Source organism: Lissotriton helveticus, chromosome 4_1, assembly GCF_964261635.1.
Source record: "Lissotriton helveticus chromosome 4_1, aLisHel1.1, whole genome shotgun sequence".
Classification (NCBI taxonomy): Eukaryota; Metazoa; Chordata; class Amphibia; order Caudata; family Salamandridae; genus Lissotriton; species Lissotriton helveticus.
The window spans coordinates 1,507,603,879-1,508,757,311 of record NC_136063.1 but is presented as its reverse complement, the minus strand read 5'-3'; the positions used below and the strand labels follow the sequence as shown (position 1 = coordinate 1,508,757,311).

At 43.8% G+C, this 1,153,433-nt stretch overlaps 1 long non-coding RNA gene and 1 pseudogene across 1 annotated transcript; both read left to right on the top strand.

Moving 5' to 3' along the window:
* Positions 1-369,021: 369,021 nt before the first annotated feature.
* LOC144829840 (U2 spliceosomal RNA) lies at positions 369,022-369,136 on the top strand (annotated as a pseudogene).
* A 187,206-nt stretch (positions 369,137-556,342) lies between these two features.
* On the top strand, positions 556,343-1,097,234 carry LOC144827573 (uncharacterized). The gene is made up of 4 exons (XR_013610251.1): positions 556,343-556,472; positions 653,152-653,310; positions 1,094,895-1,094,960; positions 1,097,115-1,097,234. It is a non-coding gene; the product is annotated as an uncharacterized LOC144827573 (long non-coding RNA).
* Positions 1,097,235-1,153,433: the final 56,199 nt, after the last annotated feature.

Genomic DNA, 1,153,433 nt, shown 5'->3' with positions numbered 1-1,153,433 from the left:
CCTGTCCTGCAACCGTAGCGAAGCTGGCAGCGGCCCCTATAGCCGCTACCCTAGCCAAGCTTTTCAACCAGCTATTTGAAACTGGGGACTTTCCATCTAGTTGAAAGCTGGCTTCGATCATTCCGTTGCTTAAAAAACCTAATTTGGATATCGCCGACCCCAATAACTACCGGCCGATTGCTAGACTACCACTGCCGGCCAAACTCATAGAAAGAGCTATGAACATCCAGCTCAGCGCATTCCTAGGAGCCACACAACGACTTGATATATCGCAACATGGGTTCAGGTTAGGCCACAGTACCTAATCTGCTCTGATTAAATCGACTGAGGAAATCAGGAAAGTGATGGATGCAGGTGGCCGAGCGGCCTTGGTCCTGTTGGACTTGTCCACCGCCTTCGATACAGTCCACCACACCATCCTGGTGGACCGTCTGAAGGACTGTGGGGTTCAGGGGAAGGCCCTCAGTATCCTGATAGCCTTCCTCACCAACAGGGTCCAGGTGGTGGCTTTGGGGGAATTTGAGTCAAAACCATTCCTACCACCTTGCGGGGTCCCTCAGGGATCCTCGTTGAGCCCCACCCTCTTTAATATTTATGTCTCCTCTCTCGCCCCGGTTATTGGCTCCTATGGGTTTGAACTGACATCTTATGCAGACGGCACACAGATTGTGGTGTCACTGCTTCCAGGGAGAGAGGATGACGTGGCCAGTAAATTCCAGGAATGTATGGCAGCAGTTGGTACCTGGATGGCCAAGAACTGCTTAAAACTGAACTCAGCCAAAACCGAAGTGCTACTCTTCGGCTCCACGGTCAATTTCTGGAGTCCGAAGTGGTGGCCTGAAGAGATGGGGTCTCCCACCATCCCGGTTACCAAGGTTAAGAATCTTGGGGTCGTGATCGACAACAAGCTCTCTTTCCGCCCTCAAGTAAATGCCCTAACCTCATTCATTCACTGGTCACTGAAAATTATTCGGAAGATCCTCCCTTTCTTAGCAGAGGAGTGTAGAAAAACCGTGGTGACGGCTCTTGTGCTTTCACGACTTGACTATTGTAACAGCCTACTCCTGGAGGCCCAACAAGGGGTGCTTAATAAGCTTCAGATACTGCAGAATGCAGCAGCCCGTCTCCTTACAGGCCTACCAAAGTTCGCTTCCATCTCCCAAGAACTGGTGAAGCTACATTGGCTGCCAGTGCGGAAGCGGATATCCACTAAAACCCTGTGTATAGTCTTTAAGGCAGTTCACGGAATTGGTCCGCCATTCCTTAGACAGCATTTCCAGTGGTACAGACCAGGTAGGCTCCTTTGGTCAGCGGGTCTCAGCTGATCAAGACCCCACACATAAGGAAAGTGTGTTGGGGAGGCAGAGGCCCCTCCCTGTTGGGGAGGGGCCGCTCTAGCTTGGAATGCCCTCCCGGTGACCCTGCGACAGACTACGGACTTGATGACCTTTCGGAGAAATCTGAAAACGTGGCTCTACAAATTTTATAAATAAATATTATTCAGATATGTATAGTATAAACATGATTCGACTGATGTTACAATTATAAATTACCGCTTGTTTTATCAGTATATATCAATGCTAAAATGCCATATTTGAAGTATTTTGTCCTTAATTTGCAACGTATGTAGTCAGAAATGTATCGACTCCAGTGTAAACTTATACATTGACTCGCAAATATGTTGTGCAGCGACTGACTCAATAAAGTTAACACATTCAAGTTCTCACATTGCATCGATGTTAGAAACATGTTGTGAATAGCGGCAAAATAAAAGAAAATGCAGTTACCACAATTAGTTTGAAAAGTTGCAATATTAAAGTCCATGCCCCAGTGGGCATTTATCCGATGGTATGAATGCATCATCTGTTTTTTCAAATAGAAACCATATTATGGCCAGACCAATACAAAAACCGTTAGATCAACTATTTTTTTATGTCTGATATATTCCCTTCTATCCATAGATGTATATTATGTATTTTATGTGGGGGCTTTAAATGTCTACCAAGTGTCTCTAATGAAATGTATTCATCATTCAAAGTTCCACCGAGACACTACTTGTGAATCTGGAAAGCTATTGTTATTTCTGCTGCAATAGTGAGAAGCTCAGATTCCCACTTCCTGTTCTGCAGAGCTACTCTCATTATTGGAAAAGAAACATAATAAGTAGTGAATCCTGTCCTATTCAAACTTTTCTCTTCCTTCTTTACACGTTGCTTTCTGATTGGAGTAAAACTTCTCTTCTATGATATTCAGTTCAGTCACTGGAAAGTCTTGGGTTTGAGACAATCTGCTGTTTACTCTCTTGCTTCTTTTTCACATTGAAAGCTTTATTGATGTGCCCTCTACCACAGCTCTGGGCTTGATGTTCATCTTAGCTGTACCTGAGGTATCTCAGCCTGAGGAGTTATATATTTCTGAAATATTATTGGGCAATTCCTGCTTCCTTAGGTTGGACAACACACCAGCAAGATACTGGCACATGGCTAATAGGGTTGAATGGCAGAGGCATGCATGGCTAAACCATGCGTGCCTCTACAACGCAGCCTAAACAACATATACAACATTTATCATGAATGCCTTTTCCATGCAATTTTATGTTAAAGCATTTTTGGTAAAGGGTTGTGTGGTAAAGATCACACCCCAGCCCCTACACCCTGAGCCCTAAAACTCTGGCCCCTGCCCAATAAACAATGCAAACCCCTGAGCCCTAAAATCTACCCCCACCCCTAAACCCTAAAACGACCCCACCCACCCCTTGGCCTGAGCCTTAAAACCCAGGCTCCTGCCCTATAAACACCCGAGCACCCCTGAGCCCTAACAACTACCCTCACTTTTTAAACTATCCCACCCACAAAACCTGGCCCCAGCCCCACTTACTAGTCCATGTTTTCTCCCAGACCTCCTCTTCCTATTCCTGCCCATCCAACCATCTAGACCGCACACTGCCTTACCCATGCATATGCGTGGTTAAGGCAAGCATGGCTGTGCTTGAGGGGAAATGGCACATATTACTCTGCCCACATTGTCAAGGCTGTTTCCTGGCTAATTGTGCTGCTTCACTCAGAATAATCCTCAGATAACTTGAAGTCACTGCATCAAAATTCTCCATAGTTTTTATACCCAATTTAAATGAGAGTGGCTACATGTTTATTCTGTATTTGTTGAATAACCTCTGTAATACCGCTGTGAAAAGTGTTATATAGATTAGCAAATATGTTTTCCACATAGTACCCTTCTCCATAAGTGGCACCATTTCCATGGGAAGGCACATAGTAAATATTCTTTGCTTTTTCGGGGGTGTTGTCTGAGAGCACATTGCTGCTATCTGAGTAATTTTACGAGTGATTCAAAAACGTACTTGGTCTTCTTTAAGGGACCCTTTCCCCTTTACAACATTAATAGTTTGAGGACTTAAGGGTTCCATTCTAATTGACTTTTCCACTAACTCCCAATTAAACCAATGCATATGTTCCATGTAAGTTACAGGGATTTTCAAACTCTCAGCGGGCACACATCTAACCAGAATTCTAAAGGGCTAATTTTCTAACATTTTCCACTGGGTTTGCTTCATAAAAGTGAGGCAAAGCTGCACAAAATGTTTTTCTCATTATTTACTTTCCAGCACACAACTTGTTTTGCACTGTAAGTTGACTAAAAGTAATGCAATGTGACGCAAAGTGCTGCTTTGTGTTAACTAGTGAGGGTCCGGCCGATCTCGGGGCTGTTTGACCTGGGGTTAGGGCAGAGCTAGTGCGGCAGCCATCTTGGGCAGGGCTTCCTCCCTTGGGGCGAGAGGAAAGACTATAAAAACAGTAAAGGGACTCTAGTCGCGAGATCCCTGCATTCGGCGCCTGAGGCTTGAGCCGGGCGGTTACTTTATCTTTTACTCTTCTTCAAAAGCTGTTTTAAAATTATTTTACTTTGAGTGCATTACCCCTTGTGTCCTTTCCCTCCCTGCACTAAGCGTGCGGATTTATAGCGACGCTGATTGTCTCCTCCGATTTTGGGTCAAGACATCTTTTAAATTTGGAATAAATAATTCTGTTTATTCTCTACTCACCACACCCAGCGCTACCTCCCTCAGAGGGTCCGGCCGATCTCGGGGCTGTTTGACCTGGGGTTAGGGCAGAGCTAGTGCGGCAGCCATCTTGGGCAGGGCTTCCTCCCTTGGGGCGAGAGGAAAGACTATAAAAACAGTAAAGGGACTCTAGTCGCGAGATCCCTGCATTCAGCGCCTGAGGCTTGAGCCGGGCGGTTACTTTATCTTTTACTCTTCTTCAAAAGCTGTTTTAAAATTATTTTACTTTGAGTGCATTACCCCTTGTGTCCTTTCCCTCCCTGCACTAAGCGTGCGGATTTATCGCGACGCTGATTGTCTCCTCCGATTTTGGGTCAAGACATCTTTTAAATTTGGAATAAATAATTCTGTTTATTCTCTACTCACCACACCCAGCGCTACCTCCCTCAGAGGGTCCGGCCGATCTCGGGGCTGTTTGACCTGGGGTTAGGGCAGAGCTAGTGCGGCAGCCATCTTGGGCAGGGCTTCCTCCCTTGGGGCGGGAGGAAAGACTATAAAAACAAACAGCCATGACTCCAGCCCGTCTGCGCCCGTCCGCGGCTGGCAGGGGCTAGGGGCACCCCACCATATCTCCCATCTCATATATTCACCATCTCAGCTTTGCTCATACTGGACCCTTGGCGATATCAGTGCCTCTGTCACTGACCATTTGACTCTCCTTGGTTTATTCACTCCCCCCTCTAGTACACCACCCGCGATTTTTGCGCAGTTAACCCCATCGCCTGCAACTCCCCCGCTCGTTCTCCCCCTCCCCTTTACTCCCCACACTCCGGTATTTAATACCATGGCCACACTCCTGAACACTAGGTCGGCGATCAATCACCAGTACGAGCTATTCAATTACATCGACACACATGAACCGGATCTCCTGTTCTTAACGGAGACCTGGTTTAAAGCCGACTCCCTGCCCAACGTTCTAGCCACACTGCCCCCCTCATATTCTGCTATCCGAGCGGACCGCCTGGAGGGCAGGAGGGGTGGAGGTGTGGCCCTTATAGCTCGCACTGACCGCCACCTCCAGATCCTTCCCTTCCCCCCATCCCAGAAGTAGATTACCTGGTGACACGCTCTACTGCCTACCAGATACCCCTGACCTCTGTCCTTATCTACCGGCCCCCCCACTCCACTCCTTCCTTTATTTCCCGCCTTCAAGATCTCCTGGCCACACTGGCGGTAAACAACTCGTCAGTGTTAGTCTTAGGAGATTTCAATTTCTGGCCAAACGATCCTGCTGAAAGCTCCCTTTCCAAGGAGTTCACTGATCTGATGATCAGCCTCAACTTCACGTCTCATATCCATAGTCCCACTCACATACAGGGTCACACGTTGGACCAAATTTGGACTCTAAACATCCCCACTACACCCCCCATCATCTCTCCTTGCCCTTGGTCAGACCACTCGCTCATCTCTTTCTCCCTTGCCCTAGCCCCGGAGGCCAAACTCCCGCCCCCTAACAAACATCTGGATCAGGAAATGGGGCAAAGCCGACATGCCATCCCTTTGCTCGTCCTTGGCCAAAACCAGTCCCGACCTTTCAGGCCTTGCTGCCCCAGCCCAGCTGACTACTATTGAGAACTGGTTGACTCACGCGGGCAATGAATTCGCTCCCCTGCGATGTATCACGGTCAAGCGGGCCCATGCAGCTAACCGATGGTTCACCCCAGATCTCAAGGTGAAGAAACTGGCGGCTCGGAGAGCCGAACGTGCATGGAGAAGAGCGTATTGTCCCGCGCTAAAAACCACCTACCTTTCTGTACTCCAGATTTACAAAAAAGGCATCCTCGATGCCAAAACAGAGTTTTATTCTAACAGGATACTGGCAGCGGAGTCCCAGTCCAGAGAAATTTTTGCAACAGTGCATGAGTTGGCTTCATCTGACAGAGCCATGGCTGCGATTCCCCCCTCCCAACTTTTTGCGACTCACTCAACGAATTTTTCGTTGAGAAGGTCGCAATGATCAAAACCAACATTCCTCCCGCATCACCTACATACATCAATCCCTCTCCCCCTCCCACTGTTACTAAACTAACCAGCATTCCCCTCTTGACCAAGGACACACTCCCCTCACTGCTCCAACGGGTGAAATCGGGCTCCCCCCTGGATTTTGGACCTGCTCACATTCTCAGAGAAATTTTCCTAGCTTGTCCCACCCCACCTCTCACACTTCTCAACGACTCACTCAGTAATGGCATTGTTCCCTGTCTCCATAAAACCGCGGTCCTCATCCCACTTTTAAAAAAGGCTGGTGCCGATCCCTCACTTTCTTCCAACTATCGTCCCATTTCTCTTTTACCTTACTTGGGAAAGGTCTTGGAAACTCATGTTACCAAGACCCTGAGCACTCACGTGGAGGCAAATCGTTGCCTCTCCCCTTGTCAGGCGGGCTTTAGGCCCCTCCACTCCACGGAGAAGGTGGTGATTTCAGTGATGGATGGGCTACGTGAGGGCATTGATACCAACCTCTCGCAAGCCCTCATCCTCTTAGATCTATCCGCCGCCTTTGACACGGTGGACCATTCCACACTTCTCACTCGTGTCAGGGCGGCGGGCATAGAGGGCCTAGCCTTCTCATGGCTTGAGTCTTTTTTGAGCGGAAGGACTCAGGCGGTCCACCTTGCTGGTTTCGCCGCCGCCTCCCGTGGGGTGGACTGTGGTGTTCCCCAGGGCTCTTCACTTTCCCCGCTCCTGTTTAATTTATACATCTACCCCCTCATTTTTATGTTGCAGTAGCTCGAGGTCACGGTTTTCAACTACGCCGATGACCTCCAGCTAATTTTTAATCTTTCAAATTCCCCTTCATCCGCCCAGAATGTTCAAACAGTCATACTGTTCATTCAGGACTGGATGAACTGCAACCACCTCAAACTCAATCCGGACAAGACAGAGTTGGTCCTGACCGGAGGTGGTTGCAGCCCCTGGTCTCCCTCCTATTGGCCCCCCTCACTTGGTGCTCCCCCACCCCCTGTCCCCAAAGTTAAAACCCTTGGGATCTTTCTCAACTCACAACTTTCGGTTCATTCCCACGTCAGTTCAGTTGTGTCCTCTTATTTCTTTTCCCTCAGGACAATCAGGAAGATCTCCCGCTTCTTCTCCCTCCCGGCATTAAAAGTCATTGTGATGGCAATGGTGCTCTCGCGCCTCGATTATGGCAACATAATCTACAATGGCGCACCTGCCTACGCCATCCACCGTCTGCAACTAGTACAGAATCAGGCTGCTCGCCTGATCCATGGCCTGCCCAAAGTCCACCGTGCTACTCCTCTGCTGCAGGCATTACACTGGCTACCTGTGAGAGAGCGAGCCTTATTCAAATTCGGCTGCCTCACCTTTCAGGCCAGGATCGGCACCGCCCCTGAGTTTATATGCTCAGCCATTAAACCTTACCTGCCGGCCAGAGAACTCCGTTCCACCCACTTGGCACTCCTGACCACTCCTCGTTTTAAAAAGAAGAAGGCGGGAGGAGCAAAATTTGCGGTTCTTGCCCCAACTTTTTGGAACTCTCTCCCGATGCATCTCCGCACCTCACCCTCTTACACCGAGTTCCGTAAAAACCTCAAAACCTTTCTGCTTTCCCGAGCTTTCGCTGCCTAACCCCCTCTCGCTGTTACTGCTGGTTATCAACTGAAAAGCGCCAAGAAACCGCTTGGTAAAAGCGCGCTTAATAAGTGTTTTTAAATTCAAATTCAAATTCTATTGTCAAGGGGCATTAAATGGGCGTTCCCTTGCAATCACCCACCCTGATTGACTCAAAACCCTGTCGGCCCAAAAAAGTTAGACAGGGTTTTGTGTCAAAAATAACTCCTTTTGAAACTAGTGGGCTTATTTACAAGCCCCTTGCGCCACCCGTATGCCACTTTTCCCATGGTAAAAACGACGCAAAAGTGGCGCAAGCGGCTTGTAAATAAGCCTCAAGGTGTTAAAAGGAGAAATGTTTTCATTTTCATTTCTTTCCGACTTTGCTTGTGTGCTGAACTATACTACACACATACAAAGCAGGAACAGTTTTAGAGGTTGTCTACGCACCGTACTTTGCACTGTAAGGGAACCCTCCAAGTACAAAACCGATGCTAGACTCTTGCAAACGTCCTTGCACTATGGTGCAAAGGTGTGTGCGTGGCACATAACAGCAACATTCTGCTCGGGAGAGGGGAGGAGAGTGCCATATCTCTGTAGATATTGCGCTCTCCTGCTCCCTCCCAGTAACGCATCACAGAACAGCATTTTTGGCTGCTGCGCTGCATTGGGAGACAGTTTAGCCCTAGTCGTATGTCTTGTACTTGGCAAAATGCCCAGCATCAATTTCGACTGATGCTAATTCTAATTATGAGCACATATGGATAAGTCTGAGTAGCTCTAACAAATTTTATTTCGCCCCAGTAGCAGACACTCCTTGGGACCTATAGTTATTAGTCATAAGAAGCCGTACGTTTATCCCAACTTGCCCATTGCCCGGACACCCTTCACTCCTGCCTATCAAAAATCTACACCTGGATGTGTGACTCCTCCCTTAAACTAAATGGGTCTAAGACCGAAATTATGTTATTAGGGCACAAAGGGTCCACTCTTCTTCCAAACATCTGGCCCACCTGTCTGGGGGAGCCCCCCTCCCCAAAAAATGAGATCAAAAGCTTGGGGGTTTGGATGGAACAGGATCTTTCATTCAGGACCCAAGCTAAAAAAATGGCGGGAGCCTGTTTCGGCCTCCTCCGATCGGCTCAGAAAGTTCCGACACTTCTTCCACAACCTTCTAGGAAGCTGCTTATCCAAGGACTTATCCTGTCCAGATTGGATTATAGTAACGCTATCTTCCTCGGTGCACCGGAAACCACGTTTAACAAGCTCCAACAGATCCAGAATGCTGCTGCACGGCTTCCCACGGGCACCTCAGTCAGAATGTCAGCTAAACCTGCACTTAAGCTGCTGCACTGGCTTCCGATACGCGAAAGGGTAAAATTCAAATCCCTATGTATTGCACACAAACTGTTGCAGGGTAAGGGCCCCCCATCCTGAAGAATTTAATTGTACCCTACAAAGCCAACAGACCACTCCGGTCAGATCATGAGCGCCTGGTCACTGTACCTAGAGTAAAAAAGACACGTACAGGAGGACGGCGATTCTCGGTAAATACAGCTAAACTGTGGAATTCCCTCCCCTTCGTGCTGAATCCTGCCATCTGCGCTTCCGGAAACTCCTGAAAACTCACCTCTTTCCTTAATCCTCTCTCTCGTTGTCTCTGTTTCTCGGACCGGTCTCTCTGTTCTGGTTTAGCGCTGGGATGCTCCCGGGTAACTACGCGCTCTTTAAATCCTCATTCGTTCATTCATTCATCCTTCTTTGAACTTCACCATCTGCCATTATACAGTAGATTCAAAATAAAACTCACTAAGCTAATTGGAATAACAGAATAGCTTTAGCAGTTAATCTTGAAAAGTCCTTTAGCAAATCAGTTTGACTCCTGCTTATTATAGGAAAGGCCCTACCAATATCAATCAGATGAATCCATAGTGTTAGTCTTGTGATTGGCCCGTTAGGGTAATTAGTTTAGGACACTGATGTTGGGTACCGCGCTGCATGTCATGTTGGGAACCCCGCTGCATGTCATGTATCACTCCTGACCACACCGTGTAGATTTCCCTTCATCCTAGGGCAATGCATAGATACACCAATGAATCATTCAGAGTAGACAGGTGAGGTCCCATAAATCTCTAGGAAATTTGCCCAGAGAAGGTTTGCATTTGTAACGTAACAGTAATGCAATAATGCATGTCATTGGCAAAGTGAGTCCCCTTGCCTTTTTCCCAATAGAGCATATAGGAAACCTGATTCGTTATTTTAAAAGACTTTAGACGATGCCAATCCAATGCAACGCATATGTAAAATTATAGCAGATATTAATTAAAACATATGGAGTTCTTTTAAAAGCGGATACACAAACCCGGGATAGGAAGGGTCTAAGGGAAGAAAAGTTTAAAGACCTATTACAAGTTCGCTTCCCCATTTACATGCTATGAAAAACAGAACAGAACTTGTAAGGTCTATTGGCCAAATAAGTTTGGCCACGCTGGCATGAAATATGCTATGTCAGTGAGTGCTATTGTCACTATTTAGTAAAGTGAGAGAATGTGAGTAATATGTGTGAAAAGAGAAAACAATCATGAACTGGTCACCAAAATCCAGAACATCTAATTGTGGATAACCATCAAACGAACCAAGTGATCAGTCATATCATTTGGTCGTCCACACTGTGACCTGGCCGGTCTTCAGATCATCTAGACCCCATGCCGCACAGTAAGTTGTTAATATTGAATCAAGTCCACAGTGTGTTGTGAACCATCAGTTGTTGGCCAGTTAGTGATGGTTGAAGGTGGTGAGAATGCAGTGCAACATAACAAAAATGTGGTGAATCTAAAATAGGGTGATGTGTCGAAAACTACTCTTTATTAGGAACAACACACATCCCCTAATTAAAAGAACAGGAACAGTGCAAAAGACAGTATGGAAAAAATGACTGTCAATAATAGGACCGACATGTTTCTGCCTAGTGGGCTAAACGTCCCTTGGCTTTCATCAGGGCCACTGCTCTTAAATGTTGCTACTGTAACACATCTGTGAGAAATGAAGAACTTGTTTACACCATACTAATTAGTGAAAAATCAGAAAGAAAGTGAAAGTAGGAACGATACAACCTGTACCTACATTTGAGTACAAATCCTCCTTGTCGAATGGATACTCAGCATGAACTAAGGGGAAATTGTACACCTATTACGCATGTTGATACAAAGCTGTTGACGCTATTGCACACACATATACTCACAATATCTCATACATAAATCATAAGGTGTTATTAAAATCATTGCTCACCCAAAATGACAGGGAACTGGACCTCACCTCACCTGGACCGTGCTCAGGTATACGAGGTCCCGCTCTGTGGAACAAAAGGTTTGTGAGCAAGGGAAAGCATCGAAGCTCAATATAATCAGTATAGTCTAATGGTGCCTGTCTCTCCTGCTCAATATATCCGATTGTCCACAATTGTATTCAATGGCAAAAACGACCACCAAACGCTGGTCGCTACCACTCAGACTGGCATAGCAGATATGCCTATCTAAATCTTCAAAAGCATACAACAATGGTATCTACATGGTTACACTAAAGGTTGATTACACGATGTTGTTTGTATCAAACTTATCGGACAAATGAAGCCTGATCTAGCCTACTAACAAGTTAAAAACAGAAAGTGGCCCATATCACCAGGATAACTCTAATAAGTCCCTTCTCACCTGTCCGTCGGTGCCACCAACCTTTCCTGAGGCTTGGGGGAGGCATTTGTGTGGCCAAAATGAGCGTATAAATACAAATGTTCGAAGGGGACTACTTTCACAACAATTTGCTTTAAAAAGCTATGTGTCCTCTTGTTTATGGTTTATATTAGTTCTTAATGGGGCTATATTGTATTGTCCCTCGATTAAACCTCCTAAAATACTGGTGGACATTGGAGGCGCCGCCGCTGCTAGTTTGAACAAGATCCGGGCGTTAAGATCAATCCGCGGAACTACAGCATGACGTCACTGCGGCCATGCTTGTAGTTCCGACGGCATCCGTGAGTGTTGCTGTACACGCTCACGAATGGGAAATCTCCCTAAAGTTAATAAATTACTTATTATAGGAAGATCCCAAAGTTGCGGAAAATACTCAAAAAATATCTCATGCTTTACAGTGTACAAAATACACAGAGACCCTGAATATTAACACATGCAAACTTATAATGTAATGTCTCATGTAATTGCCAAAATGCGGCAAGAATACGGGCAAAGATATTAACAGATCTTTCCATACAATGACTACAAGGTATTCCAAGGTATCTGATCATTAAGCCCTGTTATGTCAGACGAAAGTTTGAAAATCCATTTTTGTTCCCTCAAAAAGAGGTATCTGGAGATGTTACTCACATGGGACGGTATTAACAGCTTATCTAAGACCGTCCATTCAAAATCCGATTCCCCATGACGGTTCTCAAGGAAATGCCTGGTAAGGCGCGTCATAGTTTTTCTGCAGCGAATGGAGCTCTTGTGTTCGAGCACACGTGTCCGCACCTTGCGAGTGGTCATTCCTACATATTGATAGGAACATGGACAGGTCAGTAGATATATAAGATTCTCACTATTAAAATTACTAAAGTGAGTTTGTGACCAGGGTCTGTCTGTGCCTATGTTTATCTCAGTAGAGTGTTTGGTTTGAGGGCAGACGGAGCAATTGCCGCATGGATGGTGACCAACTACAGGTGGTAAGTCCCATAAAGTACCAAGCACTCTCTTTGGTATCTCTTAAGGGCGCGTGTGAACTAGACGATCCCGAATACTGTTTGATCTTTTGAAGGCAAAAATGGGTAATGCAATTTTTTCATGGCCATGATTAAGGATGCGCCAATGTTTCCTAATGATTTTTTGTAGTGTGTTGCTCCTGGTGTTGAAAGTGCTAACCAGAGCTAGTCTATGAGTGGGCATTTTAGGTATCGGTGGTTCTAAGAGTGCCTCCCGATTATTGTTAAATGCACATTTGAGGGAACGTTTAATCAAGGGTCGCGGGTATTGTCGATCCACTAGTTGAGAAGAAAGATTCTCTGCATGAGTCTTAAAATCTTCTACCCTAGAACAGTTCCTCCAAACTCGGAGGAACTGACCATATGGTAAGTTATCCCGTAGGGATTTGGGTGATGACTCCCATACAAGAGTAATGAGTTTCTTGCCATTGGCTTCTTGTACAGTTCACTGTGCAAGCCTGTAGACGTAACAAAAATGGAAAGGTTAAGAAAGGACAACCTCTCCTTATGAGCCTCATACGTAAATTTCAGGAATTGGTTCCTGCTATTGAGCCATAGGTGGAACTCACTCACTGATTCAAGGCTACCTTGCCACACTACCAACACGTCGTCGATATAGCGTTTCCACCATTTTATCGACGCTCGAAATGGGTTGGTGGGTGCTAGTACGTGCTGTTGTTCGAATTGGTGAATGTACAAGTTCACTAGGTTCGGTGCGAAAACGCTTCCCATGCTGGTTCCCGACGTCTGTAAGTATATTTGGTCCTCGAAGCGGAAGAAATTCTCTTTCATGGCCAGTGTCGCTAGAGCCATAATGAAGGCAATCGGAGTGATAGTATCCCCAATGTTGTCCCCCAGGATGGATGTTATAACCTCAAGAGTTTCATCCTGGGGGATCAAAGTATATAGTGACTCAAAGTGAAAAGAGACCAATAGGTCTCTCTCAGGGTCTAAATCAATCTCTGGAAGTACCCTCAAGACATATTTGGTATCTTGGAGGTAGGTCGGCATCTTCTGCACAATTGGCCTCAGAAAGAAATCTACAAAGGTAGACAGGGGTTCTAAAACTGAACCCAGCCCAGAGATAATAGGTCTCCCTCGGGGAGGTCGCTGTTGTTTATGTACCTTTGGAAAAAGGTAAAAATATGGCATGACCGGAAACTCAGTTATCAGAAAAGACCCTTCATTGGGGGTGATCCATCCCTCAGCTAAGGCTTCTTCCACCAAGACTTTTATGCGTTTTACCAGATCGTCAGTGGGATCTTCCTATAAGGGCAAATATGCTCGCCTATCTTCCAGTTGTCTTAAACATTCCGAACGGTAGTCGATGGTATTCAGAATAACGATCGAGCCACCTTTATCAGCAGGCTTTATTGTTATAAGCTGGTCATCCGACAAGCTTTTTAAGGCCTTTTGTTCAAGTGCTGATAAATTTTGAAAGGACTTGTCTGGTGTCTTCCATAGTCTTGAGATTTCTTCATTAACAGCTTGCTCTAAAGCTAAAATCTGTGGGGGTACAGTGTGTGCAGGAGGTACAAACTTGGTTTTTGTTTTGAGACCGGTGTTCACATCGTGAACAGTTTCTGAATCATCAGTCTTATTTTTGAAGAAAAAATGCAATTTCAATTTCCAATAGAATTGATTCAGTTCACATTGAAGCGTGAAAGGATCTCCTCTGTTAGTCAATACGAAGCCCAATCCTTTGTTTAGTACTTAATCTTCAATGGGGGTTAAGATCTTGGTTGATAGATTCACTACGAGAGTGGATTTGCCGATGTCCCTGCTTGCTAAAGGTTTTTTGCTGTCTGACTCCGGGTCCCTGTATGGGGGCCGGTTTGATCCGACCACTGGACCCCTGGTTGTTGTTGTTGTGAAGTCCGACGCCTGCCCCTTGTCCTGCGTTTGCCAAACCCTAAAAAAGGTTGTGTATTAAAGGCATAAGGAAACCCATGGAAATGTCCAGCGGGCGGTGGATATGCGAGTGGTTGTTGTGGTGGATAACCCCAAGGTGTGGGTGGCCACCATTGTTGGAAATTGCTCGGTGGCTGGTTCCCATAAGAGAAGCCTCTGTTACCCCGGCCCGGTCCCTCTGTTGGAATTGTGATGGATAAGTATTGTCTGTGTCACTACTGTCTGAGCTGGAGCCCGAGTAGTTAGACCCAAACCATTTGCCATTATTCCTAAATGTGGGGGGAGTGTAATTCTCACTTGTGTAGGGGTATACTCGCTCATGTTTAAACTTGGACAAATCCTTTTTGAATTTGTCAAGTTTAGTCTGTAAGATGATGTCTTTAAATTCAGTCATGTTCTTGTTGGACTCATCTTGTTGTCTTTTGAATAATGTTGGTGTAATGGTTGCTTTGATTGAGGCTTCAAGGACCTGAATCTCTTTTAGGAGGGTATCAGCTATTCTCTTCGCTGTACTAATAATCAGGATCAACCAATCTCTGGTGCACCTCCAGGCTATCAAAGACCGATCTTTGAGAAAGGCTTTGTCCTGTAAAAACAGGCGTGGTGCGTTGGCAACGATCAGACCAGGATGTGCACAGCTGGCCCTTAAGTCTTCAGCCATAGCTATCCCATGCACTATGGTGCGAGAATATGATTTTTTCAATTTATTCTATTTATTTATTTGCAGAGTTTTATATAGCGCGAACTAGACCCAAACCGAATCGGGTATCAGAGCGCTTTACATAGCACCAGTTACGTTACAAGAGAACAGACATTCATTTTTGTTAGGCACGGGGAGATTAAGTGATTTGCCCAGAATCACAGGATGTTTGGCGTTGTTACTGAGACTCGAAACCAGTTCCTCCAGGTCCGAGGTCCAGCACCCTAGGGGTTAGGCCAACTCCTATCCCCACTCCTCTTCAATACTAGGACTTTCGTCCAGTCATCACTCGGGACACTAGTTGTTGTAGGTGTTATGTCAAGCATGCTCGGCATGCTGTCCAAGATGGACTGATATGTGGATTCGTCATACGCTAGGCCACTTATTTCTGCCATGATATTAATGAAACTAGAAAGTTGTATGCTAAAGAATAGGTACGAACTGCGCTGGCAGGGACCGCTTCTAACCAACGAATCTTCTTCTAACTACAGTTCGGAAAAAACATAACTGGAATGACTAAATGAAGTAATCATATCTCTAAAATGAATCGCAGCCGAACAGCTGCTCTAAACTGATACACAAAACCGGGAGAGGGAGGATCAAAGGGAAGAAAAGTTTAAAGACCTTTTACAAGTTCGCTTCCCCAGTTACATGCTATGAAAAACAGAACAGAACTTGTAAGGTCTCTTGGCCAAATAAGTTTGGCCACGCTGGCATGATATATGCTATGTCAGTGAGTGCTATAGTCACTATTTAGTAAAGTGAGAGAATGTGAGTAATATGTGTGAAAAGAGAAAACAATCACGAACTGGTCACCAAAATCCAGAACATCTAATTGTGGATAACCATCAAATGAACCAAGTGATCAGTCATATCATTTGGTCATCCACACTGTGACCTGGCCGGTCTTCAGATCATCTAGACCCCATGCCGCACAGTAAGTTGTTAATATTGAATCAAGTCCACAGTGTGTTGTGAACCATCAAATGTTGGCCAGTTAGTGGTGGTTGAAGGTGGTGAGAATGCAGTGCAACATAACAAAAATGTGGTGAATCTAAAATAGGGTGATGTGTCGAAAACTACTCTTTATTAGGAACAACACACATCCCCTAATTAAAAGAACAGGAACAGTGCAAAAGACAGTATGGAAAAAATGACTGTCAATAATAGGGCCAACATGTTTCTGCCTAGTGGGCTAAACGTCCCTTAGCTTTCATCAGGGCCACTGCTCTTAAATGTTGCTACTGTAACACATCTGTGAGAAATGAAAAACTTGTTTTACACCATACTAATTAGTGAAAAATCAGAAAGAAAGTGAGAGTAGGAACAATACAAGCTGTACCTACATTTGAGTACAAATCCTCCTTGTCGAATGGATACTCAGCATGATCTAAGGGGAAATTGTACACCTATTACTCATGTTGATACAAAGCTGTTGACGCTATTGCACACACATATACTCACAATATCTCATACATAAATCATAAGGTGTTATTAAAATCATTGCTCACCCAAAATGACAGGGGACTGGACCTCACCTCACCTGGACCGTGCTCAGGTATACGAGGCCCCGCTCTGTGGAACAAAAGGTTTGTGAGCAAGGGAAAGCATCGAAGCTCAATATAATCAGTATAGTCTAACGGTGCCTGTCTCTCCTGCTCAATATATCCGATTGTCCACAATTGTATTCAATGGCAAAAACGACCACCAAACGCTGGTCGCTACCACTCAGACTGTCATAGCAGATATGCCTATCTAAATCTTCAAAAGCATACAACAACGGTATCTACATGGTTACACTAAAAGTTGATTACACGATGTTGTTTGTATCAAACTTATCGGACAAATGAAGCCTGATCTAGCCTACTAACAAGTTAAAAACAGAAAGTGGCCCATATCACCAGGATATCTCTAATAAGTCCCTTCTCACCTGTCCGTCGGTGCCACCAACCTTTCCTGAGGCTTGGGGGAGGCATTTGTGTGGCCAAAATGAGCGTATAAATACAAATGTTCGAAGGGGACTACTTTGCGATCGAACCACCTCCAACGAACAATTTGCTTTAAAACGCTATGTGTCCTCTTGTTTATGGTTTATATTAGTTCTTAATAGGGCCATATTGTAGTGTCCCTCGATTAAACTTACTAAAATACTGGTGGACATTGGAGATGCCGCCGCTGGTAGTTTGAACAAGATCCGGGCATTAGGATCAATCCGTGGAACTACAGCATGACGTCACTGCGTCCATGCTTGTAGTTCCGATGGCATCCGTGAATGTTGCTGCACACGCTCTTGAATTAAAGCCTTTTATCCCGGTAAAATTGGGCCCCCTGACAAAGCAATACCCTCAAGTGTGCTTCTAAGCTGGAAGCTGATATTAACACGAAGTTTACAAGATGATGGCACACAGGCGCTGGTGATTCCAAAACATCGAACTTTGATGTTACAATGGAGCCAACCTTACATAGTCAAACATAGACTAGTAAAAGTCACGATTAATTAAGCAGTAGATTAAGGGTAAACCCAAGTCCAAAAGCTGTGGGCAGAAAGCAGCAAACTACACAATCACTATACTGTAGCCATTTTGGTAGTTTCAAACAGTGTATTGTCATTGGTCCAAAAGCAACCAAGTGCATGAAGCAACTGCTCGATGGGAAATCTCCCTAGAGTTAATAGATGACTTATTATAGGAAGATCCAAAGGTTGCGGGAAATACTCAAATAATATCTCATGCTTTACAGTGTACAAAATGCATAGAGACCCTGAATATTAACACATGCAAACTTATAATGTAATGTCTCATGTAATTGCCAAAACGCGGCAAGAATTCGGGCAAAGATATTAACAGATCTTTCCATACAATAACTACAAGGTATTCCAAGGTATCTGATCATTAAGCCCTGTTATGTCAGACGAAAGTTTGAAAATCCATTTTTGTTCCCTCAAAAAGAGGTATCTGGAGATGTTACTCACATGGGACGGTATGAACGGCTTATCTAAGACCGTCCATTCAAAATCCGATTCCCCATGACATTCTCAAGGAAATGCCTGGTAAGACGCGTCATAGTTTTTCTGCAGCGAATGGAGCTCTTGTGTTCGAGCATACGTGTCCGCACCTTGCGAGTGGTCATTCCTACATATTGATAGGAACATGGACAGGTCAGTAGATATATAAGAATGTCACTATTACAATTACTAAAGTGAGTTTGTGACCAGGGTCTGTCTGTGCCTATATTTATCTCAGTAGAGTGTTTGGTTTTAGGGCAGACGGAGCAATTGCCGCATGGATGGTGACCAACTACAGGTGGTAAGTCCCATAAAGTACCAAGCACTCTCTTTGGTATCTCTTTAGGGCGCATGTGAACTAGACGATCCCGAATACTGTTTGATCTTTTGAAGGCAAAAATGGGTAATGCAATTTTTTCATGGCCATGATTAAGGATGTGCCAATGTTTCCTAATGATTTTTTGTAGTGTGTTGCTCCTGGTGTTGAAAGTGCTAACCAGAGCTAGTCTATCAGTGGGAATTATAGGTATTGGTGGTTCTAAGAGTGCCTCCCGATTATTGTTAAATGCACGTTTGAGGGAACGTTTAATCAAGGGTCGCGGGTATTGTCGATCCAGTAGTTGAGAAGAAAGATTCTCTGCATGAGTCTTAAAATCTTCTACCCGAGAACAGTTCCTCCGAACTCGGAGGAACTGACCATATGGTAAGTTATCCCGTAGGGATTTTGGGTGATGACTCCCATACAAGAGTAATGAGTTTCTTGCCATTTGCTTCTTGTACAGTTCACTGTGCAAGCCTGTAGACATAACAACAATGAAGAGGTCTAACTACTCGGGCTCCAGCTCAGACAGTAGTGACACAGACAATACTTATCCATCACAATTCCAACAGAGGGGCCGGGGCCGGGATAACAGAGGCTTCCCATATGGGAATCAGCCACCGAGCAATTTCCAACAATGGTGGCCACCCACACCTTGGGGTTATCCACCACAACAACCACTCGCATATCCACCGACCCCTGGGCATTTCCAAGGGTTTCCTAATGCCTTTAATACACAACCTTTTTTAGGGTTTGGCACATGCAGGACAAGGGGGAGGCGTCGAACTTCACAACAACAACAACCGGGGGTCCAGTGGTTGGAGCAAACCGGCCCCCATACAGGGACCCGGAGTCAGACAGCAAAAAACCTGCAGCAAGCAGGGACATCGGCAAATCCACTCTCGTAGTGAATCTATCAACCAAGATCTTAACCCCCATTGAAGATTCAGTACTAAACAAAGGATTGGGCTTCGTGTTGACTAACAGAGGAGATCCTTTCACGCTTCAATGTGAACTGAATTAATTCTATAGGAAATTGAAATTGCATTTTTTCTTCAAAAATAAGACTGATGATTCAGAACCTGTTCACGATGTGAACACAGGTCTCAAAACAAAATCCAAGTTTGTACCGCCTGCACACACTGTACCCCCACAGATTTTAGCTTTCGAGCAAGCTGTTAATGAAGAAATCTCAAGACTATGGAAGACACCAGACAAGTCCTTTCAAAATGTATCAGCACTTGAACAAAAGGCCTTAAAAAGCTTGTCGGATGACCAGCTTATAACAATAAAGCCTGCTGATAAAGGCGGCTCGATCGTTATTCTGAATACCATCGACTACCGTTCGGAATGTTTAAGGCAACTGGAAGATAGGCGAGCATATTTGCCCTTACAGGAAGATCCCACTGACGATCTGGTAAAACGCATAAAAGTCTTGTGGAAGAAGCCTTAGCTGAGGGATAGATCACCCCCAATGAAGGTTCTTTTCTGATAACAGAGTTTCCGGCCATGCCATATTTTTACCTTCTTCCAAAGGTACATAAACAACAGCGACCTCCCCCAGGGAGACCTATTATCTCTGGGCTGGGTTCAGTTTTAGAACCCATGTCTACCTTTGTAGATTTCTTTCTGAGGCCAATTGTGCAGAAGATGCCGACCTACCTCCAAGATACCAAAGATGTCTTGAGGGTACTTCCAGAGATTGATTTTGACCCTGAGAGAGACCTATTGGTCTCTTTTGACGTTGAGTCACTATATACTTCGATCCCCCAGGATGAAACTCTTACGGTTATAACATCCATCCTGGGGGACAACATTGGGGATACTATCACTCCGATTGCCTTCATTATGGCTCTAGCGACACTGGCTATGAAAGAGAATTTCTTCCGCTTCGAGGACCAAATATACTTACAGACCTCGGGAACCAGCATGGGCAGCGTTTTCGCGCCGAGCCTAGCGAACTTGTACGTTAACCAATTCGAACAACAGCACGTACTAGCACCTACCAACCCATTTCGAGCGTCGATAAAATGGTGGAAACGCTATATCGATGACGTGTTGGTAGTGTGGCAAGGTAGCCTTGAATCAGTGAGTGAGTTCCACCTATGGCTCAATAGCAGGAACCAATTCCTGAAATTTGCGTATGAGGCTCATAAGGAGAGGTTGTCCTTTCTTGACCTCTCCATTTTTGTTACGTCTACAGGCTTGCACAGTGAACTGTACAAGAAGCCAATGGCATGAAACTCATTACTCTTGTATGGGAGTCATCACCCAAAATCCCTACGGGATAACTTACCATATGGTCAGTTCCTCCGAGTTCAGAGGAACTGTTCTTGGGTAGAAGATTTTAAGACTCATGCAGAGAATCTTTCTTCTCAACTACTGGATCGACAATACCCGCGACCCTTGATTAAACGTTCCCTCAAACGTGCATTTAACATTAATCGGGAGGCATTCTTAGAACCACCGATACCTAAAATGCCCACTGATAGACTAGCTCTGGTTAGCACTTTCAACACCAGGAGCAACACACTACAAAAAATCATTAGGAAACATTGGCGCATCCTTAATCATGGCCATGAAAAAATTGCATTACCCATTTTTGCCTTCAAAAGATCAAACAGTATTCGGGATCGTCTAGTTCACATGCGCCCTAAAGAGATACCAAAGAGAGTACTTGATACTTTATGGGACTTACCACCTGTAGTTGGTCACCATCCATGCGGCAATTGCTCCGTCTGCCCTCAAACCAAACACTCTACTGAGATAAACATAGGCACAGACAGACCCTGGTCACAAACTCACTTTAGTAATTGTAATAGTGAGGATCTTATATATATACCGACCTGTCCATGTTCCTATCAATATGTAGGAATGACCACTCGCAAGGTGCGGACACGTATGCTCGAACACAAGAGCTCCATTCGCTGCAGAAAAACTATGACGCGCCTTACCACGCATTTCCTTGAGAAACGTCATGGGGAATCGGATTTTGAATGGACGGTCTTAGATAAGCCGTTAATACCGTCCCATGTGAGTAACATCTCCAGATACCTCTTTTTGAGGGAACAAAAATGGATTTTCAAACTTTTGTCTGACATAACAGGTCTTAATGATCAGATACCTTGGAATACCTTGTCACATTGTATGGAAAGATCTGTTAATATCTTTGCCCGAATTCTTGCCGCGTTTTGGCAATTACATGAGACATTACATTATAAGTTTGCATGTGTTAATATTCAGGGTCTCTATGTATTTTGTACACTGTAAAGCATGAGATATTATTTGAGTATTTCCCGCAACTTTGGGATCTTCCTATAATAAGTCATCTATTAACTTTAGGGAGATTTCCCATCGAGCAGTTGCTTCATGCACTTGGTTGCTTTTGGATCAATGACAATACACTGTTTGAAACTACCAAAATGGCTACAGTATAGTGATTGTGTAGTTTGCTGCTTTCTGCCCACAGCTTTTGGACTTGGGTTTACCCTTAATGTACAGCTTAATTAATCATGACTTTTACTAGTCTATTTTTGACAATGTAAGGTTGGCTCCATTGTAACATCAAAGTTCGATGTTTTGGAATCACCAGCGCCTGTGTGCCATCATCTTGTAAATTTCGTGTTAATATCAGCTTCCAGCTTAGAAGCACACTTGAGGGTATTGCTTTGTCAGGGGGCCCGAGTTTACAGGGATAAAAAGGCTTTAATTCGTGAGCGTGTACAGCAAGGATGTATGACGTTAAAACGCATACTTTTACAACGCATACCGTTACAACGGGACTTTTACAACGCAAATACTATTACAACGCATGTATTTACAACTCATTTTTTTACAACGCAGGTACCTTTACAACGCATACCATTACAACGTAAGTATTGGTAAGTATATATAATTTTTTTAATTGTATATTATTTAAAATTATTTTTATTTAATGTAATTGTATTTAATTTAATTTAATTTAATTTTATTTAATTAATTTAATTTATATTTATTTTTATTTTATTTTTTTCTTGTACCCCTTTATCTAAAATTCCCAAAACTGACCCTGAACCCTAAAAATACCCCTTTACCCAAAAACTCAAAACTGACCCTGAACCCTAAAAATACCCTTTTACCCAAAAACCCAAAACTGACCCTGAACCCAAAAAATACCCCTTTACCCAAAAACTGAAAACTGACCCTAAACCCTAAAAATACCCCTTTACCCAAAAACTGAAAACTGACCCTGAACCCTAAAAATACCCCTTTACCCAAAAACTGAAAACTGACCCTGAACCCTAAAAATACCCCTTTACCCAAAAACTGAAAACTGACCCTAAACCCTAAAAATACCCCTTTACCCAAAAACTGAAAACTGACCCTGAACCCTAAAAATACCCCTTTACCCAAAAACTGAAAACTGACCCTAAACCCTAAAAATACCCCTTTACCCAAAAACTGAAAACTGACCCTGAACCCTAAAAATACCCCTTTACCCAAAAACCCAAAACTGACCCTGAACCCTAAAAATACCCCTTTACCCAAAAACCCAAAACTGACCCTGAACCCTAAAAATACCCTTTTACCCAAAAACCCAAAACTGACCCTGAACCCTAAAAATACCCCTTTACCCAAAAACCCAAAACTGACCCTGAACCCTAAAAATACCCCTTTACCCAAAAACCCAAAACTGACCCTGAACCCTAAAAATACCCCTTTAAAAAAAAACTAACATATAACATTTTAAATATAATTATATACTTACCAATACTTACGTTGTAATGGTATGCGTTGTAAAAGTACCTGCGTTGTAAAAACATGCGTTGTAAATAAATGCGTTGTAATAGTATTTGCGTTGTAAAAGTTCCGTTGTAATGGTAGTGCGTTGTAAAAAATGCGTTGTAATGGGTGTTTACCGTACAGCAACATTCACGGATGCCGTCGGAACTACAAGCATGGCCGCAGTGACGTCATGCTGTAGTTCCGTGGATTGATCCTAACGCCCGGATATTGTTCAAACTAGCAGCGGCGGCGCCTCCAATGTCCACCAGTATTTTAGTAAGTTTAATGGAGGGACAATACAATATGGCCCCATTAAGAACTAATATAAACCGTAAACAAGAGGAAACATAGCGTTTTAAAGCAAATTGTTCGTTGGAGGTGGTTCGATCGCAAAGTAGTCCCCTTCGAATATTTGTATTTATACGCTCATTTTGGCCACACAAATGCCTCCCCCAAGCCTCAGGTAAGGTTGGTGGCACCGACGGACAGGTGAGAAGGGACTTATTAGAGTTATCCTGGTGATATGGGCCACTTTCTGTTTTTAACTTGTTAGTAGGCTAGATCAGGCTTCATTTGTCTGATAAGTTTGATACAAACAACATTGTGTAATCAACTTTTAGTGTAACCATGTAGATACCGTTGTTGTATGCTTTTGAAGATTTAGATAGGCATATCTGCTATGACAGTCTGAGTGGTAGCGACCAGTGTTTGGTGGTCGTTTTTGCCATTGAATACAATTGTGGACAATCGCATATATTGAGCAGCAGACACAGGCACCGTTAGACTATACTGATTATATTGAGCTTCGATGCTTTCTCTTGCTCACAAACCTTTTGTTCCATAGAGCGGGGCCTCGTATACCTGAGCACAGTCCAGGTGAGGTGAGGTCCAGTCCCCTGTCATTTTGGGTGAGCAGTGATTTTAATAACACCTTATGATTTATGTATGAGATATTGTGAGTATATGTGTGTGCAATAGCGTCAACAGCTTTGTATCAACATGAGTAATAGGTGTACAATTTCCCCTTACATCATGCTGAGTATCCATTCGACAAGGAGGATTTGTACTCAAATGTAGGTACAGGTTGTATCGTTCCTACTTTCACTTTCTTTCTGATTTTTCACTAATTAGTATGGTGTAAAACAAGTTTTTCATTTCTCACAGATGTGTTACAGTAGCAACATTTAAGAGCAGTGGCCCTGATGAAAGCCAAGGGACGTTAAGCCCACTAGGCAGAAACATGGCGGCCCTATTATTGACAGTCATTTTTTCCATACTGTCTTTTGCACTGTTCCTGTTCTTTTAATTAGGGGATGTGTGTTGTTCCTAATAAAGAGGTGTTTTCGACACATCACCCTATTTTAGATTCACCACATTTTTGTTATGTTGCACTGCATTCTCACCACCTTCAACCATCACTAACTGGCCAACAATTGATGGTTCACAACACACTGTGGACTTGATTCAATATTAACAACTTACTGTTCGGCATGGGGTCTAGATGATCTGAAGACCGGCCAGGTCACAGTGTGGACGACCAAATGATATGACTGATCACTTGGTTCGTTTGATGGTTATCCACAATTAGATGTTCTGGATTTTGGTGACCAGTTTGTCATTGTTTTCTCTTTTCACACATATTACTCACATTCTCTCACTTTACTAAATAGTGACTATAGCACTCACTGACATAGCATATTTCATGCCAGCGTGGCCAATCTTATTTGGCCAATAGACCTTACAAGTTCTGTTCTGTTTTTCATAGCATGTAACTGGGGAAGCAAACTTGTAATAGGTCTTTAAACTTTTCTTCCCTTTGACCCTCCCTCTCCCGTTTTGTGTATCAGTTTAGAGCAGCTGTTCGGCTGCGGGTCATTTTAGAGATATGATTACTTCATTTAGTCATTCCAGTTATGGTTTTTCTGAACTGTAGTTAGAAGAAGATTCGGTGGTTAGAAGCGGTCCCTGCCAGCGCAGTTCGTACCTATTCATTAGCATACAACTTTCTAGTTTCATTAATATCATGGCAGAAATAAGTGGCCTAGCGTATGACGAATCCACATATCAGTCCATCTTGGACAGCATGCCGAGCATGCTTGACATAACACCTACAATAACTAGTGTCCCGAGTGATGACTGGACGAAAGTCCTAGTATTGAAAAAATCATATTCTTGCACCATAGTTCATGGGATAGCTATGGCTGAATACTTAAGGGCCAGCTGTGCACCTCCTGGCCTGATCGTTGCCAACGCACCACGCCTGTTTTTACAGGAAAAAGCCTTTCTCAAAGATTGGTCTTTGATAGCCTGGAGGTGCACCAGAGATTGGATGATCCTGATTATTAGTATAGCGAAGAGAATAGCTGATAATATCCTAATAGAGATTCAGGTCCTTGAAGCCTCAATCAAAGCAACCATTACACCAACATTATTCAAAAGACAACACGATGAGTCCAACAAGAACATGACAGAATTTAAAGACATCATCTTACAGACTAAACTTGACAAACTCAAAAAGGATTTGTCCAAGTTTAAACATGAGCGAGTATACCCCTACACAAGTGAGAATTACACTCCCCCCACATTTAGGAATAATGGCAAACGGTTTCGGTCTAACTACTCGGGCTCCAGCTCAGACAGTAGTGACACAGACAATACTTATCCATCCCAATTCCAACAGAGGGGTCGGGCCGGGGCAACAGAGGCTTCTCATATGGGAATCAGCCACCGAGCAATTTCCAACAATGGTGGCCACCCACACCTTGGGGTTATCCACCACAACAACCACTCGCATATCCACCACCCCCCTGGACATTTCCAAGGGTTTCCTAATACCTTTAATACACAACCTTTTTTTAGGGTTTGGCGCACGCAGGACAAGGGGCAGGCGTCGGACTTCACAACAACAACAACCAGGGGTCCAGTGGTCGGATCAAACCGGCCCCCATACAGGGACCCGGAGTCAGACAGCAAAAAACCTGCAGCAAGCAGGGATATCCGCCAATCCACTCTCGTAGTGAATCTATCAACCAAGATCTTAACCCCCATTGAAGATTCAGTACTAAACAAAGGATTGGGCTACGTGTTGACTAACAGAGGAGATCCTTTCATGCTTCAATGTGAACTGAATCAATTCTATAGGAAATTGAAATTGCATTTTTTACTCAAAAATAAGACTGATGATTCAGAATCTGTTCACGATGTGAACACAGGTCTCAAAACAAAATCCAAGTTTGTACCTCCTGCACACACTGTACCGCCACAGATTTTAGCTTTCAAGCAAGCTGTTAATGAAGAAATCTCAAGACTATGGAAGACACCAGACAAGTCCTTTCAAAATGTATCAGCACTTGAACAAAAGGCCTTAAAAAGCTTGTCGGATGACCAGCTTATAACAATAAAGCCTGCTGATAAAGGTGGCTCGATCGTTATTCTGAATACCATCGACTACCGTTCGGAATGTTTAAGACAACTGGAAGATAGGCGAGCATATTTGCCCTTACAGGAAGATCCCACTGTCGATCTGGTAACACGCATAAAAGTCTTGGTGGAAGAAGCCTTAGCTGAGGGATGGATCACCCCCAATGAAGGGTCTTTTCTGATAACTGAGTTTCCGGTCATGCCATATTTTTACCTTCTTCCAAAGGTACATAAACAACAGCGACCTCCCCCAGGGAGACCTATTATCTCTGGGCTGGGTTCAGTTTTAGAACGCCTGTCTACCTTTGTAGATTTCTTTCTGAGGCCAATTGTGCAGAAGATGCCGACCTACCTCCAAGATACCAAAGATGTCTTGAGGGTACTTCCAAAGATTGATTTTGACCCTGAGAGAGACCTATTGGTCTCTTTTGACGTTGAGTCACTATATGCTTCGATCCCCAGGATGAAACTCTTGAGGTTATATCATCCATCTTGGGGGACAACATTGGGGATACTATCACTCCGATTGCCTTCATTATGGCTCTAGCGACACTGGCCATGAAAGAGAATTTCTTCCGCTTCGAGGACCAAATATACTTACAGACCTCGGGAACCAGCATGGGCAGCGTTTTCGCGCCGAGCCTAGCGAACTTGTACGTTTACCAATTCGAACAACAGCACGTACTAGCACCTACCAACCCATTTCGAGCGTCGATAAAATGGTGGAAACGCTATATCGGCGACGTGTTGGTTGTGTGGCAAGGTAGCCTTGAATCAGTGAGTGAGTTCCACCTATGGCTCAATAGCAGGAACCAATTCCTGAAATTTACATATGAGGCTCATAAGGAGAGGTTGTCCTTTCTTGACCTCTCCATTTTTGTTACGTCTACAGGCTTGCACAGGGAACTGTACAAGAAGCCAATGGCAAGAAACTCATTACTCTTGTATGGGAGTCATCACCCAAAATCCCTATGGGATAACTTACCATATGGTCAGTTCCTCCGAGTTCGGAGGAACTGTTCTAGGGTAGAAGATTTTAAGACTCATGCAGAGAATCTTTCTTCTCAACTACTGGATCGACAATACCCGCGACCCTTGATTAAACGTTCCCAACGTGCTTTTAACAAAAATCCTGAGGCACTCTTAGAACCACCGATACCTAAAATGCCCACTCATAGACTAGCTCTGGTTAGCACTTTCAACACCAGGAGCAACACACTACAAAAAATCATTAGGAAACATTGGCGCATCCTTAATCATGGCCATGAAAAAATTGCATTACCCATTTTTGCCTTCAAAAGATCAAACAGTATTCGGGATCGTCTAGTTCACATGCGCCCTAAAGAGATACCAAAGAGAGTACTTGGTACTTTATGGGACTTACCACCTGTAGTTGGTCACCATCCATGCGGCAATTGCTCCGTCTGCCCTCAAACCAAACACTCTACTGAGATAAACATAGGCACAGACAGACCCTGGTCACAAACTCACTTTAGTAATTGTAATAGTGAGAATCTTATATATCTACTGACCTGTCCATGTTCCTATCAATATGTAGGAATGACCACTCGCAAGGTGCGGACACGTATGCTCGAACACAAGAGCTCCATTCGCTGCAGAAAAACTATGACGCGCCTTACCAGGCATTTCCTTGAGAAACTTCATGGGGAATCAGATTTTGAATGGACGGTCTTTGATAAGCCGTTAATACCGTCCCATAAGAGTAACATCTCCAGATACCTCTTTTTGAGGGGACAAAAATGGATTTTCAAACTTTCGTCTGACATAACAGGGCTTAATGATCAGATACCTTGGAATACCTTGTAGTCATTGTATGGAAAGATCTGTTAATATCTTTGCCCAAATTCTTGCCGCGTTTTGGCAATTACATGACACATTACATTATAAGTTTGCATGTGTTAATATTCAGGGTCTCTATGTATTTTGTACACTGTAAAGCATGAGATATTATTTGAGTATTTCCCGCAACTTTGGGATCTTCCTATAATAAGTCATCTATAAACTTTAGGGAGATTTCCCATCGAGCAGTTGCTTCATGCACTTGGTTGCTTTTGGACCAATGACAATACACTGTTTGAAACTACCAAAATGGCTACAGTATAGTGATTGTGTAGTTTGCTGCTTTCTGCCCACAGCTTTTGGACTTGGGTTTACCCTTAATCTACAGCTTAATTAATCGTGACTTTTACTAGTCTATTTTTGACAATGTAAGGTTGGCTCCATTGTAACATCAAAGTTCGATGTTTTGGAATCACCAGCGCCTGTATGCCATCATCTTGTAAACTTCGTGTTAATATCAGCTTCCAGCTTAGAAGCACACTTGAGGGTATTGCTTTGTCAGGGGGCCCGAGTTTACAGGGATAAAAAGGCTTTAATTCGTGAGCGTGTACAGCAACATTCACGGATGCCGTCGGAACTACAAGCATGGCCGCAGTGACGTCATGCTGTAGTTCCGTGGATTGATCCTAACGCCCGGATATTGTTCAAACTAGCAGCGGCGGCGCCTCCAATGTCCACCAGTATTTTAGTAAGTTTAATGGAGGGACAATACAATATGGCCCCATTAAGAACTAATATAAACCATAAACAAGAGGAAACATAGCGTTTTAAAGCAAATTGTTCGTTGGAGGTGGTTCGATCGCAAAGTAGTTCCCTTCGAATATTTGTATTTATACGCTCATTTTGGCCACACAAATGCCTCCCCCAAGCCTCAGGTAAGGTTGGTGGCACCGACGGACAGGTGAGAAGGGACTTATTAGAGTTATCCTGGTGATATGGGCCACTTTCTGTTTTTAACTTGTTAGTAGGCTAGATCAGGCTTCATTTGTCCGATAAGTTTGATACAAACAACATCGTGTAATCAACTTTTAGTGTAACCATGTAGATACCGTTGTTGTATGCTTTTGAAGATTTAGATAGGCATATCTGCTATGACAGTCTGAGTGGTAGCGACCAGTGTTTGGTGGTCGTTTTTGCCATTGAATACAATTGTGGACAATCGGATATATTGAGCAGCAGAGACAGGCACCGTTAGACTGTACTGATTATATTGAGCTTCGATGCTTTCCCTTGCTCACAAACCTTTTGTTCCATAGAGCGGGGCCTCGTATACCTGAGCACGGTCCAGGTGAGGTGAGGTCCAGTCCCCTGTCATTTTGGGTGAGCAGTGATTTTAATAACACCTTATGATTTATGTATGAGATATTGTGAGTATATGTGTGTGCAATAGCGTCAACAGCTTTGTATCAACATGAGTAATAGGTGTACAATTTCCCCTTAGATCATGCTGAGTATCCATTCGACAAGGAGGATTTGTACTCAAATGTAGGTACAGGTTGTATCGTTCCTACTTTCACTTTCTTTCTGATTTTTCACTAATTAGTATGGTGTAAAACAAGTTTTTCATTTCTCACAGATGTGTTACAGTAGCAACATTTGAGAGCAGTGGCCCTGATGAAAGCCAAGGGACGTTTAGCCCACTAGGCAGAAACATGGCGGCCCTATTATTGACAGTCATTTTTTCCATACTGTCTTTTGCACTGTTCCTGTTCTTTTAATTAGGGGATGTGTGTTGTTCCTAATAAAGAGGTGTTTTCGACACATCACCCTATTTTAGATTCACCACATTTTTGTTATGTTGCACTGCATTCTCACCACCTTCAACCATCACTAACTGGCCAACAATTGATGGTTCACAACACACTGTGGACTTGATTCAATATTAACAACTTACTGTTCGGCATGGGGTCTAGATGATCTGAAGACCGGCCAGGTCACAGTGTGGACGACCAAATGATATGACTGATCACTTGGTTCGTTTGATGGTTATCCACAATTAGATGTTCTGGATTTTGGTGACCAGTTTGTCATTGTTTTCTCTTTTCACACATATTACTCACATTCTCTCACTTTACTAAATAGTGACTATAGCACTCACTGACATAGCATATTTCATGCCAGCGTGGCCAATCTTATTTGGCCAATAGACCTTACAAGTTCTGTTCTGTTTTTCATAGCATGTAACTGGGGAAGCAAACTTGTAATAGGTCTTTAAACTTTTCTTCCCTTTGACCCTCCCTCTCCCGGTTTTGTGTATCAGTTTAGAGCAGCTGTTCGGCTGCGGGTCATTTTAGAGATATGATTACTTCATTTAGTCATTCCAGTTATGGTTTTTCTGAACTGTAGTTAGAAGAAGCTTCGGTGGTTAGAAGCGGTCCCTGCCAGCGCAGTTCGTACCTATTCATTAGCATACAACTTTCTAGTTTCATTAATATCATGGCAGAAATAAGTGGCCTAGCGTATGACGAATCCACATATCAGTCCATCTTGGACAGCATGCCGAGCATGCTTGACATAACACCTACAATAACTAGTGTCCCGAGTGATGACTGGACGAAAGTCCTAGTATTGAAAAAATCATATTCTTGCACCATAGTTCATGGGATAGCTATGGCTGAATACTTAAGGGCCAGCTGTGCACCTCCTGGCCTGATCGTTGCCAACGCACCACGCCTGTTTTTACAGGACAAAGCCTTTCTCAAAGATTGGTCTTTGATAGCCTGGAGGTGCACCAGAGATTGGATGATCCTGATTATTAGTACAGCGAAGAGAATAGCTGATAATATCCTAATAGAGATTCAGGTCCTTGAAGCCTCAATCAAAGCAACCATTACACCAACATTATTCAAAAGACAACACGATGAGTCCAACAAGAACATGAGAGAATTTAAAGACATCATCTTACAGACTAAACTTGACAAACTCAAAAAGGATTTGTCCAAGTTTAAACATGAGCGAGTATACCCCTACACAAGTGAGAATTACACTCCCCCCACATTTAGGAATAATGGCAAACGGTTTCGGTCTAACTACTCGGGCTACAGCTCAGACAGTAGTGACACAGACAATACTTATCCATCCCAATTCCAACAGAGGGGTCGGGCCGGGGCAACAGAGGCTTCTCATATGGGAATCAGCCACCGAGCAATTTCCAACAATGGTGGCCACCCACGCCTTGGGGTTATCCACCACAACGAACTTGCTCGACGAATCCCCCTGGCAATTAGGTGCCTTAAGGTTAGGCTGCGTATTCTGCGCTTTAAGGACTGCGCGATTCTGCGCTAACGCAGTGATTTTAAAACTGCTTGCATAGCGCTGCATTTTTCTTTTGCATTTGTAATTTTAAATTGACTCTACCTTGTGTGCCTTAGCGCTTCTCCTGGCCCCTCACTTGCACGTTAAAAATTACCTTAGCACCGCTGTTTTGCGGGCCCGGTTCTGGGGTGGTGAGGGAGCGCCATATTGGTGTAACTACTGAAGCCTGACGCCGCCATATTGGTGCGGGTCGTGGCGCCTGGTTCTCTTTACTTCCGCCGGCCTACTTAAAGCTCCACTTTTCTCAACGCGCAGCGGGGATGCGCAAGGTGGCGCCTTCTCTGTGCCTGAGTCGTGCCAGAGTCCTGCCCGTCTGCGCCCGTCAGCGTTCTGGCAGCAGACGGGGCAGGACGGCTGGCTGGCTCTTTCTTTTGGCTGGTATCTTACTTTTATTAGTTTTAATAATGTGTTACTTTTATTCATCAGAGACCCTTTCCAATCTCCGTCCTCCGGTAGGTCGCTGCCACTCTGTTTTTCCGGGCCGTCGTGTCCTTAGAAAAGGTTGTCAGGTTTGTGGTTGGCGGGCTCCTATATATAATAAACCAAAACATATTCATCCTTCGATTACTATCACTTGCCTACTTCTTAATACACGTTCTCTAGGCTGTCATGCGCTAGATATATGGAATTTGCTCGATAATTCCGATATATCCTGCCTTTTTCTCACCGAGACATGGCTGAGTGATACCTCGGCCCCTGACTTAGCCAACGCCATCCCACCTAATTATTCTATCATTAGGAGGGATAGAACATCTGGGCGCGGGGGCGGTGTAGCTATTATAGTTAACAACCAGTTGCACTGCACTACCTTTCCGGTAGACAATATTCAGGACACCGAGGCGCTCGGTTTCACTCTTCATTTGTCTCCTCATCAAGCTTGTACCGGTATTCTGGCATATCGTACCCCCGGTCCTTTAGGCTCTTTTTTGGATGAACTACAGGTAGCACTTTCTGTCCCATGTCTTAAATCTGAACATTGTCTATTTTTGGGCGATTTAAACATACACATGGACGAGGCTACAAATCCTGACACTATGAAACTCATGGAGGTTACAGCAACATTAGGACTTACTCCTTTCATTCATGATTCCACACACAATAAGGGCCATATCTTGGACCAAGTTTTTTCCACCGCTCCGATCAACGCACTTGTCCCTCAACCGGTATTATGGTCGGATCATTTCTTAATCACTTTTAGTCTTTCAGGTGTCCCTCCCTCTAGACTTAATCCCACTTCCTTTGCTAAACGTTTTTCCAGGCCTTTTCATTTGTTATCTCAAGAGACGTTACTTCAGGCCTTGGCACGTTCACCTTGCACTTTATCTGGTAATGTGGAAGTCGACCTACCTCTTTACACGGAATGGCTCACAACCATATTGGCGGATCTCGTGCCTGAGAAAGCCTCTAAACCCGGAAACAAACGTCCTTCCGCTCCTTGGTTTTCATCTCAGCTTAGAGAAGCTCGTCAAAACTGCAAGAGAGCAGAAAGAACCTGGAGGAAAGACTACAATCCTCTTGAGAGAGAAAAGTTTAAAAACTTAACCAGATCCTATCACAAGATGATTTGGAGTGGGAAAAAATCCTATCTTGAACGTCGGATAGACGAATCTGATAATTCCTGTAAGGAGATTTTTAAAATTGTTAAGGACTTCACTTCTCCATATTTAGGCATCTCTGCTCAGTCTCATTCCAAACCTTGGCTGAATGAACTTGCACATTATTTTATAGACAAAATAACCTCTATCCAAGCAGCTCTTGCAACTCATTCCAAACAGCCTCTGGGTACTGATCTTGATGCCTTCTCCTCTGTAAATCCCACTCTTTGGGAATTCCCGCAGTTAAGTCTTGCTGCCTCATTAGACCATTTGACAGGCTTGAAATCGGGCTCCCCTCTAGATCCCTGCCCGGTCTCTTGTCTCAACAAAATAGCCCCTGTGCTAAATAGCCCCATTAATTCCATTCTTAATTCCTCATTGTCTTCTGGCATAGTCCCTCAGGCTTGGAAGAGCGCTCTTATTCTTCCACTAATAAAAAAACCAACTTTGGATCCCATCATACATGCCAACTATAGGCCTATTTCTCTCCTCCCTGCTCTGGCGAAGGTGGCGGAAAGACACGTGCACCGATCTATCTCTGATTTCATCGAGAATAACAACTTGTTGCACAGTACTCAATCTGGGTTTCGTGCGAACTACAGCACAGAGACCGCATTACTTGAAGCCACCACCGCCATCAGAGAGGTTTTAGATTCGGGAGGTAAGGCCATGTTGGTCATGTTAGACTTGTCGGCGGCGTTCGACACCGTTCCCCATGATACCCTCCTAACTCGACTCTGGGATTGTGGTCTTAGGGGGACGGTGTGGAACTGGCTCAAATCATTTCTAGCCAGCCGTCGACAAACGATCTGGGCGCCACCTCACTCCGCAGCCATGACAACCCTGGAAGTGGGGGTCCCTCAGGGGTCTATTCTTAGTCCCCTGCTTTTTAACATCTTTATGGCCCCCCTTGCAGAGGTTGCGGAGTCGTTTGGCGCTCAGATCGTGTCTTACGCTGATGACACCCAGCTCTTGTTCACTCAGAACAAGAACGAGGTGTTTGATGGGACCCGTATCAGAGGCTGCTTAGAAGCAGTCTTTGATTGGTTCAAAAGACACGGCCTGAAATGCAACTCCGATAAATCGGAGCTGCTTTTTTTTGGGTGTGTCTCTGAGCCAAACTGGAAAAGTTGGTGGCCACAGGATTTGTTCCCTCCTGCTAATGCTAGTACCAAGGCTAAAAACCTTGGTATTATTGTTGACAATGAGTTGACTTTTGGACCTCAAATAGCCTGTCTTGCGGGGAAATGTTTTGGAATCCTGCGGATGCTCAGGAAATTTCTCCCCTTGATTTCATCGAAGGGTTATTGTCCAAGCACTTGTTGGGTCGCGCCTGGACTATGCCAACGCCCTCTATTTAGGTCTCCCTAAATATCTTGTAAGGAGACTCCAGGTTGTCCAAAATTCAGCTGCTAGGGCTATCTATGGACTCCCTAGACGAGCCAGTGCCTCTAACTTGCTGAAGGAATTGCACTGGCTCCCCATAGCCAAGAGGGTTCTTTTTAAAAGTCTGACGCTAACCTACAAGGCCCTTCATGACTCGGGTCCTAGGTATATTAGAAAGCGTCTTGCTCTCTATAAACTGAGCAGAGCTTTGCGATCTGCCTCCTTGTCTAAAATGGTCGTTTCATCCATCAAACGAACCAGACAAGGGGGGCGTTCTTTTCAGTACCTGGCCCCGCGCGCTTGGAATGAACTTCCTATTGTTCTCAGACAGGCCCCCAGTCTGATGTCTTTCAGAAAGGCATTAAAAACTTGGCTTTTTACTAGTGAATTGTGATGTTCTTTTTTTGCAGTTATGTTTCCTTTCCATTAAAGGTCCTCTTCGCCAAAGCGCCGGGACACTCCTATGGGAGTAGCCTTTGCGCTATAGAAGAACCCAATTAACATAACATAACATAACATAACCACTCGCATATCCACCGCCCCCCTGGACATTTCCAAGGGTTTCCTAATGCCTTTAATACACAACCTTTTTTTAGGGTTTGGCGCACGCAGGACAAGGGGCAGGCGTCGGACTTCACAACAACAACAACCAGGGGTCCAGTGGTCGGATCAAACCGGCCCCCATATAGGGACCCGAGTCAGACAGCAAAAAACCTGCAGCAAGCAGGGATATCCGCCAATCCACTCTCGTAGTGAATCTATCAACCAAGATCTTAACCCCCATTGAAGATTCAGTACTAAACAAAGGATTGGGCTACGTGTTGACTAACAGAGGAGATCCTTTCACGCTTCAATGTGAACTGAATCAATTCTATAGGAAATTGAAATTGCATTTTTTCTTCAAAAATAAGACTGATGATTCAGAATCTGTTCACGATGTGAACACAGGTCTCAAAACAAAATCCAAGTTTGTACCTCCTGCACACACTGTACCGCCACAGATTTTAGCTTTCAAGCAAGCTGTTAATGAAGAAATCTCAAGACTATGGAAGACACCAGACAAGTCCTTTCAAAATGTATCAGCACTTGAACAAAAGGCCTTAAAAAGCTTGTCGGATGACCAGCTTATAACAATAAAGCCTGCTGATAAAGGTGGCTCGATCGTTATTCTGAATACCATCGACTACCGTTCGGAATGTTTAAGACAACTGGAAGATAGGCGAGCATATTTGCCCTTACAGGAAGATCCCACTGTCGATCTGGTAACACGCATAAAAGTCTTGGTGGAAGAAGCCTTAGCTGAGGGATGGATCACCCCCAATGAAGGGTCTTTTCTGATAACTGAGTTTCCGGTCATGCCATATTTTTACCTTCTTCCAAAGGTACATAAACAACAGCGACCTCCCCCAGGGAGACCTATTATCTCTGGGCTGGGTTCAGTTTTAGAACGCCTGTCTACCTTTGTAGATTTCTTTCTGAGGCCAATTGTGCAGAAGATGCCGACCTACCTCCAAGATACCAAAGATGTCTTGAGGGTACTTCCAAAGATTGATTTTGACCCTGAGAGAGACCTATTGGTCTCTTTTGACGTTGAGTCACTATATGCTTCGATCCCCAGGATGAAACTCTTGAGGTTATATCATCCATACTGGGGGACAACATTGGGGATAGTATCACTCCGATTGCCTTCATTATGGCTCTAGCGACACTGGCCATGAAAGAGAATTTCTTCCGCTTCGAGGACTAAATATACTTACAGACCTCGGGAACCAGCATGGGCAGCGTTTTCGCGCCGAGCCTAGCGAACTTGTACGTTCACCAATTCGAACAACAGCACGTACTAGCACCTACCAACCCATTTCGAGCGTCGATAAAATGGTGGAAACGCTATATCGGCGACGTGTTGGTTGTGTGGCAAGGTAGCCTTGAATCAGTGAGTGAGTTCCACCTATGGCTCAATAGCAGGAACCAATTCCTGAAATTTACATATGAGGCTCATAAGGAGAGGTTGTCCTTTCTTGACCTCTCCATTTTTGTTACGTCTACAGTCTTGCACAGGGAACTGTACAAGAAGCCAATGGCAAGAAACTCATTACTCTTGTATGGGAGTCATCACCCAAAATCCCTACGGGATAACTTACCATATGGTCAGTTCCTCCGAGTTCGGAGGAACTGTTCTAGGGTAGAAGATTTTAAGACTCATGCAGAGAATCTTTCTTCTCAACTACTGGATCGACAATACCCGCGACCCTTGATTAAACGTTCCCAACGTGCTTTTAACAAAAATCCTGAGGCACTCTTAGAACCACCGATACCTAAAATGCCCACTCATAGACTAACTCTGGTTAGCACTTTCAACACCAGGAGCAACACACTACAAAAAATCATTAGGAAACATTGGCGCATCCTTAATCATGGCCATGAAAAAATTGCATTACCCATTTTTGCCTTCAAAAGATCAAACAGTATTCGGGATCGTCTAGTTCACATGCGCCCTAAAGAGATACCAAAGAGAGTACTTGGTACTTTATGGGACTTACCACCTGTAGTTGGTCACCATCCATGCGGCAATTGCTCCGTCTGCCCTCAAACCAAACACTCTACTGAGATAAACATAGGCACAGACAGACCCTGGTCACAAACTCACTTTAGTAATTGTAATAGTGAGAATCTTATATATCTACTGACCTGTCCATGTTCCTATCAATATGTAGGAATGACCACTCGCAAGGTGCGGACACGTATGCTCGAACACAAGAGCTCCATTCGCTGCAGAAAAACTATGAAACGCCTTACCAGGCATTTCCTTGAGAAATTTCATGGGGAATCGGATTTTCAATGGACGGTCTTTGATAAGCCGTTAATACCGTCCCATGTGAGTAACATCTCCAGATACCTCTTTTTGAGGGGACAAAAATGGATTTTCAAACTTTCGTCTGACATAACAGGGCTTAATGATCAGATACCTTGGAATACCTTGTAGTCATTGTATGGAAAGATCTGTTAATATCTTTGCCCGAATTCTTGCCGCGTTTTGGCAATTACATGACATATTACATTATAAGTTTGCATGTGTTAATATTCAGGGTCTCTATGTATTTTGTACACTGTAAAGCATGAGATATTATTTGAGTATTTCCCGCAACTTTGGGATCTTCCTATAATAAGTCATCTATAAACTTTAGGGAGATTTCCCATCGAGCAGTTGCTTCATGCACTTGGTTGCTTTTGGACCAATGACAATACACTGTTTGAAACTACCAAAATGGCTACAGTATAGTGATTGTGTAGTTTGCTGCTTTCTGCCCACAGCTTTTGGACTTGGGTTTACCCTTAATCTACAGCTTAATTAATCGTGACTTTTACTAGTCTATTTTTGACAATGTAAGGTTGGCTCCATTGTAACATCAAAGTTCGATGTTTTGGAATCACCAGCGCCTGTATGCCATCATCTTGTAAACTTCGTGTTAATATCAGCTTCCAGCTTAGAAGCACATTTGAGGGTATTGCTTTGTCAGGGGGCCCGAGTTTACTGGGATAAAAAGGCTTTAATTTGTGAGCGTGTACAGCAACTTTCACGGATGCCGTCGGAACTACAAGCATGGCCGCAGTGACGTCATGCTGTAGTTCCGCGGATTGATCCTAACGCCAGGATCTTGTTCAAACTAGCAGTGGCGGCGCCTCCAATGTCCACCGGATTTTAGTAAGTTTAATCGAGGGACAATACAATATGGCCCGATTAAGAACTAATATAAACCATAAACAAGAGGACACATAGCGTTTTAAAGCAAATTGTTCGTTGGAGGTGGTTCGATCGCAAAGTAGTCCCCTTCAAACATTTGTATTTATACACTCATTTTGGCCACACAAATGCCTCCCCAAGCCTCAGGAAAGGTTGGTGGCACCGACGGACAGGTGAGAAGGGACTTATTAGAGTTATCCTGGTGATATGGGCCACTTTCTGTTTTTAACTTGTTAGTAGGCTAGATCAGGCTTCATTTGTCCGATAAGTTTGATACAAACAACATCGTGTAATCAACTTTTAGTGTAACCATGTAGATACCGTTGTTGTATGCTTTTGAAGATTTAGATAGGCATATCTGCTATGCCAGTTTGAGTGGTAGCGACAAGCGTTTGGTGGTCGTTTTTGCCATTGAATACAATTGTGGACAATCGGATATATTGAGCAGGAGAGACAGGCACCGTTAGACTATACTGATTATATTGAGCTTCGATGCTTTCCCTTGCTCACAAAGCTTTTGTTCCACAGAGCGGGGCCTCGTATACCTGAACACGGTCCAGGTGAGGTGAGGTCCAGTCCCCTGTCATTTTGGGTGAGCAATGATTTTAATAACACCTTATGATTTATATATGAGATATTGTAAGTATATGTGTGTGCAATAGCGTCAACAGTTTTGTATCAACATGAGTAATAGGTGTACAATTTCCCCTTAGATCATGCTGAGTATCCATTCGACAAGGAGGATTTGTACTCAAATGTAGGTACAGGTTGTATTGTTCCTACTTTCACTTTCTTTCTGAATTTTCACTAATTAGTATGGTGTAAAACAAGTTTTTCATTTCTCACAGATGTGTTACAGTAGCAACATTTAAGAGCAGTAGCCCTGATGAAAGCCAAGGGACGTATAGCCCACTAGGCAGAAACATGTTGGCCCTATTATTGACAGTCATTTTTTCCATACTGTCTTTTGCACTGTTCCTGTTCTTTTAATTAGGGGATGTGTGTTGTTCCTAATAAAGAGTAGTTTTCGACACATCACCCTATTTTAGATTCACCACAAATGTTTGTTATGTTGCACTGCATTCTCACCACCTTCAACCATCACTAACTGGCCAACAATTGATGGTTCACAACACACTGTGGACTTGATTCAATATTAAGAACTTACTGTGCGGCATGGGGTCTAGATGATCTGAAGACCGGCCAGGTCACAGTGTGGACGACCAAATTATATGACTGATCACTTGGTTCGTTTGATGGTTATCCACAATTAGATGTTCTGGATTTTGGTGACCAGTTCGTGATTGTTTTCTCTTTTCACACATATTACTCACATTCTCCCACTTTACTAAATAGTGACTGTAGCACTCACTGACATAGCATATTTCATGCCAGCGTGGCCAAACTTATTTGGCCAATAGACCTTACAAGTTCTGTTCTGTTATTTGAAAAGGGCCTAAAGCAAATATTATGGACACAGACAACATACTTCATTTAATAAATGTATACTTCTTAATGAGTCTTGCCGAATAGCGATTAGAATTTAGCACTGAAAGGTTTGCTATCATGAAGGGCTTTTATGTTGATCACACAACTTTTTGCTGAGGACAAATTGCTTTTAAGGATTGATAATATTTCTGAGAAGCCACTATGTTGGCAGTCTGCTACTTGGATAAAAAAGACAGCAAATTCTCATGGAGTCGAAATATTCCTTTCTTCATAGAGAGAGCTGAAAATGATACTTTTAAGTGATTATCAAAACATTTATTAAAAAAATATACTCACACTTTGTGACTGTAAGTGAGAGAAAACGCACGAGAATCTTCTCACCACTTTACATATACAAATTTCAGTAATTGATCACACGGTCCAACATATGAATATATTAATGAGAAAACTAAAAGCACACTATCAAGCTCTCAATGAATATAAAACAAATTTTCAAACAACTAAAACTGTTAATGTGAATAACCACAGTTATCAAATGACCAACAACCTTTAAGGTCCATACACCATAAAAGAATGATGAGCAGGTTCACAATATAATGGGCATTAGTAACTCAATGCACAACACATCACAGTACCTGCCTCAAATCGTGTACACTGGAGCAGAAAAATATACAATATTGCTGCATTCCACGGACCTTCAACACAGAATAGGACTATAATAGCACTCCTGGTATTTATTTCACAAAGTTGTATTCCTATTTAACCAACTGAGCAAATACCATCCAGAATTGAATAGTGGTAGAAATAAGTCCCCTGAAGGGCCATGTCTTTAGGTCTGATCCACTATGATTTTACTATGGCATACTCTTGTAGCGCTTCTGGTGTGCTTGCGATTTCCAGCAGGAAGGTAGAAGTGCTACTTGAGTGAGACCCATCTACCCATAACAAAATTTGTGGGGCATATTTACAAGCCTCTTGCGCCACTTTTGCGTTATTTGTAACATGGGAAAAGTGACGTACAGGTGGCGCAAGGGGCTTGTAAATAAGCCCCTTTGTGTTTAGAATATTGAGGGCATCTCCCACACTGTATTGCCCTTTTTACGTTAGGATAGGCACTCTGGTTTCTTTAATTTTTTTAGTTAAATACTTTTTATTGATATGAAAAGAGAGTAGAAAAGTTACATTTGGCATAAGATGAAGAAAGAGCATAATAAAGTTATCATGTTCACAAATGTACAATAGTAAAAAATAACCTTATCTGAATGCCGAAAGTACCTAAAGAGAAATAACCTTATGCATTAAAAATAAATAAGAAAGAATTAAGGGTACATAACAAAGCAAATAATGATATGAGCGTTTTTTTACAGTGGAGAATGGGAAAGAAAAGAGGGAGAGAAAGAGGGAGTGAAAAGAAGAAGGGAGGCGGGAAGATAGTAAAGAGTGGTTAGTGTAAAGAAGGGAGTGAAGATAAAGAAAAAGTAAAAGGAAGCCAGAGTAAATTGGAATTGATTTTCTGAGATAATGTTAACGCTGAAACAATAGAAATTCCATGCTCATTACAAATAAGATTCCACCATGTTGATGTACAAACTTTAGAATTATCTTTTCAGCAAGGTAAAATAACTTTAAAAACAAGAGCAATAAAAAGATAGAGTAGTTTCAGCTTCAAATAGGAGTCAAGAAAATCATCAGACATGGATCCAAGAAAAAACATTTTGAATTGATAATGGAATACAACATTGAAATATATTTGAAGACGTAGACCAAATGGAAGTCCAGAATTTAAAAATATTAGGGCAGTAATACATTAAATGTAACAGTGTGCCATCGGATGAAAAAGAAGACCAACAAAGGGGAGAGGAAGAGGGATTAATCTTATGATTAAAAACGAGTGTGCGAACCGCTCTATTGTAGAGGAAAAAATAGGATTGAGTGATGTTAGCAGCTCTAGAAGTGGTAAAAAAATGTTGCCATCATTTATCCCATCTTTGAGTCAAGAGGGTAATTAGGAGGTCTTGTTCCCAGGCTAGTTCAACTGATGATTTCTGTCTATCAGTTATAGGGGTAGTTAAAAGTTTGTATATAAATGAAGCTTTGGGACAAGGGACAAAAGTCAGAGGAGATATTGTACAAAGGGGTCAGGGGGTAAATGGAATGAGGTCATCAGGAAAATCTTTGAATATTAGAAATGATTGAAGTTCCAGTGCTATATGTGCAGTTTGTGATATATATGATGAGGGTAAGTTATAGCGTTCTTGTAAGGTTGTAAAAGGTATGATAGAGTTATGGAATACCAGTTGGTGGACATAGAAAATATCCTTTCCTTTCCAGTGTTTGAAATAGAAAGATTTGTGGCGAAACGTAATAAAGGTATTGTACCAAATGGAAGAGGCAAGGAAGGCTTGATGACATTTGGAGCCATCTGTAAATAAGGAGTGTATTAAGTGTAGGGAGTATTTTATAATGGGGTCTTTTGAAAGAAAAGTACAATTGGACATGAAACAAGTGTCATAAAAACAGAATTCATGTATTAAGGAGCATTCAAAATGTATCCAGTGAGGTATTGGTGAATCTTCATACTACATTTTTAGGGCATGCAATTGTCTAATTAAAAAAGCAGTATGATATAATTTAAGATTAGGGAATTGTACATCCCCTTCAGTTTTTGGTTTATTTAATTTAGATGCAGCAATGCTGGCAGCTTTGTTGTTCCATAGAAATTTAGTACAGAGAGAGTTAATTTGGTTAAATTAGTAATTCGGAATTCTAAAGGGTAGCAAAGAAAGCAAGAAAATAATAAGGGGAACAATCATCATTTTGACAGTATCCAATCTGCTCCACCAGGATAAGAAGAGAGGCACCAAGAAGTGAGTAGGTTTTGAATCTTAAATTTTAGTGCGTTAAAATTATGGGAAAGAATTTGGGGAATGGTAGGTGAAAACCAAACACCTAGGTAGTTGAGCTTGGACAGACACCACTTAAAGTTAGTGTCAGAAATCATGTATTGGTAACAAAAAGAGTTTAAAGGTAAGACTTCAGTTTTAGAGAATTTTAATTTGTAGCCGGATATTTGGAGTACAATTCAATCACCTGTAGAAAGGGGGGTAAGGGAGTAGTAGGCTTTGAAAGGTAGATCAAAATATCATCTGCATAGGCAGATAATTTAATTTCATGGAGTTGTGTTGAAAACCTGTTGTAAGGGAATTTTGACAAATGCGTTTGAGAAAAGGTTCAGGATATAAAAGAAATAAGAGGGGGTAGAGGGAGCAACCTTCTCTAGTACCTCTATGTAAACTAAAATACGGGGATAAAAAAACATTCACAGAAACACAGGCATGGGGTTCTGAATATAATCACCTTATAAATTAAATACATTTGGGTCCGAACCCCAACCAGTGAAGAGTTTTGAACATGAATTGCTAATTTATACAGTCAAATGCCTTTTCAGCATGAAGGGATAATGCAGCGAAAGCGTCCTGATATTTTTTCCCCTGTGTAATAATATTAAACAACATTCTAGCATTGTCAGAAGAGAGCCTACCTTTAATAAAACCAGACTGGTCGGGTTTGGTGAGCAAAGGTATAACATCATCTAGTCTAGAGGCAAGAATTTTCACAAACATTTTACAGTAGTTAATTAATGAGATTGGGTGATAATTTTGACAAAGGGTGTGATCTTTATCTGGTTTGGGAATGATTACAATAAGATCATCTAAAAAGGAGGCTTCAGGTTTGGATTTTGATATAAAGGAGGAGAAAAGCGTAAGTAAATGAGGAGCAAAAGAGCACGAAAAAGAGGTGATAAGTTCAATAGAAAAGCTGTCAGTGCCAGGGGCTTTGGATTTTTGGAGATATTTAATGGCATTCAAAATCTCCTGCAGCGAAATATCTTTTTCAAGAGTCATGACGTCCGGTATGGAGGAAGGGGGAGGAAGATAATAAAAAAATTACAGAATATCGTTTTCAGAAGGATGAATATCATCCATGTATAGTGAGTTATAGTAGGACTGGAAAACATTTATAATGTCAGAGTCAGAGTGTAGTAAAGTGTTATTGAGGGTATTACGAATAGGAACAATGGTTTTCCTTTCCGTTTTCACTTTTAAGTAAATAGCCAGCATTCTACCCGCTTTGTTTTGACCCCCATGATATTTGGATTTTATTTTAAGTGAAATATTGCAAGCATCATTAGTAGCTAGCTTATTCAAATTGGACTTCGCCTTGACAAGATTCTAGAGGTGTGTAGGACATTTGGATGTGAAGCAGGCGTGTTCAAGAGTTTTTATATGTTTGAGACAAGAATGATATTGGGAGTTCAATATTTCTTTTTCGTCTTGGCAGTATAGGCAATGGTAAAGGCTCTGAAAGAGGTCTTAAAGGCATCCCAGTTGTTGTGGATAGAAGTATCATTAGGATTGTTAAACAGGAAAAATTCATTTACAAAGGAGGTAGCCTCTGAAACGTAAATGAGGTCAGATAATAGGGAGTTATTGAATCTCCATCGGGCATGCTTGGAAGTAGTGAGGAACAAATCAAAGGAGGCAGAGAGAGAGGCATGGTCAGAAATAAAAATAGACCCAATCTCAGAAGACTGGATGGAGGAGAGTTGAGACTTTGAAACCAAAATATATTCAATGCGTGACATGGTGTGATGAACATTAGAGAAAAATGTAAATTCATATTTATCAGGATTACTTGTCTTCCATACATCATAGAGTAGACGAGAGGCAATAGCCGTATGAAATGCTTTATGAGATTTATCGGGTTGAAATTTACAATTTGACTACCTGTTGTAAAAAGGATCTAGCCAATTGTTAAAATCTCCAGCAACAATGCAATTGGCATTAGTAATAGAGGACAATTTTAATTTAATCATGTGTCAAAAGTCAGGATCAGGTTTGATCGGTCCATAGATGTTAAAAAAGGTGACCTGTTTATTATGTACCATGGCATTAAGATTACACATCGTCCACTTGCATCACATTCAGTAGATAAAACCTAAAGCTTTCAGGATTTGTGACAAAGGATGGCAACACGTCCCTTACGATTAAGAGCAGGTGAGAAAACAACTTGGCCCACCCATTGGTGTTTTAGTTTAAGTGATTCAATATCATTAAAATGAGTTTCTTGTAAAAAAGCCATTTGACAATTAAGTTTCGAAAAATACGAGAGTACCTTTTGACGTTTAATAGGATGACCTAGACCACAGATGTTCCACCACACAACAGTAAACATGTTGCAGCATAAAGACAAGGATACAGGAACAATGAAGACACACTGCAAAGACATAAATGAAAACAAAGAGACTCCGATTATTAAAAATGGAGTAATATAAGAGGATTACAAAAAACATGGAACATTGAATCAAAAATACCCTTATAGAGGTATAAATAAAGGAAAAAGGGGATAGAAAAAGAACAAGGGAATGAAAAGGATAGGATAGGTAAGAGCAAGAGGGAAGGAGAGAGGCATAAGGAAGATAGAAACAACAGCAGAGGAAAAAAATACAGTAATAAACGAAGAACATTTCGGCCACAAAATCGGTACAAGAAAAAACAGAACTAGGGAATAAAACTAGAAACAATAGTCAGAGGTTAATAACCTTACTGTAACAATAAAGTAACATATTATCTATTTGTGCCCATAGATGCCCTAGTGATGGTTTACAGAAAAAACTTTAATTTGGTTGGATCGTCAAATGAGCGAGAAACACCTTCGTAGGTAATTTTGCAGAGATAGGGATGTAATATGCCATAGCGGATATTCAAAGATCTCATATAAGGACGTAGTGCCAAAAATTCCTTATGTCTAGCATTGGTTGCATTAGAAAGATCCTGAGAAATAAAAATGTTATGACCGGACCAAACAAGAGGACATTTCTCTCTGGCACTGCTCTGTATGTACATTAGGTCGGTGAATTCTAAGAAGAGCATTATTATACAACGGAGTTTGGTGGAATGCTGCTGAGGGTGACCAAGGTGATGTGCTCTATGGATGTTTAGAGGAGTAGGAGACTGGAGATTTAAGAGTTCAGGCAAAAATATCTTCGAGAAGGAGAGAAGATTGGGGCCTTTAATATTCTCTGGTAAACCATAATTACGCAAATTGTTCCTTCTGTTACGATTTTCAAGATCCTCGGTGTGAAGTTTAAGTTTTGGGATTTCTTGTCCCAACATAGGAATCTTAGTCGCCACGTTGTTCCATTTCAGTGATTTTGCCTTCCATGCTGATATATTGGTCCTCAATCAACTGCAAATTTTTGTTGGTGGTACTCATGAATGGTTTGAGTGCATGTACTTCATCCCAAATTGTATCCATAGCTGGGTTTGAAAATGACTGAATCGGAGATGGGGGATCATTCTTGACTCTTTTAGGCTTGGTACCAGAAGAGGATGCCCTGGAGAGACTAAGCATTTTAATGATGTGTGCCCGACTATGAGATTTTTGAATAGGAGAGAGTTTGTCCATAGAAGTATAAGGAAGGGTTCATGAAATACCACTTCATAGCAGGTGAAACACACTCAGTACACCTCAGGAACAGGCACAAGAGGAAGCAGATGCAGATTTGATCCAACTACAATTTAAACTCAAAAGGCACTGTAGGGTTATGTGGGAATAAATGGGAGGTAATAACAACCAGCTTCAAATTACATGCTCCAAAAGAAACATAGACTCCACTAGTTGGTGCTTAATCCATCAAACCAATTTTATACATCATGCTGGTAGTGAGAGATACAAAGGACCAAGTAGAATTAGAGGTTTGGAGAAAGACCGTAGAGTTAAAGCACTGTAGCATTGGTTTGAAATAAAACCATAGTAGGAGTCAGAGAAACATGTAGAATAATGAAAAATGGTGAGAAATGAAGCAAGGCTCACCCAGATATCATTGGTCACATGAGGCATCTGAGGAAAAAGTAACGCAAGTGCTGCACTGCTCAAATTGGCTGCAGTTCGCGAGTGACGAGAACATTTTGCCGCGACGAAAAGTGATGAAAAGCGGGTAAGTAAAGTCTCCCGTTGGCTCAAAAACACAAAACTCTGTAGCAGACCGGCTTCAAGAGCACTGGGCATGGTCTGAATGTGGTCGAGAATTACCTTCGTAGCTCCGTGAATATACAGAGCTCAGTAGACAGCGCCATCTTGTTTGAATGCGTAAGCCAAACCCCAGGCGCTCTGGTTTCTTGTCCGTATTTTTCAGCTGCCAATGCAATAACTGCACAGTTTGGAGACTTGTGTGGCCCAGAGCTATCAAAGTGAAGTTCACTTAATGATGGATTGATGGGGTACCTTTTGTAAAGTGAGACAAAACAAACATATTAGGAATAGTTGTTTATTTCCTTTCTTTATGAACAAATTCACTTTGCAACTCTGTCAGTTTATCACATAAAGGAGATCTTTCAGCCAAATATGATTACTTTATTTTATTTTTTGTGTCATTTGGGGAGACAATCTGTAAGCTTTGTCAAATAATTTTTTAAATGATAGATAGTTTAGTTTTATATCAGTCTCAGTTAATTTTTGGATTTGAGTCCTATAATGATTTGCGCAAGAGACAGTTTGGAGCAGCCATTTTTCCGTTTGACGACTTCATTACAGAATCATCATTAGCCTTTACATTTAGACATTTTTTTGTTTAAAACTATAATACTTTTAGCATAGACGAAATATACGTGAAAATAGTTCTTCAGCTGCTTTTATGCTATCTTTTCGTACTCGTGACTGTTATCATGCAAGTGTAATCTTGTGTCATTTCCAATTATTCAACATGTGTTTTGCAACATGTTGTGGTTTAGGCATAATTTTAACTGTGGTAGACTTTTTGAAGCAGAAAATGCCTAGTGGGTACATGTGAAACTAGATGTGTGCTGTGGCCACATTTACTGCACTAGGAAGGTTCTCCATGTGACTATAGAAACTGTTGGAAAATAGATTAAGCAGGTATCTTATATGACTTTTGAATGTGTGGGCATAACTTGCATACAGTTATAATGCAGATGACTATGTGTAATTTTTTTTAAATCTATTCATATTTTATCTGGGACAATTAGAAACATTGGTCAACTGATACCTGCATTCTGCTTTGTTTTCTTACTGAACATGCTCACACCAAGAGCATTTTCTACAGCATAATGTGTTGCTAGCGTATAGAGTTGAAAAGCTGATGTCATGCAGAGCAGCCCATTAGGGCTCTGTCCTGACTCTTTTCAACTTGGGATATACTTGCGTTACAGATCAGTCAACACTTGAATCTCATATGAGAGATTGTTGCGTTAGAGGTAAGAATGTGTGATCTGTTTTGCTAAAAGTAGTTGCATCTCTCATCATGGGCATATTAGCCACCTCAAGACTTTTGCTTTACAAACTAAGACATTGTCTGCAACCCACGTCTGCTGAAATGAATAGAAATAAAACAGTTTTTAAGCACCTTAGATGCATGCTAGCAGGGTACATTACCAACATGACGTGGGTTTTGGATGCTGAGCAATCAAAAAAGACACATAGGGGCCCATTCACAAAGGTGAATCTACACATGTAGATTTACTCCAAGTAAATTTACTCTTACACTCTTTACTCTTACACTTGTGAGTAACTTTGCCACTTTTGGCTATACACTATTAAAGATTGAGAAGTTGTTCAAAAGTGTAGACTTACATATCCCATTCTCTGAAATAGAGAAGTCACTAAAAATGTGATTTATACAACCACAAAGTTTCTACTAGTAGTGTCACTATGACCATATTTGATGCGCCACACACCTAAAGGAGACTCAGCAGTCTGGACAAAGCTCTCCATATGGTAAAGTTTGGGAAAAGTGTATACATTTATGAAATTAAAAAGAAATAGAAAAATAAGTTTATGTTAAAATATTATTGTTAATTATTTGTATATATTTATTTTAAATGTAGAACAAAATAGAACTAAATAAACAATTAGCACAATAATAACTTTGGCCTGATTTATAATTAAACGGATGGGATAGTCTGTCAAAAGCGTGCCGGGTATCCCATCCGCATTATTACAAATGAATTTTATCCTATCGCGCATGTAACATGGTGGACCAGATATAAGTCACATTTCCACCGAAATAGAAACGAGCCTTTTAATTTAAAATTGTATTATTCATTAAAATAAATTAAATGAAACCTAATTATTTTCCTTAAGTGTAGGAAAACAAATCTAACCAAAAATAAAAAAACTTTTTTTTATTTTGTATTAAAATATTATAAGTTATTTCTTGTATCCTTACCTTAGAATTACCCCGAGGCGTCAGACTGGATCCGGAAAGTTTTCGTCAGCATTACCCCTGCGCGTCAGTAGGTGTCGTCGTGCGGCCCTGCGTGCGTCATTGGAGTCATTGTTGCCGAGATGACGTTGCTGGGGCTACCTAGACGCGCCCACGAGCACTGACGTCAGTTCTTTCTTTTTCTGCCCGAGCAAGCGCAGATCCGGGAAGAGCAAGTATCCCCTGTCACTTTTTGACTAAGTTTTTGAGGCCTTTTTGTCTCCATTCTTTCGAGTCGATCCACTCCTGGTGTCGTAGAGATGCCCAGCTTCAAGAACTGCGGGGACTATCACTGCATGATGTCGGTGACTGACCCGCACCGCGTGTGTCTCTACTGCCTGGGGCATGAGCACGACTCCAAGTCATGCCCCAGCTGCCGAGCTATGGGGCACAGACTTTGCGGGAGCGGTCCCGAAAGTTGCTAGAAGTCTGGCAGTCGGCTCCCTGCTGCTCAAGGTCCCGGTCCCGAGGGAGGGCGAGGGACAGGTCACGGAGCGGTCTCCATCGTTTTTAAGGATCTAACTCTTCGCACTTGGGGTCAGGTAAGTCAAACATTCCAAAAAGGAGTTGAAGAAGCATCGTAGCTCCTCGACTTCCCCTCGCCCGTTGCAGAGGAGGGTGCAGGTGGTGCTACCCCCGCAGCTGCGGCGGAGCCTGAGACCTCGCCGCCGGCCTACCCGCCCTTCCTGGGTCCATAGGCGACACCTGCTCAGGTGCAAGTGTTTCTTGCTGCCGGGGCCCAACTCTTTAGGCCGTCTGGCCCGGCCAGTGTGCCTTCAGGCCCCGTGGGCCCAACTGGGGGTCCTGTTCTTCCATCGCCGCCGGCTTCAGCACCGGCGCCGCCACCGGCTTTGTCCTCGACACCGCAGGACTCCTTGGATCTGGGCTCGGACAGCAGGCGACACCGGTTGACCTCATAACACCTCCACCGGTGTTGACCCCTCCTCCAGTACCACCTCCGATGTCACCCAGTGCTACCTCCTACTTCAGACCTGGTTTCAGCCCCAACCCGGACATGGCACTGGAACGGCGTTGCTCGGCACCGATTCCGATGGGGCCTTTTTACCCCTTTGTACATCCTCCTTATTTTCAGCCTGTTTCACAGACTTCGGAGGAAGGGGAGGACTGGGAGGTGTCTGAGGACCCTCTCACACAACAGTGGGGTTATGATCCGGAATGGGCGGAGGATTTGGGGGATGCCAGTGGTTTTGACACCTCACCTGACCTTGGCATGCTGTCTCCTCCTTCCGTGGCTATGAAGGAGGGAGCAATTTACGCAGTGGTGTTGCAAAGGGCGGCCGAGGCCCTTCACCTCGAACTCCCTACAGTAGCCATCAGGACGAACCTCCTGAGAGAAGTGCTTCAACCGGCGACTACCTCTGCGGAGCCACTGCTGCCTTTCAATGAGGCACTTTCTGATGTTCTTTTGGGCACCTGGTCCAGGCCCAAGACAGGGGCCCCTGTGGACAGGAACGTGGCCCAACGCCATCGCCTGGCTCCAGGCAACCCCATATTTCTCTCCCAACACCCCACTCCTGAGAGCTTGGTTGTCTAAGCCTCTGCTTCCCGGAGTGCGTTCTCTTCCACCCCTACGGATAGGGAATCCAAGAAGCTGGAGCAGCTTGGCAAGAAGCTGATTTCATCTGCCAGCTTAGGGCTGTGGTCGGTGAACACTTCATGCCTCTTGGGCCGTTATTTCCACTCTGTGTGGGACATGATTGCGCAGGTGCTGCCTAAATGTCCGGAAGAGGCCCAGACAGTACTCTCCCAAGCTATTGCAGCTGGTAGAGACACAGCTAAGTTCACCATCCGTTGTGGTCTTGATACCGCTGACTCGCTAGGCATGGTGATTTCCACGATGGTGGGGCTTCGCCACCACGCCTGGCTGAGGACAACTGGCTTCTCAGGGGATGTCCAGAAAACTCTGATGGACATGCCCTTTGATGGCATTTGTCTCTTTGGCAATAAGTGCGATGGGGTGCTTTAAGGACTCCTGGGCTACGGCCAAGTCCTTGGGCCTGTCGGCCACTCGGCCTCCTACACCTTCTGCTTTTCGTTCTTTTCGTGGCCACGGAAGGGGTGCCCCTACACATTCATTCCAGAGCCCCAGGCCTGCGCAGCAATAACATCAGCGCGGACGTCAGAAACTGTCGAAGCAGTTCTGGGGGCCAGCAGGCAGGTCAGTCCACCTCCACCCCCAAAGGAAAGTCACACGCTTTCTCTGGAAGATGTTGACGCTAGCTCAGGTCTTGTCTCCCCTCGACCCTGGAGACTGTATGGCAGCGTTGGACTTGCCGGACGCATATTTCCACATTCCCATCCTGCCGACCTACCGGCATTACCTGCGGTTCATGGTAGGCCATGAGCATTTTCAGTTTACCATGCTCCCCTTCGTCCTTACCAGTGCCCTTCGAGTGTTCACAAAAATTATGATGGTGGTCGCAGCTCATCTGCGCAGATCAGGGGTTCCAGTCTTCCCCTATCTCGACTACTGGTTGTTAAAGGCAGGCTAGCCACAGGCAGTCGTCTCCCACCTCCAGACTATGGCCGACCTCCTGCATTTGCTGGGATTTTCCATCAACGTGCCGAAGTCGCACCTGAAGTGGGACCTGAAGTTTCAGTGGGCACAGCATCAGGGCAACCTCTCCAATCACTACCACATCTTGGAGGGCACTGCTCGGCAATTGCAGTGGGGGCAAACGAATCGCGATTGGGTCAGTGGCAGTTCCCTCTCCATTCCCCACCTGTAACACAGTTGTGATGGACGCGTCCCTTCTGGGATTGGGCGGCCACCTGGAAGAGGCGGAGATCAGAGGACTCTGGTCTCCGGTGGAGTCCCCGCTCCATATCAACCTTCTGGGGCTTCAGGCGATCCGGCTTGCACTGAAGGCATTCCTTCGCTCTATCAAGGAGAGAGTAGTGCAGGTGTTCATGGACAATACAACCGCCATGTGGTACTGCAACAAACAGGGCGGCGTGGGGTAGTGGACCCTCTGTCAGGAGGCTCTGCACCTCTGGACATGGCTGGAACATCAGGGCATTTTCCTGGTGGTTCAACACCTGGCAGGTTCTCTGAACGCCAGAGCCGACAAACTCAGCAGCTGGTGCATGATGGATCACGAATGGCGTCAGTGGGTAGAGCCTTGGTTAGATCTATTTGCCACCAACGAGAATGAGCAATGTCATCAGTTCTGTGCGTTGGAATTTCCAAGGCGCACTCGCTATGTGACGCTTTTTGTCTCAAGTGTAGTTGATGTCTACTGTACGCCTTTCCGCCTATACCACTTCTACCCAGAGTGCTGAAGAAGATCAAGCGCGACCAGGCCCAAGTCATTCTTTTGGCTCTGGACTGGGCTCGAAGAGTATGATTTCCCGAGCTACTCAGCATGGCCATCGATCCCGCGATCCAACTGCCTCTTCCAGAGGATCTTCTGTCACAGCAACAGAGGACGGTCCTCCACCAGAACCCGTCCATCCTCCACCTCCTTGCATGGAGATTGAACAGCAGAAGTTGACGTATTTTGACCTGCCTCCTGAAGTTTGTGATGTGATATTGGCAACGGGGGTCCCTCCAGTAAGACGGTATACGCCTGTAGGGGGAATAACTTTGTGGCATGGTGCACATCAAAGGCTGTGGATCCCCTTTCTGCCCCTCTTTCAGAGGTCCTCCTAATCCTCCTTTCTTTGGCACGGCTGGGCTGTGTTCTGGGCACTATCAAGTGCTGTCTCTTGGCCATTTCCGTCTTTTTACGGCTTCCAGATGAGCCTTCTGTTTTCAAGTCCCCTGTTGTAAATAGATTCCTAAAAGGCATTACTCATCTTTTCCCTCCTGTTCTTTTCATAATGCCTCAGTGGGATTAGAACCTGGTTCTGACATATCTGATATGTGCTCCCTTTGAGCCACTTCACAACTGTCCTCTTCGTCTTCTTCCTTTAAAGACAGCTTTCCTGTAAGCTATTACCACTGCCTCAAGAGTGAGTGAGCTCCAGGCTGTTTCTTCTAAACCTCCTTTTCTCTTTGACAATCCGGAGAAAGTTGTTCTAAGGACACATCCAACTTTTCTGCCAAAGGGTGTCACTGCCTTTCACATCGAGCAGACCATCACTTTGCCCACCTTCTCTCTGCCCCCTTCAAAAGAGGAAGAGAGGCTACAGCGTCTGGACCCAAAATGTGCGCTCTCCTTCTACCTCAACCGCAAAACAACCATTCCAGGTGGATGACCAGCTCTTTGTTGGCAATGTGGGCGCCAAGAAAGGTCGGGCTGTGCACAAGCGGACCATCTCTCGGTGGGTCGTTCTCTGCATTAATGCTTGTTATTCTTTGGCCAAAAAGGAGCCTCCAGTGGGGCTACGTGCCCATTCTACCTCGGCGACGGCAGCCACTGCTGCTTTGGGACGGGGAGTTCCCTTGCATGACATATGTCAGGCAGCTACGTGGGCCTTGCTGCACACGTTTACCAAACATTGCTGCCTGGACAGCCAAGTCCGGAGAGAGGGCTTCTTTGGCCGTTGTGTTCTCCAGGACTTTCTGGTGTGATCTTGGTTCGCAGACCCACCACCGGTATTGGTATTGCTGGAGTATCTATTCTAAGGTAAGGAATCTATCACTACGTGTTTCTTTCAGATGCACAAGTTACTTACCTTCGGTAATAATATCTCTGTAAGAAACATTAGTAGTGATAGATTCCTTACCCCCCCACCCATCCTCCCCGTTCTGCGAACTGATTTCCAGGGTTAAGAACATCCCTTTCAGGGCTCTAGTTTCATGTCACCACTGGTCAATATCTTGCATGGCTCTGCGTTCCTAGCTCTTAAAGTTGTGTACAGAACTGACGTCAGTGTGCTTGGGCGCGTCTAAGTAGCTTCAGCAACATCATCTCGGTGACAATGCCAAAAACGCACGCGGAACCGCACACCGACGCCTACCGACGCGCAAGTGTACTGCTGACGAAAACTTTCCGAATCCAGACTGACGTCTGGGGGTAATTCTAAGGTAAGGAATCTATCACTACTAATGTTTCTTACAGATATATCGTTTCCGAAGGTAAGTAACTTGTGCATTAATTTGAAATAATTTAATAAAATAATGTTGAACTTATTAAAATAATTACAGTTAAATAACAGATGTGTTAATGTTAGATTTTGTAACATTGAACTAAATTAATTTATATTTTTAAATAGTTTAAATAATGTAATTCATTTTAATGTTTGTTCATATGAGTATTATTTTAAATCCCTACCTTTAGTATTTTCTCCTGAACACTTTTACAGTACTAGTGGTTTGTCATCTGTTGCACTGGACCCACTCCAGCTCTGAGTACATTTACAACTGTTTTTTTCTGGGTATAGCAACTATATGAGTGCAGTTTGTTAATACAGTAAGTTTACTAATTCTACAACACCTCCCATTTAGCTTTAAATATTCACCATTTACCGGCCACTCCCCTCTGCTGCTCCCACTTTTACTACTAAAATGTATACTTACATATGCAGAGATCTTCCAAGTCAGGGTGAAGATCTCAAAATACAAACGTATGTGCATAGCATTTTCTGTTATGTTAATAGTACTATTGTAGTACTTCTGAATGCACTAAAGAAGCAAAGAAAACGTTTGTTTCATGCTGTGGAATGATATTTTAAATTATCAATCTTGTGTTACTCGCCAAAACAAAAGTGAAGGACATTAGGAAAATGTGGTATCATACGAAGGGCTAAACCAAGGAAAAATTGTCAAAAATGTATCGTACTTAGAGACAAAAGGTGGAGGCCCAAATTGCCTAGGGCAACTCACTACCAATGAGGGCCAGTTGGTAGTCACCATTGTCAGCGAATTTGTAACAGCTGAAGGAAGAAGAAACACTGTGAAATGAGTCAGACGAAGGAGTTTGGTTTGATCTCCTCTTTTATCATTCCTATTTGCATATTACTGTTACTTGTTGATTAAGTTTGGGTGTAATCGCCCACAAGGGGTCCTTGACTTTGTCTGCCTCACTAAGTGGCGATGCACTTTGAACTGTTAGGTTCCATAATATGCAACATAATACTATCATGTCACAGAGCTTATGACTGTATAAAAGTATTCCATCAGGGAGGTCCAGAGATCTAAATGTCCAAATCAGTATTCTAAAATATCTTTCTGTAATATAGTGTGTATTCTAGAGCATTCTGTACATTTTTACTGACTAGGTCTTTCGATGTCATCTCCTTAGGACATAAGACCTGGTCACTTATGTCGTACATCAGACAAGCATAAGGTACTTAATGTTCTTCTTTGCTTGTATTAGTGTTGTTTTCTCTGTGTGTTAAGTATTGTGTTTTCAGTGTGCCTGGTCATTTTTAAATGCACACACAAACATGATAGAATTTATTTGAGGCACATGCAAATTACGTATGAAGTGTAGTGTGGTTGTCTTGGAAGTGTTGTAACATTATTTTTTATGTATACATTTTGGATATGACTCAGCATTACCACGAGTCAGTAGATATGCATATTTGGCAGCACTGTATGTGGATCACATTGTTAAATGTTTGTAACTCTTACACATAGTGGCAGCTTTTGAATCTGTCGTATATTTTGAATGGATAGACAGAATTCGCTTGACTGCCAGGTTTGTGAAACAGAGCTAAGCATCATATGTGGCATTTATGTTGGTAATATGTTTGTGTTTTCTATACCTGTAAATGCATTCTGTATCAGTAGATGGTAGGAAGGTCACATGTGCACAACATTTGGGACTCTTGACATGTAAGAAATCGGTGTGCCCCAGATGCCTGTTTACACTAAAATCAATCAGGAACCTACTTTAGGAATTTCTAAGTGTTGTGCGATGCGATGTTGCCTATTTTATTCAAGAAAATGCCATTTTTGAAACGTCAACTTCCGTAGCACGTGTGCCTGGAGGAGCCAGAGGAAAGCGGGTGCAGAACAGCAAATAAATGTACATGTGCAGCTATGGCATGCAATCCTCTTGTCACAGGCTCAAGGGAGGGTGCAATTCTCCGTCTGATATGATGGCACTGCTTAAGGTTTCCTCTGATAGACCATGCATTTTGACACTAACTTCGTATATTTTCTACCCACACTGTCTTCTTCTGGGCCCATTTAACTACTTGTGAATCATCTTGAGCCGATGCCAAAATTGTACCTCTCACATATTTTGCTTACCTGTGTATTGTTTTGTGGATGTGGGTCTGCCGAATATTTGAAACAATGATTAGGCACTTTTGTCAACAGCAATAATTAGTGTAAATTTAATAGGGTTCCTCTAACATGAAAGGAAATCAATTTGGATGATTTCTCTAATGCTGTTATTGGGATTGTCACGATACACAGTACAACACAAAACATCTTGGAATCCAAACCATTTTCCATTTGAAGTGTATTATTGCTACCTCTCAGGTGGAAATCTTCTCTGTATGGTTTTAATCTGACACTGGCGCCACCTGCAGGTGCGCGTTCACAGTACCAGGTCTTTGTGCAAGCATAATAAAGAGGCTTTTTATGGCACAATGTAAATTTAAGCACCTTGTTTTTTGTATGTGGGTTCAGAAATTCCCTGTGGCTACCTTCTAATGAAATACTTTCTTAAGAAAGCTGGGTACCACAATTTGGAACACTTATTTATAGCACCTCCTGTATCAACAGCTCTCAAAAATTACTCTACCAGGTGCAACTCTCATTTAGAGTACAAATAATCATTAATCTAATAATTACTCACTCATGCACTAATGGCTCAATGGCACCACTGAATTATTTTCTCTCCTACTCCATCTCAGGCAGGGGAAACTCACCCCCTATTGTGTGGCACTATGTCCCAGAAATGTCTTACATCTAATCTCGGTAGTAATTAGCGGATGGTGACAGTTTGTCAAGTGAGCAGTACAGTGGTAGGGATGGGTTTCCCTATTTGCCCGCTAGATATACCTATACATCGGACTGACACCAAAAATATTTACCTACGAAAAACAAGTGTCAAGTTAATGCAGTAGACCATTTTCTATTGGAACCCCTTGTGTCCAGTAACTCACTCATTGTGTTGATAACGTTTTGTGGTGACTTCTTTCTCATTGCCCACTTAGGGCTCACCAACAAACTTTGAAACTTGGTCAGGCAGCTCTTCTGTATCTCCCACACCGTAGAGCTTGGTGAAAACAGGAATACTGATTGGGATAATGCCAGGGAGCCTACCTGTTAGCGGGTTGATGAGGCCCTGTGCCTAGTAGTCCAGCTCCTGGTCCCTTGTAAACGATCAGGCCGTCCTATCAGGTATGAAACTCTAACCTACAAAATTGGTAAGACCCCTTCGACCGATAATGTCCCTCTCATGCACTCGTTGATCAGCTAGATTCTGACTCTAAAAGTCTCAAATCTTCCAATCTAACACATGTATACATGTGTTGTAAGTCAATCAGATCACAGCACCACCCCTGGCACGCAAAAACAGTATCACAACTATTCGAATATGAATATTAATTACCAAAATAGAGATATGTTTGCTTCCACCTGTTGTTCTCAATGGTGGAACGGATGGATCTTAGCCAACAAGGTTCTCACTGCGGTTCTCAAGAACTAACTCAAGTTGTTTTTTAAAACACCTTTCATTGTTTTATGATAATATGTACACATTGAAACCTGAAGATAACACATACTGTGTTACACACATATTTTTATACAGTTTTTCTGTATGTTGTTAGATACACACCTAATATTCAATAATTTCACATATTTTATACGGATCCATACCTCACAACATTTCTAATTAGAAGGAGGATCAACAGGAAAAGGTCAGATTTCCCACAATTAGTCACACCAACGATGTGTTTTCCATGAACCCCACACCTTTTTAAATTTGTAGGGACATTGCGAGTCTCATACACAGGTTTTCTGCGCCCACACGTCATTCTAAACATACTTTCAACTTTTGGAACGTAGGCAACTGGGATTGCTCCCCATAATTGGGCAATGTCTCTTCATGCCACAACAAGACCCACATTAAAAAATATCTTTTGGAATCTACCACACATTACATCATACCATACTCCTAGAACCCATAGTTTATTGTTAGGATACAACTGTGTCCCAGCTCCCCTACAGAGAAACCCAACAACTTTCTCCCAAAATCTTTTGGCCTGATTACGAGTTTGGTGGTCCTCCTGTGGGTCCACCACTCCTGAGCCGACAGGAGGACCTTCAAGCCTGTGGTTCGCCTGCCCAATGGATTAAAACTTGAATCCATGGCAAGTGAGCGGTGCTGCACTGGTATCATGGCGGAAGCGGTTTAAGGATCATTGTAGAGCCTTAGCAGACAGCTGCTGGGACAGCACCTGCAGCACGTTTCTGCACGATGCAGCATGCACCATGTCATGCCTGCCGTACCATGCAGGAGTGGGAGTGCAATTCCATGGGGGGGGCACATCATGTGCCCCCCTGCATACACCCCCATGCCCATAAGAGGCAGGCGTCCCATTCCATGTCTGACCTGTTTCATGGCGGGCTCAGTCACAGCCATGAAAAGGGTTTTGGAAATGAAAGTTAGAATATCCTCAGTGGTGCAGCATTGGCACCATCATCATATTGCTGCCCTGTCTGCACCACCACCTTCACAGGATCTAGAATCCCAGCGGCGGGGTAGTCCTGTGGCAGTGTGAACACTGCACTCTCAATACGGTGGCTGGATCTGCAGGGTTCGCAGTGGTCGGAACGCCACCATGAGGATGGCAGTATTTAGACTCCTGTACTCCTAACAGCCCTTTGTATCCTGGGACACACCCATATGAATGTTTACGGTAGCCCACAGCCCCAGAGGCAGTCCTTAGTGGTGGTTCAATCAATCCTTGCCATCAATACCTTCATGTTCTATACCCTATGAAGAATGTTCAGCTGTGTCAGTCAAAAACATTGCTTTTATTCCAACCTCCCTAGGTCCCTGCAGGGCCTCGTTCTAGTAGTCATTGATCTATTACCCATGATCCTGTGCCCACCTTTCCTGGAGGCTTACTAATATATCTTTCATAATGTTAATTACTTAGGTATACATGAGTGACTTTGCCTTTTGTGTCAGCTGGTCTAACAACGATCTATCCTCTAAGGAGAAGCTTTTCTCCACCTGAGTGTCACTAGGCATGTTCTGTTGTACTGCGTGTTGCAGTCTAAGATAGCGTAAGATCTTGCTCTTCGCCATTCCATATTCCTCCTTAAGATCCTGCAAGGGCTTTGTGGTGTCCTTACCCAAAACATCAACAAACGTATACCAATCAAGTCCTTCCCACTAAAATCAGTAAGCCTATTAGTCTCAATTATTGGGCTGAGTCCCAAAATGGCATCTCCTTTGTTAGGATGATGTCTTTCCACAGACATTTGGTCACTCTCTCTCTCATATCTGCAGGACCATCTTTATATGCATTGCAATCCCATCCTCGCCACCTTCGACAGAGTGCCTAACAGCCCCACAATGTCGATCATGTCTGAAAGTTGGCTCTTCATGAGATGTGAATACCCAGTCATTCAGACTACTTATTGCAAGGCCCTATAATATTTCCTATATCAGCAAGGGCAATTCTGCCAATAAATATCCCTTGTGTTAAACTTAGATGTCCATACATGCCTGTATGGAGGTAGCCCTACAGGAGACATGCCAAACTTTCATTTGACATGAATTTTGTTTCCGTGTCCCCCTAGAATATATATACTGTTGTCTGCATAGGGTGGTTAGGGATTGTGCCATGTATGCGGCACTGAAAACTGCTAGTAGATCTAGACCAAAAGTATTTACTTTGATTTGTTTTGCATCTGTGCTTTTTGGTTTCTGCATCCCACAGAACCTCTCACAGGGTTAAGCCTTAAGTTTTGACAAACTAACAAAAGGAGACCAAATAGCAATTTAGCCTTTGACTTCACTGAGGGAGTCTAAACAGTCATGCTCTTCTTACTGCCGTCTTAGGACTTGATTATGAGTCTTGCAGTCTTTGACCGCCAGACTCGCTGTGGTGCAGCAGTGGTGGTCCTGTGGCAGCCGTATTACGAGGCGGCCATTCGGACCGCCACTGCTGCGTCAGGTGTGCTAGGGAACCGATGTTCCCTGGTGTAGCGGACAGAAGTATACAATATGTAAGGCAGGACCACTGAGGTCTGCCGAGCATATAACAGGTTTCAACACCACTAGCCTTTTCATGGCGGTGAACCTTACATGAAAAGGCTGGTGGTGGGAAAACAAAGGGGGGCCCTATGGGCCTCCATGCCCCTGTCACCATGGTGAAGCCTTGGGGGGGGCACAACATGTTCCCCCTTGTTCACATGCACCCCAAGTTCCAGCACATCATGGACTTCACAGGACAGCTTTCACGTTCCCATTGCGGTGCCCGTTTTCAGGGTACCACTGTGAGAATGGCAAAAGAAAAGCCCGCCAGACTTAAGTTGAACTCGTAATCTTGTAGATGGGTCATGCACAGCTTTGGCGGCACAGTGCCGGCACAAAGCTGGCGCAGCAGCATTAAAGTCTTAATCAGGCTCTTTGTCTTGATTTGCCTTATATGTAGGAGGCTATTGTGATATATACTGTGCACCTTACATTGCCAGTAGACAGACAGGTTGGTACCAAAAAGCCATTATGTGTTTCATTATATATTACTGCCATAGAAGCTGCTGCCATCTGTTTCTAATTATTTAACCTACCTCTTGATTTAGATATACACAAGCATGAAGCTGACACATGCTTGCAGTGTAGTCATTTGTCAACTTGCACAGGCATGAAACTCGTTCCAAGATAAACAAAGCAGGCTGCTCACTGGTTCAATGCCATTTCACCTTGACAGTCATGTCACATCACTTATATTTGCCAGTGCTGCCTTGATTTCAAAGAACGAGATCTTATCAAATCTCATTATGCAGTTTTAACATAAATGTACATTTAGTCCTAAAGGGAAAGACGGATTTATGATCTGTGGGGTTTTAACACTATTCATAACGTCTTTGTTTTACTTGTTCTACGTTAAGGGGAAAACACACATGTACTTGAAATATTTTTCGGTGTTATTCGAAAAGATCGAGTTTGATACCCTTACAACATCTTTCAATTTGTAAGTGAGGGTGATACTAACTCATATTATTTTGCTCACTAAGTCGATGATCAATTACATGTGAACGACTAATTCTAGAATCCAAAATACATAGAAAAGGGCCTTAGTTGGAGTATGGCGAATGGGATACTCTCACAACTGCTTCTTCTGCCGCATTTAAAAAGTGTCATAGGCTATGGTGCTCTTAAGCCACGTTTGCCATGGAGTATCTCGTCTGCAAAACTGTAAATAAGATTTAAAAAACAGGATGACTAATTTACTTTGAGATGGAGATGTTACCTGAAAATATGTACATTTTTCTATTTAGTATATTTTCATGTTCATCTTTAAAAAAAATCCCTTTTCCCTTTTCATTGTGTCCCAGGGTACATTAATATCATATGTTATCAGAATATGTACTTTTATTTGGGTTCATGTTAATACAATTCGTCTATATATTACATCGATATCTAAACGATTTTCAACTGAATTTGGATGCCTTTCACACAAAGCTTCTGGTACCTTTCCCATATAAATGTGCATAAAAAATCATATGCATCAGATGAGTGCTGGAAAAACTCTTAAAACGGCAAAGATGTTTACATATTGCGCTCCCGCGTTTGAAATCTGAAGTGGTACTTCCTGTACAGCTATAATGGCAGAGACATTTTTAAAAAACTGAAGTAAAAGGTAAGATGCTCGACCCTCTTTTCATAAAGCGGCACTAAATGTGTTTTTCCTCCAGTGGAAGGACTTGATGGAGGAACAGGAAACACTCTACCTGAGATGAGATTCCATTAGGCGTCCTTTAGCCATAAAAATAAGGCCTTGACCTTTACAATAGCCTTGCACTTCCATTCAAGGTTAGCCTTTTATGATACTTGTTTTAAGATCAATCAAAGTGCAGTGCTGTTTCAGTACTTTGATCTATCTCTATGAGTATACCATCCATTACCTTTCTTTTTGTCGTACATCTTTTCTCTTGAAAGGTGCAAATACGAAAAATGTTATGTGAACCTTAAACTTAAATGGGGAAAATTATGTAAACAATGTTCAAATTCTTGTCACTAATTAGGCATTTGAAGCAAGAAAAACTACTTTTAGAATAATTTACATCATTAGAACTTTTTTATAATGTGATGAGAACATTAACCCGTTAACCGCGGCTGGAATTCCGCCGCGGTGCGGGTGATTTATGACTGGGCGTGGTCAGGACGGCCGGGGGCCGTCCTCCGCACACGCCCACCGTGACGGAAAGGGTTGAGGGGCAGATTTACAAGCCCCTTGCGCACTTTTGCGTCTTTTTTCCCATGTTAAAAGTGACACAAAAGTGGCAGAAGGGGCTTGTAAATCTGCCCCTATACATTGGACTGAAATCCCAAAAAAGCCCATGCCAAACCACTTCAGATTCTTCAGCGCAGTTACATTCAAATATTTAAAAAGCTGATCGATTTTTACAGACTTGTCATTGGATGGCTATATGGCAAAAGTGTTGTACTGTACTGCAGTTGTTGTGTTGCATTCCGTTTACCTTTCACACGTCAACAAATGCTGCTACATTTCCAACCAAAAGCAGCACATACATTTAATATTATTTGACAAGCAACCATTTACCACGTCTAAGGTCATAAAATAGAGGTGCCCAACACAAGTCAGCTCAAAGCTGTGTCCGTTTACTACTCCCTAAGCTCACATCATTTGATAAATCACATTACCTATTAGGATATATATATATATATTATATATAATATATATATACATATATATATATATATATATATATAGATATGCTCTATAGAAGTATATACAGAACACAGCAGAAATCTGCAGTTTTTTAAGTCAGCTCGAGCACTCACTCCTACACAGCTCAGACGAATTCTGTTTTTCTCTGTCTATAAATGTGTTAGTATTTATAAGCTGGGTCATCAGAATGGAACGGCAAATGCATTATCATAAAAAATCTGTTTGAGAAGGAACATAAAGTGACAAGGAAGCCACCTCTTATCTTATTTTTAGAGGTCTGTGTCATTATTAAGGTACCTCACTTATATTTTAGGTCACAGCCATTGAATTTGGGGCCTGACTATGAAGTAAAATGGGTTAACAACCCCATCTTATGACAGCTGCCATTACTTGCCTCTCTGGATCGCCCACAGGACAAGGTTTTACGTCCACTTAAATATGTCAAACATGCTGGAAAAGGGGGGGGGGGGTTGCATACATTATCAAGGTTCCCAATCTTGGCTTGCACAAACAAAAGGTGATTCACTGGAAAAGCAAATGTCACCAGTGCTATTTATTAATATGCATTGACATAATGTCTGGTTAGGGTATCTTCCACCAACATGAATCCAATGATTGCATACAACTAACAAAAACTAATGTTGACCTTGCCAATAGCCTTGTAGCTTTGTACCTATGCTTTATCCCAGTTAACAGCTGTGAAATTCAGTTCAAATGTAATCTCCCGTTTACAGCTCTTTTGCTCATATTGCGGGTATCTTTGAAGAATCCTACTGGAAGCAACAATATAGAACTGGTATCCCTAATGCCATCCCTCCTCAAAACTAGATTGATTGACTAATGGATAGTCCATTACAAGATGAGGAATTACATGGTAAGGAAGACACAGATCCAGTTATCTCAACAGAGCTAGTATCAGTAACCCTTAGTGACATGATATTACTGGTCAATATTTTCCACTGTTGGATGAGATGCTTTTTGGTAACTTGCATACCAATTCTAGTATTGAATCGAATAATGTGCACATTTCCCATTTGAACGTGGGTTACCCATCAGGTGGCCTACTCATTCGTCTGAAAATTTCAGTAAATTGTAAAATCCAGAAGTTAGATATTTGATCTCCGGGTACCCTAGCTAGCATCCTTACAGGTGGTCTTTCCCTGGACATTTTGTTGATTCTTTTTCATGACCTTAGGACTCTGAGCACTTTACCACTACTAACCCCTGCTAAACATGATGATATTGGTATATACCTGATTGGCATATTTGTTGTACTGCTAAGTCCCTTGTAAAGTGGTATACCGTTTAACTAGGGCCTGTAAATCAAATGCTACTAGTGTGCTCCAGCACTGACTGTCCCAAATACAGAAGTAGCCTTTCAAACCTGTCTCAGGCCTGCAACTGCAGTGCTTATGTGTGCAGTATACTGGTGCTTCTAATTGGCATTTCAACTACTCACCAAGCTTTAACCTCCCCTTTTATTACATATGTCACACCTAAGATACATATCTCCAATCCAATCTTTATCTTTATTTCGACCATTTGGTCATAAAAGATGCACAATACATATATACAAATCTCATTACGGGTAAAATATTGAATATATATAAAAAAGTCTGTACAGGGTTAAACAACTTTACAATGAATTTAAAAAATGTTTAAACACTACCCAACATTTTTTAAAAGACGGTTTCGTATATACCACACATTAGAGAAAAACTTAGAAAGTGCGAAAACTGTTGGGCCAGTAACATCAGTTTTTAAAATCCTGTACATTGGTGCATATTCCCTGCCACCCAAGTTCCTTATCAATGGAAGCAGCCAATACTTTCTGGCTGCCCTATAGGCTGGGCAAAAAAAACCAACATGCAAGTCATTTTCATCCCTATCCTCACACACAGGGCAATGCTTTACAGGGGCAGCCGACGGCCACAGACTGGTGAAAGACCGGAGGGGTAATGTGCCATACCGCCACTGAAGGTACAATTTTCTGGCAAGTATGGGATAATTGGGGTCCAGGGCCTTTTCAAGCCTATAAGTGTCCTTACTCTGTAGGAACACAGCTGATAGGGACCCATCTGACTGGGCAGCTATGGCCCCTGCCAATTTGCGTTCATGATATAGAGTCGACAGGGACTTCTTGGAAATATTAAGTGCTGCCGTGGCCGGGTCTGTCCATAAATCGGGGAGCCCCAAGTCCATACAAGTAGCTTGAATGTTTTTGACCCAAGGGACACTAAGCACCTTCGGGTGTTTCAATAGTTCGACCAGTTCTGCCCTGTAGTCCGTGAGATCAGTGCTGCTCCATAGCCTGCGCCAAAAGACTATGGGTCTCAGACCTATCTCATCCGCTAGTGGTCGTAGTCCTAAATCAAGCCTCAATGGAAGAAGCGGTGTGCTCTGGGGGAGAGCAGCCACCTTTCTTATGAATTTGTTTTCTGTGAGAGAGAGGCTATGACAGGGCGTGTGCCCCCACAGTTCGGCCCCATACATAATTGCTCCCCTCGCCTGGGCCTTATATATCTGAATTAAGGGGCCCAATGGCCGATATGACGAGCCAATCATTATTCGTGCAATACCTCCCGTAGATTGCACGAGTTTAAGATTTGCCCTGCTCTGGTGGGATCCCAAGGTCATAGTTTCATTGAGGGTCACACCCAGATATTCAAAGGTGGCCACTCTCTCCAACCGCGCAGTTCCCAGTTGCGGATTCTGGCGCAATTTATGGCTCGGGTTTAGAACCATTAATTTGGTTTTAGTGGCATTAATTTCTAACCCTCTTTCAAGGCAGAATGCAGTGAAGGAGTCAAGTATCCTTTGGATACCCATAGGGGTTTTTGAAAGCAGCAGGGTGTCATCCGCAAACATAATTGCGGGCACCCTGCGGCCATTTAGTTTGGGGGCGTCGGTATAATCAGTGGCATTGAGATGGGCGATTACCCCGTTGACAAAAAGGCAGAACAGGGTCGGCGCCAGCACACAACCCTGTCTTACCCCTCGGCCAACGGGGAACCTGTCAGTCAACTCCCCCGACCTCCCGCACCTCACTCGGGCAAAGTTACCATGATGGAGCCTCTGCAAGATTAACAGGATGTCTGGGGGGACGCCCATCTCTGCCAGGACGCTCCAGAGTTTCCCCCTGGGGACCAGGTCGAAAGCGGCCCGTAAGTCCACAAAAATTGTGTACAGACTGCCGCCGTCGAACTTTGCTGTCTTCCAATAGATTAAATTCAATCTAAATACTTGGTCCACTGTGGATACCCCCTTCCTAAACCCCGCCTGATAAGGACTGAGGGCTCCCACCTCCTCTATCCAGTTCTGAAGCCTGTTCAACAAGACCCTGCCAAACAGTTTCTGGGGGACATCAATCAAGCTGATTGGCCTGTAGTTGGCTGGGAGAAGAGGGGATCCCTTTTTAAAGATAGGGACCACCTCTGCCCCCAGCCAAGTACCGGGGATTTCCATCCCACCAAGAACACTGTTGAAAAGGGCCACGAAATAAGGTGCCCAAACAATGGGCTCCTGTTTGAACAAGTCCCCCGGTAGGCTATCTAGTCCCGGCGCCTTCGCAGAAGCCAGGCCCGAGATAGCGACAATGACCTCGCCCAGTGTAATTGCCTCCCCTTGGTGGCCCGACCCCTCCACCTCGATAGGTGCAGGGAGTTCTCCTGGCTCAGAACTATAGAGCGACTGGAAATGGGCCTGCCAAACCCCAGGCGCTATGTTTGGCCCCAGTGCCGATTGTAAATTCCCTGACCCCCCATTTACTACCCTCCAAAATAGCCGTTGGTTTTGGAGTGCCAAAGCCTTTGTGAGCTCTTCCCACTGATTTTGTTCCCATTCTAATTTAGCCTGGTTAAGGAGCCTTTTATATGCTTGCCTGCTATGTTTCAGGCCTTCTCCTCCTACCCCCTCCTTGACTACTTTGAGAAGTTCTGATTTAGCCTGTCTACATGCTCGATTGTACCACAGTGCTTTGCCTCTGGGCCTTGCTCTGGTCTTACGTGGACTACTAGTTAAGTGTAGTGCCGCCACTTTTGTGAGGTCCTCATGGGCCTTAAATACTCTAGTCTGGGAGTCTATATCATTTTCCTTAATGTCACAACTTCCCACGACTTCCAAAATCGGGACAATCTCAGCATATAGTAGGGGAAGTTTGTCCTTGGTTGCAACCATATTTTCCCACCTAATTCTTCTCCTGCTGTTATCAAGGAGGAGCGCGGGTTTGTTCCCTTCAACTGTAGGCCCCAAGGCTAAAGGGCCTGGGTGCACCAGGTCAAGCTCCAGGGCATTATGATCGCTCTCATTCCTTTCTACCACCCTAAAGTCCCGGATTGTAGTCCACCTCGTAAGTTGGACCATAACATAGTCCAAATGCGACTCTCTCCCCCGTCTATTATAGGTGGTTTTACTTGGGATATCGGATTTCATCCGCCCATTACAGGCTCTGATTCCGAACCTTAGGGTAAGAGCAGTAATTTGAAGCGTTAGTGGGGACCAAGCTTTCGCGGGGGATGTTTCCACCGCGGGAACTGCCCACCTTGCATCTTCTTCCGCTGAAAGCCCTTCTACAAGGCCAGGTAATGGCTCAAAATGGGAATTAAAGTCCCCACCCACCACATAATATGAATCATTCGGCAGTTCTGATAAAAGGCTCGATAGTTCATCAATGGTTGGTGATTCCTTTGCCCTTCCCATCGGCCTAGAATAGAGATTAATCAGCACAAGTTTAACATTGTTTGGCCAGATTAACGAAACCACGAGTATATCTTCAGAATTAAGCGGTCGTCTAGTGGCCACACATCCCAAATAAGAAGCTACCCATGTCGTAAGCCCACCAGATGGGCGGCCTTTGCCTTCCCACCGTGCTGGAATGGAAAATGATGCATAGCCCTGGTGCCCATAGTCCTCTCGTGCCCAAGTTTCCTGGAACATGCAGATGTCTCCCGTTTTAATGTAATCTTCCCAGTCTGGCTCGCCCAGTTTATTGGCCAGACCCGCAATGTTCCAACAAATTAACTTCAACTGGTCAGACGCCTCATCGGCCAGGCCAGGGGGATTCGGGCCATCAGATCCGGGTACCCCATCCATCAGGGTGCCTAAAGCAGGAGCTGCGATAGAAAAAGATGGCTCAGAATGGCTAAACAAGCCGTCAGCCATTGTCAAAGAGTCCTGTGCGCTTCCCTCAGCTATGTCATCATTAACCACAGGTAGGTAGAAAGGGCCACAGATATCAATTTCGGGAACCCCTTGATCATCCGCCAAGCCAGAACCTAAACCAATTTTTGAAATAGAAGATTCCAGGAGTCTACTGGCCCCATTATCCCAGGTATCTGGCTTATGAGCAGCAAGTCAATCGACCCCATCCAGGGCACTCAAACAATTGAAACGGTTAAAATGAGAATACGGTGTTTCTGGCACTTGGAAGTGCTGACGTTGGCTGTGGTCCTTGCGACTGCGTCTATGATCCACCCTTGTCCATTCATCATGCATTGGGGCCCTATGCATGCGAATAGGGGGGAAGAAGAAGGAAACTGGCAGGGTCTGGATGGTAGAATCCAGGGATCTATTGACGCCTTCACATATATGCAGCACTGTACCCTGATCTTTAAAAGTTACCAGGACACAGTCCCCTATTATTGATTTCCTGGTCTTCCCTAACCACGGGACCCTTCTCACCATAATGATCTCATTATTTAAATAAGGGGGCAGTGGCCGATTCCAATTAAGCCATTTAATAACCTTTTTCTTGAGGGATAAATAATCTTCTTTTTCCCCTGATCGTAAATGGGGGGCGCCTGCTAAGACTACTGTAAGGCTATTGGCTTCAGGCGGAAGATCTGGCCTCCTTGGTCTTGGGGAGGGCCCAACCGGAGAGTGTGGGGTGCCTTTACCGGTTTCCTGGCCTCTTTCCTTATGCTCTACCTGTAATCTCCGGGGAGGGCAATCTGATAGTTGCGCTAGCCCGTTATCTTGATTGTGGTGCTGTGCCTGGAATTTGATAGCCATAAGTGGCTGCAAAGGAGGGGCAGAAGGCGCACGCTGGGGCAAGCCTACATTAGCTGATTTTAAAACTCCTGCTTCCAGATGGTCCCCAGCCGAGAGCTTGGATCCCACTTGCTTAGTTACTACGGTGTGCAAGGTAGTAAGGGATGTTTCTAGTAAAGTGAGCCTGCTTTCCACTTTTTCTAAACTGACGCTTATGGGCTGCAGGAGGGAACGAAATAGAATTTCAATACTCTCTAGGGATATGGGTGGGGGGGTTTTGGTAGAAACCTTGGCCTCTAGGTTCGTGTTAGTAACCTCTAAAATAGGACCTTGGACCTTTGCTGGAGGAATAATGGAGACTTTCTCACCCACCTTCCCTGGTAAAAATGGGTTGGTATGTTTCTTGCCAAATTCAAGATGGGATAATTTAGGTTTTCCCCCGCCCCCTATTGATTTCCTAATACGTTTGCTAGGCGGAGGCCTATGCACCTGAACAGCAACAATAGGTTTTAACTTGCTCTTCTTGCCCATTTGTGCAGGAGAGTGTTGAGCTACAAGGTTGACCGGAGTGTCGGACTGAGTATCAACCACCAGGACCGGTTGTTTACCTGATGCCAACCCTGAGGAACATGGGGTTTCCCTCAATAAAAGGGGAAAGTCCTCAAGGGTCAAGGGGATTGGGCTGTCAAGGAGCATACCGTCCTCTTGGGAGATTGGGTAGGGGACAATATCTGTCAAAGATCTGTTTTTCATAGATTCAATGGAGCGCCTGCGCTCCGCCCTACGCTTCTCTAGTGAGGTCTCTTTAGCCACCTCTCCCTTAGAAGGTTTAAAATAATTGTCCAGCGTCCCGGAACTAGATGCACCCTCCCTTGATGGGGTTTCACACACTGTTGGCGAGGGCATACCCTGAATGGAGTTTTCCTCAAGATTTTAGGGAATGGGCCCGGCCCGGCCTCCTTCGGCCCCGGACGGCCACAGACGGTCCCGCCCTTGTCCCGGGCTTCTCCCGGTCGCTCCCGCGCGCTCCCGCGCAGCGGGTCAGATGCCTCCTTTTGAAGGTTACACCGAGGGGGCGTTGCCGGCAGGGAAAGGAGCCCAGCTGGAAACGGGCGCGCGGAGACTCCTGGACACTGGAGTCCTCCGCTCTACCCTCGCAGCCCTGCCGGTGTCAATATCACAGAAATTGCCCCAGAGGTGAGCAGAAGCCACACACCACGAAGCGGGACCCGCGGAGCGTGTCCGGCGAGGCGTGGTGTCTCAGGAAGGCTGGGTCCGAGGTTTTGCAGAGAAGTGCGCAGAGCGCGGCGTTTAGGCAGGGAATCCACCTGTGAAGCCCTTGTCAGCCCGTTAAATCTTAAAGTGTTGGGGGCGTGGCCGGCAGGGAGAGGAGCCCAGCTGGAAACGGGCGCGCGGAGACTCCTGGACACTGGAGTCCTCCGCTCTACCCTCGCAGCCCTGCCGGTGTCAATATCACAGAAATTGCCCCAGAGGTGAGCAGAAGCCACACACCACGAAGCGGGACCCGCAGAGCGGGTCCGGCGAGGCGTGGTGTCTCAGGAAGGCTGGGTCCGAGGTTTTGCAGAGAAGTGCGCAGAGCGCGGCGTTTAGGCAGGGAATCCCATACATATCTACTGTCAGTGTGTTTCTGCCACACACACTACATAATTTGTCAGCCCCTTCTTTCCCTCATGTGGTGTCCGGTTGGGCCCCATGTGAGTAATCACCTTCTTTTTTTCCCCTCACATGACTGGTGTACACATTAACATTCTCACAGTGTATTACCTGTTTTACTCCAGGTGTCCCTCATTGTAAGGTCCTGATAAAACCGCTTATTGGATGTGGGGTCCAAACGGCATCAACACGCATGCAAAGCACCATTTTCTTAGCCCTCACTAATGTTCTAAAAGGCTATGAATAACAATTATGCATTGAATAATGGTTGTTTTTGTTGATTGTGAAACCTCAATCTATGTTACAATTTGTCACTCTGGTTGTATAGGTTCTAAGTCTACTTGGGACACTAAGCACTTTTTCAGCTGTAATACAATATAAATATACTATTCGCAGTAACAATATCTGGCCCTTTATTGTGATCTGTTTAATTGGTCTTCTCTTTCAGCATCCATATACCATTAGTAACTGCCATTGGGCACAATTAGTATCAAGTATCCTGTACATTGTCCACATGAACTGTTGTCTCTCTGTTGCATATTAATTGCCATGGTTCCTTGTGAGTAGGTTTGCCCTTGTTCCTTGCATGCAACCTTTAGAAAATGGACATTTCTCTCTACTTACTGCTCTCATTGCCTGACAGTCTCTCTCCAATACACAGCTGGGTTGGGTGACAGTTACACTTTGTCTATTCCCACTAGACAGCCACAAACACAGAACGGTGAGGTTGATCTGCATTCCGAGCACTAATCAGCATTCATCTGCATTCTGAATGGTCTTTTTGGGCAGGAAGGAATGGGCTGGGCTGACACTTACACTTCAGTAGGTTGTGTCCTGCCCACACACAAAACACTGATGTACCCCCACAGACAGTCTGTCAGATGGGACTGGATTGAAAGGGATCCTTTTGCTCTTCAGAGTGCTGCTTTGAAGTCACCCCCTCCATCAAAGGTACTTTTGGATATAAGTACTGGGTCTCTGACCCCCTAAAATCAGACACTGCTGGATCTGGAACTGAATCTCTGTCAGAAGGACTGTTGTGCTTCTTACAGGACTCAACTGAACTTTTTGTCCGGAATGAGTGCCTTTCTGCTTGTTGCTCTGTTGCTCCCTGACTCTGCTGATGGAGAGCTGGCCTATGCCTTTCCTCCATGTGATCTCTAAGGGCTTGCTGGCTTGCCTCCTGTTTTCTGAAGTCTCAGGAATACGAAAGACGTCCTGCAATACTGCTGGTGCTGCTGGACTCTGCCTTCTGTGAGTCTTACCCTTGCCAGGTGTTCCATCTCCAAGGTTTGGGCCTCAGAAGTGGGTTCTGCTGCTGTTTTGCTTCAAAATCTACGCATGGTCACCACTGCGCCGATTGGAATCAATGTATCACCCCTCGATGCTGACACAGAGGCTGTTCGATGACTGCAGTTCTACAGCTTGGGCAGCCTGACAACAATGCCGACGATGCTCTGTGTGTCTCGATGAAAACGTATTTCCTTCACTTCAGTGAAGCTTGACCACGATGCAGTGACCCAACTGCTAGGAAAAAATTGACTCTTCGAGCCCTCAGCATCGACGCTTTGCTCCATCCAAGGTACTCCCTTAGGGGGCTCAGCGTGGGTCCAGTAGCCGGCCTGCCCTCCATTGCAGTTGGCTTGAATTTTGGATTTTCACCAGTCCTTCACGACCTTAAGTAACCTTTTGACCGATATTAACATCTAAGCACTATTTTTACATTGGATATTCAAAGATTCACATCCCAACTTCTACTGATTGGATTTTTATTGCTGTGGTTTTTTTTCTCAGATAAATATTCTCTATTCGTAAACCTGTGTGGAGTCTTTTGTGGTGTATTCATTGTGTTACTGTGTGTGTGTATGTGATGCACAAATGCATCTTTGAATGAGCCTGACTGCTCTGTGCCAAGCTACCAGAGGGAGACGGACAGGATATCTTTTAGTGTGCATCTAGCTTGACTAGAGTGGTGCTTCCTGCCTGGCGTGGGTGTATCCCTTAGTCAACCGGGAATCCCATTTCTAACACTAGCCATAAGCATGATATCAGGAAAGGTATTTTTGCAATATTAAATAATGGTTACAATTGCTCTACTTCTAAGAAGATAGAATCACCCATGTTACATAGTTTTGAGAATCATCTTAATCGTTGAAATGACAGATTTCCAATTCTGATTGCTGGGGACTGTAAAGTCACATGCAAACCATGTGAATGTGTGAGTATCATGGGCTAATTTGACAATGAAGTCTGGAGCATTGCTGCTTTATAGGCTAAACCAATTGTGAATTGGTCAGCTACAGCATTGCAACTGGCTTCTGTGACACTATCTTATGGCTCAGTTCTCCCTCTCAGAGACAGAAGCTATTGAATGCCTAAAGAGTTGGACACTGCCATGTCAAGACAAGATCCTGGGTGATCTATTTTTCTGTCTGCCACTGGTGTGGATGCCCTATGCTGACTTAAATTTCAGCTCTATTTTAGCTGGCACCGATATTCCTGCATCTTGCAGATGAGCAGAGATCATACAGATATATAAAAATGTGAAAGCAATGATCAATGCATTATGTACCTATTAGTCTCATAGATAATCTTCACAAAATCTTCTGTGAACATCTGCTTGATAGATTTCAAGAGTGAATGAAAGATTTTGCCCAACCTACAAGCTGTGTTCAGGATTAAGGTTAAGGTCAGTAAATTGACCAGGTGATTCATTTTATCATGGTACGTTTGAAGTATGTGTCTCTTATGGTAGAACACCGGTATGTGGGATTCGTTGATCAGAGGGCTGTCTTTCACCAGGACAGGAGTTGTGGATCGTTTGAGAGACAATGGAAGAACCACCCAACTTGTTGCTCATTTCATCAACACTGTAGGTTGATCATGATGCTCATGTTTAAATGAGGAGTTGACAAATGGCAGTACCATCCAAAGAAGGGTTAATCAGGGCTTTGTACTAGCCTACACGTTATTCATGTTTTATATTAATGATGTAATCGATAATCTCAATGACTGTGTGAATAACATGAATCAAATGAGGAGAGGGTCCAAGGGAAAAGTTTAAAGACCTGCGAGAAGTGATTCCCTGTATACAATAATCAAAGCACAATACTTCTCGGGTCCAACACAGAGTGAGGTGAAAATGTGTCTGTCAGTAAAGCTCCTCTTGGGAGCATTCCCTTTCAAGACGAATACCCTCACCCACAATAGGTGGCATGCTTCATCATATGGGATTCTCCTCCCAGTGGGAAAACCTAGTCCCACTGAGGGCTACAACTCCCTCACTGTGAGGTAGGAGCTCTGGGATGTTTTTTTTAATGTCCTAAGATGTCCAGGATGCTAAGATCCCATATGTGAGTGCTAGGTATTGTGAAGGTGCAGGGCTGGATGTGATTGGAAAGATATAAGTGAATCTAAAACTACCTAGTGGGGACAAAAAACATTTTATTGGCTTGTCCCAACTGGCAGGATTAAAAAGCAGTGCAAAGCAGTGTAATTTAGACTGCTAGGATGGTATGGTCGTCGACATGTTTCAGCTCATCTGGTCTTTCAGAGTGTCCAGGCTTTCATCAGGACCATAAGAAATAAACAATGCTGCTGCATATGTGAGGAAAATATATGAAAAAACTAATAAATAGTGATACCAAAACCAGTAAACCAATGTTAAGCTCAGTACTACTGGAACTTATCTGTGAATGTGAGACACAAAAAACAAAGTGCAACAAGTCAAACAACATTGCAATACGATTCTCTTATTGTCAACTTTTGGTGGACATGGATTGGGTGCATGTCCATAGGGTACTATGGTTCCCATTTCAACTCTACTCACCCAATTCGGTGCATAAGTAAACCCACCTCTACTTGGTAACAACTCAGGGAAGGGGGCCCACTCTGCAAGAAACAAAGTCATGTGGGACTCATTACTCATGTGTGGTGTGAACACATGTCTATAAGGAAGACGGTAAGTGTTGGCGGAGAACCTCTAGTAAAGATATGCAACAGGAGCACTCTACTTTTTCACTCATATTTTGAAGAAAGAACAATGTGTTAGTAGGACTCTGCAAAGTCTGCTTCGCCATGTTCAAAGGTGGCCAGTACTGATAGTACTTTCATGTCGATGTGTTTGGACAACATTTCACTGAGGTCGTCAAACCCGCCTGACTGTGTGTTGTTGAGAAATCTGACCGAGTATCATGCTCTTACGCGGGCTGCAATTAACTATAGGTGTATGGCACACAGTGATATAAAAAAAGGTGCCCTGATATTGCTAGCCACTTGAATTTATTACTTGTAAAGCTTAGGCTCACAAAAGTATGTCACTCCTGGTTGCATGTTGAGTAAAACACAGATTGGTATATATTGCTCAAAATAGAAGCTCGTAGCGCTCAACAATTTGCCTCGAGGTGCCTGGGCTATTCACTGTTATTACTTAATGCCCAGCACCATTGATGTTTGACAACTATGGCCAGAATGTGATAATAATATTGATACTGGATGCCTGTAGGGTTAAAACTAAGGTCAAGTTTGAAAAGCCCCAAACATATCTGATGAAATCACGCTAACAGATTTGAAGATATTTTTTAAGAATAATGATATTAAACGTGAAGCATCTCAATAGACACTCGTAGCGCTCAACCTTTCACCATGAGGTGCAGGAATGTGCCATATGTTGTTGCGCATTTCTGCCCTTTCATGCAGCTCAGCTTTGCAAGGTGACTAGCTGAGTTATGTTGTGCCAAAATATAAAACTGTGTGTCTAAAGGTGTAAAAAGGTGCCAATATACTGGAATATCCAAGTGTTTGTATAGAAGTTGAACTGTATCTATGCTCCATATTTAATGCCATTTAACTTAACTTTTATTTCAGGTGGACATATACGTTTATCAATAAGGGAAATTGAGTGCTTCAAGGATCCTAATGAAGAAAGTAAGTGTCATGACAACATGTTTGTAGCTCTGTAACAAATGTGTGTCTGACTCAAATTAGTATTTATAATGTAATCTGTATTGCAAGGTCTTCATGTCCTTGATTCATATCACTCTAAATAAGATTGCAAGTGCAACAGAACCTGTTTAGGCATGTTGTGTAGCATACAAGGAGCCCTATTAATGTAAATAAAGTATCAATATAGGTGTTAATAAGTAGTTTATTTGTCCCACTTGAAATGGTGACTGTATAAATCAAACGGCATCTGTGAGTCATTCAAAACTACATTTTGCATAGACATTACGCACAGTGTCAACAGGTTAGCCATCATATTTCAATCATTGCAAAACAGATTGATGCAGGAAGTGTGGCAATTGTATGTTCACGACAAAATATCACCATGTGGTGGTGCAGACACATTTCTTTTTTGTTCAGCTATTCCCTCACCATTACCGCTTACCTGTGGTATAGGTATTGATATCCTGTTTCAGGGGTGCCATTTTGGTCCTATGTAGAAAGGAGTGACAGTGGCCCCATTAGTCTAATTTCCTGGAGGGTGCTTGGATGTAGGGCAGCTAATGATTTGAAATAAGATTGATAAGTAACAAAAGCTCTCAGCCAGTCTTACACACATTGTGAGAGTGTATGTCCTCATGGCAGGGAAATTGTACTGTGATCTAGAAGATGTCCCATGGGTGGCAGCCTACATATTTCATAATACACAGTGTATATTATTTCGGAGGGACAACTGCAGCTGCTGTAGGCCTCACAGCATGGATACCAATGCATTGCACTACATTTAGCAAGCAGAATATCCACACGCTAATTTGTTTCTTAACTATGGGACAGATTTCTCATTTTTTCATGCAGCGCAATGCAGCAACCGACCTTGCTGCACTGAGCTGCACTGGTCAGTGTGAAAGGGAAAGGGCAGGATTGTCCCATAATAACTATTATACAGCACTTTTCTGTACTTTTTTAGTGTTGGCACACTTTTGGCTGCCTAGTGCAAGCTCAGTGACCCTTTCGTCATGGTGCAAAGGTGCCTGCAGTGCAGGCAGGATTGTTTTCATGTAGGATGGGTAACATTCCTGCAAAAAAGGTATGCCCAGAGGCATTTTACTCTTCCCATGTGTTCCAGAATGTAGCACAGGTAGAAAGAGCAAAAAAAGAGGATAAATAAAGATATCTCTCCTTGTTACGCTTCACCTGGGGAGGCGTAGCAGTTTTGCCGTATTCCCAGGTCTGACACTAATGGAAAATCTAGTAAGGTGCCAGAACCCATGTATGGATGTATCAGAACACCTACATTCCGCTAATATAAGGCATCTCTGGATCTATATATATATATTTGGGCTGTAAATCGGAATAAAAGAAATCTTACTTCGGCATTTATTCACGGAGTCAGCGCCTTCTTTTAGTGCCCACACCGCCATGTGCTCGTCCGCTTGACACTTACACACTTACACTTCCCAAAGAAACTCAGGAGACATATCTGTGGGAAAGAACTGTTGCAGGTTTATTTCATACAAGACAGGTATGACGTTATGGTGGGTCATCTTACGGGTGATCCAAAGCAGGCAGCCCCTCGCTGACCCGCATGCCTAAGGAGCCATCTTGCAAGGTGAGACGATGCTCTGACGGTGCCTTTATTATCCTTTTGTGATACTCCCGCCCCCCCTGAGAGGGCGGAGCGGTGGGGCACACCCCCGGTCGGTTCAGGCCCCCCGACCGCCCAAAGGACTAACGGGGAGCCGTCGCGGTTTCCCGGAATACTCCATCGGCTCCAGGTCCTTGGCTCAGGCACCCTTACTGTGCCAGGCAGAGGTACCCTTACTGTACCCTTCTGCCGCAGAGGTACCCTTACTGACCGTCTGCTTCCAGATCGCCCTGTACTCCGCCACAGCTCTGGAGGAGGCCCCCGTCGATGACAGAGCCCCCCACCCAACATGCTACTTACAACCTGCCGCTGCTAGCGCCTCCTGTATATCTAGGAGGAAGACATCCATACCCAACCCAGACAAGTGTACCCCATCGCTCTCGTAGTACCCTTCAGTTCCTTCTTGTATGAGTGCGTGTCTGATGAACCCCAAGCCCCTCTTTCCCATGAACTTCTGCATGGACCTGTTGACCCTCCTGCGGGACTGTTCGATTGCACCCAGTGATCGAGCGCCCCTCCACACTTTGCGAGGGACAATTTCTGACCAAATTAGCTCAGTGGCCCCTAGCCTGTTAGTTATTGCTGCCACATCCTTCTGCATCGCCTGAACCAGGGCCCTCCTCCCCACCGTGACCAGGGCATTCCCTCCTAAATGGATAATGGGGATATTGGGAGGACCGCCCCGTACCGCCAGGCATTGCTCAAGTTTGTACTTCAGGTGACCCCATCTCATTCCTGGAAAACCCAACCACTGGATCTGTGTTTTTGCGAAAGTCAGATTCCATCTCTTGAATGCCGCCCATTGTTCCAGCCTGGGAACGTAAGAATGGCCCATCACCCACACGCAACAGTCAGCTGTAATGAAAAAGACATAGGTGACGCCACAAAAGAAGGGAAGTTCCACACATTGTCACATTAACACTTTGTTTATTGGTGACACTGCAAACTCCACTCGAAAGACGTAATGTGACATAATATCTACGTGAGCACAGCAAACTCCACTCGAAATACGTGATGCGACACCAACCTTATACTAGGCGCTGCGAGCTCCACTTCGGAGACGTGGTGCAAGGCACATATGTCACATATTTACAAATCAATTCGCACATCAAAGCGCCAGCAGTATTTAGGGGCGGATGTATCGCTGGTAACAAGAAGACGACCACCTCCCTACCTTCTTAACTCCTTCCTCGCCTAACCCAGCCCTGAATTCGGCTGTCGCTGCCCCAATCCTGAAAGAATGGCTAGAGAATTTTTGGCCTGTCCCTGACAGACCAGTTTTGGCTAAGGCTGCACCCATTACGCGCTCCAGCTGGAATTTAGTGAGGGGTGTGCCATCAGCATGGATTAGGAAATTGCCTCCCAGCAGTGGTCTGATCTTCAAGTATTCCCTAACTGAGGCCACAGGGCAGTATCTGTGGTCCTCCATCGCCTGTAATGATATTGACACCCCTTTTCCTGCCTGGTCTGTCTTGGATTTCCGCAACCAACGTACCAGGTAGTCCCTGGCACACACATCCATCATGCCGAGAGCTCTCCCAGATCTGTCTGACTTTGATTTGGCAACTAACTCGCTAGCTCTAAAGGCGCCAAAAAACGCTAGGCAGAAAGCTGTTGAAAAAAGCTGAGCTTCAAACGCTGAATTGGTCACTGACGGCAAAATGTCCATTATCCGCTGCAATGCGGGAAATTCTATCCCCACCCTCTTGTCAGGAGACCGAACTTCTTCACGGGCCCACCCCTTTAACGCTACTCTAATCCTGAATGAATTTGTGGGATCCTCGGCCCCGCTAAGCTTGGTCTCGTGTTTGAGTGCTGCCAGGTGGCCGCACACCCAGGAATGTGCCTTGTCATTCTCCTTCGCCCATACTACAAAAGTCTCGACCTGTTCTACCGGGCTTGCTGCAGATGCTCCCAGGGACAGTTTTACTGCCCGGAAAGTGGTCAGCTGGGCCGCGTATCTTCTCCGGGTAGCCTGCGCCAAAGACCGCTGTCCCATCATCTTCAACCATTCTCCCACTGAAGGAGTCGCCAGAGTGTTGCTGGGAATGGTGTCATCGCCTCCCTCGCCTGCGGCCATGCCTCTCGAAACCGGAGCCACTGAAAGCGAGAGAGAGCGTCAGCCGCCACGTTCCTCACCCCTTCGATATGCCTTGCCCTAAACTCGATGTTACCCCGTAAACCTGCCCTAACTAATTCCTTGAGTAGGCTCAGGACCATTGGGCAGTTGGCTGACAATCCATTGATGGCCTGGACCACGGCCATGTTATCCGACCAGAAGACCACTTTCTTGTTGCCCAGACCCCCAGGCCATAAATGTAGTGCAACCACTATGGGGAATAGCTCCAACACTGTTATGTTTGCGGTCACCCCTTTCTTGCGCCAAACGTTTGGCCACCGCATGGCGCACCATTCCTCACCAAAGATCACCCCGAAACTTTCTCTACCAGACGCATCTGAAAACAGGCGAAGTTCCTGGCTGCTTTCCCAAGGTGCCCTCCATATCACGGTGCCATGAAAGTTCCTCAAAAATTCATCCCAGATCTGAAGGTCTGCTTTCAACCCAGGACCGAGGCGCACCAGGTGATGTCTCTCTCTAATGTTAGCCGTCGCCTTTGCTAGCCTGCGGGAGAACACCTTGCCTGCTGGTATAACTCGTGCTGCAAAGTTCAATTTGCCCAGAAGGCTCTGGACCACCTCAAGTGTTGCCTTGCTCCTGCCAACCAATGACCTGATGTCCTGCCTCAGGTCGCTAACCTTGTCAGCTGGTAGCCTAGATTCCCCTTTAATGGTATCCAGTTCTATGCCCAGGAAAGTGAGTATTTGAGAAGGCCCCTCAGTTTTTCCCAGGGCCAGGGGGACACCCAAGTGATTCGCCAGCTCTTCAAATGCTCGCAGGCCTTCTGTGCACTCTTGCGAATCCTCCCTGCCAAAGAAAAGGAAGTCGTCCAGGTAGTGTGTGACTTGGGAAACGCCATGCTTGCTAGTGAGGGCCCACTGGAGGAAGGAACTGAATGCTTCGAAGTAGGCACATGTAATTGCGCAACCCATGGGCATGCATCGATCTAAAAAGCATGCGCCCTCCCATTTGAAACCTAACAAGTGTTGACTGTCGGGATGTACAGGCAGGAGGCGGAATGCTGATTCAATGTCAGCCTTGGCCAGGCATGCCCCCTTACCTGTTCTCCTAATCATGTCTATGGCCATATCCAGTGAGCAATAGGACACCGAACACGCCCCTTCCTCGAGCCAATGGTTGACCGAGTTGCCCTCAGGGTAAGATGAGTGGTGAATCAGACGGTATGCCCCAGGCTGCTTTTTGGGCACAACTCCTAGTGGTGAAACTAAAAATTTTTCCAGGGGAGGGGGAGGGAATGGGCCCGCCATTCTCCCCAGGTCAACTTCCTTCTTGATCTTATTCCCAAAAACCTGCGGTAGGTCCCTAGCTGATTTGAGGGTCAAAGCATCCCTGGAACCTAGGGGGCCTTTGTAAGGTATCCCAAAGCCATCCACAAAACCATGCGCCAGTAGTGTTCGTTCTTTCGCTAACGGGTACAATCGAAGTAAGGGTAACAAATGTTGCAAGACTATGGGAGAGGGGCCCTTTCTTCTGTGGGAGGGCCCTTTGCTTCCCAACGCCCTACTGGCGTGCTCCGTCAGTTCCTTGTGCTGTGGATGGGGAGTGGTTCTGCCCACTGGTACAAGTGATTGCTGCGTGCTGGGCACCGCATTTGCTACAATTATGGGTAAACTTACAAGCTCTACCCCAGGTGCAAGTTCCGCCATTAAACAGTCAACAGGTCCCTGAGTTGAAACGTCTAGGTCCGGATCCAAGACCCCTCCCCCGACCCCCCGAAAGGGCTGCTGAAAGGAACGCCTCGGGAACTGTTCCCACCTCTTAGTGTCCAAGTCCCCTTGTGCCTTGTACTGTGTGTCTCTCTCATTATTGCCTGTCCTGCACATGTGTTTTATCCAGAGCTGTATATCCTTATGCTCCCACCCCACTTCAGGGCAGCTAGCCATGGTCTTCCTAAATTCTTGATCGTACCAGAACCAACCCATCCCCCCGGACTCCCTCGCACCTTGCTGGATGGTGTTGGCGTATTCCATCAATGCCTCACTCTGAGCCGGGACCTTCTGCACTATTACTGCTGCTAGAATGTTAAATGCCTCAGTCCAATTTTCTCTGGCCATCTCTGGTACCTAACTTTCTTCTCATCCTCCTTCTTCCCCATCTTCCTAGTGTCTGCGCCTGCGTTGTCATGCATCAACAAAGTCAGAATGTCAATATACTCCCTCCTCCATATCCCTTCTTTGGCTGCCTGAGGTACTTGCCGGGCAAGGGAGCACCGACCTGCTGACAGCGTGGCGTGTGTCGTGCTTGGCTTGTGCGGGCCCACGGCGGCCGGTTGTACCGCCTCACCTTGCGCCGGGGCAGTTCCCCCAAGTCCGGGTTGTGTTAGTTCTGCCAGACTGCTTATTGCTCTATTTACTGAACCCACCACCGCACTTCCTGGTGCAGGCGCTGACACCTGGCCTGCCTTCTGGAGGGTAGCGGGAGTAACACTCGGCCCTGCTAGTGGCAGCACCGCGACTGCGGAAACCTGGGTGGTGGCAACAAGCGGCGCAGCTGGCGGTGGCACCACAGCTGCAGACACCTGAGGGGTGACGACAAGCGGCGCAGCTGGTGGTGGCACCGCAACCGCGGACACCTGAGGGGTGGTGGGGGTACTAAGCGGTACAGCTGGTAGTGGCGCTGGGTCATCCAGCCTCCTCTAACCTACGTGCCTCGATGAAACCCTGAGCCCATGCAGGCCCTTTGGCCTGTGTGACTGCCAGGAATTCCGCCCATAGCCCCTCTTGCGGTAATGCGGCGCCGCGGGGGCTCATCGCGATGGCTTCTGCCCTTTCGGGTTCCTACGGGTGGAAAAAATTTGTGAGGTTGTGCCACTTCATGCTCAGTCAACTGCCAACACAACACGTAGGGGAGCCACACTCCTTGTTGAGTTTGCTGGCAACCGGGTGACCGGTATCGACCAGTGCATGCCCCTTTACTCACACCAAACTATCTAAATTGCGCTCATGTATTACCTGCTGATGTAATTGTTAATCGTATGCGGCTACCAGTCCTTGCAACGTGTTCCCTTGTGCGACCTGAAAAACAACACCGAGTTACTTATCGTTCACACTGCACAACGGGCGTGTCGGCAACCGGGTGACCGTTATTGACCAGTGCGTGCTCCCTTTACTCAAACCACTATCTGGATTGCGCCCATGTATTACCTGCTGCTGTACTTGTTAATCGTATGCGGCTACCAGTCCTTGCGACGTGTTCCCGTGCGCGACCTGAAAAACAAACCAAGTTACTTATCGTTCACACATGCACACTACTGAACTTGAATTTACTGCATGCATTCCACACCGAGGCTCGTGGTGACAGCGTTAAAAACCTTCATAGGTGACATGGCGTTGCCAACCCCTTTTTGATAGAGTCGCGGCACCCGCGCTCGCACCCCACACCCATCCAACACCAGCTACCCAAAATTTGGCCCAATCGCACTTGCTTATAGCCAGTAGGCATCATACCCAGGTGTCTATGTCTCTGTGTGACTGTAGTTTATTAGCACGTGTGCCCAGGGCCCCGAACACCATACTTATATATATAATTTGTATGAGTCTTTTCCCCGCCCTCCTAGGCTTCTGAACAGGTGCTTTGTGCTTGTGAGGAGAGCTGACCCTGTGCTGATGTATGTTGGCTGCGCACCCCAGCGTTGCAACTATTGAGGTTAGCGGGACGTGTTAGAGCACCTTGTGGCTAGCAACAATTAAACTGTACCCCTGAGCCATTTTCCGTGAAATTAATTTCATAAATGACCGGCTGGGCTTTTCATGCCACTTCTTGCAACCATCCTTTGAGCCTTTTACGTTAAACTATCCATTTAGTACGGATAGGAAGTGCACGACTCAGGGTTTTCCATTCACAGCCTAACCCGTTTACTGCTTGCGCCACAGACCGCGTGGGGGCGCCCTTCTGAATTCCGCACCTAGCAAGCAGCAGCTAGTGCTGGTCTATGTCGGAAGTATCTCGCGAGTTCAAGTGTTGGTGACCAGCGGTACCACCGGGCAGCGATCACTCATGTGGCATTGAGGGTGGTACACCGCTGCAGACAAGACAGCCTTTTAAAAGTAAATTGAAATAATCATTACTGCTCGATTCCATTTGTAAATACTGGACGAGCGTTTTCAAACGAAGGAAGCCCTGAAAATGTTTCCCTCATGTTGGACGCGGAATCTGCTGTTTGATTGGCAGCCCGGATGTCTGCAGTAACTCGAGCACTAGTTCACGGGGGACGACCGTGGCTCTGCACAAACTGCAGCACGCTATATCTTCCCATCATGTAGACAACGGGACAGTGTGACCTTGTCTTTTTGGCGAGCTCGTTTAGTGTTAATGTTGCAAACGCATTAAACGCAGACTGAGAAAACCTGCCAGAACTCATGTACTTTCTTCGCACGGGGCAAAGGGAGTGGGTCTGATCCACCATGACCAGCTGGCTGCTGTATTAAAAACTCAAGCTGCGAACATTTCACGAGCTTTTCTACTCAAGTCATCCTTTAAAAGTACAGCAAATGGTGTGAAAATTGCAAAATGTTGGAATTACTTTTTATTTTATTCAGAAAATTAATATATTGTTCCTTCTTAAAAGGGTAAATAGTGCTACGGACATTTACGGACTTTGCGAATGGATGGATAATGATTATAATAACCCGATTGAACCTTTGATCCCTCCAAAATACCCAAAAGCATTCCTGCTAAAATCGTTTTATTGAAAGCATTTTCTTCGTTGTAAAATGCTTTTGAGACTCTATTCAAATTGCAGAGTGTCAGGGTGCACGTGTAAAACTCGTGGGGCACCGAGGGCGCTATCGAAGAACCAGAAGCGAAGGGCCATGTTGCGTGCTTGCATGTTTAGCTAACCCGGCACTCCGGAAACTGCTGCTCTCCTGGCAAAAGGAGAAAAGACCCGTAAATTAAGCCCGTCCATGTAGCGACCCCCCAAACGGGGGCACCGAGGGCGCTGTTGAACTACCAGGAGCGAAGGGCCTAGTCGTATCTCCCGCATTAATTACCCGCCCCGATATCGCTGGCAAATCACCAAACCCGGGAACCAATGACCGTGCCCGGGCCCCGGCAGGCCCAGTAGTTTTCCTCGTGTTTTTAATTAACCAGCTAAAGTGTGAACGGAATGTTTAAAATGATAAGAGACATGTTTTAATGTATGGCAAGGACAGACTCGTAAGGCGGGCTTTCGACAGACGTCCAGTGACTGCTCGAGGAAGGCGCAGGCCGGTAGAGCTGTGAATCTGATCCCATCAGCACATGGGATAATGACTAAACACAGCTCGGCACCCCTGGAAGGAGTGTCCCAGCATGGCAGTTGGTGACAAACCATTTATTCATCATCCACGGCCCGCTATATCGGCGAAGCGTTCATCTGGCGCACAGCGAGGTGTCTGCCGCTGACTGCCTCTAGTCTTTTTAATGCCCCATAAAGAAAGTTCGCGTCTGCCCTATTGAATGAAAAGGCCGCGCAATGAAGTGGCCGCAGCCGTGTCGCGTTCCTTTTAGGAAGGGTCCCAAGCATTTCAGCCCGGCTAGCCACGCGCTGGACTTTAAATTGTAATAAATAAACTCCTGGAAACGGGGAAGGCCTGATGAGTCCTTAATAAATGCCTGGAAACGGGGAAGGCCTGATGAGGCCTCCCCCCGTACTGTCTCACTAGCCCGCGTGCCCGCCGACTGCATGCGACGTCCTCTGCGAGCAGCTCGCACTCATTCGCCCTCCCAACATGCCCGGTCAAAATCAATCCCCAAGGCTCATTCCCCGTCCTAGACGGTACACCCTGCACGCAAACCGCCACTACCAACCCCCCCGTGGTCGACACCACTGGGCCCCATCAACCTGGTCATGCCCTGGGACGGGGCCGGGGGGAGGCCAGTCAGCAGCAACATACCTCATAATTCGATCGACGAAGCGACACGACGCACGACCAGAACAGCGCAGAGCCGGGGGAGATTACAGCCGGGATAAGAGGCCGAGCAATGGCACTGCCGCGCTAAATACCGGCGGGGCGCCCCTCCTCCCAGGTGAGCCCTCCCCATTGGCTTGAATAAGGAGGTAGGCACAGGGCGGGGCGCAAACAGGAAGCTCCTCTCGTCAGACGTGTGGGACTAAGGCGCTGCCCCACCCATGCTTCCCCTGCGGGTCTCGCGGTCAGCGGCAGTATCGGAAGATTGGACTGGGATCGGCGCTGCGAGACGGCTGTTTCTGCCTGCGCCCGAGACCCGCTGCGGAGGTGGTGATTTCAGCATTGTCTGGCAAAAGAGTTTGCTGGTCCTGTGGCAGAACCATTGTGGCGACTGCTCTCTTGACCTGTGAGTGCGCACCAGCGTGTCTTTACTACTTAGCACCATGTCAGCTGACGCCTTGAGAGGGAGAGAGGAAGCAGCCCTCGATCAGTTTGATGACTCCCCGGCTGGGGGGTCACACATGACTGCAACAGCGGAACCACGCAGTGAAGGGGAGTTCTAGCATTCGGGATAAATGAAAAAAACTGGAAAGACTAATGAAAAGGGAATAAGCTAAGTGATGGGAACACCGATCACTTAGCAGGTATTTGGAGGTGGTACGCATTCCTAGGGGTTTAAGGATTATGCTTGCCCCAATTTACGAGCTCCCAGACCCCCACATGATCAAGGAATGGGCAGAATGCAACCTAGAGACGTCACGTCGACTAGTTACCATTCTAGTTAAATATGCTGAAAGTGATCGTGCCGCACTCCAGGTTCAAATTGAGGACATAAATGGTGAAATTGACGCCTTGGACGCTGGGGCAGCTGCAGAATGCACCAAATTAAAAGATGAAATGCTGGTCAGACTTCGTAAAGAAGAGGAGATTATCAAAAAGAGGATGGCGTTCAATTTCCAACGCAACAAAATAGACTATCAGGAAGGGCGAATATTCACATTCGCAAGGAAGTTTGGCGCCATTAAATCTGCTATTACCTCTAAAGCTGCCACTACCTCTCATGCTCCCTCTTCCATCCAGGCCACCCCAAGCTCCACTGCTGCTCCACTCCTGGGGTCTTCGGCCTCTGACCTAAGTTCTCTGCCTGATAGTGGGTCTAACACTAAGGCAACCAGGGGTTACCCTTGTTTGGGGTTTACCCGGTTCTCGCTGGCACACGAGGTGGATTGCCTGCGCCAGGACAGGCGCGAAACATTGCGCCCCAGGGGACCAAAGCAACAAAACGCAAAAGCAACAACATCAATCGGCGCAGGCGAAGACAAGCTTGCGCAAGGCGCAAAACCGAAGGAGAAAAACTTCTCCAGGAGATGGAACAACAAGCAGTAGACACATCTTTGCATGCTACCAGTGAGCCCTCAGTAATAAATCTTACCAATGTCGTCCTCACCAAATCGGACCTCCAAACTCTATCGCTGGGCTTATCACTCAGTCCAGCGAGCAACTTTGATTATGCAAGGACTAGAATTGACTTTTACAAATATACACGCAAACTCAAGTTGCAGAAACATTTCCTTTGTAACAAATTCCAGCCTGTCTCTGCTAAACCACCAGTAACAAGTGTAACTCCTGGTCGGAGATTTCAGTGGGGGAGATACGCACGGCCATTAAAAACATGGCTCGCCGCAAAACACCTGGCGTGGATGGCTTGCCGATTGAGTTCTATGCGGCTTACGTGGATGTGTTGGCCCCGCGTTTGCATGCTGTTTTTAGGGAGGCCTGGGATACTGGGGTTCTGCCTGCGAACACCCGGGAGGCCATCATAATACCCTTATTGAAGCGAGGGGGGGATGCCAGTTCTCGCTCGGCCTATCACCCATTATCTATGCTCACGGTTGATTACAAAATCCTGAGTAGGATCCTCGCGACGTGACTCCTTGCTCATATGCGAGCTCTGGTTCAGCCGGATCCGGCGGGCTTCATTCCCCAATGCACCACTGCCACTCGTGTGCGCCGACTGTTGCCGGTCATGGGGGCGATTTCGGAGGACTCCCGGAGGCCTCCGTGCTCTCGATTGATATCGAAAAGGCCTTCGACAGTGTGGAGTGGCCGTACCTGTTCCGGGTTTTGGAAGCGTTTGGACTGGGGGAACGGTTTGTGAAATGGACTACCTTGCTCTATAATGCAGCCACAGCTAGAGTGAGAACGGGAACCATGATATCAGCCGCAAACCGGGTTGGCCGCGGGACGCGCCAGGGATGTTCGTTGTCCCTTTTGTTCGCGCTGACCATTGAACCATTGGCGGCTCATGCTCGGATGGGACGGGCTTATGAGGGACTAGTGCTGAGGTGCGAGACTCATTATATCTCCTTATACGCGGACGATTTGCTGATGTTTTTGGCGAACACCGACGGCTCGCTTCACGGAGCCAAACTCCTCCTTCATGACTTTGGCAGTCTCTCGGGATTGCGGGTCTATTGGGGAACTCCTGCCTTTTTCCGGTGGCCCCAAAGGAGCATGGGCCCCAGGTGGAGGGGAATCTTCGGTGGGAACACCTTTGCCTCCCCTATTTGGGTACTCAAGTATATCACTCTCAATTGGACTTGTTGGAGGGCAACGTGAATAGGGCGATGAGGAACTTGCAGAGTTCCTTGGGATTTTGGCGTGCCTTACCTTTGTCAGTAGTGGGATGGGTGGCATTGCTGAAGATGGTTGCTCTTCCTCGGTTATTGTATTTGTTCCGCACACTCCCAATATGGATCCTGGCGTCGATCTTTTGCAAACTCCGATCTTTAACCATGGGGTTCATCTGGGGATCGGGCAGGCGTCGTGTCGCTCTGACTACCTTGATGCGCCCCAGGACCGATGGAGGGCTGGCAGTCCCGGATTTTGAATGGTACTATCTTGCGGCGCAGTTACAATGGCTTACTCAAGCAGTGGCACAGGAGTTTCGTGGGCCGGAGGGGCCGCAGGGCAGACTGATTCCTAGACACGTCATCTCTTTTACAATACTAGGCCAGAAGATTGATTTAGATCAACTCACTCTCGAGGAACACACTCTGCGTCTTTGTTGGCTTCGAAGTCACAAGCGCACGGGTACCATTCGTCCGTATGCCCCGGAGATCCCTTTGGGGATGTGTACGGCCCTCCCACACAGCGGAGATTGGTCAGCGCTGGCTACCTGTGAAGATCTCGGGCTGCATATGATTGGGGACCTCTACGGAGACGGGGCGCTGCTGACCTTCCAGACGTTGCAGGGCACCTACGGCCTCCCGAGAGGGGATTATTTGTTGCATTCCGCTCTAATGGCCAGTATACAGAAAGACTGGAGTGGGGGGCTCTCCGACCGCCGACTTCCCTGGGTTGCCAGTATCTGGTTATGGCGGCTGGTACTGTCAAGGCCGTTACCTGCCTGTACCGGAGGCTCGCGACGGAAACCATGTCGCCCCTGGATGGTCTGCGAGTCAAATGGGAACTGGATATCGGGAAACCCATCCCTGAGACGACGTGGCCCCAGTTGGTTTGGCGCGCCTGGAAGGGTACGTGGAACGCCAGATTCCAATTAGTCTAGTTTTTCACGCTTCATCGAGCGTATTTGACGCCTGTTAAGATTTCACAAGACTTTGGGGGCACTACATCATTCTGTCCGAGATGTAGGGCGGATGGGGCTGATTTCCCCCATATGTTTTGGCCTTGGGCGGGGTTGACTGATTACTGGAAGGCAGTGGTGGCTTGTCTGAATGCTGTCACGGACCGGCAGATAGAAGTGGAAATGGGTGTCTGCCTATTACTCTGGTTTCCTCATACCCCCCGAACGAAAGTCACTAGCAAGTTCTATGACCTGGGCTTGATTCTGGCCAAAAGGGAACTCACCATGCACTGGAAATCAAGTCAGGGCCCTAGTTATTCACGATGGAAAGCGACTCTCCTGCGCTGGGCACAGGCTGAGAGCACACTCCGACTACAACAGGCCAGGCTCCTAGATAATAACAAAGCCTTAGAAGTGGCCGGAGCGTGGGAGGCATTGGTGACAACGCTTCAGCGACCAGCAGATAGTTCAAGTGAGGGGGAGGAAGATCCAGCATAGGGGCTGGCACTCCGGTGGGTAGACTACTGCCATGGGGAGAACTGATAGTGGTGCACGGGGAAGGTAAGATTCAGGGAAGATGTCCCCCTGAGCTACTTGGCACGATGATACTGAGTTTCTTTATGTTGGTAGTAGGCGCACTGACGGGGTGGGTGGGACTGGAGGAGGAAGGGACATGGGGAGTTTTTCGCTTATTTTTATAAAAGGCATGAGTACCACTGGATGTGATGAATACTGTCGTTGACATGACCTGAAGTAAAGTACGAAATGATGTTCATTTTTGTTACAATTGCCATTAAAAAACTTGTTTACAAAAAAAAAACCAAAAAACACAAGTGTAACTCCTGGTCTCAGTGTCCATGACTTGCAGCTGATGCAAAATTTGGAGGCATTGCGAGTTGAACAGTCAATTTCACAAAGCGCAGAGGAACCACCGCTTCTGAACACTGCTGGAACCACCAACTTTAAACCTCGGTCTACATTTACACCACTGATGCTGCATGATAACATTGACATTTTCCATGACTTGACTACCAAGGAAATTAAAGCTTTGCACGTCACGACATTGAAAAATAAACGTCAATATCTTATACAAAACAACAAGTATGTTAGCTTGGTGAAAAAAATACAAGGGGTCAGTAACATCATAGTCCGACAGTCAGACAAAGGTGGTAACGTCCTTTTGTGGCCTCGAACATTATATATGGAAGAAGCACTTCTGCAATTGAATGACCCAATGTGCTACAAACTCTGTGATGCTACCATGATGAGGAAGGCACAGTCAGAATTCTATTCCCTTTTGATGGGATGGCGATGTTCGGGGCTTTTAAGCTTGGACAAATTCAAGTTTTAAAGCCTCTCTTGGCGGCATCAGCGAGATGATTACAGGACACTCCGTGAAGCGGAGGCTTCTGCAACGAGCAACGAGCAACGGGCAACGGACCCAGCGCGCACCGACTTGCACGGTCGAATCCTGAGGACGGTATTTTACTTTACAACGCACACTGCATGCCTCCTACGATCCAAGAGACTCAGGCTTTGTTATTAAAATCGCAGAAACGTTTTTGAGCAGAAACCCATTTACCTTTCTACAGATGCCGATTTCTCTAGCCGTTTGTTATGATTATGGACGTCGTTCTCAGGTGATTGCAGACTGGACTACATCTCCCATCCTGCTTTGCTGTTTTGCCTCACTCTTCCCCTCCTGCGACTGAAGTGTGGAAAGAAAAAGAAGTTTGCTGGTGAGCGGGCTTTAAAGTTTTATTGTACTGACTTGTACTGGCTGGTCCCCTCTAGTGGCAGCTTCTCTTGGTTTTTCTTCGATTTCGATTTCGATTTCTACTCACTTTCTACCCACTTTCCTAAATAACTACAGTCTTGGATGGGCAAACTAACTGGCGCGCATGCTAAGGTGAGAGCCCGACGCCTTCAGGCCAAAGAAGAGGAGGCAGCAGCAAAATTAGTTGGTCAGCAGGAAGACAGGGCAGAGATTTCTTCGGAGAGCTCTGAAGGAAAAACTGAGGCAGTTATACAGTCTCCTGTTGCAACTTTGGGGGAGACTTTTTCACCTGAAATAATGCAGGCTGACACTATTCAACCAGATTCTCTGCCTGCGGCGGGCACCGGCACACAGTTGAAGGTGATGGCTTTCAATAAACCTTTAAAACAGTTCCCCCTGTTCGAGGCCAAAGGTAATTTGTCTGCTTTGAGTTGCACTACTTCCACTTCACTTACCCCTGGCTTAGTTCTCACCAAAGACCCCAGTGCAGCTTCAATACCAACCTCGGGCATAGGGGTCGCCCCAGTAACAGCTTTAGTCACCAATTTAAACGATGGAGTTGCTAACCAGGTGCATTCAGCTATATGTCACAAAGCGCTGGGCGGTGTGGAGCAAGTGGATATATTGAGCCCTATACTGTCTTTGGATACTGAGACTATTCAGACTATAGGTACAGACACAAAGCAAATATCACTTAAAGACATGCTAAATTTAATCTTAGATGAGATTCGTGAAGTCAAACAGTTTCAGAGGGCGGAGCTTGTCGGGATCCAAAATCGTCTGGACAAAATTGAGGACATTGTTTCTACTCTCCCTCCTAGACTTCAGGAAGCCGAAGCCAGAATTTCAAGTCTAGAGGATGAGATGCCTAAGCTTCAAACGGACGTCAAGGATGTTTTCAAATCGTCTAAGGCTCAGGAATCTAAGTTGGACGAACTGGAGAATTTCAATCGTAGATCAAATCTCAGAATAGTAGAATAGTAGGGGTCCCGGAGAAAATTGAGGGATCTAATATGCTCTAATGGGTCACTTCTTTTTTGTTGCATGAAGTCGTCCCGGAATTCGAAGGCGATTTGACAATCACCCGAGCTCATCGGGTGCCTGCTCAGCCATTTTCCAAACTCCACTCTCCCCCGTACTATTCTGGTAAATTTTGCAGACATACATATCAAAGAGACCATAAAACAGGGTCAATTCGCAGCGAATGCCACTACAAAATGTCAGATTTTTTCCGACATGTCTGCTGCCGCTGCTAGGCCCAGAAAAGAGTTTGTGAAAATCTTGCACCTGTTCAAAGCTAAGGGGGCACAAGCCTCCATAGCACAACAGTCAAAGCTAAAGGTGCTGATTAAAGGCAAATTCTATCTCTTAACCCCTTCCACGCTCATGACGAGCTGGGCTCGTCATGAGGTAGCCTCCTCGCACGCTCATGACGAGCCCAGCTCGTCACGTAACATGCGATTTAAAAAATCTCAGCGTGCGAGCGGAATTCCGCCCGCACGCATGCGGTTAACAATGTTGATGAAGCTAATGATTTGCTTAGCAAAATGTCGCCTGGTTAGATGCTTTGGTCTCTTCAGTGTTTTTCTTTTACCTTTTTCTTGTTTTCAGGCGACGGTCTCATAACGGACCTGTACGTGGTGGACCTGGTGGAGGGGCGGGGAGCGGGAGGGGGAGGGCTTGGGAGGTTATGGGGTGTTAATCCAAGACACCTCTATGGTAGGGGATAAGACCCAGTGGCAGGCGTGGGTGAGAGTAGTAGGAGGAGGGCCACAGGTGAAGTCTGGGTGGGGTCAAAAAAAGGGGGAAATGTCAAAGTTTTTTGCAGTCAGATGGTGCTCTGTGAAAAAGCTCTTCACAGGTTCTGTGTTATTTTTAATGTCACAATGTCTGATCATACTAGTAAATAAATTGTATTATGTCTGTTAATGGGGGATTGAAATTAATTTCATTGAATGTGAACGGTCTAAATAATAGGAAAAAAATGCGGGCCATAGAATCATGGATTCGGACTGAAAATCCGGATGTTATAATGTTACAGGAAACCCATCTCTCTGTTACTAAAAAGGATGATTTTCTTATGTTTAAATCATGGGCTTCGTTTCTGGGGTTCTCATGTGCGATTAGCTCAAAACGAGGTGTTGCCCTTTTTGAATAAAAAACTAGAAGTCAAAATTGTTCAGACGGATCAGGATGATTTAGGCCGTTGGTGTTGGGCTTCATGCCGTTTCAAAACTCAACAAAGACCTATTACCTTTGTCAGCTTTTATGCCCCTATAGAGGATAACTCCCAGATTTATGACGCAATGTTTTAATCTCTGCTACTATTAAGAGGGGATATGGTCATAGGTGGTGATTTTATTTACTTATGAATCCTAAATTGGATTCTACTTCATCTTCTAAAAAACAGTCTAAACCTAAATCCCTTCGGACTATGCTAAATAATATGACAATATTTGATCAATGTGATCCATGGCGTGTGAAAAATCCACAGAAAAGCGAGTTTACTTGCTGGTCGGCCCGGTTTTAAGTCATCCTCCCGAATCGAATTTTTTTTGGGCATCTAGACAGCTTAATTTCAACTCACAGAAAATTTGTCATAATGGTTTCTCAGATCATGCAATGTTGGTTATTAACTTCTCGCTGGGTCACAACAACATTAAAATACCTAAATGCTGGATTTTTAATAAAGCCTACTTACAAGAGACAAATTGTGTGCCGATACTTAAAACAGAGATTTCAGATTTTATAACTCGAAATTTAGGATCAGCCCCTTTACACATCATCTGGGATTCTCTGAAGGCTTTTATTCGGGGCATAATTATAAGCAAAGACGCAGCTGAGTGGCGCGTTGTAAAAAACATTAGGAACTCTCTCTCACAAAAAAATCACGATTTAACAATACAACGACATCTTAATCCAACTCCTAATGTACAGGAACAACTTAACGCGGCAAAACGGGATCTGGATGCTTATTACTATTTACAGAGTGAAGAGGCTTTTCGTAATCAATCTCAAAAAGTTTACGAAGAAAGTAACTTCACAGGAAATTTTTTAGCCTGGCAGGCTAAAGCTCAAGCTGCTTCAAATATGATACATTCTCTAAAAAATTCAGTCACTCATATTGAGACATCTAATCAAGCAGAAATAAACTCCATAATGCTTTCTCAATATCATAATATATATAGTACTCAGCACTCCATTGATCATCAAAAATTGTACAATTTTCTGGGGAGACATGCACTCCCAAGCCTATCCCTAGATGACAACTAAATATGCGACGCCCATTTTCTCGTGCAGAAGTTGATTTGATTGTTAAGGACCTTCCTTTGGGCAAGGCCTGTGGTCCTGACGGCCTCTCTGCAGAGTTTTTCAAAGTTTTCTTTAATTCATTTGCCGATTTGTTTCTACTACCATTAAATTCTATGCTCGAAGGCGGGCAAGTTCCCGCATCTTTTCACGAAGGGACGGTTGTTAGTTTTTTTTAAAAAGGGAAAGATTCTAAAGACCCCAATTCATACCGTCCAATTACACTATTAAATTCAGATTATAAAATTACCACCAAATTATAGTCACTTCGTTTTAATTTTATTTCGGCAGATTTAATTCATCCTGATCAAAATGGGTTTATTGTGGGCAGACAGCTTTTTACCAATACGCATTTTTTGATTGAGGCATTAGATTTCTTTGAGTCACGGGGATTACAGGCTTTGGTTTTATTACTAGATGCTGAAAAAACTTTTGATTTGTTGGTTTGGGACACACTTTTTATTATTTTGAAACATTTCGGGATTCCACAACAAATTATTACCTTAATTTAAAATCTGTATACCGGTGCAACAGCTAATATAATTATCAATAAACTAATAGCAGGTTCAAATTTAGTTCAGCGGGGAACTAGGCAAGGGTGCCCCTTGTCTCCCGTTCTCTTTGCTTATTTTATTGAACCACTCGCCGTAGCTATCAGGAACTGTGTTCAGATTGTTCCCCCGGTCACCTCTATGGCTAAGATCATATTATATGCAGATGATATTATGCTACTAATTAAGCCGGATCTGATCACAAACACAGGCCATTAAGATCTTTTCAGAATTTGAGGCTGTAGGGGGTTACTGAATTAATAAAAAAAAGACAGAAATTTTGGTCTGTGGGGGTGTTACCCTGTTTTACATCTGGATTTATATGGCTGTATTAACCTAAAACCTAAAAGATATTTGGGAATCTTCTTCTCCCCTACAATCCAGGATTTATGTATACTTAATTTTGTGCCGTTGCTTCAAAAGGTACGTCTAATGTTAGCACAGTGGGATCCACTACCACTATCTCTTCTTGGCAGAATAGCTTTGATTAAAATGTCGATACTTCCCCTTTTTAATTTCTTATTTTCCACCACTCCAATCTTTCTCCCTGGGTCTTTTTTCACCAGAATTGAATCTATGTTCTCCGCATTTGTTTGGAAAAAAAACCCCTCGTACTGATATTCGTACTCTATATGAAAGAACCGAATATGGCGGTCTTTCACTACCTAATTTAAGAGACTACTATTATGCATATTTTGTATACTATTTAGACAGATTCAAGAATTTATCTTCAGGAGCAAATGCCTTTGAAAATTTCTTTCTCGAGTTAATATGTTCGGAAATTCAGATCCCATCCCCTCTCCTTGTACCTAAATCCCCGAAATTTGTTCGATATAAGACCTTGAACTGGTTTTTCAAACGACGTAATGCCATGCTTAAAAGATATTCCATCCCTTTCTTTTATTTATCAACTCCCCTATTTGGTGCTTTTTCTTTTCTAAAAATTAAAATCGAATCTACAATCACCGTGAACTGGGAGCGTGCTGGGTTTCGAACGCTAGCTGATTTTGTGGACAATGGGTTTTGGTTAACGCCCGATGCCATGAAACGTGTGATTCCCAGCAATTTTTTACTAATTAGGTCTTATATCGAGATTCTTACAATTTTGACTCCATTAGATTTGAGCTATCTCAGTATCTCGTCACCAATGTTTGAAGACCTTTTTATAAACACGGTAACAAAAAGCAAGGGGAATGGAAAAAAAATTGCCACATAGTCGGGAGGAGGAATTGTGTTATAAAGCAACACGCAAATGGCATACTCAGGAAAATATAGGGCTTTCTGTCGATACATGGAAAACTATTAATACGTTTAATTTTGGTTCATTACGCGGCGCTAATTGGCGCAGAATGTTATTTTTTATGGCTCTTGTACCGCACTCCTGCTATTATTGCCAAAATGTATGATAATTTTTCTGCAAATTGTTTTAGATGCTCCCAATGTGATCCAGCTAACTGGTCTCATATTATGGCACACTGTTCTAAAATTAAGCCTTTTTGGGACGCAATCTTTCATTTTCTTCAATTTAACTACGCAATTCCAATTGTTTGTAACGTTAAACTATTACTGTTTGGTTTTGATTCTGATTGTCAACTCTCAGAATATTTGGCTAAATTTGTCTATATTGCAATGGCTGTCGCTAGATCACTTTTACTCCAGAATTGGCTATCACCACAAGTACCAGTGGTGCAGGAATGGCTTGACAAAATTAAAAGGGTCAGGAAATGTGAACAATTGTATGCAAAACGAGTTGGGGGGATAAAAAAGTTTGAAAAGATTTGGGGACGGTTTTTCGTGTAATTCTATTTCTTTTTCTTTTTCTACCCTAATAAGAATGTGAATGTATAGTTGTGACAAATCATATTTTCTTTTTTGTAACTGATATTCAGACTGCAAATAACTTTAATAAAAACCTTTAAAAAAAAAAACTACTCTAAGTTTAATAATCAACATTTTCAGCAGATCAGGGGTGTTGCCATGGGGGCCTGTTTTTCTCCCAGTTATGTCTGTCTTCACATGGACTACTGGGAGAGGCAGGTCCTCCATGGCAACCACCACGATATCTGTATTGAACATATTGTGCATTGGTATAGATATATCGATGATATATTTTTAATATGGCGTGGCTCGTACACACAGGCTGTTGCATTTGTAGAACTGATCAATCCCAATGCCTTCCATTTATCATTTACGTCCAGCATCAGTCAAACTAAAGCCTATTTTTTGGATGTTGAGATTGAGATACTCAATGGCAAGCTAGAAACCAAGCTATATAGAAGCCTACGGCGGGCAACACGGTGCTGCACGCTACTAGCAGCACAGATCATCAATGCCGCCAGGCACAAGAGGCAAGTAAAGCTAGGTTTTTGGCCAGAGGCTATAAGGAGACTGATATAGACAACGCTGTCAGGAAAGCCAATGTGTTCTCAAGAAATGAGGCCCTTATCCACAAGAAATGTCATAAGGCATGCCCTGCAGAATGTAAACGGCCCACCAGATTAATCTGGACATATAATAAACAGCACAGGGCACTCCGCAAAATTGTCAACAGGCATTGGAGCCTTGTGCGTAATGATCCAGTAATTGGTGAGTACATGACACCCAGACCAGCAATAACTTTCAGGAAGGCACGCTCTATGAGGATTGCTCTTGTTAAATCCAGTCCTGAAGTTGTCATTCCCAACACTTGGTTGCATGCCAGCAAGGGCTTCAGAAAGTGTGCCAGTTGCAAAGCATGCAAACATGGGGTCAGTAAGACTGAGTTTGCCATACCCTTTTCTGACATCCCTCGAACTATTGCCAAACAACTTACCTGCAAGACTGAGTACATGGTCTATGTGCTGGAGTGTCCGTGTGGCCTGCAATATGTTGGGAGTATACAACAATTCTGACCATTTGTCTAGGGGTATGACATCATCATGTACGGCACTTTTTTGTGTATTTGCACATAAATATTTGCACCATCACCACAATTGCTGCTTTACAGATATTGGTTGCTAAAATGAATTAACTCATGTATATACTGATTCTAGCGTTACAATGTCAGCTAGCTTTAATCGAGCACGCTGCATTTTACCAGTGTCATACTCCAATGTTTGTATATGTATCCCTCATGTACAGTCTTACTTCATTGTCAATTGTGGTTTGTGTCGTGATAGCCAATCATATGCATTATCTGTATTGCACTTGCACTTTAAAGTAGATTCCTCCCCCCATGGCGTCATGTGATCAAGGCCTCTGGGCAGGCCGAAACGTCATGCTGGCAGGGTGCGCTTTTTTTGAATACACACCTAATTGCTCACCTGCACCTTTTGGGTCAACTCCTCATTTTTGGTCTTCGTAACGATCCTATTTCAGGGGGCTCGGCGATTTGGACTGAGTCTTCGGCATATATATATATATACATATACAAGTATATACGTATATATTTTTATATAATAAATATATATATATATATATATATATATATATATATATATATATATATATATATATATATATATATCACCTACTGGCGGTCGCCAGTAGGTATATATAGTTAGGATTTTTTTGAATAGGGATTTCTGAAAATTCTATGTTGAATAACTTTGGCGTTGATGGACGGAATTGGCTGAAATTTTCAGGAAAATGGCACATTTTGTTTCTGAGCGTCCCCTGAAAGTTTGGGGGGGGGGTTCGTCAAGTGGGGGCAGAGAAAAAAGGGGGTCCCAAAACGTGTTTTTAACATTGAGTTTTCCATAGGGCGGTTGGACTCACTTTTAGCTCGAACGGCTGAATGGATTTCCACAAAACTTGGCAAAATTGTAGGGACTGGTAGCCCGATGTGCCTTTGCTATGTCTCAAGATATATGCTCCAGTGGTTTTTACGAAAATTAACTTTGAAAAATATATATTGGGCTACATTGGGCTATATATATGTTAGAGCCCAAATGTAGCCCAATGTAGCCCAATGTAGCCCAATGTAGCCCAAAGATGGCCACCAGAGACAAAAAAAAACAAATGTAGCCCAAATATCAGCCAGATGTAGCCCAACTATAGCCCAATAACAGAATGTCCCAGAGTGTTCTAAAGAACAACTAGAACGCTAACAGTCTTACTTATGACAAAAGTATGGCACACCTGAAGTCATCTTGATTGGAATAAAGTGGTAACACTTAATACATTTAATTTGAAAAGGAACAAAATGAGGGGTTTCATTTTGCCATAGAAATGTTTTATTTATATATATATATATATATATATATATATATATATATATATATATATATATATATATATATATATATATATATATATATATATTACCTACTGGCAGTCGCCAGTAGGTATATATAGTTAGGATTTTTTTGAATAGGGATTTCTGAAAATTCTATGTTGAATAACTTTGGTGTTGATGGACGGAATTGGCTGAAATTTTCAGGAAAATGGCACATTTTGTTTCTGAGCGTCCCCTGAAAGTTTGGGGGGGGTTTCGTCAAGCGGGGCCGAGAAAAAAGGGGGGTCCCAAAACGTGTTTTTAACATTGAGTTTTCCATAGGGCGGTTGGATTCACTTTTAGCTCGAACGGCTGAATGGATTTGCACGAAACTTGGCAAAATTGTAGGGACTGGTAGCCCGATGTGCCTTTGCTAGGTCTCAAGATATGTGCTCCAGTGGATTTTGAGAAATTAACGTTCAAAAAAAGATATATATCTGTAAGCGCGTTCCGGGTAGCGCTCCGGTTCGCGTACTTGACGCGTAACGGAACTTCGCGTAGCGAAGCTGATTGGCTCTCCGGTGTCTGTCAACATTCTAAACAGTCCGGAGTGGCCGCCATCTTGTCTCTCGGTAGGATCGAGAGACAAGAGGAGGCAAAAACAAAGGGGGAAATGACCATAAGGGGGCATAGTAGATCCTCCCTGACCCCCTAGGTTTGATGTGGAGGCTTTAAAAGGGCCCCGTGGGGCAAAAAAAATAATAATTTTTTTTTGTTTTTTTTTGCGTGGGGAGCGCCCGGTACGCGCACCGGGAAGCGCTCTGGGGAGCGTACTATAAGGAAAAAAGAATGATAGACTTTTCAAATATTGTATGTTAATTGATTGTTTGTTTTGTTGATTTGTTTTTATTTCTTTATTTTTTAAGCAATTATTTATTATTGTCATTGTGTTTCAAAATTTAATAAAATGTCTAACATTTCACTGTCTGAAATGTCGTTATTTTCATTGAACATAGCTTGTAATTTTTGAGTGTGTAAATGTCCTCATTTTCAAGGAGGACATCTACTGATTGCACACATTGCAGTAGTTCTTGGTCCCAAGTTTCATCCATAAATTCAATGTCATTTGGATCAATGATTTCTTGGTTGGTCTCTGCAAGGACAATTTCAAATGAAACTTTCTGTTCGCCTTCCATTTTGTCTGAAATTTGCATAAAAAAAATATATATTAGTAGAGATAGGGCACTGTTGGGATTAATTCTAGATAGGCAGTTTTTAACAGTGAATTTATCTTAGGGCAGTGTATAGTATCAGAGTGGAAGTAGGAATATAAAAAAGTGTATGTGATTTAACGTAAGTAAATTCATAATTATACAAGAGAAGCCTAAGTCCATCCATAACTATAACAGAGAAGTCTATCTAAATCTATAACTACTACAGAGGGATAGTATATAACTATCAGAAAAAGTTTACCATATTAACTTAAAGTGCACAATATACTTCAGTTTTTAAAATAACAACTTACCTTTAAAAAGAAGTTGAAGTTATTAGTGAAAATCCTATTGAAATGTACACCAGGAAGTAGTAGTCAAAATGGCTGTGTATCCTTCTCTTCCTTTATATATATTCAGGTACATAACCAATCAAATGTCAGGTAAAAAAAAATAGAAAATGAAAGTAACATTTTAATTGGTTGTCAATTCCAACACTTCAGATGTGTTTTGTGAAGTAATTTACCTCAGGGTATTTAGAGAGGTCTACAGGCTAAATGGTTAAATGGAATTCCAACCAAATTTGTGAAAATGGTAGGGATTGGTATGTAGTATGAGCTAATCTATATTTGGTGAAAGTGTCTCCAGGGTTTCTTCTGTAAATTACTTTCCCACCTTTTTTGATGGAGCGCTTCCCGGTGAGCGCCCCGGTACGCGAACCGGCAGCGTTACGGGAGTCCACCATTTTGTGTTTCGGTCGAATTAAGATACAAGATGGAGGGCAAATAATGTTCAGAATGGGTAGAAGGGGGCACGGTAGACGTATCTTGACCCCCTAGGTTTTCTGAGGGTGGCTGAGGAGGCCCATATGTGCGGGAAAAAAACATTTTTTTTTTAAATTTTGCGCGGTTAGCTTCCGGTTCGCGTACCGGGTAGCGCTCCGGGGAGCGTACTTTGTTGAAAATTTGTGAAAAAAGTTAGAGTAAAATAATAATTGTGAGTGATCAGATGTAGGGTAGCTCTGAGAAGAGCTTTTGGGTTTATGGTACATTTAGGTACTTATAAGTAGGTACCAATGCACAGTCTTAAATTCAAAATGAAAACTCTGTTGCCCTCATCTGAGAAGTGAACTCCATCTCCTCTGTAGATATCTTGCATGTAGTAACGCAAGTTATTGTTGTACATGGAGCCCATTCCATGGTCTCTCATGTAAGCTGAAACAGATTTGTTTACATGCTTCCTCGACTTCTCAATTTGTGGACAAAATTGGTTCGACCACCTCCATTTCTGTCTTTGGCATATATTTGAATATACCAAGGCAGTTTGAGGAAAAAGTGCCATCAATTGCTCAAAGGTGTCCTTTAAAAGCATTTCCAGACCTACACCAGTCAAAGTGCCCAAGTCATTTCCTCCACAGTGCACAATTAACAGGTCATATTTAGGCAAATGCATAAAGGTTTTCACCAATGGTATCAATTGGTGACATTTTAATCCTCTGTGGCCAAACCACTTAATTTCCACATCTTGTAAATTGAGGATAGGTAAATTTCTGTTCTCAGCATACCTTTGAGCCCAGTAGATGTAACTATGTCCAACAATCCAGACAGAAAACATGGTGAGAGGAGGTTCTGCTGCAGTCAGATGAAGTGTGGCAATGAAATGGGAGTTGAAAAAATAAGAGTTTAAAATGAAAAAAACTGTGGAGTTTCTGTGTTAAGGAAGCAGTAGCAGTGATTGGTGGATTTTGATTGCTGAAAACAGAAAGTTAGGGTGCATGGATGTGTTGTTTGAAAGGTGTAATTTGAATGGTCAAGAAAAAATCATTTAATGAAAGATTGCACTGGATACGCAGGTGCACTGAGAGTTCAGAGTTCAATTGAAACATTGTTGTGTGAACTTGCAAACATGAGAGGTCTTTCAGGAGGTGGTTGCTATGCAAAAAAGGCAGAAAGGCCAGAGGGGGGAAGGGTGTTGATTTGAAAAAAGTGAGGGAAGAGTTTTGATTGGGTGACATGAGAGATATGTGTGATGAGTTACAGCATTTCTGTGCTTTTCATAGCTGCAGACTCTGGAGTGCATACCTTTTGGTCTGCTAAAGACAATTTGGTGTGTTTCTGAGACTGTTTTGAAAGTCATAAAGTATTTGCTAAGGTGAGAAAAGATTCATTTAATTTAGATAGAGAATAGTATGGTTTAGGGAGAAAATTATGAAGAAAGTTGTGTATTTAAAATGTTGCTTTGTGTCAAGTGTTTTACAAATAGATTTTGTTTCTTTGTGTTACATAGCCATGTTAAAAGTGATGCAAAAAAAGTGCAAGGGTCTTACAAAAATGCTTTCATGTGTCTTAGGGTATTTTAACTCACTTCCCCATGAATGTATGAATATAATTGTTTTACAAGATGTGTTTAAAAACGTTTTTAAAAATCAATTAGGTTTCTTGATATGTACTGTTAGAGTTTCATAGGTTGCTTGGGGCATATTTTCAAGGCTTTTGACTTCCTTTGATGTAATTTTTCCCATTTTAATTTAAGACCTTTCCCTGTGGTGCAAGGTCCTTGTAAATATGCCCCCATCTGTGCTTGGCAAATTTAGATTTTAATTCTTTGACTAACATAGCCATGTTAAAAGTGACCCAAAAATGTTGCAAGGGCCTTAAAAAAACGCTTTCATGTGTCTTAGGCCATTTTAAGTCATTTCCCCTTGAATGTATTTATCTAATTGATTTAGTTGATGTGTTTAAAAACGATTTTTGAAATCAATTAGGTTTCTTGATATGTACTGCTAGAGCTTCATAGGTTGCTTGGGGCATATTTATAAGGCCTTTGTGTCTCTCTGATGTTATTTTTCCCATTTTAATTTAAGACCTTTCCCTGTGGTGCAAGGTCCTTGTAAATAGGCCCCCATGTGTGCTTGGCAAATTTAGATCTTGATTATTTGACTTACATAGCCATGTTAAAAGTGATCTAAAAATGGAGCAAGGGCTTAAAAAAACGCTTTCATGTGTCTTAGGGTATTTTAAGTAACTTCCCCATGAATGTATGAATATAATTGCTTTACAAGTATTGTTTAAAAACGTTTTTTGAAATCAATTAGGTTTCTTGATATGTAATGCTAGAGGTTCATATTTTGCTTGGGGCATATTTATAAGGCCTTTGAGTCTCTCTGATGTTATTTTTCCCATTTTAATTTAAGACCTTTCCCTGTGGTGCAAGGTCCTTGTAAATACGCCCCCATCTGTGCTTGGCAAATTTAGATCTTGATTATTTGACTTACATAGCCATGTTAAAAGTGATCTAAAAATGGAGCAAGGGCTTAAAAAAAAACGCTTTCATGTGTCTTAGGGCATTTTAAGTCACTTCCTGATGAATGTAGGTATATAATTTATTTAGATGATGTGTTTAAAAACGATTTTTGAAATCAATTAGGTTTCTTGATATGTAATGCTAGAGCTTCATAGGTTGCTTGGGGCATATTTATAAGGCCTTTGAGTCTCTCTGATGTTATTTTTCCCATTTTAATTTAAGACCTTTCCCTGTGGTGCAAGGTCCTTGTAAATACGCCCCCATGTGTGCTTGGCAAATTTAGATTTTGATTTTTTGACTTACATAGCCATGTTCCATACAGTTGTAACCTTCTGCGTAGTCTTTGATATGCTAGACTCCATCTGCACTATGAGATACCTAAGCAAAGGAAACACAGGTGATCTGATTGTGAAATGAGGAAAGGAAACTCCACATTTTTCAATTACATCACATGTGTTTCCTAAGTTTACGAATGACATTGTGCAGATGAGGTTTAGGTCTGTCCACGGACACAGAAAAGGTCTGGCCTTTGTTCAAGAGTGAAGTGGACATGACTTACTTCATTGGTAGGCCTTCACATGTATTATCTCCTCTGTACTCTTCAAAAAGCGTAAATTTCATCTGCAACCCTGAGTAGGCCTCACCTCAAACAAACCTCTGGATAGGGCACACCTTATCGTCATCCTGAATCAATCATTTAAAATATTAGGGACAGATTTATGATAGGTGTATGCCTCTTTTGCGTCACTGTGCGTCACTTTTGTGACGCAGCGTCGGTGCAAAAGATTTGCTATGTGGTGACATATTTACAACTTGATGCATCTAGGCAGATGTGTCATGCTGTAAAGTCCCGTGCCACATGAAACCGATGCAGCAGTGATGCAAAAGATGCACCATGTTGCAAGACAGGCCTCATTTCATCTCCAACAAGATAAGAAGCTGAATCTTCTCTAAATGTCAAAATTGTTGTATTCACTGCTCAACTTATGTGTACTCTTTGATATGCTAGAGTCCATCTGCACTATGAGATACCTAAGCAAAGGAAACACAGGTGATGTGATTGTGAAATGAGGAAAAGAAACTCCACATTTTTCAATTACATCACCTGTGTTTCCTAAGTTTATGAATGACATTGTGCAGATGAGGTTTAGGTCTGTCCACGGACACAGAAGAGGTCTGGCCTTTGTTCAAGAGTGAAGTGGACATGACTTACTTCATTGGTAGGTCTTCACATGTATTATATCCTCTATACTCTTCAACAAGCGTAAATTTAATCTGCAACCCTGAGTAGGCCTTACCTTAAACAAACCTCTGGATAGGCCACACCTTAATGTCATCCTGAATCAATCATTTAACATGTTAGGGACAGATTTATGATAGGTGTATGACTCTTTTGCGTCACTGTGCGTCACTTTTGTGACGCAGCGGCGGTGCAAAAGATTTGCTATGTGGCGACATATTTAAAAATTGATGTATCTAGGCAGATGTGTCATGTTGTAAAGTCCCGTGCCACATGAAACCGATGCAGCAGTGATGGAAAAGATGCACCATGTTGCAAGACAGGCCTCATTTCATCTCCAACAAGATAAGAAGCTGAATCTTATGTAAATGTCAAAATTGTTGTATACACTGCTCAGCTTATATGTACTCTTTGATATGCTAGAGTCCATCTGCAGTATGAGATACTTAAGCAAAGGAAACACAGGTGATGTGATTGTGAAATGAGGAAAAGAAACTCCACATTTTTCAATTACATCACCTGTGTTTCCTAAGTTTACGAATGACATTGTGCAGATGAGGTTTAGGGCTGTCCACGGACACAGAAGAGGTCTGGCCTTTGTTCAAGAGTGAAGTGGACATGACTTACTTCATTGGTAGGCCTTTACATATATTATCTCTTCTGTACTCTTCAACAAGTGTAAATCTCATCTGCAACCCTGAGTAGGCCTCACCTCAAACAAACCTCTGGATAGGCCACACCTTATCGTCATCCTGAATCAATCATTTAAAATGTTAGGGACAGATTTATGATAGGTGTGTGTCTCTTTTGCGCCGCTGTGCGTCACTTTTGTGACGCAGCGGCGGTGCAAAAGATTTGCTATGTGGCGACATATTTACAACTTGATGCATCTAGGCAGATGTGTCATGCTGTAAAGTCCCGTGCCACATGAAACCGATGCAGCAGTGATGTAAAACATGCACCATGTTGCAAGACAGGCCTCATTTCATCTCCAACAAGATAAGAAGCTGAATCTTCTGTAAATGTCAAAATTGTTGTATACACTGCTCAACTTATGTGTACTCTTTCATGTGCTAGAGTCCATCTGCACTATGAGATACCTAAGCAAAGGAAACACAGGTGATGTGATTGTGAAATGAGGAAAAGAAACTCCACATTTTTCAATTACATCACCTGTGTTTCCTAAGTTTACGAATTACATTGTGCAGATGAGGTTTAGGTCTGTCCACGGACACAGAAGAGGTCTGGCCTTTGTTCAAGAGTGAAGTGGACATGACTTACTTCATTGGTAGGTCTTCACATGTATTATCTCCTCTATACTCTTCAACAAGCGTAAATTTAATCTGCAACTCTGAGTAGGCCTTACCTTAAACAAACCTCTGGATAGGCCACACCTTAATGTCATCCTGAATCAATCATTTAACATGTTAGGGACAGATTTATGATAGGTGTATGACTCTTTTGCGTCACTGTGCGTCACTTTTGTGATGCAGCGGCGGTGCAAAAGATTTGCAATGTGGCGACATATTTAAAAATTGATGCATCTAGGCAGATGTGTCATGCTGTAAAGTCCCGTGCCACATGAAACCGATGCAGCAGTGATGGAAGAAATGCACCATGTTGCAAGACAGGCCTCATTTCATCTCCAACAAGATAAGAAGCTGAATCTTATGTAAATGTCAAAATTGTTGTATACACTGCTCAGCTTATGTGTACTCTTTGGTATGCTAGAGTCCATCTGCACTATGAGATACCCAAGCAAAGGAAACACAGGTGATGTGATTGTGAAATGAGGAAAAGAAACTCCACATTTTTCAATTACATCACCTGTGTTTCCTAAGTTTACGAATGACATTGTGCAGATGAGGTTTAGGTCTGTCCACGGACACAGAAGAGGTCTGGCCTTTGTTCAAGAATGAAGTGGACATGACTTACTTTATTGGTAGGCCTTCACATATATTATCTCCTCTGTACTCTTCAACAAGCGTAAATCTCATCTGCAACCCTGAGTAGGCCTCACCTCAAACAAACCTCTGGATAGGCCACACTTTATCGTAATCTTGAATCAATCATTTAAAATGTTAGGGTCAGATTTATGATAGGTGTATGTCTCTTTTGCGTCACTGTGCGTCACTTTTGTGACGCAGCGGCGGTGCAAAAGATTTGCTATGTGGCGACATATTTACAAATTGATGCATCTAGGCAGATGTGTCATGCTGTAAAGTCCCGTGCCACATGAAACCGATGCAGCAGTGATGTAAAACATGCACCATGTTGCAAGACAGGCCTCATTTCATCTCCAACAAGATAAGAAGCTGAATCTTCTGTAAATGTCAAAATTGTTTTATACACTGCTCATCTTATGTGTACTCTTTCATATGCTAGAGTCCATCTGCACTATGAGATACCTAAGCAAAGGAAACACAGGTGATCTGATTGTGAAATGAGGAAAAGAAACTCCACATTTTTCAATTACATCACCTGTGTTTCCTAAGTTTACGAATGACATTGTGCAGATGAGGTTTAGGCCTGTCCACGGACACAGAAGAGGTCCGGCCTTTGTTCAAGAGTGAAGTGGACATGACTTACTTCATTGGTAGGCTTTCACATGTATTATCTCCTCTGTACTCTTCAACAAGCGTAAATTTCATCTGCAACCCTGAGTAGGCCTCACCTTAAACAAACCTCTGGATAGGCCACACCTTATCGTCATCCTGAATCAATCATTTAAAATGTTAGGGACAGATTTATGATAGGTGTATGCCTCTTTTTTTTTTTTTCACAACCAATTTTATTGAGCAAATGAGCATTGAGAATGTGGCATCTCCACAACCGAAGAACACCACGACAGTATCAAAACAGCAATTACAAAGGCAGCAAATGCTAGAGTAGACTCAGAAAATATGCTCAGCATAGAAACACCCCAGCGACCCACCCTAACCCACAACTCCACCCCCCCAACCCCGGACACCCCCCCGACCCCCCCCACCACACGTGCACAGAAAGCAATAAAGAAAAGCAAGTAGGTGCAGCGCCACCAGGGCAATGCTGCTTCGGGCCAACAGTGTCACTGTGATCAAATGTCCTCCTCTCGCTCCGCTGGGGGGTCCAGGGATAGACCACGAAGGTGTATGCCTCTTTTGCGTTACTGTGCGTCACTTTTGTGACGCAGCGGCGGTGCAAAAGATTTGCTATGTGGTGACATATTTACAACTTGATGCATCTAGGCAGATGTGTCATGCTGTAAAGTCCCGTGCCACATGAAACCGATGCAGCAGTGATGCAAAAGATGCACCATGTTGCAAGACAGGCCTCATTTCATCTCCAACAAGATAAGAAGCTGATTCTTCTGTAAATGTCAAATTTGTTGTATACACTGCTCAACTTATGTGTACTCTTTGATATGCTAGAGTCCATCTGCACTGTGAGATACCTAAGCAAAGGAAACACAGGTGATGTGATTGTGAAATGAGGAAAAGAAACTCCACATTTTTCAATTACATCACCTGTGTTTCCTAAGTTTACGAATGACATTGTGCAGATGAAGTTTAGGTCTGTCCATGGACACAGAAAAGGTCTGGCCTTTGTTCCAGAGTGAAGTGGATATGACTTACTTCATTGGTAGGCCTTCACATGTATTATCTCCTCTGTACTCTTCAACAAGCGTAAATTTCATCTGCAACTCTGAATAGGCCTCACCTCAAACAAACCTCTGGATAGGCCACACTTTATCGTAATCTTGAATCAATCATTTAAAATGTTAGGGACAGATTTATGATAGGTGTATGTCTCTTTTGCGTCACTGTGCGTCACTTTTGTGACGCAGCGGCGGTGCAAAAGATTTGCTATGTGGTGACATATTTACAACTTGATGCATCTAGGCAGATGTGTCATGCTGTAAAGTCCTGTGCCACATGAAACCTGCGTCAGTTTTCATATAGGTGTTTTGTTGCAAGGTATGCATTAATTTGCATGAAAGCCCTGTAAAACTAACAGAGTGAAATTTAGAAGATTTCACTGAGTCAGCTTTATAGCATTGCTGAATCAAATCCTTACGCCTGTTTGAAACAGGCATAAGAAGTGATGCACCATGCAATGTGAGGCTTCCTCCTGTGCATTGCAGTAGACATGTCGCGCTTATGACGTGATTCCTGCAATGTGCTGCTTTTGCGGCACAGATGCGTGACGCATCTGTGCTGTTTTTGCTCAATGGTGCTCCTCATTGTAAATGCGGCACACTATGGGTGGCAGAGCAGCGGTGCACATTAACTGGTGCATCCGTGGGGATGCGCCACTTAGCATAAATCTGTCCCTGTACATTTAAGTATGAGCAGGGGACACAGAGTCGGTGAGGCTTATCCAAGGTTAAGAAGAGTTGAGTCCTGTTCACTTAAAAACTTGGACATAGGCCTCACCTCCTCAGCTTCGCTGGACATGGCTAAATAATAGCTGCAAAATGTTACTCTTGTTAAACAAATTTAGTATTATAATCTCTGAGATTTGTCTCTTACTCTGCAACATCTCATTGTTGTTCTCTTTCTTTAAAGATAACGACAACATCAACATGAGTGACAATCAGCAATCAGTTGATCTCGACCTCATCATTGAACTTGTAATTGAAACTTCAGTGGAAGTAGATCCCTTGGATGATTTAAATCCTGAGGATGATGAAGAACATGATGAGGATGCCGATTTGTCAGAATTGTATGACATAGGGTGGGAAGCTGACCTGCTTGAGCCTATGGAACTATAAACATTTATTTTTAAAATTTACAATAAATGAAAAGTAAAAATGTAAACTGTTTAATTTTAAATTAAACACACCTTCAAAAACAGGTTATGTGTAGTGTCTTCAATAAAATATTAAAATATGCTCATAAAATTAGATCAGATTCACATATAAAACAGGACAGGTAAAATGAAGAAGAATGCCATTTCTTTTCTGCTATTTCTGTATTCTAAATTTGCCAAAGCACTAAAAAATATTATATGTAAAAATGTCAAGTAGTGTGTTAAGTTTTTGATGACTGTTATTGATTTACTGTTTGGTAATAGTGGTTAATAACATTTTTTATTATATTTTACCACAGATTCAACTGCAGATCATTTCAAATTTTGAGAATGCCAACTAAGGATAGAATGAGAAAGGCTACAAAACGTCAAAGACAGCAGGTCCATCTTTTACTGCAGCAGTCCTCTACAATAGAAAATCGTCAAGTCACCAAGAAAGCACCGGGTAAGACCACGAAAACATTCATAAGAAACATTTCTAGAAAAAAAAGAAGTACTACAGAAAATGTTTTTGTCCAGAAAAAGAGAAGCAATTTAAACGGAAAGGAAAGGCCAATCAAAAATGTTACTGCTAGAGCAAGAGATAACTCTGTGCATGATAGTAGAAGGAAACAACAGTTTAGGGACATTCGTAAACGAATGTTCCGCAACAGGATAATTGGCAATTTGTTAAAAAATATTAAGAAAGGTCAACAGAAAGTGGTTTTTTATAAGAGAAAAAAAAAAGTTGAGAAAGTTATTGATCAGGCATTTGAAATTAAACGGAAGTTATTTATTTTGATAATCAATAGAATTAGGAAGCTAAACAAGGCAATTTATGATTTCAAAAGAAATAGTAGATGGAAGAGAATAGTTAATCGTAGTAATTTTTGTGAAGTTTTTTCCGGAGAATGGATGCATAGTTCAAGTTGTGAGGCATTTTTCAATGAGGAGAGTTATTTCCAGGATAATGATTTGGTGCATGCAGTGGACACCAGCGGTCGAGCTTATGAGGTGAAAGATGGTTGTCCAGTTGTAAAAGAAAAACTTGTGACAACAGAGGCAGAAGAGATGTTAGGTAATGAGGTTTTAGGAAGACGTCCTAAGGGACCTGTGTACACCTGGAAGTGTGGTAGTATTTGCAGTGTGCGACAGGATTCCATCAATTTGCTTTGTGATTTTGTACGGACATTTAATAAGAAAAGTTTGAAGCAGAAAATGAAGTTGTTGCAAGAATTAGATCCTTGCAGAGTGAGAGAAGTGACAGGTTTGCATGGTCATTCACTGGCTTGTCTTTCCAGGAGAGTATGCCAGAGTGTTTTTCATCATTTCAGGATGCTAGCAGTGCATCATAATAAAGTGAGGAAATTAGTTAGAATGTTGTATTATGCTAAGAGTCCAGCAGTTATGCTTAAACAATTATGCGCTGCTCTTTTGCATGGTTCTGAAATAGATGTGAAGAATATGTGTGAAGAAATTGAGTTTTGTTACTTTGGAAGTAAAGAGGAGAATGTTGAAATTGACCCAGAAGAAGAGGGTAATGTGGAAGATAGTGTACAGGTTTCCAGTACAGATAATTTTCAGAAGGAAATTGCCACGTTTCAGGTGAAATCAAGTGAGAGGCCTAATTTCACTTGTGTGTGTTGTCGACGCACTTATTATAAGAATCAGACTAAGTTAGTGGATTTATATGCAAAAAGTGAAAGGGAAAATAATAGTGAATGGAAGGATTTCGCTACATACTTGATGGTAGAAAATTATTTTGATTTGGGATCGGATCAACGTGTGTGTACTTATTGTTGTAATAAATTAAATCAAAACCAGATGCCTGCTAGAGCGGTTCATAATAATCTGGAATTGGTTGAGATTCCTTCTGAATTGAAGGATTTAAATACTTATAAATCTATTTTGATTCAAAGTATCCATCCCTTTCAGACTATTGTAAGAATGGAGCCAAAGACAGGGAAATTGCCTCCATCAGATTTACAGAGAGGATTAAAGGGAAGAGTTGTTTATTTGCCTCTAGATTTGAAGAAAAACATTAACACAATTGGAGTAGAAAAAGTGGAAGAGGAACCTCTGGTTATCTTAGTTAATGGGGTTCCGACAAAGAATAAAAAAATATGGCAAGATTTAGTGGATGTTAGGAAAGTCAAAAAGGCAACATTGTATTTGAAAAAAAATAATAAGTACTATAAGAATGTATATGTTGCAGAAGAGGAAGTAAGTGAGGAAGAGGATAGCGATTTGTGTGCTGGTCAAATTGAGAAAGTAGAACCCTCTAAAAGTGAAGAAATATATGAACATTATAGTGTTCATGCTTTGCATTCCAAGGAAGTCATGGGGAATGCTATTGAGTTGTTTCAAATGAAACAAGCCAAAGGGAGTCCCATTAGTGTCTGGGAGGAAAGTTTGGAAGCTCGGTGTTTCCCACAGCTATTTCCAACAGGTCAAGGAGGAAGATATGATGAGCGACCTCATCAAATTCCTGCTTCTGAATACCGGACTTACGATTGTATGCAGAAGATGCTAGGTTTCGACAATGCATTCCCTATTTGTTTCATCTCCTGTTTGAAAGCGATCTGTCTGGACTGTCATATGCAGTGAACCACATCTTGAAAAGTGGTGTACAGATGCAAAACATCTCGGCAAGTAACTTTATGGATAAAGTCAATGTCCAAGACAGTATTTTGGATTGTCACCTGATTAATCTCATGGCGTGTCAGCGTGGTACTAATGAGTACTGGTACCGTCGTCATGGTGATTTAAAATGTATGCTGAGGAACTTAGGAACTCCCACATGGTTCCTCACTCTGAGCTGTGCCGAGTATGGCTGGGAAGACTTACTTGAATTTCTACGAGAGGCAAATGGAAACATCGAAAACATCGAATTCAAGACACCCGGAGAACTGTGCTCTTTGGATCCAGTGAATGTATGCAGGTACTTCAATCATAGATTTGAAGCTATGATGTCTTTCATCATGAATAAGAAGAATCCACCTCTTGGAGAGGTGTTGGATTTCTTCTGGAGAAAGGAGTACCAAGCAAGAGGTGCTCCTCATATACATATGCTGCTGTGGATCAAGGATGCACCTAAATTTGGAACAGATCCAGAAGACTTAGTGATGAGTTTCATAGAACAGTATTCTACATGTGCTGTTCCAAACGCAAAGGAGGACAAAAGCCTAAGAGAACAAGTTCTACGCTTCCAAAGCCATCGTTGCGGAAAGTACTGTCGTCGTAAATTCAGAAACAAGGACAAGTTCTACACCAAATGTCGTTTCGCCTTTCCACGACCGTTGATTTCTAAAGGAAGAGTGAACAGTTTGATGTCTTCGCTGCGACATAATGTGATGAAGAAATCACCTAAAAACACATACAATTTGAAGAGGAACGAAGAGTCCAAGTACATCAATGACTACAACCCAGTGATTTTGTCCATGTGGAATGCTAACATGGATATACAGTTTGTGGCTGATAACTGTATGGCTGTGGCTCGGTATGTGACCTCTTACATCACCAAAAAAGAAAAGACAGAATTGAAGGATATGTGGGAGGACATTTCCCATGAAAAGAGCCTCAGTAAGAAGTTGTACAGTTTCAGTCTGAAGATGTTGTCGCATCGAGAAATCGGAGCTTACGAATGTTCTGACCGGTTGTTTTCAGCAAGTCTCTATGCCAAATCTAGGAGTATCGTTTGGGCGAGTCTTGGTCTTGCTGCAACGCGTAATCGAGTTCTGAAACCTGTGCGGGAAATTGAGTATTTGGCGGAAAAGGAGCCAAACAGTACCGACATTTTGAAGACCAACATGTTGGATACATATTATCCAAATCGAAGCAGTCACCTCGAGAATGTTTGTCTGTATGAGGTTCTACAAAATTACATATTCAAGAGGAACATCAAAGAAGATATTGATAAAGGAGTGTATGCTGTAATTGGAAGTGAGGGATGTCTGGTCAAGCAAAGAAAATGCCACTTGGTAAACCATCGAAAATTGAGAGGCGAATCTCCTGAAAAAAAGGAGTTTTTCTATTTAGCACTTTTGCAACTTTTCAAGCCTTGGCGTGCAGAAGAGGAACTGCTTGGAGATTTCCTCTGTTATGAAGACTCTTTCACTGCCGCCAAGGAGACCATAAAATGTCCTGCTTTTCCCAAATATGTAGAAATGTTGAATGCGGAAATCGAGCAGGAAGCAACGATTGCAGCCGAGATTGCCAGAGACAGTTCTCAGGACAGTCAGAGTTCTGTTTCATTGAGTCAGGATCCACTAGGAGGACCTGTTATCGAAAATGAAGCTGCCACTGCCATGAATGAAGTGGAAAGAGCCATGGCACATGCTCAGGAGGATGCGGTTAACTTAGAAGACTTGGAAAGACAACTCAACGTTGAGCAGAGGAAAATATATGACGAAGTTACCAAGCAAATTGATCATGGATTAAGTCATGAGAAGAAAGAGTGCTCATGTACGTCGTTGAAGCCTGTCCAACTGTACGTGAGTGGAGAAGCGGGAACTGGAAAGAGTTTCCTCATTAAAGCAATTTCATGTTATTTGAAGGAAAGGACTGAGTCATCGCTGTCTTGTGTTGTCACCGCTCCAACTGGACTGGCAGCACATAACATTAAAGGTATTACTTTGCATCGTCTACTGATGCTGCCAGTGGAGCATGATAACAAATTACAATACCACAAGTTATCTGGAGATGCTTGTTGTGAAGTTTCAAGAGTCTTGAGGAAAATGAAACTTCTTATCATTGACGAAGTAAGCATGGTTTCCAATGTAATGCTTGCCTTTGTGCATTTGAGAATGCAAGAAGTTCTTAAAACAGAGTATGATGTGTTATTTGGTGGCAAACACATCATTGTTTTCGGAGATCTTCTGCAGCTGACACCAGTGAAAGGACAACCTGTGTTCAAAATGCTCACGCATGAAGATACCAGGAAGTGCCTAGGGAGCATTGGCAACGTCAATATATGGTTAAACTTCAATTATGCTGAACTGCATGAAAATATGCGTCAGGCGAAGGATGAAGTTTACAAGAATATTCTACAAGATGTTAGAATTGGAAAAGTGACCGAGCATGGGAAACAAGCTTTACATGCACGATTACTGTCAAATTTATATCCAGAACAAGACGTTGTGCCTGAGAATATTTTTCAGAAAATTACTGAGAAGAAATCTGGAATATGTTTGATGCCAACTCTTGCAGAATGTGCCATCTTCAACAGCAAAATGTTGCATTTAGAAAACCAAGAGATTGTGAAACTGGAAGCTATTGACAGAGTAGAGCATATGGGATCAACAATTATTTTGTCTGAGAATTTGAAAACAAAATTGGATTCATTAGAGAAGACTATATCTAAAACTGCAGGTTTTGAAAAGACTCTGAATGTGTGCTTAAATTGCCGTATAATTTTAAGAAGGAATTTACATGTTGAAAGAGGTCTGGTAAATGGATCAATGGGTAATGTTGTTGATTTTGTGAAATACAGAAATAGAGATGGAATTGAATTTTTAAAAATTAAATTTCATGGCATTGAGGAAGTACAGCTAATTGGTCGTTGTTCTGCTAGATTTTTGCTTGTAAAAGACTTATATGTTCGCCGTAAGCAGTTTCCTGTTTGCTTGGCATATGCGGTGACAATCCATAAATCACAAGGTTTAAGTGTAGACAGTGCATTGGTGAATATTGGCAGTTCTGTGTTCAAGGAGGGTATGGCATATGTGGCATTGTCACGAGTTAGAACTTTATCAGGATTGTACTTGATTGAGTGTGATGTCACAAACATTTGTGCGGATCTAGATTGTGTTAAGGAATACAATAGGTTAAGAAGAGAGTATGCGCCACATTTGCCTCAATATCCTTTGTTTGAGAAACGTGTGGTAGGCCGGAAACGAAGAAATGTGACCAATACTAGGGAGGTTGTAGCAAAAAGACGAAAAGTCGATGAACCTGATGTTATAAGCAGAAAGAAAAAGGATTCTGTTGAAGATGTTGTTGGTTTTCAATTTGAAAACAGTTCTGGTGTCAACTGCTATGCTAATGTAGTGGTTAATGTTTTGTTTTCTCTAGAAAATGTAAAAGAAGAGATTGTGGTCAATTCGGATCACAGGTTTTGCAGTTTGTTAAATTCTGTGTTAGAGAAATGTAGCACTGATAGAACAAAAATAGAAAGTGTGTCTGAAATTCGAAATCTGTTAGACAGATGTTCAGGTCAAACACAATTCTCTCAAAATATTCAGCAAGATTGTCAGGAGTTTTTAATGTATATGCTTGATGTATTGCATGCTGAAGGTGTAGATGTAGATCACCTGTTTGGGCTTTCTTATCAATGGCAGGATGACTGCGACAACTGTAGGGTATCAAGTACTACCAGTGTAGACTCAGAAAGACTTATATATTTAACTTTGCCAGACAGTAAATCAGTGTCCTTTAATAAGCTAGTAAAAGCAGCTGATCACAACATGGAGTGTAGCCAATGTAAATCTGAAATGATGTCAACATTATGTATACGAACATATGGCCAGTATGTCATTTTAATGTTCCAACGATGTAGGCCTGATGGAACAAAATTGACAACTTTAATTAAAAAATTTGTAGCTTCGCAGTTGTCAATATCAGGAAGGACTTTTGTGACTGCAGCAATTATATATCATGATGGTCCTTCAATAACATCAGGACATTACACAGCTCATTTAAAGTCTAGAAACGGCTGGTCATTCTGCAACGATTCTGTTTTAACTTTCAAAAAAAAATTGCCGTATGACCTTAAAAATTCTTACCTGGTGTTTTTAAAACCAACATTTTAGGGAAAGAATCTCAGGATGTGCTCTGAGGAATTTCAAGAGGTTCTAACGGCTCCTACACGATTTGGCCTTGAGGATAAGTGTAGTACAGAGACAATAGTTCCTGGAAAAAAAGAAGATTTTCTTACAGAAAGTGGTGGGCACAGATTAGTTGAAGGACAACAGAGTATTTCCCAAAGCAAACGGTCTTCTTACCATAACACTTGACGTCATGGAAAAATAACTGCACTTTGAATGAGTTCAGAAAAACTGTTTCTTTTTATAAGCTAATTCAAGCAGCCAATCAAAACATGGAGTAGAGGGAATGTAAGTCTGCAATGCTGTCTAGATTATTGGTCCAAATTTTTTATTATAATGTCATTTTGAAAATCCAACTATATAAACCTGATGAAAGTAAGTCTTCAACTTTAATTACAAATGTTGTGGCTACACAGTCGTTGATTTTAGGAAGAACATTTGTAACTGCAGCTATTATATGGCATGATGGTCATTTGACAGATCCGCTTATTACACAGCTTATTGAAAATGTAAAAAAATTTGCTGTTTCGGAAGTTATTGCCATTTGACTACGATACAATGTTGCCTTTTTATTTAAAAATATTCTTACTTTCTGTTTTCAGAAAAGAGAATTTAGGGTAGGTAACTGGCGTATAATGATTCTAGGGGTTGATATAATTTTATCTACTGTTTTATATTGCTTTGTGATTAAAAGTGATGTAGAGAATTAAATAATTGTAGTACTCATAGAGGTAGTGTAAGTCTGCTTCATAGTAAGCAGTATCAGTGTCATAGGAAATGTAGAACATGAGTGAGCAAGAACGATAAGATATTACTAGTCCAGGATTGTGAAAGTGATCTTGAACGTTTTCTTTCTGAAAGTTGCGGAAATACAAAATGACGGGATTTGCTTAGAAGAATTCCAAGAGTTATAAATGGCTCTTACACGATTTGGCCTTGTGGAAACGTGCGGTAGAGAGCGAGAAGTCATTTATTGTATGAAACATATTTTTCAAAACGATGGAGCTTTTCTTTCAGAAAGTGGCTGGCTGAAAATAAAAACAGCACAACCGAGTGTAAGCTGTTCATAGGACATCCTTCGATGTCATGGAAAGTAAGTTACTTTTGAGGAGTTCTGATTTCTGATTGGTTATGTTATATGGGTTTTTTAAACACAATCATTTTGATTGTGTTTTTTTTTTCCCGCTGTTATATGATGAATACCTTCAAGTCACTGTTTTTAGTGAAATTTGATAAATTCTGAGAACAGCAAAAATAAACCATTTAGCATGTATAATTAATTCTGTACTTTTTGTACTTATGATCTACATTTAGAAATGTGTAGTAGACATGGAGAAGCTGAGGCTTCTGTAAGTGTCAAAGTTGTTGCATACAGTGCTCACATTCTACATAGTCTTTCATATGATAGACTACATTTCCACAATGAGATACCTAAGCTAAGGAAACACAGGTGATGTGATTGTGGAATGAGCAAAAAAAATTGCATGTTTTTCAATTGTATTACCTGTGTTTCCTAACATTACACATCACATTGTGTAGATGAGGTTTAGGCCTGTTCCAGGAGACAGAGGAGGTCTGACATTTGTTCAAGAGTGCAGTGGACATGACTCACTTCGTTATTAGGCATGGACATGTATTACCTCCTCTATACTCTTCAACAAGCCTAAATTTCATCTGCAACCCTGAGTAGGCCTCACCTGAAACCAACGTCTGGATAGGACACACCTTATTGGCATCCTGAAACAATCATTTAAAATGTTAGGAACAGTTTTATGATGATTGTGCACCTCTTTTGCGCTGCCATTGCGTCACTTTTGTGAGACAACAGCAGTGCAAAAGATGCACCATGTTCCAAGATAGGCCTCACTTCATCTGCATCAAGATACTGTTAGTTTAAAATGTATATCTTTAGGACGGTGTATGGGGCCTGGAGAAGCAGAAGCTTCTGTAAGTGTCAAAGTTGTTGAAACATTGTTTGTCCTTGAATCTTTTCCCTTGTCTTTTCTAATTTTTAAATACATATTTTAATATTTTTCAAATGTTTGTTCTCTCTTTCACAGATTGAAAGTATAAAAATAACAAGTGACTAAGTTAACGACAATTATAAGGTAAATGTTTTGTACTCTTTTCGTTACATTTCTATCACATTTAACTACTATTAGTTCCACTGCTTCATTTCTTTAACCATCACTTTCCTGCCTTTGCTACTTCCCTCATTCCTTTCTCTATTACTTACTTACTCTACTACTTCCACTCCTTTTCTCAGTCCCTCTCTTCTCATAGTTCCTCACTCTTGTTCACTCACTCCGTCTCTATTACTCTTAGTGTCTCTGACTGATCACTCTTTCACTACTTGTTCATTATGCTTTCTCTGTGTAGTTGAAGAACAATAAGGGGCATATTATGAACACAGCCAATAAAATTATTGCTGTTTTTATCGGCAGAAAACTGCTGCAAAAGCGGTTTTAGCGGCAGTTTTCTGCTGCAAAAGCGGCTTTAGCGACACATTTCTGCCGCTAAAAGCTTCAAAACTTTTATTGCCTATGTTGATAATATGCCCCTATGTTATTTAGATTTCTTTGCTGTTTCAATTATTCTTTTTCTGTTACTTCTTCTTTTCTGCTTTCTGTTTTTTCTCTCTGTTATTCCACATGTTTTAATCTTATTTTGAATATTCACTCACATTCTCTAAGAAACTCTTCTTTGTTATTCTTCTACTCTCCTTTTTTTCTTTCACTTCCTTATCTATTTTGTTTTTCACAATTATATCCTCTTCCATCTTTTCTTCGGTAAATAAATCTATTAAACAGTATCTCTGGTTTAGTCCCTATAGCTGTCTTTCTTTTAACATTACTCTCTGTTTACTTCCCTTATACTTACTCTTCTTTTTTTTAAAAAAAAATGTTTTTGGTTCGCTCCCGGTTCGCGTACCGGGGAGTGAACCGGGAAGCGAACCAAAAGAAATAGATGTTGGCAGATTGCTAAATATTCTACCAATTTTTTTATAAAGGGGAGGTAGGTCTGATAAGAACTTTTTTTAAAATTGTTTTTGTTGTTTTATATTTTTTTTATTATTTTTCTGAACATTTTTTTACTTTTTTTGTATTTTTTGAACAGTTTTATATTTTTTTTGGTTTTTTTGGGGGAGGGAAACGAAAACGATTCATTGTAAAGGGCTCAACAGGAGCGACAACAAAAAAAGAATTTATTCTCTGTGGCGTTTTGGACAATCATGATTGTCGATAGCTCTGTTGATCAGAGTGATGCTACTTTCTCTGTAGCAAAGTAATTGGTTACAACGCACGCACACTTGTTTCACTTCCCCAAACCTCATCTGTATATTTGGGATCGTCTGCCTCGCCTCTGGTCCCGTCACTTCCTGTACAACTGATCTTCTGGCCATAGAAGGGGGATTATCTTGCTGGTCACGTAACTGTGCAGCACTGTAGTTGATAGGATGCCACCTCTCCATATGGCGATGCATAGTATAATTCCCGTAACTGTATTTCTTATCTGTCCCTCTGGACAAATCCTTCTTACAGATCAGGCAAGTTACGTACCGTGCATTGACTTTTTTTTGGCCCCGAGGATATTTAAAAAATTGCCAAATAAAGTTTTCTTTCAGATGAGACCTCCTGGGCTCCTCAGGCAAAAAATGCCTCTCTTCCTGCTGTTCCTCTTCTTCTTCTTCTTCCTCCTCTTGCTGAATGATAACTTCAGCAGGTGGTCCTCTCTTCCTTGAAGGTGGTGGAGGTGGTGGGGGTGCACCAGCTGAAGCTACTAATGAAGCCATTGCTCAGTGATCACAAAGGGTCTTCCTCTCACAAAGATGAAAGTCAGAGTGAGGAAAGAAGGAGGGGTTTTCATCATTTGGGAAAAACAATACTTCTAAACCAATGAAAAGTGTTACTTTTAGGTCACATGACCTAGTCTTACATCATTAGGAAACCAAAAGTGAAATGAACCAATGAAAAGTGTTATTAACAAGTCACATGACCTATTGTGTTTACGTTACGCGCTTTGCGCCGCGTCCCGGATCGCTTCCGGGAAGCTGCGCTTCGCGCCTCGTTCGCGTACCGGTTCACTTCCGGGTACGCTAACGCGGCGCGTCATATGACGTTTCACGCGACAACGCGATACGTCACGCTGACGCGACGCGTCACGATGTTGTTTTCTAACGCGGCAGTTGCGCAAACGGAACGTTTACCGGTTCGCGGACCGGGGCGCGGCACCATTTTGAGCTAACGGGAAGCGACCCGGTTCGCGGACCGGGAGCGAAACAAAAAAAAATTATTAAAAAAATTATTAATAAACATATAAAATATCTTTTTTGATTTAAAGAAGAATACATTTTACAGCTATAGATATTAGCTTTTAAAAAACCAATGAAATTCACTGAAAAAACCATAGGTTATAGACCATATATAGTTAGGAATTAGCATTTACAAAACCTTGAAAATTCACTGAAAAAAACCATAGGGTATAGACCATATATAGTTAGGAATTAGCATTTACAAAACCTTATTTTACTCACACAAAACCATTGAAATTCCATGTATAGTTAGTTGCACTAACTATATATCGCGCACCCGCAATCCACTGCTGATGATGTCACATATTACATCATTCATGACATGGTCAGTGACATCACTGATGACATCACTGATGACATCTCAAATGACATCACTGATGACATCACTGATGACATCTCAAATGACATCACTGATGACATCACTGATGACATCTCAAATGACATCACTGATGACATCACTGATGACATCTCATTTGACATTACTGATCACATCACTGATGACATCATTCATGTGATGATACGATGAACCTCTTCAGACTCTAATATAACCTTAGATACACTCAGTGTAAACAGACACTCACAGACTGTCACTCATCCATGGAGTTACTCACACACCTAGTCAGTCTTGCAAAGAATCAATCACACCTCCATTTCCTCAACTATATAGTTATACACACCTTACTTATTGAAACATATACTAACACATATTTACTCTCTTATACAATCCCTGATACAAGTTCACAATGATCCATACAGCCACTCACACATTCACTGGCTCTTATGCACAGTTATTTATATATGTCAACTCTCACATGTACTGTGTTTTACATATGTACTTACTTTGACATGTAGCACTGAGATATCCATTCACTCACCAATACACTCATGCACACAGTCAACCGCCCATACAGCTGTTTCCACATGCACTTTTGAACCCATTCATCTAGTGAATCAACTGCTCACACATCTATGCACAGAGTCATACACCTCCCAGCCACCCACACACACACTTAGTCTCCCATACAAATACTTGGGCAACCAATCAATAACCCATATAGTTAATCATATAGCTACTGATCAACACATGCAGCAGTTTACAGAACAACAGACATAATGATGCACAAATTAAAACAGTTTAGTCACTAACCCATGCACTCAGTGAGACACATTTAATCACTCACTCATACAGTCAGTCATGCACCTACTAAATCCTTCATCCAGACACTTATACATCCACTCATTCTTCAATATGTAAGACATATTTTAACTTTACAGAAACATACAGTCACTGGATGTTGTCATCAGTGATGTCATCAGTGATGTCATTTGAGATGTCATCAGTGATGTCATCAGTGATGTCACTGACCATGTCATGAATGATGTAATATGTGACATCATCAGCAGTGGATTGCGGGTGCGCGATATATAGTTAGTGCAACTAACTATATATGGAATTTCAATGGTTTTGTGTGAGTAAAATAAGGTTTTGTAAATGCTAATTCCTAACTATATATGGTCTATAACCTATGGTTTTTTCAGTGAATATTACCTACTGGCGGTCGCCAGTAGGTATATATAGTTAGGATTTTTTCTCTATGGGTTTTTTGAAAATTCTATGTCTAATAACTTTGGCGTTTGTGGACGGAATTGGCTGAAATTTTCTGGAAAATGGCACATTTTGTTTCTGAGCAGCCCCTGAAAATTGGGGGGGGGGGTTCGTCCAGGGGGGGTCGAGAAAAAAGGGGGGTCCCAAAACGTGTTTTTAACATTGAGTTTTCCATAGGGCGGTTGGCCTCACTTTTAGCCCGAACGGCTGAATGGATTTGCACGAAACTTGGCAAAATTGTAGGGACTGGTAGCCCGATGTGCCTTTTGTAGGTCTCAATATATGTGCTACAGTGGATTTTGAGAAATTAACGTTTAAAAAAAGATATATATCTGTAACAGCGGACCGGGCAGCGCTCCAGGACGCGTACTTTTCGCGCAACGGAGCTTTGTGAAGCGAAGCTGATTGGTTCTCCGGCGTCTGTCAACATTCCAAACAGTCCGTAGCGGCCGCCATCTTGTCTCTCGGTAGGATCGAGAGACAAGAGGAGGCCAAAGCGAAGGGGCAAATGACCATAAGGGGGAATAGTAGATCCTCGCTGACCCCCTAGGTTTGATGTGGAGGTTTTAAAAGGGCCCCGCGGGGCAAAAAAAAAAAATAATAATAATAATCGAACGGCTGAATGGATTTGCACGAAACTTGGCAAAATTGTAGGGACTGGTAGCCCAATGTGCCTTTGCTAGGTCTCAATATATGTGCTTCAGTGGATTTTGAGAAATTAACGTTCAAAAAAAGATATATATCTGTAACAGCGCACCGCTTCGCGTACTTTTCGCGTTACGGAGCTTTGCGAAGCGAAGCTGATTGGCTCTCCGGTGTCTGTAAACATTCCAAACAGTCCGTAGCGGCCGCCATCTTGTCTCTCGGTAGGATCGAGAGACAAGAGGAGGCCAAAGCGAAGGGGCAAATGACCATAAGGGGGCATAGTAGATCCTCGCTGACCCCCTAGGTTTGATGTGGAGGTTTTAAAAGGGCCCCGCGGGGCAAAAAAAAAAAATATAATAATAATCGAACGGCTGAATGGATTTGCATGAAACTTGGTAAAATATTAGGGACTGGTAGCCCGATGTGCCTTTGCTAGGTCTCAATATATGTGCTTCAGTGCATTTTGAGAAATTAACGTTCAAAAACAAGATATATATCTGTAACAGCGCTCCGCTTCGCGGAGATAAAATTATATCTGTATTACCTAGCTGTTGCTAACACCAGTTAGCGACGGCTAGTAGGAGATAGCGACCATCTTGGGCCCCACTTTGCATGTGAGTGATATTTATCACTAATGACATGCAAAGTGGGCATGCCAAGATGTTAGCGACTGGAAACAGTCGCTAACATCGCTATCTCCTATTATCAACTTTTGGAAATATTCGAGATAAGCGCGAATATCTCCAAAAAGTAACAGCTGCCCTGAGCAGTTCTTAGCCATGTTATCCAATGGGAGGTGGATAACATGGCTAAGAGCATTAGCTCGGTAATGCATGAATATCGCTGAGTTTTCAGCGATATTAATGCATTGCGGTCGTTTTTTATCGTATTTGCGATAAACCTTGATAATAGCAAGGTTTATCTGCGATAATTTCTGACGGTAAAAAAATCTTTGCAATGCATCGTTAGGGATAAATATCGCTTAACTTTGGTAATATGCCCCAACGTCTGTTAACGTTCGATTCGAAGGAAATCAGGAAGTGTTGAAAAACATTGTCTGCGCCATCTTGGCTTTTTTCAAATGCCACACTTTTGTCGTGCACGGCAGCCATTTTAGATGCCTTGACCAGACCCACTCTGTGCACGCTGTCGATCCTTAGCATGGCTCCCCACCCTCGCAAGCATCTCACCCAGGCAGTGGTCACCCCCCGCTCTCTGTCTTATGCATGGGTAATAAACCTCCCCCCATCTGCGCTGCTCTTCCCTGAGAATCACACCCTGTGCCCGCCCGACACCTCCCTTTCGCCCTATTCACTACCGCACCCTCTGACACTTCTTTTCCTCTGTGTCCGATTGTCCAGGCCGGTCCTAGGCTATCAGCTAGCCCTGCAGATGTAGTTTATGGCCACAGCTGTAAAGAATCACCCCTCTTCAAAGGAGTTATAGTAGATCAAGGCCCACACTCGATGAGATCCGTCACAGCAGAAGCGTTGCTATTATCTGAAAACCATCCTGTATTGTGATTGGGGAGGGGACCGAGCGTGAAGCGGAAGATTCCAGGGATGACTCTATGTACATCAAAGTTTTTACAATTATGTGTCACATTAAAAATATATAGCACTCCGACAAAGTAGTAAGATTATAAAACTTTAATAATTTATAAATATATACAAGAAAACTAAAATAGTAATAACATATAAACATTTTTAGGGAAAAACAACGAAGTAGCGGTCGGCTGTGCGAATAGTCCCAACGCAGCACAACGTCCAGATTTCCGGCGTGGGGCGTCGCGGGGGGTGGGTCATCAGTAGCAAACTGTTGTGCGAATAGTTCCAAGGCAGCAGAACGCGCCAAAATCTAGATGACACGAAAGTGATGTCTAGTAAGTTGCCACCCAGCAAATAACGGCGTGGGGCGTCGCGGGGGTGGGTCATCAGTAGCAAACTGTTGTGCGAATAGTTCCAAGGCAGCAGAACGATGGCACCAAGGTGATGTCCAGTAAGTTGCCGCACTGGTTTTGGTATCCTACAATGCTGCTCCGAATAACGGCGTGGGGCGCCCCGGGGGAGGCGGCGTGAACGGGCCTCTCCAGGTGGAGTGTCATCTGTTGTAGTGGGGCGCCCCTTTACCGTTTCAGTTGCCATTCCGTCCGTTTTTGGTCCACTGTGTCAAAAGCCGCAATTCAGCTGAGTTGCGCCCACTCTTGTGGTGCAGCGATAGGCGGCTGTCACAGGACTCTCAAAATGGCGGCAAGCTCTTTCCTTTTTGGGCCTGGTCCACTGAAATGGCCCTGGGACACCTTGGAAATCGGACGCTTGTCTGCTAGGTCTTGGACCCCATTCTCGAAAGCGTCCCCTCCGCCTTGAGAATTCATCAAACGTTTTGGGGGCCCCGACTCCTGCAGGCTTCTGGTGGGGAGCGGCTGCCATGATTGCTCGCGGAATGACCACGACGGAGCTACGAGATGGTGGTGCTCTCATGCTGACGCCAGTCTGAAACATCCAGAAACAAGGTGGGGCTTTCATCGTTTGGGAAAAAAAAAAAAGTTTTCATCCAATGAAAAGTGTTGTTTTTAGGTCATATGATCAAGCCTTCCATCATTAGGAAACCAAAAGTAAAATGAACCAATGAAAAGTTTTATAAACAAGTCACATGACCTGTTATGCGGCATAGGGTATAAAATGCGTAGAAAATACGTTGGCACGTGAGGCGGCGTCAGTAGCGGACCGATGTGCGAATAGGCCGAAGGCAATACAACGCGCCAAGATCCGGATGGCACCGAGGTGGTGTCCAGCAAGTTGCAGCACTGGTGTGGCCATCCTACAATGCTGAAAGTCGGCGTGGGGCGCCCCGTTGGCCTGTGAGTTTGCGTCAGTAGCGGACCGATGTGCGAATAGGCCGAAGGCAGCACAACGCGCCAAGATCCGGATGGCACCGAGGTGGTGTCTAGTAAGTTGCCGCACTGGTGTGGCCATCCAACAATGCTGAAAGTCGGCGTGGGGCGCCCCGTTGGCCTGTGAGATGGCGTCAGTAGCGGACCGATGTGCGAATAGGCCGAAGGCAGCACAACGCGCCAAGATCCGGATGGCACCGAGGTGGTGTCTAGTAAGTTGTCGCACTTCTGTGGCCATCCTACAATGTTGAAAGTCGGCGTGGGGCGCCCCGTTGGCCTGTGAGATGGCGTTAGTAGCGGACCGATGTGCGAATGGGGCCAAAGGCAGCGCAACAATATTTTCTGACTGACACCACAAGGCGCTGAGATGCCAAGATCCGGATGGCACCGAGGTGATGTCTAAGGTGATGTCTAAGTTGCGGACTGATGTGCGAATGGGGCCAAAGGCAGCGTAACAATATTTTTTGTATGGAAGATACCACTAGGCGTTGAGATGCCAAGATTCGGATGGCACCGAGGTGATGTCTAGCAAGTTGCTGTACTGGTGTGGTCATCCTACAATGCTGAAACTCGGCGTGGGTCGCCCCATTAGCCTGTGAGATGGCGTCAGTAGCGGACCGATGTGCGAATAGGCCGAAGGCAGCACAACGCACCAAGATCCGGATGTCACCGTGGTGGTTTCATAGTTGAGAGGCACTTCATCTGCAGTGGGGCGCCGAGATCCGGATGGCACCGAGGTGATGTCTAGCAAGTTGCTGTACTGGTGTGGTCATTCTACAATGCTGAAAGTCGGCGTGGGGCGCCCCATTAGCCTGTGAGATGGCGTCAGTAGCGGACTGATGTGCGAATGGGGCCAAAGGCAGCGCAACAATATTTTCTGAAGAGAAGACACCAAAAGGTGCTGACATTCCAAGATCCGGATGGTACCGAGGTGGTGTCTAGCAAGCTACGCAGTTGAGTTGTGTGCGCACTTGCGGCGAATAGGTCGAAGGCAGCATAACAATGTTTTTTGAATAGAAGACACCACAAGGCGTTGAGATTCGGTTACCACCGAGGTGATGTCTAGCAAGTTGCCGCACTGGTGTGGCCATCCTACAATACTGCTCCGAATAACGGCGTGGGGTGCCCGAAGGGGGGGGGGAGCCGGCGTGAATGGGCCTTCCTAGGTGGAGGCTCGTCTGCTGTAGTGGGGCGCCCCTTTACCGTTTCAGTTGCCATTCAGCTGAGTTTCGGCTGCTCTTGATGCTACAGCGACAGGCGGCTGCAAGAGGACTCTCAAAATGGCGGCCTGTTCTTTGGATTTGGGCCTGGTCCACTAAAATGGCCCTGGGACACCTTAGAACTCGGACGCTCAATTTTTTTTTCCTTTCCTGTACATGCAAAAAAAGGTAAATGCCCGGTACGTTACACGCTTCATCTGCCACGATGAACTCTCCAGAGGAACCGAAAAAAAATATAGTTGTGGTAACTATACCATGCATCGTCATATGGAGAGGTGGCACCAATTAATTATAGTGCTGCATAAAAGAGAGATTTGGAGGAGAACCCCTGACCTGCTAGTACATTCATCAAAGAAGTGGCACTGAGAGCTTCAGAGGCAAGGGAAACGGTCCCAAATATTTAGAAGAACTTTGGAAAGATTAAAATGACATGTTTAGATTGTGGCAAATTAATTTCATGTGGACAGATGAGTGTTACTCTAATAAATACAGCATATGAACATCATCATAGTCGATGGTTGGTAGAGACATTTTGACTATATCCTGGACCTGCCCGTCCTCGCCCAAAATGGCGCCGGAATAAATGGGACTCGTAACTCCTTGTTGTGTACTGGTTGCAGAACCTTGAAATCACGAGATACGTATGCAGTTTTGAAGTACATGGCGGGCGGGGACGAGAATTGATTGACTATTTCGACATCCCTATTGATATTAAGTTCTGATGTGTTATTGATTACTGTACTGTTGAAAGTTCGAATTAACGTCACCCATGGTACTTGCCCGCAAATGTATATCTAGATAATTTTATTGTAACTGGCCCTGTCGTATTTTAATTATAAAATGTACGTCCACCGATTCCGTAACTGTTAGACACCTTAGTTCTTGCAACCTAATGGCCCGCCCGTTACGTTCCTCTACAGTGTAAATGTCTATTCATCATATACGATTACAGTTTGCTCTGTGGCAGGCCCACGTGGTTATAGGCTCGTATTTGTATAATGACATTTTCACAATAAAGGTTTTTAAAAGAAAACATGGTAGTAGTATATACATTGGTAAAGTTTTTAATAATAGTGACTGTTTTAGAATCATTAAAAGGCAAGTGAAATAAAGCAGACCAATTACATGAAGGGTAAAAGGTATAATACGAAGGAACGCAGTAAAGATAAATGGTCAAGGGCTGTTGTGTTTTCTATTCCTGCAACATAAAGTGATCGATAAGAATCTCATATTCAGGCGTATCGGCGACGCTCTTTTTCTCGAAAAAAGAATATATTTTACTTGCAGGACAGTTGTAAAATTTCCGGGAAAGTACATTAGCCTGGAACATTATAACATATATTTAAGAAAAAATAATGTTCGGAAGTAATGAAAAGCGTAATTTTTAGGTCATATGACCAAGCCTTTCATCATTACAATAAGAAAAGTAAAATGAACCAATGAAAAGTTTTATTAACAAGTCACATGACTTGTTATGCTTACGTTACGCGCTGCGCCCCCCGGATGACTTCCGGATGCGCTAACGCGGCGCGTCATATGACGCATTATGCGACAACGCAGGTACAGAATATAGTCAAAATGTCTCCACCAACCAGCGGTCGGAACACAACCCCTTTCAGCAGGCTAAATAGTTCTGTTAAATGGCAACAGAAGGGACAGGCAACAAGAACCATCAGTCAAAGAGGGGAGGGCTAGTTCTTCTCTACCGGGTTACATTGGGGCGCTACCGGAACTGATCGAATTGGTAGTCTACAGTGTTTCTGGATGTTTCAGACTGAAGCTGGGGTTAGCATGAGAGCAGCACCATTTCGTAGCTCCGTCGTGGTCATTCCGCAACCAATCATGGCAGCCGTTCTTTATCGTTATTTTGGGCGGGGTGGGTGGCGGAGCCGAGCTGTTTTGCAGCCATCATTGTGTGGAGTTCAGTTCATCTCACTAGTTTTGTATTTGTCATGAGGGGTTGTTCCTAATGTTTCTATTTTAGCGAGGTCAAAAAGAGATCCCATTAGTGGCCTACTGATTTTGCTCGATTCCTTTTCTTTTTTTTTACACGATTTTTCGTTATCTGCAAAGACTAAACAGAGTATTGCGACTCTGTGTTTGTTTGTAAATAGAGAATGAACCAAAAAGAACTAATTCTAAAACAGTAAATACTTGGATAACAATCAATCAAATGGAGAGAGAAGCAGGCACGACGGATTACAACGGGGGCAAACGCCTGCGTTAACTACCTTTCACTATCTGCAAAGAGAGAGTACTCCTAATAGAAATGAGGGGGGGGGGGCACCATTCAAAGCAGATCAGTGTGCATAAACACGAAAATGTTTTCACTTACCACGTACTTGACATTCGACAGCTTATGATATTTGCTATTAAAAAACCATTGAAATTCACTGAAAAAACCATAGGTTATAGACCATATATAGTTAGGAATTAGCATTTACAAAACCTTGAAAATTCACTGAAAAAACCATAGGTTATAGACCATATATAGTTAGGAATTAGCATTTAAAAAACCTTATTTTACTCACACAAAACCATTGAAATTCCATATATAGTTAGTTGCACTAACTATATATCGCGCACCCGCAATCCACTGCTGATCATGTCACATATTACATCATTCATGACATGGTCAGTGACATCACTGATGACATCACTGATGACATCTCAAATGACATCACTGATGACATCACTGATGACATCTCATTTGACATCATTCTTGTGCTAATACGATAAACCTCTTCAGACTCTAATATAACCTTAGATACACTCAGTGTATACAGACACTCACACACTGCCACTCATCCATGGAGTTACTCACACACCCAGTCAGTCATGCAAAGAAACAATCTCACCTCCATTTCTTCAACTATACAGTTAAACACACCTTACTTATTGAAACATATACTAACACATATTTACTCTCTTATACAATCCCTGATACAAGTTCACAATGATCGATACAACCACTCACTCATTCAGTGGCTCTCATGCACAGTTATTTATATATGCCAACTCTCACATGTACTGTGTTTTTACATATGTACTTACTATGACATGTAGCATTGAGATATCCATTCACTCATCAATACACTCATGCACACAGTCAACTGCCCATGTAGCTGTTTCCACATGCACTCTTGAACTCATACACCTAGTGAATAAACTGCTCACACATCTATGCATAGAGTCACACACCTTCCAGCCACCCCCACACAAACTCAATCTCCCATAGAAATACTTGGGCAACCAATTAATAACACATATAGCCTCTCGTATAGCTAATGATCAACACATGCAGCAGTTTACAGAACAACAGACATAATGATGCACAAATTAAGACAGTTTAGTCACTAACCCATGCATTCAGTGAGACACATTTAATCACTCACTCATACAGTCAGTCATGCACCTACTAAATCCTTCATCCAGACACTTATACATCCACTCAAGACATATTTTAACTTTACAGAAAAATACAGTCACTGGATGTTGTCATCAGTGATGTCATCAGTGATGTCATTTGAGATGTCATCAGTGATGTCATCAGTGATGTCACTGACCATGTCATGAATGATGTAATATGTGACATGATCAGCAGTGGATTGCGGGTGCGCGATATATAGTTAGTGCAACTAACTATATATGGAATTTCAATGGTTTTGTGTGAGTAAAATAAGGTTTTTTAAATGCTAATTCCTAACTATATATGGTCTATAACCTATGGTTTTTTCAGTGAATATATATATATATATATATATATATATATATATATATATATATATATATATATATATATATATATATATATATATATATATATATATATATATATATATATATATATATTACCTACTGGCAGTCGCCAGTAGGTAGTTATAGTTAGGACCTAATTTCCATGGGAAAATCGCAAGATTCTATTCCCAATAACTTTGGCGCCGAATGACGAATCTTCGCGAAATTTTTAAAACTCTTGGCCCACTCAGGTCCCCTCCTATCTTGAACGTTTCGGGGTGATTAATCAAGCGGGGTGAGAAAAAATGGGGGTGCTAAAATGTATTTTCCCCATGCAATTACTCATAGGAAACTTTAGACACAGCTACAGTCCGAACTGCTGAACGGAATTACACCAAATTTGCCAAAAAGGTAGCCCTTGGTTCAGAAAGATCCCTTTTTGTTAAATGGTGTAAATCCATTCAGTAGCTGCTGAGAAAATCAAAATTAAAAAAGTTTCGATATCTATGGCGGTGCAGGATCCGCGCATCCTCCCGATCACAAGCTTTATGCTAATTGGCCAAACCAGGAAGTGTTGGCAGCCATCTTGTGCCTCGGTAGAACTGAGGCACAAGAAATCAGTAAAACAAATGTGCAAAACACAAAAAGGAGGCAAGGTAGAAACACCCTGACCCCCTAGACCTGCTTAGGGGGTCCCACAAGGATCCCCAGGGCCCCTCAAAACTTTTTTTTTTTAAATCAGCAAAATCTGCGGAGGATTTGCAGTTCCAGCCGAAAATAAAAAACAAAGAAGCGTGGGCTCCCGTGCTTCTTTATTAATTATCCCCCAAGTGGTCCAAATCCCGGGGGCATAAGCAAAAATATTTGCAGGGGCCCAAGGGGGACCCCTGCAACCCCGGGGACCACCACCCCCGGGGCTTTATGAAATAATTCAGTGGCGCACACAACCCCCCGCTGCCCCGGGGCTTGTTTAAAAAAAAAAATACGTGTGTGGGGGGGCTAAAACACCCCACATGCCCAAGGGACCGCCACCTCCATAGGGCACTAAGTATTTAAATTTGGGGGTCTGTTACGGACTGTGAGAAGTTGGCCTGATATGCAGTGCTCACTATTCTAGTGATCACTATGTATCAGTCCAAACAACCCTTATTGATGATTGGTTGTAAGTCAACCTGATAGACCAGCTATCCTAGTAGCATGGACAAGAGCAGTCTTTAGGCTAAACTCTAGAGGGCGTGTTAAGCCAGCTGTTTTACCATCACATTTACCCCTTGAACACCAAGTGAAAGGACACCACACAAGTTGTTATGAAAATAAAAGTATATTTATTTATAACAGTACTACCCTGAACTCTTTATGAGTCAGGGAGCTAAGCACAATACAAAACTCTTAAGAAAACACTTTAAGTTGCACAATTTACACAAATGCCCGAGGGGCACGAAAAATCATATACTACTAAAGTGGAATGCGGATTACTAGCAGGTAAGTAACTATTCGCAGAGGCTTTGGGATCGCTAGGACTAGACTACTGAACCTTTAGATTACGAGCAGGAGGCCTAGGGAGATCGGGTGCAGAGTGTGCACTCTCACGCGGGATGCGGAACAAAGTCTATGGAGGCTAGTAAATGCAAAGTTAGTGTTATCGGACGAATCCGACTAGGTAGAGCTGAAATGAAAAAGGATCTGGACACTTAGATAGTTAATCTATGCTGGAGCACCGAAATGCTTAGGTTACCTAGCCCAGGGGCTGCGGCTGCATAGGTCTGAAAAGACGTCGGGAATCCTCGTTGCAGTCTATGGAGCCTGAAAGAAGAAGTTGCTGGCAGGCGACCAGTGAAGATGTTCGATGTGATCCAAGCCTGGATCGATGAAGATGGAGACCTGTAAGCAGAGGGGACCAAGTCCTGAATCACTAGCCAGTGATTAGGTGGGCACTAGGATGGCACCGGGCGAAGTCACCTCGACCAGGTGAGTGGGCGACGCTGGGCTCTGCAGTCTCTCGGACCAGGAGGTGTTGTCGGCGACCAGGATGGAGGTGCGAGCTGTCCCACGGTGGTATCTGCTGTCGACGTCGCTGGACCCAGGATTGGGGCAACAACTCTTGGCAAATGCAAGCCCACTCGGTGGACTCAAAATGGCGTCTGGAGTGGACCAGGAGGGTCCGGGGTGCTCCTCTGTTGGAAAGGAGCAAGGGCCAGTCTGGAGCAACCAGACCAGCGGTGTTGTCATCGTGGTTCGTCGTCAGAAGGGCCACTAGCCAACGGGCAAGTGTCCTGGACAACGCGGTGAGCAGCAAAGAGCAGAAGGGCCCCCACGCAGATCTCGTGGATGCTGGAGGGCTGGGCTTCGGTGCTGGAGCTGCTCAGGGCTGGGGCTTCTCAAACCCCAAAGCACTCACTCAAAGATCCCTCGGTGGTCGTGCTGGGCAAGCGTCGTGCAGTCTTGAAGATGGCCGGTCCCTCGAGGTCTCGTCACACCCACGAATCTCAGCTGGGCTGATGATGCAGGTAGAGGTCAGAGGTGCCAGGGAAGCCGGTTCTCGTCGAGCTGGGCAGTCTTGATCCGGAGGAGAGACTTACAGCAAACCGCGATGCTTGGGTGGTGCCTGCGGGTGGAGGGTGACTACTCCTTAGTCACAAGGGAGAAATCTTAGGAAGAAGTCTTGAGTTCCTTTCGTAGAAAGTAGTTTCAGGATTCAAAGATGATCTAATTTGGAAGGGGGCCTGCTCCTACCTTTATCCTGCGAAAAGGGGCTGGCACGCGACTAAGTCCTGCCCTATGGGTGGGACTAGGAGGGGGGTGGTTACACCCCTCTCCTTTGTCCGGTCTCTCCCCAGCTCAGGGGCTGGTGTGCCCCAGGAACTGGTTTGAGCCGGCATATGCACAGTGAGCACCGGGGTGCCACTTGCAGTCACCTTCCTCTATAGCCCTGCCTACCTGGGATACACAAAACCCTGTCTGGGATGGTGCTAGCACCGCCCCTGACAGGAAACCCTTTGTCCAAGCAGTCCTCGCTGGAAGGACTCCCAGCAGCAGGAGGTCAGACTTGTGTCTCGGTGGCAGCATCCATTTTGTGGAGCTGAGGCTATGTTCAACTTTAACCGGGGCTACAGGCTACCAACATGTCTTCTCCCTCTAGAGGGGTGGAATGCTACCCCCGTCGCCAGAACTGGCGAGCGGGTAGTATTCCAGTGCGTATGACACCTTACACGACATGTTTAGATAATGTCAGACCAAAGTTACCATAACCGCGAGGATTATAAGGCACTTAAGAGTATATGGTCTGACGCTATCATGGAAACGACTAAGGGATAGATCCCGAAAGCCGCAGACAGGCTCAGCTCATGCCAGAGCACCATCTCACACGATTCCAAGCACTCTGCCTCCAGGATTGTTAAGGCCTGCCATAGGAGTGACTGATAGGAAATCTGTGTGCCCATTTTCAGTTTAGATATAGGTATACTATATCTAGAGCAGGGGTGATTACACCTCCTTGCCCCCAGCTGTCAAGCAGCCAGTTGTGTCTGTTTAGTTAGTCAGCCCAGGGGTGGCATAATACATGCTGCAGCCCCTGGGAGACTTCTGGGTGCACCTCTGCCCTGGGTACAGGGACTTGGAGAGGGCCCAGTGCCAATTCAGTACCTGGGTACAATTTGGAATAGAGAGAACAGCTAGGCTGTGGGTCTGATTAGCAGGCCCACAGCCAGGGAAAGTTGTAAACCAGTGAAGCAAAAAGCAAAAATCTGGGTGATCATAGGATTGCAGACCCTACTCTCCTACACGGACCCCCGAGGCCTGAGGACCACCATCCCCCGGAGCTTTGTAAATGTTGGGATGGGGGCCTCGCGGCCCCCCTCCTGCAGTCCTTGATGGTCCTGGAGACCGTCACCCCCCAGGGCTGGCTCCTGCAGTGTCCCGGGGTGCCCACCCCGGGACATTGCAGTTTGCTATGGCAGGGCGGGAGCTTTGCGGCTCCCACCCTGCCATAGCAAACTCTGCTTTGGTATTTGTAAGAGTGTCTTCCAAATACCAAAGACGATTGCTTTTCCACACGGGGAGCTGCATCTTAGCAGCTTCCCATGTGGAAAAGCAATGCCCACAGTCCCCAACGGAGAGGGCCAGCCGTGGGGGGATGGGGTCCCTGGGGCTGTAAGTGGCCCTGGAGGGGGGCTACGCAGCCCCCCTTCCCAATTATAAAAAAAACCATTTTTTTTAAAAAGGAAAGGGCGGCCCTGGGGGATGCGGTCCCCGGGGCCATAAATGGCTGAAGGAGGGGGGCTACGCAGCCCCCCTCCAAAATTTAATTAACAAAAAAAATGGCCTGGCCCCGGGGGATGGGGTTCCTGGGGCCAATTATGGCCTCTGGAGGGGGGCTACGCGGCCCCCTTCCAAATTATTATTAAAAAGGTGTCAGGCCCTGGGGGATGGGGTCCCCAGTGCCAATATAAATTAGGAAAAGAAGGGGGGCCTCAGAGCCCCCCTTTTTAAATTTCTTTTTTTTTTAAAAGACCGACATCGCGACGGAGGCCCCCCCCTCCCTTCAGCACTGTGCAAAGTGCCCCCTGGCGCGTTTGCAGATGGGGAACTAATTTTCCTTGAATGTTGGGGGTCCCTGGGCGCCAACTAGACCACCAGGAACCTCCAGTATGCGCCAGAGAGCTGCGTTGCAGAGAGGTGTTCTGAGGCCACGCCCCCTTTTACACCTCTCTGCAACGCAGCTTTGTGGCACTTAATGGAGGTACATGGTGGGCTAGTTGCACCGCAGGGACCCTCAGGATTCAAGGGGAGTTAATCCCCCAACTTAAAACGCGCCACGGGGCGCGTTTGCACAGTGGTGAAGGGAGGGGGCGGGCCTGAGGTGACATATATGCAAACACGCCTTTTGGCATATTTTAAGTTGGGGAATTAATTCCTCTTCAATCCTGAGGGTCCCTGGGGGCCAACTAGTCCACCATATACCTCCAGTAAGCACCACAGAGCTGCGTTGCGGCGTCTTGTAAAAAGGGGCATGGCCTCTGAACACCTCTCTGCAAAGCAGCTCTTTGTTAAACATTTTGGTTATATTTGCGTGGTGCGACAGAGACAAGGCCCTAAAAGAAATTTAGGAAATGGAGGAGGAACTATCTAAAGATGAAGAAAAGAATAAATTGGAAGAGCTTAGGGAACAGATGAAGAAACGGTTAATGAAATATGAGGCAAAAATTAAACAAAGGAAACAGGAGAAATATGAAAGGGACTAAAGAGATTACCACCAGGCAAGAATATTGGCATTCGCAAAAAAGTTTGATGGGCCGAGAAAAGAACTACTCTTGAAACCAGGGAAATTGGTCATGGAGAGAGTTGAGACATCAGACTCGGAAGTAACAGAAAGTGAAGTATCTGGGGATAAAACCACTGGTGCCTCAAATGCGAAAGCCAAGGCTACTCCTTTTCATCAAGAATTTCAATTGATACACCAATCATGGCTGAGGGGGGGAAGAGTAAACCCCCCGAAAAAGAACGCGAAAAACAAGAAGGGGGGCTGGCGCCGGAAAAGCAATTCTCCACCCAGGGGAACACGCAGCAAGGGAGGCAAGTAATGACTATGAATGAAGAAAATCTAACAGTAGTCAATCTCCCACCAAGGATTTTAACAACAACAGTCGAAGAGATTTTGAAATTAGGACTAACTTTCTTTCCAAACAATCAACTTGAATATACCCAAACGAGGATAAATCTTTTTAAATTAGTCCGCAAACTGAAACTGCATAAATATTTCAAACTGAAACCTGTGACTAAAAGTTTGAAGAAGAGACCGAACATCATATCTGCGACTGACATTTTGACATTAAAAGACTTGCCAGCCTTGGAAACCTTGGACCATTTGTATATGGAAGAAGTGGAAGATACAATAAACAGGGGACATTGTGCAAAGAACAGACAAGGTGGGCATAGAGCAGCAGACTAAGGAAAGTCCATTCTAACCAGTCTCGCAATTTGTCCCACAAATGCGATTTGATGCTATCAATGTGTTCTCGGAAGCAGTAAACGATAATTGACTAAAATTCTGAACTAAAAAGCACCATCAAAAAAATTTAGTAAATAACTTCACGAACACTCAAAGAGACGCACTGGAAAATCTACCAAAAGATCCAACTTTGGTATGTAAGCCTTCGGATAAAGGCGGCAATGTCGTGCTTCAGACCAAAGAGAAATACTGCAATGAAGCAATACAACAGTAGTCAGATGGCAGGCATTATGAAAGATCTACCAAAGAGAAGTATAATGCAAGCATCAGAGACTACCACTCCCTCATAAAGAAATGGTATGATAAGACCATGTTGGGGACCTTTTTTCCCTCACTCCTTCCCTCCATGGTGTTATGTGCTTCCAGTGCCCCTACTGCCTACTGCACATGGCTTGTCTTGCAACCCCTTCCCCTGCACCACTCCCCACTGCGATCCATTGTCCCTGTATGCGCCCCTGCAGCCTCTCTCCAGCCCTCCCTGGCCGGTTATGCTGCCATGGACTCTACTTCTGGGCCTGTGGGGTCTCTTGTGTTGACACTGCTCCTCCTGCCTAACAAGTGTTGTGGTCACCCCTGCTCCCCTTTGGCTGTGTCCTTGCCCCTAACTCCTGCTGCCCTCCATGGTCCATTGTGTTTCCACAGCCCCTCCTTCCTGCCCTCCATGGTATGCTGTGCAGCCACTTTCCCTTCTGCCAGCCCTGCACAGTCTGTTGTGCTGCCACTTTCCCTCACACCTAGCCAATGTGGTGAGCTTCTAGCCCCTGCCTCCTCGCCTTTCTCCTGTTGTCCAAGTCCATGGCCTTAACCCCTTCCTCTTGGCCTCCATTGTCCTTTGGCATGTCCATTCCTCCTCCCTCTTGCCCTTGCTGGTCCGTAGTGCTGCTACTGTCCCTCCTGCCTGCCCTGCATGGTCAGTTGGCTGCCTTTGCTTCCCTCCCCCGGCCCATGTGCTTGCCCCAATCCCATCCCTCCTGCTCTCTATAGTCTGATGTTCTGCCAGTGTCACTCCCATTTGCCCTGCATGGTAAGTTTATTGTCACTGTTCCTCTCCTATTGCCCTCTACTGTCTGATGCATACCCATTCCCCCACCATGGAACGTTCTACTGCCACTGATGTTTATACAAAATATCAAGTCAAAAATATTGTGTGGACAAAATATCAAGCCAGGGGTCCGGAGTGACCTGTCCCTAGGAATCCAGAGGAAGGCTACCCCCTTTCTTGTCATCCGTGCACACCTAGAGAGAGAGGGGACCAAAGCCGCGAAAGCACCCAGCCTACCGCAGCACTGGCTGGGATCAGGAGAGCAAAGGAGCTCCTATCAGAACTTCCAGGGTGGCCCAGCCATCTCGTAGTGCCATTGGAAGGCATTGCGCATGACCACATGGCCAGGCCTGAAGGACGCAACCTCGTCGTGCTGTGCCCTAATAAACAGGGCTCCCTCTTGCCCTGTGGCCTTGGAGCATGAGTCTTCGAGGGGAGCCCCGACAGGCCTCCCACCCAGGGCCCGAAGGCACCGTTACACGCAGGTGGACCCACTGACCAGAGACGTTGGCCTTGGGCAGGCCGGGGACAGAACCCAGGCTGGGAGAGCCTGTCTCGAGGCTTGGCAGGACCTCAGGCCAGGTTGGAGCTGCTGGGCCCGGACACAAAGGGAATGCCTCCCAGAGCTCATGAGACCCTGTCCCTGGTGCTTTGCCAAATGGTGGGCTGGAGGATAGAGCCCTGGACAGGGAGGCACCCACCCAAGAGCCCATCAGGGCCACGGTCAGGGCTCCTGAACCCAGCCAGGCAGGGGACGCCTCCCAGGGTCCGACAAAGCTACCTCCTGGACCCTTGTCAGGCGGCAGGCTGGAGGACAGAGCCCAGGGCAGGGGCGCCTGCCCTGAGGCCCATCGGGTCCCAGTCGGAGCTCCTGGGCCCAGACACAAAGGGCCTCCCTGGCTCACAGGACCCCATCCTGGGTCCTTTGTGACACAGTGGGCCGGAGGACGGAGCCCAGGATTGGGAGGCACCCACCCCAGGGCCCGTTGGGGCCATGGTTACGGTTCCTGAACCCAGCCAGGCAGGGGAAGCCTCTCCGGGCCTGATAGATCTAACTCCCAGGCCCTTGTCAGTGCGGCAGGCCAGTGGATGGAACCCAGGGAGGAAACTCCTGGCCTGAGCCCTGGCAGGGCCTGGGGCCCAGTCAAAGCTCCTGGGCCAGGACGCAAAGGGAAGGCCTCCCTGGGCTCACAGGTCCCCATGCCTGGCGACTTGCCACAAGGTGGGCTGGAGTACAGAGCCCAGGACAGGGAGGCACCCACCCCAGGGCCCATCGGGCCACGGTCAGGGCTTCCGGGCCCAACGGATCTACCTCGTGGAGTGGTGTGGCTCACTGGTTAGAGGCGGCAGACCCGGAAGCAGAGGACGGCCCGGGAGCAGGGTTCAATTCCCGACGCGGCAGAGTCGTGGACCAGGGTCAGCATACTCGATAATTCTCGCTTCGGTGCCTACTCTAACCAGGGATCACACTCAGCATCTCTGGGCATTAGCTTGCCTCATCTCCACAACGGCCCCCCACATACACCGGAGATGCCTGGTTTCACCTTGGAGATACCCAGCAGGAATCTTCTCACAGGGAAAGCCAGGACGGGTTCCCCAGTGGTCTACAGCGCTGGGACGCCCCATTACTGGGGTAGCTATGCGCTTTACAAGACAACCTAACATAACATAACATAACTCCTGGACCCTTTTCAGGGCTGCAGGCCAGAGAACGAAGACCAGGGTGGTGATTTTTCACCCTGAGGCCCGGCAGGGCCCCTCGACTCAGTCGGTGCTCCTGGGCCCGCAAGCGAAGGGGAGGTGTCCCAGGGCTCCCAGGACCTCATCCCAGGCACTTTGTCACACAGTGGGTGGGAGGACGGAGCCCAGGATGGGGAGGCCTACACCCCTGGGCCAGTCGGCCCCCGTCAGGGCTCCTGAACCTAGTCAGGCATGGAACGCCTCCACGTGCCCAACAAAGCTACTTCCTGGGCCCTTGTCAGGGCGGCAGGCTGGAGGACTGAGCCCAGGGAGGGAGCACCTGCCTCTAGGCACAGCAAGGCCCTGGGGCCCTGTCGGGTCTCCTGGGCCTGGACACGAAGGAAAGGCCTCCCAGAGCTCGCAGGACCCTGTCCCGTTACTTTGCCAAACGGTGGCAGGGAGGACGGAGCCCAGGACAGGGATGTACCCAGCCCAGGGCCTGCCGGGCCATGGTCAGGGCTCCTGAACTTAGCCAGGCAAGGGATGCCTCCACATGCTCAACTAAGCTGCCTCCTGGGCCCTTGACAGGGTGGCAGGCTGAAGGACAGAGGCCAGGGCGGGAGCGCCCACCCTGATGCTCATCAGGGCCCTGGGGCCCAATCAGAGCTCCTGAGCCCGGATGCGAAGGGAAGGCCTCCTTGGGCTCACGGATCCCATCCTGGGCACTTGGCCACACGGTGGGCTAGAGGATGGAGCCCAGGACAGGGAGGCACCCACCCCAGGGCCCATTAGGGGACACACTCAGGGCTCCTGAACCAGCCAGGCAGGGGAAGCTTCCCTGGGTCCTACGGATCTAACTCCCAGGCCCCTGTCAGGGCAGCAGGCTAGAGAATGGAGCCCAGGATTAGAGCGCCCGCCTGAGGCCCGGTAGGGCCCCGGGTCCCGGTCGGAGATCCTCATGCCAGACGCGAAGGGAAGGCTGTCCCGGGTGCTTTGCTACACGGTGGGCCGGAAGACAGAGCCCAGGATGGGGAGGCACCCACCCCATGGCAAGTCAGGGTGATGGTCAGGGCTCCTGAACCCAGTCAGGCAGGGTAACCACCCCGGGCTGACCGAGCTTCCTCCTGGGATCTTGTCAAGGTGGCAGGCCAGAAGATGGAGCCCAGGGTGGGAGTGCCCACCCAGAGGCACAGCGGGGCTCCAGACGGAGATCCTGACCCGGGCGTGAAGAGGATGCGGAGGTCGGAGCCCAGGATGTGGAAGCACGCAGCCCAGAGCCTGTTGGGGACAAGGTCAGGGCTCCTGAACCCAGTCATGCAGGGGAAGCCTCCCTGGGCCTGAAGGACCTATCTCCTGGGCACTTGTCAGGGCAGCAGGCCGGAGGACAGAACCAAGGGCTGGGAGCATCAGCCGCGAGGCCCGTCTGGGCCCCGGGGACCAGCCAGAGCTCCAAGGCATGGTCGCGAAGGGAAGGCCTCCCTGGGCTCGCTGGACCCCATCCCAGGCGCATTGCCAGACGGTGGGCCAGAGGACGGAGCACAGGTCAGGGAGGCACCCACCCCAGGACCCGTCTAGGCTTTAGACAGGGCTCCTGAACCCACCCAGGCAGGGGACCCTCCCCGGGCCCAACAGATCTAACTCCCAGGCCCTTTTCAGGGTGACAGGACAGAGGATGTATCCCAGGTGGGAGCACCTGCCCAGAGGCGTGACGGGGCCCGGTTGGAGATCCTGGGCCCGAACATGAAGGGAAGGCCTCCCAGGGCTCACAGGACCCCGTCCTTGGTGCTTTGCCAAACGGTGGGCCGGAGGACCGAGCATAGGACAGGAAGGCACCCACCCCAGAGCCTGTCGGGGCCATGGCCAGGGCTCCCAAACGCAGCCAGGCAGAGGACGTCACCCTGGGCCCAACAAAGCTACCTCCAGGGCACTTGTCAGGGCAGCAGGTTGGAGGACAGAGCCCAGGGTGGGCCCAGATGCCAATGGAAGGCCTCCCTGGGCTCACGGGACCACACCCCGGGCACTTTGCCGCACGGTGGGCCAGAGGACAGTTTACCCACAGTAGTACCCACAGGAGAACGAACATCACGGAGGCTTATCTACAAGGCAGCACCATTGCTAGCGGCTGCTTCGCAGAAATTATCGCCATTGAGGGAAGATTCATTTAACCCTTCGGAAACACAGTTATTTGTCATAGTGTGCATTTTGTGCCTTGCCTCCGCTGCTACTCCTCGTTTGAGCTTGCTACAGATCCATTGGACTGGCCCTTACTTACTGGTATGCCTGCTTACCTCACCCTCCTAGGGCTCCCGGCTGGGATCCCTGTGAGTCTTTCTGTTCACTTCTTCTACACGGTGTCACAACCTTTTTGGTTACTTAGCAGCGCAATCCCCCTTCAGGTGTCCCCACCCTGACATGTCCTGAGGAGACCCGACATCCACCATGGGTCGAAACGCGGTCGGCAGTTGAAAAGAGACAGACCGTGAACAACAGTTGCTTAAACTTCCAACTGTTGTAGATTTATTGGATATATTGGACTTTGGTTGTCTCTTTCTTATGAAAATTAAATATAGAAACCTTCCGTTCACTAGTTTGTTATTTCTTGTTCACTAGAGTGGTGTAGGTTCTTTCAAACATCCACTTGGGACACACCGTCACTTGATAGTCTTTGTATGTAAATAGTTTATGTATTTTGTAAAAATTACTGGTCCATGATGATATAAACTATGGAAATGATTTGATAAATTTGACCCAATGTGTAGTCAGCATCTTTCTTTGACATCCAACACACCACCCTCATTTGCCATTGTGCATAAATACTTATCATATGTGTTTTCATATTTATCCACTGGAGCCGTTGTTGTTTTCTTGAAATCTGCAGGAAGTCATAAACTTACTTCCACCTGCATTCCCCCAGGTATCCCGATACAAATGGCAGGGGAAGCTCTTCCCCTGCTCCAAAGGCTGGAAAAACAAAACAAAAAACAAAAAAATGAAATCCCACCGCTGTATACAGCAGAGGGGCTTCCTGGAAGTGTGCATTTGGATGTAAAGGTTACATCCTTGGCACACAGCCCCCGTGGCGGAGGACGTGACAATTACATCCTTGGCACAGAAAGGGTTAAGCTTAAAACTGGGGTAGTGGGGGGAGCTCCATGCATAAAAAGATAGGACATGCCTAGTTCTCCGCCCTGACTCTTAAACTTACTATTAAAATTGAGTTTGTTTGCAAATCAGGCCCAAATTGTATTGGTGTGGTGTAAGTATCATCTGTATAAGCCTACACAGCCGCGTACTTTCAGGACGATGATATGAAATAGAGAGTGCCTCTCCTGTTGCAGCCAGCTTCCTGTGGTATACAAATAGAGTCAGATGCACCCTGCTGATGTTGCTGTAGGTTGACAGTCTGGACACACCGGGGCTCTATGATTAATGAAGCTTTCACCTCCATTTAATGAAACATTTGCCAGGTGTCACTGTCTGCTAACACTTTTGGACTGAGGAAAGATTGGGAAGTGACTGAGGTCAAAGGAAAAACTAATAGGCATTCTGTGTTCATGCGTCCCTTTCCTCTCGGATTGGGGTCTGCGGTAAAATGCTGCTTTTGTAAAGCACGGTCCCTGGAGACTGGCTGGCAGGCATCCCTGAATGCGTCAGGATGGTTATCCATGGCAATAGCGTTAGTACTTCATTGCTCCTGTATTGATACACGTTTTTATTGTTTTAGGTCAGCAAGCTGACTATTGTTAATGTAATACAGGATGCCCACACAGTCATAACTTCAAAAGCGACCTTCACTGTTTTCAACTTAATGAAAAATCATCACCCACCAGCCCATGAACCTGGAAGCAGTTTTTGAAGCAATATAGAGCATTTGTTTGAAGTATTTTCCCAGTTTACTTGAGAGCTGATTTATTAGATGCTCAAATTGCTCTTCTTTTTAGAGCCGGCTCATGTTGACACTGACCTTGCGTTCTTGTAAGTTCATTAGTTGTTGCCTGTTTGCCTGCGGTGTTTTATATCTGTGGGATTTGTTTTCCTTTTTAATCTTCTGTAGCACTAAATTGCTAACACATGAATAAGGGGTAGCCTGGAGTGCCATTGCCACCACAAATGGAATGTGGAGCGTTCACGTTTTATGCAGTTTAGTTGCCAATGTACATTTTCCCATCAACGTAGAATATGGCAGTGCTTGAAAAGAGAGACAGGGCAACCACACATATTTAAAACCAACAGTTATTTTTATTAAAATGACTGATACAAAAATACAAATAAAGCGGTCGTCTGCGTTAAAATTTTATTTGTAATCTTTTATTGTTTTTATTAGCGTTTGGTTGGGCAGATACACCGCCACGTAAAACGGAATGTCTCCCATCCCTTTCACAGGCGAGTGACCCCTGGTTTTCAGTCAGAGAAGCATTAGTCGACTTCACTGGTCAAAAACCTTGACTGCTGGGTCAGATTTTGAGCAGTTTTAGCGTCATTAGATTTACCTGCGCTTAGTATTGTAGCCCCATAGAGGGAAATCATATAATTGGAGTAACCCCTCGTGGGTAGGGAGAAAAGTAACTCTCTGACAATGAGCACGAAGTGCCCTGGCTAGCACATTTTCCCCCAACCTGTTACTGGATAAAGCATATCCTTATAGAAGACCCCTCACTCACCAACCTAGTTGGTGACATGCTTCATCATCGGGGTCCCACCCCATAGGCCGAGTGCCTACAGGGTGTGCTGCGACACCTGATTACAGTGGAGCTGGTTTCGTTTTTATGTGTACAAGACTATCAAAATTGTGTATTAAAAAGGGCCAACACTACTCACTTCAAGTATTTATTCTTGAGCGCTTGAACCCTTAATAAAAATAAAGTGTGGCACCTTTGCCTAATTAGGAAGGCTTTGGTGTCAAAAAAGTCGTGTTAAAATATATAAAAATAGCGAAAGTGTGCTATGTGAATGTGAATGTACAAAACTATTGTTTAAAAAGGTCTACATGTTTCAACCCAAACATAGATTCAAGGGTTTTCGTCAGGACCGTAGGTGATTTGAACTGGGTGGTCCGCCCGCGCTAAGGAGCGTCCTGCCCTAGTTCAATTTAGAGATCGTAAATAGGGATCTCGTGCAAAAAGGTGCGTTTTTCACTTTTGAAAAAACCTGTGAAAAGACAGGGAAACAAAAAACAGGAAGGGGTCACACACAGGGGTAGACAAAATGGATTGTACCACATATAACATATATATTCATGATTATTAGGACAATCATAATATCCACGTGTGGAATCATACCAGCATATCACTATCGTGATTTGAAAATATCTATTGCGTGGGTGGCAACAGAAATATAGTGATAAAATGCCGGGAGGTGCCTTTTAATCAAAGAGCAGCCGCCAAATGAGGGGTGTCGGTATGGTTTGGCGTCTGGGATACGTGAAAATCAGGGGTCGATAAATGGGAGAGTGACCTGTTAGCGTGCTGCGCTGTGAACGGCTGCCAAATAACTGTGAGCAGTCGTGAGAGAACCCGTCTCAATAGTTTTGAGGCGGCTGGTTATTTAGTGCTTACGCTTGAAAGCGAAACTCTCGCTTCATAGGCACCAGCGTTACCAAGTGGACAGGATTCCGTCTCCTGTAGGTGAAAAAACAAGTTTCCAGTGTCAGCGCTATGATCAAAGCGCATTCACAGTCGAGTATTGCCCCAAGAAGAAATAGTAAATAATACAGGCGATCGTTCCCGCTTAGCGGTCCTTCAAGTGTACTTACTTGTCGCTTCTGTTCATCAGACCGATTAACCTACTTGGTTCTTGCTCGGCGTGCCCCGTGGAGTGTCTCCGGTGCCTGTTTGCCGGTAATGTGAACACTTCCTCGTTGGGCGTGGCCGGGTCACGTGTGGTGAGCACGTGATCTGGGGGTGGCCAATCACAATCTTTGGTGAACACTGTTGTAGGACTAGCCCGAGTAAAGCAATGTGTACATTGCCATGGTAACGGGTGCAGTGATCTCGGGCAGACAGCGCTCACATTGCTGAGCCATAGTTCTGGGGTATTTTTTATCGTTTTTCTAAGCACATACATGGGAGTGGATGGGCGATATTTACAAGGTGTTTAGTATACAGAGATTACTTTCAGGACATAGGAAAATTGTTTGCCTTTTAGAGGCTTTGACAAAACAGAACAGGCATAAGATAACTCCGTCTGGTGGGGTCTAAATTCTAATGTGCTCTATTATGTCAGTACATTGTTCCACGGAATATTATCGTTTAAGCCGGTTTTGTGCGTGGAAAGTCTGTAGACCCACCTCTGTTCCTTCTCGTATAGGCGTTTGTCTAGGTTTGTGCCAGGTTGTACTTGTTCAATTATTGTCCACTTTATGTCATCAGCAGTGTGACCTACCGATAAAAAGTGTTCAGTAAGCTTTGTATTTGTCTTCCTGCACCTGATGGTGCTTCTGTGCTCTCCTATGCGAAGTTTTATTTTTCTACTGGTCATTCCTACATAATGCAAGTCGCATGGGCATGTCAATCTGTAGATGACATTCTCGCTATTGCAGTTGGTCTGTCCTCTGATTGTCCACACTTTGTTAGGTTCCAACAGTAATGTTTTTGTATTTGTGGTAAAGGGGCAGACACTGCAACTTCCGCATTTGTAGTGACCAGTTACCTTAGGTAGACCCCATAGATTAGTCTGTGTTTCTTTCTTAGGGTGTATCGCTAGGGGTCTGGTATTGACTACCGCATCTTTTATGCTTCGTGCTCTTTTGAAAGAGAATAACGGTTTGTTCCATCTTAGGTTGCCTGTATTCAGAATGTTCCAGTGCTTTTTTATTATTCTTGACACGTCATTGGATATAGTGTTATATGTTGTAACACACGTCAAAGGGATCTCTTCCGGGACCCTTTCTTTTGGTTCCAAGAGCGCTGCGCGAGGCTGATTCCGAGCTTGCTTCTGGCTTTTCTGGAGGATTCTGTTTGAGTAACCTCGGTTTTGAAGTTTCTGCGAAAGATCTTTGGCTTGGCTCTTGTAGTCATCCAGTTCACTACAGTTCCTACGGATTCTAAGGTATTGCCCGTATGGTAAATTTTCGCGTAGGGGTCTGGGGTGAAAACTTTCAAAACGGAGGAGGTTATTTTTGGCAGTAGGTTTGTAATGGGTAATAGTAGTCAATTTCCCATCTTTTTTTGTGATTTTTACGTCTAGGAAGACCAGGGTGTCACTGCTTTTTTCATATGTGAACTTTAGATGATTGTCTCGAGTGTTTATCCAGTTGAAGAAAGAGGTTAGTGATTCCTCTGAGCCTTTCCAAATGGTTAGCACATCGTCGATGTACCTACGCCATATCAGGAGATTGGAGCTATAGGGGTTTGTATCGCTGAGAATGTATTTCTCTTCAAAATCAAATACATACAAACCCGCTATGCTTGGAGCAAAAGAACTGCCCATGGATGTCCCACCCGTCTGTAGGAATATTTGGCCCTCAAACTCAAAATAATTCCTTTTTAGTGCTAGCCTTGCACACTCGAGAATGAAGTTTTTGGGTGTTCTTGATGTCCATGTTTCCTTCTCTAGAGCTCTTTCTAGTACTTCCAGCGTTGCATCCTGGGGGATGCTGGTGTACAAGCTCTCAATGCCGAAACTCACCAGGATGGTGTCATTATCCACAGTGAGTTGGTCAAGAATTTGTAAGAGACTCTTTGTATCCTGTAGGTATGTGCTGGTTCTTTGCACCATGGCTTTGAAGAAAACGTCGCAAAATTGTGATAGTGGTTCGAGGACTGATCCCAAACCAGAGACAATTGGTCTACCTGGCGGTGGTGTCTTGTTTTTATGTATTTTGGGGAGGGTATAGAAGTAGGGGATTTTCCCTTCGCTGTTGCAAAGGAAATTTGCCTCCTGTTTAGATATAAAACCCTCTGTTTCCCCATATTCCACTAGCGATGTTATCTCGCTTTTCAAGTCTTCTGTTGGATCCACTGGTAGTCTCCGATAACTGTTGTCATCTGCTAGAAGTCGGAGACATTCGGTTTGGTAAGCTGTGCGATCTTGCACAACAATTCCTCCACCCTTATCCGCAGGTTTTATCACAATTGTTTCACAGTTCCGCAGGGTTTCGAGGGCGACCCTTTCCTGATTAGTCAGGTTCATGAATTGTTTCTTGGGTTTTGTATTCTCAATTTCATTGAAAACAGCCTGCTCGAATGTGGAGACTTCCACAGGTATCGAGTGTGGCGGAGGGGTGAAAGTGGCTTTGTTTCTCAGACCTGTTTCATTGGGATCTGGATTCTCCTCAGTGATTGGTCTTTTTTCGAAAAAGGCTTTTAGTCTGAGTTTACGAAAGAAGGATGAGAGTTCGCAGTGAAGTCTGAATTTGTCCAAATTCGCTGTGGGTCACTACAAATGCGGAAGTTGCAGTGTCTGCCCCTTTACCACAAATACAAAAACATTACTGTTGGAACCTAACAAAGTGTGGACAATCAGAGGACAGACCAACTGCAATAGCGAGAATGTCATCTACAGATTGACATGCCCATGCGACTTGCATTATGTAGGAATGACCAGTAGAAAAATAAAACTTCGCATAGGAGAGCACAGAAGCACCATCAGGTGCAGGAAGACAAATACAAAGCTTACTGAACACTTTTTATCGGTAGGTCACACTGCTGATGACATAAAGTGGACAATAATTGAACAAGTACAACCTGGCACAAACCTAGACAAACGCCTATACGAGAAGGAACAGAGGTGGGTCTACAGACTTTCCACGCACAAAACCGGCTTAAACGATAATATTCCGTGGAACAATGTACTGACATAATAGAGCACATTAGAATTTAGACCCCACCAGACGGAGTTATCTTATGCCTGTTCTGTTTTGTCAAAGCCTCTAAAAGGCAAACAATTTTCCTATGTCCTGAAAGTAATCTCTGTATACTAAACACCTTGTAAATATCGCCCATCCACTCCCATGTATGTGCTTAGAAAAACGATAAAAAATACCCCAGAACTATGGCTCAGCAATGTGAGCGCTGTCTGCCCGAGATCACTGCACCCGTTACCATGGCAATGTACACATTGCTTTACTCGGGCTAGTCCTACAACAGTGTTCACCAAAGATTGTGATTGGCCACCCCCAGATCACGTGCTCACCACACGTGACCCGGCCACGCCCAACGAGGAAGTGTTCACATTACCGGCAAACAGGCACCGGAGACACTCCACGGGGCACGCCGAGCAAGAACCAAGTAGGTTAATCGGTCTGATGAACAGAAGCGACAAGTAAGTACACTTGAAGGACCGCTAAGCGGGAACGATCGTCTGTATTATTTACTATTTCTTCTTGGGGCAATACTCGACTGTGAATGCGCTTTGATCATAGCGCTGACACTGGAAACTTGTTTTTTCACCTACAGGAGACGGAATCCTGTCCACTTGGTAACGCTGGTGCCTATGAAGCGAGAGTTTCGCTTTCAAGCGTAAGCACTAAATAACCAGCCGCCTCAAAACTATTGAGACGGGTTCTCTCACGACTGCTCACAGTTATTTGGCAGCCGTTCACAGCGCAGCACGCTAACAGGTCACTCTCCCATTTATCGACCCCTGATTTTCACGTATCCCAGACGCCAAACCATACCGACACCCCTCATTTGGCGGCTGCCCTTTGATTAAAAGGCACCTCCCGGCATTTTATCACTATATTTCTGTTGCCACCCACGCAATAGATATTTTCAAATCACGATAGTGATATGCTGGTATGATTCCACACGTGGATATTATGATTGTCCTAATAATCATGAATATATATGTTATATGTGGTACAATCCATTTTGTCTACCCCTGTGTGTGACCCCTTCCTGTTTTTTGTTTCCCTGTCTTTTCACAGGTTTTTTCAAAAGTGAAAAACGCACCTTTTTGCACGAGATCCCTATTTACGATCTCTAAATTGAACTAGGGCAGGACGCTCCTTAGCGCGGGCGGACCACCCAGTTCAAATCACCTACGGTCCTGACGAAAACCCTTGAATCCATGTTTGGGTTGAAACATGTAGACCTTTTTAAACAATAGTTTTGTACATTCACATTCACATAGCACACTTTCGCTATTTTTATATATTTTAACACAACTTTTTTGACACCAAAGCCTTCCTAATTAGGCAAAGGTGCCACACTTTATTTTTATTAAGGGTTCAAGCGCTCAAGAATAAATACTTGAAGTGAGTAGTGTTGGCCCTTTTTAATACACAATTTTGATAGTCTTGTACACATAAAAACGAAACCAGCTCCACTGTAATCAGGTGTCGCAGCACACCCTGTAGGCACTCGGCCTATGGGGTGGGACCCCGATGATGAAGCATGTCACCAACTAGGTTGGTGAGTGAGGGGTCTTCTATAAGGATATGCTTTATCCAGTAACAGGTTGGGGCAAAATGTGCTAGCCAGGGCACTTCGTGCTCATTGTCAGAGAGTTACTTTTCTCCCTACCCACGAGGGGTTACTCCTCTATTGTTTTTTTCAGTTTTTTTCAGATTAATTGGGGGACCAGGAGTTCCCACCTCACATAGTGCCTAGCATTATTATTTTCCCTCTCTCTCTCCATTGTTGTGAAAAATCATATAATTGCCCTTACACAGGGAGATTGAGTTTTTGTTTTTTAAAGTATGCACTCCAGCATTAGGAGTTTATTCTTAAAAACACAAGAAACCTACCCAGCAAATATTCAGAAAACTTTTTGGTCACTTGCAAAGTGCTGTGTCTTCAATGGAGCCACCGCACTGGCGCTTCACTGAAGGCACAGAGATCTCCTGCTTTGACATACTTTGTGGACAGAAATGCGGAGGCTATGGTCTTCACTGACCTGGCAGGAGTTTGGGCTGCGCGCCAAGGTTTAAATGGCACACAAAGACCTAAATGATTCAGTAAGAGTGCTGTACAGTCGCGCTGTATCACGTTTCACTTTTAAACGTAAGAAATGGGATTGAGGATACACGGATCACCCTAATATTAAAGGTAACATTGAACATTTAGGGCCTGATTACGATGTGAGTCGAAAAGCCGCAGGTCCGAGGCTTTCCGACTCACATAGTAGGTTTCGCTTTTGACCGCCGCATTACAATGCTGGCGGGTGAAAGTGAAACTGGCTGGTCATTCTGGTTGTTTTCCTATGGGCTGAAGGAGCCTGTTGGCCAGTCAGAGGCCCCACTGTAATTCCTAAGGACAGCATTTTCGCCATCGGGATTATAATGCCAGTTTCCGACAGCCTTTCTATGTCAGTCTTTCGGACATAAAAACCCTGTCAGAAAGCGACTTTGGGGGCCCCTAGAAAAGCCCCAGTTCTCCACCACCTTTGGTTGATTTGGTGGGCACTTATGGTGATCCCCAGTTAACAGAATCCCCCATTTCTGAATGAGAGTTTGTGCTACAGCCTGTTTACAGCTGCAGCACAAGCTCCCATAGAGAAATGAGAGTATGCCACTGCACCATGAGCAATCGCATTGTAATACTGTGGTCTGAACTGCCGACCGGAGGTCGGTCAATCCAGAATCTGCAATGTCGGTCGGAGATAACTCCGACCGACATCATCTGGTTCTGGTTAAAAAAAATGTTTTTTTCAACCAGTTATCAAGCATTTTTAATAACTGGTTAAAAAAAATACTAAACTATCACCTAGATCCTCTACCATCTATGCCCTCCCCTACCCCCAGGGTAATGGAAATCTAATCATTACAGTGGTAATTTATACTTTCTTTAATATTAATTTTTTTGAGAATTTCTGACGATTCCATTATCTGCACATTAAGACTATACCCAAATTCCTCAAAGAAATGTGCAACGTCATTCAAGTAAATAATCTTGTAGCATACAGGGGTGGAGCACTCCACGTAGGAACTAAACATTGCATGCAGCAATAACTGTTTTCTGAAATTCTTCTTGTTTAAAAAGTTTATGCCGTTGCTTTTCTCTTACCCGTGACATATTTGAATTGGCTCTATAATAAACTGTTTATTAGCATGCACAAATGCTTTCCTTGGCCAATTCAGGATCTTTCTCCACTGGACGAGCATCCTGTTCCCTGTTCAGTGAAAAGACCCTTGGCAGAAGATACTCCTGCCTTCGATTCACCAAAGAGTCTTTGTGAAATATGTTGCTATGTTTTCTCTGAACCTTACTTTTAGATTGTGATTCTCTTCCTGGCTGATTACAACAAGTTGCTGTATTTGACTCTTAAAATTGTGAATTTTCCTTCCAGTTGCACGTAGAGTGTGGCACTTTCAGTGGTGTAGTTGTTTTTCAGCCAAACAGGCATGTTTACAAGCCCCTATCGCCACCACAACATCACTTTCAGTGATATTTTGTGGTGGCGATAGTGGCTTTGCCTTATTTACAAGGCAGCGTAAAGCCACTTAACTTGCTTAACACTGCCTTTTAAATAAGTCACCCTTTCACGCTGTACTTAGTGTGAAAGGAGAGGGCAATAGGTGTTGTGGTGGGCATTCCTTTTTTTTTTTTCTTATTATTTTTTGTTATTGCAAGAAGAGCATCAACATTGTACTTACATAACAAAAGAAAATGTAATTTTCCACAATATACTTGAAACAGAGGAATAAGATACATAGTTTCATAACATTTGAGAATAAATACAAACAAAATTTGAGCTGATCTCATCAAAAAAAAGAAAAACTTTACCCCGTATTCCATAATCAAATGAACGATCCCCAGATTTTTTCCCTCCTTTTCAGTGCCCTGGGACCTTTTAGTTTTGCTAGTGCTAATTCCATTGTGTAGATTGCATTCATCAGAACCCACCAATCCATAGCACGTGGAGGCTCCTTAGAGATCCAAGACCTAGCTATAACTAGCTGAGGATAATGAGCAGAGAGCGGCGGGAATGTAATTTGTTTCTTACTTAAAACGTCGATTATTCCCTTCCAGAACAAAGCGAGCACAGGACAGGAAAAAAGCATATGTTCAATGCCTACTGCTTCAAGATTGCATTTCGGACACTTGGTACGGTAATTAGACTGGTTTCCTAATGACCAACTAGTTATTCTTTGGGGGCTGTAATATAGTTGACTGATGGTTCTATATAGTTGTAGCCTTAAGTTGGAAGATTGGACTACCTGATTAATTCTTGGATGGGTCCGCTCGTTTTATGACCATCCAATGGCTAAGATAAGCTATGCAGGAACAGATTCCGCGTACTTCTCGATAGAAAGGGGAACAAGGCAGGGTTGCCCCTTGTCACCCCTGCTATTTGCCCTCTCCTTGGAGCCGTTTCTAAACTCATTGGTGGTCAAGACAACATCATCCCTGTGCAACATGGTGGGAGGAGTTTAAAAATAACTGCATTTGCGGACAATAGAGCAGTATTTACTACAGATCTAGTAAAGGCTATTCCCGAGATAATTGAGGAAGCGGCAAAATTTGGGGAAGTGCCAGGATACAAATTAAATGTGAGTAAAACTCAAGTTATTGCCAACTATAAACCTGCCGAACCGATTCTGGGCCTGTGCCCAAATGCTATTTATTTAGGAATACAGATAGCGGCTAATGTTGATAAAATAATAACATTGAATTATGACTCGCTGTTAAAGGAAGTGACTCTTCCCTTAAGAAATTGGCATAAGATACCACTTAGTCTGGTGGGGCGTATACATTTAATAAAAATTAAGATTGTGCCTAAATTTTTATATTTGTTTAGATCTATTCCACTGCAACTTAATAATCTCTTTTGTAGAAAACTGGATGGTATCTGTAGCAGTTTTTTATGGGGGTATAAAAAAGCGCGTAGATCAATTAAGCTTTTGAAATTACCAATTGAAAAAGGAGGTTTAACTTTTCTGGATTTTAGACTATAATTTCTTGCAACTTTTTTTCGTCCAATACATAATCTCCTGAAAAATGAAAATTCGCTTTTTTTCCACCAATTTATGTTGGGACCTGATTGTAATCGATTCTTGTTTCGTGTCTATGATCCAAACTACTTTAAACGAATAAAATTCAAGACTGCCAGACATATCAAAAAAATCTGGGACCAAATTATGGTTTTGGATAAGATTTCTTTTTTTAACGCTGAACTCCAATTATGGGGGAATCCAGGATTGCCTGGTATTTTCACTGACGGAACAGGGCTCTTATGGGCATTAACACTTTGGGGGATTTCTACGGCTCAGATGGTTTCTTAAGCTTTACTACATTAAAACTCTTATTTAAACTAAATGACGGCATATATTTTAAATATATCCAGATTCGGGATTTCTTTGTTCGAAAAAAGAAAATCGAGGAAGTTGCTCACTCAGATACTTTAAAATGCGTGTACTCGGATCGAACTAAATCACTTATAAGCGAGAGTTATGGCCTTTTAATTTTAGGTAAGATAGAGGACTGTGGGAAAATGGCAGCTAAATGGTCAAATAGATTAGGAATCAACATCAGTTCTAATCAGATTTCAGCTTCACTTTGTGGTGGGCATTCCACCGCAACACCCTTTGGTTTTGATGCTGCCCCCTATTTACAAGGGTGGCGTAAATAGGAGGCAGTGGCAAAATTAAGACAAGGTAAAACCTGGTCTTAAACGGGCGAAACAAGTAGAAATGCTTTATTTCTCCTAGTTTTTGCTGTTTCCATGTGTGCTGATTGTGCAGTACATATAGAAACAGCAAATTGCCATTGATTGTTTATGTGCAAGAATGTGACCCCTACTGCACATAAACAATCAAGAAAAATATTCAGTTTTACAACTTCAATGTGTGCTGCATTAAGCGGTGCACATAAAAGTTACAAAACAATATTTAAAGATTATTTATGTGCAGGAAGGGAGACAATCTTCCCCCCAACGTACACACCCTTGCTCTATGGTGCAAGGGTGCCTACATTGGCGCTAGGCTGCTAAATGTAGCGCCAGCGCAGGGGAAATGTTGCACCATATTGTTGTAAATATGGTGCAGCCCTGCATTTCTAAAGTGGCAGCGTTAAGCCAGGTAGGCTAATGCCGCTGTCTGTCACTTCATTGTAAATATTCCCTAAAGTTTGGCCTGCTCAGCTCTGTCACAAGCCACTACCAATGCAGCTATGTGTAGTTGAATGCCTGCCATAACTCATTGGTTGATTACACAGTGATGCAATTGAATTATATTTCCACTTTACATCATACATATAATACATGGATTAATAAATCCTCAAGAAACTCTAATTTCCAGTCACATTGTTCTGTGTGGAGGAGGAGGGACCGCAAGGACTGTGGGGAGTGAGGAGTACGTCCTAGGAGGTGCGAGAGGGCTCTGGTGGCCTTTACGGGCCGCCCACCGCTGCTACTATCCAGCTATACCGCTCCCTTGACCTGTATTTGCGTCCGTTCCTTGTTTCGGGCCTATGCCAGGCTTTGCATTTTGTGTGCTCTGTGTGCGGTGGGGGGGTGCAATTTGCTTGGCCTTAGTGGCCATATAATCAACAGAATCCTGCATCGCTGCAGATTTTCTGGTAGCCACCAACCTTTCGGCAGTCTAGCCACCACCTCAACCTCTACCCTCCTCCACCCTCAAGTCTCAAGCCAAAGACAGTGAATTGCTCCGCACCTTACCTGATGCGGGCCCTGTATTGTGGAGCTGCAAGAGCAATGGGAGGAGTGGTAAGGGTGAAAGGAGCCACGCTGTGGGGAGAAGAGTCACTTGCCTAGGCCCTGAACCAGGTCGAGCCCAAGGCATATGGAAGCGGCCTGACCAGGATTGAGTGTGGCTTGCGGCCTGGCCGAGCTCATTCCCTCACCTCCCCTAGTTTATGCTACCACTCCCCTGTCTATTGCACCCTCTTGTGTTTCCAGTTCTCGATTCATTCTTCTCCCTGCAGCGCCCCGGCCTTCCACCCCTCTCAGCCCTGCAAAGGTCCACTAAGCTATCATCCTCCCTCACACTATGTTATAAGACTCAATAAATAGACTGCAACCAGATATTAACCATCTTAGCCTGCCTCCAAATAGTGCTTCATTATCATCATCATTGCACGCTTGTGCCCCCAGCCAGGAGTGGTGAGGTGGTGTAACTTGACAGTGTCAAGCCGCAAACCACACACTTAGTCTGAAAGCAGCTGCAAAACAGCCCATTGTCATCACTGCATGCTTGTGCCCCCCTCTCGATGCCGCAAGGCAACCCTCCTATAGAAGGGGTGAGGCAGCGCAACCTTACTCAACCAGCCGCAAGTCGCACACCATAAGCCGCAGGCCACATACCATCGCATTCCCCCGTCGATGCACGACAGGCAGCTGTGTTTTTTTGGGTGGGATCGTATGCCCACTTATTTCTCAGCATGCTCATATACTCCCAATAAACAGCAGCTGACAAGTAATCATCAGCCAATCAATCAATTTCTAGATGTTAGTGTCTTCAGCAACCTCTAATAGCCTCCCTTATATGCTCATAGCTGCTCATCTACACAGGTTACCAGAAAATTGACATCACAGGTCGCACTAGTGTACATATGCACGTTCAAGGTCAGCAGGGAAGTGACAGGTAGAGCCACAGCAAGAATGAAACGTGAAGCTTCATGTCTGCCCATTTGCAAGCACACCAACGACCTCACAAAACAGGCTGGTCTCATTAAAGGGAGAAACACTCCAGGATCAAAAAGAAGATGGATGCACCCAAGAAGGCACACAAATGATATTAGTGGGTACTATGCACTGAACACCAAGTTATGTACAAACATGTTAACCCAGGCACTGCCTTGTGTAAAGCAAATAAACGAGAGTCTGGAGTGAGAACAAACTATTGAATCCCACTCCAAATTTAAGAATAAAATTGGCTCCTCATAACCCGAGTTACTCATGGGCAATAAAAAGTGTAGCCTGTAAGGGACCACTTCCCAATACAACACCAGCATCCAGGAGTGAGAGTGAAGAGCCCACTAAGGGAACTTACGGCATACCAACCAGCAGAGTGATAATGCTCTGTCTGAAGGTTGTAATCATGTGGAAAGGGAAGGTGTCGATAGCTAATGCATTAATGAGCCCTTCGGGGAGACGTGCCCATGTCACCACCTTGCCATCCCCATTTAAATCCGGCATTCATATCCGCTGCTTAAAGAAAGAGGAAGATATGCCATGGAAAAGCAAAAGATGTAAAAGATGGGTGTGTGGTGAATGGTGGCCTGTGGTGCTGAGAAGATCTAACTACCACCAGGGGGGTCATCACAAGACAGCGAAAGGGCCAACAACTTTGTTTAAGAGGGGGTCAGGTGCCCCTAGGTGTCTTCGGAGGCCCTTCAGGAGATTCCCTCCTTAGAGGCTATCTATGCAGATCAACAAGGTGAAAGGGGCTCATTGTTGAGTTGGCTTGCGAGCTTTTATAGCTCATCCTTCATCTAGCAAGAAGATCTAGATCAGCCCACAGATTTGATAGAAAAGAAACCTGTTACACTACTGCAATCGGAGGTGCTGTCAAATAATAATAGAGCATTGGATACCATGGCCAATGCAGCACTGCTGCTTGCAGATAAAGTGCAAATATTTATCCTGCTGACCAACCCCATCTTAATCAAAAGAATCGACAATAAATTGGATCACCTGGGGAGCGTGGCCAGCCAGCCAACATGGCGGACGTGAGCTCCTAGCGCTCCGACGGACAACACCTAATTCTCCTGTCATTTCTCCTTTGGAGGTGTCTTTTACATCTGCAGCATGCGGGAATGGTGAGGGGATGCAGCGGGGAGCCTGTGAAGCCCTGTCGTCCTGATTGTGAGGCACTGAGGAGAGGGCTGCGGTCCGGCCGAGTGCCGTGGCTTCGGAGGAGAGGGCGCCATAAGTTCTCTGAGAGCCAACGGCTGCCGACGGAGCCTGAGAAGGCAGAGTGACGCTATGAGGGGCGCTGAAAATCTGTCCATGTGTTGCTCCGACGGTGTATGGCGTCCTAACGAGGCTACACAAGAGGTGTGCTGCGGAGGTGTAGCGGATATTCCCCCCTGCCTACAGCCGCTATCGGGCACTGCGAGGTGAGGCGGGCCTGGCATGAGAGGCGGCCGCACGGAGGCGGCGTAACGCAAGTGGAGGTGGCCTGATCTGCGGCCTGGGGGCCGGTGGGCTACAGAATGCCGGAGAGAGGTGCAGTGAGGTTCCGGTTGGGAAAGTGCACTGGATGCCCTCGGAGGAGTCGGCTACTACTAAGACTTGAGGCGGGGTGCTGAGGGCCGGTCCCTGTACTGCCCGGGTGCTAAGGCCCGATAAGTGTTGCGGGCCCACCAGACTCGTCGCAGGTCTGGAACTCTGAGGTGAGGTGCGAAACTTGGGGCAGGAAGAGAGCCCGCGACTGCAAAGAGGCGCCGGGGGAGGCGCTCTAATGCACGGCAGAGAGAGGCGGACATCTGAGGCCCGTGGGGTCGAGTGTGGACTGACTGCGAGCGGGGTGCTGAAGCCTGGATGTGAAATGGGGTCCAGGTTGGGGAAACGTGACCCAGGAGATACCGGCTAGCCCTGAGGCCTGCAGGCACGACACACGTTTGCTAAAGAAGGACCAACTAGAGCTTCTGTGGGAGCTGACACACCCGGCAGACAGGGTGGCGCAGACTGTGGTAAAGCGCCCGGCCAGTGAGCGGGCCACGAGGAGTGGAGCGGGCGATTGGCGGCCCCCCTTACCAGAGCATAAGCGAAGCGCCGCGCTGCACCTGGAGGGATAACTGAGGCGCAGCCTCCCAGAACGAGGGGATCGCAAAACTGTTGTGTATGAAGTATTCAGGGAATGCTCGCTGGCAAGGACTGAGCCGTTGGGAGCTGGAACAGTGTGTTATGGGCGCCATTTTGAGGGTAGCGCCATTTTGAGCAGAACTAAGGCTGAAGTGGTGTGCCCCGGACACGTGAAACACACCAGCATAACGGACACCCCAGGCAGTCAGAGGAGCCATAGGTATGCTGCGCCCGCAACCTCTGCGAACTCGCAGTGACTGTCAGACAGGTGCGCCAAGCGGGCCGGGCTGAGTCAGACAAGAAGGCAGGAACAAAAGTGTGGCGCCCTGGGTCGGCGAAGGAGGCAGAGGTCAAACCTTTGTGCTGCAACGAGGAGGTGTGCTACAAGCTGTAATTTCGCAGGGCTGGTGGCTAATGCAGCGTGACTGGTCCCCCGGCAACAACGGTGCCTACTCCCTGGGTGGGGGTCCCTTCTGCTGACGGTGTTGACGACGGACCGGCACGGCTGACTCCCATTCCGACAACAGGAAGAGACCTAAGTTATGTGGCCTGTAGCAGATCACGCCCGCCTGAACTGCAGCCCGTCTGCGGATGCCAACAGCGCAGCAGCTAGTGATGGGCCGACTGCGGGACAAGTCACAGAATAGACAGTCGAGGGCTGGCAGCCTTGACCCTTTGCTGGGGCATCAGAGTGGACACATGGAACCCCAGGCGGCAGCCCTTGCTGCCAAAATGGACACTGTGCTTGCAGCAGTGGAACGGATCGGCACCACCCTGTAGCAAACCAAGGAGTCCCTAGAGACACGGATCGATAAAGTCACGTCGGATTTCACCCTGCTCCACGCCGATCATCGTAAGCCAGTAGAGTGGGTGGCCTCGCAAGCTCAAACACTTCAGGAGATCCAACCTGTGGTCCAAAACCACACTACAGCACTCCAAGACATTATAGACCGCGTCCACGCACTTGAAGACCGCATAGAAGACGCGGAAGGGCGCTCTTGGCGCAACAACGTCCGTGTGGTGGGCCTTCCGGAAGGTGAGGAGGGCAGAAACCCGGAGAAGTACTTCAAAAACTGGTTGCGCGACCTCCTGCCTCAGGGGACACTATCGCAGCAGTTTGTGGTGGCAAGGGCGCACAGAGTGCCAGCACAAAAGCCAGGCCGGGAGCTCGACCTCGCCTGTTTGTCTTCAAGCTCCTTAATTATCGGGACAGAGACGTGGTGCTCTGCGAAACCGGGAAACTGGGCGACCTGACTGTGGGAAACGGTCGGGTAATGTTCTTCCCAGACTACACAGCAGTGGTGCAGAGGCAGAGAAGCACCTATATGGCAGTGAAGTGCAACGAAGAGAGCTGGAACTGCCTTATTCCCTATTGTTCCCGTCCCGCCTCAGGGTGGTCTCGAAGGAAGGTACCCGTTTCTTTGATTACCCGTCAGACGTCTGGGACTGGTTAGAGGAGACGGGGCAATGGACAGGAACGAGACCCCCAGGCCTGGAGGACGGCGGTCGACGGGAGAGGCGGTCGAGACGGCGCAGACAGCGCGGACCTTATCGAGGCACGAGGCCAGGTCCAGTCCCGCCCAATCCAGAGAAGATCAGGATGGAACGCCAGGAAGCTCTCGAGCCGGTGGCGACCCTTGGGACAGTGAGCAGCAATAACCGCATGGAGTCTCACGCATGCAGCTACCTAGGCACCAGCGGCTCGTCATCTCCATCCACTGTGTTCTCCGAAGACTTGAACCTGCCTGTGGTGACACCTCAGACAGCGGACCAGATCATGTGATAACGTGAGGCTGTGTTGCATCTCCCCATGACTTGCAAACTATGTAAACTGCGCACTGTTTTATCTATCATAGGCCCACGCACATACTGTTGAAATCCATTGCATTTTGAAGGTGTTTTTGACATTTAGCGCAATGTATGTGCGCGGCCTTGAGACAGATTGCTGCCTGGGGGGGTGGGACACGTTGCGCAGATACTTCCATGGCAGCCTCCTAACGCTGCGGACCGTACCGGACCTGTGAGTTCAGCTAGCACATGGCTCATTACACACCTCTTGCGAGCACAGGAGGCTTGAGACAGGGGAACAGTATAGATTAATTGTTGACATCACACACAACCCACTAGTCATTGCACTGGTCTAGCTCACCAATATATGTGTTTTACCCTGAGGTTTGGACGCATGCCCTTTCGGGGATATGCCCCATTAGTTGCATATTTAGTGGTTACTATTTTGTTTAAGTTGCAGCGCACTGATATGCTCCCCTTGGATCACGACCCCGACCCTCTTGACGTGGCCCCCTTGCCTTGTGTGGCGATGACTTACCCAGACACATGATGCATACTAACATTGTGGCTTGGAACATACGTGGTATGCACACACCGTTGAAGCGCTACTCCATTTTTTCCTACCTGCAGCGACACTCTGTAGGGGTTACCCTCCTGCAGGAAACTCACATGACCCTGACAGAACTTGACAAGCTTCGCAGGCGCTGGAGGGGGCAGATCTATGGTACGGTCTTCTCGGCGCATGCGCGGGGAACTCTGATCTGGGTGAGGGCGGGCATCCCCTTTATATGTGAAGAAGCAAAGGTGGATCGAGAGGGCAGGTACACCCTAGTACGGGGAAAGTTGAATGGTCAGGAGGTACCATTAGTATCATTGTATGCCCCGAACGTAGACCAGCCATCCTTCCTAGTGCAGCTGACCCAGGTCCTCCTTGGCTGCTTGGTGGGGATTTTAATATGGTACTCGATGTTCATTTGGACTGGTCTTTCCCCCCCCTCCATGCTGCAGCGGTAGCATCCAATGCGCTGGCATTCAGGGACTGGCTCTCATACTGGGCGTTACAGGACTTGTGGCGAGTACTGCACCCAGACGACAGAATGTATTCTTACTACTCAGCAGTCCATGGCTTACATGTCTGGTTGAATAGGATAGTGGGTTCCCAGTCCCTACTCCCGCTTATTGCCCAATTGGAATACCTGGGGAGGACACACTCCGATCATAATCCCCTGTGGTTCCTGGTCAGCTGGGAGGCGGATCACCCGCCCGTCCCTACGTGGCGGCTGCAGCCTAATGCTCTCGAAGATTCCGAGTTTCGCTCATCTCTGAGCACATCTATCTTTGCATGTTTCAATGTCAATGAAGGGACAGCAAGCAATGCCATGGTAGAATGGGATGCTCACAAAGTGGCCATCTGGGGGCACTGCCACGTGGAACATACGCGCGATGCTCTCAGCCTCCCTGGTGCACCTAGGGGCTTAGCTCCTACGTTATGAACGGGAAGGAGAAGGAGGGGGCAGGCACTCGCACAAGTTGGGGGACCTTCGCGCCCAACATGCGGAGCTTCTGAGGTGTCACAACTACGCAGCGCACATGGCCAGAACGCATGCCAAGGCAGACAGAGCAGGCCATCTTCTCGCCTGGTTGATAAAACAAGAGGTGCGCAGTGCCCCGATAGGAGCTCTCCGCACAACGGGTGGAGGGATGGTATACATGCAGCGTGAAATCCACCGTGCCCTAACAGACCATTACACACAGTTATACAGAGCCCAGGGCATTGGCCCCAGGCATATCTTAGAAGAGTTCTTGGACTCTGTCCAACTGCCCACGGCTTCCGAGGAGCAGAAGGAAACACTCAACGCGTCTATCTCATTGAAGGAAGTTGGGGAGGCGATCCTGTCCATGGCCCATTCTATGCTGGAGGTGTTCTTGGTCTCCCTACCTAAGCCGGACAGGGACCCTACCGATTTGGGCCCATATAAGCCTCTGGCGATGCTAAACGTGGACTATAAGATCTTCGCAAAGATGTTAGCGGAAAGGTTGGCACCAGTGGTCCCCCACTTAATCCACACTGACCAAAATGGGTTTGTCCCTGCGAGATCCTCGTCATTGAACCTTAGGAGGTACTTCAGGGTGGCAGATGTGGCCATGCCGGATTGGCCCAGGGCGGGATGTCTGGTCCTGGACCTGGAGAAGGCGTTTGGTTGCCTTGAATGGGGCTACCTATTGGCAGTGTTGGCACACTACAGGTTAGACATAAGGATTCCTTCACATGGTCAACCTATTATACAGGAACCCCGTAGTCCGGGTGCGCTTAGGCCCTTACATTTCAGAGGCGGTAGCGAAGGGCCGAGGCACCAGACAGGGGTGCCCTTTGTTCCCGCTGCTGTTTGCGCTAGCAATCGAGCCCCTGGCCGTAGCTATACGCGCGACTCTCTGTGATGGTATCCCGATGGGAGACGCAGTCCATCAGGTATCGCTCTATGTTGACGATCTGCTAGTGTTCGTGAGGGATGTGGGGCACATCCCGAGCAGCTGGCCCAGCTGCTGCACACATTTTCTGCCGTCTCAGGGCTCTGAGTGAATGCGAGCAAATCCTGCCTTTATACCTTCAGGGAAGGAATGGAGGACCCGGGATACCACCTCGGAGGTACAGTGGAAAGAGGGTACCTTCAGATACCTGGGGATACAGATCTATCGCCACCCAGCTGATCTGTTCGATAGGGACCTTGGGAGGGTGGTTGCAGCTCTCAGGTCACAGATACGCTTCTGGAACACGCTCCCACTGACGACCACGGGCAGAGTGGCACTAGCTAAAATGGTCATGCTCCCCCGCCTCCTGTACTACTTTGCCAACCTGCCTTTGTTCATTCCGGCTTCCTTCTTTATCATGCTTAATAGGATGCTGCAGGATTTTATATGGGGCACCTCTAGGCATAGGCTGGCGCTCATGAAGTTGCACCTGCCAACGGAACGGGGGGGTCTGGCTGCTCCTTGTTTTGAACACTACTACCTGGCCGCACAGGTACAATGGGTCACTTGTTGGTTGGCAGATAGAGGAAGAGACGACACAGCCACAGTAATGCCACCTTACTCACTGGAGCGTATAACCAAACTTTTCCACCCCATAGCTGAGGTTGCGTGCCCAACGCTGCTCCTCCTGGCGGTGGCATACAAGTGCTATCGAAGGGCCTTATATCTCACCGAAACACGGTCCCCTACTCATCGGCTATACCCCTGTCGGGCTCGCCTAGTGGTGGAGGCGTGCTCACGGTCTCGATGCTCCCGGAATGGCGGGATGCAGACATCCATACACTCGGGGACCTATTCAAGGAGCGGGAGCTCACGACAGATGAGAAGCTGGTATCAGATGAGGGGCTCCCCCCCGGGGGGTTCCTAATGCACCGCTCGTTGATAGCAAAGCTGACCACTAGGTGGGGAGACGTAACTACGGAGCCCAGACAACATTTAACCATGCAGTATCTTCATGTTATGGGGAGAACAGACACCTGGTTCACTGGTTTGCCGCATCCTTAAGGGAGCACGTGGCAGTTAGTTTAGGTCCCCTTAGAAGCAAATGGGAGCTGGACTAGGGGTGGCCACTAGCGGACAAGGAATGGGAAAGGGTGCTTAAAAGCCCAATATGCATCCCCAGAAACATGCAATTTTGCCAGATCCAGCTTTTTATTGTCCACAGGGCATACCTCATGCCCGAATTGATTAACAAAAACTTCTGCAGTAACGATGCGCTCTGCCCCAGGTGCAATGAGTTAGGGGCGGGATTCCTACATATGCTGTGGAGCTGCCCTGAGCTGGGCACTTACTAGCGCACAATCAACGAGCTCTGCGGAGTAGCACAGGTCGAACCATACCCTTTGACTTGCCCGAGTACATCCTGCATCATTTTACGAGATCCCCCAAAGATAAGGTGTCATCCCGTTTTCTGGATCTAGGGCTGGTGCTAGCAAAGCGCCTCCTCACAAGGAGATGGAAGGCACCTGATCCGCCATGTGCACGGACATGGAATTCTTCCTTTCAGGCGTGGGCCAGAGCCGAGTGGACTGCCATCCGCAGGGAGGAAACACTAGGGAACCCATATCGACACACTGCTTGGAGCGCTACAACAGACGGGCAGGGTGGGGGGCACAAGTGGTACGGAAGGGGAGGGAAGTGCGCACACGGGTGGATGCATGCCACTGGCTGTTCTCCTGCCGGGATAGTCTAATACTCTTTACTCCGGCTGTACTAGAGCATAAAGACAACTACGATTGCTTGGCTACGGATAGGGAGGGCGCGCGTTGCTTTAGGGGGCGGAGAGTCGGCGTCAGGGATGGGGAAGGAAAGGGAGTTGGTTAAACATGAGGTTTCTGCTGCCACAGTTAATGTTTCGTGTTTTATAAATACACTGTCTGTTTGCATGTTCAAAATGGAGGGCCAGCCCGAAACTACACGGGCCATTGAGACATTAGCACCCTGGTTCTCATAGACAGCTTCAGAGTCGGCATCAGGACTGGTGTAATCTAGTCCAGTTCACCCTGGGCGAACATCTGTGGGTCTATTCATTACCAAACTTGAATGCATGTAACTTACCATAACCATGCGTTAATGCTTTGACGAATGTCCTGTCTTGAATGTGAGCTTTTATAACTGATGTTTATGCTGTAAAATGTAACTTTAAAATAATAAAAACAGATTTGACAAAAAAAATAATTGGATCACCTGAATAAACTTAGTATTAGAGCTCAGTTCAAATGCACATGCGGGACTTTACTAGAAAAGTTTTGATCGAGGACCTGAAAGGGGAAGCTATGCCTTCAGACACCAGAAAAGCTCCACCCCTAGTGCAAGGCCATCAAGTAAATAGCTGGCGACATCATGATATTTACAATAACCACAGAAGGTGACCAGGTCAGGGGGGGTGTGTCGTCATGATGATGACTGAGGATCACAGGGTGGTGTGTATAGAAGAATAGAAAAGAGTCACTGATGGCTCTAAAACTCCCATCTGACCACCCTCATGGCGGAATTTCATCATGTGGGAATTATAGATCGACTTGAGCACCGTGCAAACCCCTAGGTAGTGGTGCGAAGGTAAATGTCGGTACATTGGCCATAATAGTGCTCAAAAAGATTCTTGCTGATAAAGTGCAGTGCTCAAAAAATATAATAATGTGTGGATAAAAATGGCTACCTAGATCAAAGAAAACATTTCATGAGAGTGTCTAGGTGTCAAGAATAAAAACCCGTCTAGTTGTCAAAGCATGGGACAACATTATAACGATGTGGAATGGTCAACATGTTTCAGCCGAGATGAGAAGTACTCCGGCTTTCGTCAGGACCTTAGTAAACAATACGCTACTGCAACAAAAAATAGTACCAAAGTGCAAAAAAAACATTGCCAGAATATATGAACATCAAGTTACTGTCTGGATACTGTTATATCTACCAGGAACTTGGAGCCCCAATGTCCACTGGAGACAGTCTGAGTTCTTCTCCCTGTCAAAGAAACAAAGATATACAGAAACTACTCATTTACACACATCAATCCTCATGACCACCCAGAGAACAAACAAGACAAAAACACACACAAGCGGCAATAATTTGCATCCCGCATTTCATATAAGCATCATAGCTTCATCATTTAGAGGCATTTCCTGTAAATGATACTCACCCAGCATTGTGTGGGTGACGGCCTCTCCTCGCCCGGCAACCGCTCGGGGAAACAGAGGCCCCGCTCTAAGTGTAGAAAGTAAAGGACACAGTGAATCAACAGTTCTACCATGTCCAGCCAATTAGCACTACACACTTAACCTAGAAGACGTGTGGGACAGAATGCCTCTACCCTACCCCGTGCACCAACCTGTACGAAGAAATAATATGTGATGCTATATAACCTTAGAAAATAGCCAAATCACCAAAAGTGTGCTATTCTGTATAACCCTCGAAAGAGAGGTGAAATGACCAAGTCACCTAACGTGTGCTCTAGCTAATGCCAATGGTACTCAGTAGTACAGACCAATAGCTAGCTTAGGTCTCAATAAAGAGAACCAAGACAGTCACAAAGACTCAAAAGCGTACTAGAGTCTCCTCCAGAGCGTTAGGCTCTGTTGGCAACGTGAACAGTGCTAAGGAGTAAGTATTAGAAAAGGGCTCCCAAAGAAACCGGGCTTACCTGTCCGTCGGTACCTCGCGCTCTCATCGAGCGGAAGTGGAGGTACCGACTGGACCGCCCTCGCTGCTTATATCCCGGAACTCATCGGTTGCGCGGGAAGTGACGCTGACGGCAAAATAAGTCCGCCTCCTGGAAACCGGTAAAACGTAAAGGTTCCCATGACGAATAGTCCTATAATGTCTCAGCGAGCATATCAGGACAAGCGATAATTAACTTCGTTATCGCAAATGAAAATTACCAAATAGGTAACAACAATCTCACTGCGCCTGCGCTCCTATGGTGACTTTCACCGTGTTGGACTCGGTGTCCTTGCGCATGCGCGATGTTGACGGCTTCCGTGATGAATCTAACCACGAGAGCAAATATATAGAGCTCTCTTATATATGACCACATAGCTGCTAGGTGTTGGTAGGCGCACTACACAGTCAACTCCCTCCTGTGCCATTATGTTAAGAGGTGTTTCTGTTTTGGCCCCATTCCCTATACATCTATATATTTGCTCTCGTGGTTAGATTCATCACGGAAGCCGTCAACATCGCGCATGCGCAAGGACACCGAGTCCAACACGGTGAAAGTCACCATAGGAGCGCAGGCGCAGTGAGATTGTTGTTACCTATTTGGTAATTTTCATTTGCGATAACGAAGTTAATTATCGCTTGTCCTGATATGCTCGCTGAGACATTATAGGACTATTCGTCATGGGAACCTTTACGTTTTACCGGTTTCCAGGAGGCGGACTTATTTTGCCGTCAGCGTCACTTCCCGCGCAACCGATGAGTTCCGGGATATAAGCAGCGAGGGCGGTCCAGTCGGTACCTCCACTTCCGCTCGATGAGAGCGCGAGGTACCGACGGACAGGTAAGCCCGGTTTCTTTGGGAGCCCTTTTCTAATACTTACTCCTTAGCACTGTTCACGTTGCCAACAGAGCCTAACGCTCTGGAGGAGACTCTAGTACGCTTTTGAGTCTTTGTGACTGTCTTGGTTCTCTTTATTGAGACCTAAGCTAGCTATTGGTCTGTACTACTGAGTACCATTGGCATTAGCTAGAGCACACGTTAGGTGACTTGGTCATTTCACCTCTCTTTCGAGGGTTATACAGAATAGCACACTTTTGGTGATTTGGCTATTTTCTAAGGTTATATAGCATCACATATTATTTCATCGTACAGGTTGGTGCACGGGGTAGGGTAGAGGCATTCTGTCCCACACGTCTTCTAGGTTAAGTGTGTAGTGCTAATTGGCTGGACATGGTAGAACTGTTGATTCACTGTGTCCTTTACTTTCTACACTTAGAGCGGGGCCTCTGTTTCCCCGAGCGGTTGCCGGGCGAGGAGAGGCCGTCACCCACACAATGCTGGGTGAGTATCATTTACAGGAAATGCCTCTAAATGATGAAGCTATGATGCTTATATGAAATGCGGGATGCAAATTATTGCCGCTTGTGTGTGTTTTTGTCTTGTTTGTTCTCTGGGTGGTCATGAGGATTGATGTGTGTAAATGAGTAGTTTCTGTATATCTTTGTTTCTTTGACAGGGAGAAGAACTCAGACTGTCTCCAGTGGACATTGGGGCTCCAAGTTCCTGGTAGATATAACAGTATCCAGACAGTAACTTGATGTTCATATATTCTGGCAATGTTTTTTTTGCACTTTGGTACTATTTTTTGTTGCAGTAGCGTATTGTTTACTAAGGTCCTGACGAAAGCCGGAGTACTTCTCATCTCGGCTGAAACATGTTGACCATTCCACATCGTTATAATGTTGTCCCATGCTTTGACAACTAGACGGGTTTTTATTCTTGACACCTAGACACTCTCATGACATTTTTTCTTTGATCTAGGTAGCCATTTTTATCCACACATTATTATATTTTTTGAGCACTGCACTTTATCAGCAAGAATCTTTTTGAGCACTATTATGGCCAATGTACCGACATTTACCTTCGCACCACTACCTAGGGGTTTGCACGGTGCTCAAGTCGATCTATAATTCCCACATGATGAAATTCCGCCATGAGGGTGGTCAGATGGGAGTTTTAGAGCCATCAGTGACTCTTTTCTATTCTTCTATACACACCACCCTGTGATCCTCAGTCATCATCATGACGACACACCCCCCCTGACCTGGTCACCTTCTGTGGTTATTGTAAGTTTGATATTAGGGGCATAAGGTGACAGGTCGTTAAACAACACCCCTTGACCCTCCACATACCAGTTTTTGATTCGTTTTATGAGCAACCACCGGGTTGCGGGTCTACATAGTTGGGATGTAAACACATTCCGTTTACCCCTTGAGCTCACCTAGATTAATTATGGTACTCTGCCTCTGCCTATCCTGTGTGCCACCTGCTGACTGACTATGGAGTTAGGATTGCTTCATTTTTTCTTGGCCGTGATTCATATATACCGGCCCTTGTTAATTTGGTGTTTGCCCGAGGGGTGTTCTTGTTTCACTCCTCACTAACAACCTAAAGATAAACCTTCGTGTTAATATGCACTGCATAATCCGCCAACAATACTGGGCGCAGGGACATTCTCTCCCTCTCTGGTCGGCGTGACTATTAGAACGCACGCGCAGAGGGATCGGTGCTGCCCTTTAGGCAGCTCTCTTATATATGACCACATAGCTGCTAGGTGTTGGTAGGCGCACTACACAGTCAACTCCCTCCTGTGCCATTATGTTAAGAGGTGTTTCTGTTTTGGCCCCATTCCCTATACATCTATATATTTGCTCTCGTGGTTAGATTCATCACGGAAGCCGTCAACATCGCGCATGCGCAAGGACACCGAGTCCAACACGGTGAAAGTCACCATAGGAGCGCAGGCGCAGTGAGATTGTTGTTACCTATTTGGTAATTTTCATTTGCGATAACGAAGTTAATTATCGCTTGTCCTGATATGCTCGCTGAGACATTATAGGACTATTCGTCATGGGAACCTTTACGTTTTACCGGTTTCCAGGAGGCGGACTTATTTTGCCGTCAGCGTCACTTCCCGCGCAACCGATGAGTTCCGGGATATAAGCAGCGAGGGCGGTCCAGTCGGTACCTCCACTTCCGCTCGATGAGAGCGCGAGGTACCGACGGACAGGTAAGCCCGGTTTCTTTGGGAGCCCTTTTCTAATACTTACTCCTTAGCACTGTTCACGTTGCCAACAGAGCCTAACGCTCTGGAGGAGACTCTAGTACGCTTTTGAGTCTTTGTGACTGTCTTGGTTCTCTTTATTGAGACCTAAGCTAGCTATTGGTCTGTACTACTGAGTACCATTGGCATTAGCTAGAGCACACGTTAGGTGACTTGGTCATTTCACCTCTCTTTCGAGGGTTATACAGAATAGCACACTTTTGGTGATTTGGCTATTTTCTAAGGTTATATAGCATCACATATTATTTCATCGTACAGGTTGGTGCACGGGGTAGGGTAGAGGCATTCTGTCCCACACGTCTTCTAGGTTAAGTGTGTAGTGCTAATTGGCTGGACATGGTAGAACTGTTGATTCACTGTGTCCTTTACTTTCTACACTTAGAGCGGGGCCTCTGTTTCCCCGAGCGGTTGCCGGGCGAGGAGAGGCCGTCACCCACACAATGCTGGGTGAGTATCATTTACAGGAAATGCCTCTAAATGATGAAGCTATGATGCTTATATGAAATGCGGGATGCAAATTATTGCCGCTTGTGTGTGTTTTTGTCTTGTTTGTTCTCTGGGTGGTCATGAGGATTGATGTGTGTAAATGAGTAGTTTCTGTATATCTTTGTTTCTTTGACAGGGAGAAGAACTCAGACTGTCTCCAGTGGACATTGGGGCTCCAAGTTCCTGGTAGATATAACAGTATCCAGACAGTAACTTGATGTTCATATATTCTGGCAATGTTTTTTTTGCACTTTGGTACTATTTTTTGTTGCAGTAGCGTATTGTTTACTAAGGTCCTGACGAAAGCCGGAGTACTTCTCATCTCGGCTGAAACATGTTGACCATTCCACATCGTTATAATGTTGTCCCATGCTTTGACAACTAGACGGGTTTTTATTCTTGACACCTAGACACTCTCATGAAATTTTTTCTTTGATCTAGGTAGCCATTTTTATCCACACATTATTATATTTTTTGAGCACTGCACTTTATCAGCAAGAATCTTTTTGAGCACTATTATGGCCAATGTACCGACATTTACCTTCGCACCACTACCTAGGGGTTTGCACGGTGCTCAAGTCGATCTATAATTCCCACATGATGAAATTCCGCCATGAGGGTGGTCAGATGGGAGTTTTAGAGCCATCAGTGACTCTTTTCTATTCTTCTATACACACCACCCTGTGATCCTCAGTCATCATCATGACGACACACCCCCCCTGACCTGGTCACCTTCTGTGGTTATTGTAAGTTTGATATTAGGGGCATAAGGTGACAGGTCGTTAAACAACACCCCTTGACCCTCCACATACCAGTTTTTGATTAGTTTTATGAGCAACCACCGGGTTGCGGGTCTACATAGTTGGGATGTAAACACATTCCGTTTACCCCTTGAGCTCACCTAGATTAATTATGGTACTCTGCCTCTGCCTATCCTGTGTGCCACCTGCTGACTGACTATGGAGTTAGGATTGCTTCATTTTTTCTTGGCCGTGATTCATATATACCGGCCCTTGTTAATTTGGTGTTTGCCCGAGGGGTGTTCTTGTTTCACTCCTCACTAACAACCTAAAGATAAACCTTCGTGTTAATATGCACTGCATAATCCGCCAACAATACTGGGCGCAGGGACATTCTCTCCCTCTCTGGTCGGCGTGACTATTAGAACGCACGCGCAGAGGGATCGGTGCTGCCCTTTAGGCAGCTCTCTTATATATGACCACATAGCTGCTAGGTGTTGGTAGGCGCACTACACAGTCAACTCCCTCCTGTGCCATTATGTTAAGAGGTGTTTCTGTTTTGGCCCCATTCCCTATACATCTATATATTTGCTCTCGTGGTTAGATTCATCACGGAAGTCGTCAACATCGCGCATGCGCAAGGACACCGAGTCCAACACGGTGAAAGTCACCATAGGAGCGCAGGCGCAGTGAGATTGTTGTTACCTATTTGGTAATTTTCATTTGCGATAACGAAGTTAATTATCGCTTGTCCTGATATGCTCGCTGAGACATTATAGGACTATTCGTCATGGGAACCTTTACGTTTTACCGGTTTCCAGGAGGCGGACTTATTTTGCCGTCAGCGTCACTTCCCGCGCAACCGATGAGTTCCGGGATATAAGCAGCGAGGGCGGTCCAGTCGGTACCTCCACTTCCGCTCGATGAGAGCGCGAGGTACCGACGGACAGGTAAGCCCGGTTTCTTTGGGAGCCCTTTTCTAATACTTACTCCTTAGCACTGTTCACGTTGCCAACAGAGCCTAACGCTCTGGAGGAGACTCTAGTACGCTTTTGAGTCTTTGTGACTGTCTTGGTTCTCTTTATTGAGACCTAAGCTAGCTATTGGTCTGTACTACTGAGTACCATTGGCATTAGCTAGAGCACACGTTAGGTGACTTGGTCATTTCACCTCTCTTTCGAGGGTTATACAGAATAGCACACTTTTGGTGATTTGGCTATTTTCTAAGGTTATATAGCATCACATATTATTTCATCGTACAGGTTGGTGCACGGGGTAGGGTAGAGGCATTCTGTCCCACACGTCTTCTAGGTTAAGTGTGTAGTGCTAATTGGCTGGACATGGTAGAACTGTTGATTCACTGTGTCCTTTACTTTCTACACTTAGAGCGGGGCCTCTGTTTCCCCGAGCGGTTGCCGGGCGAGGAGAGGCCGTCACCCACACAATGCTGGGTGAGTATCATTTACAGGAAATGCCTCTAAATGATGAAGCTATGATGCTTATATGAAATGCGGGATGCAAATTATTGCCGCTTGTGTGTGTTTTTGTCTTGTTTGTTCTCTGGGTGGTCATGAGGATTGATGTGTGTAAATGAGTAGTTTCTGTATATCTTTGTTTCTTTGACAGGGAGAAGAACTCAGACTGTCTCCAGTGGACATTGGGGCTCCAAGTTCCTGGTAGATATAACAGTATCCAGACAGTAACTTGATGTTCATATATTCTGGCAATGTTTTTTTTGCACTTTGGTACTATTTTTTGTTGCAGTAGCGTATTGTTTACTAAGGTCCTGACGAAAGCCGGAGTACTTCTCATCTCGGCTGAAGCATGTTGACCATTCCACATCGTTATAATGTTGTCCCATGCTTTGACAACTAGACGGGTTTTTATTCTTGACACCTAGACACTCTCATGAAATTTTTTCTTTGATCTAGGTAGCCATTTTTATCCACACATTATTATATTTTTTGAGCACTGCACTTTATCAGCAAGAATCTTTTTGAGCACTATTATGGCCAATGTACCGACATTTACCTTCGCACCACTACCTAGGGGTTTGCACGGTGCTCAAGTCGATCTATAATTCCCACATGATGAAATTCCGCCATGAGGGTGGTCAGATGGGAGTTTTAGAGCCATCAGTGACTCTTTTCTATTCTTCTATACACACCACCCTGTGATCCTCAGTCATCATCATGACGACACACCCCCCCTGACCTGGTCACCTTCTGTGGTTATTGTAAGTTTGATATTAGGGGCATAAGGTGACAGGTCGTTAAACAACACCCCTTGACCCTCCACATACCAGTTTTTGATTAGACATCATGATATTCCCAGACTGCACACGTCTCGTGCAACAGCAACTCCAGTCATTTGTGGCCGCAAATTGCAAATTACGAGATCTTACTATCTAATACATGTTGCTATACCCTGCACGAATGCACATCATATACAAATCCAAAACCATATTCTTCGGCATGCCTGAAGAGATATTTAAGTGGACAGATGAGACCACCAAACTTAGGCTGAACACTCCACTGGAATTAGACTCTTCCCAGAGCACTAAACAGAACCGCCGGAAGAGGCAGACCTCCAAGTGGAGACATCGATCGAGGTCAAACTGTTGCTCTCAGACACTAGGAGAAGATTTGTAACCTTGTGTTAAAAGTTTCTCTTACTCTCTGTCTCCCTTTACTATACTCTTTACCTCTTATGACAGACTCTGATAGTAAATGGGTGACTCAGCTGTTTTGGGCCCAGATTCACATGCGGGGAACTAAAGGTCACGGCAGGCCCCATGTATTCCACCCACACGCCGTAACGAACAATGGTTGGGGGGATGGAACTGTTGGGGCTCCATTGGTGGTGTGACCTCCGGACTCCCTGTTGGGGCCACCAGGAATCCCACACTGTGACAGATACTTCAAGTTCCTCGAGGTATAGGGGCGGGGGAGGGAAACTCACTCCCTTACACGATAGTCATGTACACCACTATATGGATAGAATCAAGACAGACCCAGTGCTGAACCAGGCCAAGAGACTTGGGGTTGATATATTATTAATGCAAGAGACCCACATGCTGGGAAATAAAGCCCCATGTCTGGCACACTCTGGCTTTGACCAAATATATCACTCTGGCTTTACTCTGGGATCACAGGATGCAGCCATCCTTATCCACCGCAGGATTCCGTTTATATGCACCCAAACCTGACAAGACCCAGGCGGGAGATACACCGTTGTGGCAGCCACCTTATATGAAGAGTCCATAGTATTGGGCAGATTCTATACCCCCCCCCCCACTGGGGCGCGCTTTTGTAGAGAAAGTTATGAGCGTGTGGGGAGCCCTGGTGGAGTTCTGCCCATGACGGGGGAGACTAGAATGATGCCATGCAACCAATGGATAGATGGCACCCAGGATGAAGCAACCGAACCACAAGTGAATCGAAACTTCCCCTCCTGACATCTTCATTGGGGTGGTCTGACGTGTGGAGGGCATATAATCCATCAGACACTGAATACACCTTTTTCTCATCAACACATGGGTCCCTATCCAGATTAGATTACATATTCCTCCCGCGGGCATATGTTCACAGAGTGGCGGCTACGTCCATCCTCCTGTGTGGACTCTCTGACCATTCACCGATGACACCTACACAACACATGGAACGTCAGCGATCCCAGTTCCACTAGAGAATGTCAACTTGGTATTTAAAGGACCCGAAGTACTTAGCATCCCTTCACCAGGCTGTTGCAGATTATTTTGCACTTAACACCAAGTCTACTCCTTTGCGCATAGCACTGTGGGAGGCATTTAAACCCACTATATGCAGAATTGATATCAGCTACTGTGCAGGGGTGAAGCGGTGTCACCTTGCACAGAATATTGAGAGTCTAACCAAAGCACCTTGGAGCACAAGGTGCAGGCCGGGGGTGGAAACTAGGCTTATCACTGGCTCCTATTCGCCCAGCAACTGCTCCCAAATTAAGCCCAACGGGTATGGAAACCAATGCAACATAGATTATACCAGTGGGGGGATAAGTCGAGCTAGATACTACACCGTCTCTGTCTCTGTTGGGGAATTGATGTTACCTGGTATACTAACCCCCTAATGGTGGCTCAAGCATTTGCGATGTATTACACAGGATTGATTAGGAATAGGGAACGTATATCCCCAGAGTTAATTAGACAATTCCTACCAAATACCCTGCCGAAACAGATCTCAGATGATGTGCAGAACCAATTAGATGCCCCCATCACACTAGAGGAGCTCACTGCAGCTATCCTTGCCATGAGCCCTGGACGGGCCCCGGGTCCCAACGGGTTCCCGAGCGAATTCCTTAGAGGAAACATATCCACGATGAGTCCCCATCTCTTCGGGGCACCACAGGAGTCCCTTGAGCTGAGGATTCTTCCGCAAGATTGGGGGCAAGCTGATATTGTGGTATTCTTTAAACCTGGAAGCCCCCCAGAAGACCTAGCTTCTTATCGTCCCATTTCATTGTTAAATCTAGAAGCCAAACTGTTGGGCAAAATCCTTGCCAATCGTCTTCTACCACACGTCACAGAATTCGTTAACCCAGATCCATCAGGTTTTTTGCCGCAACGGTCCACATGTCATATTATCAGACAAGCACACAACGCCCTTGCCATGGTACCAAAACTTAAATGTCCCGCAGCAGCTCTACTCGCCGATATAGACAAAGCCTTCGACTCATTGGACTGGGAATATCTCTTTCTTCTAATACAAGCCCTAAATTTTGGCCCGAGATTCATATCCTATATACGCCTCTTATATACTGGCCTCTCCGCCTCGGTTTGAGTTGCTGGTGCTGGTTTAGGCCCCTTTTCTATTGGCTGAGGTACGCAACCAGGGTGCCTCCTGTCCCTGTTCCTCTTCGCACTTGCCATAGAGCCACTGGCAAATTGGGTGTACCGAGGTCCATTAGTTCGGGGGTTTAAATGGTCCTCGGAAGTATCTGACAGGATCGCGTTCCATGCTGATGACATCCTCTTCTTTCTTATGGACCTAGTGTTTACATGCCCACGGATACGACAAATCCTCAAAGTGTTCGGGGAAACATCGGATCTCTGTACAAACCTGACTAAATCCATACTATTCCCAGTCTACGGTGATCAGGGGTGTAGCGCGTGGACATCATAGTTGACACCGGTATCTGACGGCTTCACATACCTTGGCATCTTCGTATCACCTGACCAAACAACATCTTGGACACGCAACATACTTCCACTAATACCCAAGATCAGGGACGAGGTGCAGACTTGGTCCCCCCATCCCCTGTCCCTATATGGTAGATCCCCCATCTTCAAGATGGTCTCATTACCGGTGATCGTATACAAGCTACAGAACTACCCATATGGTATTCCCGAAGCATGGTTTACACAAATCAACGCACTTCTTACTCACTCCTAATGGGGCGGCTGGGCTATAGGAGTCGCACTCTGTACGTGTACACAATCCACATATTGCGGCGGGATAGCAACTGCCGAACTTTTCGCATATAATTTGGCTTCTCACCTCCTTAACATTAACGACTGGAGGTATAATTCCCCGACAGACCCTGCATTTGCGGTCGAGAGAATTATGATGGAGGACCAATCCTTGCTCGGCTTGTTGTACAGCCACAGTGGTTGAATCATCTACCCCCGGCTACTAAAGTAGTGATTCAGTTGTGGCGACACATAGTCCAGCGGATGGGTTAAGAGGGCAATTACCACGGGTGACCACACTCTGGCAGGGATTGCTCTATCGACAAATTGAGACATTGTCCGGGTTCCACACATGGGATCTTATTGGCATATCTACACTTCGGGACATAATGAAGGGTACAACCCTTACATCAAAATCGCAATATATCCTGAGCTAAAAATAACACAAGTGGTTGGTACAATCAATTATAAGTCGAGAAGTCTAACAAACTATGGTTCGCAGTAAAGTTATTAAAAACGAAACTAAAATGTCCATCCAATTCACACCTGTGGAAGGTGATCGTGGCAAAGTTTTTACCATCCCTTACATACGGGTCAGAGTTATACAGGGGAAAAGATGCAAACTTCTTGAATTTACAACAATCAGAGCTGTTTAAATACATCTTTCAGATTCCGAGGTTCGCATCACAAGCTCAAATTCGCCTGGAATTCGGGCTACTAAATCAGCACCAAGTCAGACAAGCGGCCATATTAAAAACATGTTGGAAATTAAGAGCAGCAGAAGAAGACACACTGATGGGTCTCTGTTGGATTGAAATGTACAATCAGACAAAGGCGAAAAACGCCTGGAAAACAGTACTGGAAGATGCACTGTTAAACCTTAATATGGAAAAGGCATGGAACACCAACCAAACTTTCGCGGTTTTAAAAAAATCAGCTAACGGTGCTGCAAAGAAAAAATCCTGGCTAATAGACCAAGTCGCAATAGCGAAAAAAAACACGGTTGGATGGTGCTGGCCACGTATGAGAAAAGGGTGCCGCAACCCTACTTAGTCAATCATATAACACCAGCCATCCAAAAAACACTACTTAGTTTACGGCTGGGAACCTATACTTCAAAAGACCAGAGTCCCGCATGGAAGCAAACTTGGCTGACTTCTGACTGCAGACTATGCGGCCAAGCGGAAGAAACACTGATTCATATACTATCTTTGACAATCCAGAGACGCTACTATCTACTCCACATATTTCGTTTATTTCAAATTAGAACATGCCGCCCGGCGGTCATGTTAGCATTGAACAGTTTTCAGCTGCAGACAGCTTGCAGGCCGCTAGATTTTTTCAAAAGGCGTTGCACTTAATACTGAACACTGAACACTGAGAAAAAGGAGATCAACGGTACAAAATCGAAGGAGTGAAGCGCAATGAACAGAGACAATGAATTCCCGCTTTTAAAAATATTACCCGCACAGACATTACAGAATGTTTTCTTTTTCTTTTACCTACTTGCCAGTCTGAACACTCTCTTTTTTAATTTGTAATAATTTTCATTTATGCAAAAAATTGTAAAGGTTTTAATTAACTACATACAATAAAAAATTGACTTACTTACTTACAAGTCGAGAAGTCTTTGTATCTTCTTTTATTCACAAAAAATGATCTTCCCAAACACAGTCTAGCCGCCAACACGTGTTTCGTCTATCGTGGATCTGGCCACAGACTTCATCAGGGCTAGAATATCATAATATATACAGTCAAACATAGTTGCAAAGTGATCTAAATACACAACCAAATTTTACAATAATCAAAAAATCTAATTTTGCAACAGACCTAATAAACACCAACTGCATATTTCTAATCGTAACCATTAATCTGATGTGAAGACCAAAAAGTCATAACATAAATAGTAGAAGAAAGATAGAAAGAATAATAAAAGAAAAAACACTTATATGAAAAGACAATGAGTCCAAGAAAATGGTTATAGATACGAATAGAAAAGCAAATCACCTTATTCCTGTAGAGCATAATTAGCATCATACCATACTTGGATGTACATAAATTTAAACAGTAACAGTATTTCATAATTGGATATAGACTATATCTGACAGGTGAATCTAAAACAATATATTCATATTCATTATTCAGAAAATCTTACAACGATCACCAAGTGAGCTAGTACCTGACCAAAGATCATAGTCATGGATAATCATTCATATATTAAGTAAGTCATCTAATAGCACCATAGAGGGAACAGTCAGAATATTTAAACAGCACAGAGAAGGTCACATGGGAGATACAATACAATGTTTGTCAATTATTGATAAACCAAGAATTTGCAGATAACAAATCATACAAATATACTACATTTATACTTTGTTGGTATTCAAAGTGAGACTAAAAACTACACAGATCAGAAACCAAATTTTTCATTAGAGATACATCTTATCTTGCCTGCAGTTAGATGTAATTTACAAAAAGTCTTCTTTTTAGCAGCCAAGAAAGTATTGCAGTTCATCATCGAAATTCAAACCTCTTTCAAATGCATGTACCTTCATGATCCACCGCGCCTCTAATTGGCATAATCTCAATTCTCGATTGCCTCCTCTAACATCTAGAGGCATGGTTTCAACACCGTGAAATGATAATGTTAGATGTTCTGTTTGTGCATCACATTCCAGTGCATGTAATGTTAACGGATACCTATTGTCTCTGTTCTTAAGAGCCCTGATGTGTTCAGCCATACGATCTTTCAATCTCCTAATGGTGCTACCTATGTATACTCTATTGCACTTACATGTCACAGTATATACTACAAATGTGGTATTGTAGTCAATATGCGTCTTATTGTGAAATGTCTTGGATCCGTTGTAGCTGAAATGTAGTGTTCCATGTATAGAGAATCTACATACGTTGCAATTACCACATCAAAAAGACCCTTTATTAAGTGAGTCTAACCATGTCGGGGTAAGTTCTTTTAATCTAGGATAGCTAGGACTAATCATGTTTTTAATCGTCATACCCCTACGGTACGGGATTGACGGATGGGAGTCTATATGTTGCCGCAGGGTAGAGTCAGAACTTAACATGAACCAATATTTTTTCAGGATTTGATAAATCCTTGAAGATCACGGGTTGTAATTCATGATTAGTCTCACAGGATTTTTATGCCCTTGCCTTTTGATTTCATTAGGCTGTAGTGTATCTTTTCTGGCAAGTCTCAGAACATAAAAATCCTGTGAGAAAAAATATTGGTTCATGTTAAGTTAAATCTATTGATCTTTTGCTCACAAGGCCACCCCAGTTTGGACCCGCCCATAAGCAAATCAGTCTTGAGCCTGCTCCTCATCAGAACAGTATAGCCTGACCTGCCAGACCAGGTCCTCCCCAGACAAGAAATAAGTATCTTGGAACCGTTTTGGTGATATCACCCCTCATCAGCCAGGATAGCTTGAATCCAGTGGCACAGAAAGCAAGGGTCCCACGTCTGGGCATATCCTTTGTCAGTTAGGAAGAACATAGCAAACACAACAAGATGATGGGTGGATTGCTGAGATTTTTCAATCATTCACCCCCAGTCAAGAAATCAGGATTACATCCATTTTTAATTTGCTTACTATGACACCCCAGTTTTTACCAAGATATATGCAAATCAGTCTCGACTTTGCTCCTCATGGGAACACAGTGGTGTAGCAAAGGGGTTTGGTGGGGTGGACCGCACAGGGAGTCACAAGTTTTGGGGGTGGCGTCCTGCCCCCGCTCTTATCTGCGGCTGTTGTGAGGCAGCAAACGCAGGAATCACCAGCACACCCCCTTACATGCGGCCGTCGCAGGGCGGCAAATGAAAGGATAGCCATGGTCACAGCACAGCCCAAACTGCCAGACCAGGTCCTCCTTGGACCAGAAACAAGCATTCTGGGACCAATTTCAGGATATCACCCCTCATCAGCTAGGCTGGTTTGAACCCAGTGGCACAGCCAGCAAGGGACTCACATCTTGACATATCCTTGGCCACTAAGGGTGAACATAGCAAATACAACAAGTTCATGGATGGGGTGCTGAGACTTTTCAACCACTCACCCACAGTTGAGAGATCTCAGTTGAATCCATTGTTCTTCTGCTCACTGTGCCACCCCAGTTTGGACCCAGCCATAGGCAATCCAGTCTTACCGTGCTCCTCATGAGGACAGTCCAGTTTGAGCTGCTGGATCAGTTCAACCCTGTACTGGAAACAAGCACTCTGGGACCGGTTTTGGGATATCACCCCTCATCAGCCCGGCTATCTTGAATCCACTGGTACAGTGAGCAAGGGACCCACGTCTGGGCATATCCTTGGCAACTTAGGGTGCATATACGAACACAACAAGATGATGGAGGGAGTGCTGACACTTTTTAACCACTCACCCATTCAACAGCTCTGGGTTGAAATTAACCCTGGGCGAAGCACTACGCTACACTCGCGTAGTTTGCGAAGTTTGCGCAACTTCGCACTACGCGAGCTGCACGTAGCACAGTGCGAACATGCGTAGCGCAGAGGTAATTTTTTGCTTGTTTGCGGTCCTCAACGTCATGTTCGCGACCGCGAACAAGCAAAATTACATCCCGGCGAGACTCTCAACGCGGGGAGGTCAGGTTTCTCATTGCGAGTGGTTGTGCTTGCTCCCGACCGCTCGCGATGAGAAACTACCAGTTCGCGTTGAGAAAGCTGCCACTCGAGTAAAAATCTACTCGAGCGGCAGAAAACTACAGCTCGCACTGTGCAAGATGCCATTTTCAATGATTGCACAGTGCCGGATGCGTGTTTGCACTGTGCAATCATTGAAAATGCATCTTGCACAGTGCGAACATGCTACTACGCAGCTCGCGTAGTGCTACGTGAAGTTCGCGTAGTGCGAAGTGCACTTCGCGTAGCTTCGCGTAGCGCTACTTTGCGAACTACGCCCACCCTTAGGTTGAATCCATCATTCTTTTGCTCACTATGCCATCCCAGTTAGGACCCGACCATAAGCAAATCAGTGCTCACTGTGCCACTGGATTCAAGCTAGCCTGGCTGATGAGGGGTTTACCCTTAAACAGGTTCCAGGATGCTAGATTCCAGTCCATAGATGACCCGGCTCTGCAGTTCGGGCTGGACTGTTCCCATGAGGAGTAGGGTCAAGACTGATTTCCATATGGCTGGGTCAAAACAGGGGTGGCGTAGTGATTAAAAGAACTATGGATTTAACCCAGATATTTTGACTGGGGGTGAATATTTTATTTGTTCAGCATTGCGTCCATCATTTGATGCTACTAAACATGTTTAAATGTGAAGCACTGGTCCCACGGCCTGATCACCTGAAAGTAAACATCATTGGAAGGCAAGAAGATTTTGAGCCCATCAACAGAACAAAGTGGAACCTGGAAGATCAAGAGGGCCGAGGAGTGAGGGTGGATCAGTTTTTAGATTTGATCCTGAAGGCAAGAAAGTAAACATCAACTGAAATCGACGGGGCACTTAGCTGCACATTTAAAGGAAAATATAAAAAATACAGGAAGATACGGAAGTTGGAAGGAAACAGGGCAGAATACAACAGTTTAAGCAGCAAGAATCAAACAGCTGCCTCAAAACAACAATTAAATAATGTCTTGGAAAATCTCAGCTGAGACAAAGGGGAGAAAAAATTACTGCGAACTCAGGTTGCCGCAATAAGGCTAAAATACAGGATATTTCTATATGCGCAAAGAAGTAAGGAGGAAACCAAAAGGTGAGTTGATTCATATGAGATAAGGAAATCTAAGGACCAGAGAAAATTTGGGCTAGGGATTGATGAAAACCCAACCTTAAAACGCCAGGCGACTGCAGTCAATATCACCCCTGCCAATTGGGAAACCCACATTAAAAGCTTCAAGTAGACCACTTGGCAGATTGAAGTGGGATCGAAGCAACCCACCAGTGCACTAATATGCCAACTACATCATCAAGCCCGGTCCATGCAGTTATGAAATCAATAAGCCTAGAGAAAGTGGTTACAGCCATCAAATCAATGCTCCCAAGTGATGCTTCAGACCAAAGTAGCAACCTGGCTGCGGCATACAAATGGACACCAACTCTATGGGCCTCAGTAATGGCCCCCCTATTCCAGAAATACCTTTTAGGGCAACCATCCCAAAGCCATGGAGGTGCTCACTACTGGTTCTTGTACATAAGAAAGGCTCCCGATCATGCCTTGGGAACTACCGCCTGATTGCGCTGCTTGACACAGAAGAGAAGTGCTTTGCCAACATTTTAAACAGTGAACTGCAAACCTGGGCAGAAGGTAAAAAGCTGATCCCTATCAGCCAAATAGGCTTTCTAAAGTGCTGCCACTTTCAGAACAACCTCATATGTATCTCCAACATGAGTGAAGTTACTATGGCCACAAAGGGAAAGAGTTCATAAAAATCCAAACTGCGTTCGAAAGTGTCAAGATCACATCTCTGGTCAAACCTGAATATCTGGGGCATCCTGCCCAATCTACTATAAGCTGTTATGTCTTTATACTATAACACATGTGTAAAGATAAAAGTCAGCGCCAGATAACCATGCAATAAGGCTTGTTAGCAGCAGGAAACTAACACCTGCCCTGACCTGGTGCAAAGTTGGACGACAGCCTGCACCACAAAAGGCAGCCCAGCCCAGACCCACACCTGAAGAACAACAGATGCCATGGAGCCACATGAACGTGCAGGCCGGTCACCCAAGAGGGAAACAACACCCACTGCCACCACCCCAAGGACCACACCCCATGCCCTCCCGGCACCACACCAGGCACACCCCACCTCCCCCGGACCAGGACACTGAATAATGGCTCAAAAACATAAACAAAAGCACCCGCCCAATATCGCACAATTGCAACAATCAACATACATGTGAGTACTGAAATCCTGATATTTTTATAGTGCATTTTCCCACATGGCTCGTGGGAATTGCAGGTCTGTCGCTGGTTTTCGCTGATTTTGGTATCACGCTTTGGGGCATCGCAACTTTTTAGGCGTTCGTGTTTCACATTTTTTGTTTGACGTGTTGGATTTTACACGGTCATTTGGGGTGTTATCATGCTACTATCCCATGGTGCTGCCAGGTTGGGAATTGGACGTTAAGACAGTGTTATTTTCTTGCGATGGACTGCGATATGCAAAGTTGCGTGAAGCTAAATTTGCAATGGTTCTCACACGTTCTTGAGAATATGCCCCCTACTGTCTTGTTGAGGCGTCAGTCGATGAATGCACATGGGAGTCAAATGTGGCGCATTATGACTTTGACCAGCACCTTCATTTACTGCACTGCACTTAAAGTGAGGTGCGGTAAAAATACCCGCCGTGGGCCAAGCACTGGAATGCACATTTGTGCCAAAATTTGCACTTGGGGAAGGGCTCCCTCACCCATCTCTTTTAAAAATGTGCTCTTAACTACAATAACCAATGTTTTCTCCATCAGCACTTATTTTGCTTGTAGCATTTCCTCCTCTTTTGATTGTATTTTGAATGTCATTTTTACATATGCCTTCTTTTATCTTCTAGCAGTCAATTATGTACTATGTTGGCCAGGCTCTGAAAGCCGCATTGTAATGATTTTAATTGATCGCACATAAAGTATTCTTCTTCTTCTAATCTCTAGAATGTGTGATGAAAGAGAGCACAGAATTGAAATTGTTTTACAGGAGAATGAATACGACAGTGGGAGGAAAATCCTGTAACGTTCAAAGTCAATTTTACATCACAATCTTTTTTAATTTACTCATTACTGATGGGGTGCCTCCCAACACTCTACTGACACACCGATATTTCTGCTGAAGGAAACAGTGCACTACCACCACTTCTTTACACACTCCCATGTCCCTCTACCTGAGATCACATATTCACAATGGCAAATCAAATGTTCATGAAAAAGGCTTTATCTCATGCTCACTCCAATATGCACTGCATCCTGCATGTGCTCTCTTTAATGTCTAAACAAGTTGCAAAGCAGTGATCACCAAATTTTGGGGAGGGTCTGCGGTAAGATTGGGGGGCAAAGTGCAAGGCTAAGGCACCACCGATAAGTCTCATTACAAAGAAACTCGGAGTTATTTTTCTTTTTCCAGAGTTGAATATGAGCAAGCCCAACTGCCTGCAAAAAAAGCCCAAATGAACTTCAGCTATGCAATGATACCGACATCAGTATCACACCATTGTTTTGGTTTAATTGTTTTGAGTTTTGAGTTTCTATTCATAGGAAGGTATTATTGTGCTGTAGAAACCTTCCTGGTGCTCTTGGACTGAATTCCAGTGCAAGAGTTGCAGAGGTGGTGTGAGGGCATGGACAGCAACTCTGAATGGTAAGGCAGGAGAGTGGGTAGGATGGCTGCTGCCTCCATTGTTATTTAGAATGTGGAGGTTGAGTTCCAGATTGTCATGTAGGGAGCTGCAGTTTGTTTCATGGTCCAACCCGGTCTGATGTATAAGAATATAGCCCTTATCTTCATGATTTCGACTTCGTTTCATTGACAACGAGTGGTGCGATTGACTGGGGATGAGATCTGTCTGACTGACCCTTCAAGAAGCGATTCCATTTATGAGAAAGCCAGCTGGCACTTTGGCTAACTGTTTGTCGATGCTGATAGTATTTGAGGATAAGGACATGGAGGACAGTGTTGTGAATGTGATGATAACTAGTGTGACAGTAGTCATGGAAGGCTAGATTCCGCATAAGGAATGGGAATGTGTGGTAGAGCGTGATGAGGTATTACAAGAAGTGAAAAAGTATATTTTGGAAGGTTGGCCTGCCAAAAGCAGGGTTTCTGTGGATGGGGAGAATTTCCGTCAGGAGAGTATGGATTTATATGTTGTGGGAGTAATATTGTGGAGAGAGGAGTTAATGGTGGTGCCATCAGAACTGAGAGAACAGGTTTTGAAGTTTGTACATGATGGCGACATTGGCAGGAGTGCCACATAGACAGATGCATTAGGGCAAAACATTGGTGGCTAGGGTTAGACCGTAATGTAGAGCATTGCATTAGGGAATGTCTGCCTTGTATGTGGAGGGACAAGTCCCAGAAAACTGTGAATTATCCTGCTGTGGCTTTGGACAAGTCGGATGGGCTAAGGAAGAAAATTGCTATTGCTCTTCTAGGCCTGTTGTTTGCTTTGAGTAAGTGCCCCACAAATGCTGTTTTTGTAGTGGATTATCTTTCTCGATAACCTGAGGTAAGGTTTGCTGAGTAAATCACATATGAGACAGTGATTGATTTTTTGTGTGAGTTGTTTGACAGAGAGGTGCCTGAAGTCATGGTTTTTGATAATGGCATTCAATTTTTTCCATAGAAATTAAGGGATTTCTGCTGCAATATGGTATTGATCATATTAAGTGTTAGAAATGGGGTCTTTAGTAGGCAGAGGTATGCACCCTGTCCAAGTAGATACTACCACTCTAGTCAGGGTAAACTAGATGCACACTAAAAGATAACCTGTGCTCACTCTCTGTTACATTGGCTACGAGCAGTCAGGCTTATCTAAAGAGGCAATATGTAAAGTATTTGTGCAACACACACACAGTGCTGTACAACAATCTTCTAATCAAGCTAGATCGGCTGTCCATATTAATACCAATACTGAACCTCCACCATTATTCCAAGAAGCCCCTAATGCGCAACCTAGCATAAGTGATAGAGTAGATAATCGGTCTAACACAAATGACAGGAGAGAACCTCTTATATCACCCCAAGTAATCAACTTAGCAAGTGACACAAAAAAAGGAAACAACCAGGACACTTGAACCGCAACAGTCAACTATTACCCAATCACTAAAAGACATGTCACCTAACGAGGAGCCCAAACAAGTATTTCAAGAAGCCTGTAAGGCTAAAAGTAGAGACACCAACAAAAAACGACTAACTGGCACCTCACACTCCGACTCTCCTCCTGAGGATTGCTCTCTTCCTAACACTAACACCACCGCTAACCCTAAAAGGGACACACAGAGACTCAGGATAGGGAAATGCGGAACCGGCTCTAAGCTTGCTAACACAATCGCAGAAACTGCAGAGATAGTCAAAGAGAGTCTTCACACAGGAACATCTACACATCAACCCACCTGCACGCGTCACAATTCAGAAGAAGGAAAAACGAAACCAGGACACAATAATGAGGACTCCACAATCCTCAATTCACTAACTAGCAAAACGTACAAAGCTCTGCTATCCGCGATTAAAGATATGAAAAACCTGCAGTGCCTATCAGAAAAATGGCTTGCAAAAATGGAAATCCTACAGGCTACCTCGAGGGAAACACTAGATAAGCATAAGTCCACCCCCATGGCGACATCTAACAGAACTTACCATACTCGATCTCAACTCAATTACCTGACAAATAATTAACTATTATCCATTCTAGCGTCATATGGACTCACTCCCACGGCACTCAATAAGACAGGAGAAAATAACATCCAAACAATAGAAACAATCATAACAACTGGAGAACGAACTTCCCAATCCAAAGACAGAGGGCCCAACACCAACAACCTTAAGAATGTGACATTAATGCCTGAAAAAGCAGTCTTGGCTAGGATAAAGGAGCATGAACACCTACGGTGTATACTACTCAACTGTCGCTCAGCAAATAAACACGCAGCTGACATAGCAGACATCATCCTAAACCAGGAAACAGTCATTATCATATTAACTGAAACATGGCTATCGGACTCATCCTCACCAAGCCTAGACTTGTTAGTCCCACCGAACTATCAGATTATGAGACAGGACAGAATTGGAGGAAGGGGTGGAGGTATTGCCTGCATTCACAGATCAAACATTTCCATCACAAAAATTCATGCTGAACCGTTAGAATCCTGTGAATACATGGGCATGTCACTTAGATAGGTTGACAACCAAAATTATAAAATTCACGCTCTTTACCACCCCCCAGGTACAAAGACCAAATTCATAGAAGAACTAATAGATATCATTACTACGAACTCCAACCTACAATCGAACTATATCTTCTTAGGAGACTTTAACATCCATTGGAAAGATCAGGCAGATAGTCAAACTAACATCCTTAAAACATTCTTGGTAGAACAATCGCTAGTCCAAGGATGTAATCTCCCTACCCACTCTAAAGGATCCACCTTAGACTGGATTCTAGCTAGAGAGAAAGCGATAGAGAACGTTGTAATCACACCAGGCGACTGGTCTGACCACCATTTAATCACATTTGAAATTCCCTTCAAGAAAACCAAAGCGGCCTCGCAAGCTACCAAAACAAAAAAATGGATGAGGGACACACGAAGAACAAATATGGAAATGATAGCCGCATGCTGCTCATTAGATTTACAAGTACCCAAAAACATGGTTGACGTCAATGACCTCACCTAGCACTATATAACAAGACAATGTCAAATATCATCGATGACATAGCACCTCTAAAACTGAAAAGGGTAACTGACAAAATCAAAAACCCATGGTTCAACGATGAACTTAATGAAGAAAGAAGATCTTTGAGACTAAAAGAACGCAAATGGCGACAACATCCTTCCTCACCCCACTTAACCCTACTAAGACAATCGAAGAAGGCTTACAATAAAAGCATTATTAAATCAAAAAAAGACTTTTTCAAGAAGGAATTAGACAGTGCAATTAATAGACCCAAGAAACTCTTTGATCTCCTTAAAGAACAATCCAATAAATCTGCTAAAGTAGCACCAGCCATCAACGTTAATAGCCTAAATAGTGAGGATTTCTCGACCTTCTTTACAGATAAAGCTGACTCGTTGGAAAAGGAGTGAAAAAAGCAGCCGAAGACACTGAAAATACGGCGGATTCGAAAGACGAAGAACTGACTCAACAAGAAGTAAGGAAACCGAAAAACAATGCCAGATGGTCAGATTTTAAAGTGGTCAACAAACTAGACATATCAAAGATCATGTCGTCCACTAAACCCAACAACCACTATAATGATCCATTACCTCCATAATGCTGGCCCTCCTTAAACCATTTTCTAATCCCATTGTGGACTAAGATCATAAATGCCTCACTGTCGCAAGGTCTAATTCCAACATGCCTTAAAACAGGACAAGTCATCCCGCTACTGAAAAAACCCACAGAGAACCCTCTGTGCCAAACAATTACAGACCTGTAACTAACATCCCCATGTTAGCCAAAGTCCTGGAAAAATGTGTCCAACAACAATTGAGTCGACACATGTCTGAGTTCAACCTACTAAATGTCTGCCAATCGGGTTTCCGTCCAAACCACAGCACAGAAACTGCAATCTTACACATCGTAGATGACGCACTGCTGGCTCTTGACCATAATGAAACCTGCCTACTAATATTGCTGGACCTCTCATCTGCGTTCGACACGGTGAACCATGAAAAAATTATAGACCGGATGAAGAACAGAATGGACCTAGATGGTACAGTCCTTAAATGGTTCAGCTCCTTTCTTAAGAACAGATCACAAAAATTAATGGTAAACCAAACCCTTTCTGGCCCAACAAATAATACAATAGAAGTTCCACAGGGATCAACGCTCTCACCGGCGATATTTAATCTTTACATGGAACCACTAACAGAAATACTACAAAAAGCAAACATAGCTTTCCACATGTAGGCAGATGACACCCAGCTGTACATCAAGGTGGCTTCAACAGAAGAAATTAAGACCATGAACCATGCACTATCAAGAACCCTCAAATGGCTAACCAAGAATCATCTGAAACTAAACCCACAAAAAACAGAATTCTTACTAATAACACCAGATAAAAGCAATCAAAACGTAACAGAATGGACCAAACTTATCACTGCTCTAAACTGTACCCCAAAGATTGTAGATTCCACCAAGTCACTAGGAATTACCCTAGATAAAAACCTGAATATGTTAGCACATATTAATGCAATGGCAAAAAATGCCAGGTTCCACCTGAGCTACTTGCGAAAACTTAAACCTTTCCTGAGCAAAACAGATCTCAAAACAGCAGTACAAGCACTGGTCATTTCAAGGATCGAATATGGGTGCACGACCCTGGCTGGTCTCCCGAAGATCGCTACTGCTCCATTGAAAGCTTGTCTTAATGCAGCCACAAGACTGATAGCAGGTTCAAAAAAATTCGACCACATCTCACCTCACCTGAAAATGCTAAACTGGTTGCCATTAGAAGCAAGAATACAATTCAAATTGGCTTGTATCACTCATAATGCAATTCACCACAAGATTCCAGGTTACCTGGCCCAGAAACTTACACCATCAGAAGGTAACAGACCTTCCAGGAGCAAATCAGACTTTCTTTTGAAACCGGCTCGCTTCTGCAAGAAAAAGACATATGACCGAGCATTCTCAGGGGCAGCACCGAGAATCTGGAATGCACTCCCACCAAACATCAGAAGAATTACATCCATTGCAACCTTCAAAAAGGAAGCAAAATCGTTCTATATGAGCAAATTTCTTCCATAAGGACCTTAGGGGAGGCCTGCTATCCCTAACTGCCAAAGTTATTACTGAATGTATATATATCTATATACTATACCGAAGTGTTTTCATTATGACGGATTAAACAATATTGTATAAGCTATGTCACTCCACACTGGATCATGAACAAAGTTGTTCATGTATTTTAACTGTGCCCGACAACTGTATTATTGAATGTATATATGGCTATATGCTAAACTGAAGTATGAAACATTAACAACTGATGAAACTCTACTGTAAAGCGCTCTGACACCCTACGCTGGGTCTTGTTCGCGCTATAGAAAACTCTAAATAAATAAAAAATAAAATAAAAGTAACACAAGGAAAACACCACAAAAATACACTGCATGGCATTAGAAGAATATACAATAATATTATGAGTAAAACAAGGCCAAAATGAAAAGAATCCAACTAGGAGAAACTACGGTATGAATTTCTAAAGATGACATGCAAATATAGTGCTTAGAGACATAAAGCGCCAATCCGGGTCATCTGGTCTCACTAGAACAGTGTAAGATGTAGGAAGTGTCGATGTTGAAGACTTGATGGGAGGAGCAGAGGAGGCACGGTGTTGTCTTAGATCCTGTGGATGCAGGCGATGCGTCGTTTTGGATCTGCGGAGGTGATGAAGGCTTCATCGATGAACCCCTTTACAATGCAGGCAATGCGTCGTCGTCGAGCCATGCAATCCATCGCTGTCAAGCTGCGCAGTCCATCGAGGTGATGTTGTCGAGGGGTAGCCGCGTTGTAGGGCAATGTGTCAGTTCGGATCAACGCAAAGTCATAAGTGCATCTGTTTTAATGGATTAGCACAACAGAAACCACCTTTCAAGGGCCCAGAACTGGATTGAGACCAATTGCAGGTCAGGACTCACAGATGCCAGAGTCCAGATGCTGTTGCAGGGTTAAAGGAAGTCTTTGATGGCCCTGATACTTCAGAATGGGGGCAAGCCAGCAAGCCCTTGGTGTCACTCTGGGTTAGAGTGAGATAGATCGAGTCCTTGTCTTCAGCAGGGAGAGATCAGCAGGCAGCAGGGCAGCACGCAAAGCAGCAAAGCAGCTCTTCCAGAGCAGCAATTAAGCAGAGGGACAATCCTTGTAGCACTGCAGTCTTTACTCCTGGCAGAGTTTTTCACAGATCCAGTAGTCCACTCTCTGGTAAGGTCACAGCAGCAGTACTTATACCAAGTTGTGCCTTTGAAGAAGTGGGGGTGACCTCAAAGAAGGGTATTTGAAGTCAAAACAGACCCTTTCTTTCCTGGCTCCAGACTATCAGTAGGGGGTAATCAGCCCTTTGTGTGGGAAGCAGGACACTGCCTATTCATGTGAAAGTGTCAGCTCCCTCCTCTCTTCTTGGCAAGGAAGAGCTATCAGAATGCAGATGCATGCAGATGAGTTCTCTGTCACACTCACCCTTCCTGTTTTTGTAGCTGTCTAGAGGGAATGCACAAAGTGTAGCTGTCTTCCACGCCAGATGTGTATTGGAGATAGGCAGCAGGCACACAGAACAGTAAGAACAGAGAAATTCCTACTTTCTAAAAGTAGCATTTCTAAAATAGTAAGGTAATTCCAACTTTACCATTACAGAGGATTTATCAGTACCATTCCAATGATATAAAACAATATGCAGCTACGTCTTCCTGATCAAGAATTACAGCTTAAAGGTGTATAAAGGAATTCCCAATGCTAACTTATGGGATGAGTACACCTCACAGTAGTAGAACATGAATGTGAGTGTTTGCCACTACTAGGACATGCAAAACCTCAAAGAAAATGTCCTACCTTTTACTTACTCAGCACCTGCCCTATGGGCTACCTACGAACTACCTTAGGGGTGTCTGATGTGTAAAAAAAGAGTAGTTTAATTCTTGGCCAAGGGTTTTAAATGCCAAGTAGAAGTGGAAGAAAACTGCATACACAGGCCTACAATAGTAGGCCTGAAACAGGGTTGAGAGGCTACTGGTGTGGGTGGCACAATCAGTGCTACAGTCCCACTAGTAGCATTTAGGTTACAGGCCATGGATATATGGTATGCCACTTCACAAGGGACTTACAAGCAAACAAAATATGTCAAAAGGGTATTCACCAATGTTACCATGTTTAGGGGAGAAGCACATGCACTTTTGCACTGACTAGCTATTGTAAAGTGCTCTGATCCCTAAAACCAACAAAAAGAAGGTCAGAAAAAGTGGAGGAGGAAGGGAAAATGTTTGGGGTGATCCTTCTGAGAGGGCCATTTACCGACATTCAGCCATCTGAAATTAAAAGCTCAAGGGATGGGTTGCAACTGACTTTGGCTAATGGGGTGGAATAGAGGGAAGCTGTGAGGAACTTAATATGGCCCTATTGCCCCACCGCGTGACTGGTACGTCACCTTTTGAAGCAATCAGATGTTGAAAATTGCATGCATTACTGTCAAAAGGGATGGAGGCGAAGAAGGTTGTTTTGAAGAATGTGAATGATGAATTCGAAGTTTGGTACAGGGTTTGAGTATTGAAGTGGTGGAAAGTAAATACATATGAATCTAAATGTTCTCCAAATATTCTCGTCTTGTTCAAGTTAGGAGGGTGAATAAGTATATCCTTGTACTCAGTGATGGGAATGTTTGCGACCATAAGAAAGTTGAGAAGTTTCCAGATCAGTCTGAATGTGAGGAGGAGATTTCTGATTGCATTGGAAAGAGTTTGTTACAATGAGATGGTAATGTGATAGAAAATGGTAATACAAGGGTGCTTTGCATCATAGAGCTTAAGCTTCAAGGAAAATGTAAGGATTTTTTCTTGAAAGTATTATGCTAGCATAATTTCTACGTTTTCTTTTATTATGTATTAACTTGTTTACACACGTTTGCTAAAATTATTATTTGGTTCTGTGTTTTGGTATATTTTTATGATAGTATTTTCTTTGTACAGGGTGTTTTTTATCACCATTAATGTTATATCTTTTTCAGGGGACACCGGGGAAGTTACACAGAGACTCCTATAACACTTCCTGTTTTGATGTCGCTATTCAGCTTGTGCTGTCTCTTATTCCCACCTGCTTCCTGCAGCTAACATCTGGTTTTCCCTGCTGACTGGCTGATCGGTCCTTGAAGCCTGTTGTGTCTTGTTAAAACAATTAAACATTTATTGAATTCGATTTAATGGAAATATCAACATTTTTAATGATATTAGGATTTTTGGGTTGGCGCAACACAATTCTACTGTAGACTAGCAGAATTGGGTTATTGCTTTATATTCCAGTTATTGTCTATAACATTGCTTCTCATCATCAACCAATGAAAAACTTAGGCCTGGGTGAAATTAAAACTGTGCTGCCCTTATTTGTGTAATTTAGGGGAATTTCACATTACACTTGTTATGCAAAACTTCCAAAATTACTAAAGTGTGCCACTGGGCATCGTTAAGTGCCATTTACAGTACGTATTTACTATGAATGTACCGTGCGTGGTAAACAATTGCCATGAACCTACAGGAACGACAGAACACAAGCCGCTGTTTGTGGTGCTTTTGCTTTTTGACACTATTGTTTAGTACACAATGTGCCTTTTCATCAAAAATTGACACGAGGATGGACTCAATGCTAATATATAGACAAAACTATGGAGTCACATTTGCCTGATTACACATCTTCCTGTAATTTTGCTGACATTTCGCAAAGTTACTTTTAAGCAAATTAAGGGAAGTTCTCACAAAACTGGAAAAAATGCTTTTGGTGAGTAGTGAAAATCTGAAGAAAAAAATCAACGATGGGATTACCACCCAAATATTCATAATTCTCCGATGTGTTTAGTTGGAAAGAAGTGGATTCATTACCATCTAATAGACCATACGGCAGTCTCAGTGGCGGCACGCCGAGAGAGTGCCGTGGGGCGGTGAGGTGGGGCAGGGAAGGGGCAGGGTGAGGGGGTAGTGGACACCGACATTCGGCGGAACGGAGTAAACTAAGTAAATACATAAATAAAGCAATTTATTTGCGTGCGCTGCATCGCCGAGTTGGTGATACCGCACTTTCAAGGTAAATAGTTTATTTATTTACTTAGTTTTCTCCGTTCCGCTGTATTTCAGGGTCCACTACCCCTGAAAAGAAGCACCAGGGGACACTGATAAAGAAAATGGTCACCGCACTTTTGCTTTGGCATCCTGACCTGAAACAGGCATGTGCTAGAGGGCATCCACATGAAGATCATATTATCAGAGCATGCACTGATTCTGAATGGTGTATAAGGGAATCACTTTGCTTATGTTGTCTCTTCCTCCTGTCTTAACTCCCGCAGCTAGCATCCGTTTTACCCTACAGCCTGGCTACTCCTTCCTTCATGCCTGCTGTGTATTTCCCTCCTCTACTCTTCTTGCAATTCATGTATTTATATCAAGAAAGTACATCATTTCATGCAGTATGTACAGTAATTACTGGTAGGCATCATTAATCATGAATTATTTTCCATCAAGCTCAGAAATACTATAAGAAATTAAATGTATGTTACTGCTGTATAATCTACCATATCTTTATCAATATCAATTCCAAAACATCAGTTTAAAGCTACCAGTCAATATCCATATCATTAGTTCTACATCTTTAGTAAAACAGGGCAACTCTGGATATCTGTTCTGGGTTAACATACCTGTAAGCATACACACTCAAAGTCAAGAACTAAACAGTGACCCTAGGTCCACTGTTGGTATCTGTTCAGTCCTGACAATGAGAACCATCAATTACTTATCATTCCGATTCAGCCCACCTAATGTCAAAATATGTATTCGTAACAGTATGCCTGCACCATATCACCTATATATTTGCAGCACTGCTTATTTGATTACCTGCTCAGCTGATTCATACAATAAAACACAATACAATAGTAACATACTAGAGTATGATGTGAGTACAATGTGGTCTTGACAAGGAATTAAGGGCCATATGTATCAAGGTGAATTGCGATCTCAGAATTTCAGTGTTTGCGGTCGCAATTTGGCCTAGTGCTATGTATGAAAGCACAACAGTCTCGCAAATTAAGGAATCGCTAAATTTGCAATTCCTTATTTTACAAATGCATTTAAGGAATCGCAAATTGCGATTCCTTAAATGGAATGTATGTAGTACCCAAGTTGTGTGAATATGGCATAAGGAATCACAAATTACCGCAAACTACAGGTTGGTGGTAATTTGCGATTTCTTTAAAAAATGCACATTTTTGCATTTTTCAAAGCGGCATGTGGCGCACGCACATGCCCTTTGGGGCATGTATGTGCGCCACATCTGCACCCATGCTCATTTCAGGGGTGCAACAGGGTGTCCTTTTGACACCCCGGCACACTTGAAATTGCATTCTCAATTTGCGATTCTCTAATTGGGAATCGCAAATTGAGAATGTCTTCCCATTCATTCCTATGGGCCTTTAGGCCCATAGGAATGAATGGGGAGGTATTCCTTAATTGCGAATCTCAATTTGCGATTTGCAATTAAGGAATATGCAGGATTCGCAAAATTTTTTGCAAATCCTACATACATAACGTATTGGGATTCTCAAATAGCGATTCTCAAAAATTTGCTGTTTGAGAATCGCAAAACCTAACATTGACACATATGGCCCTAAACGTATTACATTCAAGGTACAAACATCTGGAAGAAAAGTTCAAGGTACTGATTAAAAATATGTAGGATACAGTGCGGAATCAAAGATTCCTATGTGTTATTCCCTAAAATTTGGTAATGGGGAGTATTACCGCCCTGCAGGTATGGATGGCCATGAATGTGATAAGTCCAAAGGGGCATTGCTGTGCCATTTTCCAGCCTATCCACAATAGGCATTTCAGTGTAGAACTACTCCACAAGACTGAGGGCCTCCTTTACAATGATTTGGCATAGGGAAGCGTAGCACGTCTTTTTGCTGTGCTGCCCTATGCCAATTGGAAAGGGCAGGAATGTACTCTATTTACAAGATATGGGGCATTCCTGTCCCTTCTGCCCAAATTGATGCCTTTTGCCAATGCTGGTACACTTGCACCATGGTGCAAGGGTGTCTGTGTTGTTAGTAAGATTGTTTTTGTGCAGGAAGGGATACCTTCCTGCACAAAAACAATCCATGGAAGCTTTTTCCTCTTTCTAGGTGTGCTGCAGAAGGCAGCACACCTAAAAAGAGGAAACATGAGGAGAAATAACAATATTTCTCCTCTTTACCCCTCCCCCGGGGAGGTGCACAGTTTTGACTCATTCCCAGGTTTTCAGATCATTGCATATCTGGAAATTTGTGAAACTCCATGGGTGTTGCATGGGAAAACCCATCGCAATGCCCATGTACACAGTGTAAGGCAGCGCAGTGACTTCCGCTGCGTTATCCTACACCATATCTACAAGGCCATGAAAAGCCTTGCAAAGTGGCTTTACACAGCTTTGTAGTTATAGGTCTGCTCTCTGCGCCACTGGAGCATCATAAAATATGATGCACCAGTGGCGCAAAGGGCTTGTAAATAAGCCCCAAGATTTACTTCATCCTGCACTTAGGTATATGTGAGGTTTTAGCACATGTATCAGATTTGCACCATAGTCTCGCTCTCCAGAGGAAGATATTAAAGGGCTGACACAGTTTCGATGCATTGCCTGATGATTGCCATTGATACTGCAGAATTTTCACCAGAAAGTAGACATCTAGACAGGATCCCCACAGTGGCATAGCTAGGGAGGCCGGGGTGGTGGTGGGGGGGGGGGGGGGCATTCTGGCCGGGCCGGCACTGGTTTTGTGGGCGGTGGAGGTGAGCAAATCATGTCTGACGACTACCACATCCCCGTTACACCGAGAACAAGGCGTCTGTCTGCCGCTGAACAACAAAACAGAAATCATGATATTTTTTGTCCATATAAATAGATCTAAAATGCAACAATCATGATAATTCAATACAAATAAAAAAACGTCAATAGATTAAAACACAATGATATTGTATATAACATTAAGTAACAATGGTAAAACTATCAATATTAAACTTTATACACACTGGAACATTTCATCTCATGGACAGATCTAAGCTTTTGCATATATATGGCCTTATAAAAATCTCCCAAACTTGTACCTTACAAAAGTGCATCCTGCACATGTCCAGTAAAACGTGTCCCCCTTTAGTGTATTTCATGTTGTTTATTATTTTTTGGGTAAGTATGCATGTAAGCCACTTTGAGCAGATTTCCACAATGATAGCTATTCTGGCCATCTCAGTATTCGCCACTCACGTGGTGCTCGTCCTGCTGGGTTCAACATTAAGTTGTATGCAGGCTATACGTTGAACACAGGCAGGGCAGGCTTTAGCACTGGGTTGGTGCCCGATGCAACACTTCCCTGACTACCACTGGGCAAAAGTGCCCCTTATCTTTCTATAGCCCCTCCCTTGCATACATTTTATTTGTTTTAAAGCTCTGGTAAAGGCTGACTTTTCCTCAAATGTCGACACAAATGAACCCTTTTAAGCAGCATCAGGAATAAAAAATGAAAGATTGGGGATAAAACATAATGTCCTATTTTATGCAGTTTGCACACAGCTCCTTGATGACAGTTCGCAACAGTCACTGTTGTATATTAGGGATGTATCTTATGTAATGCGCTACCAAAAGGATCTCTGTGACAAAAGAAGTAATCCACTCAGCTATCCATATAAAAAGCACATCTGTAATCTGCACGGTATATTTTCTTTGCAGCAGGCATATTAACCCTCTACATTACTTTATGCCACTGGACACAAGTCAGATCTCTCTCTAACAAGAACATTAATCAGGAGAGTTTTCTTGAAAATTTTATTGCTGCTTGAAAGCTGGATGTACAAGGAACTCTTGATCCTTGACCCTTGAGCGACCCTTGACCCCACCAGGTAGGTCGCTCCCCCTCCACACAGCAGCGCCTCTGTCTCCCTGCTGCTGAGGATGTTTGAGGCCCTCCACCACCTGCGCCTCATCCCTGGTGGCCAGTGGTAGGCCGTAGGTAGGTTTGTTCATCCTCCGCTTTATTGCTTTTATTGTATTGCCTCTATTTTCATTTTTGTGTCTGTGACTGCTGTTGTCTGTCTTCCCCCGCTGCCTGCACGTGGTCCGCGATGCTTTTTCTTCCCTCTGTTCCCCTTGCAGTCCCCGTTCTCTCTCTGCCCGGTCTTTCCTTCTGTACCCCTCGCTGCCCCCGTGTCTCTGCCCGTTTTTCCCTTCTGTTCACCTCGCTGCCCCCGTGTCTCTGCCCTGTTTTCCCTTCTGTTCCCCTCGCTTCCCCCGTGCCTCTCTGCCCATTCTGCCTTCTGTTCTTAGCTGCCCCTGTATTTCTATCTTCTTTATTTTGCCTCTGTGCCACAAGTTTTTCCGATATTTCTGTGCCCTTTTGCATTCTGTGCCACTAGTTTTTCCCTCGTTTTTGTGCCCCTTTTGCCTTCTGTTCCACATGTTTTTTGTGCCCTTCTGCCCTCTGTTCCACTCGTTTTTTTGTGCCATTCTGCCCTCTGTGCCACTCGTTTTTCCCTTCTTTTTATGCACCGTTTGCCTTCTGTCTTCTGTTCCACTCGTTTTTTGTGCCCTTCTGCCCTCTGTTCCACTCGTTTTTTTGTGCCTTTCTGCCCTCTGTGCCACTCGTTTTTCCCTCATTTCTGTGCCCCTTTTGCCTTCTGTTCCACTCGTTTTTTGTGCCCTTTTGCCTTCTGTTGCCTTCGTTGTCCCTGACCGCCCTCGCTGCTGCATCCCCTGCGGCCCCGGTCCCTGATGGCCCACTGCCCATTTGCTGCCCCCGCCTCCCAGCTGCTCCTCCCTCCCACCTCCCCTTATATGGCGGCGCTGCGCGGCCGCGCCGTTGGCGCGCCGAAGGTGTGCCTAAGGCAAGCCTGTCTGCGCCCATCCACGCCTGGACCGTGGCCAGCGCCAGAACCCCTGGCCCCCGAACCCACCGGAGTGGTAGGAAGTCATACTTAGCGCTGTTAATAGCGTCTTTGCCTTGTTTTTAAATGCGCCATTTGTATAAGAATCTGTGTTGTTAACTGCACTTTGGTAAAAGATTTGCTTATCGCAGCGTGCTGGCTGTTGCTTGCTTTTAAAATCGTTATACCTTCTTTTACATTAATCGCGCTGCATATTATTTAACTGTGCCGTGTACTTGTGTACCTTTTTAACTGGTTCGCGTTGCATACTTAGCTTGCTGTTTTCCATTGGACTATCTGGGGCAATATTATAGCACTAGTTCTTACTCGCACATTAAATGCTGGGTTCACCCTGCATTTGCAGGATTCAGGGCAACTAGGGACCGATATTGGTAGCTTCGCGGCGTTTTAGGCCGCCATCTTGGAGAGGGCATCTGGGGCTGCAGATTCACGGGCGCCATCTTTTGCTGGGGGACTAGTTGCTCCCCTTACACTCCTCCCACGTTTGGAAGAGCTCGTAGGAGTTTATTTAATCTCCAGGAGTGTGCTGCTAACAGGTAGACTTGCTTATCGCAGCGTGCTGGCTGTTGCTTGCTTTTAAAATCGTTATACCTTCTTTTACATTAATCGCGCTGCATATTATTTACCTGCGCCGTGTACTTGTGTACCTTTTTAACCACTTGGATGCTAAGGCTGTTTTGGATCATTAATGCAATTTCCATTGAAATCAATGGAAACTCCATGACGAGTTACCCTTGTCATTAGCATCCAAGTGGTTAACTGGTTCGCGTTGCATACTTAGCTTGCTGTTTTCCATTGGACTATCTGGGGCAATATTATAGCACTAGTTCTTACTCGCACCTTAAATGCTGGGTTCACCCTGCATTTGTAGGATTCAGGGCAACTAGGGACCGATATTGGTAGCTTCGCGGCGTTTTAGGCTGCCATCCTGGAGAGGGCATCTGGGGCTGCCGATTCACGGGCGCCATCTTTTGCTGGGGGACTAGTTGCTCCCTTTACACTCCTCCCACGTTCATGGTTATATAAGATGGACGGGCAGTCAGAGCGCAGCGATGACGCGCAGCGGGTGCGCGCCGGAGGTGCGCCAGAGGTAAGCCCATTTGCGCCCGTTTGCGCACAGGGCGTGCCGGGCGCCGGCAGTATTTCCTCTCAGTGCCGTCTCGCTCTTACCTATTCTCGCGCCGACCTCCTAAGACTTAACGCAGATAAGGCTCCCCGCCACCAGCCTTCTGCCATCAGCAAAGTGTCTGATTCTCTGTCATGCGGGTTACTAAATGTTAGATCTCTTAGTAAACACGCTGAAGAAATTACGCTGCTCATTGACTTTCATAAGTTAGACGTACTCTTTATGACAGAGACCTGGACTAACACTCACTGTCTGGTGGAGTTGGGGCTAGCGTGCCCTCCGGGCTACAAGATCCGACACAACCCTCGGGTAGGGTCCAGAGGAGGAGGAGTGGGGATGATTTTTAGAGAGACAATAGATCTCTCCTTGCTTGATATTAAGACAATTCCAGGCTGTGAACTTATGGGTTTTTCTATTAACGATCAGGGGGGCGCACTATACTCAGGACTACCTTGCTATAGACCTCCGGCTAAATCAATCAATCAATCAATCAAAGCATTTATAAAGCGCGCTACACACCCGGAGGGTCTCAAGGCGCTGGGGGGGGGGGGGGGATCCGCTACTGCTCGAACAGCCAGGTCTTGAGCTGCTTCCTGAAGGCGAGGTGGTCTTGGGTCAGGCGGAGGCGGGTCGGAAGGGAGTTCCAAGTCTTGGCGGCCAGGTAGGAAAAGGACCTTCCTCCTGTGGTGGCTCTTCGGATGCGGGGGACGGCGGCGAGGGCGTGGCTGGTCAATCGAAGCTGGCGTTTGGGAGCGTAGAAGTTGAGGCGGCTGTTGAGGTATCCTGGGCCTTGGTTGTGTAGAGCTTTGTGTGCGTGGGTGAGGAGCCGGAAGGTGATTCTCTTGTTGACCGGGAGCCAGTGCAGGTCTCTCAGGTGTCCGGAGATGTGGCTGCGGCGGGGGATGTCCAGGATGAGTCATGCTGAGGTGTTCTGGATCCGCTGGAGTCTCTTCTGGAGTTTGGCGGTGGTTCCGGCGTAGAGGGAGTTGCCGTAGTCCAGACGGCTGGTGACGAGGGCCTGGGTGACCGTCTTCCTGGTCTCGGAGGGGATCCATCGGAAGATCTTGCGTAGCATGCGCAGGATGTTGAAGCACGACGAGGAGACGGCGTTGACTTGTCTGGTCATGGAGAGGGAGGAGTCCAGGATGAAGCCCAGGTTGCGTGCGTGGTCTGTTGGTTTGGGTGCGCTGCCCAGGGCGGGGGGCCACCAGGAGTCGTCCCAGGCGGAGGGTGAGGATCCTAGGATGAGGACTTCCGTCTTGTCTGAGTTCAGTTTCAGGCGGCTGTTCGTCATCCATTTGGCCACGTCTGTCATCCCTTCATGCAGGTTGGCTCTGGCGGTGGTGGGGTCGTTGGTGAGGGAGAGGATCAGCTGGGTGTCGTCGGCGTAGGAGATGATGTTGAGGTTGTGCTGACGTGCGATGGCTTCGAGGGGGCTCATGTAGACGTTGAAGAGTGTTGGGCTGAGCGAGGAGCCTTGAGGAACGCCGCAGATGACTTCGGTGGCATCCGATCTGAACGGGGGGAGGCGGACTCTCTGTGTCCTTCCGGCGAGGAAGGAGATGATCCACTCCAGTGCCTTCTCCTGGATTCCGACTTTGCTGAGGCGCTGTACTAGGCTAGTGCCCTATCTGCTGTAATGGAACTTATTGATGTTATCTACGAGTTTTCTAACACGCACACAAGGCTAATACTGCTGGGTGATTTCAATCTATGGCCAGATGGCCCGACCGACTCTGCCTTTAACGAATTGGTTCAGGCTAACGGTAACATCCAGCTATAGCAGTTGGTACTCTCGCAGACACAGGTAAAGGGTAATGCTCTTGATCTTATCTTTGCCGGCGCTGACCAAGTGGCCATACGAAGCATCCTTCCTCAGGACGGACCACACACTTGTTCATTTCCATCTTTCATTCCCTACCCCATCTATGAAGAAACGCAATTTAGGAGCCACTAAGGTGGGCAGACAATGGTCGAAGCTCCTGAAACTTTCTCCATGCCCCACCTTGCTTTCAGATGGCATTAGGTTGGGTGATAATGTGGCGGCCAGTTATGAGACTCTTAGTCAACGAATTCTAACGTCTTTGGACTCACTGGCTCCCCTTCGAAAAACTAGAGGCAGATCAAAACAGGCAATGCCATGGTTCTCAGACGAACTCCACCAGCTCAAGCACCATTGTAAACGGGCTGAGCGGAAGTGGAGAAAGTTATACCTTGAGTCTGATAGAGCTCTTTTTAAACAGGCTCTGGCGACCTATAAAGCCCAGATCAAGCAGGCCAAGGCTAGCTTCCAAGAGGAATCACTCTTGGCAGCGGAGACTAAGTCCCAGAACGTATTCAAAATCGTGAAAGATCTGGCATCTCCCGCTAGTACTGTCAAGAACATCCCCGCCACCCAAACTCTATGTGACGCACTGGCCTCAGCCTTTGAGGATAAGATCAGAACGATCTTGAATAATCTTGCCACATCGCCAGGTTCTATCGCCCACACCTTGGACCACTCCACCTCTATGGCTGTTCCTGTGATTGATGCCAGCTTTGCGCAATGGAACACTTTCCCTTCGCCGTCCTTTGAAGATTTCTGTGCACTGGCAGATGGGGTATCCTCGGGCTCGCCTTTAGACCCTCTTCCGCCTAAATTCTGGAAACTTTTTCGGGAAGAGCTCTTCCCGCCGCTCTTCTCCATCTGCTGTCAGTCCCTTGAGTCGGCACAGGTTCCGGACTGCTGGAAGCTGGCAGTGGTATCCCCTCTCCTAAAAAAGGACACTTTGGACCCTACCTGTCCAGCAAACTATAGACCTACTTTGTTGCTCCCATTCCCAATCAAAATCTTGGAGAAACTGGTGACTAAACATCTTTCCAGTTTTATGGAGAGCAACACAAGTCTGGACGTGGCCCAGTTTGGCTTCAGACCTGCCCATGGGACGGACTCTGCATTGGTGACAGTGCTAGATGACCTGCGGATGCGGGCCGACCAAGGTCGAGCTGCTTTTTTAGTATTACTCGACATGTCGGCCGCGTTCGACACGGTCAGCCATACGATCCTGATTAGGAGACTGGAGGAAATAGGGGTATCGGGATTGGCTCTGGATTGGCTGGTGTCCTACCTTGACAACCGTCACCAAATGGTTGCCCTGCCGCCCTTCAAATCTAACACCAGAAAGGTGGGGCAGGGAGTGCCCCAAGGATCGGCCATCAGCCCGATCCTGTTCAATCTTTACCTCCGCCCCCTGATCCAGCTGATAAAATCCTACGGCATAGCAGTCATCAACTATGCGGATGATACCTAACTTGTCTTCGCGTTTGAGGGCAAGGAGGCAGTGTCGCAAGAAACCTTCCATCAGTGCATGTCCATGACGGCGGCATGGTTGAGCCGTAATTCTTTGCAATTTAACGGTTCCAAAACGGAGGTGTTGTACTGTTCCACGGACCGTTCCCCAAGGCCTTTGCCACCGAATTTTTGGCCTCCAACTTTCCGGGACACTAGTATGCCGGCACAATCAGTCAGAAATCTAGGGGTGATGTTTGACTCCAGTTTGCAACTAGATGTGTCCGTAAATAAAACAGTGGCCACATGTATGGCACTTCTGCGAATGCTGCGGAAAATATTACCGATGCTCCCGGTACAATCTAGGCCAGAAGTAGTGAGAAGTATCATCCTAAGTAGGCTTGACTACTGTAACTCACTACTTTTAGGGGCCCCAAAGACCCTGGTGGCAAAATTGCAACGAGTACAAAACCTCGCCGCCAAGCTGGCTCTCTCACGTAGTCGTTTTGACTCTTCAACAAAAGCACTTAGAGAGCTCCATTGGCTTCCAATCACTCAGAGGATTGAGTTTAAAGCCCTCTGCCTGGTACATAAAGCCCTTCATGGACAGGGCCCCTCTTCCTTGCAGAACCTGTTTTCCTGGTATGTACCTTCCAGATCTCTCAGTTCGGCCTCAGCATGTATGGTAACAGTTCCCAAGATTCTGAGGATTCGGTTAGGAGGCCGATCCTTTAGATTTACTGCGGCAAAATTGTGGAACTCTATACCACTTGGCTTACGCCGCACAGACGATTGTACTTCCTTTAAGAAGGCTTTGAAAACATTCCTGTTTCCCATAACCTGTTAAAACCCCCTTCTGTAAGCTAGGCAACTGTCTGTACATTGTGTGTGTGTCATCTAAGTCTAAGCGCCAGGATACCCGATGGGTGACAGTCATTGCGCTATATAAAAGCACCCATACATACATACATACACCACGAAGACCGGCGCCACTATGACACCAGCACTCTGCACGCTCTCAACTCCGGACAGAGCCACACCTGCTTCAAGGTTGCCCCGAAACGCACACACGGCCTCTTCACCTGCTGGAACTGCAGCTACACTAGTCTCAGAGCCGACAAACCAGCCACCAAGAAAGACCCAAACCACGTCCGATGCATACTACTGAACACCCGCTCCACACGCAAGCATGCCGTCGAGCTCTGGGACCTGCTCGACACAACATCCCTGGATGTCGACTTACTGACAGAGAACTGGTTTAACGACTCCTCCGTACCCGACAGCCCCATAGCCATCCCAGACGGCTACAAGATTACCCGCAGAGACCGCACCAACGGAGTCGGAGGAGGAATCGCTATTGTCCACAAGAACAGCATCAGGGTCCCGACTAGCACCGACGACGCGCTCAGCACCGCTGAACACATGCATTTCCTGATACACACAGAGCCTAACACCACCCTCAGAGGTAACCTCGTCTACAGGCCCCCGAACCTCGCCCCCAGTTCAGTGACTCGATCACCGACTTGATCAGCACGCATGCCCTGACCTCCACCGACCTCATCCTCCTCGGAGACCTGATCTTTCACCTTAAGAACAACAACGACAACAACTCCACAACCCTGATAGATAACCTCGCCAACCTTGGACTGAAGCAACTCGTCACAATGCCCATCCACTCTGCCGGCCACACGCTCAACACCGTCTTCTCCTCAAGCCTGCACATCTCCGTCAGCCACACCACCGAACTCCTCAGGACCGACCACCGATGCATCCACTTCACCTTCCAGAAGCCCACCGCACACCACCCCACCCAACAGATCCCTCGCTGCTGCTGGAGCAAAATCACCGAAGACCAACTACACGCAAACCTCGCTCTCAGCCCACCCACCGAACCCTCCAACACCGACAACGCTGCCCACAGCCTCAGACGCTGGATCGAGGACTGCGCCAACACCCTCGCCCGCTGAAGAAACCCCCCCACAGAGACACCAGCAAGAGGGCCATCTGGTTCACCCCAGAACTCCTAGCCTCCAAGCAAGCCTGCCGGAAACTAGAGAAGAAATGACACAGTGAACAAACTCCGGACAGCCACGCAGCACACAAGGACGCCATCCACAACCACCACCACCTCCTCAGGGCGACCAAGAGGACCTCCTTAACAGACCGCCTCGACAACAACGCACACAATAGCAAGTAGCTCTTCAACATCGTGAAGGAACTCTCCAACCCCAGCTCCAACACCAACGACATCCTGCCGTCGCAAGCCTTATGCGACTCCCTTGCCACCTTCTTCCACCACAAGATAGCAGACATCCACGACAGCTTCAACACCCAGACAGCCCCAACAGACAGCAACACAACAGACCCTCTGCACACCTTCGAGCATGACCCTCTGCTAGCCTGGGCCAGCGTGAGCATCGATGACACCATCAAAACCATGCGCACAATCCACTCCGGCTCTCCTTCAGACCCATTCCCGCAGCACGTCTTCAACAGAGCAAGCAGCTCCATCGCACCCCACCTGCGCAACGTCATCAATCTCTCCCTCGATACCATGACCTTCCCAGAGATCTGGAAATACGTCAAGATCAACGCCCTACTCAAAAAACCTAAGGCAGACCCAAGAGACCTCAAGAACTTCTTGCCCATCTCTCTGCTCTCCTTCCCGGCCAAGGTCATTGAGAAAACCGTCAACAGACAGCTAGCCCGATACCTCAAAGAGAGCAGAATCCTGAACCCTTCCCAGTCAGGGTTCCGCAGCAACCACAGCACCATGACATTAGGACCCTGCTGGAGAATGGCGAGACTGCAGCACTCATTCTCCTAGACCTCTCTGCCGCCTTCGACACCATCTGCCACCGCACACTATGCGCACGCCTCCACGCCTCAGGAATCCAAGACAAGGTTCTGGATTGGACCACCTCCTTCCTCTCTGGCAGAACCCAGAGCGTCCCCCTCCCCTCATTCCGTTCCAAAGCCTCCGAGATCATCTGCAGCATTCCCCAGGGATCCTCCCTCAGCCCGACACTGTTCAACATTTACATGGCCCCGCTCGCACACGTAGCCAGACAGCACGACCTCAACATAATCTCCTACGCCGACGACACTCCGCTGATCCTCTCCCTCACCAAGGACCCCATCACCGCCAAAGCCAACCTCCAAAGAGGGAATGAAGGCCATCGCCGACTGGCTGAAGACCAGTCGTCTGAAGTTGAACTTGGACAAGACAGAGGTCTTCATCCTTGGCTCCAACCCTTCAGCCTGGGACAACTCCTGGTGGCCGACGGCCCTGGGGGCAGCCCCGACACCCACCGACCACGCATGCAACCTGGGAATCATCCTCGACTCAATGCGCTCAATTACCAAGCAAGTCAAGGCCGTCTCCTCCTCCTGCTTCAACACCCTCCGCATGCTCCACAAGATTTACAGATGGATCCCGACAGATACAAGAAAGACAGTCACCCAGGCCCTCGTCGGCAGTGGACTTGACTACGGAAACGCCCTCTATGCGGTAGCACCGACTAAGCTCATCAAACGACTACAACGCATCCAAAAATCCTCGGCACAACTGATCCTCGACGTACCACACCACAGCCACATCACCCCCCACCTGAGAAACCTGCACTGGCTCCCCGTCCACAAGAGGATATCCTTCAAGCTCCTCACCCACGCACACAAGGCACTCCACAAGACCGGCCCAACCTACCTCAACAGACGGCTCTCCTTCTACATCCCCAACCGCCTGCTACGCTCCGCCGACCTCTCTTGAAGAACAACCACCGGTGGGAGATCCTTCTACCACCTCACCGCCAAGACATGGAACACCCTCCCACTGAGCCTACGACAGACCCAAGACCTGCTGACTTTCAGGTGGATACTCAAGACCTGGCTGTTCGATCAGTAGCACCCCCCCAGCACCTTGAGACCCTTGCGGGTATGTATTGCGCTTTAAAAATGATTCATTGATTCATTGATTGAACTCTGCTGAAGGTGTTTTTAAATGGCAAGTTATAGCTAAGCACAGTGCCCCTCACCAAAAATAAACTCTGAGGTCAGTACCCCTTCCCCAGGTCAGCAACCAGTGCAGCCCCACCTTTCACACAATCCTAAGGCCAGCCCTGTGCACAGGCAATAACATATTCTATTAATAGCTCGTTCCTGGCAGACATATTCGCTGGATTCCAGAGCAACAATTTGAAGAACTAGGGGCCCAATTGCCAGAGGTGGACCTAGACCTGAAGTTCAAGTTTAGACCAGATGTCTAAGTTTAGACCTGATGTCTAAGGGCCAAATTCACAAAGGCTACCTTCAGAAACGTAGACTTCAGGTCTACGTTTACCTTTGTGAATTGGGCCCACAGTTTATACAGGGGATTTGTTCCTTGCCCTGGACAGTGTGTCATTTCCAAATGGGATGTCTTCCAGGATTATCTCTCCACACCACATTATTTCACACAACTTCAAGGGTGTTGGGTACTAAATCTCTCCAATGTGAAACAGAGATGGATCATTATAAGACAACCTTAGTGATAATTTTTTTCTGTTTGCATAGCATCCGTTTTTTATTCCTTGAATGACAGTTGCGCTCTGGTTTCTGGCTCTATTTTCAGTCCAAGCCTGAGTCCAATATTTAGATTTGTGGGGTTGGGCACTAACAGGTAGATTCATGAAAGAAAAATCGGCTCGCAAAGGGCCAGATTCTCAGAATCTGGCCCTTTGCGAGTGCAATTTTTGTATTTGGGATTCATCATCCCAAATGCAAAAATCTCTAATTGCGAAATCGCATATTTGCGAGGAATTGCATTTAAGGAGTCTCTATTTGAGATTCCTTAAATGCAATTCATTAACCAATTTTAATTTGCGAATTCGCAATTTTTGGCCGCTATTTACCACGAATTGTAACTTCGTGGTAAATAGCGAAAACTTAGAAAAATGCACTTCAGTGCATTTTTCTAAGTTGCATGTTACACACACACACATGTCCTTTGGACATGTGTGTGCGCAACACATGTGTACATTTGCATTTCAGGGGTGCTACAGGGTGTCCTTTGGACACCCCTGGCACCCTTGAAATCGCATCCTTATTTGCGATTAGCAAATTTCTAGTCGCAAATAAGGAATAACTCCCCATTCATTCCTATGGGCATTTAGGCCCATAGGAATGAATGGGGAGTTATTCCTTATTTGCGAATAGCAATTTGCTAATCGCAAATAAGGAAGATGTAGGAATCGCAATATTTTTGCAATTCCTACATGAATCCCGTTTTGCAAGTCCTTAATAGCGATTCCTTATGAATCGCTATTACAGACTCGCAAAACGGGACTTTGATGAATCTAGCTGTAAGACCCCAAAAGAATGAGCAGGGAGGTCGTAGCAGAATGTAAGTTTAGAGAAGGGAAAAATGAGGTGAAGAGGGTGCGTGGAGAAACAGTTGTTGATGGGACAAGAGGAAATAGCCATGCCAGCCTTACTGTGTCTTCGTTTTCCTTCTTGCTATCCCATGCGAGACACCACAAAGTACTTCATAACTCTTCAAATTGTACTTCTATCTTCTGCACTAGAGGGCTGGTCTTTATTTGGGAGGGTTCTTACATCTTTCAAAATGAATGATGCTACTGAACTCCAGTTTAACTCTATCTAAGTCCTGGACATTGTGTGGATCCTGAATAGGGGGATCTCATTTGCTTTTTCTGAGCGAACTTTTAACCCATTTGGCGCTGTGCAGGAGAATTAATGAGCGGGTGGGGTTTGTGCGGCCCCCGGCTGTCCTCTGCACATGCCCACTGTGACGTTGGAGCACCGAAGGGGTTAATGGTTCCCCTAATCTGTCTAATTGTAGCTACATTGGCACACCACTTCGTCTAAAGGGGACTTTTCAAGTGACAACACTCCTTGGCCAAATTTGTGGTGACTTTGAGGCTACTTATTTTCCAGGCAAAGTATTCAGGAAGCAGGTTAAAGCTGTAGCATGTTTACTAGCCCCAGTGGACCATAATTTCTCCTTCTGCTTTGTCTTGGGAAACAAAGGCATCTATTAACATGTTTCAGGTCCATCGATGTTGAAAGGAAGGTCACTAACCATGTTAATATTCTTGAAAAGTTGATGAAAGACTGGGAGTTTGTTTACAAAGCAATTATTCTCCAAGGCTTTTTGTTTGGCAACGGGAGTCAGAAAGAGGTACACAAAAATAACAAATGAGGGTATAGGAGCTCAATGATTAATAATATTGACGTCATACTTTTCCTACGGGTAGAACTGAGCACTGGCATGGCAAGTAGGTGGTCAGAGAAAATTGAAGTGTGTCACTGCAAGATGTTCCTTCAAAAAGGAATCTCCAAATGGTGAATTAATGCGTACAAGTCCTTATAGAAAAAGCTCTCACTAAACAATGCTCCTGAAGTTGAGGAGCAGCACAGGACGAGGGTAGGTGCTCTCAGGACATATTTTGGGACTCCCGAATATCCTATTCGTCTTCTGTGATTCTAGCTGATTAGAAGTGCTGTCATTGAGCCCTGTGGATCCTTGATTTCTTACATTTTTGATTAATTTTCTTTGCAGCAAATATTGCTGTATTATTAACTCCATGCTCTCATGCTAAAATGTCCTACTTATTGTTTTAATTATGCAGTGTAAATGTCATCTAGGTAGTATTATGAATGTTCCAGCACCTATTCCTAATTACATTTAATTATATCGCACCATTTATTCAGTGTGGATCAGGCACAAGTAGGGATCAGGATGCACAGAAATGTCTCTCATAGAGCAACAGGAGGAAACTGGCATATTTAATGGGTGCATTTTACATGAGTTCATTAAAGGACAAGACTGTGCCTATAAATGTGGATTAGAGATTAGAAAAGTGGTTGGGGAGGTACGTATATTATGAAGTCTCCCTAAAAGTAGGTTGTTAACGGTGTTGAAATGTTCAATGTGTCGAAAGTTGGATATGCTGGGGCATTCTTTGGCAAAGATTGTGTCTTTTCAGTGTGAAGACGAAGGATTGATTTTTGCCTGGTGCCATATGTTTGGCAAATTACGTATTATTTCCATAAAACGTACAACGTTTTTTGGGGAGGTGAATTTGTATTCTTTGCAGATATCCCTGATTAGCGTTATGTGCTAAAGAGTCTTGAAAGATCCTGCAGAGATATGAACTAAAAACAGCCTGATAGAAAATATTTTTTAAAGGTGCATGTGGTGCTGGTTTACTCTTACGGATACAGGATTTGTATCTATAGGAAAGGTTTTCCAAGTTACCATTCCTTCCGTTATTGTAGTGAAATGTTCATTCACGCTCCTTCTCCATTATTTGTATGCAGGCATTATTTCTTTTTGAGAAGTGTGGTAGTGATTCGTGATTTGAACAACGTTTTCTAAGTTAATAAGAAAACCTTAATACAAATATGTAACCATACAAGACATAAAAGAAACAGCCACTAGTATAATAGGAAACCCATTCAAGGTTAAACTGGGTCCTGAAACTTAAAATGAAACACAAACATGGGCTAAGCCAATAGTTCTGGCTTTGGACACAAACCTACATAAAGGCCATTCTTGATTTATTTTGCAATCGTTTTTGCAAAACTTTAATGTTAGAGAATATGTTAGACCCTCCTCAATAAAAAAATACAAAAAACATTTGCTAAAGGCAAAAAGTTTTTGAGTTTAAAACAATTCACATTACCATACCATTCCATGGCACTGAATGGAACTACTTTGTGTGTGGGTGTGTTACTTGTGAAAGGGCAGCATTCGGTTATTCATAGAGATGTCAGCCAGTGACTAAGTGGGCTGATACGTTGCACCCTAATGGAGTGGGGAGAAGAATAATTTGAATGATACCAACCACAGACCAATGGGTGAACTATGATTGAACCTCCTATAAGGTGCTATGCTCTACACATAATGTTAAGGATCTTGGCTAACATAGACCTAAAAATGTCAACCTGTGTGGCATTTGTTGCAAGTCTCTTGCCTCTGAGAGAGAGAGAGGGAGAGAGAGAAAGAAACAAGGAAAGAAAGAAAAGAAGAAAGAAAAAAGAAAGAAAGAGAAGGAAAGAAAGAAAGAAGGGAAAAGAAGGAACACGAAGGAAAGAAAGAGAGCAGGGAAGAAAGAGAGAAGGAAAGAATGAAAGAGAGAGAGAAGAACAAGGAAAAGCAAGAAAGAAAGCAATACAGAGACAAAGAAAGAAAGAAAACGAGAAAGAAAGAAAGAGAGAAGGAAAGAGAAAGAATGGGAAAAAAGTAGGAGAGAAGGAAAGAAGGAAAAGGAAATTAAGAGAGTAAGAAAAAGAGGAGGAAAGAAGGAGAAGGGAAGATGGAAAGAAAGAAGGAAATAAGGCAAGAAAGACAGAAGGAAAAAGAAAGAAAGTTCAAAAGAATGAAAGGAAGAAAGAGAAAGAAAGAATAAGAGAAGGAAAGAGAGTTAGAATGTAAAGAAAAAAGGAAAGAAAAAAGAAAGAAAGAAAGAAAGTAAAAGGCAACAATTAACCCTGGGCGAAGCACTACGCTACACTCGCGTAGTTTGCGAAGTTTGCGCAACTCCGCACTACGCGAGCTGCACGTAGCACAGTGCGAACACGCGTAGCGTAGCGTAGTGCAGCCATCATTTTTTGCTTGTTCGCGGTCCTCAACATCATGTTCGCGACCGCGAGCAAGCAAAATGACATCCAGGCAATACTCTCAACGCGGGGAGGTCAGGTTTCTCATTGCGAGTGGTCGTGCATGCTCGCGACCGCTCGCGATGAGAAACTACCAGTTCGCGTTGAGAAAGCTGCCGCTCGAGTAAAAATCTACTCGAGTGGCAGAAAACTACAGCTCGCACAGTGCAAGATGCCGTTTTCAATGGTTGCACAGTGCCGGATGCTTGTTCGCACTGTGCAATCATTGAAAATGCATCTTGCACAGTGCGAACATGCTTCTACGCAGCTCACGTAGTGCTACGTGAAGTTCACGTAGTGCAAAGTGCACTTCACATAGCTTCGCGTATCGCTACTTCCCGAACTACGCCCACCCTTAGCAAAAATGAAAAAAGGCAAGAAATAAAGAAAAAGAGAGCAAGAGAAAGAGGAGAGAGAAAAGAGAAAGAAAAAAGTAATGAAAGAAGGCAAGAAAGAATGGAAAGAAAAAGTAAAGAAGTAAGTTAGAAAAAAGAATGATAGAAAAAAGAAAGAAAACAGATAGCGAAACAAGTAAGGAAAGACATTAGGAAAGAGAGAAGGAGAGAAAGAAAAAAGTTAAAGGAGGATAACAATACAGAAGAGCAGTTTCAAAAGGACCCAGTCAGATCAGGCATGGAATGAAACAACAGCACTCAGAAAAGCAAAACACTCAGGAGGAATTTACAATAGCATCAGCAGGAGATGTGATCTGATAAATGTGGAATGTGCATCAGAAGCATCTTGCTGTATCATCAGGTTCAGAAAAGCAATATTCAAGTAATTATAAGGTAAAAATCATAAACTCTGACTCTGAAGGGAAATAACTTGTGTGTGGATGTTCTCCTTGTGAGAGAGCAAAATGCAGTCACTGAAAGTGAGGTTAACCAGTGGCATACAGTAGGCTGACCTCCAGCCCCATGCTATATGCTGAGGTGGCTGGAAACAAAGGGGCATATGTACAAGGAAGAGGCGTAGTGAGGCCGTAGCCATTATGGTTAACGCCTCATTCCGCCACTTCAGAAACGCAAGGCTGCACCATATTTACAACACTTAGCAGAGTAGCACCAACGCAGGCACCCTTGCACCATAGTGCAAGGATATCTTCGTGCCTGGGAAGATTGATTATTCGCGGGATTGTCCTCCTTCCTGTACATAAACAATCTTTAAAATGCATTTTGTCACTTCTATGTGTACTGCTTAATGGAAGTCACAAAATGTCATTTTTTTAAAAAAGATTGTTTATGTACAGGAATGGGGACATTCCTGCACATAAACAATTGAAGGTTTTTTGCTTTTTCCATGTGTGCTGCACAAGGCAGCACACATGGAAAAAGCAAAAACGAGGAGAAATAAAGCATTTCTCCTAATTTCACCAACTTAAGACCAGTTGTTTTTCAGGTCGTTGGCGCTGCCTCCTATTTATGTTGCCCTCGTAAAAAGGGGGCAGCGCCACCCACTACCCACCCCTTTCAAGCTAAGCATTGCATGAAAGGGGGCTTTATTTACAAGGCACGGTTAAGCCATGTTAAGTGGCTTAACACTGCCTTGTAAAAAAAGGCAAAGCCCCTATCACCATGGAAACATCACAAAAAGTGATGTTCCCATTGTGATAGGGGCTTGAACATATGCCCCAAAATGTGAATGACAGAACAACAAGCAAATGAATGAAGAGAGGTGAGTGAAAGCCCCTAAATGTAAGTATACTATACATATTTTATAAAATCAAAAGATCTTGTCACTGTCAGACCTAAAAAATGTTAAAGAACTACACAATCTGTACAAAACTAATTTATTTTCAATCTAACGAATGCCAATGTAAAACTTTCAGAGCTACTCCACATAATATTCAGTACCATAGAAGCAATAAGCATTCTTACTCATCTGAGAAAGTGGACACACCCCACATTTGTTAAAACATGGATTACAAACTGAGAACAGTTAGAAATGTCCAGCTTTGTTTGTTCACTATATTGCATTCCATGTCATCAACCCAATCCAGAGGTTACCAAGCTTGATCTATAAAGAGATGATAGTGATGGAGCGAGATAGAAAACAAAATTTTGTTTGAACTCGCAAAGTCACATTTCCATAACATGAATAAAATTATTAATGATTTGTGATATGTCGTGCTAATACAACTTAGATTAAACTTTACACGTGGGGGGACTAACATGTGTGCTCATAAACGTGCATAAATGTTGCATCTTTTTGTTCGTACAAAATAATAAAATAATTTATTGTTTTCGTTTTTGTCATTACTAATTGCTGCAAACTTAAAAGAAGCATGTGCTTGTTTTGCTTTTCCTTGTCTGTGTGATGTCATTTCTACTATTCTAGGTGCATATGGGTCTCATGAAGAAACGGAGACTGGTAAATATAAACGCTGCTTTATTTGTTTGCAATGGCTAGGTAACATTTTGATTAATCGGGTGGGTTAATTAATTAGTAAACCATGGGGTGGATACAGAATCTACTTTATTTCTTACATTAATACTTTTCTTGTGTTTGTTTTATACTAGAAGACATAAGTTGCCTGCTTTTGGGCCTAGTCATTTGAACCGCAGAAAAAGAGCTGACATATAATTCTGCAGAAAGTCACGAGACGCCCATTCTGAATTAAAACGTTTATTGAAGCTGCATTCACAAAGCAAAAACTGATGAGCTGACATCATTCTGTCGGACATGGCCAAGGTCGAAAGTGAACATTTTGTCAGTCCTTAACTTGGCATCCGCGGAAGTGTAATGAAAGTCTATGGAAGCTGCGAGGATGACTTAATACATAGTTGCAAACGCAGGAAGCTTCTGGCTTCACGTGGAAGAGACAATGGTCTTTATGAGACATGATTTTATGGAACTTTTTGAGAAACGGGTGACATGTCACTTGTCACTCTCAGCCAATGGGACGTCGAGGATTTCTGAAAACTTTCCTTTGCTAGTTTAGTTAGCGTAGAAAGGTATAAAAAGTCATGCCCTTAGGGTTGGGCTGGCTGCTGCTTTCTGACTTTCCGATGAGGGTGATGTGCTACTGGACTTTGCGTGGAGCACGTAAGAATCCTCAAAGAACTTTACTTTAATTTCTATCTATTTAGCTTAGTTAGGGAATTAGGTTTTAGAAATGCTAAACTTTATATATTTTCTTTAAATTTGATTCACTTGCTTAAATTGTATTTTTCTCATATTTCATTACAATCATGCTTGCTTTAATGCTAATAAAATTCATTTATAAAACTTTCAACTTATATACCATAATTTAGTAAATAAAATCTTACTTTTGACAAACAAGCTGGTCTTGGTTATTCAGAAGTGTAGGTTACTATTAGCTAGATCACGTCGCCTATGGTGGTCATTTAAATGGTTGAGTTTTATTCTAATGACAATATTCTTTCTGCAAATGTATAAAAATGTATATAGTTTGTAGATAATGTGTATATAGATTTATTCTGACCACCTGATTCAGTAGGCCCAAAATATATCAGGTTTATAAATGGGTCCATATTTAGTTTAGAATTTTGTTTATAGGTTATGAAGTTGGGTAGCGTAGTTTATGATATATTTTCTATAGCCCGCTGGATCAATTCTCTGGTAGCAGAAATTGATGGTTGCTAAGAGGTAACCAAGGTAATATGTTGGTTGCTAAGAGTTACATTATGGTATGGAAATAGGATCGATGTTTTAACACATGTTAAGTTCGTTTTTCGTGCCTATCTGTAAGCTATACCGGTATAGATTGTGTGGCGAGAAATTAGTCACGCAAGCCATCTGTTCCGTTTGTAGTGATATCGCCGAGTATCACAAGAGGTATCGCCGTGTACCATAGTGTTGTCGCCGAGCAACACAGTTTTAGGGCTAGGTCTGAATCTTGTATAGTGAGGGTTTTCTAAGAAATCAAAGCAGCATGAGAATAGGGACAAAGCGCCTTCCATAAAACTCACTGTGATGAGAGTATTAGTTATATCCGAGCTTGAGTGAAGGGTAAAATTAACGTCGGTGCATGATTATCTATAAACAGGTTAGAGTCCTGTACGGGTACATGTTTCATATCTATAAACAGGTGAGAGCCCTGTACGGATAACGTCGTTATTTTGCTAACGGTGCATGATTTCTATAAACAGGTGAGAGTCCTGTACGGATTTCATGTGTGTTTGAAATTAGGGAATTTTCCGTATGAAAGTGCGAGTTTGAATTGTATTTTATGTTCAAGTGGAACTCTTAGAACTTTCACTTCGCGGTGGGTTCAGAGCAAAGCGAGTTCATAATTATACTTGTTAGAAGGGTGGGGTAAGGTTACTCTACTGACAATTGAATATTATCCTTAGTGTGAATAGCGCCGTCTATTCCGAAGTGTGGATACTTGAATGTATGTAAACTATCCTAAATAGTGAAACGAACAGATGTTGTCCCTATAGTCATCGTTAAGAATTAATTTACACTGAAAAGTGTCCTTAAAATGGCGCTGTGAAAAGATTTTGTGAAGGAGGGGTAAGCGCCAGGAGTGAGAAGCGAGAAACCGCAGCTGCTGTGTACGTCACAGAGCCGCGCTGGGATTGGGTGACCTACGTCACAAGCTGTATTCTGATTGGCTCTTGAGTCTCTGACGGCCTGTGAGCTGATTGGTCCTTCGGAAAAACTCTAAATTTATTGGTTGAGCAGAAAAGTGACGTAACTCAACTGTCATTGGCTTGTTGGTGTGTTTCGCGCACGGATTGGTTGTTTTGCGGAACATCCCGGAAATATTTTACGAACGATTTTGTGAATTAAATTTAACTTTTAAAAATGAGTTATCATTTTAAACATGTTGAGAAAAAGACAACATTATTTCAGAAATTCAAAAATTTATTTTCACCTGACAAGAAAATCGAAACGCGAGGTGGTAAACTACTTTATAAGTATAAAACACCTGCAGCGTACATGGAAGGTGAATACGGATATCATACTGTCTTATGGTTCGACAGTTGGAAACGCTATACTAAAAACGACGGTGTTTTAGCTTGGCCTGATGATGGTTCATTTAATGTAAGAGTTTTAAGAAATTTACGAGAGAAAATGAATGCTCTTGTTCCAAAACCGAGACCAACTCAATTTGAAGCTTTAGTTGAGTGGGAAGACGAGATGTATCAGTTACAAAGAGAAGCTAGTGGAATTAAAAGACCTTCTAAAAATCCATCTTGGAAAAGAGAAACTCATGAAGATAGATTGCGAATGTGGAGACAGGGAAACATGAGTGAAGGATTGTATTTAATTCATGAAATGGTAATGGGTACTCCTACAGGGAAATCTATGGAAAGTGAATCTGAGGATGCAGTTATGGAAGAAATATATACAACTGCTAGAAAGAATCAGCCTAATCAGCCTTTGAGACCTCCTAGATCATGGTCTACTCCGGTGGTTTCTACTGAAACTTCACCGAGTGCACCTCCAATTAGTGAAGCTCCTAAACTTTATCCAAATAATTGTGAAATCAATGAAACTCCTAGAAGATCAGAATTCGAGAATGCTCGAAATGAAGGTAGACACTTTACAATGACTCCAAGAGCAAGGGAACCTCCAAAAGATTATACAAGAGAGGCAAGAAATGTTGAAGATGTTGATTATAATGAATATTTAAGATCAAAGGAGGAATTAATAAAAAGAATGACAAAAGGCATGGAAGCTGTCACAGTTCCAGTAACAATTGGTCCTGTTCAGCCCGTATTTGAACCAAGAGAAACAAACAAAACTGGATTAACTATTCCTTTAAATACAGAAATTCAAAAGGCTGCTGAAAGATTTTATTCAGATTTATCTGAAATAAACACTTCTAAATCGAGAATGCCTGATTTAACCTTTAATGAGGATTTATCTCCAAAAACACCAATGGGTGCTGTATCAGATATAGGGAGTCCTGAAGTCAGGGTAACCACACCAAAACTTGATGTGGCCAAATTAAAAGCGAATATCGAAGAATTAATAATTGGAACAATTGGCCCAGATAGTTTAAATTACTATCGGGATGATGAACTACTATTCATTTGCAAAAGCATTCAGTGGAAAACGAAAAATAAATATGATCAATTAGAGGATCTAGCTGCAGAACTTGAAATCGATGTGAGTAAACAAAAGAATTTTGCAAAGCATTACAGATTAGACTTTTCAGAAAGTGACATTGAGAGTTTGAACTCAATGGGAAGAATAGTTCACATTAAAGATTTGATTGTCTATATCAAAAAGCTAGGAGAACTGAATAAATGGAGAGTAAAATGGACGAAAAAGAAGGAAGATGAAAGATTGGATAAATTGTCAAAACAATTTCCAATGAGAGAAGTTGCAGGTGGAGGATATGTACATATCCCGTGGTCGAGACAGGACATTCTGTTATTTACAAATGACTTTCCAAAATTGAGGGAAAAACCAGTCGAGTGGTACAGGCAAGTTGATAGATTTATCAAAGTGTCAAAAGTTCTGTGGATTGATTTAGATGGATTTTTTGACATTGTAGTTCCATCTGATCTTTGGACAGAATGCAAAATATCGATCAGTTGGCCAAAAGCAGAACCCGAGCGAATTAAAGAAACAGGTGCTCCAAATCCACTTGTAATGGATTTTTATGAGAAAGTAATTGTTTGGATGAAAAACAAAATTCCACCCAAAGAAGTTGATTGGGTTAAAATAGAAAGAACAGAACAGGAAACAAAAGAATCAGTTCATTCTTTTTATGAAAGACTATTGTTAATCTTTAAACAATACAGTGGTTATGAAAAATTAGATGAAAAAGACATGAGTCATTTTATCTATAGATTTGTTTATGGACTAAAACCTGAAATTGGAGAAATGATCAGAACTAGTATTGTCGGATGGCAATCACTATCTGTAGATGATATTCTAAGAAAAGCAAAATATTGTAGCGGTGAAATAGAAGTAAAACAGAAGAAGCTGAAGGAGAAAGCCATGTGGGCTCAGGTAAAGGTGGCTGAGCAACAGATTGCCAGCATGGGAAATAAGAACACTAATTTTGTTCAAACTGGAAATACAAACCAGATACAAGGAAAGTTTAAAGGTAATAATTTCCCAAAGAAATTTAGCCCAAAGATAGAAGAGCTGAAGCAAAGATTACCTTGTTTTAATTGTGGCGAAATTGGACATTGGAGGGACGAGTGTCCTCATCCTCCTAAAAACTTAAAGAATCCCTTATTGAATCCACAGATGCAGAATGGTGTTAACCTGCAGCAACAGCTACAGATGCAACAGGGGTTAAACGAATTTAACATTCAGCGACAGTTACAACAACAGCAACAACAACAGGTGAATAATCGTCAAGACCAATTGCCACAACCACCTTTTCCGAATTGTGGGGGAGTTCAAAAATATAATCCAAACGTGGGATTTCAGGGAAGTGAACAGGTAATAAAACCACAAAAACAGCAAAAACAACAAAGGGTTCAAATGCAAAATGCTTCACAACAATTTTTATTAGCAGAAAGTCAAGACAGTGATTCTGATGATTATTGCTGACGGTGCCCGAGAGAGGAGGAAGAGTGTGTTGTTGGAGCCACTCTTGAGGTTGACCAGTCTGGTCCTTATGTAAACGGGAAAGTTAATGATGTAGACATCACTTTTCTAGTGGACACTGGTGCTACCCGTTCTACTGTTAGATCAGTGGAAATTGAAAACCTACCTCTCTCTGGGGATACCATCCAAGTTGTGGGAGTAAGTAATCAGCAAATTAAAACAGATTTAACTGATCCAGTACCAGTTGAAATTGGAAATTACAGAGACAAACACAGATTTGTGGTTTGTAATAGTAGTCCAGTAAATCTATTAGGCAGAGACATCCTATGTAAAATGAATTGCAGAATATATTGTTCTCCTGATGGAGTTGAATTACAAACAATGGAGGAAGATGGTTTATACAGGATGACAATGATAATGATGGAAGCAGAAGAAACAAAATTGTTTCCTGCATTTGAAGAAAAGGATTTACCTGAAGAGCTAAAAGAAACAGTGAAATCTGAAATATGGGATTTTACTGGGAATGAGATGGGTCTAATGAAAAATGTAGATCCTGTGAAAATTGCATTGAAACAGGGAATAGAATTTCCAAACACTCCACAATATAAAATGAAAACAGAAACAATTGAAGGTATTACACCTATAATTGAAAAATTAATCAAGCAAGGTATATTAAAGGAAATGAAGAGTAGCTCTTGTAATTCACCAATTATGGGAGTTAAAAAGTCTAACGGAACATTTAGGATCGTACAAGATTTGAGAAAGGTTAATCAAATTGTCGTTCCATGTTGTCCTGTGGTTCCAAATCCAGCAGTAATTCTATTTCAGATTCCACATGATGCTGAATGGTACACAGTCATTGACCTTTGCAATGCATTCTTTACTGTTCCCTTACATCCAGACAGTTATGAAATCTTTGCTTTCAGATTCCAAGGTAAGACCCTTGGATGGACAAGAATCCCTCAGGGCTATACAGAAAGTCCTTCAATCTTTAATGAATTGTTAAAAAGATCATTAGAAGATTTAGACTTACCAGGTAGGTCTACGTTGGTGCAGTATATTGATGATTTGTTAATAGCTGCAAAGACAAGAGAAAATTGTGTAAGAGACACAATAATTCTGTTAAATCGCCTTGCAGAAGAAGGACATAAAGTGTCCCCAGCAAAACTACAGTTTTGCAAACAAGAAGTAAAATATCTTGGTCACAGAATTGCAAAAGGAAAAAGACAAGTAACAATAGAGAGAATAAAAATGATTCAAGCAATGTTACCGCCAATAACACAAAGACAGGTCAGAATGTTCCTGGGAATGGTAAGTTACTGTCGACAATGGATAAGTGGATTTTCAGTAATTGCAAAACCACTACAAAGATTGACAAAGTCAGATGTAAAGGATCCAATTATTCTCAATGATGCTGAGATGGAATCTTTTGAGAACCTGAAAAAGAGCTTATGCCAAGCTCCTGCTTTAGGTATGCCAAATTATGAGAAAGATTTTGAACTGTATTGCAGTGAGAGAGAAGGATGTGCATTATCTGTATTAATTCAGAGACATGGAAATTTAAAGAAACCTATTGCATACTTCTCTGCAGTTCTTGATCCAATTGCAAAAGCATTACCAGGTTGTTTGAAAGCAGTTGCAGCTACAAGTATCAGCCTCGAACAAAGTGAAGGAATCATTATGGGATTTCCTGTGAAAGTTTTTGTGCCTCATTCAGTTGAAATATTACTGACAAGAGGTAAGACTCAACATTTAACAAGTAGCAGATTGACAAAGTATGAGAAAATCATACTGGGAGCAGATAATGTTTCGATTTCAAGATGTTTGAATCTGAATCCTTCTACATTACTGCCCGATTCTGAAATTGTTGATGACATTGAGACAGAACATGAATGTTTAGATGTCATGGAATTCTGCACTAAACCAAGAAAAGACATCAAAGACAGACCTTTGTCTGAATCGGATTTTGTCTACTTTGTAGATGGCTCATGCTTAAGATCCGAAGGAGGTGTCTTGAAAGCTTCATACTCAGTTTGTACAGTTGTAGATGTTGAAGAAGCATCATGTCTTGAAGGAGTTCGTTCAGCACAAGTGGCTGAATTGATTGCTTTAATTCGTGCATGTGAAATATCAAAGGATATAAGAGTTACCATCATTACTGATAGTCAGTATGGGTACGGAGTTGTGCATGATTATGGACAACTCTGGTCACAGAGAGGATACATGACATCAACAGGATCACCAATTAAAAATGCAGTTTTCATTAGAAGATTAATTGAAGCAATACAATTGCCAAAAGAAATTGCCATTGTCAAATGTGCAGCGCACACTAGAGGAACTGATTATATTTCCAAGGGAAATGCCTTCGCAGATGAAACAGCAAAGTACTGCGCAAGGAAAAATTATTCATACAATCGGGAGAGGAGTAAAGAAACTGATTCAAATTCATTAATGCTAACAACTGTTGTAGAAACATGGCATGAGATTAGAGATTTACAAAACGAAGCAGATGATGAAGAAAAAGACCTATGGTTAAGATCAGATTGTAGACCACGTGAAGAAGATGGAGTGTGGGTTTACAAAGATGGCAGAGTAGTGTTACCAAATTGCTTGATTGCTGACATGGCCAGATTATATCATGGTCCTGCACATCTAGGAAGAGATTCTATGGTCAGACTTTTTAGAGAAACATGGTTCAATACCAAATTTAGAACAATTGCTGAATCTTTTTGTCAAAGGTGTTTGTCATGCCAACAAATGAATCCAAACAGAAAATCAGTGGTGGGGACAGGAATAATTGGTCGAGAGGGTGGTCCCTTTACCAGGTTACAGATGGATTTCATTGAAATGCCCTTACACAACTGTTTGAAATATGTACTTGTAATTGTATGTTTATTCTCAAGATGGGTAGAAGCTTTCCCTACACGACATTGTGATTCAATTACGGTAGCAAAACTATTGCTCAGAGAAATCATCCCAAGGTACGGTTTTCCAGTCACTATTGAGAGTGATGGAGGAAGCCATTTTGATAACAAACTGATGAAGTTAATTTGTGAAGCTTTGAGCATTGAGCAGAAAATACACTGTGCATACAGACCAGAGGCATCAGGTGTAGTTGAACAAATAAATGGAACGATCAAAAACAGAATTGGAAAAATGTGTCTTGAAACAGGTATTAAGTGGACTGATGCTCTTCCACTTGTTTTGATGTCATTAAGAAGTACACCAGATAAAAAGACAGGTTTGAGTCCTCATGAAATTTTAATGGGAAGAGTTATGAGGCAAGCTTTTGTACCTGTAGGTAAACTGTTGAGCATAAATGACAGTGCAATTTTGGATTACTGTAAAAGGTTATCTGATATGGTAACTTCTGTGTCTAATCAGGTGGGAACTGAAGCTCAATCAAATGAAAAAGTTTTGACTCATGATCTGAGACCTGGCGATTGGGTCAGAACGAAAGTACATCGGAGAAGGAATTGTCTAGCTCCTAGATGGCAGAAACCTAGGCAGATAATCTTGATCACTACTAATGCTGTAAAGTGCAGAGGATTGAAACGTTGGATTCATCCAAGTCATACTATTCCAGTACCAACTCCTGAGAGTTCTGACGTTGAAAGTGATACCACAGATGATTCTGATTCTGAAGCAGAAGACAGAACAGAAGGTGAAGTAATTCCAGATTCTGAAGATCGACAAGAAAGTCGACATCTGGAAACTGTACCAGTGAATGGAAATCTGACAAGAAAAGACTTAGAAATAATTGAAATAGATTCTGAAGGTGAAGAGAATCTGTTAAAAGGAAAGATAACTGAGGATTCGGTTGTCTCTATTGAAGACAAAGAAGCTGAACCAAAAGAAGTTTCAGACCAGGAGAGTATCGAAAGGCAGAGAACAAACTCTGAAGTAAGGAACAAAAATCCGAAATCTGGGAAGTTAGAGGTAATTGAGGAAGAGGAGGAGAACGAATTACCGAGTACCAGTAATGGAAGACAAAGTGAAGTTCCTGAAGGAGTGAAATTGCCGAATAGAGAAGTTCCTGAGTCAATTGAAATTTCAGACTACGAAACTGAAGAAAGTGACGTGGAAGGTGGAAGTGAAAACAGAAAGAAAAGGACTTGGAAGTCAGAATCAAATAATTCTGAACCAAAGAAGAAGTACGTGAGAAAAGCAGACTACTGGCCAGGTGGAAGATTGAGAGTAAGATTGATCAAAAAGCCAATAGAACAAGTAGAGGAAATAAGTAGTCAAAAGAGTCCAGGAAAAGAAGTTGGAGTTGGAAGAAAAATTGAAGTGATATCGAGAAAAGGGAAGAGAATAATAAGACCAAACCAGAAATACAAGTCTCCTGAGTGGACTTACTTAGTAATTCCACCTGTTATTGACATATATGATAGTAGTGAAGAAGAAAACGAAATACAAGAAATTAGTGACAATGATTGAAGTACAGAATTATTAAATTGGCAAAAGGCTGAAGAAAATTTGTTAGTTGACACAAGGTCGAAGAAAAACTGTTTAGTTGAAGAAAACTTATGTATGACATAAGGTTGAAGAAATCTTGTTTAGGGTTATAAAAGAAAAATATATTTTAAAAGGGGGGTGTATATAAATTTTAAAATTTATTTTTATTTTTGAGGCTAAAACTAACCTAAAAATGCCTTATGTTAAGGAGAGCACTTCAAAGTGTTCTGTTTTTAAAAGATGCTGTAAGATGACTCTGGTATGTCTGCTCATTTTAGTTCTGCTCTGGTTGGTACTAGCTGTGATTATCCCTTTAGAAATGAATAGAGAATTACACAAAGTTAACATAACAAGCAAAGCTCTGGTTAGCCAAACTAAACATAGTACAACTGCAAAAGTTATTGATCATCAGCCTAACATTCATCAAGATAAATCAATAGGTGATTTTTCAAGTAATACATTCACAAAGCTATTGAGTGAATATGTAAAGGTAATGGATGCAAAAGACTGCTATGTCTGTGTTAAGTTACCTGCTTCTGTTTCTGAGGGAGTAACATATAATATGCTTCCTCTCACTTATGCTGTAACATGTAGTGTATTAACTAGTTTATTTTATCAAACTGGTCGTTTAGAATATTACTATTCAAATTATGATGAAATTTTTGCTAATGTTAAGATTGATAATGCTTTAAATAAGCATAAGAAAGCAAAACAATTGAGAGAATATTTCCTTGTTACTAACGAACTCACTTATGAGTATGCTTACAAGAATAATCTAACATGTAAATTAAGTGCTGAAGGAAAGAAATTTTTGAATATGGTTGAGGAGAGAAGAGCAATTTATAAGAGGAACGAATTAGTCAAGCAGACTAAAACTGCTTTCTGGCAGAAAGAAGACGAGAAATTAAATGGCAAAATGCTTGAAAATATTGCAATTCACATAGACAAACCAGTTAGTGGACAGCTTTGCATTAGAAGAGATAATACACTTTTTGATAATTATTTTGTAGGTGCAAGTAACTGTGAAGATACTTATCAGATTATGGGAGGTTGGGGATTTAAAGGTGGAAAAGATCCTATCTTTCCTGGGATTTATTTTGTTTGTGGTGATAAAGCCTACTACAACCTTCCAGACCATTGGTATGGAACTTGTTATGTGGGAATTGTTTTTCCTAAAGTGTTTCATGTTGACAGAGATTCAGAAGGATTGTTTAAAATTCATAATTATGTAAATAGAGCTAAAAGAGAAACTTTTACCGAAGTTCTGGGAGATATTTTTCAAGCTGTAATACCTTTTGTTGGTATAACCCTAAATGCGGGGAGAATCAGAAAATTGTCCACTATAGTTGATAGATTATCAACTGACACTGCTGATGGATTTCAATTAGTGAATGTTGAAGTTATTGCAATTAGATCCATGGTAATTCAAGACCGTCTTGCTTTAGACATACTCCTAGCAAAAGAGGGAGGAGTCTGTGGCATTTTACATGTCCAACATTGCTGTACATATATACCTGATGAAAGTAAGAATATTGAAATGTATATTAAGAATATTACACAAATGCATTCAGAGATAATTCCTTTAGAAGAAGAAGATTTTACAGGGAAACTTTCAAAAAGGTTTCAAGCAATTAAAAACTGGTTTCATAATATCGGAAGTTCAATTCTTGGCAAGATTCTGGCACCTTTGATTATAATAGTATTCATTTTTATTTTGACCAAATTAGGTTGTTTGTTACATAAAAGAAAGAAACAGTTGAAAGAAAAGAAAAGAATCTATAAACTCAGAAAAGAAGAAGAAAGGGAGATTGAATTACAGGAGTTACATAGAGAGCGTCATGTTAATTGCAAAGATTATGCAGAAACAGACTTTTAGGTTTACTGATACAAATGAATTTGAATCGATTTCTTAAAAATTTAATTTACCAAAATTTTGAGTGCTGGTGTGGTGATTTGTTAATCACCAGATGAGGGAGTTGATGGAGCGAGATAGAAAACAAAATTTTGTTTGAACTCGCAAAGTCACATTTCCATAACATGAATAAAATTATTAATGATTTGTGATATGTCGTGCTAATACAACTTAGATTAAACTTTACACGTGGGGGGACTAACATGTGTGCTCATAAACGTGCATAAATGTTGCATCTTTTTGTTCGTACAAAATAATAAAATAATTTATTGTTTTCGTTTTTGTCATTACTAATTGCTGCAAACTTAAAAGAAGCATGTGCTTGTTTTGCTTTTCCTTGTCTGTGTGATGTCATTTCTACTATTCTAGGTGCATATGGGTCTCATGAAGAAACGGAGACTGGTAAATATAAACGCTGCTTTATTTGTTTGCAATGGCTAGGTAACATTTTGATTAATCGGGTGGGTTAATTAATTAGTAAACCATGGGGTGGATACAGAATCTACTTTATTTCTTACATTAATACTTTTCTTGTGTTTGTTTTATACTAGAAGACATAAGTTGCCTGCTTTTGGGCCTAGTCATTTGAACCGCAGAAAAAGAGCTGACATATAATTCTGCAGAAAGTCACGAGACGCCCATTCTGAATTAAAACGTTTATTGAAGCTGCATTCACAAAGCAAAAACTGATGAGCTGACATCATTCTGTCGGACATGGCCAAGGTCGAAAGTGAACATTTTGTCAGTCCTTAACTTGGCATCCGCGGAAGTGTAATGAAAGTCTATGGAAGCTGCGAGGATGACTTAATACATAGTTGCAAACGCAGGAAGCTTCTGGCTTCACGTGGAAGAGACAATGGTCTTTATGAGACATGATTTTATGGAACTTTTTGAGAAACGGGTGACATGTCACTTGTCACTCTCAGCCAATGGGACGTCGAGGATTTCTGAAAACTTTCCTTTGCTAGTTTAGTTAGCGTAGAAAGGTATAAAAAGTCATGCCCTTAGGGTTGGGCTGGCTGCTGCTTTCTGACTTTCCGATGAGGGTGATGTGCTACTGGACTTTGCGTGGAGCACGTAAGAATCCTCAAAGAACTTTACTTTAATTTCTATCTATTTAGCTTAGTTAGGGAATTAGGTTTTAGAAATGCTAAACTTTATATATTTTCTTTAAATTTGATTCACTTGCTTAAATTGTATTTTTCTCATATTTCATTACAATCATGCTTGCTTTAATGCTAATAAAATTCATTTATAAAACTTTCAACTTATATACCATAATTTAGTAAATAAAATCTTACTTTTGACAAACAAGCTGGTCTTGGTTATTCAGAAGTGTAGGTTACTATTAGCTAGATCACGTCGCCTATGGTGGTCATTTAAATGGTTGAGTTTTATTCTAATGACAATATTCTTTCTGCAAATGTATAAAAATGTATATAGTTTGTAGATAATGTGTATATAGATTTATTCTGACCACCTGATTCAGTAGGCCCAAAATATATCAGGTTTATAAATGGGTCCATATTTAGTTTAGAATTTTGTTTATAGGTTATGAAGTTGGGTAGCGTAGTTTATGATATATTTTCTATAGCCCGCTGGATCAATAGGCCTGCACAATCTTCAGAGAGGACTTTCATCTGATGGAGGTCTTCAATTATAGGGTGCTAGGGGAAGCAGCTGCAATACCTGACTTGCCTTTTGTTTCCACTTTCCTTCTCCAGCTGTCATGGGCCATAATGGTTGTAGAAGAATCACAGTGGTTTCCACTATTTGCCCTTCTAGTTGTTCGGAAGTAGATAGGAGGCTGTTGAGTGACTAAGAGAGGGCTAAAGGTCAACCCTGTGATGCCATCAGGGGTTGTCTGTTCTTTATTTTGTTTGATTGAGAGATGTGTCCACGTCATAGCATTGTTCAGTTCTTTGACAGATGTGCTGAATTGAGGTTTGGTGCAGAGTCCATGGATTTTAACCGAAGAACAGACATTTTATTGACTAGCTGCTTTCTGTTCTACTACTTCTACTTGGTGAATACAGTGGTATATGCCAGGAGCCTGCACAGTCCTTAAACGTTTGGAGTAAAGTTATGCTCTTGTGGTATCGGGTTCAGTCAGGTCTACATACTCTGCTTTACTCACGAACACCTTAAAACAGAAGTTGGCACGGAAACTGGAAATGCAAAAGACAAGTTTATTAAGACCCCATGGGGTGGTGGTACACTCCTACAGCACCCTTCGGCAATGCAAGAAGTATCACCCCGAACATCGGTGTGCGACCTCTTTTATACAGTTTAACAGTAATAAAAAGGTAGGCGGTATACTCTTTCACAGTTTTAGGTACATATAAGGGCATTTTTGGAACACAGCCAACATGTGGGAGGAGTTTAGTACCACTGGTCAGTTTGGAGAACATTCCTAAGAGGTGACCAGTCATTACGAGTACGCATGCGCAAGATTGACCACTGCTAAAAATAGTCTGTTGCTGGGCAGTGTAATTGGTCAGTGGTACAGAGGAAGGACAAAAGGGCATGCTGACCACGAGGCAGCATGTTCATACAAAATGGAAGCTAGGGAATACAAAATGGCTCCCGCACATTTTGGTCAAGTTAACGGCAAAGGTTCGTATAGCTGAGCTAAATGCTAACTCAGGTGCTGCCAAATTACGACAGACGGCCCTTTTAGCATTTAGCTAAAGCTATCTCATAATGAAAGTAATCAGGATACTCGTCATCAATATTGATCGCCATGATGTTCATCATTTCAGCATTAATCATCTGCTCACTTTTGGCAATAGCTCGTTTGGATGGAATACAGGCTGTAATACACACAGTACATAGGGTAGGGCCACATTGAATACACAAACAAAGAAAAAAAAGTATTCCAATAATTATACATAGAATAGTTAATAATTTCCAACCCCAGGTACTAAGTAAAGTCCAGAACCAATTAGAGAATGTCCATGTACCATTCTTGGGGTGAATTTCTGCAGCAATTTTATGCAATTTGGAAATAGCTTCGTACACAGAAGGTGAGTTATCTGGCACGTATACACAACAACTGCTACCGATGATGCGGCATGCACCTCCACGGTCAGCTAGCACTACGTCTAGAACCATTCGGTTCTGGAGTGTTACAATTCTAGTGATTTGAAGTTCTTCAGTTATGTTTCCCAGAGCAGAGGCAGTTTCATTAGCAACAGCTTCCACAACACGTGTTAGCCGTCTTATTTTCCTACTGTTTAATGCAGCACCAACAAAGGAGAACAAGCCTAAATTAAAATCTACATACTGCTGTAAAGAGGTGTCAGTTTGGTCTATGTTTTCAATGTCTAATGTTCTCTTGACTCTATTCAGTATAAAATCATGATACAATACAAAGTCATTATGATACATAGGTGGGGCAATAAACACAGGTGGTAGCACAAAAGATATATAACAAGTTCCTAACCACCCAATGGGAAGACGGTGGTATCCCTTATTTCCACAAATAAAGTAAGTGTTACGCGAAGCTACAAAAGTGATACCAGTTGGTGTATCGAAAGTGAGAGTGGTGTTACATTCACTTCTTCCTACAGGGATAGTACCTTTATTACGAATCCATAGATCAGCCTTTGTATCAATAACAGTAATCACATGTAAACTGGACATATTTACAAGTCTTTGATTAGTGAAGATGCGAGGTGTAGATACATTGTCCGGACGATATTCTTCCCACTCAAATTTAGTTCCTTCAGCTTGCGGATAGCCATCTCTGTCGTTGTAGCATATTTTATTTAATCGAAAAAGTAGTCCACCTTTTGTTGGCCATCTTAGAGTAAAAAGTAGAGTGTACCAAGCATTACAAGAACCATTATGAGAAAACGGGAGAGGAATAAGTGGAGTTCCTCCTTTCTTTTGATGTCCAGGCAACATTCCACATACCCAACAGTTCGTAGTATTAGTCATGTTGTGGGTGTGATGCAAAATCTGAATGAAGCTGTTATTCAAATAAGTCTGTCTATGTCTCTCTTCATGATAAGGCAAAGTAAAATGGAAATGTTCAGATGGGCTTGGAGAGGTAGGCAGGAAATATTCTCGTGCAGGAAGCAATCGTTCTATGGTCCAAGCTATTACTGCTATTACCACTATAGTCGTAACAAAAAGCACAGCACCAAGAATTCTCTTATTTCTCGTTGTAGCAGGTGCCATAGTTCACAAAACAAAGTTCTTCAAAAGCAAAACTAAAAAATAAAAAGTTAGTGCTGAGAACTGAGGCTGCCGCTGGTGTCTTCTCCGAGATTCAAGACGGGTGTCGCTACACTGGAAAGAACTGATCCCCCCCCTTGATATTCCCAGCTTCCGTTTTCACAAACCTCAGAACGGTAACAAACCTGTCTTGAACAAAAAATTATTTCCTCGGACGTAGATTATACTTCACTCCATCAGAAACAGTGTGGTCCGGGAAGGCTCCCTCCGATTCCTTAGGCGTGGCAGCTGGGCTCTTTTCTTCATCCAGGATGTCTCGGTAGTCACACAATACTGCAGGATTCACCAGATCTGGAGAAACACGGCGGCAGTGAGTAGAATGGATCCACCGCTTCTTGTTCGTAACTCGCACAGCTGTCAGAGTTGTCAGCAGTATCTGTTCAGGGCCACGCCACCTCGGCTCCAAACTGCTGGCTCTCTCAAACACACGGATCATCACGTAGTCTCCAGGACGGAGATCGTGAGCCTCTCCACTGGAATTATCAGGGAGCGCTTCTCGAACCTGTTCCAAAGATAGGGCACTCTTTGGATAGTTCCGTAGCTCCAGACAGAGACGAACCCGATGTCTTTTTCAACTCCCGTAGCCGTGACGCTTCATCCCGTAGCTGAACCAAGCGCTTGAAAAACTTATCCGCATCTGTAAGAACAAAGAGACCTTTACGAAAATTCTCACGACCAACTGATATATCCTTGGGTTCCAACTCAGAGGAATACCGTCTAAACCGTTCGACAACTTCATCACCAAAATGATCTAGAAAATACAATCGTTCTTTATCAGACCATTTACTCATATATTCATTAATCTCTGAAACAGTTATAGAACTTGTATTGAGTTTGCGAGCAAACGAGCGCAATTCCGCAGTTCGTTCGGCAGTTAACCTAGTACGCTGTTTATTCTGATCGTCCTCATCCGATTCCTCATCTGGAGCCGTAGGCGGAACATACGGAGGTGGGCAACGATCTAGCAATGCAAATTCATCAGATTCATTAGTAAGGACAGGATAAAGAGGACGTTGAATAGGGAACTGACCATTAACCTGTAAATTACGCTCTCGAGTCTCCCTCTATTTCTGTTCCTGCAATTCTTTTTCCTGCAGCTGTAAAGCTAGGTCACGAGCAGCCTTTCGCTGCTCCTTATCCGCCAAGGCTTCCTCACGCTTCATTCGTTCACGCACAGCTTTCTCCCACATACGCACACAATCAAACATATCTTGTCTAGACCTACGCTGAAACAAACACTGCTCCACATACTGAACCTTTCGCAGATCGAACGACCCATGTAGTGGCCATTGAAATTCACGATCGGATTTGGTATATTTGTGCCATATTGTACTATACATTATTGGGGGGAGGCCAAATTTTATATACATTTCACGATTGGGTGTTCCCTCTGGGGGAGCCGGCTGAGATTCATTTAATCGATAATTGGTACCATTTCCAAGATAGCACATTCCTCGGAGTGTGCTTAAAACAGGCATGTCAAAATATCACGGAAACGCAATATTACAAAAATGGCACTTAATATGCTTTACACACGTTGTGCCGTTCAAACAAATACAAAGTCAGAGAAATATCCCTACATGCCTGCCTATGTGAGGTGCACTCCACATATAAATCAAATTCATAGGTCCAAACGTTAGCTAACTCAAACAAATTCAAAAAGCCACAGTAAGAGTCAGTAGACTACCTTACCAATCACAAGCTTACCAAGTATCCTCAAAACGTCCAGGTTCCAAATGCCAAGTTCTTTAATCGAATCGGCCAAACGGGCATTACGCGATAATCCAACCGATCAGGATCTCAGTCGAGGACCGGCGCCACCTGGAAGGTCAGATCAGAAGGAAAGGAAGAAACACCGTGGGTGCAAAGACTCGGGTCACTCAATGGCACCGTACGCGTCCATGGCGAGTTTCCAATCCTTCGTCGCGACCTCTCCTTCGGGCATCCGAGTCGCCGATGAGTCCCTTCGTGGTCGCCAATTGTGGTATCGGGTTCAGTCAGGTCTACATACTCTGCTTTACTCACGAACACCTTAAAACAGAAGTTGGCACGGAAACTGGAAATGCAAAAAACACGTTTATTAAGACCCCATGGGGTGGTGGTACACTCCTACAGCACCCTTCGGCAATATCACCCCGAACATCGGTTTGCGACCTCTTTTATACAGTTTAACAGTAATAAAAAGGTAGGCTATATACTCTTTCACAGTTTTAGGTACATATAAGGGCATTTTTGGAACACAGCCAACATGTGGGAGGAGTTTAGTACCACTGGTCAGTTTGGAGAACATTCCTAAGAGGTGACCAGTCATTACGAGTACGCATGCGCAAGATTGACCAGTGCTAAAAATAGTCTGTTGCTGGGCAGGGTAATTGGTCAGTGGTACAGAGGAAGGACAAAAGGGCATGCTGACCACAAGGCAGCATGTTCATACAAAATGTAAGCTAGAGAATACAAAATGGCTCCCGCACATTTTGGTCAAGTTAACGGCAAAAGTTCGTATAGCTGAGCTAAATGCTAACTCAGGTGCTGCCAAATTACGACACTCTCTTTGACCCGACAGACGCCCATTGCAATTTTGTCCGTGAGAATAAAGTTTGTGACATGTTTTTTACACAATCTTCTGTCCTACAAATATCGTTACTTCCATTGAATAACTTAACATATAACTGTTTTATGCTACTTTGAATAAGAACATGAGGGAGAAAATAACTGTCCATCTTTGGGGTTATAAACAATCTCTCATTCGACACAGATATTCACGAGATTGTGTCTGTGCTTTGGGATATGTGCTTTAACATCCCTACGAGAACAAAGACAATGGAAAAGTTACCGTCCATCTACCTGCCATGGAAATGTACGATAGGGAAATTGTACTTTTCTCATACTGAAGGTGGTTGAGTATAGTTACCATAGTAATGAAGGTACAGAGGATGTATCCATTTTCTTTTCCTCAGTTGGAGGGGCACATTACACCTTTCTCTTTCAATGTGACCTAGAATGTTTATGATGCTGAATAAGACACAAAGCTCACTGACCATTAGAGCATAGATTAAAGCATCATCTTACTTATCACAGAGCATTTGAATGATCTTGAAGCAAAATGTCCATATAATCACAAAGACATAATCGCACCCAAATTAAGCAGTATCCATGCAGGAGAAAAAGAAATCACTGATGAAAAGCAAACATCCCAGAGCTAATAAGGATGGCTGTGCCAAGGGCCGACAGAATGATTTACACTCACGCATTGTTATTGTTTGCAAAAACACACTGGCACTATAATATTTACTGGGACAGAGGTGTGCTTTGCATCCTAACAAAAGCTGTACGTGAATAAATGAGGAGTAACAAGGGAAAATGGAGATTCTGCTCATTTTACATGACACAACTATTCCACAGAATGTTTGTATCTGTTCAGAGGATACCCAACTTTAGAGATTTAGGGAAGTTAAAAGATTACTACCTCATTCCCACAAGCATGTGGCCTAGGGTATTTGTTTGCCACAATGTGGCGAAGTGAGCTAAAGGATGATGATGGATTTAACCGAGATCTGTGACTTGGGGTGAGGTTCTGAAAAGTTTCATCGCTCTGTCCATCATTTCCATGTGTTTGCTTTGTGCGCCCTAAATTGGCAGGGTATGCACACACTTGGGTCCCTTGCTCTCTTTGCCCCTGTATTCAAGCTAGCCTGGCTGATGAGGGGTGTTACTCCAAAACGAGTACCAGGATGCTTGTTTCGGTCCCGGGAAGACATGGCGTGGGTATTTGGTCTGGACCGTTCCCATGAGGCACAGGGACAAGATTGATTTGCATATAGCTGTGACTGAACTGGGGTGGCGAGGTGAGCTAAAGAATGATGATGGATTCAACCCAGATTTATGATTGGGGGTGAGTGCCTGTTAAATTCCAGCGCTCTGTACATCATTTCCTTCTGTTTGCTTTGCCACAAAACTTGCACATATATGCACATAGTCAAAGAACACTGCAGTGGCCGTTACAATGAATTGACTTTGGTTTATACAATTGTAGGTGCACTATCTGGATTACAATAGGATTGAGAAAGAACTCAAATTATAGTGGAAATATAAACCATTTCAATATTCTAAGCAAAAGAATAGCCCTTGGTTGAGTGAATTAATAGAGAGAGTGAGTTTAAAAGAATTGAATCACAGTGAAAAAAAATAGGGGACTCTTTCCAAAGAGCCGCATATTTGTTGAGTTGGGAGATGAATTAATGACATGGATTTGAAAGCATTTGTAGGAAAACAGAGCCTGATTTCACTGTGTAGATAGGTTGGTCCAATTATGTACAAAGTAAGAGAGACCACACAAAGTTCCTTAAAGTCGTTTGTTCCCCATAGGAACCTAGTGTAATTTAGATAATTGAGCCTAAATAAAGCTATATTTTCTGTGTCCTAAATAAAGGAAGGCTGCAGTATTCTTAACAATTTATAAGCTTTTGAATAAGATATTGGGTACCCCACTAAATGTTGAGGTGGGCTCAACCATATCTCAGGGAGCGCTTGAAAGATCTGGCCGGGGGTCTTATAGAATAAAAATCCTCAGGCTGTTTCTGGTATCCGTTTATTCTTGGAACAGCATGGGATACTAAAATAATTAAGCATATACAAGGGTCAATTGGATGTATTATGACCCTAGTGCCAGCATGTTTCAGCCTGTCTATGGGCCAATCAAAAGGTCCTAGGCTTTCTTCAGGGCTATATGAATATAGAGGTTCCCTCCCTGGTATGTGCAGAAGTAAAATATTACACCGGTCCAGTGACAAAAATGGGCAGATAGCTGCTCCATTTGTATGAATAAAGATACACTTATCTTTAATGTTGAGGATCTTGTTCCTTCTTTACCATCTACGAAGACAAAAGCTGAGAAAAAAGACAAAGCATAACACAACAACTTTTCTTTGTAATCATCATTGTATCCCCAAGGTGATGTGCTCACTAAATACACCCATGCTCATCCATTTTTCTGGGTGACTTCAGCTATCATTCCTAAAACATGTCATTTGCACACTCTTTCCTGTTATCTCTTAACAATATCACTACTGTGATGAGTTTGCCCCCGCGAACACCACAACGCCTGTCACCGCTACGATGCCAGCACCCTCCACGCACTCAACACCGGGCGCACACACACCTGCTTCCTGGCAACCCCGAAGCGCACCCATGGACCCTTCTCCTGCCGGAACTGCAGTTTCCCCAGTACGCGACCCGTTAACCCAACCACCAGGAAAGAACTCAACTACCTCAGATGCATCCTTCTCAACACCCGCTCCGTCCGCAAACACGTCATTGAACTCTGAGACTTATTCGACTCAACATCCCCAGACGTTGCCTTCCTGACGGAGACCTGGCTGAACCCCTCCTCGGCACCCGACATCGCATAGCCATCCTGGATGGCTGCAAGATCACCAGCAGGGACCGCACCAACGGAGTAGGAGGAGGAATCGCCATCGTCCACAAGAACAGGCTCAGAATCTCGACCAAAACCGACGACACCCTCAGCACCGCCGAACACCTGCACTTCCAGATCCACACCGAATCCAACACCACCCTCAGAGGAACCCTCATCTACAGACCCCCCCCCGGACCCCGACCACAGTTCAGCGACTCCATCGCCGACCTCGTCAGCACACATGCCCTCGCCTCCATGGACTACATCCTCCTTGGAGATCTGAACTTCCACCTCGAAAACAACAACGACTCCAACTCCACCAACCTGATTGACAAATTGACAACCTCGGACTCAGAATACTTGTCACAACACCTACCCACTCACAAATTGACCCCATCTTCTCTGCAAACTCCCACGTCTCCTTCAACCACACCACCGAAGTCCACTGGACCAACCATCGCTGCATCCACTTCACCTTCCGGAAAGCCACCATGCACCACTGCACCCTATAGATCCTCGCCGTGGCTGCAGCAAAGTCACCGAAGACCAACTAGCCACCACCCTCACCCGGAGCCCACCAGCCGACCCCACCGACCCCAACACAACCACCCGCAACCTCAGAAAGTTGATCGACGACTGCACCAACACCGTCTCCCTGACCAAGAAACCATCCAACAGTCACACCAGCAAGAAAGCCAGCTGGTTCACTGAAGACATCCAGACCTCCAAACAATCCTGCCGAAAGCTAGAGAAGAAATGGCACCGGGAACGGACACAGGACAGCCTCGCAGCCCATAAGACCGCGACCCGCTGACACGATCACCTGATCAGATCCACCAAAAGGACCTCCTTCAAAGACCGCCTAGACAACAACGCACACAACAGCAAAGAACTCTTCAGCATCGTGAAGGAACTCTCCAACCCCAGCTCCAACACCAATGACATCCCACTCTTGCAGGACCTGTGCGACTCCCTTGCCTCCTTCTTCTATCATAAGATCACAGACATCCACAACAGCTTCAACGCCACAACCGCCCCGACAACCTCGGAGACTTCCACCCCCACAACCACAACCAGCACCGACCACCTGCTCTTCTGGACCAACTTAAACGACGACAACGCAATCAAAATCATGAACAACATCCACTCCGGATCTCCATCAGACCCATGCCCACACCACATCTTCAACAAAGCCAGCACCACCATCGCACCCCATCTCCGGAAAGTCATCAACATCTCCTTCGAGACAGCAACCTTCCCAGAGAGCTGGAAGCACGCCGAGATCAACGCCTTACTCAAAAAACCCAAGGTAGACCCCAAGGACCTCAAGAACTTCCGGCCCATCTCCCTTCTCGCATTCCTGGCAAAGGTCATCGAGAAGATCGTCAACAAGCAACTGACCTGCTTCTATGAGGAGAACAACATCCTGGCTCCATCCCAGTCCGGGCTCCGCAGCAACCACAGCACCGAAACTGCCCTCATTGCCGCCACCGAATACATCAGAGCCCTGCTAGACAACGGAGAAACAGCGACCCTCATCCTCCTGTCTGCCGCCTTCAACTGCACCCGATGTGCACGCCTCAATGACGCTGGGATCCAAGAGAAGACCCTAGACTGGACCACCTCCTTCCTCTCCGGCAGATCCCAGAGCATCCGCCTCCCCCCTTTCTGCTCCAAAGCCAATTCCCAAATAACACTGTGGAACTATCCCCCTGTTAGGGGCTGCTCCCCTGTGGGAACTGTGTGGTATGCCTTTTCACCAAATACACAAAATAAATTGATCTAGGCTTAGGTTATCCGTGGGAACAACGAACACACACAAATTGTAACTCACAACATGTGGTGTAGGTCATTACCTGCCAGTGCAAATTGATGTATTTGGGAATAACCAACAGAAAGATCAAGGTCCGCATGAGCGAGCACCGTAGCACCATCAGGTGGGCAATAACATCAACAAAACTCACGTCCCATTATTTGGAAAAGAACCATTCAGATAAAGAGCTTAGCTCATACAGCAATGGACTTCCCCAAAAATGGCTATTATTTGAATTTTTTTGAACTATTAGAAATAAATCTGGCACAATAGAAGGTAACAGATTTGCCAGGATACATTTGACAATTGCACCAAGACAATCGGTCCAATATAATAATTTTGAGCCCATGTGATCCATAAGCATTACCGCTACCCGATGAGCGCTGAACCCATGTGATCGAGGTACAGTCCGGTTCACTAAGGAACAACAAACCCAGAATCTCTTTTAGACACCACCTCCAGGACTATATAGAAAACAAAGTGGTTCACCACAATTCTGATAACAATTAATTATGGTGGCATTATACACCTTTAGCGGTTATCAAATACGTGATATGGCATTGCCTGAGTATGCAGCGATAAAAAACAAATTGTGTTACTGAGTAGTATTAAGTGTCATTAATTTAATTTAATAAAAACACATGTGTAGCGTTTTATTAGATCCGTACCCTGGATGAATAAAATTCAGTTCTTACGACGTGTGGCAGATGTCTCCTTACATATATACTAGTAATAATCTGAAGTATGCAGCACTAACTACATATCCCATCACCCCCATGCTAACCACGTCATTTTCAGCTTCGCCGGTTGCGGTCACGTGCACCGCCATTGAAACATGTAACAAAGCAGCCACTTTAAAACTGGGAGACGAACCTGGATCGCTGGGCAAGCCTGGGGTATAGTACTAAACAGGTGTAGGTGTCGGGCAGGACCTTTGACGACGTGGGTAGTCAGGCATGATGGCAATCACGGCCTGCATAGGAATGTAGGGACAGGGAGAAGTACTGGTAATATCATAAGACTTACCTACGCTCGTTTTTACCTCCTTTTGTTTTAACCTCCTTTTGTTTTATGCCGGTATGCAACCCTTTTTTATAATTGACAAACCGAAAGCAACAAACAGTGTCTGACTAGAGGGCTACCCCTATGACTACAGCCCCGTGAAGTGTTACCTATCCCAGATCCGGGTAAAGGAGAGATGAATTTACATAAATTATGCGTGCACAATGGATGTTTGTGTTTTAACTTTGGCGTGGTTAGACGTGAGAGGCATGCCGATATTTTTCAAGCACTTATTTATACACTGGTACTGAATAAGGATAGAATGCGATGTATATAGCCACTACACGGCATACATCACAAACTCTTCACCATAGTGATATTGATACGAGATAACAGGAAGGAGTGTGCAGTTTACACTTTTTCGAATTGATGGCTTAAATCACCCAGAAAAACGGATGAGCATGGGTGTATTTAGTAAGCACCTCACCTTGGGGATGCAACGATGATTACAAAGAAAAATTGTTGTATTATATTTTGAAGAAGAAACATGATCCTTAATATTAAAGATACGTATATCTTAATGTATGGAAAAGGAGCAGCTATCTGCCCTTTTTTGTCACTGGAGCAGTGTGATAATTTACTTCTGCACATACCAGGGAGGGAACCTCTATATTCATATAGCCCTGCAGAAAGCCTAGGACCTGTGATAGGCCAATAGACAGGCTGAAACATGTTGACACTAGGGTCAATGGACCAATAATACATCTAATTGACCCTTGTAAATGCTTAATTATTTTAATATTCCATGCTGTTCCAAGAATAAAGGGACACCGGGAACAGCCTGAGGATTTTTATTCTATAAGAACCCCTGGCCAGATCTTTCAACTGCTACCTGAGATATGGTTGAGCCCACCCTGACTTTTAGGGGACAGGGTGACGCGATGATGAAGCATGACACCACTAGGGTGTGTGAGGGTAATTAAAACAAGAAGGATTTTTTTCCTTTCCCACAACTCAGTGGGTAACATCTAGGTCACTTCATCAATCATCTGCCTAGAGTTATTTAATGGTATCACGACATTTAGTGGGGTAACCTTTTGTGATTATGAGTTCAGGGAGGACGTACTCCCACCAGAGAGTTCCTCTCTGCCCTTTGGACACATGAGGAGCATTCCTCCTCTTAGTGTCTTAAGTTTTTCATAAGACTTTGGGTAGCCTTAACTAAAGGGAATTTCCATAATCTAGACAGGAGGATGCAGGATTTGGCGTGTTAATCACAGGTATGAACTGGGGATGGAGTGCATTTTGAGTGACTGCATGCAAAAATTGAGAAAAATGAGTTCAAAGGACTGAATTCAATAGAAGGGTGTGCTTCAGGTCAATTACAAGAGATCCCTGTGTGCCATGCCTACAACCCACTCACCTGGCATAGCTAGGCCACCCCTCTAGCTGGGTGCACTATCCCAGTGGTGAGGGTACAGGCAGGGCCGGCGCTAGGTATGGGCAGCATGGGCAGCTGCACAGGGCCCTGCGCCGGCTCGAGCCATGGGGCCTCGCACTCCAGAGTTTGGAGGCCCCTAAGAGTTTATACTTATTCTATTTTAATCAATTTTAGCCGGCTGGTCTCTCTATCTTGGCCTAATCGCTGCATCTGCATGAGGATAGCAACAATTAGACAGGTAATTAAAAAGCCCTTACTTGTGAAGTGCACCCTGCCCATGTTTGAATGAAAAGGAGGATAACCTGAAGGGAGCAAAACAAAAGATAGAATGATGGCGCCTCACAATGAAAACATACACTTTTATAACAACAAGGGAACCCTCTAGGTGGTTAAGGACCTAGGGTAGCAATTTTTTAAGAAAACATAGGTCCTTAAAGTATCAAAATAGAAAAAACAAAATGAATTATAGTCAACAATGCGAACTATAAGCAAAAAAGGTGTCCAGCCGGACACTGTATTTAATCAATTTATGAAGATAAAAAGATATTTCTTAGCACAAATATACAGTGGGATACAATCCTGTATCCAATATACAAAGACAAACAAAGAAATACAGAGAGGAAGGGGGAATTTTTTCAGGCAAAAAAGAAAGAAAAAAGAACGCATATATTTTAAATGAAAATTAGACAAAGCTGTTCTTGTATAGTGAACACACGCATAATATCACAATGGAGAACTTGTGTGTAACCAGTTAGCATGTCAACGGCGTTTCGATCCTTAAAGAACAAATACAAGGATCATCATCAGGACTAAGAATTATGTGCCTGAATATTGTTTGCGAGCCTGTTGGAAAAATGGGGGGAAAAAGGCAAGAAGAGCTTATTTACAAGACATACGACATAATTGTTACATAGTTTGTCAGTGGAGCATGCACTGGTTGAAGAAGCCTTTATGAAGAAAAAATGAATCAATCTTTACATTTATCGTGGAGAAGTTCCGGCGATACTAAAGCATTGTTGCCAAGGGACAAAGAATAACAAAAACCTTCCGTGCTAAGGTTTAACCATAATCTAACGGCAGCGGACGAACATTTGGTTTAACAAAGCGAGATTTGTCCATATTTCACGAGAGAACATGTGGGGCACATTTTTGTGAAAGGTGCTGAGGAATTTTAAAAAGTGCATGTGACAGAGTGAATAATTGACATTGAGCACAAGGAGTGAGCCGATGTGAGTGAAATTATGACCGTAATGCATACACGGAGGCTTTGAGCATGGGAGACGCTAGAGTGGCGCTTATCTCACCTCAAGGGGCTAGCTGTGGGATATTGATAGGTTGCGAGCAGATCCAGTGCCGGGAACGGCGGGGAACGAGAGAATTCATGCAGTTTGTGCGAATGTGTCCAGAGATAGCTGGGGGCACGGGGAGATGTGTTAAAGAAAAATGTCGTGGGAGCCCAGGTGGTGGAGAAAACCCGCTAAACGTTTGGTATCAAACTTCTCAGGACATTAAACCCATGTATGGGATTTAAGGAAAAATGCACCCAGAGGGCATCTTAGAGATGCCCCCTGAAAAGCAACCTACCACTAGTGATCAGGCTCAGTGGCTGCTTTTTAGCTGCCACCTCCAGACATGTTTCTGGACCCCTGGGGGAAGAGCCTGGTGCTCTCAGGGACCTGAAACAATGCACATCCCAGGACGAGGTGCCAAGCATCCTACCCCAGGATGGGCTGGGTCCACAAAGGGGAAGCTTTAAAGGCTTGCCACCTTTGTGAGCGTCCCCAGGCCTTTAGCAACTGGTACCCACTGGTTCTGACCCCCACATTGAGCGGGAGAACCCGCAGAAAAACCAAGTGAGGAAGCGAGATGTCTACCTCTGCCAAGTCCACCACTCTAGCAGGGGAGGCGAGGTGAAGCACAACTCTAAGTCTTTGCCATCTTGCAGATGGGGGGTCCCTGCCAACCAGGTGAGGCATATGCCACCTCCCACTGGAGGGTGGCATAGTAGGGGGTGTACCCACCCCAGGGAAGGCACCCATTGGTCCCAACCTTTTTACCTACCTGTAACACCCCTAAATCTAGTATTTAGGGGCACGCCTGAATCTTGCTTTCTCAGACAAGAAAACACAAGAAGAAAAGAAGAAGAAGGACCGAACAGCTGTGCCGAAGCTAAGAAGAGAAGGATGCCCACTGACTTGGCCCCAGCCCTACTGGCCGGTTCCCACCAACCCCAACCTGAAAAAGCGAAACTTCAGTGTGTTCTGCAGCCAGCAACCTCAAGAACCTGCAGGACCTGCCTTACCTTCAAAAGAAAAGACTTTGGGCCACATGTATCAAGCTTTTTTGAGGTTGCAAATGCTGCAAATCGCAAAATAACTGTGTTTGCGATCGCAAAATAGCCTTTTACAATGTACGATAGTGTTTCACATTGCAAAATAGGTATTCGCTAAAATAGCATATACCTATTTTGCAAGGCCACCATTTTGCGAAAATTCATTTTTGAATATGCAATTACCGTCCCGCTGTTTGTGAATTTCGCAAAAACTAATGTCACAAAAAGTGACTTCGCAAACCAATGCATCAAAAATTCGTGAATTGCGATTGTTTAAAAATCTCAATTTGTACCTGCTTTTTACCACCAACGCAAACCAGGTAGTAACCAGGTGCAACCTATTTAAACAGGCCCAAAATGCCACTGGGACTTCCACAATGGCAGCGCTGTATGTCATAGCCAGGTGGATGCAGATTCAAGCAGCAGCACAGAGAAGGAAGAGACAGGAACGGGTCTTCAGAGTGTGCATCACTCTGTTCCTGAAGACATAGGAAGAGGTACATGAGAAGTATAGGCTGGATTCAGCTACTATACTAGACTTCATTACTGAGCTAAAAAACTATGCTTGAACACCCAACCCACAGAACCCAAACATTTCCTCCACATGTGCTGGTCCTGTGTTCACTGAACTTACTGGCATCAGGGAACTTCCAGGGGGTGATAGTGACAGCAGGAGAGGTCTCCCAGAGTTGCCTATCATGCTTCTTCCATGCATTCTCGGATCCTAAGGTATAGAGGATACACCTTCACATCGTATTCCCCGCCATACAACAGTCCTTACAGCAAACCAAACTGGACTTCTACCAGATTGCCCAGTTTCCCCATGTCATTGGTTGCATACATGGAACACATATAGCCCTGGCCGTTGGGGTTCTGCACTGGTTCCCCCATACTCCTAAAAATAAGATCACGAGTAAATCTTTAGATATGGGGCTCATACTGGCAAAACGATAAATCACACGACATTGGAAAGCAGTGGCGGGACCTACGAGCACTAGGTGGAAGAATGAGTTTCTCAAATGGTCTGACGGGGAAAGCGTGCTGAGATTTCAAACTGTACGGCGACAGCAGAATGACAAGGCACTGGAAATGCACAGGCATGGGACGCACTGGTGCAATCACTGCGCGACTATGGCACACAAACTGAAATAGCGGACTAATGACACGATTGGAGCACATCCCTGAATCATGACAGGTACATCGCACAGTACATCACCTGACACCTCCTGTGCATGCAGACCACCTCGACTAACACTAATTGCACGCACCGATGATGGGGTCCAGGGAGGGGGGAGGGGGGAGGGTTCATAGTGGAGTTTATCAAGAAATTGGGTAGGGCACACTGGGGCCACCCTTTAATGGGATTTTACGTACATGATCCTGTTTGCATCCGGTTCATCACCTGTGATTATCGCGGGGACGGCCACTCTTAGTAGCTTCGGGAGGCACAAGAAATGTAATTGATGATGTATGATGTGTGAGACAAAACCCAATAAAAATTTGTTTAAAAAAAAAGTAATGGAACACATGTAGCCCTCTCACCCCCCTCAGGCAATGAGTATTTATTCAGGTTACAGGTCATTTGCAACACAATACCCTGGTAGTACACACAATTCCTTCATTTTTAGACACAGTGGAATATATACATGTCTCACTGGGGGCAAATTTGGCAAGGGATACCTGCTAGGTAAATGCATGTCAAGCACTCTGATATACACTTAAGAGGTGAAGTGCGATGACAGTGAATAACCATATGTCTTTCAACCTGTAGGTGACAGTGCATATGCAGTGTGCGCATTCATCCTCACACCGTATCTCAATCCATCTAATCCAAGCGAGAGAGGATACAACCATGCACACAAGTCAATGCGCTGTGTAATCGAGCGGACATTTGGTATACTGAAGAACAGGTTCTGCTGCCTGCACAAGAGTGGGGGAGCACTGCAATAGGGGCCAGAGACCTGCTGGAAGATTGTGGCTACTTGTTCTATGCTGCACAACATTGCGACAAGAAAAGGCATATCAGTGGAACTCACAGATACAGATTCAGATGAGGTACCAGTTTCACGTCGTAGACCAGTAGGTGGTGTAGGGGCAGCGGATGGCCGACAGAGACGTGATGAAATAACACACAGCTATTTCTAGGTGAGGAATGATAACACAAAGCAGATAATGATTGAGAATGACTGTTTAAATGTACCTTAGCGTCAGGTAATTTGCATTCACACAGCCTACAAACACGCCTAATGTGTGGCTCTTGCTGTTGCACATGTCATGTACACACTACATGAGCGATGGAATGACAAATGTCCGTATGCCATGGGTTACTTAATCCATTAGCATTCAGCTGTGGCAACTGTGTATATTTTTTCCGTGCACGTCCTGCAGTTGCATGCTCAGTGTGCTGACTGCACTCCCTTGATGAGGCATCTGATGGTGCTCCCTGCCTCACACTATGCCGTCTGAGTTCTGTCATTAGTGGGGTGATGCTGCTTCGGCTGGAGAGCTCCTCACTGTCCCCTGCTCCAGGTAACCTGTGCCACCTGTTTGCTGTCTGCAGCTGGTCAACTTCATTGGTGACCTGCACCAAACCTTTGGCAACATCCTTGCTGCAGTGTGCCATTTCTAGCTGCATCGTCACTGTGCGCCTTGACAGTAGTGATGTCGCATTGGACAAATAGTTGACCGCCTTACTGTATATATCCAGATGGGTGAACAGACGTTGTTTTTCCCTGCGTCTGGATGCATGGTCCCTTTGCATTGAGGCACAGAGTTCTTTGACTGCTCCAGTCGATTTATTTATAAAACTTTATTCAATCTTTACATTTAAGATCATAAAAGTACATAGCACATATACACAGAGATACAGATAGCAGTGTTATTTAGACATTCACAAGAAGAAGAAAAAAGAATAAATCTTTTAGGTCTCGAACGTGTATATATTTACACTCCTATTCTATTTTACAATAAAATTATACTTGACAGGAACCATATCAATAAAAAGACAGAATAAAATGATCCATATCCTATTTATAATTGTAATTGTCTTCTTTTGTTCCAACATGTCCACAGAAATTACGCTAATAAAAAACACACTAGAGGATCAGGCAAGGATTTAAAAAAGTATAGAGCAACTGACATTGATAAAAACGATACTGTTTTTAAATAGGTACAAAAATTGATTTCTTTCCCCCTGGTAAAAGCCACACAAAAAAAAATATGTGAAGATCATTTTGAGGGGATTTTATATCACAGGGGGAGAGGGGCAGATCAGAGAAATTGAAGGTCCTCTCTGGGAATCCTAGCATTAAATGCACTAAACTCATACAAAACCTCAAGAGGATACATTTATATTGGGCGATGGGAATGTCTTCTAAGTAAGAGTATCCTCCCTCTAACAATGATGGCATTAATTGATACATGCGGGCTGCCTGCTTACGGTAATTCCTTTCCCTGCGGACATATTGAGCCCGGCACATGAAAGTATCGGCCAGCTTCTGTTTGGACACCTTCTTACAAGTGGTAGGGAGGGTTTTCAAAAAGCTCCGCCAAGCCCAAAGTGGTCATCTTCTATTTCACATATTTCAGCCACCTGATCCTACCATGGTTCTCCATCTTTAAAATGGAGAGCCACAGATGGAGGGGGGCCGATCTAATAAAATCAGTAATGTACGACAGGCCTGATTCCATGTGGGTTACATAATTAAAAAATGATTCTGGGAGGGAACCCACTCATTTAAAAAATCTGTTTACGATAGTTTGTAATGGCTCACTAGGTGCCATACCCCATACCCCTGCCCCGTAGGTAGCTGCCGCCTTTGCCTTAGCATAAAAGATTTTATCAGAATTAATGGTTTTGCGCCAACTTTTTGGAGAAGGATTTTATTGCCCCTAAACTCCTCTCCATACCCATGGCCCTTCCTTTGACCAACTGTGCCCATACTTGTTTATTGTCGAAAAGTACCCCTAGATAAGGGAATGACTCAACGACAGCGATTTTACCTGAATCCATATAACAATGTGGTGGCTTCACTCTTTTGCCAGCCTCAATTACCATTACGAATGACTTCGACTGGTTAGCTTTTTATCCAGCGAGGACATAAATGCTGCGTAAGCTGTTGTAAGGCGCTGCAGACCTAACCCTGTTCTGGCAATCAGGACAGCGGCATCCTCATTTGCAAGAATCGGCAGCCACTTACAGCCTGAGACAGGGACGACCAAGGTTGCATCCCCAACGGTCCTCTCTAACCCATTAGTAGAAATAGAGAAAAGTAAAGGGGCGAGGATGCAGCCTTGCCTTACCCCTCTCGAGATCTTGAAATGGCTGGAAGATTCACAGTTTTTCCCATAGCGAACACATGCCGAAGTGTTCGACTACAAATGGTGGATGAAATTGATTATGGCCTGATCGATCCCCATACCTTCCATTATACACCAGAGCTTAGAGTGGGAAACACAGTCAAATGCCTAAGATAAATCCATAAAAGCAAGATACATTTTCCCACTCTTCGCCCTGGTGTATTTGTCCATGATTAAAGAAAGGTTCAGGCACAGGACCACTGTCCCCAATACTCGCCGAAAGCCATATTGGGTTTGGTTCAAAATATCTCTGTCCTGTGCCCATGTCTCCAATCTCGCAAGAAGGAGGCGTCCCATGAGTTTCGCTACTGTGTTGATAAGGGAGATTGGTCTGTAATTTTTAGGGTTACCCTTATCCCACTTTTTATAAATCGGAACTATCACGCTGGTTGTCCATGAGGGGGGGCAAGCCCATTATTGCTATGTTATTAAAAGCGTTGGTTAACAGGGGGACCCATAAATCTTCGTCCGCCTGAAAAAGATCTATCGGGACCCGGGGCCTTCCCAATACTGCACGCCTCCAACCCACTCCTTACTTCCTCCAACGTAAATGTTAATTTAACATGAGTAGAGTCAACTAAGGATTTTGGTGTTTGGACAGAGGTCTCACTGGAAGAAAACATTTTCCCAAAATGTGACACCCAGTCATCCTCTCCGACATTAGTATCCAAAGTAGGATACAATTGAGTTTCAAAATAAGGGGCATTATTACCTCCCAAAAATCTTTGCTACTGCCCATGATTGAAGCCTGTTCAAGTTTGGACCATGCCTCCTCCCTCATGGACCTCTCCCTTTTCCTTCTTGCACATTTACATTATCTTCAAAGTGAAGTAATTCCAAAGTGGTTTCTGGGTTTGGCTCTCAATGCTGACAGGAGAGCCTTTTGTGTTTTCGAACAGGGTGATTCAAACCATCCCTTAGCTTTTACTGCTTTATCTTTTTTGTTCTGTGTAAGTACCTCCTTATTTGTCCTAAGAATTCCATAAAGGATGAAACCAATGCTGCGGGGAAATTACCTAGTTCCAGACAACGTACAATGTTGTCATAAGTGATCCTTATTAATTCAGGGATAAGATTAAGCTTAACTATATCTGCCCATCGTAGTTGGTAACCATTACGCCTGGACAGTAATGCAAGGTCTATTTCCTGTTGTAATTACTTTTTTAAAGATAAGGGGGATCTCACATGTTAGAATTGCATGATCGATGTAGATCGTAAATTGTGCATCTAGATATCTACAGCTATCCCTAAAGGGAATAGAGATCAATATAAAATCAATTATTGATTCCTGTGTTTCTCGCCTGAAAGTTTTTTTGGGGAGATCTGACAGAATAGGGACCTCACTGATTATTACCATATTTCTCAAAAAAAGGAACTGGTTCAAACTCATTCCTCCAGTCCACAGACTCGATTGTGAGTAAATTTATAAGAGCCTATGTTGAAGTACCCCATCCAAATAATATTTAGAGGCTTGTTCTTCTTTCTGAACTTTGAGGCCTGGCCAATTGCCTTATTTACCTGATAGACAGCTGGGTGCATGTTACTCCCAAAATTGGTGTTATAGTAATTTATTAACAACCCGGTACCTGGGATGGGAAACTCAAAAATGAGAAGATGGAAATATGGGCTTCCCCCTACAAATGTCTTTATTTTTATTGGAGCTATATTGGCGATCAAGGTTAAAAGACCCCCCTTTACCCTGCCTGACCCTGACAGGGATGCCATAGTCTGAAATGAACGGTAACCCATTTATAAAAATTGGATCTGTGGCCCAGGTCTCCTGTAAGCAGGTAATGACCTGGCCCTGCCAGATATTTTTTTAATGTACATCGGCCAGTTTACCTGTAATACCCGCCACATTCCAGGAGTTTATATACATTTTCCTTCCCCACCTTGCTGTTAATAAGGGGGAAATTGATGTTTGACCACCCAAAGTGACCCACCCCATGATAGGCTGGTGATGTAGTCAGTCACATTGCCACAAATCAGAGAGTGGGGTAAATCTATTCTCGCAGGGTAACCCAACCTCACTTACGGTACCAGGCCTCAATCTGAATCCCCTTGGGTACGCCCTGAATTCTTGCGCAGGTCATTTCCCTAATGGTGTCTGCACATGCCTTATTGCCCTCTTCAACTGTGTGATTGAGCTCTCTGATGCCCTCCTTCATGTCTTTGAAATTATGATTGACAGACACCAGCTGCCTGTTTATTGATCGCATGCTTTTGGCTTGCAGACGCTGGATCATGACCATTGTGCCTTCCAGGCCGGAAAATACAGAAGGTTCATTCATGGTGTCTATGCTGGGTTGTGCCCTTGGCCTGCGTCTCCTGCAACTGTCATCCCTACTGTGCATAGGAGGCTGATCAGGTTCCTGCCGTGCATGGTCTGGATGTGCCTCATCTTGCATGTCTTTGGGTTCTCCCTCCAACACCGGGAATGGAGGCACAGTGTGACGGCATCTTCTTAGTACATGTGTTGGCTGTGTGACCTACCCCTGCCTGGTCTTGTGGCTGTGGCGCCTGCTCAGCTTCTGTGTTTTCACCCTGTGTTGCAGGTTCAACTGTAAATACAAAAGCACTACTTATTGTTGGTCCTGCTTTCCATTGTTCACTGAATACATTTGGTTGTATTTTGGTTACCTAAGAGCTGTGTTACATTTTTGGATTTACTATTTTGTGTCAACTGCAGATATATTGGTGTGTCATTGCTAAACTGTGTTGTGTGTGACTACATCTCCCATGATGCATTGCTGGGTGGCCAGAAAATTTGGAATGGAGTTGCATTGTTTCTTCGAAATTGGGGCATTCCTGAGTGTGTTCTTAAGTGGGTAATGTGTCAGGGCTGTTTTAGCATGCATCATACCTTGTCTGGTGTTGGGCGTGTCGGAGCTGCCAATATCTGCAAACCCGCTGATGCTCTCAGGCTGTAGGGTGGACTCCACCAAATCCTCATGGGGTGTGGATTCAGGCTCTTTGGATTTACCCCCACCAGTTTTCTTCACCTCCGCAAGCCTGGTGGCAACCTTGTCCTTAGACCTTGAGCCATGTCATACCAGCGCTTGCGTAGGTCACCAATGGAATGCTATGTGACACCTATGGCATTCACCTTAGCTTGTTTGTCCAGCCAGATTTGCGCTTTTGAGACTCTGGGATGTGCAGCGATTTCTTTCCAAAAAGCACTTTATTGCTCTTAACTATCTCATCAATGAGTACCTCATGCTCCTAGTCACTGAATTTATGTTTTCTTTTCCTGCCAGCTGCCTCCTTATCCTTCTCCTGTGGATCCATTGTGTTTTGGATGGTGTTGAAGTTCAGAGTGGTGTGCTCTGCTCCCAGCCTCTAACACAGCCTCAGGCAATCAGGAACATGGGCAGTCACACTTCCTGGGTGTGATGTCATCAAGCTGCACCGGAATAGAGGATGCACAAAATTGCGATTTCTAAATAGCGATTTGGCAATTAAGGAATTGCTTTTTTGGAAATCAGTAATGGCGATTGCGATTTTTAGTGAGTCGCAACATTTGTTTGTGATTCTCAAATAGCGAATCGCAAAAAATCGCTATTTGGGAATCGCTAAACGCATTTTTGATAATATACCCCTTTGTCTCCAGTGAACACGGAATTTGTTCATCCACAGACTCCAGCTCAGGCAAAGTCTTAGAGTCTGCACCCGACGCCCTCACCCCAAGTTCGAGTGACCCATCACCATGAGGTAGTCTTCTCAGTGATGCTGACCCAAGATCTGGTTACCCCTGACCTGCCTCAAGAATCCAGCTGATGCCTGCAGCCTCAAACCGGAAGGTCCCCCCAACCGCGAATAGGCAGTGGTAAGAAGATTCAACCCTAAAAGGCACACCTGCACCTGATGCCCCAGGGCCGTGGGTGGCCCAACCGATGGGGCCTAACCAACCCTCAGCAACATAACTTACCTCTCAAAGTGTTGGTTGCACCCAGAAGACCTATGTTCCCTGAGCCTGCAGTGTGTTTGCAAACCAGAGACTCCCAATTAAAAGCTACAGGGTGACGGTCCCCAAAACAGAACTCTGCACCTGGCCGCCCCAGTGCCGCTGAGGGTGCACCTTTTGTGCTGGCTTGAACCCCCATTTGCCCTGAGCCCTAGTCCAGGAGTGTTGCTCCCCACAACCCTGTGGCTTACTCAGAAGCAGCCACCAACCGGAGGCCCCCTATCCCCCATAGGATAACATTGGGTCTCAGCACTGTTGTTCTGTGAAAAGTTTCTAAGTGTGGAGTTGGAGTATTTTAAACTGTAACCAAATAAAAAAAAAGTTTACTTACCTGTTTACAGGAAATGTCCCCGTGCAGTATGCAGGTATACAGCACTGTGTAAGAAAAGTAATCTGTAAAATAATCTACTTGATATTCTACTAAAAAGCCAATACAAAGTATCTGTACTATCTTTCAAAGCATTGCATTACCTGTAGTTCTACTGTATTCAAATCAAAAGTGTTTATACAACTGCAATACTAACTGTTTACAAACTGTATTATTACTGCAAAGTACTTATCACTTACGTGTGCCAGGCTTGCTTGGTTCTAGGAAATAAAATAATTAAAGAATATTTTTATACAAAACCAATTGGTCTGAGGTTCAGTCTTTGAGTGTGTGATATCAGGTGCTGATTGGGTGTATACAACAAATGCTTAACACTGCCCTCTGATAAAGCTTTACTGCTCGCCCACACTACCACACACAGAGAGTAAGGTGCTATCTACTTTTACCTCTGCCTAACTTTAGGGTTCCACTGGACTCTGTACACACTATACCTCACATTGGTATAGTATATACATAGCCAGCTTCCTACACTCATGACATGGTCAGTGACATCACTGATGGCATCATTCACAGTCATTCATGAACCCACTCACACCCTCATACAACCTCTAAAACACCCACTCACACACCCACTTACTCATCCAGTCACTTACACACTCACTCTTTCATACACACAGCCACTCACTTACCCATACACCTGCTCATACAGCCACTCACCCACCCACTCACCAACCAGTACAACTACTAACACACACTCACTCACCCATACAACCTCTCAACAGAGCCATTCACACACCCACACAACCACTTACAGACCCTTTAGGTTTGGTCAGTTGGTAAAATCTTGTACCCACACCTCGAGTCATACCCTTGATTGGATTTTTACCAAGCACAGTGACTTAGCTACTAAGGATGTTCAACCCCTTGCTTGGGTAAATCATGGGGTGATTATTTTTAAAGTCCTCTCACATCGCTCCGCATTAGGTATGGGCTACTGTGCACATAATGGGCACATATCTTGCAAGAATTTAAGCAAGCTCACCTCTGAAGGCCTGGAACAGGCCCTTAAACCTCAATAGCAATAGAGGATATCTCTCTTGCTTATACTGTGGAAGGATTTCAAACTTGGATCAATGTAGCTTTGGACACCATAGATCCCTCAAAGTCAAGACTGCAACTAGATGTAAGCTCCTAGCTCCTTAGTCCTCAGTATAACTTAAAACCCTGAAGCAGGACAGGAGTGCCATAGACAAGAGCAGAAATGGAAGGCCATCCCATGTCTTAGGGAAAAGGAAAAGCACAAAGCCCTTCTTCTGGGTTATAAATAGGCCATTGTGCAGGCTAAATCATCCTTCTGTACAGATAAAATTATGTCTGCTAATTATTCTTCTAAGCAGCTGTTTAAGGTAGTGAAGGATCTGTCTGATCCACCTACTCTCTCAACATCCCCCCTATTGCCAGCCAGAAAACCAAGGATCTATCGCTAGGCTTAAAACAGCATTCTCCTCTGATTCCTGTTTGTCCATAATATTAAAATGAGCTCTGGACCTTATTCTCAATTTTCTGCAGAAGGTGTTTCATCCTACTGCCTGGAAGGGAGCTGTTTTTACTCCACTTCTCAAGGCACCTGTAATGAATCCTGGCAATATTAAAAATATCTGCCCCATCTCCCATTTGCCTGACTCTGCTAAGATCCTGGAAAAATGTATCAACCAGGAAATGGTCAAAGTTATTGATACCCATGGTATCATTGACCCTAATCAAAATGGTTTTCAGACTGGCCACAGCCCTGAGACTGCTTTTATTGTGGCGGCATACAGTATTAATTGCCAGGTTGACCAGGACAGGGTGGCTATCTTGGAAATTTTTGATCTGCCTGCAGCATTTCATAACGTCTCACCCATATAGATGGTTCCAAATCTGCAGCAAACTGGGGTTAGTGGGACAGCCCTGCAGCTTCTCCACTATCTTTAGTCCAATAGGGTGAAAATTGTCAGCTCTTGAGGTTTCTAGGCAAAGGCGTTCCGAGCCTGACACTCTTTAATCTGTATGTGGCCCCTCTGGATGAATTGGTGCATTCATTTGGTTTAAAGTGCTATTGTACGCAGGCAATACTCCAATTATTGTATCCATTTCCAACAACTTGTCCTCAGTGACGGAGAAGTTAACCCAGTGTATGTCGAGGATCAGTCTGATTCATTCCGACAAGACTGAGGTGCTACTGTTACGTTCCCGAGACTCTATCTGGTCCACAATCTGGTGGTTGGAAGCCTGTGGACTTCTTCCAATACAGTAAAAGACAGCTAACAATGTCGGTGTCATCTTTGATAATACCCTGAGTTTTGACATCCAGGTTAGTCGGACAAAAAGCACTGGTTTTCATATTATAAGGACTTTGAAACAGATCTTTCCTGACACCTGTCGGAACTCAACCAATCAGCTACTTTACTGTTAGGCACTGTACCTTAATATTACCAGTTCTTCCCTTAATAAACTTCAGATTGTCCAAAATGCGACAGCCTGTCTTATCCTTAATATTCCCAAGCAGCTCTAGATCAGAGACAGGATCCACTTCCTTTGCTGGCTTCCAGTTAGAAAGCAAATATTATTCAAGGCTCTGTGTATGGCTTTTTTGACTCTGCACTAGAAAGGCCCTACCCAACCGAGTACACGCTTTAACTGGTACACTCCCAGTAGGTCCTGTTGCTGCAAAAAAGCGATGATTCCCCAATTTAAGAAAACTGCATGAGAAGGGTGCTCCTTCTCGGTCACTGCTGGTTAACTGTGGAACACCCTGACGACCCAAATCTCTGAAACCAAACTCACTTATGTCTTTTAAAAAACATCTGAAAACTTGGCTCTTTTCATGATAGAATCCTGATTTCCCAGGTGTTCTGCTCATGTAGAATAGTTTGTCTTTTTCTAGGGATTTGGCACCTGCAGGTTTTAGTGCAGTTTATAAACATGTATCATATCATATCATATCGTGTCAGAATAAGTTGTCTGACAGAATATAAATGTTAAAAATATTGTGAGGACAGAACATTGTTTCACAATCATGTTGAGGACCAAAATATCAAGTAGGTAAGTATAGATTTACCAAACTTAACTCCACATCTAAATACCTTGAAGATATATACATAGTCCAGGTACATTTGTGGAGTTAAATGTAGTAAAACTTTGCTTACCCACAGACACCTACCTTCAAGATAGTTGTGCCCCCGATTTTGTCCAAATGATATGTGTTCTACAATCTTTTGTCCAAACTCCTCATAATATCGACTACATGGCTGTAGAGCTACAAAAATCATATATATATCTTCATTTGAAAAACCAAAGTTGACATGGATATTATAGTTAGAAAAATGGAACAGGACTGTTATAGTTAGTGTCAGAATTCACACGTATATAAAAAGTGAAATTGACCAGTCAAAGTCATCTGAGCTAAGTATAACTTATGCCCTGCAATACTCTGCTTATGACCTCACATATTACATCACTCATGACATGATCAGTGACAAGATACGTGTATATCTGTATTAACACATATGCCCACTGGTAATTTGAGTCACCTTGTTCAGGCTTGCTTACTGTATGCTGTGTCTGTGGATCATTTTTAAAATATGCATTACATTATCCAAATTTGATAACATCCTGATTGTTTTGTCAAATTGGTGATTTTAAGCAGTGTTCCAAATGTTGGTAAATTTTTCATTGATCTTTATATCTGATGGAGATGAGTATCACCTGCCGAGCTAGTTGCTGCATACTGCTAGTGTATATACACATTACCTTTAAGTGTGCAACGTTGATCATTTCAGATTTTACTATTATGTAATAGTGCATGGCATGCCTGTCTTTGCTGGTTTACTGCACAGCTTTACTCTATGACCGCATGAGATTTTTTTTGGGGAAGTTTTGCTTCTGTATTACAGTGAGGCACTCTTTGCCCATGAGCTGGTCATCACTACTATTGCTTGCAGCTATCTTTTGTAGGTATTTTCTTTAACAATGACCTATATTATATACTTTGATTGGCTAATCTGGACATCACACTTCCAAGTCACCAAATGTGTTATTTTCCCTACACTTGGTGACACTGTACGGCTTTACTCTATGACCACATGAGTTTTTTTTAAAATAAGTTTTGCCTCTGTATTAAAGTGAGGCACTCTTTGCCCATGAGCTGGTCATCATTACTATTGCTTGCAACTATCTTCCGTACGTATTTTCTTTAACAATTACCTATATTATATACTTTGATTGGCTAATCTGAAAATCACACTTCCAAGTCACCAAATGTGTTATTTTTCCCTACACTTGGTGACACCTCTCTCCATAAATCCATTTTCTGACTCTCCACATCCATCTTTCGATTACATTTTGATGTGGTATATATCTCCTGTGGAGATGGTCACACATATGCTATTTGACTAAGCCTTATGCCATCTATTATTGTGTATAAGCCAATGTGTATATATCATGTTGCAGTTTTGAGAAAGTCTTTTGACGAAACACGTGTGGCTGCCTCTTTGTACTGGAAATAACACCTTGGCCAAAGAATGTGAATGTCTGTGGAAAGAATAAATCACGTACCAAGTAACCTAAAGTTTGCAAAAGAAGATTATTTCATTGGATTGTACACAACGACTTTGGACATCATTGTGGGATTCAGTTTACTTGTTAAATGTTTGTATGCCGATCAGAGTCTCCTGGGTTTTGGCTAACACACCTAAGGTGGCAGGGTGTTTGTACCAGGAAAGCATCATATCAAAACTCAGTTTGCTACTCGTATTGACTTCCCAGAATTTATTTGTGTGGCTTTAGATTTGCAGAGTTTTTGATGCAGCCATCACTATTTTGTACAATGTCATGAGTGATGTAATATGTGAGGTCATAAGCAGTACATTGCAGAAGCGTTGGTTATAGTGAGCTCTGGTAATTATAACTGCTGAATTACAATAGTTTTGTACGAGTGAAATCTGAGCCTAACTATAATGTCCCATTAAACCATTGGGTTTTTTTCTGTGAATTTCTATGTTTAATCAAGTTCTATTTCCTAACTATGACATCCTGTAACCTTTGTTTCTTTCAGTAAATGTCAATGTTTAAAAAAATATATTTCCTAAATATAAAGTCCCTGTAACACTGGGTTTTTACATGAATTTATAAGGGTTTTGAAATCATATATCCAAACTATAACAGCTCTGTAAACTTTGTTTTTTTGGGTGAATTGTTCTGGTTTTTCAACTACTAGGCATGTTAGCAGCGTGGTGGAGAAGGGGAAGCAAGCTCTCAGCAATCTTGCTGTGTGGGACTTACTGCTGGTAAAGGGAGGACTTATTGGCCCCTAAGGACCCTCAGCAGCTAAAGGCAATTCATCCCCCAACAACTAGTGCACCAGGAAGTGTGTTTGCACAGTGGTGGAGAAAGGGGGCTGGGCCTCCTTAGATCTCTCAGAAATCCCGCTGTGTGGAACTTACTGGAGGTAACCCTAAAGACCATCAGCATCCAAGGGGACTTCGTCCATCCAAGCAGTACTGCACCATGAGTCATGTTTGTAGAATGGTGTAGAAAGGGGGAGGATCCTTGGATGACCTCTCAGCAATTCCGCTGTGTGGGGATGACTGTAGGTTGTTTGCCCCCAAGGACCCACAACAAGTTGTGTGCCAAGATGCCCCCTTGCAGTGTGTTTGAGAGAGGGGGCAGGCCCTCTGACCGCTTCCCCCAGTGCTAGCCTTTTAAAACAAAATGTTTTATTAGGGGAGAGTGAACACACAGCCCCATCCTTAGGCCGATTTTGACCACGGGGACCCCATCCCCTGAGACCCGACCATTATGCAATGGTGGAGGGGGCCATGTGGCCCCCCCTCTTTTGGCTGATTTTAGCTATGGGGACATCATCCTCTGAGCCTGTCATTTAAAATGACGAGGGAGGCTGCGCGGTCCCCTGCTCTAGGCCTATTTAGGCCCCTGTGACCCCCAGGGCCTGGCCATTTGTCTTGGGTGCCCATAGGGTACGCAGTCATTTTTGAGACCATGGGAGGAGCCTGAAGGCCCCAGTAGACCCTGGAAGCTCCCCGCCTTCTGAGGTAGCCAGCATTGCTTTCAGACACAGGGAGCTGTTAAACACAACTAGAACCATGGAGTTCTCTGTTGAGAATGCGTACGACGTCTCAGACTTCGTACTACCTTTTAGGTGTAGATTTGGAGGTAGCAAGAGGCAGTGGCTTGAAAATGGGAATATCTACTACAAAATGGGAATAGTAAAGAGACAATTTACCCCTTCCACACGGGGCTAGTTCCCCCACGGTGCGGGGGGGAGAGGGGCTGCGCGTGGCGCCGATGTGCTTGTGACGAGATCAGCTCATCATGCTGCACAGTAGAGCTGTGCTCATGACGAGCTGAGCTTGTCACGACTCCACCAACTCAATGGAACGCCTGCACAGGAGGAGAATTAGCCCTGCATGGGCATTCCACGGCTGTTATGAGGAGCTGAGCTCGTCATGAGCACAGCTCCACTGTGCCTCATGACGAGCTGAGCTCATCATGAGCGTCAAAGGGGTTAAAGCAGCACTCTGGAAGGGACAATCAAATACAAAAAGCAAGAGACTGTAGTACCCACAGATCTACATTGGTACCTATGTGAATTGCATTCATGCATATGTGAAGTAGTTCTAAAAAATTACAAGCACACATATTTGTAAATGCCTTCATGATATTACCCCACTAGGTTTTCAGGTGTAAGGGGATACTTCTATACACATGCAATGTATTCCTATGTTTGAGTGCAGTTCATCATATTTGGCAGTTTCACTGAACTTTCTAAGCGTTCTCCTGGAAATCGCTAATGGTTGACACTTTTCTGGATTACAGTTTGACTCTGTTTGTGACTTCCACATGCACAATTTTACATAGAGCGCTATTTTTCATTAAAAATGGCTACGCATTAGTGCACATGCACTTTTTTTATAAATTTGATATGTGGAAAATAGTTTTTTTATTGGAAAAAATACTTTCCATCACCAGGTTATCTGTTTCATAGAGTTCCTTGGCCACATAAACCCCCATTGCCAGGTTTGGAATGTACTCATGACCTTTAATTGTATTTCCTAGGTGCAACATAGACATTAGAAATGCCTTGCAAATTTCTGGGTGGGCACTAGATTTCAAGTATCTATGGATTGGCCACCTCCCGCCCATAGAAGTAGATTTTCTCCCACATATTACACCCAACAAAGGTACCAGTGAACAGGTGGTAAATTCACCTTAAGAGAACTGCACAAGTTGCTATTTTATATGCTAGTTGAACTTACACATGCACTATTTTATATGCTAGTTGAACTTACACATGCATATGGCTGCATACACTTCTTAAATGTTTTACGAATAGGCTACTGCAAAACATAATCGGAGTAGCAAGAAAGCACTCAAAGTACAAATTTGAGAGGAAATGAAATAAGGAGCAATTAGAATACCAGGATAGAGTATTTGCAAAATGGAACATGTGCATAGTTGCATAATCAAACAAAATGAAATATCCGCTGCAACTTTATTCTGGAATGCTCTGCTTCAGGCATCGCAGAACATTACACTGTATCAATTCTGTTTTTCATGCCTGTAGCTGTTTGCATTAAACATCTGATGGCGACCTTTTTCATGAAACGAATGAAATGTAAAGATGAATAGCCTGAAAATGTAAAACATATTCTGTGAAGCCGGTAGGAGATTTCTCCATTTTCTTCGAGCCCGTGTGTCGAGGGAGTTGAAGGCGACGTATAAGAGGATTTGGCCCATGGGTGTTGACCCCAGTTATTCATTGCAACCAGCAACGCATAATGAGAAACAGACTGCTATCCACCAAACAGCGTGGACTGTCATTACACAGCTTAAAGCCGAGCTCCTCCTGAGACACGAGGAGATAAGGAAATTTTGAAGTCAATCTTTTTATGCAGAAATCTATATTTTTCGCTCTGAAAAGAGGCTGTGAAACAGCATTGACATTTTAATGAGATTTCACCACTATGCTTCTATTGTAAGGTACTCGACAGCTCTGTTTCTTATAGTTTCCTCTCTTTGTATTACTAGCATCATGCCACTTCCCCTTATCCAATCTCATCTTAGTTTCCTTTCATATTTTCCGGCTAGCTATTAAACTGTGTAGCCTATCTATAAAATGTCACGCTTTACTTTTTACTCACTGAATTGGGTTGGGTGAAACCTCGATGTGATCTGATAGTCTTGTTTAACATCTGAGCATATTCACCTGTCTTGGACTTGTAGACATTGTTTATGCTTCTTAAATTAAGAAGTACAAGAACAGAACTGGGTATTGCATTTTTATAGCTTTTCCAACAGAACATGAGCATTGACAAGAGGTCTGGAGTTGGCTGCCATAGTTCTGGCTTAGTCAATGCATGTTTCGTTTTTTCATGCCGCTTTTTAAACCTTTATTTATAAAAAGGTTAAAGGGGCGTTATAGTCCAGTGTATGTCAGTTATTTAAACCATATCATTTTAAACTAACAGAATCTCTGAAATTCACCAGTTATAGTTATCTTAAGTAACTAGAACTCATTCCCGAAACTAACAATAACTCACACCATGCACAGCGTTGTTATCAAAAATGACAATTCAGATGGCATTAAGGATGTCATAAATGTAGTCTTAGAGCATGTCTTGAGCCATATAACATGTGAGGGTACAAGCAGTGCATGGTGAGGGCGCGGGTTAACGAAAGGACAGATCTGACTGCGGAGTTTCTACAGTTATAAAGTTAAGTCGTTTGTGAACACCGAAAAAGAGTACACTGACACAAAAGTGTAAGTTTACCTTTGTGAATCAGACTCTTGTGTCTGGATGCCCCCATCGTACAGTTCTTCAACAGAAATATCACCCTTTCAGACGACGTGGACTCTAGATTATCTGCTACTGAGAGAACAAGGAATACTTTTGACTACCTGGAAAATTATATATGGGCTTCTTTGATAGGAATTGAGTCTGCTTGTTTGCAGCATGCAACTTGAAACATTTCCTTGCCAAAAAAAGTACTGTAATGAATTAATTGTTGTATGCAGTGTAACAGTTCTCAACTAAAGGGTCTTGAAACCTATTGGATCTAGACAATATCTAAAAGTCCTACTAAATAAAGAAAATCAGCTTTGGTGAGCTGAGTGAGTGTTAAGGATAAAAACAAGCGTGCACTGATGTTGAAGAGTAATTTAATTAACTATATGCATATATTTATTTACTGAACTTGCAAAGTGTGTACATACTTTAGGGCTTCTTGGTGCCACCTGTCCTCAAAAACAATACCTTAACCCCTTCGGGGCTGATGACGAGCTCAGCTCGTCATGAGCGTAACCTGCCGTGCGCTCATGATGAGCTGAGCTCGTCATGTAACGCGGTAATTTCAAAATTTCCGCGCACAGCGGGAAAAGCCACTGCATTGATGCGGTTAAGCAAAGAAGTGAATGGCACATGGCCACCTGCTACAAATTCATTGACAACTAAAACTTTGGAATCTTTTGGAATGCTAGCTTATATAGTTGCATCCAAGGACAGAAGAGCAAGGCGTCCCAGTGCTGATCAGTCTGGATGCTAAACACTTTGGGGCTTATATATGAGAAGCATGAGCTGCCTGAGAGTCCATTTTTTTACGCTCCTGCAGTGCAAGCCTCTCAATCATACCTATGAGGCAACACAAAGCCACTCTGCATGGCTTTGCATGACCTCATAGATATGCAGTAAGACAAAGCAGTGCATGTCGCTGCCTTGCCTTACTCTGTGCCAAGGAGGCATTCTATGCGCGCTGCAGTGGGTTTTCCCAAGTGACACCCATGGATTTTGATACTGCTCCACATTTAATTAAGTCTGGGGCAGTGCCAAAACCTAAAGTCTACCCATAGCAGGCATAGCAAGGAGAAATATTGTTATTTCTCCTTGTTTTTTCCTCTTTCCATGTGTGCTGGATTCTACATCACACATAGGAAGAGAAAAACGCCTCTCGGATTGTTTTTGTACAGGAAGGTGCCCCTTCCTGCACAAAATCAATCCTGCTTGCAATGGGGGCACCCTTGCACCATGATGCAAAGGTGCCCACATTGGTGCTAGGCAGAAAATTGTGTGCCAGGGCATGGCAAAGGATATTTATAGACTATCTCTTGATAAACAGATAGGGATAGTGTGTTTTGAGAATCCAGCACAGTGCAAGTCAGATTGTTCTGGCTAATCACATTTTACTTAACATAAAGCCACACAAATATACCTACATGTTGGGTACTCATGTGGAGCAACAGACAGTGTCAAGATAAATAGATTTTAAATAATTCGCATTTTTTAAATTGTTTATCTTTTTTGTTAATTCATTAAAATCATCACAATAAATAACACCGTATAAATACATCCTGTAAAATACCTCTTAAGCACGCAAAAGTCTAAGGAAAAAGAAAATCTTGGCGAAGCATATAAGTACAAAAACTTGAGTACATAATTGAGCACACAGTACCACTAAGTCTTACATTCTTATTTCAGAGAATTGCAAACCAAAGGACAAATAATATTGGAAAAACTTCTATAGACCATCAAAATGAAACTTCAGAGATCCTTGATCGAATGAAAGAGGCAGCAGTGATAAACCCAGTTAAGGCTAAGGCTTATAAACATGAATGCAATGCGAAACACTGCAAATGAATTCTGAGACGCTTTGCTGAATGCACATAAGAAAGCGGCAGGGAATACCTGGAAGTTGAGAAAACAGCCTTTGTATAAAGCTGAGATGCAAATGTGCTTAGTGTAGGAAAATAATTCTCTCTATCTGATTTCTCTTTTTTATTAATAAATCGAAATTCATAATATTTTGTATAGTGAATATACGCAAAAAAACTGTATTATGCACATTGGCGCTCCCATAAGCATTAATTTATTATCGGTGACTAGATATGGTTTATTTGTTATACAACAGAAAATGTGCTTCATTTTTATTCATCTGTTAACTTTTTGAAACATATTCACATTTGTGGTGGAAGTTTTGTTTGAAGCTCGTAGGAAAAGAAAAGCTGTGGATAGCATCTAAATAGAGACCATTCTCAGTGCAACATTTAGGTTCTAATACAAGGTAGCACCTGCCTTTAAAATATTTAAAACAATCTTCATAAGTATTCACTGTATTCACTAATGAGCGCCATTCCTCAACATATTTGTTGCCTCACTTGACAGGGATTGGGTGCATTCTCAGCTCTGTGCAAGAGGTCTCTCAGCTTCCACTTTAGTACTAATTGTTAGGTCGAGCTTGATAGTGTATTGTTACCAAACCTTTAAAATATACATAGAATGAGCTTTACCCAGAGTAGCTATTTGCTGTATAATTCCTCCTATGGGAAAGTGCTTCAGTTGGAATGAACGAGGAAGTATTTACCTTCAAATAGGACACTAAATCATCACTCAATCACCCCTCAGTTAATTACTTTCAGTTCTTTAGCTCTACTATGCATATTATATGGAAAGCAATTAATCTTTTCTTCTTTTTTCCTCATCATTAGCAAAGCCAATAGGGAAGTGTATAAGTGGTAAACTGTTTTTTTCTTGCATGCGAGGCATGGGAACAGCAATTGTGAATGCCTGCGTTTACTAGCATTAGTAAATTGAAGCTAGGACTCTTGATTTAGCAAGCACATGCTAACCTGGGAAACGAGCTGCTTCTGTTAAAAAGTAAAAGACCCAAACAATAACACATGTTTGTGAGATAGAGGGGGGAAGCGGTTACGATATTAGAGTACAAATTATAAACCTCAATTATGGAAACGTTTGGGAAACACAGATTATCTCAAAGACATGACATAAAATCTCACGAGTAAAACATTTTTCCTTTAGTTCAGATCTATAATGTCTTCGAATACAGGGGAGGGAGAGTATGAGAGGAAAGGGAAGATGGGATAGAGGGGTAGAGAAGTGAGAGTGAGCAAGAAGGAGAGCGAGAGAAAGAAAGAAAAAGAGAAAGAGAAATAGAGAAAAGGAGACAGAAAGGAGACAGAATGAGAGAGAAATTGATGGACGGATTAAGATATACACTGCAAAAGCTAGACATGTATAGAGATATGAACTTTTTTAGCACTGGCAAGACTCTAAAAAATGTAGTTTTTCTTTTAAATCGTATTTTTAAAAATAGTATTTTGCATACTCTATGATATTTTTGCTATACTCTATGATATATGTTCACCCGATTACGAAGAAAGGCAATATAGTAAGACAAAAATAGACGTTTAAAGAAATATTAAGAATTTCATGAAGACATATTCATTACCCCTTCAAATAACACGTTGCTAGAAGTAGTTCGAGTTTGTTCCACTATAGAAAAAGGAAATGCTAACCACACAAGAACCCCAGAAGATGCTGTAGATGCCCTAAAATGCAGAAATGTCAGAACTCTATATTTCTTTTAAGCTGAACAGGTTCTAGATAGTTAAGATTCTACATCAGAATTGAAGCTTCAGCTTTTTATCTCATATAATAATTAGTATATAACTTAAAACAATCTTCAACAATTCAGAAACGAATGGAACATCTACAAGGAAATTGTTAGTTTCACAGACTTTAAACACAAGATTATTTGTGAGAAAGACAATCTAAAATCGAAATCATTCCACCTCACTAAACAGAGAGCACTAAACTATAGTAAACTGCGTCTTTCAATTATAGATACGGGTTAACTAAAATGCTACTAGACATAATTATGAGAGGAAGGGTTTGTTTAAAAACGTAGAGATGATTTGTACAAATTGCAACATCCCATTAAAGTCTAATTTTCTACATGTCCCATTTACAACAGGACTCTCCTGAAAGCTGCTATGGGCAATACATACATAGAGAGGGCAACCTACTTACCAGTGCAAGTATTTCAACCATATCCTCAACTCATGTAATTAAAAATCTAGTTCTATATATAGAAATCCATTTGGTGGATGGGTTTCGTACACTATGGGGCTCATTACGATGTCGGGCAGAAAGCCCCCGCCCAACACTGTCTCAGATTCGGGAACGGCCGACTTGTGGTCGGCGGTTCAGACTGCCTGATTACCATGCGACCGGACACTGTTGGATTCCCATTGTTTCCAAAGGGAATTCGTGTTACGCCTTACAACAAGCCATAACACAGGCTCCTTTGGAGAAATGGGGTGTGTGTGTAAAACTCTGCACCCTGTCACAAGCACCCCATGGTGCTTACCACACAACAGGGTTTTACAGGGAGGTACCTTAATTACCCCCTAGGCAGGAGGTCTAAGGGGCCCTTCCAGGGGCACCCAAAATCACTTTGTGACAGCCTTTCCATGTTGGAAAGGCCAGCATGGAAAGGCTGTTGGAAACCGACATCGTAATCCCAACAGCGGAAACGCTGTCCATAGCGGGTTATGGTGCGCTTCCGACTGAGTCGTAATGACTGGCTCGATCACGTTCTGTCCGCGAACATCGTAATCGGGCGGTTGGAATGTAAACCGAGAGTCGGTCAGAAGGGCTCTGACGAGGTTGGGAAGTTTCCAACTGTGCGGAGAAGGCTTTCCGCCCACATCATAATGAGCCCCTATGTGTTGTAGAAGTATAAGTCTATGTGAGTGCCTAGTATTTGATCACCTGGGTCCCCTTCAGCATTTTCATTAGCATTACACTTTCTGTCAATAGGAACAACCTTTATTTTCCTTTGTTTAAATCCAAAACGGAAGTAGCCAGGAACTCATTGTCTCTATTGTTTACTATTGAAAAGGGCTGAAAAATGAGTGCTAAATCTCTAAATAAATAAAAAATCCTGTCTTTTTAAAATTATCAAATGTAAATATAGGGATTCACTTGAAAAAGAATGTAGTTACTAAGACAGGGACAAAGCAATAGAGTGCACTGAGAAACTCCTAGGTAACAATATGTTTCAATAGCAGTTACATCATACTCAATAGGTGTTGGGGAAGCTGGACCAGTGACCAAACAACTCAAATTATATACAGATACAGTATGTTTATTATATTAAAAAAGACAATACATAAATATAGATGTTTCATTCAGATACAAAACATACTTTATATTTCTTTTAACATATATCATCCATACTATTAATCATGCACATCTTACCCATACAAGCATACCTTCCTATTCATTCTTCCATATGCAACAGTGCATAACCACTAAATGGTATCTTGAGATCCGTCCATGGATACAACACCCCTTTCTTTGTTTTAAATTATAATTTAGAAAATGATAGAGGCTTAAATGGCTGGTAATCAATAGCACCACATTTTTCTATATATAATATTAGCTTGTAAATAAATTGTGTTAAGTCAGAGGTAGCCCAAATGGCATTAGATATGCTCACTTTTTGTCACAAATGGGCTTTTGCGATTTTAGGGCTAGCCAGAAGGTTGGCAAGAATATCCACAATATCAAGTGTTTGGCTTGGTGAAGCTCCAACCTTTATCTCCTTTTGTGCTGCACAAACAAATAGATACATCCACTAACACCAGGTACACACTCATTCACTCACACATGTATATACAAAAGCAAGATCAGATAAATGCATGGACACATAGACATAATTTTCTTCTGTCCCCTCCTGACTTGTGTCTAGGCAGTCTTCCGGTCCTCCTCTTGCGCATTGATGAGAATTGCCAGCAGTGGGAATAGTGCAGCAGCAGGAACAGGTGCAATAATTGAGTCATGTTAGGTTTCAGTTGCCCTGCCTTGGTCCCTCACACCTCTGCCAATTGAAGAGGATGGAGAGATTGAGGTAGAACTATACCTGAAAGAGAAGTGATGCTTACAGTGATACATCTGCAATTGTTTATTTTCATGCACTACATGTTGAAGGAAGGCCGTGGCTCAGTTGCCCTCATACATGCTCTGCACATCTGAAAGTGAAAAGGACATTAGTTAAGCCGATGGCACTTGTTCAGGCATGCAGCTTAGATATAATTCACTAAGTGAGGGTCAAAATGTGAGGGTCTGCATCAGTTGTGGCTCACACAGGTAAGCACAGTGGGTTGGTGAGGCGGGGCACGGGTGGGGGCTGGTTTCCGACATAATAGAGGATGGTGAAAAGTAAATAAATAAATAAAAGCACTTACCTTCCTCTCGGCCATGTGGTAGGCATAAGGTAAGTGGATTTTATTTTTGTATTTACTTTTCACTATCCCGTCGTATGTTGACTTCCACCACTCCCCACCCCGCTGTGCGAGCAATCACTGGTTTACATCCACCACACTAGAAGAGGTTTGCCACTACTGTCACACACACTGATCTAGAGTTTGGAGGATGGATGTAAGTCCATCTCTATAGCCTCTCAGACAAATCTAAACATTGGCAGGAAACACTGTCATGGCAGTTCATGTCAATGTATTCAAAGTTTAACAAGCTATACCGTCAAAATGATGGTACCAGCCATCAAACTTCTAACATGTTTTTGTTTTTCAAAAACATAATCCCAAATGGGATTTTTTTTTAAACTAAAACCAATACCCCCACACACCATGGGAATTCTCTCCTATTTAAAGGATTGTATTGTCCCTTACCTCCACATTTTTCATAGTACTAATGGAGAGTAAAAACTGCCATTCAACTGCCCATTACAAATTGGGCAGGCAGTCAAACTGAGCAAATCTCCCATGGCCCTTACTCCATCAGGATGTTGGAAAGGTATGACAGCGACGGGGCAGAGCAGTCTCCATCGGTGACACACTTATCTGTAAACCATGTGGGCAGACCTTCAGTTTGGTGTAGAAGATAATGGCGTACCCTCTTTGCTAAACTTTTAAATAGCCCCCTCGTTTCTGGCTGATATGCCATAAGTTCAACTCTCCATCTATGTTCTGAAGCAGCCATTTTCACTAGAGCTTCTCTTCCCAAATATGCCCACACTTCATATTACAGTTATAAAAATTTAACACATGGATTTTTTCTATTTGCCTACTCTCATTTGGCCTCGTTATTTCCCAATTACATTTGGATGTTTGGCCAATCAAGGTTTAATTATCTATTATGAACAACTTTGAATTTATTTTTTTTAACATATGAATGTTGCTCCTGGTACTTGCTGTTGTGCCTATGTGCTAATTTGTTTGACATTTTAAACTCCGGGTAATTTAAATAAAAGAGCAAAATGGCACCAATTAACAGCAATTACCTTGTAGTTCTGTGTGTTTTCTGTAAAAAGGCAACACTATTTTCTAAGGTAAAAACATATACTTGGTCCGGGCAATAAACAACTCTCCCCGAAAATGAGATTTGTTTTATTTTGCTGCCCATTTACAATATAATAAAACAACAGTTGATGGCATCTCAAATCTAGAATACATAATGTGGCTTTTTTTTATTATTCCAATAATTGTTACTCCAAGGATTTGCATTGTTCTGCTTCACTTTTGGATTTGAAATGAGGAAAATATAAAACATGTAAAGCTAAAAAAAAAAAAGTGTATTTTTCATAAAAATGTTGTTAGGCTTTATCATTGTCCGCAGTGGATTTTAATATTGGTTAGCCTACAATGTGCTGTTTTAACTGTCGTCTGTTTGTCACATCAATGTAAAATTATTTCTAACCAATGTAAAGCAACACAATTGACAATATTGAGCTTCTGTGGAGTAAGAGGTTTGGGTGAGAGCCACTGCCAATGTCAGAAAAATAAATGTTATGGCGTGAGCAAACCTTATTTCCTACCTTGTGCTTAGGAATTAACTGTTTTTCAGAGTTCATCCAGCTGTGTGCAGGATAGTCCCTGCTGGTACAAACCAACTAGGCTGTACACTGGAGGCAAGTAAAGATATAGGGACACATGCATCAAGCATATTTGCCTTTGCAAATTAGCTGATTCGCAGAATCGCTCTGTTTATGAACGCAAAGAATGCTTTTCAGATGCAGCAAACCCTATTTTGTGATACGGTAACCTGTTACCGAATTGGAAAATGGGTTTGCAGTTTGCTATTAGGAAGGGGCGTGTTCAGGGTGTCACTTCCTAATACCAAATCGCATCGGTATATAGGAATGTTTTATGACCGAAATGCGGTCGCAAAACATTCACATTTTACCACTTACTTTAAGTAGGTGGTAACCCATTCACAAACAGGAAGGGGTCCCCAAGGGACCACTTCCCCTTTGTGAATGTTTGTTACAGCGTTTTTTAGAGCAGACAGTATGAATGAATGAATGAATGAAAAAATATTTATAGAGCGCATAGCTACCCGAGGGCATCCCAGCGCTAATAGCAGCTGTGCACAGACGATTGCAAGTTACTTAGCGGGATTAAGGAAAAAATACGTTTTGAGAAGTTTCTGGAAGGCTCGCCTTTTTTATTTTGGGAACTAAGGCCAGACGGAGGTTGACAGAGCGAAAGGCATCAATTAGGGGGATAGGGCACAATGATGGAGAGATTGATAGGCGGTCCCTTCCCGCCTAAGGACTTGTGGGTAATACAGAGAAACTTAAAATTGATTCTCTCCAGTGCGGGAAGCCAGTGAAGGGCATTGAGTGCTGGCTTGGCGGATTGGTGGTTAGGAATCCGGAGGAGCATACGCGCTGCACTGTTTTGCACAATCTGTAGCTTTGCAATAGTTGCTTGAGGAGCTCCTAGATAAAGGGCATTCCCATGTCCAGGCAAGAAAAAATTAGAGCCTGGACCATAAGTCTCATTGCAAGGTAGAAGAAAAAAAACTTTTCGAAGCGTCCTGAGGATCCCATAGCAAGTGGCTGCTAATTTCAAAGCTTGATGCTTGAAATGCAGATCACAATCAAGCCACGTGCCCAGACTTTTGATCTGGTTTTTAGGGGCAGAAGCGGGGCCGAGACAGACTGGTTACAGCAATCCTGCATTAAAAATAGGGGAGTTGCCTAGGAGCATGAGCTCTGTCTTATCTCTGTTCAATTTCAGCTGTGAAAGCTCCATCCACTTGGCCTCCTTCTCCTGGCATGGGCCTAGGCCGGAGAGGGGGGAGTTATCTGAATAGTTTAAGGCCACAATGAGTTGTGTATCATCAGCATATGTGATTATCTTGACACCAAACGGAAGAACTATCTCAGCTAGTGGGCTCATATATACATTAAACAGAGTGGGACTAAGGGAAGATCCCTGTGGGACACCGCTGCTAAGAGACATACGTTTTGAGATATTATCTCCTTCAAAGACCTGAAAGGACCTATCTTCCTGGAAGGATTGCAGCCATGCAATGGCTCCATCACCCACTCTGAGATTCCTGAGTCTGAGAAGCAGTGTGTTGTAGTTGACAGTGTTGAATGCTGCACTAAGATCTAAAAGGATAATGGCCGCTGTGCCTCCTCGGTCCAGGATTTTCCTGCACTCTTCGACTACTGCTAAAAGAGCAGTTTCTGTCACCTGTTGGGGTCAGAAGCCAGTCTGGGAGGGGTGAAGGAGATTGTGGGACTTGAAGAATGTGGAGAGTACTGAGTTAACATGTTTCTCGGCAATCTTACTGATCCCTGGAAGGAAGGAGATGGGGCAATAATTTACCAGGAGATTAGGATTGAGATTCAGCTTTTTATCAACGCTTTCACCATGGCACTTTTCCACAGAGGGGGGGACTGCTCCAGCAGAGATAAAGGACTTGATCAGCTCTAATATCACTGGAGAGACTGTTCCTGTGACTCAGTTCAGAAGATAGGGGGGTGCCGAGTCTCTGGGAGAACCCAATTTTACCAGAGCCAAGAGGATTCCTAATGACTTGAGGTCGATCGGAGGAATTTCCTCCAGAAGGTGCTCAATGTTCTGAGGAGCAGTATGCAAAGATAATGGATTCCTGTGGCAAGTCGTATGAAGAGAGGTAGTATATATGGCTTTAATCAATCAATCAATCAATGACATTTATAGAGCGCACTACCTACCCGTAGGGTCTCAAGGCGCTGGGGGAGGGGGGGTGCCGCTACTGCTCGAACAGCCAGGTCTTCAGCTTCTTCCTGAAGGAGAGGTGGTCTTGGGTCAGGCGCAGGTCGGTCGGGAGGGAGTTCCAGGTCTTGGCGGCCAGGTAGGAGAAGGACCTTCCACCTGTAGTCGCTCTTCGGATGCGGGGGACGGCGGCGGTGGCGTTTGGGAGCGTAGAAGTTGATTCGGCTGTTGAGGTAGCTCGGGCCTTGGTCGTGTAGGGCTTTGTGTGCGTGGGTGAGGAGGCGGAAGGTGATTCTTTTGTTGACGGGGAGCCAGTGAAGGTCTCTCAGATGTCCGGAGATGTGGCTGGTTCGTGGGATGTCGAGGATGAGTCTGGCAGAGGCGTTCTGGATCCGCTGGAGTCTCTTCTGGAGCTTGGCGGTGGTACCGGCGTAGAGGGCGTTGCCGTAGTCCAGTCGGCTAGTGACGAGGGCCTGGGTGACGGTCTTCCTGGTCTCGGTGGGGATCCACCAGAAGATCTTCCGTAGCATGCGTAGGATGTTGAAGCACGCCGAGGAGACGTTGTTGACTTGCCTGGTCATGGAGAGGGAGGAGTCCAGGATGAAGCCCAGGTTGCGTGCATGGTCTGTTGGTTTGGGTGCGGTGCCCAGGGCGGGAGGCCACCAGGAGTCGTCCCAGGCGGAGGGTGAAAAGCCCAGGATGAGGACCTCCGTCTTGTCGGAGTTCAGTTTCAGGCGGCTGGTCGTCATCCACTCGGCTACCTCTTTCATCCCTTCGTGCAGGTCGGCTCTGGCGGCGGCTGGGTCGTTGGTCAGGGAGAGGATCAGCTGGGTGTCGTCGGCGTAGGAGATTATGCTGAGGTTGTGTTGGCGTGCGATGGCCGCGAGGGGGCTCATGTAGACGTTGAAGAGGGTGGGGCTCAGAGAGGATCCTTGAGGGACGCCGCAGATGACTTTCGGAGGCCTCTGACTTGTACGGTGGAAGGCGGACTCTCTGTGTTCTTCCGTCGAGGAAGGAGATGATCCATTCCAGCGCCTTGTCCTGGATTCCGACGTTGCTGAGGCGCTGTACTAGGGTGCGGTGGCAGACAGTGTCGAATGCCGCGGAGAGGTCTAGGAGGATGAGGGCCGCTGTTTCTCCGTTGTCCATCAGGGCTCGGATGTCATCGGTGGCGGCGATGAGGGCGGTCTCGGTGCTGTGATTGGCTCGGAAGCCGGACTGAGATGGGTCGAGGGATCCAGTTGTCTCGAGGAAGGCTGCCAGTTGCTTGTTGACGGTCTTCTCGATGACTTTGGCTGGAAACGGGAGGAGCGAGATGGGGCGGTAGTTCTTGAGTTCGGTGGGGTCCGCCGTTGGTTTCTTTAGTAGAGCGCTGAGTTCGGCGTGCTTCCAGCTCTCAGAGAAGGTGGCGGTGTCGAAGGATGTGTTGATGATGTCTCGCAGGTGGGGTGCGATGACAGCGTCGGCCTTGTTGAAGACGAAGTGAGGGCAGGGGTCAGTCGGTGATCCGGAGTGGATGGAGTTCATCGTTTGGATGGTGTCTTCGGTGCTGATCGGGGTCCAGGCGTGGCGGGTGGTGGTGGGGGGTGGTTGTTCGGTCCTGGTGTGCGTTGGTTGGTTGTTGAAGCTGTTGTGTATGTCTGCGATCTTGTTGTGGAAGTATGAAGCGAGGGAGTTGCAGAGGTCTTGCGATGGGGTGATGTCGTTGTTTCCTGCGCTGGGGTTGGATAGCTCTTTCACGATGTTGAAGAGTTCCTTGCAGTTGTGTGCGTTGTTGTCCAACCGGTCCTTGAATGCAGTTTTCTTGGCGGCTCGGATCAGCTGGTGGTGCTTCCGGGTGGCCAGCTTGAAGGTGGTCCTGTTGTCCGGTGTAGGTTCCCTTCTCCAGACTTTCTCGAGGGCTCGGCAGTTCTTCTTGGAGCTCTTGAGTTCGTCGGTGAACCACGGGGCTTTCTTGCTGCCGGGTCTGCTGGGCGGGGTCCTTAGCGGGGCGAGCTCGTCCGCGCAGATGCTGATCCACTTCGTGGCTTTAATGTTTTTATGGAAAAACTCTGCCACTTCGTTACAGCAAGCATGGGCACCATCAGTGGTAACTGGAGGAGCAGATGGTTTAAGAAGATTCTTTGCGATGCAAAAAATTTCCTGTGGAGAGTTGGCCACCAGGCTGATTTTTTGCTTCATAGTTTGTGGCATGCACAGACTTGATTTCTGCTTTATAGATTTTGATGGCCTCCCTATATTTTAGTTAAGGAATACTCATTTCTCCATGTTCTTTCAAGGCTTTTACAGACTTGTTTTTGTTCATGGATCTCAGGGGAATACCACCAAGGTATATTAGTCCTGGCTTTATTCAGAGTACACTTTTTGGAGAGAACACGGTCTAACAAGGACTCACTTGGTAAAATTGTCGTTAGCGACGATGGGGTTAGGCTCAATGATCGGCCTGGTATCTTCAAGAGCTGAGATCCATTGTTCTAGGGGGAGTTTGCACCATAAGTGTTCCTGGCTTCTAACTGGGCCGAAGTAAAGAGTGGGGCACGTGGTGACCCAGGCAAATGAAATCAGGAAGTGGTCTGACCAAGGCACGAGGATAGGATCCCAAGCAGATAACTCGTCGATATTGGAAAAATAGGGTCAAGTAAGTGGCCTTTGGAGTGAGTGGGACCAGTAACTTTTTGTTTGAGCTGAAACGCTGCCAAATCACTGACTAACTCAGAGGCGACTACATATGAGGGGTCATCAAAATTAAGATTGAAATCCCCCAATATCCACAAGTGGTCCCACGGACCACTGCCTACTCTTAAAAAATGAAAAGAAACTTTTCTTTTTACTTTTTGTAAAGTATCTCGATTTCCTTTAAGGAAAGTGGGCTGCTTTACAAAAAATAGATTGTTTTAGTTGAAAGCAATCAATGACATGGTGGTCTGCTGACCTCTGCAGGCCACCATCCCCGTGAATTTTGTGATTCCTAGGGTGTCGCAAATTGCAATCTACCTCATTAATGTTAAAGCAGTAGAGCTATTTGCGAACTCCTAGGAATCGCTATCTGAAACTGTTTGTTATAGAGCGCACTACCTACCCGTAGGGTCTCAAGGCGCTGGGGGAGGGGGGGTGCCGCTACTGCTCTTACAGCCAGGTCTTCAGCTTCCTCCTGAAGGAGAGGTGGTCTTGGGTCAGGCGCAGGTTGGTCGGGAGGGAGTTACAGGTCTTGGCGGCCAGGTAGGAGAAGGACCTTCCACCTGTAGTCGCTCTTCGGATGCGGGGGACGGCGGCGGTGGCGTTTGGGAGCGTAGAAGTTGATTCGGCTGTTGAGGTAGCTCGGGCCTTGGTCGTGTAGGGCTTTGTGTGCGTGGGTGAGGAGGCGGAAGGTGATTCTTTTGTTGACGGGGAGCCAGTGAAGGTCTCTCAGATGTCCGGAGATGTGGCTGGTTCGTGGGATGTCGAGGATGAGTCTGGCAGAGGCGTTCTGGATCCGCTGGAGTCTCTTCTGGAGCTTGGCGGTGGTACCGGCGTAGAGGGCGTTGCCGTAGTCCAGTCGGCTAGTGACGAGGGCCTGGGTGACGGTCTTCCTGGTCTCGGTGGGGATCCACCAGAAGATCTTCCGTAGCATGCGTAGGATGTTGAAGCACGCCGAGGAGACGTTGTTGACTTGCCTGGTCATGGAGAGGGAGGAGTCCAGGATGAAGCCCAGGTTGCATGCATGGTCTGTTGGTTTGGGTGCGGTGCCCAGGGCGGGAGGCCACCAGGAGTCGTCCCAGGCGGAGGGTGAAGAGCCCAGGATGAGGACCTCCGTCTTGTCGGAGTTCAGTTTCAGGCGGCTGGTCGTCATCCACTCGGCTACCTCTTTCATCCCTTCGTGCAGGTCGGCTCTGGCGGCGGCTGGGTCGTTGGTCAGGGAGAGGATCAGCTGGGTGTCGTCGGCGTAGGAGATTATGCTGAGGTTGTGTTGGCGTGCGATGGCCGCGAGGGGGCTCATGTAGACGTTGAAGAGGGTGGGGCTCAGAGAGGATCCTTGAGGGACGCCGCAGATGACTTTCGGAGGCCTCTGACTTGTACGGTGGAAGGCGGACTCTCTGTGTTCTTCCGTCGAGGAAGGAGATGATCCATTCCAGCGCCTTGTCCTGGATTCCGACGTTGCTGAGGCGCTGTACTAGGGTGCGGTGGCAGACAGTGTCGAATGCCGCGGAGAGGTCTAGGAGGATGAGGGCCGCTGTTTCTCCGTTGTCCATCAGGGCTCGGATGTCATCGGTGGCGGCGATGAGGGCGGTCTCGGTGCTGTGATTGGCTCGGAAGCCGGACTGAGATGGGTCGAGGGATCCAGTTGTCTCGAGGAAGGCTGCCAGTTGCTTGTTGACGGTCTTCTCGATGACTTTGGCTGGAAACGGGAGGAGCGAGATGGGGCGGTAGTTCTTGAGTTCGGTGGGGTCCGCCGTTGGTTTCTTTAGTAGAGCGCTGAGTTCGGCGTGCTTCCAGCTCTCAGAGAAGGTGGCGGTGTCGAAGGATGTGTTGATGATGTCTCGCAGGTGGGGTGCGATGACAGCGTCGGCCTTGTTGAAGACGAAGTGAGGGCAGGGGTCAGTCGGTGATCCGGAGTGGATGGAGTTCATCGTTTGGATGGTGTCTTCGGTGCTACTCGGGGTCCAGGCGTGGCGGGTGGTGGTGGGGGGTGGTTGTTCGGTCCTGGTGTGCGTTGGTTGGTTGTTGAAGCTGTTGTGTATGTCTGCGATCTTGTTGTGGAAGTATGAAGCGAGGGAGTTGCAGAGGTCTTGCGATGGGGTGATGTCGTTGTTTCCTGCGCTGGGGTTGGATAGCTCTTTCACGATGTTGAAGAGTTCCTTGCAGTTGTGTGCGTTGTTGTCCAACCGGTCCTTGAATGCAGTTTTCTTGGCGGCTCGGATCAGCTGGTGGTGCTTCCGGGTGGCCAGCTTGAAGGTGGTCCTGTTGTCCGGTGTAGGTTCCCTTCTCCAGACTTTCTCGAGGGCTCGGCAGTTCTTCTTGGAGCTCTTGAGTTCGTCGGTGAACCACGGGGCTTTCTTGCTGCCGGGTCTGCTGGGCGGGGTCCTTAGCGGGGCGAGCTCGTCCGCGCAGATGCTGATCCACTTCGTGGCTTTAATGTTTTTATGGAAAAACTCTGCCACTTCGTTACAGCAAGCATGGGCACCATCAGTGGTAACTGGAGGAGCAGATGGTTTAAGAAGATTCTTTGCGATGCAAAAAAATTCCTGTGGAGAGTTGGCCACCAGGCTGATTTTTTGCTTCATAGTTTGTGGCATGCACAGACTTGATTTCTGCTTTATAGATTTTGATGGCCTCCCTATATTTTAGTTAAGGAATACTCATTTCTCCATGTTCTTTCAAGGCTTTTACAGACTTGTTTTTGTTCATGGATCTCAGGGGAATACCACCAAGGTATATTAGTCCTGGCTTTATTCAGAGTACACTTTTTGGAGAGAACACGGTCTAACAAGGACTCACTTGTTAAAATTGTCGTTAGCGACGATGGGGTTAGGCTCAATGATCGGCCTGGTATCTTCAAGAGCTGAGATCCATTGTTCTAGGGGGAGTTTGCACCATAAGTGTTCCTGGCTTCTAACCGGGCCGAAGTAAAGAGTGGGGCACGTGGTGACCCAGGCAAATGAAATCAGGAAGTGGTCTGACCAAGGCACGAGGATAGGATCCCAAGCAGATAACTCGTCGATATTGGAAAAATAGGGTCAAGTAAGTGGCCTTTGGAGTGAGTGGGACCAGTAACTTTTTGTTTGAGCTGAAACGCTGCCAAATCACTGACTAACTCAGAGGCGACTACATATGAGGGGTCATCAAAATTAAGATTGAAATCCCCCAATATCCACAAGTGGTCCCACGGACCACTGCCTACTCTTAAAAAATGAAAAGAAACTTTTCTTTTTACTTTTTGTAAAGTATCTCGATTTCCTTTAAGGAAAGTGGGCTGCTTTACAAAAAATAGATTGTTTTAGTTGAAAGCAATCAATGACATGGTGGTCTGCTGACCTCTGCAGGCCACCATCCCCGTGAATTTTGTGATTCCTAGGGTGTCGCAAATTGCAATCTACCTCATTAATGTTAAAGCAGTAGAGCTATTTGCGAACTCCTAGGAATCGCTATCTGAAACTGTTTGAGTTTCATGCATTGTAAATTGCGATTACCTAATTGTGATTCTAAGGAATTCGCAATTAGGTATTCACAATTTACAATTAAATGCATGTAGCCCATAGATGCTAATAATTAGAATGGCCCCCCGAGCAGTAGGTCGCAAATGTTCAGTGTGCTTAGCAAACTCATGGATTTCACTTCCTAGTCATTTGACAATGAATGATAACAATTTGTCTTGTAGAACAGCTGGATATACTCATCTGGCAATTAGAGGATACAACTCCCTTGGCCAATGGTATATACATAAGGAATTGGCAATTTCAAGGTAGCACAAGGTGCTTTGTTTGTGTACTGTGTGTTTTATAAGCTCCTGTAACAGAACCTAAGATAACATCATATGGCACGATGCATCATAATATAACACAACCCAACACAGCATAACACAACCCATCTTGTGATTTCTTAATGTAGTCTTGTAAATAAATGTGCAGCAGGGATAATTTCTGAAGCCTTTCCCACCATGCAAGAATTCATTGAAGCCCAATTTATAAAATCCTTGAAAGCCATTTCAGAAATGTAATAAAATCCAGATCAGATATGCTTCAGAAACCCGGTTACCAAATGTCAGTGTAATATAATCTGACTGGTAAATGTGTATAGAGTACCTAGGTATTTGGCAGTCTATTGTTTGTTGTGGGTAATCCTTTTCGGCTCATAAGACACTGAGAGGAGGGCTATGGATCACAGACTATGGGTTGAACATCCATCCAGTGTAATATAGCAGAAAGTCAAACAGACCAGTCATTTGTCAGTGTTTTAAATTCCACCACCAGTGGCCCATTTTCATTACTCATTATGTCAGAACACATGTTTAAGGACTTAAATCGCCTACTTATAATGATTTCTGCTTTAGAACAATGATTCCAGCAGCAAAGAATCTCTCTAATATTGTATGCCTGGACACCCTAAAGTGATTGGATTTTTTCACTATAACTAATTAATAATAGATTTCCTTTACTGGTATCTCCAAGCTTTGCAAAGGGTGTGCTGATGTGTTTGTTTTCCACAAGGAATATATACTGAAGTTAGTCAGTCAAAAAGCGTTATTTCGATAACACAAGTAACCATAAAAGCGCATCGAAATCATAACATGAATTAACTCATAACAATTCATGTGCAAAATAAAGAAACGAAATACACAGAGAGAAAGTACAGAGTATGATCTCGATGCCAGACAACAGATAAAGAACCTCTTAAGACCACCACTGTGTCTGGCTGCAGACAGGCCATTCCTTATTGGATCTTTACTTCTTCCAGCTGGTATTAAAACAGGTAAAAGTACAAATAAAAAGTTGCGATGAGTGCCATAAGAACAAATGAACAGATTTAAATATATGTAAAACAAACGCATAAAATCCATAAGATCTACACTGAATCATTTCATATGTAAAAAAATGACCAGCCCGAGGACGACCCTAAATGCTGAAGTGCTGATGCCTGCCCAACAGGAAAATCCTGCTAATCAAACGACATATTATTTATTTATTTATTTATTTTAAAGGTTTTATATAGCGCTGGCTAGACTCGGAGGTATCAGAGCACTTTACATGAATATCAGATCAGTTACAGGTTACATCCTTACAAAGGTTACACAGTTATTAGAGCATGGCAATATATTTACTTGTAAGGTCGAGATAAACAATAAGCACAAATGAATAAGGGAATAAGCAGGCAAGGGGAGAGATTCAGGGGAGGGGGTAGGAGCAGGGGAAGTAGACAGATAATGAAGGCAGGAAAGAGGAGGGGAGGGTGAGAGACACAGCATGGAAAGAGGAGGGGAAGGGTGATGGGGTCCCAAACTGGTAGATGAGTCAAAGCAACGTCCAAAGTCCAGTAAGCTGTGATCCCAGGGGAAGTGGTATCACTTCCCTATCTCTGTTGCGAGAGGATCGCTTTACGCAGTGGACTCTCTCAGAGGGGTCTCTGAGTCTCCAAGGCCTACATACTGGATCCTTCCAAAAAAAGGGGAGAGGGAGTGCTTTGGCAAAGAGTGCCATACCATACCTCAGCTGTGAGTGGCTCCCTTGGTTGAGTGGACTCTCCCAGCAGGTTCGCTGAGACTCTAGAGTATAGATATTGGATATTTCCCCAACAAGGGGAGAAGGAGTGCTTAGTCAAAGGGCACAAAGGACAGGGGGCTAGGCAAAGTAGCAGGCAAGGGGAGAGATTAAGGGGAGAGGGGATAGGAGCTTGGGAAGTAGACAAAGAGAGAAAGAGTACTAAATGGGAATATATTTAATTCATACGTTTTATATAGCGCTGGCTAGACCTGAAGGAATCAGAGCGCTTTACATGGGGAACAATAATGTTGCAATTTACATCAGTTAAAAGTTACATAAGTATCAAGAAAAGCATTTAAAGAACATAGGGGACAAGGTGGATGGAGCAAGGAAGGGTAAGGGGAACATAGGGGACAAGGTGGATGGAGCAAGGAAGGGTAAGGGGCAGATTTGAAGGCATCGAGAGAAGAGCTGGCATTTTGCCTCGAAGTCAAGGGTGCGGGTCCTCAAAGAGTCAATATCTGCCCTCAGATCACTGAGTTTGAAGCCCATCTCAGATTTAAAGGCATCAAAGGAGGCGCTTATATCTGCTTTGATGTCATCCCGCAATTCTTTTTTGAAGTCTCTGAGCGTCACCAGCAGGTCCTCGTGGGTGAGGGCCATCACCCCCACCGTCTGTATGCGCTCTTGGCCTTGTCGGTCCTCTGCATTGGGGGTCCCAAATAGCTTGAGACCTTGTTGGGTTGTGTTTTCTTAGGAGGCATATATGCAGGTCCAGGCCCAGCACCACTCCCGGGGAGCTCGTGATTCGCCCTCAAAATCGGTTAAAGTGCCTCGATGTGCACACCGCAAGGAGTGCCCCTGGCTATATGCTCCCTTCGGTCCTCAAGGTGCGCCTGAGGATCACAAACATTACCGTAGAAGAGTGCCCATCCAGCTGTGCAGCCTCAGGATGCCATCTTAATGTCAGGAATGAGGGTCAGGCAGCTCCCTCTGCAGTCACCAGTTCCCTTGTTGCACCCCAGCAGCCATCCAAGGCCCACAATGCCACCCCCAGATATTGTGCTCTTCGTAGGGGAAATGGGTTTCTCAGCAGGAGCATGGGGGCCAACTCGCCACATAGGAATCCAAGCATATTACTTTGGTGGCCCAAGTCTCTTAGAAAAAAGAACATCATAGCTATGTATAAAATCACCCCTCTCTTCTCATTACCCACTTTACCCACTTTACCAGCAAGGTCAGCAATATTTCAAAAGGGTATATTAATCTCTTGGGCAGAGACAATTGAATTGGTTAAATTCACTGTGCCTGTTACTAAGATACAAGCTTTAGGCTGAGCCCTGTTGTTTGCTAGATCAAGGAGCGTACTGGGCCTGACAACAGGGTAACCTACTGCACAACTACCATGCTGGATACTAGCATGGCAGGCACTATGTCAGTCCTGATATGTTATATGATAAAATTATTTATTAAGCGCACGTTCACCAGCATTTTCTTGGCGCTAGTCGGGAATGTGTGGACAGGTGCAGAGAAAAGTTGGTAATTAAAAGCCTGGAAGAAGAGCCACGTCTTGAGAGATTTCCTAAACAGAGGACAGGAGGGAATTTGGCGCAATTCGGGTGGGAAGGGTGTTCCAGAACTGATGTGCCAAGATCGAGAATCTTAGTCCACCATGTTTTTTTCATTTGAATGAGCAAGGGGTCAAGAGGTTCGAGCTAGCAGAGCTTAGCGCACGAGAGGGAACATAACGCTGAATTCTGTTGGCAATAAAGGCGGATCCGTGGGATGACAGAGCTTTGTGGATCAGGCAGCCCAGTTTGAAGAGACAGCGCTGAGCAAGGAAGACTTCTAAGCAGGGGTTTCGCATGGTATGATTTAGGCTGGCCGTAAACAAGTCTGGCTGCTTGATTCTGAACCAGTTGTAGCAGGTGTGATTGGTATGCAGGGATTCCAGCATAAAGTGAAATAGCATAATCAATACACGACATTACTAAGGCCAGGGTGACTTGGATGAGGGCCTCGAAGGATAGAAATCTGCTGATTTTTCGAATCCTGCGTAAATGAAAAAAATCAGACGGAGACTACTGAGTTAATCTGGGTCTTCAAAGTGAGGACGCTGCTGATTGTGACGCCAAGGTTTTTGACAGAGCTGACTGGAGAGGGTGGATGTCCCAAGAAAGGGGGCCAAAAGTTATAGTTCCAGGGGTTGGCTGAGGGCCTAGTGAGAACAAGCTCCGTCTTATCAGTATTGAGCTTTAACTAGTTTAGGTTCATCCAGTTTCTAATGAAGGTCATGGTTGATTGGAAGTTCTCCATTGCGGAGGGTGACGAGTCAATGGTGAAGACAAGCTGCAGGTCATCAGCGTAGTTAAAAGTGACTACTTCTCTCTTCCGTAAATCTAAGATCAGTGGGAAAATGTACAGATTAAAAAGAAGAGGGGCGAGAGAAGAGCCCTGGGGGACCACACAGGTTAGTCTTTTTTTCTCCGAGAAGAAATTGGAGAGACGGACAGCTTGGTAGCGGTCGTTGAGGAAGGAGGTGATCCATTTTAGTGGAAGGCCCCGGATGCCGACGCTCTCAACCCACTCAACCAATAAATTGTGGTCGACGGTGTCAAAAGCCGCCAACAAATCCAGGAGTACTATTGCCTGCGCGATACTCTGATCCACCCCCTTCCTGAGTTCATGAACCGCAAAAACAATGGACTTGGTAGAATGTTTGGGCCTAAAGCCTCTTGATGTGGATCTAGGTAGTGTGAATGTTCCACAAATGTGCTCAGGCAGTTTGCTACATGGGCCTCCAGAATTTTGCCCAGAAAGGGTACCAGCGATATTGGCCGGAATTTGCTGAATACGAGGGGGTCCGTGCCTACTTTTTTTAGGATAGGTGTAACTTCCGTGATTTTGAAGAGGTTGGGACAGTGCCCATGGTGAAGGTGTTGTTGAGAAGCAATAGGGGAGGTTCAGGAAGGTAGAAAAAGACCTCCCGGGCGATGTGAGGGGGGCAGCTATCTGTCGGGGAGCCTGAACGAACCCTTTTGAGGAGGGAAAAAAAGACCTCCTGAGTGATTGTTGGAAAAAGATCAAGTAGAAGAGGATTACGGTACACGTAGCCAGGATCGGGTGGAGGGGTGGTTTTGGGGATGCTGGATTTGATACTGGTAATTTTGTCAATAAAGCATATGTTGAGGGAATCACAGAGGGATTGTTAGGGGATGGGTTTAACAGTGACGCAGTCAGGTTTGACAAGTCTTTCCATGATGGAGAAGATGTCTTTTGCCTTATTGGTGGATTCTAGGATTTTCAGTGAGAAGTAGTCTGATTTAGCTCTGAGAATGGCACTTTTGTAATCTTTGAGGGCCGAAATGAAAATAGATTTTTTAATAGGGCAGTAATCTTGTCTCCACTTGCGCTCAGTTTGGCGCAGTGCGAGTTTAATTTCCTTGAGATTGTTAGTGAACCAATTCTGAGTGTCATGAGGCCTCTTACATTTAATCTTTCTAAGGGGAGCCAGTCCGTCTCTCACCAATGCCAGCCAGACATTGATGTTTTCTGCCTGAGTGTGAGGTAAAACCGGGTGGCCATTGGGCAGGGAGGTAGGAGGCATAGAAGTGGATAAGAGGGAGCAGAGCACGGTAGTGTCTACCCGGCTCCAGTTCCTGGCCATAGCGGAATCTAGAGGGGGGCTTTGGTGACGGGGGTATTAGGGATAAAAAATAAGATGAAGTGGTGATCAGATCATGTGCAGGGGGTGACCTGTATGTCAGTGATCTCCAGGTAGTTTATCTAGGATCCTCTTGGTATCCGGGTTGATGGCCCGGTCCCCCTGAAGGGAGTTTAATTCAACTGAGTAGTAGCAAAGAGAAAAACGGGCAGGCTGCGTGGCACCTGGTCCCGACCGGCCATGGACGGGCGCAGACAGGCTTGAGTTTGGCGCGTCCGCTGTGTGACGGGTAACAGATTGGGAGTTATAGGCTGCAAGCACGGCGCTAGTCGCGGCACTCCGGCCCCAACTGCCACTGAGGAAATACTGTGTGCCTGTGTCAGCCTGAACCCTCCACAACAATCGGGAAAGCCAAGTGGTGGACCGGGGAGCAGGCAGCAGAACAAGGCTAAAGTACAAGTAAGTACGTTTTATTTAAAATACAAGAACAATGTACAAATAAGCAATCAATTCAAAAGCGTTACTTGAGGAAGCAAGCGGTCTGTGATAATTAAGGCTGAGCAGAAGATCTCACCGAGACTTATATAATTAGTTCAATCGCCGCTGCAGTCTATCAACGCGCGTCATAATCAGAAATTTCTCAATTGAGTAAATCGATTCTGGGTGGGAATGTTGTAAGGGAGTATCTGTGCTGACCTTGGACAAAGGGGGCCCTCCTGCCTTTTAAAATTCTAAAATTATTAACCATATCTGTATAAAAATAACCCTGGGTCAATTTCTTCCAAATTTGTTCTGCCCTTAATAGGAGGCCTCAATAAGGTTGCCTGCAGTTCTGGGGCTTCTGAAGATGACAATAACACAATCCGCCATATTCCCCACCCAACTCACTCTTCTTGCCATAAGGACTTGACTGAATATTTTTCCCTGGCACCTAATGTTCAGATGGATCCAGTAGGTAGTTTTATTATTTACCTCCACTGTAATCTCAGTTGCTTCAGGGTGCAGGATTGGGATATTGGCCATCGCTATAACATAGGGGCAAGCTGCTGGATGCATGCCCTAATGTCAATCCCACCTACTTAGAGAGTATTTGGATGGTCCCCGGCCTATGAATCATGCACCAAGGGGTCCCTCAAAGATCTAGGACTAACCAAACTGACCGCAGGGGCTCTATCTAACACACAAGCTGACAGACGCCTCCTTCCCGCTTCCATATACTGCAGCTCCTGGGTGAGACTTATCAGTCTCTGTCTTGTTGTAGAGCCTCCACTCTCTACTAATCCTTGAACCAGCCTTATGTCCAGCTCACTTAATTTCTAGTCAATATGCCCCAGGCGGTCATGCAGTCCCTATAACGAATCTCTGACAAAATTTCGATTTCACTAAAATCGACCTACACAAATATCGTGTCTTAAATATAGATTACAGTTTCTAAAAAGGGGGATCCCTGTTATTGTAGCAGACTAGAATCACTGAAATGAGATGAGGGGGGGGGGGAATTATATGAAACAGAGTGGATCTAAGTTCTTGCTTAAACAATAATAAGGATTATAACAACATGACCTTTCGACCTAGATCCAGGCACAACATTAAAGTACACAGAAGTAAATAGCACTACTCTCAAATTTATAAAAATAATGTACAAAATGTATTTATGGCCTCCCAAATGGGTTACAATCTAAAACATAATGTTAAAAATACTACCAGAAACTGGTAACACAGTATAAAAAACAGTCAAAGTATAAAAAAGTCGACGCGGCGTTTCGGTGCTACTAAATCTTGACACCTTCATCAGGACATTTGGAACATTTGACTCCGTATCTGTATGTTTACGTTGATATAGCTTATCAATTGCTTTTCAACTCTGTATGGACACTTTTCAGATGGTTGTCCTATGTCTTTGCACGTTTCTTGTTGGTAGAAACCAATGTGATATATCTGTACGGAGGGGCCACCGTAGTTAATAGAAATGGCTACGTTAATTTATTCTTGTGTGGAAGTCATCGCGACCAGTATTGTCTTACTTAGGATTTTTAGTTAAGGCTGTGATAAATGAGCTTCGTCCACCATCCCAATCATTCACATTGACAGGAAGTTCGATATCTTCTGACTTAAGATCGGCCTCCCTGCTCCTCCGTGCTATAGATTACAATTACATCGACATCCTATACTTATTTATAAATTTACTAAAACATCGATCTCACTATATCGATATACAAAAATCTCGAGTACACTAATTTCGATTACACTTATATCGAAATACAAAATATCGACAATCATTAATATACATACCACTATACAAAAACATCGATTACCAAAATATAGACATCAATAATATCGACATTACCTAAATATCGACTTTTCAAAATCATTCTTACAGTTTATATAAACATTATACACATTAAATATATTAAAATTATACTATTAAATAACTATATATCTCTAAAAAAATATTAATAAATTAAAAATATATAACAGATATTATAATTTAACATGTTTGTAAAATATACATTGTATGATATGAACTATAAATATTATCAATGTTGTTAATTCCAAATATATCTACATATATAACATATATTGAAGTTCACATGTATATGTAACAAACATATTACTATATCATTTATTAACAATTGTGATGTATTGTAATTTCTCTTAAAATGTATATACTCTATATAGTATAATGTTCAATGTTTTATGTTTTACTATATAATTTACATATACCACAAATGTAAATTACTGCAAAGATATCGAAATAAAAAAGAAATTGGTGCTAAATTAGATATATTATTGTGTTGAAATTGTATAAAATAATTTTTTATACATGTATTATTTGCTTTAATTACTATATTAACAAATAAAGAAAAAATGTGTTTAAAACTGTGTCATTTTTATCTACTACCCATTATTAAATAATTAATACCAATATATAAATTTGTAAAAATGTTTACAATATATAAATATTTTTATAATTATTTTGCATATATAATAAACTATTACTATCAATTTACTATTCACACATAAATATACAATTTATTAAAATCGATACTGGACACTTAACATTAAACATTTACTTTTCCAAATCCAAAATATTTTTTTTTATTATTAATAATAAACACTTAAACTATCAAATTAACAATTGTAACTCAAATATACATTTAATTAGGGTAGTTGCTGTACACAGAACCTATTTAATTTACTATGCCAACTGCTATCTACATTTAATTAGGATATATGCTGGACACTCAACCTATGTCTAACACCTAAAAATACCCCTGTACCCCAAAACCCAAACCTAGCCCAGAAACCTAAAGAAACCCCTCTACCCCAAAACCCAAACCTAGCCCTGAAACCTAAAAATACCCCTCTACCCCAAAACCCAAACCTACGCCTGAAAACTAAAAATACCCCTCTACCCCAAAACCCAAACCTAGCCCTGAAACCTAAAAATACCCCTCTACCCCAAAACCCAAACCTAGCCCTGAAACCTAAAAATACCCCTCTAACCCAAAATCCAAACTTAGCCCTGAAACCTAAAAATACCCCTGTATCCCAAAACCCAAACCTAGCCCTGAAACCTAAAGATACCCCTCTACCCCAAAACTCTAACGTAGCCCTGAAACCTAAAAATACCCCTCTACCCCAAAACCCAAACCTAGCCCTGAAAACTAAAAATACCCCTCTACCCCAAAACACAAACATAGCCCTGAAACCTAAAGAAACCCCTCTACCCCAAAACCCAAACCTAGCCCTGAAAACTAACAATACCCCTCTACCCCAAAACCCAAACCTAGCCCTGAAAACTAAAAATACCCCTCTACCCCAAAACCCAAACCTACGCCTGAAAACTAAAAATACCCCTCTACCCCAAAACCCAAACCTAGCCCTGAAACTTAAAAATACCCCTCTACCCCAAAACCCAAACATAGCCCTGAAACCTAAAGAAACCCCTCTACCCCAAAACCCAAACCTAGCCCTGAAAACTAACAATACCCCTCTACCCCAAAACCCAAACCTAGCCCTGAAAACTAAAAATACCCCTCTACCCCAAAACCCAAACCTACGCCTGAAAACTAAAAATACCCCTCTACCCCAAAACCCAAACCTAGCCCTGAAACTTAAAAATACCCCTCTACCCCAAAACCCAAACATAGCCCTGAAACCTAAAAATACCCCTCTACCCCAAAACCCAAACCTAGCCCTGAAAACTAACAATACCCCTCTACACCAAAACCCAAACCTAGCCCTGAAACCTAAAAATACCCCTCTACCCCAAAACCCAAACCTACGCCTGAAAACTAAAAATACCCCTCCACCCCAAAACCCAAACCTAGCCCTGAAACCTAAAAATACCCCTCTACCCCAAAACCCAAACATAGCCTTGAAACCTAAAAATACCCCTCTAACCCAAAATCCAAACTTAACCCTGAAACCTAAAAATACCCCTGTATCCCAAAACCCAAACCCAGCCCTGAAACCTAAAGATACCCCTCTACCCCAAAACTCAAACCTAGCCCTGAAACCTAAAAATACCCCTGTACCCTAAAACCCAAACCTAGCCCTGAAACCTAAAGATACCCCTCTACCCCAAAACCCAAACCTAGCCCTGAAAACTAACAATACCCCTCTACCCCAAAACCCAAACCTAGCCCTGAAAACTAACAATACCCCTCTACCCCAAAACCCAAACCTAGCCCTGAAACCTAAAAATACCCCTTTACCCCAAAACCCAAACCTAGCCCTGAAAACTAAAAATACCCCTCTACCCCAAAACCCAAACCTAGCCCTGAAACCTAAAAATACTCCTGTACCCCAAAACCCAAATTAAATAAATGTCTTACTTTTTTTTCAATTTTTTAATTTAACATTTTATATTTAAAATGTAAAATTTCATATTTCAAATTTAAAATTTCGAAATCTATTTTATATAAATGTATTTCCTAAAAAAATATTTTATTTTATATTTTTCATACACTCCCCACCCTTATCCCTAAAAACCCAACATCCCGCTGCTAAAATATTTTAAAATTTTCTAATTTAAAATTTCAGATTTAAAATTTAAAATTTCATATTTCAAAATAAAAATTTCGAAATCTATTTTATATAAATTTATTTCCTAAAAAAATATTTTATTTTATATTTTTCATACACTCCCCACCCTTATCCCCTAAAAACCCAACATCCCGCTGCTAAAATATTTTAAAATTTTCTAATGTAAAATTTCAGATTTAAAATTTAAAATTTCATATTTCAAAATTAAAATTTCGAAATCTATTTTATATAAATTTATTTCCTAAAATAAATATTTTATTTCATATTTTTCATACACTCCCCACCCTTATCCCCTATAAACCCAACATCCCGCTGCAGATTTTTTAAATAATTTTCTAATTTCAAATTTCAGATGTAAAAATTAAATTTTCAGATTTCAAATTTTAAATTTCGAAATCTATTTTATAAAAATTTATTTGATAAATTATTTATTTTTATTTATATTTTTCATACACTCCCCACCCTTATCCCCTATAAACCCAACATCCCGCTGCTAAATTTTTTATATAATTTCTATTTTCATATTTCGAATTTCTAATATTTAATTTCGCATTCTAATTTCTCTAACATATTTTTTAACATTTATATTTTTAATATTTATATTTTTAATACACTCCCCACCCTTATCCCCTATAAACCCAACATCCCGCTCCTAAAATTTATAATACTTTATATAAATAATTTATATTATAATTAAATATTATAGCACATTTATATAATTTTTTTTATTATTAATATATTAGAAACATATATTTAAAAATGTCGATATTTTGACATTTCGACATTATATATGTCGATATTTCTATCATCGACATTACTTATCTCGATATTAATGAATATACATTCAAATCGATTTTTTAGACAACGATATTTAGAACATCGATATTTCTTACCTTCGATTTTTCTGACTCGATATTAGTGCAAATCGACATTGTTGACTCGATATTTTGACTGTGCACCCCTATAACTCAGAATCCATGAGATCCACAACATCCTTGCCAAACTGAGCGAGCAAAACCCCAAAGACCTTTTTGTTAAAACAGAGAGTATAAAACATTGAGTTCCCTGGGGGTCTGGGCTTACTGAAATTAGCTGTTTGTTCAGGGTAAGCCCCTCGTTTCCTCTTGGTGCTAGGCAACATTACTAACGTATTGGCTTGCACATCAGGGGAAGAGACACATTTGTCAGAAGTTGCCCTGCCAGCACAATCCTGCGTGGGCAAATGGCAACACAGGCATCCCCAGCCAAATCAGAGTTGTCAGCCTTCTGATTCATGGATACAGGTTGAGAAATAACTAAACCCCCACTATCATTGGGCAAAATTACATTTGATAACGCCTTTCAGCAATAAGGATTTCTTTATTGATGACACCCACTGCCTTTTCAATATACACATCTAGCCTACTAATCTTATTTTTAGGCTTCTAGGTCCTTGCAGCGAGGTAGGAGGAGGATCTTCCTCTAGTGGTGGTTCTGCAGATCCATGGTATCGTGGCCAGGGCCTGATGGGTGGAGAGGAGATGTCTGGTGGGGGTGTGGAAGGAGAAGTGGCGGTTGAAGTATTCGGGTCCGGCATTGCGGAGGGCTTTGTAGGCATGCATGTGGAGCTTGTAGGTGAGCCTTTTGTTAACCGTGAGCCAGTGGAGGTCTCCCAGGTGGTCGGTGATGTGGCTGCGGTGAATCTGGTGGAAGCGTTTTGGATGTTTTGCAGCTTCTTTTGGAGTTTTTTTGTGGTGCCTGTGTCTAGTGCATTACCATAGTCGAGTCTGCTGCTGATGAGTGTGTTGGTTACTGTTTTCCTTGCCTCGATGGGGATTCACTTGAAGATCTTTTGGAGCGTGTGTACGTAGCAGGACAAAATGACGTTCATCTGGTGGTTTATTGAAAGCAATGAGTCCAGGATAATGCCAAGTAGAAGGGGTTGGGGCCCTGGATGAGAACTTTGGTCTTGTCTGAGTAAAGCTTGAGGCAGCTGTCCTTCATCCAGGTGGCTACTGCCTTCATTCTGCTGTGGAAGTTTTTCTTGGTGGCTGTGGGTTCATTGGAGAGGGAGAGGATTAGCTGTGTGTTGTCAGAGTAGGAGACAATGTTGAATCTGTGGTTTCTGATGATCATTGCAAGCAGAGCCATGTAGATGTTGAAAAGGGTTGGGCTCAGGAAGAAGCCCTGTGGCACTCCAGAGTTGATATCTGTGGGTTCTGAGAGAAAAGGTGTCAGTCTGACTCTCTGAGTTCAGCCGGTGAGGAAGGAGCGGTTCCAGTTGAGAGCATTGTCGCGGGTGCCAGCATCGTGAAGTCTAGCATAGAGTGTGTCGTGGGAGATGGTGTCAAATGTGGCACAGGGGTCCAGGAGGATGAGGGTCGTGGGTTTGCTTCTGTCGAGAAGGATGTGGATGTCGTCTGTGATGGCGAGGAGAGCGGTTGGAGTGCTGCGACTGCTTCGAAATCTAGATTGGGATAGGTCTAGGATGTTGTTTTATTTGATGGGTTACCAGGATATGTCATTCTCCTTGACATTGCAAATTGGTCTTTCTACATCTGGACTCTAGTAAATGGCATTGTCGCTGGAGCCCAATACCTCCATCATAGCAAAGAACAGAGGTTATTCCGGTCTTTAAGAAGGGGGACTGCTCGCTGCCCTCAAATTACAGGCCGATTAGTCTACTTGACGGGGTGTAGAAGGTTTTCTGCTGTGCCCTTCTTACTAAAATTTCCAATTACCACCCTACCAAGCAGGATTCAGGAGGAATATCAGCACCATTGACCAAGTATTTCGCTTCTCCCTACTGGCCTGGAAGACTGTAACAAAAGAGCAGGGCAATCAGTACACTGCTTTCATTGATCTAAAGTCAGCCTTCTATATTATCCCTAGGACCACACTCTGGAAAGTCCTGCAAGATCTGGGGCTCCCGCAGGACAATTTGGTACTTTTAGTACAGTTGAACAAGGGAAGCTATGCAAGAAATTGATGGGGGGACTAAGGGCAACTGTTGGATCCAATAACTGTTGTTAGAGGGGTACGAAAAGGTTGCATTTTAGCCCGCACCCTATTTTCGCTTTTTATAAATGGGGTGGTGAAGCATCTAGCGGAAGCCCATGCAGACGCTCCATTCTGGGGAGTGAAAAAATAACCACCCTTTTGCGGATGATACGCTATTGGTGTCGAAAACCCCTGGTGGACTCCAACTGCTAGTGGATAATTTTATGTCATTCTGTGGAATAAGAGGCTTGGAAGTCAACATCTCGAAGACAAAACTCCTGCTAATTAATCCCCATAAATCATTTAGAGGGAAACTGCTATTGAGTGGGATCCCACTGGAAAGGGTGGACTCGTTTGAGTATCTCAGTGTAACTGTTACAGAGAAATTACCTTGGAAACAGCATATCTCCAAGCGTATTATTGATCAGAAGAAAACAACTGGGTCTCTAATTCTAGAACACAGGGCATCACAGACTAGACCGATTGCAGCCTCGCTCCATATTATTAGAATTGGGTGGTAGAGAGAGTCATCTCACATACTCAAAGAGGCTGCCTAACGTTAGCATTTCTGGAGTTTAAGTTGCTTGGCGTGTATGAGCAATACTTGGAGTTTATCACTATCCCACAAGAGAGAAAGCTATACAACCAATTTTGGTTTGACTGTCTTCCCTTGAAATCGCTCACAGCTCCATGGAACAGGGGCTGTTTGGCTACATCACGCCACTGTCCATGCTGCTCTGAGACTGAAGAGACGACTAAACACATTCTCCTTGTATGTCCACTATACAAAAGTGCAAGACTTAAACGGTTAGCCCCTGCCTGTAGACAATTGGGAACCTGATATCATGAAGAAGCATTGCACATCCTTTGAACAGACACAAAACCAGTAGTAGTATGTGCAGTGGCTAACTTTTTGGAGACAATGTGGTTCTTGAGGAGGCTGGCATTAAAAAATGACTAGACTCTTGGATCTTGCTCCAATCTTACCTACAATAGTTAATAGTCCATTTTGACTTTCTAAATACAAAATAAACACAGGAGTTTTTGAATAAACTATGAGATCCTGCCCATGGTACTAATGTATTGTACTTCTCAAGGTTTCGGCCTAGGTGAACCATGATTAAATAAACTATGGCATACCACAATACAAGTGCTGCCCATATTTGGAGGTTCTTGTAGTGCAATAATAGAGTATTCAAACTTAAAAATCTCCATTCAATACCTATACTGTATATACAAACACATATGTTTTGCTGTATTTTTGCACGTTATGCACTAGCACTTTACACAGCCTTTAAGGTCTTTTCCCCCTAGTGGTTTTCATTTGTAGGTTCCATGGTTTTACTATAAACATTACATACCATGATTTACTGCTTAAGATTGAGAATTTGACAAATGGACTCATTCCAAATATAAAGGACCTGATTTTGTTTCTAAATCAATTTTTATGTTTTTTGTATTCTTATTCTACAGGCAAGGGTGTTTGTATGTACTTCTATCTGGTTTTATCTACTGGGAATCTTTTTTTATCAGCTCATTTCCTGTTAATAACAATGATTGTAGTGAGATGCCATTTTTCACTGTCATCAATAAAGGCTTTATAATGTAACACATCATTGTTTTTGTACTATTGTTTTAAATGTACTGTATGCCGATGCACTATGATGGTCGTTATGATCGAATAAAATTGATGATGGTGATGATTTGATGGATTCAGAAATTTGTGTGTTGATGGCCTTTTGGATGACTTTGGTTGGGAAGGGGAGCAGAGAGTCTGTAGTTTTTGAAGTCTGTCAGGTCGGCAGATGGTTTCTACAGTAGGGGGTTGATCTCAGCATGTTTCTAGTCTTCGGGGAAGGTGGCAGATTCGAGGTTGTGCGACAGAGTTTGAGTGTGATGGATGTGCTGGTTCTAGTGCATATATGGGTGGGGGTGATGCATTGAGGGTGGTTGGTGAGTTGGTTTTCAGTGATCTTCTTCCAGGTTCTGCATGGGTGGCAGTGGGAATGCTGGTGTACAGTGGGTTTGGTGAAGGAGACATGAACACAGAGGTGGTTGGTCCACTGTAGTTTGGAGGTGTGACTAAATGAGATGTTGTCCTTGGGGAGAAGATAGGGTTGTGTGTGTCCTGCTGAGGGGGTTGGAGGGTTGACAAGTTGCTTGAGTCCGATTGTGGTGAGGATCTCCAGTAGGAATGATGCGTTGTGATTATCAAGGTTGTCGAGGTGGAAATTGAGGTCTCTGAGTAGGATGTACTCCATGGAGGCGAAAGCGTGGTGTGCGATGAAGTCGACGAAGGATTCGCTGAACAGGGGCGGGGTTCGGGAGGTATGCAGATGAGGGTGCATCAGAGGGTGGTGTTCGGGTTGGTGTGGATCTGGATCTAGAAGGAGAGGTGCTCTATGGTGGTTGAGTTGTCATGGGAGCTGGGTATGATGTGAAGGGTGTTTTGTGTACGTTGGTGAGGCCTCCTTCTGATCCTGGTCGGTCAGAAAGGGTCCTTGTGGATGATTTTGTATTCTTCTGGGATGGTGACAACGCTGTCCGGGGCTGAGGTGGCATTTATCCAGGTTTCTATGAGGAAGACAATGTCGGGGAGATGGAATCGAGAAGATCCCAGAACTCCAGTACGCGGTTGCTTGTAGAGTGTATGTTGCTTTGGATAAAACTGAGATGATCGGGCCCGGTTTTTGTGGGTTGGTTTGTGTGTGGTGGCATGTGAATGTGCTGCTGCATTTGCGGCAGGAGAAAGGACTCTGGGTGTCATCCCATGACACAAAGTGGCTGGCTGATTAGTGTCTGGTGTTGAGGGCATGGAGGGTGCTGATGTCATAGAGGTGGATGGTCTGTTGACCAGGGTCTGTGGCACTGGGCGCGGTCCAGGCACGGATGGGCGCAGACGATCTTGCCTTTGGCACGCCTTAGTCCACGCAGCGGCCACCATTAAGTAATGTGAGGGGGAGGGCTGGACAGTTAAGAGGCAGGAAAGTGGCGCTGGAGGTGGACAGGGCCGCGGGGGATGAACAGCAGCAGGGACAGAGAGAGGAAAAAATTGAAAAAGTGACAAAAGTGACAATAAGTAAAAAACATGAAAGGAAGGTAAAAAGAGATCAGAGGAGAAAAATACAGGAGACAGAGGGCAAAGCAGCAGCAGAGCAGAGATTCCCCCTACTGAACTAAGAGGGATGAGGCACAGGCAGGTGCCTGCCGGTGGATGGCCTCGAACTCACAGACCTGCAAGGGTCTGGGGCAGCAGCTACCTATCTGTTTGCTAAGTCTACTACTGGAACAGACAATAACTAAGAATATATGATGTATAATAGGTATGTATATACGACTGCAGTCGCATGCACATTATGTATGGCTGCTATGATATTATTGCAACTCTCCCTTTATGTTATGATACAGCCATTTTCAGCCGGGCTTCTGTCCCTCCCCAAATGTACCCACACTTTCATAATAAACTTAAGAATCTCTAACACATGGATTCTTTCTCTCTGCCTACACTTCTCTTGCATCATAATTTCCCTACTACATACAGCTCTCTGAGCAGTAGAGTCAATCTTGATTTTTTTTTCAAATTTCTAATTATCTATAACGGACAACTTCGATTTGTTTTACTATACCAATTTTTCTCCTATTACATGCTGTTGTGGCTATGTGGCACTTTGTTTGAAATTTTAAATTCCGAATCATTTAAATAACCGCAGAAAATTATAACAATTAGCAGCAAGTTACCTTGCTGAAGTTCTGTGTGTTTTTATTGAAAAGGAAACTTTTCACTGTAAATCCAATACTTGGTCTGGGCGATAAACAACTGTAAGAATGCAATTTATTTTATGTCCCGGCTTCCCTACAAGGCAATTCCTGATGGTATCCTCTATTTCAAATTCATAATGAAGTGTTTTTGTACATTCCAATAACAATTAGGCCAAAGCTTTTGTATTGTTCTGCTTCACCTTTCTCTCTGAAAAAGAAGTCAAATATAAAAAAAAAATGGGGATTTAATTTAATAGGGATTTTCTTTCATTCATTTTTTATCAGCATTATCAGTATCAGTAATGAATTTTAGCTGTCTTCCTACCCGTCTTGTTTTTGCTATCCATTTGCTTACACATTAACTGTTTTTAGTAGAGCATCCTGCGGTGCACAGTAAAGCCCCCGCTTTTACCAACCTTCCAGAGCTGTACTCCGGAGACAGGTAAATATATTGATTTCAACAGTTAGAAAGGCACCAGGAGCAACAAGTCGCACATTTTCAGTGTGTTTAGCAAAATTATGGATTCCACTTCCTCACCATTTGAAGGTAATGATAGCCATTTGTCCTGTAGAAAGCTCAATTTCTCACCTACCTCACGTGTCCTATCACAGAATTAAGCTCCCTTTGCAAGCAATTACTGAGAATCAGGTTAAGAATTGTTTATTATAAGGTAGCACTGAGAGATCTGTTGATGTAAGTTCTGCTTTGTAAGCGCCTGTAGCAGAAAATAAGATAACCTATCCCGACGCCTGTGAAAAATTGGGTTACTGGTTGAGGGTTGGTGGGGTGAAACCCTGCTCAAGCAGGAACCACAATCCGTGTCAGGGTGAAGTCACAGGCAAACCCTAAATTATCTTGTGCTCGACCCTCTAGTAGTTAACACAGAGCAGTTCGATTTAACTTAGAGGCAATGTGTAAAGTATTTATGCAGCACTTCTAACAGTGAAAAAATGAAAACACACCACAAAACGTGATCCCACATCAGGTTAGTCAAATGGAGGGGATTTTAATAAATCAAAACAACAAAACTCCAATCAGTAGATCCAGAGATATGCTATTTTAAAGATGTAAGTGTAAATAGCAAAAAAAATCCACTTGTGGCTATCTAGCTGTGCAAGACCTGGAGAGATTCACATGTTTAGGCCAACCGGGAAGGATCATGGGTCAGACACAGGGACCAGGTTAGTCCAGCTGAAAGTTACCTGCTCAGTAAACCACAAAGGGCCCCGTTCAGGGTGGAGGGGGGCCGCGAGGATTAGGGAAGCATTGCATACAGTCTTCTATGTAGTGCGAAAAGCAGGCCTGGCGTCACAGATTATCATTGCTGTAGCAAAAAGATCCTGTTGTCATCAGATGCAGTAGGGCCATAGCTTCGCAATGGCATTATCCATGAGCGCGAAGTGTAATGTTGATGGAACTTTGCATTAGTGGGCAGTGCTAGCACCGAGCTTTTGGCACCAACTTGCCCATTCGTGGGCACGAGGAGCCCAAAAACATCAATTCAGCTCTACTGAGGCCACACCAAAGGTCCAGGACCTGAGAGGCACCACCTGGAGGTCAGGAGCTTGCTCCAGCTGGATCTGGGTGCTGGATCAGATGGTTGGAATCCTGTTATGTCCCTATGCCTCTCAACAGGAGGCCAGGAGACTAGCCACTGGAGTTACTCTGGGAGTCCTAGGTTCAGGTGCAGGTCTAAATCTCTATGAATCAAGAAGGAGGGCAGGTGAGCAGCAGGGCAGCAATCCAACAAAGCAGCAGTCCAGCAAAGCATTAGTCCAGCAGTGCAGCAGCCCAGCAGAGGGGCAGTACTTTCAGCAGCACAACAGTGCATCTGCCTGGCATTGTCTCTTCAGGCCTAGAAGTGTACTGAAGAGTTGGTGTCTGAGGTCCAATATTTATACTGGGTGCCTCCTTTGAAGTGCACAGGTTTCCTGCCCTCGCTCCAGAATTACTACATGGGATATGCATAGCTTATACTTCTACACACCCTAAACCCTAAAAATATCCTTGGCTGATTTTAGAGGAATATTTGTAAGTTTAAAAAATCGACTCTTTGAAATTGTTTCAGCAAAAAGCAGGCAATGATATCCTATGGAAGGAAATTCAAGTTACTGGTAAGTATGGTTAGAATTACTTTTCAGGATCAGTACTGGGCTCAAAGATGCAGCACTGAGGTCTCTCCTGATAACAGGTGAGTAAATCAGAATTCATAGTTCGGCTGATTTTAGAGGAATATTTTAAAGTTCTAAAACTCCACACTTAAAAGAATTTCCGAGTGAAAGAAGCCAATGTTAGCCTATGGAAGGAAACTCAATTCACTGGTAAGTACAGTTAGAATTACTTTTCAGGATCAGTACTGGGCTCAAAGATGCACCACTGAGGTCTCTGCTGATAACAGGTGAGTAAATCGGAATTCGTCGTTCGGCTGATTTTAGAGGAATATTTTAAAGTTCCAAAACTCCACACAGATGAATTTCCCAGTGAAACCAGTCAATGTTAGCCTATGGAAGGAAATTCAAGTTACTGGTAAGTACGGTTAGAATTACTTTTCAGGATCAGTATTGGGCTCAAAGATGTAGCACTAAGGTCTCTCCTGATAACAGGTGAGTAAATCGGAATTCGCAGTTCGGCTGATTTTACTTCGGTCCAATATATATAGAGCCACTTTTCCAACACCATCCCCTCCCTTCACCACTGTGCAAACACGCCCTGTGGCACGTTTTAAGTTGGAGAAATAATTCCCCTTCAATCCTGAGGGTCCCTAGGGTCCAACTAGCACACATGTGTGATTTGCTCAAACGCTCCGTCCATCATCCCCTTTGGTATCACTTTGTTCACCCTAAGTTGGCAGGTTATGCCTAGACGTGGGTCCCTTGCTCACTCTGCCACTGGATTCAAAATAGCCTGGCTGATTAGGGTTATGAACCCGAAACCGGTCCCAGGATGCTTGTTTCCAGTCCAGGGAAGACATGGCTTGGCAGTTTGGGCTGGACTGTTCCCATGAGGCACAGGGTCAGACTGATTTGCATATGGCCATGTCTGAACTGGGGTGGTGGAGTGAGCTAAAGAATGATGATGGATTAAACCCAGATCAGTTGACTGGGGGTGAGTGTTTGATTTGCACAAACGCTCTGCCCATCATTCCCTTTGGTATCACTTTGTTTGCTCTAAGTTGGCAGGGTATGCCCAGACATGGGTCCTTTGCTCACTCTGCCACTGGATTCAAGTTAGCCTGGCTGATGAGGGTTATGAATCCGAAATTTGCAACACATATATTGTTGAAGTAGTCTAAAGAGCGACCCCTGTCAATCCTTATTTTTCTAACTAACCTATTAGTTCATTGATCAGTTTGAAAAATCTGCCTTAATTCTCAGGCAATGGAATTTTGCTTTTTATGAATTTAATGTTAGTTCATCTGGGCTGAGTTGCTGAATATAACTCTGTTATAATCTGATTTGCAAGTGTGTTAAGAGTTCTCAAGAAATCACCAAGCTAATGTTTGTTGTGGGTGTTGTTGGTTTCTGATAGCTCATAAAGCACTGAGAGGAAAGCAATGGATCACAGCGCATGGGAAGCTCATCACCCACAGTGCAATATAGCAGGAAGTCAGACAGACCATTCATTTGTCAAAGTTTCCAATTCCACCTGTATGGGGCAATTTTCTTTATTCATTATGTCAGAATACATTTATTAAGTTCAATCACATTGATTCCAACTCATAGTTTGGCTGTGTCTCAACTACATTAAAGATTAACAGTCAGAGTGCCTAACCTACTGCAATCCTTGCTCTGCAAAGTCTGGACAGACTCTCACTAATCCCTGCCCTACTAATCGCATGTGGAATCACAGAATCGCCTTAAAGCCTAGCAACAAGTACCCATTCTGCTGCATAATAAGCAAAGGTAGACATTTGATATTTGAAGAAGACTATCTCTACATTTTGAAAAGGAAAACACTCTTCTCTGAACTGATACATCTTCGCATTAAAACATCTGTCACACCTCTCAAGTACAACTTTTCTTCCTCCCCATTACCTATCTCACCCTACCACTTCTAACCCTCTCTCATTCTACTTTGCCATACTTTCACTCACCACTCACCAACGACCCTCCTTCATATCCATTCTTCATCTTCTACATCTTCCTCTAACCAACCCTTTGTTTCCTTCCTAACATGCCTCCCTTCAAGATGTCATGCATAAAGGCAACATTTTCCCCTGACATCTTCGCTTACCCTGCTCACTGTCAACTCCCAGTAGGTCTCCAGTGCATCTTAATTTTGTATCACTCTATCCTACTCATCCCTACACATGTATCCACCACACTCTTATAAATGCTGCAGTCTGCCTTTATCATAACCTGAAACTCGATTCACAAATTGTTAAAGCAACTCGCAAATGCATTTACCTCACCTCCACTTATTCATGCTTATTGCTGCAATATCCATCATGAAAGAGACAGACCATGACCACCTCAACTTTTCACAATTCCTTCTCTGTCAATGACTTTTATGCTTAGCTTTCCTTGATGTCTTCTTTTTCACCAACCTCCGACCCAATCCACAGAATATCTATTAAGCATCTGCTCCTACATTGCTCGATGCCCACCCTGCTCCTACCCATCACATCAAGCTTTGTTGGTGCAAATTATTATCCCATTCATTCAAACCCAGTACAGTCATTACTTTGCATCCTAGAGCAATGTCACAAGTCTATCCTTAGACCTTGCTCTTGACACTGCTCATTACCCAACTGAAACTCTTCCCAGGGCAGCATTAAGAGCAACCTCCATTCGACTCTCAAGAAAACTCAAAAAGATATTGGCCAACTAATGGAAATAAAACTGCAAAGCCTTCTCCTTCATTCTTGTATCATCAGTACTCTCTCCGGCCAGACCAGCGATCAACATCATCCAACCTGTGAAATACATAGAGCACTCATATGCGCAAATGGGAGTGTAGGCAGTCACCGCAGTTCATATATCCAGACTCAATCTCAACAACCCCTGTATAATTCTTACTCTACAATTTAAGAGATATCGCCATCTCTACTCGCAAATATCGTTGTGTTCAATTTCCATCAAATTATCAGTGGTCGACCCATTTTGCTGTCACAGCAGTTGGTCCTATTTTTGCTCCAACATGATTAGTCACATCTGCATGATTAATTCCAATCTCAATCTACTCATGGCAACCCAGCCATTTCCTGATTCTATCCCATCTGTATCCAGTAGAACTTTGAATATTTTTTACTTAAACTCCTGCAAAGCAAATCTCAGTGATTCATTAACCTTGAAGCTGACACCGTCTAGAAGTTTGTTTCCTTTCCAGTAAAGAATTGGCTTGGTAGTTTGGTCTGCCCTGTTCCCGTGATGCACTGGGCCAGGGTCAGACTAATTTGCATGTAGCCAGGTTCTGAGCTGGGATGGTGCAGTGAGCTAAAAAACGGTGATGGATCAAGCCCTGATCTTTTGACTGGGTAGGAGTGTTCTGCTTAATTCAGATACTCTGTCCATCACCACCCCCTTTATGAACCGTCTAGAAACTGTCACTGTCCATAAACTGGTTCCATCAGTGGCTAATGGAACCTTTCGGCCTAGTGGCCCACTCAAATTGGACACCTCCATATGGAAGGCATTGGTTTAATCAGGTGTAAAACTTTCAAAAACTGAAATCTGAAGGAAGAAAGAGTTCTAATGTAATGGTAAAAGGGGTTTTCAAATGAAGTGCACAAAAACTGTAAACATCCATCAAGATTACCAAGAGATCTCAGTGCACTCAATGCATCCCAGATGCTGCATGTCCAACCATAGAACTAATTGAAAGAGATTCTAAGTTCCTTTCTTTACTTTAACAAGTGTAAAAGATACTCAGGTACTCAGCAATATATTTGTGAAAGCACTTCATTGGACAACATCTACACCTTGAATCTCACTTTGTCTCCAGAGTAATCAACAGCAGTCTGCCACTGCCAACATCCTTTAAGCATGCAACCTCCACAGTAAAACTCTGCTCCTTCAAGCTCCTTCGTAAAAAAAGAGAACAATGCAGACTTGATTTCTGGATCACCAGAAGGCCCTTGCCTCAAAAACGTTTTCAGAATATTCTCCAAGTATACTAATATACCATACCAGTGAGAGAGATCACCAGTTCTGCCCAATCAACCGAAGACTTCCCTAAAGACATCACAACATGTTATGTAATATCAACCCTAAAGAATCAGGAACTAGACCAGTCTGGGCCAGCAGACCACAGACCGATATCCAAAGGACTGTTCCTAAGTGAACTCATCAAAAAGTTAACTTGCTACCAGGTATCAAGCTTAATTTATGAAAGCAAATGTCAGACATTTTTTAAGCAGCACTAATCTAATCGAGGTTGATCTTGAAAACACTGTTAATGCTAATGGAGTCACCATGTTACTCCAACTTGACAGTGTAGACCACTAACTACCTGCCAAAAGATTATTTGACATGGGAGTTGTGGTAAATAAAATATTACCCTGTCATAATTTCTAGGCATAAACATGCATCATGCATTTAAATGAGAGGCAGAATCCGTGATGTCCGAATTAAAGGGCTTTATTCCAATAACTCGAGTTAAGGGAGAATCTGTTCCATCACCTCTAAGGTTCAGGAAGGGTCTTCTAAACATTTATTTACAGAGTACATATTTATAGTACATTCTTGTACATAGGGAGGAGTGCTTCGAGGCAGAGCAAGAGAGAAAAGAAGATAAGAGCATGTGGGCGGGCATGAGGGTGTACACTTGATGAGTCATAGGTGGGTGGATACATGGAGGGGGGTTGCATGGCAGGCTGGAACTTTGCCCTACTTGTGCGTGCAACTTGATCATGACGTGCAACTGACGTGTAACTGGGGGGAAGCTGACTTTAAGTCTAGTAGAGAAACCTTCAGTGTCAGGGCGACCAGCACGTCTGGTACTATCTGATACTATCTGATATCTTGAGTCGGGATGTATTATCTGAAGCAAAGGTTGCTCATCACTAAACGACAGAAAGGGCATATATTTCTTCGTTCATTGCATGGGGGCTGTGAGCTTTCTACAGATGCAAGTACTGTAATTTCATTTAAACAGAGACAGAAAAGCTAGGCCCTATCTCTGCAGACGGGTTCTGTTTACCTTCTTCACCGAGCAGGAATGTGATTCTGTACAACAAGCAGATAACTATTTTGCAAAACACTGTCTTGGCACCCCTTGCTGGGCATCTTTCTCTCTGAGCCAGAAGTATGCGAGGTCAGAGATACGTAACTGTAGCTTTCAGAGTGTCTGAGCCATGAAAAACCCTTAATTTAGAAACGGGCTCAGGCTGAACCACAAAAAGGGTTCATCATGATTTATTTAAAAGTGCACAATGCAAATACATGGGCCTTAAATGCTAACTTAACATTTCTTACATGGGAGACTTGATGACTGGCATCCTAATGCAGGACGTAAATGCAGAGGCCTTGTGATTCAGGCCACCACGGGAAAAATACATGCATGACATGCACATACATTAAACATAGGGTACACGCAGGGGACATATTGGTCAGGCAAAATATCATTTTCCTCATTCCCTCCTTGTCCCCTACTTTTACCCTTCAGGACACATCTATATTCATGAGACCGTATAGTTGATCATACAGCATCATTTGTTCACTTTGATCCTTTGTACTCGTGGGTGTGGAACACAGGCAGTTGCACACAGGCCGCAAATGGCCGGGCCACACTGCAGACAGAGTTCTTGTTAACTTGCGTATGAGTTTACTGCTTTGGACGGGACCTATGAAGAGAAAGAATCCTTTGTTGAAATCTGTATATTGCTCCCAAGTTGTTTCTGTCTGATCGATCTCTGAGGAGTCAGTCTCTCTCCTTTGTCTAACATGCTCTAGTCGTGAATCTCGATGGTAATGGGATGGGGCCAGAAAGACTGGTGGCAGCAGGAACGCTATATAACATGTCACACCGCAGTCTGGGGGCAGATGTACATAGGCTGTCTGACCGCAAATGAAATAGGTAAGGCGTGATGTTTTGAAAGAAGACTGTCCTTTATTGTTAAACTCTACTACATCTTTACACTCGCTGTGTCCTGTTGTACTCCATATCGCCCTGCCTCGGGCCGTGGAACGTGGAATCTGGAATCACGCATTGCATGCTGTTGGTTCCAGATTCCCTCCATTCCGACTAGGCGGTTGCTGAGGCAGGAAGCCATATACTTCGTTCAAAGTTTGAATAAATCCTACTATTCATCACTTACCTGGTCTCCGGTGTCCGATCCATCCACAATATGGGAAATTTATTTATTTTCTTAATAAACAGAGAAACAATAGCAGACTCACGGCACTAACCGGACAGTGGCAGGAAAGTTCAGAGATGAGCGCTGAGTCGCTGAAGGAGTCCCCAAAGCACTTTTGAGTTCAGCGGCAGCCGCAGGGAAAACGTGGTGGTAGAGGGCAGGCAGCAGGAGACGGGGTTCGCAGGATCGTCGCCAAAATATTGTGGATGGATCGGACACCGGAGACCAGGTAAGTGATGAATAGTAGGATTTATTCAAACTTTGAACGAAGTATATGGCTTCCTGCCTCAGCAACCGCCTAGTCGGATTGGAGGGAATCTGGAACCAACAGCATGCAATGCGTGATTCCAGATTCCACGTTCCACGGCCCGAGGCAGGGCGATATGGAGTACAACATGTCCCATATGTACTGAGCCTTTCTTTCTAACACATAAATCTCCTTTTGCTGGTAGGACTGAAATAAATGGTGGACCTATATTTTGCATGGGCTGAGCGTTCAGCATTATAAAACCATTGACCATCTTGCCTTTCACTCGAGAGGTCGCTCCCCTCGCATCCTCCTCTCCTGACACTCCCGGTATCCCAGCAATTATCTCAGATTTGCAAGTCGTTCCGCTAGCGCGCGCCTCTAGGCACTATATCTGGCTGTGCATTACTGAATATAACTTGTAATAGCGCTTTGAGTGTATTTTACTGTGCATTACTGAAGTAGAACTTTAAAAGCGCTCTGACTGTATTTATTTTAAAAGCGCTCTGACTGTATTTATTTTAAAAGCGCTCTGACTGTATTTATCTGGGCATTTCCAAATATAACTTGTAATAGCGCTCTGACTGTATTTAACTGGCTGTGCCCCAATCTCGCCCTGCCTGCAGCGTTTGTTGTTTTTACTGCCATCTTGTTTGTTGAGCCGAGCCCTCCCTCCACCTCGCTCCCGCCTCCCAGCTGCCCCTCCTACCCACGAGAGCTACAGGCCGTCCTCTCCGTACCGAAGAGCTGTGACCATCTTGCCTTTCACTCGAGAGGTCGCTCCCCTCGCATCCTCCTCTCCTGACACTCCCGGTATCCCAGCAATTTTCTCAGATTTGCAAGTCGTTCCGCTAGCGCGCGCCTCTAGGCACTATATCTGGCTGTGCATTACTGAATATAACTTGTAATAGCGCTTTGAGTGTATTTTACTGTGCATTACTGAAGTAGAACTTTAAAAGCGCTCTGACTGTATTTATTTTAAAAGCGCTCTGACTGTATTTATTTTAAAAGCGCTCTGACTGTATTTATCTGGGCATTTCCGAATATAACTTGTAATAGCGCTCTGACTGTATTTAACTGGCTGTGCCCCAATCTCGCCCTGCCTGCAGCGTTTGTTGTTGTTACTGCCATCTTGATTGTTGAGCCGAGCCCTCCCTCCACCTCGCTCCCGCCTCCCAGCTGCCCCTCCTACACTCCGCCCCCCCTCTCCATATAGATCAGATGGCTGCACGCGCAGCGTCCACGCGCTGCGGCCGCGCCGAAGGTGCGCCAAAGGTAAGCCCGTCTACGCCCGTCCGCGCCTGGACCGCGCCCAGAGCCAGACCCCCTGGTCCCCGCTTCACCCATCCTCCCCGCATTACATACGACGCCTCCTCCCTCCTTGCACTCAACCCCGGTCAAATCCCCAACTGCGCCCAAGCAGCACCAGGACACACCCATGGACCCTTCACCTGCCACTCCTGCAAATTCACCTGCGTCAAGTCCCAAACCAAATCCACAAACACCAAACAGAGAGCCAACACCAACAACCTCAAATGCATCCTTATCAACACCCGCTCGGTTCACAAACACGCCATCGACCTTTGGAATCTACTCAACACCATTTCTCCTGACATCGCCTTCCTAACAGAAACCTGGATGAATGCCTCTTCAGCCCCAGACATCACCAAAGCCATCCCGGACGGCTACAAGATCATCCGTAAGGACCGCCCCATCCAAACAGGAGGAGGCATCGCCATCATCCACAAGAACACCATCCGCGTCTCAACCAGCTCAGATGAAAACCTCGCTATCGCCGAACACCTTCACTTCCAGATCCACACCAACCCCAAGACAACACTTAGGGGCACCCTCCTCTACAGGCCACCAGGACCCCGTACAAAATTCAGCGAAGACATCACTGACTTTATCACCCCACACGCCCTCCCTTCGGAAGAATACATTCTACTGGGAGACCTCAATTTCCATCTAGAAAAGAGCAACGACTGTAACACCACCACCCTTCTGGACAACCTCGCCAATCTCGGACTCAAACAACTTGTTAACACCCCCACACACTATGCAGGACACACACTCGACCCGATCTTCACTTCCAGCAAGCATATCTTCTTCACTCATACCACACCCCACCACTGGACGGACCACAGTTGCATCTACTTCATTTACAATAAGACCTCGATCCACAACCACCCTCAACCAACTCTGCGAAGAAATTGGAACAAAATCACCATCGACCAGATCTCAACATCGCTCCTTCAAAAACCCCCTGCCTATTCAACGAACCCTAACCAAGCCGCCATCAACCTCACACAATGGTTAACCCAAACCGCCGACAAATTAGCACCCTTGAAAAAACATCAAATCAAGCAAGGAAGCAAGAACGCCCCCTGGTTCAACGATGACCTTAAGAAATCCAAGAAGCTCTGTCGTTCCCTTGAGAAAACTTGGAAAACAGACCCAAACACTATCACCCAAGCCGCCTTCAAAAACGCCAGCCGCAAAAAAACACCACCAACTAATCCGGACAGCCAAGAAATCAGCACTCAAAGACCGACTCGACAACAACGCCCACAACAGCAAGGAACTTTTCAACATCATCAAAGAATTCTCCAACCCCACCGCCAGCTCTAACGACATCACCCCCTCTCAAGTCCTCTGCGACTCCCTTGCCTCATTCTTTCATGATAAAATCGCCGACATCCATAACAGCTTTGACAACCAACCTGTAAACCAGTCCACCCCACTCACCTCCAAACCGTTACCTCCTCCGAATATCCTTCTCGAATGGAACCCAATCACCACAGAAGAGACCATTCGCCTGATGAACTCCATCCACTCAGGAGCCCCTACAGACCCATGTCCCCATCACATCTTCAACAAATCAGACTCCATTATCGCACCCCATCTCCGAGATGTCAACAACCACTCCCTTAACTCCACCTCATTCCCAGAAAGCTGGAAACACGCCGAATTCAGCGCCCTTCTGAAGAAACCCACAGCTGACCCCACCGAACTCAAAAACTACCGTACCATCTCGCTCCTCCCATTCCCTGCCAAAGTCATTGAGAAAGCCATTAACAATCAGCTCGCCACCTTCCTCGAAACCAACAAATCACTCGACTCCTCACAGTCTGGCTTCCGAGCCAAACACAGCACCAAGACCGCCCTCATCGCAGCAACAGACAACATTCGAACACTACCGGACAACGGAGACACAGTCGCCCTTATCCTCCTTGACCTCTCCGCAGCCTTCGACACAGTCTGCCATAGCACCCTGATAAACGCCTCAGAAAAATCGGAATTCAAGGAAAAGCATTGGACTGGATCATTTCGTTCCTCGCTGGAAGAACTCAGAGAGTCCGCCTCCCCCCTTTTAAGTCTGAGGCCACCGAAGTCATCTGCGGCGTCCCGCAAGGATCATCTCTCAGCCCCACCATCTTCAACGTCTACATGAGCCCCCTCGCAACCATTGCACGTCAACACAACCTCAACATCATCTCCTACGCTGATGACACTCAGCTGATCCTCTCACTCACCAAAGACCCAACCACCGCCAAAACCAACCTACACGAAGGGATGAAAGAAGTAGCCGAGTGGATGAAGCACAGCCGTCTGAAACTGAACTCGGACAAAACGGAAGTCCTCATCTTAGGCTCATCCCCTTCCGCCTGGGACGACTCTTGGTGGCCAACGGCCCTAGGAAAAGCCCCCATACCGACGGACCATGCACGGAACCTGGGCATCATCCTGGACTCCTCACTCTCGATGACCAGACAAGTCAACGCCGTCTCGTCTTCATGCTTCAACATCCTACGCATGCTCAAAAAAACATTTCACTGGATCCCCACCGAAACAAGAAAAACGGTCACCCACGCACTGGTTACAAGCCATCTCGACTACGGAAACACCCTTTACGCCGGTTCCACCGCGAAACTACAGAAAAAACTCCAACGCATCCAAAATGCTTCAGCCAGACTCATACTAGACATCCCCCGCACAGAACACATCTCCGATCACCTGAAAGACCTTCACTGGCTCCCCGTCAACAAGAGAATAACATTCCGTCTCCTCACCCACGCACACAAAGCCCTATACAAACTTGGACCTGATTGTCTCAACACGCGCCTTTCCTTTTACACCCCCACCCGCCAGCTGCGTTCGTCCAACCAAGCCCTCGCCGCTGTTCCGCGCATCCACAAAGCCACCATGGGAGGAAGATCCTTCTCCTACTTAGCGGCCAAGACCTGGAATTCCCTCCCCATCCACCTCCGCCTTACTCAAAACCACCTAGCCTTCAGAAAACAACTTAAAACATGGATATTCGATAAGTAAACCTCCCCCCCTGCTCAAGCGCCTTGAGACCCTATGGGTATGTAGTGCGCTATATAAATTCTGACTTGACTTGACTTTAAAACTAACAGATGCATTTCCTTGCTCGTACTCTTCATTTTCTAGATCAGTTCCCTTCCTTTGGGGAAATCCATCTTTGTCTGGAAAACATGCCTTATTCATTACTTTATTCAGGTTTCCATATATCCATTCATCTTGGTATACTATGGTCTTTCTATCTAGTGAGGTCATTAAGGCAAACCATGCTCCACACGAACCATTGTGGGAGAACGGTAAAGGGAAGAAGGGCAGAACTCCCTTCGTCTTTTGATAAGGTGGCAGCTGACCACATACCCAGCAATTTGTCGCATTGCTGGTCTGATGAGAACGGTGTAACATTCGAATGAAAGTATTGTTACGCAGGGCAAGTCGATATGACAGTTCATGAGGTGGCAGGTCACTGAATGTATGCTCTACAGTGTTACGGGAAGAGTGCATATGTGACGCAATAGGAAAAAAGAAAACATGTAGTATTAAACTTACACATATGATAACGATACACAGAAAAAACTAAATAATCAAAGAAACTATACATTTACTGCGTAATAACTTGCAGTACTTTTCTCTCATTTTGCTCTTCTTACTATTCTCGTATGCGATCTCATACATGCCAGAAATCTAGTCTAACCGATTCACCACCTAGTGGACTTAGACAATTAAACTTCGTCTGACTTACTAGATCGTAACTTAGACCTATACTCTTGCTGTGGAGTCTTTTCTAGCAAAGGCGGCGCAAGCGGCACAAAGTCTTTAATGTCTTTATTCTTTTCAAAAGTTCCAGATTGTCCAAAGTATCTTTTGCAGTGTTGAGCGTGAAGCCATCCCTTTCTTCCCTCGACCTTAATCGCGGTCCTCGTGGTCAGTAACACCAACTTCGGCGTCTTCCAACGTGGCTCAAGGGGGCTTGATCGATCAAAATTCCGGACAAACATGAAATCACCAGGGACAATGGCATGTTCCTTGACCTGGGTGTTGTCGGGGAAGGCGGCAGCAACCTGCGAACGACAAGAGAGTAGTGCAGACATCAAGGAAGCCAGGTAATCTGTCAGCATGTTACTGTCAACATCAGTTATTTTCTTAGGCATAGGCGTACCCCACATATTTGGCGGTCTACCGAAAACTACTTCATACGGGGATAGGCCTGTTCTGGAATGAGCTACCATACGCATGTAAAAGAGGGCAACCGGCAAGGCTACCATCCAATCCACGCCTTTTTCTGCACAAATCTTTGCTAGTTTCGTCTTGATTGTCTGATTATGTCTTTCTACAAGGCCTGCTGCTTCAGGGTGTCGTACACAATGGAACTTCCAATTATATCCTAACAGAAGAGACACTTGTTTCATTAATTCAGAGGAAAATGGCTGGCCATTGTCTGAGTAGATGACACGGGGCAATCCGTATCTGGGGAAGAACTCACGCACCAATTGCCTGGCAGTTGTCACAGCAGTATAATCTGGAACTGGATACGCTTCTGTCCATCTAGATAGTGCACACACAACTACCAAGACATACTTGTAACCTCTACATCTGTCCATTTGGATGTAATCCATCTGGAGGACCTCAAAAGGGTGGTCAGGAGGATGAAATCCGCCTTGTTCCACCGGAATGCCTTTACCTGGATTGAACTGGCAACAGATCATACATGTTCGTACTTTCTGTTTCGCTGCTGCACGCAGGTGCTTGTTAAACCAGATATTCTGTAAGCTGTCTATCATTGCTTTTTCTCCCAAGTGTGCTGGACTATGTGTTGTGTTTATGATTACTTGTACCATGGAATCTGGAAGAAACCATGTGCCTTTTCCCTTAGTCATCCAACCTTGATCAGTCTGGACCCCTCCTTGTTCAGTCCATTTCTTTATTTCATCTGTAGTGGCATGTGTCTGTATGTCGTGTACATCTTGAGAAGGATCCCTGACTGTCATACTTTTTGTCAGTAATGGTACCTCTGTCCTTGTCGTGTCTGTTGGTGTCTGGGCTGTAAGTTTAGCAGTTCGGTCTGCCAGGTCATTACCCTGGGAAATGGTGTCTGTAACTTTGGTGTGAGCTTTGCATTTCAGGATAGCTATGGCTGTAGGTAAATGTATTGCTTCTAACAGGGCTTGAATAAGCGGGCCGTGCTGAATCTTGGCCCCATGAGAGGTCAAGAAACCTCTCTCCCTCCAAAGTACCCCGAAATCATGAACTACGCCAAAGGCATATTGTGAATCGGTATAAATGTTCACTCTTAAGTGCTTAGCTCTTATGCAGGCTTGTGTCAGAGCGATGAGCTCTGCTGCTTGTGCTGACATTGTGTCTATTCTTTGTGTCTCTATGACTTCAGTAGCAGTGGTCACGGCATATGCTGCTACTAACTCTCCTGCACTCGTTCTCATGCATGATCCATCTACATAGAGTGTTAGGTCAGGGTCTGGAAGTGCAATATCTGTCAGGTCTTGTCTTGGTTTTGTCACTATATTCATTACTTCCACACAGTCATGTGGTGGTGCATTTACTGTACTTGAGGGCAAAAGTGTAGCAGGGTTTAGAATATTACATCGTCTGATCTCTATGTGTGGTTGAAATAATGTCAGTTCATATCCTGTCAGTCTCGCTATAGTCAAATGTTGTGTCTGTATCCTGTTTAAGAAAACTTCCACTGCATGTGGGACCTGTACTGTCAGGGGATGTCCAAGCACTATCGAGTCACTTTGTCTTATAGCTAGGGCTGTTGCTGCAACCGATTTCAGGCACGCAGGCAGAGCCTGGGCCACTGGGTCTAGTGTACTAGAAAAATAAGCACATGGCTTGTGTTTTCCTGCTTGATCTTGTGTGAGGACAGATAACGCTGTTCCATCCCGTTCAGTTACGAAAAGCATAAAAGGTTTGCTGTAACATGGAGTCGCTAAAACTGGTGCTTGACATAATGCTCTTTTTAATTCCTCAAATGCCAAGGTATGTTCTTGTGTCCAAGGGAGGACAGTCGAAGACGCTGCCTCCTGTGTTGTCAATTGTATGAGTGGTTTGGCTAGATAGGCATACTGGGGAATCCATTGCCTACAGTATGAAGTGAGGCCAATGAATGCACGTACCTCCTTCTGTGTTTTGTGCTGTAAAAGGTTAGAAATGAGCTGTATACGTTCTGGTGTTAGCTGTCTACCATCCCTGGACAGCAAGTGTCCAAGGTACACCACTTGCTGTTCACAGAACTGTAACTTAGAAGGGGACACCTTGTGCCCCTTGTCAGCCAGAAAGTGTAAAACTGTCAGTGATGCATTCTCGCATTCTGGTTCTGATCGTGCTGTAATTAGGATGTAATCTACGTACTGGAGTAGGGCAGTGTTGGGAGGCATATAAATACTGTCCAGCTGTCTTTTTAATGCTTGACTGTAAATGCTAGGGCTTTCTGTAAAACCTTGAGGAGCTCTTGTAAATACAAAGCTACGCCCTTTTAAACTAAATCCAAAAAGGTATCGGCTATCTGGATGAATGGGAACACTAAAGAAAGCGTTCTTTAAGTCTATGACAGTGAAGAACGTGGCCTCAGAATCAATGGCAGTCAGTAATGAAGAAATGTCTGGAACCACTGGATATTGTGGTACTACACATTTATTCAATTCTCGTAGGTCAACAACTAGTCGGTACACTGGCAGTACACTAGGGTCAGATCGTTTAAGGACAGGAATGACAGGTGAGTTACATACATTCGAGTCGGTCTCTACCACTACCCCTCGTGAAATGAGCTCGTCAACTATTTTCATTAAGGCTACTTCGGCATCAGGTGGTAACTTGTATTGTCTAATACGTGGTAGTACTACTCAAGCTTTGAGAGTGACATGGTGTGGTGTTATATTCATGTACCCTACGTCAGTTGGTCCTTGTGCCCATAGGTGCTGTGGCACGTTCTGGAGTCTGTGGTCAAAATCAGTCAGCATATAATGTCCCTTAAAATCACGTAAGAACAGTCATACTCCTTCTGGAGAACAACAGATAACTGCTCCTAGTTCTTTTAATGTCTTCATACCAAGAAAGTTTTCTGGACATGATTTAGTAAGTAGCAAGTCTGTAGTCCGTGACAGTGGACCAACCCCGAGGGAAACTGGTTTCGATACTTCATTAACAATAGGCTTTCCTGAAAATCCCAGGGAAACATTCTGTGAGCCTGAGAGAGGTGCCCCTGGAACCTCGTCATGACTGATGGTAGTCCTGCTCGCCCCTGTGTCAATCAGAAATTTTCGGTCTTGTCCTAATACACGACTATGTACATACGGACCCTCTTGATCTACAGGAACCTCAATAAGGGGCAAGCCAACTTCCCTCTCAAGGCTGTTTCATGATAACTGTTGATATTCTGGATAGTCTGACTGTGTGTACTGATACATTTGTGGTGTGGCATGAACAGGCGGTGGTGGAGGTGGAAAAGTCGCTACTGTCTGCTGTGTGTTCTGTTGGGTGCTATTCTGTCTAGGAGTGTATTGTCGTTCTTTTGTCTTGCCTGTAGCTATATTGTGTTTCAGGACAGTACATTCATTTACATAGTGACCTGGTTGTTTGCAATAATTACAGTTCCCCTTAACATGTGTCGTGTTATTTCTGTTCTTATTTGCTGGTACCGTCTGGGCAACCAGCACCTTCATTTTTGTCTCTTTCATGCGTTTCTTTTCCTGATCCTGCTCTTCTCTAATTCTGTTCTGATGATATTGTAGCATCTGTAACATTTGTGAAGGGCTGTTTGCTTGCCAAGTACTCTCAACCTTCAGTACTCTATTCTTGATCTGGGGTAAGGAATTCTCTACTAATTTGCTCACAAAAAGGTGTGGATATGATTCGCTACCTGGCTTAAGGCCACTATTAATAGTAAAGCATTTCTCAAATCTAGAATAGAAATCACTTGTGTTCTCTTCTTGCTTTTGTTTACAGGCTGAAATAGCATCCCAGTCTTCCTTTTTCGTAATCAATAATCTCGGTAAAACTTGTATCAGGAGTTCAGGCAGTTCTCTAGCTTTTTCCCCAAGACCAACCCCTGGGAGCCTACCTTTTTCTTCCGTTTCCAGTGCATCCCAGCTTAACTTTTTCTCGCCTACCTCCCAGTCTTTTTCCTTAAGCTTTTCATAAATACCAGCAGGCAACAGTACTTTCAGTAACTTCAGAATGTCATCGTACGTATAATCTCCTATGCGGAAGATGTCTTTTAATTCTCGGTGAAACCCCCCGGGTCTTTATCATGGCAGGGCAGCATCTTTTTCATTTCTAGTATTTCTAATTTTGTAAAGGGGGTGTAAACATACACCCGTTGCAACACATTGTCCGCATCTTTGACGGGATGTACCTCTCGTAGGGGGTTCTGTCTGTCTACGTGTAAGTTATTTCTGTCGTGGTGTGAGGTTGGAGGCATACATGTGGTCAGAGAATTTATGTACTTATGTCGTTGATCCAGGATGACATTAATTAGTTCAGTACCTAGGCCTGTCCATCTGTCTAGAAGCAAGTCGTCTAATAATTTATACAATTTACCGGGATCGGAATATTGACTCTCATACAACGTTATTAAATGTTGGACCATGTAAATACCAGCCAAACGCTGTTCGTTCGGTGGAAGGCTCAAGAAAGTCTGAGCCACTATATCACTGCTATATATATTAGAATTAGACACCCACTGGGTGGCTGACCGGGCCAATTCAATTTCGTGTGAGGTGGGAGGTCTCTCACTCCCTATCCGTTTTTTCAGGGCTTGTTCAGTAGCTTGGAACAGATTTTCAAGGGAATATCTTTCTTTTATAGCTGGCCCTTGTTTACAGTAGTCAAGACATTTGGGTCTGTCAAATCGTCGGGCATTGCCTACATAATTTATTTTGTCTTTTGGCTCGTCTACTTCTTCCGTTGATAACTCACCCTTCTCATCAGACTCTGTTCTATGTATTGCCAATATTTCTTTTTGTATTTTCTTGTACATGCTCTCTGTCTGTCCCTGTTTATCATGTCGACCGGCATCTATGTGATCACTCCATTATATCAAACCAGGCTTAACATCTCCGTCACCTCCGTCTTGTTCTCTGATCAGGCAATTAATAATAAAACGTAGGATATAGTTCTTAACCCCTACCTTTCTGTGTAGCATGGCTTGTACTATACAATCTGGTTCCTCCCCCGTTCTAATGAAACGGTACATTTTATCTAGGTGCTCTTTCATGTCTGGTAATTTGTCCAAATATGCGACGGCTTGTCTCAGTCTTATTGAAATCACAAGCATTGAACCTTTTCCTGGTTCTGGATCATATATACACTGTGGAATTGCTACATCTACAGTAGGCACCCCTCCTACTGCCCCTAGCCCTACGTCATCTTTCCCGAGTTGCTGGAGCTGATCTGCTGCTGGAGGCGGAGGTAACTCTGCATTTGCATAGTCCGGTAGGGGCTCGTCTAGATACGAGGAAATGAACGCCTCAGATGCTGTTGGCTTTATTCTACGTATTCTATATGGTACAGGTGGTGGCGTTCGCGACCTACTGGGTGTTGTCAGGGAAGGCGGCAGCAACCTGCGAACGACAAGAGAGTAGTGCAGACATCAAGGAAGCCAGGTAATCTGTCAGCATGTTACTGTCAACATCAGTTATTTTCTTAGGCATAGGCGTACCCCACATATTTGGCGGTCTACCGAAAACTACTTCATACGGGGATAGGCCTGTTCTGGAATGAGCTACCATACGCATGTAAAAGAGGGCAACCGGCAAGGCTACCATCCAATCCACGCCTTTTTCTGCACAAATCTTTGCTAGTTTCACCTTGATTGTCTGATTATGTCTTTCTACAAGGCCTGCTGCTTCAGGGTGTCGTACACAATGGAACTTCCAATTATATCCTAACAGAAGAGACACTTGTTTCATTAATTCAGAGGAAAATGGCTGGCCATTGTCTGAGTAGATGACACGGGGCAATCCGTATCTGGGGAAGAACTCACGCACCAATTGCCTGGCAGTTGTCACAGCAGTATAATCTGGAACTGGATACGCTTCTGTCCATCTAGATAGTGCACACACAACTACCAAGACATACTTGTAACCTCTACATCTGTCCATTTGGATGTAATCCATCTGGAGGACCTCAAAAGGGTGGTCAGGAGGATGAAATCCGCCTTGTTCCACCGGAATGCCTTTACCTGGATTGAACTGGCAACAGATCATACATGTTCGTACTTTCTGTTTCGCTGCTGCACGCAGGTGCTTGTTAAACCAGATATTCTGTAAGCTGTCTATCATTGCTTTTTCTCCCAAGTGTGCTGGACTATGTGTTGTGTTTATGATTACTTGTACCATGGAATCTGGAAGAAACCATGTGCCTTTTCCCTTAGTCATCCAACCTTGATCAGTCTGGACCCCTCCTTGTTCAGTCCATTTCTTTATTTCATCTGTAGTGGCATGTGTCTGTATGTCGTGTACATCTTGAGAAGGATCCCTGACTGTCATACTTTTTGTCAGTAATGGTACCTCTGTCCTTGTCGTGTCTGTTGGTGTCTGGGCTGTAAGTTTAGCAGTTCGGTCTGCCAGGTCATTACCCTGGGAAATGGTGTCTGTAACTTTGGTGTGAGCTTTGCATTTCAGGATAGCTATGGCTGTAGGTAAATGTATTGCTTCTAACAGGGCTTGAATAAGCAGGCCGTGCTGAATCTTGGCCCCATGAGAGGTCAAGAAACCTCTCTCCCTCCAAAGTACCCCGAAATCATGAACTACGCCAAAGGCATATTGTGAATCGGTATAAATGTTCACTCTTAAGTGCTTAGCTCTTATGCAGGCTTGTGTCAGAGCGATGAGCTCTGCTGCTTGTGCTGACATTGTGTCTATTCTTTGTGTCTCTATGACTTCAGTAGCAGTGGTCACGGCATATGCTGCTACTAACTCTCCTGCACTCGTTCTCATGCATGATCCATCTACATAGAGTGTTAGGTCAGGGTCTGGAAGTGCAATATCTGTCAGGTCTTGTCTTGGTTTTGTCACTATATTCATTACTTCCACACAGTCATGTGGTGGTGCATTTACTGTACTTGAGGGCAAAAGTGTAGCAGGGTTTAGAATATTACATCGTCTGATCTCTATGTGTGGTTGAAATAATGTCAGTTCATATCCTGTCAGTCTCGCTATAGTCAAATGTTGTGTCTGTATCCTGTTTAAGAAAACTTCCACTGCATGTGGTACCTGTACTGTCAGGGGGTGTCCAAGCACTATCGAGTCACTTTGTCTTATAGCTAGGGCTGTTGCTGCAACCGATTTCAGGCACGCAGGCAGAGCCTGGGCCACTGGGTCTAGTGTACTAGAAAAATAAGCACATGGCTTGTGTTTTCCTGCTTGATCTTGTGTGAGGACAGATAACGCTGTTCCATCCCGTTCAGTTACGAAAAGCATAAAAGGTTTGCTGTAACATGGAGTCGCTAAAACTGGTGCTTGACATAATGCTCTTTTTAATTCCTCAAATGCCAAGGTATGTTCTTGTGTCCAAGGGAGGACAGTCGAAGACGCTGCCTCCTGTGTTGTCAATTGTATGAGTGGTTTGGCTAGATAGGCATACTGGGGAATCCATTGCCTACAGTATGAAGTGAGGCCAATGAATGCACGTACCTCCTTCTGTGTTTTGTGCTGTAAAAGGTTAGAAATGAGCTGTATACGTTCTGGTGTTAGCTGTCTACCATCCCTGGACAGCAAGTGTCCAAGGTACACCACTTGCTGTTCACAGAACTGTAACTTAGAAGGGGACACCTTGTGCCCCTTGTCAGCCAGAAAGTGTAAAACTGTCAGTGATGCATTCTCGCATTCTGGTTCTGATCGTGCTGTAATTAGGATGTCATCTACGTACTGGAGTAGGGCAGTGTTGGGAGGCATATAAATACTGTCCAGCTGTCTTTTTAATGCTTGACTGTAAATGCTAGGGCTTTCTGTAAAACCTTGAGGAGCTCTTGTAAATACAAAGCTACGCCCTTTTAAACTAAATCCAAAAAGGTATCGGCTATCTGGATGAATGGGAACACTAAAGAAAGCGTTCATTAAGTCTATGACAGTGAAGAACGTGGCCTCAGAATCAATGGCAGTCAGTAATGAAGAAATGTCTGGAACCACTGGATATTGTGGTACTACACATTTATTCAATTCTCGTAGGTCAACAACTAGTCGGTACACTGGCAGTACACTAGGGTCAGATCGTTTAAGGACAGGAATGACAGGTGAGTTACATACATTCGAGTCGGTCTCTACCACTACCCCTCGTGAAATGAGCTCGTCAACTATTTTCATTAAGGCTACTTCGGCATCAGGTGGTATCTTGTATTGTCTAATACGTGGTAGTACTACTCCTGCTTTGAGAGTGACATGGTGTGGTGTTATATTCATGTACCCTACATCAGTTGGTCCTTGTGCCCATAGGTGCTGTGGCACGTTCTGGAGTCTGTGGTCAAAATCAGTCAGCATATAATGTCCCTTAAAATCACGTAAGAACAGTCGTACTCCTTCTGGAGAACAACAGATAACTGCTCCTAGTTCTTTTAATGTCTTCATACCAAGTAAGTTTTCTGGACATGATTTAGTAAGTAGCAAGTCTGTAGTCCGTGACAGTGGACCAACCCAGAGGGAAACTGATTTCGATACTTCATTAACAATAGGCTTTCCTGAAAATCCCAGGGAAACATTCTGTGAGCCTGAGAGAGGTGCCCCTGGAACCTCGTCATGACTGATGGTAGTCCTGCTCGCCCCTGTGTCAATCAGAAATTTTCGGTCTTGTCCTAATACACGACTATGTACATACGGACCCTCTTGATCTACAGGAACCTCAATAAGGGGCAAGCCAACTTCCCTCTCAAGGCTGTTTCATGAGAACTGTTGATATTCTGGATAGTCTGACTGTGTGTACTGATACATTTGTGGTGTGGCATGAACAGGCGGTGGTGGAGGTGGAAAAGTCGCTACTGTCTGCTGTGTGTTCTGTTGGGTGCTATTCTGTCTAGGAGTGTATTGTCGTTCTTTTGTCTTGCCTGTAGCTATATTGTGTTTCAGGACAGTACATTCATTTACATAGTGACCTGGTTGTTTGCAATAATTACAGTTCCCCTTAACATGTGTCGTGTTATTTCTGTTCTTATTTGCTGGTACCGTCTGGGCAACCAGCACCTTCATTTTTGTCTCTTTCATGCGTTTCTTTTCCTGATCCTGCTCTTCTCTAATTCTGTTCTGATGATATTGTAGCATCTGTAACATTTGTGAAGGGCTGTTTGCTTGCCAAGTACTCTCAACCTTCAGTACTCTATTCTTGATCTGGGGTAAGGAATTCTCTACTAATTTGCTCACAAAAAGGTGTGGATATGATTCGCTACCTGGCTTAAGGCCACTATTAATAGTAAAGCATTTCTCAAATCTAGAATAGAAATCACTTGTGTCCTCTTCTTGCTTTTGTTTACAGGCTGAAATAGCATCCCAGTCTTCCTTTTTCGTAATCAATAATCTCGGTAAAACTTGTATCAGGAGTTCAGGCAGTTCTCTAGCTTTTTCCCCAAGACCAACCCCTGGGAGCCTACCTTTTTCTTCCGTTTCCAGTGCATCCCAGCTTAACTTTTTCTCGCCTACCTCCCAGTCTTTTTCCTTAAGCTTTTCATAAATACCAGCAGGCAACAGTACTTTCAGTAACTTCAGAATGTCATCGTACGTATAATCTCCTATGCGGAAGATGTCTTTTAATTCTCGGTGAAACCCCCCGGGTCTTTATCATGGCAGGGCAGCATCTTTTTCATTTCTAGTATTTCTAATTTTGTAAAGGGGGTGTAAACATACACCCGTTGCAACACATTGTCCGCATCTTTGACGGGATGTACCTCTCGTAGGGGGTTCTGTCTGTCTACGTGTAAGTTATTTCTGTCGTGGTGTGAGGTTGGAGGCATACATGTGGTCAGAGAATTTATGTACTTATGTCGTTGATCCAGGATGACATTAATTAGTTCAGTACCTAGGCCTGTCCATCTGTCTAGAAGCAAGTCGTCTAATAATTTATACAATTTACCGGGATCGGAATATTGACTCTCATACAACGTTATTAAATGTTGGACCATGTAAATACCAGCCAAACGCTGTTCGTTCGGTGGAAGGCTCAAGAAAGTCTGAGCCACTATATCACTGCTATATATATTAGAATTAGACACCCACTGGGTGGCTGACCGGGCCAATTCAATTTCGTGTGAGGTGGGAGGTCTCTCACTCCCTATCCGTTTTTTCAGGGCTTGTTCAGTAGCTTGGAACAGATTTTCAAGGGAATATCTTTCTTTTATAGCTGGCCCTTGTTTACAGTAGTCAAGACATTTGGGTCTGTCAAATCGTCGGGCATTGCCTACATAATTTATTTTGTCTTTTGGCTCGTCTACTTCTTCCGTTGATAACTCACCCTTCTCATCAGACTCTGTTCTATGTATTGCCAATATTTCTTTTTGTATTTTCTTGTACATGCTCTCTGTCTGTCCCTGTTTATCATGTCGACCGGCATCTATGTGATCACTCCATTATATCAAACCAGGCTTAACATCTCCGTCACCTCCGTCTTGTTCTCTGATCAGGCAATTAATAATAAAACGTAGGATATAGTTCTTAACCCCTACCTTTCTGTGTAGCATGGCTTGTACTATACAATCTGGTTCCTCCCCCGTTCTAATGAAACGGTACATTTTATCTAGGTGCTCTTTCATGTCTGGTAATTTGTCCAAATATGCGACGGCTTGTCTCAGTCTTATTGAAATCACAAGCATTGAACCTTTTCCTGGTTCTGGATCATATATACACTGTGGAATTGCTACATCTACAGTAGGCACCCCTCCTACTGCCCCTAGCCCTACGTCATCTTTCCCGAGTTGCTGGAGCTGATCTGCTGCTGGAGGCGGAGGTAACTCTGCATTTGCATAGTCCGGTAGGGGCTCGTCTAGATACGAGGAAATGAACGCCTCAGATGCTGTTGGCTTTATTCTACGTATTCTATATGGTACAGGTGGTGGCGTTCGCGACCTACTGGGTGTTGTCAGGGAAGGCGGCAGCAACCTGCGAACGACAAGAGAGTAGTGCAGACATCAAGGAAGCCAGGTAATCTGTCAGCATGTTACTGTCAACATCAGTTATTTTCTTAGGCATAGGCGTACCCCACATATTTGGCGGTCTACCGAAAACTACTTCATACGGGGATAGGCCTGTTCTGGAATGAGCTACCATACGCATGTAAAAGAGGGCAACCGGCAAGGCTACCATCCAATCCACGCCTTTTTCTGCACAAATCTTTGCTAGTTTCACCTTGATTGTCTGATTATGTCTTTCTACAAGGCCTGCTGCTTCAGGGTGTCGTACACAATGGAACTTCCAATTATATCCTAACAGAAGAGACACTTGTTTCATTAATTCAGAGGAAAATGGCTGGCCATTGTCTGAGTAGATGACACGGGGCAATCCGTATCTGGGGAAGAACTCACGCACCAATTGCCTGGCAGTTGTCACAGCAGTATAATCTGGAACTGGATACGCTTCTGTCCATCTAGATAGTGCACACACAACTACCAAGACATACTTGTAACCTCTACATCTGTCCATTTGGATGTAATCCATCTGGAGGACCTCAAAAGGGTGGTCAGGAGGATGAAATCCGCCTTGTTCCACCGGAATGCCTTTACCTGGATTGAACTGGCAACAGATCATACATGTTCGTACTTTCTGTTTCGCTGCTGCACGCAGGTGCTTGTTAAACCAGATATTCTGTAAGCTGTCTATCATTGCTTTTTCTCCCAAGTGTGCTGGACTATGTGTTGTGTTTATGATTACTTGTACCATGGAATCTGGAAGAAACCATGTGCCTTTTCCCTTAGTCATCCAACCTTGATCAGTCTGGACCCCTCCTTGTTCAGTCCATTTCTTTATTTCATCTGTAGTGGCATGTGTCTGTATGTCGTGTACATCTTGAGAAGGATCCCTGACTGTCATACTTTTTGTCAGTAATGGTACCTCTGTCCTTGTCGTGTCTGTTGGTGTCTGGGCTGTAAGTTTAGCAGTTCGGTCTGCCAGGTCATTACCCTGGGAAATGGTGTCTGTAACTTTGGTGTGAGCTTTGCATTTCAGGATAGCTATGGCTGTAGGTAAATGTATTGCTTCTAACAGGGCTTGAATAAGCAGGCCGTGCTGAATCTTGGCCCCATGAGAGGTCAAGAAACCTCTCTCCCTCCAAAGTACCCCGAAATCATGAACTACGCCAAAGGCATATTGTGAATCGGTATAAATGTTCACTCTTAAGTGCTTAGCTCTTATGCAGGCTTGTGTCAGAGCGATGAGCTCTGCTGCTTGTGCTGACATTGTGTCTATTCTTTGTGTCTCTATGACTTCAGTAGCAGTGGTCACGGCATATGCTGCTACTAACTCTCCTGCACTCGTTCTCATGCATGATCCATCTACATAGAGTGTTAGGTCAGGGTCTGGAAGTGCAATATCTGTCAGGTCTTGTCTTGGTTTTGTCACTATATTCATTACTTCCACACAGTCATGTGGTGGTGCATTTACTGTACTTGAGGGCAAAAGTGTAGCAGGGTTTAGAATATTACATCGTCTGATCTCTATGTGTGGTTGAAATAATGTCAGTTCATATCCTGTCAGTCTCGCTATAGTCAAATGTTGTGTCTGTATCCTGTTTAAGAAAACTTCCACTGCATGTGGTACCTGTACTGTCAGGGGGTGTCCAAGCACTATCGAGTCACTTTGTCTTATAGCTAGGGCTGTTGCTGCAACCGATTTCAGGCACGCAGGCAGAGCCTGGGCCACTGGGTCTAGTGTACTAGAAAAATAAGCACATGGCTTGTGTTTTCCTGCTTGATCTTGTGTGAGGACAGATAACGCTGTTCCATCCCGTTCAGTTACGAAAAGCATAAAAGGTTTGCTGTAACATGGAGTCGCTAAAACTGGTGCTTGACATAATGCTCTTTTTAATTCCTCAAATGCCAAGGTATGTTCTTGTGTCCAAGGGAGGACAGTCGAAGACGCTGCCTCCTGTGTTGTCAATTGTATGAGTGGTTTGGCTAGATAGGCATACTGGGGAATCCATTGCCTACAGTATGAAGTGAGGCCAATGAATGCACGTACCTCCTTCTGTGTTTTGTGCTGTAAAAGGTTAGAAATGAGCTGTATACGTTCTGGTGTTAGCTGTCTACCATCCCTGGACAGCAAGTGTCCAAGGTACACCACTTGCTGTTCACAGAACTGTAACTTAGAAGGGGACACCTTGTGCCCCTTGTCAGCCAGAAAGTGTAAAACTGTCAGTGATGCATTCTCGCATTCTGGTTCTGATCGTGCTGTAATTAGGATGTCATCTACGTACTGGAGTAGGGCAGTGTTGGGAGGCATATAAATACTGTCCAGCTGTCTTTTTAATGCTTGACTGTAAATGCTAGGGCTTTCTGTAAAACCTTGAGGAGCTCTTGTAAATACAAAGCTACGCCCTTTTAAACTAAATCCAAAAAGGTATCGGCTATCTGGATGAATGGGAACACTAAAGAAAGCGTTCATTAAGTCTATGACAGTGAAGAACGTGGCCTCAGAATCAATGGCAGTCAGTAATGAAGAAATGTCTGGAACCACTGGATATTGTGGTACTACACATTTATTCAATTCTCGTAGGTCAACAACTAGTCGGTACACTGGCAGTACACTAGGGTCAGATCGTTTAAGGACAGGAATGACAGGTGAGTTACATACATTCGAGTCGGTCTCTACCACTACCCCTCGTGAAATGAGCTCGTCAACTATTTTCATTAAGGCTACTTCGGCATCAGGTGGTATCTTGTATTGTCTAATACGTGGTAGTACTACTCCTGCTTTGAGAGTGACATGGTGTGGTGTTATATTCATGTACCCTACATCAGTTGGTCCTTGTGCCCATAGGTGCTGTGGCACGTTCTGGAGTCTGTGGTCAAAATCAGTCAGCATATAATGTCCCTTAAAATCACGTAAGAACAGTCGTACTCCTTCTGGAGAACAACAGATAACTGCTCCTAGTTCTTTTAATGTCTTCATACCAAGTAAGTTTTCTGGACATGATTTAGTAAGTAGCAAGTCTGTAGTCCGTGACAGTGGACCAACCCAGAGGGAAACTGATTTCGATACTTCATTAACAATAGGCTTTCCTGAAAATCCCAGGGAAACATTCTGTGAGCCTGAGAGAGGTGCCCCTGGAACCTCGTCATGACTGATGGTAGTCCTGCTCGCCCCTGTGTCAATCAGAAATTTTCGGTCTTGTCCTAATACACGACTATGTACATACGGACCCTCTTGATCTACAGGAACCTCAATAAGGGGCAAGCCAACTTCCCTCTCAAGGCTGTTTCATGAGAACTGTTGATATTCTGGATAGTCTGACTGTGTGTACTGATACATTTGTGGTGTGGCATGAACAGGCGGTGGTGGAGGTGGAAAAGTCGCTACTGTCTGCTGTGTGTTCTGTTGGGTGCTATTCTGTCTAGGAGTGTATTGTCGTTCTTTTGTCTTGCCTGTAGCTATATTGTGTTTCAGGACAGTACATTCATTTACATAGTGACCTGGTTGTTTGCAATAATTACAGTTCCCCTTAACATGTGTCGTGTTATTTCTGTTCTTATTTGCTGGTACCGTCTGGGCAACCAGCACCTTCATTTTTGTCTCTTTCATGCGTTTCTTTTCCTGATCCTGCTCTTCTCTAATTCTGTTCTGATGATATTGTAGCATCTGTAACATTTGTGAAGGGCTGTTTGCTTGCCAAGTACTCTCAACCTTCAGTACTCTATTCTTGATCTGGGGTAAGGAATTCTCTACTAATTTGCTCACAAAAAGGTGTGGATATGATTCGCTACCTGGCTTAAGGCCACTATTAATAGTAAAGCATTTCTCAAATCTAGAATAGAAATCACTTGTGTCCTCTTCTTGCTTTTGTTTACAGGCTGAAATAGCATCCCAGTCTTCCTTTTTCGTAATCAATAATCTCGGTAAAACTTGTATCAGGAGTTCAGGCAGTTCTCTAGCTTTTTCCCCAAGACCAACCCCTGGGAGCCTACCTTTTTCTTCCGTTTCCAGTGCATCCCAGCTTAACTTTTTCTCGCCTACCTCCCAGTCTTTTTCCTTAAGCTTTTCATAAATACCAGCAGGCAACAGTACTTTCAGTAACTTCAGAATGTCATCGTACGTATAATCTCCTATGCGGAAGATGTCTTTTAATTCTCGGTGAAACCCCCCGGGTCTTTATCATGGCAGGGCAGCATCTTTTTCATTTCTAGTATTTCTAATTTTGTAAAGGGGGTGTAAACATACACCCGTTGCAACACATTGTCCGCATCTTTGACGGGATGTACCTCTCGTAGGGGGTTCTGTCTGTCTACGTGTAAGTTATTTCTGTCGTGGTGTGAGGTTGGAGGCATACATGTGGTCAGAGAATTTATGTACTTATGTCGTTGATCCAGGATGACATTAATTAGTTCAGTACCTAGGCCTGTCCATCTGTCTAGAAGCAAGTCGTCTAATAATTTATACAATTTACCGGGATCGGAATATTGACTCTCATACAACGTTATTAAATGTTGGACCATGTAAATACCAGCCAAACGCTGTTCGTTCGGTGGAAGGCTCAAGAAAGTCTGAGCCACTATATCACTGCTATATATATTAGAATTAGACACCCACTGGGTGGCTGACCGGGCCAATTCAATTTCGTGTGAGGTGGGAGGTCTCTCACTCCCTATCCGTTTTTTCAGGGCTTGTTCAGTAGCTTGGAACAGATTTTCAAGGGAATATCTTTCTTTTATAGCTGGCCCTTGTTTACAGTAGTCAAGACATTTGGGTCTGTCAAATCGTCGGGCATTGCCTACATAATTTATTTTATCTTTTGGCTCGTCTACTTCTTCCGTTGATAACTCACCCTTCTCATCAGACTCTGTTCTATGTATTGCCAATATTTCTTTTTGTATTTTCTTGTACATGCTCTCTGTCTGTCCCTGTTTATCATGTCGACCGGCATCTATGTGATCACTCCATTATATCAAACCAGGCTTAACATCTCCGTCACCTCCGTCTTGTTCTCTGATCAGGCAATTAATAATAAAACGTAGGATATAGTTCTTAACCCCTACCTTTCTGTGTAGCATGGCTTGTACTATACAATCTGGTTCCTCCCCCGTTCTAATGAAACGGTACATTTTATCTAGGTGCTCTTTCATGTCTGGTAATTTGTCCAAATATGCGACGGCTTGTCTCAGTCTTATTGAAATCACAAGCATTGAACCCTTTCCTGGTTCTGGATCATATATACACTGTGGAATTGCTACATCTACAGTAGGCACCCCTCCTACTGCCCCTAGCCCTACGTCATCTTTCCCGAGTTGCTGGAGCTGATCTGCTGCTGGAGGCGGAGGGAACTCTGCATTTGCATAGTCCGGTAGGGGCTCGTCTAGATACGAGGAAATGAACGCCTCAGATGCTGTTGGCTTTATTCTACGTATTCTATATGGTACAGGTGGTGGCGTTCGCGACCTACTGGGTGTTTCTGAGGTGGTCACTCTAGCTAGTTCTTCTGAGAGGACGGGATAAATACCAGTAACGACGGCATTTCTTTCTCTATCAACCTGTTCTGTTTTGACCCGTTCCCCCTCCTCCCGCAATTCTTTTTCTTTGGCTCTTTCCCCTGCTTGTTTAGTTCTCTCTACTTTATTAAATTCTTTCTCTATTCTCCTATGTGACTCTTTGCGCCACAACTCGATGGCATCTTTCTGAGAGGGTCTTGATTTCTTTTTCCATAGCGCTTCCTCTACTCTCATAATGCATTCAGGATCCCATGTTCCCGAGATAGGCCATCTATACTTCTCCTCTAAACCCTTGGTGTACTCTACCCATAAGTCCAAAAACAAAATGGCGTCTAGCCCGTGCTTATTATACATAAAATGACCAGGTGTGTCTCTAGGCGGGATTTTAACTGACTCTTCTAGTATACCTTTTCTGGTCCCTATCTGACGTAATTTCGAAAACAGTGGCATGTTGCAACCAACACAATGGAAACACAATACACACAAAATAGACTGAAACAATCAACAATCATTCACACTAAACACCAAAACACTAAAACAGATACAGTCTAACCTAATACATGAAATAAAACATGTACTTGAAAACAATTAACTTTATGCACTGAAATACAGCACAGCCATACCGGTCCCAAAAATGAGACACGTCTTTACCGTGCCCACGTTTACCGTGGACCCGTCTTTACCGTGCCCACGTTTTACCGTGGACCCGTCTTTACCGTGCCCACGTTTTACCGTTAACCCGTCTTTACCGTGTTCATATAAAATGAACCCGTCTTGAACTTTATGCATTCCCCATAGTGGTACTCACCGGGAAGCAGAACTTAAAGGCCTAGGAAACTTGATACTACGCTTCTACTTCTGCGCATGCGCCTTGGAACAGGTGGACCTTCGGAACCTCGGACCTTGCTCTCTCACGGGTTGGGCTCTGGTTGGGATGATCCGCGATCCTCACCGCCTCGTGTGGACGCCTGGTCGCAGTCCGTCTCCTCCATGGGCCTGAGGGAGTAAGCAGGAAGTCCCGCTGCGTGCGCACTTTGAAGTCCGTCACGGCTGTAGAAGGGGGCAAAGGATGGACCTACGTCGCCGGCGTGTGGGGAAAGGGATAGTCCCTGTTCGGGCGCCAGATTAATGTGGTAAATAAAATATGACCCTGTCATAATTTCTAGGCATAAACATGCATCATGCATTTAAATGAGAGGCAGAATCCGTGATGTCCGAATTAAAGGGCTTTATTCCAATAACTCGGGTTAAGAGAGAATCTGTTCCATCACCTCTAAGGTTCAGGAAGGGTCTTCTAAACATTTATTTACAGAGTACATATTTATAGTACATTCTTGTACATAGGGAGGAGTGCTTCGAGGCAGAGCAAGAGAGAAAAGAAGATAAGAGCATGTGGGCGTGCATGAGGGTGTACACTTGATGAGTCATAGGTGGGTGGATACATGGAGGGGGGTTGCATGGCAGGCTGGAACTTTGCCCTACTTGTGCGTGCAACTTGATCATGACGTGCAACTGACGTGTAACTGGGGGGAAGCTGACTTTAAGTCTAGTAGAGAAACCTTCAGTGTCAGGGCGACCAGCACGACTGGTACTATCTGATACTATCTGATATCTTGAGTCGGGATGTATTATCTGAAGCAAAGGTTGCTCATCACTAAACGACAGAAAGGGCATATATTTCTTCGTTCATTGCATGGGGGCTGTGAGCTTTCTACAGATGCAAGTACTGTAATTTCATTTAAACAGAGACAGAAAAGCTAGGCCCTATCTCTGCAGACGGGTTCTGTTTACCTTCTTCACCGGGCAGGAATGTGATTCTGTACAACAAGCAGATAACTATTTTGCAAAACACTGTCTTGGCACCCCTTGCTGGGCATCTTTCTCTCTGAGCCAGAAGTATGCGAGGTCAGAGATACGTAACTGTAGCTTTCAGAGTGTCTGAGCCATGAAAAACCCTTAATTTAGAAACGGGCTCAGGCTGAACCACAAAAAGGGTTCATCGTGATTTATTTAATAGTGCACAATGCAAATACATGGGCCTTAAATGCTAACTTAACATTTCTTACATGGGAGACTTGATGACTGGCATCCTAATGCAGGACGTAAATGCAGAGGCCTTGTGATTCAGGCCACCACGGGAAAAATACATGCATGACATGCACATACATTAAACATAGGGTACACGCAGGGGACATATTGGTCAGGCAAAATATCATTTTCCTCAGAGTCAAGAGCACAATTCTTCCTCAATACGAGAGCCCAAATAGTTTTCCTCCCTGGCACTTTAGCATTCCCATGCTGAGATGAAGTACCAGAGCTAACGAGACACCCTTTTTTTAGTGTTTACTGGTCCCACTTCCAGATGCTATGAACCCCTTCAAGCTTACCTACTATAACTAGGCTGATGAAACCCGGATCATCCTAAAGCTTTAAGGACCATTACACCTGTCTTCACTTGACAAGTGCCTCATTGCAGGCAAACAATGGATACAAATGAATCGTCTTAGGCTTTAAAACATTAATTAAACAAACAAAGGCAAATAAAATGAATAAGTGAAACTGTATCTACTAGATATTGGAAAAAGTTTGACTTGAACACTTTCCAAGGAAATCTCAGCCCTATTCTATCCCTGGACAACACAATATCCATAACCTAGTTCCATTCGTGGCTAACAGGGACGTTCAGCAACAGGGTCCACTTTCAGCATTGTGGTCCCTCTCAAATCATCAGAATCTTATCCAACAGATGGAAGAAGGGTTGGTTTTGTTTGGATACACAACTTTGCAAAACTGAAAACAGATGCCTCAAAGCACAATGGAGGAAAGTGAGCTACTTTGATGATAAAAAGGCAACTTCTCAGCTTTTGTAAATGGGTCTAGATGCTTTTTTTTTGTTTTTGTAAATCTGGCTCTGTGTTCTGCTCTTTCTTCTCCTTCCTTCTTCCTCATTCCTCAGCAAAAACATGCTCTTGAGTTACTGTGCGCTTTATAAATGAATGCAATAAATAAATAGATAATAACTCCTCCCAAACGAAAATAACAGGGCAAAGCTGTAGCCTTTCATTCACCCAGTCTCTCTTGATAGGACCGCTGCCAACCAAATGGACGCGGTGAAAAACCTAAGGGTTCATAATATAGTCATGAATATCTAAGACATGGATTCTTTCCATTTGCCAACACTTCTCTTGCATAATAATTTCTCTACTACATTCAGATGTTTTACCAATACAGTCATCTGTATTTTTTCAAGTTTTTAATTATTTATCACGGCCAACTTAATTTTCTTCTAAAATAGCGACTTTACTCTTATTACTTATTGTTGTGCCTGTGGTAATTTGTTTGACATTTTAAATTCCGAGTAATTCAAATATCAGCAGAAAATTACAACAATTAGCAGCAATTACCCTTGCATGAGTTCTGTGTGTTTTCTGGGAAAAGGCAACACTATTTTCGAATGGAAAACAAATACTTGGTCTGGGAAATAATAAACTTGCAGTGAGAATGAGATTTGTTTTATTTTGCTGCTCATTTCCAATGTATTTACTCCTTCCATGTGTTGGCCGTCCGACGTAAGGCCCGAACCCCGCACACTCATTATTCTGCCAGCACCTTGACGGAATTCGCGCCGCGGTCAAGCAGTTAAGGTAACAGCTGGGAGAGGATGTAGCCTTACGGCTGGAGAGGTCGGCCTGGCACCTGGGGAACCGGGTTTGACTCTCGGCCACAACGCTCAACTTCTTGTGATTCTGGGCAAATCACTTAATATCCCTGTGCCTAAAAAAATTAACGTGTCCTTCTGTAAGGAAACTGGTGCTCATGTAAAAGTGCTCTAATACCCGATTTCTCGGGTCTAGTTTGCGCTATGTAAAACTTACCCCCAAAAAAGCAGCTGATGGTATCTCATATTTCAAATTCATATAGAGGTGTTTTTGTACATTCCAATAACAATTTGGCTAAGGCTTTTGTGCTGATATGCTTCACCTTTATACTGCGAAGAGCGCAAAAAGTAAGAGTTGAGGCTTTATTTGATTATTTTTTCATCAAATATTTATTAGTATTACCAGTATCTGCAATGAATTTTAACATAAATTAGAATGTTATTTGCTTTTTTTCTTCACTATCTTCTTTTTGTCATTTTAATGCGAAATTATTTCTAACTAATGAAAAGCAAAACAAATGGCAATATTAACTTATCTATAGAATAAAGTGTTCCGGTGTGAGCAACTGTCAATGTCAGAAAAATAAATGTTATGACGTCAACAAACTTTATTTACTACCCTTGTGCTTAGGAATTAAGGGCTAGATGTAGGTAATTCTATTTTACCACTTCTTAAATACCGAATTTTACCGATTCGGTATTTAAGAAGTGGTAAAATAGAGGGGGGGAGATGTAGGTAATTCCAGATGTGGAATTACCGAATCGGTAATATTCGGTATTTACCGATTCGGTAAATACTGAATCGGTATTTCCCATTGATTCCTATGGGCTTCACAGCCCATAGGAATCAATGGGAAATACCGATTCGGTAATTACCGAATCGGTAAATACCGAATTCTGCAAAGGTGCAGGGGGTGTCACTTTGACACCCTCTGGCACGGCAAAAATTGACATGTGCGCCATGTGGCACACAGACATGCCCTAAGGGCATGTCTGTCTGTCACATGGCATAGGTGTGCATGCACACATGTGCATGCGCACCTGAATTCGGTATTTTAACACCCAATTGGATTGGGTGGTAAAATACCGAATTTGTAGGGCCTTTGGGACTCTGAAGAGTCCCACCTACATCTGAGATTTACCGAATCGGTAAAAATACCTATTCGGTATTTTACAGAATCAGTAAATTTACCGAATCGGTAAATTTACCGATTCTGTAAAAATGTGCCCCTACATCCCAAAAACCCATTTACCGGTCGGTAACGGCCGGAATCGCCCGTTACCGCCCGGTAAATGGCCACCTACATCTGGCCCCAACTCTTTTTTTGTAGCGCATCCAAGTGTGTATAATAAAGGCCCTGATTTTATCAAACAACCAGAACTTTACGAGGCAGGTAATGATATGGAAGGCAACAGCTAGAAAGGCATCTGGAACAGGAAGATGCGCTTTTTCAGTGTTTAGCAAAATTATGAATTTTACTTCCTCGCCATTTGAGAATAAATGATAGTCATGTGTCTTGTTGAAAAGCTTAATAACCTGTCTTGTCCTACCAAATAATTCAACTCCCTTTGCAAACTATGACTACGAAACCGAGTGGGGATTGTTTGTTTAAAGGTAGCACCAAGAGATCTATTAGTTAGTTAGTTAGTTAAAAAATTCTTGATAGAGCGCACTGTGACCAAGCGGCTTCTTGGCGCTAGAGTTAAGGACTGAGGAGCACAGAAATCTGCCAAGATGGGAATCAGCAGGAGTACGCTTGGGAGAACAGAAAGGTCTTAAGGGCCTTGCGGAATTGGGAGTAAACTGGGGTGGATCTAATGGACAGAGGAAGGCTGTTCCAAAAGCGAGGGGCTAGTACAGAGAATCTAGTACCTCCAGTTTTGGGTCTGCGGACGCGAGGGACATTGAGAAGGGCCTGATTGGACGAACGGAGGGCACGGCTGGGGGTGTAGGGACTGATGAGGGAATTAATGAATGCCGGGGCAGTGCGGGCACGGACCATGAAGGCCAGACATCCCATCTTGAAAAGGGATCTCTGGCAGATGGGGAGCCAGTGAAGGGATTTCAAAACAGGAGTGATGTGGTGGAACTTGGGGAGATGGTAGATAAGACGGGCAGCCTGATTCTGAATAGCCTGAAGGCGGCGTAGTTCGTAGGCCGGGATACCCACGTAGAGGCTATTCCCGTAATCAAGACGAGAGAGAATCATTGCCAAAATAATAAGTTTAAGAAAAGAAACGGGACACTTTCCAAATAACCTGGAGGGAAAGGAAGCAGGAGGAGACAACTGAACTAATATGGGCATGCATGGAGAGGTCCCGACTGACTTTAATACACAAGGTCTTTGCTGAGGCCGCCGGTACTGGCGAGGGGCCGAAGATGGAAGGCCAGAAGGTGGCAGACCAAGGGGAGACGGTAGGACCAGTCAGGACGAGCTCCGTCTTGTCCAGATTAAGTTTAAGCTGGTTATGGTTCATCCACTCCGAGATGAAAACTAGGGTAGAGTAGAATTTAGGCAGGGAGTCAAAGCGAGAGGAAAGGTCAAATACTAGCTGGAGGTCGTCCGCATAATTATACACGGAGACCCCCATGTCAAGAAGAGAGAGAATGGGGGGTGAATATAAAGAATAAAAAAGAAGAGGGGACAGGGAGGAGCCTTGGGGGACCCCGCATGGGACCAAGCGGGAGGGGGCAGAAAAGCCAGAAAGATGGACTGCCGGGGTCCGTTCTTTAAGAAAAGAGGCGAGCCAAGAGAGGGCAGTGCCCCGAACGCCCGCTGCGCTGACATGGCCGAGAAGGATGGAGTGATCGACCGTGTCAAACGCAGGGGACAAATCAAGGAGCACCAAGGCTTGGGGTAAGTTGGAATCAGCCTTGCTCTTTAGCTCGTCTAGAACGGACAGGACCACTGACTCATTAGAGTGGGCCGGGCGGAATCCCGCTTGGTGGGAGGCCAAAAGATGGTTATCCTCAATGAAAGTAGAGAGGCAGGTTGTGATGTAACTCTCCAAGATCTTCCCTAGGTAAGGGAGAAGGGAAATGGGTCTGAAATTAGACGGAAGGGAGGGGTCTAAACCAGGCTTTTTTAAAATAGGGAAAACTATGGCCGATTTGAAGAGTTTCGGGACTAGGCCGGAGGAAATAGAGGCATTAAGGAGGGAAGGGGGGGTCAGGGCAGTGAATGAATAGCTCTCTCAGAATGCGAGCTGGATTACAGTCAGCCGGGGAGCCTGACTTCACTTCTGAAGGAGAGCAAGGAAGGAATCCATAGAGATAGGGGGGAACTGATCAAGAGAAGAAGAGGGCAGAGGAAAAACAGGGGAAAAAGGTGGCGAAGATACTGAAGGGATGTTAGATTTGATCTTCGCAATCTTTTCTATAAAGAAGTAATTCAGGGACAAACAGAGAGCTTGAGAGGGGATAAGATTAAGGTTTGCCCTATCAGAAGCAACTAAATTACGAACTATGGAGAAAATCTCTTTGGGCTTATTGGCAGATGATGTGATTTTCTCCGAAAAATAAATGGTTTTAGCTGAGAGGATAGCCCTCTTGTAGTTAGCTAGGAGGGACTTGTATTTAGTTCGCAAGAGAGAACAGTAGTTGCGCCTCCAATGGCGTTCAGAACGCCTAACGTCCAATTTAAGAATTTTCAGCTCGTCCGTAAACCACTTTCGGGGATCATGGGGGCGGCAGATCTTGACTTTCCTGAGGGGGGCAACCAAGTCACAGGAAGAGGACAGCCAATCATTCAAGGCGTCTGCTTGAAGGTCAAGAGGGAGGTTAGAATTATCAGGGGGAGAGGAAGTAAGGGAAGCATAGAGAGAATTGACATCAACCCGGTTTCAATTACGAGCAGAAATATTCTTGGGTAGGAGAGGTTTCTCTTGTGCTCCAAGCTCAATGGAATGCTGTGTGTTGTGCTCTTTAAGCTCTTACAACAGGGAATAACCTAACACAACACATCACAGCGTAACATAACACAACCTGAGATAACATAACCACGTCTTGAGATTGTCTGATACAGTCTTGAGAAACTGATGGTATGATACTTCCGGAAGCCTTTTCTACCATGCATGAGCTCATTAAAGTTCAAATCCAAACTCCTCAAGGCCACTTCAGAAATTGATTAAAATCCAATTTGGATCATAAAGGCTGTAGAAAGTACTAAGGGCCTTATTTATGTAGGTCTTGCGCCACCGGTGCGTCACTTTTAACATGGGAAAAAGTGACGCACCGGTGGCGCAAGGCTTTCATATATGAGGCCCTAAGACTTTTTGCTGTCGCAAACCCTGGGATTCACAAAATCACATGGTTTTCAACCACAAAATGTATTTATGGTATGTGCTAAATCCATTTTGCAATTCGGTAAAGGGTTACTGAATTGCAAATGGCTTCAGAAATGTATACAGATGCAAATTGGAAGGAGAGTGTTTAGGCCACCCCTTCCAAATTACTAAATGTTCAGAGGTGAGTCTAACCCACTCGCGTTTGTGAAGGTTATAAAATGATTGGGATTAGATAACTCAAACAAATTTTAAAATACTGCAAATTCTTTTCAAACACAGACCCTTTACCCTTAAGGAAAAGGGGCTTCCCTTTTCCTTTAAGTAAATGGGGCTGCATTTAAAAAAAACAAAAATTTACTTTATTGAAAGATGTTGGGCCAGACCCTCTCTGCTGGGCCACCACCAAAACTTTTGCCTTCATCCGTGGTGTTTTGCTGAACTATTATGGGTCTTAGGACTGTGCAATTTACCACTGCTAACCAGCGCTAAAGTGAATGTGCTGTGTTCTTTAATCCTGGTAAAATTGTCCTATGCCTAATATGCAGGTTTAATTTATTATAAGTCCCCAGTAAATGTGACTGCAGGTACCGAGGCTCTATGACTAAAATGCTACTAGTAGGCCAGCAGTACTCATTGTGCCATCACTACAAAATCCCTTAAAACGTGTGTCAGGCCTGCCACTGCAGCCTTTGGTATGGTTTTAAATTGCCATTTCGACCTGGCAAAATAAATGTTTTGCCAGCCTAAACCTTTCTTTTTAATACATATATGTCACCCTTAGGGTAGGGCATAAAAAGCCCATAGGGCAGGCTGAAGTGTATTTAAAAAATTGGCATGTGCTTTTAACTTTTGCATTTCCTAGTAGTGAAAAACTCTTAAATCCACTTTTAGCTACTGCAAGACCTACCTCTTCCAGAAGATAACATTGGGTTACCTTATCACATTTAATATGTGACAACTTTCAATTGGTAACAGGTAGGAATGTTGTGTTTGGGTCTACAAATTGTAATTTAAAACCCCTTTTAATAGTAAAGTTGGATTTTAAGTCACAATTTGGAAAGGGCACCTTTCTTGCACAAACCATTTGGTGCCGGCAGCTTGCAACCTGAGTCACATGGCATGGTGTAATTGGCAGCTAGTCTTTGTGCATTGCTCCCAGACAGTGATAAAACGGGGGAATAGGTATTGGCAGGATGGGCAAGCTCTGACTTGATAGGGAGGAGGAGCTGTCACTTACCATACTTACACATCACAAAGGCTATGCCTCAGCACACTCACAGAGGGTTTCATACTGGTCTTTTGTGCCCCCAGACTAGCTGGGGCCACGGAAGGGGGTCAGGACGTTCCAAACACCTCTGGGGTTGGAAATGTTCAGAACCTTCTATGACTTAAAAGCTGGCACCAAGTATGAAAATTGGTAGCGGACCCAACTCTTTCCTATACCTCTGTACCTGTAGAAGACTGACTTAGAAGGACTACTATGCTGCTCTGCTGCAAGTAGAACTGGTAGTGTTGCTGCCCTGCTGCCTGAGTGAGGAGCACTGTACCTGCACCTTGAGCCTAGAACCACCAGAGTGACTAAAGTGCTAGTTGGCTAGTCTCTTGATGAGAGCAAAGGGACAGAAAAGGTTCCACCCACCTTGAACCCAGCACCTGAACTATGTCTGCTGTGAGTCTTGCCCCTCCAAGTTATGCCGCACCATTCAGGACCCTTTGAACTGCGCCTGAAGATGCTGTGCCAGTCGGGGTGTGGACTTTTGGGCAGACCCACAGCTGCACAACACAGCTGCAAAACAGGATATCGCATAGCTGCCTGCAGCTTCTTGGAACCGCTGCTGCGGGAAGCATCTGCTAAGCAGGATTTTGCATCACAAGCCTTCATCAATAGCATCCTCAATGATGACACAGGACCTTGCATCCCAAGCCCCGTTGCTGGTTTTATCAAAACAGCCACTGCACAATGCACCTCTGACATAGGACTTTGCATCGCAGCCCATTTGATGATACTTACTCAACGCAGACCTCACAATGCTCCGCAACCAGGATAAGGTACCTTGTATAGCGGGCATAACTTGGTACTTGTATCCAGCCTGCAGTCCATCATGGTCGGCCTGCACTTGTGACTTTGTCTCAGTCCAGCGCAACCAGATAACCACAGCTGGTGCTTTGTGCTTCTAGACACTATTTTTACCTAAATCGTTAACATTGCATATCTGTTTCTACTAATTGGAAATTTGTTGTTTTAGTGTGAAATAATTTATTACATTTTACTCTATTTTTCTAACGTGGTGTTGGATCTTTCTTGTGTTGTGTTTTCACTTTAATACTGTTCGACATGCTTCATAAATACTCTAAACTAAGCCTGAGTGCTTTGTGCCAAATTACCAAAGGGTTGAGCAGAGGTTCATTTCGGGTTTGCTTGTGTTTCAGGCTGGCAAGAATTGTGGTTGCTGCTTGAGTAAGGGTTTACCCACCACAACTAGTAGCCCAGACATGTTCACCCCACACCCTTGCTCAATTTGCTGTCAGCTTCAGCTCCTAGTGTTCCGCTGCATTTTAACACTGTCTCACTATACCCTGCTCACCCCAACATATATATCCACTATTCTGTTATCTATGCTACAGTCCATTTCTGTCTTCACCGCTAGCTCTTTTTGCAAATTGCAAAACCACCTTGCTAATGCATTTGCTCCACCTCCACTTATGCATGCCTATGGCTTCAATGGATATCATTTTCCCAATCCCTTCCTTTTTCACTGACTACTACTCTATGCTTTCCTTGGCCTCTTCTTTTCATCAACCTCCCATCCCAACAGTGGCATTTTTATCAATCATCTAGTCCTTCCTTACCACCTATCCACCCCTGCTCCTACATGCTACCAAGCACCTCTGATGCAAATACCTCTCCGATTCAATCAAACTCATTGTAGGCATTACTTTGCATCCTAGAGCAACATTACAAAGCTATCATTAGGCCATGCTCATGACAATGCACATGACCCCATTCTACCCTAGGCAACAACCAGAGAAAAGCCCATGCTATTCAGTAGAAATATCAGAAAGATCCTGGCCAACTATTGGGCAATACACTGCAGTAACCTCTCCTTCACTGTCTTATCATCATTACTCTCTCCAACCATACCAGTGGTCAACATCATACTGTCTGCCAAATACATACAGTGTTTGCATATGCAACTGGCAGATCAGTCAAATCAGTCATATTACTTCATCATACACTCGCCACCAGCTAAAATACCAGAGCTTTGGACATCAGCAAAAGCATATTATCACTACTATTTTCTAGAAGAGGAACTATCTACCATATCCCTACAGCAATATCAACCACATGAATCAACACTAGACTCACTTAATGAAATTTGTGGAAGAAAGTCCTCATGAACTACCACACCAGAAGAATCAATCATCATAGTTCATCTGCAATGCCAACAGGAAAAGGTAAAAACAAGTGACCAAAGTATAGATCCAGAATCAATCTCCACAATTCCTGATGAAAGCTTACTCTGCCGCTTACAGCGTTCTACTGTGGCCGTTAACTACGGCCCTGTTTGGAGGTGCTTAGCGATTTTTGGAGGACTCTTGGACAGAACCTTGCCTGGAATTCATGGTTCCCGTTCAACGGGTGCCGATTTGTGTGACTGCTGCCTGCTGCTGTAATCACCGGGGGACTGCGAGGACCAGAAGGCTACACTTACTCACAGCTAGTGCCTCTTCCCCCGGTGTCCACACCCCCTGACAGGAGCCGTTATTAACCTTTCGCGGCCCCCGCTCCACGGGTGCTGCTTACAGCGTTCTACTTTGGCCGTTTGCTATGACCCTGTTTGGAGGTGCTTAGCGATTTTTGAAGGACTCTTGGACAGAACCTTGCCTGGAATTCACGGTCCCCGCTCCACGGGTGCCACTTACAGCGTTCTACTTTGGCCGTTTGCTACGACCCTGTTTGGAGGTGCTTAGCGATTTTTGGAGGACTCTTGGACAGAACCTTGCCTGGAATTCACGGTCCCCGCTCCACGGGTGCCGCTTACAGCGTTCTACTTTGGCCGTTTGCTACGACCCTGTTTGGAGGTGCTTAGCGATTTTTGGAGGACTCTTGGACAGAACCTTGCCTGGAATACACGGTCCCCACTCCACGGGTGCCGTTTTGGGTGACTGCTGCCTGCTGCTGTTATCACCGAGGGACTGCGAGGACCAGCAGGCTACACTTCCTCACAGCTGGTGCCTCTTCCCCCGGTATCCACGCCCCCTGACAGGTGCCGTTAAAATTGTTATCAATCTACCGCGACGCGGGACGCGTGCGGGTGGCGCCGGGCGAAGCCCGGGCCAAAGGCAGGCCCGTTTTAGCCCGTTATAGACTGAGCAAGACCGGACCAGGCCCCCCCTCTAACTCCTCCTGCGATATGAACTATCCATGAACTGTATGTATCCTCCACTTCCTTTTTAATAGATTTTAATTATATTTATAAATGTTTGGATTTGGGACTGTACATTGTCTTTACACCTTGTCTACACGAGGAAGTAGGAGCAAAACTGCTGCAGGAGGTGTTCAGTTAATCGGTCCTTTAGATAACTTTATCATTAGGGCAAATTCTTTCATTGATCAAGGTATCTCTGATCTAGAACGTAGAGTGTCTCAAGACCTAGATCTGACAAAAAGATCTTCCATGGGCCATTTTGCGACCGCTAGAACACCTGAGCAGGTTAGGAAGTCTGGCCCGATAGAAGCTCGTGCTGATATACACAGCCTACCAAATGTGGTGGACTCATCAGCATCACAACTTCTATCCAACTCACAATTAAGTCTGGAACTGGAAAGGACTCCAGACGTGGCTGTGATTACTACACCAGAGGAAACGAGACAGTTGAGGGGAAGGAGGGAGGGTGCAGTACGAAAAAAAAGGGAAAAACGAAAAATTGCAAAGGTTAACGAGACACGCGAGTTACCCAAAAATCAGGGGGAGTACCCAAACCAAATCGCACAGAGAGTGCAGAACAATAGGCATACTGAGCCCCCAAACCCTGTGTCAAACGAGATCCTGGGACACGGAAGTATTGAGATATTGGCCAACACGGTAGGGGAAGCAATGACAACGAGGCTGACAGTCAACTTTTAATAAAAATTGGAGAGTTACTTAAATCCGATCTTTCCCCGATAGAAATCAGACTACGGCATGTTGAAAAGCAGTTAGTCGATCTGATTGCTCTCTCAAAAAATTCACTAAATCAGGGAGTACCAAATACTGGGGTTAACAAACCAATTATTAATAAACCAGTAGGCCCACAAGCAAAAAAAACGGTTACTGCAGGCGTTAATGTAACACCAAAAACCCCCACAGCAAAGAAAGCATAGAAAAGCCTAAGGAATTTACTCCGCAGACCAGGCAAGATAAAAATACACTCAAGGCCCCCGCTCTAAATTCTAATAGGGACTGGAACAGGGGAGCTTTAGAAGGTAGATTAGCGGTTAACCTCCCACCTGAGGCCAGCCCTTTCGTGGTGGTGCTGACTGGCGTCCCGGGGTTGGTGGACCCCGTAGAGGAACCTAGCTGGTCATTAAAGAATAAGGTCCAACATTGGCTCAATATGAACCGACAGCTTCCATCCTATTGGTCGAGCAAGATCCTAATGGTACACAGGGTTCCTTGGTTGGGGCAAGGAAGGAAAACATCCCAGGGTGACTGTGTTTTGATTAATTTCGAGGATCCACGTACGGTGGATCATATTTGCTCATGGGGAACCCCAGGTAATAAGCAAGGCATAGACACTAAACGACTCTCTTTTTTTTACCCGCCCAGGAATCGTTTTGGCCAAGTCTATGAAGGGAACTGGCATAGGGCGGGCCATCGAGACCAGGGAGGAGACTGGGAGGAGTGGGGAGGTAATTTTAATTTTACCAGAAATCCTTCCAGGGACATAGCCTATAGGGACAGTTGGAGAGGAATTCCAACGACAAATAGGTATAGCTGTCTGGAGATGGTTGACTGACCATCACCGATAAAGGGGTCCTCGATTGTTTGTCAGGAGCAAGTTGACTGTATCCCCTTAGGGGACAGCCCCTTGACCAACGACTCAAAATCACTAAAAGTTATCTTCTGGAACATTGCGGGCCTTCGCCCCAAGGTCGAAGATGGAAGTGCCCTGAACTTTCTGCAGTATCATAATGTAATCTGACTTCAGGAGACATCGTCTACCACTGAACTTCACCTGATAGGATATAAAACCTATTTCTCCTCAGCATTAGCAGGAATTATGGGCAGGCCCAAAGGAGGATTGTCTATCTTTATAGCTAACACAATACAAGGGCTGAAAGTAACTGTAGTGCAGCTGGATGTAAATTACCAGCTACTCTGCCTTTCCTTTAGCAACAAAGAAATTATCCTTCTGCTTAATTTCTACAATAATCTCTCGGAAGGACAGGTCCTAAAGGTCCTGCTTAACCTGCGAGATAAGCTCTCTCAGATGATACTGGATCTTGGAGATAGAGCTAGTGTAAGCATCCTATGGGGGGGATTTTAATCTGCATCCCTGCTCACGCAATAGTAGTAACATCTGCGGGATGGTGGATGAAAATGACGGCCCCATTGTTCATTTTAACCATTCTAGCATGGGGTCGTATTTGAATGAAGTTCTCTCAGCTTTAGGTCTCACGACAGCAAATAAAGTGGATTCGAGTTCAGATCAGCTTGAGCCAACATTTTTGGGGAGGGGTCATGAAACAACAGTCGACTATGTCCTACTATCGAACGTTTTGGCCAATAGGGTCATGAGTTTTGATCTGCTAGTCAACACATTAAGTGATCATTCCGCCCTCAGCTTAGAATTTCTTTTAACATATTCTTAGTCTTCCTCACAGACCATATCTAAGTGCACTAAGTCAGAACAACTTGCAACTAGATAGGGCCAATGGATACTCCCTAAGATGAGAGAAGGTAGACCCAGGGAAAACCACCGAAAAGGTGATAAGAGCAGCCTATCCATCCATCCTTAGATGCCTAGACCTAGCAGCTTCAGGGGAGGAAGTTTTAAGTAATTTTGCGCAAATTCTAGTAAAAGTAAATGAATTACTGGCAGTAAAGAATCAAAGAGACCGACCCAGGAAAGTAGGGTGGTTTAACCATAGCTGTACGGCAGCTCACATAAAACTAAAATTAGCATTGAACAAAACCAATAGAGACCAACAGGCAATTAAGTAAGCTTAGAAAAGATTACAATATTGCACGCAAGAAGAGGAAGGGTGAATTAAAACAAGCCCTTTGGGACCAACTTCACAAAAGCTCCATAGATAAAAACAGTGAGGATTTCTGGAGAGTGGTAAAATCCCCCTTTCTAGTAGATGAAAAAAATCTTCCTAGAATAGAAGTAGCTATCGAAGAATCAGTTTGGGTGGCTCATTTTTCTAAAATATTCCAGAAAGATTCCTCACTAACAGGGATTGATGTGGCCCCAACCGATAGCCCCTCTGCGGTTTCATACCCTATCCCGTTAGAATTTGACATCTCCGAGGTGCTTCAGGCTCTAAATGCTAGTAAAAATGGGAAAGCCCCGGGACCTGATGGGGTCCCTATAGATCTATATAAATATAACACAGATCTGTGGGCTCCGATGCTCACTAGGGTGTTTAAGGCAGTAATGGAGAAGGGCCTTCTGGATTCTTGGACCAAATCCATCATGGTTCCTATATTTAAAAAAGGAGACCGGCAGGAGGTATCCTGCTATCGCCCGTTCTCACTGCTGGATTCGCTGGGCAAGGTAGTGGGTAGAGTCGTGCTTGAGCATCTCCAGCAGTGGGCCGACGATGGTGGGGTCCTCTTGGACCTTCAATTCGGGTTTCGGGAGGGCTTTGGCACAACAGAACAAGCCCTGAACCTATCAATGTTGCTGAGTAAATACGTCCATGCAAAGCAGGGCAAGTTATACATGGTGTATGTTGATTTGTCCGCTGCTTTTGATTGCATTTGTCATGTAAAGCTCTGGTCTGTTCTGTCGCAAATGGGTGTTGATGCTCCTCTCGTAGATTTGTTAAGAGAGCTATACTCGAGAGCCTCTACGAGAGTACGATTTGGTGTAAAAGGCGAATTATCCGCGTCGTGTGGAGTAGAACGTAGAGTCCGTCAAGGTTGTGTCCTGGCCCCCTTTCTGTTTTCTCTGTATGCAAATGGTTTGGAGGTGGAGATGCTGAGGGGGGCCAGGACCTACCGCAAGTAAGGAAACGCCCGATTCCCGCTCTGCTCTATGAGGACGACGCCGTGATACTGACCCGCACCCCGCGTGAACTACAGAAGGCCCTGGACAGGTATGCAGACTTCATGGGGAGCTTAGATTTACATATAAATATAAAAAAGACTTACGTAATGGTAGCAGGCACAGGGAAAAAAGGGGCTAAAGACATATTCCTCAGCAAACAAAAACTCGAAACTACGGCCCAGTATCCCTATCTAGGCATCATAATTGATGATAAATTAAACTGGAAAGCTGCAGTTGTGGCAAGAAAACATCTTTTTATGAGAGCTATTATAGAATCGTAAGCTATGGTTGATACCCTTGCTGAAATTGTGGGGTATCAGACGATGCCGTCCAGCCATGTTGCGATTACAGTTTTTAGATTCTGAATGTACTTGTAACCTCATCGTCAATTTTCTGAAATGTATTTTTAAACATAGAACAAACTTATGATAAGTTTGATATTTGTGTAATGGTTGAATTTTAGAATCCTTATGTATTAGATAAACACAGTTTAGGTACCCCTAATGATATCATGGATAATCTGTGTTCAAATGAATTGTAATGAATTTTCTTTTTAATGGTGTGTAAAATATGTTTTGTATCTGTGACACTGCTTTTATGGTTTTCTGATTTGTAAAACCGAATAAAGAAAATGTATTTATTTATATAATTTATTTACTCTCCTTCTTAAGACTAAGAGGTCTTGCCACGTTAGTCTATAAATTAGCACAGTGCCAGACCTCATTGCCACTCGAAAAAAACTGAAGGATTCAACTTCCATCAAGCTGCCACTGAGTCAATCCATTTTGCTTGCACCACCCTTGGTCCTATCTTTGTTCCAACAGGATTAGTTTCATTTGCAGGAAACAGCCCTTAAATAACATAGACCAATCACCATATGATTAATGTCAGTCCCAAATTCGCAATGGCAACCCAACCATTTACAGATGCTATGCACCTATGTCTATATTTGTAAAGCATCTCTAATCTTGTAACAGACAACATCCATTAACTGGCTCCATCATTGGCTAACAGCAGCTTTTGGTCTCAAAACAGAACATCTCCCGGCCAAAGTATTGAAGGCATTGGTTCAATCAAAAGTAAAACTTTGAATAACTGAAATCAGATGGAGAAAATAGTGTTAATTTAATGATACAGGAAGTTTCGAATGCAGTACAAAATATACAAAAGCATGCGCAATCAAAGAACTCTTTGAAAGAATATGTTTCATTCTGTAAGCCATCCTAAGCTTCATCAAACATACACAACACTCAGAAACTCTGCAGTGCCTTTGTTAAAGACTTAAGTGGGAAAAACCTATAGGTTGAACCTCACTTTGCCTCCAAAGCTATCAATAGCAGTTTGCTATTGCCCTCAGTGAAGGGTGCTACCTCCACCACATAACCTCAATTCTGCTCCTTCAAGATCTTGATAAAAAAGGGAACCCAATCGTCAAAGCATTGCCAGCAGACCCCTGTCCCAAAAAGATGTCTCCTACAATACTCTGGTGTCACACCATTGAGAGTGATGGCCAGCAGGGCTGGTCTTAGGAATTGTGGGGCCCTGGGCGAAATGGAAGATGCGAGGCCCCTCTAATTTTCATGTGACATCACATCCGGGGCCGGCGGCGGGGCCCCCCTGAGAAACACACACACTCTCGATATTAGCCGGACGGAAGAATGCACTGTGCTGTGCTCACCACTGCGCAGCGCTTTTCCCCAGGCCATCATCATTTATTATTCCCGCAACTGCGGGGCCGGCGGCGGGCCCCCCTGAGCGCGAGGCCCTGGGCAGCTGCCCATACCGCCCATGGCTAGGACCGGCCCCGATGGCCAGTTCCTTCCTATGAACTGAAGAGTTCCCTAGAGACACCAAAAATATCATATAAAAACATCCCCAAAGAAGCAGGAACCAGAAAAGTTTGAGTTCTCAAACCACAGACCGCTATCCAACAGGCCTGTTTTGAGGTGAACTTATTGAAAAGGAAAGTGCGTAGCAGATATCAAGTGTCATTTATGAAAGCAAATGTCTGTCAGAAAAAAGACCAAATTAAGATGTGTGAAAATCACTAAATAAGCACTAATCCATTCAGGGATGAGCTTTAAAATGCTGTTGATGCAAATGGAATCACCACAATACTCCAGCTTGATCTTTGATCAGCGTTTAATACCGCAGAACACCAACTACTAGCCAATAGATTATTTAATATGAGCAGCAAGGGCAAAATTCATTCTTTATGAGATAGCCGAAACAGTCACATATCCTCAGTGGCTCTTTATCATTCACATTCTGAGTTGGAGTTCCAGAATTAATCAGTCACCTCCCTTTTTCAATGTATATCCCTTCCACTTACTAATGGAAAGAACGTATTCAAGCTTACATGAACCAACTAGGTTGATGAAACAGAGATCATCTTAAAACTGGAAAGATCATTACACCTCCAGTCATCTTGACTTGGTGAATGCCTCAGTGCAGTGAAACAATGGATGTTAAGGACTCATCCTTAATTTTAAGTATATAATCAAACAAACAATAAATACATAAATAATGTAATTCAGGTGTATCTACTAGATCTTGGAAGATTTCCAACTTGAACTCCTTCCAAGCAATTCTTAGTACTTTACTTGACAATGTTCATAAACTGGTTCCATCTATTGTTAACAGACACTTTCAGCATAGTAGTTACTCAAATCAACATCGTTCCAATCCAATAGATGAAAGATGGGTTGGTTCAGTTTGGATATACAACTTTGCAAAAGTGAAAACAGACACGTCAGAAGATAATGCAGGAAAACAAGCTATCTTAAAGATAATTCTGCCAGATATTTTTTAGTTTCCCTTGATTTGGCTCAGTGGTCTGTCCTTTCTTCTCTTTTCTTTTTCCTCATGTCATAGCACCAACAGACATGCTCCTGAGTGACTGTGTTCTTTAATAAAGAAATAAAGTAAATTCATGTTAACTCATCTGAAATTAAAATGACATGTGGATCATGGCAAAATTATGACCTTACATCCACCTGGACTCTGGAGATAGGACAGATGCCAACCAAATCAACGTGGTGAAAAAGCTGAATCTGTTGATGGAATCCAACTCACTCAAACCAAATTTAACAAAGTGACCAGGAAATCATTTTCTACTTTGGGAATTGTACAATGGTATATCTTCCCACACATACACACTTCTAGGACCATACCAGCTTCACTAGCCCCGGTTGGCTCAAGATTTTTATATCCACACATTTTAGATATAGTGCAGGATCATATACCATGAAGCAGGATGTACTGTTAGAGAGTCCTGTGTAAACTTTAGACAAGTCTGGAATTCATTAGCATACTTTTGAATAATGCAAAAATTTTAAAGAGGTGATGGAATTAAAGAATATTAAGGAAGGAAAGCATTACAGGGGAAATGTTAGCAGCAGGATCCCAGTGAATGAGGATTATTAGCTGCCCTAATTTCCTCATATGGACGTTCCAAAGTGGGTACCAACTTTCTAATGGTACCTCCATATAACTAAAAGACCCCACTTAATACCCTACTATGAGCTCAATACTTTTTCGCTCAAAATCCTAAAACCTCAAAAATATGATTAAATGAATCCACCAATACACAGCTGTGTACTTCTATGAGTGCATATTTGCAAACACAAGGGCATACTCTGCTGAACCAAGTCCTCTCAGGACTGATTAAGTTAAGCTGATCCTCTGGAATCAAGTGCCAGTCTACTGAAGAGGCCAAAAAGGATTGTGTCTATTTCAGTGGAGAGAGGACTTAACTTGCCCGTTAAGGCTTGACTGTTCCTACTGGATCAGGATAAAGGCTGATTTACATATGGAGGTGTGGCATGGTGGGCAAAAAAAGAAGGTCTGGGATTCATTTCTTCAAGTATTGCATCCATCACTTTTTTTCTATTCTGTATTGAGGTGTTAAGGCAAGTATCGCAATGCTGGTAGACCGTTGTTTGCTTAATTGTGCTTCCAGACTGTACTATCAGAAAGCAATCTCTGAACAGACTCTAGGCATTTTTCAAAGCCATGCTGATCATGCACACCACTGACCTCGAGGAATGATAGACATATCAAAAACATGTTTTACAAGTGTTAATAAACAGGAGAAAATGAACAAGAGGGACAAGATTCCATTTCTAATGTCATCATTGACTTACGTATTCCCACTACTAATATTCTCCCTACTGTAATATTTTGAACTATGTATCTCACTTGATGAATTTACATACAGTTGGCATCTATTTTACTACTCTCCCTTTTTTGTCAATGCTAATTTTTGTGCAAAGGCAAGATAGTCAAGCCAATAAAACCTGGAAATATTGAAACATAGTTCTACAGTACTAGAGTAAATGTTTGCTGCAGAATGTCATGCCAGAACCGTAAAGGCTGGATCAATTATGAAATGTGACAATCAACATGACATAGGAAGAGATGATAGCCTAATCCAAATCCACTTTCAATGCAGCTACAATGCATCCTTTTTTTTACATCTTTTTATTTGGAGATAGCTCATTTATTAATAATACATAAATAGGAAACAGGAAGAAATTCATTAATACCAATAACAGGCGTATTTAGACAGTCACAAATTGTTTAGAAACCATAGAAACCATACATAGTTCATGAACTTTAAAGGTTTACAATGTACGATAATTTACATAATTAATCATACAGTCTAATTTAACAATATTTTAAAAGCATAACCAATCCAAGAGCAAAGAAGCCTAACATTCTAGTTTAACCCGGATTTTCCTACAAAGCCTTAAACTTCTTATAAGAGCCGGCTCTTAAAGCGTGCTTTCTTTTGTGCTCTTTAGTTCAATTTACTAAATAACTCTGCGGGAGAGGGAATGTCATTCGATCTCCACTTTTGTAGGATCAATGAACGAGCAGCTAAAACCAGGATAAATATCATTTTTTTCTGTAACGTAGTTGCTGTAAACCCTGTGGAATGTCCTAAGACTATTGTCTGGGTATCCAGTGTCTAGGGGACTTTCAAAATATCATAACAGTGTCTGTTGATGCTTTCCCAGAATCCATCTGGTTTCGGATATTCACAGATAATATGAGTCCAGTTCCCCCCACCCTGTAAATTGCACCAAAAGCAATTTAATTAAATCTGGGGGGTTATTATGTGTAGGAAATCTGGAGTGCGATACAACAGCCACTTAGAATAAAACTGCAGCCTCTTAAAATTAGCTGCTTTCAGCAAGGTACTGCTAAACGTGTTAATCTGATTCCAGTTCATGCTGGAAGTATGCAAACATTCCTGGTTTACCCATTTTTTTGTGTTTTTTGATATAATGTATTTGCCCCTCGGGTCCGGAACAGAGGGATCCAACCGCTTATTGACATATGGTGCATAGGATTTGCTAGTTGCTCTACGAGCTCGCTGACATCACAAATATGTGTAGGGTTAAGTTATGATAGAAAACCTTTAACCCTGGTAAATGATCATTGCATAATGACTCTACTGTATTTAAGCATTGGTTGTGTTTCAGACCAGGTCTTCCAACCTCCCAACAGAAAATCTCCTATTTAACTGAAACCTTGGTATTTCCAATTGGACATAATTTCTGATTCTAAGAATAAATCGTGCCCTACATGGATATTCGAGAGGAGGGTTTCTCCATTCAAAGTGGGGATCGAATAACGTTTATAGAGCTGATTTCTCCGTTTAATGCTCCATTGAAAGGTTTTATACCTTACATTTTTAGGAGTTTTTATAAAAACGCATACAATCTCAGATTAGATATTCCTTATGAATTCAATTTAAAAAAAACATATAGTACCTATTGATATTTAAAACCTTCATAGTTCTATATGTGGTGTGGGCAAAATTAGCATAATAGTACTCTTTCAAATCCGGAAGAGTTAGTACCCCTTCTGACGCTGATCTAAAAAGTGTATCCATTGAAAGCCAAGGCACTTTATTTACCCATATAAATGTAGAAAAAAAAACTTGGATTTAGTTAAAAAAATTTATTTGGACTGCATTAGGAATAGCTAAAAAGAAGAAGTTACATAGAGGCTATATCATCATTCGGATGATGGCTCCTCGGCCTATTATTGAAATTGGGAGGTCTTTCGACTTTGACAGTTTATTCTTTATTTTATTTATGAGGGGGATATAATTTAAAACATAAAGGTCGTTAATGTTTTTTGATAAGTATATCCCTAAATACCTCTTAGGCTGCATATTAATCAATTGAGCTAAGTCCACTAATAATGAGTCAGGTGTGCAATTGCAAAGCAAAGTCTCTGTTTTAGATGTATTGATTTTATAGTCCCCGACTGATTGAAATTTCTTAAATAAATAAAACAATTGCATTCGTACTTCCCTTTCAGGTTTTAAAAAAAGGGCTATGTTATCAGCATATAGTTTTATATTAGTCATTCCAGGCATTGGGGATGCTGTGTTACTTAAAATACGGATGGCTATAGCCAAGGGTTCTATAAAGCAAGCAAAAAGCAGAGGAGAGAGGGGGCAACCTTATCTGGTCACCCTGACCTGTGTTCAGTAATCAGGAGGAAAAAGGACATGCAAAAGTTCACTTGATGAACATCTTCATAACAGGCATCAGTTACTATCGGCCCCTCTACAATTTTTCTCGAGCACTTGGGTGTGTAATGCCCCATGCCTCATGTAGTAATCCCTTATCAACAAAGTCTGGACAATGGTGTAGTCTATGCCTGTATCTCCTTATTTCATTTTTAATGAAATTTAGCTCTTGAAAACTCCTGCAAACAGGCCCTTTCTTAATGACCTTTCTTATTGCTCACCTCTTCTCTTCCAAGCTGCCACTCAGTCATCCCTATTCCTGCTTCCTGCTTCCTGCTCCTGCTCCAGCTCCACACCGGCTTCACCCCTTATGCAGGGATCGACCTCAGCTCTGCTCTGCTCCGTGGCTCTGATTTCCATCCAGAACCAACAGTGCCTGTAGCATAGAGGGGGGCATTCTATGTGGCATTTGCTGAGTATGTAGAACATTTACCCCTTCCTCGTCTTCCTGCTGGGTCCAGCAAAACGCTAGGAAATAAAAAAAATCGCATAAGAAAACGCCGGGAGCCCTCACCATCCTCATCCATCATGCACGGCTCAATGCATCAATGCTTCCAGGGGGCGGGGCATCACTAGGTGAAGCGCACTAGCCACATCTCATTTCGGTGGCCAGCTACAATGCATCTTTGGTGAAGAAAATAAATAAAAAAGTATGCTTGAGACTTAAAAATTTCAAATGATGCTGAAGTTTAGTGTTGATCGGTAAGCCAAGGAAACATCCTGCTGTGTTTACTTGTTACAAACATTTTACTGCATAAGCATTCCACCTGGCTATCATATCCACTGTCATGCTATCAAGCAGGTACTGTTGTCAGTGACTTCATGGACTGGATCTGTGAACTTAACACAGAACAAGCAATCAAAGAAACAAATATGGGATGACCCAATATCAGGGAACCTAATACTTCTTAATATTTCATAAAATTCCCGAGCCTCCACCCTCTCTTCTTAGGTTGCAAATCATTCACAGGAACATATATAAAGACAACATTTCTCAGAAAACTATCTATGCAGAATAAATTCCAAAATTTGCGAAATGTCCAGTGACTCATTCGCTGGTTCCCAAAAAGATGGGAATATTAGTTATGAAAAAGGCAAAATTAATGTCTGTAACTTTGGCAATAACTCTGTGTAACCAGCTAGGTGTACTTTCATGTGCAACTAGTACTGCTTGAGAAACTAAGCATACAAATAATGATTATTCCAAACATATGATCAGTGACACTTCCCCTGATGACTTAATTAACTACCTTAAACTAAGTCACCATGCTCTCTCTGTGAAAGATGAGCTATAGTTTCAACTTGCTGAACTGCAACACAGCCTGAGCCAACACAGATAATAATCTGGTGTTCCCTAGTCTCAGAAATTTGCATGTACCTACTAGAATTCAAAATTCTTATTCTTGACATTCAAACAAGCTTTATTCGACGAATAGTCATAAAAGCACATAAAAATATATATACTATTTACAATACAAATGTCACGCACAGAATTATAATATAAGCTTGTTCGGCCAATAGGCGATTGCACACATCTTGTGGCTCAATAATAATTCATGATTTTCCTAAAGCAATCTCTACTATAACAGTTAATCAATCCTAACGCGGACCATCTGATTTCCTAAGACACTGTGTCTAAAAATGCATGGAAAGTACTATAAATAGGAATTCATACTGTTGGGGAACACTATATTAAAAAGATGAACATAGACAGTTAGTACCATTAAACCAGGGAAATAAGTTAACTCATTTTACATGCACATTTTAAATAGAGGTAAATTTCGACCTAATTATCCACATCCACCCAAGATATTTGGCGACTGGTACGAAAATTGGGGATGCGGTATTAGTACGCAAGATTCTTTCAGCTGCCAGGCTACTCCTCGTCTCCAAGAGTTTACATATTGGTCTCAACCACAACCTTCGAGAAGTTTCATAGGCTGGGCAGGAGAATAACATGTGCACAACTGATTTAGTGCCGACACTTGCTCCACCTTAGTGTGCAAGGCCTTAAGGGCGGTGTGCCTGCTCTCAGCTGGAAGTAAAGCTTCCTGACTAGTGGTTTGGTGACAGTGTCCCAGTATTCTTCAAAACTCGGGTAGGTTTGAATTCCAGAAATGTTCCTACTAATGAGGTTGAATCACTGTCTCTAAAGGCATTTACCGTGATCTTCCCCCAATACTTTTATTTTAAAACCTTCTTTGTTGGAAAACAAGGGGTAATCGGGTCATCCCAAAGCATAGACATACCAATTTTGGTCAAAATATCTTTGACACCACGTAGCCAACTGATTTTATGAAAAGTATCAGTTTTTATAATGTCCATAAAACCCTCGGCGTAAAGTGCCAGTTCTGGTGTTGTCCACAATCTGTGCCAATACAACACAATACGTAGCTTAGCGGGGTCAAGAAGGGTTTTTCTCCCAAGTTCATAAAACAACGGACACAGAGGTGTGCTTTGTGGGAGATTGATGATGCCCCGCAGGAACTTATTTTCTGATACGTTAAGTTTGGACAGGTTCTTTATCCCCCATAGTTCTACACTGTTAATGCAGAGCTTACTACTTTTGCGTCATAGGAGCACCGGTCTAAAAGATTTCATGAGGGACCTGTTATGCTCAAGGCATAGGGCCCCTGACAATTGACGATGTTTCAGCGTTGCCATATCAATCTGATGATTCCACTTTAGGCCGCTCTGTATGCTCACCCTCAAATACATGAACTCCGTAACTTGCTTCAGTGGGCGATTATTCATTAAAATGCCACCTTTAAAAACTCTGTGTTGGTTAAAAGTCATAAGTTTCGTTTTCGGGCACATTAACTTCGAGAGCACGAGCAGAGCAGAAATCCTCCAATACGGTCAGTGCTCGTTGTAGCCCACTCGGAGTCTTCGAAATTATGTGTTGTCCGCGAACATTAAAATCGGGATTTTAATCCATGCTAAAATCAGGACATCTGTGTTCACTTGTGTCATACAATCAACTATCCCGTTTATAAACACAGTGAACAAGGTCGGGCCATAAAGCATCCCTGGTGCACCCCACGCTCAATGGGAAATGAATCAGTCACCTGACCCTGAGAACCCCAACGTATTTTTGCATAACTACCCTCGTGCAATCTCTTTAAAAGTGTCAAAAGTTTGATGGGCAGCCCTAGTTCGTGAAGGGTCGCCCATAGTCTAGAACGGGGAACAAGACGAAAGCCGATTTTAGGTCCACAAAGGCAGCCTTTGCCCAGGACCACCACCTTCAAGTGTAGTAAAACAAATCGGAGCACCTGATCAATGGTGCTTGTGCATGCACGGAAGCCGGCTTGCAAAGGTGACAGTGTGCTATGCTCCTCAGCCCAACACTGGATTTTATTAAGGATTAATCTCCCCAGTATTTTTGTAATGAGTCGATCAGGCTGATGGGTCGATAGTTCCCCGGCAAAGATTTATCACCTTTTTTATACACAGGGATAATTTCAGCCCCTTTCCACGAGTACGGTATTGGGGCGCCTCGCGCAATTGCATTAACCAGTAGCATGATGTTCTTTCCCCATCTGGTATTATTGTAGAGGAATACATCAGCACGGATGCCATCTGGGCCAGGTGCTCTCCCTCCAACAACAGCACCAAGAGCTATCTCAACATCTTTGCAATTAAAAGCCTCATCCGCATAAAAAACATGGCTTGCCCCTCCCACAGTTGACTCTAGAGGGCTACATGCATATTGTGGCTCAAAATGTTTAACCTACTCTTCATGCGAAACATGATTATGTGGAGATTCAGGGGTGCCCTCTCTGTCCCACTTTATAATGTTCCAGAATTGTTTACTGTCTTTCTTGTTACTAGCCTCTTTAAGATCCAGCCATTTTTTTTCATCCCAGGAGCGTTTTGCTATGGCCATGGAGTGTTTATATGCCTACCTGGCTGCACGTACTGTAGCTGGTTCCCCACCTTTAATTGCCTCCCCGAGAAGAGTTCTTGTCCGCCGGCAATCTTTATTGTATCAGCGGCAAGATTTCTGGTGTGTTACTTTCTTTGTCTTCTGAGATTTGATAAAATGAGTTCTCATATGTACAAAAAGACTGTTATGGGACTAGGTAATGATGTCCAAATCAATACTGTATGAACATACACTATCCAGCGTTATTAGGGCATGGTCAAGTTCCTTTGCAACTTTTTCCAGGGACCCTGGATTTTCCACTATGCTCAACCACTTGAGTCGTCTCATGTCACTTGTGAGGACTACGTCATGGGAGTGTAGTTCAACCTCTCCACTGGACAATTGCTCGGGCAACCACCAACTTAAAGTTGCACACAGAGGATTGTGCTCTCTTTCCAGTCAATCCCATACTTCCATATCATCAACAGTGAGCCTGAGTTTTAGACTCACAAGTATGTAGTAAATCCTACTTTTACTGAAGCCGTTATTACATTTATTTGACCCTAGCCTATTGTGGGCAATTCAAATTATTTAGTGCCCTGAGCTCCTTCTCTAGGCAGACGGAGTTTATCTGTATTGCTGGGTCAGTCCATTTCTTAATGGGAGCAAGATCCAACTTTGGGATTCCCCACTGGGCTTCTTCCTCTTTTGTGAGGAACCATTCCTCACTGGCGAGTGGCTCAAACGTTGAGTTAAAATCACCGGCAATAATTACGTTACTTTCTTGAGAGTGAGAATCTAAGAAATCGTCTAAAGCCGCTAAAACTTGAGATCTGCCCCTCTTGTTCCCCTCACATAGATGTTATAGATATCAACTTTACCTAGCGATCCCAATTTTAAACTTAGTGCTTGGATGTCATTACTGTTGGAAGGAAGTTCCTTGATGCTGATACCTAATGATTGCCGGACCCATATGGTCAAACCACCCGAGGGGCGACCTTTTGCCCCTTTACTGCCGGGACATAATAGTTTAAGAAACCAACCTGATGATGTGGAGTTAATAACCACATTTCTTGAAAACAACCAATATCAAAAAGGTCAATGAAAGCCAGCCAGTTTGGAGATGATAATTTGGAGCCAAGGCCTACAATGTTCCACGATAACAGGGTATCTCTTTTAGAGTCTTGGGTGCTAAATGTTACATCTATAGGATTCCTTATGGGAGGATTGCCGGACCCCTTAGGACCCATGGGTTCGGGTAACTGCAAGATTAATTTTGAACATGCTCAGGTGGTCTACCATTAACTCTGCGGTACAGAATCATCACTGGGTCACTTTTCCCCATTGTTGGCAGATCCTCAACACTACCAGTAAAGGATTTTGGCACACCAGTCAGTAAGTCATTACATTCAAGGGTAGAGCTACCTATTCTAGTTACCAATTGCTCATGGTGGGTATTAGGCTTGCTGGTAGGCGGTGACTGTCTGAACTGAATGGACGAGTGGTCAGGGGAGCAGGTTCTGTATTCAAGTGCCAGTACATTTTCAACTAGTACTTCACTCTGGAAAGTTAATTCAATACAATCCAGGGGGTTAATGGGAGAGGTAAGTCTATGCGCTTTCATGATGTCATCCCTTATTACAGAGCGACTGCCCCTTATGGTATCCAATGCATGGCCTTGTTGGTCAGTGAATCTGCGCTTCCTATTTTATTTTGCCCCAACTTTGGCACATTCACCATAAAGATTCTGTGGATTTTATTTAACTTGGTGATTGCGTAATCCCCCCTCCCTTCATGACTTGCACGATGCCTGGTTATGGGTGTGCCAGCTTGTAGACTCCTACCTTGCTGTGGCTGCTTACTAGATGTAGCATTAAGCAGAGAGCCAGTGGTGATTCTGGTGATGGGTGGCGTGTTACTTTTAATAGGGATCACTGTGGGGGGAGATCTGCATAAGGGAGGTCGCTTTACTAAGTGTCTCCTTGGCTAGAGTGGAGGATGGTTTTGCCTGGACTAATGGCTGGTTGCATAAAATATTGACGTTACAGGTTAAGCAATAAGTGCTGGAAGACTTTCCTAATGTCAAAAGCTTAATCATAGATGTTAGGTTCTCCATCATAGCCTTCAAAGCCCCTAATTCGATCTGGAGTGAGGGAACTGCGCTAATAACTTCGTGTGTATCTGGAGTATGGGTCCTAGCCTTATTTTTAACCTGCTCTACTCTTTTAACCAATGGCGGTTCCAAACACTGCATGTTTGTCTCCCCCTGTGGGTTTGTCAATATAGTGTATCTATTAGTGCAGTTGACTAGAGGATTGATTATTAGGGTTGAGTCCCACCAGTGTCAGAGGTGTTTGGGACAATCTCAGAAGGAGCTGACTTCCTACCGGAATATGTTTGACTCTCATCGTTACTCTCTTTAGGGCCTTTTTTGAATTCGGGGAACATGTTGGGGATCACGGAGCAATTATTTGGGCTATTCCTTGTGTGGTGTGCTATGCTAGTCAGGGACCTGTCCGTCACTTGCAAGTTTGGCTCACTTACTAGTAGATCCGCACATTCCTCTATAAGTGTGTCAATACGATCTAAAACACAATTATGTGCAGGGTGTTTTAATGCTTTCCTAGCCTTTTTCCCTTTACGAGTTGTACCGCCTATGCCACCATCCACCCCACCCCCCCCTTCCATGATCTTCCTTTTCCCCATCACTGCAGAATAATATTGGATCTTTAAGGCGTCTGCGTGGGTCAACACAGATAGGTAATGCACAGTTTTCAGGTGTTTCCCTGATATAAGGAGAAGAGTGGGCAATGTCACCAAAACAGTACCTTATTAGCAATGCAACCTCCTTAGTCGGCCGAGCTGGACAGCAAACAAAAGCGGGGTGGCCCTGCCCTGCCTCTTCCTGGCAATGACGGGCAAGAATGGCGATTATATCACGCCTCCAGGTGCGCTGCACGATGTCAGAGCAGTGCGAAAAGTCAGGTAATGCTGGGAGGTGTAGTTCCTGTGTTCCTGTAAGCCATCCCCCTCATGGCAGGTAGGGGCAAATTCCTGCAGCGCTAGCTGTTCCCCTCACGGTGATAGTGCGGCAGTGAGGTGGTGTAAATGACCCCTTGACTGCTGCCCAGGGATGAGGTCGGAGGTTTTACGCATCCCGCGCTGCGGGAGGCTGGCGGCGATGATATCGTGCCTCCAGGCGCACTGTAGGGCGACAAGTCAGGGAATGCTGGGAGGTGTAGTTCCTGTGTTCCTGTAAGCTGTTTCCCTCACAGCAGGTAGGGGCGAATTCCTGCAGCGCTAGCCGTTCCCCTCATAGCAATAGTGCAACGGTGAGGTGGTGTAAATGACCCCTTGACTAATGCAGGGATGAGGTCTGCTGTTTTGCGCGACATTCATACTAAGCCCAGGTGAAATTTCTATTTTTCTGGCATGATCTCGAGTAAATTCAGTAGTTTCGTAATATGCTTGTTACACATAATACCTAATATTATGCTGTTATGCCATGTCAAGTAAATACTTCTCCTTTTCCCACAAAATGTATCCCAAGCACATGGGAACAATGAGAACAACCAGAATGTGATCGACTTTTGTTTGCAAAGCTTGTGGTTTTTGCACTTGAACTCTCTCATCCAAAATGGATATGAGGATGTAACTCACCCTAAAACATAACACCAAGTGCAAGTTTTGCATTACACGTTATTACGCTGAATTTCTTGAAATTATTCCAAATTTTGGCATAATTACATATAAGCAAATTATTACACGAATTTCACACCCCGTAACTCCTACAAGACATGAGCAACATAGTTTAGGCTAAGAATTCTTTGTGTTCCAACAGAGGATAATCCTAAAACAATGTAACAACACCAAGACTTTGAAGAGTTCATACAAGTGTTCAAAAATAGTTCAGTGGTTGTTTCAACTAACAGCAACATTTCTGAAATACTTCTATTTATTCCCAAAGTCCTTTAATATGTATCCACAGGAAAATACATTAGTCTTGGCAAAGGAGATCTGATATCTGAGTGGAAGGTTGTGGTTTCAGCAAGATTGTATCATTTATTACAAGCAGTCACGTGACTTTTGAAAAACAGACCGGCAACTCTTTGGCAACATACTAACATGCTAATCACTATGATGGACCTGATACTACACAACAATTTCTTTCTATTTCACAGAAAGTGGTTTAAACAAATCAAAGGTGTAGCCATGGGGGTCGAAGTTCTCTCCTTCTTTCGCAAATCTCTACATGGGATGTCTCGAAACAGATCGGATCTGGGGTACAAGAGGTGCTCTGTGTATAGTCTTTATCGTCTTCTGGGGTTACTACATAGACGACTGCCTTTTAATTAGGTCAGGTACCCAAGTAGAATTGGAGCAATTTAATGCCTACCTGAACTCTAATGATTATGACATGAAATTCACGATGCAGCACAGCAGTACCAACAAAACTTTTCTGGACACAGAACTGTATGTCAAAAATGATGGTCCACACAGCCGCATGTATCGCAAATATACCTCTTGCAACACAGTGCTACATGCTGACAGTTTTCACCCAAGACACCAGATCAGAGCCATACCATATGGGGAATTTGTAAGGGCCAGAAGGAACTGTAGTGAGGAGTCTGCATTTCAAGACTGTATCACTGACATGAAAAGCATATTCAAGAAAAGAGGTTATCCCACACAAAGTATCAAAAGAGTAGAGAACAGAATCACTAACATCAAGGGAGATGACACGCTTAAACCCAAACTGCCAACACATACTGATAGGGAGAAAGTACGCCTGATCACAGATTTCAATGGTCTCAGTCATACCCTTAGGAGGAGCCTTACTAAACACTGGGGTATCTTACAGTCAGATGAGATACTTAACAATCATATTACAGCCCGTCCACAAATCACCTTTAGATGGGGCAAAACCCTATGCACCAGACTCAGTCCCACAGTCCCACGCCATTATAACTCTCCCTCATGGCTCACTCCACGCAGTATGGGATTTTATAAATACAGCAGCTGCGGAGTCTGCAGATGGGCCAAACATGGGACAAAAACCTTTACTAGTCATGACAAAGGAACCTACGACATCAAATCAAATATCAATTGCACTACTAGGTTTGTAATCTATGTAATCAAATGCACCTCTAAGAAACAATACATAGAAAGCACAATCAGACCTCTCAAGGACAGGATTGGAGAACACATCATGGCCTTACACCAACAAGATGCCAGATACCCTGTAGCATTACATGCAGCAGTATGACCCTCCCAAGGTCCCCACAAAAGCTTTAGCTTTTAAGGCATCGAAGTAATTGAACCAAGCTTACGTGGAGGCAATAGAGTGCTGAAACTCAGACAGACAGAGGCGACTTGGATCATGCGCATGCACACGGTGTGTCCTGGATTAAATAGCGACCATGAGATGCAGTACTTTTTGGGAAATTGAAACTGAGAATGTGAGATCCAACTCACCTTGGATGCCTGTTCTGCATCCCACTATATTGTGTAACACTCATACCGTCAACATGTCATCATTGGGTAGAATACGGGGTTGGCACAAAATCTAGCGACTCATTTGATTAACTGTCTACCTATGATTTACTACTGTTGAGGTTTTTTACATATGTTAACATCACTGTACTTGTGTCAGAAATTCTAGGGACAGTGTACTACACATGTCACCATTGCTGTACTTATATCACAAATTCTAGGAAGGCTGAGCCTATATTTAGTCACTATTTCCAATGACCAACAATATGGTGTGTGGTTTTATTTTCCTTATACAATGTTATTACTTAATTTGCCACACATTCGATTTACCGTCGGCGTATAAATTGCTATGGGTGTTGTTAATTACATAGGTTGCCATCACTACACCTTTGTCAGATACAGAAAGATCTGTTGAGGTTCTAGTTAACCATTATTAACTATGGTCTACAAGATATGTACTGGTGCTTATGCATCTTACTGTTTTGCTCCACATTACCATTGTAGCTATGCCGCTTGTTAATACGGTGAAGTCCCCTTCCGATGAACGCATGGTTGTTGTTTATTACGTATGTCGCCATTACTATACCTCTGTCTGGTACACAAGGTTCTGTTGAGGCTCTAGTTAACCAATATCAACCATGTCCGACAATATGTGCACTGGTGCCTATGCATCCTATTGTTTTACTCCACATTACCACTGTAGTTATGCCACTTGTCAATACAGTGAAGTCACCTTTCTATGAACTCATTCAAAGTTACACTCTTCTTTGATTTGACCTCTGATGTTGTTACCTACATTACTCTAACGTGCCTCTTATCTACAGGAATGCCATCGTGTGACTTTTTGATGTGCATTTGTCAGACATAAGTCCATTCTCGGATACTCAGACAGCCTTCTTCTCATCAACTACGCTATTTCTCCCACTTATGGCAGGAATTGTTTTACTTCCGTATAAGGCCCCCTTCTTCCCAGGAGTTTATTTTTTCTTCTTGACTGCTTAAATGTTGGTTTTTTTCATTATGCTCGACCTTCACATTCATTACTTTGGCCGCAAATTGGATGTGTCATTCATTACACACTTGTATGTTCACAGTCGCGCAAACATGGGAACAATAAAGTTCCTTCTTCCCCCATTTGACTATCAGGTGCACGCTCTAGTTGTTCTGGGGAGAATGATATAAATACACTTCTGGGTGAGTGTCCCGCCTCACACTGGAAAGATACTGACGCAAGTCACGGTCTTAACTTCACTGCAACAATCGAAGTAAGGGGCACATTAGGATTGCGGTTAATCCGCATCCTCCGGATTAACCGCTGTGGACTGAAAAAAGACCCCCCGCTAGATTAGGATGGCTGGGGGATCTTTTTTCCGTCCACCGCTTTTCCGCCGCGGTCGCCTTCCGTCCGCGGCGGAAAAGCACTAACATGGCTGGCGGTGTCTATCAGACACCGCCAGCCATATTAGGATGTCAGCGGTGCTATGCCTTTACACGGCGGCATTTCCGCTGAGTAAAGGCATACGGACTTGTCTTTGGGGGCCCGTTGCGGGCCCCCAGGGGTGAAGGGGGGGTGGGGGCTGCACATGGGGGGTACCTATGGTATCCCCCTGCCTTTGCGTGCACGATGCGGCAGGCACCACGCGGTGCCTGCAGCTTCGTGAACGCAAAGGAAAACATGTTTTTTTAACATTGCGGCGTGTGCTGCTTCAAGCAGCACCCGCCGCAATGTTAAATATACAGGATGTGACCGCCAGGGTGGCGGTCATATCCTAATTGGCACGGAGGGACCGCGGCTGCCCGTGCGGACGGTCCCTCCTCCTCTGGGGTGGCGGACGGACGAAAGTCCGTCCGCCATCCTAATGAGCCCCTAAGTTCGTAGAGCGCCCTCGGTATATTTGTTTATTTAATTTGTTATTTATTGTTAGTCGAGCTGACTCAGCTTGTATAAAGTGTTTCGATCCTTTAATCATAACCACGCCACACTCCTTCTTGTTTTCAGATCTCTATATCTTTAACACACACCCGTGTCTTTCCCCTGACATTCACAGATGGATGTATGCCAAACGAATCCGCTACTGCACACTTTAATATGTAAGTAGGACGCCCTAATGTACTTCACAGTGTTTTCTTTAATATGGGTTTATATATTACATCGCGCTGCGTGATGTTTCTGTATTATCAGTCTCCACTCCCCTTTTGATTGTAGATCGTTGAGTGCAGGACACATACCCTTGTGCCCACCCATGGCTTGCCTTGTGCCCAACACTTTCAGACAAGGTATGATTTGCACTGCACCGCGTCTGTAGCAATTTATTTACTCATTCATTTCAGGAACAGGCTAACTGACACAATTCCCTTTTTCCCTGGTTTCAGATCTTACATACACTTGGTTATGTTCTTACTCACCCTGCAGGTCAGGCCTGCTCGGTTGGAATTATCAGCGGCATCTCAGTGAGTTTCTCCCCATAGAACTCTATTCATTACCATTTGATCCTTTAGATTGTTCTCACCACTTAGATTCTATCTGACCTCCCCTTTTACTCACATCCTTTTCAGATTACACTGCTCCTTTCACCAAGAATACAGGTAGACATGGTTTATTTTGATTCACTTATCTTACAGTTCTAATTATGCTCCATTATGTTGAGTCACATATTTTGCGCCTCTTTTTTTTAAACATCCATCCAGATTTCCTTTCACCTTTTATATGCTGCAGAGTATTCCATACATCACCTTCCAGCCGGTTTGGAATTATCATCGGCTTCCAGGTAAGAGAATAGACTTACAACATGCCTGAACTGAGCCTTGTAGCCAAGGAGGCTTTTCCTCCTCCATGCCCACGATTTCCTTATTCTGTTCCTATGGGCCAAATGGCCATCCCTTTCCATCCAGATTCTGGGATCCCGGTATCATTCCGCTTGGATTCAATTTGCGCTTTTTTCCTTCAATGTGCAACAGATAGAATTCTTGTCATCATACCTTTTGGATGTCATATTCACTACACTCATCCTTCTCCTTATACCCCCATGCCGCTAATCCCTTCCAACTTCGTTACACAGTGTCGGATTCACTCGTTTTTTGTTTTTTTACACTTTCACCATAATTTATTGTAAATGCACTACTCATATTTGTTGTTAAGCTATCTTACACTGTGTCACTTTTCACTTCGTCTGTGCACTCATCTCGTCTACTGGATTATTATACCAGTACTGTATCATATCATTTTGTGTTTAAACTATGAAACGGGCTGTGATGTTGTATAGGGTTTTGACAGTTAATGGGTGTTTCTCACCTATGTCACCTTATAGGGGAGTTTACTCTCCATCATCAGTCACCACACTATGTTATTATTTATACCATGACTTGTATCATTCCCAGCCCTGAAGTAGTCGTGGGAGTATCCTCCTTGACGATACACGTGTTGGCTGGTTGCTTTGTGTTGGTTGATTTTCTACGTGGTTTGAATTAAAGAAACAAGAAAAGACTCTTCTGAAAACTTTATTCAAAACGATTTTCCAATGGATTTACGTTAATGTTGACTTTTTTTGTATACACTAATCTAATATACGTGTGCCCAGGATTTGGTTGTATCACTTGGTTGAAGGAGTTCTCCTACACGCATTTTGGGGTTATAGGGGTCTCCCCAACCTGGTTAGCACAGCATGCACTTGAGATTTCCCTTAACACATACGCATATATAGCTGAGCGCCACTACTTACTCCTCACTCAAAACCCTCCCTTTTGATTGGAACATTGTATCATTTATTCCTAGATTAATATTCTTTGTGCTAGGAAGGAAGTTATACCCAAACACCCGAGGTAGCCGCCGTTTCTCTAGACTACATGAGAGTTCATGATCTGCTGGAAATTGTTGTTCATTGTCTGCTGTGAGCTGCTGTGTAACACATTCTCCACACGTGCGAAGCTGCCCGTTGCACGTTTTTACTCTGCAATGCAGTGGGATAGCTAGAAATGAGACAGCCCGGGGCGGTACCAGTGTTTGCCGCCCAGTGGCGGGACACCTTGAAGGGGGGGGGTGCTGGCGAATCCATGGATTTCCGCCCCCACGACGATTCCACGCTGAAGATGGCAGGTGAGAGCTGGGGAAACGGAGTTTTGCCATTTTGCCACCTCCCTCAGTGACATTTTGTCACCCCCCTCAGGGAGGACACCCAGGGCGGCCCGCACCCATTGCACCTTCCTTCCTATGCCACTGCTGTAATGACTGCCAACCTTTCCTTACATGAAAAAAACACTGTACTGGAGGTTTTGCAGTGTCACCTCCTCAACACTCATACAGTATTGTTGGAAGAACACTATGAAGTAATCACTTCTAGACGTAGCATGAGTTACTAAGTAGATTTACTAGTGAGAAGACAGTTTGAACAACCTCTCCAGTCAGATGTCATCTAGTTTCTCCCAACCACCTTGTATAGAATCTCACTGGCCAAGAATGCAAGAACATTTCAAGACCACGTAACAGCATAGAGACACTACGCACCTTTCCCCTTTAAATAAAATGAAAAAAAAACCCAACAAAAAATAAATAAATAAATAGATAGTATATACAGTGAATACATATATGACAATTAAAATTGTACAAAGTCATTCATTTTAACAGGTGGATTTTGGCGCGACAACTTTTCCTTAGTTCAACTGCTTGTCTGATAGGTTCAGGTGTACTAACACATTGTTCAATGACATCTTCTTGGTTGATAATAGGACCAGGAATAAGTTCAATACTGGTATTGTTGGTACATAAATCAGAAACATTGGAACCAGAATCAATGCTATCCTTTGTGTCCAAAAATTTTAGAAAATACTCTTCCTTAACATTTGGGGCCATATGTAGGTAAATAAATGTTATTGATTCCTAAATACCGAATTTTACCGATTCGGTATTCCGGAATCGATAAATGAGATGTAAGAAAAAATTCAGTAACATTTACCGATTCTGAAAAATTCTGAAAGTTTGTTTTGAATCGGTATTTACCGGATCGGTATTTACCGATTCGATAAATACCGAATCGGAGATTCAAAATACAAGCAATTGAGGATTCAACCAATCATGTGCATCCACCCCACCCCACAACCAGGAAGTGGCCACACTCATGCATATGTAGACAATCAGAACCTTCTGGAGAGCTGGGAGCAGGTGAGCCACTGGCTGAACATTGCTGAGAAGAACTGCAGGATGGCATCCCATGAATCAGAGAGGGAAGGAGCAGACAGAAAAATGAAGATGAAGTTCAGTGCAAGTGAGCTTCAGGTGTTTGTGGAGGAGGTGGTGAAACACCACACCCAGCTTTTTGGCAAACAGTCCCTGCAGGTAGCAGAGGCTGTGAAAATGAAGACCTGGCTGGCAATCCAGGCAAAGGTGAATGCCGTTTGGATGAGCCCACGTGAGATCGATGACCTCAAAAAAAGGTGGTATGTTCTTCGGATCATTACCAAGAAGAAGCTGGCTGCACAGAGGAAAGAGGCCAGTGTCACAGGGGGAGGAAGGAGCAGGGCACCTGCCTTCACTGACCTGGAGCAGCTGGTGGAGTCAACCCTGGAGCCCAAAAGTGTGTCTGGGATCGGGGATGCAGACACCTCAGCAAGAGCTGCCACAAAACAAGGTAAGAAGCATGCACAGCAATCCTCCCCCCTTCCCTATCCCCTTCCCCAATGTGACTGTGTGACTCACACTCCAGTACAGGTTTTGGTATACACCAGCAATGCATTATGGGAGATGTAGTCAGTGACATACCCATTATGACAGTCATCACACTAAACAACAAGGCATGCCACACACATAAGTCAGAAGCAGTAGAGGACATTGAGATAGTGTGACAGGATTGTAATTTAATACTGAAATGCAGGGTTGCAGGACCACTGAGCTAATGTCCATATCTGTCCACAAGAGAATCATCATGCAGGACTGAGCAGGAGAAGGAGGGAAGGGCACCCCGTAAGGGAAGAACTGAGGATGACAGCACAAGTGCAGGTTACAGCACACAACCACCATCGGCACCAACACCACAGGCAGCTGCACCACCAGAGCCAGCCCCAACAGCAGAGCGAGCATCGACCACTGCTGATTGAATCACCACCACAGCAGGCCTCACAAGAACGGTCAGCCTCACCAGCTTCAACATCACCTGTAGTGGTAAGGCCCAGGAGGAATGCTGTAGCCACTCTCCATGTCATGGAGTTGTCCTCTGAGGACACAAGGGAGGGTGATATGCCAACTGCTCCACTGGAGGAAACCAATGCTGGGCTGCAGTCCACCTCTGAGTGTGTGCACACAGGTGCGAGATGCCGCAGGGCCCAGGAGCGCAGCAGAACTCGGCAGGGTGATGGGGTCTTCGGAGGGCTGGAGGCCAGTACGGTCAAAGTGCAGCGCCTGCAGGGGAAGGCCATACAATCAGTGCAAAGACAAATGCAGCACTTAAACTAAAACATGGGCAATATTGACAGAGGCATCAGCTCTATGGCGAAGGGCATTAAGGAGTGTCATGGAGATGGGCTTTGCCTTTATACTGTGTTAAGTTAGCATGAGCTTATTAGGAGTTTAAACGCCATTTTTCCTCTCTGCTGCTTCTGCACATGGCACACAGTATTATAAATGTTTAGAGTCTAGCAGAATATTTTGCTTCACATGAGAATAATATGTTTTCCTATAGTATCAGCCCTGCTTGGTAAGCTATGTCTGAACAGTGAGTGCCTAGGCCTTCAAGGTTATTTCAACACAGTGGTTGTTGTTCGGTCTGATCAGCGCATGTCCTAGACATAACACATACGCAGCTGTGGCCACTTCTGATTTTGGCGCGTTTAATAATGCACTGCGCAGAGCATGCACACACAGTTTGGAGAACATTCGCATGCAGAGAGCTGGCGTAGAAAATGATGTGATCCCTTTCTACTAGGACCAGAGTTATAGGCCCGCCCTTGTAAACCCAAAGAGACCTTCTGTAGATATAATACAATACACTAGCAAGGGAGGGTAAGACTGAGGTGCCATTTAGCCTTCTTCCCTTGAGCAATTTACAATGCTTTCTCCCTTTGTATTTTATTGAATTGTAACTATGCTGATAACCTTGTTGCTTATAATATGTTTTCTTATATTAGCTAAGATACTGCGCTTGAGAACACGGCACTAGAAATAAATATTTCAAACTTGCACGGGTCTTCATTTACTCCTCGTTTTGGACTGGTATGAGACTATAACAAAAGAGTGTTCGTGTGTTTCACGTTACTTGAGGTGTTCTAAGTCCATCTTCTGGGTTGTCTAATCATTGGGGTATGGAAGAACCAATGAGACACTGATTGCTAGTCTGGTAGGGGATTTTGGATACTAAGGTGAGTTTTGGTACACCCTAATTCACTGAGGCTCCAAGTCTCTATGCACAGTTCTGTGTAGGAGCAGAATCCCTGCGACAGCAGGTGGCAGCGGGAATGCGGGACATGTCCCAGTCCTTGATGATACTCTGTTACAAACTGGACGAGGACAGGGCAAGAAGGCGCAGGGAGAGGCAGTACATGGAGCAGCACACCAAGGCGGGGAACCGTCTGGCAACTTCCACTTCCCTGCTCTGCATGCACTCCGTGGTAATGCAGGAGGGGCTTGTGCACCGCTGCACTGATGTCACCAGGGGGATGGGGAAGGTGACAACCACACTGGAAGTGCTGCTGACCACCCAATCAGCCAACGCTGGTGCACTAATTGTGGGGGAGAGTGACAGGACCATCAGCCGGAGAAGCATTACCCCCCTGTACCAGACACATGGAGAAGCAGCAGGCGGCATGCTGCGGGCCCTGGCTCAGCAGACAGTGAGGAAGGGCAGCTGCAGGCATCCATCAATGTTGTGCCTGGGCACAGACGTTAATGTTGCCCACACCGTTATGTACATATTTAGGGTGAAGTAACCTATGACTACCTATTAAGGTTGTCAGCATTTGGATTGACATGGTGTGCCATTTGTTATTTGTCGTAGTGGCAAGTTATTAAACTACGTCATGAGCATGCAATGCCTGGCTGTGTCTCCTTACTTACTTAGAAATAGTTGCAGGTGATCTCTGCCCGTCTCTGTCTCCCATCTGTTGCTGGCGCCACTCCTGCTGTGTTGGGCTCAGGCTGTGCATCTTCATCATCATTGTCCTCAATATCTGTTAATTCTACTGCTGTTCCTTTCCTAGTGGCAAGGTTGTGCACAATTGCGCAAGATGCAATTATTTTACAGCAGATGAGGGGTGAGTACTGAAGTGCGCCTCCGTTTTTGTGGAGGCAGCGGATCCTGCTTTTTAACATCCCAAAGGTGCGCTCCTCGACATTGCGAGTAGATTTGTGTGCCACGTTGTATCGTCTCTCACTCGGGTTTATGGGTTCAGGTAGGGTGTCAGGATGAACGAGCGGTTGGCATATGCACTATGCATATGTGGAAAAGAGAGAGCCATTAGTCACATGCACAACAACACCTACATCAGCAGTATCTATCAGGGTGTGTCACAGTGTTTTACCTACCAGGTATCCTTCTCCAAATTCCCCCGCTGTCAGGCGTGTGTAGATCCCACTGTTCTGGAAGATGTAGGAGTCTTGGGTGCTTCCTGGGAATTTGGCCACAATAACTGTGATTATGTTGGCAGTATCACAGATTACCCAGCCACGGCTGGTAGTAGGTGTAACTGCAGGGCGGTGATGTGGGGAGGGGGAGGGGCAGAATGGGGGTAGTAATGTATGGATTATGGACTTTAACAGGTAAGTAAACATTTAAATAAATAAAACGTATTTCGTTGCGCGCACTGCATCACATGTGGTGATGCAGTGCACACAATGAAATTCGTTTTATTTATTTATATGTTTACTTACCTGTTAAAGTTCGTAATCCATACATTACTACCCCTCACCCTGCCCCTCCCCACGTCACCGCCCTGCAGTTACACCTACTACCGTCTGCGGCTGAGATTACCTGTACATTTATTGAGTGTGTGGACTTTCTTTTCCTGTAGATGTACTCTGTGGCTGCAGGTGGGCAGATTGGGATGTGTGTACCATCAATGCATCCGATCACATGTGGGAACTGTGCCATTTGGTAAAAGTCAGTCTTTGTCTTCAGCAGTTCCGCATGTGTGTCAGGGAAGTTGATGTAATGATGCATTCTCTGCATCATGGCGTCCAGGAACTTCCTGAAGAAACGGGACAGGCAGCTCTGGGACACCCCACCTATCGCAGCTATCACCCCCTGGTAACTGTCAGATGCAAGCAGCTGTGGGCTACACAGCACCTGCACATGTGGCGGTATGGCGTGTGCCCTTGGTGTTGGGTGCTCCAGGAGTGGGTGCACTTGTCATGTCCAGGATGGTGTGGGGGTGTAGCCTGTGCCTTTCATGGATCTCTGCCTCAGTAAGTTGGAAGAGTGTGATACGCTGTCTGTAGACTTGCTCCTCCCGTCTCCAGTGCCTCTCTCCTGCTGCCTGTAGCCTTAGCCGCCTTGCTATCACATAGAATGCCGCCATTCTGGTCACACTGTTGCATTCTGGGGCCTGTTTTATGGCCTGCACCTGGTTTCCACCTGCTTTCAATCCATATTAATTACAGACTCTTAACTACCGAATTTCATAAAATACGGTATTTTCGAAATTACCTACATCTCAATTATCATTTTTACCACTTCTTATTCACCGATTCGGTAAATAAGGATTCGGTAAATACTGATTCAGTAATTTAGAATTCGGTAATGATGAATCGGCATTTACCGATTCATATTTACCGAATCCTTACTTTGGGCCTCCTACATCTCAAATGCCTAAATACCGGTCGGTAACGGCAATTTTACCGAATGTCGGCCGTTACCGACCGGTATTTAGCTACCTACATATGGCCCTAGATCTTTCAACAGAAATTTGGGGGACCATTTGTGAGTTATAATTTTCCTTGCCCAAAGATCTACATATGGATATGCATCTGAAATTCCAAATCTTACCCCATCCACTCTCACTGCTTTGCTGAAAACTTCCAGCACCCTAACTGAATCTGACCATTTAGATCACCTTCTATTGAGAGAACCACCAAACTTAACATGTATGAAATCTCCCACTTTAACTTTAGAGTTTAAAGACTGATGCTTGGGACAATTTTTCTCATTTTCTCCTGATATCTTTGAACATGTTCCCTGACTCAATATAAATCCAATACAGAGTCATAAGAATGACTTGTTTTTAACCACCAAGGCATGCGCTTTAAACCAGGTTCCCTACCCCGTAACATTTCAAAAGGAGAAAAACCTGTTACCGAATTAGGAGACGAATGATAAGTCAGCAAAGTGGCTCGTAAAGCTTGTCTCCACTCGAAACCCCTCTTAACAGCTAGTTGAATGGACTCTTTTACAACTCTATTAAAGCGCTCAACTTGACCATTTTCCTGGGGATTGTAATTAGATACTCTTTTATGCACAACACTACATCTACTAAGAAATAATTCCAGTTCCTTACTGATGACCGGTTCTTAACCCCTTCGACGCTCATGACGAGCTGGGCTCGTCATGCAGTAGCCTCCTGCTACGCTCATGACGAGCCCAGCTCGTCATGAATGTGCGAGGATCGCGAAATCCCAGCACAGCAGGGGAATTCCCATAGCATCCAAGAGGTTAAAAAAATAGAGACACTTCACTACAAACACGCGTTGATGTTCATTTGCAGTCTGCTGATTCTCCCGCAGGTGCAATCAAAGCACATTCAATATGAGACAGCCGCTGGTGCATTAACGTACAAATTTTTTTTTTTTTTTAAACAAGATACCTGCAAGTTTCCTATTACAAGGGGTGAACACTGTCTTCCTCCAGTTTCCCACTCTTCGCCAATCGTGAAGAAATCACTTCTAGACGTAGCATGAGTTACCAAGTAGATTTATTAGTGAGAAGACAGCATTACCTCCTCATTAGTCTTCCTCGCCACATGAGTTACAAAGTGAGCTTCAGCTCCACACCAGAACCCTCCAAATGCAAAAAGTTAGCCTCCCATGCCTCCCATCCCCTCCCAAGATGACCGACCCATTACCACCAGGTACCACCTGACCTCTATAAGGCCCAACCCATCAGCCTGTTTTTTTTGTTCTGCACGTCATTGCTCTCCAGATGCCTCTTCAGGTAAGTGGCTCCTGCTGTAGCTGGAGCATGGGTCCTTGGTTGGTGGTCCTGCGCTAGCGGACTCTGGGGCTGTTTGGACCTCCCCCCTTCCTTCCCCCGGTCCTTTTTTTTGGGGCCCGGTTAGGCCCTGCTTTAGCGGGCCGTGGGTCAATAGGGGGGCGGGCAGGGTCTGGGGCTCCTGTTTATGCGCCCCTTTTCTGCCCTCGCCTCGCACAGTGTCAGAGTTATTGCTCTGTCTCACGCCCGTCCCTTCGCTCACATTAGTGTTTGGGACCTCCCGGGATGTTGTGGCCTACTGTGTCCGTGCTGCTGGAATCCTTTCCGGGTTTGGTCCTACTCTGTCTTTCGTCCCACAGGTTTATGGCACAAGTACGCCTGTGATGTTTCCCAAGGGCTGGCACATTGGTTTTGCCAAGTGCAGTTACACGCCTTGATGGCAGGGATTTCTGTAGGTCCGGTTGGGGGAGCGTAAGTTTGAAAGTCTCACGGTCCTCCGTTACCGGGTCTCTGCTTGTGGTCTCCTTTTTTGATATGCGAGTTCCCCTCTCCCCTGCGCTTCGGCGGCACGTATGCTACTACTCCGCCAGCGGCTCTGCTACCCTGTTGCGATGGTGTTCCCGCTCTCACGGGCTTACTTTGAGCGGCCTGGGGTTTCCGCACGGCGGGTGTTGGCTGCCCCCGGCTCCGTTTCCAGGGGGTGGCTGGGCTCAGTTTCTTGCCCCGCCATTTTCAGGGGCGCGGCCGTTGCTCTCTGGGCTGTGTGTCGGTCCGGGGGCGGGGGCGGGCGCCTCCGGCTTCCTTCGGGATTGGCGGAGTCGGCTGGGTTTCCTCCAGCTGGATTCAGCCGTTGCCTGAGCGGGACGTGGTCAGGTATGTTATCCTGTATGGAGTTTTGCTCCTGTGGGCTCGCACGGCGTATTGCTAATTCTTTTTTTTATTATTATTTTTTTTTTTAAAGAACCTTTATTGTATCAGCATCGATAGACAGTCATGGGCCTACAACCAATCCGGCCGGCCGCTATGCATAGCAGGATAAAGGAACAACATAATATACAAGTCTCAGCGGGCCGGGGGTCGAAGGCAGGTCAACAGTCAGGACATGTCATACATTTAAAGTAACACATGAGCAAAAGGATCAATGACGGTTCATTTTGCAATAACAAAAAAGTTAAGTGGTATCAATGTCGCACTATCATATACACCCCCATTACAGCTAGTCTAGAAGCAAGAAATTACGCCAACGATAAACATAAATTGCGAATGAGGGGAAGGGGGCATCACGGAAGGAGAGACGCGACAATCACTAAATAGTCATGGCGAACAAGTCCCATCCTACATGGCGAAACACACTAAGGGTGACACAAAAGTTAACGACATCAAAAAAGGAAAAGGGCAAAGGGCCATAGAAACAAAAGAAAAACAACACAACAGACCCATCCCCCAACCCCCCACCCTGCACCCCTGCGGATGGCTACGGCCTACCCCCCCCAGCAGCGTGCCTGTCGCCCTAAATAAGAGACCCGAAATACAGAGAAGAAAAGAGAAAAGAAAAGGAAAATATACAGGAGGAGGGCCCTCGATCTAACATTCCGGCCCCTCCCACCTTCGCATGCTAAAAACATAAACAGCAGCGAACAAAAAGTACAAGTGGCAGCAATCATGTAAAAACGCAATCAATTATAGCTCTGCAAGCGCCCCTTAAATCACCATAAACCATCTATGAGTCCCTCCACATCCCAATCAAAGTCACCCTTGACCTCTTCTGTCGATAGCACCAACGTCGAACCAGTCTTCAGATAGGATATCAAATAGCACTAAAGGTTCGATCACACCGGGAGGATTTGGCAACGCCGTCTTGCCACAGGTCACAAGCCACCGGAGTCTCGTCAATGATGCACGGCGGGAGACGGAACGGGACGATATCAACAGTGCCAGCAGTCTTAAATCAGAATACAGTCCCGCCATCCCTGAACAAAAAGTCACATGAAGCAGAAAGCGCCAATACCACGCCAAAGCCGCCCACTCAATGGACCGGTGGTGTTCCTCCACATGCAGTTGGAAGATATGTCCCAAGGAAACAACCACATGCATAACCGATGCAACCACAGCCAGCTCATGATCCACAACTGTCTTCGACTCCACGAGAGCAGATTCACTCGGGGTCAATGTATCAAAGGTAGACACAGCGGCGCCACCATGAGAACAGTTCGTGCCATTACAAAATGGTGGAACAAAGACGGCATCCACTTTTTCCCCCAAGTCTCGGGCCGCACGGATCAGGGTAGCGTGCAAAGTTGTTAATGCAGCCAAGACATCTGTGGGGGTGGGTGGTCTCTCACAGTGCCAAACCCCGGGAGTCTCTCGTGCACTGGGTTCCCCGCCCGGGTGAAGGACACACAGGAGGGCATCATCCGCCATCTTAGCCGTTTCGGGTCCCGCACCCAGCCACTGCAGGGTTCTCAACAGGATCTCAGGTCGGGGCAGGCGGCAGAAAGGAGAGGCACCAAAAGGCTAGACCAGCCTCCGTGACTTCTCGGGAGCCACCCAGAGGCTCCCGGGGCGGGATATGAATATGACCGGGGATCTCACCAAGGGGGAGCTGGGCCTCCCAAATTTCTTTCCGGCACAGCCCTGTCACGCCTTCCGCCGGGTAGCCCACTATGGGAAGTGGGTGGATCTCTTCTCTTTTGGTTCACGGATCTCGGAATCTCTACGACCGGCGTCTCAGCGGAACCCGAGGCCGTTGACAAATCACTTCCGGCCGGACACTCTCCTCACTTGGGATCCCGGTCTCGACACCTCGGAGGCCACCAAACCACAAGGGACAGTTCTTCGGTTCTACTGCAGGGAGGGGCTGCAGAAGCAGACGGTAAGTGAGTATGTCCCTTCACTTATTCGAATTCACAGACGCTGCTCAGGATATGCATCAGGATATGCGTGCAAGGCGGGAGGGCGCACGGAGCGAAGCGTTTACACAACCATCCCGATCGCCATCTTGGCTCCTCCTCCGTATTGCTAATTCTTGATGTGCGTGATGCCTGTACTGTTTTTTATGTATTCGTGTATTGCGCTGAGTGCTTTTTGCTTCTCGGCCTTTTGGTGCCGGTCAAGTGTAGTCTCTGTTCTTATCTGTTTAATCTCTGACACGTCCTCTATCTGGGGCCCGTATGTTGGATTTATTGTACGGCGCTCTAATGCCCGTTTGGGGTTGGCTTCACGCTTTTCGGTGATCCTGGGTGTTTTTCCTCCATTCACGGGTTTTTGAGTCACCTGATGATTGCTGCCGTTGCCTGAGCGGGGATTCGGCGTCGGGTGTGGTCGCTTGTGTGCTATTTCGGTGTTTTGTTTGACATTTCTTGTGCACTGTTTTGTCATGTTGCTTGTGCCTGTCTTCCTTCTAGGGTCGATTCTTCGACTGCTATGTTGTCTGATTTGCCAGAATGGCCTGCGGCGCTGCGTTGGGCTTGCTCTCTTGGAGTCTTGGGTTCTTGTCACCCTTCTGTCTGATATTTCCCTGTTTGGTGCCTGTGGCCATGCCACCCTGGAGGCCCCTTTTCTCGTCTGCTCTTGGTACGAGTCTGGCGGCTCAGTGGACTGATGCTTCTACTTCTGGTGCCTGCTTTCGGCCTCATGGTCCTGGGTTCATTCCCGCCGGGTCCACTCAGCCTTTCTTCCGTTGTGGTCAGTACACTTTTATTCCATTAGTTTGGTTTACATTGTACGTCTGTTATTTCAGCGGCCAAGTTGCCCCGTTGCTGGGGTGATTGTGTGCTTTATGTGGTTGGGCCTGTTTGGTGCCTGGATGGTGACTGCCTGGGTATGCCTGGTGCTGTACGCTACCATGGTGCTGTGGCTCAGTGGGGTGCCTTGGGCCTCTGATGACATAGTCCGCCTGGGCCATGGGTTTTACTCCCAGCGTGTCCACTCTGCCCTTCTTCCGTCTTAGGTTGATAGAGTGTGTGCCTTTGTGTGGGGTCGCATCTTTCATCTGTTGTTCTGTGCCTGGATGCCCGTAGTGGTGCACGTGCGCTTTACACTTACACGTCTGGCTATTTTTTTTGGTTCGTGTTTTCTAGGGTTGTTTCTGCTCCGCTGTTTACGCTGTTTGCGCATATGGCGTTGGGTTGCGGGGCCTTGGCTTCTTGTTGCTGTATTGTCCCTGGCTCCTTCCTCCCCTTTGGGTTTTTGGGCCTCCGGGACTCCTGTTCCCGCCGTTGTGCTGTCCTGTTCGGTTCCCTGGTGGGGGGTTCCGGGGGCTGTGGGCTGGCACATGTCTGGTGCTGGCTGCGGTTGGCACCTGTCCGCCAGTCTCTGGGCTACTTTGGTGGTACTCCCTGGTCGGGCGACTCCTGCACCCCTGTCCAGTTGGTTTTCTGCTGTCCCATGCTTCTCGCCTCCTGGGGTCTGAGTTTGTTGTGGTCCTTCTGTCGCCTCCCCTCTCATCCTGTGTGGCGCGGTTCCTTGGCTCCTGCCCTCTGCCTGCCTGCTCCCGTGGTCGGTTCTGGGACTCCCCTGCTCCTGTATTTGGGACTGTGGCTCTTTGGTTGCCCTGCTTGGTCGAGCCGGGGATTCGGCGTCCCCCTCTGGTGGGGTGGCTTTTGGCAGTCACGCTGGGCCTTCTGCCTTGGTGGGTCCTTCCCCGGGTCGTGTTTTGGTCTGGCCCTTCCCTGGTTCTTTTTGCCCCCAAACCTTTCCACTCTGTCTCCTGGGTGGGCTGGGTTCCTCCTTCCCGTGTGTTGGTGTTGCCTTCCTAAGGGCATATGTGGGTTCCCGGTCTGTGCTGGGTCGATGGGTTTCCCTGTGGGCGTTTTTCCCGTCTGGCTTCTGTTTACCATTCCTTGGCTTCTCTGGGGTATATATTTTCCCCCTGCCTTGCTGGGGCTTGTTGGTTGCCTCGAACTCCCGGGTGTGTGCGGGGTTCGCCCCTGTTGGCTTTTGGCGCATTGGTGCTGTCCTTGCCTGGGTCGTTTTTGGTTCCAGCCATTCTGGCCCTGTTTGCTCATGTTCTCATCGGCTCTCCTTCGGTGTTTATGGGTCGGGCCTCTTTGGTGCCTGGTTCGGGGGTCTCCTAGGTCCGTCTGGTCCTGTCTGCTTTCTTTGGGTCACCTGTTTTGGCTCTTTGGCCTTCACGTCCGGGCTCCCGGCTTTCCACTTCCTGGGGTCCCTTTTTCCTCCTAGGTTTCTGGGCTTGTTTGGCCTGGCCAGGATTTTTTGCCCTGTTTGTGGTGCCCCCCTGGGTGCGTCTCCGTCGGCTTCGGCGGTGGTTGCCTTGGACCCTGTTCCTCTTTGGTCCTTGTTTTGCCTCTTGGGGTGCGGGTTTTGTGTCCTGCCCCTGCTTTTCTCTTCCCTTGCTGGTTTTTGTTTCTGGCAATGCTGTGGGGTATCTTGGCGGGGCCCTGCGCTTCCAGTGTGGATTGTGTCCTCGTTTTTCTTTTTCCCCTGGTATTGGGGTCCCAGGTACTGTTGGCTCTGGTGGCTCCCTGGGTGTCTTGTCATCGCTCGGACTCGTCTTCGCCCTGCCCTTCTGTTCTTCACGCCTTCGGTGTGTTGCTATCGCGCTCTTATGCCAGTCATTTCTTCTTTGTCTCGCTGGGCTGGGCCTGGTTGTGGGCTGGCTGTCTATTTGGCCGCCTGGGTGCTCTCTTCGGCGGCTCGCACCCTTCTTGCGTTTCTTCCTGGGCCGGTTTGCTTGGTCCCTGTGCGGGGTGTTTCCGTACCTGGCCGGTTGGCTGTTTCTGCCTCTTCTCCTCTCTTCTGGCCGTGGGCAGGCCTGTGGGTTTCTCTCCTTTGCCCGGTTGGTTCTCCTCCAGGTCTCTTCGGTGTCATTTCCGGCTCCTTCCTGGGTTCGTTTTCCCTGGTGCCTGCCTGGATTCTCTCCTTGGAGTCGCGGTCCCTTCCGGGGGTCCTTTGTGTGACGGGGGTTTGTCCCCCTTCTGTTTCTTTTCGGCATCCTTTTCCATTTTTCCGGCTCTTGTCTGTCTGTTGGATGGCTCTGGTGCTGCTTCCCAGTTTTTTCTGGTTCGGCTCTCCCGCGGGTTGTGGTCGCCCTTGCGGTGTTTCTGTGTTGGACGGACTGGTTGTCTCTTTCTGCTAGTGATTTTTTTTGTTGGGTCGCTGTGGTGGGGATGCCCTCTGTTTGTTCGGTTCCTCTCTTTGGACCTTTGCTCCCCTCTCGCTTTGTGCTGCCTGTTGGGCTGCCCTGGTGTGTTGGTCGGCCTGCACTTTTATGTTCTGGCCCTGGTTGCTGTTGCCCTTTTTTTGGCTCCTTGCGGTCCGGTCCAATGCCTATCTCTGCCTTCCTTCGGTTGGGGCGGTTTTCCTGGCGGCACTTGGTGTCTCTGGGGTCCGGTTTGTTTTTCGGCCTTCCCGGTGTCTTTGATCCGGGGTTGGTTCTCCTACTCGTGGTTGCCTCTGTCCTGGGTGGTCCTTCCACTCGTATTGGTCTGTTGGGTTTGCCCTCTTTCATGGACATCCCCTTCTGGTCTGTTGGTTACTTGTGAGTTTTCCATGAAGCCGCTTGGCTTTGGTATGTGCTCACTATGTAAGTCATGTGGCGAGGAAGACTAACGAGGAGGTAATGCCCCGGTTACTTACCGGTAATCTTCATTACTCCGAGTTTAGTCTTCCTCGCCACATGAGTTCCCATCCCTCCCTCCCTGTCTGGCTATTGGCTTCATGTTTGTGCTTGGTTGTTTCAGGCTGATGGGTTAACCGGCCCGCCTCTTATAGAGGTCAGGTGGTAATGGGTCGGACATCTTGTGAGGGGATGGGAGGCATGGGAGGCTAACTTTTTGCTTTGGAGGGTTCTGGTGTGGAGCTGAAGCTCACTATGTAACTCATGTGGCGAGGAAGACTATACTCGGAGTAATGAAGATTACCGGTAAGTAACCGGGGCATGAACAACCACTCCAGTCAGATGTCATCCAGTCTCTCCCAACCGCCCTGTATAGAATCTCAGTGGCCAAGAATGCAAGAACATTCCAAGACCACGTAACAGCATAGAGACACTACACACTTCACGAGAAATGTGAGTAATTTCAAGTAAACTTTATTTACATGAAAATGACATGAAGGCAAGTCTCCGTCCAGACGATGAATGTCGGTAACAGACATTTCCACAATATATATACACCCCTGCCTGTTTGCATTACAACAACCCTCATTCCAACCATAACATGCAGCAGGGCTTAAATGATAGAACCGAGACATGAGCGCGAGAGGAATCTCGAGCCCAGGTTTCAATGACCTTAGTCCCAGCATTATAGAAAAATTTGAAAACGAGTGTGACACAAGCACAATACCTATCGCGCTCATGCACAATGCCTATTAATACGTTGTACATACAACAGACCTTCACACTATTGGGAAAATAAACCCCCCCAAAAAGTATTCTCCTCACTTTCTGGCTCAGTCAGTTCTCGATGACGAGACAGAGATGACAGGAAGCACTATAAAAAGTGGAAATATGACGACGTAGCATGTAGTAACAGCCACCACGGTGAATGGAAATACCTTGCACCTTTAGCACCAGTCACTATAACAAATAGACAAATTCTATATGAGCTCAGTTTCTCTGTTGAGATTTCGAGATATTATACAGGTTGATGTTACGAATATAAATAAAAACAAATATTTGCTTTCAAATATACAAGGTTTTTCTTCCTGACTATCCTAATGACCAGGGCTTTAATTCAGAAGAAAAAACTGAGAGGTCTCTGAAAGGGGCGTGGTCCTTGCAGTTAAGGGCATGGCTTAAAACGCATACGCTAAAAATCTATGCTCAGCATAGCGTGCTGCCTGACAGGCAATTTGCTGCTTATGTGATTGAATCCAGATATAAAATACAAAATTTAAGAGTACGTACAACACGCCAGGGCTATTGATGTTGTCAATGATTGTTAGTTTCATAACATAAATAAGCAACAATGCGGCCCCCGGGGGAAGCAAAGGTCGCAGACCAGTCTTCCCCCGGGGTATTCGCGCAAAAGGCGGAAGGACAAGGTGGGAGGCGGGATAAGAGGGTCAAAAGGAAGGGGTGGGACTGGGTGGGCATATAATGGTCAGGAGAGGAAGATCCGGCCTCTTCATGACGCCGAGCACCGCCGGGAAGATGTAGAAAGTTTGTCAGGGACAGAAAGTGTGTTAGGGACATTGAATTAGCAGTAGGAGGCCGATTTGTTGATCGTCGGGGGTGGGGGTTCTTGTTCCTTTCATCGGCAATTCCTTTAGGGCAGGGATAAGCCGAGTGTCTACGTCTTCGGGCCCCCTGGTGACGTCCAGCGCTGTGGCTGGTTTTGGCGGGAAGTGCCCGTGTGCCCGAGCGGGCCGGGAGGAGAAATCGCAGCCGATGACTGTGTGCTGCAGCGTGGTGGCTTTGGCAGGACTCCACCCGGAAGGCAGCGGTGGCAGGTAGGGGGGAGATTCCTGTTCGGGGAGAAGGGGCGGGCGGGGGACCCCTTCCGCAAGCCCGCCCACGGCCGCCTTTATGTCTGCCTGGGATGTCGCCATTGAGCGCGCGGTGGGAGGGGGGAGTGCGGGCTGACCGGCCTCTTGGGGTTGTGGGAGGGGCGGGCTGCTCTGCGCTGCTGGCATTGCGGGCCCCTTGATCCTTGTGGGACACCCCGGGGAGTCAGACGGACTTGCAGGGGTGGGTTTCTGCCCCCCCCCCCCTTGTCTCGGAGTTATCACCGTTTCAGCAGACAGGGTATATGTTTTGCAGTGTGCAGCCTTTCCGGATCCGGTAGCGTGTAGGGGTTGGAGCGCCTGCGGCAGGACGCGGGGCTTGCAGCAGACCATCACCTGGCAATGCTACCCCTTTACAGCAGCAGGGACGGGACCAGGGCCTGGCGCTTTTCGGACCCAGCTTCATTTCTTCGGTTCCCAGGGCTAGTGCAGGCACTTCGGGGGTTTTCAGCCTTTGAGCAAGGGGGGGGGGGTTGCTGGCATGCCGTTGGGGGCATGCGGGTGACGCTTTGTGGGGGTTCCCATGGGCGGAGTTAGGGACTGCCAGCACGGCAAGAGGCCCGGTGGTGCTTGGCCCCACCTGGTTGGACCGGCCAGGTGGGGGGGGGACCAGAGCCGGTGTTTGAGCCCGGCAGGACGGCGTGATGCCAGTGGGGCGCATTACGGCCTCCGAAGGCTGGCCAGAAGCAGTAGGGGGGTCCGCGGCAGCCTGCCCTCCGTCGGGGGATTCGCGCAGCACATGATACAGTGTTCTTAATTTGTCAATGTTACGCAGATAATTTGTGAGAGACGGTGTGGTTGGAGGGGGAGAGTGAAGGTTTTTGTTTGCTCTCGATGCGAAAGGCGAGGTGTGAGCAGTGGGAGGCCTGAAATGGGGGTGCAGTGTTGAATGGAGGTTGGGGTGGACAGGCTGAGGCTGCGTGGGTTGCAGTGGGGGTGGGAGGGGAGCATGGTAACCGGACTGTTCATTATTATTCGAGGAATCATGTTCGGCTACAGAATGACTTAAAGGCACGGCGCCAGAAGGAGCGACGGTGTTGGGAGAACGGGAAAGGGTCCTGTTTTAAACTGCATGGTCAAGGGTGGTCACGGAATCACCTGTGATTTGTGGGCACGGCAGCTGTGCACAAGCGGCAGATGTACTGGTTTAACCCTCAGGTATGCGATTAGCTGCGGCTTGGGGAAGCAGTAGGTTTGCGGGTGGGGGGTTCCTTCTTGGCTAACTGGGGGTCGCGGCGCGGGATGTTTCCTGGGAGGCAGCCAAGGTTTTGGTGGTACGTTTTAGGTGGCGGCATGCTCCACGTCAGGGCCCAAAAGATGCGCGGGGTAGGGGCCTGGCAGATGGGGCTATCTACACATGGGTGGGGGGGCCGGTCTGTGATTGGCGGTAATGGAGGTTATCGGGCTTTGTATCCGGGATTTGTTGCATTGCGGTTTCCTGGGGGCAGGGGGTCATGCAAGCTGAGTTCGGGAGGAAGGTACAGTCTACGACAGCAAACGCGGGTATGATGGGCTGCGTGGGGTGAAAGTATTAGTTTGTCGGGCGACTGACGCGTAGGCGCGGGCAGTGTCTTCTGGCAGGTTTTGCAAGGGGTGGGGTGTTTTTGGCGGCGGAATGCATAGTTTCCAGAGGAGAGGCATGTGTGTCGGGGTGCAGGTGGTGGCTGGGTGGCCATTTGTTTGGACGGGTGCGCATGATAGAGGTATAAAGACGCTGTGTGGGTTGGCCAGGAGTTTTTTCCGGTGAATTGGGTGCTTGGTACTACACACCCTGGTGACGGGAGTTTATGGTTCAGAGGAAGCTGCGGATAAAAAGGTGGGCTGTGAGGGGGCAGGTGGGTTGCGCGGGGCGGTTGGTGGTGCCCGGAAGGGGCACAGGTATTTCGAGCACCGCAGTGAGGTGCAGTACGGATGTGACAGGGGTGTGCATGGACATTGGGGCAGAGGGGGCTGGGTGGAGCGGCATTATTGGGGTCGGTTTGTTGAAGGGCAATGGGGGTGTGTCCAGTTACCAAAGTGCTGAGAGTGTAGGAAGTTGGGGGGGTTATTGTTTTACTTCAGACGGGGGAGGCGTTTTCTCTTGGTCTTTATTGGACGTGTGTGTAGGCGGGCTGTTTTTGAGACAGGGTCGTCAGGAGGCGTATGGGTCTTGGGGTCCAGGGGGGGGTTTGCTAACTCGGGGTGATGGGAGTACAGTCTGGTGTCTGGGGCGGCATAGGTTCCGGGGGCATGGGTTTTTTACAGATGTGTTTAGGACGACGGCCGTAGGGGGTCTGGGGGACCACTACGCATGTCCTGCAGGACTAACTTTAATTTTTCTACCGTAGAATCTGGAAGTAGAGTGGGAGCCAGGGCAGTCGCCTGGATGGGGGGTTGGGCCTTTCTCCCGGCATTTTGGATGGCACAGGAGGCGCACTAGCGGGTTTACAGACGTCCCTGGGGCAGGGACCGCAATCATGGGCTGTGAGATGATGGGGAACCAGTCGAATGAAGTTTGTGGGGGAAGTTTGTGCCAGTAAGATTGCGTTGGGTCGCAGGACATGTGAGTTTGCCTTGAGCTGTGGGTACATGAGCGAGGAAGTCTACTGGGATATGTCGGGGCTGGAGTGGTCCTGGGATGCTTTGCGGCAGAACACATGGGGCAGTGGTAGCTAACGGGGGCTACGATTGTTTTTGGGGAGGTGTTTCCAGTGAATGGAGCATGGGCATACAGGTCACGCGCATAATTATGCTTGGCGGAGGATGGCTTGGGGGGTTGAGGATTTGGTGGTCCGGGCTTGGCGCCTGGTGATGAGACTGTTGGGGATGGGATTGAAGGTGGGGGCCTATTTTCAAAGGGAGGCACCTGTCTCGGTCCAAGAATGGTCGGGGATTGTTACTCAATTACGTTGGGATGTCCGTACAGCTGGTGGATGGTCGTCCACGGGGGGGGGGCACCTCTCATGGCGAAGGTTGGCCCGAGAATTTTCTGCGTAGGAGTTGCAGGCCCGGGTGGTGAATAGTCGTTCACTGCGTGTAATGGGATCCGAGGGGAACATATCCACTGCATGAAGATACCAGGGTCACAGTGAGAATGTACGTACAGGAGTCTGATTCTCAACGAAGATTAACGTTGGCTCAAGTTGCAGTCATATGATCATCTGAAGATCACGTTACGCTCTGGAAGGCTTCTTTGTCGTCAGGTGTTTCTAAGGTTAAACGTGCATTGCGGATGTGATGCACTTACGTATGGAAGGGAACCAATCTTACATGCTTTACAGCATTGGGGGGGGGCACCTTTACTTACGGTCCAGGAGCGGTCTACAAACTCTTATTGGCTACCAGGGGATGCAAAGGATGGATGTACAAGGGGTGGATGGTCGTTCACCTCGGAAGTAAGGGGGAGCACTTTGGGTGACCAGTAGATTGGTCCGGAACGGTTTCTTGTTTTGCTGACGGACAAGTGCAAGTGGTGGACGGTCGTTCGCCGCGAGGGGGGGCAATAATCCAATGCACATTGATACAAGGGAAGAACTGAGGAGGAACAGGTAGGAGTTTGGGTCTTAGCAAAGACCAAAGTTTGTTCACATTGAAATATGATCATCTGAGGATCACGTCATGCTTTGAATGCTCCTTTGTCATCCGGGACTTCTAGGATTAAGGCATTCCTTGATGATGCGTTGCAATTACATATGGATGGGAGACGAGCTTATATGCTACACAGCGCTTGGGGGAATGGGGGCACCTTTGTAAGAACCAGGAGCGGGCAAAGACTATTATTGTTCATCAAGGGATGCAACCGACAGAGGTACAAGGGGTGGATGGTCGTTCACCTCGGAAAAGGGGGGGACACCTTGGGTGACCGATGGATTGGTCCGGAACGGTTGCTCGTTTGGCTACGCGCAAGTACAAGTGGTGGACGGTCGTTCGCCACGAGGAGCAATGTCTCTGGGTCGAGGACTGGGCCCGACGAAGGTGGCATGGACATGGGACACGGGTCCAGGTGGTGACTGGTTCACGGTGAGGGCGGTGTCTGCGGACTGAGATTGGCCCTGCAAGGTTACCGGTTCCACGGGATGCAGGCCAGGTGGTGGATGGCCGTTCACCGCAAGAGGGGGCATCAATTTTTGATCAAAGATTTGGGCCCGGGCATGTTGCTGTTTCATACGGGTAGTGGTCCAGGTGGTGGATGATCGTTCACCGAGGTGGGAGGCACCGTTCATCTGGGAGTGACCCCTTGGTGTGTTTTTGTTTCCACGGCATGCAAGTACAAGGGGGTGAGTGGTTATCGCCACAGTGAGAGCGATTTTTGTTGATGGGGGTTAGTACCGGAACGTTCCTGAATGGCAAGGGAGGCGTGTTCGGTGAATGGCCGTTCACCGGGTGCTGCAGAGTGGGGGGACAGTTTTTTAGGCGCACGGGATGGAAGGGCACGTGGGCCCGCTTTGGAGGGGCAGCTTTTGCGATTCATGGTGTTGCCAAGAATGGTACTTTGCTACAGGACGCAGGGAGAGGTGATGGATGGTCATCCGCTAGGAGGCCGCAGGGTTGGCTGGCAGGAGGCGAAAGGTGCGCCGGACAGTGGGGGGGTGGGGCAGGTAACCGCCCTACGGGGGTTCCCTGGTTGGCGGTACTTTGGAGGGGTGGGGAGTCACATACGGGCGGATCTACCCCTCGGGTGGGGGGAGAATGGTACACAGGTGACTGATAGCGGGGCACTGGAGGCAATGAGCAATGAAGGCAAAGTCAACAGAGGATGCTTGGAGGGCAAGTGAAGGTGAGAATGGGGAAAGGAAGGAGGTTATCGAGTGAATGGGGAAGAGTCAAACAGGTGAGATGGTTTTGAGAAGGCAGAATGGAGAATGCGTGGGTATGGGATGGGAACGTATATTTCTTGCATTGATGCAAACAAAGAAGTCGGTGGTAGTGTTTTCCCTAAACAAAGGGAAAGCGTCCGCACATAAAGCAATATTCCTCACAGTCTAATTTAATGGGACGTATAATTAAGAGCACAATGATTATTTAGGCTGTCGGAAAAAAGGGTGCTTTTGTGGCCTGATACACACCCTCCACCAAGGATGTCAATAAGGCACAAGTGCCTAAATCACATAAAGAAAAGATAACAAGCCTACTTCAGCACTCCTATCTGTATTTAGTTAGTGTATATCCTAGATACTCATATGTCTGTATTGTCAGTCCAAACTCATTGACATATCAATTATTAGTCCATGATCACAGTTAATACGATGTCCAATGTTCGTAATCAAACACCTCCAAATTCAGAGATCCAACTCAAGTGTATATTCTTCCAAACTTCTTTTATTAGGTATCAAAAGTAATAAAATTACTTCACAGCTCACACCGCCGACACGTGTTTCGTCTCACAGAGACTTTTTCAAGGCTGGAAGTATTAAATAAAACAGCAATGAATACTACGTAAACTGTTCAAATCCTCTTGTATACACATCTAAAATACAGTTCATATTTAATACATTAAAAAACGGAAAAACCACATACCAACATTATTGTAAACAAATAAAAAACAACACACATACATAATCAAAAATTCATTTCAATCCTTGATGTCTCTTATGTATTCCCATTAGTTTGTAGCGTCTTAGAGTCACAACACTCGTTATACTATCATTTGTATTAACACCTGAAGTCCGCACCCCACATATTAGATAATAACAGAATTAATATTGTAATTCATGATGCTGGGAGATGCATCCTGTAATAAACAGAAAATAAAAAGCTGGGAATTGATCGCTATCGTGCTCTCACAATAGATGATATAAATTGTAGAAATGCACTGGTACCTACCAACAAAAAAAGAAGAAGTGTGGACGAGTGTTGTACAGAGACCACAGTGTGTTGACAGGAATATTCATCCAGCAATATCTCCTCACAGTAGACAGGGGATAGGTTGACAAAAAGCCTCCCCTCCTACAAATAAAAGTAACAGAAACTAATCACAGCCATATACTGCATATGTGCTTTTTTGTTCTGATGTGAAATAGTTACAACATCTAATAAATAGACTAGGAGATATTAGTTGAGGATGGGTTCTCAAGTATGTAACACTTTAACTCATGATATCCCCAGGTAATGATCTGCATATAACTAGTACAGGAGTAAAAAAGGATACATATAATTAAAGAACTCACCTAGCAAAGTAAGTCTAGCTGTATATGTTAGTTCAGTTGGGATGTCGTGGACGCAAGGATTCTAAAGATAGACAATATAGTACAATACAGTTATTGACTTCAGATAAATGGAAAGATACTGTTGCACTGCCCGTATAAGGACCCCTTAAGTCCTCAGATGAAAGTAATATAGATTCATATTAAATAACATCAATCAAGTTGGCGGAATATAGGATATTAGTACTATGATATATGTACTAAGCTAAGAATATTGTAACAAATGTTCCAGTAAATTTATAGTAAACGTATTCATTGGTCAAAATCAATAATTATTAGTATAATGGGCAAGTAATGTAACCTATATAGAAATGGAAGAGAAAAGTAATAAGAATACAGAAGTTGTTGTTCCTAGAGAGACATACTTCCCACAGTCATTTACGTTGATAATGACTGTATATATTAGAACTCCAGAATTGAATCCACATTTTGATATATAGTACTGTGATAAGTCATCCCATTTGATTATCAACATAGTATGGACTCACCAAGGTTCAGTATGTACAGTGTATTCTGAACCTATCGTCCAGTCTTGCTCATATGGTGCTTGCTCGTATCTAAAAATAAAGAGCACCCGTTCAAATATTTATATAACATATCCTATCAATACATCCTCACCACTACTCAGACCAAGCAAAATAAAGTGACATTGTTTTTCTTAACACTCACTCGAAGTATAGTGTACGTACTATATGAGCAATCACTCCTGGTCGTCAACACGATTATGTGTCAGAATAAGACCATGATAAGTCTAAATAGTAACCCTGCAAGTACAACGGTTTGATTTAGTGACACCCGTAATATTACAGATAAACAGCAATAGCATACGAAAATATCAAAATCACAAACACTACATTCGTAGCTTATTGATTAATCGACTCTAAGTACATTCTACTAATCATATATTTAATTTTACAAATAAAAATTGTCCATGACTTAGTCTAGCTTGTTAATGCACAATAAGGTATACGGCTCCCTTGCCTTTAGCGAGTCGAATATTAGCCGACTCCGTAACCGTAATAAAGCGCCAACACCCAGCCTTAGTTTCCCAAGAGTTTGTAGAACAGTCAGCAATTGACGTGTAGGGTTACCGCCCACCCTAGACGTGGAGTCTTTGCACCGATATATAGTGACCATCTTAGAAAGGCAAGATAACTCAATAGGATACACTAGCTTCCAAATATTAAAAAGCATACCAACGTCTTGGCATTGAACCAGAGCCACACACGTCTGTATACAAATACATGTCCCAAATCGTGTTTAGCGCGCATGGCGACATAGGCGGATGCCGAGTTGTAATGATAAAAAATATATACAAATATTCTACCATCGCTAGCGGGATCTAAATATTAGGTCCAAAAATCAAGGACAAAAATAACCAAAAACCGTTACTCTCTAATTATATCTGGCTTATTATCTCATAGTCCGGTAAACGGCTCGCTTACCTTTAGCGAGTCGAGTGTCAGCCGACTCAGTAACCGTAGTAAAACGCCAACGCCCAGCCTTAGTTTCCCGCGCGTTTATAAAATAGTCCGTGATTGACGCCCATAGCGTGTAAAGTTACCGCCCACGCACAACATGGAGTCTTTGTAGTCATGTATAGTGGCCATCTTAGAATGATAAAATAACTCAATAGAATACAAAAAAACTTATACATATTGAGAAGCACACTACCGTCTTAAATACCGAATAGAGCCTAATACATCTATAAATAAGTATATATCCCCAATCATATTAAATGTGCATAGCGGCATGGGCGCATCCAACGTGGTAATGATAAATAGAAGTATACATATATTATGCTATCACCAGCTGGATAAATAATTGCCACATATATACACTTCCCCCCGTGCATCCAAGAGCGTCACCACGCTGGCAATACTCATATCAATATCACGTGACGTTAAACAAGGGAATAGGCCCAAGATTAGGGCATTTGCCACACATATCTACTCTCCTCGGGACAAAAAAGGGTACCACCATGTAAACAATATTTATGTTCATGTTACAAGCAGTTAAATAGAAAGAAGGGCCCAGACTAGATGAGTTGTCCCACGCTATTACAAAGCCCAAACTATATAAATGACACATGTGGCATATATCTGGAAGGTGTATCTCGCAGCATCATGAACAGACATTCTGATTGAAGGAACACTTCCCAATATTCACACAAAGAAAAATATGTAGAGATTAGATACATATAGAATACAAAACATCATAGTCCCACAAACTGTGATTACGAGTAATGCACTCCCTAGGTACTTTTCTCCTATACTACACTGTTGGTGAGGCACATAGCTCTCATACTCATTAATCATGCCACGACCAGCCGGTCTGTTTGTCACTTTCAGTGCAATATATAAATCCACATTCCAAAATATACAGGAAAATAGGGTGTCGTCTTAGGTTAATGATGTTAAGTGTTTGAATTGGCCCCATTAATCCCTAAGAAAGACATGTAGTTCCCTATCGGTATTAAGTCCTAGATCCACGGCTCTAAGTTTAATGAGCCACTTGGTCTCCAATTTCCGCAATGCAATAACATTGTCACCCCCTCTGGTATCAGGTTTGATCATATCTATACCATGGAACTGTATCTTTAACATTTCCAGGTCTGGATGTTCCTTGTTATAGTGTGCCGCCAGTGGGTAACAGGTATTATTATTGCGAATGGCTCTCACATGCTCTTGTAATCTTTCTTTAAGTGGTCGTATCGTACTACCGACATATATGAGCCCACAATGACAGATAATACAATATACAACCAATTTAGAATTGCAATTTATGAACTGATTGATATAGTATGTTTGTTTGTTGTTGTAACAAAAAAACGTTTTCTTATCCATTGCAAACTGACACATATTGCATTGCGTACACTTGTAAAAGCCACATATTTTGGGGGGTAACCAAATTTGTTTTTTTTGACTTGGTGGCTTTTTTACAATAGAGGGACTCAACATGTTTCTCAAAGTTCTTCCCTTTTTGTATACCATACGAGGCCGTTCCCCAACATATCTCTCTAAATCTTGATCTAACTTAAGAAGATGCCATTGTTTTCTTAATGTACAAAATATTTGGGAACTGTTGCCATTAAATTGTGTTATGAATGCCAGTTTCTCATTTTTTTGTTTATTGGGGTCCTTGTTTCTCCTTTTCAGTGTGGATTCTCTAGATATCTTGCGTATCTTATTCTGGGCTTTATCAAGTAACGCCTTGTGATATCCTCTCGTAAGGAATCTCTGTTTTAAACTCTCAATTTCATGTGCAAAGTGCTCTTCCGTGCTGCAGTTACGCCTTAGTCTCATCATTTCACCATACGGTATGGCTACTATTTGTGATGTCGGATGCGCACTGCTCGCATGTAGAACTGCATTGCACGACGTGCTTTTTCTATAGAGTTTTGATTCCAATTTTCCATTGGCGATAAACAAAGTAACATCCAGAAAAGCAATATTATCTCTACTAGATTCAGATGTAAAGCTCAGATTATAATCATTGTTATTGAGATAAAGTAGAAAATTATTCAGTTGTTCCTCATCCCCTCTCCAAATCATGAAAACATCGTCTATGAAACGACACCAGTATACGATCTGTTCAGTAAGCAATGGTGGACCCTTCTTCCATAAATGCTGATCCTCAAAGAACCCCATATAAATATTGGCAAATGAAGGGGAGAATTTGGCTCCCATAGCGACACCGGAGTGTTGCTGATACCAGTCTTCAAAATGTTTAAAGCAATTATTGTTAAGGGCAAATTTAGTGAGCTCAATTATCATGGATGTATGTTCATAAAGAGTGGCATCTCTTTTCGAGAGATAATAAGTTAGGGCAGCCATTCCTTTATCTATAGGGATACTCGTATACAACGAGCAAACATCAACGGTCACCAATCTGAATTCAGGTGTCCATTCTAAATCCTCGAGTTTGCACAATAGATCTTTAGTGTCCTCCAAAAATGAGGGGATATTTCGTACAATCGGTTGTAAAGTAATATCAATGTATTCAGATACCCTTTCTATGGGTCCCCCAATTCCAGAAATTATTGGTCTTCCCGGGGGTGCCACCATACTCTTATGAACTTTCGGTAGTATGTATATATACGCCGCTTTCGCATTTGGAACAGTCAGGTATTTCAACTCCATATCAGATAGTAATCCAGAGTTGTGCCAATATTTCAAAATTCTGTCTAGGTTGGAGGTTATAGTTGTCATTGGATTAGAGATTAATTTTGTATAAGAGTTGGTATCAGATAATTGGCGATTAATTTCTTCAATATAGTCCTCACTATTTAACAAGACGATATTGCCGCCCTTATCTGCTTCTTTTATCACAACATTGTTCTTTGTTTTGAGTGTTATTAAGGCTTCTCTCTCATCCTTGTTCAGATTGTCCCTCTTACCCAATCGTCTACCCAGGGTTCTATCCTCTAATTTGTAAAGCTCATGAGTGACACTTTTATAGAAACAATCTATCAATGTATCTGCTGTTGTAATGGGTGAAAAGGTGGATTTCAATCTAAGACCACTCTCAGTATAGATGTTACTTTCAATGCCTAAGTACATGATATTCTCTATAGTGGGGACTTGTTCTAAATCATCATCCATTTCAAGGAGCATTTGAACCCCCATTATATCCTGGATTGTTTTCCCACTATTATTGACATTATATATCATTGTTTCTTTCGGTTTTTTATTGTTCACATCAAAAAACTTTTTCAATTTCAGCTTCCTTACAAATTTGTACAAGTCAATATGAACAGAAGTAAAGTCAGCCTTATTCATTGGACAAAAATTTAAACCCTTTTTTAGTAATGACAATTCACCTTTTGATAATTCTGCTTCTGATAGATTTATCACAGATACATCATTCATTCCTGGTGCGTTTCTCACAGATACATCAATATCAGTATTGCAATTCATAGAACAGATATCATCACAAGTGTTTGCACTTACTTTCTCAGTTGGCGTGAAACTGACCTGGTGACCCTCTGAGTTTGATCTTCTCCTGTTCTTCCTGCCCCCCCTCCTTGTTCTCTTCCTGGCAGGGGCTTGCGATTGAATCCTGACTGAATTCCCTTCCTGTATCTTTCCAGTTCTGTTAAAAAAGATGAACCTGGGATAGGGCTTCTAGATGGTCCTGCTACCATAGACGTTTCACTTCGTCTGTCGCTCACCTCACTAATTTCACTAGTTACACTAGATATTTCTGATTCACTCACCGAAACTATTTTGTCTGTTCTAGCTTCTTTCAGTGAAGACATTCCTGTTCTAGGTTTAACCTCATCAAATCTTTTAGCGAATGTAAAGACTCGACCATTCTTATAATCCAGTTCATCTCGCTTTAGCTTCCTGATTTTTTTATCTCTTAAGTAGCTCTGATGTGAAGTTAACACATCTCTTAATATTTTGAAATTCTTGTCTGCTATTTCACCCATATTCAGGGCATTGATTTCTCCCTCTACTTTTTCAATGTCCTTCAGGATTTTATCCCTTTTTCTTTCTGCATGACGGATCAAAATATCCATCATTCCGAATGATGACCCAGCTATGAGGTTCTCCCATTCCCCCAAAAGGTCTGGGTCCAAGTCCTCAAACGTGGGGAATATAATCACCCTCAAGCCCCTAGGGATTTGTTTAATTTCAATATATTTTTTGAGGGTGGTTAGATCCCACCATCGTGACAACTCTGTTTTACGCAGACGTTCCAATTTAATGAATAGTTGTTTTAAACCTTGTGGTCTTTCCTCCATAGTTGCTTTTGTTACAGTTTGGATCCCCTGATTGGAGAATATATCATTAAACATTTTGTCTCGGTCATCATCAAACTTCGCCATATCAGCAAATGCTAAGTAACAGAGACTGGAGGAGGGTTCCTTCCAGCTCACGCCCACAGAGAAAGTATTACAGAAGTGCCAGGACTCACTTAACAGGATACAAACAAAGAAGTCGGTGGTAGTGTTTTCCCTAAACAAAGGGAAAGCGTCCGCACATAAAGCAATATTCCTCACAGTCTAATTTAATGGGACGTATAATTAAGAGCACAATGATTATTTAGGCTGTCGGAAAAAAGGGTGCTTTTGTGGCCTGATACACACCCTCCACCAAGGATGTCAATAAGGCACAAGTGCCTAAATCACATAAAGAAAAGATAACAAGCCTACTTCAGCACTCCTATCTGTATTTAGTTAGTGTATATCCTAGATACTCATATGTCTGTATTGTCAGTCCAAACTCATTGACATATCAATTATTAGTCCATGATCACAGTTAATACGATGTCCAATGTTCGTAATCAAACACCTCCAAATTCAGAGATCCAACTCAAGTGTATATTCTTCCAAACTTCTTTTATTAGGTATCAAAAGTAATAAAATGACTTCACAGCTCACACCGCCGACACGTGTTTCGTCTCACAGAGACTTTTTCAAGGCTGGAAGTATTAAATAAAACAGCAATGAATACTACGTAAACTGTTCAAATCCTCTTGTATACACATCTAAAATACAGTTCATATTTAATACATTAAAAAACGGAAAAACCACATACCAACATTATTGTAAACAAATAAAAAACAACACACATACATAATCAAAAATTCATTTCAATCCTTGATGTCTCTTATGTATTCCCATTAGTTCGTAGCGTCTTAGAGTCACAACACTCGTTATACTATCATTTGTATTAACACCTGAAGTCCGCACCCCACATATTAGATAATAACAGAATTAATATTGTAATTCATGATGCTGGGAGATGCATCCTGTAATAAACAGAAAATAAAAAGCTGGGAATTGATCGCTATCGTGCTCTCACAATAGATGATATAAATTGTAGAAATGCACTGGTACCTACCAACGAAAAAAGAAGAAGTGCAGACGAGTGTTGTACAGAGACCACAGTGTATTGACAGGAATATTCATCCAGCAATATCTCCTCACAGTAGACAGGGGATAGGATGACAAAAAACCTCCCCTCCTACAAATAAAAGTAACAGAAACTAATCACAGCCATATACTGCATATGTGCTTTTTTGTTCTGATGTGAAATAGTTACAACATCTAATAAATAGACTAGGAGATATTAGTTGAGGATGGGTTCTCAAGTATGTAACACTTTAACTCATGATATCCCCAGGTAATGATCTGCATATAACTAGTACAGGAGTAAAAAAGGATACATATAATTAAAGAACTCACCTAGCAAAGTAAGTCTAGCTGTATATGTTAGTTCAGTTGGGATGTCGTGGACGCAAGGATTCTAAAGGTAGACAATATAGTACAATACAGTTATTGACTTCAGATATATGGAAAGATACTGTTGCACTGCCCGTATAAGGACCCCTTAAGTCCTCAGATGAAAGTAATATAGATTCATATTCAATAACATCAATCAAGTAGGCGGAATATAGGATATTAGTACTATGATATATGTACTAAGCTAAGAATATTGTAACGAATGTTCCAGTAAATTTATAGTAAACGTATTCATTGGTCAAAATCAATAATTATTAGTATAATGGGCAAGTAATGTAACCTATATAGAAATGGAAGAGAAAAGTAATAAGAATACAGAAGTTGTTGTTCCTAGAGAGACATACTTCCCACAGTCATTTACGTTGATAATGACTGTATATATTAGAACTCCAGAATTGAATCCACATTTTGATATATAGTACTGTGATAAGTCATCCCATTTGATTATCAACATAGTATGGACTCACCAAGGTTCAGTATGTACAGTGTATTCTGAACCTATCGTCCAGTCTTGCTCATATGGTGCTTGCTCGTATCTAAAAATAAAGAGCACCCGTTCAAATATTTATATAACATATCCTATCAACACATCCTCACCACTACTCAGACCAAGCAAAATAAAGTGACATTGTTTTTCTTAACACTCACTTGAAGTATAGTGTACGTACTATATGAGCAATCACTCCTGGTCGTCAACACGATTATGTGTCAGAATAAGACCATGATAAGTCTAAATAGTAACCCTGCAAGTAAAACGGTTTGATTTAGTGACACCCGTATTATTAGAGATAAACAGCAATAGCATACGAAAATATCAAAATCACAAACACTACATTCGTAGCTTATTGATTAATCGACTCTACTAATCATATATTTAATTTTACAAATAAAAATTGTCCATGACTTAGTCTAGCTTGTTAATGCACAATAAGGTATACGGCTCCCTTGCCTTTAGCGAGTCGAATATTAGCCGACTCCGTAACCGTAATAAAGCGCCAACACCCAGCCTTAGTTTCCCAAGAGTTTGTAGAACAGTCAGCAATTGACGTGTAGGGTTACCGCCCACCCTAGACGTGGAGTCTTTGCACCGATATATAGTGACCATCTTAGAAAGGCAAGATAACTCAATAGGATACACTAGCTTCCACATATTAAAAAGCATACCAACGTCTTGGCATTGAACCAGAGCCACACACGTCTGTATACAAATACATGTCCCAAATCGTGTTTAGCGCGCATGGCGACATAGGCGGATGCCGAGTGGTAATGATAAAAAATATATACAAATATTCTACCATCGCTAGCGGGATCTAAATATTAGGTCCAAAAATCAAGGACAAAAATAACCAAAAACCATTACTCTCTAATTATATCTGGCTTATTATCTCATAGTCCGGTAAACGGCTCGCTTACCTTTAGCGAGTCGAGTGTCAGCCGACTCAGTAACCGTAGTAAAACGCCAACGCCCAGCCTTAGTTTCCCGCGCGTTTATAAAATAGTCCGTGATTGACGCCCATAGCGTGTAAAGTTACCGCCCACGCACAACGTGGAGTCTTTGTAGTGATGTATAGTGGCAATCTTAGAATGATAAAATAACTCAATAGAATACAAAAAAACTTATACATATTAAGAAGCACACTACCGTCTTAAATACCGAATAGAGCCTAATACATCTATAAATAAGTATACATCCCCAATCATATTAAATGTGCATAGCGGCATGGGCGCATCCAACGTGGTAATGATAAATAGAAGTATACATATATTATGCTATCACCAGCTGGATAAATAATTGCCACATATATACACTTCCCCACGTGCATCCAAGAGCGTCACCACGCTGGCAATACTCATATCAATATCACGTGACGTTAAACAAGGGAATAGGCCCAAGATTAGGGCATTTGCCACACATATCTACTCTCCTCGGGACAAAAAAGGGTACCACCATGTAAACAATATTTATGTTCATGTTACAAGCAGTTAAATAGACAGAAGGGCCCAGACTAGATGAGTTGTCCCACGCTATTACAAAGCCCAAACTATATAAATGACACATGTGGCATATATATGGAAGGTGTATCTCGCAGCATCATGAACAGACATTCTGATTGAAGGAACACTTCCCAATATTCACACAAAGAAAAATATGTAGAGATTAGATACATATACAATACAAAACATCATAGTCCCACGAACTGTGATTATGAGTAATGCACTCCCTAGGTACTTTTCTCCTATACTACACTGTTGGTGAGGCACATAGCTCTCATACTCTTTAATCATGCCACGACCAGCCGGTCTGTTTGTCACTTTCAGTGCAATATATAAATCCACATTCCAAAATATACAGGAAAATAGGGTGTCGTCTTAGGTTAATGATGTTAAGTGTTTGAATTGGCCCCATTAATCCCTAAGAAAGACATGTAGTTCCCTATCGGTATTAAGTCCTAGATCCACGGTTGCTTGTTTTGCTGACGGACAAGTGCAAGTGGTGGACGGTCGTTCGCCGCGAGGGGGGGCAATAATCCAATGCACATTGATACAAGGGAAGAACTGAGGAGGAACAGGTAGGAGTTTGGGTCTTAGCAAAGACCAAAGTTTGTTCACATTGAAATATGATCATCTGAGGATCACGTCACGCTTTGAATGCTCCTTTGTCATCCGGGACTTCTAGGATTAAGGCATTCCTTGACGATGCGATGCCATTACATATGGATGGGAGACGAGCTTATATGCTACACAGCGCTTGGGGGAATGGGGGCACCTTTGTAAGAACCAGGAGCGGGCAAAGACTATTGTTGTTCATCAAGGGATGCAACCGACAGAGGTACAAGGGGTGGATGGTCGTTCACCTCGGAAAAGGGGGGGACACCTTGGGTGACCGATGGATTGGTCCGGAACGGTTGCTCGTTTGGCTAAGCGCAAGTACAAGTGGTGGACGGTCGTTCGCCGCGAGGAGCAATGTCTCTGGGTCGAGGACTGGGCCCGACGAAGGTGGCATGGACATGGGACACGGGTCCAGGTGGTGACTGGTGGTTCACGGTGAGGGCGGTGTCTGCGGACTGGGATTGGCCCTGCAAGGTTACCGGTTCCACGGGATGCAGGCCAGGTGGTGGATGGCCGTTCACCGTGAGAGGGGGCATCAATTTTTGATCAAAGATTTGGGCCCGGGCATGTTGCTGTTTCATACGGGTAGTGGTCCAGGTGGTGGATGGTCGTTCACCGAGGTGGGAGGCACCGTGCATCTGGGAGTGACCCCATGGTGTGTTTTTGTTTCCACGGCATGCAAGTACAAGGGAGTGAGTGGTTATCGCCACGGTGAGAGCGATTTTTGTTGATGGGGGTTAGTACCGGTACGTTCCTGAATGGCAAGGGAGGCCTGTTCGGTGAATGGTCGTTCACCGGGTGCTGCAGAGTGGGGGGACAGTTTTTTAGGCGCACGGGATGGAAGGGCACGTGGGCCCGCTTTGGAGGGGCAGCTTTTGCGATTCATGGTGTTGCCAAGAATGGTACTTTGCTACAGGACGCAGGGAGAGGTGATGGATGGTCATCCGCTAGGAGGCCGCAGGGTTAGCTGGCAGGAGGCGAAAGGTGCGCCGGACAGTGGGGGGGTGGGGCAGGTAACCGCCCTACAGGGGTTCCCTGGTTGGCGGTACTTTGGAGGGGTGGGGAGTCACATACGGGCGGATCCACCCCTCGGGTGGGGGGAGAACGGTACACAGGTGACTGATAGCGGGGCACTGGAGGCAATGAGCAATGAAGGCAAAGTCAACAGAGGATGCTTGGAGGGCAAGTGAAGGTGAGAATGGGGAAAGGAAGGAGGTTATCGAGTGAATGGGGAAGAGTCAAACAGGTGAGATGGTTTTGAGAAGGCAGAATGGAGAATGCGTGGGTATGCGATGGGAACGTATATTTCTTGCATTGATGTACTGTTAATAAGTCTAAATGATTGAAACCTTGTCCTAATAAAATGGCCTTTTACACTTCAAGTAACAGCGTGGAGTGTAGTTATTGCGCGATGCGGCCCCCGGGGGAAGCGAAGGTCGCAGACCAGTCTTCCTCCGGGGTATTCGCGCAAAAGGCGGAAGGACAAGGTTGGAGGCGGGATTAGAGGGTCAAAAGGATTAGAGGGTCAAAAGGAAGGGGTGGGACTTAAATCCACTTAAATCCCTGTTTATGAGAATCGTTGCACTCTCTTATTTTCTACAAGTAACCTTAAGTTTCAAGCATTTGAGGCAAAACTTTTCACTCAATGATTCTATGATTGATATATTGAGGCTTACACTTACTTTAAAGTGATAGGCATGTTGGGTGTATTTCAACTGTTTCACTTAGAGTTCAATTTGTCAGTCCTCTTTTATCACAATTTTTCTTTTTCACTGATTCTTGAAATTACCAGTGTTTTAGGGCCTGATTCACAAATGTAAACTTACACTTCTGTAAAAGATTACGATTCCTTCCTATTCACAAAGGGATTTACCAGTAGTAACTTTATGAGTGAGAAGTCTCCGCACATCAAAAGATAGAACAGGCCTATATTTTTATATGTGGAGACTCCGCACTCGTAAAGGTATAAATCGTAAATCCCTTTATTATTAGCAAACAAATATTAACTTGCCCAAAAGTGTAAGTTTACCGTTGTGAAGCAGGCCCTTTTTGTTCATGTGCCCCATTAATAAATCATGAATTGTTACTGATTTCTGAGATCTCTGAGGGCTTAGCACTGAAGCGGTGTATTTATTGTTTTCTGATTCTCTCTCAAGATCTTGAACTTTAATGGCAATCTCTAGTCACCTAATTTAGGAACACAGGGGCAGATTTACAAGCCCCTTGAGACACATTTTCTCCACTGTTGCGTCACTTTTGTGACGCAGCGGCGGCATAAACCATGTGCCACGTTGCACCTCATTTACAACGTGACGCTTCTAGGGAGATGAGTCACGTTGTAAAGCCCTGCGCCACATGAAACCTGCGTTAGGTTTCATGTGCGTGTTCCGGCGCATGGTGGGTGTTCCGTCGCAGGAGCGCCTCGTAAAAGTGAAGCAGTGAAATCTACAAGATTTCACAGAGTCACTTTTCCGAGTTCGCTGCGAGAAAGCTTACGCTTGCTTGAAGCAGGCGTAAGGAGTGGTGCACCGCATTAGGTATGCGAGACCCATGTGCATTGCTGGAGTTGCATCGCGCTTGCGACGCGACTCCAGCAATGCACCGCCCTAATGCCACAAGATGCGACACGCATCTGCCTATCCTTGCACCACGGTGCGCCGCATTGATAATGCGACGCATCAGTGGTGGTGCAAGGGGAGACTTGCGGTCGCATCTGTTCTGGTGCATCCCTGCTGTTTTGCAGAGATGCACCAGACATTGTAAATATGCCCCCCAGTGTGTTCTGTTTGCGATGCCTCTTTAATATAACAGGCCTAAAACCATTGTTAATCCATGACTGAAAGGACAGTGAGGCGAACATATTTACCTTGAACAAACATGTAGCAGACTGCCAGGAAGACTGGTTCACACACGATGTTCCACGGTTGTTTTCTGTACTCCATCATAGAGCCTAATTGGCGAGTACCTATAGTTATAAAGCTTCTATCAGGATGATGTTTATCTAGCCATGCGGGACAACTGGTAGCCTAGAAATCTTCAGTTTCTTGCACCTAAGTTACGTATTATGGTTCCCATATGGATTCCCTTTATACCTTACTGCATCTTTGTACAAGATCACTTTCCTACCCTCTGCAGGGTAAAGTTGTATTGTATTCTACATTTCTGCAGGTCCCATGTCATTGGCAAAGGTTAGAGTAGCTGCCTGTGTCAACTTTGTTTACTTGCTATTGGCCTACACTATTGCATGTCTTGCATCGTTTGAAAATGTACATAACGACATAAACAAAGAAATAGTTTGAAGAGAAATGTGTGTCTAGTTCAAAAGCAAAAACAGTAAGATCAAAACATGATGACATGTAGACACATGATGCGGTGGTGACAGACAGCAAATTAAAAAAAAAGTCTGCTGCAATCCAGAGTAGTGTGGATGTCGTGTGTTCTGTAATGAATCAGTAACATATTCAAATCGATAGCGTCTGTTGACTGTGAAAGTAGCCACGTTGTTGTTGGCACTTTTTCAGATTGTCTTAATTCGTCTTTATTTAGGGCACATGAGACCACTGGGCATTGCACAGGAGTAGTATGTCTTATAAACCAAGAAACGTTTAAAATCGCATAAATATTCAGCAGTGTGTTTCCGGCCAACATAATTTATTAGTACACCAGAAAGGATAAAAAAAAATACTGGATTGTAATTTTTCTAAACTGAAATATCATTATCATGAATATTATGTATTTATTATAATGTTTATTTGAGATGTTTTATGTGGGAGGAACGAATTGTTATTTAAAGCGTGGAACCGCTCAACAGAGTAGAATTGCATGGAATTTGAAATACATTTATGCTGTGACTCTTATTTAAAAAAAATAAAAAAGACTGCTTTCCATCAGGAATTACGTTCCATTGAATTACATAAGCATACTAGCACAGAAAGGCCTATAAGCATACGTTAATTGGCTTTTGGCCATGGGTACGAAATATGAATCCCCTTATCCCGCACCGATAAAGTCGAAGTTTATGGTGAAAAGTACAGCAGAGTTAGTGGAATTACCATCCACTTTAGCAATAATATTTGAAAAAGGGAGTAGTAAAATCATCTCTGTCATGGTTTTGATCCGAATGGTGCCTTAAGCAGAGGAAGAGTTTGAGCAGGTGTTGGACATGGCTTTCTGTGCCTCCATTCTATCCTAAATGTGCTTTCAGAAAGTAAAATTGCTCTCAGTTTTCCAAGGAATATATCGCACACATGATATTTCAAGTTTTGAACATCACAATCCAATCCGTTTTTTTAAACCTTTCCGTTATAATGATAATTCGTGTTTGCTCGAAACAAACTACAGAATAGTTGGTGCAAGTTTAAACGCTCCTGCGTTCACTGGACAGTCACCTCTGTCTAATCTTGAGTGGGAGTATGTGCCTAAATCGGATGTGTTAAGACAATCTCTCAAATTCTCACCCATTTTTTGAACATTCATATTTTTATCTATCCGCCCAGACTCATGGGACTGTTTAGAACTATATTAGTAATATGTGTTTTAGATAACGTTTTATCATTCTTGATCATTTTTAGACATAAATGATCCAGCCGTCCTTGGGGGGTACCTTCAATATTATATTACATGACCATCTTCCCAACTAAAGTTCCATCCTCTACATGATTGGTAAAGTACAAAAACATAACTGTTAACAGCGTGGCTTTTTTTCAATCAATAGTGAGACACAGGAGATTTGAACATTTTTATTGATTGCTCGCATAACTGTTGGACTTGGTCCTCTCTGCAGGGTCTTCGCCCAAACTTTTTGCCTTCACACTCATATTTCCTAAACCCGTGTTTTTTTATATTTAGGAATCTGCAAACTTTACCACTGCTAACCAGTGCTATAGTGTTGTGCTATTTCCTTTAAACAAGGTAAAAATAACTAACACCCAATTGGCACATTTAATGTATGTGTAAATCCCTAGTAAAGTGGTAGACATGTACCCAGGGCCTGTAAATTAAATGCTACTTGAGGGCCTGAAGCACTTATTGTGCCATCCACTTAAGTGCCCCTCAAAACATGTTGCAGGTCTGCCTTTGCAGCCTGAATGCAGTTGAAACTGCCGATTTGCCTTGGCAAAATGACCCCCTTCCCAACCCTTAAACTCCCCCTTTTTTGCATATAACATGTGCCCCAAGGTATAACATACGCCATGCACAGTGATATTATCAATGATGTCAAAGAAGATATCATGAGTCATGTAATATCTAGGGTAATTAGCAGTACATGGGGAGGGCGTCCATTATAGTTACCTTATGGCACGAGTTATAGATACTTGAGATAATTCTTACTCTAACTGGTAAATTTCAGTGGTTTTTAGAGTTTAAAACTGAACATTTCACCTAATTATAGGGTTTCTTTTTAACCTTTTTTAAGGTTAATTTCGAGTTTTTTCTTTACATAAAGTAACACTTAATTGTCATATGTTAATTCAACCCGCACCTTGAATGGCTGGAGGACCTGCAGCCTATACCCCCACCTGCAGCCAACTCCACACTGCACACAGCCAAGGGCGGGTTGGACACAAGGCCTGACCTGCTGCCAGGCCCTGTAGCCAACCCACCAAAGGTAGTAAACCCCACACGAAGCACAGCCTTCAGCAGTGTGGGATGGGGGTTGGTCACAGTGCTTGGCCACCCTCCCAAAACCAATTATCTCCCAGGGCCACAAACTAAAATTAGGAGGGGGAGGAGGACACGTGGCCCCCCTACCGGGCCACTTTTGGCCTCAAGGACCCCATCACTCAGGGCCCAGCACATTATTAGGGGGAGGGGCATAGGCTCTCCTCCCCAGGGTGCTTTTGGCCCTGGAGACCCCATCCACCGAATCCAGTAAACATATTTAATGGGGAGGGGGCCTGTACCCCATTCTCCCTGCATATTTTAGCCTGGTGACCCCATCCCCAGGTCCAGGTTGCATGTGTGAATGGGGAGGGAACACACAGCCCCCCTCCCCAGGCTGCTTTTGGCCCTGGGGAACCCTGCCACTGGGGCCCAGCCACATATCTGAATGGGGAAGAGGCCTTGTGCCCCCCCTAGAAGCATTTTTTGCCCTGGGGGCTCTATCCTCTGGGGCCTGGCAGCATATGTGAAGAGGGAGGGGGCCATGTGACCCCCTTCTCGGGCACATTTTTGGCCCCATTTACTAAATCCCCTGGGACCCAGCCACATCTGAGAAGGGTGAACGGGGCACGTGACCCTTCTCCCCAGGCCAATTTTGACCCCGTGGAACCCATCCCCTGGAGCCGACCAACAAAGGGTTGGGTGACCTGGTGCCACCCATATCATCCAACACACTTTTGTTTGGGGCCCCCTGGATCCAGAGGGAGCTGGCATTGCCTGCATTGCTCCCACTCACAAGGATCAGCTAAAAATGCTGCTTTCTGCTGACACGAGCAATATTTTCATCTGTTTCCCTGCCCACCAAAAGTCTGCTCTAGGAGGGCAGGAGGATTTTTCAAGCTCCCGCCCGTTTGGAGCAGACTTTGGGCTGTATTATACAAAGGGCCCCAGGGGGCACAATGGGCATTTGCTTCCGCTTGGCACCCCCCAGGGACACTTGGGATTACATAAGTAACCGCAGACACTTGTGCAGCCCCTTCTGTGATACAGATAGTGCAGCTGCACATATAGCACCAGCGCTATCATCAGCAGGCATTTCGCTTATTTGCATGGGGCTTGGCCCCATACAAATGAGGGAATATCTTTGCCTGTGCACCCATTCTGTATTATAGACATGGTCGCAAAGGCAAAGAAGCCATCAGGAGGCACACTGACAGTGCACCACAAAAAGGAGGCACACTGTCAGTGCGCTCCCTTATGGCAGCCCTCTGGAGGGGGGTAAAGGTGTCACTTAATGCACACGCCTGCAAGAGGATCTCTTAAAAGTGCAGGCGGGTTGCTGCCTGCACAGTGAAGTTTCAATGCGCTGCCCCTAGGGTAGCATGAATTGTCTGCTGCCCTGGGGGAAGTGCATTCAGTGTAATATGGCACATTCTCCTTGTTTGAACAGTGTTCACCTTTTCCTAAGTATATCTAGAGGTGCATACAGTAAGCTTACGGTAAGTTTACTGTACTCTGTACCCTCCCGAGCACGAGCTGAATGCTAATTGACTGTCAACTGTCTGTCAACACTCAAAACCAGAAAGTGTTGGCAGCCATCTTGTGCCTCGGTAGACTGAGGCACAAGAAAGCAGAAAAACAAATGTGTAGAACGCAAAAAGGCGGCAGGGTAAAAAAAGCTTAACCCCCTAGGCCTGCTCAGGTGGTCCCACAAGGACCCCCAAGGCCCCAATTTTATTTTTTTTAAACCCGGACCACCACCCCCCGGGGCAAAGCAACGCAGCCCCCTGGCGCATACTCTAGGTTCCAGGTGGGCTAGTTGGCCCCCATGGACCCACAGTATGCAAGGGGAATTGGTTCCCCCTCTGCAAACATGCCAGGGGACTGCGTTGCAGAGAGGTGTAAAAAGGAGGGTGGCCTCATTACACCGTTCTGCAATGCAGCCCCCTGGCGCATACTGGAGGTTTCTGGTGGGCTAGTTCGCCCCCATGGACCCCCAGTATGCAAATGGAATTAGTTCCTCCTCTGCAAACACGCCCGGGGGCTGCTTTGCAGAAGGTGTAAAAACGGGCATGGCCTCATTACACCTCTCTGCAATGCAGCCCCCTGAAGCATACTGGAGATTCCTGGTGGGCTAGTTGGCCCCCAGGGACCCCCAGTATGCAAGGGGAATTAGTTCCCTCTCTGCAAACGCACCCGGGGCTGCGTTGCAAGAGTTGTATAAAGGTGCGTGGCCTCATTACACGTCTCCGCAACGCAGCCTCCTGGCTCATACCAGAGGTTCCCAGTGGGCTAGTTGGCCCCCAGGGACCCCCAGTATGCAAGGGGACGTAATCCCCCAAGTTAGAACACTCTACAGGGTGTGTTAGCACAGTGGTGAAGGTAGGGGGCGGGGCTTGAGGTGATGTGAGTGCAAACATGCCCTGAGGCGCATTTTAAGTTGGGGAATTAATTCCTGTTCAACCCAGAGGTCCCATAGGGCGCAACTAGTCCAACAGGTATCTCCAGTAAGCGCCACGGAGCTGTGTTGCAGAGTGTTGTAAAAAGGGGGCGTGCCCTTTGAATGACTCTCTGCAACACAGCTGCCTGGCGCATACTGGAGGTACCTGGTGGGCTAATTGGCTCACAGGGGACCTCAGGATTGAAGAGGAATAAATTCCCGAATCTAGCTCACTACTATTCCTGAAAAGTAAATTTAACTGTATTTACCAGTAACTGGAATTTCCTTCCATAGGATATCATTGCCTGCTATATAAAATATACATAAATTAAAAAAATATTCAATAAAAAAAAGATTACAATTTCAATATTTTTTAAAACATTTTTTTCAATTTATATAAAAAATGTGTAATGTAATTGAAAAAATAAAATATCTAAAAATAAATAGTTTAAAATAATGTAGTAAATCAGTATAAAAAAATATAACAATTAATACATTTAAAAATTATCATTTACAAAACCTTTGAAATTCACTGAAAAAACCATAGGTTTCAGCCACGTTAAAGTTAAAAATTAGCATTTTAAAAGCCTTAGAAATTCACTGAAAAAACCATAGGTTTCACACACGTTATAGTTAGGAATTAGCATTTAAAAAACCTTGGAAATTCACTGAAAAAACCATAGGTTTCACACATGTTATAGTTAGCTGGACATTTCACTCATACAAAACCATTGAAATTCCCCCGTTATAGTTAATTCAGCTAACTATAACTCGCGCGCCCGCAATGCACTGCTGATGACGTCACATATTACATCACTCATGACATGGCCAGTGACATCACTCATGACATCACTGATGACATCACAAATGACATCACTGATGACATCACTGATGACATCATCCTTGTAGATTGAGAGGTCACACAGCCTTGATGGATTTTTTTGCAACATAGTATGATGAACTGGTGAACTGTGTGCTGGTTTAAGAGGGAGTTACCGTGGTTACTTGGTGAATGAGCACTGGGGGGATGGGTGAATGTTATGTGAGTTTCAAAGTCTTGAAATGTACAACCAATTAAAATGTGCAGTTTGGTTTTGAATTTGTGTGGGAACAATTTTAATCGGTTAGGTACAAGAATATGGGTCTGAAATGAGAAAAAATCTATGCCATTATTCTTTTCTTCCTCTCTCTTCCCATCCTTTGCTCTTTCACTGTTTTCCCTTCCCTTACTGTCCTTACTCCACTTCACTAACTCCTTCTCTTACTCCCTCTGTCCTCTTACTTCTACACTCCTCTTACCTCATTCTCTCTCTGTTAGCCTCATTCTCTCTGACCCCTTAGTCTGTCACTCCTCTTCTATCACACTCACTCCCTATAACACAGCCACACTCTTATGTTTCTTTCCTCTCTCACTCAGGGCCTCATTTATGAGAAATGACGCATCGCTGCGTGAAAGCAGCGATGCACCACTTCACAGTGCGCTCTCCTTGTGACATTCCTGATCCGTCATATCTAATGTATGACGCATCATGTCGCAAGGAGTTACAGATACGTCAGTATTTCTGACGTATCTGTAAGCGCAAAAGCGCAAAAGTGACGCATTGCTGGAGTGTGTCACAAAAGTGACGCAACCCCAGCAATGCATCCTTTCACATGGGGCAAGCCCCATGTGAAAGGGCCTGCGTCAGTCTTACGCTTGCTTTGAGGCAGGCGCAAGATTGTGACGCAACGGCCCGCAATCCACTGCTGATGATGTCACATATTACATCATTCATGACATGGTCAGTGACATCACTGATGACATCTCAAATGACATCACTGATGACATCACTGATGACATCTCAAATGACATCACTGATGACATCACTGATGACATACGATGCACCTCCTCACACTCTAATCTAACCTTTGATACACCCAGTGTTAAATACAAACTACCATTCCTGAAATTATTGACACACCAATACCAGTAACTTCATACGCACTCACTGATTTCTAGGTCTACACACACATCCACTCATTCACCCATACAATCACTCATACATACAGTCACTCATCAATAGAACACTATCATATCCACTCATACACCTATACAGACACTAACACGCTGACACTCATCCACAGAGTTACTCACACACCTAGTCAGTTATGCAAAGAATCAATCACACTCCCATTTCCTGAACAACACATTTATACACACTAAACCTTACTTATTCAAGCATATACTAACACATACTTACTCTCTTTTACAATCACTGATACAAGTACACATTGATCCATACAGTCACTTACGCAATCACAGGCTCTCATGTATAGTCATTTATATATGCCAAATCTCACATGCACTGTGTTGTACATATGTACTTACTTGGACATGGAGCACTGAGATAGCCATTCACTCACCAACACACCCATGCACACAGTCAACCACCCATACAGCTCTTTCCACATGCACCCTTGAACCAATATACCAAGTGAATCAACTGCTCACACATATATGCACAGAGTCACACCTCCCAGCCACCCACACACACACTCACCCTCACATACAAATACTTGGGCAATCAATCAATAACCCATATAGCCACTCATATAGCTACTGATCAACACATGCAGCAGCTTACACAACAACAGACATACTGATGCACACATTCAGACAGTTTAGTCACTAACCAATGCATTCAGTAAGACACATTTAATCACTCACTCATACAGCCAGTCACGCACATACTAAATCCTTCATCCAGACACTCATACATCCACTCATTCTTCAATATATAAAACATATTTTACTTTTCAGAAACACACATTCACTGGATGATGTCATCAGTGATGTCATCTGGCGCAATGCATAGTGATGTTCATGCTGATTTTAAAGTGCTGGACAAAATCCCAGCAACAAAAATCAGTGCGAGCAGCATGACTTAACAGACTCTGCCACTCCTGGAATGCCACGGAGTACAGCAGAGTTTTTCTGGCACTTCGCAGAGTTGAGGGAATAAAACACTATGATTTTCCACCAAGGTCTACCTTGTGCTACAGAGATTTGGTAAATGAAAAGGCAATTATTTGAAGTCTTGGACATGTTTCCCCTGGGCAGACATGTTTGTCTCTTATGAAAAATGTATCTGCTTACACAAGCAGCAAAATAGAGTGTATTAAAAGAAGCAGGGTTATAGTCTGTTTGTGCACTTAGAACCTCGAGGCCCAGATGATGGTGAAGCCCCTCTAAAGTTATCTAGCACTGCGGCACGAGTCCACTCTGCCACATAAAAGCCTATGCAGATGCATTGCCCTTAAGTGTGTCCACAACCCTGTGATTCTCGTGCTATATTGTTTATTTCTGCTCCCCTGGCTGAACTCTTTGCTGCAAAGTTTACCGGTATGGTACTTAGTAGAAACTCTCTTGCCACCTGGCCTTAATTCAAAGAATTGCCAGACCAAGTATTGATTGTGTGGCTGCGATGGCTGAGCTGGTGTAGAAGCCTCTGGCGGTTCATCTGAATCTGATAATTATATCTTTGTGAAAAGAGACAAATAGGGAAGGAGAGCAAGCCAAATATGTCTACTTTCACCAAAATAGTGAAATAAAGCAAAAAAGGATGTCATCTTCTTCTTCTAAATAAAGATATCCATATGACCCAATCAATTCCTTAGGATGTGGGTTCTCTCCGACACCGCTCGTAGACTCCTTTGAGCATCTCGTGAGATTGTAAAAATATTATTACTTTATATATTTCATGGAACAATTAATAATCAATGTTTACCCAGCTAATGACCATCTCTAATGTCCTAATTTGTTCAGCATTACAAAAAACACTGTTACTAAATTATTTCCAAATGCATAATCTCACAGATGGTTCAACTTCTGTAATCTGTCACTTTGTTCAGAATTACAGGAAAAAAACAGTCCCTAATTTAATCCCAAATTGATGATCTCACAAGGTGGTCACTAGAGCCAGCCAAAAAGTACATCCCCCTTTGATTCCTGGTAGGGGATTCCGTGTTCGACTTGCACAAGCATCTCTCTCAAGTCAACACCTTTATAAAAAACAAATAATAAAACCACATTTAATGACTGTCTTTTTACAGATTAATATTAAATAATAACGGAACTCATGAAAACTAACTCTAAACAGTTCATGAAAGCAATATATAGAACTGTACTGAGTAATCACACACTTAAAAAATAGATTTATGTAATGAAACTTAGTACTATACAATATTTAAAAAACTGACTACTCCCTTTCTGAATTATAATTATGACTTTGATATAAAATAAAATACACACAAAGGGTATGAAAAGTATGATATTAAAATATTAATGAACTTGCTGCAAAAATATCTCAATTGGAAAGTCAAAAGGACTGAGGAGCTAGAAATCTTAACACAAGTATTGCTGTATTACTCTGTTTAATACTCAAACATCATTTTTTAGAAACCTTTTCCAAAGTGTGCACCGTTTCCTACAATACAAAAGCAAGTTTCAGAATAATGTCCTCGCACAGGATATAATATTCAGTTATTCTACCAAATATATACTTAAAAAAATTATAATTTACAAAAAAGATGTTTTTGTTTTTTAAAAAACCTTTGAAATGTACTGAAAAACCCCAAAGGTAAACGTAATGTTATAGTTAGGTGAATTTCTCAGTGACAACATTAGAGCTTGGAACTAAAAAACACACAGAAATTCACTAGTTATAGTTAGCAGCACTAACTACAACTTGCGTCCCTGCCATACACTGCTTATGAACTGACATACAACATCAGCCCTGACATGTTCTATGACACCATTTATGACATCACTGAAGACATCTCAATTGACGTCATTGATGACAACACTGCTAATATCATCCAATGATTGTTCTAGTTTGTTTTATAGTTAACATAGTGCGGGTAATAGACATTAAACTTTTCTATCTTATTTTGTAGAGCTTGGATTTAGCTAATGCCTGTAAGTTTTTACAAAATGCATGTGCTTTTAATGCACCATAGGTGTGTAGAGGTAGAGGGGAGAGTTACAGATAATGTAGTCTGGCCAGTGAGTTCACAACATGGGGGTTGATTACAATGTCAGGCGGCGTAGCCTCCGCCCAACATCGTCTCAGCCATGGTACCGCCCAATACATGGTCGGCAGTCCCAACCGGTCCATTAGGATGAGACCGAACACTGTTCGTCGCATTCCTACATTTTACAATGGCAGCATGCATTGCATGCTCCCATTGTAAAATGGGAGGTGCAGTTCATCCCTGCACCCCGTGGCAGGCACCTTAAGGTGCCTGCTACGGGGTGCAGGGATCAACAGGGGGGCAACATAGGTGCCCCCTCGACCTCCATCCAGTGGCCATGCAACAAAGGGGGCCCTGCTGGGTGCTCCCAAATGTGAGTCCTGAGAGCCTTTTTGTTTTGGAAAGGCCGGAACGGAAAGCCTACCAAAACCCAACATCATAATCCCTAGGGTAGAAAAAGCTGCCCTTGGGATTACTGGCCATATTCCGACTGGCCGAGGGGATCTCCGAGCCCGTCGGAAGCAAGCTGAATGACCGGTCTATCATAAAGAGGTGGTCAAAAAGGAATCCGACAGACATATTACGATGCGGTCGGAAAGGCTCTGACTGAGGGTTGGAGCCTTATCCAACCATATCATAATCGCCCCCCTGGTGTACATATGGGCTCAAGTTCCAACAATTTCATGGATGGCATTAGTTATAAATTTAAGTTAGAAATGTAGAATTACGACTATAAATACATAATTTCTAAAGTGTGGGAAGTTTAAGTTAGTTTTGTGTACCAATAAAAAACTACATTTTTACTAGCTAAAATGAAGCTTTAACTTTTGTCTAGCTAAAACTAAGCTTTAACTTTAGTTTTTTTTTAGATAGATAGATAGATAGATAGATAGATAGATAGATAGATAGATAGATAGATAGATAGATGGATGGATGGATGGATGGATGGATGGATGGATGGATGGATAGATAGATAGATAGATAGATAGATAGATAGATGATAGATAGGTAGATAGATAGATAGATAGATAGATAGATAGATAGATAGATAGATAGATAGATAGACTCAGTGTAGTATCCTATGCCAATGGCACCCTGTTTATCCTCTCCCTCACCAAGAAACCCAACATCCCAGGAACGAATGAAGGACGTCACAACCTGGATGATCAGCAGCTTCTGGAAACTCATATTGGAAAAAACGTAAGTCCTCATCCTCGGATCCACCCCTTCTACGTGGGACAACACTTGGTGGCACTCTGCCCTTGGTACCCCCCAATCCCACGGACCACGCCTGCAACCTCGGCATCATACCTGACTCCTCCCTCACCATGAACCAACAGATTTTCGCTATAGCCTCCACATGCTTCAACACCCTCTGCAAGACCTTCAAATTGATTCCCCCGCGTCCAGGAAGACCATCACACACGTGCCAGAACCGACAAATCTCTACTCCACAAACTCCAGACCATCCAGAACGCCACAGCCAGACTCATCCTCGGCATTCCACAACAAGACCACATCACCCAGCATCTACGAGACCTCCACTGGTTCCCTGTCAAAAAAGAGTGACCTTCAAGCTGCTCACACATTCCTACAAAGCCCTCCACAACACCGGACCCCAATTCCTCAACGAAAAAATCTCCTTCTACGCCCCCAATAGAAACCTCCGCTCCGCTGACCAGGACTTGGCCGAAATCCCCCACATCCACAGAGCCAGAACAGGAGGCAGATCCTTCTCCTACATCACGGCCAAGACCTGGAACAAACTCCCCCTCAGCATCCGGGTGTTTTGGTGTGCTACGAGCTGGGGGCTGATTTCGTTGATGGGGACCTGCGTGTGCTGACAGAAATTCGGTTTGCCTTGTTTATTTTGAAACACACGCAGGTCCCCATCAACAAAATCAGCCCCCACCGCAGTGAAATTACCCCTCAGCTCAGCGGCACACCAACACGCCCGGTAGCCAGTCCAGCCCTGATGAAGTCCCACACTGCAAGCATTCAGGAGGATCCTCAAGACCTGGCCTTTCAAATGACCGGAGCTGCCCAAATCCCCCCCCTCCAGCGTCTTGAGACCCTTAAGTTAAAGTAGTGTGATTTATAAATCCCAGATAGATAGATAGATAGATAGATAGATAGATAGATAGATAGATAGATAGATAGATAGATAGATAGATTGATTGATTTTGGCCTTAACTCAGAGGAAAAGATGCTACGCTCGTTTATTCATGCTCATTAAATATATTTGGCTGATGTTAAGGAGATAAAATTCTCAAAATTCCAATCCGTATGTATTTTTAGCTGAGGCACAAAGCAATATATATGTTAGTTGTTTCTTCCAAATCAAACAAATAAGACCTTGAGGAAGTCCCAATTGAGATGAAACGCATTAACTGTCAATGAAAAATGTTTAATTGATACTCTGGAATAATAAGAATTTTAGAATAATAGGAAGAATAAAATATATATTTTTTTAATTGAATGACATTCCAAACTGATTTATTGTATGGATGAAGTCGCATTATACAACAAATGAACTTAAATTGTGGTATACTTGGTTTACTGAGTGCATACTATTATTGAATTGTTCTGAACATCTGTCAGAAGTTGACAGAGTGGGGATCTATACCGGCTGATCCCCATAGTGATAGCATCGGTATCAGACATTAGGTATGTACACAGAGTGGGAGGCATAAGAACATTAGCTGCTATTTTAAATCATACGGACTATTTGATGACTGAAGGATCCTCATTGAAAAGAAGGTAGTCTGCGCTAAAAGTAAACACATTCAGCATGATAATTAAAATGTGTGCCTCAAGTATTGGGCAAATACGTACACACCTGATGCCTAATATTTGTTATTTTTCAAGTAAATCATTTTTTTGTGCGCAAAGAAAAGATAAATGAGCTATGAAAAACAAACAATTGCATTAAAAATATATCATATACATTTGGGGATTCCTAAGAAAACGGATTTTTCAATATGGCTCAATGCTTTTCTATTCTGTTCACAGCGATTTGTGATACATCCATCAAAGTTACCCAGCTGCCCATCCTGTGATTGTTCCAAAAAGACCTCCTGTTTGATAAATGCAGTAACGATATTTATGGAATGTCACTCACATTTGTGATGTTGTGATGGGGGAATTTAGATCATTTGTGTACATTACTAAGCATGCAAGCGTTGACAATAGGTTTATTTTTAATGTGCCAATGCATGTAAACACAAGCATGCACAAATGCGTGCAACCTTTGTGCAGGATTCAATGACACCTGCCTCCTTTTGTACTTCTTATCTCTATGCTAAAACTTTGAGGAATAGTAAAGGTACGAATAGCAGATACCCAAAAAGAAGCAGGTTACACAAAGACATGGCACAACGTCTGTTCACATTTATCTGTATTTAAATGTTTATGCATTCGCATATAAAAGACAGACCTACTGTGTTACCAGAAACAAACCACATTGGCAGCACATTGATTATGAATAAAGCGCAGTAATGTGCCAGAGTAAGAGTGCGAAGATGTACTCCAACACTCCAACCTTGGCTAGTTTTAAATTTGATTTGAGATGATTCCTCTCCATTAGGGTTGATTGACTCAGCCCAAGAAAACCTCTCAAAAGAGAGCCTTCCTCACAATTAAATCATTGATTAGTCTGAGTAGCCTCACTGGTGCTGCAAAGAGCTAGGTGGTGATAATTTTTATTTCGTAGGTCTCAATCAGGTCCACTAAGGAGGAGCATGTTCTAAGCGGACTACATTATCCATGAGTCTGGGATATGCAATAAGGTGCCTTCCTTTTGGCATGCTATCCTCCTATCAGGAAGGCGTAAATAGGGTAGCCGCCGTCAATCAAATGATCAGCGCAGCAGAGGAGATCCACTTATGTACCGCAATGGCGATATTGTACCCTCGATAAAGCGACTACAATAATTCCCCGATTAGGGGCTCTGAGAGGACTGGATAGCACAAGGATGGCAAATTATTATCTTTGACCAGGGCTGGGTCAATCAGTATTCAGAGATCTGATTTACCCCCGATATTTAGGGGTAGATGTATCAAGCCTTTTGCGAATTTCGGCCTTTGCGAATCGCAAAAGGCTTTTTTGCATTTTTTGAAATGTATCAAAAAAACGCAAAATAAGGAATTGCAAAATTTTGCGATTCCTTATTTTGCTTGAGCATTTAAGGAATCGCAAATTTTGCAATTCCTTAAATGCGATGTATGTGGGTTTTAGAAATTGCGAATTTGGGTTAAGAAATCGCAAATTACCACCAACTTGTAGTTGGTGGTAATTTGCGATTTCATTTAAAAATGCCCTATTTGGCATTTGTGAAGGTGGCATGTGACCCACATACATGCCCATAGGGCATGTATGTGCCCCATATGTAACACACATGTACATTTCAGGGGTGCAGCAGGGTGTCTTTGAGACACCCCTGCACCCTTTAAATTATTCTCAATGTGCAAATTCGCAAATTGCGATTTGCAAATTAAGAAATATTTCACAATCATTCCTATGGGCGTCCTGGCCCATAGGAATGCATGGGAAATTATTTCTTAACTGCGAATTCGCAAACTGCGAGTTCGCAATTAAGGAAGACTTAGAAATTGCTAAAAAGTAGCGATTTTCTACATACATTCCATTTAGCGATTTCTAAATAGCGATTCCTTAAAAATCGCTATTTAGAAATCGCAAAATGGAATCTTGATACATCTACCCCTTAGTCGGTTCAAGTTAACTACCACAGTAATCACTAGATTGAGTGTTTTATTATAAATTGCATTCTGAGGACCTGCCGTAAATGCAGGAAATTCCCGCTGTGAGTGTTTAATGTTATATGTGCTGCATGCTGTGCTTTTCTTATAATACGGTTATGGCGCCAATTCATGCATGAATTCTTCAGTATGATGTGTGGGACGCCTCATGGCCATCTTTTACCAGAGGCCTTAGTCCACGTTTGAGCAGTTATCTGATGACCATATGTCATGAGGCTCTCTCATTTAAGAGAAGCAATAATCCTGTACGCATGTTCACTATATGTTGTTAAATACCAGAAAGCCCTGCAAAACCTCACATTTCTTCGTCTTTCATATGTGTACTGTTAAGTCTTTTTAACTACACCCTGACCTACCAAATCATCCCGGATTCTTGGAGAGGTGCCATTATTCATCCCATCTACAAAGCCGGACCACGAGGCAACCCGAACAACTACAGATTAATTGCCTTGTTGGACATAGAGGCAAAACATTTTGCAGGCCTCATTTTGGAGGATCTCAGACAATGGGCAAAGGATACAAATCTGATTCCTTTTAATCAGACAGGGTTTGTTGCCAAATCAGGAACAATGACAAACTTACTGGCAACCTCTACCATCATTGATAAAGCCCTCACAAACTCCAGGTTGGTCTTCTGCTGCTTTGTCGACTTCAAAGCAGCATTCGACAGGGTGCCCAGGGCAGCGCTGTGGCAAAAACTGAAGCAGTGGGGAATCCCAGACAACATCTTGAATCCTATTATCCTGCTGTACTCCAATACATGGGTTCGAGTGAAGTTAGGGTCTGGCACGCATCTCTCCCGGAAAATCTGGACCTCTCGTGGTGTCAAACAGGGATGCGTGCTGGCTCCCCTTCTCTTCAATCTATTCATTGCGGACCTATCAAGTACTCTAGAGGAAGTAATCAGTCATCCACCAAAAGTAGGAGGCACGGCACTATGCAATCTTTTATATGCCGACGACTTGGCACTCTTCAGTCTCACCAGAGTGGGGCTACAGAGACTTCTGGATGCCTTAGCAATATACGGCCAACAACCAGTTAGAAATCAACATGAAAAAAACAATGGTTGTCCCGTTTGGCAAAAAACGCTACAACGGTAGAGGCTGGACAATAAATAAAGAAAGCATTTTAATTGGCCAATCATACAAATATCTAGGGGTCCATTTGGACTCCAGGGGCAATTTCACCAAACAGAGCACTGTGATTGCAGCCAAGGCAACAGCGCTAATGATATCCCTGGCTAAGCTATCGAGGAGACTCTCAGGCCCCACGGTTCTGCCCTTACTGGAAGTGCTTAGAGCAAAGATCGGGCCCACACTTTCGTATGGCATAGAGATCTTTAAGGGAAAAATGAACAAATCCCTAAACAAACTGACAACTAAACTCTATAAAAAATTGCTTCACCTGCCGAGTTCCTCCTCGCCAGCACAGGTCAGACTAGAGCTGGGCTTACCTAACTATGAATCCTCCAATGTTGGCTCATATCTAAATCTGATCCACAAATTAAGGAAGGCAGAAGATGGCACCTTGGAACTCCTGGTCTGGAATGAAATTAGTATGAGCAATCCAGGAGGAACATACGGCCGCCTCCTGAATAACTATATCCATCAAACATCTGCTGCGGATCTCTGGGCCCTTAACCCAAGTCAGACTGCCTTCAAAAACACAATTAAAAAAGTTATAAAACTGAAATCCCTGATTATGGACAAAGCTCTCCTTGCGAAACGCAGCCATGCTTGGGCAGTAGCCAACTCCTATAAACGACTCTACCCGGCAAATTATCTTTCGATAACATTTTCCTACCATTTAAAGCGATGCCTGATTGCCCTAAGACTGGGAGACTGGCGCTTCCTACAAAATCTCCCTGTATGGCGGCAAAAAAGGCCTGATCAAATGTGTAGAGGGTGTGGGTCAGTAAGCGAAACTTTTTTGCATGTGCTTTGTATATGCCCCTTCTTCACTTCCCAACGCAGACGCCTACTCAGACCGGAATGGAACAGGCTGGGAGTTCGGACTTGCAGACACGCCATTACTGCTGCTCTCAAATTCGACGGCACCAAAACCAACTCCTCATCCACCAACACCAATCAGAGACCTGACACCAACCACCTAAAATGCATCCTGCTCAACACCCGCTCGGTCCACAGACACGCCATCGACCTCTGGAATCTACTAGACACCATCTCTCCGGACGTCGCCTTCCTAACAGAAACATCGATGAATGCCTCTTCAGCCCCAGACATCACCATTGCCATCCCGGAAGGATACAAGATCATCCGTAAGGACCGCATCAAGCAAACAGGAGGAGGCATCGCTATCGTCCATAAGAACTCCATCCGCATCTCAACCAGCTCAGACGTCAACCTTGCCAGCACCGAACACCTCCACTTCCAGATCCACACCGACCCCAAGACCACACTCAGAGGCACCCTCCTCTACCGGCCTCCAGGACCCCGTGCACAATTCAGTGACGACATCACTGACTTTATCACCCCACACGCCCTCCCCTCCGAGGACTACATTCTATTGGGAGACCTCAATTTTCACCTGGAAAAGAGCAATGACAGCAGCGCCACCACCCTTCTGGACAATCTCGCCAACCTCGGACTCAAACAACTGGTCACTACCCCCACCCACACTGCAGGTCACACACTCGACCCCATCTTCACCTCCAGCAAACATGTCTCATTCAGTCACACCACAGTTCTTCATTGGACGGACCACAGCTGCGTTCACTTTACCTATAATAAGACCACAATCCACAACCATCCTCAACCCACCCTGCGAAGAAACTGGAACAAAATCACCAGCGACCAGATCTCCTCATCGCTTCTCCTAAACCCCCCCGCCCACTCCTCAAACCCCGACCAAGCAGCCGTTAACCTCACCCAATGGCTTTCCAACAGCGCCGACATCCTAGCACCGTTGAAAAAACGTCAAAACAAACTAGGCAGCATAAACGCCTCCTGGTTCAACGATGATCTTAAGAAATCGAAGAAACTCTGTCGCTCCCTCGAAAAGGCCTGGAAAAAAGACCCAAACACCAGCACCAGGGACGCCTTCAAAAACGCCACCCGCATACACCACCAACTAATCCGGTCTGCCAAGAAAGCCGCATTCAAAGACCGACTAGATAACAACGCCCACAACAGCAAGGAATTATTCAACATCGTCAAAGAATTTACCAACCCATCAGCCAACTCAAACGACATCACCCCCTCCCAAGCCCTCTGCGACTCCCTAGCTTCCTTCTTCCACAACAAAATTGCTGACATCCACAACAGCTTCGACAACCGACCCGGAGACCAACCCACCCAACCTTCGGCAGGACCTTCACCTCCCTTGAACACCCTTAACGACTGGAACCCAATCTCCACTGAGGACACCATCCGCCTGATGAACTCCATCCACTCAGGATCCCCAACTGACCCATGCCCTCACCACATCTTCAACAAGGCAGACTCCATCATAGCACCACATCTCCGAGATGTCATCAACTGCTCCCTCAACTCCGCCACCTTCCCGGAAAGCTGGAAACACGCAGAACTCAGCGCCCTTCTGAAAAAACCCACAGCTGACCCCACCGAACTCAAAAACTACCGCCCCATCTCGCTTCTTCCATACCCGGCCAAAGTCATTAAGAAAGCTGTCAACAATCAGCTAGCCACCTTCCTCGAAACCAACAAATCCCTCGACCCCTCACAGTCCGGCTTCCGAGCCAAACACAGCACTGAGACCGCACTTATCGCAGGAACAGACGACATTCGAACTCTACTGCACAATGGAGACACAGTCGCCCTCATCCTCCTCGACCTCTCCGCTGCCTTCGACACAGTCTGTCATAGCACCCTTCTACAGCGCCTCAGAAACGTCGGAATCCAAGGAAAAGCACTGGAATGGATCACCTCGTTCCTCACCGGAAGATCACAGAGAGTCCGCCTCCCACCATTCAAGTCAGAGGCCTCTGAAGTCATCTGCGGCGTGCCACAAGGATCGTCACTCAGCCCCACCCTCTTCAACGTATACATGAGCCCCCTTGCGGCCATCGCCCGCCAACACAATCTCAACGTCATCTCCTACGCTGACGACACCCAACTGATCCTCTCACTCACCAAAGACCCTAACACCGCCAAAACCAACTTACACGAAGGAATGAAAGAAGTGGCCGAGTGGATGAAGCACAGCCGTCTGAAACTGAACTCAGATAAAACAGAAGTCCTCATCTTAGGCACCTCCCCCTCTGCCTGGGATGACTCTTGGTGGCCAGAGGCCCTTGGAAAAGCACCCATCCCGACGGACCACGCACGGAACTTGGGCGTCATCCTGGACTCCTCACTCTCTATGAACAGACAAGTCAACGCCGTCTCATCATCTTGCTTCAACATTCTTCGCATGCTCAGAAAAACATTTCGCTGGATCCCCACCGAAACTAGAAAAACGGTCACCCACGCACTGGTCACGAGCCGCCTGGACTACGGAAACACCCTATACGCCGGTACCACCGCAAAACTCCAGAAAAAACTCCAACGCATCCAGAACGCTTCAGCCAGGCTCATACTAGACATCCCGCGTAAAGAACACATCTCTGGTCACCTGAAAAACCTCCACTGGCTCCCCATAAATAAGAGGATTACTTTCCGCCTCCTAACCCACGCACACAAAGCACTTTACGAACTTGGACCCGAATGCCTCAACACACGACTGTCCTTCTACACCCCCTCCCGTCAGCTACGATCCTCCAACCAAGCCCTTGCCACTGTACCTCGCATCAACAAAACCACCATGGGAGGCAGATCCTTCTCCTACCTGGCAGCTAAAACCTGGAACTCACTTCCCACTCACCTTCGCCTTACTCAGAACCACCTAGCATTCAGAAAACAACTTAAAACTTGGATATTCGACAAGTAATTCCCCACCCTTCCTCAAGCGCCTTGAGACCCTATGGGTATGTAGCGCGCTATATAAATATTGACTTGACTTGACTTGGCTCTGTCCTTAGAGAACACCGACTTAAACATAAAATTGGCCAAATTCGTTCTATATGCCTATAGGCTTCTAGAAAAATTGGACTACCGTGTAGCATAATGTGCACCTAACCCCATCTGCATTGCCCGGGAGTGCTATCTCTAAACCGATATGTTGCAGTAAGCACTGATAAGAAAGCCACATTTTATTCTGCTTTTATTTTCTTTATTTTTAATCTCTTTTAAGCTGTAAGATTGTATCAATGTGCTGGAAGAATCTTTTAAATATATGTTTTTATATCTAAATAAAGAATTACTCATATATGTGTTTATTTGTTGTTGTATGTGTGTGGTTACAGATCCTGCACATACCAATGACCACTGATATCCGAATGAAATTATTGGCTATCTACCCCTTGAAACCAGTGAGTCATAAACAATTAATGTATAATACAGACAGGGCTTCTTAAAAAATTAGGACGCTTCCATGATTGAACACTAATCATTATGAGTGTTTTTAAGAGTTTGACTACAGGGAAGTGACCACTCTGTTTTTGTCCATGAAGTTCAGAAATAATCCAAATAAAGTAAGTTAAAGTATTAGTAAATAATTTTAAGACACATATTTGTGGCAAATGTATGTGTAACTCCCAAAAAGATTTTTTGGGGTCCCTGGTATATATGAACAGAGTGCAGAGCCTTTATGTAGGAGTGCAGTGTACACTTACTTGTACACGTGCTGAAGTGTTCACTATAGCGAGTGAGATTGTGTAGATTTGCAGTGATCACTACAAAATGTGTTTTTATATTTCTGTATATTGGGATTAATTTCGTTTTCTACCTATGAGACATGGGTAATTAGTTATTTTATTTTTGTTTTCCAACCTACATGTCATTGCTATTGGTCAGGTAGGAGATACTTATGCCTCCTTTAGAATGCACTCTCTTCTGATATAGAAAAGAGGAGAGGCAGGAACGGTATAACATCCCTGATGAAAGCAGAGTGACCCTGTTGGGCAGTACATTTTCAGCTAAAACATGTTGTCAAATTAGAGTGTTGAAACTTCTGTGTTTTCATACATCATCCACATTTTGGTTTCAATTATGATATGGGTATTCATTAAATAAAAAGAAATGTCCTGAATATACCCATAATCATTTTAACTTTGACTGGATCCCTGCAGAACAATAACTTATTTGAACTCCCATCTTTTGGTGTAGTCCATTCAGTTGCAATTTCTACCGAGATGACAGCGAACACATATGATGAAGCATATTAGCTAAATAAACCAGCGGGCTAACATGTAGAATAAGCAGGCAGGAACTAATCCGCCTCCAAGCCCTCACAAGCTGTTGGGTTGATCAGAAGTGAACCATACCCATTCCAGAACAAGTTAAACAATAAACATCCCACGCATTAATACCATTACATATGCTCTATTGTCTTGTACATAATAACGGATTTAACTCTAAGGTCAGATAATTCTTAGGATTCTATTTTAAAACTTCTGAGCTGGCAAAAAGTTATTCTTAGCCCGAACTTTGCCTTAGGTCACAAATATATGAGCTTTAAGAAAAAGGTCTGGTCTATCTATCTCGGAACCTAAAGATTTCACACAACGGAACCATTAGGAGTTGAGATGGGAATCCAGTGTCAGATAATACTTAATAATTTGTGTGTTCAAATTGGTGTAAAGATTGGCCCAGATCGAAATCCATGACAGAAGTGATTCAATTGAGATTTATTGATTTAATTAAGAAAAATATATAAATTATTAAAAACCATTACGATAAAAAATCACAAAAGTACCTCGAAAAGATACAAATTTAGATACAATTATTCTTTCATTCATTAAAATTATTGCGATAACCAACCACAAATCATGCTTCATATGCCTCGTTTACACCAAATTTGAAATTCCCATCAACCGTGGCAAATGATCATCTTAACGCTGCTGTATCTAGTTAAGCAAGTAGGCATGGGCGAATGACACATGCCCCTGTTTTCGTACTCTTTTTCCGAGACACCACCCTGTAGGTCATACAGTACTCTCTGCTGAGTCAAACCAGAATGGCTGCATTTTGGCTGCTGATTAAGGTGCTGGTTGATGACAGAAGTGAGGAGAGCTGAATTCAGTCTTCTAAGTAAGGAAGTCCAACCTCTTCATTACACAAACAGTGTAGGCAAATTGATAACAGTGTGGGCAAATTGATGTCAATGTTACTAGCCTCCCACAAAATCTGTTCTCCATAATTTGTAAATATTGTGAATCAACATATTCCCAAACTCCCCCAGCATAGCAGGCTGAGGCAACAAACTTATTGTATACAGAGTAAGCATATAAATTAAACATTCCCGACCCTGTCTGGATTAAAAATGAACCTTTTCCATGCATCGGATGGCTGCCGGTTGTCTGACCTCACGGTGGGCGTGTGCGGAAGACGGCTGGCGGCTGGCCAAGCTGCGCACGTGTCATTTTTTTCCGCACCGCGGCAGAATGTCCGCCGCGGCAAAGCGGCTAAACACACATGCCAGTGAATGAATGAAAGATTTGTAGCTCCAAGAAAGCTGACGGGACAAACATGCAGTATTATAAAAAATAACTCCAATATATTAAAAGCCTCAGCCTAATAAAAATCTGGGTACGGATTGAAAAATATGTAGTTTTTGTAGATTTGGGCTTTAAGTCCTAATAAAGGATTTTGCATAGTTAGTTCTGAAATCACAACCATCAATAAAGGATACAAAATCATCTATGGGTTCCTTTAGCCAATTAGGTGTATTAGACTTAATACAGCATCCTTGGTGTAGAGCATTGTAGGTATACGTCCAGCGCCCACACAAGGCATATCCTCACCCCTATCCACCAAAAGGAATTCCAGATCATTGATGTATAAAGTAAACAATGTACAACACACAACCCTCCTGAACACCTCTTTTATCTTTTAAATGATGCAGAACTCTCACCATTAGCACTATAATGCACCATAGCTGACGGATCATCATGTCAATTCTGTCAATGCTGAATAAACTGTACAATGGCTGTGCCCACTGTCAATCAGAGACCAAACATAGATCTATAAATACCAAGTTTAAGGAGCCATTTGTTATGACTGTATATTTTTCAATATGAATGTACAGATTTAAACACTGCTCAAATGTCCCCACCCTACCCTCAAACCATGTTGGAGATATGGAAAACGGTGTTTTGTCTTCAGGCCAGGATCCTCTCAATGACGCAACCTTTACAATGGAACCAATTAGAGAGATGGGATGGTAATAGCAAGGATCTTTTCTTTTACCCTTCATGAAAACAGAAACTGTAATTTATTGAGACCAAAAGACAGAAATAGAAGAACTGCTAACTGCATTAAAGCACTAGTAACAATGGGAGCCTGCAGTTCTACATTATAAGTCTACATTATTCTAAAAAAGGTCCATGAGGTACTCCATTAGTATCAAGGGCTTTGGCCACAGGAGTATCAGTAATTGCCAGTGATACCTCAGAATAAGACAAAAACAATATTATAGGTTTCATTCCAAGCAGAGGAAATAGAGGAATAATAATCATATTGTGTTCATTGTGTTATTGTAATCTGGCTATAAATACTACTGTAATGAGCGATCCAAAGATCAGGAAGAAGAGTTGAGTCTAAAGAGGAATTCCGTGCTTTATCGAAGAAACGAGGGTTCACAATTTAAAAAAAATGGCCATTGTCACTTTTGAAATTGGCCACAATAAGATTTCCCAAGCCTTTATTCCTTCATGACATTCCACCTACTGATAAGTGATTTCTTAAGTAGAGCTCTATATTGTGCTTTTCTCGTCCCTCTCTCTGGACAACTTACTCAGAGCCCATTTAAGTCTTTGATTGGCCTGAGTACAAGATTTATCATACCACCTATCTAGTTTAAGTGAATCAGTGCTTTGATTGTCCCTCAGAAGTACAATACAGATACACAGATATCATTAAAGACTCAAAACCATTGACCTAACAAGGGATGATTAGTGAATATTGGCAAGATGACTTAAAATGCAAATATAATCAGTGATACCTGTGCATCCACTTTCTACAAAAGTATGGTCTCATCTATCTGACCTGTTGTGAACTTTAACCAAATCCCTTCCCAATAATATAGTCAATAGAAAGCGTCCCTGACTTCCTTGGTTTTCTTGAAAATACATGTTTTTCATTACAGCAACTTAAAATGATCAACTGTATTTGCCATATGTTAATTTGACAGCTCAAACTGTGAATATTTGATGTGTGGCCAGAAAGGACTCAACATAATTGAACAATCCTGTAAGATTGCAGTAATTGTTTGAAGAAAATTTGGCATTGAAAAAATGTAGCACTAAAATGTTAAAACTCCTTATGATAATAGGGCATGCACATTTATAGATCCAAGGGTAGGAAGGTAACATTTTAATTCAACAAGATAGCCACCCAAATTAGAAGACCCCTTTGTATCTCCCAGAAGGAGACGGGATGTCTGGTAGGACAAAAGTACTGTACCTTTCATGATGATGTTCTGTAACAAACAAAGTCTCTTTAAGTTGAATATTGTCAAAAGTCCTACAAAATCAAGGCAAGAATCATCGGGTAGTTTTACTAACATTCCTCCAATATACTAGGATAGGATGATTGAATTCCCTTGAGAAATTGGAGTAGGGTCTTCAAATGACCTGACAACATTACAAAAATACCAAATGGATACTGGAAAAGTACCTTTAAAACAATGCTCTTTTATATCATTGATACAAGGGAGTCAATTGTTATTCAAAGACTCGAAAGGAGTGAAACGATTAAGAGTTGGAGCTAACAATCATTTAACAGGGTTAGAAACAAATCTGTTAGCCATAAAGTGAGCAATTGGTGGAGATGTCTGATGATGCTTGAAAAAGTCGCCTAAAGAGACATCGCTATTCTTACTGACTGAAAGACTCCCAAGTTCTAAGGGCATACTCACAAGGAGCTATTGCCTAATTAACAGCACTTTATCACAGCCAAAGTCATGATAAATTTACCTCACCATTCACAAGCAGGTGCTAACAGCCCACAGCACCAGTTTTCCCACGATAGCACCCACCAAAAACATTGCAACAGAGGACCCCCCAAATATTGCTAATGAGATGCAGAGTAGGCGTTCCCGTGACAAAAGCCGCAACAACACCACACCACAACATTCACAATGACCAGACGGAGCCGCAAAAACAACCACAAAACACGCAATAACCGGCGTTAGCAGCAGGAAATCTACACCAGCTCTGACCTGGTGTAAAGTCGGACCACAGTCCACACCACAAAAGGGAGCACAGCTCACAGCCACACCTGAAGGCAAACAGATGCCATAGAGCAACTGAACATGCAGCACTGACACCCAAGAGGGCCGCAACACCCACCAACACCACACACAGGCCTGCAACACCCTCCAGGCCCAAATCCGGACCAAGAAACTGCACACCAACACCACGAATAACAAAACAAATATGCTGCCTGAGGTCGTACAAGCAGGAAAATCAACTTACATGCGTCGCCAGAAAATGGAGAACCGGTCATACAGCAATGCAATCACCAACACAAAACACTATACAAATAAAAAACAAAACAACCATTTGGATGAGTCCTAGTGGGTCCACACTGGACAATCCGTAGGACATAGCCTGGAAGACTAAATCCAACAGAAGAAGGTGTGCCATGCGCCCAGCAAAGGAAAGAGAGGGAGAGAGTGAGGGAGAGAGACAGAATGGGATTGCACAAACAACGCAAGGCCATGAATGGCACCTGGCACCACATGCCAACATGTGTGTGTGTATTGCCATCCGTACACCCTGAGCCCAAGGCCGTGTCCCAATCTCAGCCACAAAGCCACATCACATTCCAAAACCGCAAGTAGTAGTCAGACAAACCTCAGGGATGAAATCCCCATGCCAATGCAGAAGGCGGGAGGACACCTGCACCTCTGACCTTGGCCCTGCAGGCGCCTGGAACACCCTGAGAGAGATGCCATGGCAGATGGGGACGACTCACACACCACGCATTGCGCAAAAGAACCACCTGACTGATACACACCCCACACACAGAAGCACCTGCCTGAGGTTCCCCTCCCATGGAATGGCCTTGACTGTCATTGAAACAGCAACCCATTCAGCCCAACGTTGCACACACATTCGAATCATAGCTCAGAGTTGTGGCATATCCTCCCAACAACTGCTGCAGTACAGAAGAGCGCCGTTCCACAAGACGCACCAAGGCAATGGCAGGTCATACAGGGCACATGCACAACCCTCGTCATGTAGAACAGTACCATGCACGCATGCTGCATTTACTGGGTGCAGTGCCACTGGCAGTGCTGCGGATCAGTTACCGGCTCAGCTTCCGCATTGCCTACATCACCCATGTCTAGCCCTGGTTCCACTGCCGAACATGCATATTTGAGTGACCCATGGATGTCTGCCTATCCAACACAACCTTAGATGAATTGGACAATGACCTGTGTCTGCGCCCCCTGTTGGATAACGAACAAGAGTGCAACCGGGACAGCCGTGCATGGGATGCCTTGACATACTGCGTATGTATTGGCAGTTGTTCATGGGAGATTGCACAATTCTTGTGTGCAGTGACCACATAGAGGCACTCCCTATTGGGCTGTCTTGCGGATTGGTGAAATGGCGTGGGCTGAGCACACCTGCCCAGACCAGTTAATGGATTGACTCACCCTGATGTTCCTTGTACACAAAAACAATGTACTAGTGGAACACGTGGCATATGAAGCTGCGCATTCATGGACGAGTAACTACGTTCCTAAGCCACATCTGATTGTCACCCACAACACAGGTCCCAACAACATGTTGCATCGTGGGGATTGCACACAGATCTTACCAGAATAGAGGACCCGTCTGCCATCACCCGAACTCTGGATGCATGTGCGTGAAACAACGCATGTGTACACAGACCTGTGCAAGGTGAGGCAGGTCGATGGTCGTAGCAACACAGCTTCTTTTGACAATGTTGCCAATTCGGACACACTGATGGAGTACAGCACACACACAGCACTGTGGCACGACATGTGAACCTGTCGGAGCCTTTCACCTGAGCACTGTCAGCAGAGCAGACAATAGGTGCACTCCTGTGGCAGAGCACCATGCAGATCCAGTAGTGGTCAGTGGTGGGAGTGCTGCCGGGTGGTGATGTGGGGCGGGGAGGGGCAGGGTGAGGGGTAGTAAATTACTAAATACGGCCAAATACAGGTTAGTAAACATATAAATAAATAAAATTTATTTCGCTGCGCGCACTGCATCGCCAAATGTGATGCAGTGCGTGCAATGATATTCGTTTTATTTATATATATGTTTACTTACCTGTTTTTGGCCGTATTCCATAGTTTACTACCCCCACCCCATGTCACCGCCCGGCAGCACTCCCACCACCGACCACTACTGTGCAGATCCTATGGGCAGTGAGTCGTGCCCCCTCACACGGGGCAATGGGCAGACGCCAAACAACACCTGACTCATCTAGCAAGGCAAGGTGGGCTAGGAGTGTTGCCATCCGTGATGGCTTTTGTCCATTGTTGCAAAAACAATGTATGATCCTCAACATATACCCATGCTGCGTGCAGGTGTCTTAAGCATGTCCTTGCCTGTTGTGGCCGTTACCTGGTCCGTACTGACAACAAAGTCTAAGTCACCCTACTGCTGCCTAACTGTGAGGTGTGTTGATTTCATTGTCCACTCGTGTGCCACATTGAGCAACGTCCCCACACAGGGAGGGTCTGACTGACGCATGTGCATTGGTGGTCCCTTTTGCAAGTTCAACCTCTGTGAGCTAGACATTGTTTTGGGCTAGGTGCTGGCCGACCTGTGCACTTACGTGACTTCAGCAACATGAGTATGGTGTGCAACCTCTGACCATGGGAGCAATGTCATACATCATAACAGAATGTGTCCACACAGATGTGTATAAGTAGGTATGCAATGTACTGTCCTGTTTTCACATGTGATGTAGGCCACCACTACTAGACTGCTACCAATTCGGCCATTCCTACCCACAGCCCTATTCAACACATGGACGTGTGCCTAGTTTGGGGTGTCGTGAGATTATTGTTGATGTGCAATGGGGACGCGGCTAGGACTCACCTTCACAGTCAACCAAATTTCCATGTGTCTCAGGGATACACATGTGCATAGATGTAAGTCACCATGGTGTACCTTCATGTGCAATCATTGTCCCTACAACCAGCCATACTTCCATACATGAGTGAACATAGTAATGACACATCTGTGTGATTTAGAATGTTTTATTCACATTCAGGTGAGTGACATAGCTGGTGCTTTACATGGCCATCCATGCCCATATCACATGGAAGCCCAGTGATGGGCCAAACCCAGTTCCCAGGGGATTGAGAAGTGATTAGAAAGTGGTAGGGTGCAGTCTGCAGCAGGATTGCTGCGTAATTTGCCAGCAGTGATGAATTTGGAGTCCGTATCGGGGTCTGGGTGGATGTCACTGAGTGTTCTGGGCGTCAGTATGAGGTGTTTCCCAGGGCATGATGCATAGGTCATGACCAGGCAGGGACAGGGCATATGGGGGTGATGGTAGCTACTGCTTCCTTCCTCAAAAAGTAATTCCCATCCCCTTCTTACACCCCTGATACGGGTTCTGTGTACGGTGTGTGTGGGGCAGGGTGATGGCTGCATCACTGTGTGCCACTGACACAACAGACTGTGAAGGTGATGGGGCAGCATCACTGTGTGCCACGGACATATCAGGGCTCGGAGATGTGTGTGTCAATGTTCTCGCTACAGTCATATGGGACTGGCTCAGTGGCAGCAATGGCAAGATGAAGTACTGCAGGGCATTGAGGTTGCCAGGTACTACTCGCTGGTGTCCAGCCATGGCAGACAGACTTTCAGCCTGCATCTGCTCCATGGTCTCCATTGCCCTACGAATCTGTGCCAACTCTGTGCTCTGATCGCTGGTGCCTGTCTGACCACACAGTTTTTGTATGAGATTCATTCCCCCAGCAAGGTCAGCCAAGGCCTGTGGTGGAGCATGGTGAGTACAGGGGGTGTCCGATTGGAAATGTACGTGGTCCCTGATGGGACTCAGACACCCACGTATGGCATCGAGTTTGGCTGCCACAAGTTCGAAGCCCACCTGCAGCTGGTCAGCAAACTACACCTGGCAATGCCACATATGTTGTTGGAACTCTATGAATTGGTCGGGGGTTCTGGGAGACAGCCATTGTAATGTGTGTTTCCTGCCGTGTGGTCTGTGCAGGTGGTGGGTTCACCTCGGGGCAGCTGGCCTGCCCTGCTTCTGGGGATGGGGTGCAGAGGCTATCTACGAGCCGTTAGAGGGTGTCCATGCAGATGACTAGGGAGTCCTCTTCATTGGCACTGAAGATGTGTCTGGTCTGCTTCGCAGGAGGTGTTGTTTGTCCCTCTGCAATGTGAAAGGGAAGATGCAGATTAACAGAGTTGTACATGTATGTTGGAGATTAGCAGATGTTTACGTTCAGACTGCATGCCAATGTACATTGTGACTGTTTTGGTGTAGCTGGCTATTTGATGACAGTCAGTGTGTTTTTCCACTACATTGTCGGATGTGTGGTAGTACCCGTGCATTGTCATCACACAGTGTCAGGCAATGCCTGATCGGAGTGGACAGTTACTACGCACAAGTGGAACCGGTTGTGACTCGTGTCCTGTGGTGCTGGTGTTGTACTTTGAGCCTCATTGCCGTCCTTGTTGATGTTCTGTGATTGCTATATGTGTGCTGCATTTTGGGGGAGTTGCCCCTGCAGCTCTGGCTTTGTGTAGCTTTCTCCCTTTGAGGCAGAGTGCCTCTGAATTTTGTGCTTTTCGGGGCATGTTCTGTTTTTGACTTGGGTCATATGTGCTCACGGACAGATTTTGTGGCCTGGTGCATTGTTCATCTGCTGCGTTTATTGTACGGCATGGGTTGTGTGTGCACGTGGACATGTCAGAGTGTGACGGCTCCTTTACGGATGTGATCCGCACTGGGCTACCTCCATGTTGATTCATGGGCCATCTCATGTTTCTGGGCTGCTGCCATGCTATCAGCCATGCCTTGTTACTTGCACATTCAGTGTGGGTCACATTGCTGCTGCTTTGCTGGATGTGCATGGGTCGGTTGTGTTATTGGTGATCTGGAGGGGGACCCTTTCTGCACATTGTGGACAGGGACCTACTTGGCGTTTCTATGTGTGCTGCATTGTGCCAAGGCTCTCAGTGACATGATCCAGGGTCATTGTGGGTGTGCAGTATGCTACACATATTTGTGCATGTGTGCCATTGTGCCCATCTCCCCTGTCCCTCTGTCCCTGGTCGTTATGTTGTGTGTCGATTTAGATTCTGTATGAATTTCCTGATTCATGCCCTTATATAGGTGTAATTCACATTGCCCTAATTTAGGCATAGAAATCCAGCCCTTATTTAGGCATTGCTCATGCTAACCAAATACAGGCATGGCTACTTACATCTGTTCATCTACGTCACAACAAGTTCTTGGAAAACCAGACTCTTAAGCCTTTAGGATTTCCCCTTGCTTAGATATTGATTTCTCCAAGAACTCATTTATTATTCATGAACATCTATTCCTTAGGGGTTCATTCATGGCGTTCTTATGCCTGATTTATACGTCAATACTGGCATTCCTAAACACCTTCAAGGTATAAATATACCTTCACTTGCCATGTCAACCCACGTTTCGGTCGTCGGTTCAAATGCCTACTCGCACAACGCGCCTCCCCACCGCAAGTTCAGAAGAAAGTCAAGTACCCAAATAACGCACTGACCAGACGCTGCCATCCTCCTCGCAGAGAATCCAGCTCCAGTATTTCTGACTCCCCTTGCAGGGTGTTAGAGATCGAGACTCGGAAAGAGATTCTTACCTCTCTCATTCTAAGGTATGGAACAGTCTAGAACCTAGAGAAACGTTGTGCAACTCTTAGCTAAACAGCACCTGCTTCTACCCTCTTACTGCACTTAGGTTAGGTACACTGGGGTAGGATTATTTTAGAAGCACCAGATGAGTATTTTAGCATGTGTTATTTATGTATGTATTTTTATGAATATATGTCATAGCTACAAACCATGCTATTACAGTATTATTTTATCTTACTGCAAACGCTGTACGTATTACACTTCGCATTCTGTCTTACGATTGTAGCAGCTCATATCTCTTGCATGAGAAATAAGACTGTTCAATAAACCCCTTTTATTGAAAGGCCGTCTCCCTATTTTTGTGCAAACTCTGTAGAAATGAAGCATGCACGATTGACTGAGTGAAACGAGTATCTATTGTTTCCATGATTCTGACTCTAAGGGAAACAAAGTTGTCATGTTTATGCGGTTGTCAGAAACTAATTCCTTCTTGTTAATTTGAGAAGTTTCTAGTGACCTCTGAGTTAGCTGGCACACACAAGTAATTTAGTTTAATGTACTTTATAGAGACATACTGACCTCAGTCCTATGTCAAAACAATGGTGTATATTTTTTTGAATGAGCAGAGCCTATCAGGGATATAGGAACTACACTACATGGTGCCCAACGGTTTGGTAAGGCACTAATTTAATGCTAGATACTGAATTAACTCAGTCGTGATTTTCTCAGAGACCCTTTACTCATAAAACTCCATAAGACGTCTGGAGTGGGTAGGGATAATATCCACCATAGCTGAGCAGGACAAAAATCCTATGTATTAGTTGTTTGGTTTATTCAACTTTGAAGGATACAGTGTTCCAAAATATTGTGCACCGTATCTTTGTTCCCTTGAAACTTGTTCTGAAACTTTCATTAAACAATGGCCGACGATGCCAATAACACCGAAACTGGTGGAGCTGCGGCTGACCAAGCCGAAACAGCTTTTAACAATACAGGTTTTAATTAAACCGATGAGAATGCTATAAACATTCCTCCAAATTTAAGGAGAGTCATCACTTTAAAACATATGGCCTAACACCAAGAGGTAATAGCGCAGTTTTTGTGATAGAGGTACATGAATATCACCAGACAGAGGTATTCTATTCATGGATAGTATTCCCAGAATCAAATCAGAAACACATGTGTTTCACTTCTACAAAGAAGATGAACCACCTATGGAATATATTCCTTTGAGGATATTGAAATTCCACTCACGTTTAAAGGCGCCCTAAAACATGTAAATCACAATAACAGGCTCGGTCCACTGGGTAGACCAGGAGCAACATGGCCTGTTTTCGCTGGCTATGCACCACATCCTGACATTGAAGAAATGACAGATGTAGAATTACTGGCTCAACTCAAAGAGTTAATCAAAATTTATAGACAAATAGTCCAATATGTCATGCAGACTCTCACTGTCCAACCACCATTAGTTATTCCACAACAAACATCTCACCAGGGAAATACACTAAAGATCAAACCACAGACTTTACACGCAGTCATGGGTAAATTGCCCACAAAACGTGAACAAATTCCATTCTGGATAGCTTAAAAAATTACTCAAATCAAAGCAGTATTTCCCAATACCAGCCATTATGATAAACATAGAATTCTAACAATGTGTTTACCAATGGGGATTACACCACATCTGGAAGACTGCACCACTTGGGGTATAGTCTTTGCTGCTATCTAAACTAAAACACATGGGGTTCTGTCTATGGCGGTAATACCTGAAGTCCTGAGACCGATTCAAAACGAGTACGGGGCAGACCCTGCTCTGAATTTAAGTATGAAGTTACTGAATATTTTCAACCAGGTCTCAACAATAATATTATCTAATATTAAAGGAGAAGCAGCATCAGTGGCAATCCGCCAGAAATTAGGAGAATTTAATGTAGCAAAACAAGCACAAGAACCAGCCAGAAAAATTGAAAAATCCTATGAAGAATTAGGCAGAGACAGTTTGGGTGGGAAACCAGTAAAACCACAACTGTCTGAAAGAAAGAAATGGTATTTACTAAAAACACTCCTACCTCTTCTAAAAGAGAAGTGGGAAAATAATTAACAACATTCAAAAGAGAAAGATGGAGGTAGGTCTCCTCAAAAAGAGCCCTCTAAAAGGAGGTATAACCTCAGGAATAGGGATAAAACCTAACAGGTATCAAGATACTGATACACGCTCCTCTCGTACCTTTCAGATATCATCGCATACATCTGAAAGAAGAGGACGATCAGATCAAAAAGAAGAACACGTGAAGTCCACAGACGATCAACACATTCAGAAAAACTAAATAAAACCTCAATTCTCCAAAAAGAAAGTAGCAGGTTTAAAAATCAGACATGCCTAGGATTCTGAGAACATATCTCAGGAACAGAGAATGGGCTCAGGCTCTCCACACAGGTTATATGAAATAACACTGCGGATGGAGGGAGACATACCAAGAAAAGTGAAAGCACTCTTTTGGGAGCGACTTTCAAATGGTTACAATATACTTCTAGCAGAACGGGACTGGTCACCAGAATTTGTCAGGGAGTGCCCACATGGCGAAGACAACATTATCCCAGCCTTTTCCAACCATGTTCCAGTACATTCAAAATATACTTATGCCAGGAAATGTGCTGTCGCCCAAGCCCCAGCATTTTATAAAAATCATGTAGGATGGGATAAGGACTCCCCTCACCGCACAATCCAGTTAAAAAATCAACCAACTGCACAAAGGCAGTATTCAATTAAGCAAGAAGCTAAAAAACAGGTCAGGGAGATCTTAGATTAACTTGAATACCAAGGGATAATTGAAACATGATGAACAATCCTTTGTGTCCTGTTTCCAAACCAGACAATATATATCATCTAGTTTTGGATTACAGACACCTAAACTCTTGTTGTAAAACATTTTCAGTGCAAAATGCACATAGTACAGCATTAATGAATAAAAATGTGCGTAAAAAATATAAAACCACATTAGATATTTCTAACGGTTTCTTGTGTCAAAACATTGCACCTGAAAGTAGGTATTTGACCGTTTTCTCAATGATTGGGACCCAGTCAATTCTGTCGTCTCCCTCAAGGATTCAAGAATAGTCTAGGGTTATTCTCAGCAAGGGTAACAGAGGTACTACAAACTTATGATTACGAGGCATTGTCATATGTTGATGATATCTATTTGACAGACGATGACCTGAAAAGGCACTTGAACCGGGTGAACACCGTTATACTGGGGTTCGCCTCTAAAGGGTGTAAATTCAACTTAAAAAAAATCAAGATTTGCCCATTTCAACGTCCTTTATCTAGGATATGAACTATCAAGTGAAGGCAAAAGCCTGGCAGCCAACTTTTTAGAAAAGTGTGCGCTGCTCCAAGCTCCAAAAACACTGAAAAACGTGGTCGATTCTAGGTTTCCTGAATTTTGGAAGAACTTACATTCTAAACTAGGCAGAAAGGGTTAAGCCTCTCTACGAGTTAATCAAACCTGATTTTAAAACAATAAATTGGACAAAATAACCCACAGAAATTTTGCGTTCACTACAAACAGACATGTTAGTAACAAAACATTTACAAACACGCGGAAACGTACGCAACTTAGTGATCCGAATCATCCGGGTCAATGCGGATTCACCTACTTAACTTTTAATGAAGGTGAAAAAGTACCAATTGCATACAAATCACATTTGTCTACGCAAGCAGAAATTAAATTTACATCAACAGAAAAAATTCTGACAGCAGTTCAAACCGCTGTAGCAAAAGAAAGAGGCCTAGCACAGGGGAAACACATTATGGTCGTAACTCCTGTACCAGCCTTAGAGGCAGTTACAAAAGCGAGCATTCTGAATACAAAGGCTTTACATCCTAGATGGATACAATGGGTTAATTCTCTTACTGCAACTGATGTTGAATAAGTTTTGATCCTTATTTAAAAACACAAGCATTCCTGCAATACGAACACAAATGTCCTCTGCCTAATGAAATTCTACCTCTAGACCAGTATGAATGTATAATTTATACTGACAGATCAGCACAAACCGCTACGGGGGTAAGTAAGCTTATAGTGATACATGCGCGATTGGTAAAGGTCGTATGCCTGGTGGCAAATTCAGACCTATGGTCATAAAAACGCAATCTCTAGGAAATGTTACAGCTCAGCGAGCTGAACTACAAGCATTCATAATGGCACTTGAAAATGCTGATCCCGAATTCCACACACTCATAATGTGCGATTCCTTTTACTGTGCCCAGTCTTACAATTATTATTTACAGAATTGGCTTAAAAACGGTTTCAAATATGCAAAAGGCGGCACAATCAAGCATAAACGCTTTGGGAACAAGTAGTTTAGTTGCGAAACGGACTACAAAACACTCACGTGATACACACGCTGAGTCATCAATGTGATGGCGTTCACGTTGAAGGGAATTTATTGGCTGATGAAGCCTCGAAGAGGGCTGTGCAAACGGCTTCCGTAGCTGCAATCACTCATTCAAAATCAAAAATAGACAGCAAAATATTACTGGCTGTCAATGCTTCAAGCAAAGGCAGCAGTGCAGCGTTACCTAAAAAGTTTCCACTCAAATACTCATATATAATTGATGCGAACAATGTTCTGTTTGCTCGAATCCCTGGAGTGGGGGATAGGTTAATTCTAAACATGGAACATAGGACAACTTTGATGTACGAAGCACATCTGGGAGAGGGTCTGATACATCAGGGGATTTCTAGAACAATTTTAGCATTAAAAGAGGTGTACTGGTGGCCAGGGATGAATGCACATATTCACATCTTCGTAATTGACTGCATAAACTGCAATAGAGATCACAGCACAGAACGCCACCAGATACCTGACTACAGTGTAGCCAGCACAGTACAGACACCATTGTTAGACAGCATTAGACTATCTACATGCAGGCATCCTTATGGACGAATGCAGTCCCACAAACACTAAATCAAGGTTCATTTGGAAGTGGCCTGAGCGCTTGGCTGACACTCAAACTGTTATTAAAGATTTGCGAGTCTTTATTGGCACATACGCAATAGGCACACTATACTCTGACTAGGGCCCTGCGTTTAGCTCTCAAGCTTACAAAGAAGCCATGGCCAGTTTGGGCGTTGAATTGCGGTATTCTTCTCCATTCCATCCTGAGGGAAATTCTGTTGTGGAAAGAAAAAACCGGGACATAAGCAGTCTATAACAGCTAGGGTATTAGGTTTGGGTAATGGGTGGCTCAAACATCTTTATGGGGTCCAACGTAGTTTAAACTATTTGCCAAGAAGTTCTCTAGGGGGTGTCACTCCATTTGAGGTCCTATTTGGGACAAAAATGTTTGTTTCGGATCTTGATTGTCATGGAACAGTGGTGGAAAATAAGAAAATTGATATCAAAGATTGTTTGGGTGTTTTACAGGACTTAAATGAACTAAGATTGAAACAAAGTAACGTGTTCATGAAGCCAACCACCACTGGGGGAAAAACAACCGTCCCAGCAAGGCCTGTCTGGATCCCAAAGCTTGGTGTTCAAGTCAGAGAAAAGATAGCAGACATGAAGAAATTTGGGTCTTCTTACAGATAACCAGTACCTGTCCTAGCAATCCATGGATCACAAACAGTAATACTGCTGCCCCTTGCTGATAAAAAGGAGAAAAGATTTGTGTCCATCGACCTGATCAAACCGCACTATGTGGCCGATACTAAGCAGTAGGCCAAGTGGACTCTGACAATATAGAAGACACACTCCTCTAGCTATAATCCAAGAGGTTCAAACTGAGAGACTCATCACTTTTGAAGATTCTACAGTGAGAAAAGAAGGACTATGCAATAAATCTATGGAACTCTTCCCTCTTGAGACCCAAATAACAGTTCATCCTGATACACCTGTCTACAACAAAGTAACAAGTGATCAAATGGTTCCAGCGATTTCAACGAATCCTGATGCAATTCCAACCATTGACAGAACTGCCTCTGGCTATTGCATTAACTTTGATACGTTTTCTAAGGATCCTAGCGAACCTGAAATGACGCCAGCACAATGAACTTTCAAAGAACAAGCGACAGACTTTTTTCATCTCCTGAAAAAGACGTATCTGGTTTCACCATGGATTGAACTATGGATTGTTCTGGGAATATTCTTCTTTCTACTTTGGGTAGCTCTGGTAATAACTCTGGGTATGCTGATACATGGAAGATATATTCAAATGGACACAGCAAGTAAAAGAGTGAACGTACTTCTCCAGCCACACAAATCATCCCATTGTGAACAAAGAGACTTGTCAGCAGTGAACATCACAGCCGTTCCTATATCAGATGGTATAGTTTGGGGCAGAACTGAATATGACATTTTTGGCCCCATCTGAGCTTTTGAAGATTCCACACTTATTCAAGATTTCATTGAATGGCTTTATAACCTCTAGTACCTTTTTTGATGATTGGGACTTCGAGACTGTTAATAACATGATGTCTGATCTAGAAATGTCTGCAGTATTCACAAATCATGAAATTTTAGAGGGTTCATCAGACTATGAACAAACGTATTGTTATAACCATTATGGTCATAGTTTCTTGCACAAATCTGCAACACCTAGAAATGTATATATGTATAAACAATGGGAACATTGTCCTACAACTCCAAAAGGTAGCTCAAAAACTTGTGCAATCGAATTTTTATATTTTTCAGGGTTCACTTTATCCAAAGCTGAATCATTTTATTTTACAGGAAAGAAAAATATGTTAACCAATACGAAACAGATTTATTCTGCAGCCTTTATTGCCTAACTGTCTAGACAAGGTTTCAACTTTTGGAACGACAACATTGAAACAAAAACAGTCTGGGGTACAAAATATTCGCAAGTACAGGAGGTGGAAGCTTTATTTAGAGCCTGTATCATCCCTGAGCAAATTATGTTTTTGAATGACACTGTCCAACAAAGGTCTTGCCTTGGGTTAGCCAAGACCAAAGACATGAACACATTGACCATACCTATACCTGCAAGTATTAGCACTACACGGGGGGAGGTCAACGTACATACTATTTTGCATCACAACAGGTCAGATCCAGAATGGAAAAAATGGTTGCTCTGGCCCACAGACACAAACAACTGTCAAGATCGATTCCTGAACAAAACACTGGGTTTCAGTACCAATAGGCCAGACCCAAGATATGTTCAAAGACAGCATCCTGGGGTAGTAACAACATACAGTGTAGGGAAACTATGCCTTGATTGGATACAGAAATCTACACTTGATGGTGTAAAACAACACTTCTCTTTCCTTAAAGATGGCACAGACCTTAGGGAAGTCTTTCTAGGACCAAGAAAACTGTGTCAAAAATGTTTCATATATGCCTGTATCTATGCTGCTTATAATGAAATATGAAAGATTACCCAAGCAGAGACTGCAGAACGAATACGAGAAATTGATCATATTAATTTAGAGAAATCTCTCTCTATAGTAGACAATGGGTTAACGACTCTGTCATCCAGGATATATTCATTGGACAGCATTGTGTCTTCTGCCATAGACATCATGGAACAAGACTTGGTCATGTTGCAACATGGTCAGTCTATATAATGTTCTATCATGCTATAAGGCTGGACGCTACAAAATTTGCATGCAGGCTATGTGCCTTGGCGTTTAATCAACACTACGTCACTGTTTTCAGAATTCAATCTCACTGATAACAGATCAAACTGGCATAAAGGGGAGCAGACTATACGGTACTGAGCATTACAAAACTGGAAAAATTACCATTCACAGTGGTAGAGAAACCAGCTACTGAGTAGATCGTACATGGTAAAATTGCTCTGCCTGTTACAATTTTCCATTTTCAGTATTGCCTAAAACATACACCAGCAGGCAAATATGAAAGGTTGTGTAAAGAATACATCAATACATCCTGGGATTTACCATACACAGATGTTGGAATGGGGGGGCGTGATGTGTTTCTTAGCGGTTCTAACTGTGAAAATGCACTAAGCGGTTCTCTCCTTTGTCTGGCTATTAATTTTCACGGGGCCTGCGATGGTTCCACTACAAACTTATCCTGTCACCTGCAAGGCCCACCAGCTGCAGTAGTTAATCCACTTTTTGGACTACTTTCTAATGGAAGTTACCTCATGTTGAATGATCACAGCTGCTGTGGCATGTTGCCAGGTATCCAATATCTAGTGACTGTTTCATCCAGGGTCACTTGCTGTATACAAGTATTGTTTCCACAAACTAAGACAGCCAGGGAGTCGCCGTTATGGTCTTCACTGAAAATCTCTTCAATACGAATGGATACTTTAAGCAGAATGAAAGCCATTCTTTTACAAAAACCTGTGCCTCTGACCTCGGCTAAAGAAACCTGTGATCTACAAGTCGCAAGGACTTCTGCAGAGATACATGCCCTTTTGAATACAAACTGCCCTATACATTTCTCAGAAATGTTGGAACATATCTTAAACATATCTGATACGAGCGGTATTGTACATATATTTAAGACTGTGTGTTCAGGACTGTTGGCACCTTTTCAAGCAGTCCTAGGAATACTTCCCAACTTCGTACACTCTGTGTTTTGCGGACTGCCACTACTTTTTGTACTTGTTGCAGGGATCCTATTTTTGCTCCTACTGCTATGATATGGCAAGCCAAATCACCAACGTCACTCCAAGCACCATAGAGAGAGCTCTATTGGAGATGAAGTGTTGTGAGCACATCGTCCAAATTTTAGGTTTACCTCGTCTACGAGAATTAAATACCATATGGTTTCTGTTATTCAGACCAATTTGGCAAGATTGCATCTTACCTGTTCTCCGCTTCCTGCTTTGCGGTGAAGAATGCGTGCTAGACATCTGTCTAACACTCCCATCAGTCATACCTACGGATAGCGATACTCTGCTGGAACTGGTAATGGCCCCTGCTCTGTATTGTCCCCAGCGGCTACCAATCAAGATGACGGCACTCATTGAGATCTCACAGATGCAAAATGGTACTGCTGAGGTATGAGAGGATACAACAGGCGCGCAGGTGACATCCGATGCGAACATTGATGATGCGACCAATGCTGAAGGCGATGCTTCTCATCTTTGTGCGTTTAGTCTTCTAAACGAGGTAATCCAAATTTCACCTACAATGGTAGATGACTTTTTGTCAACAAACATAGAAGATTTAGGGCTAGATGTAGGTAATTTTTATTTACCGACCTCTTAAATACCGAGTCATACCGACTCGGTATTTAAGAGGTCGGAAAATAAAAATACCGAGATGTAGGTAATTGCAGATGTGCAATTACCGAATCGGAAACAGTCGGTAATTTCCGATGTGGTAAATACCGACCAGTTAATGCCCATGCATTCCTATGGGCTTTGAAGCCCATAGGATTGATTGGGCATATACCGGTCGGTATTTCCCGCATCGGAAAATACCGACTGTCACAAGGGTGCAGGGGGTGTCACTTTGACACCCTCTGGCACCCCCAAAAGAGGCTCGGGTGCCATGTGGCAGGCATACCTGCCCTAAGGGCAGGTCTGCCTGTCATATGGCATAGGTGTGCATGCACACATGTGCATGCACACCAGAAACGGTATTTTACCATCAAGTAGTATTTGATGGTAAAATACCGATGTTGTACTGCTTGTGGGACTCAGAAGAGTCCCACCTACATACCAATTGTCCGGAATCAGTAATGATACCGACTCGGTATTTTACATACTCGGTAAATTTACCTATCGGTAAATTTACCGAGTCTGTAAATTACAGGGACCTACATGTCAAATTGCTTTTACCGGGTGGTAACGGCCGAATTCGGCCGTTACCACCCGGTAAAAGCCTACCTACATCTGGCCCTTAATGTTTTCTTCAAGCCCTAACACTGACTTTTGATTTTGGCATGCAGTGTTCTGAGAGACTTGAATTTGACCTTCATTTTTTTTAAAGGGACTAACTTTGGAACTTTTCCTATGCTTATTTTCTTTTCTCCAAATTTGTATTTTTCATTTTTGGCACAAGTAATGTGCTTATAGTAGAACTATTCATAGAGAACAAGAATTCTGTGAACACTTCCAGAGACAGTATATGACCTTGTCCACAACAAAATGATTATGTAACCTGAAATTAAATGGATTCGGCCCTTTTTTTCTTCTGTATCTTCGAGCCAGTTCATCATGTATATGTGTTTATCATTCATTCATGTAGCATTCAAATGTCTACGTATGCTTAGAATGAAGCAATGCTTTAATGCGTACAGCAACACTTTTAAATGCAGCTTTTGAAATATGTTTTTGGCATGTTTTAGCAAATCATGTGAAACTATGTTTTAGATATGTTTAACATGTTTAGGATTTAGTAATGTCGTTCATACGAAAGTGGAGTGGGTGTTGTGTGTTGATTTAGATTCTGTATGAATTTCCCGAATCTTGCCCTCATATAGGTACAATTCACATTGCCACAACGAGTTCTTGGAAAACCAGACTCTTAAGCCATTAGGACTTTCCCTTGCTTGGATATTGATTTCTCCAAGTACTCATTTATTGTTCATGAATATCCGTTCCTTAGGGGTTGATTCATGATGTTCTTATGCCAGACTTTTACGCATTCCTAAACACCTTCAAGGTATAAATATACCTTCACTTGCCATGGCAAACCACGGTTCAGTCCTACTTGCACGACGCGGTTCGCCACGGCAAGTTTGGAAGGAAGTCAAGTCCCCAACTGACGCACTGACCAGACGCTGCCATCCTCCTTGCAGAAAATCCAGCTCCAGTGTTTTTGACTAAGTATGGGTGCAAAATCCGCTCCGCTCGCGAAATTCGCAAATTTTCGGCAACTTCGCGATCCGCGAATCTCGCAAAATTGGCGAAAAATTCGCGAATTCGCGAGCGGGCGGATTTTTATTTGTCTGGCCCACAGGAAGCACAGTTAAGGCAGGTGCTGGAGTTTAAGCTAACTTTGTAACCATTTTAGAATGGCGCCGGCAAGCTGCCAGAGTGCTTGCTGGCACCATTCTAAAATGGTTACAAAGTTAGCTTCAACTCGGGCACCTGCCTTAACTCTGAAAGTGCTTCCTGTGGGCCAAAAATTAAACCTCAACAGGAAGCACTTACAGATATAAATAAAGCAGGTGCCCGAGTTGAAGCTCAAATTCAGTAACGTTTTAATCAGCGCAAAACATTAGTGAGCACGGTCGAGGCTGGGCAAGTGTGCTTTAACCCCATATCTGCTGTCGAAAATTATCTGTAATACCCGAGGGAGGCCTTTGCATCACTGAGTTTCTCGAGCGCAATCCCCGTTCCTATGACTAGGAGGCTGCTTTCTCCTCACCTGCTGCCCTGCTCGCTCTCTGACCCTTTATACACGAGGCATGTGAACACGCATAGAAGCCCTGCACCACACACTAGCGGTATCAAACGTCTTCCCGCCCTTTCCCAACTATGATGGACAACTCACTCAAGGGACCTCGGCGTCTTTTGGCGCTCTGGCAAAGTTACAGGCACACATGGTCAGTGGAGACAAATCTTCTGGCCCTATGCAGCTGCAGTGTAGGAAAGGCACTATCATTTACCCAACGAGGTAGCACTTACTGGATTAGCCAGTAGAAAGTACTCCAGTTGAGTCGAGGTATTGCACAAAACGGTGGCATCTTCGTGGATAACTATGCAGGGCAGGATTCATTCTGGCACGAGGCTCCTGTCACAAAAATTAAACCTCAACAGGAAGCACTTACAGATATAAATAAAGCAGGTGCCCGAGTTGAAGCTCAAATTCAGTAACGTTTTAATCAGCCCAAAACATTAGTGAGCACGGTCGAGGCTGGGCAAGTGTGCTTTAACCCCATATCTGCCGTCGAAAAATAGCTGTAATACTCGAAGGAGGTCTTTGAATCCATGAGTTTCTTGAGCGCAATCCCCGTGTAGTTCCTGTGACCAGGAGGCTGCTTTCTACTCACCAGCTGCCCTGCTCACTCTCTGACCCTTTATACACAAGAGGCATGTTGACACGCATAGAAGCCCCGCACCACACACTAGCGGTATCAAACGTCTTCCCGCCCTTTCCCAACTATGATGGACAGCTCACTCAAGGGACCTCAGCGCCTTTTGGCGCGGTGGCAAAGTTACAGACACACATGGTCAGTGGAGACAAATCTTCTGGCCCTTTACGCAGCTGCAGTGTAGGAAAAGCACTATACATTTACCCAACGAGGTAGCACTTACTGATTAGCCAGTAAAAAGTACTCCAGTTGAGTAGATGGAAATCGCAAAAAAAATCTGCGATTTCGCGGGAAAAAACACGAATTCTGTGACTTTTTTGCGAATTCGCGGAAAGCAGATCAGCAAAATTGGTCCATACTTATTTTTGACTCCCCTTGTGGGGCGTTAGAGCTCGAGACTTGGAAAGAGATCCCAACTTCTCTCATTCTAAGGTATGGAGCTGACTAGAACCTAGAGAAACTTTTGGCAACTCTTGGCTAAACTAGACTATAGCTAAACAGCACCTACTTCTTCCCTCGTACTGCACTTAGGTTAGGTACACTCGGGTAGGATTATTTTAGAAGCACCAGCTGAGTATTTTAGCCTGTGTTTTTATGTATGTATTTTTATGAATATATGTCATAGCTACAAACCATGTTATTACAGTATTATTTTATCTTACTGCAAATGCTGTATGTATTATACTTCGCATTCTGTCTTATGATTGTAGCAGCTCATATCTCTTTCATGAGAAATACGGCTGTTCAATAAACCCCTTTTTAATAAACCCCCGTCTCCCTATTTCTGTGCAAACTCTGTAGAAACAAAGCATGCACGATTGACTGAGTGAAACGGTAATCTATTGTTTCCACGATTCTGAGATTTTTTTCCAACTCTAAGGGAAACAAAGTTGTCATGTTTATGCTGTTGTCAGAAACGAATCCCTTCTTGTTCATTTGAGAAGTTTCTCGTGACCTCCGAGTTAGCTGGCACACACAAGTAATTAAGTTTAATGTACTCAATAGAGACATACTGACCTCAGTCCTATGTCAAAACTATAGTGTATATTATTCTAATGCGCAGAGCCTATCAGGGATATATGAACTACACTACAGTTACTGACCCTGTTGCTGTTGGCTCAGGTCGTATCATGCTGTGTCCAGTCCCCCAATACCTGACACCGTCTCCACACTGCTGACTGTGGCCACCATTTCCTCTAGCTCATCAATCACCTCCTGTGTGGCAAGACTCCGACCTGCAGTCGCCCTTGCTGCCTTCCTGTTGGCAGTGAGCTTCTCCTTGGTTTGGCTGTGCACTTTGTGCCAGCGCCTCTTGACCTCCTCCAGTGACCTCCTCGCCACACTGACTGCATTGGCGTTGTTGATGATGGCCTGCCATATTTCCATTTGGGTTTCCAGTGCCACAGTGGAGGTGGCGGACAGTTGTTGGTAGTGTCCTATGACCTCCGTGATGATGATCCGGTCTTCCTGCAGACTGAACCCTGTCTTCCTCTTCCTTGTGTACTTGCCCTTCCCCGAACACAGGTTTCCATGCTGGTCCTCCATGGGACTTGTAGGGTTCGGGTTGTCCTCTGCACTTAGTCCGGTGCATCCATGGTGCTACCAGTTTGAAATGTTTGTTTTCCCTTTTTTTCTCTTTTATAGTGCATTTTCCCGCCAGACGCGTGTGATTTGCAGGCCTGTGGCTGGTTCTCTCGGATTTTTGTACCGCGATTGGCCTGATAGCATGTTTTTATGTGTTCGTATTTCGCATTTTTGCGGCGTGGTGTTGATTTTCTTGCTGATTTTTGACACGTTTTCTGATGACTATCACATGCTTCTGTATTGGTGTGAATTCCACGTTGACAGGGGGTTATTTTCCAGCGATGGGCTGCGATGTTGTAAGTTGCATTGCGCTACTCTTGCGGTAGATATCACACCTTCTTGTGAATATACCCCCTAGTGTCTTAAAAACGTTTGTACAAGAAAAGCATTTTTAAAATTAATAAATGATGCAATCACCAGAAGACTTTTCAGGGGAAGGGCACTCCCAGAAAAAATCATCTGACAGAAGCAATCTCTTCAAACAATATAGGGCAACCTCTAGCCAGTTATTGTAAACAATTAACAGTTTTGTTTTTCAGCTGACCATACACGTTATTTTTTCCATCATCAAGAGTCTGTACAGTAGCTAAAATCATAAGTGGCTCCAAGGGGAAGATTAAGAGTAACCAACTAGCAATATGAAGCTACACAATCTGTAAACATTCAGATGGCAGAAAAAATTGACGTGTGATAGAAGAAATAGGAAGAATTGTGACACTAGTTTTCACAGCTAAAGAAAGAACTGAGTGGAAAGTCAGATTTGAAAACTACTTAAGAGGGACATCTATAAGGTAGAAGAAGGGGAGGGATCACGACAGTAAGGATTGACTAGAGGCTCTTTTAGTAACTCCAGAGATTTGGAAATATCAAGGGGCTTATTTACAAGCCTCTTGCACCACTTCTGCATCATTTTTAACATGGGAAAAGTGACGCAAAAGTGGCGCATGGGGCTTGTAAATCTGCCCCCAGGTACTTTAGCTTCAACGGATGAAAGCCTGGTAGAAATATGTTCAGAACAGGACTCCACGTGGCTTTCACAGAACCATCCAAAAATTATCCGCCAGGGATTGAGAAAATGTCAAGTTAAAAATTTCATCCATATGATCCATGGAGGCATGCATATATAATATTGATAAAAAAGAGAGAAAACTGAGAGAAAACGCAAAATAAGTGCCATTTCACAGAGGCTGTGGATTTCCACAATGCGACGTTGTACTGTCTGTAAAATTCTGCCCTGGGAAAATATCAATAGATTAAAAATGTAACTGGAGACGAATTCCAGGTTTCCACCCACAAAGGTTTGTAAAATCTATAATATTGTAAATATATACTCAAGTGAATTGAAGACCCTAGGGTGTAGTTTCTTTTTTTGCAAAATGCATATCTCAAAATAGTTATACTAAGTACGGTTCCTGATTTTCCTTACTTTTCGGTATGTCCTATTATAATGTCTAATCCTCTAAATGCCTATTATATAAATACAGTTCACTGAATGTTTATTTCCATCGTAACCGTTTAACCCCTAATAACTGCAAAGAGTAAGTATTGGACAATGAGCTCCCTGCTCTTTTTTTAGTTTGATATAAAAATACCTGCTCGTAGACAAAAATCTGAACTTGTATGAATTAATTCCTCCAATCTGTTATTCTTGTATAACCTTTTCATGTTTGTACATTAACACCTTTGTCATTAATCATTGTTGTACATATAATGTCAAATATATTTAACGTGAAATAGCTGCCAGCCGCGTGAAATACAACCCTGCTTAATCCATAGCAATTTAGTGCATTTTAATAGTTTAGCACTCTGGTGCTAAATAATTTAAAGTGAAAAGCACAAGAAAAATCCTTATTATTTAGAGATGTAATATTTTCAATATCGTTAATATCTTAAATAGCATTAAAGGAATACAGTTCAAACGATTCTATGAAAATATGGTAAAAAAATACGATGGTGACTTTCGCACCATTTTCTTCTTAAGGATCATTTAATGTTCTTTCTTTAATAAATAACTTTTTCCTTGGAGCAATTATTGACCTTCAAGAACATAATAAAAAAGTTGCTTGTCATTGGTTGTCATCCTTTTTATTGAGATGCCCGCATTCGATTGACAAAGAAGCAGATAGATGCCCCTTTGGACTTGTAAACGATATTTGATGGCGGCTTCAGTTTCTGTCAATCAAAGCTGCCCTCAGGGGGCTCATCCCTCTAAATTGATTTGCTATTGGCAGTACTTTATGAAAATGCTGTCTGGTTTTATATGTGTGGATGACGGCTGGCAATCCCCGATGGCTGTCACTTACTACCATAAACAGGAAAGAAAATGATAGCTTGCGAATAAACCACGACAGGAAGAAATCGCTCATGAAGTGCAGGAGCAAACGGTTGTTTAATTGAAGACTGGCCTGGTCAAAAGCTTACTGAGTAAGGTCAAAACTGTGATTTTTCAAACAGCATGAGCTACACCTTGATGAGCACTCAGAGCCAACTTATGGCCAAGTCACGCAGTGCAGCGCAGCAAGTCACCTGCATTTTAACGCAGATTGTTTTCGTGCATGAAGAGGCACCTTTCTACACAAAAACAATCCCCTGAGGCGTTTTCTTCTTTCTATGTGTGCTTCTGCAGCACACATAGAAAGAGAAAAAACCAAGGAGAAATAAACATATTTCTCCTTGTTAAACCTCACCTGGAGAGGTGTAGGTTTTGGCGCATTCCCAGGTCTTCCATTTCTGGCAAATCTTGGAATGCGTCAAAATCCAAAATCCATGTATGGGAGAGAAGCTGCGCCCACTCAACCATATTTTTCATTGGCTTGTGTCATTGTCTTTTGTAAATGCTGCCTTCAGATTCGTTAATAGGCTTGTTAGCCCTGGCTTAGTACGGCCTTGTCTTCATGTGTAACCTCCCATGGCGACTGGTCCTTTTACTTCAGTTGTTACACTGGACCCGTTATTTATTCTGAAAGCACTAGTTACTTTATTGAGTTTCTCTTTCTGCAGGCCGAATATGCGCTGCTTCAGCTGAAACCGCTTGTGTTTTTTTAAGCAGCATGGCCGCCTCGTAACACGGGCGCCTGCTTTCAATCACTTTAACCCAGCATTATCTTATGTCTGTTTCAAGCCCCCAAGTAAAATGGATTTAGAAATGATTAGCAAATTCAGTAATGTGCATTCCAGGTAGCACATAATCATATGCTAATGGGCTGAAGCTGTGTTACATGTCATTTGAACTAAAGCCACTTGAAGGGTTATTTTCAAAAGCCTGTTTTATTAACAACACCACCACCACCACCACCAATACCACCAATTCCACTACCACCACCAATTGCACCATCAACAATACCAGCACCACCACCAATACCACCACCATCAATACCACCAACACCACCATCAATACAACCACCTCCACCACCACCAATACCATCACCACCAATGCCACCACCACCATCACCACCAATACCACCACCACCAATGCCACCACCAATACCAACACCACCAATACCACCACCAGTTGCACCATCACCAATACCACCACCACCACCACCAATACCACCACCAATACCACCACCATCAGTACCACCACCAATAATACCACCACCAATACCACCATGACCAATACCACCACCACCACCACTAATATCACCACCAATACCACCACCATCAGTACCACCACCACTAATACCACCACCAATACCACCATGACCAATACCACCACCAATGCCACCACCAATACCACTACCACCAACACCACCACCAATACAACCACCAATACCACCAACAGCACCACCAATACAACCACCTCCACCACCCATACCACCACCAATACCATCACCACCAATACCACCCCCACCACCATCACCAATACCACCACCATCAATACCACCACCACCATCAATACTACTAATACCACCACCAATACCACACCGCCAATACAACACCACCAATACCACCACCAATACCAACACCACCAATACCACTGCCAATACTAATAACATTGCCAATACCAATACCACCGCCAATATCACCACCACCAATACTAATACCACCACCACCAAAACCACCAACACCACCATCAATACCACCACCAACAATACCACCACCACCAATACCAATACCGCCACCACCAATACCAATACCACCACCACCGATACCAACACCACCAATACCACCACCAATACTACTACAACCTATACCACCAATACCACCAATACCACCACCTATACCACAAATACCACCTACACCAATACCAATACCACCACTATCAATACCAATACCCCCACCTCAGCACCTCTCGTTCACTAGTAATAGCAGGGGCACTGAATGAAGCCGAGCTGCAGCCGAAACTATCCCCCTCTCTCCATGCCTGCCATAAAGCACAGACCACCATACACCATGAGGTAAAGCCAGGGCCCTACTACAGCTGCAGTGTTTTCAATTAGCCACAATTAGCGCAATGCCACACTGCACACTCAAATCACGGAGAGGGCAGGAAATAGCCTCCTGCTCTTCCCCCTGAACTGCAACAATGTAATCATAGAGCAAAAGGTGTTGGAGCGCTTTTTAGTGTTAACAGTTCGGATCATATATAACTCTCACTTCACACTTTGGGGTCTATTAGGATGGCGGTCGAAATCAACCGCCCGCTGATACCACGGAAAAACCAGCGGTACAATTAGGATCAACCACCTAAAAAATCTGACCCTTACGGAACGAGGCAATGAAAAAAAAACGTAGCAGATGGAGAAGGCTAAAATCCTTCCGCGACGGTTGGATTTGCAGAGGAAAATCACCAAACAACCGCCAGGGCAGCAGATAGACGGCACGGAAAATTAGGATATCCCCGATGTGACCGCGGTACCTTCTGCTGTCTCCGACCACCACGGTCACAAACAGTGAAGAATGGGAGAGTCGGCGGAAGAGCTATAGCATAGCCACCGCTGTGGACCCACCTTGACAAAGATGGCGGTCGACAGAAAAAACACACAAGGCCACAAAGTGCACACAGCAAACTAGCCCTGCCCCCAAAAACACCTAACACACCCCAATGACACACCCACATGGCAACTACAAAAATACAAATAGCAGGACAACCCACACAACACACCTGACAGCAATACCCCATTTTGACAGACCCACATAGCTGAGTATAAACCTAGCCCCTTCCTTGACCACAATTCTTGCAATACTCCAGAAGAGAAGGGACATACACCACAGCTGAAAGTAGAGGCAATCAACACTCCATCACTACTCACAACACACACAGCATCACCACAACTTCCACACCTGCACCTCCAACCCGTCTGCAAATCACACACCATACACATCACCCCCACCCCCACCTCTTACACCTCTGCACCTCTAACCCCTCTGCACATCACACACCATGGCACCACAGAAAATGCCTAAATTCACAGGGAGCGAGTTGACAGTCATGGTAGATGAGATAATCAGAGTAGAACCACAAGTGTTTGGTAGCGTGTTCCAACAGACTCCATTAGCCACAAGAGCACAAATGTGAGCAAGGATAGTCGACAAGGTCAATGCAGTAGGGACCACCCCACGTTCCAAGAAGGAAATCTTGAAGCGGTGGCATGACTTAAAGAGGGTTGTCAAAGAAAGGAGGAACAAGATCCGTGAGCAGGCTCAGAGGACTGGCGGTGGCCCTCCCATTCCACCAAGATCATTCACTGCAGGGGAAGAGAAGGTGCTTCCCATACTGCATCCAGAGAGTCTCACAGGAATATCCGGTGAGTGCAAGCTGGTAAGTACAAACAAATGTAGACCATTACACTGTTATGTACTGTCCAGCACAACTACAAAGCTACATCTCAGAGGCACAAGTACATTCAACTGCACCACAATATCCAACACATGTCCCACAGATGTAACATCCACTCCATCTGAATCACCCCAAAGGTAGACAACACATACAGGGTTGTACGTGTCCAGGCAATCAGCACTGCAACTCCCAACAGGCCCCCCTGTACCACTCCTGAGTCGGATATAGCACCCCCCCACACAGAAGTATGTGCCAGCCATTGTATGGTTCCCACTCACCTAACAGATAGGTAGACATCTTCCCTGGGAGGGCTGTTTGGGGCTGGGAGGCCTGCACTACTACTCCCTCCAGGTACCCCTGAGCAGGAAGCAGCTCACCCCCTACCCAGAAGCTTGTGGTAGTCATTGCAATGTTCACCCTCATCTAACAGGTAGGGGGTGGGAGGCCTGTAATACTACTCCCAGCATGGTCCCTTATTCCCCAGCTGAGCAAGATTGAGCACAGAAGCATGAGGCAGCCATTGCATTATCCTCATCAAACTAACAGGTAGGTAGCTATCTTCTCAGGTTATGCTGTGTGGGGAAGGAAGGTCTGCAACACTACTCCAAGCATGCTCCCGTGTTCCAAAGCTAAGCAAGATGGTGCACTCTTTACCCACCCAGAAGCATGTGGCAGCCATTGCATTACCCCCATCAAACTAACAGGTAGGTAGCCATCTTCCCAGGTTGTTCTGTTTGGGGGTAGGAGGCCAGCAATACTACTCCCAGCATGCAACCTTGTTCCTCAGCTGAGCAAGATGGTGCACTCCCCACCCACCCAGAAGCACGTGGCCACATTGCATTGTTCACCCTCATCTAACAGGTAGGTAGCCATCTTACCAGGTTGTGCTGTTTGGGGGTGGGAGGCCTGAACTACAACTCCCACCAGGCACCCCTATCCCACCCCGGATTAGGATGGAAGCCTCCAGCACACACACACACACACAGATGTGTCACACATCTAATACAAATGTGAAAATAGAACAGGTAAGTAGCCAATACATGCACCCAGCCATTCATATCAAAAAGCATGGTGCCATATGACAACACCAGCCCTCTCATCAACAAAAATATACACATATCCTATTGCCACTCACAGTGTGCAGGCAGCTAAGCAAATGCAACTGTCACAGCAACCAAAGTGTGACACACAAATTCACATGTAGAAGAAAGTCTTTGCACAATCATGCGCAGCACTGAATGTCATGTGTAAGTGCCATGTGGCCAGAGCATCAAGGACCATATGAAAGCAAAGAAAACATGGTTGGTGGTACAACTTTAGATTTGCACATGACATGACAAAGGTATGGATATCATGACAATGGCCAGTTCAGGCTCCTAAGTAACGTCTGCTAGGCAGAGTACTAATCAACAAAGAGGCTTCACACAAAGTCTTTGTTGCGCTAGTAGCTAGATGGCAACATGTTCCTGTAATCATAAAATATGCATGAGGTGCATGGTATGTTTCAACACGTCACACCATGGACAAGTAATGCATGTACCTCAACATCATGTCAGGAGGCACAGTAGTGTGCATACAATGTGATGATCAGTCAACTGTGTGGTGTACAAACAGTGATTGCGGAGTGCACTACAACGACCATTTCCCCTCTGTCCCACAGGTGACCAAGAACTTACTGGAGAAGACAACACCAGCAACCTGCAGAGCCAGTCTCCCCCCCCCCCGGAACATGGACTCTCTGATGTTGACTCTGGGATTCAGAGACGAAGAGCTTAAAGCCGCCCCTTCTGGAGTGCCAGGGCGCAACAGGTTCCAGGACCTCACCTTCACCCCCACCACATCTGCAGCAACACCAACCTATCCACAGACTCCTGCTGTTAGGACCTATGCATCCCCTACCCCCACCACCAGTGCTGCCTGCAATACTCTCCAGGTCCCAGAGGATGACCAGCCCACACCACCAACTGAGGAGGGCAGGGAGAGGATGCGGGGGCCCCCAGTGGTGAGGCAACAGTTCTGTGGCAGCAGGGCAGGTGGAAGGGCAAGGATCAGTCTCAGACAACCGCACATTGGGACCAAAGCCCTGGACAACATCAACAGAGTCTTGGGGCCTATGAACGGTCCCAGGGATGAACGGGCCGGTCAAAAGAAGTTTCACGTGAGCTCCTCCTGCTGGTGAGGTCCATGGACACCCACATGGGCCAAATTGTGAAACTCTTGGGCCAACTAGTGGCGGTACTGAGGGACAGGCCTGTGCCACCACCAACACCTCCACCTCCCTTCGGTGTGCTGCAGGATGACAGTTCCCCATCCTCCCCTGCAGCCACAGAGAGGGTTGAGTCCTCAGACCCCACTGGCTATACAGCAGGGGCCTCCCAGGCAAGCGATGAAGAGGCCGTCCCAAAAATACCTGGGAGTATCCTGTGGCAAAGCACCTGCCAAACGTCAGTCACAGAGCCAGCCATGAAGGCAACCCTCTTCACTACTGCAATGACTTTTTGGACTGTCCTTACCCACACTGCCTTGTGAATGGCATCTGTCTGTTGGACTGGGTCATTTACTATAACTGTCAACTCACTGTTTCACTAATCACCTCAATGTAAATGTTCACCCCCTGCACAAGTCACCATTGTAAATAAATACTCCTTACATACATTTCGTTGTTTCTGCTACATATTTATTCTAGGATGTGCAGTCTTCACCATGCTATCAATGTACCAGGAGTATGGAATGTATGTAGGCAAAGAGAGGCTGAAGGGACCTAGGAAAACACAACAGAACGCGATTCAATAGTCAGGGGTGGCATCACAGACATCACGCAACACTTACCATCAAGCTACTCCATCATGCACACATCACAATGAGTAACAGTGCCAACATACACATCTTGTAGATGTGCCAAAATACCCTGTTCCAGAAACATTGCCAGCCACCACTGAGTCAACAACTGGCTGCAGTCACAAAGCTCATATACACCTTGCCAACAACAGCGACATCATCAGACAATGGGTCCGTTGTACATTGTCACTCACCTTCAAGTGAAGTAGCGGTTGATGAGCTGTTGACGCAGGTCAACACCTTCCTCCTCTCCACTATCCTCGTCACTGGATACAGGTTGGTTTGCAGGCGGGGCCTTGGCTGCTCATCAGCATCCAGGAGCAGGGAGATCTCCTTGTGAATGGCCAGGTTGTGGAGCATGCAGCATGCAACTACAATCTGACACACCTTCCTGGGTGAGTACATCAGTGCACCTCCAGTCTTGTCCAGGCAGCAAAATCGTGACTTCAGGTGACCAAAAGTACGCTCCACCACACTACGGGCTAGATGTAGGTAATTTGTATTTACCGATTCATAAATACGAATTTTACCGATTCTGTATTTATGAATCGGTAAATATGAAGGGGGGAGATGTAGGTAGTTCTAGAAATTGAAATACCGACTCTTTAATATTCGGTATTTACCGATTCGGTAAATACCGAATGGGTATTTCCTATTGATTCCTATGGGCTGTGAAGCCCATAGGAATCAATGGGAAATACCGATTCGGTAATTACCGAATTGGTAAATACCGATTCCTGCCAGGGTGCAGGGGGTGTCACTTTGACACCCTCTAGCACCCCAAATACAGGCATGTGTGCCATGTGGCACACAGACATGCCCTAAGGGCATGTCTGTCTGTCACATGGCATAGGTGTGCATGCACACATGTGCATGCACACCTGGATTCGGTATTTTACCACCCAATTGAATTGGGTGGTAAAATACCGAATCTGTATGGCCTTTGGGACTCAGAAGAGTCCCACCTACATTTGGATTTACCGTATCGGTAAAATTACCGATTCGGTATTTTACAGAATCGGTAAATTTACCGATTCGGTAAATTTACCGAATCTGTAAAATAAATTCCCCTACATGCCAATTTTTAAATACCGGTCGGTAACAGCCGAAATCGGCCGTTACCGACTGGTATTTAGGCTCCTACATCTGGCCCTTCGTGTCCTCTCATGGCCATCACTGTAGCGGACTTCACCCGGGGTCCTGGGATTCGGCAGTGGGCTCAGCAACCAAGGTCGGTTGGGATATGCAGTCACCTAGGTGTGAGTAACACAGCGAAAGCTTGTAATGTTACTGTTGCAGAGGACAGCATGTCACACACACAGAACGCTAATTGATTCTGCATACTCACCCACAATCCATGCACGCTTAGGTAGCAGATTAGCCATCAGCTGTGGTACAATCCTATTACGCACGATGTTTGAGTCATTGGCCGACCCCGGAAATTTGGCACACATGTGCGAGATTATGATATCCGCCTGGCACACAACTTGCCCATTTATGGAGTGGAAATGTTTACGATTCCTATAGATGTGCTCATGTGCCTGTGGTGGAACTAGCCCTACATGTGTGCAATCAATGGCACCTACAACATGGAGAATGTGTCCAAGGGCATAAAAATCACCCTTAATCCTCGCAATTCACACCCCATGGGGAAATGGATATACTGTCCTTGTAGATCATCATAGTCAACAGGACATCATGCAGCACCATGCTGAACATGGGTTGCGACATCCCACCTGCGCTGGACACAGTGTGCTGGAAAGATCCAGAAGCAAAAAAATACAGGGCCGCCATCACCTTAGACATTGGTGTGAAAGAACCCCAATATGTCCTGCAAGGCTGCAGGTGGGGGTTAAACATAGCACATAGGTCTTTGAGGGTGTCTCCATCAAAACATAATTTCTGTATGACATCCTCATCCTACATGTCTGCCAGCACTGTGAAGGGACGATGCACATTCGGTCTCCTCCTAGGTGAGATGAGAGAGGACACATGTCAATGCAATCCACCAGGCGATGTGTCTGACATCTTACATTTTGACTGACACAACGGCAACAATGTTTAGCATCACAGTTGAGCTTACAGCACACCTTACATGTAGGGACACCTTCAGCTACACTAGTCGTACACTTGTCCACCTTTCACACAGCAAGTACCTACAAAACAATATCTGACTATGAGAATGCCCTTAGGGATATTACCACATCTTGCATGAGCAGCACTGAGAGTATCTCACACAGCATATGTGTGAAACAGCAACACGACTGTCTCATACCAAGCTGCAGTACCTGCCATATCCTCAGGCGTAAGTCAAACTGGGTACACATCAAGAACACAATGAGCACAGTCTGTGAGAGAAAAACAGGTATGTGCACGATCAAGGAAAAGTAGACACTCAAATCAGCACATTGTTCAGTAAGACAATCATCACTGTGAGTTGCTCAGTACTTAGACACATTGCCAGTGTACCCATGGGAGGGTCCATCACAACACTGTTCTGAGGGCTTGCCCAGCAATATCAGAAGAGACATGTGAGGAAGTACATGTCAATGTCCCAAAGCATAAACACAAATATGGCATGTGTAGTCAGCAGAAATGTAAATGTAACATTAGCATTGTGTGCACAATCATGTGCCATTGATCATGTAGCCACTGTGCACTGTTGAGAAGTGCACATTGGCCTTTCACACGTGTCCAGAGGTGCTGTCAAAGTGCACCGCCACCCAAATCATGGTCATTCATGGCAATATATGGCACCCATGTGCCGTAGCTATCTCCGGGAACCTGCGGTGTGTCACCGCCAATGCCCAAGACACAATCACAGTAGTGATAGGCCTATACACATGATCAAATGGCGGTTGGCATACTCCGCCATCCAAATCATGGTAGCTACCGCCTGGCACCTGCAGTGTGTCACCACCAATGCCCAAGACAGAATTGCGGTAGTGATAGGCATACACACATGGTCAAATGGCAATTGGCATGCTCCGCCACTAAATTCACGGTCATTCATGGCAATGTATTGCACCCATATTGCGGTAGCTACCGCCTGGCACCTGCGGTGTGTCACCGCCAATACCCAAGACACAATTGCGGTCGTGCTAGGCATATACACATGGTCAAATGGCGGTTGGGATGCTACTGCCTGGCACCAGCAGTGTGTCACCGCCATGGACCATGCCCTTACAGCCAATGGGAACCGCAATCACGGTAGAACAATGCAAAATTTGAAAATCACGGTAGGCATGCTCCTCCTGGTCATCGGCTGCAATTGAAAGGTGCACTTCGTCGTAGGGCCCGCCTGGCCCCTGCGATGTGTCAGCACCATGGACCAAGCCATTACAGTCAATGGGAACCGCAATCGGGGTAGCACAATGCAAGATTTTAAAATCGCGGTAGGCGTACTCCGCCACTGCGGAGCCGGTCATTGGATGCATTTGAAAAAGGCTGATCTGGAACACCAATTGCTGCAGCTTAGAACCACTGAAACAACCCCCGGGTGGCAATATAAGTGTGGGAAAGAGCCCCACTTTTCCACAGCTCACAGAGCCTGCTCCTGAGACCCCTCACCACCACCTGCTGCTGCTGCTGCTCCTGTCTCCATATCCTGCTGCCTGAGACCAAATCACCATCACCTGTTGCTGCTGCTCCTGTCTCCAGAGCCTGCTGCCCGAGACCCCTCACCACCAATTGCAGCTGCTGCTGATCCTGTCTCCAGAGCCTGCTGCCTGCTGCCTGAGACCCCTCACCACCAATTGCTGCTGCTGCTCCTGTCTCCAGAGCCTGCTGCCTGAGATCCCTTATCACCAACTGCTGCTACTCCTGTCTCCGGAGCCTGCTGCCTGCCACCCCTTACCACCAACTGCTGCTGTCTCCTGGCCACAGTGATGTCAAAGACTGAGAAGTTCTGTGCCAGTCCCTTCACCAGCGAGGAGCAGGAGGTCCTAGTGGACGAGGTGCTCACATAGTATCCAAGGCTAAATGGTGCTCCAAATGTCGTGGTAAGTCTTCCAGAGTGGGAGTGAGAGTGCAGTGGGGGGCACACATGAAGTTTATCTGCTGCAGTATGTGCCTGAAAGTGTGGGGTTGTGTCATTGTAACGGGGTGGGTGCGCCTGCCATACATGACTGGTGGGACCCTCGCAATGCTGACCATCCACCGACTCCTTCTTTTCAGCCAGGTCAGCGGAACGAAGGACGGTGCTATCCGGAAGAAGAAGATAACATCAGCGGCTCCTTTAACTGGGCGTATGCTGAGAATAAGGAGGACCTGCCCCAGAGTGACGTAAGGGCGACGGGATTGGAGAAAAGCCGGGAAGTCCTGTATGTCGGGTGTGCAAGCACCCCGGAGGAGGAGGAGAGAAAGGCGGAAGTGAGCGGAACGGAGTACGGAGGCGGCGAGAAGAAGAGCGAGGAGAAGAGCGTGAAGAAGCCCAGCCCAGACGACCAACCCGGAAGGAACGGAGAGAAGCCAGGAGGCCAACGACCCTGCGGACCGCCGTGCCACGCTCCCGAGGGAGGAGTGTGGCTGTCACAGGTACATCGGCGTTGGGCGGCTTGGTTGGGGAAGCGAAGTGAGAACGTGTAGATCGTGTACAGCCCCAGTTCGTACCTACCCTGTGTTGTGTTCCTTCCCCTTCCGCGCATCCCTACCCACCCCTTCGTCTACCTAATTTTCCCCTCCCCTTCACGAGCACCGAGAGCACTGTAGAGTGAAGCGGCACTGTACACTGGGTTTCCCTCACATCCCCCGGACCCCCCTGGTGCGACCTCATTGAGGACTGAACCCTAACGGCTCCCTTTTCTGTTGGTTCCCTTACATGCACCGGAGCCTGAAGCCACGGAGAGCCGTCCATCTTCCGAAGCCACGGCAGAACCACCTTAACCCCTTCCACGACCAAGGAAAGGAGAAAACAGACCACCGCCACGGACCCCAGTGCGTTTGCCCGTGAAAGACTGACTCTGAGGAACAGAAAGACTTTAATGTCTAAACCTACCAGGGTGATAAAAATAAAGCCATCGTTAACCCCTCAACTTGGTGTCACGGTCGTCCCTAATCCCACGCCTACAGTCATGCATTGCTGTGTCCTGGGGAAAGGGGTATGTAGCCTATTTCACACATCTTCTTGCCTGCACATCAAGATTGGATGGACACGTATTGTCTTGTCAGCCATACAGTGATGTAGCAAGTTGGTAATGCAGGAGTCAGGGCAGTGATTGCTTGTGTGAATGGCTGTGTGGTTCCCTGATGTCCTTCACAGGCCAATCTGTGGCCTTAGCTGGGGTTTTCGTACAGAGGGTAGTGATGAAATTGTGTCTGGCTACTAATTGTACATCATCTCCAGTTCAGCACTATGCTCAGGACTTCATTACCCAAAGGTGACAATATTGGTGGGCTTTCACCTATGACATAGCAGATTGCCGTACTATTGTGTGCAGCACCCTCCATTTCCACCAACATGTATACTGACTGGCATGTGTAGGCACTGTTTCCGCTCTCAATTTGTCCCTTCATGTGTCCCTGTAGATTGCACACAAGAAGCCCTGTGAGAAGGGTGTGGGTTTGTAAGATCATGTCCCTCAATGTCACATCCATGACACAGTGAGTCATTCTCAGGGATAGGACATTGAGGGCTGCGCAGTATTGGACACAGTGAGTCAACCCTCAAACATATATTGATATGTACTGTATGCCTTGCTCAACTAAAAGATGGACAGAAGATGTGGGCAGCCTACACATAGCTATCTGTGCTGGCATCCTGCATGTGTATGAGATGGGCAGGCACTGTGTCCACCTTCATACCTGCATGCATTTACGTTTGATTCTCCCATGCTAATGTACTATGTGAGATGCTGTATTGTCTCTGTTAGACATATCTGTGAATTTGGGATGCGTTAGTATCATCCTCCTGTACTGAGAAATATTGGTGCATAACAATGTGTCACTGATTTCCCCCCATCTTATCTCCCATGCCTGCAACTCAAAGTCCACCAACGTAAGGCCATGTGGAGGGCCATTGCATGCAAGGTGCTGGCTCTGGGTGTCTCCAACCGATGGTGCACCCACTGTTACAAGAGGTGGGATGACATCTGCCAGCTGAGCACGAACATGGCGGAGATGATGCTGGGGCTGCTCCCAAGGACTGACAGGTAGACGCGGTGGAGCATGACACCACTAATGGCCCGCATCTTGGCCATGACACAGCCAGAGCTGGAAGCACTTTTGCAGGAGCATCAGCAGCAAGCTAGGGGTGAGTATTCTTGGAAGGGTGACTTTGGCTGTGAGTGGCTGCATGTGTTCTGTTCACAGCCTGGTCCAGTGCTGGGCTATGTTATGTTATTGTTTTTTGTGGTGCGCACAGCTACTCCAGCTAAGGAACATAAGAAGGAACACAACACAACAGGAAGAAGCGGAATACTAGAAGGGACCACTCTAAGTGAAAAGCACATCAAAACAAGCTGAAAACTAAAAGAGGCAACTAGAACAGAAAAGTTTTCAAGGCTTTCCGGAAAGCCATAAGATCCTCCAGCCGCTCATTTGCTCCATTCCCCACTGAATTTTAACCGAGGATAGTTGTTTGCTGCTTGCCGCCCACGGAGGAATCTACTGACCAGAGGGGTCATTTGGCAGGTCGCGCTGCTGGTGGGAGCAGTACCGCATTCGGCGGATACTCTGCACGCTCCCAGCGTGCGCTTGACTGGGGACAAAAACTACCGCTGACCACACCGGGGGACTGCGAGGACCAGCAGCCTCTAGCCCTCACAGCTGGTGCCTCTTCCCCCGGCGGCCACGCCCCCTCATTAACCGGCTACTTACTTTTCGCGACACCCGCTCCGCGGGTGCCGCTCATTTGTTCCATTCCCCACTGAATTTTAACCGAGGATAGTTGTTTGCTGCTTGCCGCCCACGGAGGAATCTACTGACCAGATGGGTCATTTGGCAGGTCGCGCTGCTGGTGGGAGCAGTACCGCATTCGGCGGATACTCTGCACGCTCCCAGCGTGCGCTTGACTGGGGACAAAAACTACCGCTGACCACACCGGGGGACTGCGAGGACCAGCAGCCTCTAGCCCTCATAGCTGGTGCCTCTTCCCCCGGTGGCCACGCCCCCTCGGCACAACATAAGAACTAGTTCTGTCCCTCCCGCAGCGCGGGACGCAGCGCGGGGCGAAGCCCGGGCAAAGGGCGGGCCCGTTTAAGCCTGTGCAAGACTGGACTGGGCTACCCTATTTTTGGTTGGTTTTATTATTCCCTTCTTATTTAACGCTACTTTTAACAGTATTTTAACTCATAACACTGCAATTGTTCCTTTCAATTCCACCAACAATAGTGAGGCTTTAATTTACGTTCAGCATGTCTCCTAGAAATACTAGAAATACTGTCAAAAAGCAGGCCCTGGCCGCGGCTGAGGTCATCGGCCCGATAGACCAATTTATCACTAAGGCCAATGTTGCCATTGAGCAGGGTATTATACTACTGAATCGTCGAGTCTCCCAGGACTTGGCTATAGCGAGACGTTCCTCTATGGGCCTATTGGCCACCGCAGTAACCCCCCAACGTTCAGTAGAATTACCCCTGCCAGTGACAACGCACGCAGAGGTACACACGGTGCCCAATACGGTGGACCTCTCGGCAACCTTGAACCTGTCAGATTCTCGTATGTCACTTGAAAAATCCCCACTCATATTTGCTACTCATAGTGCCCCTGATCTCTCCCTAGTCACAGATAGGGGTATACGCGAAGGTGCTATCCCCAAAAGAAAGTCTAGAAGAAGGAAAACTGCTCGCTTAGAGCATATTGCTACTTCCCCACCTATGACTATTCCTAAAACCCCTTCTACTACGTATCTCCCCTCCCATTCCACTAATCCTGCTCTAACTTCCCCCCAACCACTCTTTCCTGTGCTAGCACCTGCAACGATTCTTACTGCTGATAACTTAACTCTTAGCAGCCACAGTAGCTATGATAGTGACAGCAGCATGGATGATTATGGTAACTTAACTAACAATACCTGTGGTAATGATAGCCTATTGCTCAACAAAATAGGTGAATTATTTAAGTCATACTTAACCCCCATAGAAAAGGTACTACATCAGCTCCAATCTCAATTAGTTCAATTAACCCAACTGTCTTCAGTTCCCGATCTAAACAAGGGTAATACAAAAAATCCCAATTTAGCCCAAGGGAACCCCTTAGTAGATACTATCAAAACCAGTAACCCTAACCTCCCAAAAACTACTTTACCCAACAATAACACTAACCAAAAGGCCCCGCTGAAACCCATCCAAAAGCAACCACCATCTGCTCAGCTTAAGCCTCAAGTCCCACTGAAGACATCGAAGCCTCTACCACTTCCACCTCTGATCAATTCTAATGATCAGTTGTCTAATCAACAAATAACCCTTCCTACGCCTTCCCTTCCCACTCCAGCCCCTCCGGTCCCAAAGCAACAATCGGTTGGCTTTAACAACGCCCCGAGAAACCGGAAGAGAGGGGGTCGTTCCGTCCATCTCCCACCTGAGGCATCCCCTTACGTGGTTATCCTGACAGGTGTTCCGGAACTCCCCCCCAGCCAAGACGAGCCAATCTGGTCACTAAAAAATAAAGTCATATACTGGTTGTCCAATAATAGACCTTTAACATCTTTTTTGGACAACAGAGTTACCACCGTTCGCAGAGTGCCATGGCTCGGCACCGTGCCCAAAAACATCCAGGGTGACTGCATTATAGTGAACTTCGAAGACCCTAATACTGTTGAGCACATTTGCTCCTGGGGCGACCGTACTTCTGCTGAAGGGATAGCTACCCATAACCTCTCATACTTCTACCCCCCGGCTCCCCGCCACAACACTGGTCCCCCTTGGAGTTGGATGAGAGTGGGCAATTGGGATGGGAACAGAGACCATGGTCACCGGGCAGGTTATGGCTTTTCCAATTCTACCTCCGGTCATCTTTCCAATTGGAGAGGACCACCATTATCCAACAGATACGAATGTTTGGATATGGTTGATTGACCACCAGTCCCCTCCGATAACAATACTCAAGACACTATTGGAACTCAGATTCTTACTACTCACTCTTCCAGTAAAATCCGGGTGGTAACGCCCAACCATTTTCCCCCGCCCGGTGCTGGCACCGAGTTTCTTTCTCCTCTGCCAAAGATCTCCTTGCATTTGCCATCTTCACAGGTTTGTGTTCTTAGCCCTGCTCCTCCTATAACCCCTGAGGAGCCACATATAAGGCAACAAAACAGTTTACCTTCACCACCCTGTCTATCTAATAACACTGCCTCTTCCTTTATCCCTTCCCCTCGTATCTGTGATCTAATACCCCTTGACACCTTGTCGATCTCAAACCCCCTTTTACCCCCAACCAGGGATCTTACAATCATGTATTGGAACGTAGCGGGCCTTAGATCTAAAACACATCTTCAGTCTTGGATCGACCTGGTTAACAGACATGACATAGTCTGCTTCCAGGAAACCTGGGCCATTGAGCCGATTCATATCCAGGGTTTCAAAACCTTTCATATGTCCGCTATTCCATCGGTTCAAGGAAGACATAAGGGTGGTCTGGCTACCTACGTATCCAACCGAATTCCATTTATTATGACTGAAATATCCCAGGTGTCTGCAATTTTCCAAATCCTTAAGTTTACTGTTAAAAGCTCCGTTTACTATGTTATAAATATGTATAATAATGTCCCACATGTTGACTGTGTAAAGTCATTGACGGAAATCACTTCATTTTTACACGACCAGAAAGTTAAAAATGCACAGTCACAATGTTATTTTGTGTGGGGTGGGGATTTTAATGTTTACCTATGTAGTAACTCCAACAAAGGTTTATGTGGCCTCGAAGATGAGTATGACTCCCCCATTACCCACTTCATCCATTCTAGCCTAGGGTCAGCTTTTAATGCCTGTTTATTTTCACTGGAACTTGATTTTGCGAATGAACTGGTGACACCTGTTGTCGATTTTAAGCCAACATTCCATGGTAGAGGACTGTTGTCCACAATCGACTTTATTCTGTGCTCTCAGATCTTAGGAACCAGATTGAAAATTTTTTCTACTGGCACAGACCCCTCTAGTGACCATTTTCCCAACAGCATTACTATTACTCTTACTTCTGTTCCCCTATCTCGCACTAAGTCCAGTACCTTAACACAGCAATCCCTGGAGATGGGCAGAACTAACGGGTATACAGTAAAGTGGTCTAAGATCAACCCCAAAGAGGTCACCAAAAGGGTTATCCAACAATCCCTCCCACAAATTTACATCTGTTTAGAGGAGACCTCATCCCCTCAGTTGATCTTGTCTAGTTTTGCCAAGATCTTAGAAATTATGCGGCAGGAGCTTATCCGCCACCACAACAAGAAGGAAGAGAAAGAAAGTCGAGGGTGGTTTGACCGTGATTGTCGTAGGGCCTACAGTGCACTCAAACGAGCCCTTCATAGTCAAGACAGGGATGGAGCCCTAATTTCACTTTTAAGAAATCAATATAAATTGGCCCTAAAAGCCCGTAAACGGGAAATAAAAAATAACCTTTGGGCCCAACTCCATGAGAGTATAAAATCAAAGGACAGTACGCTAATCTGGCGAACAGTCAAATCTCCATTTTTGGCGGATGATGCCGCTGCTTCCCATTTAGACGTGGCGGTACCCGCTGAAAAATGGGTGACCCATTTCTCCCAAATATTTGGGGATTCAACCCCATTTACCGACGATATTACATCTGGGGAGGCCAGTACCAACAGTGATAACATCTACCCAATTGACATTTACTTTGACCTTGGAGACGTGAATACAGCACTAACGTCTTCCAAGACTGGGAAAGCCCCTGGACCTGACGGGGTTCCATTAGACATTTTTGTGAATAACCTTGAACTATGGTCCCCAATAGTCACCCAAGTCATGTCCGCAGTCTCTCAGGTCGGTTTAATCGATTCTTGGTCTACCTCTGTGCTTCTCCCCATCTTTAAAAAGGGAGACCGAGACAATCCAGCTTGCTACCGACCAATTTCCCTCTTGGACTCGCTGGGTAAGGTCGCTGGGAGACTCCTCCTGGACCGCCTCCAGGATTGGGCAAAGGAGAACAAGATCATCACAGACCTCCAGTTTGGGTTCCAAGAGGGTTTGGGTACGGTGGAGCAGGCTCTTAACCTCACCTTACTCATGGGGAAATACGCCTGGGCTAAAGGTGGCAATCTCTACCTGGTTTATGTGGATTTAAGTTCCGCATTCGATTGCGTTATCCACTCCAAGCTATGGGAGATCTTAAATAAACTGGGTGTAGACCCCCCAATCTTGAAGTTTCTCCGAGAGCTTTACTCGGATGCCAAAGCCTGTGTGAGGTATGGCATCAACGGAGAGCTAACGGATTCATTTCGAATCACAAAAGGAGTAAGACAGGGGTGCGTCCTTGCTCCATTCTTATTTAACATCTATACTAATGGTTTGGAGCAAGCGATGCTGATAGGGAATAAGGACCTCCCCTGCATAAAAGGCCGCCCGATTCCAGCATTGCTTTATGCCGATGACTCGGTAATTTTAGCAAGGACACCTAATCAGCTCCAGTTGCAACTTGATAAGTATTGCCAATACATGCTCTCTCTTGGTCTTAAAGTCAACAAATCCAAGACTTTTGTCATGTATGTTGGCAAGAAAGCCCAGAAATGTAAACCTATCTACATTGAGAACACTAGGTTAGATAGTGCTAGGAACTATCCGTATTTAGGAATCCTCATTGACTACCAACTGTCATGGAAACCTGCTATATCTAGCAGGAAACTGCAGCTCCAGCGCACAACATCAGCACTGACCTCATTCTCAAGGAAGCTGGGCAAGCCCGCTCCTGCAGTAATATTGCAAATTTATCAAGCTAAGTGCATGAGTGTGGCTACCTACGGAGCAGGTGTATGGGGCTATGTCCCTGTCCATGAGCTCCAAGTAGTTGAAAATGATTTTTTGAAGTACATATTAGCTCTCCCCAGAAGTGCCTCCAATTACGGCAGCCATATAGAGCTCGGTTGGGACTACCTATCTGACATCATAAGGTACCAACCGATTCTTCTTTGGCACCGTATATGGACCAAGGAGCAATGTCTCCTAACCCGGTCGCTAATAACAGACTGTCTGACTCTGACCCATTGGAGGAAGATTCCTTGGCTATGGTACGTTTTTAAATTTCTGAATGACTTGAACTGCTTAGAGTTTTTCATAAACCCTACGTCACTCACTACCATATCAAGAAGGTCTCTAAAGAACTTATGTGTTTCGCATCTGAGTGACTTACGTCTGTGCTCTGAAATCGGCAAACAGTCGACTATCCATCTAACGATGATTCAATCCTCATATGGCCTGCAACCTTATCTGTCTTTTTATTTGTCTAATTATGATAGATATGTTTTAACCCGATTTAGATTTAATTCATTTTATCGTCTTGTTTCATTTCCTATGCCCTCTGACTGGTCACGTGAAATGATCAAATGTCCCTGTGACGACTGTACTCCTCAGTCTACATTACATGTTACATTATTTTGTACCTTTTATGAAAATCCTCGTAAACGTTGGTTGGTTCCTCTGCTTAGACTATTAAGACTGAAAAGATGCAGACCTGCCCTTCTGGCATTACAATGTCTAGATTCCCCTTTTGTTGCAAAAACAGTCGCTTATTATTTAAAAGCTTGTATAAAAATCCGTTCTCAACTTGCGGCCTCTGCGCAGTAAATATCTATTTTTATACTGCTGTTATTTTGGGTATCAATATAGAGCAAACTGATTATATGCTTAAACTGATGCATTATTGCACATAGCAACCAATTTTTTATTTGAAAAACAAAATGTTGCAAATAATTGTATATGTACTGTATGATTTCCACTTGTACTTTTATGGTTGTAAATTCAACCGAATAAAGTTACTTTGATGATGAAAAGAGGCAACTAGAACAGAAAAGTTTTCAAGGCTTTCCGGAAAGCCATAAGATCCTCCAGCAGGCGAACTTCCACCGGAAGAGAGTTCCAAGCTGATGCCGCTTTTACACTGAAGGAGCGTCCCCCCATACGGCAGAGCCTGTATCTAGGGACTACAGCAAAGGCCTGGCCTTGGGAGCGAAGGGTGCGAGTGGGGACATAAAAAGAAAGAAAGCGGGACATAATTTCAGGGCCTATGTCTCTCAAAATCTTAAAGGTCAAACAAAGGACCTTGAAGAGAATACGCTTCCTCACTGGGAGCCAGTGTAAGGAGCAAAGGACACTCGCCACCGAGCAAAATCTAGGCAGGCCGACAATCGCTCTGGCCGCAGCATTTTGTACCCGTTGCAGGCGAGTGAGCTCAGCCTGGTTAGCCCCGGCCAGAAGAGAGCTAGCGTAATCCAGGCGGGAGATAACAGTGGCCTGGATTACTAGCTGTCTGGTTGGGGCGTCGAAGTATTTGAGGACAGGTATTAAGCCTCCCAACAGACCAAAGCAACAGGCAGCTATTTTTTTAGTGTGTCCTACGAAGGTAAGACCAGCGTCCAACCAGACTCCCAGGTTTTTCAACTCCGACACGGGAGTCGGGGTTGATCCCAGCTCTGGTGGCCACCATTGGTCACCCCATAGTTCCACTCCCCTTCCGACAATCATAACCTCTGTCTTAGTGGCATTAAGCTGGAGACAGTTCCCCGTCAACCAGCTAGCCACCGCCTTCAGTCCATCCTGAAACCTGGGGGCATCTAATTCCGCATCCCCGCTGAGAGTAACCGCCAGCTGTGTGTCGTCGGCATATGAGACCAAAGTTAGGCCCCACTGCCTGGCGACATCAGCCAGCGGTCTCACGTACAGATTAAACAACGTGGGGCTCAGCGAGGATCCCTGCGGAACCCCCATGGCCAGTGGCTGGAAATTGGACTTGAAGGGAGGAATGGCAACACAGAAGGAACGATTGCCGAGGAAGGAGCGGAACCACTGCAGGGCCTGGCCGCCGACACCAATCTCCTGGAGCCGATGCAGGAGGATACTGTGAGAGACCGTATCGAAGGCGGCGCTGAGGTCTAACAATATCAGCGCCGCCGTCTGACCAGCATCTAACACCGCACGGAGATGTTCCACCATCACAAGAAGAGCGGTCTCCGTGCTGTGCCGAGCACGGAAGCCGTTTTTTGTGGGATCAAGGACATTGGTTCGGGCGAGATATTCTGAAAGGGCCAGGTTGACATGGGCCTCTGTTATCTTCGCCGGCCAGGGCAGCAGCGAGATGGGACGGTAGCTTTCGGGCTTAGACGGGTCCAAGGAAGGCTTCTTGATGATAGGGGACACCACCGCCTGCTTCCACTTAGTTGGAACCACCCCGACTCCAAGGAGAGGTTGACTAGGGAACACACAACAGAGCGTCCCATAAAGGCCTGATCTCTAAAAAGAGCCGGTCTTACTGGATCAGATGGAGAGCCAGATTTAACTCGCAAAGCAAGTTTGTCAAACCCCTCCGGAGAAAGAGGGGGAAAAGAGAGCAGGGTGGTATGATGTAACGTCCCATTAGAACTTCCCAGATCGATCCCTGTGCTAGGGAATGCCCGATAAATTGCTTGGACTTTTCCTAGAAAGTACGAAGCAAGGGATTCACAGTGGGAGATGGAACTCACAACCACAGAGGAAGTCCGCTTCGCCACAAGATCTTTCACGGCCTTAAAGATGGTCTTCGACGGGTTTGAGCTATTGCGAATTTCTGCAGCATAATATGCCGCTCGGGCTCGACAGATAGCCCGGTGATAGGTCTTGACGGAAATAGCATACGCAGCTTTTAAATCAGCCCCATACGTCTTCCGCCATGCTCTTTCCGCCCGTCTACAGACTCCCTTCAAGGCACGTAAGGCGCTGTCGTACCAGGGACTCGACTCTCTAGTACTGATTTTACTCGATATGATGGGAATCAGAGTGTCGAGAGCCCTGGTAATCCAAGAGCAAAAGAGGTCATAAACCTCTTCCGCGCCTTTCAGTGGGCCCAGCGGGTCTTCCGCTAGAAGGCGATGAAAGTCTTCTAGCCTGAGTTTGTTCCAGAGCCTCCTAGGTACCCGTCTCGCCGAAGGGATGGAGGGGGTCATAGGGATAGGACACTGAATAGTCACCAGGGAATGGTCGGTCCAAGCTAACGGAGAAATAGATGTAATTTTAGTCTCCGGCAGATTGGTAAAGAAGGGGTCAAGAATATGTCCCCCTATATGAGTAGGCTGAGAAACCAGCTGGAAAAGCTGACAGGCCTCTAAGTCAGCGGAAATGCTGCGTACCGTCAAGTTGGAAGGGGTGTCAAAATGTAGGTTCAGATCACCCAAGATGGAATAGTTGGCACAACCTGTAACCAGTGTGCCAACAGCATCGGGGAAAGAATTTCTGAACACCACATCGCTACCCGGCGGACGATACACCACCATCCCAGAGAGCGTAAACTCAGGGCTGACTGAGATCTTATAAGAGGCACTTTCACACCCGGCAATGTTAAGGCCACTCCACACGCAGGTAAAACAAGACCTAACTATAAGAGCTATACCGCCACCTCTGGAGGATCTATACAGAGTGAACATAGAATAGTCAGGGGGGCATGCAAGATTGGAGATAGCAACGTCCGCATCCTGAAGCCAAGTTTCAGTAATGGCCAAAACATCCGGGCCTTCATCCTCAATTAGATCGTAGATGTTTTGATGGTGTTTCAATGCCGATCTAACATTCAAATTTAAAACCCGCAAAAAGGGCGAAGAGCCCTTAAGGAGGTGGGCAACTAATGAGGCCTTCCGGAGGATAGACCCCGGTGAGTCAAGCGCCCAACCATCGCAGCGGCACCGATACGGGCCACAGAGCGGATGAACAGGCGGGAGATTACACCTATGACTAACCTGGCCGATGGAGTATAAGCTCTCTCTAGAATTGGTCAGCATGACGGCACACAGAAAGATGAAAAGCCTGCCAGAGCCCAGCTACCCGCAGCGTCCCGCACGGCCTTAGCGCGGACGGGCGCAGACGGGCAGGACTCTGGCACGACTCCGGCTAAGCGAGGGCGCTCCCGCTGCGTGTTACCGCTGCGCTAAGCAGGGAGCTTTAAATAGGCGTCCCACCTATGCTACAGCGCACTAGAGCGCTCGCTAAAAGATGGCGCCCAAACTCCTACCCCACTCCAAGATGTCTGCTACAGAATGAGCCCACCCCGAGAACCGGACCCGCTCGAGCAGCGGTGGATGCCAATTAGAGTGCAAGGTAAGGGGCAATTTTAAAAACCCAATGCAGTCAGCATAACACAAATACCAAATACGCAAAATAAGAATTTAAAACGCTATTCAGCGAGAAAAGCGCGAAGCGCCAAGTAGCAACGATGTTCCTTGTCCTTGTCAGGCCGAACCCTGAAGCAGCTCGCCTTAAATAGGCGTCCCACCTATGCTACAGCGCACTAGAGCGCTCGCTAAAAGATGGCGCCCAAACTCCTACCCCACTCCAAGATGTCTGCTACAGAATGAGCCCACCCCGAGAACCGAGAACCGGACCCGCTCGAGCAGCGGTGGATGCCAATTAGAGTGCAAGGTAAGGGGCAATTTTAAAAACCTAATGCAGTTAGCATAACACAAATACCAAATACGCAAAATATGTGATGTTTGTAGTGCGATGCTGTGTCTTGTAAGTGGCCTCTGTGTTGGGTGCAGCTGTCATGCATTTGGCCTACCTATACTTCCTAATGTTATTTGAGTAACGGGCATTAACATTGCATTTAGAGTCGTGGGATTCAGGTATCGTCTGGATTGGGTTAGTCTGGGAAATCCCATGTAAGGGCACGGCAGTGTTCAGAATCTGCATGTGCTTTCATAACGCATGCATTGCCTGACCTCAGAATGGTGAGACTTGGACATCTGACACCAATGTGCAACAGTAGTTGTGCACCAAAGTACAACATGGTGGATGGCATAAGCTCATGGCCATTATGGACTGTTATGTTGTAGTCTGTATCTGTGTTGTCCCCGTCTGCTCCATCCAGCTATGACAGTGGCAACATGTGGTGGGGTACATCTTTGCCCCCATGAGAGGCCTAGGTGTGCTCAGAGCTATTTGTGTGTCTGGTTGAACGCAGCCACCGTAAGGATATTCTGCTGTGCAGTCATCACATGGCTCACTTATGCCCCGTTAACTTGTTGACAAGCAAAAATCGAGTTAAAAATTGAGGTTGCACAATGTTGTTGTACAAGGTGGTGTGCAACATGGAGATTTCATCATCTTTAGTGATGCTTTGCTTGCATATGAATGTTCTGCTGATGCCAATGAACTGACCCTACATCTCTCTCTCTCATGCAGCATCTCCCGTGGGCACGGAAGGAAAGGGGACGGACACCAGTGGTGAGGCATCAAGCATGACTGCTGCACACAAGCACAGTGACACAAATTTGACCAGTGCCTCGGAGGGGGATCGGAGTCTGCGTGAGGAATCACAGCCAGAGACGCAGACCTCAACGTCATCGGACGCCATTGGTGACGCATCTGTGTTGGCGGGCCCAGGGAAAGGGGACTCTGCCTCCTCTTCCACCCGCCTCCTCTTCCACCACACAGCATACAGTGCCCACCCTCCCAGCTACTTCCACTGTTGCTTCCCGTGTTCGCACTAGTAAGAAAGGAAGAGTGTCCTGCACCCCTGGCACCGCTGCTCCTGCAGCTGTACCCCTTGCTGCCATTAGTGCTGAGTCTGTTAACCTTTTGCTCCAGCTGTCTGTGGGCCAGACAGCTCTCCTCAATGCCTTTGTAGACCACGACAAAAAGTTGGCACAGGTGGTTGCTTTCATGGAGGGCATTCATTCACACGTGGGTGGACTACACCGTACAGTCCAGTCTTTGTCCTCCGCAGTGACAGCAGCCATTCAACTGGCACAATCTCGTAGTCCAGCTCCAGTCCATTTGTCCACCCCCCTGCCAGTGGCCACGTCTGACAATAGTGACCACATTCCACAAACCTCAAGGGCAAGATACAGCACAGGCAGCACACAGCAAGAGCAGCCCAAGAGGTCCAGGGCGCAGACACCGTCCCCACAGAAAACTAAAACCTCCCGAGAGTGCAAAGACAAGCCAAGAGCAGGTGTCTGGGTCACATGCCTAAGAGGCATCCCCAGCGCAGGACTCTCCTGTCCCAAAAGCTTCTTGCAAAGACAAGCAGACACTTTCTGTGCCTGCTGAGAAGGTGGTGTCTGCTAAGAGTACACATAAGAAGAGCTCCAAGGCAGATTCACCCACGACCTCAACTCCAATCCAAAGTCCTGTGAAGCGGGGAAAGGAGGGCACTGTAGGGGGTACACCTGGTAAACAGGGGATGGAGCGGCAAAGGCAAGGCCAGGCCAAGCGTCCTGCTGGATCCAGCATGTCCCCAGAGGGAGGGCCACTGTCTGCACCTGATGCAGCTTTGGTGGTGAGTGTGTCTGTTGTGTCCACACCACTTACCGTTAATCCCAAGACAGGGAAGCCATTTAGAGTCCCCAAGAAGTGGAAAGGCACCCCTCCACAATCTCCCACCCACACTCTGTCTCACGGCAGCATGACTCCACCTCCACATGCCACTACACTACCTTGTCCAAGCAGCCCTATGGCTACCCAGGCCACTGATGCCTCTAACTCAGCTGGGACTCTCTCTCTCCAGTCTAGTCCTCCAACTGTCCCCGACACACAGCCACCTCCCAGTCATACGGACAGCCAAGTCTGAGTGGAAGTCCCCCTCACACACCTGTCTCAGCCACAGCAGTGCCTATACTGCCCATTGTTACCCCCTGACTTTGTTGCTGACCTTGGCAGGGTACAGTCACACACATTCCCTGTGCAGCTTCTCAAGCACTTACTCTGCACTTTGTGCTGGCCCCTGGCCTTGTTGTTCACTGCTGTTTGCCACTAGCCTGTGCAGGATCTCATGTAACTACCCTGAACATTGGACTGGCCGCTGGCCTTGATGTGTGCCACTTACCTGTGCAGCTTCTCATGGACATACTCTGCATATTCGACTGGCCACTGGCCTTGATGTGTGCCCCTTACCTGTGAAGCTTCTCATGGACATACTCTACACCTTGCACTGGCCACTGGCCTTGTTGTTCCCTGCTGTTTGCTCCTTGCCTGTGCTGGATCTCATGTACCTCATCTGCACTTTGTGCTGGCCACTGGCCCTAATGTTCACTGCTGTTTGCCCCTTGCCTGTGCTGGATCTCATGTACCTCATCTGCACTTTGTCCTGGCCACTGGCCTTGTTATTCACTGCTGTTTGCCCCTTGCTTTGCAGGATCTCCTAATCCTCATCTGTACTTTGTGCTGGCTACTGGCCTTGATGTTCACTGCTGTTTACCCCTTGCTTTGCAGGCTCTCATGTACCTCACCTGTACTTTGACCTGACCACTGGCTTTGCTCTTGTCTACTTTTGGTGCCTATCTGTGGAATATGTGAATGAAAACAGTTACTCTTGTTGTCTGCCTTGTCAGTGTCCTTGCTAAATAAAGCGTTTTCTGTGTGGGTATGGTTCACTGTGACACATGCTCCATATGGCACTTCAACATTGCCAATGGCATGTTTCCTCTGATCATGTTATTTCCACTTTGGGGTCCCAGACTTCATCCTAGGGTTTTGGGTTAGCTGTAAGTGTGTTTGCTGAAGGACTGCTTAACTATGTGGAGAAGCGTGGGTCAGTGGTTAGAGGCGGCAGACCCGGAAGCTGAGATCAGCTGTGGACCAGGGTTCGATTCCCCGCCTCGGCGGGTCTCGGGCACAAAAATTCCACGGACTCGACAATTCTCGCTCCGGTGCCTACTCGACTCACGGGGTCACACTCTGCGACTCTGGGCAATAGCTTGCTTAATCTCCACTACGGCCCCTCGCGGCGGGATGCCTGGCTTTCACCTTGTGAATACCCTGCTGGGGTATCTCACAGGGGAATACCAGGACGGGTTCTCTAAGCAAGCACCTTGAGACCCCTGGGTGATTAGTGCGCTATATAAATCGAAACACATTTACATTTACTTCCTGGGTGTGGTGGTGTCTGTGCTGTTCTGATTGTTGTTGTGGGTGTTCATGGTGTGTCACTCATATCTGTGTGGAACTGGTATGTTTCTTGTGCACACACTGCTTGATATGCATGCCGTGCTGTGACTGTATGTTGCCTTGTCCTTGCCTGGTGTGCACCCCCTCATGTACTGCTGTGTTTGCAATGTGATTTCTTGGCATGTGCATCTGTTGTGTGTCTGATGTGGCTGTGTGCAGTGTTTGTGCTGTGTTGTCTCTTGCAGTTGACAGATGCTTTGTGTGTGGTGTTCTATTTGCATGTCAGTGTGTGTGTTTTGTTGGTGTGTGTCATTCAGATGTGTGTTGCCAGTGTGGTGTGCCTTACTTGTGTGTCTGTCACATGAACTTAGGTCTATTCTACTTGCTGTGCTTGTTTTAGGTGCGTCCTTGGTGCTTTCTCCTCTCATATTTGAGCTGTCTCTTGTCATTTTTGTGCAGGTGCAGGCATTTGGTACACTCTGACACCATGTTGACTTGATGGGTGGTGTGGTATGTCTGTCTGTGTGTCATTATAAGTCCATTTCTCCCAGTTTGTGTCCATTATTGTTTTGTGATGATGCACTTCTTGTCTGTGTTGTGGTATGTTGTCTGTGCACAGTTCCTGACTGATGAAGTTGTGTACTCCTGTTGTGTCTGTGCTCCCATTGCCTTTCCATAGTTTTGCTACGCAGATCATGTCTGGTCCTGTTGTAGTTCTGTGTGTGTTTTTATTGAGTTACATGTTTGGCTGTTGTTTTTGTGCAAACATGGTTCAGGCATCCCTGTGTGTGTGTGTGATGTTTGTGGATACCTCCCAGGGAGTCTGATAGTCTGTCAGTGTATTGACTGGACATTATTGGCACCCTTCTGTGTGTCTGACACTGGTGTTGTGTGCTGCAGGTGTGATGGCGGTATGTGTAAAGGTTCATACTTGTTTTTTGGCAGTCATGGAGTGTTGCAATGGGCCCTGTGTGTTGTGCTGCTGACATACTTCTGTCATGTAGTTGGATACATATGTGTGGCTGATCACTGTTTGACTTCATACCCTTCCTTTCATCCCTGTGCCTATATGGGGGTTGCCTTGGTGTCTCACTAAGTTGTTGCACTGAGGTGACTGAGGTTTGACTTCACTCACTGAGCCAGCCATGTGTGATTTGATGGGCTGAGGTTGTTATAAGTTCCTTCTCTTGCATGTGATGTACACATGCTTGGTGGTTGGGTCCTTGGCCTTCCATTTGTGTGCACCTCACTTTAGGTTTCCTATTTGTTGTCCTCCGTTACAGCTGGCATGTGGTCTGTGTATGTGGCTGTGTGTCAGTGTGGGGTATGTCTGTGTAAATTGGCAGGCTGTGTGTACAGTTGAGTGTTTGTTCATTATCTGTGTGTGTGTTTATTTTGCGCTTGGACTCAGTTTTCTTGCTATGAGTGTGGTGTTGTTGTGGTGTGTTGGTTGCCCTGGCCCTGTGCTTCTGTGCTGTGTGTTCCTCTGCAGCCACACCTGCTAAGGCTGTCTCCCTAGTTGTTTGGTGTGCGGTGCAGGGTGTGGGTTCACCTGCCTGGTTATTGTGCATGGGGGAGCACAGGAGGGGAACAGTGTGTGGAGTACGGAGGTGTGGCCCTGTGAACTTTGTGCACTGCCCATGCTTGGTGCTGGCCCTGCCTACTTCATTGTGCGCATGTATTCACGCGGCTTCACTGATGCAGTGAAGTGACCGGGACATTACTTCAAGATCATGGAAAATGGGTGACCTGGATGCGGCGGGGTGACTTGGTGACATGCAGGACATGTGTGGGTAGACTTGTGGATGTGCTTGTGTTCCAGTCCCCACCAGGGTGTTTGATGTGTGGACAGGAACCCTGTATCTGCACATGGGTAATGTGTTGTTGTTGTGTGTGGAGTGATGTTATTGCATACCTGCGTCGTCGACCACGACGGTGCATGATTTGCTGGTAGTGTATCAGGTGCAGCATCGGGAAGATATGTAGCTGGGTCCTTGCAGTCGGGACCGGACAATGAGGTCCGGGACTCTGGTTTTGCGCTCCACTGTTGAGCTTCCGCCGCCTCTGGTTGGGCGGTTTCTCAGCTGTGGTGCGACTGGCTGTTTGGGGCATCCTGATTTGTACAGCGGTCGGGATGTCATTCGGCACAACAGTGGGTCTCCATTGGCTCCCACCACTGCAGTGGCGGGCGCTTTTTTTTGGCAGTTCGCGTTGCACCGTGGAGAACAGGAAATGGGCTTTGTTTGGCCATACTAATACGGCGGACGTGAGGACCGCTGCTGATGTGCGGAAAAAGGCATTTTCCTCCAACACCATCACTGCGGTGGAATCTCCGCCCGCCATCCTATTGGCCCCCTTTGTGTCTGTAATTTACAACACTTACACATCTTCTTCACTGCACTATTTATCAATACTTTGAAGACGTCGCAGGCCGGACTCTTCCTCTGATATTTACAATTTAACAAGTGGTCGAGAAGGCCCTTTATTGCAATTACATAGGTCTCGCATTAATCATTCTGTCTCATTCCAGTCAGCAACCGTAGTTTTATGATGTGAAAGTCTTAAGAGCAGCTGTTGCTTATACTGTCCTCTCTGACATGGCCGTTACGGCTCAATGGTGCGGGATTAAGCAGGGAATGGATGTAGATAAAGGACAATCATAGGTTAATGCATTAATTACCCCATGAAAACGACCTTTATTTAACGTTTTGGTGTAAGAACTATCTTGTTACCCAGTCAATTCAAGGACATAATTATAAAGACCATTGATGGGACAATTCTTGATCTTGCTGTTAAGAGAATGAATGTGACGTCAGGACCAATCCATTTCCTAACAGTGGCAACTGATTGCTCGATTTCATTAGTAACTATTGAGCCTGTGCGGAGAGTAAATATGCTGATAAGAGTGATTCATGAGTAGGTGACTGGTAGAATAGATTATCTGCTTGTGCTTGCAATTACGCATCATTTTGCATATCGTGAGACAGCGGTCCAAGATTTTTAGATTACTTCGCCAATCCGTGCATTGGCCAACCTTATGAACATCAGTCTGAGCCTGCAAAAAAAGACAAGTACAGCTCAAACTATTAGGCAATTTCCTCATGTAATGTAATAACAAAAAAGCCTGATGTGTTGGTGACGTTGGTATGTTCCTTTTTGATTTCCCTACTCCCAGTTTTAAGTATGGTTCTGATGATAAAATCTGTGCATGGGATGAATGTGGATTTTTGTCTTAGAATGTTGGTGTGTTCAACTAAAAAAGCTAATAAAAGTAACCTACACTACCGCTGAAGCTAATGAAACAGTTTTAGGTTGGTGGGCGACTAAAAATGCCCCTCCCAAAAAACGATATTGTACTTTTCAGGAGAGTGGATATCAGTAGGAGAGCTACATTCTGGGAAACCTGGCCCTCATGATTCATGTGGCAATTGAAATCCCTGGGCTTTTCCTGCCGCTCAAGGCCAGTGCCATTGATTGTTTGTGAATGACAGGAAAACAGTAAAGGGATGTAGCCCTTTGCTGTTTTCCAGTCATTCATTTGTGCCAAGAAGGATCCCTCACGTATGGAAAAGTGAATGGGCATTTAGTTTGGACCACCAGCTTTCTTGGTATGCTAATCAGATATGGTTGAGAAGCTTTCACCAACCCACTATACAGTGTACTGTAGTCCTGAGCTCCTAAGCACCAAATATTGTCCAGGATACTTTAATAGGCCCCAAATGAGAATATGCTTAAAACATATTAGGAATTCAAATTCATAACTTCTGCGGTCACAAACTATCATCAAGATATGCACTTTCCAATGGGATAACCCCGAGTTAATCAAAGTTATGGTGAGTGGGCATAACATACTGAGAGATATTTGGTTGCATGGTTTAGCCAGGCTAGGGGGTTTGGATAGTGGTTTGTGAGGGACCTTTTATGTAAAACATTGAGCCATCATCCCAAATTGTTAGTCCTGCCAAAAAATCTGTTCGTGATGATGTTAAAACCTACCACTACAAGAGTGAAAGGTCATCCAAAAGTGATGTCAGCCCTGACACAGAATTAAAATTGCCTCTGATAAAGGACTCACAATCTCTGCAAATGTCCCTGTAGTTAGGTGTGTGGCAGTGATTCGTTTTCCTTGCTATTTGATCCGTCCCATGTTCTTTTGATGAAATGGACTTTGTTGAAGGTTTGAGTAATTAAATAACAGCTTCATAGGGAACTCTAATGTTGTTCATCTTTTCTGTGTCTTCAGGAAATATATGGACATTCTTGTAATTCCGTCTTTTTGTTTTTATGCTGCTTTGTGTGTCGGCACATTTTTGCATAGGAGCCCATCATTCACCTGCAATGTATTTGTACTACGGGCTCATCTCTATTCATTGCTAATGCTTACGGTTTTCAGGAATTATGCTGTATGAAACCAATATATTATAATGTGTATACAAAATATGAAGGTTTTTGCTCATATATTTATTTCCATGGATTGTCACACGTGGGATTGGCCAGGCTCTGAAAGAGTCTGGTCGTGAAAATAGGGACAGCCAACCCTTACTAAACAGGTATATGATGATATATCCACATCTCACAATGGCAGATATTTCAGATACTAATTCTCATTAGTAGGAAGGGAAAATTATCAAAATACCAAGTTACCCTTTTTCATACTACTCACGGTTTGTTGATTCTGGGTTGTTTCTCTAATTTTGATATTTGTTTTTAACTTTACCGGGAAAAAATCCAGCTTTGGTGATTTGTTGATGGAAAGTACAAAAGAATGCTAAACAGATTGTGTCAACATGGCAGTCTAATGTGTATTCATCACTAATGAAATTGCGCCTGGCTGTGCAGTAGATACACTATTATTACAGATAACGCAGTACGAAAGGTGACTGGAAGCCATTTGCCGTCCATGGTGTTAGGCAGCACACTTTATAACACATATACAGATGATTATTTGAGCAGAAGTTCTTCAAGCTCTCTTCTTTTCCACATATTTCATGACTCCAATTACATCATAGAAACTATGTTACAGAACTAAATGTAATATCATTTTGTTACCTTTGTACAATAAGTTCATGCCCCCCATATTTTGTAACAAAACACACAGCCTAGCCAATATGTAATGGATTTTTAGAGGTTTCTTACATATATCTTTACACATTGTTGACCTTTTTTTTATAATTACTCAACTGATAGACATGGTTCACATATTTAGGAAAATGATCTGTAAAATAGGGCACTCTTGTACTCACACACTAATTGTACATTTGTAACTCCTTCCTCAATGTTCACAACTATCTTTATTCCCCCACCTCAGCATGGCCACCAGAAGACAATACCACCACACAGATGTCCAAGTGAAGCTCCCTTGGGACAGTTATACTCTCTTTTTACAATGCTTTGCCCATTTACATGCCTGATGACACACGTGGCCTCAGCAATTGATCCCTTGAGTCCACGCTACATAGGGTGCTTTCATTCCAATATGACTGTCCCACCTGCCACCCACTCACAGGTATACTATGTCCTAAACACCTACCAATAAGACCGTTGGAGGCCTCCCTGCTCACCACTCGACATACGGTAAGAATAAGCCCCCTGGCCTCACCAACTGTCCCATTTTTCCTCCTCTTCTGGTCTTGGCCTAAATGATAAATATATATTTATTGTATTTAATCCTAGAACCACCCTTCATTCAAAAATGACAGAACCCCCAGCAAGGTACTCTTCCATTCATTAAGGCTAAAAAAAACATATGTCACTTTAACCTTTCTTTTTTGCAGTCATTTTATGTTATTTTTTATTTCCATAAGTCAAGGGTTTGTTTATAAATCAATCAGTAGCTTTGTAGAGTGCTACTTGACACTACATGAGGGTTTCCAGGCACTGGAAGGGTCCAGTTTATTAGCCGAATAGACAGGTCTTCAGGGACTTTTGGAACTCTGGAAGAGATGGGGAGATCCATAGATGAAAAGGTATCTCGTTCACTGCTAGATAGGAGAAGGAGCGATCTCCTCATCTGCTACGTTGGATGTGGGGGAAGGGTTAGTGAAAGGGACGTGCAGCTGAGGTGTCTGGTGGGCTAATGGAAGTTCAGGTGGTGGTTCAAGTAGGTGGGACTGCAGTTATGTAGGGTCTTGAATGCATGGGTCAGGAGCTTGAACTGGCGTCTTTTCTGTACCTAACTAATCATAACTTTACACACCACTTTCAGGTTAAGTGTTTTTTAGTGAATTTCTGTCATATTCAGCCAATTCTTCCACTGCGTATAGACTTTGACCTTGTGACGCATGTGAGTTAGTCACAAACCCTGCTGACTGGTCATGCCCTGTGACCACTCCCCCTGCAGGTGATTAACCTATGGCTGCTCACAGCCTTTTAATCCAACCTCACCACATCTACATACAAACTCTAGTTGCGAGTAGTAGCAATTAGATGCCTATTTATAGTTTTTTTGTTTTTGCTTTTTAGTTTTGTCACACTTTTTGTTTTTTTGTTTTTTTATACTTTTACAGTTCAGAACTACTGTTTTTAAAACAACTATAGCTTTTTAAACATTATTTTTTAAAGATGTTTTATTTCTTTTGTTTTTGGCACACATCTTTGTGTTCTATGGGGAGATGGTTTTCCATGGCCTTTGAAAATATTCTTTTATTAACTTCCCCACAGGCCACTCACTACCTTTTGACAATGCCTGCCGTATATTACACAATTCTGCATCTTCTCACCACTTTCATCCCATTCTTGACCCGGAGAAGTTGGCTGCTATTCAGCTGCTTAAGTCTTCTGCATCTCAGCACAAGTAAGTCTTCTGGGATACAACGCTCTCAGATGCTTACGTATCCCCCTGGTTCCCATGGAAGATTGTCCAGGCTTTCATCTATGCAGCACCTGCTTGCACAAAATGTGTTTATCCTCCTAACTAGTTATTTATTTTGGCCAGGTGGAAGTTCAGAAAACGTTCACACCACTGATTCTTTCTACAGTCCTAGTTGGTATGGTGCTGTAGAAATGATGGAACCACTATGATATCTTCCTTTTATTGTCCTGGTAGATAATACACTTGGTATTTCTTGGTGACCCCTTTTGTCTGAGTCCATGATGCGTTCAGATTGAATTTACAGCACCTGCCTCTCTGAAACACCAATCTAGTAACATTGATTTGAAAAATCATTTGAATGTCTTTCTGAAGGGTATGGGCACATTTTTGAGTAGTGTCTCATGAGGGGCCAATCAAACGGCTGCTTTCATTTCTATTTCGTTTTTTTACCTCCTATGAGGTGCTGCCTTACTCCCACGAGATCCATTAAACCAATGAGGGAGTGCAAGATTACTCCTGTGGAGCCTCTACTTCCCTTTGTTACCGTAGTCTGCCAGGACATGGACGTTTTAAGGGAAAAGTTGATTTTACTATGAGGGGGTACTTTTATTTAACCCTTTCCATGCTCATGACGGAATGGTTCCGTCATGAGCATCGGTGCTCCTGTGCTGATGACGGAACCATTCCGTCATGAGGCCAGGGGCATGAAATCCCTCTGCTGCAGACAGCAGAGGGATTTCCTTTTCACCCCTCTGACCTTGGGAGCTGGGGAAGAACTTCCCCAGCTCCCGAGGACCCCTCCCTGGTTTCTGTTCAATGACGATCAGCGCGCACGTCGCGCTGTCGTCATTGAACACAAACCGAAACTAAAATGAGCCTTTAGGCTCATTTCAGTTTCACTTTCTACATGCTCAGTGGGCTATCTCAGCCCCCAGAGCACGTAGAAAGACGGGAGACGTATCATTGGAAAGGGGAGTGGAGGGTGATCCCCAAGCAGGGATCCACCCACTCGACACCAGGGAGGGGGGAGCGGCCCCTTGGGCAAGGGCCTTCACTCCCCCCATAAATACATTTATAGTATTTAGTCTTTCTGCCCCCCCTGGGGGGCAGATGGGGCAATAGCCCCCCCAACCTGCCCCCCCGGGGGGGCAGAAAGCCCACTATACACCAGGGAATTTTTTTGGTGGCACTTTTTTTTTTAGGGTAGGGGCTGCCCGAAATGGTCATGCCAATGCCCCCACCCCCCGGCACCATTACAGCCTTTCTGCCCCCCTGGGGGGCAAATGGGAGCAGTAGCCCCCAATATGCACCAGGGATTTTATTTTGTGCTCTTTTTTTAGGGTGGGGGCTGCCTGAAACTGGCACGCCAATGCCCCCACCCCCCCACCACCATTACAGACTTTCTGCCCCCCCTGGGGGACAGATGGGGGCAGTAGCCCCCTATCTGCCCCCCTGGGGGGGCAGAAAGCCCACTATGCACCAGGGATTTTTTTGCGGGCAAATTTGAATTTGGATGGGCTGCCCAAAACGGGCATGCCTATGCCCCCACCCCCTCCCCCACAAAAATAACAGCCTTACTGCCCCCCTGGGGGCTGATGGGGCAGTAGCCTCCAATCTGCAGACCCCACCCTAATCAAAATGTGCCCTAAAAACTCCCTGGCGTCTAGTGGACTTTCTGCCAGCCCTGGGGGGCAGTTGGGGGCATTAGTACCCAATCTGCCAGGGGGGGGCAAAACGCCCACTAAACGCCAGGGATTTATTGAGGGGGCAAATATGAAATAGTGTGTGGCTGCCCAAAACAGTCATGCCCATGCCCCCACCCCCTCCCCGCAACAATTACAGCCTTCCTGCCCCCCTGTGGGGCAGATGGGGCAGTAGACCCCAATCTGCCACCCCAGGGGGGCAAAAAGTCCACTAGACAACAGGGATTTTTTTAGGCAAATTTTTATTAGGGTGGGGGCATTGGAATGCCCGTCTTGGGCAGACCCCTCCCTAATTAAAATTTACCCAAAAAACTCCCCGGCGTCTAGTGGTCTTTCTGACCCCCCTGGGGGGCATATGGGGCATTACCCCCAATCTGTCCCGCCGGGGGGGGGGGGCAAAAAGCCCACTAGACGCCAGATATTTTTTTGCAGGCAAATTTTAATTTGGATGAGCTGCCCAAAACGGGCATGCCTATGACCCCACCCCCTCCGCCACAAAAATAACAGCATTCCTGCCCCCCCTGGGAGCTGATGGGGCAGTAGCCAAAAGCCCACTAGACACCAGGGATTTTTTTAGGCAAATTTTTATTAGGGTGGGGGCATTGGCATGCCCGTCTTGGGCATACACCTCCCTAATTAAAATTTACCCAAAAAACTCCCTGGCGTCTAGTGGTCTTTCTGACCCCCCTGGGGGGCATATGGGGGCATTACCCCCCAATCTACCCCACCGGGGGGGCAAAAAGCCCACTAGACGCCAGGGATTTTTTTGCGGGCAAATTTGAATTTGGATGAGCTGCCCAAAACGGGCATGCCTATGCCCCCACCCCCTCCCCCACAAAAAATAACAGCCTTCCTGCCCCCCCTGAGGGCTGATGGGGCAGTAGCCTCCAATCTGCCCCCCTGGGGGGAAAAAAGCCCACTAGACACCAGGGATTTTTTAGGCAAATATTTATTAGGGCGGGGGCATTGGCATGCCCGTCTTGGGCAGACCCCACCCTAATCAAAATTTGCCCCAAAAACTCCTTGGCGTCTAGTGGACTTTCTGACCCCCCTGGGGTAGATGGGGGCAGTATCCCCCAATATGCCCCGCTGGGGGGGCAAAAAGCCCACTAGACGCCAGGGATTATTTTGCGGGCAGATTTGAATTTGGATGGGCTGCCCAAAACGGGCATGCCTATGCCCCCACCCCCTCCCTCACAAAAATAACAACCTTCCTGCCCCCCCTGGGGGCTGATGGGGCAGTAGCCTCCAATCTGTGCCCCTGGGGGGGCAAAAAGTCCACTAGACACCAGGGATTTTTTTGGGCAAATTTTTATTAGTGTGGGGGCATTGGCATGCCCGTCTTGGGCAGACCCCACCCTAATCAAAATTTGCCCCAAAAACTCCCTGACGTCTAGTGGACTTTCTGACCCCCCTGGGGGTAGATGGGGGCATTACCCCCCAATCTGCCCCACCCCAGGCCAAAAACTCAGGTGCCCCCCCAAAAAATCAAGGTAGTTTTGCTATAGGGTATTTTAAATTCTCCATCGTACGATTTGGACCTTTTCCTGTTGCAGCCACTATGCCTACCCACACAAGTGAGGTACCATTTTTATCGGGAGACCTTGGGGAACGCTGGGTGGGAGGCAATTTGTGTGAGCCCATTGATGCCACGCTTTCCACACAAAAAAATGTGTGAAAAATCAGATTTTATTGAGCTATAATCGAGATTTGCAAGGGATTCTGGGTAATTGAACGTTGGAGGATCCACGCAAGCCATACCTACTTGGAGGCACCTGGGTGTCTACTTTTCAGAAATATGTGGGTTTGGTAGGTTTCCCTAGATGGCCGTCTAGCACGGGCCAAAAACCCAGGTAACCCCTCTTGCAAAAGCTGGTGGTTTTGACATTGTCACCATATACCACCAGGTTCTGTTACCCAGAATCCCTTGCAAAGCTAAGAAATTGACAACAAAAACGCATTTTCCTCACATTTCTGTGGTGGAAAGTTCTGCAATCTGCGTGGATCAACAAATTTCCATAGGTTTGCTAGGTTTCCCTAGGTGCCGGCAGAGCTAGGGTTCAAAAACAAAAGGTAGTCTCTTTGCCCAAAAAGGGCACGATTTCACTGCGAAATTGAGGTGCGACCACGTTGTGTTTTGCGCTGTTTCCTGTCGCAGGCACTAGGCAGACCCAGGCAAGTGAGGTACCATTTTTTTTGGGAGACCCGGGGGTACGCTGGGTGGGTGGAAATTTGTTGATCCACGCAGATTCCAGAACTTTCCACCACAGAAATGTGAGGAAAATGCGTTTTTTTGTCAATTTCTTAGCTTTGAAAGTGATTCTGGGTAACAGAACCTGGTGGTAGGCAGTCGAGTCACCCCATTCTGAATTTCCCTGGGTGTCTAGTTATTAAAAATGTATAGGTTTGCTAGGTTTCCCTAGGTGCCGGCAGAGCTAGGGTGCAAAAACTACAGCTAGGCACTTTGCCATAAAAGGGTCAATTTGTAACTGCAAAATTGAGGTGTGACCACGTTGCATTTTGCGCCGTTTACTGTCGCAGGCACAAGGCCGACCCACACAAGTGAGGTACCGTTTTTATCGGGAGACTTAGGGTAATTCAGATTTGTAAATCAACTGTTATTACCAATTGAGTTTTCATGCATTTCTCTCTTCCCAATGAAAGACATTGTGTAAAAAAAAAAATCTTTTTCAAAAATGACCAATAATTCTCATGCTAGTATGAGTATTCCCAATTTTGAAAATGTGCAATTATATACTGTTTCTAAACTCTATAATTTGTACCCAATTCAGAAATACATAGGTGTCTTTCAAACAGATTTTTCCATGTATACATTTCCCAAGAAAAAGTGCTCTATACCCAGTAAATAAAAAAATACCATTGCAAGTTGCTGCTCAGTTTTTGGATCTGGGTTCGTCGGGTTCTTGGTGAAACTACAAGTCCTATATATCCCCACAACCAGGAAGGTCTAATGGATGTAATGGTATATTGCTTTCCAAGAGTTGTCAAAAGTACAAAAAGTTATAGGTGAAAACGTTGAGACAAAAGGCTGTTTTTTTCAACAGATTTTCAATTATTCCAATATTTAACTGTTAGTTTCTATAAAGAAACCTACATGGATTTAGACAAATTACCCCTTTTTGAATTAAGAATTTTGCCTACTTTTCGAAAATGTATAGCTTTCCAGGATGTATTATTGCTTTCAAACTCATTTCTACCACTAACTGGAAGGAGGTGGAAAGCTCTAAAAATAGCAAAAATAGGCTATGTCCCAGAAAAATGCCAAAACTGTGTGAAAAATGTTGGTTCTCTGACAAAAGACTGTCATTACCTAAAAGCTGAGAAAATGGAGATTTCAGCCCAACACACCATTTTTTGATAACATTTGCAGGGAAAAACCCAGAGGCTTTCATTTGCAGCCCGTTTTTCCCATTTTTCTGAAAAAAACAAAAATGTCACTATATTTTGGTTAATTTCTGGGACCCCTCCAAGGGAATCCATAAACCCTGGGCACTTTTAGAATCCACATGATGTTGTAAGAAAAGGATGCAAATTTGGCGTGGTTACCTTATTTGGTCAAAAAGTTACAGGGGCCTAAGTGTGCACTACCCCAAATCGCCAAAAAAAGGCTTAGCACAGGAGGGGAAAAGGCCTAGCAGCGAAGGGGTTAAACTTTAGTCTAGTGTTATTCTCATATGGAGAAATAAGCAAGATATCTTGTAGTTTGTGGCATTGTGGTTCTGTGCTAGTACCTGTGATTCACCCTAAAAGCATATATTATTGGTTGTAAAGACTGTGGGCCTGATTTAGATGTTGGCAAATGGGATACTCTGTCACAAATGTGGCGAATATCTCGTCTTTTGTATTACAAGTGCATTATATCCTATGTCACTTTAAAAATGGTGGATGGGAAGATCTAAATCAGGACCTGTGTTACTGCATTGAAAGAAAATTCCTGCCCCTTTATCCTAATTGGGATCAACGCTGCAGTGTTTGCACATTCTTTGCGCTTATTCTCTTTTTGGAGAGCTTTGATTTTTAGGGGACTTTAACGAAAACAAACAATGGTTTCTGGAGGAGAAAACAGACCTTATTAACTGGTTTAGAAGCAGAAGGAGCCCACCTGGACCGTGCCAGAGACAGTCATATGATAATTTCCATACCGACTGGTGAAACAAAGGTTTCATCTAAGGTTGTCACATGCAATCTGTGCCATAAGGAGTTCAGCAGGGCTACTGTGAAAAAGTACTTGCTTGGTAGTTCAGGAATGATGAAGAACTTTTAGAGCCTGACATGGACACCAACTTGCTTGTGCCAAATGAATACATGAAGAGGAGGAGGAGTCTTAAACTCCAGATGCAGGGCCTTCTGCGCACCCCGGAGACTATCCAAAGCCTTGGCAACACAGAAGGATTTCAATAAGCAATATGTCAATTTAGCCATGTACTGCACCAAGTACTTCAAAATTATTTCTGTTGTAGAGCAAAGTTCTGGAGTATGAGATAAGTTGGTATATGCTCACCAACCAAAGTGCAGAAAATATATTTCTTTAATCCAAGTTTTAATCAAAAGCAGAAAAAAGAGTCAAAAGCATCCATAATAGGTTTTTATAGAACCACCTTTAATGGAGAACAATCGTCAAAAAATATATTTGTTTTTACATGTCTGTGTCTTAATGTTAATATAGCCTTAGATCCAACTGTAGTGGGTGGTATGGTTACTTAAGGCCCAGTCCAATGTTATAGGCCCAACCTAAAGGCATATGCCTATAACAATGCAGTAGCACTTTAATGGGCACAACATCCAGCAACAGCAGGCTATACCACTACATAGCCTGCCCCATGAAAAAAGAATGTTCTCAAATATATATATAGCCTGCCATACCAGTCCATACAAGTCATTAAAGCTCCAATACAATGTTATAGATGTATGCAAAATGTGGGAAAGTCCATAACAAGTCAGTGGGACTTTCATGGCCACCTACAGCAGGCAAGAACTCTATCATATAATTTTGCCTCATGAGGGTAGAACTCACTAATGCATCCTTATAACCTAATGTTGTGTATTATTGCACCCATTAAAGGCCCGCTACAGAGTTACTGTCCTAAGTCAAAGGCGAAGTACTGTAACAAGGGAGTGTGACTTTAATGATCAGTATATCCTGCTACAGTAAGCTATGAGGTATTACAACATTCTACCACATAAGGACAGAGTGTCCTAATGAAGAAGAAACAGGTTGATTTAGACAGGATACGTGTCCAAGTTTTTTCCCTCTCAAATCCTTGGTGCACTCACTAATATCAATATTCAGTCAAGAAAACCCCCTTCACCTTCATTGACAAAATGTTTCTTCCAACAATCGGATGAGATAGGGGTCATTGGGCAAAATACATTAAACCATTTGCTCTTCCTAGGGTGGACAGTGTTATGCATTTTTTTCCTGTTTATGACAACCAGGTACAACTTGTTGGTCAGGGATAGAAATGAAATAATAGTGACTCTCACACTGTTGGAGTGGGAGAAGGTTATGGAGATTTCTACCCTCAGAGGTGGTTGGAATTTCCTGCATTCCTGCCATGTTCCCAACTTGTATGGCGTCACAAAAAACCAGTGTCAGAACCTTTTAGAGTGTGCTGAGGCAGAGCCTTGTGGTATGCAAGTGTGGCAAGTGATTGCTTTTCCCACTCATCAAGTCATGGATGGCCCAGCCTGCCAATATCTATTCTCCTGTGTCTTACTGTCTGGGAGCAATACACATAGACTTTCTGCCAGCTACACCTAGTACATGTGACCAAGGATACAGGCTGCAGGCACCGAATGGTTAGGACAAGAAAATGACAACTTTCCAATAGTGGCATTTTCTGAATTGTGACGTAAAACTAGACCTTACCATTAAAGATAGTTTTAGTTTACAATTCTTTGTACAGCAGGCTTGACCTTCCTACCTGCTCCCAGTTGAAAGTAATTACTTATTAAATGTAATGGTTAACCCAATATAATCCTGTGAGAGAGGTAGGCCTTGCAGTAGTGAAAAATAGATTCAAGAGTCTTTCCCTACAGGTAAAACTTAAAAGTACATGTCTGTTTTTTAAATACACAGTATCCTGCCCGCTGGGCTGTGTAGATTAACTCCACAGGAGTCATACCTAGAGGTGGATTAGGTGTATTAAAGAGGAAAGTTTAAGTCTGTCAAAAGGTTTTTTTTGCCAGATTGAAATGGCAGTTTAAAACTGCACAAAAAGGCTGCCACAACAGACCTGAGACATTTTTAAAGGGCTACTGTAGGAAAGTAGGATCTGCTTTCATGGTTACCCAATAATATATGACGGTATTCCGCATGCGTTTAGGACGCATGAATTCAGAACGCCGTCTTTAGTATGGACTCGTCTTTAGGATGCATTTGTTCAGCACGCAAGTCCTTTTGATGACTTGCCTTATGCTGGATTTTGGAATAGATTAATTTACTGTACCAACGCCAGTCCGCACAACAGGAGGGAATGTGTTGGACTTTAAATCCAACACCATTCTACCAATGCGCCCCCCTAAAAGCATGTTACTGTTACAACATGGCTGCTGAACGAATGCGTGCTAATGCCACGTTCGTTCTATTGCCGGCACTGTGGTTCTAGACTCCAATGAAAAATATACATATATAGTCGTGTGAAGGCATATAACAATAGCTCATCAGTGCAAAGTAAAATATTCAGCTGGCAGCCGCCAATACCATAATAATCCTATTGCAAAGGAAAATGCACAATATCCGCATTATTTTCTAAGTTCTTTATGAGAAAAAGGATGGAAGAAAAGAGATAAAAGAAAGGAAAAGAGTTATAGTATAAGAAACAAACACATAATATGTTTATTCTGGTTACATAATGTTGAACAATGACCATGAAGGTTAAAGAATCAGCACATTAGGTAGAGTGTAAGCCTCCTCATACAATTATCCCAGTTGTACATGCATCTCTTCATCCTGGTTAAGACCTCGAGGGTAACGTTTGTTCAACTGGCTAATGTACTGTGATTCAGGTCTTCATAACGTGTGTTCTCTGTCCCCGCCTAATTTGTTCAATGTCACCCTGTCAATTCCAAAAAAAGGAGATTTCATCAGTGTCCAATACATGCTACTGGTGCTCATGTTGTGCAATTAGGTAATTAGGATCTTTATTTCTGAATCAATGTAGATGTTCGAGAATCTTTTTCTTTCCTGGAAGATAGTACTCCCCACATATTGCAACCCACAAAGGCATACCAGGACATAGATGACAATATCACTATTACAGTTGATGAATTTCTTTACCTACAGTCCCTGCCTGTGGGTAGTATCTACGTCCTTTTATTTTTTCTATGTGCTTATACCCCGCAGTTTCCACATTTATAGAACCCCTGTTTTTCACTAAGCCAGAATCCAGTACTCCCTTGATGGTCAATGAGGTAAATGTGTACCAACATGTCTTTGAGGGACCTTCTTCTCCTGTATGTTATCTGTGGACGTGGGCTCACAAGATGTCCTATTACCTGGTAATATCTGACCAATTTCTACTGTTTGCTCACCAACTGTGTCACTGAGTCAAATTCATTATTAAATGTGGTTATTAGTCTGACTACATTCTCTCCATGCTTCTTGGGCTCAGATAGTAACAAGCTCTCCCTTTCTCTTCCTGCCAAAGTCATGCAAGTTGTTTTGAGAATCTTAACTGGATAACCTCTTGACATGGATCTATTCACCATCTTGCTTTTTTCCTCCTTGAAAGCCTCAATGGTACTGTTACTCCTCTTCACCTTGAGCATTACCCCATTGGTTGGGAGGATGATGGCGTTTGGCATGCAGAATGCTGTTTCCAGCAGTTCCTTTCCTCTAGAGGCTGGTATGAAAAGTGCCATCTTTAAATGTCACTAAAATGTTAAGGAATTACATAATAGTGTTATGCGACTTCCAAGTCAACTCTAAGTTCAATTGGTTGTTATTCATCCAATCTAAAATAGAGTCCAGTTTTTTTGTGGCCCATCCCGTATTACGAATAGGTCATCAATGTAAAGCATCCAAAATGTCAGATGTCGTGTCCACCTCGTGTTTGTCTCTGTCCAGATACATTGTACCTACCACCACCCCATGACGATTCCTGCAAAACCTAGGGCATAGCAATGTTCCATGGCAGTCCAGGTAAGTTGTTTATGCCACTGATCCCCAAAGAGAAGGAAGTTATTCTTCAGGCAAAACCTCAGCATACCGAGTAGCATCATGGAATGGTCGTACATGGCAATGGGTTTATCCCTAAAGAAATATCCGCAGGCCTCAAACTCCAACTCATGATCAATACAATTCTACAAGGACGCTATAGCAATAGTGACCAAAATGTAACTATCTTTCCAAGAGATATTTTGTATTTTCATGAGAAAATCTGTCCTTTCCCTACAATAGGCTGGAAGACTGAGGACAGAGGGACACAGAAAAAAATCCAAGTAAATAGAGGTTTTACCTACAAGCTACAGTCGGCCGATATAATAGGTCTGCCTGTGGAATCTGTTTTATGTTTAAGTACCTTTGGCAATTTATAGAAACATGGCGCAGTGGGAAATTTCACCATCAAAATTTGGAACTCATCAAAACTTAACAAACCCTTACCATGCCACCTTTTAGCAAAGTCATTGTCACTTTTCTCCCAGAGCTTCAGAAGGTCACGAGTTACAATCTAATAAAAAGTGTCAAGATTATCATGTGGTGTGACAGGGTTGTATTTAGATTTGTGTCAGAAATCATTACGGCTCATTCCGTCTATTTCTAATCCCAAATTGCACGACAATTTATTTTCCGTATCCCAATCTCTGCCTCCCTGTTCAAACTCACTTAAAAAGTTACTAATCATGGAATGTCACCATTGTTCAGACTGTCAAAAGTAGACTCTGTGCCCACACTCAAAGCTCTAGGTCTAGTGGTCCGCCTTCCTTTATGCTTTGTGAACACCTTAAGTAAGTTGAGTTTTCTAATAAATAGAAAAAGATCAATTTGCGTCTCTGCATAGTTAAAATTAGGAATAGGGTAAAAGGACAACCCTAGCTTTATTAAGGAACGTTCTTCATTGGTAAGTTCATGGGTAGCTATAATATTAACAGTTACGTTTTTCCCACCCATCATTTGTTTTTCTTACTCTGCTATGTGTTTCTCCCATGCAGCACGTTGCTTCTTTGTGCTGGTTCCTCCCCTTTTGATTGTCCTACTCTTTTGTTGCCTCCTCCTCTTCCTCTTGGTGGTTTCCTTCGTGATCCATGGTTCTGCTATAAAAAAAGGTATTCCTTCAACATGGAAAAAGGCAGAGTGTTCTGATTAGCTGAACTTTCTTCCAAGTCAAAAAAATGATCAGAACTCGATTCTGAAGTTGCAAGTTCTTGTTGTTTCAATGCATTCATGTGTCTAAACTTCTTCCTTGCCACATCAAATTTCCTACCACAGGTGAGTACCCTGCCAGTGGCATAATGTATTTTATCTCAGAGGAGCCTGAGTTTCTTTTTGGTTTTAATCTTGTCTTCATACTTTGTTACCCTTCTTCCTCATTCTTTATTGTACATTTTATTTTCTTCTTGGGAGGGAGGTTTGTCCAATATTTCTTTAAGTTTCTTCAAATCCTTTTCTACCTACTCTAATTCCATGGCAGCATACTTAGACAAAAGTCCCAGCATATTCTTACAAGTAGGTGCCATCAGCGTGGACCATTCCTCAAGCAATTTGGGGGTGAGGGTTTTCAGAAGTAGATGCAATTGAAATGCGTAAACCATTCGGTACCCTCCCCACAACGATGTAGTTGTTGAGTGAAATTACCTCCCAAATCCGATGTATTTCCTTCTTGCTGAGACGTTCATATTGTGTTAAGTTCTGTTGCAAAGTTTCTGCCATTTTTGAGCCTTTAACCATTTTGTTATCCCGTGTGGGTATTGCCCCAACTTCAGTTTCATTGAATAGGCTGCGTGATTCTTCCAGCCTTTTTTTGACTGCGCCACAAACTAAAAAAAAAGTTTCAGTGTAGAGATCCAAAAGAAAACTCAGTTGCTGCCTCGGTATGATTTCATTGGTGTCTCAAGCAGAGACCACCCACGTGAGGGCTCTACTGCCATTCACCAATTCAAGTCCATTCCCTGAAGGCTTGTCAGCAGGAGGCAGCCATACTCGATGTCTCGAAAAGTGCACATCTAATGGCACTGAACTGCCACTCACCCTCATTGCATTCTTGTTGCATTCCAGGTAGTGCTACAATGGCGGTGGGAGTCAGAAATTTTGAAATCCAACTGGCGTCTCCTGCTTATGTCTGACTGTGTCTACCTCCCAGGGCTGGCGCTCGGCGGTAGGAGCGTATTTCAAATGTAAGGGATGCCTTTGATGTGAATCCACCAAAAAGAACAAGCTGCCATTCCATAAATCAAATTACCTATTTATTTAATCTATGGGCTCATGCGTTTCGACCTTGCGGTCTTTCTCAAAGCCATGTAACCCCTGGGGATGGGGTCCCCGGAGCCAATATCTTCTGAGGGAGGGGGCTAAAGCAGCTGGACAGAATTACACCAATTTTGTCAGAAAGCTAGATCTTGATCTAAAAAGTGCACTTGTATAAATCTGTTCACTAGTCTTGAGAAATTAAGGTTCAGAATGTATGTATATCTCATGCTGCGGAAGATCCGCAGACCTGACAAATCTAAAGAGAAGACATGATTAACTGCGTAAATGGACATAATATTGAATTTTAAATATCGAATAACAGTAATATAGAATATCAATGTAAAAAATGTCTTTTAATTTTTTTGTAAAAAAACTATCAAAGTTTAAAATATCTAATCAGTAGTGTTGTACAAAATATAGAACGTGTAAAATATCGTTTTTGTAAATATCAAGATAGTATTTATTGATTTTAATTTATTATTACTTTAATTGTGTTAATATTTGTTAGAAATTGTTTAAAAAAATGTATTCTTAGATATGTTTTAGGAGCGGGATGTTGGGCTATTAGAGGATAAGGGTGGGGAGTGTATTAAAATATTAGTATAAAATCACACATTAAATTAAAATTTTAAAATGTTAAATTATTTTAAAATTAGAAATGATATAATAATTTCAAAATCATATTTGTTTTTAGGAGTGGGATGTTGGTTTATTAGGGGATATGTGTGGGGAGTTTTTTCAAAATATTAGTATTAAATGACACATTAAAATAAATTTTTAAGACTTTCAATTATTTTAAAATTAGAAATGTTATTTTAATTTCGAAATTATATGTTTATTTTAAGAGCGGGATGTTGGCTTATTAGGGCTTAAGGGTGAGGAGTGTTTTAAAATTATTAGTATATAATTACACATTAAATTGATAAATTATTAATTAATTGAAAATTAGAAATGTTATTTTAATTTCGAAATGATATGTTTGTTTTAGTTGTGGGATGCTGGGTTATTACGGGATAAGGGTGGAGTGTGTGTTAAAAATATTAGTATATTATCACACATTAATTTAACATTTTGAAATGTTTAATTATTTTAAAATTAGAAATTTAATTTAAAAATTGAAATTATATATTTTATTTAGGAGTGGGATGTTGGGTGATTAGGGGAAAAGGGTGGGGGTTTAAAAAAATTACATTTATGATTTTAGATTTAAATAAAAATTAATTCAGGAATGATTTTTTATTGTAGGAAAATGGTGAGGTACCACAAATGTTTATTGTCCAGCATTTTAACAGTATTAATGATTATTGGGGTTTGATTTATTTTATATAAAGGTTTACTGACCAGTAGTTTCCTAAAATTAATATTGAATTAGGTGGGAATAGTACATTGTATAAGGTTAATGTCCAGCACCTTCCCTGCTTTTAACTTAAGTGGAGTGGGAATAGTTAATTAAATATGGTTAATGTCCAGCAACTTCCCTGACCTAATACTAACTGGAGTGGGAATAGTAAATTAAATATGGTTACTGTCCAGCACCTTACCTGACTTTAACCTAACTGGAATGTGAATAGTAAATTATATATGGTGAATGTCCAGCTCCTTCCTTGATTTCAACCTAACTGGAGTAGGAATAGTAAATTATATATGGTTAGTGTCCAGCACCATCCCTGATTTTAACCTAACTGGAGTGGGAATAGTAAAACATACATAGTTAGTGTCCAGCACCTTCCCTGACTTTATCCTAACTGGAGTGGGAATAGTAAATTATATATGGTTAGTGTCCAGTACCTTCCATGACTATAACTTAACTGGAGTGGGAATAGTAAATTATATATGGTTAATGTCCAGCACCTTCCCTGACTTTATACTAACTGGAGTGGGAATAGTAAATTAAAATATTTAATGTCCACCACCTTCTCTGACTTTATTCTAACTGGAGTTTACTGGATGTAAATATGTTTACTTTCCTGCACCTTCCCTGACTTTATTCTAATTGAGTGGGAATAGTAAATTAAATATGGTTATTGTCCAGCAACTTCCCTTACTTTAACCTAACTGGAGTGGGAATAGTAAATTATATATGGTTAGCGTCCAGCACCTTCCCTGACTTTATCCTAACTGGAGTAGGAGTAGTACATTATATATCGTTAATGTCCAGCACCTTCCCTAACTTTAACCTAACTGGAGTGGGAATAGTAAATTATATATGGTTAGTGTCCAGCACCTTCCCTGACTTTATAGTAACTGGAGTGGGAATAGTAAATTAAAACTTTTAAGTGTCCAGCACCTTCCCTGACTTTAACCTAACTGGAGTGGGAATAGTAAATTATAAATGGTTAGTGTCCAGCACCTTCCCTGACTTTATCCTAACTGGAGTGGGAATAGTAAATTATATATGGTTAGTGTCCAGCACCTTCCCTGACTTTCTTCTAACTGGAGTGGGAATAGTAAATTATTTATGGCTAATGTCCATCACCTTCTCTGACTTTATACCAACTAGAGGGGGAATAGTAAATAAAACAATTTTAGTGTCCAACACCTTCCCTGACTTCAACCTAACAGAGTGGGAATAGTAAATTATATATGGTTAATGTCCAGCACCTTCCCTGACTATTGTTTGGGTGGATTGGAAATAGTAAATGATATATGTTTGTGTACAACACATTTTTAGTACTTTATCTACGATTTAAATATTATATATGTTATTTGTTGTGTATTAAATAAATGTATATAAATATTTGTAGTAATATTTTAATATGTGTAATTATTTGTAAAACAAATATAAGAGATTCATAATATGTGCAGTGATAATGTATTTGTATTGTGTAAATGATGTATATTTTATAATTTACTTTTAAAAAATGTCTTAATTAAAATAATTTAAGATAGTACAATTATAAAATAAATACATGTAAGTTACATATTAAATACTAATACTTACATATAAAAATAATGAGACATTTTTAATTTTCAAACCAGCTTTACTTTTGTAGAGGTATGTAGAAAGAAAGAAAAAAAGATTTTTTATTTACAGCATGGAATATACATTAGTAAAAATACTGAAAAAGATAAACATATTTATAAGTTAATGCAATGTTTTAAGTAAAACATTTGATGATTTAATCAAATATGATAACAGAAGTATTAATATTTTGATATACAACACATGCTTTTTTATAACTTTGAACAGTTGTTTGCAAAAAATATTATATTGATACAATTAATATAAGCATTTTTTGAATATATATATATATATAATGACATAAATGATTGTATATTTGATATTTAAATAATATTGTAACATAATGATGTAGTTGATAATCTTTAACATTTTGAGAAAATATTATTATGACGTAATTATAAATGCAATTAATATTATTAATATGTAAATAATAATATTAATATTACATTGTTGCATTGCATGACAATATCTTTTTTAAACAGGTAAGTTTAATTTTACATTTGTACCTAATTACTGTATATTTGTAATAATGTTTAGATTTAATACAAATACGTAGAGAGTTATTATCAAAATAAATATGTATTTGAAATAATTATTATTATAACTTAGCTTAATTAATTATAAACAAATGTTTAAAGACACAGAAAAATAGTTATAACATTTACAGTTTAGTAAAATGCATGTTTTTCACTTTATTCATTTTTTTTAATAAATTTATGCAGCCATTTTAATTTCCCACCCGGCGGAAGCATAAAAGATCAAGCCATGGGTGTTCCAAGTGGGACTGCAACAGCCACATAAAATAAACACATGCATAAATGAATATTTACTGCTTATGCCAAGGAGCACCCCATAATGCCCTGCAAGGCCGTGGAGATGATGTGGCTTAATGGTTAGAGCAGCTGACTTTGAAGCTGGGGAACCAGAATCGAGTCTGGCGGGAGGCTCAAGCACCCTGTGATTCTGGGTAAATCAACTAATCTACGCTTGCCTAAAAAAAATAATGTGTCCATCTGTGATACAACTAATGCTCATGTAAAGCAATCTGATACCTTTGGGTCGAGTAAGCGCTATATAAAACTGCAAAAAAAGGCCTCCTTTTAATTGATACTTAAAGTTCTGCTGGTGCCCCTTGTTGGGGCAGAGGAGTCACCAAGCATTTTTTAAATGTGAAGGGCTGCAGAGAGCACAGCAGCCATCCTAGCAAAACTTTTAAAAAGTGCAGTAAGTCTCATGGGTCATTGGGTTCATTAACCCAGGACAGCTTACCATTACTTTCAAAGCACTCTGAGCTGGAGCAGTATACTCTTCAGCTGGAGTGAAGGGACCCCTTGTAGTTGGCTCGGTGACTGCAATTTGTGGTGTGAATCTTTTTTCTTAAAAGACTCAAAGGCATTTTTATAATTTTATTATCAATGCTTTATTGAAAATATGTTTTGATAATTACTATTATTAAACATTGCAATGTGTATTTATGAAATGTACATTTGATTATATCTATTAGTGACTTTTTGACAGTCAATAGGTTTTCTTTATATATGTTGATGTGCTCACTTCCTGATAAAGTCAATAAGCCCACCTTTTATAAAGGTTGGTGTTCCGACCCTTTGACAAAGCCAGTAGGTCTTTCTCACCTAAAATTGCACCCCTTCATATTGTTACATGACATAATTGGCCGTGCACGGTGGGGAGTTTGGGCATCAGCCAGAGGTTTGGCGTAGTGCCTGCTTGCTGGCTTCAGGCCAAGTATCGATAATTCATGGACTAAAGAAACTATAACTTGCACCTGCACAATGCATTGATTGGACCTTCACACATTACATCAGTCATGACATGTTCAGTGACTGCATTGATAACATCTTTAATGACATTCAAAATTACATAAATGATAACAAAACCACTGTGCATGGCAGGGGCACATGTCGTAGGGGCCGATTATAATGACGGCTCTTTGGGTACGGTCAGACCACCATCTGCTGCTGGGGTCTGACCGATGCATTGCAATATGGGCGTTTCTAGGCAACAGGCTTCCAATGGGATCAAGGAGCCAGTTGGTGCATCTGAAACACTTCATAATCCCTTAATGACTGTGGCTCCGCCGTCGGGATCATGATGATGACCTAAGGCAAGCCCGTCTGTGCCCGTCCGTGCCTGGACCGCGCCCAGCGCCAGGACCCCTGGACACCTCGAATGCTACGACGCCGACACCGCTACCGCTACTATGCCAGAACCCTCCACGCACTCAACACCGGACGAGCACACACCTGCTTCCTGGCAGCCCTGAAGCTCACCCACGGAGCTTTCACCTGCCAGAACTGCAGCTTCACAAGCATCCGCCCCACCATGTTGCCGACCTGGAAAGAACCTAACCACCTCAGATGCATCCTTCTCAACACCCGCTCCGCCTGAAAACATGCCGTTGAACTCTGGGACCTACTCGACTCACCGTCCCCAGACATCGCCTTCCTGACGGAGACCTGGCTGAACCACGCCTCGGCACCCGACATAGACATAGCCGTCCCGGAAGGCTACAAGATCACCCGCCAGGACCGCACCAACAGAGCGGGAGGAGGAATCGCCATCGTCCACAGGAACACTCTCAGAGTCTCGACCAACACCGATGACACCCTCAGCACCGCCGAACACCTGCACTTCCAGATCCACACCGGCCCCAACATCACCCCCAGAGGAACCCTCATCTACAGACCAACCGGACCCCGACCACAGCTCAGCGACTCCATCGCTGACTTCGTCAGCAAACACGCCCTCGCCTCCATGGACTACATCCTCCTTGGGGACCTGAACTTCCACCTCGAGTTCAATGACGACACCAACTCCACCACCCTGATCGACAACCTAGCTAACCTCAGACTCAGACAACTCGTCATAACACCCACCCACTCCGCCGGTCACACTCTTGACCCCATCTTCTCCGCAAGCCCCCACATCTCCTTCAACCATACCACCAAACTCCACTGGACCGACCACCGCTGCATCCACTTCACCTTCAAGAAACCCACTACACACCACCGCACCCAACAGATGCCTCACTGCTGCTGGAGCAAAGTTACCGAAGACCAGCTAACCACCACCCTCGCCCTGAGCCCACCCACCGACCATACCGACCCCAACACCGCCGCTCGCAACCTCGGACAGTGGATCAACGACTGTGCCAACACCCTCGCCCCGATCAAGAAACCCTCCAACAATCAAATCAACAAGATAGCCAGCTGGTTCACTGAAGACCTCCGGGCCTCCAAGCAAACCTGCCAAAAGCTGGAGAAGATCTGGCTCCGTGAACGAACACCGGACAGCCACGCCGCCCACAAGAATGCCACCCGCTGGCACCATCACCTCATCAGATCCGCCAAAAAGGCCTCCTTCAAAGACCACGTAGACAACAACAGGCACAACAGCAAAGAGCTCTTCAACATCGTGAAGGAACTCTCGAACCCCAGCTCCAACACCAATGACGTCCCACCCTCGCAAGTCCTGTGCGACTCGCTGGCCACCTTCTTCCACCGCAAGATCACAGACATTCACAACAGTTTCACGCCACGACCACCCCGACAACCACTGAGACCTCCACCCCCACGATCACCATCCGCACCAACCGCCTGCTCTACTGGACCAACATCAACGACGATGACACCATCAAGATCATGCTAGAATTGCAGTGCCAACCAAATGGCACTGTGCCTTAGGGCACTCCTTTTGGAACGTGTTCTCTAAGATTGTTGACGATGTAGTCAAATGTTCAAAAAAATATATGTATAATAAACTGAAGTTGCTCGTTGTTGATCAAAGTGATAAGTTGTTTATTTCAAATATTCTTCACGTTGGTATGTATCATTTCATTCATGATAGTACAGTTATCAATAACATATGGATTTCATTCCGATTGTATAATCCCAGCTCGACTTGCGATGCATATAACCCTATGCATTTCGGGACCCAAGCCCTTCATCAGGGGAGTAGTATGCTATCTGAAAATAAAGAAGTTTAATATCAGTGTGCTGTACAGGAACGAAGACTCTTTCTTACAAAAAGCCCTATTTTAGAAAAGAAGCATGCTGATGGATAAACTAAAAGACATGCTGTGGCTGTTGGTAGACGAATAGAGCATGATGGATGGCTGTTGTTGTTGCAGGGGTAAGGAAGATGAAATAGGAACTAAGCGGGTCGTGAGAGCGTGAACAAACCTTAGTGAAATACGTGTCTGTTTTTTAATGGGGTTAGTGCCAACCAAAAAATGGTGATGAATCCGGTAAATGAACGGTGGGTGTCCAAGTGGATAACACTATGGTGCCTGCTGTTACGGTGAAATTACAAACAAGCTATCTTTTCTCTAACGACTGTAAGTGCCCCGATGTCATGCGATAACTCGAAGTTCTACAATGTGAATCTTACCGCGTTCAGGAGCGTGACGGCTTGTCCTTGTATCCGTGTCCTCGCGCGTATGTGAACCATCAACGCGGGAGGTCAGAATCTGGTCAATTTCGTGGCGAGGGTGCAAATGTTTGTATGCGTGTCACGCTAAAACTGAAGGGTGGACTAATCTGTATCACTCGTCCACAAACGGTAACATGTAGGCGCTCAAATATGGCGGCCATCTTGGAAAAGTAAATGCCATCGGGTTTACCAAGGGGAAAATACTGAAAGTGAGCTCAAAAAGTGTAGCAATGCTCGGGACAATAATTGCAAAAGGTTTCAAGAGTCAGAAAATCAGAAGGACATTGGATCGAAAAAAGTGTGGAAAAATCATGTATGGATAAGAAATAGTAGCGTGTGGACCATTAGTGGCGGCCATCTTAGAAAGGTGAATGTGGTCAAATCTGTCAAATGGAACGCATTAAGTGGTTATTCGCCGGGGTGTACTGATCATTAAAGCAAATGATTGCCAAAGATGTAATCATGGGGACAATATGTGTTCATGGTATCTAGGTCTTAACACAAAATTATAAATAACAATTACGTCGATGTAAACCAAGTGCCAACCCAGTGTATGAGATCATATATATGAACTAGTATAATGGTCATATTGTATAATAAAACATTAAACAATATTAAACAACTCAACGGTACATAAGTCCATCCATTCTAGTGGTGAGCCACAAAGATCATGTTGATCACTAATGTCTTATTTAAAGAAAACAGCTGTATTCGATGCGGTCATTCAGACCTTTTGGTTGACTGGCATCCAGTCTTTTTATCCAAACGAGTTCTCTCTGTAGTAGTCTTTTTCTATTGTCAATGCCTTGTCTCAGCGGGACAACCTCCAATACCAAAAATTGTATTTGGCTGATGTTATGATTGTTGTTCACGAAGTGTGCAGCGAAAGGTGCCTTCATGACCTTATTCCTGATTGTACTTTTATGTTCGGTGAGGCGAACTTTTATTTTCCTTTCGGTTTTTCCTACATAGGGTAGCCCGCATGGACATTTCAGAAGATATACCACATTTTTGGAGTCACATGTTGCATTAGTGTATAGTTTCATCGGTTTGCCTGAACTTGGGTGATTTATTGTGTTGCCCAGAATGATATTATGACAATGGCTACAGTTGTGGCAATGTTTGGTCCCAGTGAATTTTATGCCGATGGTTCTGGGTGCATGCTCCAATAAATCTTAAAGATTTTTTGATCTTTGAAAAGCAAATAGTGGACTATGATTAAAAATGCCATTAAAATCAGGTTCCGTTTGTATCATTTGCCAGTTTTTCATGATTATTTTCTTGATTTGTGTGCTTTTAGTCGAGAATTTTGAGACAAAAACCGGTCTGTCAGTTGACTTGTGTACTGGATTGGTAGACAATAAATCATGGCGTATAAGGTTACCCACTCGTTGTTCCGCTGAATCCAGAATCTGGCTCGAGTATTTCCTGTCTTTGAATTTTGATAGTATTGCCTGTTCATTGTTCATATATGTTTGTGGTTGAGAACAAATTCTTTTGACTCTGAGTAATTGTGAATATGGTAAATGTTTTTTCAACGGAAGAGGATGACAACTGTCGAAGTGTAGTGTGTTATTCCTGTCCGTGTTTTTGATGTGCAGGTCAGTATGTAGTTGATTATCTTGATATTTCACAAGAACATCCAGGTACGGTATACTCTGAGTACTCACTGCATGTGTGAATTTGATGTGATCATCGATGTTATTGATGTAGAAAATGAAGTCCGTGATTTCTTCTGTTGTTCCTTCCCATATCAAAAAGATATTGTCTATGTATCTCCAAAATTTCTTAATTTTGCTCGTCCATCTTGGGTTGTTCAGAATGTGGTCAAGTTCCAGTCTGTGCATAAAGAGATTTGCATAGCTGGGGGCTGCACAATTTCCCATTGATGTACCAACCAATTGTTGGTAATATTCTCCATCCCATATGAAATTACTATGGTATAGGGTATACTGAATCAATTCCAATAGTAGAATCTTCAATTCCTCACTCATGGAACATTGTAGGAGAAATGATTCTATTGCTTCCAAACCCCTGTTGTGCGGGATCGAGGTATATAATGCACATACGTCGATTGTGCATAGTAAGATGTTTGTGTCAGGATCAAGTGTGGTTTGGTCAAGCTTGTTCAAAAAGTCAGTTGTGTCACGCAAGTACGTAGACATTTCCTTTACTAGTGGTTGCAGGCACATATCAATGTATTTCCCCGTGGGTTCATGTATAGAACCCCTGGTGGATACTATAGGACGAAAAGGTGGTCTTTCGAGATCTTTGTGAATCTTCGGGAGCATGTGGAGGCTCGGACTCCTTTGGTTTGGTTGAATCAAGTACTTCTTGTCTTTGGCTGTTATGGTACCTTCTGTATAGGCCTTCTCCAAAATTTCTTTGAGTACTTTTGAAAATGCTTCCGTTGGATCTTGAGATAACTTCATGTACAAATCTGCATTGGATACATGTTCAGTTACGCTGTCTTGATAGAATGTAGAATCCATAATACCCAGTGCTCCACCTTTGTCTGCCTTACAACATTGGATCTCTTTGTTGTTGACGATTTGCTTCATGGCTTGTTTTTGTTTGAGATTAAAATTGCTGAATTTGAGGTTGGGTCTTTTGTGTAATTCTCTAATTTCATTTATGGTGATGGTTTCATACGAGTCCAGAATTTTGTGGCTGATAGGTGCATTGAACGTGCTCTTTGGTTCTCAGGCCCTTGCATGTGTCTTCTGGGCTAGGATATGTTTGTGTTACAATGTTCGAAAAGTAATGCCTTAATCTCAAAGTTCTCATAAACCTGTACAAGCTTAATTCGGATTCCAGTTCGTTAGAGTGGTAAGTTGGTACAAAAGAGGTTCCACGTTGTAGTATAGCCATCTGGGCGTTGGTTATAGGAGTTTTGGAGATATTGATAACTAAGTTCTTTTGCTCCTCGTCGATTGAGCTATTGAGCTTGTAGGTTCTCTTATTTCTGTTGCTCCCCCTGGTTCGACGACGATAGATGGGCCCTTCTCTGCCTGTTGTATCTTTGTCTGATGGTTTCGTGGCTTCTGTCCTTGAGGTTTGACCGGGTCTCTGAGCTCTTCCACTTTGTGGCCCCCGCGTTGGGATGAACTGTCTGATGTGGAACTACCTTCATCTGATGACTGATTGTAGGGTGTTCGTTGTCTATGCTGGGCGTATACTTCCGCCCAGCTGTAGACTTCCCCCAATTTGTAATCCATTGTATCCCGTTTGTACTTGCGTATCTTTCTGTCTCTGATCTCCTTCGTGTATTTGTCCAATTGTATATTTATGTCATTAAGGGCTTTGTCTAATTCATCTTTGGATAAATGACTGTCTAAGTTTTGGTGCAGTTGTTTGATTTCTTTCTCCGAGTCTTCTATGACTTTCGCCAGTTCTTCCACTATTAGGAGAATTAGGTCGAGGGAACAACGGTTCAATATTGCGTACCAGCGTTCGGTAAACTTGGGGTTGTTCCTACAGAGGGTAGGCTTCAATGCAATCCGTAAACCCCTTGGGATCCGTTGATCCATGTGGTATCGTATTAATGTTCCAGCATGGAGGCGCTGGTTGATGACTCGTTTGGAGGTGTATAGTAACTGTTTGAGCATGCTTGGAGTGGAAAAGGTGCTGGTTGTAGAAGGGTCCACTTCCTGGATCAGAGAGTATATCCTGTTTGTTTCTTCGCTGGAGAATCCAAATGTATCTGCTCGATTTGTGGTGATGTTTGCTATTTCTTTGTAGAACATCTTGACGGGTGGGTGCTCGCACGGTTGGCCAGTGCTGTGCAATTAGAAATTATGTGGGATGTGCGGCACACCTGAGTGTATTCTTGGGTATACACTAGGTTGGCACTTGGTTTACATCGACGTAATTGTTATTTATAATTTTGTGTTAAGACCTAGGTACCATGAACACATGGACAAATACATGAAGGAGATCAGTGACAGAAAGATACGCAAGTACAAACGGGATACAATGGATTACAAATTGGGGAAGTCTACAGCTGGGCAGAAGTATACGCCCAGCGTAGACAACGAACACCCTACAATCAGTCATCAGATGAAGGCAGTTCCACATCAGACAGTTCATCCCAACGCGGTGGCCCACAAAGTGGAAGAGCTCAGAGACCCGGTCAAACCTCAAGGACAGAAGCCACGCAACAATCAGACAAAGATACAACAGGCGGTTCTTTTTTAGAGAAGGGCCCATCTATCGTCGTCGAACCAGGGGGAGCAACAGAAATAAGAGAACCTACAAGCTCAATAGCTCAATCGACGAGGAGCAAAAGAACTTAGTTATCAATATCTCCAAAACTCCCATAACCAACGCCCATATGGCTATACTACAACGTGGAACCTCTTTTGTACCAACTTACCACTCTAACGAACTGGAATCCGAATTAAGCTTGTACAGGTTTATGAGAACTTTGAGATTAAGGCATTACTTTTCGAACATTGTAACACAAACATATCCTAGCCCAGAAGACACACGCAAGGGCCTGAGAACCAAGAGCACGTTCAATGCACCTATCAGCCACAAAATTCTGGACTCATATGAAACCATCACCATAAATGAAATTAGAGAATTACACAAAAAACCCAACCTCAAATTCAGCAATTTTAATCTCAAACAAAAACAAGCCATGGAGCAAATCGTCAACAACAAAGAGATCCAATGTTGTAAGGCAGACAAAGGTGGAGCACTGGTTATTATGGATTCTACACAGGGGACACACAGTTATTGTGTAGCCAGGCGCTCTACAAATGATTTATTATTATTATTATTATTATCAAGACAGCGTAACTGAACATGTATCCAATGCAGATTTGTACATGAAGTTATCTCAAGATCCAACGGAAGCATTTTCAAAAGTACTCAAAGAAATTTTGGAGAAGGCCTATACAGAAGGTACCATAACAGCCAAAGACAAGAAGTACTTGATTCAACCAAACCCAAGGAGTCCGAGCCTCCACATGCTCCCGAAGATTCACAAAGATCTCGAAAGACCACCTTTTCGTCCTATAGTATCCACCAGGGGTTATATACATGAACCAATGGGGATATACATCGATATGTACCTGCAACCACTAGTAAAGGAAATGTCTACGTACTTGCGTGACACGACTGACTTTTTGAACAAGCTTGACCAAACCACACTTGATCCTGACACAAACATCTTACTATGCACAATCGACGTATGTGCATTATATACCTCGATCCCGCACAACAGGGGTTTGGAAGCAATAGAATCATTTCTCCTACAATGTTCCATGAGTGAGGAATTGAAGATTCTACTATTGGAATTGAGTCAGTATACCCTATACCATAGTTTTTTCATATGGGATGGAGAATATTACCAACAATTGGTTGGTACATCAATGGGAGATTGTGCAGCCCCCAGCTATGCAAATCTCTTTATGCACAGACTGGAACTTGACCACATTCTGAACAGCCCAAGATGGACGAGCAAAATCAAGAAATTTTGGAGATACATAGACGATATCTTCTTGATATGGGAAGGAACAACAGAAGAAATCACGGACTTCATTTTCTACATCAATAACATCGATGATCACATCAAATTCACACATGCAGTGAGTACTCAGAGTATACCGTACCTGGATGTTCTTGTGAAATATCAAGATAATCAACTACATAATGACCTGCACATCAAAAACACGGACAGGAATAACACACTACACTTCGACAGTTGTCATCCTCTTCCGTTGAAAAAACATTTACCATATTCACAATTACTCAGAGTCAAAAGAATTTGTTCTCAACCACAAACATATATGAACAATGAACAGGCAATACTATCAAAATTCAAAGACAGGAAATACTCGAGCCAGATTCTGGATTCAGCGAAACAACGAATGGGTAACCTCATATGCCATGATTTATTGTCTACCAATCCAGTACACAAGTCAACTGACAGACCGGTTTTTGTCTCAAAATTCTCGACTAAAAGCACACAAATCAAGAAAATAATCATGAAAAACTGGCAAATGATACAAACGGAACCTGATTTTAATGGCATTTTCAATCATAGTCCACTATTTGCTTTTCAAAGATCAAAAAATCTTAAAGATTTATTGGAGCATGCACCCAGAACCATCGGCATAAAATTCACTGGGACCAAACCTTGCCACAACTGTAGCCATTGTCATAATATCATTCAGGGCAACACAATAAACCACCCAAGTTCAGGCAAACAGATGAAACTATACACTAATGCAATATGTGACTCCAAAAATTTGGTATATCTTCTGAAATGTCCATGCAGCCTACCCTATGTAGGAAAAACCGAAAGGAAAATAAAAGTTCGCCTCACCATAGATAAAAGTACAATCAGGAATAAGGTCATGAAGGCACCTTTCGCTGCACACTTCGTGAACAACAATCATAACATCAGCCAAATACGATTTATGGTATTGGAGGTTGTCCCGCTGAGACAAGGCATTGACAATAGAAAAAGACTACTACAGAGAGAACTCGTTTGGATAAAAAGACTGGATGCCAGTCAACCAAAAGGTCTGAATGACCGCATCGAATACAGCTGTTTTCTTTAAATAAGATATTAGTGATCAACATGGCTCACCACTAGAATGGATGGACTTATGTACCGTTGAGTTGTTTAATATTATTTAATGTTTTATTATACAATATGACCATTATACTAGTTCATATATATGATCTCATACACTGGGTTGGCACTTGGTTTACATCGACGTAATTGTTATTTATAATTTTGTGTTAAGATCTAGGTACCATGAACACATATTGTCCCCATGATTACATCTTTGGCAATCATTTGCTTTAATGATCAGTACGCCCCGGCGAATAACCACTTAATGCGTTCCATTTGACAGATTTTACCACATTCACCTTTCTAAGATGGCCGCCACTAATGGTCGACACGCTACTATTTCTTATCCCTACATGATTTTTCCACACTTTTTTCAATCCAATATCCTTCTGATTTTCTGACTCTTGAACCCTTTTGCAATTATTGTCCCGAGCATTGCTACACTCTTTGAGCTCACTTTCAGTATTTTCCCCTTGGTAAACCCGATGGCATTTACTTTTCCAAGATGGCCGCCATATTTGAGCGCCTACATGTTACCGTTTGTGGACGAGTGAGACAGATTAGTCCACCCTTTAGTTTTAGCGCGACACGCATACAAACATTTGCACCCTCGCCACGAAATTGACCAGATTCTGACCTCCCGCGTTGATGGTTCACACCGCGTGAGGACACGGATACCAGGACAAGCCGTCACGCTCCTGAACGCGGTAAGATTCACATTGTAGAACTTCGAGTTATCGCATGACATCGGGGCACTTACAGTCGTTAGAGAAAAGATAGCTTGTTTGTAATTTCACCGTAACAGCAGGCACCATAGTGTTAACCACTTGGACACCCACCATTCATTTACCGGATTCATCACCATTTTTTGGTTGGCACTAACCCCATTAAAAAACAGACACGTATTTCACTAAGGTTTGTTCACGCTCTCACGACCCGCTTAGTTCCTATTTCATCTTCCTTACCCCTGCAACAACAACAGCCATCCATCATGCTCTAATCGTCTACCAACAGCCACAGCATGTCTTTTAGTTTATCCATCAGCATGCTTCTTTTCTAAAATTTGGCTTTTTGTAAGAAAGAGTCTTCGTTCCTGTACAGCACACTGATATTAAACTTCTTTATTGTCAGATAGCATACTACTCCCCTGATGAAGGGCTTGGGTCCCGAAATGCATAGGGTTATATGCATCGCAAGTCGAGCTGGGATTATACAATCGGAATGAAATCCATATGTTATTGATAACTGTACTATCATGAATGAAATGATATATACCAACGTGAAGAATATTTGAAATAAACAACTTATCACTTTGATCAACAACGAGCAACTTCAGTTTATTATACATATATTTTTTTGAACATTTGAATACATCGTCAACAATCTTAGAGAACACGTTCCAAAAGGAGTGCCCTAAGGCACAGTGCCATTTGGTTGGCACTGCAATTCTAGTGTTAATTCAACTTTATTCCCCAGGACCAGAGGGAACAACACCTGAAGGCACCCAAAAGCAGCTACTTACAGCTTACAGAGCAAATACCTAAGAATACACTCAGGTGTGCCGCACATCCCACATAATTTCTAACCATCAAGATCATGAACATCATCCACCACGGATCTCTGTCAGATCCATGCCCACACCACATCTTCAACAAAGCCAGCACATCCATTGCACCCCATCTCCAGAAAGTCATCAACACCTCCTTCGAGACAGCAACCTTCCCTGAGAGCTGGAAGCACGCTGAGATCAACGCCTTACTCAAGAAACCCAAGGCGGACCCCAAGGACCTGAAGAACTTCCAGCCCATCTTCCTGCTCCTGTTTCCGGCAAAGGTCATAGAGAAGACCGTCAACAAGCAACTGACCCGCTACCTCGAGGAGAACAACATCCTGGACACTTCCCAGTCCGGGTTCCGCAGCAACCACAGCACCGAGACTGCCCTCAATGCCGCCACCGATGACATCAAGTCCCTGCTGGAAGATGGAGAAACGGCGGCCCTCATCCTCCTGGACCTGTCAGCCGCCTTCGACGCGGTCTGTCACCACACACTACGAACACGCCTCCACAACGCTGGGATCCAAGATGAGGCCCTGGACTGGACCACCTCCTTCCTCTCCGGCAGAACACAGAGCGTCCGCCTTCCCCCCTTCCGCTCCGAAGCCACCGAGATCATCTGCAGTGTACCCCAGGGCTCATCCCTCAGTCCAACCCTGTTTAACATTACGTTTAACATCTACATGGCACCACTCACCCACGTCGCCCGTCGGCACAACCTCAACATCCTCTCCTATGCCGATGACACCCAGCTGAAACTCTCCCTCCCCAAGGACCTCCACACCACCAAAACCAACCTTCATGAAGGAATGAAAGCCGTTACTGAATGGATGAGGAACAGCCGACTGAGGCTGAACTCGGACAAGACGGAGGTCCTCATCCTTGGATCCAACCCTTCAGCCTGGGACGACTCCTGGTGGCCGACCGCACTGGGAACCGCTCGAACAGCCACCAACCACGCACGCAACCTAGGGGTCATCCTCGACTCCACCCTCTCCAGGACTAAACAGGTGAACGCTGTCTCCTCCTCCTATTTCAACACCCTCCGCAAGCTCCGTAGGATCTACAAGTGGATCCCCACTGAAACAAGAAGAACAGTCACCCAGGCCCTTGTCAGCAGCAGGCTGGACTATGGAAACGCCCTCTATGCAGGAGCCACAGCCAAACTCTTGAGACGGCTCCAATGCATCCAGAATGCCTCTGCATGCCTGATCCTCGATATCCCTATCCGCAGCCACATCACACCCCACCTGAGAGACCTGCACTGGCTCCCGGTCAACAAGAGGATAACCTTCATGCTCCTCACCCACGCACACAAGGCGCTCCACAACACAGGACCAACGTACCTCAACAGACGACTCAGCTTCTACACCCCCACCCGCCAGCTCCACTCCGCCGACCTCGCCCTCGCTACAGTCCCCCACTTCTGTAGAGCGACCTCAGGCAGCAGATCGTTCTCCCAACTCGCCGCCAAGACCTGGAACACCCTCCCCCTCCACCTACGGCAGACCCAAGACCTGCTGACCTTCAGAAAACTCCTCAAGACCTGGCTTTTCGAGCAGTAGCAGCATTCCCCACCCCAGCGCCTTGAGACCCTCACGGGTGAGTAGTGCGCTTTACAAATGATATGATTGATGACGATTTCGGACAGCCATTCCATGTCGGTCTATCCGACATGGAAAGGCTATCGGAAAGCAGAATTGGCAAATTGGGAGCCAAAGGAAGCTTGTGGTGAGTAAGTATGGGCAAAATCTGCGAATTCGTGCGAAATCGAATTCGCAATCCGCAAAATACGGGAATTTGTGCGAATTTGCGGATTTTTGTTTTTTTGCGTGTTCGTGGGTTTTTTTGCATGTTCGCGGGGCTTTTTGCGGGTTCGCGGGCCGCTTGCATGGCGAAGTTACCCATGCGGTCGTGTATGGGCACAGCACGCTCTGGTTCACCACTGCCACCCTCTGGTTCATCACTGCCACCCTCTGGTTCACCACTGCCACCCTCTGGTTCACCCCTGCCACCCTCTGGTTCACCCCTGCCACCCTCTGGTTCACCACTGCCACCCTCTGGTTCAGCACTGCCACTCTCTGGTTCACCCCTGCCACCCTCTGGTTCACCACTGTCACCCTCTGGTTCACCACTGCCACCCTCTGGTTACCCACTGTCACCCTCTGGTTCAGCACTGCCACCCTATGGTTCACCACTGCCACTCTCTGGCTCACCACTGCCACCCTCTGGTTCACCCATGCCACCGTCTGGTTCACCACTGCCACCCTCTAGTTCACCCCTGCCACCATCTGGTTCATCACTGCCTCCCTCTGGTTCACCCCTGCCCCCTCTGGTTCACCCCTGCCACCCTCTGGTTCAGCACTGCCACTCTCTGGTTCAGCTCTGTCACCCTCTGGTTCACCCCTGCCACCCTCTGGTTCACCACTGCCACCCGCTACTGAGACCTTTTGTGACGCAGCGGCAGCAGAAAAGATGCGCCATGGTGCTGGGTATTAACAACGTGACGCATCTGAGAGATGCGTCACGTTGTAAAGCCCTGTGCCATCAGGAGGCGTTCCGGCGCAGGGGAGGGCGTTCCTGCGCAGGAACGCCTCCTAAAAGTGGCTGAGTAAAATCTACAAGATTTCACCCAGTCGCTTTTAGGCCAATGCTGCGTCAAAACCCTGCGCCTGCTTGAAGCAGGCGTAAGGCTTGATGCAGCATTGGGGAGATAGGGCCCCCCAGGGCATTGCTGGAGCTGCGTCGCAAGGACGACGCAGCTCCAGCAATGCGCTGCTTTTACGGCGCAGATGCGTGATGCATCTGTGCCGTTTTTGCCACATGGTGCGCGGCATTGTAAATGCGGCGCACCATGGGTGGCGGAGCTGCGGCGCACAATAACTGGCGCAACCCTGGGGATGCGCCAGTTATTGTAAATCTGCCCCTATACATTTAGCCAACGAGGGAGCACCTACTGAGATTAGACAGTAGAAAGTACTCCAGTTGAGTAGAGGTATTGTACAAAAAGGTGGCATCTTCGTGGACAAACACGCAGGGCGGGATTCATTCTGCCCCCTGTTAGACTCGTTTTTTGTGCCCTTCTGCCCTCTGATAGACTCGTTTTTCCCTCGGTTTTTCTGCCCTTCTGCCCTCTGTTAAACTCATTTTTCCCTTCTTTTTTTGCCCTTCTGCCCCCTGTTAGACTCGTTTTTTGTGCTCTTGTGCCCTCTGCTAGACTAATTTTTCCCTTGTTTTTCTGCCCTTCTGCCCTCTGTTACACTCGTTTTTTGTGCCCTTCTGCCCTCTGTAATTCCCTTGTTTTTGTGCCCTTCTGCCCTCTGTTAGACTCGTTTTTCCCTTGTTCTTCTGCCCTTCTGTCCTCTGTTAGACTGTTTTTTTGTGCCCTTCTGCCCTCTGTTAGACTCGTTTTTCCCTTGTTTTTCTGCCCTTCTGCCCTTTGTTAGACTGCTTGTTGTGCCTTTCTGCCCTCTGCATCACCACATCATCACTCAGCGCTACCCCAGCATCACTCAGCACCACCACATTATCACTCAGCACCACCACATTATCACTCAGCACCCCACAGCACCACTCAGCACCACCACAGCATCACTCAGTACCACCACAGCATCACTCAGCACCACCACAGCACCACTTAGCACCACCATAGCACCACTCAGTGCTACCACAGCACCACCACAGCATCACCCAGCACCACCACATTATCACTCAGCACAACCACAGCACCACTCAGCACCACCACAGCATCACTCAGCACCACCACAGCATCACTCAGCACCACCACAGCACCACCACAGCACCACTCAGCGCCACCACAGCATCACTCAGCGCCACCACAGCATCACTCAGCGCCACCACATTATCACTCAGCACCACTCAGCACCACCACAGCATCACTCAGCACTACCACAGCATCAATCAGCACCACCACAGCACCAATCAGCACCACCACAGCACCACTCAGCGCCACCACAGCATCACTCAGCACCACCACAGCATCACTCAGCACCACCACATTATCACTCAGCACCACCACAGCACCACTCAGCACCACCACAGCATCACTCAGCACCACCACAGCATCACTCAGCACCACCAGAGCACCACTCAGCACCCCCCCAGCATCACTCAGCACCATCCCAGTATCACTCAGCACCACCATAGCACCACTCAGCATCACCACAGCACCACTCAGCGCCACCCCAGCATCAATCTGCTCAACCATTCAACAACAACTGGTTCAAATATGTTCTCTCAATGTTTCAAGCTTTATTACAAATGTCACAAAAAGATGTTAATAGTTGACTTCTATTCTTGGATTTTCGTCACAATAAAATACACTGAACATAATCTTTACAAAAGTTATTTACAAAAGTTTGAGCTATTGCCATTATAAATTACAATAACTTTTATTTAAGTAATAATTATTTAAAAAAATTAAAAGCCATTGTTCTTTGTAATATCAATACATCTAAGTCAACACATATTGCATTACAAATGCTATAGGTGTCACATTTGCGTAAGTTAAAACTATTGGAATTGTAAATGACAAAGCTATTAATTTAGCTATTTTCAAAACTAACACATAAATAAAAAATTTGTCATTTACAATACCAATAGCTCAAACTTTTCTAATGCGAGACCTATTGCATTGCAAATGCTTGTTATTTATGGGAAGCAGTACAGAATGCGTGGCTTCATGTAATTTAATGAAAAATGAAGGCCTCATGCACCAATGTCCCTTTACAGCAGTGGTAAACTGATCTCACTGCCATGAGGATCAACTCTGGAAAACAGAGAGTGAGGCAAGGTTCAGCAGTCAGTCATGATCCTTTTTCTGAATTCTGCCCCTCCCCCTTGCAAGGTAACATTCATGAGTTCCACCCCCCTTGCTACACTCTGAAAGGCTCTGCTGACCAGGCGGCCCACATGCTTCATGGCCTCACACCCAACTCTTTCAGTGGCTCCCCTCTCCAACATCTACCATTAATTATGGAAGGTGACATCACTTCTGATCCACTATTCTCTACTCCAAGTTGTCTTGCCCAAAGACATGCTGGATTAGAACATAATCATGGTGATGCAGGGTTGTAGTCTTTTGACTACTTCCTAGATATTCAACAAAACCTGATAACTTCAGCTTACTATGATTAGGCTCATTTGCTCTGATTCTTCTACATTTGTGGATATGATAGATATCCACAGCTGGATTGGTGTCACTACAACGCGGTTTTTTACAACGCATTCCGTTACATCGGAATTTTTACAACGCAGGATCCATTACATCGGATGCCATTACAACGCATGGCATTACATAGCAGATGCTATTTCAACGCATGGCATTACATCGTAAGTATAGGTAGGTATACCTTTTTAAAAAAAATGTAATTAAGTTAATTTAATTAATTTAATTAAATTAATTTAATTAAAATACATTTTAAAATAGTAATTAATTTAATTTAATAGATTTTAATCTATTTATTTAATTTAATTTTAATAAAAATTGTAATTAATTTTAATTAATTAATATAATGAAATTAATTTAATTTAAATATTTTTAAAATTGTAATTAAATTAAATTAATTAAAATAATTTATTTAATTTAATTAATTTAATAAAAAAATGTAATTAATATAATATAATTAATTTCATTTAATAAATATATTTTAATTAATTTATAAATGGTAAATATAATTTAATTAGCCCTAAGCACAAACCCAACCCTGAACCCTAAAACACCCCTGTACCCCAAAACCCAAACCCAACCCTAAAACCTAAAAATACCCCTGTACCCCAAAACCCTAACCCTGCCCTGACACCTAAAAACACCCCTGTACCCCAAAACCCAAACCCTGCCCTGAAACCTAAAAACACCCCTGTACCCCAAAACCCAAACCCTGCCCTGAAACCTAAAAACACCCCTGTACCCCAAAACCCAAACCCTGCCCATAAACCTAAAAACACCCCTGTACCCCAAAACCCAAACCCTGCCCTGAAACCTAAAAACACCCCTGTACCCAAAACCCAAACCCTGCCCTGAAACCTAAAAACACCCCTGTACCCCAAAACCCAAACCCTACCCTGAAACCTAAAAACACCCCTGTACCCCAAAACCCAAACCCTACCCTGAAACCTAAAAACACCCCTGTACCCCAAAACCCAAACCCTACCCTGAAACCTAAAAACACCCCTGTACACCTGTACTTATTTTAAAAATTACTTTAATTAATATAATAAATAATAAATTAATAATATTAAAAAACATAAATAAATATATTTAATTATAATTAATATTAATACAATTAAAAAAAATTAAATACTTACCTATACTTACGATGTAATGTCATGCGTAGTAATAGCATCTGCTATGTAATGCCATGCGTTGTAATGGTATCCGATGTAATGGATCCTGCGTTGTAAAAGTTCCGTTGTAAAAGACTCCCGTTGTAAAAGTTGCGATGTAACGGTGCATCACCCCACAGCTCTCTAATGGATTGTTTAGTCAACCGTGTTATTGGAGGAGTGTACGCTGAAGGAAAACCATGTTGTCCAAGGCCTAATTGACGTAGGAGGTCTGAGTCTTCTAAATGGCTGTACTCTGATCTAAGTGTGTGAGGCCTGACCCTGTAAATCTGTTGAAAACTGAGATATAGCTCTCCTTCCTGAATGCTAACAACTTTGAGGTTTGTCTAACCTGAAGAATAGTGCTTCTATGCATATCCTGAACCTGTACATTTTGAGTTGCAATATTGGTGTCTGGGGATTTAACTGATAGGTGTTGCAAAACTTACCTTAAAACTCAGGCTCTCAAATACAATTTTTCTACTATCAAATACATTATTCCTATCAATCATGCATTTGTTCTGATTTGGAAACTATACCATTCAGAGAGATAAGAAGCAATAAACGCCTGCCATGTCATCATATCACATGCTTAAGTATTTACCAATTTAGCAACATATAAACAAGATAAGACTGTAATATACATTTTTCACATGCATCTGGTTATGCTGTAACCAAATCCTGCTCTCATGTCATGAGTTACATGAAATCACTTAATTGTCCATGTCAGTGGTACTTATTTACTTGACATCTTAATTGTAAAATGAAATTATGAGCCACCCCTGCTTAAGAAGACATGTTACAGACAAATCCCTACAGCAAGCACAATACTCTATTCAGACATCTTCCTACAGACATATAAATGCTGCCTGATCTAGATATCATGTTCTATATTTTCTTCTTGATAACCCTATTAGACATACTGATCCATCACTGAAGATTTCTCTGCATTAATGCAGTTTTTAGTATTTTAACTCAATGAATATTTTGAATGTGTTCTCGCCAAACTTTTCCGATTTTTCCAAACTTTAATTTGGGATCCATGATTCAGGAGTAGTTTCTGACAAACTTTGATATAAAAAAGTATGTAAAGGCCCACAAACATGCCTTTGAATTTTGCCGATGGTCTCAAAAATCATTTAAAAAAGTTAGTGCATCCCTAATTTCCATCTAAGCATTTTAAAGATAATTCTGCCAATACAAACTCATACTTAGAATTACTATCTCTTTGGTATGTTATTGTTGCTTGACTACTGTAATGGTTTATCAACAGGAGTTCCTGGATATTTTGTAGCCCAACTGTAATGAGTGAACCTAGTTTGGAAGAAGAGCCAACCATAGACATCTGTACTCTAAGGTAAGCATGGGCGTAAAATCCGCTCCGCTCGCGGATTTTTCGGATTTTCGGCAAATCCGCAATCCGCGAACGCTCGCGAATTTGTCGAAAATCCGTGAATCCGCTCGCGGCGGATTTTTTGCTTGGTTGCGGCGCGCGGCGTGGTGCACGGCGTTCACTTTCCGTCATTTTAGCGTTTGCCGAGTTGTTTTTCTTTGCGAGTGACGCGCCATTTTAGATCTTGCTGCGTGTTCCCGCGGGAGTTTGTCGCCCGCGAATACGTACTCGCGGCTTGCCACCTTGCACAGCACACCTCGCGAGAGTTCGCAATTGCGAACATGTAGTTGCGGCGGAAAGGAACAATCTCGCACTTGCGAAATAGAGATTTTGCAATTTCGCACAAGAAAATCACCAGCAAACAGGATAAACCTTCAGAAAATTATGATTTTTATCAGAATCACTCCTCAGGTTGACATTTGCATGGCCTTTTTTTTTGCAAGGAGTCCATTTTGGGGGGGGGGGGGAGGAAGGAAGTGCCCCACAGTCTCCAACTTCCTGTTCCTGTCCAGCAGGCTCCTCCCAGTGCTTTGTCCATCTCCTGGTCACTTTCATTTGGATCTGGAGCTGGAAGGATTACTTTTTGTGGGTGCTGCTGGATATTTGGATTTGAGGCCTTTTTGACTGTCTTTGGATCACTTTTGGATTAGAAATCAACTTTCACAAGTAAGTTTGTTTGGGGCATTACAGTTGCTGCAAGTACAATTTTGGAACTTTTTCAGAAAATTAAATAAATTATATTGTGGGTAGCCACAGTATCCAGTAGGACCAGGGTTGGTTATGGGTGCATGATACAACTGTTTTGTTGAATTTAAACACCATTGAGGCCATGGATGGGCTGGGATTGTGCAGATTTTATTGTTTTTTGTCGTTTTTTTGGGCCTGCTGGTGTGGCCCTTTGCCCAGGGGTGGTGAGTGTTGCATGGGCCTAGTCTTTCTGTGGGGTGTCTTCTTGAATTTAAACATAATTGAGGCCATGGATGGGCTGGGATTGTGCTTATTTTATTGTTTTTTGTCGTTTTTGGGGGGCTGCTGGTGTGGCCTTTTGCTTGCCCAGGGGTGGTGGTGGTGCATGGACTGAGTGTGCCTGTGGTGTTGTCTCACTCTCTTTGATGTAAACATCATGGATGGCATTGGATTGTGGTGATTTCTGGCTGTTTTTCTGTTTTTTGGGGGTGTACTGTTGATGTGGTCTGGCCATGTGGGTGGTGGTGGTGGCCATCTTGAGTGCTGGCTGGTACAGGCAACATGTGCTTGGGGTGTAAGGGGGCCATTTTGAGGAGAGGCAGTGTCTGAGGCCTGCACTTATTTTGCCTACTTTTCATCCCTTATGCCCAGGGGTAGTGAGTGTTGCATGGGCCTAGTGTTTCTGAGGGGTGTCTTCTTGAATTTAAACACCATTGAGGCCATGGATGGGCTGGGATTGTGCAGATTTTATTGTTTTTTGTCGTTTTTTTGGGCCTGCTGGTGTGGCCCTTTGCCCAGGGGTGGTGAGTGTTGCATGGGCCTAGTCTTTCTGTGGGGTGTCTTCTTGAATTTAAACACCATTGAGGCCATGGATGGGCTGGGATTGTGCAGATTTTATTGTTTTTTGTCGTTTTTTTGGGCCTGCTGGTGTGGCCCTTTGCCCAGGGGTGGTGAGTGTTGCATGGGCCTAGTCTTTCTGTGGGGTGTCTTCTTGAATTTAAACATAATTGAGGCCATGGATGGGCTGGGATTGTGCTTATTTTATTGTTTTTTGTCGTTTTTGGGGGGCTGCTGGTGTGGCCTTTTGCTTGCCCAGGGGTGGTGGTGGTGCATGGACTGAGTGTGCCTGTGGTGTTGTCTCACTCTCTTTGATGTAAACATCATGGATGGCATTGGATTGTGGTGATTTCTGGCTGTTTTTCTGTTTTTTGGGGGTGTACTGTTGATGTGGACTGGCCATGTGGGTGGTGGTGGTGGCCATCTTGAGTGCTGGCTGGTACAGGCAACATGTGCTTGGGGTGTAAGGGGGCCATTTTGAGGAGAGGCAGTGTCTGAGGCCTGCACTTATTTTGCCTACTTTTCATCCCTTATGCCCAGGGGTAGTGAGTGTTGCATGGGCCTAGTGTTTCTGAGGGGTGTCTTCTTGAATTTAAACACCATTGAGGCCATGGATGGGCTGGGATTGTGCAGATTTTATTGTTTTTTGTCGTTTTTTTGGGCCTGCTGGTGTGGCCCTTTGCCCAGGGGTGGTGAGTGTTGCATGGGCCTAGTCTTTCTGTGGGGTGTCTTCTTGAATTTAAACACCATTGAGGCCATGGATGGGCTGGGATTGTGCAGATTTTATTGTTTTTTGTCGTTTTTTTGGGCCTGCTGGTGTGGCCCTTTGCCCAGGGGTGGTGAGTGTTGCATGGGCCTAGTCTTTCTGTGGGGTGTCTTCTTGAATTTAAACATAATTGAGGCCATGGATGGGCTGGGATTGTGCTTATTTTATTGTTTTTTGTCGTTTTTGGGGGGCTGCTGGTGTGGCCTTTTGCTTGCCCAGGGGTGGTGGTGGTGCATGGACTGAGTGTGCCTGTGGTGTTGTCTCACTCTCTTTGATGTAAACATCATGGATGGCATTGGATTGTGGTGATTTCTGGCTGTTTTTCTGTTTTTTGGGGGTGTACTGTTGATGTGGACTGGCCATGTGGGTGGTGGTGGTGGCCATCTTGAGTGCTGGCTGGTACAGGCAACATGTGCTTGGGGTGTAAGGGGGCCATTTTGAGGAGAGGCAGTGTCTGAGGCCTGCACTTATTTTGCCTACTTTTCATCCCTTATGCCCAGGGGTAGTGAGTGTTGCATGGGCCTAGTGTTTCTGAGGGGTGTCTTCTTGAATTTAAACACCATTGAGGCCATGGATGGGCTGGGATTGTGCAGATTTTATTGTTTTTTGTCGTTTTTTTGGGCCTGCTGGTGTGGCCCTTTGCCCAGGGGTGGTGAGTGTTGCATGGGCCTAGTCTTTCTGTGGGGTGTCTTCTTGAATTTAAACATAATTGAGGCCATGGATGGGCTGGGATTGTGCTTATTTTATTGTTTTTTGTCGTTTTTGGGGGGCTGGTGGTGTGGCCTTTTGCTTGCCCAGGGGTGGTGGTGGTGCATGGACTGAGTGTGCCTGTGGTGTTGTCTCACTCTTTTTGATGTAAACATCATGGATGGCATTGGATTGTGGTGATTTCTGGCAGTTTTTCTGTTTTTTGGGGGTGTACTGTTGATGTGGACTGGCCATGTGGGTGGTGGTGGTGGCCATCTTGAGTGCTGGCTGGTACAGGCAACATGTGCTTGGGGTGTAAGGGGGCCATTTTGAGGAGAGGCAGTGTCTGAGGCCTGCACTTATTTTGCCTACTTTTCATCCCTTATGCCCAGGGGTAGTGAGTGTTGCATGGGCCTAGTGTTTCTGAGGGGTGTCTTCTTGAATTTAAACACCATTGAGGTCATGGATGGACTGGGAATGTGCAGATTTTATTGGTTTTTGTCGTTTTTTTGGGCCTGCTGGTGTGGCCCTTTGCCCAGGGGTGGTGAGTGTTGCATGGGCCTAGTCTTTCTGTGGGGTGTCTTCTTGAATTTAAACACCATTGAGGCCATGGATGGGCTGGGATTGTGCAGATTTTATTGTTTTTTGTCGTTTTTTTGGGCCTGCTGGTGTGGCCCTTTGCCCAGGGGTGGTGAGTGTTGCATGGGCCTAGTCTTTCTGTGGGGTGTCTTCTTGAATTTAAACATAATTGAGGCCATGGATGGGCTGGGATTGTGCTTATTTTATTGTTTTTTGTCGTTTTTGGGGGGCTGCTGGTGTGGCCTTTTGCTTGCCCAGGGGTGGTGGTGGTGCATGGACTGAGTGTGCCTGTGGTGTTGTCTCACTCTCTTTGATGTAAACATCATGGATGGCATTGGATTGTGGTGATTTCTGGCTGTTTTTCTGTTTTTTGGGGGTGTACTGTTGATGTGGACTGGCCATGTGGGTGGTGGTGGTGGCCATCTTGAGTGCTGGCTGGTACAGGCAACATGTGCTTGGGGTGTAAGGGGGCCATTTTGAGGAGAGGCAGTGTCTGAGGCCTGCACTTATTTTGCCTACTTTTCATCCCTTATGCCCAGGGGTAGTGAGTGTTGCATACTTGCATGTCCCTAGTCTTTCTGTGGGGTGTCTTCAATGTAAACATCATGGATGGCATGGGATTGTGCTCATTTTTCTGTGTTTTGTCGATTTTTTGGGGTGTATAACTGAACTGATGTTCCTCTGTCTTCCATTGCTTTTAGGTGCACAAGAAGACTCAATAGAACCACCAGTGCCAGGAAGAAGTCCTGCAGCGGTGTGTGCAGCATAACGTCACGCGACGTCACGTCTGGACACAGAACCCTCTGCAACTCGTGCAACTGCTGCCTGCTGACCTGCTCTGAAGAAGATGGCCCCAAAAAAAGTAACCCGTAGCTCCTCTAGCAAGAAAGGTGCCAGTAAGGAGCAGAAGAAGCAAGTTACCAAGGACACTGGTGTGCCGCCCGCCCCTTTTTTTGTGAGTAAAAAAAAAAGTATGCCTGCAGCAGCTGCAGCGGGATCTGCTGGGGACCAAGCTGGCAGCAGCACCCCCGCTCCATTGGGCTCAGTGCCACCACCACCACCACGCCAACTTAAGTCCAAGCCCTTGAGTGCTGCAGAGGCAGCCAGTATACTTCTTCAATCACCATCGACCAGTGATGTTGGCTCATCGCAAGAAAGCAGCAGCAATGTCCCTCAATCAACACAGGTTGTTGTAGCTCATCTGACGAGTGTTGAACAACCACAGCGGCAACAACAATCACATGTGCAAGTACAAGCCCAAGTACATGTGGAAGGAGAGGCAGCGCAAGGAGATGCGCATGCAGAGGTGCATGGAGGGTCACAACAAGTGCCCACAATAGTTGTTCCTCCCGAAGTAGGGGCACATCAGGAAATCGACAATCAAGGCGAGGTATCATTTGAGGAAGCCACTCCTCCTGATGATCCTTCATTGTCTTCCACAACCCTAGCAAGGAAGAGATCAAGGGTGGTGTCTACATCCTCTTCAAGCACACCTCCTTCTGATGATACGGATCAAACTTGGGAACCAGCACCACAGCCGTCTGAGAGTGAGGCACACCATGATCCAACAAAGGTACTTAAGCGTAAAAGGAAGCTCGTCCAAAGTCTCAGACTTATGGAGTGTGATGAGGCTCAACAAGAAGTGGCGGATACTGCTGCTGATGAAGACTCTGCCAACGACGACCCAGTCATCATAAAGGTCACTGCAGCCCCAGCGGGCATGCAGCAAACAGACATTTTTACCCTAGCCCGAAGAGCTGCTGCGCGTGATGATGATGATGATGATGTTGTCGATGAGGAGGCAGTGGAAACACCACAATCATTGGAGTTAAGTAGTACACCAACTCGTCCCGCTTCCATATTTCTTTCTGGCAAGAAGAGACCTGCGTCAACCTCGACCTTAATTAGTGGCGGTGAAAGTGGAAAACGTACAAAAGTTGGCCAATCCAGATCCTCCACTTCATCTGGCATTAGCTTCATGACCACCACCACCACCAGTGTCGCCGCCTCCTCCAGGTCCCACAGACACTTCAAGTCCCCAGTTTGGGACTTCTTTACTGTTTGTCCCAAAAATCCAAGGTTTGCCATTTGTACCCTTTGTAAGCTTGCAGTTAGTCGTGGTAAGCCAGGTAGCAACTATGGTACCGGCGGCCAGAGTGGTCATCTTGACAGAAAGCACGGTGTCCAATGGTTTGCGCACCTAGCTGCGATCAAGAAAGGCCAAAATCAAGGAAACGTTGATGTTTCATCTGATGTTGACGAGCAGGAAGAAGACGTGTCAAACACTTCCCTTACACCCAGTACCCCTCTCAGCAGCACACCCAATGTGAGGCACACTAAGAGTGTTGGAGCGAGTGAGACACCAACGCACAAAAGTTCACCAGCGAGCAAAATTGGGTCAACGAAGTCATTATCAGCCCGTAAATGCTTGGTCCAGGCCAACATTAGAACAATGCTTACTTCAGACGTGCCATATGAACGCAACCACCCACTGACGCGTCTGTATAACACTAAGCTGGCTAAAATGCTAGCTGTGGACCTTCTACCTTTTTCTTTTGTAGAAGCGGTAGGTTTTCTTGAATTAGTTGCAACGCTCTGCCCTAAATGGAAGGTTCCGAGCCGGTTCTATTTTGCCAGAGTTGCGGTTCCAGCACTACATGAAGATGTGCTGCAGGCGATTGGGGCAGCTTTGCAGAAGAGTGCTGTTCACACAATACATCTGACAACAGACATGTGGACCAGTGGCCCAGGCGATGATTACATGTGCATCACTGCACACTGGGTCTCTTTTTCAGGTGTTATAGCAAAGCTAAACGCAGGTGTTGACCCGGACCAAGTTTTCAAAGCTGCTCGGAAACATGCAACACTAGCCATGTTTGCCTTGGAGAAAAGTCACACAGCAGAAAACCTTTTGGAAGAGTTTGACAAAAAGGTGTTGTCAATGCTATCCCCCCTAAAACGCAAGATTGGTTATGTTTCCACGGATAATGGCGCCAATGTAGTTAAGGCCATGTCACAGGGTCACCATGTTAGAGTGCCGTGTTTGGCGCACTGTATCAACCTGGTAGTTCAAAAATTCTTGAGTGATAAAGAGAGTCCAGCGTTCGAGGTAATGGCCACCTGCCGCAAAATGTGCAACCATTTCAGCCATTCTTTTAAGGCCCGGAAGCATCTGCGGAGACTGCTACTTCAACGTGGAATGCCAGTGAAAGCACTCATCCAGGAGGTGGCAACACGTTGGAACTCAACCTTCTACATGCTTGAGCGTCTGCATGAGCAGTATACGGTACTCGATCACTATTTCTTGACAGAGGCTACATCTCAGAAGGAGGACCTGCGGATGAGTAAGGCGCAATGGGCCATAGTTAAAAGCCTGACAGACATGCTTCGTCCTTTTGAGTTCTTCACGCGTGCAGTCAGCCAGGAGGACTGTAATTTGGGAAAAGCTATCCCATTGTTGTGCATACTGGAGCACCAACTGATGGCGGTTTCTTCTGAGTTTGAAAAAGATGAAAAAAAAAAAAACCATTTCATTTTGTCTGAGAAATTATTACATCGCCTACGTGGTGATGAACGTCTTAAAAACATCAACTCAGATCAGCATTACATTTGTGCTACTATTCTGGATCCACGCTACAAAAAGGCGCTGGCAGACAACGCATTCTTTCCTTTCGCTGATGCAGATGTTCAAAAGTACAAACATTGGTTAGCCTGGTCAGCCAAGAGGTTTGAAAAAGAACGGCAGGTTATTGAAGGAGAAGCCAGTACATCAGCATCAGCATCAGCAGGCCATCCGCAGTCACAAGAATCCACTTCTGCACCTGTGGCTGGGGCACAAGTGACCTCTCAGCCGTTAAAGACACCGGCAACTGGATCATCTGCACCACACACAATGACAACACTAACAGTGGCTGGGGAGGAGGATTGGCTAAGTTTGATGGGGTATGGTTCTCTAAAAAATGTCACAGGCACAGCAAAAAGTAAGCAAAGTGGAGGAACAGTTGATGACCTTGAGTCGATGGTGCAGGACTATCTGAATGACTCAACAGTGGTCTTTCTTAATGAGGAGCCATTGCAGTATTGGCATGGCAAAAAACAATTGTGGCCACAGCTCTACAACCTGGCTATAAACTATTTGTCTTGCCCACTCGCAAGTGTGTCTTCTGAACGTGTTTTCAGTGCTGCTGGTGGCATTGTAACTGCCAAACGGAGCCGCCTATCGCCCAAAAATGTGGAGCGGCTGACAATGATCAAGATGAATCAGCACCTCATACCACCAGATTACAAAGTGCGAGAAAGCACGCCACATGAAGACGATGAGGACAGCAACGTAGATGAGGGGATTTTTTCTCTGTTCGGTGCCACTGACCTCATCCAGCCTGAATTCGCAGAGTATGATGACGAAATCTTGTTCTTATTCCCTGACACCGAGCCCTGAAAATGAGACAATCAATCAAGAACTTTCTTTTTCGTCCTTATTCACTTTTATTCCTGTGTGCTTTGTGTCTCTCTTTCTTTGTTTTGCACAGTTAATTTAATTCAAACTTTATTCACCTAATCCCAAAAACAAGACCATCATCAGAACTGTCTTCACTTGTTTGCTTATTGATTTGAAGGTGCCGCAGTCTACATTCCTCAGGTTCACAAGTTCTGAAGAACATGCTCCTCTATCCTCCTCCTCCAGACTGCGATTTCCCTCCAAGCAGAGTGCTGGATTACGCACAATGAAGAAAGACTCAGCACTTGTGGGGGTGTTGTACTTCTTTGCGGGTGAGTTGACGGTTTTGGGCCCATTGCTGTGAAGCTCTAATAATGGACAAAAGTGTTTTGGACCAAATATGAGGTGGAAATTTCTTGCCGTTTTTGCTGACTTGCTTGCCTTTGAGGTGCTCTTTGGCGGGGTTCCGGGGGTTTGTGTGTAATTTTTGGTGTCTGTCGAAGCACTGCTGCGACAGTCTAATCTTGATTGCATTTGCTTTTCAGGAAATCCGTGGTGGAAAACAGGAGTTATGATGATTGATGATGACCTAGCTGCACAGCGCGTTACTTTGGACCGAAGGCCGAGAGATATTGTAAGTATGAGATTTAGCTTTTTCGCTGTTTGGGGGTGTTGTCGGGTGTTTTTTTGCGGGTGGGTTGGCGCCGGCGGGTCTTGCCTGGGGCATTCCTGGGAAGGTCTAATACCGGATACAAGTGTTTTGGACAAAATCCATAAGGAACAGCCTTTTTTTTGCCATTTCTTCAGACATCTTGCTCAATGTAGCCTTTTGGGGGGCTTCCTGCTGTTCGTGGGTGGGTTGCGGCCGGGGTCTCTGTCGAAGCACTGCTGCGACAGTCTAATCTTGATTGCATTTGCTTTTCAGGAAATCCGTGGTGGAAAACAGGAGTTATGATGATTGATGATGATGACGACCTAGCTGCACAGCGCCGCGTTTGGACCGAAGGCCGAGAGACATTGTAAGTATGAGATTTAGCTTTTTCGCTGTTTGGTGGTGTTGTGTCGCGTGTTTTTTTGCGGGTGGGTTGGCGCCGGCGGGTCTTGCCTGGGGCATTCCTGGGAAGGTCTAATACCGGATACAAGTGTTTTGGACAAAATCCATAAGGAACAGCCTTTTTTTTGCCATTTCTTCAGACATCTTGCTCAATGTAGCGTTTTGGGGGGCTTCCTGCTGTTCGTGGGTGGGTTGCGGCCGGGGTCTCTGTCGAAGCACTGCTGCGACAGTCTAATCTTGATTGCATTTGCTTTTCAGGAAATCCGTGGTGGAAAACAGGAGTTATGATGATTGATGATGATGATGACGACCTAGCTGCACAGCGCCGCGTTTGGACCGAAGGCCGAGAGACATTGTAAGTATGAGATTTAGCTTTTTCGCTGTTTGGTGGTGTTGTGTCGGGTGTTTTTTTGCGGGTGGGTTGGCGGGTCTTGCCTGGGGCATTCCTGGGAAGGTCTAATACCGGCTAGAAGTTAGTTGGACAAAATCCATAAGGAAACACCAGTTTTGGCACTTTTTGTAAGTTAGGGTTCGTTAGGGTTAGCCCTAGCAGCAGGATTGCATGTGTTTAGGGGGGTTCTATTGCAACGCGGTTCTGTTGTTGTAGAGCACTGTTGGAGCGATGCTGGCTATGGATACTTTTGCTTGCAGGCAAGTGGTTTGAATACAATCCACGGTCTGTATTTGGGTCTACTGTTACTTTCAAAGTACGTTTTGTAACCATTTTTCTGCTAGGCATCGTTTTTGGAGATATGATTGGGTTCTTCTACATTTTTGCGACTGGCTTTAGTAAGGGTCTTGGTGGGAGCATTGCTGGGAAGGTCAAATTTTGTTCTAAAACACAGTAGTACACCCACCTTGAGGGGAAAGATCCGCTATAATATTTTGGCCATACTTATTGATCCTTAAAAAGGTGACTCAGACAGAGCACGCAATTTCAAAAATATTGTACTGTCTATTAGGGAAATCAAAGTGTGACTTTTTGAACCACACAGCGTACATACCTTTTATTTATTTATCAGTGGTATTGTAATAGCACTTCCTGTTTTCCGTTCAATAATTACAGGCCGGGTTTCAGTCAACATCCGCCAGGCAGGCAGTGGACAGGGTGTCTCTTCTGTCAGTGGTCACCACCACATTGATGGACGAAGCGTCAGCTGGAATGGAGGAGTGCCGCCAATAAGAGGAATTGTTTGCTGCATGCAACTTACTTACCAATTTCAACAGGACAACTCCAACAACATACGCAATACAGATACAGTATCCATTGTTGTCTTTTATTCTATGAGTGTGACTGCATGTGCTTACCTTTACTTTGTAACCAAAGATTGTCTGTAAACTCTGTATCTTCAATTATTGTTTGTCCATGCTCTGCTTTTTTTTTCTTCTCTCAACAAAACCTACCCAAAAAGAAACCCCCATTCCCATCCATTTTACAAACCCTAACCCTCTTCCCCCGGGCTGTGTTGTTTTGCTTGATGTCTGACTAAAATGACATCAATAATTCCACACACTTGCTGGGGAGGATAAGGTGATAGCAGCAACAGGCTGGTGAAGGAATACGAGGATATCTTCTAGACTTACTCAGCTTCAGTACTATATCTTCTAGTAGTAGTAGCCAATGTCAAATAAATTCAACGCAAGTACTAGTTATACTTGCAATACTTTACCATTTGTTAGGCTACATTATGGCACTGTTCTAGTGTACTGTCACCTGCTATTTTCTCGATCGTACCGTAACCGTTGTAATGCTACAGTAAGGAGTACAAACAAGGTTTCGTTTTCTTTTTTTCCATAGGCATGCAACTGCCACTGTGTCACACCACTAGTAACACCGCAATGAGGAAATGTCACCCGCCCAGGAATGACAACGTTAATCCCCATTTCACCTGGAGCCAGCCCTGGGCCTAGCCCTAATTTCTAACACAAATTACAGGTAAGATAAGCGTTTGGTGGGAGGTAGTATAATGGAGTATTATTTCGGAGTAGACAAGAGTTTGACGGTTGTACTACTAAAGTCCTACGACTGTTCAGGAAAACAAAGTTACTGTTACACCCCCGCCCCCCACCCACCAGACTGAAAAGCAGTAAAAAACAGGTATGGTCAGATAAAGTAGTTGAAAAATATATTTATTTATCCCTAACAAAATAATCTCCCTCACCCACCCTAACCCCAACGATTGTCTCTGAAACGTCCCAAAACGATCCCAACTCCCAAATCCCACCCCCCAAAAGTCTATAAAAAAAGGGCAAGGGACACTCCACTACTGGAGGGTGCTGGTGCTGGTGCATGATGCGGCATGGGCATCATACTCCTTGCGGAGGGTGGCAAGCTCGGAGCGGAGGCCCTTAACCAAGGTCTTATACCTCAGGACCTCCTGCTCCAGGTTGGACATGCGGACTCGTAGGCGGTGTTGGCGTTCCTTGCAGCTCCTGTGGGGGGCAGCTGGTGTTTCGGGTGCTTGGCGGTGGCGGTCGGCTTTCTTAGCCCGGCTCGGTCCCGCTGGTTTAGTCACGGAGGAGGATGCAGTGGTCACAGTCGAAGATGTTGCCCCGCTCGACTGCGTGTCCTCCTCCTCCTCCAGGGCCACCAGCCGCCGATACTCGGCGACTGTGGCCTCCAGCCTCCGTTGCCGGGCCAATCTAGCCTGCTCCCTCCTTGTTGTTGATTTGGAAGGAGCAACTATATGAAGAAAGAAAGACATAGTCTGTAACCAATGCTCCTTATTAATAACACAAAGTGATTGAGCCGAAAGTTGGGTCACAGAGTACAAGTAGCAAATTGAAAGCACAGTACATAACTATTGAGGACAGTATCTATGTAACCCTCCCACTTCTGCATCCTTGCTCTAACAGTAGTGGTAGTTTAATGAACTAATTCTACGACCACTATGGACTTCCATTACAGTCGACTATGACAGTACACCAGTCTTATTCTTCTTCTTCTCTCTTGTTTAGGGAAATGGGTACGTTATCTTATGCAAGCCGGCAGAATGACATGGACACAGCACAGTGAAGTTGCACCCGAGAAAAAAAGTTGCACACCATGATGATGGAGACAGACTTGCGTTACTGTACCGGTCCAGTACATGCAGGTGGTGAAGCTATTACTTTTCTATTACGGGTGGCACTGAGAATACTCTGTTACAAGGGCTACTGCTTAATTAATTTACCTTTCACCCTACAGTGCAAATGAGTACTAGAAAAGGAAACTGAAGAAGCTAACTAATTTGATTATCTATCACTTCACATGGGACGTATTTAATGACAGATGAGATGACTTTAGGTGCTTTGCTTAATATTGAGTGAACACAGTGATACACCCACACATGAATGACGTACTACAAGTAAACTAAAGTTATTAAGAGAGGTACGGAGTGTCCACCGTAATAACCAGATATATGCTGTGAATGCAAACGCAATACAAAGTACTGCTACTATTCATGGTAGTATTGGACACATTTACAATTTCTTTTCCTTGCCTTCCCTGCACTGGGACGGACGTGCGGGTGCGGTGGTACATGCTCTTCAAGGTAACACTTACTTCACCTGGCGACCATCTACTCTCTCTAGATACACATTTGCTATGTAAGAGTCAGAGAATACCATGCTCCAGGCATCCATTCATTCAAAGTATACGCACACATACAGTTTCTGTTTCACCCACCCAGGCTGCTGTCCTTCCACCCATCCTTGCTTCATCATTGACCCAGCCATGCACCATACCATATTCTTTCCTTCCCAGCCACCTCTGGGTCCAAGCAAACACATATCGTTCTTCTTTGCCAGCCATCATACAAGTTCGCGTCCCACTTACTTACACCCTTCTTTCGCTTTTCGTTCATCCCATCCATCACGTTCGTCTAAGAACTTATTGGGATTCTTCTCACCAAAAACTTCACAGCTAAGTCGAAGTACATTTCGAGGAGGCTACTACCTGGTTGATTTGTAATTGTAATACACCCGTGCAGAAAGCACACTATGCAGTCTTCAATCTCAATAAGTAAGGAATATATAGCTTACCTGTTTCCGCCACCACCGTTTGATCCCCCACAGGAACGGCCACCAGCTCTTCTACCGCCGCATCCTCCCCAGAGGCCTCCGAGTCCAAGTCCAACACATCAGCCACCTCCGCGCTGGCCCCGTCACCAGATGTTACACCTACAAAGTACATTTAAGAAAGTTAGAATACACCACTCACTACTATATAATATTTGGTCTAGGAGAAATGTTAAAAAAACAGAATACAATGTAATAATTTGTGACTGTCTACTCCATAGTAAAAATGTCCCATTTTCCAGGGAAGGCTGTTGTCTTGCTGCACTTTTATGCACAACTGATGAATGCTTGCTTTTGATTTTTAACACGCACCACTTTTTCTCCTAACAGACAGAAGCTTGACTCCTGAGTCCTAAGAACACGACCAGGATCAAGTTCAAAGTAGGTGAGAGTTCGGCTCGACCACAAGAAATGTGTCCAATTAATCGTCAGCACTAACCACTTTTCCGTTTACAGTTAAATAGTTTTATGACAAAGTAGATTTCAATAAATGTGTTTACTTTTAATAAAGCTTTTACACTTAAATAGACTCTGTGGTTTTTGTTCCTCTAGACTAGAGTGGATGAGCTAAAGGTTTTGGAATTTTTGCAAGCATGAGTGCCTCTGACACTTCTTGACTGTGCTGTGACTCCGTACTACTCTCTTGTCCTGCGTACGATAATCTAGAGATCATTGGGGATCTATAATCGGTGACTTCGGGAGCTGAATGACTCTGCCACACTATCTAGTCAGTAAGGAGACAGTGCATAGAGGTATTGCTGAATATAATGGGAGTCCAATGGAATTGCCAAATGTCCAATCTTAGTTAGCTACACAGACAGACTAATAAGAATAGTCTAGTAATACCACAGGGAGTCATCATATTCGAGGCAGGATAAGAATTTATATCCAGTCTACAAGAAGATCAAAGACGATTTAGAAAAAATCGAATGAGGAACGCTAGGAAAAAATAGGTACTGTTTAGTAAAATGTAAACTTACTGGGGCCAGCAAAGGAGCCCTCGCCTGCCCGATCCTGGCCTGCATCCTCAGCACCCTCCTCCTGTGTCCTCTTGCCCTTGGGGGGAGCTGATGTACAACATGAAAGAAAGAAAAACCATAAAACATGGATGAGATTTTTCAACCAAATCAAACATTTCAAAAGAACAATAACAACATATTTTGGAAAAATAGCAAATAGATAGACAACTATTCCACGGGATCTATCTCATGTGGTATACTACGTTATTCGTATTGCCTGATTTGCGGAACGTTGACTTAGAAAGTTCCTATGTAACTCAATAAACAGACTACTAAAGAGGTTTGCCTAGGCCTGGCACTGCAGGCAGTAGTGCACAACACGTGACAGACAAAGTCCATCCTGCTTGCAGATCAGTGAATACTCAAACTATCAATCCACCCGCCACCACCGCCACTATTTCTTCTGATAGCCATGTGACTGTCTAAAGGAAGGACACTGGACTTCAGTCTGTTGGGGCTGATTTAAAAGTCCCTTGCGGAAGTTGCGGCTGATTTTCCTCCATTGTTGCGTGCCTTTTCTGACGCAGCGGCAGAACAAAAGACTCGCCATGGTGTTGGTGCGGCGTATATATTAAAAAAAAAAACACATATGGGCATATGGGCGATGCATCACGTTGTAAAGCCCTGCGCCATCAGGGGGCGTTCCGGCGCAAGGGAGGGCCGTACCTGCGCAGGAACGAATCCTAAAAGTGGCTGAGGGAAATCTACAAGATGTCAATCAGTCATTTTTATGACAATGATGCATGACTCAAACCCTGCGCGCTTGAAGCCGACGTACGGCTTGATGCAGCATTGGGGAGATAGGGTACCCCAGAGCATTGCTGGAGCTGCGCCATCGTTGGCACGCAACTCCAGCAATGCGCTGCCTTTACGGCACAGATGCGTAAGGCTTCTGTGACGTTTTGGGCCAATGGGTGGTGGTGGCATGGCACACAATTACTGCCGCATCCCTGCTACTTTGCAGGGATGCGCCGGTAATTGAAAATATGACCCTTACTGTCTAGCATTACGCAGTTCTTTTCTTTACAGTACACTGATACATAATTTCTCAGGCCAATGAAATGCTTCTGAACACAACATACAAAACAAAGAAGCATAGTAGCAAGCAAGGCTACTGAGAAGGAGAGCAGTGCACCTGAAAATGAAATGCATAGAAGATTTTGAAATATAATTTACCTCAATGTAATCGGCAGCATTATTGCTCTTGGTAAAGAACAAAGATTTGCAAATAACAGAGCAGGATAAAACAGAGTAGTAAATGTACTACTACTACTACTCACCAAGCCCGGGGACCTCTACGCCGAGCGCGTCCAGCAAGTCCCGCTCCCGGTCCATGACATCGGTCCAGCGGTGGGTGGCCTGGTTATATGTGCGCCGGACCCCAGAGATCTTGTACATGGCCCGGCACACCTTCTCCCACCGCTGGCGGCGCTCCCGGATGCCATAGCCGGTCGCGATCTTGCCGCCTCCCAGGATCGTCTTGGGGAGGCGGCGCTGGACATGGAAGATCAGTGCCGCCACTTCCTCCGCGCTAAAGATCTCCCTCGGGACCACTTGCTCCCCCCTTAAACGCCCGCACGGGAGCCGGGCACGGGGTGCGGGACCCTTCCCCTTCTCAGGGTGCTTCCCGGCTCCCTTTACCATGGTCTGGGCAGAAATAAACTTAAATGATAAAGAAGAAATAGAATAGTGAAGAAGAAAATAAAAGAGTTTAAAAAAGTAGTTTAAAAGTAACTAAAAGCTGCAGAAAACACAAAAATATAGAGCTAGAAAAATAGAGGGTTAGATAATAAGTAAAATTAGATCAAAAAAACTTCAAACAAGCAAAGGATGGCAGAGATTGAGAGAGGATAGAGAAAGCATGCCCAGAACCATAGCAATGAATGAGAAACAAGATGGCCGCGCCCGTTCACGACCGCGTGGGTAAGTTCGCGCGAGATTTTCCTTGCGAGTACGCGCGAACTTGTACTCGCGAGCAGCACACTTTGCGAGATTACACATAGCGGGCGGAAACGGAATTACGTCACGCCAACAAGATGGCCGCGCCCGTGTACGACCGATAGGGTAACTTGGCAAACGAATAGCTAGAAGCGCCTCGCGAACACGCGCAAGATCACGCGAACATACACGTCGCAACAAAAACAATTTTGTATTCGCACGTATTCGCGGCTTCCGAAATCGATCTCGCACGGATTCGCGCCCCAAATAACGCGCGAAATTGCAAAAAAAACGATTTTAGCTAAAATGAAAGCAATGAGCAGGTGCAAAAGTTCAAACTTAACATTAGTAACATTCAAGGTAGTGCTTCCTGATGGGCCCCTCCAGAGTTTGCAACAATTCTATGACCCTGCTATGACCCAAACAGCAGGCTCATAGAATAGCACCATAAAGGTCCTGTAAAAAAAAAATTTCACTGCAACAAAAAGCAAATTACAGATAAGGAAGGAAGCAGGTGCCAGCCAGACTGGAACTTTCAAAATTACTGACACATTAATGAAACACAAATTAATTGATGGCAGTTGAAGATGGGCAGGTGTGCTAGCTTTTTTCAACCACCATAATCTACAGTAATAAATAAACCTAATAGGTGCCTGTGAGGATGTACTAGAGGGTGGCATGGGTGTCCCAGAGGGTGGCAGTGGTGAAACAGAGGGTGCTGTGAACCTGTGATGATAAACCAGACGTAGAAACAACATAGTCGCGGCCGTTGCAAGCCGAAAAGTAAGTTCGCAATTGCGAACTTGTCCCAAAATCGGCGCGAACACGCGCCAACACAAAAAACGGAAAAATCCGCAAGTCCGCTAGAGTTCGCGGATCTTCGCGGATTGCGAATCCGTAAATACGCAAGTTCGCGGATTGCCAATCCGCAAAATCCGCCCATGCTTACTCTAAGGGGCATATTCTCAATCGCACTTAAGCTCCGCAAAAGTGGTGATAGATTTATCACTCTATTCTCAAGCTGGTGCAAAAACTGCTGATATCGCCAGTTTTCCAGCGATAGCTGCCGCAAAAACCTATGCCACGGATGAGAGTGACAAATAACCGTAATGATATGCAGAGTAGGCGTTCCTGTTCAAAAACACACGAAAACACCTCTTCATGATATTTTCAACGATCAGCCAAATCAGCAATGTGATCCAAAAACAGGTGATAAGGCGCGTTAGCAGCAGGGATTTAACACCTGCCTTCTACTGGTGTTAAGCAGGATGACAACCTGCAGTATAAAAGGGAGCCCAGCCCAGGGCCACATATGAAGACCAACACATGTCATGGAGCTACTGATCATGCAGTTCAGAGGCCCAAGAGGGTGACAACACCCACTGCAACCACCCCCAGGCCTCCTACCCCCGGTACACCCCCATACTACCACAGAGGCAGCGCAGAATAAGACAGTGGACCTTCTGAAAATGCACCAGCCACATAGACTTAACACCAGAGGATGTCATTGCCCACTACAGGCTCAAAAGGACAGCCATCCTCCGCATCTTGACCCACATTGCCCACAGGTTGATGGTACCAACACAGCAGAGAACCAACATCCCTCCGCAGACAAAGCTGCTGGCTGTGCTGCACCTGTTGGCCTCTGGTACCTTCCAACCACAACTGCCTGAGTCGGAGGAGTGTCACAGCCAGCCCTATCAAAGTTCCTCAAACCTGTCTTGGATGCCATCATCAGCTTGGTACCCAGCACTGTCACTTCCCCCACACTGCGCAGGAACAGCTGGAGCCCAAGCAAGGCTTCTACGCCATAGCTGGCTTCCCGCACGTGTTGGGGACAATTTAGATTTTTCACAGCCTGCTGGGCAGAAAATCTGGATTTTATTAAGGACACGGAGGCTAATATTATGCAAATCTCCTTTATTACCACAGCTCAGCAGCAATAATGGAATAGAACTTTGTGAACATTCTAAAGAGAAGACTAGTCCCTCTCTGACCAGGCATCTTCCTTCTTGTCAGGCTGCGAAGAAAGATGATCAACGTGAAGAAAAGATTAAGGAACAGGATTCCAACGAATAAACTTTCAGCATCAGAATTCCAACGAATAACATTTTCAGCTTCTAATCCAGTAGATTATTAATCTGAAAGAAGAAGAATACATTTCCTAGATATTGTTCAAACAAAAAAGGGTGGGTTACAAATCATATTAAGAAATAGAGGCGGGATAATATTAGCCTCCGTGTCCTTAATAAAATCCAGATTTTCTGCCCAGCAGGCTGTGAAAAATCTAAATTTTATGGCACGACACGGAGGCCATATTATGCAAGTTCAAAGTGCATTAAGAACATTATCAATCACATTAGAGATTGGTCTAAAGTAGCAAGATCTAAACATAGTATCATTAGACCAGTCTGCCGCCTTAAGAATTTCTTGTAAACCACCACCAAGAAAATAGGCTTTAGAAGCAGAAGCGCCCCTAAGGGAATGTGCTCCAAAAATAGAGGTGTTCACACCACTTTCGCACATAACTCCTTTCACCCATCTGGCTAGAGTTGGAGAAGAAACTCCTTGATGGGGAAATCTAAAGGAAATCAATAACTGAGTTTCATTTGATCTTAGACTAGCAGTCCTCCTCTCATACTCTTTCAGACATTTAACCACGCAGAGTCTTTCATTCTGAGGAAAGAAAGGGTAGAAGATAGAGGAAGATAAAGTTTTAGTTCTTCTCTTAAGGTAGAAGCATACACCCTCTGGTTGAAAGGATCTGCTAGAAATATCTAGAGCTTTGACATCGGAGGTTCTTCTGAAAGATACCAGACATAATAAAACAGTAAGTTTGAAAGAGATACGTTTTAAAGAAAGGGAAGAGTTCTCCCCCCAGGATGATAAGGTTTGGAGTACCAGTGTTACGTCCCAGAGAGCGGTATATTTAGCGGTCGGAGGATTAATGACTCTCATGCTTCTCATGATCTTTTTAGTGAGTAAGTTCTGTCCAACGGAGAGACCATCAATGAGGGAATGCCCTGCAGAAATTGCAGATCTATAGACATTAACGGTTCTATAAGAGAGTCCTGAAGTAAAGAGTTCAGACAGGTAGTTGATAACATGAACTAGATCAACTGAAACGGGATCGTGATCTCGTTGAAGACACCAGCGAACCCATTTGTTCCATGCCAGTCGATATGCTTTCTTGTACCTTGAGCCCACGACTCGGAAATGAGTCTGAAAGCATTCGGCGAAAGCCCAGGGATTTGCCATTGTCTCCTGAAATCCTCCATGCCGTCAGAGTTAGAAGACCCTGATCCACGAGGGGATGGACGTCTCCCTCTGGACCCGAGAGAATTTCCCTGAAGGAGGGTATTAGAATTGGAAAGTCTATGCTCATTTCTAGGATGACTGGAAAACAGGCTTGGGACCTCCAGAGAGGAGTTATCACGGTCATAACCTCGGTGTAGCGTTGAGCATGAAGGAGAAGTCGAGGAAGCAAGGCAAACGGCGGGAAGGCATAAGGTTTTAGACCTCTCCAGTCTTGTAAAAAGGCATCTACTTTCCGAGCTAGAGGGTCCGGCCTCCAACTGAAGAATTCCTTCAGTTGTGTGTTCAGGCGATCTGCAAAAAAGTCTGTCCTGAAAGGACCCCATATTGATTGAATAGTCAGAAAAATTTGTCTGTCTAGTCTCCAGTTGCTCGAATCTTTGAAATTCCTGGAGTACCAGTCTGCGACACCATTGCTCAGACCCGGAATATGTTCCGCTACTACCGAAATACCTTTGTTCAAGCAATATTCCCAAAAACTCTTCGCAAGGTCCGTTAGGCCCTTGGAATGTGGACCGCCCAGCTTGTTGACATAACGGACTGCCGAAACATTGTCCATGCGTAATGTCACACAGCATTTCGCTGTTTTGGGTGTAAAACAGCGAATCGCAAATGAACCTGCCAGTAATTCTAAGCAGTTGATATGCAATCTCTTCTCTTGAGTGGTCCAACGACCCCCTGTGGAGTATTTCCCACATCTCGCTCCCCATCCTGCCAAGCTCGCATCTGATTCTATTATCAGATCCGGTTGTTCCCCGAAAATGGCTCTGCCGTTCCATGCTTCCGCATTTTTGAGCCACCAGAGGAATTCCGTCCTTGATTCTTGATCTAGGGAAATCATATGGGAATATGAATGGTTCGATCTTAGAGCATTCGCCTTTAGTCTTTGGAGTGCCCGATAATGGAGGGGTCCCGGGAAGATGGCTTGGATTGTCGAGGAAAGGAGGCCAACGATTCTTGCCAGTACTCTCAGAGGGAAGGTCTTTTTCGCAAGAGCCTTCCTCAATTCCTTCCTCATTTTCCTGACTTTTTCGGAGGGTAATTTCAGTTCCGCCTTGAGAGTGTCTACCGTAAAGCCTAGGAACTGTGTTTGTTGGTCGGGAATAGTACAAGATTTCTTGGTATTTATGATGAAACCCAGATGTTCCAAAATTTGAATTGTAAGGTTGGTGTGGAGAGATGCAGTCTCTTTCGATTGGGCCATTATAAGGATGTCGTCTAGGTATATGATCAGTCTTACCCCTCTCCCCCTGAGCCAGGCGGTTACAGGGCGTAGTACCTTGGTGAAACACCAGGGGGCGGATGATAGGCCGAACGGGAGACTGCAGAATTGGTAGAGTTTTCCTAACCAAGTGAATTGGAGGAATTTCTGGTGAGGTTCCCAGATGGGGATTGTTAAGTAAGCGTCTTTCAGGTCTAACCTCGTGAGCCAGTCCCCTTTCCGCAAAATGTCTCTCAGGAGGTGGATACCCTCCATTTTGAAATGTTGGTAAACGACCAAACGATTCAAGTCTTTTAGGTTTATTACGGGTCTTTGTTCTTTGTTCTTCTTCTCCACTAGAAAAACATTGCTGAGGAAACCTCTTGTTTCCGTCTCGATTATTGCCCCTTTTTGTAACAGTTCTTGTACTTCTTTGGAGACTAGGTCTCGGTCTTTGAGAGAGAAAGTGATCTCGTGAGGGCGACGTGTTTGAAAGGGAATACCCAGAAAGTCTATTTTGTATCTAAGACCCAGTTGTCTTGTGTTACTAGGTTCCAGTTCCCAGCAAATTGGCATAGTCTCCCTCCCACCCTTGGAGGGGTATCTGAATGGTCTTTTAAGGTTCTTACCTGAAGAAAAGGAACGTTGTCTCCGTTCGCCTCTGAAGGTATGTCCTCGGTTTCTCTGTCTTTGTGGAAAGAATTGGGAGCCGTAGTTGTTGGAGAATCTCCCTCCGCGGGTGTTGAAGGGTCTTGAAGATTGAGTTCCGCGGCCGGGGAAACGACCCCGTATTCTCCCGGCCCTGGCAAAAACTCTATCATTGAATACTTTTTTAATATCTTTTTGCGATTTTTGAATTGAGCTGAAGGCGCTCACATACTTGGCCATTTCTTTAATGAAGTCCTCGCCAAAGAGGAGACCTTGTGAGTCAGCACCTCCGTCTTTCTTGGCTAGTTCGATGAGTTTAGGATCTATTTTGAATAGGACCCCTTTTCTCCTTTCTGTGGAGATGGCAGTATTAGCATTGCCAACAAGGCATATCGCTCTTTGCACCCATTCTCGTAGCTCCTTGACATCAATTTGGTTATTCCCTACATAAGCAGATTCTGTCATTTCGAATATTTTAGTAAGAGGTCCTATTACGTCAAGGAGGCGATCTTGACATGATTTTAGTCCTTTGTCTAGACCTTTCCTTGGGTCCCTGTTGTTTTTGGCTATAAAGGCCACAACCTTAGGGTCTAACTCTGGGGTCATAGCGATTTTATTTGGTAGGGATGGGCGTGGGCATTCAGATCTGAGTCTAGATCTGACTTCTTGGGGTATTTCCCTTCTAAGCCAGAATGAAAGGTAGTCAACGATATGTTGCGAGGGGGTCCATTCCGGAGAGAGTGGGTGCTTAATTAGGAGGGGATCAAACATTTCTTCCCCGAATGGGTCTAGAGGCATACTGTTAGAGGCCGAGGCCTTAGAAGCCCCTTCTAGGCTTCCGCTTCGTCTAGCATTCTCATCCTCCACATCTGTATTAAATCCTGATGAGCACGATAGCTCAATCTCTTCCTCACAGCTTTCGTCGCTGTCGATGTGGATAGGAAGTTCTGGGCCTATACCATGCCCATCTGGGGTGCCCGAGGCACCAGTCTGGTCAGCACCCCTAGGGCCTGTAGAAATAGAGCTCTTCAGCTTTTTTGCGCCCTTTTTGGATTGAGTCAGGATAATAGCCCTTTTTTTATTACCTTTAGATATCCCATTAGATTTACTGGTAGAGGGTGCAGAGGGTAGATTGGAAAGGGAGTCCAATTTTTTATTAATAGCGTCGTCAATTGAGCCTAGGGCTTTCTCTAGAGCCTTATTGACGAGTTCCTCTAGCTTTTGGTCGAGAGAGGGCGATGTAGACATTGTTAATTATTATGCCTCTGATATAGTAAGTATGGCTTTCCCCTCTTTTTTTTTTTTTGGCTTTAAGCAAGTCTAATAGCAAGTCTAATATTTTTAAGGCAAATCGGAAAAGTTACCGATTAATTGCGTAAAGGAAAGGTGAGGGGGAAACGTTTTGATGAGGAGATCGTTAAATAAGCGATACGCGGCGTAATGGGTTGCTATGAAGCATGAAATGGTTGCTACACGCATTGCGAGATGTGCGTGACCGTTCTTAGGGTCCCTTCCTCTAACGCGCGTACGCGTCATTGCCCCGAGAGCGTCATTGCCGAGAGACCGTGATTGCGGTGGGGTATTTTGGGGTCGGAAGACCCGGTGTTAGCCGTGTATGAGCCGGAAATTCACCGAGCTCGAAAAGAAGATTGTGGAGCAATCCCGAAAGCGGGAGACAAGGTAAGCCGTTAACGAGGCTTGGGGCGCGCTAGGGTTTGTTCACGCGAGCGCGAGCGGGTATTTTCATTTAAAGCATATGATCGTTGAGATCGCGCATTTTAAAAACAAAGCATTTGAGGAGAAAACAGAAGTTCAAGAAATAACGAGGGAAAAGGCGAAAGGCAAAAGGCACAAATATAGGATATACAGTTACTGCTGGCAAAATATCATTTACGCTCAAGGCAAATAAGATTTTATAGTTTAAACAATATAGTTATAGTTATGATCATTATATGATATATATATAGCGTCTAAGCAAACAGGTAAAGACCAAATGTCAAATATAAAGTTAGTGATAGGTTAAGTTACTAAGCTTGAAGAGCAGTACTTATCTTTCTGAGCAGCAGCAACCAAGAAGGAAGATGCCTGGTCAGAGAGGGACTAGTCTTCTCTTTAGAATGTTCACAAAGTACTATTCCATTATTGCTGCTGAGCTGTGGTAATAAAGGAGATTTGCATAATATGGCCTCCGTGTCGTGTTGGGGACAATTGAATGCACAGATGTCCTACTTGTGCCCCCTGCCGACACTGCAAACAATTACCGCAATAGAAAGCACACACATTCCATCGATGTGCAGGCAATAGTGGACAACCAGTGGTTGTTCACCAACGTTGTCACCAACTACCCAGGCAGTGTGCATAATTCCTGCATCTTCTGACTGTCCATCATCAACCAGCGCTTTCAGGATGGCACCTATGGAAATGCACTGCTTGTTGGTAAGTGCCAAATGAACACACCATAACTCCACAATCATGCAACTCACAACTGTGGGAATGCCCACGTTACAAAATCACATACAACATGCCAAACAACATGCCCACCCACCAGACATGACAACACAAGTAACTGTGGTAACCCTAGCCAGCCATGTAGACAAACCATCCACATCATGGCACCTCTGCCACACAATTTTGGAATGTAGGGAGAGGTGGGAACCAAGACTGTGCAAAGGAGGTAAGTGACCCATGAATAAGCATGTACACAATGCCAAGTGTGATGGCGATGTGCTGGACAGACTTCAGTATGCAAAGCACAGACATGTCCATGTGGACATATATTGCAGGTGTTTGTAGTGAAGACATGTAGCTATGCCCCCCCTGTAAGATTAAGCGCACATTACATATCACTAAAGTAATAGGCCTGCCAACACAGAATGCAGAACCACTGATTGACACATATCTCTCTACCCTGTCACAGATGATCAGGGATATGCACTCTGCCCGTGGATGATGATACCCCTCCTAGACAGGAACACCTAGGCCCAGAGGCAGTACAATGCAGCCCGGAGATGCACCAGGGGCATTGTGGAGTGCTCATTTGGTGTGTTAAAGTCACGTTTCAGGTGCCTGGACATCACAGGTGGAAGATTCCTGTACAGCCCGGAAATAGCGTGCAAGATGATCATTGCATGTTGTGCGTTGCACAACATATGTGTATGCCCCAATGCCCCATGGATCCAAGTACCAGATGCACCGAACTTTGATGAAGAAGATGAAGCAGATGGACCACACTCCAGTGCAGCTGCAGCTGGAATAGCCCAACGGAACACAAACATTAACAATTTCTTCACATGAGCATGTCATATTGTGACCGTCCTTAGCAATCATGGGATAGGACAAATGACCACAGACACAGCATGTGCAAACACATTCATTCCAACACACATTCCCTGTGTGCATGACACTCCTCTGCATAAGCGCATCCCTCTGACAATTTTAGGTGCAGCATTTAGTGGTAACAATCTCACAAATGACAATTAGATGGTGGGTGTGTCACCTCTGTACAGAGAGGCTGTTTAGGGAGTCACGTATTCAAAATGCCATTTCAGGTGCTCAAAGATAGTATGTAATCCCACTCAGCAGCGTATCACATGTGTCCAAATTCATGACATAAGGGCTGTCATTTGTGACCAAGAAAAGACAACAGGGCCTCTTTTGGGGTCAAATATGTACCACCATGATGCAGAGAGTTGAACCCTGTGACTCAAGTCCCACAACATTAGCAACATGGACGTGAGGGGGAATCACTGCCCCTATATTCATCATTACTTTCATACTTGATTGATCATAGACATGACACATCTGTTTGAATTAGAATTCACATTCAGTGGAGTGTTGAAGCTAGAGCAGTACAGGGTCATGCAAACCCCACTTTACATTGTTGCCCCATGGAGGGCCATCCAGAGTCATTTAGGGATTGACAAGTTCATTGGTAGAGGAAGAGTTCAGTCCTCAGTCTGATTGCTGTGTCCTTGGTAACCAAAGAATATTGCAGTCCAAGTCGAGGTCCAAGGTGAGTGTCACAGAGTGTATCGGGGGACAGTGGAAGGTGATGATGCAGAGGGCAGAACCAAGCAGAAACAGGCCATATGGCGGAGATGAATGCTACCACTTCATTCTTACCACATAGCCAGATTCATCATCATCTTCGTCCGCTGATGTGTCAGGTGCCGCACATGTTGGTGGTGGTGTTTTGTCTGCATCACTGTGTGGCAGTGACACATCAGTGGCCGGAGGTGGAATGTCTGCCACACTGTGTGGCACTGACACTTCAGGGGGTGGAGATGTGGATCGAGTAGTAGCAGCAGCATTCAACTGCACCAGGCCTTGTGGTGTCAATGCCATGAAGAGGATCTGCAGGGCATGGAAGATCACAGCTACATGTCGCTGGTGTGCAGCCATGGCAAACATATTCTTTCCGCCTGCATCCGCTCCAAGCTCTCCATCATTCTCCTTATGTGTCCCAACTCCCGGATGACACCGCTGGAGCCACTTGGACTAGATAGTTGTTCTTGGCTCAGACTCATGACTCTAGCGATGTCTGCCATGGATTGTTGGAGAGCATGGAGCGGACAGTGGGTGTCCGATAGGGACTGTAAGTCATATCTGATGGGACTTAGATACCCACATATGGCATCTAGTTTTGCTGCCATGAGGTCGAACATCACCCGCAGCTGATCAGCCATCTTCTCCTGGCACCCTAACACATGGCGTTGGAATGCCATGTGTTGGTCGTGAGGGTCCTGGGAGACAGCCATGGTGGTGGGTGCTTCCTGCTGTGTGGTCTGTGCAGGGGATGGGTTCTCCTCGATTCAAATGGGCTGCCCTGCTCCTGGAGGTGGGGTGCAGGAGCTGTCCATTAGCTGTTGGAGGGCATCGGTGTCGATGTTTGGGAGGTCCTTGTCATCATCAGTGCTGAGTTGTTGTGTCTTCTCTGCAGGAGGTGTTGATTCTCCCCCTGCAATGTGAAGGGGAGATGCAGATTGACATTGTGTTCACATGTATGTTCACACATTGTACAAGTTTACTAACAGACTGCATGACAATGTACATTGTGACTGTTTGTGAGGAGAAGCCTATTCTATGCAGGACAGTTGACATTTCAACATAATCTCAGGTGTGAGTTTGTACCTGTACATTATCATTTCTCAGTTTCCTGCTATGCCAAATACAAATGGCCATTTTCTACACACAAGCGGCAGCAGTTGTGTCCTCTGTTCTGTTGTGAAAGTGTTGCACTTTGTACCACATTGTTGTCAATGTTGAGGTGCTCTGATTCTTATATGTGTGTGCTGCCATGTGGGTGTGTTGCCCCTTCAGCTCTGATGTGGCTGGCCTTTAACCCTTTCAGGCGGTGTCCCTTTCACTTCTGTGCTTATACAGTGCTGAAATGTTGCAAACTTGGGTAAATTGGGATCTTAGTCGGAGTTGGGTCTCTTGGGCATGGTTTGTCCGCAGATGGTCTATACATAATTGTGCAAGTGCGTCATTGTGCCCATCTCCCTGTCCCCCCAGTCCCTGCTCGTTACTCACCCCGTCTCCCCAATGATGACTCAGAACACCATTTCCTCCATCTCATCCTGCTCCTCGTGTGTTGCTGGACTCCCACCTCCAGTCTGCATTGCTGGTTTCAGGCTGGGTGCGAGTTTCAGCTTGGTTTTGCCCTTCACATCAGTCCAACTTCTTGCAGTTGTTCACTTCACTTCTCTTCACTCTAAGTGCATTCACCTTGGCCAAGATGGACTGCCATATTGCATTTTTAGTTGCCAATGACATAGTGGAAGTGATGAACAGTTGATGGTGGTGTTTTATCACCTCCGTAATGAGAATCTGGTTTTCCTATGGACTGAAAAGCAGGTTCCTCTTCTTCTTCTCCTTGCCTGAATTTGTTATCACAGTTGAGCCCATCTCAACTTTTTTCACGTTCGGGCTTAGATTTTTATCGCCGTCCCGGTAATTTTATTGCGGACATTTAACACGTTATCGGGAAACTATCACATGTTAACGCTGTGTTGTGAATACAATGTTAACACAGAGGTATTTTTAACCCTGGGTGAAGTACTATACTACGCTCGCGTAGTTTGCAAAGTTTGCACTACTGCGCACTACGCGAATTGCACGTAGCACAGTGCAAACAGACGTAGTGCTCATTTTTTGCTTGCTTGCGGTCGTCAACGTCAAGTTGATGACCGTGAGCGAGCGAGCAAAATGACATCCTGGCGAGACTTCTTCGTCGTTCACAATCGGCAACTTGAGCGCGGAAAACAAACCTCCCGGCGAGATTCTCAACGCGGGGAGGTCAGGTTTCTCATTGCGAGTGGTCGCGTATGCTCGCGACCGCTCGCGATGGGAAACTACCAGTCCATGTTAAGAAAGCTGCCGCTCGAATAGAAATCTACTCGAGTGGCAGAAAACGACAGAATGCACTGTGCAAAATGCGGTTTGCACTGATTGCACAATGCGGACAAGCATCCGCCACTGCAATCAGTGCAAAGAGCATTTTGCACAGTGCACTACGCAGTTCGCGTAGCTACGCGTAGCTCGCATAGTTCGAAGTGCACTTTGCGTAGCTACGCGTAGCGCTACTACGAGTACTACGCCCGGGGTTAGATATTTTCCCGCGATAGATGGCGATATAAAAAATTTAGTTAATCTATTTTGGGGGTGACTATCGCACGTTCTTGAGAATAACCCCCTGAGAAGGCTGCACTGGCTCTCTTGAACAGAAGGTCATTTTAAATCCCCATTTACTGTGAATCATGCTTGCCATGACACTACTGTATAGGCTTTACAGATTGCTTTGACACCGTAGTCAATGCCATATACTGCACTCTTTTTCAAATGCTTTGACCCACAAAATACAGTGGGATTGAATAATAGACCACTAACTATCCATACTGCCAAAAATTAGCAATGTGTTTCCTAAAGAGGTGAGGAAGTAGTGCAACTGATTAGCCTTTCAAAGGCAGATCACAGCCTAGACATGTTCTGGTTAGATCCACCTCCAAGTTTACTAAACAAATAAGTAATTTCAGCCCAAATGATCCACTTTCGTTGTGTTAGTAGCATAGAAAACACAGCTACCTTAAAGAACTACGTTTTCAATCTACAACTGCTTGACACAATCAAAGTTAGAGTCTCTCGATTTTTTTTCTTCCTGTAGCAGTGTCTGATGAGTCTCTCATGCTTTGCTCGAGTGACAGGCACCCCTCCAAAGCAGATATTTCCTTACATAATTTGGCAGTTCGAACCATTTAAATAGAGTTAGAGGTGAGCAATTTGGTCTAACACGTGGGACCAACTATTAGTGATAGTTGACAAAATAGCGTAAACCACATCTAAACCCTCTCAGGTTTTGCTCAGCCAGTCTGTGTTAGTTCTTCACGGTCCAGAGCAAGAAGTTTTAATATCACACTTATATTTGTCTTACTAAGTCCTTTGCCACTGATCTGGTAGAACTGTTTACATGACTGACCCACAATTGTATCCTCATAGCTTCCTCTCGGGCTCCTGTTTTAGGACTCAAATAATTTACAGTTCATCTCAGAGGGTTAATGACCACTGGGCATTTTCTTGTTCAGATTTCAGAAGACTGACTTTTTACTGGTTTCTTATTGGTGTCTCACATTTTTTGGCATTCATTTCACTCAACAGAGCAATAGTAACAATGCCTGCTTTGCAGGGGGAAGTCACCGTACTTAGCCACAAAATACTATTGCATAAACAAGTTCCTATCGCCAGTTGTATTCAATAGTGCAATCACAGCGTTTCAACTGTTGTGTTACTTCAAATTTATTTTCCACCGCTGTTCTGCATTGATTCCTATGCATTGAATTTCTTATCAACTCGTGTAATAACCTCTCCTTGCGACTTGGGTTAAAATGATATTCGAAATATGACGTGTTTCAGCTGTACAGCGAGGGTGATAACAGTATGAAAAGCAGGAAGCGTTGACATATCTTGCTTCAAGACTGTCAGTAATAGGATTTGTGGCGAGGTGTTCCCTCAATCAGTTCCATGCCAGTGCAAACGAATCAACTGAAAATTGTTGAATTGAAAGGATGACCCCAAGTGCTAAGTAAACCCGGTGCAGCATGGGAAAGTTAAATGGCTTCCTGATCAGTCTGCCCTTCCTTTTGAATTTAAAATGTGACATTTCAGCCATGGTATGCGTGCAACATGCCGGTTAGATTCACAGCGCTCAGTCCTACGGAACTCACAAGGTCAGAAAGCCCATCTGCACATGAAACATTTCAGCTATTTTCCAGTCCATTAAATATGTGCACAATTTTATAGCGCCCGTTCCTTCCACTGGATTGCGATTTTACTCTAGAATATCTACCAAGAGCAGCTCCTCTGGAAGTGTGGATTGCAATTGCAGCCCAAACCCTAAAGGGGAAGGCACCTTCTTTATTAGGGATAGGCTCTTTAACCTATTTCTTAGTAAAACCCGGTCTATTTTTCATAATGACGAGCAGATATGCAAATAATCTCCACTGAAATTCATCAAAAGTAAAATGTGGCTCATGCATAATTGTTACCTATGTGGTAAAAAAGAAAAATGACTGTATTTCGCTATTTCGTAGATAATGAGCACAACCCTATTTCTCTTCAAGAAGTACTTTGAGTTAACAAGCAACACCACTTCAGGACATTATTTTCTCCTACTCTGTTATGAAACAGGTTTGATGCGCCTTGATGCCCCTCCGGGCTAAGTTTGCGCAATATAAGTCTTATTCCATTCCATTACATAATGCATTAATTTAGCTCATGTTGTGCCAAGTTGTGGAGTGCCCCATGGACTCTTGGACTTACTGCTTTCTTAAAAATCTAAAACAAATCTATTCAATTATTCTGTGCTTTCTTCCTGTCTCCCTAACTTGCACTCTCTGTCTCATTCTCTTTCTTTCTCTTGCTCACACACACCACACTCACACATGCACTTATGCATGCATGCAGGTACACACATTTGTGCTCGCTTGCCACACAAAGACACACACATACACCACATGTAATATTGACTTGAATGCCATTTGCTCTGAAGGTTTGAAATTTGCCAGTGAAACTATTAACCACATAGTTTATTGAGGAAACATATAGTGAAAACATACAATAATGCAATGAGTACATCATCATATAAGAGAGCAATTAAAACATTAGATGAAACCTTGTTTAAGCAAAAATGGCAAATACACATGACTGGAATGGAATGCCTAAATACACAGATAAAAATAACACATCATTCATAAAATATTGTAGCCTTGTTGAAAAATATACAAAAATGGGATGCACAAAAAATGTATAATAATGTTATAATACACTGAGGAATGTCACGGAGGTTGAGAAACTTGCAGCTGATGGGAGACTTAGAAAGAGATTGTCTAGCACTCGCTTCAATAAATCCCGTGACTGATGCCCACAAAATTAAGGGCTTTTTAGCTAGATGAATAGGATGGACAAAGGCTGTATCCAATCTATGACTATAACCCGCGGCGTACCACCAAGCTTGAAAGGACAACTGGGATAGATCCTTCCAATTTTGGGATAATTTGCTGGAAAGCAACAGTTATTAACACATCTACAATCTTGACATTAAGAATATGATTATCCCATGCAGGTGAGAAGCTTCCTAACAATATGTGAACAATAGAAAAAGGTATTCTAGTACCAAAAATTGAATTCATTTGAGACCAGATGTTTCTCCAGAAGGTGTGAACATGTGGGCATGTAAAGAACAAATATTTCAAATCAGCAGACGAGGATAAACAAGGCCAACAGGTATCAGGGACATCAAAATGTCTCTTATGTAAAATGACCGGATGTAATAAGAGTCTATAATATTTAGAAAATAATGTCTGTGTGGTATTTAATGCTCTGGATGGTTTCCAAATTTTAGACGATATTTTGTTTCAAAAAGAGATTGGCTATAGCATTCCAAAATCCTTTTCCCAGGAGAGTTCTACCTTGGTTTTCTCTCTATCAACGTGTAGAGTACAAAGGTAGGTATAAATAGCAGATGCTTTAGGACACAAGTGCAAAAAGTATGTGACCTATTGACTGAATGAGATGTGTGGTGATTGAGAGACAAAACTTGAGTATAAGCATTCAGTGGAGCTTGTTTTAGGAGTATGTATTTAGGTTGATAAGAAGTAAGAAGATCAAAAAGACGGCTAGCCTGCAAAAAAGAAATAATTTCATTTTGAATAAAACGTTGATGTACCCAAATTAAACGTTTCGGTCTCCATGTCTTCCAATGAAAAGGTTTGTCCTGGATCAGTAAAAAATCATAGTGCCAAAGAGTGGAGTTAAAAAAGGACTGTAAATCTGTGGGAGGCGATTTCAAATTAGGTTCTAAAAGCTTACAAGAATGTTTGAGAATGGAAGTGGAGGTACTTTGTGGTTTGCGGATAAAGGAAAGGTATTCTTTAAAAGAGAATGGAGAAAGATATGAAATTTCAAGTTCCACCCATAAGGGACAATCTAATTCAATACTTGAAAGCCATCTCATCTCAAGGATTGACAAAGTAGGAAGGATTTATGGTAGTTGGGGAAGTCAAGAAAATTAGTCCCACCTTCTGACTTAAAATTTGTGGGTCGTAGTAATGACATACGAGCCTTTTTAGCATTCAATAAAAAAGATGACAGTATATAATTAATCTTCTTAAAATATTTTGACGGGACTGATATTGTAATATTAGAAATTGTATACAACACTATAGGGGAGAGTATCATTTTAATGGTATCAAGTTGCCCCCATCTTGATAGATAGAGAGGGTGCCATTTGGTAGTTAACGTAGGAATTCTCTGTATGCAACTCTCTAAGCATAAAGAAAAGGTTGTTGGAAAGGAAGGAGCAAAAAGTAATCCCATGAATTTTATATGTTTAGAGTTCCAAGTAAAATCTGAAATATCAAAATCTTCTTTAAAGGTATATTTAGACAGAGGTAATATTTCGCATATATCTCTATTTAATTCATAACCAAAGACGGAAGGAAATAGCTCTACCTCATTTAAGAAGGCAGGAATAGAGGATTGGATATAAACAATAATATGTCATCAGCGTAAGCTTCTAATTTAATTTATTTTTCTTTAACCTTAAAGCCTTGGATATCATTATTTTGATGTATTTTGGATAAGTGGTTCTAAAGCTAAATTAAAGAATAATGGAGATAATGTGCAGCCTTGATTTTTGCCTCTTCTCAGGTCAAAATAAGAAGATGTATTACCATTAGCAATGACTGCAGCTCGGATATTAGAGTATAAGAGCAAAATCAGAGATATGATCTTTGGACCAAAACCAAACCACTTGAGCACTTGAAAAAGATATGGCCCATTGACACGGTCAAATGCTTTCTCTGCATTTAGGGCTACAGCTGCTAGGGAGTACTTAGATAAGATGTCGAAAAATAGGCGAGTGTTATCCGAGATGAGGTGTCCCTTTATAAAACCAGAATGCTCTGCGCCTAACAATTGAGGAAGAAAGGATTCCAAACGCATTGCTAAGGTTTTGGAGACAATTTTGTAGTCAATGTTGACCAAAGAAATGGCTCTATAATTTTTACAATGTTTCAAGTCTTTTCCATCTTTCGGAATTAAGCAAATAAAGCTTCTGAAAAAGAACCAGAGGATTTGCCCATCTGGAAAAAAGAATTGAAAAGGGTATGTAACTTGATAAGGAGGAATGGAGAAAAGTGTAAACCCATCAGGTCTTGGAGCCTTGTCTTTCTTGAGTGTCTGTAGTGCACTGAGGAGCTGTTGGTGTGAGATGTCAGATTCTAAAAGAGTATAATCTATTTGGGAATTAAAGAAACAATGAATGCCTGAGAAGAATTGTGAAATATCAAACTTTGGGGGTGTGGGTTCTTGTGTGTACAGATCTTTGTGAAAGAGGAGAAATTCATCAAATATTTCAACATCTTTAAATCTTAATGTTCCCTGTTATCAAAAATTGATTCAATGTCAAGCTTGTTATTTTTAACCTTTAGATAATTTGCAAAGTTTACCAGCCTTGTTTCGGCCCCCATAACATTTTTCACTTGACTTTAACAGGTAGAGTGAAGCATTGTCAGTCAAATCTTTATTAAATTGGAGTTTGGCCTCAATAAGCTGAGATAAACATTCTTTGGATTTCGGGGAATTACGTGAATGTTCCAGTTTATTTTTTTTGCTAAGAGAGTTTTAGTAATCTCACGTGAAATTCTATGTTTTTAGACACAAAATCCATAATAAAATCTCAGGCAGCTGCTTTAAATGCATCCCAAATAATAGAAAAGGGTAAAGTATTGGTCTGATTTTAAGAGAAATATTCATTGAAAACAAAAGTAAAAGAGGAATTAAAAGTATGATCTGGAAGGAGAGAGTTATTAAAACTCTCTCCTTCTGAGTTTGTATGCTGGCTGTGCCTGTAGGCCCGTCTGTTCAGAGCGCCTTGATGCCCTTGGGCTTAGTCCGCGCTTTTACAAATACCTTTTCATCCATTCATTCATTCATTCAGTCATTCATTCATTCATTCATTCATTCATTCATTCATTAATTCATTTATTCATTCAAATTGCCATCTCCGGGGTGTAGTAGATTTTGATACAATGTCCAATTTGATGTAGATAGGGGCATGATCAGATATTAAAATTGTTCCAATATCTGCATCTCTCAAAGACTGAGCCATAATATGAGACACAAAAAAGTGGTCTATTCGAGATTGTGACTGGTGAGACGGAGAATAAAAAGTTTATACCCTTGTAACAGGGTTACAAATTCTCCAAGCGTTAATAAGTTTATATTTTTGTATAACATCAAGAAAAAATTTATGGGACCTGTGTGATTTGAAGGAGAATAATGAATTACGGCCAATGAAAGGGTCAACAATTTGATTACAATCTCCAGCGAGGATAAAATTATCGTCAATGCAAGACAAAGTTTGTTGGGATAGAGAGGACCAAAAAGACGGATCACCATTATTGGGAGCATACACATTAAGCAAAGAAACTGCAGCATTCCCAAATTGCACTCTAGTATATGGCCATCTTTCCTCGTCGTCAGATGATTGAGAGATTAATTTAAAAGAAATCGATTTATTTCAGAGTGTCACCACACCATTACGTTTACCGTCTCCTGGGGAAAAGAAAACCTCTCCAACCAATTTCTTTTTCATTTTGAAGACTCAGCTGCCGTTAAATGAGACTCTTGTATAAGTGCAATATTAGCTTCTAACGTGGATAAATGTGTTAAAACATGTTACCGCTTAATTGGGGAATTCAAACCTCTAACATTCCAAGACACAATTTTCAGAGACATGAAGGCAGTGTTGTGGATGTAATAAGAAGATAGTGATCTAAGCAAGCCACCCAATAATATAGAACAACAGCAACATCAACTAAGTCATGTGCAAATTTGATATAAATGTATGCAAATCCTAACAGAGAATAGTTCAAATGCAAACACGAAACATAGTAGAACAAAACCAATACATTTAAGAATATCTTAGGGAAAAACAAGAGTGAAAAGGGGGAAGTGATATAGCAAATGAAATAAAAAGGAAAAAGGTTAGGAACATACCTAAGAATCTGGTTGGGGGGGGGAGGCCACATGGGAAAATCGGAAGCCCAGGCGTGACGGAGGGGAAGGAGAGGAAGGACCATGGCTCACAATACAAGAATGAGGAAAAACAGGAACAAATAGGGTGAAAGCTGTAAGGAAAGAAAAAAATGGTTAGTCAGTAGAAATACAATGCTGTAAGTAATAATGAATCTAATAAAACATCTTTATGAAAACCAACATTGTTCTTGGAAGTAAGAAGATATTTGTTGAATTCAAGAAATAAGCAGAAAAGAACTAAACGTTCCTACAGATCTATACAGTCTGAAAAGAAAACAATCCTGAAAAATCCATTATTTCTATCTTGCAGGAGTTGATAAAAGTTTTCAATCTAATCGGATCTTCATTAGTGGTGGTTCTGTTCTTGTATGTAACTTTAAATAGACAAGGGTGGAAAAGACCATCGCGAGCTCTGAGGGATCTGAGATCGGGGTCTCAAGTTGAGAAACTCCCTACGTCTGTCGGCTGTGCTTTTAGTGTAATCTTGAGAAAAGTGTAAAGTGCTGCCAGATCATACAATGTGCTTGATTGACCTGGCTGATGAAAGAACCTTGAGTAAGTCAGTATACTCTAAAAAATATAGAATAACACCTCTGGGACGCCTTGAGTTGGTAGAAGTTTGCTGACGACCAAGGCGATGAGCACGTTGGATATTAGGAGAGATTTCTGTTGGCATATTCAGAACTTTGGAATGAAAGATTTGAAAAAACCAAGAGGATCATTGCCTTACGTGCCCTCCGCCAGCCCATAAATGCGTAAATTATTACACCTATGTTTATTTTCAAGGCCCTCCACCTGTTTTTGGTGCAAAGTGACTTCAGATTGAAGAGTATTAACCTTGCCTTCGGTGAGTCCAAATGAGGACACATTACGTTCTACCGCAGATAGTCTTTCATCCATCGTTGACCAATTTTCTGTGAGAAATTGCTGTTTGGTATTAGTTTTCTCCATAAATGCTTGCAATGAGCGAATTTCCACCAATAACACAACTAATGAAACAGGAGAGGATGGTGTCTGTGGTGATGGTGTGTCTTTCTTTGAAGTTTTGTGGAGACCTTCCCTGCAGTGACAGGAGTAGGTATCGAAGAGGAGGAGCCCCTCGATACAGATGCCAGAGAATCCTCCATTTTAGAATATTTTGATTTATTTTTAGAACTTTTTGATGAAGACCTGCATGGGGCGAGCCAAGGAAGAAGTCAGTCTTCCCATAAAAAATAGTTGCTGCTGAGTCTCTAAGGCAGGCACAGAATTGAGCAAATACACCAGTTCACAACCTTCAGAAAAAGGATGGCGCAGACAATGATCACAAAGGGAATATATGTCTAACAGATGCCAGTGAAAAATTATGTATAGAGGTATATTGTTTAGTCTACGTGTCACAAAGCTGATGCAGAGAAACGAAGAGACTCAGCTTAATTCAAAGGAGGAACCAATATGTTGATATACAAAGTCAAATTGTAGAAGTGGCCATCTTTGCATCCAAAATGGTGGTCACATGTAGCAGCTTCCTGAAGCAAGAAAGACCGACTTCCAAGGAAGTTAAAGAGCAATATAAAGGTGCTCAAGAAAAACAAAAAGAAAAAAAACTCAACCCTTCCATTAGGGGTAGGAGAAGCAGAGGAATTAATAAAGGAGGCCCAGAAAACAAAAGGCTGTCACGTTTTTGGCACATGCTGTTTACCTCAGGAGTGCATTCTTATTGAAAATGACGGCGGCCGCCACGGCCGTTTCTGGTTCTGCAGCAGCCCCCGCCAAAGGTCTCGAGGCGTTCGGGCAGCATCCGCAGTCGCAAGAAGTCCTCCACTCTAAGGTAAAGTGATATTGCCGCAAGGTCCGCTCGTACCATCCCACGGAGCCCTACTCAAGCGCCGCCATCTTCTCCGGTGCTCAAGCCATGCCCCTTGCATTGATATGCTGAATTTCAGGCTTAACAATGTGCTTCCTTGTTTGTCAGTTATAGTGGTCTCTATTGCATACAGTCACAATGCTTGGATAGTGGAAAGGCCACTCTCGATTTGAGACTCTCAATGTCCATGTTGCAAATCCTTGCTATTTATAAGGAAGAGAAAGTGTGAATGGAGTGAGCCCCTTCCTTCCTACTCAATCTCATAAGGATATGCACCAATGTTTTTATTGACTAACTTGACAGTGTAGCTGTCCTCAGACAATTTGATTGGGCAGAAATTCTGTATTTCCACAAAAAGTGTTTACCTTCCTCACAGCTGTAACCAGGGCATACACATGACATCGTAATGATATTAAAGTGTCTTGGATAACTAGGTAATTTAGGTCATTTTTCTCTGGCACAGATAGGAAGAGGGTAGTCATTAACCTACATGGCTTTTTAGGTAAAGCTTGACAATGCAACTCTCACTTGACCTTTCATGCTACACCAATATTACTCTACAATGCTCTGCTTCCACACAAATGCATATTATCTACCACGCTATTTACTTGTAATGCTTCACATTACCATTCAACAGATCGACTGGCATTGCAGATGCTTATTTGAATACTAGGGCTGTTGTTGCTTGGTTAAGGACACCAGAAATGGGAAATTATTCTTTCACAAATTGGATGCTGTATAGACAGGTGCAAATCTGGGGGTCCCGGGTTTGGGGAGGTGAGAGAGTAGTCTTGGGAACAACTGCATTCATTCACCAATGTTTCACTGCGGGATGTAGATTTTTTCCTCAATTTTCGAGGGATAGAGAATGCAATAGCTATATTTTACAAATGCAGTGATGCAGGATTGCTGCCTCTTGCAGACCTCTATTTATAAATTCACTGACAGTCATAAGGATCCTGAGATGGAATTCCACCACATTTCCATTAATGTGACAGAAATTCTCCAGATCTTTGTAAACTACATTTCTGGTCTGGGACAGATTGCACAATGCACAAGTGGTCAAGGTGGATTGGGATTAGGGACTGGTCATCATATTGGTGATGTACTGGTCTCATCTAGCCTGTTAACGTTTTCTTTTACAAAGGGTCACCTTCTGCCTCATACAATTTGTTCAAGTGTCTGTACTTGGTTGCACTGGACGTTTTGCATCATGTCTGTGACCTTAGTCTGTGGGTAGCTACAATTTTAACAGTGTCTCACTGGGATGCATGACCTAAATACTGTGTGAAAATACTGTCTGTCTTTAAAATTATTGCTGTAATGTTGAGATAATTTAATATTGTTGTATTTAATGTCAGGTTTTAAACCTAGCTGTATATAATGTTGTTTATGAATATATTTTAGGTAGTAATTCACAGTGGAATTATGTTAGTTCATTTTTTTCATGCGTTTTATTTCAAGATAATTATTTAGGAGTGGGTTACAGGGTTAGTAGTGGAGGTAGGTGGGGAGGGTTTTAAAAACTTTTTTGTTCTTTTAATTTATTTTGTATTTTATTTATTTAATGTAATTAATTATGCTTTAAATTCTTATTTGCATTGTTTAGTTATTTTTTAGATAGTAGTTTATTTTAATTTTGTAACATTTTTCAATTAACAAATAAATATTTTTGAAAACGGGATAACAATTCACTTTAAATGTGATTCATGACTGATTTTTTGGGAATAACATTTTTGAAGATTCTTTATTCATTTTATGTTTACATTTTAACATATTTTAAGTCTTGCTTTTGTTTTTTAATAATATAAATAAAAACATTTTCATAATGTTTTATGTACAAGTGATTTAGACGTTCCAAATTGTAAGATAGTGAGCAATTTAATTGTGTGTATAGTTAAATGGAATTTATTTTTTATTTTTCATTGTAACATGTATGTAACACTTTCCAAAAGTTGGTTAGGTTTGGAGTGAGAATAGTAAATTCACCAAAGTCCAACACTTTTCCTAGTTTGGCTAAGGTTGAAATGTGAATAATAAGTCTAGCCCTTTCCAAAAGTCAACACATTCACCAATGTGGTGTAGTTTGGAGTACAAATAGTAAATATAGCCCTCTTAAAGTCCAACAGTTAACACGCAATCTAATTTGCTCTGGCATCCAATTAATTTCCACCTGCTCGGATTGAGCACTTTAATATTGCACCATTGTGAAACACACAATGAAAATGTTTCACCACTGCCCCTGCAATGCACTTTAGTACATTGTGGTAGATGCTGTCAAATAATTTTATTTAATTTACATTTCAATTATTTTAGCCATTACATACTTACTTAACAAGCCCTGGAATTCTAACAAATTTCATGATTGTGCCACATAACAGACAAGGGTGGTCCTTCCTATGGGGGTTCTTAAATGCTGCTGTAAATAGCTGAGTTGACATATCAAAGGGAAAGCAGAATTCCAATTTCCTAAGAGCACCTTGATTCCCCCCTATCCAAAATCAGCCATTTACGATTACACAGGTTTGGCGTTCGCACTAAACATCGGCCTCCAGTCATCCAGCAATGACCTTTCATTATTTTTGGGATTTACTGAGTGTTTTATGTTGTTTTCTATTGTAGGCACACGACCCAGTAGCAACAGGGCACTTTATAGAGAAAACAATATATAGCATTTCAATGAAGGATAAAAGCTGTAACAGGAACAGAAGAAAGTGCCAGTTTCGAATACTAAAGCAGAGATCTACAAGGTCATCCCACAATTCTCTATTGAAAATGAGACAATTATCGCAAACTTGGAGTGCTTTCTATCTGAATTTTACAGTGACCACTTTAGGACAGATTTACAAACCTTTGGCACTGGGTTTTGTCACTTTTCTGCAAAAAATGTTTTTGTTGGATTTACTAAAGTTACCTAATGGTAACGCAAAGCAACAGAAAGTGCTGCTTTGTGTTACTGCATGTCATAGGGGCATTACCTGAGTGGTACAGGACATTATCATGCAATCACCAATGCTTTTTGATGAAAAACCCCATCTACTAACATTAATAGAAAGAGTTTTGCAGCAAAAAATAACACCGCTTTGGTTGCCCATAGCAATGCTATCTACAAAAAGACGTTGCCAATACTGACTGTGAGCCCAGCCTTCCTCAAGAAGGCAACTGTCTACTCGATGAACACCACTCCACTGTTTTTCCACCCCGGCCCAGTGTACTGACTTATAGGCAGTCTGATTGCTTCCACAGAAGGCAATTACCTCACAATTTCATGACCGTACTACCATGATGCCAGCACCAGATAAGTGAATTGCAACAACTGCAAGGCTCCCGCTTGCAGCGTACAGCTTAATCGTATCATAGCAATGTACCCCTATGACCTTTAATTGAGCTGTTTGTCCGTCTACTTAAGTCCACTATAAATGGGGGCCATTGCTCAAAACATTCCATTACTGGGATCACTCGCTGCAAACAATATCAAGCACGCTGACAAACCTGCACAGATCGGTTGAGTCGGTCCTCTACGAGTTGCCTAGACAGCCTTATCTGCACCATGCGGTCTAGCCAACCTCAGTGGGTCCACCTTATCTGGCCACCACATCACCATCTCTCTCTTAACTAATGGGACCGCCCACCTGCTTAGTGCCACTGCCAGTGCATGTTTACATTGGCACACAGCCTCCTCTGGAAACCAGATCTGTACCCGTGATGCACCAAGATCAACCCTCACTCACCAGGCAGTCCTCCATGCAATGTCTGAATCTAAGATAATGGCTCCACCCATTCTGTCCCCCACTGTGCAAACCGCACTTTGTACATCCCACAGAAGCACGCTACTCAGGTTTTGCTGCTCACTGACTAAATAAAAGCTCATAAAAAGCTAAAAGAAAAATCATAAGAGAAGGGTCAAAAGAAAAGGCTAAGAAGAAGTCTAAAAGGAAATCTTTTGACTTAAAACTAAGAGTGGAAGCTAAAGCTAAAGTCAAAGGCTGACATCTGCTTACTTGAATCCGGCATCCTGCCAAAGAGAAGACTTGCTTTTAATAGGCTCCTCCTTCTTATTACACCAGTCTTTTTTCCAGCTCACCCACATCCATTGGGCTCTTCAAACACCTGTTACAGTCAACTGTATTCAGAGGTCTAGAGGTGTACTGCCTCTCCACATTCCCATCAACAGTCCATTTACCAAACGCCAGTGCCTTCAAATGAATGTTTTCAGCCCCTCTGGCTAATCTGGGTAACCAGCAACATCAAAGACCTGCTACCTCACTGCAAAGAGACAAGACAGGTGCATGGCACAAACACGCTTCTGGACACGTCTCTGAATGTGTGCTACTACCCCTACAATCTGTGAAGGCCAACTTGCTTCAATTCATGTTGGCCGATCACAAAGTAAAGGAACACAAACACTACATTGGCAAAGAGGCCCCAAATAAATACCCCAAAACCTGACCCGCCAGTGCCAGAATCCTCGGTCAGGACAACATTGAAGTCATCATATAACATCTTGGGACACTTCACAAATTGGCGCAAGACACTAAAGGGCATATTTGAAAGCCCCCTATCGCCACAGGAATGTCACTTTTCGCAACCTTCCTGTGGTGATAGGCGCTTTGCCTTGTTTACAAGGTGGCATTAACCCCTTCGATGCTCATGACAGAACGGTTTTATCATGAGCATTGGTTGGGCTGTGCTCATGACAGAACCGCTCCGTCATGGCACCCACCCATGGGGGAAGGGCTGGTGCTCCCCCCATGGGCAGCCCAACAGGTTGCCACAAAGGGGATTAGCAGCGGAAGAGTTCCGCTGCCACCTCGACCCCCCCTTGGCGATCCTGTGATGTCACTGCGCACAGCGTGCGCCTACGTCATCAGGAAGTGCTGGGATGCCGGGAAGCCATTTGATACCAGGCGTCCACAGAGGAAGGGTGAGTGCTGTGTGCTCCGGTGCTCCGGTGGGCCAGTGGGCCAGTGGGGCCATTTGGAGTGTATTGAGGCATCGGGGGAGAAGAAAGTGTATTTCCTCTCCTCTGATGTCTCAATGCAGGGCACTTCTGCTACATGATCGCACAAGGCAGCGCGATCGTGCAGCAGGAATGCCCCCACTAGACACCAGGGATGTCTTTTTTAGGTAAAGGAAGCGACCCCTTGGGCAAGGGTCAATTCCTTAGGGGGCAAGTTTACTTTAAGATTTTTATGACCCCCCCTGGGGACAGATCGCCTGAATTTGTTGGCCTTTCTGGCACCGGGGGGGGGGGGGCAGAAAAGCCCACTAGAGCCAGGGGTTATTTAAAGATGAAAATGGAGGCAACCACTTGGGCAAGGGTCTCTTCAAGGGGGCCACTCTTTTTACTGTGGGCCCATTAGAAACCCCCACTAGACATCAGGGAGTTATTTTAAATTGAAATGGAAGTGACCCCTTGGGCAAGGGTCACTTCCAGGGGGCCAATTTATTTGTAATGGAAATTCTGCCCACTTGGGGACAGATAGGCCAATTTTTTGGAGAAACCCCCATAACACACCAACGTGTTATGTAAAATTTAGATGGAAGCGACCCCTTGGCAAGCGTCGCTCACAAGGGGCCATTTTTTTAATGTGTATTCTGCCCCCCCCCCCCCCCCCCCCCCGGGGAAGATCAGTTTTTTTGGGAGCCTTTCTGACCCGGGGGGGGGCAGAAAACCCCACTAGACACCAGGGACTAATTTTAAAATTAAAATGGAAGCGACCCCTTGGGCAAGGGTCGCTTCTAGGGACAGATTTATTTTATATTTCTACTCTGCCCCACTTGGGGAAGATCGGCCCATTTTTTGCCCTTTCTGCCCCCGGGGGTGGGGGGGGCAGACAACCCTACTAGGCACCAGGGATTTTGTTCTGTAATGCAAGGGAGATGGTTGCCTCCAAGGGGTTAACATTTGGTTATTGTTTTTTCTGCCCCTCCTGGGGACAGATCAGCCCCTTTTTTCTTTCCGCCCTAGGCGGTAGAGGGGAGGCAGAAAACCCTACCAGGCACCAGGTATTTATTACTTTTGCAAGGGGCATATTTCTGTCTACTGTTTTCTGCCCCACCTGGGGGACAGATTGGCCTGGCAGACAACCTCAACCGATACCTTGGGCAAGATCACCCCCGATTTTTCTCAGCCCTATTTGAAGGCCCATCTGGCCGATTGACCATTTAGGTAGTGACATAGCGTGTTATAATGTTAATTGTTTTATTTCTTGTGAATAGCAATTGTAATGCTTTATTTCTCCCTTTTTGTTCTAGTTCAAGGCTTTTGATCTTTAGACTGTCCCAGGCTGAGTTTTCGTTTCTGGTGGTTCTGCTGTTTTTGTAGTTGCATGTGTTTGGTAAGAGACTTTTTTTTGTACAATGTAAACAAGTTTCATTTCTCTGCATGAATGTGTTTTTTTGCAAATTATGTAATGATAGCAGTATGTTTGGCTTCTGTTTTTTGAGTGTCAAAAACATTTTGCATTTGTGCTAGATGTGTATTTTGTTGCCTTGTGAGTAATTGGTTTTGGTTTTTTCTTTCTAGTGGGATATTGTTGACTTTTGCTGTGTCTCTACAGAGTAGGTGCTGGTGAGTGTAGCTGTCTCTTGCAAGTGAATCATATAGTTTTTGATTATATAGATCTTTGTGATAAAGGCACACATTTTCTTGACTTACTTATTTTGCACAGTGTTGGTTGTTGTTGACTTGTTTGTGCAGTCTCCTTTCTTAGCAAGGAAAATGGCTATCCACAGTATTACTGCTCAGCAGGGTGTTGGTATGCTTTTTGAGTCTTCCTTTGACCATAGTTCAGAGACTGACTGCATCTGAGGCGGAGGAGGGAGGTGATGATTCAGGCAGTGAGTTTTCTCTCCACATGGAATCATCGGATGATGAAGCTACTCTCAGTGCGGATGAAGCTACTCTTAGTATGGATGAAGTGCCTGTGTTAGAGGAGGACATTGATCTGCCAATAGTGTGGCAAGAGGCATCTGCGCTGCAGCCTGGGGCTGCAAGGCTTCCCATTGCTATAGTATGGCAAGAGACATCGGGGCTGCAACCTGGGGCTGCAAGGCTTCCTGTTGAAGGTGCCGACCTCTGGGTTGCCCCAGGCATGGTGCAGCCGGCATAGCCAGACTTTACTGCTGTTCCAGGTTGTAGAGTAAATACTGAAAACCTTTTGCCAATACATTTATTTCAGTTGTTTATGGACGATGTTTTTTTGGCAGAGATTGTTGAGCAGACTAATTTGTATGCCGAACAGTTTTTGAGGGACAACAGTGCCAGCCTTAAGCCTCACTCTAGAGCAACCCAGTGGACTCCCACAAATCTGGAAGAGATGAAGAAGTTCTTGGGTTTAAAGTTTTTCGATGGGCTTGCTAAGGAAGCCATCAATGTCTTCATATTGGTCTACTAGTCCCTTGATGGCAACAGCTATATTTCCGGAAGTCATGAGTCATTTTAGGTATTTGCTTCTGCTTTGGATGCTGTATTTTGTAGATAATGGTTTAGCTTTTGTCACAAGATCATCCTGATTATGACCGTCTTTTTAAGATTCGGCCTGTCATTGATCACTTTGTTGATCGATTTTCTGAGATCTATGCTCCTGGGAAAGAAATAGCAGTGGAAGAGTCTTGGGTGTCTTTCAAGGCCGCTTGGTTTTTAGGCAATACATTCCTAGTAAGAGGGCACGCTATGGAAATAAGCTGTTTATGCTGTGTGCCAGTAGGACTGGATATGTCTCTAATTTCAGGGTGTACACCGGTAAGGAATCCAGGATTAACTCCTCTGGTTGTCCATCCGTATTGTTTCATATCTTTTGTTCAGTTTCAAGGTTGGGATTTGTGCAATGTATTTAGTTTCAGATTTTGTGTTGGTAGATTTGTATCTATTTGCCGTTTGTTTGTGTTTTCTTTTTTGTATAAAAAAATCCTAAATGTGATGGCGGTGTGTGTAGGCTGGCACATGGCTGGTGATATATGTGGACTGGCGCTTGGCTGGCAGTGTGTGCGGGCTGGCGCTTGGCTGGCAGTGTGCATGGACTGGAGCTTGACTGGCGGTGTGTGCCTGGACTGGCGCTTGGCTGGCGGTGTGCCCGGACTGGCACTTGGCTGGCAGTGTGCGTGGACTGGCGCTTGGCTGGTGGTGTGTGTGGACTAGCACGTGGCTGGCGTTGTGTGTGGGCTGGCGCTTGGCTCTCGGTGTGCATGGACTGGTGCTTGGCTGGCGGTGTGCGTAGACTGGTGCTTGGCTGGCAGTGTGGGTGGACTTGCGCTTGGCTGACGGTGTGCGTGAACTGGCGCTTGGCTGGCAGTGTGGGTGGGCTTGCGCTTGGCTGGTGGTGTGGGTGGACTGGTGCTTGGCTGGCGGTGTGTGAGTAGTGACTTCCTGCTGGTCACTACACACACTGCTTGCCAAATGCCACTCCACCCATGAGCTGGTGTGGTTGCTGTGTCAGGAATGCGGGCATTTGAATGTGATGGGCCCTTGAATGGCACTGTCTGCTGGTGTGAGTGTTGTAATGTGCTGCGCCTGCGGCTGGTGGTGTGAATGGTTTTATATGTGTCACACGTATGAAAGGTGTATGAATGGCCTGTAAAGAGATTGGTGCCTTGTCATGGCTTTACAGCTCACGAGCTGTGAGTCAATGGTTCCGTTTCTCATCCTTTCAATTATTAACAGTGCATTTCATTTTTGTGAAATCTCTGGTTAAATACAACTGTATATACTGAACCGTCACTCAACCTTATGCCAAATCCAACCAGTATGTATGTGTGCTTGAAGAAAAGGTGGTTGTGCAGAAATATTTGTCTTTTCTGTTTTTGTCAAGCAGGGTGTACTTTGTACCTTTTTGTGAATGTTGAAATGTGTTGGTTTTGGGCCTGGTGGTGTGAATGTATAAAAAGTGTGTGAATGGCCTGTAAATCTGTTGGTGCCTTGAAAGTGGTTTTACATCTCACAAGCTGCGAGTCAATAATTCAGTTTTTAGTCCCTTCAATTATTGACAGGGCATTTCATTTTTGTGAAATCTCTTGTTAATAAAATTTTATATACTGAACCATCACTCGCCCTGGTGCCAAATCCAACCAGTATTTGTGTGTGCTTGAGGAATAGATGGCTGTGCAGTAATCTTTGTCTTTTTTGTCTCTCTGACAAGGTTTACATTTCATCTAAGAAAAAACTGACCAACTGTAGATTTTGTCGTCAACTAAACACCCATGGGAGTACATGGTGTTGTTTCTCTTGTGGATTCCAACAAGTTATCTTACCCACAATGTCCTGCAAACCTCAAAATGTGACTGTCACATTTTCCTTGCATTATTGTGCTTAAATGTTCACGCTGCAGAAAGTAACAACAAATTTCTATCCCCCAGGATTTCCTCAAGTATCCCAATAGAAATGGTACCTCACTTGTGTGGGTAGGCCAAGTACCCGCGGCAGGGAAGGGCCCAAAACCTATTGATGGGACATCAAAATTACCTATCACAAACCAACTTCGTTTTTCAAGGGGGGTCCCATGAGTTTTTGACCCGGGGCTCGGCGGCCATCTAGGGAAACCTACCAAACCCACACATTTCTGTAAACTAGACCCCAGGAGAGTCCAGTGAGGTACAGCTTGCATGGGTCCCCCAGCATTCTCCTACCCAGAATCCCCTGCAAACCTCAAATTTTGTGGAATTTTTTTTTTTTCCTCAAATTTCTGTGTTGGAAAGTTCTTAAATCTGCGTGGATCCACACATTTCCTCCCACCCAGTGTTCCCCCAGCTCTCCTGAAAGAAATGGTACCTCACTCGCGTGGGTGGGTCAAGGACCAGCGACAGGCAAAATTAACAATAACAACCCAACCTGGTTTTGCAAGGGGGGTCCCATAGGTTTTTGGCACGTGGCTCGGCGGCCATCTAGGGAAACCTATCAAACCCAAACATTTCTGGAAACCAGACACCCAGGGGAGTCCAGCGAGGTATGGCTTGCGTGGGTCCCCCAACATTCTCCTACCCAGAAACCAGTGGCGGTTCTTTTAAATGGGCGAAGGGGCTACGCCCTCGTCCTTTTTCTGCCCTCTAATTTGTGCTTTTATTTTAATGTACAATTACAACTCTGTACGAATCAAAACAACTTTGTGCCAAAGTGCAGCGTTCGCAAGTCAAAACCTGACTTGCAAACGCAGCCTGAAGTCATCAGACAGCCTGGCAGTCACAAATCATGCTCTCTGAGCAGTGAGCATGCGCAAGCAACACAGATTTGCCGGCTGAGGAGCTCACAGCCCTGAGGGTTGTGACGTCACCAGCTCGGCAAAGCTATTGAAGTCTTTGCTGAAGGACCTCCCCCGCCAATAAAGCTAGCCCTGGGTGCTGTCGGGTTCAGCTCCGCAAAGCCAGGGCTACACATCAATCACAGATGAAGAAGCCTTACTGTAGTGCTAACCACACCCTGCCCTGACTGTGACCAATCAAATTACGGTGACTGTCAGTTCCCTCCTACTGCCTGTGGGAGCACGGGACAGGGCGCATTTGAAGTTATTGCTGCTGGCTGTGCACTGTGAAAGTTGTGCTGTGACAGGCCCGCACCTCAAAGTGGCGCCATGCAGATTCCGCGACTGTTGTTATGTACACCAACCAGCTAGGCTCACAGGAGGAGGTCCGTGGTTTGAATTACTGCCGCTGCTGAGGAGGACAAAGAAACGCACCAGAGAGAGATCTGCTGTGTCTCTCCTTGCCATGGACTTGTGGGACGGTGATAGGAAGTATTCCTGACACTGGAGCTCCTTCCCACCATTAGTATTAGACGCAGTTAGAGCTTCTTCGTGGTGAGTGGGTTTACCCGTTTGCAGTGAAGAGACGTAAATGAGGGGCGCACTGAAAAGGAACGCAGCAGCCCATGACAGGTTTACTGCCATGGTGCTGGGGGGGCTTCGTGGCCAGGGAGCAACCGCCTTACTCGGGCTGGAGAGATTTGTCTTGTGAGCATGGCACGCAATATTAGAAGTGCTGCTACCAGCCAGAAATACAGCACTTCAGAGTGAAGACAGCTGCTGCTTAGCTCCGGCGAGGTCGGTTCAGGCACACTTCTCAACTGAGGCCTGCTGTTGTATCCCGTGCCCCCTTGGCCCCCTCCACAGCCAGCTGAAGAATTCAGCCCCAAGACGAAACCAAGTTGAAGTGGTGAAGCGCTCAGGCTGGTACATATAGAAGCTGAAGCACTTGTTTACCAGCAGCAGTCAGGTGAGTCTACAGGCTCTGTCCTGTCCAGTTCAGTTGATCTCTGTAACATTTGCTTATCAATACTAGGCAGCAAGGCCTAGCACCTCCGGGAAAGTGTTTAAAATGCATGTGCGTGTTTCATCTCTCAGCAAACAATTCAAGCGATTACTAGTGTTTAACTGTGTTAATGCCCTCCTATTAGTTTGTGGCTGGATTGGAATCCTGCCATCCTGCATGATAGCTCTCTCTGCTCGACCTTAAGGGGTGATAAACAACTGTAGCATTTAGTTGCCAAATTGACAGCTAGTGCAAATTCTTTATTAAAAGCACATGTTGTTGTTAGTAATAGATATGTCATCGGAGGCCAGCGTTTTAAAGAAACTGCTCCAGAGCACATTGTGCGAGTTACAGGTGGAAAGCATGAAATCAGTCTATAAATGCCTTAGCCATTTTAAAACCTTTACAAATATTCCCTTTTTATGTGTGTTCTAGAGTGGGACGTTCCCATGTCTGACTTTTATTACAAAGAGAATATTTGTAAAGGTTTGAGTACGATAGTCACATACATGGACTCTACAGACATAATGTGATGTGTTGCAGAAACACAGTTTGTATTTGAAGGGCCATTTATCTCTTTGAGATGGGGTAGATAACACGTGGCATTACAAATGTTTATTTTTGCCAGCTTTCTGTGCACTTAGTTTGGTAGATTTCTTCATTAAGGTTAGTGTTGGCCTTCCCACTTCTGGTTCGGACTCAGTTAAAGTAAAATCATTCAGAGCGTCTTGCAAATCAAAAGTGAAATCGTCCTCCATCATGAAAGGAGTCATCAAAAGATGGGGCGATGGGGCACAGGAGAGGATGGAGGAATACAACCCATGCACATTGTTAGACTGGACCATTTGAATAACACTTTCTATACATGTGCAAAGCGTTGAAGCACTTACACAAAGGGATAGTAAACTACACCATGCATACACCACCAGCACCATTGAACACACTCTCCGAGTCTAATGGGCCTCCATTTTCATCTAAATTGCACTGTGATTTCTTTGTTGATGTTGCTGTCCTGAGCCTCTGCTGCTCACACATGTATTAAAACAGCAAATTAAAATTTACCAATGGACTAGGGCTGTGACTGACTTATGTTTGAGCTTCAATGATTTCCTCCTCCAGCACAGTTTACAGCCTTGCCTGAGAACTGTGTGCTGTGCTTGTTTATGGAATGACAAATGGCTTGCACCCTACGTAAATTGTTTTGATGAAAGCAAAGGGCTTCCAAATGCAAACAATACAATTCAATCCATTTGTCAAGACATAAAAACCAAACCCTGGGCCTGGTAACAGATTAGATGGGCTGAACCCATTGCCTTGGGCTGTACTCTGCTCTAGTGTAAACTTTGAAAAAGGCAATCTAAGGAGCACCTACTTCGCTTTGATGCACTGTGCTCTTGTGAACAGGCCAGTGAGTTAGCATAGCAGTTCTCTGGTTATACTGAATAAGAAGCTACCAATGACATTAGCATATGAAATATCTTTATTGATGTCATAACTAGTTTCACAATTCTTGTACAGTTAAGCTCCAAGCGATAACCTGTATAGATACGTGTAACCAGGGCCGGACTGGACTGCCTCGAGTCAAGAGGCCCAGGCTGGATCATCCTTTCTTGGCACTGACCTTTGTGAGAACATGCGCTCGCTGTGCCTGTGCTAGTGTGCTGAGGTACATGTTGAGAGAGTTATAATCAAATAAATTGCACAGTTTGCTGAAATATAATTTCTGTTTGCCTGGCTAATACTGAAAAAAATCAAGGAAGAACTGCAATCCTGGGATAGATCTCTTCCGCCATCTAATTTTTAAAGTATTTGCCATGTACTGTGTTACCAATGGCGTGAGCCTTGACTTCATCAACCAATACAGTAAAGAGGCAGAGATGTGTTACAGGTAGAAAACACTTAGAGGCCCTGTTTCCATTGGTTGTGTGGGCTTGGCTTGGGGGTCATTTTGCAAGCATACCAGTTAGAGGATGGGGCACATTTTTTCTTTGTTTCTAATGTTTTCTTCACACTAAAATGCTATATTTAGATCCCCTTTTTGCAACAATTTGCTGTAAATATATGGTGTGAAATGCCACCATTTGAATCAATTTTTTCCCAAATTTTCTTGCGGGTAGAATTCCCCCCGCACCCTCCTATTGGAGGTCGAGCTCGCGCGCTTCGCGCGCTCGCACAGTCATTGTACTACGATACAGTTTTCCGCCTCACCACTTGCAAAATCCACCAGCCGCCACTGCCAGAAACCCCTGCAAACCTCAAATTTCACTGAAAAAATTACTTTTTTCTCAAATTTCTGTTTGGGAAAGTATTGGAATCTGTGTGGATCCACAAATGTCTTCCCACCGAGCATTACCCCAGAACTTTCCACCACAGAAATGTGAGGAAAATGTGTTTTTATGACAATTTGTTAGGTTTGCAAGGGATTCTTGGTAACAGAACCTGGTGTGAGGCAGTCAAGTCACCCCATCCTAAAATTCCCTGGGTGTCTAGTTTGCAAAAATGTATAGGTTTACTAGGTTTCCCCAGGTGCAGGCAGAGCTAGGATTAAAAATCTACAGCTAGGCACTTTGCCAAAAAAGGGTCATTTTTCAATGTGAACTTGTGGTTTGTCCATGTTGCGTTTTGCGCCGTTTCCTGCTGCGGGCACTAGGCCTACCCACGCAAGTAAAGTACCATTTTTCACGGAAGACTTTGGGGAACGTGGGGTGAGTGGAAATGTGTGGATCCACGCAGATTTCAGAACTTTCCACTACAGAAATGTGAGGAAAATGTGGGTTTGTTTTACAATTTTTTAGGTTTGCAAGGGATTCTGGGTAACAGAACCTGGTGAGAGGCAGTCAAGTGACCACATCCTCAATTCCCCTGGGTGTCTAGTTTTCAGAAATGTATAGGTTTGCTAGGTTTCCCTAGGTGCCGGCAGAGCTAGGGGTCAAAAACTACAGCTAGGTACCCTGCGAAAAAAGGATAACTTTTCACTGTGAATATTTGGTGTGTCCATGTTGCATTTTGCACCGTTTCCTGTCGCAGACACTAGGCCTATCCACAGAAGTGAGGTACCATTTTTCTCGCAAGACTTTGAGAAACGCGGGGTGCATGGAATATTGTGGATCCACGCAGATTCCAGAACTTTCCACCTCAGAAATATGAGGTAAATGTGTTTTTTTTACAATTTTTTAGGTTTGCACGGGATTCTGGGTAACAGAACCTGGTGAGAGCCTGTAAAGTCACCCCATGCTAGATTTCCCTGGGTGTCTAGTTTTAAAAAATGTATAGGTTTGCTAGGTTTCCCTAGGTGCCGGCAGAGCTAGGGTTTAAAAACTACAGCTAGGCACTTTGCGGAAAATGGGGTGTGTTCACATTGAGACTTAGGGTAACTCAGATTTGTAAAGCAACTTTTATTGCATTTCTGCTTTCTAAATCAAAGACAATGTGTAAAAAAGAAGTCATTTTGAAAAATGACCGATAATTCTTATGGTAGTAGAAGTAGTACCAATTTGGGAAAATGTGCAAATATCTACTGTTTCTAAACTCTATATTTTGTTCTCATTTCAGAAATACATAGGTGTCTTTCATACCAATTTTTCCATGTATACATTTTCCCAGAATAATTGCTATATGCCCGGTACATAATAAAAAACCATTGCAAGTTGCTGCTCAGTTTTTGGCTCTGGGTTCGTCGGGTTCTTGGTGAACCTACAAGTCCTATATATCCCCACAACCAGTAAGGTCCAGCAAATGTAACGGTATATTGCTTTCAAAGAGTTCTCATAATTAGAAGAAGTTACCTATATTTAACTGTTAATTTCTATGAAGAAACATTAAATGATCTACATAAATGACCCCTTGCTGAATTCACAATTTTGTCTTCGTTACTAAAATGCATAGATTTTAAAGATCCATTATCACTTTCATACCCATGTCTACCATTAACTGGAAGGAGGTTGAAAGCACAAAAAAGAGCAAAAATAGGCTATGTCCCAGAGAAATGCCAAAACTGTGTAAAAATATTTGGTTTTCTGACAAAAGTCTGTCATTCCCTATAAGGTGGGAAAATGGTGACTTCAGCCCCACCAAATCCTTTTTTGATACCATTTGCAAGGAAAAACCCAGACGCTTTTATTTGCAGCACTTTTTTCCCATTTGTCCCTAAAAAACACAAAATGTAGCTGTATTTTGACAAATTTCGGGGTCCCCTCCAGGGATCCACAAACCCTGGGTAACTTTAGAATCCCCAGGGATGTTGGAAGAAAAGGACGCAAATTTGGCGTGGATAGCTTATGTGGTCAAAAAGTTACAGGGGCCTAAGCGCGAGCTACCCCAAATAGCCAAAAAATGGCTTACCACAGGGGGGAAAAGGCCTAGCAGCGAAGGGGTAAAGCCACTTAACTTGGCTTAACATAATCCTGTAAATTAGGCCCCCTTTCATGCTACACTTAGCGTGAAAATGGTGGGCAATGGGTACATTTAATTTAATTTAAAAGAAATGTTTATTTAGACCATTCAATCAATCAATCAATCAAAGCATTTATATAGCGCACTACTCACCCGGAGGGTCTCAAGGCGCTGGGGGGAGGGGGTCCGCTACTGCTCGAACAGCCAGGTCTTGAGCTGCTTCCTGAAGGCGAGGTGGTCTTGGGTCAGGCGGAGGTGGGTCGGAAGGGAGTTCCAAGTCTTGGCGGCCAGGTAGGAGAAGGACCTTCCTCCTGTGGTGGCTCTTCGGATGCGGGGGACGGCGGCGAGGGCGTGGCTGGTCGATCGGAGCTGGCGTTTGGGAGCGTAGAAGTTGAGGCGGCTGTTGAGGTATCCTGGGCCTTGGTTGTGTAGGGCTTTGTGTGCGTGGGTGAGGAGCCAGAAGGTGATTCTCTTGTTGACCGGGAGCCAGTGCAGGTCTCTCAGGTGTCCGGAGATGTGGCTGCGGCGGGGGATGTCCAGGATGAGTCGTGCTGAGGTGTTCTGGATCCGCTGGAGTCTCTTCTGGAGTTTGGCGGTGGTTCCAGCATAGAGGGAGTTGCCGTAGTCCAGACGGCTGGTGACGAGGGCCTGGGTAACCGTCTTCCTGGTCTCGGTGGGGATCCATCGGAAGATCTTACGTAGCATGCGCAGGATGTTGAAGCACGACGAGGAGACGGCGTTGACTTGTCTGGTCATGGAGAGGGAGGAGTCCAGGATGAAGCCCAGGTTGCGTGCGTGGTCTGTGGGTTTGGGTGCGCTGCCCAGGGCGGGGGGCCACCAGGATTCGTCCCAGGCGGAGGGTGAAGATCCCAGGATGAGGATTTCCGTCTTGTCCGAGTTCAGTTTCAGCCGACTGTTCATTATCCACTTGGCAACGTCTGTCATCCCTTCGTGTAGGTTGGCTCTGGCGGTGGCGGGGTTGTTGGTGAGGGAGAGGATCAGCTGGGTGTCGTCGGCGTAGGAGATGATGTTGAGGTTGTGCTGGCGTGCGATGGCTGCGAGGCGGCTCATGTAGACGTTGAAGAGTGTTGGGCTGAGCGAGGAGCCTAGAGGAACGCCGCAGATGACTTCGGTGGCCTCCGATCTGAATGGGGGGAGGCGGACTCTCTGTGTCCTTCCGGCGAGGAAGGAGATGATCCACTCCAGTGCCTTCTCCTGGATTCCGACGTTGCTGAGGCGCTGTACTAGGGTACGGTGGCAGACAGTGTCGAAGGCCGCGGAGAGGTCCAGGAGGATGAGGGCCGCTGTTTCTCCGTTGTCGAGCAGGGCTCGGATGTCATCGGTAGCTGCAATCAGGGCGGTCTCGGTGCTGTGGTTGGCCCGGAAGCCAGACTGCGAGAGGTCGAGGGAGCCGTTCGTCTCGAGGAAGGCGGCAGTTGCTTGTTGACGGTCTTCTCGAGGACTTTTGCTGGAAACGGGAGCAGCGAGATGGGGCGGTAGTTCTTGAGGTCGGTGGGGTCGGCTGATGGCTTCTTAAGTAGGGCGCTGAGTTCGGCGTGCTTCCAGCTCTCTGGGAAGGTAGCGGTGTCGAAGGAGGTGTTGATGATGTCCCGCAGGTGGGGTGCGATGACAGCGTCGGCCTTGTTGAAGACGTGGTGAGGGCAGGGGTCTGTCGGAGATCCGGAGTGGATGGAGTTCATCGTGTTGACGGTGTCTTCGGTGCTGATCGGGGTCCAGGCGCGGAGGGTGGTTGTGGGGGGCGGTGGTTCGGTCGTGGCGTGCGTCGGTTGAGTGCTGAAGCTGTTGTGTATGTCCGCGATCTTGTTGTGGAAGTAGGAGGCGAGGGAGTTGCAGAGGTCTTGCGAAGGGGTGATGTCGTTGTTTCCGGCGTTGGGGTTGGAGAGCTCTTTCACGATGTTGAAGAGTTCTTTGCTGTTGTGTGCGTTGTTGTCCAGTCGTTCCTTGAATGCGGTTTTCTTGGTGGCGTGGATCAGTTGGTGGTGTTTTCGGGTGGTGAGCTTGAGGGCAGTCATGTTGTCCGGTGTTGGGTCTCTGCGCCAGGTTTTCTCGAGTGCTCTGCAGTTCTTCTTGGAGCTCTTGAGTTTGTCGTTAAACCATGGTGCTTTCTTGCTGCCGGGTCTGCTCGGCGGGGTCTTCAGAGGGGCGAGGTCGTCTGCGCAGTTTCTGATCCATTTTGTGAGGTTGGTGGCCGCTTGGCTGGGGTTCGTTGTGCTGGTGGGAGGGTTCTTGCTCAGGGAAGTAGCGAGCTGGTCTGCAGTGATCTTGTTCCAGCTTCTGCGGGGAACCTGTTGCTGGTGATGGTGGAGCATGGTCCTTCTGAAGCTGAAGTGGACGCAGCTGTGGTCCGTCCAGTGGAGTCCCGTGGCGTGGCTGAAGGCGATGTCCTTGCTGGAGGAGAAGACCGGGTCGAGTGTGTGTCCGGCGTAGTGGGTGGGGGTGGTCACCAGTTGCTTGAGTCCGAGGTTGGCGAGGTTGTCCAGCAGGGTGGTGGTGTTGTGGTCGTTGTTGTTCTCCAGGTGGAAGTTGAGGTCCCCGAGGAGGATGTAGTCGGCGGAGGGGAGGGCGTGCGGGCTGATGAAGTCGGCGATGTTTTCGCTGAATTGTGTGCGTGGTCCCGGGGGTCTGTAGATGAGAGTGCCTCTGAGGGTAGTCTTGGGGTTGACGTGGATCTGGAAGTGCAGGTGTTCGGCGGGTGCGAGGGTATCGTCGGTGTCGGTCGTGATGCGGATGGTGTTCCTGTGGATGATGGCGATGCCTCCTCCTGTCTGGTTGACGCGGTCCCTCCGGATGATCTTGTAGCCGTCCGGGATGGCGATGGCGATGTCGGGCGCTGAGGAGGCGTTCATCCATTGGCCTTTAAACAGTACACTAACTTATATCCATTACACTATATACAATTTCAAATTCCTTTAAAAACATTTAAAATAAACATAAATAACATTCAATTTCATCCGATAAAATCTCATATAAATCTACCCATTAAAATATGCTTTAAAAATACTTAATATAGTCCTATAAATTACATAAAATGCCATACTTACTAAAACTCAGTAATCACATTTCTGACTGCCCTCATAAATCTCCCAATGGTACATGCTATATCCAAAAAACGCATAACAGAAACTCTGCAGCATGCTCAGGAGTATTAATCCCATATTTTCAAAATATTGAACGTAATAACTGTCTCCACTGTTGTTTAATATTTAAGAAATCCAGCAGAATGTGCAACATATCACATTAAGTGTTCAGGCCACAAGTACAGTTGCCTCCTGAATGAATAATTTTAGATTTTACCCTATTCTTTACCATACAGGGGTTGATTCCAACCCTTACTCTCAATAATTCACTTTCTTAGCATCTGATTTGGTAGTGTATCCACAAACGGAAAACTCACGTTATTCCGCCAAGAGCATATATTGTACCCATTTTTTCCCACTTAAGTAGTGATAGTCTCATGTGAGACAAGTCTTTACCTATCACTTTTAACTCGCTCTTTGAGATTTCAATTGATAGGTTCTGTCGGAGCAATATTACTTTCATATCCTTACAAACAGCCCCCAATTCGTTCCTGGCTTAGTCCAAACAGGCAACTAATTCAGCCCTTATAGGCTTTCAACAGCCATGGCACTGACGTGCGTCTGATCATAATGCCCCCCCGCACCCCCAACAGGGAGCTGACACAGTTGCTGCATTGCCCTGCCTTCTGGGATTGGCTCTCCAAAATGCTAAGGGTGAAGCGACGGTTACTGATAATTTTGAGCAATCAATAGTTGCCAGCTGCCTTGCTTAGCATACTTCTCCTGCTCCGATATGTTTGTGCAATGCGGTGCAGTGACGGGCAGGCGGGCATGAGTGCGACAGTAAACACGAATGCTCTTGTTGCTACGCGTTATGTCAGGCAGCAGCAGAGGACTCTGCAAGCCCTGGAAGCATGGTCTTTCCCGGAACAGTTTTTGTTATATTTAGACTAGGTGGGTAATGGGTAAACCAGGTCTTAACATGGCAATACAAAGAGAAATTATTTATTTCTCCTCGTTTTTGCTGTTTCTATGTGTACTGCAATGTACTGAACACATAGTAACAGCAAATTGACCTTCCTGCAGATGAACAATCATTTAAAAATGACGTTTTGAAACTTCTATGTGTGCACAATGCAGCACACATAGGAGTTGCAAATCACCATTCTGGATTGTTTACGTGCAGGAAGGGACACATTTGTGCACATAAACAATCATTCCAGCAATGCAGGCCCCCTTGCACTATGGTGCAAAGGTACCTGCTTTGGCACTAGGCAGCTGAATTTAGCACCAGCGCCAGGAGAAATGCAGGGGTGTGTTGTATTACTGCAAATACAGTGCATCCCTGGAGTGAGGAATTAGCAATTTGGGAGCTAAGCCGCGCTCCGCCACTTTCTTTTAATTATATCCCTAAAAGCAGCAGTGTTGCCATGCACCACAACATTTAAGCCATCTGCAACAAACTTAAGGGTCTTTCAGATAGACTCACTCACTGAAGCCAAGTCTAGAATCAGCTCCCTGGAAGACTTTAAATCCTTGACCCTAAAACTCATGGACCATTCACATGACTCAATGAAGCAAATGGCAAGGGATCTCTTGGAAAGTCTAGGCATAGTAGTTTGTACTGGTACCTTTTTAGAACAAAACGTATGCAGACACCTCAGCCCTATGATGCCAAGATTGGCGTGTAGCGTTCTGTAGCTTGATTGTGTGAGCGAGGGGAGTAGAGTGTCATGTGTTTGTAGATATGAAGCTATGTTCCTCACTCTCTGTCACACAACGCAGTGCAGCAACTTTGGATGCTGCACTGCAATGTGTGACTGCGTTGCAAATGTGACCTTCAGTTTATATTGCAGGACCAGGCACATTTTTCCATTCGCATATTTTGTATAATCAGTGCAATTTCACGTCGCAGAACCTACACGTCATAAGTTGCACCAGTATGAAACTTTGCACAATTGAAGGGGAGTAGTTCGGGCAAAAAATATCTCATAAGAGATATGTCTAAGGGATAAAATACATTGCATGAGACATTTGCTAGTATTTTGAGAGACATTTGAACGCAAGGTATGTCCTTCTCACATTCAGTTTTCACCCAAGATACTAAAAAGTGCACTTCTACCTAATTTTCCTAATTATCACAAGCCTTTTACTGTACATGCTGCAAAAATATGATAGTTCCCTCAAAAATCTCTCTGCAATACTTTCCCTCAGTATTTCTATTGAAAGGTCAACAGCATTTTTTTTATCTCTCTTTGGACTGTGATCCCCCTGTTGTCTCCCCAAACACATGCTCTACTACCCTGAACCACTGAATTATCTAGACTTTCATGTCCCTTTCCACTGATTCTACGTACACCTTCTTTCCTAATATTAACTTTGCTCCTTCTAGTGATCCTTGTCTTGCTCATATCTTTCACTTATTCTCCAATGCAATCTGTCCTGTCCTACAGGATACATGTGCATTTCTCTCTCAAGTTCCACTCTTCCTTCAGAATGGAAAACAGCCCATTTTGTTAATTTATTAATAGACCTTCAAATGACTCTTCCCTTCTTGGCAATTTGATTCCTATTTCACTTCTTCCTTTGCCCATTAAAATCCCTGAGAAAGCTATCAATCATCAATTGCTACTCTTTCTAGAAAATACCTTTATTCTCAGCAGTCTGCTTTTCATCCCCTTCAAAGTACCAAATCTGCTCTGGTCTCTTTTCTTAATGAACTCTGATTCAGTTTTGCATTAGATTCTTATTTTCAAACTTTCCTATAAATGTATCACAGATCAGACTCCGTCATGGATCAGTTTCTATTTGGACACCCATTCTCAAGGAATACTCCTCTCCTTTTTTGCATCTCTTTCATTGAGCTCCTAAGGGTTCTTCCCACAAGTTGTTACTGTTTGATGTGCATGTCACACCACTTGCCCCACTCATCTTCTCATATGGCTTTTCATTCATGGCATATGTGTGATACACTAATATTTTGATGTTGTTATCTGTTGCGCCATTGTTTTCATAAAAGACAACCAAGAATCCTTGTGATGACATACTCATCAGCTTCTAGATAATGTAGACATTTGTTTGACCTTTGTTGAAAAATTCCCACATTACAAAAAAATTACAATGTCTGCCACAAATAGGTAGAAAGTTTGCAATGATCATCAGCTTGACTGTCTTGATTTCCCAAAAACACACATTTGGGTGTTTTATGAGTAACAATAAAAATGCTGACTGAACCACCATGACGTAACAGGTCCATGAGCATCGCAACTGTACTAACATTTCTCACTGTTTCAGAGGAAACAATTTCAGTGAATATTCCTTTATGGCAAATAGGGAGGGACTCTAAGGGCCATATTATCAAGAAAGGGCGATACATTATCGCCGCTTTTATCGGCAGGAAACTGCCGCTAAAGCTGCGATAATGGATTTGGTAACATGCTCTTGTGAATTCCCATAGAAGCCCAGGTTAACGCCAAAACCTGGGCTTCTATGGGAATTCACAATGGGAATAGGGGGGGCGAAAAAAGCAAGCAAAAAAATCGAGGGGTCACTAGGTAAATTGAACAAGTTGTATGCGGAGATGGCTGGTCGAATGACAGAAGTGGAGGAAAGAACTGGCCAACTGGAGGACGAAGTCTCTCAGTGGAAGGAGTTCAAGACGGCGCAGGAAAAATTCAACGAGGACTTACAATGGAAGGCAGAAGACGCGGAGAACAGACAGAGGAGGAATAACATCAGGCTACTCGGGATCCCAGAGGGGGTCGAGGAGCAGAATCCTAGGGCCTTTGTGATCACCTTGCTAAGAGAGTCATTTCCGGAGGTCACTGCCTGGAATTGGGACATAGAGGTACAACGGGCCCACAGATTTCCTCTGACAATTAAGAAATCATATGGCGCTCCTCAGAATGAGAGACCAAGAGCTATGCTTATATACATTGGGAATTTCCTGGCCAGACAGGAGATTATGGACAAGGCTAAGCCTCAAGATCACCGGGCTTTTAAAGGAAACTCCTTCTTTGCTCGTCCGGACTTTTGCCACGCCACGGTTGAGAGGAGATGGAGATTACGGCAATTGATAGATCCGTTTCAAAAAGCTGGATATGAGGCCTACCTCCTGTTTCCTGCAAGGCTGAAAGTAATATTAGAGGGGCGTACTACAATGTTCTTCTCGGAAATCAAAGCACAGAGCTTTTTGACTGAACTAAGAGAAAAGGGAAAAAAAAGAAAATAGAACCAGAACTAGAAAACAAGGAAACAAAGGATGAGATGCTAACTGAACTGGTCGCAAAAGACTTAATGGGGTGCTGGTCGGGAAAGCACTTAATGGGGTGATGGATTATAGTACTTTGTATATACACAGGGGGAGTTGCATTAGTAGGACACGTCGAAGGGGTAAGGAATTCTCAGAAGGGGTTTATGGGACATCTTTAAAATCAAATTCTTTACTTTTGTATTTGCAGCTAATGAAGGAGTGTACATGCAGGGGGGGGGGCACAGCACCACTCATGGGGATTGGGAACCAGTCATACGTAGGTCAGGATTGACCTTGTTGCCTGTGGAAAGGGGGGTTGGGGGGGTAGCACGAGAAAGAGAGAGACAGGGGTGATCGTGCAGGTTGTGGGTAAAAAAGAGAAACAAGATTCCAGCATACAGGGGAAAGAAAAGAAATTGATGAAAACGAGAAGAAGCAACAAAAATAAGAACCGCGTAGGATATCGGGGCATAAGAGATGGGTTAAGAGAAGGGAAGCATAGAATGTCGGAAGTTCCGAAAAATCTCCTATGAGTACAAAGATTAAAATCGTGACTATGAATGTTTGTGGGTTGAACGACAGAATAAAAAGGCAGCGGGTAGCTCTATTACTGAAAAACACCGGGCGGATTTCTTCTGCCTACAGGAAACACATGTAGAAGGGAGTAGGTCTTTTTTGCTGGAGCAAATGGGTTGTAGGTTACTTGCCAATTCCAAACAGGGTGCTAGAATTAGAGGGGTTGCTATCCTGACAAAACACCCAGACATCAGAACGAGGAAGAAATTTGAGGATCAGTGGGGGAGATGTGCCTTGATCGAGTGCTTCATAGGGGAAGAATGGGTCACTATAGGCTCTATTTATGGGTCAACAGAGGATGATCCAGAGCTGTTTGATTTTCTAGACACTGAAATATCAGCATGGGCGCCAAGAGTTATCTTGGCAGGAGATTTTAATATCGACGGGGCCAGGGGATTGGGGTTAGACTCCACGGGACAATACCAGGGGAGGAAAAAGAGGGTATGTAGGGCAATACAGAATCTAGCAAGAAATAATGCATTGATGGATGTGTGGGGGGCAAAGAAGCCCTCTGACCCTGGCTACACATTTTTTTCAGCTCCGCATCGGAAATGTGTTAGGTTAGATTATTTTGTTGTGTCTAGGACATTATTAGGTGACTCGGCGATAGATAGGATGCCAAGGATACTGTCAGACCATAATTCTCTAAAATTAACAATAGAAGGAAGCGGGTTCAAGAGGGTGGTAGGTTCATGGACATTTGAAAGGGGATTGTTGAAAGATGATGATTATATTACACACATGCACATGTGGATTAGGGATTTTTGGGACATTAATAGGGGGAGTACCACCATTGGGAACGATTGGGACACATTTAAGGCAGGGGTAAGAGGTGAGACATTGAGCTACTCTATTGCCAAACGAAGGAAGGAAAGAATAGAGACTGAGCGGGTAAATAATGTCTTGAGAATAGCGGAAGCAAGATTAGAACAAGCCACTTCAGACCAGGGTGAGTACAATGAGCGGGTATTGGAAGTAGCGATAACAAGAGCAGAGGCTGTAGAAGGAGTGGCAATTAAGGCTGCTAGACTATACGATACACAAAGGGAAAGGTGATATGAATTTAGTGAAAAGATAGGACATACCTTAGCAGCACGTTCTAGACAAAGGGTGGCCAAGGGAGGGATTAAGGAAATAAAAAATAATGCTGGGCGTCTAGTTACGGATGAGAAGGGGATAGCAGAGTTTTTTAGGGAGTTTTACAGCAAGTTATACAAAGAAGAACAAATAAGAGACAGGGGGGAAATAGCGGACTATCTACAGAACATCCCAGGTAAAGTTCTGAATAGTGAGGATAGAGAATTTCTTGATGCTGATTTGAGGGATGAGGAGATCAATGAGGCTATATTGGGTTTACCAAAGGAGAAAGCAGCAGGCCCAGACTTGATACCAGGAGAGTTATATAAGGTATTCCTGCATTCAATATTTAAAGACCTAGCAAGAACATTTTGGGGGGTGCAGCAGGGGCAGGCAATCCCGGCAAGTTGGGCAGGGGCGGATATTGTAATAATACTCAAAAAAGGAAAGGATGCAACAGAACCAGGGTCGTACCGCACTATAACATTAATTAATGCAGACAGCAAAATATTTTCGAAAATACAGGCAGCTAGATTTGCTAAGATAATTACCCAATTAGTTAGCATTAATCAACATGCTTTTATACCGCAAAGGGGTACTACTTTACATATTAGAAAAATGATAACACTCTTTGACGCTCAGGCAGTAGAAGGGAATCCTATAGCGGCTATGTTACTGGACGCAGAAAAAGCTTTTGACAGGGTGGCATGGGATTACTTGTGGGCGGTTTTAAGAAGGGGAGGGGTAGGCGAAGTCTTTGTCAAAGTTATTCAATCACTTTATACAAATCCTACTGCCTTTGTTAGGGTGAACTCTGGCCGCACTAGACCTCTGGCTATTACAAGGGGTACTCGGCAAGGATGTCCTTGCTCACCCCTTTTGTTCGCTATGTACATTGATCCCCTGATACTGAGGTTAGAGCAGAATGATCGAATTAATTCGATAACTACTAGTAGGGGCGATATCAAAGTCCTAGCGTATGCAAATGACATTTTTGTCATTACATCCAGCCCAATAGATGCAATAAGGGAAATAGAATTAGAGGCAGATCGGTTTGGACGAATAGCGGGGTATGCTTTGAATAAAACCAAGTCACAAATTATAAAGAACGCTTACACAATATGCACAGATGCACGGGTGGTTGACGAGGGGATGTATTTAGGTATCACGATCACGGCCGAATTGGAAAAAATTGGTGGAAATTAACATCAACCCCATAATTATAAAAGCAAAGAAAGACTTGGATAGGGTAAATAATTTACACATGTCCATAGTAGGCAGAGTAAACTACGTAAAAATGAACTTGTTGCAGAAATTGTTGTATCTATTTAGAACAATACCGCTGTTTTTTAGTATGATTTGGTTTAACAAGTTGGAGAATATGGTAAATCGATTTGTGTGGTCCCAGGGGAAGACGAGAAGAGCATTGAAATATATGTCATTACCACGGGATAGGAGGGGATGGGCGTTGCCAGATTTTAAAATGTACTATTGGGCGGCAGCACTACAGTAGATGACGGGTTTATTGGGAGGGGCTGAGGGGGAAATGGAAATCCCAACAGGGTCAACGGAAGTGTATGGGATAATACTCGGCGAGGAGACAAACAATGCTTTCCTTAGGTACTCGGAGCCAAGTTATTTTAAGCGAACCAGGTTTAAGACATTAGAAGCTGCTGATAAAATATGGAAAGCATTTAAGAAAAGTTTTGGACTGGGGAGATTTCATGCATACACTAGATTATTGGATGATCCAATGTTGCCATCAGAAATATTTGCAGATTCTATATTCAAGGAATGGGTTCGTTCGGGAATTAAAAATATGGGGGATCTAATAGGGGACGGAGGGGTACGGCAATTCACAGAAATCCAGCAGGAATTTGGTGTTAGCAATAGGACTTTTTAAAAATATTTGCAATTAAGACGTTTCCTAGGAAATAAACGAGGCGGACCGATGGGCTTTAAAGGAAATCCGATATTACAGATGGTGGAGGGGGGCCAATTATGTTCAATTAAAAGGTTGTATGTAGAACTAATAGAACACCGAGGGGATGACTTGGAAAAATATGAGACCAAATGGAGGGAAGCCCTAGGAGTACCAGAGGGCGTATTCTTAAAGTCACTAAGATTAGGACGGGAAACCCTTTGCTCGGCGGTGTTGCAGGCACAACACTATAAGACCCTATATAAACTCTATTACACACCAGCCAGAATTGCTCAGTGGGGAGGAACACAGGGGATTCGGTGCCCTAGGTGTGATAGTACGGAGGCAGATATAGTGCATATGTTTGCAGGATGCCCAAACCTCTCTCCGCTAATAAAAAGTATCGAAACATTCCTCGACAACTCCTTGGCATATAAATTGAAGCTGACACCAGAAGTAATACTACTAGGAGTGGAGGGGAGTACCTCACAGCAATATCAAGATGGGGGTTTTATGTTTGTGGCTATGGCTGTTCTGCGCTTATGTATAGCAGCTGCATGGAAAGATAAGATACCACCCCCGTTCCAGCACTGGTTGGCCAAGTTATTATATATGTATAATCTGGAGAAAGCTATTTACGCCAGAAGGGGAAAAAAGGGTAGAGCGCTTGGTCTACAGTTGTGGAAGCCTATCGCAGAATGGAAAAGTAGGATGGCAAGTGCCTAGGGGAGTGTATAGTTTGATGGGATAAAATATATATATGCAATTCGGGGTATTTTCTGCCCTCTCTACATCCTTGTTTTCGGAACTGGGACTATGGATTGTTGATTATTGTTTTTTTTTTGTCTCTCTTTAATTTTGTTTATGTATATATCTTGAAGTATGCATTGGAATCTTTTATGTGATTATCTAGAAATGTACCTGCTGTTGAAAGATATTGACTGGTGCGGGGGAGGGGGGTAAAAATTGGTGTAAAAATTATAAATAAAAATATTTTTTTTTAAAAAGGGAATAGGGGGGGGCCAAGAATTTACTCCATCCTTTGATGTTTTCTTCGAGGACCTTCACCGGAATCCTGCCTGGCCCCTTTGCTGCTGTGTCTCTCGCTTTACTTATGTATACGGCAATTTGCTGATCAGCAGGCAACTTTATCTGCTGGTCGGTCTCGCTGTAGATTGTCCTCATATAATTTGGATAAACAAGCGACCCATTCTGTTTGTGGACTGGAGTTGCTTTCTGTGGTATTTTGTTTCCACTAGCTTCTGCAACTATATCCCAAAAGGTTTTAGCATGTTTTAGATGAACAGCTTCTTGCAGGTCTACCCAACATCTACTCATTTTTGTTCTATTCTCTTTCATGCAACGCCTTTTTCGTCTTTTCTTCAGGATGGAAATTTCAGCCTTCCTAGCCGGAGTGAAGTTTGTAAATTGCAACCTAATCAGCTGATTGAGGGGCTTATTAACAACGGCCAGCGATAATCATCGCTGGCCGTGTTTAGCGATAATTATATTATCGCAGGCTATCTCTGGTATTTATCGCCTTGGTATCGCGCAATTAACAATGCGTTACTCCAGGGCGATAAAAATTCCAGAGATAGCGAGGTTATCTCCCTTTTGCAGGGAACATCACTAGTTTACCAGCGATGTTCCCTGCAAAAGTGCGATAACCTTGCAGATAAGACCCACAGGGTCGCATTAGTATAATCCACCCCCTATGTTAGGGATGGCTAAGTCAGGATTTTAACAGACGTTTGCATCTCCTTTGCGGCGTCGGGGAAAAGGGTGCTAACATGTGGTTATGCATGTTAGCACCCTCTTGTAAATAGGGCGCTGGTTTTATCTCTGCATTTTTGGCTTTGCAAGCCAAAAAAGCAGAGATGAAACCCTTGCAAATATGCCCCTGAATTTCTTAGACAGGAGGTTTACTGTCAGATCTTTTGTCATGTGTGAGCTATCTTTACTGGGTAGAGGCTTCTTCTGCATAGTAGTAGATATCAGGGTTCTAAAGCTTTCAAAATTAGACATTGGGTTGACTCTCGTTGATTTACTCATACAGCTGGGACTCCATAATCTTATAATTTCTTTTATAAATGCGCTTATAGTTCTTCCTGCTCCACAGTATTCTAGCTGGCTTTTGTTTGAGTAATACCTCCCCCCTACCATGTGATAAATACCATGTAGAAGCTGGCTGAAGATGGAGGTCTATTTCTAGAAGAGGTATTGCGCGGTCACTACTTTGGACAAATTGTATTGAGAAGCTGCGAAGTTTATTGAACAAGTCGTAAATGCTGATGGCACTGTCCAGTATAGATAGCCCTGTTGGACCTTTTTGGGTATATGAACCCGGCACATCCCCTCTCGTTCTCCAATTTAAAATTATCCAATGGAATTAATTGATTTGTTCCAGTATAATTTTCCCCCTTTTATTAGCTCTAACATGGTCTGGAAATACTGCCGCTGGAATAGAGCAAGATTCTTCAATATCAGAATTCCGAAATGCATACAGTAGAGAAGTAGAGCTTTTTGCATTGAAACCTCCCATTAGGAGTATCTGCATGTTTTCATTTGAACCTAGGGAGATATCTATTTGGTCAAATACATTTAAGAGTATTTTGTTGTGTTCAGACCAAGGAGGAACATAAACATTAAATAGAAGTATTTGCTAAACGCAAAGATTGTTATCAAAATGCTTTAATTTAAGACATTGGATATTGGGGCGAGTAAGATTAATTATTTCAAAGTCCCAGTTTAGATCTTCTGATAGCAGGATAGCCAAGCCTCCCTTTGCATGGCCCAGTCTGGTCTGTGTAGCTGGAGTATTAAAACCAAAGTAGTTTTTTTTGGTCAAAGTTATCTACTAACCAGGTATCCTGTAGGCAACTATTGACGGTTGGATATCTAACCACGAAGATATTTTGTCATGATTTAGACCTGCTAGGTTCCATGAGACGATGGTGGAGTTACTGTTAGCAAACTTTTCTTGCTTATTTCCATTTAAGTTGTTTGATAACCACGACTATACATTATCGTTTTGAGTGTTACTTGCGTGATGATCATCTTCTTGATTCCACATCCATCAACCTCCATCCTTGATGCTTATTATTAGTTTATCTGGGTGTCCCAAGCTGCATTGTTCTTTTAACATTTTTGTGGTCTGGTAATTACCTTTAGACCTCCTTCAAGGCTCTGACACAGGTTTGTTTCCTACAGTTATTACACCAAACCCCCTTTTATGTACTTTTTCACTTTATTTCAAAACAATAGCTGGAATCACATTAGACCAGAAGTCCACTTGGGCTATATTGTTGTCCAGACTATTGGGGAAAGTCACCAACTGTATCTCTGTTGATGTAAGTGATGATAAGGAGGGCAGGCTTCTTAGTAACTTTTAAATTTTCTGTTGATTTAATGGATAATGGGGTGTGGAAAAAAGGTTAGTTATCTCGAGCATATTAGAAGAAATTTGAAGGTCAGTTTGTGCTGTTGGCACTGTACCTATGTCATTATAGCTTGTAGACTGTTGCAGCCAGTGGTTGCTCTTAATTTTAAATTCAGGTACCAGGGGATTTAATTCCTGCGAAGGGTCATAACTAGTATGTGCATGTATAATAACTTGCTCTGGGGTGTGTCTATGGGAACATATTTCTATATTCTCATTAGTCACTTTTTCAGGTTTTTCTCAGTTTTTTTGTCTCTAACCTTATCAAGCCCCTCAAATTTTATTTTCTGCATTTTTGTCTTTGTGAGTCTTCATTTGCCCCTTTTCTCTCTCTTTATGGTCGCTACTTTTATTCTTGTAGGGGAGTTCATTATCGAAGTCGGCTTTTGCTCTAACTCCTCATTTGGCTTTATCTCTATTGATGGACCCGTTGTACTTAGTTCTTGGTGAGTTTGCTTCTTTTTAAAATTAAAAATAGGATACATAGGGAGGGTTTTCCCTCATGAGTTTTTTGTTGATGTTGTTGATTGTTCTTGCTTTACTGTTACCTCTTTAAATAATGTCCATAGGGAGTACACTATCTCTATATTTTCCTGTTGGCTTATGTACTTTAAGGTAAATATTTGTTGTTTTTTTCATTTAGGGTTATTATTTCATCGTTGCCTTGAGTTATTTTTTGCATCTCCGGCTCTTCCCTTTGCTTCGTTTTGGATTGTAGTCTTCCACCAAGGACGCTAGTTTGGTGGTCCGCTAGATTTTGCAACACTGTCGACTGCATTTGTAGTAGATGGTCTATATTTTTTGTAGATTTCTCTAACAGTAGCAGAATTGATTCAGGTATCTTTTGAAAGGTGAAAAAGGCATCTGATAGGATTTCTTGTTTGTAGTAGGAATCAGTATGGACGGGAGACAGCAACGGGAAAACTGGAGAGTGAGATAGATTATCTTCTACATTTGTAGGGTTACTTAGAGTACTGTTAAACAGTTTCTCTTTTGGGCACTTAACCTCACTTTTATGTGAGTTTTGATTTATGCTTATATCCAGAAGTGTAAAGTCATGGATGTAATTTCCTTTTCCACGTTCCAATTGGGGTTGTCCAGTTGAGTCAGCCGAGATGAATAGTTGGTTGTTTTCTTCATTTGATTCCATTCAAGCCTTCTGTCGATTTTCTTTATTTTCTCTTTCTCCCTCCATGCCATTTTGTTCTCCTTTTTCTTTCATTTCTATTCTGATTGGCTTGGTCTGAAATTGTAGGGAATCTTGATGGAACTCCAATATGTGCTGATCTCATTTTGCTTTTCCTCAGTGATTGCTCTGTTCCTAATCTTTTCATAAATAGTGTTTGGCTCCTTAATTTTATATATGCCATCCTTTAGGTTTTAGCAAGACTATGTTTCCTTCCCTGGTGATACCAGTGACACTGGCCTCCATGGTCAAGAGTGTCTCAATTTCTATTTATTAGGATTGGAAGAAAGGGGGAGGCTATTTTTACTCATGGGCTACCCCAACTTCTGTGGGGGCCGCATCAAATGTATGAGTATTCACCGCCCTCCACCTGTGCCCACACCACACCAGCTCTCGCTCTCGAAGGGAACGGGGGTCATACCTGAGGTCAGACGATGCTCCTTCTGTGATCTTATGTGTAGATGAGCAAGCTGTAAACCAGTCAGTACTGGAGGAGTGGTGGGGGGGTGAACGGGCAAAAGGATACTGTTCCAGTACTCTGAGGCTTCCACTCTGCCTCATGATGCTCCTATCACCCGGCTCAACCTCTCCCCCTGCCTTGTGCCCCACCCTGTGCCTTGAGCTATGCTGTGAGAAGCACAGAGGGGGATTAGGGGATTAAAGGTTAAAGCAGCCGATGCCGGGTAGACACTCACCCCCCTCTCCCAGGCAAGGACAAGGAGGCCAAGACAGCGGGCGGGTGGGCAGGCTGGCTGGGAACCACACCGGCTTGCAAGCCACACCGGCCTAATGACGGCCGCTTCCTAGAGGACTGGTGGTATCCACTGCTCTGACCTCCGGCTGTCGCTGCGCCGAACCACACCGCACCTTGAAGCCTTTCCGGGCTGAGGACTGCTGTCACAATATCCCAGTAGCCAGGTGGTCAGGGCGGTCAACACAGCGAACACTAGGCGAGTGGCTGATGGCAGACAATGCCCCCCCGGCTGACACCTAGTACACTGCCGCACCGCTCCGTCCACCCGTGCCGTGGAACTTCCGAAAAAAACAATGATGAGACAAGCAATCACAGACTCCACCTATGTTTATCTATTTATGGGAATCAATGCAGAATGTGTAGCTTCCATCAATTTAATGAAAAATTAGGGTATCATGCACCAATGCCCCTTTACAGCCATGGTAAATTGTTCTCGCTGCCATGAGGATCCCCTCAGGGAAACAGGAAGCGCGGCAAGGTTAAGTAGCCACTCATGATCCTTTGCTATGAATTCTGCCCCTCTCCCTTGCAAAGTTACATTCATGAGTTTCACTCCCCCTTGCTGCACTCTGCAGCCCCTTTGACCATTCTGAACACATGCTGCAATGCCTCACCCGCAACTCTTCCAGTGGCTCTCCTCTCCTGCATCTACCAGTAATTATGGGAGGTAACATGACTTCTAACACATCATTCCCTGTACCAAGATGTCATGCCCCAAGACATTTAAAAATTGTGACTAATCCTCTTCATAGACTTCTCTTAACTAAATTTAGGATGAACTTAATCCCGTACTCTCTAGGAAACTTTCCGGTGTGGTCAAAACCTGATGATGGCCCGCCATGCGGATGTGACCAATTTTCAGTCCAAGACACCCTCCATTTTTTATTTTTTTGTGACTTTTTTAGTAGGGAAAGGAAAAAATATCTATCCCCTGTGTTGAAAGCGGCGGGCTTTTCTCAAGTTAGGCCAGCCTTAATTTTTCTCCAAATGCTAGCGGATACTTACACTATGTTTAGTGTTGCTAGTTTTTTAACTGCTGCATTTAGATCGAGGAAAAAAAGATTACCCCGGATAGACCATTTTTAAACTTAAAATTGTTCTTAAAGGATACTTTTTAAAATTTGTAAATATATTTGTATTATGGAGAAATAACCTGAGGAAATGTAATCAATATGTTGAAATCTGTTTTTTAATATGATTGTGTAATGTTATAATAGTAATTGTATTTGTGTTTGTTTTATGTCTTTTATGATTTTAACAAAAATCGAATAAAGAGTATTTTGACTGACTGACATGCTGGATTAGGACAAAATCATGGGTATGCAGGGTTGTAGTTTTTTGTACTACACTATATATTCACCAAAACTTAAAAACATCAGCTTACTACCATTCGGCTCATTTGCTCTGATGTTTCCTCCCTTTGTGGATATAATGAATATCTACAGTTCTCTAATAGATTGTGTAGTCAAATGTGTTATTGGAGGAGTGCATGTTGAAGGAAAACCCTGTTGCCCAAGGCCTAATTGCTACCATAGGTCTGAGTCTTCTAAATAACTCAACTCACATCTAATTGCGTGAGGCCTCAGACTGTAAATCTGATTAAACCTGAGATATAGCTCTATTTCCTAAATGCTAGCAACTCTGAGGTTTGTGTAACCTGAGGGATAGTTCTACAATGTGTAACCTGAGCCAGTACATTTTGAGATGTAATATTGATGTCTGGGGATGCAACTTATAGGGGTTGCAAGACTGGCCTTAAACTTCAGGCTCTCAATAATACCATTCCTATAATATCAAATACATTGTCCTTATAAATAATACATTTGTTCTGATTGGAAAACCATACCATTCAGATTAATAAGAAGCAATAAACATCTGCCAAGTCATCATATCAGATGCTTAAATGTTTATCATTTCATCAACATATAAACAAGAGAAGATTTTATTAGACATTTTTCGCATGCATCTGATTATGCCGTAACCAAATGAGCGAACCCACGTCGTGAGTTCAATGAAATGACATAATTGTCCACTTCAATGGTACTTATTTAATTGACATCTAAATTGTCAAATGAAATGTTGAGCCACCCACTCTTAAAAAGAAATGTTATGGGCAAATTCCTAAAACAAGCACAGTATTCAGTAATCTTCCTACAGACTTAAAAATGCTACCTGATCTGGATAAAATGTCCTATATACCTTTTGTCCCTTAGGCATACTGATCCATCACCACAGACTTCTCTGCATTAATTCCGCATTTTGTGTTTTTTAACCCGGTTAATATTTTCAATGTGTGAACCTACCAGATTTGGGATCCGTGATTAAGGAGTAGTTTCTGACAAACTTAGGTAGCAAAGTATGTAAAGACCCACAAATATCCCTTTCAAATTTGTTCATGGTAACAAACCTCGTTTTAAAAACTTAGTGCAGACCTAATTTCCACCCGAGCATTTTAAATATAATTCTGCTAAATACAGTCTCATACAGAGGAATTCCTAGCTCTTTGATATGCTTTTGTCGTTTGACAATAGTAATGGTCTCTCAACTGAAGTTCCTGGACATTTTTTAGCTCAACAGAAATGTGTAAACCTAGTTTGGAACAGGAGTCAACCATAGACATCTGTACCCTGTGAAGGCTTCACTGGCTCTCTGGAACAGAAGGTCACTTTAAATCCCCATTTACTGCGAATTAAGCTTGCTATGACACTTACTCTAAAGGCCTTACATATTGCTTTTCATACTGAAGCCTATGTCTTATGCTGCACTCTTCTTCAGATGCTCTGTTCAAGATCCACTAAATACGAGGCTTTGAATAATAGACCACTAACTATCCATACTGCAAAAAAATTGTAATATGTTGCCTAAAGAGCTGAGGTGGAAGTGCACCAGATTAGCCTTTAAAAGGGAGATCACAGCCTAGATGTATTCTGGGTAGATCCACCTGCAAGTTTACTCAAAAAAGTATTGTCCTGATTATAAGTTCTGCCGAACCCATTGTGGTGGTAGAACTGCCCCAAGATCGCTAACACCACCAGGATCAAGGACCTCACTGGGCGGCAGTCCGCAACCAGTTGTAATATGTTGGTGGTGCTACCACCGGCACCGCCAAGCCTATCACGGTTTGCATTTTTGTCACCCTAACAGGGCCCCCTGCCAGATTTTTGCCGATGGGTGCATGTGGGGGGGTCTCTCCATATGTGCACCCCCACTTTCTGCACAGTGTAGGTAGGCACAGTCAATGGTCTGACTGTGGCGGTCTGCATTATAGATTCTTCTATGAGCCTTGCACACTACCACCGTCATACCACCGCAACACAGCCTACCAGACCAGAATTTAACTCTTGATCTGGTTGGCAGTTGCACCACAGTTTTGGCGGTCCACCAGCAGACAGTGGAGGACTGCCACCATTGTAGGACTGCCTAACAAGTAATCAGGGCCTAAGTCATTTTAGCCAAGAGAATATACTTTTTGTGTTAGTAGTTTACAAAACACTACTTGAAAGGACTACATTTACAATCTAAAACTGCTTGACACAGTGTGGTATCCTCGTGTGTGTGCTCGTGTCCACTGCGTGTCCCTGGAACTCGGAACCCTCTGCGTAGGTAATTCCGAGTGCTCCAGTGCGGCGGTTGGCGTGGACTCCTTACCAGCTATCTGATTTAGTGGCAATAAATTACCGAAAATATAAAAGTATAAAACAAATAAAAGGCAAAAAAATAAAAATAAAAATAAATAAAGCACAACAAATGAAAGATACATATTACAAATTGATGACACAGAATCACATTCCCACGTTGTAATCTTTGAACCATGTGGGAGGTTTTCTTAGCCGAGAATTTGACTTGTTGACAGGAGGAACGGGGACTGAAGAAGGCACGGGAACAGAAAAAGAGGAATGCCCACCGTGAGGTACGGGAGAAACTCCAACCCTGTTACGGAAAGAACCAGCACTTGTTGGAGATAATCTTTCACTAAAACATGGGACCTTAACAACCTTAGAAAGACTCCAAACATTCCCATCCGACAATTCCACCACCTGTCTGCCTACTCTAACAACCAGCATGGGAACAGAGAAGCGCGACTCACCAGACCTAATGAAACCAGACTTCCTCACACGTACCCAATCACCAACCTTACACGGGCTACCGACAGTAGCACTGACCAAAGAAGAATCATGTTTCTTGTGCTTGCTATCGATGAGATCCCTCATCCACAGTTGGCTCATGTTACACACACCCTTTCTCCCTCGCATTTTTTCAAAAGGAGACAAATCACCATCAAATCTAGGTGTATTTCTATAACTCCATAAGAGTTTCTTAACAGCATCATAGCAATTCTCACCATTACACACAGCCAGTTGTAAACCCTCCTTGAGAACTCTAATCCACCTTTCTACCATGCCATTACCTTGAGGATAATATACTGAAGAACGTTTGTGCACTATCCCGTGGTTGCAACAAAATGACTTCATTTCAACAGAGGTAAATTGTGTACCGGTATCGGACAAAATAGAAACAGGGAAACCTTCTTTCTCAAAGATAGAATTTAAAAACTCGATGATGACACTAGTCGACACGTGTGAGACAAATTTTACCTCAGGCCAATGAGAAAATTGATCGATTAAGACAATGGCATAGACAGGACTACGACCAAAACTCATCGGACCAGCAATATCCAGAGAGACGCATTCCCAGGGTCTGGAGGGCCTAGTAACAGAATCACGTTGGTATTTCACAACTTTCTGAGACTTGTCACTTACACAACATTCTACGCAAGATCTTACCTTTCTTTCAATAAATCTATCGACACCAGGCCACCAAAATTCACTTCTTATTCTCCTCTTCATGCTAGACATGCCGGGGTGGCCTTCATGAGCCATCTCTAAAACTGTTTCTCTTAAAGCTTGAGGAACAACTAAAAGTAGACCTCTCAATAAGATATCACCTTGAATTGACAACTCATGAGCAACATGGAAATAAGGCAAAACCTCTTGAGAAAAATTTGTTTTGGGAGGCCAACCATTCTTAACAAAAGACAAAACGTTCATATAATCAAGATCATCACCACAAGCAACTCTCCATTCGTCCTCTTTGATACATCCATTGGACACCTCACAAATTGATACAACCTTTTCTGGATCGTCATCTGGAGCAACAAGATTATCATCTTCCACGGGCAACCTGGAGAGAAAATCAGCCAAGACGTTTTTGGCGCCAGGGATGTATTCAACCAGAAAGTGAAAATCCTGCAATTTATATTGCCATCTCGCAATTCGGGAAGTAGCTTTGCCGCAACCTTTAGTCGTGAAGAGATCTACAAGGGGACGATGATCAGATCGTACAACAAAATTTGTGCCGTACACATATTTGCGAAAATATTCAATACCCCACCAACAGGCTAAGGTTTCTTTTTCTAGAGTTGAATATTTTACTTCAGCACCACGTAACGGTCTTGACGCAAAGGCAATGGTAACAAAGCCAATTTTTTGCTTTTGCATCAATACCGCACCAATGCCAACATTGCTTGCGTCGGTGACAATGAATGATTTACAATTGGTGTCAAAGGGAGACAAATCAGGTGCATTTATAATGCATTTTTTAACAAAACTAAATTGACTTTTACAATTGGCATCCCAAATAAATTGTTGTTGATTTTTCATCAAATTTCTTAAATGAGAAGTTTTGTCAGCAAAAGAAGGGATGAATTTGGCATAATATTCGGCTAGTCCTAAAAAAGACAAGAGCTGATCTTTGTTAGAAGGTTCAGGTGCATTTTCAATAGCTTTGACTAAACTCATCTTGGGAGAAATCCCTTTTTTGCTGATGGAATGCCCTAAATAATCTACATAATCCCTGCTAAACTTACATTTTTCCTTGGTGAGAGTAAGACCGTTGTCTTGCAAAATTGACAAAACTTTAAACAGAATTTCAGAATGCTCACAATCATCCTTACCAAAAACTAAAATGTCGTCTTGGAAGTACAGAACATTGGATACATTTTTGAACAGATTATGCATGACACGCTGGAACACAGAGGAAGCAGACACTAAACCAAAAGGCATCCTTTTATACCTGTATGCTCCTTCAGTAGTTATAAAAGATGTAAGATGTTTACTATCATCGTGAAGGGCTATCTGATGATATGCGTTTGATAAATCCAATGTAGTGAAAACAGCGGCATTTTTAAGTTTTGAGAACATCTCCCCAATATTTGGAAGCGGATGTCTATCAACCCAAATATTAGAATTTAGGTCACGCATATCAACACAAAGACGAATCTTACCATTTGGTTTGTGAGCTACGACAACAGGCGAAAGCCACTCAGAAGACTCAATTTCTTCGATTACATCAAGGTCACACAATCTCTGAAGTTCTTTTTTAACAGAATCTCTTAAAGATAATGGAATGTTGCGCACTTTATGTACTTTGGGTATTGCATTGTGCTTTAAAATGATCTTATGTTTAAAAAATTTTAGTAAACCTAAATTAGAAGAAAAAAGTTGAGGAAAAAGTGTTTCCCATTTGTTAATAGAAGGTACATCAATAGAATTGACAAAATCTGAATACCCTAAAACCTGATCAGGATGGTTTGGATCAAGCTTAATCATCAAATCTCTTTGTTGTGGCCAACCCAATAAACATGAACCATCTTTAGCCACATAGACTTTAGAAGAGATGGATTTGCCTTTAAACGATAGAGTGGAGCAAAAATACCCAAGCACCTCAATCGGTTTTTTACTATAACCAAGCAACCTTATGTCAGAAGGAAATAAAGACACATCAGGAAATTCTTTCATAACATCGTCACCAATTAAAGTGTGTTTTGCACCAGAATCTGCCATGACTTTTATAAAATTGGAACCAATCTGTAGCATACAGTAAGGTGCATCTTTTTTTTCTTCTCCAATTTCATATACGGCACAAAGGTCGTCATAGTCATCATAGTCACTGTCCACAACTTGAACATCCGAGAATTTAGTGCATCTGGGATCGGATGAAAAGCTTCTAGGTTTGTTGCGATTTTTGCACATTCTTGCAAAATGGCCTTTAGATTTGCAATCATTACAGAATTGTCCGATTGCAGGACATCTTTTGTCAGTTGCAACATGGCCGGGAAAACAACATTTGAAGCATACTACATCTTTCTTAAAACCTCGACTCATAGGAGAAGAAAATGTTGGTTTATTGAAAACAGTTTCTGCTTGTTTCTTTCTGACCACTTGCACTTCAGAGACGATAGGTCTATCCATAGAAGATTCTTTTGGCTTCTTTTCGGACAACTCTTTAATGCCTAACTTCATATCTTCAAAACGATGTGCGATGTCAAGAGCTTTAGAGAGAGACAAATCTTTTGCATCAAGTAATTTTTCTTGGAGTTTTACATCTGCTACATTATGTACTAGCTGATCCCTCACCATCTGATCGTGGAATTGTTGATAATTGCATTTGGCTGCAAGAATCCTTAAGTCTTTCACAAAAGAATCAATAGGTTCAATGGGCAGTTGTTGCCTACTGAGGAATTTATGACGTGCTACAACTTCATTGACTTTCTTAATAAATTGCTTGTCAAGCTGCATAATGGCGTTCTCATAGACATCAGTTTCTTCTTCAGAAGAATTGTCTGTAGCCAGAGGAGGAAGGTGAGAAAGGATTTGTCTGCCCTCTGCGCCAAGAGAATGTTTAAGAATGGCGAGTTTACGTTTGTCCGTATAATTCTCACCACCTATAGCTTCTAGATACGCTTCAAAGCCTTCACGCCATTGTTTCCATTCTAAAGGAGGTTCGCCTGGGCTTGCCAAAAATGGAGGAGGAGCGTTGAAACTTTCCATAGTGATAAAATAAAATAAAAATTGGAATTAGTAAAATAAAAGATGACAATGTGTCTGGCTTTGCTTAATTGTCTTTTTTTCAAGTGATCAGAATGATGTCATAAGCAAATGTGGCTCCAAGGTGATTTTATAGTTCTAATAGAGTCGTTCTTTTAATGCTCTATTGTAAAAATACAGTCCATTGTGATGTAGATACAGTTCTTTAATACGAAAGCTAGGGAGACTTCAGAGAGGTTGGCCTTTGTGACGTCATAGAGGATGATTGCTAAGTGACGCTTCGTATAATAATACTGGGAATCCAGCCGCTCTGCTATGCGCATGTGTTGAAACTGAGTGTGCGTGCAGTTTAGAATTCCACACGCAGGTTTGTACGCATGCGCAGAATTGTCCGATTGCAGGACATGACAAAGGATGTCCTGCAATCGGACAATTCTGTAATTATTGCAAATCTAAAGGCCATTTTGCAAGAATGTGCAAAAATCGCAACAAACCTAGAAGCTTTTCATCCGATCCCAGACGCACTAAATTCTCGGATGTTCAAGTTGTGGACAGTGACTATGATGACTATGACGACCTTTGTGCCGTATATGAAATTGGAGAAGAAAAAAAAGATGCACCTTTCTGTATGCTACAGATTGGTTCCAAATTTATAAAAGTCATGGCAGATTCTGGTGCAAAACACACTTTAATTGGTGACGATGTTATGAAAGAATTTCCTGATGTGTCTTTATTTCCTTCTGACATAAGGTTGCTTGGTTATAGTAAAAAACCGATTGAGGTGCTTGGGTATTTTTGCTCCACTCTATCGTTTAAAGGCAAATCCATCTCTTCTAAAGTCTATGTGGCTAAAGATGGTTCATGTTTATTGGGTTGGCCACAACAAAGAGATTTGATGATTAAGCTTGATCCAAACCATCCTGATCAGGTTTTAGGGTATTCAGATTTTGTCAATTCTATTGATGTACCTTCTATTAACAAATGGGAAACACTTTTTCCTCAAGTTTTTTCTTCTAATTTAGGTTTACTAAAATGTTTTAAACATAAGATCATTTTAAAGCACAATGCAATACCCAAAGTACATAAAGTGCGCAACATTCCATTATCTTTAAGAGAATCTGTTAAAAAAGAACTTCAGAGATTGTGTGACCTTGATGTAATCGAAGAAATTGAGTCTTCTGAGTGGCTTTCGCCTGTTGTCGTAGCTCACAAACCAAATGGTAAGATTCGTCTTTGTGTTGATATGCGTGACCTAAATTCTAATATTTGGGTTGATAGACATCCGCTTCCAAATATTGGGGAGATGTTCTCAAAACTTAAAAATGCCGCTGTTTTCACTACATTGGATTTATCAAACGCATATCATCAGATAGCCCTTCACGATGATAGTAAACATCTTACATCTTTTATAACTACTGAAGGAGCATACAGGTATAAAAGGATGCCTTTTGGATTAGTGTCTGCTTCCTCTGTGTTCCAGCGTGTCATGCATAATCTGTTCAAAAATGTATCCAATGTTCTGTACTTCCAAGACGACATTTTAGTTTTTGGTAAGGATGATTGTGAGCATTCTGAAATTCTGTTTAAAGTTTTGTCAATTTTGCAAGACAACGGTCTTACTCTCACCAAGGAAAAATGTAAGTTTAGCAGGGATTATGTAGATTATTTAGGGCATTCCATCAGCAAAAAAGGGATTTCTCCCAAGATGAGTTTAGTCAAAGCTATTGAAAATGCACCTGAACCTTCTAACAAAGATCAGCTCAGGTCTTTTTTAGGACTAGCCGAATATTTTGCCAAATTCATCCCTTCTTTTGCTGACAAAACTTCTCATTTAAGAAATTTGATGAAAAATCAACAACAATTTATTTGGGATGCCAATTGTAAAAGTCAATTTAGTTTTGTTAAAAAATGCATTATAAATGCACCTGCTTTGTCTCCCTTTGACACCAATTGTAAATCATTCATTGTCACCGACGCAAGCAATGTTGGCATTGGTGCGGTATTGATGCAAAAGCAAAAAATTGGCTTTGTTACCATTGCCTTTGCATCAAGACCGTTACGTGGTGCTGAAGTAAAATATTCAACTCTAGAAAAAGAAACCTTAGCCTGTTGGTGGGGTATTGAATATTTTCGCAAATATGTGTACGGCACAAATTTTGTTGTACGATCTGATCATCGTCCCCTTGTAGATCTCTTCACGACTAAAGGTTGCGGCAAAGCTACTTCCCGAATTGCGAGATGGCAATATAAATTGCAGGATTTTCACTTTCTGGTTGAATACATCCCTGGCGCCAAAAACGTCTTGGCTGATTTTCTCTCCAGGTTGCCCGTGGAAGATGATAATCTTGTTGCTCCAGATGACGATCCAGAAAAGGTTGTATCAATTTGTGAGGTGTCCAATGGATGTATCAAAGAGGACGAATGGAGAGTTGCTTGTGGTGATGATCTTGATTATATGAACGTTTTGTCTTTTGTTAAGAATGGTTGGCCTCCCAAAACAAATTTTTCTCAAGAGGTTTTGCCTTATTTCCATGTTGCTCATGAGTTGTCAATTCAAGGTGATATCTTATTGAGAGGTCTACTTTTAGTTGTTCCTCAAGCTTTAAGAGAAACAGTTTTAGAGATGGCTCATGAAGGCCACCCCGGCATGTCTAGCATGAAGAGGAGAATAAGAAGTGAATTTTGGTGGCCTGGTGTCGATAGATTTATTGAAAGAAAGGTAAGATCTTGCGTAGAATGTTGTGTAAGTGACAAGTCTCAGAAAGTTGTGAAATACCAACGTGATTCTGTTACTAGGCCCTCCAGACCCTGGGAATGCGTCTCTCTGGATATTGCTGGTCCGATGAGTTTTGGTCGTAGTCCTGTCTATGCCATTGTCTTAATCGATCAATTTTCTCATTGGCCTGAGGTAAAATTTGTCTCACACGTGTCGACTAGTGTCATCATCGAGTTTTTAAATTCTATCTTTGAGAAAGAAGGTTTCCCTGTTTCTATTTTGTCCGATACCGGTACACAATTTACCTCTGTTGAAATGAAGTCATTTTGTTGCAACCACGGGATAGTGCACAAACGTTCTTCAGTATATTATCCTCAAGGTAATGGCATGGTAGAAAGGTGGATTAGAGTTCTCAAAGAGGGTTTACAACTGGCTGTGTGTAATGGTGAGAATTGCTATGATGCTGTTAAGAAACTCTTATGGAGTTATAGAAATACACCTAGATTTGATGGTGATTTGTCTCCTTTTGAAAAAATGCGAGGGAGAAAGGGTGTGTGTAACATGAGCCAACTGTGGATGAGGGATCTCATCGATAGCAAGCACAAGAAACATGATTCTTCTTTGGTCAGTGCTACTGTCGGTAGCCCGTGTAAGGTTGGTGATTGGGTACGTGTGAGGAAGTCTGGTTTCATTAGGTCTGGTGAGTCGAGCTTCTCTGTTCCCATGCTGGTTGTTAGAGTAGGCAGACAGGTGGTGGAATTGTCGGATGGGAATGTTTGGAGTCTTTCCAAGGTTGTTAAGGTCCCATGTTTTAGTGAAAGATTATCTCCAACAAGTGCTGGTTCTTTCCATAACAGGGTTGGAGTTTCTCCCGTACCTCACGGTGGGCGTTCCTCTTTTTCTGTTCCCGTGCCTTCTTCAGTCCCCGTTCCTCCTGTCAACAAGTCAAATTCTCGGCTAAGAAAACCTCCCACATGGTTCAAAGATTACAAAGTGGGAATATGATTCTGTGTCATCAATTTGTAATATGTATCTTTCATTTGTTGTGCTTTATTTATTTATTTTTTTTTTTTTGCCTTTTATTTGTTTTATACTTTTTCAAGGAAGGAGGATGTGTGGTATCCTCGTGTGTGTGCTCGTGTCCACTGCGTGTCCCTGGAACTCGGAACCCTCTGCGTAGGTAATTCCGAGTGCTCCAGTGCGGCGGTTGGCGTGGACTCCTTACCAGCTATCTGATTTAGTGGCAATAAATTACCGAAAATATAACTGTTCCTGCCTACCTCGTTTCTTCCTTTTTTGGGATTCTTCACACAGTCGTAGTTAGAGTCACCCACTTTTCTTTTCTGTAACAGTGTCTTAGGACAGTCGCTTGCTTTTCTCAAGCGACAGGTACAACGTCTACCTCTCCAAGAGCTGTATTTTTCTCACATAATTTGGCAGCTTAACCCATTTCCTATAGAGTGTCAGGGATGACCATTATCAGATTGAAATGACTGAGGGTCTCATTTATGAAAAGTGTTGCGTCGCTGCGTGAAAGCAGCGATTCAACACTTTTCAGTGCGCCCTCCTTGCGACACGATGGATGCGCCCATGTCTCAAGGTATGACAGATACGTCAGGAATCCTGACATATCTGTCGGCACAAAACCCAGGGATTGCTGGAGTTATGTTGTAAGCATGATGCATCTCCAGCAATGCATGAGGGAGGCCTATTCCCATTTCACTGCATCACCCTTACGCCTACTGTGAGGTAGGTGTAAGGTTGTGACGCAGTAGCATCCTAGAAGTGGTGCAGTGAATTCTGATAGATTTCACTGCACCACTTCTACGTGGCTTTTTGCGGGGGAACGCCCACACTGCATACATTATGCCTGATGCAGGTATAATGTAGCGCAAGGCTTTACAAAGTGTTGAATCTGCTTAGATGCATCTCTTTGTAAATAGGGTGCAACGTGGCAAATTTTTAACGTTACCGGTGCATCACAAAAAGTGATGCAGTGGCAGCATAAAAGTGTTTCAAGTCTTCATAAATAATGTCCTGAATACTTGCCAAATCAGTCCAACACCTGGGACCTAGTGTTGGTTGACGAAACAGTGTAAACTGTTACAAAAAAGAAAGAACGGTCCCCTACTTGGAAGCACGTATGTAGGATCTGCTCAACACCATTAGTTAACTGATATACCCCCTAAATTACTCACTATTTATACCACACTGAACTCATTGTGGAGCAATATACCTTGAAAACCTTTTTTAAATGTTACATTTTTTTAAATATTATTTTTTTATGCAGTAATGTCTTGTATATGTATTTGGATGTAACTGTTTATTCCTATGTGCCCCTATACTTTGTGGAATCTTAATATCTCGGGACACATGTAACATCGAATGTCCCTCAAGGTATATTGTCTCACCATTGAAATATAAAAGTGATTATTAAATTTACGAATATTTACATTGATGATACAGTGAAGCTGCTTTTACAATTGTTCTTATTGATTTTAATAAATCATTGTACATATATCAGGAATAAATACAATAAAAATGTTGAATATTTTTACATATAAATGAGTTCAGTGTGGTATAAACAGTGAGTAATTTAGGGGGTACATCAGTTAATTATTGGTGTTGAGCAGATCCTATATATGTGCTTCCAAGTAGGGGACCTTTCTTTTTTGTAACATTGACTTACCCTATCCCCTATTGTAACAGGGTACCTCTCGATTTGTTTGTATATTCTTCTGAAACAGTGTAAACCACATCTAAACCCTCTCAAGTTTGATCAACCGGAATGTGTTAGCTCTTCAAGGTCCAGAGCAAGGAGTTATAATATCACATTTATATATGTCCTACTAATGATCCCTTGCCAATGATCTAATAGAACTGTTTCCATGACTAACCCACAATTGTATCCTCATAGCTTCCTCTAGGGCTCCTGTTTTAAGACTCAAATATTTGGCTGTTCATCTCAGAGGGTTAAGGATGCTACTGAGTATTTTTGCGTTCACTTTTTCAGAAGATAACTTTTTTTACTGGTTTATTAATGGAACCTCACACTTTTGGATGTTCGTATCACTAAGTTCATCAATTGCAACAGAGTGTCCTTTGCAGTGGGAAGCCACCTCACTTAGCTACAACATACTACTGCAGAAAAAACAACTTCCGATCTCCTGTTTTATCCAATAGTGCAATCACAACGTTTCAAGCCTTGTGTTACTGCATTGTTCCTTTCCACCGCAGTTGTACATCAATTGCTATGCATTGAATTTCTTATCAACTCGTGTAATAACCTCTCCTTGCCACTTGGGTTAAAATGAAATTTGAAATATGACGTGTTTCAGCTGTACAGCGAGGGTGATAACAGTATGAAAAGCAGGAAGCGTTGACATATCTTGCTTCAAGACTGTCAGTAATAGGATTTGTGGCGAGGTGTTCCCTCAATCAGTTCCATGCCAGTGCAAACGAATCAACTGAAAATTGTTGAATTGAAAGGATGACCCCAAGTGCTAAGTAAACCCGGTGCAGCATGGGAAAGTTAAATGGCTTCCTGATCAGTCTGCCCTTCTTTTTGAATTTAAAATGTGACATTTCTGCCGTGGTATGCGTGCAACATGCCGGTTAGATTCACAGCGCTCAGAACTCACAAGGTCAGCAGCCCATCTGCACATGAAACATTTGTGTTTTTTCCAGTCCGTTAAAACATATGCACCATTTAATACCGCCTTTTTATTCTAAGCCGAAAGGGGAAATCACTTTTTATTAGGACTAGACTCGTTGACCTATTGCTTAGTAAAACCCAGTCTGTTTTTCATAACGGCCAGCAGATATGCAAATATTCTCCACTGTAATTCATTCAAAATAAATGTTGCTTATGCATACTTATTACCTATATGGTAAAAAAAATAAAAATACTCTATCGTGGATAATGAGCCCAAACCTGTTTCTCTTCAAAAAGCACTTCGAGTTAATAGGCAACACCTTTTCAGTACACCATTTTCTCCTATTCTCTTTTGAAATAGATGTCATGCCATTAAATTTGGCTCATATAGACTTGGACTTACTGCTTTCTTAAAAAACTAAAACAATCTATTCAACTCTTCTTTGATTTCTTTCTGTCTTCTTAACCTGCACTCTCTCTCTTTGTATTTCTCTCACTCTCCCTCACACACACACATGTGTGCTCATACATGCATGTAAGCACACGCATTCGTGGTTGCACACGACACAAACACACACTTACAGGAACAAAGCACATTGACTTGTGCGCCATTTTCTTTGAAAGTTTGAAATTTGCCAGTGAACCTATTAACCACTCAGTCGTTCTTGCAATGATATATTACAATGGCTTTCCTTGTTTGTCCGTTATCGCTGTCTCTCTTGCATACAGTCACAATGCTTGGATAGTGGAAAACCACCCTTGATTTGAGACTCTAAATGTCCACATTGGAAATCCTTGCAATGTATAAGGAACATGAAAGGAGTGAACCCCTTCCTTTCTACTCACCACGACATGCCCCAATGATTTTATTGACTGGCTCGACAGCACAGCTGTCTTCAGACAATTATTTGAGCATAGCTGGCCAGGGGGTTTGGCTCCACCCACATTTGGAAGCAAGGGGTGCATGTTCTGATTGGGCAGAAATTGGATGCTTCCACAAAAAGAGCTTTCCCTCCACACATCTGTAACCAGGAGACACACATGACATCCTAATGCTATTAAAGTGTTTTAGATAATTAGATAATTCATGTTGGTTTTCTCTGGCAGTAGCATATATAGGAAGATGGCAGTCATTAACCTGGATTTTTAGGTATGTTTTGACACTGCAACTGCCACTTGACATTTTAACCTACTGCAATATTACTCTTAATTGCCAATGCTTGTTTGATTACTGATGCTGGTGTTGATTGGTTACGGACACCAGAAACGGGAAATTATTCTTTTACAAAGTGGATGATGTATGACAATGGCAGATGCAAACCTGGAGGTAGGTAGTTGTGGGGGTGAGATAGCAGTCTAGGGAATAACTGCATTGACTCACCAATGTCTCGTTGCAGGCTGTACATTTTTTCCACAGTTGCAGTGCCAGTTCTTTTTGAGGGACAGAGATAGCAGTGGTTTTATTTTGCAAATGCAGTGATGGAGTATTGCTGTCTCTTGCAGATCGCTATCTATAATTCACTGACGGTCTTAAGGGCTAGGGGATGGAATTCTGTCTCATTTACATTAATTGGACAGAAATTCTGCAAATCATGGTAAACTACATTTCTGCTCTGTGACACATTGCACAATCCATAATTGGCCAAGGGACATTCAGATTAGGATCTGATCTGAAAAGGGGGGGCCCTCGGCCCCCCCGCACGCATGGCGGCGCGGCGACCGTCGCCCCCCCTTTCTCCAGTGTTGTCTCTCGGTGGTGGGGGCGGGCCCTGGGGGGCGCGACCCACCACCGATTGGCCGGCGGCCTCCCTGACCCGGATACAAGGTAGAAGGTCCGGGTCAGGAGGGGCGGGCTACAGGAGGGGCGGGCCGGGGGGGCGTGCCCCCCCGCCTGGCCCCTCGGGAATAAAGAGGTGGGGAGCACCCAGGAGACCCCCTTGTCCCTGGACGCTCCCTCGCAGTACGGTGTGCCCCGCGCTCGGGGCTTCTTTGTTTTTTTTTCTTTGTCCCCTTTTGCAGGTCAGGTTTGGCGGGACGACGCTGGGACAGCGGAGGAGCATCGGAGCTCAGCACGGACAGAGCCGGAGCGACGATGGATCGACGAAAACTCCAGCTCCGACGGTCTTTTTGTTTTCCTGGTCCCGAGTCATCAGCTGGACAGTCCCACGGAGCCATGGACGGGGATGTCGGGACATGTGACAGACACGGAGAGCGTCGGAACACGGTGAGGGAGCCCCTTCATAGGGGCAGAGCAGTTGTGTGCAGTGGGTGGGGGCGCCTGTGGGTTGTGCAAGATCCTGAGTCGGATCGGAGGCGGAGTGGCCGTGCCACGTGTGTTTTTCTGCCCCATGTGCAGAGCCGAGACTGTGGCTTGGTGGATGCGGCGCCATCCTGTGTTTGTCACGGGACGGGCCATTGAATGTTGGGACGGGTTTCGGTGTGCGAGTGCTGTTGCCCGGGACGGGGGCAGTACGGAGGCTGATTGGTCTTTCTTCCGCTGTTCTAGCAGTGGACGCTCGCTGCTCCCTTGTCTCACTGTTGGTTCTTTTGTCCGGCCCGCGTTCTCCCTCCTCCCCCTTCGTGTTTGGGTGAACTTTGAACGCGAAGCGCTGTGTAGTGGTTGATTGTAGCTGTGAATCGAACTTTTTTCATGTTGAATCATATATCGAGTGGCTAGGGTGAACACTGCATCTCGGCAGAAACCTGAAGGGATATGTAATGAATGTATGCAGTGCAGGGTGACAATCTATTGCTGAGGACGGTTTCCATTTGTCGTTGGAGTGTAATGGAGGTAGCGACCACTATTGCTTTTTGAGCTTTGAGGTGTCGAGTTGCGGCGCTGCTCTGTTGGTCCCAAGCAGTGTGGTTTTGGTCAGAACGGGCAATATCCACCCTTCCCTGTCTGAAGTACCAGCCGACAAATCGTCAGACACTAAATGTTATTACTGTTGTGCAGCAAAGTCATTCTTTATCACAGGTGACTAGACACGTCACAGCTGAACTGTAATATATAGGATAAAGTACTGGCTGCTGTACATCACAAGTATATTGCAAGTCACCGAGGAGTTACGTGAGAATATTTATGAATGAGGCAAAACACTGTTTTCCTCGCCAGTAAAAGATTTATGAAAAGATGAAAAACAGGATTGGTTCCTGATTGTTTGGTAGTCATGAGATAAAGTGCAGAACTTGGATTTCTCAGGGGTGTAGCCGCTATGAAAAATGTTTAGGATTTGGAAGAAAAACCAGGGATAGTCTAAAAGACAATGAGATGCTCTGAAGGTTGAATGTGTTCAGAATCCCTCAGTTCCATCCACATAGGCCACCGTACGCATCGGCAAAAAGTTTGTCATAACTATCTAGAAAACTAGCTGCTGCAGAGAAATAATACTTTTTAGTTATTATTATTTTGAGTTTTATAAAGCGCTAGGTAGAACCAAAGGTATTGGAGCGCGTTATATGTTATGTGATAACATTTAGATATGTTAGAAAGTGCTGTCACCCGCAAAACCTCAAAGGGGTCACAGTCCAAACATGGGGAGCTGTGCCAGATCCTATCTGGTGGAATAGTTCTTGAGTTTCTCTTCAAAGCAGTCAATACAAGTTCTTTCGGGTAACAGACTTGGGAATTTTCTTTATAAAAATAACTGCTTCCCTTCTGTTCTTTTATTTATTTATTTTGGTTTTATTTCCACTGTAGTTTATTAAAGCTGTACATAAGTGTTCTAGGTTCCTGAATAAAGTAAGACTGATGAGCAGCGCTCACAAACTGCAACAGGGAGTTGGTGTTCAAATACTTCCAAGGGCTGCTGGTGGCTGCTAGGTTATTGTCCTCACTAGTGCAACACAAAAGCTTGCAGAAAGTGCCCACGAACAACAGAAAATGTCAGCTACATACATTTGAACGGAGGGTATGACAAATCGCAGCCATCTCTGGCATCACAGCAGTTTGGAGCAGGTACTCCTTCGCAGGGATCTAAATACTGCACATATGAAGCGATTGCAAAGCCACCCACCCCAACAGTGATAATTCAGCACTGAAATGAGTCATGTTAAAATTCTGCAGCTAAAGGGCTCAGCCGTATGACATGCACTACAGAGGCTCAGGAAATACAGTCTGAAAATCGTGCAAAATGATTATCATGCAGCCAGGGATGAAGTGTCTTGGTGCGTCAATAAGATGTTTAAAACGATCAGACCAAATCTGCTATTCAACATCTTCTCACAGTAAACAAGATCTGGAGTCGATGTCTTATGGCCCTGGGGGAATGGAGTGTGCAGAAAAGAAGTTCAAAAATACTAATTGCTACAAGAGCTGACTCATGTAACGGGTCCTATGTTACAGTGCTCTGACACCTTCGGAAAAAACCAGTGCTTTATAAAAGCGCATATAATACAATAGGATAGAATTAGTCGTACATCTGTAGGTATCCAGACACATTGCGCTGGGTCAATGACTTATCTGCGTATGTAGCGTACACCTACGGAGGATGAGTGGGCAGAAGGAGTGCCATGGAATTCAGAGCTGGCTACCAGGACGTACAAACAGTAATGTAGGGATCTGCACTATCACATGGGTGAATATGGTACACACGCTCGAAATTCAGTGACACGTCTGGGGTGAACGGAGCATAGATACACATGCGTAGGGGGCACACACGGACTGTGACAGTCCAGAGTTGGGAATAGTGCACGGTAATGGTGGTAGTTTTACCTTTGTGGGCCAAGCTGATGCACGCACCGGCCAGGAGTTTCAGTGCAACACAGTGAGCGAGGCCGGTGCTTTAGTTTGCTCCGTGTTACCACTTTTCTGCAGTGGTTAAACGTGTTGTATTGCGGCATCGTGCTGTTTCATTGTGTCCCATGTTTGTAACTTTGGCACTGTGATTACAAGTTTCCATAGATCACCCGGGTGCGGGCGCTAAACACATTCCTTAATCGCCGTGATGCCCGGGCTACATATGTCTTTTGTGTTCATTCCTGGGCTTCTTTATTGATGTCCTCCAGCCACTTGCAATATTTTATCCAAGCCATGGTTGCTGCTTATTGATCTTACGCAAGGAACAGCCATTGACATAAGTCAAATTTTGACACTCTGGAATTAATATCATTAGTGTCTGCTGAGGTGATAGTTAGAACAGTGGTCGAACCATTCATGAATAGGGTATACCCCCTTCTCTTGGGGTCCTCCTGAGGATTAACGCACATCTAAGGGTAGGGCTTGACGAGACTGTGAAAGCCATTTTCCCGGGTCCCACATTCCTTTGCAAGCCAAACAAGGGACTTATTTCATGGTGAAGGTAATATACATCTGAGGTGCTGTTCATTATCCTAGGGGGGGACATTGCACCAGTCCAAATGACTCTTCATTGATGATAGGTTAAAGCCAACTTTATTGGAAAGCTATCCTAGTGGTAGCTGTATTGCGTGCAGCCTTCAGGCTAAGTCTTGAAGGAATGTAGAGCAGCTGGCTTTACCAGTCTATATTGGCATGAATGAGTAAAGGAAAAGAGAACAGGTGTATAACAAATATATGTATTTGTTCTAAACACATCCCTTTAGTTCCTTTACGAGGCTAAAGGCAAGAAATTACAGTCAGTAAACTTATTTAACACAAGTAAATTGGCACAATATACGTTGAGCCTATGATGAGATTAGAGGCGATTAATTACAGTCTGTAAGCCTATATAGCACATAGTAATTTAGCACCATATACGTGGAGCTCTAGGGGTGTACCAAAGCCATATATCAATAAAGTGTAGGGGAACGACGAATGGCATAGAGACAGGGCCTAGAGCCTGTAGAAAGACTACTTGGGGGTCCTGATAATGCTACACACCCTTATGTCACACCTAAAAAGTGCCCAAGAGCCTAGTTGCGACATCACATAGTTCTGGGGATGCGTGTGACTATGTCCGGTTGGCTAGGATGATATTTACCAGAAGCCAAAGTGGCGAGCGAACAAGGCCCTTGGGCCAGCTTACAGGGGGAGCTATGGCATTCACTGGAGCCTACAGGCTTATTCTTAGCCAGGGTTATGTTAATAGGCACCACACGGTAGCAAGAAGTTGAATGCGCTACGGGTGTCACAAACTGATGCTGCTGACCACTCGCAACGGAGAGTAAGGTGGGGAGTGCACCTGGGGTTCATCTCAGCTAAAGCCTAGTATCGGAGGGCATTGAATGCAGACGGGTGGGGCAGCTTTCGTTAAGAAGCCAGAAACATTACCTGAATATACAATATTATGGCACGGCATTTCACAATGTGGATTGTCCTGAAGTAACAATGGATGGGCTATTGCATTCACGGGAGACTACAGGTCGAAGCTTTCATGAAGGTCATACTACCAGGCACCCTTAGGTAGCCCTAATGTAATGTCAGCAAGTGGCATAAAGCCTAGCATCTGAGTATGTGGAATGCAGGCATGTGTAGATCAACTTGGGGTATGAAGTCAGGAACATTACCTAAATATACAGTACGATTCCACGGCATTTCACACTGTGTATGGTCCTGAAGGAACAATGCTATTGCATTCACTATGGACCATAGGTTTAAGCTTTCATGAAGGGCTTACTACCAGGCACCCTTAGGTAGCCCTAACGGGAACGTCCGCAAGTTGCACAAGCTGTCACTGTACTGCACACGATTGAGGAGTCATCTGGCGCTAATGTTATCTAAAACCTAGCAAGTGATGGTAATGTAAGACTAGCACGTGTACAGCAGTTATCGCCAGAAACACTAATGGTTTGTGTTTATCCTTTTTCATTTATGTATATGGCTGGGTCCATGGTGGATACCTGGAGCGCTCCACATCACAACAGCTGCAACAGGTGGACAGCCCAAGGGATGCTTACGTCAATCACAGCTGGGTCCATGGCGCAGATCTGAGGGGTGCTCCACACCGCAACATCAGCAGCGGGTGGACGTCAAAAGGGAAGCATACGTCGAGAAAGAGGGCACCCAAGGGCCCAAGTAGTGCTGGCAGGTGTAAGTGCTACCCATTCCCTAAGGTGGAAGTGGGATTGTCACCCAGGTTTTCTTGGTCTTTTCCTGGTTCTTACAGTTTCTCAAACCTGTGACGCAGGGGAGGAACTCATCACTAGAAGTGGAGGAGCTTCAACGTCCCAGCACAAGCAACGGGCTGGACGCGGGACAGGGAGGATTTGGTTTGAGGGTCTGTGCCTTGGTCAGTTCAGGAACTTCTTTCAGGGACTCTTAGCTCAGCAGCCCGACCCCCCGTCAGTGGTGATACTTCACCTAGGGGGGAATGACTTGGCCAAACTTGGGAGGCAAATACTCATTGATAAGTTCATCTCCACTGCGGGTGGGTCGCTAGGACTTGCCCGGGTGGCACAGTAGTAGGGTCTTAACTTATCCCGCAGGGGCGAGGGGCAGACTCGGTCGGGGCGTTGAATGACTCGGTAAAGAGGATCAACACACAGTGGGACAAATTATTTCAAGCCCCACCGGTTGCAGACGATCCAACATGGGTGTATTTGGGGTGCATAATTCTACTTGGTGAGGGGAGTCCATTAGACGGAGGAAGGGAGGGTCCTGGGGTCTGATAATGTCAGGGCCTGGTTGGAAGGTTTTGCTATAGTGAGAACTTTCTAGGGTAGGTCAAGGCAGGGGGAGGCCAGATCGTCGGTTAACAATGCTGGCCTGTGGCGGTAAGGTCATTATCGGTGAGCACATATTTGAGGTCTGAGGGGGCGGGCATCATCCTATGGAGGTTCCCGCCCAGGGGGAGGGGCCTGCGGGCCACTCCTAGAACTCCAGGGGCAAGGTAATTCATGCTGCAAAGGAGCGCGGGTAGGAGTAGTTCACGCTTTCCTTAGGCTGGTAGCCACCCCGCGCGCGTATACTCATGACGTCACCGGCTGGCGCAGAGTAAGGGCCCTCCTTCAGTGGGTAAATGGAGTTCAGGGCGTAGACCGGGCAATTCCCGGGGTAACACTGCGCATGCGCACGTCTCATGGGGAGGCGCAGCTTGTAGGACCTGACACCGGTAGTGACCTAGCCATATGGCCAGAAATGTACAAAAATCAAGATGAGGATGTTTAGACTCGGTTAGGAAACAACATGTATTAGAGTTTTGTTAAGGTCAGGCTCTCAAACTTGTTGACAATAATTTTGTATCTAATGTCCTGCTGATTTTTGTATAAATTGTTGATCATGCAATTAAAAAACCTTTTTTAATTTCATACTTTAATAAATACGGCCGGGCGACTAGCGCCCGCCTTCCAAAAAGTAAAGACGTCTCGTGTCCACGTTTCTGGGTGTTGGGTGCCGGTTTGGGGGGGAGGCGGCAGCTAGTCGCTGACCATGTGAAAAGGGGGGGCCCTCGGCCCCCCCGCACGCATGGCGGCGCGGCGACCGTCGCCCCCCCTTTCTCCAGTGTTGTCTCTCGGTGGTGGGGGCGGGCCCTGGGGGGCGCGACCCACCACCGATTGGCCGGCGGCCTCCCTGACCCGGATACAAGGTAGAAGGTCCGGGTCAGAGGGGGCGGGCTACAGGAGGGGCGGGCAGGGGGGGCGTGCCCCCACGGCTGGCCCATCGGGTATAAAGAGGTGGGGAGCGCCCAGGAGACCCCCTTGTCCCTGGACGCTCCCTCGCAGTACGGTGTGCCCCGCGCTCGGGGCTTCTTTGTTTTCCCACCCACCATCCCTTGGAACAAAAGTCTTGTGGCATGCATTATGTCTGGTATAATGGTAAGTTTTTTGAAGGTACTGTTCACATGTCTTACATGGTAGTAGAAATGGTTCTGTCGGTATATTGTGATGATGCTTTTGTTTAGGAATTTTTTCCCTTTTAGCAAACTGTGTGTGAAGTAATTTTCTGTGATGCAAAGTGTCTTTAGGCCTTTTTTCCCTTTGTAGCTGTACTGTGATACTATTATTTATTAGCCAGTGTAGCTGTCCTTTAGAATTTTTCCCCATAGGTCGTCGTATTTATTAGGTATGGGGCATGCGGTAAGGTCATTATCGGTGAGCACATATTTGAGGTCTGAGGGGGCGGGCATCATCCTATGGAGGTTCCCGCCCAGGGGGAGGGGCCTGCGGGCCACTCCTAGAACTCCAGGGGCAAGGTAATTCATGCTGCAAAGGAGCGCGGGTAGGAGTAGTTCACGCTTTCCTTAGGCTGGTAGCCACCCCGCGCGCGTATACTCATGACGTCACCGGCTGGTGCAGAGTAAGGGCCCTCCTTCAGTGGGTAAATGGAGTTCAGGGCGTAGACCGGGCAATTCCCGGGGTAACACTGCGCATGCGCACGTCTCATGGGGAGGCGCAGCTTGTAGGACCTGACACCGGTAGTGACCTAGCCATATGGCCAGAAATGTACAAAAATCAAGATGAGGATGTTTAGACTCGGTTAGGAAACAACATGTATTAGAGTTTTGTTAAGGTCAGGCTCTCAAACTTGTTGACAATAATTTTGTATCTAATGTCCTGCTGATTTTTGTATAAATTGTTGATCATGCAATTAAAAAACCTTTTTTAATTTCATACTTTAATAAATACGGCCGGGCGACTAGCGCCCGCCTTCCAAAAAGTAAAGACGTCTCGTGTCCACGTTTCTGGGTGTTGGGTGCCGGTTTGGGGGGGAGGCGGCAGCTAGTCGCTGACCATGACTATATTGATGGTCCACTGGCCTCATCTAACCTGTAAAACCGTTTCTTTTACAAAGGGTCACCTTCTACCGCCTATGATATTTTTTAGAGTCTGTACTTGGTGGCACTTAACTTTTCACAGCCTGCCTGTGACCTTAGCCTGAGAGCAACCACAATTTAAAAAATGTCTCACTAGGGTGCCTGAACTTAGTACTATGTGAAAAATATTGTTAGTCGTTAACGTCCTTGCTGTAATTTTGAAATAATTTAATATTATTGTATTTAATATCGAGTTTGTAAATAATGCTATATATAATGTGGTTTATTACATGTTTTATATATTAATTCATAGTGTAATTATTTTAGTTTATTTTGTATAAGTGTTATTTTGATTACAAATATTTAGGAGTAGGTTGCAGGGTTAGTAGGAGAGTTAGGTGGAGAGGATCTGGAAAGCTTTATTTATTGTAATTTTTTAATTTTTTTAATTAATGTAATTGTGTTATAAATATTTAAAAATAATTTTATTTAGCAATTTTGCTTTATATACGTACTATTTTAATGTTCGGTTATTTTTTCGATGGTAGTTTGTTTTAATTTTGTAACATTTCCCAATAAAAAATTTAATATTTTTCAAAAAGCGGTAAACATTCACTTTAATTTGATTTTTAACTTTGAATTTTTGGGGAATCACATTTTTAAAGATTTCTTCTACATTTTATGTTAAAATTTTAACACATTTAAATTCTTGCAATTTAAATATATATATGTTTTAAAACATTTTTATATTACTTTATGTACAATTGGCTTAGGCGTTCCTAACTATAAGACAGTTGACTAGTTTATAGTGTACATAGATACATTTAGTTTCCTACAAAATTTAGATTTTATGGAATGCGATTATGTTTGGAGTATGAATCTACTCTGCGCCACCATCAAATCTAGCACCTTCCCAAACATGTTTAGGTTTGGAGTGAGAATAGTGAATCTGACCACCAAATTCCAACTCCTTCCCCAACATGGTTATGGTTGGACTGGGAGGAGGAGCTAGGGGGTGCATGACCAAGATGGCCGCACGTCGGTGAGGCTCTGGTGGCCCGGACCTCAAATTTTTATTTAATACGTGGTACCACTGCTTAATAGCGAGCCCGCCAGCAGAAATCAGCGAAGGAACAACTCAAGAATCCCCGGTGACCTGAACAAGACTGGTGGCTCGAGGCACGGTGAGGGGAAAAAAAAACTGACAGCGAGACCAAGTGGATACGGCAGAGCGGGGCATGGAACGGAGCAGCGGGCACGCCAACTAATTGAGCCTGAGGCCATGCACCAGGAGCAGGCCAAGTGCACTGCACACCTGTAATTCCATGGTTGGTGGGAGGGGCATTGGATTGCGTCGCCTTGAGGGAGCGGACCATGGCTTCGCGTGCCCCCCACTGCATGACAAGGTGAGGAGGAGCCCTTCACAGCCATAGAGAGAATACATATGAAGTAAGATAGTGTGCGATGGGGACAGAACCCCTGCGGGCTAGAAGAGTGAGGACTGCGGGGGACTGCCTGGGGCCCCCGCTCCTTTGATATAATGGGCGGGTGAAAAAATAATGAGCCCCCCAACAGTGCAGTAGTGGAGCTGCTGCCACCCATGGGCCCCAGCCATGGAGGATAGTAGTAGTTCTTGCACCTCCTCAGGGCAAGTAGAACATACAAGGTGGCAGCAGTTGGACACCCCCGACCCCGGGGGTAAAGCACAATGCAGCCGGAGGTGGGCCGGGGCACCAAGCTGACGCTGGACCAGGGACTGCAGGCCTGAAGTCTATCGAGCAGTTGGCCAGACACAAGGAACACAGAGCACTACCACAATAGAACTCCCCTTTTTGACCCAGTTGTACACACTGTGGACACTCTGACACTGTGCCCTCACATACTGGGGAGAGTGTGGTCTGACGGAATGACCCCTGCTGACTATAGTGAAAGGGCAAAACTGGTGCTAGCCTCGGCCCAGCTAAATTCCCCCAGGCATTGGCAGCCTGAATAATGCTCCTGTGGGCTCAAAGACACTGCCAGAGGTTAACTCAACTGGAGTAGAGTTACACCATGAAGGGACAGGAATAATCTCGAGGGCAGCATATCACTCAAATAGTGACGTTCCAGCGCTGGACCAGTCTGTCGCCCTATTAGCTTTGCCGAATGAAACAGCCATACAGAGGAGTGGGGCAGAACACCACGGACCACTAACATTTGCAAGATGGGGTGAACAGACGGCAAACAGTCGCAGTTGCCATTCGAGGCCAGCAAAACAGCACACTCACAACATGAAGAACAGACTGAGGCTGGGGCCCCTCCTGACGATCAGGAAGACGACTGGAAAGCAATACTCCTCACCATAAAAAGCAGTTTAACTTCCATCGAATCAAAAGTGGATGCCATGTCTATGCGTATGTCACAATTGTCCAAAAAATCAAAACACACGGACACAGGATGAAAGAAGCAGAAACTAGAATCTCAGATCTGGAAGATAACTCAACAAGTAATAAAGAGCAGATCTCTCAGATGGACCGATTGCTGAGGGTGATTGCCGCCAAAAATGTAGACTTGGAGGCGCACTCGCATCAGAACAATGTATGCGTGCTTGGATTGCCTGAATCGACACATACAGGTCGCATGGAGGATTACATGGAATGACTGTTTTGTGACATGTTTGGTGCGGATGCCTTCTCTAAACACCTAGTAATCGAAAGAGCACATAGATCGCTGGGAGTGAGACCACCTCCAGGAACACCACCAAGGTCCATCATGGTCAGATTCCTTAACTACCGTGATAGGGATACCGTGCTACATCTGGCACATGAGAAAAAGAAGATGGAATATGAGAACAGTGCCCTCAGCTTCTATCCCGACTTCACTCTGTCTGCCCACGAGGCATGACAAAAAATCACCATGTTCAAACGAAAACTTCATTAAGCCCACCTAGAGTACGCCATGTTAAATCCAGTGAAGGGAAACAACACTTCTTACAGAACACACAGCAAGTCGAGGACTTCCTGAAAAAGAACCAATGCACAGTGCCCAGCGAGGCCCCCAGCAGATCTAGGTACCGATCTTCTTCACCATTATCCATATTTGATTGAAATTACAGATAGTCTATAGAGCAAAGTCGATACATACTGTGTCCTTCTGAAGAGTTTTTACTTCACCACTACCATGGACTGTAGTGATCTCCGGAACAACATGGGACACCAGAGCAGCTGAGACGATCCAGTAGATGCGGCCCGACAGACGGTAATGGCCACAGAATTCTTGAGCACGAACAAGGGGCCCCTGTTTTATCCTTCTGGTAATATGACTTCTTAAGTGGTACGGAATCTAGCACAAGGTCCGGATGCCCCCCTACTAAAACACACTTCCATCAGCTGGTGGTTACCCCCTTTGTCAGCGGGGCACAATGGGAGTGAGGGATGGTGCAAACCCCCTAGCCGCACATCCCCGGGCGAACACCCGACTCTACCTTTTTGTTATCAGTATATGAGACTTAGGATAAATGCATGTAAGAAGTTATGTTTTTCGCCTCTATTGTTGGACTGGGAATGGGTGGGAAATGTATATCCGACAAGTTGGGGTTGTCGGTGTGGGAGGGGGAGGGGGAGGGAATGGGAAAACAGTCACAGCAACCGCGGCCTCCTTGACAGAGTTTCAGCTCAGGGCATGTTTTTAAACCTGCATAGGGAGATAAAAATGTTACATACCTATTCACTAATATTATAGGATATTAAGTAACACAAAGACATTGGTTAAAATTCATTGCATATCCTCTAATGTCCGGGGTTAAAAAACCCGCTTAAAAGGGGGCATATTCTGTCATATCTGGATAGACACCAAATTCAAATAGCTTTGCTCCAGGAGACCCATTTTGATGCAACCACGCAACCAAGCTTCGCTGCCCGCTGGGCATCGCACCTCTACTTTTCATCATATTCTACATACGTGCAGGGTGGTGATTCTTCTAAAAACAAAACAACATTTGTCCCCAGAGGATCCATAATAGACCAACAAGGATGATATTGTATGGTATGGGGCCTCTGGAACCACATGTAGTTACCATTGCTAATTGTTATGGTCCTAATGTAGACAACTCCCATGTTTTTGCTACGTTATGGGGGGAAATGCTCTCCACGGGTACGACATATGTCATCTGGGGGGGCTTTAATATGGCAGTCTCGCCCAACACGGACAGATCACGACCTTCAGTGCAACATCACACTGCTGTACAGGAACAATTAGCTGGAATTATAACAGACAATTACCTTCTCGATGCGTGGTGATATATGCATCCCACAAACAAAGAAGGCACACACTACTCAGTCGTACACTCAATGTGGTCTAGATTCAACTACTGTTGGTCACTAGAAGAATGGGACACTGGGTAGAGCAGATCGAACACCTAGCAAGGACACTTTCCAACCACTCTCCATTGAAAATGACACTTTCCATTCCAGGATGGTAGCCTCCACACAGCAAGTGGCCACTAAGCCCAACGATACTGCTAGATCCAGTCTTTAAAGAAGAAATAGGTCAAGAAATACAAGACTTTTTCAAGCACAATATCGACAACGTCCCCAAAATCACCACATCGTGGGAAGCGTTCAAAGTCACCATACAAGGGATTTGTATTACAAAGGGAGGGGGCATATTACGAGATATCTGCATGCAACTTAACAAGCCAGAAAGGGATATAAAAGAACTAGAACAAAAAGCGAACAAGCCAAATATGGGGGGACACACAAAAGCAACCCTTCAAGACAAACTAACAGAGTACGAAGATACAGTGGACAGGGAGTACACATTTAAAACTAAGTACCATAGAGCAAGAGCCTATGGAGAGGGTAACTGTCCAAGGACGTTTATTGCTGACTACATTAGGCAACCAAAGTTCTCTAACTTTGTCACAGAACTGTATGACCCTGAGGAAAACATCCATAGGGATGCCACCAACTTAATAAATATATTTACAACATACTACAGTGCCCTGTACACCTCGCAGAGGAGGTAGCTCCTTGACCTCCCACAATACCTCGATGACACCGCAATAGCCTGGCTCCGGGATTCCCAAAGAGAATTTCTTGCAGCTGACTTGGAAGAGGATGAAATCACTGCAGCTATTATGCATATAAGCTCAGGGCGATCCCCCGGATCAGATGGGCTACCTGTATAATTTTATAAGACATATGTTACACATTTAGCCCTCTGTTAAAGAAGGTGTTCAAGGAAGCGTATGAGGATGGGACACTCTCATTGAAAATGAGGGAGGCTATGATCACCTTGCTGCTTAACCCAGGTAAACCAGCTGAATATTGTGCATCATACAGACCGCTCTCGTTGATAAACTGCGATACTAAAATCCTTGCGAAGGCCCTATCAAATAGAATAAAACTGCTGATGGACAGGTTGGTTCGGCCTGATCAGGCTGGGTTCGTCCCAGGGAGAGCGACATCACATAACCTTGGAACACTATTCTCTGTCCTGCAAGACATAGAGCCAGACACCACCACGGTGGCAGCATTTCTTGATGCCACCAAAGCATTCAATTCTGTGAAATGGGACTTCCTCAGTTGAATACTTCAACACATGGGAATTCCCCCGCCGGTTTCATGAGGTGGATAGAGCTCCTATATCGGAGACCCCAGGCCATTGTCCGCCTTAATGGGTCCCACTCACCCCATATGAAATTACACGAAGTACGAGGCAAGGATGCCCACTATCTCCCATGTTATTTGCACTAGCAATTGAACCATTAACTGCAAAACTAAGACAGCACCATAAAGAAAGAACAGCCATTGGTATACCCTACCAGATACATCCTTATATCATTATATGCAGATGACATAACTCTATATGTAAAAGACCAACAGGAAAATCGGAATCCCTTATTGCGAGAAATCACTAAGTTTGGGGAGTATTCAGGTATACATATGAATTGGAAAAAATCAAGCATATTCCCTCTTACAGACAAAATCACACCTCATGCCCTTGACTATCCCCTTGAATGGAATGAGACAGAAGTTAAATACCTAGGCATCAAGGTAACTAGGGACAAGCGTGAACTGATACACATAACTATGGTAAGACCCTAGACACTATAACCGAATCTGTAACCCATTGGATCGCGATGCCCCTGTCCATGGTGAGATAAAAATGGTCATACTTCCCAAAATGCTTTACCTATTCACAAACATCCCAGACAACCCAGGCAGGGTTTTTTTCAAGGCTCTGCGAATGCAAATGATCCGGCTATGATAGTGGGCAAACAACCTCGACTCAAGTGGGAAGTACTTATACTGCCATACTCTCAAGGAGGATTTGAGATACCATATCTTGAACTATACTACCACTACGCACAGGCACACTAGGTGGAGTATTTGTTATACTCACCCCCCTTCATGCCACTTTTAGCAGTAGAGATGGGATGTATGGACCCAATCCCCTTGTCAGGCTTTATTTCCACAAAGCCAAAACAACGAGAGGCAGCACCTTCGACGTAGCATGCACCAGCACTGCATGGAGGACAATAGCAAATTGACTAGAAGTGCCTATGCTATACTCCCCTCGCCTACCACTTGAGTACCACCCCGACATGCAGGTTACCTATGAGAGGACATGTATGCAGGTCCTAGATGGAGTTCAGAGGAAAACATGGCGAGACCACTTTGACAACTGGGAGTTTATACCAAAGGAACAACTTTTTCGAGATAAAATTCCCACAACGATGGAACTATTTATGTTTGTTAAAATCAGACAAAGTATCCAGGCAATCACACCGGATTTCCCACATGAGCCCTAGATTTTAACACCATTACATGATATACTCCAAACAGTACCAGCTCGGCATGTGACGTCATGCATATACCACAATAAACAAAGTGCTATCAAAGCACCTCAGATATTGTCCCCGAAGGCTTAGGAGGAAGAACTGGGCACACTAATACCAGACAAGCAGTGGGATTATTGTTGTAAACAAACAGGAATTATCTCAGCCAATAGTAGGCTAAAATTGACACATATTTAATTCCTACACCGACTGTATTCTACACCTGCTAGCCTATATAAACTCCACTTAAGAGATGATGACAGATGCGCACAATGTAGGCAGCAAAGGGCAGGATTCCTGCATCTGTCTTGGGAATGCCCGACCATCAACCAATACTGGCAACAGGTGGTCGTTGCCATGGAACAAATGGCGGGCTCTCCACTTCAAGCTGCCCCGACTACAGCTATACTGGTATACTCCGAAGGGGTTGAAAGTTCCTAGCGTTGGGACTATTGATAGCAAAATGCAAAATGGCTGTAGGTGGGGTAGAGGACTGTAGCAGGGTTTCTGTTCTCCCACAGAACTGTGCACAGAGGATTGGAACCTCAGCGAATTAGGGTGACCCAAAACTCACCTTAGTACCCAACAAACCCCTTACCGAGCTAGCTACAGTGTCTCATTGGTCATAACCAACTCCCAATGTTTAGACAAACCAGAACATGAACTCACCAACCTCAGGTTACGTGGAACACATGGGCACTCTTTCGTTATACAATCATTTCAAACCAGAACATGGAGTAAAGAAGAACACGTGAGCATTTGAAATGTTTATTTACTAATGCCGTCTCCTCAGGCGCAGTATCTTAGATAATACAAGTAAACATATTATCAACAACAAAGCTACAAGCATAGTTACTAGTCCATAGAAAGCGAACGGTGACAGCATGTTACCATGCTGTAAATTAATAAGGGTTAACAACACTTATTTCTCACCCTCCCTAACTCGCATATTATATTAATAGCTAAGAAGGTCTCTTTGGGTTGAATTAGGGCGGGCCCATACCTCAGTGTCCTAGAATGAAGGGATCACATCAGCATACACCAGTTCTCTCTGCATGCGAACAGCTTCAAGTGCCTGTTTGTGCTTCAAGCAAAGCAATATCAAAACCCGCCTGAAGCCCAAAGTTGGCAGAAGCTGCACTTATGTTATGTCTATGAAGGCGCGAAGATCAGACCTCATAACAATTCTGTATCGTGTTTTTCCTGAAACTTCAGCACTCTCTGTACAGACATAGTTTATTAAGCAAAGCTGATATCAGAGTAATAACATATTATTCTTGTGTAAACCACAACGAAATACTAGGTTGAAAGCTAAATCAACAATTAAGTGTCGTGTGCAGAAGTAGCAAAAGGAAAAATGGCGTTTAAACATGTAATGTGCCTATGCTAACTTAACATATTATAAAGATATACAGTAGCTATATGACACCCCCCCATGATCCGAGGACGGATAAGATAAGATAAGATAAGGGCAACTTCATGAAAGCAGAGTTCAAGAACTGTAAAAAAATTATATATATATATTTTTTTTCAAGTCAATAGGTCTGGGAAATCAATCAATGGTACTGAAAGTCGCAAAAAAGGTGTAAGCTGAAAGTCAAATGGCTGGACTTAAACCATGAAAAGTGTTTAGGACAAGACCGTATAAGCAAAATATGCAGCAACAGCCTCCAGCATGAAATCACCGTCTTCATCCGAAAACAGTTCAGCCATCCAATTCAAAAGTGGAAAAGAACATATGTGTTCCTCAAGTATTGGAGCCTCTATTACCATCAGAGGACAACTCGGTGGGTTCTCAAGAAAGCTCAGTTCCAAGAAATCCTGTGCCGCTGCGAAGAAGTTCCAGGGACCCATTAGTCCATGCACCGCTGCTAAGGCCATAATCCTTTGGTCAGAACAAACCAACTCGTGAGCAGTGATAGGACTCATCAGCTGATTAAAATCGACGTCAGGAGAAACCGGTCCGCAGAGACACAAATCAATGGCCCAATCAAAATCACAACTCAGGCAGTGAAACACAGGTTGGACACAGGTGAAGTAGGAAAATCGAAACGATAATCCATATGCCGTGCTCAAAATCGCAAGCGGCAGCGTGCCAAAATATTCAAGCATTCGGTTGCGAAACAGCGGCAGCAGAGGCTGGGCTGCTTCTTCCACATGTGGGGCATCCATATTTAAGGAAGCAGAGAACAACTAGGACGCCTGCCGCTAGTGCCAGTAAAACCGGGAATCCACCAAACAGACTCGAGAAAATGGAATGAAAGAAACTAGGGATTACTCCAAATATTTTTTCAAATGAAGTCACAAGGCCGCTGCTAACTGTTTTAAAAAAATGCGCTACCCCAGATGTCGAGGACGCGTTAAAGATAGAATGTATCATTTCGCCAAAATGCAACGGTAAATCAGTATTTAAAAGGGCCTGAACCTCAGTCCGGGTGTTAGCTATGTGAAGCACGAAAGTTTCCCGAGCCGAACTCAAGGCCACTTCTTTCTGGGACAATAGAGCCCTCAGTCTAGTCATGCCGTTGAACTCTGCCTTCAAGGTTGGTATGCGTGGCCAAATGGAAACCTCCCTATTTTCATGTGTGGGTGGGTACAGGACATTTCTGCAGCAAACGACACGTTCACTTACTGTTACCACATAAGCTACACCTTTAATTAACCCGCAACAATCTTCATTATTGAAAAGTAAATAACTCCTGTTCCCTAACAAGGTAAAAGTCGGGGTAATTGCTGGTACAGGAGTGCCTTTTAAAACACAGGCCAAGTTTGGTCGGTCCTGGTTGCAAGAACCGTGTAATTGTATGTGTCTACACATTAATGAATGATCTGGAGTTACTGTACATTCCTCCCCATTTAGATAAACTTCTTGGCCGTCCTTCAAACATCTATAAGTGAAAGGAAGGGACCATACTTCATGGAGAAAACCACTACCCAAAGGCTCATAGCGACCTATGGCAACATATTTCATACAGTTAGTAAATTTATACAAAGGAAAAGGTAATGTTATCAGACCGTGGATAAGCCACGTTGCAGCTGAGGCTTCTGCCACAGAAAAAGGCAAAGACTCCAATTTCTCAATATGTAACATAGAAAAAGAAGCATCTCGCATAGAAAGCAAGCGTTGTTTGTCAGTCAAATTAAAGGGTGCAAAGAGAGAGGACACGTTCATGTATCCCCATGGCACCTTGCCAGATTTAAGAGTTTGCAGGGTCCATGCAAATTGCATGATAGAACGTAATTGATTCTGACCATGGTACAAAACAGATACCTCATCATGCACAATATCCACTACAGAAGAAACAATGTTATCTAAAGTGTAAATGCGTGAAGAAAGCATGTTAATACTATTGTCTACCACTGCAAGGACTTTCTCTAGATTTGCTTGATCTATAGCCCTAAGTCGTGTTGCAGCCTCAATCTGCGATGTTTTCCAGATTTCATTGTAGACAGCATATATCCATCTTTTCGACCTACCACTAGCCGGGCCTTTTATGAAATCATTTAAATCTACATCATCATTTAGTTTTGCAAGATGTAATTTAACTGCAGATAATTTAGAATGTTTCAGCCAAGTTTGACATAATTTACCCACAGAGTAAGTTGTGACAGAATGCTCAGTTTCAAAACGTGAATCTGGTTTAATCTGAGCAAAGCCGTCAGACAAACCCAGAAAACGGCGCTGGCACGAATCAGCACTCTTGTGCCACACTAGCCAACCTTTAGGGTCTATACTGGATATGTTAAAGGAAGAATTCAGCAATAGGGTCTGTAAGTCCCTAATCGAAAATTGAGTATAATTTCTCCAGCCTGAATATTCCTCTAACTCGGGGATAGAAGGAAAATTTAGTTTTTTAGCAGTAGCCAATCCAAAGCATGTCGTTTGTGAAATAGTAGAATTCAAAAACAAAATCAGATTCGGGATGAGACATGCACGGTGCAAAGCCTCAGCGCCTTGTACCTGCCCGTCCTTAGAACCCCAAACTGATTTTAGGTCAATTATTTCCTTCCATACTTCATAACCGCCAATAGCCAGCTGATCTAGAAAGGATTTCGAATACAATAGTTTGGTATCGGACATAGGCTCCTGTGTCATTTTAAAATAAAAGGACTCGGGATTAGACTGATTGAAGTCAGTAAAATATGTGTACTTTTTCAAAAAAGTACTCGAACTGCCTTGTATAGGAGCCGGACAATGCTCCCATTGTGTATAATTCACACTATTTCTTCTGGATGCTGTTTTATGTAAGAAGTGATTGCCAAAATGTTGAAAGCAAAATAAATCACCATAATTAGCAGATTCTAAATATAAATCCTCAGCATCAAAGGCAGCATAGTATTTCAAATCAGAAAATAAAGACTCTACGGCCTGAACATCCCAATCATCAGAACGTATGTTTTGTTTCACCACATCCCCCATATTAACTCTAAGCACGTTAGGGACATTAACAACTTCCGTAGGGCCATGAATTTGAAATCGAACGGCATCCCACACGATCCCATCAAGGACAGGCCAAGCAGTGATGTTAACAAATCTCAAGTCTTTTCTCAGTCTATGTGCAGAATGCGATGAGGAAAGGGGGGCCAAAGTTCCATTCAGATGGCGAATGCATGTTCTTTCCTCGACATAGTGTCCATTTACCAACCGGAAAAAATAAAACACAAAACCAATTGACATAAAAAGATATATCGAAAAAAGCACCAGCCAAATATATGTCCAAGGGGGAATTAAAAAATGTTTTTTAAATAAGGTAGTATAAACTGCAAAACGTGAAGGTTCCTTCGAGGCATTGGAAACAGAGTCAAAGGAAAATCTGGATTCTGTGGCCAAACGTGCTTGCAGGTCAGGCATGGACAAGTCAGTGGGGTAAGTATAGTCAACTTCATCATGGACTGTACCGGGCAAATTACTTAATAAAGGACTGGAAATCGCAGGTAATTCAATGGCTACTGCAGTTTCATGATCAGAAGCAGTGGGCAAAACTGAATTTCTCACAATGGAAGGACAGGAAACAGCCGGTGTCATGCTAAGAAGAATCGGCCACTCTGTGTATCTTGACATTGTCAATTGAAATAAACCTGTTTTCCTTACGACCAGGAAGTGGTGGTAATACTACTGTTCTAGTGCCCCGCACTCCAAGCACTGGAACCGGAGCCGGATAGGAAGGACCAAATTCTTTCTTGTTATCGATCTTCTCTCGAACCAGTTCTCCAACTTGGGGTAGCCAGCCGACTACCGGGATCTGCAACGCAACATCCGACGTGGAGGACAAATGTTCCTTTGCAAGACTGTCTCTGGTCTTTTGTAGATTCTGTAAAACATTGCAATGTTCATCTGCGTCAAAGGAAGTGGTGCGAACCACACAGTCTAGACCGTCAAGGTCAGGGACGTACATCTTGATGCCAAAGAGCATTTTGTATGGGGTCCGCCCACCCAGAGACCTTCTAGGGAGATTATTAAGCGCACGCTGCACGCCATTGAGGTGGGTCAGCCAGTTTCTGCCAGTGCCTATAACTCGAGCTGTCAAAGATTGCTTTAAATCACGGTTCATTCGCTCCACTACACTGTTACCCTCAGGTCTGTATGGAGACGAAAACTTGACTTGGACCCCCAACGAAGTCATGGCATCCTTATACGCCTTAGAGGCGAAAGCCGGACCCTGATCCGAATGGAAGGTACCACAGGCAAAAATCCCTACAAAGACACGCAAATCTCTAATGACAGTCCGTGAATCAGCGCTGCGATGGGGCCATACCCACACAAAGCGTGTGCATGAATCAGCTGCTACTAAGATGTACTTATACGCAGTATCAGATGAAAAAGGACCGCAGTGATCTAAATAAACACAACCTAGTGGTTTATTAGAAATGTACAACTGTGTCTGTGGCGGACGCGTGGCAGTTGAAGGTTTAATCTGCTGGCAAATGTCACAAAGAAGGACATAATCACAGGTCTGTTTGTACAGTCCCCGCCACCAGAAGCATTGTTGTAATTGAGTTACAGTGGCCGAGACGCCCGCATGCGCAGACGCCACACCTTCATGTGCCGCTGTAATCAAGTCCGCCCTGCGATCCGCGTTGGGAATCAAACGTTCACCAACATCAGGTATTTTCACAAAAGGAACCTTTTCGGGACTTAAGTGGTATGTGTACTTCGAAGGGAACCCCGAAGGATGTTTACCTCCCTTCTCAGTGGCAGCAACAGCCGCCAAGATGTCACTATCAATCTTACTTTTGGACCGTGTAACTGCTGCAACTAAGTATGTAGACACCGCTGATTTCGCTGCTTCATCAGCAAGCGAGTTACCGACAGCGTGGACTCCCACACGCTGATGGCCAAGAGTATGAATTACAAAAACGAGCGGCAACGAAGCCTTAATTTCCGCCACTCGAACCCAGATCATCTTGTGTTTTATTGTGCTACCCTTGGAATCACGAAAATCATTCTGAATCCAAAAGAACAAGTTTTCATTGTAAGACTGGACACAGTGGTAAGAATCACTTACAATAAGAGTAGTAACACTAGGATCAGCGTGCTCCAACGCTAGTAAGAGAGCACGAAGCTCTGCTAATTGTGCGGTGCAATCGCCCAGTGGCAACGTGTGCACTTCCCTGGAAATGAACTCATCGTCCAACATAACACCGACCACAATGGCGCATGCGGAAACATAGGCATGTTTAGAGCCATGCGCAACCTGCGCCGAACCATCGGTGTAAATGATGCAATGGAAGTCCTCCAAAGGTCGCATAGCCAGAGGAGCAGGATGAACGAACTCATACTGCAAGTACTCTTGCGACCGTAATGAGGCGTCAAAAATAAACGTGACATCCGTGGACGTCAAGGACGCAGCCCATTGAATCCACCGAGGGTGCAAAGCTTTTGAATTTGGTACACTGGCTTTCGTGACTGCCGCCAAATGAGGACAGGGTGTCACAACCAACATGCGTTTCCCCTGTGACAGAGCGCGTTCCTTAAGAATCGCCATCTGCACAGCTGTTAAAACCTTTTCCACAGTGGGAAACCGCATTTCAGCCGAAGTGTACAAGTGCGACTTGTAAGCAATGGGTACTGTGTCTCCTTCATTAAAAGTGAGGTACGTGAAACCCACTGTCCCAGGGACAATCCTTATCACCAGGTTTGTGTGGTTATCACGAGTCAGTAAGAATTTAGAAGCGAGCAGATCAGCCTGCAAGGACTGCAAGATGGCTGAGTGCTCAGGCACCCAGCATGATTTGGAAAAAGTAGGTTGTATCAGAGCATACAGAGGCTTGATACGCTGGGCATATTCCGGAATGTATGTCCTTCCGAAATTTAAAAAGCCCAGCAAAGACTGTAATTTTTTCAGTGTTGTAGGAGCGCGCAACTGAGCGCATTTCTCTAAGAAGTGAGGAGCCAATCCTCTACCTTCATTGTTGAGCTCATAGCCCAGGAACAACACTGTGTACTCAGCAATGTGCGATTTTGCAAAGTTAAATTTGTAACCCATGTCAGCAAAGGTACAAATAATTGAATTTACCCGACACAGATGCATCCAAATTTCGTCGTCTGTGAGATAGATGTCATCCACATACGAGCAAGCATCTGGGTCGATACTCTCCAAAAGGGAGACTATACGTGTGGTAAAAATACCTGGACTATTCTTATAGCCCATTGGGAGACGCCGGAATTGTTTTAGGACCCCAGCGCATGTAAAACTGGTCCATTGGGAGCTTAAGCCATCCAATCTATGGGCATAGAAACCGTTGGAAATGTCAAGCGTTGTTTTAAAACGCTTACGCACTAGACTATCCACTAGGGCAGAGCCGTGAGTATTCTGTACTGCACAGTTACGGCAATGCGAGTTCAAATGCCGGTAATCCAAAACCAAACGATATGAACCGTCAGGTTTGGTCACAGTAAAAAGAGAGTTATTCATCGGTGACACACATGTTTCAATAACTCCCTGATATTCCAATTGTTCAAGGATTTCCGCGACGGAAGATTTTGCTTCACGCCGAAGGGGATATTGAGGTTGAGGCTGCGGCTGAGACCGCAATGGAATTTCGTGGTAAGGCGACAATTTATCCCAACCACATTGGTTACGGTACAGAGCCGGTGCGAGAGCCCGAGCCCACTCTTCTGCAAAATGCTGCGCATGCTCTTTCGAGACAGAGTTCGTGAAACTGGGAATGATCACCTCCTCCCCTCGCGGCGCCCGAGCACAAAAGGTGGGGGCCAGTCAGCCTCCGAAAGCAAAATATCATATGTAGACGAAAGATTTTCCCAAAACACCCCTTTCACAGTACGCTGTATGTCACCTTCAATTAACAGGACAATTTCATAAAGTCTCTCAGGGGGAGCAAGTCTCGTGTCTGCTGTTTCAATTACAACGTAGACATCAGTCGCTGTCACCCTCAGTAGTGGACGCAGCGCCTCTCTGACTATGGTAATCTCCGCCGCGCTGTCCAGCAAGGTCAGAGCCCACGTCAGATTCTGAAGCCGCGTTCTCACTATCTGTGGCATATCGATGCGCTGTTAAGGCTGCGACTTTCTTTTTCGCAAACTGCGGTCTCTTTGGCGTAGAATCCTCCTGCTTCGCTGCGCCGTCAGTCTGGCGGGGCTGGCCACGTCCCTGTTGGCCACCACGTCCCCTACCGCCTCCTTCTCCACCGGTCTTCGGGGCCGATGAGTCCTGAAAGGAACGAGGAGAGCGTTGATCAGAAACCTGAAATCGATCAGGTGATTTAATCATCGCGCGATCGCGCAAATCATAAACTTTTTCTGCCGGCGCAGGAACTTGTGGTGCAGGATAAGAATCCTGAGTCTGCTTTTGTTGCTTCCCCTGTGTCTGTTTTTTAGGCCAATTTTGTTTTTTGGACTTGGGTTGGACATCTGCCGCAGCAGACTGTCCTTGTGGTTGTTTCTTCTCCTTGACTGGAAAATATTTCAGACCTCTACTTGTGCGGCCAATAGTTTTATATGCAGCCACAACTATCTTCGCTAACTGTCGGGGTTTATCGGCATCGGGCAGAGCAGCCAAAGCATTCGACACCTGAAAGTTCACCGCATCTCCTTTAATATTGGAGAGTATGAGATCGCTTACAATCTCAAAAGAACCACACAGGCGCATACCCAATTCAACCGCTGCCTCCGGTCCGTGATCATCCTGAACACGCTTAACGATCTCAGGCAGTGCGGACATAGACGGGGTACCGAAACACCTCGTATAAACGGCCGCAAAAGTCTTTCCCCAGCTTTCACAGTCAACGAGCTCAGGAGTTAAATCCTTCGGTAGAGTGATCGTCAACATTCTATGTTTATCAGCAGGAGTAGAATTCGGAAACACAGCCTCCAGTTGGTCAAATTTCTCGGCAAGCCAGAAAGGGAAGTCATCGTTATCAACGGGACGCTGACCAAATACCGAATTGACCATAACCGGATTGAGCCTTAAACTGCCACGTTCCGTTTGAACGGCCGCACCCCCCTGGGGACCTCCCGGGAGATGTCGACCTATGTATTGCACTAAGGCACGAATCACGGCAATTGAGACAACATGTAGCCTGCGAATATCCGCAAGGGGACATGCGCCGTGATTCGGGTGCGGGGTAAAGCCACCCAAAGCAGGCCAATTCGTACCTGGAATGGATAAAGGACCTAACCTCGCAGCGGATAAAGAGTGGGGGAGGGCGCCATCAAACCAAACGCGATGCTGCCAATGATCAATAGGTATCTCCAGTGCCCTGTACGGTGTATATTCAGCCGGTACAGGGGAGGGTGTGTAGGCGTGGAACAAACCAGAAGTTGCGTCCACTGCCGGAAACGTAACCCATGAGTAAAACAGTTCGAATGGGTACGCCGGATCTGCACACACCACTAAAATCACAGCCATGCCCTCCAACGGGACCTGGTATGTCTGTAGATGGGTGCGCACCGCAATGCGACTATGCTGCGCAATGGCCACAGCCACAGCCATGATTCCACCGGAACTACTGAAAAACAAAGTGAACTTTGTAGCACAACTGGGTAGTAATTCAAGGAAACCGTTTAGAAAGAATCAAGCTTGAAAAAGACCTATTTCAAAAAACAGGTAGGTTTCACCGACACCACCGTTTTCCGGAAACGACAGTGAAGGGGTCAAGGGTTAAATGATATACTACTCGAGTGCCATGATATAAGACCACCAACGTACGGGCGCCATGTAGCAGGGTTTCTGTTCTCCCACAGAACTGTGCACAGAGGATTGGAACCTCAGTGAATTAGGGTGACCCAAAACTCACCTTAGTACCCAACAAACCCCTTACCGAGCTAGCTACAGTGTCTCATTGGTCATAACCAACTCCCAATGTTTAGACAAACCAGAACATGAACTCACCAACCTCAGGTTATGTGGAACACATGAGCACTCTTTCGTTATACAATCATTTCAAACCAGAACATGGAGTAAAGAAGAACACGTGAGCATTTGAAATGTTTATTTACTAATGCCGTCTTCTCAGGCGCAGTATCTTAGATAATACAAGTAAACATATTATCAACAACAAAGCTACAAGCATAGTTACTAGTCCATAGAAAGCGAACGGTGACAGCATGTTACCATGCTGTAAATTAATAAGGGTTAACAACACTTATTTCTCACCCTCCCTAACTCACATATTATATTAATAGCTAAGAAGGTCTCTTTGGGTTGAATTAGGGCGGGCCCATACCTCAGTGTCCTAGAATGAAGGGATCACATCAGCATACACCAGTTCTCTCTGCATGCGAACAGCATCAAGTGCCTGTTTGTGCTTCAAGCAAAGCAATATCAAAACCCGCCTGAAGCCCAAAGTTGGCAGAAGCTGCACTTATGTTATGTCTATGAAGGCGCGAAGATCAGACCTCATAACAATTCTGTATCGTGTTTTTCCTGAAACTTCAGCACTCTCTGTACAGACATAGTTTATTAAGCAAAGCTGATATCAGAGTAATAACATATTATTCTTGTGTAAACCACAACGAAATACTAGGTTGAAAGCTAAATCAACAATTAAGTGTCGTGTGCAGAAGTAGCAAAAGGAAAAATGGCGTTTAAACATGTAATGTGCCTATGCTAACTTAACATATTATAAAGATATACAGTAGCTATATGACAGGACAGAGCCCCTAAATATAAAGATTGGCTTTCCGACATGACAACATGGCAGGAACAAGGTCTTACCTATACAGAATTACTTCTATCCCCATTGAAGCCAAAATACATATGGGAATCCCTTAAAACCTACCTTATCTCTACTCCAGATACTATACCAAAGACTCAAGAGAGGCGGTAGTTGGAAAGCAAACAAGAGATAAAGGAAAATGTCCAGCCAAATCCGAATATTACAGAGGCACAGTAGTGATCAAGTCTAGATCAGATCCAGCAGTAGCATTGTGTAGATGAATTTCGTTGCCATATCATGCCACAGGCAGTCTCACTGTAACGCAAGGCGCCCGTAAGCTGTATATAAAGTGCAGACCACTGTACAGACAATCAGGAAGTGATTAATAAGTAATGTCTTTCCCGTTAATGGAAAATGTAACACAACTATGCCAAAATGCACTGAATGTGACACACAATGCTAAGACTGTAAAGTTTGTTTTTTCCATAAGTTGTATTATTCAATGCTGATGTTAAGTATATGATTGTGCATGGGTTCACTGTTATTTTAAAATGACTGTCCTGTACTGATTATTTGAAAATGCTTAATAAAAAAAAGGTTTGACTGGGAAAAAAAGTCTAACACCCATCCAAAATCCAAAAGTTTCCTCAATGTGGTGTAGTTTGGAGTGCAAATAGTCAATATCGCCCACGTAAAGTCCAACACATTACCTAATGTGGTTAGGTTTGTAGTTGGATCAATAATTCATGCCTCCTCAAAGTCCAGTACTTTCCATTCTGTTAAAGGTTGGAATCGGAATACTAAATCTAAACACCAAAGTCCAACATGTTTTCCTAGTTGCTTATGTTTGGACTTAGAATAGTAAATTGAACTCACCCAAAGTTCAACGCTTTTTCCAATGTGGTTAAATATGGAATAGAAATATTTAACGTAAGTTAAAAAATTCGTTTCAGTTAGGTGAAGTTGGTCGGAGTTAATAATATTTCTATTTTATTAAGTGAAAATACACATTTCCATTTTTCACCAATTTTTTAAATTAAAAAAAACACAGTTTATTGTAATAAATCACCACAATTATTATATGATTTATTTTTAAGGGTCAGTTGCTTGAACTCCTGTGTGGCTATAGGGATATGAGCTGCAAGAGGCTTATTTCAAGTGCAACCCTTGCTAAAAGGGGGCAAAGCATGAGAGCGCCCTGAGGGATCCTCCTTCCCCATCACATGGTCACTGAGGGTGCCGCTGAGCACTGGTTCCTATCTCTGAACATGCATGGCATGCACTCAGCAAGGAAGCATCATTATATTTAGTCCTATATCAAACGCCAATTTGTGCAAATTATATTCCTTCAGGAAATTCACATCAATAGAACTAGTGCACCTCCGCAGACACCAGAGGGGGTTCTTCGTGGCCACCTCATATTCTGCCTATGTCATGGGGGAGCCTTGATTTGGGTTCACCCGGGAGTACCCTTCCAAGCCCTAGACACAGATATTGACAAACAGGATTGATACACCATAGTTGAGGGCTGCTTTGACGGCTCTAACATCCTGCCTAATGTGGACCTGGTACCCTTCTGGGTGACCCTGTCCAAAAATCTGGATCATAGACTCAAATTGCCCTAGCTCCTTAGCGGGGACTATAATTGTCCCCTTCAACTTTTGACCTGACTGTTCAAGATCCCCCTTACTCATTTCCACCCTATACCAGACCATCAGCTTTACAAACTGGATCAACAATGGTCCCTGCTAAATACTTGGAGGTCCCTTAATCCCCACTCCTGGCTCTTTTCCTTTGACTCAACTGTTCACAACCTCTACAATCAGATAGATTGCTTCCTCATCTCCTCCACCATCACAGACTCAGTCGAACACACTGACTACCCATGTTGCATAATCTCCTATTATGATTCCCATATCCTGAACCTGTGGTGGAATGCCTCACCTAAACCGATCCCTACTTGGTGACTATAGTAGAGGACGTTGGAGGATCCAACCTTCTGGGCATCCCAAAGTCTCCACATCACATAATACTTCAGAGAGAACACCAACTTGGCGTCCTATAGAGTGTTTGGATGGGTTTCATTTAAGGTAGTAAACAGAGAAATTTGCATGCAGGAGGTAGTGGAAATCTGCAGAATGCTGGATAGAGAGCTAGGACTCTCCAAACAACAGATCATCAGTCTGGTAATTACAAAAGCTCTTAATACCACCACACAGCATGCCCTAGCAGAGCTAAAACCCACCACACCTCTCTCCTTGAGCAGCTACGCTGTTTTAATCTTAGTGACTTGTAGCCAAAACTCATCGGGAGGGGTACAAGTCTGGCCCCCTCCTCGCATGATTAGTGCACCATGACACAACCGCAAGCCCCATCCTTGAGACCACCCCGTCCTTTGGCACCCACCACCATACATACTTAGCATTATATTCTTAACACAGTCTTCAACTACTATTCCTCCATACATACTGCACCCTCCCCCGCATACATTGACAGGATTGAATAATTCCTGGCTCAACTCCCCCTCCCTTTCAACCTGATCGTCCTCAGCAATGACCATGAAACCTACATGGATGTTCCTGAGATTAAACAGGCCATTCAATCCCTGGTTGGCGCCAAGTCCCTAGATGGTCTACCTCTGGAATACTATCATTATTTCACCATGCTATTAGCGCTATGGCTATCCACCATGTACAACGAAGCAATGCAGGCCAGGAGTCTACTCTCTTCCCTGCGGGAGTTCCTCCTAGTAGCCATATTGCTGCCTTACACAAACTCCACCTTTCTGGCATCCTATATGCCAATCACCATTCTTGGCACAGACTACAAGATCCTTAGGAAAGTCCAGCAGAAAGGTACACCCAGGTATTACCAATCTTAATGCACCTTAATCAAAATGGATCTGCCCTAGGATGTAGCACGTCCCAAAACCTACGGTGCCTGTTAAACATAATGGACGAAGCCAGCACATAATTGTATAATATTAGACCTATAGAAGCCCCTTTAAAACAGTTTGAACAAACAGCCAGCCTTCGAGTCTACTGTGCCAAATCCTGAGTATGTCCACTACCTCTCAACCAGACCCTGCTCAAGATGCCACTGAGGGGCAACTTTTCTAATATGGAAACGTGACACCGTCAGGTACCTCGTTATATGTCTCTACCACTCCACAGCCGACCTCTTCGATGGTAACTTGAAAAGAGTCTTCACTGCCCTAAAGTCACAAGTCCAATTCTAGAAGTCCCTCCTCCTATCTATGACATAGACCTAGAAAATAGTCCTCTAAAAAATGAGAGACCACCGACAACACCTCAATTACTTCACCAACCTGTTTGTGGTCCCTCTCCAGAGCTTCTACCATACTGAGGGACATTGTATGGAAACACAAGTACTGCTGCATCGCACTATGGAAACTACAACTTCTGGTAGTTGAGGGAGGTCTCAGTGCCCTTTCCTTTGAGCTCTACCTTCTGGCTGCTCAGCTTCAATGGGTTTGATGCTGGCTCACAGGGTGCTACATATGGGAAACATGAGCTCAATCTGGCCCCCATACCTCAGACTGCTGTCGAGCATTTTCTCATGCGGTCCATGGATTCCCCTGCTAACTAGTCGCTCCAAGTGATGGCCACCTGTCAATGGCTTAAGAAGCTCTTTCAACTCACATTCCATGTTCTTCCCTACATACCTATGTTTCCTTGATGGGGCCTGCCATGTTTCCTGGGCTCCTACTCTACGACCGATCCTACACATTGGCATGACTGCTCCCTATTCATGGTGGGTGACTCCTTAAGGAGGGGCACCCTCTCTCCTTGAGACCAATTTATGACTGATCACGCCCTCCTCAGGGGTAAATACCTGGCATACCTACAGCTGCATTACACATTCAAGACTCTCTGGCTTTCAGCCCACGTGATACCACAAACCCATTCGGTACTGCCCCCCCTCTACATATGGGGTCAGGTAGATGTCTGGTTACAAAGACCACTCAGAGACTGCCCTTACAGCGCTTTGGTATAAGTAGGAAGATGACTTCGGGCAGGCCCTACATGACATCCAATGGATCAAGGCATAAACATAACATAACATAACATGTGTATTTGTAAAGCGCACGTTCGCCCCATATGGGGTATCTTGGCACTGGATAACAGATGTTTATTGTTCCCCAACTCAATGGTACTCATTTTATCGACCGCAGATGGGTGAAAGGATGAGTGGACCCTGTGACCATGAGGTCGAACACAGGCTTCTGCATTAGACTTTCCTCAGTGGGTGTCTTGCAACGCCTGCTTCAGAACCATAGAGTTCGAGGTCTTTCAAAAGGCATATCTGACACCTAAACACCTGAACCACTATTTTTCCAGCTGCTCCTCTTAACTGCCCCATTGCCTGCCAACATCAGCAGACTATTGCATATTCTATGGCCATGCCCAGCCCTTGTTATACACTGCTCCTTTATCCATGACACCCTCTGGGATGTCACAGAACTCCTTGAAATAAATTAATGGAAAGCTGTGGTCCTGGGTATCTTCAAGTGAGACAAGCGCACTGCAGTCAGAGCACACGTTGCTGGTCTTGCATTCCTTCTGGCCAAGTAAACACCGATATTACACTGGAGAGCAATGCAAGCCCCAGATTTGGTTGCCTTGTAGGGAGCTCTCTGCCTTTGAGGGAAGGCTGAGGGTGATGCTCTGCTCTAAGAGGAGGATCACATGACCTTCACAGGCACTCCATCACCTCCACCTGGGACAGGCCCTTAGAGCACTTTTTGCACACTATTTACTATGAGCGTGCCCAATACATTACCTCCCCTTAATGCCTCTCTCTGAACCGCTGACTCCCCATGCATCCCAGGCCCCCCGCACGCAGTCACCAGCTACACAAACCCACTCCTTGATCCCCTCACATATATACAGTGCTGACATCTTTCATACTGTTCCTTCCGCCCACCGGGCAAGCTCCTCATGCATGCCTGCTTGCCTGACTATGTCTCGACCCTCAATCCTCACCCCACCTACTTCAAGCACAGACCCTAGGACCTTCTCTGGCCTTCACCTGTTTTTCACCTAACCCTGCCCGATTACCTTCTTCTCAGCGACCTCACCAATCCCCTCATTGTGCATTCCTTCTGCAGACTCTTGTTCCTTTTAGTTCTTCCTATTGCCCGCAAACTCTCATCTCTAATGGTCTACTTTCTCATCTTTGTTTAATATTCGGGGTTTATTGTCACTGATGTCCTAGTTAATTTGAAACTGGACTTCACCTTGCTGTTGGCCTCTTCTGAAATGTGTCTTGACTCCTAAGTGATGTCCATGAAGTCCTGAGACTCTTTGAGATGGCTAAAAGCAGCTATCCCAGAAAGTCTGAAAAGCTGGGACTTTAAAAAATGTTGCACTTCAAAGACCACCTGACTTTTAGTCGGACCTCATGGAAAAGGTGTCCGATTTTGATGTGACTTTGTTGCATACAGCTTCAGGCTTGCCCATTGGTGGAATTTGAGTTCCATAAAAAAGATTAACAGAATGATTACGATGTCGGACGTACCCGAGTCCGTCCTACATCTTTTGGGAACTGGGAACTGGGACCGAATGACCTCCTGTCGTCGTTCCCAACCCAGCAATTAGGATGCGACTGAACACTGTTCTGTTCCTTCCTGTTCTTTACAATGGGAGCATGCATTCCCACTGGAATGAATGCTCTCATTGTAAAGAGCTGAGGTTCAATTCATCTTCGTACCCCGTGGCAGGCACCTCATCGTGCCTGCCACCGGGTGCAGGTATCAACAGGGGGGCACTATAGGTGCCCCCCAGGCCACAATCGAAAGCCATGCACCAATAGGGGTCCTGCTCTGGGCCCTCAAATTCGGATTCTGACAGCCTTTCTGTGCCAGAAAGGCCAGCACAGAAAGGCTGTTGGAATTTGCCATCATAATCCCTCAGGCAGAAAGAGATGCCAGAGGGATTACTGGAGGATTCCCGAATGGTAGAAGAGTCAGCCGGAAAGGAATCTGAACAGCTGATTATGATGCAGTAGGAACGGCTCCGACCAGGGGTTGGAGCTGTTTCCTACAGCATCCTAATCAGGCCCTATGTATGAAGGTAGAAATCATGACAGGGAGAAGACACAAAAAGAATCTGCCTGGCGAGAAGACAGTAACAAAATGTTCATTTCTCCCACTCTGAGCTTTCGCATTAAAACATCAGTTTCAGCGGGACCTTGTTCAGGGGCTATCCAGCTTCGAGAGAGCTTCAACAGATGCAGCAATCAACCTTGTCCACTTGAGGATTTCAATTCCATAAAAAAGACTAAGGGCCTAATTTTGATGTTGGCGGATCATTTCCCGCCATCTCTTTTTTGACGGTCTTCCCGCCCACTGACTTGGAAATCCACCCGCCCGATTCATATGTTGACGGGTTCAATAGGAAAAGACCACCACAATCCACCGACTCTGCCATGGAATCTTCTTCAACAAAGCCATAAGCAGAAGCAGCTGGTGGCGGGACTCTAAACAAAAGTCCGGTTGAGCTGATTACGATGTGCCTTTCCAACAAGGCAACTATGTAAGTAATCCCTCCTACTTTGTGTTGGCTGATTAGAAGGAAATGAGGTAAAAACATACCTTTGTTACTGCTTTCCGCTTTGATTTCCATCTTGTAACCCATCGTCAAGGTCCCTCTTTTGCTGCTCCAACTCCACCATAATGTCAAATGACTCTGTTGTTTCCTAAATCTAAGGTAAGACAATTGTCCTATTATGTGATGTGTGTTGACAATTGCGGTAGCCTCATGTATTTTTTGTATTCCTGTATTGCTCTTACATGCAATATTTTTCTTGGATATCCTCCACTAGTGTTTATTTTCTTACTGTTCAAGGAAAATTGAACCCCCGGTACTGACACTTAAAAAAATATTTGTTGTTGTGGTTGGTTGTGTTGTGCTAGTGATGCCTGTGGGTGGTAAGTCAATAGTGTGTGTACGTTGTATGAGTGGCATGCAATAGGTAACACAAAGGGACATAACATTGCATTTCATGCAAACATTACACATATGTATTGCCAAGTTAATAAGATGTACTTACCAGCGTCCACTCCACCAGGAACTCACTCCATCAGCAAAGCGCCATTAGGACAGCACCCGCACAACATGAACACCAACAGAGTACTGATAACCAAAAGAGAATACTGCCACCTCAGCAGTCTACGGTCTATTGCCGCAATATCTAAATTAAGGGCGGGCGGAGAACTCCGCTCCGCCAGCGGAGGGTGCAGAGGTTTCCATACTCTGCGTTCCGCTGAGAATGTGGAGTAAAGGGCAAAACTCTAACTCCGCAGCAGAACGGAATTAGCCAGCCCCCCCCCCCGCTAAATTGACTTCCCACCACCACACCACCTGATAAAATAATACTTACAAAGTAATTTAAAATAAATAAATTCACTTACCTGTATTGTGGTGTCCTCGGGCTGTCCTCCTCCTCCTCGCCGCACATTCTGCGAGAAATGGGTATACGCACGCAAGCGCATTTCCACGCATTTCTTGCAAGATGTGTGGTGAAGTGGTGGAGTGGAGTTACACGGAGCTTTTCACCAACTCCGTGGTCCTCTGCATTGTTGCACTCCACCAGCTCCGCGCAGGGCTAATCTAAATACAGCAGACAGAACTGTCGCTGTCACCTTGAAGGAGTACAGTGGTAGACCCGACAAGGTCTAAATCAGGTCAGAAGGTAAGAACTTTGACTGGGCCAACACATTTGGTATTTGACCTGCACTTAATCTCATATTGCCCTAAAATTGTATTTAGGTCCCGTCAGCATTGAACAGAGATTTCTGGTTGGTCTTTTCCTTTTTTTGAAGCTTTTGTCTTAGAACTTTTAAAATGTATATCTCCATTTGTTGTTTTGGTGTCTATTTTTAAAAAACTGGTTCTGGGATTTTTGTTGAGTTGTGTTTTGACCTTTTGACTGTTTTAGTGTTGCTCAATATTTTGCCCATTTTTCTAAATTAAACATGTCTGCTCTGTGGCATAACCACCTAGCTGTAGCCCATTTCTTATATTTCTATTGATTTGAAAAAATACATACAGATATTTCTTAAATCATTTTTAGGGAAATTTTAGTTGACAACATTTTCATGTTCAATGTTTTGGTAATGCTACTATGACTATGCAATATTTAGTATTTCTATATTTATGTTTTAAACATTTAGATACTTTATACACATTTTATGGTGATATATATACAGTTTATATTTATATTTTTGTTTTTGTGAAGATACTTGTGTTCTCAATATTTTGTTCACAATATTTAAGTTTGCCGATATCGTGTATGTCACTAGGTCTTAGAAGCCTCACTAACTAATTTGGATTTTGAAATTCCCTCTTCTGGGCATTAGTTTTAAGTTTTATTTCCGAGTAAATCGCTCCCTTTGTCCATCCTATTTTCCATGCTCTATCAGAAGCCCCTCACTCTTTTGTTGGTCAATCAATAAATTATCAATCAATCTTTATTTGACTATTAAAAATAATCATAGAAGAACAGCAACAATAAAATACATATTGTTATTAGCTAAAATTAAATTCACAAATAGCACATTCAATTGCATTAGATAAAAAAACATTGTAACATAGCACAGTCATATCATTATCTGAGCGGACAAAGTTTTAAATACGTCGATTGGCAATATAAGATATAAAAAATGTTTACAAATATCTAAAAATGGATTGCTTTATGCCAGCGCATTGCACTTTTTGAGAAGCCTCCTACAGAATAACAAACAACTGGCTCAGACATCAGACGAAAAAAATGAAATGTTGATCTGTTTTGGCAAAAGCCATAAGGTTAAGGCTAGGTAAGAAGTGTCTACGTTGGAAAGGCTCATTGTAAATACAAAAAAAGTAAAGGACTCTCACGTCTGCAAAGAGGTATTCTCACAGGGGCAAATCAATATAAATTTTGGGTCATACTGGCCTAACAGGAAACAAGATGGTTTATAATTGAGCCTACGCGAAACTTAGGTAACTAAGTTAAAAGTGACCTTTCCCAAAAATGTTTCACCAGAGGAAGATAAGGGCTCAAGTCTTGTTATTATGGCTATTTAGTCTCTCAAGGTCGATTTGTTCATTTGCCTGCACTCTCTCTAGCAGCTGAGGCAGGCCTCATAAATAGTTATTTAACCTTAGCACACTCTCCCTTGCCCAGCATGTGAAGATACAGATACAAGACTAGTCTGCCCAGTGCCTCAGCAGTACTCTTGGTATGTCCCAGCCACCGGATCTTATTACCAGAGTCACAGGCTAAACAATCCACAATCTCAATCACAGTTGAATGAGGTATGCTGATTTCTCCATACTGTCAACCATAAGAGGAGTAGAGGATGTTATCCAATCTCCCGCATAGGTTAAACCCAACTCCTCATGAAGTAAGAAATGGGAACTACCTGCACCTTTACCTAGCAGTGTCTTGCAAAAATGATACTCCTCCTACTGTAGTTCGGAGCAATAACAATACCCCCATATGGTGGCCCCAAAAGGCAAGACTGGAAGGAATTTGAGTTTATAGACCTCCAAAAGGCAAGATTGGCATGCTACACACACTAGTTGCCAACCTGAACAGCACCCCAGCTGATTGATTGAAATGCAAACATCGGTTTGAAAGACAGGGTAGCCAACTGCTTCATAAATCAAAAGTGATTTTGAAGTAGGAGAAATCGCTAACCTGTGTGATGATTTTCCCCTTTATTAGAATGTGTCAGATTTTGCAGTTCTTCCTCCCACAGACCATATATTGAGTATTTGCAACATTGGTTTCTAATTCTAAATCATCCATTACGTTACATAAGCGTCTATAAGACCATGAAGTCCATTTGGTGTGCTGGAGAGCAGAACCGCTTCCATATAAAGCAGGGCCGGGAAAAAAAGTTGATTTCACCTTATGCATGTCCTTCCCCTTTGAGACAAAAAAAGATTTTAGGCCATTAATATGTAAAAGAAATAGCCCTGTTGTACACCCCAGAACAAACAAAATGGATCAGTGCATTCACCCTATCTTCTATATCTTACAGATGAAATAAACCAATTAGTGCAAATCACAAAGAAAATCAATTATTGAAGGGGTAAACCTGTCTTCGTTAGGATGCTCCACAATCTAAAGCCATTAACACGGTCAAAGGCACTGCTAAGATCCATAAAAACTACATAAAGTGACGCATCCCTAAAATTATTTTATAAAGGCCAAGTATACCATTTTGCTGAACCCAAACCTCGATATAATACACACCGCTACCTTAACCACAGAATCCAGCAGTGATATTGCCTGTAGCAATGAGGACCCTTTTTGTTTCCTTTTGTGCACACTGGGACTAGCTGTCTGTCATGAGGTTGGAATTTTGTAAGAGACTGTGAAGTTTAAAACATTGGTAAGTAGAAGAGTCCACAACGGGATATTCTCCTTAAAAAGATATATAGTTATCCCATCTGGACCCAGTGACTTGTCTCATGGGCTAGCTAATATGGCAGCAGTGACCTCTTGATCAAGAACTATGGAGCACCTCTTTTCGTGATCATCCATAGAACTTCTACCATATGAATAAATCTGTTCTATATATCTGGGCTAATATTTGATTTTAGATACTCTGACAATGAAGACGTTAGATTTCTTCTGTTTACAATTGCCCAGTACCCCCTGTATCCTTGTTTGCCTTTACAGGTTCTAATTGGACATTTCCATGTTTCTTCCTTAATCACTAGTTTTCTATCCTTGGTCGATGGCTTGTAAGTTACTGCAATTAGCTGCTTATTGCTGGGCTTGGCATTGAGAACTACATGCAATGTTCGGTTGGTGGTTCTGAAGGAATTGTCATAGCACTCTGATTTGGAACTCCCCTGGCCATGTAAAGGCCTGTTGTAAGGTTTCTAATAGATTTGTTCAATGGTTTTCTTTCCTCTAACTCCCTGGAGGTAAAGTATCTAATTTTACTTGATGTTTGTCAAGCTCCCTACCAAGAATCAAACATGTAAATTCAGACATCTGTCTCTGTATTCTTTGGACCTAATCATGGGAGGTATACTTTGAGCCAATGCATTTAGTTTTCCATTTAAATGACCCACATGTGCCAACAGGCATATTTCTTATAGTTTGGTAGTTGCTCTATTCAAGGAAGATGCCAGATGGCAGTACTTTTTAAATACATTTGTACGTGAAGCAAGATTCTTAAGATGTTGCAACTCTAAGATATCTTTTAAGTAGAATTTCGTCAAAGACCAGGACCTGCGTCATATTTCCTCATAATGTCACAAAGGATATGAATAAAGTAAAATGGTCTCAATTTCTTACCAGTACATTGAGTCTTAACCTTTCAATTGACAATTTACCTTCCCTCATTTGTTGGAAGGATAAAAATTACAATTAACAATACAATCACAACTCAATTCATGCATTCGAGTGAGCGTACTGTGTGGCGGTTGTAATGTAATGTAACTAAAATTGAAAGAACGCACGTTCACCTGACAGTTTCTTGGCGCTAAGCACATGATGCTGGACGTCACTGTTGGACTGGGTATTAGTCGTATGCCTGTCTAAATACCCATGTTTTTAGGAGTTTCCTAAATGTCGAAAAACATGGGCTGTTCTAATCTTAAGGGGGCAGGAATTCTAGAGGTTAGGAGTGAAGACTGAGCATCTGGAACAATTGATTCTCTTCTTTTTAAAATTGGGAGACCATTAGGTAGTTCACGGTCAAAGACCGTAGCTTCATTTTTCGGGTGTAATTCTTGATTCGGGAGGGAATGTATGCTTGGCTTTTGTCATTGAGCATTTTGGTTTTAAGGATGGACCTCTGTTCCACCTACAGCCAGAAGAGATCTTTCATCAGAGGGGTGATGTGACCTCCTGGGTTGTCAATATATTACCTGGACTGCCTGGTTCTGGACAATTTGAACCCTATAAATGAAGTATTTAGGTAATCCCACGTATAGTGAGTTTGCATAAACAATTCTAGATAGAACTGGGGCAATAATAACTTGAGTGAGAGCTTCAAGGGTGAGAAATATGGCAACATTTCTGATTCTGTGGAGCAGGAAAAAACTATTTGGGGCTTCAGGGAGAGTTTGTCATTGATGAACACCCCAAGGTTTTTTACTAACTTCCTGGAGGAAGGAGGGTGTGTTCCCAACTAGGAGGGCCAGAAGAATACCATTTAATAGTCTATATATTTCTTTTGGTGATTATGATTTCAATTTTAAATTAATTTAGTCTTAGGTGGTTGCTATTCATTTAGCCATTTATGAGAAGCAATGTGGATTGAAAAAATGTAATTGATTCAGGAATGTTGTCGATCTTGAACAGTATTTGCTTTTAATTTGCATAGTTGTAATTTTCACAGTTCCTGTTTTTTACTGATACGGGGAAATGGAGGAGCTGTGGGGACTCTAAATTCTAGGTATACTTTGAAGGAGGTAAACGAGGTCAGACGGATAGACTGGGAGTGGTCTTTTAGGAATGAGGTAATCAAAATCAGCGCAGAGCCCCGCAACCCCATGGCTTCGATAATACGGTCTGCTAGGAGGTTATGGTCCACCGTGTGGAAGGCCACCAACAAGTCGAGTTGGAAAGAGTCTGGGTGAGGCCTCTATTGCATTCTCTACACATGTCATTTAAAAGAGAGAGGATGGTTGCTTCTGTGGAACGCGCAGTGCGGAAACATGCCTGGCATTGAATGCAAAGGCCTAATGCACACAACCAAAGAGTATCAAAATTGAGTAGTAGTCTCTTACACTATTCTGTGTCGAGTAGACACAATTAAACATAGTAATACATGTGTTGCCAACAGAGAAACCACAGTGTCTTTAGAAACAAGTCTTCTTTAATGTTCTTTAAAGCCAGCCGACACGTGTTTCGTCGCATAGCAATGCGACTGCTTAGGGCTGTAAATATTCAGGTGAAAATGAAAGGTCGCTAAGCCGGTGATATTTCCAACCCGGCCGGGCTCAAGACCAGGTGAAGACAGGAGTCACGGTCACGGACTCCAAGATCCGATCTGAAACTCATGTTTGAGTTTTTGCTGGATCAGTTCTGATATGAACGTGAGTGAGTCACTCAGTATGGGCGGCGGGTGAAATAGCAGCTCTGTAGCAGGAACACGGGATCCCGCTTGGATACTTGCAGCCCGCTGTCATTCTTTTCATTTTGAAATCGGATACTCACCACAAGGGAGCACACACGCTCATTGATCTAACTGCAGCGGCTGCTGGCGAAATCCCATGGGCGGTATCACCCATTACGAGCTGTACAGAGCTGCTATTTCACCCGGCGCCCATACTGAGTGACTCACTCACGTTCATATCAGAACTGATCCAGCAAAATCTCAAACACGAGTTTCAGATCAGATCTTGGAGTCCGTGACCGTGACTCCTGTCTTCACCTGGTCTTGAGCCCTGCCGGGTTGGAAATATCACCGGCTTAGCGACCTTTCATTTTCACCTGAATATTTACAGGCCTGGGGAGTCTCATTGCTATGCGACAAAACACGTGTCGGCTGGCTTTAAGGAACATTAAAGAAGACTTGTTTCTAAAGACACTGTGGTTTCTATCGGACAGGAAGGAGTCGAACCACCTTAGAGCGTCGCCTGAGACATCGGAGTCTCAGGCGACGCTCTAAGGTGGTTCGACTCCTTCCTGTCCGATAGATCATTTCAGATCTTCGATGGCGACATAATATCAACCAGCAAGCCTCTCAGATGTGGAGTACCACAGGGCTCTTCTTTGAGCCCTGTGCTATTCAATGTCTACATGAGACCACTGGCTGGGATCGTCGAACCGTACGGCATCAAAATTGTGTCGTACGCCGACGACACTCAGCTAGTGGTATCATTGGCCCGAGAGAACATCAGTCAACTCCATGGAGGCCTGCGGAGCTGCCTAGAAGATGTTAAGGAGTGGATGACCAGCTCCTCCCTTAAACTGAATGGAGACAAAACTGAGCTCTTGCTGCTGGGCCCAGCCTCGCCGATACCTTTCATTTCCCTATGGCCCCAAGCCCTGGGCACTCCCCCTACCCCCAAGGAAAGCATCAAGAGCCTAGGAGTGTGGCTGGACAGGAAGCTTTCCTTTTCCACCCAGGCTACTAAGCTGTCCGCCACCTGCTTTGGCATCCTTAAAACTCTAAGGAAAGTTCTTCCACTTCTTCCTCTAGAAGCCAAGAAAGTGGCAGTACAATCCAGTCCCGCCTGGACTCAAACAATGCCCTATATGTAGGGGCTCCCGAGATGACTCTCCGGAAACTCCAGGTGGTGCAGAACTGCGCAGCACGCACCCTGCTACTGATTCCACGAGCCCAGTCAGCCAGACCTGCATTAAAAAGCCTTCACTGGCTACCAGTCAAGCATAGGGTGACATTCAAGGCGCTGTGCATTGCGCACCGGGCCTTTTGGAAAACAGGACCCGCAATTAACAGCAACCTTGTCATCCCCTACCACCCAAACAGGAACCTCCGCTCCACTGAGGCTTTCCTGGCAGTGGTTCCTAGAGTGAAGAGAGCCAGATCCGGGGGTAGGCTGTTCTCACTGAACACAGCTAAACTTTGGAACACCCTCCCCCTCTCACTCCGTTCCAACCCGGACCTGCTCTCATTCCGTAAAAAGTTGAAGACTTTATTATTTGCCAAAGCCTCCGAGCACTAATCTGTCACTCAGCATGTCTTTCCAATTCGTATCTCAGCGCTTGGACGCCCTTGGGCAGCAACCGCGCTCAATAAATCTATTTCTATTCTATTCTATTCTATTCTCTGTTGGCAACACATGTATTAAAATGTTCAATTGTGTCTACTCGACACAGAATAGTGCAAGAGACTACTACTCAATGTTGATACTCTTTGGTTGTGTGCATTAGGCCTTTGCATTCTATAATATATATACGTGTGCTCTCTGAACACACGCATTTGAGGGGTTAGAGGGCTTATCCCCCCACCTGTGTGCACCAACACTTACTACCAATATCCTTTCTACAACCTTGCGTCCACTTTAGCAGAGCGCCCATTCCTTTCACTAAAAACCCTTTCTTATAGATAACATGCCTGGCATGGGTCAAGGAATTTGGATTCCTCTAAGAAGGAGCAGAGGTTTTGTGCTACATGTGCTTCCAAAACCTTTGCCAAAAAAGGTAGCATGTAGCAGTGTTATGGGCAATAGTTTTTCCATGTGAGCGAATATTTACCGTCTTTCTTCTGGAGGGGTATCGCTGTGGCCTCCTTGAATATACTGGACACCTCTCCTAAGCTAAGGGAGAAGGTGAAAAGAGACAGGGCTGGGTCAGGGAGACTGGATACTAATGTTTTTTTTTCAAATTTTTGGGAAACTTGTATCATTAAAAGATCCTGATTTGACTGTAACCAGCAGGTTCATGAGGCTATCCTTGCTGATGCCGGGGAAGAAGGATAAGCTAACATGATTCCTATCTTCCTAGGTGGCCCTATTGGTGAGTGAGCTTAATAGTAGTCTTAATTTTGTCTATGAAGTAGGTGTTAAACGTATCACAGAGATTCTGTGAGGGGTAGATTGGTACGGTGACACTTCAGGGTTGGCCAGCTCAGAGAAAATTCCAAAGATCTTCTTAGTATTATTCGAGGATGAGTCAGTCAACAATTTCTTTATTTGTTTTTTTACAACCATAAAGCATACTACTAACATTTGTTAAAAGATAATTACAGTTACAAACTTTTTTCATGAAAAGATCAAAAATTGTTTACAATGTTTGTGCAAAATGTCCAACTCATTAGTAACCTTGTTCGCTTATTTAGTGCCCACTATTTGAGGATGAGAGAATTTTATTAGTGAAGAAGGCTGATTTAGCTAAAAGAATATGGGGTTTGTATTCCTTAAACTGTCTTGCGAGGATTTCTGGAGTGAAGTTCTCACATCATGTGTGTTCTCAGTGGAGTAAGTCTAGCTTAGCTAGCTTTAGATTGTCAGTGTAACTATTTAAAGGCATCGTGCCACCTCACATGTTTTGAGTTCTATTGTAGGGCATGAATATCACTGGCAGTTGTGAGCAAGTTAGATATTTCCTTCCCATAGAGGTCTATATTATTATTTGGGTAAGGAGTGGATCTCACTAGGGATTCACAGAAGGAATTTAGTTCCACCTGTGACCAGCTTCTGGTGGGGTTTCCTGGGTGATGTGGTGGTTTTTGCGTGGACAGAGCTGTTAATGTGAATTTGATAAGGTGATGATTGGACCAAATGCAAGGGAAGATTGTGAGATTGGATCAAATTAAGTGCGAGGTCTAGATATGGTCTAGTGTGTGTCCATATATGTGGGTTAAGGTGGACACATGTTGTTCAGGATTTAACCCCTTCGGGGCTAATGACGAGCTGGGCTCGTCAACGCGCTTACCTGTCCTGCGCGGATGACAAGGCCAGCTCGTCATCAGCCCCACCCTCGGGGGAAGCGCTGGCGCTCCCCCCGAGGCTCTCCGATCGTCATTGTTTTGCTGGGGGCGGCAGTGGAAGAGCTTCCGCTGCCGCCCCCGCCCCCCCCCATGGTAATCCCTGATGACGTCAGCGCGCACAGCGCGCGCTGACATCATCAGGGATTCCCAGCGCTCGGGAAGCCATTTGCTTCCTGCGCGCTTCAGAAGAAGGTAGGTTTTGGGACTCCGGCGGGGGTTTGGGGCAGCGAAGAGGCATCAGGGGAGAGGAAAGAGATTTTCCTTTCCCCTGATGTCTCTTTGCAGGGCATTTCTGCCTCACGATCGCGCACAGCGTCGCGATTGTGCGGCGGAAATGCCCCCACTAGACACCAGGGATATACTTTTAGTTTTTAGGAAGTGACCCCTTGGGCAAGGGTCACTTCCAGGCTGGCTGGCAATATGTTTTCGTTTTTCTGCCCCCCCTGGGGGGAAATCGGCCCGTTTTTTCGGCCGTTTTGCCCCCAGGGGGGGCAGAAATTCCCCACTAGCACCAGGGATATAGATTTGTACAAAGATGGCGGCCATTTATTTTGTTTACGTTTTTCTGTCCCCCCTGGGGGCAAATCGGCCCGTTTTTTTTTGCCGTTTTGCCCCCAGGGGGGACAGAAAATGCCCACTAGACACCAGGGATGTAATTTTAGTTTTTAGGAAGCGACCCCTTGGGCAAGGGTCGCTTCCAGGTGGGGTCTGAGTATGTTTTCGTTTTTCTGCCCCCCCTGGGGGGAAATCGGCCCGTTTTTCGGCCGTTTTGCCCCCAGGGGGGGCAGAAATTACCCACTAGAACCAGGGATTTTTGTTGGGGCAATGTGTTTGTTTTGGGAAGCGACCCCTTGGGTAAGGGTCGCTTCCAGGTGGACATGATTGTGTTTTTGTTTTTCTGTCCACCCTGGGGGCAAATCGGCCTGTTTTTTTTGCCGTTTTGCCCCCAGGGGGGGCGGAAAATGCCCACTAACACAAAGTTTTTAGGAAGCGACCCCTTGGGCATGTTTGCTGGTGGTGTGTGTGGGGAGTGGTACTTGGCTGGATGGCGTGCGTGGAGCGGTGCTTGGCTGGCGGTGTGTGTGGAGTGGTACTTGGCTGTCGGTGTGCGCTGAGTGGTGTTTGGCTGGCGGTGTGCGTGGAGGGGTACTTGGCTATCTATGCACAGAGTGGTGCTTGGCTGGCGGTGTTTGTGGAGTGGCGCTTGGCTGGTGGTGTGTGTAGAGTGGTACTTGGCTGTCTGTGCACGGAGTGGTGCTTGGCTGGCGGTGTGTGTGGAGTGGCGCTTGGCTGGTGGTGTGCGTGGAGTGCTACTTTGCTGTCTGTGCACGGAGTGCTGCTTGGCTGGTGGTGTGTGTGGAGTGGCGCTTGGCTGGTGGTGTGCGTGGAGTGCTACTTTGCTGTCTGTGCACGGAGTGCTGCTTGGCTGGTGGTGTGTGTGGAGTGGCGCTTGGCTGGTGTTGTGCGTGGAGTGCTACTTTGCTGTCTGTGCACGGAGTGCTGCTTGGCTGGCGGTGTGTGTGGAGTGGCGCTTGGCTGGTGGTGTGCGTGGAGTGCTACTTTGCTGTCTGTGCACGGAGTGCTGCTTGGCTGGCGGTGTGTGTGGAGTGGCGCTTGGCTGGTGGTGTGCGTGGAGTGCTACTTTGCTGTCTGTGCACGGAGTGCTGCTTGGCTGGCGGTGTGTGTGGAGTGGCGCTTGGCTGGCGGTGTGTGTGGAGTGGCGCTTGGCTGGATGGTGCTTGGCTGGCGGTGAGTGGTGCTTGGCTGGTGGTGCTTGTGGAGTGGCGCTTGGCAGGTGGTGTGCGTGGAGTGCTACTTTGCTGTCTGTGCACGGAGTGGTGCTTTGCTGGCGGTGTGTGTGGAGTGGCGCTTGGCTGTTAGTGTGCGTGGAGTGCTACTTTGCTGTCTGTGCACGGAGTGCTGCTTTGCTGGCGGTGTGTGTGGAGTGGCGCTTGGCTGGTGGTGTGCGTGGAGTGCTACTTTGCTGTCTGTGCACGGAGTGCTGCTTGGCTGGCGGTGTGTGTGGAGTGGCGCTTGGCTGGTGGTGTGCGTGGAGTGCTACTTTGCTGTCTGCACGGAGTGCTGCTTGGCTGGCGGTGTGTGTGGAGTGCTGCTTGGCTGGCGGTGTGTGTGGAGTGGCGCTTGGCTGGTGGTGTGCGTGGAGTGCTACTTTGCTGTCTGTGCACGGAGTGCTGCTTGGCTGGCGGTGTGTGTGGAGTGGCGCTTGGCTGGTGGTGTGCGTGGAGTGCTACTTTGCTGTCTGTGCACGGAGTGCTGCTTGGCTGGAGGTGTGTGTTGAGTGGCGCTTGGCTGGTGGTGTGCGTGGAGTGCTGCTTGGCTGGAGGTGTGTGTTGAGTGGCGCTTGGCTGGTGGCGTGCGTGGAGTGCTACTTTGCTGTCTGTGCACGGAGTGCTGCTTGGCTGGCGGTGTGTGTGGAGTGGCGCTTGGCTGGTGGTGTGCGTGGAGTGCTACTTTGCTGTCTGTGCACGGAGTGCTGCTTGGCTGGCGGTGTGTGTGGAGTGGCGCTTGGCTGGTGGTGTGCTGGAGTGCTACTTTGCTGTCTGTGCACGGAGTGCTGCTTGGCTGGCGGTGTGTGTGGAGTGGTGTTTGGCTGGCGGTGTGTGGGGAGTGGTGTTTGGCTGGCGGTGTGTGGGGAGTGGTACTTGGCTGGATGGTGTGCGTGGAGTGGTACTTGGCTGTCGGTGTGCGCTGAGTGGGGTTTGGCTGGCGGTGTGCATGGTCTGGTGCTTGGATGGTGGTGTGGGTGGACTGGAACTCTGCTGGCGGTGTGTGAGTAGTTACTTTCTGTTGGTCACTACACACACTGCTAGTTGAGTGACACTCTACGCAGTCCATCATTTTCTGTAGTTGCTATGTCAGATATGTGGGCGTGTGAAAGTGATGGGCGGCTGGCGGTGTGAATGTTTTGTATGTGTCACACGTACAAAAGGTGTATGAATGTCCTTACTGCCCCTGTGTGATATGGGTACTGGTAGTAGCAAAAGACTGACTGGCACCAAAGTGGTCAGGCACTTTACAAAAATTCAAAAAATTATCCAGTGTCTTGATGTTAAAACTCATCTAATCTCATTTGGTCTAAGCCCTAATTGATGGCCCATCTGGCCGAATTTTAATTTGGGGGGCAAATTTGTGTGTTGTTTTTTTAATTGTTATATTGTTTGTGAAATGTGGTAGTAATTTTTTTTTCTTCTCTATTTTTGTCTTGTTCCAGGCTTTTGCTGTTTGGATTGTTGTAGGTTGCGTGTCTGTTTGCAGCTTGTGTAGTTGCTTGTGCTTGGTAAGTTAATGTATTTTGTACTACTTCTCCTTGATGTTTGTCTTTTTGAAAAAGGTTGTACCTCTAGCAGTTTGTGTGGCTCTGTGTTTTTTTTTTCAGGATTAGTGTTTGATGTGCACTTTGTTTTCTAATGTCATTTCTTTTTTTCTTTCTAGTGGGATTTCATTTCTTTTCGCTGTGTCTCAACAGAGTAGGTGCTGGTGAGTGTAGCTATATTTTGTAAGAGTGAAATTGTTTTGGATTGTATTTATCTTTTAGTGAAAGCCTTACCTTGTTTACTTCTTACTTTGCACAGTGTAGGTTGTTGTTCACTTGTGTGTGCAGTCTTCTTGCTTTGTAAGGATAATGGCTAGTCGCAGGATTACTGCTCAGCAGGTTCTTGGTTTGCTTTTTGAGTCTTCCTCGGACCATGGTTCAGAGTCTGAGTCCGATTCGGACTCCCAGGAAGTGGCAGAAGATTCAGGCAGTGAGTTTTCTCTTTGCATGGAATCATCATCATCGGATGATGACTCTTCTTCTAGTGCTGATGAAGGGCCTATGGTACAGGAGGACATTGTGTTGCCGGTAGTGGGCCAAGAGGCACCTGTGCTGCTGCCTAGGGCCGCAAGGTTTCCTTTCTTTTTACGTCGGCAAGAGGCATGTGGGCTGGAGCCTGCACCCAAAAGGCTTCACATTGCTGTGGTGCGCAAAGGGGCATCTGGTGCTTTTCGTCTTCCTGCTCGTGTAGTGCAGCAAGAGGCATCTGGGGCTGTTAGGCTTCCCATTGGTGTAGAGCGGCAAGAGGCATCTGGGCCTGCTGGGTTTCCCGGTGGTGTAGTGCAGCAAGAAGCATCTCAGGCTGCTGGGCTTCCCGTTGGTGTAGTGCAGGAAGAGCCCTCTGGGGATGCTACGTCTTCTGTTGGTGTTGTGCAGCCAGAAGTATCTGTGGCTGTTAGGCTTCCCGTTGGAGAACAGCAGCAAGATGTTTCGGTGCTGCAGGCTGGGGTGGCTGCTCCCCCCGTTGATAGGGATGGCCTCTGGGTTCCCCCTGGCTTGGTGCAGCCGGCATTGCCAGAGTTCACTGGTGTTCCTGGGTGTAGAGTGAATACAGAGAATTTTCTGCCAATTAATTTTTTTCAGTTGTTTTTTGACGATGTGTTTTTGCAAAAGATTGTTGAGCAAACCAATTTATATGCAGAACAATATTTGAGGGCCAACAGTGCCAGCCTTAAGCCCTATTGTAGAGCAATCCGGTGGACTCCCACCAATGTTGAAGAGATGAAGAAGTTTCTGGGATTAACTTTTTTGATGGGCTTGATAAGGAAGTCATCAATTACTTCATATTGGTCCACTAGTCCCTTGATGGTAACAGCTGTATTTCCAGCAGTCATAAGTCGTGATCGGTATACGCTTCTTCTTCGGATGATGCATTTTGCTGATAATAGTTTAGCGTTGTCACGCGATCACCCTGATTGTGACCGTTTGTTTAAAATTCGGCCTGTCCTTGATCACTTTGTTGATCGTTTTTCTGAGATTTTTGTCCCTGGTAAAGAAATTGCAGTGGATGAGTCTTTGGTGTTGTTCAAGGGCCGCTTGGTTTTTAGGCAATACATTCCTAGTAAGAGGTCACGCTATGGAATCAAACTGTATATGCTGTGTGACAGTGAGACTGGATATGTCTACAATTTCAGGGTGTACACTGGTAAGGAGTCCCGCATTAACCCTCCCGGTTGTCCTTCTACTTTTGGAGTAACTGAGAAAATTGTGTGGGAACTAGGTAGAGGATTATTTAACAAAGGCCATCATTTATATGTAGATAACTTCTACACTGGTGTGCAGTTGTTCAAGGAGTTGGCCAAAGTGGGCACTGTTGCTTGTGGCACAATGCGCAGTAACCGTAAAGGTTTCCCAAAGGAACTTGTTTGCAAAAGGCTTGTGCGGGGACAGTCTACGGCATTGCGATGTGGGGAGCTTTTAGCTGTGAAGTATTCAGACAAGAGAGATGTGTACATGCTGACTACTATCCACGATGAAAGTACTGTACCTGTGCCTGTTTGGGGTCAGGGTGCTGAAGTGCGCAAACCTGTGTGCATTCTAGCTTACAATAAGTTCATGGGTGGTGTTGACAGAGTAGATCAGAGGTTGGAACCTTATGCTGCTCTTCGAAAGGCTTACGTTTGGTACAAGAAGTTGGCTATCCATCTGTTCCACTTGGCATCATTTAATGCTTTCGTTGTGTACCAGAAGTCTTGTTCTGGGACGAAGATGACTTTTCTTAAGTTTCAGGAGTCTATAATAGGCAGCCTTGTACTTGTGCAGCAGGCAAGTGTTCCTAGATTTGGAGTGGTGGAGGAAGTGGCTAGATTGCAAGATCGCCACTTTCCTGAATCTATTCCTTCCACTACTGCTAGAGACTTTCCGACTAGAAGATGCAGAGTCTGTTGGCGAAGAGGCGTGCGGAAGGAGTCTCGTATATACTGTCCTGACTGTCCTTCTAAGCCTGCATTGTGTATGACAGCTTGTTTTAAATCGTACCACACGCAAAAGAACTATTGGGAGTTTGATTGAGCTGTAAAGTGAATTGCTTGGTCTGCATTCTGTAAAACATTTTTAGTTTGTTTCAAGGATTGGCATTAGTGCAAAGTTTTTATTTTAAGAATTTGTGTTACCTGATTTGTAGGTATTTCCATTTGTTTAGTGTCATTTTCAAAAAAAGAATTCTAAATGTGTTTGTGGTGTGTGCCGGCTGGTGCTTGGCTGGCGGTGTGTGTGGAGTTGCGCTTGGCTGGCGGTGTGTGTGGAGTGGTGCTTGGCTGGCGGTGTGTGTGGAGTGGTGCTTGGCTGGCGGTGTGTGTGGAGTGGTGCTTGGCTGTCTGTGCACGGAGTGGTGCTTTGCTGGCGGTGTGTGTGGAGTGGCGCTTGGCTGGTGGTGTTCGTGGAGTGGTGCTTGGCTGGCGGTGTGTGTGGACTGGTGCTTGGCTGGCGGTGTGTGTGGAGTGGTGCTTGGCTGGCGGTGTGTGTGGAGTGGTGCTTGGCTGGCGGTGTGTGTGGAGTGGTGCTTGGCTGGCGGTGTGTGTGGAGTGCTGCTTGGCTGGCGGTGTGTGTGGAGTGGTGCTTGGCTGGCAGTGTGTGTGGAATGGTGCTTTGCTGGCAGTGTGTGTGGAATGGTGCTTGGCTGGCAGTGTGTGTGGAGTGGCGCTTGGCTGGTGGTGTTTGCGGAGTGGTACTTGGCTGGAGGGTGTGCGTGGAGCGGTGTTTAGCTGTCTGTGCACGGAGTGGTGCTTGGCTGGCGGTGTGCGTGGAGAGGCGCTTGGCTGGTGGTGTGCGCTGAGTGTTTGGCTGGCGGTGTGCATGGTCTGGTGCTTGGCTGGTGGTGTGGGTGGACTGGCGCTCGGCTGGCGGTGTGTGAGTAGTTACTTTCTGTTGGTCACTGCACACACTGCTTGTTGAGTGACACTCCACGCAGTCCATCAATTTGTGTAGTTCCAGTGTCAGAAATGTGGGCGTGTGAAAGTGATGGGCCCTTGAATGGCGCTGTTTGCTGGTGTGAGTGTTGAAATGTGATGGGTCCGCGGCTGGCGGTGTGAATGTTTTGAATGTGTCACACGTACGAAAGGTGTATGAATGGCCTGTAAAGAGGTTGGTGCCTTGACGTGGCTTTACAGCTCACGAGCTGTGAGTCAGTGGTTCAGTTTATCATACTTGCAATTATACACAGTGTATTTCATTTTTGTGAAATTACTTGCGTATACAATTGTATGTACTGAATCATCACTCACCCTCGTGCCAAATCCAACCAGTATGTGTGTGTGCTTGCGGATTAGATGGGTGTGCAGTAATAATTGTTTTTTTTCTCTTTCTGCATTAGGGTGTACCTTGTCCCTTATTGTGATTGTTGTAATGTGTTGCTTTTATTCCAGATGGTGTCAGTGGTCTTGTTTGTATCAGGTATGAAAGGTGCGTGAATGGCCTGTAAAACGGTTGGTGCCTTGTCGTGGCTTTACAGCTCACGAGTTGCGAGTCACTAGTTCGGTTTTTATGCATTTATTTATTGACAGAGCATTTCATTTTTTTGAAATATCTTGTTAATAAAATTTTATATACTGAACCATCACTCGCCCTCGTGCCAAATCCAACCTGTATGTGTGTGTCTTTGAGGAATAGATAGCCGTGCTTGATTGTTTGTCTTTTGAGTAACTCTGTTAAGGTGAGGTACCCTTTTACTCGGGAGAACAAGGGGAACGCTGGGTGGTAGGACATTTTTGCCGGCACGGCGATCCCACGGCAAAATTTTTGTAAAAGTGCTATTTTTACCTAATTAAGGTTTGCAAGGAGTTCTGGGTAGGAAAACATTGGGGGACCCACGCATGCCATACCTCCCTGGACTCCCCCGGGTGTCTAGTTCTCAGAACTGTTTGGGTTTGGTAGTTTCCAAAGATGCCTGCCAAGCCCCGGGCCAAAAGCTCAGGTGACCCCCTCAAAAAATAAGATTATTTGGCTAAAGGTAATGTTTTTGTCTCCACAGTATGAATTGGGCCTTTTCCTAAAGCAGCCACTATGCCTACCCACGCAAGTGAGGTACCATTTTTTTCGGGAGACCTGGGGGCACACTGGGTGGATGGAAATTTGTTGATCCACGCAGATTCCAGAACTTTCCCCCACAGAAATGTGAGGAAAATGTGGTTTTTTGGTCAAATTTTTTTGTTTGAAAGGGATTCTGGGTAACAAAACCTGGGGGTAGGCAGACGAGTCACCCCATCCTGAATTGCCCTGGGTGTCTAGTTTTCAGAAATGTATAGGTTTGCTAGGTTTCCCTAGGTGCTGGCAGAGCTACGGCGCAAAAACAAAAGGTAGTCTTTTTGTCCGAATCGTGCAAAATTTCACTGGGAAATTGAGGTGCGACCATGCTGCGTTTTGCGCTGTTTCATGTTGCAGCCACTATGCCTACCCACGCAAGTGAGGTACCATTTTTTTCGGGAGACCTGGGGGCACACTGGGTGGATGGAAATTTGTTGATCCACGCAGATTCCAGAACTTTCCCCCACAGAAATGTGAGGAAAATGTGGTTTTTTGGTCAAATTTTTTTGTTTGAAAGGGATTCTGGGTAACAAAACCTGGGGGTAGGCAGACGAGTCACCCCATCCTGAATTGCCCTGGGTGTCTAGTTTTCAGAAATGTATAGGTTTGCTAGGTTTCCCTAGGTGCTGGCAGAGCTACGGCGCAAAAACAAAAGGTAGTCTTTTTGTCCGAATCGTGCAAAATTTCACTGGGAAATTGAGGTGCGACCATGCTGCGTTTTGCGCTGTTTCATGTCGCAGCCACTATGCCTACCCACGCAAGTGAGGTACCATTTTTTTCGGGAGACCTGGGGGCACACTGGGTGGATGGAAATTTGTTGATCCACGCAGATTCCAGAACTTTCCACCACAGAAATGTGAGGAAAATGTGTTTTTTTGGTTAAATTGTTTTGTTTGAAAGGGATTCTGGGTGACAAAACCTGGGGGTAGGCAGACGAGTCACCCCATCCTGAATTGCCCTGGGTGTCTAGTTTTCAGAAATGTATAGGTTTGCTAGGTTTCCCTAGGTGCTGGCAGAGCTACGGCGCAAAAACAAAAGGTAGTCTTTTTGTCTGAATCGTGCTAAATTTCACTGGGAAATTGAGGTGCGACCATGCTGCGTTTTGCGCTGTTTCATGTCGCAGCCACTATGCCTACCCACGCAAGTGGGGTACCATTTTTTTCGGGAGACCTGGGGGCACGCTGGGTGGGTAGAAATTTGTTGATCCACGCAGATTCCAGAACTTTCCCCCACAGAAATGTGAGGAAAATGTGTTTTTTTGGTCAAATTTTTTTGTTTGAAAGGGATTCTGGGTAACAAAACCTGGGGGTAGGCAGACGAGTCACCCCATCCTGAATTGCCCTGGTTGTCTAGTTTTCAAAAATGTATAGGGTTGCTAGGTTTCCCTAGGTGCTGGCAGAGCTACGGCGCAAAAACAAAAGGTAGTCTTTTTGTCCGAATCGTGCTAAATTTCACTGGGAAATTGAGATGCGACCATGCTGCGTTTTGCGCGGTTTCATGTCGCAGCCACTATGCCTACCCACGCAAGTGAGGTACCATTTTTTTCGGGAGACCTAGGGGCACGCTGGGTGGGTGCAAATTTGTTGATCCACGCAGATTCCAGAACTTTCCACCACAGAAATGTGAGGAAAATGTGTTTTTTTGGTCAAATATTTATGTTTGCAAGGGATTCTGGGTAACAAAACCTGGGGGTAGGCAGACGAGTCACCCCATCCTGAATTGCCCTGGGTGTCTAGTTTTCAAAAATGTATAGGTTTGCTAGGTTTCCCTAGGTGCTGGTTGAGCTACGGCTCAAAAACAAAAGGTAGTCTCTTTGTCCAAAGAGCTTAAGATTTCACTGGGAAATTGAGGAGCGACCACGTTGCATTTTGTGCCGTTTCCCGTGGTAGGCACAAGGCCGACCCACACAAGTGAGGTACCATTTTTTTCGGGAGACCTGGGGGCACGCTGGGTGGGTGGAAATTTGTTGATCCACGCAGATTCCAGAACTTTCCACCACAGAAATGTGAGGAAAATGTGTTTTTTTTTTCAAAATCTGAGCTTTGCAAGGGATTCTGGGTAACAAAACCTGGTGGTAGGCAGTCGAGTCATCCCATCCTGAATTCCCCTGGGTGTCTACTTTTCAAAAATGTATAGGTTTGCTAGGTTTCCCTAGGTGCCGGAAGAACTAGGGTGCAAAAACTACAGGTAGGCACTTTGCCAAAAAAGGGTCAATTTGTAACTGCAAAATTTAGGTGTGACCACGTTGCATTTTGCGCCGTTTCCTGTCGCAGGCACAAGGCCGACCCACACAAGTGAGGTACCGTTTTTATCGGGACACTTGGGGTAATTCAGATTTGTAAATCAACTGTTATTACCAATTGAGCTTTCTTGCATTTCTCCCTTTGAATGAAAGATATTGTGTAGAAAAAAAAACTTTATGAAAAATGACCAATAATTCTCATGCTAGTATGAGTATTCCCAACTTTGAAAATGTGCAATTATATACTGTTTCTGAACTCTATAATTTGTACCCAATTCATACATACATAGGTGTCTTTCATGCAGATTATTCCATGTGTACATTTTCCAAGACAAAGTGCACTATACCCAGTAAATGAAAAAAAAACATTGCAAGTTGCTGCTCAGTTTTTGGATCTGGGTTCGTCGGGTTCTTGGTGAAACTACAAGTCCCATATATCCCCACAACCAGGAAGGTCTAACGGATGTAACGGTATATTGCTTTCCAAGAGCTGTCAAAATTAGAGAAAGTTATAGGTGAAAACGTTGAGACAAAAGGCCGTTGTTTTCAACAAATTTTCAAATATTCCAATATCTAACTGTTAGTTTCTATAACGAACCCTTCATGGATTTGGACAAATGACCCCTTTCTGAATTCAGAATTTTGTCTATTTTTCGGAAATGTAAAGCTTTCCAGGATCCATTATTGCTTTCAAACTCATTTCTACCATTAACTGGAAGGAGGTGGAAAGCTCTAAAAATAGCAAAAATAGGCTATGTCCCAGAAAAATGCCAAAACTGAGTGAAAAATTTCGGTTCTCTGACAAAACACTGTCATTCCCTAAAAGCTGAGAAAATGGAGAATTCAGCCCCACAAACCCTTTTTTGATACCATATTCAGGGAAAAAGCCAGAGGCTTTCATTTGCAGCCCGTTTTTCCCATTTTTCTGAAAAAAACAAAAAAAACACTATATTTTGGTTAATTTCTGGGACCCCTCCAAGGGAATCCACAAACCCTGGGCGCCTTTAGAATCCCCATGATGTTGGAAGAAAAGGACGCAAATTTGGCGCGGATCCCTTATGTGGTCAAAAAGTTACAAGGGCCTAAGCGCGCACTACCCCAAAACACCAAAAAAAGCCTTAGCACAGGAGGGGGAAAAGGCCTAGCAGCGAAGGGGTTAAACTATTGAAGTGGTCAGAGAAGTGTAAAGAGAGTTTGCCAACCTAGTTGTGATATGCTTTGTAGTTGAAGTTACCGAATAGTAGGAGTTTTGCATGATCGATTAAAAAGGGGGAGATTTATTCCTAAAATATTTGAGGGAAGTACTGCATATAGTCAGGAGGTCTAGAAGTGAGAAAGCAGATGACGGGAGAGGTTAGAGACTTTAATTTGATTACGAGGCTGCCAACTGGCAGGGTGGTTTACGAGGTGAGCCTGAAGAACCTGAGTTGTTTCTTGATAACGGCAGCAATGCGGCCTGCAGTTTTTCCAGTCTTGCAGTTAGTTTGTAGGAGATATTAGTCTTCAGGGAGAGTCGCAATGATGTCAAGGTAGGATTCTTGAGTGAGCCATGTTTCGGTCATTAAAAGGATATCTTGTGAGTCAGAATCCTGTAAGTGAATGATCTCAGTTTGATGTTTCACCAAGGACCCGGTGTTAAGGTATGAGAACTATAACTGGCCAGGTTTTGAACCATGAGTGGTCTGAGTGGGATGCTTAGTTCTGCTGCTGGAAGGAGGGTAATCCGTCCCGTTAGTATGGTGGTGGTGTGATTGGCAAGGCCTCATGAATTTTTTGCAGGAGTAAGGGGTCTAATTTGTAGCATATTGAGGGGAGATTTTTGATTTAATCCGTGGAGTAGGTGATGTTTTGGGCATTGTGGCTGGCCCTGGTAGGATGCGGGTGGGTACCGATGGGCTTGCATTTGGATGCCACTCACTGCCACATCCACTGTGCGTTCGTGTCCTGTCTGCCATTAAGGGGACTGGGCGAGGTTAGATTGCTCCACCCACCTAAACCCCTTGTACACCTACAGGAGCACGGGGCAAAGACCAAGAGGAGTGGAATGGAGTCTAAGAATGCGTGATAGCCTAACATACGTGCCCAAGTGTGGCAAGGCAGCTCTAAGGAATGCAAGCTGTTTTCTTTGCAGCATTGTTTAAAAGTAACAGAAACAGCAAACTGTGGAAGAGTGGTGCAGCACAGACCACTGCCACCAAGTATTGAAACAGACGAACCACACAAAATACCCTAGGCCTTTGAAATACAAAACTACAACCTCACTATTTGAAGTTAAAGGTCTACAGTAATTCACACCCCTCCTCTAAGGTATCTTCCCCCTTCATAACAACTTAATACATCAATATAGTGTATGATCAATAGCTGGTCAAATGTAACCAAGAACTCTAAAACCCTTCTGTCTTCCTTACATCTATTAACCTATTAGCCCATTAAACTTCCAATCTAACCTTAAACTTCTTGTCTCATCTTAGACATGAACTTGACTAGCCATTCCCTTTCAGCTTGAACTGCCTCTGACAACAAAGATAAACTTTGGTAAACCATGGCAACTTCTCTGCAGACCCCCACTCTGAAAAAGTGGGAGAAGGCGAAGATAACATAGCTCCCTCCCTCCTTTTTCTCCCCCCTGCAACTCACACTCGATGGGCTGCCCATTTAACTAATGTTCAGCATCTTTACCAGGACCAGCTTAATCTATAACAAGTAAAGCTCCATACCAATAAATGACAAACGCACTCCATCTGCGTGTCTGAATGCTCTATCCTACCTACTCAGAGATCCCTGCTGAAAAGGTGCATTTCCTTGTTCAGCTTCCCTTTGCTCTGTCTATAGCTGAGGGCCTTACACCCCCCTCCACACTTTCCTGGGAACAAACTCTGTCCATATCAAGTGGCAGCCAGCCCATAACCTGTGGATCTCCCTCGAATCAAACTTTATGCATTTTATCAGCGCTAAACCCTTCTGCACTCCTAAGTCATTCTCATCTAAGTGAATCAATAATATATCAGGCGTGTGCCCCTCGTTATGAGCCTGTTCAGACAAGTGAGTAGCTCACCACATCTCCTGCCCCCCCTTGCCATACCACTTGATAGCATGCATGCTGATTTTGAAACCCAAATTAGGCCCCTGGCATGAAGGTCTTGTGTGCCTTTCGGCCCACTTAATGAAGGAATGACCCATAATCCATATCTTCAAAACTGCATCTAGAGGCCCGGGAACGGAACCTGCAATAGAAACAAAAGTTGGCAACCTGCACAAACACTTAGCAAGACCCTTCCCACCCACTAACATATCATCCTAAAACAACTAGATTGCCACCTACCCTCATCCATTATACACTCTTGCTCCCAACCCTGTCTATCAGCCTCTGTATCCATACCTATCTGAAAAGAGTGAGTGCCATAGCTGTGTGCATCTACGCAAATCATCTCTAGCACCTTGCGCACCAGCAATTGGTAAATGGAACCAGAGTACCGTCCTCATAATGAAAAAAAATTCCCCTCCCGACATTGTGCTTTGCCTTATGGCCATCCCGCACCAACTCAGGTAAAAGCTGGAAACTGGGTATTCCCTGGAAAATATGCTCCTACCCCAACACCTTTGGTCCATCTTAGGCTTGTATAGCTATATTCTGAGACCTTCTGGCCCCTGACTGACCTCCTCCCATATAAACCCTCTACATCCCCAACAGGTTTGAGATCCCGAAAGCATCAAACAACATCCATGACATAAGTGTTTAAAATGACGCCAATTAGCTACCTGATGTGCAATCCTCTGGAAAGGACCCTCCTCACCTTTCAGATAATGTCCAATGTCAGGGGTTTCCTCTAGGGCCTGCGACAGTCTACCTCCCTGACCCAGCCTCTTAGGATTCTCTTACCAAGCTCTCCCGCTGACTGCGCATAAACCCATAACAGCTTACTCATGAAAGCTATGCCCGCCAATTTGCCTGTGATAGTCACCTTTGATGTTGCTTTTCTATGAGTGACGTGAATTGCATGACGTTATCCTACCTCGCCATCCTATTGCTTCATGGCTCCGCCAACAAGAAATTCAGACCCGGCTTGTGCATAAGCTGCCCTTGTTGATACCACCAGAGAACAAGCTATCAGCTGAAGCATCCTTTCTCTCGTATAGACCAAAGTTCCTTTAGCATCCGAGTCCAAACTCTGTTCGCTTCCGTGGCCAGCCCGTGGATTTTCTCCCACTGCAAATGAGGCAAAGCATCCTTAGTGTCACTGTCCATATCTGGCACATGTTGAGCTCTAAAAATTATGTCAAGCTGTAGATATTTTAAAACAAAGAACCTCAGCACTTTCAACAGCTGGGCGTTCCTCGCTGACTGTCTATTAACAACCTGCACTACTGACATGTTGTCTACTTTGTAAATAACCTTCTTGTGTGACAGCTAATCACCCATAGTGTTAGTGCTGCAATCAGATGGAAAGGCCGGAAGGGTACGAAATGCCCTGCAAAATCGTACCTGGGACCACCGTCGATAACGGCTTGAGGGGCCGTCGCTTCGCCACTCTGTCTTGTTGTCAAGTTCCACTCTGTCGGCAGTGGTGCTGCTGCGCACCTATGTCCTGCAAAACACTAAAGGCATATCTTTAGATTCCTCTCCAATATATGCTCCACTTTCGATATGGGCCTCATCATCCGCCCAGCTTTACAAACATTTGCCTGACTGCACAGACATCTCCGAAACCAACTACCATAAGGGGGCCGTACCTTGCCCTCCCTACCATTTCACTGATGCAGGACAAACTGTCCTCTGCATTCCAAAGCTGGCGGTTGTTCCCAAACCTTCCACGTGGTGTACTGCAGAGGCCACACTAGACCTTCGTGGGACAGTGTTGCCGATGTCCCTTGCTGACGCCCAACTAGCCGCCCAGGCCGTGCATTCTCTTCTCCTCAGGGCCAATGAGCTGTAGAAAGCTCATCTGAGTTAGCCCTCCCCCCTCCGGCATTGACCTGGCCACGAGCTTGGACGAATGGGATCTGGTGCAGTGGTAAAAAGGCAAAATCCATGGCTGTGACCCCCGCTGCCTTCCTAATTGGGTGATCGCTGGGATGCGACGCCTTCTCAGCCAACAAGTTGAGGTGCCGTACCGTCATGAGGAGCTTCACAGCATGCGCCTCCAGCTCTTCTTAGGATACACCAATCACCTACATTTCAGTAAGTACCCTGTGGATGGAATTACACTACATTAAACTGCAAAGCCAGGACAATCACTAACTCTAACTCTGTAAAAAAAAGATAGAGCTAGCAGCCACGATATCACCTGACAAAATGGGGGCTGGTGTACAAAATGTCTGGCTATATACTCCAGGGCGATGAAAGTAGCCCAAACCCTGAGCAGTGGGCCTATTGCTCCACTTCCCCAAAATAGCTGGGGGCAAACCTCCCTCTGATTGGCTGACCTCCAAAATCCCCCTTCAAAGTGCACAAGTACAGCAAGGCAGCTCTAAGAAATGCAAGCAGTTTTCTCAGCAGCATTATTTTAAAAGCAGCAACAAATTAATTCTTAGCAAGTTTTAAAAATATAGCGTTGTACTTGTATCAAGCGCTGCGCATCTGTGACCTGTCTGCTATTAAGTAGAATGGGAGAGGTGAGATAGCCCCGCCTTCCTAAAACCATCTTGCACTGACCGGAGCTCAGGGGCAATAAGGAAGGGAAGTGGAATGGAGTCTCAGAATGCGATATGGCTTAACATAAAGTGCAGGAATGTGGTAAGGAAGCTCTGAGCAGTTTTTTTTTAGCAATATTATTTTGAAAGAGGCAGCATCGACAAATTCAAAGTGCGCAAGTGCGGCGAGGCAGCTCTAAGCAATGCAAGCAGTTTCTTTAGCAGTGTTATGTTAAAAGCATCATAGGGGCGTGGCTAAGCGCCCGTGACGGATGGCAGCAGCGGGGTGAGGCTCCGTCTCCATCGGAGGATTTCGGCGGTTCCAGCCCCTCTTCACCGCAATGCTTACTCACATATGGCAGCGGACCCCTTCTGGCGCCTGTTCCACCGCACGCTGAGCACCGGCTCCTCTTCCCGGCAAGGCGGGCTCCGTTTTTCTTCGGTCGCGGCTCCACCAATGCCGCGGCCGCCATTTTGATGCTTCAGCCGGCGCTTGCCGAGGAGCGCGCCTGACACGTCGTTACCAGCAATACAGTGCGCAGCCCATGGCGACATCCCATAATTACAGGAAATGATGGCGCTTCCTAACTACATGGCCAGGTGACTCTCTTTTTTTCCGAAATTATCTTTTTTTTCATTTTTATTCGAACTTCAACATTTTCCTCAGCTTTGGTGGCCATTTTGCATATTTCATTGCTTAATTCAATTGCCACTTATGCTATTTATCACATATTGATCGGACTGCGGCAACTTCTTCTCATTTGCTCCTCACTTGGGTTGGACTTCACCCCAGTTCCTCCTGTCATTGCCTCTGCTGGGTTTTCCTCCTTCTTGCGCAGTGTATTGGCTCTACCCATTACTGGAGATTTCTTTTACTGTCGCTTTCATGGCGGAGGGTCCAGGCAAAACTCCTAAACGCAACTTTGTTAAAAACTCAAAGCTATTCACTGCGTTGGCTCAATTAGAAGCCACTGCAGGTACCTCCAGTTGCGACCCCTCTCTCAACATGGACGCCCTCCCCCAGCCTGGAGCGAAAACCACTCCTAAGAGGGTGAAACACAATCCCCCATCGCCCCCAAAATCACCGACTGCTATTTCCATGGAACTCCTTCTTGAGGAAATACGAGCATTGCGTCCATTTATGGAGGAGACTAACTCAAAGCTGCAAGTTCTAACTGACAATTGGTCGTTAATGGATTCCAGAGTCTCTCACGTGGAAAAGGCTGTATCTTCTCTCCAGGAAGCCGCTATCAAATCAGTACATATGGATGGGAGACTTTCCACTCTCCAGAAGCAGGTGGAAGACCTTGAAAACAGGAATAGGCGCAATAACCTGCGTCTTTACGGCCTGAAGGAAGGTTGCGAGGGGAATGACGCCATTGCCTTCTTCAAATCCTTCTTGCCCAAGCTCCTCCATCTTCCTGAAGGTACTTCTCTTAACATTCAGCGCGCACACAGGCTTGGTAGAGCACCTTCCAATGCTTCTCCCGCGACAAAACCAAGAGGCGTCATCATGTACTTTCTTGAGTATACTGATCTGCTGAAGGTGCTTTTTGCGGCTAAAGCAATACCTCACTTGAAATGGTCGGACTCCACCTTGTTTATTGCTCAAGATTACGCCAAAGCTACTGCATCTCGTCGCAAAGAATTTCTCGACATGAGACCAGAACTGCGGTCCATTGGCGCCAAGTATGGACTCTTTCATCCCTGTTTATTCAAAGTTACTTATAATAACAAGACTATGACTTTTGAAGATCCTCTTCGACTACGCAGCTTCCTTAATTCCTGCGGTCCGGCTAATATGGAATTTTCTGGCCCTTCTTCTTCTTCCTTCCCGCCATGACTTTGTTGCTAACATTTCCGGTCTTCTTTGCTGTTTATGATATTTTGTTGTTTCTCTAACGTGATGATATTTCTTCCACAGGTTCCCCAGTTACTATATGGCTCTGTTGATCTCAGTTTGTGTTGGTCTATTCTTGTTTTCCGACTGTTTAGACTACCGTTTTTCTTCTGTTATTTAGCCGTTTGCTTGTTTTAATCTCAATGTTTTCTTTTTCTCACAGATCATCTCATTGTGTGCCGTCGTGTCTCTCCGATGGGACGTCCCGTGACCCCGTCTGCTTGTCCTCCGTTGGTTGGCCTTTCCCCCCTCCTTACGTCTCTCGGTTCCACCCCTTCCCTTCTGTTTCCTGTTCTTGAACATCCATCCCCCATCATTTATTGTAAGTACTACCCCATGTTTTTCTTACCGCAGTTTTTTCTCTCATGCTTTACCCTTTTAGTACTTCTCTGCCTATTTTCTTCTGTATACTTTCCTATCTTCATTCCTTTTTTCATTCTTTTCCTTTTTGAATTTTTTGAGGCTTACCTTCACCTTTCCTCTGTGCTTTCCCTTTTCTTATTTTCTTAATGTCAGTTCGTATTGTCTCTTGGAACGTTAAAGGTTTGCATTCGCCTATTAAGAGGCAAAAGATACTTTCTCACCTAGCTAAATTCAATGTTGACATTGCCTTTTTACAGGAAACCCATTTACCCAATAATGAGGCTGCTAAACTCCAAAGAGGTTGGGTGGGTACGGTTTTTTCTGCCCCTGGTGATGGCAAGAGAAATGGTGTTGTCTTGTTAATTCGTAAATCTTTTACTCATTCAGTGTTACACTCTGACTTTGATCCTGAGTGCAGGTGGTTATTTGTCAAATTATCCTCTAAAGGTGTCCCTTTCTCCTTGCTTAATGTGTATGCACCCACAGGTGGGGATCCTATTTTTTGGAAGGCGTTTGCTTCCCGTATCACCGATTGCATGGATGACAATTTCATTTTTGCAGGTGACTGTAACCTGCCATTAGACCCCTTTTTGGATAGACGCTCCAAATCTTCATTTGTTCCTAATAAATCACATAAACTTTTTGCCCACGCCATTTCCCAACACAAATTAATTGATGCGTGGCGACTTTGTCATCCAACCGACGAAGAGTTTACATTTTATTCCCCGGTTCATCATTCCCAATCCCGTATTGATTATGTGTTTCTTTCCCACCATCTCTCCCAATCCCTCACCCAAGCGGAGATAGGTCCTATAGTTTTTTCTGATCACGCTCCTGTCCTTATCAACACTGATTTTTTACCGAAATCCAGTGGTCCTAAAAGGTGGCGCTTTAACAACTCCCTCCTCACTGATCCCAAATTTACCACCTCCTTTACTGAATTTACTAATGAATTTTTTGTTATTAATGAGACCCCATCTATGCCTGCTCACGTTGTCTGGGACGCTTTCAAGGCAGCTGCCAGAGATTTTACTCTCAGACATGTGGCGGCAAAACGTAAAATAGCTCGTCAGCGCACTAACGATCTGCTGTCTCAAATTAAACTCCTAGAGCATTCCTACTATACCTCTCATACTTCGGAAACTCTGACAACTCTCGTTACTGCAAAAATGAATTATAATAAACAATCCACTGATGATGCTTCCCTGTACTTACTGAAATCTAGCTCAAAATTTTATGGTGGGAAAAATAAGGCGGGGAAAATTCTCGCTAATTATTTGAAAGTCAAACAAAATAAGTTAAATGTGGAGTCTGTTTTTGATATCAATTCGGTATTGCAACATAAAGATGCTGACATCCTGGAGGTATTTTCACACTTCTACTCTGCACTTTATTCTTCCGGCACTCAACCCTCTGCTCACTCTATTTCCTCTTTCTTATCCAGCATCCACCCTCCTTCCACCTTTCCTGTTGATTTGACCTCCCTTGAAGTTCCCCTTACCATTCCCGAACTCCGCACTGCACTTCACTCACTTAAAAAGGATAAAGCCCCCGGCCCAGATGGCTTCACCGTCGAATTTTACCAACACTTTGCAAACCTTCTTTTACCCAAACTTTTCCACCTTCTTAACTCTTTCAAGACTGGTGATGCCTCCTCAGGTACTTTCTCAGATGCTTACATATGCATCATACCGAAGGAAGGTAAGGATCATCAACATTGCAAGAATTATAGACCGATTTCCCTTGTCAACATTGATTATAAAATATACGCTAAATCTTTGGCCATTAGACTTGATCCTTTTCTTCCAGATCTCCTTGGTCCTGAACAGTCGGGCTTTGTTAAGGGTCGTTTTATCTCCGACAACACCAGGCTCCTTTTCAATGTCTTATCTAAATCCTCACGCTTCAATGGTTCCCTAGCTGCTATTGCCCTAGACGCCGAGAAGGCGTTCGATAGAGTAGAATGGTCCTTCCTTTTTTCCGTGTTAAAATGGTTTGGATTCGGCCCTAACTTCATCTCCCTTATTTCCCTCCTTTATGCCAATCCTAGAGCAGCGGTATGTGCCAATGGTCTCATTTCTTCATTTTTCTGTCTCGGTAGGGGAGTTAGACAAGGCTGTCCTCTTTCCCCATTTCTTTTTAACCTAGCCCTGGAACCTTTCTTATCCAGAATACGTCAAAATCCGACCATTCATGCTTCCCTTTTGCTCAATCACAGATTAAACTTGCTGCCTATGCAGATGACATTTTGCTCTTTTTATCGAATCCGTCGGTTTCCATCCCCGCTTTCCTCGCTGAAGTCCACACTTATTCCCGTCTTTCCGGTTATAAGCTCAATAGTGACAAATGCGAAATCCTGCCTCTCACCAAATTCACCTTTAAACCCGATTTTGCTGCATCCACATTCACTTGGAGCCCGACTCACATCAAATATCTCGGTTTGTATATTACTCCTTCTGTCCCAGATACTATTTCACTCTGCCTTACTAAATGTTCTCAAAAATTATCTGACCTTACTTCTAGGTGGCATCCCCTATACCTTTCTTGGTGGGGACGTCTCGACACTATTAAAATGATGCTCTCACCAATTATCCTCTACACCATTTCTAATTTACCGATTTCCATTCCTGCCAAATTTTTCACTAAAATAAATTCCATACTCTCTGTATTTTTATGGTCTGGTAAGAGACCACGTATGTCCCTATCGCGTCTCCGCCTCCCCAAATCGGAGGGTGGGGTTAATTTCCCTAATTTCCCCGCTTATCATAAAGCTTTCCTTCTGAAACAGGCAGCCGTTTGGCTTACAGACCCTGCAGACCCCCTTCCTCTATGGGCTAACCTTGAGCGTCTTTCTCTTTCTCCCTTTACCTTTGCTGAGTACTTATCCTTCTCGCGCAAGCCCCAATTTCTGTCCACTCCAATTCATAAACACACCGCGACACTACTTTTGGCCAAGACTCCGACCCCTCCCTCTTCTATTAAAGAACTTCTAGCTACTACAATATGGTATAACAATAGCATTCTTATCAAATCGAAACCCATTTATTGGAAAACTTGGCGGCAACGTGGTTTAATCTGGGTCTCCCAACTTTTCACGGGATCTGCCTTCACCCCTTTTCCAGTTCTTCGTCAACTCTTCTCCCTCCCTGCCTCCTTCGTCCATAAATACGCCATACTCAAAATTGCAGTTATGTCTGCCTATGACTCTCTCTCTAATTCTATTTCGACTACATCCCATATCACTCCCATTTCTTCTCTGCATACTCAACTACGCTCTCACCCATCAGCATCCTCCATTTACCATTCCTTTTATGATCCACCATCGCCTAGGCCCAAATCCAGCATTGAGGAGCAATGGGAATCTGATCTTGATATCTCGTGGCCCACATCCCTGTGGGACAAAATATGGACTAAAATACGCAAGTCTTCCAGGGCGGCTTCTCTCACGCAAACCCTTTTTTTCCTTTACAACCGCCTTCTTTACACACCATCTCTCCTCCACAAACGTTTTCCCCTGACCTCTGATCTCTGCTGGACTTGCTCTAACCCCAATGCCACACTTTTTCATATGCTTTTCACATGTCCTTCTACGCATGCTTTCTGGACTAAAGTCTGGAACCAAATCAACTCTATCTTTCATACCTCCATCCCCTTTTCTATCACTGACATTTTCCTTGGTTCACTTTCCTCTTCTTGGATTGATGTTGATGCAAATGTTCATATTGTTGATTTATTGTTGGCTGTTGCTTTCCAGCAAATCACTGTTAACTGGAAAGACTCCAAGGGCATTACTTTTAAAGCTTGGTGGTTTAATGTATGTTACAACCATAGACTAGATACTGCATTTGTTTACCCTACCTCCCTAGCTCCGAAAAGACTTGCAATGTGGCTCCCCGTTACCCTTTACCTAGATGCATGTGCCCAACGCTCCGTTCACATATCCCCAGTTCAACAAGAAGTTTCAAAACCTCCTTGAATAACCTTTTGTTCCTTTTTCTTCATTAATGATTATTTATTTGCATTTTAGTGCATTGCCTCTAATGTTATGTAGATTTAATGATTGTAATTTTACAGTTTTTAGCCTCATGATTATCTCTCTGTATCAATCTCCTCCCCTTCCTCCCTTTCCCTTTTATCCTTCCCCTTATTTTATTTCACTCTACCTCCTATAATGCTCTCAGTTATTATTCATAACATTCTTATAGTTTTTCTCTTTGTATACTATGTTGCAATTATTCAATTATTTTAATAAAATTTTCTTTGAACTAAAAAAAAAAAATGTTAAAAGCATCATCAGATTCATTCTTAGCAAGTAGCAATCCTACTTGTATTAAGCCAGGTTCTAATTGACCTACAGCAAACTTAGCTCAGATCTCTAATATTCAGGTTTTGCCTAAATCTTTTCATCACCCTAATATGCTTAATGTAGTTTGTCTAACACACTTGCACTCTAGACATTTTGTTAGTCTAATTTACGATTATTGCAGATCTTGCATTGGTCTTAACAAAAAAGTCTTTGGTTGATTTGCGCAGATGAGAATACAGCAACATTTGAAGGGCAATTAGGCATTGCTAGCAGGGTAATGTGTATCACCTCTTTTTTCATTGATTATGAGATTTTATAAAACTTTTCCTCCAGAAATATTCATTGCAAACATGACCATATCATATGAGTCCGATCTCCCTTTAGCTGATTTTCTAAACCTGGACATGTTGCTTTAACACAAACTCCTATTTAATGCAGAAATCTGGAGTTTATTTTATTTTATTAATTTGATAAGTTTTATGGAGCACTAACAAGACCCAAAGGGGTATCAGAGCGCTGTACAAAGTTGGCACCAGCAAGTATACAAAACAAAAACAAAGTAAGTGAAAAAACAACCTGTGGGAAAACATTCAAAAATAAAGAAGTATTGTGTCTCAGAGGTGCCATAGAGCGCTCCAAGGAAAACATCATACAATAGAAAGAACCAAGATGTGTGGTGTGCCTCAAAGAAAGAGGAGACGTGCAAAATCAACAGTTATTGTAGTTAAAGGAGCTATCTAGGACTAGAACAAAAATAGGGTAAAAAGATATAATCGAATATCAGTGAAAATACTTCACGGTTTTTGGGTATTGACAAAACACATGAGGTAGTGGATAGATTGGATCTGATCTCAGGTGGCAAGGAGTTCCAGATTCTCAGATCAAGACTGGAGAACGCACGGTTGTATGATTCTTTCTTTTTTAATCTTGGATGTGTCAAGAGAAGTGTGGATGTACTTCTGAGGTTCCGGCTGGAGCCTAATAGCTCAAGCTTATTTGTTTGGTACTATGGGGTATTGTGGTGTAAGGCTAGCTTGACAAGCTATCTTGAGTCTGATTCGCGCTTCAATAGATAACGAATTTAGCTGCAACAAGTCATATGATATGTGATCAAATTTTCTCTAGCCAGTTAAAAGTCTGGGCAATGCATTCAAGGTAGCTCTGAGTGGGGCCAAGCTAGCTTTGGGAGGTCCTGCTAGGGTCACCAGCCCATATTCCAATCTAGGGATAATCAGTGATTGAACTGCCGGCCTGAGATCTTCGGGAGGTAGGAATGGTTTGATTTTCTTCAGTATGTTGAGTTGGAAATTGGCACCTTTAGTAGTGGCACTGATGTGTGCTTGCATGTTTAGGTGTTTATCCAAGGTGATACCTAAAGATTTGGCAGAGTCTACAATGTGAGGCGTGCAGTTCAGAGCAGTTAGGTGTTTAATCCAGTCAAGGGTAGGAGCTTAGTGATTAGGTGAGGTGATCAAAAGAAATTCAGTATTGAGCATATTTAGTAGGAGGTAGTTGTGAACTAACCATTGTTGAGTTTGGGCAAGTGCACCATTTACAGTTTTTATGTCCTCTTGCGAGGAGAGCTTCATGTACAATTGAGTGTCATCCGCATACCTGCTGTATTATATGTTCACTCTGTTCAGAATGACTGCAAAAGGCTCCATAAATAGGTTGAAGAGAGTGGGCGATAGCAAAGAACCTTGGGGGACTACAATCAGGACAGGGGTACTGGAAGCGAGGGCAGGATTAACTTTGATCCTGTGCATGCCGATGTGAAGGAAGGAGGCAAACCGGTTTAGGACCGGGCCTGAAAATCCCATTCTATGTTGTAGGAGATCGATCAGGTTTTCATGTTTGATGGTATCGAACGCTGAATGCAAGTCTAGAAGGATCAGGAGACATGGGACATTTTGGTCATGGGGTCTCACGGAATCATCAACAATGTGAGTTACTGCCGTTTCAGTGCTATGCCCTGCTCTGAATCCTGACTGATGAGGATCCAGGAGTTGATATTTCTCAATATGTTTGCAGATCTGCAAATGTACGCATTTTTCAAGCACTTTGGCTAGAGTCATACTGCTAGTGATAGGTCGAAAATTGTTTGGATCTGATGGGTCGGTGTTGGGCTTCTTAAGAATGGAAGTAACTTGCCCAACTTTTAAGCAGTCTGGAATCTTTCCCTGTACAATAGATTCATGAATGATTCTAGACCAAAGAGATAGAAAGGCTGAGATTACATCTTTATAGAGCTTGGTGGGTAGAAGATCACCAAAGTGGTTGGAGGGTATGATGGAAACCATGGTGCGAAGTATCTCAGTGCAGTCTGGTAGTAGAAAACTGCTCCAAGAGGCATTGTTTTTGAGAGAGCTGCCCAAAGGTGAGTATATTGTTGTGGATTCTGCCACCTGCCGTAATCCTGTGGGCGGTATCATGGATAACAAGATTGGGGTGGTAGGTAATAGCTCTAGCTCTATTTTCCTTGTTTTGTCAGCGAAGTGAGCTGTGAAATCATCACCACTAGGGAGCAGGGTTAGCGGAGTAGAGCTCTGCTTAGAATATTGGTTAGATTGTTCCTTAATGATTTCGAAGAGTTTTATTGGTCTATTTTTGGCTCCATCCAGTTGAATTCTGAAGTGTTCGATTTCAGCCGAGTATATGTGTTTGTTGTAAATGCTTCTCAATTTCGTCAGTTGAGATAGCTTAGTGATGGAAGGAGAGTTTCTCCAGCGTCTCTGAGAGTTTTAGATTTCGCCACTCGTCATTTAGGGCACCGTTAAACCATGGTTTAGAATGTTTGACTCGGATCCTTTTGAGCTGCTTCAGAGCAGTATAGTCAAGAATGTTAGAAAAAGTGTTAATGTAATGCTCAGAAAGATCGTCAAGGTTGGTCAAATTTGGGGGGGCTGTAGTCTATTTTTGGTGATTGAAGTTATCATGTAAATGTCGAGGTCTCTCCTGATGTGAGTCAGTTGTTTTGCTTTTAGGGGTTGACACTGACAAGCCAGTCCCTTGTCTATGTTGAGGCAGGGAATTTGAAAGTGATCATACCAATCACAGGGTAGGATTTCTCCTATTTGTATGAAGCTGTCTTTGGCAATGATGAGGTCGAGAGTGGCGCCTTTATTGTGAGTAGGGCTTTATGGAGCTGTGAGAAATTGAGGTCAGAAAGGAAAGTCTTAAAGGAACAGACAATTGGATCATTTATGTCATTCTAATGAAGGTTGAAGTCTCCAAGGAATATGTGGCAGAGTTGATCCAAGCTCGATCTAATGACCTCCATGATTTGCTCTATGAAGATTAGATTGTCCCCGGGAGGGTGATAGATTGAATGGAGCACACAAAGCTTCTTGCCTTTGTTCCAGATTTCAGATATTAGCTGCTAACAGGAGGATAAGACAGTACGTGAGGATTGTTTGACTCAGGGCTGGAGCAATGAATGCAGCCAATACCCCCTCCTATTTTATCCAGTCGATCGCTTCTGACAATGGGGTAGTCTGGAGGGATTAAGATGTCAAGAATTGCGGAGGAAGTATCAGTGAGCCAGGTTTCGGTGATGATCGGAAGGTTCAAGTTATGTGCAATGATGAGATCAGAAATATCAGCTGCATGTTTCACAGCTGATCTACAATTGAGTAGTATCGAGTTGATGTGCTGGTTAGAAGTGACCACTTCTTGAGTGCAGGTATTTCCTTGAAGTAGGTTCTCAGTGTCCACATTTCTGAATTCAAGGCTTGGTTCTCTGTCACGGTCTGCAATGAATGAGGGGATGTTACGAGTGGAGTTGGGTTGGGAGACTGTCTTTGAGTAAGTGTAGGTCCAAAGCAGGGCAATGATGTTTTCGTCTGATAGCTAAGGTAAGGGTCTGTGGGTCCGAGAGTGGTGGTTAGGTAGAGGCCTCGAACTCCAGATAGAGCTAAGATTGGAGCAGCAGGCGGTGAGGTCTTTGGGTTGAAGAGAATTGTAGATATCATTCCTCTGCTAAGTGGGTGAGACCCAACGCTTCTCCATCTTCAGGGAGAACTGCAGAATGCTTTGCACCAACTCTTTGACTACTGAAATATCATGGTTGAGTTCATTAATCTTCTTCTCAAGGTCATGATTATTCAAGCACTTATTTGCAGGAGTAGCCCACGCAAATAGTACAAGTTCCCCTGTGGTAGGGTTCTTAGAGGGCTGGGTAGGACCATTGGTACAGTTACATAGGGAGATAGGGTCATAATCAAGATAGGAAACAGAGCTTGGAGTGGGAATGGGTATAGGTGGAGTGGAATTCGGAGGAGTGGGAGGGTGGTGAAGTGTGTAGTGAAATTGTGGGTGAATGTCTGTCATTTGTCAGCGTGTAAGAGATATCAACACTTGTCTAGACCCTTTGAATGGAGGATCCAGAGCCTGAGGGGCGAGTATCCAATCCCACCTGTCTATCGTATTTGGAAATGACTTTCTCAAATGTAATATAATTAAAACGATTATGGCTCACAACTGGGGCTCAGTGCTCAGATGGGTGTAAACTATGCCACCCTAAATGTGTTAGGCATGGCTTTGTAGGTAGCACAAACCTCACCACTGAGCCCGGGTGGGGGGAAGTTGAAGAAGGGATTAAGGGAGGGAGTGGACATTCAACAAGAGAGTAAGCAAAAGTACACACTTTTAAACAACATACCAACAGTAGATCAGGTTGAATTCTTAACAATTGAAAAATAAGAAAGAAAAAGGGCATCCTCAAACATGAGACAATTTTAATTGCACAGGGTGCTTCAAACTACAACCAGCCTAATTATGGTAGAAGCAGCTTGTAGACGTGAATAGTCCCAAAATTACTTCACTTAATGCAAATTGCCTGAAGAACTAACAGAAGTCTAGGTTCGTTGAACCATAGCTGTTAAATCATAATCCATCTTCTTAAAAAAAAAAACACTGGGTAGCAACAAGGTTACATAAGAGCACGTTTAGAGAATATACAATTTATAGCTTTTCTGCTTCGGGAGAAGCAACACACAAAAGGGTTTCAGTTATTATAGCTAAAGTGCTAGATATTGAAATATTGCCTGGAGATACAGATGATAAGGATTGGTGACTATAAGACAATTTTACTTTTCAAGAACACACATGTACAATTGTAAGTTTTACACTTTTATTGGAGATACCCATTGTCTCAATGAGTTCTTACTTTCATAACATCACTAAAATGGGACAATCATTGGAGGGGCATTTAATTTGGTTCACCTTCCCTTGTTGTGCAATTTTGTTTTCAGAGGTTCTGCTATTTCTTAAGGAGACATTACAAAAGCAGAGGTGAGTGAGTAGATGGATTGTACTATTGCAGGCAATATTTACTTGCCATGTGTGGTATCACATCACATTTTAAGGAAAGTGATAAAGAAGATCAGGCTTTTTTAATGGAGGGTCCCAGGATGCAATCACACGGGCATGGACAAGTGTGTAAAGAAGTAATTTAGCTGAATGCACTTTCATGTTTGCAACTTGGTGGAAAACTTGCCTTTATTTCTAGGATAGGCTGTTACCAATTTACCCATGTAAAGAATACTGTTAAGCTGGTAGCGACCAATAGGCCTCAGTATTCACTGTGTCTGAGACTGAGTTGTCACAAAGTGTATGAAATCTGACTCGTAGATGTAAACTAGTTTAATTGAGGACTCTCTTGTGCACACTTGGGAGTTTGTACAACTAACTATGCTTTCACCAGAGACATGAATGTGGTACTCCTTCAACAAATATCCAATTAAACAACAAAGTTAAGAAATTGGGAACTTTAATCATCTAAAGCACGCTTATTAAAAGATTACAATATAGGGATTTAACAAGAAATATGACACAGAAAGGCAAACCACTTATGTTTATATTATCCTTATGGGTGATTTTAATATTCATTTGTGTAATTTTAATTGTCGAATTGATGAAACTCATGGTCCTCTTTCTTCGTCGCCACCTCACTTTGAACATACCCCTAAAGGGGAGGCCCTTGAAGAACTTCTCTCATATGCTGACCTTTATGAGCCAGGTTTTTGTGATATCAGTTAGAAGGTTGTAACGTTTAAAGCAAGGGAAAGTGAGACGATTATTGATTATATATTTATATCACCTGCACTCTTAGGGAACGTACTGTTTTATAATGCCATATGCTCCCCTTTTAGTGATGACAATCTGGTCATTCTAGAGCTGGATAAAGGCTTCTGCCTTATAGATGTCATACCTATTAAGAAGGGGCCTATTACTGTGATTACTAAAGATCAAGGGAGGAGATTAAAATGGGCAAAAGTAGTCCCTGATCCCTTCCTTGATAGTTTAAGTTTGAAGGTCAAAGATGATATCAGGAAACGTGCAGATTGCTCTACCCCCCGGAGGTGGAAATTATTTTAGCCTTTGAAGCTATATGTGGACAGCTCGCTACAGACCTAACCATTACCTCTAGGCCCAAACCAAAACAAGAAAAAAGATGGTTTGATTCTAAATGCTATAGGTCCCATCAAAACCTATTAAAATCTCTGAAAGATAATCCTAGGGATAAGGCCCTTATAGCTGGTCTCAGAAAAGAATATAAATTAACTATACAGACTCGAAAAAAATAAATTAAAACGGAGGCATGGGATGCCTTAACGTCTGAAGAAGTCCTAAAGGATAGCTCAAGGTTTTGGGCTATTGTTAATAGCCCGCTACTTTCGGGTGAGGAGAATGGTTTACTGGATATTAATATCCCAGAAGAAGAGTGGTTGACTCACTTTGAAGGTATTTATGCGAGTAATGAGGTGTTTGAACCCTTTCTGACCCCTCCCAGTAGTCTTCCTTTGCCCGTACTAGTGTTTAATGAGAAGGATGTTGAGAGGGCAATAAAAGAATCTGCAAGTAATAAGGCACCTGGACCAGACGGCGTTCCCGCTGATCTTTATAAGGGTAATGTTAAACTTTGGGCCAATATTTTAACTAACCGTTTTCAATGCCAGTACTGTTCAGGGGTTTCCTGTTTCATGGTCCCACTCTATCATCATTCCTGTCTTTAAAAAGGGGCAGAGAGGGGATCCCAGGTGCGATAGGCCTATCTCTTTAATAGATTCCTCTTTTAAAATTTTAGGCAAAGTGATCCTGACTAAGGTCTCAGAGTGGGTGACATAAAATTAGATTCTGTCCAATCTTCAATATGGATTCAGAGCATGCAGAAGCACACTGGATCAGTGCCTAAATCTATATCTATTAATAAATATGTATACCATAGCCTCCAAGGGATCCATTTATTTGGGCTTTATGGATTTATCCACAGCCTTTGATCTGGTGAACAGATCGAAGCTGTGGACCATTTTGCTTGACTTGAGGATTGACCCCTGTTTGGTATACTTTTTAGCGGATCTGCACCGGGATCTGTTTGCGTCCGTAAGGGTGACCCAGGAGGTCAATTGCACAAGACACTTTAAATCTGGCAGAGGGGTTCGACAAGGGTGTATCCTGGCCCCTCTACTTTTTACACTATATATTAATGCTATAGATAAAACCCTGGGCAATGCTAGTCAGGACGTTCCACGTGTAGGGAACAGTACCATCCCGGTTCTCCTATACGCGGATGATGCGTCCTTCTAGCCCGTACCCCGCTAGGTCTACAGAGACTACTGAACTCCTTTGTGGAGTTTATGAGCTCTCTGGACCTGGTAGTTAATATCGCTAAATCACATGTTCTGACTATGGGATTACACAAAAATAAAGTCAGAACCTTTTATTGTAAAGGGGCAGAGGTTACAAGGGTGAAGGTTTTTACTTATCTGGGGGTCCTGTTTGATGATAGATGCTCTTGGGCCCCCCAGTTTTTAGCAAAAAGAAATAGTGTAGGAAGATCTTCATCAGCCCCATTAAGTTTCGCACGACGATTAGGAGGAAAGCCCTGTGAGGCTATTCTCTCTATCTATAAGGCGAAATGTTTGACGATAGCGATATATGGTGCAGCAATATGGGGGTACAAGCAAGCGGAAGGGGGTACAGAAGGTTGAAAATACATGTTTTCGTTCACTTCTTTCTATCCCCCAATCAACTCCAACTTTTGCCATCCATCAGGAGCTGGGGATGGGATATGTTTCCAACTTGATAAGCATGGCTCCCCTAATTTGCTGGATAAAAACATGGTTGAACCCAGAACTTACTTTAAATCGCCAGATTTTAAAAGATTGTGTCATTTTAGATAGAGCTACTGATATACAGTGGCTCTCTTATATCAAGGCAATGTTTTTAAAACTTGGGCACCCAGAAATTTATGATATACCGGAAGGAATTGTTAAAGGTGATATCAGTTGGGTTAAAGAACATTTCCTGAGTTTAAGGGTACAGGAATGGGAGAGTGAGGAATTAAAAAAACCTCTGGTTAGGGCTCATTGTTTATTAATTACATCACCATCTATTGAGCCCTACCTAAGGTTAGTAACAAAGCCCTTCCATCGCTGGTTACTGATAAGATTCCTTTTTAATCTGATTCACCTTTCATTAGGGAATTTCCATGGCTGGAGCAAACCAGAGGATGCAGCACTTTGTGATTGTGAACGCAGCTCAGTTCAGGATACTGCGCACTTTATATTATTTTGTGATTTTTATTCTGATATCAGAAAGAAGTTTATTATTCCACTTCTAAGAGGCAAGGGGTTTCTACAGGTCAAAACAGATCTATTGTACCTGCAATTATTGGATAACCCCTGGAATATTTTTAATATCGCACATTTTTTGTAGCTGCTGTTCGGATGAGAAAAACAAGATGCCCAGCAGTGAGTGTAACATGAATTTTACTGGATTTTTAAAAATCATGAAATTGTTTTAATTGAGATTGTTCTTTGTTTTTAATATTCTTGTATCACCCTATTATATTTTATGATATGTGATTCTTATGTGAACTTTTATGATTTTAATTAATCGAATAAAGTGGTTTTGACTGACTGACTGACACATAAATACAATACATGTGGTATAGAGATCAAAGCTTATTGAAAAAAAAAGGAATGATACCTTGGTTCAAAAGAGCTCACTCCAGTCCCATATATCAGTTCCTTTTTCCAAATTACTGCCAGAAGGCAGCGGTAAAATGATTCTAGTAATTAAAAGAAATGAAAGAAAACAAAGCCTCCAACAGCCTGTTTAAGAGAATGAACATGTTTTAATACAACATATATTACACATAACTCATCCCTAAGTTAGGCCATAGGCAGCCATATGGGCAGGTGCAGTGTATTTAAAAGGTAGGACACTTACCTTTTAAGTTTTACATGTCCTGGTAGTGAAAAACTGCTGAGTTCGCTTTTTCACTACTGCAAGGCCTATCTCTCTTATACGTTAACATTGGACTTGCCTAAAAGCATCTTTTAAGTTTAATACAGAAGATGCAGAAAACAGGGCTCCTCACAACAACCTTCATTTTATTGGCCTTCAAGAGAGTGCAGAGGATCAGGACCTGGGCAAGTTTCTAAAGTGCTGGCTCCATTCCTGGGTAGATCCTGCACATCTCTCCCCCTGCTTTGTGATTGAGCGAGCACACTGCTCTTTGGCCCAGAAGCCGCCTCTTGGCCATGATTGACTAATTTTTTAACTACAAAGACACTGATGGTATCCTTCAAGGAGCTCACTCAGCCAAAAAGCAATTCATCAATCTAAAACTCTCTTTTTTGAATCCCTAGCAGAGGCTTGGTAGTGGCTTATGGAGCAGCGCCCTCTTTTGCTTCATTTTTGTGCACCATAGGGGTCTTTGGACCGTTACTGCGCGGGTGGCAGTAACTCACGCAGATCGATCAGTGGGAGGCTCCAGAAGAGATCCCGTTGATGACTCACAGAAACGGTGGCTGTGGACACTGCTTCTGAGTCAGATGTTGAGGCAAAGCAGACAGAGGACTGACTGCCCTTTTGAATGTTCAGCAGGAACTGGATATGAACACATCTGATCCCCATGCGTGACTTTCTTCCTTGCAGCATTACAATTATAGACATGCGATCACCACAATGGCCTTTCTGTCAGGTTTAGCGGTTGGAGCCAGTGGTTAGGGTGATACTTTATTGCACCTAACACCGCCACTCTTGCAAGTTCATAGCTGGTTTGGGATGGGTGACAGATACTTCTTTTGGAGTGGAAGAATAGGGATTGGGGAGATGGGGGGGATGTGTTTGTGTTTCTTAGTTGTTATATTGCATTAAGATCTGCCCCCTTGTCTTCTGGACGACACACTGGCCCATTTTCAAAGGCCCACAGACCTCTTCACTTGTGGACCCGCCCCACTGTCATGATATCAAGACCCCACCGGGGTATGCCCCGCTATGATTTATTCATATCTCCCATGCCCCCTCTCTTGACACTCAACGTGGAATGTCAATGGTCTACTGGACCGCATCAAGTGGCGGGGGTGCAGTATTCCAATTCATACAGAGCCATATCCTGGGGACCCTTCTGCTTTGGGAGATGTACTTGCGAGGACACCACCGCCATTTCCTAGCCCATAAATGGCATGATAGGGTTATGCCTGTTAAACTAATTGCCCTCTGAACTCTTTCTTGTTGAACCTCCATTATTGTTTAGCCTTTCTAATCAGGGTATAGAAGTTAGAGGAAAAAAGACTCATATTTTAAAACACATATTTTTGGAACACTCACTTAGTATTCTTGTTTGTTGTTGCTTTTTAATTTCCTATCATTTTAGGATTTTTTTTTAGACTTTTGGTGTTTTTTCATAGCAGATGTAGGAGACCCCATCAAGACTGAATTCCTTTTATATCCAGTAATAGAAAACAAGCAGCAACTAATGCAAACCTGGCAGAATAACAGGAAGTTATATGTATTAAAACCCCAACTTCCACTCAACTGCAAGTCACTTGGATTCACTCTGAGCAACAACCTCACCCTGAAGAAATACATGGTCAAGAAAACAAAAACGGCCTGGTACCAGCCACCCCTACTAAGGAAAGTTAAACAATTTCTCCAATAAATCATCTTCAGAACTGCTATCCAAGACCCTACACTTTTGCATCTGGTTGGTGGCAAAACCCAAAAGGCGCCGAGAGGGACAGTCTCAGATCAGTAACTAAACTGGGTATCAATGGCTCGCCTTTCTTCGTCTCTGTTTTTCCCCCCACATTATCTTTTGTTACGTAACACGTTTATTTCGGTGGTTAATTTGGTGGTAACTATTTACTATAACAAATGAATTAACATTTTTAGTCATAGAGAATATCATATTTACTTGAGAATATGTTCAGCTGATTGTATTTATAGCAAAGTGTTCTATTGTATGTTCATGATATGAAATTCTGACAGATTTATCAGAAAAGCCGATTTTGAACAGCTGTATGGATAGTCTAATGATATTTTAGCTTCCTTATTAATTTTACATCAAATACATATTTTTGTTATTTCAAATATAAAATATCCTGGATTTTGTCTATGTTTGTATTACATTCTTTACTCTACATTTTTTCGTTTAAATTATTTATGTATAGTTACATGCCTGTAACTTAAATGTGATAGTTCTTGCTCAAGATATTTTTCCAAGTTGTATTGCTTTCTCCCTGCTCTTGGCAAGCCATCCTGTTGCAGGGGACCCCCCTTTTTCTGAATAAAAGGAAACTCTTAAGACATACATGAGGGGGGTGGCTCTCTCCTTCTTAAAAGACACCAAGAGGGACAGACTTAGATTAGTAACTTGATTGGAATCGTTCATATTAACCCAGGAGCAAGAGGATCCCAGCTCTGATTGCCAGTGACATCAAGTGAAACTGGGTAGAACATCCCTACATTAATTATACAGTAGTGTAGTAAGGCTTATAGGTCCATTGTCAACATTTGCTAAGTTAGCATGAGCTTCGCTGCCATGAGGCTGCTTTTGTGCACGACACTGCATGCATATATTTCACAAGACTCTGGTTGTTTCCCTTCCACATTAGAACTGTCTACATTGCAAGTTCTTTGCTGTGTCCTGAGGTTTAGTCTGCACACAATGTTCATGATTAAACAACAATGCCCCTTGTTATTCTGTTCCGATCAGTCCCTCGCACCAAAACATAACATGCTACACACAGCTGCACTCCTGGAAATCGTGTACTTTAATATTTCAACCGCAACCTGTTTTTGACACACTTGGAGCCACCTTTCCGGCAAGAAGAGCTGTGCTTGTCCTGCGATGTGAACATTGCATTTAGGACTTGAGGTATGGGTTTTGCTGACAAAGCCCAGAGGTCTTCCTTTTTATAATAAACTATCTATTATCATGGGGCGGGTGGTTAGGTCGTTCAGTCGTTCTCCACAGTTTTTTATAACATGCTATCCCCTTTCGTATTCTATGGTATTGTAACAATGCTGACTATATTGTGTTTATGCATTTTGTTGCTAGTATTAGCTTATGTACTGCACCATAGAGCGCATTAGTTGAAATAAACATTTTAAACTACACCGCATCTCAGATTACTCGCATTTTGGACAGGTATGAGTGAGTACACAAAAGATTGTCTGGCTTCCGCGATTCCCAAGATAGAGTGACGTGTTCTGGGTTGTCTAATCATTGGTAACTTCGCTGTCGACAGAAAACGAATGAGACACTATAGCTAGTCTGTTTGGGATTTTGGGTATGGATATGGTAGGTTGGTACACCACCTATTCACTGAGGTCCTCTTTCATGTGCATAGTTCTGTATATGTGCAGAATCCCCGCAGCAATAGCCCAGAAATACTGGATGGGTTTGATGCGTTGGGAGTATGAGTGGGAGAACAAATCCCGCAAATTACTGCACTGGTTAGCTGCTCACCAGAAGGCCTCCCGTGTTCCCTGCATCGAAACTGAGTTGTGAGAATGGATTGAGGACTCCACTAAGATTGTGGAGGCCTTTGCCCGTTTCCAAGAAACTTTACACTATGGAGCAGGACTCCCCTCTGGTTTCAGAGCTGCCCTTGATTAGCTTTCCCCCCCCTCACAGAGATTGGCACTAGATCAAGAGATCTCAGTGGACAAGATACGAGCGGCTCTTTCAGATTCTAAACCAGGTAAAACCCCAGGTCCTGATGGGTACCCGATGGAATTCTATAGCAAGCTCAGCCCCTCATTGTTCGTGCCTCTACATCCTTCTGTCCCTTCAACCTTATTGACAGCATTGTCAAAATGTAGGCCAAGCTGTTAGCCAACAGACTACTCACAGGCCTCCCATCCCCGGTCCACCTTGATCAGTATGGGTTTATTCCTTTTCGGGGTACAAAACATTGTATTCATCGTATCCCGGTGGCTCTGTCTCATGTAAAAGCCTTAGGAGTACTGGTGGCCCTCTTCCTCATTGGCTTCAAAAAGGATTTTAAAATGGTTGATTGGCTTTTTATGGACAAAACCTTGCATGCCATGTGTTTGGGCTTCGGTTTAGGACATATGTGAAGGTCTTGTAAGCTGGCTCCCATGCCGGGTGCACCTTCATGGCATTTTTTCTCATGAATTCTCTGTTGGATGAGATACTCGCCAGGGCTGTCTCCCGTCCCAGCTTCTTTTTGCCCTAATTATAGAACCCCTGGCAACATGGGTACGATTCAATGCTCAGGTATGGGGTTTTGACTGGGCCTCGCCAAGGACGACTGCATAGCTTTGTATGCAGACAATGTTCTGCTTTTTATGGCCCAAACAGCAGAAATTGGATGCAGGGTTCTTCACATTTTAAACTCTTAAGTGTGTTAATTGGCCAAATCCCTGCTAGTACCTCTGCAGGGCAACCACGGCACCATATCATGGCAGTCTCATATTCCGGTCTGTGAGGTCAGCTTTCCATATCTGGGAATGTAAATATCTACAGAGCCTTCCCTCATGCGAAGCCTCAACTTGGACATCATGACTCATAGGGTCCACAAGGATTTAAAGCAGTGGCATAACCTTCCCCTCAATGTCATGGGTCGCATTGCCCTATTTAAAATGATGGTTCCCCCAAAACTACTGTATGTCTTACAAAAGTATCCCCTACTCCTGCCTCAGACATTGCTGATGCCTTCAGAGCCATGGGATGACAAGTCCTTTGTGCAGGCGGCCCTTCAAGAATTGCTTGGGGGAAATGTACCCGGGTGTCTTACGATGGGGGATTAGCCATGGTTGATGTTAAAGTCTATTGCTGGGCAACTCATCTTCTCCCCCTGAGCAACTAGTTGCATGGGGGGATGATCCTGTATACAGATGCAAGCTGGCCCTGCTGGGTCGCAACAAAATAATGGGTATCCTATACGATGCCCCTATCACCTCACAGTTGCCTGAGATCCCCTGGGTAGTGTTTCTTACATGGACAGTGGCACTACACTGGACTTTGTAGAACTTTAGGCTCACTCAGGAAACTCCACTGTGGGAGGGCACATGGCTACATCAGGTGGCCTCACTTGAGGGATTCAAGGGATGGGACAATATGGGGATTTCCCGAATTGGAGACGTTTGGAAGCAAAGGGCGCTGAATTCCTTTCAGGTATTGGTGGCAGAATTTATTATGCCTTCCTCCAAGTTTTTTCATTCGCTACATCTCTGCCATGCTCTCTACCCTTACTAGGATGCTCTCACTGAATCCTGAATTGGAGCCTCCTGGAGTGTAAACCTATTATGGGTCACTTGGGTAAGGGAGGGGTGTCCCAGATTTATCGATCCCTAGTAATACATTCCCCCATGACACTAGATACCCTGCTAGCCAGATGGGAGGCTTGGGTTGGAGATCTAGATGAGGCCAACTGGTGTGATGCATGCAAGGCTTCCCGGAAACTGGCGATCTCAGCCATGCTAATTGAAATATTTGCACCAAGCATATATGACACCTTTGCGGATGTGGAGAGCTGGCCACCACAATTCCGCCACATATCCCGATTCCAACACTCTACTGGGGATTTCTTCTATGTAATGTGGGCATGACTGGTCATCCAGTCTTGCTGGGAGGCTCGCTTGTCTATCCCCTTCTGCTGTGATTGGGGATCATATTGAGCCGCAACTCCGGATAGCCATTTTAGGTATTTTGGAAGATCTGGGTGGGCCCAGAGGGGACAGAATGCTGGTGGGTCTTGCAACTGTGATATCCAAGAGAGACATTGCCCATCACTGGACTACTGCTTCGGCACCTCCTATCGAGGAATGGAGAAGGGGCATGGACAAATATGGCAAAATTGAAGAAATTATATATGTGGCATTGGGGTGTTCTAGAAAACTCACCAAAGTGTGACAGAAGGTGTCAGGTTACGCTCTACAGGATCCAGTTGCCGCTAGAAAGGGTCCACCTCCTGATATCACCAACACCCCAATTACATAGGCTGTTCAAGAGATCAGGCGAGGGAAAGGAGAGGGAAGGTAAAGCAGGGGAATTAGAACCTGTAACAACAACAAAAAAAGCTATAAACAGAGTAATATAATATCTACTCTCGATAAAGTCTCACTAGGTTCTTTTCTATACCTGGTGTTGGATATAGCAGTGTCTTGGATCCTTATTAACCCATCAAACTTCATACAGACCGAGCACCATGCCTGAAATAAAGAACTATCAAGCATTAGTACATTTAAGGTAACGCATACCATCAGAGCAGCTTGCGTGACATGCCTTCCTCATACATACCAGAGTACAACAAGACAACACCAGTATGATAAGCCCCTGTGGAAATGTTTGTAGATACTGAAGTATAGTTCCCACACTACGCTGTTTAGAATAGTCTTGTATTCCTATGACAGGTCTTATGCACGAATTGTAGTTCCAATGAACCAAAAGCAAACAATAGTTCCTCTACATACACGGTAATACGCGGTTGCCTCACCGCCGTATTCCGCTATGAAATGATTCGAAAAACTCAGGTTCCAAATATAGCACCAATACATCTCTGCACGGCAATACGCGGTTTCCTCACCGCCGTATTCCGCTATGTGATGGTTGTAGTTTAGTTTTCCAATAGGCTGCACAATGACACCATACACTGCAATACGCGGTTTCCTCACCGCCGTATTCTGCTATGGCTAAATAGTCCAGCACACGTCTTGATATAACTGTTAGCCTTCCTCGGCTCTGTGAACATGGTACTCACGCTTCTGCCAAACTCGGCTGTAATCCCTGTGCTGAACCTGTAGCACGACAGCAGCAGTCCACAGGCAGCGTCCGTCTGCCATAAGACTTCTCTCCCCCAGACAAAAATGAGAAAAGGATTGAATCAAAATTAAGCACACCATCCGGTGCGTCACACCGTATACTTATCCCCTCCCAGTATCCGGGCATCATGGGAGTGTTAGTTTGAGGATCAATGTGGCAGGTGCTGCCACGCTTGTACCCTGACAGTAGACCCTCCTGCCTAGCCCCTCCTAGGCCCAGGCTTAGACGGAAACCTCCTATGGAATGAGTGGACAGCCGCTGGATCATGAACATTAAGCCACGCTCCCAATAGTCGTCTTCCGCAGCATACCCCTTCCAAGAGACCAGATACCATAGCACACCCCTCCTAAGGCTTGGAATCCCAGATACTCTTGAACTCATACTCAAGCCCTCGATCACACAATACCGGCAGCGGAGCGCGCCTGCGTGCCAGCAGGGCAGGCTTCAAGAGATTACAGTGGAACACAGGGTGGATCCAAAGATAACCAGGCAGTTTCAGCTTGTACCTTACAGGATTGACCTGCTTGATGATGGTGTAAGGGCTGATGTACCTAGGGTGAAAAACACTATGCAGCTTGAATCGTATATTCTTGATGGACAACCCCACTCAGTCCCCCACTTGATACTGTGGTCCATCCCTCCTGTGACGGTCTTCCCATCTCTTATGGTCTGCTTGGCATGTACTAGATGTTCTCTAACCTTTCGGTGTACTGCTTGTAACTTCTGTACTTGAGTCAATACCGTGGGCTGATTGGCTACTTCCTCCAGAATACCAACAGGCAGTATCCTGGCATCATATCCGAAATTTGCACAAAAAGGTGATATACCTACAGAACTAAGCCAGGCAATGTTGTAGGCTAGTTCCAACATCCACGACAGCTCCACCCATGATTACTGAACCTCCTTCGCATAGCACCTGAGGCACTTAGTTAGGGTCTGATTTAGTTGTTCTGTCCGTGCATCGGTCTGTGGGTGGCAACTCGTAGACATTGTATAGTCTATGTGCACGGCCTTGCACCATATCTTCCAAAGTCTGGCTATGAACTGCTGTCCCCTATTGGACACAATCACTACAGCTACTCTATGTAGTCTGATGACACTAAGCAATAACTGGACTGTCTGTCCAGCCGTCGGGCGATTTGCACAAGGAATGAAATGTCCCATTTTAGTGAGTCCATCAACAACTACCAAAATGGCTGAACTCCCTTTCTCAAGGGGTAACCCTGTGACAAAATCCAGACTGATGTTTAGCCATGGGCGTTGTGGCGTGGGCATGGGCATAGGTTTCCCTTTTTCCTGGTGTTTTTATTTTTTGCACTAGCGCATTCTTCACAACGAACCACCCAATGTGAGACATCCTTGCTTAAGGTGCTCCACCAGAAATGGCCTTGTGTCATCTGAATGGTCTTATGTATTCCCGGATGTCCCGCCAACGAAGACACATGACACCACGTGAAAGCTTTCTTCTGCAGCTCCAGAGTGGGGAGATACAGTTTATTTTTATAGAAAGGTAGCCCCTGCTTCACTGTGCGCTCAGCCTAATTTTTTGCCCATTCACCTGAGCCTGTTTTATGTAGTCGTACCTCTTCCAAGAAGTTCTCCACTCTGATAGCATATAGTACTTTGGATGGTTCAATGATAGCCTCTGTGACTTGGTTGTGGGTGGAATCTTCCATCATTTCCTGCCTAGACAAAGAGTCAGCTTTAAGGTTCTCAACACCAGGCCTGAATGTAATAACAAAGCCATATTCTGTGAAAAATAGCATCCATGTCATCTGTCGCTGCGAAAGATGCTGAGCAGACTTCAAATATTGCAGATTCCTATGGTCCGTGTATACCATGACAGGGTAACAGGTCCCCCAAAGGTATTGCCTCCATTCCTGAAACGCCTTTTTTATTGCCATCAGTTCTTTCTCAGCGATCATGTAGTTCTTTGACACCTGGTTCAATTTTTTGGTGCTCTTATTTCTTTGTGATAGTATGGCACCAATAGCCTCATCTGAGTATCAGCCTCCACCACAAAAGGATGCTCCGGCCTAGGTTGGGAGAGTACAGGAGCCGTGGTGAACACTGAGAAATTCCACTTCTCTCACACCAAACTCACACTTTCTCATTTAACAGAAGCAGCTATGAGCACACAGCTTGGTCAGCACCATGATGACTTGACTCACATGCTCCTCAACATTGTCGGAATAGATGAGGATGTTGTCAATATACACCACAACAAAAGGTCCACATACTGCTTTAAGACATTGTTAAGGAAATACTGAAATGCCGCTGGGGCGTTGCAGAGGCTGAATGGCATACCAGTATACTCAAATAATCCATAACGTGTCTTAAAGGCCGTTTTCTACTCATCACCCTCCCGGACACGCACCAAATGATATACACCCCTCAAGTCCAATCTAGTGTAGCCTCTCTCACCTGATCGGGCAACACCAAAATGAGAGGTAAAGGATATCTGTTCCTCACTGTATGTTTATTCAACACACGGTAATCCACACATGCCCTTAAATCACAATTTGCCTTAGCTATAAAGAAGAGTAGAGAGGCGGCCAGCGACTGGGAAGGTCTAATGAAACCTATCTCCAGGTAAAGATCTAGGTATTCTCGTAAAGGTTTGGTCTATGGCACAGACAATACGTACACTCTGCATGCAGGGATGATTGCTCCCTCTACCATATCTATTCTGCAGTCATACTCCCTGTGAGAGGGTAATTGTTCCGCCTTGGTATCACTAAAGACATCCCTGAACTGAGAGTACTCCAAAGGTATTACTGTTTCCTTCTCAGCTGCCGTAGCCACACCTAAAGGATGCAACAAAGCTGCTGCCTGCGTGAGATTGATCAGAACTGAATGACTCTGGCATTCCTCTGACAGGAACTGGATAATTTTGGTTCTCCAATCCATGGTGGGGTTATCGTGACACAACCAAGGCATTCTCAAAATAACTTCATACTGCGGCGCCTCACTGATGTTCAAGGACAGTTCATCCCTATGTCTTCCATTCGCCACAGTTAAAGTTAGCAAGATTACCTTCGTTTGCTCAACAATTAAACCAGATTTCAGTTGTTTGCCTTCCTCTGCCAATACCTCTTCATGGGTCTCCATAGGTACCCTATGCAAACCGAGACTCGTTACCAACCTGCTGTCTTTAAAATTTCCGGTGGTTCCATAATCTATCATGACCAAAACCTGATGGAACAGTTGGTTACACTCAAGGCTCACTGAGAGCACGATGTGGGACTCAGTGTCTTGCAAGTCAGTGGTAGCTGACGAGGGGAGTTTCCAACCTTTGCCTTCTTCACCGTCGCCATTTAAATCCCTGGTATTCAATGCAGGACTCGAGGTAGACACCGCCACCTTCTTATTCTGCAACCATGCACCAGAGGACTTGGGCTTAGAAGGACAGTCTCTGACATAGTGCCCCTTCTCCCTACACTCTTCTGCTCTCTCGTTCTTCTCTCGTCATTGGGGTGTTCTAATAGGTCCGATTTCCATGGGTTCTGTTACCATCTCTGAGTTGATCGCTGTTCGGCGAGGTGTTTTGTCAGGTCTAAAATAAACTCTATCCCATATTTTCCTTTCACCCCCTCTCTCAGACATCCAACTATCTAATCGCAAAGTCAGATTTATCTTTTCTGTACAAGTAGTGGGTTGAGGATCTATCTGAGCCATAACGTCTTTCATCTCTTCCCTCGGACCCTGATAAAACAAAGACATCCTTTTTTCCTCTGGCCATGCTGTTACTGCCACTAATCTATTGAAAGTAGTCAGGTAAGTTACTGGATCATTCCTCCCTTGCTTGAGATCTAATAGTTCGCAATCAGCACTGAAGGTAGTGGGTCTTAACCCTCTTGAACTCTGCCCTAAACGCCGACCAATCAGATAATACAGCATCGTTATTCCTAACTAAAGGAACAGCCCTATTGGCTGCGTCACCCACCAAATATGAAACTGCAAATGTCACCCTAGAATGGTTATTAGGGAAGGAGGCGGGTTTGCATGAGAAATGCAGCATTATCTGTGTCAGAAACACCTGAATTTTCAGTGGGTCCTCAGCATATCTTTCAGGACTGGCTAATGGGATATGAGGTGGCACAGTAACTTGTATCTATGAAGCAAGAGGGGAAGCTTCAAAGGGATTCCGAGACAGTTTGTCTACCTTATCTCTCAACGCAGCTGTTTCCTCTTCAGAAGATGCCAATTCTTGTTGGACCATTACCAATGCCTGAAGGACATCATCCATGGTCACCATTACCTTTTGCACCTTGCAGAACAAAATACTTGAGTGCATAATTCTGTCGGGTTACTCTCTGCAGGATCCAGTTGCTGCAAGAAAGGCTCCTGATATCACCAACACCCCAATTACACAGGGTGTTTGAGTGATGAGGCAAGGGAAAGAAGAGGGAAGATACAGCAGGGGAATTAGAACCTGTAACAATAAAAAAAACAAAGCTATAAACAGAGTAATATAACATCTACTATCGATAAAGTCTCATTAGGTTCTTTTCTATACCTGCCATTGGATATAGCAGTGTCTTGGAACCTTATTAACCCATCAAACTTCATACGGACCAAGCACTATACCTGAAACAAAGAACTATCAAGCATTAGTACATTTAAGGTAACGCATACCATAAGAGCAGCTTACGTGACATGCCTTCCTCATATAGACCAGAGTACTACAAGACAACACCAGTAGGATAAGCCCCTGTGGAAACGTTTGTAGATACTGAAGTATAGTCCTCACACTACTCTGTTTAGAATAGTCTTGTATTCCTATGACAGGTCTTATGCACGAATAGTAGTTCCAATAAATCAAAAGCAAACAATAGTTCCTCCCCAAACACGGTAATACGAGGTTGCCGCCGTATTCCGCTATGAAATTATTAGAAAAACTCAGGTTTCAAATATAGCATCAATATATCCCTGCGCGGCAATACATGGTTTCCTCACCGCTGTATTCTGCTATGTGAGTTCAGTTTTTCAATAGATTGCACAATAACAACATACACTGCAATACGCAGTTTCCTCACTGCCGTATCCCGCTATGTGGCGGGTTAAGTTCAGTTTCCAAAATAAAGCACATTAACACCATATACGGCAATACCCGATTTCCTCACTGCCATATTTCGCTATGGCTAAATAGTCCAGTACACGTCTTGAGATAATTGTTAGCCTTTCTTGGCTCTGTAAACACGCCAATGCGGTACTCACTCTTCTGCCATACTCGGCTGTAATCCCTGTGCCGAACACGTAGCTCGACAGCAGCAGTCCACAGTCAGCATCCGTCTGCCATGAGACTTCTCTCCCCCTGCCGAGAAAGAGAAAAGGATTGAATCAAAATTACGCACACCATCCGGTTCGTCCCACCGTATACTCATCCCCTCCCAGTATGCAGTCATCATGGGAGTTGTAGTTCGGGGATCGATGTGGCAGGCGCTGCTACGCTTGTTCCCTGACAGAAGTGGTGGGGTTATTATGGTCTGTTAGGATAACGTCTGCCTAGCTGTCTGCGAGCAGCATGTTGGAGACTATCTTGGTGTTTCTAGTTTGTGGGTGCATTCAATTTTTCTCTATTTCATTTCCTCTACAAAGATGTGTGGTATGAGGCAATTTGTGTCATCGTGTTTCACATTCAAATCTATAAAATGTGTTATAAAAAATAATTCACAACTTATTTTGAATTCAGATTTTAAATTGCAAGTCTGAAATTGCCTCTTTTAGAAAGTTGGCATTTTCTTATTTTAACCATTCTGTGCGTCTGTCTGTCTGGGCTGGGTGACAACTGAGCTTGCTGCATTTCCTCTAGACAATCACACAAAGGGAGTTGGAGAGCCACATTTACATTCTGATGGCCCATCACCAGGCTGATAGGCCTTTCCGAGGTAGATTTGAATGGAGGAGCTGACACTTGCACCTGAATAAAGCTGTGCCAGGCCCCACACAAAGAGCTGCTGTCATGATCCACAATGACCTCAGGAGCAGTGCCCTCAAGAGGTCCACCCTCTGTCAGCTCCGCCTCTGATTAGAATATTCACAGAGTGTCAGAATGGCCAGATGAGGTGAAGGGAATTTAGGGAGGGTACTGCAGGGAGGGAGATCTAAAAAGAAAAGGGATAAGTTCAGATCTAAATCATCCTCTGTTAATAGTTACACAAATCATATCTGAAATAATTATTTTTTATAAGTTACCTGTAAAGAAAAGCGTGATTTCAAAGAAGTAGTCTCTATAGTATGTCCAAAATTTACTAGGATAGTTCCATAGAATCCACAATATTAATCAAAGGAATTCCCAAAAGCAGTCTCTGAAGTGTTTGTGCTCACCAAAAACAAAGGACTGAGAAAGGTAATGAAAATATGCTAATTTGCTGTTAAAATGAAAATCAGACTTTTGTAAAGTTTTTATCAACTAATGGTACTTTCTGTAGTTCCTTTGTTTCTTTTTTTTATTTTAGTCCTCATATGCCATTAAATAGTTCGAGAGGTAATTTGATGTCCACTGTGGTCCCCCAACTGGTTGGCACCACCGTAAACACTCTGGTTTTAAATGGGAAGCACTTTACACAGAGCTACTTATTTTTGGTCTGTGCCACTCTACTAACAGGATGACCTTCGGGGCTAACCCGAGTAGTGAAGTTTTTCTATGTAGAGGCTTAATCATTGGACACAATTCTCTTATTTGTTACAAATTATCCAGCCAAGTCTTACATGGTAGCCAGAACTGTTTCTTTTTTTCACTTTTATTTGTCATCCCAGCTGTGTCCAATTTAAGTACATATTTGTTAGAATTTACCCATTATAAAAAGGTATGGGGTACCGATTTAATCCAACATTTACAAATTTCTCTCCGGGCTAATATAATAAGGTATAGACACAGCTTATTTGTGTCCAATCCTAATATCTCCTAATTTGAAAGTAAACCAAAAAATATCAAAGGAATGCTCACCTCTATATCAAAGCCAAATATTGCTGTCATACCTCTAGTGACTGAGCTCCAAAAATGACTTAACACTGGGCTTAATCCTGCTGGCACGTTGGACAACAGGGAGCTGCACCCTTCGCAAACTTGGAAAGCTTGTAGGGAGACCAATACACTCTGTGAAAAGAGAAGAGATGGTTTCTTTTTAAATTGGCAGCATGTACAGTGGAATATAGTAGATCATAAGATACTTGCCATAAAGTTTCTGTGCTGGATCGCAACAAGCATTCTCCCAACAGTTGTGTTGGAAGGATAAAATCTTCATCTGCCAATTCAATTAAAAGCCAATAGAGATTTCCACTTCTTTCGTGTTCCGTTGACTCCAAATCATTTGTACGGCCAACAGTAATGCCGATTGACTGAGACAAGCTCTTTATTTGTATGTGTTTGAATTTTGAAAGTTGGATATTCGTTATTTCCTTGTGATCTTCTAACGGTAGTACACTACCTTCCGGAATAAGTTGGGCCCACGAGTTAAACCCCACTTCTTTTAGTGGTGCCACTAATAGATCTTTAGTCTATTCAGGAGACTCTGGTGTGTCCCATATAGGAGCCATTGCAATGTAGTAACTGATCTTCAGAAGTTTCCTGATTTTATACGGAGTATTAGCAAGGTCTTTTAGAATCTTTAAATGCACCTTCTTGAAAGAACGTGGGACTCCGAATTTATATAAGAAGGCTTGATATCCTCCTTTTATGTCTTGCAGCACTGCCTTAAACATTTTGCATATATCAGAGCTATTTGGTTCCCACATAAGCATTTTTCCTGCTTTTAATAAGAATACCCATGCTTAATATGTTAAATCCGGCATACATAAGCCTCCCTTGTATTTTTTCTGCCTTAGCTTTTTGTACAAAATTCAAATTCCTTAAGAAGCCCATATAAAAGAATGTATTTTTGCCTGGATTTTCTTCAATCCAACTTCTTTAAATGTTAATGGTATAGTTTGAAAAAGAAAAATACATTTTGGCAAGAGCATCATTTTTACCAGGTTAACGTTAGGTTTCTTCTTATGTAAACAACTCTTGGTTTGTATTTATGTTCATTAACTGGTTTTTATGATGATGTCTATGACGATGCAAAAGTCATCACATACCTCTTTACTTGTGTTAAACTTTGAGTCTTAGCCTTTCAAAATAGCTTCATAAGCCTTTCTCCGCTGAGAAATAATAAATCTGTGTCCTACCTGAATGCGGGTTCATACACACGGGCACTGCAGGAAACTTCTGTTCTCTAATACAGTTCACCAGCTAATCTTTGATCTGATCGGGAACTCTCCAGCTGAGTCGCATTAGAGATGTGCATTACTCACATGCGCTCCACACGAAACGCGAGGCTCCAACAGCAGATGACGCCTATTCATGCCTTGTAGCCCACAAGGTAGGGAGCATAGCATATAAAAATGAGACAAGAAGAAATTCTATGGAGGAATGCATGAGTAATCAGCCTCTGGTAGAGAAGAGACAGGAGACGGTAATGCCATAAATCCCGGGGCAAATGTCGAGTGCAACTAGAGAGGGAGGATCCAGCTTTAGGCGTGCTTTTAAGGGCTCTGACTGTTGAGATTAAAATGAGGTTTAAGACTTCGGAAGGAAACCAGAAGGAAATAAGGCAGGCGTGTGACACTCTAGAGAGATAGATAGATGACCTCAGTAATAGAACAACTATGCTAGAGGGTGAAGTCAAAGAGTTACAGATTGAATGAAAAAGCAAGGAGGGGAGGACGGGAGGCGAAAGGGTAAATAAAATGTGTATAATATAAACATTTAGAGACAATAACAACAATTATAATACCAAAAAAGCAGTTTATAAAACCCCCCACAAAAAAAAATGATTTACACAATCATATAATTAATTCTCCTAGCTATGTTTTCCCAGAGTTGCCTGCCTTAAACAGGCTTACTCAGATGTTGAATAATTTAGTAGATAGATCGCTCTGAGGGGGAACCCACATGGCCCTTGGCCATGTAGAGGTAGGAAGGGTTTTTCCATGGGAGGGGGGGTGAACAGGGTGGGGAGCAGTGGAGAAAAAAGGAAAAAAAATAGTTCTTCTGAAGTCTCTTTTAATGTTTCAGAAGCAGATTACTTCCTCATTGACTGTAAGTTAAAAGAAGACGTACAGCAGATTGATTATGTAGGAGTTCATCTGCCCGACCACTCGGCAGTGGTGCTTAAACTGAAGCTCAGCAAGGTGGGCACTCAATCTAGATGGACTCTTGATGGCATGATATTGCAGGATGAGGGAACTATTTTGTTACTCAGAGAAGAGAAGAAATAATTTTTTGAGTATAATTGGGGGTCCACATTTCCTGGAGGGACGTGGGACACTTACAAGACCTTTTTAAGGGGTAGACTTGGGGTTTTGGCCGCGGAGAAGAGGAGAAGTTATTATAAGGAGGTGGAGATACAGGAGGAAAACGTTGCTCTCTGGAAGATAAACTAATTGATCCAAGGTTAGGAGAGGTGGCAAGGCCGGTGTTGTTGCAGGAAGTGTCACAGGCAAAATCTAGTTTAGCAATTATATTGCAAGATAGGGTAAGGATGAGATGGGAGGCCAGCCGGATGGCTCATTTTGAATATAGCGAAGGCTTCAGCAAACTGCTGGCCTGGAAGGCCAAAAAGGAGCAAATAAGAAATAGAATTGAGGAGGTCATATGTGGACAAACAGGACCTTGATTGGTGACAGCAGCAGGATTGAGTAAACATTCCATAATTATTTCACTAAAGTCTACTGAGAGGAGCTTAACCCATCTTAAAATAACCTAAAAACATGGTTAGGACAAGATACCGGAAACCCTCTCACACCAGAAAAATATGATCGGTTAAATAGAGTTATAGATATTACTGAGGTAGAACAGATTATCAGTCAGCTCAAGAATGGGAAAGCCCCGGGTCTGACGGTATTCCCCAAGAGGTTTATAAAGTCTTGGCACGCACTTTGTCTCCCATTTTAGTGAAACTTTTTAATGCTCTTTCTGTCTATGGGTCTGATCTGCCAGCCTCCTGGAAAGAAGCTACAATCTTATTAATTTTAAATCCCAGAAAATGCCCCAAGAAATGTGATTCCTACCAGCCAATCTCTTTACTAAATAGCGATTATAAGATCTACGCAAAGATTTTGGCAGACAGGTTGAATGGTTTAATGGCTGAGCTGATAAATGAGGACCAGAAAGGGTTAATTCAGGGAAGACTCCTGAAAGACCTGACCTTTACAATATTTGTCACAATAGATCTGGCTACCTCCTACAGCCTTCCACTGGCTGTGGTGGCCTCGGATGCCACCAAGGCCTTCGACCGCGTGAACTGGGTCTATCTGAAAGCGGTGGCAGTTTCTTTAAATCTGAGAACAAATTTCTGTAATGCACTGGCTGGGCTCTATCAAGCCCTAGAAGCTAGAGTGTTAATTAATGTCTCTCTAACTAAGCCTATGACTATATCTAGAGGGACAAGGCAGGGATGCCCTCTGTCCCCCCTGATTTTTAATCTCTACATGGAGCCACTAGCAAGGAACATTAGAGAGAATCCCGAAATGTTATCTTCCTATTTTATTGATTGGTACAAAAAACTGGGACTCGATGCAAATGATATTCTGATATACACCAGAAATTTACAACAAACTCCGTCCCGTCTGATGGCCATAATGACAGACTTTGGAAAGGTCTCGGGTTACGAAATCAATAGTGGCAAGACTGAAATCATGACCTGTAACATCGAGGGACAGACCATGAAAGAAGAAATCAGATACTTGGGAGTTACGATAGCTCATGACATTAACAAAAGAGCAAAACTCAACTTTGAGAAAGCTAGGAAAGAGATCACAAAACTTCTGAAAACCTGGGCCCATCTCCCACTATCGCTTCTCGGATGGAGTAATTTAGTTAAAATGATAACCCTTCCAATGCTTACCTTCTTATTTGACTCTATTCCCTTGCCTTTTAGGAAGGAATGGATAAAGAGGTTGCAAAGTGAGCTCTGTACTTTTATTTGGGCAAGTAAAGGTCCAAGAATAGCTTGAAAAAAGCAGAAAAGGAGGGTTGAGAAAGGGGGCTTAGCTCTGCCAGACTTCCTTTTCTGCTCCAGGGCTTTTCTTTAAAAAAACGGGAAGTGCCTATTTAACACACCTAGCCGAACGATGACAGGGGGCTTGTGGTTTACAATTTCAAGTCTGGAATCAGGACGTAAAGAGGGGTTTCTCCTTAAATATGCTGATCCCATTTTTTTTAAGTTCAGGTTAAAGATACTGAGTGGGCTTGCAGAGACATGGTACAAGGTCAGAAAAAGTCCTATAAATGTAATACGATAGTTATTAGGCCCCTATTTGGGATGGGCCGGGTACCCAGGAATGGACAAAAGATGTTCTCACAAAACCACCGTTAGAGGGGGACCTCTTACGATGGGAACAGATAACAGTGGATGGCAAGCTTATTTCTTGGGAAGAGTGCAGCCAACAAGCAAACTACCTCTTATCTTGATTTAAATACCTTCAAATGCGAAGTTGGTTTCAAGACCCAGAAATAAAGATAGGTGACCAGAATGACTTGGAAACACGACTAAAGCAAGAGTCAAGCCATAAGAAGGAGTTAGCGATTATCTACTGGCTAATGGTTAAAATCGAGGATGGAGATTTTACTTTGCCTGCAGAATTATGGGGGAAATACTTGCCGGAACCATCGCTGGAATATCATTGGCAAGTATCTATGTCTATGCTATTTAATATAGTAAAGCATGCATACCTGAGGAGAAATCATCTCTTTTCCATTCACAGAGCATATTGGTCTCCCCTGAAATTGTCAAAGTTTGGGGGAGGAGGTGAAGTCCCCTGTCCGAAGTGTGGTAATATGACAGAGGACGATGTCCACATGTTTTTTGAATGCCCGGATTTGCAGGCTTTCTGGAGAGAAGTGAGTAGGTCACTGTCTGAAATGTTAGAGCTTAATTTCATGGTAAGCATTATGCTTGTTATTTTTGGACAGGAGGAACCAGAAGGTAAAACTTCTAAAAATCAGGCAAGGCTTAATTTTTATGCTACATTATTGGCACGGAAGGAGATATGTAAGTAGTGCGTGGCTGCCCCCCCCCCCAGCCTTGTCAACTGGTTGTGTTCTATTAAACATATAGCCACTTAAGACAGGAAGAGCTCTAGAAATGTGGACTTATGGCTCCCTTTTGATGAATGGTTTGATGTTTTAAATACTAACAGGAGTGGTTCAGTGGTCCTATGATTAAGCCTTCTCTGCCTCAACAGGTCTCTGGTTAGGTTTTTAGTGTCTAGTCTCCCGGCTGGAAAGTGAAAGGGTGGAGACAGACAAAAAGAAAAAAGGGTATACGGAGGTCATGTCTTAGGGCCATATAGATGATCTGCGTTTCCCTATCCTATCCTACCTGTTAAATAGCACATGAGTTCAGGCTTCGATCGCCCATCAAGTGGAAGAACGTCATTGTTTTTTCTTTCCATTAAAGAGGCTAAAGAGGACAAAATAAATTAAAAAAAGAAGAAATTTGTTGTCACTGTGTACCTGCAGTGACAAGCCCCCAAAATCTATTTCCACTGTGGAAGGCCCAAGCTGTTCTATGACAAAAACTAGAGTACAGATGCGATGGGATACTCCATCACAAAGCTTGACGGACATCCCATCCACCGTATTAAAAATGCCTTTTGACCATGGCAATTATAGTGTGATGGATGGAATGTCTGTCATTTTTGTGAGGGAGTATCCCATCCACCAACCTCTAAATCCGGCCCTTTATTATTTGTGGTGGACAACTATGCACCCCAATTATTTATTTACTGTCTTACACCATACATTGGCTAGACTAGCCAACTTGTCTAAAGTCAAAACTGGCACTCTATTTTCCATCTTTTCTCTAATTTTGGGTTGAGGTCAATTCAATTTATTGCACAATTACTTCTGTTATTTTAATAATAACAGTAACCAACCAATTTTTTTTAAACTAAGAGTTGTGAACATTTGGTAGAAGGTTGGACCTGATGCCGATGGATTAATAGGCAAGGTTGTGGAGTTTCCTTTCTGCCCCCCATTATCATTAGAATACTGAAAGCAATCATGCCTTTATTATTTGGCTCTGGCCCGAAGAACAGAAAGCATCATGGATGCTAATTTGAATGACCTAATAGCAAGAAAAATCCCAAAACCGGGAGCTAGTGAAGTGGACCTGAGTGAGCAAAAAAAGGTAGAGAGAGCCTGGTTGGTTCAGGGTCCCTGAAATGATAGGACTTGCAGCAATCAAGTGTCACAGCTTGATATAGGAGATAGATGTGGTGGAACAGGGACTTAAAATATGAACAATAATGGTGCTAAAAAGAGATAAGACAGAGAAGTAAAATCAGTAGAGGAACAGTTAGAAATTTGAGAAAAAATAGGTCTAGACGGTCTTTAGATAGCTTATTACAACTGGAAAAAGCATGCATAATTGGCCTAGAGAATATGATGCCTAAGTTAGGAGCAATATCTAGCTAAAATACATAATGAGGGAGATAAACCAAAAAGGTTGCCATTTAGATTAATGAAACCAAAGGGTGAGAGTAACCATATCATTCAAATACGAGACTCCCAGGGAGCATTACTCAGCAACCAACTAGAGATAAGGAACTAAAGATAAATCGGGGATTTTGCAGATATTATGTTAAATTATGTAATCAGGGACTGAAATATAAATCACTCATTGAAAGGTACCTGGTTGAAGCAACGTTCTCAAAAATAGGAATTAGATGCCACGACCACACGCTGCGCAAACATTTTAAATGAGTATTGAGTAGCTAGGAGCAGGTTTGAAAAGAGAGCTCACGAAAAAAGGGATGAGAGGTTTTTAAGTAATTTGATAGAAAATGTGATTAAAGTATGTGAGGATAGAGTATACTTATACATGGTATGTTAAACACTTATAAAGTATACAACCAATGTTATGTAAAATGATGTAAAACTTAATAAAATGTGAAAAAAGTTACTTTTTTTTATCTGGCAAGGACGGCAGGATCCAGGGTCTCTTGTCTCCCTTTGCTCTTTCCAAGCATAAGTGCTAGTGCTTAATCCTCCAGATGTATCTTTCTTTGTTTAGCGGAAGGCAGCAGCAGGACTTGCGGCATGGTGGGGGCTCAGTAGCCTGCCCCCCACCACACCCGCAGCACCTGACAACTGGTACCTGCCTCCCAACAGCTATCACTGCACCTGCGATCGGGCCAGTCTGGACCACTCTGTTCCAACTCGCTTCAGATCGGGACTGCCGGGCCTAGAGGCAGGAGTGCAGCTGCGGCCCACAGCACTGCAGCCCTGTCAGCGCGAGTCGCCCTAATTGGGCATTTGTCTTGCCTGCCCCGTGGGGGTCTATCCCACTCCTGGAGCTGCCAGTTCACTGTAGACTGCAGCCCTCCACAGGGCAGTGATCGCGGCTCTACCAAAACCTGGGAGAGAATCTCTACTGTGTGGCAGTTACAGGCTCATCTCTCTACTAAACTGTGATATTAAAATCCTAGCCAGCATCCTGAAAACGCAACTTGGCAAAGGCATTCTGTCCCTGATTCATCATATGAAGGTTGACTTCATGCTGGGCTGCTCCTCCAGGAATCATCTCCGTACCCTGGCCCACACTCTCTGGGCTGCCAAGGACCTCCCGCAATGGCCCTCTCCCTAGGCACCAAAAAGGCATTGGACCGCATCGAGTGGGAATACCTCTTTGCCACCATGGAACAATTCGGCCTGTAAGACTAATTCAGGGAAACAGCCATTACAATGCAACTTTCACAACGTACTACCATTACAACAAAACTTTTACAACGCAGGATCTATTACAACGCATGCCATTACAACGTAAGTATGGGTAAGTATTTAATTTAGTTTGAACCCCTACACTATCCAACACTTACCCTACTATTACAACCCCTGGAGCTAGAATAGTAATTTTAACCACTACACTATCCAACACTTACCCTACTCTTACACCCCCCTGGAGTTAGAATAGTAATTTTAACCCCTACACTATCCAACATTTACACTACTATTGCATTCCCATTAATTAAAATACTTACCCATACTTACGTTGTAATGGCATGCGTTGTAATAGCATCTGTGTTGTAATGGCATGCGTTGTAATGGCATGCGTTGTAATGGATCCTGCGTTGTAAAAGTTTTGTTGTAATGGGATGCTTTGTGAATGTATGCGTTGTAACGTCATACATCCACTAATTCATTGCCAAGGTGCGTCTGCTGTATGATTGTTCAACAGCTCAGGTTAACTGCAGAGGGTTCTTTTCAGATAATCTTCCAATTCAGAGGGGCACCCACCAGGAATGCCCTCCCTCCCACCTCTTGTTTCTCCTGGCCATGGAACCCCTGGCTATTCGCCATTCACCCTAAATTGCGGGAGTCCTCTCGCGAATGCCTTATCTAAAATCTATATCTATGCAGACAATGTCCTGCTCACCCTGACAGAGCTCCATTGCTCCCTACCAACCCTACTGGAAATCATTGATTGCTTCGCAGTCCTGTCCGGCTATAAGGTAAACTGAGACAAGAGTGAAGCCCTTCCACTCTTGACTAGCACCATGAAGGCGGCCATCCACGGCTACCCCTTTAGTTGGAAGTGCTCACATCTCAAATACTTGGGAATCCCAGTCAACAGAGGCCTGGATGAGATGGTCTTGGATAACTTGGACCCCCTGTTGGCCCACTTGAAACTGGACTTCGTGAAGTTATCCCATCTGGTTCTTCATGTGGTAGGATGAAAGCAATGAGGATGGTCACGCTACCACTCTTCACTTACATGGTATACTACCCATATTGGTGCCTTTGTCCACACTATGCCTCATTGACTCCCGATTCGGTCCTTTGTGTGGGGCTACTCTAGACCCCGGCTGAACGCGTCCAAATTAATGGCTCGCCGCTCATGCGGATGCCTGGGTCTCCCGTTGGTGAAACATTACACCTTGGCTCTCCACCTCTCGCAAATGACATACCTGCTCCTGGGGATCCAAGACCAGCTGCTGTGGGTCCACACAGAACTATCACTACTCCCTAGAGGCGAGGGACTTGACCATCTTTTTGGAGACTATGCCTTCCAGCTGCGCTTCTCACACCCTATGCTGCATACCATGCCAAAAGCTTGGCTGCGTGCTCACCGCCTATTCGAGGTGGACCTGCAATTGCATGATAAAGCACCTCTGTGGGGTAATGATGGTCTGTGCGTTGATGGTTCGAGCCTACGCTGGACCCAAAGGAGAGAGGCGGGCATACACACCTTGGACCAAATCTTGCTCGTCGGAGACCTGAAACCTTTCGCCCACCTGAGGGAGGAGTTCGGCATTCACCCACAGCAAGTTTGGTGCTACCTGCAACTGCAACACTGCCTGAGGCATTGCTTAGGCCCGTGTCCCTGGTCCTCACAATCCTCACCTCTAGTAACCTTTCTAAACACTTGGAGGTGCCACAGGGGAGTGATGTCGGGGTTGTACGACACGCTCTCAAGTCAACTTTTTTTCCAAACCCTCCTATGCAACCTCTGCACCAAGTGGCAAACTCGCCTACGGACCAATTTGGAGGATGAAGACTGGGCAGACATCCTGAAAGTCCTGGATAGGGGCTCACAAGAAGCCCACTTAAAGTTCTGTCTTTTCAAAATGCTCCACAACTGGAAATGGACAGCAACAAAACTGAATAAGGCAGGGCTCCTTCTCCATACGAATTGTTGGGGGTTCGCAGACACCCACTGTGATATAGCTCACATCCTCTGCAAGTGATCTTCGATACAATGTTTCTGGTCATATGTCCTGGGAGTGTCCATGCCCCTGCGCCTTCCCCTCACCCCTTCCGACATCATCCTTCATGACACAGAGGATTTCCAGGACCTCTCCGCCTCCTCCACACAGCCCTGGCAACAGGCAAGATATGCCTCCTCTGCAAGTGAAGGTCGCCTGCGCCTCCATCCCAGGAAAAGACTGGATGGTGGCAATGATCCAAACTGCTTTGCATAAACACGGTATATACAAATTACAGGACCAGGCAGAGGTATTTAAACAAACATGGGCTCCTTTCCTCCAAGATGACAACGGAAGTGGGAACCCTACTCCGAAGCCAACATCCCCACAAATTGCATAAACAATCCTTGCAGCATCCCTGGGTGACCCAGCACCACTTTCCTGCCTCTCACCACACCTGCCCTGCAGACCCCCCTCCTCATGCCAAGCTCCCCACCTCCCCGCCGCTTATTTCTTCCTCAATTCCGCTCCCTTTCCTTCTTTTTCTCCTATTTCCCTCTCTGACCCCTCCCTTACTTCCCCTCTGTGCCCTTCTTGCCCCCTCCTTAACCTTTCCCATCCTCTCTCTTGTTGTGTTTCTATCTAGGACCCTAATTCGATATTTCCGATTTATGCCCTTATATGGTTTTAATAAATAGTATCCTTATAAATGCATAAGAATCCTATCCATATTTAGTAATAGCCTATGCAGTCCAAATACAGCAAGGCTACTCCCCTAGACTCCTAGAAAGTACAACGCGTTCTTTAAACAAACCAAGCCTCCAGCAGCCCGGGAAATCCCCCTGCTCTTGTTTTGATTTGTACAAGAACTCCTAGAGTCAGAAAGAACTGTTAGTTCTTGGTGACGTCTTATGACCAACCTTACGTCAAACCCGGCACCTTTCAGGTATAAATATACCAACGTTGCCTTAAGCAAACACACGGTGGTTTGGAGCAGAGCAGCTATCTACTTGCCCGGAAGCCCAGCTGATGCGAGGAGCTGAAGGAAGCCGCCCCTCCCCTTTTGACGCACTAAGGAAGACGCTGTCTTTTTCTCCAGCCAAGAAAATCCAGCTCCGGTGTTTCCAGCCACCCCTGCGGGTTGCTGGGATATCGAGTCCTGAGAGAGAGAGATACAAGACCTCCTACATTCTATTACTAAGGTACGGAGCTGACTAAACCCTTAAGAGAATTCTTGATTCAGATCCTTGACAAAACTCAACTTAACTTAAACTGCTACTTACTTACTCCTTCCCACGTATTAGGCTTAGGTCAGGTACACTGGGGTAGGCGTAGATTAGAAGCACCAGTTGAGTAGTTAGTCAATGTATTTATGTATGTATTTATTTTATCCATTTTAAAGTATCATATGGCTAAGAAACCATATCAATGCTTTTACAGTATTATTTCATAATACTCCTTTTACTGTACACACTTTACTTTATGATAAGTATTGCAATTGTGGCAATTCATTTCTCTTGCATGAGAAAGAAGACTGCTCAATAAATAACACCTTTTATTGAAAACGCCCGTCTCTCTATTTCTCTGCACTCTGGTGAAACTAAGTATGCACGATTGACTGAGTGAAATAATTGTCTATTGTTTTCACACGACTCTAGAGACACACTCTTTATTCTGAGGGAGCTAAGTTGTCATGTTATATGGTTGTCAGAAGCTAATCCCTTCTTGTCTAAATCAGGAGAGTTAACTCTTTCCTGAACATTCGAGAAAGTTTCTAGTGACCTCTTAGCTAGCTGGCAAAAAGAATTAAGTCTAATATAGTCAGTAGAGACCTAGTCGACCTCAGTCCTACGTCTACACTGCTGTTTATATTATTCCAATGCGCAGAGCCTATTGGGAATATAGGAACTACACTACATGGCGCCCAGCGTTTGGTAAGGCGATAATCTAACGCAAGACATTAGAGTAACTCAGTCGTGCTTTTTCACACAGACCCCTTTTCCCGTAAAAACTCCAAAAGACGTCTGGATTGGGTAAAAGGTCAAAATCCGCCGGAACTTAGTAGGAAGAGATTCTTATGTATTAGTTTTTGGTTTAATCAACGTTGAAGGATACAGTGTTCCAAAATATTGTGCACCTATTCTTTGTTTCCCTTGAAACTTGATCTGCAACAAAAACTTTCTGTTAGTAAAAATGACAGAAAGTGACGATGAAAGAGAGAGAGCTAGAATAGCAGCTGAACTCCTAGCCGATGACACAAGTCTCCAAGATGAAGACCCAAATGCTATAATCATTCCGGTAAATGTAAGAAGAACTATAACTAAAAAACTTATAGAAAATGGAGTATCATCGCGAGGTGGTACAGTAATATTCGTGGTAGAGGCCCATGAATATCGGCAGACAGAGGTATTCTATTCATGGATACATTTTCCAGCAGCACACGTTGTGACACACGAATTCCACTATTACAAAATAGGGGAACCTCTGGATGAATACGCTCCTTTCGAGGATGTTGAAATCCCACTAACTTACCAAGAGCACCTGCTCTGGTTTAAAGGCACCCTAAAACATCCAAATCACATCACCAGGCTCGGTCCACCAGGTAGACCAGGAGCCACGTGGCCGGTTCTAGCCAGCTACACACAACACCCAGACACTGAAACAATGTCAGACCAGAAACTTTTAGTTCAGCTAAAATTGCTAATTAAAATACATAGACAATTAGTCCAATATGTAATGCAGACTTCAACAGTCCAACCAGCAATAAAAATTCCACAGACCACCCCTCACCAGGGGAACACAAATAAAATCACACCACAAAATATACAATCAGCCATTGGCAAAATACCCGCAAAACGGGAACAAATTCCATTCTGGTTAGCACAAAAAATAACTCAAATAGAGGCGGTATTTCCTGATACTACGCCTACTGAGACTATCTGTCTTTCAATGGGGATCGCACCACATGTGGAAGACTGTGACACTTGGGGCACAGTCTTTGCTTCGATATAAACAAAAACACATGGTGTTCCGTCCATGGCGGTAATACCAGACGTACTAAGACAGGTTCAAAATGAATACGGTCCAGAACCTGCTTTAACTCTGGGTATGAAATACTGAAAGACTTCAAGCAGGTATCGTTTATATTATTAGCCAACATAAAGGAAGAAGCAGCATCTGTGGCGATCCGCCAGAAATTGAAAGAAACAGATATAGCAGAACAACCTTTTAAACTTTCCAGAATCATAGAAAAATCCTATGAAGAACTAGGTAGAGATAGTTTGGGTGGGAAACCAGTAAAACCCCAAGTACTTGAAAAACCTGAAAAAACATTCATTAAAAATAATCTAAATACTCCAAAAAAGAGTTGGGATGGAAATAAACAATCCACTCCCAGGGAAAAACGATTCCAGTCCAGAGGAAGGTCTCCTCAACGGAGAGATAGATCTCCAGAACGAGGTGGCAAGTCTCCCCAGAGGGAGCCCTCTGAGAAAAGATACAACCTTAGAGATAGGAATAAATTGAGAAACCTGATTGATATCAAGATATTGATACACGTCCCTCTCGATCTTTTCAGACTTCCTCACAGAAATCGGAAAGAAGAGGACGGTCAGAACACAAGGAAGAGCTCGTCAAGTTCAAAGAGAAGGAACCTGCTCATCAAAGTAAAAAATTACAATATCCAAGAAAGAAGGTAGCTAGTATTAAAATAATAAAACATGCCGAGGATTTGAGGACACAACTGAAAAACGGAGAGTGGGCCCAGACAATGCTAGACAGCGCAGCAGAAGTGACCATAGCTCGCAAGATCTTGATGAATCTTCTGGAGACAGTGGACACGAATGAATACATTCAAGTGGAATCTGCAGTCACCCGAGTTAGCAAACCCCATAAATTATACGAAATAACATTACGTATAGAGGGGGACAAGACTAGGAAAGTAAGGGGTCTCTTTTGGGATAACCTTTCGAAAGGCTATGACATCCTGTTGGCTGAGAAAGACTGGCCACCAGAGTTTGTCAGGGAGTGCCCTCATGGCGAAGAAATGATTATGCCTGCCTTCTCAAATCACATTCCAATTCATAAAAAATACACACTTGCAAGAAAATGGGCAATGGCCCAAGCTCCTGCATTATATAAAAATCATGTAGGATGGGATGAGGATTCTCCTTACCATAAAATCCAGTTAAAAAATCAACCCACTGCACAAAGGCAGTACCCAGTTAAGCAGGAAGCTAAAAAGCAAGTCCGGGAGATCTTAGATCAACTTGAATATCAGGGGGTGATTGAAACATGCACCTCACAAATGAACAATCCTTTGTTTCCTGTCTCCAAGCCAGACGATTCATATCGTCTAGTTTTGGACTACAGACACCTTAACTCATGTTGCAAAACATTTGCAGTAAAAAACTCACACAGTGCAGCACTACTGAATAACATTGTGCGCAAAAAATATAAAACGACATTAGACATATCAAATGGCTTCTTTTGTCAAAACATTGCACCTGAAAGCAGGTATTTGACCGCTTTCTCAATAATGGGGTCGCAAAGACACTTTTGTCGACTCCCACAGGGGTTCAAGAATAGCCCAGGATTATTCTCAGCAAGAGTAACAGAGTTACTACAAATATATGATGATGAGGCATTATCTTATGTCGATGACATCTATCTCGCAGATGATGACCTGGAGACACACTTGAAAAGAGTGAACACCATAATACTTGGGTTTGCAGCTGAGGGTTACAAATTCAACTTTAAAAAGTCACTAATTGCCCATCTAACCGTCCTATTTTTAGGATATGAATTATCAAGTGAAGGCAAAAGTCAAGCAGACAACTTTTTAGAGAAGTGTGCTGTACTCCAAGCACCTAAAACGCTGAAGAACTTACAATCAATACTAGGTTTCCTGAATTTCGGAAGAACATACATTCTAAATTATGCGGAGAGAGTTAAACCTCTCTATGAATTAATAAAACCTGATTTCAAACCAATAAATTGGACTCAGAAACACACAGAAATTTTAAGATCATTGCAAACAGACATGTTAACTAAAACAAAATTGCAAACTCGCGAAAACGTACGCAACCTTGTAATCCGAGTCATCCCAGGAAGATGCGGATTCACGTACCTAACCTCTAATGAGGGAGAAACGGTACCAATAGCTTACAATTCACATTTGTACACACAAGCTGAAATGAAATTCAGTTCTACTGAAAAAAAACTAATAGCGGTTCAAACTGCTGTAGCAAAAGAAAGAGCCCAAGCCCAAGGCAGAAGAATAACTGTTTTAACAGCAAAATCGGCCCTTGAGGCATTAACAAGCCCACGCAATTTGAATGCTGTGGCATTAGACCCAAAATGGACACAATGGGAAAATTATCTTGCTGCAGAAGACGTGAAATACTATTTTGACCCGAAAATGAAAAAAATAGAAAATCTAGAATATGAAGACGAATAACCTCTGTCAATCAAAATTCTGCCTCTCGAACAGTACACATGTGTAATCTACATGGACAGATTTTCACAACACTACGATGTAGAGAAAAAATCCTACAACGCAGCATGTGCGATTGTTAAAGGTCACTGGCGCTTTGGTAAATTCAGACCAATAGTCACAAAGACTGAATCACTCAGAAACTGTTCAGCTCAGCGAGCTGAAATAAGATCTTTAAAGATGGCGCTTGAAAATGCCGATCGCGAATTCTCCACACTAATAGTGTGCGATTCGCATTACTGCATCAAGTCTTACAATAATGACAGGCAGATCTGGATTCAAAACGGTTACAAAGATGACACAGGGGCCACAATAAAGCATAAAAAGCTCTGGGAACAGATAGTTCTTTTGCTTAAAGAACTACAAAAGACTCACGTGATACATACACTGAGTCATCAACGTGATGGTGTTCACGTTGCAGGGAATTCATTGGTTAACAAAGCCACAGCGGAAGCGGTCCGACCGGCTTCCGTAGCCACAAGAAAGCTTTCTAAAAATTACATAGACGGAGGAACTATGCTAGCAGTAAAAGCCTCATTAAAAGGCGACTATGCAGCATTACCTCTCGGCTATCCACTCAGTTATACATACATAATTGATGCAAACTCCGTTCCTTTTGCTCAAATCCCTGGAGTGGGGGATAGAGTAATTCCAAACACAAACAGGAGAGTCTTTTTAATAGCAGACGCACATATGGGATTGGGTCTAAGGCACCAAGAGATAGTGGAATCTCTGAAAGAATTACAATCAGAATACTGGTGGCCGGGGATGAGTCTGCAACATTACAAATTTGCAAAGGATTGTCCAAACTGCAACCGAGATCGCAGTCATGAACCGGACCAGACTAGTGCCAGGATACCTCTATTAGAAAGCATAAGGCTATCTATACACAAAAATCCAGCGGGAGAAACGCGATCTCATAAATATTAAGACTAGATTCACTTAAAATGCAGACACCAGCGCTTGGCTGACGCCAGAACTGTTATGAAAGATTTGCGAGTCTTTATTGGCATATACGCAATTGGCAGGCTACATTCAGACCAGGGTCCTGCGTTTAGCTCTAGGGCTTACAAAGAGGCCATGACCAGCATGGGCATTGCATTGCGGTACTCTTCTCCCTTCCATCCTGAGGGAAATGCGGTAGTGGAAAGAAAAAAACGTGACATAAAGCAATCTATAACGGCGAGGGTATTAGGTTCGGGTGATGGGTGGGTCAAACATTTAACAAGTGTCCAACGTAGTCTTAACAATCTGCCAAGAAATTCTCTGAAAGGTTTCACTCCCTACGAACTATTGTTCGGTACTAGAATGCAAATCCAGGACTTAGATAGTCACACTTCAGTGGTAGAAGAAAAAGCCTTTGATATCAAAGACCGTTTGGCTGTTTTACAGGACTTAAATGAAACAAGAAGAAGTCTGAGTAATCTAAAGCTAAAGCCAACGGCCACTGAAGAAAAACCACCTGTCCCAGCAAGACCTGTCTGGATTCCAAAGACTGGGGATCTAGTAAGAGTGAAGATCGTGGTGAAGGAGGAATTTGGACCTTCTTACAGAAAAGCAGTACCTGTCATAGCTGTCAGTGGAACAAGATCAGTAGTACTACCGCCACTTGCTGGTAAAAAGGAGAACCGAATTGTATCCATCGACCTGGTAAAACCACAATCATGTGGCCAATAATAAGTAGTAGGCCCAGTGGACTCCCAAGAAATAGCAAAAGACCAAATCTTGCTACAATCCAAGAAGTTCAAACTGAGAGATTAATTACATTTGATAAACCTGCAGTGAATAAAAAAGGTCTATGCAACAAAGCCATAAAACTTGTGCCTCTTGAAACCCAAATTGCAACAGTTCGTCAAGAAACACCTGTCTACAACGATGTAGCCTCAGACTATGCTAGTGAAACAAAGAAAAATCCAAGAGCAAATGAAAATCCGGAAGCAATTCCAACAATTGACAAAACTGCATCCGGCTACTTCATCAATTTTGATGACTTTTCTGAAGATCCAAGCGAGCATGAAGAAACGCCAGCAGCAAAAACTTTCAAAGAAAAAATGACTGAACTTTTTCAAAAACTAAAAGAAACTTATCTGATTTCACCATGGATTGAATTTTGGATTGTGTTAGGTCTACTTTTCCTCCTGCTTTGGCTCATCACGGTTTTATGTTTGGGTAGATTCATTGATGGAACATATAGTACAATGGACACAGCAAGTCAGAACATCAACTTGGTCCTATAGCCTCACACATCCTCCCACATCGAGAAAAGAGATCTGTCATCAGTGAACATCACAGCCAATCCAATACCCGGTGGGGTAGCATGGGACAAAACGGATTATGTAATTTATGGCCCGATTGAGCTCTTGAAATATCCACACCAGGTCAAGGTTTCATTAAGTGACTTTGTAAAACCAAGTAGTTTCTCTGATGATTGGGACTTTGATAATATTAATAATATGATGTCAGATTTAGTAATGTCAGCTAAATTCACAGAACATGATTATTTGCAGGGTTCATCAAATTTTGAAGAGTTATACTGTTATAATCACTATGGTCATCACTATTTGCATACATCTGCTCAACCTAGAAATGTTTTAAATTATAATCAATGGGAACATTGTGCAACACCGCCTAAAGGCAGTTCAAAAACATTTTATGAGAAAGTCCCATACTTCTCAGGTTTTAACACAAGTGATGCAGAAACGTTTTATTTTAGAATGTCAAATAAGACAGGAATGAAAACAATGTTGACAAATACTAAATTGATTTATTCTGAAGCATTTTATGAAAAAATGACTACATTTGGTTTTGAATTCTGGAAAAACAACATTGAAACAAAAACCATCTGGGGTTCAAAAAAATGGCAGGTCCAAGGTTTAGAAGCATTATTTAGAGCCTGAATGATCCCAGAACAATTAATATTCCTGAATGACACCATTCAGCAAACATTGGCGAATCAAACAATGCCTCTTGCGCTTTTACCCGTCAAACCGAGAGGGTCTCTGCCTTTCATCGCTACCTCCACGCCTATGCTGTTTGTATCTTTAGCAACAACATCACAACCGCTATCTAGTACGTCAGCGTGGAGGTAAAAGGCAATATACTCTAAATCAGATCTTGTCATCATTTGTTATCGTAACGTTAATATTATCTCTGCAATTTCCCGACACATTTGAATAGACAAGACTTACGGTTCACAATCTGTCCATTTGCCGCTCCCCCTTAAAGGAATATTTTCTCCTTTTGAGGCTTTATTGTTTCTGGAGATATATATGACGTCTTTTTCTGTCTGATGCTGATATCAATGAAATTGTAAATATCGGAGTTGGTATCTCGTTCCCTCATATCCACAAGGTTTTTTCAGCGCCATCCTCTACCTTATCATTCAAGATTTTAGAAAATATCAAGTCCTTACAATAAAAACAAGAAAGTTGCTTCGTGGCCTTTCCTGAAGAAGACGCTGGTCGCTGAAACGTGAGTCGAGAAGATACATAATTGTGCCATATTTTTTGTTTATTCTGTATTTATTTATTATTGTTTCTGTATACTATATTGTTGATGTACTGTATGCCCCTTTGAAGGACATTTTAATTCTGTCTTTAATTGCTTTATTAAAAGACTGTTTTTAATATTTTTCATGAACTGATGTTATGTTAATAAAACTGTAGTACTTTATTCTTGAGAATGGTCTTTAGCCTTTAATCATTTTTCTTGAGACAAGCGATTACGATTGCCTAGATATATATTTACACACACCATTCAGCAAACAACCTGTCTTGGTCTAGCGAAGATAAAATAATTAAATAAACTGTCTATCCGAAGCCCATGCCTGATAGTAATAGCACTACAGATGTGGAGATAGACGTATCCCATATTTTACACCAAAATAGAACACATCCTGATTGGCAAAAATGGTTGATCTGGCCCACAGACACAAATAACTGTCAAGATAGATTCCTGAACAAAATACAGGGGTTTAAACAGACCAGGCCAGATGCTAGATACTCCCAGAGACAACATCCAGGGATAGTTACAACATACAGTGTAGGGAAACTCTGCCTCGAATGGCTACAGAAATCCACACTGGCTGAAATTAAGCAACACTTGACTTTACTTAAAGACGGTGCTGACTTGCGTGATTTCATACTGGGACCACGCAAACAGCATCAAAAACGTTTCATATACGCCGGTATATACGCTGCTTACAAGGAGGCTTGGAAAGTAACACAAATTGAAACAGCTGAAAACAATACGACAAATTGATCGTATAAAATTGGGAAAAATCACTTTCTGTAGTGGACAATGGGTTAACGACTCTGTCCTCCAGAATATATTCACTGGACAGCATTGTATCATCTGCTATTGATATAATAGAGCAGGACTTGCTAATGTTACAACATGGTCAGTCCCAATTACGTTCTATTGTACAGCTTGGCTGGACGTTGGAAAATCTGTGTTCCGGCTACGTGCCATGGCGTTTAATCAACACAACGTCATTATTTTCTATCTTTAACCTTACTGATAAACAAATCAGTTTGGCACAAAAAGGAGCAGACTATACGATTCTGAGCATTGAAAAACTTGAGAGATTACCATTGACAATGTCAGAAAGACCTGACATTGAATGGATAATACATGGGACGATTACAATCTCAATAACAACTTTCCAGTTTAAGTATTGCCAAAAGTATATACCAGCAGGCCTGTATGAAAGGTTGGGTAAAGGATACATCAAGTCAACATGGAAATTACCTTATACACACAAATGTTATAGTGAAGGGAAAAGGAGGTATTTATTAGTGGTAATAATTGTAAAAACTCACTGAGTGGTACACTTCTGTGTCAAGGTATTAACTTGCATGGAGCCTGTGAAGGGTCTTCAAATAACCTTTCATGTCACCTGCATGGCACTCCTGCAGCACAGATAGAGCCATTTTTTAGACAGTTTTCCAACGGCAGCTACGTTCTAATAAGTGACCACAGCTGTTGTGGCATGGTGACAGGAAAAGCCTATCTCGTGAGCGTTAGTTCCATGGTCACTTGCTGTATGCAAGTATTGTATACAAACAGCAATCCAGACATGGAGGCGGGTATATGGCCTTCTTTGAATATCTCTTCTATTCGAAATGATACTTTAAGCAGAATGAAATCTATTCTTTTACAAACAACTGTGCCTTTAACCTCGTCCAAAGAGACGTATGATCTGCAAGTTGCAAGGACAGCAGCAGAGATACATTCCCTATTATCAACAAATTGCCCGGTACATTTCGTAGAAATGTTAAGCCAAATTTTAAACATGTCTGATACCAGTGGCATCACACATGTATTTAAGACAATTTTTTCGGGACTGTTAACACCCTTTGAAACAGTTCTGGGCATCTTTCCGAATTTTGTCCATTCTGTCTTCGGCGGTCTGCCTTTACTTTTGGGACTTGTAGCAGGAATTTTATTTTTGATCCTTCTGCTCCGATATGGCAAGCCAAGCCACAGACAAGACTCCAGCAACGATGGGAGAAACGATACTAGCTATACGCTACAGGGACCGCATCACTAAAGTCCTCAAATTAGCAAAGCTAAGAGATCTAAGTGCAACATGGTTTCTTTCATTCAGACCTATCTGGCAAGATTGCATCTTACCTGTGCTTCGATGTCTGCTATGCGGAGAAGAATGCGTGTTGGACGTCTGTCTTACACTACCATCAGCAGTACCAATGGATATAGATACCTTGCTAGGTCCGGTAATGACTCATGCATCGTGTTGTCCCCAGTGGTTACCGATTCTAATGACGGCATTCATTGAGACTTCACCACTACGAGTAGGTGGCGGTGAAGTACGAGAGGAAAGCAGCACCAAACAGGTACAACCTTCAGTGAGCATTGCTGATCCTGACATCGATGATAGCAATCATTCTCACATATGCACAATTTCAGCATTTTCGAACTTGGTCGAACTTTCACCTGATGTTGTAGACCAATTTTTTGCGAGTCTGTCTGAAATGATGTTCTCCCCGGAACAAAAAGAATAACTTTTAAAACAACGAGCACACAGCATTCCCTGAACTCTGAATTCGGCCTTCAGTTTTTTGATAAACACAGCTACTGAAAACAATTGGAACTATCTTTTCCCCTGAAAGCGAAATTATTTTTGTTTCACTTCCAAAATATTTACCCTTTTATTTTGGGCACAAAGTACTCTGCTTAAAGTAGAACTATTCTTAGAGAACAGAGCTTCTATTTTAGGAACTCTAGAGACAATATTTTACCTCAGACTCTAGCACATGTACAGCATTTGTATAAATATGTGATGGAATGGTCTCGACCTTCTTTTCTGTATACAGAGCCATTTCATGTGTAATTTTCGCAATTCATTCAGCTGATATATATATGCATTTAACTGAATGATAACACTGCTTGAAAAGCGTACAGTACCAATACTCATTTTCGTGTATTTACCATATACCATTTCAAATGCGAAATTTGTATTTTGGGGTGGGTTGGAAAACACACATGCATCGTTATGTTTAATATTGCTTAGTTTTTAGTAATGATGGACATTAATTCGTGGAGTGGGTGTTGTGTTTCTATCTAGGACCCTAATTCGATATTCCCGATTTATGCCCTTATATGGTTATAATAAATAGTATCCTTATAAAGCTATAAGAATCATATCCATATTTAGTAATAGCCCATGCAGTCCAAATACAGCAAGGCTACTCCCCTAGACTCCTAGAAAGTACAACGCGTTCTTTAAACAAACCAAGCCTCCAGCAGCCCGGGAAATCCCCCTGCTCTTGTTTTGATTTGCACAAGAACTCCTAGAGTCAGAAAGAACTGTTAGTTCTTGGTGACGTCTTATGTCCAACCTTACATCAAACCCGGCACCTTTCAGGTATAAATATACCAACGTTGCCTTAAGCAAACACACGGTGGTTTGGAGCAGAGCGGCTATCTACTTGCCCGGAAGCCCAGCTGATGCGAGGAGCCGAAGGAAGCCGCCCCTCCCCTTTTGACGCACTGAGGAAGACGCTGTCTTTTTCTCCAGCTGAGAAAATCCAGCTCCGGTGTTTCCAGCCAGCCCTGCGGGTTGCTGGGATATCGAGTCCTGAGAGAGAGATACAATACCTCCTACATTCTATTACCAAGGTACGGAGCTGACTAAACCCTTAAAAGAATTCTTGATTCAGATCCTTGGCAAAACCCAACTTAACTTAAACTGCTACTTACTTACTCCTTCCCACGTATTAGGCTTAGGTCAGTTACACCGGGGTAGGCGTAGATTAGAAGCACCAGTTGAGTACGTTAGTCAATGTATTTATGTATGTATATGTTTTATCCATTTTAAAGTATCATATAGCTAAGAAACCATATCAATGCTTTACAGTATTATTTGATAATACTCCTTTTACTGTACGCACTTTACTTTATGTTAAGTATTGCAATTGTGGCAATTCATTTCTCTTGCATGAGAAAGAAGACTGCTCAATAAATAACACCTTTTATTGAAAATTGAAAACGCCCGTCTCTCTATTTCTCTGCAATCTGGTGAAACTATGTATGCACGATTGACTGAGTGAAATAATTGTCTATTGTATTCACACGACTCTAGAGATACACTCTTTATTCTGAGGGAGCAAAGTTGTCATGTTATATGGTTGTCAGAAGCTAATCCCTTCTTGTCTAAATCAGGAGTTAACTCTTTCCTCAACATTTGAGAAAGTTTCCAGTGACCTCTGAGCTAGCTGGCAAAAGTAATTAAGTATAATATAGTCAGTAGAGACCTAGTCGTCCTCAGTCCTACGTCTGCACTGCTGTTTATATATTCCAATGCGCAGAGCCTATTGGGAATATAGGAACTACACTACACTCTTCCCCACCATGGCCACCCCTTCCAGCACCCCCATCTTCCCTGAACTCTTCGCCTTCCCTCCCATCTCCTTCCACGGACATGCAGGCTCATAGGCCTGTGGGCCCCCCTCAATGTTGGAAACAAAAACTATAACCTGCATCACCCTCTAAGTCTCTTGGTGGGGACACCCCCCACCCTCGACGCAGAGGGCATGGGACCTCCCTGATCAGGTAATGAGGGACTCTTTCCTCCCTTGCCGTGGACTACCTCTCCCTCCAGCCTTGCTGTCTGCTTCATCCAGTTAATGGAGACGCAACCTCCTGCCCCCTTCCTTGCAGTAACTGCTTACCTGAACCCTTCCCCCTCTCTCCCCACCCGTGGGCCCCAGGCCCAACAGCCCCTCAATGCCTGGCTTCTGTTGGACCAACCTGCACTGGGGTGGTGTACCTTCTTGACTCTTAGTTTGACTTTCACCCTCACTTCCCCCATACCCGTCCTCTCTTTTCCCTTCTCCCTCCACCCCTTGGTGAGCTGTACAGCATTGTTGAGTACTCATGTACTCTGATTTCAAACTATGTTGAGGTTGAGAACTTTATCTCAATAAACAATTACAACAGAAAAAAAAGAAAGTGATGAAGGATGCAATTAATTCTTTGTAATGGTTATAAAAATGTGAATATTTATGTCCAGTAGGTCACCCCGTGTATCAAATGGTATGCAGGGCATGGGATGAAACTGCATTCACAGATGTCACCTTTCCCCGAGAAGTCGAAGACATAGCAAAACTGCAGCCAACCACTAGGAAGGTGTATAGTATTCCTCAGCAAACCAACCACAGAGAGGCCCTGCTACTGCAACTCAGCAGAGAAACAAAGTAATTCAGACAAATGTTGAAGGATAGTTGGTGATTTCACTCTGCTCCACCTTTCAATAAGGTGGGTCAGTGATAGAAGAAATGGGAGAAAGGCTAAATAAAATAACAGTTTTTGAATACTGGAAGCTGCCCAATTCCCTTGTGTAGCTCATGACGGATATTACGACATATTAAGGCATCTGGCACCATAACCTATTTCACATATAACCATAGTAGGATAGACTACGTCATTTGCAGCCTTAGTCTATGGCAGTGGGTATGGGATATGAAAGTTGAGGGTAGATTGGAAAGCGATCACAATCCCCTTTGCGTGACTCACAATTGGTGGTCAATCACGTCTGGTAGCCAGCAATTGAATGATGATCTAATGCCCATAATGACCAATGATATGCGTAGACTTAATTGGCCAAGTGTTTTGGCGAATGCGGATTCAATGGACTCTATAACTTCTGAGTTGGATGCTGCAATCGCTGCAATGGAATTTGAAAATTCCGTTAACCCAGGGTCTAGGGAAATAACGGATATACATAACAAGCTCTTTACCCTTATAAGACCACATTTTATGAGAGTATGTAAGAAAAACAGGAAACAACCACCTAAACCAGCTAGGTGGTTCAACCACCAGTGCAGGGAAGTCAGGATAGCCCTAGGTAGCGCTATCAGGAAGAGGGATAGGGAAGCTATTAGTAAGGCCAAGAAGCATTACAAGGCTAGTTTATTATTAGCGAAAAAAACATGGGATGAAGAGTATTGGGCAGAGTTGAAGGAAGCGTCAGGGGCTAAGGACTCCAGGTTATTCTGGAAATTGTTAAAGTGGGGTAGAGGTGGTTCTCCGAATAAACCCGATAACGATGTCGCCGAGGGTGCCTGGGTAGAATATTTTAAACCCCAATATGCAGAATCTAACGGGGTTGGCTTTGCAAGAACAATTCCGTTGGCATTTCCATCTGGGAACTTGTTCTCTCTTAAAGAATCAGAAGTTGCAATACGCGCTGCCCAAGGGGGAAGGGCCCCGGGTCTTGATGGGATACCCTCTGACGTCTTTAAAAGTGACATGGGTCGGTGGGCCAGGTATGTTTTCCACTTGGGAAATTCTATCGCCAAAGGAGCTGAAGTCCCAGAAGTATGGAAGGGGGTGATCATTATACCTGTTTACAAAAAGGGGGATAGGGCCCTCCCGGCTAACTATAGGCCGATAAGCTTGATTGCCACCATTCAAAAAGTGGTCGGGAGAATGGTGGTAAACAAGCTAATGGATTGGGTCGAAGAGAATAGCGCACTGTCCCCCTACCAGGCTGGTTTTAGGCGGGCCACAAGTAAAGTCAAAGTCAAAGTCAAAAGTTTATTTGTGTTGGTACTCGACAGAGGACCACAAAGTATACATTTTTACACAATCAAAAAAAAATTCAAATTTTTAAAAAATTCATTATTTTTCAATATAAAAGTAAAAAGAACTTTAGAAATTTATAAAAATTATAGCATACAAATTCATTCGGAGGCTGCTTACACAATATCATTAGTTCTCTCACCGTTGTAATTCTGCAGGAACGATAGATCGGGTCTAGGAATCTTGCACGAGCTTTGATAACATTGAGATTAGGACATACAAATAATAAATGCTCTACATTCTGAACACCCCCTTCGCATAGTGTACATTTTGGCGATTTTCCAGGTAACCATCTCGATGTGAATGCTAATACAGGTAGGATGCCCAGTCGAAACATAGTAATCACCCTCCTCGCACCATGCGATAAGGTATACCCAGTGTACGGCTGGATTTGTTTATATTCCAGTAAGTCTGCAAAGGGTTTGTAAGTAGGTAGTTTGTTACAATGGTCAATGTCTAGTTCATAGCTCAGTTTCGGAGTAAAACATTTTAAGAAAAGTTTCATTTGCGCTGTTGACCAGGTGAGTAGAATATCTGGACTGATTTTTGCCATTTGGAATGCAACAATCATATTCTCTTGAAAAATTTGTTTTTTTGCTTCCAACCCAAAAGTCTCTTTTTTCAGCAACGAACTTAAAGTGTTCTCTTTAGCATGCAATAGATTGTAGGCCCACCTGATTACATTGGCCACAGCTGTGGCATAAGCACTTGTGATGGATAATTCTAATCTCAGTGCTTGAACAGGTACAGAGACAGAGACCTTCATGATCCTTCTTAGAATTTTCCCTTCTTTGCGATCCATAAAGCCCCATTGTTTTATTGGGATATACTCTGTCGCATAAGATAATACAGGCGGTATTTTTACTCTGTAAATTTTTAGCATTGAGGAAAAATGCCTGTTCCCAGTGGCACTGTAGAGTCTTGAAAGGGCTGTGGCATGTAATTCGGCTTTCCTTTGGAGATTTTTTATCTGAGTTGTATTTGTTAGATTCTTCGAAAGGATCCTGCCAAGGTAGGCATATTCGTTGACCTCTTCGATCATTTCTCCTCCAAGCCTCCAGCGGTATTTTGCGCTATGTTTTCTCCCTGAAAAAGCTACAACTTTTGTTTTCTTTATATTTGGGATTAAGAAATTTTCTTTGGAATAATTATCCAAAATATCCAAGGATCTTTGTAGTCCGAAAGGTGTTAAGTCTAACAACACTATGTCATCAGCATAAAGCAATGCATGTATGCTTTGTTTAGCGATTTTTGGAGGCAAGCTCGTGCCCTTTTGCAGTTGATGTGGCAAGTCACTTAGATATAGGGAGAATAGAATCGGGGATAAAAGGCACCCTTGTTTTAGTCCGTTATCAGTTTTGATTGTTTTTGTTAGGCCCTTTTCTCCCCCCATTTGGACTTGACACCAAGTATTAGTATGAAGGTTTACTATGGTTTGCAGCAGTTGTTCTTGAATTCCAAACCTCCTTAGTTTTTTCCATAGTGTTGGACGGTCAACACGGTCGAACGCCGTAGAATAATCAATAAATGCTGCATATACAACTTGGGTTTTTCGAGTTACATATTTATCTAGAGTGGCCTGAATAATCGCGATATTATCTGTAACAGAATGTTTCGGTCTGAAACCCGCTTGGAACATTGGTATCAGACCCAACGAAAAAGCCCAGTCTTTCAAGCGATCTAGTACTTCTGCTGCAAATATTTTTCCTGCGGCGTCCATGAGAGCTATTTGTCTGTAATTTCCTGCTAAGATCCTACTTCCCTTTTTATGTATGGGGATAATGATACTCCCCTGCCATGATTTAGGTACTTGGCCGATGTTAAAGATATAGTTAAATAGGGGGCATAGCAACTGACTCCACTCCTTTGGGTCTGCTTGCAAAACCTTGATCGGGATCTGATCAGGGCCGGAGGCACCTGTGCTTCTTGCTTTGCGAATGTTAGTTTCCTCGGATATTATTGTGGTTTTAATTATTGATCGATTATCTTTTTCCTTAATGTAGTCCTCATTATTTTCATCTAATTTTGATAGGTTCACTTTATAAAGATCTAACAAGTAAGTTTCCCAGTCATTCGGTGGGACCGGAATGGATTGAATTATCTTTTTTGTTCCTGTTATTTTTGCGATTAAAGACCAATATTTGCGCTGATTATATCTTTTAGCTGCAATTTGTATGTTAACCCAATTACGATCCTGCATTGCTTTTTTGTGGCTTTGGTTCTCTCGTCTCAATTGATTTTTTAGTTTATTTATTTCCTTCTTTGTAGATAATGAGGAGTTCAAGTATTGAGCACGTATAAGTTTATAAAGCTTTTTCTTAATTACAGAGTTCTGAGTACTGTTCTTATTTTTATCTTTCCTCTCGTTTTTTCCTGTTGTTCCCTGATGTAGCACATTTAAAATAAAATTTTTGATATCCTTGATGATAAGATCAAAATTTTCTATTGGATTATCCGCGTATATTTTTGCTAGAAATTGAGAGTGATCAATCAGTGCAGAGATTTTATCCAGCGTCGAAGAGTTCCAGAATATACGTCTCTGTTCACTTTTTATCATTATAGTACTTTTATGATAGATGATATGACGGGCTGGTGTAGATTTAGGTATCCAGTCTGTAGTTAGGTGCATTAGTGCATGATCACTCTCAAGAGTAAACTGGATATTCAAATTTGTAACTGTTTCCAGTAAATCCATACTACTGATGATATAGTCAATAATGGAGAGAGTTCCCTTGCCCCGTCTGGTGTAATTTGCCGGGATGTCTCCTTCCATATTGCCATTCAGTATTACCCCATTTAGATTTGGCAGTGATGATAATAACAATTTGCCTCTTTTGTCAGTTGATATTCCTTTTGGAAAGTTTGGAACCGTAAATTCCATTGATTCTTCTATATATAATTTTGCCCACTTGTTGATTTCAGAGTTGGAGATTTTACCATTGAAATCTCCCACAATTAAGTAAGACAAATAGTGTTGGTCTTCTATAATCTTCATAATGTTTTCCATAGTATTTAAAAATATGATATCTAGTTTTTTTGCCTGGGGGGGCATATACGTTAAAGAGCAAGATTGCCTTTTCTACGACTGTACTATGTATTTTAATGCCCTGTAGATTATCTAGTTTTGTATATACTATTTCCTGATTCCACGAGTATTCTTCCCTCAATAGAATGGCCAAACCACCTTTTGCGTGACCACGTTTGGTCGGTGTTGCTGGAGTGTCATAGACATAGTAGCCTTTTTCGGAGAAGGGATCAGTCGCCCAGGTTTCTTGTAAAATCAGGATATCAGGCTGGTTGATCGAAACTTCAGACATTTTATTCATAGTTCTACCAGCGATATTCCAGGATATGATTTTTAATCCAGTGCTAAACAGGTTGTCGTAGAATGGTCGTGACTTTGATGCTATTCAAGGTCTCCGAGACCCAGGACCAAGATTTTATGCTGTTGTTATATTCGTTTTCTTTTGAGTCATAGCACCATACTGCCCTTTCTCCATTATCCACCTGAATTTTTAGGGTATCTTTCCCTAAACGTGTTGTTCCTGAATGCTGTATTCCTAGATCTTCTATAACGTTTCCGTTTCTATGGGATTTTTTGACGTGAGAGTTGGAGATTGATCGTATTTGGTCATTGTACCATATTGGATTTTTATTTACCATTAGGTCCTCTCTTTCAACTACGTCATATCCATGTTTGTGTAATATCTCCTTTTCGTTAAGTATGATCCCTGGTATAACTGATGACCAGAATGTTACCGTCACTAATTTGTTATTATCTTTTTTGGGAAAGATCACTAAGTCAAGCTCATTACTGGTCAGTGATTGTAAAGACCTTATGTGTTGTAGAAGTTTAATAATCCTTCCTCTGTTAAGTGGAGCTGAGTCAGTAGGAAAAAGTTCCTCAAATTGTAGAGTTTTGGAGTGTGTCTCTTCACCTTTTTGTCTGTACCTAATAATTTCTTCACTTGGTTTTATGTTTCTTTGGCCTGTTTGTACTGATGGTCTGAGTGGAGCGTACTCTTCAGCTCTTGGATCCAATAATTGCTTCTTTTCCTCAAGATTTCTATTTCTGATTTCCTGTTTTTCAATGGTTTGTGGCTTTATGTTATCATCAGATTGCTCCTCTTGAGGTTTATTAATAGTGGTAAGTTTTTGGAATTTTAGTTTGCGAATTTTCTTTTTTTGAATCCTTCTTGTTGGTTTTATCCTCTTTCTTTTTCCTCCTTTTTGTTCATTTACCGTTTTTTTACTAACAATTATTTCTCCTTTTTCATTACTTGATGTATTATTGGTGCATGTATTCTGATCATTTAATACAGAGTCATTTTTTTGTTTATCTGTTATACCTATTTTTGAAAAGATTGGGTATTGGGTTTTTTGTTGAGGTTTTTCTTTGAATAAATTTTTTATAGAATATATTGCTGAATCATTTTGATTATCCAATTTTTGCTTTTGTTGAGTTTGGATTTCAGACGTCTGAGTACCAAAATCACCTTTGTTTCCTCCTTATCGTTGTTATTTTTGTTTAAAATAATCTGTTGAGCATGCTTGGTTTTTGGTATCGAGTTGTTTTTCTCTGCTTCAGATAATTCTTTTTTCCTCCTTTTTTCCTTTTTTTCCCTTTTTTCTTCAACTAGATGTTTTAATATTCCTATTTGAACGTCCAAGGTTTGGTCAGAATTTTCTAAGATGTTTCCCAGAAAAGATAAAACAGATTCCAATATTTCTTGGAGCGAAAAAAGGGCCTTAGACATTGGTGTAAATGTATTAATGATATTGTCATTTTTGAAATTGAAAGGATCCAATGAAGAATCGAGTGAAAGAGCTTGAGAAGACGTTATTTTCGGAGGACTGTTGCTTGACCTAAGCTCTGACTTTCGATTCATTAAATTTGATTTGTTAGAGCTTAATTCCTCAAGCAGCGAAAAGCTCCTACAGCTTTTTATAGGAGTTGAGGTTTTTAAATGAGTTGCCTCGTGATCCAAGGATTGAAGGTCTTTTGGAATGCAGATTAATTTTTTGCTTAACACAGAATCCATTAAGGGCGAGTTTAGTTGTGATTGGAGTTTCGTTAAGGTTTTTTCTGCTGCCCCAGTGGTTACTGATAAATTGAGAGTAATTTCCTTTTCCGAAGTATATGCTTCTGGTTCCTCTTTAGTTGTAAGGGCAGAGAAATATGTGCTAATTGCCGGGGTGTGAGTTAATCGTCCTTGTTTGATAGCTTTATCAGAAGATTTCCGTACTGCGTTCTCAGTACCCACTCTTTTCATAAATATTGTGCGAGATCGCAATTTTTTGAAACCCATTTCTGAACTTATTTTCGGCTTGATATACTTTCTTAATATCAAGTTTCGCCAGGAATTAATTTTGTTCCGTTGTTAGAAGTAGATTCCTGACGTTCCTCTATCACACTTCACGTTAGTAGCGATTATTATATTAAGCCGATTTATGTGATCATTTATTTAATGGAGAGGACCATATTTTCGTAGAACCTCAAAAGGATTTGGGGTTTGTGCAACAGAAATAAGTGGAATGGCCCGTCCCGTCCTCGGCCGTCCCCGGACGGCCACAGACGGCCCGCCCTTTGCCCGGGCTTCGCCCGGCGTCCCGCGATGCGGGAATTATGGTGCAGTTAAGTACTTGTGGTAGGTGGGCGTGTCCGTGGGCGTGAGCGCCGGGGGAAGAGGAACCAGCTCAGCTACCTGAAGGATGCTGGTCCTCGCAGTCCCCCGGCTCGCTGAAAGGATATGACCCGAGCCTCAACCCGTTGGTCTCTAGCTGGGAGCGTGCCACCAGCCCTGCCGAATGCAGGGCTTGCTCACACCAGCGAGTCCTCGTCGAGGGGAGGCTTCGGGGAACAGCGAGATGAAAGGCAGGACGGACTTTCACTCCTTTGGCAAACGAACAACAAACAGCTCAATTCCTCTCCTGAAGGTCAGTGAGACACAAGTACGGTTGACCAGGTGTTTCGGTTTGCTTTACTTCAATGGGGAACGGTGGTGCTCGGCGGGGGCAGCCTGTATGTCGCTTTTGTCGACTTGCGGGCTGCCTTCGACCTGGTCCCCAGGAGAAAGCTTTGGGCAGTCCTGAGTGAAGTTGGCCTCCCAACCGAGTTACTTACTCTAATTATGAGGTTGCACGAGGCAACTTTTTCTAGAGTTCGGTGGGGCACGAACGGTGAATCTTCCGCCGACTTCCCCGTTGAACGTGGTGTTCGCCAGGGATGTGCAATGGCACCCTTGCTCTTTTCGTTATTTATTAACGGAATTGTGGCTCGGATGTTGGATGCCTGTGTCGATGCACCATCGTTGGCGGGCCTCAGGGTCCCGATCCTGATGTTCGCCGACGATACATTAATTCTGTCCAAAACACCGGGTGGCCTGCAGGGCGCCCTACATATCTTTGATCAATTTTGCGGGGAACACGGCTTGGAAGTGAACGTGGGCAAGACCAAGCTGATGACTTTCTCGCCTAAGTGTAGAGCCCGCCCAAAAATATTTTTGAATAGTTGCGAGTTAGAGGTGGTTAGTGTATTTACTTACCTCGGGGTCCAGATCACCAACAATCTAAAGTGGTCCTATCATATAGAAAAGGCGGTCCTAAAACACCAACAGATCGCGGGATCTTTAAGGGTTGAACACAAAAAATCAAAATCTAAACCTATCAAAGCAGTCTTGGCAGTTTATGACGCAAAGGCCATTGGGTCTGCCCTTTACGGGGCAGAAATATGGGGCTTTGACAAGGTTCTTCCCTTCCAGATATCAGAGAACAGGTTTCTTAGGGGTATATCGGGACTTCCCCAGAGTACCCCATTAATCCCACTTGGTCTTGATCTTGGGAGAAGATCAGTTACTGACCGAGTAAGATTGCGCAGAATTCTTTATTGGCGACGCCTTTGGACCACCCCAGAGATACGGCACTACGCCGATGTATTCCTTGCAATAATTAAAGCAGACGTTTTCCATAAAATAATATGGCTTAAACACCTTAGGGCCGCTCTAGGTGAACTTGGCCTCTCCAATCTCTGGAATAATCCCTCTGGGGAAGTTTTCCCTAGTAAAAATACCATCAAAAGTTTATATTGGGATAGGATTGATGGCAGACTCTGGAGTAGAACGAGATCTGACTCAATGGGGGGGCGCTTCTTGGAAATGAAACAGAGTCCATTCCTAGAATTATACTGGGACAGTATTACTGTCCCGGGAGACAGGAAGCTAATGTTCCAGTTGAGATCTATTTCTCTCCCCCTGAGATCTTTGACAGGCAGGTGGAGGAGTACGACCAACTCGTGTTGCCCGGTGTGTGGTGTAGCCAAGGAAAGTATAGGCCACTTCTTACTCTTCTGTAAGGCATACGCAACCCCTCAAAGAGTATGGGTAATTCCTGTTTGTAGGAACTTAGGGACATCTAGTGGTGTTGAGGCGCTAAGAAACATTTGTACCTCAACTGATTTGTCAATTGTTGTGGGAACAGCAAAATACCTGAGGTGGGCATGGTCCATCAGACGGAGGGCTATCTCTTTTAATGTACATTGATTTTTTAGTAAATGTGTATAAAAACTGTTTTTACTCTTTTCTTGTTAAAGCTTGCACAACGGTTTTTACTATTTTATTATTGAATGTATAACAGGGTCAATTTTATGTCTTGTATTTTTTAAATGTATGTTGTGCTTTTATGAGTATATTGCTCGAATAAAGCTTTGAAAAATCAAATCATATAAGAATATCCTAATAGTTCGGTATTGAGATTAAGCTGCCTAATGGAAGTTTCATCCACCAGCCGCTTCCTGAATAGTACATCGGCTACCTTTTTTTTTCTTGCAGACCTTTGAACACTTGTCTTTTCTTTTCTGAAGACATTTGATAAGGTGTCAGCACAGGAATCTCAGTACCTTTGCCACTTTTGTATTCCGTACAATGGGACAATGGGTGTCCATCATTCTTGACATTTATATTTGAATCTCTTCCACAGTCTAATGATCGTATGCCAAAGTATCTCTGTCAGAAATATTGTCTGACATACATTTTGTGTCCTAAATACTGTTTACAAAAGAAAAACATGGGCCTACTTACAAAGGGAAACATACACATGAATAATTCTGCATGAGTATGTTTACTCTTATACTTCAGCATAACTTTACTGCTTTGGACTATTCACCATTTACAAGTATGAAATTACTGAAAAGTGACATGTCCCCACCCACAAATTCAGGGAGTGGAGCCTACTCTACAAGTGTTAAGTTACTACTTGCAACTTTTCATACATAGATGTAGATCTCCATAGCTAGGACGGATATCTCCGCATATTAAATGGAGAGTGGAGACTTATGCATGTAAGTATGTGAGCAGCATGGGGGCGGAGCTTGCCGGCAACAATGGCGGACGCCTAAAGTGAGAGCTCCGTGCCGTCACTCCTTACAATCCTGCAAATATCCTGTATTAGCCGAGCGCCGTGGGCTGCCGAGCTGTCGCCCGACCCCCGGAGACGCCCGGTAACTGTGCTGGAGCAGCGGTGCGGTTCCGTGCCACTGGGGCCAAGAACGCACACGGCGAGTGCTGAGGCGGGCTGGGCCGCAAAGCCGGGCTCTCGCCTGATCCCTGCCCCGGAGGACGTCACGCGACGTGCGGCCTGCCGAGCCGCCCCTGCCGTGCTTGATCCGGCCGGCGACATAGACCCGTGAGAGAGGAGCGGATATCGGCGGGCACCACCGACACCCCCCCTAAACAGGAGCGCACTGGGGGCTGCAGACACCAGCCTGCTTCTGCTGTGACGCCGCGGCCCACAGAAGTGTGGGCGCCTCGTTGCGGCGCGGCGCCATTTCGTCCTAGCCTGGAGAGGGCCTTCATTGGAGACACTAGCCGACCCACAGAGCGAGTCGACGGCCGCACAGGGCTAACGAGCAGCTGATCCTGGTCCCCACGGTTCGCACCCCAGATACTGTGGAACGGGAGGGCGCGCAGAGCACCACAGTGGCGAACTGGGCCTGACGCGGCTGGGGTGCCTTGGCGCACTTGTGTCCCGGACCTGGCGGTTGGCGGCAAACGCGCCACAAAGAAGAGAGGGCCCCGATCATACTGGCTGGGCATACCTGGCGAGTTCGAGTGAACCTGAGGGGAGCCGGGAGACACGCCTTTGGTGGTCGCTGGCTGGCCGGAGGGCCACGATGGAGCTACGTGGCTGGTCGCTGAGGTGGCCCGTCTGGACAATCGTGCAGAGGCGCAGATCAAGGGACTCGGACGTACGAGGCTCACCTTCTCTATCCACTGCGGTTTGGCTCTGGAACCTGCGCAGGGGCGAGGCAAAATACACGGACCTGTGGAGTTCCGATTCACCCCCACCCCCTCCTTCTCGCCTGCTGACCGGTCCTGGACGGTGGGCTCTGAGCTGCAGCGTGCACTGAACTGTGGCTGTGAGCCGCTAGGGTGTTGCAGTGACCTGGAGAACTGAGCGGGGGAAGAGCCCAGCTACATGGTGAGCGGAGTGTGTGCGGAGTGCCGGCTGTGAAGGGCCGGAGCTGAAAGTGGCGACTGCGCTGCCCACGATAAGGACCCGTCTTGCGGTCGCCGAGGAAGGAAACATGGGTAAAGGAAACAAGACGCAGACAATACTGGCGTTTGAGCAGCCCAAGTCGAAACCCCCGGAAACACAAGAATCCTCGCCTACACAGCAGAGCAGAGGCCCGGAGAGCACGTTCTATGCAGACATTAAGGGTCTCTTAGTCACCATGGAGAAGGGCCTTCAGGACAGCATGGCAGCGATAGGTACGAAAATTGACGCCCTCACTTATCGCATGGACCGAATGTCTGAGAGAGTGGACAAGCACGCGGAGAGGATAGACATGTCCGAGAGGCGCCTGACTGAAGTGGAAGAGGCCCAAATGGACCTAGATAAGGACCGCAAACAGATTGGTAACCTCCTCCAGGTTATCCAAGATAAAGCAGAAGATTTGGAGGCCCGTTCTCGATGCTCCAATATACGCATTACGGGCATACCGGAAATGACGCAAGTGGGGAAAATGGAGCTGTTCGTGGAGAAATTACTCATCACGCTGCTAGGAGACAATGTTTTCTCGACCATGTTCATAGTGGAAAGGGTGCATCGCTCGCTGGGCCCGCGGCCGCGCTCGGGCGCCCCACCGAGGCCAATCATCGCGAAACTCCTGAATTACAGGGACAGGGATACTGCCCTCCGGCTAGCCAGAGAAAAAGGGAAATTGCAATACGAGGGATCGTCCATATCACTGTACCCGGACTTCACGGCAAGGGTGCAGGAGGAACGGCGCCATTTTGCTCTGTACACACAGCAACTCCGTGATCTAGGGCTTGACTACGCTATGCTGTATCCGGCAAAGCTACGCATCAACAGACAGGGGTATTCCCATATTTTCACTGACCCTAAGGAGTTACAGAAGGCGTTGAAAGCATGGACAAAGGAACGGGCTGGAGGACCAGGAATAGCGCTTTTGCAGTGAGCCACGATCAGGCGGACTATGACTGCCGTCCGGGGGGGAGATCCTGAGGTTGATCAGAACTAGGTCGATCACTGCCCCCGGCGGACCGGGGTCTGGATGGTGCCAGTTCTCTACAGGAATACGAGACCTGCGAAGACACCGAGCCCCGGTGAGATCGATCCTAGTTAATTACTTGTGGTATTGCTGCGAAAGCAAGTTGAAATGTATTGACTATGGGTTGGACTGTAGCCTCTAGTTGTATAATGTTGACCAGCATAATATCTGGGGCGGGGGGGAGGGGGTGGTGCAACATTGATACTGTTGGGGGCGGGCTGGGTGGCGGGGGATGGCTCGGGTCATGGGGCTTGAGCGCAGAGACTTCACAGGAGTGACGGAGCTATAAGGCTCTCAAAGACATGATGAGGTATGACAGTATTACCTGTGCTAATATTGGCGACCTCTGCCCTCGCGCTGATCGCACAAATCTGTCCAGTTGGGGGTAGTTTGGGTTGTGGGGAGGGGAGGTGGGGTGGGGGGTTGATCTTATCAAGCTAGGCCGTGTTGTTGGGGCTGGTCTGCTGTGGGAGGAGGGTGGGGGACTCAAGGGAAACGGGGAAAGTTATTGTCTGCTTGCTTACACAAGGTATGTCTTCCCTCAAAGGTCTAAAAGTGCTAGCTCTAAACTGCCATATGTCCATGATAAGAGCCGCGCTACCACACCATGTGTCACACCACGATGGCTGAAGTAACAAGTACACAGACAAATGCACAATCCTCCTCGCTCAACGCCCTTACCTGGAATGTCAGGGGGTTGAATGACTACCGGAAAGTTAGAAAGGTGTTATGCTACCTCAAACGACATAACATCAACATAGCGCTCCTGCAGGAAACGCACTTGCCACTCACGAGTACAATGCTACACAACAGAGGCCTGGAAGGACACATAGCAGTGGCGGGGTTCACAACACACGCAAGGGGGGTTATCACATAGGTAAACCCGAAAACAACATACAAATACAGACGCTCAGGGCGGACTTGGAGGGCAGGTATGTTATAGCGTCCTGCAGGGGTCTGGGGTTAGACCTGCTAGTTGTCAATACCTACGGTCTCAACTATGACTCCCCTGAATTCTATGATACGCTAGCTAGTGAAGTTGGTGGACACGAGCACCCGCACATACTATGGGGGGAGACTTTATTTTGACGCTTAACCCGGATTTGGACAGGTCCTCAGGTCCTCCACGTAGACCCTCGGCGGCCACACAGTCGCTCACCGTGAAATTGCTAGTGCTAGACATGGAGGATATATGGAGGAGTAGGAACGCAGAACGTGACGGCTTCACTCACTACTCTGCATTTCACGAGATACACACTAGGATCGATTACTGGTTCGCCACTGCGGAGATTAATCGATCTATTAAGTACTGCAAAGTACTTCCGCGCACACTGTCGGTTCATTCCCCTGTGCTACTAATCATAGAGACCCCGGTACGGAGGATCGCCCCTTTCACATGGCGCTTCCCGCCGTATTCGCTGCTGGATCCGATTTTTCGCAGTGAATTAGCGGAGGCAATCGACGTATTCTTTGAAAAGAATGTGGGATCGGTGAGGACTTCCAGACTGTATGGGAGGCCTTCAAAGTCTATATACGGGGTATTGTGATGTCCAAACACTCTAGTGTCCTAAAGGCGACGAGGGGTAGGTTAGCGGAGTTGGAACTTCAACTGCGGTCCCTTGAGGAACAGATCTGTACCAGACCGGATGACGCAACCGAGGAGGAAATCAGGCGCCTACTGATGGAATACCACGAAGTGGCCGACAGAGGGGTCCAGCACATGGGCAAATATGCAACGGCCCGTACGTACGGGGAGGGGGAGAGGCCCGGCTCGGTCTTGGCTAACATTCTCAAGGGCCGCAGAGGAAAGCAGATGATTTCGGAGTTAAGAAAGGCGGACGGGGACAGGGTTACTGATGAGGCAGATATTGCCTCTGTCTTTCGAGACTACTATTCGGAGCTCTACTCCTCCAAAAGTGGGGACATGTCGGCTGAAATATTGGACTACCTGGAACATATAAAGTTCCCATTTCTTCCTAACGCTCAGAGGGAATTCCTCATGTGCCCAATACAGTTGGAAGAAATCAAAGACGCCCTATCTTCAATGCGATCGGGCAGTGCACCGGGTATAGATGGTCTGTCAGTCGACTTTTATAAAACTTTCCAAGAGCAGTTGCTACCGCATCTGCATAAGCTACTGGGGGACATCTGTGAGCAGGGCAGCATGCCTGGCTCTATGCGAGAAGCCATGATTGTCACCATTCTGAAACCGGGCAAGGCGCACGACGACTGCGGATCATACCGCCCTCTGTCACTACTAAACGTAGACACTAAATTATATGCCAAAGTCCTAGCTACTAGATTGGCACTGCTGGCCCCTGAATTGGTGGCCCCAGAACAATCGGGGTTCATGCCTACCAGAAACCTAACGTACAACATTAGAACGGTGCTAGGAACCATCCAACATGTAAAGCAGGAAACACCGGCGGTGGCGCTTTTCCTAGATATGGAGAAGGCGTTCGACTCGGTGGAATGGCCGTTCCTCCTACAAGTGATGCGACGCATGGGACTCGGTGAGCCCTTCCTACAAATGGTGGGTGCGCTATACGAGGGGCCCTCGGCTAGGGTACGAGTGGGCAATGCAATATCGACGCCGCTATACATAGGTAGGGGCACCAGACAGGGGTGCCCACTATCCCCCCTACTTTATGCACTAGCCGCAGAGCCACTGGCCTGTGCGCTGAGAGAATATCACAGCCACAAGGGCATACGCTCCCCGATGTACAAAATAGTGGTGTCCATGTATGCGGACGATATGCTGCTGTATGCGCATGACCCAGCGACTTCACTCCCCCCACTCCTGAGGGAGGTGGTGCGTTTCGGAGTACTGTCCGGTCTTAAAGTCAACTGGGCAAAATCGATGGTGCTACCTTTGACCCCGGTGACCACACAGGTAGAGACTGAGTTTCCTCTGCAGTGGACAGATGACCCGATCAGGTACTTGGGGATACAAATACATGCGGACCCGGATCTGCTCATTAACCATAACTACGGCAGAGCGATCAGTAGGCTGGAAGATGACATAGCAGTCTGGAACAAACTGCCGCTTACACTCATGGGCCACATAGCCATCATGAAAATGGTGGTGCTGCCGAGGTTCCTGTTCCTATTTAACGCCCTGCTAATAGTACTCACTAGGGCCTTTTTTCAATGCCTGACTAGCCTCATGATAACTCTAGCATGGGCAGGCATCGCACCTCCACACTTGGATACACGGAGACAGGCTGATCCCACATGTACGAATGGAGCGTCTATTTGCGCATCCGTTGCCACTCCCGGCAACAATCTGTAAGCCGCAGGACCGTAGGACAGGAATATTAGACTCTATCACCTCTACTAACCATGCCTGGTAGTCGCTCCTGAGTCACCAAAATGGTGCCTCACTGTACTCACCGGAGATGCCGCTGGAATGGATGCTATGGCTTCCGCCTATGGCTGAAAGGGCGGTTACAAGTGAACTGGCGAAATTAGGACTCAGCAAAGTGGGTGACCTATTCCGGGACGGAGTAGTCAAAACCTGGGAACAGGTACGTGGGGATGGTAATGAACCCCCACTTCTTCAACGCTTTCAGTTTCATAGGACTTGAAGTGCTCTTATGGAAATACTGGGCCCGGACATGGCGGAACCCCCAGACGTCCCTGAACTGGCGTATGTCATTAAACGAAAGGAACCTCAGAAGCTCCTCACGAACCTCTATAAAGTAGCCATGTCCCACGGTGGACATCAACTCATGAAAGCCAGACTAGAGTGGCAGAGAGACCTGAATGTCACGATAGATGACGCGATGTGGCGCTATTGCTGTGAGAGCACGAAGCGGATTTCCCTCAACGGAAAGCATTGTCTTATCCATTTCAAATTCCTACAGAGGGTGTACTACAGCCCGGAGAGGCTTCGAAGGTACGGCCTACGCCCGGAGGCGACCTGTGAACGCTGTCATGTGGCTGATGCTGACTTCATGCACTTAGCCTGTTCCTGCCCGGGGATACAGGCATTCTGGTGCGAAATCTTTGCGGAAATGAGCAAAATTCTGGAAGTAGACGCGGCCCCGGATCCAGGCTTAGCTCTCATTGGCAACTCGAGAGGGCTCCCTGCTGCGATCCGTAGGCTTGCGGACATGGGGCTGCTAATGGCCAGAAGAGTAGTGGCCCAATGCTGGATGAGAGGCCCGTTACCCACCAAGACCAGATGGGCACGGGATATGCTATACTGTAGTACTCATACGGAAACCTACAGTGAACTGCTTCCCCCAAAGAGCCGCCCAAAAAATTTCTGGGCGCTATACCAGACATACCTACGGGAACAGCAGAGTGCGCGCTCTAGCGACTCAGACAGTGAGTCGCTGGCACAGGACGCGTCCGGACCCCCGGCCCTATGACATGCTGACGTTAGCACCTATCTGTGCGAGGATAGGAGCGTTGGTCTCGCCACTGGTGGGAAGGTAGACGGGGAGTAGACTGTGTGGAGGGTAGGAGATCAGGACATCACAAAGGGGAACACACTACACACCTGGTCAAGTTGCGACCTCTACATGGCCATAGACACAAAGGCGGGTTTACCACGGGTGGGTTGCGCTCCCCACTGAGGAACATGGGTGCAGCGGAAGTGGCAGGGTGGAAGACTAGGTTGTCACATCGTAAGGCTGGGAGACGTAGCGCAAGTCGACCACATGAGGGAAGGGGGCGGGGGGGGAGTTGGCATGTTGAGGGCACATGGAACTGCAGTAATTTAGCAGGGTTGGGGTTACACAGGTCTAGCTACCAGTAGGGTGCGCTTCGACACAAGAATCTGGCAGATGCTTGGAGGTGGTTTCAGTAAGAAAATACATAAGTGACTCACATATAACACGTAGGGGGACCGCTTTGTAAACTTACTTCACTGAAGATTGGAATGTGCCGCCGGACCCCCGGGTTGTCGGCTGTCGGGCTGTGTAGCGAAGTGTTTGTATCCTATCCTCTAAGCATAAATTGCGGCCGGCCCGTGGGGTTGTAGGCCTGAAGCCGTGTAACCTGAGTTTGTGCAATAAAAAATTTAATAAAAAAGTATGTGAGCAACATTTAGTAGTACATTGGTAGTTCTATTGTAGTACTACTAAATTTACTACAAAGTGCAGTTTGTGAAAATGCCCCATTGTATATAAATCTACTATTTTTAACTCCAATGGGAAGATATTTTTGCAAACAATGCTTGAGAATTTATATTTATTTTAGATATTATTTGCTAATTAGAGGTCAGGGTATGACAGCGGAAACAGGGTGGAGTCACACGAGGCAGAGTCATGAATAATGAAGGCTGGCTGTTAACTTACACATTTTTTATAAAAAAAAAAACCTCTGCAGCAAAGCAATTTGCTGCAAAGAGAAATGTGAGTGTAAATCTGTTCTGGCTTACTTGGTAATAAAGATGCTGCTTTTAAAATGCCTAATGTGTTTAAGTCACCGACTGTGGAAATCTTTGTCTTCCTAGAAATGTTCTTCGTGATCATAATAATAGTGATAGTTAGTACACTTCTAGGAGAGTTCTGTGTATTGTCTAGTCACAGTTTTGACCCATAAAGTAGCATAGAGGGTTATTGTGGGCACTGCAAAACACATTGGGGCAGATTTAAAAGCCCCTTGCGCCTTTTTTATGCCGCCGTTGCGTCACTTTTGTGACACAGCTGTGGCGCAAAAGATGCGCCATGGTGCGGGGTATTTACAACGTGACGCATCTGGGAGATGCGTCACGTTGTAAAGCCCTGTGCCATAAGGAGGCGTTCCGGTGCAGGGGGGCGTTCCGGCGCAGGAACGCCTCCTAAAAGTGGCTGAGTGAAATCTACAAGATTTCACTCTGTCACTTTTAGGCCAATGCTGCGTCAAAACCCTGCGCCTGCTTGATGCAGGCGTAAGGGCTCGACGCAGCATTGGATAGATAGGGCCCCCCAGAGCATTGCTGGAGCTGCGTCGCGCTTGCGACGGAACTCCAGCAATGCGCCACTTTTACAGCACAGATGCGTCACGCATCTGTGCTGTTTTTGCCCCATAGTGCGCCGCATTGTAAATGCGGCGCACCATGGGTGGCGGAGCTGCGGCGCACAATAACTGGCGCATCCCTGGGGATGCGCCAGTTATTGTAAATCTGCCCCTTTGTATGACCTTTACATCGTAGATTTTTATTTTATGTAGATAACACGTGGGTTATCGCTTTTGCCACAGAGACCCTTTTCTTACTTGCAGTTCATATTCAATCATTCTAACATAGCACAGTGAGCTATGGAGCTGCATGTGAGTTGAAAATCAAGGATTTAGGACGTTAGTTTTGTTTCTCAATCATTCTTTAATGGAAAGGGTTCCTTTGGGTACTAATTAAGTCTTATTATTACAGACAACCCCAACCACAGTATTGCATTTTGAATCCTCCCTTTGTGTTTCTCCAGTCCTGGCACCTTCTACATATAATGCATACAAGTATGGTAGCTATGTGGCTCCTGCTTATTATAATCCCCATTGCTTTATGCAATACTTCCTATACATTGATTTGCATAGTTGAGTCATTGCCTCTGTATAAAAAGTGTGTATGTCTCTGTGTGTGTGTGTGTGCCAAAAATGAGATGGTGGTGAACGTCACAAAAACCAAGATCGTGGTGTTCAGAAGGAAGGTCAGGAAGAAAGAAAGTTGGTTCCTGGGTGGTGTGCCGGTCTCTAGATATATTTGTTATAAATTCTCGCTGTCTGGCTGCAGGGATGTCTTTCTTTTCGATTGCATTTAAACTCCTCAAAGCCAAAGACTGGCTCTTTAATTGCAGAATTTCAATCATTATACCGCATATTACAAAGCGCAGTATTGGCACATCTTCTTGCAGTGATAAAAGCCAAACTTATTCCAACGATCAGCTTTGGCAGAGGGAGGTTTGGGGCCTTTTTTTAAGTCTGCTCAAAGCAAGGCATTTCACATTCTTTCTGCCTACCGCTAAGCGCCGCCCCAGCCCAATTGCAGCTGAAATTTGGTCTGCAAAACTACTGATTGCCTGCCAAAATTGTCAAGGAAGCCTTTGCGTTCAAAATGCTCGACATAAAACATGTTGCGCACTTTTGGTATTGAGTATAAGAAGTATTCTGTTAAGCTAGCCTCATACGCTGATTACATCCTGTTCGTAACAGAGACACCAGGCCCCTCTATTCAAGCTCTTATGTCCACCCTAGACCTATATTCAGTACACTCTGGGTACAAACTTAACAGAGATAAATCTGAGGTGAAACCATTACATCTCCACTGCACCAAAGAAGTGCTAGGCTCATCCGGCCTGCACTGGCAGTGCATATATATAAAATACTTGGGCATTGAGTTTGGGTAAAAATTAATTGATCTATAATAACAAAAATGGTGGCATGGGGTCCCAGGGAATCGAAATTTAAAGACCACGAGGAGAACTTCCCCAAAAATTAATCAGTAACACGATGCCACCTAGGGTCTGGATATTTAGCACAAGATTTTTATCATATAACTGGACGTGCAATCCCTTTTGTGAACTCTTGCAAAATTATAATAAATACTACCAAAAAAGAGTAAATCATCCCTTTAGGACTAGAACCCACACTCACCCAAGGGTGACATGCTTCATCATATGGGTTCCTCTTACCAGTAGGAAATCCTAGTCCTACTGGGAGCTACAACGTCCTCACTGTGAGGAAGGAGCTCAGAGATGTTTTCATAGATGTTCAATCATGGAGCTAGGATGCTAAAATCCCATATGTGAGGATTACGGTGAAGTGAGGGTGCAACAAAAAATGGAAAATAAACAAGTGGTGAGTTAAACCTGCCTAGGAAGATGCACAAAACTGTCTTTATTGGGATGCTCTCACTGGCAGGATTAAAAAAGCAGTGCAAAGAGTAGTATGGATATAAAACTGCTCTATAGAGTAGTTTTATATCCATACTACTCTTTGCACTGCTTTAAGCAAATGCCAGTTCTAGATCATCCATTAGAAATAGATTTACGTAGGTCACGACAAACCACATTGATGATAAGTGAAGCATTTTTCATACCATCGTAATATTAGAAACCTCGATGAATGGGAGGGTATATTTGCATCCTCAAATCTATAATAGTCATATCAATAGTAATAAAAGGTAATTACTGTTTCAATTTGCAATAAAGGGTTATCACTGTTGTAATTGAAGGCAACTTCTTGCCTTACTCCCATTGGAGTCTCGGAGTCTATGATCTAATGCACCCAATTGATGGGATATGAATGTATAATGAGATTGTGTCTTGATTAGTAACTTATACACATTACGTGATGTAGAACAGTCACTGTCAAGCTGTTTGGATGAGTAAAACAACCCTCGGAATAGGTTAGGAATATTAATTAAAGTGAATAGATAAGTGGCCAGAGGGTTGTTATGTACAGTACCAACACGGGATACACTTAATAAAATGAGATTAGGATTTAGTATGATGATTTTCATGGTTTCAGGTGTTGATCTTTACTGTTAAAATTGGATTTGAATACAGAACTTTTACAGGCAACCTGCATATATCTTTGAGTCTTGGTTTGGACAGAACCATCACGTAGCACATATATATATTGTCAAGGAGTGACTGAGAATATGGTGTTCTTGGTTTTGGATAGAGAGAGGTAACTTATTGAACAATACCGGTCGATAAAGTGGGGAAGGTGGTGTTTTTTTTCAAATATGAACAAGAATCTATCGTAAGGGACAAACATAATTGCGGATCTACAGGTAGATTCATCAAGCATTTTTGCGAGCGTAAACGGTGCGAATCGCAAAATTCGGCCGTTTGTGCCCGCAAAAATGGCATTTGAGATTCATCAATGGTTCATGAACTCGCAATTTGAAAAATCGCAAATATCTGCGATTTTTCAAATTGCGATCGCATTTAAGGAATCTCAATTAGAGATTCCTTAAATGCAATTCATGAACCATTTCAGAATTGCGAATTCTCAATTTTTGGCCGCTATTTACAGCGAAGTCTGACTTCGTGGTAAATAGCGAAAACTTGTATGTTACACACACACATGTCCTTTGGACATGTGTGTGCGCAACATCAGTATACATTTTCATTTCAGAGGTGCTACAGGGTGTCCTTTGGACACCCCTGGCACCCTTGAAATCGCATCCTTATTTGCGATTAGCAAATTGCTAATCGCAAAGAAGGAATAACTCCCCCATTCATTCCTATGGGCCTTTAGGCCCATAGGAATGAATGGGGAGTTATTCCTTATTTGGGAGTTAAGGAATAACTCCCCAGTCATTCCTATGGGCCTTTAGGCCCATGGGAATGAATGGGGAGTTATTCCTTATTTGCGATTAGCAATTTGCTAATCGCAAATAAGGAAGCTGTAGAAATCGTGAAATTGCGATTTCTACATGAATCCCGTTTTGCAAGTCCTTAATAGTGATTCCTTAATAATCGCTATTAAGGACTCGCAAAACGGGACAATGATGAATCTGGGTATAGTACTTCTTACATATTCATTGAATTTATACGTAGCCGAGTAAAACCGGTTAGGTACTTTCACGTATTCTTTTAATTTATACGTAGCCGAGCAAAACCGGTTTAGTAGAGTGATAACGTATTGAGAAATAGTTACATCGCAAATGTGCATTAGGGACGCAGGCAAGCAAAGCAGCTTTTTGTTTGGCCACAACAAAAAAACAGGAAATGATCGGAGTCTTTCCGGTATGGCAGGAAGGGGGGGGAGATGTTATATGATTGGATAACACCTGAAACAGGATACTAAATGAAGTGTTTCCGGTAGTGAGGACATAGAGGACGGGCTTTTTTCTCAATTAAATTAGTAGTGCGGACCAGAGAGGCAACCGGGGAAGAGCGATTGACATAATTGAATCAGAGAAACGACGTGAAGTGATTGGACAATAGGGAACATAAATAATTCTGTTTACCGCTGTGGATCATCTTGCTGAGATATTCAACGCGTGCATTCAGCACCAGTATTTCCCTAATGTCTGGAAAGAAGCAAGAGTCGTCGTATTCCCCAAGGCTGGGAAACGACTGCGAGATCCCGCAAATTACCGCCCCATAAGTCTGCTATCTGGCCTATCAAAACTCTTCAAAAAAGTTATCCTCGCCCGTCTCGTGGAATTTGCGACAAGCGAAAACCTCCTTGCCAAAGAACAGTTTGGGTTCCGGAAAGACCACTCAACCAATCACCAACTCCTCAGAGTTGTGGACATCATCAGCCATGGATTCAACATCAACAAGTCTACTGGAGTAGTCTTTCTGGATGTAGCCAAAGCATTCGACCGAGTATGGCATGAGGGCATCCTTTACAAACTTATCAAGCTCAAGTTTCCAATCTACCTGGTCAAGCTGTTGTCAAGCTACTTGTCAAAACAGACCTTTCACGTGGCGGTGCGAGAAGAATGCTCATCGCCATGCCCAATTCTTGCTGGAGTGCCTCAGGGGTCAATCCTAGGACCATTCCTCTTCAACATATTCACAAACGACATCCCCACTGACCTAAAGAAGACTGATCTAGCCCTTTACGCAGATGATGTTGCAGTCATCTCCCAATCCTTCAGCGACAAAGAATTGGCTAAGAACCTTGAGACATCGCTCTGCAGACTTTCCGAATGGTACAGCGACTGGCAGATCACCCTGAACACAAGCAAAACCACAGCAACACTATTTACCAGGAAGCTGAACAGGAAACATCCACAGCTCCTCCTCAATGGGGATGAGATCAAATGGGAAGACAGCAGCTCCTACCTGGGGGTGATTCTGGACTCTATACTCAGCTGGAGAAACCACATAGAGAAGACCTGCCAGAAAGCAGCCGCCAAACTGGCTGCATTATACCCACTCCTGAAGACCAAGTCGATGCCCATGCAGAGCAAGGTGCGAGCTATCACCGCAACAATTCGACCAACTATGAAATACGCTTCACCAGTTTGGAGTGGCTGCCGCCCGCAGCTTCGGAAAGACCTACAGAGACTACAGAGCAAGGCCTTACGGATTGCAGCAGGTGCACCTATGTTCACACGAACAGCAGACCTCCACAGAGACCTAGGCATTGAGATGTTGGACGACCATCTCCTCAAACTCAACAGGACATTCTACAAAGGATTAGATCAAAAGGAAAACCCCCTGAGCAGGTATCTCGCAGACATCTCTACAAACCCATTTGACCGCTACCCACGTCCCATTGAAGCGCTAACCTTGCGAAACTGAAACAGCAATGCAGCATCCAAAAACTCATCACTGCTTGAAGGCAAACGCCGGCAGGTACGCAAAACTCACCGCTGCCAGACGGAATAATCGCTGCGGCAGGCACCCAAAACTCAACACTATCAGAAGGCACTAGATAGACAAAGACGAGACTCTCGGAGGAAACATGCTGACAATTCTGCAAACTCAATTGACCGCTACCCGCGGCCCATCACTGAGCTGACCATGTGATACAACCTCAAATGTGACAAAGCGTCACACATCAATAAGACAACCTAAACAGTGACAAAAAAATTCGAAATTAATGTGGGATAATGAGGCTACTGCCTCGGTATCCAAAAACTCACCACTGTCAGAAGGAATCTGACAGACGAAAACAAGACAGACGCAGGAAAGTTACGCCGGGATTTATCGCACCAGCTGTAATGATGTGAGGACGTACCAGACGAAGGGGTAGAGAAACAAGGTGAGATTCTGAGGCGTTGGAGTTAATAGGAGAAGAAGGGATTTACGTCGAATGGGACCTTAATCTTTTTTTGTTGGGTAAATTACAGGCTACCACTGCAGGCTATTTTGTACTAGGATCAACATAGAGGCGGAGAAGTAGGACTAAGCGGTGCTTATAGTCCATCAAGCGATTACATATTACAGGAGTGAACATAAAATTAAGGTGAGATATGGTTGTAGTGGTGAAGGGATTTAAGAGATTAAGTGATTTGGGTAGAATGAGACCCTAATCTAGGAGAAATTATAGGCTACCACGGCAGGTAATATAGATTAGGTGAAGGGATAATGTATAGGAATTTATGAGATGCGCTAAATTCATGCTTATTGGGTAATAGTGTAGAACCTTATGGTTTCAATTCCTTAGGAAAATTAGAATCAGGGGAACTTAATATATGTCTTTTTTGGTACATTTTAAGCAACAGATTTAACCTCATTGGGATGGATGAAAGCTGAATTTGGACATTTGGAAGAATACTAGTCTAAAATTAGGTGAGAATAAAATTCATCTGAATAAGGACCTTATTCATTATACGGTATTAGAAATCACATCATTTTTGAACAAGGGATTTTGTTTCTTTTAAATAGGACCATAACTTCACTTAATTAAGGACCTTAAATGCTTTTGAGGAAGCGGAATTTAAATTGAGAACATTTGACTAATAAAACTTAGATCCAATTAAATAGGTGAGTCAATGATATAGGTTTCTTTTGATACTTTAGTTGATAAATTAAAGGGTATGAGTTCTAAATAAAAGTTTCCTTTTTTAAACACAATAGGCATCTATTATTAGTCATTGGAAACAAGATTTGTGAATTGAAGTGTTACTTTACCAGACATATCATCAACTAGGTTTGTTAATAAAGGTGAAAAAACTACATAGAACTAATGGGTAGGAATTGTTGGGTTTGTATGTTTAGTTTTAAACTGGGGTACTTTATGATATGAATAGATGTACTAAACAGAATGAGGATTCCCAGACCACCTTTGAGAGTGTTTCCGTTTGGAATTTGCAATAACGCAGATTGTTATATAGGCAACTTTATGGTTCTTTGTACTTGATGTGTGTAGAATGGTATATAGGCAAGCTTCCCAAATTGAATTGATTATGCTTTTGTAGATACATTTTTTTATATTAGTTTATTGATCATAATTCCAACTTTTTGTTTTATTTACAGCCCTGATGATGTCCCGCATGGGACAAAATGCATAGGCTGTAGAATATGTGTTAACTGTGCAATATTTCTTTGAAAAATATTGTGAACATCTTCGTGGTGGATATCTTCATGAAATTGAATGAAATACCACAATAAAAGAAATGAACAAATCTGTGAAGGAAGCCTGCATGGAACTTTTTTCGATTGTCTTTTGAACTGCATGACTTCATGATGCGTGATTATATTGTATAATTAGACGCTCCTTCTATTTGTGTTTAAATTTGTGTCTTAGTGGCTTTGACGGTGGTGGCTACTGGAAGTTGAGCACCAGAGAAGTGATTGGATATATTATTGGTTGATACCTTGTGTAATATCTCACTGTGCACTCGAGTGTAGTACCCTCATCGTGTCGAAAGTTGGTATATTGCTTATTCACCTATCCCTACTGCTTTTACTTTAATCTGAAGTTCACTTGGTAGAACCCATTGTCATACACATATGATATACCATTTTATGATAACATGAATCAATGTTTTATCTTAAACCATGGCTACCAGTACTTTATATTTTGTCTTTACTTTTGTCCACTTTTGTCGTTATGGATTGTGTTTATCGTATGCTTGTATTTTTATTTTTCATCCAAAATCAATAAAATCTTTTGAAATCAAAAATGCAAGCTTTGTCAACTACACACAGAAAGTCTTACTCACAACACATCAACTTGCCTACAGCTGTTGACTGAACATAAGGTTTTGTTGCACAAACGTTTTAATCAGAACAGCATCAGAAGCTGTCCTAACGCCTTACTCTTTTGTTCAAAAGGTGTATGTCCCCAAGTGGTTTTAGCTCTCACAAATGTATCATAAAAGCTGATAGGCTGTTGTCAGACAAAAGTTTAGAAGCTGTGGTGTTAAGGAAGTGCATTCAACAGCTCCACGCTAAGACCGTCCAATGTTTCCAATGTAGTCCGTTCTACTCTTTTATCGCTTTTGCACAGTTACTTCAGAACTTTATTCCAGATATAATGGAAGTGGTGTTTTAGGACATGATCCAGAACAACAAGGTCATGAGGGTATACTATGGAGGAGATATCCTGATTTGAAGCTCAATATTATCTTTCACACTTTACTGCTAATTTTGCACCAAGTAGAATGTGGACAGGTCGCTGTCAGATAAAATGTTAATTGCAGATAGCTCAGTATGAGGGGGTGAGCAAATATGGTTTTTAAATTGATGTCTGTTCTTCCAGCTTTAGTAAATTTTATTTTGGCACACCTGCACTTTGTATTTGGTATGGAAGAGGCAATGAAAGATAATTGGTAATACCATGGAATGAGAAAATATGGGGCGACACTGCTGTCCAAAATAAGTCGTACCCTTTACCTGTTTCTATTTTATGCGACCCTTGCACTTTTAGCACATCTTGCACTGCCGCATTTGCACTACTTATCCGGATTATGTGCAGGCCATTGTCAGATAAAACGTCAAGTTCAGATGGTATAGTATGAGGTATGTTAGAAATGGAGTCTCTATTTGGCAGTGGTTTGCACCCTGTCCAAGTAGGGACCCTCACTCTAGTCATGGTAAGTTACACATCGATAACCCCTTTGGTAGCTTGACATGGAACTGTCAGGCATATTCCAGAAGGAATGTGTAAAGTATTTGTACACACACACAGTGAAAACATTACAAAAGGACTCCACACCAGTTTAGAGAAATAGCCAATATTGATCTGAATAAAACAAGACTAAAATGACAAAAATACAACATACACAAGTAGATTTACGAAGTTTCAAAGATTAAATGCAGTTAAAGTACTTAGAAATACAATAGCCCCAGACAAGGGCTTTAACAACTTGGCTGACAACGACAAATCTCAACGTCGGGGCTGGCCGTGATGAAGTGCGGGCCGGCTGCAGAGTAGGGCAGACCCCAGTTCCAGTACCTGTGAAACAATGACAAAACAAAGTTGTTGTGAGGTGCCGGGGAGGTGAGGCATCGCTGAGGCCGGTGCGGCCCCAGTTCCTTACTGTCAGTGCAGGTCGGTGGCCCATCGGTGCTCAGGACCGCGCGTTGCACAAAGGTAGTGAGGCCTCACTGAAGCAAGTGAGGTATTGGTTCCTGGAGGTGACGCGGAGTCGTAGAGCCGGTGACGCCCCGGATGTTGCAAGGCAGTGGAAAGGGGATGCAGTATTTGCAGCAAGATGTCTGTTCTGCTGCCAGAGCAGTTTCGATGATGTGGCAAGAGTCAAGCCAAGTTGCATCAATTTCAGTGTCAATGTCACACCACAGTGCCATCCGGTGTGGAAATGGACTTGTGCCCCACGGACATCGGTGATGCGGTACGTAGGACTCCCTCTGTGGTGGTTCTTTGGAGGTGCTGCTGCAGTGTTTGCGCCTATTTTGTATGTCACAGTCCTTGCTTGGAACTAGGACAATGGTTCCGGTGCAGGCAGCACTGGCTCCGAAGTCACACTCAAAGTCGATGTGCTTGTTTCTTCTTGGTGAACACACCAAACTCACTTCCAATGGCCCAGTAATAGAAGATGGCACCACTTGCAGAGTAGAGCTCTCAGCAGGAAAACCCAGATTATGCAGGTGAAGTCTTTGATGGCCCTGAGGTTTCCAACAGGAGGCAAGCTTAATTCAAGCCCCTGGAGAAACTTTGAAAAACAGGATGTAGAAAGCACAGTCCAGACCTTTTACTTTCAGGACAGAAGCAGCAAGCATCAGGCCAGCACAGCAAATCAAACAGCAAAGTGGCAGTCTCTCCTGACAGCAACACTGCACTTCATCTTGGCAGAATGTCCTCAGTCCAGAACTGTTCTGAGTATTTTGGTATCAGAGGTTCAGTACTTATACCCAATTAAGCCTTTGAAGTAGGCAAACTTCAAAGGAAGGTCTTTGTAGTGCACACGGCACTACTCCTCCTTGCCATGTCTCCAGACCATTACATAGGGGTGGAGACTGTGTTGTGACATTGTGATTGTGAGGGGACATGCACAGCCCTATTCAGGTGCAAGTGTTAACTCCTCCCACCACTCTAGCTCAGTAAGAAGCATCAGCCGGGTGATGGGTCATCAGGATATGCAGGGCCTACCTCAGCTCCCTTTGTGTGTGACTGTCTAGAGTTAATACACAAAGCCCAATATTCATTCAACCCAGACATATATTCTAGGGACAAGCAGAGGCACAGAATGGTTAAGTAAGAAAATGCTGACTGTCTAAAAGTGGAATTTTCAGACCCGTAATTTAAAAACCAACTTTACTAAAAGATGTATTTTTAAATTGTGAGTCCAGAGACACCTAACTCCAATTTTCTATCAGCTCCGAATTGGCAGATACACTTGTAAGATGTTTCAAGGCAGCTCCAATGCTAACCTATGGGAGACATAGACCTTGCTGTGGTGAAAAGCAAATGTAGCAGTTTTTACCACCAGGACATGTAAAACACAAAAGTACATGTCCTACCTTTTAAATATACTGCACCCTGCCCATTGCCCTATCTTAGGGGTGTCTTACATGTAATAAAAGGGAAGGATTGGGCCTGGCAAGTGGGTGCCCTTGCTGGATCGACATGACAATTTAACTGGAAACATAGACACTGCAGTAGAAGGTCTGAGGCATGTTTGCAGGGCTACTCATGTGGGTGGCACAATCAGTGCTGCAGGCCCACTATTAGCATTTGATTTAAAGCCCCTGGACACACATGGTGCACTGTACCCAGGATCTACTAGAAAATCAAATAGGCCATTCAGGGAGAAAACAAATATTACGTTTGAGACAGAGACCACTTGCACTTTAGTACTGGGCAGCAGTAGAGAAGTGTCCAGAGTTATAAAACACCAACAACAACGAAATGAAGCACACATCCATAAACAGGAGATCAGAGACAAAAAGACAGGGGAAACCACACCAAAAGATACCTGGTCTAACATGGGGGATTGAGTAAATGTGTTTTTTACTTGATGTCTTCTTCTTCCACTTTTAGCAAATGTTATCTTGTCAAATCTGCACTTTATATCTGGTGTTATGAAGGGGCCATTGTAAAATAATAGGCAACAATGCAGAACAAGAGGAGATGGGCATTACTGCTGTTTAAAAATAAGTCTAAGTTTCCCTTGTTTGCCATTTATGCTGTGCTTGCACTAACAGTACACCTTGTGCTATCACATATGCACTATACATCCTGTTTTATGAAAAAGGCATTTGCTAGGCGGGATGGGACACTATGTGAACACAATAATATGGGGTGATATTGCTCTCCTGAAAGAGGTTATTGTTTTACTTTTCTCGGAACGTTTTTGATGTATTGTATTCTGATGTGCATATCTATGGTTTTAATGAACCGAAATAAACTTGACTTGACTTGAATTGTGTGAGATGTAAAGCACTCGGACGTCCTACATTGGGATGAGTAGCACAGTAAAAACAAATTATAATTGAAAACAATAAATGAGTAAGTGCTACTTAAATTGTTATCAATGCAATTACGTATACAGACAGATACGTATGGCATTCTCACGATGTGTGCACATCCCACACATACAGGAGTTGAATAAAGTTGAAAACCTGCCTCCAAATCATAGTTTCTTTTAGGTACGTGAGAAGTGAGAAGAAGCTGTGTCTTTTCTTACCTCCATTGGATTGGCATCTTGATCTTAAGGTAAGCTAGCTTCCAGCCTGTATGACACTAGAAGAAAACGAGGGCTGATGGCCCTTTACCTCAAGCCTTCATTTTGGGCCCAGCTAGAAGTAAAAATGAGAAAGTCTTCATAACATCTGCAGGAAGCTGCTCTAAATGGAAAGTAGACAAAATGTGGGCACTTCTAAAAAGTGTCCCTGTGTTGGCAAATTACACTGGGACAAATTCGATATATTTCACTGGGGCTAGCCTAGATGCCACATCTGGCTCGTTAATAGCTGCAGGGATTAGTTAGTTTCCAGCTGTATTTCCCACATTGCCTGTACTGGTAGCAGAAAGTACAGAACATCTCCCTATCGCTGGCCACTAAAAGGGGATGAGCTCCCTTCAGAAAGAAAGATTAGAACTTTGGGGGAACCAAGAAGTAATCGGGCTGGCACATGGTCAGGTAGGAGTAACACGCAGTAAGATTTCTTCTGTGTCGAGTCATCTTAAAAAGATACAAGATACAGAGGATAGACGCTTTACTGGAACTTGTGCGATCTGTTTCCGGACCAGGAAGACTCACCGACTCCTGTGCAAGTTAGTACCAACCCCCGCCATGTTTCCGAGTGGTGGGTAGTCATTACAGTTATGAGGAACCCAGATCTACAATTTTGTAGTACTTACTATTGTTCAATAAGCAGTCTAGTCTATTTACTGGATTATACATGGATGTGTTAAAGCTTGCTTTAAAATCCATATTCACCAAAAAACAAATACTTGGCGTGCATGTTTTATAGAAGAGCGAAGCATACGAATAACAGATTTCCGTTAATTTTTTGGCAGCTCAAACTAACTCACACAGAAGCTCCTTGAGCCTAAGAAAACTGCTTTCAGAAAAATAAATCCACGCCTAATTAGACCCGGTGTGCTTTGACTGGTAAAAAAACAATTGTGTATTCTTATATTTGTATAATAAAAGAGCAGCATAAAATCTTATTTTTAAAACAAACGGGTTTTGGTCCATTAGCAAAACACACATTGCAATAAAAGCATCTGAGCGGCATTGTTTCAATTATCCAAGCGCCATTAGAGGCAGCTAATTTGTACGAATTATTGCTTCGTCGATATTTAAATCACTGATTGCCAACGGTTTTTATGCAGCTCTTCTTTATAAACGTAAGACACCCATGCCATTACACAGGTGTGATCAATCATTGTTAAATCTTTGTTAATCTGTATTCGAGACACACCTCATAAATTGGAACGTAATGTCAACAGAAATATTTAATCCAAGCACAGTTCTCGCTTTGAAAGAAACTGCTCCTGGCCCCAGTGAGGTGAGAACATCGTGTGACTCATAACGTGTATTATAACATATGCCCCAGATTAAAAACATTATCACATAAGGAATTATTTGTATTTATTGTCATTCGATTTGCTTTCTTCATACTTACCGTCCCTTATGTATCCACTTGCCTGCACAAGGTATTGGAAGTGTATAACAGTACCAGTATTGGCTTCTACAGTTGAAGTCACAGGCAAGTTGTCCTGATTCCACCATTTTCACCCACAGAAAAGCTGCAGTTAATACATTCTGATTAGCAATGAAGTTTCCAGTTGCATTAATGATTTACACTTGGACAAAACCTCCTAAACTCCATATCAGCCAAGGCTCCTCAACTAAGGCCGTGGATAAAGGAAATAATGAAAATGATAACAACACAATGGGCCAATTCACAAAAGTAATCTGAGACAAAATCCTAATTTTACGACTTTCAGTATTCACAAAAGGCATTTAGGAGTACTCCTAAACTGAGACAGAATCCTAACTTTATGGTTGGGGCAATTGAGTGTGCATAAAAGTTTGGCCGGCCATCTTGGGCCTTCCGAACAGTCATGCGCACTTTGCATGTTCTTCACCAGCTTTATTGTACAGCCTGGGTGGAGAACATGCACAGGCTAATAGTGCCCATTTGAGCAATAAACCATGGTGTTCAAACTAATCACGACACTGCTGTCAGAGTGACAGCAGTGTCATGATTGGCTTTGGGGAGCCTGTGAGTGCTTCCTGCTTCCAGCAGGAACAGAAGAGGACGGAGGCGAGGTGAGGTGGCCTCCAGCAGACAGGTAGGTCAATTTATTGATTTTCTACACCCCCACCTCTACCCCTGCCTGCTCTGCAATTTTTCTGGCAGCAGCTACTGCTCCACATGCAAAATGTAGAGCTGTTTTACAAAGCCAGACTCGACAGGGTTATACCTACGAATCTGTCACCTATGAGTGCAGTAAATTTTACCCTTTCGTAAATGACAAACGAAGAGGAGGAGTGGGCATTCCAAGAGGAGTCTTCAGCAACAAAATGGAACTAGGGTGGACACCCAAAGATTCGTCCATATTGTTAGTCATTCTCTATGCATTGACTTTTCTACATTTAACCTGTAGTTGGAAGACCGTGATAAAGAGCAAGAAAGTCATTCCCTTTCTTATCTCATTCCTCCTATTTGAGGAAGCACCTCCTCCCCAGAGAAACACTCCCAGCTTGCCAACACATCTAACTTGAATATAGAGTAAATCCTCACTGTTTTTTTAAGGTAGTAGATTTGCTGTGCACTTTTGGAAAGATATTGTTTAGCAATCCCAATTCATACTTTGCTAGTGGCCCAATTGTTTTTAGGTATGTGAGAAAGTGGGTTATTAGTTGGGGTGAATGTTAGTCCTCCACAAGTCATAAAGTTACTATTCTTGTTAGGTGTCAGCAGTTTAGCTATGAAACAGCAGACAGGCTTAATTTAAAAAAATGTGTAAAGCATTTAGAAGTACAAAAACTGTTAAAAAGTTGAAAACTCCTGGATTTGTGTCCTCTTCTTTCCCTTCCTGTATTAGATCCCAATACCAGTATGCCATTTCTTTTTTATTTATCTTATTTCCCTGTAGCATTTCTTCCACTTTCTCGTTTCCATCATGGCTATCCTTTAAATTCTTGACCAAGCTGGTTAGTTGATAATATTTAAATTGTGAGATTGTGCCCTTAGTCTTTTCACTCAGCACTTCACATTCCATGACAGTCTTCTGTGTTTTTAATTTATCCCATTTTGTAATGTTGTTTTCCCTCAAGGGATTAGCTAGCTTATCTATTAGGCATTCTGGGGTTACGGGTGAATCCCAAATTGGTGCATATCTACTATAGAATGGCATTTTAGGAGATCATTTGGGACCAAAGCGCATCTGCTGCCTTCAATGTCTTCAGTTTTATTTTCTTAAAATACTTTGAGTGAACAAATTTATACAGGTAGTGGCTACCTTCCTCATCGGCTATCGCCTTCAACTGATCAGGATATAGCTCAAAGTCCCCTAGCAATTTCCTGATGTTTTTGAATTGAAAAGCTCTACAATACTGTAGGACGTCTTGGCTAGCGATTCCTTCTTGAGCTTTGTTCCTCCTCATCTTTCTCCAGGCTATCCTTGCTCCTTTTGCCGCCCAGATAAAACTACTTAGTTCTCCTTGTAGATTTTTTATCCTGTCCAATCTAAATTCCAGTGGGATAGTGCTGAATAAGTAAGTGAATTTTGGGAGTATAGCCATCTTTAATATATTGGATCTTCCCATGAATGACAGTGGTAGGCCCTCCCAAACTTTAAGCAATTTTCTTACTTCTTTGTGAATTCTCTCAAAGTTCAGGAATGCTATTTCCTTTATGTCCATTGTGAGATCAATACCCAGATGTTTTTTTTTTATTTTTTACTCTAGGATCTTGAGAGTCACTGTTCCATTCTATGATTTCTATCTTTGATTGATTCGCCAGGTATCCTGATACTTTTCCAAATGTTTTCACTATTTCTTCTATTTTTGGAAGGGATACCACTAAGTTGCTAGTAAACACCATCAAGTCATCTGCAAAAAGAGCAACCTTCTTCTCCCAACCCTGATGTTTAAATGGTATTATTCCCTTGTCTTCCCTTAATAATCCCGCTAGAGGCTCTATATATAGGTCAAACAGTAGGGGCGATAACAGGCTTCCTTGTCTTGTGCCCCTTTGTATCGTAATTTTTTCCGTTAATGATTCGTTCACTAAAATCTTGGCTGAGGGGCTTATGTATATTTGTTTGATTGCAAAGTATCTCCCAGGTTGAATTGAGCAAGGGTTGCATTTAAAAAGGGGTAACTCACCCTCTCGAATGCTTTAGCGGCATCCAGGGTTAAAATTGATAAAGGAGTTTCATGGTAAATTGCTAAATCGATAGCGCTAATAAGTTCATGTGTGAGTTCTTGTATGTATCTTCTCCTGATAATACCTTTTTGGTTTGTGTGCACCACAGTCCCCACAACCTTTCCTAGCTTTCTCGCTGATATTTGCGTCTACACCTTATAGTCTGCATTTAAAAGTGAAATTGGCCTGTAAGATTCACACTTTGAGGGGTCCTTCCCTAGTTTAAGTAGGACACTGATGATTGCATGATTCCATGTGGCTGGGAGGGTCCCTTTCCCTATCAATATTTAGTTTAAAAGTTCTGTCAGAGGATTGACCAATACTTCTTGTAGGTGGACATATAACTCGTTTGGGAGTGCATCGGGGCCTGCTGCTTTGCTTTGCCAGGCGAGATCTGGGGAGGAACACTGCTGGAGCCGGAAATCCAAGATAAATGGCAAGTATCTATGGCTACTTGTTGTAAAATTGTGAAATCTGCACCATTAAGGAGAAACCACTTATTCACTGTTCATAGACCATACTGGTCGCCAAAGAGGCTATCAAAGATCAAAGGCCAAGGTGAGAGAAGTTGACTCAAATGCAGAGAGAAAGGTACAGACGACCTCCACATGTTTCGGCAGTGCCCCCAACTCAAGGAATTGTGAAGGGAGACGGGTAAGACCTTGTCCAAAGTGCTGGGATGGCAGGTAGAGGTGAGTATAGACTTGGTCATTTTTGGGATAAGTAAAAACAACGAAACAACATCAAAGCTGCATCAAGACCAAGAGAGAATTCTCTTCTTCCTGATACTGTTAGCAAGGAGAGAAATAGGCATTCAGTGGGTGAAAAGTATACCTCCAACACATAAAGAGTGGTTAATCTCAGTACAAAGAACACATAAACTAGACACGAATGGACACAGGGGAAGGAGAAATAAATTTTGGAACATCTGGGAAACTTACGAATTAGAATGGTGAAATGCATGGTATGGTACAATGATTATGCAATGCTGTAAAGCTCCAGGTGGAAACCTTAACGAATAGTCAAAATGACTAGCTCAATCCAGAATCGATTTGCACTGGAAAAGGACAAAAAGGAACCCTAGCGCAGAGGGGTACCAGAAACTCTCCACGTATACATTGTGTTTACCCAGGAGAGGCCCCCAAAGGTCGGAAAAGAATGGACAGTGGGCCCCCAACACCTCCAATTGCAAAATATGAGGACAAAAACATAACAATAAATTAAAAAAAAAGTTGAAAACACAACACAATTAAAATCTCACTCCAATTTATAAAGATAGAGAATAATTTAATTAACAAACTAACATCAACAAGACAAATACAAAAAAGGGGAACCAGAGATATGATTTTACATGTTTTTTTAAATAAGAGCACCAAAAAGCACAAAGCGCCAAATGTGGTCAACTGGTCTCGCTGACGGCGATAGAGCATGGAGCATGGTCTGAACACATTTATTGGATTGGTCCCTGTCGGAAAGTTACTTTTAGACTTAGAAAATTTAAAGGAAATTAGAGTATTTTGCAGGGCAAAGCACCAGGCTGGATCAGCAATTGGCTCATCAACAAGGGGTTGATGAAGTAGTAGGTCTTGATGAAGCTATCAACAAAGGTGGGACATCTCATAGGACAAAAAGTCCAAAGTTCGAGTTCAGGAAGTTGTCAACAGTAAATGAGCTGCTGCTCTGCGGATTGGTGAAGAATTCAACCTTCAGACTTGAAATCATTTCTGAAAGTCAGATTTTCTCAGCAGGACAAGACCGCAGGCTGCAGCTGTAGAAGGTTTGATAGTGTACTATGTCAGTTGGCATCAGGCACACTAAAACTGATTTGCTTCTGCAGAGAAGAAGATAGGGGGAGATATAGTAAAATCAGACCCACCAGTGATGCACTCTTGGAGGATCAGAAGCACCAGCAGCATCCAGGGAAGATCCAGTTAAAACTGGTAAGCTGAAATCCTCCAAGAAAGTGGGCTTTCTGAAGCTTTTGTGTCCCTATAGCTTAAGAGGAGGTTAGCCAATTGACCCTTGAAGTTTTGGGTGCAAGTGGGAGCATGTCCTCACAGGTTTTAATAGCAGCTGCAGTCCTTTTGACCTTCACAGGTCCAGTAGGGTTCTGAAAATGGTGCCCAGGGGTGCAATATATATGCCTAGCACTAGCCTGTTGTTGAGGGTGGCTCCGGGGGGGTGGGGTGGATTTTTCCTAATCAATGGGGGAAAAGTTCCCATGGGTAACACTATCCATTTCCTGTGTACCCTACTGCAAACAGTCCCAGTGAGTTATCTACATCTATGTGTGAAACGATAGGACTTGTTGAAGTTAATTACATTTCTGGGCACTGCCAAGGTGCTCATCATGTCAGAGAAACAGTAAACCTCAACACACACAATGCCTTTGTCTCAGCTCTGGGAGCAAGTTCACACCACATCAGGGAGCTATTCTACTGCCGAGTGACAGTTAGAAGCTCATGCATATAAACATCTAAAGGTTTTAGGCAGGCAAAAGGTCACTTTTTTAAAAGTACCTTTTGAAAAATATTTATTACAAATCCCACTTTAACATTGAATCGGGTTTGTAACCAATATTTAAAAAGTCCAAGGAGGAACATTTTAGCTGGCTCCTAGAAGGAGATAACTTTCTTATCTTTAATAATGTATCCTGATGCTTTCCTAAGGAACAGCTAACCCTGCGACAGTGAAAATATCTTTTTAAGCCTTGTTATTGTAAAGCCTTATTTAACATTAAACTTTTGCATGTTCTACTTTTGTGTATCATACACCCTCCCTTATTGTGCATTAAGACCTACTTACGGGTGGCTTATTAATAATAATTAAAAGGACAGTTTAGGCCTTGTAAAAGGGTAATTTTGACTGGTTGAATTTGCAGTTTAAAACTCCACAGCCAAGCTACAGTGTTAGGTCTGCAGTCATGTTTTGTGCTGTTACTCTAGTCGTAGCACAATTCTGCTTCAGTCGACTAGTGAGGCCAGGGTGTAATTTTAATCAAGCTGGCGTAATGGGAGTTATATAGGTAACTCCGTGTTACTTTTTGATGCAGAATAATCGATAATAATGTGATTTTGCCTGCTCGCATAATTAAGAGTAATTTGGGGGGAAAACAATCTTACCGAAGAGCACAATTAGAGACCGTGAGCAGTGGCTAGCTATTTGTATTCCTTAGCAGCGCAGCAATCCTTCTTTCTGGCAGAGTAAACACAGGTCCAGAAGTGTACTGAGGCGGTGGTGTCTGAGGTCCGACTTTTATAAACAGTTGTGCTTTGAAGTGGAGAAAAGCTTCTAGAGTCATGTCTTTGGAGTGCACATATGTCCTGCCTACACTTCCATGGCTCCAGACTAACTCTAGGGGGTATGCAGCCCTTTGATTGGAGACAGGACACAGTCTATTTAGGTGTTAGTGAGGCTGGGTCCAGCTCCTCCTTCCCATCATGCCAGTGATGGCCCACTCAGTCACACCTTAGCTCCTATTGTGTGTGGCTGTCAAGGAGGAACACAAAAATGCCAGCTTAAATGGCCTTTTCAGAAATTTAAAATTGGACTTCACCATAAGTTAAGATTTTAAATTAGGTTTCCAGAGACACCAAACTTGAACCAGTAATGTCTTCCCATTTGGAAATTACATTCATAAAATGCAATAAGATAATCCCAATATGATCCTATGAGAGATATTAAAGAGTTGTTTTACTACCAGGACAGGTAGAACTTAAAAGTATATGTCCTGCTTTTTAAATACATTGCACCCTGCCCTCTGAGCTGTCCAGGGTCTACTCTATGGATGACATACGTATTAAAAAGGAAGGTTTGGCCCTACCAGAAAGTGTATTTTGCCAAGTCGAATTGCAGTTAAAACTGCACACACAGTCTCTACAATGGGAGGCCTGAAACATGTTTAAAGCGCTACTAAAGTTGATGGCACAATCTGTGCTGCAGGCTTACAAGTAGCATTTAATTTACAGTGCCTGGGCACATGTAGTCCACTCTATTAAGAACTTAGAAGTACATTAAATATGCCAATAGGGTATAAGACAATGTAGCCTTGTTTAAGTGAGAGAGCACAAGCACTTTAGCACCAGTTAGCAGTGGGAAAGTGCCCAGACTCTTACGGTCAACAGAAACAAAGTCAGAAAAAGGTACAAAAAGAAAAGAAAAATGTTTAGGGGTAACCCCGCAAAAAGGACCAGTTCCAACAATGAACTTCAGTGATACTGCAATTCTCACATAGTTTATACATTCATTGAATCCACAAGCTGGTAACCTAATATGGGTTTGCAGAAATATCGAACTTCTATGATTACATATACAACCCACACATGCTGGTCTGAAAATTGTGTTCCATACATATCTTTCTACATGCACACACAGACCCACACACACATGCATGTGCTACCCCCCACACACATACCAATTAATCTCATTCAAACATAAATGCACAGCTCTCCAGATTTTGTACAAAACCTCTCTCTCTCTCTCTCTCTCTCTCTTTTTCACACACACACACAAACACACATGCCCCTATAGTGTGTGCAATACAACTCCCCACACATACATACACCTACATGTATGCATGATAATAGAGGTTTTCACTGGCTACAACTGGCAAATCTCTGAGACAACATCCTCACTAAAGGACAAACCCTGGATCGAAGCCATATCACCAGTTTTAGTCTAGTTAAAAAGTAGACTCATACAAATGAAAATCAAAATAAATAATGTCAAGCAATGCGTGGAGATATCAAAGGTGCAGACAGACGGCTAAACAATACACCAAAATACACAAAAACTTTATTTATAGAATTTAAGAAATTATCCAGGGACCCTACACTCGATATCACTAAGGAAATTGTCTCCCTGGTTGAGGAAGCACGGTCTAATGACTGGATCTCTGACCATGAAGCTGAATTTCTGGTTAATAAACAACCCAGAACTCCATATTTTTATGTTCTCCCCAAAATTCATAAACCTGTCAGACCCCGTCCCGGGAGACCGATTGTCTCAGGGATGGGTTCCCTGTTGGAACCTCTGTCGCAATTTTGTGACTTTTATTTCAAACCTTTGATTCAGAAGTTACCGGCATATCTAAGGGACACTTTAGATATCCTACACCATCTGAAGGACTTGCCGTTTGACCCTGGGAATGAGTTTCTCATAGGCCTCGATATTGAGGCCTTGTATACAAACAATCCGCAAAGAGAAACCCTCCGGGTCTTGGAGGATATTTTGTTCTCTGAAGACTGGCCCTGTCAAACACCTAGGGCTTTCGTCTTACATCTGGCAGAAATAGCCCTGACCAAGAATTATTTTGAATATGAGGGGACACTATACCTTCAGCCCCATGGTACCTCCATGGGCAGTGTTTTTGCCCCGAGCTTGGCAGGGCTTCATGTGGGAGCTTTCGAGAAATCTATGATTTATGACATCTCTTGTCCGTGGTCGTCCCATTTAAGACTCTGTCATTGTTATATTGACGATGCCTTGGTAATCTGGAAGGGTGATGAAACATCTGTTCATCTCTTTTTGGAATGGCTCAATATGAGGAATCCCTTGCTCCACTTTACTTCTACTGTTACCAAAACAGGGTTACCTTTCCTGGGTCTCTTGATCGAACCTAGAGAGGGGGTACCCCGGACAAGAGTTTTTCATAAACCCTTTGACAGCTTCCACCCGAAATCCCTTATGGAAAACCTACCGGTTGGACAGTTTTTCGAATACGACGTAATTGTTCTGTGAAATCAGACTTTACGGTGGAGGCAGGTCTACTATCTGATAAACTGTCAAGGAGGGGTTACCCTGCCTGTGTGATCAAGAGGGCAAGAAAGAGAGCGACCAATATCAATCGGGACCTCCTTCTGTCAAAAACAATTAGACCTGTTACTAATAAACCTGCTTTTTGTCTCCACATTTAATACAGATTCTCAGCAGATCAAACGGACTGTCCTCAGAAATTGGAGGATTTTGAATTCGATTGGGTTGAGCATAGAAAAACTCTTCTGATTTAAATGTAGTCAAAATCTGAAAGATCTATTAGTCCATACCAGACCTAGGGGAACTCAAGATGGTGGAGCTAGTAAACCTACTCATCTGCCACCGGTCACTGGGCATACACGGTGTGGTTCATGTAGTGTGTGCCATCTGACCAGTAACACAAAATGTATTGACGTTGATTTGGCATACCCCTGGGAACAGAAAACCCACATGAATTGTAATTCGGAGGGGGTCATTTATTTGATTACGTGCCCATGCCTTAAGCAATATGTCGGGATGACAAGCCAAAAAGTAAAAACCCAGATAATGGAGCATCGAAGCACTATTAGATGTGGGAGATCTAATACAAGATTGACTGCCCATTTCCTAGAATTACGGCACACTACGGAAGATTTGAGGTGCTTCGTTGAATTCATATGGTGGGGATAAGAACAGAGCTCTTTTATTGCGAGAACAGAAGTGGGTTTACCGACTCAAGAGCCACGTAGTGGGATTAAATGATTATATCCCGGGGTATGCGCTCACAAGATTAACCTCTCCCTGTGTGCCTTTCCTGGGGACCCTTGATCACCATTGCTTTACATCTGTGGCTCTATGTGGTTTGCAGGGATGTGATGAGGAATGCATCTCTATCTGCGGACTCCTGGATATCACGTGCCTTATGTGTCCACTCCCTTTCTCTCTTTGGAATTACTTGTTCGATAGGAGGTTGGGTGGTAGGTGCGCCTTTTTGGCAGCCTTGAACTGCTTTAGAATTGACCTCCTCGACTGTATCATCGGTGGCCAAGTTTTGGAGTAGGGGAGTTGATATTACGAGCTAAATTTCTCAGTTGGGAAATGTTTCAAATTTCTGTTCTGTTGTTTTGTGCATACCGCAGGTGACGTCTACCATATGCGTTCTGCACATTGGCTCTCTCTAATATATATATATATATATATATATATTCACTGAAAAAACCATAGGTTTCACACCAGTTATAGTTAGCTGGACATTTTACTCCTACATAACCATTGAAATTCCCACTTTATAGTTAGTTGGACTCACTATAACTCGCACGCCCGCAATCCACTGCTGATGATGTCACATATTACATAATTCATGACATGGTCAGTGACATCACTGATGACATCACTGATGACATCTCAAATGACATCACTGATGACATCACTGATGACATCTCAAATGGCATCACTGATGACATCACTGTTGACATCATCCAGTGTCTGTGCATTTCTGTAAAGTTTAAATATGTTTTACATATTGAAGAATGAGTGGATGTATAAGTATCTGGATGAAGGATTTAGTAGGTGCGTGAGTGACTGTATGAGTGAGTGATTAAATGTGTCTTACTAACCTATGGTTTTTTCAGTGAATTTCAAAGGTTTTTTTAAAGGCTAATTCCTAACTATAACCAATGTGAAACCTATGGTTTTTTCAGTGAATTTCAAAGGTTTTTTAAATGCTAATTCCTAACTATAACAATTGTGAAACCTATGTTTTTTTTAGTGAATTTCAAAGGTTTTCTAAAAGCTAATTCCTTTGTATATCGAGTTTGTAACGTGCGATTTTTAAACTGTATTTTTTTTATTAGCTGTTTTTTATAACTGTAGTTTTTTGTTATCATTTCGTCTTGGAGCGCTCAGGGTGCGCGCACAGAGCTCACCCGAGAGCGCAGCGAGAGCGCTATTTCCATGTGCGTAAAAAAAACCCCCACAAAACGTCATTCAGGCGCCCCCGGAAGCGCATACGTTCGCGCGGCGTAAGCGTCCCCGGATGCGCTCCGATGCACGCAGCGTAAGCGCGTCAAGTCATGGGACCTTAAAATAACACTTTTCATTGGTTGTTAACAGTTTTTTTTACAACTAATGAAAACCCCACCCATTTCCTTCACTTCTTCTTTCACTTTGGAGACAGCAAGACCTGTTCTTTTCTGTTCTACCATTTTCTGAAAAGAATGGCTGCCAGAGCACCCAGCAGCAGTGAGGAGTCAGATGACTTCATTGAGGAAGTGCCTCCTCAGCCCAAGGTCAAGAAGCACTTTATTTGGAAGTTTTTTTCAATACCTGCAGGATTGAAAAAGGTTAATGCTCCTAAGGTGGAGTGCAATTCTGCAAAACTGTGCTTTCACGAGGAGACCCTAGAAGGAAGTACAGTTTTGGCAACTCCACAATGATTCGCCATGTCCAACGGAGGCACCCCCAGAACTATGCCTGGGAGAGTGTCAGAGACCTGGCACGTAATCCCCCAAGGGATGGTGCCTCTACATCCACTGGAGGAGCCACAACATCAGGGAGAGGACGTGCAGTGGAATTGGAGATGATTCCGAACATTCAGCCTGTTTTTAGTAACATTACTATTAAGTGCAAGCAATGCGATGAACTGCTTTGCTATGGTGAGCAGAGCATCAAGCACATTGCACGCAAAAGGGAAGAACACCGCTGCCCTCCCCAGCCCTAATTTTTCCCTTTTTTTGCTCCTGTTGAGCAGTTTTGCATTCCCTGTTTTTTTTTGTTCAGAAAAAAACCTAAACAAGAAGAAAAAAACAGTTCTTTTTAGAACTACCTCCAATTCTCAAAAAAGAGCTGAATTCTTAGCAAATTCAAAAGGAGTAACTGAAGTGGAGTGCAGTGAGAGAGGAAAGGAAAATGAGTGAGGAAGCAAAGAAAGAGACGAGAGGGGAAGGGCAGTGAAGTAGGGGGACTGAAAGAAGGTGAGTGTGGGAGGTGAGTGAGGAGAAGAGGAGTGAACAAGGGGAATGAGGATAAGTGAAGAAAATGTAGTAAAGGAACGGGGGTGTGGAAGGGTAAGAAAAGAGCAGTGATGTTCAGGAAAGAGTGGTGATACAGACTGGATAAAGGCAAGTGAGAGTGAGACAAGGGGAGTAAGGGTGTGAAGAGACAGGAAAAGTGAAGGAAAAAGTGAGAGTAGAGGACTGAGTGAGGGAGGAAAGAAACATAAGTGAGAGAGTGTGGCTGAGTTATAGGGAGTGAGCGTGACAGAAGAGGAGTGACAGACTAAGGGGACGGAGAGAATGAGGCTAACAGAGAGAGAGTGAGGGAAGGGGAGTGTAGAAGTATGAGGACAGAGGGAGTAAGAGAAGGAGTTAGTGAAGTGGAGTAAGGAGAGTAAGGGAAGAGAAAAGAGTGAAGGAGCAAAAGAAGGAAAGAGACAGGAAGGAAAGTAAAAGAGAAGGTTTGAAAAAAGGTGAATGTGGGAGTATGGCTGAGTTATAGGGAGTGAGCGCGACAGAAGAGGCGTGAGAGACTAAGAGGACGGAGAGAATGAGGCTAACAGAGAGAGAATGAGGGAAGGGGAGTGTAGAAGTAAGAGGACAGAGGGAGTAAGAGAAGGAGTTAATGAAGTGGAGTAAAGAGAGTAAGGGAAGGGAAAAGAGTGAAGGAGCGAAAAGAAGGGAAGAGACAGGAAGGAAAGTAAAGGAGAAAGTTTGAAAGAAGGTCAGTGTGGGAGTGTAGCTGAGTTACAGGGAGTGAGCGTGACAGAAGAGGAGTGAGAGACTAAGGGGACGGAGAGAATGAGGCTAACAGAGAGAGAATGAGGTAAGGGGAGTGTAGAAGTAAGAGGACAGAGGGAGTATGAGAAGGAGTTAATGAAGTGGAGTAAGGAGAGTAAGGGAAGGGAAAAGAGTGAAGGAGCAAAAGAAGGGAAGAGACAGGAAGGAAAGTAAAGGAGAAGGCTTGAAAGAAGGTGAGTGAGGGAGTGTAGCTGAGTTATAGGGAGTGAGCATGACAGAAGAGGAGTGACAGACTAAGGGGACGGAGAGAATGAGGCTAACGGAGAGAGAATGAGGGAAGGGGAGTGTAGAAGTAAGAGGACAGAGGGAGTAAGAGAAGGAGTTAGTGAAGTGGAGTAAGGAGAGTATGGGAAGAGAAAAGAGTGAAGGAGCAAAAGTAGGAAAGAGACAGGAAGGAAAGTAAAGGAGAAGGTTTGAAAAAAGGTGAGTGTGGGAGTATGGCTGAGTTATAGGGAGTGAGCGTGACAGAAGAGGTGTGAGAGACTAAGGGGACGGAGAGAAGGAGGCTAACAGAGAGAGAATGAGGGAAGGGGAGTGTAGAAGTAAGAGGACAGAGGGAGTAAGAGAAGGAGTTAATGAAGTGGAGTAAGGGAAGGGAAAAGAGTGAAGGAGCGAAAGAAGGGAAGAGACAGGAAGGAAAGTAAAGGAGAAAGTTTGAAAGAAGGTCACTGTGGGAGTGTAGCTGAGTTATAGGGAGTGAACGTGACAGAAGAGGTGTGAGAGACTAAAGGGATGGAGAGAATGAGGCTAACAGAGAGAGAATGAGGGAAGGGGAGTGTAGAAGTAAGAGGACAGAGGGAGTAAGAGAAGGAGTTAATGAAGTGGAGTAAGGAGAGTAAGGGAAGGGAAAAGAGTGAAGGAGCAAAAGAAGGGAAGAGACAGGAAGGAAAGTAAAGGAGAAGGTTTGAAAGAAGGTGAGTGAGGGAGTGTAGCTGAGTTATAGGGAGTGAGCATGACAGAAGAGGAGTGACAGACTAAGGGGACGAAGAGAATGAGGCTAACAGAGAGAGAATGAGGGAAGGAGAGTGTAGAAGTAAGAGGAGAGAGGGAGTAAGAGAAGGAGTTGGTGAAGTGGAGTAAGGAGAGTAAGGGAAGAGAAAAGAGTGAAGGAGCAAAAGAAGGGAAGAGACAGGAAGGAAAGTAAAGGAGAAAGTTTGAAAGAAGGTGAGTGTGGGAGTGTAGCTGAGTTATAGGGAGTGACCGTGACAGAAGAGGTGTGAGAGACTGAGGGGACGGAAAGAATGTGGCTAACTGAGAGAGAATGAGGGAAGGGGAGTGAAGAAGTAAGAAGACAGAGGGAAAGAGTTAGTGAAGTGGAGTAAGGAGAGTAAATGAAGGGAAAGGAGTAAAGGAATGAAGTAAGTGAAGAGAGAGGAAGGAAACTAAAGGAGAAAGTCTGAAAGCAGGTGAGTGTGGGAGTGTGGCTGAGTTGTAGGGAGTGAGCGTGACAGAAGAGGAGTGCTTTTTCATCAATGATAAGAAGTTTCATTTTCTTTAGGACTCTTGAAACTTCACAACAAGCTACTCCAGATAGCTTGTGGTATTGTAATTTGTTATCATGCTCTACTGGCAGCATCAATAAGCGATGTAAAGTAATCACTTTAATGTTGTGTGCTGCCAACCCAGTTGGAGCATTAACAACACAAGAGAGCGATGACTCCGTTGTTTTCTGCAAATATGTTGCAATCGCTTTAATCAGGAAACATTTTCCAGTTCCTGCTTCTCCACATACAGTCGGACAGGTATAAATGATGTACATGAGCACTCTTTTTTCTCATGAGATAAACCATGCTCAATGTGTTCTGTGACTTTGTCATATATTTGTCTCTGTTCAACGTTTAGTTCTTTTTCCAAATCTTCTAAGTGAACTCTATCCTCCTGAGCTTGTTCCATGGCTCTATCCACTTCAACCATGGCAGTGGCAGCTTCATTTTGTATAATTGGTCCTCCTAGTGGATCCTGACTCAATGAAGCAGAACTCTGACTATCTTGAGAACTGTCTCTAGCAATCTCTGCTGCATTTGTAGCTTCTTGCTGTATTTCCTCGTTCAACATTTGTAGATAATTTGAAAAAACAGAACATTCTATCGTATCCTTGGTTGCATTGAACGAATCTTCATAAGTAAGAAAATCTCCAAGTAGTTCCTCTTCTGTACGCCAAGGCTTAAAGAGTTGCAAAAGAGCTAAGTAATAAAATTCCCTTTTGTCTGGAGATTCACAACTCAATTTTCGATGATTAATCAAATGGCCTTTTCCTTGTTTCACTAGACAGCCTTCACAACAAATTACAGCATATACACCTTTATTGATGTCTTCTGTGGCGTTCTTTTTTAGAAGTATAGGTTTTCAGAACTTCATAGAGACAAACGTTCTCAAGGTGAGTACTTCTATTTGGATAGTATGTATCCAACATGTTTGTTTACAAAATATCTGTACTATCTGGTTCTTTCTCCACCAAATACTCTATTTCTTGTACAGATTTCAAAACTCGGTTTCGTGTTGCAGCAAGACCTAGACTCACCCAAATGAAGGTTCTAGATTTGACATATAGACTTGCTGATGATAACCGATCAGAACATTCATATGCTTCAATTTCTCGATGCGACAACATCTTCAGACTGTAACTGTATAATTTCTTGCTTAGACTCTTTTCATGTGAAATTTCCTCCCACATTTCCTTCAGTTCCGTCTTTTCTGATTTTGTGATGTAAGACGTCACATATCGAGCCACAGCATTAGCAATAGAGTTGTCAGCCACATATTGAATATCCATGTTAGCATTCCACATGGACAAAATTACTGGGTTGTAGTCATTTATGAATTTGGATTTCTCATTTCTTCTTAGGTTGTATGTATTTTTGGGTGATTTTCTTGTCACAGTATGTCGCAGAGAAGACATAGAATTGTTGACTCTTCCTTTCGATGTTACTGGACGTGGAAATGCAAAACGACATTTCGTGTAGAACTTGTCCTTGGATTTGTATTTTCGATGACAGTATTTCCCACAACGATGGGTTTGAAAGCGTAAAACTTGATGTCTTAAATTGTTGTCTTCTGTACTTTTGGAACAGCACATGTAGAATACTGCTCAATGAAACTCATCACTTTCTCATCTGAATCTGTTCCAAATTTTGGTGCATCTTTAATCCATAGCAGCATATGTATGTTAGGAGCACCTCTTGCTTGATACTCCTTTCTCCAAAAGAAATCCAACACCCCTCCAAGTGGAGGATTTTTTTTGTGTTTAATAAAAGACATCATAGCTTCAAACCTATGATTGAAATATCTGCATACATTAACTGGATCCAAAGAGCACAGTTCTCCAGGTGTCTTGTATTCAATATTTTCAATGTTTTTATTTGCTTCTCGTAGAAATTCAAGTAAGTCTTCCAAAGCATACTCAGCACATCTAAGCGTGAGGAACCATGTAGGAGTTCCTAAGTTTCTTAGCATACATTTCAATTCCCCATGACGATGGTACCAATACTCGTTAGTACCACGCTGACATGCCATGAGATTAATTAGCTGAGATTCCAAAACACTGTCTTGCAGTTTCACTTTATCCATAAAATCCCTTGCCGAAACATTTTGTAGATGTGTTCCACTTTCCAGTATATGGTTTACTGCATAAGAAAGTCCAAACAAATCACTCTCAAACAGTAGATGGAACAAATATGGAATGAATTGACGAAACCTTGGATTTTCTGCATATAATCTTGAAGTCCGGTATTCAGATGCAGGAATTTGAACAGGTCGGTCGTCATATCGTCCACCTTCACCTGTTGGAAATAACTGTGGAAAACAACGAGCTTCCAAACTTTCTTCCCATACCTAATGGGACTTCCTTTGGCTTTTTTCATCTGTAACAAGTCAATAGCATTCCCCAATACTTCTTTGGAATGCAATGGATGAACACTATAATGTTCATAAATTTCTTCACTTCTAGAGACATCAACTTTTTCTATTTGCCCAGCAGAGACATCAGTGTCGTCTTGTATAGTTGTTTCCTCTTCTCCCACATACACATTTTTATAGTACTGATTATTTTTTACCAGATACAACATTGCCTTTTTGACTTTCCTAACATCCACTAATTCTTGCCAGATTTTCTTACTTTTTGTCGGAACACCATTAACTAGAATAACCAGAGGTTCCTCTTCTACTTTTTCGACACCAATTGTATCAATATTTTTCTTAAAATCTAGAGGCAAATAAACAACTCTTCCCTTTAATCCTCTCTGTAAATCTGAAGGAGGCAATTTCCCTGTCTTAGGCTCCATGCGAACAATAGCCTGAAAAGGATGCACACATTGAATCAGAATAGACTCATAGGTATTTAAATCCATCAATTCAGAAGGAATGTCTACCAACTCCATATTATTATGAACAGCTCTAGCAGGCATTCTGTTTTCATTTATTTATTATAACAATATTTACAAATACGTTGATCAGAACCCAAATCAAAACAATTTTCAACCAACAAATAAGTTGCAAAATCCTTCCACTCATTATTATTTATCTCTTCGCTTTTTACATATAAATCAACTAATCTAGTCTGATGCTTATAATGAGTTCGTCGACAACACACACAAGTAGAATTAGGCCTTTCACTTGAATTGACCTTAAACGTTGTCATTTCATTTTCAAATTTTTCTGTACCTAAAATCTCTACATTCTCTTCTACATTACCTTCTATTACTGTATCAATTTCTGCACTGACCTCTTTTTCACCAAAGTAACAAAACTCAATTTCATCACAAATGTTTTTGACATCTAATTCATTTCCATGCAAAAGAGCACTGTTTAACTGTTTTAGTTTAAGTGCTGGACGTTTTTGCATAATACAACCTTCTCACTAATTTCCTCACTTTATTATGATGCACTGCTAACATCCTAAAATGGTGAAAAACACTCTGACATACTTTTCTTGAAAACCTGTTTTTTCTCTCACTCTACAGGGATCTAACTCTTGTAAAATGTTCATTTTTTGTTTCACAATTTTCTTAGTATATGTCCGTAAGAAACTGCGAAACAAATCAATTGAATCCTGTCGCACACTACAAATACTTCTACAATTCCAAGTATACACTGGAGCCTTAGGACATCTCCCTAAAACTTCATCAGCTAATACCTCTTCTGTATTTCTAGGCACAATCTCTTCTTTTTCAACCGGACAACCATCCTTCACGTCATATGCTCGACCACTGGTGTCAACTGCATGCACCAAATTATTATCCTGAAAGTAACTTTCTTCATTAAAAAATGGCTCACAACTTGAACTATGCTTCCATTCTCCAGAAAAAACATCACAAAAATTAGTCCGATTAATTACTCTCCTCCACTTACATTTTGATTTGAACACATTGATTACCTTATCGAGTGTACGAATCCTATTCATTACTAAACTAAACAATTTATTTTTCACTTTAAATGCTTCATCCACAATCTTAACTATGTTTTTTTTTCTTGTAAAAAGCGGTCTTTTTTTGATACCTCTTTACATTTTTTGCTAAATTAGATATAATTCTGTTATAAAACATTCGTCTACGAATTTCAATAAATTGATTTCTCCTTCTATTGCTATAGACAATATCATCTCCTTGTACAGGTCTAACATTTTTAGAGGGACACACTGTCTTCTTTCTAATTACCGGTGTCCTATTCTTGTTTGAAAACCCCCTTTTTTTTTGACATTTCAATAAGTTCCTGAGAAAATTTTTAGTTTGCTTACCAGGAGCATTATTTTTTTTCTCTGAAGATTTTGTTTTGGTTGAGTCTTGTTTTTCTTTTTCCTTAGACCTTAAATTGTTTTTATAAAGTTTTTCACGTCTTTGTTTGGATGGCATATTTTTCTTTCTTTGTATAGATGATTATAATCTGTGGTAAAGAAAAAATAACATATTATAGACCACTACAAACATATTACATAGCAATTACAATAAGTAAACAATATAAACACTAGTATACAACAAAAGGCTGATTTACATTACATGTGCTTTGCTTTGTGTCAAAAATGATTTACTAATTAATGTTATGTCTTGCTTATATATAGGTGGCCTGTGTTTGGCCTGTAGAGACAGTGAAATAATTTGAGCAGAGACACACATACTGCTTGCAGAGACAGAGATGGTAGATTACATGTTACATCCTGGTCATGTGCCTAAGATCACACTGATGGGTAAATCAAGCTTCAGTCACAGTGTGACTTAGATCTAATAAAAAAATAATTAATTAATAATAATTAATGCCTAAGATCAGGCACTTGACCAAGATGTTACATATAATCTACCATGTCTGTTTCTGCAAGCAGTATGTGTGTGTCTGCTCATATTATTTCACTGTCTCTACAGGCCAAAAACAGGCCACCTATATATAAGCAAGACATAACATTAATTTCTCATTACATGTTACATCCTAGTCATGTGCCTAAGATCACACTGTGAGTGAAGCTTGATACACCCATCAGTGTGATCTTAAGCACATGACCAGGATGTTACATGTAATCTACCATATCTTTAAAAAACATGTACTTCCATATTTTTAAAGATATCAACTAATCACATTATTCACCCAGATCCGTTAAAAATCAAGCTTGACTCAGAGTGTGATCTTAGGCACATGACCAGGATATTACATGTAATCTACCATGGCTGTCTCTGCAAGCAGTATGTGTGTTTCTGCTCATATTATTTCACTGTCTCTAGAGGCCAAAACAGGCCACCTATATATAAGCAAGACATAACATTAATTTCTCATTACATGTAACATCCTGGTCTTCTGCCTAAGATCACACTGTAAGTAAAGCTTGATTCACCCATCAGTGTGATCTTAGGCAGATGACCAGGATGTAACATGTAATCTACCATGACTTTAAACAACATGTTCTTCCATATTTTTAAAGACTTCAACTAAGCATATTATTCCCCCAGATCCATTTAAAATCAAGCTTGATTCACAGTGTGATCTTAGGCACATGACCAGGATATTATATATAATCTGCTATGTATGTCTCTGCAAGCAGTATATGTGTTTCTCCTCATACTATTTCACTGTCTCTACTGGCCAAAAACAGGCCACCTATATATAAACAAGACATAACATTAATTTCTCATTACATGTTACATCCTGGTCATGTGCCTAAAATCACACTGTGAGTGAAGCTTAATTCACCCATCAGTGTGATCCTAGGCACATGACCAGGATGTAACATGTAATCTACCATGACTTTAAAAAACATGTACTTCCATATTTTTAAAGATATCAACTAAGCATGTTATTCATCCAGATCCATTTAAAATCAAGCTTGACTCACAGTGTGATCTTAGGCACATGACCAGGATGTAACATGTAATATACAATGTCTGTCTCTTCAAGCAGTATGTGTGTCTCTGCTCATATTATTTCACTGTCTCTACAGACCAAAAACAAGCCACTTAAATATAAGCAAGACATAACATTAATTTCTCATTACATGTAACATCCTGGTCATGTGCCTAAGATCACACTGTGAGTGAAGCTTGATTAACCCATCAGTGTGATCTTAGGCACAACGACCAGGATGTTACATGTAACCTACCATGTCTTTCAAAAAACATTTACTTCCATATTTTTAAAGACATCAACTAAGCATATTATTCATCCACATCCATTACAAATCAAGCTTCACTCACAGTGTGATCTTAGGCACATGATCTGGATGTTACATGTAATCAACCATGTTTCTAAAAAACATGTACTTTCATATTTTTAAAGACATCAACTAAGCATATTATTCACCAGATCCATTTAAAATCAAGCTTGACTCACAGTGTGATCTTAGGCACATGACCAGGATGTTACATGTAATCTACCATGTCTGTCTCTGCAAGCTGTATGTGTGTCTCTGCTCATATTATTTCACTGTCTCTACAGACCAAAAACAGGCCACCTAAATATAAGCAAGACATAACATTAATTTCTCATTACATGTAACATCCTGGTCATGTGCCTAAGATCACGCTGTGAGTGAAGCTTGATTCACCCATCAGTTTGATCTTAGGCACATGACCAGGATGTTACATGTAATCTACCATGTCTCTAAAAAACATGTACTTCCATATTTTTAAAGACATCAACTAAGCATATTATTCACCCACATCCATTTTAAATCAAGCTTCACTCAAGGTGTGATCTTAGACACATGATATGGATGTTACATGTAATCAACCATGTCTCTAAAAAACATGAACTTATATATTTTTAAAGACATCAACTAAGCATATTATTCACCCAGATCCATTTAAAATCAAGCTTGACTCACAGTGTGATCTTAGGCACATGACCAGGATGTTACATGTAATCTACCATGTCTGTCTCTGCAAACAGTATGTGTGTTTCTGCTCATATAATTTCACTGTCTCTACAGACCAAAAACAGGCCACCTATATATAAGCAAGACATAACATTAATTTCTCATTATATATAACATCCTGGTCATGTGCCTAAGATCACACTGACTGAAGCTTGATTCAGCCATCAGTGTGAACTTAGGCACATGACCCGAACGTTACATTATTCTACCATGTCTTCAAAAAACATATACTACCATATTTTTAACAGCAGTGTATCTTCATTAAATGAATCAAATATCAGATTACACACAGCCACAAAGTAAAGTGAGACACAAGCAAAGAATACTCTTTAAGCTAATTAAGGCAAACTGTTACAAGGTACAGGTGACATTATTGAAAAATGTGAAAATGTTTTCTCTTAATTCAAACAGAAAGTCAGTGTAATGCTTTTCCAAAATTTAAAAAGCAGACTTTTTTCCAGAAAAGGTTTTACATACTAAATCGTTTTTGACACAAAGCACAGCTCATTTAAATGACCACTACAGAAACAAAGCAGAAAGCTAACTCATTTTCAAAATACATTGCCAATATGCACCATTTTATTTTGAACAACATTACAAAAAAATGACACAAAATGCAAGTATAAAGAAGCACAATATGCTTCTTAATCTTCCCCATAGTGCATACAGCACTCTATCTTTATCAAAAGAATCATTACTCACCTTTAAAAATGCTTTGAAAGATGTAGAACAGTGTCAGTCACACTCAACAGATTTCCTTTAGCAGAATCTCTGAATAATGCTTCTTTCACTGGAGCCTTAGAATAATGGCACAGATTCTTACTAATTTCAGACCCATATTCTTGCACATAACCAATCAAAATTCTTCCCACACAAATTCAAAACGAAACTGCACATTTTAATTGGTTGTACATTTGAAGACTTTGAAACTCACATAACATTCACCCATCCCCCAGTGCTCATTCACCCTGTTACCATGGTACCTCCCTCCTAACCCAGCACACAGTTCAGAAGTTCATCATACTATGTTGCAAAAGAATCCAGCAAGGGTGTTTGACCTCTCAATGTACTAGGTAATCAAGTGCAATGTTTCTTTAAATTACTTTTTGTCAACCATTGAAATGACTTCTTTAAAAAAAAAAAAAGCAAGCACCCTAATTTTCAGTGGAGATTTTTAAGAAAGCACCAATCATTTCTGGGTTTTCAAGTGCATTGAATCTCAACCACTTTTTTTTAAATAATTCCTACTTTCAAACTGCCATTTCATTTCCACAACTCATCTGAATAGAAGCACATCTACCTTCAAGATGCCAAAAGTCTGGTTTGTGGGTCATAGCTATGTCTTCTGGAGTGAAAAATTTGCAAGCAACAGAGGGATTTACAACCTTGATTTACCAAATGTGGACATTGTGTGGATTGGACAGAGAGGATTAAGAAGTCACCAATTGATAATATTGATAAAATCCTTTATGCATCTTCCACACCCTGACCTTATAATTGTGCACTGTTGTGGCAATGACTTGGGCACTTTGACTGGGGTTGGTCTGGAAATGCTTTTAAAGGACATCTTTGGGCAATTGATATCACTTTTTCCAAATAATGCCTTGGTATTTTCTAATATATGCCAAAGGCAAAAATGGAACTGGTCCAACTAATTTTGTCCACAGATTGAGAAAGCAAGGAAACATGTAAATAAATCTGTTTCTGCTTTCCTCAGAGACTATGGTATGGGTTCAATTTACCACAACAACTTGCGTTACAACATGCATGGCATCTATAGGAGAGATGGTGTACATTTTACAGATGAGGGGAATAGAGTCTTCCTCTTGAATTTGAGACTCTGCATTGGTACCTATTTGTAGGTACAAAAAACACTCACATAACACAACAGCTCTTTTCAGAGCTACCCTACCTCTAAGCACTCTAAATAATTTTTTTACTCTAACTTTTTTTTACTGTTTTTCCCCGTGGTGCGCTCAGGGGGCGCGTACCGGAGAGCGCACCTGGGAACGCACCCAGCGCTCACCCCGCGAAAATTAAAAAAAATAAGTAGTTTTTTTGCCCTTCAGAGTCTTTCTAGGCCCCCCTTAAAAACCCTAGGGGGTCAGGGGGTGTCTACCCTGCCCCCTTTTAATCATTTTAACCTCTTGTGTCTCGATTCTACCGAGACACAAGATGGCGGACTCTTCAGACTGTTTAGAATGTTGACAGACATCCGACAGCCAATCAGCTTTCCGCTCGCGCACTCCCGTAGCGCGCAAGGTGCGCTCCCCTGTACGCGTACCGGTGAGCGCTCGGAGCGCGCCTATAGATATATATGTGTTTTTGAAGTTAATTTAAAAAAAATAAAACTGGACCAATTTTCACCAAATATAGCAAAGGCACATCTGCGTAGCAGTCCCTACAATTTTGCAAAGTTTCGCGTAATTCCGTTCAGCGGTTCGGGCTGTAGACATGTCAGAACGTCCTATGAAAATTAACATGGGGAAAACACGTTTTGGGACCCCCCTTTTTTCTCAGCCCCCACTTCACGAATCCCCCCCGAAACTTTCAGGGAAGGAGCGGAGCGGAGCTGGCCAAAATTTTGAAAAATTACACGCAAATTCCTCAACCGGCGCCAGAGTTATTCCAAATAGAATGTTGCGGTTTTCCTATGGTAGCTAGGTCCGAACTATATCTACCTACTGGCGACCGCCAGTAGGTAATATATATATATATATATATATATATATATTCACTGAAAAAACCATAGGTTATAGACCATATATAGTTAGGAATTAGCATTTACAAAACCTTGAAAATTCACTGAAAAAACCATAGGTTATACACCATATATAGTTAGGAATTAGCATTTAAAAAACCTTATTTTACTCACACAAAACCAATGAAATTCCATATATAGTTAGTTGTACTAACTATATATCGCGCACCCGCAATCCACTGCTGATCATGTCACATATTACATCATTCATGACATGGTCAGTGACATCACTGATGACATCACTGATGACATCTCAAATGACATCACTGATGACATCACTGATGACATCTCAAATGACATCACTGATGACAACATCCAGTGACTGTATTTTTCTGTAAAGTTAAAATATGTCTTACATATTTAAGAATGAGTGGATGTATAAGTGTCTGGATGAAGAATTTAGTAGGTGCATGACTGACTGTATGAGTGAGTGGTTAAATGTGTCTCACTGAGTGCATGGGTTAGTGACTAAACTGTCTTAATTTGTGCATCATTATGTCTGTTCTTCTGTAAACTGCTGCATGTGTTGATCAGTAGCTATATGAGTAACTATATGGGTTATTGATTGGTTGCCCAAGCATTTGTATGGGACACTGAGTGTGTGTGTGGGTGGCTGGGAGGTGTATGACTCTGTGCATAGATGTATGGGTTCAAAAGTGCATGTGGAAACAGCTGTATGGGCGGTTGACTGTGTGCATGACTGTATTGGTGAGTGAATAGATATCTCAGTGCTACATGTCAAAGTAAGTACATATGTAAAATACAGTACATGTGAGAGTTGACATATATAAATAACTGTGCATAAGAGCCAGTGAATGTGTGAGTGGCTGTATGGATCATTGTGAACTTGTATCCAGGATTGTATAAGTGAGTAAATATGTTTTAGTATATGTTTGAATAAGTAAGGTGTGTATAACTGTATAGTTGTGAAAATGGAGGTGTGATTGATTCTTTGCATGACTGACTAAGTGTGTAAGTAACTCCATGGATGAGTGACAGTCTGTGAGTGTCTGTTTACACTGAGTGTATCTAAGGTTATATTAGAGTCTGAAGAGGTTCATCGTATTATCACATGAATGATGTCATCAGTGATGTGATCAGTAATGTCAAATGAGATGTCATCAGTGATGTCATCAGTGATGTCATTTGAGATGTCATCAGTGATGTCATCAGTGATGTCATTTGAGATGTCATCAGTGATGTCATCAGTGATGTCACTGACCATGTCATGAATGATGTAATATGTGACATGATCAGCAGTGGATTGCGGGTGCGCGATATATAGTTAGTACAACTAACTATATATGGAATTTCATTGGTTTTGTGTGAGTAAAATAAGGTTTTTTAAATGCTAATTCCTAACTATATATGGTGTATAACCTATGTTTTTTTCAGTGAATTTTCAAGGTTTTGTAAATGCTAATTCCTAACTATATATGGTCTATAACCTATGGTTTTTTCAGTGAATTTCATTGGTTTTTTAAAAGCTAATATCTATAGCTGTAAAATGTATTCTTCTTTAAATCCCAAAATATATTTTATATGTTTATTAATAATTTTTTTTAAATATTTTTTTTGTTTCGCTCCCGGTCCGCGAACCGGAAAGCTTTCCGTTAGCTCAAATTGATGCCGCGACCCGGTCCGCGAACCGGTAAGAAATCAACATCGTGACGGTATCGCGTTGCCGCGCAATGCGTCTTATGACGTACCGCGTTAGCGCACCCGGAAGTGCTCCGGGGCGCGGACCGAGGCGCGAAACAAAGCTCCCCGGAAGCGATCCGCGACGCGTCGCGAAAGCGCGACGTATCGCGTTGCCGCGTAATGCGTCTTGTGACGTACCGCGTAAGCGCACCCGGAAGTGCCCCGGGGCGCGGACCGAGGCGCGAAGCGCAGCGACCCGGAAGCTAACCGGGGCGCGTTCCGCAGCGCGTAACATGAGCGTGAGAGGTCATGTGACTTGTTAATAAAACTTTTCATTGGTTCATTTCACTTTTGGTTTCATAATGATGTAAGGCTAGGTCGGGTGACCTAAAAATAACACTTTTCATTGGTTGAGAACTATTGTTTTTCCCAAATGATGAAAACCCCTCCTTCTTTCCTCACTCTGACTTTCATCATTGTGAGAGGAAGACCTTTATTACTACTACTTCAGAAATGGCTTCAGTAGTTGCTTCAGCTGGTGCACCCCCACCACCACCTCCACCTCCTCATGGGAAGAGAGGACCACCTCCCCAGGTCATAACCAACACAGAGGAGGAGGAGGAAGAAATGGAGGAAGAGGAGGGAGAAGAACCACAGTTCTTGGAAGAGGTGCCCCGGGTTTCCCATAAGAAAGCCAGTTTCATCTGGCAGTTTTATTCAATCCCTCCTGGCCAAAAAAAAGTGAATGCGAGGTATGTCACCTGCCTCATCTGTAAAGAAAAATTATCCAGAGGGACGGATAAGAAATATAGTTATGGGAACTATACTATGCATAGGCATATGACCAGGAAGCATCCACTTAATTACAGCCGGGCGGAAATACGGGATTTGCAGGAAAATCCAACATCAACTCCTGTGGCCAGATCAAGATCAACAATTTCATTGACACCAGCAGAGGCACGGGAAACTGTGCCAAACATACAAGAGAATTTTGGCCACATGAAACACACTTGTATGCACTGTGGTGCGTTGATAGCATGTGGCAATATGAGTATAAATGCTATCAACCTGGCTTATGAACATCATAATTGCCCTAACCGCCCCCAGTAATTTTTTTTTTGCTCCTGTTGAGCCCTTTTCAATGCCTGTTTTTTGTTGTTTCCCCCCCCCAAAAAACCCAAAAAAAATATAAAATCGTTCAAAAAATACAAAAAAAACAAAAAATGTTCAAAAAAAAAATATATATAAAACAACAAAAATATAAAAAAAAAAGTTCTTTTCAGAACTACCTTCCCTTTCAAAAAAAATTGCTAGAATGTTTAGCACTCTGGCAAGCTCTATTTCTTTTGGTTCGCTTCCCGGTTAGCTTCCCGGTACGCGGACCGGGAGCTAACCAAAAAAAACAAAAAAAAAAAAAAAGAGTAAGTATAAGGAAAGTAAACAGACAGTGATGTTAAAAGAAAGACAGCTATAGGGAGTAAAGAAGAGATACTGTTTAATAGATCTATTTACCGAACAAAAGATGGAAGAGGGTATAATTGGGAAAAACAAAATAGATAACGAAGTGAAAGAAAAAAAAAGAGAGTATAACATTAACAAAGAAGAGTTTCTTGGAGAATGTGAGTGAATGTTCAAAATAAGATTAAAACATGAGGAATAACAGAGAGAAAAAATAGAAAACAGAAAACAAAAAATAACAGAAAAAGATTAATTGAAAGAGCAAAGAAATGTAAGTAACATAGAGCCATATCATCAACATAGGCAATAAAAGTTTTGCAGCTTTTATTGGCAGAAATGTGTCGCTAAAGCTGCTTTTGCGGCAGAAAACTGCCGCTAAAACCACTTTTGCACCAGTTTTCTGCCAATAAAAAGAGCAATAATTTTATTGGCTGTGTTCATAATATGCCCCTTAGTGTGCTTCAACTACACAGAGAAAGCATTATGAACAAATAGTGATACAGTGATCAGTCAAAGACACTAAGAGTAATAGAGACGGAGTGAGTGAACAAGAGTGAGGAACTATGAGAAGAGAGGGACTGAGAAAAAGAGTGGAAGGAGTTGAGTAAGTAGGTAATAGAGAAAGGAATGAGGGAAGTAGCAAAGGCAGGAAACTGAGGGTTAAAGAAATGAAGCAGTGGAACTAATAGAAGTTAAATGTGATAGAAATGTAACGAAAAGAGTACAAAACATTTACTTTATAATTGTCGTTAAATTACTCACTTTTTGTTTTTATACTTTCAATCTGTGAAAGAGAGAACAAACATTTGAAAAATATTAAAACATGTATTTAAAAATTACAAAAGACAAGAGAAAAAATTGAAGGACAAACAGTTTTTCAACAACTTTGACACTTACAGAAGCTTCTGCTTCTCCAGGCCCCCTACACAGTCATAAAGATATACATTTTAAACTAACAGTATCTTGATGCAGATGAAGTGAGGCCTATCTTAAAACATGGTGCATCTTTTGCATTGCTGTTGTCTCAGAAAAGTGTCGCAAGACACTAAAAATTTAAATAATTGCTTCAGGATGCCAATAAGATGTGTCCTATCCAGAGGTTTGTTTGAGGTGAGGCCTACTCAGGGTTGCAGATGAAATTTCAAGTTGTTGAAGAGAATAGAGAACATAATACATGTGAAGGTCTACCAATGAAGTGAGTCATGTCCACTGCACTCTTGAACAAAGTCCAAACCTCCTATGTTTCCCTGGACAGACCTAAACTTGATCTGCACAATGTGATTCGTAATGATAGGAAACACAGGTGATGTAAATGAAATACGTACAATTTATTTTGCTCATTTCAAACTCACATCACTTGTGTTTCCTTTGCTTAGGTATCTCATTGTGCAGATGTAGTCCAGCATATGAAAGAATACGCAGAAGTGCAGCACTGCATGCAACAACTTTGACACTTACAGAAGCCTCACCTTCTCCATGCCTCCTACACAGTTCTACATATACATCATAAATGCAAACAGTACAGAATTAATTATACATGTTAAATGGTTTATTTTTGCTGTTCTCAGAATGTATCAAATTTCACTAAAAACAGTGACTTGAAGGTATTCATCATATAACAGCGGGGAAAAAAAACACAATCAAAATGATTGTGTTTAAAAAACCCATACAACATAACAAATCAGAATTCAGAACTCCTTAAAGTTAACTTACTTTCCATGACGTCAAAGGATGTCCTATGAACAGCTTATACTCTGTTGTGCTGTTATTACTTTCAGCCCGCCACTTTCTGAAAGAAAATCTCCATCGTTTTTAAAAACATGTTACATGCAATAAATGACTTCTTGCTCTCTACCACAAGTTTCCAGAAGGCCAAATCTTGTCAGAGCCATTTATAACTCTTGGATTTCTTGTAAGCCAATCCCGTCATTTGGCATTTCTGCAACTTTCAGAATTAAAATGTTGAAGATCATTTTCACAATCCTGGAATAGTAATATCTTCCCCTTCTTGCTCAGTCATGTTCTACATTTCATATGACACTGATACTGCTTACTATGAAGCAGACTTACACCACCTCTATGAGTACTACAATTATTTAATTCTCTACATCACTTTTAATCACAAAGCAATGTAAAACAGTAGACAGCATTGCAGACTTACATTCCCTCTACTTTATGTTTTGATTGGCTGCTTCAATTAGCTTATAAAAAGAAATAGTTTTTCTGAACTCATTCAAAGTGCACTTATTTCTCCATGACGTCCAGTCTTATGGTTAGAAGTTATGTCTCTGAACTACACTTATCCTCAAGGCCAAATTGTGTAGGAGCCATTAGAACTTCTTGAAATTCCACAGAGCACATCCGGAGATTATTTCCCTAAAATTTTGGTTTTAAAAACACCAGGTAAGAGTTTTTAAGGTCATACGGCAATTTTTTTTTGAAAATTAAAACAGAATCATTGCAGAATGACCAGCCATTTCTAGACTTTAAATAAGCTGTGTAATGTCCTGATGTTATTGAAGGGCCGTCATGATATATAATTGCTGCAGTTACAAAAGTCCTTCCTGATATTGACAACTGCGAAGCTACAAAATTTTTAATTAAAGTTGTCAATTTTGTTCCATCAGGCCTACATCGTTGGAACATTAAAATGACATACTGGCCATATAATACAGAGGGATGTACAAAAGTTCCCCGGGAAGAGTGATAGAGGGGTGTGTGTGTGCTAGTGAGTGGGGGGAATCCCCTAGTTGGAACTAGAACCCTCACACACCCAGCGAGCTAGGTGTCATGCTTCATCATATGGGCTCTGCTCCTCGTCAGACTGGCGCTGCAATGTCTGACGGGCTCCCGAAACCGGGGCTCTTTATCGGAGATCTTTTGTTCCCGCCATATGGTGCATGTGTGTGAGAGGGCCTGGGGAGTGTGGTCGTGACGTGAGTGTTAGGTTAAAAAAGGTGAGTCAGTCTACATAAAGAATTTATTCTCGTAGTAGACTCCCTTGGTTAAAAACAAATGAAAGTGGTGTGGGAGGGGAGAAACAATGACCCCAGTACTATTAGGGTCTATTGGACTACTACCCTCAGTTATTGGTCGACATGTTTCTTGCCTGATGGCAATTCTTCAGGACCTAAATATGATCGTACCACACTGTGAAAGTGCTAGTGACAAATATATATACATAAAAGTGAAGGGTTGAAACTTGCAGGTATGTCTATGACCGTATTATAGTCAGAAATACCAGGATGCAGGCTAGTCAGTCCTGCTGCAGTTTGCAAAGCCTGTGAAAAATGAGATAATATTCATAAGAACAGACATAGTACAGAGCAGCTGCATTGATACAAATTATCACCCTGTAAGTAAAGTGAGCACACACACACCCACAATAACTGTGCTACTTAAAAGACCGAACATAAAAATTGCTATCAGTGGCACACCATCGATGTGATAGATTAGTACCAGCCATTATATGTGTCGGTCAGATTAGGCATGAAGAAACAACATGGTAAAGTGCTCTATCGTCTGAGGAATATGATCAGGGCACACTTACCCTTACCCGGATCCCTGGTGGACCCCTCAGTCTGCTCCCGTGGGACTGGCTAGGAAGGTGTAGTACCTATTTTACGGGAGACAATAGTGATGTATGGTCTCATAGCATAGATATTTAGAGTTGCTGGCAGGAAGGTATGGAATAACCAGATTGCCTGTCAACCGAGGTAAGGTAGAGAGCCTCCCTATTCGCCCCAAGCAAACGAGTCCTCCGGTGTGTCTCCCACCGCCACAATCGGCCAGGGATACACCCACCAGAGGGGTAAGGGCGGACTTCCAGGCCAGCGCCAGCCGTCCCAGTGCCGAGCCCCGGACTCAGCCTCAGAGAGCCAAAGTGAGCCGACATAGCCGCCGGGCAAGGCAGCCACGCCTGCCCCGCCTTACAAGTTAGGCGTGCTGCACCGTGGTGCAGTGGGAGACGAACACCCGGGGAGTCAACTACTCATGGGATGTCAAGGGGGGTAGCGGAAGAGCTTACCTGGTCAGACATAGTGGTACCATGGCGTCTACCTTAAAGAAAACCTCACCTCCGGCGTCAGCAGTCCAAATGGTGTCACCTACCCCACGTACAGCGTCTAGGTAATGGCGCAGAGCAGCTGGTAATGCTCTCTCTGCGCGGACGCTATTTAAGCGCCACTGGGATTGTTTACAGCGGCGTCATTCTCCATTGAGGGGCCGCCCCACCCGGACAGCGCATGCGCAGTGTGGAGAGAGATTTTAACCAGGGGTCGGGCTGTTGGTTATGGCTGCCATATTGGAATGGTGACAAGTTGTGAGGAGAGCAGGCTAGTGGCTGTATCGCTCAAGGGACTATGCAGCGAAACAGCTAAATGTGAGAGTCCACACCGCAGGGTATTGAGATCTCAATCGGACCTTGTTTAATACGGGACCAGGCGCTTCCCCCACTCAGCATTGCGCATGCATGTAAAGCGCGAATTACTAGGAGAAGGTCTGGTGGCTATGGCGGCCATCTTAAAGTGGTGGCGATTTTGAATAGATGTGGGTAGGGAAGTAGGGTGATGGCTAACCTATTTACAGGGCTGGGCAGCAGAGCGGATGACTGCAAGTGTCCAGCTGACCAGGTGGTGGGTTGTAAGCCGTTCTCCACATTTCAAAGAACCAGTTGTAAAACTATCGTAACTAGTAGTGAACATTGTATGAGGTAGGGTCGCAGGGTCATATTCCTAGAGAAAGGCCTTATTCAGGATTGAACAAAGGTGGGTCCATCGTCTCCGATTGGACCTTGATGGGCTGAATGATTCCGTCCCATGGGTATCTCTAGGAATATGACCCTGCGACCCTACCTCATACAATGTTCACTACTAGTTACGATAGTTTTACAACTGGTTCTTTGAAAAGTGGAGAACGGCTTACAACCCACCACCTGGTCAGCTGGACACTTGCAGTCATCCGCTCTGCTGCCCAGCCCTGTAAATAGGTTAGCCATCACCCTACTTCCCTACCCACATCTATTCAAAATCGCCACCACTTTAAGATGGCCGCCATAGCCACCAGACCTTCTCCTAGTAATTCGCGCTTTACATGCATGCGCAATGCTGAGTGGGGGAAGCGCCTGGTCCCGTATTAAACAAGGTCCGATTGAGATCTCAATACCCTGCGGTGTGGACTCTCACATTTAGCTGTTTCGCTGCATAGTCCCTTGAGCGATACAGCCACTAGCCTGCTCTCCTCACAACTTGTCACCATTCCAATATGGCAGCCATAACCAACAGCCCGACCCCTGGTTAAAATCTCTCTCCACACTGCGCATGCGCTGTCCGGGTGGGGCGGCCCCTCAATGGAGAATGACGCCGCTGTAAACAATCCCAGTGGCGCTTAAATAGCGTCCGCGCAGAGAGAGCATTACCAGCTGCTCTGCGCCATTACCTAGACGCTGTACGTGGGGTAGGTGACACCATTTGGACTGCTGACGCCGGAGGTGAGGTTTTCTTTAAGGTAGACGCCATGGTACCACTACGTCTGACCAGGTAAGCTCTTCCGCTACCCCCCTTGACATCCCATGAGTAGTTGACTCCCCGGGTGTTCGTCTCCCACTGCACCACGGTGCAGCACGCCTAACTTGTAAGGCGGGGCAGGCGTGGCTGCCTTGCCCGGCGGCTATGTCGGCTCACTTTGGCTCTCTGAGGCTGAGTCCGGGGCTCGGCACTGGGACGGCTGGCGCTGGCCTGGAAGTCCGCCCTTACCCCTCTGGTGGGTGTATCCCTGGCCGATTGTGGCGGTGGGAGACACACCGGAGGACTCGTTTGCTTGGGGCGAATAGGGAGGCTCTCTACCTTACCTCGGTTGACAGGCAATCTGGTTATTCCATACCTTCCTGCCAGCAACTCTAAATATCTATGCTATGAGACCATACATCACTATTGTCTCCCGTAAAATAGGTACTACACCTTCCTAGCCAGTCCCACGGGAGCAGACTGAGGGGTCCACCAGGGATCCGGGTAAGGGTAAGTGTGCCCTGATCATATTCCTCAGACGATAGAGCACTTTACCATGTTGTTTCTTCATGCCTAATCTGACCGACACATATAATGGCTGGTACTAATCTATCACATCGATGGTGTGCCACTGATAGCAATTTTTATGTTCGGTCTTTTAAGTAGCACAGTTATTGTGGGTGTGTGTGTGCTCACTTTACTTACAGGGTGATAATTTGTATCAATGCAGCTGCTCTGTACTATGTCTGTTCTTATGAATATTATCTCATTTTTCACAGGCTTTGCAAACTGCAGCAGGACTGACTAGCCTGCATCCTGGTATTTCTGACTATAATACGGTCATAGACATACCTGCAAGTTTCAACCCTTCACTTTTATGTATATATATTTGTCACTAGCACTTTCACAGTGTGGTACGATCATATTTAGGTCCTGAAGAATTGCCATCAGGCAAGAAACATGTCGACCAATAACTGAGGGTAGTAGTCCAATAGACCCTAATAGTACTGGGGTCATTGTTTCTCCCCTCCCACACCACTTTCATTTGTTTTTAACCAAGGGAGTCTACTACGAGAATAAATTCTTTATGTAGACTGACTCACCTTTTTTAACCTAACACTCACGTCACGACCACACTCCCCAGGCCCTCTCACACACATGCACCATATGGCGGGAACAAAAGATCTCCGATAAAGAGCCCCGGTTTCGGGAGCCCGTCAGACATTGCAGCGCCAGTCTGACGAGGAGCAGAGCCCATATGATGAAGCATGACACCTAGCTCGCTGGGTGTGTGAGGGTTCTAGTTCCAACTAGGGGATTCCCCCCACTCACTAGCACACACACACCCCTCTATCACTCTTCCCGGGGAACTTTTGTACATCCCTCTGTATTATTAGTCTATAGGACAAGTACACTGGACCCCGTAAAATATTGTCCTAACCTAGTTCCCTTCCTGTATTGATACTGGCCATATGTTCGTATAAATAATGTGGAAATCATTTCAGATTTACATTGGCTACACTCCATGTTGTGATCAGCTCCTTTTACTAGCTTATTAAAGGAGACTGATTTACTGTCTGGCAAAGTTAAATATATAAATCTTTCTGAGTCTACACTAGTAGTACTTGATACCATACAGTTCTCGCAGTCATGCTGCCATTGATAAGAAAGCCCAAACAGCTGATCTACATCTACACCTTCAGCATGCAATACATCAAGCATATACATTAAAAACTCCTGACAATCTTGCTGAATATTTTGAGAGAATTGTGTTTGGCCTGAACATCTGTCTAACAGATTTCGAATTTCAGACACACTTTCTATGTTTGTTCTATCAGTGCTACATTTCTCTAACACAGAATTTAACAAACTGCAAAATCTTTGATCAGAATTGACCACAATCTCTTCTTTTACATTTTCTAGAGAAAACAAAACATTAACCACTACATTAGCATAGCAGTTGACACCAGAACTGTTTTCAAATTGAAAACCAACAACATCTTCAACAGAATCCTTTTTGTTTCTGCTTGTAATTTTAGGTTCATCGACTTTTCGTCTTTTTGCTACAACCTCCCCAGTATTGGTCACATTTCTTCGTTTCCGGCCTACCACACGTTTCTCAAACAAAGGATACTGAGGCAAATGTGGCGCATACTCTCTTCTTAACCTATTGTATTCCTTAACACAATCTAGATCCGCACAAATGTTTGTGACATCACACTCAATCAAGTACAATCCTGATAAAGTTCTAACTCGTGACAATGCCACATATGCCATACCCTCCTTGAACACAGAACTGCCAATATTCACCAATGCACAGTCTACACTTAAACCTTGCGATTTATGGATTGTCACCGCATATGCCAAGCAAACAGGAAACTGCTTACGGCGAACATATAAGTCTTTTACAAGCAAAAATCTAGCAGAGCAACGACCAATTAGCTGTACTTCCTCAATGCCATCAAATTTAATTTTTAAAAATTCAATTCCATCTCTATTTCTGTATTTTACAAAATCAACAACATTACCCATTGATCCATTTACCAGACCTCTTTCAACATGTAAATTCCTTCTTAAAATTATACGGCAGTTCAAGCACACATTCAGAGTCTTTTCAAAACCTGCAGTTTTAGATATACTCTTCTCTAATGAATCCAATTTTGTTTTCAGATTCTCAGACAAAATAATTGTTGATCCCATATGCTCTACTCTGTCAATAGCTTCCAGTTTCACAATCTCTTGCTTTTCTAAATGCAACATTTTGTTGTTGAATTTGGCACATTCTGCAAGAGTTGGCATCAAACATATTCCAGATTTCTTATCAGTAATTTTCTGAAAAATATTCTCAGGCACAACATCTTGTTCTGGATATAAATTTGACAGTAATCGTGCATGTAAAGCTTCTTTCCCATGCTCGGTCACTTTTCCAATTCTAACATCTTGTAGAATAGTCTTGTAAACTTCATCCTTCGCCTGACGCATATTTTCATGCAGTTCAGCATAATTGAAGTTTAACCATATATTGACGTTGCCAATGCTGCCTAGGCACTTCCTGGTATCTTCATGCGTGAGCATTTTGAACACAGGTTGCCCTTTCACTGGTGTCAGCTGCAAAAGATCTCCGAAAACAATGATGTGTTTGCCACCAAATAACACATCATACTCTGTTTTGAGAACTTCTTGCATTCTCAAATGCACAAAGGCAAGCATGACATTGGAAACCATGCTTACTTCGTCAATGATAAGAAGTTTCATTTTCCTCAAGATTCTTGAAACTTCAAAACAAGCATCTCCAGATAGCTTGTGATATTGTAATTTGTTGTCATGCTCCACTGGTAGCATCAGTAAACGATGTAAAGTAATCCCTTTAATGTTATGTGCTGCCAGTCCAGTTGGAGCGGTGACAACACAAGACAGCGATGACTCTGTCCTTTCCTGCAAATAGCATGAAATTGCTTTAATGAGGAAACTTTTTCCAGTTCCCGCTTCTCCACTCACGTACAGTCAGACAGGCTTCAACGACGTACATGAGCACTCTTTCTTGTCATGACTTAATCCATGATCAATTTGCATGGTAACTTCGTCATATATTTTCCTCTGCTCAATGTTGAGTTGTCTTTCCAACTCTTCTAAGTTAACCGCATCCTCCTGAGCATGTGCCATGGCTCTTTCCACTTCATTCATAGCAGTGGCAGCTTCATTTTCGATAACAGGTCCTCCTAGTGGATCCTGACTCAATGAAGCAGAACTCTGACTGTCCTGAGAACTGTCTCTGGCAATCTCGGCTGCAATCGTTGCTTCCTGCTCAATTTCCGCATTCAACATTTCTACATATTTGGGAAAAGCAGGACATTCTATGGTCTCCTTTGCAGCATTGAAAGAGTCTTCGTAACAGAGGAAATCTCCAAGCAGTTCCTCTTCTGCACGCCAAGGCTTGAAAAGTTGCAAAAGTGCTAAATAGAAAAACTCCTTTTTTTCAGGAGATTCGCCACTCAATTTTCGATGGTTTACCAAGTGGCATTTTCTTTGCTTGACCAGACATCCCTCACTTCCTATTACAGCATACACTCCTTTCTCAGTATCTTCTTTGATGTTCCTCTTGAATATGTAATTTTGAAGAACCTCATACAGACAAACATTGTCGAGGTGACTGCTTCTATTTGGATAATATGTATCCAACATGTTGGTCTTCAAAATGTCGGTACTGTTTGGCTCCTTTTCCGCCAAATACTCAATTTCCCGCACAGGTTTCAGAACTCGATTACGCGTTGCAGCAAGACCAAGACTCGCCCAAACGATACTCCTGGACTTGGCATAGAGACTTGCTGAAGACAACCGGTCAGAGCATTCGTAAGCTCCAATTTCTCGATGCGACAACATCTTCAGACTGAAACTGTACAACTTCTTGCTGAGGCTCTTTTCATGGGAAATGTCCTCCCACATATCCTTCAATTCTGTCTTCTCTTTTTTGGTGATGTAAGATGTCACATACCGAGCCACAGCCATACAGTTATCAGCCACAAACTGTATATCCATGTTAGCATTCCACATGGACAAAATCACCGGGTTGTAGTCGTTGATGTACTTGGACTCTTCGTTCCTCTTCAAATTGTATGTGTTTTTAGGTGATTTCTTCATCACATTATGTCGCAGCGAAGACATCAAACTGTTTACTCTTCCTTTAGAAATCACCGGTCGTGGAAAGCCGAAACGACATTTGGTGTAGAACTTGTCCTTGTTTCGGAATTTACGACGGCAGTACTTTCCACATCGATGGCTTTGGAAACGCAAAACTTTTTCTCTTAGGCTTTTCTTCTCCTTTGCGTTTGGAACAGCACACGTAGAATACTGTTGGATGAAACTCATCACTGAGTCTTCTGGATCCGTTCCAAATTTAGGTGCATCCTTGATCCACAGCAACATATGTATATGAGGAGCACCTCTTGCTTGGTACTCCTTTCTCCAGAAGAAATCCAACACCTCTCCAAGAGGTGGATTCTTCTTATTCATGATGAAAGACATCATAGCTTCAAATCTATGATTGAAGTACCTACATACATTGACTGGATCCAAAGAGCACAGTTCTCCGGGTGTCTTGAATTCGATGTTATCTACGTTAGCATTTGCCTCTCGTAGAAATTCAAGTAAGTCTTCCCAGCCATACTCGGCACAGCTCAGAGTGAGGAACCATGTGGGAGTACCTAAGTTCCTAAGCATACATTTTAAATCACCATGACGACGGTACCAGTACTCATTAGTACCACGCTGACACGCCATGAGATTAATCAGGTGAGAATCCAAAATACTGTCTTGGACATTGACTTTATCCATAAAGTCACTTGCCGAGATGTTTTGCATGTGTATACCACTTTTCAAGATGTGGTTCACTGCATATGACAGTCCAGACAGATCGCTTTCAAACAGGAGATGAAACAAATAAGGAATGCATTGTCGAAACCTAGCATCTACTGCATACAATCGCAAAGTCCGGTATTCAGAAGCAGGATTTTTGATGAGGTCGCTCATCATATCTTCCTCCCTGACCTGTTGGAAAAAGCTGTGGGAAACACCGAGCTTCCAAACTTTCCTCCCAAACACTAATGGGACTCCCTTTGGCTTGTTTCATTTGAAACAACTCAATAGCATTCCCCATGACTTCCTTGGAATGCAAAGGATGAACACTATAATGTTCATATATTTCTTCACTAGTAGAGGGTTCTACTTTCTCAATTTGACCAGCACACAAATCGCTATCCTCTTCCTCACTTACTTCCTCTTCTGCAACATATACATTCTTATAGTATTTATTATTTTTTTTCAAATACAATGTTGCCTTTTTAACTTTCCTAACATCTACTAAATCTTGCCATATTTTCTTATTCTTTGTCGGAACCCCATTAACTAAGATAACCAGAGGTTCCTCTTCCACTTTTTCTACTCCAATTGTGTTAATGTTTTTCTTCAAATCTAGAGGCAAATAAACAACTCTTCCCTTTAATCCTCTCTGTAAATCTGATGGAGGCAATTTCCCTGTCTTTGGCTCCATTCTTACAATAGCCTGAAAGGGATGGATACTTTGAATCAAAATAGATTCATAAGTATTTAAATCCTTCAATTCAGAAGGAATCTCAATCAATTCCAGATTATTATGAACTGCTCTAGCAGGCATCTGGTTTTGATTTAATTTGTTACAACAATAAGTACACACACGTTGATCCAATCCCAAATCAAAACAATTTTCTACCATCAAGTATGTTGTGAAATCCTTCCATTCACTATTATTTTCCCTTTCACTTTTTGCATATAAATCCACTAACTTAGTCTGATTCTTATAATAAGTGCGTCGACAACACACACAAGTGAAATTTGGCCTCTCACTTGATTTGACCTGAAACGTCGCAATTTCCCTCTGGAAATTATCTGTACTGGAAACCTGTACACTATCTTCCACATTACCCGCTTCTTCTTGGTCAATTTCAACATTCTCCTCTTTACTTCCAAAGTAACAAAACTCAATTTCTTCACATATATTCTTGACATCTATTTCAGAACCATGCAAAAGAGCAGCGCATAATTGTTTAAGCATAATTGCTGGACTCTTAGCATAATACAACATTCTAACTAATTTCCTCACTTTATTATGATGCACTGCTAGCATCCTGAAATGATGAAAAACACTCTGGCATACTCTCCTGGAAAGACAAGCCAGTGAATGACCATGCAAACCTGTCACTTCTCTCACTCTGCAAGGATCTAATTCTTGCAACAACCTTATTTTCTGCTTCAAACTTTTCTTATTAAATGACCGTACAAAATCACAAAGCAAATTGATGGAATCCTGTCGCACACTACAAATACTACTACACTTCCAGGTGTACACAGGACCCTTAGCACGTCTTCCTAAAACCTCATTACCTAACACCTCTTCTGCCTCTGTTGTCACAAGTTTTTCTTTTTCAACTGGACAACCATCTTTCACTTCATAAGCACGACCACTGGTGTCAACTGCATGCACCAAATCATTATCCTGGAAATAACTCTCCTCATTAAAAAATGCCTCAGAGCTTGAACTATGCATCCATTCTCCAGAAAAAACTTCACAAAAATTACTACGATTAACTATTCTCTTCCATCTACTATTTCTTTTGAAATCATAAATTGCCTTGTTTAGCTTCCTAATTCTATTGATTATCAAAATAAATAACTTACGTTTAATTTCAAATGCCTGATCAATAACTTTCTCAACTTTTTTTTTTCTCTTATAAAAAACCACTTTCTGTTGACCTTTCTCAATATTTTTTAACAAATTGCCAATTATCCTGTTGCGGAACATTCGTTTACGAATGTCCCTAAACTGTTGTTTCCTTCTACTATCATGCACAGAGTTATCTCTTGCTCTAGCAGTAACATTTTTGATTGGCCTTTCCTTTCCATTTGAATTGCTTCTCTTTTTATGGACTGAAACATTTTCTGTAGTAATATTTTTTTTACTACACATATTTCTTATGAATGTTTTTGTACTCTTACCCGGTGCTTTCTTCGTGACTTGACAAATCTTTTTGTTAGAGGACTGCTGCTTCTTTTGATTGGCCTGCTGTCTTTGACGTTTTGCAGCCTTTCTCTCTCTTTCTTTCGTTGGCATGGTGAAATGTTGAAATGATCTGCAGTTGAATCTGTGGTAAAATATATTAAAAAATGTTATTAACCACTATTACCAAACAGTAAATCAATAACAGTGATCAAAAACTTAACACACTACTTGACATTTTAAATAGAAGATTTTTTAGTCCTTGGCAAATTTACAATACAGAAATAGCAGAAAAGAAATGGAATTTATATTCATGTTACCTGTGCTATTTTATATGTGAATCTGATCTAATTTTATGAGCATATTTTAATATTTTATTGAAGACACTACACATAACCTGTTTTTGAAGGTGTCTTTATTTTTAAATTAAACGGTTTACACTTTTACTTTTTATTTATTATAAATTTTAAAAATAAATGTTTATAGTTCCATAGGCTCAAGCAGGTCAGCTTCCCACCCTATGTCATATAATTCGGACAAATCTGCATCCTCATCACGCTCTTCTTCATCCTCAGGATTTAAATCATCCAAGGGATCAACATCCACTGATGTTTCAATTACAAGTTCAATGATGAGGTCAAAATCAACTGATTGCAGATTGTCGCTCATGTTGATGTTGTCTTTATCTTTAAAGAAAGATAACAACAATGAGATGTTGCAGAGTAAGAGACAAATCTCAGAGATTATAATAGTAAAATTGTTTAACAAGAGTAACATTTTGCAGCTATTATTTAGCCATGTCCAGCGATGCTGAGCAGGTGAAGCCTATGTCTAATTTTTCAGTGAACAGGACTCATCTCTTCTTAACCTTGGATAAGCCTCACCAACTCTGTGTCCCCTGCACATACTTAAATGTAAAGGGGCAGATTTATGTTAAATGGCACATCCCCAGGCATGCACCAGTTAACGTGCACCGCTGCTCTGCCACCCATGGTGTGCCGTATTTACAATCAGATAGGAGAAAGCTGCGTCAAAACCCTGCGCCTGCTTTAAGCAGGCATAGGTCTTGACGCAACATTGTGGAGATGGGGCACCCCTGAGCCTTGCTTGAGCTGCATCGCACTTGCGATACAATTCCAGCAATGCGCCACCTTTACAGCACAGATACGTCACACATCTGTGCCATTTTTGCCCCATGCTGCGCCGCATTGTAAATGCAGCACACCATGGGTGGCGGAACAGCGGCGCAAGATGACTGGCACATCCCTGGTGATGCGCCAGTCATCATAAATCTATCCCTAAGCTTCTTATCTTGTTACAGATGAACCGCCATATGTACCATCAAACTATTTTGCATTTCCTAAATAGCGAATTTTAAGGAATAAATAGCAATTCTTTACCATTCCTAATTTGCAATGAGCAAATTGCTAATTGCAAATTACCCATTCATTTCCATGGGCTAGGAGGCTCATAGGAATGAAGGTGCAATTTGCGATTAGCAATTAGCTCATCGCAAATTAGGAATTTTTCCAAGGGTGCATGGGTGTCTCAAGAACACCCTGCTGCACCCCTGAAAAAGAAATTTGGGGGCATATGGCGCACATACATGCCCTAAGGGCATGTATTGGCGTCATGTGGCACCTTTTGTTTTTTTAAAAAAAAATCTTTTTGAAAAGAATTCGCAAATTACCACCAACTAGACGTTGTAGTTTCCAAATCCTTAATGTCATTTTTTACATATTTTTAGTTTGATACATTGCATTTAAGGAATCGCAAAATTTGCAAATCCTTCAGTGCAATCGCAAAATAAGGAATAGCAAATTTTGCTATTCCTTATTTTGCATCAAACTTGTTTGATACATACCATTTGTCTAATTAGCATTTGCAAAGGCTGAAATTTGCAGAATTTTGATCTTTGCGAATGGTAATTAGCTTGATACATATGACCCCAAGTGAGGCCTGTCTTGCAACATGGTGCATCTTTTGCATCACTGCTGCATCGGTTTCATGTGGCACGTTTTTTTTACACCATGACACATCTGCCTAAATGCATCAATTTGTAATTTTCTCGCCTCATAGCAAATCTCACTGCATCATAAAAGTGACGCACAGTGGCGCAAAAGAGACATACACCTATCATAAATCTGTCTCTACCATTTTAAATGATTAATCCAGGATGACGATAAGGTGTGGCCTATCCAGAGGTTTGTTTATGGTGAGGCCTACTCAGGATTGCAGATTAAAGTTACGCTTGATAAAGAATACAGAGGAGATAATACATGTAAAGGCCTACCAATGAAGTAAGTAATGTCCACTTTATTGCGCCAGTCATCATAAATGTATCCCTAACCTTCTTATCTTGTTACAGATGAACCGCCATATGTACCATCAAACTATTTTGCATTTCCTAAATAGCGAATTTTAAGGAATAAATAGCAATTCTTTACCATTCCTAATTTGCAATGAGCAAATTGCTAATTGCAAATTACCCATTCATTTCCATGGGCTAGGAGGCTCATAGGAATGAAGGTGCAATTTGCGATTAGCAATTAGCTCATCACAAATTAGGAATTTTTTCAAGGGTGCAGGGGTATCTCAAGAACACACTGCTGCACCCCTGAAAAATAAATTTGGGGGCATATGGCGCACATACATGCCCTAAGGACATGTATTGGCGTCATATGGCACCTTTTGTTTTTTGGAAAAAAATGTTTTTTGAAAAGAATTCGCAAATTACCACAAACTAGAAGTTGGTGGTAGTTTCCAAATCCTTAATGTCATTTTTTACATATTTTTTGTTTGATACATTGCATTTAAGAAATCGCAAAATTTGCAAATCCTTCAGTGCAATCGCAAAATAAGGAATAGCAAATTTTGAATTAAGGACATTTTAAGTCATTACCACATGTGCAGTGTTTTCAAATTATGATTTGAAAATCGTTTTTGAGGAAAAGGAATGGTTTGCAAATGTTTTCAGTGAATATATATATATTACCTACTGGCGGTCGCCAGTAGGTATATATAGTTAGGATTTTTTCCCTATGGGATTTTTGAAAATTATATGTCTAATAACTTTGGCGTTTGTGGACGGAATTGGCTGAAATTTTCTGGAAAATGGAACATTTTGTTTCTGAGCAGCCCTTGAAAATTTGGGGGGGGGTTCGTCAAGGGGGGGCTGAGAAAAAAGGGGGGTCCCAAAACGTGTTTTTAACATTGAGTTTTCCATAGGGCGGTTGGCCTCACTTTTAGCCCGAACGGCTGAATGGATTTGCACGAAACTTGGCAAAATTGTAGGGACTGGTAGCCCGATGTGCCTTTGCTAGGTCTCAATATATGTGCTTCAGTGGATTTTGAGAAATTAACGTTCAAAAAAAGATATATATCTGTAACAGCGGACCGGGCAGCGCCCCGGTTCGCGGACCTTACGCGTACCAGAACTTTGCGTAGCGAAGCTGATTGGCTCTCCGGTGTCTGTCAACATTCTAAACAGTCCGGAGCGGCCGCCATCTTGTCTCTCGGTAGGATTGAGAGACAAGTGGAGGCCAAAACAAAGGGGGAAATAACCATAAGGGGGCATAGTAGATCCTCCCTCACCCACTAGGTTTAATGTGGAGGCTTTAAAAGGGCCCCGCGGGGCAAAAAAAGAAAAAAAACTTTTTTGTTTTTTTGCGTGGGTAGCGCCCGGTTCGCGAACCGGGAAGCGTTCTGGGCAGCGTACTATAAGGAAAAAAGAATGATAGACTTTTCAAATACTGTATGTTAGTTGATTGTTGCTTTTGTTGATTATTTTTGAATTTTTTTATTTTTTAAGCAATTATTTATTATTGTGATTGTGTTTGAAAATTTAATAACATTTCTAACATTTAACTAGTTTATGAATTACATATAAAAATGATTAAAGACTCAAACAATTTTTTAATATTACATACAATTTTATTTTTCGGATTGTTTTTCAAAATTTAATAGAACGTCTAGCATTTGACTGTCCGATATGTCCTCTTGTTGAGTGAACATAAGTTCCCACATTTGACCGTCATCATAATGAAGTAAATGATCCACAGATTCTACACATTGAACTAATTCATGGTCCCGTGATTCATCCATGAAATCTGAGTCATCATTGTCCTCAATATCTTTTTCTGTGTTGTTCTCCAGAACAATTTCGAAGGAAACATTCTGCTCACCTTCCATTTTATTGCTGTAATTTGCATAAAAAATAAATATATCAGTAGAGATAGGGCACTGTTGGGTTTAAGTTCAGACAGGTACTTGTGAGTTTATAACAGAGAAGTAATCTATGGGCACTGTATGGTTTCAGGCGTGAAGTAGTACTATTAAAAAGTGCCTGTGAAGAAGCCTAAGTAAATTCATAATTATACCACAGAAACCTAAATCAATCCATAATTATAATAAAGAAGCCTTTCTCAATGTCTAACTCTTACAGAGGGATAGTATATAACTATCTGAAAATGTTTTCAAATTTATAAAATAATATCTCACCTTCTAAAAACAAGTTTAAGTTGTGAGTGAAAATGATCTTGCAATGTAATTCAGGAAGTAGTAGTCAAAATGGCTGTGTTTCTCTCTCTTTCTTTATATATATTCAGGTACATAACCAATCAAATGTCAGGTAAAAAAAGTAGAAAATGAAAGTAACATTTTAATTGGTTGTCAATTCCAACACTTCAATGTGTTTTGAGAAGTAATTTACCTCAGGGTATTTAGAGAGGTCTACAGGCTAAATGGCTAAATGGAATTCCAATCAAATTTGTGAAAATGGTAGGGATTGGTATGTAGTATGAGCTAATCTATATTTGGTGAAATTGTCTCCAGTTGCTTTTCTGTAAACTACTTTCCCACCTTTTTTGATGGTGCGCTTCCCAGGGAGCGACCCGGTACGCGAACTGGTGAGTGCCCCGGTTCGCGAACCTTAAGCGTTACGGGAGTCCACCATTTTGTGTTTCAGTCGAATTAAGATACAAGATGGAGGGCAAATAATGTTCAGAATGGGTAGAAGGGGGCACGGTAGACTTATCTTGACCCCCTAGGTTTTCTGAGGGTGGCTGAGGAGGCCCATATGTGCGAAAAAAAAACATTTTTTAAAAAAATTTCGCGAGGTACCGGGAAGCGCCCCAGGGAGCGTACTTTGTTGAAAATTAGTGAAAAATGTTAGAGTAAAATAACAATTGTGAGTGATCAGATGTAGGGTAGCTCTGAGAAGAGCTTTTGGGTTTATGGTACATTTAGGTACTTATAAGTAGGTACCAATGCACAGTCTTAAATTCAAAATGAAAATTCTGTTGCCCTCATCTGAGAAGTGAACTCCATCTCCTCTGTAGATATCTTGCATGTAGTAACGCAAGTTATTGTTGTACAGGGAGCCCATTCCATGGTCTCTCATGTAAGCTGAAACAGATTTGTTTACATGCTTCCTCGACTTCTCAATTTGTGGACAAAATTGGTTTGACCACCTCCATTTCTGTCTTTGGCATATATTTGAATATACCAAGGCAGTCTGAGGAAAAAGTGCCATCAATTGCTCAAAGGTGTCCTTTAAAAGCATTTCCAGACCTACCCCAGTCAAAGTGCCCAAATCATTACCTCCACAGTGCACAATTAACAGGTCAGGTTTGGGCAAATGCATAAAGGTTTTCACCAATGGTATCAATTGGTGACATTTTAATCCTCTGTGGCCAAACCATTTAATTTCCACATCTTGTAAATTGAGGTTAGGTAAATTTCTGTTCTCAGCATACCTGTGAGCCCAGTGGATATAACTATGTCCAACAATCCAGACAGAAAACATGGTGAGAGAAGGTTCTGCTGCAGTCAGATGAAGTGTGGCAATGAAATGGCAGTTGAAAAAATGAGAGTTTAAAATGAAAAGAACTGTGGAGTTTCTGTGTTAATGAAGCAGTAACAGTGATTGGTGGATTTTGATTGCTGAAAACAGAAAGTTAGGGTGCATGGATGAGTTATTTGAAAGATGTATTTTGAATGGTCAATAAATAATCATTAAATGAAAGATTGCAGTGGATACGCAGGTGCACTGAGAGTTCAGAGTTCAATTGCAACATTGTTGTGTGAACTTGCAAACACCAGAGGTCTTGCAAGAGGTGGTTGCTATGCAGAAAAGGCATGAAATGGCAGAGGGGGGAAGGGTTTTCATTTGAAAAAAAGTGAGGGAAGAGTTTTGATTGGGTGACATGAGAGATATGTGTGAAGAATTACAGCATTTCTGTGCTTTTGATAGCTGCAGACTCTGGAGTGCATACCTTTTGCTCTGCTGAAGACAAATTGGTGTGTTTCTGAGACTGTTTTCAAACTCAAAGTATTTGCTAAGGTGAGAAAATATTTCTTTAATTTAGATAGAGAATAGTGTGCTTTAAGGAGAAAATTATGAAGAAAGTTGTGTTTTTCAAATGTTGCTTTGTCTCAAGTGTTTTACAAATAGATTTTGTTTCTTTGAGAAAATGTAATTGGAGAAAATGTGAAGTATTAGTACTGACAGGGTGTTTTTCTGCATAGGAGCTGTGGAGTCTTTTCAAATTATGACTTGAGAATCGTTTTTGAGGAAGATGAATGGTTATAATATTTCTGACAAGGACATAATGGTGTATGCTTCTTTATAATGCAATTGAATGTCTCTGATGTTATTTTTCCCATTTTAATGTAAGACCTTTCTCTGTGGCGCAAATTGCTTGTAAATATGCTCCCACCTGTGCATGGTAAATTTAGATTTTGAATGTTTGTGTTACATAGCCATGTTAAAAGTGATACAAACATGCTGCAAAGGCAATCAAAAAACGCTTTTATGTGTCTTAAGGACATTTTAAGTAATTTTCCCATGTGCAGTGTTTTGAAATTATGATTTGAAAATCGTTTTTGGGGAAAAGGAATTGTTTTTAAATTTATGACAAGGACATAATGGTGTATGCTTTTTTATAAGGCAATTGACTGTCTCTGATGTTATTTTTCCCATTTTAATGTAAGACCTTTCTCTGTGGCGCAAATTGCTTGTAAATTACCTTTTACAAGGGCAGCAGTAAATTAAAAACAGTGCTTTTCCAGCAAGCATGGGGTGGCTTGTAAATTTTATGAACAGTTGTCCTCCACGCTACTTGATGTTTTTCGATCCTGACAAAGCGCTTAGAGACCCCTGGGTTATAATGCGCTATATAAATTAAATAAATAAATAAATAAATAAATAAACTTACACATACTTATTCTCTTACACAATCACTTATAGAAACACATACTAATTTAAACAGGAACTCTTACAATCCCTCACTCTCACATATACTCACTTATATACATCAATATTCATATATACTAGATTAAAACATATGTAGTTACTGATAAAGAAACTAGTGAGACAGTCATTCACTCACTAACAAACACATATACACACTCATCCACCCATACAGTCCTGCACATATGCTGTCTTCAAAACACATACAAAGAGAGAGTCAGTCATTCATGCATCTATGTGCTAAGTAATACCCCCACTAAACCATACAAACACTCATACTGATACTAAGAAAAACATCTAATAATCCATATACATACACATGTAGCTACTCACCAACCCATGCAGCCACTTATACACAAAGTGAAACACTAATACATATATTTAAATATTTAAACAGTACTCACTAATATATGTATTCACTAAGATACACTTAATAAGCCAGTTAACCAATCAATTTAAAAAAATCCATGTAAACACTTATTTTAACATTTATTCTTCCATCAACTTTTACATATACATATATAACACATATTTATTTTTCAGAAAGACAGACATTCACTGGATGGTGTCATCAGTGATGTCATGAGTGATGTCACTGACCATGTCATGAGTGATGTAATATGTGACGTCATCAGCAGTGCATTGCACGCGCAAGTTATAGTGAGTCCAACTAACTATAACGTGGGAATTTCAATGGTTTTATGCGAATAAAATTTCCAGCTAACAATAACTGGTGTGAAACCTATGGTTTTCTCAGTGAATTTAATAGGTTTTTTAAATGCTAATTCCTAACTATAACTGGTGTGAAACCTATGGTTTTTTCAGTGAATTGCATAGGTTTTTTAATAGCAAATCTCTATAGGTATGAAATGTAATATTTTTTATAACGAATTTTATATTGTATAATTATGTAATAGTATTTTATTTTTATTTTTTTCCCCCGGAAGCGCTCCCGGGGCGCGTACCGATGCGCTCACCGGTAAGTGCAGTGCTTCGGCGGGCCCCGGGGCGCGTACCGGTGAGCGTCCCGTTAGTGCTACTCTATCGAACGAAAACAACATCGCGACGTATCGCGTAGCCGCGTGATGGGTCATATGACGTATGTATGTATGTATGTATGTATTTTAATGCTTATTAAGCGCAACTGTCACCCCAAGGGTATCCTGGCGCTGAGATCAGTTCAGCCATCTGGTCTACGCTTATTCTGCTCTAGGGAACAGATATGTTTTAAGGTCCCTTTTAAATGAAATCAAATTTTGTCTGCTCCTCAGTGTCAAAGGTAGAGTGTTCCACATTGTGGCGGCCGTAAAACTGAAAGCACGGCCGCCCATTCTCACTCTATTTATCCTCGGGATTCTCACTAAGAACGCCGAGGCGGATCTCAGAGGTCTGGCAGCCTGGTACCACGAGAAAAGATTTTGCAGTGGTATTGGTCCTTGACCATGCAGAGCTCCAACAATCAGGCATAAGGCCTTATAGGAGATCCTCTGCTGGACCGGTAGCCAATGTAAGACTGCCAATGCTCCGGAGGAGGAGGCCGAGCGTGGAAGGGACAGAGCTAATTTAGCCGCCATATTTTGGATCCTTTGTAATTTAAGGATCAAGGTCTTTGGAGCTCCCAGAAGTAGTGCGTTACAGTAGTCTAGCCTACTGAGAATGGTACTACGCACTACTTCTGCTCTAGCTTCCCGAGGGAGAAGCGGCAGTATCTTCCGTAGAGCACGGAGCAGACCCATACACGTCCCTACAGTCCTGTTCACCGAGACGTCCAGTTGTAAGTTTGATTCAAATATGACTCCCAGGTTGTGGGCCGCGTCTGCCGCCTCCACCGAGCCTGGTATAGAAATAGGCCCAAAGTCTTCCGGCAATGGGCGAGGGAGTCGGTCTAAAGAGCAGTGCAATATCTCCGTCTTTGCACCATTGAATTGGAGTGAGTTGGCTTGCAACCACTCTGCTGTGGCCGACATACACTGATGGAAAGTGTCCCTCGACACTGCCTCTGAACCCTCAAAAGAAAAAATCAATTGGGTATCATCGGCATAATTGATGACTTGTATGCCGAAGGACCTTATTAGTTGTATCAAGGGCCGGAGGTACAAATTAAAAAGAATCGACTTATCGCCGACCCCTGGGGGACACCCTGATTCACCTGACGTATGTCAGAGCGGAAAGGTGGTAATGTTACTGCCTGTTGTCTATTAGCAAGGTACGATGTTAGCCAGGATAGCGCCGAGCCAGTTATTACCGCATTACAGAGGCAGCCCAGTAGGACCTCATAGTTCACCGTGTCGAACGCGGCCGACATGTCAAGCAGCACTAAAAATGCTGACTTGCCCCTGTCGACACGCGTTCGCAGATCGTTCAACACGGTGACCAGAGCAGTCTCAGTACCGTGGCCCGGTCTGAAGCCAAATTGGCTGCAGCCAGACAGGAGTTGGTTTCCAGGAAGTTGGCCAAGGCTCTCGTAACCCACTTCTCTAAGATTTTTATCGCGAATGGCAAAAGCGAAATAGGCCTATAATTGGCTGGGCAGAGGGGGTCCAAGGTAGCCTTTTTTAGCAGAGGTGTTACAATTGCCAACTTCCAGCAGTCTGGTACAGATGCAGTGACCAACGATTGGCAACAGATTGAATGAAGCGGGGGGAACAGTTAGCCGTGGAAGGCCTTCCAGATCTTATGCGGCATGGGATCTAAAGGTGAGCCTGATGATACGCTGTTAGCCAGAGCACAGAACTCCTCCAATGAGGGAATAGGGAGGCTTGGCAACTGGCAGGCCATCTCCTTGTTCTTACTTTCCTCAAATGCCGGGTGGCCAGGGGACACAGAGCGGTAGGACCCAGATGGCATATGCTGTGTAGACACTTCAAAACCCTTCAGAATGTTCCTAATTTTGTCATCAAAAGCTAGGGCTAGAGAGTCACAAAGCTCCTGCGACACAGGTGAAGAAGGTACAGCGCATGCGGGGTTGGATAAGCTTTTTACTAGTTTGAACAAGGTCTGCGATTTATTAGATGCTTTTGCCAACGTCTCTTCCAGAAATTTGGCTTTGGCATTTCTTAACTGGAGCTTATATTCCAATAAAATGCCTTTATAGGCAGCCCTGTCCTGCTCTGTATACCCTCTCCTCCATGTGCGTTCCGCTTGTTTGCAGCGTAGCTTCACCTGGCCGAGTTCCTCTGTGAACCAGCCATTGGTCCCTCTGGGTCTGTCCCTCAGTTTCCGTAAAGGTGCTACCTCGTCCAGAGATGTCAAGATTTGCTGACAGAGGGCATCATAGCTCTCACCTACACTGTCCTTTATCCCAAATGTTCCAGACAATAACATAGGTTGCTTAGTCTCCTTTAACAGGCGGGTCCATGATCGATTAAATTTGATACTCCCCGAGCTATTTGGTTTTAATAGGGCCGGCTGAGCCAAAGTGAAAAGGATCAATGAATGGTCGGTCTAACATTGGGTTAAAATTTCTTTCACTATGACTAATTCCTTGTCCGCAAAAACCAAGTCCAATATGTGCCCCTTCGTGTGAGTAGATGAGAGAACAAGTTGTTCAAGCTGAATGTTGTCACACGCTTGGCAAAGTTCTCGAAAGGCTAGATCTTGAGGGCCGGAGGGCCAAAGGTTAAAATCGCCCAGAACTAAGAACTTGGAGTGGGAGTTTGAAAGGTCATATATCAGATCGACCAAAGATTGAAGGGCCGCTGTAGTTGACGAAGGTGGCCTATAGCATAGAAGGCCGGCCATCAGCGTGCCACCTTGGGCAATGATAGAGAAGCCCATAAGCTCAAATCCTTGAATTTCCTTTATCACAAGCGGCAAGAGGGAGATTGAGTCTTTAAAAATACATCCGACTCCCCCTCCTCTCCCAGAGCCACGAGGGATGTGCCTAATGAGGTATCCAGGTGGACACGCCCAGCCAAGTTCTACCTCGCAGTCTGATGTGATCCAGGTCTCAGTCACAAACAGAATGTCCAGGTGGGAGGATTCTATTACCAGGGCAATTTCAGCATAATGCTTAACAAGGGAGCGTACATTCAAAAGTCCGCAAGAAAGTACCTGGGGTTGTATTCCTCCCTTATTCTCAGATGGTAGTGCCAATAAGTCCGTCTGGAAGCCCGATAGGTGAGAGGTAGCCCTATGCCGTGCGCCGTGCGCGTCCGGGACGCGAACGGGCTTACCTCTGGCGCACCTCCGGCGCGTCTACGGCGCGACCGCTGCGCGCATCCGCTGCGCGTCTGTTTACACATACCTATTTATGGTATTGCGCCGCCCGGGCTTCCGGCTACTAGAGCCTCTAGCCCCACCCAATATGGCGCCTGAAGTGGCCCAAGCGTTAGCCCCCACCTAAGATGGCGGACGGAAAGCACCACCAGGAACCCTGGAGCCCTCTATCTAAGCCCCGCTAAATGCGGGTGGAGGGACCGATTACAGTGCAAGTAAGCCTCTCTATGCCCCCGCGTTGCTGGTCAGATAATAAACAACAATGCAGTAGCGCGTACACGTACAGAGTAAGCGCACGCGGAAGCACGCGAGCGCATACGATCGCGCAATGTCCTGACGTGCTTACGCTACGCGCCCCCGGGCGCGCCCCGGGGCGCGTAGCGTAAGCGCGTCGGGTCATGTGATCTGAAAATAACACTTTTCATTGGTGCAGATCAGTTTTGGTTTCCAAATGATGAAAGCCTGGATCATGTGACTTGAAAATAACACTTTTCATTGGTCCAGAACAGTTTTGTTTTCCAAATGATGAAAGCCCCCACCTGTTTTCCTTATTCTGACATTGTCCTTTGACTGAGGAAGACCTGTTTGGAGATCTGTCTCTAATCTTTTCTACTTTAAAATGGCTACAGTAGCAGCAGCAGCTGGAGCATCTGCACCACCACCACCACCACCACCACCAAGATGACCACCACAACATCACCTTGGTGGTCACGAAGAAGAAGAGGAGGAGGATGACGAGGAGGGGAGAAGGACATTCCTCCCAGAAGACAATACCCCATATAGGCCAAAGGAGCGCATTGTATGGGAGTATTTTTCCATCCCAGAGGGCAAGAAAAAAGTGAATGCGCCAAAGGTGACTTGCCGAATCTGTGGCATGGAACTTTCAAGGGGGAACCCTAATAGGAAATATTCATTTGGTATTTACACCATGATTCGGCATATGCAGCGCAAGCATCCCAACAACTATGCTGCTGCAGAGCTGAGAGAACTGGCCAGTAACCCTCCCCAATCTTCATCCAGCACCTCCAAAAGAAAGCAACCCACTCCATCGGGACCAGACACAAGAGAGACAATGTCAATCATACAACCACGGTTTGGTGAATTCAGGGTCACTTGTATTTTTTGTGGTAAGACCATCAGCTCATCGCATCGTTCTTGCTGGTGACAACCACAATTGCCCCAAAAAACCCTAATTTTTTCCTGATTTTTTTTTCTCCAGTTAAGCCGTTTACAATTCCCTGTTTTTTGTTTCCCCCATAAAAAATACAAAAAAATATAAAACTGTTCAGAAAAGCCAAAAAAAGTAAAAAATGTTCAAAAAACAATAAAAAAATATAAAACAACAAAAAGAATAAAAAAAACCAGTTCTTTTTAGAACTACCTCCAATTTATAAAAAAAAAAAGAAAAAAAAAATAATGAAGGAGAGAGCATGAGGGAAGGAGACAGAGAGACTGATGTTAAGAGAAAGAGAGCTAGAGGGAGCAACACAGAGGGACTGTGTATTACATAGTAAGACAGAGAGAAGGTGTAATAGAGTGTAAGTGAGAAAAGGAAAATGAATAAGGGATCGAAAGAAGGGAAGAGAGAGGAAGAAAAGTAAAGCAGAGGTACTGGGAGAATGTGAGTGGGTGTTGAAAGTAAAGGGAAGGACAGTAAAGGATGGGGAATGAGGGGTAGTGACGGAACCGGAGTAAAGGAACAACGGTGATGGAGGGTTAGAAAAGAGCAGTGACTGTAAGTAAAGAGGGGTGAAAGAGGGTGGATAAAAGTGAATAAGGATAAGACATGGGGAGTGACAGAGAGAAAAGAGACAGAGAGTAAAGGAAGGAGTGACTGAAAGGTACTGAGTGAAGCAGCAAAGAAAGGTAAGTGAGGGAGTGTGGGTGAGTTATAGGGAGTGAGCATGACGAAAGAGTATTGACAGAAAGAGGGGACAGAGACAGCGAAGGTAAGAGAGACAGAGTGAGGGAACAGATGTGAGGAACTGTGAGGACAGATGGACTGAGAGAACGAGTGAGAGGAGTGAAGTAAATGAGTAAGAGAATGAGTGAGGGAGCAAAGGCAGGGAAGAGAGTGTAAGGGAAGTAAAGCAGGGAGACTGAAAGAAGTTGAATGTGGTAGGACACTAGGGAAAGAGGAGTAAACATGGAGGATAAGAATAAGTGAGGAAAGCAGAGTAAGGAAACAGGAGTGAGGTAGGGTGAGAGAATAGTAATGAGGTTAAAGCAAAGGGTGATGATAAATTACATTTTTTTAGTCATACTTACCATATAATTAATGTACATTTAATTACCTGTTTTAACTACACTTTGTATCTATGAAAGAGAAAAAAAAAGTTATAATTAGTAAAATATATATGTTAAAATAGAAGATACAAGTCAAGAGGTTAAAAATCATAAAAATGTACTAAAAAATAAAGTAAGAGTAAAGGACACAGAAAGGGAAATAAAATAATGTAGAAGGACAAAAAGAGGGAAAAAGAAATAGAAGGAGAGCAAATTACTAAGAGTAAGGTAGATACGTTCAGTGACAGAGAGGAAGATAAGAAGAGAGAAATGAACTGAAGGTAAGAAAGATACTAAAAGAATGTGAGTTACCAAAAGTAAATCAGAAAACAGGAGTAAGTAAAAAGGGAATGACTGAGAGGGAAAGGAGTCTGATTGAGGATGCATTTACAAGAATGAGGAATGGAAGATGAGTGAGAGTGAGTGAAGGGGAGTTACAGAGTGAAGGGATGAAGGGAGAGAGGATAATATAGAAGGATTGAGGGAAAAGGAGTGAGGAACTTAGTAGACAGAGGGACTAAGGGAAGGACTGAGTGAAGTGGAATACAATGAGTGAGGAAAGGAAAATGAGTAAGGTAGGAAAAAAAGGAAAGAGAGGGGAAGGGGAGTAAAGCAGTGGAACAGAGAGAATGTGATTCGTTGATGAAAGTAAAGAGAAGGACACTGAATAATAGGAAATGAGAAGTAGTAATGAAACCGGAGTAAAAAGAAAAAGAGATGAAGAACTATGAGAGAGGAGCAGTGAATTTGTTTCAAGAGAAATGATAGAAGGTAGATAAACATAAGTGACCATAAGACAAGGAGAGTCAGGGACTGAGAATATAGAGGTAGTGAAGGAAAAACAAAGAGAAGAGGACAAAAGAAAAGAGCATAGAAAGATAAGTCAGGGAGGGTGGATGACTTATAGTGACAGACTACGACAAAAGAGCTTAATGAGTAAAGAGGAATTACTAAAACAGGAAAGAAGGAAAACACGGAAAAGGGAAATAAAACAGAGAGACTGAAAGTTGAAGACTGATGCAAGGGAGAGAGGGGATGCAAACAGTTGAAATGGGAATAAGGGATTGTGAAAGAAGTGGAGTAAAGGAACGGGGGTGAAACAGAGTGAGAGAAAGACATTATAAATGAGTAAAAAGAGCTGAAAGAGGGTGGAAAAAGGAAAGTGAGTGTGAGACAATGGGAATACAATTTAAATTACACAATACAAACTATAGAATAACTTGTACAACATGTTACATAGTTTATTTTTGCTGTTCTCAGAATATATTGAATTTCACTTAAAACAGTGAGTTCAAATTACTCATCATATGACAGCGGGAAAAAACCCACAATCTAAAAGATTGTGTTTTAAAAAAACCCTTATAAAGTTAAAAATCACAAATGTACACTAATCTTTCATTTACTTACTTTTCCTTTAGGCCAAATAGTATATCATGAAGGTTCTTTTCGTTGGAAAGTACTATGCTGTTCACTAAAAAATCCATTTAATCGACTTTCTAGAAGAAAAGCTCCAAGAACATCTGAAATATTTTCATTATTTTCATATACTCCTTTTTTTCAGTCATAACTGAAATAGTGTCAGATGTATGAGTATATTTTCAAATTACTTAAAAGAAACTCTGAAATTACCGTTTTCCCGACGTTCTGAAAGAAAGGCTCATACAACATTTTCACAATATTTAAATATTTATATTTTTTTATTTAAATATTTATAATTCTATCTCTGACTCACTCATGTTCATCATTTTGTATGATACTGATATCACTTACTATGAGATCCACTTACAGTACCTGTATGACAACTCAATTTTTTATATTATCTTGATCACTTTTACTCAGAATATAATTTTAAACAGTAAGCTAACTTTTATTAACTGCTCCCGTATTCATAGGCCAATTACCTTTACTTAAATTTTCGTTCTAAAAACACTAGGTAAGAATTTTTTAAGTCAAAAGGTAAACGTTGTTTGAAAGTCAAGAGTATCATTACAGTTAGTCCAACCTTTTATGACATTTTAAATAAATTGTATAATGCACTGATGTTGTTGAAGGACCGTCATGATAAATAATAGCTACAGTTGCAAAAGTTCTTCCTGAAATTGATAACTGAGAAGCCACAACATTTTTAATAGAAGTTGTCAATTTAGTTCCATCAGGTCTACATCGTTGGAACATTAAAATGACATACTGACCATAATTTTGTATAAATAATGTGAACAGCATTGCAGACTTACATTGGGTACATATCATATTGTGATCAGCTGCTTTAACTAGATTATTTAAGACACTGATTTGCAGTCTGGTAAAGTCAAATATATAAATCTTTCAGTGTCTATTCTACTTCTACTTGATAAACTACAGTTGTCGCAGTCATGCTGCCATTGATAAGAAAGGCTAAAAAGATTTTTTATATCTACTCCTTCATCTTCCAATACATCAAACATTTACATTAAAAATTCCTGACAATCCTGCTGAATATTCTGTGAAAATTGATTTTGCCCAGAACATATGTCTAAAAGATTTTGAATTTCTGAAACACTTTCTATTTTTGCTCTATCACTGTTACATTTCTCAAACACAGAATTCAATAAACAGCAGAATGTTTGATCTCGATTTTCAACAATCTGTTCTTGTAAATTTTGAAGAAAAAAAACAACATTAACCACTACATTAGCATAGCAGTTGACACCAGAACTGTTTTCAAATTGAAATCCAACAACATCTTCAACAGAATCCTTTTTCTTTCTGCTTACAATTACAGTTTCATCTATTTTTTGTCTTTTTGCTACTACCTCACTGCAATTATTCTCATTTCTTCTTTTTCGGTCTACCACGCGTTTTTCAAACAGAGGATATTGAGGCAAATGTGGAGCATACTCTCTGCTTAACCTATTGTATTCTTTAACACAATCTAGATCTGCACAAATCTTTGTCTCATCACACTCAACCAAGTACAATCCTGATAAAGTTCTGACTCGTGATAATGCCACATATGCCATACCTTCTTTAAACACAGAAGTTCCAATGTTCACCAGAGTACTATCTACACTTAAACCTTGAGATTTATGAATTTTCACCGCATATGCCAGACAAATAGGAAACTGTTTTCGGCGAACATATAAGTCTTTCACAAGCAAAAATCTAGCTGAACAACGACAAATTTGTTGTATTTCGTCAATGCCATCAAATTTAATTTTTAAAATTTCAATTCCATCTCTATTTCTGTAATTCACAAAATCAACAACATGACCCATTGCTCCATTTACCAGACCTCTTTCAACATTTAAATTCTTTCTCAAAATGATACGACAATTTAAACACACATTCAGAGTTTTTTCAAAACCAGCAGTTTTATATATACTCTTCTCTAATGAATCCAATTTTGATTTCAAATTTTCAGACAAAATAATTGTTGCTCCCATATCCTCTATTTTATCTATAGCTTCCAGTTTCACAATCTCTTCATTTTCTAACTTTAACATTTTGTTGTTGAAGATGGAACATTCTTTCACAGTTGGCATCAAACATATCCCAGATTTGTTCTCAGTAATTTTCTTAAAAATATTCTCTGGAAGAATATTTTCATCTGGATATAAGTTTGAAATTAATCGTGCATGTAAAGCTTCCTTCCCATGCTCACTTAGTTTTCCGATTCTTACATCTTGTAGAATATTTTTATAATCTTCATCCTTTGCCTGTCGCATATTTTGAAGCAGTTCTGCATATTTGAAGTTTAACCATATATTAACATTTCCAATGCTTCCTAGGCACTTCCTGGTATCTTCATGCGTGAGCATTTTAAACACAGGTTGTCCTTTAACTGGAGTCAACTGCAGTAGATCTCCAAAAACAATAATGTGTTTTCCTCCAAATTAGACATCATATTCTGTTCTAAGAATTTCTTGCATTCTCAAATGCACAAAAGCAAGCATTAGATTTGAGACCATGCTTACTTCACCAATGATAAGAAGTTTCATTTTCTTCAGGATTCTCGAAACTTCAGAACAAGCATCTCCAGATAGCTTGTGGTATTGCAATTTATTATCATGCTCAACTGGTAGCATCAGTAAACGATGTAAAGTAATCCCTTTAATGTTATGTGCTGCCAGCCCAGTTGGAGCGGTAACAACACAAGACAGGGGAAACTAAGCATGGGCGGATTTTGCGGATTCGCAATCCGCGAATTTGCGTATTTGCGTATTGCGAAAATCCGCAAACTCCGCAAATTCTCGCGGATTTTGCGGATTTTTGGGGGGATGTGTGTTCGCACGGGTTTCTGCAAGTTCGCGAGGGTTTTGTAGAATTTCGCAAATTGCGAACTTACTTGTCGGGTCGCCAGTTTTGCGAACTTGTTGTTTCTACGTGCCCAGCCTGTTTGCAAGGCTTTCTTCATCACTGCCACCCTCTGTCACCACTGGCACTCTCTTTGTTCACCCATGCCACCCTCTGGCTCACCCATGTCACCCTCAGTGTCATCACAGCACCCTCTGGTTCACCAGTGTACATTATTGGGGCAAAGCAAAATACTGCCATCCTCTGTCAACACTGGCACTCTGGTTCACCCATGCCACCCTCTGGCTGGCACACCCATGCCACCCTCGGTGTCATCAGAGCACCCTCTGGTTGACCAGTGAGTGTACATTATTGTAGCAAAGCAAAGCACACCTGGTAATTGCTTCAAGTTTTGCAAACAACAACACCTGCCCTGACCCAACTAACATTAAAGAAGGCTGGCACCTGCTTGTCTGCTCCCTTTCCTTTTTGTTGCAATGTAAAAAAATTTTAACAGGATGCAATGGCATACTTCTAACTATTCTGTGACTGTCAAAGCAGGGTCACACAATAGTTGCAAGTAGGCAACCGGATTCTGGAGGGCTCCTTCAGGAAGCACTACAGGGAAATGGTTACAAATGATGAGCTCGAACTTTTGCACCTGCTCGTTGGTTTTGCTTTTGCAAAACTCTTTTTTCGGTAATTTCGCCCTATTCGCGAGGCGCGGCGTCGTGTGAACTCGACCGTGGAAGCCGCAAACTCGTGCGAGTTATCCCAAGGTTGAGTATGGGCGCCGCCATTTTGTTTACGTGACGTATTTCCGTTTCTGCCCGCTATGTGTAATCTCGCGGAATGAGCGCATTGCGAATGCAAGTTCGCACGAGTTCGCGAGAGAAATCGCGTGCAAACTTACTTACGCGCACGTGATCGGGCCGCCATCTTGTTTTTCATTCATTCCTATGTGTCTGGGCATGGTGTTTCTATCCTCTTTATATCTCTGCCATCCTTTGCTTGTTTTAATATTTTTTTGATCTATTTAACTTATTTTCTATCCCTCTATTTTTCTAGGTCTATATTTTTGTGTTTTAGGCTACTTTTGTTTACTTTACAACTACTTTTTTAAACTTTTATTTTCTTCTTCCCTAATCTTATTCTTTTTCATTTTGTCTCCTTGCTGCTAACACCTGCCCAGACCATGGTGAAGACAACTGTGAAGCTGCCCAAGTCGGCCCCCGCAGCCCGTGCCCGGCTCCCTTGTGGCCGTTTGAGGGCAGAAATGGTGGTGCCCAGGGAGATCTTCAGCCCTGAGGAGGTGGGCGCACTCGTTTTTTATGTACAGCGCCGCCTCCCCAGGACCATCGCGGCAGGCGGCAGGATCGCTGGTGGCTACACCAACCGCCAGGAGCGACGAAAGCGGTGGGAGCAGGTGTGCCGGGCCCTGTTTCACATCTCGGGGGTCCAGCGTACCTACAATCAGGTGACCCACCGCTGGACCGATATCCTGGACCGGGAGCGCGACCTGCTCGACCTGCTGGGAGTGGAGGTCCCCGGGCTTGGTGAGTAGTATTAGCAATTTTTTCATCACTCACTACTCTGTTTTTTCTCCTGCTCTGTGTGTTATATTGGAAATGTTTGCTTTAACTTTTTTACAAAGAGCAATAATGCTGCCCATTAAATTGATAGGAGAGGTAAATATTTCAAAATCTTTTGTGCATTTCAGGTGAACTGATCTCCTTCTCTGTGGCGGTGCCACTGTTAAATTGTTTTCTATTTTGTGTTCATTTAATTGGGCTGAGTAATGTATGAGTGTACTTTACAGAACTGCGTAATGCTAGACACAAAGGGGCAGATTTACAAGCCCCTTGCACCACGTTTACGCTGCCTTACATGGCGCATCCCTGCGAGTCATTTACAACGTGATGCATCTAAGGAGATGCGCCACGTTAAGGCCTGTGCCTGCGCCACAATGGGTGCGTTCCCACGCAGGGGGGTGGGGGGGTGGGTGGCGGTCAGGCAGCTGTGCGCCTCGCAAAAGTGCCTGCGTGAAATCTACAAGATTTAAAGCAGGCACTTCCGCGACACTGCTACGTCAATTCTTTATGCCTGCTTTCTTGAAGCAGGCGTAAGGACTGATGCGGTATGTTGAGTATTGGGCAGCCCTGAGCATTGCTAGAGTTGCATCGCGCCTGCGACGCGACTCTAGAGATGCGCCCCTCTTTCGTCACGAGATGCGTCACGCATCTGCCTACCCTTGCGCCAGGGTTTGCCGCATTGTAATTGCGGCGCATCTGCCGTGACGCAAGGTTAGTTTTGCGTTACGCATTTGTTCTGGTGCACCTCTGAGTAGAGGCTCAGGTGCAGTTCTTCCTTTGTAGCCCTCTTTTTGGCTGAAATAGTTGGTTCTTGTTCTTTCTAAATGTTTGATTTGGTTGACAATGACATCGACAAGCAGCAATCATCAATGTTTTCTGTTCTTTTTTTCATGTTGTACGTCAGGTCCGCCCAGGGGCAAGCGGACGGAAAAGGAGGATGCTGTGGCTCCAAAGGAGGAGGATGCAGGCCAGGGCGGCGAGTGCTCTTTTGCTGGCCCCAGTAAGTTTTCATTTAAATATAGAGGACCTATTGTTGTCCAAGCGTTCCTAATTTAATTTTTTTGACATAGTGTTTAGATAGGAGCAAAATCCATAATACTACTGTTGCAGGGACAATTCTCCACAAACCGAACTATGGACACCAAAGACCAGAGTAATAATATTTCAGAGTGGCGTGTTTGGCACACTGATAAACATGGTAGTGTCAGCGGCACTGACTCCTCCTTGCAAAAATTGCAAAACCTTTCGCTCAGTCACTCGAGTCTGGAGGACCAAAAACCACAGAGTCTATTCAAGTTTAAAAGCTTTATTAAAAGTAAAAGTAAACACATATATTAAAATAAAGTTAGCTAGAAATGGAAAAGTGCTTGGTGCTGAGTTGATGAGTAATGGAACACATTTCTTGTCAATTACTTTTTCTGTTGTTTTCACATTTCTTCATTCCTAGACCAAATACTAGTGAGTGGTGTAATCTAACATTCTTAAATCTACTTTGTAGGTGGAACATCTGGTGGCGGGGCCAGCTCGGATGTGGTAATAGTGATCGACTCCGAGTCCGAGGGCCACTCTGGGGAGGAGGCGGCGCAAGAGGACCAAGAAGTACAGACTGTGAGGAAGGAGACAGTGGTGGTGGCGGGTACAGGTAAGCTGGATCATGGTACTATCTGACTCTTAGATAGCATATGATGTGTATCTACAAAGAGTAGACGGTCACTGGATGAACTACGAACATACTATGAAATGTTTCCAGGGGGGGTGCAACATCATCACCATCTCCTGAGTCCTACTCCTGACATGATTGATAGTGTGGTTTGTGGCCAAGGGCCGCACCGAAGGGGGCAGGGTCAGTGGGGGAGGGGGGTGGATCTAGAGCAACAAAAAAAAATATGACCATGAAATTGAACTCATGCCCCTGCAGCGGATGCCTTCGTCCACTGAGCCACCAGACCTGGCATACACATTACACATATCTTTCTTTCTCTCTCCCCCTCCCTCTCTCTCTGTCTCCCTCCCTCATCCTCCCTCTGTCACCCTCTGGCTCCCTCCCTCTCCCTCTCTCTCCTTCTGTCTTCCTCTCTCTCTGTCTCTGCCTCTATCTGTCTGTCGGTCCCAGCCTGCTGTAATTACCATATTGTAATTTGTCACTGGGCCAGCACTGGATGGAGCTGCGATCCAGGGGGGGGGGCAATCGCGCCCTCTCTTGCCCATCCCTGCGGACGCCCATGATATTGGCCTGAATAGTTTCTTTTGTACTGCGCTGGCTAGTTGCTAGTTGTACTGTGACACAACTTCCTGCTGAATCATTTTGTGTTAATCATATTCTTAAAGAGCATTGGTTACAGATTATGTCTTTCTTTCTTCATATAGTTGGTCATACTAAAACAACGAAACCCACAAGGAGTATGCAGGCTGTACTGGCCCGGCAACGGAGGCTGGATGCAACTGTTGCCCAATATCGACGGCTGGTGGAACTGGAGGGGGACGACACGCAGTCCAGTACTTCGAATGTAACATCTGCATCCTCCTCTGTGACCCCACGTTCTGCCGGCCAGCGCAGTGCTCCAGCCAAACGAAGCCGTGCTGGCAGACGCCACCGCCGAGCAGCAAAGGCTGCACCTCACAGTACTGTAAAGGCTCGCTTGCGCCGTGCAATCCGCAGAGTGTCGGACCTGGAGGCGGAGGTCCGGAAATGGAAAGAGTACCAGAATTTGTTGGAGGGCCTCCGTTTAGATCACGCCACCCTCCGGGAGCAGTATGATGCCCTGGCCCTAAGGCATGATGCCCTGGAGGCCAAAGTCAACAACATGCATCCCTAGAGCGTCTCTTGACCCTTTTTTAGAGACTTTTGGGGGGTGGGAATTGGGAGTTGGGTTTTTTGGGGACTTTTGAGGGACTATTTATTTCTTTGTTGGGGTTAGGGAGGGTCTTGCGGGAGATTATTTTGTTAGGGATATAAAAATATACTTTTTCAAACTTTATCTGAGCATATCTTTTTTTTTTTACTACTTTTGAGCCTGGTGGGTGGTGGTTTTGCAGTAAGTTTGTTTTACTGAACACTGTCATCGTGTTGGCTCACGTGTAATTGGCCAAATGTTTTCCAAAGTAAATGCCTGTCACAGAGTTTGTTAATTGAAGAGTCCTAGGACTTTACTACTAGTACCACTGTCACTCTCTCGCCTCTCCTAATACTCCATTATACTACCTCCCATCCAAACGCTTATCTTACCTGTAATTTGTGTTTTAGGGCTGGCTCCACCTGGAATTCACAGTGTCCTAAAGCGTTCTGCAGCAGGGCCCCAACTGGAGTTTCCCGGCGTGGATTTTCTGCAAAACAAAAGCAATCAACATTAGAAATATGGCAGCGGTGCTCACAGACCCCAAAATCCTAGAAGCCCCACAGACAGCACCCCTAAGACAGGGAAGCGAGCAATAATAACGCCTAAACGTTCACGTGTAATTGGCCAAATGTTTTCCAAAGTAAATGCCTGTTACAGAGTTTGTTAATTGAAGACTCCTAGGACTTTACTACTAGTACCACTGTCACTCTCTCGCCTCTCCTAATACTCCATTATACTACCTCCCATCCAAACGCTTATCTTACCTGTAATTTGTGTTTGGGGGCTGGCTCCACCTGGAATTCACAGTGTCCTAAAGCGTTCTGCAGCAGGGCCCCAACTGGAGTTTCCCGGCGTGGATATTCTGCAAAACAAAAGCAATCAACATTAGAAATATGGCAGCGGTGCTCACAGACCCCAAAATCGTAGAAGCCCCACAGACAGCACCCCTAAGACAGGCAAGCGAGCAATAATAACGTCTAAACGTTCACGTGTAATAGGCCAAATGTTTTCCAAAGTAAATGCCTAACCAATTTCATCCCTTAATAGACCTTGCCAACAATGGCCCAGCCAAGACCCGTAAACCCAAACGCAAAAAAGTCACACTTAGCAAAATGTATTTAAATGAGGACTCACTACTTCCAGACAGTCCCTCTTTAGGGGACTCGTCAACGTAAGTTTCTTCATTGTGCAGAATCCAGGCATCAGCATTACGGGAAATGGATAGGGTGAGTCTGGAGGAGGAGGATAGACGACCAGGACTGAGTTCTTGTCAACTAACTGTTGTGAACCTGAGGAATGCTGCGGCATCAAAATCAAGACAGTTCTGCTGATGGGCTTGTTGTTTGATTGGTTGATTACAGTTTTGTTGTGAATGTGATGAAGCACTTGCTAAAAAAAGAAAGACAGACACACAGGAATAAAAGTGAATAAGAACTAATATTAAAGTTAATGAATCATTGACTCATTTTCAGAACTCGCTGTCAGGGAAGCAGAGCTCGTCCTCACACTCTGCAAATTGAGTCGGTAGTACTTCTGGTAACTGAGGAGAACTTTCCTCAGGTAGGTCGGTGTCCTCTTCTTCCTGCGTGCATTCTCGTACTTTGTAATCTGGTGGTATGAAGTGCTGGTTCATCTTTATCATGGTGAGCCGCTCCACATTTGCGGGCAAGAGGTGGGACCTTTTGCAAGTCACAATACCACCAGCAGAACTAAAAACACATTCTGAAGACACGCTTGCGAGTGGGCAAGACAAGTAATTGATAGCCAGGTTGGTGAGCTCTCGCCATATGTTTCTTTTCCCATGCCAATACGCCAATGGGTCCTCAGTAATATTGACCGCTGTTGAGTCATCCAGATAGGCCTGCACCATTGAAAGAATGTCCTCCCGGATTCCTGTACTTTGCACTTCTGTGTCCTTTCTGGGACAAGGAAACCCTAGCTCACTTAGCCAATCCGCTTCAGACATATCGCCTGGGCCTGGTGCAGATGATACGGTTGCTGGTGTGGTTAACGGCTCAGAGGAAAAGTCACTCACTTCTGCGACAGGCACAGATGCGGAAGTGTTTTTTTGGGACACCTGATGGCCTGCTGATTCACTAGTAGTACTGTTTTCTCCTACAGTTTCCTTCCGCTCTCTTTCAAAACGAATGGCTGACTGAGCTAGCCAACCTTTGTACTCTGTAACATCTGATGTTTCAAAAGGAATTATTACTTTGCCAAACAATGGCTTTTTGTAACGTGGATCCAGAATAGTAGCACAAATGTAGTGCTGTTGTTTCTTGATATTTACAAGCCGTTTATTGCTAACTAGGCGATGTAATAATCTCTGCGCCAACTCATATGCTTCATTCTTTCCAGCATCTTTTAATTCTGAAGACACCACCTTGACTTGGTGCTCGAGCTTCAGCAACAATGGGATAGCTTTGCTCAAAGAACAGTCCTCTCTGCTGACGTCACGCGTGAAGACCTCAAAAGGACGAAGCATGTCTGTCAGGCTTTTAACTAGCTGCCATTGCTCCACCGCTAGCATGATTTCTGTCGTATCACCACCCAGGTTGTAGAAATACTCATTGACTACTGGAAACAGCTCATGCAGACGCTCAAGCATGTAGAAGGTTGAGTTCCAACGTGTTGCCACCTCCTGGATAAGTGCTTTCACTGGCATTCTACGTACATTTTGCTGGCGCCTCAGCTCCTTCCGGGCCTTAAAAGAATGGTTGAAATGTGTGCATATTCTTCTGCAGATGGTCAGTATTTGGTCGACTGCAAGTTCTTTTTTCCAGAACTTTTGCACGACAAGGTTCATACAGTGCGCCAAACACGGCACTCTGAAATAGTAACCGTTCTCCATGGCCTTAACTACATTGCTGCCATTATCAGTAGAAACATAACCAACCTTGCAATTTCTTGGGGGCAGCCATTGCGAGACCTTTTTGTTAAAGTCATCCAAAATGTTGACTGCAGTATGACTTTTCTCCATGCCAAACATGGCTAATGTTGCATGTTTACGAGCACCCTTAAAAATCTCGACCAAGTCACCACCTGCATTTATCTGTTTTGCAACCCCTGAAAAAGAGACCCAGTGTGCAGTGATGCACATGTAATCAAGGGCTTGGCAACTGGTCCACATGTCTGTTGTCAGGTGTATAGTGTGAACAGCACTCTTCTGCAAAGCTGCCCCAACCAACTCAAGCACCTCTTTATGTAGTGCTGGAACAGCAACCCTGGCAAAATAGAACCGGCTAGGAACCTTCCATTTAGGGGCCAGTGTTGCCACGAGTTCAAGAAAACCCACACCTTCGACAAACGAAAAAGGGAGAAGGTCCACCGCTAGCATTTTAGCCAGCTTAGTGTTATACAGGCGTACAATTGGGTGGTTGCGTTGAAATTGCGCATCTGAGGAGAACATGGCTGAAATGGTGCGCTGGACAAATTTACTGGATGATGCTGATGCCTTCTTCGACCCACTTCTGCTCAGTGTTGACATTTTCCGCATTGGTGTGTCTCCCAGACTCTCAGTGTGCCTCCTATGTGTTCCGGAGGGTGTGGTGCTGCCAGGGGTAGTGGGTGCAACCGGACAAATGTCTGACGCTTCTTCTACCTCCCCGTCATCTTCAGATGAAACACCTAGTATGGGTATATTTTGGCCACTTGCCCTTTGGGATTGCTTTCCCTTGATGTTTGCTTGGTGCGCAAACCATTCGACAGCGTGCCTTCTTTGAAGATGACCTATCTGGCCTCCGGTTCCATAGTTGGTACCAGTCTTACCACGGCTAACTCTAGTCTTACAAATGCAACAAACGGCTATGTTATCATACTTTGCATGGACACAAAAAAAGTTCCAAACTGGGGACTGGAAACTTCTGGTTTTGCCGCACGAGAGGATACTGCCAATGCCAGATGAAGCAGTGGTGGATGAGCCTTGCAGACATCTACTGGGTTGTGCAATTATTGCAGCAACCCTACTTGAGGGAGTCGAGCTGGATGGAGTCCCCCTCTGGGGAGAAAATATGGGAGCTGTAGGTTTTGTTGAACTTGTTGTACTACTTGACTGCGTTGGTGGTGCTACCAGTGCCACGTCGCCAGGGTCACGCTCAGCAGGACGTCGGGATAGGGTATAAATGTCTGTCTGCTGCATGGCCGGTGTGGCTGGAATGACGTGTGTGATGACTAGGTCATTGCTGTCATCCTGTTCAACAACATCAGAATGCACCACTTCATCAAGTCCGACGTTCGGATCCATAAGTATGAGCTTTCCGGGGCCCTTCCTTTTAACATTTGATACCTTTCGCAGCTCATGGTGTGCCTCCCTCTCAGACGTCAGAGATGGTTGCCAATCTAGATCCAGATCATCATCTGATGGAGCGGGGCTTGAAGAGGAACTTCTACACACACTCCTTGATCTTTTCCTTGGTGGGGAGCTGGGAGAAAATGAATCATCAGGAGGAATGCCTTCGTCTTCCTGACATGATACCCCGGCTCCAAAGTCAATTTCCTCCTGTGCCCCTACTTCTGGAAGAACAACCATTGTGGGCACTTGCACCGCTCCATGCGCCGCTACATGGGCCTCTTCACTGACCTCTACTTGCAACTCTCCATGGACCTCTCCTTCTCGGCCTTCTCCTTCTCGGCCTTCTCCTTCTCGGCCTTCTCCTTCTCGGCCTTCTCCTTCTCGGCCAGCTCCTTCTCGGCCAGCTCCTTCTCGGCCAGCTCCTTGCGCATGTACTTGTGCTTGTACTAGTAGCCCATGCAGTTGTTGTTGCGGTTTTGGTTGTTGAATAGTACTTGTGAGATGAGTTAAAACCTGTGTTGATGGTGTGCTGCTACTTTCTTGCGATGAGCCAACATCACTGGTCGTTGGTGATTGAACCACTAAACAGGCTACCTGTGCAGCACTCATGGTGGGCCTTTGTTTGTTCCACAAAAATGTAGTAGTCGAGCCACCAGTCTCCTTGGTAAGTGGTGCCACTTGCTTCTTCTTCTCCTTAGTAGAGACATTTTTCTTGCAAGAGGAGCTACGGGCACCTCTTTTTGGAGCCATCTTCCTCAGATGTCGGAACAACAGGCTGCAGCAGGACTTCTTCCTGGCACTGATGCTCAACGATGATGCGGAGTTATTGACTTTATGCACCTAAAAGCAAACGAAGACAGAGGAACATCAGTAAATATATGTTGCATATGTAGCGCTTCAATAAATAGTTTGCAAGTAGGCATTTATGAATACACACATGCACACCACACAATATGGAAATTTCAAAATTAGGATTTGCTAAATTTTTGGGAAACAGGAATTTAACATTGATCCAAGAGAGCACACACAGAGAGGGTTATAGTTTCATGTACCACTGACTCCCCCTGGGCTAAATGGGTGAAAGCAAGGCAAAATGGGTGCAGGCCTATGGCACAAAGCTCACTGCCTGCCTTCAAAATGGCCACTTGACCCCCATCCACATGGCCAGGACCATGCCGCAAAATGGCCCCCACCAACATAGCCAGCCCCCAACCCCTACTCCAAAAAGTCAAAAAACACAACACCAATCAAATCACCACAATCCAATGCCATCCATCAAGTTTCAGAAGGTTTAGGCTGCCTGCTGGTGGTTTTCTGGTGCAGAATTGCAATGTTTGCAATTTCGCGAGTGCGAGATTGTTGCTTCACGACGCGAACGTGGCGAAAAACCAGCAAAATCCGCGAACAGACGGATTCTGGGCCCCCTGGGCATGATAAAATCACAGCACACTGGGTGCAGGCCTATGGCACAAAGCACACAAACTGGCTTAAAAATGGCCCCTAGACCCCCACCCACACGGGACCAGGCAATAAAATGGCCCCCACCCACATAGCAAGCCCCCAACACCACCCCAAAAAGTCGTAAAACACACAAAAATCACAACAATCCAATGCCATCCATGCCCCGGCCAGAATAATGTTAAAAATAAAAAAAACAGTTGTATCATGCATGCACCCATAACTAAGCCTGGTAGTTTTCAATTCATGTGCAGAATTGTAATTTTTACAATTTCGCGAGGGCGAGATTGTTGCTGCACGGGACGCGAGCAGTGCGAACACAGGCACATTTTTTTTTATAAAATCCGATTTTCGGGTAATCCGCGGGAGTTCGAGGCCCCCTGGGCATAATGAAAGCAATCAGAGCAGACTGGGTGGGCATAGGGTACAAAGCACACTGCCTGACTTCAAAATGGCCGCTTGACCCCATCCACATGGCCAGGACCTGCAGGACCATGCCTCAAAATGGCCTCCCACACATAGCCAGCCCCCAAACCCACCCCAAAAAGTCAAAAAACACACACAAAAATCACCACAAACAAACAACATCAACTTATCAACTTACTTGTAAATCAAATTTCTAATCAAAAAGTAATCCAAAAGGCCTCAAAGCCAAATCTCCAGCAGCATCCACAAAAAGTAATCCTTCCCAGTCAAGATCGAATTCAAAGTGGCCAGGAAATGGACTAAGCAATGGGAGGAGCTTGCTGGACAGAAAGAGGAAGTTGGAGACTGGGTCACTTCCTTCACCCCTCCCCAATTGTAATTTTTGTAATTTCGCGAGTGCGAGATTGTTGCTGCCCGCACCGCAGCCCGCGAGCAGTGCGAACACAAGCAAAAAATCCGCCGCGCGTGGATTTGCGTATTTTCGCCACATCCGCGAGAGTTCGCGGATTGCGGATTTACCGAAAATCCGAAAAATCCGCGAGCGGAACGGATTTTGCGCCCATGCTTAGGGGAAACATCACTTACAACAAAACTTTTACAACGCACTACCATTACAACGTGGTCATTACAACACAAACCATTACAACGCATTGCGCTGGGGGGCGCTCTAGGATAGGGAATAGCTTAATTTACTATCCAATAACCTTCCCTAGTGTCCACGGGGACTGGAGTTGGAATAGTAAATTAAACTATTCACTATCCAGCACCCAAAAGCGCTATGCGTTGTAATGGTATGCGATGTAAAAACCGCGTTGTAAAGGCAGGCGTTGTAATAGCCTGCGTTGTAACGTCATACATTCCAAGACAGCGGTGATTCAGTCCTCTTCTGCAGATAAGTTGCAATTGCTTTAATCAGAAAACTTTTTCCAGTTCCCGCTTCTCCTTTCACGTACAGTCGGACAGGCTTAAATGATGTACATGAGCACTCTTTTTTCTCATGACTGAATCCATGTTGAACCTGTTCTGTGACTTCGTCATATATCTGTTTCTGCTCAATGTTTAGTTGTTTCACCAAATCTTCTAAGTTAATTACATCCTTTTCAGCTTGTTCCATAGCTCTTTCCACCTCATCCATGGCAGTGGCAGCCTCATTTTGAATAATTGGTCCTCCTAGTGGATCCTGACTCAATGAAGTAGAACTCTGACTGTCTTGAGAACTGTCTCTCGCAATCTCTGCAGCAATTGTTGCTTCTTGCTCTATTTCTTCGTTCAACATTTGCAGATAATTTGGAAAAACAGGACATTCTATGGTATCCTTCGTTGCATTAAAAGAGTCTTCATAACAGAGAAAATCTCCAAGTAGTTCCTCTTCTGTACGCCATGGTTTAAAGAGTTGCAAAAGAGCCAAATAGTAAAATTCCCTTTTGTCTGGATTTTCGCAACTCAATTTTCGATGATTAATCAAATGACCTTTTCTCTGTTTCACTAGACATCCTTCACATCCAATGACAGCATATATTCCATTATTGATATCTTCTCTGATGTTCCTCTTATAAATATATCTTTGCAGAACTTCATAGAGACAAGCGTTCTCAAGGTAAAGACTTCTATTTGGATAGTATTTATCCAACATGTTTGTCTTCAAAATATCTGTACTTTCTGGTTCTTTCTCCGCCAAATACTCTATTTCTTGTACAGATTTCAAAACTCGGTTTCGTGTTGCAGCAAGACCTAGACTCACCCAAATGATGGTTCTAGATTTGGCATATAGACTTGCTGATGACAATCGATCAGAACATTCATATGCTCCAATTTCTCGATGTGACAACATCTTTAGACTGTAACTGTATAATTTCTTGCTTAGACTCTTTTCATGTGAAATGTCCTCCCACATTTCCTTCAGTTCTGTCTTTTCTTTTTTTGTGATGTAAGACGTCACATATCGAGCCACAGCAATAGAGTTGTCAGCGACAAATTGAATATCCATGTTAGCATTCCACATGGACAAAATCACTGGGTTGTAGTCGTTGATGTACTTGGGCTCTTCGTTTCTTTTTAAATTGTATGTATTTTTGGGTGATTTCCTTGTCACAGTATGTCGCAGAGAAGACATCAAATTATTTACTCTTCCTTTAGAAATCACTGCTCGTGGAAACCCGAAACGACATTTTGTGTAGAACTTGTCCTTGTTTCTGAATTTTCGACGACAGTACTTTCCACAACGATGGGATTGAAAGCGTAAAACTTGTTGCCTTAAACTGTTTTCTTCGGTAGTTTTCAGAACAGCACATGTTGAATACTCTTCAATGAAGCTCATCACTGTCTCATCCGAATCTGTTCCAAATTTGGGTGCATCTTTAATCCACAACAACATATGTATGTGAGGAGCACCTCTCGCTTGGTACTCCTTTCTCCAAAAGAAATCCAAAACCTCTCCAAGGGGAGGATTTTTTTTGTTGGTAATGAAAGACATCATAGCTTCAAATCTATGATTAAAATATCTGCATACATTCACTGGATCCAAAGAACACAGTTCTCCAGGTGTTTTGAATTCTATATTTTGTATATTTTCATTTGCCTCGCGTATAAATTGAAGTAAGTCGTCCCATGCATACTCGGCACAGCTAAGAGTGAGAAACCATGTAGGAGTTCCTAAGTTTCTTAGCATACATTTCAATTCCCCATGACGACGGTACCAATACTCGTTTGTACCACGCTGACATGTCATGAGATTAGATGAGATTCCAAAATATTATCTTGCAGATTAACTTTCTCCATAAAGTCCCTCGCCGAAACATTTTGTAGATGTGCTCCACTTTTCAGTATATGATTTACTGCATAAGAAAGCCCAGACAAGTCACTTTCATACAGTAGATGAAACAAATATGGGATGCATTGACGAAACCTTGGATCTTCAGCATATAATCTTAAAGTCCGGTATTCAGATGCTGGAATTTGAAGTGGTCGATCGTCATATCGTCCACCTCGACCTGTTGGAAATAGCTGTGGAAAACAACGAGCTTCCAAACGTTCTTCCCATACACTAATGGGACTTCCTTTTGCTGATTTCATTTGAAACAAGTCAATTGCATTCCCCATTACTTCTTTGGAATGCAAAGGATGAACAGTATAATGTTCATATATTTCTTCACTTGTAGACACATCAACTTTTTCAATTTGGCCAGCTGAACAATCACTGTCTTCATCTGCAGCTGTTTTCTCTGCTCCAACACATACATGTTTGTAGTACTCATTGTTTTTGACCAAATACAACGTTGCCTTTTTGACTTTCCTTATTGTAAAAGACAAGGGTCCTTAGAGAAAGAAACTATAAAAAGAAATAAATATAGACCAAATGGAAATATATTATTGGGGGGAATGTCCAGCCGGACAGTTTATTTCCCTGATACAAAAATAATTATGCAACAGTAGAACACTGAGTGTGATAGAAGCGGGACACCGGCCGGTGTCCGACTAACACACTAAGAAGACATACAACATGAAAAAATAGCAGGCAATAGCAGGACATCTGATTAGGGTAAATCATAAACCAGACAATCTGTAGCATACACATATGCAAGGGAAAAGTATAAAACAATTTATGCATTCAGTGTAATGGTGTCGACGACGTTTCGAACCACAATTAATAAAGGTTCATCCTCACGACAGAGGGTAATTGCCTTAAAAATACACATTTGTAAAGATATCACTAGTAGAAATGTACATATGCCATACCATAAGAAGAGAAAGGAGACATAAAAGAATAAAGACATGTCATTAGAACATTGTTAAAACTGCGTGCATAAATTGCATGACTCATACCATGCCATAGTGCTGCCGGCAACGGGGTGTAGTACATGCTAAGTGCAGGCAGTGGAAACAACGGGAGGGGCAAGGCTAGTGGCGCAGCGTATCAACAGTGCTTAGAGGTGACTCTGGCTAGTAAAGGCCGGGGTGCAATGGGGATAAATAATCGTGTGGGAAGTGAATCGGCAACGAACAGGAGTGCCGGCAAGTGCAACCACTGAGATGTGACGTTGTGAGGGAGTGGAGTGTAGGCTCGAGGGAGAGTGGCTTACCAATTGTGTAGCACTCAATTGGAGACAACTTCTTATACTTGTTACATTAGTTTTGCTTGAGGGCAAAAAAACGTAATAGATCTGATAGGGGGAAAAAAGGATTCGGTGAGATGACTAGAACTGCTGCCCAGATTTACAGGTCTGCAAGAACAATTCCTACCTTTGAGGATGCCCTCGAAAAAATTGGATCTGTGAAATGAGGGGACGAAATTGTAATTAAGGTAAAGTGATAACGTGAGTGGTGAAGGTTACAGGGGGATGGCTTACCCGAAGTGAGTTGCTCTCGGTATCCGGGTCTGGAGGAAAAAAATAATAAACAACCAAACGGGCGGCGTGAGTGCCGGTTATCTCTTTAGCCATATGAATTAGAGATAAACAAAGAAGTCGGGACGGATCTCACCTGGTAATACAGCGTGCAAGTCCACAATGGGGGCTCTTGCTGGCACGGGGAATCTGCGCGGCGTAAAATGCAAGGCAGGGCGCGATGTAGTGGGCAGGGGAGTCACGTGGGGGATGTGAACCAATCGGTGTACGGCAAGGGCTGTCGGCCATTTTGGGATGGGAACAAGACCCATAGAAAAGGCCGTGATACTGAAAACAATGAGGCGAACTAGAAGTGCAATAATTATTATCCGAGTGAAGGACGGGGAATTGCATGCCGATAAGTACAACTCACTCTGGACACACAGTAACAAAATGCCAGCATAATTAATACATTTATAACACATAATCACGATTTCCGGTCATAACAGTTTGAATTATTTGCATATACAACCTGAAGGGGGGAAATACAGTTGTGTTTGTAGGCGCCAATTAAAATCAGTAAAAAGAATCAGTTTGCGAACATAGAGTCAGATTGTTAGATCAAAGAGGTCCAATCCTCAGTCCGATTGAGCCCAGTGTGAAGACTTTTAGTCTTCAAAATCCATCGCAGTTCCTCCTTATTCAGAAGTTGTTGCAGGTTGCCACCACGGCTGGGGAGTTTGAACAGGCAGATGATGGTCCATTTGAAATCCATTTCTGTGTGGGCCTGTTCAGTGAAATGCTGTACGAGGGGAGCATTCGCAGTTCTGCAACATATCCTGCTCCGATGTTGGCACATCCTTGTTCGTGCCTTTTGTATTGTTTGTCCTATATAAATCATAGAGCAAGGGCAGAAAATTGCATAGATCGCATTTGAGCTATTACAATTTGAGAATTCTCTACGTTCATATTTAATATCTCTGTACATGAAATCTTTGCCTTCTTTAGTGCTTTCACACATGGAACAGTTACCACATCTAACATGTCCAGTAAGTCTTGGCAGTCCCCATAGTGTATCAATTGTGGTCATTTCTGCGGGGGCGGGTAATGCTGCCCGCACCAGATGATCTTTTAAGTTCTTGGACTTTTTAAAGGCAAACATGGGTTTTTCTAGTTGTAATTGGTCAGCATTCAGCACGGGCCAATGTTTTTTAATACTCTTAGTGAGGGAATTAGATATTGGAGAGAAGGTTGTAACACAAACGGTTCTGTGTCTTTTTTGGTTTGGATTCCAATAAGACTTCCCTTGGACAAAACCACGCTCTTTTTAACGAAGTTTTTATCAATCTGCGGGGGTAGCCACGGGCGCTAAGTTTAGCACTAAGTAAATGAGCCTCTCTGAAGTAATCTTCTTTTAGATAACAATTTCTCCTGAGCCTTAGAAATTGTGAAAAGGGTAGAGAGTCACGAAGCGCTCTTGGGTGATTACTCTTATAACACAGTAAAGTATTGCGCTCAGTAGGTTTCCTATAGAGGCTAGTGATGAGAACACCTTCTTTCTCCTGTATGTTTAGATCTAAGAAGGGAATGTTTGTACGACTAGTGGTGAGGGTGTAAGTAAGACCACTGCAATTAGAGTTGAGCCAGTGTAGGAATGGGGGTAGTAGATCTTCGCTTTCATTCCAAATCATAAAGATGTCATCAATATACCTTTTCCATAGGGCAATGCCACTATGGAAAGGGTTAGACGGGGTCAAGATACGCCCACATTCAAGGTTATCCATGTACAATACTGCCAGGTTCGGAACAAAAACAGCCCCCATGGATGTACCTTTGATCTGGCCATAGTACTGGCCATCAAACAAGAAATAATTCTTGGAAAGACAGATTTCCAAAAGCTGAAGAATGAATAGTGTAGGTATGAAATGGGGTCTTGGACGGCTGTTGAGAACTCTTTCAATGACTAACATAGAGTCATTTTGAGGAATATTTGTGTATAATGACTCCGCGTCCAGAGTACAAAGCACATTGGACGTGGAGTCAAATGGATGTTCCTCTATCATATTGATCATATGTGTACTGTCAAGTATGTAACATTGGGTGGCTGGCACGAAATCTTTAATAAAATGGTCCACAAAAAGGCCCAAAGGCTCTAAAACTGACCCACAGCCTGACACGATGGGCCTGCCGGGAGGATGTTCTACATTCTTGTGCACCTTCGGTAGTGTGTAAATAACCGGGGTGCGTGGAGATCTGGCATTGAGGAAAAGATATTCTTTTTTGTTTAAGAAGCCTGAATCTAGGCCTTCCTTAGTGACCGACCCTATTAAATTTTGTATCTATTGGGTTCCTCTGGAGTTTGACATAGTGTGAGGGATTGTTCAATTGTCGAAGGACTTCTGCTTTGTATGTGTCAAGATTTTGTAGTACAATTCCGCCGCCTTTATCCGCAGACTTAATAATTAAGTCAGAGTTTGATTTGAGGCTAAGAAGTGCTTTTTTCTCTTCCAAGGTTATGTTGTAAGGAATGAAGGTATGCTGCTTCTCTAAATTGGAGAGGTCCTGTAGGACCAATTTCTCAAATGTCAATATCTCAGGAGGCACCATGTTGCCCACTGGTGAGAAAGTTGAAGGAGGTCGGAATGGAGTATTTGGCATAAGTACTGGTTTAGGATGAAGTAGGAAAAAAGCATGTAGTCTCAATTTCCTAAAGAACCTTAATAGCTCTGTCTGGACATCCAGATAATTAGGACGTACCGTCGGGACAAATGAGAGGCCCTTGGTTAGTAACGACAATTCAGTATTGGAAAGGGGGTGAAGTGTGAGGTTAAAAATGGGTAATGGCATGGGGTTGGCTGAATCTGCTGAAATAGGCATTGTATTAGTACAAGTAGCAAAATGCTGATCTACCATTGATAATGTTGGCGTCTGGTATTCCTTTCGCCTGACGGATAGGGGCCTCTTAGGGCTGGCTTGGGTTTTCCCCTCTTGGGGGGATCGGATTGGCCTCTGGATAAAAAAGGAGCTCTGTTAGAAGGACCAGGTGCTCCACTTTGATCGGAGCTATCAGAAGACTCTGCTGAGGAGTCTGAGAAACCAACCAAAGTCTGTCGTCTGTTGTAGCGGCCCCACGGTCTTTGGTTCTGATTCTGTGGGCCACTATATACTCGGTTGGTGTAAAAATCTTTGGCTAGATATGGGTAAGCTCTTTCTTGCGAAAAGTTTTTAATATCTTTTCTGACTTTGGTTGTTTTTTTGTTCAACTCAATTCTATGAAAGTCGCTTACAGTTTTAGCTATATCATCTAATAGTTTAGTACAGTCAGGTACAGGGCATTTGTCTTTTATTTGTGTTTCCAGATCTAGTATTTCCAATCCTAGTTTTTTCAACTCCTCTGAGGCAATATCGATACCTAATGCCATCCACTGTCTAGAACAGCCAGTGCTGATATAGCTGAACCCTGTGGTATGACTTTCCTAACATTCACTAAATCTTGCCAGATTTTCTTACTCTTTGTCGGAACCCCATTAACTAGAATAACCGGAGGTTCCTCTTCCACTTTCTCTACACCAATTGTATCAATATTTTTCTTGAAATCTAGAGGCAAATAAACAACTCTTCCCTGTAATCCTCTCTGTAAATCTGAAAGAGGCAATTTCCCTATCTTAGGCTCCATGCGAACAATTGCCTGAAAAGGATGGACACATTGAATCAAAATAGACTCATATGTATTTAAATCCATCAATTCAGGAGGAATGTCTACCAACTCAAGATTATTATGAACAGCTCTAGCAGGCATTCTGTTTTGATTTAATTTATTATAAAAATATTTACAAATACGCTGATCAGAACTCAAATCAAAAGAATTCTCCACCCACAAATACGTTGCAAAATCCTTCCACTCATAATTATTTATCTTTTCACTTTTTACATATAAATCAACTAATCTAGTTTGATGCTTATAATGAGTTCGTCGACAACACACACAAGTAAAATTAGGCCTTTCACTTGATTTTACCCTAAACCTGGTAATTTCCTGGTCAAACTTTTCTGTACTTGAAATCTGTACATTATCTTCCACATTACCTTGTATTACTGTGTCAATTTCTACACTGTCCTCTTTTTCACAAAAATAACAAATCTCAATTTCTTCACAAATCTTCTTCACATCTAATTCAGTTCCATGCAAACAAGCACTATTTAACTGTTTAAGCTTAAGTGCTGGACTTTTTGCATAATACAACCTTCTCACTAATTTCCTCATTTTGTTATGATGCACTGCTAACATCCTAAAATGATGAAAAACACTCTGACAGACTTTTCTAGAAAGACAAGCCAGTGAATGCCCTTGCAAACCTGTGTTTTCTCTTACTCTGCAAGGATCTAACTCTTGCAACATCTTCATTTTCTGTTTTAGACTTTTCTTACTATATGTACGTAAGAAATTACAAAGCACATCGATTGAATCCTGTCGCACACTACAAATACTACTACACTTCCAAGTGTACACTGGACCCTTAGTACGTCTATCTAAAACTTAATCAGCTAACACCTCTTCTGCTTCTCTAGGCACAAGTTTCTCTTTATCAATCGGACAACCGTCTTTCACCTCATATGCTCGACCACTGGTGTCAACTGCATGCACCAAATCATTCTCCTGGAAGTAACTCTCCTCATTAAAAAATGGCTCACAACTTGAACTATGCATCCATTTTCCAGAAAAAACTTTTACAAAAATTAGTCCGATTAATTACTCTTTTGCATTTACTCTTTGATTTGAAAACATCAATTGTCTTGTTAAGTGTCCTAATTCTATTGATTACTAAAATAAATAATTTTTTCTTAACTTCAAAAGCCTGATCAACAATCTTCTCTACACTTTTCTTTTTCTTATAAAAAGCAGCTCTCTGTTTACCTTTTTTAATATTTTTTAACAAATTTAAAACCACCCTATTGCGAAACATACGTTTACGAATGTCCCTAAATTGATTTTGCCTTCTATTCCTATACATATTATTGTCTCCTGCTGCAGTAGTAACATTTTTTGGGGATCTCTCCTTCCTCTTCAAATTTGCTCTCTCCTTCTGTACATTCACATGTATATTATCATATGTTCCAAAAAACAGACTTAGTTGTCTTACCAGAAGCTTTTCTCGTGTTTTTTGAAGTATTTGTTGTAGGAGACTGCTTTAATTCCGTTGCTGTTTTTGATTTTTTCCGCTTAGCATCTTTCCGTCTCCTTTGCCTTGAGGGCTTTTTTCCTTACTATTGAAATCTTGATTTCAATCTGTGGTAAACAAATAAAAAAACAAACTCATTATAGACCACTATTACCAAACAACAAAGCAATGACAATAAGCAAACGATATAAACACTATAATGCTTATACATATGACCTTATCTCTGTTTTTTAAATGTTATTCTAAAAAACATATTTCGGGCACATGAATTGGTTTTACGTTAATGACAAGGATTAGATAGTATCTGCATGATTAAAAAAATATATTTGCACATTTCACAATCATATCACCTGTGTTTCCTCAGATTAGTAAGCAGATTGTACACATGAGGTAAGGCCTGTCCTGGGGAGCATAGGTGGTGAGACCGGTGTCTAAGAGGGCACTGGATTGGACTTCATGAAGCCTATCCCCCACTGCACTCTTAGACACAGCCCTCACCTCCTTTCCACCCATGGACAGACCTCTCTTCCACTACACTCTTCAACACAGGCATCACCTCCTATGCACCCCTGGACAATCCTCACCTCATCTGCAACCCTGAATAGACCTCAACTCATCTGCACCATTAGACAGGCCTCAGTTCATCTACACCCCTGGACACGCCTCATCTCATCTGCACCCTGTTACCATCAATTATACTCAATGTATTGAGGCCTGTCCAAGGGGCACAGATTAGATAATGCTTGTCTAAGGGTCAGAGGAGGTAAGTCCTCTCCATTGCACTCATGGACACAGGCCTCAACTCCTTTGCGCCCCTGGACATGCCTTACCATATCTGCACAATCCACTTCCTAATTTGAGGAAACACAGGTAACATACATTTCCTCTCTCTTGCAAACATTCCTACCAAGCATTACCAAAAACATTACACAAACCAACAGCAAAGAAACTCAGGGGCATATTACCAACCAATAGAGATAATTTTTGTCTCTAACTTGTTTAGAGACAAAAATTATCGCCGCGAATCGGTGATTTTTATCAAGGATAAACCTTGCTATTAGCAAGGTTTATCGCAAATGCGGTAAAAAACGGCCGCAATGCATGAATATCGCTGAAAAGTCAGCGATATTCATGCATTATTGAGCAAATGCTCTTAGCCATGTTATCCACCTCCCATTTGATAACATGGCTAAGAACTGCTCCTGGGTAGGTGTTAGCTTTTGGAGATATTTGCGCTTAGCGCGAATATCTCCAAAAGTTGGTAATAGGAGATAGCGATGTTAGCGACTGTTTCCAGTCGCTAACATCTTGGCACGCCCACTTTGCATGTCATTAGTGATAAATATCACTGACATGCAAAGCGGGGCCCAAGATGGTCACTATCTCCTATTAGCTGTTGCTAACTGGTGTTAGCGACATCTTGGTAATAGGGAGATAATTTTATCTCCGCTTTCTTGGCTTTTAAAGCCACAAAAGCGGAGATAAAGCCCCTTGATAATATGCCCCTCAGTGTCCTTCCTAATCTGATGTAACACAGGTGACATGATTGTAAAAGATTCAAATATTTTATATAATCATGCACACACTATTTATTCCTTCTCAAAAATGTAAAAGCCATTGATTTGCCCCAAAATCGTTTTTTAAATAACATTTTAGAAACAGAGCACAGGTCCTATGTACAAGCATTCCATTTCAGTACTGAAAACTCACTATTTTACAAAATACATTTCCTCTCTCTTGCAAACATTCCTACCAAGCATTACCCAAAAAAATGACACAAACCAACAGCAAAGAAGCTCAGTCTGCTTCCTATTCTAAGGTAACACAGGTGACATGATTGTGAAAGGTTCAAATATTTTTATGTAATCACGCACACACTATTTATTCCTTCTCAAAAATGTAAAAGCCATTGATTTGCCCCAAAATCGTTTTTTCAATAACATTTTAGAAACAGAGCACAGGTCCTATGTACAAGCATTTCATTTCAGTTCTGAAAACTCACTATTTTACAAAATACATTTCCTCTCTATTGCAAACATTCCTACCAAGCATTACCCAAAACATGACACAAACCAACAGCAAAGAAGCTCAGTCTGCTTTCTAATCTGAGGTAACACAGGTGACATGATTGTGAAAGGTTCAAATATTTTTATGTAATCACGCACACACTATTTATTCCTTATCAAAAATGTAAAAGCCATTGATTTGCCCCAAAATCGTTTTTTCAATAACATTTTAGAAACAGAGCACAGGTCCTATGTACAAGCATTCAATTTCACTACTGAAACCCATTGATTTGCCCTAAAATCGTTTTTTAAATAACATTTTATAAACAGAGCGCATGTCCTATGTACAAGCATTCAATTTCACTACTAAAACCTCACTATTTTACAAAATACAAATCCTCTATCTTGCAAATATTGATACCATGCATTTTCAAAAAGCATCACACAAACCAACAGCAAAGAAGCTCAATGTGCTTCCTAATCTGAACTCTCTATCTATATTGAATGAATCTTAACTCACCTTTACAAATGCTTTGGGAGATTGAGAACAGTGTCAGATACACACACCAATATTTCTTTAGCAGAGCAAAAGGTATGTACTCCAGGCACTGCAACCATGAATGGCACAGAAAACCTCTAATTCTACACACATATCCCTCATGTTAACCAATTAAAACTCTTCCCGCTCTATTTTCAAACCAACACCCTTCCCCACCTCAGCCCTTTCTACCTGTTACCATAGCAACTCCCTCCACACTGAGCTCTCAGGGTTAAAAGTTTATTCTACAATGTTGCAAATTAACTCAGCAAGGATGTTTGACCTCTCAATACACCAGCTTATCAGGTGCAATCTTTCTTTAAATGACTTTTTCTTAACTATTCAAATTACTTCTTTCACAGAACAGAACCATGCACCCTAACTTTCAGTTTTCAACTATCTGAATCCACCAATCATTGCTTGTGATTCAAGAGCACTGAAACTCCACATTTTTTGTTGGCAAACTCATATTGTTCCAACTGCCATTTCATTCCTACACTTCATCTGACTGCACCAGAACCTCCTCTCACCATGTACTCTGTCTGGATTGTTGGACATAGCTACATTCACTGGGCTCAAAGGTATGCAGCTATCAGGAATTTTCACAACCTTGATTTACCAAATGTGCACATAAATAGGATTGGCCAAAGAGGATTGAGATGTCATCAATTGATACCATTGGTGAAAACCTTTTACCATCTGCCACACCCTGACCTCATAATTTTGCACTGTGGTGGAAATGACCTGGGCACTTTGACTGGGGTAGGTCTGGAGATGCTTTTAAAGGACACCTTTGGGCAATTGATGACACTTTTTTCCACAAACTACCTTGGTATATTCCAATATATGCCAAAGACAGAAATGGAAGTGGTCCAACCAATTTTGTCCACAATTTGAGAAAGCACGGAAACATGTGAATAAATCTGTTTCTGCTTACATGAGAGACTATGGAATGGGTCAATATACAACAATAACTTGCGTTACAACATGCAAGATATCTACAGAGGAGATGGTGTGCACTTCTCAGATGATGGGAATAGAATATTCCTCCTGAAATTAAGACTGTGCATTGGAACCTACTTGTAGGTACCTAAATCAGTCACAGAACCCAAAAGCTCTTTTCAGGGCTACCTACCTCTTCTCACTCAAAATTATTATTTTACTCTAACTTTTTTCACTAATTTTCACCAAAGTACGCTCCCCAGTACGCTCCCCAGTGCGCGTACCGGGCGCTCACCACGCGAAAAATAAAAAAAATATATATTTTTTGGCCTATATGGGCCTCCTAAGCCCCCCTCAGAAAACTTAGGAGGTCAGGGGGTGCCTACCGTGCCCCCTTATACCCATTCCCAACGTTGTTTGTCCTCCATCTTGTGTCTCAAATCTACCGAAACACAAGATGGAGGACTCCCGTTGCGCTGCCGGTACGCGTACCGGGGCGCGCACCGAGAAGCGCTCCCCAAAATTATAAAAGTTAATTTACGTAAAAACCACTGGAGACACTTTCACCAAATATAGAATGACCCTACTACATACCAGTCCCTACCATTTTCCCAAATTTGGTGGAATTCCATTGAGCCATTTGAGCTGTAGCACTGTCTAAATATCCTGAGGTAAATTACATGACAAAAACACATATGAAGTGTTAGAATTTACAACCAATTAAAATGTTACTTTCATTTTCTACTTTTTTTTCCTGATATTTGATTGGTTATGTACATGAATATAAATGAAAAATGAGAGGGAAACACCATTTTGACTACAACTACCTGAGGTAGATCTTTAAAGAATTTTCTCCATTTATCGTCATCACCTTTTAATAAGGTAAGTTGTTAATTTGTAAGGGGCACTTTAGGTTAATTTGTAAAAACTTTTTCTGATAGTTATTTACTGTCCCTCTGTTATAGTGATAGATTGAGATAGGCTCCTCTATTATAGTTATAGATTGAGTTATGCTTCTCTGGTATAATTATGAAATTACTTAGGCTTCTTCACATACACTTTATTGATATTTCTACTTCCTGCCTGATACCATACACTGCCCAAAGATAACTTCACTGTTAAAAACTCAGAAGTACCTGTCTAAACTTAAACCCAACACTACCCTAACTCTACTAATATATTTATTTTTAATGCAATGTACAGCAAGAAAATGGAAGTAGAAGCAAATAAAAATAATATTTCTTTCGAAATTCTTCTGGAGAACAATCCTGAGGAACACTTTGACTTCATGGATCAGTCTCTGAACGAAGAGTTAGTTAATTGTGTGGAAGAAATGGAATCATGGACTGAAAATGAGGACATTCCTGACGATATAATGTTGGAAGTTCTTTTAAATTTTGAAAAATCACAGCAATACATTTTTATTTAATAATTAAAAATTGTTCGAGACATTATTCATTTTTATATGTAATTCATGAAATAGTACCAAAATGATTATAATATAAAGTGAGACTTATAGTATACTGTGCAACATTTTGGTGTTACATAGTAATTTTGCTTATAGTTACTTCCTTTCTCCCACTATATTATCTCCAATGTGTATTTGACATCTCTTTTTCATCTCCTGCCTCCATGTTGATTCTGCTTTCATGACAGACTAAGGTATGGATTCCATATACCACAATAACTTCTGTAAATACATGCAAATTATCTACAGAGAAGAAGGTGTACATTGAATTTAAGACTCTGTATTGGTACCTACATGCTGGTACTTAAATCACCCACACAACACAACAACTCTATTCAAAGCTACCCTACCTCTAAGCACTTTAAATTATTATTTTACTGTTTCACTGGGTTTTCCACATGGTACGCTCCCCGGTACGCTCCGCGGTGCGCGTACCGGCCGCTCCCCACGCGAAAATCAATTTTTTTTATTTTTTTTGCCCCGCGGGGCACTTTTATGGCCCCCGCATCAAACCTAGGGGGGGTCTACCCTGTCCCCTTATGATCATTTCCCCCTTTGGTTTTGCCACCTCTTGTGTCTCGATCCTACCGAGACAGAAGATGGCGGCCGCTCCGGACTCTTTGGAATGTTGACAGACACCCGAGAGCCAATCAGCATTCCGCGCGCGAACTCGCGTTACTCGCGTTACGCGCAGGGTGCGCTCCCCGGTGCACGTACCGGGGCGCGCCTATAGATATATATGTTTTTTTAACCTAAATTACTCAAAATCCTCGGGAGTACATATATTGAGACATAGCAAAGGCACATCGGGCTACCAGTCCCTACAATTTTGCCAAGTTTGGTGGGAATCCATTCAGCCGTTCGGGCTAAAAGTGAGTCCAACCGCCCTATGGAAATTAACATGGGGAAAACACGTTTTGGGAGCCCCTTTTATCTCGACCCCCGCTTCACGAATCCCCCCCAAACTTTCAGGGAAGGAGCGGAGAGGAACTGGCCCCCTAATTTGAGAAATTCGCGAAAATTCATCCACCGGCACCAAAGTTATTCCCAATAGAATGTTGCGGATTTCCTATGGAAACTAGGTCCTAACTATAACTACCTACTGGCGACTGCCAGTAGGTAATATATATATATATATATAATTATATATCCAAACACACAAGAGCACCCATGTGAGAGAGGCCACAGGAACATAAATACAGCGATTTATTGGCAACAGCTCGGGCATACAGGAGAGCAGGTAAGTTCAAACTCCCACTCATAGACTTGGCCAAACGCGTTTCGGGAATCTTGGTTCCCTTTCTCAATGGGAAACACAGTCCTGCAATCACCATCTTGCTTAACGAACTCAGGTTATATCTCTGGGACCGCCCATGTGGGCGGGGCTGAAACATTCGGCATTCTGGTCCCCGTGGTTTCTTACTCAAGTGAGCGCAATCCGGTGCAATGCAGTCATTAAAATGTAACATCACCAAGTGGGTTGAAGAACCACCAGCCTTCAACTGTTGCCCCTTTCATAAGCTGCGGCCCGCTCGTTGCTCCCGATGTGAAGATGACGCCGCTCTGGCTAACATCCCGGGCCCGCTTGGCAGTGGACCCCTCTCGCGACCGGGCACTGCCGCTATTAATCCAAACACACAAAAGCACCCATGTGAGTGAGGCCACAGGAACGTAAATACAGCGATTTATTGGCAACAGCTCGGGCATACAGGAGAGCAGGTAAGTTCAAACTCCAATCATAGACTTGGCCAAACGCGTTTCGGGAATCTTCGTTCCCTTTCTCAATGGCAAACAAAGTCCTGCAATCACCATCTTGCTTAACGAACTCAGGTTATATCTCTGGGACCGCCCATGTGGGCGGGGCCGAAACATTCGGCATTCTGGTCCCCGTGGTTTCTTACTCAAGTGAGCGCAATCCGGTGCAATGCAGTCATTAAAATGTAACATCACCAAGTGGGTTGAAGAACCACCAGCCTTCAACTGTTGCCCCTTTCATAAGCTGCGGCCCGCTCGTTGCTCCTGATGTGAAGATGACGCCGCTCTGGCTAACATCCCGGGCCCGCTTGGCAGTGGACCCCTCTCGCGACCGGGCACGGCCACTATTAATCCAAACACACAAGAGCACCCATGTGAGAGAGGCCACAGGAACGTAAATACACTGCCAAGCGGGCCCGGGATGTTAGCCAGAGCGGCGTCATCTTCACATCGGGGCAACAGTTGAAGGCTGGTGGTTCTTCAACCCACTTGGTGATGTTACATTTTAATGACTGCATTGCACCGGATTGCGCTCACTTGAGTAAGAAACCACGGGGACCAGAATGTCGAATGTTTCGGCCCCGCCCACATGGGCGGTCCCAGAGATATAACCTGAGTTCGTTAAGCAAGATGGTGATTGCAGGACTTTGTTTGCCATTGAGAAAGGCAACCAAGATTCCCGAAACGCGTTTGACCAAGTTTATGATTGGAGTTTGAACTTACCTTCTCTCCTGTATGCCCGAGCTGTTGCCAATAAATTGCTGTATTTACGTTCCTGTGGCCTCTCTCACATGGGTGCTCTTGTGTGTTTGGATTAATAGCGGCCGTGCCCGGTCGCGAGAGGGGTCCACTACCAAGCGGGCCCGGGATGTTAGCCAGAGCGGCGTCATCTTCACATCGGGAGCAACGAGCGGGCCGCAGCTTATGAAAGGGGCAACAGTTGAAGGCTGGTGGTTCTTCAACCCACTTGGTGATGTTACATTTTAATGACTGCATTGCACCGGATTGCGCTCACTTGAGTAAGAAACCACGGGGACCAGAATGCCAAATGTTTCGGCCCCGCCCACATGGGCGGTCCCAGAGATATAACCTGAGTTTGTTAAGCAAGATGGTGATTGCAGGACTTTGTTTGCCATTGAGAAAGGGAACCAAGATTCCCGAAACGCGTTTGGCCAAGTTTATGATTGGAGTTTGAACTTACCTGCTCTCCTGTATGCCCGAGCTGTTGCCAATAAATTGCTGTATTTACGTTCCTGTGGCCTCTCTCACATGGGTGCTCTTGTGTGTTTGGATTGAGAGGGGTTCACTGCCAAGCGGGGCCGGGATGTTAGCCAGAGCGGCGTCATCTTCACATCGGGAGCAACGAGCGGGCCGCAGCTTATGAAAGGGGCAACAGTTGAAGGCGGTTGGTTCTTCAACCCACTTGGTGATGTTACATTTTAATGACTGCATTGCACCGGATTGCGCTCACTTGAGTAAGAAACCACGGGGACCAGAATGCCGAAAGTTTCGGCCCCGCCCACATGGGCGGTCCGAGAGGTATAACCTGAGTTCGTTAAGCAAGATGGTGATTGCAGGAATTTGTTTGCCATTGAGAAAGGGAACCAAGATTCCCGAAACGCGTTTGGCCAAGTTTATGATTGGAGTTTGAACTTACCTGCTCTCCTGTATGCCCGAGCTGTTGCCAATAAATCGCTGTATTTACGTTCCTGTGGCCTCTCTCACATGGGTGCTCTTGTGTGTTTGGATATTATATATATATATGCAGTGTGGATTAATTAAAAAAATCATGTAAGTTCCACAAATGACAATGAATAAATGAGCATGCGTCAATGAAGCGCGTTCCAATGAAAAGCAGGAGAACGCCTCTGATGAAGTGGTAATTGGACCACAGAAACGCGTCAGGCGAACGTAACTTCCCGGATGATGGCGAGAGATGTCAATGACCTTCGTGGTAACGCGCTGTTGAGTGCACCCTGAAAAGCTGAGGCCATTGGAATACAAAAATTCACACGGGAGCCTTCCCGTGCAGGATGCACCGGCTCAGACAAGCGAGCGGCCAAGGCAGAGGAACCCTTCCAATCTGTCAGCACAGCACGTTGTGGGTAAAATGACTCGCTTTCACAAATCGGATCCTACTAAAGGAAACAAACATTATCTCCAAATCTGCTTTAATGGAACAATCAATGCAGCGCAAAAGAACTACTATGACCAGCATGCAGTGTGGATTAATTAAAAAAATCATGTAAGTTCCACAAATGACAATGAATAAATGAGCATGCGTCAATGAAGCGCGTTCCAATGAAAAGCAGGAGAACGCCTCTGATGAAGTGGTAATTGGACCACAGAAACGCGTCAGGCGAACGTAACTTCCCGGATGATGGCGAGAGATGTCAATGACCTTCGTGGTAACGCGCTGTTGAGTGCACCCTGAAAAGCTGAGGCCATTGGAATACAAAAATTCACACGGGAGCCTTCCCGTGCAGGATGCACCGGCTCAGACAAGCGAGCGGCCAAGGCAGAGGAACCCTTCCAATCTGTCAGCACAGCACGTTGTGGGTAAAATGACTCGCTTTCACAAATCGGATCCTACTAAAGGAAACAAACATTATCTCCAAATCTGCTTTAATGGAACAATCAATGCAGCGCAAAAGAACTACTATGACCAGCATGCAGTGTGGATTAATTAAAAAAATCATGTAAGTTCCACAAATGACAATGAATAAATGAGCATGCGTCAATGAAGCGCGTTCCAATGAAAAGCAGGAGAACGCCTCTGATGAAGTGGTAATTGGACCACAGAAACGCGTCAGGCGAACGTAACTTCCCGGATGATGGCGAGAGATGTCAATGACCTTCGTGGTAACGCGCTGTTGAGTGCACCCTGAAAAGCTGAGGCCATTGGAATACATATATATATATATATATATATATATATATATTAGAGAGAGCCAATGTGCATATATATTCTGAAACTATGGCAATGCCCGCTGTCATTTTGTATCACACTTGTGGCGGTATTATGGAGCAGGCTTGGGAAGGGGTGTAACGATGTAGGCGGGTCTCCCGCTTTCCAGTATTGAATCCTCACGCATACGTGTCCCAAGTGATATGGTGACGTATGGGGAAGCAGAACACTTAATGCTCCACCTGGCGCATTTACGGCGCTTGAATTTTGTGAAGTGCTTTCTGGGCGAGGGGCCTGCCAGCAAGCTGTCGAACAAATAAAGAGTGAGCCGATGCAATTCCTTGTGGCTTTCACTTAAAGGGGTTCCTGTTTTGGATGGATTTATACGGCCTACCCGGTCAGGAGAGAAAGCCCACTGTTGCGAGCAGGTCCGTTCTAAGATCACCGGATTATCGGAACTTTGGAAGGAATGCAAGTTGGTGCTTTACAGGGAGTGACCTGCTTGACGCTCTAATCGGCATTTGGAAAGCAGGGCATGCGCCCGCTCAGACTCTGCTTCAACCCACTGAGGATTTCATTTGTTTTTAATGTTCAAGAAATGTGCGCACCCACTTGGGATTTATTTTGGCACTACATGATCCACAAGGCCATAGCACTGGACACGCCCACTGAGGCAGGTATTAAGAAGTTAAAGTGCGCCATGAACTATGCTGCCATTTCTTGGATTGACTTTTGCCACTGCCGAAGGGATTCTACATACATTCCCGAAACGTGTTTGGCGCTTGAATTTTGTGAAGTGCTTTCTGGGCGAGGGGCCTGCCAGCATGCTGTCGAACAAATAAAGAGTGAGCCGATGCAATTCCTTGTGGCTTTCACTTAAAGGGGTTCCTGTTTTGGATGGATATATATATATATATATATTAGAGAGAGCCAATGTGCATATATATTCTGAAACTATGGCAATGCCCGCTGTCATTTTGTATCACACTTGTGGAGGTATTATGGAGCAGGCTTGGGAAGGGGTGTAATGATGTAGGCGGGTCTCCCGCTTTCCAGTATTGAATCCTCACGCATACGTGTCCCAAGTGATATGGTGACGTACGCGGAAGCAGGACACTTAACGCTCCACCTGGCGCATTTACGGCACACTACACGACGGTACTGAGGTGAGCCGCATTGGCGTGAACCACCTTTGGGACAGTAAGCTGGCTGGACTCCCGGGAGGTTGGCCTGGTGTTTTATCGATGAATATGCTTGTTAAATTCTCAGCATTTTGGTGCTTACGTGTTGGTTTGCACTGTGTTTTCTTGCCCCTTTCCCCCTGTTGCAGGTTGTGTCCGTAGGGGTTCTCCCTGCCCGCCACCATTTTGCGCCTTCTAAATCAGTGAGTGCAGGCTGGGGGGAGGGAGGGAGTAACCCTTATTGTGCAATGATCACGGAGCCCCGGTTTTAAATACAAGTAGTTGGAGATGTTTGTTGGATTTTCTATGTGTGACAACGGCTGATACGAATACCTATGACGGTTAGGTATATACCATAGTAGGGTATGCAGAAAAAAGTATTGATTTAATTACTTCTATGACCCTGATTTTACTCCTATGGGGAGGTTGGAGGGACACACACAGTTTAGGATACAACATCTGTGTGTCAGGGGGTGTGTGTTGATATGGAACATGATGGATGAGATGTTTATTACCAGAATCCATCGAACACCTCGTGACATATGTGTTTTACCTTTCAGTAATTGTATCCCGTGCTAGGGGAACTGCCTCCACACGTTGGGATCGTTGTATTTTCTTGTACCCCGGTAATTAACCAGATTAAGGTAACAGGGGTTTTTGACCGGGATTTATAGGAGTCCTGAAGAAGACTGACGTGACCCTTTATTGTAGGAAAACTTACATGGTCGAAACATGTTGATATTGGCAGTTCAAGGAGGAGTGTTGTGAGTACCTAGTAATCTCTCTAACACGCCCATCCTTTATGATTTTAATCCTGACCGTGGGACCCTGGAATAAAGGTGATCGATAGGTTACCCACGAGACAGTTTTAACTTTTTGTTTCACTGCACCTGTTTCTATCACTGTCCCAAGTCTGTGGTGGTAGCTCATTGTACACACCATTTTGATTAATCTTTATGTTGTATGTCTCCCCCCTCCCTATGCTCCACCTGTGCGTGGCTACACCAGGGTGTTTTGTAAGCAGACCCGATGATGAAGCATGTCACACACATTTGTATGTGAGTGAGGGCAGTTGTCATTAAAACTACCTGTGCCACTGCATGCATTTCATTTCGGTTTCCTCTCTACCCCCCTTGGTGTGAAAATGTTAAATACGGGGGTTCGGGGTAGATGAGTAGTTGACCCTCTCCCCTTGCTTTCTGTGTGAAGTATCTCCTGGTTATAGTAATACTTTTTACAAAAGAGCAACTGAGGTGTGAATTGCTTGCTGGACTTGGCCCTTTTGGCAGGTTCACCCCTGAACTTTTTGCCTTTTAATCTAACATAATGGTAGTGATTTCAGGTCTCTGCGCACTTTAGCACTGAGGCCCAGTGTAAAGTGCGTGCGCTCTCTGAGTGCGTGTGGTGAGATTGGCCTGCGCTCCCATCGGAATGCATTGGGAATATGTGTGTTCATGGTAGTTCCTGATATGTGGGGAGTGCAGGGACGAGTTTGGTATGTGCGAAATTAAATGCTGCGCGAGGGTGTTCGCAGATTTAATGTGACTAGTGGCGAAATGCCACTTTTAGAAGTTGGCATTTCTGTGTGCAGTGAATGTGCATTGACTGTCTGGCTTGTGATTGACAGGAGCTGGCTGGTGTGCCTGGCTCCATGAGTCAGGATGGGTCTGACCAATGGTGAATAGGGAGATCTGCATGTTGATGGGAGGGAGGAGTTGCACCTTGGACCTGAATAGGGCTGGGCCTTCCCTCCACAATGCTGGCTCCACCACCTGTGGTGCGTCTGATGTCCCTGGCCCGTCCTTTGAATAGAGAGGGGAGATGAGCAAAACAAAGTGCTCCAGAACCAGTTGCATCTGGTTCTCCCCTTGCCTGTACCTTTGGAGACAAAGGAAATGTGTGTATAAATAGGGTCTGTGACCCCATGTAAAATGTTCTTGTTTTCAGCTTAAAACTAACAGGGGCGTGCTGCTGCTGGGGCCCAGGGGAAGGCGTGCGTCCCTGGGCCCTACCCTGCCCCTGGATGCCTGGAGTATTTTCCTTGCTGGGAGATGTGTTGCTCCTTTCTTTGATCTCCAGGATTTCTGGGACCTTTCTGGTTGCTTTTGTCTTTGCCAGGACTTTCTCCAGCCTTTCTGCACCCTGGGAATGCTGTGCTTTTCCCTAGGAGAGGGAGAGACTGGGGGCTGAGCAGCGCGGCGCTGCAGCCCTTGCCGAGGGAATCCCCCTCGTAGGGATTCCTCCCTCCTCTTATGCCTTGCAGGTGCCCACCCTGCTTATTTGATTAATTATGATGCGCAGGTGCCCACCCTATGGCTTTGTTTTATTTTATAATCCACGCGGGTGCCCACCCTGCTCATTTTAGCTTCTTAGCGGGTGCCCACCCTGCTCCTTCATTTATTTTTGATCTCGAGGGAGCCTACCCCTCGTATTTGCCCCCGAGAATCAACGCTGCGGCCCTCGCCGAAAACTGGAAGTCAGGCAGGCCCACCCAGGACGTGGGCGGGCCCTGACACCCAACCGGAAGAGGTTGGCGTGAGCTCTGACTGCAGGGCTCCCATGCGGAGGGGAGAGCCACACGGTTGTGGCCGATGGCAGAAAGCCCCAGGTCCCAGGAGGGGCCCCGGGTGAATCAGGAGGGGCGGCCGAGGCCACCAAGGGCAGTGCAGGGCTCCTAGGAGTCCCGGGAAGCCCCGCAGGAGAAGTGCTGCCGTCCTGAGCAGAGGAGTCCCCCTCGAGCAGCCCGGTGAGTAAGAAAGGGTTGAGGGGCTCCGTGGGGACTATGGGTGCTGCCGGATACAGGAACAGCAACATGTGAGGCATTTCGAGCGGCCCCGGCTTGCAGTGGGCCGCTCCCACGGTAGAGACACGTTCTTTCCCTTGGTGGCCATCGTTATTTACCGGGCCAGAGGGGCCCGGTGGTCCCCAGCTTTGTGTCTTTAGAGACTAGATGGCTTCACCACTTTGCCTGTGATTTTAGGGGCCCTGTGTGGCCCCACCATGAGAATATGTATTTAAATCACCGGCGCGCTCCCCAGTACTGGGGGGGCAAGTCCTCCTTCCTGATGATGGGGCGCAGAATTATTTAAAGAGCCTGTGTGCTCCAGGGGACCTGACTTTTAGAGCTTAGAGGGCTCCAACGTTTGGCGCATTTATCTCAAGGGCCAGTGAGAGCCCATGCTGCATTGGTAACTTTTCCAGCTGCCCGGCAAGTAGTAGGCAGCTGCACCGTTTAGTTGCAATTTGAGTGAGAGTCCCTGAGAGAGACAGAAGTGACACATAGGTGGCAGGCCTTCCACAGCTGCGCAGCACTTAGTGCAAGCTGCAGCGTTTAGGCCCAATGTGATGGTTCTCAGCTGCCCAGCAAGTAGTGGGCAGCTGCAACATTTAGGATTTGCACAGTGGCGCACCCTTGACTTTCTCTGCCTATGCAGCAGCCCTGACTCTCTGGACATAGGGCTTTTGAGCCCCCTTTTTAGATGGCCAGTTGGCCAGGGGGATGGTTACTTTTACAGGGCGCCAGGTGATTTATGTGTTTATGTTTTTCGGTGCTAGGAAATGTATTGTGTATTGTATGTTTTGCGCACACTGTCTGACACCTCTAGATATGGTTTATGCTTTTGAGGTTGTTTTACCTATTTAAGTTTGTGTTAGAGAGATTATACTTCCCTGTGTGATTTACGCCCCTAGTGTAATTTTTACTTAGGTGGTTACGGTCTAGTGTATTTAAACCTGTGGGATGCTGTGCATGATGGAGTTCATGTCACAGACTGTTGCAAAGTACAGTGATTGCCAGTGTTAACTGGTTGTTTGTTCTATGACCTATTTTACTTGTATGTGTATGATCTATTTTACTTTTACCATGTTCGCTTTGTGATGGTTCTGACAGTGGTCCATACAACCCTGTCAGCTGTACATATTCCCTTGTAAATATTGCCCAGTGCCAGTTGACACGTTGTACATAATGTGTTTACTATTCTAATGTGTTTTGAGAATACAAAGGCTATTTTTGATATAACCTTGTGTGGAGTTCGTTTTGTAGTGTGCCTGGGATGTTGTTGCTGTTGTGTGCGTGCGCAAATGTTTTACCCATTGCCTCAGGGATAAGCCTTACTGCTCGTGTCAGGTTACCAAGCGGGTGAGCAGGGGTTATCTTTGGAGTGTAACTCCTTTGCCCTAACTTGAGTGGTGGTCTCTGTCTGGCTTTGGTGCAAGCCTTAGCCAACCATAGATCCCATTTCTAACAATGCTGATATGAGAGTCACTTCTGTGCTAGTATAATTGTAATTTACAAGACTTTGGACATTTAAGCCCTTGTGTGCTCCAGGGGAAGTGTTGTTCTAATGAAAAACGTTTGGTCACGCCTATAGACAGCTTTATAAGTCTCTTACTGAAAGACTTATAGTGTACAACACCAATATTTTGGGGGGGGGTTTGAGTCAGCCCGTAGCTCATGGTAGATTGGCTTCCTCATCTATCTCAATTGTTTGCTTCTTAATTGATATTTGTCCTTTGCAAGTAGCATAGCTATTATTCAGTATTCCTTTTTGGGTGAGTTGTATCTTTCCACTGCTTACATTCACAAAATTACTTTTTTCTTTTAGTTCTGGCACTTCATGAGATTGCATTTTTTTTTGTTTTTTTACTGTCCCCCTTATTTGTTCTTTTTTGTCTACATTTTCCTTCATGTGTTTGTTTGGGTGGCCCAGCAGCTGCAATTTGCTATAGGGATGCTCTATTCTCTATACTGCTCTTTCATACACTTTTTTAGTTCTGAATTTAGCCATCACTAGCAGTTCAGCAATGTATGCTTCAATTAAACCACTCCAATGTGGCCAGTCAAGGGTAAAGATTGCTGTTTTTTAAACTACAGAGCGACTATGCATCACTTCCCTCCTGGGGTGTACTTTAAGATGATCAGACACCCTGCAGAATGTGCTAAGGGGCCCCTCAGGTTCAGATTACACACAGATTTCCATAATCTTTAAGTGATAATCAGTGGTGTATGGCAGAAGTTCTTTGATCTGTAATTTCAGGGTCTATCTGTCAAGCATAATCAAATATCTCCTATTCTGTCTCTCCCCTCCTTTAGCTCCTATTTAATCACACCAATTCTCTCAGTTCCCCTCCTGCTAATTTCCTTCCTCTCATATCTCTCTTATCTCTGGTTATCTTTTGTCTCTTCCTTTTCTATTTCACCTGTTTTCCTATATATTCCTGTGTTATCTCTGTCTTGCATGATTGCCTCTTACAGACCTAGCTCCCTCTCTCTTCAAGCTCTCTCACTTTCTCTCATTATTTGTTCATGTAAAGTCCTTATACTCCTTTCTGCTCTTGACTTATCCCTCTTTGTTGTCTTATCTCTGCTGTAGCTCTCTCTCCTTTTTGGTTTCTCACACACACTTAGTTGTCTCTGCAGCATTTCTCTCTCATTCTCTATTTCTCGCACACACTTAGCTGTCTTTGTAGCTTTTCTCTGTTTCTCTCACACACACACACTGTTCAGTTTCTAGTGTGCTGACCTTTTTATGTTGGCTGCTTTGCTATATTTCACACACTTTCGCTGCTGGTGTGTCTTACTCACCTGTATCTTTACAGCCAGTCTCTCTCTCTCTCTCTCTTTCTCTCTCTCTCTCTCTCTCTCTCTCGCTCTCTCTCACTCTCTCTCTCTCCCCCCCACTGGCTTCTGTCTCAGGTGCCTCTTTTTTTGCTCTGCAAGACATTGGGGTATTATTTGAGAGGGGTGCAAGCTTCCCTCAAATAATAAACGCAATCCTTGTCATGGTAAACCACACAAAGTCACGAAATTAACCTGTGCCTAACCATCTGTTAGCTTAGCACAAAAGGAAGACTTTACTTATAGGCAATGTTAAAATTATTCATGCAGCACAAAAAACAGCAATAAAGTGAAAACTCAACACGAGAAAAATTCTACTCCAACTTAGTAAAATGGAGTACATTTTAACAAACAAAATGACAGCAAAACAAACTAGATTCAATAAGTAGAACTGAAGTTATGAATTGTTAAATAATTTAGTGAACTCCAACGCCTAAAAGATCAAACCATAAACCACAGATATTTGGTCGCACAAGTCCAGGTCAAAGTCAAAATTTAAGGCTGCCCACAACAGAGCATGGGCCGGATACAAGGGGGGATTTGGGCCTGATCTTGTCTTATCTTTGATCTTAGAAACAATCTTGAGATGATATAGTCTCAGCAGTGCAAGGCAGCATGCTGTGTCAGAGGACGAGTCGTTGGAGATGGGGGGCACTGGATGAGGTCTCAGTAAAGCCGCTGTCAAAGACAGGAGAAGCTTTGAGTTGGAGAACCTGGGTTTCCAGGTCAAGGAAATCATTGTCATCGATGGGGTGCTGCATTTTCGTCAAGCAGGATGAAGATTTCTACCTTAGGACTTAGATGTTTTTCTGGAAATTGGCTTCCGCCAATGGGTGAGGTTGCAGGCTGTAGACGAAGAGGCCTTCACAGCTGCTGGGGAGGTCCAGCTGAAGTGAATTTGCAGCTGCAGAGAAGAACATAGATGGAGCAGAGGCAAAAACAATCCTACCAGTGATACACCTTCATCAGATCGGTTTGCACTTAGCTCCCAGTTTCATGACAGTCCCCGGTTTGGATTTTGATTTGATGAGGCCCCCTTAGCACGACACCAAGGATACGGCAATGAGGGACATCACATGGGGGCTAGGACTCAATCCAGCAGGGACCAGGAGCTATTGGCAGTTAGATTGCAGGGTTTCTGGAGTTTGTTGTGTCTCGACAGCTCACACAGGGGGCCTGCCAGCTAGCCCTTGGAGTCCCTCATGTGGTCCTGGGTTCAAAGAGCAGGTTCAGAATTCCTTCCTCATACACCAGGGCATACCTTCCAGTAGCAGGGCCACAGGGAGGTCCTTTCAGCAGTAGGGGGCAGCAGAGCAGTCCTTCTTCTGATTCTTTCATAGGTCCAGAAGTGATCCTAAGAGTAGTTATGTGGTTATGGGTCCAATATCTATACTTGAGGCCAGCCTTTGTGTGTGGGGGAACACCCTATCCTACCCCACATCTGGTTCTGGAATGTTCTTCCCGTCCCCTGTTAAGATTTCCAACGATCTGGGCTGGTGTCAGGTTTCTTTGGGTATGCTGGAGGCAACGCTATTTGAAATGTAAGTGGGGCAGGCTACCGGTCCACTCTCAGCCATCCCAGCAGAATAACAGAATCTACCCACATGTAGCCCCCTTTGTGTCACTGTCTGGGAACACAAACCCCCAACAGCAGAGCCATTTACAGTCATGTGACCCAGGATACTGGCAGAAGATGCAACTTTTAGAAATGGAATGGTGACTTGAAATATGACTATACTATTAAAGAGGCTTCTAAATTACAATTAATTTGAGTCTAAACAGATGTCCTTATCTACTCTCAATCCAAAGTAAGCACTTGTTAAATATAACAAGGTAGTCATAGGAGAAATAGCCCTTATCACAGTGAGAAATGACTTTACACGTTTTTCACTTCCAGGATATTAAAACCTTACATATACATGTCCTACTTTTTAAATAGCATGCACCCTTTCCTAGGAGCTATTAGGGCCTAACTTAGAGATGCCTTATAACTATTAAAAACGATGGTTAAGGCCTGGCAAAATGTTTATTTTGCCATGTGAGAATGGCAGTTTAAAACTGCATTATAAGCTGCAGTGGCAGATCTGAGACATGTTTTAAAGTGCTACTTTAGTGGGTGGCACAATGAGGGCTGCAGGCCAACTACCCACTATTGGCAATTCATCTACAGGCCTTGGGTACATTTAGTACCATTTGCCAGGGACTAAGAAGTACATTAAGTGTGCCAATTAGCTGTAGGACAATTTTAGGAAGAGTAGTTTAGCACTGGTTAATAGAGGTAAAGTGCACTGTGTCCTAAACTAACAAAAATAGTTTCAACAAGATAGGAGGGGTGAAGGCAAATGGATTTGGGGACTACCACACAAGGTTGTCAGGTCGAACATGAATTACTCTCTCTCATATTCAGCTCTTATTCTTCTCCCTCATTCACTGTCTCTTATTTACCTGATATTCGCTAGTGTCTCTCACAATCTCTCGCCTTTGTATGAAGTCTTTGCTGTCTCTCCTCTTCCATTTTTCTTTTGCTGGTGTTCGATCATTTCCCACTCACTTGCTATGTTCTTTCCCCCTCTCACATGCTTAGACAGAGGGATGTGGTTACCACTTCCATTTAGAGATTCTCTATATTACAACAAAAGAATAAAATAAAAATACTGCAACTTTGTTTCTTCTGCATACCACTGACCCGCCCTACAGAGGAAGCTGCAGCAAGGCAGTAGCAGTCGTTATGTAGTTTTACAGATTGCACTGACACTCCACACTCCTCATTGGCTGCGGGGCTCTGTGGTAAATCCCAGCTTCACGCCTTGTTACAGTCCTTCCATCCACCATTTCAGATCATTTTCAAAGAATGCTGACCCAATTTGCGGATGAAACTGCCACTTATCAGCTGACTCTCAACATGATAATTTCATCCTCTAGGCTATATTATATAGTATTTGTCAGTTCTGTTCTCTCGCCCTATCTTAGATGTTGCATCCTAGGCAGGGCATTGACTATGTCACTATTGGAAATTGATATGCCGATGAAATGGCGAAGTATTGTGCATTAAATGTTCATACTTTTAATGAAGACATTTTGAAAGAATCATCATAGACATCACATTTATTGTCAGCAGTAGATACCTGGGGCAAGGTGTGGAAGCTGCAAGAGCAAGTGACAGAAAATAAACAAAAAGGTTGGATGCAAGCAAGATGTAACAAAAGAGAGAATAATGTTTTGGTTTACACTGATGGCAGACCTATATTACCTGACATTCTATTACCACTAATAGCTAGACATTACTATGGTCCTGCACATGTGTGGAGAGATGCAATGATGTGCCTTTTCTAATAAGTGTGTTGTAATCCTAGATTCAGAGTGACTGCAGAGACATTGTGTCACAGGTGTGTAGTGTATCAGTAAAAAATCCTAGAAGATAAAAAAACAGATTGTCATGAGTAACATTGGTAAATCCACAGGTCTGATAAACCAAATACAAATGGACTTTATTGAAATGCCCCTTTGCAAGGGTTTGCAGTAGTTTTGATCATTGTGTGCATTTTTTCAAAGTGGGTTAAAGCCTATCCAACAAACAGGAATGACAGTCTGACTGTGGCAAAATGATGGCTCGTGTTTTGGATTTTTGACCTCTCTTGAGTCAATTCAATTCAATCATCTTTATTCGGTTTCCGTTATTTTGAAAAACCATAAAAGTTCATAAAAATAGGTCAATTACATTTTCGTATAAAAACATATTAATTACATTTAAAAAATTCATGAGTTTAAGCTTCATGTATTAAAACTACACATTTTTTACTTTTCCAGAGTTCATATGTATTTAAAAGATTTTTATCCCCTTATCATAAATTGGTACGATGCCTGAAACAAAATCTTAAAATGTGAACTATGGACCTTGTTATGAGTTCATTATCCAGAAACTGTAAGGCCAAATAGGCCGGACGGCACTGACGCAACTTCAAAGCCTTTAAAATTGGTACTATCCAACGCCTGCGTGGGATAACATAAAATTTACAAAAAAAAAGGACATGGATTGTTGATTGTAAAGAAATAGAATCACAGGGACAAGGGGGAAGTTTTACAGACCAGTCATTTTGGGATGGAAAGGTAATCATACGATGGAGTATATTAAACCTAAAACGGGTCAACAAGAATGTAGCATAATGGTTTAAATTAAGCTGTAAATATGGTTGGATAGTAGGAGCAACTTGTACAAGTAAACAATGCTGGACAGTTGTTTTCCTTTTTTCAATTAACAAGCGCTTCTGGGACAGGTGCGACAAGCATGCATTTTTTAAATCTGTTTTTTAAAGTTCTGCTACTGATGAAGGATCCTCAAAAAATCTTGATAAACCAATGTCGGTAAGGAAGTTTTTAACGTATACTAGCCATCTTATCTTTCCCATATTGTCTAGTTTCATACAATCTTGGACGATTGTTCTCGTAAGATGGCATTGTTCCGTTACCCATATCCTTCACCACAACATAACCGGTTGGATTTTAATTATGTCCGAAATATAGTCCAATCCAAGTTCAAGATGACAACCATATGTTGTGGTGCTTTTTGGGACTGGCAGCAGAAACCTCAAGAAAGAGTTTTCAATTTTTTGAAGCTGTTCTACATTGACCTCGCCCCAAACCCGGGCACCATTGGCCGCGATGCTGAGACACTTTGCGTTATATATTTTGATCAGTACTGTCGGCGGTCTCTTCCCTAGACGAAGTGAAAAGGCCTTCAGTGCACCAACGGCCCTTGAGAACGCCAATGTGCGGGAGTTAACAGCTTGTCTCCATTTAAAAGCCTCGTCTATTAGGATCCCTAAGTATGGATAGGTTTCTGTTCTTTCAATTGGTGAGTTGTCCACGTAGATTTGCTTGGGTTTTTTATGCTTTGTGCCCGCGTGCATCACATAGGTCTTTTTTATATTCACTTTGAGGTTCAAACTGGCCATGAATGAACAATACTTGTTCAAAACCCTTTGGAGCTGGACTGCGGTTCTAGATAGAATTACCGCGTCGTCGGCGTATAATAAAGCTGGTATCTGCCGACGACCGGCTGCTGGGAGATCATCTGCACCATCTATCATTCTGGCCTCTAACCCGTTGGTATACAGGGTAAATAGGAAGGGGGCCAACACACACCCCTGTCTGACCCCCTTCTCAATAGAAAAACTATCGGTTAGCTGGCCTCCGGTCCCATATCTCACTCTGCCGAAGCCCCTGAATATAGTTCTCGTAAGAAGTCAACTATTGGGGGGTCGATTCCCATTTGTAGCATAATAGACCATAGTCTTGAATGTACAACGCAGTCGAACGCTGCTGTTAGGTCAACGTATACCATGTGCAAACTGGAATTTTTTGCATCTACGTATTTTCCTGCCAGCAGCGTCAAATTCAGGGCCTGATCCACCGTACTCAGTCCTGCCCTGAACCCGTATTGCAGGTCCGAGATTGAATCATGATCAATCGTCCACTCCTGGAGTCGATCGAGAAGAATTCTCCCTGCCATCTTCCCAAGCGAATCCAGGAGTGAAATGGGTCGATAACAGGCAGGACTGTCTCTATCTCCCTTTTTAAAGATGGGAATCAGTATCGAGGACGACCATGAGTCGACCAAGCCAATATCTTTGGCCGCATTCAAAACTTTGGTGAGTAGCGGGGACCACAGTTCTGTGTTGTTTTTAAACAGGTCCACAGGGACTGAATCTGGTCCTGGTGCCTTACCCGATTTGGCCGTTTTTATTGCATTTTCCATCTCACTTAGTGTGAAATGTAAATCTAATGGATATTTTACAGTTGTCAGGGGATCCAAATATTCTGGTTCAAGGGCTTCTTTCCAGCTAAAAACCTCAGAGAAGTGTTTTACCCATACGTCTGCGTCTATTGCGACGTCTAGAGATGGGATGTCTACTTTATCTGATAGGAAGGGTGACTTCACTATCTGCCAAAAGGCTGTGCTATCTTTTAGAATACTACTTCTCTGTAGTTGAACCCATAGATTTGATTGTAATTCTTTTTTCCTAGTTCGAATTGCGGATGCGTAGGCCTTCCTTAGTTTGGTGATCTCCTCTCTGTCTCTTTCTACTTTAGCTACTGCCTTCTTTAATTTAGTATAAGCTTTCGTGCAATCTGTGCTAAACCATCCCTTTTCACTGCCCCTGTTATTCTTTTTGCTGTATCTGGTTAGTACTTTCCTGATATTTTCCACAATCTCACCGTAATTAGCCAGGATCTCTATTGAGGTTGTGGATGGGTCCAGGCATCTTTCTATCTCTTTTCTGTTTGATTTTATTATTTTTGCAATTGTGGCTTCCTGATCTAATTTCCCCCACTTTATTGTGAAGCCATTTAGCCTGTCCAGTGTTAAGGTTTGTTGGTATAGAAGACTATGGTGAGCCGCATTGCTTCTTTTCTGTGGATTATGTTCCTTAAGTGTCATAGTGATTGGGGAATGATCACTAAGCACATTAGTAAGTACCTCAAAGGTCTTGATGTTTGAGGCTTTGCTTGCTGACACTAAGACATAGTCTATCAGGCTTTTGAGGCCCCGCCCATGAAATGTTGGACTAAATTCAGTTATAGGGGATTTTAATTTGTTTGCAAAGTTTATATCTAGTTCCACCATCTTCATCTGCATGTTAATACCCTCCGTTGTATGGGAAAAATGGGTTGTGCAGTTACCCATTTCGTCAGTTATCCTGCAGTTTGGGGTATCGCTCTTGTTACATAAATGGAGGTTAAAATCTCCTCCCCAGACTACAGTGTGGGATTGCTTTACGTATTTTGTTGCGAGGTCAAGTACCAGTTCCGAAATCTCATTTAGAACTTAATTAGGTCAAATACGGTCATATTGTTATAAAAATTTATGATGGTATAGACCTCTTGTCTATTTCTGCGTACGGTGATAAGCTGATAGTTATGCTCTAACTTGACAGGAGTTATTTCGCAACAGGACCATAGGTTCGAAACATATGTTATTAATCCACCCTTACTTCTACCTGCATTTGACCTTATAGCTGCAGAGAAATATGTTTTAAATCCCAGGAAATGTATGGGTTCATTGAGCCAAGTTTCCTGGAAACAGATTAATCCACTTGAATTTACCAAGTGGAGGAAACTGCTTTCGGAATACTTAGAGGCTAAACCCGCCACGTTCCAGAATAATAACTTTAATTCTGGGTCGGGAGTTTTCATATATGACTTCCTGACCTGGGTACTAGTTTCATTAGGATGTCTTAACTGTGGTTCACAAACTAAATTTGAATTGATACCCTCCTCATCTGGGCTATCTGAAGAGGCAAGATACTTAGAAACCTTAAACTGATCGTGGATCTCATGTGTTGAATCTCCCATTGTTAGGTGTAGTATTGAGTCTTTTAAGCCTGTAATTCTTTTAGCTGATGTACTAATTGATTCCTGACAATAGTTATGCCTACGATTTACTGATATTTTTGTAGTTGTGTCTCCTGTGTCTATTAGTAGTCCCTTTGTGATGATGGTCAATCTACCATCTCTAAACAGCTATAGCTGTTGAAAGTTGGTATTCCACCCCAGAATTCCCTTTGTGGTTGCAAATGGGCTCTCCTGCCACCATTGTTCCAGCCGGGACAATCTCTGTTTTCGTACCCCCATCCTCCCTGATTCCACCCCATTTGCCCATTATCTACCCGATTCCAAGACCAATTTGAGGACCAGTTTGGGGCTTCAGGGTGGTGAGATACTGGGGGGTAGAAAAAGGATAGACGTTTGGTATTTACACCTCCATTTCCATCCCCTGTGTCCCAAGAACAGATGTAATCTACTGCACGAGGGTTTTCAAAATTAACTATCACACAGTCACCTGGGATTGTTTTTTGTTGATGACCTATCCATGCAACCCGTCGCGCTGTGGTAATTCTGGTAACAAGATTTTGCGGGTTTGGTCTGTTGAAATTCAACCAATGTCGAACTTTGTTTAATAGGGACCAGGTTGGTTCGTCTGTCTCGTGGCTTAGTTCAGGCACCCCCGTCAGAATGACTACAAATGGAGTTGCTTCAGGGGGGAGGGTTATAGGCTTAGTCCATCCCTTCTTTATCCATTCTCCCTGTATGTTATCCCGTTGTGACTGTTCATGATGAAAAGTATCTGTTGGGAGTGGTTTCGGGGGGTTATATCTTGAGGGTGGGTTTTTATGTGTGACTGGAACTTTCTCAAGGGGCTTCTGTAGCGTCTTGGTTTCCAGGGATCCGGTTACAGAGCCCTTGGGTGTATTTTTAGCAATTACTCCTGGCTTGATGGTAGTAGTGCTATTTATACTTGTGGCATTTTTTTGGGGTTGTTCTGGCATGTGTTTGGCAGTTTTAGATCCTCCCGTAATTGCCAGGGCTGCATTCTTTGTAATCACAGGATTTTTTAAAGTGGCATTTAATACCGCTATTTGTTTTTCTATAACTTCCAAACTCCTTTGGATTGGCTGAAGATGGTACTTTATTAACTCTGCTATCCGAGCTATCAGATGCTGATCTGCATCGCCTAATTTGGATGTTTTGTCCATGTCGTGTTCAAAACCTTCCTTGTTGATGTTATCATCGTTGCTTTTGTTAACGCTAAGGTCAACAACAGTAAGACGGGAATTGTTGACACTGTCAACTCCTGTTTTGTTCGAATTTGTAGTTTTCTGTTTTCGCTCTTTTACTTTTCTTCCCTTTCTCTGATTCCTGAGACGCGTTGTTTGTTGTGGCTGAGTTGATTTTAAAGTTTTGGTGGATTTCGGGGTTTTATTATTTATAATCTTTTGTTTTGGTCTGGAACATTGCCCTGGTGGGTCGAACTTTGGAAGATATCTGGCGTTTTTTCAAGTACCTCAGTCAGTTGTAAGTCCAGTAATGATAAAGTCGCGGATAAATCCACCAGATTTGGAATGCTATGAATATCAGCAGATGTTACTGATGAATTTACCTTCTCTGGCTGAGTCAGAGGTGTTTGCGCTAGTGCCAGGGGACCTAAGGAAGAGCGTCTTGCCTGTGCCAGTTCGTGTGATACTCGGCGATTTAACGAAATTATACTTTGGTCAATGGTTTGATTGGCTTTGGTAATAAATTGATCAATGGGACCAACAGTTTTAGCCATATTTGAAAGTGTTTTGCTCCTGGAACCCCTTGGTGACATTTAGTTAGGGAGAAAAAGTTAATCGATCGTGAGAAAATAGATGTTAGGCAACAATGTTCTCGTATGTCTTCATACTGTAATTGTGGGATATCTGAGAACAGTGATTAACGTAGCAGTGTTTTCAGGGAAGAGGAATGTTTACCTTTCATACGATGTTAGAGGGGGGGCCCAGTCCAGTCTCCTCCGGTTTGTGACGGGATTGGACGGGCCCGCCCTTGGCCCGGGCTTCGCCCGGCGTCCCGCTCGTGTCCCGCGACGCGGGTAATGACGCTGATTTACAGCGCCTCCTGGCGCATGCCTGACGTGCCCGGCGCTATGCCCGATGGAAAACGTAGTCCCCCTCTCGGCGGCCGCTCGATGGTAGTAGCGGCGGCGGGGGGACTATGGGCAGGGCCAGCGGCAGCTAGGCAGGGTTTGGGCAGTTAAAGTCACAGGCAGAAGGGAGGATTACAGCGGAGCGCCTGCTCCAACGCTGTAGGAATGTCAAAAGCAGAACACCTCTCTTGAGTCAGATCGAGAACTTAATTTAATAATGAGGTCCTGAAAAATGTTCTTTGCAGCACTACAGGTTGAGGAGAGCTCCATTGCAGTTACCGTCCAGAAGCTTCTGCCTTGGTGGAGCAAGTTAATGGCACGTTGAAATCCAGATTGACAAAAGTGTGTGCTTCAACATCTTTGAATTAGCCCAATGTGTTGATGAGTTGAGAAGTACAACTGGCAGGAGCACAGGAGTGTCAGCGCATGAAGTAATTATGGGCCGAGTGATGAGACTGCCAGCTGTTCCTGCTAATGTACTTGTGAATATAACTGATGATCTAGTTTTGTATTATTGCAAGGCACTGACTGATGTGATACGGTCTGTGTCTCACCAGGCCGGCAAAGCTGCTTTTGTGGTTCAACAGGTGCAGTGCCATGACCTTGGTCCTGGTGACAGGATAATGGTGAAGAAATAGGTTTGCGAAATGTGTTTGGAGCCATGTTGAGGAGGGCCTTTCCAGTCGATCTTAGTCACCAACAGCACTGTGTGGTGCAAAGGTCTCCTGTACTGGGTACATGTGAGCAGCACTCATAGAGTCCCAAGTTCCCTTGAAGGTACAACAGCACCTATTCCAGATGTACCGGTGGTCACAGTGAGAGGGAGGGATTAATTTAGTAAAGATGTTGGAGACCAGAAGACTGCTGGGACAATACTCGTTTGGCCTGATGCGGGGTCAGAGAGAGTCAACTGTCAGTACTGAAAGGTCTAATGCAAACAAAGTTGATTGCAAGAGAATCAGACCCTAGCGAAGGACCTCATGAAGCAAGAAAGCAAGTTGTTCCTGGATACTGTTGAGCCAGAAGAGGTACAGGACGATTACCACCAACTGTTCCAGAACGTTCTGAATTATCTGAACAAAGTGATACTGATGATGAGCAAACAGCTGTGAGGAGATCAAAAAGAGCAAGAGTACCCAGCCAAAAGTATTCCACTACTAAATGGACTTATCTGACACCAAATGAAAGGGAGCAGGAGTTTATTACCTGTTGTAATAACAATACAATTCCACCTGAAACTCCTTAAAACAAACTTTGTTGTAGATCTGAATTTCAACCGTGGCATACCAATTGAAGGACTGACACAAGTTTTTTTGAATACACTCATTATTAAATTTGATCTGAGAATCTTTCCGCTTTGAGAGAAACTACTTAACTGTGCCTTAATATTTTTGCGTTGAAATTGCTCAAACCACTGCTGCTATTGAAAAATATTTCGAGTTAAACAATCTGAATTTTGAGAAGCCATGTAGTCCAACACTCGAATTGCTTCTAGATGCAAATGCATGTATACTGGAATCTTTTCTATTAGTTCTGTGACATAACTTGCTTTGCTTATCATTTTAAATTTGCCACACTACATTCCTGCAAAAGATTCTAAACATACAATATCTTCTATAAAAGTTCTAACACTTTGAATGCTAAAGCTTACATAATGTAAGAGGGGGAATGCTGTACTGTTCCTATGTAGAATCAAGGGAGGTTTAGCTGGCATGACCAAAGGTGTGCACGTGGCACCTTGGGGCATCCATTGTGTTGGATGTATTTGCCTCACACACCCCGAGGGATGTCATGCTTCATCATCGGCGTTTGCTCCTCGTCGGGGAGGCGGTGCAATCCCCGACGGGCTCACCTCAAGAGGGGCTCTTTGGCGGAGATCTTTTTATCCAACAGCCTTATGGTGAAGTGGGGGTGTGTGGGCAGGAAGATGTAAAGTGATAAGCTGAGAGTTAAAATGTAACTGGGGGTACCGGAATTTACTTTATTCTGGGGGTCCCCTAGCTACAATTAAAAAGTGGGACTAGCTTACTAGGTGTCAACACAATTAGGTTGAGTGACGCTGGTAAAGACTAGAGGTCATAAGTGGTCGACATGTTTCTCGCAGTGGGAAAAGTTACCCGCGATTCTTCAGGACCATATAACAAGTGAAATGGGTGTCAAAAAGAGGAAACATGCTTATGTCATGTATGTAATGTGTGTTACCTCTGTGGAGTATCCTAAGCCTAGACATAGGGAAAAGGAACAACACTGATTAATACATTTTGCAACAGTCATAAATGAATATCAAGTCAATGCCAGTAGGTGGGGAATGAGTGGCATGCAGGCGGTGTTGTGAACTATTGAGCACAACATTAGCATGCCTGAGGAAATTGAGTGAGCAGCGTGTGTGTGCCAGGTACACTCAAAGACTATGTGAAGGGTGAGAAACCGGTGTCTCAGGGTGATGTTTAAAAGCAGTGATTAAAAACAGCAAAAAATTAGGACAGTGGTTAAAACAGCAACAAATATAAGAGGGGTGTAATACCCTATCAGACTTCATGTATTCTGTAGGCACCCTTGCGAACATGTGGGTGCTGTAAAGCGTTGCTTATGGTGAGTAACAAACAGGGAATAGTACATCAACTCAGTAGCACACACTGGTATCTTTCTAGCGCTGTACACACAAAAATTACACTCCCTACTCACCATTAGGTTGGGGACTACTAGCCACATGAGGGTCGGCGGGAAAAGATATCAGGGAGGGCCTTTAGATGAGGCTAGAGGGAGATATTTAAGGTAAACAACGGTAAATAGGGCGGTGGCGCCGTTTTACTGGAAGCGCTATAGCGTTAGTACTGCCTCGTTGAAAGAATGCAAACGTCCCGCTTATTGTTTAACTCACCTCATCCTGCCTGTATCCAGGTAAATTGACCTACCCGTCCCCGCCGAGCTCGAGTAGATGAAGGAGCTCGGCGGTCGGGATTATTTAAACAAACGCGATGATCGGCGTGTATTACGCGTCATCGCCCAGGGGGCAGGTCACATGGTAATCGCCGAAACAGTGGCGGCCATTTTGTAATGGTCATAACCCGGGTTTAGCGCTAATAGAGAGTAGAAATGTATTAGCTTATGTCGTTTGATGACAGTTCCAAAGCGCTGGTTATCCGTGTTTCTACGATGTAACCAGACACAATTGGTGTTTCTGTAAATAATGTGTGTGCGAGGAGGAGTCACTAGGTTGTGGACAATTTAAAGTAAAACCATGGCGGCCATGATGTAATGGGCAGGAGATGGTTCGTGAGGACAATTGCTCCAGACCCCTGGATTAAAAGTTAACACGTAGGTGGATGATGAAATCATTTTTTCTCTGGGGTGTAAAGCCCAACAGGGCAGGTGTTAACAAGGGGTCTGTCAGGTAAGCAGACTCAGGTCAAATGTGCTGTTGGACTAGTATTAGAGTGAATGCCAGGGAATTTCTTCATTCAGGCCATATTTATCAGAGGACAGGCGATGTACCCATCTCTGCTCTTTGCGGAAGAGGGCGATTTTAGGGCAGTTAGGGCTAGATTCTAGTATCACCCATTTCATAGAGTCTTCATTGTGGTTGTAGTCCACATAATGTTTGCACATTTTCGTATGGGTTTTCTTGCAGCGCAAATTACTGCGGTGTTCGGTAATGCGCACTTTGATAGCCCGGGTAGTCATACCGATGTATTGCAGGCCACATGGGCAAGTTATCAGGTATATGCAATTAGATGTATTGCAATTTGTGTGGTGTCTGAGTTCCCAATTAAAGGTCTCAGAAAGCTGGATATTTTTAAGTGTCAGGGTATATTTACAGACCCCACACATGCCACAGGGGTAGTGGCCTGTCACAGGAGGTAGATGCCATAGGGTTTGTTGGGTTTCTTTTCTAGCCACCTTAGGTCTGGTACTGATTAAAATGTCCTTAAGGTTCTGAGACCTTTTGAACGCGAATCTCGGTTCTTCTAGTGTAAGGTCGCCTGAGTTCAAAATGCCCCAGTGATGTTTGATCGTGTTCCTGATCTGGTTGGAAAGTGGGGTAAAGGTGGTTACGCAGGTTATTGGTTGGTTTTCGACCGGTACTCTTTCCCGTCGTTCTAGGAGGGCGTCCCTGTTATTGTTCCTGGGCCATTTTCTAGCTTTAAAGACTTCGCTTTTCGGGTAACCTCTATCTAGTAGGTTCCTCGATAGGACTGTGGACTCCTTTTTATAGTCAGTTATGGCACTACAATTGCGTCTAATACGTAGGAATTGGCCAAAGGGCAAATTGTTACGTAAGGACCTTGGGTGGTGGCTTTGGTAGTGTAGGAGACTATTCCTGTCTGTGGGTTTCCTGTACAGAGTAGTGCTAATGGACCCTGTTTCCAGTTTTATTGTTAGATCAAGAAAAGGGATCTCGTTTGGTGAGGAGGCCAGGGTGAAGTTCAGGTAGGGGTTCAGTTGGTTTACCCAAACGTGGAATGCTTCTTGGGTGGCTGTGGAGCCTTTCCATAGAATTATGATGTCGTCGATGAAGCGTTTCCAAAGTTTGATGTTTTCTCGGAAAGGATTCGACTCATGGTGTATATGTGTACCCTCGAAGTCCGCCATGTACAGACAGGCTACCGAGGGGGCAAAAGTACTGCCCATTGAGGTCCCCTGGGTCTGGTGATAGTACTTGCCTCTGTACTCAAAATAATTCTCGGTAAGAGCCAGTGTGGCGCATTCCATGACAAAGGCCTGTGGGGTGCTTGAGTTCCAGGGTTCTAGGCCTAGTCTTTCCTCGATGACATCAAGGGTGGCCCTCTGAGGAATGTTTGTGTAGAGGGCCTCTACGTCAAGGGTCATTAGTAGATCTATTTCTCCTATGTCCTGGATGGTATCAAGAATCCGTAGTACATCCGTGGTGTCTTGGATGTAAGAGGGTATGGCCTTCACAAGTGGTTGTAGAAAATGGTCACAAAATTGTGACAGAGGCTCCAATACGGAGTCTATCCCTGAAACAATGGGTCTCCCTGGTACAGGTCTGGTGGCTTTATGGATCTTAGGCAGTATATAAAAATAGGGTACCCTCGGGTCCTTTTTCATTAGGAAGTCTGCCTCCTTTCTGGTGATCCATTGCTCACATTCCGCAGTGGTGACCAAGCTAGAGATCGTGGTCTGTAAGCGTCTAGTAGGGTCATTCGGAATGGGTGTGTAATATCTTTGGTCATTAAGTTGTCTATTGCATTCAAGCTCATAATCCACAGTATTCATTAAGACCGTGGCGCCCCCTTTGTCAGCTTGTTTGATGGTTAACAATGGGTCTTCTGCTAGTGACCTCAATATGTCCAACTCATTCTTGGAGATATTGGAGTGAGGGGATCTTCGCTCCAGTTTGTTGATGTCTTTTAGTACTGCCTGCTCAAAAGTCAACACTTCGTTTGGGACCATTCCATTGTGGGGTGTGAAGGTTGAAGGATTGTGTAACCCTGAGTCTGTCATTGGTTCACAAGGTTTACCTTCAAAGAAGGTTTTGAGTCGTATTTTTCTGAAGAATGATTTAAGTTCCCTGGTTTGTTGGAACAAGTCGATCCTGGGAGTAGGTACAAAGCCTAAACCTTTTTGCAGTACCTCCTCCTCTCGCTCTGTGAGGAGCCGGTCAGATAGATTGACCACCAGGCTTATTTTGGTCCTGATCGGTTGGTGCTCCTGGTGTTCATTCCTTGGGGGTGTGTGTCCTCCCATTGCACCCTCTTCTCTGCCCCGTTCCCTCTTTTTCGCCCTCGCCCTCTGCCCCAACCTCTGCCTAAAAAAGGAGGGTGTGTAGGGTTTTGGGGGGGGTTGTAGAGTGGAGGATAATGTTGGACAAAGGGTGGTTGAAAGTGGGGGAATTGTGGGTATTGCCAAACAGGGGGACCAATTGGTTGCCCCTGATTGGGGTAGTTCGGGAAGTTATATTGTCCCCGTCCCCTGCCTCTTTTGGCCCTCGGTGCAGGGTTGTTTTCCCCGCTACTGTCCGACCCACTGTTGGAACCCCTCCTAGATGAGGTCGTGCTCGAGTCAGAATTATAGCTCGTGCCAGGGGGGGTATAATCTTCCCTTAAATAGGGATAGACCTTTTCCTTTGAAAACTTCTTAATATCTTTTTGAAGTTTAGCAAGCTTCTGCTCCATTAGATATTCTTGATGTTCTGCCATTTCTTTATTAAGTTCAGCCAGTTTTGTTTTAAAGCCCGGGTTTTGTACTGCCGTCTTCAGGGCTGCCTCTGCTGCATGGATCTTAACTAGAAGAGCATCTGCTAAACGTTTAGCTGTATTGACGATCAGGATGAGGAGGTCGTGGGTGCACTTCCATGACACTTGTGACCATTCGATTTTAAATTGTCCATCCTCCCAAAAAATTCTGGGGAAATTTTTCACAATTAGGCCATTAGGTGCAATCTTGGCTTTAAAATATTCTGCCATCATGGTCCCGTGGATAGTTACCCTTATCCATTCTCGTTTGAGGTCGGATAGGGATTGCCACTCGGGTGTATTACTACCTGTTGCCGGTTCGATGTTAATACCAAACAGGGAGGGTGTCCTCATAATTGCTGCTGCATCCTCCTCGCCAAAACTCAGACCTGGGCCCTCCATAATGGTGTGGCCCGGGGGGGTTTTTTTGGTCCTGGTGAGTAGGGTCCTTCACAGAAGGCAGGGAAGGAAGGAAGGGAGAGGGGGGGAAAAGATTGTCCTAAACCTAAGTAAGGTGTGGACACAGTGGAGCCCAGTACAATGGTTTGGGCTTGAATGGTGGGGGATTTGAAAAACTAACCCGCCAAGAAGAGACTCCCACGGTGTGGCACCGTGCTGAAGTATATATCAAGAAACAGGGAGGAAGGCTGATCGTTTGATCAACGGACACCAATTACCACTCAGGGTGGTGGAAGGTCCAGTATCAGCTTGTGTCCGTATCTAGTACAAGGAATGTAAGAGGGGGAATGCTGTACTGTTCCTATGTAGAATCAAGGGAGGTTTAGCTGGCATGACCAAAGGTGTGCACGTGGCACCTTGGGGCATCCATTGTGTTGGAGGGATTTGCCTCACACACCCCGAGGGATGTCATGCTTCATCATCGGCGTTTGCTCCTCGTCGGGGAGGCGGTGCAATCCCCGACGGGCTCACCTCAAGAGGGGCTCTTTGGCGGAGATCTTTTTATCCAACAGCCTTATGGTGAAGTGGGGGTGTGTGGGCAGGAAGATGTAAAGTGATAAGCTGAGAGTTAAAATGTAACTGGGGGTACCGGAATTTACTTTATTCTGGGGGTCCCCTAGCTACAATTGTAATTGTATTGTATTGTAATTGCATTTATATAGCGCTTACTACCCCTGACGAGGCGTCGAAGCGCTTTTTCGGCGGGTAGCACGCTACTCCGGGACCCACAGAGGATTAGTGTTGAATTAGTATAGTGAAACATGCAAGTACATTTTAAGTGGTGGATAAGTTAATCAGTTATTTGGATTTGGAATGATAGCAGAAGGATAGAGTAGGACAAAGGTTCGTATTTATCTATCGCTCGCTTGTTGACGCATGCTATTCAGGGAGCCTATAGAGGATTAGTGGTGAATTAATATGGTGAAATATGAGGTAATTTCAGTGGTGGATATTAGTCTGTTACTTGGAGTGAGAAGGATAGCGGATGGATAAAAGGGGAAGAAAGATTTGCATTCATATAGCACTTGTTACCCCTGATGGGCGTTGAAGCGCTTTTCTGGCGAGTAGCACGCCACTCCGGAACCCATAAAGGATTAGTGTTGAAAATTAGTATAGTATAAATATGAAGTAATTTGAGTAGTAGATATGTTATTCAGTTATTTAGGCAGTATATTAGTATAGTTGAATATGGAATTTGAGAAGTGAAACATGTTAGTCTGTTAATTTTTATTGAAAAAAGGATAGTGGAGGGATAAAAGAGTAAAAGATTTTTTTTTATATATATATTAGTAGTAGGAAGAGGCTTTTGGATGAGTAAAAAGGAGTTTTGGAGGGAAGGAGTCAGAGGGGAGAGTGTATTGCTGTATTTGTCGTTGTGGATGGTATGGGCTGGGTATTGTTAAATGAGAATAAGGGCAGCATTTCTGGCCTTAGTCCCGACCAGGCTCGAACAGGCCCAAACAGGCAACTACCCTTGTCCTCTACACCCTTAACAGGCCCAAACAGGCAACTACCCTTGTCCTCTACACCCTTAGCCTCGACGCCCGGGCTGAGACGCCCTAAGCCTGGCATTTTTTGTAGCCCTAGTAATCAGGTGACCCCTTCAGCCAATGGGAACCCTAGCCCTAACACTATCCAATCACAACACTAGCCCTAGCATCTAGAACCAATAGGAGACCAGGACCTTGCAGCCAATCTTAACCCTAGTCCAAGTATCCATTCATTTCAAAAACCCGGATCTCTACGTCCAATAAAGGCCCTAGCCCCATCAGTAGTCCCAACCCAAGTCAAAGCAGCCACTGGTACAGGTAGCCCTAGTCCCTACTTCCAATAGAAAGCCTAACCCTACTCTTAGTCCCACAACTGGTCCAACAACCAATCACACCAGAAACCCTAATCACTACTTCCAATTAAAGCTCTAACCCTAGCCCTAGTCCCAACCCTGCAATGATAGAATCACAGACCGAGAAACCAATCAGAACCCTCAAATACCCAACCAATGAGGACATTAACCCTAACCCAATAGAAATACCTGGTACAACCACCAATCAGTGTACACATGTGCCAACCACTAGCACACCATATAAGGTCCCAGCAACCTCAGACAAGGTTTGCTGGCCAGGGAGTTGGAAGCTGTTTGCTCCTGTTCAGAATCTCCTAGGAGACAGACAGGCTCAATCCACAAATTTGGACTTCAGCAGGTAAAGGCTTCACTAACTCGAAATCTAACAATACTGATTGAATAAAGCTTTACTCCCCCTGCTGGCCAAAAAACGAAGTGCACAGTGCACACTTAAAAAGTGGGACTAGCTTACTAGGTGTCAACACAATTAGGTTGAGTGACGCTGGTAAAGACTAGAGGTCATAAGTGGTCGACATGTTTCTCGCAGTGGGAAAAGTTACCCGCGATTCTTCAGGACCATATAACAAGTGAAATGGGTGTCAAAAAGAGGAAACATGCTTATGTCATGTATGTAATGTGTGTTACCTCTGTGGAGTATCCTAAGCCTAGACATAGGGAAAAGGAACAACACTGATTAATACATTTTGCAACAGTCATAAATGAATATCAAGTCAATGCCAGTAGGTGGGGAATGAGTGGCATGCAGGCGGTGTTGTGAACTATTGAGCACAACATTAGCATGCCTGAGGAAATTGAGTGAGCAGCGTGTGTGTGCCAGGTACACTCAAAGACTATGTGAAGGGTGAGAAACCGGTGTCTCAGGGTGATGTTTAAAAGCAGTGATTAAAAACAGCAAAAAATGAGGACAGTGGTTAAAACAGCAACAAATATAAGAGGGGTGTAATACCCTATCAGACTTCATGCATTCTGTAGGCACCCTTGCGAACATGTGGGTGCTGTAAAGCGTTGCTTATGGTGAGTAACAAACAGGGAATAGTACATCAACTCAGTAGCACACACTGGTATCTTTCTAGCGCTGTACACACAAAAATTACACTCCCTACTCACCATTAGGTTGGGGACTACTAGCCACATGAGGGTCGGCGGGAAAAGATATCAGGGAGGGCCTTTAGATGAGGCTAGAGGGAGATATTTAAGGTAAACAACGGTAAATAGGGCGGTGGCGCCGTTTTACTGGAAGCGCTATAGCGTTAGTACTGCCTCGTTGAAAGAATGCAAACGTCCCGCTTATTGTTTAACTCACCTCATCCTGCCTGTATCCAGGTAAATTGACCTACCCGTCCCCGCCGAGCTCGAGTAGATGAAGGAGCTCGGCGGTCGGGATTATTTAAACAAACGCGATGATCGGCGTGTATTACGCGTCATCGCCCAGGGGGCAGGTCACATGGTAATCGCCGAAACAGTGGCGGCCATTTTGTAATGGTCATAACCCGGGTTTAGCGCTAATAGAGAGTAGAAATGTATTAGCTTATGTCGTTTGATGACAGTTCCAAAGCGCTGGTTATCCGTGTTTCTACGATGTAACCAGACACAATTGGTGTTTCTGTAAATAATGTGTGTGCGAGGAGGAGTCACTAGGTTGTGGACAATTTAAAGTAAAACCATGGCGGCCATGATGTAATGGGCAGGAGATGGTTCGTGAGGACAATTGCTCCAGACCCCTGGATTAAAAGTTAACACGTAGGTGGATGATGAAATCATTTTTTCTCTGGGGTGTAAAGCCCAACAGGGCAGGTGTTAACAAGGGGTCTGTCAGGTAAGCAGACTCAGGTCAAATGTGCTGTTGGACTAGTATTAGAGTGAATGCCAGGGAATTTCTTCATTCAGGCCATATTTATCAGAGGACAGGCGATGTACCCATCTCTGCTCTTTGCGGAAGAGGGCGATTTTAGGGCAGTTAGGGCTAGATTCTAGTATCACCCATTTCATAGAGTCTTCATTGTGGTTGTAGTCTACATAATGTTTGCACATTTTCGTATGGGTTTTCTTGCAGCGCAAATTACTGCGGTGTTCGGTAATGCGCACTTTGATAGCCCGGGTAGTCATACCGATGTATTGCAGGCCACATGGGCAAGTTATCAGGTATATGCAATTAGATGTATTGCAATTTGTGTGGTGTCTGAGTTCCCAATTAAAGGTCTCAGAAAGCTGGATATTTTTAAGTGTCAGGGTATATTTACAGACCCCACACATGCCACAGGGGTAGTGGCCTGTCACAGGAGGTAGATGCCATAGGGTTTGTTGGGTTTCTTTTCTAGCCACCTTAGGTCTGGTACTGATTAAAATGTCATTAAGGTTCTGAGACCTTTTGAACGCGAATCTCGGTTCTTCTAGTGTAAGGTCGCCTGAGTTCAAAATGCCCCAGTGATGTTTGATCGTGTTCCTGATCTGGTTGGAAAGTGGGGTAAAGGTGGTTACGCAGGTTATTGGTTGGTTTTCGACCGGTACTCTTTCCCGTCGTTCTAGGAGGGCGTCCCTGTTATTGTTCCTGGGCCATTTTCTAGCTTTAAAGACTTCGCTTTTCGGGTAACCTCTATCTAGTAGGTTCCTCGATAGGACTGTGGACTCCTTTTTATAGTCAGTTATGGCACTACAATTGCGTCTAATACGTAGGAATTGGCCAAAGGGCAAATTGTTACGTAAGGACCTTGGGTGGTGGCTTTGGTAGTGTAGGAGACTATTCCTGTCTGTGGGTTTCCTGTACAGAGTAGTGCTAATGGACCCTGTTTCCAGTTTTATTGTTAGATCAAGAAAAGGGATCTCGTTTGGTGAGGAGGCCATGGTGAAGTTCAGGTAGGGGTTCAGTTGGTTTACCCAAACGTGGAATGCTTCTTGGGTGGCTGTGGAGCCTTTCCATAGAATTATGATGTCGTCGATGAAGCGTTTCCAAAGTTTGATGTTTTCTCGGAAAGGATTCGACTCATGGTGTATATGTGTACCCTCGAAGTCCGCCATGTACAGACAGGCTACCGAGGGGGCAAAAGTACTGCCCATTGAGGTCCCCTGGGTCTGGTGATAGTACTTGCCTCTGTACTCAAAATAATTCTCGGTAAGAGCCAGTGTGGCGCATTCCATGACAAAGGCCTGTGGGGTGCTTGAGTTCCAGGGTTCTAGGCCTAGTCTTTCCTCGATGACATCAAGGGTGGCCCTCTGAGGAATGTTTGTGTAGAGGGCCTCTACGTCAAGGGTCATTAGTAGATCTATTTCTCCTATGTCCTGGATGGTATCAAGAATCCGTAGTACATCCGTGGTGTCTTGGATGTAAGAGGGTATGGCCTTCACAAGTGGTTGTAGAAAATGGTCACAAAATTGTGACAGAGGCTCCAATACGGAGTCTATCCCTGAAACAATGGGTCTCCCTGGTACAGGTCTGGTGGCTTTATGGATCTTAGGCAGTATATAAAAATAGGGTACCCTCGGGTCCTTTTTCATTAGGAAGTCTGCCTCCTTTCTGGTGATCCATTGCTCACATTCCGCAGTGGTGACCAAGCTAGAGATCGTGGTCTGTAAGCGTCTAGTAGGGTCATTCGGAATGGGTGTGTAATATCTTTGGTCATTAAGTTGTCTATTGCATTCAAGCTCATAATCCACAGTATTCATTAAGACCGTGGCGCCCCCTTTGTCAGCTTGTTTGATGGTTAACAATGGGTCTTCTGCTAGTGACCTCAATATGTCCAACTCATTCTTGGAGATATTGGAGTGAGGGGATCTTCGCTCCAGTTTGTTGATGTCTTTTAGTACTGCCTGCTCAAAAGTCAACACTTCGTTTGGGACCATTCCATTGTGGGGTGTGAAGGTTGAAGGATTGTGTAACCCTGAGTCTGTCATTGGTTCACAAGGTTTACCTTCAAAGAAGGTTTTGAGTCGTATTTTTCTGAAGAATGATTTAAGTTCCCTGGTTTGTTGGAACAAGTCGATCCTGGGAGTAGGTACAAAGCCTAAACCTTTTTGCAGTACCTCCTCCTCTCGCTCTGTGAGGAGCCGGTCAGATAGATTGACCACCAGGCTTATTTTGGTCCTGATCGGTTGGTGCTCCTGGTGTTCATTCCTTGGGGGTGTGTGTCCTCCCATTGCACCCTCTTCTCTGCCCCGTTCCCTCTTTTTCGCCCTCGCCCTCTGCCCCAACCTCTGCCTAAAAAAGGAGGGTGTGTAGGGTTTTGGGGGGGGTTGTAGAGTGGAGGATAATGTTGGACAAAGGGTGGTTGAAAGTGGGGGAATTATGGGTATTGCGGGTATTGTGGGTAAGCTTACATAATGACATTACAATAACTGGTTCGTCAGCAAATGTGTATATTAGATTACTAAGTGAATATGGTGATACCATGAATGTTAGTAATTGCTACAAATACCTTCATCAGTTGCTGAAGATGTAACCCATCATAGCTTACCTCTGTCATATGGATTTCATGCAGTGCAATAACTAGCATATTCTGTGGTGCGTGCCAATTACAGTAATATTATTCTAATCAAGATCAGATAATTTTTTGAACTTCTGGTATCAAAACGCTTAAATCCACATTATGAAGCTTCAAATGCTTAAACTATGGGCTAAATATTTAGTCCAACTCAAACTTTGGACATTGCTTAGGCACTTAGAAATAACCTCAAACGTAAATTATTGAGAGCTGAGAATTGTTTTATAAATTTAGTGAAAAGTCGTTGAGATAATCTATATATATAAAAACGAATGTATGTCTGTCTGTCTGTCTGTTTGTCCTGTATGCATTACTACACTATTCAACCGATCGCCATGAAACTTTGGGAAGTTGTTGAATACACTCCTGCGAAGGTTTCTGGCATAATTGTTTTTTAAATATCGTCCCCCCCAGGCCCCTCATAATCTTTCAAATACTGATGTACGCACCAGACGGAAAAACAACAAATCGTGTATCCACAAGCACTCAAATAAATAAATAGAATTAAAACACCATTCATCCGATCGCCATGAAACTTTGGGAACTTGTTGAGTACACTCCCACGAAGGTTTCTGGCATAACATTTTTTTAAATATAGGCCCCACAGGGCCCTCATAATCTTTCGAATAATGATGTACGCACCAGACGGAAAAACAAAAAATCGTGTATTCACAAGCACTCGAATAAATAAATAGAATTAAAACGACAGTTTGAAATGTTTTCCATATTAAAATGAATCACAATGTAAATTGAATGTTATCATAAGGAGTTTCCTTGAATTTCCTTTCTTCGGAGATCGCAGCAATGCGCAACGGGTAAGCTAGTATAACTATAAATACTAATGCGTTGCCTAAATAAATTCCTCTGAAACCTCCTTAAGTAGAAAAGAAAATACTAGAAGAAATGGCTTCATTAGCTTTAGACTGGCAACACAAAGGTAAACCTTGTATATCTAGATTATCACAAATGTTGTAGGTTCTAGTGAATGTGAACATACCTTTGAAATGAGTGAGGACTGGGGAAGATAATTAGAGGATATTGATTCCATCTTTCCTGGGCTGTATTACATTTGTTGAAAGAATGCTTTTTCTAGATTGCCAAGAGGTTGATATAAAAGTTGTAATATGGGAATAGTTTTTCCAACAATGTATCATGTTAAAAATTTGAGATTGGGAGAATGAAGAGAACTACGAGTGCAAGTGAAATAGTGGGTTATATTTTTGGACTTTTAATACCTTTAGTAGGAGTAGCATTAAACTCACATACAATTAGACACCTTTCTACTATAGTTGATAAATTAGCCACCAGTATAGCTGGGAATTTTCTGTTAAAGTAGTAGAAATTATTTCAATAAGATCAATGGTGATTCAAAATTGTTTTGACCTTGATATCCTTCCCGCGAAGGAGGGTGGAGTTTGTCAATTAATAAAGGTCTGACATTGTTGCACCTACATACCAGACAAGATCAGAGACAGAGTGTTTCATCAAAATAATTGCTGACTTAAATAAGGACTGAGATTTAAAAGCAAATGGTGCATTGGAAGCGATCAATAAGGGATTGTAAACTGATAGCGACTGTTTAGGTAACTTGATAACACATTAGTAATTTCCATCTTGAGACCTTTAGTGTTGATCTTTTTGTGCAAAATGTTGATGATATTATCTATCAAATGTTGAAAATACTGAAAGGAAAAGCAAAGAGTGAAAAGAACAAGAACTGATCTTGAAATAGAAAATTAACAATGTACATACTTTGATGAAACTAAAATCTTAGAGGCGAGAAGAAAGAGGTTAAAGACAACAAACCTGTAATCTGTGACGAGAACTGATGAGTAGATATTGTGATGGCTGAATTAGCCATCATAGGGGGGCTTGATAGTGCAGATATTTCAAAATCACTTTACATGACACCTTAACCAATTAAGACACTAACATGAACGTGCACATTGCACAAGATGGACACAGTGATACAGCAATAGAGAACAGTAAAGTAACAGAACCGTAAAAGTGTGCTTGAAAGAGTAGCAAAAAGGAGGAAAGGCATACTAAATGGTTTTAACTCTTATTAATAGATTTATGTAACAAGATTACTCATGAAATTATGTTTTACTATTCACATACAGATGAAAATGAATTAATCTAATGATGAGGCATAACAATTCTATTTCCTTTCATTGCAAATTCGGAATAGATTGTGGCGCAATTATGCAATACAATTAGTTAGGAAATTAAACTTACAGATGAGATAGTAGAGACCCTAATGATTATGAAAATTAGGAAATGATTTTAGTAAAATGGTCTTCAAGAATAAGCTACATATTTGGATGTTGAAACGTTATGGCAGAAGGCCATAGCTGACGCTAATTAATTTTGTGTTATAATAATACATTGGTGAAACATTTATCATTCTTACTTATTATGAAATAATGATTTGATGTAATATATTTAATTCTTATTAAGTTTTTTTTTTAAATTTCTTTTTATTGAAGCCAAGGTTTGTCAACATAAATATTTGCAAAGACCATCAGTATATCATATCAAAAAGCCGGACGAACAAATAAATCTTATTAGAACCAAAGCGAATCATCAATATCAGTCCTTTTCCCAAGTCACAAACGTATTATACATTTCATTGAAGAAAGTTGATCAGGTATAAAAAGTACAAAAATCCCGTAGAAAAAGTCCCCTTTAAACATTCACACAATAAATATATAGATAAATAAATAGAAAGTTGACCAAATCTTAAATCTCATTCCCACCTGCCACCAAACCAACTGGGAACTGCATCTTCACCCTCTATTTTAGTCAAATGTCAAACCCCATGTTTTATTAAATTTATTGAGTCCCCCATTTCTAGCTGCAAAGGTGTATTCACTTTTCTTTACCCTTCTCATCTTATGCCCCCATTCCAAGGCTTACGGAATTAGGTCGGAGCGCCAATTTTGAAGGACCAGTGATCTTGCAATCGCCATAGCTATATACAAAAATCTATTCACTGAATCCACAAAATGGAGATCCGGGTCAAAGCCAAAAATAATTAACCTGTCATTTACTTCTAACTGTAAATTACATTCTTTTTCGAGATACACAAATATCTCTACCCAGTATACATTAATCTTTGGACAGCATGACATAAGATGTGACCAGTTGGCAGCTGGAAAGTTCTAATTAAGTTTGATTAATTTAAACCTGATGTATGCATTTTAAGCTTAAAAGTGTTCTTTCTTGAGCTGTAATTTTCCCTTAGCAAGCAAAACAATTAATTCCCATCCCTGCAAGTGTTGCATTATTTGTTCTGTGCGTATCTTCATTTTAACCTTTAAAGGACATTCTTTCAAAGTTCACTGTGAGATGGCTCAGTGGGAAAGTCAACTCCAACCTGATGCCACAGACTGTTGTATTATATATTTCTTACAGTTGACAATCCTGTGTGGCCTGGAAAGCTAAGTCATTCAAATGTAGTGCTTGGGAAAGAATGCAGTAGTAACTAAATATATTTAGTGACTACATAAATAAAGTATTCGTACTATGGAGTGACACTACGTCACTTATGGTGTCATAAGGACTATATAAGAAGAAACCCCAAAGGAGGTATAACGCATCCACTCTACGTCATTATTTTTCTTTCCATCGCAATGTGCAATGCTAATTTTCCATTTTATGGAAATGTATCACACATTTGATTTTATCCTTTTATCACATCACGCTACCTTTCCCTATCTTGGACTGCCTTTTTGTTGATGCTGCTGCCTTTACGCCAAACAAATTCATTTTTGCTTCATATTTAATTTCTGCCAATGCTCATGGGCTCGCCGTTAAAGGACTTTAAAATTGATTTCTTTACCCCTTTGAGGTAAATCTCCAGATGCTGTTAAAAGGGATGGAACTATCCTTCTGGCTTTAATGGTGGTAGAAGTCTGTAACCTTGTATCTGATGTTTGTTGTAAACCATCCTCTTTGGTTTCGAAACTCTGACTAACTGTGTACACTAACACTGCATGCCTTCATATTCTTGACTGAGATGCTTAAGAAATTGCTTATCTGTATCAATTGTGGAACATCATTATAATAACTTAACTGTCTAAATTGCCTGAGTCCATTATTGGGTCCTGATGTTCTTTATTTGAAACTGAGTTAAATTATTCTTTCGATCTAGATGTGAATCAGCAATTTTTTTCAGAATATCAAGCTCTGCTTCTTCTGTTCTGTGTCACAGTAGCAGAGCATCTAGTGTGTGTCATTTTAGTTAGTTGGATTTCTCCATTGCTATACTTTATGTTTACACTATGGCCCGAGAGTAGTGTATTTGAACCTTATTTCAAACGTGTGAGTTAGCAACCAATTAATAGTCCTCATTGGGTGGCTAATATGTTTTGTACATCCCTAATTCCCAACCCTGTTATCGGCGCAGAAACTTCCATCAGAGGTCCATTCACCTGTGTGGTGAGGGTATTGCTGTAATCCCTTTAGCTGGATACAAATGTCAATAAGGGAATCAGTGAGTGTGAATGAGTGTGCGTGAGAATCAACAATTGATGACTTTAACATTATAAATGTCAAACGACAAACTGCTTCTTTCTGCCCACATGAAATAATAGACTCTAGTAATGATGTGAAGAATTTGCCAGCTTCTTCACAGACAAAATCACTAAAATTGAGCAATCTTTCCTTCGTCACATCCTCAACCCCTACGAACATTCCTCTCTGACACCCCTCACCATAATCACACCTCCTGATCTTATCAATCATCATCAAATGGCCTCAGATGGAACAAACAGCAACCTTTTTCAACATCCAATTGAAAAACAATGCCAATTGGCCGTACTTCAAACCCATGCCAGAACTTGAAGTTTTTAATATTATTGCAAAATTAAAGCCTACTTCTCACACTAAAGATCCCCTCCCAACAAAGATAGTACATAACCTAAACCACATCCTTGACCCGTGTTGGACATAAATCACCAATACGTCTCTCGCCTTGGGTTGTGTACTGGATTCTCTCCAACTAGGTCAAATCACACCCATTCCCAAGTATCCCAGGGATGACCGAAATAATCTCAACAACCTCGGACCTATCTCCAACCTCCCATTCCTTGCCAAAACTATGGAAAAATGTGTCTTACAACAACTCAAGCTGCATATGAAGGAATTCAACCTACTTGACTGCTACCAATCAGGGTTGAGGAAAGGCTATAGCACAGAAACTGTCATGCTCAATATTACAGATGACATCCATCGATCCTTAGGCAAAGGTGATGCATGCATACTTATCTTACTTGACTTATCAGCGGCCTTTGACACTGTGAGTCACCCAGCCTTGGTGGAATCACTGAAGATACGCTTCGGTATCAATGGCAGAGTTTTAAAATGGTTCACCTTCAACACCAATCACAACAAATCAGAATCAAGTCTTGCCTCTCGAAACCCACACCTGTCACTCTTGGCAACCCCAGGGCTTAATTCTCTCCCCTTCACTTTTCAATCTCATCATGGAACCCGTTACTATCCTCCTGAAGCAAGCAGGAATCAAATTTCACCTAGTGACATCCTACATCTCAACATCACACTGAATCATATACAATCTTGGTTTAACTTCAACCATCTCAAATTAAACCCCAACAAAACAGACATTATTCTGTTGTCCCTCAAAAGCAACCACCTTCCAACTAAGGGCTGGGTCAGTGACCGGGAGGCTCTAAATTGTTCTCTCATTCTATCCAACTTGGCTAAATCCTTAGGCTTCACCCTGGAAAACTTGTCAATGAAGGAACACATCAAAAAGTCCGCCAAACGAGCGATTTACACACTAAAACACCTAAAAAAAAATCAAACCATTTATTCCCACGGATGATTCCAAATGGGTTGTTCTCCAAACTTGACTATGGGGATGCTATCCTCACAGGGACCGCGAAACACACCTCGTTCCCCTCAGATCAGTATTAAACATGGCAGTCCGTCACAGATATTAAATGGTATGAAACACATCACTCCGGCACTCAAGACCCTTAACTCACACACCCCTGACTATTTAGATAACAAACTCACAAAAGCAGGTAGAACCAGATCTCTGAGAAGCTCCAACACACTTCTTCTTGTTCCTCCCAAAGTAAAAAAGAAATCAACCCAGGCTAGCTCTATTTCGGGTAATGCTCCAGAGGGATCTCCGATGCAACCCTTCCTTCACTGGCTTCAAAAGAGACTTGTTGCTATCTCCACAACAAATACTGGAACACATGAGTAATTCTTCAACTTGGTTCTATTAGTCTCTCTTTCTCAGTTCAGACCCCGTTGAACAGTTGGCTGTTTTCTTTGTTCGCTTCTTTTGCCTAGTAGGTCTTTCTCTCTCTTGACTCACACTTTGCAAATTTGGCCACAATCAATAAGCACCCTCATGGTCAAACTACTTTCAGTGTACATATTGTTTCTGTATTCCACCCGCATTGGCAAATATTTTTTTCATGTTTATTTATTGTTATGTGCACTTTAATCTCAGATTGTTGCGCATCATATGCTCAGTGTCTGGGTTATTGGCTTGCTCTCAATTCTGCTTAAGCTCTCTGATAACTTCGGGTCTAGCTAGCGCTATATAAAACCTATAAATAATTAAGTGACGTTTTCTGATCTAACATAGTTTTTAGTGGGATCAGGTGAAATTGAGAACACGATTTACAGTGTGTATCAGGAGTGTTTTGCCTTTAAATAGTTTCCACAACCACGTGATTAGATCTGGCGACAACAAAACAAAAAGGGAATGAGAGGGTGGGGCTCCCTAAAATAGTAATCTCCCAAAATTTAACAAAATAAAAAGGCTATCTGGGAGGAGGGGTATGGAGCCAGGAATTACATAAGTGAGGGGATCGTCTGTGTGATATCAGACATTTTTATCCTAACTAAGATGAACCTGCGCTTATCCAACCGTGAATACTAGAACAATAGCCACCCCCAATTTCATCCCCAGGTTACAGTTGTAACAATAAACTGACACCTTTAAGATAGGAATTATTTTGACAGCAGGTCACTGCAATTATTGCTATTTTTAATGCCTCTTTGTAATAAAGTGATTGGCATGCTGTTTCAGTTTTGTTCATACAATGGAAATGTCCCAGGGAGTTTATTTTTCTGTGAAGGGGTAATTTTCCCACAGACATGCAGCCCATAAATCTTCAAACGCAAAATCTGATTTCTCCTAAGAGAATGCCACTCATCATATGCCTCCCAAGAATCTTGTTTAATATACTCGCCCTTTGTAAAGTATACCCAAACCTCCTGCCTTGGTTTCAGGAAAAGATACTGATGTACCACATAATTAAAATTGATACCTGAAATTTTAATTACACAAACAAAACTCCCTTAATTCCCACATTCGCATAAAATGAAATTCATAAATATTTTTGACGTGACTCTTTTAAGTAAGCTTCTCATAATACATGTACGTTTAAATTGTAATAACAGTGGAAATGTATGTGTTTGTTGAATACTTTTCAAGTCCTCATTGTGTTGGCGAAATAAAGTTATTTCTGACTGACTGACATTAATATTTTTGACATTACTCATTATGTGATTTCTCATAGTTTTTCTTTTTTTACCCAAGTGTGCATCTCATATTAAAAAGTCTTACGAGATACTGGAGTGAGATTGGTTCTTGCAGCTATACATTTTCTACTTAAACCAGCTTCATGCTGACAAATTGCAAGGTTGGTTTTAGGTTAGAAAAGAAACGCACAAATGTCAATTTACATTTCACTATGAAAATGTATCTTTGCAAACCTTTCATAGAATTTTGTGAGATTTTACAAAAAACGATTCCATTTGCCCAACCCGTTATAAAAGTTTACATATATCCCCATTCTATTCTGACAAATTAGATTAGCACAGAAGTGAGACCTAATTAAGTAATCAGGACTTTCACAAGACTCTCTCCTAATTCTTTTTTCATCTCTTTCCCTGTCTTTACCTTTCTCTTCCTACCTATTCATACCTCAGCCCTTACTTTGCTCTCCCCTGTTCACCTTTCATTATTTCTCTGTCTACCTCCCTGTAATTTACTTTTATCTCCTGCTGTCTACCTTGCTACTCTCTGTATCCCTCCCTTCTGTAACAATCTCACCTTTCTCAGCTTCGCTGCTTTCTACCTCTCTCTCATCTTGTAGTTTATCTATAATTTACCAATCACTAATGCCCATCCAATTTCTATTTTGTTTTTATAACTAAATCTCTTTCTCTAGCTAACTCTGACACTTCTCCTGTCCTCTTTTCCTCTGTATCAACGTTCTGCCTCATGTCTCTCATTTTACTTCACCTCATCTCTTCTACCAAAAAAACAAATTCTTTGTCTCGGTCTCTACATACGTATGTACCTACCCAAACTATTTAACTCTGCCGTCTATAATGCACCTTTCTTTTATCTTTCAATACAACCATCTCTACTTTACCTCTGTCTATCTATCTCCATGACTTCACTTCTCTTATCATCACTTCCTACTTCATTTCCCTATCTCAACTTTACAAGGCCTCTCAGACCTCGCAGCGCATTTTGAGTATCCTGCGCCTGGGGCGAGTTCTTTTTCGTTGTTAACCCCTGGTTTTAATCCCATATTGTAGCGCATTCTAGCACTTTAATTGGCATAATCAGCGCTGCATTAGCAGGTCTGTAGCCGGCATTTACATCCTTCGCAGCCATCTTGGGGGTACTTTTTGGGATGTTTCGCGGCGCCATCTTGTGAGCACTCTAGTGCTCAGGCGTGATCGCGTGTCCCCTACAAAAGACGGGAGTTGAGGCAGGTTCGGCCTTGACAAGGCCTCTCAGACCTCCCAGCGCATTTTGAGTATCCTGCGCCTGGGGCGAGTTCTGTGTGCAACTGTGTAAATTTTAAATACCTATTTTGTCTAAACTTTATTTTTTATTTTTCGTTGTTAACCCCTGGTTTTAATCCCATATTGTAGCGCATTCTTGCACTTTAATTGGCATAATCACCGCTGCTTTAGCGGGTCTGTAGCCGGCATTTACATCCTCCGCAGCCATCTTCGGGGTACTTTTGGGACGTTTCGCGGCGCCATTTTGTGAGCACTCTAGTGCTCAGGCGTGATCGCGAGTCCCCTACAAACGACGGGAGTTGAGGCAGGTTCGGCCTTGACAAGGCCTCTCAGACCTCGCAGCGCATTTTGAGTATCCTGCGCCTGGGGCGAGTTCTGTGTGCAACTGTGTAAATTTTAAATACCTATTTTGTCTAAATTTTATTTTTTATTTTTCGTTGTTAACCCCTGGTTTTAATCCCATATTGTAGCGCATTCTTGCACTTTAATTGGCATATTCACCGCTGCTTTAGCGGGTCTGTAGCCGGCATTTACATCCTTCGCAGCCATCTTGGGGGTACTTTTGGGACGTTTCGCGGCGCCATCTTGTGAGCACTCTAGTGCTCAGGCGTGATCGCGAGTCCCCTACAAAAGACGGGAGTTGAGGCAGGTTCGGCCTTGACAAAGCCTCTCAGACCTCGCAGCGCATTTTGAGTATCCTGCGCCTGGGGCGAGTTCTGTGTGCAACTGTGTAAATTTTAAATACCTATTTTGTCTAAATTTTCTTTTTTCTTTTTCATTGTTAACCCCTGGTTTTAATCCCATATTGTAGCGCATTCTTGCACTTTAATTGGCATAATCACCGCTGCTTTAGCGGGTCTGTAGCCGGCATTTACATCCTTCGCAGCCATCTTGAGGGTACTTTTGAGACGTTTCGCGGCGTCATCTTGTGAGCACTCTAGTGCTCAGGTGTGATCACGAGTCCCCTACAAAAACCTGTCATGAATACGCGCAGTGGGCGCGCCGCATTCGCGCCGGAGTCAAGCCAGAGTCCTGCCCGTCTGCGCCCGTCCGCGCACGATCGGGCCCAGGGGCCAATACCCTTGGCGGGCGTCTGACATATTCATCTAGAGAGCTACAGCTATTAGACTCAGGTAGGCAGACTCTAAATTCAACTATTCTGACTAAATTAAAGGAGACTAACATCCTACGACCCCTTAGTTGCAGGTCCATTACTCACCCGCCCTCTCTGAAGCTTACTAGCCTGAATACAAGATCGCTTCGAAAACATCACCTTGAAATTTTTACTCTTCTTCAGGATGAGGATATAGACGTCCTAACCCTTACAGAGACGTGGCTAGGTGATAATTCATTACCCGATATTATAGCAGCCCTCTCAAATGGATACAACGTCGTTTGGCACAATCGTGCTGATAATTCTCGGGGGGGGTAGCTATTCTGTTTAAAAAAACATTTCACAGTCGTTAAATTAATGGCTGAAACAGTAGATTCTGTGGATATACTTGGAGTGAAGATCACCTTGAATAATACTTGCCTTATTGTTCTCACTGTTTATCGCCCGCCAAAATGCACTTCAGTGTTCAATGATTTATTTGCCCCCATCATCTCAGATATCTGTACTCGATATAAAAAAGTCTTGGTAACTGGAGATTTTAATGTCCACTGGGATAGTTTCCGTAAAGATTTGACAACTCGACAGTTGGAGACCTTTATGACTTCACTGGGCCTTGAACAGCTTGTAGAAGCTCCAACGCATATTAAGGGTCACACCCTTCACCTAATCTGGACCTCTGATCCAGAGGTGGTCCTTACGAATATTCTACCCTGCATTTGGTCCGACCATCATCTGTTCTATTGTGACATCCCTATTGACTGTTACTTGGTCTAACTACCCTTAAAAACCAAAAAAATACAACAACGGAAAAAAGTGGACTCTAAAGCCTTAACTGATGTCCTTCCTAAATATATGCAACCACTGGCCTCTTATGGTGATCTAGACCAGGATTATAAGGTTATAACGCGGAATCTTAGCCAGGCCATTGACCAGATAGCACCTGAAAGGGTACAGAAAATAAAGGGTGTTGGAAAAGGGGCCCCATGGTTTACCCCTCCTTTGAGGGAACACAAAAGAAAGCTTCGCCATCTTGAGAGATGCTGGAGGAAAACAAAAGACTGCATAGATCGGGAACAATATAAAATATCTTTGAATTTATATAAAAAGCTCATTTTGTTAGCAAAAGGTGAATATTATGAAACCCGTATGAATAATGCAGACAATATTCAGATAGAAACTTTTAAAATTCTAAAAGAACTGAGCAAGAAAGAAGAAAAATCAGAAATAACGATAGATTGTAATACCTTTCAACTTTACTTTCTTGAGAAAGTGGTAACCATTCTTTCTGATATTAAGAACAGTACCTCCAGTGGTCCCTCTTCATTACAGGTCTCTCAAGCTTCCCCGAAATTCACCATCTCTAGGTTTCCAGGTATAGATTATATAACCCTTGGGCAGCTTATGAGTAGAACCAAGTCAGGTTCCCCTGCGGACCCATGCCCCCCCCGGTGTCTTCTGTCTGGCGCTCCCTGTTCTAGAGGACCATATTATCTCCCTCCTTAACAACTCGTTAGATACCGGCCTTCTACCAGCTAGCTTTAAAGAAGCACGAGTCAAGCCCTTGATAAAAAATCCGGGGGCTGACCCGGCTATTCTAAAAAACTATTGGCCAATATCCCAGCTGCCTTTTTTGTCCAAGATTCTGGAACAACATGTGCTGAAGTCCCTGTCTTCATTCCTTGAATCACACCATCTATTCAATGAGCGTCAAGCAGGGTTCCGTGCACATCACAGCACCGAGTTGATGATGCTCTCGGTGCTGGATGAGCTCAGAGGCATGGTTGACAGTAAGAAACCAAGTGCCCTGATACTTTTAGATCTATCAGCGGCATCTGATACTGTCAACCATGCCCTGCTTCTGGACAGACTGGCCGCGTTTGGGATAAAGGACCTAGCCCATCAGTGGCTAAAATCCTTTCTTTTGGGGAGGACTCAGAGGATTCAATTGGGGGATTGTATATCTGAGGTGGGTATTCTTGAGTGCGGAGTCCCACAGGGCTCTGCATTGTCCCCACTTTTGTTCAATCTTTACCTGCAACCACTGATAGATTCTTTGGCACGCATGGGCTGCAGAATCTTTAATTATGCCGACGATACTCAGTTGTTACTGAGTATTGATAGTACGGCATCTGCACAGACCCAGGCCCAGAATATACCTAGATATACGGTCAGTTGGATGACGGCAAACTTGCTGAAGATAAATCCGGAAAAAACTGAGGTTTTGGTGGTATCAACTGCTGCCTCGCCCTGGAGCGATTTGTTCTGGCCCCAGGAACTTGGCCCCACCCCGAAACCGTGTCCCAATGTAAAAAGCCTTGGTGTTAAGATTGACCATGAGCTGACAATGGCTAGCCAGATATCTTCTCTTGTTGGGACCTGTACTAACTTAATTAGGCAGCTACGCAAGCTAGTCCCCCTACTTTCTTTAACCATGCTCCGTACCATTGTCTCGGCCACAATAATTTCAAGGGTAGATTATGGGAACGCGCTCTACTTAGGTCTGCCAAAAATCCTCACTAATCGCTTGCAGGTAACTTTGAATGATGCAGCGCGATTAATTTTCAGACTACCTAGACAGACCCATGCCTCCCCATTATTGCGCAGGCTACATTGGCTCCCCGTAAAGCAAAGGGTGGAGTTTAAGAGTCTATGTACTGCCCATAAGGGCAAGCACCTGCCTATATTAACCTCTTCGACGCTCATGACGAGCTCAGCTCGTCATGAGCGTAACGTGCGCTACGCGGATGACGAGCTGAGCTCGTCATGTAACGCGCGATTTTCATAATCGCGCAGCGGGAAAACCGCTAGCACGCATGCGGTTAAAGAACGTCTCGGGGTCTATAATCCCAAACGAACGCTTAGGTCCTCTAACTCCCAACTGTTGTCCTGTCCTCGATTCAAACTGGCAACCAAGGGAGGGAGATCTTTCTCTGTTCTGGTCCCACAGATGTGGAACAAACTACCGGAGTCTCTCCGTAGAGAAGTAAATCTTCTGCACTTTAGGAAGTCATTGAAAACACTCCTGTTCAGGGAAGCTTTCGGCCCTATTTAAATAATGCTGTCACATATGTACTTTCTGTTCATTTACTCAGTTTTTGTTAGTGTCATCTGTCATGAGTGCCTAGAGACCTGACGGTGATTTGGCGCTATATAAACCCCAGTTAACAATAACAATAACTTTATCTACCTTATCATCTTACTGCAGTGTATTGTTCCATTTCTGCCACACCTCCATGTGTCTCTCCTCATCTATTTCAACTTCTATACCTCTTCTCTGTGTCTCCACACTTCTCAATACCTCACTTCTTTCTATCTCTCTCTCTCTCCCACTCATCCTCACCATTCTTTACATAATGTGTCATCTCTCTCAACCCCATGTCTCTCTCCATCTACCTTCCCAAATTGCCTAACCGCTTGCATTCTACCTTGCAACTCCTCCTCCCTTCTCTACTTCTTCCATTGTTCATGCTACATCCCATTTTTTCTTACTTATTCCTTTCTTGCTACCTCTCACTTTACCTCTACCTCTTTGTCTCTTCTCTGTCATTACTTCCTCTCTTTCACTCTCATCTTTCTCTGTACATTGCTCTCTATTTCAAAGCACCTTCTGTACCTCACCTCTTGCTCTAACAATTTAAATCACTCTGCCTCTCCTCTGTTTACCTCAATTCTCTTTACCACTGGATCACCCAAATTTCTCTTTCTCTACCTCACCTGCCTCTCAAGATTACTTCTTTTTACTTCACACAGTATCCCTCGTTCTACCCTACACCCTTATTTCTCTTTACCTTACTCTCTGCCTCATTACTATCCTTACCTAACCCGTCTCACAATACCTCACTTCTCATGTTATCTTTCTTAACCTCAACACTAAATCCAGTACTCTACTTCTCTATTTCTATTTCCCTCTACCTCTGTTTCACCTCTATGTGTACCCCAACTCTTTCCTCTCTACATGTAGTCCTCCCTACTTCTAACTTTTCTTTCTTCACTGTAAACTCCTACCTATCTGCATTCTTCTTCTCTGGTACCTATTGCTTAATCTTATCTTTTTACCTCTTTATAACTTTCTTTTAGGCTACATCACTTTTATATCTTTACCTTATATTTCTCATTATCTCATCAACCTCTTTATCCCATTTCTGTCTGTTCCTCATGTCTAATTTTATATTTATTTATAAAGTACACACATCATCCCCAAGGGGACATTCCGGCTCTAGAACCAAATAAAGAAAACTCTGCAAATAAACACCCTTTAAAGAGGATGCAACCAAGTCTTCAAATGTTTGTGAAACACACAAATATCCTCCATGAGATGCATACCTAAAGGAAGAGAATTCCAACGAAGTTCAGCTAAATGGCCAAAAGAACGGCAACACAACCTGGCTTTCCAAATCCGGGTACAAAGAATCAGGGCTTGCTGGAAGAACCCAGTGCCCTACTAGCCTCATAGAAGCTCGTATTTCCATGCAAAATGGCAGGTCCTGCCTTGTGTAGTGCATTCTGCAGCTAGCAAAGTCTTTTAAACCTGGGTCTCTTCCGTAATGGGAGCCAGTGTAACTGATTAAGGCAGGCAGATGCTAAACTCCTTCCAGGGCTGTTGCAAATTTAATTAGTCTAACAGTTTCATTCTGAGTAAGCTGCAAACGAATGAAAAGATAATCGCCCATCCATAAATATGAGGCGTGCCATAATCCAGCCTGCTCAGAATGAGCACCTGAGTGACTTTCCTTTTTCAAACTAGAGGAATCCATCCAAATAGCTTCCCCAGCATGCGTATGAGATCAAAGCAATTTCCACACCACAATTTTACCTGGTCCTGCATAGAAAGGGAGTCATCTAATATGACTCCCAAGTTCTTAGTAGGCTTAGGAGCTGACCCAAGGGGAGTAGGCAACCAGGGGAGTGGGCAACCAGGTGTCATTCCAGACGTTATCCACCCCTCCGATCAACAGGACTTCTGTATTTTTCTGTAATCAGCTTTAAGCAATAAGAACCTATCCATCTAGCCACATCTAAGAGTCTGCCCGGGAGATTCTCATGAATTTGAGGCTTATTCTCATCGATGGTAATAATAAGCTTGGTGTCATCCACGTAAGAAAATGCCTCGAAGCCCTAAGATTTAACAATGTTCACCAAGGGGGCCACATGGACATTAAACAAGGGCGGTCTTAAAGATGACCCTTGTGGTATACCACACTTAATCTGCCATGGGTAGATTTACCTGGAGCCAAATAAACAGAATCAAATCTGTTAGCCAAAAGTGCTCCAGACCATGGAAGAGTGCTATAGTGCCAGCGTGCTTCATGGAGCCCACTAAAAAGCTGAAAGTGATAGACCTTAACGAAGGCTGCTGCCAGGTCTAATAGGAAAAGGGCAACAGCCTTGCCCTAGTCTGCATCCGATCTAATTTTTTCAACCACCTCCTTCAGGGTGGATTTGGTGCAGGTATTTGCTCTAAAACCCATTTGGGAAGTGTCCAGTATGTTGTTGGCTTACAGAAATTGTGTTAACTGGGTATGAACTATCCTTTTCAACACCTGTGCCAAATAAGGCAGGAGGAGATAGCACTATAGTTGAAAAATCACAAGTCTCTGCTCCAGTCTTTCTCCAGTCTTTCTTAATAGAGGCAGAACAAGAGGTAGCCAAAACAACCAGGCAATAAAAGGGCTTAGGACCGTGCAAGTAAAGAGAAGATACAAGGGGGACAGGAATCCAAAGGAGACTCTTCGTCTCTCCATCAAAGGAGGCAATGGGAGTATTGGTGTTTAGGAAGGTTATCCTCCTTGTGCTATGGTGGATCTCGTTTCATCAGGTTTCATCGCTCTCACAAGCCCACAGCCGACACAGTTGTATGCTGAAGCTTAAAGGAATTCTACAAATACAGGACCAATCCCACTGTACCCGGTTACCTCGGATTTCAGTTACTTTGTCCTGTTAAATGCTAAAATCATTGTGAGTTGCGACTAATACCAAAAGTGAGAGAATTAATTGGTCATCCATTTATCTCGGGTCCTGATAAGGCCTTAAATACCTAGAAGGCCGAAAGACTTCAAACATTACTTTTCTGAGAAAGTAAAATCCACAGACGGAATTGGTGAATCAATTATCCTGTGACAGGGAATTAAATCAGGAGGTCTAAGGATAAGACAGTGAATCTCCATACATTATTTTGTGGTTGGCTTTCAAACCAGTACAAAGGATGACTGGGACCAGCACTGTATATGTGAATTTTGATGTCAAAAATATTTCCGGGAGAGGCCAAGTTTTACCGCAATTTTTTGGGGGGGGAATATATAAATGTATGCATATAGATGATGTTGATAAATATTTGTCAAACATTTGTCTAAAAGAATGCAAAGGAAAATAAAGCAGCGCCAACGGATGGGTTTGGAAGTATATGGTCTTGTGAGTTTTCTTGGATATATGTTGCCATAATTAATTTGAATGCCCTTTTGTGATAATAAATGATGTTAAGAAGTTATTGCTGCACTCACCTTCCTCTTTTTTGTATGGCTCGCTAGCCCAAGAGTGGCAGAAATTATTGGACATCCCCCTATACTTTAGCAGTTTTTTATTTGAGACAGCACAAGAGCAGATTTCCAGCAGGACGGAAAGTCAACTTTCTTCAAAGATAGCTGAAACAACCACGCAATAAAAGGACTTGGGACCGGGGCAAGTCTATAGAAGATACAATGGGGACAGGGACCCAGAGGAAATCCCGACTTCATCTCCTTCCTACTAGACCTCTCCGCAGCCTTCAACACCGTCTCACATCGCACGCTCGCAGCCAGACTTCACAACGCAGGGATACAAGGAGCCGCCCTCGACTGGATCTAATCTTTCCTCTCTGGCAGAACCCAGAGGATTCAACTCCCTCCCTTCCTCTCCAAACCCAAGGAAAACAAGTGCGGAGTACCCCAGGGATCTTCACTCAGCCCCACGCTCTTTAACATCTACATGGCCCCCCTCGCTGCCATCGTCAGACAGCCATAGGCTCCACATCGTATACCTCACCAACGACACTCAGCTCATCCTCTCACTCACAAAGAATCTCGATGACACCAGACTCCTCTTCCAGGAAGGAATGTAGAACGTGGCAGCATGGATGAAAGACAGCTGCTTAAAGCTCAATTCTGAGAAGACCGAGGGCCTCATCCTTGGACCCTGCACCACCACCTGGGACAACACCTGATGGCCCTCTGCCCTCAGGAACCCTCCCACCCCCACAGACCACGCTTGGAACCTCAGCATCATCCTTGACTCCTCGCCCCTTATGAACTGCCAGGTCAACGCGGTCGCCTCGACTAGTTTCAACTGCCTTCACATCCTCCGTAAGACCTTCAAATGGATCCCCCTGACTGCAGAAGGACTGTCACCCATGCACTCATAACCAGCAGACTGGACTACGGAAACGCCCTGTATGCCAGAACCAATAGAACTCTTCTACACAAACTCCAAACCATCCAGAACGCCACAGCCAGACATGTCCTTGGGACACCCAATCACAAACACCTTCGAGCCCTCCACTGGCTCCCCATCGATAAGAGGACCACCTTCAAACTCCTCAACCACGGCTACAAATCCATCAACAACAAATACCTCAATGAGAGAGTTTCATTCCACGTACCCAAGAGGAACCTCTGCTCAACAGACCTCACCCTGGCAGAGGTCCCTCACATCCGCAGAAACAGAATTGGTGGGAGAGCCTTCTCCTACATCGCAGCCAAGACCTTGAACAAGCTCCCCGTGAACATCAGACAGGCCCCGACCCTGTACACGTTCAGGAAAGAGCTCAAGACTTGGATCTTCGACTAATGCGGAGCAACTCCTCCACCCCCCAGCACCTTGAGACCCTCACGGGTGAGTAGCACGCTATATACACCCCCTGATTGATTGATGGTCTTTTCCATTGATTTCCTGGTTAATCTCATGGAATACACCCCAGTGAATGGACGTTATGGGGAGTGGACTGATTTCCTCACTGGATATTGAGTCTCAAAAGCAGAGTATATCTTATCAATCTTCTCATGGAAGAATTCAACCAGATCTTCACACAGCTGAACCAAAATAGTAATAATTTGATTCACAGCCATGGGCTGACATAGTTTTCTCGACTATCTTAAAGTGCTCCTTGGAGGAGCTACACCTTTCCTGTAGTGTCCTCACAAAATTAGCTTCTTTAGCTATCTTACACATTTTGTGATGGGATTTTAAAGCAACTCTAAATGCTGTGTGATCCAGCAGGGATGCAGAAATCCACCAACGACACTCTAATACCTTACTCTCCCTCTTAGCAATTCTTAGATCGTTTGTATACCAGCTTTCTGAAGGAGAGGAACTCAGTGTCCACCTCAATTTAAGAGGGCCACATCTATCAAGAACCTCCACCATTGCAACCTCCAGAGCTTTACAATTGGTATTAGTAGGGAGAGCAACATTTAAAGCAGGAGCACAAAGTTGTCTGTGAACGACTTCGGAGATACTTTTAATACACTGGGTAAGATGTAACTCTTGCCTCTCGTTCTCCAGATTACTACTATGCAAATCCTCCTTCCTCTAAAAGTGGCTATTAAAATCACCAATCAGAAGCAAATATTAATATTTTAGAACCAGAGGGCACAATGCTGCCACTAAGGCTGCAGCTATTTGAGCATTATGGCCCGAGGGTCTATAGCTGACCGTTCCTCCTAGAAATGCAGAGGTCTTCCTGGAACGCTGAAATGGCAGCATCTCACACTCAGCGATCAAGGGTGTCTTAATTTATGTACACTCATAGCAATCCCTAAAAATGATTGCCACACCACCTCCCTGCCTGCCATCTCAGTTACGCATCAAGATCTTGTAGCAGTTAGGTATTGTCAAAGCTAGCTCCACCATGGAGTGAATATTCAGCCATGTCTCTGTGACAAACACAAGTTCAAGGTTGGATCTGTGCATAATAATAGCCCAAATTTACAAACAGTGCTTAGGGGACCTTGCATTATACTGAGTGCAGCTGATCTAAGGTTCAGCTCTTATAGCCCCTGGTTCTCCCTCTTCCTTCACCACCCCAGAATGAGAGCGGGTGGGAACATATGCACCATTCCCATGATCCAGATGAGTAGTCTCCTGAGAGTTCAAACATCCACACTTACAGTCCAAACAAGAAAAATGGCCAAAGGTAATTTCAGGCTCCAGACAAACGCAGCCCTTGGAGTTTTAGAGCAAGCAGGCTATTGTGTGAAAAAGTAACCAAAGGTTTCTCACCTTTAGTAAAACTTCAGTTGTCATCGCTAAACCATTCTCTTCCCTTCTCCCATACCCTACCACTTCCCATTTCTCATTCTAAGCAGGGCTAGACGTCAATGTCTAGATAGAAATGTGTACACATTGAAGAATGTGAGGAAGGACAAGTCAGGGGAAATGAATTACGTAAAAAATTATCAGATTCCATCTGATGGAATAGTGAACATTCTTCAGTACTGATTTCTGCATTTAGAACAGCATTTGTGAAAACAGATGAACTTAGAATTACAAATATCTGGCAATTAAAGTTACAATTTCAAGTGCTATCTGCATGTGTCTTGTTTTATGATTATATATTATTATATACTAATCCATCAAACATCCATCAAGTCATCTTCACTGATTCTTTACTAGAATTAAGTAGTAGTGGGTTAGGCACTACATTCCATGCAAAATGCTGTTGTGAGACAAAATAAATGTAGATCCAAGTGTTCGCAATGACTTTATCAATGCATGGTCTTACTATCTTTTGCTTCCATTTTGATTGGCAGACAGAAGTCAGGTTGAGCATCTAGATATTTCTCAAAATTTTTAACAAATTATTCAGCATTTTTTGGTATCAAGAAGGATTGAAGTGGCTTAAAATGTTTATTGAATGTAAAGTTGTTCTGAACAAGGGGCCCCAAAACATGCCTTGCTTTGGGCCCCAGTACATGTGATCCATTATCAATCTTCAGCACATGTGAATTTCCATTTATTTATTTATGGTTTTGTAAAGCGCCTGATTCAATTCCCGAAGGGATATCTCTGCGCTTGTGCTTCTACTGGTAATCTCTAACAAAATATTGTGGTTGGTTGGTTATGACTGTGGTATGGGGAGACTATTCCTATGGCATGGTGTAAAGGTAGGTTTTTAGATTTTTCCTAAAGGATTCAAGGCTTGTGATTTGTTTCAGCACAGGTGGTAGAGAGTTCCAGAGGGCAGGGCCCTTATAGGAGAGGGACCGTCCTCCCTGTCTGGCTCTTCTGTACTTTGGAACCAGGAGTAGGTGATGGCTGCTGGATCGTAGCTTGCGTCCGGGAGTGTATGGAATACATTTTTCCTTTAAATATCTGGGACCAGAGCCAAACAGGCATTTATGTATAGTAGCACATATCTTGAATTTTATGCGTTGCTTTACTGGAAGCCAGTGAAGTTGGTGAAGAAGGGGGCGGGAGGGGGTTCTGGGAGGGGCATTGAGAACTAACCTAGCTGCAGTGTTTTGCACTATTTGCAATTTCTTCAGTTGTTCCTCATTGGCTGATAAATAGAGGCCATTGCAATAATCCATCCTACTTATTATTAGGGTCTGTACAAGCGTTTTTCTGTGGTTGTCTGGTAGAAATAGGAAGACACGTCGGAGCAGCCCAACCACACGGAAACATGCTCCTATGACTTGGGTAGTGTGTTCCTTAAGCAGGAGAGCCTGATCCAGGCGGATGCCAAGATTTTTAACTGTTTGTTTCGGGGTTGGGACAGGTCCCAGCTCTAAAGGCCACCAGTCAGGGGACCACGTTAGAGTTGCCCCTCCAAACAGCATAACCGCAGTTTTGGACACGTTGCATTGTAGGTAGTTTTGTGCCATCCAATGTGCCACTGCTCTCATACCGTCCGCAAATGATTTTTGGACTTCAGGTGTGAGTGTGTGGAAAGGAAATAAAAGCTGTGTGTCATCAGCGTATGACACCGGGGTGAAACCATATGATCTTATAATGTTTGCCAAGGGGGCCACATACACGTTGAAGAGCGTGGGGCTTAGGCATGAGCCCTGTGGCACTCCCTTGGTGAGCTCCCTGAAGATGGAGGAATGGGAGCCTAGCTTGACCCCTTGTGATTGACCATTCACTCTTCCACAGTTGCCTTCCAAAACTGGACTCGCCAATTCATTTAGAATGTAACTTATTATATTGTGTTCCACATATGCTCCAAGGAAAATAAATTTAAAAGATTATGTAGGAAACCTCACCAGGAGTAAGTACTTGTCTTCTCAGCCTCGAGACCCGACTGACTCTTGCAGCCAACATTCCTCGTTCACCAACCTCAAAATTCTACCTTTGAACCATCAGTCAGGCAGGCTGAGAACAAACATAGAACATTGCAAAAGCTGGTATGATCTTCTCTTTAATTGGTTTAGTAGGCATTACGTTTTCTATTTGGTGTTGTACATTTCACAGAGCCCGCTTGCTTCACCATCAGGCATTATGATGCCACAAAATATAGAATTACAGATGGGTAACCGTGAATTACAAGAATGTTTTCAGTGACTGGTTCAGAGTGACATCAAATAGAGAGTGAGAGCAGGGCTTGAGTTCTTTATGATGACCCTCCCAACCTTTTACTCATATATAAATGTATGGACGGTATGACCCCCAAATGCTTCTGCTCCTGCTTTCGGCAAAGAAGTAATGTGGGAGACATGCATAACATTGCATCTGCTCCCTGTCCCAAATAAAATAAAATACATAGCTTTCTGCCACCCACTTCACCATTCTCTGTGCCTTCCTACCGTTCCCTCAAGATGCTGATCACATCGACTATCTTAAAGAGTTCCTTGGAGGAGCTACACTTTTCCTGTAGTCTCCTCACACAATTAGCTTCTTTAGCTATCTGACGCATTTTGTGATGGGATTTTAAAGCAGCGTTTTCAAATGCTGCTCTGACATGCTGTCGGAGAACCCAGCCAGAGCAGCCTGGAATTCCTTTAGGTGGTTTACCCAAAATTGTTACTACGTCCTAGCAAAGAATTAGTGAACTTGGAATCCATGTATTCGCTCTAATTGCTCTGTATTTTGGCCAAGCATTACGTAGAATTATAAATCGGTAACAATTAATTATGGGGATATTTTTCACTGAGAGGTTCTGAGTGACATTAAATAGAAAAAAAGAGCAACGCTTGAGTTGTCTATGATGTCACTCAGAACCCATAGCTCTCTCTTTTTTTTTTGTTTTGTATGGCCCCCAAAATTAACCACGTCTGTTTTAAACTGCTATGTAGTGGCAGAGAAGTAATATGGGCATCATACATAACGTGATCTCTGTTATATTTGTCTGTCCCAAAGGTTACAAAAATAAGCATCTGCCATCCTTAGCCCACTCCCACCACCTTCCCTGCTGTCTTTTCTTTTTGAGGTAGCAACAGAGGGTAAAAAGTTGTGTTGTGAAGTGTTGGCACCTCATAACAGGGATTTATGAGATTCAGAAACTGAAATACACAATAGAGGCTCACTATGAGAGCCAGACATAAAACTATAAATTGTTACCGTACAGTAGCTATATCTTTTTCTTATTATAGGTGACTATCACTATCAGAACTACACAGTAATCACAAACAAAATGTAGACAGATTTTTAGAAATGGATTTCAGACTTTCTTGTATTATATATCCATTGTTGGGTTTTATTTTAACCTACACACAGTAATTTGTCTTTGCTCTTCCAGAAAACAATTTTCTGTGGAAGTAAGGATTGGAGAGAAAGAAACATGCGGTTGGGAGTCAAAGCCTCTTATGCATAAACGAAAATAGAGGAATATGTCACCAGGTCATTTTCTAAAACGAGACACATTTTTTGGCAGGAAAGCGAAAATATGTTTTCATTGTAAATGCAGCTCCCACAGTGAAAAGCAACTACCAAGCCGACCTGTACCGGGCAGAATGACAATCTAATTAAGATTTCATATGAATAGACACTTGCTGTGAAGATTAGCAAGAGTTTTTGAAAAGTGAATGATTTGGAAAAATCGTGTACTGTTTGGTGCACTGATTTTCCACTATTTAATTCCTTAATCACTGGCAGGTGCTGTGCAGTTGTCATAACCCATCCCATTCAACAGCATGTTGCAGGCAATGCGTTAACTAAAATGTAGCTGTTTTTCCGCGTTTGTTCGAAGTTTTTCTAGCTCTTTCTCACCAATGTGATTCATTAATGTCAGTTAGTAATACAAAGAGGCACTCTGATAAATTGAGATATATTTCTTGAAGAACCACGCAGGCGCTGACTCTCCATTGATCCAGAAACGTGCTATTCAAAATGTGTGACTTATTAACTTAGGAAAGGTTGGGACCTGTCAGGAAAATAGGCAGATTTAATTATGTATTCATAAAGCACACTCACACCTAGAAGGCATCCTGGCGCTGTGGTACTCAGTGGTAGACAAAGAGTGTAACCTTACTCAATGGCTGGATACTAGATTAACAGCCAGAGACCCTACTCTAATTTTGGGGGAAACAGGTTTTATCCCATTTTCTAAAGTGTAAGGGTTCGTCAATGGATCTCAGGGACACTGGCAAATCATTCCAAAATCGAGCTGCAGCAATCATGAACGCTCAACCCCGCAGCCTAGTCCTCTTAATTCTGGCAACCCTGTCCATCTTGACAAAGGAGGAGCGTAAAGGGCATCCCATTTTAATTTATTTTGCAGAAAAATTGACCCAAGGCCATGGAGTGATTTAAAAACAATGCACAAAGACTTGAACATGATTATTTGCAGTATTGGTAACCAGTGTAGGTCAGCTAGAGATTGGGTTATAGAGTATTTTTACGGCCTATCTAAGGCCAGTTTGGCTGCAACTGCTTGAACTCTCTGACGTTGCCTAAATAAATACTTAGGAGCTCCTAACTGTAAGGTGTTGCAATAGTACAGTCTACATAAACTCACACTCCGTATCACCAGTGCCCTAAAAGAGATAGGGAGCAGTTGCAGAATCTTTCGGTGCACTCTCATTAAGGAGAAACAAGTCCCTACCACCTTATTGGCATAGTCCTCCAAAGTAAGCTATCTTTCAAGTGTCACGGGTATCAACACCTCATCCAAAGATCCTATTAAAAAATTAGGTGGAATCGAGACTGAAACCCTAGCCACCGGACAACACATGATCTCTGTCTTGTCTCCATTAAACAGCAGTGAATTGTATTTGTGCCACGCCGTAATCCCCTTGTACTCATGGAATGTGTCTAGTAGCATTGATTGATCGCAATCCAATGAAAGAATTAGTTGGGTATCATCAGTATAATTGATCACCTCAACTTTATATGATTTGATAAGTGAAATCAATGGGCTCCTATTAATGGAGTCAGTATGGGACTGATTGAAGACCTTTTAGAACTCCATTTATATATAACGGCTGATTTCTGAACAGAAGGGAGGAAGGGACACAGCCTGCTGTCTATCAGACAGAAAAGATTGTAGCTGCTTTGCCACCACACACCAAATTCCAATTGAGAAGAGCCTGTCCAAAAGAACATTTTGAGAGACCGTATCAAACGAGGCAAATACGTCCAACAGAATGAGAACCACTGTATGTCCCTTATCTGGTCGCATTCTGAGTTCATCCATGGCCATTATCAGAGCAGTTTCATTTCCATGATCCGAACGAAAAGCAAATTGCTCTTCCTCCAGAATCTTCTTAGCTTCCAGATAATGAGAGAGTGTTTCACTAACAAAACATTGCAACATTTTCACAGGATATGGAAGAAGAGAGTTTGGCCTGTGACTACTCAATAACTTGAGCTCTAGAGATGGCTTTTTAAAAAGTGGGGTAGGACTTAGAGTGCCACCGTGCTCTCTCAAATGGTGTGGCTAACAATCAGACCCATAAATATTATACAGTATAATTGACTTTGCAAATTAATATGAACTGCATGCAAAAAATCAATCCCTGCAATCTTTATGATGTTCCTTATGTTGTTTGTAGACACATCCCAACATGTCTTTAATGCTGAGAAAGTGGAATTTGTAGCCTTTATAGATATGATGTGGGTGCAGGTGATGTCCACCAGAACTCATTTTTGGAACCAGGACTTGTTTTTTTATCATCAGATTTTTAACCAGTGCAAGACAGAGAAAGGCAGAAAAGAGAGAAGGATGAGAAGAACAGGGATATTGTGACAAAGAGAGGAAGCCAGGATGGCATATGACCTGCAAAATGGGATGGAATCAAGATTAGACAGCCTTGTTATTTGGCAACCACTGTATTGGGCATCACCAGTGGCAGAATAATAACAAACAAAAAATGATGCACAACGTTAACAATGACAAAAATATTGCCACAACGAATTGTGGTAACTCAAATATTGCTGTGTAGAATATTGCAGTTTAGTATCTCTTGTTTTCAAGTGTTTAATATGTTTTTATTATAGTTTAATTTAATAATGATTTTGTATTATTTTGTAAAGTTTTATGATTTTGCATTTTGTATGTCATTAATAGATTTTTCAATTGTCTGTAATGTTTATAGTAGTTGTGTCAATGTTTTATAATATATTTAAAGCTTACTTTTGAGTTTATTTAATATTTTTTAAATTATTGATATGTTGTTCAGTTTGTCGAGGAGTAACATGAGAAGATATTGCAATAAATATTTTAAATTTTTTGTACAATTGTTTCCAATTTGTTGTATGTAATTTGTTATTAAGATGAATAATTATGTAAATTATTTAATTCTTACATTATTCAATTAATATTTAACACCATTGGTATTTGATTTTGTATCCGTTGGAAAAGTAGATTATTAGTTATGTAGATGTTTCTATTGTTTAGTTATTCAATGATTTGTTTGCTAATTGTTTTTTTTTCTTTTTTAATTTTTTTATTCAGGTATTTTACCCATTTTTTGTTGTACAGGGCACTGTAAAACATTACATGTAAGACAATATAAACTGAGCATACAAGGGGAACCAAAAACAACATAAGCAGAAAAACTCAAAAGAGAAGCAGGAGAGAAAAAAGTTCAAAAAGTAATATATAGGTCAGTATACATATTAACACATATATCATCGTATAAACCAAAATAAAAAAATAAAAATAAATTATTTATAACAAGCTAGCCACGGTCTTCATCCTTCCATATTTTTATAGGTTCCCAAATTTGCATGCCTAATTTCCTTCCCTTTTTTCCCTTTCTTGCATAAATTGCTTTCTCTAAATTATAAGTCGTAAGTAATTTAGCTAGCCATTGATGGTAGGTCGGTGGAAGGTAGTCAAGCCATGCCGAGGCGATGCATAACCGCAAGACTGCCATGGCTAAAAAAATAAAATATCCGCATTCTGCCTGTCTATCAGCATCATTCACTCCAATCAAAATTATTGATGGTGTTAAATTGATTTCTATTCCTAATGACCTTTGGAATAACAACTCAATATAATTTCGTGTTGTTTGCAAAATCAGTGCATGTTGCAAAGATATGTACAATGTCAGCCTTCAGGCTGCCACTTCTTGGGCAATTGATTCCCGTTGTCCCCCCCAATTGTGCAATTTTTGCGGGTGTGTAATATAATAAGTACAGAGTTTTATAATGTTGTGCCTGTAGAGCCGCTGAATATAGAATTTTCTGCCCCATATCTAATGATAAGCGGAAGCTTTCCTTCCCTGTACCCAACTTCAGCACCCATTTATCTTCGTATTTCTCGAGGTCATCCTGCTTATAATCTATCAATTCTGCATAAAACCTTTTAATTGTGCAGTCTGCTCCACCCTGGATAATCTCCATAATTGAATTCCTTTCAAACCCCGCCGGTCCTCTCTTTTTTGTCAATATAAAGCTTCTATACAGAAAACCTGTGCACACACATATGAATCAAACATCTAATATGGCAATTTGTGAAACTGGAAGAAAAAGCAGTTGACTCCTGTTGATCTCGTTCTTTTAATTGTTTGTTGCAGAAAATACCAGCCGACAAGTGTTTCATCAGAATACAGTACACTCTGACTCTTCCTCGTGGACAATGGAGGGCATTTGTTGATGCCCTCCATTGTCCACGAGGAAGACGCCGTATCTGGGGTCTGGCAGACCACAGGGCAATTACCGAGGAGCCTTTAATTCTTGAAGTCTCACAGTGAAGACATTTTCATATATTCAGCACCTGAACACGTCTGTCCAGACCCTGCAATCGGCCATCATTTGGTGTACACCGCAATAGCGGAGCCATTGATTCTCTTGCTTCACCCGCCGAACAATCTACAGAATCCCTAACTGGATTGGAATTATCACGGGTTGTGGGGGATTAATTCTTTCGTATCTATTAGGACCTAGCCCTGAAGAGTCAAAGTGTACTGTATTCTGACGAAACACGTGTCGGCTGGTATTTTCTGCAATGAACAATTAAAAGAACGAGATCAACAGGAGTCAAATGCTTTTTCTTCCATTTTCACAAATTGCCATATTAGATGTTTGATTCATATGTGTGTGCACAGGTTTTCTTTATGTAATGTAGATGTATGTCTTGCACAACATCATCCAAGGGGTTTTTAGGGTCACCCCTTTCTTGGTAGCACCACAGCATTAGTCCTTAGACAGCAATCTTGCCAGTTATCTAGCGGGCGCAATCATTCCCTCACACTAAGAACCCTTTCCTTTGGTGCTATAAAGCTTCTAATTTGTACAAATTAAAAAAAAAGTCTTGAATCTAGACCATACACTGTCCGAATATCCGAGAATTGCATCATTCCCTGTGTCCCCATTATATCCCCAATCTTTGTTATCCCCTGCATCCCCCATTCTGCAAATACTGAATCAGAAAATATATCTCGGGGAAGTGCGGGATTTTTAATCATTCTGGTATACGCATTATATTTCCCTAAGCCAAACTTTTTTGTGAAGGCTTTCCAAATATTATGCACTGCAATGATCATTTTAAATCTGGTCCGTTTAAAATAACTAGAGTCAATGTGTTTCAAGAAGACATTATTTGCCTCAGCCCCTAGAACCAGGGCATATATGGCTATTGTACCTAGCTCATCCTGCCCTTCCAACTCCGCTCCCCCAAATAAGCCTGTCATATATTGCAGCGCAGCTGCCCAATAGTAGAGTTTTAAATCCGGCAAAGCCCACCCTCTTCTTTCCCTTGGAAGTGCCATAAACCTCAGTGCTCTTCTGGTCTTACCCTGTGCCCAAACAAACCTATTAATCATGTGTTCTAAGATCTTAAACCATTTTGCTTCAAAAAACAGCGGGACTGCCCTATAAATATAAAGAAACTTTGGGAGGATAATCATTTTTACAATATTGGTACGTCTTACAATGGAAAGATGTAGGTTGTGAAGCCTGTCCAAATCCTTCTTAACTTTGCTAATTATTGGAGTTATATTTGCTTCAACTAAAGTATCTAACTCTGAAGTAATTGTTACCCCTAGGTATACTCCTGATTGAACCACCCGCTGGTCGAAGCAATCCACATTACTGTCCTTAATTATTTGTGTTTTAGAGGTATTCAAAGCATATCCTGAGACCTGGACAAATTTCAGAGCTTCAATCTCGACCTGCATTATAGCCTCTGTGGGGTCTGGAGTGACAACTGCCACGTCATCAGCATATGCCAAAATCTTACAATGACCCCTGTGTGTGGGCAATGGGGGAATATTATTGTTCATCTTCATTCTGCGTATCAGTTGGTCCACATACATGGCAAATAACAGTGGGGAGCATGGGCATCCCTGCCTTGTTCCCCTCTTAATTTGAAGTGGCAATGTGTATCCCGCATTTACTCCTATACAAGTTGCCGGGGCTGTATACAGTACTTGTATTGCTCTGACAAACCCATCCCCAAAGCTGGCTCTTCTTAAAATAAACCACAGATAGTCCCAGGAGACCCGATCAAAATCCTTCTCAGCGTCTAATAGCATCACTGCCATCGGGTCTCCTGTGACTTCTGCGGCATCGAATAGGGTAATGACCTTCCGTGTGTGGTGGGTGGTTCCTCTCCCTGGATTAAACCCATGCTGATTGCTACTCACAACTGTATCTATTAAGCTAGCAAATCTTATTGCCAGTGCCTTCGAGTAAATCTTTCTATCAGCATTCATAAGGGTGATTGGCCTATATGAGCCGTGTTAACTAGACGGCTTCCCATTCTTTAAAATGTTCCCAATATCCGCCCCTGCCCAGGAGCTTGGTATGGATACCCCTACCTGTGCCTGCTGTATTGTATTTATCAAATCCTGGCTATGAGTATTCCAGAAGATTTTGAAAAACTCGATTGGGATTTGATCTGGGCCCACCGCCTTTCCGGAAGGGAGACTCAGCATGGCAGCCAAGATCTCTTCTGGCTCTAGGGGTGCATCTAACCTTTCGCATTCCTCCTTCGTTAGTATAGACACCGGTATATCCTGCAGATAAGCGCATATTTCGTCAGGGTCTTTAGCTTGTTGCTCATCATATAATGTAGTATAGAATTGCCTAAAAACTTCACGTATCCCATCAGAATCTGTAAAAAGTCTTCCAGCACTGTCCTTAATCTCCCTCACCTCTCCTGTAGCTACTTTCTGTCTAGTACGTACTGCTAGGGTACGCCCCACCATTTCACTAAACTCATGGCACCTCTCCCTATTTGCTAAAAAGATCTTGGCAGCTTTGTTAGCTATATCTTCTTCTACCTCCATTTTTTCTTTGGTTACTTTAATAGGCACCTGATCAAGCAGTGCCCCTGCTATCATACATTGAGACAGCTCCTCCTCAGCATTCAATACGGCCTTAGTTAATTCCGTGATTTTTACCTGATCCTGTTTTCTTTTAAAGGTGTTAAAGCTTACGGTCTCCCCTCGAACACCCGCCTTAAAGGCATCCCACACATTACCTGATACAGTGCTATCCCTATTGATCTCAGAAAAGATTTTAATCCATTGCACCATGTGCTGTATATAGTTATCGTCTTTCAGCAGCCCTCTCTCAAAGGTCCAGACCCGCTCCCTTCTATATGTTGTTACTGTGCTTAGGTTCAAAATCAGGGGATTATGGTCGCAAAGTTTCCGAGGGAGCTTTTCGATTGTTAATTGAGACAACAGAGAGTTAGACGAGAGGAAATAATTTAGCCTTACGCATACCTTATGAGGGGTTGAGAAAAAAGTGAACCCTTTCTCACTAGGTTTTAAGCTACCAGACATCCACCAGCGCGTTATTCCTTGCGAGACTGAGAATTGCTTGGCAAAGCCTTTTTTTCCTACCTTGATATCTCCCACTAGACTCCAGACCCAATCCCCCCGCACCATTAATATTAAAATCACCGGCCAAAATAATACGTGAGGACCAGGTAGCTAATTCCAAATCCAAAAAATCAAAGAACTCTGGGTCATCTTCCGTTGAGCCATAGATTGAGGCTAGGGTAGTCCATTCCCCATGGATTAAGCATTCTACAAGGACCCATCTACCCCACTGATCTTCGAGTTTCTTTCTTATTATGATGTCCCTACGTTTAGATAATATAGCAACTCCTCTATTCCTGGACCCGTGTTTTGAGTATGCTAACACATGAAATCCTAGTTGCTCTAAAAGATACCCTTGTGTCCCCTCGATACTCATGGAATGTGTCTAGTAGCATTGATTGATTGCCATCCAATGAAAGAATTAGTTGGGTATCATCAGCGTAATGGATCACCTCAACTTTATATGATTTGATAAGTGAAATCAATGGGCTCCTATAAATGGAGTCAGTATGGGACTGATTGAAGACCTTTTAGACCTCCATTTATATATAACGGCTGATTTCTAAACAGAAGGGAGGAAGGGACACAGCCTGCTGTCTATCAGACAGATAAGATTGTAGCTGCTTTGCCACCACACACCTAATTCCAATTGAGACGAGCCTGTCCAAAAGAACATTATGAGAGACCGTATCAAACGAGGCAAATAAGTCCAACAAAATGAGAACCACTGTATGTCCCTTATCTGGTCGCAATCTGAGTTCATCCATGGCTATTATCAGAGCAGTTTGATTTCCATGATCCGAACGGAAAGCAAATTGCTCTTCCTACAGAATCTTGTTAGCTTCCAGATAATGAGAGAGTGTTTCACTAACAAAACATTGCAACATTTTCACAGGATATGGAAGAAGAGAGTTTGGCCTGTGACTACTCAATAACTTGAGCTCTAGAGATGGCTTTTTAAAAAGTGGGGTAGGACTTAGAGTGCCACCGTGCTCTCTCAAATGGTGTTGCTAACAATCATCCCCTTAAATATTATACATTATAATTAACTGTGCAAATTATGATTACCTGCATGCAAAAAATCAATCCCTGCAATCTTTATGATGTTCCTTATGTTGTTTGTAGACACATCCCAACATGTAGTTAATGCTGAGAAAGTGGAATTTGTAGCCTTTATAGCTATGATGTGGGTGCAAGTGATGTCCACCAGAACTCATTTTTGGAACCAGGACTTGTTTTTTTAACATCAGATTTTGAACCAGTGCAAGACAGAGAAAGGCAGAAAAGAGAGAAGGATGAGAAGAACAGGCATATTGTGACAAAGAGAGGAAGCCAGGATGGCATATGGCCTGCAAAATGGGATGGAATTAAGATTAGACAGCCTTGTTATTTGGCAACCACTGTATTGGGCATCACCAGTGGCAGAATAATAACAAACAAAAAATGATGCACATCGTTAACAATGACAAAAATATTGTCACAACGAATTGTGGTAACTCAAATATTGCTGTGTAGAATATTGCAGTTTAGTATCTCTTGTTTTCAAGTGTTTAATATGTTTTTATTATAGTTTAATTTAATATTGATTTTGTATTATTTTGGAAAGTTTTATGATTGTGCATTTTTTATGTCATTAATAGATTTTTCAATTGTCTGTAATGTTAATATATTTAAAGTTTAATTTTGAGTTTATTTAATATTTTTTAAATTATTGATATGTTGTTCAGTTTGTAGAGGAGTAACATGAGACGATATTGAAATAAATATTTTACATTTTGTGTACGATTCTTTCCAATTTGTTGTATGTAATTTGTTATTAAGATGAATAATCATGTAAATTATTCAATTCTTACATTATTCAATTAATATTTAACACCATTGGTATTTGATTTTGTATCCATTGGAAAAGTAGATTATTAGTTATGTAGATGTTTATATTGTTTAGTTATTCAATGATTTGTTTGCTAATAGTTAATTATGTTTTATGTTAATATACTTTTTTAATAAGAATTATGATGGGTTTTTCCAACACTTTCCTTAATGTTGCCTAGTTTATAGAGGAAATATTATATCTGATCCCTCCAAAGTCCAACGCTTTCCCTAATGTTGCCTAGGTTGGAGTGGGAGTAGTATGTTTGTCCCCTCCAAAGACCAATACTTTCCCTACTTTTGCTTGAGTTGGCCTGATGATAGTAAATCTGAACCATCCAAAGTTCAACACCTTCCCTTTTGCTTGCATTGCAAGAGTAATTATAACTCTGACCCTCTAAAGTTCAACTCATTTCCTACCTTTGCTTACGTTTGTAAATCTCAGCCCTCCAAAGTCCAGTGTTTTCCCTATTGTGGGTTAGGTTGGAGAGGGAATAGTGAAAATGATCCCTCCAAAGTCCAAAACGTTCACCAATGTTGTCAAGATTGTAGTAAGAATACTAAATATATTTCCACCAAAGTCCAATACTTTTCCAACCGCACGAGATTGGGAGTGGGAAGAGGGAATCTGACCCTTCCAAAGTCTGCTTTAGAAGAAACACATGTTGGCTTTGTATTCAATGCCAAGCTCTGTGTTGCTGTCACTAGTCATCTACACTACATACTTGGAACTCCAAGAAGAAAAAAATGAAACAGCACCACTGAACCACTACATTTTTATTGACATTCATTTTATTACAGTTGTAACTATTTACCAGTCTGTGTAATCCAACATTTTTCTTATTCTTTTATTGAGTAACTGTTTTTACCCCACTAGTCTTGAACACACATTGGTAACCTGTGATTATTGGTGATAGAACCAGTATCTGTTTGACAAATGTCCAATGCATCCCTTCTACACACTACTTATTTGAACTGCAATTGTTGGGCATTTACAACATATTTGTTTTAATGCCTACTGTTAGACCTGGCATCCTTGGTGTGGTTTCCCCTCCAACCTTTTGCCTTCAGACATCCTGTTTTTGCTGACTTCATTATTTCCGGCCTGGGGCTCTGCACACTTTACCACTGCTAACCAGTGCTAAAGTGCTTGTGCTCTTTTCTCAAAACATGGTAACATTGACTTGTACCCAACTGGCATATTTAATTTGCTTTTAAGCCCCTAGTAAAGTACACTACATACGCCCAGGGCCTGTAAATAAATGATACTAGTTGACCTGCAACATTGATTGTGCCACCCACATAAGCAGCCCTTTAAACATTTGGTAACAGGGATGCTGGGTTTTTAGGAGTGTGCAGGAAGAATGGCGCTCATACAACTATGCATTTAAGGGTTAGTGTGCAGTTAATGTAAAACGATGCTGCCAGGTCGGGGGAACTACCTATTAAACCCCGTAGCTTTGTGAGTCAGGAACCCACAATAGTTAGATTTGCACAGTCCTGGGCACACGTGGAGAGGATACGAAAAAAGAAGTAGCGGTAGTCTCTATTGGTGAGATATTCTGAGGTCGACACCAGTGTATTTCTTAAGCAATTTTAATATGAAAATAAAGTCATGAGGAATCAAACAATCAGCCGACACGTGTTTTGTCACAAAGCGTTGGCTTGTGACTCTTCAGGGCTCAGTACCAATGAGGAGTCTGTCCGGCCTGGGGTGGAGTGATGAGCAGAGAAGGGTCGCCAGCCTAGGCTTGTGATTTGCTTGGAAATGGAACTTGCCATGGGTTAACAGGAACGTAGGCTGGTATGCCAAGTCAGTATGTCTCATCGGTTTGGTATGAGGACTGGGTACACGGGAAACTGCAAGTAGGCTGGACGAGCAGACCATAACCGGGGTCCTAATCCGTCTAGGCGCACTAATACAAAGAGAGTGCAGATCGGGCAAGTAGGTAGACTGAAGGCGGTTGCGCCAAGCCTAATTTGGTCCGCTGTGCTAAAAGAAACAGATTGAAGATCGGGCCAGTTAGTGGACTGGAGGTGGGTACGCTGTTCTGTGTGTCTGGCGGTGAGTTGGACGATATGTTGGTGGTTCCTGCTTCCGGGTGGTGGCCCGGAGGCAGGAGCTGCCAACATATCGTCCAACTCACCGCCAGACACACAAAACGCGTTGACTTGTGACTCTTCAGGGCTCAGTACCGGTGAGGAGTCTGTCCGGCCTGTTGGCTGGGTGGTGACTCGGAAGCAGGAATTGCCAACATATCGTCCAACTCATCACCCTCGGGCTGGACTGTTCCCATGAGGCAGAGGGTCAGACTGATTTGCATATGGCCATGTCTGAACTGAGGTGGTGTAGTGAGCTAAAGAATGATGATAGATTAAACCTAGATCAGGTGACTGGGGGAGAGTGTTTGATTTGCTCAAACACTCAGTCCATCATCCCCTTTGGTATCACTTTGTTTACCCTAATTTGGCAGGATATGCCCAGACGTGGGTCCCTTGCTCACTTTGCCACAGGATTCAAGATAGCCTGGCTGATGAGGGTTATGAACCCAAAACCGGTCCCAGGATGCTTGTTTCCGGTCCAGGGAAGACATGGCTTGGCAGTTCGGGCTGGACTGTTCCCATGAGCCATAGTGTCAGACTGATTTCCACATGGCCATGTATGAACTGGGGTGGTGGAGTGAGCTAAAGAATGATGATGGATTAAACCCAGATCAGTTGACTGGGGGTGAGTGTTTGATTTGCTCCAATGCTCCGTCCATCATCCCCTTTGTTATCGCTTTGTTCGCCCTAAGTTGGCAGGGTATGCCCAGACGTGGGTCCCTTGCACACTTTGCCACTGGATTTAAGATAGCCTGGCTGATGAGGGTTATGAACCTGAAACCGGTCCCAGGATGCTTGCTTCCAGTCCAGGGAAGACATGGCTTGGCAGTTCGGGCTGAACTGTTCCCATGAGGCACAGGGTCAGACTGATTTGCATATGGCTATGTCTGAACTTGGATGGTGGAGTGAGCTAAAGAATGATGATGGATTCAACCCTGATCAGTTGACTGGGGTGAGTGTTTGTTTTGCTCAAACGCTCCGTCCATCATCCCCTTTGGTATCGCTTTGCTCGCCCTAAGTTGGCAGGGTATGCCCAGACGTGGGTACCTTGCTCACTTTGCCACTGGATTCAAGATAGCCTGGCTGATGAGGGTTATGAACCTGAAACTGGTCCCAGGATGCTTGTTTCCGGTCCCGGGAAGACATGGTTTGGCAGTTTGGGCAGAACTGTTCCCATGAGGCACAGGGTCAGGCTGATTTGCATATGGCCATGTCTGAACTGGGGTGATGGAATGAGCTAAAGAATGATGATGGATTAAACCCAGATCAGTTGATTGGGGGTGAGTGTTTAATTTGCTCAAACGCTCCGTCCATCATCCCCTTTGGTATTGCCTTCTGCTTTTAGACACCATTTTATGTTATGTTATGTTATATTTAATTTATAGAGCGCGCAGCTACTCGAAAGTGTCCCGGCCCTTACTTCAGAAAAGAAATAACATGCCCACCCATCAGTTAAAAAAGCAGTCTTTTTTTTCTTTCTTGAACAACAGTTGATCCTGGATGCCCCGCATAGCCAGGGGCAGCATATTCCTGGCCAGGCCTGCTCTACACACAAAAGAATTCCCGCCAAGTCGCTGGCGTTTGAACTTCGGCATCAGCAACTGTGCAGAGGAGCGCAGCTGTCTCCCTGGTGTATAGAAAGTGAACCTCTTCTGCAAATAGATGGGACCTAGACCATAAAGGGCCCGGTGAGCTTTTGACTGCATTTTAAATTTAATGCGAGATTCAACCGGGAGCCAATGCAGAGTGCGCAAATGAGTGCGGACACTGTGCCTAGAAGACAAACCCCCAAGAAGTCTGGCCACTGAGTTTTGGACAACTTGCAGTTTCTTCACAAGAAAACCCAGACTGCCTACCAAAAGGGCGTTGGCATAATCTAAATGGGACAGAATCAAAGCGCGGACCAAAGTTTCTCTGGCCGTGCAAGGCAGAAAGGGAAGAAACTTTCTCAAGATCTTCAACATGCCAAAAAAGGTGCCAGCCAGTTTCTTTACTTGCGTCAAAAATTCAGATTTTCGTCGAACCAGAGGCCAAGATTTTTGGCAGCACCTTGCCTCTCAGTAGGGCGAGGAAAGGCAGAAGGCCAGAGCTTCTCTCTGAAGTCCGTCGAGAAAGAACCATACAGCAACACTTCAGACTTTCCTTCATTACATTTCAATTGTGCATTAGCCAACCACTGAAAGACCGAGGAAAGACAGTGTTGGGCTGTCCCAACCGAGTCGTCCTCCTTGCTCCAGGTAAACAACAACTGGGTGTTGTCGGCATAGGCCATCATCTTAGCCCCCAATGACTCCACAAGATAAACCAGTGGAGTCGCGTAGATATTAAACAAAAGAGGGCTAAGTGATGACCCCTGAGGAACACCAGTAGTCACCCGCATAGGTGCAGAGGCACACGGAGGGAGCCAGACCTGCTGCAGCCGACCTTCCAAAAATGACCTGATCCATTCCAAGGCCATGCCTGAATTACCTATTTCAGATAGGCTGTCTAGGAGCAGGGAATGGGGCACAGTGTCGAACGCCGCATAGAGATCTAGCATAAACAAAGCTGCTCTCCCGCCGGCATCCAAACACCCCAGTATTGCCTCCGCGATTTTATAATTCATTGTTTAATAATTCATAATTCCGGTTCTATTTGTCAGATTTTGGTCTTGTTTTATTTAATAAATTAAGCTCTATCTTCTGGCCTGGTGTGGAATCTTTTTTAGTGATGTTCTCACTCTTTTACTGTTTGGGCTGCTGCACAAGATCTTTACATATTGCCTCTACGTTAAGCCTGACTGCTCTGTGTCAATCTACCAGGGGGTTGAGTACATGTTAATTTGGGGTTTGCCTGTGCCTTATCCTAACAAGGATTGCAGTTGCTGCTTGACCAAGGCTCACACCCCAATCAACCAATAACCCAATTTCTCACACCTACCAATATCATGGGAGTACTATTTCTGCTTAAATTGGAGTGGGAGTAGTAAATCTGATCCTTCCAAAGTCCAAGCTTTCCTTACTGGTGCTTAGATTGAAGCAGGAATAATAAATATCACTCCTCCATTTCCCAGCTCTTTTCCTACTTTTGCTTAGTTTGGAGAGGAAGTAGTATATCTCACCACTCCAAAGTATAATACTTACATCAGTGATGCTTAGGTTGGAGTGGGAGTAGAAAATCTGACCCTTCCAGAGATTTGTAAACTGTAGCTTAGGCTGCAGTGGGATTAGTAAATATTATGCTTCTAAAGTGGAACACTTTACCTACTATTTTTTTAGGTTGAAGTGGGAGTGGTACATGTTTTTCCTCCAAAGTTAATTTCCTTTGACATTATTTGGTTACATTTGTAATCTAAATGTTATTTTATTTAATGTTTTGGCTTTAATATTTTTGTAGAATTATTTTAGTTTCTTCTATTTTGTTATTTTTGATTTTGTACTACTTTTTGTAATTTTAGTTTACAGAGTATTTTAATGTAACATTTTATTCCTAAGCATTGCCTTTTTCAGTAATATGAGTTTAAATGTTTTTGTAAAATGTAATTTTAATTTTTAAATAATTATACAGTTTACTTTCTTTTTACCCAATTTTTACTTTAAATGCTTATTATGTCTTAAGTGATTTATGATTTTATAATTATGATTACCATTTGCTTTATTTTGAAAGCAATTAATTGTATATAACATTGCATATTTATTTAATTTAATTTATTTGAAAGATTTTAATATTTTTTTAATTACCTTTACTTTTCATTTTCTATTATATGGACGTATAGGTATGTTATTTTTTTAAAGGTATTATACATTTAAATACTTTAAAATATATATACCTACCCATATAAACACGAGATTTATAACACTTGTAATGTAATGTAAAATGCATTTATATAGCGCATATATCACCCGAAGGTCTCAGAGCGCTGGCAGATCCGCAAGACAGAGATAGTAGTTAAGTAAATTAAAAGAGCCAGGTTTTAAGGCTTTTACGGAACACTTGGCACACATTTTTTCAAGGTCCACTTCTGATATACTGTACTTTCATTTTTGTGTGTCAACGTCTGAGAATCTATGTTTAGCCTTGTATGTGAAGTTTTTGTGAGCGTGAAACAGTCTAAGTAGCAGAACAAAGGCCTTGTGAACAATTTTTGTCTTTCTGAGGGATGAGCCAATGGCTTGTACATAAATGCATTTGACTTTTATTCACCATTCAGATACACTTTATACAGTGCTCACAGGAAAGGGCTGTGCAATTTAAATACCAATACATACTTTTATACAAGAGCAAGCAGAGACTTGGGTGGATGTAACTGGACAGTACTGACAAGCACAGTGTGTAGAACAGAGAAAAATACACTTTTCCTGTTCCGTTGGGAAATATATGGTTAATGTTTCAGTTATTCTTACAAAATGCTGCACTTAACAGAAGAAAGCCCCTGCTCCTTCTGAAACGTCTAGACCTGGCACTTAGGAATCGATAATGTCTCTAAACGCTCAGTGTGAATCTTTCACCTCTACCAACCAGGACAATTTCTTTGAGCAATATGTACCCTAGGTAAAAAGCTACCCGATAATCACGGGTCAGGTGGTGCACAGCTGTGCTGTTAGATGTTTTAAAATGTCGAGGACTGTGACGTTATTCGCTTGAGCATTTACATCAATTTCAGGACGAACAGCGAGGAGCGGTTGGCCAGAAGATGTCTAACTAATTTTTACAGAGTCCTGGCAAGATATAACACAGATGTGAAAAAGTAAGAACATTTAGGAGGAGCTTGACTACAGGGGCCTCATTTATGAAAAGTGACGCATCGCTGCGTGAAAACAGCGATGCGTCACTTTTCACTGCACCCTCCTTGCGACACCAATGATGCGTCATATTTACAGTATGACGCATCATGACGCAAGGAGTTACAGATACGTCAGTACTTCTGACGTATCTGAATGGCGCAAAAGTGACGCATTGCTAGAGTGTGACACAAAAGTGATGCAACTCCAGCAATGTGTCCTTTCACTGCGTCACTTCTATGACCCTTTCTTGCGTCAGAACGCCACCCCCCTGTAAACATTATACCTGGCGAAGGTATAATGTAGCGCAGGGGTTTACAAAGTGACGCATCTACCTAGATGCGTCACTTTGTAAATATGGTGCAACAAAGCATATTTTTTACACTGCTGGTGCATCACAAAATGTGACGCACCGGCGGCGTAAAAGTGACGCACAGCCTCATAAATGAGGCCCAAGGGGCCTTATTTATGAAGGCCTTGCGCCGCCGGTGCGTCACCTTTAAAATGGGAAAAAGTGACGCACCGGTAGCGCAAGGCCTTCATAAATAAGGCCCCAGGTTTTTTAGCAGTTGAATGTCACCACTCCAAGGTGACCCATTGGTATAACTTCATTGTTGGTGTTAAGATTTGTACTGAAGTTGAAGAGAATAACAATTGAAAAAAAATATTTATCAGGATCTAAACAGTGCTGTGCCTTCAGCATTTCAATTTCATTTTAAATCAGACCACTGCACCACAACAAAAAGCTGAATCGTGATTGACTCATACATGGCCATTACATACCGGAGAGATTCATGTACTGGATGTTTTGCTCAGCCTCGCTTCTAACTCAACCCACACATAAGTACGCTTGGTTCCATATCACTTGACTGGGAAGATCACAGAGTTCTAATAAAGCCTTTGAGTGCTACTCTAGCCTACTAATTGCAGAAACAATTTGACACATGCTGGAATCAGCGTTAGAATCCTTCATACATCTGTTCCGTAGCCTGAACATACAGATACAAATGGTTCTTATCTGCTCTGTTAGACGTTTTATAGTCGAGAAACGACCCCAAAGACATATTTTGCCTTTCTATCAGTTAGATACGTTTCATATGTTTTAACCTTAGAAAATTGTTTCAAATCATATATAGCAGTTTGTTTTCTGTTTTATTATATATGCCTGTATTCAGAAGAGACCATATAGGTAAAGGTTCCTGATTTTTAATAACTTCTTTATTTATTGCTTTCATTATGCTGGATTCTTTAAGAAAAACATAATCACGAAGTGCAGTCAATCAAGCATGCATTTGAGTTTTTATTGCATACGGATATCTAGCCATACATGCGCTCTTCACTGTACAATAAAGTACCAAGCAAATTCAAGACAAAAGACACAATACAATTTCGAATGTAACCCCTTCGGTGCTGCGAATGGCCCCCGGCAGTCCCATGTAATGGTGGGCGTGATGGGTTGTCCAACAAATGTATCTATTTAAAATGTTTTCAAATAGTAATTTAAATGTAGAAATATATGATATATATATATATATATATTCACTGAAAAAACCATAGGTTATAGACCATATATAGTTAGGAATTAGCATTTACAAAACCTTGAAAATTCACTGAAAAAACCATAGGTTATAGACCATATATAGTTAGGAATTAGCATTTACAAAACCTTATTTTACTCACACAAAACCATTGAAATTCCATATATAGTTAGTTGCACTAACTATATATCGCGCACCCGCAATCCACTGCTGATGATGTCACATATTACATCATTCATGACATGGTCAGTGACATCACTGATGACATCACTGATGACATCTCAAATGACATCACTGATGACATCACTGATGACAACATCCAGTGACTGTATGTTTCTGTAAAGTTAAAATGTGTCTTACATATTGAAGAATGAGTGGAAGTATAAGTGTCTGGACAAAGGATTTAGTAGGTGCATGACTGAATGTATGAGTGAGTGATTAAATGTGTCTCACTGAGTGCATGGGTTAGTGACTAAACTGTCTTAATTTGTGCATCATTATGTCTGTTGTTCTGTAAACTGCTGCATGTGTTGATCAGTAGCTATATGATTAACTATATGGGTTACTGATTGATTGTCCAAGTATTTGTATGGGAGACTGAGTGTGTGTGTGGCTGGCTGGGAGGTGTGTGACTCTGTGCAGATCAATGTGTACTTGTATCAATGATTGTATAAGAAGGTAAGTATGTGTTAGTATATGTTTGAAAATGTAAGGTGCTCTATGTTTAACTGTATAGACAAGAAAATGGAAGTGTCATTGATTCTTTACAGGACTGACTAGGTGTGTGAGTAACTCCATGGATGAGTGGCAGACTGTGAGTGTCTGTATAGGTGTATGAGTGCATATGATAGTGTTGTAAAGATGAGTGATTGTATGTATGAATGATTGTATGGGTGAATGAGTGAATGTGTGTGTAGACATAGGAATCAGTGAGTGCGTATGTAGTAACTAGTATTGGTGTGTCAATGGTTTCAAAAATTATACTCTGTATTTAACACTGGGTGAAACAGAGGTTATATTAAAATGTGAGGAGATGCATTGTATTGTCACATGAATGATATCATCAGTGATGTGGTCATTGATGTCAAATGAGATGTCATCAGTGATGTCATCAGTGATGTCATTTGAGATGTCATCAGTGATGTCATCAGTGATGTCACTGACCATGTCATGAATGATGTAATATGTGACATCATCAGCAGTGGATTGCGGGTGCGCGATATATAGTTAGTGCAACTAACTATATATGGAATTTCCATGGTTTTGTGTGAGTAAAATAAGGTTTTGTAAATGCTAATTCCTAACTATATATGGTCTATAACCTATGGTTTTTTCAGTGAATTTTCAAGGTTTTGTAAATGCTAATTCCTAACTATATATGGTCTATAACCTATGGTTTTTTCAGTGAATTTCATTGGTTTTGTAACAGCTAATATCTGTAGCTGTAAAATGTATTCTTCTTTAAATCCCAAAATATATTTTATATGTTTATGAATAATTTTTTTTTAAAATATTTTTTTTTCTTCGTTCCCGCTTCGCGAATCGGGAAGCTTCCCGTTAGCTGACCTTGATGCCGCGAAATAGACCGCGAGCCGGTAAACGTTTCTTTACCGCAACTGCCGCGTTAGAAAACAACATCGTGACGCCTCCCGTCCGCATGACGTTTCGCGTTGTCGCGTGATACGTCATATGACGTACTACGTTAGCGAACTGGTACGCTTACCGAGTCGCAAAGCACAGGTTTCTGGAAGCAAACCGGGAGGCCCTGCAAAGCGTGTAACGTAAACACAGCAGGTCATGTGACTTGGTAATAACACTTTTCATTGGTTCATTTCACTTTTGGTTTCCTAATGATGTAAGACTACGTCATATAATCTAAAATGAACACTTTTCATTGGTTGAGAACTATTGTTCTTCCCAAATGATGAAAATCCCTCTTTCTTTCCTCACTCTGACTTTCATCATTGTGAGAGAAAGACCCTTTGTTACCAGTGAGCAATGGCTTCTTTAGTAGCTTCAGCTGGTGCTTCCCCACCACCTCCACCACATCCAAGGAAGAGTGGACCGATGTGTGAATGTGTTCACTGTATGCAACAACTTTGACACTTACAGAAGCCTCACCTTCTCCATGCCTCCTACACAGTTCTACATGTACATCATAAATGCAAACAGAACAGAATTAATTATACATGTTAAATGGTTTATTTTTGCTGTTCTCAGAATGTATCAAATTTCACTAAAAACAGTGACTTGAAGGTATTCATCATATAACAGCGGGGAAAAAAAACCACAATCAAAATGATTGTGTTTAAAAAACCCATACAACATAACAAATCAGAATTCAGAACTCCTTAAAGTTAACTTACTTTCCATGACGGCCAAGGATGTCCTATGAACAGCTTACACTCTGTTGTGCTGTTATTACTTTCAACCCGCCACTTTCTGAAAGAAAACCTCCATCGTTTTCAAAAACATGTTACATACAATAAATGACTTCTTGCTCTCTACCACAAGTTTCCACAAGGCCAAATCTTGTCAGACCCATTTATAACTCTTGGATTTCTTGTAAGCCAATCCCGTCTTTTCGCATTTCCGCAACTTTCAGAATTAAAATGTTGAAGATCATTTACACAATCCTGGACTAGTAATATCTTCCCCTTCTTGCTCAATCATGTTCTACATTTCCTATCACACTGATACTGCTTACTATGAAGCAGACTTACACTACCTTTATGACTAGTACAATTATTTAATTCTCTACATCACTTTTAATCACAAAGCAATGTAAAACAGTAGACAGCATTGCAGACTTACATTCCCTCTACTCCATGTTTTGATTGGCTGCTTCAATTAGCTTATAAAAAGAAATAGTTTTTCTGAACTCATTCAAAGTGCACGTATTTCTCCATGACGTCCAGTGTTATGGTAAGAAGTTATGTCTCTGTACTACACTTATCCTCATGGCCAAATAGTGTAGGAGCCATGAGAACTTCTTGAAATTCCTCAGAGCACATCCCGAGATTCTTTCCCGAAAATTTTGGTTTTAAAAACACCAGGTAAGAGTTTTTAAGGTCATATGGCAATTTTTTTTTGAAAATTAAAACAGAATCATTGCAGAATGACCAGCCATTTCTACACTTTAAATAAGCTGTATAATGTCCTGATGTTATTGAAGGACCATCATGATATATAATTGCTACAGTTACAAAAGTCCTTCCTGATATTGACAACTGTGAAGCCACAAAATTTGTAATTAAAGTTGTCAATTTTGTTCCATCAGGCCTACATCGTTGGAACATTAAAATGACATACTGGCCATATGTTCGTATAAATAATGTGGACATCATTTCAGATTTACATTGGCTACACTCCATGTTGTGATCAGCTGCTTTTACTAGCTTATTAAAAGAGACTGATTTACTGTCTGGCAAAGTTAAATATATAAATCTTTCTGAGTCTACACTAGTAGTACTTGATACCCTACAGTTCTCGCAGTCATGCTGCCATTGATAAGAAAGCCCAAACAGCTGATCTACATCTACACCTTCAGCATGCAATACATCAAGCATATACATTAAAAACTCCTGACAATCTTGCTGACTATTTTGAGAGAATTGTGTTTGGCCTGAACATCTGTCTAACAGATTTCGAATTTCAGACACACTTTCTATGTTTGTTCTATCAGTGCTACATTTCTCTAACACAGAATTTAACAAACTGCAAAATCTTTGATCAGAATTGACCACAATCTCTTCTTTTACATTTTCTAGAGAAAACAAAACATTAACCACTACATTAGCATAGCAGTTGACACCAGAACTGTTTTCAAATTGAAAACCAACAACATCTTCAACAGAATCCTTTTTGTTTCTGCTTATAATTTCAGGTTCATCGACTTTTCGTCTTTTTGCTACAACCTCCCCAGTATTGGTCACATTTCTTCGTTTCCGGCCTACCACACGTTTCCCAAACAAAGGATACTGAGGCAAATGTGGCGCATACTCTCTTCTCAACCTATTGTATTCCTTAACACAATCTAGATCCGCACAAATGTTTGTGACATCACACTCAATCAAGTACAATCCCGATAAAGTCCTAACTCGTGACAATGCCACATATGCCATACCCTCCTTGAACACAGAACTGCCAATATTCACCAATGCACAGTCTACACTTAAACCTTGCGATTTATGGATTGTCACCGCATATGCCAAGCAAACAGGAAACTGCTTACGACGAACATATAAGTCTTTTACAAGCAAAAATCTAGCAGAACAACGAGCAATTAGCTGTACTTCCTCAATGCCATCAAATTTAATTTTTAAAAATTCAATTCCATCTCTATTTCTGTATTTCACAAAATCAACAACATTACCCATTGATCCATTTACCAGACCTCTTTCAACATGTAAATTCCTTCTTAAAATTATACGGCAGTTGAAGCACACATTCAGAGTCTTTTCATAACCCGCAGTTTTAGATATACTCTTCTCTAATGAATCCAATTTTGTTTTCAGATTCTCAGACAAAATAATTGTTGATCCCATATGCTCTACTCTGTCAATAGCTTCCAGTTTCACAATCTCTTGCTTTTCTAAATGCAACATTTTGTTGTTGAATTTGGCACATTCTGCAAGAGTTGGCATCAAACATATTCCAGATTTTTTCTCAGTAACTTTCTGAAAAATATTCTCAGGCACAACATCTTCGTCTCGATATAAATTTGTCAGTAATCGTGCATGTAAAGCTTCTTTCCCATGCTCGGTCACTTTTCCAATTCTAACATCTTGTAGAATAGTCTTGTAAACTTCATCCTTTGCCTGACGCATATTTTCATGCAGTTCAGCATAATTGAAGTTTAACCATATATTGACGTTGCCAATGCTCCCTAAGCACTTCCTGGTATCTTCATGCGTGAGCATTTTGAACACAGGTTGCCCTTTCACTGGTGTCAGCTGCAGAAGATCTCCGAAAACAATGATGTGTTTGCCACCAAATAACACATCATACTCTGTTTTGAGAACTTCTTGCATTCTCAAATGCACAAAGGCAAGCATGACATTGGAAACCATGCTTACTTCGTCAATGATAAGAAGTTTCATTTTCCTCAAGACTCTTGAAACTTCAAAACAAGCATCTCCAGATAGCTTGTGATATTCTAATTTGTTGTCATGCTCCACTGGCAGCATCAGTAAACGATGTAAAGTAATCCCTTTAATGTTATGTGCTGCCAGTCCAGTTGGAGCGGTGACAACACAAGACAGAGATGACTCTGTCCTTTCCTGCAAATAACATGAAATTGCTTTAATAAGGAAACTTTTTCCAGTTCCCGCTTCTCCACTCACGTACAGTCGGACAGGCTTCAACGACGTACATGAGCACTCTTTCTTGTCATGACTTAATCCATGATCAATTTGCATGGTAAGTTCATCATATATTTTCCTCTGCTCAACGTTGAGTTGTCTTTCCAACTCTTCTAAGTTAACCGCATCCTCCTGAGCATGTGCCATGGCTCTTTCCACTTCATTCATAGCAGTGGCAGCTTCATTTTTGATAAGAGGTCCTGCTAGTGGATCCTGACTCAATGAAGCAGAACTCTGACTGTCCTGAGAACTGTCTCTGGCAATCTCGGCTGCAATCGTTGCTTCCTGCTCAATTTCCACATTCAACATTTCTACATATTTGGGAAAACCAGGACATTCTATGGTCTCCTTGGCAGCATTGAATGAGTCTTCGTAACAAAGGAAATCTCCAAGCAGTTCCTCTTCTGCACGCCAAGGCTTAAAAAGTTGCAAAAGTGCTAAATAGAAAAACTCCTTTTTTTCAGGAGATTCGCCACTCAATTTTCGATGGTTTATCAAGTGGCATTTTCTTTGCTTGACCAGACATCCCTCACTTCCTATTACAGCATACACTCCTTTCTCAGTATCTTCTTTGATGTTCCTCTTGAATATGTAATTTTGCAGAACCTCATACAGACAAACATTCTCGAGGTGACTGCTTCGATTTGGATAATATGTATCCAACATGTTGCTCTTCAAAATGTCGGTACTGTTTGGCTCCTTTTCCGCCAAATACTCAATTTCCCGCACAGGTTTCAGAACTCGATTACGCGTTGCAGCAAGACCAACACTCGCCCAAACGATACTCCTGGACTTGGCATAGAGACTTGCTGAAGACAACCGGTCAGAACATTCGTAAGCTCCGATTTCTTGATGCGACAACATCTTCAGACTGAAACTGTACAACTTCTTGCTGAGGCTCTTTTCATGGGAAATGTCCTCCCACATATCCTTCAATTCTGTCTTCTCTTTTTTGGTGATGTAAGATGTCACATACCGAGCCACAGCCATACAGTTATCAGCCACAAACTGTATATCCATGTTAGCATTCCACATGGACAAAATCACCGGGTTGTAGTCGTTGATGTACTTAGACTCTTCGTTCCTCTTCAAATTGTATGTGTTTTTAGGTGATTTCTTCATCACATTATGTCGCAGCGAAGACATCAAACTGTTCACTCTTCCTTTAGAAATCACCGGTCGTGGAAAGCCGAAACGACATTTGGTGTAGAACTTGTCTTTGTTCCGGAATTTACGACGACAGTACTTTCCACATCGATGGCTTTGGAAACGTAGAACTTTTTCTCTTAGGCTTTTTTTCTCCTTTGCGTTTGGAACAGCACACGTAGAATACTGTTCTATGAAACTCATCACTGAGTCTTCTGCATCCGTTCCAAATTTAGGTGCATCCTTGATCCACAGCAACATATGTATATGAGGAGCACCTCTTGCTTGGTACTCCTTCCTCCAGAAGAAATCCAACACCTCTCCAAGAGGTGGATTCTTCTTATTCATGATGAAAGACATCATACCTTCAAATCTATGATTGAAGTACCTACATACATTGACTGGATCCAAAGAGCACAGTTCTCCGGGTGTCTTGAATTCGATGTTTTCTACGTTAGCATTTGCCTCTCGTAGAAATTCAAGTAAGTCTTCCCAGCCATACTCAGCACAGCTCAAAGTGAGGAACCATGTGGGAGTTCCTAAGTTCCTCAGCATACATTTTAAATCACCATGACGACGGTACCAGTACTCATTAGTACCACGCTGACACGCCATGAGATTAATCAGGTGAGAATCCAAAATACTGTCTTGGACATTGACTTTATCCATAAAGTCACTTGCCGAGATGTTTTGCATGTGTATACCACTTTTCAAGATGTGGTTCACTGCATATGACAGTCCAGACAGATCGCTTTCAAACAGGAGATGAAACAAATAAGGAATGCATTGTCGAAACCTAGGATCTCCTGCATACAATCGCAAAGTCCGGTATTCAGAAGCAGGAATTTGATGAGGTCGCTCATCATATCTTCCTCCCTGACCTGTTGGAAAAAGCTGTGGGAAACACCGAGCTTCCAAACTTTCCTCCCAAACACTAATGGGACTCCCTTTCGCTTGTTTCATTTGAAACAACTCAATAGCATTCCCCATGACTTCCTTGGAATGCAAAGGATGAACACGATAATGTTCATATATTTCTTCACTAGTACAGAGTTCTACTTTCTCAATTTGACCAGCACACAAATCGCTATCCTCTTCCTCACTTACTTCCTCTTCTGCAACATATACATTTTTATAGTATTTATTATATTTTTTCAAATACAATGTTGCCCTTTTGACTTTCCTAACATCTACTAAATCTTGCCATATTTTCTTATTCTTTGTCGGAACCCCATTAACTAAGATAACAAGAGGTTCCTCTTCCACTTTTTCTACTCCAATTGTGTTAATGTTTTTCTTCAAATCTAGAGGCAAATAAACAACTCTTCCCTTTAATCCTCTCTGTAAATCTGATGGAGGCAATTTCCCTGTCTTTGGCTCCATTCTTACAATAGCCTGAAAGGGATGGATACTTTGAATCAAAATAGATTCATAAGTATTTAAATCCTTCAATTCAGAAGGAATCTCAACCAATTCCAGATTATTATGAACTGCTATAGCAGGCATCTGGTTTTGATTTAATTTGTTACAACAATAAGTACACACACGTTGATCCAATCCCAAATCAAAACAATTTTCTACCATCAAGTATGATGTAAAATCCTTCCATTCACTATTATTTTCCCTTTCACTTTTTCCATATAAATCCACTAACTTAGTCTGATTCTTATAATAAGTGCGTTGACAACACACACAAGTGAAATTTGGCCTCTCACTTGATTTCACCTCAAACGTCGCAATTTCCCTCTGGAAATTATCTGTACTGGAAACCTGTACACTATCTTCCACATTACTCTCTTCTTCTTGGTCAATTTCAACATTCTCCTCTTTACTTCCAAAGTAACAAAACTCAATTTCTTCACATATATTCTTCACATCTATTTCAGAACCATGCAAAAGAGCAGCGCATAATTGTTTAAGCATAATTGCTGGACTCTTAGCATAATACAACATTCTAACTAATTTCCTCACTTTATTATGATGCACTGCTAGCATCCTGAAATGATGAAAAACACTCTGGCATACTCTCCTGGAAAGACAAGCCAGTGAATGACCATGCAAACCTATCACTTCTCTCACTCTGCAAGGATCTAATTCTTGCAACAACTTCATTTTCTGCTTCAAACTTTTCTTATTAAATGACCGTATAAAATCACAAAGCAAATTGATGGAATCCTGTCGTACACTGCAAATACTACTACACTTCCAGGTGTACACAGGACCCTTAGGACGTCTCCCTAAAACCTCCTTACCTAACACCTCTTCTATCTCTGTTCTCACAAGTTTTTCTTTTTCAACTGGACAACCATCTTTCACTTCATAAGCTCGACCACTGGTGTCAACTGCATGCACCAAATCATTATCCTGGAAATAACTCTCCTCATTAAAAAATGCCTCAGAGCTTGAACTATGCATCCATTCTCCAGAAAAAACTTCACAAAAATTACTACGATTAACTATTCTCTTCCATCTACTATTTCTTTTGAAATCATACATTGCCTTGTTTAGCTTCCTAATTCTATTGATTGTCAAAATAAATAACTTACGTTTAATTTCAAATGCCTGATCAATAACTTTCTCAACTATTTTTTTTCTCTTATAAAAAACCACTTTCTGTTGACCTTTCTTAATATTTTTTAGCAAATTCCCAATTATCCTGTTGCGGAACATTCGTTTACGAATGTCCCTAAACTGTTGTTTCCTTCTACTTTCATGCATAGAGTTATCTCTTACTCTAGCAGTAACATTTCTCATTGGCCTTTCCTTACCATTTGAATTGTTTCTCCTTTTCTGGACTGAAACATTTTCTGTAGTAATATTTTTTTTACTAGACATATTTCTTATGACTGTTTTTGGACTCTTACCCAGTGCTTTCTTGGTGACTTGACAAATCTTTTTGTTAGAGGACTGCTGCATTATTCCATGGTCCTGCTGTCTTTGACGTTTTGCAGCCTTTCTCACTCTTTCTTTGCTTGGCATCCTAAAATCTTGAAATAATCTGCAGTAGAATCTGTGGTAAAATATAATAAAAAATGTTATTAACCACTATTACCCAACAGTAAATTAATAACAGTCATCAAAAACTTAACACACTACTTAAGTATATAATATACTGAAGCCTATCTCCAATTTTTCACTGAACAGGACTCATCTCTTCTTAACCTTGGATAAACCTCACCTACTCTGTGTCCCCTGCACATAATTAAATGTAAAGGGGCAGATTTATATTAACTAGCACATCCCCAGGGATGCACCAGTTAACGTGCACCGCTGCTCTGCCACCCACGGTGTGCCGCATTTACAATCAGATAGGACAAAGCTACATCAAAACCCTGCGCCTGCTTGAAGCAGGCATAGATCTTGACGCAGGTAGGCTGAAAGCTAAAGCAACAACTAAGTGTCATGTGCAGAAGTTACAAAAAAGGAAAAATGGCGTTTAAACCAGTAATGAGCCCATGCTAACTTAACACAGAGTAAAAATATCCAGGATCTACATCAGTTTGGGGTTCACGAACCTGGCAGGTACAAGGCACTGAGGCTTTCCACCGTGCATGTCTCATCCCAAATCATATGTTGTTTGTGAATGAAACAATTTCCCAGACCAAATGCTTTGGATTGGCTACTTCTAAAAAATTAAACACCCCTACTATCCCGGAGTTAGAGGAATATGATGGTTGGAGTAATTTTACTCGTTGTCCATTAAAGATTTACAGGCCCTACTCCGTAATTCTTCCTTTAACATTTCCAGTATAAATCCAAAAGGTTGACTGCTTTGGCAACGTGCCTTATCCACGGTTTAATAACGCTGCCTTTTGCTTTATATAAGTTTTCAAATTGTATGAAATATATACCAATAGGTCGTTATTAACCTTTAGGTAGTGGTTTTCTTCATGAGGTCTGGTCGCTTCCATACACATACAGATTTTCAAAGATGATCAAGAAGTTTATCTGAATGGAGAGGAATGCACTGAGACGCCAGATCATTCACTAATGTGTAGGCACATACAGTTACACGGTTCATGCAACAAACACCGACCAAATATGGCTTGCGTGTTGCAAGGCACACCAGTTCCTGCTATCATCCCCACGTTCAAGTTCTTGGAAAATGGTAGTTATTTGATGCTCAATAATGAAGATTGTTCTGGGTTAATTAAAAGTATTCCTTTTATCGTAACAGTAAATGAACGGGTTATTTGCTGCAGAAATGTTCTATTTCCTCCCACACATGAACATAGGGAGTTTTCAATCTGGCCACAAATACCAACCTTGGGAGCACATTTCAACGGCATGACAAGAATAAGAGCTCTTTTGTCTCAGAGTGAGGTGGCCTTGACTTCGGCCCGTGAAACTTTCGTGCTTCACATAGCGAACACCCGTACAGAGGTGCAGACCCTTTTAAATACAGATTCGCCTTTCCATTTCAGCAAGATGGTTCGGACTATCTCTAACGCGTCCTCCACAAAGGGCCTGGCGCACTTTTTTAAAGTTGTTACCAGTGGTCTCGTGACTTCATTTGAGAAAATCTTTGGAGTCATCCCTGCTTTCTTTCATTCTATTTTTTCCACTCTGCTTCGTGTATTCCCATTTTTACTTGCATTACCAGCGGACGCTCGTGTGCTTTTTTACATTTTTAAATATGGATGTCCCTCCTGTGCAAGCTCCCGCCCTGCAGCTGCTGACACATTTCCGCAATCGCATGCTAGAATATTATGGCACAATGCCGTTGGCGATATTAAGCACGGCATATGGATTATCTTTTCGATTCTCCTACTTCACCTGTGTCCAGCCTGTATTTCACTGCCTGACCTGTGATTTCGATTGGGCCATTGATTTGTGTCTCTGCGGACCGGTTTCTCCTGACGTCGACTTTAATCAGCTGATGACTCCTATCATTACTCACGAGTTGGTTTGTCCTGGCGAAAGGATTATGGCTGTGGCATTGATGCATGGACTAATTGGTCCCTGGAATTTACTGGCGGCAACACAGTCTTTCTTGGAACAGAGCTTTCTTGAAAACCCACCGAGCTGTCCTCTGATGTTGATAGAGGATCCGGTGCTGGGAGAGCACGTATGTTCTTTTCCGCTTTTAAATTGGATGGCTGAACTCTTTTCGGATGAAGACGGTGACTTCCTATTGGAGGCTGTTGCAGCTTATTTTGCATACACAGTTATGTCATAGACCTTTTTCATGTTTGATATGCTGAGTACTAGCATTTCATTGACAATTCATTGACTTATTTGTCAAGTTTTTATTATTTAGCTTGCCTATTGGCTTAAGACTCGATAAAGTACTTGGCTGTTTTATTTTTCTTTAGCATTAAATTTTCCTAGTTTTTAATGTTTTACCTTGCGGACCGTCCACATATAAACTTGCAATCTGCTCTCATGAGATGGCACTTCTATTATCTTATTCAGTTCGTTTCCGGATCATGGGGAGGTGTCATCTAGGTCCTGGATATCTTTACACCGTGTTAAGTTAGCATGGACTCATTACCGGTTTAAACGCCATTTTTTCCTTTTTTGCAACTTCTGCACACGACACTTAGTTGTTGCTTTAGCTTTCAACCTAATAGTTCATCGTGATTTACATGACAATAATATGTTATTGCTCTACTATCTGCTTTACTTGTTAAACTATATCTGTACAGCGAGTGCTGAAGTTTCAAGAACAACACGATACAGAATTGTTATGAGGTCTGATCTCCACGACTTCATACTCATAACATAAGTGCAGCTTCTGCCAATTCTGGGCATGAGGCGGGTTTTATATTGCTTTGCCGAACACACATACACAACACTTGATGCGGTTCACATGAAGAGAGAGCTGGTGTATGCTGATGTGATTCCTTCAAATCTAAGACACTAAAGTATCGGCACGCCCTAAACCAACACAAAGAGACCTTCTTAGCAAATAATATATTATGTGTATTAGGGAGGGTGAGATATAAGCAGCCGCGGGCCGTGGAGGGAGTTACGGTGGGGCAGGGAGGCGGGGAGGGGGAGGGGCAGGGTGGAGCCCTCTCCACCCTGCCCCTCCCCCTCCCCGCCTCCCTGCCCCACCGTAACTCCCTCCACGGCCCGCGGCTGCTTATAAGTGTTGCTAACTCTTATTCATTTACAGCATGTTAACATACTGTCACCATTCGCTTTTTATGTACTACTAACTATGCTGGTAATTTTGCTACTGATAATATATGTACTTGTATTATCTAAGATACTACGCCTGAGAAGACGGCATTAGTAAATAAACATTTCAAATACACATGTGTTCTTCTTAACTCCATGTTCTGGTTTCTAAGAACTATATAACGACCGACTGTTCATGAGTTCCACGTATCCTGAGGTACTATAAGTTCATATTCTGGATTGTCTAAACATTGAGAGTTTGTTATATCCAATGTGACACTGTACCTAGCTTGCTAAGGGGTTTTGATTACTAAGGTGAGTTTTGGGACACCCTAATTCGCCGAGGTTCCAATCCTCTGTCCACAGTTCTGTGTGAGAACAGAAACCCTGCGACAGGGGCACCCCTGAGCCTTGCTGGAGCTTCATCACACTTGCGATACAACTCCAGCAATGGACGGAACAGCGGCACAGAATGACTAACACATACCTGGTGATGCGCCAGTCATCATAAATCTATCCCTATGCTTCTTATCTTGTTAGAGATGAACCGCCATATGTATCATCAAAGTTTTTTGCATTTCCTAAATAGCGAACTTTAAGGAATAAATAGCGATTCTTTACCATTCCTAGTTTGCGATGACCTATTTGCTAATTACAAATTACCCATTCATTTCCATGCAGCAGGAGGCCCATAGGAATGAAGGTGCAATTTGCGATTAGCAATTACCTCATCGCAAATTACGAATTTTTCCGAGGGTGCAGGGGTGTCTCAAGAACACCCTGCTGCACCCCTGAAAAAGAAATTTGGGGGCATATGGCGCACATAAATTTTGAAAACATTCCTTTACCTCAAAAACGATTTTCAACTCATAATTTGAAAACACTGCACATGGGGAAATGACTTAAAATGTCCTTAAGACACATAAAAGCATTTTTTGATTGCCTTTGCACCATGTTTCAGTCACCTTTAACATGCCTATGTAACGCAAACATTCAAAATCTAAATTTGCCATGCACAGGTGGGAGCATATTTACAAGCAATTTGCTCCACAGACAAACTTCTTACATTGAAATGGGAAAAATAACATCAGAGACTCTCAATTACCTTATAAAGAAGCAGACACCATTATGTCCTTCTCATCAATATTAAAACCATTGCTTTTTCTCAAAAACGATTTACAAGTCATAATTTGAAAACACTCCACAGCTCCTATGCACATCAAAGCCCTGTCAGTACTAATACTTCACATTTTCTCCCATTACAATTTCTCAAAGAAACAAAATCTATTTGTAAAACACTTGAGACAAAGCAACATTTGAAAAACACAACTTTCTTCATAATTTTCTCCTTAAAGCACACTATTTTCTATCTAAATTAAAGAAATCTTTTCTCACCTTAGCAAATACTTTGAGTTTCAAAACAGTCTCAGAAACACACCAATTTGTCTTCAGCACAGCAAAAGGTATGCACTCCACAGTCTGCAGCTATCAAAAGCACAGAAATGCTGTAATTCCTCACACATATCTCTCATGTCACCCAATCAAAACTCTTCCCTCACTTTTTTTCAAAGCAAAACCCTTCCCCCCTCTGCCCCCTCTCTGCTTTTTCTGCATAGCAACCACCTCTTGCAAGACCTCTGGTGTTTCCAAGTTCACACAACAATGTTGCAATTGAACTCTGAACTCTCAGTGCACCTGCATATCCAGAGCATTCTTTCATTTAATGATTTTTTCTTCGCCACTCAAAATACATCTTTCAACGAACTCATCCATGCACACTAACTTTCTGTTTTCAGCAATCAAAATCCACCAATCACTCTTACTGCTTCATTAACACAGAAACTCCTCAGTTTTTTTCATTTTACACTCTCATTTTTTCAACTGCCATTTCATTGCCACACTTCATCTGACTGCAGCAGAACCTTCTCTCGCCATGTTTTCTGTCTGGATTGTTGGACATAGTTATATCTATTGGGCTCAAAGGTATGCTGAAAACAGGAATTTACCTAACCTCAATTTACAAGATGTGGAAATTAAGTGGTTTGGCCACAGAGGATTAAAATGTCACCAATTGATACCATTGGTGAAAACCTTTATGCATTTGCCAAAACCTGACCTGTTAATTGTGCACTGTGGAGGTAATGATTTGGGCACTTTGACTGGGGTAGGTCTGGAAATGCTTTTAAAGGACACCTTTGAGCAATTGATGGCACTTTTTCCTCAGACTGCCTTGGTATATTCAAATATATGCCAAAGACAGAAATGGAGGTGGTCAAACCAATTTTGTCCACAAATTGAGAAGTCGAGGAAGCATGTAAACAAATCTGTTTCAGCTTACATGAGAGACCATGGAATGGGCTCCCTGTACAACAATAACTTGCGTTACTACATGCAAGATATCTACAGAGGAGATGGAGTTCACTTCTCAGATGAGGGCAACAGAGTTTTCATTTTGAATTTAAGACTGTGCATTGGTACCTACTTATAAGTACCTAAATGTACCATAAACCCAAAAGCTCTTCTCAGAGCTACCCTACATCTGATCACTCACAATTATTATTTTACTCTAACTTTTTTCACCAATTTTCAAGAAAGTACGCTCCCCAGAACGCTTCCCGGTTCGCGAACCGGGCGCACTCCACGCAAAAAAACTAAAAAAACGGTATATTTTTTTTTTGCCCTGCGAGACCCTTTCAAAGCCTCCACATCAAACCTAGGGGGTCAGGGACGATCTACTATGCCCCCTGATGGTCATTTGCCCCTTCGCTTTGGCCTCCTCTTGTCTCTCGATCCTACCGAGAGACAAGATGGCGGCCGCTACGGACTGTTTGGAATGTTTACAGACGCCGAAGAACCAATCAGCTTCGCAAACCTCCGTAACGCGAAAAGTACGCGAAGCGGAGCGCTGTTACAGATATATATCTTTTTTTGAACGTTAATTTCTCAAAATCCACTGGAGCACATATATTGAGACCTAGCAAAGGCACATCGGGCTACCAGTCCCTACAATTTTGCCAAGTTTCGTGCAAATCCATTCAGCCGTTCGATTATTAATATTTTTTTTTTTTTTTGCCCCGCGGGGCCCTTTTAAAACCTCCACATCAAACCTAGGGGGTCAGCGACAATCTACTATACCCCCTTATGGTCATTTGCCCCTTCGCTTTGGCCTCCTCTTGTCTCTCGATCCTACCGAGAGACAAGATGGCGGCCGCTACGGACTGTTTGGAATGTTTACAGACGCCGGAGAACCAATCAGCTTCGCTTCACAAAGCTCCGTTGCGCGAAAAGTACGCGTACTGGAGCGCTGCCCGGTCCGCTGTTACAGATATATATCTTTTTTTAAACGTTAATTTCTCAAAATCCACTGTAGCACATATATTGAGACCTACAAAAGGCACACCGGGCTACCAGTCCCTACAATTTTGCCAAGTTTCGTGCAAATCCATTCAGCCGTTCGGGCTAAAAGTGAGGCCAACCGCCCTATGGAAATTAACATGGGAAAAACGCGTTTTGGGACCCCCCTTTTTTCTCGGCCCCCCCTTGACGAACCCCCCCAAAATTTTCGGGGGCTGCTCAGAAACAAAATGTGCCATTTTCCTGAAAATTTCAGCCAATTCCGTCCACAAACGCCAAAGTTATTAGACATAGAATTTTCAAAAATCCCATAGAGAAAAAATCCTAACTATATATACCTACTGGCGACCGCCAGTAGGTAATATATATATATATATATATTTTACCACCAAAAAGAAATTAAAAAGAAATTAAAAAGAAATTGTCACCAAAAAGAAATTATACTCGCACTCCACCAGGAAATCAGTTCATAGCAGGTTTATTTATGTGCCATTACAGCACACAGCCTTTACCAACGCGTTTCGATCTTACGAGCTTGATCACGGTTACAAACATTTGTCCATTGTTTGTTTCTACCAGTCAATCATAACTGCCCTATTATGAGGCATCATGGTACTAGTAGTTACTATTTTCAATTCACACATTTAAAGAATGTGGTATATTTTGTTTGCATATTTACAAGGTATTCTCTGGTACAGATGTATACAAAAGTGTCTTTGTCTTGTTCATGCAAATTGAAGAGTCGCAAAACATGTAGTGTATAATCTCTAAGTGAGTCTAGTATATACACATATTTACATGCATAAATGGACCAATTACATCGAATGATTAACCTCGATTCAAGTCGACGTAAAGTCATCAGTCTGTTACCACCTCTCTCCTTTATTGGCACTGTTGCCAATCCACTGTATGTAATGTCCTTCCATGTCCTTTTTTCTTTTTCATGCGTTAGCATATGTTTTGCTATTGCATAGCTTTGATCCTGATTCTCTATTGCTCGGATATGCTCCAATATTCTTTTATGTAGAGGGCAGATGGTACTTCCGATGTATCTTTGGCCACAGAAACATTGTAACAGATATACCACATGTGTGGTTTTACAGGTGATGGTACTTTCCACATTAAAGATTTTTCCTTTTGGGTCCTTTATTTTGGATAGATTGCGTCCCACTTGACAAGCCTTACATTGGCTACATTTCGTAAAACCATTGCGTCTTCCATCTAACCAATTTTTAGATTTTTTCTTTTCTTCAAAATGGCTGTTGATCAGTTTGTCCGATAATGACGGAGCTTTCCTAAATGTCATCTGTGGAAATTGGCCAAGTTCTTTTCCTATATCTGGATCTTTTTGCAACACATGCCAGAATTTTTGTAATGTTTTCCGTATTCTGTGACTCTCTTTTGTATATGTCAATATCATTCTGATAGGTTCCTTTGTGGTTGGTTCATTCTTTATTTCTTTTTGCGGGATCAGTGTTTCAATTCGGCTTTTCTCTCTTGCTCTCTTTTCACCTCGTTCAATATCATGTTGTTTATATCCCCTTTTCCTGAATCTGGCAGTAGTTTCTTTGAATTTTTTATTCATTTCGCCTTGATTAGAACCATTTCTCTTCATCCTAATAAATTCACCATAAGGTATATTTCTTTTTAGTGCCTCAGGATGAAAACTTTGACCATGAAGTATGCTGTTCGTGGCAGTTGCTTTTCTGTGGACCGTTGTTTCTAGTTGACCATTCTCAACATACACTTTAGTATCCAGGAATACTATTTCACTGGTACTTATGTTATGTGTGAACTTCAATCCCACCTCGTTGTTATTTAGGATTTTTAAGTACTCCAGGAATTCTTTGTTTGATCCATTCCATAATATGAATAGGTCATCTATGAATCGTAGCCAGAGAACCACTCTGGCTATGTGTTGGTCATTTCCTTCTCTCCAAGCTACCATTTTCTCCCACCAACCCATCACTAGGTTGGCGTAGCTTGGAGAGAAGGAAACTCCCATTGCTGTCCCACACATTTGAGTGTAGTGTGCCTTATTAAAAAGAAAGATATTGTTTTTAAGGCACATTTCTACCATTTCAACAATCATCTTACAATGTTTCAATTGTTCTATCGGTTTTTGCTTTAGAAAATATTCTATTGCTGTCAGTCCCAGTTCGTGATCTATTGAGGTGTAGAGAGAGACTACATCGATGATCACCAGCCGGTAACCATCCATCCATTCTATATTCATCAAATGTCTGAGGAAATCCCCTGTATCCTTTATATACGAGGATAAGGTGGGCACAATTGGGGCTAAGAAATGATCAACATAGTTCATAACATTTTCATATAGAGAGCCACAACTAGAAATAATTGGTCTCCCAGGAGGTTTGTTTAATGTCTTATGAACTTTCGGGAGAAAGTATAGCGTTGGAGTGATCGGAGTTTGAATATTGAGGAATTGAACTTCATTTTCACTTAGTAAATTTAGATCTTGCCACTTTTTTAGACGTTTTTCCAGGTCCGTTATCATTTCGTTGATTGGATTTTTGTTCAACTTTTTGTAGTTATTGGTATTACTTAGTTGTCGCTTAGCTTCTTTCATATAATCTTCCTTGTTCTGGATTACTATATTTCTGCCCTTGTCGGCGGGTTTGATTTCCAGATTATCATTTGTCATTAACGATTCCAATGCATTACGTTCCTCTATCGTCAGGTTTTTTTTCTCTTTGTTTTAATGTTACTCAATTTGTCCAATTCTTCTCCAGCATCCGCAAACAGGAGGAACCTCTCACTGCTGAGAGGGGAGACCCCCCAAACACCCTGCAGCAGTTAATATAGCTCCAGGGACTGCCCAAACATGACGGAAGAAGAAGATGAAAGAAGAGCAGCTGCTCAATTGCTGTTCAAACGCAAAAAGAATGATCCCATCACTACCATGGCGGCCAAAATAAATCCTCCTCAGACTATCAAAGACAAAATCAACAAATTAGAAAAATTGAAGAGAGGAGAAATTTCGAAGTGGTGGGAGGCCATCTCTCTTCAGAACTACATCGATCAAGAGATGGTACCCAGAGGGCTAAGAATCTTTACCACCCCCACCTATGATGCACCTAATCCCGAAATGCTGGCAGAGTGGTCAGAGAACTCTGCCAACAGCTCTAGAAGGATGTTAGAGATCCTAGTAAAATACGCTTGGATCGATAGGGAGGTGTTACTCAAAGAAATTGCAGCGTTGATGGAAGAGATCAAGAAACACGCTGAAGATAACGTGGTCATGAAACTGGTCTCCGACATGAAAGAACGCTTAAAGAAATATGAGGAGGACATAAAAGCACGCAATGAGCGAAAATTGTATCGGGATTATAAGGATTACGACACAGGCAGGATCCTGACTTTTAGTCGCAAATTCGACCATCTTTACAGCAATGAAAATAAGACGGTTCATCAGTTGACACAAGGAGTGGAGGAGAACTCTCTTACACTCAGCGAGACTGAATCAGATGTGTCCACTGTATCGATTGAAGAAACCAACAAAGCGGAAAAAACTACTAGCAAACCAAATTTTTGGGAGGAATATCTTCATCTGCGCCGGAGCAGACGGACGAAGAAGGAGACTCCGGCACCATCACCCAATGTAATGAGAGGACGAGGCCGACCGAGAGGACGAGGAAACGGAGAAACCGGGGGAAGAGGCTTTTCCAGAGGTGGAAAAAGAGGCAACACAAGGGGCAACATGGGATACATGAATACTCGCTCCAAAAAAAGACAGTGATGGATCCCTTCAGGGTAAATAAGACTATTATTAACTTGTCTAAAAGAACGATTACTGACATTGAAAAAACTACCCTCAGTTTCGGTTTATCCTTTCGTCCTGCTATGTCTTTTAATTATAGCGAATCGAGAATAGACCTTTTAAATATGTTCGCAGGTTAAAGCTGAAGAAATGGCATAAATTAAGAGGTCACACACAGATTAATAATACGGTGCCTGTGGTCAACGACACAGACACTTTCATGATCAATGACATTGATGCTCTCATCAATATTGTCCAATTGGAACAAGACATAGATCGCCCTGTGACTGAATCTGTTCTTGTTGAAACAACAGAAGCAGGTATCAACAACACACAATTACTATGCAAAGCAGGTTTTACCACTGACAGCAGCACAGCCTCTGGCTTCAAGCCAAAATCTACTTTTATCCCGACCATGGCTCACATGCAATTGACACGTTCCACGAATGTGTGAGCAAACAATTTAGCACCTATAGGGCCAAAACCAAGAAGCGCAGGTATGGGCGGGATAATCTCTCCATTACCCAAAGAAAGGCCCTAAAATCTCTTACTGATGACAACACCATCGTCATACGCCCGCCGATAAGGGGGGCAACATTGTTATCTTGGATAGAGAACAATATGTAACCGAAGCATTAAGACAATTGTCTGACGTTAAATTCTATACCGTCAGTACTTCAGACTCTTACAACAACAGTGTAGTAAATCTATGGGACAAATTGGAGGTTTGGAGGGAGAAAGGTATACTGGAATGGGAGAAGTACAGGTATTTGAAGAACAACCACCCTACCCTCCCAGTCCTGTACCTTTTACCTAAAATACACAAAAGCAAAGAAAACCCCCCCAGGTAGACCCATCGTCTCCTCGAGGGGTAGTGTTGCTGAACATGTATCCAAGTACGTGGATCACTACCTACGTGACTGGGCCCATGGCTTAGCGAGTTACATTAAAGACAATAAGGATTTCCTGGCCAAGCTTCAGAGCCTTGAATGGAAGGAAGGCTTTCTTCTCATCACCATGGATGTCCAGGCCCTCTACACCATCCTAAATCATCAACAGGGCCTGGAATCTTGCCAGTATTTCTTGAACAATCGACCCTTACGTTTCAGAGAGCACAACAAAATGCTCCTTGAGATTATGGAGTTCTGTCTCTTAAACAATTTTTTCCTCTTCGATGGCATCATCTACAGACAGGAGACTGGTACAGCGATGGGTTCGTGTTTTGCCCCAAGTTTTGCGAACCTCTTCATGGGGCATTGGGAGCAAATGATTTTCGCGGACCCATCCTTGGCCGACCAGGTGAGCCATATCTCGACTTGGTGGAGATATATAGATGATCTCTTTGTTGTGTGGAGGGGATCGGAGGAAGAAGCCTCCCTTTTCATTGATCTTCTCAATATCAATTAGAGAAACATCAAACTGACTAGTACCATCAGTAAGACTAAGGCTGAGTATCTAGATGTCAGGAGCGACATAATAGACAACAAGATACATACATCACTGTTCAGGAAGGAGACCGCTGGCAATACCTTACTCCATGCCCTCAGCAGCCACCCGGAACCGCTCAAGTGGAGTATCCCTTTCGGTGAACTGTTGAGGGCAAGGAGAAACTGCAACACAGATGCCAGTTACCAACAGATCGCCAGGGAAATACTGGATCGCTTTAAAGACTGCGATTATCCGGCATGGGTGTTGAAAAAGGCCAAAGCCAAGGCAGATGCTGTCAACCGCAAAGACACTCTTACAGAGAGTTGCTTGGATGACAATACTCCGGAAGACAACACCACGCGACTCATTTTAACTTTCAACAAGGAGTCGAAACAGATCCGAAAAATAGTAACCAGAAACTGGAATATCCTGAAGAGCGATGGGATTATAGGTAACCTCATTCCTGACAGACCCAGCATCACCTACAGGAAGGGCAGCAATATAAGGGACCTGTGTGTACACAGTGACATCACGAAGTATTCCAACAGCCATGATTTGGGACTGAAGGGATATTTTCCGTGCGGCCACTGTAAGGCCTGTAAGAATAGTACCCTGGTCAAGAAAGCAGAGTATAACGGTGTTACCAAAGAGATAACTCAATTTCTCACCTGCAGCACCATGTTCGTGGTCTATGTAATAGTCTGCCCCTGTGGACTTCGGTACATTGGCAGTACCACGGCCTATGCCAAAAAGCGCATACTGGAACACTATTGTGCCGGCATCCACAAGGATGCGAAATATCCGGTGGCCAGCCACTTTAGCGATCATCACTTCTCCAACCCAGCACTCATGCGATTTTTTAATCTAGAACAGATAAATAGTAATCCCAGGGGTGGCAATAGAGTGCTTAAGATGAGACAAACCGAGTCCAGATACATTATTAACTTTCAAACCAAGGCCCCCGGGGGTTTGAACTACGATGAAGAATTGGCAGTACATTTGAAAGATGACTTTTATTGATTTTCATCAATTTGTTTTTCTGCCAGTTCAATACTGTCTCCGCATCTATGAATTCTTCTGTCATGCTGAGCTAACTTGTTTATTAATAGCATGCATACGATGTTGTCATGTCTGATTTTAAAGTTTTGAATTTAGATCTTACATGAGCACTGCAGGAACAGAGGCCTCACTCTGCACTTTACGCCAGGCCCAACGTGCATCACGTTCCTGCTAGCACTTTATGAGCACGCCCATTCCGGGCATCACTTTGAATTTGCATACGCAGGAACTTTCAGATATTGCATTGATACCAAGTTCCCAGTAAAGTCACCTCAAATTGCATGCCAACAGGTCAGTACCGAGGTATTTTACCTAGTAACTGGACTCACCTGATACCACGGTCATTATTTTGTTTCCTTAGTTTGACACACCTGCGTCCTAGCACGGCATTTATATGTTATCTTTCGGGTCTACATGGGCAGGAGCAGACTTCTCTATCTATTCCCTGGGTCGGGGTCCAGTTATTGTACTGGCTGACACTGTTCCATTCATTCTTTCGCCAGCCTATCATCTGTGCTGCGCAGCAAGACACGGCATTCTGCCCACCACCATGACTACCTTCTTTCCACTCTGGCGCGCTCCCTATCTTAGCGCTTTCAGCCCCCGAGCCCCGACATTATTTTCATGTAATTTTCATGTAATTTCTATTGTGGGGTTCATTTGGTGTGTCTCCTTGTTTACTGCATTTCAAACAAGTTATACAACTTTTTGTTTACTGCATATCAAACAAGCCGTACTATTTTGTTTACATCGACAATTTGACCGTTCCAAAATGGCTGCCAGGATTTCAACTGGAGACCTTTGTCCATTTTTTATGTTTACAGCACTTTGAACTGTATTTGAGGTTTTGCATGCTTACACGGCACTTACGTGATCAAGGCTTCGTGGAAGCCGAAACATGTAGTAGGTGTAATTAAACACCCTTGGACCCTGCTGACTTGTGTGGTGTTTTTCGGGACTCTGAGAGCGTGATATTAGACTTTGAAATCGTTGGATTCATATGATTACCGGTTTGCTCGACCGGCGTTCAGGCCACCTCCCTCGGGGCCACTGCAACCCTGAGAGCAACCTGCGGGACATATATATATATATATATATATATATATATATATATATATATATATATATATGTATATATATATATATATATATATATATATATATATATATATATATATATATATATTACCTACTGGCGGTCCCCAGTAGGTAGTTATAGTTAGGATTGGCTACCATAGGAAATCCGCAACATTTCATTGGGAATAACTCTGGCGCCGCTTGAGGAATTTGTGTGTAATTTTCCAAAATTTTTGCCAGCTCCGCTGCGCTCCTTCCCTGAAAGTTTCGGGGGGATTCGTGAAGTGGGGGCTGAGAAAAAAGTGGGGTCCCAAAACGTGTTTTCCCCATGTTAATTTCTATAGGATGGTCTGACAAGTCTACAGCCCGAACCGCTGAACGGAATTACGCCAAACTTGGCAAAATTGTAGGGACTGGTACGCAGATGTGCCTTTGCTATATTTGCTGAAAATTGCTCCAGTGGTATTTTTGAAAATTAACTTCAAAAACACATATATCTCTATAGGCGCACTCCGAGCGATCTCCGGTACGCTTACCGGGGAGCGCATCCCGGCCCGCTACGGGAGTGCGTGAGCGGAAAGCTGATTGGCTCTCGGGTGTCTGTCAACATTCTAAACAGTCCGGAGAGTCCGCCATCTTGTGTCTCGGTAGAATCGAGACACAAGAGGTGAAAAAGAAAGGGGGAAATAATTAAAGGGGGCAGAGTAGACACCCCTGACCCCCTAGGTTTTCTGAGGGGGGCCTAGAAGGATTCTTAAGGGCAAAAAAACGTTTTTATTTTTTTTTTAATTTTCGCGGGGTAAGCACTGGGTGCGCTCCCAGATGTGCTCTCCGGTACGCGCACCCTGAGGCCTCATTAAAAATTGGCTGAATGTTTGGGATCAGCTCCTCTGGTCGCCCCTCACCGATGCAGTTGCTCCTCCAGTTGAAGTAGAGGCACCATCTCTTGGAGCCTCTCGTGCCAGAGCCCTGACACTCTCCCGGGCATAGTTCTGGCGATGCCTTCTCTGGACGTGGCGAATCATGGTAGAATTATCAAAACTCTACTTCCTTCGGGGGTCTCCTCGGGAAAGTACAGTATGGCAGATCTAACACTCCACCTTTGGAGCATTTACTTTTTTAAATCCCTCAGGAATATCAAAAAATTTCCAGATGAAATGTACTTTCACCTTCTGCTGAGGAGGCTCTTCATCTATGAATCCTTCTGACTCCTCACTGCTGCTGGATGCTCTGGCAGCCATTGTATCCACAGATTATAAGCATAAAAAAAGAGGTCTTGCTCTCACCAAAGTGAAAGAAGAAGTGAAGGAAAAGGGTGGGGTTTTCATTCTTTGGAAAAAAAATCTGTTAGCAACCAATGAAAATTGTTAGTTTAAGTTCACATGACTTGACGCGCTTACGCTACGCGTACAGGAGCGCTTCCGGGGGCGCTCACGCGGCGCGAACTTAGGCGCTTCCGGGGGCGCTTACGCGGCGCGAACGTAGGCGCTTCCGGGGGCGCTTACGCGACGCGCCTGAGTGACGTTTTGGTAGCTTTACGGAAATGCAAAATCATTTTCATTCGGAAAATCAAAAATACTGCTTTATAAGTATGGTACAGAATGTCTTGCAGTATTATTTGGTTTTCATACATATTTTTTTTTACAGACGCAGAAATAGCGCTCTCGCTGCGCTCTCGGGAGAGCTTACTGGTGCGCGCACCCTGAGCGCTCCAAGTCAAAATGAGACGGGTAAGCTTACCGGTGCGCGCACCTAGAAAAAATGATTAAAAAAAATATATATATACATTGAACAAATAATTAAAAAAATATATATAATTATTATTTGTAAAAAAACAGCTAATAAAAAAAGAAACGTAGGTTACAAAGTCGATATACAAAGGAATTAGCTTTTAAAAAAACTATGAAATTCACTGAAAAAACCATAGGATTCACAAACGTTATAGTTAGGAATTAGCATTTAAAAAACCTTTGAAATTCACTGAAAAAACCATAGGTTTAACACTCGTTATAGTTAGGAATTAGCATTTAAAAAACCTTTGAAATTCACTGAAAAAACCAAAGGTTTCACACCAGTTATAGTTAGCTGAACATTTTACTCATACAAAACCAATGAAATTCCCACGTTAGAGTTAGTTGGACTCACTATAACTCGCGTGCCCGCAATCCACTGCTGATGATGTCACACATTACATCATTCATGACATGGTCAGTGACATCACTGATGACATCACTGATGACATCATCCATGTGATAATACGATACACCTCCTCACACTCTAATATAACCTTTGATACACCCAGTGTTAAATTCCTAAAATTATTGACACACCAATACCAGTAACTACATACGCACTCACTGATTTCTAGGTCTACACACACATCCACTCATTCACCCATACAATCACTCATACATACAGTCACTCATCAATAGAGCACTATCATATCCACTCATACACTTATACAGACACTCACACGCTGACACGCTGACACTCATCTACAGAGTTACTTACACACCTAGTCAGTTATGCAAAGAATCAATCACACTCCCATTTCCTCAACTACACAGTTTTACTTACTAAACCTTACTTAATCAAACATATACTAACACATACTTACTCTCTTTTACAATCACTGATACAAGTACACATTGTTCCATACAGTCACTTATGCCATCACAGGCTCTCATGTATAGTCATTTATATATGCCAACTCTCACATGCACTGTGTTTTACATATGTACTTACTTAGACATGGAGCACTGAGATAGCCATTCACTCACCAACACACCCATGCACACAGTCAACCACCCATACAGCTCTTTCCACATGCACTCTTGAACCCATATACCAAGTGAATCAACTGCTCACACATATATGCACAGAGTCACACACCTCCCAGCCACCCACACACACACTCACCCTCACATACAAATATTTGGGCAACCAATCAATAACCCATATAACCACTCATATAGCTACTGATCAACACATGCAGCAGCTTACACAATAACAGACATACTGATGCACACATTCAGACAGTTTAGTTACTAACCAATGCATTCAGTAAGACACATTTAATCACTCACTCATACAGTCAGTCACGCACCTACTAAATCCTTCATCCAGACACTGATACATACACTCATTCTTCAATATATAAAACATATTTTAACTTTTCAGAAACACACATTCAGTTGATGATGTCATCAGTGATGTCATCAGTGATGTCATTTCAGATGTCATCAGTGATGTCATCAGTGATGTCATCAGTGATGTCATTTGAGATGTCATCAGTGCTGTCATCAGTGATGTCACTGACCATGTCATGAATGATGTAATATGTGACATCATCAGCAGTGGATCTCAAATGACATCACTGATGACATCACTGATGATATCACTGATGACATCCCAAATGACATCCCAAATGACATCACTGATGACTACATCCAGTAACTGTATAATTCTGTAAAGTTAAAATATGTCTTACAAATTGAATAATGAGTGGATTTATAAGTGTCTGGATGAAGGATTTAGTAGGTGCATGACTGACTGTATGAGTGAGTGATTAAATGTGTCTTACTGAGTGCATGGGTTAGTGACTAAACTGTCTTAATTTGTGCATCATTGTGTCTGTTGTTCTGTAATTTGCTGCATGTGTTGATCATTAGCTATATGAGTAACTATATGGATTATTGATTGGTTGCCCAAGTATTTGTATGGGAGACTGAGTGTGTGTGTGGGTGGCTGGGAGGTGTATGACTCTGTGCATAGATGTGTGAGCAGTTGATTCACTAGATGTATGGGTTCAAAAGTGCATATGGAAACAACTGTATGGGCGGTTGACTGTGTGCATGAGTGTATTGGTGAGTGAATGGATATCTCAGTGCTACATGTCAAAGTAAGTTCATATGTAAAACACAGTAGACAGAGTTGACATATATAAATAACTCTGCATAAGAGCCAGTGAATGTGTGAGTGGCTGTATGTATCATTGTGAACTTGTATCAGGGATTGTATAAGAGAGTAAATATGTGTTAGTATATGTTTGAATAAGTAAGGTGTGTATAACTGTATAGTTGAGGAAATGGAGGTGTGATTGATTCTTCGCATGACTGACTAGGTGTGTGAGTAACTCCATGGATGAGTGACAGTCTGTGAGTGTCTGTTTACACTGAGTGTATCTAAGATTATATTAGAGTCTGAAGAGGTTCATCGTATTATCATATGAATGATGTCATCAGTGATGTGATCAGTAATGTCAAATGAGATGTCATCAGTGATGTCATTTGAGATGTCATCAGTGATGTCATCAGTGATGTCATCAGTGATGTCATCAGTGATGTCATTTGAGATGTCATCAGTGATGTCATCAGTGATGTCATTTGAGATGTCATCAGTGATGTCATCAGTGATGTCACTGACCATGTCATGAATGATGTAATATGTGACATGATCAGCAGTGGATTGCGGGTGCGCGATATATAGTTAGTACAACTAACTATATATGGAATTTCAATGGTTTTGTGTGAGTAAAAAAAGGTTTCTTAAATGCTAATTCCTAACTATATATGGTCTATAACCTATGGTTTTTTCTGTGAATTTTCAAGGTTTTGTAAATGCTAATTCCTAACTATGGGCCTCATTAGGATGGCGGTGAATCCGCATCCTCCGGGCCGGCGGAAGCCACCGCCGGCCCTGAGGATGCGGATTCACCGCTGCTGCCACATCAAACACCCACCGCCAGATTAGGATGGCGGTGGGAATGTGGTGAGACAAGCGGCGGATGGCAGGTCCGTCCGCCGCTGATCCGCGGGTTTTGCCGGGCCATTTGGTGGCGGTGTCTGCAAGACACCGTCAGCCAAATTAGGAAGCATGAGTAAACATGCTTTTCCACGGCGGTTTTTCCGCCGTGGAAAAGCATGTGGACCTTTGCTTCTGGGGGGCCCTTGCGGGCCCCCAGGGTAAAGGGGGAGTGGGGGTGCACATGGGGGGTACCTATGGTACCCCCCTGCATTTGCATGCACAAAGCGGCAGGCACCGCACGGTGCCTGCCGCTTTGTGCATGTAAATGTGAAACATGCTTTTTTAACCTTGCGGCGGGCGCTGCTTCAAGCAGCACCCGCCGCAAGGTTAAAGATCCAGGATGTGACCGCCAGGGTGGCGGTCACATCCTAATTTGCATGGAGGGACCGCCGCTGCCCATGCGGACGGTCCCTCTTCCTCGGGGGTGGCGGACGGACGCTGGTCCGTCCGCCATCCTAATGAGGCCCTATATATGGTCTATAACCTATGGTTTTTTCAGTGAATTTCAATGTTTTAGCAAATATCAAAAGCTTTAAAATGTATTCTTCTTTAAATCAAAAAATATATTTTATATGTTTATTAATACATTTTTTTGTTTTTTTTTAAATTATTTTTTTTGTTTCGCTCCCGGTCCGTGAACCGGTTAGCTTTCCGTTAGCTCAATTTAATGCCGCAATCCGGTCCGCGAACCAGTAAACGTTCCGTTTGCGCAACTGTCGCGTTAGAAAACAACATCGTGACGCGTCGCGTCAGCGTGACGTATCGTGTTGTCGCGTGATACGTCATATGACGCGCCACGTTAGCGTACCCGGAAGTGCTCCGGTACGCGAAGCGAGGCGCGAAGCGCAGCTTTCCGGGAGCGATCCGGGACGCGGCGCGTAGCGCGTAACGTAAACACAACAGGTCATGTGACTTGTTAATAACACTTTTCATTGGTTCATTTCACTTTTGGTTTCCTAATGATGTAAGGCTAGGTCATGTGACCTAAAAGTAACACTTTTCATTGGTTTAGAACTATTGTTTTTCCCAAATGATGAAAACCCCTCCTTGTTTCCTCACTCTGACTTTCATCTTTGTGAGAGGAAGACCTTTTTTCATCACTTAGCAATGGCAAGTGTTGTAGCTTCAGCTGGTGCATCCCCGCCACCACCACCACCTCCTAGGAAGAGAGGACCACCTGCTGAAGTTATCATTCAGCAAGAGGAGGAAGAAGAGGAAGAAGAGGAAGAGCAGCAAGAGAGGCATTTTTTGCCTGAGGAGCCCAGGAGGTCTCATGTCAAAGAAAATTATATTTGGCAATTTTTTTAATATCCCCGGGCCAAAAAAAAGTGAATGCCCGGTATGTAACTTGCCTTATCTGTAAGAAAGATTTGTCCAGAGGGACAGATAAAAAATATAGTTATGGCAATTATACAATGCATCGCCATATGGAGAGGTGGCACCCTAACAACTACAGTGTTGCGCAGGTACGTGACCTGCAAGATAATCCCCCTTCTGTGGCCAGAAGATCAGTTGTAGAGGAAGTGACGGGACCAGAGGCGAGGGAGATGGTCCCAAATATACAGATGAGGTTCGGGGCAGTCAAACAAGTGTGCGTGCGTTGCGGTCAGTTGATTTGCTACAGAGAAAGTAGCATCACTTTAATCAACTTAGCAATTGACAATCATGTTTGTACAAAACGATTCAGAAAATAAATTATCTTTTTTTTTTGTTGCTCCTGTTCAGCCCTTTACAATGAATCGTTTTCGTTTCCCCCCCCAAAAAACAAAAAAAATATAAACCGTTCAAAAAATACAAAAAAAGTAAAAAAATGTTCAGAAAAATAATAAAAAAATATAAACAACAAAAATAATAAAAAAAAATTTCTTTTCAGAACTACCTCCCCTTTATAAGAAAATTGCTAGAATGTTTGCACTCTGGCAACCTCTATTTCTTTTGGTTCGCTTCCCGGTTCGCTCGCCGGTACGCGAACCGGGAGCGAACCAAAAAAAACAATTTAAAAAAAAGAAGAGTAAGTATAAGGGAAGGAAACAGAGAGTAATGTTAAAAGAAAGACAGCTATAGGGACTAAACCAGAGATACTGTTTAATAGATCTATTTACCGAAGAAAAGATGGAAGAGGGTATAATTGTGAAAAACAAAATAGATAAGGAAGTGAAAGAAAAAAATGAGAGTAGAAGAATAACAAACAAGAGTTTCTTAGAGAATGTGAGTGAATGTTCAAATTAAGATTAAAACATTGGAATAACAGAGAGAAAAAACAGAATGCAGAAAAGAAGTAACAGAAAAGGAATGATTGAAACAGCAAAGAAATGTAAATAACATAGGGGCATATTATCAACATAGGCGATAACATTTTCGCTGCTTTTATCGGCAGAAATCTGCCGCTAAAGCCGCTTTTGCGGCAGAAAACTGCCGCTAAAGCCACTTTTGCGGCAGTTTTCTGCCAATAAAAGCAGCGATAATTTTATTGCCTGTGTTGATAATATGCCCCTTAGTGTGCTTGAACTACAGAGAGAAAGCATAATGAACAAGTAGTGAAAGAATGATCAGTCAGAGACAGTGAGAGTAATAGAGACGGAGTGAGTGAACAAGAGTGAGGAACTATGAGAAGAGAGGGACTGAGAAAAAGAGTGGAAGGAGTAGAGTAAGTAAGTAATAGAGAAAGGAATGAGGGAAGTAGCAAAGGCAGGAAAGTGAGGGTTAAAGAAATGAAGCAGTGGAACTAATAGAAGTTAAATGTGATAGAAATGTAACAAAAAGAGTACAAAACATTTACCTTATAATTGTCGTTAACTTAGTCACTTGTTATTTTTATACTTTCAATCTGTGAAAGAGAGAACAAAAATTAGAAAAATATTAAAACATGTTTTTAAAAATTAGAAAAGACAAGGGAAAAGATTGAAGGACAAACAGTTTTTAAACAACTTTGACACTTACAGAAGCCTCTGCTTCTCCATGCCCCCTACACAGTCCTAAAAATATACATTTTAAACTAACAGTATCTTGATGCAGATGAAGTGAGGCCTATCTTGCAACATGGTGCATCTTTTGCACTGCTGCTGTCTCACAAAAGTGACGCAACGGCAGCGCAAAAGAGGTGCACAGCCATCATAAAACTGTCCCTAACATTTTAAATGATTGTTTCAGGATGCCAATAAGGTGTGTCCTATCCAGAGGTTTGTTTGAGGTGAGGCCTACTCAGGGATAAAGATGAAATTTAGGCTTGTTGAAGAGTACAGAGGACATAGTACATGTGCAGGCCTACCAACGAAGTGAGTCATGTCCACTGCACTCTTGAACAAAAGCCAGACGTCCTCTGTCTCCCTGGACAGGCCTAAACCTCATCTGCACAATGTGATTCGTAATGTTAGGAAACACAGGTGATGTCATTGAAAAACGTGTATTTTTTTTCCTCATTTCACAATGACATTACCTGTGTTTCCTTTGCTTAGATATGTCATTGTACAGATGTAGTCCAGCATATGAAAGAGTACGCAGAAGGTCAGAACTGCATGCAACAACTCTGACACTTACTGAAGCCTCAGCTTCTCCATGTCCCCTACACAGTCCTAATTATATACATTTTAAACTGATGGTATCTTGTTGGAGATGAAGTGAGGCCTATCTTGCAACATGGTGCATCTTTTGCACTGCTGCTGCGTCACAAAAGTGACGGAACAGCGGCGCAAAAGAGGCGCACGGCCATCATAAATCTGCCTCTAACATTTTAAATGATTGTTTCTAGATACTGATAAGGTGTGGACTATCCACAGATTCATTTCAGGTGAGTCCTACTCAGGGTTACAGAGGAAATTTAAATTGTTGAAGAGTACAGAGGAGATAATACATGTGCAGGCCTACCAACGAAGTGAGTCATGTCCACTGCACTCTTGAACAAATGTCAGACCTCCTCTGTCTCATGGAACAGGCCTAAACCTCATCTATACAATGTGATTCGTAATGTTAGGAAACACAGTTAATGTAATTGTAAAACGTGCAATTTTTTTTGCTCATTCCACAATCACATCAGTTGTGTTTCCTTTGCTTAGGTATCTCATTGTGCAGATGTAGTCTATCATATGAAAGACTACGCAGAAGGTGAGCACTCTATGCAACAACTTTGACACTTACAGAAGCCTCAGCTTCTCCATGCCTCCTACACAATTCTAAATGTATATCATAAATACAAAAAGTACAGAATTAATTATACATGTTAAATGGTTTATTTTTGCTGTTCTCAGAATATATCAAATTTCACTAAAAACAGTGACTTGAAGGTATTCATCATATAACAGCGGGGAAAAAAAAACACAATCAAAATGATTGTGTTTAAAAAACCCATATAACATAACCAATCAAAAATCAGAACTCCTTAAAATTAACTTACTTTCCATGACGTCGAAGGATGTCCTATGAGCAGCTTAAACTCTGTTGTGCTGTTATTTCAGCCCGCCACTTTCTGAAAGAAAAGCTCCATCGTTTTGACAAATATGTTATATACAGTAAATGACTTCTCGCTCTCTACCGCACTTTTCCACAAGGCCAAATCGTGTAAGAGCCATTTATAACTCTTGGAATTCTTCTAAGCTAATCCCGTCATTTTCTTTTTCCGCAACTTTCAGAAAGAAAACGTTCAAGATCACTTTCACAATCCTGTACTAGTAATATCTCACCCTTCTTGCTCACTCATGTTCCACATTTCCTATGACACTGATACTGCTTACTATGAAGCAGACTTCCACTACCTCTATGACTACTACAATTATTTAATTCTCTACATCAGTTTTAATCACAAAGCAATTTAAAACAGTACATAAAATGATATCAACTCCTAGAATCTTTATAAAACAGTTACCTACTCTAAATTCTTTCTTCTGAAAACAGAAAGTAAGAATATTTTTAAATAAAAAGGCAACATTGTTTCATAGTGAAAATTATTTCCGGAACATCAGCTTTTTTTACATTTTGAATAAGATATGTAATAAGTGGATGTTGTGAAAGGACCATCATGTCATATAATAGCTGCAGTTAGAAATGTGTTTCCTAAAATCAACGACTGTGTAGCCACAACATTTGAAATTAAAGTTGAAAACTTATTTTCATCAGGTTTATATAGTTGGAATTTTTAAATGACATTATAACCAAAAGTTTGTTCAAAATATGTTGACAGCATTGCAGACTTACATTACCTCTACTCCATGTTTTGATTGGCTACTTGAATTAGGTTATTAAAAGAAACAGTTTTTCTGAACTCATTCAAAGTGCAGTTATTTTTCCATGACGTGAAGTGTTATGGTAAGAACACCGTTTGCTTTGGGAAATACTCTGTTGTCCTTTAACTAATCCGTGCCCACCACTTTCTGTAAGAAAACTTTCTTTTTTTTCAGTAACTACTTAAAACTCAAAAATAAATTTTGACTCTGTACTACACTTATCCTCAAGGCCAAATAGTGTAGGAGTCATTAGAACCTCTTGAAATTCCTCAGAGCAAATCCCGAGATTCTTTCCCTAAAATTTTGGTTGTAAAAACACCAGGTAAGAATTTTTAAGGTCAAAAGGCCATTTTTTTTTTAAGTTAAAACAGAATCATTGCAGAATGACCAGCCGTTTCTAGACTTCAAATAAGCTGTGTAATGGCCATATGTTGTCGAAGGACCGTCATGATATATAATTGCTGCAGTTACAAAAGTCCTTCCTGATATTGACAACTGCGAAGCCACAACATTTTTAATTCAAGTTGTCAATTTTGTTCCATAAGGCCTACATCGTTGGAACATTAAAATGACATACTGGCCATATGTTCGTATAAATAATGTGGACAACATTTCAGACTTACATTGGCTACACTCCATGTTGTGATCGGCTGCTTTTACTAGCTTATTAAAGGACACTGATTTACTGTCTGGCAAAGTTAAATATATAAATCTTTCTGAGACTACACTAGTAGTACTTGATACCCTACAGTTCTCGCAGGCATGCTGCCATTGATAAGAAAGGCCAAACAGGTGATCTACATCTACACCCTCATCTTGCAATATATCAAGCATATACATTAAAAACTCCTGACAATCTTGCTGAATATTTTGAGAGAATTGCGTTTGACCTGAACATTTGTCTAACAGATTTTGAACTTCAGACACACTTTCTATTTTTGTTCTATCAGTGCTACATTTCTCTAACATAGAATTCAACAAACTGCAAAATCTTTGATCTGAATTGACCACAATCTCTTCTTTTAAACTTTCTACAGAAAAGACAACATTAACCACTACATTAGCATAGCAGTTGACACCAGAACTATTTTCAAATTGAAAACCAACAACATCTTCAACAGAATCTATTTTTTTTCTGCTTAGAATTTTGGGTTCATCAACTTTTCGTCTTTTTGCTACAACCTCCCTACTATTGGTCACATTTCTTCGTTTCCGGCCTACCACACGTTTCTCAAACAAAGGATATTGAGGCAAATGTGGCGCATACTGTCTTCTTAACCTATTGTATTCCTTAACACAATCTAGATCTGCACAAATGTTTGTCTCATCACACTCAATCAAGTACAATCCCGATAAAGTTCTGACTCGTGACAATGCCACATATGCTAAACCCTCCTTGAACACAGAACTTCCAATATTCACCAATGCACTGTCTACACTTAAACCTTGCGCTTTATGGATTGTCACTGCATATGCCAAGCAAACAGGAAACTGTTTACGGCGAACATATAAGTCTTTTACAAGCAAAAACCTAGCAGAGCAACGACCAATTAGCTGTACTTCCTCAATGCCATCAAATTTAATTTTTTAAAATTCAATTCCATCTCTATTTCTGTATTTCTCAAAATCAACAACATTACCCATTGATCCATTTACCAGACCTCTTTCAACATGTAAATTCCTTCTTAAAATGATACGGCAATTTAAGCACACATTCAGAGTCTTTTCAAAACCTGCAGTTTTAGATATAGTCTTCTCTAATGAATCCAATTTTGATTTCAAATTCTCAGACAAAATAATTGTTGCTCCCATATGCTCTACTCTGTCAATAGCTTCCAGTTTCACAATCTCTTGATTTTCTAAATGCAACATTTTGTTGTTGAATTTGGCACATTCTGCAAGAGTTGGCATCAAACATATTCCAGATTTCTTCTCAGTAATTTTCTGAAAAATATTCTCAGGCACAACGTCTTCTTCTGGATACAAATTTGACAGTAATCATGCATGTAAAGCTTCTTTCCCATGCACGGTCACTTTTCCAATTCTAACATCTTGTAGAATATTCTTATAATCTTCATCCTTCGCTTGACGCATATTTTCACGCAGTTCAGCATGATTGAAGTTTAACCATATATTGACGTTGCCAATGCTCCCTAGGCACTTCCTGGTATCTTCATGCGTGAGCATTTTGAACACAGGTTGTCCTTTCACTGGTGTCAGCTGCAGAAGATCACCGAAAACAATGATGTGTTTGCCACCAAATAACACATCATACTCTGTTTTGAGAACTTCTTGCATCCTCAAATGCACAAAGGCAAGCATGACATTGGAAACCATGCTTACTTCGTCAATGATAAGAAGTTTCATTCTCCTCAAGACTCTTGAAACTTCACAACAAGCATCTCCAGATAACTTGTGGTATTGTAATTTGTTATCATGCTCCACTGGCAGCATCAGTAGACGATGCAAAGTAATACCTTTAATGTTATGTGCTGCCAGTCTAGTTGGAGCGGTGACAACACAAGAAAGCGATGAGTCCTTTTCTGCAAATAACATGAAATTGCTTTAATGAGGAAACTTTTTCCAGTTCCCGCTTCTCCACTCACGTACAGGCAGACAGGCTTCAACGACGTACATGAGCACTCTTTCTTGTCATGACTTAATCCATGATCAATTTGGTTGGTAACTTCGTCATATATTTTCCTCTGCTCAACGTTGAGTTGTCTTTCCAAGTCTTCTAAGTTAACCGCATCCTCCTGAGCATGTGCCATGGCTCTTTCCACTTCAATCATGGCAGTGGCAGCTTCATTTTCGATAACTGGTCCTCCTAGTGGATCCTGACTCAATGAAACAGAACTCTGACTGTCCTGAGAACTGTCTCTAGCAATCTCGGCTGCAATCGTTGCTTCCTGCTCGATTTCCGCATTCAACATTTCTAGATATTTGGGAAAAACAGGACATTCTATGGTCTCCTTGGCGGCATTGAAAGAGTCTTCGTAACAGAGGAAATCTCCAAGCAGTTCCTCTTCTGCATGCCAAGGCTTGAAAAGTTGTAAAAGTGATAAATAGAAAAACTCTTTTCTTTCAGGAGATTCGCCACTCAATTTTCGAGGATTTACCAATTGGCATTTTCTTTGCTTGACCAGACATCCCTCACTTCCAATTACAGCATACACTCCTTTATCAATATCTTCTTTGATTTTCCTCTTGAATATGTAATTTTGTAGAACCTCATACAGACAAACATTCTCGAGGTGACTGCTTCTATTTGGATAATATGAATCCAACATGTTGGTTTTCAAAATATCGGTACTGTTTGGCTCCTTTTCCGCCAAATACTCAATTTCCCGTACAGGTTTCAGAACTCGATTACGCGTTGCAGCAAGACCAAGACTCGCCCAAATGATACTCCTCGATTTGGCATAGAGACTTGCTGAAGACAACCGGTCAGAACATTCGTAAGCTCCGATTTCTCGATGCGACAACATCTTCAGACTGAAACTGTACAACTTCTTACTGAGGCTCTTTTCATGGGAAATGTCCTCCCACATATCCTTCAATTCTGTCTTTTCTTTTTTGGTGATGTAAGATGTCACATACCGAGCCACAGCCATACAGTTATCATCCACAAACTGTATATCCATGTTAGCATTCCACATGGACAAAATCCCTGGGTTGTAGTCGTTGATGTACTTTGACTCTTCGTTTCTTTTCAAATTATATGTATTTTTGGGTGATTTCTTCATCACATTATGTCGCAGCGAAGACATCAAACTGTTCACTCTTCCTTTAGAAATCACCGGTCGTGGAAAGGCGAAACGACATTTTGTGTAGAACTTGTCCTTGTTTCTGAATTTACGACAACAGTACTTTCCACAACGATGGCTATGGAAGCGTAAAACTTGTTCTCTTAGGTTTTTGTCTTCCTTTGCCTTTGGAACAGCACATGTAGAATACTGTTCTATGAAACTCATCACTAAGTCATCTGGATCTGTTCCAAATTTGGGTGCATCTTTGATCCACAGCAGCATATGTATATGAGGAGCACCTCTTGCTTGGTACTCCTTTCTCCAGAAGAAATCCAACACCTCTCCAAGAGGTAGATTTTTCTTGTTCATGATGAAAGACATCATAGCTTCAAATCTATGATTGAAGTACCTGCATACATTCACTGGATCCAAAGAGCACAGTTCTCCGGGTGTCTTGAGTTCAATATTTTCAATGTTTCCATTTGCCTCTCGTAGAAATTCAAGTAAGTCTTCCCAGCCATACTCAGCACAGCTGAGAGTGAGGAACCATGTGGGAGTTCCTAAGTTCCTCAGCATACATTTTAAATCACCATGACGATGGTACCAGTACTCATTAGTACCACGCTGACACGCCATGAGATTAATCAGGTGAGAATCCAAAATACTGTCTTGCACATTGACTTTATCCATAAAGTCACTTGCCGAGATATTTTGCATCTGTACACCACTTTTCAAGATGTGGTTCACTGCATATGACAGTCCAGACAGATCGCTTTCAAACAGTAGATGAAACAAATAGGGAATGCATTGACGAAACCTAGGATCTTCTGCATACAATCGTAAAGTGCGGTATTCAGAAGCAGGAATTTGATCAGGTCGCTCATCATATCTTCCTCCTTGACCTGTTGGAAATAGCTGTGGGAAACACCGAGCTTCCAAACTTTCCTCCCAAACACTAATGGGACTTCCTTTGGCTTGTTTCATTTGAAACAACTCAATAGCATTCCCCATAACTTCCTTGGAATGCAAAGGATGAACACTATAATGTTCATATATTTCTTCATTTCTAGAGGCTTCTACTTTCTCAATTTGACCAGCACACAAATCGCTATCCTCTTCTTCACTTACTTCCTCTTCTGCAACATATACATTCTTGTAGTACTTATTGTTTTTCTTTAAATACAATGTTGCCTTTTTGACTTTCCTAACATCCACTAAATCTTGCCAGATTTTCTTACTCTTTGTCTGAACCCCATTAACTAAGATAACCAGAGGTTCCTCTTCCACTTTCTCTACTCCAATTGTATTAATTTTTTCCTTCAAATCTAGAGGCAAATAAACAACTCTTCCCTTTAATCCTCTCTGTAAATCCGATGGAGGCAATTTCCCTGTCTTTGGCTCCATTCGTACAATAGCCTGAAAGGGATGGATACTTTGAATCAAAATAGATTCATAAGTATTTAAATCCTTCAATTCAGAAGGAATCTCAACCAATTCCAGATTATTATGAACCGCTCTAGCAGGCATCCAGTTTTGATTTAATTTGTTACAACAATAAGTACACACACGTTGATCCGATCCCAAATCAAAACAATTTTCTACCATCAAGTATGTTGCAAAATCCTTCCATTCACTATTATTTTCCCTTTCACTTTTCGCATATAAATCCACTAACTTAGTCTGATTCTTATAATAAGTGCGTCGACAACACACACAAGTGAAATTAGGCCTCTCACTTGATTTCACCTGAAACGTGGCAATTTCCTTCTGAAAATTATCTGTACTGGAAACCTGTACACTATCTTCCACATTACCTTCTTCTTCTGGCTCAATTTCAACATTCTCCTCTTTACTTGCAAAGTAACAAAACTCAATTTCTTCACAAATATTCTTCACATCTACTTCAGAACCATGCAAAAGAGCAGTGCATAATTGTTTAAGCATAATTGCTGGACTCTTAGCATAATACAACATTCTAACTAATTTCCTTACTTTATTATGATGCACTGCTAGCATCCTGAAATGATGAAAAACACTCTGGCATACTCTCCTGGAAAGACAAGCCAGTGAATGACCATGCAAACCTGTCACTTCTCTCACTCTGCAAGGATCTAATTCTTGCAACAATTTTATTTTCTGTTTTAAACTTTTCTTATTAAATGTCCGTACAAAATCACAAAGGAAATTGATGGAATCCTGTCGCACACTGCAAATACTACTACACTTCCAGGTATACACTGGTCCCTTAGGACGTCTTCCTAAAACCTCATGACCTAACACCTCTTCTGCCTCTGTTGTCACAAGTTTTTCTTTTTCAACTGGACAACCATCTTTCACCTCATAAGCTCGACCACTGGTGTCAACTGCATGCACCAAATCATTATCCTGGAAATAACTCTCCTCATTAAAAAATGCCTCACAACTTGAACTATGCATCCATTCTCCTGAAAACACTTCACAAAAATTACTACGATTAACTGTTCTCTTCCATCTACTATTTGTTTTGAAATCATAAATTGCCTTGTTTAGTTTCCTAATTCTATTGATTATCAAAATAAATAACTTTCGCTTAATTTCGAATGCCTCATCAATAATGTTCTCAACTTTTTTTTTCTCTTATAAAAAACTACTTTCTGTTCACCTTTCTTAATATTTTTTAACAAATTGCCAATTATCCTGTTGCGGAACATTCGTCTACGAATGTCCCTAAACTGATTTTTCCTTCTACTACCATGCACAGAGTTATCTCCTGCTCTAGCAGTAACATTTTTGATTGGCCTTTCCTTTCCGTTTAAATTGGCTCTCTTTTTCTGTACTGAAACATGTTCTGTAGTAATACTTTTTTTTTACAAATATTTCTTAGGAATGATTTCGTTCTCTTACCCGGAGCTTTCTTGGTGACTTGACAAGTTTTTATTGTAGAGGACTGCTGCAAGCATTTAGTAATCTGCTGTCTTTGACGTTTTGTAGCCTTTCTTGTTCTCTCTTTAGAAGGCATCTTATACTTTTGAAATGATCTGCAGTTGAATCTGTGGTAAAATATAATAAAAAATGTTATTAACCACTATTACCAAACAGTAAATCAATAATAGTCGTCAAAAAATTAACATACTAATTGTCAATTCTACATACAATAATTTTTAGTGCATTACCAAATATAAAACTCACAAATAGTAGCAAAGAAATGGAATGCTTCTACATTTGACCTGTGCTCTTTTATATGTGAATCTGAACTAATTTTATTAGCATATTTTACTATTTTATTAAAGACACTTCACACAATCTGTTTTTCAAGTTCTATTTAATTTTAAATGAAACGGTTTACATGGTTACTTTTCATTTTGAGTTATTTAAATTTATTTTTAAAAGTCTTTATAGGTTAATAGGCTCGAGCTGGTCAGCTGCCCACCCTATATCATACAATTCTGACAAATCAGCATCCTCATCATATGCTTCATCATCCACAGGATATAAATCATCCAAGGGATCTACTTCCACTGACGTTTCAATGACAAGTTCAATGATAAGATCGAGATCAACAGATTGGTCATTATCACTCATGCTTGATGTTGTCGTTATCTTTAAAAAAAGAGAACAACAATGAGATGTTGCAGAGTAAGAGACAAATCTCTAAGACTATAATAGTAAAATTGTTTAACAAGAGTAACATTTTGCAGATATTATTTAACCATGTTCAACGATGCTGAGAAGTTGAGGCCTATGTCCAAGTTTTCAGTGAACAGGACTCATCTCTTCTTAACCTTGGATAAGCCTTACCAACACTTTGTCCCCTGCTAATACTTACATTTAAAGGAGCAGATTTATGTTAACTGGCGCATCCTCCCCAGGGATGCACCAGTTAACGTACGCCACTGCTCTGCCACCCATTATGTGCCGCATTTACAATGCAGAGCACCATTAAGCAAAAACAGCACAGATGCGTCACATATCTGTTCCGCAAAAACGGCACATTGCAGAAATGACGGCATAAGCGCGACATATCTACTGCAATGCACAGGGGCAAGCCACACATTGCATGGTGCATCACTCTTTATGCCTGTTTCAAACAGGCAGAAGGATTTGATTTAGCCATGCCATAAAGCTGACTCAGTAAAATCTTCTTAATTTTACTGTGTTAGTTTTACACGGCTTTCATGCAAATGACTCCCCACCCTGCAACAAAACGCCCACATGAAACCTGACACAGGTTTCATGTGGCACAGGACTTTACAGCATGACACATCTGCCTAGATGCATCAAGTTGTAAATATGTCGCAACATAGCGCATCTTATGCTCATCTTCTCCATGCCCCCTACACAGACCTAAATGTATACAGTTTAAACTGACGGTATCTTGTTGCAGATGAAGTGAGGCCTATCTTGCAACATGGTGCATCTTTTGCACTGCTGCTGCGTCACAAAAGTGACGCAACAGCGGCACAAAAGAGGCACACGGCCATCATAAATCTGCCCCTAACATTATAAATGATTGATTCAGGATGACGATAAGGTGTGGCCTATCCCGAGGTTTGTTTGAGGTGACGCCTACTCAGGGTTGCAGATGAAATTTAGGCTTATTGAAGAGTACAGAGGAGATAATACATGTGCAGGCCTACCAATAAAGTGAGTCATGTCCATTGCACTCTTGAACAAAGGCCAGACCTCATCTATCTTCCTGGACAGCCCTAAACCTCATCTGCACAATGTGATTCGTAATGTTAGGAAACACAGATGATGTAATTTAAAAACGTGCAAATATTTTTCCTCAATTCACAATCACATCACCTGTGTTTCCTCAGCTTAGTTATCTCATTGTGCAGATGTAGTCTAGCATATCCAACAGTATGCAGAAGATGAGGACTGTATACATCAGAGCAATGTACATTACTCACCTCCCTTGACACTTACAGAAGCCTCAGTTTAATATTTCTCAGTTTAATATTTATTTAAAGAAGCAAACACCATTGCAGGAATCACGTCATAAGCGCGACATATCTACTGCAATGCACAGGGGCAAGCCACACATTGCATGGTGCATCACTCCTTATGCCTGTTTCAAACACGCGTAAGGATTTGATTCAGCAATGCCATAAAGCTGACTCAGTAAAATCTTCTTAATTTTACTGTGTTAGTTTTACACTGCTTTTATGCAAATGACTGCCCACCCTGCAACCAAACGCCCACATGAAACCTGACGCAGATTTCATGTGGCACTGGACTTTACAGCATGACACATCTGCCTACATGGATCAAGTTGTAAGTATGTTGCAACATAGCACATCTTTTGCTCATCTTCTCCATGCCCCCTACACAATCCTAAATGTATACAGTTTAAACTGACGGTATCTTGTTACAGATGAAGTGACGCCTATCTTGCAACATGGTGCATCATTTGCACTGCTGCTGCGTCACAAAAGTGACGCAAAAGCAGCACAAAAGAGGCGCACGGCCATCATAAATCTGCCCCTAACATTTTAAATGATTGATTCAGGATGACGATAAGGTGTGGCCTATCCAGAGGTTTGTTTGAGGTGAGGCCTCCTCAGGATTGCAGATGAAATTTAGACGTATTGAAGAGTACAGATGAGATAATACATGTGCAGACCAACCAATGAAGTGAGTCATGTCCATTGCACTCTTGAACAAAAGCCAGACCTCCTCTATCTTCCTAGACAGGCCTAAACTTCATCTGCACAATGTGATTCATAATGTTAGGAAACACAGGTGATGTAATTGAAAAACGTGCAAATATTTTTGCTCAATTCACAATCACATCACCTGTGTTTCCTCAGCTTAGTTATCTCATTGTGCAGATGTAGTCTAGCATATCCAAGAGTACACAGAAGATGAGCACTGTATACAACAGAGCAATGTACATTACTCCCTTGACACTTACAGAAGCCACAGTTTAATATTTCTCAGTTTAATATTTATTTAAAGAAGCAGACACCATTGCAGGAATCACGTCATAAGCGTGAAATATCTACTGCAATGCACAGAAGCAAGCCACACATTGCATGGTGCATCACTCTTTATGCCTGTTTCAAACAGGCGTAAGGATTTGATTCAGCAATGCCATAAAGCTGACTCAGTAAAATCTTCGCAATTTTACTGTGTTAGTTTTACACGGCTTTCATGCAAATGACTGCCCACCCTGCAACAAAACGCCCACATGAAACCTGACGCAGGTTTCATGTGGCACAGGACTTTACAGCATGACACATCTGCCTACATGCATCAAGTTGTAAATAAGTCGCAACATAGCACATCTTATGCTCATCTTCTCCATGCCCCCTACACAGTCCTAAATGTATACAGTTTAAACTGACGGTATCTTGTTGCAGATGAAGTGAGGCCTATCTTGCAACATGGTGCATCTTTTGCACTGCTGCTGCGTCACAAAAGTGACGCAACGGCGGCGCAAAAGAGGCGCACAGTCATCATAAATCTGCCCCTAACATTTTAAATGATTGATTCAAAATGACGATAAGGTGTGGCCTATCCAGAAGTTTGTTTGAAGTAAGGCCTACTCAGGGTTGCAGATGAAATTTAGGCTTATTGAAGAGTACAGAGGAGATAATACATGTGCAGGCCTACCAATGAAGTGAGTCATGTCCATTGCACTCTTGAACAAAGGCCAGACCTCCTCTATCTTCGTGGACAGACCTAAACCTCATCTGCACAATGTGAATCGTAATGTTTGGAAACACAGGTGATGTAATTGAAAAACATGGAAATATTTTTCCTCCATTCACAATCACATCACCTGTGTTTTCTCAGCTTAGTTATCTCATTGTGCAGATGTAGTCATATCCAAGAGTACGCAGAAGATGAGAACTGTATACAACAGAGCAATGTACATTACTCACCTCCCTTGACACTTACAGAAGCCTCAGTTTAATATTTCTCAGTTCAATATTTTTTTAAAGAAGCAGACACCAATATGACCTTCTCATAAATGTGAAAAGTGTTTTTTTTTATAAAAAAACGTTTTTCTGGTCATAATTTGAAAACACAACACAGGTCCTATGTAGAAGCACACCCTATCAGTACTTAAATTAGCCAAGCACACATGGGGGCGTATTTACAAGGACCTTGCACCACAGGGAAACTACTTAAATTAAAATGTGGGAATTAACATCAAAGGGACTCAAAGGCCTTGTAAATATGCCCCAAGCAGCCTATGAAACTCTAGCAGTACATATCAAGAAACTTAAATGACTTCAATAAACGTTTTTAAACACATCAAATAAACCAGTTATTCAACTACATTCATGGGGAAGTGACTTAAAATGCCCTAAGACACATGAAAGCGTATTTTGAAGGCCCTTGCACCATTTTTGCGTCACTTTTGACATGGCTATGTAACTCAAAGAATCAAAATATAAATTTGCCAAGCACACATGGGGGCGTATTTACAAGGACCTTGCACCACGGGGAAAAGTCTTAAATTAAAATGGGGAAAACAACATCAGAAGGACTCAAAGGCCTTGTAAATATGCCCAAAGCAACCTATGAAACTCTAGCAGTACATATCAAGAAACCTAATTGATTTCAAAAAACGTTTTTAAACACATCATGTAAAGCAATTATATACCTACATTCATGAGGAAGTGACTTAAAATGCCCTAAGACACATGAAAGCGTTTTTTTAAGGCCCTTGCACTATTTTTGCGTCACTTTTAACATGGCTATGTAACTCAAAGAATCAAAATCTAAATTTGCCAAGCACACATGGGGGCGTATTTACAAGGACCTTGCACCACGGGGAAATGTCTTAAATTAAAATGGGAAAAATAACATCAAAGGGACTCAAAGGCCTTGTAAATATGCCCCAACCAACCTATGAAACTCTAGCAGTACATATCAAGAAACCTAATTGATTTCAAAAAACGTTTTTAAACACATCATGTAAAGCAATTATATACCTACATTCATGGGGAAGTGACTTAAAATGCCCTAAGACACATGAAAGGGTTTTTTTAAGGCCCTTGCACCATTTTTGCGTCACTTTTAACATGGCTATGTAACTCAAAGAATCAAAATCGAAATTTGCCAAGCACACATGGGGGCGTATTTACAAGGACCTTGCACCATGGGGAAATTTCTTAAATTAAAATGGGAAAAAAAATATCAGAGGGACTCAAAGGCCTTCTAAATATGCCCCAAGCAACCTATAAAACTCTAGTAATACATATCAAGAAACCTACTTGATTTCCAAAAACGTTTTTAAACACATCATGTAAAGCAATTATATACCTACATTCATGGGGAAGTGAGTTAAAATGCCCTAAGAAACATGAAAGCGTTTTTTTAAGACCCTTGCACCATTTTTGCGTCACTTTTAACAAGGCTATGTAACTCAAAGAAACAAAATCTATTTGTAAAACACTTGACACAAAGCAACATTTTAAATACACAACTTTCTTCATAATTTTCTCCCTAAAGCATACTATTTTCTATCTAAATTAAATGAATCTTTTCTCACCTTAGCAAATACTTTATGAGTTTCAAAACAGTCTCAGACACACACCAATTTGTCTTTAGCAGAGCAAAAGGTATGCACTCCAGAGGCTGCAACCAACAATGGCACAGAAATGCTGTAATTCATCACAGATATCTCTCATGTCACCCAATCAAAACTCTTCCCTCACTTTTTTCAAATCAACACCCTTCCCCCCTCTGCCCTTTCTGTCTTTTTTTCCATAGCAACCACCTCCTGAAAGACCTCTGATGTTTGCAAGTTCACACAACAATGTTTCAATTGAACTCTGAACTCTCAGTACACCTGCATATCCAGTGCAATCTTTCATAAATTGATTTTTTCTTGACCATTCAAATTACATCTTTCAAAGAACTCATCCATGCACCCTAACTTTCTGTTTTCAGCAATCAAAATCCACCAATCACTGCTACTGCTTCATTAACACAGAAACTCCACAGTTTTTTTCATTATAAACTCTTATTTTTTCAACTGCCATTTCATTGCCACACTTCATCTGACTGCAGCAGAACCTTCTCTCACCATGTTTTCTGTCTGGATTGTTGGACATAGTTACATCTACTGGGCTTAAAGGTATGCTGATAACAGAAATGTACCTAACCTCAATTTACAAAATGTGGAAATCAAGTGGATTGGCCACAGAGGATTAAAATGTCACCAATTGATACCATTGGTGAAAACCTTTTTGCATTTGCCAAAACCTGACCTGTTAATTGTGCACTGTGGAGGAAATGACTTGGGCACTTTGACTGGGGTAGGTCTGGAAATGCTTTTAAAGGACACCTTTGACCAATTGATGGCACTTTTTCCTCAAACTGCCTTGGTATATTCAAATATATGCCAAAGACAGAAATGGAGGTGGTCGAACCAATTTTGTTCACAAATTGAGAAATCGAGGAAGCATGTAAATAAGTCTGTTTCAGCTTACATGAGAGACCATGGAATGGGCTCCATGTACAACAATAACTTGCGTTACTACATGCAAGTTATCTACAGAGGAGATGGAGTTCACTTCTCAGATGAGGGGAATAGAGTTTTCACCCTGAATTTAAGACTATGTATTGGTACCTACTTATAAGTACCTAAATCTACCACAGACCCAAAAGCTGTTCTCAGAGCTACCCTAACTATGATCACCATAAACAAATTTTAAATGTAACTTTTTTTTTAACTAATTTTCACAATTTACGCTTTCCGGAGCGCTACTCGGTACGGGCACCGGACGCTAACCGCGCGAAAATTTAAAAAAAAAAGGGTTTTTTTCGCACATATGGACCTCTTCAGCCACCCTCAGAAAACCTAGGGGGTCAGGATACGTCTACCATGCCCCCTTCTACCCATTCTGAACATTATTTGCCCTCCATCTTGTATCTCAATTCTACCGAAACACAAAATGGAGGACTCCCGTAACGCTGCCGGTTCGCGTACCGTGGCGCTCACCGGGAAGCGCTCGATTAAAAAAGGTGGGAAAGTAATTTACAGAAAAACGACTGGAGACACTTTCACCAAATATAGATTAGCTCATACTACATACCAATCCCTACCATTTTCAAAAATTTGATTGGAATTCCATTTAGCCATTTAGCCTGTAGACCTCTCTAAATACCCTGAGGTAAATTACTTCACAAAACACATCTGAACTGTTGGAATTGACAACCAATTAAAATGTTACTTTCATTTTCTTCTTTTTTTACCTGACATTTGATTGGTTATGTACCTGAATATATATAAAGAAAGAGAGAGAAACACAGCCATTTTGACTACTACTTCCTGAAGTAGATTGCAAGAGCATTTTCACTAACAACTTAAACTTGTTTTTAAAAGGTAAGATGTTATTTTATAAATTTGACAGGACAACTATGTTATGCAACTTAAATTAATTTGGGAAAACATTTTCAGATAGTTTTATACTATCCCTCTGTAAGAGTTAGACATTGAGAAAGGCTTGTTTATTATAATTATGGATTGATTTAGGTTTCTGTGGTATAATTATGAATTTACTTAGGATTTTTCACAGGCACTTTTTAATAGTACTACTTCACGCCTGAAACCATACAGTGCCCATAGATAACTTCTCTGTAATAAACTCACAAGTACCTGTCTGAACTTAAACCCAAAAGTGCCCTATCTCTACTGATATATTTATTTTTTATGCAAATTTCAGCACAAAAATGGAAGGAGAACAGAACGTTTCCTTTGAAATTGTCCTAGAGATGAACAATGAGGAAATCATTGAACCCATTGACTTGGAATTCATGGATGAATCACGGGACCATGAACTTCTACAATGTGTAGAATCTGTGGATTTGTTACTTCAATATGAGGACGGTCAAATGTTGGAAGTTATGTTTAGTCAAAAAGAAGACATTTCCGACAGTCAAATATTAGACGTTCTATTAAATTTTGAAAAAGAATCAGAAAAATAAATTTATATTTAATAATCAAAAATTGTTCGAGTCTTTAATCATTTTTATATGCAATTTATAAACTAGTACCAAATTGATTATAATGTAAAGTCAGACTTATAGTATACTGTGCACAATCACAAAAATACATTTATATTTAATAATCATAAATACTGCTACTTAAATAAAAAAAAACAAAAAAAAAAACAACAAAAAGAACAATCAATAAACATACAATATTTCAAAAGTCTATCATAGTCTATCATTCTTTTTTCCTCATATTACGCTCCCCGGACCGCTTCCCGGTGTGCGTACCGGGCGCTCCCCACGCAAAAAAAACAAAAAAAAATTATTTATTTTTGCACTGCGGGGCCCTTTTAAAGCCTCCACATCAAACCTAGGGGGTCAGGGAGGATCTACTATGCCCCCTTATGGTCATTTCCCCCTTTGTTTTGGCCTCCTCTTGTCTCTCGATCCTACCGAGACACAAGATGGTGGCCGCTCCGGACTGTTTAGAATGTTGACAGACACCGGAGACCCAATCAGCTTCGCTTCGCGAAGTTCCGTTACGCGTCAGGTACGCGCACCGGGGCGCTAACCGGGGCGCGCTTACAGATACATATATTTTTTTGAACGTTAATTTCCCAAAATCCACTGGAGCACATATATTGAGACCTAGCAAAGGCACATCGGGCTAACAGTCCCTACAATTTTGCCAAGTTTCGTGCAAATCCATTCAGCCGTTCGGGCTAAAAGTGAGGCCTACCGCCCTATGGAAATTAGCATGGGAAAAACGCGTTTTGGGCCCCCCCTTTTTTCTCAGCCCCCCCTTGACGAATCCCCCCCAAAAATTTCAGCCAATTCCGTCCACAAACGCCAAAGTTATTAGACATAGGATTTTCAAAAATCCCATAGAGAAAAAATCCTAACTATATATACCTACTGGCGAACGCCAGTAGGTAATATATATATATATATCTATAAAAAAAAAAGAAGCAGATAACTGGGTAGTTCTCAAGTTTAGGTGGAAAGCAGCTCCAGTAAAGAGCACTCTCAACGCCAGCAACACTAAATTTGCTCACCTCAAATGTCTGCTTTTCTATCAAAGTCTTTAAGAGTAGGATTAGCCCGAGATAGTAAGAGACAAAGGGGCATATTATCAAGATCGGCGATAAAATTATTGCCGCTTTAGCGGCAGGAAACTGCTGCTAAAGCGGCGTTATTGAGCTTGATAATATGCCCTTGTGAAATCCCATAGAAGCCCAGGTTAACACCAAAACCTGGGCTGCTATGGGAATTCACAAGGACATATTATCAAGCCCATTATCACCGCTTTAGCGGCAGTTTCCTGCCACTAAAGCGGTGATAATTTTATCACTGTTCTTGATAATATGCCCCTCAGTTGTTTATCATTTCTACAGCAATGTCTTTAAGCATAGTATTAGCCAAGTACTATCCATGCTGGGGTGCAATATGTCCAAAGCCTTTCACCACTCCAGGCACAGTAATATAGCTTTGCATTGATAAAATACCATCCAAGCCAACCTGAAATGAATAAAAGCAACCCCTGAAACGTGTTTCCCTCTCATTAGAGCTCCTCAGAGTGATATATCTTTGTCCAGACACAAGCGAGCATATATACATATATATTTACCATATTTCGTTAAAATACACAAATCAATATTAGTGCAATTAAAACAAAAAGTTAGGTTCCATAGATCTTAAAGTACCTTAAAAAGCCTGAAAATCACCAAGGGAAAAGAGGTTAATGGGACATTATAGTGAGTTTCTCTTTATTGGATTTGAAGTTAGATAAAAACTAATGTTTAAAAACAGAAAAAACACTGACATTTGCCAATTATAGTTCGGTGAGATAACTATAACAGTTGTATGTCATTATGTCATTATGCCTTTACAATGAATGCCTTTACAATGCATCGTTTTTCACAAAATGCTTTTACCAAGCATAAGGTAAGTGAAAAACATATTTCAATTACCTACTAGTGGTTGCCACTAGGTAGTTATAGTTAGGACCATGCTTTCATAGGAAAAATGTTTTTCACTTGCCTACATCTTTAGCATAGTTTGAAGAATCTTCACAAAAGTGTTCCCCAAAACTGTGTGCATCAAATGTTTCTGTGTTATCTGTCAAGCGGGGGCTGAGAAAAGGGGGATCAATAAAAGTGCGCTTCTCATGTTAGTTCCCATAGACTCTTTAAACATGCCTGCAGTCCGAACTGATAGAATTGCAATTCCTAAGAGGTTTAAGGAAATCTAAATTTGTATACCTACGATGGTGGCTAATTCGCGAATAATAACGAGCTTGTGCAGAGATCTGCAGAGTTCTGATTGGCTGCCAACACTTCAACAATGAAGTGTTAGCAGCCATCTTGGGACTCGGCTTCAGTCCCAAATAAAAAATTGGAAAATAAATAAAAGGGGGCAGTGTAGAAATACCCTGACCCCTAAGCCGTGGTCTTGGGGTCTCAGAGGGTGACTGGCAGGGCAAAAAGCATTATTTTTTTTTCAATTGCTGGGAATTAGTTAAATTTGTGAATTCACGTAAAACTGAATTTGAAAAAGTGCGGTCTCCCTCGCTTGGTTATACTAAAGCTCCCGGGTGGGCGAGGTCCTTGGGGCATGTACACATATTTTAAAAAAAAGGAGTGGGAGCACAGGGCCCCCTCCTAGGGAATTTTAATGCCTCGGGGCCACAACCTCCCATGGTTTTCGTATTATTAGTGCGGTGGGCTTGTGGACCTCACTGGCTGTGGGGACCCTCACCTCTCGGGGTTTTAAATAAAAGTAATTGGGGGGTTGTGTGGACCCCCTGAACCCCAGTGATCAACACATATCCTAGCTTATGTTAATGTGGGGAGGGAGGCTGTGAATACCCCACCTGACCCCGGGGACCACAACCTCCCCGGGGCTATAAATAAAAAAGAATGGGAGCAGCGCATACCCCACCAAGCACCGGGGATCGCCACCTTTGCAGGGCTTTTGTTAATATGGAGCATGGGGCCACCACTTCTGTAAGGCTTTTTTTTTTTTAAGACTAAGTGAGGCTGCGCAGCCCTCCTTCTGGGCTGTTCTCGTCCCTGGGCACCACCACCTTTTCCAGGCATCCTGTGCAAGCAGCATGAGGGGGCTGTGTGGCCCTCCTACTGGAGCCATACATGACCCTGAGGACCAGCACTCTCCAGGACTGGCTCCCGCTAAATCCTGAGGTGCCCACACCTAGAACAAAGCTGTTTGTTTTTTGCTTGAAGGAAGCTTCAAAAGTAAACACTCCTGTTCCAGTTGGCATAAACACTTTAGCTCCTGCCCGCTGGAAGTGGAGGTTTCATCTCTTTCCCTGCCTGCAAACATGGGAGCAGGGAAACAGATAAAACTATTGCTTCTGCATGTAGAGAGCTGCATTTCCAGAAGCTCTCTGCATGCAGCAGCAATGCAGTTCCCACCGGGGGCCGGGAGTCAGCTGGGACCATGGGAGCCTTGAGGCTCCCCCCGTGCTAACCATAGGGCACACTGGGTGCCCGGTTAGGATCAAGCCATACAGAGTCACATGACTGGGCCCTGGGGATGAGTTTCCCGGGGCCAAAATCAGCCTGGGAATGAGACCACCCTCCCCCGTTTCCTTAAGGCCAGATCCTGGGGGGTGGGGTCCGTGATGCCAAAATAAGCCTGTGGATCAGGGCCCACGGGCCTAACTTACAGAAACAGCTATCTGCTGTGTCGTGTGCAAAAGCGGCAAACAGTAAAGCTCTTAGAGACCCCCGGGTGATAACGCGCTATATAAATTGAAATAAATTAAATAAATAAATAAATAAAATGGAGTTAAACTTCTAACAAGCCATGCTAACATAACATGTGTGCACAGCAGGCCTTTGGCCACACTACAGGAGTTTCTCAACTAAGAAAAAATCTATTCTTGAAGCGTGGCCATATTTATAGTTTCTAAAAGTGAATTTATTTGTTTGGTACCCTTTTAAATTCCAGATATCAACTAAGCCCAGATAATCTTTGAGCCTATTCAAGCACTCTCGCATCCTAGGTAGGTTTAAGAATCTGCCTGGAGGATGTCTGTCTTTTTTAGGATCTAATAAGATGTTATATCCTCCTCCTAATATAATTGGTGTAGTTTGTAGTAACAGCTGCGTATACAGCGATTGAAGAGGCGCTGGGTCATCTATGTTAGGGCCATATTATCCCACCACAGAAAAAGCTGTATCTCTGACTTTTATGTTTGCTATGGCCCACCTTCCTCTTGAATCTACTATTTGTCCTACCAGCATAAAAAGCTGTGATTTTCTCATATTAATGGAAACACCCTTGATGTTACATGTTTGATTTGTACAGACAGTCCCCCCAATTCCAATTCTCGTATTTTATGGCTTCAAGCCATTCATCTCTTAGGAGATGCAATTATTGTAATATAATGATATCGCAATTCTGTAGTTTAAGGTATTCAAAAATGTTTTGATGCCTCCCCCTTGTTATTAGCCTGTTCACATTCCAAGTCACTATCTTCAATTCGCCCATTGGATTGGAATTCCTACCTGCTGCTTATAACTCCTACCCTGTTTGCTATACAATTATTTTTTTTGCTTTTTTTCCAGAATGCTCCCCACCCAAAGAAATTACAAACGTGCATGAAAAAATAAAGAAAGAAATTATGTTTACCCCCACCCTGGAGAACCCTCCCCATTACCATTGAGCAATCCTAGTAGCCCAGTTTGAGGACCGCAGCCGAATAGCTAATTTTTTAAAGCTGTTAGGCTCATAGTACTACTTATCCCTGTTTGTCTTCATACGTTCTAGTAACAGTTTCACTTCTTTTGGGTCTCTGATGTTATAACTTTTGTTACACCACATTATGCGTAAGAGAGCTGGAAATTTCATCTGAACCATGGCTCCTTCAGCCCTAAGGTCCTGCATGTACTTTCCTAGGGCCCATTGCCTATCGGCTGTTGCCTTGGATATGTCCAAGCAGATTTTATAGTTATATCCATCTCTTGTCAGGGTGCCAGAATTTAGGGCCTTATTCAATATATTTTCTTTTATTGAATAGGTTTTGAAGTTAACTAGAACTCTGCGTGGATTTTTCCTATCTCTATTGAGCCTAAATGGGTCTCTGTGGACTCTTTGTATATCTTCATCCAAATGTTTTTCGTCCATATCAGGTATGAATTCTCTTAAAAGGCTTACTATGAAGGACCTTATGTTTTGCCCTTCTTGACATTCAGGAATATTTAATAAACATAAATTATTCCTCCTAGAATTATTTTCTAAAGTCTCGATTTTATCCCTGAGTTCTCTCTCTGATGAAGATGCTTTCTCAATGTCGCTCTGGCAGAGCCTCACTTCCTTCCTGACTTGTTGTACGGCCGTTTCGACCACCACCACTCTGTCTACAAGATCATTGACTTTGGTCTCCAAAGCCTCACACGTAGCCTGGATTTAGCAAACCCATTTTTCATCTACTTTAACAATGAGGCCACAAGAACCCACATATCGACCCTCAAAGGGGTATCCATGACTTGCTCGCTACCTTGATCCTTGGCAGGCTTGCTTTGTTGTAGGTGATTCTCTATTTGTGGGGCCCCTTCTAAAGTGCCATTAGTGGGGTGTTCTTTGCCCTCCCCCGGGTCTTTTAACATGAGAGCTTGATATTTGTTTGGTGACTCCATTGTCTTCAGAGATGACACAGATATTGCGTTAGTTGAACCGTCTCTCTGTACTGGCTTCTCTTGGATCCTAAAAAAGTAGCGCAGTGAGGGGGTAACTTTTACATTTTAACCCCTCTTTAGCTGTTCTTTTTTTATGTTTTTGTGGCTCTGGTAGACACCACTGCTGCCGTAACACCTTTGGTTTTCTGAGCCCTCTGTTTCCTGTTGGTATGTTTAGCTGAGCCAGTGTCCTATGGTGTGCTCCGATCCTCTATTTGCTCCTGAAGTGATTCAACAACCTTGCCTAACAGCGCAGTGGCTTCTCCCTCTGGACACGCCAGATTTGACTTTTGCAAATCATTTCCTGAGGTGTCTAGAGTGATATTTGAGACTATAGGGGTGTAATTCCCATTCACGCCCAGTATGGGTGACAAGGGTAGTTGTGAAGTAGAAAGGCTCCTCTTCTTTCTTCGAACCCTTTTTCCTGTTAGAATTCATACATGTAGCAAGCTTTACCTCATTATCTATATAGGAGATGCAGCTTTACAAGCCAGTTTGATGCTTAATATTTAGCCTGTTTAGTCTGTTTACTCTGTACAGTTTAGCTTCAGCATGACCACAAGGGGGCTCCACGTGGGGTATAGGGACGCCTGGTAACCCCAGAGATTCTGGTTGGTATGATGAGTTATAGAGAGCCCCTCTAACATTTTGCCTGACTGTGACCCCACATAAGTATTGAAATATATGAGCTGCCTCTGTCCTAAAGTACCATGATTTATTCCTTACTTTAACAGTGCTGCCACTGCTGCTACGAAGATGCCCCTGAGCAGGGCATAGCACGCCTCTGGGTGGTTCCCCAGCTCCTGGTCCCATCCAGTAACTCTGCGCACTCTGCACACTGCACACCGCTGATTTCTCTCTCTCGCCAGATCCCAGCAGACTCCACTCACTCGTCCCGCGGTCTCCGAGGGGGCTGGGCGAAGTCGGTCAGAGCCGCTGCACGCCTCAGCGGCTTAACGGAGCTAGCTCAATGGAGTTCACTGACACTCTCCCTTACCAAAAACCACACCGCCAACACACCGAGTTTGCCCGAGGGGGGCCCTCACAACCTCGAACCTTCCCGGTTAGAAAAATACGGTTTAACTTGAGCCTCTATAAACAAAAACAGTACTTGTGGCCATTCAACTGCCGAGGTCTCGACCTAGGCGTTCAGCCGGCCGTCATGTTCTCCCAACTCCCGACACTCCTTCACCTTGCCCGGTAAAACACAATGTTGAGAAAAATGTGCAAGAAAAGCAAAACAAAGTAGAAGAGGGCAAAATAGAGGGCAGGCAAACAAGCAGGAAAGGTAAAACAGAGGGAAGAAAAATAAGCAGAAAATGTAAAATAGAGATGGGCAGAACAAAGAGCACTTACACACTCACACACCCACTCAAAGAGCTATTTAGTCATGCACCCACTTTCAGACCAAGTGACACACTCACGTATGCACTCACAGACCCACTTAGACACTCATGCACCCAATCACTGACCCACTTAAAGACTCACATGCACTCACTCACAGATCCAGAGACTCATGTACGCACTCACAGACAAACTTAGATTCTCATGCGCCCACTCGCTGACCCAGTCAGAGACTCATACACTCACTCACAGACCTATTCAGACACTCACACACCCACTGATAGACCCACTCAGAAACTCTCACACCCACTTACAGACCTATTGAGACACTCATGCATTTATTCACACACCCACTGTTAAAGGTCCGTGGTTACAGTTAGGAAATACAATGTAATAATCTTATTAATTAATTCACTGATTAAACCAAAGGTCACAGGGACATAATAGTTAGAAAACACAATCGAAAAAATTAACTGAAATTTTTTTCCAGTAAGTCCTACTCATCGGGATTGCTGAGAGCTGGTTGGAGGCCAAGCCCCCTTTTTCCACCACTCTGCCAACCTGCTTACTAATTAAAAAACCATAGTCATTTACTTAAAAACCCAAAGGTTACAGGGATGGTATAGTTAGACACAAATTCTACAGAACCACTCACATAACCACTCCCCCTTATAAACCTCTCATGAACCCATTCACACATCCACACAACCACTGCCATACCCATTCACAGATCCATACAAATACTCACACAACCATCATGTAGCCAATTACATAGCCACACATTCACCCATACAACTACTCACACACCGACTTTTTCACCCATACACCCACTCATGCACCTACTCACTCACCCATACAGTCTCTCAACACAACCACTCACTCACCCATACAAGCAAACTCACACTCATTCACACACCCACACAACCACTTACATACCCGTTCATGGGAAACAGCATTTACAATGCGGACAGAACCACACATTCCGTTACCGCACAAGCATTACCTTGTTTGCCTTTACCATGTATATGCCTTTACCACGCATATCCGTGGTAAAGGCTGTCAGCGTTCTAGATTCAGAGCGGATTGGCTGGAAGAATGGAAGGAACAGGAAGGATCAGGACAGGAAGGTTCAGGACAGTAAGGATGGGGACGTTGCTTGATAAGTAGAGCTGGGCGCCTCGTTTTAGGGCGCAGTGTGGGGCAGCTGGAGTCAGGGTTAATTTTTAAGACCGGTTGTAGAGTTTGAGGGCTCAGTGCGGGGTGTCATTTTTTTTTTAAGGGTTAGGGTGGGGTCATTTGTAGGACTGAGGTCTGGGTGTAAAGCCTCAAGGCAGGGAACCAGGGTGTAATCTTCAACACACATATGACTTTTCCAATCATGCCTTTACAACAAAATGTATTGTAAAGGCAGGCATGGTAAAGGCATTTGTGATAAAGACACGGTTGTAGTAAAGACCGTGTTGTTAAGGCATGTAATATATTTGTATGCATGGTTCCATCATGCAACCATCCATTCACACATCTATATAAGCACTCTCACATCGACTAACTCTCCCATACAACCATTCACACACATACAGTCCCTCTCCAATACAGACACTTATGCACTCACTTAAGCAAACACCCACTCAAACACATACTCACTCACCCATACAGCCACTTAAACACCATTTCACTCACTCATACAGCCATTCAGGTACCCCTCACTTACCCATACAGTCACTCACCCTCCCATAAAACTAGTCACACAGCCACTCACTCACCCATAGAACCACTGACATATCCACTAACTCACCTATACAGCCACTCACACAACTACTCACTCACCTACATAGCTACTCATACACCTACTTATTCATCCATACAGCCACTCCCAAACCCACTCACACACTCCAAGAGTCACTCACACACTGATTCACACACAGTTACACAGCCACTCACATAATATATGTTAGAAGTAGAATCACTCATTAGTAGTAAGTACTTCCAGTATACTAATGTATACTAAGTATACTATATACCTTATATACTAAGTATATATATATATATTCACTGAAAAAACCATAGGTTTCAGGAGTTATATAGTTAGGAATTAGCTTTTACAAAACCTTTGAAATTCACTCAAAAAACTATAAGTTTTAGTGGTGTTGTAGTTAGCTAGACATTTTACCGTTACAAAACCATTGAAATTGCTCCTATATAGTTAGTTATACTAACTATATTTCGTGCACCCGCAATCCACTGCTGATGATGTCACATATTAGATCATTCATGACATGGTCAGTGACATCACTGATGACATCTCAAATGACATCACTGATTACATCACTGATGACATCATCCAGTGAATGTGGTTTGCTTCGTTATTTAAATATGCATTATATATATAGCAATTTGCATTGAAGAATGAGTGGATATATATAAATAAATATTTGGATGGAGGATTTAGTAGCAGTGTAATTGACTGTTTACTTGACCAATTTATAATGTCTCACTAAATATAGTGGATAGTGACTAAACTGTGTGAATATCTGTATCACTTTGTCAGTTGTTGTGTAAACTGATTCTACAGTTGGTTACTAGCTATGTGAAAGTCTATATTAGTTATTGATTAGTTAACTGAGTATTTATATGGGAGTGTGAAAGTGTGTGTGGTTCAGTGGGGGGGTGTGTGACTGTCCAATGATGTGTGAATAGTTGATTTAGTAGATATATGAAGTTAAAACTACATGTTCTAACAGTTTGGGTGAGGGAATCTCTTTATGGGTGTGGTGATGAGCAAATATATTTCTCAAAGGTACAGGTCCAACAAACTAGAAAAGTAAAAGGCAGTGTATGTGTCAGTTGTTGTATATAAATAAGTATACATAAGACACAATGATTGTGTGAGTGACTGTATGGATAACTGTATACTTGTAATAATGATTTTATAATTCACTAAGTATGACTTACTATCTAAATGAATGGAAGAAGTGGTGTTTGTATAAGTGTTTTGCTACGTAAATATGTAAGTATGATCCATTGTTTGCATAAGTGAGCAGGATGACTTCATATGTGAATAGGATGCGTGCTGTTGTTTAATGTCGATATAGATGTATACGTATTTTTGATAGTGTTCTATTGTTCATTGACAGCATGTATGAGTGAATCCATAGGTAAGTGATTAGATGTGTGTATACATCTATGAATCACTGAGTGGATTTTTAGATACTTGTATTGCTGTGACAATGGATTTAAATATGATACTCTGTATTTTACAAGTGATGAAAAATTGTAATAGTGTATGAAAAGGTGTATGTGATTGTCACGTGGATGATGTCATCAGTGATGTCATCAGTGATGTCATTTGAGATGTCATCAGTGATGTCACTGACCATGTCATGAATGATCTAATATGTGACATCATCAGCAGTGGATTGCGGGTGCTCGAAATATAGTTAGTACAACTAACTATATAGGAGCAATTTCAATGGTTTTGTATGAGTAAAATGTCCAGCTAACTATAACACCACTAAAACTTATAGTTTTTTGAGTGTATTTCAAAGGTTTTGTGAAAGATAATTCCTAACTATATAACTCCTGAAACCTATGGTTTTTTCAGTGAATTTCAAAGGTTTTTTAAATGCTAATTCCTAACTATATAAGGCCTGAAACCTATGGTTTTTTCATTGAATTTGCAAGGTTTTTTAAATGCCAATTCCTAACTATATAAGGCCTGAAACCTATGATTTTTTCAGTGAATTTGCAAGGTTTTTTTAAATGCTAATTCCTAACTATATAAGGCCTGAAACCTATGGTTTTTTCAGTGAATTTCAAAGGATATTTAAATGCTAATTCCTAACTATATAAGGCCTGAAACCTATGGTTTTTTCAGTGAATTCGCAAGGTTTTTTAAATGCTAATTCCTAACTATATAAGGCCTGAAACCTATGGTTTTTTCAGTGAATTTCGAAGTTTTTTTTTAATGCTAATTCTATTAGCGGATAACGTTTAAATATATTAATATCCTAGTGGGACCACCTGAGTAGCCCTAAGGGGTCAGGGTGTTTCTACCCTGCCCCCTTTTTGTGTTCTACACGTTTGTTTTTCTGCTTTCTTGTGCCTCAGTCTACAAAGACCCAAGATGGATGCCAACACTTCCTGGTTAGAAGTGTTGACAGCCAATGAGCATGCAGCTTTCTCGGGAAGGCATGCTGATTGGCTGTCACTGTCTGTCAACACTAGCACAAGATGGATGCCAACACCTCCTGGTTAGAAGTGTTGACAGCCAATGACCTTGCAGATTTCTCGGTAAGGCATGCTGATTGGCTGCCACTGTCTGTCAACACTCAAAACCAGGAAGTGTTGGCAGCCATCTTGTGCCTTGTTAGAACCAAGACACAAGAAAGCAGTGAAACAAAGGTGTGAAACTCGCAAAGGGGCCAGAATAGAATCACCCTGACCCCCTAGGCCTGCTCAGGGGGTCCCACAAGGACCCCTGAGGCAAAAAAATTATAATTTTTTTTTTTTAAAAGTCGCGGGGTACCTCCAATTTATATAAAAATGCTACATTTTAAAAAAAACTCTGTCTTTCTTTTTTTCTCCAGGGTACGCTTACCGGTACGTGTACCGATACGTGTACCACACCTGTGTGGTGTGTGTGTGTGGGGGGTGGGTGTGGAGTGTGTGTGTGTGGGGGGTATGTGTGTGGGGTGTGTGTGTGTAGGATGTGTGGGTGTGTGTGTGGGCGGTGTGTGTGTGTGTGTGTGGGGGTGTGTGTGTGGGTGTGTGTGAGGAGTGTGTGTGTGGGTGTGTGTGTGTGGGGGGGGTGAGGTGTGTGTGGGGGATGTGTGGGTGTGTCTGTGAGGTGTGTGTGTATGTGTGTGTGTGGGGGGGAGTGAAGTGTGTGTGGGTGGGGGTGAGTGGGGTGTGTGGGTGTAGGTGGGGGTGTGGGTGTAAGGTGTGTGTGTGTGTGGGGTGTTTGGGTGTGGGTGGAGGTGTGGGTGTGTGAGGTATGTGTGGGGGTGTGTGTGGGGGGTGTGGGTATGGGGTGTGTGTGTGTGGGGGGGTATGTGTGTGGGGTGTGTGTGTGTATGAGTAAAATGTTCAGCTAACTATAACTATGGTTTTTTCAGTGAATTTAATAGGTTTTTTAAATGCTAATTCCTAACTATAACTGGTGTGAAACCTATGGTTTTTTCAGTGAATTTCATAGTTTTTTAAATGCTAATTCCTAACTATAACTGGTGTGAAACCTATGGTTTTTTCAGGTTTTTTAAATGCTAATTCCTAACTATATAAGGCCTGAAACCTTTGGTTTTTTCAGTGAACTCGCAAGGTTTTTTAAATGCTAATTCTATTAGCGGATAACGTTTATATATGTTAATATCCTTGTGGGACCACCTGAACAGCCCTAGGGGGGTCAGGGTGTTTCTACAAGGCCCCCATTTCTTTTTTTTTCTACGGGTATGCGTACCGTGCGCGTACGCGTACGGTACGCACACCGTAAGCGTACCCCGCGACTTTCTGATTTTTTTTTGCCTTGGGGGTCCTTGTGGGACCCCCTGAGAAGGCCTAGGGGGTCAGGGTGCTTCTACCCTGCCCGCATTTTGAGTTCTACACGTTTGTTTTTCTGCTTTCCTGTGCCTCAGTCTACCGAGGCACAAGATGGCTGCCAACAGTTTCTGTTTTGGAGTGTTGACAGACATATATATAGATATATATATGGTATACTAAGTACCTTAGTATATATTTTTAACAATCATAAACTCTTAAAAAATACTTATACTAACTGGATGATGTCATCAGTGATATAATCTGTGATGTCAGTGACCATGTTATGAGTGATGTAATATGTGAGGTCATAAGCATTACATTGCAGTGGCGTCAGTCATAGTTAGCTTAGATAACTATAACTGCTGAATTTCGCTGTAAGAGCAAGTGAAAATTGAGCCCAACTATAACATTCCTGTAACTTTTGTTTTTTTCAGTACATTTCCAAGGCTTTATTCCTTGTTCTATTTTCCAACCGGACGCACTGGATGGAATTGCACCAAATTTGGCAGAAAGGTAGATTTGGATAAGCAGCTCATGCTTTCAGTTATTTGGTGTAAATCCATTCAGTAGTTGTGGAGAAAGGTACAAAAAAAGGTACTGATATCTGTGGATGCAGTCATTTCTCAGAAAATATGAACTTGTGCAGGTAAATGCAGGGCTCTGATTGGCTTCAACTGAGTCCCAAAGAAAATGTAAAATAAAACAGAACGAGAGCAGGGTAAGAATGTACTAAACCCATATAGTTGATCCTTGGGTTGCAGAGGGACCCCCTCAGGACAAAAAATGCCCATTAAAATAAATTGGTAAATCATGATATTAATGGAAAAAATAACAAAAAGCAACACAGGCTCCTGTGCTTCTTTGCTAATGGGCACCTGGGTGGGCCAGATCCCGGGGACATCTTGATAATAAAGGAGGGGGTGCACAGGCCCCACTGAGGCTTATCAATGTCCCAGGGAATACCACCTCCCTAGGTTTATTTTTTTAATGGGGGCTTCTTGGACCCCCTGTGCCACGGGGAGCACCACCTCCCAGGGGCCACATTCAAACATGAATTGGAGGGTCCTCATGAACACCTATGTGCACCAAGTACCACCACCTCCCCTGGGCTTATGCCTTGTTATGGGGGACTCTTGGACCACGCCGGGCCCCAGATACCCCCACCTCAGCAGGGCCATAATGAATTTGTGATAGGTGGGCCTCAGGGACCACCAGGGCCCCAGGAACTACCATCTCCCTGGAACCACCTTTTGGTAACAAATTGGGGGGGCTGAGTGGGCCCCTTCTTGGGCCATTCTTGGATCCGGGGACCAACACCTCCCAGGGGCAAGCCAAACAAGAAGAAAGTAAGGGGGCACTCAGACTCCTCCTGGAGCCATAGATGGCCCTGGCAAAGGCCACCCTCCAGGACTGGCTTTTGCTATGTCCTAGGGTTCCCACTCCTGGGATACAGCTGTTTGATGTGCCTTGGTGGCAGCTTTACCAATCCTGCCAAGCCACAGCAAATCCTCTGCTTCCAGTAAGCAAGAGCATTAAAATGGTCTTGCTTTCTGGAAACAGAGCAGAATTGCTTTCACACACAGGGAGGCTACCTTTCCAGCAGCTCCCTGTTTGTGAAAGCAATGCCAGCTCCCACAGGAGGTGGGGAGCTGGTAGGCCTGCAGGAGCCTTCAGGCTCCCCCCACGGTCCCAGTGGAGAGTATGTTTCCTGAGGGCACCCACAACAAATAGGCAGGCCCTGGGAGAAGTGGTCCTTTGGACCAAATCCGGCCAAGGGAGGGGGGCCACATGGCCCCCTTCCCTAATAGAAGTGAGCCTGGCCCCGAGGGATTGGGTCCCTGGGGCAAATTTGGCCTGGGACAGGGGGCCATGCACCCTAACCCCTAAATATTTTTTTTAATATATTAAGAAAGGCTGACCCTGGGGATGGGGTTCTGGGGCAGAAATCGGGCAGGGAGGTGGGCCAGGCTTCCCCACCAACGTTCAATAGGGTCTGGCCCCGGAGGCAGTGGTACCAGGGGCCAAAATTGGCTCAGGGAGAGGGGCAAACGGCCCCCTTTCCCTAATAAAACAAAAAAAAGGCCGGCCAAGGAGAAGGTGCTGAAGGCCCTGCCTGCTTACGCCACCACTCTGCAAATGAACATACTGGTGCGCAACTGGTTGGATAATGAAGTCTCCTTGGATGCTGAGGGTCCTTGGGGGCCAATTACCCCTCCAGTTACCTCAGTAAGTCCACTGCTGAGACATCCTAGAAGTCTGTGCCCCTTTTCCGCACCACTCTGCAAACGTGCCTCTTCGAGCACTTCTTGTTGGGGGATAAAGTCCCCTTGGGTGGTGAAGGTTCTTTGGAGCCAAGAACACTTCTTGTTACCTCCGGTAAGTCCCACACTGTGAAATTGCTGAGAGCTTGTGAGAGGCCCAGCCCCCTTCTCCACCCCTCTGCAAACAAGACTACTAATTAAAAAACCATAGACATTCACTTTATAAAGCAAAGGTTACAGGGATGTAAGGAAATAGAATTAAAATACTTAGGAATACACTGAAAAACTAAAAGGTTACAGGGATGTTCTAGATAGGCTCAGATTTCACTTGTACAATCCCATAGAAATTCTGCAGTTGCGTTGTAGTTACCTAAGCTAACTATAAGGTATGTCCTCACAATGCGCTGCTTAGGACCTCACATATTACATCACTCATGATATGGTCAGTAACATCACTGATGACATCACTGATTTCATCTCAGTCAGTCAAAATACTTTTATTCGATTAATAAATTTCAAAAAAAGAGATAGATACAAATACATCACAGGGAGTAAACAGCAGCAGTTCATTGGGTACAAATATAACTATAACATAAATATAATTTACACATAATATAGAACACAATTAAAATATTTCTCAGTATTACATTAAAAACAGCCAATATACAGTTAATTCATGTGCTAGGGGGATACCCTGTAACCTGTGACTATTTTTATTAATACGGACACACGCTACCAGATAATTTGCTACATGGAAAGTGACACGTGCACTAGATAGGAGTTGCAAAAACAAGAGAGCGGGACTCACCTGGAGGAAACCCGTCTCCCTCAGAATCGGCAACAAATATTTTTTCCTCATTTCTACATAGTGGTCACAAAACATCATAAAATGTTGTGTGTCCTGTATTGAGAAATTATCACACTCACAGGTTTTAGCCTTTTCTGGTGTGTCCCAGGAAGAAAAGGAACCAAGCATAAAATGTATTAGATTAAAACGGAATCTAATTAAAAGAAACCGATGAAACAGTCTCGTTACCAGAATAAGATAGGGTTCAAGTCCAGGGGCAGTTATTAGTGCATAATTTCTTCTTACGAGTGGTTTCCCCATCTCAATTGCCTCCCGCTCAACAGTAAATAAATTTAACAGGGCAATTTTAATCTCCCTAACATCTTCTCTTTTTATACAACCTGGAGCATGAAAGAGCTCTGGTCTGCCTAGTTTTGTAAACATAGCCATAATATAGGCCAACCATGGGATCTTGTGAGCTTTATCCAGAGCAAGGCAATCCTTGAGAATCATGTGGTTTAGGGAGATTTCCTGGTTAAGCCAGGTTTTAATCCAACAGATTACAGGGGCGGATTTCAATAGGTCTGTAACAAACCCCAGTCCCAGCTCTGAGTGAGTTGAGAAGGTGGGGGTGGACTGTGGTACGGAGAGAAGAGATCTTAAGAATTTATTCTCCACCTTCTGGATAGTATCCTGATTTGTATATCCCCAGATAGCAGAGCCATAGGTGGCTATTGCCAGGCATTTTGCTTTGTATACTTTAAGTATAGCCTCCATTGGTCTGGCTCGCAACCGGGGCCGCGAACGACCTGGCTACTGCGTTACTTTTAGACTTCTGTTGGGGATCCCAGGTTCCTTTATCATCAAAGATGACATCCAAATAAGAAAAGATGGGAACCCTCTTTACTTCTTCCCCCCTGCAAAAGAAAGATCTACATTTCCTTTTCCTACTACAGGCTCCCACCACCATGACCTGGGATTTAGAGGTGTTAATTTTCAAATCCAACGATGCCATAAAGTCACCAAAGGAGGCTAATAGTCTATTTAGGGCAACGCCTGATCGGGCTAAAAGGACCGCGTCGTCCGCGTATAGGAGGACCGGGATATTGGTAACTCCTACACACGGTACGTCTACAGTTGCCTCTGCTACTGCTGGCTCTAAGGCATTTATGTATAATGTAAAGAGAAGAGGGGCCAGGATGCATCCTTGCCTGACCCCCCTCTCCGACTTAAAGTGACTTGTGCACCTCCCCGCTTGGGTGACTCTGACTGAGGCTAGGAGACCGCAGTGGAGGTCAGCTAAAAATCCAACTAAGGGGAGATCAATGCCTATTCCTAAAAGGGCCTTCCACAGCTTTGACCTATTGACTAGATCGAAGGCTGAGGAGAGGTCCATAAAAGCCATGTATAGGGACCCCACCTTAGCGATCATATATTTGCTGATTAAAAGTTGGAGATTCAGACACTGATCCAAGGTGCTTCTCCTGGCTCTAAAGCCGTACTGGGCGTTAGACATGATTCCACTGTCCTCTAGCCAGTCTGTGAGCCTGCCTAGTATGACTCTGCCTAAGATTTTGATGGCAGAGTCAATTAGGGAGATGGGCCTGTAACAGGCCGGATCTCCGCGTTGTCCATTTTTGAAGATTGGTATAATAATAGACTTAGCCCAAGACTCCGGGAAATTTTTCATGTCAAATGACACCACTGACCAAGTTTTCTTAGGAAAAGCAATATTTTGGTTTGCTAATGGCTCTGTTTGACGAATCCTCACGAAATTTCCCAAAGAAGATCCCCACTTTGTCTAGCTGTGCATGGAAAGTTTCAGCGTGATTTTTCAAGCTGGGGCCTAGAAAAAGCGTGATACAAAAGTGAGTTTCCAATGTAAATTCCCATAGAGAATTTAAATATGACACAGCCTGAACTGCTGAACATAATTACCCCAAATTTGGTGGAAGCCTAGATCTTGCTCCAAAAAGGAGCTCTTTGTGATTTGGTGTAAATTTGTTCAGTAATTATCAAGAGGAGCGGAGACTTCGCAAATCCAACAGATCTCATGCTGACCAGAACGTGTTGTGAGCTATTTTGGGGCCGGAAATCAGTCCAGTAAAAATTAAGTATGGGTGAATTTTGCTGACCAGCGGTCCGCGAATTTGCCTGAAATCACAAAAAAATCCGCGAATTCGCGGATTTTCCCGCGAAATCGCAGATTTTTGGGTGATTTGCACTGGAGTACTTTCTACTGGCTAATCCAGTAAGTGCTAACTCGTTGGGTAAATGTATAGTGCTTTTCCTACACTGCAGCTGCGAAAAGGGCCAGATGATTTGTCTCCACTGACCATGTGTGCCTGTAACTTTGCCACCGTTCCAAAAGGTGCTGAGGTCCCTTGAGTGAGCTGTCCATCATATTTGGGAAAGGGCGGGAAGACGTTTGATACCGCTAGTGTTTGGTGCGGGGCCAAACGAGCGGGGCTTCTATGTGTGTCAACATGCCTCTTGTGTGTAAAGGGTCAGAGAGCGAGCAGGGCAGCAGGTGAGGAGAAAGCAGCCTCCTGGTCACAGGAACTACATGGGATTTGTGCTAGAGAAACTCATGGATTCAAAGACCTCCCTCTAGTATTACAGCTAATTTTCGACAGCAGATATGGTGTTAAAGCACACTTGCCCAGCCTCGGCCGTGCTCACTATTGTTTTGGGCTGATTAAAACATTACTGAATTTGTGCTTCAACTTGGACACCTGTTATATCTGTAAGTGCTTCCTGTTGAGGTTTAATTTTTGTGACAGGAGCCTCGTGCCAGAATGAATCCTGCACTGCATAGTGATCCACGAAGATGCCACTGTTTTGTGCAATACCTCTACTCAACTGCAGTACTTTCTACTGGCTAATACAGTAAGTGCTACCTCGTTGGGTAAATGTATAGTGATTTTCCTACACTGCAGCTGCGTAAAGGACCAGATGATTTGTCTCCGCTGACCATTTGTGCCTGTAACTTTGCCACCGCGCCAAAAGGCGCCGAGGTCCCTTGAGTGAGCTGCCCATCATAGTTTGGAAAGGGTGGGAAGACATTTGATCCCACTAGTGTGTGGTGCGGGGCTTCTATGTGTGTCAACATGCCTCTTGTGTATAAAGGGTCAGAGAGCGAGCAGGGCAGCAGGTGAGGAGAAAGCAGCCTCCTGGTAACAGGAACTACATGGGGGTTGCGCTCGAGAAACTCATGGTTTTGAGTATTACAGCTAATTTTCGATGGCAGATATGGGGTTAAAGCGCACTTGCCCAGCCTCGACCATGCTCACTAATGTTTTGGGCTGATTAAAACATTACTGAATTTGAGCTTCAACTCAGGCACCTGCTTTATTTATACCTGTAAGTGCTTCCTGTTGAGGTTTAATTTTTGGCCCACAGGAAGCACTTACAGAGTTAAGGCAGGTCCCCGAGTTGAAGCTAACTTTGTAACCATTTTAGAATGGCGCCGGCAAGCTGCCAGAGTAGAAGTTGCAACTTGCAAGTTGCAACTTCAACTCTGGCAGCTTACCGGTGCCATTCTAAAATGGTTACAAAGTTAGCTTCAACTTGAGCACCTGCCTTAACTGTAAGTGCTTCCTGTGGGCCAAAAAACAAATCCGTCTGCGAGCGGATTGACAGATTTTTTGGCAATTTCGTGAGATTCGCGGATCGCGAAATTGCCGAAAATCGGCAAATTCCGCAAGGGGAACAGATTTTTGGCCCACAGTTAGTAAAAATAATAACAGCTAAAAAAAGAGAAGGTGGCAGCATAGAACTACCCTGACCTCCTAGGACTGGTGGTGGGGTCCTCCAAGGACCCTGGCAGGGCAAAAAGGATTAAAAAAAAGTTGTTTGCAGTGGAAATTGTAGAGATTTGCGAATCCCCTCAAATAGAAATTGAAAGAAATGTGTTCTACCATACTTGTTTGCATTGGACCCCTGGGTGGGTCATGTCCCGGGAGCATATTAACATATATATTATGGGGAGGGGATGCATGCAGGGTCCCTCCCTATGGGCTATATGGACCCGGGACCACCACCTCCCCAGTGCCAGGCCAATGACTGATTATGGCTGAATTTCTATGGTTTTGGATGTGTGAAATCCAAGCCCAAATATAACATCTCAGTAAACTTTGGCATTATTAGTGAATTTCTAAGGTTTTAAAATTTTATTTCCTAACTATAATGTTCCTGTAACTTTTATTTGTTTCAGTGAATTTCTAAGGTTTTAAAAAAAATCTATTTCCTAACTATAACATCCCTGTAGCATTTGTTTTTTCAGTGTATACATCTATATTATATACCAGTTTAGATCTAGTTTCCATAAACAAAGTGGTTTTTTTTACAAAATCTTCAATAATTGTTTGACACTCACTTCACCTGCTGTCTTGACCCCCTAGGCCTGGTGGTGGGACCCTGATGGGGGCAAAAATCTATTTTGTATCAAGTTTGGCAGAGATTTCACAGAGGATCAATGAATTTGTGGCAACATTGGGAAAAACAAGTGTTTGTTATATATTTGCCCTCCAGGTGATCCAGGTCCTGGAGGGTGGATTAAAGAAAAATATTACGGGGAAGGGGGCGTGCATGGCCCCCAACCCAAGCTAATTTCAGCCCCAGGGACACCATGCCCCTGGGCCCAGCTGAATGAATTAAGGGGTATGAGTTTCAGGAGGTCGCCCCTCACATGGGCCATTTTTGGCCCTGGGGACTGCCTCGTTCCTGGGGGCCAGGCTGATTATAAAAATGGGGAGGGGGCCATGTGGCCTCCCTACCAGGCTGTATTTGGCCTCAGTGACCACCACCTCCCCTGGGCAAAGGAGGATAGGCTGTGTGATGCCTCTCCATGATTTTCTAATTGACTCTGGGGGTCCCATTCCCTGGTGCCAATCTGTGCAAGTGAAAGGTAGGGGATAATGTGGCCCCACCCCAATGTGAGGGCCAGGCTCACCTATGCCCTTGGGAGCCGACCCTCAGGAAAAAGAAGTTGCCCTGTCTGCACTAGTGCGGGCAGGGAAACCTCTGTTGTCTCTCAGTTCTCCAGCAGCAATTTAAAGCTACTGCCAAGCTAGAGCTCCCAGCTGGCGGGAGCTTTAAATAAGACTTTTCATCTATTTCCCTGCCCGTTGTCAAGCAGGCAGGGAAACAGATGAAAAAATTGATGCCGCACACAAGTAGCTCGAAAAAACAAACAAGGGCCTTGACTCACCTCAGTAAGGCACAGTCTATATACTTAAATAACCAAAACCAAAAGCCAATACTGAGTCATACTATACCCAAAAGCTATTGCAAAAAGCAAAAAAACCAATGAATTTTTAGCCATGTGTTGGATTTAATTCATCATCATTTTTTATTTTCAAAAACTTTCAACGAACACAAAATACAAACTGTTTTTATAAATATGTGTGACACCTAAAAACCTTTGGAGGACAGACGTGCACACATAGGATACCACAACAAAGGTTGACGCGACCCTTTGTCCGATTCTCATCAGGACCACATAGAAAATCAGAATCCTAAGTCAAAATGAACATGTATGACTAATGTTTTAAGTAGATTTGTTCACTTACCATTGGGAATAGGGGATGATTTTTTTAAATACAGACTTACCCCTGCTAAATTTGCATAACATACAATTGAAATTAACCCAATGGTTTGACATAGGTTCTATTTATTTATTTTTCGTTTCTGTGTTACATGTTGGTTTCTTTGTAAGTTTGAAGTCTTGATTGTCAATGTGAGTGTGTATTGAGTCTGGTTACGTCTCAGGTGACGAGTATGAAAGAGGTTGCTTGAATTTGTGTATTTATTTGTAATTTTTTGTGCACGTCTGTCCTCCAAAGGTTTTTAGGTGTCACACATATTTATAAAAACAGTTTGTATTTTGTGTTCATTGAAAGTTTTTGAAAATAAAAAAATTATGATGGATTAAATCCAACACATGGCTAAAAATTCATTGTTTTTTTAGCTTTTTGCAATAGCTTATGGGTATAGTATTACACACAAGTAGCAGCATTTTATGCTGCTCCTTGAGTGCGACTGCCACTTCGGATCCCACTGGAGGTGGTGGGCCGGTTGAGGCTGTGGGGGCATTGGGGCGGCCCTGAAGAATAAACATATTGCTGAAATTAAATGCACACATGGTCACTGGAGATATTTCTTGTGGTGTATTATGTAGGTGTAGTGTAGAATACAAACTGGACATTTACCCAATGAGGTAGCACTTACCAGTAGAACGTTCTCATGTTGAGTAGATATTTTGTGTAAAACTATAGATTCTTGATGGATAAACAGGCAGGTGAGGTCCTGTTCTGGCCCCAATGCTCATTTCACAGAAATTAAACCTCAATGGGATGCACCTACAAATTTAAACATAGCACATGCTCCAGTTGAAGCTCCAGTTCTGTTAAGGACAAATGATACTAACTTCCTGGGCTTGGCAAAGGCACAGACAGTGTGTTTTCTCAGCAATTCCACATTGAAAAAGGATCTGAAATCCTTGGTGGGAGGTGAATGCATCATTAATCTATCTGAGCACAATCTGTAGTGACAGTGACAATTGGTTCTTTTTGTCATCTCCTGGTGAGAGCAGAGTCTAGGCTTTTCCCTTTAAATTAATGTGAGTATGCAAATGTGCATAAACACCTAGAAATTTGGCCCTGCCCCACCCATGTTTGTAGTATGCAAAGGTCTTCCCACCTTTTACCTGGATGATGGACAGCTTACCAAATGGCCCGAGCGCTTTTCCAGACGATTTTGGTGATGTGTTCCTGAAGCCAAGACATATGAGCACATCTCCACCAAACGAAGAAGCACTAACTTCATATAGTTAAGAGGAAGTACCCGTGCTTGGTGGAGATTCACCTCTTTGTAGTCTCGCTGTCTTCTCTATACAAGGATTCATGTTATCACAGATTTCTGAAGAAGACACTCGTGTTACAATCACATTGGCACAATTAAGCACACACAAGGACACTAGAGACATTTCCTTATGGTCCACTACACAGCTGTAGTGTAGAGAATTCACTAGACATTTACCCAACGAGGTAGCATTTACTAATTAGCCAGTAGAAGGAGCTCCAGTTGGGTTGTGTTTTTGTGCAAAATTATGGACTCTTTTTGGATAAATTGGCAGGTTAGGTTCTGTTCTAGCCCTGATGCTCATTTCACAGAAATTAAACCTCAACAAGAGGCACTTACAAATAGAAACATAGATGGTGCCCCAGTTGAAGCTCCACTTCTGTAAAGGACAAATGATCGTAACTTCTTGGGCTCGGCAAAATGCAAAGCAAGTGTGTTTTCTTTGCATTTTTGAGGAATAGGGGGACATCTACACCAAACAAAGAATAACTTACTTCATAGAGTTTCACCACTTTGTAGTCTTGTCATCTTCTGTATATGGGGATTCATGTGATCATGGATTTCTGGAAGAAAACTGTTGGAAAATGGCCCACTCTGTAGGGTCACCCCAAACCTTTTGCCTAACTCCTCTTTTTTCGTTTTGTTGGCTTTATGACTCTGAGCATTTTACCTCAACTGACCAGTGCTAAAGTGCTTGTGCCTCTCCCCTAAACATGGGGACATTGGTGTATACCTGACTGGCATATTTAGTTTACTTATAAGTCCCTCGTAAGGTGGCGTATACCCATGGCCTGTAATCTAAATGCTACCAGTGGGCCTGCAGTACTGACTGTGCCACCCATACAAGTTGTCTTTCACACCTTCCTCAGGCCTGCCATTTCAAGGCAATAACAATAACAATGACAATAAGCTTATTCTGTGATTACTTAAAATCATTACAAAATGCATAACAAATATAAGGCTATCAACACAAGAGCATTGATAAGAAATATTTTTTTAAAAGGACATGAATCTAAATATGTGTATTCAATATATTTAAAACAGTAAAACAATGTTCCCATAATAAAAAGGGAGATATCCTGAGGTTGTACTGGGGCCAAGGAGGTCATAAAAACGTGCAGTGAGGACAGCATGATAGTGCAGAGAGCAGTGCTAAAGATGCGCACTGGGTTCCGAGCCTGGGGATGGTACCACAACACTTGTCTGTGCCAGGGCATGCCATTAAAGTGCAAGGTGCAATTCCCGAGCAAGTAACAGAATGTTAAAATGGAGGCTCTAAGCGCAATGGCCCAGGTGGGCCATAAATGGGATTGCTATACGGGCTGCTTTGGATTACAAGGGTAGAGCATGGTCGCGTAGTGATGTGTTGTTAAAATTGCAAGTTACAGTGTGTGATAAAATGCAGTGCTTAGAGGCGAAGATGACCTGCACACATGCAAAGGGTGACTAAGATATATTAAGGTGCTCCTGAGGAGCCATGCAGTTGTCTGGAACTACCAATTTTGGATGTAATATGGGTCCAGTGAGACAGGCCACACAGTCGGACCCTACTTGTGCTCAATGATAGATGGCTTGATTGCTCAGGAAGTTAAGAGTCCTGTTCCTTAATTGACTGCATGCGGTGCATGCACTGCCCCCTATTGCTAATCAAGGGGTGTGCACTATCCATAACATCTGTAGATCCATTCATTCCCAATCAAGCCCCAAACCACAGTCGCAATAACACGAGCGCCCCGATTGAGATGGGAGACGAGTCGCCTAAAACACATTTGGACTTACCATTAGCTGGTACACCCTATGTGGTGGTACTGGCAAATGTCCCAAGAATACAGACTGGAGCAATAGAATCCTTGGAGCTTTTAAGAAATAAATCGTTACATTGGTTGGGCACAAGGTCAGACCTAACCGAGAGACTCTTTGATGAAGTTAAGATGGTTAGGAGAGTATCGTGGGTAGGCAGAGGCCGTACAAATCTGACTGGGGACTGTGTAGTGTTGACATTTAAAACCCCACAATTGGTACAATTAATTTTGAGAATAGTGGGAAGTCAAATAATTACAAGGCAGGGTTTCAATTTGGTTCCATTCGGTTATTTTTACCAATCAACGAGTAAAAAAAATGCTCCTACATTTAGGGAACCCTATCCCTCAGGCCAGAGACACCAGTTTAATGTGCCTACTTTTCAACCGTTTTGAAACACTTAGCAACCTCAATTTAGTTGACTGACTACAAATGGGGGAACAATGCTATAATGTATCATCTAGCAGATCAGACTCGTTGGACAGCGGGGGTACACTCGCATTGCTGCCCAGTAATAATACAATTGTTCATTATGGATCCTCCCTGACAGTAAGCGCAATTACAGTAAACGACCCGCTGATAAATACTTTGAATGTTTCTATTCTACCCTACCCCCAACATGCTAATCCTACATCTATTCTAACTATTGAGAGGGGTTTCGACTGTGGAAAAGATCAGGGAGATAATTGTCAGCCTGTTCTGGAACATCGCAGGACTAAAATCCAAGGTAACAAATGCTTTATGGTTTGAGTTTGTGAGAAATGTTAACATTCTCAGCCTGCAAGAAATTTGGGTGATAGACCCTATACATATAAGTGGCTATAAGACCTTCCATACTTCAGCTTTTACTTCTTCGCATGGTCGAGCTAAGGGGGGGCCGTGCATATATATATCAAATTACTTGAATACAGGGAAAATTTATTTAATTGTAACTGAACCCCAATACCAAACAATGAATCCGCATATAGATGATACTTCCTGTGTGGTGTTATTGAACTTTTGTAATAATGCAACCTCAGAGACGATTAAAGAAGTTTGAAATCCATGAGCCACCACTTACACACTTTGTATATTGGTTTAAAGAAGGAGATATTTGTGGTACGGGGTGGGGATTTTAATTCACTCTTATCAAAACATATCGTCAATGAAGTATGTGGCCTGGCATGTGAAAAATATATCAGTTTTGCACATTTCTCGCACACAATATATGGTGATGTACTGAATGAAATCATGTTCATGTTTGATTTGAGGTTTGCTAACAACCTGTGTTCACCCACAGTACCTTTTAGTCCTACCTTTATTGGCTGAGGCACATTTTCTACTATCAACTTTATACTATCTTCAAGTAGATATTCCTCACGTGTTAGTAATTTTTTTTAAGACACATGAGATGGTTCTAATTTACCATTTTCCCTTAAGCGTGGAAGTATAGATGTATAGCCGGGGCATTAATGCTAGAACTACGTTGGCTGATATTATTGATAACATTGCACTGACTAGGGAAAATGGATTTGCACTTAGATGGGCCAGGGTGGATTACAAGGAATTAATTATTAAAGTTGTGTCAAACTGTAAAAGTATGTTTTTAATGTGCCTAGATGAAAGCTCACCCAGTGAAGAAATTATAGAAAACTTCGTGGCTATCTCTAACTATGTGAAGAAAGCACTCTCTGAGAAACAAGGGTGGTTCAACACCGAGTGTACAAAGGCATATACTAAACTTAAAAATTCCCTCCACGCGATCGTGAAAAATAGGGAACTTATTAATGAGGCAAGAAGAAACTATAGTACAGCTCTAAAAGCAAGAAAGCCCGCCCTAAAGGAAGAAGCATGGCGTGCTTTGCACGACGCCTCTGAGATACATGATTCTTCTGCCTTTTGGAAGGCGGTGAATGAGCCATTTTTAGCTGAGAAGGACAAGGCCTCAATAGAGATTACCATTACTGAGCCGGAGTGGATACAACATTATGCGACGCTGTATAGCGATTCCGTAATAGACCCCCAGGGGACCTCATTCAATATGGAGGCCTTGGTATAAGAACTAACATTGGACTTCACACTTAGTGAAGTTATAGCAGCAATTAACTCAAGCCTGGGTGGTAAGGCTCCAGGGCCGGACGGCATACTTGTTGATCTTTTTAAATCGAACGTAGTTTTATGGGACCACTTTTAACACAGGTTTTATACGCATGTAGTGCACAGGGTTTTTTATCTACACGGTACAAATCTATCGTTGTGCCAATTTTTAAAAAGAGAGACAGGACGAACCCAGCCTGCTACAATCCAATCTCACTGCTGAATTCAACAGTTAAGATCATTGGGCGGATTTTACTAGATAAAATGCAGATAGGGGGGGGCGTGGCTTGGACGCCGGCCAAGATGGCCGCGTAACCCGGAGGCTCCGACGCCGACCTCCTCTCACCACTGGATTCTGGCAGCCTTCTCGCGTTTTTCAACCTATTGAACACTGTTCCGTGGACCGGAACATGAGGCGAGCTTAGCGCCCTCATTGTTTCCCGGTTTTCGCGGACTTTTCTGGCGGCCGCCCAGAGGTCCCATCTACGGTGATTGCATCCGCCATTTTGTACGCTGGCCGCGGATTTTGCAAGCGGCCGGCTCCTACAGTCTTCGAGATGCCTGCTTGACCTCATGGAATCTTAATCCTCATGCACTTCAGCTGATGAGCCCCAACGTGTGTTTTATTGTATTTTACTGGACTTATCTCCTCAAGGCTTTCATCCTTGCTGCTCCGGGCGCCATTTTGTAGCTGTTGCTTTCTCCTCCTCAGACATGCCTATGTCGAATTCCTTGCTTATACAGGCTTTGAACTTTTGACACAGTTACCTTCGGCGCAATTCACAGCCTGTATCCTTGCCCTCTTGCTGTCCTGTGTTTTTTCGACGCAACTTCGCCTGGATTTGTTTCTTCAGAAGCGCCCATAAGAGCTTACAGCGTCTCCTCTCACTTCTTTCCAGCTTCTCTCCTGCGTGACCTGCCAGAAAGTTCACTGGGGTACCTTTCTATGGCATTGTGGTGTCTCTATTGTCTCGACTCGACCCTAATGCTATCATTCTATCAATTCACCGCAAGAACTCAGCTTTGTCTTCCTGGTTGTGGCAGTGCCCTCTTTTGAACACCACATGATAGTACAGGTCTTGCCTTTCTTTCAGTTATCCATGGAGCATTGCTAAACCTTATCTTTTTGTTCCACTACAGTGCCTGCCTTTGCTTTTTCTATATTGTGCCAAGACGCCTGCTTATTCCCCATTATTTAATTGCTTCCGCTCAACTGCTTCTCTGGGTTTTTATGGGGAAACTTCGCAATTTGAAGCTCAATTCCGCATCTAAAGTGCCGGTCGGTTCAGACTCCGACTCACCTATTCAAGACATGGAAGAGGGTCGGCCATCAAAATCTGACTCCGCACATGGAGCCATTCCTAAGACTCCCACCGGAAGTAAAGCGCCACCCTCCTCAGTTTCTTCTAAACGACTGAAAAAAGATCCGCCATCTCCTGGGAGTAATTCTTCTCCCTCTTCTATGGATCTCATATTGGAGGAATTGCGCGCATTCAAGCCATTTATGGAAGCCACCACCAAAAATATGCAGGCTATGCAGGAGAAATGGTCTTCTCTGGATACGCGTGTCCTCACCTTGGAACAATCCACAGATTCTTTGCAGTCCTCTTGTTCCCGTATTCCGTCCATGGAGGCGGAGATACTACTACTTAAACGCAGACGGAGGATTTGAAAACAGGAACCGTAGGAAGAACCTACGCTTATATGACCTTCCGGAACTTTCATAAGGGTCTAACCCTACCACCTTCTTCCAGTCCTTTCTTGCCAAGATCTTAGACGCTCCGGCCCTATCCTCCATCAACATCCAATGTGCTCATCGTCTTGGTCCTAAGATCGCTACCAAGCCTAGAGGTGTCATCATGCTCTTCCTGCAATATACTGACCTTCTACAGGTCCTCTCAGCCGCCAAACTCAAGAAGCAGATCATTTGGGAGGGTCATCATCTCTATCTTTCGCAGGATGTCTCCAAAGCCACCGTGGAATGGAGGAAGAAGTTCTTGGACATGAGACCGCAGCTCAGAGCCCTTAATGCTAGATATGGCCTCTTGCATCCTTGTCTCTTTAAGGTTACTTATAAAGACAGAACAACCACCTACGAGGACCCTGCGGCCCTACAAGCTTTTCTTCGCCAGCATGGTCCTGATGTCATGGATATATCCAGGCCCGGTTGACTGGTTTTGTTAACTTTTTTCATCTCAGTATAATATGGCTCTGGTGTTCTCCTCGTTGGCACTGATGATGTTATGAAGTATCTAATGTTGTCATTATGGTTGTCTTTTCCTCTTTTGTTTACCTACTGTTCAACCCATCTCTCTTATTGTTTATTTCAGACCATGCATTTATCCTACTGTTTCTCTTACTTTAACAGATATTTTCCCTCTCCTCATCACCCTATTTTACCTTAATGTTTCTTCGTGCTGCCCTTTGATGTAATGGTAATTGAGGTCTGGTGTTCGCTCTGGATGTTGTTGTCGTCGTCTCCTGCCACCACCACACCCCATTCCTGTTTTGGGTTTTTTCGTTTTTCGTAAGTATGTCTCTCAGTCGTTCGTTTTGGACATGTACTGTCTTCTTGATCGTTATTGTTTCTGTCCTCTTTCCTGATCCTCTTTTCTTGGACTATTTTCATCTATTCTTTTCTTTGTCTTCTCTTCCTCTTTACTTTCTTCTCTTCTGCTCCTCCTTTTTCTTTTTCGGACTCAGTATTGTTCCTGTTCTAGACTCCTCTATCTTTTCATTCTTCTTTTCTCTCATACCCCTTCTTTCTCTCTAATATGTTCTCGTTTCTTCTCAGTTCTCTCAGCTTATTGTAATGCATTTAACGAGCATGTTGCTATTAGCTGTTTCTTTATGCCGTTTCCTTCCGTGTTACATCATGGAATGTTAAAGGATTAAATAATCCTATTAAAAGGCAAAGGGTTTTATCACATTTGGCAAGGCTCAAGACGGATGTTGCCCTCCTACAGGAGACTCATCTCTCAGAGTCTGAAGCTTTGAAGCTTAAGCGTTGTTGGGTGGTTCATGCTCTATGCTCTCCCATGGTTAACAAGAAAAATGGTGTTGTGATTTTGTTGCATAAAAAGTTAAATGTTTCCTCAATTTCTCACGAATGTGATGCTGATGGCCGTTGGGTTATTGTTACACTTCTTATTGACAATATTCCCTTCACCCTTTTTAATGTGTATGCCCCTACCGGGATTGACCGAACCTTTTGGCCCTCTATCTCTGACAAGTTGTCCTCCCTCTCCGGCGATTACATCCTTCTCGGAGGAGATTGCAACCAAGTCGTGGATCCCTTCATTGACCGACACTCAAATTCAAATTTGTTCCTTCCAGAATGCACACCCAATTTGTTAACGCTTTTCAAAACAATGCTCTGGTAGATATATGGAGACTGTGTAATCCAGACCTTAGAGAATACAGTTTTTTCTCCCCTCCCCATCAATCACAATCCCGCATTGATCATATTTTCCTTAGCAAATCCCTGCCCCAACATGCCATTCGCTCTGAAATTGGCTCCATTCTGCTCTCCGATCACGCTCTGGTTTTCGTAGACCTCGACCTACTTCCATTTTCCCCTCATTCTGGCAGAAGGCGTTTCAACAACGCTTTACTTTTGGAACCTATTTTTTGTTCTGAATTTACTGCTTTTGACACTGAATTTTTTCTCCTTAATCACACCCCTGATTCCTCTTTTGTTACGGTTTGGGACTCTTTTAAAGCAGCTTCTAGAGGTTTTATCATTGATTTTGTGGCTCGAAGGAAGAAACTCAGGGAGCTCAAGTCTAATCAAATTTTAGCAGATATTAAACACTTAGAAAAAGTCTACTATTCTTCTAAATCTGAGGTTTCCCTAAAAAAACGTATTGACGCAAAAATCTCATTTAATAAATTCACTACCGATGCTGCCTCTAACCTTTTGTTAAAATGTAATTCCCGATATTATGGTGGTAAAAAGTTAATGGGGAAACTTCTAGCTAATTACTTGAAAGTAAGACAGGAGCGTACAAAGATTGAATCCATAAAGTCTTCCTCTGGAGAATCTAGATTTAAAGATAAAGACATCCTCACTGAGTTTGTCAAATTTTAATCCACTCTTTACACTCCCGAACGGGTCCCGGAATCTTCGGATCTTCTCTCTTACTTTCACTCTCTTCCCTCTCCTCCGGCTTCTCATGTTGATCTCACTTCTCTGGAACAGGACATTACACTCTCTGAACTTTCCCTCGCTGTCTCTAAATTACGGCACGGTAAGGCTCCGGGTCCTGACGGATTCACTATTGAATTTTATAGCCACTTCGCCTCTTTCCTTCTTCCTAAACTCTTACTCTTATTTCAATCCTTTCTTTCAGCAGGTTCTTCACATGGTTCTTTCCAACAGGCTTTAATCTGCCTAATCCCCAAAGAGGACAAGGATCACTCTTTATGCAAAAATTATAGACCGATATCCCTGGTCAATTCCGACTACAAGATACTAGCTAAGATTTTAGCATTGCGTATGGATCCCCTCCTACCCGATCTAGTTGGTCCTGAACAATCAGGTTTTGTCAAGGGTCGTCTTTCCTCCGACAATTCACGTGTCTTCCTTAACATTCTTGGTAAGGCTTCTTCTCTAGATCTCCCTTTCGCAGCCATTTCCTTGGACGCGGAGAAAGCCTTTGATAGGATTGGATGGGATTTTATATTCCAGGCTTTGCGTTGGATTGGCATACCTCCCAAATTCATCTATATCATCTCTTTACTCTATTCTAACCCTCAGGCTTCCATTTTTTTCAATGGGATGACATCGGATTATTTCTCTTTACATAGGGGTGTTCGAGAAGGTTGCCCTTTATCCCCCTTGCTTTTTGTTTTAGCCTCAGAGCCCTTCCTTACTAAGATTCGTCTGGATGACAGTATAAAGGGATTTCAATTTGGTTCTCATCAGGTCAAACTCTCAGTCTATGCTGACGATATCCTTTTCTATTGTTCTGACCCTGTTTCCTCTATTCCTTCCTTTCTTCAGCAAGTCTCTTCCTTTTCCGCGGTTTCTGGTTAACGCCTTAATGCCGATAAATGCGAAATCCTCCCCTTAAACTCTATGTGCCAGAAACATCTTTTTTCTCAAACTGGTTTCTCCTGGCAGCCTTCCAAAATCAAATATCTAGGTGTTTGATTTGCTCCTCTCTTATCTGACACTCTCAAACTAAACTTTGATTACATTTACAAGAAAATGGACACCGCTATCTCACGTTGGCATCCACTTTTTCTGTCCTGGTGGGGTAGAGTTAATTCCATAAAAATGATGTTATCCCCCCTTCTTCTTTATACCATTTCAATGCTCCCTCTGCGTATTCCGATTTCTTTCTTCAAAAAGATTGATTCTTTATTATTGAAATTTCTGTGGAATGGTAAACGTCCTCGGATAGCTCTTGCCTCCTTACGTAAAGACAAATCTCATTCTGGTGTGCGATTTCTGGATTTTTGTGAATATCACCGTGCCTTTTCTATGAAACAAACTGCCCGCTGGTTTTCTCAAGACCTTCCTTATTAACCCCCGTCTGGTTAGCTATGGAATCCTCCTTTATTTCCCCTTTTAATTTTTGTGAATTCTTGTCTTTCTCATCTTCCCCAGCCCGTCTTCTTACACCTGTTATCTCTTTCTCTCGCAATCACCTTTTACCCTACTTGACCTCCTCTTATCCCTCTCTTGTTTCTACTCACGAACAACCGATCTGGAATAATTCACTCCTCCGATCCGTAACCGCACCATCTTTTGGAAGTCCTGGCATACTCGAGGATTGTGTGGGGTCTCTCAGCTGATTTCCCAAGGCTTTCCTCTCTCCTTCACGGATCTTCAGTCCTATTTCTAGCTACCCTCCTCTGCTCGATCACAATACACTGCTCTTCATCCAGTCCTGATCACTTACCTCCGCTCTTTACCATCTTCAACTGATATTCCTCTAGCCCGCAAACCCACTTCCTTACTTTTAGAAGCCACTCCCTCCGCATCTGCTCTTTATGACTCTTTTCGTTTTTCTAATGACAGAGTAAAATCTAAAATCGAAACTGCCTGGGAATCTGATCTCTCTCAGGATTGGTCGGTACTTCTTTGGGATAAACTTTGGAATAAACTACATAGGACCTCTAGAGCTGCTAATACTACTCAAACTTTATATTTTATTTATCACAGGACTTTATTCACCCCACTTGCCCTATCCCGCTTTTCTTCAGACTCCCCCCCTACTTGTTGGTCATGCTCTTGTCCCTCTGCAGATCTCAAACATATGCTGTTTGATTGCCCTCCTATCTCTAAATTTTGGCAACTAACTGGAAGATTTTTCAATTTCAAGTCCCCCTTTCCCCTTCACAAATTTTCCTAGGCTCCCTGTCACCAGAACTCCCCCAGTCTCCTCGTCATTACCTCCTCCTTGACCTTTTGATTGCAGTGGCTTTCCATACCATTACCTCTAATTGGAAGCAAGCTGCAAATGTCTCCTATCTTTCCTGGTGGAATGCAGTTTGCTTTCACCATCGACTAGATACTAGCTATGTATCCCCCATTTCCCTGGCAATTAAACGTGACCTGATTTGGCTTCCTTTGGTTACATATCTTTCTTCCTCTGCCCCAACACATGCCTCTCCAGACCTTAACACTGTCGAGGTGCGTAAACCTCCATGATCTCCCTCTTGCCTTTATATTACAAATTTACATTTCACTGTACTATACTGTATTTCTAATTTATATACATATGTTATGTTCATGCAATCTTCATGCTTGTTATATTTGCCTTTCATGAAAGTTTTATTATATTACTGATTTTCTTTTTGTATTTACTTTAGCTAATATTCCTCATTCTGATATATTATATTGTTGTATCCATTTCCTGTTTTTTCTCTTCCTCCCCCTCTCCTCCCTTTCTTTATTTCTTCAATAAATCAAACTTAAAAAAAAATGCAGATATGGGTAGAGGAGCAGGATGTTATAAGTAACCTCCAATCTGGGTTCCCTAAGGGCATGGGGACAGTCGAACAGGGACTTAATTTACATATTTTATTGGATAAATATACAAGGGCCAAAAAGGAAAGATTATTTATGATTTTTTTCGACCTGACAGCAGCTTTTGATTGTGTCACACATGATAAATTGTGGTCAATTTTAGAAAGCTTGGGGGTAGATGTTTTAATTATTACTTTTTTAAGGCAGCTCTACTCAGGGGCAAAGGCTAAAATCCGCTATGGGTTGGGTGGAGAATGCGCTAGTCACTTTAGTGTGAGGAGAGGTGTGAGACAAGGCTGTGCCCTTGCCCCATTTCTCTTCACTCTATAAATAAACAATCTGGAAACTATCTTAGTTCGAGTGCAGGGATTTACCCATGGTAGCGAAGCGCAGACGATGCAGTTCTAATGGCCCGTACACTGCTTTGTTTTCTAATTTTATGTCACAGCTTGGGCTCTCTATCAATTGCTCTAAAACATTCACAATGAATTGCGGGGCAGGGTCAAATAGGAGGATTAAATCTATCGCTATAGACTCTAGGCCGATAGAGTGCACAAAAACATTTTCATATTTGGGGATTGTATTTGATGGGTCAGGTTCATGGTCTGAGGCAGTGAAGATTAGACGCCTACTGTTTGATAAGTCACTAATGGCACTATCGAATTTAAACCGTAAATTAGGCAGACGCCCAACGGGGGAACTACTACATATTCATAGGGCCAAATGTGTGGAAATAGCCACCTATGGAGCGGCCATATGGGGCTATGCAGAGATACACACACTGCAGATTGTGGAAGACACATTTAAAAAAATTCTATTGTCCCTTCCTAAAAGTACCTCAAGTTACATCTGCCATCAGGAATTGGGTATGCCATACTTGGAGGATCCGATGAAGATCCAACCTGTCCTCCTCTGGCATAGAATTTGGACATCAGAAGAGTCTGGTTTTAATCGCGACATATTGACAGACGTGCTGGGGATAGATGGGCCAAACAAATGAGATGGCTAGAATACATGAAAAACGTCCTCTTAAAATTAGGATACCTGGAATATTTCACTGAGCCACATTTATTGCGCAGTGTTTCAAGAAAAGCCCTGAAGGCCAGCTGCATGAGTTTTTTGGGCAAACTCAGAGCGACTACTGAACTGAAGAAATTTACGGTACAAGCCCATCAGTTAACCCTGCTGACCCCAATGATACAGCCGTGCTTGTTACTTATAGTCGTCGATTTTGACCGTCTCCTGCTGACACGTTTTAGGGTAAATATTTTATATAGATTTTTCCAGTTACCCCAAGGTAAATGACTGTGCTAGAGTTTTGTGTAAGTGCCCTTGCAATGACATTTCTGTACAATCAACGATCCTACGATTGCTATTTAAGTATTATGATACACCAAGAAGGAGATGGATTATCCCTGTCCTAAAGAAGTTAGGACTGAAACAGTGCTGACCTGCATTTTTAGCAATACAATACCTAGAAAATTAATATTGCTTCTGTTTCTGCGTTTTAAAAAAAATGCTTTTAATTTGCGGAAAACTATAATTTTGTTATTTGTAAATAAGCATTCAAGTGCCACTAAAATTCCTTTACCGTATGAACTGTACTGTGCTTTTATGATTATTTCTTGCAGCCGTCATTTTTTTTTTGCAGAGTTTTATATAGCGCGAACTAGACCCGAACCGAATCAGGTATAAGAGCGCTTTACATATTTGCTTTTAAGTAGTAAAGATTTGTGGGGCATATTATCAAGGGGGTTTATCTCCGCTTTTTTGGCTTTAAAAGCCAAGAAAGCGGAGATAAAATTATCTCCCTATTACCAAGCTGCCGCTAACACCAGTTAGCGACAGCTAATAGGAGATAGCGACCATCTTGGGCCCTGCTTTGCATGTCAGTGATATTTATCACTAATGACATGCAAAGTGGGCGTGCCAAGATGTCAGCGACTGGAAACAGTCGCTAACATCGCTATCTCCTATTACCAACCTTTGGAGATATTCGCGCTAAGCGCGAATATCTCCAAAAGCTAACACCTGCCCTGAGCAGTTCTTAGCCATGTTAACCAATGGGAGGTGGATAACATGGCTAAGAGCATTTGCTCGATAATGCATGAATATCGCTGACTTTTTAGCGATATTCATGCATTGCGGCCGTTTTTTATCGCATTTGCGATAAACCTTGCTAATAGCAAGGTTTATCTGCGATAAAAATCGCCGATTTGCGGCGATAATTTTTGTCTCTAAACAAATTAGAGACAAAAATTATCTCTATTGGTTGGTAATATGCCCCTGTGTTCTTTTATGGTTATCTGTACAGTAACCGAATACAGATACTTGACTTGACTGCATGCTAGTGGGACGAATTTGGAAATTTGGTCATCTCAATGAGACAGTCCACTCTGTCAGACCCCACGTAGGCTGGACTGTAGATGGCTTCACTGCAATAGCAGTTGGTGGGTCCGGTTCCATAACTGATTGCGAACTAGTGAGAAGAATTTTGAAAATTTGGCCATCTCAGTCACAGTTTCCAAAGAATATAAATGGGGAACAGCTGCTTTAACTAAACGAGTCCGATGAATGGACCTCAGTTAAGTTTGACATGCATGTAGAAAGGCACGGCAGCAAAGTATGCTAAGGATTTTCTTCTATAGTTGCACAATCGACAGCGAATAATGTTCTCAAGTGCTCTCCAAGATGGGTTTAATTCCCTGATTAAGAGCAAGGCCAGTCTTGCAGATAAAATTAGTCTTAGTGCATGTTTACCCACTGCCCGATATATATGGAATTTAGCTGGAGTATTCAGTTGGGGTGCTGTTAGAGACTTGTGTGGGGCTGTAGCTAGTAGGGCTTTCATGTCAAATTTGTAGTACCACTAGTGCCGTTGTTTTCCTTATTACTGTTTTAATGAAGTGTAGCTGAGCCCAACACTTTTTAACATGTATGTGGTGACATTTATCAAAAGTGCAGGCTTTCACATGATGCCCTACGCCAATGACACGCAAATTGTAGTGTCTTTGGCAAAGCCCGAGAACAACTCAGGAATGGCATTCAAAAACTACATTACCAATTTAAGTAAGTGGATTGATTACAACTACCTCAACTAAATGCCACCAAAACAGAGGTCATCCTCTTTGGTAACAACCACTCACTCTGGACACCAGAATGGTGGCCACCCGAACTGGACTCACTCCCTGAACTAGTAAAGAAAGTAAAAAATCTGGGCGTGTTGAAAGATAAAGAACGGAAGTTCAGGAATTAAGTCAACAAAATCACATCAGTCTTCTTCTCTTTGCTAAAGCTTATAAAAAAGATTGAAAGATTTCTGCCCCCGGAACTCCTGAGAATGGTCGTCAGCGCATTGGTTCTTATGTAGATAGATTATTGTAATAGCCTCTATCTCACTCTCGCAGCTGGCCTTGAAAAGAAGCTCCAGACCTTGCAAAACGCTGCTGCCCGTTTCTTCTCAAAATTCCCAAATATGAATCTGCAAGAAGAGCCGTTTGGAAACTGCACTGGCTGCCGGTTAATCAATGCAGCAAATGTAACTCTCTTTGCCTGGCCTACAAGGCGCTGCATGGACTGGGGTTGGATAATTTTAGAGAGAGACTCAAATGGTACATCTCAGCCAGGACACTACGCTCTGGCTCCGCAATGAATTTGATTGTTCCCTCCTTTAGGAGAACCAACTGTGGAGAAAAGAGCTTCTTTAGGGCAACCGCAGTGATCTGGAACAGTCTACCAATGGCACTGAAAGTTGCGCCCTCTCTACTCACTTTCAGAAAGGCCCTAAAGACCTGGCTGTTCCCTCAGGATACTTAAGGCAACCCGGCCCAAGCTAAACGTGATGAGGTCATCTAGTACAGCAACTTTTTCAGGTCCTATAGCTCCAAGATGCCTAACGGCATGAGTTGCGCTTTGCAAATTATATAAATAAATAAATAAATCACATGTATGTCCCAGTTGTCCACTGCAAGTTGCAGGCATTTCATTGCTATTGCTAAATTAATGTACCAAGGATGATTAACAGAAAATAGTTTTTATTGTCTACTTCATGGAGTTACTAGGTGCGACTGTTACCTGGAAGTAATACTTTGCCAGTGCTGCAAGGTTTTCTAGGTTTTACTGCACTAACCCAATATCCAGTTTGATCAAGGGGTTTCTTGTGTGCTTTGGGAGATGGAATATTTTCTTGTAGGCTGTGCATTCGGTCTTTTCTAGGGTGGTTGCCAACTTGCATGGAAATTCTTGCTTTGCGTAGTTAAATGTGGGGAGCAACATGGAGGACATTACACTCCATATGTCGGTGGTTATTGGGCTGTCAAGTGAGGCATTTAGTTCACTCAGAGAGTACAGGACCATTATTGCTCTATTTTTCATTTTGTTTAAGTGCAGGGTCGAGGTCCCAGTTTCACTTAGCCAGGCCCCCAGATAATTGTAATCTTGCACACAGTCCAACCTTAGCTGCCCCAGCCACCATTTGGTGAGCCTCTTCTTTGGGTACTTTACAAAGCCCACAACTTTAGTTTTGTTCCTGTTGGCAAAGAGCTCATTCCTGATATTGTACATGTTAGCACAGTGAGAGCTTTTTGCAAGCCGATTTTTGTGTTGTCAAGCAGCGTGCGCTCGTCTTCGTTCTGCATGAGAGGGATTCTCCTTTCACCAATTCTAGGGGTAACTAAGGCTGCCCAGATAAAGCAGGTCCCAAGTCTGCTGTATAGAGGTTGAATAGAAAAGGACACAGCACACATCCCTGTTTTAATCCTCTATCTGTGTAGAACTTAGTAGTGGCTGTCTCGCCCATGAGCTTTACTAGTACCCAGGTCCTCGAGTACTAAGACATGATTGCTAGCAGCAGTTTGGGACAGATATTCCACTTCTCCAATTTCCCCCCCAAGATATTCAGTGAAAGATGGCTGAGTAGTCAATAAAACAGGCAAACACGGGGAGTGAGCCCTGGGTTGCTGCTTGATGAGCAAGGTATTAGAGCGTGACTATTTTGTCAACAGTTGATCCCTCTGCACCAAACCCTGTCTGATCAAACAATAGTAGTCCTTCTGCATCTGCCCATTGTGTTGAGCTCCTGAAGCAAGGTGCTGGCATAGGATGTGCCCTTGATGTATAACAATGTAATGAGGTGATAATTTCTTGGATTGGTGTTGGAGCCGTACTTAAAGATTTGCTGGAGAAGGGCTACTCTCCATGACTCAGGGACTTCTTCCAAGAGCCTGCATTCAGTGTACAATGGTTCTACGATTGAAGCCCAAAATTGTGGGTTTCCCGTAATAATGACCCCGGCAGGCCATTAGGGCTGGGGGCACCATCCTTTCTAACTTTCTTCAGCATTTTGAGGAACACCAATTCGCTTCTTGCTGGGAGTTCGCTCAGAGTGATCCCGTTTCTACATAAGTTGCATGTTCATCCCGCCTGTGTAAGGTTGCATTTATCCCAGGGTTCTCAATACAGAGATTTAACATGTGTGACCCAGTCCCCTGTTTGCAACATGTTCCCCCGGCTTGAGTGCCCATGGCATATGGTGTTAATGTATTGCCAAAATTGTTAGTATTTTTTTGCCACAATTAGATAAAAAATGATCATCACTTGGCCTCCTGTGTTCTATCCTGTGCTCCTATATCCTATGTTTATGATCCCTGGAAGCAGCATGCAGTAGCTCCCACATTATGGTGGTGTTCATTTGTCTGTGTGCCCTTTTTGTGGCTCTAAAATGTTGCACACTTTTCATGATTTCCTTTATTCGGCCAGTTATGCAGGTGATGTTATTTTTGCTGAGCCTGGTATAATGCAGCTATTGTGTTTTACCATCCTCAGAGGATTCCCTTGTAGGTATGCACACAGGGCAGCAGACAGCTTGGTTCAGCTTGTGATTGTTACAGAGTTTTGGAGAAGCACGGTCCGTCCACACCAATTGGATTTCCAGCTTTCAAATTTCTTTTAATCTCTGCTGTCCATTTGATTTGACTTGTTAGTTTGCATTGCTCTTCAGCATTGGTCATCTTCACAGGGCTTAATCAATGGCTTTTTCTATCTGAGGCTTCTATCCCAACCCACAGAGCGACGTGATCACTTTCCTTTTGCTGTATCACTTTGTGGGGCATGGCACTGTTGCTTAGACACTGACTCACAAATACACTGTGGTGGATTGATTGTTAACAGAGGGAGGAAATGTTTTCCATTGGTGAATTGTGACTACAATTTCCCAAGCAAATTGAGGTTAAAGGCTTGAAGGAAGTCATTAAACCTTGCTGATTCACTGGGCATACCGAAGTTTCCTACTTCAGCTACCAAATGGTGCATGTTGCATTTTAAGGACTGTGTGTGTAACTAAAAGGTAGGACATGTACCTTTAAGTTTTACATGTACTGGTAGTGACAAACAGCTCAATTAATTTTTCACTATTATAGGCCTACTCCTCTCATTGGCTAGCAAAGGGAATTCCGTAAACATTTTTAAGCTGCATTTCCTGATTAGAAAGGAGCAGTCAAATCATGTTTCATATATTTGGAATGTTAATGATAAATCCTCCTTAGTGGTCAAGTTGAATTTAACATTACTGTTTTAGAAAAACCACTTTTACTCCTCTTTGTGCCTTGCAGCCTGTCTTCCATACACGTCTGGGCTGGGTGACTGCTACACTTTGTGCATTCCCTCTAGACAGCCACAGAGGCTGGGTGGGTGTGAAACAGAACTCATCTGCATTCAAATAGTCTACCTGGGCAGGAAGAGGGAGTGGTAGCTAACACTTACATCTGAATAGGCAGTGTCCTTCTGTGTCCCGCACAGAGGCTGATTTTCCCCCAAATATAGCTTGGCAGAAAAGGCTGGAACAAAAGGGGACCTGAGCACCTCAAGAGCTTGTTTTGATGTCACCCCCACTTCAAAGGCACATTTGGGTATACATTAGGGTTTCTGACCCTACCTAGACAGTAAACTACTGGACCTGTGAAGAACTCTGCCAGGAGTAAAGACTGCTGTGTTGAAAGGATTTTCACTCCGCATGGCTAACTGTCTCAAGGAACTGCTTCACTGCTGTGCTGAGTTGCCCCTGCTGCCTGCTCATCTCTGCCCTGCTGAGGACAAGGACTGGACCCATTTCACTTGAGCCCGGAGTGACTCCAAGAGCATTCAGGCGTGCCTCCTATTTTCTCAAGTCCCAGGGTCATAAACAATTCTCTCAATAATCCTAGTGCTGCTGGACTCTGTCGTCTGTAGGTCCTACACTTGCCTGAGGTGCCCCTCCAGTCCTGGGCCCCAGAAGTGGGTTTTTGCAGATTTTCCTCATCAACGTTGATGCAGCGGTGACTTTGTGCCAATGGGAACCAATACATCATCTTCAACACTAATGCAGCAGCTGCTCAACAACAGCAATTCTACAGCTGTTGTGGCATAACGCAGACAGACAGCACGGCTCAACATCAATGCAGTGCCAGCTTTGCAAGGGGCTCTATCACCGAAGCTTCCGTCCATAGCACAGATTGGCACCGACGCATGCGCCATCCATGGATTGATGACGACATGGCACCTCTTCGACTCTTTTCATTGAGTCTGCAACATCAACACTGTGCTCCATCTGAAGGAACTTTGTTAGCAGGACCACTTTGAGTCCTGTTGCCAGGCTGCCCTCCATCGTGGTGGGCCTGAATTTTTGAGTTACCAGGGTCTAGCGCAACCTCAAGTATCCGTTTAGCTCTATTGACTTCTAAGCACTATTTTTGGCTTATTCTTTAGAAATTCATAACTCATGTTCTTCTTATTGGATCTTTGTTGTTTTGATCATCATGTTTTACTTAGATAAATAATTTCTATCTTTCTAAACCTATGTGGAGTATTTCTGTGGTGTGCTCATTATGTTACTCTATGTGTGTGTGTTGCACAAAGACTTTACACATTGTCTCTTTAGATAAGCCTGACTCCCCCTGTGCCGAGCTACCAGAGGGTGAGCACAGATTATCTTTTAGTGTGTATCTTGCTTACCCTGACTAGGATTGTGGTCCGTACTTGGACAGCGTGTAAACCTCTGCCAACTAGAGACCCAATTTCTAATAAAGAAGCTTGAGGAAATCAGTCCAAGGAGGTGAGCTGCATGTGGGGGGTTGGCTGCAGGCCCTGCAGCCAACCCCTCGTCATGCATGCCAGAGGCCATTCGTGGTGGAAGTTGTATTGACGCAGAGTAATGAAATATTAAAAACATAGACATTCACAGAAAAAACAAAGGTTACACAGATGTTGTAGTTTGTAAATACTATTAAAAAAAGCAGAAATTCACTGAAAATCCTGAAATTCAGCAGTTATAGTTTAGTTATCTCAAGTAATTATATCTTGTATACCCTAAGGTAACTGTAACTCGTTGCCTCATCATGCACTGCTAATTTCCCCACATAATACATCACTCATATCATTTTCCATAACATCATTGATAATATCACTGCAACATTTGCTGTGAAATTTATGATGAGAAATGTATGACCACAAGATACACTTATTCTCGCTCAATTGGAGACTGTAAAAAGCTAATCTTGGAGGAAAAAACAAAATATTTATCTCATAAGATCCTACAATCCATGAAATCGACTCAAGAATAATTTAGCACAGTAAAAATCCTGGCCAAAGTGCCCAAGAATACTGTAGTCAAGTGTTCTGTAATACACTTGCAAACTTTTTCCAGGAAAAGGTAGACAACGTTTTTGACACCTTTGAATCTAATAATCCCAAGATTCCTGACCATCTGGCTAAAATTGAAGACACTTCAAATCCAGGAGTCTTAGATACTTTCTCCCCACTCAGTACTGAGCATGTTCTCAGTTTAGGTAAATCTACGAAGTCAGGTTCCTCCTTAGAATCTCGGCCACCTAAAATTGTGCATCTTACACATGAAATTGAAAGTTCCTATCTGACTGAAATCTATAATGAAATAATTCAATCTGGATTTTTTCCATTAGACTGGAAGAAAGCTTACATTATTTCTTTATTAAAGAAAACTAGCCTTAATCAGCCTAGTAACTTTAGGTCAATATCTGGACTACCTTTTCCATCTAGAATTTTTGAAAAGGCTTTGAACTCAGAACTTATGTCCTTTTTGGAGGTAACTAGGGCCTTGGATTCTACTCAATTCAGATTTAGGGATGCACACAGTACTGAGACAGCCATGATTGTTGCAGCTGAGAAGTTAAGATCCATTCTTGAAGAAGGAGGCAGGGCAGCTCTAATTCTATTGGCTCTCTCTGCAGCTTTTGATACATGAAGTCATAACATCTTGATTGACCGGCTCTTTAACCGTGTTATAAGAGGTTGTGGTGCCATCTTGCTTAAATCTTATCTCTTGGAGAGGGAACAACATGTTGCTTAGGGGTAATTTTGTGTTTAGTTTGCCATGTGGAGTGCCGCAGGGCTCATCGTTAAATCCTATTCTCTTTAATTTTTGTGTAACCCTAGTGGCAAGGCTTATTAAATCCTTTGCTTTTCTGTTGTCTCATATGCAGACGATGACATTCAGATAGTGGTGTTGGTATCCAATAACCCAGATGAAACAGCTACTGTATGAAACAAATAATTAACTAGGTGAGGGCCAGCAGTTTAAAGTTAATTCCAGAAAAAATGAATGTCTATTGCTTTGCAGGGATACCTTGTTCTAGTCGCCCACTTGGTGGCCAAGGGGATTGGGACTACACTGGTGAGAATGGTTAGAAATCTAGAGATTGCCTTGGATAGTAATCTGACCTTCGAAGGTCAGGCCAATACCCTGGACTCATCTGTACTTTATATTATGAGGTCTTTCAGGAAGATATGTCCTTTTATTCCACCTGCGCTTCAGAAAACTATAGTTAATGTATAAGCTTTATTTGAACTGGACTATGAAAAAGCTCTGTTTCTGAATATTCAGAAAAGATTTCTACATTGATTGCAGATGCTGCAAAATGCGGCTGCCCGCTTGTGTTGAGAATTCCTAAATACCAATTTTCCTCTCAGTATCTGGTTAAGTTGCACTGGCTCCCAGTGAATAAGAGAATAGATTTCAAAACACTATGGGGTTGATTCCGATCTCGGTCAGAAGGGCTCCGAACCTGATTCAGGTTTGCCGAATCTGATCCGGAGCCTTTGTTTCTGACTGATTTGTTCCCAGTTCCAAACAACTAAATACGATGGCTGGAAACCATTAGCGCTGACCGAATCGGTTCCGGGCGGCATGCGGACAGGACAAGCCTTTCTGGAGCCGATTGGTATAGCTATATGGACTTGGTTTCCCAACAAGCGAGTACGATAACCCATTCGGACAGCCTTTCCAATTCAGTTTGCCTGGAACAGAACGGATGCCGGAATCGGTCTTTGGGGTCCTGTAGCAGGCCCCCCTTCACCCAGGGCCCTCCGAATCGGGCATGTGGTCCCCCCTTTCAAACCATGCACAATGTGGCAGGCACAAGGCGCACGATTTTCACCAACCACCCCTCTCTTCAATGGGTGCCTGTGCTCACATTCGGAACACAGGCTCCCATCGAAGTCAATGGGGGTCCGACCGAATCGGATCCAGATGCATCATACTCATTCAGTCGAACTCCCACGATCCAAGTCGTACGGAAAGCATTCTGGAACCGAGTCAGTCGGTATGGTTTCCGAATGAGTTCGGAATCAAGCTCTTTGTATAGCCTTTAAGGCTTTACTTAACATTGGTCTGGCCTACTTGCAGTTTAATTTGGTCCAGCGTCGCCCAAGAAAACTCATTCACCGCAAAGCTTTTGGTAACACTCAAGATCAGACAAACCTCTTGCGAAGGAAGAAGTTTTGTCTTGGGAATTGCTAAACTATGGAATTCATTACCCATCAGATTGAAGGAGAGTCCAAATCATTTGTCCTTCAGGAAGTCCCTTAAACATAGCTTTTAAGAAATTAGCTTAGCTTTTCTTTCCAAATTTCCGAAGCAGCTCTAAGACGCCCTTGGGCGTTTAAGCACTATACAAAACTAAAATCAATCAAATCATGGCGGGGGTGCGAGTTTTAGTAACGTTAGGACACAAGTTATATTTATCAGAGATACCTCAAACTATTACTGCTGAATTTTTATGGTTTTGTGCGTGTAAAATGTTATTTCAGGTGTTTCACATACAATTTGCAATTTTGTTGTAAAGGCATGTGTGGTAAAGGTATGGGCGTGGTAAAGACTTGTTTTAAGGGCGATGCATGGTTAAGGCATTGTGTGGTAAGGGATGCATTGTAAAGGCATTGTGTGGTTAGTGCTACATCCTAAAGGCTCTTTACCCAACTATAACAAGACCCCACTCATGCACTAATTATGACCTTACATATTATGGCATGTTAAATGACATCACACTTTTGACATCACTGATGACATCATCCATGATACTGCAATTTGCATTACTCCACAAACTCGTACATGAATTAAAAAAAGGAAAGTTGGTTGCCTCCAAACAAATGAGTGTGTCGGCCTGTGGTGTATCGTCAGGGTGGTGGCAGCTCCCGGCGTCAGTGGGGGTTCTGAGGCGAAAGGATTCACAGTGCGCTCTGTGTTGTGCTCCTGCTACGCTCTAATTACAATTGCGGCATTTTCTCTTTGTCACTTCTGGCGCGCTGCACGATTAGGTGCAGGCGCCTTTCACTCTTAACATTGCTGAAATTTTAAACCTGTATTTCCCCATCCTGGCGCTCTGTACGATTAGGTGCAGGCGCCTTGTATTGTTTTAAATTGTGGTTGTGCATTAATACTCTGCTCTACTGTGACTTACCTGTTCCTGTGGCTGCATACGCCCCGGTCCATCGCGGCTCCTCTGCCGTTGCGTGGAGGGCGGCTCTTCCCCCACGGCTCTCTGTGCCAGTCGGGTGGAAAGTGGGCGCCATCTTGGGAGAGCCTGAAGGAAACGGAGACCAGACTAGGTGGTCTAGTTGTCCGAGGCTCTCCCGTATAAAACGCACATGTGCTTCCAGAAGCGCAGCGGACGAGCGCAGCGGGCGCGACGATGGCGCGCCGAAGTTGCGCCAAAGTTAAGACCGTCTGCGCCCGTCCGCAGCCGACCGGGGCAAGGGGCACACCATCATGCCGGTTTCTTAGCATATTCTTCCTCCCAATTGCACTTTCTCCACCGAAACTGGCCCCTCTTCCCCGATACACTGTCCAGCGTTCAAGCCCTTGGCATTGCCCTACCTTTATCCTCTATGCCATCCCCCTCCCCTTACCACCGCTCTCCTCCTGAACACACGATCAGCCATCAAACATCAACCTGAAATATTTGACCTTTTAGACTCGACCTCCCCAGACCTATTGTTTCTAACTGAAACAGGGTATTGTTCCGATTCCCTTCCGAGCATCCTGGCGGCCCTCCCCCTCCACTATTCTATGCTTGATGCTGATCGGCCAGATGGGAGAGCCGGGGGCGAGGTAGCCCTGATTGTCCGTAAGGGAATTCATTTTCAGACTCTTGCTCAGCCTACGATGCCAGCAACTGACTGCCTCGTAGTACGCTCTACCTCCTTTAAGATTTCCCTCACCTGTGTTTTGTTATACCGACCTCCTCAGTCATCCCCTGGTTTCCTCCCTGCCCTTCAAGATCTATTGGCTACCCTGGCAGTCAATTGCGCTTCTGTCCTTGTTCTGGGAGACTTTAATTTCTGGCCCACGGACCCCGCAGAAGACCGTATCTCCAAAGAGTTTACACAGTTGCTCCTGAGCCTCAATTTCACTCAGCACGTCCATGGCCCTACCCACAATCGTGGCCATATTCTTGATCAGGTATGGACACTTAACATCCCAATTTCTGCTCCTATCATTTCGCCTTGCCCATGGTCTGATCATTTTTTGCTCTCCTTTTCCTTAGACTTGAGTCTTGACAAATCACCTCCTGTCATTCAAAATATCCTGGCAAGGAATTGGAATTGAGCGGATATTCCAGCTCTGTGCAACTCACTAACCACCACTTGCCCAGATTTATCCGGCCTGGCTCCTCACTTCCAGGTTACCACCTTGAAACGCTGGCTGATAAAAGCTTGCGACCTAGCGGCCCCCCTGAAGCGGATTTCCATCAACCGCACTCATACCACCAATAAGTGGTTTAATTCTAGCCTTAAAATAAAGAAACTGGAGTTACGACAGGCCGAACGAGCCTGGAGAATGGCATACTGCCCGACCCGTAGGCAACATTACATCACCATTCTCACGGAATATAAAAAAGACATCCTGGCAGCAAAGACACAATATTTCTCGGGTCGCATATTAGCTGCAGAAAGCCAGCCACGTGAGATATTTGCCACCGTCCACGAGCTAGCATCATCGCAGAGAACTCTGCCTAAGACCCCCCTTCTCAGGCTCTATGCGACTCGCTTAACGAGTTTTTTATCGAGAAAATTGTCTGTATCAAGCCAATATCCCTTCCCCTTCCCCTACTTTCACTGATCCCCACCCACCTGGTAATTCTCAATCCCTTACCCACATTCCTCCACTGACCAAGAACTCCCTCCTTCCCCTACTCAGGCGCATCAGGTCCGGCTCTCCAGCGGACATCTGCCCGCCTCGTATTCTTCATCAGATTTTCTCTGACTGTCCCTCTCCTGTTCTCACCCTCTTGAATGATTCCTTCTCCCTTGGCTCTGGCCCCACCCCTTTTAAGACTGCTAAAATCATCCCGATATTAAAAAAGACCGGGGCGGACCCCGCCTCTCCAGTAAACTATCGCCCCATATCCCTTCTCCCGTATCTGGGTACGGTGGCTGAGTCTCATGTCACCCAGACGCTCAGCTCTTTTATAGAGGCCACTAATTATCTGGCACCTTGCCAGGCGGGCTTTCGCCCCCGCCACTCCACTGAGAAAGTGGTCATTTCGGTCATGGACCAACTCAGGGAGGGGCTTGACACCAACACCCCCCAGGCCTTAGTCCTTCTGGGCTTGTCAGCTGCTTTTGACACGGTGGACCACTCCATCCTTTTGTCCCGTGTCAGGGCGGCGGGCATAAGGGGACAGATATTGGCCTGGCTCGGCTCCTTCCTGTCTGACCGTACCCAGGCTGTCCATCTGGCCGAATTCTCTGCTCCGCCTCGCAGTGGGCACTGTGGTGTCCCTCAGGGCTCTTCTCTTTCTCCCCTTTTGTTTAATCTTTACATCTTTCCCCTCATTTTTGCACTGCAACAAATGGAGGTCACAGTCTATAACTATGCTGATGACCTCCAACTCATTTTAAAATTTTCCACCCCTACATTAGGTGCCGCTTGCTTCCAGTCGGTCATGCTGTTTATCTGGGATTGGATGAACGCGAACCACCTTAAGCTCAACCCGGACAGAACAGAGTTGGTTCTGACTGGGGGTAGCGGCAACCCTTGGGCTCCCTCCTTTTGGCCCCTCTCCCTCGGACCCCCCCAACCCCTCTCACTCTGTCAAAACCCTTGGAATCTCACTTAATCATCAGCTCACACTTCACTCCCACATTAGTTCTGTTGTTTTCTCCTGTTTTTTCACCCTACGCATTATTAGGAAAATATCTCGTTTTTTTTCTTTACCTGCACTTAAACTGATTTTAATGGCCATGGTCCTATCCAAAATCGACTATGGCAACATTATTTACAATGGCATTCCTGCCTACGCACCTCAGCGGCTTCAGTTAGTGCAGAATCAGGCTGCTCGCCTGATTTTTGGCCTATCCAAGTCCCATCATTCTACTCCTCTTCTCATTGCCCTTGCACTGGCTCCCCATTAAACAACGGGCTCTCTTTAAACTCGGTTGCCTTACCTTCCAGGCCCGGGCAGGCACGGCCCCTGCCTTTACTAATTCGGCCATCACCGACTACTGCCCCCCCAGAGACCTTCGTTCGTCTTCCAAATCCCTTCTCGTCATCCCCCGTTTAAAAAAACAGAGATCGGGAGGCCAGAAATTTGCGGTTCTCGCCCCTACTTTCTGGAACACGCTCCCGCCCTCAGTTAGACACTCCCTTTCCTATGTGGAGTTTCGTAAGGCTTTAAAAACTTTTTTGTTGAAGCAGGCTTTTAGCCCTTAGCCCCCGTGTCCTCCAGCTTGTTGTTTCCCCCCAGCGCCAAGAAACTGTAGAGTGAACGTGCGCTTTATAAATTCAATAAAATTCAAATTCAAATACAATCATATACAGTATAGAAGTATTGTGTGTATACATGTTGGTGCATAAAAAAGAAGTAGCACATGTCCTGAACTGAAGTCTGGTTTTGCATGGTGAGAGTTTTACAGTGTATTGGTTTAACTACTGCTACAAATATGGATGCAATCAGTACTCAATGCCAAACAAGGTAAATCATGATCACACTTGATGTTAGAGACACATTGTAGGTTGTACATAAAATAGAAAGGCTGTTGCCAAAGGTCTGTCAGGAAAGCAAAAGCTTCTGTTCATGATCGATTATTGAGCTGTGAATTTATGGTTGTCAAGACCAATCTCTATTTACCTGAAAATCTAGGGGGTATGCAGAGGTGAAGAGTAGGCCACCAACCCCCCTGAAGACTGATTGCTCAAAATACAAGTAGAATCAACTGCAAAGTGGAAATAGCCTCCGAAGGAAGAGTGGTTGGGACAAAAGTAAGAGCGATAGACAGAGAGAAGGAGATAGAGACATTGTAAATGGGTCCAGAGGACTGGGAGGCTTTGGAGTCTGGCTTCACCTTCATTCCTACAACCTTATGTGATTCCTAGGGATTGTGAGTGTACTGGATGTTCATGAGGAAGGAACAGATGATTTTGAGCCATTGTACATTGTGAATAATGTACAATGTGTGGTGGATACACTTAGAGATTGTGTAACTCACAGTGTGGTTGTAATCATGGCTCTGAGGTTGAATGAGTTTCTGCTTATCTCAGTAATGCATCTAATGTACTTTACAAAGCTAGATAGGATTGTCCATATTGCTTTGCTGAAGGTGCCTTGTCAGTGGATAATTCATAATTGTCATCCACTTAACTCAAAATTGCCAGTTGTGATGTTTAAGAGGATGATCCGATTAAGGTTAATAGAGAATGACCACTATTTTGGAGGGTGGTCAGGTTTAAAATGTAGCTAATCCCATTAAAGTACATGGAAGTGTTCAGCTTATAGGCTGTTTATAGGCTGGTGAATACCAAAAAAAAGAGGATGTCATCCACCAAATGTTGGTGATTTTACGGATTTGCGATGTGTCGTAATAAAGTTTCCGTCCATTATCACTTAATTGGTGATAACAAATTGTACCACATGATGTAGCTTGTAGAACTGCTGCCATTTCACCATGCCTTAGCACACTGTCACAATCACTAGATGAGGTCATTAGTGGTGTCATCGTTGATGTCCATTTTAGCATATCATGATTGATGTAATATGTGAGTTCATCAGCAGTGTATGAGGGGTGGGAGTTATCATAAGTTACCTAAACTATAACTGGCAAATTTCAGTGGTTTTTAGTTTTTTAGATATAAGTTTTACCTCATCTCCAAGCCTAGCTATAATGTAATTTAGACACTTGTTATTTTCAGTGAATTTCAGGGGGTTAATGTACATCAAGATCTTTACATAATACGTTCCTATGACATCACTTACACCTTTGTTCCTTTCAGTGCATTTCTTGTTTGTTTTTAATCAGATTCTGAATTTACTAAGTCTTAAACCTTCTTCAAGGGGGCAATCATGTTGTTCCTAACCTAACCCTCTGCAAGCATTCACCCGAATCCCCTCTGAAAAATTTTCCAATTGTGAGCAGAGGACATTTGACACAGAAATTTGTATCTGACCAATTAGACATCATGAATTGTTGTTTTTTCTTATCATTTTTTAAAAATGTTTATCTTTTTTTGTTTGAACTGTTTTTATCCTATTTTTCACAATTATAAACTAATGCATTTTTAAAACTTTTTAATTGTTTTTATTTTTTTTATGTTTGGCAATGATTTTTTTATTGTTAAATTTTTTCTGAAAGCTTTGTGGTCTTTCTGTCGATTGTTTTGCATTGCATTTGCAAAACTCTTCTATTTATCTCTATGAAAGTTGCAACCTGCAGACTTTTGGCCTGATTTAGATTTCAGCGGACGAGTTACTCTATTACACTGGTGATGGGCATATCTTACACGGTTGTGATGGGGTAACTCATCTGCAATCTAATCTATATCAGGCCCTTTGTTTGCAGTATGTTCTTGTCAACCTCCTTATTTTTGTTGCTGCTGTACTTAGATGGCACAGTTTGAGCTCCTTCTGCTCCCTGATGTACTCTGAATATCTGCATCAACTATATGGTTTGGGTGCACAGCTCGCAGGTCCTTCCATATGTTGCTTTGTGCCATGGAATACTGACCAGGGGACGAGCAAAATTCAATCATTTATGCCGTGAGGGTAACAACTGTTTACACCCTCCTCACCTCACCTTGTCTTTTTCATAGCCGTGAGGGGAACGGCTCGCTGACCTGCCTCCACACAACTCTGCCATTGGCTCCAGCTGTGAGTGGGACGGCCAGGAGTATAGCTTGGGCCAAAGGTGGGCCCATCTGCGCCCGTCAGAGCCTGGAAAAGGCTGGGCTGGGCCGCCCCTCCAACATCCATCCATGGGTAAGCATAAATATTTGGGCAACCAGAACAAAGGGTTTTAAAGCTAAAATCCCCAGAAAGGCTCCATCTATGATATCATACTTGACTTTGGCTGTGGGAGCCCTGAATTAAGAGATAGCCAATGCAGAAAAGGAGCTGGGTCTGGGTACAAGCCAAATTTCTGGAGGAGGGTCTGTGGCAATTGATCATCTGTCACATTTTCCGGTACCACTCGAACTGGTGGTACTGATTAGTACCCCAAAAAGTGAAGCCCAGAATTATGAGGTTGTAACTCCTACTTTGGATACGGAAAGAACTACAAGGGGCGTAAAAGGGGAGTCTGCGGAAGGAAAAGGTATTAATAGTAAAGCCAGCAAGCGGCATAAAGGGGCAAAAAAAATAAATACCCCCAAGATGTCGTCTAAAGTGGATGAAAATATCCAATTGACATTACGGAATTTGATAGAGGACATTTTCAGTGCGCAATTCGAATCTATATTAACTGGTATTGCTAAAGATGTTACTGACACCCTGAACACCTATGTTGTGGATCTTTAAAAAAATGTGAGTGGTTGAACTCTTTCTTGAGGGATATAAAGTATACCCCACAAGTTATTTTAAACGCATGATGTTACCTTTTCCACCTATAGAGAGCAGGTCTAATCCCCAAGGGAAAGATTTAGGCATTCAATCATTTCAACTTTCAGGGGGAGGAGTAAAATCTAATTCCGTTGGTAGAACGGTGGCCAATCTAGGTTTAGGCGCAGTAGGGGTGAAATCCTTCCAAGGTGACACGAGCCTAGCCTATTTGCAATCTAACTGTCTATCTCTGACAATTAATGAGAACTGTGCCCCTCAAGAGAAAAATAAAAGTCATATTGGCTGTAGAATTAATCTCCCACCAGAAGCCACCTCTTTGGTTGAGGTTCTTGTAGGGGTTCCCCCGCTTAGTGTCCCTGATATTGAATCAACGGCTGCCTTGATACGTAAGACAAAACATTGGTGTGACCATTAATGTATTGGCCAATCCGAGATTTTGGCCCACATTATAATGGCTAGACGGGTGTCCTGAGTGGGTAATGGCCCCAAACAGGTACCTGGCGACTGCATCATAGTTAATTTTAACAAACAGGAAAATAGTCGACAGGCTGTTTTGGGATGGCTCCACATTACACAAGGTGACATTAGGGCGTTACCATTAGGTTTTTTCTATCCCCCAGTAAGTACTCCATGAGTCTGTGAAGGAGCAAGGGCGGCTGAACCGACTAGTTTTTATCAGCCCTTAAAGTGCCCCCCACACAGTAAAAGTTCTATATCTCGCACTGATAAAATTAGTGGGGGTGGAGTAACACCTTTAAATTTGGTACCTGAGCCGCCCAGGCCTGTTGAGGGAGGCTTACCCCTTTCAAATAGGTTTTCGCCTCTAACTCAATTGGATGGGAATGATTGACTGGTGGGGAATGAGGATTGATTTTCTGTACCATGCCCTAATAGTTCTACCATAGGTGACATAGGAGGACAAATTCCCCCCAACTGTAGTATAATTAGCTGGAATACTGCAGGCCTTAGGTTGAAAAGAGATGACCCGATGTGGTTGGAATTTATTAAATCATATGTTATAATAGCGTTACAGGAAACATGGGATATGGGGGACAACTTCTGGCTGGATTGGTTTAGATCCTACTTCCAACCTGCTCATCCTGCCCTAGGTGGCTTAGTGCTTCTCCTTTCCCTTAAATTAAAGGGTTTTTAAAAAATGATAGAGGTAGATTATTCAAATTGCCTGATAGTAGAAGTAACTTCCTCGAATCATCCCAAGTTATTACTTGTAAATTTTTATAACTCCGGGGAATCCGATTTTAGTCATCAACATTTGTGTTTCTTGAAATTGTTTCTAGAAGAATATAGATTAAAGCAATCCACTTCTTATTACATATTACTCAAGGGCGATTTTAATATACATCTGTGTGGTTTGAATTGTTTTATTGATGATTATCTAGGGCACAGTCACTAATGATTCCTCACTTTGAGCACTCATCTCAGGGGAGGCTCTAGAGGCTCTTTTGTCTGAAGCTGATCTTTTCGAACCTGTTTTTTTAAATCAATCTGATCGGTGCTCCAAATTTAAATCTAAGAGTAGAGACACTATCATCGATTACATATTTTTGTCTCCCCTGTTGCTAGATAAAGTGGTATTTTATAATGCTATGTTGTCTTCTTACAATGACCACAACCCTGTTATATTAGTATTGAATAATGATTGTGGCATCTTGGGTGCGGGGAGGGGGAAACCAGGGAGTTAACTGTATGGTAACGCGTGATCAGGGGAGGAGCCTTAAGTGGTCTAAAGTGACGCCCAATTCCTTTTTTATGGCTTTTTGTTTGAAGGACGAAGGGAACCTTGCAATATGACCTGATTCGTCAAACCCCAAGGATGTGGTACTCATAGCCTTTGATGGTATATGCAGACAGAGTGCAGCGGATCTAACCATTAATACCAAATTCAGAGGCACTCGCAGAGAAAGGTGGTTTGATGAAAAGTGCTCACAAGCTCACCGTTCCCTAGTTTCAGCTCTGAAAAGTTCACCCAGAGATAGGGTACTGATAGCGAGCCTACGGAAGCAGTACAAGACAGCAGTTTATATGCGGAAATCAGAGATCAAGTTGGAGGCTTGGAATGCTCTTCTATCTGTAGAGGTTTTAAAGGACAGCTCTAGATTCTGGGCTATTGTTAATACTCCCTTTTTTCCAGTCTAGAGAATGATACCCAGGAAAGCAATATCACAGAGGCACAGTGGTTGTCCCATTTTGAGGCAATTTATGACTCCATTGTGACACTGCATTCCACCTCCAGTTTACTACCTCGGCAGGAAATAGCCCCATTTGTCTTTAACAAGGTGGAAATCGAGAGAGCAATAAAGGAGACCTCTAGTAATAAAGCTCCTGGACCTGACGGTGTCCCCGCAGATCTATACAAATATGATCCTAAATTCTGGGCAAAAATATTAGCAAATGTTTTTAATGCATCTGGAATGCAGGGGTTTCCGTTATCCTGGAGCCATTCAATTATCATCCCAGTTTTAATAAAAGGTCAGAGAGGGGACCTGCGGTGCTATAGACCTAAATCACTGATTGATTCCGCTGTAAAAATACTAGGCAAGGTGGTCTTAGCTAAAGTTACAGATTGGGCTACTGATAATAAGATTTTATCCAATCTACAGTACGGATTTAGGTAAGGTAGAAGTACCATGGACCAGTGCCTTAATTTATATTTACTAATAGTTAAATATACTATGGCTAAAGAAGGTTCCCTGCAGATGGCTTTTATGGATTTAACCTCAGCGTTTGATCTGGTTAATAGGTCTAAGCTGCGGAGTATCCTGTTGGAAATGGGTATTGAGCCGTGTTTAGTTTATTTTTTGGCTTATCTCCATCGGGACCTTATAGCATCAGTTAGGATTTCCCAGGATGGCAAATGTACCAGGTCTTTTAAATCAGAACGGGGCGTTCGTCAAGGGTGTATATTGTCGCCTTTGCTTTATACGCTTTATATTATCGCCCTGGACAAATCTTTAGCGGAGGCAGGCCCGGATATCCCGCGTGTAGGAGATTGCCTAATACCGGTCCTCCGAAACGCAGATGATGCTGTCCTTTTAGCTCGTACTTCGATAGGTCTCCAGAGGCTATTGGATGCCTTTGGAGCCTACATGCAGTCTCTGGACCTGGTTGTAAACACTGGGAAACTCATATTATGACAACTGGTAAAATAAATAGAAAGCAAAATCGTTTTACTGTAACGGGGTGGAAGAGACCAGGGTGACCTCTTTTACATACCTAGGGGTACTTTTTGGTGATAGAGGCTCATGGGTCCCTCAAGATAAAATGTAAAAAAATGCAGTCAGTAGATCCACAAAAGCTTTATTAGGGTTTGCCCAGCACCTGGGGGCTAGGCCTGTAGAGGCCATTCTTAAGATATACAGATCAAAATGCCTGACTATTGTGGCATATGGCTCTTCCATATAGGGATGTAAACAGCAGCCGGAGGTGCTGGTAGCTGAAAATAGAACTGGAGCTACAGAAACCTTCAGATAGGGTTAATTTCCTGACTAAAACTACTTTGTTAATTGAACCCTACATGAAAACTGTTACTAAGCCTTTCCATCGCTGACTCCTGATTAGGTTCCATTTTAATCTGATTCACTTCTCATTGGGTGATCTTCCAGGGTGTTGTAAACCAGAGGATGTGGATCCATGCCAATGTGATAATTAATCTACACAGGACACTTTACATTTTATGATGTTCTGTGATTTTTATAATGATATCCCAGGAAGATTTTAATCCCTTTATTGATTGGAAAGGGCTTTCTTCAGGTTAGACTTGCATTACTTTATCTCCAAATGTTGAGTAACCCTGGGATATTTTTAATATTGCTTGTTTTATTTTGCTGCTGTGCGAATCATGAAAAAAAGATGCCCTAGGTTAAACAGTGTATACATTTTATTGTTATTATTCCATGGAATTTTTTAAACCTTGAGATATTTGGTTCCTTTTAAATAGATACAAGCTTGGACAAGGTAATTGTTCTATAAAGCTGCATTTCTGGCATTCTGCGCTTTAGAGTTTCACTCGCGGAAGCGAGCGCTGTATTTTAAAACTGCCCGTTTTTTTCCCACTTTTTATTTGTTATTCTGTTGTTATCCCCTGATTTTAAATCGTTCTATTAGCGCTTACCTGCACTATAGTAGGCTTCTTCACCGCCGCTTGAGCGGGTCCTTAGGTGCTTCTCATGCTGGATTAGCAGCCATTTTGGGGGTAGGTTGGGACACTGTTTGGGCGCCATTTTGGGCATCGCTCTAGTGTTACAGGCACACTCACAGGACCTCTATTTAAGACGGTCATTTGTAATGAGTCGGCCTTGGACAAGGTAATTGCTCTATAACGCTGCATTTCTGCCATTCTGCGCTTTAGAGTTTCACTTGCGGATGCGAGCGCTGTATTTTAAAACTGCCCGGTTTTTTTGAACTTTTTATTTGTTATTCTGTTGTTATCCCCTGATTTTAAATCGTTCTATTAGCGCTTACCTGCACTATAATACGCTTCCTCACTGCCGCTTGAGCGGGTCCTTAGGGGCTTCTCATGCTGGATTAGCAGCCATTTTGGGGGTAGGTTGGGACACTGGTTGGGCGCCATTTTGGGCATCGCTCTAGTGTTACAGGCACACTCACAGGACCTCTACTTAAACCTGCCAATGGAAACGCGCAGCGGGTACGCGCAGCGGGCGCGCCGGAGTCGAGCCAGAGTCAGGCCCGTCTGCGCTCGTCAGCACTAAGGAGGCGCATGGCGCCAGGAAGGCTTCCCATTTATCGCCAGGAGGTTCGTATTCTAAGATGGAGTTGTTGAATGTTAGACAGCTGTTGCCTTGCTGTGCGCATGGCCCTTACGACCCGTTATGTGGTCCTTTCAGTTGTGCTTGTGGCATTTTTTCCCTTAGGTCCCCAACTCCCATCTTAGCGTTCTCCGAACCTCTCAATGCTGATCCACTACAGGTGGGGTCTTTAACCCACCGAGAACTCAGTGTTTTACATCTGAATGTAAGATCGATGGTTAAGAATCATGCGGCGATCCAGGATCTCATTCTGGAGGAGGCTCCAGATGTTCTTTTTTTGACTGAAACGTGGCTATCGGATGAGGCGACCGCCGTAGGGAATCTGGCACTCCCGCTGGGGTATTCCATCTATACCCACAATCGTAGTTCGAGGGGAGGGGGCATTGCTATGGTAGTCAAGTCGTGTTATCCTTGTGTCTGGAAGGTACTGAATTTGGTTGGCTGTGAGAGTGCACATTTTAAGGTTACGATCAGCCATCATTTTTCGTTCTCTGGACTCCTGGTCTATCGCCCGCCTAGCAATGATACTGCTTTCAGGAAAGCTTTTCCTGAAGCAGTTAGTTCTCTTGCTATGAGCTCAGCCAATTTCAGCATTCTTGGTGACCTTAATCTCCACCTTGATCATCTCTTCACTTCATCGATCAACAGCTTTATTGCAGATATGGAGGTCCTACAGTTAAGCCAGCTGGTCACTCACTCTACACATGTGGGTGGCCATATACTGGACCCCATATTCACAAATCTGGTGGGGGCCAAGGTGCTGCAGCCATGCCCGGTCGCCTGGTCTGATCACTTTTTAGTGAAACTGAATTTTACGATCGGTGATCCTCCTTTCAAACCTTCAGATAGGGTCACTTTCAAACGCCTTTGGAAAAAATAAAGTTGGACGATTTTCATCGTCTTCTCGTTGAAAATCCGCTTGGGTCGTTTAATGAGGTAGAATCTGGTTATGAAATTTTATGTGCCTGGATAAGCCGGGCTTCAGATTTCTTGATTCCTGCCGCTTGGAGCAAATATCTCTCCTCTGAATCAAGTCCTTGGTACGATAGTGCTCTGACGCTTTTGAAGAAAGAATGTAAACAAGCTGAGAGGGCCTGGCGGAAATCCTACGAAGCTGGGAGAAAGGCCATATACCTCGCCAAACTCAAAATTTATCATAGAGCCATATGCAGGGCCCGTGCGGCCTTTTACTCTAAGGAATTTAAAAATAGCTCTAACGCGTCGAAACTGATTTTTAAAGTCTTGAAGGATTTGACTGGGAAAAGAGCGCGTATAGTAGAAATCTGTTCTAATCCCACTGTGAAGATCTAGCGGCTTTCTTCCTGGAAAAGGTTCAGGCTATCTATCGTTCTTTCACCTCTTCTACTCCTTCGAGCGAGGCGTCGAGAGCTATCGTGCCTACGCATGTAGTTCATTCGACTCTTCCCTGCATATCGGAGGAGGAATTTAACAGGCTGGCCACTAAAGTAAAATCAGGTTCTCCTGCGGACCCTCTTTGGCCGGCGCAGTTTAGAGACTCTTCCATTCTTTGTTTCCCTCCTTTGCGTCAGCTTATCAACCTGTCTCTCTCCTCGGGCACTGTGCCAACCAAATGGAAACAGGCTGTAGTCACCCCGATTTTAAAGAAACCCACGTTAGACCCTCTCAAACTGGAGAATTATCGTCCTATCTCCTTGCTGCCATGGGCTACAAAGGTGGCAGAGGCCCATGTTAATGGCTTGCTGTCGGAACATCTCCATAGGGCCAAAATCGTAGATCCTACCCAGAATAGTTTTCGTGCCGGCACAGCACCGAGACGGCCCTGCTCTCTATGACGGAACACCTGCGGTCAGTGCTTGATTCCGGTCAGACTGCGGCACTTGTGTTACTCGACCTCAGTGCCGCGTTTGACACGGTTTCACACTCGACTCTGCTGCAACGTCTGGAGCGGGCTGGTATCTCTGGTGCTGCTTTAGACTGGTTTCGGTCATTTTTAGCTGATCGCTCATTTAGGGTAGCGATTCTGCCCTTTGAGTCTAAATCCTACGCTCTCGAACATGGAGTGCCTCAGGGGTCGGCTCTGAGCCCCACTCTGTTTAACCTGTATGTGCAACCGCTGGCTGCGGTCACCAAGCGTTGGGACATGAATATGGTCTCTTACGCTGACGATACGCAGCTGGCGGTGACACTGAGTGGTAGAGCTGACCTCGAGGCCCCTAGGTTCCGGGCTGGACTTCTAGCAGTAGCGGGCTGGATGACAGATAACTGTCTTCAGCTCAATGCTAAGAAGACAGAGGTGCTGATCGTGGGTAGACAGAGCAGCCTTTGGGTTGACGAATGGTGGCCTTCGGAGCTGGGTGTTACTCCAACCTTGGTGTGGGTGGTAAAAAATCTGGGTGTCTGGTTGGACTCTGCTCTTAGATTTGGTAGTCACACAAAAAAGTGGAAGCCACTTGTTTTGGAATCTTGCGAGGTCTCAGACCTATTCTGAAATTGTTTGACGCCCCTACCAGGCAGCTGATCCTGCAGGCCACTATTCTATCACGGCTCGATTATGCCAGTTCGCTCCTGTTGGGGGCCAACCAGGCTGTAATCACCAGGCTGCAGCGTGTCCAAAACGCTGCCGCTAGAGCCTTGGTGGGCTTACCAAGGTTTAGTTCCATGAAGAGAACTATACGGTCACTACACTGGTTGCCTATGGCACAACGGATCGATTTTAAAATCCTGTGCCTGTCTTTCAAGATCCTTAAAATATCATCCCCCCCAGATACTGGAGAACCTGCTTAGTCCTTATATACCATTGCGGTCACTTAGGTCTTTGGGCCAAAATTTTGCTCTGGTTCCGCAGTTTAAGCTCTGCCGTGCTGGGGGACGCTCTTTTCGAGTCTTAGCTGCTAAGTTATGGAACTCATTTCCATCTCAAATTCGTGCACTGGACAATCTGCTGGAGTTCAGGAGAGCTATTAAAACCCACTTGTTCCCCTCTGTATCTTAGGTGTTCTGCCTTCTGTCCTCCTGCTTTTTCTGATGTCTTGTTGTGTTATGTCTTTGCCTGTCCAAAGCGCCGGGACGCCCCTTTGCTGGGGCAGCTGTGCGCTATATAAATACGTATAACATAACATAACATAACATTATGTATTATATATATATATATATATATATATATCGCTCAAAAGCTTTTTTGGAATGTGTTTTTTGTATTTTGCAGATTGTACTTTTATGATTTTAAATAATTGAATAACGTGGATTGACTGATTGATTGACTGACCAAATTACCCCCTTTGCAGCAACTGATTTCAAAAGGTACTAGTTGTTTTTTCAGCATTTATTTATTTACCCACCTTGAAATGTAAAGAATTTACAGACCACCAATTCTCTTTGTGGACTAAATGAAGGAGCACCTATTGATGTTGACGGTAGCACTGTCATGACATCATCAGGTGATATGCTAGCACAGACAGGGCCTGTGTGGGTGGAGTGGGAGGTGACTCCTGCTCTGGAATTTGCCCTGAGACCATAATGGACTGGAAGTCTCTGGGCACAAATCTCTCTCTGAAAACAGCAATTGTGTAAATGATGTTCCTGAGATTGCTTTAGGCTTTTTCTAATGAAGCCTGTGGGTTTAAGTATGTTAGTAATGTATCCAGAGTAATTAATCAGATGGCTTATTTAATTTCTATAGCATTCTAATCTGTGGGTGACGTGATATTGCAAGTTTAATAAAAATTACATTAACTAAGAATATTTTTAATTTAAGCCTGTGGTTTTCTGACAGTCTCAAATAAGGAAGAGATTATATATTTACATTTTAAGGTCTGCATCTTAGCTGTTGCAGTACGAAAAATGACTTCCAGTAAACCACGTCTCATTACCTGGTGTGACTGCATTCATGTTCCGGCCCCATTTACTACATTTGGGATTTGAAAATGGCATTAGGATCAGACTACCTTGATCCTCAAGATCTTGAAGAGATGGATGAGCCAGTCACTCTAGCCAACCCCCCTCGGGGCAAGCTAACCCCACTGTGCATAGTACTGAGTGCTAAGGCATGTGCCCAACCCACAGGTGTCCCACAAAAGTATACAGCACAGGCAACAAGATCAGCATTTTTTTATTTGAAACACTGGGGGTCCTTCTTGGTCTCCCAACATGGGCCTGGGGTCTGAGTGTTCACACCATGCCCCTTATATGCTCTTTTATTATCTTTATTTGGACTTAAAGACTGAGTCACTGAGTCGTAATTTAGCGGCCCACCAGCCAGAATTCTCCAGTACCACGATTCTCACTCAAGTAACACGGGACCATATTGGTCAACTGGAAAAAAGGCTCCCATAGGCAATCGATGGCCTTTTAAAAAAAAAATTGGGTATGTCTAGATGACCACAGTACGCCCATGATATTAACTGCTCAGATATCTCTAACATTTTCCGAGTGGTATTCCCTTAATGGCCAACCCAAGTCTCTTATCAAAATGCTAATTTCTTGAAATTGTCTGGACGAATTTAGACTAAATCATAAAAAGCACACTTTCTTAGTAAGGTTTTTTGTGCTTAATTTGGCATACATAGTTATATATAGTCAGAGAGCAAATTTTCTTATGGGAATTAAAACGGGAAATCTCACTTTTAGAATTGCCTTTTTTCTTGGTTTCCTCTTGATGGATCAACACAAGACTGAAAAAACTGCTTGTTGTATGTTCATGCTGTTTCTTTAAAGATCTGCCACTGGGTTTAAATTGCTAAATATGAATGTACATATTAATGTATATTTTCTAAATATTCAACTTTTATGATGCATGCTTTATACCAATTTTTCTATTGCATGATTTATAAATGTGATAGAATATATTTGTTCACTATGATAAAACCTGTATTCTTTACATCTATGTGAGGATTCCCTATTGCACTTTGATTTCCCATCGTGAATCCATTGGGATGTGTGAAATCCAAAGAAACATAAAAGCAGTATATACTTATGGTATATACCGCCTTTATGTTTCTGTGGATTTCACACATTAATTTACATATGACATGATATTCAGGTAGCCTGTGGTCTATATTCATTTTAAGAGTCTCTCTTCAAAATTAATTATTACTGGACACTTTTTTTCTATTTTACATTCCCTATTTGGTACCTTCACAAATTGGCATATTTAAAAAACTTAAACTTAACACAATAGCTTTCTTTTTCCACAAAGTAATGCAACTTGTCTTTTTTTTAATTAATTTTTTACTTTTTTATTATAATTTCATTTTCAGGAATTTACATACATCGATAAACATCAATTGTCTCTATTGGTAATCATACAGTACACTACACGGTCAGCCGTGCACATGACAAGTTGCCGTTATACACTTCCAGTTGCTTAGCAGATGACCTCCATCGCACCGCTCCCTCTCCCACCACCACATTTGAGTTGTCTTAGAAACTTAACTTAAGGTCTCCTCCAAGGTCAAGGGCTATCTTCAGGGGTTGATAATGCATGCGGAGTTTCACAAATATTTCCCCGGGAGTCATTCCACTTCCCCCATATTCTGGACCATTTTTTGGGACATCCCCTGTGGGTATAAACTGCTCTTTCTGCTACCATAGCAATATCCATATCATTTTCCCATTGCACCTGTGTGGGCACCACCCTGGATCCCCAGTTCCTGGCTATATTCCTCTTAGCAATCGCCATCCCGAGTGTTGCCCAAGTCTGTAGTCCCAGGTTAAGGTCCGTAGGTTTCCAGATATTTAGTAGGCATCACCCGGGATCTCGCTGGACCTCTACCTCACCCACCTCCGAAATCTCGTTTAATACGTGCTCCCAATAGGTTTGTATTTTTGGGCAGTCCAATAGTATATGAAAATATGTTCCAATTTGTCTGCATTCCCTAAGGCAGAGTGGATCGAGCGTATGCTCGAGTTTATGTAGCATGGTATGTCACGGCTGTGATTCCTCAGGGTCGGAACGATGCTCAAATGGGGTCCACCTCCTGACGTCCCTGCACTCTGACTACTTAATCTCCAGAGTGTAAAGGCAATCAGGCGAGGGAAAACAGGGTAGGGATAGGGACAGCAGGGATAGGGACCTGATAATTCTCAGGAAAAATGACCCTTCCCTCTGTTGTGTTCCTTCTTAGGCAGTTGCCAAAAGAAGGAAGCTGAAAGGTATTCTTAGTAGTTCGGTTGGCTGAACAAAGACTCTCCAAAGACCTTATCAATTGTTAGGACAGTAAACCACTGTTCCACATAAAGGATATGAAAACTAAACTCAAATGTAGCCAGCCGGCTCTTCCTTAACGAAGGGAATGAACGGAACAGGGACAAGGAAAAACAACAGGAGGGTGCAATCCAGCGGCTCCTGTAATGATGCTCTCAGCCGAGAACACCGTGAATAGTCTTGGTGTAAAGTGGAGGGGGAAATCCAAGCGTCTCCACTATACACCTAACAGTAAGAACCAAGGAAAGGTCAAAAAGCGCGGTGGGAAACCCCAGCGTCTCTCGCGCCTTATATGAACCACAACACCCGCCGGTGTCAGAAGCGCGATATGAGACCGCGTCCTGTGAGTGTTACAGAGGGGGCAATCCAAGCGTCTCCGGAACACTCACCAATCAAGAACAGACTTTACCGCCAGGACGCGGAGGGGGCAATCCAAGCGTCTCACGCGCCTAGCGGGGGAAAAAACATTAGACAGTACCAGCCGGTAACTGTCAACACTCGTTTAAACACAACTTGCTCCACAGCCGCAGAGCAAAACGAACCACACCTCCCCAGCAGCTCCGCGGGGACAGGGCGTCCGCTAACAACTAATTCCATTGGACAAATCACGAGCACCAATTGCAGGCATTCATGGGAATATATGCCTTCTGAAGCCATCCCCCTTCATGCATGGCATTCTGGGAGATGTAGTTTATCTCCTAGGCAGGCATCTTAGTCAGACCCTGACAGTACGCCCCCCTGACCCGTGCCTCCTAGCGCCAGGCTTCCGCGGGTTGCGGAGGAAGAAGGAGCGGATCAAGCGCGGGGCGTGGACGTCCTGGCTAGGCTCCCATGAATCGTCCTCAGAGCCATAGCCCTTCCAGGAAACGAGAAACCACAGCCTCCCCTGGCGGTACTTCGAGTCCACGATACGTCGGACCTCAAACTCCAGTTGTCCATCCCTCTGTACCGGCGGTGCTGCCTTGCGTCGCATTGAACCAGCCGGCTTCAACAAACTGCTGTGAAACACCGGGTGTATCCTCATAGACACAGGCAGCTTCAACTTGTATGCCACCGGGTTGATCACCTTGATGATGGAATTGGGACCGATAAATCGGGGATGGAAAATACTGCGGTATCTGAATCGAATGTTTTTCGTGGACAACCAGACCTTGTCCCCTATCTCATACAAAGGACTCTCCTGTCGATGTTTGTCCGCCCATTTCTTGTACGTGCTTTTTGCATGGACAAGGGTCTTTTGAATCCGCTGATGTGTTTCCAACAGAGCCTTCACATGTGCTGCCACATTGGGATGATTCTAGACTTCTCCCGGTATGGTCAAAGGCAGAGTGTTGGCGTGGAAGCCTGTATTGGCCTTGAACGGAGTCTCTCCTATGGCACTATGCCATGCATTATTGTACGAAAGCTCCGCCAACCAGAGAAGAGAGACCCATGAGCGACTAGCTTCTTCCGAATAACACCTCAGGTACTGTTTGAGTGTTTGATTAAGTCGCTCTGTTTGTCCGTCCGTCTGAGGATGAAAGCTGGTGGAAAGAGCGTCTTCTACCCTCAGTGCCTTGCACCACATGTGCCAGAACCTGGACACGAACTGCGGCCCCCTGTCAGAGACAATCACCCGTGGGATGCCATGAATCCGTACCACTTGTGTTAAAAGCAAATGAGCGGTTTGGCTGGCAGTAGGAAGGTTTTTACACGGTATGAAGTGCCCCATTTTTGTCAAGCTGTCCACTACTACCATGATCGCATTATACCCTTGGTCCATGGGCAACCCTACAATGAAATCCAAACTGATTGTGTGCCAAGGACGGGATGGAGTGGGCAACGGCCTGAGCTTCCCACGACTCATGGAATAATCCCCCTTCGCCCTCGCACAGGTGTCGCATTGTCCTATCCACCTCTCTACATCTTTTGTCAGTGTTTCCCACCAGAAATGGCGCCGTACGAGATGGACAGTTTTCTTCACTCCGGGATGTCCTGCCAATACTTCCCCATGACACCAGTTGAATGCCTGAAGCCGCAGATCATGAGAGGGTATAAACAACTTCCCACCATGCAAGGGTACTCCATGTTGTATGGTTCGGAGACAATTCTGGCTTGCCCATTTCCGCCATTGAACCTGATCTCTGTCTTTCTGAACGTTTTCGATGAAATGATCGGCTGTTATCAGGCACACCACCTTTTCTGGGTTGATTATCGCTCTTATATGATCTTTTACTGGCACCAGGTCTCCCCCTTGTCTAGAGAGCGAATCTGCTTTCTTATTTTCTGATCCAGGACCGAATGTGACGATGAAATTGTATTCCGCGAAAAACAGCATCCACCTCATTTGTCGTTGGGATAAGTGGCGAGCGGTTTTCATAAACAACAGGTTTCCATGATCAGAGTACACTGTTATTGGATGTTGTGATCCCCACAGGTAATGTCTCCATTACTGGAATGCTCGTTTTTATGGCCAGCAGTTCTTTTTCAGATATTGTATAGTTAGCCTCGGCAGAGTTTAATTTCCTGGATAGAAAGGCGACTGGATGCAACTGGCCTGTCTCCCTGTCTCTTTGTGATAGCACAGCCCCTACTGCTGAATCTGAGGCATCCGCCTCTACTATAAAGGGCAGGTCCAATTGAGGATGTTTCAAGATTGGGGCGGTAACAAATGCTTCCTTCAGCGACTCAAAAGCCTCCATGGCTTCGGTATTCCACTGAAATGGAACCCCTTTTCTCAGCAGTTTAGTGATGGGAGAGGCCAACAAGGAGAACTGGGAGATAAAACGTCTATAGTAATTGGCGAAGCCAAGGAAACACTGCACCTCTTTCACACTGGTTGGCACTGGCCAGGCATGCACCGCATCAATCTTTCTCTCCGCCATGTGAAATCCTCTCGGTGTCAAGATAACCCCCAGGAATTCCACCTCCTCCACACTGAACTCACATTTGCTGAGTTTACAGTAGAGCCGGTACTCCAGCAACTTCTGTAGAACCAGGAGGACATGATTGACGTGTTGTTTTCGTGTGTCAGAGTAGACCAGGATGTCATCGATATATACGATGACAAACTGATCCAGATACTCCTTCAGCACGTCATTAAGAAAGTACTGGAATGCCGCCGGGGCATTGCAGAGCCCGAACGGCATTACCAGATACTCAAAAAGGCCATATCTGGTCTTGAAGGCCGTCTTCCACTCATCACCGCTGTGGATTCTGACCAAGTGATAGGCACCACGAAGATCCAATCGTGTATAGATCACTGCCTCCCTCACTTGGTCCAACAGCACAGGGATGAGCGGAAGAGGGTACCGGTTCCGTATAGTCTGTTTGTTTAACTGACGATAGTCAATGAGGGTGCGCAGCTCCCCATTGGCCTTCGACGTAAAAAACAGAGGGGACGCTGCCGGGGATCTGGAGGGTCTGATGAAGCCTATAGCAGTGAAATGTGCCAAATATTCTTGCAGGTGTCTGGATTCGGGTTCAGACAAGGCGTACACCCTGCATGACGGAACAACGGCACCGTCAACCAGATCTATTCGGCAGTCATACTCCCGATGTGGTGGGAGTACCTCGGCCTGGCTCTCACTGAATACCTCACTGTATTTGTGGTATTCAGTAGGCAGGATGGTTACCTTTTCCACTGCAGTAGCTATGTGCAGTATCTGAGTCAAGGCTACAGTGTGTGAAGTAGATGTATGCAAGCAAATGCTCTGACATTCCTCGGAACGAAAGGTTACAGTTTTCTCCCTCCAATCAATGGAAGGGTTATGTGTCTCCAGCCATGGGATTCCCAATATTAACTCATATTGTGGAGCCTCTATTATATTCAGTACTATACTCTCAACATGTGTAATGGTACTGTTCTCCAATATCAGCACCAATTCCTCAGTACGCTCACATATGGGACCGGACTTCAGAGGAGTACCATCCACAGCCAACACGGTTTCTGGGTTGGCAATGGATACTCTTCCCAACCCCAGACGACGCACCAAGCCCTCGTCCACGAAATTCCCCGTTGCCCCCGAATCTATCATGCTCCACACTGCATGCTCTTTACCCTGGGATTGTAAAGAAGCGGGCAAGGCAACGTGTGTAACAGGGGTTTTACCCTCAACCGAAGCCAACGAGGTCAGTCTCCATTCCTTCGTTTCCAACCCTTTGCTTGAAGGACTGCTTTCAACGTTTCTTTCGGGATCGACAGTGGTGAGAGCCACTTTCTTTCCCGAGAAAAAGGTCTTGGATCTTTTGGGTTTGGAGGGACACTCCTTGACATAATGTCCCTTCTTCCCACAATACATACAAAGCCCCTGTGAGCGACGACTCTCTCTTTCTGCTCTAGTAAGGGGGGACCGGATGGCTCCAACATCCATTGGTTCCGGAGTACTATCACTGGTCCGTGGACTGGATGGAAGTACTTGTCCCACGGTTCCAGGAGGCCCGTCATGTCTCCTACGATCGCCTCCCCGCTCTCCTAAATGATGGTCTAAGCGGAGCGTGAGGTTAATCAAATCAACACACGTTACAGGTTGTGGGTCGATCTGAGCTATCACATCTTTCAACTCATCCGACAAGCCTTGGTAATACAACGCCATCCTTTTTTCTTCGGGCCATGCTGTTTCCGCCACAAGACGATTAAAGGTGGTCATGTAAGTAACTAGGTTTTCCTCCCTTGTCTGAGTCCCAGTAACTCCCTGTCTGCGCTCAGTGTAGTTGCTCGCCGGTCGAAAACCCGTTCGAACTCTCGGCGGAAAGCCGTCCAGTCGTTCAATATGGGGTTGTCATTTCTGACGAAGGGAACTGCCCAGTTCGCCGCATCCCCTGATAAATAGGAGATGGCGAACGCTACTCGGGACATGTTGTTTGGGAACGATGCCGGCCTACACGAAAAATGAAGAGTGATTTGGGTCAGAAAGGCTTGAATCTTCTGGGGGTCGCCTGAATATCTCTCTGGGCTAGCTAACGGTATGGGAGGAGGTACGGTTACTTGAATAGCTCGACCTCCTGGCGCAGCGTCAAAAGGATTGGCCTGTTGACAATCCAACCTTTCCTTTAAAGCAGTGGTCTCTGCTTTAGACGCTGCCAGTTCCTGTTGGACTAACACCAGAGCCTGAAGCACGTCATTCATAGACGCCATGTTTTGAACCACTTTCCGACCAGGAGGAGTATTAAACGTGGGCTCGTGATTCTGTCACGGCTGTGATTCCTCAGGGTCGGAACGATGCTCAAATGGGGTCCACCTCCTGACGTCCCTGCACTCTGACTACTTAATCTCCAGAGTGTAAAGGCAATCAGGCGAGGGAAAACAGGGTAGGGATAGGGACAGCAGGGATAGGGACCTGATAATTCTCAGGAAAAATGACCTTTCCCTCTGTTGTGTTCCTTCTTAGGCAGTTGCCAAAAGAAGGAAGCTGAAAGGTATTCTTAGTAGTTCGGTTGGCAGAACAAAGACTCTCCAAAGACCTTATCAATCGTTAGGACAGTAAACCACTGTTCCACATAAAGGATATGAAAACTAAACTCAAATGTAGCCAGCCGGCTCTTCCTTAACGAAGGGAATGAACGGAACAGGGACAAGGACAAACAACAGGAGGGTGCAATCCAGCGGCTCCTGTAATGATGCTCTCAGCCGAGAACACCATGAATAGTCTTGGTGTAAAGTGGAGGGGGAAATCCAAGCGTCTCCACTATACACCTAACAGTAAGAACCAAGGAAAGGTCAAAAAGCGCGGAGGGAAACCCCAGCGTCTCTCGCGCCTTTTATGAACCACAACACCCGCCGGTGTCAGAAGCGCGATATGAGACCGCGTCCTGTGAGTGTTACAGAGGGGGCAATCCAAGCGTCTCCGGAACACTCACCAATCAAGAACAGACTTTACCGCCAGGACGCAGAGGGGGCAATCCAAGCGTCTCATGCGCCTAGCGGGGGAAAAAACATTAAACAGTACCAGCCGGTAACTGTCAACACTCGTTTAAACACAACTTGCTCCACAGCCGCAGAGCAAAACGAACCACACCTCCCCAGCAGCTCCGCGGGGACAGGGCGTCCGCTAACAACGAATTCCATTGGACAAATCACGAGCACCAATTGCAGGCATTCAAGGGAATATATGCCTTCTGAAGCCATCCCCCTTCATGCATGGCATTCTGGGAGATGTAGTTTATCTCCTAGGCAGGCACCTTAGTCAGACCCTGACATGGTACATGGGTAATGTATGCGATGTAGCACTTTGAGTTGCACTAGTTTTAGCCGAGATGGGATCGCTGCCTCTCTGGCCGACGCCAGCGCGTCCATCCAGTCCGAGTCCTCTATGTCTCCTAATTCTACTTGCCACTTACTTTGTAGGACTACCATAGGGTCTGGGAGATTATTAACTAATTTACGGTTTGTTTGTGATATGGCTTTTTTATCCATGTAGTCTGTGAGGAGTCTATCTTCAAGGGGTGAAGAGTCAGCTAATTTGGTTCTTAGGGGGATAGCACTCTGGAGGGCGTGTCTGATTTGAATATAACAATATAATTCAGTGTCCGCCATCCCATATTTCTCTTGTAGAGATGCGAATGTAATGATTTCTCCCCTCACCCACAGATCACCGAATTTCGTAATGCCTATAAGGTCCCATTGCCGGAATCCCTTAGTTTTTGCCAGGGTGCCCAGTCGGCGTGTTTTCCAGAGTGGGGTGGTCAATGTGAGCACTCCCTCCCATCCCAAAGCTCTCTGTGCGGTGTGCCAAATTTTGATTGTGTGGGCCGTGGGGCCGGTGAGTGCATGTCATCTTTTGTTAGTGTAAAGGGCCTTCATTAAGTGGTCTACCAGTAGTACGTGCCTATCTAATCTGTATGCTGGGTCGTCCTGTGGGGCGTGTAACCATTGATTAATGATCGTCAATTGTGCAGCCCAATAATATAATTTAATGCTAGGCAAGGCTATTCCCCCGTCATACCAACTACATATCAATTTAGAATGTGCAATATGTGCTGGTTTCCCATCCCATGGTAATTAGGAGATTTCGGCGTCAATTGCTTTGAAATATGAAAGAGGGATCCAGAAAGGGGTGTTCTGGAGCGCATAGAGGAACCTAGGGAGTGCAAGCATTTTGAAGAGCGCTGCCCTTCCCAGAAGTGTCAGTGGGAGGGACCGCCAATGTGTAAAGTCCGATTTAAGTCTCTTCAGGGGTTTCAGTAGATTTTCTTCCATAAATACAGCATCTTGTGGTGTGACATATAGTCTTAAGTATTTAAATCACCTGGTCACTATTTGCAATGTACAGTCAGGGGGAAGCGTTGGTACTTGGCCGTGTAATAGGTATAGCAGCGATTTAGTCAAATTTATAGTGTACCCTGATACTGTTCCATATGCCGTGAGGACTTCCAGTAGGACCTCCAGGGCCTCCTTCGGGGACATTAAGTATATCAGTACGTCATCCGCATAAAGGGAGATTCGGTCCTCCCCGTCTGCCTCCCAAGTTATCCTGCGGATCAACGGCTCAGTGCGTATCCATGCCACAAGTGGCTCCAGTATTAGCGCGAAGAGGAACGGGGACAGCAGGCAGCCTTGCCTCGTCCCTCACCCCAGTGTGATCTCCCTTGATATATGACCATTAGCTACTACGTGGGCTAGGGGCGCTGTGTACAGTAGCTTGATCCACCCGCAGAATTTGGGGCCAAAACCCATCTTACGGAGCATTGCGAATAGGAACGGCCATTCCATGAGGTCGAACGCCATCGTAGCATCCAATGAGAGAATGGCTTTATCTTCCTGGAGCAGTTGAGTACCGGCCAGCACACCATTAAGACGTTGTAGGTTAAGGGAGGTGTTTCGTCCAGGCATGAAGCCCGACTGGTCGGGGTGTACCAATGTCGTAAGGTGAGGTTGCAGTCGGAGCGCCAGGGTTTTTGCCAATATCTTTGCGTCCGCATTCATTAGGGATATTGGACGATACGAAGAGGACTGTTCCGGAGGTTTCCCGGGTTTGTGTATCGCCACAATTGTAGCTAATCTTTGGTCTCTGGGCAGTGTCCCTTGCATTAGACCGTCAGTATACATGTTAAGTAGGTGGGGGGTGATCTTGTTAGTAACCTTTTTGTAGAGCTCTACCGGTAGGCCATTAGGTCCAATTGCCTTTCCTGTGTGAAGCGCCGCCAGCAACGATTCAGAAAAGGGGGTGGGGATGAACACAGTGTCTGAATTAAGCAGACCACTCTTACCCAGTCCAAAGATCAGGGCTGGATCCATCACCGTTATTTATCTCACTGCCCCATCCCAGCTCAGAACCTGGCTATATGCAAATTAGTCTGTCCCTGGCCCAGTGCATCATGGGAACAGGGCAGACCAAACTACCAAGCCAATTCTTCACCAGAAAGGAGACAAGCTACCGGGGACCGGTTTCTGGCATTTCAGCCTCTTCGGCCCGGCTTGCTTGAATCCTGATGGAGCAGTGAGAAAGGGACTCATGTCTGAGTATACCCTGCCACACCTATAGTGGCCAAAAACGATTCAGAAAAGGGGGTGGTGATGAACAGAGTGTCTGAATTAAGCAGACCACTCTTACCCAGTCCAAAGATCAGGGCTGGATCCATCACCGTTATTTATCTCACTGCCCCATCCCAGCTCAGAACCTGGCTATATGCAAATTAGTCTGTCCCTGGCCCAGTGCATCATGGGAACAGGGCAGACCAAACTACCAAGCCAATTCTTCACCAGAAAGGAGACAAGCTACCGGGGACCGGTTTCTGGCATTTCAGCCTCTTCGGCCCGGCTTGCTTGAATCCTGATGGAGCAGTGAGAAAGGGACTCATGTCTGAGTATACCCTGCCACACCTATAGTGGCCAAAAACGATTCAGAAAAGGGGGTGGTGATGAACAGAGTGTCTGAATTAAGCAGACCACTCTTACCCAGTCCAAAGATCAGGGCTGGATCCATCACCGTTATTTATCTCACTGCCCCATCCCAGCTCAGAACCTGGCTATATGCAAATTAGTCTGTCCCTGGCCCAGTGCATCATGGGAACAGGGCAGACCAAACTACCAAGCCAATTCTTCACCAGAAAGGAGACAAGCTACCGGGGACCGGTTTCTGGCATTTCAGCCTCTTCGGCCCGGCTTGCTTGAATCCTGATGGAGCAGTGAGAAAGGGACTCATGTCTGAGTATACCCTGCCACACCTATAGTGGCCAAAAACGATTCAGAAAAGGGGGTGGTGATGAACAGAGTGTCTGAATTAAGCAGACCACTCTTACCCAGTCCAAAGATCAGGGCTGGATCCATCACCGTTATTTATCTCACTGCCCCATCCCAGCTCAGAACCTGGCTATATGCAAATTAGTCTGTCCCTGGCCCAGTGCATCATGGGAACAGGGCAGACCAAACTACCAAGCCAATTCTTCACCAGAAAGGAGACAAGCTACCGGGGACCGGTTTCTGGCATTTCAGCCTCTTCGGCCCGGCTTGCTTGAATCCTGATGGAGCAGTGAGAAAGGGACTCATGTCTGAGTATACCCTGCCACACCTATAGTGGCCAAAAACGATTCAGAAAAGGGGGTGGTGATGAACAGAGTGTCTGAATTAAGCAGACCACTCTTACCCAGTCCAAAGATCAGGGCTGGATCCATCACCGTTATTTATCTCACTGCCCCATCCCAGCTCAGAACCTGGCTATATGCAAATTAGTCTGTCCCTGGCCCAGTGCATCATGGGAACAGGGCAGACCAAACTACCAAGCCAATTCTTCACCAGAAAGGAGACAAGCTACCGGGGACCGGTTTCTGGCATTTCAGCCTCTTCGGCCCGGCTTGCTTGAATCCTGATGGAGCAGTGAGAAAGGGACTCATGTCTGAGTATACCCTGCCACACCTATAGTGGCCAAAAACGATTCAGAAAAGGGGGTGGTGATGAACAGAGTGTCTGAATTAAGCAGACCACTCTTACCCAGTCCAAAGATCAGGGCTGGATCCATCACCGTTATTTATCTCACTGCCCCATCCCAGCTCAGAACCTGGCTATATGCAAATTAGTCTGTCCCTAGCCCAGTGCATCATGGGAACAGGGCAGACCAAACTACCAAGCCAATTCTTCACCAGAAAGGAGACAAGCTACCGGGGACCGGTTTCTGGCATTTCAGCCTCTTCGGCCCGGCTTGCTTGAATCCTGATGGAGCAGTGAGAAAGGGACTCATGTCTGAGTATACCCTGCCACACCTATAGTGGCCAAAAACGATTCAGAAAAGGGGGTGGTGATGAACAGAGTGTCTGAATTAAGCAGACCACTCTTACCCAGTCCAAAGATCAGGGCTGGATCCATCACCGTTATTTATCTCACTGCCCCATCCCAGCTCAGAACCTGGCTATATGCAAATTAGTCTGTCCCTGGCCCAGTGCATCATGGGAACAGGGCAGACCAAACTACCAAGCCAATTCTTCACCAGAAAGGAGACAAGCTACCGGGGACCGGTTTCTGGCATTTCAGCCTCTTCGGCCCGGCTTGCTTGAATCCTGATGGAGCAGTGAGAAAGGGACTCATGTCTGAGTATACCCTGCCACACCTATAGTGGCCAAAAACGATTCAGAAAAGGGGGTGGTGATGAACAGAGTGTCTGAATTAAGCAGACCACTCTTACCCAGTCCAAAGATCAGGGCTGGATCCATCACCGTTATTTATCTCACTGCCCCATCCCAGCTCAGAACCTGGCTATATGCAAATTAGTCTGTCCCTGGCCCAGTGCATCATGGGAACAGGGCAGACCAAACTACCAAGCCAATTCTTCACCAGAAAGGAGACAAGCTACCGGGGACCGGTTTCTGGCATTTCAGCCTCTTCGGCCTGGCTTGCTTGAATCCTGATGGAGCAGTGAGAAAGGGACTCATGTCTGAGTATACCCTGCCACACCTATAGTGGCCAAAAACGATTCAGAAAAGGGGGTGGTGATGAACAGAGTGTCTGAATTAAGCAGACCACTCTTACCCAGTCCAAAGATCAGGGCTGGATCCATCACCGTTATTTATCTCACTGCCCCATCCCAGCTCAGAACCTGGCTATATGCAAATTAGTCTGTCCCTGGCCCAGTGCATCATGGGAACAGGGCAGACCAAACTACCAAGCCAATTCTTCACCAGAAAGGAGACAAGCTACCGGGGACCGGTTTCTGGCATTTCAGCCTCTTCGGCCCGGCTTGCTTGAATCCTGATGGAGCAGTGAGAAAGGGACTCATGTCTGAGTATACCCTGCCACACCTATAGTGGCCAAAAACGATTCAGAAAAGGGGGTGGTGATGAACAGAGTGTCTGAATTAAGCAGACCACTCTTACCCAGTCCAAAGATCAGGGCTGGATCCATCACCGTTATTTATCTCACTGCCCCATCCCAGCTCAGAACCTGGCTATATGCAAATTAGTCTGTCCCTGGCCCAGTGCATCATGGGAACAGGGCAGACCAAACTACCAAGCCAATTCTTCACCAGAAAGGAGACAAGCTACCGGGGACCGGTTTCTGGCATTTCAGCCTCTTCGGCCCGGCTTGCTTGAATCCTGATGGAGCAGTGAGAAAGGGACTCATGTCTGAGTATACCCTGCCACACCTATAGTGGCCAAAAACGATTCAGAAAAGGGGGTGGTGATGAACAGAGTGTCTGAATTAAGCAGACCACTCTTACCCAGTCCAAAGATCAGGGCTGGATCCATCACCGTTATTTATCTCACTGCCCCATCCCAGCTCAGAACCTGGCTATATGCAAATTAGTCTGTCCCTAGCCCAGTGCATCATGGGAACAGGGCAGACCAAACTACCAAGCCAATTCTTCACCAGAAAGGAGACAAGCTACCGGGGACCGGTTTCTGGCATTTCAGCCTCTTCGGCCCGGCTTGCTTGAATCCTGATGGAGCAGTGAGAAAGGGACTCATGTCTGAGTATACCCTGCCACACCTATAGTGGCCAAAAACGATTCAGAAAAGGGGGTGGTGATGAACAGAGTGTCTGAATTAAGCAGACCACTCTTACCCAGTCCAAAGATCAGGGCTGGATCCATCACCGTTATTTATCTCACTGCCCCATCCCAGCTCAGAACCTGGCTATATGCAAATTAGTCTGTCCCTGGCCCAGTGCATCATGGGAACAGGGCAGACCAAACTACCAAGCCAATTCTTCACCAGAAAGGAGACAAGCTACCGGGGACCGGTTTCTGGCATTTCAGCCTCTTCGGCCCGGCTTGCTTGAATCCTGATGGAGCAGTGAGAAAGGGACTCATGTCTGAGTATACCCTGCCACACCTATAGTGGCCAAAAACGATTCAGAAAAGGGGGTGGTGATGAACAGAGTGTCTGAATTAAGCAGACCACTCTTACCCAGTCCAAAGATCAGGGCTGGATCCATCACCGTTATTTATCTCACTGCCCCATCCCAGCTCAGAACCTGGCTATATGCAAATTAGTCTGTCCCTGGCCCAGTGCATCATGGGAACAGGGCAGACCAAACTACCAAGCCAATTCTTCACCAGAAAGGAGACAAGCTACCGGGGACCGGTTTCTGGCATTTCAGCCTCTTCGGCCTGGCTTGCTTGAATCCTGATGGAGCAGTGAGAAAGGGACTCATGTCTGAGTATACCCTGCCACACCTATAGTGGCCAAAAACGATTCAGAAAAGGGGGTGGTGATGAACAGAGTGTCTGAATTAAGCAGACCACTCTTACCCAGTCCAAAGATCAGGGCTGGATCCATCACCGTTATTTATCTCACTGCCCCATCCCAGCTCAGAACCTGGCTATATGCAAATTAGTCTGTCCCTGGCCCAGTGCATCATGGGAACAGGGCAGACCAAACTACCAAGCCAATTCTTCACCAGAAAGGAGACAAGCTACCGGGGACCGGTTTCTGGCATTTCAGCCAGCGCCTTTCCCACTTCTTCCACAGTTAAGTCTGCTTCGAGTGACTGCATGTCTCCTAACATTAGTGTGGTCAGTGGTATGTCGTGGAGAAATTGCATGCAGTCCTCTACTGTCACTGTGCCTCGTGGTGTGTACACCCCTTCATTGTAGGTTGCCAATTCCTCCACTGTAAGTCTGGGACATGTGGAGGTGGTGCCATCCGCCAGTGTTATGTGGGCGTTCCACCTATTCGCTTTTTCCCTTCTCTCCAGCCATGCGAGCATTTTCACGGTCTTGTCACCTAGCTCATAAACTTTATGTAAAGTGTCCGTATGCCTAGCTTTTGCCATATCCTCTGCGTAGGCTCTGTATTCTTGAGCTGCTAGTGTCAGAGTTTGTGCAGTTGTGTTAGTGGGATTCATGGCGTGGGCCTTCTCCGCCTGCTGCACTGCAGTTTCTAGGGATTCAAGGTTCTGTCTGTGCTCCCTTTTGTGCCGGGTAACAGTCGAGATTGCATGCCCCCTGATTACTGATTTGTACGCCTCCCAGAGAATGCAGGGTGAGTCTACAGTCGACGTATTTTCGGCAAAGTAGTGTTCAGTGGATGTTATTAATGCCTTGGCTATCTTGTGATTCTTTAGGTAGCCTGGGTATAATGGGTAGAGTCTCTGCCTTCTAGGGAGTTGTGTAGTGTAGGTAAGTTGAATCAGGGAGTGGTCAGAAATCCCTCTCGGTAAGTGTTTAATCGCCGTTATTGTTTCCAGAGCTATCGCTAATGTCAGTATGTAATCTATGCGGGAGAGACTGTCATGTGCTCCCGAATAAAAGGTGTATTGGTGCTCGGTAGGGTGTTTAAGTCTCCAAATATGCGTCAGTCCCATAGCGTCCAGGAATTCCCTAAGGGCCTGGGTGGATCTATTTGCCTCCCTTGGCGGTTTACGGTCTATGGCCGTGTCAATCACAGTGTTCAGGTATCCCCCTATGATCAGTTCACCCTCGGGGAGATCGAGCAGAAGTTTCCCAAGGTCTTGGAAGGCTGCCTGATGGAGTGTCGGGGGATATAGACTGAAACCCTGTTGTAGATGCGACCCTCCCATTGACAAGTGATTGCAGTAAAACGCCCCTGGTCGTCTGTCCAAGTTTTTTTGATGACCAGTGGAGAACTCTTATGTATTAGGACACCAACCCCTCGGGATCCAGAGGAGAACTCCGCATGTGCGGCCTTTTTGAACCCCCAACGATTTAATGCTTTACAGGCCATTCCCGTCAGATGCCTTTCTTGGAGTAGAACCACCGTGGGGGCCTTCCGCTTGAGATATTGCAAGACCAGTCCCCTTTTAATCTTGTGCCCCAACCCGTTCACATTTGCAACTTATTTTCTTGATGTGCACACACATGCAACAATTATTCTTAAAGCACTCATTTATGTAACCTTGTTATGTTGTGGGTGCCAAACTAGTTCAAATATTGTGATGTCTGGCTGCTCTCAATCCTATTGCACATAATTTGAATGACTTTTGAGACTTTTGTCTCGAATCCTATGCTTACACCTGCATAGATCCCTCTCCTGAATTCTCAATATTTTTCTACCTTATGCGTTTCCATTTTTCAAATTATGTGTTTCTTTTTGACATCAAGAACACTTTCATACTCCATGAAAATTTAAAACAATTGAACTCGTTTTTCAGATTTGAGTTGTTCATTAGGAAGGGAGCTACTCATGCATCAGGGCCTTTGTCTTTGTAGATGTTGGATTTGTTTTTAATTTTGCTCAATTTCAGACTGTGATTGATGGGACCCAGTCTTCAGAATGTTATCATAAAGACTTCTAATTTGCTCTATGATTCTCAATCAAAAGGTGTTGTTGTTGATAAGCTTTTCATTTTGTATCCGAGCTACTATGCTTTTGGTGTATTGTATATAAAGTTACTGGAATAGCCATTGTAGGATGACTGCTTGCAAGTCACCATGAGCTATGATGACCTCTGTAAGAAAGTGGATCCTTATTTGTCCACCTCAAGGTATAATAACTCTTCTTGTAAGGGTGAGCCCTCGAGGTCACTAAGGGCCTTATTATGAGTTTGGTGGTGCTGCAGCAGAACTTCCCCACTCCCGCACTTGGCTGGTTTTTTTTGTTGCTTTCCCCGGGATAGGACCTAATAAATAGGCACTGCAATGGGAAAGTCAAAGGCAGTAACTGCATGGCATTGACTGCTGCAGTCCACGCCATGCAGGTACTGGTGCTCATGCACACAGGGGGGGGTACATGTTATGCCCCCCGTGTGCATCCACATGGTGTGAGGCATCAGAGTTTCCTTTCCACCACGGTTTTCTTGGCAGGCTTACTGCCTTGAAACCTGTGGAGGAGAGGAAATTCATATTATGCTTGATGGGACCACAGTGGTCAAACTAAGCATATTGCAGCCTTAGGACCACTGCTCAACTGCCAGGGAATGGTGGTTCCTGGTGGTTGTGGTGGTACCAGGGCGGCCCGACCACCCTAGTCGGAATAGGGGGATTGGGAGACTGACACCGTGAGTCTGGTAGTCCGTGGACTGCCAGGCTCATAATAAGGCCCTAATTTAGCCTGAGCTCAGCCCCATGATAGCAATGATATAGAGCAATGTGTAAAGGATTTATCTTTACCAAAACAGTAATTAGGTCAAAACATCAATAATAGAAATCCCAAACAGATTTGAATTAACAGATTGACACCAGAGGGATAAAAAGTACAAAGCAGTAAAACAAGCTTTGTACTTTGAAGGGGAATATCTGCTATTCTCACTCCAGTCTGTTTAAAAGTAGAAATAGCGCTGGACTCCAGAGGGTTAAGATTTACTATTCCCACTCCAGTATGCGCGACAATAGGGAAAGCGTTGGACTTTGGAGGGGTTACATTTACTATTCCCACTCCAATCCGTGCAACAGTAGGGACAGTAGTTCACTTCTAACACAGAACTTATATAAAACAAACCCCTATTAATTTATAACAAATGCACAATTCTTAATAAGAACGTTATTAATTAATATAAAAAGTATATATGAAAAGAATTAACATTATTAGCATAGTATATTAGTATATATTTGACTATACTTACTTCCTCTGAGCCCAGACTTCCAGCTATCTCCTCCTCAGGTGCCTGCAGCCATATTCAGCCTCAAACGTTTCCAGTCAGGACACTGATGCCTGATTCTTCAAACATCTCCCCATAAATTCTTCTCTCAGCAGATCTCTCCTTGTTCTCCCTGAACATGATCTGCTCATGTCATGTTTCTGTTACCTCGTAATAAAATGCATACTAATATGTAGCCTGTCATGCAATGCTTTTATGTACATAGAGATGTCTGAGCCTCGTCTATTGTAACCTACTTTCTCTGCACTGTTCTTTTGGAAAATTTTAAATAAAGCATTATGAATGAATAATCGATTTTCAAAAATCGTAATTTTTGTATTACTTAATTAATTTACTACATTATACCCCCACAAACCTAGCAGCCCACATGTAAAATAAACTTAAACAAATAAATGCAACACAATGTACATAATTATTAATCAATTAAATATTAGAAATTTGATAATACATTATTTATTGATTAATTATGTACAACCCTATACCTCTACTAACCCAGCAGCCAGCACCTAATGTATAACCTAAAACATTTAATTATTGCACAATTTACATATTTATTAAGCAGTTAAAAAGTTAAACATAAAGTGATAATTAATTCTTAATAATTACTTAATTACCTTCACACCCTATACCCATATATATCCAACAGCCGACACCCAAAATAACTTAAAACATATACATATTACAAAATGTACATATTTATGAATCAGTTAACTAATGAATAACTTAATTTGTTATTGATTAATTATACCTTAAGTACCTTCTCACCTATACCCAATACAGACCCAACAACCCACACCAAATATATAACTCAAAAAATACAATTATTACACAATTTACATATTTAATAATCAAATAAATAATGCCTAATAAATGAATAATTCATTGTTAATTAATTATAAGTAATTCCCAACCCTAAACCCCTACAAGTCTAACAACCCATTGCAACAATGTAAATTACTATTAGTAGTTCATAAAAAAATATAAATCACTTAAAATTACAAACTCTATTTGCAAATATTGTTAACAATTATGCAAACAATAACAACATCTACCATTAATATATAAACTAACACATAGAGATAATTTAAAAATAATATTTTACAAAACTATATTATTGTAAACATTTTTAACAGTCTTGAAACCTATATTGCTTATCTGGAAAAATCAATATTCTTGAAAACCATATTTTTTCATCACAATACATTTTTTATCAATCAGGGATTTGTAAAGCGCACTAATCATCTGTGAGGGTCTCAAAGCGCTGGGGAAGGGGGGAGTTTAGGCAGCTCCGATTCATTCGAAGAGCAAGGTCTTGAAGCTGTTCCTAAATGCCTGCAGTGTGGGGGTTTGTCTAATGCTGAGGAGGACTTAATTCATGGTCTTGGCCATGATGTAGGAGAATGCTCTTCCTCCTGTTCTGGCTCTTTGGATGCAAGGGTTTTTAACCAGGGCAAAGTCAGCGGAGCAGAGATTTGTCTTGTGGGTGTAGAAGGAGATTCTTTTGTTGAGGTATGAGGGTCTGGTGTTGTGAAGGTTATGCAGGTGTGAGTGAGCAGCTTGAAAGTTAATCTCTTTTCAACGGGGTGCAAGTGGAGGTCTTGTAGGTGCTGAGTGATGTGGTCTTGCCGTGGGATGCTGAGTCTGTCTGTTGCATTCTGGAGGGTCTGGTGTTTGGGGAGCAGAGATTTGTTGATTCTGGTGTAGAGGGTATTCCCGTAGTCCAGTCTGCTGCTTATGAGTGCATGGTGATGGTCTTTCTGGATTCACGGGGATTCATTTCAGGGTCATGCGGAGTATGCGGAGGGTGTTGAAGCACGTGGAAGATTTAGCGTTGATCTGTCTGTTCTTAGTGAGGGAGGAGTCGAATATGATGCTGAGGTTGCGGGTGTGGTCGGTGGGTGTGGGAGGGTTGCCGAGGGTGGGCAGCCTCCAAGTGTTGTCCCACATGGAGGGGGTGGATCCGAGGATGAGGACTTCCATTTCTGTTTGAGTTGAGCTTCAGGCAGCTGCTGCTCATCCAGGATGCAACGTCTTTCATACCCTTCTGGAAACTGTGTCTGGTGATGCTGGTTTCCTTGGTAAGGAAGAGGATGAGCTGGGTGTCGTCAGCATAGGATATTATGCTGAGTCTGTGTTTTCGGCTGATGGATGCGAGAGGGGCCATGGAGAGGTTGAGTAGCTTTGGCTAAGTGAGGATCCTTGGGATACTCCGCATCTGGTCTCTGTGGCTTCGGAAAGGAAGGGCGGACATCTGATTCTTTGAGTTCGGCTGGCAAGGTAGGAGCAGATCCAGTCTAGGCGTGTTCCTTGTATGCTGGCGTAGTGGAGTCTGGTGGCTAGTGTGCGGTGGGAGATGGTGTTGAAGGCTGCTGAGAGGTCTAGTAAGATGAAGGCTGCTGTGTGGCCTTGGTTGAGGAGAGTACTGATGTTGTCTGTGGTGGCTAGGAGGGCGGTCTCAGTGCTGGTCAAGATATTTTTTCCCTATATTTGTGCAACTTGATATTAACAACTCAATATATTATCAAAACACCCCTCAGCTTCAGTCAGGGTAAAGTTAACATTTTGAAAGCTACATTTCCGACACATTTTATTCATTTAAAAAATATGCCTTTGAATGTTCTGTAACTGGTACAGGTCAAAATATATCGATTCAAGTATACAATCTGTGTTTAGATTTTTCCTATGTGCCAGCTTCACCCCGACCAGTGACAACCTCGTTTTGGGCCTAATCACAAAAATAAAATGTCATTTCTAATGTCACACTTGGCCCCCTCTTAAATGTTTTGCACCCTACCTTCTGGACAGCAATGTGCACTTCTGTGTGTGTTATCTAATATTTAAAAACCGGTTTTCTCATCAGTCACAAGAGTGATCTAGGCAGGTTTGTGCAGCAGGGTTAAAGCTGCTGCTGTCAGGCTACACAGAAAGGGCCTATGGCCATGTTTTCGTTCCCATGTAGTTGATGGCAGGATAGGTGCTGCAGTCAACAATGGGAATATAATTTTCCATGCCTGGGATGTATTTCTACACCGTATGCTATGGCTTTACAGGAAAGTTAATTGTATTAATCAGGTTTAAGTAAACATATTTAAAGGGGCATTAAAAGTATTTTACTCCTATTTAGCAGGGGCAACAATGCATACAGCTCTAAGTCCAGCAAAAGCAGTATTCATAAAATGCAAAAAAGGTGAATTTCCCTACATCCTCTGATAATTTTTTTATGCTTTTATGTTATGATAAATATTAACAGTATGGCACAGTATGTCACTATGTAGGTATTTATCATGCTGGCATTTTATGACCAAAGTATGGGGTCGATTATGATGGCGGACGGATTGCCTCCGCAGGGCTGGTGGGGGCAATCCGTCCGCCATTCTCCCTGCAATGACCCCCCGCCACATTAGGGTGGCTGGGGGGTCCACGGTGGACGGCAAGACCGTCTGCCACTTTTCCACCTGTCGCCTTCGCGACTGGCAAAAAAAGTGCTCACATATGGTGGCGTTGGCTGCGAGACACCGCCAACCATATTATGATGCTGGCGGTCCAATGCCTTTCCGCCGTGGAAAGGCATACGGCCTTTTCTTTGGGGGCCCGTTGTGGGCCCCCAGGTGAAGGGGGTGGGGGTTGCACATGGGGGGTACCTATGGTACCCCCCTGCAGTTGCATGCACAATGCGGCAGTCACCGCGCGGTGCCTGCCGCTTTGTGCAAGCAAATGCACAGCATGCATTTTTAACTTTGCGGCGGGTGCTGCTTAAAGCAACACCCGCTGCAATGTTAAATATACGGGATGTGACTGCCAGAATGGCGGTCACATCCCGTACATTTGGTGGCGGACGGACGAAGGTCCGTCCGCCATCATAATCGACCCCTAAGTTCTTAGTTATCAACAATTGCGAGTGGCAGGTGCATTTACACTGGGGGCTATTCTGAATATGTAATTATTATATGTGAGTTGCCCTCTGGATATCATGTTTCAGAGAAAGGCCACTGATGCACGTGGCTTCATATATCAATCCCAATGATGACCCTGTCATAATTTGGACTGTAGGGCTCAGAATTTTGGCACTCCTTCGACTCTAGAAATTATACAGCATGAGTGTGCATCTGAGTGTAATTGACTGCCATGAAACAAAAAACATTTTTAGGTATGCTTAACATTTTATATATTGTTTCACTTCAACATTCTTCTGCACTTGCCAGTGGTCTCTCTTGCTTCTCACTTTTCTTGGTTGTCCAAATTGAACACCAGTATGCTGTGTTTTATGTCATTTGACTGAAAGAATACCTAGGACCAATTTACTTGTCTCTTACCTCATGCTGTCATTCAATTTGAATAATATAAACAAATGATTCCATTGGGAACATTGTCTTGTTGGTCTCATTAACGTTTAGGTAAGAACACAGTACAATGATGCAGGAATAGCATTAGTGCAAGACCAGTTAGTTGTCATAAGTGGCCAGCAGTGCGGATGTACACACCCCAACTGAGTGATGTTAACAGCATGCCTTCAGGTGTGATCTGCTTTGAACAAAGCTGCAGCAGACACATGTCAAAGAAAACCTTTGAATTGTGAATGCAGACCTAAGATTGACATTTTATGTAATGTCCTGTTATTTAAACTTAATATAGCGTGCAATTCGTCTAAGGGGTATCTTGGCGCTGCAGACAGTTACAGGCAGAAGTCAAATTAGTTAGAATAGAAATGATTTGAGCATGCTCCTGAATTTGTAACATTCAGTGCTAAAATGGACATGAAGAGATAAGCTGTTCGAGTAAACGAGAGCTAAGTGAAAAAAGGCTTGGCCGCCACATCTTGTCAATCAAATACAGGGTACACTCAGCAACGCTTTGTCCATGGACCTTAGATTATTGGCAGGGAGGAAGCATTTGAATTTCTGCTGAAGATAACTAGGGCCTTTACCTCTAAAGGAGTTGTAGCTAATGCAGCAGGTTTCAAAAGTGCTTCTCTGCCCGACTGATAGCAGGATTTCAACAGTGGGGTCGAAGTGGCGCCCAGTGGAAGGCTGAAAACAAGCCCGGCTTGCAAGTTTTTCCCCACTTGTAATATGGCCTTGTACGGTTTCATTGGCTGGGGTCAGTAGTGCATTACCATAGTCCAGTCTGCTGATTATTAGCGCCTTGTCTAGCATTCTTCTGGCTGAGATGGGGAGGTAAGGAAAGGCCCTTAATAGTAAGCACATGGTATGAAAACAGATGCCAGTAGTTTCCCGGATCTGTTGTTTCATAGACGATTCTTTATCTATTTTTACACCAAGATTTTTCACTACCTGTCGGGTCAGAATTGCACCCAGTTCAGGGGGCCACCACTCCTCAGACCAGAGTGAGTTAGCCTTGCCAAAGAGTATGATCTCAGTCTTACTGACATTCAACTATAAACAGTTGGCTGTCATCTATCTTGAAATGGCTAACATTTCCTTTGAAAAATTACATTTTGTTTTAGCCAGTTTTTAATCCAAAGAAAAGATAAACTGCGTGTCATCCACATAAGAAATTATTTCAAAACCATATGACTCTGCAATCAAGGTGGGGCCATGTATATGTTGAACAACATTCACCCTTGTCAATCCTCATATTGCGGGATTTGAAAGGGCTAAGAGAAATTATTTGAGTTCTATTTTCCAAAATGGTTTGAAGCGACATCTACTAAGTCACCTAAAGGTAGTGGTTAGGAGCCCCCAAGGTCTGGATGCATAATGTCCAAAAATAGAAGATGCCTAATTTCTAGAGTGGTATGTCCCTGAAGTGAAAGGATGCAAAGGTTTTTTCCAGTGATTTGTCTGTGGTAGACTTTTCTTACGTTAACACCTACTTGTAAATAAAAGTCATATATATATCAATAAGTCAAGTGAAGCTACAAAGATCACTCGGGCACCATTATATTGATCAGAAAACAAAATTAGTAGGCAGCAAACGTTTTTTTTTGTTTAGATAGACAGCAAATTTGACTGTATAAAAATATGTTATCCTTTATCTCGTTGCCTGGACAGTAAAACGTTAATTTATGTTCATGTTCTGTTATGCCAAGCTTTCCCTCCAGTGGCAGTGTTTTGGTTAACTGTGAAATATTATCTAAGCAATAGTGAACTGCCTTACAATGACAACTGTCTGTGTTATGAATACGTTAAATACTGGCCATTCATCCCTACTTATCTAGGAATGTGGGAGAAGGAACTGGACTGACACAACAAGTGTTGTTTGCAAAGATGTGGCTGAGGCAGGTAAGCAGTGCTATAGAGTTTGGGGTGGTTTAAAATGTCTCTACTTAAAGCCAACTTCCCTTCGTTCACCACAAGGTGGGATGTGGCTTTAGAACCAGCCATGAATACTTTTTCATGGAATTTCACTCATCTTCAAAAGAAGGCAGGTCCTAGGTGGAGATTCAGAGCCCTGCACACTAACTTAAAGGTTTGGCCTTATTGGAATATTTCTACCACACATTTTTTTATTGTTTTAGAGAGAATTGAGAGGAAGAAGGCCTAGGTTAACTCTGAGCATATTTGTGGAATAGGAAATGAGTTAAAACGAGGGAAGTAGAAGAAGACGGTCATCACTTAGGGCCATGAACTGGATTTCCGAATATCATAACTGCGTTAAGCAGACATGAATGACAAGAAAGGGGTATCTGGCCAATGACAAGTGGATGGGACTTTGCTGGAGTGAGTGGTTGACTTTCCCTCCCACTGGCATATGTGCTCTCATTAGCTGTATGGGAACTTAGGGTGACTGGAAGAAAGAATTGGTATCTGCAAACGTTGGGAATTACTCATATTTGTGACCAGGATGAGATGTCAATGGTAAATGAGAGGGGAGAACACTAAGGGGAACGATTTCAAGGTTCATCCTAGTGAAAGCTTTTATTTCCTCACAAATAAGAAATTTTCAGGAACACCTTGAGGAGAACATTTCTGGGCTTGTGGAACCCTGCCCAGAAAAAACATTATGCCTTCTCCCACTAGAACATTTTGAATTCAAGCTCTGTAAAATAATAAGCATGAGGGGAAAATGAATACTCCCAGAAGGTATGAAAGTTAACCCAAATACAAATCCATCTTGGTGGCTACAGGTTTCAAGTTTTGCTAAGTTGGAGCTTTTGGTGCTCAAAAATAAGGTTGTTAAAAACCCAAGTCAGATAAAAACAGCCTATGTTGCCCATCTTGAGGGTTTGGACTTCCATTAAAAAAAGACCAAGGCCTTATTTAGCGTTTGGTGGATACCGAGAACCTATGAAAAATTTATGAATATTATTTATTGCACCATACCTTACAGTTCATTGTATTAATAAGTTTGAGCATTGATCGGGATACCAATATATATTCTGACTACCACCTTCACCACATTCTTACTAAGCCTTTGATAGAAAATCGTCAGACAGATCTTCAAAATACCTCTATTATATCTACCATATTTACAGAATTTCACCCTCCGGTGGATCCATGGTGGCTACTCCACACCTGCAAGGGAGGGATAAAAGCAGAATTAGGCAAGCCCATCCCGCACACTTCGATAACATTCAACATAATTAGGACGTATCTGAGGCTGCAAGACCTAGGAAGACATATTGAGCAAGCTGTGGGCATAGTGGCAGTAACCCTGCAAAACCAAAACTAAATGTACTCACAAGATGTAAACCTAAAAACTTTTTATGAATGTGAATGGATGTCTCTGAACATTTAAACAAAGACAAACGAACAAAAGTCCAAACATGTATTAAAATTAAACTGTGACATGTTCCTGCACTGCTCCTGTAAAGTGCCAATCCCTAAATCCTTCATGGTAAAACATTGTTGTACCCTGATCTGCCTGTATATTCTAACGTTTAATACATTAAAATAGAAAATTTGAAAATGTGTTGTAAGAAATTGGGTTACTGGTTGAGGGAGTGAAACCCTACTCAATCAAAAACCACAATCCTTGCCAGGGAGAAGCCACAAAACAAGTCCCGAATTAATCTATGCTCAACCCTTCAGTAGCTTGGCAAAGAGCAGTCAGGCATAGCTTAGAGGCAATGTGTAAAGTATTATGTTACATTTCGAATAGCAGGAAAGTCAAAACATTACACAGAAAAAATCACGCACCAATATAGAAAATTAGAGTAGATTTTACACCTTGGCTGCCGCGCGAATTCTGCCGCGGTGCTCATCATTCCGATCGTGGGCGTGGCTCGGATGGCCCCCTGCCGTTGTGGGCACACGCCCACCGTGGCCCATGACGGCCGGGGGCATGGAAGGGGTTAATGCCAATTTACCTCTGTATCTGAATAAGTTGCACTGGCTCCGAGTGAAAAAGAGAATAGATATCAAACACTATGGGGTCGATTCCGATCTTGGTCGAAAGGGCTCTGAATCTGATTTGGGTTTGCCGAAACTGATCCGGAGTCTTTGTTTCTGACTGACTTGTTCCCAGTTCCGAACAACCAAGTACGATGCCTGGAAGCCATTAGGGTTCACCGAATTGGTTACGGTCGGCATTCAGACAGTACAAGTCTTTCTGGAGCCTTGGTTTCTGAACGAGCGAGTACGATTTCCGATTTGAACAGCGTTTCCGATTCAGTTTGCCCGGAACAAAACGGCTGCTGGAATCAGTCTTTGGGGCCTGTAGCAGGTCCCCCTTCACCTGGGGCCCTCCAAATCGGGCATGTGGTTCCAACCATGCACAATGTGGCAAGCACAGGGTGCACGATTTTTCCCAACCACCCCTCTCTTCAATGGGAACCTGTGATCACGTTTGGTACAAAGGCTCCCGTTGAAGTCAATGGGGGTCCTACCGAATCGGATCCAGATGCATATGGATGCATCGTATTCTTTCAGTCGGACTCCCCCGATCCGAGTCGTGCTGAAAGCATTCTGGAACCGAGTCAGTCGGTATGGTTTCCGAACGAGTTCGGAATTGAGCCCTTTGTATAGCCTAAGGCTGTACATAACATTGGCCCGGCCTATTTGCGGAACAGTTTAATTTGGTACCCCATCCCCCAAGAAGACTCTGATCATCCACCGCAAAGCTTTTAGTAACATTAAAGATCAGACAACCCTCCTGTGCAGGAAGAAGTTTTGTGTTGGGAACTGCTAAACTATGGAATTCATTACCCATGAGTTTGAAGGAGAGTACAAATCATTTGTCCTTCAGGATGTCCCTTAAACATAGATTTTCAGAAATTAGCTTAGCTTTTCCTTTCAAATTTCAGAAGCAGCTCTAAGACGCCCTCAGGCATTTTAAGTGCTATACAAATCTAAAATCAGATCAATCAAATCATGGCGGGGTGCGAGTTATAGTTACGTTAGGACACAAGTCATAGTTACCTGAGATCCTTCAAACTATTACTGCTGAATTTCTATGGTTTTGTGCGTGTAAAATGCTATTTCAGGTGTTTCAGTTTGACGGTAAAGGCATGTGTGGTAAAGGCATGGGTGTGGTAAGACTTGTTTTAAAGACAATGCGTGGTTAAGGCATTGTGTGGTAAAGGATGCGTGGTAAAGGCATTGCGTGGCAAGTGCTGCATCATAACGGCTCTTTACCCAACTATAACAAGACCCCACTCATGCACTGATTATGAACTTACATATTATGACATGTTAAATGACATCACGCTTTTGACATCACTGATGACATCATCCATGATACTGCAATTTACATTACTGTACAAACTCTTACATGAATTAAAAAAAGGAAAGTTGGTAGCAAAGAGTCTACAATCATTTACAGCATAGTATTGCGTATCTACATGTAGGTGCATAAAAAAGAAGTAGCACATGTCCTGAACTGAAGTCTGGTTTTGCATAGTGAGTGTTTTACAGTGCATTAGTTTAACTACTGCTAAAGTTATGGATGCAATCAGCACTCAATGACACACAATATAAATCATGATCACACCTGTTGTTAGTTGTAGAGACACATTGTAGGTTGTACATAAAATAGAAAGGCTGTTGCCTAAGATCTGTCAGAAAAGCAAAAGCTTCTGCTCACGATCAATTATTGAGCAGTGAATTTATGGTTGTCAAGACCAATCTCTATTTACCAGAAAATCTAGGGGTCTGCAGAGGTGAAGAGTAGGCCACCAAACCCCATGAAGACTGATTGCTCAAAATACAAGTAGAATCAACTGCAAAGTGGAAATAGCCTCAGGAGAAAGAAAGGTTGGGACAAAAGTAAGAGCAAACGACAGAGAGAAGGAGAAAGAGTCATTGTAAATGGGTCCAGAGGGCTGGGAGGCTTTGGAATCTGGCTTCACTTTCTTTCCTACAACCCTATGTGATTCCTAGGGATTGTGAGTGTACTGGATGTTCACTTATGAAGGAACAGATGATTTTGAGCCTTTGTACATAGTGAATAATGTACAATGTGTGGTGGAGCCACTTAGAGATGGTGTAACTCACAGTGTGGTTGTAATCATGGCTCTGAGGTTGAATGAATTTCTGCTTATCTCAGTGATGCATGTAGTGTACTTTACCAAACTAGATAGATTGTCCATATTGCTTTGCTGAAGGTGCCTTGTCAGTGGATAATTCATAATTGTTAACCACTTGATTCAAAATTGCCAGTTGTGATGTTTAAAAGGATGATCCCAGTAAGGTTAATAGAGAATGACCACTATTTTGGAGGGTGGTCAGGTTTAAAATGTAGGTAATCCCATTAAAGTACATGGAAGTGTTTTGTTTATAGGCTGGTGAATACAAAAAAAGAGAATGGCATCCACCAAATGTCGGTGATTTCACATATTTGCTTATGTGTCCTAATAAAGGTTACGTCCATTATCACTTAATTTGTGATAAAAAATTCTACCACAAGATGTATTTTGTAGAACTGCTGCCAGTTCACCATGCCTTAGCACACTGTCACAATCACTAGATGAGGTCATTAGTGGTGTCATCAATGATGTCCTTTAGCATATCATGAGTGATGTAATATGTTAGTTCATCAGCAGTGTAAATTACCTAAACTATAACTGGCAAATTTCAGTGGTGTTTAGTTTTTTAGACTTTAGTTGTACCTCATCTTGAAACCTAGCTATAATGTCATTTTGACCCTTATGTTTTTCAGTGAATTTCAGAGGGAATAGCGTACATCAAGATATTTACATTATACGCTCCTTTGACGTCACTTACACCTTTGTTACTTTCAGTGCATTTCTAGTTTGTTTTTAATCAGATTCTGAATATAGTAAGTCTTAAACCTTCTTCAGGGGGGTAATCATGTTGTTCCTAACCTAACCCTCTGCAAGCATTCACCCTAATCCCCTTTGAAAACAATTTCCAATTGTAAGCAGAGGACATTTGACACAGGGCTTTGTATCTGACCAATTAGACATCATCATTTTTTGTTATTCTTTCACGTTTTTTTAAACATTTTAACTTTTTTTTGTTCTGAAAGTTTTTATCCTATTTTTAACAATTATAAACTAATGCATTTTAAAACTTTGCAATTGTTTTTATTTGTTATGTTTTGGCAATGATGTTTCTAAAATCTTTGTGGTTTTTCTGCAGATTGTCTTGCATTGCTTTTGCAAAACTCTTCTATTTACCTGTATAAAAGCTGCAACCAGCAGACTTTGGGCCGGATTTAGATTTCAGCGGACATGTTACTCTATTACACAGGTTTTGGGTATCCTATCACAGAAATATTAATCCTATAAAATCCTATGGGATATATATTTCGGCAGACCGGATATCTTACACCACTGTGATGGGATAACCCATCTGCTGAATCTAAATCAGGCCCTTTGTTTGCAGTATGTTCTTGTCATCCTCCTTTTTTTTGCTGCTATACTCAGATGGTGCAGTTTGAGCTCCTTCTGCTCCCTGATGTCCTCTGAATATCTGCCCCAGCTATATGGTTTGGGTGCATAGCTCACAGGTCCTTCCATATGTTGCTTTGTGCCATAGAATACTGACCAGATTGCCCCCTTTGCAGCACCTGATTTCACAAGGTACTAGTTGTTTTTTCAGCATTGATTTATTCATTTACCCGCCTTGAAATGTAAAGAATTTACAGACCACCAATTCTCTTTGTGGACTAAATGAAGGAGCAGCTATTGATGTTGCCGGTAGCACTGTCATGACATCATCGGGTGATATGCTAGCACAGACAGGGCCTGTGTAGGTGGAGTGGTAGGTGACTCCTGCTCTGGAGTTTGCCTTGAGACCATAATGGACTTAGACTCTCTGGGCACCAATCTCCCTCTGAAAACAGCAAATGTGTAAATGGTGTTTCTGAGATTGCTTTAGGCTTTTTCTAATGAAGCCTGTGGGTTTCTTTTTTTAGTAGTGTATCTAGAGTAAATAATCAGATGGCTTATTTAATTTCTATAGCATTCTAATCTGTGGGCGACATGGTACTGCAATTAAAAAGAACATTACATTTACTAAGAATATTTTTTAATTTAAGCCTGTGGTTTTCTGACAGTTCCAAATAAGGAAGAGATTATATATTTACATTGAAAGGTCTGCATCTTAGCTGTTGCAGTACCCAAAATGACTTCCAGTAAACCACATCTCATTAGCTGGTGTGACTGTATTCATGCAATTCAAAGTCGTTCCAGCCCCATTTACTATATTTGGGATTTGAGAATGGCATTAGGATGAGACTACCTTGATCCTCAAGATCTTGAAGAGATGGATGAGCCAGTTACTCTAGCCAACCCCCCTCGGGGGAAAGCTAGCCCCACTGTGCATGATACTGAGGGCTAGGCCCTGTGCCCAACCAAAAACGGGAGTCCCACAACAGTATACAGCGCAGGCAACAAGGTCAGAATTTTTTTAATTGAAACACTGGGGGTCCTTCCTGGTCTCACAACTTCGGCCTGGGGTCCGAGTATACACACAATGCCCCTTATATGCTATTTTCTTTTCTTTATTTGGACTGAAAGACTGTGGGGCAGATTTACAAGTGCCTTGCACCACTTTTGCATCGCTTTTAACATGGGAAAAGGGGCTCAAAACGGGTACAAGGGGCTTGTAAATCTGCCTCTGAGTCCCTGAGTTCTCTGGTGGTTTTGTCCTAATTTAGCGGCCCACTAGCCAGAATTCTCCAATACCTAGGTTCTCACTCAAGTAACACGGGATGAAATTGGTCAACTGGAGAAAATACTCCCATAGGCAATCAGTGGCCTTTAAAAAAAAATAATTGGGTATAGGTAGATGACCAGAGTACTCCCATGATAACAACTGTTCAGCTATCTCTAACATTTTCTGAGTGGTGTCCCCTTAATGGCCAACCCAAGCCTCTTATCAAAATGCAAATTTCTTGAAAATGTCTGGACGAATGTATACTAAATCATAAAAAGCACACTTTCTTAGGTTATTTGTGCTTAATTTGGCATAGTTCATTTAAGCCATATATAGTCGTTTTTAGTCAGAGAGCAAACTTTCCTATGGGAATTAAAATGTGAAATCCCAATTTTAGAATGGCCCTATTTCTTGGTTTCCACTTGACTGATCAACACAAGACTGAAAAAACTGCTTGTTGTATGTTCATGCTGTTTCTTTAAAGACCTGCCACTAGGTTTAAATTGATAAATATGAATGTACATAATAATGTAAGTTTTCTAAATATTCAACTTTTATGATGCATGCTTTATACCAATTTTTCTATAGCATGATTTATAAATGTGATTGAATATATTTGTTCACTATGATAACACCTGTATGCGTTACATCTATGTGAGGATTCCCTATTGCACTTTGACTTCCTATCGTGAATCCATGGGAATACTGCTTGTTATGGTATATGCTACCTTTATGTTTCTGTAGATTTCATGCATTAATTTATATATGAAATGATATTCAGGTAGCCTGTGGTCTATAATCAAGAGTCTCTCTTCAATATTAATTATTAGTGGACACTTTTTTTCTGTTTTACATTCCCTATTTGGTACCTTCACAAATTGGCATATTTAAAAAACATATATATTTTTTTACAATAGCTTTCTTTTTCCACAAAGTAATGCAACTTGTCTTTTTGATGTGCACACACATCCAAGTATCATTCTTAAATAACTCATTTATGTACCCTTGTTATTTGGTGGGTTCCAAACCATTTCAAATAATCTGATTTCTGGCTGCTCTCAATCAATACAGCACCTAATTTGAATGACTTTTGTCTCGAACCCTATGCTTACACCTGCATAGATCCCTCGCCTGAATTCTCAATATTTTTTTACCTTATGCGTTTCCATTTTTCAAATAATGTCTTCCTATTTGACATCAAAAACACTTTCATATTCCATGTAAATTTAAAACAATTGAACTCGTTTTTCTGATTTGAGTTGTTCCGTAGGAAGGGAGCTACTCATGCATCAGAACCTTTGTCGTTGTAGATGTTGGATTTGTTTTTTATTTTGCTCAATTCCAGACTGCGAATGATGGGACACAGTCTTCAGAATGTTATCATAGAGACTTCTATTTTGCTCCATGATTCTCAATCAAAAGGAATTGTTGTTGATAAGCTTTTCTTTTTGTATCCGAGCTACTATGCTTTTGGTGTATTGTATATAAAGTTACTGGACTAGCCATTGTAGGGTGACTGCTTGCAAGTCACCATGAGCTATGATGACCTCTGTAAGAAAGTGGATCCTTATTTGTCCACCTCAAGTTATAATAACTCTTCTTGTCAGGGTGAGCCCTCAAGGTCACTAAGGGCCTTATTATGAGTTTGGTGGTGCAGGAGCAGGACTGCCCCACTCTCGCACTGCCAAACCAGTGTATGAACGACCCGCCCAGATCTGGAGTTTTCTCCAGGTTTGGCAAGTTTTTTTTTTGCTTTCCCTGGGGGGTATCTATTAAATAGGCACTGCAATGGGAAAGTTGAAGGCAGAAACTGCATGGCATGGACTGCTGCAGTCCTTGCCGTTCAGGTACTGGGGTGAATGCACACAGGGGGGGTACATGTTGTGCCTCCCTGTGTGCATCCACATAGTGTGAGGCACCAGAGATTCCTTTCCAACATAGTTTTCTTGGCAGGCTTACTGCCTTGAAAACTGTGAGGAGAGGAAGTTCATAATATGCTTGGAGGGACCACAGTGGTCCCACCAAGCATATTGCGGCATTAGGACTGCTGCACAACCGCCAGGGAATGGTGGTTCACTGGTGGTTGTGCTGGTCCCAGGGTGGCCCGACCACCCTAGTTAGAATAGGGTGATTGAGAGACCGGCACCGTGAGTCTGGCGGTCCATGGACTGCCAGACTCACAATAAGGCCCTAATTTAGCCTGAGTTCAGCCCCACAATAGCAATGATATACAGCAATGTGTAAAGGATTTCTCTTTACCAAAACAGTAATAAGGTCAAAACAAGAATAGAGATCCCAAACAGATTAAAAAAAAACAGATTGACACCAGAGGGCTAAAATGTACTATTCCCACTCAATTTAGTGCAGCAGTAAAGAAAGCTTTGTACATTGAAGGGAGATATTTGCTAGTCCCACTCCAGTCTGTTTAAAAGTAGAAAAAGCGCTGGAATCCAGAGGGGTAAGATTTACTATTCACACTCCAGTATGTGCAACAATAGGGAAAGCGTTGGACTTTGGAGGTGTTACATTTACTATTTTCACTCCAGTCAGTTCAACAGTAGGGACAGTAGTTCACTTCTAACACATGAAATATATAAAACAAACCCCTATTAATTTAAAACAAATACATAATTCTTAATAAGAACTTTAATAATGAATGTAAAAAAGAATATATATATAAAAAAAACTACCATGTCAGCCTCAAACCTTTCCAGTCAAGACACCGATGCCTGATTCTTCAAACATCTCCCCATAAATTGCTCTCTCGGCAGATCTCCCCTTGTCCTCCCTGTACATGATTCGCTCATGTCATGTTTCTGTTACCTCACAATGAAATGCATACTAATATGTAGCCTATCATGCAATGCACATAAAGATGTCTGAGCCTCGTCTATTGTAACCTACTTTCTCTGCACTGTTCTTTTTGAAAATGTTAAATAAAGCATTATAATGAATTATCTATTTTAAAAAATCGTAATGTATGGATTACTTAATTAATTTACTATATTATACCCCTACAAACCTAGCAGCTCACATGTAAAATAAACTTAAACAAATAAATGCAACACAATTAACGTAATTATTAATCAATTAAATATTAGAAATGTAATAATACATTATTAATTGATTAATTATGTACAACCCTGTGCTGCTGAAAGGACTGCCACTCTGCTGGAATGCTGCCCTGAATAACTGCCCCACTGTGCTTCCCTGCTGCTCTCCTGCCTGGGTGAGAAGGACTGGACCTGCAACTCGAAGCCCAGGAACTCAGAGTGAATCCAAGTGCTTGTTATCTGGTTTCCTGATCAAAAGCTGCAGGGACAGAACAGGCTTCCATCAACCTTGAACCCAGCACCTGACCTCTATCATATGTGAGTCCTGACCTCCCAAGTAGTGGCATCCCAGTCCTAGACCCTTGGAAATGGGCATGAAAGTTTTATGCCAGCTTGTAAGTGGACCCAACAGAAACAACGCATCTCCTCTGCTGCTCGGCGTAACCCTAAGCATAACTAACGCATTACCTCTGCTGCATGGTCTTTCCTGTCACAAGGACTTTCCATCGCCTTTGTAGTCTGCAGCCTTATCAGAACTGGTGCTTTGTGACGCATTCCTGACACAGGCACTTGAATCGCAAGTCATGCTGAGGCATGTATCTTCACAAGGAAACAACTCTTACACCTCAAGAGAGGTGAGTGCTGTGCCCCGAGGTACATCAAACGGGGGAAACGCTTGAAGGTTTTAACTGTGTAGGCTGTAAGTTTAGGTTGAACCCGGTACTGAGTACCATTAGTGGCACTGACGACAGCTGGAAAGTGGGGACTATGACAAGAGACAGACAAACTCCAGACAAATCTCCAGATGTTGCGCGAATGCCCCGCTGGCCTTTAATGTTAGTAGTGATCTCCTGGGCAGAGAAGTCATACCGGGCCATCTTCATTCTTTGAAATGTATCTTACTAAACACGCGTTCTCTGGTGAAGCATAAGTATCATCTAGAATGTCTGCTACAGCTTGACATACCTGACATTGTCTTTTTGACTGAGACAGGGACCGATGTAACCTCTGATCCGGACTGGAACATGACCCTTCCTCCAGGCTATGCAGTGACCAGACAGGACAGGACTGGTAAAAGAGGGGGGGGGGGGATAGCGGTAATTCATCATGAGCCCCTAAAGGTGAGAATCCAACCAATCTCAATTAAGTATGGGCGGATCTAGCGGATCTCGCGTACGCGAATTTGCGTATTTACGGATTCGCAATCCGCAAAATCCACGAACTCTCGCGGATTTGTGGATTGTTGTGTTTTTTGTGTTCGTGAGCGTTCGCGAGGATTTGTGGACCATTTTGCAATTGCGAACTTACTTTTCGGCTCGCAACGGCCGCGACTATGTTGTTTCTACGTCTGGTTTATCATCACAGGTTCACAGCACCCTCTGTTTCACCACTGCCACCCTCTGGTACACCCATGCCACCCTCTGGTACATCCTCACTGCCACCCATTAGGTTTGTTTATCACTGTAGATTATGGGGGTGAAAAAAAGCAAGCACACCTGCCCTGCTTCAACTGCCATGAATTAATTTGGGGTTGATTAATGTGTCAGTGATTTTGAAACTTCCAATCTGGCTGGCACCTGCTTCCTTCCTTATCTGTAATTTGCTTTCTGTTGCAGTGAAAGCAAGCACACCTGCCCTTCTTCAACTGCCATGAATTAATTTGGGGTTGATTAATGTGTCAGTAATTTTGAAACTTCCAGTCTGGCTGGCACCTGCTTCCTTCCTTATCTGTAATTTGCTTTCTGTTGCAGTGCAATTTTTTTTCACAGGACCTTTATGGTCTACTTGTAGCTATTCTATGAGCCTGCTGTTTGGGTCATAGCAGGGTCATAGAATAGTTGCAAATAGGCAACTGAACTCTGGAGGGGCCCCTCAGGAAGCACTAGAGTGAATGGTTACTAATGTTAAGTTTGAACTTTTGCACCTGCTGATTGCTTTCAGTTTTGCTAAAATCGTTTTTCTGCAATTTTGCGCGATTTGCGGGGCGCGAATCCGTGCGAGATCGATTTCGGAAGCCGCGAATTTGTGCGAATACACTATTTTTTTTTGAGGCGTGTATGTTCGCGTGATTTTTTGCGTGTTCGCAAGGCGCTTGTAGCAATACGTTTGCGAAGTTACCCTAGCGGTCGTACACGGGCGCGGCCATCTTGTTTGCGTGACGTAATTCCGTTTCCGGCCGCTATGTGTAATCTCGCAAAGTGTGCGGCTCGCTAGTACAATTTCACGCGTGATCGCGAGGAAAATCTCGCGCGAACTTACCCACGCGGTCGTGAACGGGCGCGGCCATCTTGTTTGTCATTCATTGCTATGGTTCCGGGCATGCTTTCTCTATCCTCTATGAATCTCTCCCATCCTTTGCTTGTTTGAAGTTTTTTTGATCTATTTTACTTATTATCTATCCCTCTATTTTTCTAGCTCTATATTTTTGTGTTTCCTGCTACTTTTTGTTAATTTTAAACTACTTTTTTAAACTCTTTTCTTTTCTTCTTCCCTATTCTATTTCTTCTTTATTATTTCACTTCATTTCTGCCCAGACCATGGTAAAGGGAGCCGGGAAGCACCCTGAGAAGGGGAAGGGTCCCGCACCCCGTGCCCGGCTCCCGTGCGGGCGTTTGAGGGGGGAGACAGTGACAGCCCGGGAGATTTTTAGTGCAGAGGAGGTGGCCGCACTAATATTCCACGTCCAGCGCCGCCTCCCCAAGACCATCCTGGGAGGCGGCAAGATCGCAACCGGCTACGGCATCCGGGAGCGCCGGAAGCGGTGGGAGAAGGTGTGCCGGGCCATGTTTAAACTCTCTGGGGTCCGGCGCACCTATAACCAGGCCACCCACCGCTGGACGGATGTCATGGACCGGGAACGCGACTTGCTGGACGTGCTCGGCGTAGAGGTCCCCGGGCTTGGTGAGTAGTAGTAGCTATTTCTAGCTATTTCATCACTACTCTGTTTTATCCGGCTCTGTTATTTGCAAATCTTTGTTCTTTACCAAGAGCAATAATGCTGCCGATTACATTGTAGGTAAATTATATTTCAAAATCTTCTATGCATTTCAGGTGCACTGCTCTCCTTCTCAGTAGCCTTGCTACTATGCTTATTTGTTTTGTATTTTGTGTTCATTTCATTGGCCTGAGAAATTATGTATGAGTGTAGTGTAAAGAACTGCGTAATGCTAGACACTAAGGGTCATATTTTCAATTACCGGCGCATCCCTGCAAAGTAGCAGGGATGCGGCAGTAATTGTGCGCCATGCCACCACCACCCATGGGCCCAAAACGTCACAGAAGCCTTACGCATCTGTGCCGTAAAGGCGGCGCATTGCTGGAGTTGCGTGCCAACGATGGCACAGCTCCAGTAATGCTCTGGGGTGCCCTATCTCCCCAATGCTGCATCAAGCCGTACGTCGGCTTCAAGCAGGCGCAGGGTTTCAGTCATGCATCATTGTCCTAAAAGTGACTGATTGACATCTTGTAGATTTCCCTCAGCCACTTTTAGGATTCGTTCCTGCGCAGGAACGCCCTCCCTTGCGCCGGAACGCCCCCTGATGGCGCAGGGCTTTACAACGTGATGCATCTCCCATATGCGTAATTTTTTGTTTGATATACGCCGCACCATGGCGCATCTTTTGTTCTGCCGCTGCATCACAAAAGTCACGCAGCAATGGAGGAAAATGAGCCGCAAGGGACTTCTAAATCAGCCCCAACAGACTGAAGTCCAGTACTTCCTTTAGACACATGGCTATAAGAAGAAATAGTGGTGGTGGTCGGTGGATTGATAGTTTGAGTATTCACTGATCTGCAAGCACGATGGACTTTGTCTGTCACTTTGCGTGCTGCGGACTGCTGCCTGCCAGGCCTAGGCTAACCTTTTTAGTAGTCTGTTTAGTGAGTTACATAGGAACTTTCAAAGTCAACGGTCCGCAAATCAGGCAATACGAATAACGTAGTGTACCACATGAGATTGGTCAATATACCCCGTGTAATAGTTGTCTATCTATTTGCTATTTCGCCAAAATATTTTGTTATTGTTCTTTTGAAATGTTTGATTTGGTTGACAAATATCATCCATCTTTTCTGGTCTTTCTTTCTTTCATGTTGTACATCAGCTCCCCCCAAGGGCAAGAGGACACAGGAGGAGGAGGGTGCTGTTCAGGAGGATGCAGGCCAGGATCGGGCAGGCGAGGGCTCCTTTGCTGGCCCCAGTAAGTTTTAATTTCAATATAGAGTACCTATTTTTTCCTAGCGTTTTCTAAATCGTCTTTGATCTTCTTGTAGACTGGATCTAAATTCTTATCCTGCCTCGACTATGACTCCCTGTGGTATTACTAGATTATTCTTATTAGTCTGTCTGTGTAGCTAACTAAGATTGCACCTTTGGCAATTCCATTGGACTCCCATTCTAGTCAGCAATAGCTCTATGCACTGAGTGCAGTCCTCTGGGATTGTCCATAATGTCTTTTCAAGTCTTCTAAATGTTTATGCTTTGACAATTGCCAACAATAAAAAGGTGAATGACCACCAAGAAAGAATAAGATACTACTTTACTTTTGGTTTGGATAGGAGGACAATCCATTCTACTACTGTTGCAGGGACAAATCTGGACAAACCGAACTATGAACACTAAATAGTGCATTGTTTATCAATTATAATAGGCGCAGGTAGACTTTCTTTCCACATACCTCAGTGATATCAGACATTGAAGAACCCCCAATCTCCTTACTGACTAGATAGTGTGGCAGAGTCATTTAGCTCCCAAAGTCACCGATGATTGATCCCCAATGATGATAAGATTATCCAACGCAGGACAAGAGTACGGACTCAGAGTCAAGAAGTGTCAGAGGCACTCATGCTTGCAAAAAGTTCCAAAACCTTTAGCTCATCCACTCTAGTCTGGAGGACCAAAAACCACAGAGTCTATTTAAGTTTAAAAGCTTTATTAAAAGTAAACACATTTATTAAAATCAACTTTGTCATAAAAGTAAAAATTTAACTGAAAATGGAAAAGTGCTTAGTGCTAACGATTAATTGGACACATTTCTTGTGGTCGAGCTGAGCTCTCACCTGGTTTAAACTTGAGCTTGACCCTGATCGTGTTCTTAGAAGTCAAGCTTCTGTTAGGAGAAAAAGTGGTGTGTGTTAAAAATAAAAAGCAAGCATTCATCAGTTGTGCCAAAAAGTGCAGCAAGTCAACAGCCTTCCCTGGAAAAAGGGACATTTTTACTTTAGAGTAGACAGTTACAAATTATTACATTGTATTTCGTTTTTTTAACATTTCTTTATTCCTCCTAGACCAAATATTATATAGTAGTGAGTGGTGTATTCTAACATTCTTAAATGTACTTTGTAGGTGGAACATCTGGTGGCGGGGCCAGCGCGGAGGTGGTGGTGTTGGGCGAGGACTCTGGGGAGGAGGCGGTGCAAGTGCCGGACGTTCCTGTGAGGGTTCACACGGTGGTGGCGGGAAGAGGTAAGCTATATATTCCTTACTTATTGAGATTGAAGACTGCATAGTGTGCTTTCTGCACGGGTGTATTATAAATCAACCAGGTAGCAGCCTCCTCTAAATGTACTTCGACTTAGCTGTGAAGTTTTTGGTGAGAAGAATCCCAATAAGATCTTAGATGAACTTGATGGATGGGATGAACGAAAAGCGAAAGAAGTGTGGAAGTAAGTGTGGAAGGACGAGAAATTTTATGATGGCTGGCAAAGAAGAATGATATGTGTTTGCTTGGTCCCCGAGGTGGCTGGGAAGGAAAGAATATGGTATGGTGCATGGCTGGGTCAATGATGAAGCAAGGATGGGTGGAAGGAGAACAGCCTGGGTGGGTGAAACAGAAACTGTATGTGTGCATATACTTTGAATGGATGGATGCCTGGAGCATGGTATGATCTGACTCTTAGATAGCATATGTGTATCTAGAGAGAGTAGATGGTCACTGGATGAACTGAGTGTTACCTTGAAGAGCATGTAACACCGCACCCGCACGTCCGTTCCAGTGTAGGGAAGGCAAGGAAAAGAAGTTGTAAATTTGTCCAAATACTACCATGAATAGTAGCAGTAGTTTGTATTGCAACTGCAAGCACAGCATATATCCGGTTATTACGGTGGACACTCCGTACCTCTCTTAATAACTTTAGTTTAGTAGTAGTACGTCATTCATGTGTGGGTGTATCACTGTTCACTCAATAATAAGCAAAGCACCTAAAGTCATCCCATATGTCATCAAATACATCCCATGTGAAGTGATAAATAATCAAATTATTTAGCTTCTTCATTTTCCTTTTCTAGTACTCATTTGCACTGTAGGGTGAAAGCTAAATTAATTAAGCAGTAGCCCTTGTAACAGAGTATTCTCAGTGCCACCCGTAATAGAAAAGTAATAGCTTCACCACCTGCATGTACTGGACCGGTACAGTAACGCAAGTCTGTCTCACTCATCATGGTGTGCGTCTGTTTTTCTCGGGTGCAAGTTCACTGCGCTGGCATTCTGCCGGCTTGCATAAGATAACGTACCAATTTTCCTAAGCAAGAGAGAAGAAGAAGAAAAAGACTGGTGTACTGTCATAGTCGACTGTAATGGAAGTCCATAGTGGTCGTAGAATTTGTTCATTAAACTCCCACTAACGTTAGAGCAAGGATGCAGAAGTGGGAGGTTAGATAGATACTGTCCTCAATAGTTATGTACTGTGCTTTCAATTTGCTACTTGTACTGTGACACAACTTTCGGCTCAATCACTTTGTGTTATTAATGTTAAGGAGCATTGGTTACAGACTATGTCTTTATTTCTTCATATAGTTGCTCCTTCCAAATCGACATCACGGAGGAAGCAGGCTCGAATGGCCCGGCAACGGAGGCTGGATGCCACTGTCGCCGAATATCGGCGGCTGGTGGCCCTGGAGGAGGAGGACACGCAGTCAACCGGTGGAACCACAACATCCTCCACTGGGACAGCTGCATCCTCCTCCGTGCCCCCACGGGCTGCCAGCCAGCGCAGTGCTCCAGCGGTACGGAGCCGGGCTACCAAAGCCAACCGCCACCGCCGAGCAGCAAAGACATCAGCTGCCCCCCACAGGAGTTGCAAGGCACGCCAACGCCGCTTATCCCTCAGAGTGTCCTACCTGGAGCAGGAGGTCCATAGCTACAAGAACTTGGTGGAGGGCCTCCGCTTCGACCATGCCACCCTCCGCAAGGAGTATGATGCCCTGGCCGCTAAATTCAACAGCACCCTCCAGTAGGGTAGTGTCCCTTGCCCTTTTTTTAGAGACTTTTGGGGGGTGGGTTTTGGGAGTTGGGTTCTTTTTGGGACTTTTGAAAGACAATCGTTGGGGTTAGGGAGGGTCTTGAGGGAGATTATTTTGTTAGGGCTACATAAATATACTTTTTTAAACTTTATCTGACCATACCTGTTTTTTACTGCTTTTGAGTCTGGTGGGTGGGGGTTTAACAGTAAGTTTGTTTTCCTGAAGAGTCCTAGGACTTTAGTAGTACTACCGTCAATCTCTCGCTAGTCCTAATACTCCATTATACTACCTCCCACCAAACGCTTATCTTACCTGTAATTTGTGTTTGAAAGTAGGGCTAGGCCCAGGGCTGGCTCCACGGGAAATGGGGATTAAGGTTGGCAATCCTGGGCGGATGAAATGTCCTCATTGCGGTGGTACTAGTGGTGTGACACAGTGGCAGTTGCATGCATATGGAAAAAAAGAAAACGAAACCTGGTTTGTCCTTACTGTAGCATTACAACGGTTACGGTACGATAGAGAATATAGCAGGTGACAGTACACTAGAACAGTGCCACAATGTAGCCTAACAAATGGTATAGTATTGCAAGTATAACCAGTACTTGCGTTGAATTTATTTGACATTGGCTCCTACTACTACAAGAAATAGTACTGAAGCTGAGTAAGTCTAGAATATATCCTCGGATTCCTTCACCAGCCTGTTGCTATGACCTTATCCTCCCCAGCAAGTGTGTGGAATTATTGATGTCATTTAGTCACACATCAAGCAAAACCACCCAGCCCGGGGGAAGAGGGTTAGGGTTTGGAAAATGGATGGGAATGGGGGTTTCTTTTTGGGTAGGTTTTGTTGAGAGAAGAAAAAAAAAGCACAGCATGGACAAACAATAATTGAAGATAAAGAAATCTTTGGGTACAAACTAAAGCTAACCACAAATCTTTTAAGTGACATAAAGGAAGTGCATGCCCTACTGCATGCATTGTTACTGAAAAATAAGTAGTACTAGAATGCGACAGTACAGGGCTGCAGCGTTTTCACTAGCCTATCTCTGCACTCAGAGAAACACTTCTTATATTAAATTAGGGTTAAAAATTAGCCGAAGTAAAACCTATAGAATGGCTGTAGGGATCAATTTAGAAGCAGAGAGAGATCCAAGAAATGCAGTCACACTCATAGAAGAAAACAATGGATACTGTATCTGTATGTTGTTGGAGTTGTCCTGTTGAATGTGGTAAGTAAGTTGCATGCAGCAAACAATTCCTCTTATTAGCGGCACTCCTCCATTCCAGCTGACGCTTCGTCCATCAATGTTGGTGACCACTGACAGAAGACACCCTGTCCACTGCCTGCCTGGCGGATGTTGAATTGCGGCTCGTTAATGTGAAGCCTGACTCCATCTTTTTTCCCCATTGCACAGACTGTAACCCGGCCTGTAATTATTGAACGGAAAACAGTAAGTGCTATTACAATACCACTGATAAATAAATATAAGGTATGTACGCTGTGTGGTGCAAAAAGTCACACTTTGATTTTCCTAATAGACAGTACAATATTTTTGAAAGTGCGTACTCTGTCTGAGTCACCTTTTGAAGGATAAATAAGTATGGCCACATTAATTTAGCGGATATTTCCCCTCAAGGTAGGTGTACTGTAAACTGTGTTTTAGAACAAAATTAGACCTTCCCAGCAGTGCTCCCACCCAGACCCTTACTAAAGCCAGTCGCAAAAATGTAGAAGACCCCCAATCAGATCTCAAAAAACGAGGCCTTGCAAAAAACTGGTGACAAAACGTACTTTGAAAGTAAAAGTAGGCCCAAATACCCCCTTACCCACCGTGGATTGTATGCAAACCACTTGCAAGCAAGCAAAAGTATCCATAGCCATCATCGCTCCAAGAGTGCTCTAAGACCCCAGAACTCAGTTGCAAAAATTTAGAACACCCCGAAACACATGCAATCCTGCTGCTAGGGCTAACCCTAACGAACCCTAAGTTACAAAAAGTGCCAAAAGGCTTTTCCTTATGGATTTTGTCCAAACTGCTTCTATCCGGTATTAGACCTTCCCAGGAATGCCCCAAGACCCGCCAACCCACCCGCAAAAAAGCACACAACAACACCCCCAAACAGCCAAAAACCAAAATCTCATACTTACAATATCTCTCGGCCTTCGGTCCAAACGCGCTGTGCAGCTAGGTCATCATCATAACTCCTGTTTTCCACCACGGATTTCCTGAAAAGCAAATGCAATCTAGATTAGACTGTCGCAGCAGTGCTCCGACAATGACCCCGAAACCCACCCACAAACACCAGGAAGCCCCCCAAACAGGCCCCCGAAAACGCTACATTGAGCAAGATGTCAGAAGAAATAGCAAAAAAAAAATCTGCATGGATTTTGTCCAAACCACTTCTATCCGGTACTAGACCTTCCCAGGAATGCCCCAAGACCAGCCAACCCACCCGCAAAAAAGCACGACAACAACAACACCCCCAAACAGCCAAAAACCAAAATCTCATACTTACAATATCTCTCGGCCTTCGGTCCAAACGCGCTGTGCAGCTAGGTCATCATCATAACTCCTGTTTTCCACCACGGATTTTCTGAAAAGCAAATGCAATCTAGATTAGACTGTCGCAGCAGTGCTCCGACAGAGACCCCGAAACCCACCCACAAACACCAGGAAGCCCCCCAAACAGGCCCCCGAAAACGCTACATTGAGCAAGATGTCAGAAGAAATAGCAAAAAAAAAATCTGCATGGATTTTGTCCAAACCACTTCTATCCGGTACTAGACCTTCCCAGGAATGCCCCAAGACCCGCCAACCCACCCGCAAAAAAGCACGACAACGACAACACCCCCAAACAGCCAAAAAGCAAAATCTCATACTTACAATATCTCTCGGCCTTCGGTCCAAACGCGCTGTGCAGCTAGGTCATCATCATAACTCCTGTTTTCCACCACGGATTTCCTGAAAAGCAAATGCAATCTAGATTAGACTGTCACAGCAGTGCTCCGACAGAGACCCCAAAACTCACCCACAAACACCCGGAACCCCGCCAAAGAGTACCTCAAAGGCAAGCAAGTCAGCAAAAACGGCAAGAAATTTCCACCTCTTATTTGGTCCAAACCACTTTTATCCGTTATTAGAGCTTCACAGCAATGGCCCCAGAGCCCTCAACTCACCCGCAAAGAAGTAGAACACCCCCACAAGTGCTGAGTCTTTCTTCATTGGGCGTAATCCAGCCCTCTGCTTTGAGGGAAATAGGAGTCTGGAGGAGGAGGATAGAGGAGCATGTTCTTCTGAACTTGTGAACCTGAGGAATGTACACTGCGGCACCTTCAAATCAATAAGCAAACAAGTGAAGACAGTTCTGCTGATGGGCTTGTTTTTGTGATTAGGTGATTAAAGTTTGAATTAAATTAACTGTGCAAAACAAAGAAAGACAGACACACAGGAATAAAAGTGAATAAGGACGAAAAAGAAAGTTATTGATTCATTGTCTCATTTTCAGGGCTCGGTGTCAGGGAATAAGAATAAGAGTTCGTCATCATACTCTGCGAATTCAGGCAGGATGCGGTCAGTGTCACCGAACAGAGAACAAATTCCCTCATCTACGTTGCTGTCCTCCTCGTCTTCATGCGGCGTGGTTTCTCGTACTTTGTAATCTGGTGGTATGAGGTGCTGATTCATCTTCATCATTGTTAACCTCTCCACATTTTTGGGCGAGAGGCGGCTCCGTTTGGGAGTTACAATGCCACCAGCAGCACTGAAAACACGTTCAGAAGACACACTTGCGAGTGGGCAAGACAAGTAGTTTATAGCCAGGTTGGAGAGCTGTGGCCACAATTGTTTTTTCCCATGCCAATACTCCAATGGCTCATCATTAAGAAAGACCTCTGTTGAGTCATTCAGATAGTCCTGCACCATCGACTCAAGCTCCTCAACGGTTCCTCCACTTTGCTTACTTTTTGCTGTGCCTGTGACCTTTTTTCGAGAACCATACCCAAGCCAAGTTAGCCAATCCTCTTCAGCAGCCAATGTTACTCTTGTGTGTGGTGCAGATGATCCGGTTGCCGGTGTCTTTAACGGCTGAGAGGTCACTTGTGCCACAGCCACAGGTGCAGAAGTGGATTCTTTTGACTGGGGATGGCCTGCTGATGCTGATGCTGATGTACTGCCTTCTCCTTCAATATCCTGCCGTTCTTTTTCAAACCTCTTGGCTGACCTGGCTAGCCAAAGTTTGTACTTTTTAACATCTTCATCAGCAAAAGGAAAGAATGCTTGGCCTGCCAGCGCCTTTTTGTAGCGTGGATCCAGAATAGTAGCACAAATGTAATGCTGTTCTGAGTTGATCATTTTAAGACGTTCATCACCACGTAGGCGCTCTAATAATTTCTCCGACAAAACAAAAGGGTCTTTGTTTTTTTCATCTTTTTCTAACTCAGACGACACCGCCTTCACTTGGTGCTCCAGCATGCACAACAATGGGATAGCTTTTCCCAAATTACAGTCCTCCTTGCTGACTGCACGCGTGAAGACCTCAAAAGGACGAAGCATTTCTGTCAGGCTTTTAACTATGTCCCATTGCGCCGCATCCATCCTCAGGTCCTTCAGAGCTGTACCCTGTTTTAAGAAATAGTGATCGAGTACCGTATACTGCTCATACAGACGCTCAAGCATGTAGAAGGTTGAGTTCCAACGTGTTGACACCTCCTGGATGAGTGCTTTCACTGGCATTCGACGTTGATGTAGCAGGCTCCTCAGATGCTTCCGGGCCTTAAAAGAATGGCTGAAATGGTTGCACATTTTTCGGCAGGTGGCCATTACCTCGCACGCTGGACTGTCTTTATCACTCAAGAATTTTTGAACTACCAGGTTGATACAGTGCGCCAAACACGGCACTGAAATAGTCACCCAGCGACATGGCCTTAACTACATTGGCGCCATTATCCGTGGAAACATAACCAATCTGGCGTTTTTTTGGGGACAGCCAGTGAAAGACCTTTTTGTTAAACTCGTCCAAAATGTTTCGTGCTGTGTGACGTTTCTCCAAGCCAAACATGGCTAGTGTTGCATGTTTCCGAGCAGCTTGGTCCGGGTCAACACCTGCGTTTAGCTTTGCTTTAACCCCTGAAAAAGAGACCCAGTGTGCAGTGATGCACATGTAATCAGCGCCTGCGCCACTGGTCCACATGTCTGTTGTCAGATGTATAGTGTGAACAGCACTCTTCTGCAAAGCTGCCCCAATCACCTCCAGCACATGCTCATGTAGTGCTGGAACCGCAACTCGGGCAAAATAGAACCGGCTAGGAACCTTCCATTTAGGGCAGAGCGCTGCCACTAATTCTAGAAAACCTACTGCTTCTACAAAAGAAAAAGGGAGAAGGTCCAGAGCTAGCATTTTAGCCAGCTTAGTGTTATACAGACGCGTCAGTGGGTGGTTGCGTTCATATGGCGCGTCTGAACAAAACATGGTTCTAATGTTGCCCTGGACCAAGCATTTACGGGATGATAATGACTTCGTTGACCCAATTATGCTCGCTGGTGAACTTTTTCGCATTGGTGTCTCACTCGCTCCCACACTCTTAGTGTGCCTCACATGGGGTGTGCTGCTGACAGGGGTACTGGGTGTAAGTGAAGTGTTTGACACGTCTTCTTCCTCCTCGTCATCATCAGATGAAACATCAACGTTTTCTTGACTTCCAATTCGGGCTTCCTTGATCTTCTTTAGGTGCGCAAACCATTGGACAGCGTGCTGTCTCCTAAGATGACCTCTCTGGCCTCCGGTACCATAGTTGGTACCAAACTTACCACGACTAACTGCAAGCTTACAAATGCTACAAATGGCGAACTTTTCCCTTTTTGGGCAAACAGTAAAGAAGTCCCAAACTGGGGACTTGAATTGTCTGTGGGGGCCGGAGGAGGCGGCGATACTGGTGGTGGTGGTCATGCTGCTAATTCCAGATGAAGTGGAGGATGTGGATTGCCCAACTTTTGTACGTTGTGCACTTTCACCGCCACTAATTAAGGTCGAGGTGGATGGAGGTCCCTTCTTGCGAGAAAGAAATATGGAAGCGGTACGAGTTGGTGTACTACTTAACTCCAATGATTGTGGTGTTTCCACTGCCTCCTCGTCGACAACATCATCATCATCATGCTCAGCAGCTCTTCGGGCTAGGGTCAAAATGTCTGTTTGCTGCATGCCCGCTGGGGCTGCAGTGACCTTTATGATGACTGGGTCGTCGTTGTCAGAGTCTTCATCAGCAGCAGTATCCGCCACTTCTTGTTGAGCCTCATCACACTCATAACTCTGAGACTCTGGACGAGCTTCCTTTTACGCTTAACTACCTTTGTCAGATCATGGTGTGCCTCACTCTCAGACGGCAGTGGTGCTGGTTCCCAATTTTGATCCGTATCATCAGAAGGAGGTGTGCTTGAAGAAGATGTAGACACCGCCCTTAATCTCTTCCTTGCTAGGGGTGTGGAAGACAATGAATGATCATCAGGAGGAGTGGCTTCCTCAAATGATACCTCGCCTTGATTGTCGATTTCCTGATGTGCCCCTACTTCGGGAGGAACAACTATTGTGGGCACTTGTGACCCTCCAAGCACCTCTGCTTGCGCATCTCCTTGCGCTGCCTCTCATTCCACATGTACTTGGGCTTGTACTTGCACATGTGGTTTTTGTTGCGGCTGTGGTTGTTCAACACTCGTCAGGTGAGTTACAACAACCTGTGTTGATTGAGGGACATTGCTGCTACTTTCTTGCGATGAGCCAACATCACTGGTCGATGGTGATTGAACAACTAGACTAAGTGCCTCTGCAGCAGTGAAGGGCTTGGACTTAAGTTGGCGTGGTGGTGGTGGTGGCACTGAGCCTAATGGAGCGGGGGTGCTGCTCCCAGCTTGGTCCCCAGCAGATCCCGCTGCTGCTGCAGGCATACTTTTTTTTTTTACTCCCAAAAAAAGGGGCGGACGGCACACCAGTCTCCTTGGTAACTTGCTTCTTCTGCTTCTTACTGGCAACTTTCTTGCTAGAGGAGCTACGGGTAACTTTTTTTGGGGCCATCTTCTTCAGAGCAGGTCAGAACAGCAGGCAGCAGTTGCACGAGTTGCAGAGTTGTCTGTGTCCAGACGTGACGTCGCGTGACGTTATGCTGCACACACACACCGCTGCAGGACTTCTTCCTGGCACTGGTGGTTCTCTTGAGTCTTGTGCACCTAAAAGCAATGGAAGACAGAGGAACATCAGTTCAGTTATACACCCCAAAAAATCGAAAAACACAGAAAAAGCAGCACAATCCCATGCCATCCATGATGTTTACATTCAAGACACCCCACAGAAAGACTAGGCCCATGCAACACTCACTACCCCTGGGCATAAAGGTTGAAAGCTAAGCAAAATGGTTGCAGACCTAAGAACACTGCCTGCATTCAAAATGTCCGCCTGCCTCCCAGCACATGGCCAGGGCCTGCCTGTTGCAGCACTCAAAATGGCCCCACCCACATGGCCAGTCCCCAGGAACACCCCAAAAAATCGAAAATCACACAAAAATCAGCACAATCCCAAGCCATCCATGGCCTCAATGATGTTTAAATTCAAGAAGACACCCCACAGAAAGACTAGGCCCATGCAACACTCACCACCCCTGGGCAAAGGGCCCCACCAGCAGCCCCAAAAAAACGACAAAAACCACAAAAATCAGCACAATCCCAGCCCATCCATGGCCTCAATGGTGTTTAAATTCAAGAAGACACCCCACAGAAAGACTAGGCCCATGCAACACTCACCACCCATGGGCAAAGGGCCCCACCAGCAGCCCCAAAAAACGACAAAAACCACAAAATTCTGCACAATCCCAGCCCATCCATGGCCTCAATGGTGTTTAAATTCAAGAAGACACCCCACCGAAAGACTAGGCCCATGCACCACTCACTACCCCTGGGCATAATGGATGAAAAGTAGGCAAAATAAGTGCAGGCCTCAGACACTGCCTCTCTTCAAAATGGCCCCTTGCACCCCAAGCACATGTTGCCTGTACCAGCACTCAAGATGGCCACCACCACCACCCACATGGCCAGTCCACATCAACAGTACACCCCAAAAAAACCAAAAAACACCCAAAAATCACCACAATCCAATGCCATCCAGGATGTTTACATTAAAGAGAGTGAGACCCCACAGGCACACTCAGTCCATGCACCACTACCCCTGGGCAAAAGGCCACACCAGCAGCCCCAAAAAAACGACAAAAACCACAAAATTCAGCACAATCCCAGCCCATCCATGGCCTCAATGATGTTTAAATTCAAGAAGATACCCCACAGAAAGACTAGGCCCATGCAACACTCACCACCCCTGGGCAAAGGGCCCCACCAGAAGCCCCAAAAAACGACAAAAAACACAAAATTCAGCACAATCCCAGCCCATCCATGGCCTCAATGGTGTTTAAATTCAAGAAGACACCCCACCGAAAGACTAGGCCCATGCACCACTCACTACCCCTGGGCATAATGGATGAAAAGTAGGCAAAATAAGTGCAGGCCTCAGACACTGCCTCTCTTCCAAATGGCCCCTTGCACCCCAAGCACATGTTGCCTGTACCAGCACTCAAGATGGCCACCACCACCACCCACATGGCCAGTCCACATCAACAGTACACCCCAAAAAAACCAAAAAACACCCAAAAATCACCACAATCCAATGCCATCCAGGATGTTTACATTAAAGAGAGCGAGACCCCACAGGCACACTCAGTCCATGCACCACTACCCCTGGGCAAAAGGCACACCAGCAGCCCCAAAAAACGACAAAAAACACAAAAATCAGCACAATCCCAGCCCATCCATGGCCTCAATGATGTTTAAATTCAAGAAGACACCCCACAGAAAGACTAGGCCCATGCAACACTCACCACCCCTGGGCAAAGGGCCCCACCAGCAGCCCCAAAAAAAACGACAAAAACCACAAAAATCAGCACAATCCCAGCCCATCCATGGCCTCAATGGTGTTTAAATTCAACAAAACAGTTGCATCATGCACCCATAACCAACCCTGGTCCTACTGGATACTGTGGCTGCCCACAATATATTTTATTTAATGTTCTGAAAAAGTTCCAAAATTGAAGTTGCAGCAACTGTAATGCCCCAAACAAACTTACTTGTGAAAGTTGATTTCTAATCCAAAAGTGATCCAAAGAAAGTCAAAAAGGCCTCAAATCCAAATATCCAGCAGCACCCACAAAAAGTAATCCTTCCAGGTCAAGGTCCAAATGAAAGTGACCAGCACATGAAGAAAGCACTGGGAGGAGCCTGCTGGACAGGAACAGGAAGTTGGAGACCGTGGGGCACTTCCTTCCTCCCCCCCAAAAAAAATGGACTCCTTGCAAAAACAAAGTGCATGCAAATGTCAACCTCAGGAGTGATTCTGATACAAATCATCATTTTCTGAAGGTTTATGCTGTTTGCTGGTGGATTTCTTGTGCAGAATTGCAAAATCTCTATTTCGCGAGTGCGAGATTGTTCCTGTCCGCCGCAACTACATGTTCGCAATTGCGAACTCTCGCGAGGCGTGCTCTGCAAGGTGGCAAGCCGCGATTACGTATTCGCGGGCGCCAAACTCCCGCGGGATCCCGCAGCAAGATCCAAAATGGCGCAGCACTCGCAAAATATGATCGAGAAAAACAACTCGGCAAACGCTTAATGACGGAAAGTGAACGCCGTGCACCACGCCGCGCGCCGCAATATTGTATCACCAAGCAAAAAATCCGCCGCGAGCGAATTCACGGATTTTTGACAAATTCGCGAGAGTTCGCGGATGGCGGATTTGCCGAAAATCCGCAAAATCCGCGAGCGGAACGGATTTTACGCCCATGCTTAATCTCAATGCTTCCAGCGGAGGTGATGCACTTCACTCTTTAATTAAATAACACCTTCTCATTCCAAGGCCTTCTTGTCTACCGATCACCGGGCCCATGAGCGGCCTTTTTCTCAAGCCCTTCAGACCCTATTAGAGTCTCGTTTGGACTTCTCCTCATTTACCATTCTGGGTGATTTTAATTACCACCTTGAGCTAAGTACGAACTCAGACACTGACAGACTTTTAGACAATCTAGCAGCATACTGTCTCACTCAATTAGTGTCCGAATTTACACATTCAGCTGGTCATACATTAGACAGCATTTTCACTTACAACTCAGACATCACACTGACCAGGATCCTTCCATTACCCTGGACCGACCGTCGGGTGATCTACTTTGACATTAGGGCAACAAACCTGATTTCCCTGAGCCCCAGCAGACCTTCTTGGTTGAGGATTCGGCGTTGGAACTAGATACAGGAGAGGGACCTAGAAAACGCCCTTAACATCTGCCCACCCACACTGGTTATGGACAACGACAAAGATGGGTACCAGTTTCATAGTTGGGTTCGTACAGTGGTTAACCATGTAGAGCCTGAAATACCAATTTCAGTTAAAAGAGCCTCAGCATTTGCACCATGGTATGGGCCAGACCTTAAACGTATAAAGATCAACTGTAGAAGAAGTGAACGAACCTGGAGGTGAGACTACAGCAACAAGCATAAAGTGGCCTATAATTTAAATCCAGAAAAATATAAGGAGGCTATCATTGAAGCAAAACATCTCTACTTCACCACAAAATGTCTTCGAGTGAGACCCCAGTAACTCCTGAAGGGAGCTCTTTAAATCCATTCAACTGCTAGTCAAACCACTGCACACTAAGCAGTTTAGACCAGACCAAGCCTTCCTCAACAAACTGGCTATTTTTTTCCAAAGTAAGGTGCATTCGATTTATAACAAACTTCTTAATACGTCCGGTGTTATGGTTAGCGGTAACAGCACAATAGAGGACAAGAAGGTAGCGCATGGCCAGCTAACCAGTTTCCGGCCGCTTCCTTAGGAAGAGGTCAATAATCTCATCCTATCTACAAAGTTGGGTTCCTGATACGACCCCTGTCCCCTGGCCACTATGCATTTTGTATCCAGAATAATCAGCACACATGTAAACCCCCCTTTGAACCAAGTCATAGAGTCTGGCATTTACCCCTGTGCATGGAAGAAAGTATGCATCAGGCCAATTCTCAAAAAGCTGGCCCTGGACCCCAATGAAACAAAAAATTACCGTCCAATCTCAGGGCTGCCAAGATTCTTGAAAAAGCTGTCAACAAGGACCTAACCCAACATCTCGAATCCAACCATCTGCTCGACCCAACACAGCACAGTTTCAGGCCATGACACTCCACAGAGACGGTCTTGATAATGGCAATTGAGGCAATACGGAAAGTGATGGATGGGGGAAGAGCTGTTCTTGTCCTCCTAGACCTACCAGCAGCATTCGACACCGTGAATCTAACAGTGTTAGTGCAGCGGCTGAGGGATGTGGAAACGAGGACACAGCTCTGGCCCTTCTCTCCTTCTTCCTAACAGCAAGGGAGCAAAACATATTCTGGGATAGCTTACAGTCCAACATCTTTCATCTCCTGTGGGAGTTCCACAGGGCTCTGAGCTGTCTCCAACACCTTTTAACGTATATGTCACTCCACTGCCCAGACTCGTCAGAAAGCACAGCTTCTCTCTGGTCTCCTGTGCTGACAACTCACAGCTCATAATATCGATTTCTGAGCAACTAGAGACCGATGCCAGCAGCTTTCATGCCTGTCTGACAGATATTATGAGCTGGATGAGCCAACATTTTCTTAAAATCAATACTGAGAAGACACAGGTACTGGAGTTCCGTAAGGGCTTTTCACTGTGGAACAAAACCTGTTGGCCAATAGAGGCTGGTGATTGTCCCTGTCCTACCACTAAAGTCAGGAACATTGGAGTGATCTTTGACAATCAACTAAACTTCTCGGCCCAGGTCAATTGTCTGACCTCCTCTTGTTTTTTCTTACTGAAAAGTGTGCGTAAGATCTTCCCCTTTATTCCACAGAAGCTTCAAAAAATGATTGTAGTTGCGCTCTTTCTTTCAAAACTAGACTATTGCAATGCCTTGTTCTTGGGCATTGACAAGTCTCAGAGAACCAAACTACAGTCACTACAAAATGCGGTGGCTCGAATGCTGTTGAACATACCTAAAGGTCACCCTATTTCGGCGGGCATAAGGTCACTTCACTGGCTTCCCGTCCAACAACGAGTGAAATTCAAGGCCCTTTGCATGGTACATAAGTCTCTATACGGAGGTGGGTCAATGGAGATCCAGAGGCTGGTTTCCTCGTACTCTCCCACCAGAACCCAGAGATCCTCAGACTAGAGTCTCGTTCACATCCTCAAAATACACAAAAAGGTGGGGGGGGGGGTCGGACCTTATCATACTGTGCAGCTAAGCTTTGAAACCAACTGCCTTCCATCAGGCGACTTCAACCCAACCGGATGATCTTCAGGAAATCGCTGAAGACCTGGCTATTTCCTTTGAATTAAACCTTGATTCTCTAGCCCAGTCTCCCTACACACACACTTAGCTCTAATGTGCCATGGCATTTGAGCGCTTTAGAAACTATTTTCCTATCCTATATGTAAGTCCACCCCAAATGCCCTTTAGCCAGATCATTTTGTCAGTGATAAATAGGTGTACCACAATATTCCAAGTCTCTATAAACTCCAAATGCCAGCATTTCTCTTGATCATAGTGCATTTGTCTCCATATTACAATAACACATTATTTTAAATACTTCATTATATAGAACACTTCACATTTGTGATACTTAAACAAACCATTATTTTGAATATACTAATAGGGTCCATCAGATTAAAATAGATACATTCCACACTTTGAATAGTTAATAATCTTAAGATGAGGAGCTCATCGTAGTATGGAGTAATTAAGTAAAATGAGTAATTCATCTATGTGCTCTTTGCACAAATTAACCTGCATTTTTTAAACATTTATTGAAAAAACAAAGGGGGCCTCATTTATGAGGCCTTGGGTGAGTTTTGCGCTTCCGATGCGTCACTTTTTGTGACGCATTGGCAGCGTAAAACATGCCTCCTGATGCGCACTATTTACAAAGTGACGTATCTAAGCAGATGCGTCACTTTGTAAACCCCTGCGCTATTATACCTGCGTCAGGTATAATGTATGAAGAGGGGCGTTCACCCGCAAAAAGCATCGTAATAGTGACGCAGTGAAATCTATGAGATTTCACTGCGTCATTTTTAGGACGCTGTTGCGTCAAAATCTTGCGCCTGCCTCACAGCAGGCGTAAGACTGATGCAAGCCGTTTCACATGGGGCTTTCCCCATGTGAAAGGAAGCCTTACTGGAGTTGCGTCACTTTTGTGACACACTCCAGCAATGTGTCACTTTTGCGCCTACATATACGTCAGAAATACTGACGTATTTGTATCTCCTTGCGACATGATGCGTCATATTATAAATATGACGCATCAATCATGTCGCAGGGATAGCGCAGTGAAAAGTGATGCATCGCTGTTTTCACGCAGCGATGCGTCACTTTTCATAAATGAGGCCCAGGGTGTTTATTATAGTTCCAATTTGATGGGCTCGTCAATAACTTTGTTTCATTCCAAACTTATGATTTATATAACAACAATACATAACAACATGTCACACACAAGCAACAACACCATCCCCATCTTTGATTTTGTTATAACAAGATATAAATTATTGTTTCAATGTAAAATATAATAAAATGCACAATTGCCAAATATTTCATTTCTATTGCTGACATTACAGTGAAAACTTAAACAACCTATTTTCTTTAAAACATAATACATTTATGGATAAAATGAAGTGTAATAAAAAAATAGATACAACCCTGAAATAGGGTGGGGAGCTGGTAAGGGGTAACATGGTGGGAGATCCTTGCTGTTCGAGAAGTTCTTTAGGTCTAATTATGGACATATATTCTGCTCTAGTCCTCCCACTCTTGCTCCACTGGACACATCATGTGGTGGGGGTGGTGAAGTGGCCAAATGAATGGGTGGTGGAATGGGGTAAAAAAGGGGTTATGTGGTGCTAATAGTATATAATGTGTATGGACATGGGAGATGTTGCACTAAATTTCATCCTATCTTTTGGCCGAAATACTGGAGAACAGACATGATCTTGGTCTGCACAGCATACTGGCCCCCTGAGGGAAACCAGGGTCTGGGAACAGAAGAGAAGTGCCTAGAGCAAAGGAAGGAATCCTGTTATCATCTGGCTGGGGGGCGGCTACTTCTTCAGGCTGAAGAAGAGATGGTGGTACTGGTGGTGGTGGTGGTAGTGGTGGTAGTGGTGTTGACAGCTTCCAGAACAAATATAATGCTTTCACCCTCCACACCAAGGGTGTTGCCAGGGTCAGATGAATCACCTGGTGATTCTCTCACCCTCTGTGCTGATGACCTGTCTGTACTATTTCTACCCCATGCAATCTTGTGTGACCCTAGATGATGCACTGGTTTCTCCCTCTGCTTGTTCAGTGGAATCTGAAAATGAGACTGTCATTAGATATTGCTTAACACCATGACATCACATCATCCTCCTGATGCATAGGTCCGCGTATCAAGCTAGTCCAGGCATGGGCGGCCAGAATGAACTGCAGGTGGGGGGGGGGCAGGTGCTAGGGCAGTGGGGGTCACGGGAAGTGTTGCAGGGGGCTCGGAGGGTGTGTCGCGTGGGGGGAGTTGGGTTTTGATTTTTTTTTTACTTATCTCTAGGCCGGGTCCCGCGTCTTCTGTGCTTCTGGTCTCCAGAGTCCGCTTCCAGGAACAGAGGCAGGCAGTCAGGCTCCCTCCCCTAAGCCACTCACAATGCTGCAGTGCAGCGTTGTGATTAGTCTGAGCGTCATGACACGACGCTCAGCCAGGGGCTGCAGGGGTGGGCATGTTTTCCATACAGGCAGTAATGCAGCCTGCATGGAACACAGGGAAGTGCGCATGACTGCTTTGAGTGTCCTGAGAGAGGCGACCAAACAGTCATTGTGCACTTGAACTCAACATTTTGCCCCACCCTTTTTCTTGGTCCCCACATAATGGATCGGTATGCGAAATTGGGTGTTGGTTGAGGGGGATAGAACCCTACTCAAGCAACAGCAATATTCCTTGTCAGGTTTAACCTTGAAAAGTTACTAAATCATCTGTGCATAACCCCGTGGTAGCTTGGCACAAAAGCAGTTAGGCTTAACTGAGAGGCAATGGGTAAAGTATTTATGCAGCACATAAACAGTAAAAAAGTGAAAGCACAACATAAGGAAAATACCACATAAATTTAGAAAAATATAGTGAAATTTAATAAATTATTTGACACCAAAGGAACAAAAATCCTAATTGTAGTACCGGATTTTAAAAACTTAAGGAAATTAAAGAACCAAAAAGCACAAAGAGCCACTTGTGTTTATCTGGTTTTGTGAGACCTGGTAAAAGTCACAAGCTCAGGTTAAACGTGATGAAGTGCTGATTAGAGACAGGGACCAGGCTAGTCCCACTGAAAAAGTTAATATCTAAGTCCAGTTCAAAGAATGGCATACATGGTGGAGCAGGTTGCGAGGAGTAGGGAACGTTTAGTGAATGGTCATCGCTGTAGCCGGGCGAAATGGGTGGTCGTCACTTTAGAGTGAGGATCCTGTTGGGAGTTGAGGACGGTCATCACTGGAGCTTCATGTTAGCGGTGACCACAGGCTGTTGATGTTGTAGCATGAAGTGCAGATCTCTTGTTGACAGTCATCACTGGAAGTCGCTGTACTGAGAAGAACTGCACATTTTGCATTGCCTATCGTTGCTCCGGTCACTGTCATGTGAAGAGTCGGGTTCACCTGAGCTTCTCATCGGTGATCAGCACAGGTGGCAGGATCTTTGGGAAAACAAGCCGGTTCATAGTCCCGAAGGCAATTTGTTCTTTTCTTCAAAAATGAGCTCAATTGATACTACACCAAGGGTCTAGGACCTGAGGCGCATCTCTTGGGGGCCAGGAACTCATTCCTGAAGAAGCCAGCTGGGCTTAGGCAGTTCCATTTGCAATGTCAGGCAGCAGGTCAGCTGGACAGATGCAGGGAGGTCACCGGATCTTGATAAATCTGTGTGGCCTAGAACAGGAGGTCAGTCAGCTGAACCTTTTAGTCTCTTCAGCGTGGGATGATCAGAGCAGTTCCAGTCTTCCTTCTCAGTAAACAGGGCAAGCCTAATGCTTCAGAGCACCAGAGTGTCTTCCTACTGTGGTATCCACAGATCCAGGAGTTTACTGAAGGGATGTGAGTGTCCCTTCTTTATACCTGTGTCCACTTTGAAGTGGAAGATGCTTCTGGAGTTTCACCCTACAGAGGTGTCTGGAATTTCCTACCTTTGTGCCCTGGTTGCAGCATCTGGGTGGCACAATAGGCCAGTGAGAAGGCCTTTGTGTGTGAGCTACACCAGTGTCTTTGAAGCGCAAGTGTGGTAGGTGAAAATCCATCCCCATCCTGAGAGAGATGACCCATCCTGCCAACCTCCAGACCCTCTATTGAGATGCTCTCTGGGAAGAATCCTCAAAGGCCATCTCCCGACTACACATAGTCATGTGACCCAGAAACATGCTACAGGCACCAAATGGTTAGGACAAGAAAATGGCAACTTTCTTAAAATATCAGAATTGTGACTAAATATCCGACTTTACATCATAGAGGGTTTTAAATTACAATTCCTCAGACACTAAGAATGACCTTCCTACCTGCTCCCAATCAAAGGGGATCACTTATTAAATGTATTAAGGTAACTCAATGTTATCCTATGGGAAAGGAGCCTTACAGTCGCAAAAAACACATTTAAGAGTTTTACACTACTAGGTAGCTGCGCTTTCTGTGGTTGGGTTGAGGGGCTAAGCCCATCCAATCAAAAGTTTTATGGTTGGTAATTGCAAAGAGCAATTACCATCCTGTTTAAATGACCCTAAAAGCAATCACAGGCCTACCTAGTCAGTTCTCCAAAACCAACGTCAGGAAAGTTTAATTTAGACACATGCGCTAGTGCGCAAGTGTCTATTGGGAACACTAAAAGTCAAGCAAAATGTCCTGAAAAGCTACCAGCCCAATCCTGCAATAATTGGGGTCCTCTGGGACAGCCCACAAATGATGCTTAAAAGCGTCACATTCTGCAGCAGCGTGTATAGTATCAGCCCTGTACTCCCTGGGCTGCTTATCTAATAACACCTCCCCTTTCCAAGTCATCACAGGGTGACGACTTGAAAAGGGAGGAGTTGCAGCATTTACAAGCTTAGTTGGCGTGACATCACAGAGTCACGACTCACGAGACTCAAGTCATGGCTCTGTGATGGTCATGTGCTCTAAGCAGTTACACTGCGCATGCTTCTGCACCTCGTGTATTCTGTTCAAAGCATTCCTGCAGCTGGGCAATTTCAGGAGCTGGACCTAGTTGATAGGAAGCATTGAGGACTGTTGGTGTGCAGTGCCTCAATCTACTGCGACACCGGACTACAAGACTGCTGAGGTGAGTGGTGTTATCTCTGTTTCTCTCTAGTGTTGCTTTCACTTTTCTTCCCTTTAACCCTTCCTCTCTTCCTTCTTCCTTTGCTCAACTGTCCTTGTCCTGCCGCTTTCTCCTTTTTCCACTATTATGTTTCCTCTCCTGAGTACTTCTCCTCTTAGCAGCAGCAGTGACAACCTGGGATGGCTAATTCCTATCGTTTACATTAAATGCTTCAGCTGAAATGTCATTCACTTAGTCTCCTCCTGTGTTGTGAAACCAAAGCTGTACAGACAGCTAAACAGCCTTCCTGCCATCGGAACTCCACCTTTAATATGTTGCAACTCCTATTTGAGTAGTAGAGGTACATCAATGGTTATATATTACAGTAGAGAGGGAACGCTACCGCAGGAGCCATGAAAATAGAGGTTGACAAATGGTGACTAGCAGAGAGCCTGGTCCAAAAGCTAGTGCTTTTCTAGCTTTTGACATAGGAAGTCAGCAATGCGGATTGTGCTGAGAGCTAAGCCATCCCATTGTTGCTCATGCTACTGGGCTATATGCAAAAGGTATATAAAACATATACCAATGTTAATGAAGAAGCAGCAACATTGGTCAACAGCTTAAACATTTGTGTAAATACATATTAAAGGCACAAATCATCTGTGCCACTACTGGATCCTCAGTCCAAAAATGGACTTCCACATCCATTTACAATATTTGGATAGTCAGGAAAAAGAATGAACAGGGAGAAGAAATGTTGCAACTTTAAGGACATCAAAGAACTGAAGTACTGTCTCAACCTCTGGAGAGTGCAGTAGTGATTCCAAATCCCAAAACATGTTGCAAATACTGCTACCACAACCATCACTTGCAAGTCAAAAATCTCCAATGCAAGACAAACTTGCTACTAAACCTCAAATACAACAACATCACTTTTGCTTCGAACTACTGCTGCAGGTTGGTTTATGATTGAATGTTCCAGGATTTAGGCTAGGCATAGGAGTGAAGGAATCTCAGAGACAGCAAATGTCAACTGTGCCAAAAGTAAAAAAGATAGTACAAGATAACTGGGGTAACAAAAGAGAAGACTAGTTGGATCAAAAGAAAAAAGGAACAGTGTCCAAACCTCAACAGGTGGCAATAAAATACAACGCATCTCCTCTAGCCATTGTATCGTCAGTGTGCTTGGTGCAGCTGATGAAATTGTCATGATCAGAAGGATCAAGCTCTCTTTTCGAATCATGGTGAGACTGATAATGATGATCAGAATTAGTAACAACACATAAAGATATCCCATACCCATCCTCCAACATAGTTTCTGACTTTGAGGCTAGGCGGAATGGTCCCATGGATGACTACCACACTTTGTTTTATAGACTCTACCCAATCTATTAGTGGTATGCTTCATCATTGGGTCTCATCATGCTCCCTATAAATGAGGATAGGCTTGATATTGTTCAAGACAGCACTTTAGATTTTACTGGACGGGGATCCTCAAAATAAAAATACCTTAAGGACACCCCTGTTTCCCTTTAATATTGGGTGCCGTAGGTATAGTTCAAAGGTTTTAGTGGGTGTTAGTGAGAACTATTACCTTTACAACCTGATTGATGTCAACATATTTCAGCCTCTTATAATGGCTTCTAGCAGTCCCAGAATTTCATCAGCCCTGTTCAAGCACCCTATTATAAGGTCATGCCGTGTCCTGTCCCTATCAGTCGGGGAATATCAAATCACAACACATAACACATAAAAATGCAGGCTTACTTTGGCTTGAATACAATGCATATGCTAAAAAACACTTTGGTGGTAGTCAATAGTATATTGTTCAAAAATCACTTTGAGTAACATGATTGTCACACTTTAACATGTATTATCCCATCTAGGGAGGACATGTTCAAACACACATCTTTAATCTTTAGGCAGCCCATTTTGTCATCATTACATTCATGCAAACTAATGAGGGTGAAATAGTCGTAAACAAGGAACTAGGTCTCTTACTCTGCTAATTCTCCACTTTTTGGGCCCTGCTGTCTTTCTGTACACACAGATACGGTCTGAAATGGCAGGCAGCAATTGACCCGCCACCTGGAAGACAACAACATCTTGGACCCGTCCCAGTCCTGATTCAGATGAAACCACAGCACCGAGACAGCCCTCATTGCCGCCACAGACGACATCAGGCGCCAACTAGACAACGGCGAAAAATCAGCCCTCATCCTCCTGGACCTATCGGCCGCCTTCGACATGGTCTGCCATCGCACTCTAAAGACACGACTCCGAGAAGCCGAAATCCAGGAGAAGGCCCATGACTGGACCACATCCTTCCTTTCCTGCAGAACCCGGAGCGTCCGCCTCCCACCCTTCCGATCCGAAGCCACCGACATCATCTGCGGCGTCCCCCAAGGCTCATCTCTCCCTCACTAAGGACCCACACACCACCAAAACCAACCTTCACGAGGGAATGAAGGCCGTCGCCGACTGGATGAGGAGCAACCGTCTGAAGCTGAACTCGGACAAGACGGAGGTACTCTTCCTCGGACCCACCCGCTCAGCCTGGGACGACTCCTGGTGGCCGACCACACTGGGAACAGCACCTACACCTACCGACCATGCACGCAACCTAGGATTCATCCTCAACTCCTCCGTCTCCATGGCTAAGCAGGTCAATGCCGTCTCCTCCTCCTGCTACAACACCCTCCACATGCTCTGCAGGATCTACAAGTGGATCCCGACCGAAACAAGAAGAACGGTGACACAGGCCCTCGTCAGCAGCAGACTGGACTATGGCAATACACTCTATGCAGGAATCCCAGCCAAACACCTATGACGAGTACAATGCGTCCAAAATGCCTCCGCCCGACTGATCGTCAACGTCCCCCGCCACAGCCACATCACCTCCCACCTGATAGACCTATACTGGTTCCCCATCGACAAGAGGATAACCTTCAAGCTCCTCACCCACGCACAGAAAGCACTCCACAACGCCGGACCAGCCTACCTTAACAGCAGACTCAGCTTCTACACCCCCACCCGCCAGCTCCGCTCCTCCAGCCTCGCCCTCGCCACTAACCCCCACATCCAACGAATGACCTCTGGCGGCAGATCATTCTCCTACCTCACCGCCAAGACCTGGAACACCCTCCCTACCCACATACGGCAGACCCAAGACCTGCTCCCCTTCAGAAGACTCCTCAAGACCTGGCTCTTCGAGCAGTAGCAGCACCCCCCTCCCCTCAGCGCCTTGAGACCCTCACTGGTAAGTAGCACGCTCTGCATGTACTCTGATTGATTGATTGATTGATAAGATTTGTCTGAGCATTCTGATTTCCAGAAGCCGCATGATGAGGTAGCATTGTGTTTTACCCGGGGTGTCTGGTAAGTAAAGTTTGTGGAGCACCAATTGTGAGTGTGACCTGTTGCGTGTAGTTCACTCTCTGGCCCAGGATGCATAACATGTGAAGGCTTCACATGTTATGCATTCTGGGATCTGGGAAAGGTAGTTCTTAGCATGCTCATTGTAAGAATGGCCCGTAGTGTGTGGTGAAAGCATTTCAGGATTCACCGAGTGGGTGTTGATAACGCGGTCATGAGTATCAGCTAATTCAGTGCTAGGATGAGCCAGAACAGATATTCTCTGCACAGTATAAGTCTAAAAATGAACATCGACTTCTACTGTGCTTCCATTGATACTAAAGTATATGGATTAATATACCATATCATGGAGCTACAATTCATATTATCGGAGATAATATCACAGTTAATACAAATATCTAATCATTAAATAAAGTGTCTGGAAAAGCATGCCCATTATATGTTACATCATGTGGTGTTGATTTGGCTCCTTAGTATGTCATCATTCAGTCTTTTGATGTGTGTCTTGAGCCTATAAACCAAGCATTGTTCTTGTCCCAACGGTTTTATCATAGTGTTTGTGTTCTGGAAGTACCTTTACAATGAACCCAGTGCGTGTCATTCTCTAAATGTCCTATTGTAATGAAATGAGCTGCCATTATTGTCAGGATCCATTAACAGCTAATATCACTGTGATATTCACTGATTCTGATTTTGATCTTTCGAGATGTCTTCTTAGTGTACATTAAACCACATGGCCATTTATCATTAAAATGACATTTGTGGAATTGCAATATGTATGATTTCATTTTTAACATAATCGAGCTACATCTAAGTCTATGGTTTTGGTGGGGAAGTGGGGTGGCATGGCTTTCTTTGTTAAATATTTAGCTTTTTCCTCTTTATGTTTGTTTCTGTTGGTTAAATTGTTACTCAGTTTCTGTGCTTCAGTTTTGTATTCTTATATATATGTACGAGCAATTGTGACTTATCTTTATGAATTGCCCAAACAGTAGGTCCTCCCTCAGTTCCCCCAAATGTGCACTTTCGAAGTGTAGCAACTTGTTTTTGTTTATAGGTTTATTGAATACACTTGGGTATAGAGCCCACTCAAATGCCCATTATGTCTTGTTATGATACACTAGGGAGACGGTATTGTTACAGATATCTTATCTCTGTCCCTCTCCCGGATCAGTTCCTGTCAATTTAGGGTATGAATTCACATTATAATGGATAAACATTTCATCATCAAAAATGATATGGCTCAACAAGACACAATAGTGGATGAGCATGGTTTCTCGGATATCATAAGTGTGGAAAGTGATCATCCTCCAGATGACTTCCCTGAATTTGAAGATGAATAATGAAATAATACTTCAAAAATTAACATTAACTGAAAAGAAATGTGTTCTTTAAAAAAAAGTACAATTTATTATATTTGTTGTGTGACTAACGTAAACTAACTTAAATGTACCACTGTGCATGGAACAATAGGCAATCTGCCAGTAATGTTCTTTTCCTCTGGGCTTTTACAGAGATCCAATAACCACAAAAAGATAAAAAAGGAGGAAGAGGTAGGTGCATACTCCTGAACACCCACTCTGTACGCAAACCCGCCGTGGAACTCTGGGACCTGCTCGACACATCCTCCCCAGACGACGCCTTCCTGACTGAGACCTGGATGAACGACTCCTCGGCACCCGACATCGCCATAGCCATCCGCAGAGACTGCACCAACGGAGTAGGAGGAGGGATCACCATCATCCTCAAGTCCACCCTCATGGTCTTAACCAACTCCGACGACACCCACAGCACCTCCAAACACCTGCACTTTCAGAACCACACCAATCCCAACACCACCCTCAGAGGAACTCTGATCTACAGACCCCCCGGAACCCGGCCACAGTTCAGTGACTCCATCGCCGACTTCATCAGCATGCACTCCCTCACCTCCATGGACTACATCCTCTTCGGAGATCTGAACTTTCACCTTGAGAACAACAATGACTCCAACTCCACCACACTGATCGACAACCTTGCCAACCTCGGACTCAGACAACTCATGACTACGGCAACCCACATCACCGGCACACGCTTGATCCCATCTTCTGCACAAGCTCCCCGTCTTCTTCAAACACATCTCCGTCTTCCACTGGACCGACCATCGCCGCATTCACTTCACCTTCCAGAAACCCACCACGCATCACCGCACCCAACAGATCTCCCGCTGCAGCTGGAGCAAAATCCCCGAACACCAGCCAAACCCCGCCCTCCGTAGTAGGCCACCCCCTGACTCCACCGACACCGATGCCAACAACCTCAGACGATGGATCGACATCATCTCCTATGCCGACGACACACAGCTGATCCTCTCCCTCACCAAGTACCCCTCACTGCCAAAATCAACCTCCACGAAGGAATGAAAGCCGTTCCCGAATGGATGAAGACCAGCTGTCTGAAGCTGAACTCAGACAAGAAGGAGGTCCTCATCTTTGGCTCCACCCCCTAAGCCTGGGATGACTCCTGGTGGCCAACTGCCCAAGGGAACTGCACCGACACAGCGCCAACACCCTCGCCCCGATCAAGAATCACTCCAACAGATGCACCAACAAGAACGCCAGATGGTTCACCGCAGACCTCCAGACCTCCAAACAAAACTGCCGAAAACTGGAGAGGAAACGGCGCCACAACCAAACACCGGAGAACCAAACAGTCCACAAGAATGCCATGCGCGAACACCACCACCTCATCAGATCCGCCAAAAAGACCTCCTTCAAAGACCGCCTACACAACAACGCACACAACAGCAAAGAGCTCTTCAACATTGTGAAGGAACTCTCCAACCCCAGCTCCAACACCAACGACATCCCATCATCGCAAGACCTGTGCAACTCCCTTGCCTTCTAATTCCACCGCAAGATCGCAGACATCCACGACAGCTTCAACAACCAGAACACCACAGCACACAGCAACACCTCAGACCCCAAGGCCACCACCAACAGCGACCCCCTGCTCATCTGGACTAACATCAACAACGACAACACCATCAAAATCATGAGCACCATCCACTCCGGCTCCCCATCAGACCCGTGCCCCCACAACATTTTCAACAAGGCCAGCCCCACCATCGCACTCCATCTCCGCAAAGCCATCAACAACTCCTTCGAAACCGTGACCTTCCCGGAAAGCTGGAAGCACGCCGAGATCAACGCCTTCCTCAAGAAACCCGGGGCAGACCCGAGGGACCTCAAGAACATCCAGCCCATACCCCTGCTTCCGTTCCCAGAGAAGGTTATTGAAAAAAATGCCAACAAATAGCAGACCCACTACCTCGAGGAGAACACCATCCTGGACTTGCCCCAGTGCCGCAGCAACTACAGCACCGAAACGGCCCTCATCGCCGCCACCGATGACATCAGGGCCCGTCTCGACAACGGCGAGACCGCGGCTCTCATCCTTCTGGACCTGTCAACCGCCTTCGATACTGTCTGCCACCACACCCTACACACTCGGCTCCACGATGCAGGAGTCCTAGGCAAAGCACTGGACTGGACCACCTCCTTCCTCTCAGACAGAAAACAGAGCATCCCCCTCACCCCTTCCGATCCGAAGCCTCCAAGATCATCTGCAGCGTACCCCAAGGATCATCCCTCTGCCTGACATTGTTCAACATCTACATGGCCCCGATCGCCCACATCGCCCAACTACACAACCTCAACATCATCTCCTATGCCGACGACACACAGCTGATCCTCTCCCTCACCAAGGACCCCTCACTGCCAAAATCAACCTCCACGAAGGAATGAAAGCCGTTCCCGAATGGATGAAGACCAGCTGTCTGAAGCTGAACTCAGACAAGAAGGAGGTCCTCATCCTTGGCTCCACCCCCTAAGCCTGGGATGACTCCTGGTGGCCAACTGCCCACCGACCATGCACGCAACCTGGGATTCAACCTCAACTCAACACTCTCCATGACCAAACAAGTCAACGCCATCTCACCCTCCTGTTTCAACACCCCCCGCATGCTCCGAAAGGTCTACAGGTGGATCCCCATGACACAAGAAAAATAGTCACCGACGCCTTCGTCAGCAGCAGGCTGGACTATGGAAACACCCTCTACGCGGAAGCCCCGACCAAACTGCTGAAACTATTGCAAGGGATAAAGAACGCCTCTGCACGCCTGATCCTGGACATCCCTCGCCACAGCCACATCACACCCCACCTCCCCATCAACAAAAGGATCACCTTCAAGCTCCTCACCCACGCTCACAAGGCACTCCACGACACCGGACCAGCATACCTCAACAGACGGCTCACCTTCTACACCCCGAACCACCAGCTCTGCTCCGCCGACCACGCCCTGGCCACTGTCCCCCGCATCCGAAGAGCGACCACTAGTGGCAGATCTTCCGCCTACCTCGCTGCTAAATCCTGGAATACCCTCCCCATCCTCCTGCAGCAGACCGAAGACCTACTAACCTTCAGTAGGTTACTCAAGACCTGGCTCTTACAGCAGTAGCAGCACCCCCCCAGCGCCTTGACACCTTCATGGGGGTGAGTAGCGTGGTCTAAAAATGTATTGATTGATTGATTGATTGATTGATTGATTGATTGATATAGAGACACATCCCTAAGTACTGTTTAAGATGGCTTTAGTTTATTGTTGCTGGCAAACCAGCACAAAAGATAGTTAATTTATGTACTAAGATGTTTACTAATAACATATATACTTATAATCACATTTCATCATAAAGGAACAGTTTTACAAACCACATTGATATATTAAGGGTTCCTATTCTCTCACTTATTTTCACTTGTTCTTGCTTATACAGAGGTGATATCACACTGCTTAATCGAGACTATGTTGTTTTGCAACAACAACTGAGATCTTTATTCAACTTTGTTTGTGTCGTGAATGTGTCTTTGATATCTTACCAGTCGAGAAGAAGGAATAGACTTTACCTTTAACAATAAAAAACAACTTCCTGCAATCAGCTATTACTGAATGTCTTTCCTCTATCTGTCTTTGTATATTGTGAACACAAATAACAACGGGGAAGGTCAAGGGGGGAATATTTAATGACCATATACTAATATCATCCCCAACAGCATATAAATAACAATGGATATCAGTAGGTCAATTAAGCGTGCATGAACTGTCTATAACAGTGTGTTTCATTAGGGAGCAGTCACAAAGTCCAATGATTATGATACGTAGTGACCATCAAATGATACCCATCAGATACCCATCCTGTGCCGCCCTACATCATTTGGGATCATTCAACCGAAGGTAGTGATGTTCAACCACGTAAGGATTAGGTGAACTGCAACCCAATCAAACGGAAGGGATCACCAGTAAAGTAACTTGCTTTATATGGCATAAGGAGGGTAAATGACTAGCAGTGCATTATAATTGTACACATAAAATATGTGTGTTGCAAACTGTCGGTAATGATAAAGTGTTTCTATTTGTTTTTGTTTTCTATTTGTGCCCTGCTTGCCGCTGTGACTTTCGCGATCTTCCGAACAGGCGAATTTCAGGTGACACTTATTTCACTTTGTTAGTTGTTCACATTTATGCAGTAGCAATTAAATTAGGTCCTGATGAAGCAGGAGGAGATCTCGAGACTCCATTTTACCGCAGAAACATGTTGACCTTTATTCCATCTGGGTAGTTATTTGTACAACACTACCTTGCACTGTTTTTACTGTTGGGTGTGGATAGGATACCATTAAAATACTTTTCTTCCATTTTCATAACCCAATTTTATATCACTCACTTTGTATGCACTACCATTTCATTAGATTTTTTGCACTGCTAGTCATTTACCCTCCTTATGCCATATAAAGCAAGTTACTTTACTGGTGATCCCTTCCGTTTGATTGGGTTGCAGTTCACCTAATCCTTACGTGGTTGAACATCACTACCTTCAGTTGAAGGATCCCAAATGATGTAGGGCGGCACAGGATGGGTATCTGATGGGTATCATTTGATGGTCACTACGTATCATAATCATTGGACTTTGTGACTGCTCCCTAATGAAACACACTGTTATAGACAGTTCATGAGCGCTTAATTGACCTACTGATATCCATTGTTATTTATATGCTGTTGGGGATGATATTAGTATATGGTCATTAAATATTCCCCCCTTGACCTTCCCCGTTGTTATTTGTTCTAGAGCAGTTGTATGACTGCAGGTCTTATTGAATTATCTGACTCTATTCGAGTGGGGAAGGACAGTGGTTAGAATTGAGTTGAGGGATTTTTACTGTTAGCATCATAGTAGCAGTGGACAGACATGGCCACTAATTTAGGCCTCGCATTTGACGAGGATGAAATCCAGAGTATACTCTCAGAAAATCCTAGTATGCTAGATATGATATCTGTGAATCCTACCAATCCAGATGACGGTTGGGCCAAGGTATTGACGCTGAAGAAAAACCAAGCCAGGGTCTGTGTGCATGGCATAGTAATGGTCGATTATCTAAGAAGTAATAGTGCCCCGAGCGGACTAATTGTTGGGAATGTCCCTCGTCTCTTCTTGGATGATAAAGACTTTCTAAGAGATTGGTCGCTTATAGCATGGAAATGTACCCGCGACTGGTTGGTGCTCATCATTAAAACTGCGAAGAAAACTGCAGACAAGATATTGGTGGAAATCCAGATCCTAGAGGGTCAGATTAAAGCTACTGTTTCCTCGTCCAAAGCGTTCTCCAAACAACAGGAAGATGGTAATAAAACAGGCAAAGAGTTCAGGGACTCAATTTTGTTCACGAAACTTGAAAAGTTCAAAAAAGATCTAGCGAAATTCGCAATGGACAAAGTGTATCCTTACACGAGTGAGGATTACGTACCCCCAACCAATATAAGAAATGGACAAAAGGGAGCGTCCAACTATGGGAGCTCTAGTTCGGACGGGGGATCGAGTGACTCTGAGGGTTCAACCCCTGGCAATCCAGCTTATCAACAAAGGGGCAGAGGTAATAATAGAAGGGGTTGGAGAGGTTTTGCTTCTCAGCCTCAATATCCACCTTGGTGGCAACCCATGCTCTGGGGGCCACCTCCATATCCTCAGATGCTTAATCCATATGGCCCACCACCACTATTTGGAGATTACAGCCAACAGCCTTTTTTAGGATCAGGCAGGAGAGGCAGAGGCCGACAAAGAACATTCCGGCAGGGACAAGTTCGGTGGAACCTTCCGCCTCAGACTATGGACCTGAGGAGCGGGAAAAAGATCCCGCAGGACCAAGCGGGGACCTCAGCCCCAGCCTAGTTATAAATTTTAGTACCCAACCCATTACCGAGATTCAGGAACTAACACTGAATAAAGGTCTGGGTTTTGTTTCCACCAGTGTGAATGACCCGTTTCAAGCACAGATTGGAATGGGTAAATTCTACAGAAAAATCAGACTCCATTACATGTTTGCAAGTAAAACAAAAGGAGTTGAGCAGACTAACTATGACAACACAGGTTTAAAGAAACCGTCAACTTTCAATCCCAGTGCCATGGGCTTACCACCGAAGGTTCTGACTTTTGAGGAGGCAATTGACCATGATCTGCAAGAATTGTTCAAAACTAGACCTAAAGTTTTTCATAATCTATCGCGACAGGAACAGGATGCTGTTAAGTCACTGGCTGATAACCCCCTTATTGTCATCAAACCTGCTGATAAAGGGGGTGCCATTGTTATATTGGATGCTGAAACATATCGTGATGAGTGCCTACGACAGCTCAACGACACAAGGTCATACCGCAAACTCTCTACAGATCCTACTGAGAGACTAACAAAGATAATTGGCCATGTCGTTGAAGAGGCGCTGAGTGAGGGGTGGATTACACCTAAGGAAGGACAATTTCTCTGCACACTCAACCCAATTGTACCTTATTTTTATCAGTTACCGAAAATTCATAAAATCCAACGCCCTCCTCCGGGGCGTCCGATAATATCTGGGATAGGCTCACTTCTGGAACCTCTTTCGACTTTTGTCGATGTGTTCCTACAACCAATGGTGCGAGAAATGCCCACTTTCCTCATGGACACGAAGGATGTATTGAGGCTATTGCCCAATATTGATTTTAATATACAAACTGATATCCTGGTGTCATTCGACGTTGAAAGCCTATACACGTCAATACCCCGGGCAGAGACATTGGAAGTTATTGAAACACTACTTTCAGCTAGAGATCTAAATTCCATAACACCAGTTAGTGTTATCATGACTCTAGCCACGTTGGCTGTGACTGAAAACTTCTTTTGTTTTGAGGAGAGTCTCTACTTGCAGATTAGCGGGACCAGCATGGGCAGCGTTTTCGCCCCTAGTCTCGCTAATTTGTATGTGCATCACTTTGAGCAGGAGCACGTGTTCGCAGACACCTATCCCCATCTAAGGTGTCTGCGGACTTGGAAACGCTACATTGACGACATTTTCGTCGTGTGGCGCGGGAGTGAAACACAGTTAAAAGAGTTCCATGTATGGCTTAACCAAAGGAATCGCTTTCTGAAGTTTACCATGGAATTTGATACCCATGAACTGGCATTTCTGGATTTGCTGATCCACGGAACAACTAACGGTTTAGCCTCTGAACTCTACCGCAAACCGATGGCACGTAATTCTTTGCTCAATTATAACAGCTGCCACCCGAAGTCCTTACGGGATAATTTGCCCTATGGACAATTTTTGCGTACACAGAGAAACTGTTCCAATCGTGTATCCTTTGAAACACATGCCCAGTGTCTATCCAGAGAGTTGACACACAAAGAATATCCCAAAAAATTGATCCAGCAGTCCAAAAAAAGAGCTGCTAACAATAACAGAGCCAGCTTGCTTGAAATCTTGCCTCCGAAGCCCAAGACCGAACGCATGACATGCGTGAGTACATTTGGCACTTTTTCCAATCAAATCACTAGGATTGTGAAGAGACATTGGGGTATTCTCAATACTGGTCAAGACACTCTGCCTCTCCCGCTCTTCGCCTACAAGAGAGCACAAAATTTGAAGGACAAACTAGTCCATACAAGATCTAGGAGTGAGGCACCGAGAGCTGTGGGAACTCTGTGGGATAAGCCTGCAGTTACAGGACACTACCCATGTGGACAATGTGCAGCTTGTCCCCAGACATCAAAAACATCAACCATTGATATCGGGTTGGAACGAGTTTGGGAACAACGCAGGTTCACCAATTGCAACAGTGCAAATTTAATCTATCTCATCAAGTGCCCGTGCAATAAAATGTATGTCGGCATGACAACCCGCAAAGTTAAGCTGCGAATATCAGAACATAAAAGTTCCATACGGTGTAACAAACTAGCCACCAAACTCACGAGTCATTTCCTAGCAGCACAACATCTTCCTACAGATATAAGGTGGACCGTCTTAGAACAACCATTAATTCCTGCGCACATTGCCGATATAAGCATGTTCCTATTCAAACGAGAACAAAGATGGGTATATAAATTACAAACCCATAAATCAGGATTGAATGATGACATTCCGTGGATGTCACTGTAAACCCCCATTTGTCACATGATATTAACAACAATAAACTCAAGTGTCATCCCAGTGCAAAATATCAGTATTCCCTATAGAAGTCACAATTAGCTGAGAGGGAATCTTGTAAGTTGCTTAATTGGGATGGACCTACACCTCTAAATATCTTGTACTAGTAGAGGCTGAGACTGAAGTACACTATTGAGGCCACTAGACCTTCACAATAGTCCTGTGAACTATAGGGTCCTACACCCTACAGTACTTCTTGTGTGTATGAGCTGATACTTGTAAATACACCATTTTGTGACCGCTAAATCGTCACATATTTTTACTGTGAGAACGCTTGAGACGCACTAATTACAAAGAGGATCAACGAGAATATATGAACTATGTCAGACCTCGATTGGATACCATTGTGGTACACTATCTTTTTCAATGATGTTCATGTAACTGGACTAAGGGACTGACCTTCGTTGCTTTCCTTCATTGCTATCAATGTATATAGATGGACATGAGCCTTGATTACGTTTATATTTAACGATCATACTGGAAACTACCTTTCCCAGGATGCCCTGAAGTCTTTATATATCCTCGTTACAATATTCTCGAGCGCTATTTAGACAACAGGGCACTGACACTCTCACACGTTATTCTATTTCCAATACGAAAACACCGAACATTCAACTGTTGTCTTTGTACCCAGACATTTAATTAATAAATATTATGTGATATTTTTGAGACATTGAAAGACACGCCTGGCGACAAAACAGGATACCGTGTACGGGATACAGAGCTCAATACCACGTAGGAACCACATTTCCCTACAGGACTAGCAACCGCCACGTAGCGTTACACGATGGCGTCATCTAGGCGCGACCTCAGCACGCCCACAGGAGAGACAAAAGCCTGCTTCCTGTCCGGTCGGGTACCTCCCTCCATGACAGCCTAGACCGGCGTCCGGAGTACCGACGGACAGGTAAGCAGGGTAGGGTGCGGGATGTCATTTCACTGCATGGCATTTTAGAAACTCTGAACGCACTAACGTGTTCCAGGACTGCACCTCTCACGAGTAAGAACTAAGGCGGGCTGCATGCCCTGGTGGCCGTTTTCTTGAAAACAATCGCCAATGTTTAGTTTAAACGCTAAGAATGCGATACTTGGGGGACCCATGAAGTTGTAGCCATCTGTAATTGACATGCTCTAGATCCTGAATGGTGATAGGTGACAGCAGTAACACCATGGATCTATGTACACTTAACGTTATATTAATGAGCTGTGATGACGAAGTAATTTCTTTGTGCTCAATCTGTCATCATGAGGAATGTAATTATCTGGCCACAAGTGTAGCCAGGTGACTATGTGATTAGACATTATACATTCTAAAGATCGATCTGTTTTTAACATTTTTCTACTAAAAGAAGATGCTACCAATACAGTTATTGTATCCTTCCTCTTTTTATTTCCTCCTTCCTTCCTTTCCTTAGAGCGGTGCTCCGTTTCTACCTGCGCTGTAGCCAGGTGAGGTGGGGCGTTTATTCCCCACAATTTGGGTGAGTGAAGCTAACCAGTTTCTTCCAATAAATTGCTAAAAAGATGGCATCTAATTTAGAGGTCTACTATATGAGACCCTGTGATCAATAAAACGATTGGCTTATTATAATTGTAAACATAAAATATGTGTGTTGCAAACTGTCGCTAATGATAAAGTGTTTCTATTTGTTTTTGTTTTCTATTTGTGCCCTGCTTGCCGCTGTGACTTTCGCGATCTTCCGAACAGGCGAATTTCAGGTGACACTTATTTCACTTTGTTAGTTGTTCACATTTATGCAGTAGCAATTAAATTAGGTCCTGATGAAGCAGGAGGAGATCTCGAGACTCCATTTTACTGCAGAAACATGTTGACCTTTATTCCATCTGGGTAGTTATTTGTACAACACTACCTTGCACTGTTTTTACTGTTGGGTGTGGATAGGATACCATTAAAATACTTTTCTTCCATTTTCATAACCCAATTTTATATCACTCACTTTGTATGCACTACCATTTCATTAGATTTTTTGCACTGCTAGTCATTTACCCTCCTTATGCCATATAAAGCAAGTTACTTTACTGGTGATCCCTTCCGTTTGATTGGGTTGCAGTTCACCTAATCCTTACGTGGTTGAACATCACGACCTTCGGTTGAAGGATCCCAAATGATGTAGGGCGGCACAGGATGGGTATTTGATGGGTATCATTTGATGGTCACTACGTATCATAATCATTGGACTTTGTGACTGCTCCCTAATGAAACACACTGTTATAGACAGTTCATGCGCGCTTAATTGACCTACTGATATCCATTGTTATTTATATTGTGAACACAGCCATGAGTCACTTTCATGCTCTTTTGTCTCAATGATTATCTTTCCCCCTCAATTAGTCAAAGGACGTATTATTCTTTTTACAAAGGATGGTCTACAAGGCCCTTACCTGAAGAGATCCACCTGATCTCTTTGCAAAGGGTTATCATTAGAGTTTTGCTCCAGTCTTAATTTTCACCAAAAACTAAGAAAGAGGCCCTAATATTTGATCCAATCAGAGAGTGCACCAACTCCAGAAATCTCTTTAGAATAATGAGCAGGAGTGCTTGGGCGAGGCTCTTTTTATACCCATGCCCTCCTGGGAATTTTAGTCCCAGTACTAAATGGGGCCTAAATTTCTAGACTCAGTTGCTCTCCAGTACAGAAGCATGACAGTAGGCAAGATGCCCTCATAAAAATAATTTGAGCCCTATGACAAGTTTTCTTGAGCAATGGTAACAGGGCAGCCCCCATTTGCACCGCCCCATTTGCAAAGTAATGCCCCTAAATGGATCTTACCACATAGTCCACAATTCTTGCCGGTCACAGAAGTTATTTTTAACAACTGAGGATGAGATCGTTAACAAGGCTCGATTGTGCAAATTTATTGGAACCCTGACACAATCAAGGGGGGGCACAGCCAGTGTATCCTGGTTACTGATGGTTAAGAGGTGACAAAGAAAGAAAACGAATTCAATCTTAGGGTCAACTGTAGACTTCCAATGATCAATGGTATAAAAGTAGGCAATGGACACTTCCATTACCTGAAAAACAAGATGCCTGCCTTGTATGCCTGACTTTTTATTCCCATTCTCATCTGTCAGTGAAGATTCAAAGTACTGCACTGCTTGTGTTTGCTACTTTTATAGTGCAAGAGACGCACAAATACACAGATGGATACCACACTTGGAACAGGAAACCTAAATCAAAGAATGTAAAATCATGATGCATATAATGGATCGGAGGGATTTAGGTAAATTTAGTATTTATTGTTTTGTTTACTCTGTAAGAATGCTTCCACATAACACTAGGATAGTCCCTCGATTGTCTGTCGTGAACTCAACTTCCTCATCTCTCATTCTTCTAGGACCTCTAAGTTTACCTCTACTAGACTAAGGCCCTGTTTTTGCAGGTGGCTTGACTTCCGTCAGTGTGGCAGAGAACATTGTGTATGCCACCATGGTGGACTACTGCTTGTCAAACTTGGAAATTGCTGGCTAAATGTTAATCTTTTTACCTTCAGAGTAACTGCCATCACTGCAGACACCACAAGTTTGGTGGATCACTGCTTGGTTTTGACAGCCATCAACAAGACCTTTTATTTTTCAAAAACAAACTCCTAAAGAGGGAGCTTATTTTTGAAAAACAAAATAACTAATGACCTCCACAACCAGAGAGCTAGGGTCATTATTTAAAATGTTGTGTTCATCAGGGCCTTATTGCTACTGCAAGGATAAGACGGGCAAGATGGGGGGTCAGAGCAATTACGCACTGTGCATCCAAACTTTGGAACAAGATGGCGCTCCTTCTGAGGACTCAATCCAACCTCCAGCTTTTCAGAAGGAGCTTAAAGACCTGGCTGTTCACAGCTGTATATGATCTCACCCCCCAGTCTTTCCCTCTACATAGCCCAGCGCCAAGAAGCTTCGGCATTTGAGCGCTTTACAAGCATACATAAACATAAACATCACCACCAGATTTTCTGTGGCGGTGATAGCAGAAAAACAAAGAATCAGACTGTGATCTCTAGGTAAGGCAGGTGTTGTGAAACCGTTACGATGATAGCCAGTACTCAGTCAGGCCAACAGAGGAAGCTTTCTGACAATGAGGCCAACAGTCCACTCAATTCTAAATGGGGCGCGTTCACCAAGAGTTATGAGGACAGAGTACTCTGTCGCATTTGTGATGGAGTACCTGACAAACTCTAAATTGGACCACAATTTATTTATTTTTATTTACCTGTTCAATAGGCCTTTCTCTTTTTGGATGAATTAAGCTCTACAAGTCATTCCAACAACATCTGTGAGAAGGAACAATGCAGGGCTTTTCAAGAGGGAGAATTATGGGTCCGTGAGACTAGCACATTGGAGATGGGCAAGAACAATTTAATGAGAGTAATAACAATTATTTAAACTAACTTATTGTATTTCAAGCCCCAGCACATTCATTAGTACAATTGAGAAGGAATAATGAATAATGGAGAAAAGTGCTTTGGGGTTATTAGGTGATCCATAAGCAACTACCCAAAAAATCAGGCACTGAAGCTAATAAAATCTAACTTTGTTTTCCAAAGAGAAATAGCAAACAGTACAGTGAATTAACATGTGAAAGGGCCTCAGTAGACAAAGCAAAATAATGAAATATCCTCATTACTTTTTGGTGCATCAGCTTAAGCCAACTTTATATTTTAATGTTTTTTTTCATACCTCATCCTGCTCACCCCCTTTGGTAGCTTGGCACACGCACAGCAGCAACACACTAGGCACACCACAAAAGGAACTCCACACAAGGTTATAAAAAATAGACTTTGTATTATCATAAACACATTAGAAACATAATCACACATTTACACTGTGCCATCTGGCACTGGTCAATATTCACAGGATAATATATACACCTGACAGGGCCAATTGGACCACTGACAGAACCATCACAAGTGAAAATGGTAGATGTAGAACATATCATAAAAGTAGAACACATTGCAGATGTAGAATACAACCAGTAATTACTGGCAAAACCTCGTACTTAGCATCATCCTGCAATCATAAATCATACTATGCAGTCATCATCACATTAGGCGTGAACTATATTCTGCGCCAACCTCCTGAGCCTAAACACATTAGAGTCTAACCTCCTAAGCATGAATCACATTAGGGCCATACTTAGCATACCCACAGTGTGCCCTAATCGGGGGCGCAATACACTGAAACTGGCCCCAGCTCAACTGGCCTCTCACAGGGGCTCAAATGCCCTATGTCCTGCATAGTCAGGCCTGGCTGCAAAAGCAGCAAAAGCAAAGTGCGCAAAATACTGGGGCAGGACAGGAGTGTAGCTTACTCCTGGCTCACCTTATTAAAACCACATGCCCCCAAACGTTGAAGCTACCTGCGCTCTCGCAGGGCAGCTGGGAAAGAAGCAAACACCAACAATAATAATCCACATTTGTATAGCGCACAATCACCCGTTAGGGTCTCTAGGCGCAGGGGGCCGTCGGGAAGATTAAGCAAGCTATTGCCCAGAGTCGCATGGTGCTGGGCTAACCTGCCGCCGGAGCCGGGGATCGAACCCTGATCCCCAGATTCCAGCGTCAGTCACCCTGGCCGCGGCGCCACATCTCTCCCTTAAGGGGTGCACATTGGAGTCCCGTTCGGCGACTCTGGAATTAAACAATGGCCCAATAGGTTCAGCTGCCCGCTATCAGGTGGGGCAGCTGGAAAAGAAGACAAATAAGCACTGGCACAGGGCGCGGGCACCAGCAATGTGCCCGACACCCCCCAACCACTGGAGCCCCATTCACCAGGCCCACTGGGCACCTCCAATCCTCTCCTTGGGTCTCAGGCGGCAACGTTGCTCTTCGCCCGGTCTTCCCAACATGCGGGGCTCTCTCACCACACCGAGCCCTGTGTGCATCGCGCTGCCTCATCCCGTGGCCCTCAGGGCTTCCTGACCGACGGATAGGCAAAGGCGAGTCTCCAGGGTTCCCCTCAGCTTCACAGCAGGTGGCAGATGTGAGGCTTTCCTCACTCACGGGAGCCCAGCTTCACAATGCACCTCACTTCAGGATTAGGCGTAGCTTCCGTCTCGTGGCCTCACCCCAAGTCAAGTTGGCTCTGCCGGGCTTTTGGGTCGGGCCGCGGCGCTTCTTCTCCTTGGGCCACGGTGGTGCTTTTCTCCTTGGCGGCAAGGTGGGGTAGGCTCCCGCCTAATTTCAAAGTATAAAGCGGGGTGGGCCCCGCTCTCCATGCAATGCGGGGGAATCCCCACATCAGGATTCCCTTGGAGTCCGCTGCAGCTTCAGCGCTGCAGAGCCCACGCGCTCCTTCTCTGCTGCCCAGAGCAAAGCGCTCTCAAGGAATAAAAATACAGCACTCACAGGGCGCTAGAGGCAACAGTCCAGGAGAGTCCTTTAGGATCAAGGGGACAAAGGCTGGACCCAGGCAGGCCAGCTGACAGGGCCCTCCAGCAGGGAGGCAGTCCCTAGCTGTGGTTCCTCCTGGAGCCTGGCAGCAGCAGCCCCCCCCCCCAAGTCAAGAGAACAGCACAACCAAACTCATAGGGTCACAGCCCCTTCATTTATAGGACTTTTTCCTTTGTCTGTAAGCACAGGGCTTGGGGAGACCAGTCCCAACTGGTCCTGGATTACTCTGTTTACCAGGCTTCTCTTTCCTATTGTTAGGTGGGGGCTCGTCCTCAGACACACCACAGGGGGTGGAGCCAGCATTTACTAGGGTAGGCACAATCCTATTCAGGGACCAGGGACTTTCCCTCCCTCTACTCAGAATGCAGATGCCCCTATTCAGCCTAGCACTGACTCACCCTGCCCCTCCTGGAGCCACACACACCTCCAGCTCCTGTAACTCACAAGTCAGACATGAAATTCACATCAGGCAGGCAGACACGTAGTACACAGAAATGCCAACTTCTAAAAGTGGCATTTTTAAAATAACCACAATAAATCTGCGCACACCATTGCACAGCATTTACTACTACCACTTCATACATGCCAGACTTGGCCACGCCACGCCTCTCATAACAGGAGTTACCACTGTCCCACATTCATCAGGGAATCCCCCATGCATTCCTATCGGAGGGCAGGCCAATCTCACTGCATGGAACCCAGGGTGCACGCACTTTACACTGGACAGCAGTGCTAAAGTGCCTAGAGGCCTGAAACCAACAACACTACATAGGGAAAAGGCTTGGAAATAGCAAAAAAGGCCAAGTGCAACAGGAAGGTATACTTCATCTATACTTCCACTTACCTTTCAATATTCTGTACTCAATATTCTTGGAGCACAATATTCTTGGGGTCGATATTCAGTAGTACATCGTAGAAAAGGTGGAAATTATCCAAAAAGAAATATTCCCATTAAGGTGCAGGGAATTAATACCCTGGATCTTGATGAGGAATAAAATGTTATGCACCTCTCCATTTTTACTAGCTAAGCCTACAGGCTTGAGGCATTCTAGATCCACAGGCAATTATTGGTTTCTACACCACCTACAACGGGTTCCCAGTAACTGTATTCAGATTTGTAATTTCTAATTTGATTGAAGGTGAATTATTTTGAAAAATTTCAACATTATTGTCTGTTATTCCAGTCATTTAACACATAAGAATAATTTGCACTGCAGTTTTCCACCTGAAACATAGGGAATGTAACACAGCCACTTGTAAAGGGAGCAGCGGTGCTGGCTGCATTTGCAGCACATCCTAAGAAGCTGTTAATAAAGTAAAACAAAAAACAGAGTGGTATGCTGTTCCTCATGAACAATGTCGGTTGATGTGTAAGTGGTGAGATATGATGTACTCACTAGAGGCAGGAGGAAGTTTCCTCCTTTCGGGAAAAAGACCCTCCAGCACCCAATCAGCGGGGTGTCTTGCTTCATAATCGGTTCTGCTCCTTATCGGGTCGGCGCTGAAATACCCGATCGCCACCCTTGTTGGGGCCTTTTGGCTGAGATCTTTTTCCTTTGCTGTAAGGTGCAGTGAGTGTAAGGACCCTAGTGAGTGTAGATGTGATAGATACAAAAGTGAGGTTAAAACAGGAGGTAGAGGTCCACCCAGAATTATTTTAATTAGGGATGGGCGTAGTCTGTGAAGTAGCACTACGTGAAGCTACGCAAAGTGCTCTTTGCACTACGCGAACTGCATAGTACCCTGTTCACAAGGTGCAAGATGCCGTTTTCAATGATAGCACTGTGCGGACAAGCATCCAGCACTGTGCAGTCATTGCAAACGGCATCTTGCACAGTGCGAGCTGCAGTTTTCTGCCACTCGAGTAGATTTTTACTTGAGCTGCAGCTTTCTCAACGCGGACTGGCTAGTTTCTCATCGGGAGCAAACGCGACCACTCGCAATGAGAAACCCTACCTCCCCGCGTTGAGAATCTCGCCGGGAGGTTTATTTTCCACGCTCGTGATCAGCAACTTGATGTTGCTAACCGCGAACGAGGAAAAAGTCTCGCCGGGGTGTCATTTTGCTTACTCGCGGTCGCCAAATTGACATTGAAGACCGCGAGCAATCAAAAATGACCGCTGCACTATGCTACGCGTGTTTGCACTGTGCTAAGCATAGTTCGCGTATTGCAAAGTAGCGCAAACTTCGCAAACTACGCGAGCGTAGCATAGTACTTTGCCCATGCCTAATTTTAATGAATGTGGCCACTCTCCTGATTAAAAACGTGAATATTGCACACCTCTGTCACAGGGAACTGCCCTGTTGAGGTCAACATATTTCTTGCTTCAATTAGAAGGCAATTCTTCAGGACCGATGCAAGATCTATCTACAATTTTTGTGGTGGTCCCTAATTAAATAACTTAGGGGCATATTACCAAGGGCCTTATCGCCGCTTTAGCAGGAATTTTCCCCGCTATTGCGGCGATAAAACTATCGCCCTATGATCAAGCTGCCGCTAACTACTGTTAGCGACTGTTTCTATGCGTTAGCTACTGAAAAAATTATCGCGAAAAATATCGCTAATGATATGCAAGGTAGGCGTACCCTCGCTAAATTTCACCAAAACACTCGCTAAAACGATATCGCACTATTAACAACTAACGCATGGACATGCTTAGCGGGGAAAAAATTCCCGCTAACACCCCTAAGCTGGAGATAAATAAGAACTGCTAAAAGCAGTTCTAAAACAGCAAAACTGGAGATAAAAAAATCCTATAAAAGGAGACATAGGCAAGCCCAGACCCACCACAAAGCAGAGGACCTGCAGACGTCATGGAAGCAGTAAACATACAGCTTGGAGTCCCACAAAGGCCACAGCCCCCACCACCCCCACCACCACCGCCTCCTGGACCACCACCTCCTGGACCACCACCAAGGCAGCGGCAAAGACGACGGCGGCCAATGCGCACACGACTTGTCCTTGGAGATCTACAACCCCAGGATATCATAGCCCACTACAGGCTCAAACGGACATCTATTGAGTATATAGTGAACCACATTGGCCACAGGCTCACACCAGCAACCCAGCGGATAACCAATATCCCACCACAAACAAAGCTACTCGCTGTGCTGCATTTCCTGGCCTCAGGGACATTTCAACCCACAACATCCAGAGTGGGTGGAGTCTCACAGGCAGCCTTTTCAAGATTCCTCCCAATTGTGTTGGATGGCATAATCAGCCTGATACCTCAGGAACTACACTTCCCCAATACTGTGCGTGAACAGCTCCTGGTCAAGCAGGGTTTCTACGCCATAGCTGGATTTCCACAAGTACTGGGTGCAATAGACTGCACACATATCTGATTAGTGCCACCTGCGGACAGTGCACACATATATAGAAACCGAAAGCACACTCACTCAATGAATGTGCATGCAATAGTGGACCACCGTGGAATGTTCACAAATGTCATTGCTAAGTTCCCAGGGAGTGTGCATGATTCATATATTTTCCAGCAGTCAGTCATCAACCAGCGCTTCCAGGATGGACGATATGGGAATGCAGTCCTAGTTGGTAAGTAGTAATCCAACATACCACTTCCATCTACAGCACATACATGCATATCAGAAATGTACCAATTACAATGTCACCATATCACATACAAGGGGGCACTTTTACAGTAACTGGCGCATTCCTGCTAATCAGCAGGGATGCGTCAGTTACTGTGCGCCACAGCTCCGACATCATGGATGGGCGCCATTTACAAAGTGGTGCACCATGGTGCAAAAACAGCACAGATGTGGTGCCTTAAAAGTGATGCATAGCTGGAATTGCGTCAACGCTCTGGGGGCCCCATCTAGTTTATGCTGCCTCAATCCTTATACGTGCTTCACCCAGGCGCAGGGTTGTGACGCAGCATGGGCCTAAAAGTGACTGAGTGAAATCTTGTAGATATCACTCCGCCACTTTTAGGAGGTGTCCCAGCCGCGGAAGGCCCCCCCTGCACAGGAACGCCTACATGTGGTGCAGGGCATTACAAAGTTACGCATCTCCCAGATGCCTCAGGTTGTAAGTACTCCTGCACAAAAGTGACGCAACGATGTTGCAAATGAGATGCAAGGGGCGTTTAAACTGCCCCAAGATGTCCAAAAACAACAGCCCACACCAGACACATTGACACCATGAACTGTGGTCATTGTAGCCAGATACATAGACCAAAATCACTGCAAGTTGTACATCCCTGTCCCCCTCCCCAAAGTTGCAAGATGTGTGAAACATGCATGTGTGACGGAGATACATCACTCACAAGCAAACTTGCAACACAACTCTCACTGTGCATGTCCTGTGCTGAGGGTGATTAATAAGCTTTATTACTTATAGCATACTTGTCCAGTCTTAACTTGGAAAGCGTATGGCCTTAATTCATATAGGCCCTTAGTTATCTTTAGTATGGTTTTAAGATGAACAAAAAGTCTAATTAGTAAAAGATCAGAAACATAAGAGGTGTGATATAGCAACATTGATTATGTCTGTTGAGCACTCATGTCATTTTGTTTTGAGTCCAGGACAGGAAGGAGCACACAGTACCGGTAATGGATGGTGTTGCACATGCTGGAGTTGATGTTGTTGTTGAACCTAACAAGGGCCCAATGGTCCATGCATGTTACGGGTAGCTGACTGGTGATTTGTTTCAGACCATGACCGTTCAGACCATGAAGTTCTGCAGCAAGATTGCTGTATGCTGGCGCACAGTAGGTTAAGTGTGTGTTGTGTGTAATCATGCCACCTATACAGCTAAGGTAAATTACAGTGCAGTAGGTGGATCACTGTCTGTTGCAGATGGGAAAAGAGCCACACATGCAACTCATCTGCACACTAAAATGATGTTGGATGGAGTCACAGCAGTGAGCCTTAATCACATGCAAACATGCACTACAGCATTCAGCTTAAACAGATGGGCAACTCGATATACAACTAGACATCCATCCCAACACACAAATCCATGTTCATCAACAACACATCCAGCACAACCAATTACTAATTCCGCTTTCCCTTGTATGTCACAGGGGACCAAGGATATGCACTGGGAGCATGGATGATGACACCAGTACGTAACCCCACCACCCCTGGCCAGAGGCAGTACAATGCGGCACAGATACGCACACGGTCCATTGTAGAGCGGACATTTGGTGTCTTGAAGTCCAGGTTCCGGTGCTTGGATATCACAGGTGGCAGCCTGCTGTACAGTCCCGAAATGGTGAACAAAATTATCATGGCATGTTGTGTGTTGCACAACATATGTGTCCGTACCAAAGCCCCATGGATCCAAGTGCCAGACCCACCTGATGAGGATGAGGAAGAAGAAGAGGCTGGTGCTGTCAACCCCACACCAAATGCTGCAGGACTTGCATGGAGGAACCGCATCATCAACAATTATTTTGCCTGAGTCAGTCACGTGGTGTCTGTTAAATAAAATAGTCTAATAATTAATATGTTCATGTGTTACTGTCTGGCATGGGCACTGTACCCATTAAACAGTTACGTGTCCCAATGAGTGGTCAGATGAGACAAATCTCAATGGAGTTTGGGAATGTGTACGCAGTACAGTTATGCCCTGCACTGTATCAAATGTATGACACTCTACTTGTCAAGGTACTACGTAGGCTACACTATGTCATATGGTTGTGTCACATGCTTCAAATACTAGCAAACTAGGGTGCTGTTTGTGATGAGGATTACATTCCTATTCTGAGTCCATTTCCCCAATCCATGTATGATGGATTGGGTATGTTGTGTGAATCACACAAATTTGGAGTGTGTGAAATGGTGTACATGATGCCAATAGTCATTGCAACATCCCAATACACAATGGTGCCAATCATCAAGACACTTGTCCAAACCATGTCCGTCGTAGCTGCGGTAAACTGACCCTTAAGATGTGAACAATGTTCCGGATTACCAGCCAATTTCTTTTCCCATTGAAGCAGGCACAAGATGTGCCGTATAAATAACCAGGGCCCGTATAACTTACATATCCTGAATATTAACAAGATCATAGTTGATGTATAATGTCAAGTACATATCTGCACAGATGGCCATACTGTCAATGAGGTTCCTGAACAAATGCCTCAAAGATGCATGTGTGGAATGTGATAAGAGCTGCTATAAGGTCATGTAATGGCCAGAAATGTTGCTATGGCCGGTGAAAAGTGGCGCCATATGAACAGGGGAAAGGGCCTATGAATTAGACCACTTTAAAAGTAATGGGACAAATTAGAGTAACAAGTTGAGGTTGCGTCTAATGTGGGTACAACATTAGGTTGTCTGTCACAAGACCTCAGCCCGGAAACAACTACCAGCTACAGATCCACAAGGCCATACATCACTATGCTGACCAGATACTTTGCAGAATCGATGGACCATAACCATCACCATGACATGCATAACTGCAACATCCAAAATATTTTACATGGCTGGGTGAACACACCTCCTACAGCTGGACAGACAAGTATATGTGTATACACACAGACCCCTGGGTCATTCATAGATACCAGTTCGACACTTCTGTAATTGCATTTCAACCACTACGTGACATCGTAACATCAACATCTGACATTACACATGCAGGTGCACACACCACAATGTTTAATGGAAGTGATGGCCCTATGTCACGTGTCCACCATGGGGGAGTAGCACATGTTAGACGAGGTTATCATCACTCATAGAGCACTTGTGAGCAATGGCAACATGACGTGGCATGTGTGGTGGCGAAGTGTACAAATAGTACTGACGTGCTTGGGGCTGCCTGGAGCTACCTTCCTAATTGTACCTACACATGTAAGATGCAGAGCTGCTGCCCATGTTGGTAAGTTGTGGCCCAACTACACACCTGTTGCAACCCTTCCACAAATTAGATGTTGATGAAAGGCATGCTCATTGCACCTCAGGGCCACAGACTCATGAATCACAGACTCCACACATAACAGTGTGACGGCAGGGAATACTCAGTGTATGCAGGAGTGGAACTAATATTCTTTCAGACAGTGTGTAGCCTTTCTAATGTATGATGCCAATATGGAGGTCAACCAGTGGTATGTAGCAGTGCATGGGATACGAGACATGAGGACAGTAGTACTTGCCTTGCTGCATCCAAACATGGGCCAGGGGGCGTTCTCCTATCACATTTATCAAATTAATCTTCACTGGCATGTCCCAATAGATGACCTTACCTGATGGCCAATTTACATTGTGACAATGTCATAGCATAGCATTGGTGCAATGTTGGCTCCACATGTTTACACATCTCAACATTAGTTTCCACCCTCTCAGGATCTGTATCAACATGTACACTGCTCGTATTGACATTGTTGTACATTCCTAAGGTATCAGTCTCTTGACCCTAAAAAGCAAGTTATTTCCTTAGCAACATATGACCAAAACACTTAATAAACTCAAAATATAAATTTATTTACAGTATTTACACATGGTGAGCATATAGGGCTAGTGCAGAGGGTGCCCGTTGGATGGCCAGACAGAGACTATTGATGTTATGAGGTCCAAGGGAAGAGGCATAGTTCACTCCACAGGCTGGTTGAAGTGGCAAGGAATGGGTTCATATGGCAGTCCATGGGGGGGTCCAAGGATGTTCCGGGGGACAGTGAAAGTGAGTGCAAGAAGTTCATGGGTGGCACGATTCATAGTGCAGCAAAACAAAAGAAACTGGGGCTTTGGCACAGAGGGATACTACCGCTTTCTCCTCAGCAGAATTCCACTGTCATCCTCATTTCCATCATCTTCGGTGTCATGTGCCTCACAGGTGTCAGTGGGTGTTGTGGCAGCAGCCATGTGAGGCACTGACACACCTGGTGTTGGAGCTGAGGATGTGGAGGCTGCAGCAACATCCATCTGCGCCAAACCCTGTGGCAGTAAGGAGGCAACAAGAAGGTGCAGGGCAGTGTAGATCCCAGTAACCTGGCGCATGTGTTCAGCCCTGGCAGCCAGATGTTGGGTCTGCATCCGCTCCATGCTTTCCAGGATCTTCCTGATGTTGTCAAGATCCTTGCTGACACTGCTGGAACCACCCTGAACAGACAAAGCATGTTGCCTCTGGATCATGACTCCAGCAATGTCAGCCATGGACTGGTGGAGAGCATGGAAGGGGCTGTGGGTGTCAGTAAGACACCCATGTAGACCTGCTATTTCAGCTGCCATTAGCTGGAAGCCCACCTCCACCCTATCCCCCAACCGTTCCTGGAGCTCTATGATCCACTGTTGAAATGCACGTGTCGTTGGATCTGGCCCCAGGGAGGTGGGTGGGTGGTGGATGCCTGCTGCTCGTTGGTGTGAGCAGGGTGTGGGCTCTGCGGAGGGCTACTGGGTTGCCCTGCACCGGGGGCTGGGGAGGCAATTTCATCGAACAGGAGTTGCAGGTCGTCGATGTCGATGGTCGCATAGACGTCCGTGTCATCAGTGGGTGCCAAGCCAGGTTGCTCTTCAGGAGGTGCTGTCTCACCCTCTGCAATGGGACATGGGAGATGAATTACATCACTGTTTGTCACAAACAATTATGCATTTGTTCATTACACCTTGATACAGCATGACATTGTCTGATCATACTTGTTTAGAGGTAAGGACTTGTGTTTGACAAAAGGCAAATGATCTGAGGAGATATCACATGAGAAGTAGTAGTGGTACATGGTGGTCTCACAGTGCCCTATTTTCAATGGGACATACAAAAATGGCTCTGCCTTTGCACTAGGAAATAGCCTAATGAGTGTGGAGTGTATTTTAACACAATGCTTGATTATTTGGACTGTGATGCATATTTACACTGGCTATCTGGCAGCCCTTGTGGGACTTCATCTCATATGCTCATCATTCCACACAATACTGTCACTGACATCACCTCCCCCTTAGTGGGTGGCTCATCTTAGTTCTGCTTTTGATTCATGCTGTATGTCATTTGGATAAAAGATACCTATCCCGACGCACCAGACAAATCCTTAGTGTGGACAGAGTAATGGAAGGCTGATACATATCCTGGTGTAATAATGAATTACTGCAAACCTACCACCCATCTAAAATCAGTATTCCAATAGGGGAGTTGCTATGTGTCCAGCTAACCACAATGCCCATGCCATGGTCGGCTGCATTACGTTATGGAGTACTACATGTCTCCTATGTCCCACAGTGTCTGACAATGAGGTGCAGAATTCCAATACCTGTTGGCTCCCTGCATGTCTGCAGGGATGCCACAGTAATTGGGCAGAACGCCACAGCCAGCATGGATGTGATGCGTATTTAATGTTGTGCAGCCTGGTCCATAAAATAACAGTATGTGTGAGCCATCTATGCCGTAAATGTGTGGCATTGCTGGAGTGTGTTTGCAAGTGCAAGTCAGCCAGGTACAGATGCAAGTGGTAGTACGTGCAGGGTGTTGACATATGCAGGTTGGGGAGTAGTATTGTCGGGTGACTCTATGCAAATGAACTTTACTCGGAGTCATAGCCCTCCACGTACCAGTCCTTACATTTGTGCAGATGGCTAAACAAGATTTGGATTCACACAGTAGCAAAACAGACAGAAGCAGCACACGCAGCAAGTTATGCAAGCATTAAACAACACTGCGTTCTCAAAGCCAGGAAACACAGTCCCACACATCACCCTATGTCCACATGACATTAAAGTGTGCTGAGAACACCCAACGGCATCCATGCACAACCTGGCCAGGGAATTACTCCAGAAGCAAGCACAATGATCTGCCACACCCAACGCAAGCAACCTCCAAACGGCCCATGTGCCAACACACCACAAGGCCAAACACAGGCCCCACAGCCAATACAGCCACTGATGGAGAGTAGGCACAGAATACCACAGATAATGACCAGCCAGGCCAAAGGGAACCAAAAGGGATAACCACCCTACAACAAAGGCACAGCATGAATGAGTCACACCTCCAGAGGGTGCACAAACGCCAAACTGAGCACCTGCACATACACATCAGTAAGAGGTACACGACAGACCAATATTAGAACCATATACTCTGACAATGTGCAAAGGAAGTAAAAACCTGCCCCAGGAGGATTTTACTCAAGGTCCATCGGGACAACAAGGGGCTCACATACTCAACCCACAAACCGGCAAAGGGCCATCCAGCCACACACAGAGCTTGCAGGGAGGTCAGAGCTCGACCCTAGTTGAAGCCAAACACCACGTAATCCTAAACACATCCCGGATTCAAATGCGGACACACCCTGTGTCGGACAGCACTCCAGATAAAATGACCACATGACTGGCATGGGACCCGAGGGGCCAAGGCCTACCAAACCCAGGTCCTAACTCACCCATAGTAGGAGGACAGGCTAATGCAAAGAGATCCAGACACACCACAGCCACCCCACAAGCAGAGCAGACACCCCGAGATGTGAAACAACAAGGGACCTCCGGCAAGCCGCAGCAAGCAGGGCCAGACTGGGAACCAAAACTGCCCCAGGCAAAGTGCTTGGCTGCCCCCCTTGGGGAGGTTGGGGGTGCAACAGAGCTCCTTGCCGGGACCGGTATTCGTCCGAATTTGTTACAGGGACGAGTTTGCAGCTATGCTGCATCAACAGCCCTGTAGCTAAAACGGACCCCAGGGGCCCTAAACCGGCCCCTACCCTTGCGGCGCACGGGGGGATTGCCCGGTGCCCACAACGGTCAGTCCGGGCCTGGCAGCAAGGCCCCACTGCCAAACACAATGTAGGGAGTCAGACCCACCCCAAACAAACTCGATGCCTCCCCACGTAGCAGGCTCAAGCCAGTCCAACCTGCAGCAGGATCCACAAAACATGTGCAATTGGTGGGAACGCACACATATGGCATTTCACACCACCATCACACAGTGTGACCGGAACATCAACATCCTCAGGAGGTACAAAGGCAGTAAGAGCCCAGAGCAAACGAAGCAACCATGGGATATACATGAGGCCTCGGCTACAATCACACACTAGACCAGTGTGAGCCTGCGCCACCAGAGGGCCAAGACATGTACATTACCACACGGATATCAATGAAAGCACCATGTGACCCCACAACCGCCCTGCATGAAGCATCACGCATGCTGAAAGCAAGTGCAGGGATAGGACGCAGCATTGGTCCAAGAGTGAGTGGCTGGTATCATTCTACATTACATGAGCCAATGGAATGACGCGTAGCAACGCCAGTACACTACCTCCTGTGCATTTGTGCCACCCCCGGTGGCAGCCATTAGTGACGGTACATCTCTTTATGAGGCAAGACCTTGAGGATTTGCCACAGCATTGGGCATCCTTTGCACCACATATGCCACACATGGATTGCGCCACAGCAGCTGCACAAAAAGTTACGCTGATGCTGACTTTCAGGGGTGCAAGGACTAGTAAATCTGCACCATGATGTATGGTTTGTGGTGTGCTGATCTCCCCTATTGTGTGTTGCCTTTCTACGTCTGCATGATGGTATTTCACTTATCACGTAATTCATGACATGTAGAGGCAAAACTAAGATTTGGACCATTACCGTCTATTTAAATGCATTTTGACGTGAATCATTGAACGTCCTGCCATAATTTTCAACAGAACCATGATGAAACAGTATTGTAGCATTATTTGTTAATATTTTCCCTGTAGGAAATCTGTGCATGATCACGTTCCCTGACCCCTATATCTTGCGTATATTTATTTTTGTAATATTTGTGGTTACACCTATTAATCATAAAAAAAAATTTGGTTGTGTTAAAAATATTGTCAATATTTTTCCTATGTTTTCTGCTATTTATTTATATATTTAGCATGAAATCCATGATTTTATTCATTCAGATTTCCAATATTATTATTTTGTCGCTTAGCGACATTTAGCGAGTATATTTTCGTGGCAATTCCAAAAAACGACTCGCATTTCGATCGATTTTGTATATAACTACCATAGCGACGTTTTATGTCACGATTTTCATCGCAAACGCGATTAATTTTGTCGCTAAGTCGGAATTTTTTGCAGCTAACACAGGAAGTTGTGTATTACTGCTTCCTGTCACATGGGTGTGGTTTTTACTTTCACTCTCTCTTTTCAGCACATTGCTGGTGCATGGGCTGAGTGGAGGAGGTGTATGGTGGTTGGTGTGTTGGAAGTTGGTTTTGGAGAGTGGTGCTGTGTGCTGTTTCCTGTCTGAAGAGTCTTTTAATACTTTTTGTTGTATTTTATACTGTTTGTGTGTCTACTGTCCTCTGGTTTGTCTGCAGTTTCTGTTAGTTGTATTTGTTGTATTTTACACAGTTTGAGTGTCTAGTGTCCTCTGTTTTGTAGAGTTTATTTAGGGGTTAGTTAGTATTTTAATATAGTTAGTTAGTTAATTGGGTTTTTATTTATTAGTTTTAAGTGGGTTACGGGGCTCAGGGAGATGCCTGCTGTTGGGAGGTCAGGGAGGATGAGTGAGGAGGCATTGGGGGGGTTTTTGTGGATGATGAAGTTTTATCTACCAAATATGTTGGAGGCGGGGGGGCGGATCCTGCAGGGGTATGGAGCACTACTTTCAGATTGCACGCTCCGTGCACCAGTGGAAGCACCGCTGGCAGGACATGACTGCGCAGGAGGCCGACCTCCTGGATTACACCGGAGTGATGCCAGGCATCCAGGGTGGTAAGTCTAAAAGCCATAATTTCACTTTAATATTCAAATGTAATGTAAGTGAGTTACGTGTGTGACATGTGAGTGTGGCATGTACATGCTGACTCGTTACTGTGATGCTGTAACTAAGTGTTGATGACAATGTCATTTTCCTATGGGCCATGTGTATCAAGCCAAAATGTGTTCGGTAACGCAGACATTGGCTGATTTTCGGCGTCAGCGAACCCTTTTTCGCTAAATGGTATTTATGAGACATTTTTGGTGCAAAGTAAGGAATCTCTACATTTTCCTTTCCTTATTTAGCGATAGCATTTGAGGAATAGCTACTTTAGCAGTTCCTTACATGCAATGTATCAAGGCTAATAACATTCCTAATAGCCAATAAGGTTTCACAAATTACCACCTACTTCTAGTTGGTGGTAATTAGCGAAATATTAGAATGTAACTTTTTTGTAAACATCAAAAGGTGCCTTGTGACGCTCATACATGCCCTTAGGGCATGTATGTGCGCCATATACGCACACATGTAATTTTCACGGGTGCAGCAGGGTGTTCTTATGACACACCTGCACCCTAGAAAATATTCACAAATTGCAATTAGCAATTTGCTATTCGATAATTTCCCATTAATTCCTATGGGCCTCCTGCCACATAGAAATGATTGGGAAGTTTGAGATTAGCAATTTGCTGATCGCAATTTAGGAATATTAATGGATCGCTAACAATAAGCATTATCCTACATACTTATCATTTAGCAATTGCAAATTAGCAAATCCTTCTAAATCGCTATTTAGTAATCGCTAAACGGAATGTTGATACATAGGTCCCAATGTGATTTGCACATGATTCGCTTCTGTTAAGATTAATTTGGACTCCCACTTCCAGGACATTTTAGCAGATTTACAAGCCACTTGGGGTTCTTTTGCGGCGCAGTTGCAATACTTATGTGTCAAAGCGTCAGTGCAGGTTTTGCGCCATGGTGCAGGGTATGTACAATATCACAATTCTGGGAGAATCGTCACCTTGTAAAGCTATGCACCTTTAGGGTGCGTTCTGGCGCAGGGGAGGGCATTCATACACAGGAACACCTCTGTAATGTGATAGAGTGAAATATATCAAGTTTCTGTCATTCACTTTCATGGCAATGCTGCGTCATCACTCTTGCCCTGCCTGAAGCAGGCATGAGGATTGACGCAACATTGACAAGATAGGGCCAACAAGAGCATTGCTGGAGCTGCGCCGCACATGCGTCACAACTCCTGCATTGCATTGCATTTACAGCACAGATGCCTGATGCAAATGTGCCATTTTTGCCGCATGGTGCACAGCATGGGAAATGCAGCTCATCATGTGAGTTGGCCCATGGTGCACATTTACTCTTGCTAAACAAGGGACCACTGTAACTTAATCCAGAGGTCCTGGGGGATTTGAGAGGGTATATGGATTACGTCCTCCCAGCGAATAGGTTACTACAAAAAATACTCCAAAGGAAACCTACTGAGAGAACTGATAGTTCAATGTAGGTAGCGCACATAGAAAAAAAGACCTATGTGTAGGGTGGGATTAAACACTAACACACTAGGGATGTGTTTGATATGCTAACCATATCTATGTGTATGGTGGGGGGGCAACACTAGTTGTTTTTAGTTACCCTCACATACCCTAGTGGTGTCATGCTTCATCATTGGGTCCCCCCAACTCATATAGGTCGGGGTGGGCTCAACCACAGTGTTGGGAAGCTCTTATGATAGTGAAGGCAAAGGGGTATATATAAAATACCTCAATCGGACCCCTGGTATCCCTTTATTCATGGGTCTGGTTGGGTTGTAAATAAATGAGTAAAAAATGTGGTCAATTAGGATTTTTATGGTCCTATTACCCTAGTGAAGTGCCGACATGTTTCAGTCCTTGTATGGCCATAAAGCTCCCAGATTTTCTTCAGGGCAAGATTCAGTGACCCCCTTATGTGTGGGGATGCTAAAGAGGGGGAGTTCCCTACTCTATCAATGTGGCGAGGGAAGAGTAGCTTCTCCTCGTGTTTGTGTGGTAATATTGGTGAGAAATGCCAGGCTCCATCAAAATTATGTTGGGTGCAAGCACCTCAGTAAGCGGGACGCTGGGCATACTCTGTTATTTGGAGGACGCTCCCTACCGGAATTAACAGTCTCGCTTCCCGGATTGTGGCTGCTTTGCCTTCACTATCATAAGAGCTTCCCAACACTGTGGTTGAGCCCACCCCGACCTGTAGGAGTCGGGGTGACCCAATGAAGAAGCATGACACCACTAGGGTGTGTGAGGGTAACTAAAAACAACTAGTGTTGCCCCCCCATACACATAGATATGGTTAGCATATCAAACACATCCCTAGTGTGTTAGTGTTTAATCCCACCCTACACATAGGTCTTTTTTCCTATGTGCACATTTACTCTTGCCTCCATGCTGATTTGGTGGGATGCACCATTACCTGTAATACTGTCCCTTGGTGTGCTACAGTAGAGTAGGTGTGTGAGTAGTCAATGCTAATGTGCCTGTTTGTATAGCTCCATGATTTGACAGTTGGAGTGAGTAGTCACGTTATCATTGAGGTGTGAACACATATTAGCAGTATGCAGACCAGATGTGGGACAGAGGTTTTCTGTGTGTCACTTTCATTCACATTACTATATGATGGTGAATGACCACATGCCAGTAAGGGTGGCAAGGCACAGAGGATGTTTGCATTTAGGAGACCATCACGGCTGTAGTCAGTCAGAGATGTGAGCAGTGACTGTGTGCAGGATGATGTGTGTGTGTCCAGTATGTGTAACTGTACATATCTGAGCAGCGCCAGTGTGTGTGTGACCTATGTGCAGGACAGTACACAGTGTGACAGATGCTCAAATCCATGAGCAGCAGGACTGTATCTACACGGCCCCTGTACATGGGTCATGTGTAGATATATCCTTGCCAGGTGATTATGCAATGTGTGAGTTTGACAGCTCCAGAGTGTTTTACATCCCAAGGGACTGTGTATCTGCCTCTTACTAAATGCATAGTTACCATCATACGCAGGACAACTTCTACATGATGCCTGTGTGGACATGGGTCTTAGAAATGGCATAACCCAAATGTTATGTGCATGTATGACTGTGGTAATGTTAGGTTTGGCCACCACTGCATTAGCAAGCCCATGTGTGCATGCCAATCAAAGTGCACAGAGTCATTAGTACTATGTGTGAATCCCCTACAAAGTGATGTAGCATTTCCTGTGACAGAAAAGTTGTTCATCATGTTTATGTAACGTTTCTGGATGCCATGCAATGACACATATTTTATTTGGTTCAGTCGCAGATGGTCGGCGACCCCTCACACAGGGTGACGTGGATCGTTTCAGGGACCCAAAAGCCACTGGTGAGTAATTGTTATGTAAATTGCCATGTGTGATGTAATGGATGTCATTAACTAATGCAACACACACTCGTTTTGCAATGCTGGTGTGTTCCGCATGTCACGGGGCCACAAGGTGCAGAGTATTGTTATGTTATCATTCAGAGAATATGTATAAGAGTGTGGTTAGACGCATATCTATCTAAGTTGTGACTTTGTCCGTGAAGGGACAATGCAACAGCTCTGATTTCCTGTGCATGACATCCAGCACTGATTATAGATAAATAGCCAATGATCCAGGGATCATTACAGGATTGTCACACATGGCTACATATTATCAAGACCAGCCAGAAGAGGTATCCACGCTTCATCTGCAGTACACTGGCAGTGAAGCGGACATAGAGGTTTACTAATATGCCCTGGGACATTCCCATATCATGCCAGGTTAAGGTCATGTCATGTGTAAGGTATAAATCGATCACATATCATCCACACAAGGTTTGAAGGTCCTTTTGCAGTGTAAATCAGATGAAACTGTGCCATAGAGGTTCCAGGCAATGTTGCACCACATATTGGGAACAGTCAAGTTTACCAACTTTCACAGGAGAGTTTGTGTTGATAGATGGATAATGGTTGAGGGGGAAGTTCATTACACCGCCAAGGGGCAAGAGCAGTTACCTAGCGTAGCCATGTTGAGAGGGACTAACACAAGACTGGGTCATGAATGTTTTATACCAGGATCTAAGGGGTCTATTTGGCCCATCCCAGTTCTTCTCTTTTATGAGGTCTTTAGGTCCAGGGTTAGACAGGATGTCATGCATGCAACTCTGATTGTTAAACTGCCTTTTCTGCCGCATGATGAGGATGTGGTGTATTTTCTATGTAGGTGTGGAAGGGGTTATAGGCGACAGGTTGTGAGTCTTTGTGGCTGCCAGATTCAGCAGGGTCTGCTGTTTAACACAAATTTTTTTATTTAGTAATGAAGTCTGAGGATTGCTGTCATCGGTGTGGCTGATGGGCACGCCCTGCAGCAAAGGGTTCCTTGCTTCAATAGGATGGCATTTGAAGAAATTCCATATTTTACACATGAACCCGTAGCAGGTGACAATTACCTGGCTGACGACCTCTGTCCAGGGCAGGGCATGTAGTTTTGTTATTCGTTGGTCTAAGATCACATGTTTGCAAGGGGGACAGGAGCACAGTTCCAGCTGCCACCTTTCAGGTGACCAAGATACCTCAGGGCTGCCAAACTGAATAATGTCTGTTTCACTACTGTTTAGTTTGAGTTTGTTGATGCCCTTCTAGTTGCTCATGTAAAACATGCTGTTTGTACAACAGAGACATGTGTCAGTGTTGTTTGTCCCACACGTACTCAGTTACTGGTTATTGCCAGCAAACAATACGCTTAGATGAGCCGTACAATTTCCCAACTTTGCCCAACAGGCTCAAGTATACGTTGAACAGCATTGGACTTAGGACAGATCCTTAACCCCATGACCAGGACAGCTATGTGATTTCTCAGGTGCATATTGTCAAGGCCTTTATAGTGTGTTTTGCATCTGTTTCCTGCCGATGTACGCTGCAATATTGTGGAGAACTTTCTTGATATTCTTGATACCTGTTGTTGGTAGGGGTGTCCCGGTCTTCTTCCCGTGCATGTAGGCTGAGCTTATATTCGGTTGCCATTGGCATATACATACAGCCACACTGGCAACCATATAAACTAGTGCCAGTCTTGTCATTGACTACTTGAACTGTAAGATTTTCAGATAGACACACATGTCTGCACATGTGCATCGTACAGCAGTAGCAGCAGTGTGTCACAGGGTCAGATGAGGGTGGTGCTGCCCATGGAGGGGTAGTGCCACACTGCTAATGTTAATTGGACTACTTGCACACTCTCAGGATGCACAATGGTGACATGTTATCACTGTCTCATTTGGCATCTAATTTGTCAGTACATCACACCTGCCATGGCCTGTCATGTCACGTTCCAGGGCCTGTGTTGTGGAAAGTAGGGCTTGTCAATGATGTGGTCAGGTCACTTTGAGACGTTACAGGATGTCACATGTGTGTTGCCTCCCATATGGTATGTGATTAGTGCCAAATAATATGATGATAGGCAAATGACCCAGTGTCCTTGTTTTGGGATTGACATTTCCATTTATTTTTTTCCAGACAACATGAATGCAGAGGAGACCCATGCATTCAATGTGGCTAAGGAACGGTGGGTTCACATCCGCAGGGTGAAGAAGGGGTACAGAGCCATGGAATGTACATACGCGGCAGCTCGAAAGGATGGGACCTGGCACTCGATGCCAGAGATTGTAGGAGACAAGACCAAAGCAAAGAGCTCCAAGGCTGCTGGCAAGGCTGGCCGAGTCAGGAACACAAAGACAGTGGCCTCACCTGTTCCGGTCCAAACCACAGCAGCTATTCCAGGTACCAGCAGCCAGGGGCCGGGTCAAGCTGCACCCAGCCAGGGACCAGCCCTGACCACAACAAGCCAGGATCTGGGGGCACCCACCACAACGCCGCCAATGGCTGACACCCTGAACAAGAACCTCATGGAGCTGGCCAGGAACAATAACTTGCTCCTCGATCTGAGAAATGATTATATTACCCTGAGCCGGCGGGTGAATGAAATTGGACAGAAACTTGGAATTCCGTAAACCTGGACTTCTTCTGCCCCACACCCCTCTTCTGCCTTCCCTCCTTGTTATTACTTGTTTTGTCGTAGATAGTTGTATTATAGTATTTAGATGTAGATTAGTTTTAGAATATGTATAGTTAGTTTAGTGTAGTGAGATGTTGTTAGGTTAAGATAGTGTTGGGGGTAAGTTTCTTTTCTCTTTGGGTGGGGGGTTGATGTATTTTTTTAGTTTGTGTAGTAGGGTTTAGGTAGTATTACATGTGTAGTTTAGTTTTATATGTGTGTAGGGATTTTAGATATAGTGTTAGTTTTAGTGGTTGATTGGTTGATAGCTTTATTTCGATATGCAAGTATCATAAAAGCATTACAAAATTTATAAAAACAGCACATCGTCAGAAGACTGTACATTTAAGAAAAAAACAGATAGAAAATAGCAATAAAATCACAATGTTATTTAAAAGTGTATTACATAGATAAAGACAGTCTTTTTGAACGGATCAACCATACACATTTTAAGAATTTAGATACAGCACAGACGACCCGGGAAGATGTATCAGATAATAAAATCCGTAAAGCCACCAAATGCTGGCGAGTACCCAATTGCCTGCAAAGTGGTTTCAACCAGTGGGATCTTGGGCGGGCATAATCTGGACATTCAAAAAGGAGATGGATGACAGTTTCGGGCCTATTAGTGCATAGGGCGCAGTAGCGTGATACCTGCGCGGGCTTGTTCCATCTAGAGATAAGGTCATTTAGAGGTAGTGTACCTAATCTAAATTTAATATAGAGTCCCCGATCCATGGGTATCGTAATTATGTCCAAATATGGCTCAAGGGCAACAACGTCTTTTATTTGCAAAAAAACTGCGGTGGAGTTGCAGTGACGCTGATTGCTAATGAGCTTGGCAGAGACCCATTCCCAATAGAGTTTTTTTAAAGTCGCCTTCGGAGGTGCACAGTGGGTGGACCAGCACAACCCCAAGCCTAGTTCCCCTAAGAGATTTTTCATATCCTTGAGCCATTTGATCTTGTTCCAGCCGTCCAGACCCATCACCTCTGCCAGCCCGTCTGCATAGGATTTTAGCTCTGGAACCCTCCACAGCCGGGCCCAGAGAAGGAGAGGCCGTAAACAGGCTTGGTCCTTAATTGCTTTGCAACCCGTATCCAAAAGCACAGGAACTGTCGGGGTGCTCATCGGGATGGCCAGGAGGTCCTTTAAGAATTTATTCTCAGCTTTAGTCAGAGCCTCCACATTACCTAGTCCCCAAAGCTCAGCCCCATAAAGTGATGCAGTTACAGCTCGGGCTTTATAGATATCTATTATTGGAGTTACACATTGCTTAGATGAGTTCTTGTACTCCTTCAACAGAGCTCCCCCCACCCTTTTGTGACTGATGATCATTTTATTTATATGGGGTGTCCAGCTCATGGCATCACTCATTCTAATTCCCAAATAGTCAAATTCTGACACTCTTTCGAGAGGGATAGAGTTCAGAATGGGAGGGCGGCCGAGCTTACGGGGTGGGTGCATAATGAGGTACTTGGTCTTATCCACATTGATGACAAGTCCTCTTTTTGTGCAAAAGTCCTGGAAGCGGTTCAAAAGCTTCTGGAGGCCCTGAGGGGTTTTGGAGATGAGGAGGGTGTCGTCGGCGAACAACAAGGTTGGAATCCTAGTGCCCCCCAGGGAGGGTGCATCTGCTGGTTCGCCAAGCAGGTGCTCTACCACCCCGTTCACATACAGGGAAAATAAGGTGGGAGCTAGTACGCAACCCTGCCGGACGCCCCTAATAACCGGGATCCGGTCGGTCTTTTCCCCATTCGGTCCCCATCACACCTGGGCATAATTATCTGTATGCAATTTGATGAGGAGCATTAAGATATAAGGGGGCATCCCCAGACCATACAACACCCTCCAGAGTTCCTCCCTAGGAACCAGGTCAAAGGCAGTCTTCAGGTCTATAAACGCCAAATAAAGACTGCCTTTGCCCAGCTCCACCACCTTCCAATAAAGTAACAGGAGTCTAAAGACTTGCTCGATACTTCCTGTACCTGAACGGAAACCGGCTTGCATATCGGACAATATGTGGTTGTCATCCACCCAATGGAGGATCCTCCCCAGAATGGCCTTGCCCGCCAACTTCTGGGTTGAATCAATAAGGCTTATTGGCCTATAATTTCCCGGTGTGTCTCGACAGCCCTTTTTAAAAATTGGGACCACCTCTGCCCCTTTCCAAGACTCAGGCACAGAACCTCCCTCGAGGATAGCATTAAGGAGGCCAGAGATCAACACACCCCATTCCCTTGGGTAGGCTCGGAGGAGGTCCCCTGGCAGCCCGTCTGGACCAGCTGCTTTTAGTGGAGCTAGAGTTTTAATCAGATTCGTGACCTCCCGTACAGAGAAGAGGTCAGTGGCTCTATCCACAAGTGATGGGGGGGGGAAAAGGGGTCGTTAAGTGAGCCTTCTACGGCAGAGTAGAGTGCCTTAAAGTGGTTAAACCACGCCTGTGCGGTTATAGTGCAAGTCCTCAAGGTATCATCTGGGCGGTTTCTGCTACCCACCAGGTCCCAGAACCCTTTGGCGTCTCTCCCTCGACTGGCGACCAGGAGGTCCTGCCAAAAGGTGTCCTCCCATTCCTTTTTGGCATTTTTTAAACAGTGTGAATAAAGCCTTCTGGCCTCCCTAGTCCTGGCTTGTGATTTGGATTTAATCGCTTCTACAAGCAATATCTTTGCTTCCCTACAGTTATGATTATACCAACCCTGTCTGGCCCGAGGCCGTGATTTCTTCCCGTTAGGTCTGACTGGGACAATAAACAGGTTGGTTAGCGCCTGAGTTAAATTACAAAACCTATTTGAGACCCCCACCACCCCACCCTCGAGAGGGTCAGAGTTATCTAGGGCTACCGCTAGGAGCTGCGTTATAGTGGATGTTATCTCGTCTGAGAGCGACAGCCTTGCCCACTTTAGCCGTCGTCCACAGTTAGAGACAATTGACATGTCAGAGACAGTGGCACTTCGGATTCCATTCCCTATACCTTCTGACCACCACGGAGTCATGTCGAGAGAGAGCATATTATGGTCGCTCTCGACAGAGGGTATGATCTCCATGTCTTTGACCGAACTCCATAGGTTGACGTCAAGCAAAATATAATCGATTCTTGACGTATGACTGGGCCTGTTGTATGTGTGTGCTCCCTTTTTGTCCGAATTAGTCCTGCCATTAAGGGCCCTCAGGTCAAACTCCATTAATAGGGAGTTTACCTGGAGCACCACTTCCGTCCATCTTCTAATAGGGCTGATCTCTAAAGCCGGTCTCCCCCTCCTATAATCTGCATCTTCTTGTTCTTGTGTAACATCTGAGCCGAGAGGCTCAAATGTGCAGTTGAAGTCGCCCGCTACCAAGGTGCAAGACTTATAGGGAGAGGAACGAAGCAAACCCTCAAGGCAGGTTATAGTAGGGGATACTCTACCCCCCTTGGTGCCTCGTGCATAAATATTATAGATGTTTAGAACAACACGGCCCTTGGGGGATTTGAGGATGATGTTAAGGAGATCCGGACACTTAGTGTCATGCTCCTCCACCCTACAATTAAGAGAGGAGGCTACCCAAACAAGGAGGCCTCCCGAGGGGCGACCCCTACCAGTCCCTGAGTGTACAGCCGGTATATAATAGGAAGAGTATCCAACCTTATGAGACGGCTCCGTACTCCAAGTTTCCTGGAACAGGCATATGGAGTACTCCTCCACAAGAGTGTTCCAGTCGGGCAGGGCCAATTTCCTCTCCAGGCCGGCAACATTCCAGCTGAGAACCCTAACAAATGGGTCCGCCACAGCCGAGATGCTGCCGGGCTCGACAGGGCCCTCCATGTCTATGTCTTCCGGAGGAGGACAGACAGTATCAAGCTCAGTTTGGACCATCGTCACCCCAGCTTCCCAGACATCACCAGGTGCGACCTGCTCCCCAGAAGTAGGCTGTAGGTAATTTGGACTACAAATCTGGGGCTTCTAGTGTTAAATATTCTGTCCACACTATTAATTCTACCCATACTAGTTTTTGGGTCGTCAGGAGTCTGTCACCATCCCCTCCCTAGGTCTTGCCAACCAACCGAAGAATTACAAATCGGGCCAGTAGTATGGTTATAATACTGTGGTAGTGGAGCTGGTGTGGCAATCTCTGGCCACGGACAACTAGAGGGGCAATTTTGCTCTTTAAACAAACAGGTCAAAACACTAGTGGGACGTGGGTAGAAAAAAGTAAGGTCAACAATACCAATACCTCCATTACTTGCACCCCAACCCTGTCTTGTTAGCCATCCTGCCACCCTTGGATCTTGAAAGTTAACCACAATACAGTCCCCCCCCAGGCTTTTGATGGTAGAGCCTATCCAATCTATTCTCCTCACCCCCAATATAAGACCATCAACTTCCCCTGGTAGAGGCCGATTCACCCTTAACCAGTGCATAGCTTTATTTTTAAGCATCTGGAAGGTTTCTCTCTGTCCTGGTAGAAGTGGTGGAACATTTACAAGGATTACTACATAGGGGAAGGAATCAGGGGTGAGGTTCATGGGGGGTTTCTTATGAGGTGGCTTTTTCAGGGGTGGTATGGACGGTCTGGTGACAATAGGAACAGGGCGGGGTATAGGTTTATTTGCTAGTGGTTGATTATTAGTAGGTGAGGCAGATGGTAAAGCGATACCCATTCTGGGACGCGCGTCACCCCCTGCTTCTACAGTAACCAAAGGGTTTAAACTGAGCTGCGGTTGTTGCGCCACAGTCTGAGCTGGGGCTACAATGATGGAGGGATTTATGACAGGTCCCACTGGTGTTAAATTGGGAGACTTAATAGGCTTATTCACAACCGCATTGACATTCTTTGGTGGTAATGGAGAGTTAGTTTGATGCCTATGTCCCTTAACTTGTTGGTGCAACTTGGATAGTGTTCTGGCACTTACTACTTTCATCCAGCCTAGCCTGAGCTTTTATCAAAGCCTTAGTAGAAAAGAAATTATCTAAGGTTACCTGCTCAAAATGGTCTAAGCGGTCAGAAAGCTTAGTAATACGTTCCTCTAACGGTAACAGTATTGACCGTAACAACCTTTCTAAGTCAGGAAACAGGCTGCATAGGGGTGGCGGTTTATCAGGAATTACCAACCCAGTGACTGGAAGATTAATAGTACTAGGATCTGGGCTGTCTAGTGTCACAACAACCCCCTCTTGTATAGTTTCCCTACCTTGGCCTACTTCGGTAACAGCCTTACTAGGGCACATACTTTTATTTACTTTTCTAAGTTTGTATGGGGGCTTAGATGGGAAACATTTTCTAGATGCAGTATTCCTTTTTCTTTTAGAACCTGATTTGGAGTGGATCAATGAAGCCTGGGCGCACAATTCAGCTGTACAAGTTATAGAGTCTATATGACTCACACAAGATGGAATCAATTCGCCCGCAGTACCCTGAATCTCCTTAATAGTAATAGCATCATGAACTACTTCAGTTACTACAGGCAGGTTTAGTGATGACAAGGGTGTTACCAATGCAGGATAGATTTGTGCAGAGTGCTTATCAACTGGATTTTTAAGAAGTTCAATGGATAATCTCCGCTCAGCACGCCTCTCTGCAAGCGATATTTCTTTGTCAATAGACTGATTCGGGCGGTTGAAAAATTTATCTAAAGGACCAATAACTGCTGGGCCAGCATCGCCCGGTGGAGTCATCAAGGCGGTGCTGCTTGGGAGTTCCGGCATTCTTTAAAGTTACCAGCCCTTTTACAACACTTGCTAATAGGCACTTGTATGGCACAGCAACGTACTAAGGAATATAAATACCGTCAATGTCAGGGGGGTGGCCCAGCCCGGCCTCCTTCGGCCCCGGACGGCCACAGACGGTCCCCCCCTTGTCCCTTGTTTTAGTGTTTAGTGTAGTTTTAGATAGGTAATTTTTCATAAAATAAATATTTTTGAATTTGTTACTACTTGCATTGGTGTCAGGTTGGTTGCTGAGTGTGTGTCTTCACACATAGTATGCTTCTCAGGTCATCAGTGGTGTGATCCCTGTATGTGTGACTTTGGATGCAACCGGTTACTGGGATGCATGTATAGTGTTAAGTAAACCTTAGCTGTGGTATCTGTTGACTTGCATGGTTGACAGATTACATATAATTTTTTGTGTATGGGCCAAATCTGCTACTTAGCAATCTGCTATTTAGCACTAGATGGCAAGACAGTCCACATGTTTGCAAATTTGCTGGCGTACTTGTGTAGCATTTTGAAAAAATATGTGCCACATGTGGCTGTCACTTTGCCAGCACACCATAATGCAACGAGGTCCCTTTAGTGAACTGGACGTTATAGTGGGGACGGCCGAGAAGATGTTTCATACTGCTAGTGTGTGGTGGAGTTTGCCAAACAGGGAGAGCTTCTATGGGAGTTCACATGCATCTTGTTTAGGAGGAGTCAGAGACCAAGCTGAGCATCAGGTGCGGAGAATGCAGGCACCTTGTCACAGGAGCTTCACAGGGATGGCGCTTGAGAAAGTAATGGATGCTAATATACGTTTGGGTCTGGACCCCAGAATCCTTCAGATGTCCAAGATTGCTCTGCTGCGCGTGTTGGTACCTAGCCATTCAGATCCTGCTCAGTGTGTTCATGCGAATTCAGCTGCTGCTGGACAATATCCCATCTCATACTTAAATGCCCCATACAGGACTATGCTGGCGCTGGGCAGTAGGGTGCAGTGGCATGCAGGTGCTGCACGCATGGTACATGCACATACCTGTGCCAAGGGGGACAGATGTTTATTGGTGCTGTGTAGGTCGTTGTGACTTTACATTTTGACTGCACTGACGGTGGTACCACCTACACAGATTTGGAGTATCCAGCCACAAGACTTCATGGTGCAAGAACATGATCGTGCTGTGCGTTACAGGTATATATGTACTGGGGGCAGGGGGTAACTTGGCACAATATGTGCTCACACCCTGAGGGCTTACCGGCAATTGTGCTAAATAATATAATCACACTGGGAGGGCTCAGGGGCAGTTCTGCTGCACGGGGCTCAGACACACAGGTCTCCCAGGCAGTTTAGCTGCGCCACCCTCTGGTTCCTCACAGCACCCTCAGGTTCACACCTGGCACCATTTTGTTCTTCACACCACCCTCTGGTTCAACTGTGCCACACTCTAGTTCACCACTGCTACCCTCAGGGTCACCACTGCCACCCTCAAGCTCACCACCCACGCAGATTTATTCCTCAACACTGCCACACATCTCCACTTCCAGATCCACACCGACCCCAACACCACCCTCAGACGTACACTCATGTCCAGCACCCCCAGACCACATTGTCAATTCAGCAAATCCCTCGCCTACGTCGCCTGCAACCATGCACTCACCTCCACAGACTACATCCTCCTCGTGGAGCTGACATTCCAGCTCAGGAACAATAACAACACCAACTCCAGAACCCTGTCGGCCACACTAGCCAACCTCAGCCTCAGCAAACTCATCACCCCACCCACCCACCCACCCTTCCACCCACGCCGCTGGTCACACATTGGACACCACCTTCTACACAGGCACCCACGTTACTTCAGTACACACCACCTGTTTCCACAGGACAGTACCGTGCTGCATCCATTCCCCCTTCAATGTACAGTCCACAGACCACCGCACGCAATGGGTAACTCACCACTGCTGGAGGAGAGTGACTGTAGACCAGCTAATCACCACCCTTACCCACAGGCCACACAACAACTCCACCAACTCCAACGCTGCAGGCCGCCACCTCAGGCAGTGTATGTGCAACTGTGACAACACACTTGTGCCACTCAAGGAACCCTGTAACCCCCACACCAGCAGGCCAGCTGCCACCTTCACCAATATGCTGGTGTGTATCCAGAGTTGGATGTCGGAAACAGGAGTGGATATTGGTCACCATATGCACTCCAGACAACCACGCAGACCACAAGGATGCCATACACATACATCTCCACCTCTTGTGATTGGCCAAGGGTTGCTCCTTCGAAGCCTAACTGGATGACAACACACACGGGAGCAAGGGTCTCTTCTGCATCGTAAGGGACCTCTCGGACTCCAGCACCAACACCAACAACAACACCAACAACATGACTCCCTGAGTAGAACAGTGCTACTAACTAGCCATCTTCTTCCACTGCTAGCTCGCTGATATCCATGACAGCTTCAACACGACACCCACCCAAACTATGCCAGGGCCCACCTCCCCTGTGTACACCAGCAGCGCATGCCACCTGACCTCCCAGGCCAATGTCAACAGCAACAAGATACACAAGGTGATGTACTCCATCCACTCACGCTCCCTGTCACACCTATTCCCACACCACGTATATAACATGGCAGATGCTGCTATCTGAGCTGACTACAGTACAAAAACATTTCCATGGCGCTTGGAACACAACGAAATCTACACCCTCTGCAAGTAGCCGAAGCCAGGCCACAAGGACCTCAAGTGCTTCCAGCATTTCTCCCTGCTCCTGTTTCCAGGGCCGATCACTGGGAATTGCTTAACATGCAACTGGCCCAACACCTGGTAGATAACAACATCCTGTACCCATCCCAGTCCTGATTCATACAAGTCCACTGCACCCTGCCAGAACTCATGTCCGCCACTGACGACATCATGAGCCAACTGTGCAACAGCGACACTTCTGCCCTCATCCTCCTGGTGATGTGTCCCTATGCCAGCATGACCAGGGCTCTCCAGGACTTGTTGTACAGTACATGAGGGTATGCAATGTCATGACTTGCATGGGACATGAGTGCCACTGTGCCCATCTACCAGCCCGGCCGGTGGTAGGTGTAACTGCAGGGCAGTGACGTAGGGAGTGGGAGGGGCAGGGTGGGGGGTTGTAATGTATGGATTACGGATTTTGACAGGTAAGTAAACATATAAATTAATAAAACGAATTTCGTTGTGTGCACTGCATCACCAAATGCGATGCAGTGCGCGCAACAAAATTCATTTTATTAATTTATATGTTTACTTACCTGTCAAAGTCCGTAATCCATACATTACAACCCCCCACCCTGCCCCTCCCCCTCCCTACGTCACCGCCCTGCAGTTACACCTACCACCGGCCATGGCTGCCATCCACCCACTTCCACCTGTTCCTGTTTGACACTCACGCTGGTGTTGTTGTGTGACTTCCAGTACAGCAAAATCCGGGCCTGTGACTCCTACAACAGTCTCCTCACTGATGACGTTCGCCACCTGCTCCTCCTGCTCATCCAGCTCCTCCTGTGGAGCTGGTCCACCGCCTCCCGTCGCACTTGCTACCCTTAGGTTTGCTCCCAGTTTCTTTTTTGTTTTGCTTTTCGTATCGTGCCACAGCTTATTACACTCGTCCACTGTCCTCTTGCGCTACCCCACGGCATTGACCCTGGTCATGATGTCCTGCCATATGTCCCTTTTCCTCGCCATGGTGACGGTGGAACTCACAAAGAGTTCCTGCTGGTGTTGCGTCACCTCTTCATCCAGTACCTGGTTCTCATCTGGATTGAACTTTGGGTTCCTCTTCCTCTTACCCTTTCCCTGGGTGTCTGCCTGGCCTTCCTGGGTGTTGTTTCTGTCCTCTGCACTTGTCCCTGGTTTCTCACCATCATTTTCAGTAATTTCCATTGTTAGCAACGTTTTTCGGTTTAGCGGGCATTTTTTCGTCCCGCTAACGTGTTATATGGTAGCCTTGGGCCTATTGGTTTAGCGATAATCATCGCTGATAGGTCCAACGTGAATTTTTTTCACGTTAGCGTGCGACGGGTTAGCGTCGTCACGCTACTTCTATCGCATGCTTTTATCGCATTTCCGGGCAAATATCGCCGCTTAGCGGAGATTTGGTAATACCTCGCTACTGCGGCGATATTCCCATGCGATGTTAGGCGATAAAAATTTTCTCGCTAACTATCGATAGCGATAATTATCGCATGTCATTGGTAATATGCCCCTAAGTGGCCACCCATACAGCACCCTAAAAAGTGGTACCTGTAGATCTAGGACATCAACCTGTAAAGAAAAGGGGAGCATTGAGATTTACTGGAACATTGCGAAAACCTTCTATATCGGTATAGTGTTCAGTTAATAAACCAATGGATTTATGTGATAAAAGGGATGCATCACACTTAGGTGTTTGTGATCATGCACTAGGCGACTTAAAACTAAGTTAAAAAAAGCAACCAAGAATGTACACATGCTATGCGTGTGTGAGAACTCACCCCAGTCGGGTAAGATTAGTGTTTCATTGTGTTCCGGCAGGTATTTGACACTGAATAGTGCAATGTCTTTGAGAGAAAAGTGGGAGATATAAGAGGATGTTTCTATAGAATGGTATTGTACTCTTTGTGGTATAGTTCATTCAAATGCACCCCAGGAGTTGGAGTCAGTGTTAATGAGGAGTGCTCACGTTATGTCGAACCCCCAGTGGCTGCCGCAACCCCCTGAGTTTGAAACTCATACTGCGTGACCACAGTGATAATGCAGTGAGACAAACTCGGGTGCCGTCGGCCGCCATGGGTGTCTGTGGAAACACTCAGCATCTCACAAACATCAAAAAACCAACATCCACGTAAGAGTCCCATTGAACTCGCAAAAGGCTCAACCTCGCTGTCCACAATGCTCTTTGTGCAGCCGCACCCCTCAGGGGATGCCAAGTTGTGCTAAAACATAGGGGCATTATGGTCAGTGTATTATGGCATGAAACAGATGCGAGCAAAGGGGCTCCAAGGTCCAGCCTCCGGCGGTCTCCTTTGGTCCCCATTGCAAGACCTGCTGGGCACTGATGGCAACCCTGCGTCCAGCAGCCAGTCAGATTACTGGACTTCTTTCTCCACCCTGAAACGCGAATGGCTCAAAATAACTTTACATGGGGCCATGATGACCGAATGGGACCATGATGACCGAATATCTGCGGGCTAATATAGCTCTGAACGGATTAATGGTCAGTAATTTTCCGCTCTTATTCCTAGATGATTCGGTTTTAAAAAAAGACTGGTCCCTAGCTGCGTGGACATGCACTAGGGACTGCCCTAGCTGCATGGAAATGCACTAGGGACTGCCCTAGCTGCATGGAAATGCACTAGGGACTGGCTCATCCTCATCATCAATACTGCAAAAAGGATTGCAGGCGCATTGCTAATAAGAATACAGAGTGCAGAAGGGGCAACAAAGGTGACCGTTCAATCCACGGTGTTCAAGACCAAACTTGCAGAGATTGCAGACAACAGGGAGTATCTGATGAAGAAGAAAATATCTAATCTTCATGAAGATATAAACAAGTTTGACAAAGAAAAAGTCTACCCGTACTTAAAAGCAGACAACACTGCACCTGGGGCGACTTGCTCATCAGATGAGAGCTCAAACCCATCAAGGAGAGGCTCCTCTTCCAATAGTGAGTCCAGCAATGGGAGCTGGAGCAACAAAAACCTACGACAAAATACACACCCAGCGTATCCCCCATTTGGACCACCACCATACCAGGGGCCCCAATTCTGGCAGTACCCCATGTACCACCATTGACACCTGCCCTTCTTCCAACAAGGTAACGCACCACCTTTTGTAGACAGAGGTTGGGACAGAGGAAAAGAGTGCATAAGACGCCACCAGAAAAGAGTACAGTGGCAGGAACAACCGACACACTCAGTGGAGACAAGGAGCCAGACAAGAGGGAAGAGAAACTAATAATCAGTCTCTCCTCTAGACCTTTCACTCCCACAGAAGAGGTTGTACTTCAGAAAGGGTTGGGTGTTGTCCCCACCCCCAAAAATGACAAATTTCGTGATACCTGTGACAGAAGTGTGGCTCACCGGGTAGAGGAGGCAGACCCGGACGCAGAGGTCAGACCCGGGACCAGGGTTCAATTCCCGACGCGGCAGGGTCTTGAGCTCAAAAATGTCCACGGGCTCGATATTCTCGCCTCGGCGCCTACTCGAATCATGGGTTCACACTCTGCAACTCTGGGCAATAGCTTGCTTAGTCTCCACAACGGCCCCACCGCGATGGGATGCCTGGCTTTCACCTTGGGGATGCCCAGTAGGGGTATTCTCGCAGGGAAAAGCCAGGACGGGTTCCCAAAGCAAGCGCCTTGAGACCTTACGGTGAAAGGCGCTATATAAGAACGTATGATTTATGATTTATTTACATCAAAAGCTTTTTCCGCAAAAAACGCCTGAAGAGCTATTTCCAAGACAAACCTGTTTTACCCGAGGATGACTCGGGGCTACGTACCCCCTCCACTTTCACACCAAATAGTGGGATGGTACTCCATGAGGTATTGACCTTCAAGGAGGCAGTGCTCAAGGATCTCAAGAGCAGTACAACACCTGCTCCCTTCCACAACTTATCCTTGGATGAACTGGAAGCCATCAGGGCCCTGGCGGATGATCCCTCTATAACCATTAAAAAGGCTGACATGGGTGGAGCTACTGTCATTATATGTACTGTTGACTGTGACACAGAGTGCCTACGACAATTGAGCAACTGGAGATACTATACCCCCATAAGAGAAGACCCAACACCACGACTGACCAGTACCATTTCCACCATGGTCTTTTCAGATGAAACAGAGGGTTGGGTCTCTAAGAAAGAGGCTACTTTCCTCGTCATGAAAAACCAGAAGATCCCGTACTTCTACACTTTGCCCAAAGTTCACAAGGGGGTCTCCTCAGTCCCCGGGAGACCCATTGTCTCAGGGATCAGCTCTATCCTTGAGCCATTGTCTAAGTTCTGCAACCATTTTCTTCAGCCCTTGTTCAGGGCTACTCCTTCATTTGTAAAAGACACCTCAGACGCCCTACTTCTACTTGAGGGGTCCAACATCCAGAGGAGGTGAAGCTGCTGTAACCCTGGATGTTGAGGCCCTATACACCAATATCCTGCAGAGGGCGACCTAGGATGTATTAAGCAGGATGGAGTGGAACTCTTCTACCCCAGTGACTTTTATACTTGAGTGTGCCACCCTAGCCCTTACGGAAAACTTTTTGGAATACAGTAAACAATTGTATCACCAAAAACAGGGCACATCCATGGGGAGCACATTTGCGCTGAGCCTGGCCTGAATGTACATGGCAGCGTTCGAGGAGAGAGGGATTCTTAATTCCAACAACCCTTTTTGCCGAATGTGCTCCTGTGGAACAGATACATCAACGACATCTTGATCCTATGGAAAGGTGATCGTACAAGGTGCGAAGATTTCTGTAAGTGGATGAGTACCTTGAATTCTTACTTAAAGTTCACCAGCACCATTTCTGAAATCGAGTTACCGTTCCTGGATCTGTTGATTAGGTTAGATGGAGGTCATATTACCACTACGCTCTATTGCAAACCCACAGACAAGGATAGTATGTTGCTCTTTAGTAGCCACCACCCAAGAACCCTCAAACCAAACCTACCTTCTGGACAGTTTCTCTGTATTCGAAGGAACTGTAGTTCAGTAACAGACTTCGAAAAGGAGTCCAAAGTCCTGGCCACACACTTACTCACAAGAGAATACCCCTAATGCAACATATCTCTCTCTCTGAAAAGAGCAAGAACAATAACAGAGAAAGCCTGTTAGAGACCAAACAAAAATAACCTTCTGACTCTCTCACGTGTGTGACTACATACACACCTGATTCCAATCGAGTACAAAACATCATCAAAAAACTTTAGGGCATCCTGAACACAAGAGGTCTCACCCTTCCAGTCCCCAGATTTGCCTTTAAATGGATGAGCATTCTCAAAGATAGGCATACTAGACCTAAGATCCAAAATACTAATGTACAGAGTTTTCTATGGGACCTATCACCAGTTAGGGGGCACTACCCTTGCGGCTCACGCACTGTTTGTCCATTTCCAAAAGTGACAAAAGAGAACACATTTGCGACTGGGTTCAAGTGGCAAATCAATAAACATACAAATTGTAACCCGACCAACTATATTTATGTGTTAACGTGCCCGTGCCAACTTTTATATGTAGGGATGACCACCAGACCAGTGAGAACCCGGATCATTCAATCAGTTGGTGTGCCCTAGAAGCATACCACCTAGACGCGAGACTAAGGACACTCTTTTCAGAATCGAACAAAGGTGGGTGCTGCAATTAGCTTCTGACAGAGAGGGCCTGAATGAGGACATTCCATGGGGGGCACTGACTAGATGACAACCTTACTAGACTTCAGCCTTATCACTACATCAGTTTCTGTTGTAATGGTGTTATAGTGATACTGTCCTCAACATTAACACATTTGACACCCTCTCATATTTAACTCAATATTTGTTTGCTGGAAACCTGAGCTAACCCACAGGATCCATGGGGGCACTAACTAGATAACAGCCTGACGTGTTGACATAACCCTACTCTAACCCTTCCGCGTCACAATCCCAGTGGGTGACAGCTTCACCATTATACTAGATAACGGCTTTTACCTGGATCAGGAGGCGAGTTGTTACGAAGTACCAAATTTGCATACACCTACATGCTCACTTTTTTTGAGCCTCTACAGGTACATCCCTTACTGCATCAAGAGTCCACCTCAACTTTCTTGACTCGCTGAGTGGCCAAACACAATACGCCACTTCCAACATGGCACCAGGCATTACCGCGGGTGACGTTCTAGCAGTGCTAGCGTGGATGAGGAAGGATCCGCCCAGAGCGCGAGCCACCGGGAAGTATTACTGAACGGCGCTCGCACCTACCAGTACCTCCCGGAACCGGCAGAGTGAAGGTAGGTCTTTCCTGCCAGCAGCTTGGATAACACAAGTAAGTACAACTACTTGGTTCACAGGCTTTGGACCGGACCGCAGATAGTTTGACTCAGCCCTTGCAGGTCTTGCAGCGGGGACCACGGGAGGTTGGACCGTGGAGCCCCCTCGCTCGCATCTGTTTCGTGCCCTGATACCCTGACCATAACACCCCTGTGTTTTAGCACAATCCGGCGTACACCGAGGGGTGCAGCCGCGCACAGAGCATTGTGGAAAGTAAGTTTGAGCCTTTTGCGAGTCCAATGGGACTCCTTGTTTCCATCTTTTGTGGATGTTGGTTTCTTCATGGTTTTGTGATGCTTAGTGTTTCCACAGACACCCTTGGGGGCCAACGGCACCCAAGTTTGTCTCACTGCCTTATCACCGTGATCATGCAGTATGAGTTCAAATTCAGGGGGTTGCGGCAGCCACTGGGGGTTTGGCATAACGTGAGCACTCCTCATTAACACCGACCCCAACTCCTGGGATGCATTCGCTTTGAACGAACTATACCACAAAGAGTACATTACCATTCTATGGAATCCTGACATAAACATCCACTGATATCTCCCACATCTATCAAGGACACTGCACTATTCACCTGCTGGAACATGAGGAAACAGTAATCTGACCCAATTGGGGTGAGTTCACAAACACACATAGCATGTGTACATTCTTGGTTGCTTTTTTAACTTGGTTTTAAATCGCCTAGTGCATGATCACAAGCACCTAAGTGTGATGCATGCCTTTTAACACGTAAATCCATTGGTTTATTAACTGAGCACTATACCAATATAGAAGGTTTTCGCAATGTTCCAGTAAATCACTATGCTCCTCTTTTTCTTTACAGGCTGATGTCCTAGACCTACGGGTACCAATTGTTAGGGTGCTGTACGGGTGGCCACTTAGTTATTTAATTAGGGACCACCACCAAAAAGTGTAGATAGATCTTGCACCAGTACTGAAGAATTGCCTTCTAATTGCAACAATGGCAAGACTCATGTGGACCTCAACAGCGCATTTCCCTGTGACATTATAACAAGGGGTGCTCAATATTCCCGTTTTCAATCAGGAGAGTGGCCGCATTCATTAAAATAATTTTGGGCGGTCCTCTACCTCCTGTTTTAACCTCACTTTTGTATCTTTCAAATCTACACCCACTAGGGCCCTTACACACACTGCACTTTACGGCAAAGTAAAAAAGACCTCCGCCAAAAGGCCCCAACAAGGGTGCCGATCGGGTATTGCAGCGCCGACCCGATAAGGAGCAGACTTGATGATGAAGCAAGACACCCCGCTGATTGGGAGTGTGAGGGTCCTTTTCAAAAGGAGGAAACCTCCTCCTGCCTCCAGTGAGTACTTCATATCTCACCATTTACACATCAACCAACAGTGTTCATTAGGATTAGCATACCACTCTCTTTTTTGCATTGCACTTGGGCCCGTATGCTGGATCTGGATAAATATAGCCCTTAGTCCCTACTCTATTGTTGAAAAAATAAAGTAAAACAGTCAGAGAAAGCTCATCTAGCTGCTCTATTGTGAAACCAGAGACGACCGAATGTCATTTTAGCTGTTGTATTACTGTTCTTGACAAAAAGACAAGATTATCTAATGAGCATTACAACTGGCGGAACGCCTGATGACCAAAAAGGATGTTTAAAAGAAAGAGATATTGAAGCTCAATAATAACACATCAGAAAGAAGAAAATATACCACAGGGAAATGGGTACAAATCAGGATGGTTGGTGAGTGTTCAACTTCGTTTGTAACTAGCGCAAAAGAAGCTAGATGGAGATAAGGGTGTACTAGCGCATAGGAATGTGAACTTTGCAAAGTTTTTCTAATGCAAACTTTCCATAATTTGCACGAATACTGCAAATAAACAAGATTGCCATCATCCATCCCTTTTCAAATTCACAAGGTAAACAGTTTCAACACTCACAAGAAAATTGGGCTTCAATATTCAGGTCAAATGTTTGCCTCCTGAAATGTATAGGGAGATGGAGGCCCAAATGAAAGTAATCTTATATTCCTGTACCCTGACTCATCATTATACAATTTGGCAAAAGGATTGAGAACTAAAGTTTAATTTAAAAGAAAGTCATGGCTGGAAGATAGACGTTTGCGATCCTTTTATTTCTCAAAGATTATGATCTAGGAGAGAGTTTCTGAAGTGATAATTCCAACAAAATATCAATGACATGCAAACGTTTCTTTTAAGGTGGTTAACACATAGACTAATAGCTGTGAAATTGAGGTGTATATGAAAGTATGTCTCAAAAAAACTAATAGGTATTTGACACATACGCATTTAAACTTTTATTGCCGTAAGTTATGCATGCAGTGGGGTCTCAGAAGTGTGTGCCATTTAGGCCATACTTAATGGATTTCAGTTTTATTAGTGTTTTTTACAGGTCGTATTGATTTAATTAGAGTGAGAACACCATGAGATCTTTACTGGTTGGAGGCGGGGTTTTTCCAGAAAAGCCAGCAGGTTAATAGCATTACAAATAGCAGTTTAGGTGCAAGGGCGTGTTCTTACAATGAACAGGTGCCATTTTCCAGTTTGCTGAGATCAACTTGGAATGTGGCAAGGGTTTGTTGGGCCTCGGTTAGACGGTGGGGAAGGCTGTTGGGTCAGCTGACTGACCTTCTAGTGGGCCCGCTCCCTTCACGGCTCAGCTCTGTCTGGTAGCTCCTACTTCCCTTTTTGCTGCTGCTGACCCCTGGTCAAGAATTTAAGGCCCTCCTCCAGCAGCAGGCTCCTGCCTGCGCCTCTTCCCTGTTGGTCTAGAGGTAGAGTCTCACTGCTCTGCTGCTGCTTTTCTGATTTTTTTGCTTTCTGCCTTTCTGCCTCATGGAGCCCTTGCCAGCCACAGCCTGCAGCTGAACACAGAAATGTGCACCGAGGCTTCATACAGAGAGTCCTCAACAATGATGCCTCCTCTTCAGACCCCGCTGGCTGCCTTGCCCCGCTGATCTCTTACCTTCGCAGACATTTTTCTTCAAAATTTCTTCTAAATCCAAAGGTAAGCAGAGACTGGGTCCAATCCACTTCATGAATCTGAACATCACTACATCACGTTCGGCCATTACTTTCAACGTAGACATGGTCTTGCCTGACTATATGTCTGCATTTGATGCTTTTTGTCTTTTAAGCGCTATTTTTTACTTTAAACTTTAAACATTATTAACTGTGGTAGTACTGATTGGATTGTTTTCGAGGCAAATAATTTATTGAAAACTCCTCTATTTTTCAAAGTTGGTCTGGGATTTTTTGTGTGTTTTGTTTTCTCTTTGTTACTCTTTGTGTGCTGCATAAATACTTTACAGATTGCCTCTAAGTTAAGCCTGACTGCTTTTATGCCAAGTCATCAGAGGTTTAAGCATATGTTAATATAGTGACTTTAGTGGTTTACCAAAGGAGAGTGTAAAGCGGCGGAGGCGGCAACATCTCAAAAGCCAACATCATGTACTTCTCAAATATTAGCAATCAAACTAGGGCTCCCTAAAACGTTTCAAATTGATATATTAGACATGGTCATCTGCGCAGTGAAAGTCTTGAGCCACCTGTGAAAAAAAACTGTGTGATGCTTTTCAAGAGGAGGCTCCTGCTTGCTCCTAAACAGGGTAAAATGTTTACCTTAAATTGTTTGTGAACACTTCCTATGTTGGTTGACACTGATATTTAGTAATAAGTGAAGGAGCCTGATAATTTTTCATTAACTTAGAATATACTCAATAATCATTCTTGAGTAATTAAGATTGCAGAATAAACTTGAACTGCAAAGAGGATTGTTTCTATGTTTTTCTTCTTGTTTGATTATTGGTTGGTCCACTCCATTTTAAGTAGGAAGCCTCTGAAGAAGAGACTCCTGCTTGAAATGCATTGAGGGCAATTTCAAACATGAGAAAAAAGGAAACTCTTGAAGACAGATGACGTCAGACTCATTCAGGGAAATGGTAGAGTTTATTCAGAGCACAGCCAAAGAGGTCACCCCACCAGCTGACCAACGCTCCAATTGACTTCCACAGAATCTTTAATAAATAATCTAGAATGCGTACAAGCATTCTACATGCATAAACACAAAAGTGAGATAACACATTTACAGCATACCTTCCTCCTTTAGGGAAAATAAATGGATGACCACATTAAAAGTCTACAATGACATATCATAAGTAATAACAACTAAAAGTAAAACTTATTAAAAGATGTTATGAGTGTACGACAGGAAAAAATATAAAAATTACCAAACAGTAATCATTTAAATAGGCTGGTGGTCTGTGACATCTTGGAATCCTGGAGTCAAGAAACACAGGAGCATCCTGAAGGTGAAAAGGAATAATAGAGTTGGTTTGTACATCACTAGAATCAGAAGCATCACCACCACCTACATTTTGCCTATTTGATGAACTCAATGACAAATTGGAATCTTCTGATGTAGTATACATGTAGCCACTACTCCCACTGTTAGCAGAAAAAGAGTGAATTGCATCATTAGAAACAATATACCTTTTTTGATATAAAGCCACACGGCGATTATTCAATTTCTCACCATTAGTTAAGACTATGTAATGAGGAAATACTTCTTTGACACAAAACGGACCTTTGAATTTAGACAAACCTCTGGAAATTCTTCCTGATTTTATTTTAACAAGATCCCCTTTTGAGATGTGCGTTGAGACACTACCATTGGTATTAAATGTGGTTGCGGAATTGCAATCGTTATGACCTCCATGTGAGACCCACTCTTTAATCCAAGAAGGAGTAAGTTTGGTACCAAGAGATTTTCCACGCATTATTTCATTTTTTTTTTCTCATTTTTTTATTGCTTACGAGCAGACAAGGCAAAAAGTACATTAAATCATCAATACATTTGTACATTAAATCATTAATACACATGTGAACGAACATAAATGTAAGGGGCAGTGAAGAGAAATAGAACTTAAAATAAGTAATCAAAATGAAAAAGGAAAGATATACAAAGAAATTGGTACCCTAATACAAATTGTTCCATTAATAAAAGAGAAAAGAGAGTTGTAGAAGTTTCTTTCAATAGTCATCCAAGAAATGTTATGCTAATGGCAATAAGTATCAATTCATTAAAGCATAATAAAAACATAGTATTTGTCTTTACTCAGAAAAGGAGAAATGTAGCATCATTGTTCCAAAAAAGTACCCCAGTTTTTTTCATGTTTGTTTAATGAGCGAGTTCCCCTGATCTTTGCTAAAGCTAGTTCCATTGAGTGAATCTCAGTTACGAGCGCCCACCAATCCCAAACCGTGGGTGATTCAGAGCAGGTCCAGGCTCTAGCCAGAGTTAGCTTAGCACATAGTAGCAAAAAGAGGGTACAAAGTTCCCCGGGAAGAGTGACGGAACAGAGGAGAGTGTGTGCTAGTGAGAGGGGGGAATCCCCTAGTTGGAACTAAAACCCTCACACACCCAGCAAGCTAGGTGTCATGCTTCATCAAATTAGCTTAGCACATGACATAAGTATTGTGGCCAAGGCTGCATGTGGTATAGAAGCAGGATAGGTGTCTAACAAAACAGAAGCTGCCGTAAGGGTAGGCAACTGGATTTGTTTCGTTTTCAAAACCGTCTGAATATCGAGCAAAAAGACCTTAAGATTGGGACAGGAAAACAGCATGTGTGCCAAATCTGCTGCATCAGCGTGGCATTTAGGGCATTTTGTACGATCGCTGTAGGAATTATTGGGAGACCATTTCGAGATTATTTCAGGAGTGTAATATAGCATGCAGGTCGTTCTGAATTGTTGAAGCCTTAGGTTCGATGAGCGTACGCGTTTATTAATATTTGTTAAGGAGCACTCTATCTGTTTAGGTGTAATGTTTGAGTCCAACAGTCTGCTCCATTTATCAGCCAATTTTACACAATCGTTTGATTTAAAGCCAATTAGAAGTCTGTAGGCTTGACTTATTACTGAATTGTTTTTTAAAGAATATAAGCAGGTCCAAATATCACAGTCAAAAACTTCCAGAATTCGCTTTTTATTAATTAGATAGTCATGTAACTGTAAATGTTTGTACCTCATGTTTTCAGATAGGTCATATACCAATTTCGAAGTGTTGAAGTCTAAAAATCCTTGTGTACCGTATAGATCCCCTAAAACAGTAATTCCGGACCTAGACCAGCAATGTGCGATGTTGTCGTGAAAGATACTAGGAAGGCCCAGATTGCCCCACAGCGGTAACTTTGAGTGAAAAAAACTAGTTTTACAAAAGGTTAGTATATTCCCCCAAATCTTTGTGATATCCCTTGCGGTCTTAAATCTAACCCTTTTGTAGTAATTGGGATCGATTGTTCTAAACAAAAACATGTTTGAATCGGATTTTAACATAAAAGAGTGGAAGAATAATGTCCCTCCTGTATTGAGTAAGGAGCGAAGGCGAGCAACAAAAGCGGACCAAAAATACATTTTAAAATCAGGAAAATTAAGCCCTCCCTCATTTATATTATTTTTCATGAGATTCAATGACCTTCTCGCTTTTTTATAGCCCCAGATAAAGCTGCTAAGTGCTCCATCAAGTTTCTGAAAGAACTGGTTGTTTAGCGCCAATGGAATAGATCGAAATAAATACACATATTTGGGCAATACCTTCATTTTGATTAGATTTATTCTACCTATTAGGTTCGAGGGTAGTCTATGCCATTTATTTAATGATAGAATAGTGAGTTTGGTTAGTTTGTTGTAATTTATATTATTGATTTCTTGTAATTTAGCCGTTATTTTGATCCCTAAGTAAGTAGCAATTTTACAGATCTCAGGTACTATCACCGTTGGGGTATAATTAGCTATAACTTGTGTCTTTTGTAAATTAAGGTCTCCATTAGGATGACGGGCGGACATTGTCCGCCCGCCACCCTATCGTAGAACTGGACCGCCCGCCATAAGGGCCGGGGTCCCGTGGGGGGAATTAGGATGTGCCCGCCACAGTGGCGGGCACATCCTGTAGTTTTAGCATTGTGCCGGGCGGTGCACTCTGCACCGCCCGCCACAATGTGAAAAATGCTTTTTTGCATTTGCATATGCAAAGCGGCAGGCACCGCGCGGTGCCTGCCGCTTTGCATATGCAAATGTGGGGGGGTACCATGGGTACCCCCCATGTGCCCCCCGACAGTGGTGGCAACCTGGGGGCCCTGCAGGGGAGGTCAGCCCCCCGTAACTAATGCCGGCCGTTGGATTATCATACAGTGCCTGTATGCTCTGCAGAAATTGTCCCCCAAACCCCATTTTGGACAATGTGCACCAGAGATAGTCCCATCCCACTCGGTCGAAGGCCTTCTCTGCGTCTAAAAGAATCATACCGAGTGGGGTGGATTCAGTCTCTGCTACATCAAATGCGGTGATAGCCATATTAACGTGTGTTGTGGTGTCCCTCCCCGTTATAAACCCATGTTGCTGCGGGTTAATAATCTGGGGAATAATAGGGGCTAATCTTAGTGCTATAATTTTTGCGAAAATTTTGGCATCTGTGTTTATCAGAGAAATAGGGCGATATGACCCTCTTTCTGCTTTCGGCTTGTCTTTTTTCAGAAAAAATATAATTTTCGCCCTGTTCCAAGATTTAGGGGCTTTTCCATTTAAGCCTACAAATTGAATAACTTTCATAAAAAATGTTCTAGCTCCTCTGAGCATGATTTGTATATCTCAAGAGGTATTGTGTCTTCCCCTGCTGATTTACCTACGGGTAATAAAGCCATGGCTTGATGTAATTCTGTCATAGTTATATCGTCAGACAATCGCTCCAGCTCTTGAGTGTTCTGAATGTTTATAAGATGCTCTTCAACATATTCCTGTATGTCTTCTAGATTGGGCTCAGTTTCTGGAGTGTATAAGGTTCTATAGAAGTCAGCGAATTGTTCCAATATGTCTTGTGGCTTGTTATAAATCTTATTGCCGCCCCCCGAATATTTGTGATTGTAGAGTCTGCTCTATCCTCGGCAACTTTATAGGCCAAGATTTTCCCGATTTTGGCCCCCCCCCTCGTACTGTGTTATTTTAAACTTATGTATATTATTAATGCTTTCCTGTATAAACCTAGTCTTCGCCTCATTTTTTAATAAACCAAGTTTAAGGCCAATATCAATAGTCGTTGGTAAATTTAATCGAAGTGCTGAGGACAGTAGCTCTTCTTGGGTAGTTATTTTTGAAATCAGCCTGTCATTATGTTTTTTACGTTCCAGATTTTGTCTAATAACGTAGGCCTGGGTGAATCCCCTTATACTTGCTTTGCAAGCATCCCATACCATACAGAGTGTAGCTGTTTTTAAATTGAAGTCTATGAATTCTTTGATATGTGCTTTTAGTTGCGTCATGTAAAGTGTATCTGAAACTAAGTATCTGGGGAAGGAAAATGACCTGGGAGGAGCCCTAGTGTATGCAGTTGTGAAAGTCAGCATTATTGCGTTGTGGTCAGAGGAGATACGGGGGCTTGAAGCCATAGAGCTGACTTTCAATAGGTTGTCACTTATTAGTGCCATGTCTAATCTTGAACACATTTTATGGGGCGCAGAGTAGTACGTATAACCCGGTGTTTTTGGGTACAAATATCGCCAAGCATCTTTGATATTATGGATGCGGCATAAGTCAAGAATGGACGACCTAGTTTTGTGCATCCTTTGATGACTGCCAGGTCTGGTCGTGTCTATTCTGTAATCCATGATACAGTTAAAATCCCCCATGATAATAAGTTCCCCCTCCCAGTCCAAGAGTTTGATATTCAGTTGGTCAAAAAGAGTAGGCTCATCTATGTTAGAGCCGTAAACCCCGCACATAACGTATTTGTTGTTCTCGAAACTAATCTGCGCAGCGGCCCACCTACCACCCTTACCACTAGAAGTTTGTATTACTTCAGCTCTAAATCGTTTGTCCTTAAGAATAGCAACCCCTCTTGTAGGGTGCCCAAAAGTGGAGCAAGCTATGATGTCGTATCCCAATTGATTAAGTATCTTCTTATCCTTCCCTGCAATATGTGTTTCAGATAACCGAGCAACATGAGGGTTATGCAATTTTAATTCTTCTTTTATCAAACACCTTTTATTCTTGCTGTTGAGCCCCGCTACATTCCAGGCTAAGCATTTAATTTCATACATTTAAAAGTAAGAAATAAACCTCAAGCCTATCACTGGGTGTCCAAAGTGTCCATGTGTCCCAGTGGGTTTCCAAGTTCTGATGCCAATGATACACCAAACAAAAAAAGAAAAAAATTAGAGTAACCTCGCTACAATCTGCCCTGTCAACCTGTAAGCAACTTTTCCTAAATTTCTTCCCCCCCCCCAACCCCCCATCTTACGGAGAAAATCGCCCTTCCACCCCCCTCCCCCCTAGCTCTTACCCCGGCCGGGGAAGAGCCACCCTTCTGCATCTGCTGCCGTTGGAGAGGCAGCCTGAGTAGCAAGACACCTCAAGAGGCCCCCACCCTCCCTCTATCTTGACAATTTTATGGGTTAATGTAGAAAATAAGCAAACTGCACACTTTTCAAGTTCATAATAAATCATAAGTTTTAAAGAAACCCCCAGTGCAGTAAAGTTTCCTAGATGCAAAAAAGTTCCAGTAAGAGTTAGCATTTAACGCATGCTAATACAGCTAATTCTTTGGGTTTGTTTTAAATCTTGCTCTTCTCCGCACTGATATCGGCTAGAAATGCTTCTGCTTCTTTTGCGTTTGTGAAAAAGTGAGTGCGCCCATTTTTAATGACCTTGAGACGGGCAGGTTCTTGAAGGAATGCTTGGCCTCCGCTAGATTTAATTGGGTCTATCAGCTCAAGCAGCATCCATCGTCTGTCCATTGTTTCTTTGATTAGATCAGAGCGAGCAAAAATTGAGAGTTCGCCCATAGATACAGGGGAATTAGGAAGAGCTCTCTGCCAAACAGCCTGGGGTAATAAAAAATTGCCCAAAAAAATTAGAAAAGGGCGTGGGAAGTGATTCTCCCTGTTTCTCTGAACCAGAGGAAGACGGCGAGCTCGCTGAATTTGCGAATCCCAATCCCAGTCCGCTAGGTCTGGGAATACTTTCTGGAACAACCCCACTAGGTAAGCCCTAGGATCTGAGCCTTCTGATCCCTCCGGTATACCAAAGAGTCTAAGATTAGACCGTCTCTGACGGTTCTCCAAATCTTCCACCTTCTGTTGAAGCGCGGAAAGTTGAGTCTCATGTTTGTCAACTCTAAGCGTAGTTTTCGTACTTGTTTCCTCCATCTCTACCACCCGTTGTTGCAGTTCATCAATATCTTTTGATATCCCTCCAAATTTGGTGGTAAATTCAAGTAAGGAGGATTGTACTTTGCTGTTGTCTTCTCTTAGTTGTAGATAATGTTCCTGCGCTTCAGCCCGTTGATTACTCAGTAATTGGAGTATTATATCTAATGGAGAAGAATCGGTCGGTTCTGGTCTTTGATTGTGTCCCTTTTTAGAGTCATTCAAATATTTATCTATCTCTGAAGTGACTGGAGGAGATGTTGAAAATAGAGAAGAGCCCACAGGGGAGGAAGGGGTGGCATCTATCATCGAGGTAGTGGCTATTACGTCGAATTGTAGACTATTGGCTTCTGTTATATGTGATTCAGCAGTGAGCTCATACAGCGCTTGATCAGTTAATCCGTCCAGTGGCTGTGATTGTGACGGATTGGATAAATTAGATGAATTAGATATAGCACTGTTTTCCAAAGTAGTGGGGCTGACGGTGATGCAGGGCACTTCTGTTGCGGTCATTATCTCTGTGGGGCTAGCTCCAGATAGTCTCAATGTCATGTTTTTGACTAATCCTTTAGCCTCAATCCATTTTCTCAGTGGGCTTTTGTCCAAAAAGTTTTTTTTCATGGTTTGTTTGCTATTTGCAATAGGCCGGTTTACTAAGGTGCCGGCCTTGCCGCTTTTCTTTGTTTTAGGCTTATTTTTGTGTTTACACCCTCTCTTTGTTCGCACTTTAGTCAGAATATCTAAGTGGTCGTCCTTCTCTCGCTTCTCAACCAATTCGTCATCTGTTTCGGAGTCCAAATCTTCGAAGGAGCCTTGCTCTATCAATTCAGTAGGCTCAGTAGATTCTATGCGATCCATGAGTTCTACTAATTCAGTAGTTTTTAGAGGTTTTATGGGCGCCACATTATCTTCCACTGATTCCACTGATCCTTCCCCCTCAGCGTCAGGGTGAGTAATAGATGGTTCAATAGATATAAATGAGCCTGCGCTGTCAGCGTTTGCCCCTCCTGTGGGAATCTGTGTATCTGTGTTTAAATCAGGACATGAGTTACCCAGCATTCCAGCAACTTTAGTGTCAGCTTTGGTAGCTTTAATAGCGGCTGATACATTAGTCTGTGAAGTTGACAGTTCAGTTGAAGAGCTATTATATGTATCTTCAGAAGCCACAGGGGAGCTACTCTGTAGTGTTACCCCTAATTTTTGTATTGTAGTGTATGAGCCCGGAGGTAAATTGAAAGGTCTCTGTACCTGTTTGTCAGTATCACCATTCTCCCGGTCCGGACCTCCCATCGTGTCGGGCGCAGACTCTGCTTCCTTCAACTCTGCTGAGGAGGAAGGTTTTTTCTTTTCTTTTTTTGTCTCCGTTCGACGCAGGACAGCGGGCGTTTTCCAGTGTAGTGTTGCCCCCGAGGCTGTAGTGGCAGAAAGAGATGTTACTGCAGCCGTGGCTGCCACCAAAGCTTGTGAGGCTGTGGCAGGGGGAGGAAGAGAAGGTGCGGCGGCTCCAGCCGGCTGCCTGCTATTCCGCGTTGCCCGTGGAGGGTTCTTCGGTGACATCCTTCTCGGCCACCAGGTGTGCGATGCACGAAAATTGAGGCTGAACCAGCCGTGCCCCGAGATCCCCAGCAGGCTGTGGATCGTCCGCCGGAAGAGCTTGGCTGTGTCTGGAAGCCGAAGCATCGATGAAAGAACGCCACCGATATTACTGATTGGAGTTATTTTTCTGAAGCCGTCAGCAAGTTTTGTCCTTTACTTGCAAGAGCGCCTGTTCGTTTTCTGAAGTCGAAGCGTGAAGTTTTCGGCGTTAATACTGCATCGAATGCTGCTGCAGACGTTACTCCATAGAGGGAAGAGAGGTGACCTCCAGGTGAGCTACTCGGCGCAGATCCTCACTCCGCCATCTTGGATCCGCGTTGTCACGCATTATTTCATAAGGTGACTTTTAGCTATCACCGTGTACAGTAGTGCGAGATGGCCAGACCATATCACAGACCATGTCATGATTGAAATTGCCACTAGAACAAGACATTTGAATTATTCCTTTGACTAATCTGTTAGTTCTCTCACACAAACCATTACTCTGTGGGTTGTAAAGAGATGCGCGATGATGTTTGACACCACAATTTGACAAGAATGAACGCATGTTGTGAGAGACCAATTGTGTGCTATTGTCTGTGACAAGTACATTAGGGTAGTCCTAGACCTGAAATAGTTTTTCAAGAAACCTATGGTAGTAGCAGTAGTAATATCTTTTACAAAACTGACAGTAAGCCATTTGGAAAATAGGTCAACACATACAATTGCAAATTGTTGACTAGAAGGAAGTTCTTCCATAGGTCCAATAAAATGTAAAGAAATACTATGCCATGGACTTCAAGGATTTGCTAGATGGCCAGAGGATGACCCAACAGCAATTTTAAGTCTCTTTTCACCTTCTTTGCAAGAAGAACACTTTTCAATCCAGGAAGAGACTTGAGAGTCTAAACCCGGCCACCAGAAATTGGCTTTTAATCTGCGCTGAGTCAAAGTTTGACCTAAATGGCCTTCATGAGCGATATTAATTATTTTAGATCTCAAGCTAGCAGGAGGAATGACCTTATCACCTCACATTAAAACATTGTTACCACAAATAGATAATTCATCCAGAATTTTTAAGAAAGGATGAGTAGCGATGTGTACACAACTTTTTCTTCTAGAACCCAATTTAATAAGAAGGATAACTTCCTTGAGAACGTGATCATTGGCCATGGCTTCACACCATTCTTCATGAGTGAAAGAACATTCATTAACTTCAAGAACATCTTGAATAGAAGCAACAGATTCCAGATTCTTCATCATTCTCAATGCTGAAAGATTTATCATCAAGATCCTCCCACTTAACTGATCCGCTTGAACATTACGCCAAACTTGTACATGTGAGATTTCATACTGGTAATCTTGAGGGTTAGAAGCTAATCTAGCTAGCCTTGGAGAAGTCTATTAACCCCAAGAAAGACCTGAGTTGATCTTTATCTGACGGACATGGAGCTGCGTGAATACCTTCCAAAAGACTTTTCTTGGGCTTCACTCCTAAAACTGTTATTTTGTGACCAAGATATTCAATTCTTTCAACTCGAAAGGAACATTTGTCCTTACGAAGAGTTAGACCAGCATCAGAGATTCTGCTGAGAACATTTTCTAGAACAGCATTGTGATCATCAACAGAGTCTCCGAAGACAAAAATGTTATCCTGAAAGTAAACTGCTTTTTGAATCCCTGTGAAAATTTCAGTGACCATTCTTTGAAATAGACTAGCAGCCGAAATTAGACTAAAAGGAAGACGTGTAACCTGAAAAGTACCCTCTGTAGTTATGAAAGCAGTGAGATGCTTAGAGTCATCATGGAGTCTAATCTGGTGATAAGCACTCTTTAGGTCTAATTTTGAGAAGTACTTAGCACCTTGTAACGTAGATATTAACTCATTTATATTTGGTAGAGGAAAGGTATCTGCCACAACACACTTGTTTAGTGACCTTAAATCTACACAAAATCTCAATTTTCCATCCGATTTCTTGGTGATAACAACCGGAGATACCCAAGATGATGCCTCAAACGGTTCTATCACACCACTCTGTAACATCTCGTTTCATAAAGACTTAACATCATCCCTCACTGAAAGAGTTATTCTTCTAAGTTTGTGTTGCATAGGTATACAATTATCCTTCAGTTGAATAACATGAGAATATCCTTTGAGTTCACCTAACTCATCTTTAAACACATTTCTGAACTTTCTCAATATTTCGTCTAAGGATTGGTCATCCACAACCATGACTTGTGACGGTGCCCTGGGATTGATAATTATGTATAGATCATATTGATGAACTCATACTAGAATGGGAGGTCCATCAACAGAAACGTAAACTTTACCATAAATTACTCTTTTTTAAAATAGGATGTTAGATTCAAAATAGCCTAAGACGTCTATTGTCTCCCCTTGATACCCTGTTGGGTTAATATCACTCTTCAATAATGATTTATTCCCCCAATGTTCATGTAACACAGATTGTGGAATGATGGTGTATCTAGAGCCTGTCTACCATAAGGGAGACTTCATGACTATCAATTGTGAATAAGGCCTTTGGTCTGTTCAGTCTCTTATCATTCTCTGAAACAACATCAACATTATCAATAACTTATATTTTGTCCTTTTGTTTTCTAATTTCTCCAGGAGAATCTTGAACTACCGCCACCTTTGGGCAGATCTTAGTTTTGCACATTTTTGAAAAATGTCCCAATCTGCCACATTTCAAGCACTCTTTGTTGGACGTGAAGCAGCATCTTGACTCAGCTGTGTGGCCATTACGGCCACAAAGTGAACAAACTGAACTTTTTTTGTTGCTGGACTTAATTTTATTTCTTACTACAACCACAGATTCTTCATCATCTGAATTGCATTCCCTTTTTTTTAAAAAGTTTTTATCGGTTTGGCACAGAACATTGGTGAGACAATCAGCATGTATCTATTCAAAGGTTACTCTAAGTTTGAATCGATCTCAACATAAATTCTCATCTTCCCCCATCCCACCCCAGCGGTTCATATTATGAGCCTAGGGGCCCGATGTAGGTAGCCCTTTACCGATCGGAATCGGCCGAAAATACCGATTTTCGGCCGTTTCCGACCGGTAAAGGGCTATCGAGATGTAGGGGCACATTTTCGGTAATTTTACCGATTCGTTATCATTTCCGAATCGGTAAAGTTACCTAATCGGTAATATTTACCGATTCGGTAATGATAACGATTCGGTAGAACTACCGAAAATGCTATGTAGGTAGCCAATGTTCCATCAGCACATGGCCTACAGAATCGGTATTTTACCATGGAATACAAATCCATGGTAAAAAACCGATTCCTGTGCACATGCACATCTGTGCATGTACACATGTGCCATGTGACAGACAGACGTGCCCTTAGGGCATGTCTGTGTGCCACATTGCACACATGCCCGTTTTGGGGGTGCTAGAGGGTGTCAAAGTGACACCCCCTGCACCCTTGTGAATTCTTTAATTACCGATTCGGTAAATACCGAATCGGTAATGCCTAATCATTCCTATGGGCTTCAAAGCCCATAGGAATGAATGGGCATTACCGATTCGGTATTTACCGAATCGGTAATTAAAGAATTGTTAAGGATTCGGTAACGAATCCAGATGTTGGGACCTACATCCCATTTACCGATTTTGGAATACCGAATCGGTAGGATTCGGTATTTCAAAATCGGTAAATGGGATTTACCTACATCGGGCCCTAAGTGTGTTGCATTCCCTTTTTAAACTTTTTCAGAGACCTCTGATACTTCTTGATGAGTGCTGGATTTATTTTGTAATTCTTTCATGCAACTCTCTGATTCCTCAATGACTTTCGTCAAGTCAATTGCCACTTTTAAAGTTGGATTCTTGGCAGCCTATAATCTCTCTTGAATTTTTTTGTTATTACATTGCATTATTAGTTGATCTCTGATTAATTGATCACACATAGCACCAAATTTGCACTTAACTCAAAGTTCTCTTAAGCGAGCGACAAAGTCATCAATTGATTCTTCACTCCGTTGATGGTGTGTGTAAAATTTATAGCGATTCATCACTAAATTTTCTTCTTTTGAGAAACGTGTCTCTAACCTACAAATAGCTTCCTTATATTTATCAGGTAGAGGGCGATAATTGGCTTGTAATGCAGGAGGAAGAAATCTGAAGATTCGCTGACCTCCTTTGCCAAGAGTGCTAAGAAGTAATGTTTTTTTACGCTTCCCTGAGTGCATCAAGATAGTTATCAAAAATAATGATCCAGTCTTCCCATGTGATAGAAGGAGTGCCAGGTTCATTTAAAAATGGAGGGGGAAGCGTGACTGTAATTTGTTGAGACATAGCTTAAAAGTTGCGGTGGCGTAAGTCAAAAGATAAACCTTTTATAATAAAGTTTGCCTAAATAGTTGTTGATGAATGGTGTTGACAGTAAGGTAATTTAAACAATAAACAAACTACATAATAATAATGGTTGGTGCCAATAAATGTGGTGCTGTAATGTGACTCTGGGAAAGAAGAAAAAAAAACGTGCTATGTGACAATGTGTATATCTTGAGATTGTTAATACGCACAACAATTTTAGAATAAAGGTGTCACTGTAACACAAAAGAGTAATTATACAATAGAGAAGATGTGCACATCAAAAGTAATCATACATTTGGACAGGCGTGCGCATCACCTTTGGAGAGAAAAATATGTGTTGAACAATTGATCTGTCAAAGTCACACAGGTGTGCGCATCATCGTTATTGAGACATGTGAAGGGATGTTATTATTTTCACTCTAACCGCGATGTACTACTTGCTGTAGTTAGGCAATACACAATTATTCTGTTAATGTCACACATGTGTGGCATCACCGTAGTTAGGTCGTGTGAAACGCTGTTAATTATTTTACTCCAAGCGCGTTGCCCTACTCGTTGTAGCTAGGCAACACTCAAATTATTCTGTTATTGTCATGCAGGTGTGCGCATCACCGTAGTTAAGTCGTGTGAAGCACTGTTAATTATTTTGCTCCAAGCGCGAAGTGCTACTTGATGTAACTAGGCAACACTCAAAACATATGAGGATAAAGATGGCCGCGACGTAAATGCGTGTTACAAGTTCACGCTGGTTAGACTTTAAACGCAGGGTCGCTATTATGAAAGTCTACCTTCTTGCGTTTTGTCTCCTTCAACGTTGCTAAGCAACAAAGACAAAGCCCATGACAACGCGCTGAATGACACGTGAAGACCAGTCAGAGGCGTGATGAGCAACAGTGACGTATGAGGGCACTCATGCACTGTAGAGACGTACAGTTGATACGAGTGACATCAGCCGGCTCTTCGTCAAAGAAATTCAGCTCGTTTATCACCCTTTTTTTCGTGCTGAGTACTGTAGCGGGGTGAAGAGATGCGAAGACTGAGGCGTATATGCAGAAACAGGAGGGCTGCGTGGATTCGATGTGCGGGCGACTCTCGGAGGCTGTAAATGGCAGAGTTGGATTGAAGAGGTAAAATTCCTGATCTTCAGAGGTCAGCTGCAGTACAGGATCATCGCCAAAATTGTTGAAGATAGATGACGCCAGGCTCATTCAGGTAAATGGTAGAGTTTATTCAGAGCACAGCCAAAGAGGTCACCCCACCAGCTGACCAACTCTCAAACTGACTCCCACAGAATCTTTAATAAAAACCTAAAATGCATAAAAGCATTCTGCATGCATAAACACAAGAGAGATAAAACATTTACAACAGAAACCAATCATGCTCTATACAAGTACTCATAGAACTCACAAAATCATCAGTGAGGAGGAATGTATTAATTCTGTATAATGATCATTAAATATGCATATTTGAACAACTGTATTGTAAACAGATTGAATGAGATGATATCTGTCTCAGAAGTGTCTGACTGAATGGTTTATCAAGTGACGATAACACTTACATTCTACATTTTGAATGCCCAAGCACCAGACAAGCACAATTGAAGGTATGCCATGTTTTTGGGACAGAAATACATCAAGCAGAAAACCCCTAGTAAATATCAAGGAGTGATCATACCTCATGACTTGGGGGTAGATGCCGTCTGTGCATATTTTCCTTGATTCAAATCCATGTTTTCATGGTAAATATATATTGATTCTCAAAAGCCAGTAGATTCTGTTTGCTTTGGGTTCCAAATTGTGGGGTCAATCGACCCTTTGACCCCACCAGGTAGGTCGCTCCCCCTCCGCACAGCACCGCCTGTGTTTCCCCTGACTCAGCTGCTGCTGCTGAGGAAGTTCGAGGCCCTCCACCACCCGCAGGCTACCACCTGCGCTTCATCCCTGGTGGCCGTTGGTAGGTCTTAGGCTTGTTTGTCATTGTCATTCCATTGTATTGCACTCTCTTGGTGTTTGTGACTGTTGTTGTCTGTCTCCCCTTCATTGCCTCTGTGATTCTGTGCCTTTTTTTTCTTCTCCCTCTGTCCCTTTTGCTGCCCCCGTGATTCTGTGCCTTTTTTCTCCTTCTGTCCCCTTCGCTGCCCCCGTGATTCTGTGTATTTTATCTCCTTCTGTCCCCATCGCTGCCTCCGTGATTCTGGGCCTTTTTCTCCCTCTGTCCCCTATGCTGCCACCGTGACTCTGTGCATTTTTCTCCTTCTGTCCCCTTTGCTTCCCCCGTGATTCTGTGCTTTGGTCTCCTTCTGTCCCCTCCGTTGCCCCCGGAATTCTGTGCCCTTGCTTCTGTCCCGCCGCTGCGTCCCCCACAGCCCCACCCCTCTGACTGTCCATTCGCTGCCCCCGCCTCCCAGCTGCTTCTCCCTCCCACCTACTCATATATGGTGGCTGCTACACCTAAGGCAAGCCCGTCTGAGCCCGTCCGGGCCAGCGCTAGAACCCCTGGCCCCCGTGCCCACCACGGCGACCGCTGCCGATAGGATGCAATCACACTGCACGCCCTCAACACCAGACGGACCCACACCTGAATCAAGGGCCCACCGAAACGCACACATGGTCACTTCACCTGCCAGAACTGCAGCCACACCAGCAGGGGCGGCCTTAGGCATGTGCAACTGTGCACCTGCACAGGGCCGCAAACCCCAGGGGCCGCCACGCCAATACTGTAGGCTTGTGGTGACTCTGCCTAAGTGTGAGAAATGATGACGTCGTATGTTCACACCAATTATATTTTGGCTCCTCAACCGGCACTGGCGTTTTCTAAATCCTGAGCTATGGCCGGCATTGTAAGGTAAGCGAGCTTGCTGCTCAATACCCCCTTCTTCATTTGTCCTACACTGCGCCAGACAAGGCACACACCCATAGCTACCAATTATTTTTGCTGCACGATACCGTGGGTGTCCCGTCTGAGGATTATACGATGGCCTACCGCCCCCACCTCAGACATTTATCAGGAGGCGTTCGCCGCCCGCCTTTAAATAACAGCATGTGCCCATTTTTGTAAACCTTTGCCGGGCGGGGAAATTTGTCTAACTCAGGAGGCCTCTTCCCTGCATACAATGACCATTCTTGACTGTGTAACGTGCTATGTGACAATGTGTATATCTTGAGATTGTTAATACGCACAACAATTTTAGAATAAAGGTGTCACTGTAACACAAAAGAGTAATTATACAATAGAGAAGATGTGCACATCAAAAGTAATCATACATTTGGACAGGCGTGCGCATCACCTTTGGAGAGAAAAATATGTGTTGAACAATTGATTTGTCAAAGTCACACAGGTGTGCGCATCATCGTTATTGAGACATGTGAAGCGATGTTATTATTTTCACTCTAACCGCGATGTACTACTTGCTGTAGTTAGGCAATACACAATTATTCTGTTAATGTCATGCATGTGTGGCATCACCGTAGTTAGGTCGTGTGAAACGCTGTTAATTATTTTACTCCAAGCGCGTTGCGCTACTCGTTGTGCTAGGCAACACTCAAATTATTCTGTTATTGTCATGCAGGTGTGCGCATCACCGTAGTTAAGTCGTGTGAAGCACTGTTAATTATTTTGCTCCAAGCGCGAAGTGCTACTTGTTGTAACTAGGCAACACTCAAAACATATGAGGATAAAGATGGCCGCGACGTAAATGCGTGTTGCAAGTTCACGCTGGTTAGACTTTAAACGCAGGGTCGCTATTATGAAAGTCTACGCTCTTGCGTTTTGTCTCCTTCAACGTTGCTAAGCAACAAAGACAAAGCCCATGACAACGCGCTGAATGACACGTGAAGACCAGTCAGAGGCGTGATGAGCAACAGTGACGTATGAGGGCACGCATGCACTGTAGAGACTTACAGTTGATACGAGTGACGTCAGCCGGCTCTTCGTCAAAGAAATTCAGCTCGTTTATCACCCTTTTTTTCGTGCTGAGTACTGTAGCGGGGTGAAGAGATGCGAAGACTAAGGCGTATATGCACAAACAGGAGGGCTGCGTGGATTCAATGTGCGGGCGACTCTCGGAGGCTGTAAATGGCAGAGTTGGATTGAAGAGGTAAAATTCCTGATCTTCAGAGGTCAGCTGCAGTACAGGATCATCGCCAAAATTGTTGAAGATAGATGACGCCAGGCTCATTCAGGTAAATGGTAGAGTTTATTCAGAGCACAGCCAAAGAGGTCACCCCACCAGCTGACCAACTCTCAAACTGACTCCCACAGAATCTTTAATAAAAAAACTAGAATGCATACAAGCATTCTGCATGCATAAACACAAAAGAGAGATAAAACATTTACAACAGAAACCAATCATGCTCTATACAAGTACTCATAGAACTCACAAAATCATCAGTGAGGAGGAATGTATTAATTCTGTATAATGAGCAATAAATATGCATATTTGAACAACTGTATTGTAAACAGATTGAATGAGATGATATCTGTCTCAGAAGTGTCTGACTGAATGGTTTATCAAGTGACGATAACACTTACATTCTACATTTTGAATGCCCAAGCACCAGACAAGCACAATTGAAGGTATGCCATGTTTTTGGGACAGAAATACATCAAGCAGAAAACCCCTAGTAAATATCAAGGAGTGATCATACCTCATGACTTGGGGGTAGATGCCGTCTGTGCATATTTTCCTTGATTCAAATCCATGTTTTCATGGTAAATATATATTGATTCTCAAAAGCCAGTAGATTCTGTTTGCTTTGGGTTCCAAATTGTGGGGTCAATCGACCCTTTGACCCCACCAGGTAGGTCGCTCCCCCTCCGCACAGCACCCCCTGTGTTTCCCCTGACTCAGCTGCTGCTGCTGAGGAAGTTCGAGGCCCTCCACCACCCGCAGGCTACCACCTGCGCCTCATCCCTGGTGGCCGTTGGTAGGTCTTAGGCTTGTTTGTCATTATCATTCCATTGTATTGCACTCTCTTGGTGTTTGTGACTGTTGTTGTCTGTCTCCCCTTCATTGCCTCTGTGATTCTGTGCCTTTTTTTTCTTCTCCCTCTGTCCCTTTTGCTGCCCCCGTGATTCTGTGCCTTTTTTCTCCTTCTGTCCCCTTCGCTGCCCCCGTGATTCTGTGTATTTTATCTCCTTCTGTCCCCATCGCTGCCTCCGTGATTCTGGGCCTTTTTCTCCCTCTGTCCCCTATGCTGCCACCGTGACTCTGTGCATTTTTCTCCTTCTGTCCCCTTTGCTTCCCCCGTGATTCTGTGCTTTGGTCTCCTTCTGTCCCCTCCGTTGCCCCCGGAATTCTGTGCCCTTGCTTCTGTCCCGCCGCTGCGTCCCCCACAGCCCCACCCCTCTGACTGTCCATTCGCTGCCCCCGCCTCCCAGCTGCTTCTCCCTCCCACCTACTCATATATGGTGGCTGCTACACCTAAGGCAAGCCCGTCTGAGCCCGTCCGGGCCAGCGCTAGAACCCCTGGCCCCCGTGCCCACCACGGCGACCGCTGCCGATAGGATGCCATTACACTGCATGCCCTCAACACCAGACGGACCGACACCTGAATCAAGGGCCCACCGAAACGCACACATGGTCACTTCACCTGCCAGAACTGCAGCCACACCAGCAGGGGCGGCCTTAGGCATGTGCAACTGTGCACCTGCACAGGGCCGCAAACCCCAGGGGCCGCCACGCCAATACTGTAGGCTTGTGTTGACTCTGCCTAAGTGTGAGAAATTATGACGTCGTATGTTCACACCAATTATATTTCGTCTCCTCAACCGGCACTGGCGTTTTCTAAATCCTGAGCTACGGCCGGCATTGTAAGGTAAGCGAGCTTGCTGCTCAATACCCCCTTCTTCATTTGTCCTACACTGCGCCAGACAAGGCACACACCCTTAGTTACCAATTATTTTTGCTGCACGATACCGTGGGTGTCCCGTCTGAGGATTAGACGATGGCCTACCGCCCCCATCTCTCTCATTTATCAGGAGGCGTTCGCCCCCGCCTTTAAATAACAGCATGTGCCTATTTTTGTAAATCTTTGCCGGGCGGGGAACTTTCTCTAACTCAGGAGGCCCCTTCCCTGCATACAATGACCATGTTTGACTGTGTAACCATTGCCAGCATTTATGAAACATGAGCACGCCCCACGTTTGGTTTAAATCATGTTGCCCCTACCTAGCCATTTTAACCTATGCCAGTACCAGTAATAATTGTGAGTAGGCGCACGTATTTTCTGGCCACACTCAGCTTTTCACGTAGAGCCCCGACTGGCACTCCATGACCAGCCATTACAGAGAGTGGGCCTTTTGTCATTTCTAGTCATCACCGCATGCATGCAGCCACTCACACTACAACTCTTGTGTCATGAGCACGAGGCGGCTATGCAGTGTCCACAACGGAAATGGCCATCCGCCATGTGTGAGAATATTCGTTATGGTATCGATATTAATGTTTCCAGACAAAGAGGCCACCAATTCTTTCTCTGTGGGGGGGCTGTGGGTCCGGGGCCCCTGTCATGGCTCTGGCATTGGAGCCGTCTGTGCCAGTCCTTCACATTGTGTGTCACAATACCCTCCTCCTCCTAAATGTTATCATTCTGAGACGAATTTGGAAGGGTAGGAGCAGCCGCAGGTACTGGACGTTTTATTAAAACACCTTCCTGAGCTCTGGGGGGCTCCACCCCCCGGACCTCCTCTTCCGGGGCCCCCTACCTAGGCTCCCTGCCCAGGCCTGCCATGAGCATAGAGGCGGCCCTGACACAAGCTGATGCATCCTACTGAACACCCGCTCCGCACGCAAGCAGGCCGTTGAGCTCTGGGACCTGCTCAACATATCATCCCTGGACGTCGCCTTCCAGACAGAGACCTGGATGAACGACTCCGCCGCACTCGACATCGCCATAGCCATCCCAGACGGCTACAAGATCCCCGCAGAGACCACACCAATGGAGTTGGAGGAGGCATCACCATCGTCCACAAGAACAGCATCAGGATCTCGACCAACAGCGACAACACTCTCAGCACCACCGAGCACATGCACTTCCAGATCCACACAGACCCCAACACCACCCTCGGAGGTACCCTCATCCACAGACCCCTCGGACCACGACCCCAATTCAGCGAATCCATTGCCGACTTCATCAGCATGCACGCCCTGACCTCCACCGACTACATCCTCCTCGTAGACCTGAACTTTCACCTTGAGAACAACAACGACAGCAACTTCACCACCCTGATCGCCAACTTCGCCAACCTCGGACTGAGGCAGCTCGTCACAACGCCTATCCATTCCGCCGGCCACATGCTCGACCCCGTCTACTCCTCAAGCTCCCATGTCTCCTTCAGCCACACCACCGAACACTTCTGGGCCGACCACCGCTGCATCCACTTCACCTTCCACAAACCCACCACACACCACCGCACCCAACATATCCCTCGCCGCTGCTGGAGCAAAAGCACGGAAGACCAACTACATGCAAACCTCACTCTGAGCCCACCCACAGACACCTCCAACATCGACGACGACGCCTGCAACCTCAGAAGCTGGATCACGACTGCGCCAACACCCTTGCACTGCTGAAGAAACCCACCCACAGAGACACCAGCAAGAGAGCTAGCTGGTTCACCCCAGAACTCCTAGCCTCCAAGCAAACCTGCCAGAAACTAGAGAAGAAACAGCACGATGAAAAGACACCGGACAGCCTCGCAGCCCACAAAGACACCATCCGCAAACACCATCACCTCATCAGGTCTGCCAAGAGGACCTCCTTCAAAGACCACCTCGACAACAACGCACACAACAGCAAGGAGCTCTTCAATATCGTAAAGGAACTCTCCAACCTCAGCTCCAACATCAACGTCATCCCGCTGTCGCAAGCCCTGTGCAACTCCCTCGCCACCTTCCTCCACCGCAAGATAGCGGAAATGCACAACAGCTTCAACGCCCAGACAGCCCCAACAGACATCGACAACCCAGACACCCCGCACACTATCGACCATGACCCCCTGCCAGCCTGGGCCAACGTGAACATAGATGACACCTTCAAGACCATGAGCACAATCCACTGCGGCTCCCCATCAGACCCACTCCATGCACCACATCTTCAACAAAGCCAGCAGCTCCATCGCACCCCACCTGCGCAACGTCATCAACCTCTCCTTCGAGACTGCGACCTTCCCAGAGAAATGGAAACACGCCATGATCAATGCCCTACTCAACAAACCCAAGGCTGACCCATGAGACCTCAAGAACTTCCATCCCATCTCCTGCTTCCGTTCCCAGCCAAGGAAATCGAGAAGATCGTCAACAGACAGCTAACCCTATACCTCGAAGAAAACAGTATCTTGGACCCATCAGGGTTCCGCAGCAACCATAGCACCGAGACTGCCCTCATCGCTGCCACCAACGACATCAGGACCCTGCTGGACAACGGTGAGACCGCGGCCCTCATCCTCCTGGACTTCTCTTCCGCCTTCGACACTGTCTGCCACGACACACTACGCACACACCTCCACGATGCAGGGATCCGAGACAAGGCCCTGGAATGTCCCACCTCATTCCACTCCAGCAGAACCCAGAGCGTCCGCCTCCCCCATTCTAATCCAAAGCCTCCAAGATCATCTGCGACGTACCCCAGGGATCATCCTTCAGCCCATCACTGTTCAACATCGACATGGCCCCGCTCGCACAAGTCCCCCGACAGCACGACTTCAACATAATCTCCTACGCCGACGACACTCAACTGATCCTCTCCCTCACTAAGGAACCCCTCACCACCAAATCCAACCTCCACGAAGGATTGAAGGCCGTCGCCGACTGGATGAAGATTAGCCGACTGAAGCTGAACACGGACAAGACGGAGGTCCTCATCCTTGGCTCCAACCCTTCAGCCTGGGACGACTCCTGGTGGCCTACGGCACTGGGAGCAGCACCGACACCCACTGACCACCCACGCAATCTTGGAGTTATCCTCGACTCAACACTCTCCATGACCAAGTAAGTCAATGCAGTCTCCTCCTCCTGCTTCAACACCCTCTGCATGCTCCGCAAGATCTACAGGTGGATCCCGATAGCTACAAGAACAGTCACACAGGCCCTCGTCAGTAGCAGACTCGATTATGGAAACGCCCTCTACGCGGGAGCCCCGGCCAAGCTCATCAAACGACTGCAACGCATTCAAAACGCCTCTGCGCGCCTGATCCTCGACGTACCACGCCACAGCCACATCACCCTGAGAAACCTACACAGGCTCCCCGTCAACAAGAGGATTTCCTTCAAGCTCCTCATCCACGCACACAAGGCACTCCACAGGACCGGCCCAGCCTACCTCAACAGACGACTCTTCTTCTACATCCCCAACCACCAGCTCCGTTCCGCCAACCTCGCCCTCGCCACCGTCCCTCGCATCCGAAAAACAACCACTGGCGGCAGATCCTTCTCCCACCTGGCCACCAAGACCTGGAACACCCTCCCACTGAGCCTACGACAGATCCAAGACCTGCTGACCTTCAGGAGGCTACTATAGACCTGGCTGTTCGACCAGGGGCTCCCCCCCTTTTTTCCCCCCAGCGCCTTGAGACCCTCATGGGTAAGTAGTATGCTCTACAAATTCTTGATTGATTGATTGAAATTGTAAGTCTGCAGCAATAGCTTGGAGAATGTGTCTGACTAGAATCAGGACTTCATGTTGCTCTTACCTCGAGGACAAAGAGAATACATTATATTAACATCTCAGGAGGATCAAGGAAATGTTAAATTGATTCAAGTATTAACAACTATTGGTAAGGCCCACTCCTCTTCTTGCCCACTCAAATTGTGGAAATTGGGATCTCCCAATTCCAAACCTGAGAGGAAATCTATAGTTAAATGCTTCTTCGTAGGATCTTGTGGAGTGTATGTTTAGTTAAAGTAAAAGTAGTACTATAGAACTTACTACAATGTGCTATTCGCAAATTGCACTTTTGTAGTAACTTACACTTTCGTAGGAATCTACATGTGTAGCTTACACTTTTGTAGCAATTTACATGTGTAACGTACACTATGGTTGTAGCCGAAGGCCTTATTCACAAAGGTAATTGAATAGGTTTACACCTTCTTTTTTTTACTCTTTTTATTGAAAATTGGTGCGACACATCATCAGGTTTAAAGAACAGTGAGACCAGCAATCACTTTACATTGTAGCATTCTTCGCTGTTACACACGTTCTCATACAATATAGCATTAAAGCTGTATAGATGGGATAATTCTATAATCCATGATTCATTCACTGTTGTCCATTGATAGATCATCAGTTGGCAATGCACATATATTACCTCTGAAGGCATTACACATTTCCCACACCCTGGTCTTTTGGCCACCATTGCCATATCCAAAGCCTTACTCCAGTCCCTTCCAGTGGGAGTAGTTTGTGTTCCCCACTGTTTTGCAATGTTCCTTTTAGCTATTGTTATACGTACTGTCTCCCAAGTTTGTGCTGCCCTATTAAGGTCTGTGGCCTCTCAGATATTCAGAAGATATCTCCTAGGCTTCGGAGGTACTAGGGCTCCACTGACATTCATTAGTGTGGACATCACTGCCTCCCAATAAGTCATAATTTCAGGACACTCCCACAATGTATGGTAACATTTACCTATTGCCCCACACTGACGTAGGAAGAGCTGACTATCTGACCTTCCCATTTTATATAACATTACCCTAGTGTAGTAGATCCGGTGTAACACTTTGAGTTGTATTAATCGTAGTTTTGATGAGATCGCCACTTCCCTCGGGACACTAGCACCTCTTGCCAATCCGTCTCGTCCATTTCTCCCACCTCTTCCTGCCATCTCTTCCTTAGGGAAAGTGTGGGGTCAGGGTGATTATTAATGAGTTTCCGATATGTTAAGGCCGTGGCTTTTTTGTGCATGTGTTCAGTCAATATCCTGTATTCCAAGGGTGAAGCCTCTGGAAGGACAGTGTCAGGCAGAATAGCTGCCTGTAATGCGTGTCGAATCTGGTGATAGCGAAACAGTTCTGTAGGCACCATCTAGTATTGGTCTTGGAGTTGGGTAAATGGAATTACCTTTCCCTTGGCCCGGAGATCGACTACATCTGATATCTAGGTTTACAATTTTGTGTAAATTTACAACTTTTCCATATTCACAATGTGCACTTTTGTAGTATTGTGCACTTTAGTAGTAAGCTTACACTTTTATTGTAAGGGCAGAACTACACATGGCCAACCACAGGTACTACAGATGGGAGGGATTTACTGTAAAAGGGTCAATCACTACCAAAGTGCAGTCTGCGAATTAAGCAAAGTAGTAATCTTACTCAAAAATGTAAGTTACTACAAAAGTGCAATGTGTGAATAGCACATTGTAGAAAGCTTTGCAGTACTACTATATTAATACAAAATGTACTACAAAGTTAATGCAATACCCATCCACACAAATATATGCAAGTAGGGACTAAAAATAAAACCCATATGAAATAATGATAGTTAAATTAGTTTTCAAAAATAGGTAAAAAAATAGATACATAGAATTAATGTTACCAAAATATATAAATATTACATAGTAATTATTTAATTACAAAATATTTAACAATCTAGTTTGAATTTCAAAAATAATATATTACATTTTGTTAAAATATTTACATTCATTTTAATTAATTCTGCACATCATTTTTATTAAGTATTAATGCAAATAAAAAAAAATCTTCAGGTGCGAATTTCTTTTTTATTTAACCATCAGAAAATGAATCTTAATTTAATGTGATGTATTTCAATTAAATAAACTTTTAATGCAAAATTCATTTAATAGTTCTGTAGCATTTTGTATTTTGTGCCACATTTAAACTAAATTCATAAAATGAATTCAAATTTACATTAATATTTGTCAATAAATATTTGTAATAGTTGTTTTTGTGTTAACTACACTTTTAACGTTTTTCCTATAACTTTTCTATATGGTAATCTCTACCCCTGTGTGTGGGGAACATACTATGGTAATCCTAGAGTCCTCCAATATCTAACACTAAAATCTAGTTTTGGGCAGTCCCTGTATGCCCAACAAACTCAGAAAAAAAAGTCTGGTTGGCTAAAGCTGAGCTTTCAGGAACCAGACAGTAAATACACACACATTGTTTGTCATTCTGTTTGCCTCCTTTGAAGTGCACCACCAATGTCATATAAAAACCCCAAGCAGACCAGTAAAGCAGGTTTTGACACTCCAGCAGGATCTGACACTGTGATGTCAACAAGAGCCCAGTTGTCATGGGTGCCGGTCTGGCTTGTGGGACAAATGAAGGATGCATGCTCGGGTGTTAACTACATCCATTTGGACAGGGTAAAAGTCCTTGAAGTTATTCAAGTCCACCTGCCTCTCCCACAGACCATCCTGTCAAGGAAACAACTACACCTCTCTATAGCCAAGGCCTTATGTACCTTTCCTGGTAGCAAGTGCACACCTTATTTCCGACAATTGAAATGCTAATTTCTGGCCAGCTGAAGCTGAAGAAAAATATGCAGATTTAGCTTTATAATGGAATCAGATTTTTTTATAACTATTTAAAATAGTTGTTTAATTATTCTCCTTGCTAGTCTCATTCTCATGATACAGTATTATTATTGAATATTACAGTGCTTTACTATGGATAAAGCCAACCCTGCTACATGGAAAATACTATTTAGCTATATATATATATATATATATATATATATATATATATATATATATATATATATATATATAGCTTTCAAGTGCTGGTCACAGTAAGGACATGTTTAACATTAACCTTTACATGCCCTACATTTAAATACAATGCACCCTGCCTTAATGGTCAGTAAGGCCTCCTTAGGGGTGACTTATCTATTATTAAAAGGAGTGATTTACGCCTGTTAAAAGGGATTATATTGACATGTCAAATTTGTAATTTAAACTTGCACAGTCAGGCTACTGGTGTCAGTCGTGCCACCAGTATTTGACAATTTGACGATGTGTGTAAGACAGTGACAATGTTTGCATTGCACTGCAATGGGTGGCACAACAAGTGCTGCAGCCGCTGGTGGCATTTAACTTACCCTCTCTGGGTACACTTTGGGCACCATATAGTAGGGACCTATAGGTAAGTTAAGTATATCAATTAGGGGTATGCCAATTTCTCTATGTTGAAAGGAGAAGCACAAGCACTTTACCACGGGTTAGCATGGGTATACAGTGCACAGAATTCTATAACAAGCAACAAAAGGGTTCAGGAAAAAGGCAAGAACAAATTTGGGGTGACCCTGCAGAAAGGTCAAATGTCCAGCACATAGATAAAAAAATCTATATGTTTCCAAGACATTACCTGATCCATGCTTTAGTATTATTATCTGACAGTGATTTGATGTATCCATCCTCCACATTTTGCTACGCACATTGAAATGTCCTCATAATTTAATGACACATTTGTAGAATTGAATCAGCATTTTTATATTTCACGTCTATATGATGTTGTCTAAAATGCATTAAATGTCTGTACTATCCTTTAGTGGACTTGCTCATTCACAGCACAGTTCTATTTGGTAGCTGCTGCTGTCCATGTACAATGCTGCTGATCTAAAGGTCAGGAGTTTGAGGCCCTCCTCCACCCGGAGGCTTCTGCCTGCGCCTTATCCCTGGTGATTCAGTGGTAGAGCGTCACTGCTCTATTGCGTGACTGCTCTTCTGTCTCCCTTTCTGCTTTTTCGGTCTCTCTGGCTATCTTTCTCTTTTATCCTCCTCTTTGGCTTGTGTTTTTCCTTTTTCCTCTTTCCTTCTGTTTTCTCCCTTGCCATCCCTGCCACCCTGCAATCCCCTGTGGCCCACCCTCTTCGGTGTTCTTCTCTCTCTCTCTGCTCTCTCTGTCTCTCTTCTGTGTTTTTCTTTTTATCTGCCTCAGTTTTGCTCTTTTCCTTCTTCCTTTTCCTCCTGTTTTCTCCAAAGATACTGCCTGCCTGGATCCCCTGCTGCCCCACCATCTTCCTGTGTCCCTTCCCGCCTCCCAGCTGTCCAACTCCCCCACAGAACTACTTAATGGTGGCTGCGCTGCTGGTGCACCAAAGGCACGTCAAGGGCAAGCTTGTCTGTGCCTGTCTTTGCCTGGACTGCACCCAGCTACTGGGACACTTGTTCTTTGACTTTCCACTGCTACAATCCCAGCACACTCCTTACCCTCAACCCTGGACACCTATCCACCTGCCATCTAGAGTCATCAAATAGGACTCAGGGGCGCTTCGTCTGACCGAACTGCAACCGCATCTTTACCTACGTCAACACAGCAGCTCATCTTGCCACCCAGCCGACCAACAACGCGCCTGACCAGCTCATATATCCTCCTCAATGTGCAGTCCACAAACACGGCACAGAAATCTGGGATCTCCTCAATACCACCTACCCTGACATCACTTTCCTCACGGAAACATGAACCCCTGCTCCATGGACATCGCCATCCCCCATGGCTACAAAATCACCTGAAAGGACTGCCCAAATCACCAAGGAGGAGGCATTGTCATTGTCCACAAGAATACCCTATGAACAACCACACATGCTGATGACCCAATGACGACCACTTCTAGTTCCAGACCAACCCCAACAGCCCCCTCTGCTGCACCCTCATATACAGTCCCCCAGCCCTGATCGCCTTTCACTGACACCATCGTAGACATCATCACACCCCATGCTCTGGCATCCACTGGAGACCTCAACTTCCACATGGACAACCCCAGCGACAAGAACACCACCTCTCTAGTGGAGAACCTTGCCAACATCGGACTCAAACAGCTAGTCACCGTACCGACCCCCACAGCTGGACAAACGCTGAACTCCGTCTTCTCCCCAACCAGGAACATCAACTACAGCCACACCATCGAACTCTCCTGGACCAACCACCACTGCGTATTTCTCTCCTTCGTCACACCCTCCATACACCACCATCCTCACTGCCCACTGTCGCAGCTGGATCAAGGCCACAGAAGAACTTCTCATCGACTTCCTCAGCACAACTACTCTGCCAACACCAACGGATGCCAACACAGCAGTACGGAACCTCCACAGATGGATCTCTAGCTTCACCGACACTCTGGCACCCCTCAACAAAAGACTTGGCAAGCAACACGAGAAGAAAGCCAGGTGGTTAACCTTGCCCTCCATGAATCCAGACGCACCTGCAGATAACTTGGGAAGACATGGAGAAACAATAAAACCCTGGAAACCCATGCTACCTAAAAATCTGCCATCAATTCCAACCATCTCCTCCTCAAAACCACATAGAAAACACCAGCCCTCCAAGACAAAATCAGCGCCAATGCACACAACAGCAAAGAACTCTTCACCATTGTCAAGGAGTTGGCCAGGCCCACAGTGAGACCACAGACATCTCTCCATCCCAAGAACTCTTCCACAAACTCAGCACCTTCTTTCACGACAAGATCAGGCAGATCTATACCAGCTTCTACACCCTAGTCTCTGCCACTATGCCGCCACCACCTCACACAAACACGCTGCACCCCAATAGACCATAATCTGCTGGACCCTGCTCACAACAGTGGACACACTCAAGACCATGAAGAGCACCCACTCAGGACCCCTGACGGATCCCTGCACGTCTCACATCTTCCACAGAGCAGCTGCCGCTATTGTCCCCCAGCTCCACAACCCCATCAACCACTCCATCAAAACTGCCACCTTCCCTGATGACTGGAAACATGCCAAGATCAACCCCCTGCTGAAGAAGCGGTCCTCAGAATCAACTGAAATCACAAACTTCAGACCCACCTCCTCCCCTTCCCAGCTAAGGTCATCAAGAAGGCCATCAACGCCCAACTCGTCATGTTCTTAGAAGTAAACCACATCCTGGACATCTAACAATCCAGCTTCTGAAACAACCAAAGCATGGAGACCGCATTCCACGCCCCGAAAGATGACACCCATTCCCTCCTCAACCAGGGCGAGACGGCCGCCCTCATCCTACTGGACCTCTCACCGGCTTTGACTTCGTCCCCACCGCATGCTAATCACAAGACTCCATAATGCCGGCGTCCATGACAGGGCACTGGAGTGGATCCACATCTTCCTCACTGGCCAAACCCAGCGAGTCAGACTATCTCTGTTCCTCTCAGAACCTACAGAGATGAGCTGCAGAGCCCCATCATCTTCAATGTCAACATGACCCCCCTCGCAGCCATCATCAGAAACCATGGACTCAACATCGTCTTCTGCGCCAATGACACCCAGCTGATCCTCTCCCTCACCAACAATCCCACAAACACCAGAACCAACTTCCACAGCTCAATGAAAGCTGTTGCTACCTGGATGAATGACAGCTGCCTCAAACTCAACTCAGACAAGACCAAAGTACTCATCCTGGGACCCACGCCTTCAGTCTGGGATGACTCTTGGTGGCCAGCTGCCTTGGGATCCCCTCCCACCCTGACAGACCGCACACGCAACCTATGCATTATACTATACTCATCACTCACAATGAACTGCCGAATCAATGCAGTCTCCTCAGCCTGCTTCCACATGCTCTGTCTGCTTGAGAAAACATTCAGATCGATCCCCCCCAGAATCCAGACAGCATAGTCACCCACACACTCATCACCAGCAGACTCGACTATAGCACACCGGTGTCACCCCAGAAACAATGCAAAAAACTACAGATGTCCAAAACGCTGCAGCCAGACTGGTCCTCGACATCCCCAGCCGCAGTCAAATCATGCAACACCTCTGATAATTCCACTGGCTCCAAGTCAAAAAGATAATCACCTACAAGATCCTCACACATGTCTACAAAGCTCTTCACAATGAAGGACTAGCATACCTGAACCAATGCCTTGCATTCTACGTGCCCTCCAGACAACTCTGTTCCATCCAGCTTGTCTTTGCCTCTGTCCTCAGGATCCACAACAACAGAACTGGAGGAAGATCCTTCTCCTACCTCATGGTCAACACCTGGAACATCCTGACCCTTCACCTCAGACAATCCGTGTCACTGACCAAATTCCAGAAGGACCTTAAGACCTGACTTTTCGAATGAACCTACCCCCAGAGGGATCAGCAGCCCCCGTGCCTTGAGACCCTCATGGGTGAATAGCCACACTTTATAAGCCCCTAATTGATTTCTTGATTCATTGATTAATGAATGACAGGTGGTATTAACATTTGTTATGGATATTGAGATGTGTGCACTATATCCTTTTTGCCAAATGTTGCAGGTGTCATATTACCCATGCACCGTATAATGCACATTTGATTAATGGCAGTCAAGACTTTGTGCCCAGCTCCAGTGGTGATTATGGGAGGTGCAAATGTTGCCATGCTTCTTGAGTGCTCCTCTTACCTACTTATGCAAGACACATGGATGAGTGAAATACAGGCTCTCATTGGGGATTCACTACATGCACTTGCATCAGCTCAGTGCATGAGGCAATATGAGAGCAAAAAATCACACAATGCAATTTGTACTGAAGACAGGTTATTTGTCTGAAGAAGTTCATCCAGGCACCAGTGTCATCAATCATGGTCTGGGAACACAGCACTGCACTGCTCTATCCTCCATGTAGAAACTAGTTAGTTTAATGTATATTACGACCATTATAAATAAATTACCCTGTTGGGCATGCATGAGATGGGCAGACTTGATGGAGGAGGGACAGTAGCAAGAGCTGCACAAATAAATGAACCGACCAGGAACGCAAAAGTTGGTCAGGGGCAGAATAAAAAGAAGTAGGAGCTGCGCAAATTAACCAACTGGGCACACAACAGTGGAGTGTTTCAGCAGGATGAGGGAAAGCAACTGGACCTGCATAAATAAATGAAACTGTTGTGTGCACAAAAAGAGGAATAGCCCAGTGGGAGGAGGCAAAGCAGCAGAAGCTGCATGAATTAAGCCACTGAGCTTGCAAGAGAGGAATGGCCGAGTGGGAGGAAGGAAAGCAGAGGGAGTTGAGAAGCACGGCGGCTGGGGGGCACAGCATTGCTAGATCAATGCTCGCCCCTTTAAGGGCAACCTTTAACTCTACTGCAAGACCCATCACAGGATCCAAAAGATACAACCACAACACACCTGATCTACTTGCTCTACATTGTCTCCCATTTAAAACAATGATTGAGTTGAAAATGGCATGCATGACCCATAAAGGCCTACATCTTAAAACCCATTTTTACCTACCATAAAATTTGGAGTGATCTGGTGGCTGTAGATCTTCCAGAAGTTCATGGATTTTATTGCTAAAAACACGAAATTCTGTAAAAAAAGAAACTACAATTGAGCTTTCTTTTGTATTTCCTCGAGGATCTGGAACTCAATGCTCCTTGAAATCAGATAGAACCCCTCGCCTGCATCATTTAACAAGGAAGTCAAAGCACTACTAATGAATACGTTCTTTCTCTAAGGCTCTTGCACTGCAATAGCCTTCAACAATTATGTACATGTGCTATACTATGTAAATTTCTGGACTCCTATGATCTTGTATATTTTGCGACAACTTGCTTCCGTTCTTGACCTCCTTCCTTTTCTGGAACCACCACGTCTTGGTTAGGTTTGTTTTATTGTTTCTTCCGTCCTGACATATTGTAAAGGGTTCCATGTTTAAATATCAATAACAAAAATATAGTTAACAAAATTATAGATGTAAAAATATCGACTACAAAAATATCGAATCCCTATACTTAAACAGGTAAGTACAACAATATCGACTCAAAAATATAGATGTAAAAAACATCGACTTTAAAATCTATTCCCACTCCAGTGAGTGCAACAGTAGGGAAAGCGTTGGATAGCATAGGAGTCAAAATTACTATTCCCACTCCAAAGAGTGCAACAGTAGGGAAAGCATTGGATAGCGTAGGGGTAAAAATTACTATTCTTAATACTTAATAACTATATGCAGCGCCAATCGCTGCATCGCATTACTCATCCCCAGGGAGGCGTTCCATGGGTGGAGCAAGGGTGTTCCCATGCATCCACCCATGGATTTTGGTGCATTCCAAGATTTACCATTACTGATAGACCTGAAAATACATCAAAATGCTACGACTCCCCAGGTGAGGCATAACAAGGAGAAATGTCTTTATTTCTCCTCGTTTTTTTCTCTTTCTATGTGTGCTGTAGAATGCACACATAGAAAGACGAAAATGCCACAGATTGTCCCTTCCTGCAGAAAAACAATCCTTCTTACAACACAGGCACAATTGTACCACTAGCACAAGGTAAGAGAGGTATTTTATGTATAATGGTAAGTATGGCACATTCCTGCCCTTCGACGCAGCGCAGCAAGGTGGCTTTCTGTGCTGCGCGAAATAATTATAAATATGCCCCCATGCCTTTTTCTATATCAAAGGCATGTGCATCTAGAACATACACATCACTACAGAGATGTTGTGATAGGTCATCCCTTGCAAGGACAAATCAAGATGTTTCACATGCACATAGAAACACGTGTAGCAATGCAGAAAAAACAAGAGATGCACTAGCTTTTTGTATGAAGTGCTTACACGTGCGTTGAAAGGCCGCTCAAATACCTACTAACATCGAGTGAAGTTGATTTTAAAGCAACATTTTTCATGTTTTATTGCTTCATGTTTTTTTAAACATCGTTTGAGAGCCTTTCTCTTACATAATGTATTTTTCCTGTCGCCTCATGTGTCTTTTCATAGGTGTGTCTATTATTCACTGTCTTTGGCTCCTGTCCCCTGTCACTTTGATCTATTCTCTGGCCCAGCACTACCTTCTGGAGCATGACCTGGGCTTCTTTTTTTAAGTTAAAAAGGCAGGACTTTGTAGTAGGTATCTATAAAGCAGGAATGTATTTTCAACTTCGTTCAAATGTGTTATGAAAGTTACTGGTGAATTCTCGGGATGGGTAACTAAATTCAGTGATTGCACAAATAAATATCTGCACAAACTTTGAGAAAAATATTCTGTTTTCGAACAACTAATCAGGCTGAAACCCAACCAACAGACTTAGGGCCACATGCATCAAAATCATTTTTGCGATTCCTTAATAGCGATTTTTAAGAAATTGCCATTACGGAATCGTAAAAACTAATGCATCAATATTTTCGCAATAATTTAGCGACTCAGTAAAAATTGCTATTGCAAGTAGCGATTCCACTATCACCGAATCGCTAATACCGAGTCCGCAAATACTGAATCGTAAATAGTGATATTGAGGCATTTGGATAACGTCACAACCAGGAAGTGAATCTGGGAATGCCCACACCTGTGCACCTGTTCACAGAGAGAGTCAGATGAGGAGGTACACTGTTTGAGCTGAGCAGGAACAAGCTGTTTTGGAAGATGATTCTGTGTGAAAACAACAGCATGGCTACAGACAAAGGGGACAAAAAAGCTGAAGGAAGGAAAAGGAAGCTGAAATTCAGCGTAAAATAACTGGAAATCTCATTGAGGAAGTGGTGCTGAGCCACAATAAACTCTTTGGAAAACTGTCTCTGCAGGTTGCAGAGTCACTAAAAAGAAATATTTAGCTGGCTATCCAATCGAAGGTAAATGCAGTGGGGGGTCACACAACGCTCAATCTCTGACCTGTGTAAGTGCTGGTATGACCGGCGCAGTCGAGCAAAAGAGAGGGTGGCTGCAAGGCTTGCAAAGGCTAAAAAAAACTGGAGGGGGACCATCTGTGAAACATGGCAACACACCCCTGGAAAACATGGCCGAATCAACACTGCAGCCAGAGGCAGTTGTCGGCGTCACCCAGATAGACACCTTTGAACAGGCTGGAACCTCACATGGTAAGATCACAGCAAAATATCTTTTAATTTTACATCTAACTAAAATAGCCCCCAATGCAGATCATGCGTAGTGTAGTGAACACCAGTCCAGTCCCCATTTTACTTGCAACACCCAATGGCATTATGGAAGTAGTATACTGACAAATGTAAAGGTAAGGCAAGGAGGGACCAAAACAGCTTAAGTGCAGCAGAGTACAGCAAGGAAGTGACTAAACTAGACTCTGTTTTTAACAAAATAACTTTATTAAACATTGGTGTGCACTTTGTCACATACATGTACAACAAAAATACTGAACTTGCACTGTTTCAAAGCACAGATGCAGCTGCACAGGAGAGTGACTTGGCTGATATCCACGACTCACAGGGACATGATGGATAGTCTGAGGAGGAACCAGAAGTGCCAGCATCCTCACCCATAACTGCAACCACTCAACAAAGGAGAATAGTCCCACCACTGCCTGATTTGGAGAGTGAGGAAGAGAGCCAAACAGAAACCCCTACGCAACAGGCAGGCCATACACTCCAACCACCAACAGAGGTACTAATGCGGCGCAGGTACATCCATTTCTGGAGGTGAAGGGCCATGGCAATTAAGACAGCTGCAGAAGGCACTGGGGCTGGTACCTGGAGTGGGCTGGAGGGTAAGATGCTCAAGATCCAGCGTCTGCAATGCAAAAACATGAGGATAATGCAGGGCCGGCAACCAACATGGCAGACATACATGACTGCCTGAAAGAGCTCACCACTGCTGTTGTGGAAGGGCAAAGGCAAACAATGAGAACTTTGCTAATGTGACAAAAGCTATGCATGAGTGCGCAGGGTCATGCAGGAAGACCATGCATCCCATCATAGGAGGCATCACAATTTGACTGGGCACCTAGACGGTTATACCAGGGCCATAAATAAGTTGAGCAAAACAACAGCTCAGCTTTCACGTCGTGCGGTCAGCATGCAAGTGGAGATGAGCCACTGCTGCGGGGATGTTGCCAGGGGCCTCATCCAGGTCACCAATGCAGTGGAACAACTCCAGACTGCTACAGTTGGTGGCAACAACATTCTTGGAGAAGGGATAGTGAGGAGGCCTCAGTAACCTACTGGCAGCTGTTGCAAATCTCAGGAGGCACAGTACTAGGAGCAATACTGGCACAGAAGGCTCAACAAGGGATGTGGCTGAGCCAACTGAAAGGCCCCCGGGAGTGCGTGGCCGGAAAAAGTGAAAACATGGAAATATAGTATTCTGGTGAGGAAACCAGCCGCATGAAGATTGTTTGTTCTGACTTGTAATTGCAATTGCAATGGTATATAATTTACGTTCTTCACACTACAGTTGTCTGCACCTGGCATGTGTGCATTAACACAACCACTGTGTTGTTACATTAAATCGTTGAGCACCTACTGTGTTGTCTCATGATTACCCACCTTAGAAGAAATGTTGAGTGATTTTTGCACATCTCTGTCTCCCCTCTGCCGCATTGGCTAATTGTCTTCCTCAGGCTCGCTGCTAGACTGTACCAGGGGTACGCCCCTATAAGAGGCTACGTTGTGCAACATGGCACATGTGCCGACTATTTTGCAGTAAGTATCTGGCCTATACTGCAAAATACCACCAATTTTGTCTAGGCAGCGGAACCTAGATTTAAGTAAACCTAAATGTCCGCTCAATCACGTTACGTGTGCAGATATGTGCTGCATTATATCGCTGCTCACTCGGGGTACTAGGATTCAGGTACGGTGTCAGTATAAAGGAGCGCACAGCGTATGCGCTATCATCTACAGGAGGAAAAACAATAACATTACTCACTGCTATGTGCCACTATGGTGGACTACTCTGCAAGACAGTATTACATATGTTTACCAAGCAAATATCCTTCTCCAAATTCTCCCACAAGGAGACGTCTGTGTATGCCACTGTGTCTGAAGCTGTAGGAGTCATGTGTACTGCCAGGGTATTTAGCCACTATGTCTGTGATGATGTTCTTGGAATTGCACATGACTTGTATGTTCAATTAATGGTATGATTTCCTGTTCCTGTAAATGTACTCATTCACTGAGAGGGACAGATGGGTACATGCGTCCCATCAATGCACCCAAGTACCTCGGGAAAATGAGCTATCTGATAGAAGTCATATTTAGTTTGCTGCAATTCCTGTGGTGTTGTGGGGAACTTAATGTGGTGGTGTATCCTCTGCGACATGTCATCAAGGAATGCGTTAAAAAAGCCCGATAGTGCACTTTGAGAGACACCTCCAGCTGTGGCGATTACTCCCTGGACGCTGCGATTTTTTAAAGATTAGGTATTTGCGAATTTTTGATGCATAGGTTTTGCGATTCTCAATTTGCAACTCGCTATTACAGAATTTCTAATTCCGATTCCGTATTTGGGAATAGCAAAATTTGGGGAATTTAAGGGCGGCTCTGTGAATTTGTTTCATGCATTGCATTGGGCTATTTTGCAATCGCAAACGGACTTTGTTTGAGATTCGCAAAATAGCTTGATGGATGTGGCCCTTAAAGAGTAATGGTACGCTTCACAACCATTAATTATAAAAAGAGGCTGTTTAATTAATTGCATGCTGAATCTGAACCACCCTAGGCCTTTAGAGATCTACGCCTGTCACAAAAGAATGGGCCAGATAATATACATGTCTACCAGTGCAATCAATTTTGCATCGCTCTTTTCACTGACGGAGCAATGCTAAAGCAACATTCGCAAGGATCAATGAAAATACAGCTTTTGTGCTGAACGCCTAAAATACTGAGTGGGTTTTCACTGAACGAGGAAAGAAAAATGTGTTTGCTATATTTCTTAGGCGTAAATGCTCCTACACTGGCTAGTCAATGCAATTTTTAGTGCACAATTTCCCTATATATGTGCAAAAATAATGTAAAACGACCCCTAGGCATGCGCCTAGGTGTACCCACACACCAAGGTGAAACAGTTTACATAAATTTGTACCAAGTTGTTTTACAAGATAATTTGCAACATTAGATTAGTTCTAATACAACATGTATACCAAATGCTAAACACACATTAGCACTGCATGATTAGTGCAAAGACTGCATTTTCACAAAAGAAGAATACTGCATATGTTGTGTTTTCACTGACAACTTTGTGTAAATATGGGTACAAAACTGGCATAATTTAGTGTAAAATGTTAGATTATATGCCAGTAATCTTCATTACTCCAAGCCCTGTCTTCCTAATCAGAGTGGATACATCAGTATTCTTCGGACTTTTAATCAAACACACACAAGGTGATGGAAGGAATGCTTGCAGTTTGTCTACTCACTGGCAGTTGTTCGAGATAGCATTCCAACCCTTCGTTCTTTTGTCCACCATGCAACCTCAGTTTGGACCCAGCCATATGCAAATCAGCCTTGACCCTGCAACCCTGCTCGAAAATGAACAGTCCAGCCTTCAGACTATTAATATTGCGACTCCTCGTGTAAAACAACAACATGACCTCGTCAGCCTGGCAAAAGTGCCTCAAGGCCCTCCCTCTCATTATGAAGGGGAATGTCAGTGATTGCCTCACACCTGGGTGCTTCAGTTTTAAGTGTCCTGGGCCAGGTGTCAATCAGTGAAATCTTGTCACAGAGTGGGGTGTGATCAGCAGTTTCACTGACCCCATCCCACTCAGTGACAAGCGAGGGACTGCTGTCATCAATCACTGGCTAATCTAAGGTAAACCAATGAGGAAGGGTAGCAGTCCCAAGCCTCCTGGAACCTCTGAAGCTTCTATCCCAGAGAGCTGCAGAGAAGGTAAGTGTTATATTTTTGATGTTTTGTGCATGTATATATGAATATACATATGTATGTGTGATAGGAACTGGGTTTCTTGTTGGCAGAGAAATGCACCATGTCCAAGCAGGAACAACAATCACAATCAGGGTAAGTCAGATACACACCCTTAATTAAACTGTGCTCACCCCCTGGTAGCTTGTTACAGAGCTGTAAGGCTTAACTTAAGAGGCAATATGTAAAGTATTGGTGCAACACTTCAAACAGTATAACAGTTGAAACACCACACAAAAAGACACCACCCTGTTGGTGCTGCAATGTCCTCAATCTTTGCAGCAGCACTGATGCAACAGCGTTGATTGAGATGCACCAGTAGTTCCGAGCAGCGCAATGGGGTTGATGAGTGCGTTTCTGCTGGAGCAGCACTTTATATCCACATTCAAGGACCCAGGACTGGA